The following is a 1,125,004-nucleotide window of genomic DNA, read 5'->3' on the forward strand; positions in this document are numbered from 1 at the left end:
TAAGAGCTGCATTGACAGTGGAGAAGCAAGTGGTGATCACACAGTGGAAGCTTACAATGCCAGATTGTTATCACTCTGTGACCAAACAGTCTGGAGCTGGAAAATCCACAGTGGGGGCCATCTAACACTCATCCAAGTGTGCAAGGCCATTAAGTGTATCCTGCTACAGACAACCGTGACTCTCAGCAATGTGCAGGAAATAGTGGATGGATTGGTAACAGTGGGGTGCCCAAATTGTGCTGGGGTGACAGGCGGCACTCTTATCCTTATTCTGGCACCACTCCACCTCATCAGCGATTATATAAACAGAAAGGGATACTTTTCCCATGGCTATGCAAGTGCTAGTGGATCACTGGGAATGCTTCACTGATGTCAATGTGGGCTTGTCAAGGAAGGTGCATGATGCTCACATCTTTAAGAACACAGGACTTTTCCAAAAGCTGCAAACCAAGACATTATTTGCTGACTGGTGGATTACCATTGGTGATGTTGAAATGCCAGCAATGATTCTGGGAGACACAGACTTACCCTAGTTCATGATGCTGTATACTGGTCACCTCAACAGTGCCAAATAAAGATTCAACTACTGACTCAGCACTGCAGGATGACCGTTGAATGCATTTTTGGTAGACTAAAAGGTTGCTGGAACGTATACCCTTTATAATAGTGATGGGATGGTATTAACAGTGGTCTCTAAGACCACAGTGACCTGTGCCAATGTTCAAACTCCTGAATAACAGCAGTATCAGGACTGGCAGGTTGAGAACCACCATTAGAAATATCCTTAGCTTTGGAGACTTTAGGGGCACATGAGGAAGAGTGACCACAAGTAACATGCTCACAAGTTATCACACATCCTTTTTATTACCAATTTTATTAAGATGAACAATGCCACAACTACTGACACATACATGCAGATAGAGACAAACCACAAGATGTGTAACATCAATGATTTCATACGCTCAGACCATGGCGAAACACAATACGAGTAGGATGATTGCCAGGTGGCCATTCTGTTGGATGTTACCTTCCCTACCCACTTAGCCTAGGCAACACCTTTTTATCCTGAGTTTCTTTTCCACTCCCTATGCTTATGCATATATATGAGTGTCAACCCTTTTTCCTTATTTGCACTTACTCATTAATTTTAGGATGCCCCATTTCTCAGACTACTTAGTTCCCCTGAGTCTCATTAACATCTATGTCAATGAGTTACGAACATAAGAATTGCCATATTGGGTCAGACCAATGGACCATCTAGCCAAGTATCCTCCTTCTGACAATGGCCATTGCCAGATGCTTCAGAGAGAATGAACAGAACAGGCAAACATCAAGTGATCCCACCCCAGTCATCCACTCACAGTTGCTGGCATGAAGGCTAGGGACACCCAGAGCATGGGTTGCATCGCTGACCATCTTAGTTAATAGCCAATCCTAGACCTATCCTCCTCCAACTAATCTAATTCTTTTTTTGAACAACGGTGACAGGGTGGACTAGGCCCTGAGGCGCCTCTTGCTGGAGGCCTTATGGCCCTGCCACACCCTGCCCCAGAAAAGGGTAATGGAGAGGGTCTTCCAACCTGCCTAGAGTGGCTGCATCCTACACAGCCAATCAGAAGGAGCTGCAGGGAGTCTAGCAGGCTAGTATAAAAAGAGCTGCAGGGCCAGAGTGCATTTAGTTCCTTGCTGGAGCTGAAGGAGTGTGAAAAGTATGCCCTGGATGGCTGAGGGAGCTACTGGACCTTGTACAGAGAAGTGCTGGCAGAGACAGGGGTGGGGAATGAGAAGGAGCTGCTGGCTGGCTGCTGGGACTCAACCAGGACAAGCCCTTGAGGTAAGGATGAAGAATGTGCTTGGGCTGTGGGGAAGTAGCTCGGGGAATTGTAGCAGTGATGCACTTTGTTTAAAGGAATGCAGTGGACGGCTGCTATCTATAGGACTGATTACCTGGGATCCAGAGTAGTGGGCAGGCCTGGATTCCCTCCCATATGCCCTGCACAACAGCCACTGGGGAAGTTGCCTAGACATTGTTGCACCCCAGAAGGGGAGCTGAACTCTTTGTGGCCCAGCAGGAGAGTGGGGGCTAGAAAGGCCAAGAGGGGGTGAAGACATTGCCTCCAGGGAGGGAGTCCTGTGGTACTGCTCCATACCAGAGCAGGGACAATTTGAGAGAGCCCAGAAGAGGTTGAGGGACAATTTGAATGAGGGTACTGTGTCAGATCCTATTGGACTGATCTGAGGATCAAGGCCAGGGATAAGGCTGCAGATAGTGACATTAGAGTGGGCACTGAAATAAACCCTCTATTGGACTTATACCATGGAAGGGATTTTTATTTCACATATGGGCTGAGTCACCAAAGACCCACCACAAACAGAGAGAAGGAGAGTGCAGCGGGGGAGGAGTTGATCGGTGGAGCCGCCGGCAGATGGGAGGCGCTGGGTGGGGGGAGGAGCTTGCTGCCAGAGGGTGCTAAGCACCTGCTAATTTTTTTCCATGGGTGCTCCAGCCCTGGAGTTGGTGCTTATGGCACTCGTGAGAGGTGAGTGCAATCCCATTACAACCCTGTTACTCTTTTGGCCTTCACAACATCCGTTGGCAACAAAGTTCCACAGCTTGACTGTGTGTTTAAAGAAATACTTCCTTTTGTTCATTTTTAAGCCTGCTGCTTATTAATTTCCCCAGGTTCTTGTGTTACATGAAGAGGTAAATAACTCTTCCTTATTCACTTTCTACATTCACGATTTTATAGACCTCCATTATATCCCCTCTTAGTTACCTCTTTTCCAAGCTGAAAAGTCCCAGTCTTTTTTAATCTCTCCTTATATGGAAGTTGTACCATACCCTTAATCATTTTTGTTGCCCTTCTCTGTATCTTTTCCAAGTCTATTATATCTCTTTTGAGATGGAGCAACCAGAACTGCATGTGGTATTCAAGATGTGGGGGTACCATGGATTTATACAGAGGACAGAAAATATCATGCCAATCTGTACCTTTTCTAATGGTTCTTAACATTCTGTTAGCTGTTTTGACAGCTGCTGCACACTGAGCAGATGCCTTCAGAGAACTATTCACAATAACTCCAAGATCTTTCTTGAGTGGTAATAGCTAATTTAGACTTCATCATTTTGCATGTATAGTTGGGATTATTTTTCCAGTGTGTATTATTTTGCATTTATCAACAATGAATTTCATTTGCCATTTTGTTGCCCAGTCACTCAGTTTTATGAGATTTCTTTTAACTCTTTGCAGTCTGGTTCAGACTTCGCTATCCAAGGTAATTCTGTATTGTCTTCAAATTTTGCCACCTCACTGTTTACCCCTTTTTCCAAATCATTTATGAATATGTTGAATAGCACTGGTCCCATTACTGACCACTGTGGGACACCACTATTTACTTCCTTCCATTCTGAAGACTGACCATTTTGTTTCCTGTCTTTTTACCAGTTACTGATCTATGAGGGCCTTCCCTCTTATCCCATGACTGCTTACTTTGCTTAAGAGCCGTTGGTGAGGGACCCTGTCAAAAGCTTTCTGAAAGTCCAAGTACACTGTATCCACTAGATCACCCTTGTCCACGTTTGTTTGACCCTTTCAAACAATTCTAGTAGATTAGCAAGGCATGACTTTCCTTTACAAAGCCGTGTTGACACTTACCCAACAAACTGTCTTCATCTAAGTGTCTGATCATTCTGTTCTTTGTTATAGTTTCAACCAGTTTCCTTGGTACTGAAGTTAGGCATGCCAGGATCTCTTCTGGAGTTGTTTTAAAAAATTGGTTTCACATTAGTTATCCTTTACGCATCTGGCATAGAGGCTGATTTAATCAATAGGTTACATACCAGAATTAGTAGTTCTGCAATTTCATATTTGAGTTCCTTCAGAACTCTGGGTGAATCCCTTCTGGTCCTGGTGACTTATTACTGTTTAACATACCCATTTATTCTAAAACCTCCTCTCCTGACATCTCAATCTGGGCCAGTTCCTCAAATTTGTCACCTAAAAAGAATGGCTCAGGTGTGAGAATCTCCCTCACATCCTCTGCAGTGAAGACAGATGCAAAGAATTAATTTACTTCTTTGCAATGGCTTTATCTTCCTTGTGTGCTTCTTTAGCACCTCAGTAATCTAGTGGCCCCCCTGAGTGTTTGGTAGGCTTCGTGCTTATGATGTACTTAAACAATGTACCATAGCAACTTGAGATTATCACAGAATCTCCTTGAATCATAGGACTGGCAGGGACCTCGAGAGGTCATCTAGTCCAGTCCCCTGCACTCATGGCAGAATTAAGTATTATCTATATCATCCCTGAAAGGTGTTTGTCTGATCTGCTCTTAAATATCTCCCAACAATGGAGATTCCATAACCTCCCTAGGCAATTTACTCCAGTGCTTAACCACCGTGATAGTTAGGAAGTTTTTCCTAATGTCCAACCTAAACCACCTTTGCTGCAATTTAAGTCCATTGCTTCTTGTCCTATCCTCAGAGGTTAAGGAGAATATTCTTTTCTCCCTCCTCCTTGTAACAATCTTCTATGTACTTAAAAATGTATCATGTCTCACCCCCCCCACACCACTCTTCTCTTCTCCAGCCTAAACAAACCTAGTTTTTTTTCCAATCTTTCCTCATAGGGCATGTTTTCTAGACCTTTAATCATTTTTTTTGCTTTCTTTGGACTTTCTCCAATTTGTCCACATCTTTCCTGAAATGTGGCACCCAGAACTGGACACACTACTCTAGTTGAGGCCTAATCAGCACAGCGTAGAGAGGAAGAATTATTTCTTGTGTCTTCAGAGTAGCAGCCGTGTTAGTCTGTATCAGCAAAAAGAAGAACAGGAGTACTTGTGGCACCTTAGAGACTAACAAATTTGTTAGTCTCTAAGGTGCCACAAGTACTCCTGTTCTTCTTCTTGTGTCTTGCTTACCACACTCCGGCTAATACATCCCAGAATGATGATTGCATATTTTTTTTGCAACAGTTTTACACTATTCACTCCTTTTAAGCTTGTGATACACTATAACCCCCAAATGCCTTTCTGTAGTACTCCTTCCTAGGCAGTCATTTCCTATTTTATGTGAACCATCTTCGAGACACCACTGACTTCCTGAGGAAACTACAATCCATTGGTGATCTTCCTGAAAACACCATCCTGGTCACTATGGATGTAGAAGCCCTCTACACCAACATTCCACACAAAGATGGACTACAAGCCGTCAGGAACAGTATCCCCGATAATGTCACAGCAAACTTGGTGGCTGAACTTTGTGACTTTGTCCTCACCCACAACTATTTCACATATGGGGACAATATATACCTTCAAGTCAGCGGCACTGCTGACATGTGTCAAAGTTAGGAGCCAATGGAAATGGTGTTTTAGCAGAGTAAGTTAACATTTTCTTCAATTTTTAAAAAAGAAAATATTGTGATGATTTGGCAGATACAACTTAAGGAGTCTGGTTGATTTTAAGAAATTGCTGCATCATTGATTGCCTCAGTGTATATGGATTCCACCAATTGCTCTCAGGGCTGTGTCATATCTTTCAGATCAGGGACATCAGATGGTCTTTAAACCTTGATGATTGCACATTCAAAGGAAGTACCTTAAGACAGTGGATAGGCTGAAGCTAGTAGTAGTGGTTTTCACCAATTTTTCTGCAGGGGGATGGGCTTTGAAGGAGTGGAGTTTCCCAAGAAGCAGATCAGGTTTTAGTGCTGGTTCTTAAAAACCACAGAACCTCTGGGTGGAGCTCAGAGGAAGGATTCACAGGAGGAACAGAGGCATAGGCTTTTAGAAGAGAAGGGAATGGTCTTGGATGGTACAATCAGCCACGGTCAAAGGAAGCTGGCTAGAGGAATGAGAACGGACTCCATGATTCAAGAGAGAAGCCCAACCTGGATAAGGGGAGTTCCAGAGAAGGTATCTGGAACCTCAAGAGACACTGAAACAACTCCTGAAGAGCACTCCAGTGTGGTAAGGAAATTGAAGCTGGGAATGGCATAAGGATTTTTCTTGTTTCTGTCTGTGTAATGGGGTTTCACTCACCACTGGGGGGGGTACCTGCACTCATTCACCTCGTGGCCTCTCTCATTCTCCAGACTTAGCCCTCTGGTCAGGTCACTGTATAGTTTTCCCCTTCAGGGAAGCCAAGTCCCACTAGATAATCTGCCTACGTGCTCTCCCATTCAGTCCTCTATGCCAGTTCCCAGTATGTACCATTTCCCCACTGGCTGGTAGAGGAACTTGAGTTTATCTTTACTCTGGTTTCCAGCTGATGGCCCCTATAATCAGCAGCCAAAGTCTACATAGTCTTAGCCCTTGCTGTGCTTTCCTTGGGCTTCTTCCTATTGCCTTCCACAGGCTTTCTTCCCTACAACTCCTCTGAGTAAACCTTCCCACAGAGCTGGGATCCCAGAGCTTTTACTCTCCCCTGGGTTTATTCTTACCCACCTCTCTGTACCCAGAAAGCAACTGCTCATTTTCTCCCTGAAGCCCCTTTTTGTGCTTAACTTCCTGGCTTTATTTGAGCCCAGCCTGCTCCTGCCCAGCTGGACTTCATTTTCAATTACTGAATATCAATGAAGCCTGACTCTCCCCCAGGTGCAGCCTAAAGGTTAAATGGTCCCTTTTGAGCCACTTTAACAGTTTTAGGGCTGTGGAGTGAACACCCCCTTCCAGTCCGGATCTGTTTGTTTCTTGTGCTATTTAAAGTAAAGAGTGATTGGTTTTGGAACCTTTGCAAAGGCTGTGTATTATGTGCTTCAACTATCACATGTCCCTCCTGAAGAAGTAAACAGTAAGCTGCTGTGTCCACAAGTTTGGAGTTCTGGGAATGGGTGCTTAAGATTCTGTGGAGCCTGGGAGAGCCAGCACTAATCACTTGGTTTAGGCAGCTGGATTGTAGAGTCTTAGCTCAAGAAGGCAGTGCAAGACAGAAGATCTGCACCACAAGAATGTACCTACAGCTTTAAAGTCAAAGGCAATGCGGAGTGCATAGGTCCAAAACACAGCAGCCTGATAAATGCCAGGAGGGGAAGCTTTTTTGGGGGGCAGTGACAGGTATTTTATATAGTTACTAATTTATTCCATGCTTATAATGTTAAATTGGAATTTTCTGGGGGTATAGCTCCAAGAAACTACTTTTACTGTTATTTGCTAAACAGTAGGGGAAACTTGGGAGGAAAGGTAAGGTTTCTGTGCATCTTTAATGTACTGTTTTAGGGAAAGATTCTGGGATATTTGTAAAACATGTTCAAATTTACAAACAAAGGATGAGAAAATATGTTGTCCATATGAATCTCACAATCTGTGCAGAATCAATCCAATTTAATCATTACTTGGGAGCTAAATGGGGATGTGAGGAAAGGGAACTTTCTTGTTCCCCTTCTTCCCACAAAAGCCCTTGAACCGAACTTCCATCCTTATTTATACAGATGTGCAAACTCATTTACTTCAATGGGACAAAATATGGTCCCTGTGTTGTGGTCAATCCAACCTTCCACCAGAGAAGAGCTGTATGCTGTAGCTTCTGGGAAATATAATGACCTTGGGGTGTATATATTCCTTCTAGACAAACAGGAGAGCTCCCTCCCTCTAGAGGCAGAAAATGTCTCCATAGCAAGAAGCAACACCTGTTCTTGAACTGCTTGCCCCCTGCACCTAGACCTTAAGCCTCAGCCAATTCAATTTTAATAGGAAACAGTAGCTTTGCTGCATGATTGTCTTCTACAGATAGCTTAATTGGGAAATAGGTTGTTTTTTCACAGTTTCAGAGTAAGGGAAAAGATTGTTTTGAAAGTTTTCAAAGAGAATTTTCTCATTACAAAAAACAGATGGGATTGTTCTGTAAATGGGTTAAATATAAACAAGGTACATTCTTATGCAGCTTTTTTGTGATGTCTGGTTCTTTTCTTATGGCTGCTTCTATTCAACTTCTTCAGTGACTTCACTCAGGGTATGTCTGCACTACGAAATTAGTTCGAATTTATAGAAGCCGGTTTTATTGAAATCGGTTGTATACAGCCGATTGTGTATGTCCACACAATAAAATGCTCTAGGTGCTCTAGTCGGCAGACCGCGTCCACAGTACGAGGCTAGCGTCGACTTCCGGAGCATTGCACTATGGGTAGCTATCCCACAGCTATCCCACAGTTCCCGCAGTCTCCGCCGCCCCTTGGAATTCTGGGTTGAGATCCCAATGCCCAGATGATGCAAAACAGTGTCGCGGGCGGTTCTGGGTACATGTCGTCAGGCCCCTCCCTCCCCCGTCACAGCAACGGCAGACAATAGATTCGCGCCTTTTTACCTGGGTTACCTGGGTTACCTGTGCAGACAACATGGAGCCCGCTCAGCACAGCTGAGCTCACCGTCACCATATGTCCTCTTGGTGCCGGCAGACGTGGGACTGCATTGCTACACAGCAGCAGCTGCTAACTGCCTTTTGGCGGTAGACGGTGCAGTAGACTGGTAGCCTTCATCGGCGATCTGGGTGCTGGCAGCCGTGGGGCTTGCCTTTTGGCAGTAAATGGTGTATTATGACTGTTAGCCGGCCTATTACAAGTCGGGTCATCGCACATTAGCAGAGTCTTCCCTGAGCAGCAGCTCGTGCAATAGGCCTGAAGACCATCGTCATACACCGCCCCGTATTTGCTGCCAAGCACCCAGAAAGATGCCGAGGGCTATCAGTCACGCTGCACCGTCGTCTTAAGATGTAAAAAATAGATTTTCTCTGTATTCATTTGCTTCCCCCTCCCTCCGTCAAATCAACGGCCTGCTAAACCCAGGGTTTTCAGTTTAATCTTTGGGGGGGACCAGTCTGTGACAGTTGTTTGTGTCTCTCCCTGATGCACAGCCACCGTTCTTTATTTTAATTCCCTGTGCCTGTACGCCATGTCGTCACTCGGCCCCCCTCCCTCCTTCCCCTAGGCCGCCAGATACTACGTTTGCGCCACAGCTCGAGCCGAGAAGCGGTTCGCGCCTTTTCTTTGAATTCTGGGTTGAGATCCCAATGCCCGGATGATGCAAAACAGTGTCGCGGGCGGTTCTGGGTACATGTCGTCAGGCCCCTCCCTCCCCCGTCACAGCAACGGCAGACAATAGATTCGCGCCTTTTTACCTGGGTTACCTGGGTTACCTGTGCAGACAACATGGAGCCCGCTCAGCACAGCTGAGCTCACCGTCACCATATGTCCTCTGGGTGCCGGCAGACGTGGGACTGCATTGCTACACAGCAGCAGCTGCTAACTGCCTTTTGGCGGTAGACGGTGTAGCATAAGTGATAGCCGTAGGGCTCCATTGCACCAGCCCCTTCCAGGCGATGGTATATTATGACTGGTACCCGTCGTCATCGTACTGGAGTGGCTGTCAATCATGGCCACCTGGGCAGACATGCTACTGTCTCGATGATGACGGTTACCAGTCATAATATACTATTTTATGCCAATTGCCCAATATTGTCTGCTAAGCACCCAGAAGAGGCCGAGGGCGATGCTGGGTGCTGGCGGACGTGGGGCTGGCAGACGTGGGGCTGCATTGCTACACAGCAGCAGCCCCTTGCCTTTTGGCAGATGATGGTATATTATGATTGGTACCCATCATCATCGTACTGGTATGGCTGTCACTCATGCTGCAGCGTCGGCTGCCACCTTAAGATGTAAAAAATAGATTTGTTCTGTGTTCATTTGCTTCCCCTTCCTCCGTGAAATCAACGGCCTACTAAGCCCAGGGTTTCCAGTTTAATCTTTGGGGGGACCATTCTGTGTGACAGTTGTTTGTGTTTCTCCCTGTTCCTGTACCTGTACGCCATGTCGTCACTCGGCCCTCCCTCCCTCCCTCCCTCCCTCTCTCCCGCCCTCCTTCTCCTGGTCCATCAGATACTACTTTCGCGCCTTTTTTCTGACCAGGCGCCATAGCTAGCACTGGGATCATGGAGCCCGCTCAGATCACCGCGGCAATTATGAGCACTATGAACACCACGCGCATTGTCCTGGAGTATATGCAGAGCCAGAACATGCCAAGGCGAAACCCGGACCAGGCGAGGAGGCGATTGCAGCACGGCGACGAGAGTGATGAGGAAATTGACATGGCCATAGACCTCTCACAAGGCACAGGCCCCAGCAATGTGGAAATCATGGTGTCACTGGGGCAGGTTGATACCGTGGAACGCCGATTCTGGGCCCGGGAAACAAGCACAGACTGGTGGGATCGCATCGTGCTGCAGGTATGGGACGATTCCCAGTGGCTGCGAAACTTTCGCATGCGTAAGGCCACTTTCATGGAACTTTGTGACTTGCTTTCCCCTGCCCTGAAGCGCCAGAATACCAAGATGAGAGCAGCCCTCACAGTTGAGAAGCGAGTGGCGATAGCCCTGTGGAAGCTTGCAACGCCAGACAGCTACTGGTCAGTCGGGAATCAATTTGGAGTGGGCAAATCTACGGTGGGGGCTGCTGTGATCCAATTTGCCAGGGCAATGAAAGACCTGGTGATAGCAAGGGTAGTGACTCTGGGCAACGTGCAGTCAATAGTGGATGGTTTTGCTGAAATGGGATTCCCAAACTGTGGCGGGGCCATAGACGGAACCCATATCCCTATCTTGTCACCGGAGCACCAAGCCACCGACTACGTAAACCGCAAGGGGTACTTTTCAATGCTGCTGCAAGCCCTGGTGGATCACAAGGGACGTTTCACCAACATCAACGTGGGATGGCCGGGAAAGGTACATGATGCTCGCGTCTTCAGGAACTCTGCTCTGTTTCGAAAGCTGGAGGAAGGGACTTTCTTCCCGGACCAGAAAGTGACCGTTGGGGATGTTGAAATGCCTATCGTGATCCTTGGGGACCCAGCCTACCCCTTAATGCCATGGCTCATGAAGCCGTACACAGGCAGCCTGCACAGGAGTCAGGACCTGTTCAACTACAGGCTGAGCAAGTGCCGAATGGTGGTGGAATGTGCATTTGGACGTTTAAAAGCGCGCTGGTGCAGCTTACTGACTCGCTCAGACCTCAGCGAAAAGAATATCCCTATTGTTATTGCTGCTTGCTGTGCGCTCCACAATATCTGTGAGAGTAAGGGGGAGACCTTTATGGCGGGGTGGGAGGTTGAGGCAACTCGCCTGGCCGCTGATTACGCGCAGCCAGACACCAGGGCGGTTAGAGGAGCACAGCAGGGCGCGGTGCGCATCAGAGAAGCTTTGAAAACGAGTTTTGTGACTGGCCAGGCTACTGTGTGAAACTTCTGTTTGTTTCTCCTTGATGAACCCTGCAACCCCCCCCCCCCCGACCCGGTTCACTCTACTTCCCTGTAAACCAACCACCCCACCCCACCCTCCCCTCCCCCTTGCAGAGGCAATAAAGTCATTGTTTTTTCACATTCATGCATTCTTTATTAGTTCCTTACAGAGGTAGGGGGATAATTGCCAAGGTAGCCTGGGATGGGTGGGGGAGGAGGGATGGAAAAGGACACACTGCATTTTAAAACTTTAACTCTTATTGAAGGCCAGCCTTCTGATGCTTTGGCGATCATCTGGGGTGGAGTGACTGGGTGGACGGAGGCCCCCCCACCGTGTTCTTGGGCGTCTGGGTGAGGAGGCTATGGAACTTGGGGAGGAGGGCTGTTGGTTACACAGGGGCTGTAGCGGCGGTCTCTGCTCCTGCTGCCTTTCCTGCAACTCAACCATACGCTCGAGCATATCACTTTGATGCTCCAGCAGACGGAGCATTGCCTCTTGCCGTCTGTCTGCAAGCTGACGCCACCTATCGTCTTCAGCCCGCCACTTGCTCTGTTCTTCCCGCGATTCAGCCCGCCACCTCTCCTCTCGTTCATATTGGGCTTTTCTCATCTCCGTCATTGACTGCCTCCACGCATTCTGCTGTGCTCTATCAGCCTGGGCGGACATCTGCAGCTCCGTGAACATCTCGCCCCTCGTCTTACGTTTTCTCTTTCTAATGTTCACGAGCCTCTGCGAAGGAGAAACATTTGAAGCTGGTGGAGGAGAAGGGAGAGGTGGTTAAAAAAGACACATTTTAGGGAACAATGGGTACACTCTTTCATTACAAGGTCGCATATTTCGGCTTGCAGGCAGCCATCGTAGGCCACAGTGTTTTGGCTTTTTTAACCTTCTTAACATGCGGGAAAGGTTGCAAACAGCAGCGCATTTCCCATATCAAGGATGAATTGGGTTGTCCATTTAAAATGGGGTTTCAATGTAAAAGGAGGGGGCTGCGGTTTCCCGGTTAACATGCGGCACAAACACAAGTAAACCACCCCCCCCCCACACACGATTCTCTGGGATGATCACTTCACCCCTCCCCCCCACCGCGTGGTTAACAGCGGGGAACATTTCTGGTCAGAAGAGCAGGAACGGGCGCCTCTGAATGTCCCCCTTAATAAAATCACCCCATTTCAACCAGGAGAGCTTTCTGGAGATGTCCCTGGAGGATTTCCGCTCCATCCCCATACACGTTAACAGACTTGCTTGCTTTTTTTTTGTAATGTTTACAAATATTTACAAAGTTACACTCACCAGAGGTCTCCTGTGTGCCCTGAGGGTCTTGGGTGAGTTCGGGGGTTACTGGTTCCAGGTCCAGGGTCACAGACATATCCTGGCTGTTGGGGAAACCGGTTTCTCCGCTTCCTTGCTGCTGTGAGCTACCTACAGTACCTCCATCGTCATCTTCCTCGTTCCCCGAACCGTCTTCCCTGTGTGTTTCTCCAGTGAGAGAGTCATAGCACACGGTTGGGGTAGTGGTGGCTGCACCCCCTAGGATCGCATGCAGCTCCGCGTAGTAGCGGCAAGTTTGCGGCTCTGCCCCGGACCTTCCGTTTGCTTCTCTGGCTTTGTGGTAGGCTTGCCTTAGCTCCTTAATTTTCACGCGGCACTGCTGTGTGTCCCTGTTATGGCCTCGGTCCTTCATGGCCTTGGAGATCTTTTCTAATACTTTTCCATTTCTTTTACTGCTACGGAGTTCAGCTATCACTGCTTCATCTCCCCATATGGCGAGCAGATCTCGTACCTCCCGTTCGGTCCATGCTGGAGCTCTTTTGCGATCCTGGGAGGACTCCATGACGGTTACCTGTGCTGATGAGCTCTGCGTGGTCACCTGTGCTCTCCACGCTGGGCAAACAGGAAATGAAATTCAAACCTTCACGGGTCTTTTCCTGTCTACCTGGTCAGTGCATCTGAGTTGAGAGCGCTGTCCAGAGCGGTCACAATGAAGCACTGTGGGATAGCTCCCGGAGGCCAATAACATCGAATTCCGTCCACACTACCCCAATTCCGACCCGCAAAGGCCGGTTTTATCGCTAATCCCCTCGTCGGAGGTGGTGTAAAGAAACCGGTTTAAAGGGCCCTTTAATTCGAAAGAAAGGGCCTCGTTGTGTGGACGTGTCCAGGCTTAATTCGGTTTAACGCTGCTAAAGTCGACCTAAACCCGTAGTGTAGACCAGGCCTCAGACAAGACCTGAAGCAGATCAGACATTAAAACAAGTCAACAAACTTGATTCTAGTTCTTATCTGAGCCGGCTGTTCCACAGCCTTCCTTTTCCAGGACCTCTTGTCCCACAATCTAGCATCCTGTTTCAGTCTTCTATCTCTGGTACATGAGGACGAATGAGACCATCTGCTCTGGCTTCATGGGTGAGCCAGCAGAGTTGCTCTGTACATACACATAGTTTGATTTGTTTTTTCCATCCTGGTCTACGCTACAAAGTTAGGTTGACCTAAATCAACTTGTTTTGACCTAGTTCTTCATATGTCTACACCTAAACTTGTCTCTCATCAACATAAGCACCCATCAACCAACACAGCGACACAATAATGCCACCTCCGTGACTGATACAGAGGCATGGTCAACGTACATATGTCAATGCATTGCCTGTATTGACCCTAACAGTCCTTCAGCAGCTGGCCTCCAATACATCTGTCCCTGTGACAGTGTTTGCTCAGATCATGATTTTGAACTCCACTGGCCAGGGATCACAGCCACTGGAAGCCCCTCCGCCCCTTTAAAACTCCAGCATTTTTTAGAAATGCCACTTTTTGATTGTCCCTATTGGTGAGCATGCCTATTAGCCCAATTTTGTGGGTACCTGACCATGCCAATTCACTGCACACAGAAAACTACTAGACACATTCATGCCTAGAGCAGGAAAGTAGTCAGGGATCTCCTAGGCCTGTAGAAAGAGAGACAGTACAGCTAAGCTCTCTAAGGAACAGCTGAAGAAATATAAATATCCACTTGCAGATTGCACAGGGGATGGTGAAACTAAGGCATGATACAGATGAGCAGCAAGTGCAATGTGAAAGTGAAGGCACTTCAGCGGGCATATCAGAAGGCTAGGGAAGCTGCACTGCAGAACTACTACTTCTACAATAAAGTGCATGTCATATCGGGCATGGACGACACCAGCACCCTGCATACAACTGTGGACACTTTGCAGGAGCATGATAAGGAGACCCTGCAGTTTGCTGCAAGGAGGAGGAAAAGTAGCAGCAATGGGGGTAATGAACCTGAAGGGAGATGCAAACTATGCAGCAAGCCAGGACTCCAGGAGCTTTTTGAAACTCCAGCAGAGTCAAGCCAGTCCTGCCAGGCAAGAGCTGATGACCGTGCTGATGAAGGGGAAGGGAGCTCAGTTAAGTGTGTATATTCATTATAAGCATTTTTTTTAACCTTTACATTGCAAGAAACCTCCTCCCCCTTCCTCCATCCTGTCCCCTTGTCCTTCTGATTTAAGAAATGTCTTCCTTTCCATCCATGCTTTTAGAGAACAAAAAGACTTTGATTTTTGATTGCTCACTTTACCCGTAAAACGTTAGAAAACAGTGTTAGAACATAATTTTTTTAAAAAGTTAGCTTGGAAATCTGAATTACACAATCCACATCAGATCAGTGTCCTGTGCTCAGACAGAGATAGAAGAAAGAGGTAGATGATGAAACTTCCAATGAGATATTCTGCAATCCCAGGGTGCTGGAACAATTTGTATAAGGGGGTGCTGAGAGCCATTGAACCATACTGTGAACCTTGTATTTAACGGAAACCACTTCAATCCAGCAGGTGTGGCAGCACCCCCAGTTCCAGCACCTATGCTGAAATTCTCTTCCAAACATTTCTAGGCACGGTGGACTTATTTCTTCTCCCAAGATAAGAGACTTTTACATGCCACTCTGCAATGAGTTCTACTGGCACCATTGCAGTAAACAAGCTAGAAGCATATGCACCCACGTGGCTTCGGAATGCCAGTAGAAGCTGGATTGTCTGTGCCATTGTCATCCCCAAGAATGAGATATCAGTCAAAATTACCTCTGCCTGTGAAAATATTGGCAATATACACTCACTTTCCCTATACTCATACCTCAGGGCACCAAGCATTTAAACTTCCCATGCAATGAACCAGCCCCTGAAAAAATGGTCTTTTAAGGCCTCCCTCAGCTGTATAGCTCCACAGTTGTCTTTTTCTAATAGCCCTTGGGTTTGGCTGTTCAAATTCAGCAGACAGCCGGTCCACCTTACCCCTCCTCCCTGCCTGTAGCCTTTTCCCCTCTGCCTCAGAGACATTATGCAGTACCCAACATGCAGCTATAATGGTGGGGATGTTTGCTAGTCTAAAATCCAATCTAGGTAATATTGGACCGACTTCTGTTGGTAAAAGACATGCTTTCCAGCTATACAGAACTCTTCTTCAGGTCTGGGAAAGGTACTCAGAGTTCCCAGATCTGAAGAAGAGAATCTTTTTGTGGCTTGAAAGCGTCTCTCTTTCACCAACAGAAGTTGGTCCAATAAAACATATTACCTCACCCACTGTCTCTCTACAATATACTGGCACCAACAACACTGGAAACAGGATTTAGGTCTGTAAGATATGTAGTTTGGCCATGGAAGGCCTCAGGCCTGAAACAGTTGGCACGAATAGTTGACTGATAGATGACCTTGTACTAGTCAATTGTAAGATTACAGTAAGATGTGTTAAGTGCTGATGTTCTGGCAACTGTGCAGCAATAGACTAGACAGTATGCCTCAATGTACCAGTTAATACCTCAAGATGCTGGATAGCAACATTACTAGGGAAATACAACCTAGATGGAGTTACTAGAAAGGTGGGTGCATAACTGTTCCCAGAGAAAAAAGAATGAGGAGTACTTGTGGCACCTTAGAGACTAACTAATTTATTTGGACATAAGCTTTCGTGGGGTAAAACCCACTTCATCAGATGCATACAGTGGAAAATACAGTAAGAAGATATATATATATATATACACACACACACACACACACACACACACACACACACACAGAGAACATGAAAAAATAGGGGTTGCCATACCAATTCTAACAAGACTAATCAATTAAGGTGGGAGAAAAATTTTTTTGTATCCTGTCTGGTCATTCAATGACAGACCTGCAGGTGGCTATATTACAACAGAAAAACTACAAAAACGGACTCCAACGAGAGACTGCTGAGCTGGAATTGATATGCAAACTAGACACAATCAACTCAGGATTGAATAAGGACTGGGAATGGCTGAGCCATTACAAACGTTGAATCTATCTCCCCTTGTAAGTATTCTCACACTTCTTATCAAACTGTCTGTACTGGGCTATCTTGATTATCACTTCAAAAGTTTTTTTTCTCTTACTTAATTGGCCTCTCAGAGTTGGTAAGACAACTCCCACCTGTTTTATGCTCTCTGTATGTGTGTATATATATCTCCTCAATATATGTTCCATTCTATATGCATCCGAAGAAGTGGGCTGTAGTCCACGAAAGCTTATGCTCTAATAAATTTGTTAGTCTCTAAGGTGCCACAAGTACTCCTGTTCTTTTTGTGGATACAGACTAACACGGCTGCTACTCTGAAACCTGTCATTTTACTGAAAAATATGCTTTATATGTATTCTTATATATTCATGAAATGCCTTTGGCATGCTTCAGGCATTTGCATAATATATAGATAACCATAGTTTAATTTCTGCAGAAATACATAATGTATTGTTTTTGCTGTAGCAGCATGAGAGAGAACATATTACTAAAGAGAGTCAATGTAATTATAATAGCATCCCACCCCAGAAATTGTTTTTCAGAGAGGTGCATCAGTATGTGATTTGACTTTGACATGTGCCAAAGTTAGGAGCCAATGGAAATGGTGTTTTAGTAGAGTAAGTTAACATTTTCTTCAACTTTTAAAAAAGAAAATATTGTGATGATTTGGCGGATACAACTTAAGGAGTCTGGTTGATTTTAAGAAATTGCTGCATCATTGATTGCCTCAGTGTATATGGAGTCCACCAATTGCCTTTCTGTAGTACTCCTTCCTAGGCAGTCATTTCCTATTTTATGTGCATGCAACTGATTTTCCTTCCTAAGTGGAGTACTTTGCATTTGTCCTTATTGAATTTCATCCTGTTTACCTCAGACCATTTCTCCAGTTTGTCCCAATCATTTGAATTTTAATCCTATTCTCCAAAGCACTTGCAACCCCTCCCAGCTTGGTATCACCTGCAAACTTTATAAGTGTACTCTCTATACCATTATCTAAATCATTGATGAAGATATTGACCAGAACTGATCCCTGTGGGACCCCAGTTGATATGCCCTTCCAGCTTGACTGTGAACCATCTTCGAGACACCACTGACTTCCTGAGGAAACTACAATCCACTGGTGATCTTCCTGAAAACACCATCCTGGTCACTATGGATGTAGAAGCCCTTTACACCAACATTCCACACAAAGATGGACTACAAGCCGTCAGGAACAGTATCCCCGATAATGTCACAGCAAACTTGGTGGCTGAACTTTGTGACTTTGTCCTCACCCACAACTATTTCACATATGGGAACAATATATACCTTCAAGTCAGAGGCACTGCTATGGGTACCTGCATGGCCCCACAATATGCCAATATTTTTATGGCTGACTTAGAACAATGTGTCCTCAGCTCTTATCCCCTAATGCCCCTACTCTACTTGTGCTACATTACTCTATTCTCTGGGTTGGCTCCAGAGTGGACTTCTCCTTGTTGAGTAGAATGCCTAACTCGTGGAATGTTTGCAGTATTATCTGGACGTGAGCTTGAACTTGCTCCCTGGTATGGCCGTGCACCAGCCAGTCGTCTAGATACGGGAACACCTGTATCCTCTGTCGATGGAGGTATGCTGCCATGACAACCATACATTTTGTGAACACTCTCGGAGCCGCGGACAAGCCGAAGGGAAGGACGGCAAATTGGTAGTGCATCTCATTTACTACAAATTGAAGGAAGCGCCTGTGTGGGGGGTAGATTGCTATATTAAAATATGCGTCCTTCATGTCGAGGGCAGCGAACCAGTCTCCAGGATCCAGGGAGGGGATGATGGACCCCAAGGAGACCATGCGGAACTTCAACTTTACTATGAATTTGTTGAGTCCGCGTAAGTCTAAAATGGGTCGCAGACCCCCTTTTGACTTGGGGATCAGGAAGTAGCAGGAGTAGAACCCCCTGCCCCTTAACTCTGGGGGCACCTCCTCTATGGCCCCCATAGCGAGGAGGCCAAAAACCTCCTGTATAAGGAGATGCTTGTGAGAAGGGTCCCTGAAGAGGGATGGGGAGACGGGGTGGAAGGGGGGGAACGAAGAGAACTGGAGAGCGTATCCCCTCTCCACCATGCAAAGGACCCAATGGTCCGAGGTTATAAGGGACCAAGCACGGTGGAAACGGGAGAGGCGATCCCGAAAGGAGGGAGATGGATCCTGGGTAGTGGCTGGGGCGCCGTCCTCAAGTGCACCTTCAAAAGTTTTGTCTAGGACCTGAAGGTGGCCTAGGCAGGCCCTGGTTCTGACCGGGTTGAGGGGTGGTCGACCTTCGTCTACCACCTCGACCCCGCCTTCTGGGAAAGTCCTGTCTCGGACGAGGCGGGGGAGGGTAGAACCTTTGCGGCTGGGGCCTAAAGGGTCTGTGCTGGGGCCCTGGGACATGCATCCCCAGGGAGCGCATGATGGTTCTCGAGTCCTTGAGGCTCTGCAATCGAGAGTCCGTCTTATCCGAGAACAGTCCCTGACCCTCAAACGGCAAATCCTGCAGGGTCTGCTGCAGTTCTGGCGGCAAGCCCGAAACCTGGAGCCAGGAGATGCGTCGCATGGCTATACCCGATGCTAGAGTCCTGGTGGCAGAGTCCGCCTTGTCCAAAGAGGCTTGCAAGGAGGTCCTAGCCCCCTTCTTACCTTCCTCCACTAAGGCCCTGAACTTCTCTCTTGAGTCCTGGGGAACCAACTCTTTGAATTTACCCATGGAGTTCCATGAGTTGTAACTGCAGCGGCTCAAGAGCGCCTGTTGGTTCGCGGCTCTGAGCTGCAAACCCCCGGCGGAGCGTTTAGCGTCCTTTGATTTGGGCGCTGCCACCTGCTGGCCATGACGCTCTCTTGCGTTCAGCGAGGACACGACCAGTGAACACGGTGGAGGGTGTGTATATAAGTACTCATAGTCCTTGGATGGGACGAAGTACTTTCTTTCTACCCCTCTGGCTGTGGGTGGGATGGAGGCAGGGGTTTGCCATATGGTAGTGGCATTAGCCTGAATCGTCCGAATCAGTGGTAATGCCACCCGGGATGGGGCATCAGCCTACAGGATGCTCACCACCGGGTCCTGCACCTCTACTATCTCCTCCGCCTGGAGGTCCATATTACGTGCCACCCTACGTAATAGGTCCTGGTGGGCACGAAGATCTATTGGGGGCGGGCCCGAGGCTGATGTGCCCACCACCGCCTCATCTGGGGAAGATGAGGAGGATGCCTCCAGGGGCAGGAGTCCAAAGGGGGGTCCGGCTCTAAGGGTCCCTGAATCGGAGGGTCTCCTGCCCTGGGGTCTAGGGCCTGAGGTGTAGGCACGGGAGCCTCCATGCCCCCTGGGGGAGGACGGGAGATGGTGGCCTCCGGGACTCTGGGCTCGGAGCGTGCCGAGCAAGAGGCTGATGGTGGAGCCCCTTGCACTTGGTGATACACCCACGGAGTCCAGAAAGACCAATGCGTAGAGTCCTGTGCAGAGTCCTCTGCCCCCTCCTGCCAGTGACCCAAGTCAGCGGCAGCTTGACCCTGAGGAGGATATGCTGATCGCGAAGCGCCGTCGGAGGAGCGAGACGCTGATCTCGAGGGCCAAGGCGGTGCCGAACGCGTCTGAATGGGCTCCATACGATACGGTGCCGATCGGTGCCAGTCCGCAAGCGAGCGGTCCCCGCGCGGTGCCGGTGAGCGGTACCATGATCGAGATCGGTGCCATCGGTGCCGAGATCCAGATCTGGACCGAGACGACGACGACCGCCTGTAGACGTGGTGCCAGGAGCGGCCCCTTGAACTGAAGCGGCGCTGGGGGAACAGGGGGGAGAAGCAACCCCCTTAACCCCCGCTAACTATTTACAACTATTTAACAATGAACTATGAACAGGAATAACTATTCTAAAGAACATACAACTATAACTACAATTATCTATAAGAATTAACTGGATAAGCTAGGGAGAGTGGAGAACAGCTATGCCGCGCTCCACAGTTCCAATGACCGTTAGGGGCGGTAAGAAGGAACTGAGGGGGCGCTGGGTCGGCTGGGGTATATATCCGGCGCCATGAAGGCGCCACTCCAGGGGGCTCCACAGCCGACCCACCGGGTGTTGCTAGTGTAGAAAATTTATCCGACGATCGTGCACGCAGCGCGCACACACCTAATTGGAATCGATATGAGCAAGCACTCGAAGAAGAACTGGTGCTTAGCCAGTCGGTCCCCAGCCAGTAGCGGTGCATGGGATTCTTTCTTCCTAAGTGCAGGACTCTGCACTTGTCCTTGTTGAACCTCATCAGGTTTATTTTGGCCCAATCCTCCAATTTATGTAGATTACTCTGGACCCTATCCCTACCCTCCAGCGTATCTATCTCTTCCCTCAGTTTAGTGTCATCTGCAAACTTGCTGAGGATGCAATTAATCCCATCATCCAGATCATTAACAAAAATGTTGAACAAAACCAGCCCCAGGACCAACCCCTGGGACACTCCGTTTGATACCGGCTGCCAACTAGACATCGAGCCATTGTTCATTACCCGTTGAGCCCGACAATCTAGCCAGCTTTCTATCCACCTTATAGTCCATTCATCCAATCAATACTTTTTTAACTTGCTGGCAAGAATACTGTGGGAGACAGTATCAAAAGCTTTGCTAAAGTCAAGATATATCACATTCACCGCTTTCCCCATATCCACAGAGCCAGTTATCTCATCATAGAAGGCAATCAGGTTGGTCAGGCATAACTTGCCCTTGGTGAATCCATGTTGACTGTTCCTGATCACCTTCCTCACCTCCAAGTGCTTCAAAATAGTTTCCTTGAGGACCTGCTCCATGATTTTGCCGGGGACTGAAGTAGACTGACCGGTTTGTAGTTTCCTGGGTTCTCTTTCTTCCCTTTTTTAAAAATGGGCACTATATTTGCCTCTTTCCAATCGTCTTGGACCTTCCCCGATCGCCACGAATTTTCAAAGATAATGACCAATGGCTCTGCAATCAGATCAGCCAACTCCCTCAGCACCTTTGGATGCATTAGATCTGGTCCCATGGACTTGTGCACGTCCAGCTTTTCTAAATAGTCCTTAACCAGTTCTTTCACTACTGAGGGCTGCTCACCTCCTCCCCATATTGTGTTGCCCAGTGCAGCAGTCTGGAGCTGACCTTGTCTGTGAAGACCAAGGCAGCTATTCTCCAAATTTATTTTAACTATGGAGGAAATGTCAATCAAAAAGTTAGCTAGCCATCAAATTATATTAAAAGCAGGACAAATCACTAGTTTCAATATACTTAATTATCCAAAGCTGGGGCATTCCAGGAAAGGAGGTTTTTAGATCACTGTTGGGCCCTTCTTAGAGCAAGAGCTCTTCAGCAAAACAATGCCCCTGACAGGACACTGAGGCATTGTTTAATATTTGACTGAGGCCTGGTCTCCACTTTTTACCAGCATAACTTTAAGTGGTGTATTTTTGTTTTGTTTTTATTAACATAGTTATGCTGGCAAAAGACCTAGTGTAGACATTTACAGCAGTATAAAGGTGCCTTATACTGGTATAGTTTTGTTTCACCAAACTGGAATAAGCTATACTGCTCTAAGCACCTTTTTATACTGGTATAACACCATATATCTGGGGGCAGGGTGGGAGGAGAGAGACGTTGCCTCTTTAACTATGCTGGCACCGTTAAAGCAGCACCACGTTTAAGCAGGGTGGATTTGATTTAAATCACTAGTCAGGAAGACTCGATTTAATCATGGATTTCTACATAAAAGTGCATTCTTGTTGGTTGTTACAACCTTAATACATATTCGTCACAACTCAGAGATAGATGTAGGTTTCATTTTTAGAAGGTACACACTATACATTTTTTAAGTGATTTATTTTGAAAACTTTTCAGATTAGTTTTACAGCTATATCAGAAAATGAATAATTGTTTGGTTATTTCATTTACCAAAGGTAATTGAAGCAGATATTTGTGAAGTCATTGGGAGGTGAACTATCTCCAATTCAACAGGTTAATCATTAATATTTGGAGGATTTTCTTGCCATGCTGTATTAGGAGGAGAACATCACCAGACAGACAATTAAATTGTGTTATTTAACTAAAACAACAACGGTTATGTATTCTGGATTATTTTTTTCAACAGCAAACATAATATTTTAACAAAACAAGCATATAATTTTTTGAATTTAGTAAAACATTCAAGTTTTTTAAAATCAGGTATGTTTTTGTTAAAATTGTTTTTAACTAAAATAGTTAAATATTTAAAAAAAACAAAAATCAAAAATTAAATCCACTATGTCAGCCAGGTCAACATGAGAAACTTAAAATATTGGCTTCTGCCGCTAACTCAGCCATCTTCATCTTCATCTTCCTGTTTGTTCTAATCTGGAAAAGAAAAACAAGCTTTCCTGCTTTTTCAGGTCCCAAATGATTTCTCAATTTGGAATTAATTAGTCCAAAGGAAGAAAATATTCTTTCTACACCGGCAGAAGAAGCTACTGCTGTTAAAAGTGAGATTATCATTTCAACAGTCTCTGAATCCAAGTGTTTAAGTGACTTCCACCAGTTCACTAATGTGACTTTCTTTAAAACATCATCAGCAAACATATATTTCTTGAATGGTTCACCCTTACCTCTGAACTTTATTATAGTTGGCATTATGGAGGGATGTTTTCTGGATGACTATGTCATAGCCAACTCCTCTTCTTCAGTAGTTAAGGTTTGACTCTGTTACTGAGTATTGAGAATATTTGCAAGAAAATGAGCTGGGGATAGTGCTTGTCCCATCCTTTTTTTAATGCTTGTAATTTAATTCTGTCATTGCATAGTTCTCTTTTTAAGATTTCACTCAGCTCCTTCCAAATTTCAACAGCGTCAGCAGCAAAACAGTTATTTTCCCTGCATTTTGTTCAAGGCTATAGAAATAGGCTTCAGGGTACTCAGCATGTGTTCAACATTTCTCTTAAGCCCAATGTTGAGAACTTTGGCTGTGACAGTGCCATCTATTTTTTCACGTTTTTGTTCACGAACTGTCATCAGACTAGGGCAGTTCTTGATATAGTGCTCAAAACAGTCCACTACTGAGTTCCATCGCACATCTTGTGGGAGAGTTAGCTTGGTTCCTCCCACTTTTATCAGAGCAGCTGCTGCAAAGTGGTTGTTACGGAAGTATTTTGCAATTTCAACATTAGCCTTTATTTATTTATTTGAAGTCTTTGGCTAAGAGGTGCATCAAATGAGCACTGCAACCGTATGTTATTAGCTTGGGACTCTCTTCACTCTATTTTGAATAATTTCTTCTCATCTTGGATACATTTTCAGCATTGTCTGTGACCAAGCTACGCACTAGACATTCAAATTTTTTTCCTCAGTTTGTTATAGCTTTTACCGCTACTTCTTGTAAGTATTTTGCTGTGTGTGCATTTCCTGATGTATCAATTGTTTCTGTAAGAAAGACATTCCCTTCTTCTGTTAAGTATCAGAGGGATAGCCGTGTTAGTCTGAATCTGTAAAATGCAACAGAGGGTCCTGTGGCACCTTTAAGACTAACAGAAGTATTGGGAGCATAAGCTTTCATGGGTAAGAACCTCACCTGCATCTGAAGAAGTGAGGTTCTTACCCTTCTTCTGTTGTCACACAAGCACATACAACAGGATCATTGTGAACACTGCTCCACCCATCAAGTCTCAGGTTAACAATTTCACCCTCTAGACATTTTGCACACTGCTCAATTTCTTTCATACACTTTATCCAGCAATTTGCCTGTGACATCTGCTCTGTTGGGTGGACTGTATCCTGGTCTTAATGACTGAACCACGTTAATGAAGTGTGCATTCTCAATCATACAAAAAGGAGAGTTTGTTGCATAAACAAACCGGGTAATTTTTTCATCAATTACCTCTTTTTGTAATCTGCTGGTACTTATCACAAACTTATCGATTGTTTTTTTCTGGATGATGGAGCTTTTTTTTTTTCTTTTTGCTACAGGTGATATACTGTGGCTATGACACATACACGATATGACTGAAACACTATCATTGGCAGATAACTCTGAAACTATAGAAAATGATGGTGATCTGGAAGGTGGATAGTCTTCAGAATCCTGTATGTTGAGGATGCATTCTCCTAAACAAAGTAAGTCAATGCAGTTATTTATTATTACCATACTGATCATTTAGTATTACTCATTGCATTGACTGACACTCAGTACTATTTTAAAGGTGAAATTGTAAAGGGAAGATCTGCCTATTTCAGCTATTTATTTTTTATCACAACTGCATCTAAAAGGATAGTACCATAGAACAACAACTATATTTTTTGCTCAAACGTGAGAATTCAAGAATAGTCCAGAAAGAAGACAGGCAGTCCTTAAGAAAGAAGTCTGAAATTAAAAAAGTTTACCAACCTGAAGATCCTGCATGTTCAGACATGTTCCTTTCATCATCTTCCTCCTGAGAAGGAACACTTCTCATGATGTTGTTTCATTCGGGCGACCAGGTCTTGCATTTCTTTGTTGCACTGTTGGCATTTTGCATGCATGCCTGTCTTACCCACAGGTAGAGGAACTTCATTAAAATATTCCCCAACTGGGTCTCTTTTATGGCCTGCTGCCATTATAGGTTTTCCCTTCTAGTGAGAGAATGGTATGGTAGATCTTAAACCAATGAAGGCTACACTCAGAAAGACCTCAAGACTTCTGGTACGTGCTGCTCAAACAGTTTCACTTTTGTTTCTACTGCCTATCCCTCCCTTCTCACATTTATCTCCAGACTTCTTCTCCTTGTCCAGATCTATTACGCCTGCAACAATCTTCTATTCACTGAACTTTTTGAAACTTTGCACTTTTAAAGAGAGGTAAGGGATTGACTCTGTGTACACAATTTGCAGAGGGACAATAGGGTTGAGGTCTGTTATTTTGCACCTCTATATAATTTATTTAAACACATTTTTGCTGTTAAGCATGTTATCTCTGGAGACACAAATCCACAGTTTGAGGACTGCAAAACTAAGCATCTCTGATGGTATCTTCTAGACTGAGCACTGAGTCCCATTGGGTAGATAGAAAGATTAACCTAAATAATCTATACAGAAGCCCCTGGAGCCCCATAAAATTGGGTCCCTAATCCATGAACTATTGGAACTCATTTACAAAACTTTTCTTAAACATTACATGAATATATTGTCTCATACTATAGAATTAGAATTTATAATCCCTATTCCATGATGAGATATCTTTGAGCTATAATGTATCTTAATTAAAACTGTCTTTAGATAGGTTTTTTTCCTCAAAAAGCATTTTATCAAAAAAATCCAATTTAAATAAAAGTCCAATTTTTAAATTAAAAAAAAAAATCATTGATTTTTATCCACCCTGCTTTTAAGTATTGATATGGCCTAAAAAGAGAAAGTGCTCTTCTCCATTGAACCATCAATACCACATCCTGTAGCAGTTGTGCTTTACTTGAAGATCTCTCACACAAGTATCGGTCAGGCCTTGACCCTGCTTGTCTTATAAAATCACAGCCCGAGATGAGATGGCTGCAGGCAATGAATCACTGTATGCACTGAGTTCCCCTGTTCCTCTGCAACACTTTGACTCTAATATTGTATTTTGCAAAAGTCTACTAATAAAGGCTTCTGAATTTTCTGCTTATGTAGCATCCATATGTTTCTTCTATGAAATTATTTCCACAGGGAAGTCTTCCATTCTTCCTTACTGTCAGCCTATTACACATCCAGAATTTCTCATTGTACAGTTGCACTTTGGTTTATAATAAATTTTTAATTCTATAATTTTGTTTTTTTCATTTAATATAGGAAAGGACTTTAAGCTTCTCTTATAAAAGGCACTATATAAATCAAGTGTTGTTACCTTGTTCTATTTATGTATTTTTAACATTTTATTTACACTTTTGTTTTTAAACATCAATAATTGTATACTTGAAAACTGGTAACACAAACTAGAAAAAAATATTTAATAAAAGCAGAAGTTGCAATCTATATAATATTCCAGGATTGTTATTCTGGGTGTTACTCTGAAGCCTAGAATGTCTGACTGAGTGGGAAGCGATGGAAACAGCTACAAGCATGGTGGATAGTTCTTTTGGTTCAGAATATCATCAGGTTGAATCATAACTGGGTTTTGCAGTCTGTTACTGTTGGAAGTTTATTGATACCATTGTTTATTCCAATACCACTATGATCCCAATTCAACCATAAATTCCTTTATTCATTGTAAAGGCTAAATGGTATTTATACAATTGCTCCAAGCATGTCTAAATAATAAGCAATTGCTACATCCATACAGTAACAAACATTCCTAAGCATTTGATCAGAATACTCAGGAAAGGATCAGTACTGGGGATAACTCTCTCATCCTGACTTGCTCAAGCATAATCAGGTAGGATCTGATAAATACCCATTGCAAGTCTGGTTCTTTTACACAGCGCAACAAACAAGTGATGCTTTGCTGAGTCTTACTATTTTAGCTAAAAAACAGGTTTTGGCTAGTTTGGGATTACTACAGGTTCAACATGCACAATCCTTTATTGTTCAAAGTAGTTAGAATTATTTCTGATGAGTGGGACCTTTTTTCTCAAGCACTTTTCCTCCTATCTTATCAGTTACCTTTCAAATTCAGTTTTTCCACTTAAGCCACTGTGAAATTACCCAGGGTACAATCTGGATTGCTGGATAACACTCCCCGCTCAATTTCCCAACCTGGGGTGCCTTGTACACTGCTTTGCTGTGAGACCAACCACTCCTGGTCTGCTCTCATACAGCCTCCATTATGTAACTCATTGCCAGCTATACTGTATGACTGCTATCATGACCCACTCAGTATTACACTTTAGAGCAACACCAGCAAACTCCCAAGTTCCAGATTTCCCCCCAGAAATGTGCACCTTGTACTGTCCAGCACCCTCTTGGACAACACAAGCTCATATAAAGTCTGTCATTTATTAACAGAAAATGATATGCATAAAACTTGTTATCTCAAATGGAGTTTCCCAAACACTTCAATCCAAACACACTGGTTTAGATCAAACAACAAAACACATGTTATTAACTACAGGAAGATAAACTTTAAGTGACTACAAGTAATGAGGCATATAAGTCAGAATTTGTTACAAGGAAATAAACGGCAAAACGCAACTAACATCTAACTTAAGAAGTTAAATTAATATAAAGCAAAGGTCTCCCCCACCACATGTTCCAGGAGGCTTACTGGTTGAACCCCTTTCAGTCAGGCTCTCTCCCCTAGTCCAATGCTGCTTCCTTTGTTCTCCAGGTATTGATGATGCTGTGGGTAGAGAGCAAATGAGAGATGATTTGGGGGTATCTGCCCTCTCCTCTTTATAGCCCTTTCTCTTGCACAAGAATATCTCCAGCTGATCAGGAGACAGAAAATCTGTGTGGCCAGGAACCTTAAGCTGCTTCTTTGTCACTATGTAGATTTGTTTTTTTGGGTTTTTTTTTTTGGCCACCACCCTGAGCATGTTGACAGCTGGCAGAGGGATTGGTAGCTTTTTGTCTCTGGGGAACTTGTTTGTGACTGCCCTCCAGAACATGTTGAAACATGTCTTGGAAAAATCATACAGTGGAATCTTCTATCTTTACACAATGTTGTCACACATACTTCACCAGGACAATAATGATCAGCAAATCTTGAGTTTTCAAATAACACTTTACACAGTCTGCTTTGTACATAGTCTTATAAAAGAGGTGAACATAGGGGTACAGCCTGTCACAGCCACATTCCAAGTCCACTATTTCTAATCAAGCCTACCATCTTTCAAGACCTCTCCACAACTGCTAACTGCAAACCAAGCCATATCTTTTTTTTGCAGCTAAGGTAATTTAACCATTTTATACCTATCTAATCCTATAGTTACCATCTAGTTTTTAAGTTCTTACAGCTGGCTGACAGAAAGGCATGTATCTATACTATATCTATGTATCTATACAGCAAGGGTCCTAGTCCACTGTGACATCAGAAGTAATGCAACCAATCACCACCCTTACTCTACAGCTAAAGTTTAATTGGTTGTATGAGGGAGATGGCACAGATGCTGGATTACGTGGCCCAGCTGCCCCACCCATTTGACAGCATGGAATTTCAATAACTAGTTTAAGCAATTTGAAAAGCAAGTACAAAATTTGACATGATACAGTGAACACAAACAATAACTAGGCATTCATTAGACAAAGGCATTAAAACAAAAACAGTATTACTTGTTGGGATATAAATTCCTTTTTTATAAATAGAATTATCCAAAATAGTTAATATTTAATATTTGAATTCAGTTACAATAGAACGTAATTAGATCTTATTCTGATGTATTATTGGCCTAATCCCATTCTCATTAACGTCAACAGACCTGACTCCCATGTTTCCAGTGTTGTTGTAGCTGTGTCCCCTGGGCATTGAACCAGGCTCTAAAGTGCTCCCATCCTCATGTCTTCCTTCTTATATGCATAAATGAAAAGAGATTTGACATCACTGTAATCCATAAAATGTTAATTGCTTTCAATCAAAGCACAATCACATTTTAACAAGTTATAGTGCCAGTTTAGGTATAGCTACAGAAGCAAATTCTTATCTTAAATTCAGCAATATTCTCCACTGTACCTAAGTTGCTCTAGACAACCAAACTTGTAGTCATAGCTCTTTTCTTAAATAATACAGAAAGAAATGTAATAAAAGTGAGCTACACTGTAAGGAGAAGTCAGAAATAACTGGTGGAAGAGGCTTACTGGGCATTCTAAAAGCTTTGCCTATTTGTTAAAAATTGATCCTTTTCTTTTGTTCATGTGTGGTTTCCAATAATGAAGAGACTGTTGTACAAATCAATTTACATAGCTTTCTAAAATTCTAATGTTACATGACTTGATCCTATTTTCAATAATTTCAACTTTGCAATGAAGCAAATCATTATCCTGTATGAAGACTCCATTGAGTAACTGAAATTTCATACTGTGATTGCAATTCAGATGTTTTCCCTCTGATTTTTGTAATGTTCTTTGATTAAAAAAAATCTTAGAACTAATGAGCTGATTCAGTTTCAGATTCATTGCAACAAGACTCTAAAGCTTGTATTAAAGGAAACACAGATGAACGATATCTTTGAAGATAGAAGACAATTTATATACAGAACATACTGGGCCAGATTCTCAGATGGTATTGACTTCAATGGAGCTATACTGATTTACAGAAGCTAAGGAGCTGACTTGCTGCATTCAGTGCTGCTCTGGCCAAAGAAGAATATGATGGGGGGCAGATTCCCTCTTTTTTGTCTGGATGTCTCCTATAACTGTCCATTAATTATTTTTTAAATACCTCAACAACTGTAATAAATATTATTAATATCTACTACAGATTATTTATCAAATATGCCATGCTGAATACAGTTTCAAAACATTTTAGCTTAGTGGGCATAATGAGCCATTTAATTTTTTTTAATATATACGGGAGCAGGCAACAAGGGCAGCCGCAGTAAGCACCCAACTCCCATTGATTTTCAGTTGCATTTGGGCAACTAAATTCCATTAGAACCTTTGCAAATCTCCCCATATCTTTACTATCTCTTTTCATCTCCAAACATGTTTGGAATAAGGCCAAATTCAGAGATGAGTCTAAACTAGGGCTGTCAAGTGATTAAAAAATTAATCACGATTAAGTGCGTGATTAAAAAAATTAATCACGATTAATCGCATTGTTAATAATAGAATACCATTTAAATATTTTTGGATGTTTTCTATATTTTCAAATATATTGATTTCAATTACAACACAGAATACAAAGTGTACAGTGCTCACTTTATATTTATTTTTGATTACAAATATTTGCACTATAAAAACAAAATAAATAATATTTTTCAATTCACCTCATACTGTGATGCAATCTTTTTATCATGAAAATTTAACTTGTAAATGTAGAATTATGTACCAAAAAAAAAATAACTGCATTCAAAAATAAAACAATGTAAAACTTTAAAGCCTACAAGTCCATTCAGTCCTACTTCTTGTTCAGCCAGTCACTCAGACAAACAAGTTTGTTTAAATTTGCAGGAGATAATGGAAATGAGAACAGACATTCACATGGTACTGTTGTAGCTGGCGTTGCAAGATATTCACGTGCCAGATGTGCTAAAGATTCATATGTCCTTTCATCTTCAACCATCATTCCAGAGGACATGCATCCATGCTAATTATGGGTTCTGCTCGATAATGATCGAAAGCAGTGCAGACCGACGCATATTCACTTTCATCATCTGAGTCAGATGCCACCAGCAGACGGTTGATTTTCTTTTTTGATGGTTCAGGTTCTGTAGTTTCCACATCGGAGTGTTGCTCTTTTAAGATTTCTGAAAGCATGCTTCACACGTCATCCCTCTCAGATTTTGGAAGACACTTCAGATTCTTAAACCTTGGGTCGAGTGCTGTATCTATCCTTAGAAATCTCACATTGGTACTTTCTTTGCATTTTGTCAGATCTGCAGTGAAAGTGTTCTTAAAATGAACATGTGCTGGGTTATCATCCGAGATTGCTATAATATGAAATACATGGCAGAATGCGGGTAAAAAAGAGCAGGAGACATACTATTCTCCCCTCACAGAGTTCAGTCAAAATGTAATTAACGCATTATTTTTTTAAGGAGCATCATCAGCATGGAAGCATGTCCTCTGGAATGGTGGCCGAAGCATGAAGGGGCATATGAATGTTTAGCATATCTGGCACATAAATACCTTGCAATGCCAGCTACAAAAATGCCATGTGAAAACTGTTCTCACTTTCAGGTGACATTGTAAATAAGAAGCCGGCAGCATTATCTCCCGTAAATGTAAACAAACTTGTTTGTCTTAGCGATTGGCTGAATAAGAAGTAGGACTGAGTGGAATCGTAGGTTTTAAAGTTTTACATTGTTTTATTTTTTGAGAGCAGTTATGTAAGAAAAAAAATCTACATTTGTAAGTTGCACTTTCAGAATAAAGAGATTGCATTATAGTACTTGTATGAGGTGAATTGAAAAATACTATTTCTGTTTATCTTTTTTATAGTGAAAATATTTGTAATAAAAATAATATAAAGTGAGCACTGTACACTTTGTATTTTGTCTTGTAATTTAAGTAATTTAATTTAAATTTGATAATGTAGAAAAACATCCAAAGATAGTTAATAAACTTCAGTTGTATTCTATGCAATTAAAATTGCAATTAATCACAATTATTTTTTTTCGGTTAATCGCATGAGTTAACTGTGATTAATCAACAGCCCTAGTCTAAACTAGTATATTTTACATTTTCTTGTAACCACCACCATATAAATTACAGTAATTTAGACTCCTATAGATGCTCACTGATATGTAAATTACATCTCTATATATACCACCATTGCCATTTAATTTAACTAATCCTGACAATAGCCTCAGAGGGTAGGTACATTTTATAGATTGAAAAACTGAGGAACAAAAAAGTTAAGGCCATAATTCTCAAAAGCATTCATTAATTTGTGTGCCCAGTTTTAGAAATATAGAGGCTAGAGTTTCACTTTATATATAGGCACCATAAATGCTCAATATTTTTAAAGATTTTGACTTAAGTGACTTCCTAAAGACAGATAACAAATGAATGACAGCACTAGAATTAGAATTGATGAGTGTTTGTTTTTTGATGATACATACCTTTATAAGATGTATTCATGTCCACTTTTCCAAATTCAACAGCAACAATGTAACAAAAATAGCTGAAACATTTTAAAAAATTAAATTATGAAAAGCAACTCTGGCATTTTTAAAGCTGTTGATGTTAAAAGTCAAAACATTTAACCAATCACTCATTTGTATCCACATCTGTTTCTGAACAAGATTGTGTAGGAGATCTAGATTCTAATTTTTTTTGTTCTACATCAGCTTTCATGGCAATTGTGTAAGTAGAGGACCAAAGCCTCCACAAATTATCTTTTTATGGGAACTCCTTCCTGATGCTTCTCATGTCATGGAAGTGATATCTATAAACACAAACACTTATTCATCCTTAAATAAATCACACTTCTTTCTAGCCATGGGAATGATTCTCTGTCACTAATAATACAAATCAAATTGCTTCCTTGAGGATTCCTTTGTATCTACTGCTCTGTCCTCTTTATCAGACTCCTGAAGGCCATTTTTCATATAAATTAGCTCCTCACTGTCAAGCAGCAGAGCCATAGAAAACCAGGACTCCAGAAATCCTGTAGGGCCTCCCACTCTGCACTGCCTGGCAAGCCAATTAGCTTGATATTTTTATCACTAACCTGATTTGGAACTAATTATAAATCAGTATTTTTACCAATCTGTTTTCTGTGATAAATGCCCCAGTCAACTATTATTAGATATTAGGGTAGGACAGCTAAGTAGCCTCCAAGTCTTTGCTTTTCTTTATTCCCTATCCTGACCTTGAAGCTAGAGGGGGAAAAAACATGCACATGCACACACACAAACAAAAACAAACTCAGGGCTGGCCAGAAGTTTTATGGGTTCTCCTCTATTCGTGGCTGTAGTGTTTGAGTGCTTTCTAGTAGTGCATTAAGTAATATGACTAGCATCACATACTTGTTCTCTCAGCCTCTCCCTCGGGGAGAAGTGCATGCAGTGGATTGTTTTGATTTAGAAATTTGTTTTAGTGTGTGCATTTATAAAATACACATTTTGCTAGTAAATCTGTGGCTATCTAGTACTCTATGGCCATCAAGCCCTATGGAATGCATGGTCACAAGTGGAGATAGAATGTAGGTGCTTCTTTTTGCTCCAAAATCATAGACCCATGGCCCTCAGAGACCTGTGGTTCCCTTTTTCACACCAAACGTAGAAGGTTGTCCCCAAGGGTCTGAGACCCAGGACAGTTAATACTCAGTCCTGTTCCAATGTCAAGTTTAAAATCTATCATCTCTTGACCCATCCAGTCTAACAATGGGAGCTTTATACCATTAGAAGGGGGAGTGTAATGGGGTTTACAGACCCCAAACTACGGTTATAGGAATGCTGGAGTAATTTTGGGCCAAGAATGCCCCACCTCTGAGCAGCTGCTGGGCATGCTCCCTACGGAGGACTTGCTTAAAAGGGAGCTCTGGCAGTCAGGTGGTGTGGGAGGGAAGGAGAGACTGGCTTCAAGAAGGCAGGCTATAGCTGCTCAGCCAGAGTGATTGACAGGGGAAGGACTGAGACTGTGAGTAAGACTCAGGTGCGGCCCTGACCCCTCCCCACTTCTCCCTGACAAGGAGTAACAACTGGACTACGTGAGTGAGCTGGGGCGCTTCCCCGTTGCTCCTACTCAGCTGCGGGTTGGGGTGATGAATTATGACTTGGCTGACAGGTCTCCTGGACTGCCTGGAAGATCTATCCCATGACACAGAGAGACTGTTTCATGGCTTGACCACTAGGCCTGCTGTCCCTTGAGCAAAACCTACTACAGAGAGATTTCCAGTTGGCCAGTAATTAAAGCACTTGTTTCTAGCTTTGAAAGTTCATAAGATATCCAGCTTTATAGTCACAATATTTTCATATAAAGAAAGGCTATTTTAGGTCACTATCAGAGTCCTGTACAACTGGACTTTGGCTTCATAGGTGGAAGAATGCAAAAAACAGTCACCAAAAATGTTTTTGAAGTCTTTCCAACATTTCTAAAATGGTTTCCCCTGTAAAATGTGTGTATTATTATTATTTGTATTACTGAAGTAACTAGCAGTCTCAGTCATGGACCAGGACCCCATTGTGCTAAGTGCTACACATACAAAATGCATGCTGTGTAGGGTGATACAATTTTTTAAAACACCTCTTTTTAATAATATAACAAGAATATATATATATATGCTTTTTTCAATAACAAATGTAAATCTAAGTGAGGGTGATACTATACTTATATAATAATTCCTGGGTTCATCAAAGTTCAGGCCATAGAGTAGTGGCTTTCAATCTTTTTTTTTCTTTTCATTTGCAGACCCCTACAAAATTTTGAATGGCGGTGCAGACCCCTTTGGAAATCTTACGGGGTCCACAAACCACAGATTGAAAACCACAGCCATAGGGGGATGATTGCGATTATCTAGTTTGACCGCCTCCAAAACACAGGCCATAGAATATCCCCCAGTAATTCCTGCATCAAGTCCATAACATCTGGTTGAGCTAAAGCATATAGTTTCAGAAAAACATCCAAACTTGAGTTAGACTTCAAGTGATGCATAATTCACCACATCCCTTGGTAAATTGTTCCAGTGATCCTCTTGGTTAAAAACTGTACTTTATTTACAGTCTGAACATGTCTCAATTCAACTTCCAGCCATTTGATCTTGTTGTGCCTTTGCCCACTAGATTAAAGTGTTATCAGAAATGTAGGTACTTACACTCTGTGATCAAGTCATGCTTTAACCTCCTCTTTGTTAAAGCTAAACAGATTGAGCTTCTTAAATCTCTCAGAGTTAGGGAGACTTTTCAGACCTCAAATCATTCTTGTAGCTCTTTTCTGAAGTCTTTCCAAATTTGTAGCATCCTTTTTGGAAGTGTGGACACCAGAACTGGATAGAGTATTCTACAGTATCAGAGGGATACCAAGCTGTATGGTAAGATTAGGTCGATGTAATTTTGTTTTTAAATAATTGATTATTTCCTATTTCTTGGTCCAAGTTCTGGGTTGCTCTTGCTGAAGCTTGCTCCATTATGAAGTTTACTCTGATCAGTTGTACAGCTTGTTATGGTCCCGCTGGGTTCATTCATGCTCTCAGGATTGCTTTCTTAGCCAGTGTTATCAATAATGAAGTTTTTAAAATGTTCGTAATGCCAAGACTACACAATTGTGGCCTTTTAGGCACAACAATTTCTAACGGATCCTTTGCTATGTGATTACGTTTAATTGTAAATGCTTTGTTCTTTTTTACATATTTTGTCAAATAATCATTGAAAAATAATGCAGCTATGGATTAGAAAGATCTGCGTTTGTATAATTTATTTCTGGAAACATAGTAGATATGTCTTATAACTTCAGAACACTGCTTTTGGCTACTTTCTGTTTTAATATCTTTATTTAGAAGGGTGATGGTGCTTACAAAGTTCTCTTGTATGGGGTTCATTTATATTTTACAGGCTGCTGATATCTCTTTTGCTCCTAGTGGGTCTTACTATCTACTTTTCAACAGGATGCATTTTCCATAGATCTTTGTTAGTATTTAAGTGCTTAAAATTGTAACTTCTGAAATAGAGATAACGCACCTAGACCTTGTCTGTAATTCTTGTTTGTTATAGGTATGGGTAACTTGCTATATGTACATTTTTGCATATCACAATAACTTTTTAGGCCCACACTTGCCAACATTTGGAATATAGAATCAAGTTACTCCTTGTCAAAAATAACTGTATCTTCTTATTGACTGTATCCATGTAACTTTATATTGTTTTTGGAAATGTTTTCTCATCTTGTGCTAGACCACAATGCACCTTCTATAATGGAATGGTCAATTGGTGAGCAAGAAAACTATTCACTCTAATCAAATAAAGTGATTGTTGAAGTAACAGACTGTGATACAAATTGTTCAATTCACATCCAAGTCCTACCCATTGGCTCCTGGGGCCAGTATATAATGTATTCTAGTTGGATAGCCCAGAAGTACTTTAAAGCAGCTATGTCATAGAATCATAGAATATTAGGGTTGGAAGAGACCTCAGAAGGTCATCTAGTCCAATCCCCTGTTCAAAACAGGACCAAAACCAACTAAATCATCCCAGCCAAAGCTCTGTCAAGCCGGGCCTTAAAAACCTCTAAGGATGGAGATTCCACCACCTCCCTAGGTAACCCATTCCAGCGCTTCACCACCCTCCTAGTGAAATAGTGTTTCCTAATATCCAACCTAGACTTCCCCCACTGCAACTTGAGACCATTGCTTCTTGTTCTGTCATCTGCCACCACTGAGAACTGCCTAGCTCCACCCTCTTTGGAACCCCCATTCAGGTAAATGTAAATGTAAACAAAATTGTTTGTCTTAGCAATTGGCTGAACAAGAAGTAGGACTGAATGGACCTGTAGGCTCTAAGGTTTTACATTATTTTGTTTTTGAGTGCAGTTATGTAACAAAAAAAAAATCTACATTTGTAAGTTGCACTTTCACAATAAAGAGATTGCACTACAGTACTTGCAGGAGGTGAATTGAAAAATACTATTTCTTTTGTTTATCATTTTACAGTACAAATATTTGTAATAAAAATAAAGTGAGCACTGTATATTTTGTATTCTGTGTTATAACTGAAATAAATATATTTGAAAATGTAGAAAAACATCCAAAAATATTTAATACATTTCAATTGGTATTCTATTGTTTAACAGTATGATTAAAACTGTGATTAATCGTGATTAATTATTTCAATCACGGTTAATTTTTTGAATTAATCGCATGAGGGAGTTAATTGCGATTAATTGACAGCCCTAGTTCTTTTTATTCACTAAATTCTAGTGCCATATAGTCCGTTTCTGTAACTCTCTCATAGCAGTTGGTAGTGATATTAACAGCAGTCTGTTTCTTCATTGTTTTCAACCAAGTAACTATTTTCTACAGCACCTCTGCAAATTGTGACAATTGACATGAACTCCAAACTAACAACTAAGGAGGAATAGCTCCTCTAGAGGTGAATGACAAAGTTTGACAGTTTGCAACATGGTTAAGGTTAGTGAAAGATTACCTGTCAGTTAAAATCCCTCAATTAGCTGCCCCCAGACAGTTCCTATAGTAGCGTCAAATCTTAAATCTCCCCTGAATTCTGTAATTGTGGATAATGCTCAGTAGATGGTGACAAGTAACAGCTGTTATGATTGGACTCAGGCTAATAAGGTCAAGCACTCTGAGAACAAAACAACATTTTGAACTTGCTACAGGGGCCAAGAGATTTAACAGACATGGAAAAAATCACCATATTATTATGAAAACAAAGTCTAACTAGGAATGTTGAAATTTTCAATTTAAACAGCAAAATCTCTACTGCTTCCTTTATCTGGAATCCTTAATCATGCTATCCTACTAACTATAGGAAAGGAAAAATTAATTAAATATAGGGCGAGTTTCCTCTTTTGGGCTCCTAAACAGAGATTCATACATTCCAAGGCCAGAAGGGACCATTGTGACCATCTAGTCTGACCTCCTGTATAATACTGGCCATAGAACGCCCCCAAAATAATTCCTAGAGCGTATTTCTTACAAAAAACATCCAATCTTGATTTTAAAATCGCCAGTAATGAAGAATCCACTTCAACCCTTGGTAATTGTTCAAATGGTTAATTACCCTCACTGTCAAAATTTTATACCTTATTTCCAGTCTGAATTTGTCCAGCTTCAACTTCCAGCCATTGGAACATGTTATACCTTTCTCTGTTGGATTGAAGAGCTCATTATTAAAGATTTGTTCCCCTTTATATACTTAGACTGTGATCAAGTCATCCCTTACCCTTCTCTTTGTCAAACTACATTTTGCTCTATGAGTCTATCACTATAAGGCATGTTTTCTAATCATTTAATCATTCTCATGGCTCTTCTCTGAACCCTCTCCAATTTATTAACATCCTTCTGTAATTGTTGGCACCAGAACTGAACACTGTGCCAAATAGAGAGGTAAAATAACCTCTCTACTCCTACTCAAAGTTAGTGTCCCATGCTCTAAGTCAGCAGTTCTCAACTGGGGATCTGCGACCTCCTGGGGGTCCACGAGCCCTTTCAAGGGGTCTGTGGGGCCCTGTGGCCGAAACCCAGAGCCCAAGCCCCAGCGCCCTCCGTGGGGCTGATGTCAGGAGCCGGAGCTGAAGCCTCAATCCCTGGCGGCCCCCAGAGGGCTGAAGCCCCTATCCGTGGTGCCCCCCCGGGGGGGCTGAAGCCCCGATCCTCGGTGCCCCTTGAAGGGCTGAAGCCGGGACCAGTGGAGCTGAACCTCAGAGCCCTGATGTCCCCTGTGGGGCAGAAGCCCTGAGCCCATGGGCAGAGTTGGGGGGCATGGAGGGTGTTGCCTCCCCCCAAACTGCAGCACAAGAGCAGGTCAGTCCCAGAGGCAGCTCCACCCCCCCCATGTCCTTCTCTCCTTGCCCCCTGGCCAGGTCAGAGGTGGGAAGCTAGAGCTGGGCAGCTGCTGCTCTGGCTGATGCCATGGAGCAGGCAGCCACAGCATTCCCTTGTCTCCCGCTGCTGCTGGTGCTCAGGGTTGAAGCTGCTGCTCAGCTCCCAGCCCCCTTTGCTCTCGCAGAAGCAGCCAATAAAAGCCATCCAGGTGGGGGGATCCTGCTCTGAGGCTGGCAGGGCCCTCCGGGAACGGGGACCGTGGGGGAGCCCTCATGGCACACAGCCCCTAGGGCAGGCTATCCCCTGCCCTCACACAGCCCCTAGACACCCCTCTCCTAGCTCCCTGAGCTACCTCCCTGTCTGCACACAGCCCCTAGCTAGCCCCTCCCTGCATTCTAAGCTGTTTTAAAACTTTTTGAGCTGAGCCCTCCACCTTTGGATTATAATTTTGGTTGCACACACACCCCCAACCCAGACAGGCTGGGTGGCCTGCTAAGGTTGGTCGGAGGTGGGTGTGGCACCCCCTCCCTGGACTCCAGCGTGTGGAGCTGGCTCGAGCCTCGCTGGCTCCTGCCCCCCCAAAATAGAAGTCAAACTACGCCTATGCCCCAGGCCCCTGCCCCGAGGCCCTCCCACCCCTGCTGACTCTGGAGTTTTTATAGTATGTTGGGGAGGTGGGGGGACTCAGAAAGAAAAAGGTTAAGAACCCCTGCTCTAAGTGTCCCTACACTCTGTTTACCAGAAGCTGGGAGTGGACAACAGGGGATGAATCACATGATATTTGCCTGTTCTGTTCATTCTCTCTGAAGCACCTGGCATTGATCACTGTCAGAAGACAGGCTACTGGGCTAGATCAGCGTTTCTCAAATGTGGCCACTGTGGCCGCATGTGGCCACCAGAGGCTTTTCTTGTGGCCACGACAGCCTCCTGGGCAGTGGGGGGAGGGGCAAAGCAGTGGAGCCTCCCCAAGGGCCACCAGCAGGGGTTGGGCCCTGCCCCCTTCTGGAGCCATAAACGCCAGAGGAGCAGGCAGCCAGTGAGTTCCCCACCTTCCTGAGGGTGGTGAGGTGCAGGCTTCTGGATTTGGCCATGGGTCTTTGAATTCTGGCTTTGGACCCTGGTCCTCGGCTCACCTGCCCGTGGCCCCTGCTATCTCCCTACCCACCTCCCCATCCAGGGCTTAATTTGTCCACTGGTTTGCCAGGGCTGAGTAAGTCTGCTGTGGAAATTGATATGTGTATGTTTGTTAATATCACTTTTCACAGCAGACATTCTAGCTAGCTGGGAGGCTGTGAAAAGCGATATTACATACAAATATTACTTTTGGCAGCAGCAGACTTACTAGCTATCAAGCAAGTCTTTTTTTAAAAAGCAACCAAAAAGCAAAAGAAACAACAAAAAGAGACAAGAATGTGCAAAGCACCTTATTTGTGTTTCTATTCTGTTTAGGTCCAATAAAAAATAGAGACAACTGTACGTTATTTTTATTATTGAGTCTGCAAAAAAAAAAAAACCTCCTACATAAATAAATTACACTGATTTGGACATGTATATGTGCATATTTATTTGTTTTTCCTAAAGTTAAGTAAGTATTTTAGGAAAAATTGTCAGAGCAGCCACCAGAAAGAGTTGGTGGCTGTACTCTGAGGCCACCAAAAATTTGTTGTGAGACCCCCTGAGCCAGATGGACCATTGGTCTGACCCAGTATGGCCGTTCTTATATTATAATAGGCTGAGGGTGAAATCCTGGCCCCACTGACGTCAATGAAGATTATTACATTGACTTGCACGAGGCCAGGCTTTCACCCTAAATGTTTAAAAGTATACAGGGGGTTAACAGACAAAAGGAAAATCACTGGTACAGTTTATAACAAAATAAAACACAAGAATGAATATTTTTGACAAGCGTGTGTATTAAATGTACATTATATCAAATACTACATTTATGGGGCCTCTGCCTCATTCAGTGAACAGAGTGGACAGTGCTCTGGGAATGAATAGTAATTAATGATGCTGCGGAAAAAATAATATGTGAACATGTAACTAAAAAGTTTATCATAATGCATACACATAAAGGGGGTGAATTAAGAATGCACTGGCATTTCCTAACATTTGAGTGCTTGACTTTGCAGTTTCAATGTTCTTTTAACATAGTTTTTTTAAATGTAATTTTGTAGATTTTTAAAAAAAGTATACTGGAAAAAATACAAAAGAAATTCCACTATGTGGAAACACATTGACTCCCACATGGTCCATCAGCAAGGTTAGAACCTTTAAGTCCACAGCACAGACCTCTGCCACTTGAGATAATAGAGTAACTGTTAACAATAGTAGGTTGTCATAATTTAAAGGGGCTAGCCACTAGTGGAAGATGAGGCATTTTGCTAGTGGATTTCACAGCTATTTGCTAACAGCACAGGAATGTTGAAACTCAGCAATCCTGGGTTCTATTCCAGGTCCTGAGGGGAGTGTACTGTACCCCCCTCCCCAGCCTGACTCCTTCTGTCCCTGGCACATCTAGCTTTTCCTCATCCCAGTCTTCCCTGATTCCCTTGGCTCCTTGTCACAGTCCCAGCCTCACCACCAACTACTCCTTGGCTCCTTGTTCCACTCTCAGTCCCCATACCTCATCTCCATATCCCATCCTCCCACCCAAAGTTCCACATCCCAGTCCCTGACTCTGCTTCCTCATCACAGTCCTCCCCACCCTTCGGATCCCCGCAAGCTTGGATATTCACTCCTATGCATTTCAGTCTTGCAGCATCCTCATTCTCCTCGTCATGGCCAGGGCACCCACATTAGGACTATTGGCAGCACAGGAGAGACAGACTCCCTGCTCTCCACCTCCATGCGCAGAGCCACAGTGGCCCTTTTGTTCTGCCCAGCTGCCATTACAGGGAAAGTCCTGCTCATCCTCTGAAGCCTACGGCTGGAACATGCTCAGTGCAGATTGAATCTTTGGAGAATTTAGAGCCAACTTTGGAGGCTCCAATGAGCACTTGTAAACTAAAACTTTTCAGATATTTATAACTTGACCATTTTGGGCAGATTTTGATGGGGATGCAAAAGACACATTCTTGACACCAAGGTACCCCAGGTGCCAAATTACAAGTCCCTGTTCCAAAGCATGAGGCAATAGAACATTTCAATTAAACGGTTGTACAAATTTTTAACTGTGGCAATGTATTTTCCCCTATCCTTGGTCTCAGAAATGGCTGAACTATAAGTGTGCTGAAATAAAAAAAAATCAACATCTGGCATGGAAAAATTCAGTTACATTTTGACAAAATTATAAGCAACTGAAAACATGGTCTTACAAGTCAGAGAACTATCTTAACTATAGGTAGCAACTACCTATGCCATCTATAATTTGTGTGTGTGTGTGTGTATCTGGATCTGCTGCTTATGTTGGAATTGGAGAGCTAGATACTGTACCTATCTCATGCACCAATCATTGCCTTCTGCACTTTATGTCTGGAGACCACCTCTCCTGTTGAGGCAAGGGACTTTTTTTATGGTCTGCTCTTGGAGGGTGAAGACCATTTCTAGAGGACTTCATTGCAAACTGGTTGCTTCTGATCAACCATTATATTGATGGACTGGTGTAGTACTCTTTCTTTTGTTTTTCATCATCAATTAGGTGGCTCCCTGTCATCCTCTTCCTTTGTTTCATTGTCACATGTCTTCTTGGCTTTTTGATGATGTGCAATAGATGAAACAAGGGCAAACTGCTGGAACCTATGGTGGATATTCAGGGCTGAAGGTAACTGACTACACATAAAGAATTCTTAAGATTTTATTAGAAGATTCTGTTCAAGAAAAAAGGTTTTTTCCCCTTTAATATAGCATATGCAATATCTTGGACAGTAGGTTCCCCCTCCCTCCACCCCGTTTTTGCCCCCAGGGATTGATTCAAGCATCTCCCGTCATGAAGAAATTTGTTATTTTTGTAGGGAAATAATTCTAATTTTGACTGAACTGTCTGCATCCATGGCAGCCGAGCAGCATATTGAGGTGACTGCTTGAGTTTGCACCAGTGTTGCTCACTGAGTTTCTGAATGTTCTGGGAGAAATTAATTTTGCATCTCATATTTTGAGCCCATCTACCCCTGGGCTGGAGAAAATGATCAGGATTTGTTAGCTAGTGGAGACTGTCAACAACCCCTTTAAGGAGGGCAGAGTACTGAGCTCTCTTAAGAACATGTATGTATGAGCTTTTCTCAAGAAAACATCACTTCATGACTATAGTTTGGCCAACTATAGACCAATATTTAATCTTATACTTTTGATTAAGAACATAGAACGAAGGCAATTATGGTGAGACAATTCTGAGTATCTATATGTGTTAGATGGCCTTGTCAATCTAGTTTTATATTAAATTTTAGCACTGAGACAGCACTCATTGATTATCTCGTCCTGGTGATAGATAAAGATGAGATGTCCATGCTATTATTGTTAGGTCAATCAGCTACCTTTGATAATGTTTTTCGTGTGCCTTTGATCCTGTTGGTCACAATGTGTTGACTCACTTGTAGAGCTGAGCAGGAGTAGAAGGGATTGTCTTCTAGAGGCTTCATCTTTTTCTCTCAGATTCCAAAGGATAGTTTAAGGTAATTGCTGCTGTGTCTTGTGGGTTCTTTTGTGTCATGTTCCACAAGGTTTTACTTATCTTCCCTATTGTAAACATGGGATCATTAGGAAGGTTACTGAGGAGGCACAGACTGAGGTTCTTTTGATATGATAATATCGCTGTATGGTATCTTTCCATTTCAACTGACTCTAAGGGTGCAGCTGAGTTTCTTCCTCAGTGTCTGTTGATGATTGGGGCATGGATGAGAGCAAACTGGCTGAAGCTCAATCCAGAGAAGACTGAATGGTGTTGGCAGGTTGGGAGAAAAAAAACTAGGAGATACGGTAAAGGTTAGATTGGCTCTTCTTACTGAAGATGTGTGACCAATTTTTCAGTCAAGCTTTCAATTTGTGGGTCTTATTAAGTCTCACATCTGTAGCAGGATGGTCATAAAGCAGCACGGTAAGATGTGTTTTTTTCCCCTATCTGCATCTGGTCAAGTATTTTACTCTTTTTCTTTGATACAGACCTTATTACTGCCATCCAAGATTCTTTCACTTCAAGATTAAACTATTCTAATGTCGTTTATATTGGACTACACCTTAAATCAGCTCTGGAAACTGAAGGTGGTATAAAAGGCAGTGGTCTACTTGTTGAGTATCTAGTTCTGAGCACGATACTACTGCCCAGCAACCTCTGTTAGCTAGCTAGTAGGATTCCAGGTGGGGCTTACATTTTTCTTACTTTCTTCATTTTAAATTACAAACTTAGTGTTATTTCTATTACATTTTTGTGTGTTCATATCAGATATGTATTGTCTGCTTTTATTTTGATAAGTACTTATCTCTGCACCTATTTAAAAAAATGAAGAGGCTTTTAAATTTAAACCCAGGGTCTTTTTGCTTGTCACATTTTGTGTCTAAAATGTCTCATAAAATCTGTGACTAATACTATAAATATAACAACTCTGATTGAATACAGTAGGTCACTGGTAACAGCACAACAAAGAAGGAACAGTGTGCAAACATTACATCATCATAATATAAATGTCACAGATCTTCATATAGGATAATTTACTAGAGCACACCAGCACCATGGATAGCTCCTTGCCATTTATTCTATCACTTTGAAGACAGTGGGTGAAGTATGGTGTATTTTGGAGGGATTTGTGCAAGCAACATAGCTTTGTTCTGATCTATTGTATGTCTTACAAAATGGATGGTGCCCAAACATTTACTGCACCAGCTAGGGTAAGGAAGAATTCTTCTAAAAATAACTACCATGGAATATTTAATTTGATAGTAAGGGTGCTGTGACTAACCCGTGGAACAGAGAGGCTGTGAGATAAGTGACAGCACAATAATAGGAAGGTATTTTTGTTTGACCTTTAAACTAATGCAAAATGAAATAAATTTGAGGCATCCCTGTTGTACAGCTGAACATTAATAAAGGTATATAATAAATGTTATTCTACAGCCACTAGTTCCAGGAGGTGTATTGGTTCACTGTAGGGAAAAACCCCTAACATTCAGTTTTCCGTGAAACAAGGCAATAGCATTAGAGAACGCACTTTTAGAAATGAATTACTCTGTGTTAAATTGTAGACAGTTATGCTAGAAATGGCCTAAGTGACTACTAGTGTCAATTAAGACAAGCTCTGGAATGTTAACCTGGTTGCATTTTCAGATGTAATGAAACCAGCTCTCAAAGGCTTGATTCAAATGGAACAAAATTAATGGAATGAAAGGAAATATATCCTTTCAAGAAGATAAATAAGTACATGGTAAGAAGTAAACCAGATCAAAAAAAGATTTCTGAACCCTGCCACTTGAAAGAAACTAAATGCTAACAGTTTGCAATGATCACTCCAGAATGCAGAAAATCCCTCATATCCTAAAACATTACAAGAAATAAAAAGAAAATAGTATCCATTTGTCAGAAAATTGCTAATTAATCTTTTATGATTTCTTTTATCATCACCAAGCAATCTGCTGCAGTAAGAACTCTACAGTTCCTATCAGAGGAAAAGCAAAAATAAGGCCAGAGTAGCATTTCCCAGAATTTCTCCATTATTTATGGAACACACATGAAAATTCAGAGGAATCTTCTTTGGTAGTAATTGGAGAACAAAATATTCTAAATTTCTTAGTATCATAAAAAATGTATTTGTTTAGTGTAATCTTTGATATTTTTCAAATCAACGTCTAAAAGACCAAAGAATCCTAGGCTATACTATGAATTTATTATACTTGCATTTGATTATGTTCTCTCTGTATTAAAGCATTAAACTGAAATAATTTTAAATTTGTAATTTAACGTAATGCTCACAAAAGTGAAGAGTGGATAGCCCTCATTTGATCCAGGCATAGGAGAAGCAAGCATCATGCAAACTTTGCATGAACAGCTGTGCCAAGGCACCCCAAGCTTGATCCATAACAGCTCTTCCTATCTGAGTCCTGATCCTCTCTCATTTTAATTTATTTTCATTGGAGATAAATTTTATTACATGACAAAAACAACATTGCAAATATAGTACATTAATTTTTTGATATATGAATATAGTTATCTTAGTTTTATTATTTTTTTAAATTCATCTTCTAATGTAGTGTTGAAATTCAACTATATAATGCTTTCCCAAAAATTAAAAAAACAACAACAAAAAAAAACAACAACAGAACACTCAGATATTTTAAACCTTAGTTGGAACCATTTTTATTCTGACCCTCACTTGGTATAAAAGTGAGAATTATGTTGCTAGATGAATATTGGTATTTTTACAAAATGATTATTTTAATCTAGGTATTTTGGGGATTTCTGAGAGCCCCTCTTCTTTTTCATTTGGGTGAAACATGGTAAGTTTGAGCTATTTCCAGCTGTATTCCCCCCCCCTTGAATCATGGGACTAGGGCGCTCCCACATAAAGCCCCTGATCAGAAGATGCATATGATGGTAGAGTCACATGACTTCTATAAGAGGTGGCTGCCTTTCTCACTTTAAGAGACCAGGGTTGGGATGTAAGCGTGAATAGGGGTCAACTTTATCACTGTGCCACAGTGCCAGTTAGATTTTAAGCTGAAATCTAATAAACTAGATCTGCCAATTTGATAAGTATTATAACCAATATTTGAATGGAATTTAATTAGGATAATTTATTTTTATTGAGTCCAGAGAGTGCTAGCTTATTAATTTTAGCACTAGATTCTTTTCAGGTCTACTTTTACCTTGGACAGTATTTCTCAGATCAAGACATTTGGTTATTCTTAACTAATCAACAACTTACTAACTCACCCAGAACAATCAACAGTTCATCAATCAAATGTAGATACAACCAACTTTCTAGGTATGTACTGAACAGAAAATATACATGCAATCTTGTAAGCAATTAACACAGGTCAGTGCTGGGGCCCAGCAGCTACATCAAGGAACACTACAAATCGCCAAGATTTCTTATAACATTTACTTATAATCTTCAGATATCAATTCTTTAGTAGCTCTAATACATTTATTACTCTTCCAGTAATTCTCCAATGAGAAAGGATGCATATGTCTATTTTAATGGCATGTTACGAAAGGAAGTAGTTTAAAATATCAAGAGAAATTGCTTAAAGTCTCTCTTTATTGGCTAAGTCTCTCTTAGGCCAATTTGCTTGGGTGTATAAAGAAGAAACATGCATTAGTTGGTTAAAACCCAAAGTATGGTTATTTGAGGTCTCACTTGAAAGAGTAGATTCAACAAGATAACTCTTAGTTATTTATATTAAAAAACACGAAGCAAAATACAATCTCTGAAATGAAATTTCTCTGCTGCTTCTTCTGTCTTATTAACCCTGGAAGAGGGGAGAGCTATCCATGAGGCTGGTCTAAGTGTCTGATAGCACTTCTGGATTCTGAAGCTTATTTGTGTGTTCAGTTAACTCTTTTCTTAGTATTGTACCCTGGAGGAGGGGAGAACCATGGGGGTTCAGCTAGTTCTGGGGTCCCACATGGTGACCTCAGTTTTACATACCTTGCTTGAGAGTTTGTCAGAGTGGGGCCACCTTCTTGTTTTTATCAGACACTTATCAACTCAGTGCTCAGATTTCCTCTCTCTCTCTTTCTCTGCTACTCTTGTTGATATACAACAAATTTCTTCAATCCTTTTCTTAGTCAGGGATTTTTTATGTTTGTTTAATTTCAACGATTGTATTTCAGTAATAGCCCTGGACTATGAACTGGAATATCACTTTTTAAGCAATTTTTTTCAATATTTCCCAGTTATACCCCGGTTATGTGCTTATATCTTTCAACATTCCTTTTTCCTTCTTGTGCTGTACCATTCATTCCACTTCTGTAGTGCATTAATCATGTAGAATTAAAACAAAAATCCCTTAAATTTCCTCTCAATTTAGTTGACGTAGTCTGTGCATTGTTTGGTTATGTCTCTTACCGTTCTTTTCACATGGTTAGGGCTTAAATAGAACATGAGACATTATTGACATACATAGATATTGTTTATCTGATTCATAAGGCAGAGAAATTTACAGCTTCTAATTTGGGGTGAAAGACATATTGAAGGAACAAAACAGATTATTCACATATGGAAAGATGGTGCTTTTGATTCAGAAAACAAACACATGTAGCTTCACATTTGTGGTGAAAGCTAGTTGATTTGGACTTCTTAATTTTCCAGTTCCCACAGTAAGTTATTTCTAGTTGGTTTAACTCCTACAGTTTCTTTACTCATATCTGGTGCTTGGTTAACACATACACTCTGCACAGGAAAAAAGGGCAGTTATTGTTGTCTGTCACCCTGTAGCTAGACCAAGCAAGAGATGGAATTTTCATCCATGAGTAAATTATGAGTCTTTGGTCTGAGACTCCTTATCAAGCTTTCCCTTCCTGGGGAATGTGTACTTCAACTTCAGTTTAATTGATATTCCCCAGACAAGATGACCCACCTGTTGGACGTGAATATTGGTTCCCAATGCCTTTAGCTCCAACAAGAAGCTAGTTTTGGATAATGCATAAGGGTGTGCGGTTGTAATGTTAGCTGACACAGATAGATGGTTTCCTGATGAAAAGGGGCAGAAAGAAAACTGTAGCTGTTAATCTTTTCAGGGCATATTTGACATCTATATTTCTTACGGAAGGAAAGGTCAGGGAAAAGGCTTGTCTGTGAAGGGCTTAGCCAGAAGAGGCCTAGGAAGATATGTGTAGAGGAGCTGAAGGAAGTCCTGTGGTAAAGACCTAAGATAAAAGGCAACCTAAGCAATGTCAGAAGTACCTCTGATAGAACAATGACGTGGATGAGCGTAGAGCAGATGGCTATTTCACTAGTTAGGGCCTTAGAGGGAGGGTCCAAGCTACCTTGTATCTTTTCGCAGTGTCCACTATAAGAGATGAGTAGATAACTCTCTTACCAAAGGTGATGGATTGATTGCAGTCCTAGGGTGAAGTCTGTGAGGAGGACCTGTAGTAAGAGGAGAAAGACTACTGTGTATCGATTCAGTAAGAGCTGAGGAATTCTTTTTAAACATGGGGGAAAAGGGCTAAAGCAGGGGTTCTCAAACTGGGGATCAGGACCCCTCAGGGGTCGCAAGCTGTCAGCCTCCACCCCAAATCCCACTTTGCCTCCAGCATTTATGATGATGTTAAATATATAAAAAGGTGTTTTTAATTTATAAGGAGGGTCACACTCAGAGACTTGCTATATGAAAGAGGTCACCAGAACAAAAGTTTGAGAACCACTGGGCTAAAGTATTACTTCAGCACAGGGAAGGGTTATGGGGAGTAACATTCCCTGAAGGGGGAGGGATAGCTCAGTGGTTTGAGCATTGGCCTGCTAAACCCAAGGTTGTGAGCTCAATCCTTGAGGGGGCCAGTTAGGGATCTGGGGCAAAATCAGTTCTTGGTCCTGCTAGTGAAGGCAGGGAGCTGGACTTGATAACCTTTTGGGGTCCCTTCCAGTTCTAGGAGATAGGATATCTCCATATATTATTATTATTAGAAGCTGGGACAGTGGCCTAGCCATTGAAACAAGGTTAATAGATTCCAAGGCCAGAAAGGACCATTGTGATCATCTAGTCTGACCTCCTGTATAACACATACCATAGAACTCCCCCAGAATAATTCCTGTAACATTTCATTCAGAAAAACATACAATCTGATTTAAAAATGCTCAGTGATGGAGAATCCACAACAACCTGTGGCAAGTTGTTCCAATGGTTAATTACCCTTACAGTTAAAAATGTATGCCTTAGTTCATCTGAGTTTGTCTAGCTTCAACTTGAAGAGCCTCTGCATTTAGAGGCCATGGGGAAAACCTATGTCACAAAAGGGAGAATACTTTGGGCATGAAGATGACCATTGTGACTGTGAAAAAGAGTGGACTTGTTTGGTTTATTTACTTAGATCCTTTAATTTCCCCTGGAAGGGGAAATTTATGATTTAGCTGGAGAACCAAGTTGCCTCAACAGATCAGACCAGCCTACCAATAGGGAGAGACTGTACTTGAAGGGAAACAGAGATGCAGAGTGTGGGAAACTGAGGCATGGACAACTAGCTTATCCCATTCTGGGATCTGAATTATAGGGGAGAAACAAAATCAACCCCTTGTTTACTATGTTAGCAGGGGGTAGGCCAGTAGCAGCCTGTCTTGAACACAGACTTTAATCACTGATGCCTCCATTTAGTATCACCACCAACCCTAAGGACTGAAGGGACAGAGGAGAAAGACAAAAGTATATGTGCCCTTCCCAGGCATATGGAAGTGGAAGGGGCAATAGTGATAAGTATCCCAAGATACCAGAGGACTGAGAGGATCAGGAGACAGCTGATTGTGGGATTGTGCAAGAATAGCTCAGTGCCAGCTGCCTGCACTGTCTGATCCCCACATGTCCTTTGTAGAGTACACCTCTACCTCAATATAATGCTGTCTTTGGGAGCCAAAAAATCTTACCGCGTTATAGGTGAAACTGCGTTATATTGAACTTGCTTTGATCCACCTGAGTATGCAGCGTGTCCCCCCCCCCCCGAGCACTGCTTTACCGCATTATATCCGAATTTGTGTTATATCGGGTCATGTTATATCGAAGTAGCGGTGTATCTGAAGTGACCATTCAGCTCTGTCCTCCTTCTGGCTCTTTGATCTACATACAGGAGGACATTTTTTCAAGTCTTTCCTTTCCCAGCCTCCTATCCTATTCATGTGTATACTATGAAAAAGCAATATGCTGTAAAACGTGCTAACTAATGCATTTTAACTAAAACAACGTTCAGCATGATTTGACACTATGTATAGACAGGGACAGTTGTGTTTAAAATAGTTAAGATCCTAGGTTAAACATGACCAATGAACATTTTAAACACAACTATATCTGTCTACCATTGTCATGTTTAATATTGTGTTTGTTAAACATTTTTTTTCTAACGTGTTTTTCCAGTGTAAATAGGCATCAGTGTGGGGGATTTGGCATTCCTTCTTTAGTTTGTGAGACAGAGGTCTGAGGAAAGAGACTTGCAATGCTGCTTCCTAGACAATGACAGCTCAAAGGGTCACTGTGAGGGGAGATAAGGTTGATGATCTGCCAGTACAGCCAGTCTCTGGAACCCATGAAGCCCACCCTCAACCATTTAGATTTAGGGGTGCTAGATATTTAAGGAAAATCTTATCTTTCATTTTGATTTCTAAAATAAATTTCCAGAATCTTTCCTTGCCAAGACCCTCTAAAACATAAAGATCTACATTGACATTAGAGATGGAATGAACAAACAGCTGGGCTCCAATTCTGCAACAGGAGATTGGAAATGCATGCAATCCTTATATAAAATAAATCATACATTTGGGGTGTATAAAAGCATCATTGTGCTATACCTATGCATAGTGGTGTGATAGCATAATTAGACAGTCAATTACATTTGGAGGAATGAGAGGAGGCACAACATTGTTCTGCAGGCCTGCCCAACAGTGCTAAAGTTGGATCTATTTGCAAGGCTACTATATGTTGTTCTGGGCTTCCTTTGTTGCATATGGCTGACCCTAAGCTCCTTCTTCCTCCCCAGTGGACTAGCTCCTGTGGCTCTTTCACAGGACAAGATATATATTTACTCATTCAGTTTGTTAATGCACATCAATGAAACAGGAGTAAATACATCTGATAACTTTAAATTATGTAAAATTGCATTCCATCTACTGTACTGTAGAGGATAGTGATTTGTTAATTAGGATATCTGCCCCTCATGTCACTCTTTGGGAAGTACAAATAAGATAACTGTATCTGAGGAGATAATTGGGGATTAAATATCTAATCTGTAGAATGTTGCAAATAAATCTTAAAATGTTTTAATATTTAAAGAATGACTGGAACTGCTGATACCACCGTTTTATATAATGGTCAAATATACAAATGACCAATCTGTCTTTAAAACAAAATATTTTGGTCCTCTGAAGGCTTTGTCTGTCCCCACTTCTAATTACTAGCCCCACCATCTCTTTAGAGTTTGTTTTAATCTAATCTTGTGTGGTGTTATACACCCTCAGTCTGTATTGTCTTCAATGGGTGAGGGTGCTCAGAAGCGCCCTGCATATAGCATCATCATCCTGTTGAGTTCTTCCTCGAAGAGGAGCACTAGGGCTGTGAGGAGAAGCATTTGTTACCTCTGTAAAGAACAGGGCAGCTAGGAGAGGGCTAGGAAGAATTCCTGAGAGCAGAGGGTAGAGAGATGGCCATAGCAGAGGGACTGTCTCTTGTCTTTAGAAAGTTTAGGATCAGTAAAATGTCTAATATTTAAAATTCAGCTGGTACAGATAAAAGTAAGAGATTAAGTGTTATATTACGAATGTTAAAGTGAATAGAAAAATCCTAAAAGCTAGTAGCATCCTATCTGTAACAACAGAAATCTCAAGATTTCTCAATTTTTGTTACTACTAAAAGCTACTCTTGTACGTTATGATAGTTCTTAGGAAGATAAATAACAAAACGAATGCAAAATATGTATGCTTACATTTATGTGTAGAGTAAGGTATGATAAAATAACTGTAGTTTTCTAAATCAAGAATGTAAGAACACATGCTTTGCTCTTGGCCTTTGTATTTGTACTCTTATAAAATGCTGTCAGTACATCATCAATGTTGAAAATTTAGTTGCACAAAAGTCAGAAAATTTATAATGAAGGTTTCCACGGCAACCTCAGCTCAGTAGCTCAATTCAGCAACCTTTAGTATTTCATTACATAATCGCAGAACACATATTTAGTAAAACAAAATGTTATTACAAAAGTACTATGTAACCATAAAATTGTATATAACGCATCTTATTGACAGATTTTCTGGAAGAGCTGTACAAAAAGAGCAGTTCTCTTCAATTATATTAGGGACAGTATGTATTGAAAAAAATAGCTAAATTATCAGGATATTGAAGTGATAAATCCAATACCAAACTTACTGAAATCTTAGGAAACATCTAGAATGACACATCCTTCAACTTCTAAGGCTCCGTGAAGAATTCATATCTGATCCCTTGACATTAGAGGTTAAGTAGAAGTCATAGGTGAAGTCTAACACTTATACAAATGATAGATAACTGCTTTTCCAATGATCTGGATAAACACCAGTTACTTCTAGTTAGAAACTTGTCAAACTGTTCATAATCTCCACATTATAGGATTACATAACTTTCAGAAGAGTGTCACATTAGCTAGTGTTAGATGAATATATTGTGAAAGCTACTATTGTAATACATATGTAAATTTCCAATTCTAATGCAACTACAATCTCAGGCTTAATGGTGCAACACCATGTTTATTTTTTTAAAGAAAAACAGACTGGAGAAATAATGATTTTCAATAAATACTCATCAAACAATGCAAAAATTACAGTAAAATCTGCCTTAGAGACCCCCGTCACGACCGACTACTTGCAGAGGCCACAGAACACGGTTGCTCTCTGATCTGTAAACCTTTGAAGAGAGACCACTTCTGCTAACTCCCATGCGTAAAACTCTTGGCAGGTTTTACTGTACTTGGAAAACTTTCCACTAGCCCCTGGGCTAAAAATCTTTGAAGTTCTAGCCTGAAAGGTCTCTTATTGAGAATAGGAGTGCAAAACGGAAATACTATTTCAATTTGTAAAGCCACTGAATAGGGTGGAATATCAATGTTAAAGTTCAAGTATCAGAGGGGTAGCCGTGTTAGTCTGGATCTCTAAAAGCAGCAAAGAGTCCAGAGGCACCTTATAGACTAAGGCCTGGTCTACACTACGGGTTTAGGTCGACTTTAGCAGCGTTAAACCGAATTAAGCCTGGACACGTCCACACAACGAGGCCCTTTCTTTCGAATTAAAGGGCCCTTTAAACCGGTTTCTTTACACCACCTCCGACGAGGGGATTAGCGATAAAACCGGCCTTTGCGGGTCGGAATTGGGGTAGTGTGGACGGAATTCGATGTTATTGGCCTCCGGGAGCTATCCCACAGTGCTTCATTGTGACCGCTCTGGACAGCGCTCTCAACTCAGATGCACTGACCAGGTAGACAGGAAAAGACCCGTGAAGGTTTGAATTTCATTTCCTGTTTGCCCAGCGTGGAGAGCACAGGTGACCACGCAGAGCTCATCAGCACAGGTAACCGTCATGGAGTCCTCCCAGGATCGCAAAAGAGCTCCAGCATGGACCGAACGGGAGGTACGAGATCTGCTCGCCATATGGGGAGATGAAGCAGTGATAGCTGAACTCCGTAGCAGTAAAAGAAATGGAAAAGTATTAGAAAAGATCTCCAAGGCCATGAAGGACCGAGGCCATAACAGGGACACACAGCAGTGCCGCGTGAAAATTAAGGAGCTAAGGCAAGCCTACCACAAAGCCAGAGAAGCAAACGGAAGGTCCGGGGCAGAGCCGCAAACTTGCCGCTACTACGCGGAGCTGCATGCGATCCTAGGGGGTGCAGCCACCACTACCCCAACCGTGTGCTATGACTCTCTCACTGGAGAAACACACAGGGAAGACGGTTCGGGGAACGAGGAAGATGACGATGGAGGTACTGTAGGTAGCTCACAGCAGCAAGGAAGCGGAGAAACCGGTTTCCCCAACAGCCAGGATATGTTTGTGACCCTGGACCTGGAACCAGTAACCCCCGAACTCACCCAAGACCCTCAGGGCACACAGGAGACCTCTGGTGAGTGTAACTTTGTAAATATTTGTAAACATTACAAAAAAAAAGCAAGCAAGTCTGTTAACGTGTATGGGGATGGAGCGGAAATCCTCCAGGGACATCTCCAGAAAGCTCTCCTGGTTGAAATGGGGTGATTTTATTAAGGGGGACATTCAGAGGCGCCCGTTCCTGCTCTTCTGACCAGAAATGTTCCCCGCTGTTAACCACGCGGTGGGGGGGAGGGGTGAAGTGATCATCCCAGAGAATCGTGTGTGTGTGTGTGGGGGGGGGTGGTTTACTTGTGTTTGTGCCGCATGTTAACCGGGAAACCGCAGCCCCCTCCTTTTACATTGAAACCCCATTTTAAATGGACAACCCAATTCATCCTTGATATGGGAAATGCGCTGCTGTTTGCAACCTTTCCCGCATGTTAAGAAGGTTAAAAAAGCCAAAACACTGTGGCCTACGATGGCTGCCTGCAAGCCGAAATATGCGACCTTGTAATGAAAGAGTGTACCCATTGTTCCCTAAAATGTGTCTTTTTTAACCACCTCTCCCTTCTCCTCCACCAGCTGCAAATGTTTCTCCTTCGCAGAGGCTCGTGAACATTAGAAAGAGAAAACGTAAGACGAGGGACGAGATGTTCACGGAGCTGCAGATGTCCGCCCAGGCTGATAGAGCACAGCAGAATGCGTGGAGGCAGTCAATGACGGAGATGAGAAAAGCCCAATATGAACGAGAGGAGAGGTGGCGGGCTGAATCGCGGGAAGAACAGAGCAAGTGGCGGGCTGAAGACGATAGGTGGCGTCAGCTTGCAGACAGACGGCAAGAGGCAATGCTCCGTCTGCTGGAGCATCAAAGTGATATGCTCGAGCGTATGGTTGAGTTGCAGGAAAGGCAGCAGGAGCAGAGACCGCCGCTACAGCCCCTGTGTAACCAACAGCCCTCCTCCCCAAGTTCCATAGCCTCCTCACCCAGACGCCCAAGAACACGGTGGGGGGGCCTCCGTCCACCCAGTCACTCCACCCCAGATGATCGCCAAAGCATCAGAAGGCTGGCCTTCAATAAGAGTTAAAGTTTTAAAATGCAGTGTGTCCTTTTCCATCCCTCCTCCCCCACCCATCCCAGGCTACCTTGGCAATTATCCCCCTACCTCTGTAAGGAACTAATAAAGAATGCATGAATGTGAAAAAACAATGACTTTATTGCCTCTGCAAGGGGGAGGGGAGGGTGGGGTGAGGTGGTTGGTTTACAGGGAAGTAGAGTGAACCGGGTCGGGGGGGGGGGTTGGAGGGTTCATCAAGGAGAAACAAACAGAAGTTTCACACAGTAGCCTGGCCAGTCACAAAACTCGTTTTCAAAGCTTCTCTGATGCGCACCGCGCCCTGCTGTGCTCCTCTAACCGCCCTGGTGTCTGGCTGCGCGTAATCAGCGGCCAGGCGAGTTGCCTCAACCTCCCACCCCGCCATAAAGGTCTCCCCCTTACTCTCACAGATATTGTGGAGCGCACAGCAAGCAGCAATAACAATAGGGATATTCTTTTCGCTGAGGTCTGAGCGAGTCAGTAAGCTGCGCCAGCGCGCTTTTAAACGTCCAAATGCACATTCCACCACCATTCGGCACTTGCTCAGCCTGTAGTTGAACAGGTTCTGACTCCTGTCCAGGCTGCCTGTGTACGGCTTCATGAGCCATGGCATTAAGGGGTAGGCTGGGTCCCCAAGGATCACGATAGGCATTTCAACATCCCCAATGGTCACTTTCTGGTCCGGGAAGAAAGTCCCTTCCTCCAGCTTTCGAAACAGAGCAGAGTTCCTGAAGACGCGAGCATCATGTACCTTTCCCGGCCATCCCACGTTGATGTTGGTGAAACGTCCCTTGTGATCCACCAGGGCTTGCAGCAGCATTGAAAAGTACCCCTTGCGGTTTACGTAGTCGGTGGCTTGGTGCTCCGGTGACAAGATAGGGATATGGGTTCCGTCTATGGCCCCGCCACAGTTTGGGAATCCCATTTCAGCAAAACCATCCACTATTGACTGCACGTTGCCCAGAGTCACTACCCTTGCTATCACCAGGTCTTTCATTGCCCTGGCAAATTGGATCACAGCAGCCCCCACCGTAGATTTGCCCACTCCAAATTGATTCCCGACTGACCAGTAGCTGTCTGGCGTTGCAAGCTTCCACAGGGCTATCGCCACTCGCTTCTCAACTGTGAGGGCTGCTCTCATCTTGGTATTCTGGCGCTTCAGGGCAGGGGAAAGCAAGTCACAAAGTTCCATGAAAGTGGCCTTACGCATGCGAAAGTTTCGCAGCCACTGGGAATCGTCCCATACCTGCAGCACGATGCGATCCCACCAGTCTGTGCTTGTTTCCCGGGCCCAGAATCGGCGTTCCACGGTATCAACCTGCCCCAGTGACACCATGATTTCCACATTGCTGGGGCCTGTGCCTTGTGAGAGGTCTATGGCCATGTCAATTTCCTCATCACTCTCGTCGCCGTGCTGCAATCGCCTCCTCGCCTGGTCCGGGTTTCGCCTTGGCATGTTCTGGCTCTGCATATACTCCAGGACAATGCGCGTGGTGTTCATAGTGCTCATAATTGCCGCGGTGATCTGAGCGGGCTCCATGATCCCAGTGCTAGCTATGGCGCCTGGTCAGAAAAAAGGCGCGAAAGTAGTATCTGATGGACCAGGAGAAGGAGGGCGGGAGGGAGGGAGGGAGGGAGGGAGGGCCAAGTGACGACATGGCGTACAGGTACAGGAACAGGGAGAAACACAAACAACTGTCACACAGAATGGTCCCCCCAAAGATTAAACTGGAAACCCTGGGCTTAGCAGGCCGTTGATTTCACGGAGGAAGGGGAAGCAAATGAACACAGAATAAATCTATTTTTTACATCTTAAGGTGGCAGCCGACGCTGCAGCATGAGTGACAGCCATACCAGTACGATGATGATGGGTACCAATCATAATATACCATCATCTGCCAAAAGGCAAGAGGCTGCTGCTGTGTAGCAATGCAGCCCCATGTCTGCCAGCCCCACGTCCGCCAGCACCCAGCATCGCCCTCGGCCTCTTCTGGGTGCTTAGCAGACAATATTGGGCAATTGGCAGAAAATAGTACATTATGACTGGTAACCGTCATCATCGAGACAGTAGCATGTCTGCCCAGGTGGCCATGATTGACAGCCACTCCAGTACGACGACGACGGGTACCAGTCATAATATACCATCGCCTGGAAGGGGCTGGTGCAATGCAGCCCTACGGCTGCGAGCCCCACGGCTATCACTCATGCTACACCGTCTACTGCCAAAAGGCAGTTAGCAGCTGCTGCTGTGTAGCAATGCAGTCCCACGTCTGCCGGCACCCAGAGGACATATGGTGACGGTGAGCTCAGCTGTGCTGAGCGGGCTCCATGTTGTCTGCACAGGTAACCCAGGTAACCCAGGTAAAAAGGCGCGAATCTATTGTCTGCCGTTGCTGTGACGGGGGAGGGAGGGGCCTGACGACATGTACCCAGAACCGCCCGCGACACTGTTTTGCATCATCCGGGCATTGGGATCTCAACCCAGAATTCAAAGAAAAGGCGTGAACCGCTTCGCGGCTCGAGCTGTGGCGCAAACGTAGTATCTGACGGCCTAGGGGAAGGAGGGAGGGGGGCCGAGTGACGACATGGCGTACAGGCACAGGGAATTAAAATAAAGAACGGTGGCTGTGCATCAGGGAGAGACACAAACAACTGTCACAGACTGGTCCCCCCCAAAGATTAAACTGAAAACCCTGGGTTTAGCAGGCCGTTGATTTGACGGAGGGAGGGGGAAGCAAATGAATACAGAGAAAATCTATTTTTTACATCTTAAGACGACGGTGCAGCGTGACTGATAGCCCTCGGCATCTTTCTGGGTGCTTGGCAGCAAATACGGGGCGGTGTATGACGATGGTCTTCAGGCCTATTGCACGAGCTGCTGCTCAGGGAAGACTCTGCTAATGTGCGATGACCCGACTTGTAATAGGCCGGCTAACAGTCATAATACACCATTTACTGCCAAAAGGCAAGCCCCACGGCTGCCAGCACCCAGATCGCCGATGAAGGCTACCAGTCTACTGCACCGTCTACCGCCAAAAGGCAGTTAGCAGCTGCTGCTGTGTAGCAATGCAGTCCCACGTCTGCCGGCACCAAGAGGATATATGGTGACGGTGAGCTCAGCTGTGCTGAGCGGGCTCCATGTTGTCTGCACAGGTAACCCAGGTAACCCAGATAAAAAGGCGCGAATCTATTGTCTGCCGTTGCTGTGACGGGGGAGGGAGGGGCCTGACAACATGTACCCAGAACCGCCCGCGACACTGTTTTGCATCATCCGGGCATTGGGATCTCAACCCAGAATTCCAAGGGGCGGCGGAGACTGCGGGAACTGTGGGATAGCTGTGGGATAGCTACCCATAGTGCAATGCTCCGGAAGTCGACGCTAGCCTCGTACTGTGGACGCGGTCTGCCGACTAGAGCACCTAGAGCATTTTATTGTGTGGACATACACAATCGGCTGTATACAACCGATTTCAATAAAACCGGCTTCTATAAATTTGAACTAATTTCGTAGTGTAGACATACCCTAACAGACGTATTGGAGCATGAGCTTTCGTGGGTGAATACCCACTTCGTCGGATGCATGTAGTGGAAATTTCCAGAGGCAGGTATAAATATGCAAGCAAGAGTGAGTCAGGCTAGAGATAACGAGGTGGGTTCAATCAGGGGGGATGAGGCCCTCTTCTAGCAGTTGAGGTGTGAACACCAAGGGAGGAGAAACTGCTTTTGTAGTTGGCTAGCCATTCACAGTTTTTGTTTAATCCTGAGCTGATGGTGTCAAATTTGCAGATGAACTTTCTTTTTGAAGTCTGGTCCTGAAGTTTTTTTGCTGCAGGATGGCTACCTTTAAATCTGCTATTGGGTGGCCAGGCAGATTGAACTGTTCTCCTACAGGTTTTTGTATATTGCCATTCCTAATATCGGATTTGTGTCCATTTATCCTTTTACAGAGGGACTGTCCAGTTTGGCCGATGTACATAGCAGAGGGGCATTGCTGGCATATAATGGCGTATATTACATTGGTGGACGTGCAGGTGAATGAACCGGTGATGGTGTGGCTGATCTGGTTAGGTCCTGTGATGGCGTCGCTGGTGTAGATATGTGGGCAAAGTGGGCATCGAGGTTTGTTGCATGGATTGGTTCCTGAGTTAGTTACTATGGTGCGGTGTGTAGTTACTGGTGGGAATATGCTTCAGGTTGGCAGGTTGTCTGTGGGCGAGGACTGGCCTGCCACCCAAGGCCTGTGAAAGTGAGGGATTGTTGTCGAGGATGGGTTGTAGATCAAAAGTTTGTATCAGGAGAATAATTACCCAAATTGTTAGGTTTTTTTCTCAATCTGTATTAGGCATTTGTACCAGGATTGAAGTACTGAATATGAATTTGAACTTAACTCCTATGATTCCTGCATGCTCAGAAAGTATGTTTTCTAGACCACAAATATTCATATGGTACTCCCTGTACCACACAAACGTTCTATAGTATATGACCTTAGTGGACTGAAATTCCTACACTCCTGGAAGCAACAAGTTTGAATCCTAGTAGTCATCTTGGTTTTATTCTACTAAAGTAGATACATTGAATATGATGAAGTTTACTGTGAAGTTTTTCAGATGAGATATAAACAAAAATCTAAGATTCTGAATAACCCTCTTATTCCTTTAAGTAAGCATTTGTCCTTGTGTGTGTGGCCAAAATTCCCTTCATTGTGTGTTCTGTCTGCTGTTCGTTTGCCAGATACCTGCAATCGGAGGGAGCTTTTATTATGGATTTAGTTGGGGAAGCACTTTGAGATGCTTTAAGAAGAAATCAGCAATATAAATGTGAGTTAATAAGGCCATACAGTGTATGTGCCCATTAAAGTGTCATAAACTGAAGATTAGAGCAAGGGTTGGTTCATTACTTCACGGTTAGTTGAGGTACACACTTGTATACATCTTCTTCCGAATAGTACTGGTGGAAGAGATCAGGTTAACTACACAGCCTGGACAACCGCAACACCATAGGCGTGCGCACACGAGGTGTGCCGGGTGTGTGCCCAGGCACACCCTAATGCCAGCGGGCTGGATTCGGCCCATCAGAGCTTTGGATCCAGCCCGCGGGATTTGCCCCCCATGGTGCTGCAGGCCCCGCGCCGCTCTCAGAAGTGGCCGGCACAGCACCACGTCCCTGGGGCCCCAGGGAGGGCAGAGGGCTCTGTGCGTTGCTCCAGGCACTGCCCTCCGCAGCTTCCATGGGGAACCGTGGCCATTGGGAGCTTCGGGGAAGGTACCTGGAGGCGTGGTAAGGGCAGCGCGCAGAGCCCAGTGCCCCTCCCCCCCCCGGGGCCACACAGGGACGTGGTGAGCAGTGTGGCGTGGGGCCAGGGCAGGCAGGCAGACAGACAGGGAGCACGCCGCTGCAGGTAAGCGGCGCCAGGCCAGAGCCCAAACCCCTCCTGCACCCCACCCCCCAACTCCCTGCCCTGAGCCCCCTGCCTGCACCTCGCACCCCTCCTACACCTCAACTCCCTGCCCTGAGCCCCCTGCCTGCACCCCGCATCCCTCCTGCACCCCAACTCTCTGCCCTGAGCCCCCTGCCTGCACCTTGCACCCCTCCTGCATCCCAACTCCCTGCCCTGAGCCCCCTGCCTGCACCTCACACCCCAACCCCCTGCCCTGAGCCCCCTCCTGCACCCCGCCCCCCAACTCCCTGCCCTGAGCCCCCGACGCACCCCAACCCCCTGCCCTGAGTCCCCTGCTGCACCCTGCACCCCCATGCACTCCAACTCCCTGCCCTGAGCCCCCTGTTGCACCCCACACCCCTCCTGTACCCCAACCCCCTGCCCTAAGCCCCCTGCCTGCACCTTGCACCCCAAACCCCTGCCACACCCCTCCTGCACTCCGCACCCCAACCCCCTTCCCGGAGCCCCCTCATACACCCCACACCCCTCTTGTGCCCCAATTCCTTGCTCTGAACCCCTTCCTGCAAACCGCACCCCCTCCCACACCCCAACCTTTATGATGTTCACCTTTAAAAAAATAAAATAAAATAAAATTTCCTGGGTGCACACCCTAATGAAATGTGCTGCGCACGCCTATGCACAACACTTATTATCCAACAACAGCAGTATAATAGTGACTGACACACACATACACTGCTGTGAATTAAACAATAGCTTTGTTTACAAACAAAATGTCAAAGTTTACAAATTCAAATTACGTACACATCTCTAATATCTGTGCTCCCCACTAGCTGGCAGAGCCCTCGTTCAAAAGAAGTAGAAGGGAAAATAAAAACTCACAGCTCTAGTTGTTTTGAAACGGCCCAGTGATTTTCTGTCCACAAAGGCGGCTGCTGGTGGGAATAACATTGGCACCTCCAAACCTGCCGTTTTCGCTGTTGCCAGGTCTTGCGATTTGTTTTAGCAGGAGAGGTATGATAGAGGGAGTGTGTCTTTCCTCCATGCAGCCCCAGCTCCTGGAGGCATTTTTCCTTATTTCCCCTCAGAATCTGCTCTGGCGCAGGACCACTAACGCCTCGCGCTTGTGCCCCCATTTCCCGCCCTTTTCGTTCCCCTCTGCGGGTACCGTGCGGCCCCGGACCAGGGAGCGCAGGAAGGCAAGGGAGATGTCTGCGCATGCGCGCGATGTGGAAGCGGGGGGGCGGCGGCAGTAGCGCCAGTCCTTCGGTGCGACGACGCCAGTGAGGAGGCTGGAGCTCATCAGAGTGACCTGAGGGAGGGAAGTGGGGACCCCTGCAGCCGAGGGGCTGGACTGTGAGAAGCCGAGAGCCGCCGGTACCATCCCCGTCACCGGGGGCCATTCGCAGCTCCGTGCTGGGTGCTGCCGAGCGCTGAGGGATCCGACACCTGCCGCGGCGGCTCCCCGGGGACTGGTCCCCCTCCCCCCCGCACCTGCGCCTGGCCCGAGTGAGAGCGAGGAGGAGACGTTGCCGTGCTCGGGGGGCTGTGCGGAGCAGCGGCCCCGCTGTCAGCTGGGGAAACCGCCTCCGCTCCATGAGCAGGGCTCGGCTGCTGCGCTCCGTGAGGGGGGAACCGCGGCCGCCGCCGGCACCAGCATGTGGACCCCGACCGAGGAGGAGAAATACGGCGTGGGTAGGTGCCGAGCCCCCTCTTCCCTTCCTACTGGTAGCATGGCGACCCCCTTTTACCGCCTCAGCGGGCTGGGGAGCTGCCCCCCTCCGCACTGGGTGTGGGTCTGTATCCCGAGCTGACCTCTCGTGGTCCGGGGGTGGTGATGGGGCTGCCCGTTCTCTGAGCAGCCCCGGCTCTTGTGCCGCGGGCGGGCGTTGTACAACGAACCCAAACTTGCTGTAGCGGGAAGGGTCGTGGTGGGCCGGGGGTGGAGGGATGCGGGGGTGGGGCTGTTGCTGCTGGATGGCAGCGGTCGTCTCTCCGCCTTTTGAAAACAGTAACGTGTGCAGCAATGTTCGCATCCCACTGTTCCCAACTGCACCACAGGCCTGAGCATCCCCCAGCCCCCATCGCCTTGCAGGTACAGTAGGGAACGAAGGGGGCCATGTTATGGGACTGGCCCCATCTCCCATGTGCGTTGAAGAGCTGCCCGCTAAAAATAAGATAAACATCATGAGGTTTGTGTGGGGGGTGAAACATCTGCTTGGGACTTTAGTCCTTTCGGATTTTTGAACCTGGAGTCCAGTGTTTGTTAATTGGAAATCCAATTGAACTGTGCATGCTTGGTGTGTGTGTGTGTGTGTTTCTTTTTGAGGCGGTAAGGGAGTGGAAGGAGAGGAGTAGGCTTCTAGGGTCTACTTATAGGTTCTCTTTGCGGAAATAATCAGTAAACGAGTGTCTCAACCTTAATCTACTTATCTGCTATTCCTTTTTCTCTCTATTTTAATCTGTGGTCTGTGGTCTTGTTTATATGGTTGAGTTTAGAGAAAGGGAATGATTGTGATGGCATGTCATTAGGGGGCGCCAGCGATGCACCTGCTCTGAGTACTGGTATTCTTCCAGGAAAAGAGACACAAGATGTAACATATAGATAAATGTTAAAACCTGGTACTATACTAAACCCTGGCTATGATATTGAAAGCTGATGAGCATTTTTGGATTCTGGCAGCCGTCTACACTAGTAACCCAGCGCTGCTGGAAAAACCAAAATGACCCCCCCAAACCCTTTAATGGTGAAACTAAGTAGTATGGTGTTATGTATAATATGAAGGGGGTATATATACTTAGGTGACCGTTTTCTCCATTTCAGAATTTGTAAAAAATTCACATCTTGTGTAATATCACTGAAAATGATGGAAAAAAATTATACTTTCTGCTTACATTGATTATTTTCCTGGGTATTAATAGTAGATGTGGTTTTGATCAGATGCCATAATGCCCATGTAGTAACAAATACTTGTAATAGTCAACATTCATTATTTTTTTACAAACATGTCTTGTTCCTTGTAAACTTGGTATATGTTAAATACTTTTTATCAACACTCGATATTTTATGGTGAAAATTGGTATCTCTAGGATGTGGGAAAACCTTACCTTCTGAAGTGACAGTTTACTTCTGCTCAATTATAAAATTAAAATGTTAATGATTTAGAGCAATTGTTGAGGGGTGTAGAGGACCAGTAACATGACAAAGTATTCTCAATTAATTTGTTGTGTTATGCAGCTGTGTAGTAGTTTTATTACAGCTTGATTTATACATATGGTAAAAACAAATTTTATTTACTTAGAACAAGCATCATAGAACTTATTAATGTATAGACACATAAGGAATGCAGTTTTATATGAAATGCAATTAAATGTGGTGTATGTTACTAGCAGAGATGCATGTATTAAATATAAAAACCTATAATAATACATGTAATAACGCTGTAAATTTACTACTACTACTACCGATTTAATTAAAAAACCCAGGGGAAAATTCAGTTTAGGTACCTGCAGCACTATTGTTACCACAATGTGTATAACTGTGTAAAATACACATTTTAACCTCTCAGAAGAGCCTATATTGTAACCAGTAATATTATATATGGTTTTTGTGTTGAGAACCTCAGGTAAATCTTCTGATATGTTTAACTTCATATTAGCAACTGTAATATTGTATTAAAGTAAGCTTTTTGTATTTTAAGTTTATACATCTCTACCCCGATATAATGCGACCCAATATAACATGAATTTCGGATATAACGCGGTAAAGCAGTGCTCTGGGGGGGGGGCTGCGCAATCCGGCGGATCAAAGCAAGTTCAATATAACGTGGTTTCACCTATAACATGGTAAGATTTTTTGGCTCCCGAGGACAGCATTATATCGGGGTAGAGGTGTGTATAAAAAATTGTATACCGGGGTACCATGTTTGTTTGTTAGTTTGTTGGTGTTTTTCGGGTAACTGTTTAACTTTGCTTTAAATTGACTGTAGATGCAGGAAAATCCCAGCTGCAGAACTATGAAGTTCAACAATGTGGCAATAATGTAACTAAAACCTTTTTTTACTCTGATGTGAAAGTGAATTTTTAATCATTTTCTTGAATTCTCATTCTATCCCATTTATAAACGGATTCTTCCTCACTGTGGACTAACAGCACATGAAGTTTGATGGTTTTAATATTGTCTCTTTTGAGTGTTGTACGTAGTCATGGTGATCTTTGGAAAAAAAAAAGACTATTCTGCCTTCTTAACTCAAAAGTAACTGTATTGACTTTGCTTAAGCTGAGGCAGAGAGGGATCACTCTTGGGCTCTAAACAAGCCTGGAAAAGTCAACCTAAAGTGAGAAATGAGTAAGTGACAACAAGGGGGATATAATGAAAGTTTCTGGAGTCTTGGACATCTTCCTGTAACACCTTGTGACAGGGTTGGGCTAGATGCCTACAGGAGAGAGATCATTTTGAGTACCACTACTAAAAGCCCCTCCCTCAGCCTAGGGAGGGGCTACTAAACCCAGAACCCAAATGAGTTCGGGGGACAACAAATGCAATAACAGGAACAGGCGTGGGGGTCAAAGGGCCAAAACTAGGGAACCAGAAGGGGACACCGAGGAGAGAGCCCCGGACAGCACCCACTGCTCCTCGAAGGCATCGAGAGAGCCGGCGGATGCTGCCCAGAGGAACTCTGCCCGGATATGTGAACAGATAAATGAACAAAAAACAGCCCCACCGTCGCAGGCCCCCCCCCTCTGCCAACCTCCTCTCCCTAGTGTTACGAAAGGCCACCTTGGCCATGGCCAGGAGGAGGTTGTCAAGGTGGTCCTGCAACTTTGTGGGGCCTTGAATCGGGTGTGCGTAAATAAACAAGTGCGGGGAAAAGTGCAGCCAGAACCTCAATAAGAGGTTCTGGAGGAGCTGGAATAGAGGCTGCAGCCTGGTGCACTGAAGATACACGTGCACCAGGGTCTCCCTCACGCCACAAAAGGGACAGGTTTCAGGGACAGAGGTGAACTGCGCCAAGTACACATCCGTGCTCATGGCTCCGTAGAGGAGCCACCAGCTGATATCCCTGGCAAGCCGCGGGTCTAAGATGGAATATAAACTGGCCCACCGGGGTTCCCCACGCTCCACTGCTGGTAAAAGGTCCCGCCACTTGGTATCAGGGAGGGACACGAAGGTGGGGTAATGAAGTGTGTGCAGCACGAGCGCCTATAGATGGTCCCTTGGCACGGTTTGGAAACGAACCGGCTGCAATTCACGCAGCTGGCTCGAGGTATGAGGAGGGGGAGGCTGGGAAGGCTCACAGGGCAGGGGGCCGATGGAAAGATCTGGAGGGCCTGGAATAAGGGTGGGCAGGGTGCACCCTCTCGCAGGACCCGCTCGAGGGAAAACCGAGCCATGGGAGGCAGGGCTGCCTCCACCTCCTGGAATACATGCCAGGGGGTCGTAAGAGTGGAAAGCCCCATGCGCCGACAGAGCGCCTGGGGATCCACCCAACCCCCCAGGTTGTAGTCCAGGAGGTCTCCGATTTTGGTGACTCCTGCCAGGACCAACCTCCGACACACCAAAGGGGACTCCACCACCTGCACACGAAGATAGGGATTGTGTAGCAGGGACTCTGCGAGGAGATCTGCCCACTTAGTGGCCACAAAGGACCTGGTTGCTGAAACCAGCCTCCAGGCCCAGAGGAGGTCCTGGTAGAAGACCGGCAGCTTGGAGAGATCTCGTGGAAGACCTCTCAGATGAAGAAAAAGGAGCTGCCGGTCATATCGGAGCCCACGGAGGTGGCGGAGGAAGGCGTGTGCCAATATACTCCACGCCGAGCCACCTGCACTATAAAGGAGTCTCTACAGGGCCAGGAGGCAGAAGACATGGACCTGCGTGGACATACACGTCAGGCCCTGTCCTCCCTCCTCCAGGGGAAGATAGAGAACCCCTGCAGAGACCCAGTGCAGTCCTGGCTAAAAAATACCCAGAACCAACCTCTGGAGATTGGCCAGGAACCCCGGGGGCAGGCACAGGGTGTTGAGTCAGTACCAGAGCATGGACAGGACCAGTTGGTTGAGCACCAGTGCTCTCCCCTGGAGGGAGAGGCACCGGAGCAGTCCTGTCCAGCTCCACAACCGCCCAGTCACCCTGCCCTCTAAACCGTGCCAATTTTCCTGTGGAGACGGATGCGTGGCAGAAAAATAAATGCCAAGATAGAGCAGCGGACCCACGCTCCACCGGATGGATTGAAGCGCGGGTAGGAGGGGGCTCGCCTGCCACCCGGCCCCGACCACCAGGCCAGAGCTCTTGACCCAGTTGACCTGGGCGGAGGAGGCTGCTGAATAAACAGCTTGACAAGCCTCCATCCACACCAGGTTGTCCGGGTCCTGGACCATGAGGAGCACGTCGTCGGCATATGCTGCCAGGATCAGCCGCACCTCCGGCTCACGGAGCTCCAACCCCGTCAACCTCTTGCGAAGGAGATGAAGGAAGGGCTCAATGGCCAGAGTGTACAGCTGACCCGACAGTGGGCAGCCTTGACGCACTCCTCGCCCAAAGCTGACAGGTGCACTCAGGGTCCAGTTGAGCTTGACCAAACACTCTGCGGAGGCGTAGAGCACCTGGAGAAACCCCACAAACCAGGGTCTGAAGCCAAATGCCCGCAGAGTGCCCAGGAGATACCCATGGTCCATCCAGTCGAACACCTTCTCCTGATCCAGGGACAGGAGGGCGAACGACAGACCAGCTCCAAGAGATCCCAGACCAGATAGAGATTATCGAAGATGGTACGGCCTGGGACGGTGTAGGTCTGATCTAGATGGACCACGTCCGCCAGCACGGACAGTAGCCGCAGCGATATGGCCTTCGCCATGACCGTATAGTCTGCGCTGAGGAGCTAGATGGGGACGCCAATTCCAGAGATCGCGGAGGTCCCCGTTCTTCGGCAGCAAGGCAAGCACTGCTTGCCTGCACGACAGAGAGAGGATCCCGCTCTCCAAAGCCTCAGCCCAGACAGTGGCAAGGTCCAGGCCGAGGACGTCCCAGAACACGCGGTAGAACTCCACGGTCAGCCCGTCAATGCCCAGAGATTTGTTGGTGGGCATGAGACGGAGGGCTTCTGAGAACTCTGCCAGAGTGAGAGGCAGCTCCAGCCGGTCCCGGTCGCCTGTGCTGAGCGTCGGGAGTCCATCCCAAAGCACTCGGCAGGCATTGGCATCGTTGGATCTGGGAAGAAAAGGCCAGCATAGAAGGCGCTGGCCCTCTCGCGCATCTCCACCGGATCCGTGAGGGTGCGCCATCCTCCGCCAAAAGGCAGAGGATATGCTTTTTCGCTCCCCTCTTCTTCTCCAGGGCGTAGAAGAAGCAGGAGCCGTGATCCATCTCCCGTAGGAGACGGATGTGGGATCGAACAAAGGCGCCCCAGACCCGAAGATCGTCAAGGGCCCGAAGCTCTTCCCGCTTCTCCCGGTACGCTCCACAGAAGGGTGGATCACCGGGGCTGGCGGCCAGATGTGTCTCAGCTCTAAAATCTCCTGCTCCAACTGCTCTATCACCACATCCCTCCGCCGGCTGGCGTCCCAGATGTGGCTACGGCAGAAGAGCTGGGCACGCACCTTCCCCACGTCCCACCACCGCTGTGCTGAGGGAAAGGCATGCCTTTGTTCCCGGCAGGCCAGCCAGAAATCCCACATCCTGTAGTAGATGGTTATTGAAATGCCAATAGGCCGGCCCCAGCCTCTCCAAAGAAAGAGAGGCTGTCATGGCCACCAAATGGTATTCTGAGAACGGGGCTGGCCGAACGCTGGAAGAGTGGGCTGTGAAAGATGACAGCAAGAAAAATAAATGCGATCCAACCGGGAGTGGCTCGTTGTTCTTCCACCGGGACATAAGTGAACGTAGAGTTGTCATCCAGGTGGTGGTTGCGCCAGACGTCCACCAGGGAGTAATGAGCTATGATCTCCCTGAGGACATCTGTGGCAGCCGGGCTCGGCTCGGTCCCCATGCAATCCCACTCCACGAGGGTGCAGTTGAAATCTCCGCCCAGGACCAGGCACTCGCAAGGATCTAAAGAACCGAGGAGGGCGGATGCCTGCCGGATGTCGGGGCATAGACATTGAGAAGATGCAGCATCAGCCCTTCCACCTGAGCTTGGAGGTGCAGCAGGCGACCCAGCATGACCTCGGTAATCCCCAGTACCTCGGGCTGTAGGTGTGGGGAGAACAGGTCGCCACCCCAGCCTGACAGACAGAAAGGTAGCTGAAGTAGACCCTGTCCCCCCACTTCAGCCGCCAGCTCGCTTTGGTGGCAAGGTCCGTGTGGATCTCCTGCAGGAAAATAACTGAGTACCCCCCATCCTGAAGAAAGGAGAGCACCTGGCACCTGTGGAGATCCAGCCTAAAGCCCCAGGTGTTTAAAGTGGCAAAGATGGATGGCGACATAAGGAGGGCTGATCCTCGTGGACGGGGCACTAGTGGTTCCCATTGGGCCTCGCAGCAAACCGTGACCGACTCCAAAAGCCATCAGGGCATCACAGAAGCTGCGGGTCCGCTGGGAAAAAGCAGCGTCCGTCTTCCCAGTCCCTTTGCCCTTCCCCCAAAATGTCCCTCACGGTCTGGAGAACAAGATGGAAATTGCCCCAACACTGAAGAGCGAGATGCACTCTGTTCGTGGAGCCACGAGTGTCCTCCAAGAAACAGCTCATCTCGTTCCTCTGTGCAGCAGGGACCAGGGTCATGGATCCCGGGGCATTCCCTGATTGAACCCCCCTGCCAGCCCTGTGGCCTATTGAGACGGACAAGCAGGGATCAGATCCCTGCCGTGGCACCTGTCCCTCCGGTGCCGTGCCACGCCACCCGACTTGGCCCTAGGGATGTTGGCAGAGGGAGAACTGCAGCCTCGGATGGGCCAGGAGAGGGAAAAAGAAAACCCGCCTCCCCAGGGCCCTCGTTTAAAAAAAAGGGGAGGGGGGACGACAACCCTAGGGGCAGCAGCAACAGGAGGAGGGAAGGAATAAAGATTAAGAACAGGAACAGGGGCTGGAACGGGGTCAGGGATAGGGACAGGACACAAATCTAGGGCAGGAAACGGGGACAAAATCAAGGGCCCGAGTGGCAGAGCCACCGAGACACGGTGCCTCTCGACCTGGCACGATGGTCAAAGGGGCAGCAAGGGATTGGGGCATTTCTGCAGCGCTAGGCTCAGGTGCCTCACCAACCGAGGCACCCATGATTACAGCACTGGGGGGGTGACGAGGGCTGCCGCCCCGCCTCATAGGGAAGGCTCAGAGCCCAGACACTCGGTGTCAGCTGTTGCCTCACTCGGCACGGCAGCATCAGCTGCATTACCAGTCACGGTCGGGCAGATGGTCAGATCCTAGGGCGTTGCAGTGGCCAAAACGGGCCACTGCCTGAGGTGGGGGGAAGGGGGCAACGGCAGATTACAAATGCTCTGACCGAGGCCCCCTAACACGGGGGGGCGTCCATCCGCTCGGTGGTAGGGGTCAAGCCTAGGGCCTCGATCTCATCAAAAATAGAGGCAAAATCCCCACCCGCCTCTACGGGGTCCCCCTCAACAGCAGCCGGGGTAGTAGCCACTTCAGTGCCTACAGGGGGCACAGATGGCAAAGCGATAGGGGGGACACTTTCATAACCTCCTCAGGGAGGGACTCCATAAGAGAGGTGGTACTACCCGCCTCCGCAGCTGCAGCGACCTCGGCCGACTCCAATTGGTGAACATCAGCAGGGGAGTCAATGGAAAACACCCAGCGCCAGTAAATTCCTTCATAGTTTTACAGAGGGTTCCTTCCCCCTTGCCAACGAGAGGGGGGTGCTGGGCCCGCGCACCCCACTTATGGCGCCTCCTTTGCACGAGCTCTCAGCTCCCCAAAGAAGGGGGCTGGCCAGCCGGATCAGAGCCGGGGAGTGAGGGCGATGATGGGAGGGTAAGGAAAGACGAGGGCAGGACAGCAGGGGAAGGGACAGACTCCCCCTGAGGCAAGCCCCGCTTGATTCCAGCTACCGGCCCTGCCACCCTCTCCTCCATGGGCCCTGGTCTACTACCCACCACAGCGGCGGGGCCCGCATGCTCATCTGGGCACTTCGCGGGGGCCGAGACCGGAGTGGAGTTGACAGTGGTCACGGATGGAGGAGGGGCAAGCCCAGGCACTGGGCGATCAGGGCCACCAGCAATGGTAGAGCTGACGCCCTTCCGGGTAGCGGGGGTCCCAGATGCCCCTCCGAGCTGGGCCAGGGGGCAGTCCTGCCAGATGTGCCCCGCTCCCTGGCAGAGAAAGTACCAGGCCTCCCCTGAAGAATAGTAAACCTGGTACTGAGCCCCTCGATGGGGCACCAGAAAGGACCCCTCCAAAGACTCCCTATCACATGCCGCCAGCAGCACTTGAACCTGCACCTGCCGGCAGAACGACAAAATGTGGCAGAGGGTGGGGTCCTTACAGCCCTACGGAAGGGGGTTGAGGACGGACAGGGGCTTCCCCAGGATGGAGAGGAACGGCAAAAGGGCAGCATTGGAGAGGAAGGGAGGAACAGAGGAGAACACCACCCGTACGCCCAGGTCCTCCAAAGGCTCAAGAGGGACATGAATGCCCCCCCACCGCCAATCCCCTCTCCACCGCCTCCTGGGCAGTGGCCTCCGATGCCTGGAAGAACACTACCTTCTCAAACATCTTAGAGGCCACCACCACGGCCGTGGGCCCCACCACATGTGCGGGCGTTGCCCCACGAAGAAACCTCCGTGCCGAGGCCGACACCAGGAGGCAATGCACCTTGTCTCCCTGGTGAGGGTGGGAAAGGGGCCCCGGCTGCTGGGAATGGTATTCTGGGAGGCGGCTGGGGCAGACGGCGAGGCGGCGAGTGGAGGGGTCGCATCTACCTGGGCGTATGCCTTGGGGTTCGAGGGAGCGGCACCTCCAGGGCTGGTGGAGGGAACAATGGGTCGGGGGGAAAAGGGGGGCTGCGGCTGTTAATGGGGCCGCAGCGGGAAAAGGAACCACTGCCACGGGAGGTTTTGCCTTCCGGGCAGGGCCCTTGCCCTTCTTCGTGCCCCGACCCTTCCCACCGGCCGAGGGAGTGGTCTCAGAGGTGGAGGCGGCAGAGGTCGCGGCAGCAACAACGGAAGGAAGGGGAGGGGAGAACGGCTACCATCCCCCCCCCGCTAAGCTGAAAGCAGGGCAGGAGGGCACCAGCAGAAAGGGGCAGAGGAAAAACAAGGAACACAACTCCCAGCACAAGATGAAAGAAACCGGCTCCCCCAGCTGCACTAAGGAAAGGAAGGGAAAACTAAGATATCATAGGGAAGTGTGCATCAGTGAAGGGATTAATGAAAAAAAGGGGCGGGGTGGAAATCTCAAGCGCCGACAGCAGAACGTGGGCACGCAGGCAATGAGAGCAGACCGGAAGGGGGAAGCAAGAAGCAAGGGGATAGAATGAAGGAGAGGGTCAGATCAGGTATGCCTCAGGCGTGGAGCAAAAAACAGTGGATTCAAAAACAACCAAACCGAAAAGGGGGAAATGGGGCTGGCAACCACGCCCGTACTGCGGGACAAGGGCGGGGCAAACAAACTAACCAAGGACCGAAAAACAGAACAAGGCAAAACAGCAAACAGGGTGGCTAGAAAGGGGACGGGTGGGGCAGGCAGCAAAGGGAAAGGGGGCAAACAGCTGCAAGAACAGGGCAATGGGCGAAGCGGAGGGGAAGGGAGCCCACCGGCCAAATGCAGCACGGGGCGGGAGGGCAAAGCCAAGGGAGGGGAAAGGAAACACACACCCACGGGTGCCCAAAAAACTAGTGCCTGCTTGCTGCTGCTAATGTCCCAAGATGGGAAAAAGGACAGAGTAAACTGCTGGGCTGGGGAGCGAAAAGCAGAGCCAGATGGTAACTGGATAGGTGGAGGGGGTGGTGGTGGCAGTAGGGGAGCGGACTGAACTGGGGAGGGCTCCACGCCGCTCCCCACTACAACGGTACCCACCACCACAGAAGCAAGGATGTTACAAATCCCCTCCACAAAGCAGGGTTCAGTCATTAAGACCAGGATACAGTCCACCCAACTAGGGTGACCAGATCACCCAAGACAAATATCGGGATGCGGGGGGGGGGGGGGGGAGAGGGGGGGTGACGTGGCGGGGGCGGGGCCAAAAAAAAAAAACCCCTTCCTCCGCAAGCGCTGGAGGGAGGCCCGGGAGACTCAGGGGAACCGCGGGGCCGGGGTGAGTAACTTTCCGGCCTGGTCCCTTGCAGGCAGGACTCAGTTGGGTGGTAGGGCGAGGAGGGGGCGGCCCGCAGGGCCAGGCGGCGGCTGTTCTCACCCCCGGCCAGCGGGACTTGGGAGCAGCCGCTGCTGCAGCTCCCACTGCCGCGGGGGAGGAAGCGGCCATGGCGCTCCGCGGCTGCGGCTCTGGCGCCCCCGAACCCCCCGAGCCGGGGCCTGCTGCGGGGACCCAGCAGCGCACACGCTGCGCCCAGCCCCTGGCCAGTCATGTCTGGGCTGCTGCCCAGCTGGTGCAATCCCGCGGCAGCCCCGGAGTGGGGCAGCAGGCCCCAGCCCCCCCGTCCCGCTCGGGTCCCGCAGGGGAACGAACGGGGCTGGGCGGCCGATGCCTCCGCCCCGGGGCCGCCGCGGGATAGCACCAGCTGGGCAGCAGCCCAGACGCGACCGGCCAGCGGCTGGGCGCAGTGTGCGCGCTGCTGGGTCCCTGCAGCAGGCCCCGGCTCGGGGGGTTCGGAGGCGCCGCAGCCGCGGAGCGCCATGGCCGCTTCCTCCCCCGCCCTGGCAGTGGGAGCTGCAGCAGCGGCTGCTCCCGAGTCCCGCTGCCCGGGGGGGGACAACAACAGCCGCCGCCTGGCCCCGCGGGCCGCCCCCCTCCTCTTCCAACCACCCAACTGAGTCCTGCCTGCTCGGGGCCAGGCCGGACTGTTACTCACCCCGGCCCCGCGCTTCCCCTGCGTCTCCCGGGCCTCCCTCCAGCGCTTGCGGAGGGAGGGGGAATGGTGAGCCCGGGGAAGAGGCGGGGATTCGGGGAGGGAGCCAATCGGGGGAGGAGGGGGCGGAGTCGGGGCGGGGGGGGGGGGTGCGAGCACTTCCGGGCTCTAGGCTGCGGGGCATTTCCTTGTTTGTCCAGTGTCCCGACCGCATGTCGGTCGGGACGCGGGACAAACAAGGAAATATCGGGACGGTCCCGATAAAATCGGGACGTCTGGTCACCCTACACCCAACAGAGCAGATGTCACAGGCAAATTGCTGGATAAAGTGTATGAAAGAAATTGAGCAGTGTGCAAAATGTCTAGAGGGTGAAATTGTTAACCTGAGTCTTGATGGGTGGAGCAGTGTCCGCAATGATCCTGTTGTATGTGCTTGTGTGACAACAGAAGAAGGGGAAAATATTCCTTACAGAAACAATTGATACATCAGGAAATGCACACACAACAAAATAATTGCAAGAAGTAGCGGTAAAGGCTATAACAAACTGTGAAAAAAAATTCAGATGTCTACTATGCAGCTTGGTCACACACAATGCTGCAAATGTATCCAAGATGAGAAGAAATTATTCAGAATAGAGTGAAGAGAGTCCCAAGCTAATAACATACGGTTGCAGTGCTCATTTGATGCACCTCCTAGCCAAAGACTTCAGTGTTCCAGAAATAAAGGCTAATGTTGTTGAAATTACAAAACTGTAACAACCACTTTGCAGCAGCTGCTCTGAAAAAAGTGGGAGGAACCAAGCTAACTCTCCCACAAGATGTGAGATGGAACTCAGTAGTGGACTGTTTTGAGCACTACTGGCCTAATCTGATGACAGTTTGTGAACAAAATCGTGAAAAAATAGATGGCACTATCACAGCCAAAGTTCTCAACATTGGGCTTAAGAGAACTGTTGAACACATGCTGAGTACCCTGAAGCCTATTTCTGTAGCCTTGAACAAAATGCAGGGGAAATAGCTGTTTTATTGCTGACGCTGTTCAAATTTGGAAGGAACTGAGTGAGATCTTAAAAAGAGAACTATGCAATGACAGAATTAAATTACAAGCATTAAAAAAACGAATGGGACAAACACTATCTCCAGCTCATTTTCTTGCAAATATTCTCAATACTTGGTACCAGAGTCAAACCTTAACTGCTGAAGAAGTTGAGTTGGCTATGACATGGACATCCAGCAATCATCTCTCCATAATGCCAACTATAATAAACTTCAGAGCTAAGGGTGAACCATTCAAAAAATATGTTTGCTGATAATGTTTTAAAGGAAGTCACACCAGTGAACTGGTGGAAGTCACGTAAGCACTTGGATTCAGAGACTGTTGAAGTGATAATCTCACTTTTAACAGCAGTAGCTTCTTCTGCCGGTGTAGAAAGACTATTTTTTTTCCTTTGGACTAATTAATTCCAAATTGAGAAATCGTTTGGGACCTGAAAAAGCAGGAAAGCTTGTTTTTTCTTTTCCAGATTATGAACAAATAGGAAAATGAAAGTGAAGACGACTGAGTTAGCTGGAGAAGACAATATTTTAAGTTTCTCATGTTGACCTGACTGACAATCGATTTAATTTTTTTTTAATATTTCATTTAACTATTTTAGTTAAAAACAATTTTAACAAAAACAAACCTGATTTTAAAAAACTTGAACGTTTTACTAAATTCAAAAATTCATATGCTTGTTTTGTTAAAATATTTAAAAAAATCGGGAATACATAACGTTGTTGTTTTAGTTAAATAAAACAATTTAAATGTCTGTCTGGTGATGTTCTTCTCCTAATACAGCATGGCAAGAAAATCCTCCAAATATTAATGATTAACCTGTTGAATTGGAGACCGTTCACCTCCATGACTTCAGAAATCTCTGCTTCAATTACTTTTGGTAAATGAAATAACCAAACAATCATTCATTTTCTGATATAGCCGTAAAACTAATCTGAAAAATTGTCAAAATAAATCACTTTAAAAATGTATAGTGTGTACCTTCTAAAAATGAAACTTACATCTATCTCTGAGTTGTGAAGAATATGTATTAAGGTTGTAACAACCAACAAGAATGCACTTTTATGTAGAAATCTATGATTAAATCAAGTCTTCCTGCCTAATGATTTAAATCATGATGGCATTTGTCTTTTTTTAAAATCATTTTCCTGTATGAGTTCATTTGCCAACATAGTGATTGTCAGGTTTCACCCACATAGTTGTTGGGGCATTTAGTGCACTGGGTGAATACCCCACTATGTTATGATAGGCATCCGTAGGACCCATGGATCTTGAAAGGTACGTTGTGGGGGGAGTTGATCATTGTAGCAGTGGAGATATGTCTACAAGTTTTGCATCTGTTGTCCTGCCAGGATCTGGTGCCTCTTTGAGCTCCCACACACCTTCTGGGTGTGGTGTTCTATCCCATCTAGTGGCACCGAGACCACTTACAGAGAGAGTTAAATGAGTCTGTTCTACAGCCTTAGCTAAGAGCCAGTTGGCTTTTAGCTCATGTTGGTAGAGGCTTATGCAGTAAGCTCCATAGGTCCCAGGTTTGATCCATCCCACCGCCAACCAGGGTCTGTCGGTGTTATGCTTGCTTCTGATGAGCTTCAAGAGGCGGGCATGTTTGAAGGTCAGAAGAGGGTTTTTAGGAAAGATTTCTTTTGGAATGGGGTCCACATCAAGTATGAGTGGTTGTTGTTTGATGATACCTTGTATGGGTTCTAGTGTGAGGTGGTAGGTGACAACTGTGGGTGTGCACTCAAAAGATTTTATTTCTGTATTAAAGCAGGTTCTCTCACCATCCAAATAGCCTGAGAGAACCTGCCTCAGTACAGAAATAAACCCTCTGATAACCCCATCACCCCCTGAGGGAGGTACTCCCCTCACTTTGAAAATTTATGAACTAAACTGTTTGAGGATAATACTGGGTAATGAGAGAAAAATCAAGCGGCATACAGTGGACTTTCACACAAAGTTAGCAGACTGACTTTGCAGATGACATCAGCGAGCTATTTCACATCCATAGAACAAGCCAAAACAATGGCTGTTTTTGCAAGCCAAAACAAATAATCTCCATTATGTAGATCATTAGATCCTGCCTGAGTCAAAATAGTTAATTCAGCCTGTGCTGAGTGCAGTTTACTGGGTTTTTATCTACAGCTAATCAGGGATTGGAGCGACTTTGGAGATGGGACTGTGGCATAAGACAAATCAAGCTTTTACTTTTTTCTCAAAAGCCATCATATTTTCTCCATGTTTCCTCCTCTTGACAAATTCAAAACTAATATTTCTATTCTACCTCTCAAATGGTCCTTTAGCGTATCTGAGAATTGCCTGCTAGAAAATGTTGAGGGTGATTTCTTTTTTCAATAACATTTTTGAAATGGGGATCTAATAAAATCAAAGAATTAAATCTCTAGCAACACGGTTGTTTCTGACCTGGATTTGTTGCTATTTGAAGAGTTGTAGGTCATGATCAGAGACTGCATTGGTATCATTGGAGGAGTCAATTACAGAATTAACCAAGTGTCTGGAGATCAAAAAGAAATCCACCCAGGTATTGGGCCAAAGTCTGAATGAATATCGGTATGGATTTATGAGCCACCAAATATCACATAGTCTTAGGCCTTCAATATGCAATTCCAAGGCTATTCTAGTTTTGTTTGGTTTAGGACACTGAGTGTGAGATTTATTCACAAAAGAATCAAGCACTTCATTCATATCCTTAGCAATCACAACAGGAATATGAGGTTCTCCCTATAACTTAGTAAAAAACCTCTGAAAGGTTTCAGGATCAGAGAGGCTTCATGCCTATTAGCAGTAATTAATTCAGATTCGTTTATGGTGACTTTAAAGATTAAAAATCTGCCCTGATAGTGTGAAATTGATTTAGAGTGTTACTGCCAGCGCTTTATGGAGTAGTATGGCTACCTCTATAGATTTGGATGAGAAGCAGCAAGACACTGCTTTTCCTACCCAGTCACATTCTAATTGAGCAGCCTGATCTGTGATCAAGTGTGCCTGTTGCAAAAGCACTACATTTGCCTTTTTTAGTAATGAGTATACTTTGTTTCTTTTAATTGTAGTTTAGAGTCTCTACATTCTAGAAAATAAAATTGAGATTCAGGACCATTGGCTATGTTAACAATTTTTGGCATGTGGGACCTTATAAATGAGGGTGATGGAATGTTTGTGTTATTTGTCATCCCACTCACCACATAGAATTCCCCAGGGAGCAGAGTGTCCTCTTTGGATGAAATACTTCAGGTGCTTACTCCGCAGACTTTTGGATTACCTTGCCAGATGCTTGCCACTTGCCAGACCTCCAGAGAATAATGTAGGCGCAGAAGCATGGGGGGAGGCATCAGCATTAGGCATTGTCTACACTACTGCGATAAGTTGACCTAAGTTACGCTACTTCAGTTACGTGAATAACATAACTGGAGTCTACTTACCGTGGAGTCTACACTGTGCTCCGTCAACGGGGGATGCTCTCCTGTTGACTTACCTTACTCTTCTCGTTCCGATGGAGTACTGGAGTTCACTGGAGAGCACTCTGCTGTCGATTTAGTGGATCTTCACTAGACCTGCTAAATTGACACCAGCTGCATCGATTGCAGCAGCGCCAATCTACTGGTAAGTGTAGATATGGCCTTAGTTGCAGCCACCTGCAGAAGCTTGATGCAATTCACTGTCATATAGGGCGCAATTTTCCTGGGTAATGTTGGTCTAGAGAGAGGTGGAAAGGGGTGGGAAAGAGTGGGGGTGATGAGGAGGATATAGGAGAGGGTTCTGGAGCGGGAAAGGGAAAAGCACAAAAAGACATTAAACCAAAAACATAAAAGTTGACACATTCCCTAAGTTGACATATTCCAAAGCATGATTGGCTGTTTTCGGTATCTGATATTGGGCATCACAGGCCCACTTTAAAGGTAAATCTGAGTGAAAAAGCAAGAATTATCAAGCACCTAACACTATAAACAAAGCTAAACCAATTGTAAGTTCCAGAGGGTGGGCTGGGCAGGCACACCCATGAAGGCTGGTATTTTCGCCAAGTACCTACTATTTAAATTAGTTTTTCCAACAGGCATCCTATATTTCTCATACTGCAACAAAGTAAGCACACCTTAAAGAGCTAGAAAGGGATCACATGCACCGCAAACATGACTTTTCTTAATCTGGTATGTCAAGGATTTGCCTGAGTATATTGTACCACCTGAAAGTCCAATCCTTTCTCCAAGTAGTGGGACAGTGGAAACAGGGCAAGTAGGGGATTGCTTTGTAGGGTGAAGTATGATGGCAAACTCTGCTTTCCAGGCCGTTATGGTAGCCACGAAGGTGAACAGGGATATATTCTGAAATACCCTGGCTACCATGGCTTTGGTTGAGCAGACTAGGCTCATTAGCTTGGGCAGTTGCGCAGCTGATCTAAGAGAAGGTCACTCTCTGAAAATAAACCTGCTGCCAGCAAGTCCTTCAGTTGTTTTGGTTTACCTTGCCACTGGAAATGGTCTTGTTGGCACGCAACTGCTAATCCATTTAAAAAAAATTCTCTCACAGCCTTTGAAAATCCAACCAGTCCAGCAGTGATGGGGCAGTGGTGAAAGTGACATGCAGTAGATATTACTGCCAGTCCTAGATGTGAACCTGCATGAAGGGCAAGTCAAGGCTTTGCTTACTGTGCATTGACCTGGGGTGACATTGTAGTCCGACAGCATCTTGATCAACTTGGCTGCTCTGTTCAGGGACAGCATAGCCGACCTCAGTCTGAGGAGTCCTGACCAGCTTACCCTGTCTGGAGGGTGTCCCATAATGTGGTCAAAATTCAATCAAGCCTTGAAAAGTTTCCTTTTATTTCAGGGTTGTGACATGGAATGTTTGTACGCTCCTTGAACTCCAAACCAAACTGATCACCTTGTCAGGCAGACTACTCTAGTTGTGTGAGGGTTTGGAAGATATTGTATAGACCAGTGGTCTCCTACCTTTTTATGCCCAGGATCACTTTTTGAATTTAAGGGCAACCCAGGATCTACCCGGCCCCTTCCTCGAGGTCCTGCCCCGCTCACTCCATCTCCCCCCGTCACTCATTCTCCCCCACCCTCACTCACTTTCACTCCTGGGGCAGGGGTTTGGGAGGGGGTGCAGGCTCTGGGCTGGGGCTGAGGGGTTCTCGGTGTGGGAGGGGGCTCTGGGTTGAGCCTGGGCAGGGGGTTGGGGTGCAGGAGTGGGTGCGGGGTGTGGGCTCTGAGAGAGAGTATGAGTGCAGGAGGGGGCTCTGGGCTAGGGAAGAGTGTTGGGGTGCCGGAGGGGGTATAGGGTGTGGGCTCTGAGAGGGAGTATGGGTGCAGGAGGGGGCTCTGGGCTAGGGAAGAGTGTTGGGGTGCTGACTGAGGAGAATGCTAGATACAAGGTTTTTCTGGAAGGGATGCCTACAAAATAAGCTGTGCATCCCAGGAGTCGGCTTTCCTATCAGCAAGACTCTTGTCTCATTTGGAGATGCTACCCATCAGTATAAATGATAGACTGATGAAGCTCTGCCTGCCCCAAGAGATGGACATTATGCTTCACTGATTAGTATTTACGCACTGACAATGACTAACTGAGAGTAAGGAAAAGTTTTGTTCGAACTAAATGACCTGATCTGATTGACTCCCCACGAAAAGTTGATTATTTTAGATGACTTTAGTGTTCATGTTGACCATAATGATTCTACATGGTGTGGCATAGTGGACAAACGTGGTGTCGGCAAAATGAACCTCAATGGTCTACTTTTGCTGATGATGTGTTGAGCTCCACTGTCTTCCAACTCCCTGACAAATATAAAACTACCTGGATGCACTCTTGCTCACATCACTAACATCTGATCGAGTGTGCATTGGTCCAACAGCCTAATGTACAAGATGTGCTCGCAACTTGGATATTACATGGAGCTGATTGTTTGACTCATCACCATCTTGTTCAATCAAAGCTTTCCCTTTTTATTTGGCCAAAAATGGGGAAAAAAATTCAGGTAAGCACATAAATACTGCCTGGGTGAAAGATTTGGTGATCATTAAACAACTTTCAACACAGCTAACAACTGTTTTAGAAACTCTTCCAATGAATAGTGATGATGTATCTGCCAAATGGATATCCCTGCATGACACACTCTATAACACTGTTGTGGACTATGTTGGGTACATGAAATGCTGTTATCCAGACTGGTGCAGTGATGATGTTCCTGAACTATCAAATTGCCTTGATAGCAAATGACAAGCACAGTTGCGCTCTTAGCTGAGCCTTTCTGTGTCAGAAAAGGCCACATACTGGGTATATTGCAGCACGCTCCAGTGCAAACTCTGCCAAATGCAAAATTTGTGGTTTGACTGTAAAGCAGGTGGAACTATAGGCTTTTGCTGATAAAAACACGACTCCAAAGGTTTCTGTGATGGGGTCAGTGCAGTGTATGGTCCTACCCAATCTGCCTTGTTATTGCTAACAAGGGCTAATGTTGCATCTCTCATCACAGATTGCACTGCCATCAATCGGTGGTGTGAACATGTTAATTGTTTATCTACTGTTTCTGATGAGTCACTGGACAATGTCCGCAAATTGCCCACATCTCAGATGCTTGGCAATCCACCCACATGAGCCAAGGTGTTGGAGGGTGTTCAGAGTCAGAGGTGATGTGTTTGGGGGGCTACATGTGGGGTCAAATGCCCCCTCCCAGATTGCTTGTTGTGGCCAGGCCCCACCCCGGTGGAGCAGCTGAGCTGGGGAGCTGCATCAGACATGGAGACGCAGAGCTGCAGGAGGGGCCACCACTTTAACTCTGCCAGGAGAGGCAGAGGAACAGCTGGGAGTTGCACGGAGGGGCCGCTGCTTGGCGGGGGTGTAACTCAAGTTGTTCTGGGATTGCGGCCTCCCTCCACTGTCAGCAGGCACAGGTTGTCTATGGTTCAAGTAAGAAAGAATAATAAATCTTCTGGTCCTAATGCTATTCTAGCTGAAGCTTTCAAACATGGAGAAATTCTTATTGTTAGGCTTTTTGAATTTTTCTTACATGTCTGGCTTCAAAAAATCATACCATAACAACTGAAAGATAGCAACATCTAGAAGCATAAAGGCTCAAAAAAGCAACTGTGGTAATTACAGCGGCATCTCTTTGCTGTCTGTGGCCAGCAAGATTCTTGCCCAGATCTGCCTGAAATGACTCCTGACCCACATCATCACCATCATCTATCTGAGTCACAGTGTCACAGTGCTACTTTTGTGCTCAGAGGAGCACTATTGACACTAATTTCTTCATTCAACAGTTACAGGAAAAATGTTGTGAACAGCACCAACCTTTGCACATCATGTTTTTCGAGCTAACCAAAGCATTCAACGCGGTCAACCACAGTGCTCTCTGGAAATTACTTGCTAAATTTGGATAACCGAGAAATTTATTAACATTGTTTGGCAATTACATGAACGCATGGCTGGAAGAGTTAGCATTGATGGTGATCTAACAGACCCATTTCCAGTCATGGACAGGGTGAAGCAAGGAGGTGTCCTCTCTCCTAGCCTTTTTGGTCTATTCTTTGCTGCGATGCTAGAGGAAGCCCTTTGTGGCTCTTCAAATGGTGTCTTTATACACTTCTGCACTGGTGAACTCTTCATTCTGCATTTACATGCGAACACCAAGGTGATAAAGTGTTGATCCAGGAACTGCTTTACTCCGATGATTGTGCCTTGATGGCACACACTGATGCAGCACTACAAGATCTTATAACCTGCTTTGTTGTGGCAGCTAAAAACTTTGGCCTCACCATCAGCCGAATGAAAATCACTCCTCAATAACTGTACTAAGACCTGTCAATACACTTGAAAGGTACCACACTCCAGGGTTGCAAACAGTTCACTTATCTCAGCAGCATGTTGAACAATGAAGTGACAATTGACCACAACATGGATACATAAATCAAGAAAGCCAGTGCTGCATATGGTAGCCTCCATCACCAAATCTGGAAGCAACATGGATTTTTTCTACAGACAAAAATCAAAGACTGTAATGCTGTTGTCCTCATGACATTGCTCTACAAGTGTGAAACATGGACCTTTTTATCAACAGCACATAAAAAACCTTCCGTTTTTTTGACACCTACGATGATTGCTGGACATCATGGCAGGACTGGGTTTTGAATATGGAAGTCCTGGTGAAATCTTATTTGATTGGGATTGAGTCTGATTTGATCTTCATCCACTTGAGATGTACTGGCTATGTAATTAGGATGCCTGAGACCCATTTAACAAAACAAGTCATATTCCGAATTAAGCACTGGCAGTTGTAAATGTGGAGGACAGATTAAATGCATCGGACTCCCTGAAATAAAATCTGCACAAAACAAACATTTCTGACTCAACCTTTGAATGACTGGCTATTGATCGTATTGCCTGGGTACCACTTTATAAGTGTGGGTGTCCATGAGTTTGAAAAGAATGGTGTTGAACAGCTGGATACACAGCACCGGGCACAGAAAGAACATGCAGCTAATCAACAGAACTTGGCAATGGGCTCTATGGCCAGTGCGGTAAACATTCTTCCTGAATTGGGTCTATGGAGTCACACAAAGACCCATGAATGCAATCTATGATTGTTGGTGGTGTCATCCTTGAAATCGAGGTGACAATCACCATCATCCCCTAATTGTAATCTGTTTAATTTGTCAAATTGAACGCCAGAGTATTGGTAATGTAGTTTGGTGCACTGAGTGAGATATATGTTGGGTTATTTTCTCAGATCCACATGCTCCCATCCCTTTTGTTTACAACCAAACATTCAGTGTCCTTTCCCCATATTAAATGAATATATAACAGACAGGGAAGAAATATGACTGCTCCCTTAAATTGTAAATTGCTGCAGCAGAGAACACAACAAACAAACCAATCCAGCAAGTGAATTTTCTGTACAAAGTCATACTCCATGTACTCAAGGTCTGAGTTTGTAGAAGATGTTAGGTTGGGAAAATGAAGTTAATCACAGTTACTAGATAAGTTTGTATGTGCAAGTAGGGCAGAAATAACTTTGGTGTAAAACAGAACAGGTACTCAGTACATTACAGGCTGTTTTAAAAAAAACAACAACTTTCGGTTTCTTTTGGTTTTTGTAACACATGCACTTCCTCATCAACTCTAACATGGAATTGAGCTAGAAACTTCATAAAATATTTCAACCCTTGCTGCATGTCAAGTTCCCTAGTTCTTCTAAAGGCTGTTTAACCACATCTTTTTCAAAATCATGAAAAATCATTCTCTTAGTTCATGACCTCCCCTTAAATGGTATTAATCACCACACTATGGAAGGGTCTGCCATCTTTTTGGATAAGGGGAGAAGCATAGTGATCTTGTTACAGAACTTTTTTGTTTCATGCTTCAGTAGATGTAGTACTCCGACTTATTTAACTTTGTTGTATATAACAGTACAGTCAATAATAAATGATACATTTGTGATAAATAGGTTGTATAAATACATACAATGCTGTTGTCTTTGTTAATTTTGTACTCAATTACACATAATACAGTATTCATCTTCAGTAGCAAAGGGAAGAAAAAGTAGTGTACTTGTTTTAAAAACATTCTAGCATCAAGGTCCGCTTACCTTTACACTTCCTATTATATCAAAAACTATACATAATTTGTACCATAGTTAATTTTATTAAGTGTATCGGTTTAATTATTAAATTTATTTACTGTATGTGGACATTTTTTGCAATAGCTAATATAATATATATTTCTATGTGGTAATACCTCTTTATCCCATTTCTTCCCAAATACACACAACTTTTTACCCTGAGGAAAGAGCACTTGAAGGATGTTTCTAAGTCTCATTCCTGTTTATGATCACTATAAGTGGGTAGGGATACTGCCAAGTTGAGGATTCTAATATCTGAATTAACCTTCTTGCATATATTTGGTGTAGCTCAATGAAAACATTAAAGGCCTAAATAAAGGTATTATAGGGGAACCTGTAGCAACCCTTTTTTAGCTGTCTAACAGTTTCTATTATAAAAGATTTGTGTGTTTGTTTTTTTTTAACACCTCCATTGTTTGCACCAGGCATTTGAAATTTTGGCAGGGAAAAGGCTTCTGACTAGAAAGGTGTCTTTTTTGTCCTGTGAAATTCCACTCAGGTTTTGCTGAGATATAAACCGTTGAAAATTGCCATTTCCCTTTTGTTACTTGCATTCCTCAGGAAAACTTTGGAGCCTAGCAAAATAACCACTGAACATGAACATTCTAAGGCTGGTTTCACACCACTGCACTGGGAATGCCTGGGAACAGCCAGAGCAGCTGAAGAGTGAGGGGAGAGCCATACACCTAGCACATGGCCGGTCTCTTCCTCCAGGAACAATATGTGGGGAAGGGGAAGGGTGGGCTGGTCTGAGTTCCACTCCCCATGTCTATCCTCTGAACACAGCACCTGGTCCCATTTTCCCTGACCTCAGAGTATCCGTATTCTCCTATTGCCATCTAACTGTTAGTCCCATAGCTTAAGTGATTGTTTGTCTACAGTATTGAAGTTTCATTTTAAAACATGTTTATCGTTTTGGGGGGAGGGTGTCAAGAGTGGGGTTGTTGGTTTTACATAATATAATTTACTTTTTTCTTTAAACAACCAAACATAAAACAGGAAATTAGTTACAAAAACTATTAGCTATTTAGGTAGCAAAAGCAGACTCCAAAGATAGCATATGCCAGATTTGTGATAAAATGTAATTTTAATTCTGCCACTTGGTTCATACGCATTATGATACAGACTTTAATAACAAGATCTGAATGTATGCTTTCTGCAGGACCCCGGCCTCATTTAGTGTATAGGTTGGACACACGAGATTAGGATGGAGGCTGCATAGGCGACTGTAAATCTGCCTGTGACTGGGGGCTCTACTCACTGCAGGATGGCATCGACTTCTAGCTCTTCTGAGGATTAGCTCTATGTGGCCGAAGCCCCTTCCTGTGGTAACACCCCATCTCTTCCTCCCTCTGCGGCCCCTCTCTAGCTCCAGGAACTGCAGTGTCCTCTTAGTGACTTGGCCCTCCCCTTCCAGGGGTGTGTATCAAAGTCCCTGCTCACCAGCCATCTCAGGCAGTCCTCCCATTTGCTGCCCCAGGTGCCACTCCCTCAGTGGCTTGCAGGGGGATCCGGATCCACCCTCTACTCTGAGTTCCTGATCAGGAATCCTCTAAACAGCAGCCAAGATGTGGTTCCCTCTTGCACTTTGCTGCCTTTTCTTGAGCCTTTTACTTACCTCCTGGTTCTCCCCACTCCTCTGGGTTTGCCAGCCTCTCAACTCCCTTCTCCCAGGGAGTGACTGCAGACTACCTTCCTGCAGCCCGCTCTGCTTCTAATTTCCTTTCAGCTAAGTTGCACCTGTTCCCTCACAGGTGAGTCTCCCTCCAATTAACTTCCTCCAGCCTAAATCTCTCTCTTTTTTTTTTTTTTCCCAGCATAGTGGGCTGATTGGGCCCATTTGGCCTAATTCAGGTCTTTGACTGTGGTGAATATACCCCATCATACTGCCATTTCCTAATTTTGGAGTGCCTTGATTTTTACAGTCTAAGTAACTTAATATTAGTTATGGATGTTCTAGCCTATGGATCTTAAACGTTTACCATATTTGATTTTACAAGTGTGTGTTTCAATAACTTTGCTCAACTTGTCTTGGATTCTTGATATAATTGGATTTTTTGCCATTTTTGATTAAGTTTATGAACTGATTTAGGGTTAGATTATGAGTTAATGATTTTCCCTGAACAGGAAGCAGCATGTTGTTGTGCCGTCTATGCAGCAGTCTAGAAGGGAGATTTGTGATTCAGCAAAATAACAATCTCCTTCCCAGTCTACCCATTGCACCAACAAGGGAGTAAACTGTGCAAGGTCTATATTGGGTGTAGTGTATGTCTGCTGGCATATTTTCTGCCCACCTGTATGATTGGGGACAGGGTTGGCTCACAGTGGCTATATAGAGAGTGCTTCACCTTTTATGCTGTGGATGGTGGTGTGGATAGTTGGGACAAGGCAGTAAGCAGGCTTTTTAAAGAGGCATGGATGCATGATTGTGCAAGCCAGATCAAAAGTCTACTCCTTAGTAATTGCTATATTTAATATCCTTTAACATAATGAAATGTAATTTTCCCCCCAAAGTCTTCACCCTTTTTTCTTTGTGGTTTGGTTAGATGTGTGTATTTTATTTGATAAAATACTTTGCTGCTTATATAATAGCATTCTCAGGTTATGGTTTAATTGATTTTTCTACTGACATAGGTTGGGGGCAAAGGGAGCTATATTTTTCCTTGTCAGAAAATCTTTATAATAGAATGAATTCTTCTGAGTCCATTCCTCAAATACTTCCCATTCCTCTAGGGAAGTTGGGATCATTAAATAGAGTAGATACTTATGAAACAAATTTATCTTAAATTTTCTTTTGTAAATTGCTCTCCATACTTGTAGACATCCTCAAAGTAGTGTGTGGGTAAATTTTAGCTGAACATTTTGTATGCAGTGTAGTTGTACCCTGTGACCAACACAGTTATTAGAGAGACCCAAAGAAGAGCTGTGTGACTTGAAATCTTGTCTCTCTCACCAACAGTAAAAAGATATTTCCTTACCCTCCTTGTATCTCAGTTTATTTTTTGTTTTACTAAACATAATCCAAAGGACAATGGGAAGCAGTCCTTACAAGTACTTGTTCGTTAGGCTAAAAATGTTAATTGCTAAGATGAAGTTTACTAGTATAGTATTGTTCTGTTTTAGTCAGTCTAGGTGGGATTGTTTTCCTGTTGTCCGTCTAGTAAGATTTCATAAGGGCTGAGCAGAAATATAAATAACATTTGGAAAACCTAGGTCTCCTTTGTATCTTACTACCTGCTTTTTTATTATGGTTTTTCATTCGGTTTGTTTTTAAGTGAGCAAGGGTTTTATTTAACAAAGAATGTGGCCTTAAATCTATATGAGAACACTTTATATTTGATGTGAAGTCTGGGAAAGAATGTTCACTTTTATTTGAAACCTCTTTTCCTAAATGTTACACTGATTGTCACCTATGTTTTACTGAGCAGGGAGGGAGAGTGATAGAATGGCATTCTTCACCCCAAAGGTATGGGGAGAGAGAACTGTCAATTTATTCCATCTTTACTCCTACAGGGGTGGGAAAGTAGCCAGTAGCCTTCTCCAAGTAGCCAGTTCAATGCTTATATTTTGCCTTCCCATGTAAGGTTGAATTTTGAACTTGAAGTAATTTAAAAATAATTGGGGGGTATGTGTCAGTGGTTTCTCCCTAAAAACTCAACAATCAGAAGACAGACAAAACTGTCATTCATAAGTTTTAAATACAAATAACAGCCAGTCATGGTGTCTGATTCATAATCTTTGAATGCTTGGGGTAGGCAATACTGCTTTTATTGCCCTTCCTCATTCTTCCCTTCCACCCATCACGATAATCCATTGCATCTCTCCAATGCCTGAGACAAAACAATGGCAGTCTTTGGCTGATGAACTTAATATGATCCATAAATTAAATGGATTAAGGACTGATGACAGATCTCAAAAAGTAGCTGTCAGTGGGAAATAATCATCAAATAGGGGTATTGGTAGTGGTGTTCCGCAGAGATTATTTATAGGCACAACACTATTCAATCTTTGTATCAGTCTGCAGAAGAGAAGAGTGAGGGGGGATTTGATAGCAGCCTTCAACTACCTGAAGGGGGGTTCTAAAAAGATTGGAGCTCAGCTGTTCTCAGTGGTGGCAGATGACAGAACAAGGAACAATGGTCTCAAGTTGCAGTGGGGGAGGTTATTGGATATTAGGAAACACTGTTTCACTAGGAGGGTGGTGAAGCACTGGAATGGGTTACCTAGGGAGGTGGTGGAATTTCCATCCTTAAAGGTTTTTAAGGCCCGGCTTGACAAAGCCCTGGCTGGGATGATTTAGTTGGTGTTGGTCCTGCTTTGAGCAGGGGATTGGACTAGATGACCTCCTGAGGTCTCTTCCAACCCTAGTCTTCTATGATTCTATGATCTGGAAGTAGATATAAAATCATTGCTGATAGAATTTGAGGGTGACACAGATTGGCAGAATGATAGGTGAAGACAGGACAGTCATACAGATCAATTGGGATCACTTGTTAAGCTGGGTCTGTTCAAACAAAATTATTCTTAATAGAGCTAAATGCAAGGTCATTTATATAGGAACAAAGAATGCAGGTCACGCCTGCAGAATGGAGGACTGTAAATGAGATGGCTGTAATTGAAGCAGTCTCATTCAGAATGCAAAAATAACATCATTTGGCAGAAATTGAAAGTAATTGAGAATGCCATGAAATTTCTCATCCCTTTCTCAAACTCTTTATTTTTCCTGATACTGTAATTGTATGGTCAGACTGTATCTTACCAGCAGGGGAAGTGAACATTCAGTTTACTGTTGAGAATGGAATCCCTTAAAATTCTCATCTGGGCAGAAGTCATAATTTTAGTTCCATATGTTCAACATTCGAATCAACTGGTTGAATTGTCAAACGATGCCTCCAGGAGGGGATTCAAATAGCAAGGTGTTTCAAAAAAATTACTTGGAGTAGGGAACTCTCCAAATTGATTTGTCTCCAATACAAACGGAGATATGAATGTCTGTTGCCCCAGATATTGTGAAAGGCAAGCATGGAGGACAAAATATCTTCTGATTTAACTGATCAGACCATCTGATATATGCTGTCTTTCCTTTCTTGCTTTTAACTTGAATGGCCAAGAAGACTGAGGAGGATAAGGCCAGCATACTTCTAATAGGTCCTTTCTGGCAGCTCAGACTAGTTTTTATATCAGAAGGAAATGTTTGGTGTCCTTTTCTCTGGGAGGTTCTCTTTATCAAAGATTTTCTGAGGCTGGGTCCTTTATGCAGCCAAGATCCAGACATATTTCATTTGCCAGACTGGAACTTGAGAGGATAAATCTTCTAGATTTGGCTATTTGGAACAAATGGTAGATACCCTCATTCAGTGCAGGAAGGACAATACATCAGAGCTATTATCATATTTGGAAAGTCTTCAGATCCTGGGTGCTTTAAACATGGTCTTAATTCAAAGTTAACTTCAGTCAGTACCTGGGATAATTTTTTTTTTTGATGGATTCAGTCCTAGTACTTGGCCTCAGCACATTTGAGATCCATGTGTCAGCTTTGAGAGTCATTTGAGTATTTTTTGGGAAATAGTCTTGCTTCACAGTTTCATGTTGCCAGATTTATTAAAACAGTAGCGATGATTTGTCTCCTGTCAAGACCCCTATTGCCAGCTGGAAGCTAAATCTAGTCCTGGAATAATTGATGGGGGCAGCCTTTTTGAACTGGTGGCTCCAGCATCCGTTTTCCTATTTCTGTTAAAGTGGCCTCTCTTGTGGCAATTATTCTGTGAGAAGGGTCAGTGATTTGAGTGCCCTTTTAGTTAATACTCTTCTTTTCAGTTTTTCCTCTGACAAGTACTTCACAATACACAAGAATTCCTGCCTAAGGTAGTCTCTCCATATTGTTTGAATAGATAATTACTTCACCTTTATTTTTGTCTTAATTTGTCTCAGAGAGAAGTGAGATGGCATTACCTGAATAGCTGTAGAGTTATAGGACAGTATCCGTCAGGAAGTCTGATGCCAAAATCTGAAGGCTTTAAAAGCAATTAAAGGAAGGCTGGTAAAACTCCTTTTTATTTTGTTTGGTTTGGACTGCTTCCTAAATCCCAATGGCCCTTTCCCTCACAAATTAATTGACTGTATGTGACTAGACAGTCTTGTTCTTTTTTGTTTATTTCTCATACCAGGAAATCTATTAGTCTGAAATTTCTCTCTCCCTTGTAAATATGTGTATAATTATTTCTCTCTGTCTTGTAAATATATGTATAATCCGTATTCTGAACACTGGAAGATGTCTACTGGAGCTGTGATGCAGTGAATAGACATAGATAGGAAATTTGTTTGGATGCAAAAATCATCACCACTGAGCTGCTTCTGTGGGTACAGATGGACATGGTCAACCCATTAGTCCTCACCAGAAGAATAGATTGTTTGCCATGAAAAGACAAACTTGAAATTATTTAATTTTGTGCTACATTGGCCACCATTTTTATTGGAAAACCTGAATATGCAAAATTAAACATGATGTTAAGACTTACTTTCCTTGGAAATGAACAAAATAACAAGACACATGATAAGTGTATATATATGTGTGTTTGTTGTAACACAGAGCATAAACAGAAAGTGTTCTATTACTCTGACTTAAAATGCAACTCTCCTTTATAGGCTTTATTGCTGCATTCCCCGTTCACATTCTCTCTAGCCTCTGTTTCTCTGTCTATAGGTTCTTGGGTATTCTCATGTATCTCTTGTATTCTCTAGAAAAATGCAGATTTTTGAAAAGTGCACATTTCTTACAGTTTCTTTTAGGTGGGTTATCTTTTCAGGTTTGGATTTTTTCAATTATGTTTTTACTTTGGCCTTCTTTATTAAGTGCTTCCTCTACTTCTCTTTCCTCTCACTTTGTGCCCTTCTCTTTGGTCTTTTTTATTAAAGCCTCTCTTCGGTGTTCTGGGACTCCTCCTATCCTTGTTTCCTTTCTTTATGGGTTTTCTTGTTTTGCATACTCACCCTGAGAAGGTGCATTGCCTGTTGTGCTTCTACGACTGAGTTCTGTTGGTTTTGTTATGATTTAAATATGTTGCCAGGGAGTATTTTTACTATCCAGAAGTCAGTAAGGTTTATAAAAACTTAAAAGTTGGCTGTGCTGATATATTTTGCAAATATGAAGTTAAGCAAATTTTAAATCCAGTTTTAAGGGGCATTATCCAAGATGATTCAGAAGTGAAGAATAAAAAATAAGATTTTTTAAATTAGTTACATAATAAAGTACCTTAAACACACTCTTTTGTAGTATAGATTTATTTTCATCAATATGTAACACTGCAAGACAACTTTTGGAAATGACCGTTTGAAAAAAATATTCTACATAGTTTTTGATTACCTAATAAGTATATTGATATGGTTATAATGTAATTTACTTGAGTAATTGGATACTCCATAAAAATATATCACTATGAACATTTCCAAGTTTGTATATCTTCAGTAAAAGAAATATTGTATGGTTAACTGCTTCAACTGTTGACTGTATAGTTCAATGCAGTATATGTCCATTACTTCAGTGGTTAATACATAAAATAAAAAAGTTGTCCTTTAATAAGGAGGAATTTCCATTTAATGTCTTTTATTTCTGCATCAAAAAACTACACAGGTAATTCTTTGGAGTCATAATTGTAACTGTTCATACTGCAGTAATGGTTTACTTGCCTTCTAAATGGAGGTGTGGATTAGGTTTGTTTGAGTGGGTTTTTTTTAAACAGGAAAAAAAAATCCATGCTTTTTGAGGAGACTCTCTAAAGTGTATTGCAATTTATTTTGAATTTTTGTTATAGGTGCGCTGAAAACAAGAGTAATGTATTGCCCTAAGTGGACTACCTAATTTCCATTCAAATGAATATTTTTGCAAGTTTTGGTCCTCCTAAATCTTCATTTGGAAATCTTAATTTGGACACGTCTTGAATTCTTGAGAAAGGGGAAATTATTTCTGGTATAGATCTTACTTATTTTATTTTTAATTTTTATGTATTTATTTTCAAATACACATATGGGATTTTAGATAGGTGTACAGTTGCACAGTCAGTCTAGGGAAGAGGGAGAATTGAATTTTTATAGTGACTGGCAAGGCAGCTGAGCCATAAGTCCCCAGAGCGGGCTGGAAACTCTGTCAGGGAAGCTGAGGCAGAGAGGCTGCAGTGCTAGGTCCCGCAGCAAGGACGAACATGGGGTCAATGATCTGGTGACAGGAGAGGTGTGGTCCACAGGGTGTTCAGTGACTAAAGAGAAGTAGTAAAAGTAGTAGCATCATGTAGCTGTTTATAGGTATAACAATGGATCACTGATTAATATGTATCAAAGAGTAAAACTCACATGTGTTCTAATGTTTTTGAGTCTCAAATTTTTATTTCCCCCCTTTTGAGTGAAGTTGTCTTAAAGTTCACAGTCCCTATCATCTATGTGTGGGGGCATTTGAGACCTTTCCTCTGTAGCACTAGTTTTAGCCACTAGCGGCATGGATAAACCAGCATTCTTCATAAATCTGAGATCTAGAGACCTTGGAATTGCCCTCAATCTGAATAGCTTGGGCCTGAATGAAACACTCTCTTGGTGGATGATGGAAATCCTGGAATGCAACACCTTATAAAATCCTTTAATCATGGAATATTCTCAAGAGCATATGTGGCAGGGTTCTTGGAGCCCAACAGCATCAGCAGATATTATTGTCCTTTAACATTTTGGTGGGAGGCCAATGGAGGAAGAACTGTATTTTCTGTTTGAGTCTGTGATGGAAGTGTTAGAAAGATCTTTCAGTTTATTAACAAGGCTAATTATAGACTACAGTTCATTTTAAATAAAGGTCTGTAGTGTTGTGTTTTTAAAGGCTCTAGGGTGATTTCTGGGGTAATCGTAATGGAATTGATGGCAGAGTCATCTTAATTAAAGCTTAGAATAGGCTCACAAATTTCCTTCTCTGATGTCGTCATGTTTCTTCTCAGTTTTATTTTTTAAATAAGAATCCATTAATGATGGTCCTACATAACACACAAAGCAGTTATATTTCTGTTATAAATGTCCTCAGTTTTTTTTAACAGAGAGGATGAGACCAGTCATAATTAAAATGGTCAAACCACGTAATTTAGAAGCATTTAGAAGCATTTCAGAAAGGTGACCTACCTCTCACGTAAATCTTTCTAGCTATTTATTAATTAGAAATAAATCTAACAATGCTGAACAGACCATCATGCTTAAGTAATTATTAACATCTTGATGAGGTATTAAAAAGCAGCTAGTATTAGACTGCTAATTGCCTAGAAATAAATGGGTTAAGATGTGAGACTTGTAGATTGTGGTAAATCTGGATGACCTGTTGTTTCAGACTGATGGTCATTGTAGGATCTAGTTCTGTACACATTTTCTGAGCAGATGCCAGGCTAAAGGGCATCAGCTGGAGTCAGTAGTGGCCATCTCCCACTGGAAAGCATAAAAACATTTGACAGGCTCCTTGGCACATAGGGTTGCCTACTGGAGGTTATTGAAACCTAAGAAGTCTTGGGGGACTCTTTCTTGGATCAGAGAAGACAGTGTTTTAACCTTGAAATAAATCTTGTTGTGGTGAGGTGGTGTGGCTCCCCGCTGACCCGGAGGAGGACAAACCCATCCGGAGGCTGAAGTGGGCGGAGTTAGGGAGCTCTGAGCCTGCCCCTCAGAGGGTCAGGTGGCGACCCGGAAGTATAAAGGCTCACCCTCAGAGCTCAGTAGAGTGCCAGCCACCAGGGAGGCCAGACGCCTCCAGCCTAACCCGCAACTGGGAAACCCCCGCGGCCCAAGGTGACCGCCAGGACTGGCCCGGCCTGCCCTGCCCTCGCTACCCGGAGGAGTTGCCAGGCCTGCACTGCCCTCGCTACCCGGAGGAGCTTTTGGGCTGCCGCTTGACCACTATCCTGAGGAACCCATGGTGCTGGACCCCCCGGAGGACACCACTGTGACTCAGGTACCACAAGAAGGGGATTCCGGAAGTAGCCCGGGGGGCAGCCGACCCTAGTCTGGCTGTAGCACTGTCAGAGCCCATGTCAGTGTGTGGTGGCCAGGATCCCCACTGACACAGCAGCGGGTCTTCTGCTGCTGCTAGGGCCCTGGGCTGGGACGCAGTGGGTGGCAGTCTCCCCGTTTCCCCCTCTCCCAGGCCTTTGGAGGCTTGGGCCTACTATTGTTGCTCTGCTCTGCCTGAGGGCCTGAGCTCCTGACTCTGTATTGCCCCGCCCTGGTCTAGGGCCGGGGCTTGCTACTTTTTGTACAGGTGTTGCTCAGCCATGCCTGAGGGCCTGAGCTCCTGACTTATTACTGCCCCGCCCTGACCTAGGGCCCCGGCATAATTGTACTTATTTCTGCCTTCGCAAGGGCCGCCAGGAAAGACTCCCGCAGCCGGACTAAGTCCCCAAACCTCAGCAGTGTACAGTGAGCCGGTGTAGCTCCCTGCTGCCCCAGAGACGGTTGAGCCCCAGCCAGCACCTCTACACTTGCATATTGAGAGATTGAGGATAGACTAGTCCAGAATAAGATGAAAATTTCTGGATGTTTTGATTATTACAAGGAACCTGGATTAGAAAATACTGGAATGATTGCCTTGAGCGAGATAAGTTTTGTTACACTGTCTAGAATAGTTTGCTTTTTATTAGGTCAGAAAATTATTAGGAAAAAGGATGACAAAGATGGTGGAGAGAGAGGGCTGATAAAATATATGAGGTGGCTTTGCTTCCGGTGCAAGAAGGATGAATCTTGGGCCAGAGAAAAACTTGATAGATGTTTCCTTTATCTGATATAGTTTTGGATACCCTTGTTTGTATTTCTTTTCTACTGCTGTAGAACCATTCAGAGTCCGCAGTCTCTGCCAAAGATTTTCCTTTCCTATGTCTCATTTTAATGGGGACCTGGGTGGGAGTGGGGAAGATAGGCTATTGATTCTGCTCAGTTGATAGTGGAATGGATTGGATCAACTGAGATTTCCATGTTTCAGAGTAGCAGCCGTGTTAGTCTGTATCCACAAAAAGAACAGGAGAACTTGTGGCACCTTAGAGACTAACAAATTTATTAGAGCATAAGCTTTCGTGGACTACAGCCCACTTCTTCGTGCATCCGAAGAAGTGGGCTGTAGTCCACGAAAGCTTATGCTCTAATAAATTTGTTAGTCTCTAAGGTGCCACAAGTTCTCCTGTTCTTTTTGAGATTTCCATGTCCTTATTTAGAAAAAAAGTGACGTGTTTGACTCAGAATGGGAAGAGTTCCGCATCCTTAAATAAGAGAAAGTATTACCTGTGCTGTCTGGAGAACCTTTGAAGGAAAAGGTTGGCTTGCTTCCCTGGAAGTGAATGTCTTGGGGAGCAATTACCTTGCTACCTGTAGCGGTCAGATTGCAGGGGATCAGAGCAAACTATCTGAGGAGAATGAAAATACCCATAACTGGAGTGTGCGCTTGGCTTGGCTGTGATGATGACTGAGGGGATTGTGGGATCAGAAAAAGTTGTGTACGAAGTGTTAGGATCTTAGAGATTTTTTTGGGAGGGGGCGGGGTATAACCTTTTAGTTAATTTTATCATTTAATTGTTGTTATAGTTAACTCACATACTATTTCATATTTAATCAATGTGTGATGAATAGAAAGTAGAATAGGATTATAGAAATAGAAGATTGACAAGTATTTAGGAGTGTCAAGTGTCTATTAAGGATATTAGCTAGTGAACAGGGGACCGTAAACAGGGGAATTTGAGAGGGGAAGAAGGAGATCCTTCCCCTCTCTCTTCCCCCCCCCCCCGCTGAACAAACAAGGTGCGAGTACTAATCTTGGGGTGAGTGACTGAGTTTGGCTGTTTGTGTTTTTCTTTCTCTTTCAGGTTATTTCAGTTACAGGGTCAGTTAGGATTGTGTGTCTGAGGACTGTTTGAGCCTTTGTTCCCTGGATCATCCTTGATCATCTTTGATCTGCTTCAGTCAGCCTTGTGATCACCCTCCCCCTGTGTGATTAACGAGGGGATAGAGCTGACCTAGGAGAGAAGGCCTTAAATGCCAGAGACTCAGGGTATGTCTATACTACGAAATTAGGTCGATTTAATAGAAGTCGATTTTTTAGAAATCGATTTGATATAGTTGATTGTGTGTGTCCCCACTAAGTGCATTAAGATGGCGGTGTGTGTCCACAGTACCGAGGCTAGCGTCGATTTTCAGAGCGTTGCACTGTGGTAGCTATCCAACAGTTCCCGCAGTCTCTGCTGCCCATTGGAATTCTGGGTTGAGCTCCCAATGCCTGATGGGGCAAAAACATTGTCGCGGGTGGTTCTGGGTACATGTCATCAGCCCCCCCTTCCCTCTGTGAAAGCAACGGCAAAAAATCGTTTCTTGCCTTTTTTTTCCTGGGTTACCCATGCAGACGACATACCATGGCAAGCATGAAGCCCGCTCAGCTCACTGTCACCATATGTCTCCTGGGTGCTGCTGGCAGACGTGGTACTGCAGTGCTACCCAGCAGCATCCCCTTGCCTTGCCTTGCGGACGGCAGACGGTGCAATACGACTGCTAGCCGTCGTTGTCGTCCCGTGGGTGTTCCTGGCCGACCTCGGTTAGGTTGGTCGGGGGTGCCTGGACAAAAATGGGAATGACTCCAGGTCATTCTCTTCTTTAAATTTTGTCTAATGGAGATTCAGTCCTGCCTGGAATATCATGCCAGCTGGAGACTTCTGCCTCAGGCTGCTCTCCCAGTCGGCAGCACCGCATGGTTGCACCTACCCCAGCCTATCCCTTGCTCCCATGGCTCATAAAGCCTGGACAGTAGTAAGGAGCAATTCAACTATAGGCTGAGCAAGTGCATAATGGTGGTAGAATGTGCCTTTGGACGTTTAAAAGCTTGCTGGCGCAGTTTACTGACTCGGTGAGACCTCAGCGAAACCAATATTCCCATCGTTATTACTGCTTGCTGTGTGCTCCACAATATCTGTGAGAGTAAGGGGGAGATGTTTATGGCGGGGTGGGAGGTAGAGGCAAATCGCCTGGCTGCTGATTATGCGCAGCCAGACACCAGGGCGGTTAGAAGAGCACAGCAGGGCGCGCTGTGCATCAGAGAAGCTTTGAAAACCAGTAAAAAGCAACAGAGAGTCCTGTAGCACCTTTAAGACTAACAGATGTATTGGAGCATAAGCTTTCGTGGGTGAATGCCCACTTCGTCGGATGCAGTTTCATGACTGGCCAGGCTATGGTATGAAAGTTCTATTTGTTTCTCCTTAATGAAAACCCAACCCCTTGGTTCACTCTACTTTCCTGTAAGCCAGCCACCCTCCTCTCCCCCCCTTTGATCTCCGCTTGCAGAGCCAGTAAAGTCACTGTTGTTTCAAATTCATGCATTCTTTATTAATTCGTCACACAAATGGGGGATAACTGCCAAGGTAGCCCGGGATAGGTGGAGGAGGAGGGAAGCACAGGGATGGGGTAGTTGTAGGGGCACCCCCTAGAATGGCATGCAGCTCATCATAGAAGCGGCATGTCTGGGGCTCTGACCCGGAGCGGCCGTTTGCCTCTCTGGTTCTTTGGTAGGCTTCATGTGGCACTGCTGCGGGTCCCTGTTATAACTTCTGTCCTTCATGCCCTTGAAGGTTTTTTAAGTCAAAAACATGGAGAGCTGGGAGAAGAGCCGGAATTTGGGGGGAGCATGGGCTGTTATAGCAGGGCTAAAGGAGAGAGAAGACTTGGTGGAATAATACGCATGGCTGGAATATTGGTATAGGAGGGTACAGCTTGTTCAGGAAGGACAGGCAGGGAAAAAAGGGAGGAGGTGTTGCCTTATATACTAAATGTATACACTTGGACTGAAGTGGAGATGGAAATAGGAGACAGACTTGTGAAAGTCTCTGGGTAAGGATAAAAGGGGTAAAAAAACAAGGGTGATGTCATGGTAGGGGGTCTACTACAGACCAGCTAACCAGGAAGAAGAGGTGGACGAGGCTTTTTTTAAACAACTAATAAAATCATCCAAAGCACAGGACTTTGAAAGGGCAAATATAGTGCCCATCTATAAAAAAGAGAAATAAGGACAACATGGGGAATTACAGACCAGTCAGCTTAATTTCTGTACCTGAAAAAGATGGAGCAAATAATTAAGCTATCAATTTGCAAACACTTAGAAGATAATAAGGTGATAAATAACAGTCAGCATGAATTTGTCAAGAACAAATGGTGTCAAACCAACCTGCTAGCTTTCTTTGACAGGGTAACAAGCCTTGTGGATGCGGGGAAGCGGTAGATGTGGTATATCTTGACTTTAGTAAAGCTTTTGGTACTGTCTCACTTGACCTTCTCATAAACAAACTAGGGAAATGCAACCTACATGTAACTACTATACGGTGGATGCATAACTGTTTGGAAAACCATTCCCAGAGAGTAGTTGTCAGTGGTTTGCAGTCATGCTGGAAGGGCAAAACAAGTGGGGTCCAGTAGGGATCGGTTTGGGGTCCGGTTCTGTTCAATATCTTCATCAATGATTTAGATAATGGCATAGAGAGTACACTTATAGAGTTTGTGGATGATACCAAGCTGGGAGGGGTTGCAAGTGCTTTGGAGGATAGGATTATAATTGAAAATGATCTGGACAAACTGGAGAAATGGTCTGAAGTAAATAGGATGAAATTCAATAAGGACAAAGTACTCCTCTTAAGAAGGAACAATCAGTTGCACACATACAAAATGGGAAATGACTGCCTAGGAAGGAGTATTGCAGAAAGGGATCTGGGGGTCATAGTGGATCACAAGCTAAATATGAGTCAACAGTGTAACACTGTTGCAAAAAATCGAATATCATTCAGGGATGTATTAGCAGGAGTGTTGTAAGCAAGACACGAGAAATAATTCTTCCGCTCTACTGTGCATTGATTAGGCCTCAACTGGAGTATTGGTGTTCAGCTCTGGGCACCACATTTCAGGAAAGATTTGGAGAAAGTCCAGAGAAGAGCAACAAAATAGATTAAAGGTCTAGAACAGGGGTTCTCAAACTTCATTGCACCGCGACACCCTTCTGACAGTGAAAATTACCACATGACCCCAGGATGGAGGGCAAAAGCTCGAGCCCCGCTGCCCAGGTTGAGGGGGGGCAAAGCTTGAGCTGCACTGTCCTGGATGGGGAAGCCAAAGCACGCAGGGTTCAGCCCCAGGCAGGGGGCCTATAACCTGTGCCCTGCCACCCAGGGCTAGAGCCCTAGGGCTTCGTTTTCAGCCCTGGGCAGTGCGGCTCTGGCTTTGGCTCTGTCCTGGTCACAGCAAGTCTAACGCCATCCCTGGTGACCCCATTAAAATGGGGTCCCGACCCACAGTTTGAGAACCGCTGGTTAGAAAACATGGCCTATGAAGGAAGATTGAAAAAATTAGGTTTGTTTAGTCTGGAAAAAAGAAGACTGATAGGGGACATAACAGTTTTCAAGTACATAAAAGGTTGTTACAAAGAGGAGGGAGAAAAAGTGTTCTTAATCTCTCAGGATAGGACAAGAAGCAATGGGCTTAAATTGCAGCAAGGGAGGTTTAGGTTGGACATTAGGAAAAAGTTCCTAACTGTCAGGGTGGTTAAGCACTGGAATTAATTGCCTAGGGAGGTTGTGGAATCTGCATCATTGGAGATTTTTAAGAGCAGGTTAGACAAACACCTGTCAGTGATGGTCTAGATAATACTGAGTCCTGCAATGAATGCACGGGACTGGACTCTTGAGGTCCTTTCCAGTTCTATGATTATTAAGGTAAGGCAGTAATGCAAGACCTGCAGGCTAACGGCTGAGAGATTGCAACTTAACGACACTAGGCCGCAGGCTTAAAGAGACTTGACATAAGTGGATGACCTAAGACTGACCTATGTCAATAAGACCACAAAATTACTGTAAAAGATGTGCCAATTGTTGATATTATGGAAAAATAGATTGCAGTAAATCACAAAACACCTGATGGTAACATCACAGAAAGTTCCGTTCTGATCACAGGTTATCCTGGAAACAGGTTGGCATAAATGTTACTAAGATGTTGATAAGGAGAACTAAGAGAGCAACCTATGGAGAATAGGGCACCCCAATAGGGTGTGGAAATTCAGATAACGAAAAAGAGGTTGGAATATGAATAAGGAATTAGGCGTGATCAGAACAACAATATAAGAGGTTCCCTGATTGGGCAAAAGTGGGAAGACCCGAGCAGGAATCACCCCTGTATCAATGGTCACCTGTTGAGAGATCCACCAAACTTTCAAATATCTTCGGGGATGTGAGTATGAGTACAGTGTTAGCTATTGCTTGAGCTCTCTCAGGTTGGATGAAGTGTATAGGAGTGTAATGTATAACTTTCAATACAAACACGACAGTTTACTTGTAACTGTTTGTTGTCCACTGTATTCATTCTGTGTGCTCTCCTAAGAATCTCCCAATCTAAGAGAGTCATAAATGATGACTTTTGCCCTATTGATTTGGAAACTAGCAACAGGAGTTGAACCCATTGTAAGTTAACAACTGTTCTATCAATTCAATTTAAATAGAGGCTATGCGGGAGGGGAGGGAGGAGAATCTGTGAATCATTCTTTGATTCAAGTAAGTTATTGCAGTCAAAGATCACTTGAGCTTTGAGCGCCCAACTGGGGTGAGGGAGGCTGTGTTGGGCAGAGCCTTGGAGGAACTCTCAACCAAACTGTGCACAGAAAATTGGGAGGATCTCAGGGAAAAAAACAAGATTTTTGGCTTTAAACCTGCCAAAAAGGCATAAACTGGCTGAAATGCAGCCCTCCAGACTTTGTTGCAATCTAAGGAGATGAGAAATGCAGGAAATTGGAAGTATACTTGGGTAGACTCTCTGGATTATATATCCACATGTTTCTTGTGTGGTTGTGCTGACATAAAGACCATTGGTAAAATTTTCAAAAGCATCTAAATTATTTAAGCATTTAAATCACTTTAGAAAATGAGAGTCAGGGTCCTCAGTCACTTAGACATCTTTGAAAAGTTTACTCTTTGAAAATTGTCCCTCAGTATCCTAAAACTGTGTATAGTCTGTTAAGGGTAGAAATACGAAGGTCTGGAAAGAATTCAGAAACTTTCAGGAAAAAAACACTTTTCCCACCCTCATTTTTTTTTTCTTTTCCCTGAAGCCTGGTATGGGAAAATTGGAAATTTTGGGCAAAATTTGAAAAAACATTTATGTGAAATATTTTCTCTCAGAATGAATGGTGAAAGAATTTTTAGGTTAATATTTAAAATGATATTAACACTGCTGCACTTTAGTCCTTCAAAATGCTTTCTAATAATTAATAAGTAATTAAAATGAAATTACTTTATTTCAAAAACATATAGTATTAGGCAGTTGTAGTTCCTATATACTGTAGGCCTTTCTACCATAAATACCTGTGCTGAAGAACTCTGCGTGGACTCCTCCTGACGGTCGAAATGACAGACTGGACCTCTACATAGAGTGCTTCTGCAGACGTGCACAGGCTGAAATTGTGGACAAACAACATCACTTGTCCCATAACCTCAGCTGTACAGAACGCAATGCCATCCACAGCCTCAGAAACAACTCTGACATTATCATCAAAGGGGCTGACAAAGGAGGTGCTGTAGTCATAATGAACAGGTTGGATTATGAACAGGAGGCTGCCAGGCAACTCTCCAAGACCACATTCTACAGGCCACTGAGGAATACCAAAAGAAACTACACCATCTGCTCAAGAAATTCTCAGCTACAGTATGGGAACAAATCTACATGGACACACCCCCAGAACCCCGACCAGGGGTATTCTATCTGCTACCCAAGATCCATACACCCGGAAACCCTGGACGCCCCATCATCTCAGGCATTGGCACTCTTACAGCAGGATTATCTGGCTATTTGGACTCTCTCCTCAGACCCTACGCTACCAGCACTCCCAGCTATCTTCGAGACACCACCGACTTCCTGAGGAAACTACAATGCATTGGTGTTCTTCCTGAAAACACCATCCTGGCCACCATGGATGTAGAAGCACTTTCCACCAATATTCCACATGAGGATGGATGACAAGCTGTCAGGAACAGTATCCCTGATGAGGGCACAGCGCGCCTGGTGACTGAGCTTTGTGACTTTGTCCTCACCCACAACCACTTCAGATTTGGGGACAACTTATACTTTCAAGTCAGTGGCACTGCTATGGGTACCCGCATGGCCCCACAGTATGCCAACATTTTTATGGCTGACTTAGAACAACGCTTCCTCAGCTCTCATCCCCTAGTGCTCCTCCTCTACTTGCGCTACATTGATGACATCTTCATCATATGGACCCACGGAAAGGAGGCCCTTGAAGAATTCCACCTGGACTTCAACAATTTCCACCCCACCATCAACCTCAGCCTGGAGCAGTCCACACAAGAGATCCACTTCCTGGACACTACAGTGCAAATAAGTGATGGTCACATAAACACCATCCTATACTGGAAATCTACTGACCGCTATATGTACCTACATGCCTCCAGCTTCCATCCAAGACACATCACACAATCCATTGTCTACAGCCAAGCCCTAAGATACAACCGAATTTGCTCCAACCCCTCAGACAAACACCTACAAGATCTTTATCAAGCATTCTTAAAACTACAATACCCACCTGGGGAAGTGAGGAAACAGATTGACAAAGCAAGACGGGTACCCAGAAATCACCTACTATAGGACAGGCCCAACAAGGACAATAACAGAACACCACTGGCCATCACATACAGCCCCCAGCTAAAACCTCTCCAGCGCATTATCCACGATCTACAACCTATCCTGGAAAATGATTCCTCACTCTCACAGCCCTTGGGAGGCAGGCCAGTCCTCGCTTACAGACAACCTCCCAACCTGAAGCAAATACTCACCAGCAGCTACACACCACACCACAGAAACACCAACCCAGGAACCAATCCCAGTAACAAACCTCGTTGCCTACTCTGTCCCCATATCTATTCTGGCGACACCATCAGAGGACCCAACCACATCAGCCACACCATCAGGGGCTCATTCAGCTGCACATCTACTAATGTTATATATGCCATCATGTGTCAGCAATGCCCCTCTGCCATGTACGTTGGCCAAACCGGACAGTCCCTCCGCAAAAGAATAAATGGACACAAATTGGACATCAGGAATGGTAACATACATAAGCCAGAAAGTGAACACTTCAGTCTCCCTGGTCGTTCTATTACAGATTTAAAAGTCACTGTCATTGAACAAAAAAATGTCAGAAACAGACTTCAAAGAGAAACAGCAGAACTAAAAGTCCTTTGCAAATTTAACACCATTAATCTGGGCTTGAATAGGGACTGGGAGTGGTTGGCTCATTACAGAAGCAGCTTTTCCTCTCCTGGAATTGACACCTCCTCATCTATTATTGGGAGTGGACTACATCCACCCTGATTGAATTGGCCCCGTCAATTGGTTCTCCACTTGCGAAGTAACTCCTTTCTCTCCATGTGTCAGTATATAATGCCTGCATCTGTAACTTTCACTCCGTGCATCTGAAGAAGTGAGGTTTTTATCCACAAAAGCTTATGGCCAAATAAATCTGTTAGTCTTTAAGGTGCCACCAGACTCCTTGTTGTTTTTGTAGATACAGACTAACACGGCTACCCCCCGATACTTGTGCTGTTAGTGTACACATTTGTGCTTGAAACAATACACTAGTAAAATACTAAAGAGTGAATTTACATAATTTCAAAATTGCCTCAAGTAAATTGTAAATCTTGATAGTAAGTATGCCTATAATCTCTCATAAGGGTTTGATCCTGTGACGTGCTGAACTGAGTTGGAGCTGAAGATGTTCAGCACCTCTGCAGGTTAGCCTCAGTATATAGTTGTTGTTGTTGAAATACCTTATCAAGTGTAGCTTATTGGTTTCCTGTGGGAAAAATACAGTTTGAGGAGAGGACTGAGACTTTTTTGTTTCTTTGGTATTGTCCCTGATAGTTGACGTTGTCTACTTGTACTACATATAGGAGTATGGAGAGATGACTCATTTTGAAAATTATTTTGCTAGAATGGTGTTTAATTTCTAAACTTGTAAAAATTCAGAATAATAATCTTAACGTCTATTCATTTTATGGAACAGAAGTGGAAGCTGATAGTGTTCTGGGAAAGATCCGCTTGCAATTTTTAGGCATCTTGCATTCCTCACAGGGCCTAAATCTTAAATTAGTGCATTAATGATGCCTTTGAGTTCTGTGAACAAAACAATATTTTAGTCAAATGAAGTGATGACAGTAAAGAGGTTGTAGTAGTTTAGAGCTGTTCTGGTTACTTTTTAAAATTTTGTAAAGTATGAATCGAGCACAGAAGGAAAAGTAGCCACCCTGTCTGTCTGCCTTAAGATTTTCTGCACCCTCTAGCACCAAAACTATTGATTAATATAGTAATTGCTCAATTATTTGCATCACTCAGCAGTTTCCCTTCTTAGCTTTCACTCCCTTGGTCGTGATCAGCAATATTTCCTCTTGACCGCAGATCGGGTTAGGAGGCCTCCTCCTTTCTCTTATCCTTCCTCCTGCCTGCACTAGAAAGAAAGAGAGGTCACTGGCTATAGGAGCCACCATCAGCACATCTCTTCTATCTAGAAACTCCTCAGCCTTGCCAACCTTTGGAATCCAAGTCTTGGGGAAGCACTAGATGTCATCTTTTTAGTTGCTGCTAAGTACATTCTGCGGAGTTGCTGGTTTCCATTTCCTATGCTCATTAAGGAGGATCAGAGGAAAAGGAGTTAAAATAAAATGTTTTGTTTCCAAATAAGAGTTCAGAAATATATTTTTTTTATTTCCCAGGGGCTTCCCAAATCTGTAGAGTGCTATTAGGAAGTAGAACCACAGTAACGTTACTTACATTTAATTTTGGAAGTCTTGGGACATGCAGCATATGGTGGGAGGGCAGGAGAGGGGAACAACTTCATCTTGCTGAGCCTTAAATTGACAGCTCTGATCGACCTTCATTTTTTATAACTGTTTGTTTAGAAAGTATAAACAGCTTTACAAATAATCTGAAAGGAACCAAAATGGAATATTGACAATTACACAAATGAGTATATTTTGTTTAAAAAATGCAGTGATAGTCAAGTGTCTGTTGAGCAATGTGTTACCGTTTTACAGGATAACTTTCTTTACATCACTTACTGCATGCTTTTTTTTGAGGATTTCCTTATACTGTAAAAATGTTTTTACTCGTTAACCAACCACAGCAAATCTTTTATAGTTAATATTAATAACTGTCAAATGTGATGGCATTTTTGTGGGGTAGTGCACTCTGGGTATTTAATTATAGGTAATCCAAAATCAAAGTGTCTTTTTTGCTGTGTTAATTTTTCCATAACAGTTATGTTTGGGGGGATAATACACATGATTGGAATGTTGGTATGAATGGGTACAGCTTGCTCAGGAATGATAGGCGGGGAAAAAGGGAGGCGGTGTTGTCATATATATTAAAAAGGAACACACTTGGACTGAGTTGGAGATGGACATAGGAGACGGAAGTGTTGGGAGTCTCTGGGTTAGGCTAAAAGGCGTAAAAAACAAGGGTGATGTCATGCTAGGAGTCTACTACAGGCCACCTAACCAGGTGGAAGAGGTGGATGAGGCTTTTTTTTAAACAACTAACAAAATCATCCAAAGCCAGAGATTTGGTGGTGAATGGGGGACTTCAGCTATCCAGATATATGTTGGGAAAATAACACAGCGGGGCACAGACTATCCAATAAGTTCTTGGACTACATTGCAGACAACTTTTTATTTCAGAAGGTTGAAAAAGCTACTGGGGGGAAGCTGTTCTAGATTTGATTTTGACAAATAAGGAGGAACTTGTTGAGAATTTGAAAGTGGAAGGCAGCTTGGGTGAAAGTGATCATGAAATCATAGAGTTCGCAATTCTAAGGAAGGGTAGAAGGGAGTACAGCAAACTAGCGACTATGGATTTCAGGAAGGCAAATTTTGGTAAGCTCAGAGAGCTGATAGGTAAGGTCCAATGGGAATCAACACTGAGGGGAAAAACAACTGAGAGTTGGCAGTTTTTCAAAGGGATACTATTAAGGGCCCAAAAGCAAGCTATTCCGCTGGATAGGAAAGATATAAAATGTGGCAGAAGACCACCTTGGCTTAACCACGAGATCTTGCATGATCTAAAAAATAAAAAGGAGTCATATAAAAAATGGAAACTAGGACAAATTACAAAGGATGAATATAGGCAAATAATACAGGAATGCAGGGGCAAGATTAGAAAGGCAAAGGCACAAATGAGCTCAACTAGCTACAGGAATAAAGGGAAACGAGAAGACTTTTTATCAATATATTAAAAGCAAGAGGAAGACCAAGGACAGGGTAGGCTCACTGCTCAGTGAGGCGGGAGAAACAGTAACAGGAAACTTGGAAATGGCAGAGATGCTTAGTGACTTCTTTGTTTCGGTCTTCACCGAGAAGTCTGAAGGAATGCCTAACATAGTGAATGGTAATGGGAAGGGGGTAGGTTTAGCAGATAAAATAAAAAAAGAACAAGTGAAAAATCACTTAGAAAAGTTAGATGCCTGCAAGTCACCAGGGCCTGATGAAATGCATCCTAGAATACTCAAGGAGCTAATAGAGGAGGTATCTGAGCCTCTAGCTATTATCTTTAGAAATTCATGGGAGCCAGAAGAGATTCCAGAAGACTGGAAAAGGGCAAATATAGTGCCCATCTATAAAAAGGGAAATAAAAACAACCCAGGAAACTACAGACCAGTTAGTTTAACTTCTGTGCCAGGGAAGATAATGGAGCAAGTAATTAAGGAAATCATCTGCAAACACTTGGAAGGTGGTAAAGTGATAGGGAATAGCCAGCATGGATTTGTAAAGAACAAATCATGTCAAACCAATCTGATAGTTTTCTTCGATAGGATAACGAGTCTTGTGGATAAGGGAGTAGTGGTGGATGTGGTATACCTGGACTTTATTAAGGCATTTGATATGGTCTCGCATGATATTCTTATCAATAAACTAGGCAAATACAACTTAGATGGGGTATTATAAGGTGGGTGCATAACTGGCTGGATAACCGTACTCAGAGAGTAGTTATTAATGGTTCCCAATCCTGCTGGAAAGGTATAACAAGTGGGGTTCCACAGGGGTCTGTTTTGGGACCGGCTCTGTTCAATATCTTCATCAACGACTTAGATATTGGCATAGAAAGTACACTTATTAAGTTTGCAGATGATACCAAACTGGGAAGGACTGCAACTGCTTTGGGAGGATAGGGTCATAATTCAAAATGATCTGGACCAATTGGAGAAATGGTCTGAGGTAAATAGGGTGACCAGACAGCAAGTGTGAAAAATCAGGACAGGGGATGGGGGGTAATAGGACCCGATATAAGAAAAAGACCCAAAAATCGGGACTGTCCCTATAAAATTGGGACATCTGGTCACCCTAGAGGATGAAGTTTAATAAAGTCAAATGCAAAGTGCTCCACTTAGGAAGGAACAATCAGTTTCACACATACAGAATGGGAAGAGACAGTCTAGGAATGAGTACGGCAGAACGGGATCTAGGGGTTATAGTGGACCACAAGCTAAATATGAGTCAACAGTGTGATGCTGTTGCAAAAAAAGCAAACATGATTCTGGGATGCATTAACAGGTGTGTTGTGAGCAAGACACGAGAAGTCATTCTTCCGCTCTATTCTGCGCTAGTTAGGCCTCAACTGGAGTATTGTGTCCAGTTCTGGGCACCGCATTTCAAGAAAGATGGGGAGAAATTGGAGAGGGTCCAGAGAAGAGCAACTAGAATGATTAAAGGTCTAGAGAACATGACCTATGAAGGAAGGCTGAAAGAATTGGGTTTGTTTAGTTTGGAAAAGAGAAGACTGAGAGGGGACATGATAGCAGTTTTCAGGTATTTAAAAGGGTGTCATAAGGAGGAGGGAGAAAACTTGTTCATCTTAGCCTCTAAGGATAGAACAAGAAGCAATGGGCTTAAACTGCAGCAAGGGAGGTTTAAGTTGGACATTAGGAAAAAGTTCCTAACTGTCAGGGTGGTTAAACACTGGAATAAATTGCCTAGGGAGGTTGTGGAATCTCCATCTCTGGAGATATTTAAGAGTAAGTTAGATAAATGTCTATAAGGGATTTCTAGACAGTATTTGGTCCTGCCATGAAAGCAGGGGACTGGACTCGATGACCTCTCGAGGTCCCTTCCAGTCCTAGAATCTATGAATCTATGTTTCATATTATTTGAAATTATTCCTTTAATTTGGGGAAATTTTTCTTCTCCGGCGAGACACTATCAATAAACTAATGGGTCCTACCAGATGAAAGATCAGTTCTTCATCTTTTTGACTGCGACCATTTTCACTAGGAATCCCCAGGAGTATTACGAATGGATGATTTGGAAATAAATGTCCAATAGTTTGTAATATTTGGTTATCATATCCCATTAATCTTCAATAATTTGACATCTGCCGTGTATGCATAGAATCACTTTTACACAGTTTCTCCAACACTTGTCCCCCCCCCCACCATCTGACTGTCTTTACGTTTTATATAAGTTGGAGCAACTCATTTGAAGTGATTCCTAGACCCATACATTTGTTGAAAATAAATTATCAGCTAAAAGCATATCACCAGGAACACTTAATTATTAATTCTAGGAGATGAATCAGTTTAGGCTAAACATGAATACAATGTGTAACAGCTTTTTGTCCTCTGTTTTTTCATGCATTTTGATATTTGTCCTTTTCAAAATGTTAAAATTACAGTAGAAGTGTATATTTAAAAATCGCTACTATGGTAAATGAATAGAATAGCTGGAGTAATTTGTTTTATTGGATCAGATTAACTATGTAAATGAGCATATTCTCATTAACATTAATTATGTGGTACCTATCAGTTTGATTTTCTAAATACTGGATTTAGTGCATTTTGTGTTTGAACAGTACAATCTCTTTCCATTCTTCCAGAATTTGCAATGCACGAATAATAACTAAAGAATGTCAGGAATGTACACTCATGAGAATTTAGTGCTGAAATCCCTTGACTCAAATGACATAATCAAATAGAATGGATAAGAGGTACCCGAAGAGACTATTTAAACTGATTAAGAATGTAGTGAATGAAATCATGCAATCCGTCAAGTTTAAGATATATAGCATGAAAATATAAACCATTTTCAAAGCCTGTATTCTGCTAGAAAATAACTCTACCAGATACCCTACTCACATAAAAAAGCACATGAAAAGGGACTGCCTGATTAAATTTTTTTTTCTTTTTTCTTTCCATATAAGTGTTACACTCTATAGGTGCACTACCTTTTCTAGTTAAAGTCTAAAACTGCTTTAGAAACGGCCCTGGAATAAATATCTCACAGTTTTGAAGACTGGAAGCCTGCAGTTGTTTGGATTAGATCTTTTGAGCAATGGGTGTTCTTTCCAGCCCTGCATACAGGTGGATGGGTCAAAGGGTGTAAATCCATTGGGACATATAATAAATATAGATGAGCTCAGTTTACAATTTGAGCATTTAAATTCTCATTTAAATGTTTTCCTAATGTTGGACAGAAAATATCTTTCTGTAGTTGTAGATAGTACCCAGCAACCAGTGGAGGTTGGACCTTACAAGGGAGGTTTATTTCCCATCAGATCAGAAGAACACCTGTGCCTCCATTCAATACTTCCTCCACATCCCCTGATGAGGCAGCTTGTTGCCTTGAGAAGGTGGCAGTGTGTGACTTGGTGAGATCATACAGGCTGCATGCACATGTGGTGGAGTGGAGACAGCTGATGCAGTTTTAATAACTGCAATCCCACTATGCTGACCTATGATTCTGGAGTAGGAGCAGAAGCACAGAATGGGACTACATTGTCATTCTGACCTGGGATAAGGGGTTGTGGCTCCAGAACTTCTGATGATGGACACCTTCATGAAACTATGTGAGGAGCTTTCCCTGACCCTTCAGTGCCAAAGCATGCAAATGAGAGAGGCCATACATTTCCCCAGAAGCAGGTAGCTATTGCTATCTGGAAGCAGTCTACCTTAGACGGCAATCCGTTGATGGCTAACCAATTTGACATTCGTCAGTCAATTGCTGGTGCTGTAGTGATGGAGGTTTGTGAGGCAGTTATTGCTGTGATTTACCTAAGGGTGGTGAAGATTGCTAATGTTCCCAAAATAACTGGCTTTGAGAGAAAGAGGCACCAGAACTGTGCTGGGGCCATTGATGGCACATATGCACATTAGCTGCCCCCCAAGATGCACATCGGTGTCAGCTGGAAAGGATACTTACTCGCTCATTATGCGGGCCTTGGTTGAACACAGAGGGAGGTCATCCATGCCAACATGGGATACAGATGCAATGTATGATGCCAGGGGATTCTTGAGGTCTGGTGTTTACGTATTTGGATAACAAGGAACTTTATTCCTTCCCAATAACAATTATGAATGTGGTGTTTTTATGCCAAGTTATTTTAGGAGACCCAGTCTATTCTCTGCTGTCCTGGCTTATGAAGCCCTACCTAGATCATAGAATCATAGAACTGGAAGGGACCTCGAGAGGTCATCTAGTCCAGTCCCCTGCACTCAAGGCAGAACTAAGTATTATCTAGACCATCCCTGACAGGTGTTTGTCCAACCTGCTTTTAAAAATCCCCAATGATGGAGATTCCACCGCCTCCCTAGGCAATTTATTCCAATGCTTAACCACTCTGACAGTTAGGAAGTTTTTCCTAATGTTCAACCTAAAATGCCCTTACTGCAATTTAAGCCCATTGCTTCTTGTCCTATCCTCAGAGGTTAAGAAGAACAATTTTTCTCCCTCCTCCTTGTAACAACCTTTTATGTATTTGAAAACTGTTATCATGTCTCCTCGGTCTTCTCTTCTCCAGACTAAACAAACCCAATTTTTTCAATCTTCCCTCATAAGTCATGTTTTCTAGACCTTTAATCATTTTTGTTGCTCTTCTCTGCACTGTCTCCAATTTCTCCACATCCTTCCTGAAATGTGGCACCCAGAACTGGACACAGTACTCCAGTTGAGGCCTAATCAGTGTGGAGTAGAGCGGAAGAATTACTTCTCATCTCTTGCTTACAATACTCCTGCTAATACATCCCAGAATAATGTTTGCTTTTTTTGCAACAGCATTACACTGTTGACTCATATTTGGCTTGTGATCCACTATGACCCCCAGATCCTTTTCTGCAGTACTCCTTCGTAGGCAGTCATTTACCATTTTGTATGTGTGCAACTAATTGTTCCTTCCTAAGTGTAGTACTTTGCATTTGTCCTTATTGAATTTCATCCTATTTACTTTAGACCATTTCTCCAGTTTGTCCAGATCATTTTGAATTTTAATCCTGTCTTACAAAGCTGGGAGGGGTTGCTTTGGATCGTCCGCAAACTTTATAAGTGTACTCTCTATGCCATTTTCTAAATCATTGATGAAGATATTGAACAGAACCGGACGCAGAACCGATCCCACTCGTTATGCCCTTCCAGCATGACTGTGAATCACTGATGCACCCACCTTATAGTAGTTCCATCTAGGTTGTATTTCCCTAGTTTGTTTATGAGAAGGTCATGCAAGACAGTATCAAAAGCCTTAGTAAAGTCAAGATATACCACATCTACCGCTTCCCCCCCCATCCACAAGGCTTGTTACCCTGTCAAAGAAAGCTGTCAGGTTGGTTTGACACCATTTGTTCTTGACAAATCCCTGCTGACTGTTATTTATCCCCTTAGTATCTTCTAGGTGTTTGCAAATTGATTGCTTAATTATTTGCTCCATTATCTTTCCGGGTACAGAAATCAAGCTGACTGGTCTGTAATCCCCTGGGTTGTCCTTATTTCCCTTTTTATATATGGGCACTATATTTGCCCTTTTCCAGTCTTCTGGAATGTCTCTCATATTCCATGACTTTTCAAAGATAATTGCTAATGGTTCAGATATCTCCTCAGTCAGCTCCTTGAGTATTCTAGGATGAATTTCATCAGGCCCTGGTGATTTGAAGACATCTAACTTGTCAAAGTAATTTTTGACTTGTTCTTTCCCTATTTTAGACTCTGATTCTACCTCATTTTCACTGGCATTCACTATTTTAGACATCCAATTGCCACCAACCTTCTTGGTGAAAACCGAAACAAATAAGTAATTAAGCACCTCTGCCATTTCCACATTTTCTGTTATTGTCTTCCCCCCTGCATTGAGTAACGGGCCTACTGTGTCCTTGGTCTTCCTCTTGCTTCTAATATATTTGTAGAATGTTTTCTTGTTTCCTTTTATGTCCCTAGCTAGTTTGATCTCATTTTGTGCCTCGGATTTTCTAATTTTGTCCCTACATACTTGAGTTATTTGTTTCTATTCATTCTTTGTAATTTGACTGAGTTTCTACTTTTTGTAGGACTCTTTTTAGAATTTTAGATCATTGAAGATCTTCTGGTTAAGCCAGCATGGTCTCTTGCCATACTTCCTATCTTTCCTATGCAGTGGGATAGTTTGCTCTTGTGCCCTTAATAATGTCTCTTTGAAAAACTGCCAACTGTCTTCAATTGGTTTTTCTCCTTAGACTTGCTTCCCATGGGATTTTATCTACCTTTCCTAAAGTCTGCCCTTCTTGAAATCCATTGTCTTTATTGTGCTGTTCTCTCTCCTACCATTTCTTAGAATCATGAACAGTACCATTTCATGATCACTTTCACCTAAGTTGCCTTTCACTTTCAAATTCTCAACCAGTTCTTCCCTATTTGTCAAAATCAAATCTAGAGCAGCCTCCTTCCAGTAGCTTTCTCCACCAATAAAAAATTGTCTCCAATACATTCCAAGAACTTGTTGGATAATCTGTGCCCTGCTGATTATTTTCCCAGCGGATGTCTGGGTAATTGAAGTCCTCCATCACCACCAAGTACTGTGCTTTGGATAATTTTGTTAGTTGGTTAAAAAAACAACAACCCTCATCCACCTCTTCTTCCTAGTTAGGTGGTCTGTAATAGATCCCTATCATGACATCACCCTTGTTTTTTACCCCTTTTATCCTTACCCAGAGATGTGAAAGGATGTGGTAAAAGAAGTTTTAATTACACACTGAGCAATCGTAGGATGGTGGTGGAATGTGCAGTTGGCTGACAATGCAAAATGGTGCTGCTTATAAACCTATTTGGATGCCAGAGTATAAAATGTCATTTGTGTTATTGGGGCATGCTATATGCTGCATAGCATATTTGAGGATAAGGGGGAGAACTTTCACCAGAAGTGGTTCAAAAACATTGCTGGCATACAGGCAAGGTACAGGCAACCAGAAAGAGTGCCTCTGATAACTGGGGCTGGGACCAGGTGAGTGAGGGAAGCAAGGGATCTTTGTGTGCCCATATTCTTGCTTTGCAGGGAGAAAATGCCCGTGGAATTGTGCTACTGTGGAGTTACGTGATTGACCTGTATTGTACATGTGAATTATGCATATCAATTTGTCGTTTGTTAATCTGACTTTATTAAAAACTTTACCTTGAATTTCATGTGTCTGTTTCCCAGGTACTCACACCAATTGATTGTGCATTCAAATATTTTATGTAGCAAAAACAAATCAAAACAACAACAAAAAAACTATATTCCAGCTGACATTGCATTAGGCAAAGTGCTGTCAAAATCTATAGTGAGGTGTAAATAGAACTGACAATAAAGCCAATTAGTGCAATATAATGGGAAATGGAATTACACATTGCCAGTATACATGTTCTCCTTTCCCCATGGGTACATGGAGATAGAGAAACAGAATACTCAGGCCCGGGCCACTTCCAGCTTTTGTGGCCCCTAGCCATATTAAAAATAAAAAATGACAACACATGAAAACAAAACAAGGCACCAAAAAAAGAGTGAGACATAATTTTAATATTTTTGTATTTAACAAATGCTTTTCTAGCCTTTTTCTGTGCAAATGCACTAATTATTGAGGAAAAATCTAGCTTTTGTGTGCATAAAAACAAGTTGCGAAACTTATCAAATGCCAAAAAATTAACAAGTGTCTAAATTTGAGGCCCCCTTTGAGCTTGAGGCCCAGGCCAAGTGGCCCTCCTGGACCCCCCTCTGAGTGGCCCTGCGTATACTTCTACTCCAGGAGGACTTTGATTGGCTCATTCCCCAGCCAGAATTCTCCCATAGCTGCAGTGTCTCCATGACGTGGTGTGAAGAGATGGCCATCTAAATTATTATACTGGAGCATGATGTAATGGTGTGGCCTACATAGGTGCAGATGCTAGAACTGGGGTCTGCTTCCTGCTGGCCATCAGGGGTTCTCAAACTGGGGGTTGGGACCCCGCAGGGGGTCTCAGGGTTATTACATGGGTGGTTACGAGCTGTTAGCCTCCACCCCAAACCCCACTTTGCATCCAGCATTTATAATGGTGAACATAAGAACGACCGTAATGGGTCAGACCAAGGTCCATCTCGCCCAGTATCCTGTCTACCGACAGTGGCCAATGCCAGGTACCCCAAAGGGAGCGAACCTAACAGGTAATGATCAAGTGATTTCTCTCCTGCCATCCATTTCCACCCTTTGACAAACAGTCTAGGGACACCATTCCTTACCCATCGTGGCTAATAGCCGTTAATGGACTTCACCACCATGAATTTATCCAGTTCTCTTTTAAACGCTGTTATAGTCCTAGCCTTCACAACCTCCTCAGGCAAGGAGTTCCACAAGTTGACCGTGTGCTGTGTGAAGAAGAACTTCCTTTTATTTGTTTTAAACCTGCTGCCTATTAATTTCATTTGGTGACTCCTAGTTCTTGTATTATGGAAACAAGTAAATAACTTTTCCTTACTCACTTTCTCCACATCACTCATAATTTTATATACCTCTATCATATCCCCCCTTAATCTCCTCTTTTCCAAGCTGAAAAGTCCTAGCCTCTTTAATCTCACCACATATGGGACCCTTTCCAAACCCCTAATCATTTTAGTTGCCCTTCTCTGAACCTTTTCTAATGCCAGTATATCTTTTTTGAGATGATGAGACCACATCTGTACGCAGTATTCAAGATGTGGGCGTACCATCGATTTATATAAGGGCAATAATATATTCTCCATCTTATTCTCTATCCCCTTTTTAATTATTCCTAACATCCTGTTTGCTTTTTTGACCGCCTCTGCACACTGCTTGGACATCTTCAGAGAACTATCCACAAGAACTCCAAGATCTTTTTCCTGATTAGTTGTAGTTAAATTAGCCCCCATCATATTGTATGTATAGTTGGGGTTATTTTTTCCAACGTGCATTACTTTACATTTATCCACATTAAATTTCATTTGCCATTTTGTTGCCCAATTACTTAGTTTTGTAAGAGATTTTTTGAAGTTCTTCACAGTCTGCTTTGGTCTTAACTATCTTGAGCAGTTTAGTACCATCTGCAAACTTTGTCGCCTCACTTTTTACCCCTTTCTCCAGATCATTTATGAATAACTTGAATAGGATTGGTCCTAGGACTGACCCTTGGAGAACACCACTAGTTACCCCTCTCCATTCTGAGAATTTACCATTAATTCCTACCCTTTGTTCCCTGTCTTTTAACCAGTTCTCAGTCCATGAAAGGACCTTCCCTTTTATCCTAGAACAACCTAATTTACATAAGAGCCTTTGGTGAGGGACCTTGTCAAAGGTTTTCTGGAAATCTAAGTACACTATGTCCACTGGATCTCCCTTGTCCAAATGTTTGTTGACCCCTTCAAAGAATTCTAATAGATTAGTAAGACACGATTTCCCTTTACAGAAACAATATTGACTTTTGCTCAACAATTTATGTTCTTCTATGTGTCTATCAATTTTATTCTTTACTATTGTTTCAACTAATTTGCCCGGTACTGACGTTAGACTTACCAGTCTGTAATTGCCGGGATCACCTCTAGAGCCCTTTTTAAACATTGATGTTACATTTGCTATCTTCCAGTCATTGGGTACAGAAGCCGATTTAAAGGCCAGGTTACAAACCCTTGTTAATAGTTCCTCAACTTCACATTTGAGTTCTTTCAGAACTCTTCGGTGAATGCCATCTGGTCCCGTGACTTGTTAATGTTAAGTTTATCAATTAATTCCAAAACCTCCTCTAGTGACACTTCAATCTGTGACAGTTCCTCAGATTTGTCACTTACAAAAGCCGGCTCAGGTTTGGGAATCTCCCTAATATCCTCAGCCGTGAAGACTGAAGCAAAGGATTAGTTTAGTTTCTCCACAATTACTTTATCGTCTTTAAGCGCTCCTTTTCTGTCTCGATCATCGAGGGGCCCCACTGGTTGTTTAGCAGGCTTCCTGCTGCTGATGTACTTAAACATTTTGTTATTACCTTTTGAGTTTTGGGCTAGCCGTTCTTCAAACTCCTCTTTGGCTTTTCTTATTACATTTTTACACTTAATTTGGCAGTGTTTATGCACCTTTCTATTTGCCTCACTAGGATTTGACTTCCACTTTTTAAAGGAAGTCTTTTTATCTCTCACTACTTCTTTTACATGGTTGTTATGCCACGGTGGATCTTTTTTAGTTCTTTTACCGTGTTTCGTAATTTGGGGTATACATTTAAGTTGGGCCTCTATTATGATGTCTTTAAAAGCGCCCATGCAGCTTTCAGGGATTTCACTTTAGTCACTGTACCTTTTAGTTTCTGTTTAACTAACCCCCTCATTTTTGCATAGTTCCCCTTTTTGAAATTAAATGCCACAGTGTTGGGTAATTGAGATGTTCTTCCCACCACAGGGATGTTAAATGTTGTTATATTATGGTCACTCTTTCCAAGCGGTCCTGTTATAATTACCTCGTGGACCAGCTCCTGCGCTCCACTCAGGACTAAATCTAGAGTTGCCTCTCCCCTTGTGGGCTCCCGTACCTGCTGCTCCAAGAAGCAGTCATTTAAAGTATCGAGAAATTTTGTCTCTGCATTTCGTCCTGAGGTGACATGTTCCCAATCAATATGGGGATAATTAAAATCCACCACTATTATTGAGTTTTTAATTGTGATAGCCTCTCTAATTTCCCTTAGCATTTCATCATCACTATCACGGTCCTGGTCAGGTGGTCGATAATAAATCCCTAATGTTATATTCTTATTAGAACATGGAATTACTATCCATAGAGATTCTATGGAACATGTGGATTCACTTAAGATTTTTACTTCATTTGATTCTATGTTTTCTTTCACATATAGTGCCATTCCCCCCGCCCCGCCCCCCCACGACCTGTTCTGTCCTTCCGATATATTTTGTACCCTGGAATGATTGTGTCCCATTCATTGCCCTCACCAGGTTTCTGTGATGCCTATTATATCAATATCCTCCTTTATCACGAGGCACTCTAGTTCACCCATCTTATTTAAACTTCTAGCATTTGTGTACAAGCACTTTAAAAACTTGTCACTGTTTATTTATCTGCCCTTTTCTGATGTTTCCGATTCTTTATGTGAATGTTTCTCATCTCATCTGGCCCTTACATTATCCTCTTCCATTCTCTGTTCCTGACTAGAACCTAGAGAATCTGTATCAATAGACTCTCTTCTAAGAGAAGTCTCTGTCCGATCCACATGCTCCTCTGCAGCAGTCGGCTTTCCCCCATCTCCTAGTTTAAAAACTGCTCTGCAACCTTTTAATGTTTAGTGCCAGCAGTCTGATTCCACTTTGGTTTAGGTGGAGCCCATCCGTCCTGTATAGGCTCCCCCTATCCCAAAAGCTTCCCCAATTCCTAATGAATCTAAACCCCTCCTCTCTACACCATCATCTCATCCATACATTGAGACTCTAAAGCTCTGCCTGCCTACCTTGGCCTGCGCGTGGAACTGGGAGCATTTCTGAGAATGCCACCATAGAGATCCTGGATTTCAGTCTCTTCCCTAGCAGCCTAAATTTGGCCTCCAGGACATCTCTCCTGCCCTTCCCTATGACATTGGTACCTACATGTACCACAACCACCGGCTCCTCCCCAGCATTACACATAAGTCTATCCAGATGCCTCGAGAGATCCGCAACCTTCGCACCAGGCAGGCAAGTCACCATATAGTTCTCCCGGTCATCACAAACCCAGCTATCTATGTTTCTAATAATCGAATCTTCATTACTAACACCTGCCTTTTCCTAGTGACTAGAGTTCCCTCCCCCAGAGAGGTAACCTCAGTGCAAGAGGATACCCTAACGCCATCTTGAAGGAGGGTCCCAACTATGGGAAGGTTTCCCTCTGCTCCCGTTGACTGCTCTGCTTCCCTGGGCCTTTCATCCTCCTCAACAGCGCAGGGGCTGTCTGACCAGAGGTGGGACAATTCTACAGTGTCCCGGAAAGCCTCATCAACATACCTCTCTGCCTCTCTTAGTTCCTCCAGTTCCACCACCCTGGCCTCCAAAGTCCATACGGTCTCTGAGGGCCAGGAGCTCCTTGCCCCAAATGCACACATACGGCACCCACCCACAGGGCAGGTAATCATACATGCTGCACTCAGCGCAATAAACTGGATAGCCCCCACTCTGCTGCTGGGCTTCTGCCTGCATGGTCTCCTAGTTAATGAAAGGGTGTTGTTTAAATCAGGAAGTTTTGACTGCAGTTTAGTGTATAGTTTTAAAGAAAACAGCACGGCGCCCTTGCCCCCTTCCCACTCCCCTTCCAAACTCCCTTGCGAAACACCCTGTTAGCAGCCCCTGGTTGCAAAGCTCCCTGGTCGCTTGCGCACTACTTTATAAAGCCCTGGCCTGCTTGATAGCCCCACTCACTGACTAAGGTTCAGCTAATTAACAGAGGCTTCTAGCTTTCAAACCTTCCTTTAAAGCTCATAGCTCCCAACTGCCAGCCACAGTACACAGTCCTTCAAACAACCAAGCAACCAAACAGATGGACAAACACAAGCTCAGCACACAGCGAGTAACCCCCAAACACAAACACACACACTACAGACAGTCACTTACCCCAAGGGTGCTTTATTTGCTCCTCCTTCACCTGGAGAATTCCCTTGTGAAACTCCCTGTTGCAGGTTTAGTCAGGGGTATAGTACAAGTCATAGACAGGTCATGGGCCATGAATTTTTGTTTACTGCCCATGACTTTTGCTAAAAGCCATATTTATAACATTTCATCTGAACTCTGGCTCACTTACATCTCTTGCTGAGTATGTGTAGGACATGCAGAAGTGGTAGTTTTTGTTAAAGCTGTACAGAAAGCATCTGAGTATGTTCAGCAGCTACCCCACACCCCTTCTGGATGTCTCTGAGCACTTCTGAGTCCCCTACTCCACTCTTTGCACATGTTCAGAGACAGATGATTCAGATAAATCCATTCCTCTTTCCTACTTATTTTTTCTCTTTCTTGGACTTAAAAAGCACTATAAAAATTCTGCTGTTACAGAGTGGCTGACCCTTTTTGGGAGGTTGGATCCAGCCTCACTAATGATTGCTCAGTGACCTCCCAGCTGAGTCTGATCCAAGTGATTATAAAAGCCTGAGTTCAGGAGGAGGGAAATTGGTTTCTGTGGGAGGAGCTGGAGTAGGGGGACTCCAGGGAGACTGCATGTATGAGGACTGGGGAATAGCATTGTTTTGGTTTACTGCGTGAGTTTAGTGTTTAAGTAATAAATGAAGCCCTGAGGAAAATGCCCTGATTCAGACTCTGGGAGTAATGTCAATCGTTCCAGGGCTGGGGAGATTGGCAGAGCCTACAGCTGCATTATAAAGTATGTGAGTTAGACTGATTGAAATAGCTGTCTTGGACAAATGGTTCATGAGAACACTTTCTTTGCTATAAATTTTCTCCGCCCTCAAGACTGTATGCACTGTATTTTAATCTTAGGAGTCACGGATCGATTATGAAAAGTCTCACTTTCAACTTGTCTCCGATGGCATCGTTTGTGGAGGAATTGGAGTTGCTCATTTATGAGCATAAATTTGACCTACTTGGCATTACTGAAAGCTGATGGGAAGATTTGCATGTTTGGAATGTTAAATAGGTTATAACCATTTTTTTTAAAGCGCAAAAGGGGACACGGCCGGCTCCAGGCACCAGCGACAAAAGCAGCCGCCGAAGAGGAAGAGAGGGAGCGAAGGACCCGCCACTGAATTCCCGCCGAAGAATGAAGCAACGCGATTCAACTGCCGCTGAAGTGCCGCCGACCGGCTTTCTCCCCCCACACCCCTCCCCGCTTTTCCGCTTAGGGCGGCAAAAAAGCTGGAGTCGGCCCTGAAACGGGAGTAGTGATGTCACTGTCAAAAATGGCATTATCTGTTTCCAAGTTGATGACAGCTGGGAATTAGATCATTTTTAATGCTTATGGATCAAAGTCCTAACAGGTAAAGCACACGATGGGGCCCTAGTTGCTGTCTGCTGTAGTCCACCAAATGACACTGGAAAACAGGCTGTTGGGCTCTTTAGTTCCTATCTGTAACATTAAGCATAAAGCAGAAGTGCCAAAGGGACACAGAGTTAAAAATTACAATTCTGTTTTTAAATTTTTGTGCAGTAGTGTTACGAGTAATACCTAATATGAGAATTATGATAATAGACTGTGTGGACCACAATCCTAGGTGGGTTATTAGATTCTTTTTGTTTTATATCACTTGTTCTCCGTTCTAGAGAGCCCTGACATCAGGAGAAGAAACATTGTCAATTTCCAATTTTATATAAATAACTAACAAACCTACATAAAACGTATTACAAAATGAATGAATACATAAAAAATAAAAAATTCCTAACTTAAAAATGGAAATCAAACTAAATAAAAGTTAATTAGATTAATTTGATTTTAACTTTATCAGGTTAATTAAATGATTCCAAATAAGCTTATAGTTTCTTTAAAAGCTTTACCTAATAATTAACCTGAAAAGAATGTCACATTATCAATGTCAGTATTTTCATACAAATCAAGATAAAAACATTTGCTAAATATAATCTGTATTAGGTGAAGATGGCAATTTCTTAAAATTTAAACATATAATGCATAACCTGTGAAATTTACTTGTGTAATCTCCAAATACAGTGACATTATCCAATTTAGACCTTTCTTAAATGTTTGAGAAACTAATTCCTTTGGTGTCATTTTTGGATACGTCTTAACCACACGCACTTGCCCATACATACATGCTTCACTACCTGTCACTTAGTGTGATTAAAAAAAGAAGATGCAAGAATGCTGACTCAGAGGCATCCTCTGCTGGCAAAAAAAAAAAAAAAAAAAAAAAAAAGAGTTTTGATACTTGTACAAGTTGTTTTCTGTGACTCGTGGTTTCATGCAGCTTTTTAAGAAGCTGACCTGTGGAAAAGAGTGGTTGGTTGTTTTTCTTTTCTCAGCTAGTTCACGTTGACAGACTTGCTGGTTGGCTAGAGACTGTTTGTTTGTGAAGACTTAGATATTGCAGGTTGCTGGAATCTTCTTGATGATCAAGCAGTGTCTGGAGAAAACACAGGCTGCTTGTCAACCATGATGATACATCACCAGAAACCAGAAGCAAGAATTTTCCTCCAGATGTCGACTTTATGGGCTCTTCCCTCTTGTCAAGCTGCCTTAAGAATTTCTTGACAAACCAGAATAGGGCATCACCCAATAGGGTTTGAATAGATCATCTTATGCATTTCAGTAAATATTAGCTGGGAAAGTTTTGCAGTATCAGCATTTTACAAATAAAGGGTGAGACAATCACTCAGCAAATAAATTGTCTGTGACAGTCTGGACCCTTATGTTCATCGCTTTTACAGGCCTATGATAAATTTTGTACAAAGTATGCCTTGTGAAGTATCATTTGAAAACTCATAATTTCCTGATCATTATGTTAGCTTATTCCTTCACTCTTCCACTTCCCTGGTCCTTCTCGCATGAATAGAGAGCAACAATACCCAAAGTCCGAAGGTGCAAACAATTTGATGTTTATTGGGGTGAACACCCAGTAAGCTTAAATTCAAGTTCCTTTTCCCTTATTTTCGAATCCCAACTTACTTCCTGTTTGCCCTTAATTTATGTAGTAATATTTACAGCTATACCTTAACCATTCTACTAAAATTTACCTAACCAATCCTAACCTATTGTAACATAATTAGCTAACCAATTATATCCCATCACCTTAATTAGTTTACAACCAGCAAAATTAATTATACAGCAGACAGAAACAATTACAGAACCAAACAAAGACCATGCAAATAAACATACAAAACAATACAGAAGTGAGGATTTCACAACTACATCTATACAGACATAAGGGTTTTCCAGCTGTGTCTATTGATAAGTGAGTTCTTACCAGACAAAAAACTATCAAACTAAATTTCCTTTCACATCTTCTAGGCTCTTCCCTTTCTCTGGAGGTGATAGATCGGATCACCTTTCTAACACCCCCAGATTGCCTTATTTCAATATGACTAAACATGGCCTCAGACTGTCACAGTGAGAGAAGGCCTTTACACAGAAAGAATCAAAATCATTGTCTTTCTTTTATACCTCTGTAATTAGCTAAGTGATAAGCTAAATTAGCTAAATTTTTAAAGTATAGGCCATTGCAAACAGGCTTGAATATCTATATCCTAACACATTATTGTCCCGATAAAAAAATATGTGGCAACATTGTATGTAAAGTTAAGATTCTACTGTATAACATTGCTGAGACATGTTCCAAGTTTAGAACAGCAGGCACAAACAAGTTCCTCAAAGACAAAAGGCAAACTGATGCCTCAGCCTGGGTCAGCAAAATCAGATGGACTATCATCTGTTTAAGTGGCCATTCTTTGGCAGGAAAAAGGGTGTGATCAAGAAATCTACATTTTGGCAAAGAAGCAGCTGAATGTTCCTGGCCCCTCAGACTTCCTGTCTCCTGAACCTCGGCTGGAGGTGATTTTCAAAGGAAAAAAAGAACTATAAGAAAGGGGAACAGACACTCCAAAAGACTCCTCCTTTTCTCTCTGCCCATGGCATCAACAACACCCGAAGGAAAGGAAATTAACACTGAAGTGGAGGAGAGGTCCTGGGTTATAGGAACCCAGCCAGTAAGACTGGTGAACATGTGGTGAGAGAAACCTTTGCTTTGAATTAATTTAGTTTGTTAAATTAGGTTCTAGTTGTTTACCTTTTATTCCTTTGTAACCAATTCTGACTTTTATGCCTCATTACTTGTAATCACTTAAAATTAGTCTTCTTGTAGTTAATAAACTTGTTTTATCTAAACCAGTGTGCTTGGATGGAAGTGTTGGGGAAACTCCATTTGAGGTACATATCATTATCTGTTAATAAATTGAAGGACTGTATATGAGTTTGTGTTGTCCCCGAGAGGGTTGGGCAGTACAAGAGACACGTTTCTGGGTGAAAGTCTGGGACTGAGAATTTGCTGGTGTTCCTCTGCAGTGTCCTTCAAGAGTGGCTGGCCATAGCTCTCATACAATATAGCTAGAGATAATTTACATGCTGGAGGCCTTGTGAGAGCTGACCAGGAGTGGTTGCTCTCACAGCGAAGCAGTGTAAAAGTCACCCCAGATTGGATAATTGAGAGGACACAATGCATCCGAAGAAGTGGGCTGTAGCCCACGAAAGCTTATGCTCAAATAAATTTGTTAGTCTCTAAGGTGCCTCAAGTACTCCTGTTCTTTTTGCGGATACAGACTAACACGGCTGCTACTCTGAAACCTGAGAGGACACAGCTGTTCAGCAGTTCAGATTGTGCCATGGGGAATGTCACACTATCTGAGAATAATTTTTATATAAGTTTGCCAATTTGGAGAAATTGTCATAAGATTTTTTTGGTAATCAGGATTTGCATCATCTTGCACAAACTTGCAAAGTGTTTTTTAAAAAAACCCAAACTTAAAAGTGCAAAGCAAGCATAAAAGTTGGGACTGAAATAATTCCACACACAACCTCACATTCATTCAATATGACATTCGCCCAACAAACACATGGGATAAACTTCCATATTGTAAAATTATAGGCACTGTGTATTCTACATTCAAATGCATAAACTACCCTTTTTATAATTTGATGCATAGTTGAACTTTATACAGTATTTGGCAGAAAATGTCAGTGAAAAATTAAGTATATTTTACTTTATATGTGACTCACACTTCAATTACTGTAACCAAAATAGAAATACGAGACAGAATATTTTTCTATATTTTTCACTTTGTGCATCTGAAAGCACTTTCTGTATTGTCAGTTTCCCTTAATGTTTTTGTGGGGCTTTAAATGCTTTTCTCTTGTTGCATGTGTTCAAAAAAAGAGCGTGAAATACAATTGTAAGACTACACAAATATGGGCACACAAAATCAGGAGCTGTATAAGGGACACAGGGAGAAGAGAGCTCCTAACCACCTGTATTCTAGATGCTCTCTTGACATTACTTAACTTTTTTTTTTTTTGAGCGATACTAAATTTCAAGCTGACCGCATTCCATTTAAAAGAGATAAGAAACTATAGGCAGACAAGGAAAAAGCTCTTTTGTCAAAGCAAGTTCTCATCTTGGCACTTAAATTGTAATGCGCCTTTTGTATAAATATTGTTTAGATTTACTTTGGGAGCTGTCAGGCCAAAGGAGGGCTCGGATACACTCAATGAAGACGCACCAGGTGCATAAGTATAACCAGTTTTATTGCCAAAGTATAATAAGCTTCCTATCCTTCACACATTACTTAATATGTGCTTTCCAGCATCCTAGCAAGCAAGCATCAATGCTTATGCCCCTTCTGCTACAGACAGTCCCGGACCCTCCAGCCTTGTCCTTGAGGGCTCGTAGCAGGCGCTGCTCCAGCGTGGGGAATTCCTGGGCACCCACAAGGCGAAGGTCTGCAGATGAGACTGTTTGTCTAAAGCAGTTCTCATAGCCGTTTTTATCATCATCTCTTTCTCAGGGGGTGTATGCATCCACAAGCAGGCTCTGGCAGGAAACACTACTGCTTTCTATTCCCACACTTAACACTCTCAGTCGCTCCTTATCTCTTTACTTGTTTATCCAGTCGGAGTGGCTGCAAGCCAGCCCGGCTGGTCAAAGACAGTTCACCACTAGCTCCACCTGGACCATTCTGTAATGGGCCAACATAACTTGCGGTTAGCCCCAACAGGAGCTAGTTCATAAGTCCTTCAGGAATCCAGTTTACAAACTATTATTTCTGAGCACCTTACCATAGAAAATAATTCAGTCTTGAAGGTGTCAAACTGATTTAGGGATTTGGCTTATTTTATGACACACATTCTTGCAGTATGTATAATAAATAAAATCCAAACCCTGTGTTGATGAGAGATCATTCAGTGGTGACACGTCACTAGCGAGTTGGTTTTTGGATTAGCTTTCTCTGAGAAAATAATGAACTTGGGTATTTTTGAAAATATTTTGTCTCTCTAACTTTGTTCTTTATGTACAGTAATTCCTTTTGAATTTGGAAATAGCAACTACTTATGGCAATAGCAGGCTAGAACTCCTACGGCCTCTCAGAATTGTGCAAAAGACCTAGCAAGAGTCTGTGTTTTGAGTTAGAGGATGATCACTATACTTTATGAAGAATCTGGATTTTCTTTGACAGTTTGAACATAAGAACGGCGATACTGGGTCAGACCGAAGGTCTATCTAGCCTAGTATCCTGTCTTCCGACAGTGGCCAATGCCAGGTGCCCCAGAGGGAATTAACAGAACAGGTTATCCATCAAGTGATCAATCCCCTGTTGCTCATTCCCAGCTTCTGGCAAACAGAGGCTAGGGACAGTATCCCTGCCCATCCTGGTTAATAGCCATTGATGGACCTATCCTTCATGAACTTATCTAGTTCTTTTTTGAACCTGGTTATAGTGGTGATAAAATATATTGTAGGGTTAGTTGACTGTTTTTAAAAAGTGCCATCTGACAATTTTTTTCTACTGTTTGAAGTTTTCTTTAAAAATTAGAGCTGTCAAATGTTTAAAAAAATTAATCGCGATTAATCGCATGATTAAAAAAATTTATCCCACTGTTAAACAATAGAATACCATTTATTTAAATATTTTTGGGTGTTTTCTACATTTTCAAATATATTGATTTCAATTACAACACAGAATACAAAGTGTACAGTACTCACTTTCTATCTATTATTGAATAGAAATATTTGCACTGTAAAAAATAAAAGAAATAGTATTTCAATTCACCTAATACAAGTACTGTAGTGCAATCTCTTTATCATGAAAGTTGAACTTTCAAATGTAGAATTATGTACAAAAAAACCCTGCATTCAAAAATAAAACAATGTAAAACTTTAGAGCCTACAAGTCCACACAGTCCTACTTCAGCCAATCGCTCAGACAAACAAATTTGCAGGAGATAATGGTGCCCGCCTGTTTACAGTGTCATGTGAAAATGAGAACAGGCATTCACATGGCACTGTTGTAGCCAGTGTTGCAAGATATTTACGTGCCAGATGTACTAAAGATTCATATGTCCCTTCATGCTTCAACCACCATTCCAGAGGATATGTGTCCATGCTGATGACGGGTTCTGCTCTATAACAATCCAAAGCAGAGCAGACTGATGCATGTTCATTTTCATCATCTGAGTTGGATGCCACCAGCAGAAGGTTGATTTTTTTTTTTTCTGGTGGTTTGGGTTCTGTAGTTTCTGCATCGGAATGTTGCTCTTTTAAGACTTCTGAAAGCATGCTCCACTCCCCGTCCTGATCAGATTTTGGATGGCACTTCAGATTCTTAAACATTGGGTCAAGTACTGTAGGTATTTTTAGAAATCTCACATTGGTACCTTCTTTGTGTTTTGTCAAATCTGCAGTGACAGTGTTCGTAAATCAAACAACATGTCATCATCCGAGACTGCTATAATATGAAATATATGGCAGAATGCGGGTAAAACAGAGCAGGGGGATATACAATTATCCCGCCAGGAGTTCAGTCACAAATTTAATTAACGCACTGTTTTTTTAATGAACATCATCAGCATGGAAGCATGTCCTCTGGAATGGTGGCTAAAGCATGAAGGGCATATGAATGTTTAGCATATCTGGCATGTAAATACCTTGCAACACTGGCTAGAAAAGTGCCATGTGAATGCCTGTTCTCACTTTCAGGTGACATTGTAAATAAGAAGCAGGCAGGAGTATCTCCCTTAAATGTAAACAAACTTGTTAGTCTTAGCTGTGACGTTATTGACATAAACTGGGACCGTATAGATCATTGTTGCAACCAAGGTCCTGTAGTGGCACCCAAATCTTGTATAAAGGGGGTCAAATGGGGTGTCTAGGACAAGGTTATGGTTTACTGGTTATGATTATGCTGTCTATATGTGTGTATCAGTTTTGTAGTTGAAGTTATGAATATTGGCTCTATACTGTCTGTATGGCAAACTTATGCTATGCTTCTGGGTGACATCCCAGACAAGCTGAGATTAGCTCTGCCTAGCCTGCTTGATGGCCCATTAAGGACCATCAGCTATACAATGGACCCATTGAGAGAAGGCAGATACGCCTTGTAACTCAGCAAAGTATGCAGGGACTGGCCTATGTGACTCCAGACTCCATTTTGCTGTAATTTTCCACAGTAAGAACAAAGAGGTGTTCTTACACCTGGAAAAGACTATATAAGGCTGATGCCTCATCTCCATCTTGTCTTCAATCCTGCTTCTTACCTCTGGAGGAACTTTGCTACAAACTGAAGCTCTGAACAAAGGACTGAGGACCCATCCCAGCTGGGGATGTATTCCAGAGTCTTGATTTGAACCTGCAGTTTATTCCATCGCTGCTGCAAGCCTGAACCAAGAACTTTGCCATTACTGTATGTAATTGATTCCATTTAACCAATTCTAACTCTCATCTCTATCTTTTTCCTTTTATGAATAAACCTTTAGATTTTAGATTCTAAGGGATTGGCAGCAGCGTGATTTGTGGGTAAGATCTGACTTGTATATTGACCTGGGTCTGGGGCTTGGTCCTTTGGGATCAGGAGAACTTTTTTCTTTTACCTGGGTATTGGTTTTCATAACCATTTGTCCCCATAACGTGTGGCACTGGTGGTAATACTGGGAAACTGGAGTGTCTAAGGAGATTGCTTGTGAGACTTGCGGTTAGCCAGTGGGATGAGACCGAAGTCCTCCTAGTCTGGCTGGTTTGGTTTGCCTTAGAGGTGGAAAAACCCCAGCCTTGGTCTGTAACTGCCCTGTTTTAGCAATTTGTCCTGAGTTGGCACTCTCAGTTGGGTTCCGCCAGAACCACATTGTCACATTAGCGATAGGCTGAAAAAGAAGTAGGACTAAGTGGACTTGTAGGCTCTAAAGTTTTACATTGTTTTGTTTTTGAGTGCAGTTATGCAACAAAAAAAATCTACATTTATAAGTTACACTTTCACGATAAACATTGCACTGCAGTACTTCTAGAAGGCGAATTGAAAAATACTATTTATTTTGATTTATCATTTTTACAGTGCAAATGTTTGTAATAAAAACATAAAGTGAGCACTGTACACTTTGTATTTAGTGTTGTAATAGAAATCAATATTTGAAAATATTTAATAAATTTCAGTTGGTATTCTATTGTTTAACAGTGCGATTAATTGCAATTAATTTATGAGTTAATCGCACGAGTTAACTGTGATTAATTGACAGCCCTAATAATTAGTTATTTAAGGTTTAAAAAAGATACTGGTTTGAATGTGAACATTGATGACACAAGGTATAATGGTGGCTTGAGAGTTTGTTGACATGTTATTGAAGACTCAGCCTATAATGATAGCACTGCCCTTATCTGAACACGACAGATTATTTAGACACAAAATGTGATCAGCTACAACATCACCGGCTCATTCACCTGCACGGCCACCAATGTTTATATATGCCATCATATGCCAGCAATGCCCCTCTGCTATGTACATTGGCCAAACTGGACAGTCACTACGCAAGAGGATAAATGGACACAAGTCAGATATCAGGAGTGGCAATATACAAAAACCTGTAGGAGAACACTTCAACCTCCCTGGCCACACAATAGCAGATGTAAAGGTAGCCATCTTACAGCAAAAAAACTTCAGGACCAGACTCCAAAGAGAAACTGCTGAGCTCCAGTTCATTTGCAAATTTGACACCATCAGATCAGGATTAAACAAAGACTGTGAATGGCTATCCAACTACAGAAGCAGTTTCTCCTCCCTTGGTGTTCACACCTCAGCTGCTAGCAGAGCACCTCACCCTCCCTGATTGAACTAACCTCGTTATCTCCATACTGATTTATACCTGCCTCTGGAGATTTCCATTACTTGCATCTGAAGAAGTGAGGTTCTTACCCACGAAAGCTTATGCTCCCAATACTTCTGTTAGTCTCAAAGGTGCCACAGGACCCTCTGTTGCTTTTTACAGATTCAGACTAACACGGCTACCCCTCTGATACTTGACACTATTTACTATCACTCTACAGGACTGAAGACATTGCAATTGTAACTCACTCTAACACGAAGTGGTTCTTTGTCCTCCTCTGTGGGCTAGAGTACAGATAATGGTTTGAGCATGTTCCTTTCTTTGAGCTGGTTTTTCATCTTAAGCACCTACAGCAGTGATCCCCAACGCGGTGCCCGCGGGCACCATGGCACCCACCAGGGCATCTATGTGCGCCCCCGTACTGGCCGGCAGACAAGCATCCGCCGAAATGCCGCCGACAAGCAGCAGCATCCAGAGGCATCGCTGCCGAAATGCTGCCGATTTTCAGCGGTGACGCCTCTGGATGACGCTGCTTGTCAGCGGCGACGCCTATTGACATTGCCACTTCTCAGCGGCATTTCGGCGGATGCTAGTCTGCCAGCCATGGTCCGTGGTGGCTCGTCATCTGGCACCCGCCAGATGAAAAAGCTTGGGGACCACTGACCTACAGGATCATGGTTTTAGATACAGAGGTATTAATTTCAGTCCCCGCAGATGTATGTAGGTGACTGTAAGTGTGCGGGACTGACCCCTGTGGCGCCTCCTGCTGGTTGCTTCTGTGAATTAGCTCGTCCAGCCTCCGGAGCACACTCTGCAGGCCGGTGTCCCCTGCCGCTTGGCCCCCATGTCCCTCCTGGACCCGGTGCCCCGTTATCTAGGGTGCTGCCCCCTGGCAGTAACCCCTTTCTCTCAGGGTCTCCCCTCCCTAGGGAACCCCCACCCACTATCCCCACCTCGCCTCGGTATAAGGCTACTGCCAGTCATTGTGTTGCCCCGTGCCCTGGGGCAGACTGCAGTATCAGCCTACTCATCACCGGCAAGGTTGGGTTTGGATCTGTTGCCTTTGCCTACCCCTGGGCTGCCCTCTGCAACCCCCAGTACCCATTGGCCTTCTGCTAGGCCGCAGCCTGGGGCTTTCCAGGCTGGAGCTCCCCAGCTCCCCTGCCTTTCCCTAGCCCTGCTCTACTCAGGTACTCTGCTCAGGTCCCTGCAGCCAGCTCTCTCCCTCTCAGAAACTAGAGGAAGTCTGCTGAGCTCCTGGCTCCCAGCCTCTTATATAGGGCCAGCTGAGGCCTGATTGGGGCGTGGCCCAGCTGCAGCTGCTTCCCCAATCAGCCTAGTTGCTGCTTCCCCCTGCAACAGCCCTCTCCCAGGGCTGTCTTTAAACCCCTTAGGGCAGGAGCGGGTGACCACCCTGCTACAGTGACTTAAATTTCTGGGGAACTCTGCAGCTTTAGGAGACGGTTTCCTGGCCAGGATGAGTGTGCAACTTATACTAACATTAACAACGAGGAATCCTTGTGGCACCTTAGAGACCTTAGGTGCCACAAGGACTCCTTGTTGTTTTTGCTGATACAGACTAACACAGCTACCCCTCTGAAACCTTATACTAACATTGTGGCTTTTTGACCGCTCTAGTGGCTTGATAGTATGTAACATTGCTTCTAGTTGGGTCATATGTGGAAGAAAGCACTATGGACCTCTGGTTTTAAAAGCATGAACTGCTACTGTTTGAAATGAAGGACAGAGGCCATTAGTTTAAAGGCAGGAACAGAATCAGGAACCTTAATATGTGGTGTAGCCACTTGAGGAGCATCAAAGTATGGATTACAGTGTTTTCAGTGGAGAAGGAAGTTCAGGGCATTCTGGAGTAACTGTTATATCTTATTATGTTTGACCCCATTTTGTGCGTCATGTGTTAAACTCTGACAATACTTTGGAAACACATTTGCTAATGTCTTTCACTGCAGGGTGTTGGGGATGGGAGGCACAGTCTCTTCTGTAAGAGTTGCCCATCCATGTGGGGAAGAGTTCTTCCTCCAACCCCTGTCTCTACAGGCAGATTGACTAGCTTCATTAAGCTCACAAGATATACTGGTGACCCAGGGGAAGGATGCCAGCAGAAGTTATGTTTATATTCTGTTTGTGTCAGTTAGGACCTTTACCAATGTAAGTATTCTATTTAATCCACGCAAACAGCTGGGGAAGCAGAACATGATGTTATAACATTCTGGGAATTTTCTTCTTCTTTGGAGTGCTGATGTCAAAATTGGCAAATTCAAAGGTGGAGAGGTATGTTTTTTGTGCTGGCAGAGATTTGGGGGGGGATAAAGATGGAGAGGGAATGTTATAGGCACACCTGCTACTGTAGCTGCTCTTTGCTGTATCCACATAGAGTCCAGTCCCCTGCTATTTCAACCAATCATGTCACTTAATCACTTTAATAAACTTTATTGAGTTCTATCATGAAACCAGTTCAGCTTCTTGCTCCCACTACTCCTGCTTGGAAGGCTGTTGTAGAACATCGTTCCTCTGATGGGTAGAAATATTTTTCTAATTTCCAGCCTAAGTTTACTCATGGCCAGTTTATACCCATTTCTTTCTTGTCCCAACATTGTCCTTTAGCTTAAATAGCTCTTCTCCCTCCTTGGCGTTTACCCCAAATGTATTTATAAAGAGCAGTCATATTTCCTTCCCGTCTTCATGTTGCTAGGCTAAACAAACCAAGCTCTTAGTCTTGAGATAAGCTCTTCGGTCCCCTGATCAACCTAATAAGTCCTTTTCTGCACCTGTTCCAGTTTGAATTAATCTTTCTTAGAGGTTGGTGACCAGAATTTTACACGGTATTCCAGGTAAGGTCTTATCAGTGCCTTGTACAATGGTATTACTTCTCTATCTCTACTGGAAATGCTTTTCCTGATACACTCGAGGATGGCATGTGCCTTTTCATAGCTGTATCATATAGGTGTAGTATTTGATCACAAGGTGACTACAAGCCACCAAAGTCTTTCTCTTCCTCTGTTATTTCGAACTGACGAGCCCTCAGTTTATAGAAGAAATTCTTATTAGTCCCTAAGTGCATGACCTTGCACTTTGTGTTATTAAATTTCATCCCCTTTCTATTACTTCAGTCCTTAAGGTCATCCAGCTCTTCCTGTATGTTGTTCTTTGTTGATAATGCCTCCTAGCTTGGTTCATCAGCAAATTTTCATACATTTTTGTGTCAAGGTCATCAATTAAAATATTTTCATAAAATTAGTCCCAAAATTGATTCTTGAGGAACTCCACCGGTAACTTGCAATTGTTTTTCTAATCCACATTTTCTCCATCCTGACTAATAGTTTTCCTATGTGGGACTGTATCAAATGCTTTACTGAAGGACATCTAAATTAGATCTACTGCATTTCTCTGGCCTACAAATTATTTTAATCCTAGTTGAAAACATTAGCCAAACTGCATGGTGTGGCTAGCTGACATATCATTTAAGTGTTATAATGGTGCACCCAGATACAAGTTACCATAGCAGTTAATTGATTGTTCAGCATTCTATCAGAACTCTGGAACATAACTGTTGATTACCGCATATACTCGTTCATAAGCTGAATATTTTTGGTAAAAAAGTGACGCATCAAAGAGCGAGGGTCGGCTTATAAATGGGTCTACACCAAAATTTGATGATTTTAAACTCCATGGAATTGTTATACCAATAGAATAAAAACCAGCAGGATCTTATTAAGAGGGATAAGGCAAAGATGCCACATTTATTGTAAATATACTGATAAAGCAAAAGATAAAAGTAAACAACGTTGTTTGACTACTTATTTCTTATACATATACACATACACACACACATATATATATATAGAGAGAGAGAGAGAGAGAGAGATTCATTCACACAATCATTCATTCAAGTTCTGTATAGGTGTTATAGTTACCAGCCTAGAAGTTGCTCATGCCAAGTTACTGGCCAGGTATCTTGGTCATGAGGATGGAGCCGAGTCTGTGTCAGGTGCACCTGATGCTCCTGGAGGCTGGCAGCAGAACCAGAGACTCAAAGTCATCAGTCTTTAGAGTCCCTTCTTATAGGAATTAATTCCTATGTTAGTCTATGGGAGCTGTTTCATCCTGCTGTTGCTGACTCAATCAGCAGATGGCACACATTCCTGTCCAAAGTGGCACATTCCTGGTGGCTCCACACTGTCCAAAGTTTGTGTTTCTCATCCTTCCAGGTGATGGGGTGGGTCCCAGTTTACCCTCCGGGGGTTTCTGGTCATCCACTTGACACATTCTTCGGCCGATGGATACTCCTTTTCTAGGCTGGCACCTCCCTAACCATCCATGTATATCAAGCATTCATCAGCATACATTCCATCCCTTAACCATATTTTAATTTATGGTCTCCACCACTTTCAGAGTGTGTGCTAATTCATTTGAGACTCCCGGCCCTTTAATCACAGAGGGTGGGGGTCTGTCCTAGGAGCCATTGAATGAAGTGAAAGTCACTTAACAGCTTATAGTGTTTGTTTACATTGTATCAATTACTTCAAGAACAAAGTCAGTTAACTTGTTTGTAAGTTTTACATAGTAGTTACAGGATAGATATAATCAATGGTTTCTACAGACAGTAGCTTACAAGTTTTAACAGAAGACCCAAGAGATTTTTGTACTTGGTGAAACTGTTGGATTTTAAAGTGTGGGGGCCAAATTATGAGGGGGTCACTGTCACTTGGGGGAATCACTGTTAGTACCTTCTTTAATATCCCTACAGAATCACTGAATTGACTATCTAATAGATTGTCGATTTGTTTACCTGGAGTGTCTGCAGGCATGGAGCCCCTTAGGTCTGCCACTTCCCACAGCTCCCATCGGCTGGGAATGGTGAACCGCGGCCACAGGGAGCCTAGGGGCTCCATGCCTGCAAACGCTCCAAGTAAACAAAACGTCCCGACCTGCCAGCGGCTTACCCTGATGGCCAGGAGCCAAAGTTTGCCAGCCCCTGAAATATAGGGTCAACATATGAAAGGGTCATACAGTTTTTGCTATTTTTACCTAACCATCTTGGGGGGTCGGCTTATAAACAAACGGGCTAATGAATGAGTATATACGGTAGTTTCAGGAGCTGCAATACAGCATTCTGATAGGAATGAGTTTAGGCCCAGAACTCAGACTGGACAAAGAGGTTCTGAAAATGACAAAAGTGTAATTAATGAACTTCAGATATCCAGCCCTATGTCCAAAATCAGGTTACAATTTTCTCCATTACTTAGATCAAGTCAGTCACTTCCATTGTGTTTTATTAAGTCTAAAAATGCTGTAGTCTCCTTTTTCTAAAGGTCGTTCTTTGGTAAGCATCATTCAGGATCATTCAAAGCAGTAAGTTTCCTAGCATGGTTAAATAACACCTTGTCATTGGAAAAAAAAAAAATAATTTTTTCCTCAGATATATTAATGTCTTTTTTTGTAACCCAGCTGGGCACCCATTTACCAAATAAGGAAATAGGGATTTTAATTTCTGTATTTCAGTCTCCTAGAAAATTATAACCATTGCAACTGATTTCTCCTCAGCTGTTCTTTCTGAGATATTACTCGATTTCTTGACTTGCCTAGAAGCAATTTGATGAGCCTGACTAGTGTAATGCAAATGTTTTGTTCCTAGATGGAAACAAAAGCCAAATGCAACCCATTTTACTCATCTACAGTTTGAAGTCTTGTTTTAACAGAAAGGGGAGACATTGATTTGAAACAATTTGTTCTTATTATTAATGAACTCCCCTTAGGCACCTAAGGAGAGAGCTAAATCATTCATCTTAGCACCAAAGGATAATCTGGATGCAGATGTCTGAGGAAGTCTCTGTGCAATCTGTGTCTGTGAAAAAATATATCTTACCGTTCGTTATGTGTATATGTAATGCTTATGCACATTTCCAAATTCTCAGGCTACTTCAGAGTCAAATCTGATTTGTTACGTTATATATTTAATTAAAAATATAAATATTAACTACATATTATTCTGGAGCTTGTTCATTGTATGTAATATAGGAAGGATAATGGACAGGGCGTTGACTAAGACATGGGAGACCTGGTTTAATTTTTAGCTCAGAGGTGGGCAAACTGGTGTGGCCCGCGGGATTGTCCTGCCCAGCCTCTGAGCTCCTGGCCCGGGAGGTTAGCCCCGGCCCTTCCCCTGCTGTACTCCCTCCCCCGCAGTCTCAGCTCGCTCGCTCTGCCGCTGGTGCAATGCTCTGGGCAGCGGGGCTGTGAGCTCCTGGGACAGCATAGCTGCAGAGCCCGGCCTGACCTGGTCTCTGTGCTGCGTGGTGGCGGCGGCGGGTGGCCCAGCTCTAGCCGGGTGGCGCAGCTGTAGCGCCACCAGCCACCAGTGCTCCAGGCAGCGTGGTAAGAGGGCAGGGAGCGGGGGGGTTGGATAGAGGGCAGGGGAGTTTGGGGTGGTGGTCAGGGGGCAGGGGTGTGGATAGGGGTTGGGGGGGAGATAGGGGTTGAATGGGGACAGGGGTCCCGGGGGGCAGTCAGGAAGGGGAGGGGGTTGGATGGGGCGGCAGGGGGCAGTCAGGGGCAGGGGTTCCGGGGGCAGTCAGGGGACAGGGACAAGGGGTGGTTGGGCGGGGCAGGGATCCTGGGGGGGGGCGTCAGGAATGAGAGGAGGGGTTGGATGGGGCAGCGGGCGTCCGGGGGACAGGGAGCGGGTGTGTGTGGATGGGGCAGGGGTCCCGGGTGGGCTGTCAGGGAATGGGGGTGGCGGGGTTGGATGGGGCAGGAGTCCGGGGGGGGCAGAAAGGCCAAAAAGTTTGCTCGCCCCTGGTTTACTCAGACTTCCTTTGTGACCTTGGGTAAGTCACTTAATCTACCCTGTGTTTCAGTAGTTCTATATAAAATGTTGATAATGCTTCTCTACTTCTTGGGTGTATTGTGATTAAAATCCATTAATGATTGTGAGGGGCGCAGATATCACAGTAGTGTAAGTACCTAGATAGATATGGACAAATTATTTTTTTCTGTTTGTTTTGACCTGGGATATTTCCCTGGAGTAGTTCCATTAAATGCACATGCTTGTGTGTGATTTTATGAAATAGACTTATATCAAGAATTTTGAATGAAATTGAAAATAAAAAAAAAATATAATACACACATCAAGGCAGGGCCGCCTGGGGGGGGACGGACGGACGGACAAGTGGGGCAATTTGCCCTGGGCCCTGCAGAGGCCCCCACGAGAATATAGTATTCTATAGTATTGCAACTTTTTTTTATGGAAGGGGCCCCCGAAATTGCTTTGCCCCAGGCCCCCTGAATCCTCTGGGCGGCCTTGCATCAAGATAGAGTATCATTACAGTGGGACATTTTGAAAATTACTTACAATTTCATGCACATTATATTTTTAATTGGTGATATCTGAAATCTGTAGATTAAAGATAACATTATAAATCAGTTTGCATATTTCTGAATTTTGAATGAAGGTTCCTAAAGGGAGTTGCTCCTTGACTGATCCAAAGTACTATATCCTACCCTACTTCCTCCTTTACTACTTTTTAGTGTGGCTCTGAGGTAATTTTCCCTGATTTAAGAAGAGCATTGCAAATTTATAGATACTTAATTTCATATAAAATTATATACTATCAGTAGTTTGAAAAATGAGATACATTTCAATCTTTGAAACATCATATAGACTTGTGAAAGTTCTGTATTTTCTTCCAGACTGATGAATGTGGTTGTACTGAAGACCATGTGTATGCATATGATGCAAGTTAAAATTCTTCAGTGTCTGTTAAAGGGATCTAATGCCTCTGAGCACAAGGCCTTTTTATGGCTGAATAAATTTATCATGATTTTCCTTTCAATGAGCTCTGTGTGCAGGGCCGGCTCTAGGCACCAGCAAAACAAGCTGGTGCTTGGGGCGGCACATTTTTAGGGGCGGCATGGCTGGCGCCAGAATGCCGCCCCTAAAAATGTGCCCCAGCCGCCCTAGCTCACCTCCGCTGCTGCTGCCACGGTGTGCGAAACAGCTGATTCGCGTGCTGCTACTCACCCTCCCTCCCAGGCTCTCAAGTCTGGGAGGGAGGGGGAGCAGCGGCGCACAAAACAGCTGTTTCGCGCGCCGCGGCGGCTTGGGGTTTCCCCCTCCCTCCCAGGCTCTCAAACCTGGGAGGGAGGGGGAGATCCCGAGCGGCCGTGGCGCGTGAAACAGCTGTTTCGTGCGCCGCTGCTCCCCCTCCCTCCCAGATTTGAGAGCCTGTGAGGGAGGGGGAGAAGCGGCGCCCGCGCCGCGGCCACTTGGAGTCTCCCCCCCTCCCAGGTTTGAGAGCCTGGGAGGGAGGGAGGGATGGAGTCTCCCCCTCCATCCCTCCCTCCCTCCCAGGCTCTCAAATCTGTGGGGGGACGACTCCGAGTGGCCGCGGCGCGGGTGCCGCTTCTCCCCCTCCCTCCCTCCCTCCCTCCTAGGCTTGAGAGCCTGGGGGGAGGAGGCAGGGCTGGGGATTTGGGGAAGGGGCGGAGTTGAGGCGGGGCCGGGGGTGGGGTAATTAAAGAATGGGGGGGGGGAGGCGGCCAAAATTGTTTTTGCTTTGGGTGGCAAAAATCCTAGAGCCGGCCCTGTCTGTGTGATAATATCAATTCTGGGTATTCATTACTAATCATACTTTTTATTAGGAAAAAAATCTGTTACAGCCTTTTTCTTTGCTAGGTGGACATAGAATCATAGAAATGTAGGGCTGGAAGTGACTTTGAGAAGTTATCAAGTCCAGCCCCCTGCGCTGTGGCAGGACCAAGTAAACCTAGACCATCCCTGACAGGTGTTTGTCCAACTTGTTTTTAAAAGCTTCCAATGATGGGGACGCCATGACCTCCTTTGAAAGCCTATTCCAGACCTTAACTACCCTTATTGTTAGAAAGTTGTTGCTAATATCTAACCTAAATCTCTCTTGCTGCAGATTAAGGCCATTACTCCTTGTCCTGCCTTTAGTGGACATGGAGAACAACTGATCACCATACTCTTTGTAACAGCCCTTTAACATACTGGAAGACTATCAGGTCCCACCCTCAGTTTTTTTGTTCTCAAGACTTAAGCATGCCCAGTTTTTTAACCTTTCCTCATAGGTCAGGTTTTCTAAATCTTTTATCATTTTTGTTGCTCTCCTCTGGACTCTTTCCAATTTGTCCACATCTTTTCTAAACTGTAGGTGCCCAGAATTGGACACAGTGCTCCAGGTGGAGCCTTACCAGGGTGAAAAGATCGGGACAGTTACCTCCTTACATACAAAACTCCTGTTAATATACCCCAGAATCATATTAACCTTTTTTGCAGCTGCAGCACATGGATGACTCGTATTCAGTTTGTCACAATGTGTCAAATAATAAAGCCAGAGATTATCTGTATATTGGATATGATTGTATCCAGTTATTTGTTATGGTAATAAAAAGGTATCTAATAGGTAAGAACTTTCCTTGTGTGCTTGGTGTTAATGTCAATTTTTATATCACATAGAAAAAAATGATTGTAACAGAAGAATTTCTCTGAAATTTAGAAATGACAAACACTTTTTTGGCATGTAATTTTAAACGGTTAATTCAACAATTGATTTTTAAAAATTTTAAAGGAATTAATTCATTCTCATATACAGTATTTGTAGATGTGTTTGAAAAGAAAATGTGTAGAACATGAGCTCTAGCGGCATTTTTAGGTGTCTTAGAAGTGAATTTACATTATAAATAGTCTGTTAATAAATGTACTGTTTATCTAATTTACCATTATCCAATTTATAATCTGTTGTAGTTTTTTTTATAAAGCAGCCATTGTTGAAGTTTCTACATATGCTATTCAGGTAAATTAGATCTGCCTCTTAATGGACGTCATAGAGGATTCTACTGTTCACCCTTTCCAGATTCTTGGAAGTTCTGTTAGTTTATATTTTTTGTTTTGTTTTCTTAAATGAATTTCCTTTGTGGTGGAAAAGCTTTAGCAAATAGTTGGTGGTTCTTCGAGTGATTGCTCCTGTGTATTCCACGTGCACGGGTGCCGGAAGGTTTTCCCTTAGCAGTACCCGTAGTGGGGGAGCACTGCTGCGACCCCTAGAGTGGCGCCGCTATAGCGCACTATAAGGGGAGCTGCACTCTCCCCCCACCCTCAGTTCCTTCTTGCTGCCAGTGAAGGTTGTCGGAACTTGTGCTCCAGCTTCGCTGCAGCCTTCTCTTCTCTAGCGGTACCATTCGTCGGATCGTTTTCTCAGCATTAGCTTGGACCTGGGGCATGCGACTCCTGTCGCCGCTCTTTGCCCAGGAGCAACCCCCATGCTAAGTGTCTTTGCTGCCTGGGTGAGACTCATATTAATGACCATTGCAAAATCTGTAGGTCGTTCAAACCAGGGACTAAAAAGGAGAGGGACTTCAGACTCAGAGCTCTCCTGATGGAGTCGGCGTTGGCTCTGACCCAGGTGCGCAGATCGGACTCAGCGCCGGCTGCCGCGTTGTCGGTACGCAGCGAGGCCCTTTCGACTAGCAGGCACCGCTCTCCCGCCAAAAAGCAGGGGAAGAGCTCGGCCTCGCAACGCCGCTGCGACAAGGACAAGGTGGAGGCTGGTCCCGCGCTGGGAAGCCCTCGGTCCCCCCCCGGGCTTAAGACCTCCGACTCGAGTGGAGCGGAGCAGTCTGGTGCAGTCGACCCAGACATCCCCGGTACGGATGCCGTTGACGCTGGAGGCAGTGCAGGCGGCAAAGGACATTACGTCTTTGCCCGTGCCGAGCTCGCAGCCAGGTCTCGGGGTAAGCCCCCGTTAGGGGACCGTCCGGCTTCTTCGGTGAGCAGTGGCTCTTGTTCCAAAGATCACTCTCCGCACCGCTCGACGCACTGCAGCCTCTCGTCAAGTGACTCCCGGCTGCCGTCGATGCCTCCCAGATCCTCTGTCCCGCTGCTGAGACGGGAACCATGGGCCCCTCCTGCCCCGCCCGCCAATGAGCGCAGGCACTAGGAGAGGCACCGGGAATGCTCCCCAGCCCGACGTGAGTACCGGAGCAGATCTCGACGCGACAGGTGTCGTCGTTTGTGCTCCAGCTCCTGCTCGACCAGACACCACGGCAGAGGCTCTCCACGTGGTGCCTCGGCATCGCGGAACCGCGCTTCATACCGTCGTCACGGCTACTGAAGCAGCTCGTTGAGAGGGTACCGTTCCTCGTCTTTGAGGTACAGATCGCAAGGGAGACGCTGCCACAGGCACTGCTCCCATTGCTCCCGCGGCACCGAGCACTCTTCAGCCACCTCAGCCTCGGTCCCTTTCCCGTCCTTGGGCCGTGTGGCCCAGCCAGGCCTCGTTGTACCTCCCGGTACCCAGCAAGCCCAAGGCTACGGAACCCCGTGGCAGGGACAATGGTGCCAGTGGGCACCGTGGCAGCAGGTACCGAACCAGCCCGGGGCCCGTTCGGTTGCCGGAGCGTCCCAAGCCCTGTCAGCCTCATCGGGCCGCCCACGGGACAAGTTGACGGGCCAAGACTCAGCAGACCCGTGTCTGGACTCTGACCTGGGTCTCGACGCCCCGGCACCGATCGTGGTGTCCGACTCCGCACGTGCCATGTCTCTGGCACCAGACGATGCGATTGTGACACCGCTGCCCTTGGTCCCGCAGGAGGACTTCAAGGCGCACCAGGACTTGCTGAAGCAGGTGGCTTCCAGCCTTCAGCTACAAGCCGAGGAGATGGAGGGACCGTCGGACTCCCTCTTCAACGTTCTATCCCCCTCGGCACCAGGCCGTGTGGCCCTACCATTACACCAAGGTGTTGCCAAAATCACCAGTGCCATGTGGCAAACTCCCGCCTCCTTGGCACAGATTTCCAAGAAGGCCGAGAGAAAATATTTTGTGCCGGCGAAAGGTCACGAGTACCTTTACTCCCATCCGGCGCCTAGCTCACTTGTGATGGAATCGGTGAATCACAGGGAGTGCCAAGGCCAACCCGCACCAACCCCTAAGAATAAGGACGCCAGGAGGTTCGACTCCTTTGGCAGAAAGTTTTATTCATCAGCCAGTTTTCAGCTGAGGGTAGCCAACCGCCAAGCGTTACTCAGCAGATATAACTTTAACTTGTGGGAGTCCTGCCTAAGTTCGAGCCCCTTCTCCCGGACAAGGATAGGAAGGACTTCAAGGCACTGGTGGAAGAGGGGTTGGCGGCAGCTAAGGCGACCCTGCAGGCGGCATCGGATGCGGCTGATACGGCGGCTCGCTCCATGGCTTCCTCAATCTCCATGCGCCGGGCATCGTGGCTCCTGTTGCCGGGTCTGTCAATGGAGGCCCAATCTCTGATGCAGGACCTTCCGTTCGATGGCAAGGCGCTCTTTGTGGACCAGACGGACGTCAGGCTGCATGGGATGAAAGACTCCCGCCCCACCCTGCAGACCTTGGGCCTCTACGTCCCCCTGGCGAAGGACAAAGCCAAACCGATTCCGAGGGCTCTGCCTGCTAGGAGCAAATATGAGCCCCCGTATAAAAGGCCTAGAGACCAGAAACGCCTGTCTCAGAGGCAGTCCTGCTGTACCCAGCAGCCTGGTCCCCCTAAGGGCAAGAGGCAGGGAAAGCGGCAGTTTTGACTATCAACAGGGGGGCACCGGGCCTGTTGCCAGGGAGACCTCCCAACCAATAAAGTTTGTGTTCTGCAACCGATTGTCTGCCTTCCTCAGGGCAAGGTCCCGCATAACGTCAGACCAATGGGTCCTCAGTATCATTTCCAAGGGATACGTGTTGCAGTTCACTTCTCCCCCTCCACACCACCTGCCCACCACCTGGGACTTGGGGGATCCCGAGCACGCCCGTCTCCTAGGCCAGGAAGTGGATCGGCTACTCAGCCTCGGGGCGGTGGAACGTGTCCCGACACAGTTCCAGGGCAAGGGGGTTTACTCCCGTTACTTCCTCATCCCCAAGGCGAAAGGGGGTCTCAGACCCAACCTGGACCTGCGCGACCTGAACAGGTTTCTAACCCATTCCAAGTTCCGCATGGTGTCCCTGGCTTCCATCATCCCCTCTCTAGACCCAGGGGATTGGTATGCTGCCCTGGACCTCCAGGACGCATACTTCCACGTCCACATTTTTGAGGGGCACAGACGCGTCCTCAGATTTGTGGTGGGGATGGGACACTACCAGTTTGCGGTCCTCCCCTTTGGCCTGTCCACAGCCCCCAAGGTATTCACGAAGTGCATGGCAGTGGTGGCGGCCTACCTCAGAAAACAGGGGGTGCAAATCTTTCCTTACTTGGATGACTGGCTCCTCAAGGACAACTCTTGTCCAGAGGTGGAGATCCACGTAGGGCTACTCCTGGCCACCTGCAAAAGCCTAGGCCTGGTTGTGAACGAGACCAAATCTACCCTAGTACCGGCCCAGCGCATAGAGTTCATTGGGGCTCTCCTAGACTCCTCCAAGGCTATGGCCTCTCTTCCTCTGGACAGGTTCCGAGACCCTGAAGGCTCTCATCGCCTCGGTCTCCTGGTTCCCGGTAATCACGGCCAGGGCGTGCCTCCGACTCCTGGGTCATATGGCGGCCTGCACGTACGTGGTCCGCCATGACAGACTCTGGATGAGGCCCCTCCAAATGTAGCTAGCCTCCGAATTCTCACAAGCCCGAGACAGCCTGGACAAGGTCCTCACAATCCCGTCCCCGGTGCTGGCTTCCCTTCGGTGGTGGACCCTCCCGAGCAATATGCTACAAGAGGTTCCCTTCAGAGAGGCCAGCCCATCAGTAGATCTGATGTCCGATGCTTCGGACCTAGGCTGGAGAGCCCACAGAGGAAACGTGCAGATCCAAGGGATGTGGTCGACCCCGGACTTGTTCCTGCACATAAATGTCAGGGAACTCAGGGTGATACGCCTGGCGTGTACAGCGTTTCTCACGCACCTCCGCAGCAGGGTAATCAGAGTATTCACGGACAACACCGCCGCCATGTACTATATCAACAAGCGGGGCGGGACTCGTTCCCTAGCCCTCTGCCAGGAAGCCCTAGCCTTATGAGAGTTTTGTATAGCCCACGATATCTCCCTACAGGCGGCTCACCTTCCAGGCATCCGCAATATGCAAGCGGACTGCCTCAGCAGGGTCTTCTCCCCCCAGTACGAGTGGTCGCTCCACTCGGAGGTCGCTCATCAGCTCTTCCAAGAGTGGGGAACTCCCCAGATCGACCTGTTTGCAACCCGACAGAACCGGTGTTGCCCCCAGTTCTGCTCCAGGGGAGGGGTGGGGAAGGACGCGATCTCGGACACGTTCCTCATGAGCTGGTCGGGCCAACTCCTATATGCCTTCCCCCCGCTTCCCCTCTCCAAGGTCCTGGAAAAGGTGAAAGTGGACAAGGCAAGGGACATTCTCATAGCCCCAGTGTGGCCCCGCCAGCATTGGTACGGGCCCCTCTTACGCCTCCTGGCGGCCCCCCCCGGGGGTGCTACAGCTCCGCCCAGACCTCCTCTCCCAGGAAGGAAGGTGCCTCCTCCATCCCAATCTGGCTGCACTCCTGACAGTGTGGCTGAATGAGGAGGAGAGCAGGTGCTCCGAGCAGATGAGGTGAGTCCTCCTGGAAAGCAGGAAGCCATCCACACGTCGGACGTATGTGGCAAAGTGGTCCAGGTTTGCCAGGTGGACGAGCGAGCGGGGAGTTTCCCCCTCCGCAGCTCCTCTCCCGTTCGCCCTGGACTACCTTTTGTCCCTTAGGACTCAAGGTTTGGCACCAGCCTTGGTCGGGGTACACCTCGCAGCCATATCGGCCTTTCACCCGCCGGTGCAGGGGCACTCGGTCTTCTCCCACCCTATGACCTCTCGCTTCCTGAAGAGCCTAGTCCATTTGTTCCCGTATGCTAGACCCCCGGTGCCACAATGGGACCTCAACCTGGTCTTGTCACGTCTCACGGGGGCCCCCCTTTGAGCCGCTAGCCACATGCTCTTGGTCACACCTCTCATGGAAGGTGGCCTTCCTCGTGGCAATCGCATCTGCCCGACGTGTCTCGGAGCTCAGGGCCCTAACCTCGGAACCCGCCTATACAGTTTTCCATAGGGACAAGGTCCAGCTTTGCCCTCACCCGGCGTTCCTCCCAAAGGTGGTCTCCGCCTTCCATATGGAGCAGAGTATCTTTCTTCCCGTGCTCTGCCCTAAGCCCCACTCCTCTAATGAGTGCCCTCCACGTGATAGATGTGTGTAGAGCGTTGGCTTTTTATCTGGATCGGACCAAGCCGTTCCGGAAATCCTCTCAACTCTTTGTTGCCTCGGCTGAGCGGGCAAGAGGGCAACCTATCTCGACCCAGTGGCTCTCCCGCTGGATTACCTCAAGCATACGCACGTGCTATGACCTGGCAGGGATTCCCCTGCTACCTATCGTTAAGGCTCACTCGATGAGGGCTCAGGCCTCATCAGCTGCCTATGCTGCCCATGTCCCTATTCAAGACATCTGTAGGGTGGCCACGTGGGCCTCTGTTCACACGTTTACTTCGTATTACGCGATTGTCTCCCAGTCTAGGGACGATGCAGGGTTCGGCAGGGCGGTACTTCGTCCCGAACCATCGTGAACTCCTACCCACCTCCAACAGATACTGCTTGGAATCAGCTACTGTGGAATACACAGGAGCAATTACTCGAAGAAGAAAGGACAGTTACCTGTTCCGTAACTGGAGTTCTTCGAGTTGTGTTGCTCCTGTCTATTCCACATCCCGCCCTCCTTCCCTTCTGTCGGAGTTGTCTGGCAAGAAGGAAGCGAGGGTCGGGGGAGAGCGCAGCTCCCCTTATAGTGTGCTATAGTGGCGCCACTCTAGGGGTCGCAGCGGTGCTCCCCCACTACAGGTACTGCTAAGGGAAAAACTTCCGGCACTGGCGCACATGGCGAGCACGCACACCTACTGTGGAATAGACAGGAGCAGTCCTAACTTGCAGCATGCTCTAAAATTAGCCAGATTTTGATATAATCTAATCTTCTCTGGTAGCTTGTTTCTACTAATGAAACCCCTTGGTAGGAATTCTTTAGCACAAGCTTTCATTACTTTGTCCTGGGTGGTGTTTGATACATTCTCCCACAGCTGAGTCCTGAGCTATTTAGGGTATGTCTACAGTGCAGCTGGGCGCTAGCCTCCCAGTCTGGGTAAACAGACTCGCATTAGCAGGGTTTGAGCTAGCACACTAAAATAGCAGTATGGACATTGTGGCTTGGGCTGCACCTCAGGCTCTCAAGCCAAGCGGTCCAAGCAGTAATGTTCGCCGTTATTTTTAGCACACGAGCTCAAGTCCTGCTAGTGCAAGTCTGTCTACCTGGTCTAGGAGGCTCGCTGCCAGCTATAGTGTAAACATACCTGAAGGGTTTTGAACATCAGGACTAAGGCCTTGAATTGCAGTTGGGAACCAACTACAATCCAGTGGGGAGGGATTGCGTATAGAAGTGGAGTCCTGTAGCACTCCTTGCTCTTGGGGCATGGTGCCCCCTTCTGGTGCTATCAGGAAGTTGAAATGCCCGCTAGAAGCATGTTGAGTGGTCTGACTTGTGGCAATGCCCAGATAAGAGTTTGGGTGTCCAGGAAGAAGACCCAACACACCACCAGTCAGCTAGTAGCCTGGCCTTCTGGCTCTGGGCGGGGCGGTGAACGACAGTAGTCTGAGGCAGTCTGTAGCCCTCGGCCTCTTGCTTGGGGCAAGCAATGACAGTCTGTGCTTTGCAGGCTTTCTGGCCTAAGGTGAGTGCACAACCAGCCCCGTGTATGTGCAGCAGAATGGAGGTGGACCCAATTCTGAAGCACTTAGAGGAGAGGAAAGTGATCAGGAACAGTCAGCATGGATTCACCAAGGGCAAGTCATGACTGACTAACCTAATTGCCTTCTATGAGGAGATAACTGGGTCTGTGGATGAGGGGAAAGCAGTAGATGTGTTATTCCTTGTCTTTAGCAAAGCTTTTGATACGGTCTCCCACAGTATTCTTGCCGGCAAGTTAAAGAAGTATGGACTGGATGAATGGACTATAAGGTGGATAGAAAGCTGGCTAGCTTGTTGGGCTCAACGGGTAGTGATCAATGGCTCCATGTCTAGTTTGCAGCCGGTATCAAGTGGAGTGCCCCAAGAGTCGGTCCCGGGGCCGGTTTTGTTCAATATCTTCATTAATGATCTGGAGGATGGCGTGGACTGCACTCTCAGCAAGTTTTCAGATGACACTAAACTGGGAGGAGTGGTAGATACGCTGGAGAGTAGGGATAGCATAAAGAAGGACCTAGACAAATTAGAGGATTGGGCCAAAAGAAACTGCTGAGGTTCAACAAGGACGAGTGCAGAGTCCTGCACTTAAAATGGAAGAATCCCATGCACCGCTACAGACTAGGGACCAAATGGCTAGGCAGCAGTTCTGCAGAAAAGGACCTAGGGGTTACAGTGGACGAGAATCTGGATATGAGTCGACAGTGTGCCCTTGTTGCCAAGAAGGCTAACGGTATTTTGGGTTGTATAAGTAGGGGCATTGCCAGCAGATCAAGGGACGTGATTGTTCCCTTCTATTCGACATTGGTGAGGCCTCATCTGGAGCCCCACACTACAAGAAGGATGTGGAAAACTTGGAAGGAGTCCAGCTGAGGGCAACAAAAATGATTGGGGGGCTGAAGCACATGACTTATGAGGAGAGACTGAGGGAACTGGGATTGTTTAGTCTGCAGAAGAGAAGAATGGGGGGGGGGGTTGATAGCTGCTTTCAACTACCTGAAAGGGGGTTCCAAAGAGGATGGATCTAGACTGTTCTCCGTGGTAGCAGATGACAGAACAAGGAGTAATGGTCTCAAGTTGCAGTGGGGGAGGTTTAGGTTGAATATTAGGAAAAACTTTTTCACTAGGAGTGTGGTTAAGCACTGGAATGGGGTTACCTAGGGAAGTGGTGGAATCTCCTTCCTTAGAGGTTTTTAAGGTTAGGCTTGACAAAGCCCTGTCTGGGATGATTTAATTGGGAATTGGTTCTGCTTTGAGCAGGGGGTTGGACTAGATGACCTCCTGGGGTCCCTTCCAACCCTGATATTCTATGATACGCCACCGTTCCCAGCCTGGGGCCCTAGCAGTGGCGGGTGATCCCGCCATGCGGTCAGTGGGGAAAGGTAAGGTCACTGCCTCATGTCCCAGCAGTGCAACCGGACCAATGTTGGGTTTCCCTGTGCTACTTCCTATCTGTTCCTATTGTTGCTACTCCGTTGCCGTTGGGCTCTGGCTCACAAGTTCATGGTTGGGTGGTCTTTCCTCTGGTCTTTCCCTGTCCCCATGGTGGTGGGTTGCCAGTCCTCTCAACTGTTAGTCCTGGATCTTGCTGAGGGTTTGGCTCTCTGGGAGGGTCATCTGCCTCCTTCTCTGGTTCAGCTGCAACTGAGCTGCAGGGCCCTACTCTTATACTTCCTGCCCTGCTCCTGCACTTTTGTTGAGGAGGGCAGGGCGGGTTTAGCTGCACTCACCAGGGAGGGTTAACTCCCGCTACAGTGGAGGGAGGCCATTTTGCCTCACTACAAGTTCTGTCAGAGGCTTTACTTGCTGAGGAGGGGGATAAGTTGGAACACCTCTGAGGCGTTTACTTTGAGCTTCAGCTACAGTGACTTGCAGTGATCCATTCTGGAGGTGATTAATATGTGGATTACTGTGGCTGAAACCTCATTAAATAGGAAAGAATAAAGTCTCATAGCAAGCAGAAGCTGAGGAAAGCATTTTTCACTACTGTTGGTATCTGGTTTAATAAGTCTAGCAGGACCCCAAGACTTGGCACTATTTTCATGAACCGAGGGCAGGTGCTTTCAGTGGAAGGGGAAGTCAGTATTTTGGCTAGCTCCTTGGAGTTATTCCCCCATGCCATCAACATTGTTGTTTTCCAGGTTCAGTTTGAGCTTGTTGTTTTTCATCCAGGTATTGATTTTTTTGCAGACATGATGATACTTTTATGAGAGCATTGGTTACACATGTTGAAAAGGAAATATTAGATGACTACCAGATGTGTCTTATTGTTTACCCTCATGCCTCACAACCCATCTAAATGGTCTGTTTAGTAGGAGGAAGGGCAGAATAGATTGCTTCAGGACTTTGTAAATGAGGGGTTATAGAGATGAGGAATAGTTGCCCATGGTCACTCTCTTTGAATTGTTTTGCCACAAGGAGGCCACTTATTAGTATTATTAGAGCTGTCTCTATGCTGTGACCCTCCCTTAAGCCTAATTCTAAAGGCTCAACACTGTAGGCAGGTGTGATGTTCCCCTCTGGTGATCTGCTAGGTCACTCCAATCCTTGACTCTGGGAGGCAGCCTTACCCTGCTCTGCTGTGAGACCCCCCACTCCTGGGCTGTTCACGTACAGCCTCTGGCATGTAAGCTGCTCCTTGGATTGTACAACTGAATGACACTAGCCAATATCTCCAGACCCAGAGACAACCCTAGGAACCTCCATCTTGCAGTGTCCCGCTGGATGCTGCAAGCTTTTATGAGTTTGTCAGTTTAACAAAGAAATTGGTATGTACCAGGCTTGGTATCCCAAGGGGATTCTCTGACACGCTTCAAACCAAACACACTGCTTCAGGTAGAATAAACAAACAGATTTATTAACTACAAAGATAGATTTTAAGTGATTATAAGTCAAAGGGTAACAAGTTGGATTTGGTCAAATGAAATACAAGCAAAATGCATTCTAAGCTGATCTTAACTCTTTCAGTGCCCTTACAAACTTAGATGCTTCTCATCACAAGCTGGCTGGTTGCCCTTCAGCCAGGCTCTCCTCTTTGATCAGCGCTTCAGTCGCTTGGTGGTGATGTCTGTAGATGGAGGTGGAAGAGAGAGGAAGAGCATGGCAAACGTCTCTCCTGTTTATCATGTTCTTTCTTCCCTCTTGGCTTTGCCCACCCCCCTCAGAGTCAGATGAGCATTTCCTCATCGTAGTCCCAAACTGACCAAAGGAAGGGGGGCGATTCACTCAAGAGTCCCACAGATCCATTGTTGTTGCCTAGGTGAGTGTCCTTTGTTCCTGTGAAGATGGACTGGGTTTGCCCCATATATGCCCTGATGAAGTGTGAACTGCCCCTCTGCTTCTGGAGAGTTTTTGCCTGGACTTGCTTTAAGCCATGAGGACACATTTTCAGCCTCATAACTATATACATGAAATGACAACCTGTAACGTTACTATAACAACAATGCTCAGTGCATCATGAGCATTCCGAAAACACCCGAAATGACAAACTTTGCATTAGATACCACACAATCATATTATAAGGATGAACATGGAGGTGCTGGGTGTTCCCCCGAGGTACAGAACATCACAGCAAGTAAATATGTTTGTTTTATCTTTGTTACTGCTACTTTATCAGTTATTTTTGGCTAGGAACTGGGAGTTTAGAGATGAGATGATAGGAACATTGATATCAGAGGTCTATCTGGTTCACTATTGTGTGTCTGCCAGTGGCCAGTATTATGTAGCTAGTGTGGCAAATTATTTCCTAACTCTCCTTATGCTCTGAAATATGAGCATTTTTATGATTTCCAACCTTTAGAAAAAATCTTTACTGTTTTAACTCAGGAGGTTCTCATTATCCATGCAACTGTCCAGGCCTTTTAAAAATTCTGTTATATTCTTGGCCTCATTGGCAATGAGTTCTAAATTGCAATGTAAAAACTTGTTTCCTTTTCTCAGTTTTAAATTTGCTGCCTTTCACCTCCATCAAATGTACTTTTGTTCTTGAATTATGATAATGGATGCTTCTAGTCACTTTATCCACCTTACCTAGTCAAGGCATTATTTTGTATGCCTTTATCAGTCTGCTCTTACTCATCTCCTCTTAAATGAGCTGTCTAAATCTTTTCAGTCTCTTTATATGGAAGTTTTTCGTGTTGTTATTGTCTATCTTTGAACCTCCTCTATTTCTGATATATACTTTTTTAGGTAGGATGAGCATAACTGGACACAGCATTTCAGATGAGTATGTACCATTTATTTTTATAACGACAAAGTCTTTTTAGTATTATTTTCTATCCCACTCTGTATACATCCTAACATTTTGGATTTTGACTGCTGCCGCACATTGAGCAGAGGACTTCATTTAGCTCTCTACCATGACAGGTGTTTTTCTTGAATTGGTATGGTTAATTTACATTTTCTGCATCAATTTTGATGATTTTGAGGATTGATTAGATAACATATTTCAAGAAGATTGGAAGATTTGCTTTTCTAAATGAGGCATTGAGTATTTCTGTTGTGAGTGAGCTTATTTGTCCTCTGCTGCCATTCATCAGCCAGGAGGAGCATAGATTTAACACTTTAGGATTTCTTGTTTTTATTTCATGGTTTGGGACAGGACCAAATTTATGTGGAGGTTATCTAATGCTACCAGTTTAGAGTTTTCTAACTCAGCAATGTCACTGATTATTTGGGTTGATCTTTTTCTGAACCATAGCATGAGAGCTATTAAGCAGTATTTGATGTTCAGGTCTAGAATTTTGGATTATACATTCGTTATGAATGGCCTACCTACAAGGGGCATGGTTTCACTTCTACACGTGAGGCTACAACTTAGTTTCTTGTTTTGGAGAACTGAGTGGATAAAAGTCGATGACTTAATAAAATAAAACCAGTTTTTAAAATTTAAATCAGATTTTTTAAGATTACATACAGGTTTACATTTTAAAAATAAACCTATTTAAAATTATATTTGAAATTGATAACTTATGTTAAGGCCTAAACTTACAATCTATTACAATCATATAGATTAAATACCAAAAATAATATTAAGCAGTACATATCTTCTGACAACTTTTAAAGAAAGTCAGACGACTGAGCTGATGGTAGTCAGTGGCTGAGCAACAGGACCCAGAGTTTGTTGAAGTGCTAAACCAGCTTTTGACAGCAGTAGCCTCTTTTTCAGGCATAAATAGAATATTTTCTTAATTTCAGTTTATTCAACTAATTCAGTTTGATGACTAGTTCATTTAAAGTTAAGAAGCCAACTGGGAGTTGAAAGAAAAGGAAAGCTTGTCGTCTTCTTCCAGTCTATGAATAAAAACCGGGTGGGATCTACTAGTTCTAAAATCTTGAATGACAGTCTTGAAGGACCGTTAATAATCATTAACTACAGATAGACTTTCAGATGCTATCACCCTTAAAACTCAATGGATGGTTATGACTAATGAGAACAATCTGCCTCATACTAGGCAGACAATGGTTTCAATAAGTGCAAATACACAACATGCACTTCCTACGAGACATCTGTCTGTCTCTGGAAGAAAGCACCTACATCTCTGTTTCCTGCTGACTTGCCACGGCTGAGTTCATGACATCTGCTTGCAGTGGCCGTTCATGTATTCCTGTCCCGTGCCAATCTTGGATTAATAATGGAATATTGGGGCCAACACCTATGTCCGTGCAGGCTGGTAGCAACTCTGGAATAAGAGAGAGGCATATGGATGACCCTCAGAAGCCCTAACTTACACCCACCTGTTTGCAACCTAGGGTGCAGGGCCAGGACTAGAGTTAACAAGCTGCTTACTGGACTGACCAGAGTGGCTGCCACAATGCAGGAATTTGGCTTAGCCCAGTCTTCACAGTGTGACTGCGGGATAGTGATGTAAATGGTCAGGCATGTGGTGTAGGAGCGCACAATTGGACTATTGGAGGGCGGACTGCAACATGTTGCTACCCTTGATGATGGAGCAGATAGATGGCTGAACAGTCTGATATCAACTTATATGTAAGAAGATGATTAATTATAGATAATACTCCTTTGTTTAATAAATCAGTTTTAAGTGCAAAACATGTTTTGATAAACTCTTTCCTTATTTATCCAGCATTTAAAAAAATATATATATTTTTGTACATTTTTAATTGAATTTCCGTCCAAATAGAGCTTGACACAAATCACAGGTTTAAAAAAAGTGTGTGTGTGTGTGTGTGTGTGTGTATACACACACACACACACACACATTTTTTAAACCTGTGATTTGTGTCAAGCTCTATTTGGACGGAAATATATGCATGTCACTTAACATAAAAATTGAGAATTTGAATAAATGTAAGTAAAGCTATATAACTGCGTAAATAAATATGCATATATACACCTCTACCCCGATATAACGTGACTTGATATAACATGAATTCGGACATAACGCGGTAAAGCAGCGCTCCAGGGGGTGGGGCTGTGCACAGCAGCGGATTAAAGCAAGTTCGATATAATGCAGTTTCACCTATAATGCGGTAAGATTTTTTGGCTCCCGAGGACAGCGTTTATATGTAGAGGTGTATCTTGGTTAGGAAAAAGAAGCACCAAATTTAGTGTGAAGACGGTGTTTAATTCCACATAACCATGTTTAAATGGTTACCAACTAATGAGAATCAACCTTTCTTAAAGAAAATAACAACCCTCCCAAAAACATATATTCAAAATGCAATTAAAACTCATTTAAATCAAAGTTTCTTGCTTGTTGATTTAAATCGTAATTAAAATTGGTTATTTAAGTTACTTTGATTTCAATCAATCCAAGCTGTTAGAGATGCTGCAGCCACCATCTTTTAACAGCTGTAAGAGTTGTTTATAGGTCTGAATCCTGTGAAGGAAAAACAAAGACTGGTTGGTGAAGGGCTGCTCTTGACGAAGGGGTGAATGAAGTTCTATTGGCTGACTGATGTACTTGAATCACATGTAGTGAGGCGATCAGCCATGTTGCAGCTTAGCAGAAATGTAGTTAGAAACAAACAAAACCTATATAGAATGCAATTTCACCTTTCCTGGAAAGACATGTAAAGGCCAGAGAGCAGTTGCTCAGTCTGAGTTCTCATGAGATTGTTTAATATTTGCGATTGCCACAGAAGCACAGCAGACCTAGAGTGGTCTTAGACCTCAAGTCTTTAAATGCATTTGCAGGACAAGATGGAACAACCACAAGAAGCTTAGAAAACAACAATATCCAACCATGGCAGCATAGTCCTGTAAACATTTTTGTAAGGCCCAATTCACTGGAGTGATTGGGCTGCTTTGTGCTCTTTGTGGATTTTATTTAAATCAAATTGTTGTAAATCATGATTTAAATCACTAGTCAGGAAGACTCAATTTACTCATGGATTTCTTCATAAAAGTGCATTCTTGTTGGTTGTTATAACCTTAATACATATCCTTCACAACTCAGAGATAGATGTAGGTTTCATTTTTAGAAGGTACAGACTATACATTTTTAAAGTGATTTATTTTAAAAACTTTTCAGATTAGTTTTACAGCTATATCAGAAAATGAATGATTGTTTGGTTATTTCATTTACCAAAGGTAATTGAAGCAGAGATTTATGAAGTTATGGAGGTGAACTATTTGGAGGATTTTCTTGCCATGCTCTATTAGGAGGAGAACATCACCAGACAGGACATTTAAATTGTTTTATTTAACTAAAACAACAATGGTTATGTATTCTGGATTTTTTTCTTCAACAACAAATATAATATTTTAACAAAACAAGCATATGAATTTAATTAAACACTCAAGTTTTTAAAAACAATTTTAACAAAAATCAGATTTTATATTAAAATAGTTAAATATTTAAAAAAAAAACCACAACAACCCAAAAATTAAATCTACTATGTCAGCCAGGTCAATGTGAGAAACTTAAAATATTGGCTTCTGCAGCTAACTCAGTCGTCTTCACCTTCATTTTCCTGTTTGTTCATAATCTGGAAAAGAAAAACAAGCTTTCCTGCTTTTTCAGGTCCCAAACGATTTCTCAATTTGGAATTAATTAGTCCAAAGGAAAAAAATAGTCTTTCTACACCAGCAGAAGAAACTACTGCTGTTAAAAGTGAGATTATCACTTCAACAGTCTCTGAATCCAAGTGCTTACATGACTTCCACCAGTTCACTGGTGTGACTTTCTTTAAAACATCATCAGCAAACATATTTCTTGAATGGTTCACCCTTAGCTCTGAAGTTTATTATAGTTGCATTATGGAAAGATGATTGCTGGATGTCCATGTCATAGCCAACTCCTCTTCTTCAGCAGTTAAGATTTGCCCCTGGTATCAAGTATTGAGAATATTTGCAAGAAAATGAGCTGGAGATAGTGCTTGTCCCATTCGTTTTTTTTAATGCTTGTAATTAACTCTGTCATTGCCTATTTCTCTTTTTAAGATCTCACTCAGTTCCTTCCAAATTTGAACAGCGTCAGCAATAAAACAGCTCTTTCCCTGCATTTTGTTCAAGGCTACAGAAATAGGCTTCAGGGTACTCAGCATGTGTTCAACAGTTCTCTTAAGCCCAATGTTGAGAACTTTGGCTGTGATAGTGCCATCTATTTTTTCACAATTTTGTTCATAAACTGTCATGAGATAAGGCCAGTTCTTGATACAGTGCTCAAAACAGTCCACTACTGAGTTCCATCTCACATCTTGTGGGAGAGTTAGCTTGGTTCCTCCCACTTTTATCAGAGCAGCTGCTGCAAAGTGGTTGTTACGGAAGTATTTTGCAATTTCAACAACATTAGCCTTTATTTCTGGAACACTGAAATCTTTGGCTAGGAGGTGCATCAAATGAGCACTGCAACCTTATGTTATTAACTTGGGACTCTCTTCACTCTATTCTGAATAATTTCTTCTCATCTTGGATACATTTGCAGCATTGTGTGTGACCAAGCTGCGTACTAGACATTTGAATTTTTTTTCACAGTTTGTTATATCTTTTACTGCTACTTCTTGCAAGTATTCTGCTGTGTGTGAATTTCCTGATGTATCGATTGTTTCTGTAAGGAAGACATTCCCTTCTTCTGTTGTCACACAAGCACATTCAACAGGATCATTGTGGACACTGCTCCACCCATCAAGACTCAGGTTAACAATTTCACCCTCTAGACATTTTGCACACTGCTCAATTTCTCTTTCATACACTTTATCTAGCAATTTGCCTGTAACATCTGCTGTGTTGGGTGGACTGTATCCTGGTCTTAATGACTGAACCACGTTAATGAAGTGTGGGTCCTCAATCATACGGAAGGGAAAGTTTCTTGCATAAACAAACCGGGTAATTTTTTCATCATTACCTCTTTTTGTAATCTACTTTAAAGGTGAAATTGTAAAAGGAAGATCTGCCTGTTTCAGCTATTTATTTTTTATCACAACTTCATCTAAAATGATAGTACCATAGAGTAACAACTATATATTTTTTTCTCAAACATGAGAATTCAAGAATAGTCCAGAAGGAAGACAGGCAGTCCTTAAATAAGAAGTCTGAAATAAAAAGGGTTATCAACCTGAAGATCCTGTATGTTCAGACATGTTCTTTTTATCATCTTCAAACGCAGCTTCCTCCTGAGAAGGAATTCTTCTCATGTTGTTGCCTCTTTGTTGCACTGTTTGCATTTTACACGCATGCCTGTCTTACCCACAGGAAGAGGCACTTCATTAAAATATTCTCAAACTGGGTCGCTTTTATGGCCTTCTGCCATTATAGGTTTTCCTTTCTAGTAAGAGAATGGTATGGTAGATCTCAAAACAATGAAGGCTACCATGAGAAGGACCTCAAAACTTCTGGAATATGCTGCTCAAATAGTTTCACTTTTGTTTCTACTGCCTGTCCCTCCATTCTCACATTTATCTCCAGACTTCTTCTCCTTGTCCAGATCTGTTCCACCTCCAACAATCTTCTATTCATTGAACTTTTTGAAACTTTGCACTTTTAGAGAGAGGTAAGGGATTGACTCTGTGTACACAAATTTGCAGAGGGAGAATAGGGTTGAGGTCTGTTATTTCTCACCTCTATAATATTTATTTAAAACATTTTTGGTGTTAACAAGCATGTTATCTCTGGAGACACAAATCCACAGTTTGGGAACTGCAAAACTAAGTATCTCTGATGATATCTTCTAAACTGAGCACTGACTCCCATTGGGTAGATAGAAAGATTAACCTAAATAATCGATACAGAAGCCCCTGGAATCCCATAAAATTGGATCCCTAATCCATGAACTATTGGAACTTATTTACAAAACTTTTCTTAAACATTACATGAATATATTGTCTCATACTATAGAATTAGAATTTATAATCCCTATTTCATGATGAGATATCTTTGAGCTATAATGTATCTTAATTAAAATTGTCTTTAGATAAAATATTTGAGGAAAAAACCTATCAAATCTGATTTAAATAAAAAAAATCAATTTTTTTAAATCATTGATTTTTATCTACCTTGTCTTCCAGCAACATCTACTTTAACTCTCTCCAGTATGATGTCTTATGGGTAGGTGATTCTTTTGATGGTATAGAACCACCCAAGCAGCTTGTGTGTAATCCTGCTTCGGACTATGGGCTTAAGGGAGATGGGTAGGCAAAAGGAGGTGTGACCAGTGCTCCCTAGAATCTAGCTTTTAGAATGGCCCATTGAGACTGTGAGCAATTTGTATACCAGGGATTGAATAGATCCTTGATTATACCGGGGACTGGGAGAAAATAAATGTAGTCATGCACCAAGCATAGCTTGGTCAGACCAGAGAATCTGGTCCATTATATCTGGTTTGCCTACAACAGCGTAATTTGAGCTAACATTTTTAATAATAATATATATATATATATATTACATAGTTTGGATTTGACAGAAGTGGTGACTCAAATCTTTCCACTCCTGAAATTATTGGATACTCTTTTCTATGGTGTTTTCCTGTAATAATTATAATGGTTGTGGAGAAATTGAGCTCTTGATAGCATATATGCTTATTCCTGTTAATGTCTGGTAAAATAATGTTTAGCACAAATACAAAAAAAATTTACAAAAAATAACTTGAAGGATACAAATGCATTTATATTCTGAAATAAACATTGGAAACTATATTCATTTACTTAAAAGGAGCTGAATTCAAAAGTGTGTTTCCCTGTAAGTTGAATACACTACAAGCTCCTACAGTAGTGCAAAAAGTATCAGTAAGTGTTTTCCATGTCAGACCCTTAGACTCCAGTTTGGTTGTTAAATGAAGGAGGAAGAAGGTATGGGTACACTTGAAAAGTTGATTTTAACGCTGCATGTATTATTATTGTCTGAGAAACTTTAAATAATTTTATAAATGGTTTTCAATTAACATTGTATAAAGAGTATTGTAGGTTTAAGAAATAGGAAAAGATTCACTTTTCTTTGCCTAGGCTTGATAAAAAAAGCACACTGAAAAAGTCAGTAAAATGTCAATATATACTAGAGTCTCTCAGACTTTTGAAAACTGAGTTCCCACTTCAGGAAAATGAAACCAATTAGGGTCTCTTCAACCTCTGTTCAACCCCATGATGTTTTAAGAGTCTACTCATCTTAATTTATATATCTTGTACACTCCCCAAGATCCAGCTAATCCTTGGCTCATCCCACACTTTGGGAAATGCTGCTACAAAAGTTAACACTTATTCCTTAAAGGCAAAGCTTGCAAGATTGAAGAGAAATACCAGTGTGTAGCAGTGCGGGACTCACCCCTGTGGCACCTCCTGCTGGTTTCTGTTGGGAATTAGCTCTGCCAGCCTTGGAGCGCCCTCTGGAGGCCGGGGATCCGCCTGTCCTCTGGCCCCTGTGTCCCTCCCTGGACCCTGGTGCCCTTGTACCCGGGGTGCTGCCCCCTAGCTGTAACCCTTCAGTCTTAGGGTCTGCCCGGGGAACCCCCACCCACTATTCCCACCTCGCCTCAGTATAAAGCTACTGCCAGTCATCATCTAGCCCCACGTCCTGGGGCAGACTGCAGTATCAGCCTACTCATCACTGGCAAGGTTGGGTTTGGACCTGCTGCCTTGGCCTACCCCTGGGCTGTCCTTCTGCTAGGCCGCAGCCTGGGGCTTTCCTGGCTGGAGCTCCCCAGCTCCTCTGCCTTGCTCCACTCATGTACGCAGTCTCTAGCTTCCTGCAGCCAGGCCTTTCTCTCTCTGAATGCACAGAGATTTCTTTTGGCCTCTGGCTCAGCCTTTTATAGGGACCAGCTGGGCCTGATTGGGGCATAGCCCAGCTGTGGCTACTTTCCCAATCAGCCTAGCTTTTCTCTGCCACAGCCCTCTCCCTGGCTGTTTTAAGTCCTTCAGGGCAGGAGTGGGGTAACCACCCTGCTACACAGTGAAAGACAGTTCATTACTCAAGTCATCTACTAGGATGCAATAGTTGAAAATAAGATGTGATCTGATTCACCTTAAGTATCTGTGTGTCATAAGAAAATATCTAACTTGTGAGTTCATAGTTTCACTTTTATTTCCATGGTTAATCTTCAAATGAAGCAGGTTTGTGTGCAGATGCTTAGGTCAAGGCTAATCCCTTGTCAATCAGCTGATTGTTTCCTTGAACTATATCTTCCTTTCCATCTCTTTTATTCCCAGTATGCTGAAGAAAAGTCAGCTAGGCTCAAGACAGGACTGTATTAGCAATCTTACAAGCCCTTTTAACAGAGGCTTCTAAAATGTCTTTTTGTGAAAAACAATTCTGGAAATTACTTTTCCTTGTTCAAATTTTAACTACAGAGCCTAAACATACCAGAGCTAAAACTATAGCATTGGAATTTTAATGAGACGAAATCTAGGCAGATGACTACAACTGCAGTAATTTACCTACAGTTTAATTTAAAAAGTAATTTAGACTATTGTTTGTTTGGTGGAGAGAATAATAGATAAAAAATTGGGGGACTGAGGAGGCAGCCGCACCTGAGTGGATGGATTTAAGCATGAACCTGATGTGCTCATGGCAACCTAGACCATAGAAATGATGGGCAGGTGCATTTTGTACCAGCTGGAGCCTGTGCATTGTCTTCATGTTCAACTTCAGATACAGTGATTTACAATATAAATACTCCTGGGGGAGTTCTGCACCACAGCACAAGTGCAGAATTAATGCCCCCCATAGACTTTTACTCTCTCCCCACAGAATAATTGATTCACACGACCCTTCAGGGCAGTGGTCCCGAGTGGGTACATCTTGTTTGGGTGTTGGGAGCAGCCGGGGGAGATGTAAATCATTACCTCAGGCAGAAGGGCTGGGTGTGCATACAACACTGTCCCACTCGCACGCTATTGTGGTGCAGCTGGAGCCAGGGAGGGGCAGGACTGGAGATGCTCTTTTTGTGCACTGGGCTCCAACTCCTAGTTCTGATTGGGTTGAGGGGAGTGGGGATGACACAGGACTTCCTCTTCCCCTGCACGGAGCAGCTAGGGCTGGGTCAGACCCACTCCTGGGAAGGTCTTTTGGCTGCAGGAAGTTCCACCCCCCCCCCCCCACTTCCTGCCCCCATAATTCCCCAGCTGTTGGAGGAGGGATCACTGTACGGGGCGCTGCCCCCGTCTACCCAACCCCCATTCGGCTGGACATCCCGCACCCATACACGCCCGCTGAGCCCCACCCCCTGTACCTAGACCCTGCTGCCGAGCCCCATCCGCTCCACGCCAACTCCCCCTATTGAGCCCCACTCCATCTTCACTTGGACCCCACCCAGACTCCCATTCCCCCTGCAATGAGCCCCTGTGCATCCAGATCCCCGTCCCTGCACTTATCCCACCACCGAGCTGCCCACACCCAGATTGCCCCACAAAGAACCCTCTCACCCCACACCTGGATCCCCCTACACTAAGCCCTTCCACACCTGGATGGGGGGGTACGGATGGTGCTGCCCTTTAGGGTATGTCTGCACAGCAAAGAAGAATCCGCAGCTGGCCTGTGCCAACCAACTCATGCTCCCGGGGCTTGTCTGGGTGGTGGTTTCATTGCTGTGTAGACTTCTGGACTGGGGCTGGAGCCCGGGCTCTAGGACCCTGTAGGATGGGAAGGTCCCAGAGCTCTGGCTCTAGTCTGAGCCCAGAAGTCTGTACACCAATGGAACAGCCCCGCAGCTTGAGCCTCATGAACCTGAGTTGGCTGGTACAGGCAAGCTGTGGCTTTTTCTTTGCTACGTAGACATACCCTTAAGGTCTTTTGTACTTGATATACATGGAGATAGCAGTATTTCCATCTACTTTGTGGAGCCATATAGATGTGCTAAGATGCCTAGTAAGGATTCTATTTGTCAAAAAAAACATTTCCTGAATCTTTTTTGTTGTCTGTATTGTTACACACATGCTTGCTGATGAGTGTTTTGAAATAAATTACAAAAATAATTGAGAATGGCAGGATTATATTGTGTTATTTTGACAAATAAAATATGCAGAATTTTGCAGAATTTTAAAATGTGTGCAAAATTTTTAATTTTTTGGCACAGAATTTCCCCAGGTCCTCATCCAGGAGAAAGGAACAAAGTTTATTAGCAAGCTGGAGATATGTCTCTTACATAAATGGGGAGAAAGTGACCTTGAAAAACAAACTGTTGTTTCTTTTACTCATAGTGCATTCTGCGCCAAAAAATTAGAATTCTTTGTACAATATTTTAAAATTCTGCAAATTTTGTCAAAATAACACTACATAATCATGCCAGTTTCAATTATTTTGATAATTTATTTCAAAATACCTGTCAGCAAGTATATCTAACAATACAGAGACACAAAAATTTCCCCAGGAGTAGAGAGTTAAAGAAACCCCCATGACAACCCAGTTTCTGTTTCTCTTCCCCCTTTCTCCCCCCTCCCGAGTCCAGCCAGGGGGCCAGATACCCACAACTCCTCCCCAGAGCCCAGCCACAGGGCCCTCCCAGCTAATACACCCAAACCCCCTCCTCCCCAGAGCCCAGCTGTGGCCCCTCCAGCCCAGACACCTGTTTCCCTACCCCCCAGAACCCAGGGATCCAGAGGGAGAAAGAGCCTGATGCTTGGTCCTGGAGTTTCCTGCATGCCACCCTCTTCTTCCCTCAGGGCATGCTGGGAACTGCAGCTGCCAGGAACCCTCTATCTCACTCCCTCTCCCCCCAGCAGTGTCTTCTATGTGTGAGCTGGGCTCTGCTGGATCCAGCAGCCCCTAGGGCTGGCTAGCAGCACAACAACCCATTTCTGTGGGCCATAGGAAATTCTGCACACACAATCTTAATTTCTGCAAAATTCTGCATTGCGCAGTGGCACAGAATTTCCCCAGGAGTATCTTTTAATACTTTTCCATTAGCATTTATTTCATTTGTAGAGACAATGAAACCCCAGGATAAGGCTAAAAACAATTATGACAAAGTTCCTCCTCTATCTTGGTGGGTCCTGCACTTATTAGCAGATATTCTTGCCTCAGAGATTCACCCTGTGGGTTGGGGAACAGCCCAGAGACCTTCCCCTCGGTAAGAACCCACAGTCCAGGTCAATTGGGAGGTTTGGGGGGGAAATCCGGGCCCACCCTCTACTCCGGGTTCCAGCCCAGGGCCCAGTGGACTGCAGCTGTCTGTAGTGCCTCCTGTAACAGCTGCATGACAGCTACAACTCCCTGGGCTACTTCCCCATGGCCTCCTCCAAACACCTTCCTTATTCTCACTACTGGACCTTCCTTCTGGTGTTTGATAATGCTTGTCGTCGTCCTCCTCAGTCCTACAGCAGTACACGCTCCCAGCTCCTCACACTCCCACCACAAACTGAAGTGAGCTCCTTTTAAAACCCAGGTGTCCTGATTAGCCTGCCTTAATTGATTCTAGCAGCAGCTTCTTAATTGGCTCCAGGTGCTCTAATTAGCCTACTTGCCTTAACTGGTTCTAGCAGGTTCCTGATTACTCTAGTGCAGCCCCTGTTCTGGTCACTCAGAGAACAGAAAACTACTCATCCAGTGACCAGTATATTTGCCCTCTACCAGACTCCTGTATCCCACTAGTCTGGGGCTGTCACACAATACTGACTTTAGAATATTTAGTTTTACAAGATGTAATTTAAAAAGATTTATTAACTGTACACATCTGACTTAAGCATATAAAATGTGCTGTCAACATTCGAAGAAGAAAATTCAATATATTAAATATGGGCTCTGCTCTGTCATCATGGAGTTAATTCTGATTCATAAAATATTGTCTTGTGTTAATTATGGTAAAGTGGAATATATCTAATTCATTTACTGTAAATCTGCTTTAGTCAAAATTTGCATGTGGGGACAGAATTGGGCCCATAGGTTCTATGTGCATTTTGGATGATCATCTCCATTAGAAAATATGCTTTTGTGCAAAAATTATAGCCTGTGCCCATACCACTTTATGAGCATATGCCATGTCGAGAAAAGTAAAACCTTATTCTCCCTTGTATAGGCATTTGCAGATTATGAAAATTTGATTCTGCTTGACTGTTCACTGACAAACACTGGGGCAAGTGATTTGTACGCTGGGTGCTGCTGTATTGATAAAAAGAACAGGAGTACTTGTGGCACCTTAGAGACTAACAAATTTATTAGAGCATAAGCTTTCGTGGACTACAGCCCACTTCTTCGGATGCATATAGAGTGAAACATATATTGAGAAGATATATATACACACATACAGAGAGCATGAACAGGTGGGAGTTGTTTTACCCAAAAAAAAAACTGGGATAAATTTAATTCATTCTAGGCGCTTGTTAAACAACCTACATCAAGAAAATGGACAGAAGACTGTTTTTCCTCAACAAAGAAATTCCATCTTGCTCATTAACTACCTCTTGATGAGGTCTGGGCGCACTATGTTTCTCCAGTCAACTCTGAACTTTGGGAGTCCGGTGGCACCTTCAAGATTAACAGATTTATTTGGGCATAAGCTTTCATGGGTAAAAAACCTCACTTCTTCAGATGCATGGAGTGAAAGTTACAGATGCAGGCATTATATACTGAGACATGAAGAGAAGGGAGTACCTCACAAGTGGAGAACCAGTGCTGACAGGGCCAATTCGATCAGGGTGGATGTAGTCCACTCCCAATAATAGATGAGGGGGTGTCAATTCCAGGAGAGGAAAAGCTGCTTTTGTAATGAGCCAGCCACTCCCAGTTCCTATTCAATCCCAAATTAATGGTGTTACATTTGCAAATGAATTTTAGTTCTGCTGTTTCTCTTTGAAGTCTGTTTCTGAAGTTTTTTTGTTCAAGAATAGTGACTTTTAAATCTGTTATAGAATGTCCAGGGAGGTTGAAGTGTTCACCTACTGGCTTTTGTATGTTACCATTCCTGATGTCCGATTTGTGTCCATTTATTCTTTTGCGGAGGGACTGTCCGGTTTGGCCAATGTACATGGCAGAGGGGCATTGCTGGCACATGATGGCATATATAACATTAGTAGATGTGCAGGTGAATGAGCCCCTGATGGTGTGGCTGATGTGGTTGGGTCCTCTGATGGTGTCGCCAGAGTAGATATGGGGACAGAGTAGGCAACGAGGTTTGCTACAGAGATTGGTTCCTGGGTTGGTGTTTCTGTGGTGTGATGTGTAGTTGCTGGTGAGTATTTGCTTCAGGTTTGGGGGTTGTCTGTAAGCGAGGACTGGCCTGCCTCCCAAGGTCTGTGAGAGTGAGGGATCGTTTTACAGGACAGGTTGTACATGACGGCCGGTGGTGTTATGTTATTTTCGTTGTTGGGCCTGTCTTATAGTAGGTGATTTTTGGGTACCCGTCTCACTCTGAACTCTGGGACACTAATCGTTAGTTAGTATGGCTTAAAGGATGGAGCACTGTCCTGGAAATCAGTAGATCTGGGTTTTATTCCCCTGTACCAGTGGCTGACCTTGGGTAAGTCACTTCTCATCTCTGTGCCAAAGTTAACCCATCTGTAAAATGGGGATAATGGGTTTTATTCAGGATAGATTGATTTAAATCACGAAATGGAAAGCCTTTATTTATAATTGATTTTAATCAACTTTTTCAATTGTACTTCAGTTATTTTTTAAAGAAAGGTGCAGTCTCATTGTTTGATATACCCATTAAAAGATGTTGATTTATAACAAAATAGAGCCTTACACTAGATTAGGTACATATTATTGCTGTCTGGGAGAATACACTAATACATACATTTCTTTAGGCAATTATATAGCTTAATATTTTCAGATCTAAGACTTGTACAATTTTATTATGATAGAAAATGCTGAATGATATATTGCTTATTTACTAGATAATTAACTTTTTGCTCATGATTTTTGTCAAGCTGCATTAGGATGGTAATATGAATTTAATTAAACACACAACTGCTTATAAATTTTATTTTTATTAAACAAAACCTTAAGGGGTGTTGGATACATATAAGTTCTCTAATCAAAACATGTTTCACATTTACAACTAAATGATTTATTAAACAGAGGGATTAACTGGTTATTTTGGGTCAGCCTGGGAAAATTTTCTAAGTGAAAGTAATTGGAGCTTAAGTTCCTACTCACTTAAGTCTCTTGAAAATGAGACAGTCTCCTAATTTACTTAGGCTGATCTGTTGTGTCATATTTATAAAGCGTGACCTCAAAAGTTAGATGTTTATCCCCTAATTCTTTCATTATATGGAAAAGCAGCCTTTTACTTAGTTTTTGATGGAGACTCATAGATTCAGCATACTTTTTTATTGAACTGTTTTAAGAGATAAGTAGTTTAGCCCTTGCATATTTTGTATTTAAATTCAGATTTCATTTTAAACAGGTTTATTTTTTAAAAGAAAACATTATAATTTAAATAACAAAACACAAAAAAGCCAAGTTAAATTAAAAAAAAAAAAAAAAGCAGGTTTTTTTTATCCATCCTGGTTCTGTTCCTGACCGGTGGGTGACCTTGGGTAAGTCACTTCTCATCTCTGTGCCATAGTTAACCCATCTGTAAAATGTGGATAATGACACTGACCTCCTTTTATGAAGTACTTTGAGATCTATTGATGAAAAGCTCTATTTAAAAGCTAGGTAATGTAGTTATTGTTATGAATATATTTCTTTGCAGTTTTATGATCTTCCCCACTTTCATTATTTTGTCACCCATTATGACAATAATGTGATGGTAATTTTTATTTGTAAATGATTTTTAGCTGCATTGATCTTAGCAGTGGGAAAAGGCCATTTCTAAGTCACCTTTCTGCTTTTTTTTTAAATCCTGGAACTGCTAGGGGCTAGAGGGCCCCAATGTAATTTAGAACAGACTAAGGGGTGCTCTAAATTTTGCCAGCTGGAGTATTCCCATTGGGACTTCTTTGCCAGCTCAGGATCAGAGTGCTGTGGACTCCAGCCCCACCCTCGCATTCTCTCTCCCTTCCCTCAATATTCTCCCTATGTGGGAATTGTGCATAGTAGGTAGTATAGAGCTGACTATGTCAACTTTGTTGCCTGAAGATTAAAAAAATATAAATAAATAAATAAATTTCTCTGTGTCATGGTAATTCTGGTTGCCCCTTTAGGGGAGATTGAACAGTGGCTAACGATTAGAGTCAATATTGTTAATATAAACCTCTAGTTTATTTATTAAACTGTATCTAGAATTGTTAGTCTCTTAATTGAGGTTGTTGTTTTCCCTACTGTATTGTAGTACGATCATTTTTCTGGCATTTTCAATGAAATAGTCAATGAAAAATTCAGTTAAAAAATTCAAACCTTTGGCATGGATTTAATAGAAATTACTGAGGTTGTTGGCTGCTATTGTGCAAATCCATAAAGTCAGATTCCTTTCAGTAATTTCAGACACTTTGAGTTCCTTGGATGGAAAGTACTATGTAAGTACTAAATTATTCTGCAGGTTTCAAGAAGGGCGTTTAAGGCATTGTTACACCCTTCTGTATCAACTGTGCATCAGAAACCTATTCCTCAAAAGATACTTCTTGCTTCTCACCATTTGGCCATATTAATCTAGTGTTGGTCTCTTCCTGGGCCTGATGGTGAACAAGTTAAAATTCTGCAGGATAAAGAGGAAAAATTAGTAAACTGGATTTTAGATTACTTCAGATTAAAAATGCAGACGCTGTAGGATCCCTTATCTTGGGTAAGGGGGAATCCTGAAGTAGCAGCAGCAGAAAGTGTTTAGTAGTAGTACCAAAAATCTCTTGTTATTGCTTTTTTTTATCTGTTTCTTGAGAGGGAAATAACTATCAGTGAAAAACTTATGTTGAAGTATAAGGTGAAATTAATTTGAAAGAATTCCTGTTTTTTTTTTAATCGCTAAATCGTGTTCTTTCATTAAAATGTTTAGATAAATTTCAGGTATGATTTTATCTACTGCAGAATTGTCAGAGAGAATTAAACTGGTATACATTCACAGTGACTTGGGAGGGGAAAAAGTCCACTATCCATATGAATAATTTAAAAAAAAAATTAAATGATAGCTTAACGTTCCTGCACACTGAAGTCCTCTGTCTGCAGAATAGATAGTGTTGACTGAAACTGTATTATATGACCTAAACTAATTTCTCTGAATATTTTATCATCTTGCAGCACTGAGCAGTTAGGCTCTGGTCCTGAATAGGGCTTTGGAATGCTAATACAACACAAATAAATACATATTCCTATTTAAGTGCAGCAGGTGTTTTGTGCTGTACAAAACAGAGTTCTAGCCCCAAGAATTTTACAGTTAAGAAAAAAACCCCACAATTCAGATATAAAATGCAGATGCATTTATCATAGTGGGGTTTTGTTAAAATGATGTGTATGACATGACCTTTGGAGTTAACTCCTGTAGACTTTATGGAAGACATAAGGGATAAAGCCCTCACCTCTGTTTGGGCACTCTTATGCTAGGTAAAAGAGCTGGAACAGTATGAAGGGGCCTCTCCAGGTCCCTGAGTAACCCAGGATCGGTAGGGTGCAACAGTGTCTTGAAGCCAGTTTAGCCCTCTGGCTGCAATTTTTTGTTGCACCACTAAGAGATGCAGCTCAGAATCTCATCCATGCTTTTTAGTGGTGGTTTGAAAGAAGAAAGAACAGCCATTGTGCACATCAGAGGCAGGAGCGAGTTCCAGATGTATGAAGCAACATGGAGGAAAGCATGAAAGTGAGAGTAGGAGTATGGATACAAAGAAAATGATGAAGAATGAGTTAGCTGAAGCTAAAAGAATGAGATGTCATGGAGTGGGTAGGGAGGGAGTATGGGGAAAAAAAAAGAATACAGATAAAGGTTGGGCTGGAGATCACTGTATCCACTTGAACTTATTGGGCCAATTTAATGGATGCAAATTCACTGATTTCAATGATATTGCACCAGTTTAGACTAGGATTAATTTGACTTGCATTTTCAAAGGCATATTGATGTATGCAGTGAATGCAAGTTAAATTTTCACCTTTTTTTGTTTTGACAAAAGATGTTAGAAAACTAATTCTTAGTCAAATATATATACTAAATAATGTTAGCGAAATGAATATTATATATATATAGTTTAAGAAAATATAAAGGAGTTTTTGCTTTTTGTATGTGTTTCTGCTGATCCAGCATTTGCAAATTTAGCTGAAACAGCATCAGGGTTGTGTAAAACATTACTCCTGGGAAATTCTGCGCCAAAATATTAAAAATTCTGCACTCAATATTTTAAAATTTGCATATTTTATTTGTCAAAATAACACAATATAATCACACCAGTTTCAGTTATTTTGGTAATTTATTTCAAAATGCCTGTCAGCAATTGTGTGTGTTAACAATACAGACAACAAAAAAGATTCAGGAAATGTTTTTTTGACAAATAGATTCCTTACTAGGCATATTAATACAGAACTCTCAGTAATAATTCATTTAAACTACAGTACAGAACTATATTTCCTGAACCCCTCAGAAGCAGTGCAAAGGCTTGGAGGAGTCAGGTTTAATGGAGGAGCTGAGGGAGAAGGAAGTAATTGTTGGGAAGGAGCCTGGGTATGAACTTGAAGAGTTGTTGGGTGTGAGTGGGAAAAGTATGGAACAGATTTTAAGGGGGGACGGGGAGAGATTGTTAGGGAGTGTCCCCCATGCAGACCCTGGCAGACCCCTAGCTTCTCCCATTCAGTCAGGCACATCTGCTCCTGTCCCCATGTGTCCTTGCACCCCCTGTCCACATGTGTCCCTCTATCCCCACTCAGACACCCACTCCCCCATCCCCATGTGTCCATGCATCCCCTCCCCATCCCCATGTGTCTCTGTGCCCCCACTCAGCTACTCCACTGTCCCCATGTGGCCCTATACCCTCTCCCCCTTGTGCCCCTGTGCATCCACTCCCATTCAGCCCTTGACCCAGTCTGTCCTTCCGCACTAGCCCTTATGAGTAAGGCTGCGTGTCTGTCATGGAGGTCATGGAACTCATGGATTCTGTGACTTTCTGTGACCTCCGTGACTTCTGCAGTGGCTGGTGCTGGCTCAGGGCAGCAGCAGCAGCAGTTTGGATGTGTGGGAGGGGGCTCAGGGCTGGGGCAGGGAGTTGGGATGCAGGGCAGCACTTACCTGGGCGGGGGGCTTCCCGGCTCCCACCCGCATGTCCCTGCAGCTCCTAGGTAGAGGGGCTAGGGGGCTCTCTGCTGACTGCGCCCACAGGCGCTGCCCCTGCAGCTCCCATTGGCTGCAGTTCCCGGCCAATGGGAGCTGCAGAGCCAGCACTTGTGGCGGGAGCAGCGTGTGGAGCTCCCCTGGCTGCTCCTCCCCTAGGAGCTGCAGGGACACACCGGTCAGAGCTGAGTAGGGAGCTTGCCAGCCCCGCCAACCCTCCCTCCCCCAGCACCAGCATGGGTCCCAGGTCACATGCTGCCACCGCGCCCCCCCGCCCCCCAGTGCCAGCAGGGGTCCTGGGCTGTGCACTGCCACCTGTCTCCCCACCCCCCCAGCACCAGCAGGGGTCCTGCGCCACCACCACCACCCCAGCACCTGTGGCGCCCCAGCCCAGGTTTTAGTTAGGGGTATATACTAAAAGTCATGGACAGGTCATGGACCATGAATTTTTGTTTACTGCCAGTGACCTGTCCATGACTTTTACTAAAAATACCTGTGACTAAAATGTAGCCTTACTTATGAGCCCCTGTCTGACCCCCCAGCAGCCCCACGATGTCTGTCTCCCCAAACCACCTGTCTCCTGACCTGGCCCGACAGGCGCTTTGAAGAAGGCAGACTCTTTCTCTTCCCTGTCATAGGTGGGGCTGGCCAGGAGTGGCTACTGTGTTCTAGCACCACAGCGCTCCTCTGGCGGGCAAAAGACGGAACTGCAGCAACTTTTCAGCAGATGCTATTTTCTGCACAGACACAAAAAAATTAAAACTATACGCAGAGCATGAAATATGCACGTGTTCGTGGCACAGAATTCCCCCAGGAGTAAAACCATGAAACTAGCTTGTGTGTCTTATCTGTAAAATACTTGGCCTATGCAAATAGCAGGGTGAAACAGGGTATCAAGAGGGAATTGTTAGCTACAGGTTACCCACCACCCCAAACAAGACAAGCTAACAAGTAAAAAACCAAAGCCACAAAAACAGATCACTAAGGTTAAAAACAACTGAATGGAAGCAGTGGGCTGACAGAAGTAGACAGATGAAAGTAAGTTTTATCAGGATAAGCAAAAATATATTAGTCTAGGTCAGGGGTCGGCAACGTTTGGCACGCGGCTCGCCAGGGTAAGCATTCTGGCAGGCCGGGCCAGTTTATTTACCTGCTGACCTGGCAGGTTCGGCCGATTGCGGCCCCCACTGGCCGCGGTTCGCCGCCCCGGACCAATGGGGGCGGCGGGAAGCTGCGGCTGGCACATCCCTCGCCTGCGCCGCTTCCCGCTGCCCCCATTGGCCCGGGACAGCGAACCGCGGCCAGTGGGGGCCGCGATTGGCCGAACCTGCCACGTCAGCAGGTAAATAAACTGGCCCGGCCCACCAGGGTGCTTACTCTGGCGAGCCGCATGCCAAACGTTGCCGACCCCGGTCTAGGTTATGTGCAGGGTTGCTGTCACCATGTCTATTAGTTCAGGTTTAGTTATTGTGATTTGTGCATGAGAATGCTTTAACTAGGTAAGATAATTAACAATGAGAGTGGAGAAGACGAAGGGGTGAACATAGCAGAGATTTGAAAGCGTCATTCTGTTTCCAAGCGAGGTAACATGATCAATTATTTTTCTTGCCATATCTGTTTTTGCAAGTATATGTAATTCATAGGTGATAACAGCTTTGTCTTAAAATGTACATAATAAAGGCTAAGAGAAACTGTTTAAGCCTAAATTGAGGTAGATCTAGTTTTTCATACAAAGTGTGTGGGGGGAAAAAAAAGGCAAAAGTCACACAAATATTTCAGCTTTTCAGAGAGACAGTTTTGTAAAATATTGGAGGAAAAGGAGAGAAGTTACCTAGAAGGTAAAGCAGAGGTTCTCCAACTGGGAGCAGGGAGGTGTGGAATGTATTCTGGAGGAGAGAGAGTGAGAAGCTTTAGGGTGAAAAAAGTACTATGCACATTCAGAGCTGGGAGGCTAGAGAGCGGGGGCTGCTGGCCGGGCACCCAACTCTGAAGACAGTGCTGCTGCCAGCAGCAGAGGAGAAGAAAAGGTGGCAATACCATACCGTACCCCCTTTACTTCTCTGCTGTTGCTGGCAGCGGCACTGCCTTTAGAGCTCGGCTCCTGGCCAGCTGCCGCTGCTCTCTGCTCTGCCTGCAGAGATGGGTGGCTGGAGAGTGGCAGTTGCTGTCTGGCTACCCGGTGGGGGGTGTAAACTACTACAGACATGAAGACGGGGGCGCGATCAAAGAAGTTTGAGAACCACTGCGGTAGTGTATTGATCAGAGCCTATAACTTCTGAATGTTGTAACTGGTCTCAATAACTTTATTCTACTTTGGTGCTTAGTATTTTGGTTCTTATCCTCAATAACAGGACCTATTTATAATTATATATAATAATTCCCCTGCGATTGAAACCGAATCCAATGGATTGAGAATATCTGTATGTGATTTAAAGGATTTTTGCACTATTGCCCCAGCCAGGCTTTAAGTCACCCTGAGACTCCTCCAGTCCTGGAGCTGTCTGGATGCTTGTCCTGTCTGACATAAATTAGAAGAGTGAAGTCTGCTCTAGCCTACAGTGGCTGCCACTAGACCCAAGGAGCTGTTAAAATGGCTGGGGTTTGGTGGAGAAGTCCAGCCATGACCCTTTTTCCTTGACTGTGCACACTGCATAGAGATCTTCAGGAAGCCGGAAGAGGCACATATTCTATTGTATGTAGGTTCTTATACTTCCATCGTTACTGTAGAATCTGAGTAGTTTCGATTAGTGCATTAAGCAGTGTGACTAACCTGGTCATGTGGTTTGTTCCCCTGTCATCCTCTCCACAGGGGGAAAATTGTGTGTGCAGTGAAATTTTTGTTTTGCTAGGGTTTAGGTTTTAGTTTTTAAAAATATACTGTGTTACATGTTAGAGAAGGTTGAAGAAGTGCAATTTGCACTTGGAGCAGAAAATGGTGACGTTTGATGGTCCATAGTTCTTGTGGGAGTATGTTCCACAGTATCAGACCAGCCCCTGAGAAAGCTGTGCCTAGTGCATGGATGGGCTTTATAAACAGGACTCTCTACAGTGGCTCCTTGTTATATGAAAATGCCTGTGTGAAGTAAAGAAGTGAGAAGCACCTCAACTGAATGGAGAATTAGGCCCATAGTCTTGAGTTTAATTTTAAAGGAAAAGGTATTTCCTCTTAAATTTAAAAAAAAAATTACTTATAGGCAAATGTCTGGAGTTTTAGCCTGAGTATATTATTCCCCACTGGAGGTCACTATTTCAACTCATGGTTTTCCATTATAAACCTCCTCTCTCTCTGTGTGTGTGCGTGTGCATGTGTGTGTGTGTGTGTGTGTGTGTGTGTGTGTGTGTGTGTGTAAAATGTATGTACAAGATGTGTGTATTGTCAGTGTATATATAAACCATCTTAAAGTTAGTTCTCCAGGAGAAAGTGGGTTTTCTGTTTTCTCCATTTTTTAATTACACTTTTAATGACACTTATAGATACAAAGGTTTTTAAAAGAATGAGCATAATTATATGTAATCCTAGTCACTGTTGACATGACCTATTAATGTAAAAAAAAAATACAACCTGCCCCCCCCCCCCCAAAAAAAACAACAACAACAACAACAACCACCAGTGGCCGTGCCACTATGGCATTTTAACAAGTATCATGGATAAGGAAGACTTTGTTATGCATTTCCAACAAATAATTCCTTTCTTGTTAGATTTAGGTTCTGACTGGTGATTTATTTTATTTATATTTTCCTACATTCATTTTTAAGACAAGACATTTCATAAAGTGATTTTTCTTAATTCAGTTCTACAGTAATTAACCAATAAAAAAACTGGAAGAAAAGACACAACACTTAAGGCTCTCATCTCTAAATTATTAAAGCTCTATAACCTATTCAGTATTTGTAAACAAAAAACACATTCTCTAATAGCCTTAATCATAAATATCTAAAAATAACTGCTTTCCTATATTAAATTAGCGCCAGACCGTGCTTGAAGATGAATAGAAATGTTGGAGAAAGGTAATCTCTGCAATCTGCCTCCCTTTTTATGTACATTAATGCTCAAGAATAATATTCCTGATCCAAATAAAATCAGTGCTATTTCTTCCACTTTATAAGTTCATAGGTGAAGTGAATCTTGGTATACAGCATGAGTTCATCTGGGATCAATTATTAAAAATGATTGAGGTCTTCCTCAACCTAGATTATTTCCCCCAAAAGTATGGATCATTTTTAAACATAATGGAGTTCATGGTTGTGGTAAGAGGGAGAAAATGTACAAGAGGAAGTAATTGGCAAAATGGGAAAGATTTTTTTTTTTAGCAGATATGTAACAGCTCTTTGTGTATAAATAAATTAAGCTAATATGTGAGTCTCCTTTGTTTTAAGAATAAAACAAGACAATATGTAACCTTTATCTTTTATTTTTTCTAGTGATATGCAGCTTCCGAGGATCTATACCACAAGGCTTAGTCTTGGAACTAGGAGAAACTGTCCAGATCTTGGAAAAATGTGAAGGTTAGTATGATGGGTTGGAGTGGGGTGTGTTTCCCAAAGATAAATTTTATTTGCAGTAGAAATATATAAAAAAAATTTCAGTTGTGGATTTTAATAAATCATTTTGGGACCATGATGTATCAGATCATCAAAATACTCTGGTAAAACCTCATTTGACCCACTTACCATAGGAAAGACTAGAGCATTACGGGCAATAATCCAGTCTGATAGGAGGTCAGCGTGTTTAAGTAAACCATCTGTCCAGAAAATGTTCGAACCCTGACTTGAGAGTTTTATGGTGGTTGTGTCTAGTGGTGAATTTTCATCATGTTGACTTTTGAACAAATATCTAACAATCATATTTTGTAGTTTTTATCCCCTTCCTATTAAGCTGAGCTTACCAATATTATTTATTTTCCATAAGTATTTGAAAATATGCTTAATGAAATATATTAGTGATTTGGTTGGGACCAAGACTGAAAAAGAATAATTTGTTGAAATTATTGATTTATATAGGAGAGTGTTTTACAATTAACCTTCTTTCCCATCTTTTTACCCTTAAAAGTAAATGCCATTTCCAGTACATTACAGCAATAGCAGCTGTTCTCTCTCTTTGAATGTATACATATAGGGTCCAATCCTGCTGCCTTACTCATGGGAATAAACCAGTTGAAGTCAGTGCTGCTAATCACATGTGTAAAGGATTTGTCCACTATTGTACAGAAAAAGCAAGCAACTGTAAATTATTTTTTTGTAATACCTTTGAGGCATACTTTTGACAACATAAAACATGAGAGCATGTTTCACTAAAACCCCTGAGATGGAATTATAGATCCTTAATCCAAAAATGTCTTCAAAAAAATTAATCCAGGTCCCAGATCCATAGTTATGTATCTGAGTTGCAGATCCATGGACCATGCAGTCTTTTGTCTCTAACATGAACATGAACAGGAATCTTGTAATTCGTGAATGTTGCATCACACCAAAGAACAATTAGGATTTTTTTTTAAATTTGGATTGCAGTGCATTAAAATTTACTCAGTTAGTAGTTTAGCATAGTTTATCAATATACCATTTTAGCCATAGACCACTGTGCATACTACAGTAAATACAAATTTTAAATTGATAACTCTGAAAAACAAATAGAGTTTTAAAAACGCAAATTAAAAACACAAGATTTACCCTTCCCCCAAATCAATTATACCTTTAAAATTATAACTCCTCTATATGTTTATCCTACTGGCCATTATGTGTAAAACAGATATCCAAACAGGGGAAAAACCTGACCTGTTCAGTATAATGGCCATCATTCATCTATTTATACAGTTCTGGTTTGTGGCCAGAGAAAATTACTTTAGTTTTCTTATAGTTTATGGTCAGGTTCTCCTACTTGCAAAAAGAGCTAAAGTCCTTTAACATATACTTTAAGCCTAGGGGGGTTCGGGACCACAGAACCATGTTGTCTGCATAAAGAAGGACCAACACAAATCGGTTCAGAATTTTGGGAGGGAAATGTTGCACTACTTCTAAAGCTGTCACAATCTCATTAATGTAAAAATTAAGAAGAAAATGGACCAATAAGCAGCCCTGTTGGATGTCTCTTATGATGGATAAGTAAATTAGTTTATCTCGCCACCCAATCCTAATCTTGCCCACTGTTTGTCTATGGAGGGCTTTCAAGATAAAGAAGCCTAGCCTTCGCAAGTTTCTCCCAGAGATGATCTCTGTCAGTAGACTCAAAAGCTGATTTCATGTTGACAAAGGCTGCATAAAATTTTTCCTGGGAACTGGCTTTGAAGGCTAATAAAATATTCTTGTTAGATGGCTGAGATAAATCTGAATTATCTGATGTGACAAAAAGTGGCTAGTCCAAAACTACATGGCTCTTGAGCTAGAAGGCAAAATAATGTACATATTTATCATTTTGTGAATGATTACAGTGCACATCTTTGTAGACCAGATTCTTGAATACTGAAAGTGCTATATAAGGTTATTAGGCCATTAACACTATGGACTTAAAGGAAAAAATTGCTTATTGGAATTTCTCTGCTCAAAAGTAGATCATTTTTCCTGAGATGGAATATATTAATGATGCTACTTATCTTAAGAATCTTTGTTCTGTGCAACTAAACTTGCAAAAAAATCCAAACACCCTTCCCAGACCTGAAGAAGAGCTCGGTGTAGCTCAAAAGCTTGTCTCTTTCACTAACGGAAATTGGTCCAATAAAAGATATTATCTGACCCACCTTATCTCTCTACTAGCCTGGGACCTGCATGGCTACAAAAATGCTTCAAACAAGCAGTGGCTTGTAACTAAAAGCTAATTCTCCAATTCCATGGTATATATCTACCTCTCTTCAAAGGCCAGGTGAAACAAATGGGCCCTTTTGCAACATGTCCTGAAAGTTGACTTGTCTAATATATTTTGTACCACAAATGGTGGGAATTCTAGAGTCATAATCAGCTGGCCCCTATTTGTTATGTCAAGAAGGATCTAGTATCAGTACATCTGCTGGTCACAATTGTAAGTGTATTGCAGGAAGAGACATAGGCACAGAGTTTCTAATCTGCTGGGGGTGCTCCTCCCTGGCCCCGCCCCCACTCCATCCCTTCCCTAATGCCAGACCCCCTTTCCGTCTCTTCTCCGCCCAGTTCTTCCCCCTCCCCCGAGCGCACTGCGCCCTTGCTCCTCCCCCCCACCAGCGCCTCCAGACGCTGCAAAACAGCTGATCCGCGGCAGGCAGTAGGCACTAGGAGGGAAGGGGAGGCGCAGATTTGTGGGGCCTGCCGGCAGGCAGGACACACTGGGGAAAGGGGGAGGTGTTCATGAGGGGCGGCCAGTGGGTGCTAAGCACCCACCATAGTTCTTCTTAGAGACTTTTATATTCCCAAATCTAGTACAAATCCTCATTGCTTAGGATTTGCCAGTTTATTTCTATTTTATTTCTGGAACTTTTCTTTATCTGCCTTCGTTCCTGGAAAATAGACTTTATACTCAGTTAACCTAATTTGATGGCTTGTATCCTGGATTAACAAGGACAGTACCTATCAATTGCTTGATCCACACTTAACATAACGACACAGATTATGTGTGTGTGTGTGTGTGTGTTGTAGATCTGTAAAACTGTAGAATCCGATTTTGGATTCATCCAGAAATTTTCTATACCACTGAATGTGTTTGTGTCCTTTAAACATTGATAGCTATCAATTATTGGAAAGATTGTCACTGGCAGCTTTTAGCTGTTATTGAAAACATTCCTCAATAAGCATTGCACCATCAATACATACAGTAACTCCTCACGTAAAGTTGTCCTGGTTAACGTTGTTTCGTTGTTATGTTGCTGATCAATTAGAGAAGATACTCATTTAAAGTTTCGCAATGCTCCCTTATAACGTTGTTTGGCAGCCACCTGCTTTGTCCACCAGTTGCAGAAAGAGCAGCCTGTTGCAGCTGGCTGGTGGGAGCTTGGAACCATGGTGGACTGGCAGCCCCCCTATCAGCTCCCCAATCCCCTAAATTCCCTGTGCGGCAGCCGCCCAGCAGGCTATCAATTGCCGGCAGTTCGGTTGTCCCTCCCCCCACTGCCATGTGCTGCTCCTGCCCTCTGCCTTGGAGCTGCTTCCAGGAGCCTCCTGCTTTCTGGGGGTAGTTGGAGGGAAAAAGGGTGCTAATGTCAGGGTGTCCCCCTTTCCCCCCCTGCTTCTGCCCCCCGCTTACCCCATCTCCATAGAGCCGGGTGGGGGCACGACAGGGCTCAGGACAGAGGAAGCATGCTAGCTGCAGCTGCTGTCTCTACTTGCTGATCTACTTAAAAAGGCAATGTACTTAGAGTGGGGTCAGCATACTTAAAGGGGCAATACACATCTCTCTCTCTCTCTCACACACACACACACACACACACACACACACACACACACACACACACACACGGTGTGTGTCTCTGTCTGCCATGCTGTCTCCCCTCCCTCCATTTGTGCTGCCATGTAGAGTGTGAGGCTACATTAACAACAATGTGTTAACCCTTGAGGGCTCAGCCGAGTGCTAGTTCAGCATTCAGCACGAAGGCATTCCCTGGGAAATATTCCACCCTCTGACTCCACCACCTCAACCAAGCTTCACAATCATCATTGCTATGTATGTATATATATATATATATATATATATATATATATATATATATATATATATATATATATATATAGCCTTTTGTCTGGTGAAAAAAATTTCCCTGGAACCCAATCCCCCCTCCATTTACATTAATTCTTATGGGGAAATTGGATTTGCTTAACATTGTTTTGCTTAAAGTCACATTTTTCAGGAACATAACTACAAGGTTAAGCGAGGAGTTACTGTATATAAGTACTTCAAACGCTATTTCAAATAATTATTAGATTTCAAAGTGGGATTCTCTTCAAAATACCTTTTTTCTCTGGTGGAGTTTTGCAGGCACTTATGTAAACACTTATTCTTTCTGGATCTTCCAAAAGAAATTATTTGAGATTAACCAAAGATTTTAACCAGTGATGATTTCAATCATTAGAATGAGCAGTCATGAAAAATCAACTGTTTGTTTTATGGGAGAAAACCAGCCAAGAGCATTTTGTTGAATTTTCTGGATTTTCCCCCCGTTTACTTTTTTCCTTCTATTTCTGAAGAATGCAGTTTTATGTAAATTTACACATATTTATACAAATGTGTAAAGCAGAACCTGTAGTTTTTTGCTAGGAAATGTTGACAGGTATGCAATTGCATATTACTACCATAGGTATATTAAAATGTGCAATGCGCATAATGAGGACATTTAATCAAAATATACTAAAGTTTGTATATAACAATTTTAGAAAGAGGCACAAAACTTACAAAAGTAATTGCAGGAAATTTAAAGGGAAATTAGTAATCACAGTTGAAACTACTATTCCAGTCTCAAAGGAAATCTGATTTGATTTAATTAATAAAGAAATGGAACCACAAAAGAAAAACATCAGAAAATAAGAGAAACTATGAAACTTTTCCATTACTTAGCCAACATGAATGATCCCACATAAAAAAAAGTCATTTGGTGAGCCCAGAACAAGAAGATGCTCAAACATGACTGATGGAACACATTTAATCTTCTTTGCTGTCTTCTATTCTGCTATTTAAAATTAAAAGTCCAACTTCTTTCCCAAATCTTTGCTTGTGAAGGAGATTGCCACAATTTCCTCCAAACAAAATGTGACAGTCGCAGGAGAAAGGACAGGAGAATTAATTTTTTCTTCAGTATTTAAAAGCATGGCACACCTATCGACCAATAGCAAAGACTTCCCAAGTCTTCCCTTCAGGTATATATTATGTTCATGGTAATGCTTTACAATGATATAGAAATTTTAAACAACAAAAAAAAAAAAAAGAGAAAAAGCAAAGAAAACAATATTTAGCGTGAGATCCTCATCCCTGCTCTGGCTCCTTTACTTGGAGTAAATTAGACTTAAGCCCTAATTCTATTCAGGGAAGGATTCCCCCCAGTGCAGGAAATGAGGAAGACAACCATAAAGTTGTCAAGTAGTGTCCCTGTGGGTGCTCCACTGTAGGTGTGCTTGCATCCCTGTGCTGCTAATTGGAGAACTTCAGTAAGTGTCCCTTGTCTCTCCTCGTGCTGCTCCACAAGGCTAGTCAGTGCCCGGACTAACGCCTCTCAATTTCTTCTCAACTTCCCCTGGCTAGAGATGGAGCTATTCGCAGTCCGTTAGGATCTTTACTTTCTATTTGCATTTCTATAGTTAGTTAGTCTCTAAATTAGTATAGTTGTAGTTTTTTCTTAACCCTGTTTTTTCTCTTAAAAGAAAAGAGAAAAAGAGCTCCACCTCCCTTGCTTTTTCTTCGTCGTTGGGGACTCTTTATCCTACTGAGTACATCCAGTTCACCAGGCTTCAAGAAGTGTTGTACTTGCAAGGAGGCAATCCCGGTTGAAGACAAGCATTCCCAGTGCATTCGCTGCTTTGCGGAAGGCCACATCCAGCAGAAGTGTGGTCTCTGCCAGCAGCTCAGGCCAAGTTCATGTAAGGTCAGAGAGCTCCAACAAAAAATTATCTGCATGAAGGCGGCTCTCAGACCCTCTCAGGACCTGCAGTATGAGTCACTTGGCAGACAGTGAGTCTTCTCCATAGTCCTCTACATCTAAAGGCTATGAGTCGAAGAAGCAAGCTGCTGACCCTTTTCACAAATCATTGAAGAAGAAGGCGGGAAGCCCCCATAGTGAGCCCCAAGATGGCCATAAGTGATCCCCATCGCGCTCAGTATCTTCGGCACTGTTGGCACAGAGACCTTCCCAGTCAGGTACCCATGGCTTACAGAAACCAACAGCAGCAGGTACTTATTGACATGCCCACCGAGTCATTGGCACCGAGGGACAGGAGTAAGGACTCCACTAAAAAGGGTCTCCCATTATGTGAGTCTGTTTTGGTACTGTCCTCAGTGCCTCAGACAGCACCAGAGCAACCAGAACAGGCAAGATCCCTGGCACCACCATTAACATCGAGCCAGTCGGTACCAGTGGAATTCCACCACTCTAGAAACCTCCGCATATTGGATGTACTAGAGTCTCTGCTTCTTGGTATCGGGACCTCCACACCAAGCCTCCGCCTAGCACGGAAATCATCCGCACTGCCATGCCACACTCCCCCACTCTCTAGCAAGGGTTTAGATAGTGAGCCAGAGGAGGTGGCGTCACACTACTCCTCCCAGGCTCCATATGGTGCCCAACATCAACAGGCCCCTAGAGTATGCCCTCAGATGGCCTCACCACCACCATCCTGGCATGAGCACCACTGCCAGGCTCTATGCCACCACAACCCCAGTGGCCATATTGGGACCCTTGGGTGGCATATCGTCAGCATGCCTCTCGAGCTTCAAGCCTCACCTGAGAACTCTTAAGGCACTTAAGGCACCCCCTTGGCTGCAGCATCTGGAGCTTTAGAGCCTCAGAAGACATCATTGATGAACATGAGGGCAGTGCTGAGGAAGAAGTGACCCTGGGGACCATATCCTCCTCCTCGCCGGACGAAGCCGTCATGCCTTCCCCACCACTTCTGGCTGATGTGTTAAAGACAGTTACAGACACTCTCCAGATACAACTGGAAGTAGTCGAAGACACCCACCATTGTCTCCTTGATATTCTCCATTCATCCTCTTCCTCAAAGATCATCCTTCCTATTTACATCTTGGACCTGGGAAGAACCATCTGGCAAACCCCAACATTGGTAGTGCCTACCTGCAAGCGGGTGGGCAAAAATACTATGTCCCAGCTAAGGAACCTGAATTCCTCTTCTCCCACCCTCCACCCAACTCCATCATGGTGGACATTAACTCCTGCGGCCGTCAATACCAGATGAGATCCACTCCCTATGATAGGGACTGGAAGCATCTGGACCTTTTCAGAGGAAAAGTATACTCCTTGGCCACGCTTCAGTTCTGTGTAGCCAACTACCAAGCCCTCATGGCGAAATATGATTATATAAATTATTCAAAACTGAATGATTTTATTGAATGGCTGCTGGACCAATTTAAGGCCATTATCCAGGAGGACCAGTTAGAGGCAAAGACAACACTGCAGTCTGCCCTCGTGCAGCTGACACAGCTTGTTCCATCTCCACGGTAGTGGTGGTGTGATGAACATCGTGGCTCCATCTATTGGGCTTCCCGAAGGAGGTATAGTCGACTGTTAAAGACTCTCCTTTTTGAGGGCACGAAGCTCTTCTCAGAAAATATTGATACTTCCCTTCACACTCAAGCACTCTCGGGCCACTCTCCGTTCTCTGGGCATTTTTTGCCAGGACAAAAACGGGGATTCAGTCCCCAATCCCAGCATAGATCACACACATCCCAATATCTGACTCAATGCCACTACAAGCTGCAGAGAAAGAAAAGTAAATTTTCTAAGCATAAACCATCTGGTCAGGAATTTTCCTCATCCCAGCCGTCTACTTCCAAACACCAATTTTGAAAGGCTGGTTGAGGTGTTGATAGACCACTTTCCCCCAACCACTACGGCCGAAAATGCTGTACACCCATTTGGCCACTGATTGGCAGTATTCTGCAGTGTCTGGGAGTGCATAACATCAGACCAGTGGGTCCTAGATATCGTTCACATTGGGTACTCCATCCATTTTACCTCCCTACTCCGGACACTTCTCATGAGGTTTTACTATAACAAGAAAGAGATCACCCCTTCCAGTTAGGAGCCATGGAACCGGTACCTCAACATCTATAAAGCAAAGGGTTCTACTCTCAGTATTTCTTAATACCCAAGAGGAAGGGAGGCTGGAGACCCATGTTACACTTCAGAGCTCTCAACAAGTTTGTCAAAGGACAAAAATTCAAGATGGTCACTCTAGCAACAATCATTCCATCGTTGGAACAGGGAGGCTGGTTTTTGGCCCTTGACCTTGACGGCTATTTTCATATCTCAATAGGCTGTGATTTCTTAGATTCACTCTAGGACAAGAGGACTACCAATACACAATGCTCCCCTTCAGACTATCATTGGCCCTGAAAGTATTTTCCAAGGTTCTCTCAATAGTAGCTGTGCAATTATGCTCCCAAAGAATCCTGATTTACCCTTATCTGGACGATTGTCTCTTGAGAGCCCCATCTCTCCTGGAGGCTCAGCAAGTTACCAAGGCTACAGTATGCCTTTTTTACAGAATTGGGCCTACAGATCAATGCCCAGAATTCAACCCTTGTTCCAGTACAGCGCCAGGAATTCATAAGTGCAGACCCCGACTCGCTACAGGCCAGAGCTCTTCTACCTCAACAAAGATTTCTCTCCCTGGTTACACTCAGAGCCCATAAATATCAGCCAGACATTGCCTCCAACTCTTGGGGCATATGGCAATGAGCACAGTGGTAATACCACATGCCCGGCTTCATGTGTGATGCCTTCAGATGTGGTACAGCTCAGTTTACAGACCAAACAAGGACAGGTTAGAGAAACCCCTGCACTACCCTCTAGGATCAAAAACTCCTTAGATTGGTGGAAAGACCCGGCCAATGTTTGCTGAGGGATTCCCTTCTCACAACTTCACCCATTGTTGCTTCTCATCACTGATTCATCACTCAGAGTGGAGTGCACATCTAAACGACCTCATCACACAAGGCAAGTGGTCACCCACAGAGATGTTCCTTCACATCAATCTCCTTAAGCTCAGAGCAGTTAGGAATGCCTGCACCCACTTCCTGCCATTGATTAAAGGATCACACACTAGAATTCTAACAGACCACATAGTCTGCCTGTACTACATAAATCAACAAGAGGGAGCCAGGGCACCCTCCCTTTGTACAGAAGCAATGAGGCTATGGAACTGGTGTATCTCCCATGACATCACGATGTCAGGATCCTACCTCCCGGGCACACAAAACTCCATAGCATAAGCCTCAGTCACAAATTTCCACACGACCACAAGTGGGAGCTAGACCCAGTCCCAGCTAGACCTATGATCAATTCAGGCAGTGTGGGGGCACTGACCAGAGATTTGTTCACTACAGTACTTAACTGAACAAGAAATGTCCACGCTACAGCTCCAGAGGGGGGATAGGAGAACACTCCTTGGGCAATGGTTTCCACCTCCTTCTGGGAGGGGGACCTCCTTTGTGCCTTTCTTCCTTTACCCCTGCTATCGAAGGTTCTGCTGAAAATAAAAAGAGAGAGCACATGTTTTTCTAATTGCTCCTTCTTGTCCATCACAGATCTGGTACCCTTACCTGTTGCATCTCCCTCCCAGTCACTCTGGACCTCCTCTCTCAGGACAGAGGATGTACACTACATCCAAACTTGGGGGTTCTCTGTCTCAATGCGTGGCTCCTTCTTGGTTCAAACACCTAGAAAGCTCCAGTTTGAAAGAGGTGGAAGGGGAGGTATTACACAGTAGAAAGTCCTTGACACAAACATACCTATCTGCAAAAATGGTCCAGGTTTCAGATTTGGTGTACTTCCCATCAAATCTCCCTGAAATCCTCTACTCTTCCACATACCTTAGACCAGGGGTCGGCAACCTTTCAGAAGTGGTGTGCTGAGTCTTCATTTATTCACTCTAATTTAATGTTTCGCGTGCCAGTAATACATTTTAATGTTTTTAGAAGGTCTCTTTCTATAAGTCTATAATATATAACTAAACTATTGTTGTATGTAAAGTAAATAAGGTTTTTAAAATGTTTAAGAAACTTCATTTAAAATTAAATTAAATGCAGAGCCCCCCCGGACCAGTGGCCAGGACCCGGGCAGTGTGAGTGCCATTGAAAATCAGCTTGCGTGCCGCCTTCGGCACCCATGCCATAGGTTGCCTACCCCTGCCTTAGACTGTGTACTTTCCCTAAAAAAAATCAGGGCTACCTCTAAACTCTGTGAGTCCGCCTAGCAGCGATAACAGCCATCGACCTACCAGTAGAGGGATACTTGGTGCTGTCACACCCAACTACTAAAGGGTTCCTCAAGGGTTTAGTAAACCTCTTCCCATAACCTCGACCTCCTACTCCCACATGGGACCTAAACCTGGTACTGAAAGGACTGACTATGCCTCTCTTCGAACCCATGGCCACCTGTTTGCTTATGTACCTCTCAGTGAAAACCACCTTCCTGATAGCAATCACCTCGGCTAGGAGAATAGGAGAAATAGCTCAAATGGCACATCCCCCCACATGGTATTCTTTTGGGACAAGTATCAGAGGGGTAGCCGTGTTAGTCTGGATCTGTAAAAAGCGACAAAGAGTCCTGTGGCACCTTATAGACTAACAGAGGTATTGGAGCATAAGTATTCACCCATGAAAGCTTATGCTCAATACATCTGTTAGTCTGTAAGGTGCCACAGGACTCTTTGTCGCTTTTTGGGACAAGGTTACACTCAGGCCACATCTGAAATTCATTCCTAACACAATCTCCAGTTGATTCATCAACCAATTGATTCATCTTCCAACCTTCTCCTCCAAGCCTCACTGAAACAACAGAGAGGCTATATTACACTCTCTAGATATCAGGAGTGCCCTAGCCTTTTACCTGGACAGGATGAAAGCTTTCAGGAAATCTCCCAGGCTTTTTCTCTCCCTTGCGGAAAGATCCAAGGGCTCAGCAATATCAGCACAAAGACTCTCCAAGTGGGTCTCAAACTGCATCAGACACTGTTACCAAGTTTGCAATATACTATTTGTACATACTCCACCAGATTGATCTCCTAATTTGTCGCCTTTTTCAAGAATGTCCCTATCTCAGAGATCTGTAGAGAGGCGGCATAGGTGTCGGTTCACACTTTCGCAGAACATTTTGTGATCATTGGGGATTCTGCCTCTGATGCCATCTTCAGCTTTACAGTACTGTCATCTGTGACTGACATGACTCTGAAGTCCCAGCCCTCCAGAAGGAGTCACTTACAGCAGAGCACCCATAGGGACACTATTCAAAGCAGAAGAAATTACTCACCTTGTGCAGTAACGATGGTTCTTCGATATGTGTATCTCTATGGTTGCTCCACAACCTGTCCTCCTCCCCTCAACTTTGGGGTTCTTGTCAATAATTCTGCAGTAGAGAAAGAACAGAGGGGGGCTAGTCCACACGCGCTGACTAGCCTCTTGTGCAGCATGAGGAGTGACAACACATGTGTGGGCCTAATGGACACTGTTACCGAAGTTCTCCGATCAGCAGTGCAGAGACACTTATACTGGAGCACCCATAGGGGCACACATCTTGAAGAATCATCGTTACTGCACAAGGTGAGTAACTTCTTCTGTGGATTGCCTCACAAGCCCTGATGTATGGGGTTTAGTGGGAGCAGGGCTTCAGCACGCAGTGTTGCAGGGATTCTAGGCAGTACTTGTTATCTAATGGTAGGTCTAAGTAGTTTATAAGTTGGGGAATCTACTAGTATGGCCTTGTTTTTTATTTAAAGAATGTAAGCTTTACATTTTGGAAAATGTGTGTTGTCTTGTGTTTGAGGAATAATTATGCTTATGAAGTGTATTTTTGTGAGTTGTTTGATAAAACTTAATCTTCTTTGAGTGATTGTTCACGTCCATTACACATTAGGTGTGCGCGCGTTGCGTGCACGGACGTTGGAAACTTTTTCCCTCAGCGGCTCCCGTCGGGCCGGCAGGGGTCCCCCCCACCCCCGCCAGAGCGGCGCCCCGCTCTAGCATATATATACATCTGCCGACCCGACCCTCTCTCAGTTCCTTCTTACCATCCGTGACGGCGTTGGAACAACTCTTATCTCTCACCTGAGAGTGTCCCTTAGCGTTAATAGTTATCAGTGTTAATGTTAGTAGTTAGCAGTTTGTTCGAAGATAGTTAAGCTCCTTTGTTTAGGTGTTTGGTTAAATTCCGACACCGGCCCTGGGCGGTGGAGCATGCCGCACGCCCAAGGCTTCAAGGCTTGTGCCACGTGCCGCAAGCCTATGCCTATTAGCGATTCCCACGACTCGTGTCTCCGTTGCTTGGGGGAATTGCACCAGAAAGAACGCTGCAAGATCTGTAAGGCTTTCAAGCCCAGAACTAAGAAAGAGGGAGACTTTCGGCTTAAACAGCTACTCATGGAGGCTGCATTACAGCCCTCCACTTCGACTCATCCGACCCCGGCACCGTCAGCCTCGGTGCGGAGTGCCCTGGCATCGGTTCGTGATCCTGCACCCATGGGGCACCCTAAGCCTACGGCACCGAAACAACAGGACCTCCCCAGGCACCGGTTGTCTTCGCCGACCAAATCGAAGGGCCAACCCAAGGCCCGAGGGCGCTCCCCACATAAAAAGGTAGCGCCATGAAGGACTCGAGTGCGCTAAAGGGCATTGCGGCCCCAGGACAGATCCCGGTGCCAGTGACTCCGGCGCCGAAAGGCCCGTCGAGCCCCAGGATAAGCGCCTTGAGTGAGGAGGAAGGGCTGGAGGAGCTTCTGGAACAGCCCTCCACGTCGGACACGTTTGAGGCAGCAAGGGACCTCATCGAATTGCCCACAGAGAGCCTCCTCCAGGCGAAAGACAAGCATCCGGGGCCGACACTGAGACTGCCATGCAGAGGCAAACTGGCAATGGTGCGCCCATCAAAGTCACCATCTCGGCACCGTTCACGGCGCCGGTCCCGGTCGAGCTCCGCCTTGGTGGACTCCCGGCTATCCTCGGCGCAAAGAGCCTCACAGGCGTCTTGCCCTAGCAAACACCCGGCACTGGTCCAGTGTTCCCCGGCTCCTTATCTGAACAGGCACCGGGACGTTTTAGTCACGTGATCCCCGAGACCGACCACTAGCAGTCGTTCTTAGTCCCAAGGGCACTGGTACCGGTCCCGGTCAACAAGGTGCCACTCCTGATCCCGGTCAAGACAGCGCCACTCTCCGGTCCCTGACCGGCACCATTCCACGGCACCACCGTGGTCCTCAAGGTTGCCGTCTGTGGTTTCTGAGGCAGACTCAGGCCATTCCAGCAGATATACCCACAGGACACCAGCCAGCAGGGAACACCAAGCCTCTTGGCACCCACAGTGGGGCCCGCCAGGACAGTGGCCATTCTGGACTCCATGGGCCTACCAACAGCATCAAGGCCCCCCGTCCAGGGCCTTGAGATCCGGCCTCTCAGGACACCGGTACCGCTCCCCGCAGGGGTGCCCCTCCTCTCACAAGGAAGCCACGCTCTCCAGACCACCAGAGCAAGAGAGAGCCGACACGGCACTGAGCCCGGTACCGTCTCAGGCCCGCTCAGCTGGATAGACTCCAGAGGAGCTCCCAGCCGGTGAGGAGCTGCAGGAAAGGCTAGAGGAGGAAGCACAGAAGGCTTTAACTTCTTCCTCCTAGCCAGCTGAAGCTGTGGGGGACACGGCAGTATCAGGCCCTCCCCTGATTGACCATTGAGCGCACCAGGAACTACTCCTCCGAGTAGCCCTCAATTTGTGGTTACAGGCGGAGGAGACGGTAGAGCAGGAGGATTCCATGGTGGACATCCTAAGCCCTGAAGGCCCCTCCAGAATCGCGCTCCTGCTCATAAAAACGATACAGTCTAATTATAAGACAGTATGGCAAACACCGGCCTCCAGTGCACCAACTGCAAAGGGCGTAGAGAGGAAGTACTTCGCCCCCTCCAAAGGGTTCGACTTCCTCTTTTGTCACCCGACACCCTGTTCGCTGGTCGTATCCATGGTCAACGAACGAGAGCGACATGGCCAATGAGCCCCGGCTCCCAAGGCCAAGGAGGCAAAGCGCTTGGACTTGTTTGGTAGAACGGTCTACTCATCTGGGGGCCTCCAATTAAGGATCTCTAATCAGCAAGCGATCCTGAACAGGCACAATTTCAATTCTTGGGCATCAGTCTCCAAGTTTAAGGACTCCCTGCCTCAGGGCTCACAACCCGAGTTCGCAGCCATCGTGGACGAAGGGAAGGCGGTGGCCAAAACCTCTCTGCAGGCCTCCCTTGACTCTGCGGATGCAGCTGCCAGGACAATCGCGTCAGGGGTGGTGATGAGACGCTCGGCATGGTTACAGGCTTCAGGCCGTCCACCAGAGGTGCAAAACACCTTACAAGACCTCCCGTTCGAAGGGTCAGGCTTGTTCTCAGACCAAACGGATGCCAGGCTACATAGCCTCAAAGACTCCCGAGTAACCCTCAAGTCGTTGGGAATGCACACCCCAGTGACACAGAGGAAGCCCTTTAAGCCCCAACCGCCGCAGCAGAGGCAGTATCACCCTCGCCCCAGGCAGGAACCGTACCGCAGAAGGGGCAGAGACAACAGGCGTAGGCGAAACAACACGCCTAACCAAAACCAAGGGCAGGGCAAGCCACAGCCTGGCAACAAACAAGGATTTTGAAGTTGTGATCGAGGACAGCGTACCGACCGTCACACCTGATCCTCCCCTATGTTTCAGGGACCGTTCGTCCCATTTCTGCCGTGCTTGGTCCCGTATAACATCGGACCATTGGGTCCTTTGCACGGTGAAGGTGGGATGCACCTTTCAGTTCTCCTCACCCCCTCCCTCCCACCCCCCATCCCTGTCCCTCTTCAGGGACCCCTCTCACGAGCAACTCCTTATGCAGGAGGTGCAGGCCCTCCTCAGGGCAGGGGTGGTGGAAGAGGTCCCTCCAGACCTAAGAGGGAAAGGGTTCTACTCCAGATATTTCCTTATCCCCAAAGCAAAAGGGGGTCTCTGCCCCATTTTGGACCTTCGCAAACTAAACAAATTCTTAGTGAAGGCCCGCTTTCGCATGGTCTCCTTTGGCGCTATTATCCCATCCCTGGATCCGGGGGATTGGTACGCTGCCCTCGATATGAAAGATGCGTATTTTCACGTCGCCATCTGCCCTGCTCACCGGCAGTTCCTGCATTTCAGCATCAACCAGCACCATTTCCAATTTACGATCTTGCCCTTCGGCCTGGCAATGGCCCCTCAAGTGTTCATGAAATGCATGTCCGTGGTGGCAGCCTTTCTTCGAAAAAGAAAGATGCAGGTATACCCATACTTGGACGACTGGCTCCTCGCGGGCAGGTCAGAGGACGAGGTTCGCTCCCACGTGACACTGGCGTTACATGTGTTCCACAAGCTCAGTCTCTTGGTCAAGGTGCCCAAGTCCTCGCTGATCCCCACACAAAGACTGGACTTCATAGGGGCAGTCCTAGACTTGGTGGCGGCACGAGCAAGTCTTCCAGTTCCCAGGTTCCTGGCCATTCAAAGAGCTGTAACCTCCATTCAACAATTTCCCACAACCACAGCCAGGTGCCGTATGCAGCTCCTGGGGCATATGGCGGCTTGCACACAGGTAGTCAAACGTGCCCGCCTGAGACTCAGACCGTTACAGCTGTGGCTAGCCCAAATGTATCGCCCCAGCAGAGACCCCTTGGACCTTGTAGTGACAATCCCAGCTCGGGTCTCGAACTCCCTCTGCTGGTGGCTTGATCAACAGCAAGTTTGCGAAGGGGTCCCCTTCACTACACCGCAGCCCACCCTGACACTAGTAACAGATGCATCAGACCTGGGCTGGGGGGCACACTTAGGGGACCTACGAATGCAGGGCTTATTGTCCAGGGAGGAAAAGTTGCTCCACATCAATGTGAAGGAGTTAAGGGCGGTTTGCCTGACCTGCCAGACCTTTCACGCTACCATAGAAGGCCACAGCATGTCAGTTCTGACGGACAACACTACCGCCATGTTCTACATAAACAAGCAGGGTGGGGCCCGCTCCGCTCCCCTCTGTCACGAGGCACTCCTCCTATGAGACTCTGTACAACCCACTCAGTCCAATTGGTGGCAACATATCTTCCGGGGGTTCAAAACAGGTTAGCAGACCGCCTCAGCAGGTCGTATCACATGCACGAATGGACGTTAAGAAAGGACGTCCTGCATTCAATCTTCCAGAGGTGGGGTTTTCCCCAGGTGGATCTCTTCGCCACCGAGGACAACAGCCAATGCCCTTGGTTTTGTTCATTCCAGAACCTCAGCCTGGGCTCATTGGCAGATGCCTTCGCGATTCAGTGGGGCGGGAGCCTGAGGTACTCCTTCCCACCATTCCCGCTCATCCACAAGGTCCTGCTCAAGACCCTCAGGGACAAAGCGGTGATTATCCTCATCGCACCGGCGTGGCCGCGCCAGCATTGGTTTACGACCCTGCTGGAACTGTCATTGATCACCCCGATTGCCCTACCCCTGCACTGAGACCTCATCATGCAGGACCGGGGTCGCCTACTCCACCCAAACCTACCATCACTACATCTCACAGCGTGGAATCTCTGTGGCTAAACGCTACGTAGAATAGGTGCTCCCACCAGGTCCAACAAATTCTCCATGGTAGTAGGAAGCCCTCCACAAGAGTGACTTACCTTGCCAAATGGAAGAGGTTCTCCCACTGGTGCGAGCCTAATGACATACAGCCTCTGCAGGCCTCCATCCCATCAATACTGGACTACTTGCTGCACCTCAAACATCAAGGGCTTGCCCCACCCCCCCAATTAAAGTGCATCTGGCCGCCATATCGGCATTCCACCCGGGAGAGTTGGGGCATTCGGTATTTTCCAACCCCACAGTAGTCCGATTTCTCAAGGGGCTGGAAAGGGTGTTCCCCTACTCATGCCCGCCGGTCCCTACATGGAACCTTAACCTGGTCCTAACCAAGCTCATGGGATCACCCTTTGAACCCCTACCTCTTGCTGTCTCATGCACCTCTCTTGGAAGGTAGCGTTTCTGGTGGCCATTACATCGGCTAGGAGGGTATCGGAGTTGAGAGCCCTCAGTTCGGAACCTCCTTATACTGTTTTTTATAAGGACAAGGTGCAGCTGAGACCGCACCCCAAATTTCTCCCTAAAGTGGTCTTGCAATTTCATATGTGGCAGGAAATTTGTTTACCAGTGTTCTTCCCCAAACCCCATACGGACCCGAGCCACTGCAGCCTGCATACCCTCCATGTCCGTAGAGCCCTGGCGTTCTATCTGGAATGGATCAGGCCATTTCGCAATTCGACACAACTGTTCATTGCCATTGCGGAGAGAATGAAAGGCCAGCCTATCTCGGCACAACGATTATCATCATGGATTGTGCTTTGCATCCGCACATGCTATGAGCTTGCCAAAGTACCAGCCCCGGCGATCAGGGCTCACTTGACTAGGGCCCAAGCATCCTCAACGGCTTTCCTGGCGCAGGTTCCACTCCAGGAGATCTGTAAAGCGGTCACCTGGTCATCGGTGCACACATTCACAGCTCATTACGCAGTCCATCATCAGACCAGAGAGGAGGCGGTGGTTGGCAGGCCTGTGCTTCAATCAATTGTTGCTTGACTCCTACCCTCCTCCTATGGTAAGCTTGTGAGTCACCTAATGTGTAATGGACGTGAACAATCACTTGAAGAAGAAAAAATGGTTACCTACCTTTTCGTAACTGTTGTTCTTCGAGATGTGTTGTTCACTTCCATTACACTTCCCACCCTCCTTCCCCTCTGTCGGAGTCACTGGCAAGAAGGAATCGAGGGAGGGTCGGGTTGGCAGGTGTATATATATATGCTAGAGTGGGGCACCGCTCCGGCGGGGGAGGGACCCCTGCCAGCCCGATGGGAGTCGTTGAGGGAAAAAGTTTCTGACGTCCGTGCACGGGATGCGCGCACACCTAATGTGTAATGGACGTGAACAACACATCTCGAAGAACAACAGTTACGAAAAGGTAGGTAACCGTTTTATTCTGAGGCCTGGGGTTTTTTTAATGGGATGCTTCAGTAACAGAAACAGTCTTCCCTCCCCCCTTTTCAGGTTGAGAAAAACCACAATGTATAGCTTGCGAAGCTGGATTGTATATAACTGACTTAATGTGCAAGGAAATATATTTTTGGTAATTAAATAAATATTTATATATTGATATTTTTCATATTTTCTATGCAATTTATTTTTAAAATATTAAAATACTTATTTTACAACATCACTTGGTTACTGAATATTTTAGTGCCATTATGGGTTGTATGTAACCTTAATGTCACTTATGATCTTGATTAAAATATATAGTGCAATTTTTGGCTGTACTCTAAAAGTTATCTTCTTAACCTCCTTGGGAATTTAGTTGTGATATAAAGATGCAAGAACACCATAAACTCTGAAATTTTGATTAAACCTTGAAATGCACAGCATTTTAAAAAAGAAACCCTTGTATAGAATATACATAAAGCTAAAAGGGAAGGAGGATTAGAATTGAAAAATATAAAGATTGTATTGCATGGAATATTTACATGTTTGTTATAGTAGGTTATTGAATGTAATGGATATTTTCAAGCAATGTATGCAAACAGAAAATGCATCTAAATGTCATTAGATTTAAATAACTAAACAGGATCAGGTAAAATGATTACTGTATCTTCTAGTCTTGTGATATTTTTGTACTTCTATCATAAGGAATATTAGGACTTTTTTCTGTTAAGTCATCAGGTAACTGATAGTATTAGCTGGATAGTATTGGTTCATATTTTGTGTTTGTGCTTCTAGAGGTGCAATTTTTGTTGTTAATAGACAATCACCCTTACAATAAAGTAAGTTTAGCACATCCAGTATATTAGCCTTACAGTTTAGAACAGTGTTAACAAAGCACAAAACATTTTATTGTAAGACGCACAGAAGACAATTTCAGACCACTGAATAGATCATTAGTTTTTTTTAACAAAAAATTAAATTAAAGCAGCACTTTATGGAAGGCAGACTGAGGCTTCAACCGGCATTTTTCAGTAAAACTCAGAATTTGAGTTTGAATTTATAATGTTTCTCCAGATATGAAATGTCATTGGCCCATCTAATTATGACCTCATCACTGGGAGAGGAAGTAAAAAATGCTGCTGCTTGGGTATGTGCCTAGCTGTTGCTCTTTGACTTCTTTTTTTTTTCTTTTTAATATAATGATGCAGTTGTTTTGCTCTCATTGATCTTATCATTTGAGAATTTGGAAGTGATCTCAAGAAAATGAGGGGCTTTGTCTCCTGCTGCAGTGTTTTTTTATCTTTCATTGTAAATTACTACTGAATTATTCATCATATTTTCCTTTTCCTTATTTATATTGAGTGGATTTCCCAATGCGGCCTACCACAATTTTCCTATTCTATTTAGGTGGTTTTATTTCCTTTATATTGTTAGCATTGTAACCTCAAATTTGTATTTTATGCCTTTTTCAAGGCTTCTTTACTCCTTGTCATTGATTGTATCTCGATATAAAGGTAGAAAATTGAGGGAGGTATAATAGAAAAATGAGTATAAACTGACTTTACTATTACACTTAAGCGGGTCTAGTGATGTGTGAAGCATGTTTGTTTCTCTCCTTCCAATCCTTTTCACGCTCTCCACTACTCATTACTGCTTTTGAAGCAATCCAATTAGTGGATCAGAGACCTACTCCTGTTCAGATGGAAAAGTCACTTAAAAAGTCTCACTAGAAATCATCACTCTGCCCGCTATGGACACCAGGGCCCATCAAGACCTTCTCAGGAGGGTAGCCCAGAACTTGAGCTTGCAGGCAAAGGAGGTCTCTGAGGACACAGATCCCATGGTAGATATTTTGGTCCCAGAAGGGCCTTCGAGGGTGGCTCTGCCTCCGTCAAAACTATACAAAATACCACCAAAGTGCTGTGGCACATGCCTGCCTCTATCCCAGTGATAGCCAAGTGAGTAGAGCGCAAGTACTTTGTGCCTTCTAAGAGTATGAGCACCTCTTCACCCACCTCCAGCCCGGGACTGGGGGTAACTGGGGCCTCCCCCAAATCCAAGGATGCTAAGATGCTGGACCTCTTTGGTCGGAAAGTCTACTCCACCGGGGGGGCTCCAGCTTCACATAGCAAATCAGCAAGTGGTACTGAGCCGCTGTGCTTATAATTTCTGGAACTCTCTGGCCAAATTCCAGGAATTACTTCCAGCGGACTCCCATTCAGAGTTTGGAGCTGTTCTGGAGGAGGGAAAGGTGGGGGCCAGGACCTCTCTTCAGTCTGCCCTGGACTCAGTTGACTCAACCACCCGCATCATGGCTGTGACTTTTTGTGAGTTGTGCTGGGGCTATAAAAGGGGTATATCTCCTTCTTGCTTCCTTTTCACTACCAATGGTGAGAGTCGGAGCTCCCCAGAGCTATTTACATCAGTTAGCCAGCGTTTTCTGAAAAGCTTGGTGTATATAGTTATAGATACTTTAGTTCATTGTAAGTATTTAGTGTAGTGATCTGAGAATTTATTATGAAAAAATCGACAGGTTTCAAGTAGTGTGCCACCTACAGGGCGATTTTCCCTGTCATGGACAGGCACAAAAGCTGCTTAATCTGCCTAGGGGGAAGGACACACGAGGAACAAATGTCCAGTTTGTACCTCGTACCCACCAGTACAAAGAAGCAGAGGACTTCTGCCTAAAAGTTCACCAGATGAAGGAGGTGATGTGTCCTGTGTTGGAACCAGCCCCTGAACATGTTCCTTTTTTACGTAAAGGTACAGAAATTTATTGAAAATATTCCCAAAGAGGGTCTTTTTTATGACCTACAACCATGGCAGTTCTTTTCTCCACTACACAGGTTTTGAAATCAACACTAGAAGCTTCACTCGGAAGAATGTTACTACTTTTTCCCTACAGTGTCCTGCTTTTGACACCAATGTTGCTCTTTTCTGGTTGTACACTCTGTTCTTTCCACCTTATTACATAACTCCCCCATCGTTACCCCCAGAAAAACAAAAATGAACAACAATCAGGCAAGACTTCTGCTTGTGTAACCCACATGCTTTTTGCGTTCCAGTATTTTATTTAAGAGACAGAGAGGGAGTCTGTGAAGAATTTAATGGATTTTTGTTTCTCTCTCTGTCCGTGTACACATAGAAGGGGACAAGCAAGGCCATTTACTCAAAGGGCCCAGAACTATCGAGAAGCAAGGGCTGGTAGTTACTGGGCAGATCAGTGTTTTTCCATGCACTGACGCATAAGTTTCCATGTTGGTTGGAGTCATAATATTCATTATTTGAGAACTGAGCCAATCAGAGCTCAGGTAGGGAGAAGCTATAAAATAGGAATACGAGACCACACACATGGGCTCAATGGATGAACTTGATGAGATACTTGATGGTGTCTCCTGGAATCAGAGGTTGGGTCCCAGAACTGTGATGACTTTGCCAGTCTCTTGCACCCCCTAGCACAGCCTCTCAGTCCCCCACTGCACCAAGGCCTTAATACAATACATGACCTTTTGTGCCATATTTATAAAGCTTAACCTCAAAAGTTAGATGTTTTCCCATGATTATTTCTTTATATAGAAAGGAAGCCTTTAACTCAACATTTTTGATAGAGCCTCATGGATTCAGCATATTTATTTTTTATTTAAATTTTTTAAGAGATTGCAATAAATATAGGCCTTAACATACTTTGCCTTAAATTCAGATTTCATTTTATACTGTTTATTTTTAAAAGGAAAAACTTATCGTTTAAATAATTATAAAAAATCTGACATTTGAATACAATAATCTGATTTTAAAATATTCAAAAAAATCTATTTTTATCCACACTGATTTTTACCAATGTTGGAAACATTACAAGTATGGGGCATGTATAGGGAATAAGTTTGGACAGGCCAAGATAATACTTATGCTAGGCTGGTTGACTTTGATCTAGTCTTTGCTCGGCATGAGTTTTGTCTTGCTGACTTGCCCTTATGAAAGCTTGCACAATGATTATAGCTGCTGTATGGGACAAGGGTAATGTTCTGACCACAGAAATGTACTGACAAATGCATATTCAATGGATATACAAAATATACTGACAAATGGCGATTACAGAAAAACAGGAAAGTCCCTGTATTGAGTAAGGAGTAGATGGCCTGGTCAGCATGCATGATCAACATGTGAACAATGGAAGTAAACCATTTGGAAAAGATATGATAATGTGGAGATAATGAGATAGCCCAGATAGCAAAAAATGTGTACATCTAAGCTTGTGAATTCATATTGTATGAGTTATATAAGACATAATTCTTAATGTTTATTGGAGTATAGTTATGGGTATGTAATTTGAAATTGGTTTGAAGACAGATGCTAGAAGGTAAGGGGGTAGTTGGAGCATCGTAGGAGAAATCCATCATGACCTGCCTGCCCTCCAGGAAAATATAGCTGGCTGTTTTCTTTTTCTGCCTATCTGCCATTCATTGCTTTTATAGTAATTGTAACTGCAAGGTATGCTTTTGGTTCATAAAAATGTTGAATTAATAAACCTGAACATTTTGGCCAGAGTGTGTTAAACTTCACCCAACAGTTATTTAGACAGTTAATTATGATGTTTTTAAAAACCCTGAATTTGTTATTACTACATAATTTATATATTAACACAATTATCTAAATTGTACAACAATGTAGAATGGTTTAAATTATTTTTGAAATGCTTTGAATCTGAGTGAATTTTATTTTTTTTTTAAATTAAGATTACAAATAAAAGTACTGCACTGAGTGAGTTATAGGAAATTCTGCTTGCATTAGAGATTTCCTGCAGTTAGCAAGGTGGTTATGTTTTAAAGACATTCTTGCATGTAAAGATCTTTGCAGCTCACATAAATCTTTATCAAAAATATTTGGAAAACTTGATAAATAGGGAGAGTTCTTCATGGTTTGTAGCAAGAAAATATCCTTTCTTGGATGTTCATTGTTCATTTGATTTTTTTTGTCCCTGACTTATGAACATGCAGGTGATTGGACAGGAGGCAGGAGAATGCAGGGGCAGATCACAGAGGAAGGTTGAGGAGGGGAATATGATGGAAAAGGGGGAAACTCAGAGGGTGGAGTCAAGGCTATGATGGGAAATGGATGGCTGTTCCCCATCTTAGGGGTATGGAGAGAGTAAGTAGAGTCACCCTCCTAGAAACCATGGAGAGGGGGTGTAGTAAATTTTAGTGTTAATTAAGGGTTGACTTTTCAATCTGATATTCTCTCTCTCTCACACCCTGGCAGAATAGCAGAGGGGAGTTGGAAAGTCAAAAGACTGACTAAAAAACACAGTTTGGCCCCCAAATCCATTAATTTAAAAAAAAATTCAATCTCATGATTTTTGGGTTCTCATGATTTTTGATGTCATGTAGTTGGCAATAGCTGATATGGAGTTTTTGTAAAAAGCCTGTGCAAGGGTACAACCTAACTTTGGGCAGTTGTTGGAGTGACTTATCAGTCCGTGTCCCTTCAGAGAGACGGCTATTTTAAACTTTCTGATCTTCAGAGTCTTTTCCCTTGATGGTTTTACACTCAGTCCAAGGGAAGAGTCATTGAAAAAAAATGAATAAGAGAAACGCTTCTCAAAATGTCATCCATCTGAAGGCTGTTGTAGCTTCTGGACTGTTGAGAACACTGAGAAATGGCAACTGTTTTGAAAAAGGGCTGTTCTTTGTGAAATTCTCTGTGGCAGACCATTGTATCCTTTAGCCTTTCCTGAAAGAGAAACTTTCAGTTATGAAAAGTAATGGGGAAAATGGCCATTAATAAGAAAAAAAAATCAAATGTGGCCTATGTGTAACATTTCAGTTAGTTTTGTATGAGAAATTTGAAAAGTCTTTTATTCTGTTACTGAGATTATTAGAGGCAAAGTTCTGACACTGGGTACTTAATTTCTTAAAGGACCTATTTTAAATTATTTTTCATTCCTAAGTAATTAAAAGATTTACTTGTAAACTGTCAAAAATCATTCTGTATGTTAACTGCTATAATTTTAAAGAGGATATGCTTTGTTTTTCTGTCCATAACAAACCTGTATGCTTCCTTTATGTGCTAGAATCAACTCAGTCTCAACTATGAAGTCAGTATTGATGCCATAATTAATTCTGTAATATTTTTTTTTTTTTTGGTCAGAGGAACTGGGTATGAATATTTATTTTTGATTCTTTAACATACTATCATAGTAGAGACTGGGAACATTTTATAATCCAGGGCCGGGGTCTCCTCTTTATTGGTGTTTGTTTGTAAAATGCCAAGCATAATTAGGCCCTGATATTGAATGAGGCTTTTACAAGCAGCCATAATACAAATTATTAATAACAGTAATATTATATTAGAATTGCTGATTATTTAAAAATTTGCTATGTGTACATTTTTATAAGAAGAGATTATTTTAAAAAGAGAAAAACCTCAGTACTATAGTAATAATAATATACAAAAATAACAGGAAAAGAATCTTAAGGTTGCAATGTCAAGACCTCAATAGTTAGGAAATGCCAGAATTAAGGTTGTCTGTGATTCATTAATTTACTCTTTGTGCATATCCGTTATGATAATCTGCAATTATACCACCTCATTCACTATACACCTTCTAACTTCTACAAAACTGAGGCATGAGTCGTACAGACAACAGCCTTATTCAGTACACGTCCCTGATTCATTCCCTGAGCACTGTCCATTCTGTGCACTGAATGAGGCAGGGGTCTTATGGAAACAATAGTATATGATCATAATTAAAGACTTTATCATAATGGATATGTACACACACCCACAGATTAACAGGTAGCAGTTGAAGACTGTTATCTGTGCAGGCTTACCTCTAGAGATGTATGAGAGACAAACTTCGGGTTTTATAATTATTTGCTAGACAGCAGAGAAAAGTTGATACTCAGGAATCCTGGGTTCAGTTCCAGTTCTGGAGGGGAATGTGCTCTCGTGTTTACAAATCCTCCAGTCTCTCTCCCCTCCCCCCCATCTGGTTCCATCACAGCCTGGCCTCAGAGCTCTTAACCTTGTCTCCAGTTCCCACTTGTCCTCATCCTCTGCTCCTGCTCCTATCCCTGCCTTCTTTAGTTCCTGCTCCTATACCCTCTACCCCATCCTTTCCCATGCTCCTATCCCTTCTTCCCTGTCTCCTGCTCCTATCTCCCCGTATGCTCCTCTTCCCCTTCCTCAGCCCCTATGCCTCCGCATGTCAGTCAAGCTGCTTAATACTTCTCCACACTGCCTGTGTGCTAGCAAGGAGCATTGAGAACACAGGAGAGACGGTCTCCCTGTTCTCAGTTTTGGTGCATGCTGCCACAGTGTTCCCCAGCAATGAGGATGAGTAATTGCGATAAAAGTTCTGATCAGCCCAGGTTTTCTGGGATGGAGCATGCTCAGTGCAGATGGAATCTTTGGAGAATTGAGTGTCTGAACTCTAAGAAATCTCTTCTGAATATGTGTAAATATGTGAAACTTTTTATTCAGAGGTTAATAACTCAGTCAAATTTGTGCAGTTTTCCTTGGGATAACAAAAGACATATCTCTGATACCAGAGCAATCCCAATTGCCAGTTTTCTGCTCCAGAGCATGGAGGTACTAGACTTTCTCAATGAAATGATTGAGAGCAATTTTTAAATAGGCAAAACACATTTTTCTCTAATCTTGTTCTCAGAAACAGCTGACCCATTTTAGTTGATCACCCTGAGGCAAACACCTGGCATAGAAAATTTCAGCCTGAATGGTTGAAGTTTGGGAAAATTTTAAGCAGCTGAAAACAGGGAAAAGGAAATGGAAAAGGTTAAACAACTTTAACTGTAGGCATAGCTACCAGCTCTACCTATAATAATAACTAGTAAAGTAACCGAAATATATTATGTTTGTGGCATGAAAAGGGAAAAAAGAAAAGGAATCTGTGCTTCACTCCCCTTGGCTAGATATATTTCCTAGGGTTGACTTTTCTAATTGTCTCTGTCCATTTGTTTCTCTCACTCAGCTCTACAGTATCAACCTAGTTGGTCTTTCAGCACCATCAGTTTTGATTTTTTCTGTTTTTGTTGCTGATGCTAGCTTACATAAAGTGAAATTCTTTTCACCTGTTGGTGAAACTCAGGTAGCTTGTTATGAATGAAATTCGAACCCCTTATGGCCCTTATTGTAGGCTGTTGTTGGAATACTACTATCTGGAGCTCTTGTGTGACACTTGAATGGGATTTAAGAATAATTGGATTTGTGCAATTTTAGATCCTGAGGTCCATCTCTTGACTTGTTTCCATCACTGTCCTTTAGACATGCTGCCACTGGGCACCTCATCCAAGCATAGTGTGACTGCAGTGTTTAAGTAGTGTGAAGGCTGCCCTGTCATCCAAGATACAGCTCGTGGTGTCCCCCTGGTGTTCCCAATATGACTTTTCGCATTGTTGGTGCAACTTAACTGATCCCACACCAGAGAAACTGTGACAGGGCAGTATTTACACAGTATACATCCTTTCCACATGTTTGCTTTCCTGATTAAATGTAGAACCTATAAAATTCAAGTTTGTTAGAAATGTACTGGAATGTCTTCTTCCATATAGGAAAGATGTTCAGGATGAATTATTGCATGTGTGCTGAATGTGTACTCACCACAGCTGCCAATGGTTCCAAGTAGTTTAAAGAGACTACAAACACTAAGCTGTTTCTATCCTTTAGTGGCAATAAGCAGGAGTACAAGATTCTTATGGCTTGTGGTCACTGCAGAATAAAAATCTTTCAAGAGTTAATAACCTATATAAGCTATAGTGACTGTTTCAAAGATTACTCCTGGGGGAATTCTGCACCACTGTGCATGAGCAGAATTTATGTCCCCTGCAGATTTCTTTGATTCCCTGCAGAAAAATTACTTTCTGATGAGGAAGCAAAGGGAAGTCACAAGAGCAGTCATGCGGCCCTCCCCAGCAGTATGTTTTGGATGCCCAGGGCAGCTGGCAGAGAGGTAAATCACTGTGGGGCAAGAGGTGGGACTGTGGAAGACCTGGTTGGTGGCTCCTGCCCTGTGCTGGGCTGGGGAGGACAGGACTTCCTCTTCCCCGGCACAGCATCTGGGGCCTGGTCAGTCCCACCCCCAGATTTCTCCCCCGGCTGCAGGAAGCTCTGCAAACCCCACCTCTCCCCCCACTTCCTGCACCCATTGCACTTCAGCTGCAGGCGGAGGGATCCCTGTACAGGGAGCTGCTCCTCCATCTGCCCAACCCCCATGAATCCAAACCCCATCATACCCAGATCCTCTCACCGAGCCTCACCCCCTTGCACTTAGAACCCACCCTGATGAACCCCACTTCCCCTGCACCTGGACCACCCCAATGAGCCACCCACACCTGTATCCCCACCCCACCGAGCCCCAAGCAGTTGCACCTGGATCTCCACCCCACTGAGCCCCACTCCTCCAGAATCTGGACCCCACCACTGAGCCCCACACACCCAGACTCCCCTGATGAGCTCTATACGCCCACACCCAGAAATTCCCCCCTGCTGAGCCCCAACCACCTTCACCTGTACCCCCTACAGAGTCCCATTACCGTTGTACCCAGAACCCCCCAACAAGCCTCTGTGCATCCAGATCCCCCACTGAGCCGCCTGCACCCAAATTGCTCCACAGAGAACCCTCTCAACCCACACCTGGATCCCCCAACACTAAGCCCCTCCACCCTTGGATCCTGTCTTGCTGAGCCAGCCTGCCCACACCTGGTGCACCTGGCATTGAGGCGCCGGCCCGGTCCTTGCACTGTGTCAGGGTTGGGTGCAGTCTCCCCGCTGAGTTTGTGTCCTAGGGGTTGTGGGGAGTAACTGTACAGTGATCTCCTACCTCTGTGCAGCTAGTGGCCTGTGCCCACCAATGCTATGCTGGAGCCTCCACATTTATTTGAGAAATAATATTTGCAGAATTTTGCAGAATTTTAAAATATTGTGTGCAGAAATTTAATTCTGTTGGCGCAGAATTTTTTGGCGCAAAATGCCCTCAGGAATAAAAGATGGCCTCAGCATTTGGACTGTTTTGCCAGTGGCAGTCAGATTATTTCAGTATAAAGAAATGCAGTGCTACAATTTAATACAGTATATTTTGTCCTGTTTTAGGCTGGTACAGAGGAGTTTCCATTAAGAAGCCCAATGTAAAGGTAAGTGTAAATACAGTCTCTATTTTTAAAAATTATTTGAGAATGAGGGCTTTCCACCTTGCTGTTGCAGCCCTAACCCGTTTTCTCCATCACTCTTAAGACTCCACTTCCCTTTATAATTATTTTGGCATATATAATTGTACTGAATTCTCTTCTGAATTGATAAACATTGCTTCTTAGTCATCCCAAAGGTTCAGAGACCCTTTCCACCTGCAAACATGTAGGCTGCATCCATTTTGACTTTTTTTCAAAAAAGCCCAAATGCCTAAAAAAGCCTGTACAATTCTTAATTCAGGATTTTTTAAACAAATTTAAATAATACACTTCATCAAAATATAAATAAAAGAATTTTAAAAGAAAACCTAATTGGGGGAGAATATTTTTAACGTTTTATATTTCACAGATTTTATAGCCTAATCAAGGAAATTTTGCACTAGGAGGGCTCTTTATGCTGTCTGTGAATTTTTGTGTGAGTTCATTTACGCTTAAGTATACAAAGACAAACTATTTCCAACATTCAACTGGCTTTAGTTTAAAATACTGTAATTTTCAATGTAATTTGTAAAAGTATATTAATGAACACTAGTGTCTAATAAATTTTTTGTTTTTTCAAAAATATAACCTACATAGTGTTCAATTAATTATATTTTTCTTCTAATAAAACTCCACTAAGTTGTTGAGCATTTCATTCACTTGTGCATTTATTGTTACATTGTACACTGCATAAATCTGTGTTCACAGTTCTGACACAAGAACCGTTTAAACTTACCAGTTTCCTAGGTAACCAACACAGTGCCTCAGAAACAGACTGCATAAAGTGGGAGTAAATCAGATAAAGTAAATCCAAGCAGCATTTCCACCTTTCCGGTATTTCTGTATGGTTGAAATGTATGTGTTCGTTATTGACTTTCCTGGTGAAGTCACTCTTGTTGGGAAAACCTATGGAAGAATCTGCTTCAAGTTTGTATTTCAATGGAAAGGGACTTTTCCTCCCTTATTTTTTTTCCTTGAAAATTCTTCATTTTAGTACTTCAGTGAGTTTTTTTTTAAATTGTTGAACTAGTTTATTTTTAGCTCCTGTGTATGTTGTCTGTCTGTTAGCCTTTGATCTCTGTGTAGATGGCTTGTATATTTTCTTGGTGCTGAGCAACTGTGTATTTTGAATCTTGGCATCTTTTCTAGGGATACTGTGAAAAGTAGGGAAAAGTAGCCATTTTTTTGGTATGACTATTTAAAATTGTGTGTGTACAACTAATCGTAGGCAAAGCTGGTAACTATGCCTGTTGTTAAAGATGCAATGCTTTCCATTATGAGACCTTGTTTTCAGTTACTTATAACTTTGCCAAACATAAACCGTTCAGACTCATGTTTCCCATGTCAGTTGTTTCTCTCAGGCTGAATGTTTTTGGAAAGTTTCAGCTAAAATGTTTTAGCCATTTCTTACAACAAGGTGAGGGAAAAATACATAGTTTTGCTCACGTTAAAAAAATTCTCAACTCTTTCTTTGAGATACTCTAGCACAAGGATTCTCAAACTTTTGTACTGGTGACTCCTTTCACGTAAGAAGCCTCTGAGTGTGACCCTCCCCGTATAAATTAAAAACACTTTTTAATATATTTGAGGGGTAGCCGTGTTAGTCTGAATCTGTAAAAAGCAACAGAGGGTCCTGTGGCACCTTTAAGACTAACAGAAGTATTGGGAGCATCAGCTTTCGTGGGTAAGAACCTCACTTCTTGCATCTGAAGAAGTGAGGTTCTTACCCACGAAAGCTTATGCTCCCAATACTTCTGTTAGTCTTAAAGGTGCCACAGGACCCTCTGTTGCTTTTTAATATATTTAACACCATTATAAATGCTGGAGGCAAAGCTGGGTTTGGGGTGAAGGCTGACAGCTCGGGACCCTCCCCCCTCATGTAATAACCTTAGGACCCCCTGTTTGAGAACCCCTGCTCTAGCATTTCCATGCTTTGCAGCAGATGTTTGAAATTTGGCAAAGGGGTCACTCTGGTGTCAGAGAGATCTTTTGTCCCACTGAAAATCTTCTCAAATTTGGCCAAGTTTATAAGTCCCTGGAAAATCAGTTTGGACATGATTAGTAGAGTTTTGTTAAAGGTTAGCAGTATTATTTTCTGACGATTCAGTCTGTACAAAATGTGCCCCACTCAGGGCGATTGTGATCGGCGGCGGCAATTGGAAAAAAAAAAAAGAGCCACGATCGGCAGCGGCAGGTCCTTCGCTCCTAGAGGGAGTGAGGGACCTGCTGCCCCCGAATTGCCATAGGTGCCGCCCCTCTCCGTTGGCCGCCCTAAGCCCTGCTTGTTAAGCTGGTGCCTTGAGCCGGCCCTGGCTCCACCACCACTACAGAGCTTCTATGTACTGGTAAGGTTGTCTGTGCCATCCTGACAGAGCGACTGAGCATGCTGTATCCTAGGACTGCAGAAGCCATGCAGGACTTTACCTGCAATTGCTCCTCCTGGCAGCAAAGGGACACTGTGGCACCAGGCACCAGAAGTAAGAGCAGGGAGACTCTCTCCTTTGCTCTCAATGCTTCTGCTTCTGTAGTGGCAGAATGGAAGAGAATGATAAAGCAAGTTGACTTGAAAGTAGAGGCTGAGGAGCAGAGGGAAGTTGTGGAAGTCAGGATGTTGAGTAGCAGGGGTGAAAATGGGAGAGAGAGGAGCAGAGAACAGAAGGGAGTTTGGGAGTGAGAATGTGAGCAGACTGGGACAGACGATATGAGCCTCAGTGGACAAAGTAAACAGAATGGAAAGTGCCTGCTTAATGAGCAGCTATTTGATGCTGTTTTCTCTATTGTTTGTTGTGTGGCCCCATGGCTTATTTACTGCACACTATTGAAACCCTGCTCTGAAGACAGACTTGTTAATTTCCACATGGGGGTTTTCTATGGCACTCATCACTATGATGTCTGAGTGCTTCATCAATATGAATGAATATATTTTTACAACTCCCCCATTTTGCAGATGGGGAATTGAGGCACTGAGAGAGATTAAGGCTAAAGTAACTAGTAATTTTGGGTGCCCAATTTGAGACACCTAGAACCTGATTTTTCAGGGTATTTAGCATTTTATAGCACTTCATTTGCTTGGAGCTCAGCTTCTGATTGATTTCAGTTGCAGTAGTTAGTGCTCAGCACTTCTACAAATCAGAGTCCAGGGTCTCAAGTCAGGCACTCAGAAAATGTGGAATACTCAGTTAGTGACAACCTGTGAAAAGGTTGGTTTAAGTGACTTATTTAGCATCATATAGGATGGAGGAAAAGAATCCACATACATGGGTCATCAACAGGATTGGGACTGTTAAATACATCACACCCTCTGCCACGTGAGCTAAAGGAGTAACTCATAGCAGCCTTAGGTTGTCATTCTCTGTGTGGTCATGCAGTAGAGGGAACTTGGCACCTTTTGCCAATGGGGTTTGGAGATACTTGCTGACAGCAGGGGGATGATGAAACTTGGTAATCGGGTTCAATTCCAGGCTCTGGAAGGGAGTGTGTTCTAGTTGGCACAGTCTGTTCTGCCTTTTACGCTCAAGTGTGACGCCTTCAGCCCCATCCCTGCCAACCTCTCCTTTTCCCAATTCTGTCTCGTCCCTATTGCTGGCTCCTCATTCCACTTCGAGTGATTGCTCATGTTTTATTCCACAGTAGGTGTGCGTGCTTGCCGTGTGCACCGGTGCCGGAAGTTTTCCCCTTAGTAGTACCCATAGTGGGCGAGCCCCGCTGCAACCCCTGGAGTGGCGCCTCTATATCGTGCTATAAAGGGGGCTGAAGGGGAGTTCCAAAGAGGATGGAGCTCGACTGTTCTCAGTGGTGGCAGATGACAGAACAAGGAGCAATGGTCTCAAGTTTCAGTGGGGGAGGTCCAGATTGGATATTAGGAAACACTTTTTCACTAGGAGAGTGGTGAAGCACTGGAATGTGTTACCTAGGGAGGCGGTGGAGTCTCCTTCCTTGGAGGTTTTCAAGGCCCGGCTTGACAAAGCCCTGGCTGGGATGATTTAGTTGGGAACTGGTCCTGCTTTGAGCTGGGGGTTGGACTAGATGACCTCCTGAGGTCCCTTCCAACCCTGATAGTCTATGATTCTGTGTGCTCTCCATACCCTCAGTTCCTTCTTGCCGCCAGTGAAGGTTGTTGGAACTTGTGCTCCAGCATTGCTGCAGCGTCTATCCTTAGTAGTACAATCTTCGACCGTTAGTAGTTTCTACAGTTAGTGGGCCGAGCCCCAGGCTTCAAGTCGTGCGACTCCTGTTGCAATTCCATGCCCAGAAGCGATCCACACTCTGAGTGTCTTTGCTGTCTGGGCGAGGCTCACATAAGTGAGCGCTGCAAAATCTGTAAGTCGTTCAAGCCCTGGACTAAGCGCGAACGTGAGATCCGACTCTTATGGAGTCGGCATTGGCCCTGGCACTGGCGCGCTGACCCGACCCGACCCGGCACCGGGCACCGTGTCCTCGGTGCGCAGTGAAGCACCATCACCAGTCGGCACCGCTCCCCTGCCAAGAAGCAAGGCAAGACTCAGCGGCGCCGAGACAAGGACAGGGGTGAGGCCAGACTCAAGTTGGGCAGCCCACGATCCGCCCCCGGGACCGAGACCTCCGACTCGTGTTGAGCGGAGTAGTCCGGCCCCATTCGCGTGTGCCTTCTGGCGGTGAGAATCCCGTCGACACCGGAGGCAGTCCAGGCAGCACACGATATCCTCGTCCTGACGGTGCCGGGTGTGCCGCCGAGTCGGGTCCCCGGTCCCGAGAGAAGCCGCTGCTGGGCGCTCACCAACTCTCCCCGGCCAGATCGGAGGTTGAGGTCCCTGCTCAGTCCGCGGGCCCTTTCCGTAGCCCGCGCCAGATCTCCACTCCATTGTCGGGATCGCCTGAGAGCACGTCTCCAGAGTCTTCCTCGGGCCATGGGCGCTGGGACAGAAAGCGTCAACGCTCCTCATCCAGCTGCAGTGATAGCAGGGCTCGACGCCATCGGCACCGCTGATCGTACCATGGCGCACGCCATTCTCAGAGTGCATCCCGACCGTCACCGGCAACGAGGCATCATAGCCACGGTCGCTGAAGGGAGTCCAGAGATAGCACCTCCGACGTATATGTCTCATCGTCGTCAAGGACAAAATCCTGGGGTCGGAGCCGACGTGGACGGGACCGGTCCAGCCGCTCCTATGGAACCGTGCGCTCCTCGGTCACTTCTGCCTCGGTTCCCAGTCGTCCTTCCCCAGGCCACATCGTCCCGCAAGAGCATGTAACGTTGGTAGGGCCTCAGACGACTCAGTGGCAAGGGGCACCATGGCAAGGACAATGGTGCCAGTGGACACCGTGGCCCCAGGTGCCCACACAGGCGAGGCCCCACTCCGTGGCTGGGGCATCCCAAGCTCCCCCGGCGTCCCCGCCTCGTCACCAAGAGCAGTCCTCGGGTACCAAACCATCGGCACCGCACCGGGACCCGGGTGTGGAGTGCGACCCACCGGTACCACCTAATGCCCTAGGAGCAGTACTGGTCGTCTCATCGGCACCGGACGAGTCCATAGCAGCGCCACACCCTCCTTCTCAGGAGGATTTTAAGGCTTATCAAGAGCTTCTCCGGTGCATAGACACCAACCTCCAGCTCCAGGCGGAGAAGATGGAGGAGCCGTCGGACAATTTGTTTAATGTCCTGTCCTCCTCGGCACCGGGCCGTGTGGCCCTACCGCTTCACCAAGGGGTAGCCAACATTTCTATCGGACTCTGGCAAACCCCGGCCTCTCTGCCGCCCATTTCTAAGAAGGCAGAGCGGAAATACTTTGTGCCAACAAAGGAGCATGAGTTCCTGTACACTAATCCTACCCCGAACTCACCGGTGGTGGAGTCCGTCAACCACCGTGAAAGACATGGCCAGCCCACCCCCACCCCCAAGGACAAGGATGCCAGGAGACTGGACACTTTTGGGAAAAAAGTTTATTCCTCTGCGAGTTTCCAGCTCAGGGTGGCAAACCATCAAGCACTTCTGAGCAGGTATGACTTTAACTTGTGGGGGTCTCTGCCAAAATGCAAACTTTCCCTCCAAGAAAAGACAGGAAGGAATTCAGGGCTCAAGTCGACGAGGGTGCGGCAGCAGCGAAGGCGGCGCTCCAGGCGGCATCGGATGCGGCTGACACAGCAGCTCGTTCGATGGCCTCTGCTATCTCCATGTGACGGGCGTTGTGGCTTTCGCTGTCGGGGCTGTCTGTGGAATCCCAGTCCCTTGTGCAAGACCTGCCATTGTGGACCAAACGAACACTCGTCTGCACAGGATGGAGGACTCCCGCATCACCCTGCAGACTCTCGGCCTGTATGTCCCGCCAGCCATGGACAAACCCAGGCCGCAGCTCTCGGCTCCCCCCGTAAGAGGCAGATACGAGCACCCGCCTAAGAGGCCGAGAGACCAGAGGTGCAGGTCACAGCGCCAGTCCCGTTCGGCCCCACGCCCCGTTCCCTCGAAGGGCAAGAGGTAGGGGAAGAGGCGTTTTTAACTCTTTGCGGGGGGCCACCTGGCCTGTTGCCAGGGAAGCCCCCCAGTTAATAAAGTTGGTTTTTGACAGCCGTTTATCGGCCTTCAGAGTGCATTGGTCCCGTATAACGTCGGACCGGTGGGTCCTCAGTACCATCTCTGAGGGGTACAGGCTGCTGTTGGATTCACCCCCACCAGTCCATCCTCCATCCTGGGATGTCCCTGGGGACCCGGAACACGCCCGCCTTTTAAATTAGGAGATGACGCGTCTCCTCACCCTGAGTGCGATGGAGAGGGTACCTCAGGAATTCCAGGGTAAAGGGTTTTACTCCCGGTATTTCCTGATCCTGAAGGCGAAAGGTGGGCTCAGGCCTATCCTCAACCTGCGGAGTCTCAACCAATTTCTGGTTCGCTGCAAATTCTGTATGGTGTCCCTGGCCTCTATTGTTCCATCCCTGGACCCGGGAGATTGGTTCGCAGCCCTGGACCTCCAGGATGTATACTTCCATATCCATAATTTCGAGGGTCACCGGTGCTTCCTCTGCTTCCTGGTAGGGAGAGACCACTACCAGTTTACGGTCCTTCCCTTTGGTCTTTCTACGGCCCCCAGGGTTTTTACCAAATACATGGCGGTGGTGGCAGCCCACCTCAGGAGGAACGGGCTGCAGATCTTCCCCTACCTGGACGACTGGCTGCTCAAGGATAAATCTCGGTCCAGGTGCAGGCGCAGATACAATTCCTGCTAGATACCTGCATGAGTCTAGGGTTAGTGGTAAACGAGGAGAAGTCCACGTTAGTCCCGTTTCAGCGCATACACTTCATAGGGGCGCTGTTAGACTCGTGGGTGGCCATGGCCTCCCTTCCCCAGGACAGATTTGAGACGCTCAAAGGTCTCATCGCCTCGGTCACGGCCTTCCCTGTGACGACGGCACGGGTGTGTCTTCAAATCCTAGGCCATATGGCAGCATGCACCTCAGTGGTGCGACACGCCAGGCTCAGGATGAGGCCCCTCCAAATCTGGCTGGCCTCCCAGTATTCCCAGGCCAGGGACGGCCTGGATAAGGTCGTCACGTTGCCACCCAATGTAGTGGCCGACCTGCAATGGTGGTCGCTCCCGAGCAACATGCTTCAGGGTATCCCCTTCCGGGAGCCCCCTCCCTCACTAGACCTGGTGTCGGACGCCTCAGACCTGGGATGGGGAGCCCATGTGAGGAGCTTCAAAACCCAGGGCAGATGGCCGCCCTCGGAATTGTCCCTGCACATACATGTCAGGGAGCTCAGGGCGGTGCACCTTGCATGCGTGGCTTTCAGCCGGCTCCTAGGGGGGAAGGTGGTCAGAGTCCTCATGGACAATACGACCACAATGTATTATATCAACAGGCAAGGGGGCACGCATTCCGTGACATTGTGCCAGGAAGCCCAGCTCCTGTGGGAGTTCTGTATAGCCCACAACATCCTTCTGAGGGCTTTTCACCTGCCCGGCAAGCGCAAAACACTCGCGGATCACCTATGCAGGTTTTTCTCCCAACAACACAAGTGGTCTCTACACAGGGAGGTGGCCAAGCGGCTCTTCCTAGAGTGGGGCACTCCCCAGGTAGATCTGTTGGCCACCGTCCAGAATCACCTATGCCCACGATTCTGCTCCAAGGCAGGGTCCCCCTGATAGGCAAGGTCCTACAGAAGGTAAAGGCAGACGGGGCGCAGATTATCCTCATAGTCCCGGATTGGGCCCGTCAACATTGGTACGGGACCCTCCTGCAACTTTTAGTGGCCCCCCCGTGCAGGCTGCCGCTTCGACCGGACCTGCTCTCCCAGGAGAGAGGATGTCTCCCCCACCCTAACCTGGCCGCGCTCCACTTGACAGCATGGCTGTTCCGTGGTTAGATGAGGAGGAGGGGAGGTGTTCTGAGGATGTTAGACAGGTCCTGCTTGAGAGCAGGAAACCATCCACACGACGAACCTACCTTGCCAAATGGTATCGGTTCTCTGCGTGGGCGAGGGAGAGGGGTTCCTTCCCCTCCTCCGCATCTATACAGCTCATCCTCGATTACCTCCTGTCTCTTAGGTGCCCTCTTCGGTCAGGGTACACCTGGCGGCCATTTCAGCTTTCCACCCCCCCGGTGCAGGGCCACTCGGTGTTCTCACACCACATGACGTCCCGGTTCCTAAAAGGGCTGGATCGGGCATTCCCTTACACCAGACCCCCGGTCCCGCTCTGGGACCTGAACCTAGTGCTCTCCCGCCTCACAGGATCCCCCTTCGAGCCCTTGGCCATGTGTTCTTCGTCCCACTTATCGTGGAAAGTGGTGTTCCTGGTGGCTATCAAATCAGCCTTCTGGGTCTCGGAGCTTAGGGCCCTGACCTCTGAACCCCCATATACGGTCTTCCACAGGGATAAGGTCCAGCTCCGTCCGCACCCAGCGTTTCTGCCGAAGGTAGTCTCGGCTTTTCACATGGATCAGGACATTTTCCTCCCAGACCTCTGTCCTAAGCCCCATTCCTCCAATGAGGACCAACGCCTGCACATTCTAGATGTGTGTAGAGCGCTGGCTTTTTACTTAGACCGAACCAGGCCTTCCCGAAAATCCGCCCCAGCTTTTTGTTGCTTCGGCCAAGCGCATGAGGGGGCATCCAGTTTCCACCCAGCGGATCTCCCACTGGATCACCTCGTGCATATGCACGTTACGACCTGGCATGGGTTCCCCTGCCTTGTATAGTGAAGGCTCATTCGATTAGCGCTCGGGCCTCTTCGTCTGCCTACGTGGCTCATGTTCCTATTCAGGACATCTGCAGGGCTGCTACATGGTCCTCTGTCCACACCTTTTCATCGCACTATGCGATTGTCTCCCAAACGCGGGATGACGCCGGGTTTGGTAGGGCGGTTCTCCGCCCTGGTAACCCTTAAACTCCTACCCGCCTCCATCAGGTATAGCTTGGAGTCACCTATTGTGGAATACACCTGAGCAATCACTCGAAGAAGAAAGGACCGTTACCTGTTCCGTAACTGGCGTTCTTCGAGATGTGTTGCTCAAGTGTATTCCACATCCCGCCCTCCTTCCCCTCTGTCGGAGTTGTCTGGCAAGAAGGAACTGAGAGTGGGGGGAGCACGCAGCCCCCTTTATAGCGCGATATAGAGGCACCACTCCAGGGGTCGCAGTAGGGCTCCCCCGCTACGGGTACTGCTAAGGGAAAAACTTCCGGCACCGGTGCACGTGACGAACACGCACACCTCCTGTGGAATACACCTGAGCAACACATCTCAAAGAACGCCAGTTACGGAACAGGTAACTGTCCTTTCCAGTTCCACCCTTTTCACCTAGCTCCTGGCTTCTCATACCAGTCCTAGTTTCCTTGCCAAGCAAATCTTAGTCTCTCCCCTCCATACTCCCCATCCCAGCTCTAGTCTCCCCCCCACCCCCGCATGTTCCCCATCCCCACTGGCTTCCTCAATGGGCTCCTCATCCAAACTCAGTATCCTGTTTCTCCTGTTACCCCACTACTCTTTGTCCCAGTCTTTTTGCCCAGGCAGTACCAGGTCTCCCCCTATATCTCAGTTCTTTTTCAAATCAGTCTCCCATCCCTCCCATTTCCTTTCCCTAACCCACTGACCCTCAATCATAGTGTCCCCCTTGCTCTTCATCCAGTCTAATTCACCCCCTCCATTGGTTCCCAGTCCCAATCTCCCCCCAGTTCCCTGTCCTAATCTCTCCCCTCCATACCAGTTTCCTCCCTCTTCCCCCCCTTACCATCCTCCACTCCTAGTCTCTCCACCCCGGGCGCCTTGCCCCAATCTATACTTCCTTCCCCACTGCATGTCTAGCTCTTGTCCCCTTTGCATTCACATCAGGCAACTTACTCCTCCACTCGGTCTCTACCCAGCGGGGAATCATGGAAAACTCTGTAGAGCCAGCCTCCTTGTTGTTAGTTCAGATAGTTGGACTTGGCATGGCCTCTAGCAGGTACAGTCCTGCTGAGTCCTGATCTGGAGCATGCTCAATGCAGACAGAGTCTTCAGGGAATTTAGTTGGAAGAATCTAAGTCACTGGTGAGAGTGTGAGAACTGTTTTTTTTTTTCCCAAAGACTTATTGTTTGGCCAAATTTGGGCCAAGCAATTGGCAAAAGGCTCATTGCTAACACAAAGGCCACCCCCTGCGAAATTTCAAGCTTCTGCTCTAAAGCATGGAAGTGCTAGAGGTTTTCAAAGAAATGGTCACTTGAATTTTGAAACATGGTAGAAACAATGTGTGATTCCCTAGCCTCTTTCTCAAGAGTGGCTGAATCATTTAAGCTGAAATTAAACAACCACCACCACCACCCAGACTTAGGCAGACACAAGGGATAGAAAAGTTCAGTCCAAACAGTTAGCTTAAGTTATAAGCAATTGAAAACAGGGTCTTAAAATTGGACGTCTTAAATTGGGAAGTGTCGGGCAACCTTAATAATAGTCAGTACTACAGGTCGTGTCTGTAATAAAATCATAATAATCTGCACTGCAAGCACTGCCTATAATTATAATAGCAGTGGGAGAGCCTGAAGAGATGGTTAGCTTGCTTCAGTCATATATTGAAAAGTTTGGATATTTATCTAGGAATATCAATCTATCTAGCCTGGGAGTCTAGTGAGAACAGGTTTTATTGCATTTTTTGTAACTTCTGTTCTTACTGTAGCAGAATTAGTACATTCATAGTGTCCTTTTCCCTTTTCTGTAACATTTTTATTCTTCTTCGAGTGATTGCTCATGTCAGTTCCAAGTAGGGGTGTGTGTGTGTGCTGTATGCACAATCGTCGGAAGGTTTTTCCCTAGTGGTACCCGTCGGGTCAGCTGTGGATGGTGCCTTCATGGCCATGTATATAGGTCCCTGCCGACCTGCCGCCTCTTCAGTTCCTTCTTACCGACAGTGACGTCGTTGGAGCAGCTCCTCTCTTGCATTAGCAAGCGATTCCCTAGTGGTTTCTTTCTTTTCTCCCTGCAAATAGTTTAAAAGTATAGTCAGTGATAACGTTATAGTTCATGTTCTGTGTGGTAGTTAAGTTTTAATTGGGGGTTACCCTCCCCCCTACTCTGTTCCCATCTTGGGGAGTGGGGCATGCCTCGATCTCAGGGCTTTAAGCCGTGCGGGTCCTGCCTGAAGCCCATGCCAAAGGGAGACCCACATGACTCCTGTCTAAAGTGTCTTGGAGAGGGACACCAGGCTGACAGGTGTAAGATCTGCAAGGGATTTAAGCCCAGAACTAAGAAGGAGCGAGACTTTCGCTTAAAGCTCCTTCTGATGGCATCAGCTCTTCAACCCCAACTGCCTCAGACGGCGTCTGACCCGGCTTCGGTGCGCACCAGCCTCGGTAAGGGAAGACTCGGCACCGAGAAAGGACTCTGCCAAAGTGCCACAACATCACCATTCCCCGAAACTGAGAACCAACTCTAGTGCAAGGCACTGCTTGCAGTCACCGGTGCCGCACAAGAAGAAGAAAGCTGATAGAGGGTTCTCCCCTGCTAGGGCAGGGGAGCAGGCGAGCACTAGTGAGATGCATCCCACCTTGGGACACCCAGCCTTGGGCTCGCCTAGACCGGCGCCATCGACTTCGGCCTCTCGGGGAGGTCTGTTGAGTCCAGCCACGGTGGAGTCCCCGGTGCGGGAAGACGTGGGGAGGACTTGGATGCTCCCTCCACACCAGACACAGTTGAGGTGGCCAAGGAGCTGATTGTCATGACGGTGCAGTTCCCTGCTCCACCAGCAGGTGCACCAGCTCAGGCCCCAGGTCCAGCACGGGCAACATCGTTGGCACAGACGCCAATCAGACATAGGGGCAAGCCCACTGTGATGTGGCACTGATCTCCTTCGCCGTGGTACCAGTCTCCGGCACCATCTCAATCTGCACCTCCCTGATCAGATTCCGACTTATCGTCGGAGTCGGAGGTGGACTCATAGAATCATAGAGTATCAGGGTTGGAAGGGACCTCAGGAGATCATCTAGTCCAACCCCTGCTGCAAGCAGGACCAATCCCCAACTAAATCATCCCAGACAGGGCTTTGTCAAGCCAGGCCTTAAAAACCTCTAAGGAAGGAGATTCATCATCTCCCTAGGTAACCCATTCCAGTGCTTCACCACCCTCGTAGAGAAAACGTTTTTCCTAATATCCAACCTAAACCTCCGCCACTTCAACTTGAGACCGTTACTCCTTGTTCTGTCATCTGGTACCGCTGAGAACAGTCTAGATCCATCCGCTTTGGAACCCCTTTCAGGTAGTTGAAAGCAGCTATCAAATCCCCCCATATTCTTCTCTTCTGCAGACTAAATAATCCCAGTTCCCTCAGCCTCTCCTCATAAGTCATGTGCTCCAGCCCCCTAATCATTTTTGTTGCCCTCCGCTGGACTCTTTCCAAGTTTTCCACATCTTTCTTGTAGTGTGGGGCCCAAAACTGGACACACTACTCCAGATGAGGCCTCACCAATGCTGAACAGAGGGGAATGATCACGTCCCTTGATCTGCTGGCAATACTCCTACTTATACAGCCCAAAATGCCGCTAGCCTTCTTGGCAACAAGGGCACACTGTCGACTCATATCCAGTGTCTCATCCACTGTAACCCCTAGGTCCTTTTCTGCAGAACAGCTGCCTAGCCACTCTGTAGCAGTGCATGGGATTCTTCCTTCCTAAGTGCAGGACTCTGCACTTGTTCTTGTTGAACCTCATCAGATTTCTTTTGGCCCAATCCTCTAATTTGTCTAGGTCCCTCTGTATCCTATCCCTACTCTCCACTACCACTCATCTGCAAACTTGCTGAGGGTGCAATCCCCGCCATCCTCCAGATCATTAATGAAGATATTGAACAAAACCAGCCCCAGGACTGACCCTTGGGGCACTCCGCATGATACCAGCTGCCAGGTGGAGCTGGCACCACTCCCAGCACTGCCTTGGACAAGACAAGGGGCAGGCAGTGCCTGTAATATCCTGGCCTCCACAAGGGCAGGGATTGATGCAGTGGCCATTTAGACACCATAGGCCTACCACCAAGTCCAGGGTCCGGGTTCCAGGACCCTGTCGGTGGTGTCGGAGGCGTGAATCCCTCCATCGGCCATGTCTGTAGCCCGGGAGCCTCCCGAATGTAGGGATGATCAAGCCCAGGCTGATGAAAAGGTCAGTACCGGCACCAAAGTGGCTGCGGCACCAGGTGCTACTACCACTTCCTGCACCTCTCAAGTGGCCCAGGAGGAACCCCCTGAGCCGTAAGGGCAAGAGGACCCAGTGCCTCTGAGGGGGTCATCTTCGTCCTCCCCAGTAGCAGCCACCTCCATCACTCTGCCCGCTATGGACACTAGGGCCCATCAAGACCTACTCAGGAGGGTGGCCCAGAACTTGAACTTGCAGGCAGAGGAGATCTCTGAGGACACGGATCAGATGGTGGATATTCTGGTCCCAGAAGGGCCCTCAAGGGTGTCTCTGTCCTTCATCAAAACCATACAAAATACCACCAAGGTGCTGTGCCATACGCCTGCCTCTATCCCACTGATAGCCAGGTGAGTTGAGTGCAAGTACTTTGTGCCTTCTAGGGGTATGAGCACCTCTTCACCCATCCCCAGCCCGGGACCCTGGTGATGGAGGCAGCAAACCACAAAGAGCACCGTGGGCAACTGGGGTCTCTCCCCAAATCCAAGGATGCTAAGAAACTGGACCTCTTTGGTTGGAAAGTCTACTCCACTGAGGGGCTCCAGCTTCACATAGCAAATCAGCAAGCAGTACTGAACTGCTGTGCTTATAATTTCTGGAACTCTGGCCAAATTCCAGGAATTGCTTCCAGCGGACTCCTGTTCGGAGTTTGGAGGGTTCTGGAGGAGGGACAGCTGATGACCAGGACCTCTCTTCAGGCTGCCTGTACTCAGTTGACCACCTGCACCATGGCTACAGATCTCAGGGTTCCCTCACGAGGTCCAGAATACAATTCAGGACCTGCCCTTCGACTGCTCCGGACTTTTTGTGGAACAGACAAACTCAAGGCTACATTGCCTTAAGGACCCGTGGGCATCCCTCAAATTTTTGGGGCTTCATACATCAGCCCTGCAAAGACATTCAAGCCCCTGGCTGCCCAGCCTTTCTACCCTGCCCCTCCTAGACAAGACTACAATAGGAAGCGGGACAGAAGCAAGAGGAGGCGCCCATCTCAGTCCTCCTCCAGCCAAGGGCAGGTCTTAGCTAAGCAGCCCTCAGGCTCGAAGCCAAACTTTTGGATGGAGCACCAGTTCAATACTTGGATCCTTCCCCTCCCTTTGTGAACTGCCTATCCCATTTCTACCATGCTTGGCTCAAATAACCTCAGACCGATGGGTCCTGAGCATGGTAGAATTGTGATATTCTCTTCAATTCTGTTCCCTCACATCCTCCTACCTCCCCTCCGTGTCCCTCTTCAGGGACTCTTCTCACGAGCAACTTCTAGTGTCGGAGATGCAAACGCTTCTATAGCTTGGGGTGGTAGAGGAGGTTCCTCTGGAATTCTGGGGCAGGGGTTTCTATTCTCCTTACTACTTAATCCCCAAGGCCAAGGGTGGGCTCAGGCCCATTTTAGACCTGTGAAACATCAACAAATTCATGAAGAAACTGAAGTTCTGCGTGGTCTCCCTGCCCTCCATCATTCCATCTCTGGATCTGGGCGACTGGTACGCCATCCTCGACTTGAAGGACGCGTACTTCCACGTCTCCATAATCCCGACCCACAGACGGTTTCTGTGATTTGTGGTCACCAACACCAATTAGTTCACAGTCCTCCCCTTCGGCCTATCGTCAGCCCCTTAGGTGTTCACCAAGTATATGGTGGTCATAGTGGCCTGCCTTTGGAAGCATCAGGTGCAAGTTTTCCCATACCTAGATGACTGGCTCATCAAGTGCTGGTCCCAAGCCCAGGTGGAGGAGTATGTGAACCTGGTACGAACAATGTTCCGCAATCTTGGTCTCATCCTCAACGTGGTGAAGTCGACCCTGGCTCCCACTCAAAGGATAGAATTCATTGGGGTGCTCCAGGACTCCACCCAGGCTAGGGCGTTTCAGTTCGAGTCTCATTCTTAGCCATGAGTACCATAGTACAAAGTCTCCACTGGTTCCCCATCACTATGGTCAGGAACTGCCTAAAATTACTTGGGCATATGGCAGCATGCACTTACGTGATGCAGCACGCAAGGCTGTACCTCAGTCCCCTCCAGGCCAGTCTGGTCACACATTCTCCTCGGGCTCTCGAGTCCCTCCATGGTGGCTCGATCCACAAACAGTTTGTGCGGGAGTACCCTTTTCCAAACCTCAGCTGTCTCTGTCGCTAGTCACAGATGTGTTGGTGCTGGGGTGGGGAGCGCACCTGGGCAACCTCAGGACTCAAGGTTTATGGTTCCAGGCAGAACTATTGCTGCACATCAACGTCAGGGAGCTAAGGGTGATGCGCCTAGCTTGTCAGACGTTTCAGACCCACCTTGAGGCAAATATGTATCGGTGTTAACAGACAACACTACAGTGGTGTTCTGTATAAACAAACGGGGTACTCACTCTTCTCCCCTGTGCCAGGAAGAACTCAGGTTGTGGAACTTTTGCATCGTCCACTTGATACAGTAGGAGGCATTGTATCTGCCGGGCGCACAAAACGAACTGGCCGATCGCCTCAGCAGATCTTTCCACGGCCACAAATGGTCTCTCCGACTGGAGGTCAGCAATATCTTCCTGAAGTGGGAATCTCCTCAGGTGGACTTGGTCGTGACATGAGGCAACAGGAAGTTTTACAGCTATATCAGAAAATGAATGATTGGTTATTCCATTTACCAAAGGTAATTCAAGCAGATATTTATGAAGTCATTGGGAAGTAAACTATCTCCAATTCAACAGGTTAATCATTAATATTTGGAGGATTTTCTTGTCATGCTGTACAGTAACTCCTTGCTTAACGTTGTAGTTATGTTCCTCAAAAAAGGTGACTTTAAGCAAAACGATGTTAAGCGAATCCAATTTCCCCTTAAGAATTAATTAGGGGGAGTTAGGTTCCAGGGAATTTTTTTCACCAGACAAAAGACTATATTCTCTCTCTATATACACACACACACAGTATAAGTTTTAAACAAACAATTTAATACTGTACACAGCAATGATGATTGTGAAGCTTGGTTGAGGTGGAAGTCAGAGGGTGAGATATTTCCCAGGGAATGCCTTACTGCTAAGTGATGAACTAGCACTCAGCTGAGCCCTCAAGGGTTAACACATTGTTGTTAATGTAGCCTCACACTCTACAAGGCAGCACAAATGGAGGGAGTGGAGACAGCATGGCAGAAAGAGACACACACCCTGTGTGTGTGTGTGACAGAGATGCGCATTGCCCCTTTAAGTACGCTGACCCCACTCTGAGTACATTGCCTTTTTAAGTAGATCAGCAAGTAGAGACAGCAGCTGCTTCTAGCAAGCTCCCTCTGTCCTGAGCCCTGTCGTGTCTCCCCTCCCCGCTCTATGGAGATGGGGTAAGCGGGGAGGGAGAGCGATACCTTGATATTAGCACACTTCTTCCCCCTCCGCCCCAGCAAGCAGGAAGCTCCTGGGAGCAGCTCCAAGGCAGAGGGCAGGAGCAGCACATGGCAGTGGGGGGAGGGATAGCTGAACTGCCGGCAATTGATAGCCTGCTGGGCAAGCGGCCACACAGGAAACTTAGGCGAGTGGGGAGCTAATAGAGGGGCTTCCGGTCCACCTTGGTTCCAAGCCCCCACCAGCCAGCTGCAACGGGCTGCTCTTTTTGTAAGCAGTGGACAAAGCAGGTGGCTGCCAAACAACGTTATAAGGGAGCATTGCGCAACTTTAATCGAGCCTGTTCTCTAATTGATCAGCAACAAAACAATGTTAACAGGGACGACTTTAAGTGAGAAGTTACAGTATTAGGAGAAGAACATCACGAGACAGACATTTAAATTGTTTTATTTAACTAAAACAATAACGTTATGTATTCTGGATTTTTTTCTTCAACAACAAACATATAATGTTATTAACAAAACAAGCATATGAATTTTTGAATTTAGGTAAACATTCTAGTTTTTTTAAATCAGATTTTTGTTAAAATTGTTTTTAACTAAAATAGTTAAATTAAATATTAAAAAAAATTAAATCGACTATGTCAGACAGGTCAACATGAGAAACTTAAAATATTGGCTTCTGCAGCTAACTCAGTTGTCTTCACCTTAATTTTTCTGTTTGTTCATAATCTGGAAAAGAAAAACAAGCTTTCCTGCTTTTTCAGGTCCCAAATGATTTCTCAATTTGGAATGAATTAGTCCAAAGGAAGAAAATACTCTTTCTACGCCAGCAGAAGAAGCTACTGCTGTTAAAAGTGAGATTATCACTTCAACAGTTTCTGAATCCAAGTGTTTAAGTGACTTCCACCAGTTCACTAATGTGACTTTCTTTAAAACATCATCAGCAAACGTATGTTTCTTGAATGGTTCACCCTTAGTTCTGAAGTTTATTATAGTTGGCATTATAGAGGGATGATTGCTGGATGTCCATGTCATAGCCAACGCCTCTTCTTCAGCAGTTAAGGTTTGACTCTGTTACTGAGTATTGAGAATATTTGCAAGAAAATGAGCTGGAGATAGTGCTTGTCCCATTTGCATTTTTAATGCTTGTAGTTTAACTCTGTCATTGCCAGTTCTCTTTTTAAGATCTCACTCAGTTCCTTCCAAATTTGAACAGCGTCAGCAATAAAACAGCTATTTCTCTGCATTTTGTTGAAGACTACAGAAATAGGCTTCAGGGTACTCAGCATGTGTTCAACATTTCTCTGAAGCCCAATGTTGAGAACTTTGGCTGTGACGGTGCCATCTATTTTTTTTCATGATTTTGTTCACAAACTGTCATCAGAGTAGGCCAATTCTTGATATAGTGCTCAAAACAGTCCACTACTGAGTTCCATTGCACATCTTGTGGGAGAGTTAGCTTGGTTCCTCTCACTTTTATCAGAGCAGCTGCTGCAAAGTGGTTGTTACGGAAGGAATTTGCAATTTCAACAACATTAGCCTTTATTTCTGGAACACTGAAGTCTTTGGCTAGGAGGTACATCAAATGAGCACTGCACCCGTATGTTATTAGCTTGGGACTCTCTTCTAAATAATTTTTTCTCATCTTGGATACATTTGCAGCATTGTCTGTGACCAAGCTGCATACTAGACATTTGAATTTTTTTTCACAGTTTGTTATAGCTTTTACTGCTACTTCTTGTAAGTATTCTGCTATGTGTGCATTTCCTGATGTATGAATTGTTTCTGTAAGGAAGACATTCCCTTCTTCTGTTGTCACACAAGCACATCTACAAGAGGATCATTGTGGACATTGCTCCACCCATCAAGACTCAGGTTAACAATTTCACCCTCTAGACCTTTTGCACACTGCTCAATTTCTTTTCCATACATGTTATCCAGCAATTTGCCTGCGACATCTGCTCTGTTGGATGGACTGTATCCTAGTCTTAACGACTGAATCATGTTAATAAAGTGTGGGTTCTCAATCATATGGAAAGGAGAGTTTGTTGCATAAACAAACTGAGTAATTTTTTCATCATTACCTCTTTTTGTAATCTACTTTAAAGGTGAAATTGTAAAAGGAAGATCTGCCTATTTCAGCTATTTATTTTTTATTACAACTGCATCTAAAATGATGAGGAACTTCATTAAAATATTTGCAAACTGGGTCTCTTTTACGGCCTGCTGCCATTATAGGTTTTCCTTTCTAGTGAGAGAATGGTATGGTAGATCTCAAATCAATGAAGGCTACCCTGAGAAGGACCTCAAGACTTCTGGAATATGCTGCTCAAACAGTTTCACTTTTGTTTCTACTGCCTATCCCTCCCTTTTCACATTTATCTCCAGACTTCTTCTCCTTTTCCAAATCTATTCTGCCCTCAACAATCTTCTATTCATTGAACTTTATGAAACGTTGCACTTTTAGATAGAGTTAAGGGATTGACTCTGTGTACACAAATTTGCAGAGGGACAATAGGGTTGAGGTCTTTTATTTCTCACCTCTATATATTTAGTTATTTATTTAAAAACATTTTTGCTGTTAACAAGCAAGTTATCTCTGGAGACACAAATGCACAGTTTGAAAACTGCAAAACTAAGCATCTGTGATGGTATCTTCTAGACTGAGTACTGAGTCCCATTGGGTAGATAGAAAGATTAACCTAATCTGTACAGAAACTCTGGAACCCCGTAAAATTGGGTCCCTAATTCATGAACTATTGGAACTCATTTACAAAACTTTCCTTAAACATTACATGAATATATCGTCTCATACTATAGAATTAGAAATTATAATCCCTATTCCATGATGAGATATCTTTGAGCTATAATGTATCTTAATTAAAATGATCTTTAGATGGGTTTTTTCCTCAAAAATCATTTTATCAAAAAAATCCGATTTAAATAAGAAAAATGTGTGGGAAATCCATGGCTAAACCCATTAGAGCTCCAGTGCTCTGATTCGGTTACCGAGGTTCTCCTTGACAGTAGAAAGCCCTCATTCGCGCCACTTATCTAGCCAAGTGGCACTTATTTGGGCCACACAGAAGGGCACCCCTCCGCTGCAGTACTCAATTCCCTTTATACTGGACTACTTAGTCTACTTAAAGCAGCAAGGGCTGGGAGTCTCCTCAATTAAGGTGCACCTGGCAGCTATTTTTGCTTTCCATCTGGGTGCAGCAGGGTGGTCGATATTTGCTGACCCCATGGTTGGACATTTCCTTAAAGGACTAAACAGTTTGTACCCCCAGGTGCGGCAACCTGGTCCTCCCCGCTGGGACCTTAACTTGGTCTTCTCAAGGCTCATGGGGCCCACTTTTGAACCTCTAGCAACTTGTTTGTTGCTTTACCTGTCTTGGAAAGTAGCGTTTCTAGTGGCTATATCGCCTGCTAGAAGAATATCTGAGCTCAAAACTTTAATGTCTGAGCCCTCTTATATATTTTATAAGGACAAGATACAATTGTGGGCACACCAGGCCTTTCTCCCTAAAGTTGCTTTACAGTTTCATAGAAGTCAGGACATCTTTTTTTTGCCAGTGTTCTTCCCGAAACCTCAACCCAGACTCCATTCCGTAGATGTTAGACGTGCCCTGGCTTTTTACATTGAGTGAACAAAGCCATTTAGGAAGTCAACTCAACTCTTTGTTGCCGTTTCTGAGAGAATGAAAGGTTTGCCTATCTCATCCCAGTGAATCTCATCTTGGATCACAGCCTGGGTGCTATGTCCTGGTGAAGATTCTAGCCTCAGGACTGACGGCGCACTGCATGAAGAGCACAAGCTTCATCTGCAGCGTACCTGGCGCAGGTCCCCATCCAGGACATCTGCAGGGCGGCGATGTGGTCATCTATTCATGCGTTTACGAGTCACTACACCATCACTCAGCAGGCTAGAGATGATGCCGCATTTGGCAGAGCAGTACTCCAGTCTGCAGCTCAGTGAACTCTGAGCCCTCCTCCAGGGGACTGCTTGGGCGTCACCTACTTGGAATTGACATGTGCAATCACTCTAAAAAGAAAAAATGATTACCTACTTTTCGTAACTGTTATTCTTTGAGATGTGTTCTCATGTCCATTCCAAGACCTACCCACCTCCCTTCTGTCGGAGTATCTGGCAAGAATGAACTGAAGAGACAGCAGGTCAGCAGGGCCTGATATACATGGCCATGAAGGCACTGCTCCGGGGGCTCCACAGCCAACCCAACGGGTACCGCTAGGGAAAAACCTTCCAACAATCGTACACGTGGTGCACACACACCTACTTGGAATGGACATGAGCAACACATCTTGAAGAGCAATAGTTACGAAAGGTAGGTAACCGTTTTTTACAGCTTGGACCACTAGAAACAACCGTAGGTGAGGTTCTCCAAGGGTTTCTGTTACAACACTCTGCTTTCAGTGACTTATAACTGGGATACTTTCATGTAGAGGCCAGAAATTTTCCAAGCTGGATCTCATCTCACCCCCTGTATCTATCAGTCTTTGTTCTACTTTCAGTCAGCAGGGAAAAGGGGGAACACCGCACATTATAGATGGTCTGCCAGCCTGGGACCAGAACTTCCTCTCTGTGGAGAACACTAGTTTTCGCTGCCTCCACTCCTGGGTAAACTTCTGAACAGGGGGTTGTTTTTTGTAGAAGAGCCTTAGAAATATGACTACCTAAAAATCTGAATTTGGCTAATTGGAGATTCCCAAAACAAAACGGGATGGGGAAGGCTTTTTGGCTAGTGCTTTCCAAGATAGGCTTGCCTCAGACCCCATTTTGGGGTGGAGGGATTGCTGTCGGAGAAGACCTGTTTCCTCTTTTCTCTTGGGCCCTAAGGAAAAGACAATGGGCTGCTAATGTACTTCAAGCCACATCCTTATTTAATGGCTGTAGGAATTGACTTGTCCCAGTGTAGAAAGCAGCCTACAGCTGTATCAAAGGTCAACCCAGAGACATGTGGGTGAGCCTGGTCCCCTGTTGTCCTCCAGACATAACCCCTTCAGCCACTGTGCACATATCAAAGAAAACCCACCGAACTTGGGCTCATAGGGCTCAGGCTGTGGGGCTTTTTCATTGCTGTGTAGACTTCTGGGGTTGGATTGGAGCCCAGGCTCTAGGACCCTGCAAGGTGGGAGGGTGCTAGTGCTCAGGCTCCAGCCCAAGCTGGAGCAATGAAAGAGTCCCACAGCCTGAGCCCCACTAGCCTGAGTCGGCTGGAATGTGCTAGCCTCTGGTGTCTAGTTGCTGTGTGGGCATACCCTGTGAGGGCCAAGTCCATGCTGAGCCAGGGAATTGGGCCCTGGATAGTCCCCCACACCAGGGGGGATACAGAAGATGGTGAATAATGTGGCTTGAGCCTCTCCTCAGACACAGCAGATGAGCTGTTCAGCTCTTTCAGTCCCAGTGCATGTAATTCAGGGGGCAAGAGACTGGTATGTCCTCCACTAGTAGCTCCATGGGGATCCTCATCACCCTTAGCTATACGTCATTCTGGGCAGACAGGTAGGCTGCCTGCCCATAGTGCTTTCTTCAAAGAAAACAGAAATCCCTCTCTCGTTTCCTGAAGTTCCATCCCCTGGAGAGATGTTCAGTGGGACCTTTCTGAAGGTTCCTCCACTTCAGCGATAGGGTTGAGACCTGTCCCAGTCCCCTTCCAAAAACTTGATAAAGTCCAAGGGGGACATCAAAGGAGCCATTGGCTAAAACGTGCAACAATAAAGGGAAGATAGTAAAAATATGTTTCAGGTTCAAAGTGTCCTTCAGTTCAAACTCTGACCCAGAGTCCCCCATATCTGGATGAGTAGGCAAGTTCCTGCAGGCACAGTGACACTTATGAAAAAAGGGAAAATCAAAGAAGAGGGTCTGTTGTTCATCCTTTTTCTCTTCTGACTCCTATCCTGTGAGATCCCTTTGTAACTCTTCACAGTCAGCTTTGGACTTATCTCTTTTGAGTAATTTTTTATCCCCTGCAAATTTGGCCACCTCACTGTTCACCTACTTTTCCAGATCATTTATGAATATACTGAACAGCACAGGTCCCAGTACAGATTCTTTTTATTTCTGCAGTTTCATGCCTTGTTCACCACACACCCTCCAATTTGTGCAACAAATGAAGCAGGGATCCTACAAACAACAGCCTCATTCAGTATGTTCTTGAGCACAGTCCATCCTGTGGATTGAATGAGGCATTGACTCTGTAGGGGGAAAAGAGCATGTGATCATGTAATTTAAGACTGTCATAATTCATATGCACAAGGTTGTACTGGCAACCTTATTTCTCTCACTTCCCAATTTTTAAGTGTTTGGCTTTGCTATCTAAATAACAGTATTTTAAGGTAGTTTTTAAAAATGTAATAAACTAATACGCCCAGTGAAGATTTTAACTTTTCTGTGGGAAATATTCAAACATTAGGGATACATAATAGGATTCTCACTCCTATTACAAACAGATCATGAAACAACAGTTGGCATAAACTGAAGATATTACAGTCAGCGACTAGTTTTTATCTTCCTTAGAAAGTTAGCCAGAGCTTGACTTTTCTTGGAAAAACTAATCAATGTGTGATTCTCCATATTAATTGGCAACATCTGCCCAGGAATAATATTGGTTCTTTTGATTGAGAATCTTTGTCTGACTTTTGGCCATATTTGAAATCTAGGCATCTGATTAGACTTCCAGCTGCTATTAGGTAAGCAAATAGTAGCCCCCCTCAGATTTGCTTTTTTTTTTTTGTCTCCGCACAGCCAAAAGTTTGTGCCTGGGTGTGGAATTTGCATCTTGTCATCCTTGCCTTTATCACCTGAAGATTAAATTACTGCCATGCACTGTATGTGGGATGACATCTTATATCCATCTAGAAACCGCAGCTGGTGCAGAATTCACTGGCCTATCTGTTACTTTGTATGCCATTTTATTAGCTTATTTAAACCAGTGATGTGTGATCTGCATTGGCTGCCTATTGATTTCTGGAGAGACAAGGAGAGTAAGGTAATGTCTTTTATTGGACCAACTTCTTTTTGTGAAAGAGACAAGCTTTTGATTTACACAAAGCTCTTCTTCAGGTCCATGTAGGTCAAAAGATTGTCTCTTCAACCAACAGTTGGTCCAATAGAAGATGTTACCCCACCCAGTTTGTCTCGCTGATATCCTGGGACCAACACAGCTGCAATAACACTTCACACAATATTGATTTCTGGGTTGATTATAATAAATGAGATCTGCTTATCTTAGAAACTCCCTCTCTCCTCATTAGACCTTTTCACACTTTCAGTGAAAGATACCTGAGCTATGGTTTCATTGGTATAAAAGAAAAGGTGCTGTTGTCATTTGTTAGGGTCCCACACTTTTTAGAACTCCCTTCCCTACACTTGGTGTGCAACAATCCAAATTTGTGAATTTTCAGGACACTATGCAAAGCCCATCTTTTCTCTTTAGTCCACAGGCAGCTTAGGAGTAGGGTAGCGTTTGGGAGCTATGGTGATTTCATAGTAGGCATTTAATTTTTTTTGTATATATTGTTGCTGCAATATTGCTGTTATTGCTGATTATCTACTGGGGTCTATTTACGATGAATTGCATTTTTTAAAAATTTCAGGGGTGCTCAGAGCTTGGGATGGGTGCTCTTATGTAGTTATTACAGATCTAAATCAATAAATAAGCTGAACCAAGGGAGAAAAATAAAAAAGCAGGAGAAAAACAAGGTTAACTTTTAGAGAAAATAAAACTGAAATACCCTTTATGTAAAATATCTAGAAACACTGGGATGTTTCCCATTGATTTTGACATTTTTCAATTTCTTTATTTTTCATGACATAACTGTGCAGGGTGTAGGAATAAATAATCCATGAATATTACAGAAATACTAAATGAATTTTACTTTGGAAGAAAACAACATAGTAGGGTTGTCATAATTTTAACAGCAATAATCACTGTGTTGTGGATCTTATTGCAAGATTATTGACCTTGACATCCATTCTGTACTCTGGAACACCAAATTTCTGTCTCTGAGACTGGGGCTTCAGCAGTGCAAAACATGCATATATTTTAAGAGGAATCAGGAACTATAATTAGAGTCTACTAGAGGAGGGAGAATAAAAATGATCAGGAGCTGTCATACTAAATCTTAACTTAACATGGACAGAAAGTACTTACTTGTGTTACATTTAAAATTGAAATCACATTATAATCAATATTATTACTTATTAGAGTGGGGAATTTTGTGATATATACTTAAAATATACTAGAATGCTTAACATTTTATTTTGTTCCCGATTAAGAAAAACTGTTTTTAATTTAAAATAAATTTTTTGTTTTTTAAAATACACTGGTTTAAAATTAAACTTGAAATTTTGAAAATCAATGTTTAAAGCCTACATGTACTGTAATCTGTTAAAACCATTTAAATAAATAAAAATACTGAAGTTAAGAGAAATATGTAGAAGGATAATGAAGTGAATCTAAAATGTATAACATGTGGGTGCAGTGCTTATTTGCTGCATTTTTTAGCCAAAGACTTAAATATTCCAGGAATAAAGGAAAAAATACTGTTGAAATTGTAAAAATAATCCATAATAATATTTTACTTCAGCTTCTTTGAAGAGGAGGATCAAAACTAATTCTTCCCCAAGGTATACTAATAATTCGTACTATTGTAGAGCCTGGGAGCCCCAGTCATGGACCATGACCCCATTGTGCTAGGTGCTGTACAGACAGAACAAAAAGATAATCCTTGCCCCAAAGAGCTTATTATCTAAACAGGGTTGGTGCTACTGGGGACAGAGGGGGCTAAGGGGATATTTGCCCCCCCAGTGATCTTCATGGGGACCAAAATAATTGTCAGGCCAAAATATGTACAATATGTACAATATTCATCCTTTATAAATCACAGTAAGATACTGTAACAGTGAGCAAATGTAACTTTTTTTTTAAACTTTAAAAACCCAAGATTTTTCAGGGGTCTAACCAGCCCCATGACTCTGGAAGGTTGTTTTGTTTTTTAAATAGCAAGAGCCAGGGCCCCCAAAATACCCACATGCCCCCACCAGTAATGGGAGCCTAGAATCAGCCCTGCATCTAATTATGAGACAACAGATGGACATCGACAGATCAAAAGGAGAGTATAAGGAAACAATGAGACAGTACACCAGGAGCCTAACCATTGTCAAGTTTTTTGTAGGCATCGTGGCAAAGAATTTTTTTTTTTTAAAGGAAAAATTTGAAGGAGAGGGAATGAAGTGTTTTCGTGGATGTTTACAAAGAGTACCTTCCAAGTGTGAGGGGTGGCATGGGAGAAAGCAAGAAGGTGCTTGTTTGAAAAGTTGGTGGTGAAGGCTGACATCATAAACTGATCAGAGATGGGAGTCAGCCTTTCAATATTGAATGAGAGTAGATAAGTTGGCGGGGGGAGGCGGGAATACCATGAAGGGCCTTGAAAGTGAAGACAAGTAGCTTATGTTTGTTATGGTAGAGAAGAGGGAGTCAGTGGTGGAGTGCAAAGAGGGTCACATGGTTAAAGTGAAGGGGTAGGAAAATGATCTTTGCAGCAGCATTGTGAATGGATAAGAGCAGGGCAAGATTGATGTTGGAGTAACTGAGACTTGACATGATCATAGAATCTTAGAATATTAGGATTGGAAGAGACCTCAGGAGGTCATCTAGTCCAATCCCCTGCTCAAAGCAGGACCAACACCAACCAAATCATCCCAGACAGGGCTTTGTCAAGCCGGGCCTTAAAAACCTCTAAGGATGGAGATTCCACCACCTCCCCAGGTAACCCATTCCAGTGCTTCACCACCCTCCTAGTGAAATAGTGTTTCCTAATATCCAACCTAGTCCTCCCCCACTGCAACTTGACACCATTGCTGCTTGTTCTGTCATCTGCCACCACTGAGAACAGCCTAGCTCAGAGGTGGGCAAATTACCCTCCTGTCTGGCCCCTGAGCTCCTGGCCCAGGAGGCAACTCCCGGCCTCATCCTTGCTGTTTCCCCTACCCTGCAGCCTCAGCTTGCTCTGCCGCCGGCGCAATGCTCTGGGCGGTGGGGCTGCAAGCTCCTGGGGCAGTGCAGCTGCAGAGCCCGGGCTGACCCGGTGCTCTGTGCTGCGTGGTGGCGACCGCGTTGCTGGCTCCAGCCAGGTGGCGTGGCTGTCGTGCCGCCAGCCGCTGGTGCTCCAGACAGTGCGGTAAGGGGGCAGGAAGCAGGGGTGTGGGATAGAGGGCAGGAGAGGTCAGGGGGCAGGGGTGTGGCTAGGGGTCGGGGTGATCAGAGGGCGGGGAACAGTGGGGTTGAATGGGGCAGGGGTCCTGGGGGGGCAGTCAGGAATGAGAGGAGGGGTTGGATGGGGTGGCGAGGGGCAGTCGGGGGCAGGGGTTCCGGAGGCAGTCAGGGGATAGGTGGTAGATTGGGCAGGGGTCCCGGGGGAGCCGTCAGGGAATGCGGGGGTTGGATGGGCCCCTGGCCTAGCTCCATCCTCTTTGGCAACAGGGGCACACCCCTGACTCATATCCAGCTTCTTGTCCACTGTAATCCCCAGGTCATTTTCTGCAGAACTGCTGCTTAGCCAGTTGGTCCCCAGCCTGTAGCGCCCATGAGGAAAAATTAGTGGGTGCGCTGCACCCACCGGCAGCCAAGCTCCCCTCACCCCCCCGCCCCACCTCCTCCTTCCCCCCCTGAGCGCGCCGCATCCCCGCTCCTCCGCCTACCTCCCAGAGTTTCCTGCTCAGCCACCACCAAGCAGCTGTTTGGCAGCGTTAGCATGCTCTGGGGGCGGGGAGGAGGAGTGGGAATGTGGCACACTCAGGGGAAGAGGTGGGGCCGGGGTGGGGATTTGGGGAAGGGGTTGGAATATTGGCAGGGAGGGGGAGGAGTTGGGGTGGGGATTTTGGGGAAAGGGTTGGAAGGGGGCGGGGAAGGGGTGGGAAGAGGTGGGGCAGGGGCACGGTAGAGCACCCATGGGAAAGAGGGGAAGTCGGTGCCTATAGCGGTACATGGGATTCTTCCTTTCTAAGTGCAGTACTCTGCACTTGTCCTTGTTGAACTTCATCAGATTTCTTTTGGCCCAATCCTCCAATTTGTCTAGGTCACTCTGGACCCTATCCCTACCCTCCAGTGTATCTACCTCTCCCCCCAGCTTAGTGTCATCTGCAAACTTGCTAAGGGTGCAATTAATCCCATCATCCAGATCATTAATAAAGATGTAGAACAAAACCGGCCTCAAGACAGACCCCTGGGACACTCTGCTTGATACCTGCTTCCAACTAGACATCGAGCCATTGATCATTACTCGTTGAGCCCGACAATCTAGCCAGCTTTCTATCCACCTTATAGTCCATTCATCCAATCCATACTTTTTTAACTTGCTGGCAAGAATACTGTGGGAGACCGTATCAAAAGCTTTGCTAAAGTCAAGATATATCACATTCACCACTTTCCCCATATCCACAGAGCCAGTTATCACATGATAAAGGCAACCAGGTTGGTCAGGCATGACTTGCCCTTGGTAAATCCATGTTGACTGTTTCTGATCACCTTCCTCTCCTCCAGGTGCTTCAAAATGGATTCCTTGAGGACCTGCTCCATGATTTTGCCAGGGACTGAAGTGAGGCTGACCCGTCTGTAGTTCCCCGGGTTCTCTTTCTTCCCTTTTTTAAATATGGGCACTGTATTTACCTTTTTCCAGTCATCCAGGACCTCCCCCAATCGCCACAAATTTTCAAAGATAATGGCCAACGGCTCTGCAATCACATCAGCCAACTCCCTCAGCACCCTTGGATGCATTAGATCTGGACCCATGGACTTGTGCATGTCCAGCTTTTCTAAATAGTCCTTAACCTGCTCTTTCACCACTGAGGGCTGCTAACCTCACTAAGCTCATCCCCATACTGTGTTGCCCAGTGCATAAGCTTTATACAGGGTAAAACAGATTTATTTGGAGTTTGGACCCCATTGGGAGTTGGGCATCTGAGTGCTGGAGACAGGAGCACTTCTTAAGCTGTTTTCAGTTAAGCCTGTAGCTTGTGGGGAACGTTATTGAGACTTGGATCTTGTGTTTGCAGCAGGCAAGCATGTCTGGCTCAAACAAGGCGAGGTACTGGAGTCCCAAGCTGCCAGGGAAAATGGGCTCAGAGGTAGTCTCAGCACATCAGGTGGCAGTCCCAAAGGGGTTTCTGTGACCCAACCCGTCACACTCTCCTTTCTTCCTTTTGTGAGTATCCTGAACTCAACCATCTCATGGTCACTGCTGCCTAGGTTCCCACCCACTTCTTCTTCCCCTACCAATTCTTCCCTGTTAGTAAATAGCAGGTCAAGAGGAGCATGGCCTCTAGTTGGTTCCTCCAGCACTTGTACCAGGAAGTTGTCCCCAACACTCTCCAAAAACTTCCTGGATTGTCTGTGCATTGCTGTATTGATCTCCCAGCAGATGTCAAGGTGATTGAAGTCCCCCATTAGAACCAGGGCCTGTGATCTGGAAACTTTAGTTAGTTGTCAGAAGAAAGCCTAGTCTACCTCATCCTTCTGATCTGGTGGTTTATAGCACAGGCCCACCACAACATCATCCTTGTTGCTCTCGCCTCTAAACTTAACCCAAAGACAGGCTTTTCTCCAGTTTCAAACTGGAGCTCTGAGCAATCATACCACTCTCTTACATACAATGCAACTCCTCCACCTTTCCTCCCATACCTGTCCTTCCTGAACAGTTTATACGCATCCGTGACAGTGCTCCCGTCATGTGAACTGCCCCACCAAATTTCTGTTATTCCAATCACATCATAGTTCTTTGATTGTGCCAGGACTTCCAATTCTTCCTGCTTGTTTCCCAGTCTTCTTGCATTCTTGTACATGCACCTAGCTGATTGCCCTACTTTCTCAGTATGAATCAGGAGGCTTCCCGTCTTGTACCCTCCTCCTTGTGGTTTCCTCCCTGTATCCCACTCCCCCATTTACCTCTGGGCTTAAGTCACCATCCCCCGGTGAACCTAGTTTAAAGCCCTCCTTACTAGGTTAGCAAGCCTGCCTGCGAAGATGCTCTTCCCTCTCTTCATTAGGTGGATCCCATCTCTTCCTAGCAATCCTTCTTCCCGGAACAACATCCCATGGTCGAAGAATCCAAAGCCCTCAACAGCCCTGATGGCAGCCTCGTCAAACGTTTTAGCTGTGTGGATGGATAGGAAAGGCCATATTTTCTCACTATACAGAAAGAATCTTCAAGACTTAGACATAGCCTGGATGTGAGTACCTAGTGATGACACTCAGGTTACAGGCCTAAGTGCATGACGGAATTCAGTGGTTGACTGTTTTGAACTATTTATTAATAACTGGCCTATTCTGATGACAATTTGAAGAAAATCATGCCAAAATGTGGAACTATCACAGCTGAAGTTGTGAACAATGGATTAAAGAGAAACACAGAAGATATGCTGACCATACTGAAACATATTTCCTCAATTGTGGACAAATTGAAAAAGAGAGCTTCTCTTTTACAGATGCTATTGAAATTTGGACTTCAAGAAACATTGCCGAAAGCAATACCCCACAAAATTAAATTGCAGATAGCGAAGAAGTCAATGGATCAAGCCTAATTTTTTTGCCAATGTTCTCAACACAAAGTACCGGAGTATATGCCTAATTGCTAAGGAGAAAGATGCTGCTGTGACATGGATATCTAATAGTCTCCTTCAGTCATGCCAACCATAGTCTGTTTCAATTCTGGAGCTGAACAATTCAAGTACATCTTTGCTGCTCAAGTTTTAAAGAAAGTGAAACTACTGAACTGATGGAAGTCACTGGCCAAGCATCTGGAACCCAGAATATGCTGAAGTGCTAAACCAGTTGTTGACGCAGTAGCTTCTTCTGTAGGTTTAGAGAAAATAATTTCTCTTTTTATACTAGTTCATTCAAAGTTGAGAAACTGATTGGGATTTGAAAAAGCAGGAAAGTTTGTTTTCTCTTTTCAAGCCGTGAATAAAAATGATGTGGGAGAGGATGAGATCTACTAGCTCTAAAAACTTGAAGGGACATGATGACCAGAAACAATCACTTTAATTCACTAACTACAGTTAATATTGTTTGTTTAATAAATCAGTTTTAAATACAAAATGTGTTTTGATATGCTTCCTTTTTTAAGGTAATTTTATTTAATAAAAACAGTTTTAAAATGCACATTTGTGCATTTTTATCGAATTATAATTTCCATCCAAATGCAGGATGATGTAAATGGAGTAAAATATTAATAATCATTAAGTGATTTTTTTCACCATTTTCCAACAATAGAAATGTAAAAATTAAGACTATGAAGCTGTATAATTGCTTGCATAGTTTGTCTATCCTCCTGGTTAACAAAAAAATAATAATATTGAATTTAGTGTAAGGGCATTAGTTGCAAATCAGCATTTGAAAAGTTTTATTATAGTTGGTTGGAATAACCATTCTTTAAGAAAATAATGAAAGTACAAATGCAAAACAAGATTAAAATCTATTAAACCTAGGTTTCTGTTTGCTGATTTAAATCATGATTAAAATCTGTGATTTAAACAATTTTGACTTCAATCAATCCACCCAGAAATATACTAAGTAGTGTCATCTTTTTGATCGGTGTGATAGTTTAAGTGTTAAAGGTGACAATGAGGTTATCCTCTTGATAATGGACTGGTGTAGTTTTGGAAATATTAATCTTTACAAATTATCCTTGGCTGTGTCAGGAAGTATATCTGCATGTTCATCTGGGGCAACCTGCACTTGTTTAACTGGACTAAATAGATATGATTGTAATTGTGGTAATTATTCCTGTTATGTATAATTTGAATTAAATGTTTTTATTGTTAATTATATAATTTAAGTACTGTCTACTAGATTGTGGGAACATTGTGATAGGGCTCCCTCAAGGAATTGTGACCGAGTCAAGCAGCATTCTCTCTGGGGTTCCTGTGGAGCGCAGGTTGGACTGGTATCTCTGCCACCATTTAAATGGGTCCAGTATGTGCTCTTCTCTAAGATGGGTCAGCAAATTAGTGGGGAGAGGTCCCAGTGTGTTCCACTGGAGTGTGGGTTCCTTAGTGCTCACTTTTACCACCCCTCTTCCCCAGCTTTCTTTCCTGACCATTTGCACAGGGTTGGGAACTATCTAACTCTGACTTACTGTGGAAATATATACCACTTGATAGTGTTTATTTCTTTGCTTGGTCAGGTTTACATAGATTAGGAAATAGGAAACTGCTGCTTGATGAAGATACTCTGTCTCCAATCCCGGGCCTCATTCCAGCTGTTTTGTGCCACTCTGGGAGTATTTGTAAAGATGGTGGATGCGGGTCCTTGAAGGAATCTTCCTCTGCAGAGGAATTTCCGGGTGGTGAAGAGCTGCTGAAGCAGCCCCTTCATCCCCACTCCTGTTGCCCTCAGCAAAAGGGTACAATTGGGCAAATAGGACATAGGTAGGGTGTCCCTATGCACTGGCAATCCCCAGCTGCTGGAATGGCTCCTTGGGGTCACAAAGCCAAGTAGATAGCAATGAGGCAAGTCCTGTGTTCAGGAGAATGTAAAGGTTGCTAGGCCAGGAGTTTTGGACTTCTATATTCTTTAATTAAACAGTTTAAAATATTCTTTGGGGCTTTGGCAAACAAAAATGGGGTTGTCCCCCAACAGTACATTAATTTCTAAAGAGGTATGAGGTTATATTGCTAAGATAACCGAATATTTACTAATTCTGTACTAGTCTAACACATCACTCTGTTCCTCTGATGACTTTAAACTTGTTTGATTTTATTTTAAAATTTACCACAGTGTCTCAGTACCTTGACACTACAGATATTGGAATATCTCTTTGATAGTGGGGATACTTTGCACACCAATTCTGTAGCATTCCAGCATGAGCTTTTACTTTTAAAAATTACCTTCATATCAATATTATTCAGTGAAGGAAGAATCCTTACCAGGTATATTATACAAGAAAGCTTGGGGGAATACATTATATTTTCATTGCTTTAGACTTTATGTAAAATTTCTAGTAATCTGGAAAATTACTGATTCATCTATCAGATTTCAGAGTAGCAGCCGTGTTAGTCTGTATCCGCAAAAAGAAGAACAGGAGTACTTGTGGCACCTTAGAGACTAACAAATTTATTAGAGAATAAGCTTTCGTGGACTACAGCCCACTTCTTCGGATGCATATAGAATGGACTTCTTCGGATGCATATAGAATGGAACATATATGTTCCATTCTATATGCATCCGAAGAAGTGGGCTGTAGTCCACGAAAGCTTATGCTCTAATAAATTTGTTAGTCTCTAAGGTGCCACAAGTACTCCTGTTGATTCATCTATGTGTGTGTGTGTGTGCGTGTGTGTGTGTGTGTGTTCCTAATTCCTCTTAGACATTTTAGCAGGACTTCTTCTGTAATGTTTCTGATCTTGGCCTGTTCAGCAGTTCAAATCATTTGCTTCAGGTACTTTTTATAGGGGCCTTATAAATACTTGAGCACCACACAAACATTAAATAATTTTTCCTCACAAGATCCCCGTGAATTAAGAGAAGTATTACTCCTGTTTAACAAATTGAGATACTGTGGCTTGATTAAGGTCACGTTAGAATTATATACGAGAAGCAGGAATTAAATCCAGACCAACTGGCAGGCAGGTACCTACACAAAAGAAGGCTTTTAATCCCCAAACTCTCATATGCCACTTGTACAAAGGGAGGCAGATCTGAACTGTGCCTGTAGAGCAAGAGACTGAATGCTGCTATTGAAACCAAATAACCCACAATGCAATAATCACTAAAACAGTTCAGAACATTTTTTTGAAAAATTGTTTTGTTTTTTTGGGAAGCTATGAAGTTATCCATACTATTTAACAGTTTTCTAGGTATATCCAGCAACAATGGTGGTCTAATGTGAGAACTGCCTTATTAGTAAATTTAAATTTAATATATCTATAGGGGTGTGTGTGTGTGTGTGTGTGTGTGTGTACACACACACACACACACCTATATACACTCGTGTGTGCACACATGTGCATGTGTTAAATACAAACTGTCATTTCTAAACTTTTTATCTAAATTTTATGGATTTATTAAATCCATGTAAAGTTTCTTTACCCTAGTCTACTGCTTTTGAAAGTGGAGATGTCCTTCTCTCAATTAAAATAGATACCTTTCTATGATTTTTTTCCATGTGTATTGTTCATTTTTTAGTTCACCAGGAAGTTATGATGGCATGCTATGTAGAACTGGAAAAGGTACTTAATGAGACTGTAGATATTAAAGTAAGCACACCAATTCATGGCTCTTTACCTTTTATATAAAGAAAAGGTCACTCAGCACTGGCAGAGAAGATGCAAGGATTTTCCTAGCTGAATGTAGTTCTGCCTTTGCTGAATAGTTCACTAAGCAGCACTGGTTTGCTGTGAATGTTTCTCTCCAGGGTGGAATATGACATGGATTCTGATCTTGGGGGTTGTTACTCCCACGGAGGTTGGAAACATATAATGGGGTGTGGTTTGGTCCCAGTATGGAAAAAGGGGGTCTGGTATGTGAAAGGTTGAGAACCGTTGGCTTAAAGGAACACTGAAGGGATATTCTCCTTATGTAAAGCGTCGTGTTTTCTCCTTATAAATTTATTCCTCTATATCTGAAAATTTGCCTTTGATCTGAACAAGTGATGGTACTAAACTGCACATTTGAAAGTGTATTGACATATACCAGGGAAATAAAAAAAAAAACTATTCTGGTCTGGTGACTGTGTTTGCTAGAAAGCTTTCCAAAAAGGAAATGGCAAAATTGGGGGGGAAATATTTTGACAATATTCTTTTGGTTAGTTTTTATCTCATTATTTACAGATTAAAATTACTAATTATTCGAGTGCTGATCCCTATGTGTGCTCCACATGTGGGTACACATGAGCACCATGTGCCTGAGTCAGGAGATTTTAACAAGCAGTGTCCTTTGGCGCAGCACCTCTCATGCACCTGAGCAAGGATATAAGAAGCAGTCCAGTTCAGCACCCTCACAGTTCCTTCTTACCGCTGCATGGTCTGAGTTGGAGTTCAGGGTTCACTTTTGCATCAGCCTTTCAGAAAAGCTGTAAATAAGATTGAAAATGTTATTCTTTAAGCTTAGTGCAGTTAATCTTCATATTGTTACTGTAGTTTGTTTCCCCAGACTGGAGACTCCCTCCCATAGTCTTGGACTATGCTCAGACTCACAGACAAGGTCAGAAGGGACCATCATGATCATCTAATTCTAGTCTGACCTCCTGCATATTGCAGGACACAGAACCTCATCCACCTACTCCTGTAATAGACCCTAACCACTAGCTTAGTTACTGAAGTCCTTAAATCATGATTTAAAGACTTCAACTTTCAGAGAATCCACCATTTACATTCGTTTAAACCTGCAAGTGACCTGTGCCCCATGCTGCAGAGGAAGGTGAAAAAAACCCAGGATCTCTGCCAATCGGACCTGGGTGAAAATTCCTTCCCCACCCCAGATATGGCAATCAGTTAGACCCTAAGCATGTGGACAAGATCCACCAGCCAGACACCTGGGAAAGAATTCTCAGTAGTGACTCAGAGCCCCCTCAATCTAATGTCCCATCACTGACCGTTGGAGATATTTGTTGCTAGCAGTAGCAGATCAACCTCTTGGAACTCAGAGCTATCAGATTAACCTGTTTCCAGTTTCTACCACTAATCAGGAGCAAACACATAAAAGGCATGATGGACAATATATCATGCATGTTTTACTTCCGTCGTTAGGGAAGAGCGAGATCCCTCTCCCTCTGTGCCAAGGCTGTCAAGTTTTGGAATTGGTGCATGCACAATGACATCATTATTACAGGTTTCAGAGTGGTAGCTGTGTTAGTCTGTATCAGCAGAAACAACAAGGAGTCCTTGTGGCACCTTAGAGACTAACACATTTATTTGGGCATAAGCTTTTGTGGGCTAGAACCCACTTCATCAGATGCATAGAGTGGAAAATACAGGCGCCGGTATAAATATATGGAAGGATGGGGGTTGCGTTTGTATCCATTTATTCTTTTGTGTAGAGACTGTCCGGTTTGGCCAGTGTACATGGCAGAGGGTCATTGCTGGCACATGATGGCATATATATAAAGAATAAATGAACACAAATCTGACATCAGGAATCATAACATTCAAAAACCAGTAGGAGAACACTTCAATCTCTCTGGTCACTCAATAACAGCCCTAAAAGTGGCAATTCTTCAACAAAAAAACTTCAAAAACATACTCCAATGTGAAGCTGCAGAACTGGAATTAATTTGCAAACTAGATACCATCAGATTAGGCCTGAATAAAGACTGGGAGTGGTTGGGTCATTACAAAACCTAAACCTAATTCCCCCAATACTAATTTCTCCCTACTGTTACTTTCACCTTCTTGTCAACTGTCTGTAATGGGTCACTCTTACCACTTCAAAAGTTATTTTTCCTCCCTTGGTATCCTGCTGTTAATTGATTTATCTCGTTAGACTGACCTCACACTTGGTAAAGCAACCCCCATCCTTTCATATATTTATACCTGCTCCTGCATTTTCCACTCCATGCATCTGATGAAGTGGGTTCTAGCCCAGGAAAGCTTATGCCCAAATAAATTTGTTAGTCTCTATGGTGCCACAAGGACTCCTCGTTGTTTCATTATTACAGTGGCCTGTCTTTCAGAGGTTCAGAATATGACTGCAAATGCACTTAGGAGGCACTTCTTCCAAGACCACGAGTGGAAAATAGACATCAGCATGTTGCACAATATATTCCATCAATGGGGCACCCTTGAGACATACTTGAAAGCCGCAGAGTTAAACAAGAAGTGTATCCAGTTTTGCTCAAGAGGCAGACTTGGTCATCTATCCCTGGGGGATGCTTTTCATCTTCATTGGTCATCAGCTCTCCTGTATGCATTTCCACTGACTCCCCTAATAGCCAAAGTTATGTTCAGAATAAAGAAAGAGAAACCTAGTCATCCTAAGAGTTCCAACCTGGCCCAGACAAATGTGGTTTCCATACCTGATACAGCTGGCCATTTGCACTCCGATCACTTTCCACACTGCTCCTCATCTCCTCTCCCAGGAAGGTGGTAAGATTAGTCACCCAGGCTCACCGTGCTTTGTCTCAAAGCATGGTTGGTCGATGATTCATGGGACTAGAGGCAACCTGCTCGGAGGAAGTAAAAGGAGTATTATTACACAGCAGGAAACAGTCTACTCACTGTATGTACTCAGACTCTCAAAAATGGACGAGCTTTGTTGGTGTGACCTCAGACATGTGCAACCAATGACCTAGAATCATAGATTTTAAGGTCGGAGGGGACCATTATGATCGTCTAGTCTGACGACCTGGACAACGCAGGCCACAGAATCTCACCCACCCACTCCTGTATCAAACCCCTAACCTATGTCTGAAATATTGAAGTCCTCAAATCTTGGTTTAAAGACTTCAAGGTACAGAGAATCCTCCAGCAAGTGACCCTTGCCCCACGTGCAGAGGAAGGTGAAAAACCCCCAGGAACTCTGCCAATCTGCCCTGGAGGAAAATTCCTTCCCGACCCCAAATATGGCAATCAGCTAAACCCGAGCATGTGGGCAAGGCTCACCAGCCAGACACCCAGGAAGAATTCTCTGTAGTAACTCAGATCCCACCCCATCTAACATCCCATCACAGGCCGTTGGGCATATTTACCACTAATAGTCAAAGCTCAATTAGGCTATCCCATCATCCCATCCCCTCCATAAACATATCAAGCTCAGTCTTGAAGCCAGATATGTCTTTTGCCCCCACTGTTCCCCTTGGAAGGTTGTTCCAGAACTTCGCTCCTCTGATGGTTAGAAACCTTTTGTCTAATTTCAAGTCTAAACTTCCTGATGGCCAGTTTATATCCATTTGTTCTCGTGTCCACATTGGTACTGATCTTAAATAATTCCTCTCCCTCCCTGGTATTTATCCCTCTGATATATTTATAGAGAGCAATCATATCTCCTCTCAGCCTTCTTTTGGTTAGGCTAAACAAGCCAAGCTCTTTGAGTCTCCTTTCATAAGACAGGTTTTCCATTCCTCGAATCATCCTAGTAGCCCTTCTCTGTATCTGTTCCGGTTTGAATTCATCCCTCTTAAACATGGGAGACCAGAACTGCACACAGTATTCCAGATGAGGTCTCACTGTGCCTTGTATAATGGTACTAACACCTCCTTATCTCTACTGGAAATACCTCGCCTGATGCATCCCAAGACCTCATTAGCTTTTTTCACGGCCATATCACATTGGCGGCTCATAGTCATCCTGTGATCAACCAATACTGCGAGGTCCTTTTCCTCCTCTGTTACTTCCGACTGATGCGTCCCCAGCTTATAACAAAAATTATTGTTATTAATCCCTAAATGCATGACCTTGCACTTTTCACTATTAAATTTTATCCTATTACTATTACTCCAGTTTACAAGGTCATCCAGATCTTCCTGTATGATAACCCGGTCCTTCTCTGTATTAGCAATACCTCCTAGCTTTGTGTCATCCGCAAACTTTATTAGCACATTCCCACTTTTTGTGCCAAGGTCAGTAATAAAAAGATTAAATAAGATTGGTCCCAAAACCGATCCCTGAGGAACTCCAGTAGTAACCTCCCTCCAGCCTGACAGTTCACCTTTCAGTATGACCCGCTGTAGTCTCCCCTTTAACCAGTTCCTTATTCACCTTTCAATTTTCATATTGATCCCCATCTTTTCCAATTTATCTAACAATTCCCCATGTGGAATCGAGGTAAATTAGATCCACTGCATTTCCTTTGTCTAAGAAGAGATCAGGTTGGTTTGGCACGGCACGATCTACCTTTTGTAAAACTGTGTTGTATTTTGTCCTAATTACCATTGACCTCAATGTCCTTAACTACTTTCTCCTTCAAAATTTTTTCCAAGACCTTGCATACTACAGATGTCAAACTAACAGGCCTGTAGTTACCCGGATCACTTTTTTTCCCTTTCTTAAAAATAGGAACTATGTTAGCAATTCTCGAGTCATATGATACAACCCCTGAGTTTACTGATTCATTAAAAAGTCTTGCTAATGGGCTTGCAATTTCATGTGCCAGTTCCTTTAATATTCTTGGATGAAGATTATCTGGGCCCCCGATTTAGTCACATTAAGCTGTTCGAGTTTGGCTTCTACCTCGGATGTGGTAATATCTACCTCCATATCCTCATTCCCATTTGTCATCCTACCATTATCCCTAAGCTCCTCATTAAAGACTGAAGCAAAGTATTTCTTTAGATATTGGGCCATGCCTAGATTATCCTTAACCTCCACTCCTCAGTGGAGTATCCTCAGTGTTTAACGGTCCCACTTCTTCTTTCTTTGTTTTCTTCTTATTTATATGGCTATAGAGTTTTCTTCTTATTTATCCTCATCACGACTGGATATACTGGACTACATCCTAACTCTAAAATGCTTGGGACTATCAATGAGCTCCATGAGAGTCCATGTGGCAGCCATCACGGGTTTCCACTCCCCAGTAGAGGGTTATTCTGTCTTTTCCCACCCAACGACAGCGAGATTCCTCAGAGGACTTGAAATCCTTCATCTGCCAGTGTGACACCTTACTCCTGTATGGGACCTCAATCTGGTCCTTAAATGCCTCACAAGATCACCCTTTGAACAGATGGCTATGTGCTCACTGCTACATGGTGGAATCTCCTTCCATGGAGGTTTTTAAGATCAGGCTTGTCAAAGCCCTGGCTGGGATGATTTAGTTGGGGATTGGTCCCGCTTTGAGCAGGGGGTTGGACTAGATGACCTTCTGAGGTCCCTTTCAACCCCAATATTCTATGATTCTATGATTTGTCAATGATGAGCGCATTCCTAATAGCCATCACATCAACGTGCTGGGTTGGGGAAGTAAGGGCCCTGATTGCATGCCCCCCTTTCACAATATTTTTTAATTACAAGGTCACGCTGCAACCCCACCCCAAATTTTTACCTCAAGTTTCTTCTGAGTTTTATTAACCAACCCATTCACCTGCCTATTTTCCACCCCAAACCACATCTAAATAAGCAGGAGGCACTGTTGCACACCTTTGACATCAGTGGAGTCCTAGCCTTATATCAGGACAGGATAAAGCCCTTCAGAAAGACCCACAAGTTTTGTCTCTCAAGCACATAGGTCAAAAGGGTCTGCAATCTCTAACGAAAGACTGTTCCAAGAGGCTATCTTGCTGCATTACTTCTTGCTATGAATCGCGCAATATTTGAACATCTTCAAATATATGTACTCATTCTATTAGGTCCATTTCCACCTCTGTGGAATTCCTCAAGAATATGTCCATTATTGAAATATGTAAAGCTCCTACTTGGGCGTCTATACACGTTTGCCGAACACTGTGCTATAACCCACAATTCTACTGCTGTCACTGTTAGTCTTAGCTGTACTTTCTTTGGTACTGGACTCAATCTGAAGCACTCCCACCCATCTTAGAGAGAACTACCTAGAGTGGAGCACCTGGAGTGACATTACTTGAAGAAAAAGAAATGGTTACTTGCCCAGTGCAGTAACTGTGGTTCTTTAAGATGCGCCTCCCTACAGGTGCTCTACTACCTGCTCTCAGCTTTGGAGTTCACTGCTATGGAACTTTGTGGTAGAGGAGGGAACTGAGGGCAGTTCACCCACACAATGCTGTATGACAACAGCACATGGCACAAGACTGATTAACATGCATTGGTGGGCCAAAAGTACACTGCTATGAGAAATCCCCGATCAAAGGCGCAGAGTGCGCTAGCATACCTAGAGTGGAGCACCTGTAGGGACACGCATCTCAGAATGCCACAGTTACTGCACTGGGTGAGTAACTGTTTCTTCTCTAGGTGTATGAGAAGGAAGAGGTTGAACCAGAACTGCAAGTACCAACAGTTGTAATAGGAATCTTCTCCTTTTCCCTGGGTGAGATGGTCTCTCCTTCTTCCCTGTCCCCACCAGATGACCATAGGCCATACCAGCTCTTACTATGAAAAGTGGGTAGTGATTTCCAGATATCTCTGGAGGAAGTCCAAGACCCACACCACCGACTACTGGACATTCTGCAGCCTCAGGGGCCCAAGTAAGGTGGCTCTCCCAGTTAACAAGGCCATATTGGAACTGGCAAGATTGGTTTGGCACATCCCAATGGCCTGCACCTGCACACTTACGAGGACCGAGAAATGCTATTTCTTTCGGGTTAAGGGAGCTGAATTCCTGTTCTCCCACTCTGCTCCCAACTCCCTGGTGGTACAGGCTGCTACAGAGCATAATAGGTCTCAGTACTTAAGGAACATCCAGTCAGACCTGAGCTCCAAGAGACTGGACTTCCTGGAGAGAGAAGTCTTCTCCTCTGCGGGCTTGCAGTTCTGCATCGCCAATTACCAGGCTCTGCTAGCCAACCATGACTTTAACTACTCTAGGCTAGTGACCTTTCAGGACACAATTTCCTGGGAGGACATAGCCCAGCACTGATCCTCCTCCCGCCAGTCAACGCCCCAGCACAGGTCTCCGTCGGTGCATCAGTCTTTGCTGGTCTCCATGCCCTCAGCATCGGTCTCTGGAGAGGCATCAATCACCGCATTCGAGGCACCAGTCCCTGGCACCTGGGGTCAGCCGCCAGATGCAAGTGTCCACAGCCCTGGCTTCATCATCTGAAAGAGGACTCATCTGGGTCAGACTGGGACTTCAACCCTTGCCACAGCAGCAGCGACCCTTTTGGGCACCGGAGACCATGTCAGCTCCTGCGGTAGCTGCATGGCAGCAGGGCCAGTGGCCAGCCCAGTGGCCTATTGGAATGTGTGTGGCTTGCCAATGATGCCAGTGCCCTTCTCGCACCATTCCTCCATGGCTGCTTCGGATAAGCGACCCCCGGCACTGACCGTACCGGGCTTGGTACACAGCGTGGACTCAGACACTGGGGTAGAAGGGCAGGTGCCCACCCCAAGGGAGCCCTCCTGTGCAGGGGACTGTGCCCTAAGCCCTCCTGCCGTCATCCTCGTCACCGGACGAGGCAGTAGCAGAGCCCTCACATGACAGCCCGCCTGATGATTTTAAAGAGAACCAAACCCTGCTTAGAAGAGTGGCATCTAACTTGGGCTGGGAGGTGGAGGAGCTGGCAGAACAGCAGGACAACCTGTTCAACGTTTTAATGATGGCAACCCCATCACAAATTGCGCTACTGGTTCATGAGCGGGTATAAAAGATAGCCAAAGCCCTATGGCAAACCCCATCCTCTATTCCTCCCACCTCCAAATGGTCAGAAAATAAATATTTTGTCCTGGCTAAGGGGTTTAAATATTTATATACCCATCTGCCCCCAGGGTTGCTAGTTGTATCGGTGGCCAATGAAGGGACAGGCAAGGGCAAGTGTGTTCCATCCCAAAGAATAAAGATGCTAGGAAGCTGGAGCTTTTCGGAAGAAAAGTTTATTCTATGGCCAGTCTTCAGTTTAGAGTATCAAACCATTAATCCTTGTTGGGGAGATGGCTTTAATTTGTGGAACTCCCTTAATAAATTTAAAGACTGCGTTCTTCAGGACATGGGCCAGTAGTTGGCTACCATCTTGGAGGAGGGCACCGCTGTGGTGAGGGGCTCTCTCCAGATGGACTGGGATGTGGCCAGTTCGGCGGCCAGGGTCGTTGCCTTTGCTGTAGTAATGAGGCGCAGTTATTGGCTCCAATCCTTGGGTATATCCCAGGAGATGCAGTCCTCCATCCAGGACCTTCCATTTGAAGGCAGTGGGCTCTTTTCGGAGCAGACAGATGTGAGGCTGCATGTACTCAAGGTGTCTCGAGCCATTCTCCACTCGCTAGGCCTTCATACACCGCAAGTGGCAAGGAAACAATTCCGGCCACCCCCACCTCCTAGATCTTGGCCTCTTCGGCAAGGCTCTTTTAGGAGAAAGAAGAAGACAAAGGGTTCAGATGCCGTTGCCCCTCCACCTCCTGTTTGTGTGCTCAGCCGGGCCCTGCGAGACACCAACAGGGCCAGCGACAGGCATTTTGACGGCGTGCACGAGGATGGCACCCCAGTCAGGCTTCAGGATCTACTGCCAAAATTTTTCCTCAAACGTTTGTGTCCCTTCTGGTTAGCATGGTCGCAAATAACTTCAGACCGCTGGGTGCTCCACATAGTATCGTTGGGCTATGCCCTTCAGTTCTTGACCACCCCTCCCTCCCACCCTCTTTCCCCATCCCTCTTTAGGGACCATTCTCACAGGCAACTCCTCGTTCAGGAGGTGGAAACCCTCATATGACTGGGGGTGGTAGAGAAGGTCCGTCGAGACATGAAGGGGAAAGGGTTTTATTCCTGCTATTTCCTGATCCCAAAAGCAAAAGGGGGTCTAAGACCCATCCTGGACCAGCAGTGCCTCAACAAATACCTCAAGAAGTTGAAGTCCTGCATGGTCACCCTAGCCTCCATCATCCCCCTCCCTGAATCCAGGAGACTAGTATGCTGCCCTTGACTTGAAGGATGCATACTTTCATATTTCCATCTTCCAAGGGAACAGATGGTTCCTCTGTTTTGTGGTGAGCCAGTGCCATCTCCAATTTACGGCACTAGCCTTCGGCCTCTCATCGGCCCCAAGAGTTTTCACAAAGTGTATGACGCCAGTGGCCCCTTACTTGAGGCGTTAGGGCATTCAGGTCTATCAGTACCTTGATGACTGGATCATCAAGGGACAGTCTCAGGACCAGGTGCAAAGTAGTCTAGATCTGCTACAGTCCACATGTCGCAATCTGGGTTTGTTGATAAACTAAAAGAAATCAGTCCTAACCACGGTGCAGCTTATATAGTTAATAGAAGAGATACTCGACTCTAAGCCTATCCACTCACCACCACTTGCACGTGCATGAGGTTGTCGGACCACATGGCAGCCTGTACTTACGTGTTGTGGCACACACGGCTCCAACTCCAGACACCTGCAGGTATGGCTGGCGTTGGTCTATGTCTCCAACAGGCACGATCTGGATCACATACCGTCATCCCTGGAATGGTGGTTGGATCCTGGATCAGTGTTGAAGGGAGTTCCCTTCACAGTCCCGATCCCATCGGTGACCCTGATCTCCAATGCCTCAGACCTCAGTTGGGGAGCCCACCTAGGTGATCTCAGCACGGAAGGTAGTTGGTTGTGAGACGATCACTCTTTCCACATAAATGTCAGAGAGCTTAGCCTGCCATGCTTTCCTGCCTCATCTGAAGGGCCAGGTGGTCCAGATCCTGGTGGACAATATTGCTGCAATGTTTTATTGGAGCCTGGTCACTCCATCCAGGGGTGGTCAGCGTGATCTTCCAGAAGTGGGGAACTCCCCAGGTGGACTTGTTTGCATCCAGGCAGAACCGGAAGTGCCACATACTCTTCTCAATTCACAGGATCGACAAAGGCTCCCTGTCTGATGCCTTTTAGCACCTGTGATTGGGGGCTCATCTGTATGCCTTCTCACCAGTACCATTAATCCATAGAGTTCTCATGAAGATCAAGCAGGACAAGGCGAGGGTAATCCTGATAGCTCTGGCTTGGCCTTGCAAACACTGGTTTGGCACGCTGCTGGACCTCTTGGTGACAGCTCCACTGCAGCTTCCACTCTGGCCAGACCTGCTTTCCCAGAACCACCGCAGGCTTCTGCACCCGAACCTAGCCACACTGCACCTAATAGCTTGGCTGTTGCATGGGTGAATGTGGAGGAGCAGGAGTACTCAGCCCATTGGGCAGCAGAAAGCCCTCCACCATGGTGACCTACCTGGCCAAATGGAAATGGTTCACATGTTGGGCCTCGGACCAAGGTCTTCGGCCCAAACAGGCCTCACTGCAGTTAATCCTTGACTACCTTCTACATCTCAAGCTCCAGGGCCTCTCTTTCGTCAATCAAGGTCCATTTGGCCGCTATTTCAGCCTTCCACCCTCCATTCCAGGGTGGGTCACTCTTTTCTCATGACATGATGTTCTGGTTTCTAAAAGGTCTGGAGAAACTTTGTCCTCAGGTCCATGATCCCATCTCTCCTTGGGACCTGAACCTCATACTATCAAGGCTCATGGGGCCCGCCCTTCAAGCCGTTGACTGCTTGTTCCCTTCTTCTGCTCTCATGGAAGGCCTCATTCCTGGTGGCAATAACATCATCCCATGAGGTCTCTGAGATTAGAGAGCTTACCTCGGGGCCGCCCTACACAGTGTTCTAGAAGGGCAAGACTCAGCTGTGGCTGCACCTGGCTTTCCTGCCCAAGGTAGTTTTGTAGTTTCATACCAGCCAGGATATATACTTAGTGGTCTTCTTTCCAAAACTTCATAAGTCAGCTGAGCATAGTTTACACTCTGTGGATATTAGGAGAGAGCTAGCCTTTTACCTCAAAAGGACTAAGCTTTTCCTCAAGTCAATGCATCTATTCGTAATGGTGGCAGACAGAATGAAGGGCCTTCCTGTTTCCGCCCAGAGAATTTCATCATAGATCACCAGCTGCATCTGGTTTTGCTCTGAACAGGTGAAAGTGCCATCGTCAGCTATTTGTAACCACCAATTCAACCTGGGTGCCGATTCAAGATATCTGTAGGACCACTACCAGATTGTCCATCCACATGTTCACGTCCCCTTACGCACTCACACAGCAGGCCTGGGACAATGCTGGCTTCAGTAGAGCAGTATTGAAAGTTGTACGACTGTGAACTCCAAGCCCACCTCCAGGAATACTGCTTGTGAGTCACCTAGAATGAAATTGACATGAACAAGCACTTGAAGAAGAAAAAATGGTTACCTACCTTTCATAACTGTTGTTCTTCGAGATGCGTTACTCATGTCTATTCTATTACCTGCCTTCTTACCCCTCTGTCAGAGTTGCCTGCAAGAAGGAACTGAGGGCATAGGACTGGTGGTGCCTCATATACCAGCGCATGAGTGCAGCATTCCAGAGCGTGCCACAACCAGCCCTCCGGCTACAGCTAAGGCAAAACATTGTGACAACTGTGCACATGAGCATGCACACACCTAGAATGGAATGGATGTGAGCAACACATCTCGAACGACAAGAGTTACAAAAGGTTAGGTAACCGTTTTTTGTTGTTGTTGTTTTTGGTCTGGTGCCTGGCTTTATCCCCAAGACTGAATATTAATCTCCTCTTTCTTTTTGTCCTCAGGAAAAGAAAGCAGTTCCCTAAATGGTATTCCTTAGAGGCCGTTGGGGCCATGAAGTTTTATCTACACAGTTTTTAAGGAATGTAGGGTCTCAGTTTTTCTGTTTGCCCTATATTCTGGCCCCAAGAAAGGGCGGGCTATATTTGAATATGTGTTAAGGTAACACAAATGGTGAAAAGTTTCCTTGTCCCACAGGTGTTACAGCTCACTCTTCCAATAATGTGGCCACCTCCTTGACAGAAAAAAACTTGCTTAAGTAGAAGAAAACTGTTGAGTGGTGTTTTGGTGCTTCATACATACTTTCATATAAACCATTAGTATGGATATCAGAGCTGCTTCTGATGCAAGTTTCACGACTAGTGTCCTGAGTACTGTCATCAATGGATCTTCCGTTTGGTTTGCTAGATAGGACTCACCTGATTTTGGTATGGAATTCAGATAGCAAAAGCACCGAGGGTGGCTTGCTAATTAAAGAGAAAAAGGCACGAGCCTACTACAGTCTGACTGAGTTAATTCATCAAATGAGAAGAAGCAACTTGGGCTCCAACAGTCTGGAAACTTTGTCAGAAAGGTAACTTAAAGATGGGACTAAAATTCTACTTGAGGTTCTTCTCCCTACCCACTTGCTCAAAATATGCGAGTAGTAGGATTTATTTTCAAGCAGATTTGGATACAAGATATGAGTTCATGTCTCTCCAGTTTGAGATGTTCTATCCACTAAAAAGAGTGTGTCCCTTTAGCTCAAAGTGGGGAAATTGCAAGGTGGGATCTGCTTGAGGCCTTCTTAATTTACTTGTCTACCTTTTATTCACAGACCAGGTCACATGTATTTGATTGTGTAACAGGCTTAAGTAGAGCCTAACTACTTTGTTCAAAGATCATCTTCTGGGAAACACATACACAGTCTCAAGCCTTCTCTGCTTTCCATCTTCCATCAGTAGTTTTCCAGTACCAAGAAAGAATATGAAACTGATACGAATTTACAAAGAGAATTTTTTTCTGTAACTTGTCTTAGATGTCAACATTGATCCCTTCTAGAAACTGGAAGAGTGGTGGTCTGCGGCGGTGTATGCATGCTTTGTGTCCCGTTGAAGCAGACAATGAGTGTGCTGACACCGTGGTTACCATCTACCTGACTGTTTTGGGCCCTACCATAATAAGGCACAATGGTCAGATTCAAAATGAAAACCCTTGGGTTCAGGGCAGTGAGGCCTAGTGGCCAGCCTCAGTACCGCAGCCCTTGAGTTCAGGGCCAGGCAGCCTATGGGCCAGAGTCAGTACAACTGCCCTTGGAGTCAGGGCTGTGCAGCTTTGTGGCCAGAGTCAGAGAAGTGGGCTGCCACCTAGGGTTGGGTCGCGGCAGGAGAGGTAGGGGTACCTGGCGCCTCCCTCTCCACCGGGTCCCGGCCCAGCTGACTTTCCTCGGATGCAATATACCACTCACTCCACCCCCGGCCCACTTTCTACCATAAGTCCTAAAGGTGGGGTCCATTCATCGTCAGGGTCTCCAAGCTCCTTGGCGCAGATAGCTTGTTGGGACTCTGACTCCTGTCCACTGTCTGTGGGCAACCAGTCTCTGGTCTGGGTCTCAGGCTCTCTGGTTCCTGCAGTCAGAGGCTGAAGTGGCTCCCAGGCTGGAGCCTCCACTGAGCGTCCTCCTTCCCCGGCGGTGAGCCCCCGGAATGGGTGCTCTCCTTTATACTACTGCCGCATTTGGAGCATGTCCAGTTTGGTCTAAGGGGCGGGACTTCTGCCGCCCATAGTGTGGGATTAACCCTTTCCTGCCTAGTGCAGGGTATGCAGGGTCACACAGTAATAGGGACAAAGTGCATTCAGCCCCTTCCAATGATAAACTAGCAGGAAAGATTAATAGTAATCATGGTAGAGTTTTCCTACCTAGTCCCTGACTTTCTGTGGTAAATTGCCGTGTCCCTGTGCACATAAGATACATTGATGAGTGTGATGGGTTGGATCACAGAAACCTCCTTGGGAGCTGCCAACTGATGTGCCAAGGCTACTTCTGCCCCTGCTTTCCCTGCCAACTCGGGACCCCAGCACCTTGTCTTGCTGAGCCAGACACGCCCATCTGCTGCAACACAGACCCAGGGTCTGAATTACTTGCCCCAAAGCTGCAGGCTTCACTGAAAACAGCTTACAGAAGTGTTTTTATCTTTAACACTCAGTTGCCCAACTCCCAGAGGGGTCTAAACCCAAATAAATCCGTTTTACCCTGTATAAAGCTTATACAGGGTAAACTCAAATTGTTCACCTCTGTAACACTGATAGAGAGATATGCACAGTTGTTTGCCCCCTCCCCCCAGGTATTAATACATACTCTTGGTTAATTACTAAGTAAAAAGTGATTTTTATTAAATACAGAAAGTAGGATTTAAGTGGTTCCAAGTAGTAACAGGCAGAACAAAGTGAATTACCAAGCAAAATAAAATAAAACATGCCAGTCTATGTCTAATCCAACTGAATACAGATAAAATCCTCACCAGTTCCAGAATGCTTCCTTTTACAGACTAATCTCCTTTTAGTCTGGGTCCAGCAATCACTCACACCCCTTGCAGTCACTGTTCTTTGTTCCAGTTTCTTTCAGGTATCTTTGCAGGTGGAGAGGCCCTCTCTTTAGCCAGCTGAAGACAAAATGGAGGGGTGTCCCCTGGGCTTAAATAGACTTTCTCTTGTGGGTGGAGACCTCCTCCTCTCTCCTATGCAAAGTCCAGCTACAGTGGAGTTTTGGAGTCACCTGGGCAAGTCACATGTCTATGCATGACTGAGTTCTTCTTCGAGTGATTGCTCAGGTGTATTCCACAGTAGGTGTGTGTGCTCGCCACATGCACCGGTGCCGGACGTTTTGCCCTTAGCAGTACCCGTAGTGGGGGAGACCCGCTGCGATCCCTGGAGTGGCGCCTCTATATCGTGCTATAAAGGGGGCTGCGCACTTCCCCCACTCTCTGTTCCTTCTTGCTGCCAGTGAAGGTAGTCGGAACTTGTGCTCCAGCATTGCTGCAGCGTCTTCCTTAGTAGTACTATCTTCGACTTTGCTAGTTCTACAGTTAGTAGCCTGGCTCAGGGCATGCCCCAAGCCCCAGGCTTCAAGTCGTGCGACTCCTGTTGCAATTCCATGCCCAGAAGCGATCCACACTCTGAGTATCTTTGCTGTCTGGGCGAGGCTCACATAAGCGAGCGCTGTAAAATCTGTAAGTCCTTCAAGCCCCAGACTAAGCACGAATGTGAGATCTGACTCCGGGCCCTGCTTATGGAGTCGGCACTGGCGCACCAGTCTGACCCGGTGCCGGGCACTGCCTCCTCAGTGCGGAGCGAAGCCCCATCCACCAGTCAGCACCGCTCCCCTGCCAAAAAACAAGGCAAGACCCAGCAGCGTCGAGACAAGGACAGGGGTGAGGCCAGACCCGAGTTGGGCAGCCCACGATCCCCCTTGGAACCCAGACCTCTGACTCGTGTGGAGCGGAGTAGTCTGGCCCCGGCCGCGCGTGCCTCCCCGACGATGAGGATTCCGGAGGCAGCTTAGGCAGCACGCTACATCCTCGTCATGCCAGTACTGAGCGGGCCGCCTGAGTTGGGGCCCTGGTCCTGAGGGAAGCCGCCGTTGGGTGTCCACCAGCCCTCACCGGCCAGATCGGGACCCCAGCACCTTGTGGTCGAGGTGCTGGGGCGTTCCCGAAGCCCGCGACTGACCTCCACTCCGTTGTCGGGGTCGCCTGGGAGCGAGTCGCCGGAGTCTTCCTTTGCCCACAGGGGCCACAGGCGCCGGGACAGAAAGTGTTGATTCTCCTCGTCCAGCCGCAGTGATAGCAGGTCTTGACGCCATCAGCACCGCCGATCGTACCACGGTGCGTGTCATGCTCAGAGTGCATCCCAAAAGTCACCGGCACTGAGGCGTTGTAGCCGCGATCACCGTTGGGACTCCAGAGATAGCACCTCCGATGTGTATGTCTCATCATCGTCGAGGTCTAAATCCCGGAGCCGGACCTGACATAGACGGGACCGGTCGAGCCACTCCTACGGCACCGTGCGCTCCTCGGTGACTTCCGCCTCGGCTCCCAGCCGTCCCTCCCCGGGCCACACCGTCCCCCAGGAACATGTAACCCTGGTAGGACCTCAGATGGCTCAGTGGCAAGGGGCACCATGGCAAGGACAGTGGTGCCAGTGGGCACTGTGGCCCCAGGCGCCCGGACTGCCGAGGCCCCGCTCCATGGCTGGGGCATCCCAAGCGCCCTCAGCGTCCCCGCCTCGGTACCGAGAGCAGTCCTCGGGTGCCGAACCACCGGCACCGCGCCCGGACCCAGACACAGAGTGCAGCCTACCGGCACTGCCCGATGACTTAGGGGCTGTTCTGGTCGTTTCCTCGGCACCGGACGAGTCCATAGCGGCACCGCCCCCTCCTTCTCAGGAGGATTTCAAGGCTTATCAGGAGCTCCTCTGGGGTGTAGCCACCAATCTCCAGCTCCAGGCGGAGGAGATGGAGGAGCCATCAGACAATTTGTTTAATGTCCTGACTTCCTCGGCACCAGGCCGCGTGGCCCTACCGCTTCACCAAGGGGTAGCCAACATTTCTATTGGACTATCACAAATGCCAGCCTCTCTGCCGCCCATTTCCAAGAAGGCAGAGCAGAAATACTTTGTGCCAACAAAGGGGCATGAGTATTTGTACACTCACCGTACCCCGAGCTCACTGGTGGTGGAGTCCGTCAACCACTGTGAAAGACACGGCCAGCCCGCACCAACCCCCAAGGACAAGGATGCCAGGAGACTGGACACTTTTGGGGTCCATTGTCGGGGTCACCTGGGAGCGAGTCACCTGAGTCGTCCTCGACCCGAAGAGGCAGCAGGCATCAACATGGGAAGCATCGACGCTCCGCATCAAGTGAGAGCGGATCTCGACGCCGACGGCACCGCCGACCATATCGCAACGATCACCATGTTCAGAGTGCATCCCGGCACTCACCGGCACCGCAGCGTCGCGCCCGGAGTCACCGAAGGGACTCCAGGGATACGACCTCCGACGTGTACTCTTACTCGTCATCGAGGTCAAAATCCCGGGGCAGGACCCAACGTGGATGGCACTGGTTGAGTCACTCCTATGGCACCGTATGATCCTCGGCCACCTCCACCTCAGCTCCCAGCCGCCCCTCCCCAGGCCACACCATGCCCCAGGAGCAGATAACCCTGGTGGGACCCCAGGCGGCGCAGTGGCAAGGGGCATCCTGGCAAGGACAGTGGTGTCAGTGGGCACCGTGGCCACAGGCACCCGCACCGCAGAGGCCCTGCTCCGTGGCTTGGGCATCCCAAGCCCACTCTGCGTCCCCACCTCGGCACCGAGGGCAGTCCTTGGATGCCACGCTGCCGGCATCACAACCGGACCCTGACACGGAGTGTGGCCTACCGGCACCGCCTGATGCTCTAAGGGCCGTCCCAGTCCCCCTGCCGGATGAGCCCATAGCGGTACCGCCTCCTCCTTCCCAAGAGGATTTCAGGGCGCACCAGAACCTCCTCCGACGTGTAGCTGCCAATCTACAGCTGCAGGCGGAGGAGATGGAGGAACCATCAGACAATCAATTCAATGTCCTCTCCTCCTCGGCACTGAGCCGCATGGCATTGCCACTTCACCAGGGGGTGGCAAACATCTCCACGGGCCTATGACAAACCCGGGCCTCGCTTCCACCTATCTCCAAGAAGGCAGAACGTAAATACTTCATGCCAACAAAAGGGCACGGGTATCTTTACACCCACCCCACCCCAAACTCTTTGGTGGTGGAGTCGGTCAACCACCGTGAGCGGCACGGTCAATCCGCACCGACTCCTAAGGATAAGGAGGCCAGGAGACTGGAAACGTTTGGCAAAAAGGTTTATTCCTCAGCCAGTTTCAAACTCAGGGTAGCAAACCACCAAGCCCTCCTGAGTAGCTTTGACTTTAACTTGTGGGTTTCGTTGCTAAAGTTTGAACCCTCCCTCCAAGAGCAGGACAAGAAAGAGTTTAGGGTGCTGCTCGATGAGGGTGCAGCGGTAGCAAAGGCAGCTCTCCAGGCGGCCTCGGACGCAGCTAACACGGCGGCTCGTTCCATGGCCACGGCGATCTCCATGAGACAGGCGTCTTGTTTTTCCCTCTCAGGGCTGTTGGTAGAGTCCCAGGCTCTGGTGCAGGACCTGCCTTTGATGGCAAAGCATTGTTTGCAGACCAGACAGACACCCGTCTGCACGGGATGAAGGACTCCCGCACCATCCTGCAGACACTCGGTCTATATGTCCCACTGACCAAGGACAAGCCTAGACCGCAGCCTTCGGCTCCCCCGGCACGGGGCAGATACAAGCCCCCACTCAAGAGGCCTAGAGACCAGAGACGCAGGTCTCAGTGTCACTCTCGGTCAGCCCCACGCTCCAGCACCTTGAAGGGCAAGAGGCAGGGCAAGAGGCGGTTTTGACTGTTTGTGGGGAGTCACCGGGCCTGTTGCCAGGGAACCCCCCCTCCCAGTTAATAAAGCTGGTTTTTGGCAACAGTTTATCTGCCTTCAGGGTACATTGGCCCCACATAACGTCGGACCGGTGGGTCCTCAGTACCATCTCTGAGGGGTACAGGCTGCAGTTCGTTTCCACCCCACCAACCACCCTCCGCCCCGGGATGTCCCAGGGGACCCGGAGCACACCCTTGTATTAAGTCAGGAGGTGTCGCGCCTCCTCACCCTGTGCGCAGTGGAGAGGGTACCCCAGGAGTTTCGGGGCAAGGGGTTTTACTCCCACTATTTCCTGATCCCGAAGGCAAAAGGCGGGCTCAGGCCTATCCTCGACCTGTGGAATCTCAACCAGTTTCTGGTTCGATGCAAATTTCGGATGGTGTCCCTGGCCTCTATTGTCCCGTCCCTGGACCCAGGAGATTGGTTCGCAGCCCTGGACCTCCAGGATGCGTATTTCCACATCCATATTGTCCAGGGCCACAGGCGCTTCCTGGTGGGGACAGACCATTACCAGTTCACGGTCCTCCCCTTTGGTCTTTCTATGGCCCCCAGGGTTTTCACCAAATGTATAGCGGTGGTCGCAGCCCACCTCAGGAGGAACGGGCTGCAGATCTTCCCCTACCTGGATGACTGGCTGCTCAAGGGCAAGTCTCGGTCCCAGATGCAGGCTCAGGTGCAATTCCTGCTAGACACCTACATGAGGCTAGGCCTAGTGGTAAACGAGGAGAAATCCACGTTAGTCCCGGTTCAGTGCATACATTTCATGGGGCACTGTTAGACTCTCGGGGGGTCATGGCCTCCCTTCCCCGGGACAGGTTCAAGATGCTCAGAAGTCTCATAGCCTCAGTCACGGCCTTCCCTGTGACAGCAGGAATGTGCCTTCAGATCCTAGGCCATATGGCAGCCTGCACCTTTGTGGTGTGACATGCCAGGTTCAGGATGTGGCCCCTCCAGCTTCGGCTGGCCTCCCAGTACTCCCAGGCCAGGAACGGCCTGGACAAGGTAGTCACGCTGCCCCCCCCCCATATAATTGCCGACCTACAATGGTGGTCTCTCCCGGGCAACATGCTCCAGGGCATCCTCTTCCGGGAGCCCCCTCCCTCGCTAGATCTGGTATCGGACGCTTCAGACATGGGATGGGGAGCCCATGTGGGAAACTTCCGAACACAGGACAGGTGGTCGCCCTCGGAATTGTCCCTGCACGTAAACGTCAGGGAACTCAGGGTGGTACGCCTGGCGTGCGGGGCCTTCCGCCACCACCTGGGTGGGAAGGCAGTCAGTCCTCACAGACAATACGACCGCGATATACTATATCAACAGACAAGGGGGTACTCGTTCAGCGGCTTTGTGCCAGGAAGCCCAACTCCTGTGGGAGTTTTGTATAGCCCACGACATCCACCTGAGGGCTTTTCACCTGCCCGGCAACTGCAATACGCTTGCGGATCACCTGAGCAGGTTTTTCTCCCAACAACACGAGTGGTCGCTACATAGGGAGGAGGCCAGGCAGCTCTTCCTACACTGGGGCATTCCCCAGGTAGATCTGTTCGCCACCGTCCAGAATCGCCTATGCCCGCAATTCTGCTCCAGGGCGGGACAGGGTGAGGGGTCGATATCTGACGCATTTTTGTTAATGTGGTCGGGCCCCCTGCTGTACGCCTTTCCGCCCTTCCCCCTGATAGGCAGGGTCCTACAGAAGATGAAGGCATACGGGGCACGGATTATCCTCATAGCCCTGGATTGGGCCCGTCAACATTGGTACGAGACACTCCTGCAGCTGTCCGTTACCCCCCCCCCCCCGCACAGGCTGCCTCTTTGACCGGACCTTCTCTCCCAGGAGGGAGGTCGTCTCCTCCATCCCAACCTGGCCGCCCTCCACTTGACAGCGTGGCTGCTCCATGGTTGAACGAGGAAGAAGGTGGTGTTCTGAGAGGGTTGGACAGGTCCTGCTCGAGAGCAGGAAATCATCCACACGTAGAACCTACTTAGCTAAATGGTATCGGTTCTCTAGATGGGCGAGGGAGAAGGGTGCTTCCCCCTCCTCAGCACCTCTCCAGTTCATCCTTGATTACCTCCTCGCCCTTAGAACCCAAGGGCTGGCACCCTCCTCATTCAGGGTGCACTTAGCGGCCATCTCGGCCTTCCACCCCCCGATGCAGGGCCACTCGGTGTTTTCACACCACATGACATCCCGGTTCCTAAAAGGTCTGGATTGGGCCTTTCCGGACCCTAGACCCCCGGTTCCGCTCTGGGACCTGAACCTGGTGCTTTCTCACCTCACAGGGCCTCCCTTTGAGCCCTTGGCCACATGTTCTTGGTCCCATTTATCGTGGAAAATGGCGTTCCTGGTGGCTATCACCTCAGCCCGCTGGGTCTCAGAGCTCAGGGCACTGACATCTGAGCCCCCATACACGGTCTTCGATAGGGATAAGGTCCAGCTCCGCCCACATCTGGCTTTCCTGCCGAAGGTAGTCTCGGCTTTTCACATAGAGCAGGACATTTTCCTCCCGGTCCTCTGTCCTAAGCCCCATTCCTCTAATAAGGACCGACGTCTGCACATGCTAGATGTGCGCAGAGCACTGGCCTTTTACCTGGACAGAACCAGGCCATTTCGGAAATCCCCTCAGCTGTTTATTGCATTGGCTGAGCGCATGAGGGGGTGACCGGTTTCCACCCGGCGGATTTCCCGCTGGATCACCTCGTGCATACGCACGTGTTACGACCTGTCAGGGGTTCCCCCGCTGCCTATAGTGAAGGCTCATTCGACGAGAGCTCAGGCCTCGTCAGCTGCCTATGTGGCTCATTCAGGACATCTGCAGGGCTGCTACTTGGTCCTCTGTTCACACCTTTGCTTTGCATTATGCGATCGTCTCCCAAATGCGGGATGACGCCAGGTTTGGTAGGGGGGTGCTCCGCCTGGGTAACCCTTAAAATCCTCCCACCTCCGTCAGGTATAGCTTGGAGTCACCTACTGTGGAATACACATGAGCAATAACTCGAAGAAGAAAGGACAGTTACCTGTTCTTTAACTGGCATTCTTCGAGATGTGTTGCTCAGGTGTATTCCACATCCCGCCCTCCTTCCCCTCTGTCGGAGTTGTCTGGCAAGAAGGAACTGAGGGTGGGGGGAGCACGCACCCCCCCCTTATGGTGCGATATACAGGCGCCACTCCAGGGGTTGCAACGGTGCTCCCCCACTACGGGTACTGCTAAGGGAAAAACTTCCGGCACCAGTGCATGTGGCGAGCACGCACACCTACTGTGGAATACACCTGAGCAACACATCTCGAAGAACGCCAGTTACGGAACAGGTAACTGTTCTTTATCCTGGCAACAGCATTCTGCATCATCTGTAATCTATACAATCACAAAGTTTAGCCTTAAAGTGTCAAGATCAGAGGATAAAAAGAGGTATGATACATTTTTAGGTGTGGAGTGTGATGGAAAACAGTTTCATTCTGAGGATTAAGTCCATAATTTGACAGTCAGAGAAACCACAATAGATAACAGTGTAAATATTCTTTGAATTAACTCAACAGCAAAAATTAAAACTCTAAGAGGAAAGAGGAAAAAGTATTGTTGGAGCCCAGTATTCTATTTCAAACCAGAAAATTAATGATTTTTTAAAGTTGTTTTTTAGAGTTATAGAGCTTTCAGATGTTTTGATCTGTTTGCTGTGATATTTTTGTCACACAAGTATTTTTTTTTTTTCAAAAATGAAAGGTTATATGACTTACATAATTGTCAAATCAACATACTGTCCTATTCTGAGATAAGTTGAAGCCATGTGATGTGACTATAATTTGAATATTGATTTTGACAGTGATAGCTTGTTTCGCACTATAGGTGAAATTGGAAAGTTGGCAGTTATCAAATGTTTGCTAATTTTGTTATAATGAAAACTGTTCAAAGCTATGATTGTATTTTTCTGACAAGTAGAATTATTATTCTCTCTTGCAGGGGATCTTTCCTGCTAACTATATTCACTTGAAAAAGGCAATCGTCAGTAACAGAGGGTGAGTATTTTTCTTGATTATTAAGAAGTTGCCTCATTTGTGTAAATGGAGAGAATCTGAGAAATGATCTCTTTGGAATTTTGAAGGGATATTGTCAAAAACTTTCCTACAAAATTTATTAATTTTTCTTTCTTGTTGTTATGATACTTAGGGCTCTACCAAATTCACGGCTATGAAAAACGTGTCCCGGACTATGAAATCTGGTCTACCCCTTTGAAATCCGGTCTTTTTTATGCTTTTATTCTATACTATACTGATTTCACGGGGAGACCAGCCTTTCCCAAATTGGGGGCCCTGACCCAAAAGGGAGTTGCAGGGAGGTTGGAAGGTTATTTTAGAGGGCTTGCGGTATTGCCACCGTTACTTCTACACGGCCTGCAGAGCTGGGTGGCTGGAGAGCAGCAGCTGTTTGCAGGGAGTCCAGCTCTGAAGGCGGTGCCCCGCCATCAGCAACGCAGAAGTAAGGGTTGCAATACCATACCATGCCACCCTCACTTCTGCTTTGCTGCCTTCAGAGCTGGGTGGCTGGAGAGTGGGGGCTGCTGACTGAGGGCGCAGCTCTGCAGGCAGCAGCGCAGAAATAATAGTGTTAATACCATACCATGCCATCCTTACTTCTGCGCTGTTGCTGGCAGTGGCTCTGCCTTCAGATCTGGGCTCCCAGCCAGCAGCTGCTGCTCTCCAGCTGCCCTGCTCTGAAGGCAGCACTGCCGCCATCTGCAGCAGTGCAGAAGTAAGAGTAGCAGTACCGTAACTCCCTGTACAATAACCTTATGACCACCCCGCCTCCACTCCTTTTTGGGTCAGGACCCCTACAATTACAACACCATGAAATTTCAGATTTAAATAGCTGAAATCATGACATTTATGATTTTTTAAATCCTGTGAGAGTGAAATTGATCAAAATGGACTGTAAATTTGGTAGGGCCCTAATGATACTCTTTGAACTTTGACGATCAAATGTCATTCTCTGGGGTTCTGTTCTCCATTTATCAAATGTCACACTTGTATTTTTAATATTGGAAGAAGAAAAATGACTGTGTTTACACTCCTCTGGTTGTGCACTGGAAAAGTAACATATGGATGATGTCATCAGTAATATGTACCCTTTTAAGAAACCATTCACACTCCCTGCTCACTGTTCTCTAACATACCTGGGCCCACTGTTTTATTGATTATAGTATGCTAAGGGAGCACAGATATGTAGCCAACACCTCTTATTTTGCTATGATCAGAACTTCAGTTACTTTTAATGATTCTTAGCCTCCTAAGTGCTTAAATTACTTTTGAAAATTGAACTAGGAGTATAATTTTCAAAAGCATCAAAGAGCCAAAGTCCCTGTTTTTTTCAAAAGGGACTTAGGCAGGCACTTTTGAAAATTTTACTTTGTGTGTGTAAAAGTGTGTGCTGATGATGAAGTCTAGGTATTGTCACCTAAGAGCAGAGTGTGATATTAATATACAATAACTCAGCACATATCTTTAAAAATTATTAGCTGTACACAGTCAAAACTTGGGAACAGAAGGCCTTGCTGTTCTGTGACCCCTTTCATGCAATATTTTGTTGACATAACATGTTTCAAGAGAAAGTAACTACACTAATAACTTAGAAGGGGGACTTGACACTTCAAAATAAGTATCAGGCCATTGAACCATTACAGGCTGAAAAAACTCTGTGCATTGGGTGAAGCGTTGAGGTGGTGTTATGTACCAAAGGAATATAAACTTCTAAAGGAAACAATGAGATCAGTGACCCATAAAGCAGCAAAATCGGTGTATGAACCATTGAAGGCAACATCTCCTTGCTTCCATGAGGTGTTAGCAACTAAGACTGAGCTACAACGATGCTGAAGGAGATCATTGCTGTGAAGAACTGCTCTGGCATATTGACAGGTATCAGGGGGTAGCCGTGTTAGTCTGTATCTACAAAAACAACAAGGAGTCTGGTGGCACCTTAAAGACTAAGATTTATTTGGGCATAAGCTTTCGTGGGTAAAAACCTCACTTCTTCGGATGCATAGAGTGAAAGTTACAGATGCAAGCATTATATACTGACACATGGAGAGCAGGGAGTTACTTTGCAAGAGGAGAATCAGTGTTGACAGGGCCAATTCAATCAGGGTGGATGTAGTCCACTCCCAATAATAGATGAGGAGGTGTCAATTCTAGGAGAGGAAAAGCTGCTTCTGTAATGAGCCAGCCACTCCCAGTCCCTATTCAAGCCCAGATTAATGGTGTTAAATTTGCAAATGAATTTTAGTTCTGCTGTTTCTCTTAGAAGTCTGTTTCTGAAGTTTTTTTGTTCAATGATAGTGACTTTTAAATCTGTAATAGAATGACCAGGGAGATTGAAGTGTTCACCTACTGGCTTATGTATGTTACCATTCCTGATGGCCGATTTGTGTCCATTTATTCTTTTGCGGAGGGACTGTCCGGTTTGGCCAATGTACATGGCAGAGGGGCATTGCTGGCACATGATGGCATATATAACATTAGTGGATGTGCAGGTGAATGAGCCCTTGATGGTGTGGCTGATGTGGTTGGGTCCTCTGATGGTGTCGCCAGAGTAGATATGGGGACAGAGTAGGCAACGAAGTTTGCTACAGGGATTGGTTCCTGCGTTGGTGTTTCTGTGGTGTGGTGTGTACTTGCTGGTGAGTATTTGCTTCAGGTTGGGGGATTGTCTGTAAGCGAGGACTGGTCTGCCTCCCAAGGTCTGTGAGAGTGAGGGATCATTTTCCAGGATAGGTTGTAGATCGTGGATAATGCGCTGGAGAGGTTTTAGCTGGGGGCTGTATGTGATGGCTAGTGGTGTTCTGTTATTGTCCTTGTTGGGCCTGTCCTGTAGTAGGTGATTTCTGGGTACCCGTCTTGCTCTGTCAATCTGTTTCCTCACTTCCCCAGGTGGGTATGGTAGTTTTACAAATGCTTGATAAAGATCTTGTACGTGTTTGTCTCTGTCTGAGGGGTTGGAGCAAATTCGGTTGTATCTCAGGGCTTGGCTGTAGACAATGGATTGTGTGATGTGTCTTGGATGGAAGCTGGAGGCATGTAGGTACGTATAGCGGTCAGTAGGTTTCCGGTATAGGGTGGTGTTTAATTTAACTACACACCATACCACAGAAACACCCCCTCTGCCATGTACATTGGCCAAACCAGACAGTCCCTCCGCAAAAGAATAAATGGACACAAATCGGACATCAGGAATGGTAATATACATAAGCCAGTAAGTGAACACTTCAATCTCCCTGGTCATTCTATTACAGATTTAAAAGTCACTATCACTGAACAAAAAAACTTCAGAAACAGACTTCAAAGAGAAACAGCAGAACTAAAATTCATTTACAAATTTAACACCATTAATCTGGGCTTGAATAGGGACTGGGAGTGGCTGGCTCATTACAGAAGCAGCTTTTCCTCTCCTGGAATTAACACCTCCTCATCTATTATTGGAGTGGACTACATCCACCCTGACTGAATTGGCCCTGTCAACACTGATTCTCCACTTGCAAAGTAACTCCCTGCTCTCCATGTGTCAGTATATAATGCCTGCATCTGTAACTTTCACTCTATGCATCCGAAGAAGTGAGGTTTTTACCCACGAAAGCTTATGCCCAAATAAATCTGTTAGTCTTTAAGGTGCCACCAGACTCCTTGTTGTTTTTCTGGCATATTGAGGAACTGTAGGAGTGCAGGGCAAAACAATCAAGGGATACAGAAACACTGTCCAAAACAAAGCCAGTAATAAGAGCAACAGAAATCTGTAACTAACGTAAATGGCTGCAGTCGCATAGGTGGGCTCCTTAGCTGTGTTCAGAAAGGACTATAAAAGTAGCATGTTCTAGAAGGCACTGAGGTATTGGCAGGTGATTTCAGAAGGCCAAATATCTTTGATATCTAGGGGAGTTCCAGCCTTTCTTGTGCTAGGGAGTTGAGATCCAAGAGTAGGGATCTAGTTACTATTCACAGACAAAAACCTATATTAAACTAAAGTGAAAGATGAGAATGCACATCAGGTAACATGGGGTAAAAAAATTCAAATAATGTTGTAATTATCCCGAAAATAAGCATTACAAACCCAGGACGACAACCACTAAAATGTCTTAATCATGATGGAATGGTTGCGCTATGGTATCACTTTTCTTTCATTCTGGATGCCTATATTGTTTGTAGCATTTTGATTGTGTACAGATGTTGTGCCATCGTATAATCTAAAACCTTATAGTAATACAGAGATGTAAGAGATTGAGGCCTATATCCTCAAAAGATATTTAGGCACCTAACTTCCACTTATTTCAATGGGAATTAGGTGCCTAAATACCTTTGAGGATCTGAGCCTTAGTGTTAGGTGTGCTGTGGAAATCTTGGCCAAGATTTTCAGAAGTGTCTAGTGATTTGGGGTGCTTCCAAGTTTTCAGTGACCAATTTGAGACATCATAAAAGGGCCTGATTTCAGAGGGCAGGTGCTCAGCACTTTCTGAAAAGAGATTCAAATTGAGCACCAAAATCTTGAGGCACTGAACATCACAATTTTTCTGAATTTATACCTCTGCATTGCACACTCCTTAATCATCAGAATTCCTCCCAGCCAGCCAGGAAGATACTGTGGGAGATGTAGGAAGGATCTGATAGAGGGAGGGATCCTATTCCTGCATTCCAAACCAGTTCACTCATATCCTAGTTAAGCAGTTCTCAAACTGGAGTACCCCAGGGTGTCCGCGGGCCCCGCTGATAAACTCCTCCCCTTCCTTACCAGCACCTCCTGCATGCCAGAGAACAGCTGTTCAGCGGCGTGCAGGAGGTGCTGGGAGAGAGGGGGAGGAGCAGGGATGGGGTGCGCTCAGAGGAGGGGTGGAATCATGTCTGGGGCTGCCGGCCTTGTTGATCAACTCCAGCGTTCAGCAGCGTGCAGGAGGCGCAGGGATGGGGCGTGCTTGGGGGAGGGAGCGGGAAGAGGAGGGGCAGGGGTGGGGTCTTGGGGGAGGGGCGGAGTGGGGACGGAGCATGGGGCTGAGCGGGGGGACCTGGGAGTCGGAAAATTTTAAAATCAAAATGGGGGTCCTCAGGTTGCTAAAGTTTGAGAACTGTCCTAATTCATTGTGCGTATGGTTTGGAGCTAATAATAACAATAATTAATGGAGATATCCCATCTCCTAGAACTGGAAGGGACCTTGAAAGGTCATCGAGTCCAGCCCCCTGCCTTCACTAGAAGGACCAAGTACTGATTTTGCCCCAGATCCCCAAGTGGCCCCCTTAAGGATTGAACTCACAACCCTGGGTTTAGCAGACCAATGCTCAAACCACTGAGCTATCCCTCCCCCCAAAGGAGGGATAGCTAGGCAGTTCTAAGATGAGTTCTCACTTCTTTCCCATCAGTCATGATAATTCATTGCTCTTTAAAATCCTTATTTAGAGAGGCTTCACATCAATACCTCTAAAAGGTTCCGCGGTTGTTCTTTTTCGAGTATTGGTCCCTCTGGGTATTCTCTGTATGGTGTGCGTGCACTCTGTTCACTTGGGACCAAAAGTTCTTCAGTAGCAGTGTCTGTTAATCTGTGCCTACATGCCTCCTCATGTTGAAAACCGCTGGCATAGATGGCATTGTGGACCAACTACCTCTTCAGTTCCTTTTCTACAGCTCATGGTCTGGGATGAAATACTCCTGTGTCTGTATTCTCTTCTTTCACTTGACATTTATCTTTAAATAATTGTAAATAGTTATTTCATTTTTACTTTTGGTTATCTTAAGTCTAGTTTACTTAGGGTTAAGGTGGGTGGTGGGTTCCTTTCTCACCATGTCCCTCCATGACAATGGGGCCTTATCCTTCAGGATTCTGCCAGTTCAAAGCTTGCCTTGCAGGTAACAAACAGTGAACCCAAACACCTGGGTTCCCCAGAGATATCTCCCTGCAGTGTCCAGCCCTCTCCTGAAACATTCATAATAGTTATTAAGTTTGGTGCTTTTTATAAGACATAATATACTGCAGCCTGTTCGCTGAACTGGTGCACTGAATTGGTTTATAGTAAAAGTTTATTTAGCAAAAAGATCTAGAATTAAGCGATACCAAATATAAGGAATAAAGGGCTACAAACAAAAAGTAAAAATACGCTTTTAAGACTGAAACTTAATTTCAGCAAGTTAGTCTTTGCCTAAACAGATTTCTCATCTAAATTCAGTTCCCAGAGACTTCAATCTCGTTAGTTGAAGGATTCACTTTTCTTAGATGTACAAGAGTTCTGGCTTCTTGTATCTGCCCAGTAATGCATACTAAAATGGCTTTCTGTTTCTGCTGATGTCTCCCAAAGTTCTTTGACACGGTTACAAAAGAAAGGAAGGCTTCCTGCTGTTCTTCCCTTCCTGTTGACTTTCCATTTCTCTGCGGATTCCTATGTAAAAAGGGCTTCCATTGTTTTGATTCCATAATGTTTAATTTACATTGGAGACAGATCCCTCCTGTGGAGGAGAAAACAAGTTTTTCCCTTGTGTTTGGTCACAGACTTTGAAGCATAATATCAGTGAGTATCCATAACTCCTCATATAGTGTTAATGTGTACATTTCACCATGATATGAATCACCATTGCGTCACAGGCTTTCTTAAAAGACCTTAATTGATGCACTTTTATTTTGTATAAAATTAGTATATTTAATTGCTTATCATTTGAAGTTTAGACTCCCTGTCTTTATAGACCAGTAAACCTTTGAAATGTATTCTCAGATTAAGTTGGTCTCTCCTAGTGCGGTATAGATGACACACTATCTTCCCCCTCCTTGTTAGCTTATATGTAAATGTATTTGCATGGTCATCAGGAAGAGACAAAGCTGGTCAGACAAGCATATACACATTCTTTTGTCTAAAACAGATCGGGATTATGCATTGTTTGACAAACACATTTTAATAACAGAATTCTAGTACATATTTATAACTTTGCACATGCCTCATACATACACCATGCAATAATATTAATGATCAGTGAGTTAGTAGTTTTCCAGTGAGATATTGCATACCATGTTTTGGGTATCTATCATGACAACAGTGTGTTAGATGTAGTGAGTATGTCAGGTCTGACAAGAGTTGCTAACACAGAGTAGTAAACCACCAGTGGGCCTTTGTGTCAGAGACATCTGGGGCCAGATTTACACAATTGTTGAGCACTCACAATTGCAACTGAAGTTGATTGGAGTTGTTCTTTGAACATATAAAGTGCTCTAAAGTGCTAAGTGCTTTTGAAAAATCAGGCCTTAGTTGACTGTAGTTGGATGCCCAATATTACTGGACAGTTTTGACAGTTCTAGCCTTAATCATCTTGTGCCTCAGTTTCTCATCTGTAAAATGTAGATGATTATACTATCTAATCTCACAGAGGTGTTGCAAAGACAAATTCATTAATATTTGAGAAGCACTCAGTTACTGTGATGAGAATACTACAGAAATGCCCATTCGTAAATTAATAATTTTGTGTTTGGTGCAGGATTTGGATAGTATCTGTTGAATAAGGCCTGGGACCATACATTGAATATGGAGACTAAAAAGTGTTGAATAAGTACTGTGGCAGAGTTCCAACCTTGTCCACATGGGTCCTGCACTTCTAGCCGGTTTATGCTAGCCTCAGTGGCTCACTGCGACCCTCCACGTAGCCCTTCTCTCTCTAGGTCCAGGGTTACAGTCTACTGAGCTCTTTTCATCATAAGCCAGCAAGAAGGTTGGCGAGAGAACTCCCACAGTCCCTGTTGTCTCTAGGGCTTATTTCAGAACTGTTTAGCCTCCTGTCCTGACAGGGGCCGGTCTTCCTTCCCAGGAGGTGTTTCTGTAGTGGCAGGTTGGGGGGAACCCGGGCCCGCCCTCTACTCCGGGTTCCAGCCCAGGGACCTAATGGTAGCAGCTGTTGGCAGCCAACCTTTCACTGCCAGAGTTGCTACATTTCCCTGGGCGACTTCCCCACAGCTCTCCTGCTTCTCCCTTACCTTAGGGCTCTGTAGTAGTTCTGGGGTGGGGCTCGTCCCCTCCAGGGGCGCCTGGGAGCCAGGCCGCCCCGCTACAAAACTAATAGCAGTCAGGGCCCAGACCTTTGGGCAGGGGTTGAGCTCACAATTAACAGTTCAGAGCTCAGGCCCTTATGCAGGGGCTGAGCACACAATTGGCAGTTCAGAGCTCAGGCCCTTATGCAGGGGCTGAGCACACAATTGGCAGTTCAGAGCTCAGGCCCTTATGCAGGGGCTGAGCACACAATTGGCAGTTCAGAGCTCAGGCCCTTATGCAGGGGCTGAGCACACAATTAACAGCTCCGGCCCTGGGTCAGGGCGGGGCAGCAAACCAATAGTCTGTCAGAGGCCCAGGCCCCTTGGACAAGGAGGAGGAGAGACTGCCACCCGGCGCGGGGTGGCAGGGGGGAACACAGGCCCACCCACTCCACTGTGTTCCAGCCCGGGGCCCTATCCGCAGCAGTCCGTCTGCCGCGCAGTCAGTGGGGATCCTGACCACAACACACTGACTTGGGTTCGGGGTCTGCTATCCCCGGGCCACTTCCCATCTCCTCCTCCATGGGTACCTGTTCCTCTTGAGTTCCGTCTGCTGGGTCGCAGATCGTGGGCTCCTCCGGGCCCCGAGCAGCAGGTAGGTCTGTCGCTCCCTCTGGGCCCTCGGCGGGGGGAAGCTCAGCCCGCTCCTCAGGATACCGGGCTCTCGGCAGGCTCGGCCAGTCCTCCTCAGGATACCGGGCTCTCGGCAGGCTCAGGTCCGCGGGAGCTCGGGCACCAGCGTCTGTCCTCTCCCGCTGCCGGCCAGCTACTGAGCGCTGTGGCCTGGCCTTTCTACTTCCTGTCCCGCCCCTTGACTTCCGGGGGGCGGGGACAGGCCGCGGTGGCTCCGCCCACTCTGGCGGCTGTTCTGGCTCGTCCCCTCCAGGGGCGCCTGGGAGCCAGGCCGCCCCGCTACAGGCTCCCTTACCGATGGTTTGAGGGTATCTTCATTAACCACCTCTTCAGTCGCACTTCCTCTCCTCTGGCTACCTGGCTCTCCCCAGCCTGACTGGAGTGAGCCCTTTTATAGTATCAAAGGGGCCTTAATTAGAGTCAGGTGTTCACATTACCTTAATGGACTCACCTGACTCTTTGCAGGTTAATTGGAGTCAGGTGTTCTCATTAATCTACAGCAGCCCCTGCTCTGGTCGGTCAGGGAACAGAAAACTGTTAATCCAGTGGCCAGTATATCTGCCTTCGACTACTTTGTTGTACCCAACTGGCCTGGGTCTATCACAGTACCCATTCACTGAAGAAGGCAGGGGTCCTACGTGAGTGTGTAATTAAAGATTGTATTGTAATACATAGTTACAATGGGACAGAATTAAGATTGTATGGGTAGCCTTAATAGTGGCATTTTCTAACTTTTGAAGGCTTGATATTGCTATCTTAATGTTCTTTTAATGTACTTTTAGGATGGAATATAATATATATAGTACATTGAATTCCTATCTGTGTTTTTTTCTCCCCCTCAGGGAGGCTGCAAGTCTCTTATAATCCTTAGTTGTTACTGCTTTAATGCTTATTTGCAAATTAATAATTTAGTTTTAAAACTGTAAAAGGCATCCAGTTTAATATCTCTAGGGTTTTTGTATAATATTTAATGTAACATGGATTTTTAAAACAAACGTGTAACAAATATGCACACTAACTGATCCAGTACCCATAATTATCACTTATTATTAGTGCCCTGTTTCTGGTAAACATCTGTAAACTAAGTAGAAAGTAGATTCTTGGAGGGAATCCTGACAATATCTAAAGACAGAGACAGTATATCATAATTCACAGTTTCTGGATAAAAATTCCCTTTAAACTAATGTTTAGTGAGAACTATTTCTTTTTGTACCCAGTTTTATTTTAGCTTAGTTTCTTTCAATGCCCAACTTGTAAGTGTATTTCATTAGAAACATTCTGGCATTCAAGGCTGGGGAAGCTAAAGGGAGCCTCAAGACAACCTGCATTGGAATTTAAACATTAGTCACTCATGTTTGTTCAAGTGTGACGTAGATGAAAACCTATCTATTTAGAGTCTGACCTTGTCCATTGAAGAAATGCAATTTACAGGTTAAAAAAAAAGAAGTTCATGATGTAATAAAGTAGACCAGTAAAGACCTTTATTAAATTGTACAGCAGAACATTTGACCAATTTAAAATTTAGACAGACACAACATGACATTTCATTGAAAGTGTAGACAAGAATGCAAGCTTATAGGAATCTGAGCCATGATGCTTAAATGGTTTAACTGTAATCCTGTTATGCACTCTCTTTAAATTCAACCACATACTTGAAGGTTAGAGTTAATCTAGCAGAATGTTCTTTCTTGTCAGCAATGAAAGAAGCTTGCAAACCATTTTCCAAAAAAAATCTTTAGGAAACGTTTTCAAGGAGTTCATACAAAAGCCAGTGCAGAGTTGTGCACATTATTATTTACCTTGTCATGATCACCATTGGTACAGATAGATGGGTGTTTGTGTACTTGGTCCATCAGACACATGGTGTCCAATTAGGATACAGGAATTTTTGTTCCCAGCTCCTCCCCTTCTAGGTGCCCCCATCATTCCTTGACTCAGACCAAAGAAACAGCTAGTGTATCATGCTGAGATGCCATTTTGGATCCTCTACTGGTAAAAGACAAGCCAGCTGGAAGCTACAAGCACTGTGCTGGATGAAAGTCTACTCTTTAGTCCCCAATTGTGGGTCCCTTGTACATGAGTTCTCAGATACAGAGATTTTGCTCCTTTGTCTTCTCCATATGGAGTCTCCTGTGCGGGCAAAGCCAAGTAAAATGCCACTGTGCTTCATCTCCCCCTGCAGAACTGGCAGTTTCTTTCAGGCTACACCACAGCAGGAGGAAAATGGGGAGAGTTCCTATGAGGTGCCAGTGATTCAGGGGGAGGCGGTCATGATAACTATGTGGTCTTTTCCTCACGGTGAATTCCATGACCCTTTTCAGCACTCGGCTGTTCACAGGAGATAGGCAGAAGATGCATGAATGGTGCAAGGTATGAAATGGCGTCAGTGAGGGCAAGCTTTGAAGAGGAGGACAGAAATGGAGGAGTGTAGCAAAGTCGAAGACTCACCAGCACGGCGCCTCCTGCTGGTCATCTTGGGAATTAGCTCAACTCCAGCTCCAGAGTGCCCTCTGTGGGACGGTGGCTCGCCTGCCTCAGACCCCGTGTCCCTCTTGGACCCTGGTGCCCCTTTACCTTGGGGTTCTGTCCCAGCACTACCCCCTCACTCTGGGTCTCCCCTCCCAGGGGAACGCCCAACCCACTATACCCACCTTGCCTCAGTGGCTACTGCCAGTCATCACCTAGCCCCCTCTCACTGGGGCAAACTGCAGTCTCTAATGGCCACTCACCATTGGCAAGGGGGTCGGACCAGCTGCCTCTGCCTAACCCCAGGCTACACCTTTGTAGCCCTAGTACCTTTGTAGGCCTTCAACAAAGCCTGCAGCCTGGGGGTTTACCAGGCTGGAGCTCCCCTTGCCCTTTTCCCCAGCACTGCTCTGCTTCAGGTACCTTGCTCCCAGGCAGCTAGCCCTTCCCACTCCAGGGCTGGAGTGAGACTCCTTCAGCTCCTGGCTCCCAGCCCTCTTATCAGGGCCAGCTGGGCCCTGATTGAGCTGACCACACCCGTAATCAGCTACTCCCTCAGCTGCTCTCACTGCTTATCCCAGCCACAGCTGTCTCCAGGGCTGCTTTTAATCCCTGTTCTGTGGCAGCTGCCCCACTACAAGGAGGTATGGATTTACAGTGTTGTGCACCCTGAAATTCTCCCTCTTTTTCCAACTCTGCACCAAAAAGTTATGAGAATCTGAAAATGTTATGAGCAGTTCATGTTAGAAGGGCTATGTATCATTTAACCCCTTGACGAGTTGACCCAGTGACTTCTTTGCTTTGACCTCACATAGGAGATGGTTGAACAGGAATAAGGCTGCAATTTAGTTGTGGAGGTCACGGAAGTCATGGATTTTGTGACTTCCAAAGACCACCATGACTTCAGCCAGCGCTGGCTGGGAGCTGCAGGGTTCTGTGCTGCCTGCGAAGGCAGGGAGCTGTGGGATACCCCCGCCGCCGCGGGTGACAGAGGGGACCCCAGGAGGCAGGTGGGGGATGCCTACAGCTTGGAGCTGCCAGTGGAGGGGACCCTGGAGCTCCCAGCCTGCCCACAGCTGCCAATGGGGCCTCATTTTGTCATGGATATTTTTAGTAAAAGTTAGAGACAGGTCACAGGCTTCCATGAATTTTTCATTATTGACCATGACCTGTCCATGACTTTTACTAAAAATATCCGTGACAAAATCTTAGCCTTAAACATGAGTCATGACTGCATTACCTTGTTTACTAGTCTTTCATCTCCCCTGTTTTTAATCACAGCTATTTTCCTTGACAATACTTCTAAAGTAAAAATAAATAAATAAAATAAATAAAATCTAAAAATCAGGTGTGCATGTTGATTTTTGAGCACATTCCATGAAAGCTGCCAAGGGTAGAGCTCAAACGTATAGTACTTCATTACAGCTCAGTTTCAGTGGCCATAGTATGTCATCGTGTACATTTCGCTCTCTTAGTTAGTCTGTTTACTCCATGTTGGAGTAACAAATTCTGTCCTCAGTATCTTTTCACTATTACTTCCTCAAAGGGGGCAATGGTTGCTGATCAATAGCTAAAATAAATTCAAAGGGATGATACCAATTTGGGGGGAACAGAGCCATAGTTTTAGCTCCAGGTGTGTATAAAGAAAGTTATAAGAACCATGTTTTATAAACACATTTTTTGGGTGGAGCTGTATCTCGAAACCCCCTCTCTCAAATGACCTCATAATTGTACCACTAACCCTGTGCTCCTTGCACCCCTATGATTTACGGCAAACTGCAAGACAAACCGAACCAGCATGTAGATTTTAGAGTACTTAATATAGTCATCTTTTAAACAGTAAGCCACTCTCCACTTTATCTGTAGGAAAGCTGCCACTCCACTATAATGACTAGGCCAAATGGCCACATCCAAAATTGTTAAATGCCATCAAATAAGAGGTGTGACAACTTCTTGGCTCGTAGGGCATAAGCATCTGCCTCAGAAATTTGTGAGGAGATTACCTGGTCATCTCACACCTTCATCTGGCATTAACAATTTTATCAGTCTTTGCTGACATTTGTTGATTGCTGTGTGCACCAACCACCGCATACCTTCTGGCCTTTGAGAGGACAGCCCTACGGGAGGCCTGGCCTCGAGATCAGTGGTCTGGCATCCTTGCCCCATTCCTGTGTGGGGAGGCCCAGAAGGCCTACCATGATCTGCCTGAAGAGGCTGCGGCAGACTACCCCCAGCTGAAAGCAGAGATCCTGGCCAGATCTGGGGTAACAACAGCAGTGCAGACCCAGCAGTATCACGGTTGGAGGTACCAGGAAGACAAAACCCTGCGGTCCCAATTGTATGACCTCATCCATCTCACACGAAAGTGGTTGCAAACAGAGTCCTGGAGTCCGGAAGAGATACTAGCGGTTCTGGTCATCGACCGATACATGAGGGGACTACCACCAGACCTTCCTGCTTGGGTAAGCCAGAACGAACCCTCTACCTATGACGAGGTTGTCGCCCTGGTAGAGAGGCGAAGGACAGCGAGGGAGCTGACCCGACCAGTTAAGGAAGAGGCACCCCGGGTAAAACTAGCAGCAACAAGCCCTAAAGTTCGGGTGACTAGGCAACCAGGAGGGCCCAGGTGGAAAAAGAGAGAGGCTGAAGGCCCATCAGAGGCCACAAAGAGTCGGAGCACTGAGAGAGAAGAGGATCGTGATGTTAGACTGCCCAAACCAAGAGACCGGGGAACACCTAGGGCTCCATACAGATGTTATGCCTGCGGGGAGTGGGGACACGTAACTGCACAGTGTCCCAGTGCTGAGGAGCCTATACAGTGTAACCTGGGGAACTGGGCAGATCCATGTTCCCTAATCCACCTTGTGGGGGGTCTCACTAACCCCACATATGTATACCAGACCAGTGAAACTAAATGGGGTAGGGACCACGGCACTGGTTGATTGGGGGAGTTCTATCACGCTTATCTCAGGGAAGCCCATGAAGCGTAGTCAGCTGCTGCAGGCTAAATGTACGGGGATAACATGTGTCCATGGGACAGTTAGTTACTACCCCACCATCCCAGTAAAAATCGAGATCCAAGGGAACACTACTGAGGTAGCAGCAGGTGTAGTCCCTAAACTCCCATACCCGGTGCTCATAGGGAGGGACTTCCCACGGTTTGGAAACTTACTCCCAGTAGGGGGATTGGAGAAAGATGGGGACCCTAAAATTGGTGAGGCATCCACAGCAGGCTGTCAACCCCCAACCTTCTCTGAAATATCCCCAGATTTGTTCTCCACTCCCAGACAGGGTAGAAAGACAAAAAGGGAAAGAAGGGCAGCTAAGGCCTTGGGAACCCGAATACTGACCCAAAGCCAGAGGGTCACTTTTGTAGGTAGGTGGACCCACGCAGCGGAAAAGGAGGCCACGCAGGAGGGAGAAGCACCTGAGTCTGACCCCCACCCTAATGCTTCTGAACCAGTAGAGGCAACAGAGACTGGGCCCCTAGATCTTGGGCAGATTAGCCCCGGGAGAGGAAATTTTGGACGGGACCAGGCAGAAGACCCAAGGTATGACAACATTAGGAAGGAAGTGACTGAAATAGATGGAGTCCCCATGGAAGGGAAAACCCAGGGACCAGGACCCTACTTCTTATACCGGGTTGCACCAGTACAGGGGCAGAAGGTACAGCAGATCCTAGTACCTCAAAAACACCAGAACGCTGTATTAAGTCTGGCTCATAGTCCTCTTTTGGGGGGGCATTTGGGGGTAGAGAAGACCCTGGCACGAGTCCTACAACGGTTCTTCTGGCCCGGAGTACATGAAGAAGTGCGGAGCTACTGTGCCTCCTGCCCGGAGTGTCAGCTGCACAGTCCCCGTCCCCACTTGAGGGCACCTTTAGTACCCCTTCCCATCATAGAGGTCCCCTTCGAGCGAATAGCCATGGACCTAGTGGGACCCCTGGAAAAGACGGCTCGGGGCCACCAATATATACTTGTTGTTTTGGACTATGCTACTCGCTACCCAGAAGCCGTCCCCCTGCGGAACACGGCCTCTAAACCTATAGCCAAAGAGCTGGTGGGGATCTTTGCCTGAATGGGGCTACCGAAGGAGATATTAACCGACCAAGGAACGCCATTTATGTCAAAGCTAATGAAGGACCTCTGTACGCTGCTCCATATACATACCCGGAGAACTTCGGTCTACCATACACAGACTGATGGGTTGGTAGAAAGGTTTAACCAAACCCTCAAGGCTATGATAAGGAAGGTGGTAAGTCGGGACGGGAAGGATTGGGACACCCTACTACCCTACCTTATGTTCGCTATCCAGGAAGTACCTCAGGCCTCAACTGGGTTTTCCCCCTTCGAGTTATTATACGGGCGTCACCCCCATGGCATGCTAGATATCGCCAAAGAGATCTGTGAAGAGGAACCCAATGAGGGGAGAAATATAATAGAGCATATAATGCAGATGCGAGACCGGATAGCCCGGGTTACCCCTATTGTACGGGAACATTTGGAGAAGGCACAGGAGGCCCAGCGAACCCATTACAATCGCCAGGCAAAAGTGCGACAGTTCCAACCAGGGGATCGGGTTATGGTGTTGGTACCCATGGCAGAAAGCAAGCTTCTGGCCCAATGGCAGGGGCCCTATGAGGTGGTTGAACCCATGGGGGAAGTAACCTACAAGGTGCGGCAGCCAGGACGCAGAAAACAAGAACAGATTTATCACGTTAACCTTCTGAAACCCTGGCATGCACAACGGTCCAAAAAGACCTAACCCAGGAAAACAAGCCTTCCAAACAGGTGAGAGTGTCTCCCGATTTAACACCAGACCAGAAGAATGAGGTGTCTGAGATGATCTTCCGGAACCAAGATGTGTTCTCGACAAAACCGGGTCGAACAACCGAGACATATCACCACATCGTCACGAACCCTGGGGCCAGAGTAACAATGAGGCCCTATCGGGTGCCAGCAACAAAAAGGGAGGAAATAAAAGCAGAAGTAAAAAAAATGCAGGAGTTGGGGATCATCAAAGAATCCCACAATCAGTGGTCCAGCCCAATTGTGCTGATGCCCAAACCTGATGGCACCACAAGATTTTGCAACGACTTCCGGCGACTAAACGAAGTATCCCAATTTGACGCGTACCCCATACCTCGCATAGATGAGCTAGTGGACTGTCTGGGTAATGCCCGGTACTTGACTACCCTAGACTTGACAAATGGGGACTGGCAGATTCCCCTTGCAGAAGACACAAAGGAAAAGACTGTGTTCTCTACACCAGAGGGTCTTTTTCAATATACTAACAAGTTTCAGAGTAGCAGCCGTGTTAGTCTGTATCCGCAAAAAGAACAGGAGTACTTGTGGCACCTTAGAGACTAACAAATTTAGTTCACCTGCACATCTACCAATGTGATATATGCCATCATGTGCCAGCAATGCCCCTCTGCCATGTACATTGGCCAAACCGGACAGTCTCTACGCAAAAGAATTAATGGACACAAATCTGACATCAGGAATCATAATACTCAAAAACCAGTGGGAGAACACTTTAACCTGTCTGGTCATTCAATGTCAGACCTGCGGGTGGCTATCTTACAACAGAAAAACTTCAAAAACAGACTCCAACGAGAGATTGCTGAGCTGGAATTGATATGCAAACTAGACACAATCAACTCAGGATTGAATAAGGACTGGGAGTGGCTGAGCCATTACAAACATTGAATCTATCTCCCCTTGTAAGTATTCTCACACTTCTTATCAAACTGTCTGTACTGGGCTAGCTTGATTATCACTTCAAAAATTTTTTTTCTCTTACTTAATTGGCCTCTCAGAGTTGGTAAGACAACTCCCACCTGTTTACGCTCTCTGTATGTGTGTGTATATATATCTCCTCAATATTTATTCCACTCTATATGCATCCGAAGAAGTGGGCTGTAGTCCACGAAAGCTTATGCTTTAATAAATTTGTTAGTCTCTAAGGTGCCACAAGTACTCCTGTTCTTTTTTCAATATACTGTCCTCCCTTTTGGACTATATGGGGCCCCAGCTACCTTCCAGCGCCTCATGGACAAGCTATTACGCCCGCATAACAGTTATGCTGCTGCCTACTTGGACGATGTGGTCATTCATACCCCAGACTGGGAAACCCACCTGGAGAAGGTGGAGGCAGTCCTCGATACCTTCAGGTGAGCTGGCCTTACAGCAAACCCTGCCAAATGCGCGGTAGGGTTTACAGAGGCCAAATATCTTGGCTACGTTGTGGGAAAAGGTTTGGTAAAACCCCAAGTGAACAAGTTAGAGGCCATCCAAAATTGGCCCAAACCAAGTCGCAAGAAACAAGTCTGGGCGTTCCTAGGTGTGGTGGCGTATTACCGATGATTTATCCCCCACTTTGCCACAAGGGGAAGCCCCCTGACAGACCTAGTGAAAGCCCGTGGACCTGATCTGGTGAGATGGTCTGACGCAGCAGAGGAAGCATTCACAGACCTACGGACTGCCCTCTGCAGTAACCCCGTACTGATAGCCCCTGATTTCACCAAGGAGTTTATCTTGCAGACGGATGCATTGGATGTAGGGTTGGGGGCCGTTTTATCACAGATGGTCGGGGAGGAGGAACATCCAATTCTATACCTCAGTCGGAAACTCCTTCCAAGGGAACAAAAATATGCAGTGGTGGAGAGAGAATGCCTCGCTGTAAAATGGGCCATGGAAACATTGCACTACTACCTGCTCGGGCGCAGATTTGTCCTCGTGACTGACCATGCCCCTCTTCAATGGATTCAGCGGAACAAGGAGAAGAACACAAGGGTGACCAGATGGTTCTTATCCCTCCAACCTTTCCAGTTCCGTGTGCAACACAGAGCAGGGAGCCGTCATGGCAACGCCGATGGCTTGTCACGTGTGCTCTGTCTGGCATCCCAAGCTGCCCAACCCCTTGACGTTGAGCAGGGGGGAGGGATATGTGACAGACCCAGACCAGTGGGGTACAGGAGTCTGGTAGAGGGCAAATATTCTGGTCACTGGATGAGTAGTTTTCTGTTCCCTGAGTGACCATAGCAGGGGCTGCACTAGAGTAATCAGGAACCTGCTAGAACCAGTTAAGGCAGGCAGGCTAATTAGGACACCTGGAGCCAATTAAGAAGAAGCTGCTAGAATCAATTAAGGCAGGCGAATCAGGGCACCTGGGTTTTAAAAGGAGCTCACTTCAGTTTGTGGTGTGAGTGTGAGGAGCTGGGAGCAAGAGGCGCAAGGATCTGACAGTGAGAGGGTGTGCTGCTGGAGGACTGAGGAGCATAAGTGTTATCAGACACCAGGAGGAAGGTCTTGTGGTGATAATAAGGTTGGTGTTTGGAGGAGGCCATGGGGAAGTAGCCCAGGGAGTTGTAGCTGTCATGCAGCTGTTACAGGAGGCACTATAGACAGCTGCAGTCCACAGGGCCCTGGGCTGGACCCTGGAGTAGAGGGTGGGCCTGGGTTCCCCCCAAACCTCCCAATTGACCTGGACTGTGGGTTCTTCCAGAGGGGAAGGTCTCTGGGCTGTTCCCCAACCCACATGGTGAATCTCTGAGGCAAGAAAGCTGCCAATAAGCGCAGGACCCACCAAGATAGAGGAGGAACTTTGTCACAGCTCGCAGAGCTGGCTAGGTGCAGAGAGCGGTGAGAAAACTGTACCATCCAAGAGGAAGGGCAGTGGTTGCATACCTCTAGTGTTCTTTGAAGTGCTGGGATTGTGCCTCCTGAAGCAGTTTCTCCTGGAGCTTCTTTAGAGTCAGTGTAGCTCCTACATCACTCCTCTACTCAGATCTGTGAATAAATTCCACAATCTAGCACTTGATATTTCAGAAACACTGATGCCTGTCACAGATTTTTGTTTTTGTTTTTTAATTGCTGGAGTAGTAGAAGCTTGAGATACACTTTACTTTTATAGTTTTTGCCAGTTGTTGTACAATACCTAGCATTTGTATTTGTTCCACTTAAAAGGCTAAGTAAAGGAACTGATGGCTCCGATAATATAAAAAGCAGATTATTATACTATATCACATTATATTATTACCGTACCGTGTGTTCAGAGGATGCGAAGGAATCCTGCTTTTCGCTCTATGGGTGTGGAAGACCCTGAACACAGTGGAACTAGTGTGATATTTCTGCTTAGTTGGTAGACAGGAAACCCACACAGAAACTTTGTAACCCACCGCATTAAAGGCTCTCCGGGCTGAGGAAGGTACAGAGCTAATGGATCCATAGGGTAATGGATTTGTTGGCCAGAGTGCTGAATATAGGGGAGAGGATCAGCATAGTCTTGAGGAGAAACCTCAATCCTGTGGAACTCCCCAGGCACAACCTGGTTACTTTGGCTTTGGGATGGACATAGGATGGGGCATAAGGGATATTAGCGCACCATAATCAGGAAGACTCTAATATTGAACTTTACTAGAGTGATGATTAAATAGTGCTCTCATATAATTAGGAAATACTCCCTGTCCTTGCAGGTTCCTGTGGGAGATAATGGAGTGACAGTTGAGCTGCTTCCTGAAGATGATATATAATGGTGTTCAGCATAGCAGAGGGCTATTGCTAAAATATTGTGTTTAAAATTTCTTAGAAATGTTTAACATTTAATAGACTAAATCTACAGAAATTAGAAATGCAAAATACTTATTTTTCTTTAATTGGTTGTAATATAAATAATAATGTCTTTATGTCACAAATTAAATTTGATATAAAAAGAAAACAGTGTAAACATTCCTATGGCTTCAGAGCTCAATTTAGAGCCCCTGGAAAGGCAGTCTAATTGGTCAGTTTTTGGAGAGCATGTTGTAGTAATTGTCCTTTTCGCTATATATTGCTCACATGGATTTCGGGTCATTTTTGTTGTTTTCTACCTTTTCATGAGAGCCTTTGTAAACAATATTTTTCTCTGTTTTACAGACAGTATGAAACAGTAGTTCCACTTGAAGATTCTGTTGTGACTGAAGTCACAGCAACGCTCCAGGAATGGGCTATCCTGTGGAAACAGCTGTATGTGGTAGGTACAGTGAGAACACTGTTTTTATTCCACCATATGTAGAAACAAGTGTTGTGTTGCACACCATTAACTCCATCTACAAAATGATTGTTGTACGTGTGGCATCTTGGGAACCTGTGGAATAATATTAGCAAATTATTCTGGGAGTGACTTTTAGAGGTAGTGAGAATCTGCGGCTGCTATTGACTACATCTGAAATTGTGGATGCTCTCAACTCTTCTGATGTCTAAAATTTCCATTACCAAAAACTGATGGTAATTTTTATTAATTAATCATTCAACATTTTAAGGATTCTTCTGATATCTGTGTGTGAGTAGCTCTGTTTAATAACAAACACATGAACTTCAAGGACTACCTTTAAGAACTTTTCCATAAATGACTCTGAAGGATTATTCAACACAGTTCATAAATGTAAATATTTCCTATAGCATAGCATCAGCTTTTTCAAAACTTATCTAATTGGTGCTCGAAAACAGAGAGAGCCCTAGCAAAATTAATTCTGAGTTAGATCATTGTCTCTCATCAGAAATAAAAATGTGCTAAATAAATTAAGAAGAGGCTTGTTGAGCTGATCTTTTTAAATTAACTTTCTTGGTAACGTTCTTGTTTTCATTTGATGCTACATTTCATTCCAGTTTTCTGGCCACACAACATTTTGAGAAATAGCTGGTCTGATCCCATGGTCAAAGGGAACAGAAAGCAAGAAAGGCAGCTTGCATATTTGAACATTTCTTTTCATTTTCTTTTATGGTCTGTTTATCTATGATTACTGTATCTGCTGTATTAGGGCCAGAGATTCCAGGTGAGCCATGCATGAAACTTCCCTTGACTTAAAAGGAATTTCTCCATGTGTTGCTGGTGTGGCTTTGCTTCTCTATTATGCCTGAATAATAGTAGTCTATGTGCCATCTACAGTACATAATGTTACTCCTGGGGGAATTCTGCATCACTGCACATGCACAGAATTTATATCCCCCGCAGATTTCTTTGATTCCCCACAGAAAAATGACTTTCTGACAGGGAAGCAAAGGGAAGCCACAGGAGCGGTCATGCGACCCTCGCCAGCAGTATGTTACGGGTGCACAGGGCAGCCAGCAGAGAGGCAAATCACTGTGGGGGGGGGCAAGGGACGGGAGTGGGGAAGTCCTGGCTGATGGCTCCTACCCTGTGTTGGGCTCAGCTGCTAGTCCCAGCTGGGCTGGGGAGGATGGGACTTACCCTTACCCTGCATAGCATCCGGGGCAGGTCAGACCCACCCCTAGATTTTTCCCCCAACTGCAGGAAGCTCTGCAAACTTCCACTTCCCTCATCAGTGGCCTGTGCTCCCCAATGCCATGCTGGAGCCTTCACTTTTATTTGGCAATACTTAAAGACGATACAGTTATTGCGGAGAAACTAAATGAATTCTTTGCTTCAGCCTTCATGGCTGAGGATGTTAGGGAGATTCCCAAACCTGAGCCATCCTTTGTAGGTGACAAATCTGAGGAATTGTCACAGACTGAAGTGTCATTAGAGGAGTTTTTGGAATTAATTGATAAACTTAACCTTAACAAGTCACCGGGACCAGATGGCATTCACCCAAGAGTTCTGAAAGAACTCAAATGTGAAATTGCGGAACTATTAACTAAGGTTTATAACCTGTCCTTTAAATCAGCTTCTGTACCCAATGACTGGAAGATAGGTAATGTAACGCCAATATTTAAAAAGGGCTCTAGAGGTGATCCTGGCAATTACAGACCGGTAAGTCTAACGTCAGTACCAGGCAAATTAGTTGAAACAATAGTAAAAAATAAAATTGTGAGGCACAGAGAAGATGGGCAAAAGTCAACATGGAATACCATGACCCCCCTGGCACTACCTTTTGGGTCAGGACCCCCAATTTGAGAAATGCTGGTTTCCCTGGTGAAATCTGTATAATATAGGGTAAAAGCATACAAAAAAACAGATTTCATGGTCCGTGACGCATTTTTCGTGGCCGTGAATTTGTTAGGGCCCTACTCATGAGTCAGGGTCTGTGCTGCATTTTTAATACCTGTGTTGAAGCATGTGCTGTGGTGTCTTCACTGATGTTTTTACTTGTGCTAGCTAGATTCAGTCTACATCAGACAGGCTAGCCCGCAGACATACCCCAAGTATGAGGAAAAAACTGTTGTGTATCAAGTACCTGTGTGTGATAACTATTAGCAAATTATTTCTTGATAATAGTGATCACGGTACTTAGAGACATGCAAATCAAAATATGTAGTATCTCTCAGACTCTCTGAATAGGCTCAGCATTTTTATTAGTGTTCTTTACACAGATTTTGATTTGAAAGGCCAAGTGCATATTAATTTAAGAAGTCCTCAAACAATTAGGATGCATTGTAAGATTTGGATCTGTCTTCTGATTTGTGAGTTAGACAATAGGAATAAAGATGTGACCTTCCATCCATGTAAAATTATCTCAGTCAAAGTTGCTTGCCTTCAAATGTGTTGATCCATTTTATATACATATATATATATTCTGGAAAAGATATTATTTTGGTGAAATGCAGAAATATGTAAATACTCTTATATTTTGAGTTAATTATGTGGTTGGTGGAAAAAAAACTTCATCTTCATAAAAAAGCTAAGTGACTGCTCTGTTTAAATAACTCATAATGCATATTATTTCTGTACCTTTTCATTTTCTTTGGGAAAAAGACTGTTTTCTTGAATCAACACCAGGCTGAAATGTTTGAAATACTGTGAGATAAATTTTCTTTCTAGATATAGTATTTTTGCTATTGTGAGAAGCAGCAATGGATATTGGGATTTAAGAGAACTCACTCTTGCTTCTTTAAAAAAAACATGCCATTCTAACATAGTGTTTGAAGAACATAATTTAATGTGCCATGGCTTCTCATAGAAATATCATGTCCCTTCACAAAACATTTCCCTGATATATTCTTCGTAGAATTCTATAAACCTTGGCTGTGAATCCTGAAGAGTACTTAGTGCAGTGACGTGCTTCCTTTCATAAAGCAGCCCCCACCTGTGTCTATTTGAACTCATATCTTCTAAGTGCAACCCTATTAACTTGCTAGGGAGCCCATATGTCTAGCCACCTTGCTGACAACAGAAGAATTATAACACCTAGAGGGACACTTATAACATCTATGGAAGCAGTTATTAAACTCTCTCCATCAAAATATATGGAGTCAGGGAATTTTTCTACTTGTTTTCATAAAATCTTAACTGTTCTCTTCTTTCCTGTGCCTCTTCCCCACACACAATGTTACCCCTATGTAGTCCACTGTGGGGAGTGGCTCTGTGACGTTGCATTCCATATTTTTATAAAAATATGTTTATAAGTGTGGATATGATGTAACTGGAATATGCTTTACGCAAAAAGTCTCTTGTAAGGTATCATTACAAAGCTTATAATCTACTGAGTGTGGTCACCCTATTTTTATGAATGTATCATTCTTGTATCTGAAGCTAGGAATATGAAATATAACTCTGAGGTCCTATTGTAATTTTGCAAAGTGTGGGCCATTAATAGTGGTTTGGAATCTTGATGGCTCCCATTAACCAGGACAATTGGTTATAAATGGCTCTGTTTACTTGTAAGACTTACTGTATAGGTGTGTGCCAGCGAGTGGGTAATGAAGTCTCACAGGACATGTAATCATGTCATCTGAACTGGAATCCATCTTTAACCTGTTGCTTTTCCATTTAGATGGAAGGGTGGGAACCCAGAGAGAGAGCCAAAGCTATTAAAGGGGGTGGAACAGAACAAAGGGGGTCACCATCATATTGAATCCCCTGCTTTTCACCTAAGATGCCTGCTGGAACTAACAAGGTCTGTACCAGGGGAAAGGATTGGGCCCAGAGTAGAGAGGAATCTAATCTGTGAAAGAAGCTTGTTGGAACATCTCTGAGGGTGAGATTTACCTGTATTCAGTTTCTTAATGTATTAGGCTTAGACTTGCGTGTTTTTGCTTTATTTTACTTGGTGACTTCCTTTGTTCTGTCTGTTATTACTGGGACCACTTAAATCCTACTTTTTATTCTTAATGAAATCACTTGTTTATTATTGAACCCAGAGTAAGTGATTAATACCCGGGGGAGCAAACAGCAGTGCATATCTCTCTATCAGTGTTATAGAGGGCAGACAATTTGAGTTTACACTGTATAAGCTTTATACAGAGTAAAACGGATTTATTTGGGGTTTGGATCTCATTGGGAGCTGGGTTTCTGGGTGCTGGAGACAGGAGTACCTGCTGAGTGGTTTTCAGTTAAAGTCTGCAGCTTTGGGGACGTGGTTCAGACCCTGGGTCTGTGTTGCAGCAGGCTTGCGTGTCTGGCTCAACAAGACAGGGTTCTGGAGTCCTAAGCTGACAGGGAAAACAGGCTCAGAGGTAGTTTCAGCACATCAGGTGACAGTCCCAAGGGGGTCTCCTTCCCCTCCGAGTCTGTGGGCGGCCAATCCTACATCTCCAGGGATCGTCTGGGGAATCAGTGGGGCAACGGGGGATGTGAGCTCGGGCTGTGATCAGAGCCAAACAACAAACCCAGTTACGGAGCCCCAGCCCTGGATCGGGGCAGGGCAATAAAGAGTCTCTGGCTCAGACCTGTATTCAGGCTGGGCAGCAAACAGTCAGTTAGCACATGCCCTTGATCAGGGCAGAGCACTAGAGAGTCTGAGGGCTCAGGCCAGCATGCAGGCTGAGCAGCAAACAGTTGGGCCTCCTAGCTCTGGCAGAGGGCCGACAAGTGCAGGCTTCTTGCCTGAGAGAGGGGGAGACTGCCACCCATGGATTGGGGTGCGGGGGGAGGGGAGGCACGCACGTCCCCCCACTCCACTGTGTCCCGGCCCAGGCCCCTAACATTGATAGAGCGGTCTGCCACTGGATCAGCGGGGCCACTTCCCAACTCCCCCTCAGGGTGTACTTGGCTCTGTAGAGGGTCATCTTGGTTGTTGGGGAAGAAGGCCTCTGGCCGTGCTTGCAGCTCCTCCGTGCTCAGGTCTGTAAATGGCTCTGGCGGTCCTGGCCAGTCCTTGGCTCCTTTGGGGTCTGCAGCAGCCTCCCAGCTCAGGAGCTCACAGGAGGCGTCTGGCTCTTCCGGTGGCTGCCTCCCAACTGAGTTCTCCGGCATGCCTTTTGTACTTCCAGTCCTGCCCACTGACTTCTGGCAGGAGGGTTAAGCGTGGCGTGGCTCCGCCCACCAGGGTTCAATGAGGCGTTCCTCCCCCCTCCGGGTCTGTGGGGGGCCAATCTGCTCCACTACACCGTTATAGCGAAACAATCCTGCAATGAGGTCTTGGCGGCCGAGTAAAAATTTTCAAATACTTTGTTTAAAAGAGTAAATGGATTAGTAACATTTCCCCTACATGTAGTTTGTTTTTTATTTTGGATTTTCAAAGTTTTTTTTTTTTTAAATAGAATATTTTTAATTCATCTTGAAAGGAATTAAATATAAGACAAGTGAAATGAATAAATTTGCATTAGAAAGATGAACTGCTAAAGGTCCTAATCTGTTAAATAGATTTTCCTTGTATAAAATGAAACCATATTTTCTTCTTTGAGTACTGGTCCCTATGTGGCTGTGCTCCATGCACTTGGAGTCGGAGAATTTTTTGCAAACCGTGTCTGGTCCATGCATGCACCCTTGTTTTCCTCATGTTTCCAACCAAAGGCATGAAGTGCAGAGTGGACCAACCCCCTCTCCAGTTCCTTCTTACCGCTGCATGACCTGGGTGTCCATATGTCCAGTGTCCCGGGCTTTCCTTCAATTACTCCTATATATAAATATTTTTAAGATTGCCTCAGTGTATTGTATGTAGTTCTTTATAATGTGTAAATTTGTAATAGTTTTTATAGACTTTTAGCAGAGTTTTTTCTAGTTAGATAGATTCCCTGCCTTGGGGACTGCCCACCTCCCCTATTACGGGTATTGGACTGTGCCCAGAACTCCGGGCTTCAGAAATTGTGTGTCTTGCTCCCATTCCTTCTTGGTCAGTGATGATCACCAGCACTTTTTATACTGTTTCAGGAAGGCACAGATCATGGCTAGGTGAAATATCTGCCACATTTCCCCCTAGCCAGACCTGTGAGATGAGGGAACTCTGGCTTAGAAAACACTTCATGGAGAAGGCCATGAAGTCTCAATCAGTCCCAGGCCAAGAACATCTCCCCCTCCCCCACCCCAGGTATGTTGGCCAGAACTGATACGGAGCATGCCTCCTGCCACAAGGTCCAACTCGTTTTAGGGGAATCCATATCTATGGATCCCTCCCCCCTATTGGGCAAGCGTATTCTGCCTTTCCAAGCATAAAAGCAGGTCTCTCCCTAACTCTGCTTTGAAGATGTCTGATATGGACATACTAAGTCCCAGGGTCATGACTTTAAATTCATAAGACCAAGGCTCACCAGTAGCGGATCCCCATACCGGCCACGTCCACTCCACTGGTACAGTCCAAGTCAAAAAGCCAGGATCCATTAGTTCTGGCATGATCAGAGCTTCTACCACTGATGGTATTGTCATGTCTTAACACTCCAGCCTCATGAAGTCTCCCTCCTCCAACCCATTTGACATGAGTGGATTGGACCCCTCACACTCCAGGGATATCAGAGACTTATGCTACACTGAAGCTTCAGTTTCCACCATAATCGGGTCCTTCTCTCACTAGGGAGATTGTGGCTCCCCCAGGGGATGCTACCTTTGACAGACGCCTATCCCCTCTTCTATCTGCCAGCTGTGCCTTTCCTCTGTTAGAACTGTTGGTACCACCATTGGATCCTGACCCTTTCTTCTCTTCCTTGGGAGAAAGGAGCAATTTTCTTCTCCTCTGAGACGTGTTAGTACAGATAGGAGATCCAGAGCCTGCTGGTACCAACCTCCATCTCAACATTTATCACTTAGGGGATTCCCTCCTGAACCATCATACAGGCTATAATGGGAAACAGGGTTCTGTATGCAAGATGTATAGAATCCATGCATTCTCCTAGAGAATCACTCTACCATTCCCTTCTGAAGGAACTGTCAGAGCCTCCTCCTGACCCTACAGAAGAGGAAGAATACAAACTGGTTCTGTCAGTACAGAAAAGATTGTCTTCATTTCCCAAAGAAGCAGTCACAGTGGCATCTCAGTCCCCTCCAGATGACCATAAACAGTTTCTGGATTTATTGTGAAAGGTTGCAGAGGGACTCCACATCTCCCTAGAGGAGGTCCAGGACCCACAGCACAAACTCCAGGATATTCTATAAACCACTAGATCCAGTCAAATACACTTCCGGTTAATGAAGCTATTCTGGAACCTCCTGCACAGTCTGGCATACACCAGCCTCAGGTGCCCCTATTCCCAAGAGGGCAGAGAAATGCTGTTTCTTTCCAGCTAAGGGAGCAGAATTTCTCTTTAGCAAACTTTCTGGTCATCCAGGCTGCCACAGAGAGACATCTCAAATCCACTCCTCCTTCTTTGAGGAGTGTTCCTGTTGGTGCTCCACTTTAGGTGTCTTGGCGCCCTGCACTTATAATCAGAGATTTGTAGTAGCAGTGCCCCGGTTGGCTGCACACACATAGCCGCTCGGAGCTGCACGAGACGGCGGCTACCTAGCATGCGCAGCCAATTGGCCTGCAGTTCCTTCTGTACTGCCCTTGGTATGAGTCGGAGCGACAGCAGTGCCCCTTCAACTTCGTAGAAAGTTTATATTCCTTCCTTTTTCTTTTATCCCCTCCATTCTAGTTAACTTCAGTTACCATTGCTTTTAATTTCTTCCATATTTAAAAAAAAAAAACTTTTTAGGGTAGTTTTTTCCCTCTCGCCTCCGGTGGGCCTCTACCAGCAATGACTGCTTAAACACAGGCTGCCCCTGTTTTTCTCCAGAGCTGGATCTTCCTCAGGCATGCCTGGTTCCCCTGGATTTAAACGCTGCCTGACCTGCAGGATATTGATACCTGTTTCAGATGGCCACGCTCAGTGTGTCTGCTGTCTCAGTGAGACCCATATTCCTCAAAAGTGTCCTCACTGTAAAAAATTGACTGCCAGGACACTAAAGGCCAGGGACCTACAACTTAAATTACTCATGATGGAGAAATCCCTCAGGCCAGCCTCCGACTCAGAGTCCAGGACGCATCCTGGCCAACAGTTGCCAGCAGCAGCCTCAGACAAGGACTACACTACCAAGACCACTTCTAAGGACCCTATCCCATAAACGGCGACCAAACACCGATCTCAGTCATCACCACAGCAAGATCCGCTTAAAAAGAAACGGTCTCCTGGGGAAAACCTTCCCTGGTACCGATGGCACCGAGAGCCTCAGATTGAGAGGCACCAGAAACATCTGATACCGAGACTTCCCGATGAGCCAAGCACCCAGTATGGGCAGGCTCTCAGTCAGGTGCATGATCTAAAGCCAAGCTCCCTATCTTGGCACCAACCATGCCAAAGAACGTCCCGGCACCGACTGCTGTAATGGCACCACATGCTGCACATATACAGCTCAGCAAGACCTCGGCACTGACAGTTCTGACCCTCTCCTCTCAGACTGCGCTGCCATCCCCAGCACCAAGTGTGCCGGTACCGCAACTTTTCACTAGATAGGTGGACTTGGACATTTCTTCTAGGCTAGGGACTCCCATGGTCTTCTGCGCTACCTCTCTCCAGTGATGATGATGAGGAGGAGGAGGATGACTCAAGACTGTACACCCCTGGCCACTCCTCTCCTAAAGCTGGACCCTCACATCACCAGCCACTGGTAGACACGTGAACTTGGCAGCCCCAATCCTGGCTACCACCTCCTATGGCCCTCCCACCCAGCTGGCCATATTGGGACCCATGGGCCATGTATAGGCCCCAGAACATTAGTCCGCCTAAATCACCGGTCTCCAGAACACCCTGCCCTCCCTCACCAACGGACCCAGCACCTTCAGAGGCCCAGGATAAGGAGACTGAAGAGTAGTAGGACGCACCTGAAGGAGACACCTTGCCACCTACACATATCTCATCTTTGTCTCTAGATGAAAGGATCATGCCGCCACCCCCCACATCAGGGGAAGACTTCAAGTCCTTTCAGGACCTTTTCAAGAGAAGAGGGTGGCGGACTCCCTGGACATCTCCTTGTCTGAGCTCCCTGAGACCCAACATAAGCTCACTGATATTCTCCAAGCATCCCCATCGACAAAAATAGCACTACTGATTAACGCTGCCATAATGGAGCCTGCCAAAATCATCTGGCAGATGCCAGCCATGGCCCTTCCTTCCTGGAAAAGGTTGGACAAAAAATATTACATGCTGGCAAAAGAGGCTGAATTTTTCTTTACCCACCCTACTCCTAATTCACTGGTTGTGGAGGCAGTAAATCAGAGGGGCAAACAGCAACAGTCCATACAAGGACTGGAAGAGGCTAAACCTCTTTGGGCGCAAAGCCTATTCTTCCCCCACTTTGCAATTCCGCATCGCAAATTACTCTGCACTGCTCGCAAAATATATACACACACCCTTTTTTCTACAAGGTCATCCTTTATTGAACACCTTCCAGAGGACAGGAGAGAAGCGTATAAGTCCAACATTTCTGAAGGCGCTCTCATTTCAAGCACGGCACTCCAAGCCTCCCTCGATTCCACGGACACAGCAGTCTGCTCCATCATGACCTCCGTGGTCATGTCTGGCATCCTGGCTCCACCTATCGTGATTCCTGAGGGAGATGCAGGCTACAGTTGAAGACCTACCTTTTGAGGGTCAGAAACTGTTTGCGGAATCCACTGATGATTCCTTGCATACTCTGAAGCAGTGGTTCTCAAAGCCGATCCGCCGCTTGTTCAGGGAAAGCCCCTGGCGGGCCGGGCCAGTTTGTTTACCTGCCGCGTCCGCAGGTTCGGCCGATCGCGGCTCCCACTGGCTGCGGTTCGCCGCTCCAGGCCAATGGAGGCTTCAGGAAGGGCGGCCAGCACATCCCTTGGCCCGCGCCGCTTCCCGCAGCCCCCATTGGCCTGGAGCGGTGAACCGTGGCCAGTGGGAGCTGCGATCGGCTGAACCTGCGAACTCGGCAGGTAAACAAACCGGCCCAGCTTGCCAGGGGCTTTCCCTGAACTGCTTTGATAAACACTGCTCTAAGGGACTCCCGGACCACCTTAAAGACTCTTGGCATCTATGTCCCTGGAAACAAGAAAAGCAGGGCAGGTTTTACAACCAAAAATTTCGGGCTGCACCATACTCCCAGTCCCAAAGACACTATACCCAATGCCACAAACAGAGGCAGATGGGACAAAGGCAGAATCAAGACCAGCCTTCCATGTCACAGTCTTCCACCTCCAAGCAATCATTTTGAAGGTCTGGTCGAAGGCCCGAGACCTCTATACTTCCAGATCTCAAACCCACTTTAACACCATTCGGGGACTGCCTGTCACCATATTACCTAGTCCTGAACAAGATTACTACAGACAGATGGGTCCTGGAAATTATACAGCAGGGTTTCTCCTTCCCATTTATTTCTGTCCCACCTACCCACTCCCCTTCCCCATCCCTCTTCAGGGACCCCTCTCATGAGCCCCTATTACAACAAGAAATAAACCACCTCCTGCAATTAGGGGCCATGGAACCAGTACCACCTCAACACAGGGAATGAGGATTTTATTCTCCTTTTTTCCTCACTCAGAAAAAGAACAGTGGATGGAGACCCATCCTGGATTTACGCAAACTCAACAAGTTTATGAAAACACAGCAATTCAAAATGGTGACCCTATCAACGATAATTCTGGCATTAGTGAAAGGAGATTGGTTTTCATCCCTCAACCTACAAGACACTTTCATGTCACCATTCACCCAGCACACAGAAGATTCTTACACTTCACCCTAGGACATCAACATTACCAGTACAAAGTGTTACCCACCGCCCCAAGGGTCTTTTCTAAGGTCTTCACTATCGCTGCAGCTCACCTTCACAGACTAGGGGCCATAATTTTTCCATACCTAGACGACTGCCTATTAAGAGCGCCAATTCAGTGGGCAGCACTAGCGGCTACACAGATCACAATGGCCCTCTTTACGAACCTCAGACTCCAAATAAATCTTCGGAAGTCCATTTTGGTCCCTGTCCAACAATTGGAATTTATAGGGGCCTATCTCAACTGCCTCACAGCAACAGCGAGGTTACTTCAACAACACCTCCTCAACTTAACCACTCTGATTACTACAGTCACGCTCAGCCCACAAACGTCTGCCAGGACACGTCTACAACTTTTGGGGCACATGGCCATTATGACTTTCGTTGTCAAATATGCCAGACTACATATGAGATGCCTACAAGCCTGGCTTCGCACTTGCTATATATCACACAAGCACTCCCTCAACAGGAGACTCACCATGCCCCGCAAGGTAAAGGATTCCCTTGAGTGGTGGACACACCCACAAAACGTCTGCTCAGGGGTCCCATTCCAACAGAAAGCTCCTACAATAACAATCACCATGGATGCCTCCCTCATGGGATGGGGAGCTCACCTGGACAACAACACGATCCAGGGTTGTTGGTCAGCAGCGGAAGCCGACTTCATATGAACATACTAGAACTAAGAGCAGTCAGAAATGCATGCAAGCATTTCCTTCCTCTAATCAACAACACTACTATCAAAGTCCTTACAGACAACACAGCATGCATGTTCTACATAAACTGCCAAGGGGGAGCCCAATCATACACTCTGTACATGGAGGCAATACGCCTCTGGAATTGGTATATCTCCCACAATGTAGACATCTCGGCATCCTAGCTGCCGGGACACCAGAACACCACAGCAGACCAAGTGAGCAGAGACTTCTCACAAACCCACGAATGGGAGATGGACTTTGCAACCCTCACCACCATCTTCAACCTTTGGGGGTTCCCCGCTATAGACCTATTTTCCACAGCTCACAACGCAAAGTGCCATCAATACTGCTCCCAAGCGGGGCTGGGACGCCACTCCCAGGGCGACACCCTCCTCATGAAATGGGAGGCGCCACTAATGTATGCGTTCCCTCCGATTCCACTTCTGAGTCGGGTTATACACAAGATCAGGCAAGACAAGTCCAGGGTCATTCTCATTGTCCCTACATGGCCCAGACAAACATGGTTCCCACATCTTCAACAGATGGCAGTGAAACCACCTCAAACTCTCCCTTTAATATATCACCACCTCATACATGACTAAGGACATGTCAGTCACCCCAACCTAGCTCCATCTCAAGGCCTGGCTTCTCCATGGCTGACAGTTATTGACAAAGACTATTTCGACAAAATTAAAGACATACTCCTGAACAGCTGCAGACTAAGCACATGGAAAATGTATACACTGAAGTGGACACGATTTCACACCTGGTGCGAGACTAACCATATTTCTCCACAGTGGGCCCCACTGCCCAGAGTCCTTGAATTTATACTGGGTCTTAAAAAATGGGGGCTATCTAACAGATCCATCAGAGTACATCTTGCTGCAATTGCCTCGTTCCACGATAACGTGGATGGAGCCCCTATCTTAGCTCATTCAACGACTACGTTTTCTAAAAGGCATGATGAATACCTACCCAACACTAAAATACCCTACACCCATGTGGGATCTTAACTTTGTCCTCCATAGCCTCATGAGGAAACCATTTGAACCCTTAGCAACTTGTTTGTTGCTACATCTGTCGATGAAAGTGGCCTTCCTCATCGCCATCACGTTGGTGAGAAGGGTAGGACAGCTAGGTGCCTTAATGGCACTCCCACCTTATACCACATTCTATAAAGACAAATTGATCTTACAGCCGCACCTCAAATTCATACCCAAAGTAGCCTCACCCTTTCATGTAAATCAACAGATATACTTACCTGTGTTTTTCAGGGAGGCTTCTCTTCACACGTTTGACGTCTGCAGAGCACTAGCCTTTTACTTAGAAAGAACAAAAACATTTAGAAAATCATCTTTCTCTCCATAACAGAACGATCGAAGGGTCAGACCATCTCTAAACAGAGACTCTCTAAATGGATCTCGGGCTGTATCCATTTGTGTTACCAGCAGAACAACCTCCCTGCTCCACTAGGAGTTCGCACACACTCTACTAGAGTGTTATCAACATCAACAGCATTTCTCAATGACATACCCATCCTGGACATTTTCAAAGCAGCTATCTGGGCCTCTGCCCACACTTTTACTAAGCACTACGCTCTCTAGCAACAATCAGCGGGAGTGCTCAGTTTGGACTCTCAGCCACCATCAATAAACCAACTCCGAAGCCCCCCCTCCATTGAGGGGTACTGCTCCATAGTCACTTAAAGTGGAGCATCCACAGAGACAACCATCTCAAAGAATTTCAGTTACTGCACCTCGAAGAAGAGATGGTTACTCACCCTGTGCAGTAACTGAGATTCTTCAAGATGGTTGTCTCTGTGGGTGCTCCACTCTGATCCTCTGGGGTAGAGAAGGAACTGGGAGTTGGTTGGCTGCGCATGCTAGGTAGCCACTTGGAGTGGTGTGAGATGGCTGCCACGCATGCGCAGTCAACCGGGGCACTGCTACTACAAATCTCCGATTATAAGCGCAGGGCGCCAAGAAACCTAAAGAGGAGCACCCACAGGGACAACCATCTCGAAGAACCTCGGTTACTGCACAGGGTGAGTAATTTTCTCTTTTGACAAGGATACTAAATGTCTAGACTTGCTAGGAAGAAAGGGTTTCATATCTACTAGCTTTCAGTTTTGTATAGTGAACTATCAAGTGCTGTTGGCTAAGTAAGACAATCTCAAATATTCCAAATTCACAGATTTTTGTAGACTAACTACCACAGCAAGACAGAGCTCTCTTTCAGGCTCTTACTGAAGATGACAAACTGATGGCCAGAAGCACACGTCAATCAGTGGTTGATGCAGCAGACGCATCATCTAGGTTGATGGCAGCGGCCATTGTGATGCGCCATGAGTCATGGTTACATGCTTTGGAATTTCCCAGGGAGGTCCAAAACATTGTGGAAGACTTGCCCTTTGATGAAGCCCACTTTTTCAATGAGAAGACTGATGAGTCCTTACATACCTTAAATGACTCCAGAGCCACTCTCTGCTCCCTGGGAACATATATACCTGCCCCAAAAAGGAAGTGTTACAGGCAGCCTTAAAAATCTAGACTGGCGTCTCAACAGTTTTATCACCAGCGATCTTATGAACCTCCTTGTAGGAGACAGAGTACAGAAGTCTTGTTTCCCTGCACCTGCCACGTCTACAGCAGCATCTCAATCCAATCCTCTGTTGAAAAGCTATTTGAACGTGAGTTTGAGAGCTGCGAACCATTTGATACCACCACTACCCAGTTCCTGCAAACACTTCAGCGTTTGTTTACTATTCTGTCTCCACAACTGGAGTATCATAACAATGGACAAGTGTGTAGTAGATATCATCCTTTCTGCCTATGCGATTTAGTTTACTTCCCTACCTCCTTCAAAAAACCCCATCCCTGTCCCTCTTCAGAGATCATTCTCATGGGGGAATACTCAGGCAGAAAGTCAAATCCGTTCTCCAGCAAGAAGCAATAGATCGCATACCTCTTCAACGCTAAGGAAAAGGTTTTTTTCTCTGCCTACTTCATAATCCCCCAAAAGAGGGGAGGTTGGAGGTGTATCCTTGATCTGTGCATTCTCAAACACTTTATTTGCAAGCTGAGATTTCACATGGTCCCTCTGGCATCAGTAATCCTATCACGGGGAAAAGACATTTGGTTTGCAGCTCTCTATATGAAGGATGCGTACATTCACCTCTCCCACATGCAATTTCTCAGCTTCATGATGGGCCCTGACCATTTCCAATACAGAGTGCTCCCTTTTGGTCTTACCACTGCCCTCCGAGTCTTTACCAAGATTTGTCTGGTAGTAGCAGCTACAAACAGAACAGCTTCATCATTTTCCTGTCTCAATGGCTTCTAGTTTCTAAGACATGTCAGGAAGTGTATGAGTCAACCTCATCAAAGCTTAAACTACTTACTTGCCTAGGAGTCAGTGTGAATTTGGAAAAGCCTATCCTCACGCCAATGCAGACTATAGACTTCATAAGACCATCCTGGACTCAGTCACGGTGAGAGCTTATCTCCCAAAGGACAGGTTTTGCACCATGAGCAACCTTATAGATTGGGTTATGCATAACCCTTGATCTCCAGTCAGTACTTGTCTTCTGGGGAACATGTACGGCTTCATGTACTTACATTACTCTATTTGCCAGACTCCACCTAAGTTGCCTTCAGGTTCCAGACAGTGTATCCCCCAACCAAACACAGCATGAATACCATGGTAACAATTCCTTCCAGAGTAATGTTTTCTCTGTGACAGAAGGATCCTCATCAGTTACGTGTGGATGTCCCCTTACTATCATCCTTGCCAGGTAAAGAGGATCATTAGAGACATCTCTCTTTTATGCTGGGGAGCCCACATGGACAGCCATATAGTGCAGGGCACATGAACAACCTGAGAAGTCAGGATGCACATCAACCTTCAGGAACTCTGGGCAGTCCAAGACACTTGCAAGGTTTTTCTACAGTTAATCTGGTCCCATGCTGTCCTCAAGATGTCCGATGATACGAGAACCATCTTTTACATCAACAACTGGGAGGGGCAAGATCAGTCCCCTGTGTGGAAGCAGTCAACCTGTGCAATTTGCGTATCAGGAATTGAATCACCTTTATCTTATTTTCCAGGAACTCAGAATATGTTGGCAGGCATTTTGCCATCAATTACATCAATTGCCATGCAATCTTGAGAATTGTAAGATTCAGTAGTAAACAGCATCTTTGCTCAATGGGGGACTCCCAAATGAATAAGAAATGCAACATATACTGTTCCAGAGGAGCTCTTGGACTACACTTTCAGGTGATGCTCTCCTCCTCCCTTCATCAGACCATCTGAGCTATGCCTTTCTCTTTATATTTTTGGGGACTGCCTCAACCCCCCCCCCCCCCGCTCAGCCCCAGGCCCCGCCTCCTCTCACTCCAACCCCTCTCCCTCTGTCGCTCACTCTTCCCCACCCTCACTCATTTTCACCAGGCTGGGGCAAGGGGTTGGGGTGTAGGAGGGGGTGCAGACTCTGGGAGGGAGTTTGGGTGCGTGAGGGCGTGCAGGGTGCAAAAATCCTCTACAGATGCATTCTTTGGGACAGTGGTTCTCCAAATATCTCTACTGTCTTCATCCTCTTACCCTCTTCCTACTTGAGTACTGCTTTTCACTCACTCACAGGGGAAAATACATCAAGACCGGAACTTGAAGAGGAGGAGGAAGCTACTTCTATCTTGGTAACTGGAGGTTCTTCGAGATGAGTGGTCTTTATCTATATTCTACTACTGCCTCCGCCCCCCTTCCCCTCTGCTTCGGATCTTTACTGGATTCTCAGTAGAGAAGGAACTGGAGAGGTGGTTGGTCTGCTCTACCTTTTATGCCTTCGGTTGGAAACACGATGAAGGCAGAGGCACGTACACAGACCAGTGGACACTATTTGCAAGAATTCTCTGACTCCAGGCACGTACAGTGCATGTGTACACTCACAATGGAGTACAGATAGGGACCACACATCTCGAAGTCTTCTTTAAAGAAACCCCTATTATAGGATTAGGACAGAGAAGAATACATTTTTCTGCATAATACTGTATTCATCAGGCTTCGCCTTTATTCTTTCATTGTTAATAACAATGTATGAAATCAGTGGCTGCTTCATGCAGTCAGAAGCCTGTAGTTGCATAAAATTATCCTTTACTGCCTGTTCTTGGGAAAGATGGTCAAAAGAAGTGGATATAATACACTTCATTGTGGCCTGAATTGTGTGTGTGTGTGAGAGAGAGAGAGAGAGACATACATTTACTGGATAGAAGGTAATTTAAGTACATATTTCCGGTTGGCTTTAGAGATCATAGAATCATAGACTTTAAAGTCAGAAGGGACCATTATGATAATCTAGTCCGACTGCCTGCACAACACAGGCTACAGAATCTCACTCACCCACTCCTGTATCAAACCTGTGTCTGAGCCACTGAAGTCCTCAAATCATGGTTTAAAGACTTCAAGATGCAGAGAATCTTCCAGCAAGTGACGCGTGCCCCACCCTGCAGAGGAAGGCGAAAACCCCCCAGGGCCTCTGCCAATCTGCCCTGGAGGAAAATTCCTCCCCAACCCCAAATATGGCGATCAGCTAAACCCTGAGCATGTGGGCAAGGCTCACCAGCCAGACACCCAGGAAAGAATTCTCTGTAGTAACTCAGATCCCACCCCATCTAACATCCCATCACAAGCCATTTGGGCATATTTACCGCTAATAGTCAAAGACCAATCTCATTATACCATCCCCTCCATAAACTTATCAAGCTTAGGCTTGAAGCCAGATATGTCTTTTGCCCCCCTCTACTCCCCTTGGAAGGCTGTTCCAGAACTTCGCTCCTCTGATGGTTAGAAACCTTTTGTCTAATTTCAAGTCTAAACTTCCTGATGGCCAGTTTATATCCATTTGTTCTTGTGTCCACATTGGTACTGAGCTTAAATAATTCCTCCCCCTCCCTGGTATTTCACTATTAAATTTCATCCTATTACTATTACTCCAGTTTACAATGTCATCCAGATCTTCCTGTATGATATCCCGGTCCTTCTCTGTATTGGCAAAACCTCCCAGCTTTGTGTCATCCGCAAACTTTATTATCACATTCCCACTTTTTGTGCCAAGATCAGTAATAAAAAGATTAAATAAGATTTGTCCCAAAACCGATCCCTGAGGAACTCCAGTAGTAACCTCCCTCCAGCCTGACAGTTCACCTTTCAGTACGACTCGTTGTAGTCTCCCCTTTAACCAGTTCCTTATCCACCTTTCAATTTTCATATTGATCCCCATCTTTTCCAATTTAGCTAATAATTCCCCATGTGGAACCGTATCAAATGCCTTACTGAAATTGAGGCAAATTAGATCCACTGCATTTCCTTTGTCTAAAAAATCTGTTACCTTCTCAAAGAAGGAGATCAGGTTGGTTTGGCATGATCTACCTTTTGTAAAACCATGTTGTAATTTGTCCCAATTACCATTGACCTCAATGTCCTTAACTACTTTCTCCTTCAAAATTTTTTCCAAGACCTTGCATACTACAGATGTCAAACTAACAAGCCTGTAATTGCTCGGATCACTTTCCCCCCCATTTTTTTAAAGATAGGAACTATGTTAGCAATTCTCCAGTCATATGGTACAACCCCTGAGTTTATAGATTCATTAAAAATTCTTGCTAATGGGCTTGCAATTTCATGTGCCAGTTCCTTTAATATTCTTGGATGAAGATTATCTGGGGCCCATGATTTAGTCCCATTAAGGTGTTTGAGTTTGGCTTCTACCTCGGATGTGGTAATATCTACCTCCATATCCTCATTCCCATATGTCATCCTACCATTATCCCAAAGCTCCTCATTAGCCTCATTGAAGACTGAGGCAAAGTATTTATTTAGATATTGGGCCATGCCTAGATTATCCTTAACCTCCACTCCATCTTCAGTGTTTAGCTGTCCCACTTCTTTCTTTGTTTTCTTCTTATTTATATGGCTATAGAACCTTTTACTATTGGTTTTAATTCCCTTTGCAAGGTCCAACTCTACATGGCTTTTGGCCTTTCTCACGTTATCCCTACATGTTCTGACCTCAATAAGGTAGCTTTCCTTGCTGATCCCTCCCATCTTCCACTTCTCTTAGGCTTTCTGCTTTTTCTTAATCACCTCTCTGAGATGCTTGCTCATCCAGCTTGGTCTACAACTCCTGCCTATGAATTTTTTCCCCTTTCTTAGGATGCAGGCTTCTGATAGTTTCTGCAACTTTGTAATTCCAGGCCTCCTCTGCCTTTAGATCCCCAAGTTCTTCATTCCAATCCACTTCCCTAACTAATTTCCTTAATTTTTGAAAGTTAGCCCTTTTGAAATCAAAAACCCTAGTCCCAGATCCATTTTTGTTCATCCTTCCATTTAGTTTAAACTGAATTAGCTCATGATCGCTCGAACCCAGGTTGTCCCTTACAACCATTTCTTCTGAGGTCCTCACTACTCACCAAAAGCAAATCTAAAATGGCATCCCCTCTTGTTGGTTCAGCAACTACTTGGTGAAGCAATCCATCAGGTATCATATCTAGGAAAATCTGAGCCCTATTATTATTACCAGCACTTGTCCTCCAGTCTATATCTGGGAAGTTAAAGTCTCCCATGATCACACAATTCCCATTAGTATTTACTTCATTAAAAACATTTAAAAGGTCTCTATCCATATCCAAACCAGATCCCGGTGGTCTATAGCACACCCCAAGCACTATCCCAGGGGGAGGCTCTAGTAGCTTTCTTCCCCAATTTGATTTTTGCCCAGACAGACTCCGTCTTATCCATTCCATCCCTTCTTATTTCTTTACAGTCTACCTCATCATTGATATACATTGCTACTCCACCACCTTTGCCTTTATTTCTGTCTTTCCTAAACAGCACATACCCTTCAATACCTGTACTCCAGTCATAACTACTATTCCACCATGTTTCTGTTATCCCTATAATATCTGGTTTCAGTTCCTGCACCAGTAACTCTAGTTCCTCCATTTTGTTACCTAGGATCCTCACATTGGTGTACAAAGATCTTAATTCTTGCTGTTTGGCTTCGCTCACATTCTTTACCCGATTGGGCCCAGACATTCTACCACCAGCATCACCAATTAGAATGGTATCTACACTACCCTTCCTCCATATGTCCATTCTCCTACCCACGGCTGTATCCGTTCTTTTTTAGTTTTCTTCCCTCTCAATGTTAAAATCTGGCGTGGAGATTACCTGGACATCTCCCAACCATCTCTCCCAAATTCCTAGTTTAAAGCTCTCTTAACCAGTTGTGTCAGCCTCCATCCTAGAAGTCTATTTCCCTCCTTACTCAGGTGAAGTCCATCCCGAGAGAACGGTCCTCTGTCCATGAATGCTTCCCAGTGGCCATACATCCCAAAGCACTCCTTATAGCACCACTGCCTGAGCCATCTGTTGATCGCCATAATCTTGTCACACCTTTGTTGCCCTTCTCTAGGAACAGGCAGAATCCCACTGAAGATCACCTGAGCCTCAGTTTCCTTAAGCATCTTCCCCAGCCTGGCATAGTCTCCCTTGATACGTTCCAGCGAGAATCTAGCCGTATCATTTGTACCCACATGAAGGACAATCAGCGGATTCTTTCCCGCTCCCAATAGGATCCTTTTCAGCCTCAGGTCCACATCCCGTATCTTAGCACCCGGCAGACAGCACACCCTTCTGTTCTCTGGATCAGCTCTAGTTACAGGCCTGTCTATTCTTCTCAGTAAGGATTCCCCAATCACGTAGACCTTCCTTTTACTGGTGATGGTGCGATTCTCCGGTCTATCCCCTGCTCCCTCTGGCTGCAAGTCCTCTCGATTTCTATTGTCCATTGCAATCCTCCGCAATCCATCCCGTATCCTCCTGGGGCTCATATTTGGTGTTGAATCGCCATTGATTCTTCCCCTCTTCCTATAGGACTACTGCTCTTCTCTTCTTCCTTGCCCTCTCACCTTCAGCGACCACCTGCTGTGCCCCTTTTTCATTTTCCATCTCCGCAAACCTGTTCCTGAGCTCTATTTCTCCTTCATTAGTCCATCTTTTCCTCTGCCTGGTTCTCTTGGTCATGTGCTTCCACTGTCCACTTTCCTCACCCAGCAGTCTCCCCTCAGAGTTCTTTGGTCCCGCTTCCATCTGCAAGTCTGAGCTTTTTCCTTCAGCCTCCTTATGTCTTTGCTCCATCATCTGCTCGAACCCCCTTCTAAACTTGATCAGAGTTTCCACCTGCATCTCCAATCCTCGGATCTTTTCTTCCACCAGCTCTATCAGGCGGCACTTCATGCAAACGAAACTCTTTTCAGCTATCCCCCTCCAGGATCATGTACATGCCGCAGCTTCCACATCCAGTCATCTTCATGGTGTCTTCCACTGCTTTGGTCACTACCACTGCTGCCTCTATATCAGTCATAGCCTTCTCGCCTAAATCCTGTAAATCTGGGAAACATAAACCAAACCAAAACACCACCACCCACAGCAAAACAAATCCACAACATGCACCAAAACACTGCTAGAACACTGCACACTCCCTTCACTAGCCTGTCTGATCCTCTGCCTGCATCTCTTAGTCTTCCCCCAAATTCCCACTCAAACTCCCCTGTGTACAGCTTTGTTTGCTGGCTCCTGTGCCGCTGCAGCTGTCTGGCAGCAGGGCCGGCGCTTCTATTTAGGCGACCTAGGCGGTCGCCTAGGGCACCAAGATTTGGGGGGGTGGCATTTTGCCGCCCTTGGCGGCAATTCGGTGGCGGGGGGTCCTTCAGCACTCCGGGTCTTCGGTGGCAATTCTGCAGCGGGTCCTTCACTCGCTCCAGCACCCGCCGCCGAAGTGCCCCGAAGACCGGGAGCGCGGAAGGACCTCCCCCCCCAGAATTGACGACGACGACCGGGAACGCGGAAGGACCCCTGCCTAGGGGGCCAAAAACCCTGACGCTGCTCCTGATTGGCTGGCTACTTTTATAGGACCCCTAGTGAGAGAAGCCCCGCTCCCTACTCAGGGCTCAGCTTCTCTCCCAGCACACTGCCTCTACCAGCCTCCACACATACAAATACAACTACAAATAGCTACAAATACCTTCTCCTCCAACAGATCTTGCTGATCATAGCATGATTTCATAATGAAGGCTGGTGCCACTGCATTTGTGGTGTATTTTGCTATAAAAAAGCAATATGCTCAAACAACACTTGTTGCTAATGGCTGAATGCATGTTAGCAGGCTTGTGTGTCTGGTCACATCTCTCAAGCCACATTACACATCCCTTTGGGGATGTGGTGAGCAAGAGGCTCATTTTTAGTGCACTCTTTTCTGCTAAGGAGGCATCCTGACCTGTTGATTCCATGACGGGAGGAAGAGGGTCCCTGGACTCTCTTTTCCCCCACACCTTATGTCTATAAGCACAGCACAGTAGAGGCTCTAGTTCTTTTGCAAACTATACCTGCTAAATAAATGTACAGTATATATTGAGGTTTGTGTGACTGTTTTATTTGGGACTGAGATTTTGTTTATGGGACCATAAGATATACAGTTTTCAGAAACCATTCTAGGGGTCACAGACATGGTATTTGGAATTTCCTTGGAGCATAAATCTGTATAACACCAGTATGCTCTGTTTCGTTATTTTGACTAAGAATTTTTTCTGATCATACAAGCTCAAGGTGTTCATGTTACTTTTCTCTTAGATGAAGTTCAGAATGAGGAAATGTGTAGTCTTATGAAATATCAAGACACAGCATGTGAATTCACACTGTGTCATGCCTGCTTTTTGCAACGGGAAGCTGTTTTGTACATAGCAATCAGGAGCCATTTAAACAGAGGTGGTCATGTTCCTGTTATTATTTTCTTGTGATAATGTGGAATTTAATGAATTTCACTCTTGTAATATCCTTTTTTATAAAAAAATTTCTATAAGGCATAAAGAAGGCAAACTAAAAGTAGACCATTATTAACAATTAAAAATCGATGAGGGGAAGAAGTATGTAGATGGTAACATTACCGTCCCATCCACCACACGCACACAAATGAACTTGCTAAATTTGGTGTGTTTCTCTAAGTACGCTTTCTGTATTGCTGAAAATTAAGCACCGTGTGATGTCAACTGCTTTAGTAACAATTACTGCATTTCTTCAATAATTACATAAGGCTCACACAGCTTTAATATCTAAATTACAGTTGTTCTATTGCTGCAGCAGCTTGCACACATGCATGTGCATTCTTTTACCCCAAAGAAGGCTTTTCCTAAAGGCTGTGAAGCCAATAACAAAATTAATCGTGATTAATTGCATGATTAAAACAATTGCATGATTAATCGTGCTGTTAAACAATAATAAAATACTATTTATATAAATATTTTTGGATGATTTCCACATTTTCAAATATATTGATTTCAATTACAACACAGAATACAAAGTGTACAGTGCTCACTTTATATTTATTTTTTATTATAAATATTTGCACTGTAATAAAATAAATAGTATTTTTCAATTCATTTAATACAAATACTGTAGTGTAATTTCTTTATCATGAAAGTTGAACTTAGACATGTAGAATTATGTACAAAAAATAACTGCACTCAAAAATAAAAGTGTAAAACTTTAGAGCATACAAGTCCACTCAGTCCTACTTCTTGTTCAGCCAATCGCTCACACAAACATGTTTGTTTACATTTGCAGGCGATAATGCTGCCCACTTCTTGTTTACAATGTCACCTGAAAGTGACAACAGGTGTTCGCATGGCAGCGTTGTAGCCAGTGTCGCAAGATATTTACATGCCAGATGTGCTAAAGATTCGTATGTCCCTTGATGCTTCAGTAACTATTCCAGAGGACATGCATCTTTGCTAATGATGGGTTCTGCTTGATAACGATCCAAAGCAATGCAGACCAACGCATGTTCATGTTCATCATCTGAGTCAGATGCCACCAGCTGAAGGATGGTTTTCTTTTTTCGTGATTTGGGTTCTGTAGTTTCTGCATTGGAGTGTTGCTCTTTTAAGACTATTGAAAGCATACCCACGAAAGCTTATGCCCAAATAAATCTGTTAGTCTTTAAGTTGCCACCGGACTCCTTGTTGTTTTTGTGAAAGCATACTCCACATCCCCTAGCGATTAAATTTTGGAAGGCACTTCAGCTTCTTAAATCTTGGGTCGAGTGCTGTAGATATCTTTAGAAACCTCACATTGGTATCTTCTTTGCGTTTTGTCAAATCTTCAGTGAAAGTGTTCTGAAAATGAATAACATGCTGGGTTATCATCCGAGACTGAAATAACATGAAATATATGGCAGAATGTGGGTAAAACACAGAACAGGAGACATAGAATTCTCCCCCAAGTTGTTGAGTCACAAATTTAATTAACACACCATTTTTTTAATGAGCATCATCAGCATGGAAGCATGTCTTCGGGAATGGTGGCCAAAGCATGAAGGGGCATATGAATGTTTAGCATATCTGGCACATACCTTGTGCATACCTTGCAATGCCAGCTACAAAAGTGCCATGCAAACGTCTGTTCTCACTTTCAGGTGACATTATAAATAAGAAGTGGGCAGAATTATCTCCCGTAAATATAAACAAACTTGTTTGTCTTGGCGATTGGCTGAACAAGAAATAGGACTGAGTGGACTTGTATGCTCTAAAGTTTTACATTGTTTTGTTTTTGAGTGCAGTTATGTAACTGTCTTCATTTCTTTAGAAGACTATACAAATCTCATTTGCAGGCTGTCCCATTTTGAACTGAGCATCTTTCCTGTGATATATAAATGAGAGATGAGCAGTTGTTGCATATGGAGAGAAAAGAGGATTGATGAGTACAGAAAACAATCTCTCGGCTAATTATGTTTTATAATTTTTTGCACACAGTTGACATTACATTATCATTGCAATCCAGCAAACTTTTTAAAAATAAATTGAATGGTTCTATATTTAGCATAAATACATGTGCACTACTGGTAAATAAGGAGATTAATTTTCAGTGTCACAGATGTTACATTATTGTTCACTATCAATTTAATTATATGAGAGCTAACGTTTGTTGGAAGTCAAATGATTATATGGAATATCTTTACTAGAGTATATAATCTGAACAAGAAAACAATAACCACTCTGGTAAATCTGTAGACAAGATTTATGTGTGTGTGTGAAGAACTCCAAGTAGAATTCTCTGTGAAAATACTTTCATAAACATAGAAGCAATAAGTTTTCTATACGTTTTAAATGTTCATCTCTTTCTTCATCCAGGGAGAAACCCTTCTCAGTTGCTGGCTCACACAGCACTGCAGACTTTCTGGGATGAGACTTCAAGAATTTTGAATGTTTCCCTCTTTGGCTGATCCAATTTTCCCCTTCCACCACAAAACCCATTGGTCTGCCCAGCCGGTTGACATTCAATTGACAGTCTGTATGACAGTCAACTGAATGCCAGTGTCACTATGGTACTCCATGAGCATACAAAGGGGACTCATCCAGATATCATTTGCTGTTGTTTGATTGCCATGCATAGCTTTGACCTGGTATAATTAAAAAGTTGTCATTATAAAATAAAGGTTAAAGAGAACATTAAACTCTTGTGCATGATGGAATGACACTTGACTTACAAAACTATGAGAGTTAGGTAGAGATGTATGTAATATGCATAGACAAATTTGCAGTCTTAAGATACCACAGTAGTTGGTGCATAAGGAATACCTTGTAACAGAGTGGCTTGCTCCTTAAGGGCTGGAGGGCCCTGGTGCTAGCCAACCCTAGTTACTGAAGAGTTACACCTGGGTTGGATCCAGTGGCGTAGCCAGCTTCTAAGAGGAGGGGGAGCAAACCTAAAAAAGGCGCTCCCCTTGGCTGGCTCCTCCTTCGGCCGCTCCGCGCCCCCACCCTGAATGGCTTCTCCAGCCGCACCGCCCCTCCCCCCCATGGCTCCTCCGGCCCTGTCATGCCACCCCTGTGTCGTCCCCCCCGCTCCTCTGGCCGCGGCTGCTGGCCGCCATGCTGCGCCCCCCCGTTCCTCAGGCCGCGCCTGCCGTCCCCCCGTGGCTGCCGGCTGCCAGCCTGCGGCCCCCCCGCCCCTGCTCCTCTGGCCGCGGCAGCCGTCCACATGCTGTGTCTGCCCCTCCCCTCCTCTGGCCGCGCCCCCCCCGCTCCTCTGACCGCGTGCCCGCTGCCCCCCCCCATGGCTGCCAGCTGTGCTGCGGCCTGCGGGCGGCCAGCCTGCGCCCTCCCGCTCCTCTGGCCGCAGTTGGAAAGGCGCCACTTTAGGCAAATTTGTTGAGGGGAAGCGGCTGCTTCCCCTGCACCCCGCTAGCTACGCTACTGGTTGGATCAGGGACTGCCCTGTAAAGGGCAATAGGTGGCTGCAGTGAAGGGGAAAGCTCAGGAAACGAGAAAGGCTTCTCCAGAGAAGACCCTGCTAGGAGGGGGTTTGGAAATCAGAACCAGAAACCTGAGAGTCCAGCCCGGTAGGGCCTAGGAGTGGCCGACCACAGAAGTAAAAGTCTCTCACAGGGGGGCCTTGGGAGTAGGATGAATTGGAGACTGCTGGGAATGAACAGGCTCCAGGAGAAGGACCCGTGACATGAGGCTTCCCTACTGAGACTACAGGCAGGAAAAGCCTGGGAGTGACCTGACAAGTGGGTAAAAACGATGGACTGTGATTTGCAACTTTTATTATGAGTTTTATTTAGAGCTTTATTTATATTAATAAAGTTAGAGTGTCCCCCCCAATCTGAGAAGGGGTGGGGAGTGGACAAGAAAAGTCTTTGTGGAATTTGTTTTAAAAAGCCTGTGAGGGAGAAATTGTTACCAAGGCACTGCAGAGGTACCCCTGGCCACAAAGGGCCACATGGGAAGCAGCTGACTCTGCTCCAGGTCTCTTCTTAGTTCAGTCATTCACCTATATCTGCCTTTTCAAAGGAAATAATGTAACAGCGAGGTGAAGAAAAAAACCATTTTGGAAGATTCAGCATGCTCTTACTGATGCAGGTCAACTAGGGACATAAACACTTATTGGTTATTTAGGCTGGGTTGATTGCACACATCAAAGGCTCCTGGCATCCCTGCAGTCTCACCCTTAGATTTCATGTGTGTTACTCTCCCATCCCTGTATTTCATGGACTCCTTATAACCATTCCCTAACTCACACCTCATGCCAGGGGCTCTGTGTGCACCCTTTCCCCTGCATGATAGGGTCTCTCATTCTTTCCCCTATGCTGAGGGGGGATGCCTCTGTCTTGCACCCTAATTCCCTGTTACTCCCTCCATACCAAGGTCCCCATTGTCCTCTGCATCAGAGGTTCTGTGTGCTTCCCCATCTCCCATTCTACCTCCCACCAGAATGCTGTGTGCCCCCTATGCCAGGGTTCTCCATTCTCACCCCCCCCACACACACACACATATTAGAGCCTCTGTGTTCACCTCCATTTCCCCCATGCCAGGATCCACCATTCACCCTCCCCTCCAAAGATTTTGGTGTCTATGGAAAGGTTATGATCTGCTGGTTATGATTATGCTATCTGTATGCATGTATCGATTTTGTAGTTGAAATTATGAATATTGACTATGTACCTGTATCTCAATGTGTTCGATTCTAAGTAGCATTAGTGAAGCATTTGGTCAGCTTCTTGAGAAAGGAATTTGCAGATTAAGTGCCATCAAGAAACACTTAACTGACAATGGACCTTGGGAGACTCCAATCCACATGAGAAGTCTTCCGGGGAATGTTCAAGGTAGCACGTGTGCAATGGCTGCTCTCCCTGTAAAGAGCTGAGTCATGCATGGACGTGTGACTTGCCTATGTGACTCCAAGCTCCATCTTGCTGCTGTGATTTTCCACAGTAAGAACAAAGGGGTGTTCTTCCACATGGCAGAGGATATAAAAGGCCCTGGAAACCCCTCCATTTTGTCTTCAATCCTGCTTCTTACCTCTGGAGGAACTTTGCTACACTGAAGCTCTGAACAAAGGACTGAATAACCCATCCAAGCTGTGGATGTACCCCAGAGACTTGATTTGAACCTGCAGTTTATTCCATCACTGCTACAAGCCTGAACCAAGAACTTTGCCATTACTGTATGTAATTTATTCCATTTAATCAATTCTAGCTCTCATCTATATTTCTTTCTTTTTATGAATAAACCTTTAGATTTTAGATTCTAAAGGAGTGGTAACAGCATGATTTGTGGGTAAGATCTCACTTGTATACTGACCTGGGTCTGGGGCTTGACCCTTTGGGATCAGGAGAACTCTTTTTCTTTTACTGGGGTATTGGTTTTCATAACCATTCGTCCCCAGAAGGAGCGGTGATGGTGGTGATACAGGGGAACTGGAGTATCTGAGGGAATTGCTTGTATGATTTCTGGTTAGCCAGTGGGGTAAACCCGAAGTCGTCTCTGTTTCGCTGGTTTGGTTTGCCTTAATAGTGGAGGAACCCCAGCCTTGGACTGTGACTGCCCTGCTCTAAGCAATTTGTCCTGAATTGATACTCTCAGTTGTATCCCCACCAGAGGCAACTTCGTTACACCCATATTCACCTTTCCTCCTATGCCTTCCCCTTCCCCTTACCATTCTTATTCTCCTTTTCTTTCTAAGTGTCAGCATTTTTAAACTGCTTCAGGAGGATGGGCAGAGGTTAGATGGGAGGTATCACTTACAAATTTTAGACAAATTGCTCACTTTTTCATTCATTGTTTCCAAATTTTGAAAAGCAAATGCAGTCCTCAATGGTGGTGGTATGTGGGTCCAGCTGGAGCAGATTCCTTGGTTTGCTTACTACCATGTGTAGTAGTTTGGGGCTGCGGTTCGGCCCTCAGCAGGGCTGTGGGGTAGCCCACCGCCTCGCTACAGTCCGAAAAGAGCCCCGAGCCCCAATCAGGCTGAGGCAGTAATCAAACAGTCAGTCAGCTGCCCAGGCCCTTAAGCCGGGGCTGGGTCAGTAGCACATAGACAATCAGAGGCCCAGGCCCTTAAGCAGGGGCTGGGTCGGGGTTTGTAGCAGCCCAGGCCCTAGGTCAGGGCGGGGCAGCAAGCAAATAGTTAGTCAGGTACCCAGCCTCTCTCGGCCAGGGGAAACAGGGGGAGTCTGCCACCCAAGGAGTGGGTGGCAGGGGGGACGCAGGCCCTCCCACTCCACTGCGTCCGAGCCCAGGGCCCTAGCAGCGACGGAAACTTGCTGCTGTCAGTGGGGATCCTGGCTGCAACACACTGACATTGGCTTTGGCCGTGCAGCAGCCAGACTGGGGTCGGCTGCCCCCAGGCTACTTCCGCACTCCCCCTCGTACGGTACCTGGGCCGTCTTAGTGTTGTCGGTGCTCTCTACCAGCATGGGCTCCTTGGGGTAGGTAGCGAAGGGCAGGCTCGGCTCCTCCTCGGGGTAGCTGGCACGGAGCAGGCTTGGCCAGTCCTCCTCGGGGTAGCTGGCACGGGGCAGGCTTGGCCAGTCCTCCTTGGGGTACCTGGCGAGAGGTAGGTTCGACCGGCCCGGTGAGTCAGCAGGCTGCTCGCAGCCTGCGGTTGTTTCCCAAGCGGGAGCTCGGTCAGGGACGTCTGCTCTCTCCGCCGGCCTGGCCTCCAGTGAGCTCTGCAGGCGGGCTTTTGTACTTCCGGGTCGGGGCCATGACCTCGGAGGGGCGGGCGCTGGACCCGGTGGCTCCGCCCAGGTTGGTAGTAGGGGAGGTTCGGCCCTCAGTGGGGCTGTGGGGTAGCCCACCGCCTCGCTACACATGGCAAAACACCATTCAAAATGTTTTAAACCTTTCATTAAAGGTACAGGGTAGTGTGGGATGGGGTGAGGGGAAGAAAAATAGTTCAAGCATTTGAAATATAAAGTATTAAGTAAGATTTTTATTGCAGCAATATCCATTATTCCTTTTCCCTTTAGCTATATGGGGGGAAAGGTGGAAAAACCCCCACCTGACAGTCTTTAGATGGTGTTTAAAGATGGTAATGACTGTCTTTTTTGTGGGGGCAAGGAGAGAAATAGTTGAGATGGGCTGGAGCTATTGTTATTGCTGTTCAAGTCTGATCCCATTTCCCAGAAGACAAACACATATAGGGTTACCATTCGTCCGGATTTACCCGGACATGTCCTCCTTTTTGTGCTAAAAATAGCGTCCGGGGGGAATTTGTAAAGCACTCACAATGTCCGGGATTAGCAGAGCGAGCAGCTGGGAGGGCTGCAGGGAAGTCCCGGGCTGGACTTAGGAGCAGCTGTAGAGGAGCCGGATCCGCCCTGCATTCTGAGCCGGCAGCTCCCTTGCAGCCCAGTCCGGCAGCACTGTGCAGGGCCAGACCGGGTTTTGTTGTGCAGGGCCAGGGACCGGGTTTTGTTGTGCTGGGGAGCTCAGCCACGTGTCCGGCTCGGCTGCACAGAGCTCAACACTCTGTTCTGAGCAGCAGGGTAAGGAGGTCAGGGGGCAGGAAGGTTCTGGAGGTGGCAGTCAAGAAACGGGGGGGGCTTTTTGGGGGGGTGGAGAAGGTTTTGGGCACTCAGGGTGCAGGTAGGGGGTAGGGTCCTGGGGGGCAGTTGGGGGGGGTCTTAGGAGGGGGCAGTTAGGGGACAAGGAACAGGGAGTCTTAGGTAGGGGGTGGGGTTCTGGAGGGCAGTTAGGAGCAGGGGTCCCAGGAGGGGGCAGTCAGGGGACAAGGAGCAGGGGGGGAGTGTTTGGGAGTTCTGGGGGGGGCTGTCAGGTGGCAGGGGTGGGGAGATGGATCGGAGCAGTCAGGGGACAGGGAGCAGAGGGGTTTAGATGGGTTGGGAGTTCTGGGGGGGGGGCTGTCAGGGGGTGGGGAGTGGTTGGATGGGGCGTGGGAGTCCCAGGGGTCTGTCTGGGGGTGGGGGTGTGGATAAGGGTTGGGGCAGTCAGGGGACAAGAGGCAGGGAGGCTTAGATAGGGAGTGGAGTCCTGGGGGGCAGTTAGGGGCAGGGGTCCCAGGAGGGGGCAGTCAGGGGACAAGGAACGGGGGGAGGGTTGGGGGTTCTGGGGGGGCGGGAAGTGGGAGGGGCAGGGGCGGGGCTAGGGCGGGGCTCCTCCCGTCCTCTTTTTTTCTTGCTGAAATATGGTAACCCTAAACACATACAAAAGGGGGAAAGAAAAGATCAGCAAAGGTAGAAAATGCAGCTTCTGTCTTCGGTGCTGACTCTTGCAAGCATCACTGCTAGAGAAATTGAGGGTATGTCTACAGTGCATTTGGACACCCACAGCTGGCCCATGCCAGCTGACTCAGGCTCATGGGGCTCAGGCTAAGCGGCTGTTTAATTGTGGTGTAGACATTCAGGCTTGGGCTGCCCTCCCACCTAGCCTGAGCCTGAATGTCTACACTGCTATTAAATAGCCCCTTAGTCTGAGCTAAGGAGCCCAAGTCAGTTGGCACAAGCCAGCCGTGAGTTTTGAATTGCAGTGTAAACATACCCATAGGGTATGACTTCACAGGGATAAAAACCTGTGCTTGGCCCAAGTCAGCTGGCTTAGGCTCACGAGACTAGGGATCTGGGACTGAAGAACATAGCACCTCGGAGTTACGGACATCTCAGAAATGGAGGTTGTCTGTAACTCTGAAATGTTCGTAACTCTGAACAAGACCTTATGGGATGCTCCTCAGGGCGGACTGCTCGGAATGGGGGCTCACAGCTGTGCCTGCAAACCTCAGCGTCTTCACCTCCTACCTGTGAGTGGGGTGGGGACAGGTAGCTGGTTCTAGCCCCCTGGCTTCAAAGATGATGAGTGAGGCACCCTGGGGCACTGTGGCATCAGTGGGCGCGCGGTGCAGACTGTGGCCCTTTAAAACTGAGCTGCTCTTCCAGAGCGCAGTGTGCAGGCAGGAACTTGGGCTCCGGCTCCAGCAGCTCACACTCCAGGCCAGGTTCCAGTAGCAGCTCCCGCCCCAGCACGGGCAGCTTCCTTGCAGCATCAACAGCTGGGCGGGGAAGCTTCTTTTCCTGGCTCTGACTGAGCTTGCAAGCTTGTCCCCTTCCCAGCCCAGGGGAGGATGGGGAGGGAAACAGTGCCCATGGCTTACAGGAAAGCAGCACAGATCCCAGCACTGCTCCTGCTTTGCCTGCTCTGGGGCTCTCAGCTTTGCCTGTGAAGCTCAGCGTCTTCACCTCCTACCTGTAAGTGGCTGCCTCGCGTGTGGCGAGTAGGGGGTGGGAGTGGGGACAAGGCAGCCCAGATGTGCCTCCCTTTAAGATGCAATACAGGCACAATACAGTACAGTATTTGCTTTTTTTGTTTTTGTCTCCGCTGCTGCCTGATTGCTTACTTCTGGTTCCATATGGTGTCCGGTTGACCAGTTGGTCTGTAATTCTGGTGTTTGTAACTTTGAGGTTCTATTGTACTAATCTAAGTGGCAGAGATTCTCAACTGTGGCAGCCTGACATAGTCTGGACCTGGCACAAGCCTTGATACCTAACATCCTTGACTATTTGTTGCACTTGAAACAGACTGGCCTTTCATTCAGCTCTATTAAAACTCCACATCACAGAATCTCAGCTTGTCATCCACCTGTACAGTCATGCTAAGTCTTTTCTCACCACATGGTACTGAAGTTGCTCAGGAGGCTATTACAGGCTTTCCCACCCATCAGAGAAACTGCTCCTACCTGAGGCTTCAGTTTAGTCTTCTTGAGGCTCATGGATCTTCCATTTGATCCTCTCTCAGAATATTCTTTAGACCATTCCACGCAGAAGATTGTCTTCCTGGTGGCTTCCACTTCAGCCAGGAGGGTGAGTAAGCTACAGGCCCTCATGGCCAAGCCTCTCTTTGTGACATTCCATAGCGAAAAGATGGTGCTCAGAACTCATCCAAAGTTCATTCCTAAATTGGTCTCAGATTTTCATCTAATCAATCAATCAATCAACCTGTTTTCCTCCTGAACCCCCACTCACTACTGGGGAAAAGGAGTTCTTTAAGTTTGCATATGTTATTTCCAGTGTAGGTGTGTGCATGCTTTGTGCACAGATGTCAGATTTTTTTTCTCAGAAATACACACACTTGAAGAAAGAATGGTTACTTTCCTACAGTAATTCTGGCTCTTGAAGAAGAGGTAGTCTGTATGAATCCTGTGATTTGCCCCCCATCCCTGCTTTTCAAAGACCTCAGCTACAAGTTGTGAGGGAACCAAGGGAAGGTTGTGGTCGCTCCACTCTATATTCCCTCACATGGGAGCATGAGGAGGTGCAGGACGTATGCATGTTGTTTTAAATATCTATATATCTATCTCCTCACATGCCTGAGGCACGTGCACACCCAACGGTGGGATCTCCAGTTGGATCCATACTGTCTACAACATCTCAGAGAAGCAGAGTAAGGGCTTGTGTACATTACCCGCTGCGATCGATCCAGCAGGTGTCGATTTATTGTGTCTAGTCTAGAAGCGATAAATTGACCGCCGAGCGTTCTCCTGTCAACTCTGGTACTCCACCAGGGTGAGAGGTGCAGGCGGTTTCGACAGAAGAGCGTCAGCTGTTGACTTACTGCAGTGAAGACACCACGGTAAGTAGATCTAAGTACGTAGACTTCAGCTACGTTATTCACATAGCTGAAGTTGTGTAACTTAGATGATCGATTCCCCTCCCCAGTGTAGACCAGGCCTTAGTGTAGGGTAAGTAACCATTTTCTTTCTGGCCAAGGGCTGCCTCCGTGAAGAGATTCTAGAAGCTTCCTATTTTGCTCTGTAGGATCTACCAGTTCTGGACCAGATTTTAACAAGTGTCAGGTATTTTTAAAAAATATTATTATGGGAAGATCTATATCTCTGTGTTCTTACATTAGAGCATATCACTAATATCTGAATTCTCTTCATTCTCTTCCTCCACATCTTCTGTTACAAATTATACAGTTTGAACACAGTGCTATACTATCAGTATGATCAGTGTAGTGTTTAGGAACAAAATGTAATCACTCCCACCAGTTGAGCTTAATATAAGTTTGCCCTTAATATAAGATGTTGCCTTTCTGCTTGGTTATGTTATAAGAAGGTAGTTTTATACACTGCTGCTTGCCCTTTCTGTGTGAAAGCATACATACATCTGAGTTCATCATACAGTAAGTGGGAAATTTTTGTTAGAGTCCCTTGTTAATGTATTGGCACACATCTGCTCAATATAGTGTCACAAGACATTGATATAGCAGCCTCAGGTTCAGGTTAGATTGTAATTCTCTTTGCCTATGTGTCTCAGCTTACATTTGCAGGTAAACTTGGAGAAAGAATTGTTTAGGTATTCAGTTTTAATTGGGAAATGCTCCAGTTCCACAGTTACTTACTTGCTTCTATTTTGAAACAAAAAACTGATGAATTCCAGTGGCATAACATTTTCTACCTAGGTAGCAAAGCAGAGGAGTGCACAAATCAGGCATGTGAAAATTAAATGTTTACTGAGAAAGAGGAGCTAGCAGTTCCTCCAGAAATCATTTTTAATGGATTGTTATGGCTGAGAAATTCTGAATGAGGATTATATGTTGCAAGCTTCCATAACATTACTATCTCTCTGTGACCTAATTTTTAGACAGTGGTACCCAACAAAAGGAGAGTTCTCAGTATTACTGGTTGTTATTGTGCAGTGACATTAATATTATATTTAAACAGCAAGAAGACTTTCCAGCAAATATTCATGGTCTTCACATGTGAGTCTTAATGGTTTTTATCTGACTGGCACCCCAATATTCACCACTGTCATGTAATTAGGATATGTTTTTCACAAAGGATGCCTTGCGAGGTATCATTCTAAAAGTTTTGGTATTCTAGACATCAATATCTTGTTGGATTTTATGTGCTATCATTGTATGTGAAGTTATGAAGTTTGGCTGTGTATGTGTTACTGAAAAATGTTGGAACGTTGAAAACACCCACAAGCAGCCTTTCAGGTACAACAGTAAAAAGGCCAAACAATGTTAATGGTTTATTGAGGAAATGCACACAAGCACAAGGGTTACCCCAGGAACTGTGTACAATAGAAACCTCTCAGAGATAGCACTACACAGTGGGAACTGTTTGAACCAGGTCACAGCAAAAAAGCTTTCCAGCAAGTGGGAAGAAGATATAAAAGGGAGAAATGACATGATGGTACCTCACTCTCCCTATAACACCACACCTGGAAACACCTGAGGAACAAAGACTGAACTGGGAGAAGTGATGATCCCAGGCTAAAGGGATTTCTAGCCTATGTATGAAAACCTGGGAAACCCAAGCTGCAAAGGAAAGGCAGCTTGTGTGTTAAGAATCTGCCAGCCTGTTTATCACTCAGGGTAAGAATTTGCTAATTTATATCCTACCTATCTAGTAGGTTAAACTCAGTTTGCGGTTTTGTTTATTTATTAAGTAACCTGCTTTGATCTGTTCGCTATTACTTATAATAATTTAAAAATCTATCTTTTTTGTAGTTAAACTTATTTTATGGTTTAATCCAAACCAGTGTGCATTTGACTAATGTGGGTCTGGGGAAAATCTCATCATGGTTACCACAAGTGTGCATGGTCCTCTTCACATTGAGGAAGAGGCGCACCAGGTATTAAACCCATATACTGGCCAGATTTGACCAGGGCAGGACAGTACTGCTCTGGGGTCCTAGGCTGGGAGGCTGGTGGTTAGTGAGCCTGCATGTAACTGCAGCTGGGTGTGTCTCTACCTGTGTGAATGCTGGTGAAAGTGCAAGTTTGGAGGGCTTTGCAGGGTTTATAATTTTAAAAAGGCCAATTTTAACAAATTAAGGGGACTGATAAGGGAAGTGGATTGGGCAAACTTATTAAGGGACCTAAAGGCAGAAGAAGCCTGGGATTACTTTAAGTTAAAGATGCAAGAGCTGTCAGAGGCCTGTATCCCCAAAAAGGGAAAAAGATTACTAAGCAAGAGACTTAGACCGAGCTGGATGAGCGACCGGCTGAAAGGGGCGATTAGGAAAAAACAGAAAGCGTACAAAGAGTGGAAGAGGGGAGGGATCAGTAAGGAAACTTACCTTAGTGAAGTCAGAGAATGTAGAGATAGAGTGAGAAAGGCCAAAGGCCGGGAAGAGTTGGACTTAGCGAGGGGAATTAAAAGTAATAGTAAGAGGTTTTACAGCCATATAAATAGGAAGAAAGCAAAGAAAGAAGAAGTGGGACCGCTGAAGACTATAGCCGGAGAGGAGATTAAAGATAATCTAGGCATGGCGCAATATCTCAATGAATATTTTGCATCGGTGTTTAATGAGGCCAATGAAGGTATTAGGGATACTAGCACTGTTACAGAGAGGCATACGGGATGGGGGATTACCGCATCCGAGGTAGAAACAAAACTAGAACGCCTTAATGGGACTAAGTCGGGTGGACCGGACGATCTTCATCCGAGAATATTGAAGGAATTGGCGCGGGAAATAGCAGGCCCATTAGCGACTATATTTAATGAATCTGTAAACTCGGGGGTAGTCCCGTTAGACTGGAGAATAGCCAATGTGGTTCCTATTTTCAAGAAAGGGAAAAAAGGTGACCCGAGTAACTATAGGCCTGTTAGTTTAACATCAGTAGTGTGCAAGGTGCTGGAGAAGATTCTGAAAGAGAAACTAGTTGAGGACCTTGAAGTTAATGGCAAATGCGATAAATTACAGCATGGTTTTACGAAGGGCAGATCGTGCCAAACGAATCTGATCTCCTTCTTTGAGAAAGTAACGGACTTATTAGATAAGGGAAATGCGGTGGACCTAATATACCTGGATTTCAGTAAAGCGTTTGATACAGTACCCCATGAGGAACTATTGGTTAAAATGAAAAACATGGGGATCGATATGAAAATCCAGAGGTGGATAGGGAATTGGTTAATGGGGAGAATGCAGCGGGTCGTATTAAAGGGTGAATTGTCGGGTTGGAGGGAGGTTACTAGTGGAGTGCCTCAAGGTTCGGTTTTGGGACCCATCTTATTTAATCTATTTATAACTGACCTCGGGACCGATTGCAAGAGTGGGCTGATAAAGTTTGCGGATGATACGAAGGTGGGAGGAGTTGCAAACTCGGAGGAGGATAGGGATACTCTGCAGGGAGACTTGAATGAGCTTGTGAATTGGAGTATCAGAAATAGGATGAAATTTAATAGTAAAAAGTGTAAGGTGATGCACTTGGGGACGAATAATAACAATTTTAGTTACAAGATGGGGATGCATTGGTTAGAAGTAACGGAAGAGGAGAAGGACCTAGGGGTCCTTGTGGACCGCAGGATGACTATGAGTCGGCAATGTGACGTGGCGGTGAAAAAAGCCAATGCGGTCTTGGGATGTATTAGGCGAGGTATATCTAGTAGAGATAGGGAGGTCCTGCTTCCGTTGTATAAGGCGCTGGTGAGACCTCATTTGGAGTACTGTGTGCAGTTCTGGTCTCCAATGTTTAAAAAAGATGAACTCAAACTGGAACGGGTGCAGAGAAGGGCGACTAAGATGATCAGAGGAATGGAAAACCTGTCGTATGAAAAGAGATTAGAGGAGCTTGGGTTGTTTAGTCTGACAAAGCGAAGGCTGAGGGGGGATATGATTGCTATCTTTAAATATATCAGAGGGGTTAATACAAGGGAGGGAGAGGAATTATTCCAGTTTAGTACTAATGTGGACACGAGAACGAATGGATACAAACTGGCCGGGGGGAAGTTTAGGCTTGAAATTAGACGAAGGTTTCGGACCATCAGAGGGGTGAAATATTGGAACGGCCTTCCGAGGGAAACGGTGGGGGCGACGGACCTGTCTGGTTTTAAGATTAAGTTGGATAAGTTTATGGAGGGAATGGTTTAATGATAAAACATAGTAGCCAAGGAAAACCAAGCAATGGTACATGAACAGCATAATGGCCAACAAGGGTCAGGCTAGAGACTCTTGCCTATATGCTCGGGGTATTACTGATCGCCATATTTGGGGTCGGGAAGGAATTTTCCTCCAGGGTAGATTGGCTGAGCCTCTGGAGGTTTTTCGCCTTCCTCCGCAGCATGGGGCAGGGATCACTAGCAGGAGGGTCTCAGCCGATTGAAGTCACTAAAACACAGGATTGGGGACTTCAACGGTAGAGTCCAGGGAAGGGTCTTGCGGCCTGCAGCATGCAGGGGGTCAGACCAGATGATCATAATGGTCCCTTCTGACCTTAATGTCTATGAGTCTATGAGCATGGTGTGAGAGGGAGCACCGGCTAGTGGGTCAGAAGGCTCAGTGGTACCCCAGTTCCAGGTCACACCCGGGGGAACCCATCACACTGACATAATTGACAACATCTATAGAATCATAAACCTAATTAATCACAGAACAGAAACAATGGCCAGAGTCAATAGGACTGTTCTTCTGCTCAGGGCAGCCTAGCCCAATTTTTCAGAGTCTATATGGCCACCCTTCTCTTCAGGGTAGCGGGGCCCAATGGCCAGAGTCTGTGTGGCGGCCCTTTTCTTTAGGGCAGCGTGGCCCATCGAGTCAATAGAATTGCCTTTCTGCACAGGGCAGCGTGGCCCAATGGCTAGAATCTATACAGCCACCCTTCTCTTCAGGGCAATGTGGTCGAATGGCCAGAGTCAACAAAGCTGTCCTTTGACAGTAATCACCAGCCGAAGGGGTGGGTTTTACAACTGGTGGCTTGTGCAGTCTGGGTAAGGGGCCCCGGGCCCACCCTTCTCCACCAGGTCCCGAGCCAGCGCCCTGAGGAACCAGTATTTCTGCAATCAGTCTTGGTCTCCTATTGCTACAGTCCCGTTTCCTGGGTCACTTCCTACTCTTACTTCCAGTGATAGCAATCTCACAGCCTCAGTGATCTCTTCTCTGTTGGGGTTGGCTGGGTGTCCACTGGGGTCTCAGCATTGCTGACCTCTGTGGCCAGGGGCTCTGGCAACTTCCTGGTAGGAGCCTGCAACACACCTCTGGTCTCTTCCATGATCAGCCCAGATTGAGCTGAGCCACTCCCTTTTATACTCTGGTTCTGAGCATGCCCAGTAGGTGTGAGGGGACATGGCCTCTTCAGCCCACACAGTGCTGTTAACTCCTGTGGCACCAGTGCAGGGTAGGTACACCCTGTCACAATGCTGGAAACATGACAGCAACTGAATAAAATGTTTGTTGTCCTAGTATGAGTAATAAAGGTAATGAGACAGAAGTCAAGTGAAGAAACTGTGGTGGTCTCAAAGGAAGGAGACTGTTAAACACACTTGCTTGGTTTTCAAAGAATCAGCATTTGCAAATCTTTGAATTATTTAGCAGTAGGATGACTCATTTCTCCTGCTGATTTAAATAAACATGTTTGCATGCCCAAAAGGGATGGAGATAAACATCAAAGTTTCTTCTGCAATTTAGCACTTTATGAGAATGAATTGTGGTACATAGAAACAATTCCTGTTTAAAAAGGTGTCGTTTGTTGTACATCATGACAATTTCAGTATCAGTAATTTGAGACAGTTTCTGAATTTCGTCACAGTATTAATGGAGTCTCTGCAGAACATCTGTCCCTAAGGAAAGTGAAAAATCAAAATGGGCTGCTAAAAAAAACATTATAAATGTTATTCCTGTTAATGTCTTTCAGTGAAGTGGGAGGGTATGACAGTGAAGGGTCAGTATGAAAACCTTCTAAAAATGTCCTCTAATTAAAATAGTCCACAGTGCTCAGGTTTTTCTTTAACTATGGGATTTTACCCCCTGGACTGTCTAACTGAGTCTTGGAGAACTGCAGAGATAAGTAATTTTCTTAAGATTTGAGAATGTTGTATTTAGAGAATCTCCTTGTGTTGAGTTGAGTAGAAGTTAGGGACTTTTTATAGAAAGTAGAGGGGTTCAGGATTGAAACAGTGGTTTAAAATGATGAGATTGCAGGGTTTCTACTAACCCGGTTTGGGACTCTCGTCTCCAGATAGTGTGTCTTGGGCATATGTCTGTAATCCTTGTTGGTATAAAATAGGCCTATAAACAGCCCATGAACTGGTGAAGGAGTTAAATTAGGAATTTCTTTGGGATATTTTCTAATATATTATGCATGAATATGTTACTTGTTACTTCATATCAAATAATTTACTCTGTGACATGGCTAATCTGTAATATGTTGCATGGAAAAAAAACTCATACCAAATTCATTTTATCACTGTCTGATCTGTAGTATTACCCATTGTTTTGAGATTCCTTAAATACTTGGGCACAACATGTAGGATATTCAGTTGGAGTCCTACTTTTGATTCTTCTAGAATTGTATTCAGAAATAATGCTAAATATTGTTGGTTGAAGCTAGATCTGGGCAAACTGCTGAATTGTTCTAAGAAAATTCAACTATTTTTAAAATGGCAAGTTAGCATTTTTCATGTGGCCTGTCTTCCTAATGCCGTAATGAATCTTTTGGCAGTTATTGGAAGTATACTATTTTAAATATTATTCAAAAGTTTGTTTAATGAGTGAAATTATGTAAAAAATTTATATTTCTATACCACTGATCTGACAGCTAAAAATATATTTCCAACAAATACAAGTATAAAATAAAAACAGATTTTTTCCCATAAAATGACATACAAATATGTGGCCAGGGTTTTCAAAAATATTCTTGAATTGGGATTCTGCATCCATATTAGGAACCCATATAAATGGCCAGATTGAAATGAATGGGAGTCGCCTGATTGATTTTTTTAAAATCTCAACCATGGTTTCTAAATTTAGGTAGCCACTTTTTAAAAAATCTTAGCCTATTTGTATTTCTAGCTGCTAAGTAATGTACTGAACAGCAATAGTGTTTTTACAGTAATACATATTAATGAAATATCATAGATAATATTGCCATTATGGAAAGGGTTAATGTGGTAATTTCATTCAGAACCCTGGAGTATGCTATAACATGTTGGTTATCTAAGCATAGTTTTACTGTATATTTATCATATAAAGGACTTTAACGAGCTTTGTTTCTCTGGCATACTCTGAATAGTAAACACTGTAAAATACCTTAAATGTATCTAAGGTTGTAGGAAAAACAATGTATGATGCTGTGTTGTATTATTTGAAAAAATAGCATGTGATCATGCCATTTATGATAGTGGGTCCTATTCTGCTGTCACATCAGAATAAATCTGGAATAAGTGTGCAATGAGTTTCCTCAGCTATAGGGAGCATATAACACTTGGTAACATAGGTCGGCTCTTTGTCGTGTGGTTCCCCGCCCCCCACTGGAGCTAGATCACTTATAAAGGTATGAGTGTTATTTGGTCTGGGCCAGTGGGTTTGGTTAATTACTCGAAGTAGCAGAGGTTATGCTTTGAGATCCAGAGGTCCTAGTTTCAATTCCTGCAGGCAACCCAGTGAAAGTGTTGTTACAAGTCATTGAAGTGTCTTTGGATATACCTGGATGTAACTGAAAGTATAGTTTGGCCCTGTATCGTTATGCATACACACACACAAGTCAAGTTAGGATTGCACATTCAGCCTTAGCATTGATATTTCCTACTTACTGAGTGTTTAACAGTGCAGTTTTTAACATTGTGTTAACTTGGGGGTTTGCATTTTATTTACTAACGTGTGGTGTGCTTTGTTTAATTTTATTTTAAGAAAAATGATGGTGGAAAGGGGTAAAAAAACAACAACAACCTGAAAAGTGAGATTTTCAGTCTTCCAAGCTATGCTAAGTTGCAAAACTTGTAATACGAGCCCCTTCTGTTTCCCCACATGTAGTAAGTGCCATTCTTTCCAGCTCCTGCCCAAGCCATATATACAAGTTATGTAGGGGCTTCTTACTGCCATACTCTTTTTTCCACTATGTGCCTGCATAAAGGCAAGCCAGAATCAAGCCCTAAGTGAAATGCCTGTGTTTCACACTTGGAACAGCCTCTTTTTTCCCATTTGCCAAACAGCCTCGCTATCTAGATTCAGCCTTTCTTTACTTAGCTTTCAGAGTGGTAGCGGTGTTAGTCTGTATCAACAAAAAGAGTGAGGAGTACTTGTGGCACCTTAGAGGCTAACAAATTTATTTGAACATAAGCTTTTGTGGGCTAAAACCCACTTCGTCAGATGCATGGAGTGGAAAATACAGTAGGAAGATATATATATATATACAGAGAACATGAAAAGATGGGGGTTGCCATATCAACTCTTAACGAGACAAATCAATTAAGGTGGGCTATTAGCAGGAGAAAAAAAACGTTTGTAGTGATAATCAGGATGGCCCATTTCAAACAGTTGACAAGAAGGTGTGAGTAACAGTAGGGGGGAAAATTAGCATTGGGAAATATCACTACAAAAGTTTTTTTCTCCTGCTGATAATAGCCCACCTTAATTGATTTGTCTTGTTAGAGTGGGTATGGCATCGTTTCATATTCTCTCTGTGTGTGTATATATATATATATATCAAGACATGAAAGGCTCCTTCGTCTTTATCCACTGGTGAAATTCTCTAATCAGTCTTGGGGCATTAATCTGAACCTCATTAAATTTTGATCCTCCTCCTGAACTGTTCAGGAAATATTCATTCTACTCCTCTTCTTTGAAGGTAACTTGTACTCCACTAAAATCCCTGATAGCTTATTCTCTTTTCCCTGCTTTCCATAAGGACAAAGAAGTTCTTAACTCTAAAATTCTTTCTAAGGTGGTTCCATCTAATTCACCTCATTGCCCTTCCTTCCAATTTTTTCCCTTGGGATGTGACTCTTCTAGCACAATTCAACAGAAGTTTCATATGAAATTAGTTCTTCATCTTTACATTGAGAGAATGAAAAACTTTGTCATCTCTTCTATATCGCTTACAGGATAAAAACCAAGAGGAAATCCAACAACTATCTGGGCAATTCAGGCAGTGAATTGAAGCTTGCTATAATAAGATGATTTATGTTCTAGTATAGAAAATGTTGAAGGCTCATTCTAATAGAAATATGGCAATGTAGAGGATTTGCCTTAGCAAAGTTCCTTTTCCTAATATGGTATCTGCAAGGTAACCAGGGCTGGCTCTAGGTTTTTTGCTGCCCCAAGCAAAAAAAATGTTGGCTGCCCCCCGTCCCAGCTCTGGGCTCCTCGCCGCACCCCCCTGCCATCCCAGCCCTGGGCTCTCACCCCCCCGACCCGCACCCTCCTGCCGCCCCCGCCCTGGGCTCTCACCCCCCCCAGCTGCACCCCCCTGCCGCCCCAGCCCTGGCTCTCACCCCACAACCGCACCCCTCTGCCGCCCCAGCCCTGGGCTCTCCCCCCACACACACACACCCTGCCGCCCCAGCTCTGGGTTTCCCCTACCCCCCCCATCATTGGCCCCCACACACACCTCCTGCCGCCCCAGCCCTGGGCTCACCCCCCCCCACCTGCACCCTCCTTCCGCCGCAGCCCTGGGTCACTGGTAACTCGCTCCCAGGGCGGGTCATTCAGCAGGAATTTTAGATGTGCACAGAACACAGACAGGATTGGTTCCCATATGGTTACAGAACTGCAGTAAAGTGGAACAATTTTCAGCTTGTGTGATTGGAGGATATCTGGATGCATATTATAAGACTGTCCTCCATAAATGAGGAAAAGTTGAGGTGCCTTTATTATTCTTTTGTTCCACTCTTTCTTTCTATGGGGAATTTGCCAGTGCAATATCACTGTCTTCCTTTTAAACAAACAAACAAAAAAGGCAATGGCTGTTGAAAATAGCAATTCCAGTCCTAATAACCATTGGGAAGCATTTCTTGCTCAATTTTATCCTACTTTTTCTACAGCAAGTTACAGTGGATCAGTATATTTGATTTGGGAGAAATGAAGTAACAGCTGCCCAAACTGAGCTTGAGCACTCCTGAATTCTGAGGTGTTCAAATCTGGAAGGCAGGTGCTGGGGGGCGGGCGGGGGGGCCTGTGGCTCCACAGGGGAGCACGCCAGCATGTATGCAGCAGCGTGTCTGGCGCTGTGCGAAGCCAGACACGCTGGTCTGAGTGGCATAGTAAGGGGCTGGGGGGTTGGAGAAAGGGTAGGGGGTTCCGGGGGGGGGGCAGTCAAGGGACAGGGAGCGGGGGGGTTGGATGGGGTGGAGGTTTGGGGGGGCAGTCAGGGGCAGGGAGAAGGGGGGGTTAGATGGGTCAGGGGTTTCAGGGGGACAGTCAGGGGACAGGCAGCAGTTGGATAGGCATGGGAGTCCCAGGGATTTGTCAGGGGACAAGTAGGGGGTGGAATCCTAGGGGGGTCTCAGGAGGGGGCAGTTGGGGACAAGGACCACTGGATCTTAGATAGGGGGTGGGATCCTAGGGGGAGTTGGGGCAGGGGTCCCAGGAGGGGGTGATCAGGGGACAAGGAGCAGGGGGGTTGGATGGGTTGGGGTTTCTGTGGGGGGCAGTCGGAGGGAGTGGATGGTGGCTACCCTCCCTCCCCGTGGAGTGTCCTATTTTTTGAATGTTAAAATATGGAATCCCTACTCACAGTGCAGCTCTCCATGCACAGCAGGCTGCAGCATGAGGGCTTAGCTTCCTCACTCCCTCCCCATCTTTCCTGTTGGTAGTGGCCAAGGGAATGCTGGGAAATGTAGTTCTTTCCCTACTCCAGGGCTGGCTCTATAGCAGGGAGCTAACCAAGGAACTATAGCTCCCAGGACCTCCTGTTGGTTCTCAGCTCCCATGCTGGATCCCTGCCGCCCGTGCAAATGGGCTGTCCCAATCACGTGCTTGCTTTGCTGGTGCCTAGAGCCGCCCCTGAAGGTAACTCCTTGCAGTTTAGTGAACATAACTTGAAGCAGAACTTATATAACATTATCATCTACAGTAGATTCAGAGGCTAGGTCAGTAATTGGGACCAGGATGTCAGTTTTGTAGGCCAGGTCTACACTAGAAACTTTTGCTATTATAATAATGTCAGTTAAGGATGTGATTTTTCTTTTTAAGACCTTCCAAAAGACCTACTGAAGATACTGTTATACTGGAGAAAGTGTGTTTTTACCCATATAGCTTACTTTGGGGGAACTGAAACAATTAGAAATAACTTGTAAATATCAGGGACATTTTTAATTTACTTTGAAAAAATATGCTAGCTTGGAAATGATAGTATTGTAACAATACTATTTTAAATAAAGCACAGAATGCCATCATTAAAATACAGTTCTAGAGAGGACAGACAAAGGTTAAGCCTTTTTTCCTATAGTACGCTTTATCTGTGAAAAACTTAAATCCCATCATTTCGTGATGTCCCAGTAACCTTTTATTTTTGACAGAAACACTGTATGTTCTAAATTATAATTACAGTAAAAGCTGTGTTATCTGGCACTTTACCAACCGGAAAGCTCTAGAAACCGGCATTTCTGATATCTCCCAATACAAATTAAAAGTCTGGTTGGCACAGGGCCAGTAGGTTCCCTACCTGGCTCCATGTGGCTCCCCAGAAGCAGCGACATGTCTCTGCTGCTCCTATGTGGAGGAACGACCATGGGGGTTCCATATGCTGCCCCGCCCCGAGTGCTGGCTCCGCAGCTCCCATTGGCCGGGAACTGTAGCCAATGGGAGCGGGGAACCATGGCCAATGGGAGTTGTGGGGGCTGTGTTTCCGCCGTGTAGGAGCAGCAGGGACATGCCGCCATTTCCGGGGAGCTTCCCAAGGTGAGCACTGCCCAGATCCGGCACCACAAAACCCTTCCAACGTCCCAACCCCCTGACCCGAGCCCCCTCCCGCACCCAAACTCCCTTCCTCCATTGGTAAGTATAACTCTTAGTTAACTGGAATTTTTGACTAACCAGCACTCCCCATTCCCCCAATATGCAGGATAACAAAGCTTTTACTGTACTTGCATATTTATATATTTATGTATTTACTACTAAGCAACATCTCACCCATTCTCCCCCAGTGACCAAGCATCTCATATAGTTGAGTTGGGTAAATGTATTACTGCATGGGTCAAGAGCTCAAGAACACAGAATTTGAACTTTCTGACACATGCATGCTGGTCTGTGACTTTTTCACACAGTGCACTCTATGTGGCTTTTTAAGGTATACTGCCATATTGATATTATTTCTTTGTTTATTTGAGACCCAAGATATCCATTTGTCAGGCATAGTTTCTAGATTTTTGCCTATGTGGCGAGAAATTCTAATTCAGGTGCTAATCCATGTACTGTACATGTACTGTACATTTGCATAACAAGAATAATTAGTGTTGGTACAGTTTTAATGTTATTGTTACTCCATGTTTTCTTACAGTTTTGATGCTAGTTGAATATTTTGAAGACGTTAGGTTACTTGGATTTAAGTGAAGGAATAGGCCTGCTGAAGGTAACTACCTCCTACGTACACTCTGATCATCTTTAATTGTAGCACTGTTTAAAGTCATGTTTCTTTACTGTGGCTTTGGGAGTCACAATTTAATCAGAGGGGATAGCATTGTTTAATTAGGAAATTCTGTGATCAACACAGCTTGTGGTTTGAAGTGTAAATAAGAACTAAAGAATTGTCTAATTTGTCATACATCATGGTGATTTCTGAAATATGTACACTGGCCAGAAATTTTCAAGGAATTCACTTATATTATTTTTACATATGGGAAAGAAGATTATTTCCTCTAGCATAGTTAGGCCTTTCTAGTCTCATACACCTACATCATTGCTTCCTCTTTTGGCTTTGTCAAATAACCAGGCTTTTGCAGGGTAGCCCAGGATAGCTTGAGGCTTTGGATTTAGAGCCCAATCATCTAGGGCTTTAATTTTTCAGCTTCATGACAGGCTACATTTGCAGTACTTCCTCCACTACTAATTTCACAACAGTAGCTGTCCAACATGAATATAATAAAGCTTATTTATTACTAAATGACAATGGACAGATAATCATTCTTTGCCTGAAGTAGGGTGAAAGCTAACTGAAACAGAAGTAATTGATATTTTCTTCAATAGGGGTTTCAAAGCCTCCAAATGATATCTGCCAACAAGAGAATACTGTCCTTACTATAGCAAATATGTCAAAGGATGGAGAAGGGTTAAGTACTAGAGAATTTCTCTGAAATCATAGTTTTTATTATGACTCTCAAGTGATTAAAAAAATTAATCGCAATTAATCGCATTGTTAAACAATAATAGAATACCAGTTATTTAAATATTTTTGATGTTTTCTACAATTTCAAATATATTAATTTCAATTACAACACAGAATACAAAGTGTACAGTGCTCACTTTATATTTATTTTTGATTACAATATTTGCACTGTAAAAACCAAAAGAAATAGTACATTTCAATTCACCTAATACAAGTACTGTAGTCAATCTCTTTATAATGAAAGTTGAACTTATAAATGTACAATTATGTACAAAAAATAAAACAATGTAAAACTTTAGAACCTACAAGTCCAAACAAGTTTGGTTACAATTTGCAGATTATAATGCTGCCCACGTCTTGTTTATAATATCACCTGAAAGTGAGAACAGGCATTCGCATGGCACTGTTGTAGCCGGCATCACAAGATATTTACGTGCCAGATGCGCTAAAGATTCATATGTCCCTTCATGCTTCAACCACTATTCCAGAAGACATGCGTCCATGCTCATGATGGGTTCTGCTTGATAACAATCCAAAGCAGAGCAGACCGACACATGTTCATTTTCATCATCTGAAGCAGGTGCCACCAGCAGAAGGTTGATTTTCATTTTTGGTGGTTTGGATTCTGTAGTTTCTACATCGGAGTGTTGCTCTTCTAAGACATCTGAAAGCATTCTCCACACCTTGTCACTCACAGATTTTGGAAGACACTTCAGATTCTTAAACCTTTGGTCGAGTGCTGTATATGTCCTTAGAAATCTCACATTGGTATCATAGAATCATAGAACATCAGGATTGGAAGGGACCTCAGGAGGTCATCTAATCCAACCCCCTGCTCAAAGCAGGCCCAATCCCCAGACAGATTTTTGCCCCAGATCCCTAAATGGCCCCCTCAAGGATTGAACTCACAACCCTGGGTTTAGCAGGCCAATGCTCAGACCACTGAACTATCCCTCCCCACTTCTTTGCGTTTTGTTAAATCTGCTGTGAAAGTGTTCTTAAAACGAACATGTGCTGAGTCATCATCCAAGACTGCTTTAACATGAAATATATGGCAGAATGTGGGTAAAACAGAACAGGAGACATACAGTTCTCTCCCAAGGAGTTCAGTCACAAATTTAATTAACACAATATTTTTGTAACGAGCATCATCATCATGGAAGCATGTCCTCTGGAATGGTGGCTGAAGCATGAAGGGACATATGAATGTTTAGCATATCTGGCACATAAATGACGGCTACAAAAGTGCCATGCAAACGCCTTTTATCACTTTCAGGTGACATTGTAAATAAGAAGCAGTCAGCAGTATCTCCTTTAAATGTAAACAAACTTGTTCGTCTTAGCAATTGGCTGAACAAGAAGTAGGACTGAGTGGATTTGTAGGCTCTAAAGTTTTACATTGTTTTGTTTTTGAGTGCAGTTATGTAGCAACAAAAAATCTACATTTGTAAGTTACACTTTCACGATAAAAAGATTGCACTACAGTACTTGTATGAGGTGAATTAAAAAATACTACAGGGGAGTCGCATCTTACGCGGGGGTTAGGTTCTGAAGTCAGCACGTAAGGCGAAAATCGTGTATAGTCAAACGCTCATTGAGTGGAATGGCGGGCGGAATTGCCCGCACTACAGGTACAGTATTTAAATTGTTATTTTTCTCTTTTTTGTTTTTGTTTTGCTGAGCACGTATAGTTAAAATCACGTAAGTTAAATGCGCCTATGATGCGACTCCACTGTATTTCTTTTATCATTTTTACAGTGCAAATCTTTGTAATCAAAAATAATAATACTAAGTGAGCACTGTACACTTTGTATTCTGTGTTGTAATAGAAATCAATATATTTGAAAATGTAGAAAAACATCCAAAAATATTTAATAAATTTGAATTGGTATTCTATTGTTTAACAGTGTGATTAATCGCGATTAATTGATTTAACTGCAGCTAATATTTTTGAGTTGATCGCATGAGTCAACTGCGATTAATTGACAGCCCTAGTTTTTATACATGTTTGAACATTTAATTAATATTGTTTGGAACAAAAGCTTGGTTTTTATTTATTTATATGCCGTGAGGAAATAGGAATCTGAGATTTGGAGCAATGAAACTAACCGCTCCTGTTCTGCAGCTATACAGTTTCTATAATCTCTTTGAAATTAATATTTTATTCTGACGATCCACCATTTTTAAACCCGTCTAATCCTGTCCATTGTAGCAATCATTTTTTATATGTCCTTCCATGCTTTCTGGTAAACTTCATGCTCAGTATTATAGCTTTGTGGCCAATAAAATACTAGATTGCCAAACCATCATGAATTGGCCTAATTAGAGCCCTGTGCACAAATTGCTCCTTATCTGTCACATATTGCTTTGCCTGGGTCTCGAGGCTCTTAAGCCTCAGACATGCAGATACCAACCCTGAGTGCACTGGTATTTATTAATTTGGTTTTGAAAGATTATTCAATTGCTCCATGGGACTGGTGCTTCCTGATTATTCAGTAGTGTTCTGTGGTTGGCATTCTCAGTAGATAAAGCACTGGCTGATCGTTTTTCATAGAATCATAGAATATCAGGATTGGAAGGGACCTCGGGAGGTCATCTAGTCCAACCTCCTGCTCAAAGCAGGACCAATCCCCAACTAAATCATCCCATCCAGGGCTTCGTCAAGTCTGACCTTAAAAACCTCTAAGGAAGGAGATTCCACCACCTCCCTAGGTAACCAAGTCCAGTGCTTCACCACCCTCCTAGTGAAAAAGTTTTTCCTAATATCCAACTTAAACCTCCCCCACTGCAACTTGAGACCATTACTCCTTGTTCTGTCATGTGGTACCACTGAGAACAGTCTAGATCCATCCTCTTTGGAACCCCCTTTCAGGTAGTAGTTGAAAGCAGCTATCAAATCCCCCCTCATTCTTCTCTTCTGCAGACTAAACAATCCCAGTTCCCTCAGCCTCTCCTCATAAGTCATGTGCTCCAGCCCGCTTATCATTTTAGTTGCCCTCCGCTGGACTCTCTCCAAGTTTTCCACATCCTTCTTGTAGTGTGGGGCCTAAAACTGGACACAATACTCCAGATGAGGCCTCACCAATGCCAAATAGAGGGAAATGATCATGTCCCTCCATCTGCTGGCAATGCCCCTATTTATACAGCCCAAAATGCCGTTAGCCTTCTTGGCAACAAGGGCACACTGTCGACTTATATCCAGCTTCTCATCCACTGTAACTCCTAGGTCCTTTTCTGCAGAACTGCTGCCTAGCCATTCGGTCCCCAGTCTGTAGCAGTGCATGGGATTCTTCCATCCTAAGTGCAGGACTCTGCACTTGTCCTTGTTGAACCTCATCAGATTTTTTCGGCCCAATCCTCTAATTTGTCTAGGTCCCTCTGTATCCTATCCCTACCATCCAGCATATCTACCACTCCTCCCAGTTTAGTTTCATCTGCAAACTTGCTGAGAGTGCAGCCCCAGGACCAACCCTTGGGGTACTCCGCTTGATACCGGCTGCCAAGTAGACATGGAGCCATTGATCACTACCCGTTGAGCCTGATGATCTAGCCAGCTTTCTGTCCACCTTATAGTCCATTCATCCAGCCCATCCATACTTCTTTAACTTGCCGGCAAGAATACTGTGAGAGACTGTATCAAAAGCTTTGCTAAAGTCAAGGAATAACACGGAATAATTTTCTCCAAGATTTCAAATTGAAGTTCCTAATGTAAGTGAAATGACAATGGTACAGCCAGTAATTTAGATCCAGTTGCAGGAAGGACTGCAGTCTAGATCTGAAAAGCTCTGCATGTAAGATGGTAATAATTTTTACTGATGTTTTAAAATTAACATATAAACTTATGAAATTAAAAGAAGCAGAACCTCAAAACACCAATTGTGCTTTTCTAGGCAGGAGGAAATTCACTCACATGATTCATCTCAGCGATGAACAACATGTACCATCTATTAATCCGTATACATAGTAATGTTCTGCTAACTTCTCTTTCACCCTAATTACAATAAACTTTGTGTCAAGATTTTTTAAAGAAGGAAAAGTAGGAGTTGTAATTACAGCTTATTGTAGTATTTCATTTTATATGATCAGTTAAGGAAAGTATCTTTAAAGAGTTTCTTGTGTTGAAATTTATGGAGTACAGATAAGGCTATATGAAGTGGTAAATGTATCTTCATAAATCTTCATGTAAAAACATAAATATTACTTTCACATTTACCACTTTCTCTGTTATAGAATCATAGAATCATAGAATATCAGAGTTGGAAGGGACCTCAAGAGGTCATCTAGTCCAACCCCCTGCTCAAAGCAGGACCAATTCCCAGCTAAATCATCCCAGCCAGGGCTTTGTCAAGCCGGGCCTTAAAAACCTCCAAGGAAGGAGACTCCACCACCTCCCTAGGTAACGCATTCCAGTGTTTCACCACCCTCCTAGTGAAATAGTTTTTCCTGATATCCAACCTGGACCTCCCCCACTGCAACTTGAGACCATTGCTCCTTGTTCTGTCATCTGCCACCACTGAGAACAGCCGAGCTCCATCCTCTTTGGAACCCCCCTTCAGGTAGTTGAAGGCTGCTATCAAATCCCCCCTCATTCTTCTCTTCTGGAGACTAAACAATCCCAGTTCTCTCAGCCTCTCCTCATAAGTCATGTGCTCCAGACCCCTAATCATTTTTGTTGCCCTCCGCTGGACTCTTTCCAATTTTTCCACATCCTTCTTGTAGTGTGGGGCCCAAAACTGGACACAGTATTCCAGATGAGGCCTCACCAATGTCGAATAAAGGGGAACGATCACGTTCCTCGATCTGCTGGCAATGCCCCTACTTATACAGCCCAAAATGCCGTTAGCCTTCTTGGCAACAAGAGCACACTGTTGACTCATATCCAGCTTCTCGTCCACTGTGACCCCTAGGTCCTTTTCTGCAGAACTGCTACCTAGCCATTCGGTCCCCAGTCTGTAGCAGTGCATGGGATTCTTCCATCCTAAGTGCAGGACTCTGCACTTGTCCTTGTTGAACCTCATCAGGTTTTTTTCTGCCCAATCCTCTAATTTGTCTAGGTCCCTCTGTATCCGATCCCTACCCTCTAGTGTATCTACCACGCCTCCTAGTTTAGTGTCATCTGCAAACTTGCTGAGAGTGCAGTCCACACCATCCTCCAGATCATTAATAAAGATATTAAACAAAACCGGCCCCAGGACCGACCCTTGGGGCACTCCACTTGAAACCGGCTGCCAACTAGACATGGAGCCATTGATCACTACCCGTTGAGCCCGACGATCTAGCCAGCTTTCTATCCACCTTACAGTCCATTCATCCAGCCCATACTTCTTTAACTTGGTGGCAAGAATACTGTGGGAGACAGTATCAAAAGCTTTGCTAAAGTCAAGAAATAACACATCCACTGCTTTCCCCTCATCCACAGAGCCAGTTATCTCATCATAGAAGGCAATTAGGTTAGTCAGGCACGACTTCCCCTTCGTGAATCCATGCTGACTGTTCCTGATCACTTTCCTCTCCTCTAAATGTTTCATAATTGATTCCTTGAGGACCTGCTCCATGATTTTTCCAGGGACTGAGGTGAGGCTGACTGGCCTGTAGTTCCCCGGATCCTCCTTCTTCCCTTTTTTAAAGATGGGCACTACATTAGCCTTTTTCCAGTCATCTGGGACCTCCCCCGATCGCCATGAGTTTTCAAAAATAATGGCTAATGGCTCTGCAATCTCACCCGCCAACTCCTTTAGCACCCTCGGATGCAGCGCATCCGGCCCCATGGACTTGTGCACGTCCAGTTTTTCTAAATAGTCCCGAACCACTTCTTTCTCCACAGAGGGTTGGTCACCTTCTCCCCATGCTGTACTGCCCAGTGCAGCAATCTGGGAGCTGACCTTGTGCGTGAAGACAGAGGCAAAAAAATCATTGAGTACATTAGCTTTTTCCACATCCTCGGTCACTAGGTTGCCTCCCTCATTCAGTAAGGGGCCCACACTTTCCTTGATTTCCATGTTGGTTTTGAATGATTACTAAAACCAAAACCAGAAAGGAAGTGAGAAGAACTATTCTCCCAGTAAGTACCAGAGTGAAGTATAACAACAAGTTTTTATATTGGAAGAAGACTGTGGGCAATACGTGGGATCCGTATTGACAAAACATCTCAAATCTACAGTTACTGTAAGAAAATACTTTTTTTTTCATTTCACCTAAAGATGTATGCTCCATTCAATAAGTTGGTTTCACTCCTTCAAAAGGAGTAATTTCTATTGGAAGCTATCCATAAGTAGCACAACTGGAAAGAAAGTTTGCAACTGACCTCACTTGACCCTGGTTTGCTCCTTGTACTTACTTACTATTTTTATTTGTAAAAGAAATAAGTAGATAATAAATCTGAGCTGTTTTGCTTACCTATATCAGATATATGTGATAAAATAGTGGCATAATGCCCATAAACATTAATTAAAATAAATAATTACTAATGATTGGTCTACAAATATTTTGTTTCTGCAGAGCATATTTTATGTGTGTTAATTTTAATCCATTGAAATGCTGAAAAGGACGTCCTTTTATATATTCTACAAACTCTTAAATTAAATATAAATGCTTACACTTTGTGCATAAACGTACTGTCACAGGGTTATACTGACTCTTGAAGAGGGAAGAGGCCAGTGCAAACGTTACTGGTCAGCTTCCCAATTGGGATTAAAAGAAGGTACCTAGGCCATATAAATAATGGGGGACTGAGACAGTGGAGGAGTCAGGAAAAGGGGGAGGTGAGAGTTGCCTGAGTTAGGAAAAGAACAGGCAAGAGAGATGCTTGTAAGTGAGAGATTGGAACTTGAGAGCTGCCAGAGATTAGGAGGCTGTAGGAGGCCCCAAAAGGAATTTGTAGGTGGTTCCTGGGGGAAGGCTGAAGGGAGGAGAGCAGCAAATGGAGTTTGCCAGCTGACCTCCACAAGGCAGAAAGCGAGGACTGGAGAGAGCAAAAGGCCAGAGAACAGCAGAGAGAGTTGGCTGCTGTTTTATGAGCTAAAGAGCTGAAGCCTAGGGGTGAAGCAGGGGAGCAGCCAAGGGGCTTACCTGCTGACGTCTCCATGCTGGAGAACTGGAGCCAGAAGGTTGCAGAGGGCTGAGTGGGAGTGATCTATAGTCCCCTGGTGAGAATGATAGGGTTACCATATTTCAGCAGGCAAAAAAGAGGACGGGAGGAGCCCCGCCCTAGCCCCGCCCCTGCCCCTCCCACTTCCCGCCCCCCCCAGAACTCCACCCCCTATCTAAGCCTCCCTGCCTCTTGTCCCCTGACTGCCCCAACCCTTATCCACACCCCTACCCCCAGACAGACCCCTGGGACTCCCACGCCCCATCCAACCACTCCCCACCCCCTGACAGCCCCCCCAGAACTCCCAACCCATCTAAACCCCTCTGCTCCCTGTCCCCTGACTGCTCCGATCCCTCTCCCCACTCCTGCCCCCTGACAGCTCCCCCCCAGAACTCCCAGCCCCCCACCCCTCCGCTCCTTGTCCCCTGACTGCCCCCTCCTGGGACCCCTGCTCCTAACTGCCCTCCAGAACCCCACCCCCTACCTAAGACTCCCTGTTCCTTGTCCCCTAACTGCCCCCTCCTAAGACCCCCCCAACTGCCGCCCAGGACCCTACCCCCTACCTGTACCCTGACTGCCCAAAACTTTCTCCACTCCCCTCAAAAAGCCCCCCCCTGAACTCCTGACCCCCCCCCTGTTTCTTGACTGCCCCCTCCAGAACCTCCCTGCCCCTTCTCCTGCCCCCTGGCCCCCTTACCCTGCTGCTCAGAACAGGGTGTTGGGCTCTGTGCGATCCGGACACGTGGCTGCGCTCCCCAGCACAACACACAACCCGGTCCCTGGCCCTGCACAGTGCTGCCGGACCAGGACACTGGGCTGCAGGGGAGGAGGAGCTGCCGGCTCAGAATGCAGGGAGGGAGGGAGGGGGGGGGAGGAGGAGCTCCTCTACAGCTGCTCCGGAGTCCAGCCCGTGACTTTCCTGCAGCCCTCCCAGCCGCTCGCTCTGCTCTGCCGGGGAAGGGGGAAATCCCGGACATTTTGAGTGATTTACAAATTCCCCCCGGACGCTATTTTTAGCACAAAAAGGAGGACGTGTCCAGGTAAATCTGGACGAATGGTAACCCTAGAGAATGAATTCCCAACAAGAGAGTATTCTACTTGGGTATTCTACTTGGAAAAGTAGGGTTGCACTCCAGCTGGAAGAGTTATGGTGTCTGTCCTGGAAAAAGAACAGGAAATTACTGAAGAGCTTGAATGTGTGGAAGATGCTGGAGCATAGTATGAGCTGTGTTGATGAACTAGAGGATGTGGGATTTTAAGGACTGCATGCACTGGGTGTGAGAAATGTACTGTGTTTGAGATTTTTGTTATTGATTATCTGAACTATGGACTAGCCTTTCCTAATCCCATAAACACATATCCTTGTGTTCAGAGAGTGAATTGCATTGTGTGTTCACCTTAACTAATGGAGATACAAAACTATTGGAGACATTTAGGTGCCCGACAGCCTTATTTATATAGGCCCTGTCTGAGTGCCTAGCAATTCCTTTTAAGATTTATTAGTGTGTTGGTTAGACTCTGAGTGGTAGTACTGCCTCTAGACTGATGGGCATGTGAATGAGACTCTTGATTTTTAAGGTACTATGTGCCAATTAGAGAGCGAACCTGGAACAGGGGAGGAAGGAAGGTCAGGACATACTTCAGAACTCAGCAATACCTGATGAGCTAACTCTTTGTTGTATATCAAATGTTGACAAAGAGCAGATATTTATCCTGAAAATAAGTATATTTCTCTATGATCTATGGTTACGTTGTAGACATCAGTATTTGACACATCAGCTGTGTTAAGAAGAAAAATCATTATCCTTGTAGCAATTTCAGAACCTACCATCTGCTTTAACCCATCTGAATTTTTGACATTTTATCATATAGGGTATAACTTCAAGCAGCTTCAACTACCCTCACATTTTTAGTAAGAACTTAGACAAAGCTTCTTCAAAGTAAAAACAAAAACAGTTATTGACACTTTCTAAAAATTGACAAGTGAGGTGAAGTAAATTCTCCATCATATTCCAGATTGCCTCTTAGATTTGAGTTTTCCTTTACTCCACAGATGGAATGACTTTTAATCATAAGAAGGAAGTTTAGCTTTCATTTCTGGGAAAATCCTCAGTTTGTTTTGCCTTCTGACAGCTTTAACATACAATATTACGCAGCTCCCTGAATTTACCAATGTGCCCAAAGCCTTTCAAATATAAGAGAAAATCCAGAAGCTTGCCTTGTTTGGAGGGAAAAATGTATTTCCTTTTCCTCTGATAGGTAGTCCCTGCAAGTCGTTCCTTCATTGGCTTTTGCTGAAGGAACAATAAGTGAGTGTCTCCATCAAATCCTCCAGCAAGGGTGGCCTTTTCAGACAGAAGCAACATAGCTTCCCCTTTGCCTACAGTACCAGAAGGCAAGCAGCTCCAGAATGAAGTGGTTCCAGCAGAAGGTATTTGAATGGCTACAGGAGAGTCACAGCTGTCAGTTGCAAGCCTCATTTCTCCAGCCAAGTTTTCACGTTTTCTTGGCTTCTTTTAGGACCCGGAACATTGCCTTGAGCTTCAGCAAAGTATACATTTGCTAGAGCTCAGAGCAGTTGAGCTAGCCCTTTTCACCCTGGAAAGAACATATGATGTATCCAACACATTTTGGAGTGAGCAATAACGCCATAGTTGTGGCCTATGTGAGCAAATGTGGGGGACACAAAGTCATCATGCCTACAGAAAATGGTGGTTATTAATGACATGGTGTGATGGAATGTGTACTCCACATAGGTCCTATAGAGGTTAATGTGGGCTTGAGAGGTCAATTCACATACCTGGCAGCACCTGTGAGAGAGAGAAAGCCAGGCTTAATAAATAAGGAAGCCAAGTTGGGGAGGGGCTAGATCAGGGGTCGGCAACCTATGGCACGCCTGCCAAAGGTGGCACGCGAGCCGATTTTTGATGCTGCTTTGGGGTTCCAGCTGCCGGCTCCTGCCAACTGGGGTCTCAGCCGCTGGCCTGCTCAGCCCGCTGCCAGCCTAGGGTTCCTTGGGGGTTCCCAGGCCAGCAGCGGGCGCTGAGTGGGGCCGGCGGTCAGGACCCCGGCTGGCAACGGGGCAGCAGCCGGAACCCCAGAGCAGCGGTGCGCTGAGCCGCTCAACCCGCTGCCGGTCTGGGGTCCCGGCCACTGGCCGCGCTCAACCCACTGCCAGACTGAGGTTCCAGTTGCTCAGCTGGCAGCAGGCTGATTGGGGCTGGCAGGGAGCTGAGTGGCTCTGTCTACTGCCAGTCTGGGGTGCTGGCAGCCTCCTGCTGGCCTGGGTGAGCAGAACCCCAGGCTGGTAGCGGGCTGAGTGGTGCCAGCAGCTGGGACTTTAGACCGGCAGCAGGCTGAGCCGCTCAGCCCGCTGCTGGTCTGAGGTCCCGGCTACCGGCCCCGCTCAGCCTGCAGCCGGCCCCGCTCAGCCCAGACCAGCAGCGGGCTGAGCAGGGCCTGGGATCCTTGTCTGGGGTTCCAGCCACCAGCCCCGCTCAGCCCGCTGTCGGTCTGGGGTTCCGTCCGCCAGCTCCTGCCAGACGGGATCCCGGCCGCCGGCCCCCCTCAGCCTACTACTAGCCTGGGGTTCTGCTCACCCAGGCCGGCAGGACGCTGAGTGGGGCCGGCGGCTGGGACCCCGACTGGCCAGGGGCCGGCAGCCAGAACCCCAGACCGGCAGCAGGCTGATTGCTGCCAGCACCCCAGACTGGTAGCGGACTGAGCCACTCAGGCTCAGCTCACTGCTGGCTGTGTGAATGGAACCCCAGACCAGCAGCAGGCTGAGCAGGACCAGCAGCTGGACCCCAGACCGGCAACGGGCTGAGCGGGGTTGGTGGCTGGAACCCCAGGCAAGGATCACACTAAATTGATAAGATCTGCATTTTAATTTTATTTTAAATGAAGCTTCTTAAATATTTTAAAAACCTTATTTACTTTAAATACAACAATAGTTTATATAATATAGACATAGAGAGAGACCTTCTACAAATGTTTAAATGTATTACTTGCACGGGAAACCTTAAATTACAGTGAACTTGGCACACCACTTCTGAAAGGTTGCCGACCCCTGGTCTAGATGGTGCTTATAAAACTAGGAAATTTGTAGAAGAAAGGGGAGTCTGCAGTCTGTCTCTGAGAGATAGAAGAGGTTGGAAGCGTCCCAGGGAGGCAGCGTGGAGTCTGTGGGAGTAGACCTTGACTGCCAACTTAGAGGGTCTCTGGACTGGAACCCAAAGTAGAGGAAGGGCCTGAGTTCCCCTATCAGCCACCAAGGAAGGTGGGGGAAACTCTCTGAGATAAAGGATATAAGGACTACAGAACCCAGAGACAGATGGAAGACCTGCTGTAAGGTCATTGAGCTATAACTTGGTTGGATTCTCTGTTACCTCGGAATGGGTGGACAACGGGCCAAATTGCGGAAAGAGAGACCACCACAGTGACAGAGAGACCGTTGGCAGGAAGTGCCAGATGGGGAGACAGCCGCTATGCCATGCCTGGCCACAAGGAGGTGCTCCTGTGGTGAGTGAACCCCATTACACATGGGCAGAGAAAAATCTGACATGGATTTGAATCCTATGTATCAAAGGCCAACTCACAGTAGAGGCTGACTGAGCATGCAGTCAAGAGGTAAAAGTGCTGTATGTGTTGTTCCAATCACTGACAATAGTCTCAGTTATTTACTTGTTTGTCCCCTCCTCCCATTCTGATTAGCAGAAACTCCCAGCTAGATATCAACTTGCTTCTAAAAGCCTGTCTCCAAATTAACCCTTAGCTATGTAGTGTTCTATTTCATTACTTCAGGGTGTCTGAATGCACATAATATGGTTGCGATTAGCTTGATCACATTCTGGGTTATACACACCCCTCAAATCCAGGGAAACATTTCTGCTAATTTGACTGGGTGGGAAATTCCTCACCAACCCCAAATTTGACAGTCATTTAGGCCCTGAACATATGGGTGAGACCCACTAGCCAGATACCTGGGAAAGAATTCTCTTTAGTAACTCAGAGCCTTTCCCATCTGGTGTCCCATCTTTGGCCATTGGAGAAATTTGATTACTGCAGTCATGAATGGACCATATGCTATTTTAGGCAATCTCATCATACAATTCACTACATAAACTTATCAAGCTCAGTCTTAAAACAAGTTGTTCTTTTTGTCCCCAATACTCCCTTTGGAAGGCTGTTCCAGAATGTCACTCCTCTGATAGTCGAGAAATTTTCATCTAATTTCAAGCCTAAACTTATTAATCTTTTAGTATGATCCATTGTAGTCTCCCCTTTAACCAATTTCTTACCCACCTTTTGATTCTTGTATTAACCCCATTTTCTCCAGTTGAACTAATAATTTTTCTTGTGGAACTGTATCACATGCTTTACTGAAATCCAGATAAATTCAATCTACTGCATTTCCTTTGTCTAGAAAATCAGTTATCGTCTCAAAAAGATCAGTTTGGTCTGGCACAATCAACCTCTCGTAAAATCAAATTGTATTTTATCCTAATTGCTGTTTACCTCTGTGTCAGGGGTGGCCAACCTGTGGCTCCGGAGCCACATGCGGCTCTTCAGAGATTAATATGCGGCTCCTTGCATAGGTGCCAACTCTGGGGCTGGAGCTACAGGCACCAACTTTCCAGGGTGCTCACTGCTCAACCCTTGGCTCTGCCCCAGGTCCCAGCCCCATTCCACTCCTTCCCCCAAGGCCTCCACCCCTTCCCCTCAGTCTGCCGCACCCTTGCTCGTCCTTCTCCTGCACACCGCAAAACAGCTGGGGGGAGCTGACGGGGGGCTCCTGATGTGTTATTGTGGCTCTTTGGCAATGCACACTGGTCAATTCTGGCTCCTACTCAGGCTCAGGTTGGCCACCCCTGCTCTATATCCTTAACTACTCTCTCTTAGACCTTGTATACAATTGAGGTCAAACTAATGGGCCTGTAGTTTACTGGATTAGTTTTTTTCCTTTCTTAAATATAGATACTATATTTGCAATTTTCCAGACATAGGGTACAACCTCCGAGTTTCCAGATTCATTAAAAGTCCTTGCTATTGGGCTTGCAAATTCATGTGCCAATTCCTTTAATATTCTTGGGAGCAGATTATCTGGGCCCTTGATTTGGTCCCATTTTAAGTAGTGCGAGTTTGGCTTCCACCTCATGTGGTAATTCTACTTCCATATGCTAATTGCCATAAGCTACCTTGTGCTGTCCCCAACCTCCTCATTACTCTTATTGAAAATGGAAGCAAAATATTCATGTAGGTGTTGGACCATCTCCACCCCATGATAGAAGTATGTAAAATAATTAATAGTGTAGAAAAGGTAGATTGGGAACTTTTGTTCTCCCAGTCTTACAAAACAAGAACAAGGAGACATTCCATTAATTTGAAAGGTAGCAAATTCAGAACTGAGAAAAGGAAATACTTTTCCATTCAACCATAATTGCTCTGCAGAACTTACAGCCGGATGGTGTCACTGAGGCCAATAATTTAAAAACATTCAAGAGGGATTGTTTTCAGTGTTGTTGTAGCCATGTTGGTCCCGACCTGAAGAAAAGCTCTGTGTAAGTTTGAAGGCTTGTCTCTTTCACCAACAGAAGTTGGTCCAATAAAAGATATTAGCTCATGCAACTTGTTTCTCAAAAGAAGGATAACAAAAATATCCAGTTATAACAATTAAGGCAAAACGAAGATTTTTGGAAGGGATAAAAATGTCTTGTTTCAAGGCTTAAACTAATCTCTAACTATTAGGGATTATATTGAAACCTTTATGGGTCAGATGATAGCACATTTGCCTGCTCTGTGGTTCTTGCACCTCCTTCTAAGGCACCTGGTACTGGCCCCTGTTTGTGGCAGGATGGTGGACTGAACTAGGTGGTCCATAGATCTGATCCAATATGCCAATTTCTATAATGGAAAACTAGGAATTTTTGCCAGCAAAAGAAAGCCATAAGCTCACTTGCTCTCCAAGAAGAGGTTATAGTTATGGAAAAGGCTGCTTTTAGTGAGAGCCAAAATAAGGATTCTAATGCCAGGGGTTCAAAGGGTCAAGTACAGAGGCTATTAATCACCATGTGTGGTGGGGCGGCTGCCCCACGCCCAGAGAGGGTGGGCTGCGGCAGGCTTAGGCGCCTGTGTAGACGCGCGGCCAATCAGAGAAGGGCTTACAGGGAGCCAATCAGAGGACAGATAAAAGAAGAACAGGAGTACTTGTGGCACCTTAGAGACTAACAAATTTAGAAGAACAGCCAATCAGGGCCCGGCTCAGCCACATAAAAGACTGCTCAGAGTGAGAGCAGTCAGTCTGTCCCAGGCCTTCAGAGGGGAAGGTCTGTCTCCAGAGCTGGGAGGCCAGCACCACGGACAGCACAGTGCAGGCCAGCTTGAGAGAGTGGGAGAAGGCCCTACTCCATAGCCTGCCAGGCGGCAGGCCTGGGAGGAGGAGGCCTAGCGCAGAGAAGGGCCGTTGGGGAAGTGGTCCAGAGGAGTGGTCAGAGAAGGAAGGAGAAAGAGGACAGCGAGTCTGAGGCCTGAGTCCCCCCCCCCACCTTTTCCCTGTTGTGTTCTGTGGTGCCATACGCACAGCCATAGGCCGCAGGGAGCGGCCGGCCGGAACCACGCCAGATCCGGGACTGCAAGCATCGGGCTTGAAGGTGTGGGGCTCTTGATTAAACCGCCCCCCTCTCCTCCCACGGAAGGGGGTATGAATGGACAAAGGGACACTGTCGGAGGACAGTGTTCCAGAAGAGGACGCTGTACGTTCGGAGCAACGCAAGTCCGCGCACCTAACAAAGGCGAGACGACAGGCGGGACGCCACCTGAAGGGGGCGCTCTACTGGTTCGAACTAATTCTCCGAGAGGACCAGGAGGAGGCGCCGCAGCGGTGAGCTACAACCCCGTCACACCATGTTTAGGCTCCAAGGAGGGACAATCCTTCTAGGTCTCACTGAAATCTATTTTATTGCCCTGAAAAAATAAATCGAGTTATTAGACTGGGATCCCACTGAGTGTCCAGCCTTGCTGATGGGGCCAGGTGTTTGCCAATGCTAAACTTTTCAAGCTCTGTTTAAACCAAATCTTTAATTTTGCACCATCATATAAAGGCCTATTGCTCTTGCAAGTCCTGAAATGTATTGTAGTTATGAAATCCTTCCATATTTAATCCTAGATGAGCAACTAATGCATATCATTGCACACTATATTACCAATTCAATGGCATTTAAGTGAAATCATTTTCAAAAAAGTAAAAAATAAAAGTCGGAGCTCTCTTCCAGCATTTTAGGCTTATGTCTTTCCCTTGGGCCTTCAGCACAGCAGTACAAATGCATAATTTCACTGTAAGAATTGCAAAATACAGAATTGTTCAGTAGTGTTTAAATGGGGTTTGAGTGATGGTAAATTTTCATGCAGATTACAGTTTTGGGAACAAGGGTTCCATTAAATAGGGAACTGTAAAGCATAAATCTTTCTTCTCCAATTGTTTTGTGTTTCAAAGGGATAATTACAGGAAAGTACACAACTGAGTAAGCAGTTACACTTTCAGAACATACGTAGATAACGTCATATTTCCTTAGCATGCAGGAATTGTTTTATGTTTGCATTGTGTTTTGGGTCTGAGATTGTGGGTCTATTGGTTTATGTTCTTTTATGTGGTACAAGTGCTAGATCTGCTAAGGCTCAACTTTCTTTGACTGGACCTAGGATGGTTTCATTTAGGTCATAAATTGTTCCATATTTTGTTTTTTGTCCAGACACATTTTAATGGCAAGACTGTTGTGAGCCATAGTATGATGATACCTTTTCTGGTATCTATTATTCTAAAATTGAGAGAATTACCTGCTTCACGAGCAGTGTTGAGACTCCATTCACTGATATTTGTAAACTGCTTTGATGTGTTTAGATGGAAGTGGCTAGAGAAATATAAAGTACAGTTGTCTTCCTCTTCTTTCTTGCCATTTCTCTATTCCTGGCGTTGACTTTTATAGCCTTCTTCCAAAACTCTTGAGTGTACACCTGGCTTTCCTGCAAATTGGTCTCTCTAAGGTCTGCTGATATCCAGTCTGTGTATTGAGTCTTTGGCCTCCCCCTTGGTCGTCTTCCATCCACGATCATTGCAAGGGCCATCCTACCAATATAATTCTCAGATCTCCACTGTACATGTTCATACCAACGTAGCCTATCCTCCCTGAACTTGTCTTCAATTGGGGCAACCTCCATTAGGCCCTCACAACTTCATTTAACTTCCTGTCATGGAGTGTCTAACCATTTGACCACCTCAATATTTTCATTACTGTGGTGGAGAGCATAGTGATTTCTTTTCTTGGTCCAGTCTCTGCTCCATACATGGTTGAATTATAGTTTTATACACTCTACCTTTTAACTTTATTGGCATCTTTTTATTACAGAGAACTGGGATCAGCTCCTGATATTTGCACTAAACAGTTTTGCTGTACAGCTGGGCATTGCTCAGGAGGGCACCATTGTCAGCAACCGTTGATTCTTGGTATTTACATTCTTTAACTCTTCTAATTCTCTACCTGTAATGTTCTTTATGGTGGGTCCTCCTCCATCAGTTATCATAGCATCATTCTTACCAACTTTCATTCTAAGTCCTGCTGTTCAAAGTTGGTTTGCAGGGTCTCCTAGTCGTCTGTACGTATCACTAAGTCCCCATCTGAGAACAGCAAATTCCAAGGTGGTTGCCTTCATATATTCTCACTTATCACATCCAAGACAACCACAAACAAAAAAAGGTCTACTCCAGGGGCAGGCCACTGTTTACAGGAAATTCTCGGCTGTAGCTGCCATTTGGTTTTGATTGTGGTAGTTACTCCATCGTCATCATCATCCTGGATAAGATGGACATATCCTTCTGGCACACCTGTAAACTCCACCAAACAAATACTCTTGGCACACAATTGTATGCCTTCTCCAAGTCCAAAAAGACCATGCCTAGTTACCGTCTCTTTTTCTCTGAGCTTCTTCGTTAGGATTCATAAAGAAAATATGGCATCAGACGTACTCCTTCCCGGCATAAATCCATACTGACTCTGTGATGGGTTCCCCCTGTTCTGCGGGTTCCAACTGGGACTGGGTACCACTTAGCCCACCTGACCCACTAGCCTGGGCTCCCTTTCTCCCTGTAGTGCTGTGACTAGCTGCAGACACGCTCCTGGTCTCACACTTTTACCATCACACAGGTAGGCACACAACCAGCTGCAGAAACACACAGACACTGAAATCAGTTCTACATGGGAAGACTCAGCTAAGGAATTGCCCAGTACTCAAGTGCACTCACCCCTCTAGAGGTTAAACCCAAAATTATACCATCTTGCGCTGCACAGAGAACTACACAGCATAAACTCAAGAAATTTGTATCCTCCCTCAATGTGGAGAGAGATATTCTACAGCTTTTTGCCCCCCCAATTATGAATTCCACACACTGGATTTTAGACAAAATGAAAACAAGTTTATTAACTTCAAAAGATAAATTTTAAATGATTATAAGGGATAGCAAACAGAGCAAAGCAGATTACCCAGCAATTAAAACAAAAATGCAATCTAATCTTAAAATATTAAAGAAACTGGTTACAAGTAATAATTTCTCACCCTAAATGATTGCAGAGATTCTTGAAAGCCAGCTGCACTTGCCTGCAGCTTAAACCCTTCAGATATTTCATTCACAGGCAGGGCCGGCTTTAGGAAGTGTGGGCCTGATTCAAATAGTTTTGATGGGGCCCCAGCAGGGATGGCTCACCCGGCGGCGCTCCGGGTCTTTGGCAGCACTGAAGGACCCGCCGCCGAAGTTTTAGGGGGAATCACCTAAAGCCGGCCCTGTTCACAGGCTAGACAACCTTCCAGCCTGAGTTCAGTCCTTCTTCCCCAGTTCGGTCTTTGTTTCTTAGATGTTTACAGCCGTCATCTTGGGTGGGGATGCAGTGAAGAATGAACCATGATTGTGTTACTCCTCGGCCTTAAATAGGTTTTACAGATTGTGGGAATCCTTTGTCTTCCAGTGTGATTCCCACCCCCGGTCAGTGGAAGAATACTAATATTATCATGGTGTCTGGTATCGGGTGACTTGATCACATGGCCCTGCAGCCATAACTCAGTCTGTTTGCAGCGTCCCCAAGAAGGCATTCCCGATAAAAGATTACCATCCTCTAAGACTTATTATTTTTCCTAATGGCCCTTTCCAGTCAGCAATCTAGACCAGTGTTTCCCAAACTTGGGATGCCACTTGTGTAGGAAAAGCCCCTGGCAGGCCGGGCTGGTTTGTTTACCTGCCGCGTCCGCGGGTTCGGCCGATCGTGGCTCCCACTGGTCGCGGTTCGCTGCTCCAGGCTGCTGGAAGCGGCATGGACCGAGGGACATCCTGGTCGCTACTTCCAGCAGCTCCCATTGGCCTGGAGCAGCGAACTGCGGCCAGTGGGAGCCACGATCGGCCGAACCTGCGGACGCGGCAGGTAAACAAACCAGCCCGGCCTGCCAGGGGCTTTCCCTACACAAGTGGCGTCCCAAGTTTGGGAAACACTGATCTAGACTGATTGCATTCTGTCTAGTGGGTGTTCCCCAGGTGTAAACACATTTGTAATAAGGGCATAGACAATATTCCTAACTTCAGATACAAAAATGATACATGCATACAAATATGATAATCATATTCAGTAAATCATAACATTTCCAATCATATCTCACATGCCTTATCTTGCACAAAATACATCATAATTATGCCATATTCATAGCATAATAATATTACTATGAAGAATATGGGGCATAATGCCACAGAGCCTTCCAAATTTCAACTGTTCCATGCAGATTCTTTTCAATAATCTTCTCCCATATTTTCATAGCATTTGACAACAGCTTAATTGCGTGATATTTAGCACACAGTGTAATATCTCCTTTATGTTTAAAAATGGACATCACAAAGCTTTTATGCCATTCCATCCATCATTCTCTCTGAAGAATAGATAATATTTTTACTTCAAGGTCCCAGAGACACACACAAGGTTTTCATCTCGAGGCCAAAAGACCAAATAATACAACAGACTTGTAAAATACTTGATGACTTCCCTTCTCAATGACTTCAGCACATCCATTTGTACTTCATCAGGACAAGGTGCTTTCTCTTTTTTTCATTTTCCTAAGTGCCTTTACCTCTTCCTCTTGTATCCGGTCGATCAGACCCTGCTTTGACTCACATGTTCTTAGTTCATCACATTGGATTTCTTCATTCTTTCAAAGTTATTACTCACAGAGTTTACTGATTGATTCACCATTCATTTGCAATATACCATGTTCATTTCTAATATAAGCAAACTCTTACATGTCCTTTGTTGATTTGTGTCTTGCCATAGCGAGATGGTCTTTTCTCCCTCAGACATATCATCCTAGTTGGTTATATAGCTCATCACAGGCCAAATTTTTAGCTGTCACAACACTTCTTTTGGCCTCCTTTTTTGCCTCCATATACACCATCTTGTCACTGCTCAAGCCACTGCCCTGACATTTTTTTAAAGTTACTTTTTTTCTTTTCACTTCATTCTTTAACTAGAAGATTCCACCACCAAGTCTCCCTTTTTATCCTTTTTGGGACTAGTTTCATTACTCCTAGGATTTCATATGCCATTTACAGCAATGTTAACTTAGTTTGTACCAGTTATCCTCCATGCATCCCACTGTGTAATCAGCATTACTTTTTGTTTAAAGATCTTGTCATTCCTATCTTTATGTTTCCACCACTTACGTGTTTCTGGTGCCCATGAGTTCAGATGATTCTGAGATCTCTATATTCTGAAGTCCATAAGTCTGTCCTGGTTCACAATGTTCGCCGGGCATTACCTTACAATTAATTAATTTGTGACCTATCATTTCTTCTTGTTAAAAAATAAATCAATTTGAGACTTGTGTCCTCCACTCACATAAGTTATTAGGTGGCTTTTCCTCCTCTGAAAGTGTGTTTGCAATCACCATGTCCAGTGCCACACAAGTCTGGAGGTCTGTTTCCTCTTTGGAGTTTCTGGCTCCAATGTGATGCCTGTGACAGGGCAATTTCTTTCAATATCCTGAACAAACCTTACTGAATTGAGTTTACATTACATTGTGGACCAGGGATTGTGTAATTCCGTTCAGGAGAGGGACCATGGACTTCCAAGGATTAAAAACAGTGGGGGGTAGTTAGGCAAATTCACTCAGGTTGTAACATCTCCAGATAGGTACCGCCACCTGGAGAGAGGCTCACACATGCTGGATTCTCCAGGGACCAATAGACAAAGAAAGGACTTTTAGTTAAATAGCCTGAGTAGAAACTGATGCAGGACCTTTTTTTTTGGATCCAACAAATGGTTAATTTCCAGTTCCTCATCTTCTGTTTTTACTAAGCATGATTTCAACATAGTCCTTTGGAACATATCAGTAGCTTTTTGTTTGTTTGTACTAATTTAGTCTCTCTATCACTTTTTCTTGCGTCGTTTTGATAATACTCATTATTGAAAGCAACTTGATGTACTTTCAATCAACATTTGTTATTTTAGGTTATATAGGTTATTCATTTTATGAAATGTAATATACTTTTTACAATTGGGTTTACATTTAAGGTAAATTTGTAGACACAATTATCACAACTCCACTCTGGTTTTGCAATTATTTATTCTTCTGCTTCCTCTTTTAGACACTGGCTTCTCTATTGCAATCTACCTTTTCTTTGAAATTCTTGAATGCTATGATCCTAAGAATTATGGAATGCAATCTGAGATACCCACATAATCCATAACTGTAGGTAATTAAAAAGAGGAAGTTGCTGGCTGCAGAGAAATGGGTCTATCCGAAATTAAATAGGATGCACGAGCACTTAAAATAGCCTTTATGACTGGGCTGAGAAATATGGTGAGAATTGGACCAAAGCTTGATGGCGTGCCAGGACTGGCATTGACTTCTGGGACAGATATGTGTTGCAGTGTTTCCGACTCTAGAGTTTTTATCATGAGTTTCATGATATTTGTTGTTTTTCTTAAAGCCGAAGATCATGGAGTCCTATGATTATGTGAGAATGTATGCTTTCACTGGAGGGGGGGAAAAAAATTCAAGCACTGATGCTTGCAGAGAAGAGCTTGAAAACACAAACCATAAAGGTTCAACTAGAAGGTGAATAGAAAGGATCAACAGCTTATTACTGTTTAAAGTCTCATGATTTTTAAGCCAATATCATGAGTTTTGGAGGCCTGACTTATGATGTTAGAATATTTAGGATTTTCAAAACTGGTACTGCTGCTCGAGCTGGCTGGCTGTTCTGCCTCTTTTCACTACTGGATGTCTTCTCAAGCCACCAGCAAGAACTGCACCCTGCTTCACCAGCGCTTTGGGGGTGTAGCACTAACTGCTTTTCTGTGTTTTCCCATATCGTCTTAGTATTGCTAATGCCAAGTGTTTAAAAATCATGACATTAAGAAACACCTAATATTACAGCACTTGCAATAATGTCCCCAGAGTTAATAAATACTGCTCTCTTCACCTTCCCATGATGCAGAAAACGGGGGTGGGAGGGAGGGCCTACAGGCCCTCACTCTCTTCTCCATTCTGCTGTGGCAGCAGCAAGTAGCTCCTCTTTGGGGCTACAGCCCCCTGGCTCTCTACCCTATCCCTCCATGGACATATAAAGCAGGCTCTAGGTTCCCTTAGGCTCATCAACAACAGGAGGAGAAAAGTGAATGAGCTAGGATGCCAGGGTGATTTAGGAGCTTGGCTGCGAGTGAATGTAGGGTGAATGAAGATCTGCCTTGGTGAGAGGGGAATTGAAACATCAAGGAGGACCGGTTCAAAAACAAGGAAGGCATGTATTTCCCAATGGGGAGTGGGAAGGGCTACAGGGGACGAAGTCAGAGACAGCTAATATGCGGACCAGGCTGCTCCAGCAGTGGGTTTGTAAGAGGCCCCAAGTTGACATGTTGTCCCAGGCCCTATAAATCCTCACTGCCATCCTGATGCTGGATGGGGACTAGGAGGTGGAGGGGGATCTGCACAATAAGAAACTGCAATCCCATCGCTGCTTTAACACTATTTTATTGAAACAAAATTGAAGTTAATCCATCATTAGAAGAAGTAACAGCAATATTAACCTCCTTTTGTAATGTCATAATGTGTTAATAAAGCACGAGGAAATGGAATTGAAGGGGGTAGTTGCTTGGACATAAAATTTACTTAATTTCAGCATGTAATTTTCAGCATGTTAACTGCAGTAAGATTAATGTCATTAATGACCTTTTCTCTCATTTCAACTCATACAGTGCAGCCGGTCCCAAATAATTTACTTATTAAATACATTACATTTATTTTCATTACTATAAGAACAAACACATTTTATTGCAAAAAAAATTGTTTATTTTTTCCATCATACCAAAAATTACCATGTGCAAATTTTTAATTGTTGAATCAAAGAGAATTTCTTGGTTTTTGTACTCTCCTACTTCAACCTGTATAGTTGCTGGTTTTATCGTATCAGTCAGTCATCAAAATAACAGAACACATAGGACTGAAAATTAGAACTTCACCCTATTTGCCTGTGTTTTGTTGTGTTTGGTAATACTTTTGAATAAACAAATCTGACAATCGGTTTTCTTGGTAGTGTTGATCCATATTATTTTTGATAGCCCCACATGAAGCGTGAAGGTAGCTATATGTGGCATGTTCCTTTCTCCCCACCAGCAGTCTTTGTGCAAGCTCAGCACCACAGCTAAAATGGAAGCATGTCTGGGCTGAAGATGGAAAAAGCTGGGGAACTGTAGCTTTTTGTGGCTTGCTCTAGGAATACATCAGATGTGCCCTGTGATTGTTGCTGATGTGGAAAAGCTCTGTATTCTGCACAGATGAGGTGGACCCTCTTTTATACCTAAGGAGTGCATTTGGAAATCATGGCACTCATTCCAGTGCTGTAGATCTTTTATGTAGCCTGGGCCCAGACCACTGAATTCCCTGAAGATAAGCACTGAGACCTTGAATTTGACCTGATAGTCTATAGAGACCCAGAATAGTGAGAAAAAGACTAGTCTTGAGTGCTCATGTTAGCCTGTGTTGCTGAGGGGAGGCATTACAATGCGCTCAGATACTAGGGTGATGAGCACAATATAAGAACTTACATAGAAAATAAAGGTTTCAGGGTAGCAGCCGTGTTAGTCTGTATCCTCAAAAAGAACAGGAGTACTTGTGGCACCTTAGAGACTAACAAATTTATTAGAGCATAAGCTTTTGTGGGCTACAACCCACTTCATCAGATGCATATAGAAAATAAAAATATTCACAGCCCCCTTGTGCCTGGTTCCATTGAACAATGCAGGGAATATAGAATCATAAAAATGTAGGGCTGGAAGGAACCTCCAGGGCTATCTAGTCCATTCTTCTGTGCTGAGTCAGCATTTAAGTATGCTTAGACCATGAGAGATGTTTGTCTAGCCAGGAATTCTAAAAACTCTCGATATAACTTGTTCAAGTGCTCAAGTGCCCTTAAAGTCACTTGAGGTAAAATTTTCAAAAGCACAGCTATATGTCCACTCTTGCTCCCCATAAAGTCAATGGGGAATTTTGCCTTTAACATTATTGGGATTGGTAAATTTGTGTAATTTATGTGAGAAAACTACATACATTTTTGTTTCTTCAAACTGTCTTGAAAGCTGATCTGCCTGGTGTTATAAATAAGGAGAAATAAAGCCTTTGATGGTGATAGACAATTTAATATTTTGTAATTTGGGGATTATTGGCACATTTGCTAAAACTATTTTTGAGAGGGAAAACTTGCTTATATAAGAATTGTAAGAATGTTGAGGTTTTGTATTCTGTGCCTTATGCTACTTTGAGAGCAGTTTTCATCAGATATTTTGATTTTAAAATATGGAAAATAAGATTAAAGGCTGTGTTTCTAATGCAAATACTTCTTTAGAAGTAGAGCAAGCTTATGTAATTGCCATCTCCCTTGTTTATTTTTTCCCACAGCTCAAGGAAAGCCTTGTGGCTGAAATGCTGCTTCAAATCAACATGTTTTTTTCTTTAAAAAAATACTCTATTTTATGAACTCCTTCTTTCACAATTTACAGACTACATTGTGATGTGCAATTTGTTTATTTTTGTGACTTTTTTTTAGTACACTAGTATAAGTTATTGCTGTTTCCTTTCAAAATTAATATTTAAAGGGGAAAAATGAATAAACTTCAGGAATAGGGACCTGCTATATGCCCTTAATTACTAGTGCCATATATGAGGATCTTGTACCTCACAACCAGCGCAAGTTGTGTAGTTAACACATGATGGAACAAAATCTGGTTTGTTCCTGTACCATTTTGATTATAGTAGTAAATAACATTTTAATTTTGAAAAAGTTTTGAAAAAGGATCTGAATGAAATAATGTGTAAGGGAAATGTGGTTTAGATGTTTGTGGGCCATAAAGACTATGAAGCATGAATAAGAAAGAATCTGCCATTTTTCATGTGAGGAAAGACTGCAACTTGGCATGAATCCCTTGTAATTTAATTTCTCTTGCTAATAATGTGAAAAATCTTGGAACTTCAGACTAATTTGACTTGTTAATTGCAGAGTACTGTGATAATGGGTTTGAGTATTAGTCATTTGCACCACTGTTCTTTGCAGTCAGATAGTAATGAAGGAAGAAAAAAAAAACTTTTCAAGGAATTACTAGATTTTAGAAAACCATGGAATCTCTCACTCTGCTCTCATTCTATGCAATTTCCTTGTATTTTGGTATTGGAATAATGTTACTTGGAACCCTTTCTAAATCATATTTATAGCAGCCACGAGTCATGTCTTAACAATGTTGGTTTGGTGTGCTGCAGGTACACTAAATCACCAGATGTATGCATCCTGTTGATATAGATGAACACACTAGTTTATTCTTAGATCAAATAATTACGTTTTTCCATTTGTCATATAGAATTTTAATTAATTTAACTGGGTTTTATTTGTTTTGAGTAATGCAGAAATGTGCAATGCTCAGAGAATTGAAAAAATGTTGGAAGGAGTCATTTGCTGCTATAGCACTGTAGAGAAATTACTGTGGAGCAGAGCATATAAAATTAAAATATCATAAAGAGTTACGTTTGTGCAAGTTATATAGACCTTAAATATTTCTAGAAAACTGCTTTTGATGGTGGCGGTGGTGAGGAGAAAAGAGGAATTTGCATATACAGAATACATCCTTCAGGATTCCCACATATAATGTTCTTTAAAACCTCCTGTTCCTCACATTTCAAAACTTCACATAACAATGATCATACTTCTTTAATCAGAGGATAGGGTAGGATGGAAATCCCATTATTTTTTCTCATAACTCAAGGAAAGCCAAATAAACATTTTTTTGCATTATTGCACCACAAAATTCTGTTTAATTGTTCAGAGCCATTGGTTTTAAGTGACATATGAGGTGCTCCCTCAAGAGTGAAATATGTAGAATTTTCAGCATTCACAACTCCTGGCCCTGCAGTTCCAGATGTATTCAGAAGCAAGTAATTATTCTGACTACTTTATAAGAACAATATACAGTGATGCAGCCACGTTAGTCACATTAACATAAATGGAAATTATGTAACCAAATCTCTGCTTTCTATTTTACTCAGATTTTATATGCTTTAACGTAAAATGTTCTGACATTCCTTATATCTCTGTTGATTTTTTCTTATGTCACACACTGTAATATTTAAAACTTAGGCAAGTTGTTGCCATAACACATTTTCCACTGGTTAATAAAGTCTGTAAGGAGCATACTATCAGCAATGAGAAATAATTTTTTCTGTCACTTTGTTATCTTGCTTTAGTGCAAACTGAGGTGCCCTCCTCCTCTATTTATGAAGACCGTTGAGAACCAAATAAACAACAGATATATAGTACAATACATTGATGATCTTCTTCTTGAAGCAAAAGATCTTAATTATCTATCAGTAGGAGTAAATAAAATGCATGCAGGTTAATGCATCTATATTCACTAGTTGAGAGCTTAAGCATATAAAAACAAAGACATTCAAAGTTATGATCCCCCTTTCATGTGTTTATTAAGGGGATGGATGTCTACACTGGAAGGAAAAAGGGAGAGGGTTCTTAACTCAGGTTAGCTAATCCATGTTAGCTATCTCAGGTCGGAATAGAAGTGAAGGCATGGAAACTTGGCTTTTAACTTGAGTTAGCAGTTCAAGGTCGACCCCAGGCTTCCATATAGATTTTAACATGAGCTGTTAAACCAAGTTAAGCAGAGTTGTCAGGTTTTTACTGTTATCTCAGTCTGAGTTGGCTAACACAGGTTAGCTGACCCAATTTCAAAACACATCTTTTTTTTGCAGTTAGGCATATCCTAAAGAGTCAGTGACGCACTTTCTAAGAAATCGGATATCCGCCGTGGACTCCTGTCTGAATTCCAGAGTCGATATTTAAATTCTTATAAAATTCACCTTATAATTTTAAATTGGAGAAGTTATTATTGACTTCCTTTCTTTAAATCTGTTGTTTAATGGTGATGTGCACTGTTAACAGTCATTGCATTTTATCAGTCCTGACTATTTTAGTGGAGGTGAAAGTGATTCCTCTGTCTCTCAAGCTAATCTATTATTTCTTTACTATTTAGAATGTAAACAAGGGTCTGGATGAGCTCCCCCCTGACATCTAGTGATGAAGTGGGGGGGGGGAATTTGGGAGCAGACTGTATTTGCACAGACATATCTACTCTGCCTAGGTGTGCAATAGATGGAGCTGCTTTGCCAAAATTATCAATTTTGTTTGGTTTTGGGTTACAAATCACTTTAATGTTTGAATGCAAGGGTAGTGAAATTTTGCTATACTTATTGTCCAAGAAAAGGGCAGCCAACCATGCGTAACATGCCCTGATTGAGGGGGATCATCCTAAACTGAAACTTGCTTGCTAATTAGGGTTGCCAAATCCAGTAAGGAGAGAGTGGGTGGGAAAAGGTGTTTCTACATGATGATATGGACACTGCCTAAAGAGTCCTAGACACCACTTAACCTGCCCCTCTCCAGCTTTTAAAGACAGAGTTGATTAGACTCAACTGAAAGTCCTTTTTTCTGGTTGGTGATTCCTGGAGCTGATATCACCGCTGAGCAGTTCTAGGGGCTAAGCCTCAGACTTTGTGCGGGAACAGTGCTGCAGCAAAAGACAACACAGCAACTACACTGGCAGTGAGGTTCTCCACTATCTTCTGAAATCCATGAGAGTTGCAATCACTAAGAGCTGGGTAAAGTGGTGGAACCTCAGAATGTGATGTTGCAGTGCATGGAAACAGAATAACAGTGACAGCAGCAGCCAGTGGGGATAGAGAGACCGCGGTGGCCAGCGGTAGCAGACAGGCAGCAGAAAGGAATCAGCAACAGCAGAGAGACAGCAGCAACTGTGAGTCAGTTGCAGAGGTGGCTGCAGCAACAAAGACATTACTCAACACCCCCCAAGGGTGGGAGGTGAACCTTCATGAATGCACCTCTGAACTCTGGGTCTTCATTAAGCAAGGGCTAATAACTGTGAGTGGAATGCAGCGGCAAGAGAAGGGATTGGTGTGTTAAGGAATGTTTGTTTGTCAGCCTTTATTGCCTTGAGGAGCTTCACATCGCCATCAGGTACAGTACCTGCCACTCCTTTCTTCCCTGAATGTATGGGGGCAAGGGCCCCACCTGCAGAAGCACCTCATGGAGCAGGCTATGAGGTCCCATTTGGATCCAGGCTGGAGAGATGCCCCCATCCCCACCATGCAACAGCCTCAAACTGTGTGCAGCTCCCTTCTTAGTATGAGCTCTGAAGTAGAGGCTAAAACACTTAAGTCTAAGAAACCCTCTCACAGGAGATAGGGACGTGACAATTGGCATAAGGACAAGTCCTCATCCAGATCTGCCTCTAAGAAAAAGGATCCCTATCTACCTTGGTCTTAGTTGGTTGAGTCCTTGCCTGCCCATCCTAAGGAATTAGGTTCACATAAACCTTCCATTTTTCCACCGAACTGCAGAGCAGTGAGCGACAAGCACGGCGAGCGATTTCACCAGGACATTGCAACAATGGAGAAACGCTATCAGAGCAAATGGAGCCCATCAATGCTTGCAGACTATTGCTGGACAGTGACAAGAGATGCTCCATTTAATGAATACAAGAGACAAGCCAAGAAGTGCCGAGTAGACTCTGACTAGGACTAAACTATGTACATAATAGTTTTTTGCCTTTTGTTTCATAATAAATGTTATTTATATAACCCTTTTGCTGATTTTTAAAGTGTTACATAAACAGGACAGGTGAAATATTATCATGTAAAGCAACCATAAACACATGAAAAGACCTAGGTTTACAATTTATGATTAAAACTCTACTATCTACACAATATACATAGACATAAAATGTAAAAACTTAAATATCTTAGAAACAGTAGCCAATCAGTTGTTTTAATTGTCATATTTGAATTCAGCACATCAAAATACATAATAAATAGCACATTTTATCTCTGAAGCAGACGACTACTCAAAATTGTAGACCAGTGCTATCTAGGATTATGAAGGGAGGCTACCTGGAGCTCCATACACTCCTTTACATGTGTGATGGGATCCCTGTGGTGCAGCCTGGGACTGTGGGACCACTGTGCCCCCTAACTCTCCAGCCTGTGCTGTCTCTCACAATGCTTTGCTAGTGACAAGCAGCAAACCCCTCCAGGTGCTGTTATCACTCGACACAACTACATGTGGAGCCCCACACCCAGCTAGATAGCATGAATGTTCCCAGAGCCACTCATGAATCAGAGTAAGGCACCAGCCAAATCTCCCCAGTTCCCAGCCTTGTATCTCAGGAATATACTGTCTTGCACTGCTCAAGATGAGCAGCGCTAATTTATTAATTGTTTTATAATGGAAAGTGGATGTACACCAGCCTTTTTAAACTTGAGCAGATTCACCAGATGCTTCAGGCAAACTCACTGGGTAAAGATAAACAGTTAAACAATTGTATTGACTACAAAGGATAGATTTTAAGTAATTATAAGTGCTAAGCAAAAAGTCAGAATTAGTTACCAAACTAAAATATAAGCACGCAGTCTAAACTCTCAACCCTATTAGACTGGGCAACATCTAGATTAAACAGTTTTTCTCACCCCACTGGATATTTCAGTCCTTAATATACAGGTTTGTCTCTTAAACCTGGGCCAGTCTCCTCTGTTGGAGTCTGTGGTCTTCTGAGTGTCTTTGTTGCTTGCAGCATAGGTAGGGACAGGAGAAAGGTCAAGCAGTGGGTCCCTTGTGTTCTCTTTTATACCTTTAGTCCATGTGCTTGGAGAACATAAGTCCAGGCATGTCTGGTGGGCATTGCTGAGTCCCCAGGCAAGGTTGAGCAATTCCCCTGGTGTGACCTTATGCAGGTGAGTCATTGAATTGTAGCTCCCCTGCTGGACAATGGTTGTTGATGGGTTGTTTCACACCCCGCCGGGACACTGGTTACTTTCCTTGCTGTTGCCTCTGGGAAGCTAATATCTGGCTGAATCCCCAACTTACAGTATGTTTTAGTGACAACCATACAATACAATCTCATAACTTCATATGCACTAATGATATACATATTTAGCTAGAACAGTGAGTTTAAGTAGATGATAACCTTTCCCCTGATACTTAACACAGAATGCTTTATATGCAAGATCACAATGATATATAAATGAGGAATATGGGGGTTACAGGGCCCTCCCCCATGGTATAGACTGTCACATCATGACATTACACATTGGTCCAGACCTCTACTGAAGGTACAGCTGTGGGAATGACAGTACTACAGAAATCCATGGTATCTGCATCCTCACACCCACCTCCTGTTTTACCCTGCTTACTAATCTCCCAAACGTGGAATATACATAGGGACCATCACTTGAAGAAGAAATAGAGGTTACTCACCTGTAACTGGATGTTCAAGATGTGTGGTCCATATCTGTATTCCATTACCCCTCCTCCATCCCCTATGGTGTAGATTATGATTAGATTTGCAATAAAAAAAGGAACTGGAGAAATGTTCTGCACTACCCTTTATATTCTCGGTTTAGAGCACAAGGAGAAAAATTAAACGTGAGCATACCAAAGGACACTGCTTACTAAAAATCTCTGTAGCAGGCACATGCGTACCCACTTGTGGACTACAAGTAAGGACCACACGTCTCAAAGGAACTCCAGTTACAGGTAAGTAACCTCTGTTTACCCAGGTCATCCTGTTTACCCTTTTAAAAAATTGGCACATTAGCTTTCTTCCAGTCTTCGGAAACTTCTTCAGTGTTTGAAAACATATTGAAAATCAACATCAATTGTCGAGGGAGCTCCTTATCCAGTTCTTTTAAAATTGTTGGCTGCAAGGCCATTATATAGGGCCATTAATTTTAGTGGAGCTTGCTGATTTACATCAGCTGAAAATCTTGACCTATATGTTCTAGGCTCTTTACAAACATCATCTGTTTGTTTATTTATTTAATTTGTATATCGTAGAACTTAGGAGCCCCAGTTGTGGACCAGGAATCCATTGTGGTAGGCACTGTACAAATACAGAACAAAAAGACTGTCTCTGCCCCAAAAAGCTCACAGTCTAAGTATGAGACAAGAGAGAACAGATGGGTATAGATAGACTGATGTGGGAATACAATGAGACAATATTGGTCAGCATCATAGGCTGTGGTGTCAAAATGCTAGCAACCCAAGACAATAAATAAGCATAGTAAGACAGAGAGTATAATATCATATAAAAGTGGGGGGAAGGGTATAAGTTTTTGATACTTTACATATTAGCCCCTGTAACTTCTATGGAGCCTTCAGCCCTTACTTTACAATCCATTTTAAATCCACATCTATATATTTTAAATCATTGTTACTACCTTTTCCCCTTGATCAGTCTTCTGAAACTTTGCCCCTCAAAATGGTAGACAGGTCACCGAAGAACTTGTTCACCTTCCTTTTTGTGAAGTCTAATGGATTCTTCTGAGTATTCAGAATGGCTTCTTTAGCTCGCTGTATTTGGCAAGTTCATTTTTGTGGAGACCTGCCTGAGCTTATTTATCTCCAGGAATAGGAATCAAGACAATATGAGGTCTTTAAAAAAAATTATTTACCTATAGTTTGGCTGCTCTCAAAATTATTTGACTAGATTCCTGCTTACCTGTCTGTTTTACTCTTAGAGTTTGGCAGTGAAAGATTTTCAGTGACTCTTTTTTGGTGTTCATCTTGTCATATGCCTTTGTTTGAAAATTACATTTAGAATTTGGGGACTCTTTGCAACCTGCTTTTCAAGAATTGAGGTGAAATATTTTGGGGAAACTGAGGCACTGGCACTTGGTGTGTCTTTGTAACACATACCTCAAGGTCCTTGATACCTCTGCCCTTTCCTACTTATCTACTCTTGACTTTTACTGAGTTCCCTCCATCCCCTCTGCTTCACTAAGAACACCATCTTTAATCACCCATTTGTCTGCTTCTCTCCCAATCAGATTTATACTTCCTTACACTCCTTCCCTTAACCCTGGAACAACCTCCCTGAATTGATTCGTAAAGCCTCTAACTTTTACTACATCAAATTCCTCCTCAAGGCCCACTTCTATTGTGATGCCTCAGAGAAATTAGCTAACTCCTAATGGCCAGATAGAGAGGCAGTTGCAGATAATTGTTACTTAATCAAAATCTATTGTACAAATTGTTTAAATATCTGTTTTATCCTTCTCCCTTCCTTTGCATGTTGCTTGTTTTTTTTTGGTTTTTTTTTTTTAGATCGTAAGCTCCTGGGGCAGTGTTTATGGACAAAGTCTAGTATGTTGGATACACTACACGACCATAAATAACAATTTCCCCAGTAATATCTGAGCACCTAGGTCTGAGCCTGAGGCTCAGCTACTGATACCCCAAGTTATCTCTTCTATAACTAAAGGTGTTTACAAGAGCACAGAACCCAAGAGTAGGGATCCAGTCAAATGATATATTCAAAATTGCCAAATTACATGCTAGTAATTTACCCTTCTTTGTTCTTTACAAGAGTGTTTTGTCTTCCTGCATTAAAACTTATTCTTTTAATTGTGTAGTCCTACTGGGCATAATCTGAGATTAATTCTCTGTTGATGGCAGGAAGCCTCATAGTAACATTACTACTTGGAAGTTGGTTGAACTGTCAGGCACAGTATTATGTATAAAGTTTTTAAAATATCTTTTGTCATGCTTAAGGGATTTGGTTGCATTTATAACATTAGAGACTTGCAGTAAGTTTTAAACCATAAATAAGGCACAACACTGTATATTCCAACTGAGTTTTATTGAGAGAGGATTTGTTTAGTGGTTAAAACTGAGAACATGGAGGCATGAGGTCTGTGTTCTGTTCCCAGTTCTATTACTATCTTCCACTTACGTTATCATTTTTCAGACTTTAATGTGGAAAGTTAGACACCTAAATCCATATTTAGACATCAGAAAATGTATTAGCCTAGGGACAAAATCTAATCATCCAGTCTTATAATAATTATGATAAGAAAAAATTATATTTAGCTCACCTTTTAAAAAAATTATACCCCGGATAAGTGTCAGTGGAATTTTTCAGATTGCACTATAGAAATGCAAAGATGTTGTTTTCTTTACAGTACCTTTAAATATAGTTATGATAAAAAGTGACTATTAACATGTTGCCTTCCACAATACACTTGCTTCCTATATATCTTCATGGCATGCAGTATTTGTTTATCTTAGTGACAAAAAACAAGTGTAGACTCTTTGTAGCATTGCAAAGCTAGGTATGGAAAAGTGAGCTGTTTCATGCATAAACACAATAGTCAGCCAAATTCTAATTTTAGAATCTTTATTATGAGTGCTTGAGTAGGAGGCAGAAAATGCTCATTGTGATTTTGGGAACCAAGGTTGAGATTTTAAAGAACTGGGCAGTTAGAAAAATTATCTTTTGATTTGTAAACTCCACAAATTTGATATAGAATCACTGAGAGAGAATTAATATGGAACCTCACAATGTAACTTTTCTGAGTATCACTGCACATAAGACAGTCTTAGCAGTGCGGATGCTGTGAGTTGTCAGTAGTAATAGATGATGCCATAGAAGCCTAGGAAATGGTCTGTATCTGGAACATAAAACATGGCAACAAGATTTAGAGGACGATAGACTTGTGCTGCATGTGATATGAGATTCAGCAACACATAATATCAAGTCTGACCAGGTACAGTTAGCCCTTAGCCATCTTTTTTTATTATTATTACTATTATAAAAAAATTGTGTATATGTTTACTAAAATATCCTAGGTACAAGAGAGATTTGCAGAATTTGTTCATGCAAGTGCGGTGTAGATCATTATAGACCAACTGACAAGACTTCTGTTGCCTGGCAGCCCATGACATGATAGAGCAGCCTGAAGTGAAAGCTATAATAAGTTACATGAGAGACAACTTAAAACATAATGAACAGTTACAAATAATATCTGACTGATTTGAAGAGGGCTGATTAACATGTTTGATTTATCAAGAAAAAACATTTTATTTTTATTATGGGATTACTCTTTTGACTAAAGTTTCCCCACTTTAATGACTAATTAACTTTGATAGTTTGTCAGAAAAGGTGGTGTTCAGGATCATGTTTGGTAATTCAAGCAATTTTCTCTTCAAATAGGGTGGGGTGTGGCGAATCCAGATATTGCTAGCATGGTAGTGAATTTTAGGGTTTTCTTCTTAGAAAGTTGAGAGAAAAAGACAGAGAAAAGTAACTGAAATTCACCAAAATGTGTGCAAATCCCTCTGTTGAATGGACCCTAGCAATCCCCAGATTCCTGGTTTATTAAAATAAATAAATAAATAAAAATAAAAAAATTTCAACCATCACATTACTGTCCTCAGTCCCTCATTTCAGAACTACCTCAACTCTTCCAGATTTCTCTCCTCCAATACAGCTCTCCTTCTTTACTCCATTTTCATGGCTCCCCAATCTGTACTCCATAGCTTCTGGGCTGTCACCATAAATTCTCTTATTCCCACAGAGCCTCACCCCCAACTATTCCTCTTTCTTCTCCCCTTAGGTAGAGATTAAAAGTGTATCTACCTTACGTGGGCATAATCTTCTCAGCTCCCTAGCCATCAACATCTACCTCTCCTGCTGACAATGGCAGAGAAGTAATCTGCTAAAGAACAGCGTTGGCAGCTGCAGCCAAAAGAGACAGGGGATTGGAGTAGCTGAGCACTAAAGAGGCCCTTCTGTTCTTACAATACTTCATCTGTAGCTCTGTGTGTTTGCCAAATCTATTCTGCAGAATTTTCAATAGAATTTACTCCCTGCAGCAGAATTGTGCTCCAGAATCTCTTTAATTTATATATATATATATAACGTGCTTATGATTCTGAAGACAACATTGAAAATGTGATTTTAATTTAACCAATGTAGTGTTCGTGTGAGTTTACCAATAACTTGAAACAATAGCATGAGAGTTTTGAAGTGCCCCATTCATCTCAATGGGTTAATTCTGAAACCTGAATAAGACAATTTTAATGTCATAATTCTTAACTATTATTTCACTGCTGATCATTTTAACGGAAATATGCAGCTAACTTGCTTATCCCACAGTCCCAAACCGTCTCCCACTCCTCCCTATGTGTCACCAAAAGCATCAATGTGTCACCAAAAGCTTCAATTCTGTCCTCTACACAATTGTCTAAAGCTCCATTTTTGCCCATGACAAATTCTGATACAGTTAAGTGTTACAAATACAAAAACGTATGGCATGTTGAAAACTGAAAATACTGGAACAGTATAAAGTAAATTGAATTTCATATAAAAATAAATAAAACAGAGGCTATTGTGCTGACTACTGTTTATTTGTAGAGTTACCTAAAACCTCACGTTTTTAATTTATCTGAAGCTGCTGCATAATTTCCACCACAGTGCTGCAGAATCCAGAGACCTTGTCACAGACTACACAGAATGTTGTTTATAATCTTCTCCAGAACTGGATCAGACTTTGAACATTGCCGGGGACTGCATGTACTTAGGACAGAGTGGGAAAATTCTTCATGTCAGAACTCTTGTCAGCTGTGCAGGATATGCTGTTAATAATATTTGTTTTTATCTTGAAGATGTGGCCTATAACTGAACACTGCATTCAATTCCAAAAATCTACAGTAATTGTTCTCTGGTTGCACCATATTACAAACAACTTAATTGCACAATATTATGTGTTTCAGAAGCTTAACAGTGCCATTTCTAGAGGATGGGTAAACCTTTGATATGGAATTAAAATCTTCACATACTACTCCTCTAGATGGGGTACATTGGTGTAGCATTGTGCAAACATCTCTTTCACAATTATTTTCTTTTTCAGTATAGGGAATATGCCAGCTTCCAAAGGTATTCAGTAGAGTAATCTTTCTTGACCAAATGGCACTAGATAAGGTGTCTTTAGGAGACCATCAGGATGCTTGTAGTTCAGCCACATTTGGCACTGCAGAACTACATAACAGAGGCGACCCGTGCCTGCCAATAGTGGGGGGACAGAGTGAGGGCAGCCAGCTTCAGTGTGTGTGAGCATGCTCACAGGCGAAGCAGCACATCTGGGGGGGGAACGTGACCCTGTTTGCCCCCCCCACACGTGATGCCTCTGCTACATAGTAAGGTGTGCATTGGGAGTAAGAAATCTGGCTGATTGGGTCTTTTATGAGGTCACTTCCATGGCTAACCTCATTGGCAAACAAGCTGAACCAGTTATTTTATGTCTTATTAGGATAAAGATATTTTTGATATAAAATGCTTTCTAGGAGCCCTTTTCATAAGCCCACCTAGAGAACATATTGTGTCTCTGAACCACAGTCTACAGTGGGAGGAGCTGGATGAAGAGAGACTGGGCAATTTGTACTCTGCTTTTAAGCATGGATTCCTAAACTTTTGAAAGCTGATCCCTCCTTCAGGAAAATTAAAACAATTATATATCCCATTACAGTCTCATCATGTGTTCCGAAAGGCCTACATTTTTAATTTATACATCTTCTATGTCCCCCTTCCCCTTTTCTTTTGGCCACACACTTTGGCTGTGGGAAACACTGTGTAAATATTTCTCTCCTTTCTTACATGCATTGTCATAGTTAATAATATTCACATCTGAAGAATCACCCATTACAAAGAATAGAACATTTCACACCTCAGAGTTGTCAAAACTATTGTTTCTTCTAGTGCTGGTCCCTATGTGTATTCCACACATAGATATGCATGCTCTCCATGCGGAGATGGAGCTAGCAGCAAGCAGTGTCTGTTGGTCCACATCTGCGCAGATGTTCTTCTTGTGCTCTAATCCAAAGGCATAAATGGTGGTGGATGTGACGTTGCACTCCATATGATTTTATGAAAATATGCTAATAAGTGTGAATATAATGTATCTGGAATATTCTTCATGCAAAAGGTCTCTTGTAAGGTATCATTATAAAGCTTATAATATACTCAGTGTGTTCATCCTATTTGTATGAATGTATCATCCTTGTATCTGAAACTAGGAATATAAAATATAACTCTGAGGTCCTATTGTAGATATGCAATGTGTGGGCCCATTAATGGTGGTTTAGAATCTTGATGGCTCCCATCAGCTAAGACAATTACTTGATAGCTCTGTTTACTTGATAGCCTTCCTGTGAGTCAGGCCAGAAAGAATGAAGGCTTGGGGTCTCACAGGACATGTGACCATGTCACCTGGTCCTGGAGTCCATCTTAAACCTGGGGCTTTTCCATTTAGAAGGAGGGGTGGGGACCCAGAGAGACAAAAGCTATATAAGGGGGTGGAACAGAACAAAGGGGGCTGCAGTCATGAGAAATCCCCTAGCTACCACCTGAGCTGGAATAAGGACTGTACTGGGGAAAGGATTAGGCCCACACTACGAAAGAGTCTAGTCTGTGAAAGAAGCTTATTAAAACATCTGAGGGTGAAATTTATCTGTAATCAGTTTCTTAATATATTAGGCTTACACTTGGGTGTTTGTTTTATTTTGCTTGGTAACTTACTTTGTTCTGTCTGTTACTACTTGGAACCACTTAAATCCTACTTTTTATATTTAATAAAATCACTTTTGCTTATAAATTAACCCAGAGTAAGTAAGTAATTCCTGGGGGAGCAAACAGCTGTGCATATCTCTCTATCAGCATTATAGAGGGCGAACAATTTGAGTTTACTCTGTATAAAGCTTTATACAGAGTAAAACGGATTTATTTGGGGTTTGGACCCCATTGGGAACTGGGTATCTGGGTGCTGGAGACAGGTGCACTTTTTAAGCTGTTTTCAGTTAAGTCTGCAGCTTTTAGGGGACCTGGTTCAGACCTGGGTCTGTGTTTGCAGCATGCTAGCATGTCTGGCTCAACAAGACAGGGTACTGGAGTCCCAAGCTAGCAGGGAAAACTGGCTAAGAGTTAGTCTCAGCACATCAGGTGGCAGTCCCAAGGGGGTCTCTGTGACCCAATCCGTCACAGTGTGGATTGATGCTTCTCCAGTTCCTTCTTACCACTGCATGGCTTGAGTTGGAATCCTCAGCTATCCTTGTTTAATTCTGAATCTGTAATGTGGATATTGTACATCATTATATATTTCTTATAGTTTTCTAGCTTTAGAAGTTCATGGTTAGTTTAGTTCTTTTTGCTCTGGGAAATTTTTCCCCACAAAGAGAGAGAACTGTATTATCTGCCCCCATTACTTCTCCATCAGTGATGAACATCAGCACTGCCTCTGTTGTCTTGGAAAGCCTCACGTTGCCTCCAAGTGCAGCATTTACTGCTCCTTCTCTCCCTCAACCCAGAAAGAAAGGGAGCTATGCTTAAGGATCATCTCCTAGAGAAAGCCATTACACCACAGTTGGACCCAAGCTAGGGAGATCCCCATGTGTAGCAGCCTCAGTCTGTGAGTAGTCCCCCTCCAACCACAAGGTCTGGGGCTGAGGTGGGGTCTGTTTTAAGCTTAAAAACCCTCTCATGAGAGTAAGGACAAACCCCCTTCCAGATCTGCCTCTGAAAGAAAAGATACCTTTCCAAGGTGGGCGAGTCCTCATGCACAAGACCTAAGGACTTAAGCCTGCTTAAATCTTCCATTCAAGAAGAGAATGTGTAAAAGGGGGAGGGATCTGTTGGTACCGGCTCAATCTCCATCTCACTGACCAAAACACTGGGATCCGACAGCTCTGTTTGGGAGTTCCATGTTGGATTTCCCTTCCCTGGTACTGCCTCAGCCAAGACAGGTCTGCTCTCCGACATCCCAGATCCATTGGTACCAACCTCTGGTACTCCACATACTCTGGATTAAACTGAGACTTTCACCTCCATGGAAGATATTTTTGCATTCCCATACCCACAATCTCTCTCTTATCAGGGCCAGTCCTCATTAGAGACATTCCTGCACCAGAGGTGACCACTTTTGGGAGAAACAGGTTCTCTCTCAATACAAATGGGAGTATTCTACCGCTGGCACTGCCAGTAGAACATGACCCAACTTTCTCATTGGAGGAATATGACATTTGATATGAACCTTCACCCTCCCCCGTAGGGAGACCAGCCTAGACAGATCATCAAGGAGGTTTTGGAACCAGTCTCCTATCAGCCTTGGAGGACACCCCCCCAGCCTGTTCTCCCATCTTTTCACCTTATTTTGGCCTCTGGGAACTGTATCCTAGGCATTCCAGATCTGTGCAGGAATCACACTGACCATCTTCCTCAACTGGACCAGCCATGGTTACAACCAGCAAGGTAACTCAACGCACTCCCAGTTCCACATTTTCCCAAAATTGTGTGTACTGAAATACCCAGCCTTCTCCTGGTCACTTCAGAGAAATAATAAGATTTGTTTGTTCCTCTAAAGACACAAAAGCACACCATTGCTTATTAACATAAATAGAGTAAATACATCTTTCCATTTAAACAAAACCCTCAGTTAGTTTATATTAATAGTAAAACAAGTTTATTAACAAAAGAAGATGAAATCACTTAAAATCCTAAGTATAAGAGATAAAGTTAGGAAATGTTACAAGCAAATAAAAGTGAAAATGCATCTAAAAGTCTAAAACTAAGTCTAGCAAAGTACAGGCTTTGTTCAAGACAGTGTCTCTCACCAATCTTCCTTCTTCTGAGCCAGGCTGACTTTCATTCAGTCAGGACCTTCTACAGAAGTACAAGAGGCTGTTTTCCCTTGCCTTCTTAGGTGAAAGATCTTTGCCTATGTATGTTTCTCATCTATATTCAGTTTGCAGAGACCTCAACCCCCATTGGTTGAAGGACCCATCTTTCTCAGTTTGCAAGAGCTCTCTTCCCTTGTGTCTGTTTAATGATGGATGCCAAAGATGGCTTTTGTGTTTGGTTATATCTTCCAAAAGTCAATGACTTTGTTTCAAGAGGCTGGACGACCTCTTGCTGTTCTTACCTTCCTGTGGGCTTCCGATCCCCCTATATGAAAATGGGGTTTCCATTGTTTTGATTTCACCATGCTTAATTTACATATGAGATAGGTAAATAGCTGCCTTCTCTCCTGTCTGGGAGGGAACTTCTTCCTCCCTGTTTGACCACAGACTTCAAAATGTAATATAATTAAGTATCCATATTTCCTCATATAGGGCTAATACATACATTTCACAATGATATTAATCACCAGTGTGTCGTTAGTTTTCAGAAAAGACCTTACTCTATATACTTTTATAATACAGTACTATTGTCAATCACTTATCACTTGAGGTTCAGCCCTCGTCTTTATAGACCAATAAACCTTTGGAATGGATTTTTCCAAGGGATACGCTTCAAAGTAAAGTTGATTCAAGTGGAGAGGAAGGTGAGATGGAGTCTTGTGGTGAAGGATGTACTATGCACTTTCTTCCCCCACTTGCTAGCTTAATAGCTTTGTTTACCTAATACGTAAAAATGGACCTTCATTGTCTCTGCTTGAACTTCGGGCTGGTCAGAGAATCAAATACACATTCTTTTGTCTAAGGCAGACCTGTTTACCAACTACCCCTGACATGCCTGGTTTAAACACACTTTAGTCATAATTCTAGCATATATCCAGAACTCTTAATAACCACTATGTACAAACATCAGACAAGAATATTAATGATCAATGAGTTATTAGTTTTCATATGGTTCCTCACAAGGTGTATTTTCTACAAAGATTATTACAGTAGTGTTTAGGGTGTGAATACAGGGATTTTTAGTGTTGCACCCACCCAGCACCAGATTCCTTGATGGTACAGTGATCCAGATTACAGCACCCCCAGGTCAATTCAAGGGTGATAAATGACTTGACCTTCTGGGGTGGAACTTTTTCTCATCTCATCAGATCCCGTCCTCAGGCATTTTATCATCAATGTCCTCACAGCCCACCATGTTAGAAGGCAGAGTAAGCTGTATATCTGGGTTTATGCATTCTCAAGCTCAGCCTAATCCCACCCAACAGGTTTCTTTTGACAGGATGCTCAAGAACTGCTTACCACTATCAATGACATTTATATACTGCTATCCAAACATTTGGTGGCCCTCTCACCCTCTTCGTATATAACTGGAGAGCAATAACAGACCAGTGGTTACTAGAGATCACCCACTTTGGCTACACTATTGATTTCCATTCTCCTTCCACTCACAGACCCCCATCCTGGGCCCTCTCTCATGAGGTGATTTTCTATCAGGAAGTGGGTTCTCTCCTCCAGTGGGGAGCCATAGAACAAGTACCTCCTCAGCATCAGGGGAAAGCCATTTACCATACTTTCTAGTTGCCAAGAAAAATGGAGGCTGGAGGCCCTATTCTTATCTTCGATAGTAAAATGTTTGTATTCACATCAGAATTCAGAATGATTACACTAGTGTTGATCCCCTCCTTAAAAGTTTTCCATTCGGACTAGCCACAGCACCCAGGGTCTTCAAAAAGGTCTTATCCGTGGTGTTGACCCAGATGAGATGAAATGGTTACACTGTCTTCCCATACCTGGATGATTGGCTGCTTATGGGCAGATCTAGTCAGGAGTTCGTCAGCCGCCATCTTTTTACTGAGTCTCCTGGCATCCTTGGGAGTCTGTGTAACATCCCACTTTGACTCACATGAGGACTATACAATCTATAGGGTTAACCCTAGATTAAATTTTAGCAAGGGGCCTATTCCCTATGGAGAGATTCCATGCCATGAACTCTTTGATAAGAAAAGTTAGTCTTGATTCTCAAACTTCAGTCATGGTTTGTCTATCTGTACTGAGCAATGTGCCCTCGTATACTTATGTAATGCTGTTTGCCAGACTCCGCCTCCATTGTCGGCAGGCCCAGCTCAGCTCTGTTTACTCTTGAGACAGTTACTACGTGAACACTAGGGTATCAGTTCCCGCCAAGTTGCAGCCTTTTTGGTTTGCTAGACAAAACCAGAACAAGTGTGTGTGGGAGTATTTTTCATTCCCCCCACAACCAATGTGACCGTTATCACAGATGTATCCTTTATAGAATGGGAAGCCCCCTGGGAACTCCTGCTGTGCAAGGCACCTGGACCCCTCAAGAAGCTAGCATGCATCTCAACCTTCTAGACCTCTTCGGAGCAGTCTGCCTAGCCTGTAATGCGTTCCTCCCACTGATTTTATCCAGCTATGTCCAAATAATGTCAGACAACATGACGACTGTCTTCTACTTAAACAGAGTGGAGCAAGATCCCTTCCTCTGTGAGTTGAGGCAGTCAGCTTATAGAACTGGTGCATCAGGAACCACATAGCACTCATGTCAACATATCTTCCAGGGGCACAGAATTCTCTGGCAGGCAATCTCAGCGGACATTTTTCCACAGACCACAAATGGGAGTAATACAGTTTCATTCTGAATGAGAGATTCACCCAGTGGGGAACACCATCCTGGGACCTGCTCACTTCCCAGACAAAGAAGAAATTCAGCCTTTATTGCTCCAGAGCAGCTCCGGCCAGGGGTTCTAAGGGCTATGGTCATTCCTTTTGTTCTTGACTACATCCTTCATCTTAAGATGTCAGGCCTTTCTGTTAGCACTCTGTGGGTCCACCTAGCAGCAATCAGCACCTTTAATCCTCCAGCTGAAGGATATAATTTTTTCCCCCTCACCCTATAGGGTTACCATATTTCAGCAAGCAAAAAAGAGGACGGGAGGAGCCCCGCCCCTGCCCCTCCCACTTCCCGCCCCCCCAGAACCCCCAACCCTCCCCCCGTTCCTTGTCCCCTGACTGCCCCCTCCTGGGACCCCTGCCCCTAACTGCCCCCCAGGACTCCACTCCCTATCTAAGCCTCCCTGCCTCTTGTCCCCTGACTGCCCCAACCCTTATCCACACCCCCACCCCCAGACAGACCCCTGGGACTCCCACGCCCCATCCAACCACTCCCCACCCCCTGACAGCCCCCCCCCAGAACTCCCAACCCATCTAAACCCCTCTGCTCCCTGTCCCCTGACTGCTCCGATCCCTCTCCCCACTCCTGCCCCCTGACAGCCCCCCCCAGAACTCCCAGCTCCCCACCCCCCCGCTCCTTGTCCCCTGACTGCCCCCTCCTGGGACCCCTGCTCCTAACTGCCCTCCAGAACCCCACCCCCTACCTAAGACTCCCTGTTCCTTGTCCCCTAACTGCCCCCTCCTAAGACCCCCCCCAACTGCCCCCCAGGACCCTACCCCCTACCTGTACCCTGACTGCCCAAAACTTTCTCCACTCTCCCCAAAAAGCCCCCCCCCCCTGTTTCTTGACTGCCCCCTCCAGAACCTCCCTGGCCCCCTTACCCTGCTGCTCAGAACAGGGTGTTGGGCTCTGTGCGAGCCGAGCCGGACACGTGGCTGCGCTCCCCAGCACAACAAAACCCGGTCCCTGGCCCTGCACAGTGCTGCTGGACCGGGCTGCAGGGGAGAGCTGCCGGCTCAGAATGCAGGGCAGATCCGGCTCCTCTACAGCTGCTCCAGAGTCCAGCCCAGGACTTTCCTGCAGCCCTCCCAGCCGCTCGGTCTGCTCTGCCGGGGGAGGGGGGGAATCCCGGACATTTTGAGTGTTTTACAAATTCCCCCCGGACGCTATTTTTAGAACAAAAAGGAGGACATGTCCGGGTAAATCCGGACGATTGGTAACCCTATCACCCTATATTAGTCAGATTTCTGAGAGGCCTCATTAGGGCCTTCACATCCCTTATGAAGCCAGCACCACAATGGCACTTCAGTTTTGTACTTTCCACACTTACCAGACCTCCCTTTGAGCTGTTGTCACTTGTTCCATGTCCCACCTCTCCATGAAAGTAGTCACCTTCCTAGTCGCCATCACATCAACGAGAAGGGTTAGCGTATTAGGAGGGCTGATGGCAGACCCACCATATTTCATAAGGAGGTGGTTTCTTTTCATCTCCATCCAAAATTCATTCCTAAGGTGATCTGAGTTCAACATGAATCAACTGATTTTCTTTGCTAACCCTCATGCTTCTGGGGAAGAGAGGAGACTTCACTCTCCTGATGTCAGATGAACTTTGGCTTTTTATCTACAGAGAACAAAACCAATTAAAACTTCTAGGCTTTTCGTTGCTATAGCAGAATGAACATGGGAATAAGCATTATTTGCTCAGACACTAAGTAGATTTCTGGATGTATCCTTTTTCTATATCAGTTGGATTATCTCACTTCCCCTGAAGGGGTAAGAGCCCATTCCTCTAGAGCATAGGCAACTTCAGCATTATTATTTGGAGATGTACTTATTCTGGACATTTGTAAGGTGGCTAGTTGGATTTTCATCCACACTTTCAGAAAGCATTACACCTTAGTCCAGACCTCTTCTGCAGATGCAGCATTTGGAACTGCAGTGTTAGTCTTCTATACCAGCTGTATCCTCGCACCCTCCTACTCTCTGAATACTACTGTACTTACTAATCACCCATGTGTGGAACACACACAGGAACCAGCATTCAAAGAAATGGAGGTTACTCACCTGTAACTGGAGGTTCTTTGAGATGTGTGATCGTATAAAGGTGCGGGACTCACCCCTGCGGCGCCTCCTGCTGGTCGGCTCAGGAATTAGCTCATCTGGCTGTTGGAGCGCCCTCTGCAGGCTGGTATCCCGCTACCACTTGGCCCCTTGTGTCCCTCCCAGACCTGGTGCCCCATTATCTGGGGTGCTGCCCCCTGGCCATACACCCCCTCAGTCTCAGGGAACCCCCACCCACTATCCCCACCTCGCCTCAGTATAAGGCTACTGCCAGTCATTGTCAAGCCCCCGCTCCCTGGGGCAGACTGCAGTGTAAAAACCACTCATCATAGGCAAGAGGGTTCGGACCTGCTGCCTCTGGCTACCCGTGGGCTGCCCCCTGCAACCTAGTACCTAATAGGCCTTACCAGGCCTGCAGCCTGGGGCTTTCCTAGGCTGGAGCTCCCCGGCTCCCTTGGCCTTTCCCCAGCCCTGCTCCACTCCAGATACCTGGTTAAGCTCCCTGCAGCCAGGCCCTTCTCTCTCTCAACGCAGAGAGAGGCTGTCTGCTTGAACTCCCGGCTCAAGCCTTTATAGGGCCAGCTGGGCCCTGAGTGGGGCGTGGCCCCAGCTGAGCCTGCTTCCTCCCAATCAGCCCAGGTGTCTTGCCCTTCCACAGCCCTCCTCCAGGGCTGTTTTAAACCCCTCAGGCAGGAGCAGGTAACCACCCCGCTACAGATCCCTATCTGTATTCCACTATCCACCCTTCTTTCTCTCTGCTGTGGATATTGTCTGATTTGCAGTAAGAGGAGGAACTGGAGATTTCGGTCAACACCACCTTTATGTCCTCAGATCAGAGCACAAGGAGAGCAACTGTCTAGGCGTAGACCAACAGACACTGCTTGCTTACAAAGCACCAATCTCAGATGTATGAAGCCCATGCATACCCATGTGTGAAGTACAAACAGGGTCATGATCTCCTGTTATGGGTGAATAACCTTCATTTCAGGCTCTCTCAAAACTCAGGCAGACATTCCTGCATTGGTTACACGTGGGTCACATTGTCAAGGTTTTCTGAACAATTGTAATAGCTAGAGACTTGCAAGAAATCTGAAACTGGAGAGCAATTGAGAAGTCCGTCCAGGCATTCTTTCTAGTCATTCACACACCTCTGTGGAGGAGGGTGCATCCCACACTTTGGGAAACACTATTTTACAGGAAGCAATGTGTTCCTGTGCTGTGTGCCCACTCCGATACTCAAGTTTGGGGAACAGGATCATAGCCCTGCCCAAGCCCATAAATCCTGCCTCCTTGGGTGAGTCTAGTGCTGCCAGTAATGTTGCACTCATGCAACTCTTGTTCTCACATGAGTGGAAGTAATGGGATTATGCTGGCCCTTGTGCAGTGATTCAAGGCTGGTGGGAGACTCCTTGAGCCCTCTCACCTCTCTCTGCCAATTTGTACAGGGCTGTCTGTCTTGTGGCCCAATTATTTATAAATGTGATGTTATTTTAAAAGCATTAACACCATTACTTTGCCTTTTCTGTTTTTCCTTTGGCTTTTTGTATTCAAAGCATGTATCTTGTACAGGAAAAAAAGGGAGAAATAGTTTTTAGATCACTTTGTACTGGCTGGATGGCCAGAGTAGCTCAATATGTATATTTAGTACACCTTTTTTTTTTATACTGGCAGAATCATTGCTGTCATTCTTTCTCCTGTGTACTGTCACCAGGGAGAGAATGCAATGACTTGAACAGATGCTGTGTGCTATATGAAAAACGAAATTTTCTCCAGGGCATTCATCTGCCCTGGAATTCATTTCATTTCTTACCCATTCTGAGAATGAGATGTAAAATTTTCTCCCTTCTTAATGTTTGTTTTGCTTTGCTAGGTATCTCTATAGTTCAAACTGTATAAAATTCATTCTTCATTACTTAATGTAATAAACTGCAGTTCTCTTCTCTATTTTGTATGTGACATTTCTCACTGGTTTGTGTTTTTGGAAGTTCATAATTCTCTCTATATAGTGCTTTTATAACCGAAAGGAAAGTCATACCTGTATATTTTCAAGTCCTTGTGTTACTCCAGTCAACAAAACCAACATTTTATTCTTCCAGATATAATAGGTATTTCTTCTTCAAATAGTGTCCCTGTGGGTACTCCACTGTAGGTGTGCTTGTGTCCTTGTGCTGCTGATCAGAAAACTTAGGTAGCAGTGTTCGTTAGGCCCACATATGCGCTGCCCCCCCTCCTCGTGCTGTGCCATGAGGCTAGTCAGCGCAAGTGGGCTAACCACCTCAATTCCTTCTCAACCACTCCTGACAAGAGACATAGCAATTCACAGTCCATTAAAACTATCGCTTTAATTTACATATTTATAGTCAGGAGTGGCGCCAGGGTTTTTGCCGCCCTAGGCGGCAGTGCTCCTCCTCAGTAATCAGCAGCGGGGGTCCTTCCGCTCCATGTCTTCGGGGCACTTTGGCGGCGGGTCCCGGAGCGAGTGAAGGACCCGCTGCCGAATTTCCGATGAAGACCCGGAGCGGAAGGACTCCCCGCCGCCAAATTCCTGCCGAGAGCAGCAAATGCCACCCCCCAAATCCTGCCGCCCTAGGCGACCGCCTAGGGTCGCCTAGTGGAAGCGCCGGCCCTGTTTATAGTTAATCTCCTAGTTATAGTTCTAGTTGTATTTTTTTCTGTTTTCTAATTTTACCCTTGAAAATAAAAATTAAAAAGAAAAAGACTTTAATTTCTTTTCCTGCTCTTTTTTCTGTGCCGGGGACCCTTCCATCCAGTGGGGTATGCCCAGTTCACTGGGCTTTAAGGAATACCTCACTTGCAAAGAGACAATCCTGATTGCAGACAAGCACTCTGTGCATTCGCTGCCTTGGAGAAGGCCACATCCAGCAAAAGTGTGGTCTCTGCCAATAACTCTTGCCATAATCTCATACGGACTGAGAGCTTGACAGAAGATCATCTTCATAGCGGCTGCTGTCAGGCCTGAGTCACCTGGCAGACATGAGTCTTCCCCTCAGCCCTTTACATCTAAGGGTGGTGGATCGAAGAAACAAGCTGCAGACTCCTCTCATAAATAATCTAAAAAATGAATGGGAAGTCCCCCCATTGAGCCCTGACATAATTGTAAGTAGCGCCTACCTGCAAGCAGGAAGAAAAAAAATACTCTGTGCCTGCCAAGGAATTTGAATTCCTTTTTTACCATCGGCCACCCAACTCCATCCTGGTGGATGCCATCAAGTCCTGAGGCTGAAAACACCAGTCAAGAGCTACTCCCAGTGACAGGGATTGGAAGTGCCTGGACCTTTTCAGAAGGAAAGTTACTCTTCGGCCACTCTTTCATTCCATATTGCCAGCTACCAGGCACTCACAGCAAAGTATGACTACATAAACTATTCAAAACTGAATGACTTTATTGAATGAGTGCTGGAGTCACATCATGACCAATTTAAGCCCATTGTCCAGTGTGCCAGTTAATGGCAAAGACATCGGTGCAGTGTGCCCTTAATGCAGCCGACACAGTGGCTAGCTCCATTTCCATGGCCGTGGTGGTGCGACAGGCATTTTGGCTCCACCTGTCAGGCTTCCCGAAGGAGGTATAGTCTATGGTGGAAGACCTCCCACTTGAGGGCACAAAGCTCTTTGACGAGAAGACCAATGCCTCCCTTCACACCTTGTAGGATTCTAGGGCAATTTTCTGATCGCTGGGCATGTATACGTGAGGACAAATAAAATGGTTCAGTCCCCAATCCCAGCACAGACCGCACACATATCAGTACACAGCTCAAAGCTACTATGAGCCACAGAGGAAGAAAGGGAAATTCCCCAAATGTAAACCATCTGACCCACAGTCTTCTTCATCCCAGCCCTCTACGTCCAAACACTAGTTTTGATGGGCAGGTCAAGGCAACGTTAGACTGCTCTTCCCGACTAATTCTGCAGATCATGGCTTCACACCCATGGCTATCAATTGTCAGCATTCGGCAGTGCTTGGGAATGCATAACAACAGACCGATGGGTCTTAGAGATCATTTGAACTGGATACTCCATCCACATTACCCTCCCTACCCCCTCCACAAAATCCTTCCATGTCCCTCTTCAGGGACCCTTCTCACAAGAGTTTACTGTGACAAGAGGTAGATCGTCTCCAGTTACAAGCCATAGAACCGGTACCTCAAAATCTAAGAGGCAAAGGTTCTAATCCCCAAGAATAAGGGAGGTTGGAGACCTCTACTAGACATCAGAGCTCTCAGCAAGTTTGTCAAGGCTCAAAAGTTCAAGATAGTCACCTTAGCAATGATTATTCCAGCATTAGATCTGGCCCTACAGATCAATACCCAGAAACCTACCCTCACTCCAGTGCAATGCCTGGAATTCATAGGTGCCAGCCTCGATTTGTTACAGGCCAGTGCTCTCTTACGTCAACACCGGTTCTTCTGCCTGGCCACGCTCATAGAGACTGTTCAGAGCAGCCTGTGAATATAAGCCAGACTTGGCCTCCAGCTCTTGTGGGGCATATGGCAGTGGGCATGGCAGTGATACTATAAGACAGACTTCATGTGCAACGCTTTCAAATGTGGTTCAGTTCTGTTTGTAGACCAAACAGGGACAGACTGGACAAGCCCCTTTCACCACCCACCTGGATCAAAACATCCGTAAACTGGTGGAAGGACATTTGCAAAGGGATCCCCTTCTCACAAGCCCCACCATCATTACTTCTCACCACTGACGCACCACTTAGAGTGTGGTGTGGATCTAAACAACCTCACAATACAAGGCAAGTGTTCACCCATGGAGATATCCCTGCACATCAATCTCCTCAAGTTAAGAGTGGTCAGGAATGCCTGTGCCCTTTTTCTCCTGCTGATCAAAGGATCACACACAAGGATCCTGACAGGCAACACAGCCTGTATGTACTATATCAATCGATAGGGGTGAGCCAGGTCTCCCTCTGCTGCACAGAAGCAATGAGATTCTGGAACTGGTGTAACTCCCACGATAACATGCTCTCTGCTGCTTACCTCCCAGGCACACAAAATTCGATAACAGGCAGGCTCAGTTGCAGATTCCCACATGACCATGAGTAGAAAATAGACCCAACAATACCTCACGACCAATTCAAATGTTGGAGGACATGGTTCACAGATCTGTTTGCCACTCATCTGAGCAAGAAATGTTAATGCTAGTGCTCCAGGGCAGGGATAAGATAGTATCCCCTGGGTGATGCTCTCCTCCTCCCCTGGGACAGGGACCTTCTCTATGCCTTTCCCCATTTCCCCTACTGTCAAATGCTCTGTTTTATTTTCAGCAGGACAGGGCTCATGTCATTCTGATTGCTCCTACTTGGCTGAGACAGACTTGGTACCTTTACCTGTCACAGCTTGTGATGTGTCCGCCAATCCCTCTCCCAGCCATTCCGCACCTCCTCTTGCAGAACAGAGGACATATCCTACATCCCAACTTGGGGTTCTTTGCCTCAAGGCATGGGTCCTGCTTTTTTCTAATACCTAGAAAGTTCATATTTAAGAGACGTACAAGAGGTTCTATTACACAGTAGAAACTCCTCAACAAGACATACTTACCTGCAAAAATGATCTAGGCTCCAGATTTGGTGCATGTCTCAACAAATTTCTCCAACATCTGTGATTCTTCCACATATCCTAAACTATGCATTGACCCTAAAGAGGTTGGGACTCTCTTTGAGTTCTCTCAGGGTCCATCTAGTAGCTTTCTACCAACTTGTAGAGGGGTACTCAGTGCTGTCACACCCAATGACTAAAACAGGGGTCGGCAACCTTACAGAAGTGGTGTGCCGTGTCTTAATTTATTCACTCTAATTTAAGGTTTCGCATGCCAGTAATACATTTTAACGTTTTTAGAAGGTCTCTCTCTATAAGTTTATATTATATAACTAAACTATTGTTGTATGTAAAGTAAATAAGGGTTTTTAAAATGTTTAAGAAGCTTCATTTAAAATTAAATTAAAATGCAGATCTTATCAGTTTAGTGCAGTGGTTTTTAACCTGGGGTGCGAGATGCCCTTTTTGGGAGTGCGAGACATTCGTGATTTTTTTTGAAGGTAAATCATCGAAAACACAAATTAAGCACAGGCACATAAGTACAATTACTTTGTTTAATCAAACCTATGTATTTATTAACATTATACATTTTTTAACGATTACTGTAATATACAAACAAAGTTTTTAAGTTTTCAAGTTTTTAAGCTAATTGTATTGTAATTTTTGATAAGGGGTGCGAGAACATATTTTGAGAACTCCAGACTGTCAGCGGGCTGAGTGGGGCCGAATGTAGTGTATTAAATTGCTCCCCATAGGAATGTGCTACTTACGGCGTACTACTGCCAGTGCTGATGCTCTGAGTGGCATGGTAAGGGGACAAGGAACAGGGGTGGTTGGATAGGCGTGGGAGTCCCCGGGGGCCTGTCAGAGGTCGGGGGTGTGGATAAGGGTCGGGGCAGTCAGGGGACAGGGATCGGGGGGCTTGGATGGGGGGTGGGGTCCCGGGGGGGCGGATGGGGTGGGGGGTCCCCGGGAGGCGGTGGTCAGGAGACAAGGAGCAGTGGGGGTGGGATGGGTGGGAGGTTCTGAGGGGGGCAGTCAGGGGGCGGTCAGGGGACAAGGAGCAGGGGGGGTTGGATGGGTGCGGGGTTCTGAGGGGGGCAGTCAGGGGGCAGGGGGTCCTGGGAGGGCATGGTCAAGGGACAAGGAGCACCGGGGGTTGGATGGGTGAAGGGTTCTGAGGGGGGCAGTCAGGGGGCGGGGTATCCCGGGAGGTGGCGGTCAGGGACAAGGAGCAGCAGGGGTTTGATGGGTAGGGGTTTCTGAGGGGGGCAGTCAGAGGGCGGGGGGGTCCCAGGAAGGGGTGGTCAGGGGACAAGGAGCAGCAGGGGTTGGACGGGTGAGGAGTTCTGAGGGGGGCAGTCTGGGGGCTGGAAGTGGGAGGAGGCGGGCTGTTTGGGAAAGCACAGCCTTCCCTACCCGGGTGTAGTGTATTAAATTTCTCCCCGTAGGAATGTGCTACTTACAGTGTACTACTTGTGGCTGCCAGTCCTGGTGCTCCACAAGTAGCACATTCCTACAGGGAGAAATTTAATACACTACACCGGCGGACAGAATCCCAGACTGGCGGTGGGCTGAGCAGCTCAGCCTGCCGCCGGTCTGGGGTTCTGTCCGCAGGCTCCTGCCAGCCGAGGTCCCAGCCACCGGCTCTGCTCAGCCTGCAGCCGGCCTGGGGTTCTGTTCACCCAGGCCAGCAGCAGGCTGAGCGGGAGTGGCAGCCGCAACCCCAGCCAGCGTGCCAGTAAAAATCGGCTCGCGTGCCGCAGGTTGCTGACCCCTGGACTAAAAGGTTCCTCAGGGGTATAGTAAACCTCTTCCCACAACCTCAACTTCCTACCCACATGTGGAACCTAAACTTAGTGTTGAAGGACTGACTAGGCCTCCCTTCAAACCCTTGGCCACCTGTTCGCTGACATACCTGTCAAGGAAAACAGCCTTCCTGATAGCAGTTACCTCGGCCAGGAAAATAGGAGAGATAGCAACCCTAATGGTGCATTCCCCCATATGAAGAACAGGAGTACTTGTGGCACCTCAGAGACTAACAAATTTATTAGAGCATAAGCTTTCGTGGCCTACAGCCCACTTCTAATTTTTCCAGAAAAGGTTACACTCAGGCAGCCTTCAAAATTCATCCCAAAGGCAACCTCTCCATTTCACATGAATCAACTGATTCACCTTCCTATCTTCTACCCTAAGCCTCACCAGGACAACAAGGAGGCTATATTGTATAACTTAGATGTTAGGAGAGCCCTGGTCTTCTTCCTGGCCGGGACTAAGGCCTTCAGGAAATCCCCTAGACTCTTCCTCTCTGTTGTGCAGTGATCCAAGGGCTCAGCAATATCAGCCCAAAGATTCTCCAAGTGGGTCTCAAATTTCATCAGACAGTGCTACCAAGTTCGCAACATGACCCCTCCAGACTCTGTTCCTACACACTCCACAAGGTCAGTCTCCTCCACAGAGCACTATGCAATCACTGGGGACTTCGCATCCAATGCCATCTTCTGCTCCACAGTACTGTCATCTGTAACTGACCTGACTCCAAAGTCCTGGCCCTCCAAAATGGGTACTGCTTGGGAGATACCTACAATGGAGCACCCACAGAGAAACTTCTCGAAGAAGAGGTTAACTCACTTGTGCAGTAACAATGGTTCTTTGAGATGTGTGTTCCTATAGGTGCTCCACAACCCATCCTCCTCCCCTCTACTTTGGAGTTTTTGTCAACAGCACTGCAGTAGAGAAGGAACTGAGGGTGCAGCATGAGGAGAGGCACTGCATGTTTGGGCCTAATGGACACTGCTAGCAAAGTTCTTCGATCAGCAGCGCAGGGATGCGAGCACACCTACTGTGGAGCACCCGCTGGGGGACATGTAGAAAAACCATTGTTACTGCACAAGGTAAGTAACTACTTTTTTTTCCTTTGACAATTTGCCATCCAATAAAATCACACCAAGCCCCCTTTCCCTGTCTTTTGTTCCATAAATAAAGATTTTTTTTTTTTTTTTTTTTTGCTATCCAAGGTCTTGGGGGCAGATTTAAGCCTTTCAGACCTGGGCTACAGTTACTTCTGACAGACAGTGTAAGATATATATACCCCATCTCAGCAATCTCTTGATCAGAGTATTTTCTTTTCTTCAAATGACCTAGCCTAGTTAAAGTACTCATTGTTCCTCATCAAAACAGATTTGTAATTAATTTGAGAAAGGTTAATTCCTGGTCAAGATGTGTTGTATATAGGATCTTGCTTCCTAATCCACAGGAGTCTAGACTTCTCAGAGAGCAAGGAAATCAGGACTGTCTTCTTCAGGTGTATCAGAATCCAAGTTTGTCATCTTATATTGTCTTGTGGAGGTACAGTTCATTGCTCTCCATTCCAGAAACCATGCAAACATTCCTTGTGTATTAATGGATTTGTTATTAGGAAAACAAATCTCTTCTATAATCCTTATGCTGGTGAATGTTCCTCTATCATCCATAGTCATAATGGATGCAAACCTCTTCACCTAAGGAGCTCGCATAGGAGAGATTGGACTCAAGCTGAGACCCCATATCAGTGTTCTGGATCTGCGTTGTAGCTATGAGTGCTTGGAACTTCAGTAAATCAGACCCCAGGGTCTCAAGTTGGGCACCCAGAAATTGAGGAACAAACAATTAATGACCTTCTGTGAAAGGTTTGGTTTAACTGATTTGACCTAACTTGTCATAGATTAGAATCCAGTTGTCTAGGGCAGGATTCACCTGAATTTTCTATGAGACCCTCCTTTTGTTTCCTGCAGTCCCCTGCTTCATTGATTACACATCTTCCATCTTCTGCAACAAATGAGGCAAGGTCCTACAGACAAGAGTCTTATTCAGTTCATAGCCCTGATTAATTTCCCGAGCATCCTCCATCCTGCGCACTGAATGAGGTCCTGTGAAAAAATTTTATACGATCATGTAGTTAATGACTGTATAATAATACATACTCAAAAGGGTGCTGAAATAAGGTTGCACAGACAACCTTAATTCTGGCATTGCTTAACATTTGAGTGCTTGACTTTTCAACCTTAATGTTCTTTTAACATAACTTTTTTGTGTAATTTAATATTTATGTTAAAGTACTTTCCAAAGACCAGGGGTTGATATAACCTCCCAATTCAGTGAGTTCACTGTACTAAACTGCTGAGGGGGCACTGACACCCCCGCACAGCAGCACCCTGTGTTCTGGTACCACAACCCTAATTCCAGCCTGGTGTGGAAGGGAAGCTGTGGAAGGCAGGGTGGGTATGGTGGAGAGTGAGCCCACCCTGTACTCACCCCACAGTCAAGGCTCCTATCCCACCCAAACCTGAGTGGTGCCCCAGCTGCCTAAACCTGAGTGGTGCTGAAACCCTGTGTACCAGGTCACAGTGCCTAGGGTGGGGAGCCAGGCCCAGCCCTGCAGGACAGGAGCTGCTGCTGCAGAGAGAGTGGGGGGCAGGCTCACTCTCTATCACCTCATCCTCCCCCCAGGGCCTCTCTTCTTCATGTTGCTGGGAGAGGTGTAGGTTTGCCTATTTTTGCACTCTTGGTTTCATGATATCTGTAGGTGCAATTGAACCCGTGAACCACACTAAACTTGCCCCAGCTACAGGACCAACAAAGACTGACACCCCCTTGTGCTAAGTGCTGCACAAATACATTTTGTGAGAATGTTTCTTATACTACTTGAGCCCCAACTTTCTGAAATAGTCTGTCCATCAGTGTTGACTGAAATCACCCATGAGGTCTATCTGATCATTTTAGATGGTATTAAAGAAAAACCTCAGGATATAACTATAATATAGATTTTCCTTTTCAGTCCAATAATGTCACTCAAGTAAACAACCATTTAATTATACCTAAATAATATTAACACGGCTTCAGCAAAACTTCGGTAATCTTTTAATATTCTTTCTTCACTTTCAGTAAAGATGTAATAGCTGAAAGCTGTATTGATTTCACATTTGAAGACTTTGTTATTTTTACAAAATGTATGACAGAACATTTACTAGTATGCAATGAAATACTATAATAATTAAAACTAAACTTCAGTTGTCAAAATAAATGAACACAATATAATTTGTGATGAACTATTGTTTTTTTTTTCCACTTGCAAAATGCATTAATTTATAAAGGGTGTCGCTGTAATTAGCATATATTATCAAGGTGACATACCAAAGGATCAAACTCTAGGCCCACTGACAGATGGAACAAAATAGGAAATTAAAGGGTTGAGGCTTTCGCTTCTCTTTTATACACTTGGGCCCAAATCTCTCTTATGACCTGGGCCCAGATTACTTTTTTTGGCCTGCACCATTGGAGATATAATAAAAGAAAAGGAAATGACATGTGGAAATACCCCCAGCACATGGGGCTTCCTGGCTGATGTAAAGCTGTCAGAACAACTGTGTGCTGGCTCTCAGCAAATGGCTGGCAGAGATAGGGGTGGGGTGTATCCCGAGGGCTACTGCCTTCCAGCTGTCTGTGCTCAGATGGCTGGGAGCCCTTAGGAAACCATGGCCTGGTCAAGCATTAATTAGAGCAGTCTAACTTAATCTTGGGTGTGGAGATGTCCTTGGGAAAGCCCAGAATACAGGAAGCACAGAGGTGGTTTAAAGGCCCTTGGGAGCTGCGACCTAATGTGCAAAGACTACCCCCGCTCCTGTTTTCCCTGCCAGCTCAGGACTCCAGCACCCTGTCTTGCTGAGCCAGACACTCCCGTCTGCTCCAACACAGACCCAGGGTCTGAATTACTTGTCCCAAAGCTGCAAGTTTACCTGAAAACAGCTCACAGAAGTGTGCTTGTCTTTAGCACTCAGATGCCCAACTCCCAATGGGGTCTAAACCCAGATAAATCAGTTTTACCCTGCATAAAGCTTATGCAGGGCAAACTCATAAATTGTTCGCCCTCTATAACACTGATAGAGAGAGATGCACAGTTGTTTGCTCCCCCAGGTATTAATACATACTCTGAGTAAATTACTAAATAAAAAGTGATTTTATTAAATACAGACAGTAGGATTTAAGTGGTTCCAAGTGGTAACAGACAGAACAAAGTAAGTCACCAAGTGAAATAAAATAAAATGCGCAAATCTATATCTAATCAAACTAAATACAGATAAGTTCCTCACCAGTTCCAGAATGCTCCCTTTTACAGGCTAATCTCCTTTTAGCCTGGGTCCAGCAATCACTCACACCCCCTGTAGTTACTGTCGTTTGTTCCAGTTCCCTTCGAGTATCCTGGGGGGCTGGAGAGGCGCCTTCCTTAGCCAGCTCAAGACAAAATGGAGGGGTCTCCCACGGGTTTAAATAGACTCTCTCTTGTGGGTGGAGACCCCCCTCCTCCCTCCTATGCAAAGTTCAGCTTCAAGATGGAGTTCTGGAGTCACGTGGGCAAGTCACATGTCCCTGCATGACTCAGTCTTTACAGGCCGAAGCCATTGTCCACATGGTATCTTGCATGTCTCCAGGAAGATTTCTTATGTGGATTGGAGCATTCCAAGATGCATTGTTCTCCAAGTGTTTCCTGATCATGTACTTAACCTGGCGAATTCCTTCCTAAAGAAGCTGACCAAATGCCTCCCAAAGCTTACTTAGAAACCAAGCAAGCATACAGCCCATATTCTTAACCTCAAGTAGAAAATGATATATATGTACAAATAGGATGAATAGATATAGTAGACCATAACCTTTACGGAGATATATTACATGGCACAGGCAGCACAAAACATATTCCAGTTATGTCATACATACATTTATAAGCACCCCCTCCCCATAAAGCCTTATGAGGTACACTGTCACAATTAGATTAGAGCGGAATGATCTTTCCAGTGTCTCTTCACTGATGCAGATAACAGACAGCTTCTCCCCAGAATAAATTGCCTGTATAATCTCAAGTCTAGGTTAGTGCCATGTGCTTTACCATACACTATTCTTGAAAAGCACACAGAAGATTCAGCTAGCGTGTAACATAATATCTTTTGAATGAGTCATATTGTTTATCAGTGCCAGTTCATAGCTCTGCATTAACTATTTCTGCTTCCGAGAGTACAGCTTGAGGTGAGGTTTTCAATCAATAAAGACTTAAATTATATGTTTTCTGAAGGATCACCTCTCTCCACCTGTTCTGTCAGGATAGTTATGCTCTTCTGGGTTGCTCTTGCTGATAGGGATCATGAACTTTCCAGAACTGGCTTTCTCAATCTGTTGACAATCTTCAGGGTTCAATATAAGATACAAAGGCTCAGACTTTCCTTTATTAGTATAAATACTATTATTCTTTTCTTCTATTTCTTTTATCACATTCATAAGTTTTTAACAAGAAACACAGCAAACTGAAGGTGTGCTCACAATCTAAAAGAAGGACTTTATAGAAAATTGAGAAATAAAACACACATTTTTTTGAAGGACATTCCAGGTGTGCAGAGGAGGATGGAAGAAAGCACAGAGATTTTTCTGAGAAGATAAAATGGATATTGATGTTGGCATCAAGGATGGATTATTTTGTGAGAGTGTGTGGGACGACAAGACTGCCGACTTAAGCCATGGCTGCATGCAGTAGCGCCTTAAAAACAAGGACAAGAAGTTTGAACTTACTTCACGGTGCAAAAGGAAGGTGGTAAAATTTCTGAAAGAAAGGGATGGAGGTGTGTGAGGTATTTTAGGAGGTGAGTGAGACAGATGATTTGGCAGTGGTATAGTGGACAATTTGGAGGGAAAGGCAATTTTAATATAGGAAAGACCTGTTACAAGTAGTATGTAGTAATCAAGTAAGGGAAATGACTGAGATATAGAGCAGCAATTTAGTTGATTGGATGGAGAAGTTGTGAAGGAAAAAGGGCCAGGACTTGGTCATTTGTTTGAACGTAGGACTAATTTTAACAACTTGGTTGGATAAGAATAGTTGTTTTTTTTTAACCGCATCTTTGTTTTAGAGAGTTTACTTTGCAAATGTATATGTATTTTAACTGGTGAGAGGTACCCAGGAACCATTAGGTGCCATTTATGAATCTTTAAATAGTTAACCCTAACTAGAGCATTACTTTGATAAGATAAAAACTAACCAAAAATTTTATGTAAAAACATTCCATCTTATTGCTCCATTTTTATGGCTTAAATTGTCAATACCATTTGATAAAATTGTGTTTTGTCAGTGTCTCTGTTATAGTAACATATTAATTGAGCACTGTTATAGAGGGACAAAACATCACATTCCTCCTTACCCTTTTACTCTTCTAATGAAACTTAATTGATCACTCCCATTGTTTCCTTTTTCCCATCCGTTTTTGTGCTGCCTTCCATGCTTCGCTGTATATTTAGGATATCTTCTCTATTCTAGTGTGTCTTCATTCAAAGTCCTCCTGAATATTCTGGGTGAGATCCTGAATCCTATTTTGACCCCTTTACACTATGCTGGAATGGCATAAAGTAACCCTAAAAGGTCCTGGTCTGTTTTAGGGAGGGTATGGGGGAGGGTAGCTCAGTGGTTTGAGCATTGGCCTGCTAAACCCAGGGTTGTGAGTTCAATCCTTGAGGGGGCCACTTAGGGATCTGGGGCCAAATCAGTACTTGGTCCTGCTAGTGAAGGCAGGGGGCTGGACTCAATGACCTTTCAAGGTCCATTCCAGTTCTATGAGATAGATATATCTCCATATATTTAAATAAGGGAAAAGGTAAGAAAGCTGCCTCTTGTGAGCACTGATGTAGGAGAGTACTGGAGTGAGGCTGGAATTAGGAGGGACATGTCAGGGACAGGCATGCACCATGCAGCACTGTGGACATTCCAGGCAGCTCTGCATCCCACATGGCAGACAGGGGAAGCTGCTGTAATTTAGGCAGGCCCCCCAAAATTTTCTTAAATTATGCTGGTGTCCTCACCAGCTTCCAGAACAGCCAAGAATCAGGAAGCCAAAGGTGGCTAATAGACCCCTTATACCTCCACCCTCCTGAATGGAAAGTTCTGTGCTGCATCACTTAGAGGCACAGCACAGAATCTCACCTTAGTGTCAATGTAGTATCTTATGTGAAGTGCATAAATGCTGATTCATATCCGTAAAATCTGACACTTCATAACAAACAATACTCATTTTCAAGTTAGCATCATCCTCTAAATCTTCCAAAATATTCTTCTGAGGCTTGTGTGTTTAGATTGTAAGCTCCTTGGGCAAGGGACTGAGTTTTCTTTTGAGTATTGGTCAGTACCAAGTAAAACTTGAGTGCTTTAAAATAATTAATATTATTGTAGTTTAGTGAGAAAATTTATTAATTGCAGTATATTTATAGATATTTCTCTGCTGGCTTCCTTCCAGGCCTCATAGTACCTCTAAGACATGTATTGTTTCAAATGATTAATGATGGATAGGTCATCTTAAGTAATAGTTTTGTGGGATATGTTGATTACATTTGATGGTGTTAGTCTGCATGATTTTTGCTAGTTTTGAGTTACCTTTGTCAATTGATGCATAAGATATGGTTCCATAGGTAAGGTTGAGTTGAGTGTTGCACTTAAAGTTGGATTTCAACCTCTTTATTATTCATGAAAAAATACAGTGTATCTTCCCTTGGCCAAAATGACACCACTTAAAATTTCAGTACTGCATAAAATTTGGGAGAAAATGCAAGTAAATGTATTAGGTAATTTGAGCTATAATTAGTTTTATTAGGGATTGCACATAGCTTGTGTGGGCTGAGTTTATTGCCCACGCCAGGGGCTCCTTGCATCCCTCCATTCCTCTCCACAAGCCCCCTGTTTGCCATCCTCCCATCCCCTTCTGTTTCAGGGACTCCCTGTAATTCTCCCAACCTCCCCACTGCCAGGGGTTCCGTTTGCCTCCCATTTCCCACCTCCTCCCATACCAGAGTCCCCATTCTCCCTCCAGGCACCACAATTCCTCCTCCCCCCCCCATGCCGCCTATGCCTCCTTTTTCCCCACCCATACTAGGATCCCCCAGTTTCCCTGCCCATTGGGGTGGGGGGTCTGTTAACTCTCCCCCATTCCAGGGTCCCCCATTCCATTGGCTCTGTGTTCCCCCATTCCCATTTCCCCCATACTAGGTCTCCCAATCTCTCCCCCAGCAGGGGTTCTGAGTGCCCCACATTATCTCCTCACCCTATACCAGTATCCTCCATTCTCCCCACTATGTCAGGGTTCTGTGTCCCCAGGTCCCCCTCTCCCTCATTCTCCATCCCATGCCAGGAGCTGTTTGTTTCCCACCATGTTTTGTCTGGGTGATAAGTCATTCAGGATGTCATCATGTGAAACTCTTGGGAGAATGAGCAGAGATCAGATAAGGTATTGTTATGTTGAAAGTCATTAATGAGAGCCATTAGTTTATTCCTTATAGACAATTGCTGAGTGCTTGAAGCTGTGGCTGTGTTAATCAGATGGCAGGGACTCCATGTGTCCCCTATTTTCTGGTTTACCCAAAAGTCAATAGAATTCTGGCCACTGATGCCTAGAACAGTCTTTGAATTTTTTGCATTTATCAGATAGGGCATTCAAAAGTTACTGCATTACAGACTGACAGAAAAATGCTATCAAATGGGTAGTAAGGTCTTCACAAGCTCGGCCAAAAAATGTAGCATCTCGTGTCAAATCTTTTCTTAATGGCATTATTTTAACAGTGGAATAACACAGACTCTTCAGACTTCCCATATAGTTAAATGATAGAAATCTTTTGTTTTAGACTACTTCTAAATATTTTTTAAATGATTAATAGTATTTTTTCCTGTATTCTTCCCCTGGTTTGAGGATTGCACTAGGGCTGAGACATGATATGTGTCTAGAATGATGCCTACAGTTAAGCAGCAGTGCACATGTTCAGAGGCAGAAACTTAGAAGCCTATGGAACTTTTACAGCCAAAAATTTACATGTTGGTTGAGTTTAGTCAGGCAGCAGCTGAATGGTGGTTTTGTGGTTCTCAGTGATGCTTACATTGAGACTGAGACGCTTAAGTCCCTTTATTGATATAGCCCCATTGATATTTGTTGCAGGCACTGTGAAGAATTACGCTGGTCTACAATTTTTGAGAAGTTGTCTGCTTCAGAGATAAAATGTGCTATTTATTATGTATTTTGATGTGCTGAATTCAAATATGACAATTAAAACAACTGATTGGCTACTGTTTCTAAGATATTTAAGTTTTTACATTTTATGTCTATGTATTTAAAAATCAGCAAAAGGGTTATATAAATAAAATTTATTATGAAACAAAAGGCAAAAAACTATTCTGTACATAGTTTAGTCCTATTCAGTGTCTACTCGGCGCTTCTTGGCTTGTCTCTTGTATTCATTAAATGGAGCATCTCTTGTCACTGTCCAGCAATAGTCTGCAAGCATTGATGGGCTTCATTTGCCCTGATAGCGTTTCTCCATTGTTGCAATGTCCTGGTGAAATCACTCGCCGTGCTCGTCGCTCACTGCTCCGCAGTTCGGTGGAAAAAAATCTAGATGAGAGTGCAAAAAATGTATCTTTAGTGACATGTTGCAACCAAGGCTTTTGTATGCCTTGAGGAGGTTTTCCACCAACAACCTGTAGTTGTCTGCCTTGTTGTTTCCGAGAAAATTTATTGCCACTAACTGGAAGGCTTTCCATGCCGTCTTTTCCTTGCCATGCAGTGCATGGTTAAATGCATCATCTCGAAGAAGTTCACGAATCTGAGGACCAACAAAGACACCTTCCTTTATCTTAGCTTCACTTAATCTTGGAAATTTTCCACGGAGGTACTTGAAAGCTGCTTGTGTTTTGTCAATGGCCTTGACAAAGTTCTTCATCAGACCCAGCTTGATGTGTAAGGGTGGCAACAAAATCTTCCTTGATTCAACAAGTGGTGGATGCTGAACACTTTTCCTCCCAGGCTCCAATGACTGTCGGAGTGGCCAATCTTTCTTGATGTAGTGGGAATCTCTTGCACGACTATCCCATGATTCATATCATGTATGACGCAATACCAGCTTCAGATTGCATCATTCATTGTTTTGCCTAAAAAGCAAGTACTGTCCAAACCCAGTCATAGATTTATTCATAGATCCAGTCAAAGATGTATTTTAGTCATTTCTGGTTTAAATTGCGATCCCTTCTCTTTATAACTCACTTATCCTCTGCCATTCCCAAGTCAAGGGTCGTATATACTGACCCAATAGCATATCTTGAAAACTAGAGCCAATCAACAATTTTAAGCATCATTTTCATTCTCAGTGACCCAGAATTAGTAAAGTTTGACTACATTTATTTCAGAAGCATTTTGGCTGTAGAGCAGTGTTATTTTGTTGTGATTTACTATTGCCTATGTTGGTATTGACCTAAATATTTTTCATTCTTTTGATTGTGATAGACAAGTTTCGGGGACCTTTGCCTGTGTTTTTAGTTTATACTAGGTACTACAATTAAATCCTGGACCTTAGTTAAGAGTTACAGATAGGACTTTCAAAAATGTTTGGTTTGAGCTGAGCTCTGCTCCCAGTGAAATCAATGGAAGTAGCATTCTGGAGCTATTGAAGTCAATGGCAAAACTCCCATTGACTTCAGTAGGGCCAGGATATCACCCTGGGAGTTTTACCATTGACTGTAAATGGAGCAGAGTTAGACCAATGCTGAATACTTCTAAAAATCCTACCCTATGTGCATCCCCCCCTTAGGTGCCTAAATATGGGCTTAAGAGCCTAACTCTAGACTCCTATCCTTGAACTTTTTGGTCTATGTGCATAAAAGAGTTTACAGTAATTTTTTTATGTACTAAAGGTCTAAATAACTTCTCATTGTTAAAAATGAAGAAAATTTATTTTAGCATGAAGATTTTATGCCATTAAGAGAAAAAATACTAAAAATACAGTTTTTACCCGCTGATGCATATACTTACTTGTAAGTAGTCCCATTGAAGTCAATGGGATTATACATGTAAGTAAAGTTATGTACCCGCTTAAGTGTTTGCCTCCTACTAGTGGCATTAAAAACAAACAATATTTATAATTTAGTGTATAATACATTTTAATCTAAAGATGCTATAGAGCAGTTTTTCAAATTAGTTTTACAAAGACTGAACCTGATTTAAATCAATTATTGGGGGGAGGGGGGAATCAAGTGATTTAAATTGGGTTGTTTTAAATTGCTCCATCCTGAAGGTTAGGTACACTTTCAAGGGTAGGATGGAATTACATACATATCAATTCATGGGTTTTTTCCTTCTCTTTCTGTGATTTAGGCCTCAGGCAAGAAAACAGTACCTAATTCTGCCTTGTGGTCCATGTACCTTTCTAGTACTGCTAAAATATTCAAGGCCACAGCAATTAGCATACAATTCAATTTCAAGGTTTATAGTTGATTGCCTTTTTGTGGCCATAATACTTAAAACGGAAGCTGTTGTAAAGTATTTTTTACTTTTTGAAGCAAAACAAGCTGCAGAAAAAAGGGAATTGAATTATTTGAATTAAAGGAACCTGGAGTTTGTATTTATTTATTTTCTGGAAGCATCATGACATTGATACATATATGAGGAAAAGAATGATTCTTTTGTGAGTTGTTGTTTTTCTTGGATAATGGATGAAAATCTCACTTGATTTTTTTAATCTCTCTCCCCTTTCCCCCCCCTCCTTACCACCAAAATGTACTTTTACAGAAGCATAAGATAGATCTTTTCTACAAACTGCGCCATGTGATGAATGAGCTCATTGACCTGCGTAGACAGCTACTGTCAGGTCACTTGACACAGGATCAGGTGCGAGAAGTCAAGAGACACCTTACAGTGCGACTGGACTGGGGTAATGAGTAAGTACAAGTACCGTCTGAGTGCCATCTGTTTTAATTAATATGGAATGTTTTTTGTGTAATGGAATTTGCAAACTGTTGAACTATCTTCTAGTTGTTGGCAACTGAAACCAAATATCACTTTTTACATTCTGAGTTTATGACGTACCTTCTCCCCCATAGATATACATAATTAAAAATTCTAAAAATGTATGATCTGCTTCTACCATTCATTCCTTTCTGAAGGAGTCTGTATTTTTCAATGTGTTTTAAGCCTTATTGTTTAAGATGTACAGTGAATATTAAATCTGAGGTATTCTATACATTGTAATTTATCTGCATTATTATTAATATTACCATTTTGCCATTTGAAAAATTGTTACTGTCAGTGGAACAGCTGTACAGCTTTGTTGTTGGACAACACTGTAGAATAGCCAGAACTGACACTGTCTGATCAAATGATTAACACTGTGGAATTGAGGCTTATAGTATTCAGATTTAATTTTGTTTTAGGTCTTGTAATCCGTATAATTCTCTGCTGATGCTTTCTCAGATTTTGTGCCCTGATTATCAGTCCTGTTGTAAAGAGGTGACCATGTGAATCTTCTTTTTATGGAGCCAAAGGGATTTATAGTAATTTAGAGTTGAATCTGGAATTATAGTTAATTACTTAAAAAAAAAAAACTAGCCCTATCCCAGAATCGACTCTTGAAAAACAACAAGTAAAAAGCTTGGCTTGCCTAGTTCTAAGGCAAAGTGCTGTGAACAGATGTGTTATGCGCGGCATGCACATGACCTTTTCAGAGGAAATGTCACTCTCCTTAGGCTTACAACAACCTTTCTTCAACCAGGATGTGGATACGTTGTAATTAAAGTACAGAGTAAAATTCTGTGTAAGTTACCAAAAACAGAAAAAAGTTAATTTTTCCTCCCTAACTTACTCTAGTCATGGCCACATTCCTTCAGCACCTGTGTCAGGACTCCTATGGAGAAGAGTACTGGAATGAACTGACAAAAATTCAACTGGCCCCTCTTGTTAAATTAATATATTACTCTCTTCTTAGTTGAAAAAGAGGCTCTGAAAGATGTAGACTAACAGAATTACTTAAAAAGCAACAGAGGGTCCCGTGGCACCTTTAAGACTAACAGAAGTATTGGGAGCATAAGCTTTCGTGGGTAAGAACCTCACTTCTTGCATCTGAAGAAGTGAAGTTCTTACCCACGAAAGCTTATGCTCCCAATACTTCTGTTAGTCTTAAAGGTGCCACAGGACCCTCTGTTGCTTTTTACAGATTCAGACTAACACGGCTACCCCTCTGATACAGAATTACTTAAGTGATTGTTTTGCATTTTAACTCCCACTAATGTAAATGGAACCCAATAAACCATTGTAATGCTTTGGGATTCAACCCAGATTAGTAAAGGGCTCATTCACCACCTGCCCTGCAACTCTAGATGCCTGAAATGCTCTTGCTGTAGCTCACAGCCCTGACAACAACAGGCAGCAGACAAGCATTCAGGTCACACCCTGGTTTCCACTGCTCAGTTACTTTTGCAAAGTGACCCCAACACCCTCCCAGTTCCGAATATCTCCCAAATCATCTGCTAATATGGCAATCTGTTGAGGTTCCCAGAATTGTGAACTACTGTGTTACCTCTCTCAGCCTCAGTAAGTGAGAGTTTTGCTACTGCTAAGCTGTGTGACAACTCCCTGACACACCAGCTCGTCTGTCTTGCCAGTAAACTCTTCAGGACACACCTTGTCTTGCATGTAACAAATAGTGAACCCCCACCTCCCAAGTTCCCCAGAGATGTTTCCATGCCGTGTCCAGCCTTCTCCTGGAACACTCTCAGAAGTTAATAAGTTTGCTACTCCTTTACTCATAGACTCATAGACTTTAAGGTCAGAAGGGACCATTATGATCATCTGGTCTGACCCCCTGCATGCTGCAGGCCACAAAACCGTCCCTACCCTTCCCTTGACTCTGCTGATGAAGTCCCCAAATCCTGTGTTTTAGTGACTTCAATTGGCAGAGAACCCTCCTGCTAGCGATCCCTGCCCCATGCTGCGGAGGAAGGCGAAAAACCTCCAGGGCCTCAGCCAATCTACCCTGGAGGAAAATTCCTTCCCGACCCCAAATATGGTGATCAGTAAGACCCCGAGCATGTAGGCAAGAGTCTCTAGCCTGACCCTTGTTAGCCATTATACTATTTACCTACCATTGCTCGGTATTCCTCAGCTAATATGTTTTACTATTAAACCATTCCCTCCATAAACTTGTCTAACTTAATCTTAAAACCAGACAGGTCCCTCGCCCCCACCGTTTCCCTCGGAAGGCCGTTCCAATATTTCACCCCTCTGACGGTCAGAAACTTCGTCTAATTTCAAGCCTAAACTTCCCCACGGCCAGTTTATATCCATTCGTTCTCGTGTCCACATTAGTACTAAGCTGGAATAAATAGATTATGCACTGCAATTCATTAATTTAATTAGAGTTTGACTACACTCTTATTTCAATCATAGCACTGAATTGGTTTTTAGTAAAAGTAAAACAAGTTTATTTAACAAAAGGACATAGGATTAAGTGATACCAAGTAAAAGGAATAAAGATTGAAAACGGTTAAAAGCAAACAAAAGTAAAAATACTTTTCTAAGGCTAAAACTTATTTTCAGCACGTTACAGTCTTTGCCTAAGCAGGTTTCTCACCTAAAGTCAGTTCTCAAAGACTTCAACTCATTTGTTTGAAGATTCCAACATTCCATGATTTCAAGAGCTCTGGCCCCGTTAATTTCCCAAGTGATGGACAATTATGAGGGTTCTCTCCGCATTCTTTTTATAGTCTAGTAAACCTTTGAAATTTATTATTTGACGAGTAAGTCCAGACAAAGCTTCTCTCTCCTTCTGGGATGTAGATGCCATGCTGTCTTCCTAAAGTTCATTGTCCCTACTTCAAGAGGCAGGAAGGCTTTCTGCTGTTCTTCCCTGCCTATTGACTTCCCATCATATGGAAATGGGGCTTCCACTGTTTTGATTCCATAATGCTTAATTTACATTGAAGACAGGTAGTTAGCTGTCTTCCCACCTGTCGGGGAGAAAACCTATATTTGGTCACAGACTTTAAAGCATATCATCAGTGAGTATCCATAATTCCTCATATAATGTGAATGCATACCTTTCACAATTAAATGAATCACCAGTGTGATAAAAGACCTTGATACACTTTTATAATACAGTAATATTGTATACAAACTGTTGATTCAATTGTATCTTTGAGGGTCAGCCCCCCTGTCTTTATAGTTAAGAGGCTGTCTCCCCCACTTGCTGGTTTGATGGCTTTGTTTACCTTGCATGTAAATGCAATTTCATTGTCTCTGCCTGATGATCAGGTTAGTCAGACAAGCAAGTACACATTTCTTTGTCTAGGGCATACTGTGCTTATGCATTGCTTGCCAAATACATTTTAAGAACATAATTCTAGAATATATCCATAACCAGGGTGAAAGTAATATAAAATTCTTACCGGTACGGGGGCCCGGAGTTGGTCCCTGGAAGGTGCGGAGTTTCGGGCAGAAGGGGCAGGGCTGGTGGGGGGTCAGCCTTCCCCAGCCAGCCCGCCCATTTGCACTGCCTGGCCAGTGCCACCCGGGGCTCTGGCAGCATTTTAAAAGGGCCTGGGGTTCTGGCCACTGCTGCGGTAGCAGCGGCGGCGGCCTGGAGCCCCAAGCCCTGTTAAATCGCCAGCCTCAGGGCAGCTGTCCCCTTTGGGCCCCCCCATCGGTGGCGCGGTGGGGGGCGCAAAAGGGACAATGAAGTTAAAGCGCTGCCCCTTTTGCCCCCCTCCCCGCGTCAGTGGCCATTCCAGTAGGGACCCTACCAACAGGGCCACCGAGGGGGTGTGGGGGAGGGCAAAAGGGGCAGCGACGTTAAAGCGCAGCCGTGGCAAAGGATCCTCCTTAAAGCGTTGCTGCGGCAGTGCTTTAACGTCGGCTGCGTACGGGCCGGTACCGGCTTCTTACTGGTACGCTGTACCGGCCCACTTTCACCCCTGTCCATGACTCTTTGTACATATCTTGTATATACCTTACACAAGAATATTAATGATCAATGAGTTATTAGTTTTCAGTGATATATTGCATACCATCTTCTGGGTATGTCATGACAACAGTGTGTTAAGTGCCGTGGGTATGTCAGGCCTGACAAGAGTTGTTGACACAGAATAGTGAACCTCTAAAGGGCCTCTGTGTCACAACCATACAGGAGCTTTATCCCTAGATAATTTTGCTGAGAGAGGCAGCAGACAGAGTGAGCAAGAGGAAGTGAGAGAGGGAGTACTGAAAAGAAAGGAATTTGGACTAAATGGTAGTTCAGCACTGAAGGGAATAGTTTGCTCAATTAGTTGTTAGTGGACCAAAGAGAAGAAGTTCTGTTAAATAAATAATACAATAAATAAGTGTAAAACTTAAAGATAAAACCCATTACCCATCCACCTTATAGAAATGATCAATAGAGGTAAATAATGGTTAAATATAACATCCGCTAGGTATACCAATAATACAGTGGTGTTCTGTTTATGGTGGTAGAGAAAGTCAGAACTTATGCTATACTAGAGAAAGGGATGGGTTGAAATCACAGAGACAGAAATAGAACAGGATATTAGATAAATCTAGGCATATGTTTGTGTGTGTGTGTGTGTGTGTGTGTGTGTAAAAATCTGTATACCAGTGTGAGAAACATAATAACAAAAATAAATGAGCTATATTGGGATAAAAGACATGTCTGAGATATGGTTGGATGAAAAACTCATGGGCTATTGTAATACCAGGCCATAGACTATATATGAAGAATGGATTAGGTTATAGAGATAAGAGCATAGCACTGTATCTAAAAGATGCCATAACATTTAATCAGATACAGTTTCTGAGTAGGGAAGATCGTACAGTAGAATCTATATAAATTCAAATCCCATGTCACAATAATACAAATATATTAATAGAGTTATACAGTGAGTCTCCAGATAAGGGAATGTATGTTGAGCACATAATATTGAGGGAGATCAAAGAGCCAACTAAAGATAATAAAACAGTGATAATGAGTGCCTTCAACTGTCCACATACATATAGTTCACATTGGGGGACAGTTTAGAGAAGCAATTTCAAAATTTGCTTCTGGGAACAGCTAATTCTATGGCAAATAAGAGGAGAAGCTACCCTCAACTTGGTCCCAGGAAACTCTCAGAAGTTGGTTCAAAAATGACTATAGTAACAGCAACAGTAATCACAATACAATAGAGGGTCCTGTGGCACCTTTAAGGGTATGTCTACACTACGGGATTAATCCGAATTTATATAATTCGGATTTGAAAAACAGGTTGTATAAAGTCGAAATGAATGCGGCCACACTAAGCACATTAATTCGGTGGTGTGCGTCCAAGTACCGGGGCTAGCGTCGATTTCTGCACTGTTGCACTGTGGGTAGCTATCCCATAGCTATCCCATAGTTCCCGCAGTCTCCCGCGCCCATTGGGATTGTGGGTTAAGATCCCAGTGCCTGATGGGACAAAAAACATCGTCGCAGGTGGTTCTGGGTACAGCCTCACCTCCTCCCTCCCTCCTCCCTCCCTGCATGAAAGCAACGGACGGCAGACAACCATTTTCGCGCCTTTTTTCCTGGGTGGGTGAACACTGCAGACTCCATACCACGGCAAGCATGGAGCCCGCTGAGCTCAAGACAGCAGTCATGAACATTGTAAACACCTCGCGCGTTCTCGTGGAGTTTATGCTCAGCCAGGACCAGAAAAACGAGGCGAGGAGGCAGCGGCGGCGGCAACGCAGCGACAAGCATGATGAGGACATGGACATGGACATGGACACGGATACAGAATTCTGTGAAACCACGGGCCCCGGTGCTTTGGAGATCATGTTGTTAATGGGGCAGATTCTATCCATGGAACGCCGATTCTGGGCAAGGGAAACAAGCACAGACTGGTGGGACCGCATAGTGTTGCAGGTCTGGGACGATTCCCAGTGGCTGCGGAACTTTCGCATGCGTAAGGGCACTTTCATGGAACTTTGTGACTTGCTGTCCCCTGCCCTGAAACGCCAGAATACCAAGATGAGAGCAGCCCTCACAGTTGAGAAGCGCGTGGCGATAGCCCTGTGGAAGCTTGCAACGCCAGACAGCTACCGGTCAGTCGGGAATCAATTTGGAGTGGGCAAATCTACGGTGGGGGCTGCTGTTATGCAAGTAGCCAAAGCAATCACTCAGGTGCTGCTACGAAAGTTAGTGACTCTGGGAAATGTGCAGGCTATAGTGGATGGTTTTGCTGCAATGGGATTCCCTAACTGTGGTGGGGCGATAGACGGAACCCATATCCCTATCTTGGCACTGGAGCACCAAGCGACCGAGTACATAAACCGCAAGGGGTACTTTTCAATGGTGCTGCAAGCACTTGTGGATCACAAGGGACGTTTCACTAACATCAACGCGGGCTGGGCGGGAAGGGTTCATGACGCTCGCGTTTTCAGGAACACTACTCTGTTTAAAGGGCTGCAGCAAGGGACTTACTTTCCGGACCAGAAAATAACCGTTGGGGATGTTGAAATGCCAATAGTTATTCTTGGGGACCCCGCCTACCCCTTAATGCCATGGCTCATGAAGCCGTACACAGGCAGCCTGGACAGGAGTCAGGAGCTGTTTAACTACAGGCTAAGCAAGTGCAGAATGGTGGTAGAATGTGCATTTGGCCGTTTAAAAGGTCGCTGGCGATCATTATTGACTCGCTCTGACCTCAGCCAAAGAAATCTCCCCATTGTTATTTCTGCTTGCTGTGTGCTCCACAATCTCTGTGAAAGTAAGGGGGAGACCTTTATGGCGGGGTGGGAGGCTGAGGCAAATCGCCTGGCTGCTGATTACGCGCAGCCAGACACCAGGGTGATTAGAAGAGCACACCAGGAAGCGCTGTGCATCAGAGAAGCTTTAAAAACCAGTTTCATGACTGGCCAGGCTACAGTGTGAAATATCTGTTTGTTTCTCCTTCATGAAAACCCGCCCCCTTTATTGACTCATTTTCTGTAAGGAACCCACCCTCCCCCTTCCCCCAGCTTTCTTTCAAACCAAATAAAGTCACTATCATTTAAAAATAATTTATTCTTTATTAATAGATTAGAAAAAGAGCGAGGGAACCCGGGTGGTATTTGGGAGGAGGATTGCTGGGAAGGAAAAAGCCACAAAGAAAAGGTTAAAAAAATGACAGCCTTTTGTTTGGGCTGTCTACTGGGGTGGAATGCGAAGGTGTACGGAGCCTCCCCCCCCCGTGTTCTTACACGTCTGGGTGAGGAGGATACGGAACATGGGGAGGGGGGAGGGTGGAACAGGGGCTGAAGCGGCAGTCTGTTTTCCAGCAGCCGTTCCTGAAGCTCCACCAGACGCCGGAGCATGTCTGTTTCCTCACGCAGCAGCCCCAGCGTTGCATCCTGCCTCCTCTGGTCTTCCTGCTGCCACCTCTCATCTCGAGCGTCCCTCCTGTCCTCACGTTGGTCCCTCCTGTCCTCACGTTGGTCCCTCCTGTCCTCACGTTGGTCCCTCCTGTCCTCACGTTCACTGGCTTCTTTCCTATACTTTGAAACTTTTTCCTTCCACTCATTCAGATGAGCTCTGTCACTGCGGCTGGATTCCATAATTTCAGAAAACATCTCGTCTCGCGTTCTCTTCTTACGACGCCTTATCTGTGATAACCTTCGGGATGGAGGAGGGAGGCTTGAGGAATTTGCAGCTGCTGTAGGGAGGGGAAAAAAGAGAGAATTGTTTAAAAAGCTACATTTTGCAGAACAATGCTTATACTCTTTCACGGTGACCAACACTATTCACATTACATAGCACATGTGATTTCTGTGCAAGGTCGCATTTTGCCTCTTAATGCTGAGTGCCTGTGGCTTTGCTGCTAGAGATCACAGGTCTGGGCAACAGAATTCGGCTTGCATGCGGCCATGGTAAGCCATTGTCTTACAGCTTCTGCGCCCTCCTTTCCCACATACCAAGCATAGCCTGTAGAGTGCTGCGGTTTTTCTGTTAACATTCAGCAGCAGCAGCAGAAAACAAACTAACCACCCCCCCTCTCGCCATGAATTCTCTGGGATGATCGCTGTACCCCTCCCCCCCACCGCGTGGCTGGTATCAGGGAAGATCCCTGCAGGCACCAAACTAACCACCCCCCCCCGCTGCCGCCCCCCTCCCGCCATGAATTCTCTGGGATGATCACGGTTCCCCCCCCCCCACCGCGTGGCTGGTAACAGGGAAGATCCCTGCTAGCCAAACGCGAAAAACTCAGGGCCAATTTCCCATCTGCGCTTGGCTAACTGCAGGGAAGGATTTATTTTCCGCCACAGGCAAACAGCCCAGTAGGAACGGCCACCTCTGTCCCCTTAATTAAGTTCCCGTATTTCAACCAGGTTACCAGGAGTGATATCACTCTCCTGAGGATTACACAACAAGATAAAGAACGGATGTTGCTTGAATGCCAGCAAACACCGGGACCATACGCTGCCAGGCTTTGTCAGGCAATGATACCAGATTACTTGCTGCAAGCATGGCGTGGTCAAGTGTCCTACCATGGAGGAGGGAATAAGGATGCACTGCCCAGAAACCTTCTGGCAAGGCTTTCGGAGTACCTCCAGGAGAGCTTCATGGAGATGTCCCTGGAGGATTTCCGCTCCATCCCCAGACACGTTAACAGACTTTTCCAGTAGCTGAACTGACCGCGAATGCATCCCAAGTCCTCAGGGCAAAGTAATCATTAAAAAACGTTTGCTTTTACAACAAGTTTTATATTTTAAAAGGTAAACTCACCTGAGGTCCCTTCCATGGGGTCAGAGTCTTGGGTACTGGCTTGGGAGGCTTGGGAGGGTACTTCAGTCAGGGTGAGAAAAAGATCCTGGCTGTTGGGGAGAACGGAGTGCTGTGTGCTCTCTGCAAGCTCATCCTCATCCTCCTCATCCTCCTCTCCCCCATCGGCAGAATCCTCAGGCGTCGCTGATGAGACTATCCCCGACCCAGAATCCACGATCACAGGTGGGGTAGTGGTGGCAGCCCCCCCTAGAATTGCATGCAGCTCGGCGTAGAAGCGGCATGTCCGCGGCTCTGACCCGGAGCGACCGTTTGCCTACTTTGTTTTTTGATACGCTTGTCTGAGCTCCTTGACTTTCACGCGGCACTGCTCAGAGTCCCTATTGTGGCCTCTCTCCATCATGCCCTTGGAGATTTTTTCAAAAGTTTTTGCATTTTGTCTTTTAGAACGAAGTTCTGCAAGCACTGAATCCTCTCCCCATACAGCGATCAGATCCAGTACCTCCCTCACGGTCCATGCTGGTGCTCTTTTTCGATTATCAGCCTGCATGGTTACCTGTGCTGATGAGCTATCTGTGGTCACCTGTGCTCTCCACGCTGGGCAAACAGGAAATGAAATTCAAATGTTCGCGGGGCTTTCCCTGTCTACCTGGCCAGTGCATCCGAGTTTAGATTGCTGTCCAGAGCGGTCACAATGATGCACTGTGGGATAGCTCCCGGAGGCCAATACCATCGAATTTCGGCCACACTATCCCTAATTCGAAATGGTAAAATCGATTTTGGCGCTACTCCGCTCGTCGGGGTGGAGTACAGAAATCGATTTAAAGGGCCCTTTACATCAAAATAAATAGCGTCGTTGTGTGGACGGTTACAGGGTAAATTCGAATTAAAGCTGATAAATCCGAATTAAAGTCGTAGTGTAGACCAGGTCTAAGACTAACAGAAGTATTGGGAGCATAAGCTTTCGTGGGTAAGAACCTCACTTCTTCACTTGCATCTGAAGAAGTGAGGTTCTTACCCATGAAAGCTTATGCTCCCAATACTTCTGTTAGTCTTAAAGGTGCCACAGGACCCTCTGTTGCTTTTTACAGATTCAGACTAAAACAGCTACCCCTCTCATACTTGACACAATACAATGTTTATAGTGCCAGGTGACAGGGAAGAGCTGCAAGGGTCTCAGAAATCAGTGAACATAGCCTTGGTCTCCAAGATACCATGAGAACTGATGTTTGGGAGCAACATCTACAACTTTTTCTGCAATCTCTACCCTTAGAATAGTAGAATTTAGATGGAATTTCAAAAAAGGGGATTTACCAAGTTTTCTTCTCTTGGAGCATCTCCTTTTCAGTTGTATCATGGAGGGCATGATTATACCCAGAATTATTATTATTATTATTATTATTGTTGTTGTTTTATTAATTATCCCAAGTCAAACATTTCTTATTCCTTTTGAAATTGATGTGGTACTTTGTTGTTGTTTTTTAAATTTAAATAGTAACATTCACAGTGAAATAGCGACAATCTTACAGTACTTTGGAGATCAGCATATTCACTTTTTGAATCAGCAAAAAGAATTTAGCAACAACATGCTTTTTTCAGAAACTGTCTGTTAACTGACTTGACTGTTTTGATACTCGGAGATCTGTATTCATTACAGCTATATCTGGGTGAATTTTTTTCTGTGTCAAGAAGTTGCTTTTTAAACAAAATCTGTCTCAAAATATTGCAAACTGTAAAAGTGATTTAAATATTACATCTCTCTTCCCTGTCTTGTAATGGGAGTTACTTTCAGTTCTCACTAAAATCTTTAAGTTCTTTAACCCCTTTTGGAGCAATATTGTCTGGTATCTAGAACAAAGGAGTGAGTGCCATGATTCTTGTCTTTTATTCTCAAGTGTGTCACTTTCTTAGTTATGTAACTTAACCACACTGTACCTCAGTTTCCCCATGTGTAGGAATGCTGTAATAATGCCATCTCACGAGGGTTTAGGAAGCTTAATTCATTAATGTTTGTACGGCACTCTGAGATCATCAAATGAAAGGCACTGTTGTTAATATGTGAATTACATAATTATTAACAAAGAATATAAAACTAAATATCAGTGCACACAGTTTAAGCCGCTTTTTAGTTCCCCAAGGCAATGCTGAAGGATGGCACTCCAGGGGCAAATATTTTACAATCAATTGTGTAATTTAATATTTCTGCGACGTACTATGTATAGGTAATCAGTTTATGGCCCATAAATATCACAAGTAGAGTAGACAATTAATCGCAGTTAACTCAAGCTATTAACCCAAAACAAATTAACTTGATTAAAAAGATTAATTGCAGTTTTAATCACACTGTTAATCAATAATACAGTACCAATTATTTAAATATTTTGGATGTCTTCTACATTTTCAAATATATTGATTTCAATTACAACACAGAATACAAAGTGTACAGTGCTCACTTTATATTATTTTTGTTTACAAGTATTTGCATTGTAAAAAAGAAATAGTATTTTTCAATTCACCTTTTTACAAGTACTGTAGTGCAATCTCTTCATCATGAAACTGCAATTTACAAATGTACAGACGCTCCCCGACTTATGCAAGCGTTCTGTTCCAGAATGCCTTGCGTAACTCGAATTTTGCGTAAGTCGGAAACCTATCTCCAACCATAACGCTAAAAAAAACCCAACCCTCCTATTTCTAGCTTACGAAACTATTTCCGTAAGCTCAGATTTGTGTACGTCAGGTTTACATAACTTGGAGAGCATCTGTTGATTACTTTTGTTACGTTGCACTCAAAAATAAAACAATATAAAAGTTTAGAGTATACATGTCCACTCAGTCCTACTTCTTGTTTAGACAAGTGCTAAGACAAACAAGTTTGTTTACATTTACGGAAGATAATGCTGCCTCCTTATTTATAATGTCACCTAAAAGTGAGAACAGGCATTCACATGGCACTGTTGTAGCTGGCCTTGCAAGGTGTTTATGTGCCAGATTTGTTAAACATTCATATGTCCTTTCATGCTTCGGCCCCCATTCCAGAGGATATGCTTCCATGCTGATGACGCTCATTTAAAAAAAAATGTATTAATTAAATTTGTGACTGAACTTCTTGGGGGAGAATTGTATGTCTCCTGATCTGTGGTTTTTTACCCATATTCTGCCATATATTTTGTGTTATGGCAGTCTTGGATGACAACACAGCATTTTTTGTTTAATTTAAGATCACTTTCATTACAGATTTGGCAAAAAAAAGGTATCAATACGAGATTTCTAAAAATAGCTACAGCACTGCACTCAAGGTTTAAGAATCTGAAGTGCCTTCTAAAATCTGAGAGGGACGTGGTGTGGAACATGCTTTCAGAAATCTTAAAAGATCAACACTCCAATTCGGAAACAACAAAACCCGAACTACCAAAAAAGAAAATCAACCTTCTGTTGAAGGCATCTGACTCAGATGATGAAAATGAACATCTGCAGTTTCTCCATCAACGCTCTGCTAGGTGCAGAAATGTTTGTTTCAAGTTCATATAATTTACACAAAGTCGGCCCATGTTGTTTGATGCTCTTTAAACTTATTTTAACAGTCATTATACAATGCAAAGTCATTTCAAGAACTGTTACTCTCCAGGAGGTTGGAACAGATGTGTATAAATCTTCCTTTTCCGTTCTCTTTGTTTTAACAACAGTAGGGGGGACCTTAGTATGCATGGCTGAGTCGAGTCTGTGCATTATTAACCAGTTACATATCTGATTATTCCACTTTGTTCTAGTGTCTTTATAAAACACACTATTTGCTTTTAATTCCTTTTATTTACTGCCTCTTTCGGCATAGTTGTATTTCACTAACTTTATACCATAAGCATGCTTGATTGCAAAAATTAGTCTTACTTCTTCACTTTGTCACTTAAAGTAAAAGCAATCAATATGAATGCAACACATTTCTTACCTAAGAGGATTACCCGTGATGTAAGCTCTGCCCGTAAAGTTTACAATATATTGCTCAAAGCTGTATCACTTATAGTTCACTTTGATTTTATATACATTTTAATTATATCCGATTCCATCACATTTCCCATTTAACTACTGTATCTGGCACATCATATAATATTGATATTAATTTGAATGATTTTTAATTCATTTACTTATTCACAGACAAGAAAAAAGGGATGTCTGTTTAGCTGCACAAGCAGTACACCCTTGTGAAAGGCTGCAGCAACTCTAAGTTCTTCTTTGAGTGATTGCTCATGTGTATTCTACAGTAGGTGTGCGTGCTTGCCATGTGCTCCGGTGCCAGAAGTTTTTCCCTTAGCAGTATCCATAGCGGGGGAGCACCGCGGTGACCCCTGGAGTGGCGCCTGTATATCGCGCTATAAGGGGAGCCACGTGCTCCCCCCACTCTCAGTTCCTTCTTGCCGCCAGTGAAGGTAGTCGGAACTTGTGCTCCAGTTCTGCTGCAGCCTTTCTACTCAACCTTAGTGGTACTGTTCGTGGAATTGTTACTTCAGTTGTTAGAGTGGGCTTGGGGCATGCCCCATGCCCCAGGCTTCAAGTTGTGTAACTCCTTTCGCCGTTCTATGCCTGGGAGTGAGCCTCACGCTGAGTGTCTCTGCTGCTTGGGTGAGACTCACATCAGCGAACGTTGTAAGATCTGCAGGTCATTCAAGCCGCGGACCAAGAAGGAGAGAGACATTAGACTCCGTGCTCTCCTGATGGAATCGGCGTTGGCCCCAACTCCAGCATGCTGGGCAGACTCGGCACCCACCGGTGCGTCGTCAGTGCGTAGCTAGGCCCCCTCTACTAGCCGGCACCGCTACCCCTCTAAGAAGCAAGGAAAGGGCCCTACCTCGCAGCGGCGCCGAGACAAGGAAAGAGGGGAGGCTGGTCCCGCGTCGGGCGGCCCTCAGTCCCCCCGGGCTCAAGGTCTCCGACTCACGTGGAGCGGAGCAGCCCGGCGCCGTCCGCGCACACATCTCTGCCAGTATGGATGCCCTCGACGCCGGAGGCGACGCAGGCGGAGAAGGACATTATGAGTCTGCCGGTTCCAGGCATGCAACCGGCGACGGCTCCCCGGTCTCGGGGCAAGCCCTCATTGGGTGCCCATCAGACCTCTCTTGTGGGTCGCAGTTCCCCCTCCGAGGACTGCTCCCTGCACCGTTCGATGCTGACCAGGCCATCACAGTCACCGCCGGCACAGGAGTCTCGGGGACCCTCTACGCCGCCTGCCAGCGACAGGCTTCGAGAGAGGCGCCAGGAATGTTTTCCTTTGCGACTCGACGACTGCAGCCGGTCTCATTGGGATAGACGTCGTCGTTCTCATTCCAGTTCCCGCTCCCCTAGACGTTGTGCTCGGGATTCCCCTCACGATGACTCGGCATTGGGGAACCAGAGCTCCTGCCGCCGTCGTGGGTACCGAAGTAGCTCTTCGGGCGGGTACCGTTCCTTGACATCGAGGTCCAGGTCCTGAGAGAGGCATCATTGCAGGCACCGCCGCTCACACCGTTCCCGTGAGACTTGTGCGCTCAACGGTGATCTCAGCCTCAGCATGCAGCCGCCCATCCCTGGCCCACACGGCTCAGCTGGGACAACTACCACCGCCGGGGTCAGTGGCAAGGGGCCCCGTGGCAAGGACAGTGCTGCCAGTGGGCACCGATGGCCGCCCAGACGGGAGCCTACTCAGTTGCCAGAGCGTCACAGGCTCCATCAGCCTCGTCCGTCCGCCTAAGAGACAGATCGGCGGGCCACGAGTCGGTGGACCTGTGCCCGGACTCTGATCTGGGGCTCGACCCCCCGGTGCTGACTGAGGCCCACAGCTCCGTGCAGACCCTTTCCCCGGCACCGGATGACACCATAACGGCGCCTCTGCCATCAATCCCTCAGGAGTATTTTAAGGTGCACCAGGACCTGCTAAAGCGGGTGGCATCCAGCCTCCAACTGCAGGCCGAGGAAATGGAGGGCCCTTCCGATTCCTTCTTTAATGTGTTGTCCCCTTTGGCACTGGGCTGCGTGGCTCTGCCTCTGCACCAGGGTGTAGCCAACATTTCCAACACCCTGTGGCAAACTCCCGTCTCCTTGGTCCTGATCTCCAAGAAGGCTGAAAAGGAAGTACTTTGTGCCGGCCAAGGACCATGAGTGCCTCTATTCCCACCCAGCACCTAACTCGCTTGTGGTAAAGTCAGTAAACCACAGAGAATGACTGGGCCAGCCCGCACCTACCCACAAAAATAAGGACGCCAGACGACTGGACTCCTTTGGTAGAAAGATTTATTCCTCGGCAAGCTTCCAGTTCAGGGTAGCCAACCACCAGGCCTTGCTGAGCAGATATGACTTTAACCTGTGGGAGTCTCTGCCTAAGTTTGAGCATCTCCTCCCAGACCGGGACAGGAAGGACTTTAAGGTTCTGGTGGAAGAAGGGGCGGCGGCGGCTAAAGCGGTCCTGCAAGCAACGTCGGACGCAGCCAGCTCGATGGTTTTGGCGATTTCCATGCGCAGGCCTTCGTGGCTCCTCCTGTCCGGACTCTCGACGGATGCAAGACGTCCCGTTTGATGGGAAAGCGCTCTTCGCAGACCAGACAGATGTCAGGCTGCATGGGATGAAGGATTCCCGTACCTCTCTGCAGACCTTGGGCCTCTACGTCCTTCCGGCTAAGGACAAGGCCAAATCGCAACCGTCGGCTCAACCTACGAGGAGCAGATACGAGCCCCCATATAGGGCCTTGGCTACACTTACCAGGTAGTTCGACGGATGGAAATCGAAGTTCTGGGTTCGACTTATCGCGTCTAGTCTGGACGCGATAAGTCGAACCCGGAAGTGCTCGCCGTCGACTGCGGTACTCCAGCTCGGCGAGAGGAGTACCGCGGAGTCGACGGGGGAGCCTGCCTGCCGCGTGTGGACCAAGGTAAGTTCGAACTAAGGTACTTCGACTTCAGCTACGTTATTCACGTAGCTGAAGTTGCGTACCTTAGTTCGAATTGGGGGGGGTAGTGTAGACCAAGCCTAAGAAACTGAGGGACCAAAAATGCCAGTCTCAGTGGCAGTCCCGCTCATCCCTGCAGCCTGGGCCCACTAAGGGAAAGAGGCAGGGAAAGAGGCGGTTTTGACTATTTGCAGGGGGGCACGGAGCCAGTTGCCAGGGAGACCCCCCAATTAATAACGTTTGTGTTCCGCAACCATTTGTCTGCCTTCCGCATGGCGTGGCCCCGTATAACATTAGACCAGTGGGTCCTCAGTATCATTTCCAAGGGCTACATGTTGCAGTTCACCTCACCCCCACCAAACCATCCGCCCTCCCCGGTAGACCCGGGGGACCCAGAGCATGCCCACCTCCTAGCTCAGGATGTGGACCGTCTACTGCACCTAGGGGTGGTAGAATTCCAGAGCAAAGGGTTCTACTCCTGGTACTTCCTGATCCTGAAGGCCAAAGGGGGCCTCAGGCCCATCCTGGACCTCCGGGGCCTAAACCGTTTTTTTGGCCCGCTCCAAGTTCCGCATGGTGTCCCTGACCTCTATTGTCCCCTCCCTGGACCCGGGGGACAGGTATGCGTCCCTGGACCTCCAGGACACGTAGTTTCACATTCATATTTTCGAGTGGCACAGGTGCTTCCTCCGCTTCCTAGTGGGGTTAGACCACTACCAGTTTGCGGTCCTCCCATTTGGCCTATCCACGGCACCCACGGTTTTCATGAAGTGTATGGCTGTGGTAGCAGCCTACCTCAGGCGGGAGGGGGTCCAGATCTTCCCATACCTGGGCGATTGGCTTCTCAAGGGCGACTCGCGTTCTGAGGTAAAGACCCACGTGGAGATGCTCCTCTCAACATGCGCCAGTCTCGGCCTAGTGGTGAACGAGACCAAATCAACCTTCGTTCTGGTTCAGTGCATAGAGTTCATTGGGGCGCTGCTGGACTCCTTGAGGGCCACAGCCTCTCTCCCCCAGACAGGTTCGAGGCACTGAGAGATCTTATCGCCTCAGTCACAGCCTTCCCGGTGACAACGGTGAGAGTGTGCCTTCGAATTCTGGGCCACATGGCGGCATGTATGTACATGGTCTGCCATACCAGGCTCTGAATGAGGCCCCTCCAGCTCTGGCTAGCCTCCCAGTTCTCTCAGGCCCAGGACAAGCTAGACAAGGTTCTCACAGTTTCGTCCCCAGTACTGGCTTCCCTTCAATGGTGGTCTTACCCAAGCAATTTGCTGCAAGGGGTTCCCTTTCAGGATGCCAGCCCGTCTGTAGACCTGGTGACTGACGTGTCGGACCTAGGTTGGGGAGCCCACACAGGGAACATGCAAACCCAAGGGACATGGTCGATCCCGGACCTGCCCCTTCACATAAATGTCAAAGAACTCAGGGCAGTGCGGTTGGCGTGCGTGGCCTTCCACACGCACCTTCGCGGCAAGGTGGTCAGAGTCCTCACGGACAACACCGCTGCCATGTACTACATCAACAGGCAAGGCGGGACTCGCTCCCTAGCCCTCTGCCAAGAAGCCCTGAGCCTATGGGAGTTCTGTATAGCCTACGATATTTCCCTCAGGGCCGTACACCTCCCGGGCGTCTGCAATACGCAGGCAGATTGCCTCAGCAGGGTTTTCTTCCCCCAGTACGAGTGGTCGCTCTTCTGAGCGTGGGGAGTTCCCCAGGTCGACCTCTTTGCAACCCACCAGAACCGGCATTGCCCACGGTTCTGCTCCAGAGGAGGGGTGAGGAGGGGCGCAATCTCTGATGCGTTCCTCATATGGCGTTCGGGACAGCTCCTTTACGCTTTCCCGCCATTCCCCTTCATCGACAAAGTCTTGCAGAAGGTAAAAAGCAGACAAGGCGAGAGTCATCCTCATAGCCCCGGCGTGGGCCCGCCAACACTGGTACGGGACTCTCCTTCGCCTTTTGGCGGCCCCCCCGAGGATGATGCCGCTTCACCTGGACCTCCTCTCCCAGGATGGGGGCCGCCTCCTCCATCCCAAATTAGCCGCGCTCCACCTGACAGCATGGTTGCTCCGTGGCTGAATGAGGAGGAGGGAAGGTGTTCGGAGCAGGTAAGGCGGGTTGTCCTGGAAAGCAGGAAGCCGTCCACGCGCAGGACGTACCTGGCAAAGTGATCCAGGTTCTCCAAGTGGGCAAGTGAGTGGGGAGTGTCCCCCTCCTCCGCACCTCTCCAGCTTATCCTGGACTACCTCCTGTCCCTTAGGGCCCAAGGACTGGCACCCGCCTCGGTCAGGGTACACCTGGTGACCATTTCGGCCTTCCACCCGCCGGTGCAAGGGCACTCAGTCTTCTCCCACTCTATGACCTCCTGTTTCCTGAAGAGCCTTGACTGTTCGTTCCCATACACTAGACCCCCCCCATGCTGCAATGGGACCTAAACCTGGTTTGTCCCGACTCATGGGGCCCCCCCTTTGAGCCCCTGGTCACGTGTTCCTGGTCTCACCTCTCATGGAAGGTGGCCTTCCTTGTAGCGATCACGGCGGCCCGACATGTCTAGGAACTTAGGGCCTTGCCCTCAGAACCCCCCTATATGGTCTTCCACAGGGATAAAGTCCAGCTTTGCCCACACCTGGCATTCCTCCCGAAGGTGGTCTCTGCCCCTTCCATATGGAACAAAGCATTTTTCTTCCCATGCTGTGTCCTAAGCCCCATTCCTCTAACGAGGAGCGCCACCTCCACACCCTCGATGTGCGTAGGGCACTGGCCTTTTACCTGGATCGGACCAAACTGTTCTGGAAATCCTCGCAACTCTGTATTGCCTCGGCCGAGCGGGTGAAGGGTCAACCTATCTCCACCCAGCGTCTTTCCTGCTGGATCACCTCCACTCAACGAGGGCTCAGGCCTCATCAGCTGCCTACATAGCCCATGTCCCTATCCAAGACATTTGTAGGGCGGCCACTTGGGCCTCAGTTCATATATTCACTTCGCATTACGCAATCATCTCCCAGTCTAGGGATGACACCTGGTTCGGTAGGGGTGGTACTCAGTCCCGGACTATCGTGAACTCCTACCCACCTCCAACAGATATTGCTTGGAATCACCTACTGTGGAATACACATGAGCAATCACTCGAAGAAAAAGGACAGTTACCTGTTCCGTAACTGGCGTTCTTCGAGATGTGTTGCTCATGTCTATTCCACACCCCGCCCTCCTTCCCCTCTGTCGGAGTTGTCCGGCAAGAAGGAACTGAGGGTGGGTGGAGCCCGTGGCTCCCCTTATAGCACGATATACAGGCGCCACTCCAGGGGTTGCCGCGGTGCTCCCCCACTACGGGTACTGCTAAGGGAAAAACTTCCGGCACTGGTGCACGTGGCGAGCACGCACACCTACTGTGGAATACACATGAGCAACACACCTTGAAGAATACCAGTTACGGAACAGGTAACTGTCCTTTTCCTTACACTTGAAGAAAGCTAGACCTTGTGGGGTTTTATTCTTTTAGGTCTCCATCGTTTCTTTTTTCTCAAATGCCTTAATCTGTGGGCAGTTCTTAAATAGTAGTAACTCATAATTTTGTGTCCTTAGTTACTACATATGCTTAGGGTCCAAATCTTTCCTGTCTGGTTAAGGCCATCAGGGAAGAATTGGATACTGTCAAAACCTACCCGGGGAAAATAAGGTTGCTGGCTTCTGTAAGGAAGGTGTTGTACAACTATCACTCAAAAAAAATGTTTGATATTCACAATCTGACTAACCATTGTCCAGTATCTAATCTTTCCTTTCTAGTTAAAATTGTTAATGTTATAATCGGACCCCTCTTAACATATCTGGTTGCCTCAGATCTCCTTGACACTTGTCAGTCTGGTTACAAATCTGAGTATGGCATGGAAACTGCATTGACGGCATTGGTACATTATCACCTTCTGGCCATACATATATATCAGATGTCCATACTGATATTGTGAGATCTATCCACTACCTTTGATATTGTTAATCACAAGGTGTTGTTGACGCATATGGGGGGGGGGTGTAGAAAGGTTGACCTTCAGTGACTTTGGTCTTCTCTCTCTGAGAGATCCCAGGTGATAATTTTGGACAGTTGCTCTTCTGCTGCAAGGGTACTCTCATTTGGAGTTCCTCAGGGTCCTCTTGCCCCCTCTCTTGTTCAGTAGATGAGAGGATTAGTGAGGAAGCATAAGCTCTGGTGTTTTCAGTATGCTTATGACTCCTCATTTTGTTTTTTTATTTCATTCAGTCCATCCACTGCTATTAAAGACCTTATTTAGTAGAAATGGGTCAGGGTTAGCTGGATAGATAAGATGGTGGACCTAGATAAGACTGAGATTATACAGGTAGGTTGGGGGAAGCAACTAGAGGACATGGTGAAGATTTATTTTTGGCACTCTAATTGAGGGGTATATTTGCCACTTGGTGCTAATATTCACATTCTGGGGGGGGGATTGTTGGACCCCCACCTGCTTAGACAATAACTATTGTTTGGTTTTGTTTTACAGTATCACCTAAACTGAGAGAATAGGTCTATTGTGCTAGGCACTGTATAAACACATAGTAAAAGACAGTGTGAGCCTGGAAAATCTTACAATCTAAAAAAGGCAAGATTAAGGGTTTGAAACTATTCTAATTTATCTGGAACTTAACCAATACTGTAATCTCTTGTGTCACCTTAACCAAAGTTCATATCATATTTGATATTCAATATAATATTAAATAAAATATTTAACCTACAAGCTAGTGTGGGTGAATAGGCCTGGCTGGCCTCCCTTGCACCGATCAGAACATCGGCGAAGACGCGTCATATAGGCCCGCCCTGCAGGCCACAAGCCGGAACTAGGCTAAGTGACACAGCCTCCTGCCAAACTCGGTCAAGGGTCATGACGAGAGGGGAGGGGGGAGGCAAGGAGGGAAAAAATAAAAAGTCCCAGCAGCGGCACTAATGAAATATGTTCATGGCTGATGAAATATAATAACCGCTTGTGTGAAGCAATAGGTAACTTTAGCTCAATGCAAACTGACTAAATGCAACTTCTCCTGTGAGCACCCTGTAATTCCAGCTAAATGCAAAACTAGCCAATTAGATACCTTCTTTGGGCGTCCTGTAATGAACCCCTATGCCCTATAATGGTAAAACCCCGGAAAAACAACATGCACCCTGCCGAGAAAAACACTCCAACTGGTGCCAAGCACTGCCCATATCAGAAACCACCAAGAAGCCCTCCACTCAATATGCACCCAATTCTCGTAAAATAATTAGGAAGGTGTCGGGAAGAAGGGACAGACCCCAACTCTTATTTCACGAAAATGACGTATGCTTTGTACTATGCTTGCGTTTTGAAGGAATAAAAGCAGCCTGCATGCTGTGCTAGGGGTGGTAGTTTTCGGACTGCTACCCCAACACGTTGGTATGTATTGCAATAAACTGGCCTCAGGCTTGAGTCTGTGAACTAAAATCAATGCGTGGGTGACTTTTTCCACGACACTAGTTTAAAGTTTGTCTTTTTGTCTAAGAAACTTTTCACTACTTCTTTGGGTGATGGTCCCTATGTATATTGCACACATGGGATATGCATGCGCACCATGGACCCAAATCCAGAATTTTTTAGTAATCGGTGTCCGTTGGTCCACACATGCCATAGCTTTCCTCATGCTCCGAACTGAAGGTATAAGGGATGGTGCAGACAAACGCTTGTCCAGTCCCTTCTTACTGCTGCATGGTCTGAGTCGGAATCTTTTGTGTCCTCAGCTCCTTTTGCTACTGCATCATTTCTGTGAATATATCATGCATCCGAAGAAGTGAGGTTTTTACTCACGAAAGCTTATGCCCAAATAAATCTGTTAGTCTTTAAGGTGCCACCAGACTCCTTGTTGTTTTTGTGAATATATTGTAAGTGTTTGTTTTCTGTATTTTCTCCTTTTTAGACTCGAGTGTAGTGTGGTTAAATAGTTTCCTCTTCTTCTCCTTCTTGTTGATTCTGATATGAATGCATCTTGTACTGCAGCTCAAATGCTTGCTGGTAAACAATTCTGTTGTGCTCCATGTGGCTTGACTTTAACATTCGTGCCCTGAATGCTCTGAAACTTTATTCATTTGTTCAACGTATGAGCAGGGAGAGGTACTTATGTAGGTCCAGCATTTGTGTGGTAAATGTTGGCTGGCACTCAAAAGGTGTTTAAGTTTGAAGACACTGACTCCTTAAAGAGTTTGATGATGATGTAACTGAGTATATGCTACCATTACTGGAGGAATTTCAGACATGGGGGCATTCAAGTTCTGGGATCATTTTCTCCAGGTTATGCAGATCTAAATGTCCGTGCAGAGAGATGGTGATTGGAAAGTTCACCTGCAAACAATGTGCCATGCTTCCATAATTCTTAACTACAGATAAGCCCAGCTATCCCTGGTGGATATCAATCTACATTTGTGATATGTGAAATCTCCCTGAAAAAAATACACGGTGCCTTTGAATCAAGGGAATTTGCTGTGCATCAGATTACTAGTTCTTGTATTGGAATGTGCCATCAAAGTCTCAAAGGGCAGTACTGGGATTGTAGGACTGACAAGAAAGAAGCTAGCCTTTGTCAGGTGGACCCTCAAAAGACTGGTCCTGAGGGAATATGCAAAAGATATGAGAGAAAGATGTGACCTAACAAGAAATAGTGAAAACAAAGTCTACAAAAAAAAAATCCTTGCCTCTGCACTGAAATGGATGAAGAGTGTGTTACAGCATTTACTAACCTTGTCATCAAAAATATGACACACACAGTTGACTCTGAATCACATCCAGAGATGCTTATCAATGTAGCAGTTGGACTTCAGGGAACATCAGATGTACAAAAAATAGCAGATGTTGGCAAAGAAGAAATGGAAAGATTTGTGAGAGGTCCTTTTGATTCTGATGGGGCATGAAGCTTCTTCGACCTAGTCAAGAAATCTGGCTTCAAAACATTTGCTGACCTGGCCAAGAAGACCAAATTTAAATCTGACAAAGGAGGGACAATTACAGCAGCAATTGTTTTCCCTAGAACCCTGTTTGTAGCAAGATGCAGAGATGATGTTTCAATGTACACACATTAACAAGGTGTGACTCTGTGTCATCCCTATTTGGTATTGGGGGGGAAAAAAATCCGAGTTTGATATTGTCAAAGTAAAGGAAGCTTACTGCCTCAGAGATCTTGCCAAATTGGGAGAGAATGATGGATAAGCTGCAATTTCTTCGGCAAGGAAGTTGGAGCAGTGCTGCATGACCAGAGCGAAAAAGAAAAGTAGAACCACAAATACCAGACTTGCTTGTACCTTAATCTGGCCATCAAAAAGGTCAAATCACAGGCCAAACTCCCACCATGTGAGGACAGTTTTGAAGAGCATATCAATAAAACACCTTGACAAACAGAGATTTGGATGTCTTTGCACATAGGTAAATCAGATATTGGATCACCATTACAATATGGATGGGAAAATGTGGATGATGTACTACTTCCTGTAATCTTCAAGGGCTGAATGGCATCTGAGCTTATTTGTGTCTGTACGGGTAGGAGGGCACTGCACAGTCAACTGTATCTGTAGTCTGAACAATCTTCCCTGCAGAGAACTGTGTATATGACAAGATAATGAAGACTGTGGTAACCCACGTGCTCTTGACAGAGATCATAATGATGAATATAATGATGTTAACTAGAAATGTCACCAGTGGTATTACATTTCAATGATACCAGTACAAATTTTTATTATTAGATTTTGTTTTACCCTTTAGATTGTGGTAGTGATGGTTTGAAGTCATAAAGAAATCCAATTTTATGTCTTGAAATAATATGTAGAGTCATTAACAAACAGAAATGAATGCAAATATTTCATTTGCAGTGATCATTTTAGCATGTTAGTGTCATTGTTCATCTCCATTTCTGTGGTAAAGGCACCACTTGACAGCTCCATATCATGTCTCTCTTTAAGTAGACATAAGCTTTCAAATGATGTGCATGTGTTTAGAGAAAGTACATTAAGTCAATCAGTAAGTGGTGTCTGCCACTCACCTACTTTGTCTGGAAAATTCCAGTATCTTCATGCAAAACATCTTGTCCCATACTAGTTTATGTAAGACATTTTGGACCATACAGTGAACAGCTGCTGGCTTAGCTTCAGACAGCAACATATTTCTGCAGATTATTTTCTGTGGGCCTCCTCTGGTCCTTTGGCCAACTTTGCACAACTCCATGCTCTTTCCATCAGCACTTTTAGCTATCTGCAGTAATGTCCATTTTTAATTTAGAGCAGAATGTAAGGTCTGTTCACAATTCATGATGGTTCTGCCCTTGTTTAGTAGTTTTCACTATTCAGCAGTATAAAAGCATTTAACTCATTTGCTTTGTCAGTCAACAGTAGGTCAATCAAAACAGCTGTACACATGGCCATATCAGTGCTTGATTATTCCATATACCACAATGATAAGGGTGGTAAGATTACTTCATATGTGAAACGCTCTCTGTGTAATTGCCAGTCATACACTTGATCAGGTCTTAGGGCCTTATAACATTTTGGTTACTTCACTTAAAAGATTTACACCTCACTTTGTATTCTCAACATACCACTTGAATGGATCGGCTTCTTTAATACAAAACAAATATTTTGTTAGCTATTACTTTTAGTTCTATATGTTGATCGGATTTTCTATTTCAGATAGACAGCATGCTCTGAACTATTTGCAATATTTTATGATGAGGTTGCCTAAGGGGTGAAAAATTCTCAAACTTGAAGGGGTCTATGACATAATGCCTGTAGCATAGCTTTAATTTTCTGATATAGTTTCTTAAATCTGAATTGACACCTGTTAGATTTCTTTATCTAGTAAAAACATTATATCTTGTCATACTGTATCAAATAGTATAGCTTGTTCTATGGCATCTCTATTACCGAATTATAGGCACAGATGAGGAAGTAACTTCACAGCTTAATAAGAATTTGGGGTTAGGTCTAGCTAATTAGCTGTTATAGTATAGCAACCTACATCTCCTCTGCAGTATCTGCTCTTCTATATCTTTTAAAGGCTTAGATGTAAGTTTTGACAAAATTGCAGCCTATGTGTGGATGTCTATAATATTGTTGTTAATAAAGTCCATATTTTCTGTATCATTGCTATAGAAGGAACATTTGAAGAGGCTTCAAAATAAATCAACCCCCCAAATCATGTAAAAATTTAGAAAGACCTTATGCTGGAGTTATATAGAAGAATTTGCAGAAACCTGTAGATCACTACTGATCATCACAGAAAACTCACAATGGGCTGGATATTCATACCCTTATATTAAGTTGCACCTCACTCTAGCCTCACTAAAATTAGTGGAACTACTCATGGTATACAGGTTATCCCAATCTAGCCCTATAATTCAGGAGAGAGGTCAGAAGAATAGAAATGTGAATTTGGCATTCAAAATGAGTGTGGCTGAGGAGATGGATAATCAGTCTGGCTCGGTAAATTGCAGGCAAATTGCCTGGATATCTACACAGTACAAATGAGACATGATTGGTGAGGCAATATCTTTCATTGGTCTGACTTCTGTCAGTGAGAGAGACAAGCTTTTGAACTTACACTGAACTTTTCATCAGGTCTAGAAATGTACTCAGAGCGTCACAGCTAAATACAAGGTGGAATAAGACATAGAACTGGGCTGGCCCTGCTTTTCCTGCTCTGTTGGAGACAACCAGCCTCACCAGGCTCTGTTTGTGACAGGTTGGATCACAGAACCCCCCCACCTTGGGAACTGCCAACCGATGTGCCAAGATTATTTCTGCCCCTGCTTTCCCTGCCAGCTTGGGACTCCAGCACCCTGTCTTGTTGAGCCAGACACGCCAGTCTCCTCCAACTCCGACCTAGGGTCTGAACCATGTCCCCTAACAGCTATAGGTTTAAACTGAAAGCAGCTTACTGAAGTGTTCCTGTCTTTAATATTCAGATGCCCAACTCCCAATGGGGTCCAAACCCCCTCCTTCCTCCCACCAACTCCTGGTGAATACAGAGCCAACCCCCTTGGATCTAAAACAAGGAAAAATCGATCAGGTTCTTAAAAAGAAGGCTTTTAATTAAAGAAAAAGGTAAAAATCATCTCTGTAAAATCAGTATGGAAATTAACCTTACAGGGTAATCAAACTTAAAGAACTCAGAGGACTCCCCTCTAGTCTTAGGTTCAAAGTACAGCAAACAAAGATAAACACTCTAGTAAAAGGTACATTTACAAGTTGAGAAAACAAAGGAAAACTAACATGCCTTGCCTGGCTATTTACTTACAAGTTTGAAATAGGAGAGACTTGTTTAGAAAGATGTGGAGAACCTGGATTGATGTCTGGTCCCTCTCAGTCCCGAGAGCAAACGCACTCCCAAACAAAGAACACAAACAAAAGCCTTCCCCCCCACCCCCCAAGATTTGAAAGTATCTTGTCCCCTTATTGGTCCTTTAGGTCAGATGCCAGCCAGGTTACCTGAGCTTCTTAACCCTTTACAGGGAAAAGGATTTTGGAGTCTCTGGCCAGGAGGGATTTTATAGTACTGTACACAGGACAGCTGTTACCCTTCCCTTTATAGTTATGACAGCCAGGCACTTTGGTAGTGGAGGTGACCAACCAGAAGGAAAGACAGGGACTGCTGGGACCGACCCCTAAATCCAAGGAGGCTAAGTTGGACCTCTTTGGTAGGAAGATATACTCTACCAGAGTGGCTCCAGCTTTGTGTTGCCAACCAGCAGGCAGTCCTCAGCCACTATAGTTTTAACTCCAGAATACATTGTCGAAATTTAAAGAACTTCTTCTGGCGGAGTCCTGCTCGGAGTTTGCTGCTATCCTGGAAGAAGGCAAAGTTGTAGTGAGGACCTCCTTAGAGGCCTCCTGAGACACGGTGGACTCGGCAGCCCATACCATGGTGACAGGCATAGCCATGAGAAGAAGCTTATAGCTTCAGGTGTCATGTCTCCCGCATGAGGTCCCGCAGACCATTCAGGACTAGCCCTTTGACTGTGTAGGGCTTTTTTTGGAGAAAACAGACAATAAGCTCCACAGCGTAAAGGACTTAAGGGCAACTCTGAAATCTCTTGGGCTTCATATGCCAGCCTCCGCAAAGGAAGCATTTTAAACAACACCCTGTTCCTCGCTTCTACCCAGCTCTGCCTAGGCAGGACTATAGCAGGAAGCGGGGCAGGAGTAACAAACGGAGACCCTCGCAATTCTCCTCTAACCAGGGCCAGGGACTCAGCGAAGCAGCCTCAGGCATCAAAGCCAAACTTTTGCAGGTGTGCCCGAGGGCGATGCACCAGTTCCCATCCTCGATCCTCCCCCTCCCTTCATGAATCATCTATCCCATTTCTACCATACCTGGATGCAACTCTCCTCAGACCAATGGGTCTTGAGCACAGTAGAAATGGAATATTCTCTTCATTTCTGTTCCCTCTCACCTTCCCATCCTCTTTACCCATCCCTCTTCAGGCACCCTTCTCATGAGGAACTTCTCATGCAGGAGGTGCAAACGCTCCTACAGGGCGATAGAGGAAGTCCCTCTAGAATTGAGGGGCTGGGGTTTCTATTCCTGGTATTTCCTAATCCCAAAGGCCAAGGGTGGGCTCAGACCTATTTTAGATCTGTGAAACTTCAACAAGTTAATAAAGATAAAGTTCCACATGGTCTCCCTGGCCTCTATTATCCCCCTGGATCTGGGGGGAGGCGCGCTGGTACATCGCCCTCGACTTGAAGGACGCGCATTTTCACGTGTCCATAGTCCTGTCCCACAGACAGTTCCTCCAATTTGTGGTCAACAACACTCACTGTCAGTTTACAGTTCTTCCCTTTGGCCTTTCGGCAGCCTCTCAGGTGTTCACGAAGTGCATGTCGGTCATGACAGCCTTCCTGCGAAAACAACAGGTACAAGTATTCCCATACCTCGATGACTGGCTAATCAAAGGCTGCTCCAGGGCCCAAGTGGAGGCCCATGTGAGCCTAGTTCGGGCAACATTTCATAGACTTGGCCTGATACTGAATGTGTGGCAAAGTCGACCCTAAACCCAACTCAGAGAATAGAGTTTATCAGCACTCTCCTGGATTCTGGTCATTCTTCTCCCATTTATCTCCAGACTTCTTCTCTTTGTCCAGATCTATTCTGCCCCCAATAATCTTCTATTCATTGAACTTTTTGAAACTTTGCACTTTTAAAGAGAGGTAAGGGATTGACTCTGTGTACACAAATTTGCAAAGGGACAATAGGGTTGAGGTCTGTTATTTCTCACCTCTATATATTTATTTATTTTAAAACATTTTTTGCTGTTAACAAGCATGTTATCTCTGGAGACAAAAATCCACAGTTTGAGAACTGCAAAACTAAGCATCTCTGATGGTATCTTCTAGACTGAGCACTGAGTCCCATTGGGTATATAGAAATATTAATCTAAATCAGTGGTTCCCAAACTTGTTCCACCACTTGTGCAGGGAAAGCCCCTGGCGGGCCGGGCCGGTTTGTGTACCTGCCGCGTCCGCAGGTTCGACCGATCGCGGCTCCCAGTGGCCGCGGTTCGCTGTTCCGGGCCAATGGGAGCTGCTGGAAGCAGAGCAGTGAACCGTGGCCCCTGGGAGCCGCGATCGGCCGAACCTGCGGACGCAGCAGGTACACAAGCAGCAGAACAAGTTTGGGAACCACTGACCTAAATAATCTGTACAGAAGCCCCTAGAACCTCATAAGATTGGATCCCTAATCTATGAACTATTGGAACTCATTTACAAAACTTTTCTTAAACATTACATGAATATATTGTCTCATACTATAGAATTAGAATTTATAATCCCTATTTCATGATGAGATATCTTTGAGCTATAATGTATTTTAATTAAAACGATCTTTAGATAGGTTTTTTCCCTCAAACAGCATTTTATCAAAAAAATCCAATTTAAATACAAATCCAATTTTTTTGATTTTTTTTTTTTTAAAACATAATTGATTTTTATCCATCCTGGTTCCTATCCAGGGCATCTATAGGACAGAGACGTAGTCATTGATCCATACCTTTAGTTCACATTACACCATTACACAGCAGGCCAGAGATGATGCAGCTTTCGGCAGAGCGGTGCTACAATCAGCAATTCCATAAACTCCGACCCCACCTGCTAGGTAAGGCTTGAGATTCACCTATTTGGAATTGACACAAGCAAGCACTCAAAGAAGAAAAAACAGTTACCTACCTCTTGTAAGTGTTGTTCTTCGAGATGTGTTGCTCATGTCCAATACTCACCCGCCTCCCCTCTGTCGGAGTATCCGGCAAGAAGGAACTGGAGAGGCAGCGCACCGGCAGGGACCTATATGCACTGGCATGGAGGCGCAACTCCAGGGGGCTCCACAGCTGGCCTGACAGGTACCGCTAAGGAAAAATCTTCCTACGATTGCACGTGGCATGCACACACCTACTTGGAATGGACATGAGCAACACATCTCGAAGTACAAGAGTCACGAGAGGGAGGTAACCGTTTTTTTGGCCTGCATGACGTAGTTAGATTCTCCAGAATCTCAACTTTCATCTTTTTTTTTTTTTTTTTACAAAAAAGCAAGTTCCTAGGGCTCGTGGTTTCAAGGAACACCTCCCAAATATGAATCAAGTGTAAACTTACACAATGATGTCTACCTGAGTCTGCAGATAGATACAATTTCCTTGGGGTGTGAACTGTCTCACTTCCTTTGAAATGTCAGCACTAAAGCCCAATGATGACACATCAATGTCAACATTAACTATTTCACTGCTGGTCATTCTAGCAAATGGAACAGGAAAAGGTGTGGAAGAAGACCCCTCAAGGAGTTGGGAATTAGGAATTGCTGCATGGAAGGAATACAAAATGAAGAACAAAGGAGACTTTCAAATGTAAGGGAAAAGGGAGAGAAAAACATAGAAAGAAGGTTAAGGAAATAAGATAGAGGGCAGAAGTAGTGGTGACCTAAAGGGGAGCAGATTTTCTCACTGAGTGATGCTGAATGTGATAGTAAGGGACTGAATAAATTAAAGTTAGGCTACTACATAAAGACTCTAATAAATTTGTTAGTCTCTAAGGTGCCACAAGTACTCCTGTTCTTCTTTTTGCGGATACAGACTAACACGGCTGCTACTCTGAAACCTACATAAAAACTGGATCTCTCTGAAAACTTCTCACTGACATCAATGGGAAATCTGCTGTGGATTGAGAAGATTGCAACAATATTGGAAATATCTCATATTTTGTATATAGCAGCAAAGGCTTTTGCACAGCAGGAACCAAACATTAAAAACAATCAAATCTATAATTCATCTGATTTTTTAAATAGTATTTCAAGTGAAAGGTAGGCTTAACATTGAAAGGTTCTTTACTCCTGCATTTAAAAGTCAAAACTAAGTTTTAAAATATTTACTAAATACAGTGTTTAACCAAAGTTAGATTTTTCCCATATGAAGATCCATTTCATCGTAAGGAATCCTTTGCAGCTGAGGAGCAGCAAAAGAAGGGAAGGAAAAGAGCTCCTGAGCGCCATGGGAATGCTGTGCTTCTGCTCCAGTGCACAGAAATAATTGCAGTCTCTTTTTTAATATTTAGATGCACAGTTAAATTATTTCTGTAAAGTCAAAGTTTATCAAATGTTTTTGTAATCAATTAACATGGCATCATAATTCCCAATTTGTTGCAGAAATCTGTGTCTTTCTATCAGTTAAAGGGGAGTGGGACAGGTCAGGCAGAAGCTTCTCTCCGGCCTTTTCCTGCACTCTGGGAAAGATCAAAGGTTTAACTAAGGGAGCAGTCTGGCCATAAATATAAAAAGGACCATGCAGAGAGAGGTGGTAACTAGTCGGCCTCAGAAAAGGAGATAGAAATGACATTCATTTAGAAAACCAGATGCTCCTCACCCCTTCTGATTATGAATTAGGCATCTGTTTAGGTGATGGACTCAGTGCAGCCACACTTCTGAGTACAATCACTCCCCCCATTATAATGCTGAGAGATACTTACTTTCTTATACTTTAAATATAGGAGTGTTATTCCTTATACTTAGAAACAGAGTAGGGAAGGAGGAGCCATCAGTAATATGGGACTTGAAATGGGACCATAGGAATTAACAAGTAAAGATTGCTCCACAGGCTTGCGTTACTTGACAGTAAAAGGTTATTTTTCCTTATAAAATGCATTACAATTATTTTTTTAAATCACTCCAATCATAGCAGTAAATAGCTGGAAACAACTAGAAAGAGCACAAATGGCCAACAGTTGCAATTCAGCGAGAATTGCTAAGGAAAGGTATAGTCTTTTACACTGTGGTCTGAGTGAAATTAAACCCTGCTTTGAAATTCATGGCCTTTCCCTGCTCTTCACTTATACGAAAATTATTTTACCCACTGGCCATTGCAATACTAGCACTTACTGAATATTGAAATGAGTAATAATGTATAGTTAATGAAGAGTAATGTGACCTAAGCAGATAATTGGGAACCAAGAACTCCCAAGTTTTAATCCTGCCACAAACATTAACTTTCTCTGTGGGTTTAATTGCCCAGAGGTTTAACTGCAGAGAGGACTTGCCCTCTCTGTCTGAATTTATTTATTTGTACAAGGGAGGATAATAATACTACAATCTTGCCTCATAACAGCATTGTGTGAATTAGTTTTATGTTTATAAAATGCCATTCATGGTTAAAAGTACTAAGTAGTAAGATAGAAAGGATTCTGAAGAGGCAAACTAAGCAATTTCTCTGTATTCTGGGACATGTTGCAAGACATCCTCACTCCAGAGAAGCCTGTGTGAGGAACACTTCATCAAAGAGGTCCTGGTGTCTTTATTTTTTGGTTCTCACTTGGTACTTGCTCCCTGGCTCCTGTTTTCCACCCCTCGGACTGTGCATTCCATATCATACTTTTCATTTCCTCCTAAAACCTTCCATTTTCATTCCTTCTTTTTTTGTCTTAACTCTCATGTCAACCAATGGGATAATGTATATTTATATGCTTTTAAGATGTTTTGTGCAGGTCTTGAAATAATATACATTCTAGTTTTTAAAAGTACTTTTTGTATCTTCGTGACAGTTACTGTCTTCGCTCTCCCTGAGCCCCCAGTTGTCCTGGTAAACACATACGTAGTGAATTTGCTTTGTGTAGAAATTGACCATCATTTGATGCCATACATCTTGTGATGCTTACTTAAAATATGTAATTACTTATTCATTTTAAACAATACATAAATCCGATCCCTCAATCAGCTCTGGCTTCCACTGAGACAGTTTCTCCACTACATAGATTTCCCGACAGCCCCTGTTTTCTCCCTTCTGCTGCAGCTGTTTTCCTTCTCTGCCTGAAGCTGATTTCTCTGTAGCTCCTTCTGAATCTATCTTCCCCTATCCTACTTGATACAGTTTCTCTATACTCCCTTTGACACCAACTCTCCCACCCCCAATCTTCATTTATTGATGGTTCCCATTACCTTCCTATTTCTTCTTCTGCTTTCTCTTTCTTGCTTCAAACTCTTCAGTGACCGTTATTCCATTTTTGCTGTTTCCCTACCTCACATCCCTTGACCATCTTCTGTGTTGGAACACAGACAGCATTCTACCTTCTTCATTCCCCTAACTCCTCGTTGTTTCTGGGAGCCATATATTTTCAATTATAGTTGACTAATATTTGTATTGCTTGAATATTGAGCTGCCAATCTAGTTGCCAAACTAGTTGCTATCAGCTCTCTTAGCTATGTCCTACCACTCTCGTCTGGCTGAATGTTTGACTAGCGCAAACATCAAACAAAAATATTCTAAAATATTTGGGTCACCAAACATTGCTGATATTTACATGATTTGGCAAATTAATAATTCAATTCACGCTTCCCTAATAAACTGTCCTATTACATAATACCCATTCTAAGATGGCTTCCAGCTAAGCAACCTATTACTTTTAAAGTTTTATTAATTTTTATAAGTCACTGCATAACTCTTAGTTATTCAAATTACCTCTTTATCTTTTATGTCTCTGAGAAATCTTTGTACTTTGTTTTATCTGAACTAACAAATACCACTTTTTATAGGCCAATTTAAGATGTGTATCTAAGTAGCTTCACGGTGAGAATGTACTGGGTACTAAAGGTCGCTTTAATCTAACATAATAAAAATAAATAACTGGAGGTTAAAGCCAGATAAATTGAAATTAGAAATAAGGTACAAGTTTTTAACAGTGAGGAAAAACCAACCATGGGAAGTGGTAGATTCCCCATCTCTTATTGTCTTTACACCAGTGTGGGGTGCCTTTTTGGCTTTAGTCAAACACACGTTATTAGGCTCAATACAGGGGTAACTGGATGAAATTCTATGATTTGTGTTTTACAGGAGGTCAGACTAAATAATCTAATGGTCCCTTCTGGCCTTGGAATCTATGAATCCACAAAGATTGTGGGGATTGTTATTGAGGTCATATCTTGAAATATAACGCAAACTTAACAGACTTGTGTTTTAATAAAATCTTTTGTGGATGGGTTTTTACATTCCCACTCAACCTCCTACTGCAGAATCATAGAAAATTAGAGTTGGAAAAGACCTCGGGAAGTCATCTAGTCCAACCCCCTCTTCAAAGCAGGACCAACCCCAACTAAATCAGAAGATGAAGCCCAGCTGCATAATCCCATTCAGTCTTAGCAATTGTTTAGCACTGCTTTACGTCAGTTTGTTTTTGAGCTAATCTTTGCAAGGAAAAGGGCCAGTGATTTGAATATTGTTTTCAGAGAACACTAAGATTCTCTTTACAGGGTCCAAAATCTGGCTCCATGGAAAAAGAGACTTGAACAAACTCCTGCCAATTCAATACTGACTTTGTCCAACACTGATGTCATTCAGAGAAGCTGTCTGTCATCTCAGGAATTTTTCCTAAGTGACTTACTTGCAGAACTGCTTCAAAGAGTAATCAGACTATGAGGCAAAAGTAGAAAGAGAAAGTCCTATGCAGAGGGAACTGCCCAATAAATGGAGCTCCATGTCATCTAATTCTTTTTTTTCCAAAAAATTTCCTTCTGTTGATTAATCTGCCTCAGGGCCATCACTGCTAGCAACAGTGGAAGCTTTAGTGTAAATGGGCTCTTGATGGTCTCTGGCATTTTAAGCATTGTGTCATGTGACAGAGCAGGTTTTATCAACCCAGTTAAACATTTTACATAATATGGATTGAACTTCAGCCTGCATTACCGATAAGAACATGTTAGGTTCTTAAGAGCTAGTAGAAAAAGATTTAATTCAGTTACTGTGGCACTGCACACAGGTACCAGTTTAATGGGAGTAGGTACTGTGCAGGATTTCCATAGTATTAGAGGATGAGAATCCTGTAATTGGAAATCCATGGTGTTAGAAGAATTTACTAAATTTAGAGTGCCAAATAAGTTTGAAAGGTAATAGTTTCAGAGTGCTATTATGGCTGTTGTGTCAAATGTTATTAACTAGAGGATAGCATCTTTGTCACATACTGAATAACATCCTGCCACTGTTTGAGTTGGCAGTTCCAAAGAGAGTTGAAATCATGAGAATGGAACAGTTTTAAACGGTGATCAGCTTTGGCACCCTTTCCTGTAATGCTGTAATGGTAGTCTGTAACTACACATAAAGGGTAGTTCTGTGTATTCTGTTCTTTTGATAATACTGTTAGAAAGCATCTGTTTATTTTTTGTCACCTGAGATCCACATGTTTGGGAGGGATTACTTCTTATAAATTTTAACATGTGTATGCATTATCGTTTTAGGGGAAGCCTTTTAGACTCAGGAAAACTTTCTAATCTATGATATTTATATGGTGCTAATTGTTGAAACGGATCTTTAATAGCCCACAGCTGGGCAGATTGTTACCTGTACGAATGAAAATTCACATTCAGTTTGCACAATGCACAGCGGTTTATTTGAGAAAGAATCACACAAGCAGTAAAAGGTTATATAATACATCTTCCTAAGGCTAGGTCTACACTACCCACCTGAATCGGCAGGTAGAAATCGACCTCTCGGGGATGGGACGCGACCTCTCGGGGATGGGACGCGACAATCGATCCCCGAATCGACGCTCTTACTCCACCAGCGGAGGTGGGAGTAAGCGCCGTCGACAGAAAGCCGCAGAAGTCGATTTTGCCGCCGTCCTCACAGCGGGGTAAGTCGGCTGCGATACGTCGAATTCAGCTACGCTATTCACGTAGCTGAATTTGCGTATCTTAAATCGACTCCCCCCTGTAGTGTAGATGTACCCTAATACGCCTCAATTCCCCAAACGTAAACCCTCAGTAATTATGTTGGCCTTACACAGTATCCTGATTGGCAAACAAAGCAGATATAGCTACCGGTTCTAGATGGAGACTTCTTCTCTTCTCTTCTCTTCTCTTCTCTTCTCTTCTCTTCTCTTCTCTTCTCTTCTCTTCCCCTTTCAGGTACTTGGTCTGTCAAATGTCCCCTGAAGCAGGGTATTGGTTACCCCAAGGCCCTCTGGTTCAAAAGTCTACAAAAGTCACTCATAGCAGGGTGTTGGCTACCCTGAGACTCTCTACTTCACAGCGTCACAGACCTCTTCAGATGTTAATTGGGGAACTAACTAACTCGGCTTAGCATTTATACCTCTTGTTCTCAAAGGAGTAACATGTCGCAGAAATATGCCTTGTTGGGTGTTCCATTACTGTTGTTTTTTTTTAATTAATATTTTAGAAGAGACTGCAAAATGGACAGAGTCCAAAGATCAGTTGACGTTTACCCTCTCATTAATCATTCACTTGAGCTCTTGGTGTGGTGCTATCCTAAAGGGTCATTTTGACTCAGGTAAGCCTGTACCAAGCTCCTGTGTCTTCTACATATTTACTTTTCTGAGCTGGCCATCGGCTGATATATTTCAAAGTTCCATGTTGAAACACACATACAGATAGAGTCTCTGATTAACCAATTCCAGCACTTTCAGTAAATTTCCATACCAACTATCTGATGCTAAGAAAACCTTGCTCTCAGAATCCTCTAGCAAATTTAGATGTACACAGCCATACCAAACTCATGTTCACCACATTGATTCATATCAAACACAACAGTTCACAATAATAATTTGGTACCGTCCCAACACTAATCACCATAGTTTCTACATGCTGACATCAATGCATATTATAATTAAAATATAAACGCTATATCTTTTATTATATCTGGCACTCTAGTGACAGCACATTTTAAGATTGCCTAAACCGTTCTATTATAAACTCCCATTTTCAGTTGCTAATGAAGGTCAGCATTTTTCATCTTTTGGCCTGTACAAAGGTGAAATATATTTGGTAAGTTTCAGCAAAAATAGGTTAGCCATTTTTGAGAATGAAGACAGTGGTGAAAGATGTACATTTCCTAAAAAGCATAAATAAATTGTGCCACCGTTTTTAACATGATTAGCTCCAAAGTGTGCTTAGGGTAGAAATTGACATTTGATAGGGAATACCTCGGAAGGAAGATTGCCTTCAATGTCTTGGTGTAAATCTAATTGTATTTGGCAAAGATATGAGGGTTTGAAAATTGTAGTTTGCTTACCTGCAGTAGTTTTATAAAAATTATAGCACTTTTTAACAACTGTCTTCCAATGGTATAAATGAAAGAGGGCTGTACAGTGCTTCTGTGAGTAGATCATTTAGAACCATTAAAAAAAAATCTATTGAGTCCTGCCTGATTCATTGGGAGTGAGTTTTGTGCCTCATAGCCAAATGCCCCAGCAGACCATTCTGGTTGCTGCTGATTGCTAAAGCATAGCAATGCTGCTTCCTTAGCTGTGCGCAGAAATGCCTTACACTCTAGGGGACTCAGCTGGCCAAATAAGACAGATTTTCAACCGATTTATACCACTGGACCCTATTTTGCAAAATAAATAAATTACTCAGTGTTAAGGTTGGGTTTTAGTTGCACAAAAGTCATGATGTTCAGAGTGAATTTCTCAAAGCATCCTATGCTGTTTCCTTGAACGTATGCCTTTTATTAAAAGATTACAAAATACTGAAACAATGTGATATACTAGTTGGCAAATCAGACCTTAAAATGGAAAGAAAGTAAGTTTTTTCTCTAGTCCTCCTCCAGTTGGACTGCATAAGTAAATTGAATTGAATACTATTTTAAAAATATATATACATTCATGAACGTTTTTTGTTGCTCTGTTGTTCAATCATGTAACAAAAGAGCCTGCTGAAATTGTATGGGTGGGAACCTTAACTCTAAATTTCCCAACTTTTGTGAAATGAACTCACCCATCCCATTGCATCAACATAGTGGCCCAGATCCTCAGCTGATGTACATTGGGGTAGCTCCATTGAAGTTAGTGGAGCCAGCTAATTTACACCATATGAGGAGCTTGACCCTATGTTTTTGTTTGTTTTTGTTATTTATTTTTATATTTAAAAGGATTATCTGTGTTGAAAACCAGCAGTATTTGAAGGATAGCATGCACCTTAGGGGTTCAAGTGTCATTGTTCCTGTGTGTGCATATAGAGTAGATAGATGTACTAACAGTTGTTCCATCTGCCTTTCGCTTTCATAGACATTTGGGCCTGGATCTAGTTCCTCGGAAGGACTTTGAGGTGGTGGATTCAGATCAGATCAGCATCTCAGATCTTTATAAAATGGTAAGAAACCTCAGGTGAAAGTCCTTTGTTTGTGTATAAGCATGGGGAAGAGATTTTCCTTTCCTTATTTATGTTGCTTGTTGTGGGGGGGACTAAATCTTTTTTTATTGTTTCCAACATTACTAATATTGGTCAGGGAGAAGGGGAGCGATTGGTGCTAGTCCTTAGCTGATGCTATGAAAGATGGGTATTTCTGTGTTTGTTACATATCACTCTATAAAGCTTCCAGTATCACTGAGTCTTATTATTTTCAATCTGAACTTTTTAAAAAATGAAAAATCAGGTCAATGGTGATGTCAGGGTTCTTTCCTGAGAGTGGTCTATAATAAGTGTTTTTCTCTGTGTGATCACTAGACTAGGCATATACGTACCACAACATGCTTGATTTATCAAATTCTGCTTTTCAATAGGAAAAGAGGCCTTTTTTTGAGGTTTTATTACACTAGCTGTGTTAAATTTATTCTTTCCCTTTATTTTCTTGATTCATTGACTACATTGTAGTTTAAATTTGGCATTTCTTTTATCTCTTTAACTCATTGATTATTCTGGTAGTTACTGTCTTTATTTGTCTTTATTACTCTGACTTCTTGTTAGTTAAAACAACCTATATTTTCTTGTTCAAAGGACATAATTTTCTACAAATTTGGCAAAATGGAGAGAAAGAGGGGCAGGGAAAGAGAAGAATGTTGAATAGCTCTAGTAAAATATAAATAGGGTAAACAAATCAGTTCTGGAGAATCAATAATAACTTGGCACTGGTTTCGAAACCTAACTAGTGGCTTAGAATGTGATTTCAGCCCAGCTGCAGTTTAATCTGTTTGCTTGACACATTCATCTGGGTGCAGTGGAAAAAGCACTAGGGTATGTCTATACTGGAGCTGGAAGTGTAATTTCCAGTTTAGGTAGACATAGCTGTGTTAGCTCTCATTGAGCTAGCGTGCTAACAATTGCACAGTAGCCACAGCTGCACTGGTAGTGGGATGGGCTAGCCATCCCGAGTACATACTTAGGTTTTCAGATGGGCTTGTACTCTGGGCAGCTAGCACAAATATGGAAATTACACCTCCAGCTACAGAGGAGACATACCATATCAGTAGAGGAGCTACTGAATTTAAGGCTTTTAGGACTTCATGAAGAGAGAGACAAAACAATCAGATGTAGCTATAGCAATAACATTACAATCCAACAGTCTCTGCCATTCTCATGTCAGTGCTCCAGAACTAGCAGCAATTCCTATCCACTCATTCATTTTCTCATTTTTATTCATTTATGCTTCAGATATTATATAGAGAAATCTGCCATTAATATGCTATGGCAATAAGACCTGCTAGTGTTCTATAAGGTGAGGAAGTACTACAAGATCTGTCATAAGAAGAATAGGAGTACTTGTGGCACCTTAGAGACTAACAGATTTATTAGAGCATAAGCTTTCGTGGACTACAGCCCACTTCTTCGGATGCATATAGAATGGAACATATAATGAGGAGATATATATACACACATACAGAGAGCATAAACAGGTGGGAGTTGTCTTACCAACTCTGAGAGGCCAATTAATTAAGAGAAAAAAAAAAAAAAACTTTTGAAGTGATAATCAAGCTAGCCGAGTACAGACAGTGTGATAAGAAGTGTGAGAGTACTTACAAGGGGAGATAGTCAACGTTTGTAATGGCTCAGCCATTCCCAGTCCTTATTCAAACCGGAGTTGATTGTGTCTAGTTTGCATATCAATTCTAGCTCTGTAGTCTCTCTCTGGAGTCTGTTTTTGAAGTTTTTCTGTTGTAATATAGCCACCCGCAGGTCTGTCACTGAATGACCAGACAGGTTAAAGTGTTCTCCCACTGGTTTTTGAGTATTTTGATTCCTGATGTCAGATTTGTGTCCATTAATTCTTTTGCGTAGAGACTGTCCGGTTTGGCCAATGTACATGGCAGAGGGGCATTGCTGGCACATGATGGCATAGATCACATTGGTAGATGTGCAGGTGAACGAGCCCCTGATGGTATGGCTGATGTGATTAGGTCCTATGATGATGTCACTTGAATAGATATGTGGACAGAGTTGGCATCGGGGTTTGTTACAAGGATAGGTTCCTGGGTTAGTGGTTTTGTTCAGTGATGTGTGGTTGCTGGTGAGTATTTGCTTTAGGTTGGGGGGTTGTCTGTAAGCGAGGACAGGTCTGTCTCCCAAGATCTGTGAGAGTAAAGGATCATCTTTCAGGATAGGTTGTAGATCTCTGATGATGCGCTGGAGAGGTTTTAGTTGGGGGCTGAAGGTGACAGCTAGTGGTGTTCTGTTATTTTCTTTGTTGGGCCTGTCTTGTAGGAGGTGACTTCTGGGTACTCGTCTGGCTCTGTCAATCTGTTTTTTCACTTCAGCAGGTGGGTATTGTAGTTTTAAGAATGCTTGATAGAGAACTTGTAGGTGCTTGTCTCTATCCGAGGGATTGGAGCTATTTCACATTTGGGGACAATATATACCTTCAAGTCAGCGGCACTGCTATGGGTACCCGCATGGCCCCACAATATGCCAACATTTTTATGGCTGACTTAGAACAACGCTTCCTTAGCTCTCGTCCCCTAACGCCCCTACTCTACTTGCGCTACATTGATGACATCTTCATCATCTGGACCCATGGAAAAGAAGCCCTTGAGGAATTTCACCATGATTTCAATAATTTCCATCCCACCATCAACCTCAGCCTAGATCAATCCACACAAGCGGTCCATTTCCTGGACACTACTGTGCTAATAAGCGATGGTCACATCAATACCACCCTATACCGGAAACCTACTGACCGCTACACTTACCTACATGCCTCCAGCTTCCATCCAGGACACACCACACGATCCATTGTCTACAGCCAAGCTCTAAGATATAACCGCATTTGCTCCAATCCCTCGGATAGAGACAAGCACCTACAAGATCTCTATCAAGCATTCTTAAAACTACAATACCCACCTGCTGAAGTGAAAAAACAGATTGACAGAGCCAGACGAGTACCCAGAAGTCACCTCCTACAAGACAGGCCCAACAAAGAAAATAACAGAACACCACTAGCTGTCACCTTCAGCCCCCAACTAAAACCTCTCCAGCGCATCATCAGAGATCTACAACCTATCCTGAAAGATGATCCTTTACTCTCACAGATCTTGGGAGACAGACCTGTCCTCGCTTACAGACAACCCCCCAACCTAAAGCAAATACTCACCAGCAACCACACATCACTGAACAAAACCACTAACCCAGGAACCTATCCTTGTAACAAACCCCGATGCCAACTCTGTCCACATATCTATTCAAGTGACATCATCATAGGACCTAATCACATCAGCCATACCATCAGGGGCTCGTTCACCTGCACATCTACCAATGTGATCTATGCCATCATGTGCCAGCAATGCCCCTCTGCCATGTACATTGGCCAAACCGGACAGTCTCTACGCAAAAGAATTAATGGACACAAATCTGACATCAGGAATCAAAATACTCAAAAACCAGTGGGAGAACACTTTAACCTGTCTGGTCATTCAGTGACAGACCTGCGGGTGGCTATATTACAACAGAAAAACTTCAAAAACAGACTCCAGAGAGAGACTACAGAGCTAGAATTGATATGCAAACTAGACACAATCAACTCCGGTTTGAATAAGGACTGGGAATGGCTGAGCCATTACAAACGTTGACTATCTCCCCTTGTAAGTACTCTCACACTTCTTATCACACTGTCTGTACTCGGCTAGCTTGATTATCACTTCAAAAGTTTTTTTTTTTTTTCTCTTAATTAATTGGCCTCTCAGAGTTGGTAAGACAACTCCCACCTGTTTATGCTCTCTGTATGTGTGTATATATATCTCCTCATTATATGTTCCATTCTATATGCATCCGAAGAAGTGGGCTGTAGTCCACGAAAGCTTATGCTCTAATAAATCTGTTAGTCTCTAAGGTGCCACAAGTACTCCTGTTCTTCTTTTTGCGGATACAGACTAACACGGCTGTTACTCTGAAAAAAGATCTGTCATAACACCCAGTTTGTTAGTATCTTGCTCACAAATTGTTGTTTTTCTCACTTTAAAGCCCCATGCACCAGGCAGAAGTTTCAGAATGCCATACTGACCGATAACAACATGGTCTGACTGGAAAACAGGTTGACCTCTATAGCCTTCTACAGATAAATAAAATCCTACTTTGGGAATGTAAAATCACATGTCATTGTTAGTCTTGTAGAATATGTCATGGGTTTCTCTCAGACTGTCCTTAATCAGTTGAGAGCATGCAAAAGATTACAACTCCCTGAAATTATCTTAAGCGGGCATTAATTTTGTTTAATAGGTGCTGTGGATTGGACAGAACCACTTTTTTACCATTTAATTGAATACCAAATAATCAGCAACAGTATTCATCAAACACTAGATACAAATACTAATCGTTAACATTCTTTGGATGTTGTAAAATCACACTGGTAGCAAGATATAGAGTTGATTAGCATTAGGCCTCCTCCAGTAAATATACCTTTTGGAGCATGGAGTGCATCAAGAATTTGTGCATGTGTCCAGTACATTCAGGAGAGCTACTATTTGATGAAATTGCATATTCTTTGTTTTCACAAAAGACCACAGAGATGTTATAATGAATTTGGTGACAGATCAGCTGCCAGTTTTTTAATAAGGGACTCACATTAAAAGTATACCTGTTTGCCTAAGTAAGATGATGCGTATCACAGGTACTTGAACTCACAGAGTGGCTGGATATGAGGGACTATGGAATACATTAATTTAAACAAAACCATTTCATCATGAACATAATTAAGGATGGAGGCAATATCACTAAACTAAACTAAACTAAACAAAAATACTGTGCATTTAACTGGAAATGTTTATACTCTTTTCCTGATAGTATAGTATAGGGGTGAGCAAACTTTTTGGCCTGAGGGCCACATCGGGGAATAGAAATTGTATGGCGGGCCATGAATGCTCATGAAATTGGGGTTGGGGTGCGGGAGGGGGTGAGGGCTCTGGTTGGGGGTGCAGACTCTGGGGTGGGGCTGGGGATGAGGAGTTTGGGGTGTAGGAGGGTGATCTGGGCTGGGACCAAGGGCTTTGGAGGGCAGGAGGGGGATCAGGGCTGGGGCAAGGGTGCGGGAAGGGGGTGCAGGTTCCAGCTGGAGGTGCAGGCTCTGGGATGGGGCTCGGGATGAGAGTTTTGGGGTGCAGGAGGGTCCTCCAGGCTGGGATCGAGGGGGTTGGAGAGTGGGAGGGGGATCAGGGCTGGGGCAGGGGGTTGGGGCATGGGGAAAGGCTCAGGGGTGCAGGTTCTGGGCGGCGCTTACCTCAAACAACTCCCAGAAGCACTGGCATGTCCCTTCTCTGGCTCCTATGCAGAGGCACAGCCAGGTGGCTCTGCCTGCTGCCCCATCTGCAGGCATCCCATTGGCATCCCATCCGCAGGCATCTCACTGGAATGGCCGGAGGGGGGCCATTGGAGCATGTAGGAGCCGGAGTGGGGCTATGCTGCGGCTTCTGGGAGCTGCATGGAGCAGCTCCCGACCCAGCACCCTGGCCGGAGCACCAGCATGGGGCTGAGCCATGTGGTGCGGCCCCAACCCAGCACCCCAGCTGGAGTACTGGAGCGGGGCAAGCCCCAGATCCTGCTCCCCAGTGAGAGCTTGCAGGTCGGCTTAAAACAGCTTGCGGGCCAGATCCAGCCCGTGGGCCATAGTTTGCCCACCCTGGTATAGTATGATATAAAATAGATTGATAATATAGTAGAATGTTGAACTTAGGTATTTGTTTTATAAAAATTCCTTCATTTCAAGGAGTTCAGACTTTCAGCATTTTTAGGCATTGATACACTGATACATACAATGAAGTAAAACTACAATTTCACAGGCCTAAATAACTGTTTGGTGACTATGGAAGTACTGAGTTGTAGACTCAATAACACAATTTAAAATAAGGGGACCCTAGTTCTCCCCTGTCTCTAGGATCACAACATTTTAATACCCATCTTCCCAAATAAAGTGACTGATAAGAGAATTAAGCTTCTCAAATGTTAATATCCTAAATAGTGGGGTCCAACCTTAGTCCAAGGATGACAAGTTGAACAGTAGGGCTGGAAGGGAGAACCCCTAAATAATATCCCTTTGCTAAGCTGTAATATCAGGAACTGTTTGTGTAATTTGTGGGTGAAGATATTACTATTATTTATTATTTGTATTACTGTAGCATCTAGAAGCCCTAGTCATGGACCAGGACATCATTGTACTAGGTGCTATACAAACACAAAGCAAAAGATATTTTCTGTCAGGGGACCCCCTCACCTCAGTAAAATATTTGAAAATACCTAAAATGCAATCTAGTGCGTTCCAAAGAAAATAGTAATTGTTTGTCATAACTATTTTTATGGGTGCCAGGGATAAGCCATCTCAGGCAAATATTTTTATTTCCCAATTTAAAGTTTTCAATGGCTTTTAGATTTACTTAGATTTAGATTTTAGAACTATAAAAATATATAATTAGACCAACCAATAGAGGATCAGTTCCCAGAAAGAAGGAATGAATTGGCAGCAGGAAAAGAAGAAAGCAAGAAGCAAAGAAGAAGAGGGGATAGTCCATTGAGCATTCTATGAATTAACACATTGTCTATTAGAAGTGTCGTACAGAGATTTCATCATGTAACAGTAGATAGTTGTTCATACATGGAAAGAAATAGAGACCATATGTTTTCAAAAACTTAAAATCTGTAAAGATTTGTGTATGTCACCATTTTCAAAGTGTAGTCATAGTTTGTAAGTCCATTTCTCTATGCATGGGAAATATTGAAGCTTTCCATTCTGCAGCACTGGTTTTTACTATTAACTTCTCAATTTGCCCTGTATTAAAAGGTATTAGTACAGGCTTCATATCAAACCTTGCATGACCCAGAAAACACCTAATACACATTTTAACTTTATGACTTGCTTGATTTCCTTGCACTTGATTCAAAGTATCTTTCTTAATTTGAATATTTGTGACATAATGAACGTTTAAATTGATTAATGTAACTAAGGTTCTATTGTTCTGGCAGAGACATTGATTTAGTTACAATGTGAAAGTTCCAGTGGGAGTTTTCTAGGTTAAAAATCCAACACTTGAGTGATCTGGTACAGTGGCATTTGAGTGGCCTTGCTCCAGCACACTAGTGTCTCAGGTTATAGATGTTCAGTTCACATTTGGGAGGCTATCTCCACAACCTAAAAGGCAAAAAACTTAATTTTTGTTTAAATAAAAAGATAGATTCTGCAGAAACTGATGAGAATCCCTTATCAGGGAAAGTTTCATACTTGTCAACAACAAAGCTTTAATTGGCTTGTCAAGCCCTGCAATAAGATTTCTTAGTCTGTGGAATAGTCTTCCGAGAGTATTCATGCAGGGGTGCTGGAACAATTTGTATAGTGGGGGTGCTGAGAACCACTGGACCAAACTGTAAACCCTTTATATGATGGAAATCACTTCAATCCAGAGAGTGCGGAAGCACCCCTAGTTCCAGCACCTATGTATTCATGGGATCCTTATTGTTTTCCACATTTACAGAATTGGAAAATAGTACAACAGGGAACGGTATTGTTCTGGCAAAAAAACAGATCAGAGTACTTAATCGGTCTTTTCCATCTATAAATAGTGTGAAATGAAGGCATGTTATATAAACCCTGATCATTACATTAATTTCATTAGCAAAATGTGTGGATTTAAATGTTTTTGTATGATGTGGCTTTTATTTAGTTTTAAGTGTCCTATCTGGGTATGCATGTCTTTGCAGCTTATGTACAGTAACTCCTCACTTAATGTCCTAGTTAAGTTCTTGAAAAATGCAACTTTAAACGAAAAGATGTTAAGCAAATCCAATTTCCCCATAAGAATTAATGTAAATAGGGGGAGTTAGGTTCCAGGCAATTTTTTTTTTTGCCAAAAGACACAATATACATATACAGTATAAGTTTTACATAATTTTAAACAAACAATTTAATACTCTACTCACCAATGATGATTGCGAAGCTTGGTTGAGGCAGAGGTGTAGCAGGGTCGGGGTAAGGGCTTGCCCTGTTCCGTGCCCCCCCTCTTCTCCCAGTGCTCCTGCCAGGGAGTGGGGTCGGGGCGTGGGAGCTTGCCCGCTCCCCAGCTGGAATGCCGGGAAGGTCGAGTGGGGGAAGCCAAACAACATTATAAGGGAACATTGGAGAACTTTAAAGGAGTATGTTCTCTAATACATCAGCGACCTAATAATGAAAGGTTAACCAGGACGACGTTAAGTGAGGAGTTACTGTATGGCATTTCATTGTTCTTCTTCCAGTGATGGTCCCTATGTGTATTCCACTCAAGGTGCGCATGCACTCCATGTGTCTGAGACCAGAAGACATTTTCTAGTCGTGTCAGTTGGTCTGCACCTGCAGTTTTCTGAACTGAGGGCGTAAGTGACAGTGTGGAGTCCCTTTCAGTTCCTTTCTACCACCCATGGTTTGATGTGGAATCTCTTCAGTGTCTAGAGTGTTAGCTAGCGTTCTGATTCAAAACTTGTAGATAACTGTAAATAGTTTTTAAAATCTATTTTTAGATAATTTTATAGTTAGTGTAGTTTAGTAGTCTTAAGGGTTTCTCTCACCTTAACATTCACCTTTATGCAATGCCTGGTATGTCCAGGATCCCAGGATTTAAGAGCTGCATGGCTGGGCTTTCCCAGTCAGCAGCAACCATGACATGTGCTTCTATGATACGGGGAAGCCCATATTCCTCTGGTCCTTTCTGAGCGGAACCCATCAAACTCATGAATACAGGCTATGAGGCCTAGTCCAATTCTGGCCTGTCAGACCCCCCATGCATCAGGCAGAAGCACCAAGAAGTGTCCCTCCGAGCATAGGTTTCAGAGTAGCAGCTGTGTTAATCTGTATCCGCAAAAAAAACAGGAGTACTTGTGGCACCTTAGAGACTAACAAATTTATTTGAGCATAAGCTTTCGTGGGCTACAGCCCACTTCATCGGATGCATGTAGTGGAAAATACAGTAGAAAGATAGATAGATATATAGATAGATATAGATATACACACACAAAGAGAGAACATGAAACAATAGTTGTTACCATACACCGTATAGTGTGTATGGTAACACCCATTGTTTCATGTTCTCTGTGTATATATATATATCTTCCTACTGTATTTTCCACTACATGCATCCGATGAAGTGGGCTGTAGCCCACGAAAGCTTATGCTCAAATAAATTTGTTAGTCTCTAAGATGCCACAAGTACTCCTCAGAGCATAGTGAGCTCTGACTCCAGGGATCACTGGAGCAGAGCCAAACAAAGGCATGAGGAGGGTAAGAGCAAGCACTCTCAAAAGACATGTGAGAGAACCCCTCCAAGTCCTCATCCAAAAAGAGGACCTCCTCTCCAAAACTGTCTAAATTGGGTGAGACTCCATGCCCTGGTATGGGAGTGTCAGGAATTTACAATGAGCACTGTGCTGGTTTCCCGGTAACAAAAGGCAAGAGCATCTCAAAACTGGCCTTAGCTAAAGAATCAGGGCCATCCTTGGTATCAGTGAGAGAAAGAAGGCAGTGGACACTGTTGGTACCAATGTGAAGGCAAGGCCTCCTACACCATTGGAACCAATGTGGAGAGAGAAGGAGTCGTCAGTACTAAATAGAACAGCAGTAAAGGCAGCACCATTGGTGCTGCTGAGGGAAAGAAGCCTGGTCCACTCTTGTTTCAGGGGTTATATATGCTGCCATGGAGGACATTGCTGTCTACATGGATCCAGAATCACCAGTACTGTCAGGAAGTACGTCAGTTGGCCACTCACCAGTACCATCGATCATCTGAAGCATAAGACCTCCCATAGCAATGGCACCACTCATCAACATAAAAGCCCCCTTTTCCTCTCACAGGTCCAGTATCAGTGGGAGATCTTCACTATCCTGTCAAGACCAGGGGTCAGCCCCAGTAGAGGTGCTGGGATCTCATGAGCACCTAGCTCATTTTTCCAAGGCTTGGCACTTCCCTACATCAGACAGATTGGTTCTGGAGATAATTTCCTCTGGTTATACAGTATAATTCCTCTCCCTTCCCACAACCCCGAGAAAACACTTCCCCATCCCTCTCCAGAGACCCTTCTCATGAGAGGTTGCTCAGACAAGCAATTAGATTCCCTATTCCATTTGGGAGCTTTAAAACCAGTAACTTCTCAGCACAGACAAAAAGGATTTTATTCAAGATATTTCCTCATCTCCAAGAAGAAAGGAGACTGGAGGCCTATACCAAATCTCAAACAGCTGAATATCTTTATCTACCATCTGCAGTTCAGAATGATCACCCTAGCTTCTGGAATCCTTTCACTGGACAAGAAAAATTAGTTCACAACTCTCAATTTAAAGAACACTTATTTCCACATAGACATCTACCCTGTATGCAGGAGATTCCTCTGATTCACCATGGGCCTAGATCATTATCAACAGAGAGTGCTCCTCTTAGGCCTTTCAGTGGTAGTGAGACTATATATGAAGGTACTATTGATACTGTCATGGCTTGTCAGTGTTCCCCTTCTTCAATGACTGATCACGGGGGAATTCATATAAAGAAGAATGGGCAACAACTCTGTCCGTCCTGAATCTCTAACTCTTCTGAAGGCTCCAAGTAAATGTAGAAAAGCCCATTTTAGTTCCCACACAGACTACAGACTTTATTGGGATGACCCTAGACTCAATGAATGCCAAAGCATACCTACTTGAGGATATATTCCAAGTTTTCAGGGATCTCACTCAGCTACAGCTGAGCCCCCAGATGACAGTTTGATCATGTCTGCTACTCCTAGGTCACATGGCCAAGTGTACCTATGTGACACCTTTTGTGAGAGTTTGCCATCTATGTCTAGAAGCTTGGTTACGGAGCATTTAAGCAAGCACAGTCTGCACAAACTGATGCCGCTCTCCCACAGAGCTCTGGCTTCTCTCTCGTGGTGCGAGAACAGGAAGATAGTATGCATAGGTGTTCCCTTCATCCCTCCACTACCCACAGAAAGACTGATTACAGATGCCACCCTACTAGGGTGGGAGCCATTCTGGATGAACACGTAGTGCAGGATATCTGGACTCACCAAAAATCCCAATTGCACATAAACCTTCGGGAGCTGCATGCAGTACACAAAGCCTGCAAACAATTCCTACCATTTATCCAGACTTTGCATGTTCAAGACATATCAGACAACATGACAACAGTTTATTATATGAACTAACAAGGGGGAGCAAAGATCAACCTCTCTTTTCATAGAAATAGTCACTCTCTGGAACTGGTTCATTCACCACCAGATCACCCTGTTAGCCATGCACCTTTCAGCAGATACTTCTCCAGACATCACTAATGGGAACTACAGAACTTGGTGATACAAAGAGCAGTTTACATCCGTGAAGATTCCCATTTGGGGATCTCTTTGCATCTCAAGAGAACAAGAAATATCCAACCTACTGCTCCAGAGTAGCTCCAGGCCATGACTCCAGATGGGACACATTTCTAGTTCAGTAGTTAGGACAACTGATGTATCCTTTTTCACCCATCCCACCTTTACTCAAGCTCTGAGGAAGATCAAAAATGATAGAGCGCTGGTGATCCAGATTGCAACTAGGGGTGGCCCAGGCAGTTCTGGTTCCTGAGTCCTTGTGCTTGTGCATCCATATTCAGCTCCTCTCCGACATACTGGCTCAGGACAAAGGCAAGATGAAACACTCCAACTCAGGCCATGTCAAATCTACAGGGACCATAGTGGCATAGTTACGTTAACGTAGCTATGCTGGCATAACTCCATTATGTAGATGCAGTCTACAGCAGCGGAGATTTTTTCCCTTTGCTATAGGAACACCACCTCCCTGAGTGACGTTAGCTAGTTTAATGGAAGCATTTTTCCATTGACCTAGCTGTGCCTAGGGATTATGTCAGCATGGCTACGGTACTCAGGGATGTGGATGTGTAGACCAGACCTCGGAATCCTTCCATATAGCAGCATGATATTTGGATGGATGACAGACCTAGAAAAGTCATGGTTAGAGGCAGTACAACCCATCCTTAGCAGTAGTAGAAAAGATTCCACAAGGAAATATTACACAGCAAAATGGAAAAGATTTTCTGTGTGGTGCCATTGTTGTCCAATATCACCCCCCAGAAGATGCTGATATCTCTACTATTCTGGATTACCTCTTGCTTCTAAACATGTCAGGACTATCTCTCAGCTCCTTGTGGGTATGCTTGGCAACTATTAGTGCCTTTCACCCTCTGGTGGACAGCCATTCAGTCTTTGCCCATCCTACTACAATACTGTTTCTGAAGGGACAGAATCTTTCCCCTGATACTGAAACCTTCCCTGATATGGTATGTCCACCAAGACCTGTAAGTGTTAATGAAAGCTCCATTTCAACTCTTAGCCTTGTGTTTCTTATTTCATCTATCTGTGAAGGTTACCTTGCTGATTGCAATCACCTGAGCCAGAAGAGTAGGTGAACTGGGAGCTTTTGTGGCTGTACCAGCTTATACTGTCTTCCATAAGGACAAAATTTCCCTGAGGTTACCCCCCAAATTCATCCACAAAGTAATTTTATCTAAAGCAGGTCATCCATTTACCTGTCTTCTATCCAAAACTACATGCCACCAGAGAGGACAAGAAACTACACTCTCTGGATGCATGATGACCCTTGTCATTCTATCTACAGAAGACAAAACCCTTCAGGAAATCTCCTGAACTGTTGTCTCTTATATGGTACATATGAGAGGGCAAGCAATCTCTTCACAGAGACTTTCCACATGTATTTTGGGTTGCACCATCCTTTGTTATGAGTTAATGGCAGCCCATCTCCCACAAGATACGAGGGCCCACTTGACCAGAGCCCAGGCTGCATCCGTTGCTTTACTTCAAGATATCTCTCTTCTGGAGATCTGTTGAGCAGTTCTGTTCACACCTTTGTGAACCATTATGCTCTTGCATGATCTTCTACAGTAGATGCATCCTTCAGCAGAGCAGTCCTCCAACTGGTGGTAGAGCAGATGCAGACCAACCTACCCTCATCAATGAATACTGTTTGTGAATCACCATGAGTGGATACACATAAGGACCATCACTTGAAGAAGAAAGGTTACTTACCTTGTACAATAACTGGAGTTCTTTGAGATGCATGGTCCCTATCTGTATTCCACTATCCACCTTCCTTCCCTTCTACTGCAGAGCCTTGGCCTATGGCTATTCGCAGTAAAAAGGGAACAAGAGAAGCAGTCAGTCCAACTGCCACTTATGCCCTCAGTTCAGCGCTCAAGGAGGAGAAAGAGTGCAGCTGTGGACCAATGGAGTCTACTAGAAGAAATCTTCCAGTCTTGGGCACATGGAGTACATGCACGCTTCTAATAGACTACAGATAGGGAACCACACATCTAAGATAAGCTCCAGTTATTGTACAGGTAAATGACTTTTCTTTTTCATCTCCTCTCTTGTCAGAATCACTTTGTTTTAGGCCTTGTGAATCAGGTTACTGATTACGAAGCTGAACAATGTGGCTTAACATGAACAAAATTTATCTAAAATTGATGTTGTTTTTTAAGAAAAACAAATTACCCTTTCCATATGAAAATGTGCATTTTTTTTTAAATGGTATAAGCTGAATAGTATTTGTTGGTATATAAATTGTTTTTAACCTGTATAACATTGAAGGGAAATGTATTCTGAGTTGTGAAACTGTTCCACAGGGCTTCCTGTAAATCAGCTTGTAGTTGGAATTGCTGCTGGATTTAATCTACATCGGTCAGTGGTATAGGCCCAGCAGCACAGAAGTAACAGTGGGACACTGTTATTTAGCAAAAATGGGCACAGGAAAGAAATAAACAGGACACACATCTCTGGAGATATCTGCAGATCTTTAGAAGGGTTTAAATCTAGCCTCTAAACATTTGTTTAGCCTTCGTTTTGATTAATTGATCGTTTATTTATGCATCATTCTGAAATGCCTACAGGGTGAGTACTGTAGATGGGCAGAAGACAGAGCTACTGATCATGTTTCTTCCATGTCTCAGCTGTTTGTCTTTAAATTGAACTATTTTATTTTTAAGTTAAGCTAAGTAATATATTAGGATTTCTCACAAATACACTAGTTTTGAAGGGAGTTTTGAAGTGGAGAGAAACTAGAAATAGACTTGCAATGAACATAGCATTTGATGTCAAAACAGCAAGATACGTAGGGAGTTCAAAGAGAGTTGAGCTTGGCAGCTTTTATACAGCTGTTATACAGAACTGGAAACCTCTCTAAGCTTTTTAAAAATATTTATAAATATATAATAAAAATGAAAATGGCTTGTATACATTAAAAATTCCCCACAATGTGAAGCATTTTGACTTTGCATGCAAATAGACACAGTGTGGATGCTCATCACCTAGAACACTACTGACTGGGGCTTTGTAGATGCCCTGAGGGAGGCAAAAAAACTCATCTTTGCCGCCATCACAGCCACAACATAAGATTAAAAATGTTTTATAGAAGTGAGACTCAGATATGGATATCCTGAGGCAAATTCTAGACATCTTCCATTTCATGTCATTTTTTGCAGGTCATCTGTGTATTATGGTGATCTGTGAGGGTAATGGAGGGGAGAGATATTTGTAGTGTATAAGTAGGAATAGTGTTAGTCAAATGCAAATGTAATGTGCCGTTTGGGCTTTTTTGATGATTTCATAGTCGTACACCAAACTCTTTATAGGCACATTGAGACCTCATCATTGAAACTCACTGAGAACACCTGTTCCCTCCTTCTGGGGGTAGAGATGGAGTGGGAAGAGGGGAAGAGGAGCAAACAGTTCAGAGAACAACTTTTTAAAAGAGAGTGGGTGTAGTGAGGCCGTATTGGCAAACCGGGAAGTGGGCGGGCTTAGCCGCCCACTACTAAAAGCCCCTCCCCCAGCCTAGCGGGAGGGACCACTGAACCCAGTACCAAATAATTACGTGGGACAACCAATAAAAAAACAGGGAGCAAGGTGACGGTCAAAGGTTCAAAATCAGGGAACCAAATGGGGACACCGAGCAGAGAACCCCGGACAGCGCCCACTGCTCCTCGAAGGTGGCAAGGGAGCCAGCGGACGCTGCCCAGTGAAACTCCGCATGGAGACGTGAAACCAAAGAGGTGTGAAAGTAGGCCCCACAGTCGCAAAGCACCCCCTCGTCCAACATCTTCTCCCTGGTATTATAGATGGTAAGTTTGGCCAGGGCCAGGAAGAGGTTGACGAGGAGGTCTCGCGACTTAGTGGGGCCACGGACAGGGTGTGCATAAATAAACAAGTGCGGGGAAAAATGTAGCCAGAACCTCAACAAGAGGTTCTGGAGAAGCCGGAAAAGGGGCTGCAGCCTGGCGCACTCAAGGTAAGCGTGCGCCAGGGTCTCCCTAATGCCACAAAATGGGCAGGCCTCAGGAATAGGGGTGAACCGCGCTAAGTACACGCCCGTGCTCACGGCCCCATGAAGGAGCCGCCAACCAATGTCCCCGGCGGGCCTTGGAACTAAGGTGGAATAAAGGCTGGCCCACCGGGGCTCCTCACCCTCCACAGGTAACAGATAGTCCCTCCACTTGGTGTCGGGGCGGGACACGAGGGTGAGGTGATGCAACGTGTGAAGCACGAGCGCGTACAGATAGTCCCTAGGCGCGGTTCGAAACTGGACCGGCTGCAAAGCGCGCAGCCGGCTCGGGTTATGGGAGCGGGAGAGCCGGGGGGGCTCATGGAACAGGGGCCCGAGAAAAAGGTCCGGAGGGCCCGGGGTGAGGGGTGGGCGGGGAACACCCTCCCGCAGGGCCCGCCACAGGAAGCTGAGAGCAGGAGGTGACAATGCAGCGCCCACCTCCTGGAGTACACGCAGAGGGGTCACGAGGGTGGAGAGCCCCATGCGCCGACCAAGCGCGCGGGGATCCACCCAGTCCCCTCTGGTGTAGTCCAGGAGGTCTCCGACCCTGGTGGTTTCCGCCAGGACCAACCTCCGGCTCACCGAGGGCGACTCCGCCACCTGCACACGAAGATCGGGATTGTGCAGCAGGGGCTCCGCGAGGAGATCCGCGCCCTCGGTGGCCACAATGGACCTGGTCGCCGAGAAAAGCTTCCAGGTCCGGAGAAGGTCCTGGTAGAAGACCGGCAGCTCCGAGAGGTCTCGCGGAAGACCTCTCGGATGAAGAAAAAGGAGCTGCCGGTCGTATCGGAGCCCTCGGAGGCGGCGGAGGAAGGCGTGCGCTAACGTGCTCCATGCCGGACTACCTTCACCATAAAGGAGCCTCTGCAGGGCCTGGAGGCGGAAGACATGGACCTTGCTACGAAGGCAGACCAGGCCCTGTCCCCCCTCCTCCAGGGGAAGACTCAGAACCCCCGCAGAGACCCAGTGCAGTCCAGGCCAGAAGAACTCCAGGGCTATCCTCTGGAGCCCGGCCAGGAGTCCCGGGGTCGGGCTCAGGGTGTTGAGCCGGTGCCAGAGCATGGACAGGACAAGCTGGTTCAGCACCAGCGCCCTCCCCCGCAGGGAGAGACACCGGAGCAGTCCCGTCCATCTCCGCAACCGCTCACGCACCCTGGCCTCCAAATCTAGCCAGTTCTCCGGCGGAGAGGGATGCGTGGCGGAAAGATAAACGCCCAGATAGAGCAGCGGGCCCGCGCTCCACCGAATGGCTTGAAGCGCGGGTGGGAGGGAGCCCGCCTGCCAACCGTCCCCGACCACCAGGCCAGAGCTCTTGGCCCAGTTGACCCGGGCGGAGGAGGCGGTCGAATAAACGGCCTGGCAGGCCTCCACCCGCACCAGATCCTCAGGGTCCTGGACCACGAGGAGCACGTCGTCGGCGTACGCCGACAGGACCAGCCGCAGCTCCGGCTCCCGGAGCACCAACCCTGCTAACCTCCGGCGGAGGAGGCAGAGGAAGGGCTCGATCGCCAGAGCGTACAGCTGGCCCGAGAGGGGGCACCCCTGCCGTACTCCCCGCCCAAAGCTGACCGGCTCGGTCAGGGTCCAGTTGAGCCTGACCAGACACTCCGCCTCAGCGTACAGCACCTGGAGAAAGCCCACAAACTGGGGCCCGAAGCCGAATGCCCGCAGAGTGCCCAGGAGGTACCCGTGGTCCATCCTGTCGAACGCCTTCTCCTGGTCCAGAGACAGGAGGGCGAACGACAGACCATCCCTACGCCCCAGCTCTAATAGGTCCCGGACCAAGTACAGGTTGTTAAAGATGCTCCGGCCCGGGACGGCGCAGGTCTGGTCGGGGTGGACCACGTCCGCCAGCACGGACCCCAGCCGCAGCGAGATGGCCTTCGCTACGACCTTATAGTCCGTGCTGAGGAGCGAGATGGGACGCCAGTTTCGTAAATCGCGGAGGTCCCCCTTCTTCGGCAACAGGGCGAGCACTGCTCGCCTGCACGAGAGAGGGAGGACCCCGCTCTGCAAGGACTCGGCCCAGACGGTGACGAGGTCTGGGCCGAGGACGTCCCAGAACACGCGGTAAAACTCCACGGTCAGCCCGTCCATGCCTGGAGATTTGTTAGTGGGCATGAGCCGGAGGGCCGCCGAGAACTCAGCCAGAGAAAGAGGCAGCTCCAGCCGGTCTCGGCCGCCCGCGCTGACCGTCGGGAGCTCGGTCCAGAGCACCCTGCAGGCCTCGGCGTCGGTCGGATCTGGGGAGAAAAGAGCGGCGTAGAAGGCCCTGGCCCTGCCACGCATCTCCTCCGGATCCGTGAGGGGGGCGCCGTCCTCCGCCAGGAGGCAGGTGACATGCTGTTTGGCCCCCCTCCGTTTCTCCAGAGCGTAGAAGAAGCGGGAGCCGCGATCCATCTCCCGAAGGAGACGGATGCGGGATCGAACAAACGCGCCCCGGGCCCGGTGGTCTTCCAGGGCCCGGAGCTCCTCCCACTTCTCCCGGTACGCCGCGCGGAGGGGTGGATCCTCGGGGCCGGAGGCCAGACGCCTCTCCAGCTCCAAAACCTCCCGCTCCAACTGCCCTAACAACGCATCCCGCCGCCGGCTGGCGCCCCGGGTGTAGTTCCGGCAGAAGAGCCGCGCGCGGACCTTCCCCACATCCCACCACCGCCGCGCCGAGGGAAAGGCGCGTCGCTGCCCCCGCCAGGCCAGCCAGAACTCCCGGAAGGATGCCACGAAGCCCACGTCCTCCAGCAAACTATTATTAAAATGCCAATAGGCCGGCCCCGGCCGCTCGGAACTGAGAGAGGCCGTCACGGTCACCAGGTGGTGATCTGAGAACGGGGCCGGCCGGACGCTGGAGGCATGGGCCCGCGCCAGATGAAAACGGGACAAATAAATGCGGTCCAACCGGGAGTGGCGCGACCGGTCGTCCTCCACCCGGACATAGGTGAAGGTGGTGTCGTCGTCCGGGTGGTGGTCGCGCCAGACGTCCACCAGGGAGTGATGGTCTACGATCTCCCTGAGGACGCCCGCGGCTGCCTGGGAAGACTCAGGCCCGGAGCGGTCCCGGTCCTCGAGGGTGGTGTTAAAGTCCCCGCCCAGGACCAGGCACTCGTGAGAATCCAGAGTGCCGAGGAAGGCCGCCGCCCGCTGATAGAAAGGCACGCGTTCCGAGCCCGTGGTCGGGGCATAGACGTTGACCAAGTTCAGAACCAGCCCCTCCACACGGGCCCGGACGTGCAGCAGGCGGCCTGGCACGACCTCGGCGACCCCCAGCACCTCAGGCCGCAGCCCCGGGGAGAACAGGGTGGCCACTCCAGCCGAATGGGCGCTGAGGTGGCTAAAATAAACCCCGTCTCCCCACTCCAGCCGCCAGCTAGCCTCGACGGCCGGAGCCGTGTGGGTCTCCTGCAGGAAAATCACAGAGTACCCCCCCTCCCGAAGGAAGGAGAGCACCTGGCTCCTGCGGAAACCCACCCTACAGCCCCGGGTGTTCAACGACGCAAAGGTGGTAGCTGTCATACGGAGGGCTGGGGCAGATCCTCACGGGCGGAGGGATCATCGGCCCCCAGCGGGCCCCGCAAGATCCCGGTTTCGACTCCGAAGGTCAAAAGGGAGTCGCGGAATCTGCGGGCCCGCCGATAGGCCGCGATGTCCCGCCGACCGGACCCCCGCCCCTCCCCCAAAAGCGCCTTCACGGCCCGGAGGACGAGATGGAAGTCCCCCCAGCGCTGAAGGGCGAGCTGCACCTTACCCTGGGAACCACGGGAATCCGATAGAAAGAGGCTCAGCTCATCCCGCAGCGCGGAGGGGGAGGCAGCGGCCAAGCCGCCGCCATCCTCCGGCGGGGCCCCTGAAGGGTCCTCGCGGCCCACGGTGACGGACAAACAAGGGGCCGAGCTCCGGCGCTGCTGCGCTGGGCAGCCCGTCCCCATCCCCGGCAAAGGAGAGAGCGGCTGAGGGAACAACGCAGCCCCAACAGTGGCAGGAAGGGGAGACACGAAAACCGCCCCCTGAGGGTTGTCTGCAGGCAACGGAGATGCGACAACCCCGGGGGCGGCAGTAACACCAGAGGTGGCAAAAGGAGACACCTCGGGGACAGGATCTGGGGCAAGGGCGGGAGTAGGGGCGGGGCTCGAGACGGGAACAGGGACTTGGGCAGGAGAGGGGACAGGATCAGGGACGGGAACGGGAACGGGCTCCCCATCTCCCGCTGCCAAGCCGCTAGACTGCGGCTCCCCTCGGCCAAGGTCAGCATCCGAGGGGACGGAGGCAGCAGGGGCAGGGGAAGCCTCAGGGGCAGGAACGATGGAAGGGGCAGGATCGGGGATAGGAACCGGCCGCTCAGCAACGGCCGTCGCCCCGAGGGGCTCGGCGGCCGTGCACGAGATGGTAGTCGCGGCCGGGCTGGCGGGTAGGGCTAAGGGTTCTCCCAGGACTAAGTCGGGAGCGGCAGAGTGGGGCGAGGAACCGGGAGCAGGAGAAGGGGGCGGGACTAAGCCAGCACCCGGATCGGGGCCCGCTGGCAGAGGGTCGTCCTCCCCTTGGGTAACCGGGGTCAGACCCAGGGCCTCGATCTCATCGAAAATGGAGGCGAAAGCGGTCCCCTCGGCCCCGGCGACCTCCCCGCCAGTCACGGAGACAAAGGCCGCCCCGGCATCGGCGGCGGCGGCGGGGGGCACGGATGGAGCAAGGGCCGGGAGAACCGCTACGGAAGCCTCCTCAGGTGTGGGCTCAACAAAGGGGACAGAAGTTTCCCCAGCCACTGCCACGGCATCCACGGTCTCCATGGCCGGCACCTCCTGCTGGGCACCGTCCGGGGGCGCGGAAACAGAACTAACAACGTCAGCCCCCCGCGGCATCTTTCGGGGGGCCTGCTCTCCCTCCTCATCAGAGGGGAGGGAGAGAGCCCGCGACCTGCGGGCACCGCGCTTCCCCCGGACGGTCACCCAGCCCCCCGAGGTGGAAGAGGAGGTGGAGGGCCGGTCAGCAGGGGCAGGGCCAGAGGGCAAGGGCGATGGCTCCGGGGCTCGGGGCGGCAGGGTCGGAGGGACAGCAGGGGCGAGGGAAACCTCCCCCTGGGGCGGGCCCTTCCCCGCGGCTGGCGGAAGCCGCCCCGCCCTCTCCTCCACATGCCCCGCCGATCCAGGGTCGGCGACGGCAAGGCCCGCCCGCCCGGCCGTCTCCGCGGCCAGAGCGGGAACCGCGGCAGAAGGAGGAGGGGCGGCGGCAGCAGCAGTGTCCGAACCGCCAGGGTTGCCGGCGATGACAGGGCCGGCACCCTCCCGGGCCCCGGGGGTCTCGGACGCCCCTCCAGGCCGGGCCAGGGGACAGTCCCTCCGGACATGCCCCGGCGCCCGGCAGAGGAAGCACCGGGCCTCCCCCGTCGAATAGTGGACCCGATAATGGACCCCCCGGTAGGGCACCAGGAAGGACCCCTCGAGCGCCACTCCGGCACCCGCCGCCGGTGGCAGCTGAAGCTGGACCTGCCGGCGGAAAGACAGGATGTGCCGGAGGGCAGGGTCCTTACAGCCCAATGAGAGAGAGCTCAGAATGGAAATGGGCTTCCCCAGGGTGGAGAGGGCCGGCAACAGGGCGGCGTTGGGGAGGTAGGGCGGGACGGAGGTCAAGAGCACCCGTACGCCCAGGTCCTCCAGGGGTTCCAAGGGCACAAACACGCCTCCCACCGCCAGGCCTCGTTCCACCGCCTCCTGCGCAGCGGCCACCGACGCCAGGAAGAACACGGCCTTCCCGTACATCTTGGAGGCCGCCACGATGGCCGTAGGCCCCACCACCCTCGCCAAGGCCCGCACATAGGTCTCAATGTGGGGCGAGGCAGGCACCAAATGGCAACGGACGCCATGCCTCCTAGTCAGCGAGGGGAAGGGGCCGTGGTCACCAGGGACAGGCCCAAAGGCGGCGGTCGGGGTGGACGACGGGGCGGCACGCAAAGAGGCGGCGGCCACCTGGGCGTATGCTCTGGGGGCCGGAGGTGGAGCGCCACCAGAGCTGGTGGAAGGGACGGCAGGAAAGGGAGGGGCCGCGGCCGGTGTTGGGGCCGCAGCGGGGACCGTAGCCCTGCCCGCAGGAGGTCTGGCTCCACGGGCGGGGCCCTTGCCCTTCTTCCTCCCTTGGCCCTTCCTGCCGGTGGAGGGGGCAGCCGTGGCAGCGGCGGTATCCGGGACAGGGCCAGCCGAGGGGCCGGCCACTGGGGTGGGCGGGGACAACGGGGCAGGGGCAGGGGCAGAGTCCCCCGCCATCACAACCTGCAGCCGCTCCTCCCCTCTAGGCAAAAGACAACACAAAGGGGGGGGGGGTGAACAGTGCAAAAGGGGAGGGGGCAACAAAACGGGGGCACAAGCGCGCGCGGGGGGGGCGAAGGGGGGGGTGCACCGGAGCAGCGGCTCGGAAACAGAATGGAATGTCCAGCCAGCTGCAGCCCAAGGACAAGGAGGGGTAGGAGGAAAAACTCCAGCCAGCCGCAGCCCAAGGACAGGGCCGGGAACACAGCCAGCAGGCTAGGAACCGAGGGGGGGGGGAATGGGCACCAAACAAAATAAACCGAAGGGGCTCAAAAGGAGGGGGGTAGGGTAGGGCCAACTAATACAAAGGGGGCTACAGGGAGGGGACCCCACCAGCGAAACGTAGTTGGGGGGCAGGAGAAGTCCAGGGCGAAGGAAAAGGTGCACCCACAGCGTTCGCGAAGCGCAGGCTCCGCCGTTCACTGCTGCAAGTAAACAGTCCCGGACGATGGAAATGGCGGGGGGAGCAAACAGCCCTGCCGAGGGGCGAAAAGCAGGTCCAGGTGGCACGCGGGGCGGTGGAGGGGTTGTCGGCAGCTGTCGGCGGTGGGGGTGGTGGTAGAGGGGGAGTAGATGAACGAAGGGGGGGGCACCGCACCCCCCCCGCACCCCCTTCAACAGTCCGCTACGGGGGACGGGACAGCAGGATCCCAAGTCGACCTCGGAGCTTCCTGGCAAGCGACGGCTTCCAGTCCGAGGAATTACAAACGAGAGGCTCAGTACCGTCCACACTCCTAACGCGACTGGGGGCACCACCACCCCAGGAGCAAAGATGGCAAAGTCACTCAAAACACAGTCCTCAAACAACCCCCTCCACAATCTCCCGAACCAGGGACGCAGTCTCTTCGCACTCCGCGACGGAGGCAGCGGCTCCCACACAGGAACAGCAGCAGCAGCGAGCGGCAGTCAGCCGGCCGGGCAACCGGCCAGGCAGGCAAGCAAGCAGGCGGGTGGGCCCCCAGATGGTATCGGTGTTGGCGTTGGGGGGCCGATGCTTCTCCCTCCGGAGGCGAGGGCGAGGGGGGGGGCAGGCCGGCAAGGCCCCCCCCTCCGCACTCCTCACTCACGCACGCAGCAGCAGCAGCGGCAGCAAAAGCAGCAACAGCAGCAGCAGAAAGGGGCCAGGGAGGACGGAGGGAGAAGGGAGCACAGAAAACTCCAGCCGGCTCCCGACGGCCCCTGAGGGAGAGGAGCCTGAATTGGCACCCAAGTGGGCGGAGCCACCGCCACCTGTTCCCGCCCCCCGGAAGTCAAGGGGCGGGACAGGAAGTATAAGAGCCAGGCCCCAGCCCTCAGTTAGAGCCCAGCAGCCGGAGAGGCCAGACGTGCCGGTGCGAGCTCCGGCGAGACCAAGGCTTCCCAGAGCCAGGTACCCGGACACGGACGGACCGAGCTGCCCCAGAGCCAGATACCCGGACACCGACCGACCGGACCTCCCCAGAGCCAGGTACCCCGACGCGGATTGGCCAAGCCTTCCCCAAGCAAGGTACCCCGAGGTAGACTGGCCACCCTTGCCCCGAGCACGGTACCCCGAGGAGGGGCCCGAGCGCCCCCCTGACCGGAGACCGGAGGAGCAACCCGACCCGGACGACCCTCTGCGAAGTGAGGAACCCATGGTGTGGGACCCCGTTGCCGAGCCCAGCGGGGAGCAGGTACAAATGGAGGAGGAAATGGAAATCAGCCCGGGGGTAGCTGACCCCAGTCTAGCTACAACAGAGAGCGAACCCATGTTGGTGTGTTGCGGTCAGGACCCCACCAACACAGCGGCAGACTGACTGCCGCTCTTAGGGCCCCGGGCTGGGACACAGTGGAGTGGGTGGGCCTGTGTCCCCCCTGCCACCCCACTTAACGGGTGGCAGTCTCCCCCTCCAGCCAGCGCTCTGGCACTGCCACTGAGCTATTGCTTGCTGCCCTGAACGAGTGCTTGTTGCCCCACCCTGACTGAGGGTCTGGGGCGTCCCGAGTTTGTCCGTGCTCAGCTCCTGATACCCAGACCTGAACCCGAACCCCTGAACTATTGTTTGTTGCCCCGCCCTGACTGAGGGCCTGGGCCTACTAACTTTGTCTGGGCTCAGCCTGAAGGAAGGTCCTGAGCCCCTGGACTATTGTGTGCTGCCCCGCCCTGATTGAGGGCCGGGCCTGAACCCCTGACTTTACTGCTCAGCCTGAAGGAAGGTCCTGAGCCCCCTGGACTATTGTTTGTTGCCCCGCCCTGATTGAGGGCCGGGCCTGAACCCCTGACTTTACTGCTCAGCCTGAAGGAAGGTTCTGAGCCCCCTGGACTATTGTGTGCTGCCCTGCCCTGATTGAGGGCCGGGCCTGAACTCCTGACTTTACTGCTCAGCCTGAAGGAAGGTTCTGAGCGCCCTGGACTATTGGGGGTTGCCCTCCCCTGAATAAGGGCCTGGGACGTCCTGAGTTTGTCAGGGCTCAGCTCCGGATCCACGGAGCTGAGCGCCCGAACTATTGTTTATTGCCCCGCCCTGAGCTAGCGCGGGGGCTTGACTGACTTTGTAATCCCCAGCTCCGGCAGTGAGGACCGGAGCCCGGGCCTGAGTTACTGCCGGACCCTGACGGAGAGCAGGAGCTCATTGCAGAGGCCGTGTACCTTTGGCCTAGTCCCTGCCAGAGGGGCGGAACCCTGAGACCGATCCAGGCCGTGTAGTGAGGCGGCCTGGCCCCCGACGGCCCCTGAGAGGGCCCGACCCCCGCACCGGACGTTTACAGTGGGTTAGAAAAATAAACAAACAATAAATATATTCAACATGGGGATCGAAACAATCATTTTTCATGGTTGAAGGATACGTTGCATAAAAAACCCCACAAAACTTTAGGAAGGGTGTTCAAAAATAATGAAGTATAAGATTAATAAGCCATACTCTAATAGCCCTATTAGTCATTATAATGTAGCAGTAAGCTATGATGAGTCAGAAATAGGAGTGGGTGTGCATTAGTAGGCTATTGCTGCAATTCTCTGGTGGTTAAAGAAGACAAAAGGCCTTGGGCTAGATCCTAAAATGGGACTTAGTCTAAGCATTGCAGTGCCTAAATTTTAGTCACCCTGCCATCTAATGGAATTTATAACACTGAACCAGGTACCCTGTATAACTCCTGCGGAGAGTTAAGTACCTAAGAATGGGATCCACAAATGCCAGCAAGTTGAGTGGGGAGCTGTCTAAACTAACTAATATGAAATGCTGAAGACCTAAGCCCTGGTATGACCTAAGTCCTGCCCCTCAAAGGAAGTTAGGCGCCTAAGTCCAGGTCTGAGGGAAATGCCTATTTTTGTTTGAGATTCACACGAACCTTCTCCTGCAGCTAGGCACCTAAGTCCTTTCTTGCAAAAGAAGGTGGTGGGGCTGCCCTTTTTAGCCCAGTAGTAAATCATTCCTGGGTTGTGGGACAGGATTGGAAGAGGGACTCAAACTTAGGTCTCTCACGTATTGGGTGAATGCCCTCGCTACAGGGTTAAAGAGTCATTCTTGCTCTTTCTCTGACCCAATAAATATTTAATTATTTATACAAAGTAGAGTGGCTTCTACAGGAGAGCTGGAGAGAGACCCAGCCTAGACTATCCGGGCGGGGTGGGATTTGAGCCCAGGTCTCCCATGTCCATGGGGAGTGCTCTCACCATTGGGCCAAACATTACAAGGTGGAAGCAACATCACTATCACCACCTCCTCCTCTAGATAGGTTTTGTGTGGGATCTGATCTGTTAGGCGACCTCTGAGAATGCCTGCCAGATCAGGCCCTGCAAGCAAGATAGGAGAGAGAATGCCTAGTTTGAGGATTGAGGATCCCAACTGGGCAAAGGTCTGAGATTGCTGTGCACATTCCCAGTGGCAGGTTTAAGGGGACTTTACCAGCAGACACTTATGTGACTAAATCCCTTTATGGATTTAACCTCTTGTGCCTCTTAGTGCATCTGAGGCATGCAGCAGTGGCTTACTCATTTCCACTTTTTTGTAGGTCATTGCTGTGTCCTATCAGATCATCAATACAGTGGCCCACTACTGTTAAAATGCAAATTCATTGACCTCCAATTGTATTATTTAATTTCAGTCTCTTGTAGAGTTTATTCTTTTGTATAGAATATCTTTCAATCCCATAAATAAAATGGCCTTTTTCCTCTGTTTTTATTCATTTTTTCTTACTGCAAGGCTCATAAGAATGCTATGATTTGGAGATGCTGTTGCTGAAGCTCTTGGTTTGTTGAATTTCTGTTCCTGCAACTGCTGCCATTTTGACAACAAATCATGCAGGTTCTGCTAGGTAGTGTATTCGGGTTTGTCAGAACAACAAAGTCTTAGACATGTCTGAAAAGGATAGAGTAAGAAGAGAGGGGGAAGGACATAAGCTATTCTGTTGATCATGTTGACAAGATATTTCATTTTTTAAATACTAAAGTTAAAATGAATGTACATAATGAGGCATGGCAAAATCATTAACAAGACATTAAAAAAACAAAACTCTGAAACCTCAGTTTAGATTTAGATTAATATTTAAATCTCTCCTCTGGAGATTAAACAGGCACAGTTAGAGACTTGCAGTCCATTTTCTGATTATAATATTACCCTTTAGCATGAAAAAACAGGATCATCCTCTGAGATGTTGCTCTTACTACAAATGGTTTTGTACAGGTGTTGACTATTTGAGATTAGTGAAAATGTCTTCAAATGTTTACTGGAATTTCATTTTGTATCACACAATCCAGATCTGTGCAAAATTTGAACCTGGAAAGTATCAAACAAAATCACCTTCTTTCTAGGCTTCCATCTCTGTGGAGGATTAAACAACTGTATCTATCCTTAGGGTAACACATAGTAGATGGGGATTAATAACAGTAGGGTACTCCTGCATTTGGATACCTTAAAGTACTCAATGTAAGAAAATGAAAAAGGGCCTTTTTAAATTAAATACAAAGACAATTTTAAATGCTATCAAGTCTGTAAGAGCCTTTTACATTCAAAGTTAAGGCAACACCACCCTTAAATTATCTCGGTTAAATATAAAAGGTTTGTCAGAAAAAGCTAGTGGTATTGGTGTATGTCTTAATGAATAACACAAATAAAAGAAAATCATTCTGAATTATGAAAATAAACTGAAAAATCAGTTTGCTGTGATCTCAGAAATGTCTAGTATGTTTATGATAAAGGACACAGTAACAATTAGAGGAATACATAGAAGAGAGTACAGACAGGAGAATTTTAGGTTGAAAATTAATTTTTAAAAATAGTGGTCCAATGCTGTATAAAGTGAATACAAATGTTTCTCATATAATAATTTATATTTTTATTCTTTTTTCCTCCACAGCATTTATCAAGTAGGCACAGTGTCCAGCAAAGCACAACACAGGTAAGATGGCTACAGAACCCTACCATGATGTCTTTTTTTCTTTGAAGTCTGTGATAATGTATCTGAATGTAAAGAAATAATGCAAATTGCTGACTGACTGATACATATATAGAGTCTTTCATCCAAAGATCTCAAAGGATCATTCATCCTTCCCCTGGGTCCCTCTCCAGCCTATGTCTAAGCCTCCTTTACCTCAACTCAAGCTGCTGCTCTTAACAGGGCTTCTGCCATGGAGTCACCCACAAGTAACAACTACAGGTCTCTCTCCTCTCCATCCCCACACCCTTTCCCCTAAAAAGCTGCCTTTTAATTAGCCTTACTGTCACCTAGTTCCCGCTTGGTCACAGAATCTCTGGAATCGGAATGGTACTTCCCAACATTTCCAGCTTTAAATGACTGGGGCTTCTAACAGGTATTGTAGGTTGTGAATGCACCCTGTTATACCTTGATTTATTGTAAAATTTTTACATTTAGATTGTAACTTTAAAGATAGGGCAAATTTGAAAACTAAAATCTTAACATTGTCCCTGAAGGGAAATACATTCCCAGCTCATTCTGAACAGAATTGGTTCAAATTCATTGTTGACCTGCACATAGTGTTTTTATTTACACCAGTGCAAAATAGAAATAAAACACTATCAAATCAGAATGGTAGTATTTTACATGTGCTTTCCACTGGTATAAATGATGTAACTGGTATTAGGCCCAAATGTACACCCTTCTTGGGATTTGGCTCTTTTGATTACTCAAATATCAATAATAAAGGATAACCACCACCATCCCCAGCCTAAGCTTTCTCCCTAAATTGTTCCTAGACTTTCCTAACAGAGACCTCTCTATTTTAGACCCCAAATCCCTCCTTCCCCCTAATCTCACATAGCCAGTTCCACATCTCTCATCTCCAGGGTGGTTAATGAGCTGCAACTATTATAAAAAGTCAGCAAGAAGCAGTTTCTGAAGCATTTTTTTTCAGAATTCTAATACCTGCTAACAGTGTGACTCAACAAGAAGAATTGTATTTTCTGGAATCAGGAGCACTGGCTGAGAAACAGAATAGATGTAGTCTGTTTGATGGTTAGATAAATTGATTTCAGATTGGTAACACCACACATCATCTTTTCTCTGTTTCCAAATCCACTGCAATGAAAAACAAATATATAAGTTAAAACTAGAAAAACTGAAAACACATCTGCCATATGTCTCTGATGTAGCACCTAATTCATGAGGCTAAACTTCTACTCCATGGAGAAGGAAGAACTGAGTTATGACTCTGCCATGTGAGTTATGTGCCCCTTATTTGTGAAAAAAATAATACTTGTTTTTGATTTTTAAAAATCAGGTGGATACGATTCGTCAGCGTCATGGGGAAGCTTGCCGTATGCCAGTGCCCCACCACTTCTTCGTCAGTCTAAAGAGCTTCACCTATAATACTATTGGGGAGGACACAGATGTCTTCTTTTCTTTGTATGATGTTCGAGAGGGCAAGCAGATCAGGTAGGACAATATCAACCTCTTGTTTGCTTTTCATCACATGTGGAAGAATGTGAATTCAAAGAATACAAAGCTTGGTGAAAAATGTCTGAACTACCTCCTCTCACTCTTGTCATGAGGAATTTTGATAGATGAATTCAGCAACTGGCAGTTTTGTGATGCATACATCAAAATATCAATGTATGGTGTTTTTTGTGTGAGAAGTGCAGTTCTCAGGAAAGTGGGTGACTCAGAGCATTGACTAACAGTAGACATAGCATGAGCAGTCATTGTACAAACGTCCAGATCAGTCCTAAAGCTTAGTCTTAAACAAGTTTTCTAATGTAGTCCAGGTTTTGTGCAGAGTTAAAGTTGTTACTCTGTAAAAAGTGATAATGCTGATTTGTGCCATGTTGTATGACAGTTTTGAAAGGAGCCCAGCTGTTTGTTTAGGTGCTTGGCTGAGATCATCAAACTCTCTTTCTCTTCTGATCTAAGAAGGATCATAGCGGATTGGATAGATGCTAGAATTACCACAATAACTCGTTTTCCTCACTCTGAGTTAGATATAAATATATAAATATGGCTGCAGGTATCCATTCTTCTGGCCAGTTTGACTGTACAGTATGTTATAGGCAGCTGCTAGAGCAGAGGTCCCCAAATTGTGGGGTGCACCCCCCTGAGAGGGTGCAGAGGAGCATTTGGGGGGTCATGGCAGGCTGGGCCAGCCCCCAGGGAAGATGGGGCAGGAGCGCCACCCAGCCCTGTCCCCAGTTCTGCTCTGACCCCACCCCCAGCCATGTCCCCCGTTCCCAGCACCATGTCTGACCCCCTCCCCAATCTTGGTGCGGCTCCGCGCCCGGCCGGGGGCTCAGCTGCCACTCCGGTCCTGCCCTCAGCCCCTGACCGGGGAGGAAGCAGAGACAAACCCAGCTGTGGGTCTGGCCACGTCTCCATTCCCAGCCCAGGGATGGGAGCGGAGCTACACCTGGCCATAGGCCTGCCTGTGGCTCTGCTCACGCCCCAGCCTTGGCCCCTGGCGAGGCTCCAGCCCTAGACCCACCCGCAGCTGTGGCCCCAGCCTCGGCCCCCTTACCCCATCTATGTTCCCCCCCAGCCACAGCCCAGCTCCTGGCCCTAGCTTCAGGGGAGGCCAGGGGGCCAGGGAAGCACTACCCTCAAAAGTTTGGGGACCACTGTACTAGAGGTTTCAATATGATATGAAATAGGTCCTATTTTTTTCCTTCTCATAAGTGGTCTTTGGTAATACCAGGATGAAAATTAACAGAAAATGACCACATCAAGTGCCTTGTATTTGAGTAGTGCAGTTAGTATATGTCTTTATCAAGAAAAGTCATTGAGACACCATATGCTGAAGAAAATGTTGCAGGAAAAGGTCTAGTACCACTGGGAATCCTTGACACTTAACTCTTATTGATGTCATCTTACTCCTGCACAACAAAAACAAGTGATGAAAACTCGTTAGAGAGAAAACTAAAGATTCCAGACTAAAGCTTTTTAAAATTCTAATTATAGGATAAAATGAAGCTATCATCTGCAATTCATTTGAAAAAAGCAGCACTGATAAATCATTCTTTTGAGTTTTGATTAAATTATGTCTGGATCCATGGACAGAGATATTTAACATTTGCCTAAAGGAATTTTGTGCCACTGTGATCACAACTGTCTTGTACATTTTGACAGATTTAAATGTGTCCCAAGCTGAGGAAAAAAACAGATTTCAGAGCTCTTTCTGCCTTTTGTTTCATTTTGAAAAAAATATTCTTCCAAAGAAGTTGTGGGGTAGAACAACTAATATTTGGGGCTCTCCAGAGTACTAAAAAAAGTAGAAATATTGGAATACCCTACATAAATCAGTTAAGTCTTATAGTTAAACAAATGTGTCTGCCACCAATTAGCTGGGCATCTTCAAGAATACTTTTAAGGAATGTAGGGAGGGAATCTGACCTGATATTGAGTCAGCTGTTTGATTCCCTCTGTCCATAAGAGTTATTAAAATACTTATTTTGGTCTGGTCAGAACACTCAAAGATATGGTCCTCCTCAAGAGAATAGAACAAAAAATAGTTGTCACCAAAAGTTTAGTGTGAGAATGGCACATCTGGATACTTAAAATAAACAAAACTATTCAGTTTCTATAACAATTAACTGAAGTGTCAGAAACTGCTGAGTTCAAGAGCAGCAGTCGGAAATGGGCAAGACAGATGTGCAGCTAGAAAATAAGCTTGTGCAAGGCCTCCAATGGCTTCAGACAGAGAGAAGTTGTCACATAAGAGACCACACTGGCTTAACCAGGAGATCTTCAATTATCTGAAACTCAAAAAGGAATCCTACAAGAAGTGGAAACTAGGTCAAATTACAAAGGAACAATATAAACTGCACAAGCATGTAGGGATAAAATTAGAAAGGCCTAGGCATGAAATGAGATTAAACTAGCTCGAGACATAAAGAGTAACAAGAAAACATTCTACAAATACATTACAAGCAAGAGGAATACCAAGGACAGGATAGGCCTGTTACTCAATGGCGGGGGGAGACAATAACAGTAACTTTTTGGTGTTTCAGTTTTCTCCAAAAAGTGTATTTGCGATTGGACTTCTAACATAGTGAACGCCAGTGAAAATGGGGTAGGATCAGAGGCTAAAATAGGCAAAGAACAAGTTAAAATTACTTAGAGTTAGATGTCTTCAAGTAGCCAGGGTCTGATGAAATACATCCTAGAATACTCAAGGAGCTGACTGAGGAGATATTTGAGCTATTAGCAATTATCTTCAAAAAATCATGGAAAATGGGAGCGATTTCAGAGGACTGGAAAAGGGCAAATATAGTGCCAATGTACAAAAAGGGAAATAAGGACAACCTGGGGAATGACAGACCAGTCACCGTAACTTCAGTACCTGGAAAGATAATGGCACAAATAAGTAAGCAATCAATTTACAATTGCCTAGAGAATAATAAGGTAAGTAACAATGAGCATGGATTTGTCAAGAACAAATCGTGTCAAACCAAGCTAATAGCTTTCTTTGACAGGGTAACAAGCCTTGTGGATGCAGGAAAGCAGTAGATGTTGTATATCTTGACTTTAATAAGCCTTTTGATACTGTCTCTCATGACCTTCTCATAAACAACTAGGGAAATACAACCTAGATGGAGCTACTATAAGGTGGGTGCATAATTGGTTGGAAAACTGTTTCCAGAGAGTAGTTATCAGTGGTTCACGGTCAAACTGGAAGGGCATATCATATGGGGTCCCACAGGGATTGGTCCTGGTTCTGGTTCTCTTCAATATCTTAATCAGAGATTTAGCTAATGCCATAGAGAGTACACTAATAAAATTTGCGGACAATACCGAATTGAGAGGGGTTGCAGGTGTTTTGGATGATAGGATTAAAATTCAAAATGATCTTGAAAAACTGGAGAAATGGTCTGAAGTAAATAGGATGAAATTCAGTAAAGAGGAATGCAAAGTACTCCACTTAGGAAGGAACAATCAGTTGCACACATACAAAATGGGAATGGACTGCTTAGGAAGGAGTGCTGCGGAAAGAGATCTGTGGGTCATCGTTGCTTACAAGATAAATATGAGACAACAGTGTAAGACTGTTGCAAAAAAAGCAAACATCATTCCTTGGATTTATTAGCAGGAGTGTGGTAAGCAGGACACAAGAAGTAATTCTTCTGCTCTACTGTATGCTGATGAGGCCTCAACTGCAATATTGTGTCCAGTTCTGGGCACCACATTTCAGGAAATATGTGGAGACATTGGAGAAAGTCCAGAGGAGAGCAACAAAAATGATTAAAGGTCTAGATAACATGACCTATGAAGAAAAATTGGAAAAATTGGGTTTGTTTAGTCTGGAGAAGAGAAGAGTAAAAGGGGACATGATAAAAATCTTCAAGTGCATAAATGGTTGTTATAAAGCAGAGGGTGATAAAATGTTCTCCTTATCCACTGAGGATAGGACAAGAAGCAATGCGCTTAAATTGCAGCAAGGGAAATTTAGGTTGGACATTAAGAAAAACTTCCTAATGGTCAGGGTAATTAAGCACTGGAATAAATTGCCTAGGGAGGTTGTGGAATCTCCATCATTGGAGGGTTTTAAGAGCCGATTAGACAAACATCTGTCAGGAATGTTTGACATTCTATACCTTGGGGGAGTGTCGTGGAACACCCATATTCCTCATTTTTATATAATCGTGATCTTGCATATAAAGCATGCCTTGTAATGTATCGGGGAAAAGTTATGATCTGCTGAAAGTCATTTTTCTATCCATATATGTATATCATTAATGCATATGAAGTTATGAGAATTATGTTGTCTGGTTGTCACTAAAACATTAAGTTGGGGATTCAGACAGATATTAGTTTCCCAGAGGCAACAGCAAGGAAAGTAACCAGTGCCCAGGCGGGGTGTGAAACAACCCATCAACAACCATTGTCCAGCAAGGAAGCTACAATTCAATGACTCACTTGCATAAGGCCATACCAGGGGAATTGCTCAACCTTGCCTGGAGACTCAGCAGTGGCCACCCAGACATACCTGGACTTGTGTTTTCCAAGCACATGGACTGAGGGCATAAAACAGACACAGTGACCACATGCTGGGCCTTTCTCCTGCCCCCACCTATGCAGGAAGCAACAAAGACACTCCGAAGATGACAAGACTCCAACCAAGGAGATTGGCCCAGGTTTTTGGGACAAACCTGTATATTAAGGACTGCAATATCCAGTGGGGTGAGAAAAACCTGGTCATTCTAGTTGTTGCCCAGTCTAATAGGATTGAGAGTTTAGACTGTGTGCTTATATTTTATTTCTTTTGGTAACTAACTCTGACTTTTGCCTATCATTTAAAATCTATCTTTTGTCATCAATACATTTGTTTAACTGTTTATCTTTACCAGTGAGTTTGTATGAAGTGTGTGGCAAAACTGCTCAGGGTACAAAGGCTGGTGTATATCCACTTTCCATTGACGAAGTAGTAAACCAATTAATAAATTTGCTCTGCTCATCTTGAGCAGTGCAAGATGGTGTATTCCTGAGGTACAGTGCTGGGAGCTGGGGGGATTTGGCTCTGGTGGCTTTCTCTGTGTGATTCATGAGTGGCTCTGGGAGTATTCATGCTATCTAGCTGGGTGTAGGGGCTCCACTTGCTGTTGTGCTGAGTGATTACAGCTCCTGGAGGAGCTTTCTGCTTGTCACTAGCAAAGCTTGTCTCCAGCCCAGGCTGGAGAGAATGGTCCCACAGTCCCAGGTTGCACCCTGGGGATCCCATCACAGGATGGTCTCGATAAAATGCAGTCCTGCCTTGAGTGCAGGGCACTGGACTAGAAGACCTCTCAAAGTCCCTTCCAGTCCTATGATCTTATCATTCTATGACCCAGTTCAGGGAAACATTTAAGTGTATGCTTAAATCCTTTTGAATTAAATGTGACTTCATCCTTAAGAGCTTTGCTGAATAGGGATGAAGTTACCCACAATCTTTGTTAATCATGTGCTTAAATGCTTTGCTGAATCAGGGCCTGAATGGCAACATCTGTGGGAATGGTACACAAAGGAAGATGGGAAAGACCTGAAGAGGCTTTTTGTATAACTGGCAACCAAAAGAAGCTGAAAATAATGCTGACCATAAAGAGGAAAGTACAAGGGCTTCTGAGATACTTGAATGCATACAAAAGTGCCTCAGAAATGCAAACAGTTGTTATCATGCTCTTGGGGTTGTACCATGCACCAGTGAGCATCTGTAGTGACAACAACATAAGTTTTAATATTGCCCTAACTTCCCAAAGGAAGAGGTGCAGGAAGACTGGGATGAGAGGCTGAGCTGCACTTAAGTGGTTGAAGACAGGAAATTATCTTTCCTATACCAGAAAAGAAAACAAAGATAAATGTTTCTTTTAAAGTAGATATAAAAACATCTTTTTAGCTTTTGAGCAATAAAGGTTCCGCCCCCTCAGTATGCCTTAGAAAACAGTCAAATATTCCCCTGAGTCAATGGCTCAATAGGCTGACGTGGTTAAGGAATGTCAATGTCATAGCCAACAGTATACAAGGGGGTGATGCAGCCAGCATCATGTCTGTCAGCTCTAACTGGATGGATCAGGTACACATTTTGCAGCTGAATGAACTGGAGGTGGCCTTTCAGTATGAGATTGAGCAAGACTTTAATCCACGAGCTTCAAGATTCTAGTCAAGTGCCTTAACCACTCAGCTACTACACCTATTTTCTATTGGAAAATAGTACATCAAAGTAAAACCAAGCAGACCTCTGTGCATTCAGTTCTCAATGAAGAGAACAGACTGCTTTTCTTAGTTATCCCCAGGCTGAAGGTTGGATGGTTCCCAGCAAGCATGTGTTAAGCATAGAGGCAGTCATAAACCTTGTTGAAGCTGGTGAGAATGATGGTTGCTTTGTTTGGTGAAGCTGTGTCTGGGAGTGAGAAGCTGCCAGAAGCAGACAGAGACAGAAGAAGAAAAGCCAATGAGTCATTAAGAAAAGCACTGGAAATGTGGCTCTGAGAGAGCTTTTTGGACAGAGTGCTGGCTGGAAGGAGGCTTGGAACTGTGAGCAAAAAAACTGTCTCCTGTTATTTGATTCCTATTGGGAAACAGGATTTGTAAATAAATTGGATTGCATCAAAGAAACACCTGACTCTATCATCAGTTTCTCATCCTAATGGAAACAAATTGTAGGACCCCAAACATTGGCTAATCACTCGCACCAGTAACTGTGTGTTCTTTTGATATGTGTGAATCCCACTGTAGGTATGCATATGCTTCATGCAGGGAAGATCAGATTTTTTTGGGTAGCAGTGTATGTTGAGGCCGCGGATGGCCCAGGTTACTGTGCGAGGACATAAACGGCAAAGTGGCTGTGACCCTCTCTCAGTTCCATCTTACTGCCTACAACAGTGAGAAAGAACCTTGTGGTGTACTACCTGCTAGCACTCTTATCATGAGCTATTTTTGTTTAACTTCTGAAAATTTTCATAATCGCCTTCAGTCCTTTAGTTTTAACATCTTGGATGGAATAAGTCTCTGTCTGGATCAGATTTCTTGAACCAGACCACCCTTTTACAGATCCCCCTTCCATCCCCACTCCCCCTGTACAAGGACCTCAAGATGGCAGACTGAAAATCTGCAGGCTTCAAGTCTTGTTCATCCTGTGATGGACTAATTCTTCTGACAGACAGGTTATGTGTGGGTGAATGCTATACAGTTGCTTGGTTTTCCTCTCCTGCATTCATACTCAAAAATTGAAAGAGCCAAGACTGAAGCTCCATCTCTTGGAGCAGTCAATGAGATATCTGTTTGATATTTTATCAGCCTCTGAATCAGCCATAAATGAGGGACAGTTAGACCAAGCAAGAGCTCCGTGGTAGGCGCTCGCCACTACAGCACTAATGGCAAAGCGTATCAAGAAAAGATACCAGGTTTGAGTACTTCCCGGGTTCAAGTACTTCTATTCACACTCTGACCCCAGATCTGTAGTGGTCGTCTATGTCCAAGAGCATTGTTCCAACTACAAGTGGCTGTCAGGCTCTCCTAGACAAATACAACTTTTTAACTTGGGACAAAGTGATGCCATTGGTCAACAAGCTCCCTCTTGAGCTCAGAGCAAGGACATCATAAAAGAGGGCCAGCTTTTGTGGAAAATGGTCCTGCAAGCCACACTGGATTCAGTAGACGACATTATGAGGTCTATGGCCACTGCAGTGACCAGGTTTTCCTCATGAAGTACAAACCATGACCAAGAATCTGCAAGTTGAAGGATAGAGACTGCAGACTACAACTTCACTGAATAAAGAAAAATTGCAAGTGGCAAACCACAATCATTAGTCTGTATCTCACACATAGGGAGACTTATGCACTAGGGATACCTAAAACACACAAGTTGTACTGCTTCAACTATACCAGAATAGTTAAAGCAATACAGCCCCCATCCCCAATGTGGATGTAGTATAGAGGTGCTTTATAGTACTATAGCTGTTCCTGTATGGAAAGAGAAATAAGCTAAACTGCTCTAAGGTACTGTGACATGGTGTACCTAGCTTTTGTGGCTTCCTACAGGAAGCCACACAGTCATACTAAACCATGTCCCAGGAAACAGCAAAGTGACAGGAAAGGAGCAGCGAAGGTGGGTGCTTCAGGCCTGCCTAGAGAAGCAGCCAATGGAAGCAGCCAATCAGAGTCCAGTATGCTCAGATAAAAGAAGCTGCAGGGTCTTAGCAGGTCAGTTCCTGGCTGGGACCAGAGGAGTGAAGAAAGGTGCTTCTCTCTGGCTTGGAGATAGCAACAAATATGAGGACGCTGGCTCTGAGATAGGGCTGGAGATAAAATGGGCCTGGTAGGAAGAAGCCCAGGGAAATAGCAGCAACAGATTGGAGTAAGCAATCCCAACTATACATATAAAATCATGGGGTCTAAATTAGTAGTTACCACTAAAGAAAGAGATCTTCAAGTCATTGTCGATAGTTCTCTGAAAACATCCACTCAATGTGCAGCGGCAATCAAAAAAGCAAACAGAATGTTGGGAATCATTAAGAAAGGGATAGATAATAAGACCGAAAATATCATATTGCCTCTATATAAATCCATGGTATGCCCATATCTTGAATACTGCATGCAGATGTGGTCACCCCATCTCAAAAAAAATGTATTGGGTTTGAAAAAGGTTCAGAAAAGGGCAACAAAAATGATTAGGGGTATGGAATGGCTTCTGTATGAGGAGAGATTAATAAGACTGGGACTTTTCAGCTTGGAAAAGAGGCTACTAAGGGGAGATACGATTGAGGTCTATAAAATCATGACTGATGTGGAAAAAGTAAATAAGGAAGTGTTATTTACTCCTTCTAATAACACAAGAACTAGGGGTCACCAAATGAAATCAATAGGCAGCAGGTTTAAAACAAACAGAAGGAAGTATTTCTTCACACAACACACAGTCAACCTGTGGAACGCTTTGCCAGAGGATGTTGTGAAGGCCAAGACTATAACAGGGTTCAAAAAAGAACTAGATAAATTCATGGAGGATAGGTCCATCGATGTCTGTTAGCCAGGATGGGCAGGGATGGTGTCCCTAGCCTCTGTTTGCCAGAGGCTGGGGATGGGCGACAGGAAATGTATCAGTTGATGATTACCTGTTCTGTTCATTCCCTCTGGGGCACCTGGCTTTGGCTCCTGTTGGAATACAGGATACTGGGCTAGATGGACCTTTGAGCTGACCCAGTATGGCTGCTCTTATGTTCTTAGGGGCTTTTTAGCAAGAAAACCAATAGTACCTTACACTTACTCAAGGACTGCAAGGTAATTCTATGCTCGCTTGGATTTAGACATCTCCAGTGAAAGCTGGCTAGATCGTCAGGCTCAACGGGTAGTGATCAATGGCTCCATGTCTAGTTGGCAGCTAGTTTCAAGCTGAGTGCCCCAAGGGTCAGTCCTGGGCCGGTTTTGTTTAATATCTTTATTAATGATCTGGAGGATGGTGTGGACTGCACTCTCAGCAAGTTTGCAGATGACACTACACTGGGAGGAGCGGTAGATACACTAGAGGGTAGGGATCGGATACAGAGGGACCTAGACAAATTAGAGGATTGGGCCAAAACAAACCTGATGAGGTTCAACAAGGACAAGTGCAGAGTCCTGCACTTAGGGCGGAAGAATCCTATGCACTGCTACAGACTAAGGACCGAATGGCTAGGTAGCAGTTCTGCAGAAAAGGACCTAGGGGTCACAGTGGACAAGAAGCTGGATATGAGTCAACAGTGTGCTCTTGTTGCCAAGAAGGCTAACAGCATTTTGGGCTGTATAAGTAGGGGCATTGCCAGCTGATCGAGGAATATGATCGTTCCCCTTTATTCGACATTGGTGAGGCCTCATCTGGAGTACTGTGTCCAGTTTTGGGCCCCACCCTACAAGAAAGATGTGGGAAAATTGTAAAGAGTCCAGCAGAGGGCAACAAAAATGATTAGGGGTCTGGAGCACATGACTTATGAGGAGAGGCTGACGGAACTGGGATTGTTTAGTCTCCAGAAGAGAAGAATGAGGGGGGATTTGATAGCAGCCTTCAACTACCTGAAGGGGGGTTCCAAAGAGGATGGAGCTCGGCTGTTCTCAGTGGTGGCAGATGACAGAACAAGGAGCAATGGTCTCAAGTTGCAGTGGGGGAGGTCTAGGTTTGATATTAGGAAAAACTTTTTCACTAGGAGGGTGGTGAAGCACTGGAATGCGTTACCTAGGGAGGTAGTGGAATCGCCTTCCTTGGAGGTTTTTAAGGCCCGGCTTGACAAAGACCTGGCTGGGATGATTTAGTTGGGAATTGGTCCTGCTTTGAGCAGGGGGTTGGACTAGATGACCTCCTGAGGTCCCTTCCAACCCTGATATTCTATGATTCTGTGAGTGTACTGCAAAATTTGCACCATCAGCTACAGCACCAGCAAATACAACTTACGTTGCCCGACTGTAGTCAGCCAGAATATCACTGTAAAAAGCAGCAGAGATACACTTGAGGACATCAGTCTTCCTCAGTTCCAGCAATGCACAGCACTCTGCTCACACACCATCAAATTTGACAGATTGTTTGAGAGCTACAGCAGGGCCAGTCTATGGAGCACCTCTTTCAGAAGCCTCACCCCATTTCATCAGGAATGCTCAGACATTACCGCCAACAAATGGGTGCTGAATATCATCACCCATGGCTATACCATCCAGTTCCTTTACCACCTCCTTCCCTATCCTTCTTCAAGGAGCCCTTTTATGGGAGCCTTTTTACAAACTATATATTCTTCTTCCAAAGAAAAGATGGGATCTTTGTCCCGTGCTAGACCTGAGGAGACTCAACAAATACCTATACTGCCTCAAATTCAGGATGTTAGGGCTTGCCTCCTTTGTTCCATTGCTCCAGACTCAAGACTGGTTAGCAGTTCTTGACTTATAGGACATGTACTTCAACACTGCCTGCAATCCACGTGGCACACAGGACGTTCTTCAGGTGATCAATACAGGGTTCTGCCTTTCAGACTCTCCATGGCACTGAAGTTTTCACCAAGTGCCCAGCATTGATAGTGGCACATCTAAGGAAACAGGAATTTCATGTCTATTTGTACATAGAAAGGTTGGCTGATCAGGAGCAATCCCAGGATTAAGACAAAGACAGCCCTAAATTGAGTCCACTCCCTGTTCTCTCAGTTAAGGTTCCTGGTGAACTTAGAAAAATTCCGTTTCACGGTATTCTAGATGATAGAATTCATAGGACCCCTATTTGACTCATGGTTAGCATGAGCAGCTCTGCTGGAGGGTAGATTCAGGTCCCTTCAGGAGCTTTTATATTACATAAGAACAAGACCATACACAATGGTTTGCATGTTCCTGCGGTTATTAGCACACATATCTGCATGCATATACATGACGCCACTTGCCAGACTTTGCCTGCAGCCAATACAGTACTGGGTAAGGACAGTGTACTTCCAGGCAAGTCACTGTTCCTCTTTGAATGATTGCACTAGTGCATTCCACTATTGGTGTATGTGCACTCAGTGAACGACCATCTGAAACTTTTTCCCTCAGTGGTTGGGTGGCTTGAGCTCCCCCTGCTGCTGTGTACCACTGTGTGCAGGTATAAAGGGGAGATCCTCCCCAGCCCTTCTCAGTTCCTTCTTACCACCCATGATGGTCATTGGAACTCTGTTCTACACCAGGACAGTTCTTCTCTCAGCCTTTGTGAACATAGCGTACACATGTATTTAGTTTTGTTTAGTTCCTAGTGTTGTTATGATAGTTAGTAAGTTTTAGTTCTGTTATTTAAAAAAAAGTTTTTCAGACTTCTTGTTTCCCCATTTGGGTTCTTTTTTCCTAGTCTCACTACCAAAGTATTCCTGGTCACCAGGGTTCAAGCCATATGCTTCTTGCTCCAGGCCTATGCCGGTGAGCAACCTGGACAGTTGCTGCCTGAAATGGTTGGGAGAGGCTCACGTGAATGACTGATGCCAGATTTGCAGGGAGTTCAAGCCTAGGATGAAGGATAGGGAGGCTACGCTGAAATTCCTGCTAATGGATGCAGCACTCAGGCCACCATTGAGCTGTGCCAGTCTGAGTCGGTGCTGAGTGCTGCAGCTTCAAAGAGAAGCACATCTCCAGAATTAGCGGAATCCCAGTACCGTTCTTCCTCGTCCATACTGAGGAAGAAATACAAAGCTTCTAGAGACGAAACCAGAGGAAGGTCTCCACCCTCTTAAGTCTGGTAAGAGGGTTGAGAAGGAATTGAGTAGAGAGCATCTGAAACCTAAGCACTCCTCCTCCAAATCCATGCCTAAGTTGGCACAGTCGGCTCCATGCCACAAGGGGCACCATCAGGCCCAATGCTGAGAGAGGCATTATCAACTTCTTCCGCACTGCAACAAGAGACCATCTTAATGGTAACTACTGCAGTGGCATTTGTGGCAGCAAGAAACCTGCTTTGCATTTTGGTGCTGGTGTCTCCATCCTTACAAGAGTCCAGTCCCCCGGCACTGTGGCCAGTGATTCAACCTCCAGTACTGCTGTTGCTTGCTTCCCAGATAGGCAACCTCTTGGTACCCTCTAAGAGGAAGCTTGCTATGATGGCATTGCTCTGCTCATTGCCTGGCTCCCAGCATCAATCCCTGGCACTGACGGGATCAGCTCTGCCATTGTCAGAGGAAAGGGAATCTTTGGGTCATATGAATCTCAACCATGAAGCAAGACCCACAAGTCTATGCACAGATCCTTTCTTCCTATTTACCCCGGCAACCCTTCAGTGGGACCCATGGAAATGCCCTGCCTCATATCAGTGGTTCTTTTGGAACCCTTGGAGATTTCCCCCAACTTCCTGATCTTCCCCACACTGTGTATATTCAGTGTCCTCATCTAGAAGGGTGGGTCTACACAGTGAGCAGCTCTGTCCCCCGAGTCGAGTACCAGGCGCGGTATCGAGCATCCCGGAGGAGGTTCCAGAGTCACAGCAACAACCAGTAGAGGAGATTCTATCCCCTCCAGTCTTGGCTTCCTCTTCATCTTCACCAGACAAAGCCACTTTGTCCAGCAGGATTTCACCTCCTCCTGATTTTAAAGCTCATCAGGAGTTGCTGAAGACTGTGTTCCTTTAAGGTGCGCGCCTGCGTGGCCACAGAAGAGGGCATCAAAGGCTGCGCACCTAATTAGTGGAGCCATGCAGGCATGCAGCCACAGGTGTGCCTGGACCCTGGAGAGGATGTGTAAGAAGGTGAGGTGGGGGGAATAAGGGGTGGGTGGGGGCAGTGGGGTAAGGTTGGGGTGGGGAGCTTGGGGCGTGTAGGGCTGAGGTGGCCGGGGAGAGACACCTCTCCCCCAACCCCAGGGCTCTGGCAGGGAGAGAGGAAGAGGACTCCCCCAGCTCTGGGGCTGTGGCATGGAAAGACACCTGTCTCACCCAGCCAGGGCTGAGGCGGGGAGAGAGGGCCCAGGGGAATCCTCTCTCCCCACTGCAGCCCTGGGGTTGGAGGTGCCCCTTCAAATCCACAAACCTATCCCTCCCAGGAGGTAGGGTTTGTGAGACTCCAATAGAGGTCGGTGTGGGTGACAGAATCATCTCTCTGTGTGACCACAGCTCCCACTAGCATCATTTTGCCACCATAGCAGTCTTTGGTGTGATGCCTTTTCTCTCTTGGGCTGCCTCAGCTTCATTATGGTTATAACTTTTAAAAATATATATTATATCTCAGTTTTTCGTTTCTACTGGTGGCGCACATCCGCACATTATCTCAGTATTAGTGCTGCACAGAACAAAATTCATTCCGCACATGGATGGAAAAAATTAGAGGGAACATTGGCTGAAGAGAGTGGCTGCAGGCTTAGGACAAAGGGGTCAGGCAGTCTTCGCATCATCTAGTTGACATTTTATCACTGGTTGGTCCTTCTAAGGTAGCTCTGCCAATTAACAAGGCAATCTTAGAGCCTATAAAAGCTCTATGGCAAACTCCATATTTGCTTTCTCCCACCTCAAAAAGAGCAGAAAGAAAATATTATGTATGCTCAAGCTTTGAGTACTTCTACACTCATCCACCACTGGACTCATTAGTTGTGATAGCGGCTAGTGAAAGAGTATATCCAGGGCACCAAGCTGCCATCCCCAAATAGAAGAGCGCTAAAAGGCTGGACTTATTTGGAAGAAAGATTTGTTCAACACAGCTCCATATTGCTAACCAACAGGCTCTGCTGGGGCAGTACAACTTTAATTTATGGGGCTCCATGGAAATGTTCAGAAAACTGCTACTGGAGAATGCTAGACGGTTCTTTTTCCTAGTCAATGAGGATAGACTAATTGTGAGAACATCACTATAGGTGGTGCTACCAGGAGTTTAGTTCAATTCTTCACCAAGCACTATTTCCTGGGATGTGTATGGACAATCACTTGAAGAAAGAATGGTTACTTATCCTACAGTAACTGTGGGTCTTAGAGGTGTGTTGTCCACTTGTATTCCATGATCTGCCCTCCTTCCCTGCTACTGCGGAGTTCTTGCCAAATAGGTTCAGTATTAGTAGAGTGACTAGATAGCAAATGTGAAAAATTGGGACAGGGGTGGGAGGTAATAGGAGCCTATATAATAAAAAGACTTCAAAATCGGGACTGCCCCTATAAAATCCAGACATCTGGTCACCCTAAGTATTATGGAACGAATTGGAAAGCCACTGTGGTTACCCTGCCCTTGATGTCCTTGGCTGTGGAGCATGGGAAGGCATGCAGGGCACAGATGTAGCCCGGATGAACACTGCTGCTCAGTATCAGAGGGGTAGCCATGTTAGTCTGGATCTGTAAAAAGCAACAGAGAGTCCTGTGGCACCTTTAAGACTAACAGATGTATTGAAGCATAAGCTTTTGTGGGTGAATGCCCACTTCGTCGGATGCATGTAAACTGCTGCTCAGAAAGATTCCGGTCTCATGAGCACGGCGCACATGCACACCAGAAGTGGAATATATGTGGACAACACATCTCAAATCACAGTTACTGTAGGATAAGTAACAATTCTTTCCTAGCATCACCTTGCACTCTCCTCCCCTCCCCCCCTTTAAAAACAGGGATTCTGGGGGTCTGGATATTTTTTATTGTATCATATTTGGATTGAAATGGGAATGATTGAGTTTTTTATTGTTAGCATATTTGGACACCTAGCAACAGGCATAATAGGGAAAGACACCTACAGAGGCATTTACTTCCATAATGACAGATAAGTGACTGTGTACAAGCAAAGAAGCTGACATTATGTGCTCAGCAACCTCCTACATACAAACAGTGGTGAATTTCTGCATTTCTACCAGGTAATTGATGCTAATACAGAATGAGATAAAAAGAGAAACTGATGGCCAGGATCTCTCTTGATCCCTCCGTGCTTTTCCATGGTGTTATGACATCCATTACTTTCCCTATAAACACATAATATTAAAAAGTGTAAATACTTGAGGTGCATACACCGTTTTAGATTGGTGGGAATATGTCACAGGGTGACACTGGCCATTTAAGATGGAAGAGGCCAGTGCTCCTGTGACTGGTCAACTGACCCCTGGTTGGGCTTAAGAGGGCACCTGGGCCATAGAGGTGCTTGATAACAGACACGGAGAATCAGGAAGTGGCAGGTGAGAGCTGCCTGAGAAAGGAAGTGGCAGGTCAGAGCTGCCAGAGACAGAGAAGTGCCATGGAAAGCTTGTGAGAAAACTGCAGAGGACCCTAGAGAGAAAGAGCTGAGTTCTGATAAGAGCTAGAAGAGAACTATTGGTTGGAACTAACCAAAACTGGGGAACTCTCACAAGCAAAAGGCTTGGGCAAAGAACCCTAGGAAAACGGGAAGATCCAGCTTGATCAAGGGAAGCTGAGCCCAGAAGAAAAAGGATTGTTATTGGAGGGTGCATCCCCAGGTTTACACAGAAGACTCATAGTCAGGGAGGCCTGGGAATTGAAACACTGTAGGAGGGGAAGCCCTCTGGGCAAAGACCTGAGCAGAGCTCTGCAGGAGGAGTCAGGAACAACAGTTTGGTCCTGAAAGGACATTCCCTGAGCAAGGCTAGGACTCTGCAGAGAGCTCTCTCATGGGAGACCTGTTTGGGGGGCTGTGGTAGAAGAGTCTAGTCACTCAGGTGAAGGCCTTGGAGAGTGGTGTTCTGGAACAGGAACAAAAGGAACTAGGAGCTGGTGAACTCTTCAGTGGGTAACCTGGAAGTTATGTCCTTGGAGATGGGAATGTACCATTTATGTGTTTTACTGTGGTAATTGGAGAATGGTTTTACCATAAGGATTTTGGGGAACTACTGCGCTGATGTATATGAATACATTATGCCCAAAGGTAGCACTTTGTATTGGACAGTGAGAGAGAGTGCATTCCTCTTACGGGTAAACTGTGGCAGGTATCCATGTTGTGCTGTGGCCTGCTGCAGGAGGCTGCTCAAGGAGGGACCACCCTGTCACAAAGGAAATGGATGAATTCTTCTAGACATATAGCAGTTTTAAGATGTAAAACTAAAACTGATGCATAGGACTTGTCTATACTGGGTAAAATGCATTGTTTTAGAAAATATGTTTTAATCTGCCTAGTGTTAAACATGATGTTGTCTTTAGTGGCCTTGTCTAAACTTTTCACTTCCTTGCTTTTGTGGAATTGTGTCAAGTGTGTAATCTATGTAAGAACCTTAACTGCTTCCAAACAAAAAGGTTTTTATATTTGTGTGTATGTATTCTGTTCCATTCAGGTTCTAGCATTGCACTCATTACTGTGATATCTCATCACCACACTAATCTTTTTATTTTCTGGGTTCAATTCCAGTTACTTTAAGTAGAAATAGATATTTTTAGTGGACTGCAGAAAATAGAGAAAAAAAAATGAGTCCTGGTGGTACCTTAGAGACTAACAAATTCATTTGGGCATAAGCTTTCGTGGGCTAGAACCCACTTCATCAGATGTATGAAGTAAAAAATACAGGAGCAGGTATAAATACATGAAAGGATGGGGGTGCTTTACCAAATGTTAGGTCAGTCTAATGAGATAAATCAATTAACAGCAGGATACCAAAGGAGGAAAAATTACTTTTGAAGTGGTAAGAGAGAGCCCCATTACAGACAGTTGACAAGAAGGTGTGAGTAACAGTAGGGAGAAATTAGTATTGGGGAAATTAAGTTTAGGTTTTGTAATGACCCAACCACTCCCAGTCTTTATTCAGGCTTAATCTGATGGTATCTAGTTTGCAAATTAATTCCAGTTCTGCAGCTTCACGTTGGAGTCTGTTTTTGAAGTTTTTTGTTGAAGAATTGCCACTTCGAGGTCTATTATTGAGTGACCAGAGAGATTGAAGTGTTCTCCTACTGGTTTTGGAATGCTCCTCGGTTTTTTTGCTGATACAGACTAACACAGCTACAACTGAAACCAGAAAATAGAGAGTGAACCATGAAATTGAATTTAGTTATACATATATTGTTAATTGAATAAGTCATAAATAATGCTTCTAAGCAGACCCCCCCCAAATTAGTTACATGATATGGGTTAAGCAAGTTAAAAACCTGTAACTCAGCTACAGCATTTGTTTCCAGTTTGAAAGGTATGTGTAGCCCCAAGGAAGTCTTTCCAGTGTAGCATATCTCAAGGATTGAATGATCCGGGTTGAATTTCTGTGCTTTATAGCAAACACATCTTTGTCTTCCCTAAAACTCCACTAATTTGGGTTAGTGGTTATTCATTATATCATCTCCCCCAAATCAGTTAGGTTTATTTCCTGCCACAAAAATACTTGTCTGATCTCAATGAATATTAGACCATCTCCTTTTTGGCATGTCTTTTTCAACACTGCATGCTTAATTCTTGCTTGGTTTTCTTCAACCTAACAACTCCCAATCCACACCTTTGGAGTACAGACAGGTGCATAATATGCATTTTGTTAATCATTTTGGAGTACAAGAAGAATGAAAAAGATACTCTGGATGCTGCCCAGAGCCTCAGCTAATTGGGGATTTGACTTCGTACATTCATACGTCACAGCATAGAGAAGGGATTTACCAGTTTTCTGGCTGTGCTGCCCTTCTTAGACTTGTAAAAGAAAGAGAACATTTTATTTAAATATAGGAAGTTTTTATTGGTGGTAAACAGCAAAGTACTACTAACAATCTATTCAGCTGTTTTCTTCTCACTTTTTCTTCTGCTGAATACATTTGTTAGGAATAAAGTTGTAATGAAGAATGGGTGAACATTTGATATGCTTCCACCGTGTGTGTAGGTTCCATACACTTAGGACTTGTCTACACAGTGGGGTAATGCTAAGTACAAGGATGGATTTCTAAAGCACACTAATATGTTTTTCATTAATTGGTGTCTGTAGACCCTACTTTTGCACACCAAAAATTATCTACTGCGCTTTAATGTGGTACACTAGGGAACTTTTAGTGTGTGCCAGCAGGGTCCACACAAACCAGCTAATGCACAACATGTTCATGTACTTTAGAAATCATACCCCCATAGTGAACATTATTTCACCTTACATACATGCCCTAAGGTTTTATTGAAGAATCGTGACAGTCTTCATTTATTTTTTCAGTTCTTTTGTTATTAGTGATCCAAGTATTTAATTAAGAGGTTATGTTCTTGTATGTGCTCGACTGCCCTTTTGGCCTGACATTTGAGGTGTGGATCTTTTGGGGATACACAGCCCCAAAGAAGTCACTTGAGAATCCAGGGAAATAAAGGCAATTGAAATTAATTTAATTCCAAAACTAAGTGGAGCAGGGAATTTAGGCACCTTTTCATGCAGATCTATTTTTCCAATAGGTGTATAATCTTATTCAGTTTATGGATCAAAAGGCTGACGTGTTTTTACAGAAGATCAAAAAACTTGAAGAATCCATAGAAAGTATTGTAAATGAACAAGTAAAGGTTTGGACCAAGCTTTTGAGCATTGTCCAAAATGTACTTCTAATCTGAATAGTGACTCTATCAAATGGCACTTTCTTGTTCAACATATACAGTCCCTGTGACAAAAAAAAAGTATAATTTTTTATTGCTGTTGGCACAGCAGAGCTGCATGGCTATTTGGAAGTGATTCTAATTCTTCTCACAGATCATCAGCTGATTGCTTAAGTAATTCCAATGGCATGGCTAAATTATGCCCTCACACCTTTGCAACTCTATTGAATATACTGGGGTTACACAAGACAACCAGGAATACTATATAATAGAGTAGGACTCTGGTTAAAATCCCTGTTTAATCCTATTTTGAAGCAACCATCTTTTAAACTTCCAAGTCCAATGAATCTCATGAAAAGCTTGACAGAACATTTTACACATGCTCTGAAGAATTTATTTTTAAATTTTCACTTACTATGAAGATGTGTGTATTGATGAAAAGAAGATCTAAATAAGATATGGGAATACAACTAGAAGATTCAGGTACCTTTTAATTGGAGTCAGATGTACCTCTGGAATATGTGTGTGTGGATTGTTGTGAGGGGACTGTTTGGGTATCTGCCCCACCATACATTTCTCACCACATTAAATTGACCACTATAGTGCCAAACTATGTCTGGCTTTTAAATATTGAAATACTATTTATTTTTGTCTTACACATTCCTAGCTTCCAGAAAGGATGAGTTAGCATTGTTGGATGGTGGGTAACATGAGGGGTGTCAGTAAGAAATGGCCATTTTAAATGTCTGAACATCTCTAGCCTACATGTTTTTAACAGTAGCACCAATTTTGTTTTGCCTGATTTTTAGATACAGGATTGCAGTGAAGATTGGCACTTAAGAACATTCTTAATGACAAAATAGCTAGACTAGAAAATATCTGTGCCAATGACAGCATCGTGTTTGTAATATATAAAATGTGTGTATGTGTGTATACACACACATACACAAACACATATGTATGTACACATATATATTATACAAGAAAGACATAAAATGTGCATTATTAAAATTGCAAAAAGTACTCAAAAGTTAGCAAATGCCAATATGAAGGTTGCTTGTGCAACCTTAGTTCAGCCACCTTCTGCTTATGGATAGTGATAAACACTTTAATTACATGATCACATACTATTTTTTCCATAGGAACATATCTCATTCAGTGCATAGAATAGACAGTGCTCTCTTAATGAGCAGAATTCAATATTTTTCTCCTCATTGTTCAATATGTGTTCCTCTGCATTATTGACTGCTTACTACTCAAACCCTGCTCTGAAAACAGATTTTTTAAATGCTTTATGGTCTTTTCTATGGCATGCCTCACTATAGTAGCTGAGTGCTTCACAAATATTAATAAACGTATTTTCATAACACCCCAGTGAGATGAGGGAATATTATTATCCTCATTTTGCAAATGGAGAACTGAAAAACAGGTTAAAAATACACCTCTACCTCGATATAACGTTGTCCTCGGGAGCCAAAAAATCTTACCGTGTTATAGGTGAAACCACATTATATCAAACTTGCTTTGATCCACCGGAGTGCGCAGCCCCATCCCCCCGGAGCACTGCTTTACCGCGTTCTGTCCAAATTTGTATTATATCGGGTCACGTTATATCGGGGTAGAGGTGTATCCACTAATTTTGGTTGCCCAATTTGAGACACCTAGGACCTGATTTTTTCAGAGTACAACATTTTATACAGTACATTTTATAGTACTTTATGTGTTTCTGACATTCCCCTGGTGTTATCTGGACTGGTGATCTGCTAGGTCACTCCAATCCTTGACTCTGGGAGCCAGCCTTACCCTGCTCCGCTGTGAGAACCCCCACTCCCGGGCTGTTCATGCACAGCCTCTAGCATGTAAGCTGCTCCCAGCTACGTGAGTGAGCATTTTTGGCCAGACATGCTTGGATTGTGCAACCGAATGACACTAGCCAATATCTCTGGACCCAGACACAACCCTAGGAACCTCCGTCTTGCAGTGTCCAATTATGCCCACTGGACGCTGCAAGCTTGTATGAGTTCATCAATTTAACAAAGAAATTGATATGTACCAGGCTTGTTATCCCAAGGAGAGTCTCTGACATGCTTCAAACCAAACGCACTGCTTCTGGTAGAATAAACAAATGTATTAACTACAAAAGATAGATGTTAAGTGATTATAAGTCAAAGCACAACAAGTCAGATTTGGTCAAATGAAATAAAAGCAAAATGCATTCTAAGGTGATCTTAACACTTTCAGTGCCCTTATAAACTTAGATGCTTCTCATCACAGGCTGGCTGGTTGCCCTTCAGCCAGGCTCTCCCCTTTGATAAGCGCTTCAGTTGTTTTGTGGTGATGTCTGGAGATGGAGATGGAAGAGAGAGAGCATGGCAAACTCTCTCCCTTTTATCATGTTCGTTCTTCCCTCTTGGCTTTGCCCCCTCCCCCCATTCAAGGTCAGGTGAGCATTACCTCATTGTAGTCCCAAACTGACCAAGGGAAGGGGGTTGACTCACTCGAGAGTCTAACAGATGCTTTGTTGCTGCCTAGGCTAGTGTCCTTTGTTCCTGTGAGGCTGGGCTGGTTTGTCCCATACATGCCCTGATGAGGTTTGAACTGCCCCTCTGCTCCTGGAGAGTTTTGCCTGGGCTTGTTTTAAGCCATGAGGTCACATTTGCAGCCTCATAACTATATACATGAAATTACAACATATAACATTACTATGACAACAATGCTCAGTGCATCATGAGCCTTCCAAAGACACCCGGCATGACAAACTTTGCATTGGATACCACACAATCATTTTATAAGGATGAACATGGGGGTGCAGGGTGTTCCCCCGAGGCACAGAGTGTCATAGTGTTCAGAGCACATTTCTTTTTCGGGTGGTTGCAGACATGTATTTGACTCAGGTGTGTGTGTGCCCACCAAAACAAAGCCAGAAACTTTGTGCAGCAGTACGCATCAGGGCCACAGGCGCTGACTTTCATTTTTCCGGGTGGGTGGCCTGCTCCACCCTGAGGCCCTGCCCCCACTCTGCCCTTTCCCCAAGCCCCTGCCCTCTCTTCACCTCTTCCTGTTCCCATTCCACCCCCTCCCCTGACCGCACCCCGCCCTCACTACGCCTCTTCCTACTCTGCCCTCTCTCCCCACTGCCTCCTGCCCATCGCGGAACACCCACTATTTTTTTCTGTGTGTGCTCTAGCCCGGAGCACCCATGGAGTCAATGCCTATGATCAGGGCAGTGCATGTGCCCCCACAACTCCTCATGGCCGCTTCCTGAGGTTGTGTAAGGGTGGGGCTGCCCCAATCCTCCTCAGCTACTTCTCACTGCTCACAGCCTAAGTCTGAGCTCCCTATGTGTTTTTTTTCTCACAGTTACTGCACCACAGCAAGATTTCTGTGTGCTTTGTAAATATTTAGTTTTAGCTTAGTAGTACTGTTTAGTTAGATTTAGTAGTTTAATCGACTACAACACTGCATATAATTAGTAGTTGGTTAGTAAAGCTGGTGCAGTGCCTACACCAGGTTTTAAGCATTATCCTTTGTGTGAGGTGGCTATCCCAAGTAACGACTCCCACATACGTACATTCAGTGCTTGTTGTGCCCAGGAGAGGAGCACATTAAAGAAAATTGCACAATTTGCCAGTCATTCAAAAAGAGAACATGTTGCCAGAGATCCGTGCCTGAAGCAGCATCAACACAGAGTAAGACATGAGACCCACTTCAGCTCCGGGACCTTATACAGATTGCCTGGCCCCTCAAACTACATCAGAGCCAGTGCAGGTCTTTTTTAGACTGCCAGCGTCAGACTTTTTCTCCTCAGAGAAGGGATTGTTCTCCTTCCTCTGGTCCACTGAGAAGAGAAACTGATCAGGGGTCAGAGATACTCTTTCTCCACTTCTAAGAGGAGCGTGGGGCTTCACAAAGACTCTTCAAGTACTCAAGATACAGCAGAGCCATCTACCCACTCCCCAGTACTGAGATGAGAACAGATTGGTACTGTACTGTCAATTCCTCTGCGGGATGTCCATTGAGTCCAGTACCAATGACCTTGGTTTTGGCACTGATGATATTGAGCAGGGTCCTGCATGTATTGGCTGGGGGTTCTATGCTATTTAACATTTTATCAATGATCTGGGAGAAAACATAAAATCACTACTGATAAAGTTTGCTGATGCCACAAAGATTGGGGGAGTAGTAATTACTCTCTATTAATTCTTTATTGAGTCCCACATCAGCTGTTCCATCATTTTGCCCAGGATCGATGTCAAATTGACAGGCCTATAATTATCTGTATTGGCCTGTTTACCCTTTTAAAATATTGGCACCACATTAGCTTAGGCAGTAACATAAGACTCTTCAGTCTCTCCTGTGTGGATTACTGCTTGATAGTAGCCACAAGTGGGATCCACATGGACAAGGAATCTGCTAGGTCCCAGGGCTAAGAGTCAGACGGACAGTGGGGTCTTCTACCCACCAAAGCAGCCATGATTCCAGCAGGGGGAAAATGGACCAGGAACCCAAGTGCAGAGCATGGAGAGGCTCCAAAAGCAAGGAGTACCCTGACCACTGGAATTGGGGCTAAGTTCCAGGGGAACCTTACAGAACAAAGAGGGGAGGTTTGTGGAGCCATCATTCACCCCCTAACCTCCCAAGTTTTAAAGTGGGTCCTGAGAACTAGGGGAAAGGAAAAGGATTACTAATCAGCCCCCCCTCCTTCTCTAGCTGACTATGAGGGCTCTGATAATGAGTTCCTCTCTTCCCATGCCCAGGGGGATTGGGACCCAGTGGGGGAGGATTCTGAGACAGACCTCTGGGCAGCACTCCTGACCCTTAGGAAGGCAAGGTGAAAAAGGTTTCATCAAAGCCACAGCAGAGTTTCTATGCTCCAAGGCACATAAAGAAGGTTTACAATATCTAAAAAGGCTAAAATGAAAAAGAAAAAGCACAAAAAATCCAGAAAATATGAATCATATGACTCCTCATCCCCCTTCTCCACTGAAGAAAGTGAGCTGTCTGGATTTGAATCTGAGCAGGATGGGAGAAAAATACAGAGGTACCAGCAAAGGGACAATAGATTCCCCAAGGGGAAACAGTGGAATCAGGGTTCAGGGGGAGAGTCCAAAGGGACCTCCGCTTCCCCTAATCCACTTTGTAATACAGATAGCACAGGCATCTGTCTAGAACTGAAGCTAGGGACAGGATTTTCCATTTCCTAGAGAACTGATTTTCATCAACCACTGACCAGTGGGTCAGGGAAATAGTGAGCTAGGGATACTCCCTAAAACTGGGGCTTCACCCATTCATTCTTCATCCAGTCACTCAGCTCCAGTGACCCCGTAAATCACAATCTGATCCAGAATGAAATATCTCATCTTCTGGATATGGGAGTGATAGTGTCCCCTCAGAAGAAAGGTTCTCGGAATTCTACGCCATCTTCTTTATTGTACAGAAGTGCCCAGGGGTATCAGAGTCATTCTCAACCTCAAAAGGCTCAACAATTGGATAAAGAAAAAATGATCTTTTGGATGGAGACCATGGCCTCTACAATGCCATCCCTGTCCCAGTGGACTTCTTAACTTTAGTAAATCTAGCAGATGCATATCTCCATGTACCCATCACATCATGCCTTTCCTAGGCGGAGAAAGAAGAGCATCCCAGAAGTCCAGAATTGTGGGAGACACTGGGCTGCAGAAAAATAAATATCTTGTAATGACTTAAACCCAAATTCTGCCTTCAGTTATATGCAAATGACCCATTGTCTTCAGTGGGTTTTACACAGTTTATAAGTAAGTGCAGAATTTGTTCATTATTAATAATAGTATTACTTAGAACTTGCGTAGTGTTTTTCATTCATAGATCTCAAAGTGCTTTCTAAAGATGGGTAGGTGCTGTTATCCATGTTGCACAGATGCAGATGGAGAAACTGATACACATAGGGGATAAGTGACTTAGGTTTACTTACCTAATCAGTGGCTAAATTAGGAATGCTATTGAGATCACCTGAATCTCAGTGTTGTGAACTATCCAATGAATCACACTGCTTCCTGTACAATTAGATATCTGAATGAAAGCTAACTTGCCCAGTTCAGGTGCCAAGAAATTTTAGGTCAAATTAATAACCTTAAACTGTTATGAGGACTGTACTTTGGTTTACTGTATAACTCTAACCAGGTTTTGAATTTTTTAAATAATGTTGTACATTTCCATTTTAAATTTAGTATCTTACAAAAGCAAATTACTGGTAAAAGAAATTATTCATATTCAATCTTTTAGCTGTTGTTAATTTATGTCTATAATTGATGCAAAGGGACTGTAAAGCTGTGCTAAACAGGCAGCTGGAGATTCCCCAGGCACACACAATTTCCTGGCTGGTGTAGAGCTGGAATAACTAGCTTTATACCACCCCCTCTCCATACTCATTATCTGGGGTGTGCCATGGCTGCTACACATCAGCACATGGTAGAATAGCCCTGAGGTAGTTCTCATTTATATTGGGAATCAAACCAGTCCCCAGCACCCTTGGGGATCAGAGAAGTACAAAGGTGGTTCTGACACATGTGATGATCTGGACCTGACTTTCTCACCAATTAGAATTTCAAATAGTAGTACATAAACATTTTTGTTTAGTTCCACAGAAAAGAGACACATTACTTGTTTAGTATATTTTGCTCCCATATCTCAGGTACCAATACCCCAAACAAACACAACAAAAAAGATAGTTGTAGTGTAAGGACATTTATGATGTGCTGATGTGTATACATATTAACAGTCATAGCCAATCCCCTTCTCTTATTATGCTTGTGTTGCTTGTCTTTGTTATGGAGTTTTCTTATATTTCTGCCTCTCCATACAAGTATATTTTATATGGAAACATTATTACTCCATCAGATACTGATTACATCTACATTTTACAAAAAGAGATACTGTAGTTCAACTAGTGCAGAATGAATACAATTTCCTACTAGATTATTTTAAATATTGAATTAGTTTATTCTCTAGAAAGGAACAGCTTAATCTTCAAGAAGACATTATGTCGTTAATACTGTACTGCATTCTTGTGATACTGCTCTTTTGGTGCTCATATTAGAAAAACAGGCCTTTGTAGTTACTTTCAACTCCACCCCACCCAAACCATATAATAAGAACTGTTTAGAGAGCCAGTACTAAATAAATATGACAACTAGTATACAACACCTGAAAACATATTGCTGGCAAATTAGAGGCTTCTGGCTTAAAGACTGCTTTAAAGGTTATACAAAATAGGAAGAGAAGAGGTCAGTATCATGAGGCTGGGGAAGATTTATAAATAGCTCATGACAGAGCAGCAGTACCTAAACAGGGTATCAGTGAACAGTCTGTGGTTTTAGAAACAGGAAAGAAAGTGAACAATCTGACTGTCAGAATGAAATGTGAAGACTACGTTGTTGCCTCAGAAAGTTACAGAGGGGATTTCCACTTCAGTTCATTCATTCCCATGGCGTGGATGATTTAAGTACCACAGCAAAACACGGTGTAGCTTTCAAGGATATCAGTAGCATTTACAAATATATGGTAAGGTTTACTGATGTATGTACTTTCTAAGAGGAATTCCTGCATAAATGTTTAACCTAATTGACAAAATGAGTTAACCACACAATTTATCTGTAAACAAATAAATGCCATTATCTTTGCCTTTGCTGCCACTAATGCTTTACTACAGGCTTGTCTATACTACAAAATTAGGTTGACTTATGTAGGGTCGACCTACAGCCACTGCAGTAATTAAATCAGCTGTTGGTGTCCACCCTACCCTCCTCCTGTTGGTGTGTGTCCTCACCAGGAGAGCTTGCACCGACTGAATGGGGTATTGTGGGGTACTGACAGGGCCACACACTCCAGCTGACAGCCACGCGGTTCACAGCTGGAGGCTTACACCCCACCCTGGAGCTGACAGCCACAGCTGTGAGCCAGGCGCAGCTCAATTTCATAGCAGGGAGCCTACCCGCAGTGAATTTGGCATTCTTGTCAGTTTCCTGGATGCTGCTATTTCACACTTCTTCTCCGGCTCCTGCTGTCAACCCATGCCGGGTTCACAGCTGGAAACCCCTCTTCTCCACCTCCCCTCCCTGTTTCTGGAGCTGACTGCCAGGAGCTGGAAATAATAGTAGCCATGAAACTGACAAAAATATCAATTTCACGGCTGGTAGGCTCCCTGCTGTGCAATTTGTTGTCAGCTGTAGGGTGCTCCCACTGTGAACCCCGGGGTGGGGGATGTGGTAGCTCCTGCTGGGAGCCCTGCTACTGCCTCCTGGAGAGGGTTTGGGGGAGGAAGAGGAGAAGCCAAGCCTGGCTGCCTCCTGGTGAGGGATTGGGCAGGAGAGGAGAGCCCAAGCCGGGCAGTGGACAGGCTCAGGCTTTCCTTCCCCCACCCCCTAATCTGTCACCAGGAGGCGGCAGTGGGGCTCTGGGGTGTCAGTTCCGGGGTGTCAGTCCTAATGGCGGGGGTCCAGCTGTGAGCCCCCGGGCAGGGCTAACAGCCAACAGGCAATGTCAATAATAGTGTCTACACAGACAGTGCATCGCCCTAACTACATTGACTTAAGTGCTATGTGCCTTGCAAAGGCAATGTTATAAGGTTGATGTAGTGGATGACTTACATCGGCGGGAGCACCATTCCAGTGTAAACACTTATATAGTTAGGTCAATGTAATCCGCCTTACATCGACCTAACTCTGTAGTGTAGATTAGGCCTACCTCTTTTATCCTTAGTCCTGGTCTACACCTAAAACTTAGGTCAACCTAGCTACATCGCTCAGGCGCATAGACACCAATCAGCCAAAGGAAGAAATTTTCTGACCTAAATACCGCTTCTTGAGGGGGTAGATTAACTGCAGCAAGGGGAAAACACCTTCCATTGCTCTAGAAAGTGTCTACACTACGGTGCTACAGTGGCATAACTATAGCGCCATCACTATGACACTGCAGCATCTGTAGCTTAGGGTATGTCTACACTACGAAATTAGTTCGAATTTATAGAAGCCGGTTTTATTGAAATCGGTTGTATAAAGCCGATTGTGTGTGTCCACAGATAAAATGCTCTAGGTGCTCTAGTCGGCGGACCGCGTCCACAGTACAAGGCTAGCGTTGACTTCCGGAGCATTGCACTATGGGTAGCTATCCCACAGCTATCCCACAGTTCCCGCAGTCTCCGCCGCCCCTTTGAATTCTGGGTTGAGATCCCAATGCCCGGATGATGCAAAACAGTGTCGTGGGCGGTTCTGGGTACATGTCGTCAGGCCCCTCCCTCCCCCGTCACAGCAACGGCAGACAATAGATTCGCGCCTTTTTACCTGGGTTACCTGGGTTACCTGTGCAGACAACATGGAGCCCGCTCAGCTCAGCTGAGCTCACCGTCACCATATGTCCTCTGGGTGCCGGCAGACGTGGGACTGCATTGCTACACAGCAGCAGCTGCTAACTGCCTTTTGGCGGTAGACGGTGCAGTAGACTGGTAGCCTTCATCGGCGATCTGGGTGCTGGCAGCCGTGGGGCTTGCCTTTTGGCAGTAAATGGTGTATTACGACTATTAGCCGTCCTATTACAAGTCGGGTCATCGCACGTTAGCAGAGTCTTCCCCGAGCAGCCGATTGTGCAATAGGCATGAAGACCATCGTCATACACCACCCCGTATTTGCTGCCAAGCACCCAGAAAGATGCCGAGGGCTATCAGTCACGCTGCACCGTCGTCTTAAGATGTAAAAAATAGATTTGCTCTGTATTCATTTGCTCCCCCCTCCCTCCGTCAAATCAACGGCTTGCTAAACCCAGGATTTTCAGTTTAATCTTTGGTGGGGACCATTCTGTGTGACAGTTGTTTGTGTCTCTCCCTGATGCACAGCCACCGTTCTTGATTTTAATTCCCTGTGCCTGTACGCCATTTCGTCACTCGGCCCGCCCTCCCTCCTTCCCCTAGTCCGTCAGATACTACGTTTGCGCCACAGCTCAGAGAGCCAAGAAGCGGTTCGCGCCTTTTCTTTGAATTCTGGGTTGAGATCCCAATGCCCGGATGATGCAAAACAGTGTCGCGGGTGGTTCTGGGTACATGTCGTCAGGCCCCTCCCCCCTCGTCACAGCAACGGCAGATAATAGATTCGCGCCTTTTTACCTGGGTTACTTGTGCAGACAACATACCACGGCAAGCATGGAGCCCGCTCAGCTCAGCTGAGCTCACCGTCACCATATGTCCTCTGGGTGCCGGCAGACGTGGGACTGCATTGCTACACAGCAGCAGCTGCTAACTGCCTTTTGGCGGTAGACGGTGTAGCATGAGTGATAGTCATGGGGCTGGCAGCCGTAGGGCTGCATTGCACCAGCCCCTTGCCAGGCGATGGTATATTATGACTGGTACCCATCGTCGTCATACTGGAGTGGCTGTCAATCATGGCCACCTGGGCAGACATGCTACTGTTTCGATGATGATGGCTACCAGTCGTAATATACTATTTTCTGCCAATTGCCCAGTATTGTCTGCTAAGCACCCAGAAGAGGCCGAGGGCGATGCTGGGTGCTGGCGGACGTGGGGCTGGCAGACGTGGGGCTGCATTGCTACACAGCAGCAGCCCCTTGCCTTTTGGCAGATGATGGTATTTTATGATTGGTAACCGTCATCATCGTACTGGAGAGGCTATCACTCATGCTGCACCGTCGGCTGCCAGCTTAAGATGTAAAAAATAGATTTGTTCTGTATTCATTTGCTTCCCCTTCCTCCGTGAAATCAATGGCCTGCTAAGCCCAGGGTTTTCAGTTTAATCTTTGGGGGGACCATTCTGTGTGACAGTTGTTTGTGTTTCTCCCTGTTCCTGTACCTGTACGCCATGTCGTCACTCGGCCCTCCCTCCCTCCCGCCCTCCCTCCTTCTCCTGGTCCATCAGATACTACTTTCGCGCCTTTTTTCTGACCAGGCGCCATAGCTAGCACTGGGATCATGGAGCCCGCTCAGATCACCGCGGCAATTATGAGCACTATGAACACCACGCGCATTGTCCTGGAGTATATGCAGAGCCAGGACATGCCAAGGCGAAACCTGGACCAGGCGAGGAGGCGATTGCAGCGCGGCGACGAGAGTGATGAGGAAATTGACATGGACATAGACCTCTCACAAGGCACAGGCCCCAGCAATGTGGAAATCATGGTGTCACTGGGGCAGGTTCATGCCGTGGAACGCCGATTCTGGGCCCGGGAAACAAGCACAGACTGGTGGGACCGCATCGTGTTGCAGGTGTGGGATGATTCCCAGTGGCTGCGGAACTTTCGCATGCGTAAGGGCACTTTCATGGAACTTTGTGACTTGCTTTCCCCTGCCCTGAAACGCCAGGATACCAAGATGAGAGCAGCCCTCACAGTTGAGAAGCGAGTGGCGATAGCCCTGTGGAAGCTTGCAATGCCAGACAGCTACCGGTCAGTCGGGAATCAATTTGGAGTGGGCAAATCTACGGTGGGGGCTGCTGTGATCCAATTTGCCAGGGCAATGAAAGACCTGGTGATAGCAAGGGTAGTGACTCTGGGCAACGTGCGGTCAATAGTGGATGGTTTTGCTGAAATGGGATTCCCAAACTGTGGCGGGGCCATAGACGGAACCCATATCCCTATCTTGTCACCGGAGCACCAAGCCACCGACTACGTAAACCGCAAGGGGTACTTTTCAATGCTGCTGCAAGCCCTGGTGGATCACAAGGGACGTTTCACCAACATCAACGTGGGATGGCCGGGAAAGGTACATGATGCTTGCGTCTTCAGGAACTCTACTCTGTTTCGAAAGCTGGAGGAAGGGACTTTCTTCCCGGACCAGAAAGTGACCACTGGGGATGTTGAAATGCCTATCGTGATCCTTGGGGACCCAGCCTACCCCTTAATGCCATGGCTCATGAAGCCGTACACAGGCAGCCTGGACAGTAGTCAGGACCTGTTCAACTACAGGCTAAGCAAGTGCCGAATGGTGGTGGAATGTGCATTTGGACGTTTAAAAGTGCGCTGGCGCAGCTTATTGACTCGCTCAGACCTCAGCGAAAAGAATATCCCCATTGTTATTGCTGCTTGCTGTGCGCTCCACAATATCTGTGAGAGTAAGGGGGAGACATTTATGGCGGGGTGGGAGGTTGAGGCAACTCACCTGGTCGCTGATTACGCGCAGCCAGACACCAGGGCGGTTAGAGGAGCACAGCAGGGCGCGGTGCGCATCAGAGAAGCTTTGAAAACGAGTTTTGTGACTGGCCAGGCTACTGTGTGAAACTTCTGTTTGTTTCTCCTTGATGAACCCTCCAAACCCCCCCCCCGACCCCGTTCACTCTACTTCCCTGTAAACCAACCACCCCACCCCACCCTCCCCTCCCGCTTGCAGAGGCAATAAAGTCATTGTTTTTTCACATTCATGCATTCTTTATTAGTTCCTCACAGAAGTAGGGGGATAATTGCCAAGGTAGCCTGGGATGGGTGGGGGAGGAGAGATGGAAAAGGACACACTGCATTTTAAAACTTTAACTCTTATTGAAGGCCAGCCTTCTGATGCTTGGGCGATCATCTGGGGTGGAGTGACTGGGTGGACAGAGGCCCCCCCACCGTGTTCTTGGGCGTCTTGGTGAGGAGGCTATGGAACTTGGGGAGGAGGGCTGTTGGTTACACAGGGGCTGTAGCGGCGGTCTCTGCTCCTGCTGCCTTTCCTGCAACTCAACCATACGCTCGAGCATATCACTTTGATGCTCCAGCAGACGGAGCATTGCCTCTTGCCGTCTGTCTGCAAGCTGACGCCACCTATCGTCTTCAGCCGCCACTTGCTCTGTTCATCCCGTGATTCAGCCCGCCACCTCTCCTCTCGTTCATATTGGGCTTTTCTCATCTCCGACATTGACTGCCTCCACGCATTCTGCTGTGCTCTATCAGCGTGGGAGGACATCTGCAGCTCCGTGAACATATCGTCCCTCGTCCTACGTTTTCTCTTTCTAATGTTCACGAGCCTCTGCGAAGGAGAAACATTTGCAGCTGGTGGAGGAGAAGGGAGAGGTGGTTAAAAAAGACACATTTTAGAGAATAATGGGTACACTCTTTCATTACAAGGTCGCATATTTCGGCTTGCAGGCAGCCATGGTAGGCCACAGTGTTTTGGCTTTTTTAACCTTCTTAACATGCGGGAAAGGTTGCAAACAGCAGCGCATTTCCCATATCAAGGATGAATTGGGTTGTCCATTTAAAATGGGGTTTCAATGTAAAAGGAGGGGCTGCGGTTTCCCGGTTAACATGCGGCACAAACACAAGTAAACCACCCCCCCCACACACACACACACGATTCTCTGGGATGATCACTTCACCCCTCCCCCCACCGCGTGGTTAACAGCGGGGAACATTTCTGGTCAGAAGAGCAGGAACGGGCGCCTCTGAATGTCCCCTTAATAAAATCACCCCATTTCAACCAGGAGAGCTTTCTGGAGATGTCCCTGGAGGATTTCCGCTCCATCCCCATACACGTTAACAGACTTTTCCAGTAGATGTACTGGCCGCGATTGCCAGGGCAAATTAATCATTAAACACGCTTGCTTTTTTTTTTTTGTAATGTTTACAAATATTTACAAAGTTACACTCACCAGAGGTCTCCTGTGTGCCCTGAGGGTCTTGGGTGAGTTCGGGGGTTACTGGTTCCAGGTCCAGGGTCACAAACATATCCTGGCTGTTGGGGAAACCGGTTTCTCCGCTTCCTTGCTGCTGTGAGCTACCTACAGTACCTCCATCGTCATCTTCCTCGTTCCCCGAACCGTCTTCCCTGTGTGTTTCTCCAGTGAGAGAGTCATAGCACACGGTTGGGGTAGTGATGGCTGCACCCTTTAGGATCGCATGCAGCTCCACGTAGTAGCGGCAAGTTTGCGGCTCTGCCCCGGACCTTCCGTTTGCTTCTCTGGCTTTGTGGTAAGCTTGCCGTAGCTCCTTAATTTTCACGCGGCACTGCTGTGTGTCCCTGTTATGGCCTCTGTCCTTCATGGCCTTGGAGATCTTTTCTAATACTTTTCCATTTCTTTTACTGCTACGGAGTTCAGCTATCACTGCTTCATCTCCCCATATGGCGAGCAGATCTCGTACCTCCCGTTGGGTCCATGCTGGAGCTCTTTTGCGATCCTGGGACTCCATCACGGTTACCTGTGCTGATGAGCTCTGCGTGGTCACCTGTGCTCTCCACGCTGGGCAAACAGGAAATGAAATTCAAACATTCGCGGGTCTTTTCCTGTCTACCTGGTCAGTGCATCTGAGTTGAGAGTGCTGTCCAGAGCGGTCACAATGAAGCACTGTGGGATAGCTCCCGGAGGCCAATAATGTCGAATTCTGTCCACACTACCCCAATTCCGACCCGCAAAGGCCGGTTTTATCGCTAATCCCCTCGTTGGAGGTGGTGTAAAGAAACCGGTTTAAAGGACCCTTTAAGTCGAAAGAAAGGGCTTCGTTGTGTGGACGTGTCCGGGCTTAATTCGGTTTAACGCTGCTAAAGTCGACCTTAACCCGTAGTGTAGACCAGGCCTTAGACAAGCCCTTGGTTTTGGAAGGCCTGGCAGTCTGCTGCTTTCACAGTTGATACTGATGCCTCTAATTGGCTGAGTGCCAGATACTGTTGTATGTAGAAAGCTGGTCAGCAGAAGGTTGATTTTCAGATTATTTAAATTATTTTTCAACATTTTCTGCAGTCTAGTCAAATGCAGTTGCTTCTGATGTAAATCTGTTCATTGAACCAATAATGCTTCTTTACTGATGCCAGGACCATTGACATTGTGTGTAGTGATCATATTATAATGCTGTGGTTTTTTTCCACTTTCAGTTATCATAATTGAAAAGAGAGGTAGTTTTTTGGTAGAACAAAATGCAAAGCCTGTCTAGACAGGCCTCAGTGAAAAAATGTGTCAATATCAGACAATAACAGTCAAGACTTTAAAAATATAAATAAACTAGAGATTAATCAATGTATTTTAATTATTGAAGCAGTAGTTTTATTCTGAAATGCCATCATCCCTAAAATATCAGTAGTCAATGTTTAGAAGTCCTCTCCACAATCAAGTTTACAACATTTCACATTAGGAAAAGCCTGCAGAATTGTGTCAAACTCTTTTGTCACCACTTCTGAGTTGAGGGCCTCTGACAGGGATGGTAGAAACGAGGGATCACATCTTTTCCAATTAATGGGGACGATTCAGTTTCCAGTGCCTTTCATGAACGCTAATATGAACCATTCCTGATTTCAAATAACAAAAAAATGCTAACTAGAACATCAAATGTTGTTGTGTGGCAGATTTACGAGAATCCAAGGAGAATCTGTAATTGGTACTTAGTTATATTGCTTCTGCAGTCTTTAATACATTTTCAAGCATTTTTTGTTGTTTTTGCTTGAATCTGGGATGACAGGTAGTTATTTTAACTAATTTGTGTTTCTATGGAAACCCAGTATTTGCAGTGACAGTATTACCATATGCTCTGTAATCCTTCCCTGTGGCTTCTAGCCAAGGTGGTAACTTAATAATTCATGAGCACTAAGCCTGAATTTGTTGGAAAGCAAACTGTGTTGCTTGGAGCTGTTTTTCATAGCCAAACTCATTTCCCTCACAAATTTGGGGTTCTTTTCTCCAAGATGTCTTTTTAAAGTACACTCCATAAACCAAACCAAAGCACTTTTATAGACTTGTTTTTGAAATTGGGGTTACTGCAGGTCATTTTAGCAAGGCAGCTGATGACAAAAAGAGAATGTAAATGCTTGCATGAAAATGAAGATTTTAACAACAGTCTGTGAATCATATTTCCTTTTAATGGTCATAATAATTTAGTTAAACAATTTATTAAACTAGGAGAACAGCGGAGGTGATGCTTCTGGCTGCGAATGTGTGGAGGAAGGTGAGTCTCCTGTTCCTTGAGAGACTTCTGTTGGCTTATTAGAGACAATACTAAGTACTAAAGATTGTTCAGAATAGTGTGGCGCCATAAAGTCTAGGTTAAGGGGTTGGGTGGGTTTGTAAATGGAATGTGAGCTCTTCATAAAGACACAGTGTCATCCTGAACACACCCTTTGCCCTACATGACTGAGGATTGGATGACTTGATCATGTTCCCTTCATCCTATGGAGAGGAGGAAGATTATAATATTGGGTCATGTCAGACAGCAATTGTGAGAAATTGAATAGGCTTTTCTAGAAGAGATTTCAGAGTGGTAGCCGTGTTAGTCTGTATCAGCAAAAACAACAAGGTGCACTTGTGGCACCTTAGAGACTAACAAATAAATTTGTTAGTCTCTAAGGTGCCACAAGTACTCCGCATTGTTTTTTCTAGAAGAGAGTGGCCTAAAATAGCAAATCTAAAAGGTAAATACTAATAATAGAAAATGCACTATTATATTTACTATAGGGAACAGTCGTAAACTGACTCCTGAGAATTGTACATAAGAACATAAGAACGGCTGTACCGGGTCAGACCAAAGGTCCATCTAGCCCAGTATCCTGTCTACTGACAGTGGCCAATGCCAGGTGCCCCAGAGGGAGTGGACCAACAGGCGATGATCAAGTGATCTCTCTCCTGCCATCCATCTCCATCATCTGACAAACAGAGGCTAGGGACACCATTCCTTACCCATCTTGGCTAATAGCCATTAATGGACTTAACCACCATGAATTTATCCAGTTCTCTTTTAAATGCTGTTATAGTCCTAGCCTTCACAACCTCCTCAGGTAAGGAGTTCCACAAGTTGACTGTGCACTGCGTGAAGAAGAACTTCCTTGTATTTGTTTTAAACCTGCTGCCTATTAATTTAATTTGGTGACCCCTAGTTCTTGAATTATGGGAATAAGTAAATAACTTTTCCTTATCCACTTTCTCCACATCACTCATGATTTTATATACCTCTATCATATCCCCCCTTAGTCTCCTCTTTTCCAAGCTGAAGAGTCCTAGCCTCTTTAATCTCTCCTCATATGGGACCCTGTCCAAACCCCTAATCATTTTAGTTGCCCTTTTCTGAACCTTTTCTAGTGCCAGTATATCTTCTTTTAGATGAGGAGACCACATCTGTACGCAGTATTCGAGCTGTGGGCATACCATCGATTTATATAAGGGCAATAAGATATTCTCGGTCTTATTCTCTATCCCCTTTTTAATGATCCCAAACGTCCTGTTTGCTTTTTTGACTGTCTCTGCACACTGCGCGGACATCTTCAGAGAACTATCCACGATGACTCCAAGATCTTTTTCCTGACTTGTTGTAGCTAAATTAGCCCCCATCATATTGTATGTATAGTTGGGGTAATTTTTTCCAACGTGCATTACTTTACATATATCCACATTAAATTTCATTTGCCATTTTGTTGCCCAATCACTTAATTTTGTGAGATCTTTTTGAAGTTCATCACAGTCTGCTTTGGTCTTAACTATCTTGAGCAGTTTAGTATCATCTGCAAACTTTGCCACCTCACTCTTTACCCCTTTCTCCAGATCATTTATAAATAAGTTGAATAGGATTGGTCCGAGGACTGACCCTTGGGGAACACCACTAGTTACCCCTCTCCATTCTGAGAATTTACCATTAATTCCTACCCTTTGTTCCCGGTCTTTTAACCAGTTCTCAATCCATGAAAGGACCTTCCCTTTTATCCCATGACAACTTAATTTACGTAAGAGCCTTTGGTGAGGGACCTTGTCAAAGGCTTTCTGGAAATCTAAGTACACTATGTCCACTGGATCCCCCTTGTCCACATGTTTGTTGACCCCTTCAAGAACTCTAATAGATTAGTAAGACACGATTTCCCTTTACAGAAACCATGTTGACTATTGCTCAACATTTTATGTTTTTCTATGTGTTTAATATATCTTTATGTTTTTCTAGGTGTCTAATATATCTTTTCCAAATCTAATTTTTGAGCTAGTGAAGGTTTTTAAAGTGGGGCAGATAACATATACTCATGCTTCAGCATATTTGACAAAAGGGAACCTTTAAATGAAAATAAACCGTTTCCCTGATTCTTCAATGAGATGTCTGGAGATGGCCTTCTGCAGAGCCCCAGTAATTTTTTAATGGACATCAACACTGAAGCCTTACTTTGTCATCTTTTGCTATAGTAGATATTTGTGCTTTCATTAGAACGTGTTCCTTTACTGCTCCTCATCTCCTTCTTTTGTATCATTTAGGCAGCGTCAATTCTGTATTAATGACATCAGGAAATGACTGGGGTGTCACCAGAAGTAGTTTATGATTTTATTGTGGAGTTAGGCAGTCCTTTTTAAACACAAATATTTTTGTTAGTTGGCAAATGTGATGATAAAAAAGTAGTAAAAGCATCTAAATAATAAATGGGTCTAAGATTTAGTACAAGATCATCACTAACTCTACATAAGTGTGCCAGAGAGTAAGAGGGAGTAAAGATGGAGCCTTAGCTCTGCCCCTCCAACTTCATAATGTCCCAGTTACTTGTGTCAATGCACTGGGAAACCATACACTGTGCTAGTTCAGTGTATTTCCTCTCCAAAGCCAGGGAAAAACTGAGTCACAATCAGCTTCCCAGAGTGTACCTTGGACAACACAACTACATGCTGACCTTGCTTAGGGCAAACCATAAAGTGATAATCTAGTCCCTATTTCGTTACATCTGAAAGTTTTCTCTGAACTAAATGTCCTCCTTTAACTAGGCCTCTACTTGCTTATACGCTTTCAGATTAGCAAGAGAGTAACTGTTGGTGCACTCCATAGAGACATATATTGATACCAGTAAATTCCTAATAAGACTCCAGAAGCTTGAAGAGCTGGCTGTCAATGAGATACTTAATTCCAATTCCAGAAGAAAGGCAGTCACGAATAAGAATCAAGATTACAGCAAGATAGATGGAAAAAAGGGTTGTGGCAATAACATAGACCTGCTTAACAATGTAGATGGTAAACAGGTCCCTCTCCAACCCATTACAGAGGATGGTGGCGATCATCTCATCCTAAAATATCCTGAGAACACGAATGAAATTCAGTGGACAATCGAACCTAGACAGTGCCTTCCATAATGCTTCACAACAGATGGAATCAAAGGCCTTAAGTCAATAAAGGCCATAAACAATGTCTGGTGGTATTCTCTACACTTCTCTTGAATCTGTTGTGCAACAAAAATCATGTCAGTGATGCTTCAAGACAGTTTGAACCCACACTGGGATTCCTGAAGGATGTCTTCAGCAAGAGAGAGGAGACGGTTCAAAAGGATGCGAGCAAGGATCTTCCCAGCAATGGAGAGGAGGGATTTCTAGGGTTAGGATTCCTATGGGTAGGGCTCTCTGCCCTAGAGTTAAGGTTCCAATGGGTAGGGTTTCCCGGCCTAGGGTTAAGGGTTCCTATGAGTAGGATACTTGGAGCTAGGGTGAGGGTTCCTATAGGTAGAATGCTTGGAGCTAAGCTTAGGGTTTCTGTGGGTAGGGTGCTTGGAGCTAGGGTTTGGTTCTTATGGTGGGGTATTTGGAGATAGGTTTAGGGATCCTACGGGTTGGGCTTCCCATCCTAGAGTTAGGGTTTTTTTGGCTTGGATACTTGGAGCAAGGGTTAGGGTTTATATGGGTAAGGTACTTAAAGCTAGGGTGAGGATTCCTGTGGGTAGAGAGTACTTGGAGCTAGGGTGAGGGTTCCTATGAGTAGGGTACTTTGAGATATGATGTGATTAGCCTGCTGGAGGCCTCGCTGCCCTGCCACACCCTGTCCCAGAAAAGGGTAGGGTGCTCGGAGCTAGAGTTAGCGTCCTATGGGTAGGGTGCTTGGAACTAGATTTAGGAGGCTGAGGGAACTGGGGTTATTTAGTCTGCAGAAGAGAAGAGTGAGGGGAGATTTGATAGCAGTCTTCTATCAAATCTACCTGATGGGGGGTTCCAAAGAGGATGGAGCTTGGCTGTTCTCAGTGGTGGCAGATGACAGAACAAGAAGCAATTGTCTCAAGTTGCAGTGGGGGAGGTCTAGGTTGGATATTAGGAAACACTCTTTCACTAGGAAGGTGGTGAAGCACTGGAATGGGTTACCTAGGGAGGTGGTGGAATCTCCATCCTTAGAGGTTTTTAAGGCCAGGCTTGACAAAGCTTTGGCTGGGATGATTTAGTTGGTGTTGGTCCTGCTTTGAGCAGGGGATTGGACTAGATGACCTCCTGAGGTCTCTTCCAACTCTAACATTCTATGATTCCTATGGGGTAGGGCTCCCCACCCTACTGTTACAGCTCCTATAGGTAGGTCTGTCTCCCCTTGAGTTATGGTTCCTATGGTTAGGGTACTTAGAGCTAGAATAAGGGGTTCTTCTTTGAGGAGTGTCCCTGTGGGTGCTCCACTTTAGGTGTCATGGCACCCTGTGCTTGTAATTGGAGATTTGTAGCAGCAGTGCACCGGTTGGCTGCGCACGCACAGCAGCCATCTCACACTGCTCCGAGTGGCCACTTAGCGTGCGCAGACAACCGTCACTCAGTTCCTTCTCTACTGCCTTTGGCTTGAGTCGGAGCGACAGCAGCGCCCTTCTATCTCGTAAATTGCTTATATTCCTAGATTTATTTATCCTTTTTGCCAGTTTTCTTCTGTTTTCCCATCCTTATTTACCCATTAAAAAATACTATTTCATTTGTCCCCCCCTCCCCTCCCACCACCAGTGGGTCTCTGCCAAAGTGACTGAACTACAGCTGTTTTCTATAGATCTGGATCTCCTCAGGCATGCCTGGTTCCTCCGGCTTTAAACGTTGCCTGACCTGCAGATTATCAATTTCTGTATCGGATGGTCATGCTCAGTGCAACCGCTGTCTCAGGGAAACCCATATACCATAGAAGTGTGCACATTGCAAGAAATTATCTGCCAGGATACTGAAAGCCAGGGACCTTCAACTAAAATTATTAATGATGGAGAAATCCCTCAGGCCAGCCTCCAACCCAGAGTCCAGGACTTCCTCCTGGCCAACGGTCTCCAGCAGCAGCCTCAGACAATGGCTCCACACAAACCGTGTCTAAGGACCCTGCTCCTAAGAAGGCAACTAAATATCAGTTGCAGTCATTGCCACAGAGAGATCCCCCTAAGAAGAAGCGGTCTCCTGGTGAGAAATCTGCCCCGCTACTGACAGCACCGAGAATCTTGAACCGAGAGGCACTGGGAAAGTCCAGTACCTAGACATCCCGAGGAGCCAAGGTACCAGTGTGGCCAGGCTCTCACTCAGGTGCACGAGCTAAAGTTAAGCTCCCTAGCTCAGCACCGACAGTGCCGAAGAACGCCTCAACACCGGCTAGTGTAATGGTGCCACCTGCTGCATATACACAGCCTCACAAGACCACGGCACCATCAGAGCATACTATGCTGCCATCCACGGCACCGAGCTTCCTGGTACCACAACCCTTTACAAGACAGGCAGAACTGGCAATCTCCTCTGTGCCCGGAACACCCCCCTTCGGCACCAACGGTACCCCAGTCAGACCAGACTTTATACCCCTCATAATTTCTCCTCAAAACCAGGACCCTCTCACCAACAACCACCTATACAAGGGCAAAGTTGGCAGGCACAACCATGGATGCCACCACCCATTGTTATGCCACCCAATTGGCCATACTGGGACCCGTGGGCAAACTACAGAGCCCAAAACCTTAAACCCCCCAACCCACCAGCATCAAGGGCCACCCAGTCCCGTTCACCCACGAACTCACCACCATTGGAGGCCCAGGAGGAAGAGGGAGAGGAGCCGGAAGAGGCTCCGGAAGGCAACACCCTGCCACCCACCCATATTTCGTCCTCATCCCTGGACGAAACAATTGTCACCACCTCCCATCACAGGAGATGATTTCAAGGCCTTCCAGGACTTATTCAAAAGAGTTGCAGAATCCCTGGACATCTCTTTAGCAGAGCTGCCAGAGACCCAGCACAAACTTACTGACATCTTGCAGGCTTTCCCATCAGCAAAGATAGCCCTGACCATCAACGCTGCTGTAATGGATCCTGCAAAGATAATATGACAGACACCAGCCACTGTCCCACTGTCTGTAAATGTTTGGACAGAAAATATTATCATAGAATCATAGAATATCAGGATTGGAAGGGACCTCAGGAGGTCATCTAGTCCAACCCCCTGCTCAAAGCAGGACCAAACCCCAACTAAATTATTATGTACCAGCGAGAGGGGCTGAGTTCTTATTTACTCACCCAGCTCCAAATTCACTGGTCATAGAGGCAATAAATCAAAGGGGAAAACAGCACCAGTCAAAAACCACCCCTTATGACAAAGACTGGAAAAGGCTTGACCTCTTTGGACGCAAAGCCTATTCCTCGGCCTCACTGCAATTTCGCATAGCAAACTACTCTGCTCTGTTGGTGAAATCCACTTAAAACTTGTTTAATAAAATGACATATTTTATTGAACAAATGCCAGAGGAGTCAAAGGAGCAATACAAAGCTAACATTGCGGAAGGCTCCTTACTTACCAAAACAGCCCTGTAGGCCTCCCTTGATTCCACTGACACGGCAGCGCGTTCTATCACTACATCCATGGTCATGCGTCGCGCATCATGGCTCCACCTCTCTGGATTTCCTAGGGAAGTACAAGGCACAGTTCAGGACCTGCCCTTTGAGGGACAAAAACTATTCGCAGAGCGCACAGATGCATCCGTACATACCTTAAAGGACTCAAGAACCACCTTGAAGACTTAGGTATTTAGTTCCCTCCAAACAAGAAAAAACAGGGCAGATTTTGTACACAAAGACTCCATCCCACCCCGTACTCCCAACCCCAGAGACAATACAACCAACGCCACAAGCAAAAACAAGCAAGGCACAGGCAGAACCAGGTATCGGATGGTCATGCTCAGTGCAACCGCTGTCTCAGGGTCGAGGGCTCAAGATCTCTATCTTCTCCCATGCCGGATTATCAGATGACCTCCAGTCTCTTTGGAGTCTGCCTGCTACCACACTACCCAGTCTGGAACAACATCACTAAAGACAAATGGGTGCTGGAAATCGTCCAGAAAGGTTACTCTATCCCATTTATTTCTACTGCCCCTACCCACCAACCTTCCCCGTCCCCCTTCAGTGACGCCCTCTCACAAGACCCTGTTGCAAGAGGAAATAAATCATCTCTTGCAACTAGGAGCTGTGGAAATAGTACCACTCTAACGCAGGGGAAGAGGGTTTTATTCATGTTATTTTCTCACACAGAAAAAGAACGGGGGCTTAAGACCCATTCTGGATTTACACAAACTCAACAAGTTTGTAAGGATGCAGTGCTTCAAAATGATAATCCTGGCAACCATAATTTCAGCATTAGAGAAAGGAGGTTGGTTCTTGTCCCTGGACCTACGGGACACTTACTTTCATGTCACCATTCACCCAGCACACAGATGATTTCTGCCCTTCACGCTAGGCCATCAGCATTACCAATACAAAGTACTATCCTTCAGCTTGTCAGCAGCTCAAAGGGTATTCTCCAAAGTCCTAGCCATCACCACAGCTCACCTCCACAGACAAGGGGTAATGATCTTCCCATACTTGGATGACTGCCTCATAAGAGCACCAACTCAGCAGACGGCAGTATAAGCTACACAAACCACTGTAAGTCTCTTCGCCAACCTAGGGTTTCAAATAAACGTCCAAAAGTCCATCCTGGTCCCTGTCCAACTACTAGAGTTTATAGGCCCCTATCTTGACTGCCTCGCAGCACAAGCGAGATTACCCCAACAGCGATTCCTCAAGCTAACCAGGCTGATGACAACGATCACAGACAGCCCCCAAACATCTGCCAGGGCCTGTCTACAACTTCTTGAGCATATGGATTTTACAACTTATGTAGTCAGACATGCCCGACTGCATCTGAGATGCCTACAGGCCTGGCTCCACACCTGCTTTATACACAAGCATTCCCTTCACAAACAGCTCACTATGCCCCGCAGAGTGAAGGACTCCCTCAAGTGGTGGATGCAACCACAAAACATTTGATCAGGGGTCCCATTTCAACAAAAAGCTCGCACTATAGCAATCACCACAGATGCCTCCCTCGTGGGATGGGGAGCCCATCTGGACAACACCATCCAGGGATGCTGGTCCCCAGCAGAAACCAACCTATATATAAACATTCTAGAGCTCCGAGCAGTCAGAAAAGCATGTGAACACTTCCTTCCACTTATCTGCAACAATACCATCAAAGTCCTCATGGACAATACAGCCTGAATGTTTTATATAAACTGACAGGGTGGAGCTCGTTCATACCCTCTCTGCATTGAGGCACTACACCTGTGGCAATGGTGCTTATCCAACAAGATAGACATTTCTGCAGCTTACCAGCCAGGACTTCAGAATACCAGGGCAGACCATCTGCGCAGACACTTCTCACAAACCCAAGTGTGGGAGATGGACTACCTGATCCTTGTGATCATATTCAACCAGTGGGGGTTCCCTACTATAGATTTATTTGCAACAGCTCCCAATTCGAAATGCCCTGAATATTGCGTCCGAGCGGGGCTTGGGCACCACTCACTGGGCGATGCCCTCCTCACAATATGGGAAGTACCACTAATATACGCGTTCCCCCGATTCCTCTACTGAGCCGGGTGTTACACAAAATCAGACAGGAAAAGGCCAGGGTCATACTCATTGCACCACATGGTCCCTACAGATATGGTTCCCAAACTTAACACAGAAGGCGGTGAAACCTCCTCGAACCCTTCCACAACTATCTCACCTCCTTACACAGGACACCGGCCATGTCATTCGCCCCAACCTAGTGATTCTCTGCCTCAAAGCCCGGTTACTAAATGGCTAACTGGGCTGGATCAGGATTACTCTGAGGAGGTTAAAGACATTCTCTTGAATAGTCGCAAACCAAGCACACGCAAAACATATGCTCATAAGTGGGTATGTTTCTGCACCTGGTTCAAGGCTCACCTTATGTCTCCTCATTCTGCCCCTCTACCCAGAGTCCTGGACTATATACTAGGCCTTAAAAAGGCGGACCTCTCAAATAGCTCCATAAAGGTACACTTAGCAGCAATCACCTCACTACATGATAAGGTAGATGGAACCACAATCTTTGCTCATCCAACAACTAAATGATTCTTAAAGGGCATGACCAACATCTACCCTCCCCTAAATCACCCTACTCCTATATGGGACCTTAACCTTGTGCTATGCACCCCCATGGGCAAACCATTTGAACCTCTTGCGACTTGCTTATTGCTACATCTGTCGATGAAAGTCTCCTTCCTTATTGTGATCACTTCACCAAGAAGAGTAGGGGAGCTAAGGGCCCTAATGGCACACCCGCCGTATACCACATTCTATAAAGACAAAGTGATCCTAAGAGCCCACCCTAAATTTATACCTAAAGTAGCCTCTTCATTTCATTTAAACTAACCCATTTACTTACCTGTATTTTTTCCGAAACCCCATGCTGATGCCAGAGAGGCATCCCTTCACACTCTCAACGTCCATAGAGCTCTGGCCTTCTACCTAGAAAGAACAAAGACATTTAGAAAATCATCATGTCTCTTTCTCTTGGTCACAGAGCGATCGAAGGGTGAGGCCATCTCTAAACAAAGACTATCTAAGTGGATTTCTGGCTGTATCCACCTGATGTGCTGTCATCAGAGCAGCATTCCAGCTCCACCTGGGAATTGTACGCACTCCACCAGAGCGGTATCCACATCAGTAGCCTTCCTCAACTATGTACCCATCGTAGACATTTGTAGGGCAGCTACCTGGGCCTCGGCCCACACGTTTACCGAACACTATGCCCCGGAACAACATTCTTCTGCTGACACTCAGTTCATACTCTCAGTGCTATCCACCATCAACAGAGATATTCCAAGCCTTTCCTTCCATCGAGGGGTACTGCTCCATAGCCACCTAAAGTGGAGCACCCATAAGAACACTCCTCAAAGAAAAAGAGGAGGTTACTGACCTTGTGCAGTAACTGAGGTTCTTCAAGATGGTTGTCCCTGTGGGTGCTCCACTACCCTCCCTCCTTCCCTCTACTTTGGAGATTCACGCTAATTCTCTGGGGTAGAGAAGGAACTGAGGGATGGTTGGCTGTACATGCTAAGTAGCCACTCGGAATGGTGCGAGATGGCTGGTGCGCATGCACGGCCAACCGGAGCACTGCTACTACAAATCTCTGATTACAAGCGCAGGGAACCAAGACACCTAAAGTGGAGCACCCACAGGGACAACCATCTCGAAGAACCTCAGTTACTGCACAAGGTCAGTAACCTTCTCTTCCTATGGCCAGGGCTCCCCACCCTAGAGTAAGGAGTTTCTATGGGTAAGGCTCTGCTCCCTACGATTAGTGTTCCTATGAGTAGTGTACTTGTAGCTAGGGTTAGAGTGTCAATGGATAAGGAACTTGGAGTTAGGGTTCGGGTTCCTTTGGGTGGGTACTTGGAGCTAGGGTTAGAGTTCCTAGGGTAGGTTAGGGCTCTTCACCCTAGAGTTAGGGTTCCTATGGGTAGGATAATTGGAGATAGGTTTAGGGTTCCTATGACTAGGGTACTTGTGTTACCCAGGGTTTTCAGAACCCTGAACAGTGGTAACTGAACTATTTCACTCCAGACAGTGTCCGGAATAAATCAATAGGAACACAGCAATTATGTCTGATCAAGGATTAAATACAAGTAAGCATGCTCTTATCTAACACTGCAGTTTATTAGATTTAAGCACACACAAACATAAGCAATAGGTTTAGAACAGCCCAGATATTTACCTAACATCTGGAACGGTATTGAGTAATTAACAGCAGGTTCACAGTGGTCAATTGCTCACCTGCTGGGGAAAGAGAAGGTGTCAGGAAAAACGTATTTCAAGATGGCTTCAGAGGATAGTTCCAAAGTACAACTCTGTTACCTAATCTTTTATAACTAACTTCTACAAAACACATAGGTCATAATGACCCCTACTGGATCATCACTTTTCTAATTTTCAATAAACTTTTAATATCAGAAGCATCTAGATTCAGGGTTTTCTAACCACCAAGATTTTCAGTCTCAGTTGTTTACTTGTCCGGCCCCTCCTCCCATTCTGATTAGCTTTTTGGTTTTATGAACATTATCCTTGATTTTCTAGGTCAGAAACTTTAGAGGTATAGGTGAAGTCTAGGAATTCGTATGCGTCAGATTACAAAATTAGTTTATTGGCTTTGGCTCCATTTTCCAAGTCCCATGCAGGAAAAAAACTCTGAAGATTTTTTTCAAGTTTTGCACTTTCATTTATATACTCCTTCAAACTCCTCCATCACCACCATACTAATTTTCATGCAGACTAATCCAAGTTGCACCTCTTTATGCTGTGGTTATAATTCGACTCCGTGTAGCAGTCCCTTCTTTTTGATAGCATGAGTCACAGAAAAAAACAGCACCAGTTCTTACTGTGATTTATTAATTATGGATGTCATGTAAGGCCAGTGTCATGGCCAAAAGAAATCAGCAGAAAGAGTTAGCAAAATTATATGGTAAATGCTGTAAGAATTCTGCAGAAACTTTTAGACCTCCGATTCTGAGCCTCCCTTTTATTTGCATTTATTTCTTTTGGAGTATAAGTATGATGCTGTCCTAAGGATACCCAGAACTGTAAGCCACTATGTTACCCCTCTGCCTCAGCCAGGGAGAACTTTGCTGAGGCTTAAACTGTGTGTCATCTCCCTGCCATGCCAGACTGTCTGCCTCAACAGCAAATTCCTTGAGACTCTGTCACTCTTAATCTTGCCTTGCAGGTAATAATCAGTGAACCACAGTTCCTGAGTTCCCTGGAGATGTGTCTCTGAAGTTTATTAATAAAGAACAGAGATTTAAGTGATACTAAGCAAGAGAAAAAGAGACAGATATAATTACAAACAAAACAAAACAGGCTTTCTAGTGCCTAAAACTTAACTTTAGCAAGTTACATTTTTGCATAAGCAGTTTTCTCACTTACATTAGGTTACCAGCATCTCCAGCCACTGGCATGGATGTTACCTTTCTTTCCTTTTTTCATTTTTTAGTTACAGTATTCTTCTTGTTTATAAATTAATTATTGTTTTTTCATTGACCTCTCAGTTACATTTCTGGAACCTAACAATAAATTCTGAAAACAAAAAATACAGGTAATAGTGGTTATAATAGGCTCCCACTCATATTCTCTACAGTTAGGGAATCTTTGTTTTATATATTACAATTCTGTTACTATTTACTCCAAAGCCCATTGATGGCTGAGACAGTTGTTGGCCATAGGACCTCGTCAATTAAAGGGAAATTAAGATTGGAAAGTCAACACTCAAAAGTTAGGAAATGCTGGGAATTAAGATTGCCCACACAATCTTAATTTGGCTCCCTTGTGTGCATGCATTATGATAATGTTTAATTATATGATCACATACTATTTTTCCACAGACTCCTGCCACATTCAGTTCAGAGGCTGGACAGTGTTCCCTGAATGGGTTCCTAACTTTTGAATGTGTGGTTTTGCCATCTTATTTTTCTGTTAACATAGTTTCTTTACTATAATTTCATACCCATGCATGATAATTCTTCACCCCTCCAGATTTGAGTTAGACTGAATTTTCCTTCTCCACCATGTTGCCTGGACAGTAGCATGAGGAGCATTGAGAGCACAGGAGAGACAGTCTCCTTGCTGTCAGTTCTGGTGTCTGAGCCTGCAACAGTCAGGGAGAGCAAGTGCATGGAAAGTACTACTCAGCCCTGGAATCTCCAGCTATTTGGAGTGTGATCAGTAGCTATGTGGGGGTGGTGCATGCACAGTTCAATTGGCACATAGGAGCTGTGAGATGATGGAGTAATCCCCTGCCAAATTTAAAGTCCCTGCTCCAAAGCATGGAGGCATTAGAGCATCTCAACAAAACAGCTGGAAGAATTTTTTTTAATATGGGCAAAACAATGTATTTTCCCAAATATTGCTCTCGGAAACAACTGAGCTATGAAACTTTTCAAAAAATTCAGCCTTGATGAGAACATTGGTTTAACAGCTCAGAACATGGAGCACAAACATCTTAAGCCAATCAAATACGGAAAGCACAGCATTAAGAATGGTCATCTTTATTGGAATTATTACCCTCTGAGAAGTTATAGCAGTATAGAGATGGCACGCAGCTCTATTGATCCATGAACACATATGGCCAAATCACTACGACTAAGGTGTCCCAGTGCTTGGATAAGCTCTGTCTTTGGAAGAAGAACAGCTGATTGAAGCTGAATCCAGGCAAGATAGAGGTTTTTCTGGTGGGCAGAGGAAAGCACTTTGAAGAGTTTGCTGCTGCAGTGCAGTCTCCTTTGGTTGAAGGTACAATTGGTCAATTCATTTTGTATTTTTGGCATGCTCCTAGATTCCTCACTGATACTAAGCTCTCCCATAGTGAAAGCATTACTTGCTGATACTGCTATCTCCAGTTGGCCCCATCCTGGCGAATGGTGACAGGCCTCAGTTATTCATGGCTTTGCCACCTCTCAGCTGGACTATGATAATACAACTTACCTGGGCATGAGGCATTCTGCACTTGGGAAATTCCAACTGGTACAGAATGCTACAGAATGGCTTCTCAGAATACTGGCTATGGCAAACACATCAGACCTGTCCTTCTCTCCCTACACTGGCTTCCCATAGAATATCAAGTTCAAGGTCTTGGTTCTTATCTTCAAGATACTCAATGGCCTGTGCCCAGAGTGTCTAAAAGATCAACTAAAGCCCTGGGATGAAGACTATGTCAACAACTTTGCTCCTTTGGCACAATGAAACTTTCTACAATAAAAGTAAAGCTGATCTGTGCAGATAACAGAACTTTCTTGGGAGCTGACCCAAAACTGTGGAGTGAACTCCCTCAGGAACCAGGGACTGTTACAAACCTCACCACTAAGAGCAAGGTGCATTTCTTTGACCTTGCCTTCTCTAACATAAACATACAGATCTATGTGTGTGTGTGTGTTTGTATGTGTTTAAAAGAATCCAAAACAAAAATTCAGCTATACGCCCAATTCTCCCTTGGGAAGAGGATGAGAGAACATACCCATGTGAAACACTGCTGAAAGGCACTCAGGGCTAGATCCACAAAGGTATTTAGGTATCTAGTTGCCCCATTCAGTGCCTAAGGACTAGTCTACACTAGAATCGCTATAGTGGCTCAGCTGAACTGATGTAGCTGTGCCGCTGTAGCGCAGCTAGTGAAGACCCTAGTGCCGAAGGGAGAGAGTCTCTCCCACTGACATAGCACTGTCCACACTGGCGCTTAGGTCAGTTTAACTTAGAATCATAGAATATCAGGGTTGGAAGGGACCTCAGGAGGTCATCTAGTCCAACCCCCTGCCCACTTGCATCACTCAGGAGGAGGCTTTTCCACACCCCTGAACAACTTCTTTTATACGGAAGTAAGCATTAGCATGTACAAGCTCTAAGTCTAAAATTTAGATCCTCAAAATCTCCACGCAGTTGCTACCTAACCCGTGGACACCTAAATACTGTTGTGCCTTTGTTTCTGCTGTTAAATTCCCCATACCTAAAAATATGCTATTGAGCATGCACACAGCCACCAAAGTCCTGACGCCTGGGCACCCAGCTCATGCCTAAATTCCAGTGTGATCCTCAAACCTGGCATTCCAACCCAGATCCTGAAAGGTATTTAGGCACCTGGCTCTTATTGATTTCAGATAGAGTCAAGTATCTATATACGTTGATAGATCTGGTCCTTTCTGCCTATCTTGCTTATGGGGCCTGGTCCAGTAGGTGTTCTCAGAGGCTTCCTAAAACCATGTTTATTGGATCAGGCTCTGCATAGATGGTGCTGGTGGTCCCTGCATCCCCTTTATAACCATATAACCTTTATCCCAATTGTTAGAGCACTCACCTAGGATGTGAGATACCCAGGTTCAGTTTCCTCCTCTGGAATGAAATTGGAGCAGGAATTTGAACCCATATCTCCCATCTCATAGGAGAGTGTCCTAATCGCTGAGCTATAGGATATTCTGAAGTGGGTCTCCTCAATCTCTCCTGTTGAAACTGTTCCACTTTGTATAAATAATTAAATATATGTGGGTCTCCCACAACCTGTGTGAGTGCTCTAACTGTTGGGATAAAGGTTATGTGGAGGCACCAAGACCTCCTCCTGTTTGGCTTGTTTGTGAGAAAGGGCTTAGGTGCTTTAATTCTAGGGAGGTTTCATGGCTATATCCAAAGCAGAGATAGGCACCTCACTGCAACCTGGACTTAGGAATCTAATTCCCTTTGAGGGGCAGGGCTTAGGCCCCACCCCTCTCCTCAGCATTTTCTATTGACTAGCTTAGGCAGCTCTCCACTCAGCTTGCAGGCTTTTGGAGATTCCTTTCTTAGGTGTCTAACTCTCATTGTGCATTGTATAAGAAGCCTGGGTGCCTAACTCAAAGCTGTGGATTCCGTTAAGTGGCAGGGTACCTAAGTCCCCTTTGTGGATCTAGCCCTCAGAACTAAGTTTTCTCTTTTATGTCTTTGTTTGAGAAAGTGGGAGGAAATTTAGAGGTCATGTTCTTACAAAACATATGGGTAAGAGGGGAAAGCTGTCGGATTAACTAAATAGATTGCATCAAGTTCACTTGTTAGAAGCCTTCCATTTAGATCTTGTTGATCCCAAATGAACACACTTTAGTATTTAATCACAATTTCTATCTTCTTAGTAATTAATGGTTTGGTTTTCACTTCCACTGAGATAAGAATCGGTTTAATGGACAGGGTGAAGATGAGCATCTTGCCTGTGGCCACTTTGACTCTCATATCTGGTAAAAGACAAGGATAGTGAATTGATAGGCAGTTTCCTTCTCACATTGTCTGCAGATGCTGCATCATTCTTCTCTCTCTCTCTCTTTCTTTTTTTGGTTTTTCTTTTAAAATTGTTTAAAGTAGAAAGTAAATCAAAGCTAGCACAGCCAACCTGGCCATTAAAGATGGAAAATTAATCTTTATTTCTGCTTCTCAGGTTTTTTCAAATATTTTTGAATTATATTTTACCTTTATACTCCTTTAGCACCTCACAGAGCTATCAGGCTATAAATTCCAAGTTTACTATGAGTTGAATTGGAGAAGAATGGTTGAATAAATTATTAAGAATATTTCAACTTTAGCAGAAGGGATTATTCATTTGTTTCTCATATCACATGGCAAATTCCAACAGAATGTGTACCCTTGAAAAAGAAAAACTACCTGAAAATTTGAGGCCAGTAAATAATAATAATTTTATAAAACATGTTTCAGACTCTGAGGAAACATTAACCAGTTTGAATATGGAAGCACTGGATTGAATTTGGTGGAGTTTAGATTTTTTTTTATTTGCTACAAGTCCAACATTTTACAAATATTAGTATAGTATAGTCATTAGAAAATGGTACTTTGACAGAGTCAAAACTGCTGTGTTCTATTTCCACCTCTGCCACCAACTTGCTTTATATCTCTGGGGTAGCTCAGTTAACATTTCTGTGGGGTTAGTTTCCTCATCTGTAGAAGGATAATTCCTACCTCACAAAATGTTGAGAAGCTAAATGAATTAGTTTGTAAAGTGCTTTGAGATCCTTATATAAAAAGGCATTATAGAATACATTACAGATAAATAAAATGACAGGTTCCTACCCAAAAGAGCTTACACTCTGAGGCTAGGCCTACACTACGGGGGCCGGGGGGGGGGGGGGGGGTGGGTCAACCTAAGATACGCAACTTCAGCTACATGAATAGTTTAGCTGAATTTGCGTATTTTAGATCGACTTACCCGGCTGTGAGGACGGCTCCGAGTCGACCGCTGCCGTGCCACCGTCAACTCCGCTTCCGCCTCTTGCCGCGGTGGATTTCCGGAGTCGACGGCAGAGCGATCAGGGATCGATTTTATCACGTCTTCACTAGACGTGATAAGTCGATCCCCAATAGATCGATTGCTACCCGCCAATCCGGCGGGTAGTGAAGACGTGCCCTAAGGGCTAAATCCTTTCACTGAATCTGTGTAGCAGAACCCCATTGAAGTCAGGCACAGGGAACCACCTCTGCAGATCTAGTTGCAGGATCCAGGTCCATAAGTATGGTTAACAAAGTGAGGTATGATAATAAACAAGAAGTGAGAGAGTTTGGTGTAGGAGGACAAGTATTAAATAATTAAAGAGTGTATTTTATGTTTGTATGCTTTAGTGTTGTAAACTCATCTCATTAGTCCCCCTACAGATTTATATTTTAGGGGAGGAAAACTAACTATTTTAGAGTTTTTGCTTAGTGCCCAGAGTGAAGGCTGGTTTGGGAGGGAGTATTAAGATACACATTGCTGTAACTTTGCAACAAAACCCAGGTTTAATACATTCATTGGTTTGCAACTTGCAAAATGAAATATTTTTCTGCATTGTTTTCTTATATGAAAATAAATTCTGTCAGTATTCTCAGACAATTTGCCGCTGATAAATTAGTAAGCAATAGTACAACAAACATGAAGTGGCTATTCTAAGACATTCTTTTTAGGTTGATGCTTTTTCGATTCTCTAATGTTGAGGGGTTGATTTGCTCCCTTGAATGAACCAGGGAAGCTTTACCACTGGAGGCTTAAACTGGGGGAGCAGTTTAAACTACGATGTGTCTTAAATTAAAGTTGGCAGAGGTGACATAGTGGCTTGTTTCTCCCCCTCACTAACTGTCCCTGTTGTCTTTAAGGGCTTCAGGGCCCTCTGGCAGAGCTCAGGTTGATGGAAGCTTATGCCAGTGTGCTTCCATTGAGGGGACTATCTGTCGCAAGTCTCCCATAGCCTGTGTTTTGCCAGCAGAAATAAGAATGAAGCAGGCCCAAGATGTTGTCTATGGAGGCAGCTGGGTATTCCTGCATTTTACATCCTTATTCAACAAAATCGGGGACAGTTATCACCTATGATGAGTAGTTATTAGCTGTAATTTGCAATACTGCAGTAGACCAGACATGCCAAACCCGCAAAAAAAAACGCAGAAATTGGGCTTGTTCTTCTTCGAGTGATTGCTCATATCAATTCCAGTTAGGTGTGTGCGCACACTGCGTGCACTGCGTGCATGGATGTCGGAAACTTTTACCCTAGCAGCTACCCATCAGGTCGGCTGGGGAGGCCCCTGGAGTGGCGCCGAAATGGCAATCTATATAAGCCACTACTGGCCCGACCCCCCTTCAGTTCCTTCTTACCGCCTTGTTGGAACAGTGGTGTCTTGTCTTTTCAGGTGTTCCACTTGTCCCTAGGGTTCTCTTATCTTCATTGTTAATAGTTAGTAGTTAGTAAGTGTTAATTTTTTTTCTATAGTATTAAGTGTAGTTTAGCTGTTGAGGGCAATCTCGTCAACAACTGCCCTGTGGTGCCCTGGGGCATGCCATCTCAGGGCTTCAAGCCTTGCAAGTCTTGCAACAGGCCCAGGCCTATGGCGACCCCCATGATTCCTGTCTCAGGTGTCTGGGGGAGGGCCATCAAGCAGACAAGTGCAGAATTTGTAAAGCGTTCAAACCTCAGACGCGTAAAGAGATAGAGTTTCATCTTAGGAAACTCCTCATGGAGTCGGCCCTGCAGCCCTCTCAAGACGCAGGCCTGAGCGCCTCGGTGTGGAGCGCTCCTCCAGCGGTACCGTCTTCGGCACCGCAGAAGATCCCACGTTCATCTCGGGACCAGCGATCTCCCAGGCCCCAAAAACGCCCACCTCGGCACCGTTCCCATTTCCCGGTTGCTGCCAAGAAGCAAGCCGTGGGAGGACTCCCTCTTAGGATCGAGACAGTTACCACGGTCCCAATGGAGCAAGACCCTGGCCAGACCTCTAAGCAGGCCACCATGCCTAGATCTCTTCAGGCCACCCCGCCACACGGGACAGTGCAAGTAGAAGAGATCATTCTACCGTCCACGCCGGACACCTTCGAAGCGGCGAGAGGTCTCATCGAGATGACGGCTCCAGTGCCTCCAGTCCCAGCACAGGCCCCAGCATGGGTCCCGGTGCCATCCAAGGGCAATCCGGTGATGTTCGGGCTGTCAGCCCTCAGACCAGCATCTCATTCCCACTCGGAGTCCCGACACCGTTCTGAGTCCCGGCACCGCCCCAGGTCTCGGTCTGACTCGCGGTGCTGGTCCCGCGATCTCGAACCTCGGAGCCGTTCCCGCTCGAGGTCGCTTTCAACTGCGTGAACATGGTCTTGCTCGAGGTCCAGGTCATGATCGGTGACCTCACGGCACTGCTCGGACCGACAAGGTGCGGGTTCCCGATCCCCGCATCTCCGTCGCGGCACCAGTCCCCAGCGCAGCGCCACTCGCCAACATGGCACCGGTCGCGGTTGCGATCAGCTTCACGGCTCTGATCCCTGCGTGACCTGCGCCTTCCAAGAGACTCGGTGCCTGCTTTGATCCACTCCTGCACCGCTCCTCAGTGGCCAACGCAGTCCCGATCTGGCAGGTCGGAGAGAGCCTCAGGGGTCTCGGACATCCCTCATTCTGGCCCAGGGAGCCTCGGCCAAGTTCCACCAGCGACCCACTGGCAACTCCAGTGGCAATTTTGGACACCCTGGGCATACCATCAAGCCCAGGGTGCTCCCCCAGTTGCCCGGCCACCATCTCGCTCAAGTGCCAGGCCTCATGAGGCAATTCTCAACTGCCCTCCTCCTGACCCAGAACAAACTGTGGAGCCAGCGCCTGCGATAGAGGCTACCCCAGCTCCCCAGGAGGAGCCACCTATGTCCGATCAGGATGCTACATCCGCACCGGCCCTCCCAATGGAGTCGTCCTCGTCCTCCCCGATGAGGCTGTGGCTGTCACGTCCATGTCTGGGCCATCCCCGGTGGACTTTAGGGTCCTCCAAGATTTGTTGAGGCGCTTGGCCCTCAATATGAACCTCCAAATTGAGGCGGTTGTGGAGGATGCGGACCCCATGGTGGACATTCTAGGCCCGGAAGGGCCCTCCAGGGTGGCCTTTCCCATGAATAAAACCATCGAAAACAATGCAAAGAGAAGAAGTTGCATCTGAAGAAGTGAGGTTCTTACCCATGAAAGCTTATGCTCCCAATACTTCTGTTAGTCTCAAAGGTGCCACAGGACCCTCTGTTGCTTAATGCAAAGAGACTCTCTGGCAAACCCCGGCCTCCATTCCCCCCACAGCTAAGGGGGTAGAAAGAAAGTACTTTGTCCCCACCAGGGGTTATAAATACCTTTTTACCCACCCTGCCCCATGTTCGCTTGTGGTGACGCAGTAAATGCCACTGAGAGACAGGGCCAGGAAGGGCCTGCTCCCAAATCAAAAGACACAAAATGGCTGGACCTTTTTGGGAGAAAGGTTTATTCTACTGGGGTTCTCTCGCTGCGGATCGCTAACCAGCTGGCGATCCTCAGTCGGTACAATTTTAACTCTTGGTCTGCGGTCCTCAAATTCCAAGATCTTCTCCCGGCAGAGGCTCGTACAGAACTGGGGGCCATTGCTGAGGAGGGCAAATTGGTAGCCAGGACCTCCCTCCAGGGTTCCCTCGATGCTGCGGCTGCACGCACCCTGGCGTTGGGAATCGCTTTGTGGCGGAATGCCTGGCTTCAGTCCTCCGGCCTCCCACCCGAGGTTCAGCATACCATCCAGACCTCCCTTTCGATGGCCAGGACTTGTTTGCGGATCAAACTGACTCCCGCCTGCATACCTTAAAGAACACGAGAAACACCATTAAGTCCTTAGGTATGCATACCCCGGGTAACCAGAGGAAGCCCTTTAGGCCTCAGACTACCCAGCAATGTCTTTTTTCTCCTAGACCGAGGCAGGACCCTTCTCAACGTAGACCCTCTCGTCCCCCCTCTGGACAAGGTCAAGGGCAGTCTAAGCCACCCCCGGGCCCTAAGCGCCCATTTTGAAGGTGCACCAGAGGACGGACTACCAGTTCTTACCCCGGACAGTTATCCCTTTCTAAATCATCTATCCCGTTTCTACCATGCCTGCTCCCATATTACCTCGGACCGTTGGGTCCTCCACATGGTGCAGACGGGATATTCTATCCATTTCCATTCCATCCCGCCCTCTCACCCCCCTTCCCCGTCCCTCTTCAGGGACCCTTCTCACGAGCAACTTCTCATCCAGGAGGTTCAATCCCTCCTTGTCCTAGGGGCAGTGGAGGAAGTTCCTCAGGAGTTCAGGGGCAAGGGTTTCTACTCCCGCTACTTCCTTGTCCCCAAGGCAAAGGGAGGCCTAAGACCTATTCTGGACCTCAGGGAGCTCAACAAGTACTTCGTCAACTTGAAGTTCTGTATGGTCTCCTTAGCCACTATCATCCCTTCACTGGATCTGGGAAACTGGTATGTCGATATGAAAGACGCGTACTTTCACATTTCGCCTCACAGATGTTTCCTCCGTTTCGTGATGAGCAAGACTTGTGCACAGCCCCCTGCGTCTTTACCAACTGCATGGCGGTCGTGGCTGCTTTTCTTTGCCGATACCACATACACGTCTTCCCGTACCTAGACGACGGGCTTATACGTCGCCGGTCTCACCATCACGTCCAGTCGCAGGTACACCTACTCATGGACACGTTCACTCACTTGGGTATCATGGTAAACCTCAGCAAGTCCATCCTCGCCCCTACTCAAGCAATAGAGTTTATAGGAGCAGTCCTGGATGCAAATCAAGCGAGGGCTTTCCTTCCAGAAGCACGGCGCCTGGCTATAGCAGGCATAATTACCAGCCTCTGCAAGTTTCCCACCACCACAGCAAGGCAGTGCCTCAGGCTGCTGGGTCACATGGCGTCCTGTGCATACATGGTGCAACACGCCAGGCTAAGGCTCAGGCCGCTTCAGATGTGGTTGGCGTCTGCCTAGCGACCGGGACGCGACAGCCTAGAGATGGTCCTCACAGTCCCAAAGTGCACACTCAACTCCCTGCAGTGGTGGCTGGACCCTCAGATGGTGGGTGCTGGGGTCCCGTTCCATCCCCCCCAACCCACTCTGACTCTGGTTACAGACGCATCTGCCCTGGGATGGGGAGCCCACCTCGGCAGCCTGACAACGCAGGGCTTATGGCACGAGAGCGAGCTGTCGCTGCACATCAACATCAAAGAGCTCAGGGTGATCCGCCTTGTGTGCCAACCCTTTCTTCCCCACTTGCAGGGCCACTGCATAGCAGTCCTAACGGAAAACACCATGGCCATGTTCTACCTGAACAAGCAAGGCGGAGCCCAGTCATCGCCACTGTGCCAAGAAGCCCTCTTTCTGTGGGACTTCTGCCTAGCCCACTTCATCAACCTTCAGGTCTCGTACCTGCCGGGTGTCCAAAATGTTCTAGCGGATACTTTGAGCAGGCGTTTTCTGACTCACGAATAGTCCATACCCCGGATATCATTCATTCCGTTTTCCGCACCTAGGGGTTTCCCCGAATCGACTTGTTCGCTTTGCGGACCAACAGAAAGTGCCCAGCCTTCTGTTCCTTCCGGAGTCACAGCCCGGGCTTGTAAGCGGACGTTTTTCAGATCACCTGGTCGGGCCAGTTGCTGAATGCCTTCCCACCATTCCCGCTGGTTCACAAGGTGCTCCTCAAGGTCCGCCAGGACAAGGCAGATGTCATACTGGTAGCCCCTGCCTGGCCATGTCATTCTTGGTACCCGACTCTGCAGGACCTGTCAACTCAGGTTCCCCTACGTCTTCCTCTCGACCCCAACCTCATATCCCAGAATCACGGTCGTCTCCTACACCCGGACCTTCAGTCGTTCCACCTCACAGCCTGGAGGATCCGTGGCTGAACCAGGCTGAACACACCTGTTCGGACTCGGTAAGGCAGGTACTTCTGGAAAGTCGCAAGCCATCGACTAGGCTTACCTATGAGGCTAAGTGGAAGAGGTTTTCCAGCTGGTGCGCTCAGCGGCAGGTGCCCCCGCCCCAGGCTTCCATTTTGTGCATCTTGGACTACCTAATGTCCTTAAAGGACCAGCACCTAGCCTTTGATCCCTTAAAGTCCACCTTGTGGCTATTTCTGCATTTCGCCCAGGCGCGGCGGGGTGCTCGGTGTTTGCACACCCGGTTGTGCAGCATTTTCTTAAGGGCCTGGAGAAAATCCATCCTCCAACGAAGCCACCTGTGCCTGCATGGGACCTTAACTTGGTCCTCTCCTGCCTTATGGGCCCTCCTTTCGAGCCCCTGGCCACCTGCTTTCTTCTCTACCTCTCCTGGAAGGTCTCCTTCCTAGTGGCCATCACTTCCGCATGACAGGTCTCCGAACTACGGGTTCTCACCTGTGAGCCGCCCTAAACCATCTTTCATAAAGATAAAGTCCAACTAAGACTTCATCCGGCCTTTCTACCAAAAGTGGTGTCCTGCTTCCATGTGAGCCAGGATATCTTCTTACCGGTTTTCTACCCGAAACCGCATGCTGACCTACGTGAACAATGCCTCCATTCTCTCGACATTAGAAAGGCACTCACCTTCTATATAGACCGGACAAAGCCCTTTCGTAAAACAACCCAGTTGTTCATCGCCATTGCAGAGTGGATGAAAGGTGCCCCGGTTTCCTCTCAACGAATATCTTTGTGGATCACCAGGTGCATTCATGTTTGCTATAACCTGGCAAATGTTCCTCTGCCTGCTGTTACGGCTCACTCCACGAGAGCTCAGGCGTCGTCAGCTGCCTTTCTGGCGCACATTCCTCTCCAGGAAATCTGCAGGGCTGCCACGTGGGCCTCGGTTCATACCTTCACATCCCACTATGCCATCGTCCAGCACTCTCGGGATGATGCAGCCTTTGGCAGAACAATCCTTCAATCTGCGGTTCCTTGACTCTGACCCCACCTCCGAGGTAAGGCTTGGGAGTCACCTAACTGGAATTGATATGAGTAATCACTTTAAGAAAAAAAAACGGTTACTTACCTTTCTGTAACTGTTGTTCTTCGAGATTTGTTGCTCATATCTATCCCATTCCCCCCCACTTCCCCTCTGTCGGAGTAGCCGGCAAGAAGGAACTGAAGGGGGTTCGGGCTGGCAGGGGCTTATATAGATTGCCATTTCGGCGCCACTCCAGGGTGCTCCCCAGCCGGCCCGACGGGTAGCTGCTAGGGTAAAAGTTTCCGACATCCGGGCACGCGGCGTGCGCACACACCTAACTGGAATAGATGTGAGCAACACATCTCGAAGAACAACAGTTACAGAAAGGTAAGTTACCGTTTTTTTTTTTTTTTGGCTTAATTGGTTTGTGAGTTGCTTGTTGGCTAGTTTTTGGCTTGTAGCTTGTTGCTTATTTGGCTTGTTGCTTGTTGTATCTTATTGCTTCTTTTTTTTGACTGTCTCCCGGCAAGCAGTGGCAAGGGAGGAGAGAGTCAGGGGTGCACAGCGGGCCCACTACTGTCCCAGACTGCATGCTGGGGGGATCTAGTCACATAGAATGTTGGGGTTCTTAGGGATCGGCTTGTTTGGCCTTGTTTTGAAATGGGATTAGCTGGATTTTTGGCTTATTGTGAAAGTCGGGGTGCTTATTTATCACGTGAAAGTTGGCAACTGTGCATTAGACCAGTGGTCTCCAAACTTTTTTGATCGCGCACCCCATCAGTAAAAAAATTTTTAGCACCCCCTCAATATATGTATATTTATGTATAAATTATATATATGTACTACTATACTAATATATTATGTACATTATAAAATGTACACAAAAAATAGAAATTAAAAAAGGTTGAGATAAAGATGAAATAAACAATATTTTTTTTTTAATTATTTTATTTATTAACAGTACAAAAAACCTTTTTGCTCTCACAAAAGAAATTATTAATAATATTTTTAGTGAGAGCAATGTGATTGAATATACTTCATTATTTTTGAAAATCTTGGTTTAACACTTTGTGATACAGCGATTCAAAGGTCTGGATTAGGGTTAGGGTGCAGGAGGGTGCTCAGGGTTGGGTGCAGGGTCTGGGAGGGAGTTAGGGTGCTGGAGGGTGCTCAGGGTGGGGGTGCAGGAGGAGGCTCAGGGCTGGGGTAGGCAGGAGGTGCAGAGCACTTACCTGGGGCAGCTCCTGTTTGGTGCAGGGGGTGTGCAGGTGGCTCTGCACAGCGAAGCACTACCCCCATGGCCACAATTCTGGGAGCTGCGCCTCCCCCTGCCCCCGGGCAGGGCCACCCGGAACGCAGGGGCTGCAGGGCCTGGGGCTAAGGGGGCTGCGGGCCCCTGGCCTGCAGGTCTAAAGCCCCTTTCAGAATGCGGCCCTGTGAGCATGGGCTGGAGGAGGACTCAAGAGGAGCAGGGGCAGCTGCGCAGCCAGCGGCCGGAGAGAAACAGTGCTTCTCTCCATCCAGCTTTGAAGGGGAAAGCGCCGCTTCTTTCCGGCCACTGGCTGCGCGGCTGCCCCTGCTCCTCCACGGGCCGGAGGACTCAGGGCCACATTCCAAAAGGGGCTTTAGAGCTGCAGGCCAGGGCCCTGGGGCCCCCTTAGCCTAGGGCCCTGCAGCCCCTAAAGCCCCTGCATTCCGGGTGGCCCTGCCCGCCGGAGGGGAGGGCTGCTTCCCCGCTCGCTTGCTCCCTCCCTCCTCCAGCTGCCCCTCCCACCTTTTTCCCCCCTCCGGCGGCACTCTTCCTGCCGCGCCCCCCAATGGATCGTCTTGCGCACCCTCTGGGGTGCACGCACCCCACTTTGGAGACCACTGCATTAGACAGCAGTGGAAGATTTGCATCCAGCAGTTACCAAAAAAAGGTTTCATTTTTTTAGGTATTATATAATTTATAATTTGGTGTGACAGTGTGTACAGGTTCTTTGAGGCCTTGTGGTCCTACCACATCCCGCCCCAGGAAAGGAGCAGTGAAGGTGCATCCTTCAGGCCCGCCTAGAAAGGCTGTAGGGAAGCAGCCAATCAGGACTCAGTTAAAAGGAGCTGCTGGGCTGGTGCAGTTCAGTCCTGGTTGAGACCAGAAGGCTGAGGAAGTCCTGGAAGATGGAGAAATTCTCCAGGCAAGGAGGCTTGGGGGAAGCCCTGCTCAAGCAAGAGTATGACAGAAAATCTCTCCAGGCAAGGAGGCCTGGAAGAAATAGCAGGGAATAGCAGCAGCAACCAAGTAAAGGAAAGCAATATATGGCTGCTGTCTATAGGGTTCCTGGGTTGGGACCTGGAGTAGTGGGTGGGCCCGAGACATCCCTCCCCCCCAGCCACCGGAAAAGTGGCCTAACCCCCAAGAAGGGGATGAGACTCTATTAAAAGCCCCAAATAGGCCCAGGGACACGGCTGAAGACCCCGGAGAGGGCCAACCCTTTGTTGAACTTTGTTTCCCTCCCCCCACCCCCACAAAGGGGACTGAAATTAAGGACTGTCATGGCTGGAGAGCGGGGATACCAGAGAACAATTAAAGGCAAAGAGTCTCCAGGGAGAAAGCCCTGGGGGCGCTGCTTTATAACAGGACAGGGACAGACTTAAAATTAGCCAAGAAGGGGCTGAGAACTGAGCCCAGAAGCAGGGCTGCAGATACCAACAAGTGCACAGTGATAGTCCTTGTTGGACATTTGTTACCGTGGAAGGGGTTCATCCATTTTAGACTATGTTTGACTTAGCCAGAGGGCTGAGCCACTGAAGACATGCCTGATGAGGGCAACAGCTGACCGGGAGCATTGTGAACAGAGAGAGCGCAGGTTCACACCCAACTGACAGGCAGCGCTCAGGAGAGGTGAGTGCACCCCGTCACATTCAGTTTTAGTGAGGAGTAAACACTGTCTTAGGGTATGTCTACACTACGAAATTAGGTCGAATTTATAGAAGTCGGTTATTAGAAATCGTTTTTATACAGTCGATTGTGTGTGTCCCCCACAAAATGCTCTAAGTGCATTAAATCGGCGGACTGCGTCCACAGTACCAAGGCTAGCGTCGACTTCCGGAGCGTTGCACTATGGGTAGCTATGGGTAGCTATCCCATAGTTCCCGCAGTCTCCGCCGCCCATTGGAATTCTGGGTTGAGATCCCAATGCCTGATGGGGCAAAAACAGTGTCGCAGGTGGTTCTGGGTACATATTGTCAAGCCCCCCTCTCCCTCCCTCCGTGAAAGCAATGGCAGACAATCGTTTTGCGCCTTTTTTCCTGGGTTACCAGTGCAGACGCCATACCACGGCAAGCATGGAGCCCGCTCAGCTCACCATCACTGTATGTCTCCTGGGTGCTGGCAGATGTGAGACTGCATTGCTACACAGCAGCAGCTCATTCCCTTTTGGCAGCAGACGGTGCATTACGACCGGTAGCCATCGTCATCGTACTCCTGGGTGCTCTTTTAGCCAACCTCGGTGAGGTCGGTCGGGGCGCCTGGGCAGACATGGGAGTGACTCAGCCAGGTCATTCCCTTTTTAAGTTTTGTCTTCTGGAGACTCAGTCCTGCCAGCAGTCGTATTGCACTGTCTTCTGGTGAGCAGCCAGGAGATGACGATGGCTATCAGTCGTACTGCACCATCTGCTACCAGCCCAAGATGTATAAGATAGCTGGAGTGGATCAAAACAAGAAATATACCAGATTTGTTTTGTATTCATTTGCTCCCCCTCCCTCTGTGAAATCAATGGCCTGCTAAACCCAGGGTTTTGAGTTCAATCCTTGAGGGGGCCATTCTGTGTGACAGTTGTTTGTGTTTCTCCTTGATGCAAAGCCATCCTCTTTGTTGATTTTAATTCCCTGTAAGCCAACCCTGTAAGCCATGTCGTCAGTCGCCCCTCCTCCGTCAGAGCAATGGCAGACAATCGTTTCGCGCCTTTTTTCAGTGCAGACGCCATAGCACTGGGAACATGGAGCCCACTCAGATCACCGCAGTAATTATGAGCACTTTAAACACCACACGCATTATCCTGCAGTATATGCAGAACCAGAACCTGCAAAAGCAAAACCAGGCGAGGAGGTGACAGCAGCGCGGTGACGAGAGTGATGAGGACATGGACATAGACCTCTCACAAAGTACAGGCCCCAGCAATGTGCGCATCATGGTGTTAATGGGGCAGGTTCATGCCATGGAACGCCGATTCTGGGCCCGGGAAACAAGCACAGACTGGTGGGACCGCATAGTGTTGCAGGTGTGGGATGATTCCCAGTGGCTGCGAAACTTTCGCATGCTTAAGAGCACTTTCATGGAACTTTGTGACTTGCTTTCCCCTGCCCTGAAGCACCAGAATACCAAGATGAGAGCAGCCCTCACAGTTGAGAAGCGAGTGGCGATAGCCCTGTGGAAGCTTGCAATGCCAGACAGCTACCGGTCAGTTGGGCATCAGTTTGGAGTGGGCAAATCTATTGTGGGGGCTGCTGTGATCCAAGTAGCCAATGCAATCAAAGAGCTCTTGATATCAAGGGTAGTGACTCTGGGAAATGTGCAGGCCAAAGTGAATGGTTTTGCTGCAATGGCATTCCCTAACTGTAGTGGGGTGATAGACGGAACACATATCCCTATCTTGGCACCGGAGCACCAAGCCAGCAAGTACATAAACCTAAAGGGGTACTTTTCAATGCTGCTGCAAGCACTGGTGGATCACAAGGGACGTTTCACCAACATCAACATGGGATGGCCAGGAAAGGTACATGACGCTCGCATCTTCAGGAACTCTGGTCTGTTTCAAAAGCTGCAGGAAGGGACTTTCTTCCCAGACCACAAAATAACCATTGGGGATGTTGAAATGCCTATAGTTATCCTTGGGAACCCAGCCTACCCCTTAATGCCATGGCTCATGAAGCCATACACAGGCAGCCTGGACTGTAGTCAGGAGGTGTTCAACTATAGGCTGAGCAAGTGCAGAATGGTGGTAGAATAGGCATTTGGACTTTTAAAAGTGCGCTGGCGCAGTTTACTGACTCGGATAGACCTCAGCGAAACCAATATTCCCATTGTTATTACTGCTTGCTGTGCGCTCCACAATATCTGTGAGAGTAAGAGGGAGAGATTTATGGCGGGGTAGGAGGTTGAGGCAAATTGCCTGGCCACTGATTACGCGCAGCCAGACACCAGGGAAGTTAGAAGAGTACAGGAGGGCATGGTGCGCATCAGAGAAGCTTTGAAAACCAGTTTAATGACTGGCCAGGCTACGGTGTGAAAGTTCTGTTTGTTTCTCCTTGATGAAACACCCCCCCCTTGGTTCACTCTACTTCCCTGTAAGCTAACCACCGTCCCCTCCCCCCTTTGATCACCTCTTGCAGAGGCAATAAAGTCATTGTTGCTTCACATTCATGCATTCTTTATTAATTCATCACACAAATAGGGGGATAACTGCCACGGTAGCCCGGGAAGGGTGGAGGAGGAGGGAAGGACAAGGCCACACTGCACTTTAAAACTTTAAAACTTATTGACTGCCAGCCTTCTATTGCTTGGGCAATCCTCTGGGATGGAGTGGCTGGGTGGCCGGAGACCCCCCCACCAAGTTCTTGGGCATCTGGGTGAGGAGGCTATGGAACTTGGGGAGGAGGGCGGTTGGTTACACAGGGGCTGTAGCGGCGGTCTGTGCTCCTGCTGCCTTTCCTGCAGCTCAGCCATACGCTGGAGCATATGAGTTTGATCCTCCAGCAGCCTGAGCATTGACTCCTGCCTTTTGTCAGCAAGCTGACACCACATATCATCTTCAGCCTGCCACTTACTCTCTTCAGCCCACCACTTACTCTCTTCAGCCCGCCACCTCTCCTCACGTTCATATTGTGCTTTCCTGCACTCTGACATTGTCTGCCTCCATGCATTCTGCTGTGCTCTGTCAGTGTGGGAGGACAGCATGAGCTTAGAGAACATTTCATCCCAAGTGGGTTTTTTTGCCTTCTAATCTTTGCTAGCCTCTGGGAAGGAGAAACATATGCAGCTGGTGGAGGGGAAAAAAGGGAGAGTGGTAGTTAAAAAGTCACATTTTATAGAACAATGGGTACACTCTTTCACGGTAAACCTTGCTGTTAACATTACATAGCACATGTGCTTTCGTTACAAGCTCGCATTTTTCCGCTTATTGATGGCCTACCGGTTTGGTGTGAGAGATCACTCACGCAGGGCCGGGCAACAGAATTCGGCTTGCAGGCAGCCATGGTAAGCCACAGTCTTTTGGGTTCTTTAAACTTCATAACATGTGGGAATGGTTTCAAACAGCAGCGCCCTCATTTCCCATACCAAGCAGCCGTTGGGTTGGCAATTTAAAAGGAGGGGCTGTGGTTTCCTGGTTAACATGCAGCACAAACCCAACTAACCCCCACACACACCCAATTCTCTGGGATGATGGCTTCACCCCTCCCCCCACCGTGTGACTAAAAGCGGGGAACATTTCTGTTCAGCCACAGGCAAACAGCCCAGCAGGAATGGGCACCTCTGAATGTCTGCTTAATAAAACCACCCTATTTCAACTAGGTGACCATGAATGATATCACTCTCGTGAGGATAACACATAAAGAACGGATGTTGTTTGAATGCCAGCAAACACCAGGACCATACGCTGAAATGCTTTGTTCTGCAATGATTCCCGACTATGTGCTACTGGCCTGGCGTGGTAAAGTGTCCTACCATGGAGGACGGAATAAGGCTGCCCTCCCCAGAAACCTTTTGCAAAGGCTTTGGGAGTACATCCAGGAGAGCTTTCTGGAGATGTCCCTGGAGGATTTCCGCTCCATCCCCAGACACGTTAACAGACTTTTCCAGTAGCTGTACTGGCCGCGAATGCCAGGGCAAATTAATCATTAAACACGCTTGCTTTTAAACCATGTATAATATTTACAAAGATACACTCACCAGAGGTCCCTTCTCTGCCTTCAGAGTCCAGGAGGCCGCCTTGGGTGGTTTCGGGGCATACTGGCTCCAGGTCCAGGGTGAGAAACAGATCCTGGCTGTTGGGGAAACCGGTTTCTCTGCTTCCTTGCTGTGAGCTATCTTCAACCTCCTTATCCTCATCTTCCTCATCCCCAAAACCCGCTTCTGTGTTGCGTTCTACTCCATTGACGGAGTCAAAGCACAGGGTTGGGGTAGTGGTTGCTGCACCCCCTTAGACTGGCATGCAGCTCGTCATAGAAGCGGCATGTTTGGGGCTGTGACCTGGAGTGGCCGTTTGCCTCTCTGGTTTTTTGGTAGGCTTGCCTGAGCTCCTTAATTTTCACGCAGCACTGTTGTGAGTCCCTGTTGTAGCTTCTGTCCGTCACACCCTTGGAGATTTTTTTCAAATGTTTTGGCATTTTGTTTACTGGAGTGGAGTTCAGCTAGCACGGATTCATCTCCCCATATGGCGAGCAGATCCCGTACCTCCCGTTCGGTCCATGCTGGAGCTCTTTTGCAATTCTGGGACTCCATGGTCACCTCTGCTGATGAGTTCTGCATGGTCACCTGTGCTGATCAGCTCGCCACGCTGGCCAAACAGGAAATGAAATTCAAAAGTTCACGGGACTTTTCCTGTCTACCTGGCCAGTGCACCTGAGTTGAGAGTGCTGTCCAGAGCGGTCAGAATGGAGCACTCTGGGATAGCTCCCGGAGGCCAATACCGTAAATTACGTCCACACTACCCCAAATTTGACCCGGCAAGGCCGATTTCAGCGCTAATCCCCTTGTCGGGGGTGGAGTAAAGAAATCGATTTTAAGAGCCCTTTAAGTCAAAAAAACGGGCTTCATCGTGTGGATGGGTGCAGGGTTAAATCGAGGTAAGGCTGCTAAATTTGACCTAAAATCGTAGTGTAGACCAGGCCTTAGAACCTCTGTTACAGAAGTAATCGTCATGTGTTTGAGGGTCATGATGGCTATCTGCAACAATCTTGATAGTTAATTCTAGGCCTTTTGGGATTTGCTGTTCTTTTCTTTGGAACTCAGATTTTCCTTGTGAAACCATTCAACCAGACACAAAGCATTATGGAGAAGATATGTGATATGAATTTTAACTGTAAAGAGAAATGAAAAAAATGTTTTCTCATATAACTGCAAGACTGCATAATTAAACTGGTTTAAGAATTAAAATAGCTGTATCTGTTGAGATAAAAGTCTGTGCAGAGGTGACCTAATAACTATTTTTTAAGTCTTTCTGAAAAGTATTTTTGGAAGTATAGAAAAAGTCTCCTTTGTATAGTTCCTGTGGCTCAGGGAATGCCTCTACTTTAAAAAAGCTATCAGTTCATTATTATCTCTTAAAATTAGTGCAGAACTTTAAAGCTACTGTAGTGTAATTCTTATCTGAAAAGTGACCATATAAAAATGTCACAGTATGCCTCTATTTATCCAGAGTCTGAGTTTGCGGAAATGCTCAGGTCCACAACTTGAGTTGAACTTATGTCCATCCTGGCTGTTGGACACCAGTGAAGAAGTATTGGGCCCGTTGTGGATTGTGTATGTCACTGTGGGGGTAGAATAACAGCAGACCTTAAGAAAGCTATTGGCTTGACTCTGACAATCTTGCTATTTATTAACCTCTGTCTAGTCTTCATTTTCAGGAAAAATTGTTGAAAAGGTTGTGGCAAAACAGGTCAGATGATATGTGAGAGCCTTGAGCTCATCCAGGGCCAGCCTTAGGAAAAATGGTACCCTGAGAAAACTTGTATTTTGTTGACCCTGTCCCCATCTCCCCAGGCTCCCCCATTGCCTTGGGCCCCTCTGCCTCTCCAGGCTCTCCACCCATCCCTTGATCACCCTGGGACCCCTCTGCCTCCTCATCTATCGCCCCTGGCTCCCACTGCCTCTGGGGGCTCATCCCCATTGCTCCAGGCCCCTGCTGCCTCCACAGGTTCCTCCCCCATAGCCCCTGGCCCCCACTGCCTCCCAATCCATCCCCCCCCCACCTCACTGCCTTCTCCCTTCATTGCCTCAAGCTCCCTTCCGTGGTCTTGCACCCCAGGCCCACCCTGCTCCTTACCTCTTGACCACAGAGCTCCCCTGACCAGGGCGCCCTGGGCGATCACCCACCCATGAGGTTGGCCCTGTGCTCCTCACCTGGCAGACCTGCCCCAGTCACCCACCCAGCACCCTGGCGTGTCTCACAGGGAACGAGAGAAGGGCTTGGGGGCTGTCAGTGCTGGAAAAAAGCAGGCACTCAGGACAGGTCTGGCCGTTACCTTATTGATCCCAATCCTAGTCATGGCGTTGTCCAGGTGGAAACAGCGGCACTGCCAAGCCCCAATCCCTGCAGCGGCTGCAGATCCTCCAGGGAACCCAACAGGCATGGATCGCAGGGTGTGGTGACTCGAAGGAGGAATGGCCATGAAACCTCCAGCCACCCTCAGGGCCAACCCCTTCTCCTTGCCCTCCCCCCACCACCTAGTGGCTCTGCTTCTCCCTCTGCCACCTGCTGGGGCACTGGGTTCCTCTGGCCCTGGGTGGAGGCCATCGCCAGCCACCACTCCACTAACATATACTGCTGGGGAGGCATTGCTCCCCCAAACCCTGCCCAAATTTCTGAGTGTCAAGGTTGGAATTTTTAAAATGCTTAATGTTGGCCTGCTTCCATTAAATTAAATTGACTTCAGTGGGAACAGAGTTAGGCCAACACTGAACACTTTTGAAAATCCCATTCTAAGGCTCTTGAGATTCACTTCTTTCTTACTATATCGGCTCCAGCTGTAAGAGCACTCCACTCCAATCAGCCAGAAGGAAGCTCTGGCAGAAATAAGAATAGCCATTCGTGGAGAAATGGAAGTGAGAATTTTCTCTACTTATATAACTATTTTTCCTTCACATATATTCAGAAGCTTAGTGGGTACAGAACTATCTTGTGCCCCTGGGAAATTTTAAAAGCATTTTTGTCACTTTTATTTTTACGCCATTCACCTTAATTTTTACCACATTATTTGTGGCCTATATTGCAGCTGACACAAGCTTAAAAAGAAACAGAAGAGGCAGGATATTTGCCCAAAATGCTTCACGTTCTGTGGAATAAATTTTAATATCTGAAAAACATGGTCTCTTACCCAAAACATCTAGCAGGATGACATAGAACCTGTTCTAAGACTTCACTTTTTATGTCTTAAGAATTTTATTTCACAGGGACATCAGTTTTACAGCATATTCTATATTACAGGGTCACATGATCCTGTTTCAGCCACAGATCATTTTTGGTGCCAAAAATTATTGATAATTTAAGAGGATATTTTAGTGCAAACCTTATTAAGGGTATATGACCATGTCTCAGCCTACTGTGGCAGGTCATGGGAGTAATAAATATATATAATCACATCATAGCCAGTTTTAGACATACAACAGAACAGTCGAGATTCAGAATGCTTTCAGATTAAATCTCTCACACTAAGAAAGAAAGATCAGTTTATGGACAGTTATATTGCTCGATGTAGTGTAAATATACCTCACCATGCTCTACATCAAAGTAAAAGATTTATTTGTATTCCTCCGAAGTTCTGGCTCAACCATTCTACTTATGAGTAGTAGAGCAATTGTCAGGTTGCAGTTTTTAACGTAAATCTAAAATGTAAACTCAAATTATATATGTTTACTATAAATTTTGTATTTATATCTACAGTAACTCCTCGCTTAACATTATAGTTATGTTCCTGAAAAATGCGACTTTAAGGGAAATGATGTTAAGCAAATCCAATTTCCCCATAAGAATTAATGTAAATGGGGGGGGGGTAGGTTCCAGGGAAATTTTTTTCACCAGACAAAAGACTATATTATATATATATATACACACACACAGAGTAAAAGTTTTAATCAAACAATTTAATACTGTACACAGCAGTGATGATTGTGAAGCTTGGTTGAGGTGGTGAAGTCAGAGGGTGGAAGAGGGTGGGATATTTCCCAGGGAATGATGAACTAGAACAGCTGAGCCCTCAGGGGTTAACACATTGTTGTTAATTTAGCCTCACACTCTACAAGGCAGCACAGAGGGAGGGGAGATAGCATGGCAGACAGAGACAGAGACACATCCTGTGTGTGCGAGTGAGAGATGTGCATTGCCCCTTTAAGTATGCTGACCCCACTCTAAGTACATTGCCTTTTTAAGTAGATCAGCAAGTTGAGACAGCAGCTTCTGCCAGCATGCTCCCTCCATCCTGAGCCCTGTCGTGTGTCCCCCTGCTCTATGGAGATGCGGTAAGCGGGGGGCAGGGGCAGGGGGACACCCTGACATTAGCCCCTCTTCCCCTCCTTCCCTCGGCACAGCAAGCAGGAGGCTCCTGGGAGCAGCTCCAAGGCAGAGGGCAGGAGCAGTACATGGAAGTGGGGGGGAGGGACAGCTGAACTGCTGGCAATTGATAGCCTGCTGGGTGGCTGCTGCACAGGGAACTTAGGTGTGCAGGGAGCTGATAGGGGGGCTGCCAGTCCACCCTGGTTCCAAGCCCCCACCAGCTAGTTCCAATGGGCTGCTCTTCCTGCAAGCAGTGGACAAAGCAGGCTGCTGCCAAACAACGTTATAAGGGAGCATTGGGCAACTTTAAATGAGCATGTTCTCTAATTGATCAGCAACATAACAACGAAACTATGTTAACCGGGATGACTTTAAGTGAGGAGTTACTGTACAAAGAAACAAACAAAGTATTGCAGACTGTGTTTCTGTGAATTTAGTTAATCCTTACAGGAGTTGTTTATTAATAGCAGTTGTCCACAGGTCTTGGGTTCTATACATGGGGAGGAGACAGACTAGGCTATGGGGACTTGCATCATTCCTTCCCCACCTCTGTAGAACATCTGTGCAGTGATGACAAAGCTGAGCACAGTATTATGCAGGAAGTAAGTCCCCTCCATACAGCGGACCCCACTTTATGGGAGACTACAGGGGCAGCTGCGAATCAGGGTGCTTTAAGTATGTCTTTCTTTGGATCTGTGCTCTGGAGAGCAAGCTGGAGGAATCAAGCATGTAGACTTGAATCACAGAGCCTCCTTGTTCGTTTTGCAGATAGCTTAACGAAGCAGTGCTCCCCATAGGAGGGAACAATCTGGGTCTGGTTTCTCATATAGTTTGAGAGGCCATCTTAAGCACAATTTTTAAACCTTGTTGAAATGTCAGTGTAGACAGCACCAAATAGGATTGTGGAAGATGATTACCATGCAACCCTATTTGAGCTGGTTTAACACTTCCTGAGCTACTGATTGAAAAATTGCAAGATTCCCTCGTTGTATGTGCCCTTCACAAGCCTTAGAGGGATGGCCACTAGGAAACAAAGCATTTCAGATGCCATTCCAAACCATGGAGCCATCCATATCTTAAGTTTAATAGTGCAAATAAATGTCTCACTTTAAGAACATTAATAATTAAATAATTGCACAAGATTGGAAAAGTTACCAAGGCTACATATTCTAAGGTGCACAGCTGAATGCTGAGAGTTATTTAGATGTGTATAGGAGTGCATAGTCACAAGCCCAGCAAATAATTAAATCTACTGATCTTGGTTTTGTATATGTATAAAAGTAGCTTCTCTGTCATGACTTTTGTGTAACTAACATATTGTGTTTCCATTAGTGGGTGGATGATTTGGTTCACAACCCCATTTTGTTGATTTAGACTCCATCCTGGCTTTGCAGTAGGGCTGTTCAATTTATGAATGATAAAGAGTTTGGTAAATCAGGTCCTAAGATTCAAGAATTACTACAGTATTTTATTGGTTTTGTTTAAAATGAGTAAGCATTCAGACACATTTTTCTCATCTCTGTATCCTTCTTTTGTTATGATTTCTTACATTTTTTGAGTGAATTTCAGTTGTCGTGAAAGTGAAAGGCAGACAGAACTAACTTGAACCAAGCATCATGCAGGCAGGTGCTATGTAAGTTTCCTTTACACAGCTCTGCAAATGCACTTCAGTTCTTACCTGAAGTACCTTCTGACCCCAAACAGCTCTGTCAATAGACGTCAATCCTGCACTGCAGCATTCCTGCTATTCTAGTCTTGGGTCACCGAGCTCTGCCACATGCTTTTTAGTCCTTATCTGCAGCACTTGTTCAAGTCTTGTGATTTCATGAGACTTCATGCACTTGAAAAATAGCCTTAGCCCAAGTCTGTTATTTTAGTCTGATAATCTGCCAATAAAATGTATCAGCACTGCAGCTTTTCATGGAGAGGTACTTCCTGTAAAACAAAGCCTTCTACAATAATTACTTATGGCTTCACAATGTAATTCTACCTGAGTCGCTGAATACAGTTCCTTATGCTTTGAGAAATTCAAAAATGATAGGGTTTAACACACATTTTGAAATATTTATTCTTTTGTATTTAAATTTGTTGCAAGTAAGTTTCCTTTGTTTCCTTTGCTTTTTAGTGAGCGGTTTCTGGTGAGGTTAAACAAGAATGGAGGACCGAGGAATCCAGAAAAGATAGAACGGATGTGTGGCCTTTTCACAGTATGTATGAATTCTCATTCTCTTTCCCTATCTAACTGTGAACTGAGACTTCTCTTGAAGATTGTTTGACTGTCGGCACAGTCACTCTGGGAACAAATACAAAATTCTTTCTTTCCTGTACACTGAGGAAAATGAAAACTGTATATTTCTGCTCAATTTAATGAAATGTTAACATAACAAAATTGAAATAATCTTGCAGATTAATTGATCTTTTGCAAGTAAAGGGACATCAAATACTTTTTCACAGTTTTCATTTTTAAATGCCCATTGCATGGATTATACACTTAGAAAACAGAAGATGGGAAATTATTTCTTTTTTGACTGTTTGTGTGGATCCCACTATTTGTTCATACACCTCATGTTCACAAGATAGGAATATTTGAATAGCAGTGTCTGTAGGGCCACACCTATGCCATGTGTACCCTCCCTTTCCCCCATGCTGGCATAAAGGCCAGATACATCCCTCGGTACTCTTTTACCACCCATGTCAGTTAGATGGAGCAAGCAGTGTCCACCCACTACCCTTACTAGAATCTGCTTCAGTTGCAAATTAGGTGACTAGTTAGTGTTAATGCCCTTTAAATTACTGCCCCCTTTTTTTTCTTATTTAAAAAAACCCCCAAAACCTAAATTTAATTTGCCTCTTAGCACTCTGAGCCACTATCCAGGTCAAAATGGTATATTCAGAGCTTTCAGGCTTCAAACAGTTGCTGTCCTGGGATGTTCTCATTCCACCCATGGACAGCCACCGCCTGTTTTGTCTCAGTGACAGCTGTGTGCCAGACTGCTACTTAGCGTGTCTTTCCTTCATAACAAGAAATCCAAGGACACTTGTTTGAAGTTATACTTCCTCAAACGATCAATAATAAGAACTTCAGACCTTGAAGAGGGAGGATCAACTTCCAACATGGATCCTGCCTCTTCTAAGTCTTTGTCAGACAGTGACCCTGTTAGCTAGCATACAAAACCCAACATGTTGTCACCAGTCTGTTTCTTCCCATAAGGAGACCCAAATCTTTGTTCTCCCGGGAAGAGAGCACTAAGCCTGCTCATTCACTGGGGGCAAGTGATGTCAGTTCGGTTCTGGCTAGATATTGAAGAAGCACAATGCCTGTTACTAGTACTTTTAGGCATGTGTACCAAATGCGACAACACTAATCCCAACATATGCACCAGAACCAATGTCAGCCCCATCGATGGAAGTCTTAACAGCTCCAGCTGATTTAATGTTGGTGGAGGTGATTTCATCCCAGTACCACTGTTGGCACCGATATCGCTATATTTGGAACTAGTGCATATTTCTGACCAGTACCAATGTTTGGGAGACACCTTTTCTCCTTCTCAGATCACACAGGTCAAGATAAGACCTCTCTCTACAGATCAGGAAAGAACAGCAGCCGGCAAAGGAGGATTGGTTGCTCAGGGGCTGATATTATCAAGAGACAAATGGTCGGCAGAACAAACAAGCTAGTAACTCCACAATAGGCCTCCAACTAAATTTTGAGAGGTCTGCTTTGACACCAGTACAGTGAATAGATTTCACAGGGACATCTCTGTGACGCTCTGAACCTCAGGGAAACACCCTATACCCCGATGTGCATCCTTATAATATGATTGTGTGGTATCCAATGCAAAGTTTGTCATGTCAGGTGTCTTTGGAAGGCTCATGATGCACTGAGCATTGTTACTATAGTGATGTTATAATAATTGTTGTTAAATTAATGTTATAGTAATGTTATAGGTTGTAATTTCATGTATATAGTTATGATGCTGAAAATGTGTCCTTGTAGCTTAAAACAGGCCAGGCAAAACTCTCCAAGAGCAGAGAGGCAGTTCACACCTCATCAGGGCATGTATGGGACAAACCCAGCCCAGCCTCAAAGGAACAAAGGACACTAGCCTAGGCAGCAACAAAGCATCTATTGGACTCTCAAGTGAGTCACCCCACTTCCTTTGGTCAGTTTGGGACTATGATGAGGTAATGCTCACCTGACCTTGAATGGGGGGGGGCAAAGCCAAGAGGGAAGAAAGAACATGATAAAAGGGAGAGACGTTTGCCATGCTTTCTCTCTTCCACCTCCATCTACAGACATCACCACCAAGTGACTGAAGCGCTGATCAAAGGAGAGAGCCTGGCTGAAAGGCAACCAGCCAGCCTGTGATGAGAAGTTTGTAAGGGCACTGACAGTGTTAAGATCAGCTTAGAATGTGTTTTGCTTTTATTTCATTAGACCAAATCTGACTTGTTGTGCTTTGACTTATAATCACTTAAAATCTTTCTTTGTAGTTAATACATTTGTTTGTTTATTCTACCTGAAGCAGTGCATTTGTTTTGAAGTGTGTCAGAGACGCCCTTGGGGATAAGAAGCCTGGTGCATATCAATTCCTTTGTTAAACTGATGAACTCATATAAACTTGCAGCGTCCAGCAAGCATAACTAGACATTGCAAAACGGAGGTTCCTAGGGTTATGTCTGGGACCGGAGATATTGGCTAGCGTCATTCGGTTACACAATCCAACGAGCAGCTTACATGCCAGAGGCTGTAACAACCCAGGAGTGGGGGTTCTCACAGCGGAGCAGGGTAAGGCTGGCTCCCAGAGTCAAGGATTGGAGTCACCTAGCAGATCACCAGTCCAGATAACACCAGGGGAACGTCACAGAATAGATTTCACGGGGACATCTCTGAATGCAGTGACAGGCAGGGCTAACTTTTACCTACTGATATATTTCTCACCCTAAAGTATCTTAACAATTCAGCTCAACCTCAAACCTGAGTGAGGAATTGCCTTCAACTATTGGGCCATGTTTTTGTAACCCAAAACACTAGGTAATTCTTCGATGCCTCCATGGATGACTCAGGACACTCTACATACCAAACAAACAGTCTGGACAAGCAAGTGTCTGTAGTCAGCTGGGTTCTGCAGTCACTCAACTGGTGGAAGGATCCTTCCAAGGTCTGTGCAGGAGTCCCGTTTATTCACGGTTTCCCTACCATTGTGATAACATCAGACACTTTCCTCTTGGGTTGGAAATAGGAACCTCACACAATCCAAGGCAAAGTGTCATCCCAAGAGCAGTTACTCCATGTCACCTTCTAGAGTTGAGAGAAATCAGAAATGCTTGCCTTCAGTTTCTTCCTCTGATCAGAGCCAAATCAATCAAGATCATGAAAGACAACGTGGCCTTTGTGTTTTATATCAATTGTCAGGGAGAGGATGTTCCCCCTCATTCTGTGCCAAAGCAATCAAAGTCTGGTGCATACCCACCCAGGAGTCATCTCAGCTTCTTACCTTCTAGATGTGCAAAACACTGTGGCTGATGACCTCAGCAGGCATTTTCTCCAAAATTACAAATGGGAGCTGGACTCGTGAGTCCTCAACGACATATTATTAACTTGGGTGCTTCCAGAGGTAGACCTCTTTGCAACTGCCACCAACAGAAAGTGCAAGAAATTTTGCTAAAGAGACTAGACCCTCAATTACTGGGGATTTCTTCCTTATCTCATGGATGAGAGGCCTTCCAACATTACTTTGGAAAGTACTGAACAAAATCAAACAAGACAAGGCCAGGGTCATTTTAATTGCAACAGTCTGGTCAAGGTAAGTCTGGTAACTTTAAATCATTCCTCTTGCTTCTTGTCCACTCATGAGACTTGCAGCTAGTTGGCGTTCTGTTGTCTCAGGATGCTGGTCAGATTTTTCACCCCAATCTGAAAGTTCTGCTACTCCAGGTGTGGCTCCTGAATGGTTCTTGGGGACAGAGACCTCCTGTTCAAGGTAGGAGCAACACATATTATTAAACAGCAGAAAACATCTACCAGAAATACTTACCTTCAAAAATGGAAGAGATTTTATCACTGGTATACCTGTCAACAAGTCTCTCCTGTTCTCTTCTCTTCCCACCATCCTTGACCAATTAAAGACTTCAGGTCTCACTGCGAATTTCATCAGGGTTGACTTGGCAGCTATTACAGCCTTTTACTCATTTGTAGAAGGTTTTTTGATCTTTGCTCACCCTACAAACTCAGGATTTCTCAGAGGACTGAGTATAGGACTTGAACCTGGTTTGTAATTACCTTACAAAACACCCTTTTGAACCATTAGCTACAATATGTTTGTTGCTTTACTTATCCATGAAAACAGCTTTCTTGGTGGCCAGCACTTCTGCCTGGAGGGTAAGAGAACTGGGAGCTTGAATGGCAGACCCTCCTTTTACAGTGTTTCTCAAGGAAAAGGTAATTTGCGACCAGATCCCAAGTTTCTGCCTAAGATTTCTTCTGAATTTTATATTAATCAGACCATTTATCTCCCAGTTCCTTTCCCAAAAGCATATCAGACTAGACAAGAAGCTACCTTCCATATCCTTAATGTCAGAAGGATGTTAGTCTTTTATCTGGACAGAATCAAACTGTTCAGAAGGTCTTCTACACTTTGTTTCAGCTATAGACATATTCAAGGGATCTGCACTCTCCTCTCAAAGATTCTCAAGATGGATCTTGGAGTATATTATTGCATGTTATGATTTGGCTGATATTCAGCCTCTTTCTAGAGTAATAGCTCATTCTACAGGTCAGCCTATGTCTGTGGCATTACTCAAAGATGTTCCAGTTACTGAAATCTGCAGAGCTGCAACCTGAACCTCTGTACATACTTTCTCCAACCATTATGGTCTGCTTTGCCTCTAGATCAGATGCAGCAGTTGGTAATGCAGTTTTCTCTTCAGTGCTGAACTCTGTTCTGAAGCTCCCTCCTTCTTATGGAGGTACTTCTTGGAAGTCACTTGAAATGGAGCATCCATTGGGACACTACTCAAAGGAGAGCTTAACTTGTGTAGTAACTGGAGTTATTCAAGATGTTCCACTACCCACCCTCCTTCCCCTCTCTTGGGGAGTGTCCCCTGTGGAACTCTGTGGTAGAGAAGGAACTGAGGGCAGTTTACCCATACAGCCCTATATGTCCTTGAGATGGGGAATGAGGATGTGTAGGGCGCATGTGCAGGCCAAATAGGTGCTGCTACCAATAATTTTCATCCAAAGGTTCAGGGACACATGCATTCCTGAAGTGGAGCAACTGTAGGGATACACACCTTGAGGGAGGGTGCCAGTTCAGGCACATTAAACTCAATCCAGAAAAAAAAGTTACTCAACAGCAGGAGATGACATACAGGCATTGAAAGCAGATCCCAACAAGATTAAGGCAGAGACACATCAGCTCCAGTGCATATAGAAGGGGTATGGCGCTTCAGAGGAATGATAAATTTTCTGTCCACACGTGGCTGCAGTAGTAGAACCCATATGTCAGCTCACAAAGCAGGATGTGGAGTGGGGTTGGGAAGGTTACTAACTCCAAATATTTGACATGCTGAAATTAATAACAGATGCCCCTCTCCTGAAGTACCACCAACCAGGAGAGCCACTGACCCTCCAGAGTGATGCATCAGAGAAAAGATTGGGCATAGTTCTTTTGCAGGAGCAGTTAGTCACTTATGCCAACTGAGTCCTGTCAAAGACAGACGTACACCCACTGCTGCACTTCAGAGAACTCACAGCTCCAACACTGCCACCATGTTTCATTCACAGTGAATGAAAGTTAAGATGAACAAATAAAACTTTATTAAATTCTGTGCACTGTTTTGTCCATGTGGATGAGTTGCTTCCAGCCTAACTTCCTTGGGTCCCTGTTTCTATTGGTGTACTGTCAATAAAAGTCCCTCCAGGAAACATGGACCTTCTGACTCCAGTTCCACTGATCATGATAAAGGCAGTTGGGCTGGTTTCAGGGCCTATGCAGTTGGGCTGCAGAGCCCCACATCCCAAGGAAGGAGGATGGACAGGAGTTCTGCACCCAGAATTCTACCTGAGAGGTCCAGAGTTTTAAACAGTGACCGGGTGCTGCCTAAACCCAGCTGGTTTGGAAGCACATGGGATCCAAAGGTTGGTCCAGTTGCAACATGGAACACAGCCAATTATTTAACATGGGGTATCCCCCTTTCTAGCTAAACTCCCACAAGACTTGACAGAAAAGTTGAACCCCATCATTGCCACAGGTTAACTAATGGCTAAAACCTCATTGCAGACTGCACTGGATGTATCAACACAGCAGCTGATCCATGGTCACCATGGTAACTGTGTGCAGAGATGCATGGCTGTAACTCTCTGGCATTCTGAGAGACGTGCAGAGCACAACTGGCAGTTTGCCCTTCAAGGGCACAGGCCACACACAGATGACACACTACACTTCCTAAAGGATTCCAGAGCCAGACTTCATTCATTGGTCATCTACATCTCAGCCCCAAATCATAAGTCCTCTAGATATCAGGGCAATCCAGGCAGAAGACGTCTACTTATCCTCAACAACAGCCTTCTGAGTAGCTACCCTGGAAGATGTTAAGGTTCTCTCAAAGGACACGATCTTCCCCACTTACTAGGCAGCCTTCATTTGCTTCCAGACAGCAGGTTTGACATAAGGATCAGGAGCCACACTCAAATCACTCAAGAGCCACCCCAAGCCCTACCTTTGGATGCCATCTTGCTTTCTTAAGAACATAAGAATGTCCCTACTGGGTCAGACCAAAGGTCCATCTAGCCCAGTATCCTGTCTTCTGACAGTGGCCAGTGCCAGGTGCCCTAGAGGGAATGAACAGAACAGGTAATCATCAAGTGATCCATCCCCTGTTGCTCATTCCCAGCTTCTGGCAAACAGAGGCTAGGGACACCATTCCTGCCCAACCTGCCTAATAGCCATGGATGGACCTTCCTTAACAACACACAAATGGGTGCTAGAAGTTGTGTCTCATGACTATTCCATCTAATTTCAGGCCTTACCCCCTACCCATCCTCCCTTCCCTATCATTCTTCAGGGATGCTTCTCATGAAAATCAGCTAAAGGAAGAATTGTCTTCTCCACTTTGCCAAGGAGTAATAGAGGACATGGTACCTCTGGAGTACAGGGGAACAGGGTTCTACTCCTTATATTTATTTCTTTGTCCTGAAGCAAAAAGGGGGTCTTCATCCTATACAAGACCTGAGTAGACTGAATAAATGTATATGCCATCTCAGATTCAGGATGGCAAAGCTTACTTGGATCATCCTTTTTCTTTCAGGCTTAAGACTTGTTCATATCCCTCAAGCTGCAAGACACACACTTCCATATTGCCACCCATCTGTCCCACAGGAAGTACGTATAGGGCCAGCCAGGAGCTATCTCTTGCTCCCCCGGCCCCTGCTAGCAGCACTTCTCTGTCCAGAGTGCTGGCAGCTCTCTCAGCCCTCCAGAGACACAGTCCTTCCTCCCTGGGCTCCCAGCAGAGAACTGAATTCCACTGCCCAGAAGTTCCCTTTTTATATGGGCCTGCTTGGCCCTGATTGGCTGCTCCCTTCAGCTCTTCTCTGATTGGCTGCCTCCTACGCAGCCTCCCTAGGGCTCTATTGACCCCTTAGAGACCAGTGTGAGGTGCCCCATCACATCACTATTTTGGTAGTGGCAGTCAGGACTCCTTAATATTAATACCTCCTTCCAGTTGGGGCACTGCTTATCAATCACATAGAGGGGATGACAACATCTGGAAGAACCACGGGTACTGTAAAGTTCAATAACCATTCTTTTTAATAAAAAATTGTTGTTTTCCATTTGGCAAAAAAAATTTAACCTGTGTTCCTAATGAAGCATTAAATTATCATGGTCTTTTTGGTTTACTACTTTTTGTCTGTCAACCAACATCACTTGAAAATGTCAGCTCTGTAGGGGGAATAGTTTACACCTACTGCAGAGGCAATATTGAGAGCACAGTTCAACAAATCACTTTAGTTCCATGGGACACAAATAAGTAATTGGCTCAGATTGTCCCCTCCTACATTAAAACCCAGGAGAAGGGGACTTTTTGTCTGGAATTTTCTGTGAGGATTTCCTCATAGATATTCTTGCATTCTCCTGTCAGTGGTGAGGCAGTATTTTCTCCCCTTGCAAAAAAGCCACCCTCAAAAAAGCCACCTGGCAGATCTCAGGGCCATCTGCACTATGCCCTCTGGCTGTGACCTGCAGCCCCTGGGGCTGTATTCATGTTTTTAGTATTTTCTGTGGAGCTGAAGAAGGTACAGTATGTTTCCCCACTCCTCCCCAATATTTTGACATTTTCCCCTTGAAAAATAGTCCCCTCTATAAATCAATTTGTCATATTGAAAATATAAATGCTACTTCTCCAAATAGAGTAATGAATATGTACAGCTGTAGCTATTTCAGTATCTGCTCAGAGTATCATCCATATAATACTTTACTTAGGCAAAGGGTGTGTCTCCTTATATGTAAAACCTAAACACAAGTAATGTTAACTTTTCACTGTCAAATTAGAAAATACAACCAGTCTTGTTGCCAAGAAGGCTAATGGCATATTGGGCTGCATTAGTAGGAGCATTGCCAGCAGATTGAGGGAAGTGATTATTCCCTTCTATTCGGCACTGGTGAGGCCACATTTGGAGTATTGTGTCCAGTTTTGCCCCTCCTCTTCCCCCCTACAGAAAGGATGTGGACAAATTGGAGAGAGTCCAGTGGAGGGCAACAAAAATGATCAGGGGGCTGGGGCACATGACTTACGAGGAGAGGCTGAGGGAACTGTGCTTGTTCAGTCTGCAGAAGAGAAGAGTAAGGAGGGATTTGATAGCAGCCTTCAACTACCTGAAGGGGGGTTCCATAGAGGATGGAGCTCGGCTGTTCTCAGTGGTGGCAGATGACAGAACAAGGAGCAATGGTCTCAAGTTGCAGTGGCGGAGGTCTAGGTTGGATATTAGGAAACACTATTTCACTAGGAGGGTGGTGAAGCACTGGAATGGGTTACCTAGGGAGATGGTGGAATCTCCATCCTTAGAGGTTTTTAAGGCTTGGCTTGACAAAGCCCTGGCTGGGATGATTTAGTTGGTGTTAGTCCTGCTTTGAGCAGGGGGTTGGAATCGATGCCCTCCTGAGGTCTCTTCCAACCCTAATCTTTTATGATTCTGTGATTCTATGATCACATCGAAAAGTAAAGGGTTTGTTACGGAACCATGCATGTTTTCAAATGCCCTTTACTTTCTAGGAAGACTGAGTACAGTTCTGTGTCCCTGGCCTGTTTCTAAGTTTCTTTGCTTCTCACCATACACGTTCTCAAAGGGAGAATTACAAAGCAAAGAAAGTATTTAAGCAGTGGTACTTCTAACAAGTGAAAACATGGAAGCCTGTGCTGTAAATATTCTAACAATAATTATCCACAATTTTAATATTTTAAAATATGGTGAATTAACTTGCTTTTACATTTGTACTCTGTTTTCACAAATACTCTGTGTGCATGAGGCACTACTGAACAAAAACAACACATAAACACTTCTTACCAGGGTTGGTCTACAATTTTTAATCCCGGTGTGAGATGACGTTAGCAGGATAAGCATCCCCGGAACACTGGGGAATAGAAGAACCTTACCAGTTGAAGGTGAGCTAATGATAGCTGTGAAGATTAAAACTGCACAAAATCCCTTCTTATCATTGAGCTTCATTTTTTCCAAGAGACTCAGGGCTAAATCTTGCCATATGCTGCACTGGTGCACTAGACAGTAAAGAGAGCCTAGAAAGCTTACCCCTTACCTATGCAGCTGGAGAGAGAGAATACTAGGAAAATTTTATGCAGCTTCCATATTGGCCAACACTCCACAGCCTCAAAGAGGCATGATTTGCTAGCTAGAGAGCAGAGGCAGCACAGAAGCATGCAAACAGAGCTGAAAACGGGAATTTGAGTGGGAATTTGTAAGAGGAGTTTGGAGGAGGTGGTATTTTTGTGGGGTGTTTTTCCTTCTTGACAGGAGCTTAGGAAGTGAGGCTATAGAGGCAGCCCTGCTAGTGAACTGAAGAATGGAAGAGATGGTGAAGATGACTGGAGGTGGAAGCTGCAGGATGTATATTCTTCTGGAGTTGGTACCTGAAAGGTGCTTTGTTTGTATGAAGTGCTGGCTGAATGGTTTGTTGGAAGAGAATATCCAAGGTTTGGAGATGCAGCTAGAAACTGTGGTAGAGTTTTGAAGAGTATTTGAGTGAATAATGGAGGGAAGGGGACAAGAGGCTAAAGGGAAACATAAACACTTGTGGATACATGATGGACCAGAGAACTGTGAGGGTAGACTGTTGAATGAGAAGAGTGGCCAGTGGAAGCCTGTGGCTATGAGAACAAAGCAGAGGAAAGGACTGACTACCAAAGGAGAAATAGAGCTGAGGAACAGGTTCAGTGAGTTGGAAAATGAAAGGAGGAGGCAGGCAGTAACAGAAGATAGAAGAGCAAGGAAGAGGAGAAGAATTGCTGGTTCCCTGTAAGAAGTGGGGAAGAGACAGTGAAGATAGCCAGAGTTTGGAGCCCTAGGAGGATAGGGAATGAACAGAAGATAAGAAGACTTGCAGCCATTAAAAAACAGAAGGGGGACGGACAGAGGATCACACCAACACCAGGAAGAAGTAGGTCTACATGACTGGGGACTCCCTATTAAGAACAGACAGGCTTGTCTCCAGAGCTGATCCAGAGAACAAAAAGGTGTACTGTCTGCCAGGAGCTAAGATATGGGATGTGGACCTAAAGCTGAAGAGGATCCTAATGAGATCAGGAAAGAATCCACCAATTGTCCTTCACTTGGGAACAAACTATACTGCTAGATTCTCTCGGGAATGCATCAAGGAAGACTACACCTAGCTAAGGAAAACACTTAAAGATATGGAAGTAGAAATTCCCATATCTGAGGTAGAAGCTAAACTCAAACACCTTGATGGGACCAAATCAGGGCACCCAAATAATCTCCATCTGAGAATATTAAACGAACTGGCACATAAAATTGCAAGCCCAATAGCAAGGCTTTTTAATGAATCTGCAAACTCAGGGATCATATCCTGTGCAGGGCCGGCTCCAGGCACCAGCTTCTCAAGCAGGTACTTGGGGCGGCCGCTCCGGAGAGGGGCAGCACGTCCAGGTATTTGGCGGCAGTTCGGCGGACGGTCCCTCACTCTGCCTGGGAGTGAAGGACCTCCCACCGAATTGCTGCCGCTGATCGCGATCGAGGCTTTTGTTTGTTTGTTTGTTTGTTTTGGCTGCTTGGGGCGGCCAAAACCCTGGAGCCGGCCCTGATCCTGTGACTGGAGAATTGCAAATATAGTACCTATATTTAAGAAAGGGGAGAAAAAGTGATCCAGGAAACTGCAGGCCCATTAGTTTAACCTCAATTGTATGTAAGGTTTGATAATAAATTTTGAAAGAGAGAATAGTTAAGAACATAGAGGTAAACGGTGATTGGGATAAAACACAATATGGTTTTACAAAAGATAGATCGTATTATACCAACCTTATCTCTTTCTTTGAGGAGATAACTGATTTTCTAGACAAAGCAAATGCACTAGATCTAATCTATCTGGATTTCAGTAAAGCATTTGATACAGTTCCACGTGGGAAATTACTAGTTCTATTGGAGAAGATTGGGATTAATATGAGAATCAAAAGATGGGTAAAGAACTGGTTAAAGGAGAGGTAAGGAACTGGTTAAAGGATACAGTGGATCAATCTGAAAATTGAACTGTCAGCCTGGAGGGAGATTACTAGTGGAGTTCCTCAGAGATGGGTCATTTTCATTACTGATGTTTGCACAAAAAGTGGGAGTGTGCTAATAAAATTTGCAGATGACACAAAGTTGGAAAGTACTGCCAAAAAAAGGAGGAACAGAATACCATACAAGAAGATTTGGACCACTTTGAAAACTGGAGTAATAGAAATGGGATGAAATTTAGTAGTGCAAAGTGCAAGGTTATGAATTTAGGGATTAACAACAAGAATTTTTGTTATGGGGACATATCAGTTGGAAATGAGAGAGGAGAAGAAAGACCTGGGTGTATTGGTTGATCATGGGGTGACTATGAGCTGCCAATGTTATGTGGCCATGAAAAAATGGCTAATGCAGTCCTAGGATGTGAGGTATTTCCAGTAGAGATAGAGAAGTGTTATTACCATGATACAAGGCACTGGTGAGACCTCATCTGGAATACTGTGTGCAATTCTGATCTCCCATGTTTGAAAGATGAATTCAAATTGGAACAGATGCAGAGAAGGGCTGCTAGGGTGATCAGAGGAATGGAGAATCTACCTTATGAGTGGAGACTTAAGGAGCTTGGCTTGTTTAGCGTAACAAAATGAAGTCTGAATGGTTATATGATTGCTCTTTACAAATACATTGGAGGGATAAATGCCAGGGAGGGAGATGAGTTATTTAAGTTAAAGGTCATTGTTGGGGGGGGAAAAAAAAAAGCAACTCCAGACAAATGGATATAAATTAGCCATCAATAAATTTAGGCTTGAAATTAGACAAAGATTTCTAACTATCAGAGGAGTGACAGCCTTTCAAGGGGAGTAGCGGGGACAAAAAACCTAATTTGTTTTAAGACTGAGATTGATACGTTTATGGAGGGGAAGGTATGATTGCCTACAATGGCATATGGCCCAACCTCCATTGCCTTTAGCAAATATCTTCATTGGCCGAAGATGGTAGACCAGCTGGGGAGGGCTCTGAGTTACTACAGAGAATTTTTTCCCAGGTATCTGGCTGGTGGGTCTCACCCATATGCTCAGGGCGTAACCGATTACCATATTTGGAGTTGGGAGGGAATTTTTCCCCGGGTCAGATTGGCAGAGTCCCTTACGGGGTATCACCTTCCTCTGCAGCTGGAGGCATCAGTCACTTGCTGGTTTAAACCAGAGTAAACGATGGAGTGTCTGTAATTTGAAGTCTTTAAATCAAGATTTGGGGACTTCAGTAACTCAGCCAGATGTTTTTGGCCTATTACAGAAGTGGGTGGGTAAGGTTTTGTGGCCTACAATGTTTGGGAGGTCAAACTAGATCGTGATGGTCCCTTCTGGCCTTTTAAAGTAATAGACATGGCCAGTCTCCAGCATATTTACAATAAGCAGCATGCACTAGCCAGGGCAATACACTATTTCTTTTTAAAGGAGTAAGTAGCGAGATATCCCCATCAGTTTATAACTCCCCTTCAACCGTCCTGCACTGTGCTAGCAGTATGGTTCTAATGCTGGAAACACAGCTCTGGTTGATATCTTCCCCTCCCCTCTCTCCCCCCACTCAGCATGCATGGCCACATATGTAAGGGACAGAATTTTTCTCTTGGAACTTTGCTTATAAAATATGATCTTTGCTGTAGTTAGAAGTGTAACTGTCCATATGCATTTATTTTAGCTGTACTTCTATATTTCACTGTCTGTCTGCATTGCTATCAGAAACCTCAATTTTTGAGATTTCCTCTCTCAAATCACATAGGACAGAAATCTGCCATGCAAGGTGACAGGTAGGATTCATATTTTCTTTTCAACAACAAAAAAACACCTTTTTTAATTCTCTAAATTGATTTTAAGTTATAGAATTGCAAAACCAGAATTTCTCCACCTTTACCTGTACTAAAAATCGTTTTCTTTTCTTTCCACAATGGCTTTAGTGTCATTTGACTTATGAGTGATTTAATTTTGAAAATTTGCTACTGAGAAACAAAGTTGAGCTTTTTATATTTTACAAAACTTAGTAGTAGAACAAGCCTTGTTATTGTATAAGCAAACCTAATAATGCTGTAACATTCTCTCACTCAAATATTTCGGAGTATGCCACCATCACTAGGATGGAGGTCATAGTTTAATTGAAGGGAAAGAAAACATGAAAAATTTGAATCCACAGCTATTATATTAAAATAACATTAAGGGTCAGACATAAGCTCTCATAGCTTTTAGGTTTGGAACTGAGGCTGCTACAACATCCTATTCTCATCTTATTAAGTCTAGTGATTGTAAAATGCATGGGTTTTTTTCATCTTGGGTCATCAAATGAAGTGAGACAACTGTTTCCTCTTACTAGGAACAATAAGGATGAGTTAAGTTGCAACTTCATTTAGAATCTCTGTTTGTAGGTATCTATTTCTCCTTTTAGTATTACTATGCCTTTTTTATATTTAATATAGTAACAGAACCAAAACTTCATAATTTTCTAAATATTCCATGAATGACAACTATTTAAATGACTCTTAGACACTGTTCTCTTCTTCTTTGAGTGCTGGTCCCTGTGTGTATTCCATTGTGGGTATGCGTGTGCTCCATGTGACTGAAAGAGAGAGAATTCTTGCAAGCGGTGTCCGTTGATCCCCTCCTGCGCCCCTGCCATCCTCATGCTTTGCACCAAGAGTATAAGGGGCAGAGTGGACTGACCACTGCTCCAGTTCCTTCTCTACCATGAATCCAGTCATTATCTGAAACAGGGGGAAGGAGGGTGGGTAGTGGAATACAGATAGGGACCACACATCTTGAAGAGCTCCAGTTACAACCAGGTAAGTAACTTCCCTTTCTTCTTCAAGTGTTGGTTCCTATGTGTATTCCACACTGGGTGTCTGACAAGCAGTAGTAAGAGAGGAGAGTGCGAGGATGCAGAGTATGGGTGCATGTAAAACTACAGCCCCAAATGATGTGTCAGCGGAGGAGTCTTGGACCAAGACATAATGTCTCATGAATGCATGGATCGGACTTCACGTAGATGCCCTGCAAATGGCAAGTAGCCAGCAGACAATGCGGGGCAGTGCAGCAGAGCTGTCTAATTTCCTGATATTGTGTAGTGCTGCAGCTCATAGATTTCATCTCAAGTAGGGTGTGTTAGGATCAAAGAGTTAAATACATGTTTGAAAATGACTGTTGACAGAATTTCAACGTAGTTTCACTCACCAAGGTAGACAGTTGATTTTTATTTTTTATATTATAGAACTCTGCTAGCCAAAACATAATCTGTCTGTGCCTTATTTTTCTTCATCCATAACCTTCCCACCTTTGTAAAACAGATTTAAAGATGGAAGGAGTTAAATAAATGAAAAATAAAACTATTTATTATTATTTGTGGAGTATGTTTGTACGAGTAATTTTGCAGACTTGCTTTAAGGTCAAAAGTGTGTTGTATTATTTATTTTAACTTTTATTTTTTTTCCAATTTGTTAGGATCTCAGCAGCAAGGATATGAAGAGAGACTTGTACATAGTTGCACATGTAATTCGAATAGGTACAGTATGGTTTGCTAACTAAATTTTTTTTATATTAGCTCAAAATGAAAAGTATTTTTAAAGCCTATCTTATATTGAATTGACACTGTGATGAATTTTACCAGTTAGAAAGCTCCATCACAGACCCTACCTCTTTGTTGAAACAGAAGTTCAAATCATGGCATTATAGATAAGTGTTAATATATTTTAGTAATTGCTAGACAGTGATTTTTCTTGATCTGGAACATAAGACTAGGGTAAATACCCATTTGGAAAGAGAAGATTATCAGTTTTATCGTGTACCCTTCTAAACCTTGAACACAAGATGTAGGAAAGGGGGAGATAAAGCTCATTTTTTGGAGGAGGATGTCAGCTAGGATTACCAGATAGCAACTGTGAAAAAACGGGACGGGGGTGGGGGTAATAGGCGCCTATATAAGAAAAAGTCCCCAAAAACGGGACTGTCCCTTTAAAAATGGGACATCTGGCCACCCTAATGTCAGCGTACCTGGTCATTCAGAATTGTAAATCATTTGCCGATGGATAAATACAGGGAACTCTTTTTTGCTGTGTGCCCAATGACCATAAATGGCTATGGCAGTTTTTTGAGACACACTGTTGGCAAAAACCTGCTTAATGGGGATGCATTTAGCCAGTGCCAAGGTGTTAAGATATTGGTGTTTTAACTGAGAAGAGGCCAGATAAATATTTCTTGTATTTGTGTTAAGTACAATATTTTATTTCTAGTTTTTTCAGGCTGTTTAAAAATCTCATCTCTTAATGGGACAATAATTTAATCAAAATAATAGTCAGTCTACAGAAATGTCCCAGTTAAAAAGTTTCTATGTAACAATTGACAGCATAATTCTTATATATAAAAATATGAAAAGAGGGCCATAGAAAGTCTAGAATACCTATACAATATGTTGAAAGCTCTATACTGTAGTTTGTACTGTATCTATGTGTACACACTCACATAGAGACAACAGAAAGATAGGAGCAGAGAGAGCAGCTGCATGTTAATTTCTAACCAAGCTGTCTGTTTCAGGTCGCATGCTGCTAAATGATTCCAAAAAGGGCCCTTCCCATCTACATTATCGTCGTCCCTATGGCTGTGCAGTATTGAGCATCATGGATGTACTTCAATCAATCTCTGAACTAAAGGAAGAAAAAGATTTTGTTCTAAAAGTTTACACGTGAGTAACTCACCAGAGGGAGAAAGAAATTGCGTGAGCAATTACTATAGGTCAGGTGTCTTAATACTACATGAATACACATGTGCCACAAACCAGAGATTCAGCACTGAGCTATAAATGACATGTAAAGGACTTATAATTTTTTGTGAGATCCTCACCCTGACAGGTTAGCATGACCTGCTCTCATGCATACAAACAAATAACCTAAATAAAAATCTCTTTCAGATATGTGCAAGTGTGTGATGCTTACGTTGATAAATTCTCCAGCCTTCTAATCCATTTTACTTAGCTGGCTGATGCTAATGCTGAGCTCTTTAAAGAATAACCATTGTAGCCCACTTTTCAGATGTTTCTTTTCATAGAGAAGCAAGCTTGGGGGTGGGGGGGGAGAGCATGAGCAGGGAAGTTTCTACTTGCCCTTGCTTTCTCTTACAGTTGCAAGACAGCTAGTGAGCTTGTAGGAGATATACTAAAACTACCTGCAGCTCCATTTTAAAGATATGATGTTTCAGCCAGGTTGCGTGACAGGAAGACACATTTTGGAATATTATTTGAATATACATCACTGGGGAAAATTCATAAACTGTCCTTTTTCCTGTTTCTTACTGATGTTGCTCTCAGTGCTACTAAGCATAACTTTTAAAAGCTTAAAGAATGGCTAGAGCAGTATTCTGCAATTTGGGGGTTGGGGGAGAGAGAAGCCTAGGTTTGGGTATGGGGGTGCAGGGAAGAAGAAAGGAGCAGTAAGGGTGGGGAAAGCTGCATGACCATAGATCCGCTCTGAATGTCCACTGCAAAAGTGCTGCTGTGACTAAATCTTTTGGCATCTCCTTGAAAAACTACGTTCCCTCCCTGCACTTGATGCTGTTTCCTAATGCACATGGCTATAGGAGGAACTCATGCATACAGGACTACAGTTTTAAGAAGCACGTCATCAACTGAAGCTTTATCTCTGCTCCCACAAAAGAGTACGTCTTCAGGAGCATGTGTCCAGGCTTACAGATTTCTGATGGACACCCCCACTTCTGGGGGAAGGGTGAAACAGGCAGGAGGCGGCGACCAGGAAAAGGGAGCAAAACATAAGAGAGCAAACGTATAAAAATAGAAAGCAGAAGGGGGGTGGAGATGTAGGGGGTAAAAAAACAGCATGGAAACAGGGAGATTGAGGGGGGGGGAGAGAATGGATAGAAAAAAGCAGAGATGCTGCCATGCCATAAAGGGTTGTGGGGGCTTCCATGGAGCCCATAGAACAGTCTATTGCATATAAATAAAAGCCAGGGAACCACTGGGTTAAAGACTGAAATGTTGACTGTCATTCATAATATGAGTGAAGACTTTGCTGATAGAAAAGCATGAAAAGTTCAAGCATATTTCTATTTTTCAGTCAAGTTTGTAGATTGAAGTCTTATTTTGAACCTTTAATATGCAGTTTACTTCTAGCTTTAACCTCAATGGCATCATCTGCCTTTGACCAGTTTAAGATAAATCCGTCAGATTTTCCAGGCTAAATTGAAATTGTCTGTTTGGCTTCTATTCACAACTGCTCACAGAGGCTGCTTTATTGGATCAATATTGCTTTCTGATGGTTAATTAAATAGAGAACATTGGCAGTTATTTCCTCAGTGTGCTGGGATTGTTCATGGACTGTCACTTTGCACGGGAGGTCCACTAGTAGTTTACCTTCATACTTCGAAAGATGCTAATCCGATTAGTGAATAAATACCCACACACACCTGACCCAAGACTTTCTTCTACCTGCACATTCCCATCAAAATTCAAATTCCGTTCCATACTGGTGTTTGAGTGACAGACTTTTTGAAAACATGCTGGCAGGTTTAATTGCCTTAAAAGCAACCATGAGCTGTTCTTTCGCCCCAATAGATTGTTTTGCAATAACAAGGATTAGTATTTTAGCTGTTGCTTTCAAAGGTTTACAGTCTGAAATATTTTTAATTTAAAAAGGTAAAATACTCAGATTTTCAAGATTGAAGGTGCTTTCTTGTTTTAGGAGCATTAATAGAGATTAAAATATATGTTAAGTTTGGGAATTATGGCTGTAAATTCAGATTAATTTCAAAGTGATTTGCTTGCAGTTCTGGAATTCTTTAGTAGATCTGTGTGGGATTTAAATCCACATGTACTATCAGTCTGTACAAGCTATGCCATGCATTTGTTGTTGAAGGGCTTTGTTAACACTAACTGTAGGAGAAATGATGGATCGATATTGTGTTGGGTCAGAGGTTTAGGTGTCAAACAAAGTAAGGCTTTTGTACTGCTTAGCAGCTGATGGTCCTGCAGCATCCAATAAGGATGATGAAAATTGGCAAACATAAAATTTCTTCTGGACAACTTGGTCTCTGAAACAAGTGAGAAAATATTCATCAGTTCTCTCAGTCATCACCTCTTTAAATAACAGAAAATGATAAAATGTGCAATAGCTCATGCCAGCTTCCATTAAAGCAGATTCAGTCATTGGTGCACTTCTCCTTCAGTCATGCGTGTCTTTTCAAATACCTTTTGTTTAGATTCAGTTTTGTGTTCTTGTGAACTGTGCCCACTTCTGGACAAAAGGCTATTCATCTATATTAGTAACTAAGGACCAGATTTTTAAAGATATTTAGGTGCCTAAAAGTACACATAGGAGCCTAGTGGGATTTTTCAAAGCTGCCTAACTCTCTTTGGGACTTAGGAACCTGGAACTTTCAAAAGTGCCTAGGTGCATACATCCAATGGGAGTTAGGCAGCTTTGAAAAATCCCACTAGGCTCCTACCTGCATCTTTAGACACCTAAATATCTTTGAAAATCTGGTCCTAAAGCATTGTCTGTGTTTATAATGGCATAATATAACTTTAGGAACCATAATATAACTGTATACTTTAAACTGTATATCTTTTCAGTCTATCAGCAGTTTATGTATCTATTAGAAAGTTGTGAATGCCAAAAGGAAGCTAGATTTGAAGATAAGAATGCTAATTTCTTCTTCCTCATTTAGCAGAAACACCATCAGTAGTACAGGATGAAGTGCTCTATCTTTCTCTTCAAAAGTATCAGGATTTAGAATTTAAAATTTCACATGCAAAATTGTACACTCTGTTTAAAAATAGCCTTATCCTAAATGTACATTGAGACTTTGGTTGTTTTTTGTTTGTTTGTTTGCTTTTTTTCTTCTAAAGCACTATACAATATTGAAGTAAAAAATACAAAAGTTGCAGGGTCAGATGTAGTATCCTGATGGAATCCTCACTATTTTACTGGTGGATTTTATTGTTTTCTACTCCCTATCTGGGCTGGCATACCGTCATTGAATTGATGCTTGTACTGTACCTAGAAGTATGTGTCATAGCATCCAGTGTTGTCATTTCTCTTGTGGTGTATGCTATTTCTTTTGACCTACATTTTATATAGTCTATATTATAGGATATTTCTATTCCTTTCACATTGCAGTAACCCTCATAAACGTCACTGCTTAACATGGTACAGATTATCCCTCAGACCTCATAATTGTTTAATTTCTTTTCTAAATTTTAAATTAATTTTTTTACTTACGAAAGATGTTGAATTGACAGTGCTGGGAACTAAAGTCCTCTATTTAACCACAAATTAGATAAAGCATGTTAGGCACTTCCCTACACTGCCAACTACTTCTGTGCTTCAACAGAGTTCCCATAGGTTCAGGGGCGGCTCTATGTATTTTGCCGCCCCAAGCATGGCAGTCAGGCAGCTTTCGGCGGTGCGCCTGCAGCAGGTCCGGCTGGTAACGTGGATTCGGCGGCATGCCTGCAGAAGGTCCGCCGGTCCCGCGGCTTTGGCATACCCGCCACCGAAGCTGCGGGACCGGTGGACCTCCCGCAGGCATGCCATCAAAGGCTCCCTGACTGCCGCCCCCACAGCAACTGGCAGGCCGCCCCCCGTGGCTTGCCGCCCCAGGCACACGCTTGGTGCGCTGGTGCCTGGAGCCGCCCCGCATAGGACTTCTTTTCAGAGTCCTATGTAAAGTACTAGTAATACATGCAATGACCTCGCTAGATCCTCCCTACCTATGACCAGATGCTCACACTTTTGCATACCCAGAATGGCCAATTCTTGTCTATATACTGTTTCCACAGCCACCATCATCCCAACCTTTAGGCGGCAGCTTTACAGCTTCAATTAATTCCCTGAATGGACCAGGCAGCCAAAAAGTTGTGCATAAAGTTAACTTTTCCATGGAGAGAAATGGGTAAATCATTTGGCCTCATTGACTGCAGAATCAGACAGAACTGCTATTGGGAAATAAGCACTCTGGGTGCTGCATTAGCCATATGCACCTGGGTCAGGAAGAGTGGCTGTGTACACTTGCATGGCCCTAAGGTCACTAGCCGGCTTCAACCTTGGCCATAAGGGGCCATTCTGGGGCAAGAGTGTCATATGGTTCTTGGTCTACTCAAGATAGTTAAGTCCCAGGCAGACTGCGAAGAGCTACAAAAGGATCTCTCAAAACTGGGTGACTGGGCAATAAAATGGCAGATGAAATTCGGTGTTGATAAATGCAAAATAATGCACATTGGAAAACATAATCCCAACTATACATATAAAATGATGGGGTGTAAATTAGCTGTTACCACTCAAGAAAGAGATCTTGGAGTCATTGTGGATAGTTTTCGGAAAACATCCAATCAATGTGCAGCGGCAGTCAAAAAGGCGAACAGAATCTTGGGAATCATTAAGAAAGAGATAGATAAAAAGACAGAAAATATCATATTGCCGCTATATAAAGCCATGGAACGCCCACATCTTGAATACTATGTGCGATGTGGTCACGCCATCTCAAAAAAGATATATTGGAATTGGAAAAGGTTCAGAAAAGGGCAACAAAAATGATTAGGGATATGGAACAGCTGCCATATGATGAGAGATCAATAAGACTGGGACTTTCCAGCTTGGAAGAGAGACTACTAATGGGAGAAATGATTGAGGTCTATAAAATCATGACTGATGTGGAGAAAGTAAATAAGGAAGTGTTATTTACTCCTTCTCATAACACAAGAATTAGGGGTCACCAAATGAAATTAATAGGCACCAGGTTTAAAACAAACAAAAGTAGTAATTTTTCACACAATGCATAGTCAACCTGTGGAACTCCTTGCCAGAGGATGATGTGAAGCCCAAGACTATAATAGGGTTCAAAAAAGAACCAGATAAATTCATGGAGGATAGGTCCATCAATGGCTATTAGCCAGGATAGGCAGGGATGGTGTCCCTAACCTTTGGTTGGCAGACTGGGAATGGGCGACAGGGGATGGATCACATGATGATTACTGGATCTGTTCATTCCCCCTGAAGCACCTGGCATTGACCACTGTTGGAAAACAGGGTACTGGGCTAGATGGACCTTTGGACTGACCCAACCTGGCCATTCTTATGTCTCTCTGCCCAGACTATCAAGCTGGCCAGTTTGGTGGAGATTTTATGATGTGGATATCTGTGTGCTTGGAGTTAGACTGACACTACCAATCCATTGCAAATACTATAGGCCATCAGTTGCCACTAGATGGTACCAACTTTCAGTCACTATCAACTTGGGGTGGATTCAATCCAGTGACCTAAAAGTGAAAGGTGTATATCTCATTATCTATCTATTCCTCCCTTTTTTTTAATTGCAGTTAAAGAGTGAAATGAGTGAGCTTGTCAACCTATTTTGCTCCATCATTACTCTTTGAGTGCATCCTCCCAGGTCTTTTAAGTTTAACTTAACACGCACAGGGACATAAAATTTCTGCGTTCCAGCAGTCCATCTGGTCCTGTATTCTGTTTACAACTGGTCAGAACCAGAGATAAGAACCTTTAAGCAGGCATATGTGGAATAATCTGACTCACATATAGGTCTCATCCTGATTCCTGTTAGCTAGTGATTATCTTAAGCCCTGAAGTACAAAGTTAATATCCCTTCCAAAAGTTATATTTTCATTAAAAACAACAACTCTGGATGTTCTTGATATCCATATAAATATCCAATTGCTTTTTGCATTTTGCTGACTTCTTGGTCTCAACAACTTTGTCTAGTGATAAATTCCACCGTTTAACTACATGTTGTGTGAAAAAGCATTTCCTCTTAGTGGTTTTGAATTTCCTACTTTTTATTTAATTGAATGTTACTTTATTCTTGTGTTACACACACCCTGCAAGCCTTTTAATAGAACAGTGTTCTGTTCTGGATCTTGACCTTTTCCCCACTCCGAGACAGTTGTGCTGCACCTTTCTTCCTTATATACTAAAGGAAGTTCAGGCTTAACAATACTTTTTATGCCTTCATGGAAGATTTGCAGTGTTCTCAGCCACCATTGCACTCCCCAATCCTGGAACTGGCGTATTATGGACCGATCCCCTCAGCATAAATTAGAACAGTCTAAAGACCTCATACCACAAGTCAGGGTGGTGCTCCCAGTGTATAGGGAGGTGTGGGTGGGAAAATGGGAAGAGACTATGTGATAAAGAAAAGACTTTTTATAAACCCTTGATTAAAGAGTGAATGAGGTGAATTTGTGGTGAAAGTGGGTGTAGGAAACAGCCTTGAGGCAAAAGTAGCAGCTTGGGCTGAGATCTAATGTGGGCACCTTCTACTGTTTAGGAGTTGTCTGGGGCTGAGGGTGGGAGAACGCTTCCCTTTTGCAGTCAGGGGAGAAGTGTGCATAGACACAGGGGAAAGAACTGTGACCTGAGTAAAGCAAAAGTTTGTTTCATGCTTCTGGTTTGGATGGAGCCTGACACCTTTAGCCAGTCTCAGGGTATATCTACACTGCAATTAAATAACCATGGCTGGCCCACGTCAGCTGACTCGGGCTTGTGGGGCTCAGGCTAAGGGGCTGTTTAATTGCAGTGTGTAGATGTTCAGGCTTGAACTGGAGTCTGGGCTCTAAGACCCTGCAAGGAGGGAGTGTCCCAGAGCTCAGGCTCCAGTCCAAGCCCGAATGCCTACACTGCAATTAAACAGTCCCTTAGCCCGAGCTCCGCGAGCCCAAGCCTGCTGTAGACACTCTCACAGTGTACAATCGCCATAACTGAGCTACTCAACATAGGGCCAGATAAGCTTTTTTAGATGGAGAATATAGGAAATGTAAATGAGGCTGAAAGGTGTATAATATTTAAACAGGTATTTTACAGGTGTGCAAATCAGAATGGTTGTACAAAAATTCAGTTTATCTTACCATTCTTTTAGAGCCTGCCTTGTTATTGTTAAAGATTTATGTCTGAACAAGATTGTTCCTTTCACAATCCATTTTTTCCTGCTTCTTAATCCTACTGTCATGTTATAACCTTGCAAAGAGGATATAATACCACAGCTCCACAATTATAAGCTCATTACATAAACCATGAAAAGATTTTCTTTATTAATAATACATTTTAATTATATACCCATAAAACTATTTTTAAAATGAAGTAAAAACTAATAAATCTAAATTTATACATCATTTTTATCTAACTTTTCTTGGTTGCTTGTGTTTTTATATTTCTGCCTTTTTGTCTTTAATTCTTTGCTCCTTTTACCTTATCTCCATTGGTTTTCTTTTCCATCTTCCTTAAACTGATCTCACTTTTTTTCTTATTCCTGCTTTCCATTTTGTCCTCTCTTCCACAGTCCTATTACTTTCTTCCCCTTTTCCCTCATCTGACAGAACCTTCTGGCTTTAAAATTCCTTTCTCTTATTGCAAGTATATTGCCTAAATGCTTTTCCTCTTGCATCACTCCTTCATTGCTATTTGCCCAGCTAGGTAGCACCTTCATTTTACTTCTGCCCCAACAGTGTGTGACATTATAGCCTAATGTTGTGTGGGAAACATTCAGCATTGTGAATTTACTATGGAAGCAACCAATGAAAAAGGAAATTTGGACTGCAAAGAAGGACTTTTTATTTAAATAGAAATATATTTGATCACTAGTAAAATGCCCAAAGAAAACTATGAAAAGTTTATTAATGATGAATGTATTTAGGTCTAAATTTTCAAACTTGGATGCCTAAAATTAACCAGTTAGAACCAGATCCTTGGCTTTGGCCAAAAAGTATACAGTGCAACTTAAAAGGGTGGTTGGTGCAAAAATGGCTTTAGGCCACCTTTGTGATACCTAGGTTTGGGGCCAGTTTTGTCTTAGACAGGTCCTCTGGCATAAGGTAGAGTAGGCTAAGCGCTGCTCTAACTTATATTAAATAATAACTTGCATGTGCTTCCCTAAAACAAGTCACAATACAGAATGCAGGGTAGGCAAGTAACATGGGGCTGCTTGTGGGTAATGTGTTAAAACCATCTGCTCAATGTTTGCTTGTTTCAGAGAAAGCAAACAAAATCTTGTGATGTAGATAGAGAGGCATAAATTGGCAGTTATATTGTGTTATATAAATGGTATCATGTTGCAAATATTGTCTGGTATTCAGTTCATTTATGATAGGGACAGTCTTAGAATAGAAAGGTATATTAAAGATCAAATTTATTTGACGTTCTGGAGAAGGAATTGCAAAGGCCAGCTAGATTTGGCTTTAGTAGTTTAGGAAGAAAGGGACCTGTGACAGGATTCCAGGATCTTGACAAGAGAGGAATAGATTGATGCCAGTTAACTGAGAGAAATATAGTTTCAAAAACAAGAGGTCAGTGAATGAAATTGAGGGATGACAGTATACGCAATTTGGGCCAGGTTTCTTAACACAAATGATGGCTGGCAGATGGAACAAGCTGCCAGAGTCAGCAATAGTTTTAAACCAAAAACAAACAAAAAAAGTCAATTCAAGAGGGAGTTGGACACATTCATGGAAGCCAATGTTACCCAGGATTGTAGCACTATCCAATTTATTAGGTTAAAGGATGAGAGAATGTAAAGTTGACTTGGAGTTCCTAGCTTTATCAGGACAGACAGCTATTTTCATTCAATAAAAAAGAAAATGGCTAAGAGTGTTCCCTGAGAAAGTACTTTGTCTCCTTATGCTATTGCTGGAAAAGCTTGGGGCCATAGAAATGGCCAAGGGGTTTCTTGCTCATCAGGGGTGGGAAACCTTTAAAATTGTATCTAAATTGAACAATTCTAAATGTACTTCATAGGCCATATGAAATCTGGTGAATTATTGTATTTACCCATACAGTGTCGCACACTACAAAGAGAAGCATTTATTTAGACAATAGCTATCAACACTGACATGGGGCAGAGATGCAAATCTGCAGTATCTTGAGATAAAAAGTATGAAGAAAACACACTTTTTCCTCAAAAGGTCCTGTACCCTCAGAACAACATCGATAACAGCAGTTCAAGCTTCCCTACACTGCCCCTCTTGTATACCTCTACCTTTTTTTGTAGAGATCTTCTTTAAGAGAGTAAAAAGCAGAGGGTCCTGTGGCACCTTTACGACTAACAGAAGTATTGGGAGCATAAGCTTTCGTGGGTAAGAACCTCACTTCTTCAGATGGAAGTCATGAACATAAGAAGTGAGGTTCTTACCCACGAAAGCTTATGCTCCCAATACTTCTGTTAGTCGTAAAGGTGCCACAGGACCCTCTGTTGCTTTTTATAGATTCAGACTAACACGGCTACCCCTCTGATTTAAGAGAGCGAGGGTAGTTCATTCTCCATATCTATCATGCTGCGACAGCCAACAGATATGCCAGATGTGACTTGGGAGAGGGATATTGATATCTGTACAACTAAGATTTAGATTGAGACCTTACAAATCTGGATGAAACCAGTGGTCTAGAAGTGAAAGGGGTCTATACATACCCCACTAACAAACTTTTCAGTTATTTAATTCCCTTTTGAACATATTCTGGGAAAATTTAGTTCTACTTTTTAGTTCTTTTTCCATCGCTCAGATGGTATGCTTGATATATAGCATCCCATTCCCTGTTGTCCACACAGCTTTTTGCAAGTAGAATATTCAGCATTTTCTTAAAGGCTGTCAGGCTAGAGCAGAGCTTCTGGTAACTCATTATACCTGACAGAACATGTGTTTGTAATGTGAAAACTGTAGAAAGTGACCAGTTACTTCTTTACAGTTAGCCTGTTATACCTTATGCCATTGAGTGCTCAAGTTCCACAAACATAAATGCTGAAAAATTGTTGATGTTTTTGTCTGTCTTGACAGCAGCTGGTTTTTCTCCTATCTAATTTTGCCAACATTATGTGCCCTTTAAAAAAAAAAATTAACATGCTTCATACAAGGAAAGCCTCAGGGTAAACTGCTTTTATCTTCCTGAAATTTTGCATCTTTCCAGCAGCTGAAAGCTATGGTCTGTAAAGATGAACAAATGAGGAAAATCAGTAGGGCAGAGGTTTAATTTAATAACAAGCCAACATTACTTCAGAATAACTAGGACTCACTCTTTGATGTTGAGGAAAAATATATCATGACTTCAAAGGCATCTTAAGAAGTCTTGCAGCTGTAAGATATTCAAAATAACCTGGCCAGTAGTCAGAATTGAGAAGAAGATCTTAGTCCTGGTCTAAGTTTTTGTACCAGAAGAACTATATCAGTTAGGAAAGATGGTGGGGGGGGAATGTTCTGGTTTTTTACTGATGTAGTTATATTAGAACCTCAGAATTACAAACTGACTGGTCAACCACACCTCATTTGCAACCAGAAGTATGCAATCAGGCAACAGTGGAGACCAAAAAAAAGCAAATACAGTACAGTGCTGTGTTAAACTACTAAACAAAATAAAGGAAAAGTTTAAAAAAATTTGATAAGGTAAGAAAACTATTTCTGCGCTTATTTCATTTAAATTAAGATGGTTAAAAGCAGCATTTTCTTCTGCATAATCAAGTTTCAAAGCTATATTAAGTTAAGTCAATGTTCAGTTGTAAACTTTGGAAAGAACAACTATATCATTTTGTTCAGAGTTACAAACATTTTAGAGTTACAAACAACTTCCATTCCCGAGGTGTTGGTAACTCTGAGGTTCTACTGTATATACCTGTACAGCCTCTAGTTTGAATGCTGTTATATCAGTGCAGTGGTGCCTTGTACCAGTATAGTTTATTCCCTTTCATAGAATATCAGGGTTGGAAGGGACCTCATCTAATCCAACCCCTTGCTCAAAGTAGGACCAATCCCCAGACAGATTTTTGCCCCAGATCCCTAAATGCCCCCCTCAAGGATTGAGCTCTCAACCGTGGGTTAGCAGGCCAATGCTCAAACCACTGAGCTATTCATCCAATATGGGAGTAAGCTATACCACTATAAGGACTTTTATAATAGTATAACTTCATCCACACTAGGAAAGGTCATACTGATATAGCTATATCAGTATAGATAAAGCAAGACAACTTTAGTGATATAAAGACAAGCTCTTAGTGATATAAATTAGACAAGACAAGGAACAAGACCAGATCATTTATCTGTATCATCAGAACAATGACACTTTGTTAAGGTTCTATTTAAAAGTATCTTAAAAGGGGTTAGTAAATGATTAAGCAAGTCCATAGAGTCCAAGAGGTCAAAGGGTTGCTTATAACTATGGTTTATACTTATCATCTATAACAGTGGTTCTCAAACTTTTTTCCCCCCCACAGACCACTTGAAAATCGCTGAGGATCTCAGCGGACCACTTAATGATCTTTCCAAATGTTGTTTGTACCATTAGCTTACTATTGTAAAGCGCTTTGGATAAAAGTGCTATATAAAAATAATAATAATTTTTGTTCTACAAATAAAAGCACAACTCATATTTTAATATCAGTAGTCTTACCTTTCTAATACAATAGAAGTGCCCTCTCTCCCCCGCCGCAGCAATCCCTGAACTGGGCTGGGAAGGAGGGCCATCTCTCCCTGGCGGCAGCAGCCCTGGAGCTGGAAAAGTCTTCTCTTTGGCCGCTGCAGACCTGCATGTCCCAAATTCCCCCCACCCCCCTCTTCTCACCCCACTGCCCCCTCCCACCTACCCCCTATTCCCCCTCAGGCCACCACCTCACCTTACATGTGCATCTTCTCCAGCATTCAGGCACCTAATTAGTAGAGCCATTCCTGCGCAGCTCCAGTGATTAGGTGGGTGGCCCTTCATTCTCTTGTGTGCAGCTGCCCAGGCGCACGCACCTTAGAGGGAACTATCCACAGACCACCTGAATGGAGCTCACGGACCACTGGTGGTCCGCAGGCCACAGTTTGATAACCTCTGATCTATAACACATTATATGGGGTGCTTATAACCATCTTTGACATGCTTTAAGATCTGTTAAGCATTTATTAACCCTTTATATAAAGGTTCCATTTCTAAATGTTTTATAAATGGTGAGTATCAAAATGTAAAGAAAACCCATAAAAAAAAAGAGAGCTTAAAGAACTCAATTAGCTTTGTAGCATCACTACTGTGATGCTATAGTTAAAGCTCTGTTAGGTTTTTCCAATTCAACTTGCTGCTTTTGAAGGCAGTAGTTAAATGTAGATTGAAACAGGAGAGGGAGCTTGCACTGTGTAAGAACCTGCAGGGCTAGAACCTGGGACCATGGAAATGCTGGGCTTCTGTCATCTCCGGGGTTGCCAACCCTCCAGCATTAATTCTTGGAGACTCCAAGACACAGATTAACCTTTAATTAGAGATTATGTTATGTGATGAAACCCCCAGGAATCCATCCAACCAAAATTGGCAACCCTAATCACCACATCATATCCAATCCCAGATCCTCAAACATGTCCACAGATATCTGCAGGGCTCTATCACAGGAAGCTCCTACAGGAGGACCCTATGAGGCTGGACCCAGTAGGAAGTCCCAACCGGCAGGACCTGAGTGGCAGTGCACTGATTGATTGGCTGGCTGATTGGCTGCCAGTACTTAAGACAGGAAGTTGTCTGAGCAAAAATACATACTGCCTAGCTTGTTTCACATTCTATGTGAAAGAGATTCCAGACTCCTGCTTCTGACTCTGCCTGCCTCCTAATGCCTGATGCTTAATTTACCCTCCGGCCTGTCTTGGTCTCTGATCTCCCAGTAATTGGACCCTGCCTGCCTACTGATGCCTGGTTTGCCCTGTCTCAGACTCTGACCCTCTGGTACTCTGACCACTAGGTCTGACTGCCCATGACCTGGTCATGACACACTTAATTACTTAAGAAAGAGGAGGGGAAGTGCTGGGGGTGTGCTGCTTAGTCAGAGGAGAGGAGGGGGAGTTGTGTTATGCATCTTCCTACCCCCCACACAATCCCATTTTACTTTAAACCTTGGCAGAAGGTATTTCATGTTTTTTTAATTTATATAGTGAATTTTATCCTAAAGAGCAGGACCCTCGGGTATTTTACAAATGCTTTAGGCCATGTGACAGGGTTGGGACTCACCACCCAGCACCTCCCACTGGTTGTTCCAGGAATTAGCTCAGTCCATGGGGAGCACCCTCTGCTGGTGGTGTCCCATCCGTCATCTGTTCCTCCATTGGCATCTGGACCCGTGTTGCTCCCTGCTTGGCGGTGTCCTCCTTCAGGCCACTGCCCTCCGGCAGTGCCCCCCAGTCCATCCTCACCCCCTTCCTTCCGGGGGGGGGGGGAAGAAGAGGGTGTTCAGCAGTCCTTGCACTGGCCTCAGTGGCCAACCACAATCTCCAAAGTCTAGCCCCTTGTCTCAAGGGTCAGTTGCAGTTCATCTCAGCCACCCTACTGCATGGCCAGGTGCAGTACAAGGGGGAAAGTGGGGGGACCCAGGCCCACCCACTACTCTGAGTCCCAACCCAGGGACCCTCTAGTGGCAGCCTCCCTGCCCTCCTTCTCTCCCCTTGTCCAACTGTCCCTGGGCCACTTCCCCTCTGGCCCCTCACACCCTCTAGGCCCTTTCTCTCAGGGTCCGCAGTCTGGCAGGTATTGGGCCGGAGCCCTACTGTGCTCCCCCTGAGCCTGCCCAGCACTGCTCTGTCCAAGGTGCTGGTCTCCTGTTCTGGAGACAGACCTTCCCCCAAGAAGGTCTGGGACAGACTGCCTACTCCCTTCCTGGGCAGCCTTTATATAGGGCCAAGCCAAGCCCTGATTGGCTGTCTCCAATCTTGGCTCTGCTTGGCCCCCAGTAAGCCCTTTCCTGATTGGCTGCCAGCTTTCACAGCCACTCTGGCCTACTCTGGCTCTCTCTCACATGGGGGTGGGGCATTTGCCCCGCCACAGGCTACCTTTGCAGTCCCTGATCCTTGGCTCGCTCAGCACTGAGCTGGTTTCCCAGTATAGGTTAGTGCAGCTCTAAACTGTGTCGTTTGCGAGTAACTCCAAGGGCCTGTACTGGGAGTTGGGGATCGCACATAGGGATGCCTTAGCCATGCCCCCTTCTCCCATTAGAGACTAGAAGTGGAGGTGATATACAAGGCACTAAAGTGGCTCTATAACAGGGGTTCTAAAACTGGGGGTTGGGACCCCTCAGGGGGTCGTGAGGTTATTACATACAAGGTCGCGAGCTGTCATCCTCCACCCCAAACCCCACTTTGCCTCCAGCATTTATAATGGTGTAAAATATATTTAAAAGTGTTTTTAATTTATTGGGGGGGGGTCGCACTCAGAGGCTTGTTATGTGAAAGGTGTCACCAGTACAAAAGTTTGAGAACCACTGCTCTATAACACTGGAAGCTTCTCCTATAAAGAACAAATCCTCCATACGCCAGATCTTCTGGGCTTAGAATACCTTTGCACTGGAAAATCAGTTTAAAGCAGCCCTAACCAATCAGAAAATCTGTCCCTATATATTTGGTGTGGTTCCGTGTTGTACCCTTGCTCAGATTTGCAGCTGTATATGGGATGGGATGGAGCTGTAGTTACTGATAAAAGGTGTTCAGAGACATTCTGCCTGTGTAAGGTGGAGGTATGCACAACAATGTATCTCCTAACACTGTAATTTGGTTTTGTTTTGACTCAGAGGAAAGAGTATCAGCTAGTCAATTTCTGCATGTCCTTGGCCTTTCTTTGGGACTTTTCCATCCAGGTCCTGCTCAAGCCCAGTTCCTGCTTGGTTATTAAATCTGGCAAGATTTGATTACATGGTAAGCTGGGTGCAAGCAAACAATATGTGTTTTTAATATGGCTAAATGTAAATTTATACATCTAGAAACTAAGATTGTAGGCCATACATACAGGATGGGGGACTCTATCCTGGGAAGCAGTGATTCTGAGAAAGATTTGGGGGTTGTGATGGATAATCAGCTGAACATGAGCTCTCAGTGGCCAAAAGAACTATTGTGATCCTGGGGTGCATAAATAGGGGAATCTTGAGTAGAGTAGAGAAGTTATTTTACCTTTGTGTTTGGCGCTGCTGTGACCACTGCTGTAATATTGTATCCATTTCTGATGTCCACAGTTCAAGAATGATGTTGATAACTTGGAGAGGGTTTAGGGACGAGCCACAAGGCTTATTAAAGGGTTAGGAAACATGTCTTCTAATTATAGACTCAAGTAGCTCAGACTAATAAAGAGAAAGTTAAGGGGTGACTTGATTAGTTTACTAATACCTATATGGGGAGCAAATGTTTGATAATGGACTTCAGTCTAGCAGAGAAAGGTATAACATGATCCAATGGCTGGAAGTTGAAGTTAGATGAATTCAGACTGGAAACAAGGTGTAATTTTTTAACAGTGAGGGTAATTAACCATTGGAAGAATTTACCAAGGTGTGACGTTCCCCTGGTGTTATCTGGACTGGTGATCTGCTAGGTCACTCCAATCCTTGACTCTGGGAGCCAGCCTTACCCTGCTCTGCTGTGAGAACCCCCACTCCTGGGCTGTTCATGCACAGCTTCTAGCATGTAAGCTGCTCCCAGCTACATGAGTGAAGCACTTTTGGCCAGACACTGCTTGGATTGTGCAACCGAATGACACTAGCCAATATCTCTGGACCCAGACACAACCCTAGGAACTTCCGTCTTGCAGTGTCCAGCTATGCCCACTGGACGCTGCAAGCTTGTATGAGTTCGTCAATTTAACAAAGAAATTGATATGTACCAGGCTTGTTATCCCAAGGGGAGTCTCTGACATACTTCAAACCAAATGCTGTGTTTCAGGTAGAAGAAACAAACAAATTTATTAACTACAAAAGATAGATGTTAAGTGATTATAAGTCAAAGCACAACAAGTCAGATTTGGTCAAATGAAATAAAAGCAAAACGCATTCTAAGCTGATCTTAACACTTTCAGTGCCCTTACAAACTTAGATGCTTCTCATCACAAGCTGGCTGGTTGCCCTTCAGCCAGGCTGTCCCCTTTGATGAGCGCTTCAGTCGCTTGGTGGTGATGTCTGTAGATGGAGGTGGAAGAGAGAAAGCATGGCAAACATCTCTCCCTTTTATCATGTACTTTCTTCCCTCTTGGCTTTGCCCCCCCCTTTAGAGTCAGGTGAGCATTACCTCGTCGTAGTCCCAAACTGACCAAAGGAAGAGGGGGTGACTCACTTGAGAGTCCAACAGATCCTTTGTTGCTGCCTAGGCCAGTGTCCTTTGTTCCTGTGAGGCTGGGCTGGGTTTGTCCCATACAAGCCCTGATGAGGTTAAACAGCATATTATACCAAGTCATCTAGCACAGGCCAGCTGCAGGTTTTTAATTGCAGTGTAGACATACCCAAAGAGACCTCTTGAGTCTGTTCTATGATCAGTATTTACAGAGAAAAGATCCTTTGAATTATCTTTACTTGCAGTTATAAATAATTTAGCCAAGTGTAGAAATGCAGTTCGACCAAAGCTTTTACTTTAAGTCAGGAGTTCTCAAACTGTGGAGTGGGTCTCCGAAGGGAGGTGAGAGAATGTGTCAAGAAAGGCATGAGGAGTGTACCTTTTTTTTTAAGAGCCATGGCTGTCAGCCCCAGGTGGCTGTGGCTTGTGCAGAAGGGCCATGCACACCTGGGAGGCAAGGATAAAGGGAACAGGCAGAGCTCCACCACTTGGGTCTGACAGCCAGAGTCCAACCACCCAGGCTCGCACTCTCCTTTCACATCCCTCACCAGGAGGCAGCCCGGGCTCAGGCTCTCTTCCACCCATCAATCACTCAGCTGGAGGCAGCTGGGCTCTGACTGTCAGCCCCAGGGTGGCAGCAGCAGCACAGACGTAAGGGTGGCAATGGGGCACTTAGTCTCCTGTGAAAAGTTGTTACAAATATCACTTTTCACATTGCCTCCCTTACGTCTATGCGACTGCTGGTGTGGCACTGCCTTCACCAGCTGCTGCTCTCTGCTCTGTCTTCAGAGCTGAATGGCGGTATATGTACTTGTGGGGCGGGGGGCATAAATGACTACAGACACAAAGAAGGGGGGCCTGATCAAATACATTTGAGAACCACTGCTTTACATCAAGAGGAGAGTACTAATGAAAATTGGAGCTCCTAATTAGATGCTACATTTACATACTTAGTTAATGTAATAATTTATTGAAAATGTTTGCATTTTTATTGAGGACTGAAAGACTGGAAAGGCAATCTCTCCCTCAGTTATATGAGAGTCCCAGGCTGAGTGAGTGTGGATGGATGTGGGTACCGGGCTGGAGGGGAAGGGAGCAGAAACAAGGGGAGAGTAAACTTACAGGGTCAGGACAGCCATTGGGTTGCTGTATAGGGCTGGCTTAAAAAGGAATCCTGTTTTCACCTGGGAAGGTGTTCTACTTGTTTTTAACATTAGAAATGTCACATATCACGTGTGATCATCTTTGATTTTGCTGGAGGACCACACAGATGTCTCAGAGAATGTGTGTTCCCTACTATCATTGTTCAAGTGAATGGGTGAGGGGAAGTGTGTGTGGGGGGGAATCTTTAACAAAGCTGTATTTTCTCTAAAATGTTAATTAGTCTGACATAAAACAGGTGTTAGCACAAATAGTCTTAAAAAGTCTGACTAAACCTCCTCTCCTCTTTCAGTTGCTCACCTTTCAGCCTCTTGAGACAAGGGCCTGGTCTACACTTAAAAGTTTTATTGGCATAGCTATATCAGTTAGAAGTGTGAAAAATGACTCCCCTAACCAACACAGCTACGTTGGCAAAAGCTGTAGCGTAGATGCAGTTATACTGGCAAAAAAGTCTCTTGTTGGTATGGAGAATGAGGAAGATATCTGTAAAAAGAACAGGAGTACTTGTGGCACCTTAGAGACTAACACATTTATTTGAGAATAAGCTTTCGTGGGCTACAGCCCACTTCATCAGATGCATAGAATGGAACATATTGTAAGAAGATATATATACATACAGAGAACATGGAAAGGTGGAAGTTGCCATACCAACTCTAAGAGGCTAATTAATTAATATGAGCTGTTACTGAGTGACCAGAGAGGTTGAAGTGTTCTCCTACTGGTTTTTAATGTTATGATTCCTGATGTCAGATTTGTGTCCATTTATTCTTTTGCGTAGAGACTGTCTGGTTTGGCCAATGTACATGGCAGAGGGGCATTGCTGGCACATGATGGCATATATCACATTGGTAGATGTGCAGGTGAACGAGCCCCTGATGGCATGGCTGATGTGATTAGGTCCTATGATGGTGTCACTTGAATAGATATGTGGACAGAGTTGGCAATGGGCTATGTTGCAAGGATAGGTTCCTGGGTTAGTGGTTTTGTTGTGTGGTGTGTAGTTGCTGGTGAGTATTTGCTTCAGGTTGGGGGGCTGTCTGTAAGCGAGGACTGGTCTGTCTCCCAAGATCTGTGAGAGTGAGGGATAATCTTTCAGGATAGGTTGTAGATCTTTAATGATGCACTGGAGAGGTTTTAGTTGGGATCTGAAGGTGACTGCTAGTGGCGTTCTGTTATTTTCTTTGTTGGGCCTGTCCTGTAGTAGGTGACTTCTGTGTACTCTTCTGGCTCTGTCAGTATGTTTTTTCACTTCAGCAAGTGGGTATTGTGGTTTTAAGAATGCTTGATAGAGATCTACCCCACAGCCCCGCTGAGGGATGAGCTTCCCCTAGCACCAATGTGGACGGAGCCAGTGGGTCCTGCACCCACCCCCCAGAGGTCACAGCGCAGGACAGGAAGTAGAAAAGCCCCTCTGCAAAGCTCAGTTGAAAGCCAGCCGCCGGAGAGGCCAGATGCCTGTGGCCTAGCTCCAGGTTGAGGAACGCTGGCAGGCCGCGGCCGACCCGAAGACAGGCCGGTCCAGCCGAGCCTACCCTACCCCTCGCCAGCTATCCCGAGGAGGAGCCACGCCTACCCCTCGCCAGCTACCCCAAGGAGCAGCCGAGCCTACCCTTCGCTAGTTACCTGGAGAAACCGATGGTGCTGGAAACCGCCGTGAACGCCAGCCACATCCAGGTACCTTATGAGGGGGAGTCCGGAAGTAGCCCAGGGGCAGCCGACCCTGGCCTGGCCGCAGCAGGGATAGAACCAATCTCAGTGTGTTGTGGTCAGGATCCCCACTGACGCAGCAGCGAGTCTTCTGCCGCTGCTAGGGCCCCAGGCTGGGACACAGTGGAGCGGGTGGGCCTGCATCCCCCCTGCCACCCAACTCACGGGTGGCAGTCTCCCCCTTGCACCAGACGCTCAGAAGCCTGAGCTCCTGACTGTGTGTTTGCTGCCCTGCCCTGACCTAGAGCCGGGGCTCATATTGAACTATTGGCTCAGCCCCTGCTTAAGGGCCTCAGCTCCTGACTGTGTGTTTGCTGCCCCGCCCTGACCTAGGGCCAGGACTCATAGTGAACTATTGGCTCAGCTCCTGCCTAAGGGCCCAAGCTCCTGACTGTTTGTTTACTGGCCAGCCCTGACCCAGGGCTTGGGCCCAGAGCGAACTATTGCGAGGCGGTGGGATACCCCACAGTCCCATGAAGGGACGAGCCTCGGATGAGCCCGTCTACAGATGGAAATTGTTGAAGTCATGGGCTCAGCCTAGACCAATCCACACAAGCAGTCCATTTCCTGGACACTACTGTGCTAATAAGCGATGGTCACATAAACACCACCCTGTACCAGAAACCTACTGTCACTCAGTAACAGACTTAATGGTGGCAATTTTGCAACAGAAAAGCTTCAAAAACAGACTCCAACGAGAAACTGCTGAACTTGAATTAATATGCAAACTAGATACCATTAATTTGGGCTTGAATAGAGACTGGAGTGGCTGGGTCATTGCACAAATTGAATCTATTTCCCCATGTTCAGTATCCTCACACCTTTTTGTCAACTGTCTGAAATGGGCCATCTTGATTATCACTACAAAAGTTTTTTTTCTCCTGCTGATAATAGCTCATCTTAATTAATTAGCCTCTTAGAGTTGGTATAGCAACTTCCACCTTTTCATGTTCTCTCTATGTATATATATCTTCTTACTATATGTTCCATTCCATGCATCTGATGAAGTGGGCTGTAGCCCACGAAAGCTTATGCTCAAATAAATTTGTTAGTCTCTAAGGTGCCACAAGTACTCCTGTTCTTTTTGCGAATACAGACTAACACGGCTGCTACTCTGAAACCTGAAGATATCTGTGTTGGGTTTTTTTATGAATAAGTGTATCTCAGTTTACCTGCATAGAGTTAAATCAAAGGAAGTTGTTAAGGAGGAAAGTAACTGGAAATGAAACAGTGGCAGAGATGAGGCTCCTTAAGGAACACTGGAGGGGAAGCTGTTAATTGGGGAAAGGCTCCTGCCTGGCTCCATCCAGGCTAGCAAGTAGTGTCATAGCAACATGGTGCAAGCAGTGCAGTCGTACTACGGCCTACGAGCTTGTGGGGGCCAACCAGCAGAGACCACTCTATCCTAGGCACCACTGTAGTTATGCCACAGTCTAGCTACAGGCAGAATAGGCAGCCAGGGCTCTAAGTAGCAACAAGTGGCCCCTAGCCAGGCTGCTTCAGTCCAGCAAGTGCCACTGCCCTGCCTCCAGTACAAGTAAGATTGAGGCCACAACTCAGGCAATGGGCAACTTGTGGCTGCTCCTGGCAACACCACTAGAGCTGCTAGCACTTCAAGTTGATGTCCAACCTGCACCTGCCATTCTGTGCCTGTCCCCATGGGCCCTGTCACCCAGGCAGTCCCTGACCATCACTAACCTGAACTTGCACTGTGGCCACGACTTCAGCAGTGAGGAGCTCATCCAGGAAGGTGCAAAAGGTGGACTGGGGGTCTACAGCATGTGGGGCCAGGCAGTGGGTGATGGCTGGGGTGGGCTGAGGGTGTGGAGTGCAGGCTGGGGGTACTGAGTATGTAGGGGCGGGGGGCTAAGTCCTGTTGTGGTTGAGCTGAGAGGCTCCGGGGAGGGGTTGTGTGGGATGTGGCCCTGATCCCAGGGGATGGAAGAGGAGGCCAGGGGAGGTTGCAGAAGGCAGATGGGGATCAGCCCCTGATTAGAATTAATGTCTCTACTATGTTAGAATGTGTTTCTCCTAACTGGGCTAGATTCACTGGTTCACTTTGGCTCCTATGCAACATTTTGACACTGGAAAACTATTGGCAACCTGGTCTAATCAGCCAGGTAAATTCGGTTTATGAAGTGGCCCAAAAGTAGCTGGAGCATACCAGTGAATCTTATACCATATGAGGTAGAATCATGCCGCATCCAAAAAGTGTGTATATCTTAGAGGTACTTAGAAAATGTTACAGTTGTTGGTGAGGGCTGACTTTTTATTTAGGTCAGGTAACATTTCTATGCTATTTGCAGTGATGATGTAGCCGTGTTGGTCCCAGGATATGAAAGAGAGAAGGTAGTATTATTTTTATTGGTGAAAGGTGTGACGGGTTAGATCACAGAAACCCCCTTGGGGCTGCCAACTGGTGTGGCAAGACTACTTCTGCCCCTGCTTTCCCTGCCAGCTTGGGACTCCAGCACCCTGTATTGTTGAGCCAGACACGCCAGTCTGCTCCAACACAGACCCAGGGTCTGAACCTTGTGACCCAAAGCTGCAGACTTAACTGAAAGTGACTTAAGAAGTGTTCCTGTCTTTAACACTCAGATGCCCAACTCCCAATCGGGTCCAAACCCCAAATAAATCCGTTTTATCCTGTATAAAGCTTACACAGGGTAAACTCATAAATTGTTCACCCTCAAAAACACGGATAGAGAGATATGCACAGCTGTTTCCCCTTCCCCTGCCCCCTGTATTAATACATACTCTGGGTTAATGAATAAGTAAAAAGTGATTTTATTAAATACAGAAAGTAGGATTTAAGTGGTTCCAAGTAATAGCAGACAGAACAAAGTGAATTACCAAGCAAAATAAAATAAAATATGCAGGTCTAAGCCTAGTACAGTAATAAAACTGAATACAGGTAAAATCTCACCCTCAGAGATGTTTCAATAAGTTTCTTTCACAGACTGGACGCCTTCCTAGTCTGGGCACAATCCTTTCCCCTGGTACAGCCCTTGTTCCAGCTCAGGTGGTAGGTAGGGCATTTCTCATGATGGCCACCCCCTTTGTTCTGTTTCACCCACTTATATATCTTTTACATAAGGCGGGAATCTTTTGTCCCTCTCTGGGTTCCGACCCCTCCTTCTCAATGGAAAAGCACCAGGTTAAAGATATGCATCCGAAGAAGTGGGCTGTAGTCCATGAAAGCTTATGCTCTAATAAATTTGTTAGTCTCTAAGGTGCCACAAGTACTCCTGTTCTTCTTTTTGCGGATACAGACTAACACGGCTGCTACTCTGAAACCTAGGTTAAAGATGGATTCCAGTTCAGGTGACATGATCACATGTCACTGTAAGACTTCATTACCCACTTTCCAGCACACACGTATACAGGAAGACTTACAAGTAAAACAGAGCCATCTACAGTCAATTGTCCTGGTTAATGGGAGCCATTAGGATTCCAAACCACCATTAATGGCCCACACTTTGCATAACTACAATAGGACCTCAGAGTTATATTTCATATTTCTAGTTTCAGATACAAGAGTAATACATTTATGCAAATAGGATGACCACACTCAGTAGATTATAAGCTTTATAATGATACCTTACAAGAGACCTTTTGCATGAAGCATATTTTAGCTACATTATATTCACATTCATCAGCATACTTTCATAGAATCATATAGAGCACAACGTCACAAAAGGGACAAGCTTTTCAGTATCACAGAGCTCTTCTTCTAGTTTGGGGAAGGTAAACTGCGTGTCTGAGCTAAATACAAGTTAGAATAGATAGTTAAGCATAAGGGGTTCACACATGCAGTAGGAGACTACTTGAAGTGGGCAGTTCAGGGTTGTCAGGGTGCTGGACAAACGATATGATATGGAAACAGACATACCATAAGTTACTCCTGGGAGAATTCTGTGCTAAAAAATTAAAAATGCTGTGCAAAATATTGTAAAATTCTGCAAAATTCTGCGTATTTTATTTGTCAAAATAACACAACATAATCACATCGGTTTCAATTATTTTGGTAATTTATTTCAAAATACCTGTCCGCAAGTAGTTCTGTAACAATAGAGACCAAAAAAAAAAGATTCAGGAAATGTTTTTTGACAAATAGATTCCTTATTAGGCATATTAATACAGAACTTTGAGTAATTTATTTAAACTACAATACAGAAATGTATTTCCCGCACCCCTCAGAAGCAGTATAAAGGTTTCAGGGAGTCTGGGTAACAGAGGAGCAGAGGGATAGAGAAGGAGCCCAAGATTGAACCTAAAGGATTGTTGCGTGTGAGTGGGAGAAGTATGGAACAGGGTTTTTTGGTGGGGAGGAGGGATTGTTAGGGAGTTGAGGAGTCTCCCGCATGCAGATCCTGGCTGACCCCAAGCCTCTCCCATTCAGTCAGGCACATTTGCCCCTTTTCCCCATGAATTCCTGCAGCCCCCTACCCTCTGTCCCTATGTAGCCCTGCAGCACCCCTTCCATTCAGCCCCTGTCTCAACGCTGTCACCCCACTAGCTCCTGAACCTGTGCCCCAGTCTGTCCCACCCACTAACCCTTCTGAATCACAGTCTGTGACCCCCCAGCAACCCGATGTGCCCCACTCTGTCTGTCCTAACCTGGCTCTGTGGGCAGGATGCTGTGATGAACGCAACTGGCTGCTGACTGATCTGGTGCCACAGTGGCCTCTGGTGGGTGAAAGGCAGAACTGCAGCACTTCTGCTGTGGGGAAAAAATTCTGCACTGGACATGAATTCTGCAGATGTGAAGTGGCACAGAATGCCCTTAGTTGTAATAAATGCCTGACTTAATCAGTAATGTAAAATGGACTAGGTATCATGATCTTTGAAAAGTGCTGAAGATGTAGTTGTTTTTGTTTTGTTTTGTTTTGTTTTTTATTGACATGGCAGTATGGATCTTTGTGCTTGGTTTCTGGGACTCAGAGACTACATTTAGAGTGGTCTATATATTTGTGACAATACTTGTTTTCATTTGGTGCCCACCCACACATGATTGGTCAATGCAAATTCTGTGTGTGCTCAAATTGCAAGTTTTGCCATGGACAAAATTGTGCGTTCAGATATATAATGATTTGGGGCTTGATTTCCCATTGTATTACTCACCCGTTGTAACTCTATTCACTCAGTTACAGTAGAATTGCACCAACTTGAGACAGGAGTAACACAATGGTGACTCACATCTTTTTGCTTTTTGGCAAACTACATGTATACTTTGGACATGCTTTATGTGTAGTTTAAAGTTTGGCACACAAAACCTGAGTTACACATTTTTATGTTGATACTATGTGTGTTTATTACTAATATTTATGTTGACACAACATAAACATGGATCACTTGATGATAACCTGTTTGTTCATTCCCTTTGGGGCACCTGCCATTGGCCACTGTCAGAGGACAGGATACTGGGCTTGATGGACCTTTGGTCTGACCCAGTATGGCCGTTCTTATGTGTGAAGCCTCATGAGTGCTGTTGTGCAGATTTTCAATTAGATAACATTTACTAGTAAAATGATACTTAGGTTTTTTATATGGATGCTTTATCTTGTGATGGCACAATATGCAGGCTGCGTATTTATGGATATGATGGATAAATTATGATTTTCCAAGATGATAAAGGTAAGCAAAATTTTAGATTTTGGAACCGAAAAGGAGAGCTCTATCTATTCTTGCACCAGGGCCCTCTTGGGCCTTGCTACGCCACTGCTAGCAAGGTTTATCCTTCCCAGGCCTGAGCCTACGATCAAAGAGGTACTAGATCATTAAAGGACCCCAGGCCTAGAAAAAAGAAAGGGGGAGATGAACCTACATCTACACTACACACCACTGGCGGCAGCATGTATGGTATGTGATAGCTATGTGCCAAAATGAAAAGCAGGTCGGAGAAAGGGTCTGGTGGGGGGAGACAGCAGGGAAAAGCTTCAGCAGCTTCTTGCTGCCAGAGCCTTTCACTGTGGTGAGGAAAGGCTCTGGGAGGTTGAGGCAGCTGTGAAAGGCTGAGCCCTGTGGCAGGGAAAGCTGGGGAGCTGTCTAAGGCTTTCCCTGCTGCCTCCCAATGTCAGAGCTTTTCCTGCAGACAGTAAAGGCTCCAGCAGTGGGGAGGCAGCGGAACACTACACTGCTAAAAATAGCAGTGCAAACAGGGGGGCATGACTTGGGCAAGCAGAAAGTATGTAAAGGTACTCCCATAATTCTTCAGGCTTGTCTTTATTCACCTATGTTGTGCCTCACCATCTACACTGCTATTTATACTTATGCTAGGGCAGAGGTGGGCAAAGTACGGGCCACATCCGGCCCGTGGGACCGTCCTGCCCGGCCCCTGAGCTCCCGGCTGGGGAGGCTAGTCCCCGGCTCCTCCCCTGCTGTCTCCCCTCCCCTGCAGCCTCAGCTCACTGCGCCGGTGGGCAGCTCAGCACCGGCACAGCCCCTGCGGGGGGTGGGAAGGGACAGGAGAGAGCAGGGAGGGAGGCTCACCCGCAGCCTCAGGGGAGCAGGTGGGAGTTGCGGGCGGCAGGAGCGCTGTGAATGCGGCTGGAGGACTCAGGAGGAGCACCGGGCAGCTGCGCAGCCGGCCAGAGAGAAGCAGCACTTTGAAGGGGAAACCGCCGCTTCTCTCTGGCTGCCCCTGCTCCTACTGAGTCCTCCACCCATGTTCGCAGGGCCACATTCCGAAAGGGGCTGGGAGGGGGGTGTCAGATGGGGAGGTCCCAGGGGGCAGTTAGGGCAGGGGGTCCCAGGAGGGGGCGGTCAGGGGACAGGGAGGAGAGGGGTTGGATAGGGGGTGGGGTCCCAGGGGATGGTTAGGGGTGGGGGATCCCAGGAGGGGGCAGTCAGGGGACAGGGAGGGGGGTTAGATAGGGGGTCGGAGTCCCAGGTGGCATGTTGGGGGCGGGGGTATGGATAGGGGTCAGGGGACAGTCAGGGAACTGGGAGCAGGGGGGTTGGATAGGGGGTGGGATCCCAGGGGGGCGGTTAGGGGTGGGGGGTCCCGGGAGGGGGCGCTTAGGGGACAAGGAGCAGGGGGGGTTGGATGGGTCGGGGGTTCTGAGGGGGGCAGGAAGTGGGAGGGGGCGGATAGGGGGCAGGTGCCAGGCTGTTTGGGGAGGCACAGCCTTCCCGATTCGGCCCTCCATACCATTTCGCAACCCCGATGTGGCCCTCGGGCCAAATAGTTTGCCCACCCCTGTGCTAGGGGGACTATGCGTGGAGATAACTGGGCTGAATGGAACTTACCAGAAATTTCAAGGAAAGATTAAGGGAAGGGTATGTGTATATCAGCCTTTATTGTTTTTACCCTTTGCTCTGTGTGCTATATATATATTTGGGTGCATAAATAATACTTTGGTTTTGAAGAAGCTGTTTCTGAGTCACTTTAATCAGCTGCTGTCACAGACTCCTGGAAGAAAAGGGCTTTCAGATGACAAACGCAGCTGGGCCTGTCATGTTAACACAGTTGGTAAACAGAGAAGCTGTCACACAGAGATCCTGTCCTAGGTTGTTTAAACTGCATGGGTCATCCTTGAGAGAGGTGAAGGATGTTAGGCCTGTCACCTCAGGGACAAAAAGGGATAGAAGGTATGGCTCACCCCGCAACCATGACAGCCAGGACAGCTTTTGTTCAGGGTACTGGTATAAACTGCATCTCCACTAGAAGTTTTGCCTGCCAACTCTTTCTAGTGTAGATTAAGGCCTAATTCTCCAGTTATCGTAGACTATTCACTATGGTCCCTTCCAACTCTACTTTTCTGTGGTTCAAGGGCATACAAGACTTGAGTTTCCAATATCAACAACATGTTGTTTGGGATGTTTTGTTTTGATTAAAACATTTCAAGCCTTCAAGCTATCATATAGCTCAAAGAAGTGAAAATTGGCAGAAAGCCAGTTCCTCTCCCCCACATGTCCCAATATACACTGTAATTCTCATCTAGTGACTAATTTCTCCTTTGTATCAATTTTAAGTTCTTGACAGGATAAGTTTGATCAGTCCCTAATGTTTCTAGTTAAAAAATAATTAAGGAGTTATTTCACTTTAAAAAATAAATAGGTACATATGCTTAGTAATATTTAAGTTTTTATAAATTGACTTTTTTCATAAGTGAAACAACTATGCACAGCTCACCTATTCACCCTATAACTCTGAGCTATTACCATTTTTCCAGTGGTTAGAGGATGAAGCAAGATGTATTGACACTCAGCACATCATAACTCATCCCTGACATACTTTCATATATCTTCCAAAGATGTCATCCCACATGTCAGTTCCAAAATTAGATTTCATTCCACATTTTTGTGCACTAAAAAAATTATTCATGAATGTAGATTGTCATAATTCCAGGACTAAATTTCTGCTGGAAGACAACATTTTGAATCAGAAATTAAAAATACATGTTTTCAACACATTATTAATGGTCTCTGTTTAACTTGGATATTTTACAATTAATTTTCTTGTGTGACTGCTTCACATTAGTCCCTTTGGATTGTTTTCATGTAGCATTTGCTAGGTGACTTAATTTCTGAAAGTAAAGAGGTAGCAGCAAAGTGGAAGGAACAGTGAAACACATAATGTACAAGGTTTCAGCAGCTCCTGCTCTGCAAGCTCCCAAGTCATCATATTGTTTTGAAACCATGCATTCTTTCTTTATTAATTAAAAAAAATATAGATAACTGATAAGGTAGCTCGGGTGGGGTAGAGTGGGGTGGGGGAGGAGGGAAGGTCAAGGCCACATTGCTTATTGTAGCCACACTACAAATCAAAACTGTTTGAATGACAGCCTTCTGTTGCTTGGGCCATCCTCTGGAGTGGAGTGGCTGGGTGCCCAGAGCCTCCCCCACATTCTTGGGCATCTGGGTGAGGAGGATATGGAACTTGGGGAGGAGGGCAGGCGGTTGTACAGTGGCTGTCTGTGCTCTTGTTGGCTTTCCTGCAGCTCCACCAAATACCTTAGCATGTCCATTTGCTCCCCCGTTAGCCTCAGCATTGCATCCTGCCTCTTCTCATCACTCTCACTTAATGCTTTCCTGGACTCTGCCACTGAATGCCTCCATGCATTCAGCTGTGCCCTATCAGTGCGGGAAGACTGCATGAGCTTGGAAAACATGTCATCGCGAGTGCGTTTTTTTCACCTTCTAATCTGCGATAACCTCAGGGACGGAGATGATAGGGGGAACATAGAAACATTTACACCTGCAGGGGGATAAAAAAGGGAGAGTAAAATTGAAGATGATCCATTTCTGAGAACAAAAGGGAGACTCTTTCACCGTGAATCAAGCAATTCACAGCAGACAGCACATGTGCTTTAGATACAAGGTCGCACTTTGCCTTTTATATTGAGTGCCTACCGCTATGGTGACACATCACACACGGCTGGGCAACAGAATTCGGTTTCCAGGCAGCCCTCAGACCAGCATCTCATTCCCGCTTGGAGTCCCGGCGCCGTTCTGAGTCCCGGCACCGCCCCGGGTCTCGGTCTGACTCATGGCACCGCTCTGACTCGCGGCGCTGGTCCCGCGGTCTCGAACCTCAGAGCTGGTCCCGCTCAAGGTTGCTTTTGACTGCGTGAACATGGTCCCGCTCAAGGTCCAGGTCACGATCGGTGACTTCGTGGCACCGCTCGGACTGACGAGGTGCAGGTTCCCGATCCCCCTGTCAACTATCGCCACGGCACCTGTCCACGGCCCACTACTGCTCCCCGTCGTGGCACCGCTCCCCCTCGCGGCACCAGTCGTGGTCGCGATCAGCTTCACAGCGCCGATCTCTGCTTGACCTTCGCCTTCCAAGAGACTCGGTGCCTGCTTTAATCCACTCCCGCACCGCCCCTCCTTGGCCGTTGCGGTCCCGATCCCCTTCTGGCAGGTTGGAGAGAGCCTCAGGGGTCTCAGACATCTCTCATTCTGGCCCAGGGAGCCTCGGCCAAAATCCACCAGCGACCCACTGGCAACCCCAGTGGCAATTTTGGACACCCTGGGCATACCATCAAGCCCAGGGCACTCCCCCAGTTGCCCGGTCGCCATCTCGCTCAAGCGCCAGGCCTCCTGAGGCAACTCTCAGCTGCCCTCCTCCTGACCCAGAACAAACTGTGGAGCCAGCGCCTGCGATAGAGGCTACCCCAGCTCCCCAGGCTACCAGGAGGAGCCACCCATGTCCGATCAGGATGTTACATCCGCACCAGCCCTCCCAGTGGAGTCATCCTTGTCCTCCCCTGATGAGGCTGTGGCTGGCATGTCCACGTCTGGGACACCCCCGATGGACTTTAGGGTCCTCCAAGAATTGTTGAGGCACGTGGCCCTCAATATGAATCTCCAAATTGAGGAGATTGTGGAGGATGAGGACCCCATGGTGGACATTCTAGGCCCGGAAGGGCCCTCCAGTGTGGCCCTTCCCATGAATAAAACCATCCAAAACAATGCAAAGACTCTCTGGCAAACCCCGGCCTCCATTTCCCCCCACAGCTAAGGGGGTAAAGAGAAAGTACTTTGTCTCCACCAGGTGTTATGAATACCTTTTTACCCATCCTGCCCCATGTTCGGTAGACGTAGTAAATGCCACAGAGAGGCAGCGCGAGCAAGGGCCTGCTCCCAAATCAAAAGACGCAAAATGGCTGGACCTTTTTGGGAGAAAGGTTTATTCTACTGGGGTTCTCTCGCTGCGGATCGCTAACCAGCTGGCGATCCTCAGTCGGTACAATTTTAACTCTTGGTCTGCGGTCCTCAAATTCCAAGATCTTCTCCCGGCAGAGGCTCGTACAGAACTGGGGGCCATTGCTGAGGAGGGCAAATTGGTTGCCAGGACCTCCCTCCAGGGTTCCCTCGATGCTGCAGCTGCACGCACCCTGGCGTTGGGAATCGCTTTGTGGCGGAATGCCTGGCTTCAGTCCTCCGGCCTCCCACCCGAGGTTCAGCATACCATCCAGACCTCCCTTTCGATGGCCAGGACTTGTTTGCGGATCAAACTGACTCCTGCCTGCATACCTTAAAGGACACGAGAAACACCATTAAGTCCTTAGGTATGCATACCCCGGGTAACCAGAGGAAGCCCTTTAGGCCTCAGACCACCCAGCAATGTCCTTTTCCTCCTAGACGGAGGCAGGACCCTTCTCGATGTAGACCCTCTTGTCCCCCCTCTGGACAAGGTCAAGGGCAGTCTAAGTCACCCCCGGGCCCTAAGTGCCCATTTTGAAGGTGCGCCAGAGGACGGACTACCAGTTCTTACCCCGGACAGTTATCCCTTTCTAAATCATCTATCCCGTTTCTACCATGCCTGCTCCCATATTACCTCGGACCGTTGGGTCCTCCGCATGGTGCAGACGGGATATTCTATCCATTTCCATTCCATCCCGCCCTCTCATCCCCCTTCCCCGTCCCTCTTCAGGGACCCTTCTCACGAGCAACTTCTCATCCAGGAGGTTCAATCCCTCCTTGTCCTAGGGGCAGTGGAGGAAGTTCCTCAGGAGTTCAGGGGCAAGGGTTTCTACTCCCGCTACTTCCTTGTCCACAAGGCAAAGGGAGGCCTAAGACCTATTCTGGACCTCAGGGAGCTCAACAAGTACTTCGTCAACTTGAAGTTCTGTATGGTCTCCTTAGCCACTATCATCCCTTCACTGGATCCGGGAAACTGGTATGCCGCCCTCGATATGAAAGACGCGTACTTTCACATTTCGCCTCACAGATGTTTCCTCCGTTTCGTGATGAGCAAGACTTGTGCACAGCCCCCTGCGTCTTTACCAACTGCATGGCGGTCGTGGCTGCTTTTTGGAATTGATATGAGCAATCACTTGAAGAAGAAAAAACAGTTACTTACTTCTCTGTAACTGTTGTTCTTCAAGATGTGTTGCTCATATCTATTCCAGTCCCCCCCACCTTCCCCTCTGTCGGAGTAGCCGGCAAGAAGGAACTGAAGGGGGGTCAGGCCGGCAGGGGCTTATATAGATCGCCATTTTGGCGCCACTCCAGGGGTCTCCCCAGCCGGCCTGTAGCTGCTAGGGTAAAAGTTTCTGACATCCGTGCACGCAGCCCGCGCACAGACCTAACTGGAATAGATATGAGCAACACATCTCGAAGAACAACAGTTACAGAAAGGTAAGTAACCGTTTTAGTTTATGCTACCCTTAGCTGTATGTTTATGACAGCATCAGAGTTATAAGCGCTGTCCAGAGCGGTCACATTGGAGCACTCTGGGATAGCTTCCCGAGGCCAATAACGTCGATTTGCGTCCACACTACTCCAAATTCGACCCAGGAAGGGGTCGAGGAGGAGTACAGAAGTCAATTTAAGAGCCCTTTAAGTCAATGGAATGGGGTTGCTTGTGTATAAAATCGACCTAACGCAGCTAAATTCGACCTAACCCTGTAGTTTAGACCAGGGCTTAGTTGCCTTTCTAATTACTCATTATTAACATTCATTTTTAAGTTACTATTTGAGAGAACAAAGTTGAAGAAAAGGTCAGAAGCGGGATGGGACATAGAAAAGCTAACTGTAAAAAGTGGAAAATCGATAATCTGTAAAAATGAGAACAGGAGACATCATCTTTTACACATCTTTTTATATATATTATGCATTATTATATAGTCATTCGGCAATAAAATCTGAAGCAGCTAGTACCATGGCCAAGATGTATTGGTTAGAAAATATTTCAGAACGTACCCTGCTCATAGACATTATTTCTAGCTAATACTAGCTAAGAAATGTGTCTGGATGGTTTGTACTATTAAAGATCAGTCCAGTTGGCTGTCTTAGATGAATATTGTTAAATAACATTTATTCATAGAACAAATTACCAGTGCATCATCTGGACTGACATCAATAGTTGACTGTTTTATCAATCAAAAAAATAGACTTAACTTATGTACTAGTGATAGATGAGTAAACATATTGTAACTGCTATCCTGGAAACTTTTTGAAAATATATTTGTTATATTGACTTTATAAATACAATACTGTAATAGTATTTGCAGGACCTCATTCAAATTACATATGCACGGGGGCTGAAGGTAGATAAATAATTGGAAGAAACCCTTTCCCCAATCCCAGCAAAAGAAACTCTCTCTTTCTCTGTAGATTTTTGTTTATCCCATAGTTTTTTGGATTTGTCTTATATTGCTAGATAGTCTGTTCAACATAGTTTAGCATAAGACTTTTTGCAAATAACTGAAATACTCAAGAGTCTCTTTGTCATTTCACCTTTCAATTACCCAGTTTTAAGTTCTGGGATGTAACTTGATTTGTTGCCCAATGTGAAAGAGTAATAAATAGCAGCAATTAATTTTAGGATTAAATTGATCTTTTTTTTTTCAAAATTCAATTAAAACATGTGCGAACTTTCCCCCACTGTATCATAATGTGCAATGTGAAACTCTTCACAAAATTACAGAAGTCACCACAGGCTCAAAAGTGTCCAAAATAAAGAGATTAATACTGGAAGATGAGACAAGACTGGTTTCCCTTCTGGTCCAATGTCCCATTGTTGTCTGTTAAAAAGAGGCTTATGTTGGATTTCTCCCACAAAACAGAATCATACAACATATGCAGTAAAACCTTTCTCTCTTTTTATCATTTGGATAAAAAAAGAGCAGGTAACTTTAACTAGTGTCCCTTTTATTTTAGGTGCAACAATGAAAATGAATGGTATCAGATCCATGAAAACATTATCCGCAAGTCCAGTACCAAGTACACAGCACCCAGCTCAAATTATGGTAATTATTTTTTATTTTTATTTTTTTTGGCCAGAGAACCCTTAAAGTGTAGCTTGATAAAACTGAGAATTCTTTGTGGGCAGAGAAGTTCCACAAGATATGCTGTGACACTTAGCCCATTGCCAATTATCATACATTCTTTCTAGTTGTTTGTTTATTTGTGCTGGTGTTAGTACTTTGTCAGGTAAAGATTTATACTGCATTACAACTCTGAAAACTGACTCTCTGAAAATGGCATTTTGGGGTTCCATTCTGTGTTTTTTAATAATTTCCATATAAAATGTCTTCAGTTTACAAGTTAAAAAAAATCTCTAACTACCACTCCTACAAATTTGACCTAGATACAGAAAGTCAATCTGGACTCTGTCCTGCCCATGCACTATTGGCAATAATAAAGATTCTGCACATTAAAGTCTCTCCTTTATTATATCTGTACAATGTCATTGTCTGTAGTTCAAAGTGGCGGCAACTAGTGGCTATCTGATTTTTCATTCGTGGCCACTCTTACTTTTGTTCGGCATTTTACCCTTGCTTATGAAAACCAGTAGCCAAGGGAAGTGTACAATATCAGCAGCTAACTGCACTGGCAAAAATATTTTATATATCCATTTGGAGCAACGTTTCTTGTTAAGTGCTCCTAGATAGAAATCGAGGGAAGTTCCACAGGAGCTGAAGGATTTGTACAGGAGTCAAAAATTTAATTAGAATCTCTCTTGATTACTCTGGATCATACCACCTAAGTATTCCCATGAAGATTCCCGCAGTGACACATACCTGAGACATGCTCATCTTAGGATACCATGAATCTATATGTGAAGGGATAAATATTGCATTTCTTTTAGATACTTATCTGATTTTTCCAGAGAGAGACCAGTGCATTTATACCTGAAGATTAATTATCATGAACACTAGCTCTGATAGTTGCAGTGCAGAGTGCTTCATATAAGGCCAAAGGGAGTTATTGTCTTGGCAGAGTTCTTACTGTATTCTGAGTCCAGATTTATTACATTAAATAAATCTATTAAAGATAAATTTGTAATTTGCTGAGTAAATTAATCTTTCTCCTTATCCTGTCAGCCACCTCAGTTTATAAGTGCCATAGATAGCTAATTTGGAAATGCAATTGCTATTTCATTCCAAATGCTACTATGTGTTACCCTTAATGTACAGTCATTTAAAGGTACAGGCAGTTTTGCTTTTGTTGCAAAATAAATTTATAATTCATCAGGACCCCATTGAGGTTTAAATCCTAATCTCTTCTGGATTTCAGTTGTTTACATATCAAATATGCTGTCACTGAATTTGCAATAATTCACATTAGCATAAAGGGCACTAGGTACAACTGAAGCCAAATGAAGCAGTTAGCAAGCAGGGTTATGTTATAGGTAGAGTTTGTAATGCCACCTATAGGTAAGGTCACCCAACACTTCTTGTTATAAGATTCTGTTTACAGTTGCTCATAACTTTGCAAAACTTTAACCACTTGGGCTGAGACAGTTCAAGGAAATCCTATAGCATTGTACTGATGTGGTAATTAAGATAAAGGCTTACGTTATTATTCCCAAGTGGTTCTAGCCTAGTGCGTATCAGGAAAAAAACACAGTACCTCATAAGTGTTTTACAGTCAACCTGCAATGTTTAATTTTTTACTTCCAAATTCACAGTCCTGTATAACATTTACACTACTCTCCTAGCTGGTTCTTTAGAACAGTTCGGTTTTTCCAGCATTACTTCAGATTTAGATACATGATATTCTTCAAATTAAAAAATGCTGTCTGTATTATCATGTTGTACATACTGTAATACAAGCCATTATTTCCCACATATAGCTTGATGTGGAGTGAGTTATAACTCTCGGATCTGGAAAAATAAATAACTTTGTTTCTTGCAGGACTTATAATTTCTCTACAGCTTCTTCGTGGGGACATGGAGCAGATTCGACGGGAGAACCCCATGATCTTTAACAGGGGGGTGTCTGTTACCAGAAAACTCGGTTTCCCCGATGTCATAATGCCAGGTAGGTAGATTGCCTATAAAATGCAGATGCTATTGTTCACAGTCTTTCTTAACCATTGATAACTAGGATGGTTTTTCACTCAAGGATGGACAATAATGTAAGAGATGCCTTGGACGTTTCCATATTACAAATTCCAGATTGCAGTAAAGCATACCTATTGCCAATTTGAAGTATTTTTCACTGAAGCAGTACAGAACCATAATAGAATGCATTAAATTGACATACATAACATGTATTCAACAGACTGTTTTGTTCTTTTTTTTTTTTTTTTAATTAGAAATCCCCTGCCTAGTCTAAGTGTAGAGCTGTCTGTTTCAGAATCAGAGCGTTATCACACCCCTTCTTCCCCATAATAAAAAGCCTGGGAAAACAAGAGAGTTTCCACATTGTGGAGCTGATTCTCAGGTTTAATATAGCCCTTCTTCATTGTTTGACAGCACAAAGGGCGTGTAAAACTGCCTAATTTTCCCCCTTCCCCAATTCCCTAATTCTACACAACACTCAATCCTCCAATAGGTGTCTTGGCCACAGCACTGCAGCATTCTAGCTATCCCTGGCTGCCGGAACAGCCTCTTGGGTCCATTGTCATCTGGGCACAAATTAGAGCAGCCTTGAGTCTACTGAGTTGATTTACGGGCCAAACTAGCACGTGGCCAGTTCTATGATCAATGGGCATGAAAGTTGGCATCATATAGACTGATTCATGCAGTGTAATGAGGAACTGACCTAGAAACTCTCTATCATACATAAACTTCATATGCCAGCATTTGAAATGCCACTCCCTCACTTCACATTACGAATCAGACCCAAATAAGGTTTTTTTTAGATTTGGGAAATTTTGTGTGAGCAGTGTTTGGGAGAAATGTTGGATTTCTGTAATGGAAAAACTGTGCTGACACATTGAGATCTTTGGTTGGTGCAATCTCATCAGGCAGTCTTTATAGAAACCATAGTGAAAAGCTCAGCCAGGGTTATGTGGGAAGTATTTTTAGAAAATATAGTGTAAATGATATGATCAGAAGTTTAGAACCAGGGCCGGCTCTAGCGTTTTTGCCGCCTCAAGCAGCAAAAAAAAAAAAAAAAAAAAGCGATCACGATTGGCGGCAATTCGGTAGCAGGTCCTTCACTCCGAGAGGGAGTGACGGCCCCACCACCAAATTGCCGCCGAACAGCCAGACGTGCCACCCCCCTCTTCATTGGCCGCCTCAGGCACCTGCTTGCTACCTGGAGCTGGCCCTGTTTAGAACCATATATATTTTAACACTCTTGAAAGTACCAGGATTTCTTGCATTAAAATGGGCGAGAGAGGAGGATGAGGACACAGGGATGCTAACCCCCAAATTCTATATTGTGATAATTACATGGCAATTAAAAAAGAAATAATTTCAAATTAAAATTGTGTTTTATTGATCACAAAAAAAAAATTTATAAATCTGAATTAAGCTAATGAAATTTAATTAGTTGACACACATTTAATGTGAATGTATTTTTAGTGAATTTACTGAAGATATTTTTTGGCTTAAGAGCATGCCAAAGAATTTCATTTATTTAACTATATTCTAAACCTGTGTTCTAGAAGCCAGGTCCAATGGCATGATGGCATCACATCACTCTGCAGTCTGCTATTCATGAGGTTGTATATCAGGATAAAATCACAACTCCAACTCAGTGGTCTACTGTAGTTGACATCAGGGCCAGACTTTTGAAATTTCAGTGCTTAAATCCATATTTAGACACCTGGATAAGTGGCCTGATTCTCCTTCATGAATTACTCATATGGATCCCCACTCTTGGGTATGTTGAACTGCCCCTTGGTTCCTTCAGACCACTGAAGGTATAGCAGGTTCAAAGAAGAGCTCAATGGCCTCAATGCTTCCCTCATTGTTTTTGCTCTTCCTGGGGCACCAGCCCTGCTCTGGGGGCTGTCATAAAGTGGGGGTTGCCCTGCCTCCTCCATGCCTCTCCTCTTTTAGACAATTTGTTCACAAAGGAATCGAGGGGGAGCAGTCTCCATGCAATGACTTTCCCCAATCTAAGCCAAAGAGGTTTCCTCTAGTAGTATCAACTCAGTCTACAAATTTTCTAGACTGTGGCTTAGGGGGTTAGTCTAGCAGTCAGTCCATTTCAACACAAAAGCTGTCCAAATGAGTAAGATTATGGGTACATTATTGTTGTGACTTTGCTGGTGTTCAGCCACTGGGAGACATCAGGAATATTAAACTAAAAGCATCTTCTACAGAATGCCTTCACGGTGTTTCCATCGTTGAGATATGCAAGGCTGTGACTTTCAGCTCCATATTCAGCTGTACGCCCTTGACTTGGCCTCTAGATCTGGTGCCCAGTTCAAAAGAGCCTGTCCTGCACTCTCTCTTTTCAGCTAATGCTCCTCAGAGACACCTCCTGCTGCTTGTTAATCTCCCTAGAGTGGGAATCCATACTGTCAATCCTTGAAGGAGAAAAAACAGCTACATACCAGAGTAACTGTGGTTCTTAGAGATGACTGTGGATATGGATTCACACTCCCCTTGCCACTTATTTGGAGTCTCTTATTAAGGATTCCTGAATTAAAAGAAGGATGCAGAGGGGCAGTTGGGGCAATTATTAGTGAGTGGATAGAGGTTGGGTGCAACCAAAGCCTCATCAGATAGTGATTACTAGAATGTCCATACTTGTGAACCAGGGGTGTGCATCTCCCCGAAGTGTGGGCCTACATGGACAGTCATCTTGAAGGACTGTCAATTATTGTTTGTTTCTTTTTAGAGGTGCTGACCACCAGAACTCTGTTAAATCCAATGGTGGCTGCAGATGTTCTGCATATCCGAAAATTAGGCCTCATATTTAGGTGCCTAAATATGGAATTAGGTGTCTAACGTTAGGCACTCACATTTGAAAAATTTGGCTCAGGTATGTCAGAAATGGAGAAAAGCACATTGGACACTCCCTGACAACCAGTACCCTTCTTTGAAGAGTTCGTGCACAGACGAAGAGGAGGTATAAAGGAGCACATGACCACAGTGTAAGTGGGGTAGGAAGAAAGAAGCAGTCATATGTGAAGTGATGCATAATGCAAAAACTATCTGGACAACTCTCCATCAGCAAAATCAGTATACTAAAAAAAATAAGGGCATTTCAATGATACAGGTTAGTGCCCCTTCACCTCTGGAGATATATGTTTTTACAAGTGAAAATATGTTTGATCTCAGCCATTCCATAGTAGATATTTATCCATCTCATGCAGTTTGACACAATTGATAGACTCTGTTTAGAAGAAGTCCAGTATTAGAGAACCAGAGATAGTATAAATCAGGATTGAATTAGAAGAACTATGAGAATAAAGATTACATAATCTTTGGTTCCAATGTTATCATTGTCAAATTCAAAAGTCTTCATTTTCTGGCAACTTTATTTGTATTTTTAGTGATTTAGAAAAGACTACTGGTTACCAAGTCAAAATCTTTTGTGTGCTTTTGGTAGCTCTTGAGCATGTCTACGTATTTGTTAACTCTCTCTTTCAGACTGATTTCTCCCTGCTTTACTTCATAGCTGTTGCTGTGTTATTAAAGACAAGGTTTCTTCTTTCTGAAACGATTAGCAGTGAGCTCAAAGGTTTCTATCAGAATCATACTTTGCAATTAGGTGCATGTTTTCAAAAGGAGACGGTCAAAAGAGGATTAATAACCATGTAGAGGCTGTGTCACCTAATGTTGCTCATATACACTGATCAGACTGTTAAGCCAAAAACTGTCAAAAGAAAGCAAATAACTCTAATGTATTCAAACCAATTTCAAATGAACTTTAACATTCTTTTCTCTTCCTTTTTTATGAGGAGTCAGCAAGTTCCCTTTGCCCCCAGACATCCAAACATTAAAATTCTAAGGTTACTACTTTTCTCCTAGTTTCCCCTCTTCCTCCCTGGCTTTTTTAATGGCACTGGTGAGGATTCTTCTAATAAACCTCTCCCCCATCGACCAAGAATCTTGACAGATATCCAGCAATCGTTGGGGAACAGAATTACTGGAACCAGTCAAGTCATGCATATGTCCTGCATAGCTGTGCAGAGCATTGCTAAAGTCTCTTTGGACAATCATGTCTGTTTCAATGTTAAATTTAGAAGTTCTGAGATTTTCATTGTGTTGTGATCTGAGAAGAGCATCCTGGTGAACTTAATGCTCTTCTGTATCCTTGTGAATCAGAAGAGATTCAGTCATATCAGCCTTATGAAGTTTCTTTCTAAATTGCTATTGGATTTAAGAACGTGCATTTAATCCTAACAATAATTTTACCTTTCCCCAGAGATAAAAGCAATGAGGCATGTGCTGCTTGCCTTTTGGATTGCAACTTTATTTGTATACAGAACTTGCTATCAGAAATCTATTGCATAGGCATGGTGTTTGTCAGTTTCCCAAAGGACATCTCTTCCCTTCCCCATGTGCTGATACGAATTCTGTCTTTTACTTTGATTCTCTGATGAAAAGTGCATACTTCATCTTTTACTTGTGAGTGATGTTTCTTTCTCTTTTCTCTCTCTCTCCTTTCTAATCGTCCTGGTTCCTCTCTTTACTTTTCCTTCATTTTCTCCTCTTTCTTTCTGATGCAGAGATGAAGATAGTTGGGTGTAAGTTTCTGCTTTTCTGTGTAATTTCTGCTTATTGCTTGATTTTTTTCCCATCTTTACTTCATGTTTTTTTCGTGGAATGTTGGGGATTGGTAAAAGTAACAAACCATAATAACATTGTGGGGAAGCTTTGGTAACAGATGGGCATTATCAGTGTATTATCGATATTTCTTCACACTAATGTATTCCAGACAGAGTTGCTAAGTATAACAGGATGAATCAGTATCACTGCTTAGAAAGCTTTGGGCATCAATGCTTTGAATGTTCACTAAGACATGGCAAGAGAAATATCAATAACAGGATATGACAGGGCTTGTCAGCTGCTCAGAGCACAATTATGGGAAGAGGGTTAACAAGAATAAAAAAAGGCATACAATTTTATAAAAAATTGTAAGTAAGTGTTACAAAGAGAATGAAGACCAATCATTTTCGTTAGTCAGAAAAAAGAAAATAAGTAAGGGTTAAGATGGAGCAAGGAAAATTTAGGTAAAATATTAGAAGAATCTGTTTGTAAAAACAGAGAGAAAAATGGAACAGTCTGTCAAGGAAGTTTCTGGAATCATTGATTGATATTCAAGGATAGAAAAGAAACCCATCTAACCAGGACAGGAGGGATAATGAAACCAATCATTTATTTACGCAAGGGCATATGCTGGATCATCCACTAGTGTGCCTTACCCACCCTAAAGATTGCATGATTCTATCAGTATGAAAAAGAAATCTTGTTGCAGGAGAGGAAATAGAGTGGTCAACTTTCTACAAATTAATCTGGGAGCAAAACCATGACACTAAATACAAATATTTGTGTAGGTATATCCCGCTGGCTCTATAAATCTATTTATAAAAGACATTGTATTAATTCCTTTGGATCCACAGGTCCAAATATCTGTTATTAGAAAGCAGATTAATGTGACATTCTGTCTTTCCCTAGTTTTCCTCAGAAGCAGAGGGAAATACAGCCTGACCATTTTCTTCACCAAAAGCCAGAGTGATCACCACGGGTTAAAATGCATGTACTAATCCCAATAATGATATTTTAATACAAAGAATAAATAATAATAGATGTTGTGTGTCCCCTTTCTACTTTCACATTGTTCCTATTAACATTAATATAGTCTCATGCACATTTTTAGGAAAGAATAGGACCTGATACTCATTTACAGTATGACAAATTATATTTACACCAACTTTAAGGATTCTTTCACTGCCAAAACAGTGAAAAGCATCCTTAGTGTAAATGCAAATCAGGCCCAGTAGACCCTTAACAGGTTTTCAGTGGTGATTGGAAGAACAAGAGAGTAGTTATAAATCAGATATAGCATGATATAGTATAAGAGAAACGTTTGCTTAAGTATTCCTATACATCATACGGATTATAGTTAATTGTGATTTCTTACAAGAAGAATCTAGTGAGGCTCAAAAGATCCACAATTTATGATCATACTGCTAACCATAGTCCTGATTCTGTCATCCTTACATATTTGGAAAATTACCATACTATGTAGCTCTATTTATTTCAATTGGACTATTCATGGATGAAGTTACTACTCAATATAAGAGTGGCAAAATCAGGCTGCCTAAGATCAAAACCGAGATATGCTGATTTATACCAGCTGAGGATCTGAACCCTCATTTTTACATGTGGTGCGTGGTCTGGGTTGATTGTTTCTTGTTTGTTTGGTTTGGTTTGTTTGTTTCAGAACCAGAAAAACAAATATATTTTGATTGCCCATTCTACCCCACTGTCTCTCCATGAGCACCAGGCATTCTTTTATAGCATATAGGGGCCCAATCCTGTAAAATGCTATCACTTCCTATTGCTGAGTCCCAGTGACTTAAGATGGTGTAGAGGGGGCTCAGTAGCTCACAGGATCGGGCTCTACATAAATAGGGCCATTTCAACAGTTGGGTATAAACAGACACACCTGTTAGGTTTTTAATATACAGATAGTCCTTGATCGCCTGGCTTTGCAGGCCATGAGAGACTGGACTTTTACTTAAAAAAATCCTGTAAAGACTCCCTGGGTAAATACTCCTTTTTACTGAAATACTCCTCAATTATTCAGAAAGTTGGGTGCATCTAAGGTACAAATACCAACTGAACTAAGCTGCTTTTTTCCCCCAAATGGACATCGATGTATTAAGTCCATTTCAGAAGGCTGCAAAGCTGGAGAAAACTGGCCACTCTGTAAACTGATGTTGAGAGTCAAGACTTCAAGGTTTTATTTACTCTTCTGTCTCTAGCTTATTCTATGACCTTGAACAAGTCATGTAATCTCTTTACTTCATTTTTCCCATATATAAAATAGGGATAATAATCATTCCTTTCCTCAAAAGGTCGTTGTAAATGTACTTAAAATTTTTTTAGATCCTCTAATGAAAAGTGCTACATAAATGCAGACTGTTAACTATAAGGTATGATTACTTTGTGGCCAGAACATCATGGTAAACCCTTTCAACAGAGAACATGAAAATCCCTTTAGCAAAAATCTCCTCCTTACTCTAATAGATGCCAGCTACTAAGTAGTCACTAAACTAGAGTAGTTCATATTTTTTAAGATATTTTCAGCTTAAAGCCATTAAAACAAAGGATGAACATTAGCGATTTTCAAACGTTCTGCAGTACATTTTTCAATTTCTGGTACATATACAAAACCAATATATAGTTATAGCAGCTTTTCGTGGCATTTTTAGGTTAGAGGATAGAGGCTTTCATTTTCATATAAGTGAAGTTGTCAAAGCTTACTAGGTTTATAGCTTGATCAGGATTTGTTTTCTGAACCCGAGGCTTCATAAACAGAGAGGGGGAAAAACTCCAGTGGAGGGACAAAGGAGCCATTGGGTATATTTTTCTGATAAAATACAGAAGAATATAATTTGGTTTTATGTAGCATTTTTCACACTCAAAAGCATTTTCAAGGCATTTCACTGAAAAATAAATTGCAGTAAATGGCTAGATGAATTCTATAAACTTTATATGCTCAGTAACAACTAATACCTAGCTTTGGAAATTAGACCCAATTTTGTTGAGAGAAGTAACATAAGCAGAGACACTCATGCTATGCTATTGAGAATTGCCATTACATATTTCATTTCAACCTAGACAGCTACCCAAAATGAATCTTATAGCACTATTATTCCTGCCTTAAAGGTATGAGTCTACAACTAATCCCATTTTCTAATCTGCAATATTCTCCTTACAAAGATATGAAGTCCTAAACAATCCATGCTTCCAAGCCACACCGTTCTTCTCCCAAAACCATGAATAGAGAAATATCAGTTATTGCTGCTTCAGGGAGCCATTGCAATTTACACGATTGCCACACAGAGGAAATAGATTAGCTGGTACGTGAGAAAAGTCCTTCTTTGTTTATTTTTGTTTTATAAATGATGTGAAAGATCTGATTTAAAGAGCAGGAATTCTGTTAGCTAAGCCTTTTGATTTGAAATCTCATTGCCATTCTATGTTAAAGCTGACTTGGATCATTTTCTGAAGTCATTGACCAGACCTTTTTAGTCACATGCAAGCTGCACACTCATTTCTGTTTAAACATTTGTTGCAGAATGGCACTTCTCGCTTTCTAAGTGTAATTAAAGAACATGGATAATTGCAGTTAATGAACTGATGTTGGACTGCAGACTTGCTGTGATTTCTGTGCAACCCTTAGGCCTTGTCTACACTACAGAGTTTTGTTGACGCAAGTTAAGCCGACAATAAAAAATGGTATAATTACACCACTTGTGCATGTTCACACTATGCTCCTTCTGTCAGTAGAGTGCATCTACACTTGGTGCTCTAGCATCAACAGTGAGAGCAGTGCACTGTGGGTAGCTATCCCACTGTGCTACTGTGACGATGCGGTTCTGGCGAAACCCAACTGAGAGTGCCAATTCAGGACAAATTGCTAAAACAGGGCAGCTACAGCCCAAGGCTGGGGTTTCTCCACTTCTAAGGCAAACCAAACCAGCCAGACAAAGAGGACTTTGGTTTCACCCCACTGGCTAACCACAAGTCATACAAACAATTCCTTTAGACACTCCAGTTTCCCAGTATCACCACCAGTGCCACTCGTTATGGGGACAAATGGTTATGAAAACCAATATCCCAATATGCACAAAAAAGTTCTCTCGATCCCAAAGGACCAAGCCCCAGACCCAGGTCAATATACAACTCAGATCTTTCCCTCAAATCACGCTGTTGCCAATCCTTTAGAATCTAAAATCTAAAGGTTTATTCATCAAAGAAAAAAGACAGAGATGAGAGTTAGAATTGGTTAAATGGAATCAATTACATACAGTAATGGCAAAGTTCTTGGTTCAGGCTTGCAGCAGCGATAGAGATAAATTGCAGGTTCAAATCAAGTCTCTGGAATACATCCCCAGCTGGGATGGGTCATAAGTCCGTTGTTCATAGCTTCAGTTTGTAGCAAAGTCCCTCCAGAGGTAAGAAGCAGGATTGAAGACAAGATGGAGATGAGGCATCAGCCTTATATAGTCTTTTCCAGGTGTAAGAACACCTCTTTGTCCTTACTGTGGAAAATTACAGCAAAATGGAGTCTGGAGTCACATGGGCCAGTCCCTGCATACTTTGCTGAGTCTCAAGGCATATTTGCCTTCTCTCAATGGGTCCATTGTATAGCTGATGGTCCTTAATGGGCTATCAAGCAGGCTAGGCAGAGCTAACACCAGCTTGTCTGGGATGTCACTCAGCAGCATAGCATAAGTTTGAAATACAGACAGTATAGAGCCAATATTCATAACTTCAACTACAAAATTGATACACACATATAGACAGCATAATCATAACCAGTAAACCATAACCTTGTCTAAGACACCCCATTTGACCCCCTTTATACAAGATTTGGGTGCCACTACAGGACCTTGGTTGCAACAATGATCTATATGGTCCCAGATTATATCAATAACGTCACAGCTACTTGCCACCTTCTGCAGCTAGGAGTTGTGGGAAGGTGGAGTGGATCGCAGTGCATCATGCGTGCAGGCTCAACGTCCCATGATGCAGATCTTTCTGACCCAGCATTCCATGAGCTTCCGACTGTGTTTCACGGCATTTTTCAATGGCCCCTGTTTTCTGTGCACCCGCCATCTCTGTCTGAAAGGATGGATCCTGCACCGCTCTCTACTGTTGTGGTCATTGTTATGAACACATCGTGGATGGTCATGCAATATATCATGAGCTTCAAATCTGAACAGAAGTCAGAGTTGCCTGACCTGCTGCGTCAGAAACAACATCAGATTACTTTTGACATCAGAAAGAAACAACATCAGATTACTTTTGACATTCACAGAGCAGCTGAACATGGTGGACTGTCGCTTTTGGACTCGGGAAACAAGCACTGAATGGTAGGATTGCATCATTATGCAGGTCTCGGATGATGAGCAGTGGCTGCAGAACTTTCAGATGTGGAAAGCCACATTCCAGGAACTGTGTGTGGAGCTCGCCCCTGTACTACGGCACAAGGACTCCAAAATGAGAGCTGCCCTCTCAGTAGAGAAATGTGTGACAATCACTGTGTAGAAGCTGGTTAATCCAGACTGCTATCGGGCAGTTGCGAATCAGTTTGGAGTCAGGAAGTCGACCATTGGGGCTGTGTTAACGCAATTGTGCAGAGCCATTTATTGCATCCTGTTATGAAGGACTGTGACCCTTGGCAATGTGTGTGAAAGAGTGGATGGCTTTGCGGCAATGGGATTCCCTAACTGTGAAAGGGCAATAGATGGCATGCATATTCCAATTTTGGCCCCGGACCACCTTGTGATGGAGTACATCAATAGAAAGGGGTACTTCTCTATGATATTGCAAGTACTTTTGGATCATGCAGACGTTTCACTGACATCAGCGCGGGGTTGTCTCAGAAGGTACATGATGCATGCATCTTCAGGTGCACTGGCCTGTACAGAAAGCTCCAAGCAGGGACTTTCTTTCCAGACCCCGTTGATTCCAGTGGGGGATGTTGAAATGCCCATAGTGATCCTGGGAGACCCAGCATACTCCTTACTCCCATGGCTCATGAAGCCTTGCATGGGAAATCTGGACAGCAGCATGGAGCGCTTCAAGAATAGGCTGAGCAGGTGCAGAATGACTGTGGAATATGCCTTTAGTTGATTAAAAGCATGCTGGCGCTGCCTTTATGGCAGGTTAGTTCTAAATGAGGAAAACATTCCCATAATCATAGCAGCCTGCTGCATGCTCCATAATTGTGAGGCTAAGAGTGAAAAGTTTTCCCACAGAGTGGAGTGCGGAGGTGGATTGTCTGGCTGCTGAATTTGAGCAGCCAGATACCAGGGTTATTAGAGGGGCACAACAGGGGACTATTCAAATGAAGGAGACTTTGAGGCAAGATTTTGATAATGAGCACCAGTAATTTGTCTTTCTATACAGCACTCTGTCATGCTTTGTTAACATGCTGCCTTGCATGAAAATTGTGATGATTCCTGACCGGGATTTGAGGTCAGCAAATGATCAAACTGCCACTGTATTTCTACAAGCAACAACCACCACGCGTAGGAGACAAATAAAGATTGGTTATCTTTCAGAGAGTTTGTTTTTGTTAAATACCAATTAACAACAAAAGGCTTGGTGGGAAGGGAGATAAGAGTGCAGGGAGATAAGAGTGCAGGGCAGTGTAGGCTCTCGTAGCTGTGTGTAAGTCCAGCTATCATTTTGGAAGCTGTCCGAAGGGGTGGAGTGAATGGGGTACCGAGATGTTCTGGGAAGTTTCAAGGAATGTGTGGGAGGAGTTTGGGGACAACATGGAAAGCAGGTCTGTATTGGCTGCGGGGCGGCGGGGAAAGCATGCATGTGTTCTGCTTGGAGCATGATTAGGGACTTTACTATCTCTGTTTGCTCCTCCATCACTTTTATCATCTGCTCTTGGCCCTTTACAAATGCGCTCCTTGCTCTCCTTTCTGTCCTGCCTTTCTATTTTAAATTTTTTCCTCAGGGTCTCTCGCCACTCCCTGCATTCTCTTTTTTCGGCCTCTGTGGATTGGGGCACCTCTCGGAACATGTCCTCCTTGCTCCGCCTTGGTCGCTTCCTTATCTGGCAGTGGCGCTTTGCCTGTGTGAAGGGGGTTCCCCTAAAGGCCACATCTGCAGGAGCACAAGAAAAAATACAAGGAAGCATGATTGTTAGTTCACACACAGCATTGAATCATTACAGTAAAATACATCTCTTTTAACATACGAATCACTTTCTCACTGTCCCTTGGCAAGCACACATCTTGGCGAACACCCTAAACATGGTGAATTCGGCCCAGGTGGGGGTTGGGTGTTCAAGATGGGGCAAAGGGTCTAGGTGGTTTTTTAAGGGGATTGGTGCAGGCGACTAGGGACAATATTGTAAATTCTGCCACCATTTTCCAAAGGTGGGTTATCAAAGCCAATATTTCATTCCTGAGGGTAAGCAAGGTGCATCTCTTGCACGCATGCGGCTTCAGACTGGGTCCCTATGCTGCTCACCTGTGTGCTGCTTTGGTCCCTGCACAAGTGATTGCCAGTTGGTGCGGGAAAGTTTCATACAATGGGGGAAGGAACAAAGCAGCTCTGCCAAGGAACCTTCAGCAGAGGATTGGCGAGTACCTACACAAAAGTTTCCTGAAGATATCTCTGGAGGATTCCCGTGAAATATCTGTGTGCATTAACACACTGTTCCACCATGCTGCTTAGCTGCACAGGGGAATGTATAGCACATTCAAACACAGCTAGTCTTGTACATTTCTATTCCTTTACTCATTTCTAGAATATATAGAGCAAAGGACAGCTCTACCTCATATAACCAAGCAGCATCAACTCAAGAAGATCACTTACCAGAGCTCTCCTGTCCTGTATCATGCGCACCAGAGATGGACTGCTTGGACTGGCTAGACCCCTCCGGAATGGAAAAGGGGTCCTGACTCGCTGTGCCATCAGATGACCCTGCCGTGTGCTGCACATCATCCTCCATCTTGACCTCCTCATCCACGACTTTGTTCTTGCCATTGAGTTCACTGTCCATTGCCTCCAGCCTCACCAAAGTATCCATGGGGCTTTTAGTGATGGAGGTAGGATTGCTGCCAAGGATGGCATCCAGCTCCTTATAGAAGCGGCAAGTCTTTGGCGCAGCACCAGAGCGACAGTTTGTCTCCCTTGTCTTCTGGTATGCCTACCTCTTCCCGGGCATTTAAAGGGGGAGGGGTGGATGCCTGTGTACCTGAGTGAAGGGCAGCAGAGTTCGAATTGCTGACGGAGCGGTCAGGGTGGACATTGTGGGATATCTTCTGGAGGCCATTTACAGCGACATAACCAAGCGCAGTGTCTACACTAACACTTTGTCGATATAACTTAGCCACAAAAATCTCTCCACCTCTCATCGAGGTGGTTTTATTTTATTGGCAAAGCAGGAGAATTTTGTTGGCAGATGGAGCATTGCAGCGTGTACACCTCTGCTGTTTTGTCAACGAAACCCAGACTTTTGTCAACAAAACTGTGTAGTGTAAGCAAAATCTTAGTGCCTCTGTGCTTAGAAACTTCCTGATGACAGTTACCATCTCAGGGAAATGTGACCCCAACTCATGGGGGCCAATGGCAGAGGTGGTAAACCAATGTAATATTTAAGGAAATATTTTCAAGACAGTAAAATTATTTTCATCGTTAAAGTGAAGAACTTAATTCAGCAGTTTAAACTTCTGATTTTGGAACAACTAGACTCTCTGCAATCATAGGTTCAATACCTGATCAAGTTAACTCACTCCTTCTCTGTGCCAAAGTACATAAATTTGCTCTTGTACCCTTTGCTGTGGGAAACACCTTATTTTTTAAAAGGTCCTGTTTGCTCTGCATTAACATTACAGACCCCAAGCCATTTTTTTGTAAATGCAGTTGCACCAGAGTGTTTGACTAAAATACCTTCTCCCCTCATTATTTTTCATTGTGATGTCAATCACGGTATCTAAGCTGTCTGTATCTTATGGATTTCCTTTATATATATCTATGTAAAGCATCTTGGAATGTAAGATGCTATGTAAATATCAAATATTGTTATTAAACCAGGCTAGGGACTGATTTGCAATCTGTCACTAGAACTCTGTATTTGCAGAGTCAGTCTTCAGCAAGATGGGGTCACCAGCAGAGACTCCAAAATACCCAATTATAATTAGTAAAATGTATTTCCAGAAAGTTAGTTTATAGATGTAAATTAATTCCTCTCACCATATGAAGTGTTTTGAGGAAAATGGGCGCAGTTTTCACTAAGGACTGACCAGGAGCAACTTCAAAGCAAATAACCAACTCTGCCCTACTTTTCTCTTTCATATCAACAGACTGTTACATTTCTTTAATAGTCCCATAGCAAGTGCATAAATGGCTCAGTCTGCATTTTGAGCAATGAGACTGATTAGAAATGCATTATCGCTTTCCCATCATTGTGGGTTGCTAGGTGTTAAGTTTGACCACTAAACATTAGTAAGAAAAGCTAGGTAAAATGCTTGAGGGTCTTCAGAAACCTCTGTTGTCAGTTTCCATATGACAATTCCGCCCTCCGCGTCCTCCCCCCCCCATTAATTAGCCTTGGCATTTTTGGATCTCTAATTGTGAGATGCTTCAGGCTGCAAACTTCATGGGGCTACACAGTGGGAGTGGGGATAATGGATAAGGAGGAGGGCCTACATATAGATTCCCGTTCATAAATAACGCTTAACAGAAGTCTTGGCAAAATAATATAGCTCTGTATCTAATATTAAGTGCTAAAGACTTATACCTGTCATCAGCAAAAAGTGAGATAAAGACAAGGCTGAAAGCTTGTAGTGTTGATCCATACAGTGGATTTAGGAAGGGGGGGGTTAAGGAACATTTCAGTTTGGGTGTAGACTACAAGAAAGACAGTACATTTACGACAGATACTGGATTTCCCTCACTGCCTCTTTCTTTGTGCTTCTGGTTAATAAACAGATTTAAATGCATCAGCTTCTCCAAGTACTGAAGTGGAAAAAACCATGCTTCCAAACAGGCTCTGCATTGCTGGATAGCCTTTCCATTACTTCATTATTTAGTTTCTTTGGGCTGCTTAACACAATATTTGCCTGAAAGGGTTTGATTTTTTTTTTTTAACCTTACACATTTTTCACACTGTGTTAGCATGAGCTATCCTTCAGTATGCTATGTGGAAAACCAACACAGATGAACAAGTGTATCTTTAGAAGCCAGTGACAGTTAAAAATAAATAAATGAAAAACCTAAAGAAAAATGGGTGCTCTCTAGTCTCCTTTTGTTACAGAACATAAACACTTTAGAGTTGACTGCATTAGATTTGAAAGCTGATTTTCCCACAACAGCAGTAAATACTAGAAAAGTAGACTAGAAGCTGTCAAATTCAAAGCAACAAGGGGTTGACAGATTATTACCCCCAATACCCTAGCATCTGTATTTCTGGATATAATCATCTGCTCTGAAAGCACTTGAAAACAAGGTGATGAAAAATTGGCAGACATTTCTAGTGCTCTCTCCCTAGCAGTCCTGCATGGAGTCTGCAAGCTAGCCAGGAATCCAGCAGAAAGAAATGTATTAATTCTCACCCACTCCACCTCAGCAGAGGTTTGAATTACAAACAGATCTCCAAAACAAAGAACAGCTTTGCTTTTGTTACAGTAATAATAAACATTAGTTTTGTTGTGAAAAGAATTGCTTGAATTTAATTTTCTATTAATTGCTAGAAAATATCATAATTTTTAAAGCATACTAGAGACAGTTAATCAGGTGTTATTGACCATTAGTTAAACTTACCCGGATCAATCCAAATCAGATGACTCCGCAAAAGAATGTGAGGTTATTTTCCCATTCCCTTCACTCCCCCCATAATAATGCAATTATTGATTCTGAATTCAGATTTAATACAAACGTTACTAACAACCCTCTGAGTTAATGCATTGTTGGTCAAATATTCTTTTCTTTTATTAACTTGCTGCTTGGAATGAGTTGGGCTCCAGTCAAAATCTTGAAGAACAAAGTCAGTCAGTTGCCTCCATAGAGGCACCATATCTTTGCTGTGGTGTTTAAACATGTGACTCCTCTCTCTCATTTAGGTGATATACGTAATGACTTGTACCTGACACTAGAGAAGGGGGATTTTGAGAGAGGCGGGAAGAGTGTTCAGAAGAACATTGAAGTGACCATGTATGTTCTTTATGCAGATGGAGAGATCCTGAAGGTAAGCAAATAAGTTTGTTTCCATACTGAGTTACATCAATATAAACCTTCTTGTTCCATGTACATCTTCTCTTGCCTTCTCTAATACCCTGGAAAGTTTTGAATAAAATGATTTCCTTCAACTTTTTGGGCCTTTTGGGTTCTTTATTTACTTCTATGCTATGATAAAGAGATTCAACTACCAGGTTTGAATTCATTTAGGGCAGTTCTGCTAGTGGGGAAATAATGGTAAACCTCTGAATTTGGGGACTTGGATAAAACATTAACAGTAAGTGAAAAGCTAATTTAGTTAAAATTTTCACTCATAGTGGATCAAAACTCAAGAATTCCATGCCAGTGATGGGAGGGGAGAAGGGTGTGGCTGACTAAATTTGAGTGAATGCATTGTGCTCTGGTGTGTGGGATCACAGCACTGCTCAAGTTTGGCCCAGCTGCCCCTCTGTTAATGATGGAGGGGTGGTTGGGCCAAATGTGAATGGCACTGTAACCCTGTGCACCAAATCACTATGCTCAGAATGGGGAGCCAGGCCCAGCACCAGGGGAAGGAACCACTGCTGCAGGGTTTATGGGGCAGGCTCACAATTTTTAGTGTCTAGCAAAAGTTATGAAGTTAAGCTCCCAGGCTTGTCTTTTGAAAGTGTTGTGCAAGTTTCCTTTGAGGATGAGGACTGAATAGATCGCTCTATATCTGACTGAATAGAGACACTGGATTTTTGGTTTATTAAAATAATCTATTACCAACTAACAACCCCCCCCCCTTTCCTTTCCTGCTTTTGACTGGAGGGGTATTAACGGACCATTTCATCTTGAATGGTCCCTTGAAATGTGTGTTAGCTGCTTATGCTAAACAATCTGTTCCACCTTGTATTTAGCTGTGACACTCTGAGTGAGTTTCCCAGACCTATAGAAGAGCTCTGTGTAAGCTCGAAAGCTTCTCTCTCTCACCAGCCAGACGTTGCTCCAATAAAAGATATTACCTCACCCACCTTGTCTCTCTGATATCTGGGACCAACACAGCTACAACAATACTGCATACAAAAATATGAGTAAGGATGACAGAATTAGGCTTTTAGGGAGAGATTGAGATGTCCTTAAAATTATTGTGTTGTCCCACTGAAGTCTGTAGAAGGCATTGTATTCAAATATGAATTATGTCCCAAGTCAACAAGTTTGGAGGTTTTAGTCTAATTTCAGTCTAATTTTAATGGAAATTTCCTCACACTGCTTCGTAATTTAGCACCCCTTATCATAACCAGCAATCTCTGTTCAAAATAGGCCATAGACCAGGAACAGCAAAATATATTTAGAATTGGAATTGTGGTTTGACTGTGTGAGAGGAACTTGCGCAGTTCTGCTCAATTACTGTATGCTTGGAATAGAGAATTGCTATCAGTCTCTCCTCTCCATTAAGCACTAAAAGTTATTAAATTCACCCTATAATTAAACAAAAAAAACTTGGAGGAGAAAATGTCTGCATCCCACTGCGTAAGCAGCCTCAAGGAACTCAGGTGATCCTTCTGGGAAAACAAATATAAACACTGAAGATATTGGATCAAGCAGCTCTTCCAGAAACTCCTTACTATTAATGTTTACAATAAAAAATTATTAATCTTTAATGCATTCTTTTGCATTTTCTTTCCTATTATGTTGAATTATTGCATCTGAAGTTCTCTGGCTGACAGTGTCTTTGCAGCAGCAGCCTCTCCTTCTGTTTAATATCAAAATCCTATCTGACCTTGAGTGATATCTGCCTCACTCCTGATAGGAAATGGCAGGGATGTCACAAGTATACAATTAAAAGCCCACTTGCTCTAAATGCCCAAAATGAAGATTAACTAGACCATATGTATTAAGTGTAAAGTAAAATACCTTGAAATTTTGCCAATAGTTTGAAACAAAAGCAGAATGATTCTGAAAATAAAAGATAAAAAAATATTAATTTAGTGGCTTACTGAAAACACCTAGGGTAATAAACCCATGTAGGTTTTTGGCAAATGGATGCCTAGACATCTTAAAATCTATTACAGAGATGAGAGTATTAAAAGTGATAGATCTCATCATTCTCGGAGATCTTCACCTAAATTAAGAGGAAGACCTTGAATGCAAACTTTCTTTATCTAATTTTTACAGCGTTTTGGAGGCTGACACAAGCTGGAAATCTAATGTTCGAGGAGCTGACGTTTTCTGTTTTTCTGGGGTTTTCTATAGATTTACAACACCAGTATACACTTAATAGGTCAACTGTCTTCTACAAGGACAAGGATATTAATGTGCAATGATAAGTTACCCCACTAAATTAACAGTAATCCCAGATGGCTGGTCTCATTTGCTTTTACTTTGGCAGATGAATTGGCAAAATTTTTACATCAAGCAGAAAACTCCACAGTGAACAAAGAGATGAGACAGGATTAGTCTCCAAATTGAATTCCATATAGTGTGTTTCTGTTATGTGGTAGTGATTATTTCTGCATATTGGCGATTGGCATTTTTGAAGTGGTCTAAATTCAGTTCAATAGATATTAAATTTGATATGTTTCATGCTGCTATTCTGAAGTAATAAACTATACAGATATTCAGATTAACGGGAGCAGAGTTCTGCTTTCTCTTGGGGGCTATTATTGCACTAGGCTGGATATTTTGCTTACTTGTTATTAGGTATGTCAGATCCCTTAGTCCATATTCCACAGTGTTTCCGATTTAGGAATCCTCAGTTGTTGTTAATCAGTTCCTTTTTGGACAATTGTTTGAACATTTGAAATGCTGTATAACGTTCTTTTGAATTTTGGGTCAGATCCTCAGCTGGTGTAAATTGAAATATCTCCATTGTTTTCAGTCAAGCTGTGTTGACTGATACCAGTTGAGAATATGGCCTTCTATGTTTCAATTAAATATTTGGTCTGAAGTTTAAAAACACATGAGCTTCTTCGTGCATTGAGCACACAATTTCTCCATTTTGAGGGTGTGTCCACTTGAATTCATCTGTTTGGATTGTAAATTCTTTTGGGCAAGGACTGTCTTTTGCTATGGTATCTGTTTGTACAGTACCTAGTACAATGAGGCCCCAATCTCAGTTGTAGCCTCTAGGTGCTACTGTAATATAAATAATAACAAAAATATAGGTCGATATTGAAATGGCCCATCCTGTTGAAATGAGGATGCTCAGAGAGCTGGGAATATATTCAGTTCATCTTACTTAGAATCAATGTATGGCCCATGGTTCAGCTCTGCATGCCAACATTACATGTTAACTAATTTTATAGATTTGGCACATTTATTATTATTGATGTGTTCAATAATAGTTATGATTAAAGTTTCTCTTTTTCTTAATGAAACCTTTTAGAGTATTTCCTTTGTTGGATGATAGTGAGGTCATGTAAAGAACTAGGACAAAGGTTCAGGTATCACAGATTTGAGAGGTTAGAGACACATAAAGATTGTTAGGTAGATTTTTTTTTATAAGTGACTGATTTTAAAAATATATCATTTAATTTCAAAGGTATCCCAAATCCAAGTAAATAAAAGAGCATTGGGTCCTCCTCGGAGAAGCCAGGATCACAAATAATTTTCTTACAAGAGTTCCACCTAATTTCGTACGAAATTACAAGCAAGAATTGATGTGTTAAGTAGATTGAGTGACAATGATTTTGATATATGGGCACTTCAGTATTAAGTCTCTTTTGAGAAACAGGATACAGAGGCCATTTTATTGTAGTGGAGGGAAAAGTAGGTGAGATGGAATTGTTATTAGTTAATATGAATTCCTATACTTTGAATGCTTCAGGAACTGGCACCTTACAAATAAACTCTGTTTTTCTACTATATATAGAAGCATGTGATATAACAATAAGCACTTATTAACAAAATTATTGATCATTGTGACAAAGTCAAACCTCACAGCTATAAGAGAGTGGTGGAAGACATGTGTATCATTCCTAGAACGGTGAAGGCCCTTTTTCCTATGAACTGAAAAGACGTTACCTCAGGTTAATTAGAGACACGTGAGTCCAATTAAGGGGCTGCCTGTGACCTTTAAAAACCCCTCCTCTAGTGAGAGAGTGGGAGGAGGGAGAAGAAACAAGCTGCAGCGGGGTTAGGGGCAGCAGGAAGAAAAGGGTTCTCCTAGGTGAGAAGGCTGGTCTCCTCCTTACACAGGAAACATTGAATTTACATCTGTTTTGGGGAAGGGCTAGTAACCAGAAACCAGCATAATAAGTTAATATTCTAGTCAGGGATCAAGGAGATGGGGTTCTTTTCTATTATGGGGTTCTTTTGCTTAAGAGAACTACTCTAGCCTACCCTGAGCCTGACCATGTAAATATTGTAAATAAACCAAAGTTAAGAACTTAAAAACTTCCAGAGTAGGACTGACTTACTCCAGCCCTGCCTCTGCCACCACAGAGAGAAATGCTGAGGCTGACGTGGCAAAAAAGGTGCCTGGCCAAATCATATACAGAAATCTGCTGTATGAGTGAGGGGACATGTAGAAAGAGAGAAACCTCACCTTTAATCTTAGTTCCTCCTGAGCTGCTGACAAATTGGAAAGTCCAATTCCTCCACTGATTATGGTTACTCACTAGTTGTTGTGGTACTTCATCCCAGCTGATGCCAGATCATTCAGAGTCCTCTGGCACTGTCTTCTGTCAATTCTTCCTTGACCTTCCTTGCTTTCTCTTTCCTTTCTCAGATACCCATTTCAATACTTGCTTAGCATGTCTCGTCTTCCATATGGTATATATTTCCCAGGCAGCTGACCCGTCTTTCTTTAATGATATTTTATAACATGTCCTGCTCTCTCAGCTCCTTTACTCTTATATTTGTAATTTTGTCTTTCCATGAAATATTCAGTATTTTCCTCCACCATCTTTGATGGGAAGCCTCCAATCTCTTTTTGTTAGCCACAGTCATTGGCCATGTCTCTGCTCTGTACAGAAACATGCTCAGTACAATTGCATGGTTTAATCTGACCTATCATTTGGTGTGAAGAGCTGTTTGACCAAATTTGGTCATCCTTCCAAAAGTGGTGTTTGCTTTTCCTAATCTTGTGTGAATATGTTTATCACAGCCACCTTTGAATGACATCACACGCACTCAGGTAACAGAACATTTCTAGCTGTTCAATTTCTTTTCCATCCATGTACACCTTTGTATCTGTTGTCCAGTTTTCTACTTTCATAATATTGTTTTTTCTCTGCATTTATTTTCAGTCCAAATTTTGCTGCTTCCTGTTCTACCTCTGATGTAAGGGCAGTCATTCCAGTCCACTTCATACTTAGGGCTGGTCTACACTATGGCAGTAAATCGATCTAAGTTACGCTACTTCAGTTACAACGTAGCTAGATCCACTTACCGCAGTGTCCACACTGCGCTGTGTTGATGGGAGACGCTCTCCTACCGACTTCCCTTATGCTTCTTGGCTGAGAGGTGGAGTAGACAAATCGATCGGAGAGTGCTCTCCCATCGATTTAGCATGCCTTCATCAGACCTGCTAAAATCGACACCACTGCAGGGATCACAGCAGTGTTGATTTAGCCAGTAGTGTAGACCTGGCCTCAGTAAAGCAATGTTGTCAGCAAAGTTAAGGTTGTGTAACTAGTCTCTGCTAACCAATTTTACACCATCCATGATGCCTTGTGTTGCCTGCTTCATCACCCAATCTACCACCAATGCAAAGAGGATTGATGATAACACATACCCTTGTCTAACGCCAGTCACAATATTGAACCATTCACCCAGGCCTGTATCCAATCTTACTGCATATCTACTTCCATGATATAAACTCCTTATAGTGCTGATCAGTTTATCTGTTATATCGTAGCTTCTAGCAATATTAAGAGAGATTATACTGTATATATTATTGTAGTGCCTAAGAGCCAACCCAATTGTTGTAGGCACTGTAAAAATACACAGTAGTAGAGAGTCCCTGCCCCAAAGAGTTTAAATAGACAAGACCGACACAGGGCTGGGGAAGAGGGTATAATACACAAGCAGCGTGAACAGTGTAATGGCAGCAAATGTCATATGTTACATGATTATATTTATTTATTGAGGGGTTACTTAGAAGGAGATAAGCTAAATATAAAGGGTAGGGAAGGAGAGTGAGGCTGATAGGGAAGGGGATAAGGTGAAGAGACTGCGAAGGAGGGAGAGTGTTGGAGCTAGAGCCCTGCAACTCTACAGATATCCACCTTATATCCATGGACCATTTTTGCAGATCGTGGATCAAATGCAGATACAAATTTTGTATCTGTGCAGGGCTCTCGTTGAAGCAAACAGCCAGTCAGCATAGGGCACTGAAAATCCAGTCAAAGTTTTAGAAAGTTGACTGAATGTCCAGTCGTCCCTGCTTTGGCTGCTTTTGTTCCTTCTGGCTGGTTCCTTTCTGCTGTTTTACCTGGGGGGGGGGCACTTGAGTCCTAGTGCCCCCAGAGTATTCTGTTACATTACAGTCTCATAGACTTTAATGTCAAAAGAGACCATCATGATCCTCTAGTCACCTCCTGCACCTTGCAGGCCACAGAACATCACCCATTCACTCCTGTAACAGACCCCTAACCTCAGGCTGAGTTACTGAAGTCCTCAAATCATGATTTAAAGAGAATCCACCAATTACACTAATTTAAACCTGCAAGTGACTCTTGCCCCATGCTATAGACGAAGGCAAAAAAAGCTCCCAGAGTCTCTACCAATCTGACCCAGGGGGGCGGAAATCCTACCCGACCCCAAATATGGCGATCAGTTTGACCCTGAGCATGTGGGCAAGAACCACTAGCTAGACACCTGAGAATGAATTCTCTGTAGTAACTCAAAGCCTTCCCCATCTAGTGTCCCATCACCAGCCATTGGAGATATTTGCTGCTAGCAGTCACAGATCCGCTTCATGCCATTGTTGTCAGTCTCATCATACCACCCCTCCATAAACTTATCAAGCTCAGTCTTGAAGCCAGTTAGGTTTTTTGCCCCCACTGCTCCCTTGGGAAAGCTGTTTCAGAACTTCACTCCTCTGATGATTAGAAACCTTTGTCTAATTTCAAGCCTAAACTTGTTGATGGCCTGTTTATATCCATTTGTTCTTGTGTCCACGTTGTGCTTAACTTAAATACCTTCTCTCCCTCCCTGGTATTTATCCCTCTTATATATTTATAGAGAGCAATCATATCTCCCCTCAGCCTTCTTTTGGTTAATCTAAATAAGCCAAGCTCTTTGAGTCTCCTCTCATAAGGTAGGTTTTCCATTCCTTCGATCATTCTAGTAGCCATTCTCTGGACCTGTTCTATTTTGAATCCATTCTGTTCTGTTCCTTCCATATAAATATTTCAAATTGATAGAGAAGTTCAAAACATTAAAAGGGAGGAACCTACCCCACACAAAAAATAAAAAATCAATAATCCAAATACTGGGTTACTATTTTTCTGGGTGGAATGGGGGTAACATAAACAAAATCAAATTTTCTTGGAAGTTATACTTGCAGATTCTTTCAGCTGTTCTTTTTCTGCTTTGTTTTAAGATGTATGGTGTAGTCCGAGCTTCCAGGTTGCTTTGCAGTGTCCAGCCCAGTGCATGCACTTGTGCTTTACCTTTTTGTATATCTGTATTTCAATACAAACCCTGGAGTAGTGGTCCCCAACCTCTTTGTGGCCAGTATCACATTCATGTTTTCAGAAGAGTGCGGCGGGCACCAACAATTTTTCAAGGCTTATTTTGTATTTGTACATTAAATACGAAAAACATCGTATTTAATGTTACATAATATATGAATCCAGAGAGAAGCCGGAGAGAAGCCGTGAGGACAGAGAACACTGGCACCCACTAATAATATATAATGTATAGATTAGTCAAGACTACCCTGGAGTTTTTTAGTCTCCAAGAGTGGGAATCCACTCTAGTATCTTTAGATGGTAATTATTAACCTGAATGTTCTTTGCTTGCCATTACTCAGTGACATGAAAAAAAATGTTCTGTCTAAGGGTACGTCTATACCCAGCCGCTAGTTCGGCGGCTGGCAATCGAACTTCTGGGTTCGACTTATCGCGTCTTGTCTGGACGCGATAAGTCGAACCCGGAAGTGCTCGCCGTCGACTGCGGTACTCCAGCTCGGCGAGAGGAGTACCGCGGAGTCGACGGGGGAGCCTGCCTGCCGCGTGTGGACCGAGGTAAGTTCGAACTAAGGTACTTCGAACTTCAGCTACGTTATTCACGTAGCTGAAGTTGCGTACCTTAGTTCGATTTGGGGGTTTAGTGTAGACCAAGCCTAAGGGCCCTGGGGCACTGGCATTTGATCTCAGAACGAGACCGTATGGCCAGTGCTTCAAAGAGCCAAAAAAATTTGAGAGCTCAGAGAGTTTTTCCCTGTATCACGTTAGTGAGCTGAGACCCAAAAGTAGGAATCTAGCTAAATGATGTTTTCAGAGAAGCCTAATTACAAGTGAGTAATTATCTGTTACTGCCTGTTTTTTCCTTCTGGTCTCTTTGTTAATATATATCCTGTACTTACTTGATACAAAGGTAAAACTAAATAATAATCTGAGGAAAATGGAAAGCAAACAAATCCTGTTTGAATGTCGCTTGAGACACAGATCCCAGAGCTATACCTCTAATCCAAAGCAGTCTAAAAATCTCCCTTCAAAAAACTTCAGATTCCTTTGCATCCAGGATTCTCCTTCTATCTCTGTCCTTGTGTTTGCAGAAGGGTATGAATTATACAGAGGAAAAAAAGACACTCGATTTCAGTAACCTCAGCATGAGGCACACACAATGTAATAAAATGACTTGTGTAGCAGTGTGATGTATTTTATTCTCTCTTTTTTGTTTTGTTCCAGGACTGTATCAGTTTGGGCTCAGGAGAGCCAAACAGAAGTGCATACCACTCTTTTGTCCTCTACCACAGTAACAGCCCTCGTTGGGGGGAAATTATCAAACTACCCATCCCCATTGACAGGTTTCGTGGGTCTCACCTTCGCTTTGAGTTCAGGCATTGCTCCAGTGAGTGCAACATAATCCTTTGTCCAAAACAAATCTAAAAATGTTGATTTCTTTCCATTACAAGTAGAGGATTAAAATGCTATGTCACTGGAAGAGGGAATCTTAAAGTACAATAAATACAGTGTTAAGGGTCCTGGTGCTATCAAGAGTTGTTAGAGAATAGAAAAAAAGTGTCTAAATTAGAACATGCAGTTCAGGACAACAGACTCCCATATTATTTTCCTACTGTGTTCTTTGACATATTGTCTTTTCAAGTTGTGCATATGATTTACTCTGATCAACACAATCTTGATAAAAGCTTGTCTGATTTACATTTATAGAGACTAATTTTGTGGTCGATAGCATAAACTGAAACCTAGTACAGTGTGTGTATCTATCTATCTATCGATTATAGATAGATAGATAGATAGATAGATGAATCCTGATGTGGCTTCGTGCATTGGTTGTTAGAAATACAGAGAGGCTAAGTAGTGAGTGTGTAGTATAGAGAGTGAGGGGGGGGAAATATACACACTCACACTTGCAGCATATGCAGAAATGTTTCTCTATGTTCTTTATTTCCTGTTGCAGCTAAAGACAAAGGAGAAAAAAAGCTTTTTGGCTTTGCATTCACTCCTCTGATGAGGGATGATGGCACCACCTTATCGGATGATATCCATGAGCTTTATGTTTATAAGGTACCATAGCTCACAACTCTTCTAATGCTGCACTGCAGACCTGCTACCTATTTATCCCTACTTCAGTGTAGATATATTTGAGTAAATGTCATTGCATTTCTGATAATGCTGTTTTTCATTACATGAGGAAATAGTGATAGGATTCTGAACCTATTTATAACAGATCCCAATTTATAGGACTTGGTATAGATGGATGTCATTTTTCAGGTACAATTGATTTTCCCCCTCAAATTATAATGACCTTTGTTACTCCTCTCTGGTTTTAAATTCAGTCTCACTAGTATTCATAACCACCCAAGAATGCTATGAGGGTATGTTATTACTATACGCTTTTATGCTCTGAAAACATGCTGTTATGGACTAGACTAGTAATGTGAGACACCATAATCCTGCTCGGCAAATCTCTAGCTGAGTAATTTTGTCCTTACAAGGTTACCCTAGTTTTTTCCTTCAGTTTATATATATAGCTCTCAAACAGATACATTACATCTGGAAGATCCTTAAAAGTTCTGAAGGGATCCATGAGTGGGAGACCACATTTTCTTAAGCACAGGTGACTTAATGTACTGTACCTGAGGATGACAAGCATAGGTTTCTGTGTATAGATTTTCTGTGCACTCAGAGGATCGTACAATGGCATTCTGATTTATGACTAAGTATCCTAGGTGCTATGATAATACAAATAATAATTCAGGCTAGCAAGGCATGAATATGTGGAATAAAGTAAATCAACTGGGTAAAATTTAGTTTCCTTTCTGTATCTGCAGTGTGATGAGAACAGCACATTTAATAATCATGCTCTGTACCTGGGGCTGCCCTGCTGCAAAGAGGACTACAACGGCTGCCCTAACATCCCTTCTAGCCTCATTTTCCAGCGTAGTGCCAAAGAGACCTTCTCGATCTCCACCCAGCTCTCCTCCACCAAACTCACCCAGAACGGTACCATAACTGTCCCTTTTGAAAACAAGGCCATTGAAACATGTTCTGTTTTTTCACTATAATGTTCCTTTTTTCTATGGGTTAATGTTAGCTGTGCTTATATTTAGTAAGCTCCATTGCTACTGGAATGAGTAGAGAAAGGGTTTTTTAAGGAAATGAGCATACTAACTTGTAACAGAGATAGTAGGTATATTCTGTAAATAGAGGCACAAAAGCTAGGATAAAACATTGTTAATTCTGATTAAACTCATAAGAATAATAAATTCAAAGTTAGCTTGTTTACTCAATTCTAAATTAGCTCTGTTGGGCTTTGTATTGAAGGTTTCTGTGATCAAGGCTTGATGTTGCTTACTTCAAGTCCTCAGAGGCACCGAAGGGTGAAATGTGCTGCCCACAAGCAACATCAAGACAAAATGGGGGAGAGATACAACCTTTACTTTTTAAACACCATTCATTTCTTTGGCAATAATGTAACATATGTTTCTGGGTTTACTCCTTGGGTTTTCTCTTTGAGATGAGGAGTAATTCATGGAACAAGTATCGCCTCTTCAATCTCTATCACATCTTGGGGGTGGCTTTCTTCCTACCTTACTTGTTTATAAATTTTGACTGGTTCTGGGTGTGTTTCTAACCCACAAGCTTTTGTTATGGAAAGGATTCTTGAACTGTTGTTAACTATTTTAGAGGCTTCACTTAAACTTATACCATGTTTCAGTCTTTCATCATATTGCATGAAAAGCAGGAGAGAGACCACAGACAAGATCTAAACGTGCAGTGGAAGCTGAAACATTTCTTTCTTTCTTTTAGTGGCCAGTCTGGCCCTCTATAGTTGTCATACTGATTCTGAATGTTAGTATCCCAGCCATGTACTGCCTGTACTAGACATTCTTCAGTGTCCTTGTGCTTTACAGTATATCAGAGTGCATGTTCCTTTCTTGTGTCATTTTGCAGTGGACTTGCTTGCCCTCTTAAAATGGAAGGCTTACCCAGACCGTGTAATGGATATCCTAGGAAGACTGAGACATGTCAATGGCGAGGAAATTGTTAAGGTACTGAATCAACTAATGGTCACTCTTACTGATGGAAAAATAATTTTTTATGATAACGAAGTATTTGAGGGAGCAAACCAGAAGAGGCCTTCCTGTGATTGACTCTCTGCTGTCAATTTTTAAAGTCCAGATAATATGACTGTTATCTAAGATGTTATGTACCTGATATTTTTTAGGGGGCTCAGGGTTTTGTGTATATATATTTTCAGTGTGTAGATAAGGAAAAATCATGTTTCTGCTTTATTCCTTGACCAAAAAAAGTTAAAGATTGAGATAACGTTGAACATTACACATTAATCTATAACAGCATTTGAATGTTGCAGTTATTTAATACATTTGAAAGAGAATTTAGACAAGTTTAAGAAAATAAATGTATGAAAGCTGGGAATTTAAAACACTGTAATTCAAAAATCCTAAACTCCAGAAACACACAGTAAATCCATATTATCCCTGCCAACTACAGCTTCTTCTTGGAGTTATTGTCCCAAAGAGGCTCCACTTTACACAGGCACACATCCAGGCACTTTTGATCAGAGATTTTTCACCAACAGTGTCCACATGTCTGTGCCTGCTCCCTACACATCCTCGTGCTCTGGACCAATGGTATATTAGCGAGGAGCAGACCCACTGCAGCTCCAGTTCCTTTTCAACCACCTGTAGCTAGAGAGGGAGCATTGTGGTGTCTGCTAGCTTAGCATACCTAGCTGACCATTTATTTTATTGTTTTGTTATATTTGTTTCTTCTTGGTACAAGCTGTGCTTTTGGAGGTTCCCCCAATCTTGTTTTTCACAGCCTCTGCCCTTTGACCTCCTTTGTCTGCAGCCTCCTTCCTTGGGCTATGCCCAAAAACCTGGATTTTAATCCCTACCAGACCTGCCACTGGTCCTTCCCCTTGGCAACAGGCATTCCGGCTGCCTCAGAGAGTCCCATGGCCTATCAAAGTGTAAGGTCTGCTCTGGCTTCAGGAGCAGATCCAGGAAGCTGAGAGAGGACAGACTAAAGTTACTTCTTATGGAGCAGTCCTTAAGAACCACCATCATTTCAGGATCCAACTCTCCGTGCATACATTGGCATCAACCTCTCAGAGCATTCTAATGACGACTTTGGCCCCGGTGAGCAGAGAAAGGGTAGCTTCAGAGAGTTCAAAGCCCTCTAAAAAGAACAGACATCATTACCCCATATGTGGCATCTAAAAGAAGGGGAAAGTCACCCCAAAGGCCAGGGATAGAGAAGGCAGGATGGGTACAACTAGGCTTCTACCTCCTCTGGTATCAAGATGTTGGTACTCATGAACAAGACTTCCAGCACGCATACTGAGACGTCTTAGGACAAACAGCCCTGTTCAGCACAATTGTCGGTACCCTTGAAGCCCTCCAACCCAAGGACTTGAAGAAACTGCCACCGACCCCAATCCAGGCACCCTCTTCAGGCTTTGTGCATAAGGAACATATGGACCACCCATCCATGCTGTCTCCAGTACCACTCAACTCACCTCAGCCTGAGGAGCAGTGTCCAGAATTGCTGATACCAACCAGTTTCCTCTATCATGAGGCTCTCTGAGTCACAGCCTGAATCCGCTGTACTGAGAGGTACACAGGGATTTCCTACCGGTACCAATGTACCCAGCTGTCCTGACATACTTCCTACCTTCTGTGCACCTCCACACTAAAAGTCAGCCACTGGTTCCAACTCAGAATCCAGTACCAACACAACCACCAGTACTGACATGACCAACAGTACCAACCCTCCTAGCTCCTCTGTTAGATACAGGGAGGCAACATCTCCTTGGACTCAGACATTTCTGTCCAGGATTCCACCACATTTCTATTCCAACCTCCCTCTCCAGCAGTGTACTGTAAGGACAAGACCCCTGAAACGAGCCAACTTCCAACCTGCCAACCTTAGCAGGAGAACCCTTACAGTCCCTTCCCCTTTCCTTATACACCTCCACAATGGGCTTTCTGGGACCCATGTCCTTCTTATGCTGACTAATTTTATAGAATGCTCTCACAGAAGAGGACTTATCAAGAAAAGCAGGCACTGGAACCCTATTCTCCAGGAAGACCCTTTGAAAGAACAAGAGCTAAGGGAAGAAAAGGAGGCATTACCTTCCAATAAATCATTTTCCTCCAGATGTGGCAATTATGCCCCTTTCCCCTATCAAAGTCTTTCAAGAACTAATGAAGAGAGTGACTGAGAGTTTACAGATTCCCCTAAAGAGGATACAGGAACCTCAGCATACCTTGCATGCTTCTACTCCAGGCAGGATAACCCTGGCCATTTGGAAAACACTGGCTGCCATCCCACCTACATGCAAGAGTGCTGACAAAAACTACTATGTGCTGGCCACGGGCTCAGAGTACCTTTTTCTCCCACCTCTCCCCAAACTCTCTTGTGATCAACGTGGTTAATGAGAGAAACAGGGGCTGTCCAAATCAGCTCCTCATGACCAGGATCTTAAGCACCTGGATCTCCTTGGCTGCAAGAGTTACTCTTCGGTTGAACTACAATTCAGGATTGCCAACTATCGTGCCTTGTTGTAAAAATATGACTACACACATTATAGCAAATTCTCTCATTTTATTGATCACTTGCCTCAAGACCAGAAGAACCAGTTTCAAACCATCATCTCCAAAGGCCAGATGTAGTGAGGCAGTGTGGCTCCCTGCCACCCCGGAGAGGGACGAGCCCTTCCGGACACCAGAGTGGGCAGAGCTAGGGAGCTCTGAGCCCGCCCCCAGAGGGTCAGGCGGTGCCCTAGAAGTACAAAGGCTTGACCTCAGAACTCACTGGAGAGACAGCTGCCGGGGAAGCCAGATGCCTCTGGCCTGGCCTGCAACTGGGAAGCCCCTGCGGCCCTAGGTGCACCCAAGGACTGGCCTGACCTGCCCCTCGCCCAGTACCCGGAGGAGTTGCCAGGCCTGCCTCTCACTAGCTACCCCAAGGAACCCCTGGTGCTGGACCCCCTGGAGGACATCACTGTGACCCAAGTACCACCAGAGGGGGAGTCTGGAAGTAGCTCAGGGGCAGCCGACCCTAGTCTGGCAGCAACACTGCCAGAGCCCATGTCAGTGTGTTGCGGCCAGGATCCCCACTGACACAGCAGCAGGACTTCTGCCACTGCTAGGGCCCCGGGCTGGGATGCAGTGGAGTGGGAGGGCCTGCATCCTCCCTGCCACCCAACTCGTGGGTGGCAGTCTGCCCCTCTCCCAGGCCCTTTGGAGGCCTGGGCTCGGGCTCATTGCTACTGTTTGCATTGCCAGTGCTCAGCCCTGCCTGAGGGCCTGAGCACCTGACCCACTGTTGCCCTGCCCTGACCTAGGGCCCGGGCTTACTGTGCTTATTTCAAGTAACAGAGGGTCCTGTGGCACCTTTAAGACTAACAGAAGTATAGGGAGCATAAGCTTTCGTGGGTAAGAACCTCACTTCTTCAGATGTCTTGCATCTGAAGAAGTGAGGTTCTTACCCACGAAAGCTTATGCTCCCTATACTTCTGTTAGTCTTAAAGGTGCCACAGGATCCTCTGTTACTTTTTACAGATTCAGACTAACACGGCCTCTGATACTGTGCTTATTTTAGTTGTTGCAAGGGCCGCCAAGGGAGACTCCCACGGCCGGACTAATTCCCCCAAGACATCAACAGAGTATAGTGAGGCGGTGTGGCTCCCCGCCTCCCCGGAGAGGGATGAGCCCCGGCTAACCTCTTTACACCAGATGATACCAAAGCTTCTTTGCAGGCCTCTCTCGATGCTGCTGGTACCAACCAGCCTCTTGTTCATTTTGACCATTTGGTCACAAATCATCTCACTATGGATCCTATGGTGCACCACCCTGCCCAACTGCTACTCTGTGATGTACACCTCTCCCAGAATACATCAGATCAGACAGCTGGATACTTGAAGTATTATAGTCGGGTTACACCATCCTGTTCAGCTCCATTTCCTCTTCCTCATGCCTTTTTGAGCGACCCTTCTCACATGGGGTGTCCTAAGGCAAGAGGTAGAATCTTTCCTGCTGCTGGGGGGCAATTGAACAGGTTCCTCACAGTTTCACCTAAAAAGGCTTCTACTCCAGGTACTTCCTGGTTCCCAAGAGAAAGGGGGAATGGAGACTGAACCTGGACCTCAGGTCTCTGAACACTTTCAAAAAAAATTGCAGAGATTCAGGATGGTATCCCTAGCAGCGATAATTCCATCATTAACTTGTCATTAATTGATTTATGCCTCTTCCTATATTCCCTCAGTCCAGACCATGACTATGCATAGGGTGCAGGTGAGACCCACAGTTACTGCTGATGAAAAATCTCTGATCAAAAGCTCAAGGGCACGTGTGCACCCGTAGGGACAAAACATCTCAAAGCACTCCAGTTTCTGTACTGGTAATTAACCCCTCCTTAACCTCCTCTTACTCTTGCAACATGAAAGAAAGGAAACCTTTGTTATGTCTATGAATTAAAATAACCCGGATGGTCTTTCGTTATCTGTTTATATAACCTGCACCTATCATTTTGGCCTGTAAGAGCTATGGGAGAACTCTCAGGTCTAGTCTGCTGGGGGTCTGCAGCCTGTGTGTTCAGGATGAATGTGTAAAAACTTTATTCCTGTCTGTAATTGTAAAAGGGGTCTCTGGCCATTATTGTGTTTGGGGTGAATGTTGCCGTAACTTATGATTTCCTTGTTTTTTAGTATTTGCATTGTTGTGAGAAAGTACAGCTAAGCAACCTTACCTCTAAATTAACCACATCTTTTGTGTGGAAATATTGAAAAGGTGGCTGTCTCTGAACTCCCTTCTTAAATAAGCAAGACTACTCAAAAATTCATTAGTTGCATGGAGGCAATGATGGAACTGAAGCTCCAGTCGACAATTTGATTTCTGAGCTAAATATACAGCTCTTTTTGTTCACAAAGCAACAACCTCATGGCTATTAGTTATGAATGACAAACCTCAAAAATTTCAGCATTTGGATCTGAATAGGCTCAGAAAATGCCAGATGGATAATCAAATTTATTTCAACTTTTTAGGTCTCTTTTCTTCTATGTCTTGCCCAGATCCTTCCCTTCAGAGCAAGTAGATCATTCTCTCTTACTATGACACCAACTGCTTAACAATCTACAGGAGGCCTTCTTTATCTCTCTCTACTTTTCCAAATCTCTCCTTAGTCCCCAAAATTAGAGCTGGTCAGAACATTTTTGACAAAATGTTTTTTCGTCAAAGTAAGCTGTTTCACCAACACGAAAATGTTTCACAGATATGTATGTATTCTGATGAAGTTTTTAACAAGAACATTTCTGAGGTCCAGGGTAGACTCTCTGGTCATTTCCAGGGGGAGAGAGAGAGAAACCCCAATTTGAAAACCTGGCCTTTTCAATCCAAACATAGATGTTGCAAAAAAATTAAAAAGGTTTTGGTTTTCCTTCCAATACAGAACAAAAACAAATTTTGGCAATCTCTATTGTGCTGAGTTCCAACTCTTCTGTTATCTTACATGCCCCAGGCTTTTCCAGATCAAAGATGATAGTTCAGAATACATTCACACACTTGTGAGGCTGGAGAAGGACACATGCATGCCAGATATGAAGACAGTGGCTATCCCTTCCACTAGTTCCAGAAATGCAGAGAGCCCTTCCTGCAATTTATTTTGCAGAATTTAAGAATTGGAAGGAGGTGTGTTTGGGCTCTGGGATAGTGAACCCAAAAAACCTGTCCACTTCAATAGTACTCATTTTTGAATAATGCTACGTATTGAATGTTGACTTATATGACTATGAGCAAAACAGGCCTACTCCTCCATGTCCATATTTGAATTCTTCACAAAATTCCATAATTTTGAGAATAAATTTTGTCTTCAATGCAGTACAGCAAGGGTCTGCACAGGGAGAATTTTTCTTTTGGAAATCGTAAAAAATGTGTGGACTTAACATATTCCAAGTGAAGTGGTGACTGACTCCCTTCTGGAATTCACTGCCATTCAGTGACAGCTGTATTTTTTTTCGGGAACTTCATAAATCATTGTTTTGTTTTTCCACATCAGAGAATCCGATGGAATAGATTGCACAAAGCTAGCCTACAATGCCAGCTATCAGTTTCACCTATAGCTAGGGTGACCAGACAGCAAGTGTGAAAAATCGTGAGGGGGGGGGGTAGTAGGAGCCTATATAAGAAAAAGCCCCAAATATCCCTATAAAATCAGGACATCTGGTCACCCTACCTATAGCACTGTCACTTCGCTATCTTCTTCTCCAGTGGGTCCTCCCATTGCTTTCCTTTTCAATAAATAGATCAGCACACTGAGCAACCTGCCATATCATGGACAAAAGGGGCTGACATTGTATAGCTAAATTGTTGCACAGATTCTTGATATATAATAAAATTAAAAACAAAACAAAAAAACCCTGAATCTCTGTCCTGTAAAATACAACCGTTTTGTACTAACCATGTCTTGAAACACTTACTGTTTACTGTGAATCAGTGGATGTGCTTGTATCAGAATGCTATCTGACATGCTATTAGGACTGCAGAATAATGAACAGTTTTGTAAGTCTTGGGCAATACTGTTGATCTGTCCAGAGACAGTGAAAGGCAAATACTATGTAAATTAAATGAATATAGTTTGTAATAAAATATTTTTTCTGTCATTTTCTTTTATAATTGTTCTTTGTAAAGGGAAGGGAGACATTCTTGGCAATAAGTAATTTTTCTGACACATACTATGGATGAATTTTAAGTGGTCTGTTCCTGCAGAATGCTGGTAAAGGCATAGGAAAGTATGACACATCTGAGAATAAAAGCTGTGCTATTGAATGTAAGCAGGGTTTGTAGATTTAAATTCTGTCTCTTCCTACCATTTCAGTTCCTGCAAGATATTCTAGACACATTGTTTGTGATTTTGGATGACAATACAGAAAAGTATGGCCTGTTGGTCTTCCAGTCATTGGTAAGTAACCCCATCCCATAAATTAGTACTTTTCTTTCCCTGGTGGTCAGCATTTCCCGTACTCTTATTACCTTACCACCATGCCTTATTGCTATTATCTTATTACCTTAAAATGTATGAGAGATTCAGCTGGAGGTTCTACACCTGTACTTTTTTGTAACGTTATTGGGTGCAAGGAGTAGGATAACCATAGCCAAAATATGAGGCGAGAAGGATTACATCCATCAGTATGGGAGGGGCAAACAATAAGTCAAAGAGGAGCATTTCCATTGTCAGCATATGAAAAAAAAAAAAAAAAGCATTAACATCTGATTGTTTCTTAGCCTGTTTAGCTTGTTCATTTAATCCGAGGTGACATGCAGTTTGCTTTGTTATGGGTTCCCTTCTCTATCTTCCACAGGTGTTCATCATAAATCTGCTTCGTGACAGCAAATATTTCCATTTCCGACCGGTTATGGATATGTACATTCAGAAACACTTTGCAGGAGCACTGGCTTACAAGTAGGTTGTGTTTCGTCATCACTTCATACAGTAACACTCTCAGACTTCTGAGTGATATGGGCACCAGAGTCATAACTTTTACAGTAGCAGAGTATATCTGGTATTCAAAAGCAAACATTCTGGAGGAAAAAATTGTAGTATGACTTCTCAATCTAACCACAGAGAAAGGCTGCTGAATGTCATGCCAGTCCTAGTCCCAGTCTTAGCCTGCAGGAGCTAGGAATGCTGTGAAGTGAGGAAGCACTTCATGTCACTCAGCAGCAACTAATTAGAAGCTGTGTTGATTGATGGGCCCCACAGAGCATCCACCCTTCCTATACTAGAAGGATGCTGGCTACTTGAGGCCTGCATGAAACTTAAGCAGGGATCATGGAAATGATTCTTACATTTCTTATCGGGAATGCATCTATTGGCACAAGACTAATAGCCTCCACTTTAGGGAGACAAATCACCTATTCTCGAATACCTTTTCCTATGGCTAGTTTCAAAGAAGAGGGCAAGTATTCAGATTAGATCAAGCTATGCTGTTCTGTGAGATTAAAGTCAGAATGTTCATTTCAATAGAGAATTAGAAAAATTAATTTCCATTAACAGTCAAAAGAGTGGTGAGCTTTATTTTCCAGTATATTACAATGAAATATTACTTCGTGAGTCAGATTTAGAAAGCAGTAGCAATTATCAGCCAGGATTGTAATCTACCTTTTTTCCAAATTGCTTCTTGTGCATAATTTAGTGGCTCCCAAACTGGATCAAAATAAAGTGAAGAGAACAATCTTCCAGCTCCATCATTCTTGGTCCTGGTATTATAGGAGACTCAAGCTATAGTGTATTGAAAAAAATCTTAAATAGGTTACATTAAAAATGTTCTTTTAAAACAATTTGGAAACTGTATGCTTGGTATGGGATCACAGAGTGAAGTTCAGAATGATGAGAAAACGGTTTCACAATTTTTAATAATCAGTGTCATCTTTGATCTAAGGAAAATGTTATTTGCAGTTCTGCTTTCTTCTGATGAGGTGGTATCTAAACAAACTTGTTCTTAAGCATATGTAATACCTCAGGGCATTCTAAACAGTCTTGTGCACTTTAGGAAATTAGATGAAGGTATTGTCTGTATGTTTTTACATAAGTTGGTCTTTTCCAGTTTCAAACAGTTTCTGAAAATTGCTTATCTATAAGAGCCTTACTCAGATTGCTTAGCCAAAGAGAAATACTACATGTATTTTATTTTCTGTAAACTGATTATTTTCTTTGTTTGAAGCAATTTTGTTAGAACCCCTTCTTGATTCTTTGTTTCTTGCCATCTGAATTAATTATGGAGGGAGTGTTATTTTTTGGTGTCAGAAATTTCTTTTTTAGATTTAAATTAATGTATATGTCATTACTGTAAAGTTGGTTGTTTAGACTAAGATGCCTAATTATTAGAATTGAGTAACAAGAGAGCACACTGCATTTCTTGCTGTCTAAGGAAACAACTGCCAAGTTGTTTTAAAAAAAAAAAAAAAGTTTCAGGGTAGGTCACTTTCAGTTAATTGCTTGATGTTTCTGTCAATGTGTCTCTTACTCAGAGAACTGATCCGATGTTTGAAGTGGTACATGGACCGATCAGCTGAGCTTGTTCGACAAGATCATATCCAGGAAGCAATGAGGGTATGTGTTTGTTGTAAATACCTGTATGTTCAATGTGGCTGTGGCTTCTACACAGCTGAGGCTGCTCTAAGGCACATGAAACCTGCTCTTGAACAGATTTCCAGTACTCATTTGTCCAGAGTAAATTTCAACTTTTTGTCAAAAACTGCCCAAATTCTAAGATTAAGGTGCAGAGGGCCAGTACAAGGTCTATGCCTCCTTAACTCCTACCAAAACCCTATTTTGTGGATTTAAGTGGTATTTTTGTGGGGCACTGGCCTTGTGCTGGCCCTCTGCACAGTAGTAAATTTCACCTTTATAGAAGTAACATTTTATAGTGATTAGAGCACAGACTGGGAGTCTGTAGTTCTGGTTTTTATTTCTGGTAGTGACACAGACTGGATGAAGCTCTAGAATATTTTAACAGTAAATGGACCTTTGAGTGAACCATGGTGATGACAGATACCATCCCATAGAGCATGGATCAATTGTCAATGAACAGTGCGTGATTTTGAAGGAAAACACAGCTTCCCATCCCTGTGTGTGAACCAGGGGAATAGTTTTTGCACTAGTTCAGTTCCACAGAAAACAAATAAAATGCTATCTTTTTACTACAATTATAGTATAACAGCAAGAACTCAGTGACCAAGATTAAGAGGTTTACTATAGAAAGACCATTGAATTTGGAATTCAGATGTTCACTAGGTGAAGAAACACAAACTTCTTTTTGAGTCAGCCTTTGTTGAACCCAGAGTAATGAAAGTTGGCTTCATTGACAGGTTCTCAGATAGATCATTTCATCTTGAGCAGGTCCAACCTTTTTCAGCAGATTCTGGGACAGGCAAACAGAAATATGTCACCCTTTCTCATAAAGGAGATTTTCAGCTAGTATACACCTTCACATTTATGCTAATGATGCTCAGATGTTTCAGTAATTGTGGAAAGAGAGAAACAAATTGTTTCTAAGGCTCTGACACAGATCAGGCTTTGAATGCTCATTTTCTTTTGAAGGATGGATAGTTTTATGTCAAAGGTCTATAAGGTCAAGGTCCATTTGTTGACTTCACATTTTAGAGTCCATTGCTGGGTCTGCATCCTGAACATTAGCTTCAGTTCAGGAGCTATATAAAGCATCTGTATAGAGATGGACCATTATTGCTACCAACATCATTTCAAGTTGCCTATGTAGCCTTTGGTAGAAGGTTTCACCAAGCAGTAATCCAACGAAGAGTCCACACTTCTGAGTTGCTACTTCTTTAAGTCCCTACGATCACAGGACTGGTAGCAGACTTGAAGAAAATGTACTTTATTCCTGAAAAATTACTTTATTTCTCTGTACTAGTCTGACAGTCTTTCCCTTGCTTTAAATGTTCCCTAGCACCTCCTTCAAGCTGTATTTCCAATCTTTTGTGCTTCATAGTGTCTGTGCTGTAAAACAGTAGGATTCATTGAGTATTAGAAGATTATAGCAGAGGGCTTTGGTGCCACACACACAAACACAATTTTGCCTTTGCCGCTTGCAGAAACTTAATTTCCAGGTAGGGACTGAAGTCCCTTTTGTCTCTGTTAATTGTCAGACAATGCCTCCAAGATAATAGCGTTAAAGAAAACAGAAGGTTTCAGGGCTTTTCAATTGATTTCTACTTCTCTAAGGGCCTTACAGTTTACAACTGTGATTATGTAGACTAACTGAGCCTCTAACGTTTAACATGATTTGTTAGTGTCCATGCACCAGCTTTTCTGCCATCACAGCCATGTGTTTGCATCCACAACTAGTGCTCTGCCTAACTCCATGAGGGCATTCTGGGCAGCCATTGCAGCAATAGCTGCCTGCCTCCAGAAGCATGGGTGTTTTTAAGGACCCCTCTTTTCATAGAGGATTATGGAACATCATATACAAATCCTATAATCCTCTTCCTTGGGTTGCAGTAGCCTTTCCCTTTTATGGAGAATTTCAAGTCACTTCACATTGCTGCATCCTCCAACTTCTGGAATTTGTTGGTTGACAGCCTGGAAGCAAAGCAGGGCAGAAATTGTAATACACTCAGAGCACTCTGTAAAGAAGGAAGATGCAAATGAAGAGGTTTGTTATATTTCCAAACTGGATCACGAGGAAGGTGGTTTCTGGGTCAGGTCAAATGTTATGTGCTCATGAGACAGTGTTGTGTAAATTAAAAGGAAGTTGAACTGGCTCATGTGATCAAGGTTATCACTGTCCCAGAGATAATGGAGGACTTTGAACATTTGCGACTTCTCAAACTGTGCTAGGACTACTGATGAATCTCATTTCTCAATTCTTTGTCCTTAAAATCAGTCCACAGATTTCTACAAACAAATCTAACTGACTGTGGCAAATCTTAGAGAGCAAGTCCTGGAACTCACACTGGCTGACCAGGCAAGATGCATGATGTGAGAATGTTAAAGAATTCTGCTTGTGACATGCAGGAATAGTTCGAGTGCTTGCTCATATCGATTCCAATTAGGTGTGTGTGCGTGCCGCATGCACGATCGGAAGATTTTTACCCTAGCAACACTTGGTGGGTCAGCTGAGGCGCCCCCTGGAGTGGCACCTTCACAGCGCTGGATATATACCCCGGCCGACCCAGTGCCCCCTCAGTTCCTTCTCACCGCCCATGATGGTCGTTGGAACTGTGGAGCGCGGCTTAGCTGAACTAGCTTCTAGTGTAGCACTTGTTATTAGTTCTTTAGTAGTAGAAAATAGTTATTGTTCTTAGTGTAAATAGTAGTTGGGGGTAAGGGGCTTCTCCCCTCCCTCCTGGTACCTGGGCTGATGCCTAGGTCCCTGGCTTTCAAACCGTTCTCAGCCTGCCTTAAACCGATGCCTACGGCAGACCCCCACGACTCCTGCTTGAAGTGCCTGAGGGAATCCCATCAATCTGACAAGTACCGCATTTGTAAGGCATTCAAGCCTTGGACTAAAAAAGGAGCGGGACTTTCCCCTGAATCAGTTCCTTATGGAAGTGGCACTTAGCCCCATGTCCTTGGCCCTGCGCCGCGACCCGGTGCCGACTTTGTCGGTTCGAAGCGCGCCTGCAGCACTGGAAGGGTCAGCGCCACATCCGCACACCAGCAAACACTCCCGGCACCGGACATCTCCAGCACTCCTACCAGCACCATGGTCTCGAGCGGCACCGCGATCCTGATTGGGACTGGCAGTCATATCGGTGCCGGGAGACGGATCTGGACCTCGATGAAGAGCTATGGGTGGAATGGTGCTGGGATCGACTCAGAGTAGATTGGCACTCAGACCGGTGTCAGGATCGATGCCAGGAGCTGGACTGGTACCGACCATACCGAGAAGTAGATCTTTGTGAGGCGGAGTGGCGCCACGAGTGCAACTGGTGCTGAGATGGTAATCGGTGCCGGGACTGTGAGCGGTGCCATGAATGAGACCAGCGTATGGATCGGAACTGTGACCAGGATCAGGACCAGGATCAGTGCCGTCCTATCTGTAATGGACATTCTGTCTGCTGACACACCGACCAGAATAGCCTTGCCCTTCATCCAGACCATTCGGGCTAATGCCACTATGATCTGGCAATCTCCGGCCTTTATTCCTCCTACTGCCAAAGGGGTGGAGAGGAAGTATTTGGTCCCCTCCAAAGACTACAAATACTTGTATACTCACCCCCAGCCATGCTCCCTCATTGTACAGTCTGTTAACGAGAGGGAAAGACACGGCCAAGAAGCTCCCGCTTCTAAATTCAAGTACGCTAGACGCCTGGATTTATTCGGGCGCAAAATCTACTCCACTGGCAGCTTGCAGCTCAGAGTGGCTAACCAGCAGGCCCTCTTGAGCCGATACAAATATAATACCTGGAACTCAATGCAGAAGTTCAAAGAGCTTATTCCTCAGGAGTCCAGGGAGGAGTTCAGGGACCTACTAGAGGAGGGCAAGAAGGTAGCCCGGACATCTTTACAAGCCTCAATAGATGCGGCAGACTCGGCGGCTAGGACTCTAGCCTCGGGCATAGCTATGTGCCGCATTTCATGGCTACAGGTCTCCAGTCTCCCACCAGAACTCCAACAGACTATACAGGACCTACCCTTTGATGGCCAGGGTCTGTTTTCAGAGAAGACGGACTCCAGGCTTCAGCGTCTGAAGGATAACTGGGCCATCATGTGTTCACTAGGCATGCATACCCCGGTGACTCAATGTAGGCCCTTCCGACCCCAACCGCAGCGCACCTACCCTAACCCCCAGCCGAGACAGGACTTCTTTAGAAGACGCAGCCAGGGTGGTAGGCGGAGACAGTCTGGTCCACAGATGGGCCAGAACCAAGGTCCCCCCAAACCATCAGTGAGGCCCAAACAAAATTTTTGAAGGTGTGCCTGAGGGCGGAGCACCAGTCTCCTTCCAGGATCCTTACTCACCTTTCAAAAACCGCCTCTCCTATTTCTTCCGTGCATGGTCCCATATAACGTCAGACCGCTGGGTCCTACGTACAATGGAAAGTGGATACCGCCTTCAATTTGTTTCCCCCTCCCCCTCCACCCTCCCCGTCCCTCTTCAGGGACTCTTCTCACGAGCAACTCCTTCTACAGGAGGTACAAACGCTCCTAGCTATCGGAGCAATAGAGGAGGTTCCAAGGAAACTGAGGGTCAGGGGGTTTTACTCACGTTATTTCCTAATCCCCAAGGCAAAGGGAGGGCTACAGCCCATCCTGGACCTGCGCAGACTCAGCAAATTCATGGTAAGGTTGAAGTTTGGCATGGCTTCCCTGGGGACCATTATTCCTTTCCTGAAGACTGGTACGCCGCCCTTGACATGAAGGAAGTGTACTTCCACATAGCGAAGTACTCACCGCACAGGCGTTTCCTTCACTTTGTGGTCAACCAACAGCACTTCCAATTTACCATCCTTCCCTTCGGTCTATCCATGGCACCAAGGGTCTTTACAAAGTGTATGTCTGTCGTAGCTGCCTCACTCCGTTGACATCGGATCCAAGTGTTTCCGTACCTCGATGATTGGCTCATTCGGGGGTCGCTCCAGGGACCAGGTGCAATCTCATGTTCAGTTCACCATGAGCTTGTTCAGACAGCTGGGCCTGCTGCTCAGTGTCGGAAAGTCCACTTTGGAGCCAACCCAAAGAATAGACTTAATTGGAGCAGTCCTAGATTCGAGACTTGCCAGTGTGTGTCTACCGCACGTGCGCTTTCAGTCCTTGGTGAGCATCATCCACGACCTCCAAGGCTTCCCAAACTCGACAGTACGGACGTGCCTGGGTCTCCTGGGACACTTGGTGTCTTGTACCTTCGTGACCAGACATGCCAGACTGTGCCTCCATCCTCTTCAGGCCTGGCTCTCAACCGTATACCACCCAGGCCGGGACAGCATGGGCACAGTGGTCACGGTACTGCCAGAAGTCTTAAACTCTCTGGACTGGTGGCTGAACCCGAACTCAGTATGCCAAGGGGTACCATTCCATGCCCCACATCCCTCCCTGGTTCTAACCATGGACACATCTCGAAGAACAACAGTTACAAAGGTGAGTAACCATCTTTTTTCACCAGTAGGGACGTTAATAATGTGTCTGTGCCAGCTGTGGGGATCCAACCTATCCTTTGCTTCCTTAGACAATGTAGCTATAGGTACCCAGACTATGAGGATGGCATCAAACAGCACTTCAGCTACTACTTCAGCCATTCCAAAATGGAAGACTGAAGGGAAGGGGGAGGTGCCTACTGAAGCAAAATGGTACAGCATGAAATACATTTCATTGCTGCTGCTTGTGTACTCCATGTGATCAGAATGGAGAGCACTATGTTTTCATATGGGATACTGGCACTCAGTTCTACCCATTTTCTCAGCTAGCTGTGAATCCTGTGATTACTATTGCTGATCATGCTGGGCTAGTTAGCATAATAAAGGGTGCCACAGAAGCACAAGCATCAGTAGGGGCTAGCCACCCCAAGTACATGCCTAGCATATTATGCCATCTTGGGTATCTCTACACAGCAATCAGTGGTGTGACTGCAGCACATGTAGATATACCTAAGCTAGCTTTGATCTGGCTAGCTTGAATATCAATAGCAGTGAAGCTGCAGCAGCAGGGGCTATACAAGCCCACCCATGACCCTGGTATTTACTCAAGTGGCTAGCCTATGCAGTTACAGTATCATTGCTATCTTTTCTAGGAACAAAAGATGTATTCTCAACTCAAGTTAGTTAACTCCGGGTAAAATCCTGTTGAAGACCAAGTAGTTTGTAGTTCTCATGTAAATTAAAAAGTTGACTGAAAGACTAGGCTCCCCCATAGTTTTTAGCTCAACCGGCTAACTTGCATGAAAACTACCTACTGCATTATGTTCACTAGGATTTTGAATTAAGAACAGAACTTTTATCCTAGTGAGATATTTCCATAGTGAAGATTGTTGATGAGGAGGGAACACTTAGCTACAAGCAGGTTATACATAACTGAGTTTTAATTTACACAACCTTTTTTCTTTCCCTGTTCTCTGTGAATGAAGAATTCCATTATTAATAATGTTATTAAAATCTTCCTGGCTCTCTTTAAAGCTCCCTTATCCCTCTCTTTCTTTGTTACTCTCTTATTCATTAAGGCCTTGGAATATCTTTTCAAGTTCATTGTCCAATCTCGGATCCTTTACTCAAGAGCTACTTGTGGAATGGAGGAAGAACAATTTCGCTCCAGTATCCAAGAGCTTTTCCAGTCCATCAGATTCGTGCTCAGCTTGGACAGCAGGAGCTCAGAGACTCTCATCTTCACACAGGTTAGCTATTTTCTATATTCAAATACTGGAAGTGCAGAGGCAGCTATTTTGTGCACAAGGAACATAGCACAAATTATGGCTCTTAGCTATTGGATGAATCTTTTACAGGCTGATTTTACAGAAAAAAGTGACATAGTTGCACAGTAATTTTAGACAGTGAACAGATGCACAACAGCTGGGCAGTTTTACAGTGAAGAAGGGAGACAAATGTATTGTCATGTTATGTGGTTAGAGTAGACATTCCATATTCTTTTTGTTTTTATGTTAAGTGTCTCATTCATAAGCATGTCTCAGAATTGGTACAGAGGAATTTTAATTCCTTTATTAGTCACAAAGAAAAGTAACAGCTCAAGTCAATACAGTAGGTCACAGCAGCTGTGCATAATGGAAAAGTTCTGATTGATGTGTAGTTAACTAGGAAACCCTAGAAAAATTCACATCCTCAGTTCACCATCACTACTGGAATCAATTGTGGATTGACTACAACCATATTAGGATATCCTTATTCATTTTTGGTAGTGCCTTACTCTGCAAACAGTCCCATTGACTTCAGTGGGAGTTCACATAAGGTAAGACGCTCCTCAGTGTGGGTAAGGATGTCACAGTCTGGCTCTGTGTTATTGTAAGGATCACTATACGAACATTTAAAAACTTAACACTTTACACAGTAGGATCTTTTGTTGTATGTACATACCCTAGTTCAGAGGCTCTCAAATTGTGATTTGCATAGAGCTGACTGGTAATGTGGTGCTGGTTCTCAACATTCTCTGTTGTTAAAATGCAATAAAAGAGTTACAGATACATTTAATATTGTCCTAATAGGATTTTCCATGGAAGCAATTGCTGTAGTTGTCACAATAAAGTTTAATTATCCCAGTGGAGGGAAAGTGGTCAGCAAGACAATCTCTCTCTCAAGATGTGGTCCACATTATGAAAAATGTTGAGAACCACTGCTGCAGCCTTTGCTTTAATCACTTAGCAAGAGTATGGACCAGGGTAATCAGAAATCACTGCAACTTTCTACCGGAAAACGGACATTCTGGGAAAAATAGTATCTGGGGAAACTATTCTTGTTTTTCATTTGGGCTATTGTAAATACATAAGGGAAACTGAACTGAGGACAGGATAGTTCTCTCTCTTTTTTGCCCTGTGTTACTACTGTCTTTCAAAATGTCTTCACTTCAGGCATTTGTATATTTATAAAACCTGTCCTGTTTAATATTTGAAAAGTTTACTTTTTGTTTCCCACTTGCCATTGTGTTGCCCCCTCGACCCTCATTGCCCCATAGGCCCCTCAGCCTGGAGGACAGGTGAGCGGAGCTGGGACATGTGCCCCACAAAAGTGTGGTGGTACTTCAAGGCCGTCGTTTAATTCTGTAAGTAATAATAACAACTTTGCCTGCACCACTCTTTCATCATGGATGTGCCCCGTGACTCTCCTTTCCCTACCCAAATCCATCTTTTCCTGCATATAATCTTGGAGTGCAGTGTACAACTGTTCAGGTTTTTTTTGAAAATAGGGAAAGAGATGTGGAATATTCTGGTAATGGATTGAACATGTAGGATTTCAAACACTGAAAATACAGTACAAGTGGTCATCAATACCTACGTGAGTCGACTTGTTCAGGAGAAACAACAATGAGAGAAAAAAACATATCCAATCAGTCATGAAAGAGAACAGATATTGGATCTTATTCATCCTTCAGTAAACAAGATATATTTAATAGCTACATGGTCATGAAAAACAATGACGAGAAAGAAAATATTTTAGATCCAATATTGAAAGAAGAGATATTGGATCTTATGCATCCTTCATTATAAAGGATGCTTGCCTTAACATATTTAATAATCAGGAGAAGCAATGGTTGGAGAGAAGATATTTTAGACAAATGATGAAAAAGAAGACTTACTTGGACCTTGCTCATCCTTTCTGCTTGTACCAGGATGATTGTGACAAATGGCAATTTACAAGTTCAAGCCTTTTGTTATAATGATTAGGGTCTTTAAGTGCAAGTATCTGTAACAAGGTTGGGACTCACCACCGCGGCACCTCCTACTGGTTACTCCGGGAATTAGCTCAGTCCAGTGGAGCACCCCCTCTCGGTGGTATCCCGCCCGTTGTCTTGCCCTCGGTTGGCTTCTGAGCCCATGTCACTCACCAACTCGCAGCATCCTCTTCTGGACCACTGCCTTCAGACAGTGCCCCTTAGTCCTTCCACACCCCCTTCCAGGGGAGGGGGGTGTCAATCAGCAGTCTCTATATCCAGCCACCATGGTCAGCCACACACCCCAAAGTCTAATCCCTCCTGTCAGGGATCTGGCGTGGTCTATAATGACCACTCCCTACAGCCAATGACTGGGTGTCCTGCAAGGGGGGGGAAGAGGGGGACCCAGGCCCGCCCACTACTCTGGGTCCCGGCCCAGGGACCCTCTGGCGGCAGCCTCGCCGTCCTCCTTCTCTCCCCTCCGTCTGTCTACTTCCCTGGGCCGCTTCCCCTACGGCCCCTTGCACCCGCTAGGCCCTTCTCTTCAGGGCCTGCAGCCTGGCAGGCCTCAGGCTAGAGTTCCTCTCTGTTCCCTGAGCCTGGCCAGTACTGCGCTGTCCGCGGTGCTAGTCTCCCTGCTCTGGAGACAGGCCTTCCCCTGTCGAAGGCCTGGGACAGACTGACTCTCCTCTCTCTGAGCAGCCTTCTTATAGGGCTGAGCCTGGCCCTGATTGGCTGTCTCCAACCTGGGCCCTGATTGGCTCTCAATAAGCTCTTCTCCCATTGGCTCCCTGTCTGCGCAGACCCACTGGCCTGACGCAGCCCATACTCTCAGGAAGTGGGGCAGCCACCCCACTACACACCCTCCCCCTTAAGAGCCCTCTCAGGGGGGAATTCCCTATCGCCCCTGTGCTCTTCGCAGCTGGGCCCCCAGGGAATCTCTCTCATAGCACAGTCCCTCCACTAACTGGAGCCACCTGCTTTCTACCTCTATTGTCTGGGTCCCCACCGTAGACCTCTCTGGTCCTATGCGGGTTCCCACATCCATTTGGGTTCCCACATTGGCCCTCCTGGCCCCTATGTGGGTTCCCTCTTTTAGGTGGGGCCTCTCTGCTCCAGCCCCCTTCTCTTTGGGGGCCTCGGCCTGGACTACCACCCCCTGTTGGCTAGCCCTAGACCGAGCCTTGGTCTCAGGCACTCCCCCTTTCTGGCTCAGGGGGTAATGCCTTTTTATGTGGCCCTTGGTGTGGCAGTGGAAGCACCCTCGGTGCCTTCCCCCTGCCACGGCCTTAGTCCTGCTTGTCTGGGCCGTAGCCCCTCCTTCTGGGCTGCCCTGGGCCTTGGGAGCCCTGTAGGGGCACTCCCTCTTTAGGTGTCCCTGCTCCCCACAGACCCAACAAGCTGGGGGCCCTCCTGTTACTCTCACAGGGGGCGCCTTGTCTGGGTGGGGCCTCTCTGCCCCCTCCCAGTAGGGACACTCCCTCCTGAAGTGTCCCTTTCGCCCACAGGCATAACATTGCTTGAGTCCAGGCCCTGGCCTCTCACCCTTGACGCCTGGTCTCCTGTATGGTCTGGGTGCCCACCCCTGCAGCAGCCAGAGCACCTCTCTCTGCTGCTCGGCAAGCTGAGCCACCCAGGCCCTCCAGTAAAAGTCTTTGTTCTCCACCATCTTCGTCTCTATCTCTCAATCTTTTCTCTTAGTCTCTCAATGTGGCACAATCGGCCTAGTCCTCGCTCTTGCCCCTTGTGTCAGGGGTGGACCGCCATGCCCACGTTCTCCACCACGTGTAACAAGGTTGGGACTCACCACCGCGGCGCTTCCTACTGGTAACTCCGGGAATTAGCTCAGTCCAGTGGAGCACCCCCTCTTGGTGGTATCCTGCCCATTGTCTTGCCCTCGGTTGGCTTCGGAGCCCACGTCACTCACCAACTCGCGGCGTCCTCTTCCGGACCACTGCCCTCCGGCAGTGCCCCTTAGTCCAACCACACCCCCTTCCGGGGAGAGGGGAGGGTGTCAATCAGCAGTCTCTATGTCCAGTCACCGTGGTCAACCACACACTCCAAAGTCTAATCTCTCCTGTCAGGGATCTGGCGTGGTCTATAATGGCCGCTCCCTACTGCCAATGACTGGGTGTCCTGCAAGGGGGGAAGAGGGGGACCCAGGCCCGCCCACTACTCTGGGTCCCAGCCCAGGGACCCTCTGGCGGCCGCCTCGCTGTCCTCCTTCTCTCCCTCTGTCTGTCTACTTCCCTGGGCCGCTTCCCCTACGGCCCCTTGCACCCGCTAGGCCCTTCTCTTCAGGGCCTGCAGCCTGGCAGGCCTCAGGCTAGAGCTCCTCCCTGCTCCCTGAGCCTGGCCAGCACTGTGCTGTCTGTGGTGCTAGTCTCCCTGCTCTGGAGACCTTCCCCTGTCAAAGGCCTGGGATAGACTGACTCTCCTCTCTCTGAGCAGCCTTCTTGGGCTGAGCCTGGCCCTGATTGGCTCTCAATAAGCTCTTCTCCCATTGGCTCCCTGTCTGTGCAGGCCCACTGGCCTGCCGTAGCCTATACTCTCAGGGAGTGGGGCAGCCACCCCACTACAGTATCATTGTATGATAGTAACGCTAGTCCAGTGCTTGTCTGTTGGATATTTCATAGCAATACTGATCCAGTACTGTTCTAGTAAAGACTTAAATCTAATGGTGAAGATGGTTATTTAGAACAGCTCTGTTCTTGTTTCATTGTTTATTTTTCATACGCTGATCCAGAGTTAGGTCTTTTGAGTGAATAAAAAGCAACCCAGATAATTGGAAAACTATTAAGCCATGACAGAAATGCTCAAGGCATTAGCAAAAATCTTTCTTCACACTTCTCCTTTCACCCAGGATGTCAGAGATCTCTCTCTCCATGCTTCTTTCCCGTCCATCACAGTGAAATTGATTCTGCCCTCTTTCCAGTTCAATGATCTGACAAGAGGAATATACCAGACTATTGCAGATACTTGTACAGAGATCAGCCATACCCTCCTAAGAATTAATAAACCATCACAGAGATCCCGCAGGTTATCTAGCATATTATTGAACTATTACTAGGTTTCCTAAATCATTACAGAAATCCTCCCACTCAGAAGAAAGATTTATAGGCAGGCTTCAGGCAAACTGTTGCAAGAATGCCCAGGGCCATAATACTGATATCTCAGGCCATTATCCCAAAGGCTGTCACAGACCTCCCAAAATTAGTCTACAGAATCATTAGATTATCATAGAGATAAACTGATGTAGAGATTCACAGCCATTGTAATAGCCTTCAAAGAGATACCTTGAAATATTTCAAAACTCTCAGACTGTTATTAGTTTAATTAAACATCTATATGTTGCATGTGATGGCACTTGTAAGCTCTTTAGGCCACTATGTAATCAAAAAGATGCTGGGAGAGATAACAGGCAAGAGAAATGGAGGAAGGGGTAAAGGAATATAAAGAATGTTACGGACTATACAGGATAAATTGTTAGTTCTAAAAGGCTTTTGTTTTTATTTTATTCATAATTGCATTTTTTATTTTTATTGTGTAAGGGACATTAGCTAGAGGATCGTTGTTTGTTGGAAGGATTGTGGATAAAGGTGTTTTGAAGAGAGAAATTGTGTGGTGTATAGGATCAGGGAAGACATTCCAAGTCTAAGGGCCAGCATGAGAGAAGGCACAGAAGTACTTCTGGGAGAAAAGAAAAAGTATGTGGAGAGAAGAAAGACTGGCAGAATAGATGAGAGTGGTGGATAGCCATTCATGAGATGTAGGGAAGAGCAGAGCTGGAAAGAGTCTAACAAATTGAGTTCAGTTATTTTGAAATTTTTACGCAAAGGACTGTAGAGCCAGTTAAGGGATTCATAAAAGGGGATGATATGGTCAAAAAGTGAGTTTCTTAGTGACATTTTGGATAGATTGGATAGGAGTGAGGCAGTTGTTGGGAAGACTAGAGAAGAGGTTACAGTAGTCCAGGTGGGAGGTTATTAAGACATGCACAGGGATTTTGGATGCACTGTAAAGGAGGAAACAGAAGGATTTTAAAACATCTTGAATATGAGGGGTAAATGGGAGGAGTTAAGGATAACATCAGGTGTGTGGGCCTGGAGATTGGAAGGGCTCATGGAATTATCTACTATCATGGAGAAGTGAATATGAAGGAAGGACATGAGTGTGAAATGAAGAGTTCTGTTTTTGTTATGTTGAGGTCCTTCCTCCAGTCCAGAGATATCTTCAGGGATAACTCCAAGCTACTGAAGTTATCCCCTTATAACAGAAATAATTTTGCTCTGTTATTTGCATGGTATGATGCATAATTTTCATGCAAAAATACCCTGCCTCACTGTTGTAGAAGTACAGTAATATCATGTGTTGGTGGTGCTTTTAAGGATCTCTGAGTATCTTATTTATAAACAACCTTTCAGAATGGTTTGTAAATCTCCCTTATTAAGTTGTTTCAGTGCAAAAAACTTTATAGAAGTTCTTTAACTCAGAAGCACTTTTTTTTTCCATTAAAAGATAAAATCAAAAACAAATATTTGGACCAGTTTGGGATTTTTTCTGTTTTGTTCTCCTGTCCTTAAAAAACCATGAGGCTATAATATGGCCAGTACTGTTGTGGGTTTTTTGTTTTTTTAAATCACTCTGTTCTCAACTTATTATATAATATGTTGATATTGCAAAGCTTCAGAACAAAGCATGATCTTACATACCAGAAGTGCTTTGCTTTTGGGAGCTGCATGGTGATATAAAGATAGAATAACAGCCACCAATTTGAATGAAATAGCTTTTTTCAGACCCGTAACTCTCTTTTACATTGTTTATTTGTATTTCACACAAATATCCCTATTCTTTAGTTACAGAACTCAAAACTGTCATAGTTTGTTCATTTTCTTTTTTCAGGCTGCTTTACTGAATTCCTTCCCTGCAATCTTTGATGAGCTATTGCAGATGTTCACCGTGCAGGAAGTAGCAGAGTTTGTGAGAGGAACTCTAGGAAGCATGCCCAGTACAGTGCATATCGGACAGTCGATGGATGTAGTTAAGCTGCAATCTATAGCACGCACTGTGGACAGCCGCCTGTTTTCTTTCTCGGGTAAGACGGTAGCATCCATTTGTAACACTTGTAGCTGAATGCCCCTGGTAAATCCAGCAAAGTGATAGTAGGATCCTATTGCATTTTTTGCAGCTGCTTTGTGGAGAACCATACAGTGAAGAATACAAATAAACTTGGAGAAATTGTTAGCTATGTTGTACTTCTGGTGTATGTATGCGCTTTATGTATATATTGTTCTACATATATGGAGCTTTTCCTACAGTGAAGAATGCGGTGTACTCTATGTGATATGCTCCCATAAATAAATTTTGTGTGACCTCAGATAGTGTAGAAAACATGAGATTTAGGATACAGAACAATACTCTTAACTAGCATATCCATTGATTAAAAACATACTTATTAAGTGATCATTCAATTATTACCATTATCAGTGCTCAAAGGAATACACTGTGCTACATCTCTAGTATTATTTCTTATTACAACTGCATTGAACATGACACAGATATGAAGACAATCCCTGCCCCAGCAAGCTTGCAGCCCGAAAGACACTCACTGAAAGAGGAGCTGCAATGAGAGACCCAGGAAAGAGTCACTTTAGATATATATATTTTTTTAAATTCTTAAGCTGAACATTTTTATTTTCACATTTATGGGGTTTATAAAAGGAATGGGTGTTTTGGAGGCATTTGAATGAGGAAAAGGTGAGAGCCTGGTGCACTGAGTTGGGGAGGTCATTCCATGTATAAGGATCTGCGTGAAAGAAGTTAAGAAGACCGGAGTGGAAGAAGAAAACAAAAGGGTTTTAGATGCTGGCATATTTGTCCAAAGAAAGGGACAGAGAGGAAACACAGTAGACAGTGAGATCCAATAAGCCAGGGCTGAGTCTGCCAGGGCCTTGAAGATGAGGAAGAGAGGATTAAACTTTAATAAAGTGGGTGGCAAGGGGGAACAAGTGAAGCACATCGAAGAGGGCAGTGATGTTGTCTGACTGGCAGGCAATGGATTCTGTTTCTTTAAATACTTTAACCCTATGAGTTAATATATTTTCCTTAGGGTTCTAAGGGCTGGAGCTAAGTAAACCTGACTCCTCTCTGTTAGCCTCTCCATTTCCTCCTGCTCTCTTTAACAAGGGATTCCAGCATCCAAAGCCCTCCTTTACCTGCCAACCCTACATCTTCTTAACCTCATTGCATTCTAATGAACAGAAAGCATCACAGTTCCTTCCTGTTTCAGAGTGGTAGCCATGTTAATTTGTAGCAGCAAAAAGAATGAGGCGTATTTGTGGCACCTTAGAGACTAACAAATTTAAACAAATTTAAAAGTATAAGCTTTTGTGGGCTAAAACCCACTTCGTCGGATGCATGCAGTAGAAAATACAGTAGGAAGTTATATATACACAGAGGACATGAAAAAATGGGTGTTGCCATACTAAATATAACGAGAGTAATCAGGTAAGGTGGGCTATTATTAGCAGGAGAAAAAAAACTTTTGTAGTGATAATCAGGATGGCCCATTTCCAACAGTTGACAAGAAGGTGTGAGTAACAGTAGGGGAAAAAATTAGCATGGGGAAATAGGTTTTACTTTGTGTAATGACCCAACCACTCCCAATCTCTATTCAAGCCTAATTTAATGGTGTCCAGTTTGCAAATTAATTCCAATTCTGCAGTTTCTCATTGGTCTGTTTTTGAAGTTTTTTTTGTTGGAGTATTGCGACTTTGAGGTCTGTAATCGAGTGACCAGGGAGGTTGAAGTGTTCTCCGACTGGTTTTTGAATGTTATAATTCTTGATGTCTGATTTGTGTCCATTTATTCTTTTGCATAGAGACTGTCCAGTTTGGCCAATGTACATGGCAGAGGGGCATTGCTGGCACACGATGGCCTATATCACATTGGTAGATGTGCAGGTGTTCCTCTTTCTATTGGCCTGTTTTCCTTGCACCTATCCACTCAAACATGTGGCTGCCTTTGGTGCTGATTTCTATTTTCTCCCAGCACGTGAGTCTTTTGCAGCCTTTCTATAGGGTAAGCCCATTGGCCAGGCATACTAGAGGAAGGAATAAGGAAATCCTAGCAGTGAGGAGTCTGGGCCAATCAGAACTCACTGCAGGCAAGAATCCTGATGTGTGGCCTTGCCTCCCAAAAGCCAGAAAACCTCCCTGCTTCCAACATTGCACCCTTTCCACTATTTTGTGCAATGAATACAGTCAGGTCCTTAAGGTGATGAACCCATAAAGATAAGCTAATTTCCTAAGAATTAAATATATACAGAGTTTGACTCACTGAGCTGCTGTAAAAGCAGCATGAAGTGAACAAAGGGCCACACAGCAGGAAATTAATTCTAGCAAATGGCAGTTCACACCTGTTGTTTGCAAGCATATTCACAGTATTCTTACCACTTCAAAAGTTATTTTTCCTCCCTTGGTATCTTGCTGTTAATTGATTTATCTCGTTAGACTGACCTCACACTTGGTAAAGCAACCCCCATCCTTTCATATATTTATACCTGCTCCTGTATTTTTCACTTCATGCATCCGATGAAGTGGGTTCTAGCCCACGAAAGCTTATGCCCAAATAAATTTGTTAGTCTCTAAGATGTTACAAGGACTCCTCGTTGTTTTTACATTCACAGTAGTTAACATCAGGCATGCCATTTAGATGTACCATTAATTCATTGTTTAGTGACATTGAAATGCATTGCACTGAAAATCTGTTCTATAGTAATTCCACCAATTAATCAGGCATGCTGTTTATCAGAGGGCCAATTAAGTGAATTCTACTGTATCAGCATCCTATATTAATACTAATTCTTCTTCGAGTGCTTGCTCATATCCATTCCATTAGGTGTGTGCGCGCCGCGTGCACGATCGTCGGAAGATTTTCTACCCTAGCAACACCGGCGGGTCGGCTGTGGAGCCCCCTAGAGTGGCGCCTTCATGGCGCTGAATATATACCCCAGCCGACCCGGCGCCCCCTCAGTTCCTTCTTACCGCCCCTGACGGTCGTTGGAACTGTGGAGCGCGGCATAGCTGTTCTCCACTCTCCCTAGCTTAGTTAGTTATTCGCAGTTGTAGTTATAGTTATAGTTATAGTGTTTATAGTTAAATAGTTAAATAGTTTAAAAAAAAAAAAAAAAAAAAGTTGTTATAGTTGTTATAGTAGTCCAGGGGATTAAGGGGGTCGTCTCCCCCTTTCTCCCCCGGCCGCGGGCCCGGGCTCATGCCCAACGCTCCCGGCTTCAAGCAGTGCGCCTCCTGCGCTAAGCCTATGCCCACGAGCGACCCGCACAATTCCTGTCTGAAGTGCCTGGGAGAGTCCCATCAAACAGATAAGTGCAAGATCTGTAAGGCCTTCAGACCAAGGACCAAGAAAGAGCGGGACTTTCGGCTCCGGCAACTCCTGATGGAGGCGGCACTTAGTCCGGACACTCCCTCTACAAGCCAGGCCCCGGCACCTAGCGCCTCGGTGCGCAGTGCCCCGGCAGCACCGGCCATGCCGACCACGCGAGTGGCGTCGGACAAGCCTCCCCGGCACCGGACCTCGTCGGCACCGCAAGCGCAGCAAGTGCCTCGACGCCGGTCATTATCCCCGGGGCATAAAAAAGCCCATAAGACGGGGGCCTCCGTGCCGAAGACGCCGGCTCCCCCAGTGCCGGGGGTAGAGCCGAGTCCGCCGGTGGAGCACCGAAAACAGGTGCCTCCAGCACTGTCGACTCCGGCGCCGAGGCCGTTGAGTCCGGTGCAGATAGCGTCTCCACCAAGACCGGCGGTGATACAACTCCCGTCGACTCCAGAGACCTTCGCGGCGGCGAGAGACTTGATAGCTCTCACGGAGCCGGCACCGCCTCAACCACCGGCACCGACGGCACCGTTGACTTGCCCGGTCCAGTCGAGGGGGAAACCTGCCTTGATGCGCCCTCCATCGCAAGGGCTGGAACCTCGGCACCGGTCCAGGTCCCGAAGCAGGTCCCCACGCCGCTCGCAGTCCCGGCGCCGAATATCACCTCGGCACTGGTCGTACTCGCGGCCAAGATCTTCGTCGCAGCACCGCTCTACGTCTCGGCACCGCTATGATCGTCGGCACCGATCAACGTCGAGACGTAGTTCTCGGCACCGCTATGGTCGACGCTCGGCGTCGAGAGGCCGCTCCCGGCACCGGGCATACTCCAGGTCCTCGTCGAGGTCCAGATCCGACTCCCGGCACCGACGAGGTCATCGGCACCGATCGCGGTCCCGGCACCGTTCGCCGGCACCGCGTAGAGATAGATCATCTCCGGACCGGCACCGTGCGGCACCGCAGCCCACGGGGATCGTTTCGTCTATCTCGGCACCGCCATGGCCATCAAGATCGGTGTCTCGCTCCTCGGAAGACCTGTCGAGTTCGGCATACCCCCCTCAAGGGCAAGCCGAGGAACGGGACTTGGGCCATTGGCAGGAGATGACAGAGGACCATTCTCATGGCCCATCTCACTGGTCGTTTTGGACCCCGTGGGCGTACCACCAGGAGCAAGGGGCTCCGATACCCTCGACCTCTCGCTCGGGCCACTCCGTTAGAAGGGCCCCGGAGTCCACCATCTCTCGGCCTCCGCCAGGGGGCATGGAGGCTTCCGTGTCCACGCCACCCGACACCATGGACCCAAGCACAGGTGATGCTCCGGCCCAGGAGCAGGGGGACCAGGACCCTCCCTTGGATCCTGTACCACCGGAGGCATCTTCCTCTTCCTCTCAGGATGAGGCAGTGGCGGGCACATCATGTACAGGTCCACCTCCGATAGATCTTCGGGCTCACCAGGATCTCCTGTGTAGGATGGCCCGTAATATGGACCTGCAGGCGGAGGAGATAGTGGAGGTGCAGGACCCTATCGTGAACATCCTCGGAGCGGATGCCCCATCGAGGGTGGCGTTACCCCTGATCCGCACGATACAGGCCAATGCAGCTACGATATGGCAAACTCCCGCCTCTATCCCACCCACAGCGAGAGGGGTGGAAAGGAAATACTTTGTCCCGTCTAAAGACTACGGGTACTTGTATACCCACCCCCAACCGTGTTCACTGGTGGTGGCATCAGTGAACGCAAGAGAGCGCCACGGTCAGCAGGCTGCAGCGCCTAAATCAAAGGAGGCTAAGCGACTCGATTTGTTTGGCCGTAAAGTTTACTCAGCCGGAGGGCTGTAACTTAGAGCGGCGAACCAGCAGGCGCTCCTGAGCCGCTACAACTTTAACTCCTGGAACTCTATGGGGAAGTTTAAGGAGTTGGTTCCCCAAGAGTCCAGGGAGGAGTTTGGAGCCATGGTAGAGGAGGGTAAGAAGGTGGCTCGGACCTCCTTGCAGGCCTCCTTGGACATAGCGGACTCGGCTGCGAGGACCCTGGCTTCGGGTATCGCTATGCGGAGGATCTCCTGGCTTCAGGTTTCGGGTTTGCCTCCGGAGCTGCAGCAAACCCTACAGGATCTGCCCTTTGAGGGACATGGATTGTTCTCGGACAAGACGGACTCTCGCCTGCAGAGCCTCAAGGACTCGAGAACAATCATGCGCTCCCTGGGGATGCATGTTGCGGGCCCTCAGCGCAGACCATTTAGGCCGCAGCCTCAGCGCTTCTACCCCCCCCCCCCCCGCCTCGTCAGAGACAGGACTCGGCCCGGAGGCGAGGGCGAGGTGGTAGAAGAAGGTGGACCGGCCCTCAACCCGGCCAGAACCAGGGGCCACCTAGACCACCTTCAGGCCCCAGGCAGAACTTTTGAAGGTGCGGTCGAGGACGGCGCCCCAGTCATCCCCCAGGATCCAGCCCCCTCCTTTCGGGATCGCCTCTCCCACTTCCACCGTGCTTGGTCCCTTATAACTTCGGACCGTTGGGTCCTCCGCACGGTGGAGAGGGGATACGCTATCCAGTTTTCTTCTATCCCCCCCTCCCACCCCCCTTCCCCGTCCCTCTTCAGGGACCCTTCTCACGAGCAACTTCTTATACAGGAGGTTTCTACGCTCCTGGCCATGGGGGCCATAGAGGAGATTCCGATAGAGTTAAGGGGCAGGGGATTTTATTCCCGTTACTTCCTGATCCCCAAGTCCAAAGGAGGTCTGCGGCCCATCTTGGACTTGCGCGGACTCAACAAATTCGTAGTAAAGTTGAAGTTCCGCATGGTCTCTTTGGGGGCCATTATCCCTTCCCTTGATCCTGGAGACTGGTTCGCCGCCCTCGACATGAAAGACGCATATTTTCACATCACAATTTACCCACCTCACAGACGCTTCCTGCGATTCGTGGTAAACACGGTGCACTACCAATTCGCAGTCCTTCCCTTCGGCCTATCCTCGTCCCCAAGGGTGTTCACGAAATGTATGGCTGTCGTGGCAGCGTACCTTCGTCGACAAGGGATACAGGTGTTCCCGTACCTAGACGACTGGCTGGTACGCGGTCGCACCAAGGAGCAAGTTCAAGCTCACGTCCACATAATAGTGCACACATTCAACGAGTTGGGCATCCTACTCAACAAGGACAAATCCACTCTAGAACCTACCCAGAGAATAGAATTCATCGGCGCAGTTCTAGACTCCAGACGTGCACAAGCCATCCTGCCAGACAACCGCTTTGGCACCATCAAGAACCTCATTCAAGGGCTCAAGACCTTCCCAACTACCACGGTGAGGTCGTGCCTCACCCTGCTGGGTCACATGGCTTCCTGCACGTACGTAACCAGGCATGCCAGACTTCGGCTTCGCCCACTTCAAACCTGGGTATCATCAATATACCGCCCACATCGGGACAGCCTGAACATGGTGGTCACGGTCCCGAATTCGGTCCTGACCTCCCTCACCTGGTGGCTAGATCACAATGTGGTCTGCGAGGGGATGCCTTTTCACACCCCACAACCGTCTCTGCACCTGGTCACAGACGCTTCATCTCTGGGTTGGGGCGCCCATCTCAACGAACACCATACCCAGGGCCTGTGGACTGCACCCCAGTTAGCCCTGCACATCAATGTTCGGGAACTGATGGCGGTGCGCCTGGCGTGCCAGGCATTTCTCAATCTCCTACGTGGCCGTTGTGTGTTAGTTCTCATCGACAACACCACGGCCATGTTTTACATCAACAAGCAAGGAGAAGCACGTTCGTCAATTCTATGCCAAGAGGCCATTCGCCTGTGGGACTTCTGCATCGCCCACTCAATCCATCTCACGGCATCGTTCCTCCCTGGAGTCCAGAACACTCTAGCGGACCGACTCAGCAGGTCCTTCCAGACGCACGAGTGGTCTATACGTCCGGACATCATACATTCCATCTTCCAGAAGTGGGGGTTTCCCCAGATAGACCTGTTTGCATCTCGAGGCAACAGGAAGTGCCACGTGTTCTGCTCCCTACAAGGTCGAGCTCCGGGCTCCCTCTCGGATGCGTTTCTCCTTCCCTGGAAAGACCACCTGTTTTATGCCTTCCCTCCGTTTCCTCTGGTCCACAAGGTACTGCTCAAATTGCGCAGAGACCAGGCACAGGTAATTCTGATCGCTCCAGCGTGGCCGAGACAACATTGGTACACCACACTGTTGGAGCTCTCGGTTCAGACACCGATCCCGCTTCCATTATGTCCGGATCTCATCTCTCAGGACCACGGCCGGCTGCGTCACCCCGACCTGCAATCACTCCACCTCACGGCGTGGCTGCTCCATGGCTCACCCAAGCAGAGCAGCAATGCTCGCACTCTGTCCAACAGATTCTGCTGAGCAGTAGGAAGCCCTCAACACGCACCACGTACCTGGCCAAGTGGAAGCGGTTCTCCTGTTGGTGCGAACAACGAGCCACGTCCCCGTTGCAGGCACCCATTCCTCTCATTTTGGAATATCTCCTCTCCCTAAAACAGCAGGGGTTGGCGATATCTTCAATTAGAGTTCACCTGGCCGCTATATCGGCCTTTCACCCAGGGGAACTCGCGTCCTCGGTATTCTCTAACCCGATGGTCGTTAGATTCCTCAAGGGCTTAGACCGGATGTACCCACAACAACGTCAGCCCGTCCCGACGTGGGACCTCAACCTGGTTCTCTCCAAGCTCACAGGTCCTCCATTCGAGCCACTGGCCACCTGTTCACTTCTGTACCTATCCTGGAAGACAGCCTTCCTCGTAGCCATCACCTCAGCAAGGCGCGTTTCTGAACTCAGGGCGCTTACATCTGAGCCCCCTTACACAGTTTTTCATAAGGATAAAGTGCAGCTTCGTCCACATCCTGCCTTTCTCCCTAAGGTGGTTTCTCCTTTTCATATCAACCAGGATATATTTCTCCCGGTCTTTCATCCTAAACCACATGCCACTCGCCAGGATCAACGTTTGCATTCCCTGGACGTACGCAGAGCCCTGGCCTTCTATATTGACCGCACAAAGCACTTTAGAAAGACGACGCAACTTTTCGTTGCAGTGGCCGACCGAATGAAAGGCTCACCGGTCTCCTCACAACGCCTATCCTCCTGGATTACGTCTTGCATCCGGACTTGCTATGACCTGGCAGGTGTCTCAGCACCGCACCTCACCGCTCACTCCACGAGGGCCCAAGCTTCCTCGACTGCTTTCCTGGCACATGTTCCGATCCAGGACATTTGTAGAGCGGCGGTTTGGTCATCAGTCCACACATTTACAGCTCACTATGCACTAGTGCAGCAGTCCAGAGACGATGCTGCTTTCGGATCAGCGGTTTTGCACACAGCAATGTCTCACTCCGACCCCACCACCTAAGTTGGGCTTGGGAGTCACCTAATGGAATGGATATGAGCAAGCACTCGAAGAAGAAAAGACGGTTACTCACCGTTGTAACTGTTGTTCTTCGAGATGTGTTGCTCATATCCATTCCAAACCCGCCCCCCGTCCCCACTGTCGGAGTAGCCGGCAAGAAGGAACTGAGGGGGCGCCGGGTCGGCTGGGGTATATATTCAGCGCCATGAAGGCGCCACTCTAGGGGGCTCCACAGCCGACCCGCCGGTGTTGCTAGGGTAGAAAATCTTCCGACGATCGTGCACGCGGCGCGCACACACCTAATGGAATGGATATGAGCAACACATCTCGAAGAACAACAGTTACAACGGTGAGTAACCGTCTTTTCCTCGGTTTCCACATACAGTAACTCCTCACTTAATGTTGTAGTTATGTTCCTGAAAAATGTGACTTTAAGTGAAACGATGTTAAGCGAATCCAATTTCCCCATAAGAATTAATGTAAATGAGGGGGTTAGGTTCCAGGGAAAAAATTTTCACCAGACAAAAGACTATATATATATACACACAGTATAAGTTTTAAACAAACAATTTAATACTGGTACACAGTGATGATGATTATGAAGCTTGGTTGAGGTGGAGGAGTCAGAGGGTGAGATATTCCCAGTGCCTTACTGCTAAATGATGAACTAGCAATTGGCTGAGCCCTCAAGGGTTAATTCTCACACTCTACTGTACAACGCAGCAGGAAAGGAGGGAGGGCAGACAGAGACAGAGACACACACCCTCTGTGTGTGTGTGTGTGTGAGAGAGAGAGAGAGAGAGAGAGAGAGATGCATATTTCCCCTTTAAGTATGAAGAGTGGGGTCAGAAGTACACTGCCTTGTTAATTAGATCAGCAAGCTGAGACCAGACTGCAGCTGCTGCTGCCTGGAAGCTCCCTCTGTTGTGTGTCCCCCCTGCTCTATGGAAGATGGGGTAAGCGGGGTGCAGGAGAAGAGGGGAGGGGGACACCCTGACATTAGCCCTCCTCTTCTTCCCCCCCACACAGCAAGCAGGAGTCTCAGGGAGCAGCTCCAAGGCAGAGGGCAGGAGCAGCACATGGCAGTGGGGGGAGGGACAGCTGCAATTGCTAGCATGATGGGCAGCTGCTGTACAGGGAACTTAGGGGAGTGGGGAGCTGATAGGAAGAGCTGACTGGGGGGGTTGTCGGTCCACCCTGGTTCCAACCACCCACCACCTATCTCCACCGGGCTGCTCTTCCTGCAAGCAGTGGACAAAGCAGGTGGCTGCCAAATGACGTTAGACGGGAGCATTGCACAACTTTAAACAAGCATGTTCCCTAATTGATCAGCAACGAAACAACGTTAACCGGGACGGCTTTAAGTGAGGAGTTACTGTACAAAATTTTTGGATAATATCAAGGTTGCTGAAATTCAGGTCTGTCCTAGAATAATTCTGAGTCTTGTTTCCCTCTTTTAGAATCTCGGCGAATCTTGCTCCCTGTGGTTCTTCATCACATTCACCTTCATCTGAGACAGCAGAAGGAGTTACTCATCTGCTCTGGGATCCTCAGTAGTATCTTCTCCATTATCAAGGCCAGCTCCTTGGTAATCTGCCCATCTGTCTTCTCCATTCCAACACTAAATTACTGAAGCACAATCTGAGATAGTTTCTATTGGATATATATCTTTTTCAGTGAATCTTTTTATAACAGAACTCTAACTTTATTAGCAGCAAGAGAATTCCTTAACTGAACGACCGCCATTGTGTGTATGACTCATAGCATTCTGGTTACAGCATGTTCTTGTTGTGAAAACACACACACACACACACACACACACACACACACCTCAGACAAACCCAGCAAGACTGATACTGTTTAATTTTCTTCACCCTAGCCTGGAACTCACTTATCTGTGGTGCTCAAAAGCCCTACCCAGTCCTGTCACTTGCAGTTCTGTAGGAGACAGTAACTAGCACTTTATCATGAATATTAAGAGAACGCTGTAAAATTAGCTGATCAATGAAATCATGCTTATTTTCAGAAATTGCTGCTGATTTAAACAGGTGGCTTTGATCTTTAGGATACTCTTATCTCGAATGCCACCTCAGTTGTTTTTTAAAATGTTCACAGTTTCCTACAGGGCAGTGAAATATCCCAGGTTACTCCAAAGGAGGAAGTCTATGGTGTTTAAAATAAGTCACATCAATGAGTATTTTGAACTGTGCACTGTAGTTCTGTAAGTTTGAATGGGATGAAAGAAACAATAAAATAATGTTCCCACAGAACATAGGGGAAAAGAAGTTGGTCCCATTGTGCCACGGAGTACACAGGTCTCTGATTATGGATTTATATTAGGGCTGGCAAGTGATTAAAAAAATTAATTGCACGATTAAAAAATTAATTGCAATTAATCGCGTGATTAAAAAATTAATCACGATTAATCGCGCTATTAAACAATAATAGAATAACATTTAAATATTTTTGGATGTTTTCTACATTTTCAAATATATTTATTTCAATTACAACACAGAATACAAGGTGTACAGTGTTCACTTTATATTTATTTTTGATTACAAATATTTGCACTGTAAAAAACAAACGAAATAATATTTTTCAGTTCATCTAATACAAGTACTGTAGTGCAATCTCTTTACTGATGAAAATTGAACTTACAAATGTAGAATTATTTACAAAAAAACTGCATTCAAAAGTAAAACAATGTATAACTTTAGAGCCTACAAGTCCACTCAGTCCTACTTCAGCCAATCGCTCAGACAAACAAGTTTGGTTACAATTTACAGGAGACAATGCTTCCCACTTCTAGTTTACAGTGTCACCAGAAAGTGAGAACAGGCATTCACGTGGCACTGTTGTAGCTGGCGTCGCAAGACATTTACATGCCAGAGGTGCTAAAGGTTCATATGTCCCTTCATGCTTCAACAACCATTCCAGAGGACATGCGTCCATGCTGGTGAAGGGTTCTGCTCGATAACGATCCAAAGCAGAACGGACTGACACATGTTCATTTTCATCATCTGAGTCAGATGCCACCAGCAGAAAGTTGATTTTCTTTTTTGGTGGTTCGGGTTCTGTAGTTTCCACATCTGAGTGTTGCTCTTTTAAGACTTCTGAAAGCATGCTCCACAACTCGTCCCTCTCAGATTTTGGATGGCACTTCAGATTCTTAAACTTTGGGTCGAGTGCTGTAACTATTTTTAGAAATCTCACATTGGGACCCTCTTTGCGTTTTGTCAAATCTGCTGTGGAAGTGTTCTTAAAACAAATGTGCTGGATCATCATCCGAGACTGCTATAACATGAAATATATGGCAGAATGCGAGTAAAACAGAACAGGAGACATACAGTTCTCCCCCAAGGAGTTCAGTCACAAATTTAATTAATGCATTATTTTTTTAACGAGCATCATCAGCATGGAAGCATGTCCTCTGGAATGGTGGCCAGAGCATGAAGGGGCATACAAATGTTTAGCATATCTGGGATGTAAATACCTTGCAACACTGGCTATAAAAATGCCGTGTGAATGCCTGTTCTCCCTTTCAGGTGACATTTTAAATAAGAAGCAGGCAGCAGTATCTCCCATAAATGTAAACAAACTTGTTTGTCTTAGCGATTGGCTGAACAAAAAGTAGGACTGAGTGGACTTGTAGGCTCTAAAATTTTACATTGTTTTGTTTTTGAGTGCAGTTATGTAACAAAAATAATCTACATTGTAAGTTACACTTTCATGATAAAGAGATTGCGCTACAGTACTTGTATGAGGTGACTTGAAAAATACTTTCTTTTGTTTATCATTTTTACAGTGCAAATATTTGTAATAAAAATTAATAATATAAAGTGAGCACTGTATACTTTGTATTCTGTGCTGTAATAGAAATCAATATACTTGAAAATGTAGAAACACATCCAAAAATATTGAATACATTTGAATTGGTATTCTATTGTTTAACAGTGCAATTAATCGTGATTAATTTTTTTAATCACGATTTTTTTTAGTTAATCACGTGAATTAACTGCGATTAATCGACAGCCCTAATTTATATCTTTTGATGTGTTCCAATATCCTTCCAACAGGGAGGGAAGAGGTGAGAAGTCATATACTGTAACATTGCAGCCATATGACAGTGTCCTCTATGTAGGGCGATGTTTATTTTCTCCCTCCAAACCTCCATCTCCAGGAACCTCTTTTGGTAACAATTCTTCCCAAGCTTCTCTAAAGTTATCAGAGTCCCATCATGAAGGTTGTTCCTGGCGTGGTTGGAGCTGCACATTTGGCTTGCTATTTCTGTCCTCAGCTACTAATTGTCTGTTTTTTTACTGCTCACTGTAGGAGGCAGATGTAGTGGAGGAGGTTGAGATGATGGTGGAGAGCCTCCTGGATGTACTTTTACAGACTCTGCTTACTATCATGAGTAAATCGCAGTCTCAGGAGGCGGTAAGAGGGCAGCGTTGCCCGCAGTGCACAGCCGAAATCACTGTTAGTAACTAACAATCAGGTTCTATTTCCTGCTTTTCTAACGTTCAGCTCCCTTTATCCCACTCCCTCACAACCACCTACACTTCATTACCATCTCTCCTGCATGAACGATCACAGCTTTCTCTCCTTTCCTTCCCAATCATGAATCCATTCCTTCCACTCTGAAAAAAATCTGTCACAATGTACTAGTCAGGCTGCTTCACGTTTACATCAGCAACTGATGGGGCCCAGAAAGCTTTCCTGCTTGCTATAGTTACTGTCTTGGATTACATTTGAAGTTATGATTGCAAATTATCATTTGGTAGTCTCTGGCAGATGCCAATTAGATGATGATTTAGGGCTCCACCTCTAAATGGGCACCAAAATAGCATTGGGAATATCATGATTGCTCACCAGCAGGCCAGTGCCATTCACTTCAGTTCCTGGAGAGATTCTGCTCAACTGATCCACACTTATCACTTCCCAGAAATGAAACAGGTGCATCCTTCAGGAGAAGGAAATAACAGATAGGGAATCGAGTGTGTTGCTGAGCTGGGTGGGAGGAAAGGAGCAAAGAGAGATGACGATAGCACCAAACCTGATCTTTGCAAAGGGTGCTAATACGCTTACAGCTGGCCCAAATTACACAACAGCATGGGCAGGAGCGGCGCCAGGGTTTTTAGCGCCCTAGGCAGGGGTCCTTCCGCGCTCCCGGTCGTTGTCGGCAATTCTGCAGCGGGGGGTTCCTTCCGTGCTCCCGGTCTTCGGGGCACTTTGGTGGCGGGTCCTGGAGCGAGTGAAGGACCCGCCGCAGAATTGCCACCGAAGACCCGGAGCACGGAAGGACCCTCCGCCGTCGAATTGCCACCCCCCCAAATCCTGGTGCCCTAGGCGACCACCTAGGTCGCCTAAATGGAAGCGCCAGCCCTGAGCATGGGATAAAGAGGGAATGAGAATTCTTCCTTGTCCTTCGCTAAAAGAGGGGGGAAAGAATAAAATTCCCATCCAGCCTTCTCCCTTCCTGTACTCATTGCATTACATATTCTATCCTAACCCTATTTTTACTTGATTCAAATACTGAGCTGATATCAGCACCACTTGTGTTGTCAATCTCTTCTCCAAAACACTTTCCACCCAGTGTTAATTTTCTTATAAATTGGCTGGGAATTTGAGTGTGTTGAGCAGGTAGATGTACAGTCAGTGCCTCCACACTAGGAACAAAGATGTTTCCTAACCTCTTGTTAGCTAAAATGCAGTAACAAACATAAGGTAAATTCCTAATGAAGACAAGGCAGTTTGTAGGGGAGAGTCTAGGGTTTACCTTCACTTGCTAACATGTTACAACCGCAACTGCCTTTTCCTCACTATGATTTTACATACTTTCGCTTACATCTGTTAGCTAACACATGGTCAGAACACACCTTTTTCTTAATAAAGACAAGGTATTAATGTTAATTGGAGTAGCTCAGAAAAGTTTATAAACATTCCAGAGCATGTGGGCAGATACCTGAGTCCATCTGAAAAAGGAACTTGCCCAGGACACTCCCAGATATAAAATCTCTTCAGAAACATTCTTTATGAACATTCATATTTAGCACAGTATCTGTAATGTGAGACACAAGATTAGGTACTTCTTAAAAAATCTTTGCAATTGTTTAAAAATAAATTGCTTCAATGGCTTAGAGACACAATTGCTACAAGGAGACATAGTCATAGCAGGAAACTAGTAATGTGGAGACAGATACCATTCCTGACTGCCACTGACTTGCAACCTTACCTTTGACACAATGCCTAACCCTTTTATACTGTACTCTTCAAATGTGTAAAAATGGGGATTTTTACTCACCTTTGTAAAGCACTTTTGAGAGGCTGTGGTGAAAGGAGCTATATAACTGCAAAGCATTATTTACTATGTAAGACCTTGATTTCAGAGCAGCTTCTCCTACATACTGGGAGAGAGAGCCCTTGACTGTCAGTATTGACCATTTAAACTCTGACATTTGTAATAAGTCCTATGGAAAAAAGAGCACACACAGCTGAGCTTCTGAGAGTTTTTGCTATGTATTAACAGGAAATAGAGATAATTTGTCATACAGTATTTTTAATCTCTGCAAATGAACTTCTTCTTCGCGTGCTTGTTCACGTCCATTCCACATTAGGTGTGCGCGCGCTGCGTGCACGGACGTCGGAAACTTTTTTCCTTAGCGGCTGCCGTCGGGTCGGCAGGGGAGCCCCCTAGAGTGGCGCCTCTATGCTGCTGCATATATACCCCTGCCGACCCGACTCCCCTTCAGTTCCTTCTTACTGTCCGTGCTGGCGTTGGAACAACTCTTTCGCTCGCTTGTGAGTGATCCCTTAGCACAGTTGTAGCAGTTATCAGTGGTTAGCAGATATCTGTAGTTAATAGTTACCAGTAGTTAGCACTTCTTTATAGTACATAGTTAAGCTTCCTTTGTTTTAGGTGTCTGGAAGTTGTTTCCAGCACCAGCCCTGGCCCAAGGGTTTAAAGCTTGTGCCATGTGCCGCAAGCCTATGCCAATCAGTGATCCCCACGACTCGTGTATCCGCTATTTGGGGGAATCGCACCAGATTGAGCGCTGCAAGATCTGTAAGGCTTTTCATAGAATCATAGAATATCGGAGTTGGAAGGGACCTCAAGAGGTCATCTAGTCCAACCCCCTGCTCAAAGCAGGACCAATTCCCAGCTAAATCATCCCAGCCAGGGCTTTGTCAAGCCGGGCCTTAAAAGCCTCCAAGGAAGGAGACTCCACCACCTCCCTAGGTAACGCATTCCAGTGTTTCACCACCCTCCTAGTGAAATAGTTTTTCCTGATATCCAACCTGGACCTCCCCCACTGCAACTTGAGACCATTGCTCCTTGTTCTGTCATCTGCCACCACTGAGAACAGCCGAGCTCCATCCTCTTTGGAACCCCCCTTCAGGTAGTTGAAGGCTGCTATCAAATCCCCCCTCATTCTTCTCTTCTGGAGACTAAACAATCCCAGTTCTCTCAGCCTCTCCTCATAAGTCATGTGCTCCAGACCCCTAATCATTTTTGTTGCCCTCCGCTGGACTCTTTCCAATTTTTCCACATCCTTCTTGTAGTGTGGGGACCAAAACTGGACACAGTATTCCAGATGAGGCCTCACCAATGTCGAATAAAGGGGAACGATCACGTTCCTCGATCTGCTGGCAATGCCCCTACTTATACAGCCCAAAATGCCGTTAGCTTTCGTGGCAACAAGAGCACACTGTTGACTCATATCCAGCTTCTCGTCCACTGTGACCCCTAGGTCCTTTTCAGCAGAACTGCTACCTAGCCATTCGGTCCCTAGTCTGTAGCAGTGCATGGGATTCTTCCGTCCTAAGTGCAGGACTCTGCACTTGTCCTTGTTGAACCTCATCAGGTTTTTTTCTGCCCAATCCTCTAATTTGTCTAGGTCCCTCTGTATCCGATCCCTACCCTCTAGTGTATCTACCACGCCTCCTAGTTTAGTGTCATCTGCAAACTTGCTGAGAGTGCAGTCCACACCATCCTCCAGATCATTAATAAAGATATTAAACAAAACCGGCCCCAGGACCGACCCTTGGGGCACTCCACTTGAAACCGGCTGCCAACTAGACATGGAGCCATTGATCACTACCCGTTGAGCCCGACGATCTAGCCAGCTTTCTATCCACCTTACAGTCCATTCATCCAGCCCATACTTCTTTAACTTGGTGGCAAGAATACTGTGGGAGACAGTATCAAAAGCTTTGCTAAAGTCAAGAAATAACACATCCACTGCTTTCCCCTCATCCACAGAGCCAGTTATCTCATCAGAGAAGGCAATTAGGTTAGTCAGGCACGACTTCCCCTTCGTGAATCCATGCTGACTGTTCCTGATCACTTTCCTCTCCTCTAAATGTTTCATAATTGATTCCTTGAGGACCTGCTCCATGATTTTTCCAGGGACTGAGGTGAGGCTGACTGGCCTGTAGTTCCCCGGATCCTCCTTCTTCCCTTTTTTAAAGATGGGCACTACATTAGCCTTTTTCCAGTCATCCGGGACCTCCCCCGATCGCCATGAGTTTTCAAAAATAATTGCTAATGGCTCTGCAATCTCACCCGCCAACTCCTTTAGCACCCTCGGATGCAGCGCATCCGGCCCCATGGACTTGTGCACGTCCAGTTTTTCTAAATAGTCCCGAACCACTTCTTTCTCCACAGAGGGTTGGCCACCTTCTCCCCATGCTGTACTGCCCAGTGCAGCAATCTGGGAGCTGACCTTGTGCGTGAAGACAGAGGCAAAAAAATCATTGAGTACATTAGCTTTTTCCACATCCTCGGTCACTAGGTTGCCTCCCTCATTCAGTAAGGGGCCCACACTTTCCTTGATTTTCTTCTTGTTGCTAACATACCTGAAGAAACCCTTCTTGTTACTCTTAACATCTCTTGCTAACTGCAACTCCAAGTGTGATTTGGCCTTCCTGATTTCACTCCTGCACGCCTGAGCAATATTTTTATACTCCTCCCTGGTCATTTGTCCAATCTTCCACTCCTTATAAGCCTCTTTTTTGCGTTTAAGATCAGCAAGGATTACACTGTTTAGCCAAGCTGGTCGCCTGCCATATTTACTATTCTTTCTACAGATCGGGATGGTTTGTTCCTGCAACCTCAATAAGGATTCTTTAAAATACTTTTTTAAGCCAAGAACAAAGAAAGAAAGAGACTTTCGCCTCAAGCAGTTACTCATGGAGGCCGCGCTGCAACCTACGGCCTCGGATCATCCGGCTTCAGTGCCGGCGTCCTCGGTGTGGAGTGCCCTGGCATCAGTCCGTGATCTGGCGCCGGTGGGGCACCGTAAGCATGTGGCACCAAGGCAACAGGACAAGCCCCAGCACCGCTCGACCTCTCCAGTATGGTTGAAGGGGCAGCCTAAAGGCGATAGAGGGCGCTCCCCACATAAAAGGTGGCGCCTTCCAAGGGACCGAGCACTCAGAGGGGCAGTGCGGCCCCAGGACATACACTGGCACTGGTGGCTTCGGCGCCACAGGGCCCATTGAGCCCCGGGCTAAGTGGGTTGACCGCAGAAGAAGGGCTGGAAAACATCCTAGAACAGCCCTCCACCCCAGACACCTTTGAGGTAGCAAAAGACCTCATCGAGCTGTTGGTGGCAAGCCCCCTCCCTGGCAAGGAGAAGCCTCCAGCACCATCACCAAGGGTGCCATCCAGAGGCAAGCCAGCAATGGTGCACCGCTCGAGGTTACCGCCCCGGCACTGCTCCCGGTCGAGCTCAGCCTCTGTGGACTCCCAGTTACCTTTGGCTCAGCGGGACTTGATGGCACTGGAACTGAGCCAGCACACGGCACCGGCTCTGCCGGCGCACCGTCACTAAGCCGGCACTGAGGGGACATAAGGCAGCAGTCCCCGGCCCCGGGCAGAAGGCAGCGATCCCGGTCCTGAGAACATCGGTACCGATCCCGGTCCCGGTTGGTGAGGAGCCACTCTCCAGCCTCCCAATGGCACTGTGCCATGGCACCGCCTTGGCCTTTGAGGTCGGCATCCTCAGAATCCAAGGTTGATTCAGGCCGATCCAGCTATGCCTGCAGGGCACCGGCTAGCAGGGAGCCCTAGACCGTGTGGCATCCCCAGTGGGGCCTGCCAGGACAATGGCCCTTTTGGACACCATGGGCCTATCATCAGCAGCAAGGGACCTCCTCCAGAGCTTCAAGGTCCGGCTATTCGGTGCATTGGTCCTGGTCCCCACACAGACACCCCTCTGCACCCAAGGAGGCTACAGTATCCACGCCGCCAGACGCTTCTCCGGAACACCAGCAAGCGGAAGTGGCACCGAGCCTGGGGCTGTCCCGGGGACAATCAACCAGGCAGGGCTCGGACATGCCCCCGCCTATGATGAGGAGCAAGAAGAGCAGGTGGAGGAAGCACAGCAGGCCCTCACCTCCTCATCGTCCCCAGACGAAGCTGTGGTGGGCACGGCGGTGTCGGGGCCTCCCCCAATTGACCACAGGGCAGATCAGGAGCTGCTCCGCAGGGTCGCCCAGAACTTGGACCTACAGGCGGAGGAAGCGGTGGAGCAGGAGGATCCTCTGGTGGCCATCCTAAGCCCTAAAGGCCCCTCCAGAATTGCACTCCCGCTTATAAAGACAATTCAGTCTAACTACAAGACGGTCTGGCAAGCCCCAGCCTCTAGCGCACCGACGGCAAGGGGGGGTGGAGAGGAAGTACTTCGCCCCCTCCAAGGGATACGACTTCCTATTTTGTCATCCGGCCCCCTGTTCGCTGGTCGTCTCAGCTGTGAATGAACGGGAGCGTCATGGCCAGCAAGCCCCGGCTCCCAAGGCCAAGGAGGCTAAATGTTTGGACCTCTTCGGAAGGAAGATCAGCTCCTCTGGGGGCCTCCAATTAAGGATTGCGAACCAGCAGGCGATCCTAAACAGGCACAATTTTAATTCCTGGGCAGCAGTTTCCAAATTTAAAGACTCCTTGCCCCAGGGTTCTCAACCTGATTTCACGGCTTTCGTGGAAGAGGGAAAGGCAGTTGCCAAGACCTCTTTACAGGCCTCTCCGGACTCGGGAGACGCAGCAGCCAGAACAATTGCCTCAGGTGTGGTGATGAGGCGCTCAGCGTTGCTTCAGGCTTTCTGCCAGAGGTCCAGAACACCACTGAGGACCTCCCCTTCAAAGGGTCAGGCCTCTTTTCCGACCAGGTGGATGCCAGGCTGCATAGCCTTAAAGACTCCCGGGCAACCCTCAAGTCATTAAGAATGCACACCCCAGCGACTCAGAGGAAGCCATTCAAGCCCCAACCGTTGCAGCAACGGCAGTACCAGCCTCGCCCTAGGCAGGAGCCTTATCACAGGAGGGGCAGAGACAACAGACGCAGGCGGAATAACATGCCTAATCAGGGCCAGGGCAAACCCCAGCCTGGCAACAAGCAGGGGTTTTGAAGGTGCGCTCGAGGACAGCGTACCAACCCAGCTCCTGGATCCTTCCCCATGTTTCCTGGACCACTTATCCCACTTCTACCAGGCGTGGTCCCGTATAATGTCGGACTGTTAGGTCTTGCACACGGTACAAGTGGGTTACACACTACAGTTCTCCTCCTTCCCTCCTACCCACCCCTCTCCCCCATCCCTCTTCAGGGACCCTTCTCACGAGCAACTCCTTATGCAGGAGGTACCGTCGCTCTTAGAGACAGAGCGGTGGAGGAAGTCCCTCGGTAATTAAGGGGGAAGGGGTTTTACTCCCGTTATTTTCTCATCCCAAAGGCAAAGGGGGGCCTTCAGCCCATTTTAGATCTTTGCGGGCTCAACAAGTTCTTAGTCAAGGTCCGCTTCTGCATGGTCTCCCTAAGCACTATTATCCTGTCTCTGGATCCGGGGGATTGGTACGTTGCCTTCGACATGAAAGATGCATACTTTCACATCACTATTCAACCCGCTCACTGACAGTTTCTGCGGTTCGCCATAAACCAGTACCATTACCAGTTTGCGGTCCTCCTGTTCGGCCTGGGGGCAGCCCCCCACATGTTCACGAAATGCATGTCAGTAGTGGCAGCCTTTCTGCGAAAGAGGAGAATACGGGTATACCTATACCTCGCTGATTGGCTCCTCGTGGGTTGGTCCGAAGAGGAGGTCTGCTCCCATGTGACGGTGGCTCTGGATGCGTTCTGCAGGCTGGGTCTTCTCGTCAACATGCCCAAGTCTTCCCTGATATCAATGCAAAGGCTGGAGTTCATCGGGGCACTGCTGGACTCAGTGCAGGCGCAAGCGAGCCTCCCAGAATCCAGATTCCTGGCCATCCAGCCTGTCATAGACTCGATGCTAAGGTTCCCCACTACCACGGCCAGATGCTGCCTGCAGCTCCTGGGGCACATGGCGGCGTGCACTCACATAGTCAAATACGCTCGACTACGGCTCAGGACTTTACAAGTGTGGCTTGCCCGGTTGTATCGCCCAGGCAGAGATCCCCTAGACCTTGTCGTGACGGTTCCGGACCAGGTGTTGGACTCCCTGTGAAGGTGGCTCAGTTGGCCAGTAGTATGCGAGGGTGTCCCCTTCGCCGCACCGCAGCCTGCTCTGATGCTGGTGACAGACACGTCAGACCTCAGCTGGGGAGCTCACTTAGGGGACCTAAGAACACAGGGTTTGTGGTCCAAGGCCGAGGTGTCGCTCCACATCAATGTGAAGGAGCTCAGGGCGGTTCGTCTAGCCTGCCAAACCTTTCACGCTACGCTGGAAGGTCACAGAATGACAGTTCTGACAGACAACACCACCGCCGTGTTTTATATAAACAAGCAGGGCGAAGCCTGCTCCTCTCCCCTCTGCCGAGAGGCCCTTCTCCTGTGGGACTTTTGTGTAGCCTGCTCCATCCATCTCATAGCATCATACCTCCCGGGAGAACGAAACAAGCTAGCGGACAGCCTCAGCAGGTCGTACTGCATGCACGAGTGGTCGATGAGATCGGACATCTTGCAATCAGTCTCCCAGAAGTGGGGGTTTCCCCAAATGGATCTCTTTGCCACATGGAAAAACAGCCAATGTCCGCAGTTTTGCTCTTTCCAGAACCACAGTCCGGGCTTGGTCGCAGACGCATTTGCGATCCCTTGGAGCGGGACTCTGAAGTACACCTTTCCTCTGCTCCCGCTCATCCACAGAGTCCTCCTCAAAGTTCACAGGGACAGGGCGATGATAATTTTGATCGCCCCGGCTTGGCCTTGTCAGCACTGGTTTACAATCCTGCTAGAGCTGTCAGTGGTCACCCCGATTGCCCTGCCCCTGCACCGGGATCTCATCACGCAGGACTGCGGGCGCCTGCTCCATCTGGATCTGCAGTCTCTGCATCTAGTGGCATGGAAGCTCTCTGGCTAAACACTATGGAGAGCCAGTGCTCTCTTCCGGTACGACAGATTCTCTTTGGCAGTAGGAAACCGTCCACTAGGGCAGCCTACCTAGCCAAGTGGAAAAGATTTTCCTGCTGGTGTGAGTCTAAGCAGATACAGCCACTCCAGGCCACTATTCCAGTTGTCCTAGACTACCTCCTGTACCTCAAGCATCAGGGTCTCGCTCCTTCTTCAATCAGAGTGCATCTAGCTGCCATATCGGTGTTCCACCCAGGGGAATCCGGATGCTCTGTATTTTCTAACCCCTTGGTGGTGCGGTTCCTCAAGGGACTGGAGAGAGTGTTCCCCAACTCACGCCCGCCGGTCTCTCCCTGGAACCTTAATCTGGTCCTTTCCAAGCTTATGGGGCTCCCATTCGAGCCCCTGGCCTCTTGCTCTCTCCTTCACCCCTCCTGGAACGCGGCGTTCCTGGTGGCCATTACATCAGCGAGGAGGGTGTCCGAGTTGAGGGCCCTAACCTCAGAGCCTCCTTATATAGTTTTTTATAAGGACAAAGTGCAACTCAGGCCACACCTTAAATTCCTCCCTAAGATAGTCTCACAGGACATTTGTTTGCCAGTGTTCTTTCCCAAACCACACACGGACCCGAGTCATCGTAGGCTGCACACTCTGGATGTCCGAAGGCCCTGGTGTTCTATTTAGAGCGAACGAAACCTTTCCGCAAGTCAACGCAGTTGTTTGTCGCCATAGCTGATAGAATTAAATGGCTACCGGTCTCGGCGCAATGTATATCATCGTGGATTCTGGACTGCATATGCGCGTGCTACAAGGTCACCATGGTTCCAGCCCCGGCAATCACGGCTCACTCGATGAGGGCACAAGCGTCCTCAACAGCTTTTTTGGCACACGTCCCGATCCAGGAGATCTGTAAAGCAGCCACCTGGTCATCAGTGCACAAATTCACAGCCCACTACACAGTCAACCAGCAGGCCAGAGATGACGCGGCCGTTAGCAGGGCTGTTCTTCAATCAATTGCTCCATGATTCCTACCCTCCTCCTATGGTAAGCTTGTGAGTCACCTAATGTGGAATGGACGTGAACAAGCACTCGAAGAAGAAAAACAGTTACCTACCTTTCGTAACTGTTGTTCTTCGAGATGTGTTGTTCACATCCATTACACTTCCCCCCCTCCTTCCCTTCTGTCAAAGTCTCCAGCAAGAAGGAACTGAAGGGGGGTCGGGTCGGCAGGGGTATATATGCACCAGCATAGAGGCGCCACTCTAGGGGGCTCCCCTGCCGACCCGACAGGAGCTGCTAAGGGAAAAAGTTTACGACGTCCATGCACGCAGTGCGCGCACACCTAATGTGGAATGGATGTGAACAACACATCTCGAAGAACAACAGTTACGAAAGGTAGGTAACCGTTTTTTTTCTTTCATATGCATTGGTGCCATTTCAGACCCCACCTTTTATCTTCTATCTCAGGTTGAATTTTACATCTAAAAAATTCTTTGATTGTCTGGACTAAATAATTCTTCCTTTACTTGACAGGGAGAGTATGTGTCCTGTCTCTTGTCTCTGCTTCGTCAGATGTCAGACACTCATTTTCAACATTTATTGGACAACTTCCAGAGCAAGGATGAGCTAAAGGTAGGACATAACTTCATGGTTTTTAGAAGCAGCTATTAAATATTAACCTCAGAAATCAGATAGATGACAATGCAGAAAGTGTTTTCACTTATTCTGCTGAACATCCACATTCACTATAGATATAGTCACTATTTGTTTCATATACTTAGTTTATTATTATTAGAGAAAAGGATGGTCCAGTGGTTAGGGCACTAGCCTAGGAGTTGGGAGTCCCTACCTCCAGCCCAGGCTTCCTATGTGACCTTGAACAAACCACCGAAGGTATGTCTACACTGCAAAGAAAAACCCATGGTGCTGAATCTCAGAGCCTGGTTCCATTGACTTGGGCTCATGGGACTCGGATTGCAGGGCTAAAAATAGCAGTGTAGACATTCACGCTTGGGCTGGAGCTGAGGGGGAGGGTCTCAGACCCTGGGCTCCAGTCTGAGCAGGAACATCTAAACTGCTATTTTTAGCCTGGAAGCTCAAGTTCTGCAAGCCCAAATCTGTTGACCCAGGCTTTGAGACTGCTGCAGGTTTTTCTCTGCATTGTAGACATTCCCAGAATCTCTCTAGTATGTCTACACTGCAGCTCGGAGGTGTGATTCCCAGTGTGGGTAGACAGACTCACGCTAGCTCAACTTGAATTAGTGGAGTATGGATATTGTGGCACTAGCAGTGGCTTAGGGTAGCTGCCCAAGTGCAAGCCTGCCCAACCCTTTGGGTCTGCGCTCAAGTGACTAGCCCAAGCCAGTGCCGCAATTTCCACACTGCTATTTTTAGTGTGCTAGCATGAATCTGTCTACCCACACTGGGAATAACACCTCTCAGCTGCAGTTAGTTAGCACTTCCTTACCTCGTGGCAGTGGTGTGAGGATAAATACATTAAAGATAGCAAGGTGTTCAGATCATATGATAATAGGGAGCAGATAAATACCTGGGATAGATATCATTATGGTACTTTGTGGAACATAGCCTGAACTACAGACTAGTAGTCTGTACAGACTAGAAAATCCAAAGTAGTTTATTCTGTAACCTATTGAAGGGCATGGAATATACATAGGAACTCATTTAAGAAAAGGTTTGAAGTTTGTTCTTATGTCAAAAGATAATTATATTCCAAGGCTGACTTTTGCATACCAAGCAGAGAAAAGTCAACAGCAAATTTATTCTTGGTTTGTTGGAGTATTGGCCAGCCTAATCCACCTGGTATGCTTCGACAAGCACCCCAAATTCCCTTTTGTGAGTGGTGACCTAAATCATAGCTACTAGTGGCCAAGAGAGAGTTGCTTAGTACACATTTTATGTACCCTCACTGGTGGCTTCCCAACCATCATCTGCTTTGAGGTGTCCATCTCAAAGGGAGAGAAGCCTACCTGTTACCTTCGCATCTTTATGAAGGCAGCATGTCTCAGACCACAGTAAATGGCTGTGAAATGCAGAATAACTTCAAGAAGCAATACATAAATCTGATGGAAGTAACAGTCATGCTGTCACTTTCCTTTCACAGTATGATGATGGGGTTACATACAAAATGTTTTTGTGGCTAGTGTGACAGCTCAGTAATAGAGTGAATAGTAATACCAAACTGACACCATGGTAGAAACCTGTTAAAGCACTGAACAAACAAGGTGGAACAGGATCTGAAGTGCTTTTGGAAGAGGTTGTCAACTTCCAATTATTGTATATAACAATGAAAATGTATCCTGAGAAAGGCTGGGAGGCTCAGAGATATAGACTTTGGGATAACAGAGCCTCTTACCTCTAGGTGGCTAGGTTGAATGGAGCACAAATTGGTAGTGATCTAAAGTTGACTTTTGATGACTTCTTCAATAGTCCACATGATAAGAGTTGGCACTCTTATACTGAGTCTTAAGGAGATATGGAATATACATAAGAGTAGAGCTTGTTGAAAATTTTTGTGGAATTTTTTAACAGAAAATGTTGGTTTCATCATAATTGAAATATTTCTGAAAAAGTTGTCAGTTTTGATCAAATTTCAAAACAAACAAATATCATTTCAGATTTCCAAATTTTGCTTTGGGATTTGAATTTTTGCTTTGGAAATTCCAAAATTTCATTTTGAATTCTATTTTATTTGTACCTGTTTTTATTGTTACATTATTTTTACATTATTTTATGTCAGTAGCATTGCACATTATGCACTGTAGCTACTGACTCATAATATTATATAATAGTTTAAATATTCTATTTTAATATATATTTTATTTTTAAAATCATTAAGGGCAGCTACTAAGATGTTTCAGTCAGTACTAAGAAGCAGCTGCCTTTAATTATATTTACTACATCTACATGTAATGAAATAATATTAAATGTAATAAAAATTAAAAAATCAAATCAAATCAAATTTGAAACAAAGTTTTGAAATTCCGGAACAAAAAACAAGCTTCCAAAACAAAACTGAGAAATCCAAAATGAAATTTCAAAATTAATGTCTTCCAAAACTGTATTTTGGGGGGCGAGGGGGGGAAGAATTTCGTGTAATTAGGAAATTTCAGAAATATTTGTTTTCTATCTGAATCAGAAAAAAGGAATTTTGAATTTCCCACAAACCAGAAATTCAAAGTTTTAACCATCTCTATTGAGGAGTTCACTTAAGAAAAGTTTTGAAGTTGTTCTCACCTGACATCACAAATACCACTATCACAGCTGGCAACCTTCTTGATAGTCTCAGTAAAAAGACCTGTGATTAAATTGGCTATGGAGATAGAGATGGAACTATCTTGGTATAACAACAATAATGTATACCCCTTGTATGGGTTAAGAGATGATTACTATCACCGTTATATAAAAGTGAAAAATGAGGCAGATAGTGACTCGCTAAGTGATTTATTCAGAGTCAAAAGGTAAGTCATTGGCAGAGCCAGGATTTGATCTCAGGAGTTTTTCCTCAATCCTTTGCTCAGGACTACATCACAGACACAGTCTGTCTGTCTCTCTCTCTCTCTCTCTCTCTCTGAAGTGGTCCTTCTGGAAACAGACATCTGGGTGGTATGCCTTTAGCAAGTCCTTTCTTCATCATAAATGGGATCTTATATTACCATATTACATAACCTATAAAAGATTTTTTTTTATTTTATGACAGGGGTGCATAGAACCATGAAAACATACCCTTTTAAATATAAATTAAATAAATAACAATTCCTCCAAAAGGCACACTGGGAACTCAGACCAGAATTCTGCATGACACTATTGAAATGTCATATGGAATAAAGTAAAATGAAGTTCTGCATTGTAAGCTTTAAAATATAGGAGAATGTACCTGCTGAAAACAACTGTATCTGCCTCATTCCCATATATGCTGCTTCCATGTTTTGAGCTATGTAGCGTAGTGACACACAGGGATCAAGCAAGGAAAACATAATTAGCTTAATTGTCTTGGCTGTGGCTAGGAAAGTACATTTGCCTACAGCTGCCACTGCTTATTATTCTCTTCTTTCTGTGTATTAGGAGTTCCTGCTGAAGATTTTCTGTGTGTTTCGAAACCTGATGAAGATGAGTGTCTTTCCTCGGGACTGGATGGTGATGAGGTTGCTCACCAGCAAGTGAGTGAGGACATGTTTAAAGCACTGAAAGTTTGTATGAAAACTCTGTGGGTGCTCTAAATTAGGGCTTCTCAATCCCAGAGAAACAGTGTGTTTTAGTGGACTGAGGGATGGGACTCCAGGCAGGAACTCCTCCTGAGTACTAATCCTGGTTCTGCAAAGTTACTTAAGCTATCAGGGCCAAATTAGGGCTTTTGTCAATGAATGATCACTTGCATGTGCAAGTTTTACATGCTGCCAGTGGGCACTCATACTATATAGTTAATACTATAAACTTCTTTTTTTTCCCACAAAAACCAAGTGCAAATAGGCTTCCTGTATGTAAATTCTATCATTTATGCACACAAGTGATAGTGAGCTAAAATGATCTGCCCAAAGTTGGTCACATATGGAGTATATTTACCCCTTTGTACATCTGCCCCTTTGTCTGTTTTCCCATCTGTAAAATTTAGGTAATTGCTTTGCTTAGGTCCATTGCTTTGAAGACAGGCAACACTCTTTAAGTGTCGAGTAGAACTAGATACCAATTCCAGTTATCTATGACTGTATCCACAAGTATCCCTCAAATCCTTCCATGACTGAGGGAGGCATGGTTTCCTCTTGCCATGGGCTAGATGCACTTCGTCAATAGTCTGAGGTGCAAGAAGTGACAACCAAGTTACTGAAATGGAAGGAGCTTCTAAGGAATATATAGCACTTGAATATATAGTGCTTGTGGTCTTAATTTTCCTTTTACCTACATTGTTACCTCTCTGTCTTCATTGTGTCTCAATTTAAAAAACAGCAACAAAACTCACCAAGGAGTTTGTGCCTGGTGCACTGCCTTGGGCTACTGCTCCTGGCAGTACCAGCATCCCTATTGGTTCTAAAACTGCTCTTTGTGTGAAAGACCAGAGCAACTCAGCTTAGATCAGTGGTGGACTCAATTTTTTTTAGAAAAGGAGGGGCAGACCACAGTCCTTAAACCAGATGACAAAGTATCAGATTGAAATCATTATTTTTTTGATTATGCAGTTGACATTTGGGCTTGAATGTATTTAGTTTTGTTTTTTATTTTTGCCTTGTCAAGCTTTTTCTGTTGTTTTTAGGAGGTAGCAGCAGCAGGCTGAGAGCCAGGATTATACCCAGAGGCTGGGATTATGTACTAGTGTCTCATTTTATTAGCTAACCTAACTGTAGCATCACAGTTGACTAACTGAACTACTGGCGGGGTCCATATTGCAAGATGATGTCATGGACCTCTTCCTGAAGGCTGATTGGTCAGCTGTGGTGTTGTATGCTCTATGAGTTCACAGTGCTAATGAGAAGTGAAAGAAGTGGCTTTAGATGTTGTAGACCCCCAGGTTACATGCTGTACTGTAGAAAAAGAGAAATCCATATAAAGTAAAATGACCTGGTTACCTAGATAGCCTGATCCTGCTGGCACCACTTAGCTGGAAATCTCTTCAAGTTGAAATAAAGTGCATTTATCAATGTCACTGAAAGTATCACATGAATGAGATGCTGAGCTTTAGCCTATTACTTTTTTATACCAAAGCAAATTAGACTTTGTTAATTCTTGCATGTTGTTACATGATTTATTCCCATTTAATTAAAGGCTTTTATGCACCTACAAAAAAAGTAAGTTTCCCAGTGAACCCAGAGTTTACAAAATATTACCAAAAATGTACAGAGGAGATCAATTTACAGCAAAGTCCAAAAACTGTAGAGGATTGTGCCTCCCTGAAAAATTCTGCCTTTTTTATTAAAGAAATGCACAGAAACAAAAATAAGTAAAAAGAACAGGAGACTAACTAAGGTGCCACAAGTACTCCTGCTGCTACTCTGAAAAAAATAAGTAAGTTATTTTTGTTCCTTTATTTATTAACTGCAGTAATGGACTTTTGAAAATAAACTCAAGAATTACAAAGATACTCTTCCGTTTCCAAAATCTACAATATTTTAGGAAAACATATTTGTGAATTCTGCCTTGCATTATTTAATATGAAGTTTTGTTAAAAAAAAAAAACAACACAGTGACCTTTATGGTGATATCTAGAAATTACTGCATAAAGAAAGAGTGCCAAAATGCATTTTGAAATATAACAGAAACCACCAGTGCTCAGAGCTACTCAAAGACTCTTTGAATGTGATTTGTACTGCAGATTGAAAAGGATCTTTTTTTTAATTATAGTATCATAGTTACGACAGTCCAGTACCTGTCCTCTGCCCTGCACAAGAACTTCACAGAAACAGACTTTGATTTTAAGGTAAGGTTTGAAATCTGGAAAATTTCATGACATCCTTTAAAACCAGCAGCAATGCAGGAACAGCGGCTACTCTATGTTAATGGATTATGTTCACTATGTTTGTTGGCTCAGAAAATAAACTAGCTGATACAGTCATCAAACTCTGCTGAGGCTTTGACTGAACTGGGAAATCCCAGAAGAGCAAAAGCATTATGAATTCTAAGGGTTTGAAAAGTGAGACCGCTTGCATTGGCTAAAGTCAAGAATGTATAGTGTCTAATGTAATTCAAAGCACACTCTATGGTGTGGTTTAGGGGTATGAAAAAGTGTTCACTAGGAATATTTGAAACTACCAAACTTATTTCACTTTTGGCTTAAGGCAGAGTTGAATTCAGGTGTCGAGAGGTGAAAGGCCTATGTCTGAAGCCCCAGCACTGCCTTGCTGCTGGGTTCTTTTAATTGTCATTCCCTCCAGTATTTGTATAATTCCTGGGACTGATTTAACTTATTTTATTATTACATCTGGTTTATTTAGACATAATTATATATTTTCCTCTGACTTAAGGTGGAACAACCTGATGCCTTCTGTAAAATGTATGCATGGCATGTATGTTTGTGTTCAGAACTTGTTCTGCCTTTGGACTAACGTGTTTAATTTCCTTCCTGTTTTCTAGGTGTGGAACTCCTATTTCAGCTTGGCAGTTCTGTTTATAAACCAGCCAAGCCTGCAGCTAGAAACTGTCACTCCAGCTAAGAGAAAGAAGATTCTGGACAAGTAAGAATATGATCTCCTTGCCTCCGAAACTCTGATTTTTTCCATCACCTCAAAAGTAGGACATATGTTTTTATCACAAACTCCCATACATTACAGGCAGTGGGAGGATTTGCCCCAGAAAAATCATAAGTAGAGATCATAGGACAATTATTCAATAATTAGATGAATCCCTTGATGTTCTTAAAAAGTATAACCTTGGTTTACATATTAATTTAATTGCATTAGATCACCAACTTGCTGCATTTTGTCCCATTAAGGGGTTGTGTCTATGCCGTCTCTTTCAGATATGGTGACATGCGAGTGATGATGGCATATGAGTTATTCAGCATGTGGCAGAACCTGGGTATGTCTCTCTGTCTCCTGTTCTCCTCCTAATCACCAAAACTAAAGTTGTCTACGAATTGCATTACTAATATTCAGCTTTAGTGGTGTAAAACCACAGCACTCATGCTGGGTCTGATAGTTTCTTCAGGAATTTTCAACTAAAAAAAATGAATTTCTGCATAGCTCCATGGTGATATTTTTCTCATTTGAAATAACTCATTTCTATGAATTTGAATACTTTACTCTCAAATCTTGTAGGGACTGGTTTCAACAGCTTTTCTTTGGTATTCCCAGATGATGTACTGCATTAGCATTTGGAAATCCCTGCATCTGTAACTTTCACTCTATGCATCCGAAGAAGTGAGGTTTTTACTCACGAAAGCTTATGCCCAAATAAATCTGTTAGTCTTTAAGGTGCCACCAGACTCCTTGTTGTTTTTGTAGATACAGACTAACACGGCTACCCCCTGATACTTGCTATTGTGCTGCAATCTAGTCTAGTATTTGAAATACGCTTCTACACTCTTGACTTTAATCTGGTCTATGTTGGCACAGCTGAAACTAAACCTTTCCAGCTGTGTCCAATTTCATCCATTTGGAAATGGTACAACAGAACAAGTCAGGATGATGCAGAATTCTAAAAGTGCACAGTTAGCGATCATGTACAGACGTGACATGCAGTAAAGTGCATATTTATGAGTGCTGTATTAATGTGTCTAATAAGCATGATAACAAATTCTCTGATACTGGTTTAAAAAAACAAAAGTTTGCCCACAATTATGCAATATTTTTTACACCAGTTGTAATAGACTTACATTTCTGTAAGTCATTTGAATTTGTACCACATGATATTTGATTAAGACACTGGAATGTTACTAAATCAACACAGCATATATTGAATGTACTAAAACTAGCTAACTGATCGCTCACAAAATGTGATTGTAAATGGGGAATCATAATCAAGTAAGTGTGTTCTTAGTGGAGCCCCTCAGGGATCATTTATTGGCCCTATGCTATTTAACATATTTATCGGTCTGTGAAGAGTACATACTATCATTCCTGGTAAAGTTTGTAGATGACACAAAGATTGGGTGAGTAGTAAATAATGAAGAGAATAAGTCACTGCTACAGAATGATCTGGATCACTTGGTAAACTGGACGCAAGCAACAAATAAGCTTTCAATGTGGCTACATATAAAATCCTACATCTAGGAACAAAGAATGTAGGCCTTACTTTTAGGATGGGGAGATTCTGTCCTGGCAAGCAGTGACTCCAAAAAGGACTTGGGGGTCATGGTTGATAATCAGCTGAACAAGATCTCCCAGAGTAAAGCTATGGCCAAAAGCGCTATTGTGTTTCTTGATTATAAAAGAACAGGGAATGTTGAATAGGAGTAGAGGGGTTATTTTACCTCTATATTTGGCACAAGTGCAACCGCTACTGGAATATAGTGCCCATTTCTGGTTTCCAAAATTCATGAAAGACACTGATATTGGAAAGGATTCAGAGAAGAGACACAAAAATGATGAGAGGATTGAAAACATGCCATATAGTGAAGAACCCAAGGAGCTCAATCTGTTAGCTTAACAAAGACAATATTAAGGGGTGACTTGATCTCAGTCTATAAGAATCTATGTATGGAACAGGTAATAGAGGGCTCTTCAATCTGGCAGACAAAGATATAACAAGATCTAATGGCTGGAAATTGCAGCTAGACAAATTCACCCTAGAAATAAGGCATACATTTTTAACAGTGAGGGTATTATCCATTGGAACAACTTACCAAGGGTTGTGGTGGATTCTCCGTCACTGCCAATTTTAGAATCAAGATTGGATGTTTTTCTGAATGATATTGTCTAGTTCAAACAGGAATTAATTCAGGGAAATCCTATGGCCTGTGTTATACATGAGGTTCGATTAGATGATAACAATGATCCCTTATGGCCTTCAGGGGTAGGAGGTTTGTATAATTTTTGGTGGTGCCCAGAACGGGTCCAAGTCCCACCTTTTCCCCCCCCCCCCCCCACACACACACACCTGTCTAAGGCTCTGAGATGGAGTTTGGGTGCTAGGTGCAGGCTCTGGGCTGGGTGTTGGGGTGCAGGAGGGGGTTTGGAGTGCAGACTCTAGGAGAGAATTTGGGTACGGGATGGGTGTGGGCTCTGGATGCAGGCTTTGGGCTTGGACAGTGGGTTGGGGTGCAGAAGATGGTGTGGGAGGGGGTGTTGGGGTCCCGAACATTGGTGGAGCCGGGCCCCCCGGGCCCTGAATTTGCTGGAGCCCAGGCACTATGGACCCATACAACTCGCCGCCCCTGCTGGCTTTATAATCTACAAAATTATGAATTGTGGTTATTTCTGATCTAAATAACATCTTCTGGTTGAAGTGAGCTGGGGTGCAGTCTAGCATCTTATGGCTTGTGCCACATCACATTGGCATGGAATGTATCACATTGACTCCACTGTATTAGTTATGTTAGAAACACACTTTGCTTCTCATTATTTGTCTGAAAAGCAGATAGCAATATTTATGAAATTGTTAACAGGTTTAAACAAATGTCACATGCAGCTTAAAAGACAAAATCCAGTACTTCTAAATTGTAATCATCCGGATCATGATTTTGAGGAACATACCAAACTTTATGCTTCACATACACAATGACAGAAAAGATATGAGTTTTAATATTGCAGCGTTAATGACATATGCTCCCCTAGGGATTAAAAGTTACTATCTCTTTAAATCAAAATCATTCTTTTCTGCTTTTCCTGATTTATTTATTTCTCTCTTCCTACCCCTGCTTTTTTGCAATTGTGGGACCACCTAAGAGGCTGATTAATTTACTAGAGGAAAACCTCCAATATATAGGTGTATGTTGGATTCCCAATTTAACCTGAAAGATAATTTTGGGGAGAAATGATATCTCAAAACAATATTACCCTATCAGTGTGTTTTGGTTTTTTTTCCAGATAATTTTGTTTTATTTACTAAAGTTTCACAGTGGAAGCACACTATAAAAGCAATTGCTAACAATGCTGTATATTCCTGCTACTTAGAGGTGACACTGTTTGGTTCGAAGTCAAGGTTCTTATCCATTTGATTGCAAATTTCACACCACTGAGGTTAAGGAACTCTAAAAAGTCTAAAGGACATGTAGCTGATCCATTAAATACTATTGCCACAGTTCCTTTGAAAAAGCCCTTTCTTCTTAGGAGCCCGAGCCTCCAAAACAGCAGTGGAATCTCTCAATCTTCTCTGGCAGAATTAATGCATGCTAGCGCATAAAGGTGGAGCAGCTATTGAATGAGTTTCCCTGTAGGATCTGCGGTTTCTGCTAAATGTAAAGATTAATTAATGTAAAGATAACCAGGCAGACTTTGCCATGGAAAATGGAAAACTTAAAGTACCATTAATTCGATAATTTTTGGAGAAAGAACCTGTTTGCTTCTTCAAGCTTAATTCAGGGACAGGTTACACGTGTCTTTACCAAAGAGTCTCACCTTTTTCTCAGCCAGGGCTGGCTCTAGGCACTAGCCGACCAAGCATGTGCTTGGGGCGGCAGCTCAGAAGGGGCAGCCAATGTTGGGGTGACGGGGGGCGCTCGAAGGTTTATTTTTGTTTGTTTGTTTTTGTTTCAGTCGGGCAGCATGGGGGTGTTTCGGCAGCGCGGTGCTGGGGGAGCAGGGGTTTGGGTGGCCTGGCCCGGTGCGGCGCTGGGGGGGGCGGGGGTTTGGACAGCCCGGTGCTCCGGGGGTTTGGGTGGCGCAGCGCTCGGGGGGTTGGGGGGGTACGGTGGCCCGGCGCAGCGCTGGGGCGGGAGTTTGAGTGGCCTGGCGCTCCTGGGATTTGTGCGGCCCGGCCCGGCGCTGGGGGCGGGAGTTTCGACGTCCCGGCACAGCGCTCAGGGGGAGGGGGGGAAGTGTTGACGGCGCAGCGCTTGGGGGGGGGGTGGGGGGGGTTACGGCAGGGCGGCACTTTTCTTTTTTGCCTGGGGCGGCAAAAGAGTTAGAGCCGGCCCTGTTCTGAGCAAGGAATGATAAAAAAAGGAAGGCTTTCATTAAATATAAATTGCTTTGTGTTGCCCAGGTGAACATAAAATTCACTTTATTCCGGGAATGATTGGCCCCTTTCTTGGTGTCACGCTGGTCCCACAGACAGAGGTCCGCAACATCATGATCCCCATCTTTCATGACATGATGGACTGGGAGCAGAGGAAAAATGGCAACTTCAAACAGGTGAAATGGTTTTCCAGGCTCTTGCTCTATGTTGTTCTTCTCTTCTGTAACACTGTACTAGAAGTACTACTAGTTTATTTCTGAATTTGAGGGAGCTGTTGATGTAGATACATAGATAGATAGATCTTAAGTAAAAAGTGACATCCTTTACAACACTGCTACCAAAGTCCCACCATTATATGAACATTTCTATAAGGCATTTTCCAAGTAGCCATTTCTCCTATTAATACAGAACACAGTGTTGTACTCACTGCACAGGGAGCAAGGGAAAGTGGATTCTCCTTCCTAATGGTAAAAACACTGGAAGCTTGCTAAACCATATATGATGAGGTAGGTATTCTAGTGCTTGCAGTGGTTTACTCCTATTCCTGGCCCTGCTGCCAACTTTCTGTATGAGCTTGGGTTAGTCACGTAGCACCAGATTTGTAAAGGTATTTAGATGCCTAAAGATGAATATGAGTGCCTAGTGGAATTTTCAAAAGCATCTAGATGCCTAACTCAAATCAGTGGTAATCAGGTACTATAGGGTCTCCTGAAAACCCACTAGGAGCACATTTGCCTCTTTAGTTGTCGAAATACCTTTAATCTGGCCTTCAGGCTAAATTTTCAAAAAAGTGTCCACTAATTTTCTGTGTCTCAGTTTCTGGATACCTAGCTTGATGCCTGAGGCCTTGTTTTCAGAATTGCTGAGCACCTGCTGCTCATTGACTTCCTTTGGAATTGTGAGCAAATCAGGCTCTAAATGTCTCAAATTGGGAACTCAAAAGTGAGGCATGTAAAGTTAGTTTCAACATGTTAGCTTTAACCTCTCTGTGCCTCAGTTTTCCCATCGGTACAATGAGTATCATGTGATTAATAAAAATGCATACAGTGCTTTGAAATCTTTAGATGAAATACCCTGTATGGCTTTATGTGCATTGAGACTTTTTAACAATTTTCCTACCATTGGCCTATCAAAAGTGCATCTCCACAGATGCTAGCTACAATGAAAGTGTAGCCTGATGTCTGGTTTTGTGTCTTTTAAAGTATGAACCCTCTGAGGCAGGCATTGTCTTATCTGTGGGACATATCTTGCAAACACTTAAGCACATGCTTGACTTCAAGCCCATGAGTAGACCCATTAATCTCAATATTTACTAATACATGCTTACTCATGATAATAATAATGTTTTTAGGGTTTTGTTTATTGTTGTGATTACTATTTACTAACAAAAATCTACATTTTGTAGTAACGGGCATCCACTTTAAAGAAGAGGGAAAAAAATCAATAAAGGCACATTGCATTGAATGTAAAGAAATACCACTTTACACTCTAAAGGGAATTACCTGCAAAAGGCTACGTTCTCCTCCTTGCTCTTCTTTATGGCAACTGACCCATGTCATATTAAAGTGTATCGTTATGGTCAGAAACTAAACTGAAAATGTGAACCTTGTTAATACACATACCTATTCTCTGTGACTCTTCTGGATCTTAGGCTAGTGGCACAAATAAACGTTTTCTGCTCTGAGTACTGCAAAGCCAATATGCTGAAATGGTGGAAGAGCAAATGTATTTTATTCTGTCTCATGATCCATCAACAAGATTGTCCAGTGAGTTATGATTCCAGAATCTTTGTTAGTGATAGCTAAAGCAAGAAAAAGCACTGCTTAGAGCTTTCCCTAACTTGGCGTATTATTATTATGTATCACAATTAAAAAGAATGATCAGTTGGGTGAACAATAATCCATTCCCCCCTCTCCCTGCTTTGAGCCTTTGGCTTCCTGCTTCTGCTCTCCTGGAAGGTTTCATTCCTGGTGACAATAACCTCTGCTTGAGATTAGGGCGCTTACCTCAGAGCCTCCCTATACGGTGTTTTACAAAGACAAGGTCCAGCTGTGACCGCACCAGCTTTCCTGCCCAAGGTAACTTCACAGTTTCATACAAGCCTGGACATATACTTACCTATCTTCTTTCCAAAATCTCATAAGTCAGAAGAGGAGCACAAATTACACACTCTGGATGTCAGGAGTGCAATAGCCTTTTACATTGAAAGGACCAAGCTATTCCGTAAGTCGACACAGTTGTTCGTCGCGGTGGCGGCGAAAAGTCTTCCAGTGTCTGCCCAGAGAATTCTGTCATGGATCACCACCTGCATCCATTTCTGCTATGATCTGGTAAAAGTGCTTCCACCGGCGATTGTAACCGCCCACTCGACTAGGGCACAAGCCTCGGCAGCAGCCTTCCTGGCGCAAGTGCCGATTCAAGATATCTGCAGGGCCACTGCTTGGTCGTCCATCCACACATTTACATCTCATTATGCACTTACCCAGCAGGTTCATGCCGATGCTGGTTTTGGTAGACCAGTGTTGCAAGCCACACAACTGTGAACTCCAAGGATACTGCCTATGAGTCACCTAGGCCTGGTCTACACTGAGGGGGGTGGGATCGATCTAAGTTATGCAACTTCAGCTACCTGAATAACGTAGCTGAAGTTGATGTCCTTAGATCTACTTACCGCAGTGTCTTCACTGCGGTAGGTCGACTGCTGACGCTCCCCCGTCGACTCTGCCTACATTTCTCGCTCCGGTGGAGTACCAGAGTCGACGGGACAGCGCTCGGCAGTCGATTTATCGCATCTTCACTAGACGCGATAAGTCAACCCCCAATGGATCAATCGCTCCAGAGGTAAGTGTAGACATGCCCCTAGAATGGAATTGACATGAGCAAGCACTCAAAGAAGAAAAACAGTTACCTACCTTTTGTAACTGTTGTTGTTTGAGATGTGTTGTTCATGTCCATTCCATTATCTGACCTCCTACCCCTCTGTCGGAGTTGCCGGCAAGAAGGAAATGAGAGGGTGTAGGGCCAGTGTACCTCGCCAGTAGATTAGTGCAGACCCTCTGAGGCACACGCCTTGCGGCAAGAACTCCAGGACCAGCCCCAATCCCAGGACCGATCAGACATGAGAGACTGCCGATCGCCGGGCCGTCATGGCCCACCTCCAAAAGGAAGGTTGCCCTACTTAGGACAATCCTCCCGGCAACCGGCCTGTAATAACTCCCAGTCCCGTTCGGGTTGCCCACCGAGGCCCAGCAGTCTATGCAGTACCTGCCCTTCGACTGCCGGGCCCTATTTGCAGAGCAAACAGACAGCAAATTGCATGGCTTCAAGGACTCCCACACCACCCTGAAAACCCTGGGTCTCTACATCCCAGCCCCGGCATGTAAGCAGTTCAAACCGCAGCAGCCACATGGCCAGGGGAGCCAGCCTTGGCAGGACCAGCCCCATAAATGAGCCAAGGGCTACAAGCACTGCCCGAGCCACCGGCGTCCACCCTTTGCCCAGTCGGGCTCGACCTATAATAAGCAGGGGGCCAAACGGTCATTTTGAGGGTGCACCCTTGGGCGACCTACCAGACTATTCCCCAGATCCATCTTTCCCAGTGTTCTCCTACCGCCTTTCCCTCTTCCTCCCTGCCTGGACGGCTATAATCTCGGACATAAGGGTCCTCAGCACTGTGGAACAGGGTTATACCCTCCAGTTCCTTTCTACCCTCCCCTTCCCACCCGCCTTCCCCGTCCCTCTTCAGAGACCCCTCTCATGAGAATCTCCTCGCACAGAAGGTAAAGAGGTTGCTACAGCTGGATGTGGTGGAAGAAGTTCCTCTTGAGCACGGGAACAAGGGGTTCTATTCCTGGTACTTTTTAATCCCAAAGGCTGAGGGTGGTCTATGGCCCATCTTGGACCTGCGAGACTTCAACAGGTACTTAAAGAAGCTAAAGTTCCGCATGGCCTCTCTAGCTTCTATTATCCCCTCCCTGGATCCGGGAGACTGGTATGCCACCCTCAACTCGAAGGACGCATACTTCCATATAGTAATCTTTCAAGGACACAGATGCTTCCTCCGGTTTACGGTGGGGCCCCACCACTACCAGTTTGTGGTCCTCTCATTTGGCCTGGCAACAGCACCGAGGGTGTTCACCAAGTGCATGTTGGTGGTAACAGCTTACCTCAGGCGCCGAGGTATCCAGATCTACCCGTACCTCGATGACTGGCTCATCAAGGGCAGCTCCAGGTCTCAAGTCCAAAGGGATGTCGCGGTGCTTCACTATGTGCCCTCTCTGGGTCTACTAGTAAAACACAAAAAGTCGATGTTAGTGCCAGTGCAGAGGATAGAGTTCATCAGAGCATTCCTCGACTCGACCTGCACCAGGGTGTTCCTGCCACTGGAAAGGTTCCACGCGTTGATGAACCACATCGCGGAAATCTCTGCATTCCCTCTGACTACAGCCAGGATCTGTCTGCACCTGCTGGGCCACATGGAAGCGTGCACTTATGTGGTCCGCCATGACTGGCTCTGGATGCGGCCCCTGCAACAGGGGCTGGCGATGGTCTATTCCTAGTCCCGAGACCTCCTGGAAAAGATCATTACTCTTCCCCAGACGATTTTTACCTCGCTGCGGTGGTGGACCAACCGCAGAACAGTCCTGGAAGGTGTTCTGTTCGACAACCCTCCCCACTCCATCGAGTTGGTGTCAGATGCTTCAGACCTCAGCAGGGGGGGGCGCATATCAGTGTTCTCCAGACTCGGGATGTGGTCCCCGGATGAAGCATACTTACACATAAACATCAAAGAGCTCTGAGCAGTCCAGCTGACATGCGGAGTCTTGCCCCACCTGTCGAGCAAGTTGGTACGAGTCCTGACTGACAACACAGCCTCAATGTTCTACATCAACAGGCAAGGGGGAGCGTGCTCGTCGGCTCTCTGTCAGGAGGCGCTCTGTCTATGGGACTTCTGCATCAGCCACGAGATCCACCTGGAAGCTTGTCACCTTCCCAACATCAGAATTACGCTGGCGGACCAGCTCAGCAGGGCTTCTCCTCTCACCACAAGTGGTCACTCCATCCAGACGTAGCCTGCATGGTCTTCCAAAGGTGGGGAACTCCCCAAGTGGACCTGTTCGCTACCAGACAGAACAGGAATTGCCACTGGTTTTTTTCTCAGCAAGGTCTGAGCAATGGCTCCCTCTCCAACGCCTTCCTCCTGTCATGGTCAGGGAGCCTGCCCCTATGCGTTCCCTCCGATTCTACTCATCAGCAGGGCCCTGGCAAAGATCAAGAGAGACAAGGCGCAGGTCGTCATGATTTCCCCGACGTGGCCTCGCCAGCACTGGTTCAGCATGCTTATGAGCCTGTCAGTGGCTCCTCCCTGGCCCCTGCCCAACTGACCGGACCTGCTGTCACAGGACCATGGTCGACTCCTGTACCCCAGCCTCACGTCCCTCCACTTCTCAACATTGATGCTGCATGGCTGAACTCGGAGGAGCAGACCTGTTCAGAAGGAGTCCAACAGGTCCTCCTGGAAAGTAGGAAGCTCTCAATTAGACTGACTTACCTGGCCAAGTGGACAAGGGGTTCCGCCGCCACCAATTGTCAGAGCCCACTCAGTGAGAGGGCAAGCATTTTTGTCGGCCTTCAAGGCTCACATCCCTATCCAGGACATCTGTAGAGCCGCAATGTGGTCCTCTGTTCACACGTTTACCACTCATTATGCCATCACTCAGCAGGCCAGGAACGACGCTGTTTCGGCAGAGCTGTGTTGTAATCTACACGTCAGTGAACTTCCACCCATCTCCAGGGGTACTGCTTGGGAGTCACCTAATATGGAATGGACATGAACAAGCACTCAAAGAAGAAAAGACAATTACCTTTTCCATAACTGGTGTTCTTCGAAATGTGTTGCTTATGTCCATTCCATGACCCACCCTCCTTCCCCACTGTCGGAGTTTCTGGCAAGAAGGAACTGAGGGTTGGGGGAGCCAGTGGCACCCCTTATACCGCGCCATGCGGGCGCCACCCCAAAGGGCGCCAGAGCCGGTCCCCTATGGATACTATTGAGGGAAAAACTTGCAGAACCAGTGCATGTGTGAGCACACACACCTAATACGGAATGGACATGAGCAATACATCTTGAAGAACACCAGTTACGGAAAAGGTAACTGTCTTTTACGAAAGGTAGGTAACCAGTTTTTTTTTTCCTCTTACTGACAGGTAGGACAGGGTAAGATTCTACTTGATACATTCGTTTATAGAAAATCCATATCTAGGTATTGATAAAAAACAAAGAAAATGGATGACAAGGACTCCTGTAAGAAACAAAAAAGCCAATCTCCACAGGGAAGCCCATTTTACCCCTCTGCTCAGCAAGAGGATAATTGAGCTCTGTAGTCCACCTCTTCCACTGACCCATCTGAGGCCAGTTGTTTAACTGAATCCACTGAGCCATTGGTTTGTAGATTTGAAAGGGGTCTATTTAATTATTACAGATGCTTTTTTATATCAGGACAGAAATCATCCATCCATAAAATCAGGCAACTTGCAGAGCATAAGAAATTATCCATGAAACACAATCTCAGCCTTCTTGATGTTTGAAATTTACCTTCTCTGCAAACACAGTTAATTTTTAACCCATCATTTCTCCCTGATCCAGGTGGAAGCTGAATTGATTGATAAGCTGGACAGCTTGGTATCAGAAGGAAAAGGAGATGAGAACTACAGGGAGCTCTTCAGTCTACTGTAAGCAATGCCAGTCTCCCTTTATCTTGCATGTTACAGGGTCACCTTAGAAGGCTTGGTGAAATTTCAATGTAATGATCCATTGTAAAGTACCAGCAATGGAAGTGGCCTCCCTCAGAACACAGTAATGTACAGGGACTTTTGACAGGTTATCAACACATGGGCCACAAATCCGAGAGAAGGCTATGGAAAAGCTTGCCATCCCTTTTATGCTGACAAGAATATAAAAATATATTTTTGTATCTTTCATGCAATAAAATCTAGTATTGATGCTGCATAGGTTACAGTATCCAGTGTGCCAAGTGATTTCCAAGTTCCTATCACAGACACACTAGACAAGCCAGTTTTCAGCTTTGTGACATCACTATGTGAAATCATAGTCTTCAGACTGTTCAGAGAGCCAGCTAAACAATCAAGCAGTTCAAACCTGTTTTGGAGCATCTAGGATTTCCCTCCATTTTCTCCCTTTGCTTACCTTGCTCTTGAAGGTCATACATTAATTGAAAGTTGGAAACTGCTCCCTCCAAAGCCTGTCAGTTCACAGCATTTCCAGTCCCTTCCAACCCAAGAAACAATAATGATAGTAGGAGGCTAACCTGAAATCTCAAGATCTGACCCTCCCACATTGTTGGTGCTGATCTGTGTGTCCAAGTCTGATTTTCAAATGCCTCCCTTGTTGGAGGCTGATCTTGGTTTGAAGGCATATATTGTGACCCACTCTGATCACCACTGAGTTAAATCTTGACTCTTTAATTGATCCAGTGGTCCCTCTGAGATCAGTAACAGAATACAGGGCAAATTTTCAAAAGGATCTCAATCCAGTCTCCATTTATGTGCATGCAGCTTGATGTATACAAACATCTACATGCATTTTTGGTGCACCAACACCTCTGGATGAAAATTATAGAATTTACTTGTTCACACCAATCATTTTGGGTATGTGGGTAAATCTATAACCTGTGCACCTTTATGTTAATACACAGAAAGTATGCACTTGTATTTGAGTGCACACAAATGGAAACCACTTTTTGGAAGTTTGGCTCCATCAGTGTACATGCAAAAATGGCAAATACATTTGAAAAGAAAATAATGGAAAATTCGTTTTTCTTTTTATTTACCTGGCAAGAACTATGTTCTGTGTTTCCCTTGCTTCGGCTGATGATATCTCTGATAACAGTTGTGATGCAAGATGTTGAACTGGGATTGCTCATTAGAGACCAGAATTTAACAGTTTAACTGAGGAGATAAAATGTGTTACAGTGGGTTTAGGCTCCTTCCCAGTCACAGCTTTCCATTGCTATAAGCAGCTACCATTAGCAGCTTGAGAACCAATTTTTGTTACGTTCAGTGTTCTCTTTCCTATGTTTGAAACAGTATTGTGGTGGAAATTTTACCTTTTGCTGCCAATTCCATCTTTTCTTGTCTTTGCTTCATGCTGCATGGAGTAGAACCCAGCTCTTTGGGCCCTACCCCAGGTAAGACTGTAATTCTGTCAGTCTTCTGTATGAGAGAGAAAGAAAGTTGCTCCTGGCTCCCTCCAGGATCTATACCGTTTCCAGGAAAGCCTCATATGCTGCTTCTTCATTTCCAAACAGCCTGCTGGAGAAGATTGAACAAGAGACATGGCGGGAGACTGGCATCTCTTTTGTTACATCAGTTACTCGCCTCATGGAGCGTCTCCTTGACTACAGGTATCTGGTCACAGCAGTAAAGTGTTCTGAGTATAAGTATTCTAGGATTCTGCAAGAAGGGTGTACAGACTTAGTAACGCACCAAATTCTTTTTGTATAGAGAACTGTTTTGTATTGGTTTTAAAGCAGTCAGTTAATTCGGTGCTGTGGAGTAATGTGAGTGCAACCATTACACAGAACTGTTGGTTTCTGAATTAAGACAGTGGATGCACATGTTCTCATTTACTTCTTGTTCATTCTTGATAAATTGTCAGAATGAAGAAACTGGTGTTTAGTTTACTTGATGATAAGGCTAAAGGACTATAGAACTGTTAGAAGTTATTAATCTGACTCTCTTCTTAGAATATTTGGCCCTGATTCATCAAAGTCTAACACAATACCTTCTAACTCAGCTAACGGAGACTTCTTTAAAAGCAAGGCCCCATGTATTCCATGTCTCAGTGACCATGGAAGCGGATAGTGTTCATTAATCTCAACTTTCATTTATTTAAAAAAAAAGTTTCTAACCTTAATGGTTGTAAAGAAAATCTTGAAAGTGTGAACAGAACATAAACAGATGTAATGAAACAGTAGTGAACTGTCCTATTCATCTCAGTGGACTGTTATCTCTGGAACTTAGACAACAGTTTAACTAATAATTGGCTGTTTTGCTGTTGATCATTGTAACAGAAATATTTGGTTAATGTGCTTTATTAAACAATCTCAAATAATTTCCCATGCTCATGTGCCAGAAGCCTCAGTTGTCCCCACTCACATGACAAAACCTCCAGTTCTTCGAGTGATTGCGCATATCGATTCCAATTAGGTGTGTGCGCGCTGCATGCACAGTTGTTGGAAAGTTTTTCCCCTAGCAGCACCCATTGAGTTGACTATAGAGCCCCCTGGAGTGGCGCCTTCATGGCAATATATGACCCGGCAAACCTGGCGCCTCCTCAGTTCCTTCTTACTGCCAGTGATGGTTGTTGGAACTGTGGTATCTTGCTCAGGAAGTTCTACCACATTTCCCTAGCTTTGTTTGTGTTCTCTGTACTTATTAGTTAGTTCTTAGGTGGTAGTTAGCAGTTGGGCTGGGGGGGGGGGTGTTACCCTCTATCCCAACCGCTTTTCCTTGGGAGGGCTTACATGCCCAAGTCCCAGGGGTTCAAGTCCTGCAAGTCCTGCAGCAAGCCCATGCCAACGGGCGACCCCCACGATGCTTGTCTAAAGTGTCTGGGGGAGGCTCACCAAGACGACAGGTGCAGGATATGTAAGGGGTTTCGCCCCAGAACCAAAAAGGAGCGAGACTTTCGCCTCAAACAGCTCCTTATGGAGGAGGCACTTAGACCAGAGCCTCCACTGGCACAGCAAGACCCAGCGCCGAGTTCATCGGTGCGTAGCGCCCCGGTGACAATGGTGGAAGCGGCACTGCGGAAGGACACTGGCAGACACCCGCGGCACCGAAACTGGCAGGGTCAATCCGGCACTGCTCCCGCTCCCTGGCGTGGGAGCAGCACCAGAAGCAAGGGAGGAGCAGCTCTCCGTCCCAGAGGTTCACCCCTCTAGAGCCGGCCAATGGGGCGTGTCCTCAAGAGGAGTACCCCGCGCTGAAGTCTGCGGAGATGGCACTATCGTCTTCGGCCCTGCAAGGGGGACCATCGAGTCCAGTGCTGTCAGACTCTTCAGCCCAGTCAACGAGGAGGTGGAACTGCCATCCACCCCAGACACCTTTGAGGTCGCGAGAGACCTCATCACTATGACAGCATCATATGGCACCATCTCGAGGCAAACTGGTGATGCTCCATCCCTTGGCCCCACTGCTACAATCGCGGCACAGCTCAGACTCCCAGCGCCGCTTGCAATCACGGCACCGGTTGGACTCGCAGCACCACTCCAGGTCCTGCCAGCGCTTCCGCTCGCGACACTGATCTGCACATCGATCCATGTCGTGTAGCGGGTCCCACTTCCAGCACCAGTCCCGGCGCCACTCAGCAACTCCACATATCTCCAGATCGCGATGCTATTCCAGCCTCGCAGTACCGCTCTCCAGCCTTGTAGCACCACTCCCTGGCATTGGAACACCACTCCCCAGTGCGGCGCTGCTTGTAGGATCAGCTCTGCTTGGCACCACCCTTGCCACGGCATTCCCGATCCCGGTCTTTGGGCTTGAAGACCAGATCTAGATACTCAGAGCGGGGTCAGCACCGGTTGAGCCATAGATGCTCTGAGGTGGGGGCAAGGCCATGGCCTGCTCAGTGGCAGGGACCAGTGCAGTGGCCATTTTGGACCCCATGGGTATACTACAAGCGCAGGGCGCCCAGTCTAAAGGCTCCCAATAGGCCACTTCTGAACCATGGGTGCCGGAGGCTTCCGCCAGTCGTCCCACCTCTAGGGGTGGCTAGGAGGTGCCGTGCCCCCATCCCTCCCATGGAACCAACTCCAATTCCTGAGCAGGACTGTGGTCTACCTGGTCCAGCCAGCGAGACAGGATGGGAGGTCCCTGACAAGCAGGAGAGACAGGAGGACCCTGTTCCCTGATTAGCCTCCTCGTCCTCCTCTCCAGATGCGGCAGTTGCAGGCATTTCTGTCTCTGGACGGACCCCCATAGATAGCTGTGCCCACCAGGACCTCTTTCACAGGATGGCGCACAACATGGGTCGGCAGGCCGAGGAGGTGATGGAGTTGAAAGACCCAATGGTCGACATCTTGGCCCTGGAAGGTCCTTTGAAGGTGGCTCTGCCCCTCATCAAGTCCATACAGGCCAATGCCACGACCATCTGGCAGACCCCAGCCTCCATCCATCCCACCGCCAAGGGCGTTGAGAGGAAATACTTCATCCATCAACGGGGTACAAATACCTCTTCACGCATCCGCAGCCTTGTTCATTGTTGGTTGCGGTAGTGAATGAGAATGAGAGGCAGGGGCAACAAGCCTCAGCACCTAAGTCCAAGGACACCAAGCTCCGCGGGACGGTGGGGCTGTAACTCAGGATTGCCAATCAGCAGGCAGTTCTGAGCTGGTATAATTTCATCTCCTGGAACTCGATGCTCAAATTCAATGAGCAGGTGCCAACAGAGTCCAGGGAGGAGTTTGGCGCAATGGTGGAGGAAGGCAAGGCGGTGGAATTGGCCTCTTTACAGGCCTCACTAGATGCTGCGGATTCTGTGGTGCGCACCTTGTCCTCCAGTATCACCATGACGTGTAGCTCCTAGTTGCAGGCCTCAGGCATTCTGCCCGAGATTCAACAGACGATGCAGGACCTGCCTTTTGATGGGGCGGGCCTGTTTGTGGAGCAGACTGACTCTCGGCTGCATAGCCTAAAATACTCAAGGGCTACTATGAAATCTTTGGGTATGCACACCCCGGCAACCCAATGCAAACATTTCAAGCCCCAGCAGCAGCGCTCCTACCCTCCTCGGCCGAGGCAGGACTTTTACAGGAAAAGGTGCAGGAATGGCAGAAGGAAGCCTTCCAACCCCCCTTTTGGGCAGGGCCAGGGCCTGACGAAACCATCGTTGGGTTCCAAGCTGGCCGTTGGGTTCCAAGCAGGCCCTTTGAAGGGGCACCCAAGGATGGTGCACCAGCCTCGATTCCAGATCCTTCACCGTCTTTTTTTAATCGTCTGTCCCACTTCTACCGTGCTTGGTCCCAAATAACTTCGGACTGCTGGGTCCTCCATATGGTGGAAGTGGAATATTTTCTCCAGTTCTGCTCCTACCCTCCCTCTCACCCCCCTTCCCCATCCCTCTTCAGGGACCCTTCTCATGAGCATCTCCTTATCCAGGAGGTGTAGGTGCTCCTCTCCATGGGAGCAGTGGAGGAAGTTCTTCAGGAGTTAAGGGGCAAGGGATTCTATTCCTGATACTTCCTAATCCCCAAGGCCAAGTGGGGAGTCTCAGACCCATTCTAGATCTGCGTGGACTCAACAAATTCATGGTAAAATTGAAGTTCCACATGGTCTCCCTGGGCACCATTATCCCCTCCCTGGATCAGATCTGGGAGACTGGTATGCTGCCCTCGACATGAAGGACGCGTATTTCCATATAGCGATTCGTCCCACACGCCAGCGCTTCCTATGCTTCGTGGTCAACCACAAGCATTACCAATTCACTGTCCTACCATTTGGCCTCTCAACAGTCCCCCGAGTGTTCACCAAGTGCATGTCGGTCATGGCTGCTTTCCTCTGTTGAAAGCAGGTGCAGATATACCCCTATCTTGACGACTGGCTGCTCAAGGACCATACCAGGGGGCAGGTGCAGTCCCAAATCCATTTGGTCAGGTATACGTTTGAGCGACTGGGTCTCCTCTTCAACTTGGGGAAATCGACCTTGGAGCCGACCCAAAGAATAGAATTCATTGGGGCGGTGTTACATTCGGTTCAGATACGAGCACTTCTGCAAGAGACCCAATTCTGAGCCATCATAGACATAATTCAAAGCCTCCAGCAAATCCCAAGCACAATAGCAAGGGGGTGCCTGAGTCTCCTCAGCCACATGGCCACTTGAACTTATGTGACCCAGCACTCCAGGTTGCAGCTCAGACCGTTGCTGCCAGGGCTCACCTCAGCCTGCTGCCAGGGCTCACCTCAGCCTACTGCCCGGGGTGCAACAGCTTGAATTCAGTGGTCACAGTGCCAGGGCAGGTCCTCATGTTCCTCCACTGGTGGCTCAACCCTCAAGCAATGTGTGAAGGAGTCCCCTTCCATAACCCTCAGCCTTCCTTGTCCCTGGTTAGGGTCGCATCAGCTCTGGGATGGGGTGTGCATCTGGGAGACCTCCAGACATAGGGCCTGTAGTCGCAGGATGAGCTCTCCCTTATATCAACATCAAAGATCTGATGGCAGTGTGCCTAGCCTGCCAGGCCTTTCAGGCCTGACTACAAGGCCAATGCATAGCAGTTCTAATGGACAACACCATTGCCATGTTTTACATCAACAAGCAGGGTGGAGCCTGTTCCTCTCCCCTGTGCCAGGAGGCCCTCCGGCTGTGGGAGTTCTACATAGTCCACTCCATTCACCTGGAAGCATCCTTTCTACCAGGAGTTCAGAACATGCTGGCAGACTACCTCAGCAGGTCCTTACACACACACGAATGGTCCATCCAGCTGGATGTCATACACCTCATTTTCCAAAGGTGGGAGTTTCCCCGGGTTGACCTGTTTGCCACCTGACGCAACAGGAAGTGCCCAATGTTCTGCTCCTTCCAGGGTCACAGTCCAGGCCCATCCACAGACACATTCCTGCTACCCTGGAGAGATTGCCTGCTGTACGTCTTTCCCCCATTCCCTCTCATGCACAAGGTCCTGCTTAGGGTCCGCAGAGAAGGGGCACAGATAATTTTGATAGCTCCAGCGTGGCCTTGACAACACTGGTACACCACACTCCTGGAGCTGTCAGTGGATGCACCGGTGACGTTACCCCTCCTCCCCAACTTACTCATTTAGGGCCATGGTCACCTCCATCACCCCAACCTGCGGTCCCTCCACCTCACGGCTTGGAAGCTTCATGGCTGAACCCCATGGAACTTCTGTTATCAGAACAAGTAAGGGAGGTCCTCCTCGGCAGCAGGAAACCCTCCACTAGAACCACGTATCTGGCAAAGTGGAAGAGATTCTCGTGTTGGTGTGACCAGAGTCGTACATCCCCTCTCCAGGTGCCTGTACCTCTCATCTTGGAGTACCTCCTACACCTGAAACAGCAAGGCCTGGCGGCATCCTCCATAAGAGTACACCTCACTGTTATCTCGACCTTCCACTCAGGAGCGTCCGGTTGATCCATCTTCGCCAACCCTATGGATGATCGCTTCCTCAAAAGTCCAGACTTCCTACATCCCCAGATCCGGCAATCTGTCCCCGCGTGGGACCTTAACCTTGTCCTCTCCAGGGTCATGGGGCCCCCATTCAAACTACTGGCAACTTGCTCCCTCCTGTATCTGTCATAGAAGCTGGCCTCCCTTCCTGGTCGGGGAGGGATAGCTCAGTGGTTTGAGCATTGGCCTGCTAAACCCAGGGTTGTGAGTCCAATCCTGGGGGGGCCATTTAGGGGTCTGGGGCAAAAATCTGTCTGGGGATTGGTCCTGCTTTGAGCAGGGGGTTGGACTAGATGACCTCCTGAGGTCCCTTCCAACCCCTGAGATTCTATGAATTGTCACCATTACTTCTGTGTGGAGGGTGTCTGAGCTAAAGGCCCTCACTTCTGACCCACCTTACATGGTTTTCCACAGGGATAAGGTGCAACTCAGGCCTCACCTGGCCTTTCTCCCCAAGGTGATGTCGCACTTCCACTCCAGTCAGGACATTTTCCTGCCTGTCTTTTACCCTAAACCTCATGCCAGTAACCGGGAGCAGAGGCTGTACTCCCTCGATGTTCGGTGAGCACTAGCTTTCTACATTGAGCACACTAAGCCGTTCAGGAAGTCGAACCAGTTGTTCATAGTGACCAAATGAAGGGGCTCCCGGTCTCATCTCAAAGAATATCCTCCAGGATCACATCATGCATCCGCACGTGCTATGAGCTGGCCAAAGTACCAGCCCTGCCTTTTATGGCACACTCCACGAGGGCCCAGGCCTTGTCAGCAGCGTTCTTGGCCCAGGTCTTGACCCAAGAAATCTGCAGGGCAGCAACTTGGTCCTTGGTACATACCTTCAGCTCTCACTACATCATTGTCCGGCATGCCAGAGATGATTCGGCTTCAGCAGAGCAGTGCTACAATCAGCGTTTCCTTAACTCTGACCCCACTACCTAGGTACGGCTTGGGAGTCACCTAATTGGAATCGATATGAGCAATCACTCGAAGAAAAAAACGGTTACTCACCTCTTGTAACTGTTGTTCTTTGAGATGTGTTGCTCATATCCATTCCAAACCCACCTGCCTTCCCCTCTGTTGGAGTAACCGGCAAGAAGGAACTGAATAGGTGCTGGGTCGGCAGGATCATATATTGAGCGCCATGAAGGTGCCACTCTAGGGGGCTCACAGCCGACCCGATGGGTGCTGCTAGGAGAAAAATCTTCCAATGACTTTGCACACAGCGTGCACACACCTAATTGGAATGGATATGAGCAACACATCTCGAAGAACAGTTAAGAGAGATGAGTAACTGTTTTTTTCTCTCCTGACAATTTCTGCAGTGCAGTTACTCATCAAAACAAAAATCTGAAAATGTAAAATATGGGGACTTCTATTTTAATTGAATTTACTATTAAAACAGCACAGGATCTACTATACTGATTGTGGGTGAATACCCACTTCGTCCAAAGTGGGTATTCACCCACGAAAGCTTATGCTCCAATACATCTGTTAGTCTATAAGGTGCCACAGGACTCTTAGTTGCTTTTTACAGATCCAGACTAACACAGCTACCCCTCTGATACTATACTGATCGTAGTATTCATTTTCGTATTTAATTCAGTAACAATCCTCAATTTTTTAATTTAAATTAATCTGGCAGCAGTATTTCAAGTGTGTTGCACCAACATGCTGCAATAGGTCATGCCTGTTGTTCTCTCAGTATAGCATTTGTTAGCAGACAAATAGAGTCTCAGTTGTGGTAGTTTTGCAAGTCACACACAGAGCAAGTCTAGCCATGAAATGGAAGACTGCTAATTGTTTCTGATGGCTGAAAGTGTCTAGCCACCAGTTTGCTGACACAGTGATCCCCAACAGCCTCTGCTGTGTCACTGGCTTCGGAAGTTCTTTTGTCTCTTCTTTGCAAATTTATAAAGTCATTCTAGTCAAGCTTACTTAGTACTAAAGATTAACTTTTATGGTGCTAAGCTATAAATCATTTCCAAGAACTGCTGGAAACTTAGACTGCTGGAATATTTAAGTCTGGATACTTGATGGATTCAGAGCTTTTCACTTCTACAATAGGTGTTTAGTTCAAGTGACTGTAGGCCATAATCATCTGATGCCTGTTCAGGGTCCCCTTTAAAATTAGGAAGTAATCCCAGTCCCTTTCCTAGTGCATGGGAGCCAATAAACAACACCATCTCAGTAGAGGACAAAGTCTGAAGGATCCTGAAGATTGAACTCCTCTCTTTACAGGTGGTCCTTCCAGATCAGGGCAGTGACACGTTGTTGGTGCACTTTGAAGAACCTGGCACTGCCACTGCTCATACTGCACCTTGTGTGTGCGTAAATGGAAGGTCTCATTCTTCTTCAAGTGATTGCTCATGTGTATTCCACAATAGGTGTGCGTGATCGCCCCGTGCACCAGTGCCATAAGTTTTTTCCCTAGCAGTACCCGTAGGGGGGGAGCACCCCCCTTGACCCCTGGAGTGGCACCTCCCTGGTGCGGTATAAGGGGAGCTGCGCGCTCCCCCCACCCTCAGTTCCTTCTTGCTGCCAGTGAAGGTGCGTCGGAACTGCTCTGCTCCAGCTTTGCTGTAGCTCATTCCCAGAACTGTTCGTTGGTTCAGCATTAGTACCTGTAGTTAGTTAGCTGTTTAGTTAGTTTAAGTTGTGCGGCTTTTGCAGGCGTTCTATGCCAAGAAGTAACCCACACGCAGACTGTTTGTGCTGCTTGGGAGAAACCCATATCAGCAAAAGGTGCAAGATTTGGAAGTTGTTTAAGCCTCGGACCAAAAGAGAAAGGGACATTAGGCTCCGGGCCATCCTAATGGAGTCAGCGCTGACCCCTACCCCGGCACGCCACTCCGAACCGGTACCTGGCACCGGGGCATCGGTATGCGGCGACCCTCCGGTACCATCGACCAGTTGGCACCGCTCTCCATCCACGGGGCACGTCAAGAGGGCCAGGAAGACTCCCTCTTTGCAGCAGCACCAAGGGAAATCTGGGACAGAAGCTAGGCCAGACATGGGCAAACTATGGCCTGCAGGACCATCCTGCCCTGCCCCTGAGTTTCCGGCCCCTCCCCTGCTATCCCCTCTCCCCCACAGCTACGCCGCCACGCGGGCCGCACTCTGGCCCGCTGCTCCCGCTGGGCAGTGTGGGGAACGCAACTGGCTCTGGCCGGGTGTCGCTGCTGCGATCTCCTGCTGCTGGTAAGGGGGCAGGGAGCAGAGGGTCCTTGGGGGCAGTCAGGGAGGAGGGGGCAGTTGGATGGGGCAGAGGTTCTGGGGCGGGTGTGCTCAGGGGATGGGGAACAGGGAGGATTGGGAATGAGAGTCCCGGGGGGGCCTGTTAGGGGGCGGGTGTGTGGATTGGGGTTGGGAGGGCAGTCAGGGAGCAGGGGGGCTTAGATAAGGGGGTGGGATCCCAGGGGGCAGTTAGGGGCAGGGGTTCTCAGGAGGGGGTGGTCAGGGGACGAGTTGCAGAGGGCAATTGGATAGGGGGTGGGAGTCCGGGGGGGCTGTCAGGGGTTGGGGGTGTGGATTGGGGTTGGGGTAATCAGGGTACAGGGAGCAGGGGGGTTGGATAGAGGGGCGGGGGCCCCAGGAGGGGGCAGTCAGGGGACAAGGAGCGGGGGGGGTTGGATGGGTTGGGGATTCTGAGGGGGGCAGTCAGGGGGCGGGAAGTGGGAGGAGGCAAATAGGGGGCGGGGGCCAGGCTGTTTGAGGAGGCACAGCCTTCACTGCCCGGCCCTCCATACAGTTGCGCAACCCCGATGTGGCCCTCAGGCCAAAAAGTTTGCCCACCCCTGGGGTAGGCCCATGTTGGGCAGTCCTCGATCGCCACCGGGCCCCAGGCCTTCGACTGAAGCTGAGCAGAGTAGCCCATCCCCTTCGAAACAGGTCTCTCCTTCGTCAGCCCCGTGCTTCAGAGGCAAGCCACCCCTGGGATCTCCGGGCTTGGTCGAGGGAACATTCCTGACACCAATCACTGCCCAGCGACCACTCGGGGCACAGTCCAGGTGGATTGCCCTTGACGCCGATCAGACTGTCTAGCTGGGACCCATTGTGGGAGCATTGTGGCCAGACGAATGGTACCAGTGGGCACCATGGCCTCCGGCACAGCCCCCGTGGGAGCTCGTTCAGTGGCCAGAGATTCGGAAGCACCATTGGCCTACCTCTCCAGACCCCCAAGAAAGGAGTCGATGGAACGTATGTCCTCGGCACCGTGCCCGGAGTCAGACCAGGTGGTGGACCCTCCGGTGCCGGCTGACACCCAGAGCACCACACCAGCTTCTTCGCCCCACCCGGAGGAGTCAATTGCAGCCCCGCCCCCCTCCATCCCGCATGAGGACTCTAGGGCCTACCAAGAACTCTTAAAGAGGGTGGCAGCAAGCTTACACCTTCAGGCACAGGAGATGGAGGAGCCGTCGGACAAGGGCCCGGGTCCTTCTGATTGCCCTGGCGTGGCCCAGGCAGCATTGGTACGGGACCCTTACCGGCCTGGCCACACCTGCTCTCTCAGGACCGGGGCCACCTCCTCCATCCCAACCTAGCGGCTCTTCACCTCACGGAGTGGCTGCTCAGTGGTTAGGTGGAGAGGAAGGGACGTGCTAAGAGCAGGTTCAGTGTGTCCTCCTCAAAAGTAGACGGCCCTCCACTCGCCGCGCTTATTTGGCGAAGTGGTCCCAGTTTTCTAGCTGGGCGGCGGACCAGGGTGTCTCCCCAGTGACTGCGGCGATCCATCTTATCCTTGATTACCTCCTCCATCTGAGGGCCCAGGGCCTGGCGCCCTCGTCAGTCAAGGTGCACCTGCAGCCATATCGGCCTTCCATCTGCCGGTGCAAGGGCACACAGTATTTTCCCATGCTATGACTGTCTGGTTCCTTAAGGGTTTGGACCGTCTTTTTCCGTATTCTAGACCCCCCGGTCCCACAGCTGGACCTAAACCTGGTGTTGGCTCGCCTCATGGGGCCCCCATTTGAACCACTGGCCAAGTGCTCCTGGTCTCACCTCTCATGGAAGGTGGCCTTCCTGGTTGCAATCACGTCGGGCAGGCGAGTCTTCGAGCTCAGGGCCCTGATCTCCGAGCCATCGTACACAATCTTTCATAAGGACAAGGTCCAGCTCCTCCCACACCCCACATTCCTCCCGAAGGTGGTCTCTGCCTACCACATGGGTCAGGATATTTTTCTACCGGTCCTCTGCCCCAAGCCTCACTCGATGTGCAGTGGGCTCTGGCTTTCTACCTCGAGTGGACTAAGCCGTTCAGAAAGTCCTTGCAACTGTTCGTCGCCTCGGCTGAGTGCACGAGGGGCCAGCCGATTTCCACTCAGCGGCTTTCCAATTGGATCACTTCATGCATCCGTTCTTGTTATGAGCTGGCAGGTGTCCCCCCACCACCCATTGTGAGGGCACACTCGACTCAGGCGCAGGCCTTGTCGGCTGCCTTCGTGGCTCATGTCCCCATCCAGGACATTTGTAGGGCCGCCACGTGGTCTTTGGTTCACACGTTCACCTCGCACTATACGATCGTTCCCCAGACCAGGGATGACGCCAGGTTTGGCAGGGCTGTCCTCCGTCTTGGGATCTTGTGAACTCCTACCTACCTCCAACAAATATAGCTTGGAATCACCTGTTATGGAATACACATGAGCAATCACTCAAAGAAGAAAAGACAGTTACCTTTTCCGTAACTGATGTTCTTCAAGATGTGTTGCTCATGTCTATTCCACATCCCACCCTCCTTCCCCTCTGTTGGAGTTGTCTGGCAAGAAGGAACTGAGGGTGGGGGGAGTGCACAGCTCCCCTTATACCGTGCCAGGCAGGTGCCACTCCAAGGGTCGCGGGGGGCGCTCCCCCCTACGGGTACTGCTCGGGGAAAAACTTCCGGCAACGGTGCACGTGGCGAGCACGCACACCTATTGTGAAATAGACATGAGCAACACGTCTCGAAGAACACCAGTCATGGAAAAGGTAACTGTCTTGTCTCTAAGGCACTCAATCCAGAACCTTTTAATAGCACTAAATTAACTTTAAAATTTTGCTCATTTGAAGACTAACTTTCTTAAATAACTTCTTTAGATCTGCACTGTATGGAGTCTCTTTTGAGGGGTGCTTTAAGAATAAACTTTAGCCTTAACTATTGTTTTTGCATCTGAGAGAATTCTGGTTCTAGAACAGCTTCATCTTTAGTTAAGAAATATGCTCTTGCAGTCTAAATGTCTCAACAATGTTTCTCCTTTCAGGGACTGCATGAAAGGAGATGAAACAGAAAACAAGAAGATTGGCTGCACTGTTAACCTGATGGTAAGAACACTTTCTTTTTGTATTTATTGACCTGTACATCGTAATCCTATACACAGTATTTTAATCTGGAATGGTAAGGTTTAGGTATGATGATCTGCAGAGAGGGTTAATAGCCTCAGCATCCTGCAGCTGAAAATTTAGGGTTTTTCCCATTTTGAGTTTACAGCAGTGTGTAGTAAAATGGTTTCATTGAGACAGGAGGCAAGAGAGCACAGCAGATGAGCAAGTGTGACTCTTAGCAAAGAATATTTCTACAGGCATTTTATCCTTTTCCCTTCCTCCTCTTTAATCTCCTCCTGTACAAACACTCCCCCACTCACATCTCCTTTTCTGTAGATTCTCAAGATGGCAGTAGTATTTTTAGAGTGCAGAGGGAATAAATCACCAGTACATATTTGTGGGGATTCACTCTTTTGTACCTTACTCTCTCACACTCATATTTATATGGATACAATGGGCCTGATTCTTTTTTCCTTTGCACTCATGTTAAGTTCAGCATAACTTCATTGAAGTTAGTGGAGTTACTCCTCCTTTACACCAGTTTAAATTAATGCAGTATTGGGCCCAATCTTTCATATTATTAATGCACTTTCTTCAAATTATATGTAGTTTCTATTAGCTGCCTGGAAGTAGGGGGTTATTGTATGCTGACAAAGTATCTCAAGATTGTTTCTGAATATTAATTTTCAACTCTTTTTCAGAACTTTTATAAATCTGAAATTAACAAGGAAGAGATGTATATCCGCTACATCCATAAGCTGTGTGACATGCACTTACAGGCTGAGAACTACACTGGTTAGTAATGAATAAGGAGGCTTTCTTCAGGGTCTGGTGTTAGAAAGCCGGCCAGAAGTGTTGAGTCTCCCAGCATTCTCTTTGAATATTCATCAAATACTTTTCTAGGAATTTTTGTTAAGATCAGCTACTGCAGTTAGAAGAGTTAGAAGCCCTGTTGTTTCATATTGTTAATCAACTTGCTTTGATGCCATTTAAGAAACAGACCAGTTTGTAAATTTAGAAACCTAGTGAAGAGGTTGATTTTGAAACAGTACATCAAGGAAGAAGGGTGTTGAAGGGACCTTGTGGATGGTAGCCCTTTGCTAATATTCGGTATTGGTAGAATCCACATGTTAGTCATGTATCCTATTCAGGTGGTGTTTGTAAGAGAGGGAGAAAACCTAAGGAGAAATGAATCATAAAAGCATTAGCAGTCTGATATGTTGCTATGTTTATATCTCAGTTGAAAGATGAGAATCTATTTTTAAATTATATACATCTGCACAACTTTGGAGAACTTGGAGGAAGTTAGAAAGATTACGTTGAAGGGGAAAGTACAAACATTAGTAAGGTGCTTTTTCCACTTCAGAGAACATTCATCAAGAAAGTGTAATTGACGCTACAGTTAGACAGCAGTTGCGAAAACCCATCATGTTAGCTCCCCATTCCCTGGACAGATGACAGGAATGGAGTCCAACACATTTTCCACTGAATGACCAGGACATGTCATCTTTGTAATGCTGCAACATGAAGTTGTTGATCCACTGACCAAGTAGCTTCCATCTCTCAGATGTTTCAGAAAGGGAATCTTGGTTTTCACGCACTTTGTTCCCTACTGGGTTATTCTGTAGGTAAATTTCGGATCATGATTTGCTTGACAAATCCAAGTGCAAATCAAACCCATTAATTGTATTTATTTGTTGTAATTTACTCAGTCTTCTTTGATTGCTGTTCTAACAGAGGCTGCATTTACATTGCTTCTGTACTGTGAGCTACTTCAGTGGGAGGACAGACCTCTGCGAGAGTTCCTGCACTACCCATCACAGACAGAGTGGCAACGTAAGGAGGGGCTATGCCGGAAGATTATCCACTACTTCAACAAAGGGAAGGTATGCCTATTACTGCTCTCCTCCAACATCTTCCCTCTGTTTCCCTGACTTGCTTTTTTCCCTCCCAACCCATCTTTTCAATTAAATAGTATATTAAAAAATCTTATGCTGTCATAAGTGGACCTTCAGCATTGTAGACTAAACAGCAGATAGCTAGAGAGTAGCTGAGAAAATGAATGGGGATAAACAAAACTCAGAACTAGATGAGTTAGATCCAGAAAAAAGAATCCAGCAAATTCCTGCACCTTCTGTCCAAATTCTGAATCAGCTGGACTGATAAAGAACTCTGTGAATTTCAGTTGCTTCATTTCCAAAAAGTCTCTCTTTGTAGAAAGCTCTGAAAAATTCCACTTATATGTATTGTGATTCATGTTAAGATTTGGTTGTTTTCTGACCTGCAGGGTTAAATTCCACTGACCATTCATATTTAAGTGGCACTGAAAAATAAAGACTAATCCTCCTCACCTCAGCTGTTGTTTTACTCACAGGTTTGGGGTTCCAATTGGACTCCATTATCCATTCACTGCCTCAGAACAAAATGCAACAACTTGCAAATGTCACTTATTTGACTTCTCTTTCCCACAGTAAATAAACAAATTTTAAAACTACTGTAGTGATATATGAGCTATGATCTCTTACATTATGATATTTCGGGATAGTTTCATTAGGTGAGTTTTAGAAGGTATTTATACAATTTTGTAAAAATTAAAGACCAGATTATCCCCCTGTCTACATTATCTCCATTCTCTAAAAACTCCTGAGTCTTAGCTCCATAGGGCAAGACTAGCAGAATTCCCTGAGTTTTAAGGATTTTTTGTTGCTGGTGGGTTTTTTTTTCATCCAGGAGGGCAGTGAATCATAGAATCATAGAATATCAGGGTTGGAAGGGACCTCAAGAGGTCATCTAGTCCAACCCCCTGCTCAAAGCAGGACCAATTCCCAACTAAATCATCCTAGCCAGGGCTTTGTCAAGCCGGGCCTTAAAAATCTCCAAGGAAGGAGACTCCCCCACCTCCCTAGGTAACGCATTCCAGTGCTTCACCACCCTCCTAGTGAAATAGTGTTTCCTAATATCCAACCAGGACCTCCCCCACTGCAACTTGAGACCATTGCTCCTTGTTCTGTCATCTGCCACTACTGAGAACAGCCGAGCTCCATCCTCTTTGGAACCCCCCTTCAGGTAGTTGAAGGCTGCTATCAAATCCCCCCTTATTCTTCTCTTCTGGAGACTAAAAAATCCCAGTTCCCTCAGCCTCTCCTCATAAGTCATGTGCTCCAGACCCCTAATCATTTTTGTTGCCCTCCGCTGGACTCTTTCCAATTTTTCCACATCCTTCTTGTCGTGTGGGGCCCAAAACTGGACACAGTATTCTAGATGAGGCCTCACCAATGTCGAATAAAGGGGAACGATCACGGTCCTCGATCTGCTGGCAATGCCCCTACTTATACAGCCCAAAATGCCGTTAGCCTTCTTGGCAACAAGAGCACACTGTTGACTCATATCCAGCTTCTCGTCCACTGTGACCCCTAGGTCCTTTTCTGCAGAACTGCTACCTAGCCATTCAGTCCCTAGTCTATAGCAGTGCATGGGATTCTTCCGTCCTAAGTGCAGGACTCTGCACTTGTCCTTGTTGAACCTCATCAGGTTTTTTTTGGCCCAATCCTCTAATTTGTCTAGGTCCCTCTGTATCCGATCCCTACCCTCTAGCGTATCTACCACGCCTCCTAGTTTAGTGTCATCTGCAAATTTGCTGAGAGTGCAGTCCACACTATCCTCCAGATCATTAATAAAGATATTAAACAAAACCAGCCCCAGGACCGACCCTTGGGGCACTCTGCTTGAAACCGGCTGCCAACTAGACATGGAGCCATTGATCACTACCCATTGAGCCCAACGATCTAGCCAGCTTTCTATCCACCTTACAGTCCATTCATCCAGCCCATACTTCTTTAACTTGGCGGCAAGAACACTGTGGAAGACCGTATCAAAAGCTTTGCTAAAGTCTAGGAATAACACATCCACTGCTTTCCCCTCATCCACAGAGCCAGTTATCTCATCATAGAAGACAATTAGGTTAGTCAGGCACGACTTCCCCTTGGTGAATCCATGCTGACTGTTCCTGATCACTTTCCTCTCCTCTAAGTGTTTCATAATTGATTCCTTGAGGACCTGCTCCATGATTTTTCCAGGGACTGAGGTGAGGCTGACTGGCCTGTAGTTCCCCGGATCCTCCTCCTTCCCTTTTTTAAAGATGGGCACTACATTAGCCTTTTTCCAGTCATCCGGGACCTCCCCCGATCGCCATGAGTTTTCAAAAATAATGGCTAATGGCACTGCAATCTCATCCGCCAACTCCTTTAGCACCCTTGGATGCAGCGCATCCAGCCCCATGGATTTGTGCACGTCCAGTTTTTCTAAATAGTCCCGAACCACTTCTTTCTCCACAGAGGCCTGGTCACCTCCCCATATTGTGCTGCCCAGTGCAGCAGTCTGGGAGCTGACCTTGTTCGTGAAGACAGAGGCAAAAAAAGCATTGAGTACATTAGCTTTTTCCACATCCTCGGTCACTAGGCTGCCTCCCTCATTCAGTAAGGGGCCCACACTTTCCTTGACTTTCTTCTTGTTGCTAACATACCTGAAGAAACCCTTCTTGTTACTCTTAACATCTCTTGCTAGCTGCAACTCCAAGTGTGATTTGGCCTTCCTGATTTCACTCCTGCATGCCTGAGCAATATTTTTATACTCCTCCCTGGTCATTTGTCCAATCTTCCACTTCTTGTAAGCTTCTTTTTTGCGTTTAAGATCAGCAAGGATTTCACTGTTTAGTCAAGCTGGTCGCCTGCCATATTTACTATTCTTTCTACACATCGGGATGGTTTGTTCCTGCAACCGCAATAAGGATTCTTTAAAATACAGCCGGCTCTCCTGGACCCCTTTGCCCTTCATGTTATTCTCCCAGGGGATCCTGCCCATCTGTACCCTGAGGGAGTCAAAGTCTGCTTTTCTGAAGTCCAGAGTCCGTATTCTGCTGCTCTCCTTTCTTCCTTGTGTCAGGATCCTGAACTCGACCATCTCATGGTCACTGCCTCCCAGGTTCCCATCCACTTTTGCTTCCCCTACTAGTTCTTCCCTGTTTGTGAGTAGCAGGTCAAGAAAAGCTTTGCCCCTAGTTGGTTCCTCCAGCACTTGCACCAGGAAATTGTCCCCTACACTTTCCAAAAACTTCCTGGATTGTCTGTGCACCGTTGTATTGCTCTCCCAGCAGATATCAGGGTGATTAAAGTCTCCCATGAGAACCAGGGCCTGCGATCTAGCAACTTCTGCTAGTTGCCAGAAGAAAGCCTCGTCCACCTCATCCCCCTGGTCTGGTGGTCTATAGCAGACTCCAACCATGACATCACCCTTGTTGCTCACACTTCTCAACTTTATCCAGAGACTCTCAGGTTTTTCTGCAGTTCCATACCGGAGCTCTGAGCAGTCATACTCCTCTCTTACATACAATGCAACTCCCCCACCTTTTCTGCCCTGCCTGTCCTTCCTGAACAGTTTATATCCATCCATGACAGTACTCCAGTCATGTGAGTTATCCCACCAAGGCTCTGTTATTCCAATCACATCATAGTTCCCTGACTGTGCCAGGACTTCCAGTTCTCCCTGCTTGTTTCCCAGGCTTCTTGCATTTGTGTATAGGCACTTAAGATAACTCATCGATCGTCCCTCTTTCTCAGTATGAGACAGGAGTCCTCCCCTCTTGCGCTCTCCTGCTTGTGCTTCCTCCCAGGATCCCATTTCCCCACTTACCTCAGGGCTTTGGTCTCCGTCCCCCGGTGAACCTAGTTTAAAGCCCTCCTCACTAGGTTAGCCAGCCTGCTGGCGAAGATGCTCTTCCCTCTCTTCGTTAGGTGGAGTCCATCTCTGCCTAGCACTCCTCCTTCTTGAAACACCACCCCATGGTCGAAGAATCCAAAGCCTTCTCTCCGACACCACCTGCGTAGCCATTCGTTGACTTCCACGATTCGACGGTCTCTATCCAGGCCTTTTCCTTGCACAGGGAGGATGGACGAGAACACCACTTGCGCCTCAAACTCCTTTATCCTTCTTCCCAGAGCCACGTAGTCTGCAGTGATCTGCTCAAAGTCATTCTTGGCAGTATCATTGGTGCCCACGTGGAGAAGCAGGAAGGGGTAGCGATCCGAGGGCTTGATGAGTCTCGGCAGTCTCTCCGTCACATTGTGTATCCTAGCTCCTGGCAAGCAGCAGACCTCTCGGTTTTCCCGGTCGGGGTGGCAGATAGATGACTCAGTCCCCCTGAGGAGGGAGTCCCCGACCACCACCACCCTCCTCCTCCTCTTGGGAGTGGTGGTCGTGGAACCCCCATCCCTAGGACAGTGCATCTTTTGCCTGCCAATCGGTGGAGTCTCCTTCTGCTCCCTTCCCTCAGATGGGTCATCTAGTCCACTCTCCACATTAGTACCTGTAGAGAGAACATGGAAACGATTGCTCACCTGTATCTCCACTGCTGGTGCATGGACGCTCCTCTTTCTCCTTCTGGAGGTCACATGCTGCCAAACCTCTTCACAATCCTTCTGTCCCTGCTGCGCCTGCTCTGAATCTTCAGAACATTGTGGCCGTAGAAGCATCTCCTGACATCTGTCCAGGAAATCTTCATTTTCCCTTATGCAACGCAGTCGATACTCGTTTCTCCAGCCCTCGAACCAGCATAGCTGCAGCATAAAGCACAAACACCTCTGCACCATACAGAGAATGGGATTAATATTTCATTTAGTTCCTCATTGGCCACGGTCAGTGAAAGACCTGTACTTTGGCAAAGAAACATACTGCATGTAGCTATAATGGGAAAAGTCTATCCTCAATTTACTGGGGGAAGGGAGTGGCGTATTTACAAGGAATTTGTTACACTAACAAAGAAATACTTTGTTCTCAGGGTAGTGTTCTTGTATAGTAAAACTGACTGTCACCCCCTCTATAAAGCTTCAGATATTCTCAATACTGTATTTAGCCAACTACATTCCACAGATTTATCAACTTCAGCTATATCTCAGGACTACCTGATTAGGCAAAGAGTACAGAGAGCATATATATAAAATAGTGTATTCTGTAACTGTTAAAGGTTAGTAAGGTCTTGTTTGAGACATTATCAATTGTATAAGACAATATAACAAAAGTACTACTGGTTCTTGCACTATTATGCTTCTAGTGTTCTTCCAGATGGATATTTATGGGGTTGTCTGCTGTATGTTTGCTTCCTTTTACCGTAGACAGTAACTGAATCACTGAATTAGCCTCCCAAAACAAGTATTTTTTTCCCTGAGTATGTAGCTCAGTTTTGCTAGAAACAGGAGTAAAACTGAAATGCCTTGAGCAGCAAAATCCTTTTGACACTATTCAGCACATTTTTCCATTGCTATGTAGCAGGGCTCAGGTCAGGGAATAGCAGAATTTTGCAGCTAACCATTTCTGTTCGCTCTTTTTTTCTGGGTGGCCAGAAGCCTCTCTCTGTCTCTACAACCAGTGGCTGCTATTGTGCTGCTTGCTGTAATTTGTTCTGTCTGTCCTTTATAAGGGTTTCCTTAGCAGCATTCTAAGGGTGAGATTCTTAGCCTCTTAACACTGTGTAAAAGGTCTGCAGTAGCATAAAGGGGATCTAAAACCCCTGAATACAGCCAGAGGAGAATTCCTCCAGCACAGAAATTGAGGAAGACAACAGCTATGGCTGTTTTCTGAGGACCCCCTCGCAACCATTGACAAGAAGGGCATGCCAGGGCTGGGCTGAGGACAGGAGGGGTGTTTCAGGGCAGCGCCACAGCACATAGCACTAAGTGATTGTGGGTGGTGCTGCTGCCATAACTTAGACAGCCCCTACATGACTGTCTAAGTTATGTCAGGAGTCACTTCAGCCCATGGAGCAGCCCAGAATTGGAAGGGCACGAAGGTGGCTTAAAGCCACATTAACACCCACCCACATTAACACCCAGCAGAAAAGATGTTTTTTGTTCCATCTCTTCCACTCTGTCCTTAATGGGTTTGTATCTCAAGAAGCCAGTAGTGCTAAGATTTTAAGCACTGGCTTGATTTTCTATGTCTAGTCTGCAATTTGTGCAAAAACCTTGTTTTAGCAGATTTGTTTAAATCTCAAGGATCTCAGTCAACATTTTGTCTTATAAAACTCCTTGTGTACCATTTTCACATATGAAGATTTCAACTTGCTCTCAGTAAATGTGAATTCTAGTGATTCCGCCTTATTTCTCAGTATTGAAATACTTCATCTCGGCTTGACTGCATCTTATCTGCATTTTTTGACAATGATTCTAGCAGCTTCCAGATTGTAACCTCTCCAGTTGCAGCAGAGCTTGAGGAGGAAGAAGGGAATTCAGTAAAGTCACCAGATTCTTGCTGGCAGACATTTTTTGTTCTTTTCTCTGTCTGTTTAGTTCTTCCCTGAGGTACAGTTAATTGGTATGTTATTAGCCAGGGTCAGAAATGTAACCTTTATGCTGGAAATCAAGATTTAAGAGATTTTATTTGCTGTTCTCAGACCCAAATATTCATTGACATCACCTTAAAAGCTACTGAGACTTTGTTAGTTTAAAGACAGTGAATGGAACAGACTAAATTTGATTCATTCTCTTGGTGGATAGAGATTTAGAATTAAGCAGCATTTTGCATCAAGTCCACTGCTACCCCCCATTATTAGCGATATTTAGCAGCCTAATGAAGCCCATCCTGTTTGTGACATCTCAGTATACATTCTTCTCCCTTACTGTTTTGAGCAGGGGTGCACAAAGCCAGATTTTCAAAAGAGCACATGTTCAAATACCCAGAACCCACAGCTGGAGCTCAGCTGACATCTGTCCTCCAAAATAAGTAGCCAAGTTTCCAAAAGAGTTCAGCATATTGAGTTCTGAGGTCTTCTGAAAATCTGCCCCCAATTGTGCATGCTGAGCACTTTTGAAAATCTGCCACATAAATCCACTGCAGCTCATGTAAATAAATGTTGCAATTTGTGAATTTTGAGATTTGCTTTATCAGTGCCTCCTGAGTGTGTTTAGTGTTAATCAGTGTAGAACTGCTGGCACCATAGAGCAAGGTTGTAATAAGGGGGTAGATGAGAGATGCTCAGCAAGTGAAGGAGGCTGTAAAAGGTGAAAACAGATCAGGCACAAGGTGAGTGGAGGATCAGGGTCAGATGAAGAAGTCATGGTGAGAAGGGGGAAAAGAGGAATGATATCACAGAGAAGACAGGTTTCAGAGTAGCAGCCGTGTTAGTCTGTATCCGCAAAAAGAAGAGCAGGAGTACTTGTGGCACCTTAGAGACTAACAAATTTATTAGAGCATAAGCTTTCGTGGACTACAGCCCACTTCTTCGGATGCATCCGAAGAAGTGGGCTGTAGTCCACGAAAGCTTATGCTCTAATAAATTTGTTAGTCTCTAAGGTGCCACAAGTACTCCTGCTCTTCTTTTTACAGAGAAGACAGGAACTTGCACAGGGACTACAGCTAGAATTCAGATCTTTGATTATATAAAGTTACAGATGGGTCTAATTTAAGTCATAAATTTTAATCAAGGGGATCTAATGTTTCAACGGTCACTTCCATGTGTGATATTGCCAGAATCCTTGAGTGGAATTACAGCACCACACTTCAGTTGTCTGTTTATTCTCTCTATATCCTTTTCAAGTCTACACTCTCCCTCTTCCTTTCTCTCTCCTGTAAAAGATGGAGACAGTAGTCATATCCTGGAGCTTTCCTCCCTGGTATCTCAATTTGTAGCTACAAAATGTTCACCCAGTGCAACAGAATATCTCTGTGTTGAAAGCTAACCAAAAGAGAGAGCTTGATTTAGGATGACAGGTGTAATATCAAAGTATATTTGACAGAGCTGGTAGAAATAATGAAAACTGAGATACAATTATAATAGCATTCAGATCACAGGAAAAAAGGGAACATGCAAGCAGGAGGGGAAAACATCTATCGGGTCAAGTCAGAGGAATAGCTTCCATTTTTTCACTGTCCTCTGTCTAAAAGTAGACATTAGACATTCATATAAGATTCAGTTGTAACATTGAATCTCTGAATCTCTGGATTCAGAAAACGACTCTTACTCCTTTCAAACTGTTTTATAATTCATTTTTCTGCTCTGTTCTTTTAGATAAATCCAGAATATCTGAGGAGGCAAAGGGTCCATACATTGAAGTTTAAAACTGTTTGTGTGATAAATAAAAAATAAATGCCATTTGGATTGCAAATATAAACGCTTAACCATGTAATGTTTGAAAAGGAAATTTTTGGCCTATAAGAATGTATCAGTTCATTTGAATTGGAAACAGACAGCAAAGATGCTATTGTTATGAGATCATAAAGCCTGAGTGATATTCTGAGCACCCAAGCAACTGGTCTTCCAGCTGGTTTCCTGTTGTGTTATTGACTATCTAAATATAACTCATGTCCTCAGTGCAAAAGATTTTCGTCATTTAAAGCTATATATATTACCACAACAACCAAAAAAGACCCTGAAAAAGCTGATACGAAGAATCTTATATTAGTTTTTGCCATTCACAAAAGCTAGAGAAATTTAGGATGGTTATTTTTGTTTTTTTAATTCTTGGATTTATGCTTTCCTTTCTAAATGTTCCCGAGATCTCACTTACCATGTTTTGAGCTTCTTCAAATAAAAGATACAGCATCTCTCAGTTCTTCTTTGAGTGCTGTCCCTGTGGGTGCTCCACTCCAGATGATGGTGCATCCCGGTGCCGTTGATTGGAGATCTTCGATAGCAGTGCCTGGCCAGGACTCACATGCTCAGCTGCTGTCTCCAGGTCTCGTTAGAGTCTGCCTGAGCCCCCTTCTTGTTAGAGTCCCATGCTCCCCTCAGTTCCTTCTCAACTGTCCTCGGCTGAAGACGGGACTCGGGGCAGTGCTGATCCTCTTCCCTGGTCTCTGAAGGAAACAATTACAAAGAATATAGATATAGTTAGTTAGTAACACCCTTGTTGTTTCCCCTACCTTAGAATAGTTAATTAGTTAAAAAAAATTTTCCTCAAGCTTGTCTCCCGCGGAGACACTCTCCCCCGGCATTCCTAGTTCAATGCTGCCAGGGGCTTCAGGATTCAAGAAATGTGCTTCCTGTCAGGACTCTATGCCAAGGTCCGATGGACACTCATGTTGTGTGACGTGCCTCGGCGAGACACATGTCCCTGCCAAGTGTGTCCATTGCACGAGCCTCAAAACCAGGGCTCGTCATGACAGGGTCTGTGGCTGAAAATGCTTCTCATGCAGAAATCCCTGCAGCCACCTCTGGAGACAGGCAATGTCAAACCCTCTCCCTCACGCTCCCCGGCCATGTCCGAACCAATTGGGAACATGGCTTCACCTTCTCAGATGAAGAGGCAAGAAGCCCAATTGTCTCCAAGCAGAGACTTTCACAAGGGTAAAGGGTCTCCTGCGAGATCCTTACCCTCAGTACTGAGAGCGCCGAAGGCAGGCGCCTCCGACCATCCCAGCACCTCAGCCATGGCTCCCACAGAGGCAGGGACCTGACTTCCTGTGCCGGGAAGGTCTCCTCAGCACTGGTCCCTTCGGCACCGAAAATAGACCTGGTGCCAACAGCACGCTCTGCCCCGGTGCCGAAAAGAACGTCGGCACCGAGCCTGCCTGCCGCTCAGATATCAGCAGCGGACCTCCCGCAGGGCGCCTACAAGAGACCCGCGGCACTGGGAAAAGCCAAACAAAAGTCTGTGCACGCCTCTCAGCACAGATTGCACGCAGCGGAGTCAGACAAAACAGCTGCACTATCGGCCCACCCCACAAAACAAGGACCTCAAACGCCTTGACATCTTGGGCCGCAAGGTTTATACATCCTCCACTCTGCAATTCATAATTGCAAGCTATTCTGCCCTACTTGCAAGCTATGACTTTAATAACTACAATAAACTCTTTGATTTTACCTCCTACATTCCAGAGGACAGGAGAGCAGACTTTAAGTCAGTCCTTGTTGAGGGCCAATTGGTCTCCAGAATGGCCCTACAAGCAACTCTGGACATGGCAGATACAGCTGCCTGCACTACTGCAACTGCAGTGATTATGCGCAGATCTTCCTGACTTCTACATCCGGTATCCCCAAAGACCTGCAGACCAAAGTGGAGGACTTCCTCTTTGATAAAGAGAAACTCTTTTCCAAGAAAACCGACAAAGTCCTTCACACCAGGAAAGGTTCTAGAGCGACCCTGCGCACTCAGGGCATTTACCCATTCCTTCCCAGGAGACAGCGGCATCAATCTTACCAGAGGCCACGCACACAACAGTATCACCAGCCTCAGAACAGACCATACGATATACCCAGGAATCGCCCTAGACCTCCTAGGTGCAGACAAAACCAAGCACAAACAGCTACCTCCCACTCATCGGGAAATAAACAACAATTCTGAAGTGTTGGTCGAGGGTCTGCATGACCACCCCTTGACTCCACTGCCTACTTGCCCATTTGGCCACCGCCTCCAGGTTTTCCACTATGCCTTGCAGCAGATTACACAAGACCGTTGGGTCCTGGAAATAGTTCAGTCCGGTTACTCTATCCCTTTTATATCCTACCCTCCTACCCTTCCCCGTCCCTCTTCAGGGATCCCTTTCACAAGCACCTGCTTCACGTAGAAGTGGCTCATCTGCTAAAAATAGGAGCAGTGGAACCTGTGCCAACACAACATCGAGGGAAAGGGTTCTACTCCCACTACTTTCTTACCCAGAAAAAGACTGGGGGATGGAGGCCTATACTAGACCTACACTGACTGAACAAATTCGTAAGGGTACAGAAATTCAAGGTGGTCACACTGGACACAATAATACCTGTGCTGGAACACGGGGACTGGTTCACAGCCCTTGACTTAGAGGACGGCGGTTTTCATATATCCATTCATCCAGCCCACAGACACTTCCTACGGTTCACAATTGGTCACGCCATTTCCAATACAGGGTACTCCCTTTCAGACTCTCCACAGCACCGAGAGCATTCTTCAAGATCCTAGCCATAGTCGTGGCCCACCTCCACAGACATGGGATCATACTTTTTCCTCCACCTAGATGGTTGCCTCATCAAGGGCAACTCATACAACGAGACACTACAAGCTACCCATTTTGCCATTTCCCTCTTCCACAGCTTGGGCCTGCAAATAAACGTCCAAAAATCCACCCTGACACCTACACAGCAGATCAAATTCATTGGAGCTCACCTGGACTCAATTCGAACCAGAGCCTCACTCCCAGACAACAGATTCCTCGCTATCATACACCTCGTACGTACGGTCTCTGTTCATCCCAGGATACAGGCAAGAATTTGCCTACAGCTCCTTGGCCACATGGCAGCCACCACCTTCGTGGTCAAGTACGCCAGGCTGCACATGAGATGTCTTCAGGGCTGGCTCAATTCAAACTACAAATGCAGCAGGCACAGCCTCTGCATGCTGCTAACTCCTCCAGCAAACATACTAGCTTCCCTGCAATGGTGGACAAGACCAAAGAACATTTGCATGGGCGTTCCCTTCCAACAACAATCCCCCCACACTCATGCTCACCACGGACGCTTCCCTGATTGGTTGGGGAGCACATCTGGGGGGACACACGGCATAAGGCCGCTGGTCCGCGCCAGAGACATGTCTACACATAAATCTCCTAGAGCTCAGAGCAGTGAGACAAGCCTGCCTTCACTTTCTTCCCCACATAAAGAACAAATCTATCCGGGTCCTAACGGACAATATAGCATGTATGTTTTACATCAACAGATGGGGGGAGCACGATTGCACTCCCTGTGCATGAAGGCCATCCGATTGTAGAATTGGTGCATACAACACCACATACAAATTATTGCGTCATACCTACCCAGCTGTCACAACACTACCACCGACACACTCAGCAGACACTTCTCCAAAGAACACGAATGTGAATTGCACCCGGGGATACTACAACAGCTCTTCTCCCAATGGGGCACCCGGGTCAATAGACCTCTTTGCCACAACCGACAATCGCAAATGTGACCTATTTTGCTCCAGAGCAGGATTCAGGACTCATCCCATGGAACAACTCTCTCATGTACGCCTTTCCACCGATCCCTCTGATATACAGGGTCCTGCTCAAGATCAGAGACAACAAGGCCCGGGTCATACTCATTGCCCCGGCTTGGCCGAGACAGACATGGTATCCTTACCTGCTCCACATGTCTGCTCGTTCTCCACAAAGTCTCCCCAACAGACCAGATCTGCTTTCTCAGGACAACAGACGAATTCTTCACCCTCAGCTCCAGAAACTCCACCTGACAGCATGGTTCCTTCATGGTTCCAGACCCGCAAATTAGCCTGTTCTGAGCAAGTCCGATATATCCTCCTGCATAGTAGAAAAGACTCCACCCGTAAAACTTACCTACAGAAGTGGAAGCGCTTCTCCCTGTGGTGCTCAAATAAACACTTATCACCCCATATTGTGACCCATCCTAGACTACCTCCTGAAACTAAAACAGGACGGACTCTCACTCAGCTCCATCAGAGTACACCTCGCAGGCCTTACCACTTTCCACAATTCGTTAGACGGCTATTCACTCTTTGCCCACCCTACCATAAAATGCTTTCTCACGGGCCAAAAAAATCTCTACCCCAAGATTTATCCGTTGGCAGCTGTATGGAATCTCAATCTCGTTCTTCACGGTCTTATGAAACCTCCATTTGAGCCCTTAGCTACCTCATCTCTTCTTCATATGTCCATATGGAAGGTAGCTTTCTTGGTTGCTATAACATCAGCAAGGAGGGTAGGGGAAATAAGCGCCCTGATGGCCTACCCTCCCTACACAACCTTCTCTAAAGACAAAGTTACCCTGTGACCACACCCTAAATTTCTCCCTAAGGTGGTGTCCACCTTCCACCTTAACCAACCAATATACTTACCTACATTCTATCCCAAACTTCATGAGACTCCGCACGAGGCGACTCTGCATACCCTCGATGTCAGACGAGCAATTGCCTTCTATTTAGACAGGACTAAACCATTTCGTAAGTCCTTGCAACTATTTGTCTCCACTACGGAGAGATCAAAGGGTGCAGCCATTTCTAAACAACGCCTTTCCAAGTGGATCTCTGACTGCATCAGATCCTGTTACCGCATTCAGAATGCTCAACTGCCTGAAGGCATCAGAACTCATTCTACTCGAGCCATGTCAACATCCGTTGCCTTCCTCCATAATGTACCCATTCCTGATACCTGTAAGGCGGCCACGTGGTCATCCGAACACACATTTACCAAACACTATGCTATCACGCAGGATACTACGGCAGACACCACAGTAGGCCATACAGTACTGTCTACAGTACTCACTGCCGCAACTCCAGAGTCCCACCAGCCATAGTGGGTACTGCTTCACATTCACCTGGAGTGGAGCACCCACAGGGACAGTACTCGAAGAAGAAGAGAAAGTTACTCACCTCGCAGTAACTGAGGTTCTTCGAGATGTGTGTCCCTGTGGGTGCTTCACTCCCCGCCCTCCTCCCCTCTAGTTTGGAGTACTATTCTGACCTCTCCACGGTAGAGAAGGAATTGAGGGTGGCGCGGGACGTGCGCGCTCAGGCAGACTCTAACAAGACCGCAAGACAGCAGCTGAGCGTGTGTGTCCCGGCCAGGCATTGCAATCGAAGATCTCCGATCAATGGCACCGGGACACACCGTCACCTGAAGTGGAGCACCCAAAGGGACACACATCTTGAAGAACTTCGGTTACTGAAAGGTGAGTAACTTTCTCTTTTGTAAAAAGCAACAGAGAGTCCTGTGGCACCTTTAAGACTAACAGCTGTATTGGAGCATAAGTTTTCGTGGGTGAATACTCACTTCGTCAGACGCATGTCAGACATGCGTCTGACGAAGTGGGTATTCATCCACGAAAGCTTATGCTCCAATACAGCTGTTAGTCTTAAAGGTGCCACAGGACTCTCTGTTGCTTTTTACAGATCCAGACTAACACGACTACCCCTCTGATACTTTCTCTTTTGTGACAACTAACATTTTATTTCTGTTGTTTACATGACAGTGATTTGTAAACCAGTTAAAACTTCCTAAATAATTAGATATAATGTAAAGAAAAGAAACTGAATGTAAGTGTCTACAGTGCTCCCTTGCTATAGACCTGTTTGGAGAATCAGTCATGTTGTATTATAAAGAGGTCTTCCATGGTATTGAGGGTGAGAGAGCAGAAATGGTAGAGGAGACATTTAGGAGAGCCTTATAAAGAGAGGTATGATATACTGTATCAAGTGGTGTGGGGGTTCATTTTTTAAATAAAGGTGCACATAACAAGAAAAACGTTATCCACATTCATTACTACTGGTCTGTTAGAGTATGTCTACTCTGCAATAAAACACCTGTGGCTGACTCATGTCAGCAGACTTCAGCCCAAGGGGCTCAGGCTGCAGGGCTATAAAACCTTAGTTAGTATTAAAAAAACGGTGGGGTCAGATTCTGACTGCCATATTTACATTAATGTTGCTCTCAATATAGTAGTCTCCTATTTGCAACAATTGAAGTATCTAACTATCTACAGTTGTTAGTCCAATAGTGAGAAGCAATCCCTGCCCAAAGAGCTTATAATCTAAATAGGCAAGATAGACAAGGGTTGAGACACATCAATTTATGAAGCCCTCATCATCATAGTATCTGAGCATCTCACAAAGTTTAAAAGAAGTAACCAAAAAAAAAAAAAAATCTTTCTCTCTCTTTTCTTCCCTGCCTGTGGGAGTAAAAATCTGAATAGTCACCAGAATTTCATTGAGAGACAGTGGATATACTGTATGGAAGAACTTGATTAGGGAAGGGTAAGGTGAAGAAATGAGTTTTGCATTTAGTTCTGAAAATACTGAGGTTAGCGGTCATAGTTATGTCCCTCGGCCGTGAGTTCAATAGTATAGGCCCAATTCCTATGCAAGTTCTGGTTTTCAAGTTATTGTCCCTAGGGGTGCTCCACCATAGAATGTGTATGCACCTATGCACTCTTGACCAGATGCTTTAATTAGCAGTGACCACAGGTCTGTTCTGTGCATTATACACCTTGTGCTCCAGTGCAAGGGCATCTAGGGAGGGGCAGACCCACTGCCACTCCAGTTCCTTCTCAACTGCCATTGGATCAAGATGGATCACTGGGGTGTCTGCTGCTGCTCTAAGAGTATTTGTTCTTCTTTCTTGTTTTGTTTTGTTTAGATTTTTATTTTAGTTTTAGTTTTGAAGTACAAGTTTGTGCTTTCTGGGCGGTTCACCCACCTCAAGCTTTCTTTGTTGCTTGTGGCACTCTCTACCGGGGTTATGCCAAGGACTGTAGGTTTCAAACCCTGCCAGACCTGCCACAGAACTTTCCCCCTCAGTGACTGGCACTCCAGCTGTGTCCAGTGCCTTGGAAGGTCACATAACCCATCAAATTGCAAGGTCTGTACAGGGTTCAAAAGCAGATCTTGCAAACTGAGGTAGGATAGATTGACACTCCTCCTATTAGAGCACTCCCTGAGGCTTGGGGGATCCAAATCCTCTTCCACTCATCAGCTTAGCCTCTCTGGCGTCACCGGTGGTACTTCCTGAACTCTAGAAGCAGTTTCAGAAAAGAAGCATTCAAAGAGGAGAAAATCCCATTCCCCTAAGAAAGACTTCAGAAGAGGGTATGGTCACCTTTTAAAGCTGGACTCAAGGAGACCGTACATCCTATTATAGCAGGGGTGGGCAAACTTTGTGGCCCAAGGGCCGCATGTGTGTACGGAAATTGTATGGCAGGCCATGAATGCTCACGAAATTGGGGTTGGGGTCAGGAGGGGATGAGGGCTCTGGTTGAGAGTGTGGGCTCTGGGGTGGGGCCAGAAATGAGGAGTTCAGGATGCGGGAGGGGCTCCAGGCTGGGGCAGGAGGTTGGTGTACAGGGGGGAGGGTGTGAAGGCTCTGACTGGGGGTGCAGGCTATGGAGTGGGCCTGGGGATGAGGGGTTTGGGGTGCAGGAGGGTGCTCCAGGCTGGGATCGAAGGGTTCAGAGGGTGGGAGGGGGGGGTCAGGGCTGGGGCAAGGGGTTGGGGCACGGGAGGGGCTCAGGGGTTCAGGCTCCGGGTGGTGCTTACCTCAAGCAGCTCCTGGAAGCAGCGGCATGTCCCCCTTCCGGATCCTATGCAGAGGCGCGGCCAGGCATCTCTGTGCACTGCCCTATCTGCAGGCACCGCCCCTGCAGCTCCCATTGGCTGCAGTTCCCGGCCAATGGGAGCTGCAAGGGCAGCGCTTGGGGTGGGGGAAGCACAAGGAGCCGCCTGGCTGCCCCTAAACATAGGAGCCGGAGTGGGAACATGTCGCTGCTTCCAGGAGCTGTGCGGAGCTGCGGCATGTGCGCACAGAGCGGCCCCCGACTACACTCCCCGGCTGGAGCACGGGAGCAGGACAAGCCCCAGACCCTGCTCCCCAGCAGGAGCTCAAGGGCCGTATTAAATCAGCTGGTGGGCCAGATGTGGCCCGCGGGCGGTAGTTTGCCCACCACTGTATTATAGGTACTGCTGAGGCTCCTGCGGGCCTTGGTCCCCAAGAGTCGGCACCTCCCAAAAAGACATCCCATTCCAAGAGATCTTCCAGTAAACAGCACTGAGAGGCCCCATCCTCGGTACTGAGAGCAGACACCTCTAGGCACAGTAAGTCATCTAAGATTAAGGACTCTAGAACAGTGTTTCTCAGTCTTTTTTATACCAGGAACTGGCTTGCTGCCTTTCAAAACTGTGTCAGGCAGATCTCAGGGACCAGTGCCGGCCCACGGACCGGTTTTTGAGAAACACTACTCTAGAAAAGCTGCCTCGAAAGCATCAGTATCGCTACCTTCTCACAGCTACAGAACGTTCAGACTGGCTTCCATCTGTCTCCAGTACTATCCTCCTCAGTATGCATCAGATCAGAGCACAGGGACAATGGTCTCTGCAGGACAGGGTCTAGCCCTGATACCAGCTATGGCCCTGGCTCCTCCAGTCCTCTACCTTAACCCACTGTTACTGTCCAGGTTCCTCTCCTATGAGGATCTTCTCATCTCAGAAGAACTGGAATCTCCCCTCTTAAGGGGCACTGAGAGAGGTTCTTCCCCAGTACCATTACACCAGCCAGTGACCAACCCTCCTTTCTCTGGAGCAGGATCCAGACAGTCGGTACTGACCCATCTTCCCATATCACTACCAGTACCAATGCCTGGAGCCCCTCTACTGGACATGGGTGGAATGATACCACCTCAGATTCTGAGATTTCTGTGCAAGGCTCTGCCTCCCTTCCATAACATCCCACACCTTTGGAGCTGTTTCCCAAGGAGGACATGCCAGAGCTCAGAGGACGCTCCTGGCAGGACCATCCCTTGGGAACCTTTCCTTACCCACCACCACAGTGGGCCTATGGGAAACCTTGGACTCCCTATGGAGACCAGTTTTATAGAGTACCCTATCATAAGAGACCTCACTGAGAGCACCTACCAGTATCACAATGGCCTCTGGTTCTACAAGTTCAGTCACCTATACTGCTCCTTTCCCCTGTCCAGGAGGAGGCTCAGGAGGAACAGGAGCCAACAGCCGAGGAGGAGACACCCTGTCATAAAAATCCTCCTCTTTCCATGATAAGGTGATGATGTCAGCACCACCCTTCTACAGGTTGATTTCAGGGTGATTCAGAACCTAATGAAACAACTGGATGAATCCCCCTAAATTCCACTGAAAGAAGTTAAGGAGATGCAATGTTCCCTGATGGACATTCTGCCCTCCAGAACAAGGTCACCTTGCCTATTAATAAGGCATTATTGTCACCAGCCCGTACTGTATGGCAGACACCTGCCACCATTGCACCCACATGCAAATGGCCAGATACAAAAATTACATTCTAGCGAGGGAACTCGAATAATTTTTTCTCTCACCCCACCCCCAATTCCTTGATGGACACAGTCATTGAGAGAAACCAACAAGTTCTCTCCAGTCCACACCCTTGGTCAAGGAGTCTAAGCACTTAGACCTTTTGGGTCAGAAAAGCTATTCATCCATTGCTTTTCAGTTTCAGGTTGCGAATTACCAGATCTTGATGGCAAAATATGATTTCAACTGTTATTCTAAGTTTACTCATTTTATTGAATACCTGCCACAAGACCAGAGAGAACAATTTTGAGCATTAATTTCAGAGGGTCAGTTAATCATTAAAGCTTCCCTTCTCTGCGGGTCTCCTTCAGCGCTGCCAACACAGCCTCACGGTCCATGGCAACCACAGTAGTTATGTGGCAAGCCTCCTGGCTACAATCTTCTGATCTCACCAACAAGTTCAGAATACTGTTGAAGACCTCCCCTTTGAAGGGCCTAAGCTCTTCATTGGCGATGCTGACACCTTGATATCCACTCCCTCAAAGATGCCAAGGCAATGCTTCATTCTCTTGGAATTTATACACCTGGAACAAAGGTATTTCAGCAAATCAGACAGTTTAACACTCTTGACCATTTCAGTACCAATGGTCCAGGGCTTATACAAGCTATCCAGGGTTGTCCCCTGCATCCCACCCGAGGAGCCAAGTTGAAGCAAGAGCAAGCAGTGGCTATACTGATAGCATCTGAGTGGCTGAGACAAGTGTGGTTCCCAGAGCTGCTTCACCGCTCTCTGACAATGCCTCAGTGTCTTCCTCTCATACCAGATTTCCTGACACAGGATGTGGGCATCATAACCCACCTCAGGCTGCTCTCAAGAAATGCAGCCCATGCTCTTGAGCAGTAGAAAGCCAGACACACACAAAGCCTGCCTGCAAAAGTGGAAACACTTCCACCTCTTGTGCTCTTTCCATTCTATACCCTCTTTGGAATCTCCCCTCTTGAAGGTTCTTGATTAACTATTGGACTTGAAGGTACAAGGACTCTCTAGAGCTCCATTAGAGTGCACTTGGCCACTATTACAACTTTTCACTCTTCACCCATCCTACCATAGCCAGGCTCCTTAGAGGCTTATCCAATCTGTTCCATCATGTTAGGAATTCCACACTATCGTGGGACCTTAACCTGGTCCTCAGTGCCATGAGGAACCTTCCATTTAAACCAATGGATAGCTGTTCGCTACTTAGCCTCTTCTTCTAGACCTCATTCCTGATAGTCATCACTTCAGCCAGGAGGATAGGGGAACTAGGAGCACTCATGGCCAACCTGCCCCACACCATCTTTTACTGTGACAAGCCTTTGTTACACCCCCATCCTTGTTGTCAGTCAAAGTTCTTGTCAGAGTTCCATATCAATCAAGACAGCCATTTCTGTGTTTTATCCTAAGCCCCACACCTTGAAAGAGGAGGCTAATCTCCATACTTTAGATGTTAGAAGGGTGCTTGCCTTCTGTCTTGACAGGACAAAGACTTTCAGGGCTTTCCCCCAACTATTTGTTTCTTTCATTGAAAGGTTGAAGGAATAGCCAAGCTCTACTCAGAGACTGTCAAAGTGGGTTTCAGGTTGCATTGTAGCCTGCTATGAAGCTGTTGGGGTGCATCCCCTACCTAAAGTAACAGCCAACTCCACCAGGGCTCAGTCCATGTCCATAGCCCTTCTTAAAGGCATTCCCATCATGGAGATCTGCATAGTCACAATCTGATCCTTAGCTAACGTCTCCAAGCATTACTCCATCCTAACTGCTTCCAGGACTGATACAGCCCTCAGTGATGCTGTCCTCCAAACCATCTTGGATCTACCTTTTCAGCACCTGCATCCATCTTGAATTTCTGCTTAGGAGTCTCCTATAGTGGAACACCCATAAGAACAATAACTTGAAAAAGAAGGAGAGGTTACTTACTTATACAGTAACTTGAGTTCTTTGAGATGGATTGTCCCTATGGGTGCTCCACCTACTGTCCTCCCTCCCCTCTGCTGCAGAGTCTAGAAGACTTCATGGTTGAGAAGGTACTGGAGAGGCAGTGGGTCTGCCCCTTCCTAAATTCCCTGATCCTGGAGCACAAAGTGTATAGTGCACAGACATGGACCTACAGACATTGCTAATAAAAGTCTCCTGTCAAAAGTGAAAAGGCATGCACATATCCTACAATGGAGCACCCATAGGGACAAATCATCGAAAACAACTCAAATTACTGTACAGGTAAGTAACCTCTCCTTTTCTATGCTCAAGAGTCTTTTCTAGTGCTTGACAACATCATTGTTCCTGTGGGAAATAGCAGTCGGGGTGGGGTGGTGTCGTATTCAGGGAGAGAGATGCAATCTTTCAGATAGCTAGGGCCAATCCCATGATTAAACTTGACTTTATTCCATTGGGGTTTAGGCAGAAGGCGGAGTAGCTATGCAGAGCTTTTTTTTTTACAGTAAGCCTATTTGTTAGCTCTTGTATCTTTCTCTGAAGAAGTTCCTGATCTGATTAGCGAATTAAGAATGATGTAAAACTCACAGAAACATAGGCATCTGTTAGCATCAAGTTGCTAAATGTCTTGCATCAGATATTTATATGAAGCCTAATAGAAAACCCTGTATTACATTGTGTTTTCATGTGTGTTTTCTCCTTGGGTTTTAATCTCTAATGAATTCCCCCAAAATGCATTTCCCTGTTCTTAACTGTTAAGAGCTTTAGTTGTGGCTGAGAATCCCAGTTGGTCTGAGTCTGGTTTGTTTTTGCAGAGCTGGGAGTTTGGAATCCCACTGTGCAGAGAGCTGGCCATTCAGTATGAAAGTCTGTATGATTATCAAAGCCTCAGCTGGATTCGGGTAAGTGAAACCAGCCCTTCTCCCTCCAAACTCTTTATCCATTCCTTAGTGATTACTGCTGACATGTCAGAGAAGCCTGAATTAAAAGCTCCTCACACAGTTAGGATGGCTCCTTTCTGAGTATGTCATTTTCCCCCCTCTGCCAAGATTACAGATCTGTTCCTGCAACCTTTACTAACAAATAGACATAACTCTCCCAAATAGGCTCGTTGAAGTAACTTCTGATCCTGCCAGCCGTAATTACCAATAAATATATGGACAACAGTTAAATATATAAATATGAATTATGCTCACAAGCACAAAATATATACATATATATTTGTATTACTGCATTAAAATTTGATTTATTTATATATTTTCTTTATTGGCGGCCAAATTGGTCTCCCCCTCAGTGCTATGGTTTTATATCAAATTTATTCTAAGGGCAGCAAGAGTAACATGTCAGTCTAGGCTTATGAGAAGATAAAGAGAGATAAACAGAATGCAAAGCACAGTGAAGTTCATGGTATTCCTGCCAATCATGTCGATTCTCTCATAAAAGCGAGTAATTAATTGTCAAGGTAAATTTGTGTCACTGCTGCTTTTATCAGATAATCTTAACCAAGGCATCAGTAAGGATTTTAAACTCTATAGTTCATCCAATCTGGTTTATGTCCATAAAATATCAAGTATTACACTAAAATAAAAAGTGCCATATGTTTGTGAATTGAGTCTCAGGTTGATCAGCACACCTGTCCAAGGATGAAGCTTAATTCAGTATTGTATCATTATCCTAAAACTGCATCAGTAAATTAGTTATTATTGCCGTTTCCTCATTGGTTGGATTTAATCAGTAGGGTGAAAAAATCTTGACTAGTCAGTAACAGCCATTCACCTGATTCTTATTCTGATCTCTTCTGTTAAAAAAAAAAAAATCTGTTTTCTGTTCAGGTTTCTTAAATCTGTATTAGACATGAATTTATTTGATGAGTTTCTCCCCATCTTCCCCTCCCCCCTATTTTCTGTCTCTCTCCTTCATTCTATTTCCACATTATTCTGTCTGTTTATTTATTCTACCTGTAATGTTTTGAGGCTAAAGCCCCTTCTTCAGAAGAAGGGTTAATGTATGCAGGAACCAAGAACCTTGACTCAGAGTTCTGTGTCTGGGCCAAAGGTGCCATTAGGTTCCCCTGCACGGGAGGCTAGGATTCCAAACTGGATTCCTCTCTCCAAAAAAGTCACCACTGTTAATAGTGAACTAGCTGTGAGCCTTTTTGAGCTTTGAGTTGCATGTGGCCCAGCTGGACAACAAGGTCTGAGAGCCTGCTTTTGGGACAGACCAGCATACTATCAGTAGAAAAGTACCTTCTCCTTCCCGCAAATCATTTTTTTCCTTCTTCCTGTTAAACTTATGGATGTCCAGAATTCCAGATAGTCTAATCCAACTCCACTTCCTGCCCTTTCCTGCCCTTTGGTTCACTGTTTAACCTGTGGGAGAGAATATGGTTAAAACAGGAGACTGGGATTCAGGAGATCTAGATTTTAATCCCAATAGTTGCCACTAACTAATTCTGAAATCTATAATTCTAATTCCCATAAAATGTAATGTAAAATGGGGATAATTAAACTTACCCATTTCCTAGGAGTTTTGTTTAATTACTGTAATGTTTAAGTGTTTTGAAATCCTTACATAACAGGCACTACGTAAATGCAAAGTATTATTATGAGGTTCTAATGTGGATTGAGATTCTGAAACAGTAGCAGGAACTTTGAGTTAGTTATCAACTGCTTTTTCCGTCCACAGAAAATGGAAGCTACCTATTATGATAACATCATGGAACAGCAGCGCTTGGAACCTGAGTTTTTCAGAGTTGGTTTTTATGGCCGGAAATTCCCCTTCTTCCTTCGGGTAAGGCAGTTCAGAAGAAAGTGCAACATATCAACCAGGTCTGGGTTTTTTGTGGGAGAGAGGAATGTTGTGAATGTTGAGTGTTAAAAATAAGGTTTTGCTTTGAAAGGGATAGAACTGATTGATCCAGTTCAGAGACTTTTTTGTGTCATTTCCACTGGGCTACTTACTGCCCTCAAACTCTGTGCTTTAATATTTTGTATTGTTTTGTAACTATCAGGAACAACCAAGGGTAGTTTTAACACCAACCATTTTGGAAACTTACAGCTGATTTTTGTTTATGTAATAAACACAGAGATCTGTAAAACATCAAACCATGGTGGCAAGTTGGCCATGTTTCACACTGATTGGTGTAAGATATGTCAGGTCTTGGCATGTAATCTCTCTTGCTTCCTACAGTGAGAAATGGGTAGCTTGTTATATCTGTTCCCATAAAGCCAGCTTACTGGGTAAACTAAAGGAACTGGACCATTGGTAATAATTCATGGTGAAGACACAGAGGGGTGGATTTTCAGGTGCACAGATTTGCAAGCTCATATCAGGAGTTTTGATACATGCAAGTTTGTGCATGTGAAAAGTCTTATCCAGACCCAACAGCATTTCTTTCTCTCCATTCAGCAGAGCACCCTGTTGCAGCAATTCTGGCTGTAGTACATTACAAACTTCCATTTTTTCATATCACATCATACTTACAAGGTCTCAAATGACGTTCAGAGCCTAATATCAAGTTGGTAACTCTTCTAGGCTGCTTTTACACTGGAATTTTCAGACATGTTCAGCCACAGCTGTAAAACACAGCCCCTCGTCTACATAAATTGGTGTCAATCCTCATTGCCCACTGGTCTATACATGATCAACTGGGTTTAATACCTACTGTTTTAAAAGAGTGGTTGACTCCTTTTTTCTAATAGGGAATCAACACTAAAAGCCTAGCCTAGGAAAATGAAGGCTCTGAGTGGATATGATTGTGCTCTATAAATATATCTGGGAAGTAAACACCAGAAAGGGAGAAGTGCTATTTAAACTAAAAGATAATGCTTATAAGAACAAGTGGTTATAACCTGACTGTGAATAAATTTAGGCTGGAAATTAGAGGAAGGTTTCTAAGCATCAGAAAAGTGAGAATCTAGAGCAGCCCCTGATAGAAGTAGTGGGGATAAACAACCTAACTGATTTTAAGATGGAACTTGATAACCTTATGAATGAGATTATATGATTGGGTTGCCTGTGATAGCAGGGGACTGGACTTGATGACCCAGGAGGTCCCTTCCAGTCCTGTGTCCCTAAAATGGGTGTTGCTGGTTATCGTTTGACACCTCATATAAAACTTACTTGTCTGACAATTCTAGTGTAGGTAGAGCCCTAGCCGACTACATTGACAAGATAAACTAACTTGAGACAACTAGAACTCCAGATTTCTGGTTTTCTTCAAGGGAAAGTGTGACAAGAGATTGTAACCAAGTCTGTGGGGCATAGGAGGAAGGGAGGACAGAGTCTGCAATGGTGAGAGTGTGTGGGTGCTTTGTTAGTAATGTATATATTTTTAAGGTTTCCCAATTTTAAAAAATTAAGTTACCAGTACTTGGAAGGGAGTTTTAACATTTAAATTCTGGTGTATAGGTAATTTTAAAAAAATTACAGGAGTACTTGTGGCACCTTAGAGACTAACAAATTTATTAGAGCATAAGCTTTCGTGGGCTACAGCCCACTTCTTTGGATGCATATAGAGTGGAATATATATCGAGGAGATATATATACACACATACAGAGAGCATGAACAGGTGGGAGTTGTCTTACCAACTCTGAGAGGCCAATTAAGTAAGAGAAAAAAAACTTTTGAAGTGATAATCAAGATAGCCCAGTACAGACAGTTTGATAAGAAGTGTGAGAATACTTACAAGGGGAGATAGATTCAATGTTTGTAATGGCTCAGCCATTTCCAGTCCTTATTCAATCCTGAGTTGATTGTATCTAGTTTGCATATCAATTCCAGCTCAGCAGTCTCTCATTGGAGTCTGTTTTTGAAGTTTTTCTGTTGTAAGATAGCCACCCGCAGGTCTGTCATTGAATGACCAGACAGGTTAAAGTGTTCTCCCACTGATTTTTGAGTATTATGATTCCTGATGTCAGATTTGTGACCATTAACTCTTTTGCCTAGAGACTGTCCGGTTTGGCCAATGTACATGGCAGAGGGGCATTGCTGGCACATGATGGCATATATCACATTGGTAGATGTGCAGGTGAACAAGCCCCTGATGGTATGGCTGATGTGATTAGGTCCTATGATAATGTCACTTGAATAGATATGTGGACAGAGTTGGCATCGGGCTTTGTTACAAGGATAGGTTCCTGGGTCAGTGGTTTTGTTCAGTGATGTGTGGTTGCTGGTGAGTATTTGCTTTAGGTTGGGGGGGTTGTCTGTAAGCGAGGACAGTTCTGTCTCCCAAGATCTCAGAGTAAAGGATCATCTTTCAGGATAGGTTGTAGATCTCTGATGATGCGCTGGAGAGGTTTTAGTTGGGGGTTGAAGGTGACAGCTAGTGGTGTTCTGTTATTTTCTTTGTTGGGCCTGTCTTGTAGGAGGTGACTTCTGGGTACTCTTCTGGCTCTGTCAATCTGTTTTTTCACTTTACCAGGTGGGTATTGTAGTTTTAAGAATGCTTGATAGAGATCTTGTAGGTGCTTGTCTCTATCTGAGGGATTGGAGCAAATGCGGTTATATCTTAGAGCTTGGCTGTAGACAATGGATCGTGTGGTGTGTCCTGGATGGAAGCTGGAGGCATGTAGGTAAGTGTAGCGGTCAGTAGGTTTCCGGTATAGGGTGGTATTTATGTGACCATCGCTTATTAGCACAGTAGTGTCCAGGAAATGGACCGCTTGTGTGGATTGATCTAGGCTGAGGTTGATGGTGGGATGGAAATTATTGAAATCCTGGTGGAATTCCTCAAGGGCTTCTTTTCCATGGGTCCAGATGATGAAGATGTCATCAATGTAGCGCAAGTAGAGTAGGGGCGTTAGGGGACGAGAGCTAAGGAAGCGTTGTTCTAAGTCAGCCATAAAAAGGTTGGCATACTGTGGGGCCACGCGGGTACCCATAGCAGTGCCACTGACTTGAAGGTATATATTGTCCCCAAATGTGAAATAGTTGTGGGTGAGGACAAAGTCACAAAGTTCAGCCACCAGGTTAGCTGTGACATTATCGGGGATACTGTTCCTGATAGCTTGTAGTCCATCTTTGTGTGGAATATTGGTGTAGAGGGCTTCTACGTCCATAGTGGCCAGGATGGTGTTTTCTGGAAGATCACCAATGGATTGTAGTTTCCTCAGGAAGTCAGTGGTGTCTCGAAGATAGCTGGGAGTGCTGGTAGTGTAGGGTCTGAGGAGAGAGTCCACATAACCAGACAAGCCTGATGTTAGGGTGCCAATGCCTGAGATGATGGGGCATCCAGGATTTCCAGGTTTATGGATCTTGGGTAGCAAATAGAATACCCCTGGTCAGGGTTCTAGGCATGTGTCTATACAGATTTGTTCCTGTGCTTTGTCAGGGAGTCTTTTTTAGCAGATGGTGTAGTTTCTTTAGGTAATCCTCAGTGGGATCAGAGGATAATGGCCTGTAGAATGTGGTGTTAGAGAGCTGTCTAGCAGCCTCTTGGTCATATTCCAATTTATTCATGATGACGACAGCACCTCCTTTGTCAGCCTTTTTGATTATGATGTCAGGGTTGTTTCTGAGGCTGTAGATGGCGTTGTGTTCAGCATGGCTGAGGTTATGGGGCAAGTGATGTTGCTTTTCCACAATTTCAGCCTTTGCACGTTGACGGAAGCAATCTATGTAGAAATCCAGTCTGTTGTTTCGACCGTCCGGAGGAGTCCACGCAGAATCCTTTTTTTTGTAGTGCTGGTAGGGGGGATTCTGTGGGTTAGTATGCTGTTCAGAGGTATGTTGAAAATATTCTTTGAGTCGGAGACGTTGAAAGTAGGATTCTAGGTCACCGCAGAACTGTATCATGTTTGTGGGTCTGGAGGGACAAAAGGAGAGGCCCCGAGATAGGACAGACTCTTCTGCTGGGCTAAGAGTATAGCTGGAAAGATTAACAATATTGCTGGGTGGGTTAAGGGAACTACTGTTGTGGCTCCTTGTGGCATGTAGCAGTTTAGATAGCATTTATTATGCTCTAATAAATTTGTTAGTCTCTAAGGTGCCACAAGTACTCCTGTTCTTTTTGCGGATACAGACTAACACGTCTGCTACTCTGAAACCTGTCATTTTAAAAAAGTGTGTTTTATGGAAAAACTTGAAGGGGATGGAGGCATATTGGAATAGGTCAGCAACAGAGGTGCCCACTGGTGGAGGACAGCATAGAACAAGGGACAGACATGAGAGGCATGAAAGAAACAAAAGGGCAGTTAGGCACACAGTTTGGATGGAGGAAAGGGAGCTGAAGCGAAACAGACTAGATTAGAAAGTTAAGCCAAAGCTAAGATGTGCAAAGCTTGTGTCAATTAGCTTGGTTCTGATGTGGAATGTGAGTGGGTAAAGAGATCAAAAGAGATGACAAATTTTACAAGAGTGAACATAAAAAAAAATTTAAGGACTGGAATATTAGGGGTGCTCAAACCCTGATAACCTACAGAATCTTACATGATAAAAATGATTTGTCAGGGTCAAAAAAAAAAAAAAAAAAAAAAAACAGAAAAGCATAACCATATCCAGTAGTTCAACTGTGAAAGGCAAAATATAGAAGAAACCAGTATCAACACATATGGAGATTTCCAGAGGAAATTATCTCAGTTTTATCTTTTGTATCTGTCAGTGGAAATTTCAGAACATGAACAATAAAAACTAATCAGTATAGCAGAAGAAGAGATCCTAAGGTCTGTAGTTCCATAAGTGAACCTGGCCTGTATGTTTACGAATATGCATGAGTTTTCGGTGGTACAACAATTACTCTTGATTAAATTGTATAAGAGTGTGGGAATTGCTGCTAGTGACAGTAACAGCAAATACACTGTATATAATTATAATCCCCATTAATTCTGTAATTATATTCCATAGCAGTGTTTCTGATAGTAGAGTGGGAATTAATAGTGTAACAACCTCAATAAACTCCCTCTTTCTCTCTTAATGACTGATAGTGTACAGACACTTCAGAGACTGAGTTAGCGGACGTATCTGCATGGATCATATAGTTACATGGTTGATTAATGTTAGCCAAAAGCAGTCATAGTCAGACCTCCCACTACCACAGATGAGGTGCCAGGAGAATGCAGAGACAAAATAAAAATCTTTATATTCCTCCTTCCATTACAATAATGATCTTTAACATGGAACATAAAGAAAACTCTCACCACCTCTCCCCTAGCCCCCCCAAAAAGAAGTAAAATGCTTAAGGACATCAGAGACACTGACATTCTGGGGCATAGTTGGTCCCACCATTTTACCACAGAGAACTCCCATTTTTTGATTGATGAAGTATCCAGGGTCCTGCACTTATCGTCAGAGAAGGAAACTAGCAGAAAAGGAAAATCTGTCAAATGCCTCTTCTACCTTAAGACTAAAGAAGACATGTTTCTCCATACACCCAAATCTCCTTGACTTTGTTAAAGAGAAGGCTCACCCAGTAGCACTCCATCTTTTCCAAACTGTAAACTGTATCTTGCCCAAAGAGACATTTGAAGAATGGATTCCCAATGTGCACTTGTCAGCCTTCAGTATTAAAGAGAGCTCTATTTGCTTTCCATGAACGGTGGCCATCAAGAATCTGTTATTGACGGGTGGATACCCATTTTAAGAATGACTAAGAGCTTGTCTCAAAATGTATTTCAGTCAGCATAGCCTCAGCATTTTGCTCTCAAGGAAACAGACTACTAGAAGTCAGATGACAGAACAAGGAGAAATGGTCTCAAGTTGCAGTGGGGGAGGTCTAGGTTGGATATTAGGAAACACTATTTCACTAGGAGGGTGGTGAAGCACTGGAATGGATTACCTAGGGAGGTGGAGGAATCTCCATCCCTAGAGGTTTTTAAGGCCCAGCTTGACAAAGCCCTGGCTGGGATGATTTAGTTAGTGTTGGTCCTGCTTTGAGCAGGGGGTTGGACTAGATGCCCTCCTGAGGTCTCTTCCAACCCTAATATTCTATGATTCTAAGTCAAATCTAGAACAGGGGATACCTAAGAAGTAATGCAGAAGGAGGAAGAACTTGGAGATTTGCCAGTGTGCCACAAAGTATATCCACAAAGTTGCCTTCAACTTAGTCTTTGTCATTAGCTCTCCTTATTAACAAGGACAGGAGGGCTACATGGCTTTATTCATAGCAACTGGATGTCCAGGCCAAACAGAATTTTATTGTACTACCTTTTCCAGGCCAGTACTTTGGGAACAACTTAGACAAGGACCTAAAAGCTAATGCAGAACAGAAGGCCTGTGTCCCAGAAAAGAAACGCCCTTAGTCTTCCTCTCAGAATTTTGTTGATTTGGCTGCTCTCCAGCAAAGTCCAAGGTTAGCTCTTGTTTCAAGTGGGCCTTCTCATTCAAGTTGTCCAGAGGCTGAGAACTAGAGAGGCCTCCAACAGTCTTCTCACATCAGAATATCAGCAGATCCCCTTCTCTCCAAAAAGACAAAATTCATCACTTCAAACAAAGGAGAGAAATCCACCAACAATTAGTGTGTACCATCTAGTTTCAGATAGGTTGTATGTAGAATTCTTTCAACTTCCACTCTAATGCATTTCATCACTTCACCAATTCCTTCAAACTTAAAACAAAATAAGATATTGCTGGCAGGCATTAGGCACCTGGTCAGCATTCAAGCAATAAAGCAAGTTTTGATGTCAGAAAGATTCCAAAGACTGTACTAATCCTGTTTGCCCTCTCCAGTAGATCAAAAGTGCATAATGTTGTCTAACTATGCTCCCATTTAAGTCAGTGGGAGTTTTACCACTGACATCAATGGGAGCAATTAAACCAATTCTGAGCACTTTTAAGAATTCTACCCCATAGTCCTCTTGGCTATAGATCTCATATGGATAAATTCTTTCATAGTCTGTAGGTAGGTAGGGATAGCTCAGTGTTTTGAGCACTGGCTTGCTAAACCCAAGGTTGTGAGCTCAATCCTTGAGGGGGCCATTTAGGGATCTGGGGCAAAAATCTGTATGGGGATTGGTCCTGCTTTGAGCAGGGGGTTAGACTAGATGACCTTCCAACCCTGATATTCTATGATTCTAGTTCAAGATAGAAATACATAGCAGCAATGGAACTGGAAAGTTTCCTTGCACTCATCAATTTTAAAGATGCCCATGTTCATATTCCAAAAGTGGAGTCTGAATCATTGCCCATTGATATTTCTGTTCGTCATTTTTTTATGACACCCAGAATATCTTCCCTAAGATTTTCATCATGTTGGTCATGACACAGTGCCGGTGACATATCAGTCTTTAATTTGACAACTGGTCGATTTGAGCACGGACAGTGGATAAAGTGTATTTTGTAATGGGGAAGACCAAAACTCTCCTGTCAGCTTCCTGGTGAATGTGGAAGAGCATGTTGTAATTAGTTCAACAGCACACTTACCCACAGGTACAGCAAATGCAGCATGTGTGTGTGGTTTGTTTTTGCCTTTAAGAAGTGAATCCAGAAGTCCATGCAGTTAGCAGCTCAGCTTTTCTCACCTATTTGCCTATGACATCTTGCAGTTACTGGGGCCATAGACTCCCTAACACATTTAGTGCTCAGTTACATGTCTCTTCATGGGGCTGTCCAGACATAGATAGTTTTCTAAGAGTGGAGTTGATTCTTGAGTTTGTGTGCCAAAAGACTAGAGAAACTGAACTACTGTGAGATAGGCAGTATGGTCAAATGGATGAGGCAGTGGACTGGAACTCAGGAGACCTGCATTCTAATCCTAATGCTGCATGACCTTGGGCAAGTCCCTCCATCTCCCTGTGTTCCCCACTCACCTTTTGTTTGTCTTATCTATTTAAATTGTAAACTTTTGGGGGCAGAGGCTCTCACTAACTATTCGTACAGTTTGTGACACCATAGGCCTAAGATCTTGGCTGGAGCCTGTATGTGCTATTGTAAAACAAAATAATAAATAATACTGTTGCCCTTCTAAAAGATGTCTGGAGCCTTGCACATCAGCTTCCTGGTGGAAGAGAAATCAGTGAAGCAGAATCTGTGTGTATCCTAAATATGTTTTTTTTTTAAATAAACACCAGTCCTGGGACAGTGACTGGCACAAAAAGCATGCAGGCAATGCCTTCAATCATAATTTTCAGCCCAACACCAATCAGGTTGACTCAGGGGGCAATTCTGCCTCAAGAATTGACTCTTGCTGGTTGCACAGCTTCCTCCACACAGAACCTTGCATAACAAAATGGACAATACCACACATGTTTTTCCTAGACTGAACATCTTCTTGCACTTTAAGGAAAAGAACTTGGAAGAGTGTAGCAATGATACCTGGTGACACCTGCCATAGAAGTCCCATATTTTGTCTCTCTCATGCACTCAGGAAGGTCTCTGATCTCATATATGCCAATAACATTACATACAAAAACCTACGTGTGACAGAATGTGAGTTGCCTACGGCTGACTCCCCACTCTGTGCACTTTGGAAGTATGGCCACATGGGGTAAATTGATGAGGTATTATTTTAAGTACTCAATGCTCAACTAATTGGTGGTGTCATTCAGCTCTTCAGCTGGAAGCAATTAAGAGGCAGGAGGAAACAGTAGGGAGGGGGAATGCTGAAAGAAAGGGCCAGAGAAGCCAAAGATCTCAAAGAGGTCAGCTCTCTCTCTCTCCCTCTCCTGCCCTGTGCCTTGGTAGAAGGTAAAGGCTTGGGGGAAAGCCTTATTCTGTGGGGAACAAGCATGTATAAAGCACATTATAATTACAGCACTTGGTATTGAATTTACCACTGGTGTGCATGAGGTCTGTCTGCAGTACAAACCCAGGGTGAGGGAATCCTGCCCTGTGACACTACGTTAAATGAATGTTAAGGTTGCAAAGAAAAGCACATGAAAGTTAGAAAATGTCATTGTTACAATTGCCTGTGCAATCTTATTTTGACCCCATTGCATATGTGCATTATTATAGTCTTGCACAACATCATATAGAACATAAGAACAGCCATACTGGGTCAGACCAATGGTCCATCTAGCCCAGTATCCTGTCTTCTGACAGTGGCCAATGCCAGGTGCTTCAGAGGGAATGAACAGAACAGGCAATTATCAAGTGATCCATCCCCTGTCGCCCATTCTCTGAATCTGGCAAACAGAGGCTAGAGACACCATCCCTGCTCATCCCGGCTAATAGCAATTGATGGACCTATTCTCCATGAACATATCTAGTTCTTTTTTGAACCCTGTTATAGTCACAGCCTTCACAACATCCTCTGGCAAAGAGTTCTGCAGGTTGACTGTGCGTTGTGTGAAAAAAATACTTCCTTTTGTTTGTTTTAAAAATGCCTATTAATTTCATTTGGTGACCCCAGTTCATGTGTTATGAGATGGAGTAAATAACACTTCCTTATTTACTTTCGCCACAGCAGTTTTGTTGCCCTTTTCTGTACCTTTTCCAATTCCAGTATATCCAGTATATCGAAAGTACATGGCAGAGCTTGGGATAGAATCCAACTTTCCTGGATCCCATTTCAATGCTTGAAACACAAGGAAACATCCTTACAAACGTTAAGCATTAGGGTTGAAGTTATAAGCAACTAAAAACAGGGGCTTTTCATGGTGTTAGGCAACTTTAATTATGGGCATCTCTACAGCTCTACCCTAAAATACCAATACAAAATGGATATAGTAAATGTGTCTAAGAGTGATTGGATTTGTGGCTGTCCATTTGAGTGCAATTAACAGGAGCTCAGTGAGTGCATTCTGGTTGTTTATATGTTGGAAATACAAGGGGATGTTTTTGTGGAGATGAAAAGTCTGTCAGTGCTTTTGCTTATTGTGTTATATGTGTATCAAGATGTATAAAGGTTACCTAAAATGGAAGTTTCCTTGCTTTGGCAGGTGTTTCACTTAAGTAACCTTAATTCTGATCAAAGTTTTTGTTTATAGGACTATAGTTAGAGAACTGAAATATAATTTTCATGGGACTCAGGACTTTAGAAGGTCAGACTCCCTTTTTACATTGTTCAAAAGTTCCAAAAAAGGTCGTAAAAGATCCAAATACTTTCTGTCCAGGTGGATTCATGACTTCAGTAAAGAGGCATATCTGACTACAGTGATTCCATGGATCATAACCCTTAGGAATTGGAGCTCACTCAGCAAAAGAGATGGCAGCTTCCTGATTTGAAGAGGAAGTTAGCTAAGCAGCCATTTAGAATTCAGTCCATAATTTTTCCTGACAGTACTACTGGATGGGTGGAAATGCTTCCTTGGTAGCCCTACCATGAATATTTTTATTCATTTTTATTCAATATTATTATCACAGGGCCCTGTGGATAATTATTAAAATGCTAGACAGAGACCTTTATTGCCAGGTCACAGGAGCATCAAGCCTTTTGTCCCTTACCTGTAAATTTCATTTTGACAGGAGAGACTTTCCCAATCCACAGTGCTGCATCTGGTTGTGTGTCTATATATTTATTTGGGTTTAGTTTAAGAAAAAAAAAGTAATCATTTAGCTAAGAAGCAATTCAGATGAGTTTTTAGGGGTGGGCTTGTGGTTGAGCAGTTGTTCAGTGGGAAGGATCAATCTACTGATGTGTGGGAGGACAGTGGAACAGCCCGTTAGTTCTGAATTAGAGGAGCTTCTTGCAAAAATATAATGTAAAGGTAAGGAACAAAATGTCCTTCTCCAGTCGATGTTAAATGCAGCTTTCACCCTTAGCTCATTCCGCCTGTATCTCTTGTGATTAATGCTATTAATCAATGCTATTAATCCAATTTAATTGCTCAGCTGGTTTTAGAAAAAGAGCTCTATAAAAAAAATCATCATATTTTTCTTACAGAATGGAAAGATCCCAAATAAGTTTAGAGGCTTTATAGATCTAAAGATTATATCAGCCTTCTTTTACCAATCTGGAAATTCTACAACTGAGCAGCATTAACTCTAGGATTGATTACAACATGCAGAGATGAAAGGAACTGCTTCAAATTACCAGGGCCTCAAAGCCTTGTTCTGTTTGCCGTATCATTTTTCCTAATTTAACTTACAGTAATGGAGCATTCTTTTAATGTAATCCAAAGATGAATACCACACTGAAGGCTCAGACTGTGGCAGGTTTTTTCCCAAAGTTACAGCTCAGTATTTATTTTGAGACTAGATTACAGTGCTTCTGCACACACTTGCCTGGGCATAGAGGGCTATGGCTGCAGTGTGACCAGTATGGTTTTGCTGCATGGAAGAGGAGGATTCAGCGAGTCAGCTCTTTGGGGGCTACCTGAACTTCTCACGAAGAATGGAGATTTGGGGCCCAGAGATTTAGGGCACAGCCATTCCCTTCCATGAAAGGTGTAGTGTCTGAAGGAGCAGCTGCAGAGCTGCTCTCCAAGTGTGGCATGGAGGATTCCTTCATCATGCTGGGTCCCTGCAGACCTTCTCAGTGAATTATTCAGTGTGTGGGATGAGAATAAGATTTGCGCCTCTGTGCACAATTGAGGGAGTTTCCAGGTTTCTCTCCTGTTTTTAAAGATCCAGACAAAAAAATTAAGCGAAGATAAAAGGCTGAAACATCTTGGAAATGGTTTCGCCAAATAGCATAATAAGATTTTTGATCAACTTAAAACTAAACAAGATTCAACCAACAGAGATTTCTATGTGTATTTACAAGTTAGATGGGTTTAGCAGTCTATATTCGACATAAGCAACTATATCTTATTTTAAAAAACATCTGGAAGACTCACTCCTATTATGATAGGTATCTAAGCAGGTTCTGTCTAAAATATGTGGCCCTATTATAAATCATGTTTTCAAATACTGTGGCAAAGTTCCTCCTCTATCTTGGTGGGTCCTGCGCTTATTGGCGGATTTTCTTGCCTCAGAGATTCACTATGTGGGTTGGGGAACAGCCCAGAGACCTTCCCCTCTGGGAGAACCCACAGTCCAGGTCAATTGGGAGGTTTGGGGGGAACCCAGGCCCGCCCTGTACTCCAGGTTCCAGCCCTGTGGACTGCAGCTGTCTATAGTGCCTCCTGTAACAGCTGCATGACAGCTACAACTCCCTGGGCTACTTCCCCATGGCCTCCTCCAAACACCTTCCTTATTCTCACCACAGGACCTTCCTCCTGGTGTCTGATAACGCTTGTGCTCCTCAGTCCTCCAGCAGCACACCCTCTCAGCTCCTTGCACCTCTTGCTCCCAGCTCCTCACACACACACCACAAACTGAAGTGAGCTCCTTTTAAAACCCAGGTGCCTGATTGGCCTGCCTTAATTGATTCTAGAAGCTTCTTAATTGGCTCCAGATGTCCTAATTAGCCTGCCTGCCTGAACTGGTTCTAGCAGGTTCCTGATTACTCTAGTGCAGCCCCTGCTCTGGTCACTCAGGGAACAGAAAACTGCTCATCCAGTGACCAGTATATTTGCCCTCTACCAGACTCCTGTACCCCATTGGTCTGGGTCTGTCACAATACATAAGCCTCAAATGTCTATGGGAGTGAGATTTGCAAGGCTATCCTTACACAATAAACCGTGGCTTGAAGCCTTAGCTTACCCCTCTACTTCAGTTGTTACAAATACAATGTAAGTAGATGCAGTTGTTTATATCTTTGTTCAGTGGCAGTGCTCCGTAACTTTACAGCTGAAATACTAGCAGACTTCCTTAAACCTGGGGTGAAAAAAGTCAGCACATTGCTTTTGGGAGTGTCTCATAATTGGAATTTTCTGGACTTCACTGCAAAATTTTGTCAAATGAAAACGAGGACAAATTTTTGGGGTGGATGTAGAAGAGATGCTGGATCCTATCCTGATTCCATTCAAATCATGCTGAGGTTACACCATTGACTTCAGAGGATTCAACCCTTTATCTATGTTCATTTTTGAAAACGACAATACATTAATTTTGCTTGCGAAAAAAGAGATTCTGCATTTCAGGACAAAACCTGTTGCTCCTTACTCTGTCAACTTGGTTAAAAGAATTTAAAACATATTTGGACCTGCTGTGGATTAATTTACATCTTTAATGGGACAAAAGAGGAAACTAGATTATTAGTAAAATATGTCTTACTTCCAATAGTTACTCTAAACCAGTTTCAGAGTAGCAGCCGTGTTAGTCTGTATCCGCAAAAAGAAGAACAGGAGTACTTGTGGCACCTTAGAGACTAACAAATTTATTAGACTAATAAATTTGTTAGTCTCTAAGGTGCCACAAGTACTCCTGTTCTTCTTTTTCTAAACCAGTGGTTCCCAAACTTGTTCCGCTGCTTGTGCAGGGAAAGCCCCTGGCGGGGCGGGCCGGGCCAGCTTGTGTACCTGCCTCGTCCGCAGGTTTGGCCGATCGCAGCTCCCAGTGACCGCGGTTTGCTGCTCCGGGCCAATGGGAGCTGCTGGAAGCGGTGCAGCGGAACAAGTGTGGGAACCACTGCTCTAAATAGTTGTTTCAGTCCAAGTTCCAACAGTGAGTACATCTTGGAGCCTGAGTTGTGGATTCCTATGTTTGATGGCATCCATATTATAGATAGATGTAAAGTTAAATATTGTAAATAATTAATAGTAATAATGTATAATTAAGTAGTTAAATCTTTTAAAGATGTTTTCAAAACTTTATCATTTATAATTTTTATTTTTATGTAATAAAACAAAAATTTTAAAATATATAGATTTGTGCCTGTTATTATGTATGAAGAAGACCTCTTCCAATTAAACAGCAAGGAAGGCAAAGAGAATGGTTTAGGGATTTAGTGGTTTTCATGCCTGTTTGTTTTGCAGAACAAGGAGTATGTATGTCGAGGCCATGACTACGAAAGGCTGGAGACCTTCCAACAAAGAATGCTGAGTGAGTTCCCACAAGCCATTGCAATGCAGCACCCAAACCATCCAGATGACACCATTTTGCAATGTGATGCTCAGTGTATCCTTTCATAAAGGCAGCCTAATATTAATCAAACTGTTGTAGGACACAAAGAGTGTAGGGAAAGGAAAACGGTTTCAGTTTAGAAGATCTTGGTTCATCTCTGGCTTTAGTGATAGGTGTCATGATTTTCATCATCTCCAACTTGTGTTTAGTGGATATTTATCTACATCATTGCACACCAGTTGGACATAATTGTCACTTTTGCTTAGGGAATACTCCAAGTCATGGCTGATATACATTTTCAGGACTGTGTGGGAAGACATGCACAGGGCCCAGTCTGGTCCGTGACACTCGCTCCCTTATTGAACATTACATTTCACCAGACATCCACCCAGCTACCTTCTGCAATTCCCCAAGAGAGAACTGTGCAATTAGATTCATACCTATTGTCGACATACTTTCCGTTTTGTTTGTTTTTCACTTCACCTTCCTTTTACATTGCACATTCTTTTCCATCCAGACTATCTGCCTCTTTTATGCAGTACATCAGACTTTGAGTCCACTTCATCCCATTGATACTAATCTGCATTGTGAATTTAAATGCAGACAACAAAAGTAATGTTGCTGTGCAGTATCTGAGGACTAGACCACATGGCATTTGTTTGAGAATGTGACATTTTAGGTGAGATGGGAGGGGAAGATTGCTCGCTGGCTCCTATTTCATTAGTTACGATAATGAACAGTACTTTGACTTTACTGACTAATAGCCTCAAGTTAAATTTACCAAGAGTAGAATGGTCAGTATTTCCCACTCCTCCTGCTGCCTTCCATCCCTGACAGAACCCACTTTTTCCTTGCTGTGTGATGCTGAAACACCAAATAACAAGGGTTTGTTTTGGGTTGTGATCATTTGGGTTTTCTTTTGCTTTGCTTTCTAATGCCTTGTCTAGACACAAGTTGCATGAGTTCAACTAAATCGGTTTCTAAACTGATTTTGTTAAATCAGTACAACCTGTGCATGTAGACAAAGCCTAAGTAAAAGCCAGATTTTCAAAGGTATTTAGGTGCTGAAATATGCAGCCCAGATGCCTAGTAGGGTTTACGGAAGTGCCTAAGCAAGTTAGACACCTATCTTCCTTTATCATCAATGGGAATCAACTGCTTAGGCACTTTAGCAAATCCCATTAGGTGCATATTCGGTTGCCTAAATGCCTTTGAAAACCTGGCCTGAAGTTCCAACAACACTGTAGGGTCCCCTGGCTCTGGAGATGCGAGCCCAATGAATTGCTGCTACCTTTGAAGCAGAAGTGAAAAGGAGAGGTGTGTAATGGAAGGAAAAGGGAAGCATGGATTTCACACTTTCTCCATCGTTTTTCTTTTGGTAACATGTGACATCCCTAAGGGAGTCACGTTTTGTCTCATTGTTTTCTTATTTGATGCCTCCGTGTGTTTCTTTGACTCCTCATTTTGCAGATTTACAGATATATGCAGTGACTCCCATCCCAGACAATATTGATGTGCTACAAATGGAACGTGTGCCTGATCGTATAAAGAGCTTTTATCGCGTCAACAATATCAGAAAATTCCGCTATGATAGGCCTTTCCACAAAGGTCCAAAGGACAAAGAGAATGAATTTAAGGTAGGAGCACTCAGTAATAGTAACTAAATTTTAATCTTTCCAGGACAGGTAGTGTCTTCCTCTTCTGCATTTGTACAGTGCATCACACAATGGGGCCCTAATCCTAATTTGGTGCTGCAAGATGTTGTTTTAATTCAAATAAAATGCAGGACTGTTGAGCCCAATGGTTGCACACCTGGTATAAGTAAAGCCTACTCTGTTTAAAAGGTACTTGTGGCAGTGCCATGGAGAGGGATTCTGAAGCAATGGGGCTTGCTCTGTTGATTGACATATTACTCAAAATGCTTTCTTAGTTCCCTGCTAATTGATATTAGACCTAGGGTCTGAGGTCTAGAAACTAACTGAAAAGTGTGATGCATTGCTTTAAAGCACACTGAGTTTTTTTCTTTGGGTTTAAATGTAAAGCAAACTTCAGTTTCATGTTACATTCCATTGTGGAAAACATAATATCTGCTCAGAGTATTAATGCACTCTTCTATTCAGCAACTCCTGAACAACTACAGTGAGAATAAGAGTGTACAGATCCTGATTCACTGGGTCCCCCACTTACTGTATTCTTTGCAGAGCTTGTGGATTGAACGTACCACTCTGACACTGACTCACAGTTTACCTGGGATCTCCCGGTGGTTTGAAGTGGAGAGAAGAGAGCTGGTAACATTTGTTATACTTGTAACTGGGATTTGAATGGATAGTTTCTTCAGAATGAAGGATGGGCAATTTAAAGTCTCTTGGCTGGGTCTTGCAGTTGAAAAAAAATCATGCTTCACTGGTGACTATTGCAGAATCCATTCCCAAAGCCAAAATAATTGCTAAACATAACAAGAGCAGCAGTGTGAAGGGAACAGAGCAGTCAGAGTAAGTGCCAGTGAGGTGCAATTCTGAATCTTGACAGTATCTTCAGTCAGTTATTCAGAGACATGTGACAGCTATTGTAACTGCTAAGATGAGTGCGCAGTGAGGTGAACTGAGATGTATTGCTGACACACAGTAAACTGTTGTGAAAAGCCATCATAACAAAATGGCTAGCTAGTCTGCACATCAGAAAAAAATCAGAGTGCTCATCAAGCAGTAGTAGGAATTGGTTTCATAGTAAGGAAGGGAACATGGTGGCAGTGAAGTGTCCGTGGCATTAAACTATTCTTTGTTGCCTTGTAGGTCGAGGTGAGCCCTTTGGAAAATGCCATTCAAGTTGTTGAGAACAAAAACCAGGAGCTGAGGACATTGATAAGCCAGTATCAGCACAAGCAAATGCATGGCAACATTAACCTGCTCAGTATGTGTCTGAATGGAGTGATTGATGCAGCTGTGAATGGTGGCATAGCACGGTACCAGGAGGTAAGCAAGAACTGTACCTCTGAGTTTAGTATCAACCTGTTAGCAATTCTTTCCAAGTAGCATTTCTCCTGCTGTGTTGAAAAGAGCATGACATAATAAAAAGTCAAATATAAGAAATTACCCCTGTGTGCCCAGTTTTCATACTTGTGATCCAAACAGGATGCTGAAATCCCATGTTTAGTTGTTTATATATCAGCACTTGGACATATAAATCCTGTTGTATGTAGCTAAGTGTTGATGTGAATGTCCAGATATGGGTTCTGGATGTCCTGTTTAGATGGCCACAGTTGAAAACTCAGCTTCTCAAGTGTGAATTCTGATTGACACAGCAAAGCTGATCTTGCATGTACAATAGTGAAACAGGCAGTTTATATGCTGCCACATTGTAAACACATTTTGCAAAGCAGGCAGTGGGACTCGCTCTCTGTGCTGATGGAGACTGAATGTGATGAGGTTCCTGCTGAGGGAAAGTTGCTGGCTGGCACTTCCAAAGAGTTGTCTTTGCCAGACCATGTCCAGTATAGTCTTAGTCCTAAGGGGACCTAATGTGCTGTTTCCTTCACCAGGAGTCAGTTAAAGATGTATGTTGCAAACAGGGCCAACGAGAGGGGGGGGAAGCCGGTACAAATTACCGGGGCCTGGCGGTCCAGAAGGGGGCCCAGGGCCTGGCTTCCCCCCCTCTCGTCAGCCCTGTTTAGCCGGTCCGCCCTTGCTGGGGGGCCTGAAAAAAAAATGTCACCGGGGCCCGAACCCGCTCTCGGCGGCCCTGGTTACAAAAGGGAGCTACAGGGACTCATACTGAAAAATGATTATTCTGGTCCACATTTTTGGGTTGTGTGTGCCCTACAGAGAAGCATAGAAAAAACTCTTCATCCCTTACATTTACTACTTTAGTCACTCATTTCCTACAGTTTCTTGAGATACTTAAATGAAAGAAGCTATATAAAATTCAAGTAATGGGCTTAATGATAGTGCTCTGCACTGTCATGTGGGGAGATTTGATTAGATTCATGATCCTTTGGGGCTGGAAGGGAATACCTTATGCTACTCAACAGTGATCCCTTTGACTAACTGAGTATCAGAATTATCTAGGCAGCTAAAATTGTGGTACTGTAGCTTCATCTAGGTCCCAAAATACTAGAAGAGATCAGTTAAATGGACTTTTCTGTTTGCTAAGTGTACTTGGATCCCCTAGGATTTCTGTTCCTTCTTCTCTCCCTCTTTGACATATGGTCATAATGAAATGTTTCCTAATAAGGAGATGATTTGTCTTTCTCCCACAGGCCTTTTTTGATAAAGATTATATCACCAAGCACCCTGGAGATGCAGAAAAAATCACACAGCTCAAAGAGCTCATGCAGGAACAGGTACTGCCGTGCTTTTAAAGATTAAGGAAGAATGCTGTGATAGTGTGTGGATTCCTCAGCAATCACTTTGCAAACCGAGAGCTAAATAATTCATTCAGAAGCAAAGAACACAAGAGCTTTGCAGTATATTTAAAACATAGGGAAGTGAGAAGCCCAATGAATTAATAATGCACTAGCCTTTCACCTCTATAGACCTGAGTTGAAGCCTGATTTAGCTAACAAATTAAATGAGTGTGGCTTCTCCTTTTATTAAGCAATGTATGTCTTTCTACATTACAAAACTACCCAGCATTTTGGGACAATTAGCAACCTCTTCTCAGTGGAGTTTCAGGGTAGACATAGTAAGGGTGGCACATGGATGACCGAGATATGTTGGCAGAACCATGTGAGAAAGCATATACAGAGCCTACTTGCAGGGCCGGCTCCAGCTTTTTTGCCACCCCAAGCGGCAAAGTGGAAAAAAATTTTATATATATATATATATATATATATATATATATATATATATATATATATATATATATATATATAAAGCTGATCGGTGGCACTTCAGCAGCAGCTCAAAGAGGAAGAGAGGGACTGAGGGACCTGCCACCGAAGACCCAGACGTGCTGCCCCTTTCCATTGACTGCCCCAAGCACCTGCTTCCTTCGCTGGTGCCTGGAGCCGGCCCTGCCTACTTGCACTATCCCTGGCTCTATCCAGTGTTCTCAGTGTCTCACTTGCACAAACATATCAAATCTCACCAGATGTGTTGTAAATCAGTGATGTGATGAGAAAGAAAAGTCATATCACTGTTAAAAGAATGATTAGCAAAATATTTACCCCCTCCCATAACACAAGAGCCAGGGGTCACCGAATGAAATTAATAGGTAGCAAATTAAAAACAAACAAAAGGAAGTACTTCTTCACACAATGAACAGTCCACCTGTAGAACTCATTGCCAGGGGATGTTGTGAAGGCCAAAACTATAACAGGATTCAAAAAAGAATTAGATAAGCTCATGGAGGATAAGTCCATCAATGGCTGTTAGCCAAGATGGTCTGGGGTGCAACCCCATGATCTGGATGTCCTATGCCTCTGACTGCCAGAAGCTGGGAGTGGACAACAAAGGATGGATCACTTGAGGATTACCCTATTCTGTTCATTCCCTCTGAAGCATCTGGCATTAGCCACTGTTGGAAGACAGGATACTGGGCTAGATGGACCATTGGTCTGACCAGGTATGGTCATTCTTAAGCTATATTCAAAAAGTCTGTCCAAGTTTGAATGGAGTTTGAGGATTATTCAGCAGAGGTAGCATAGACTTTGAGGGTCACTTAATCCCTGTGTATCTCAGATTTTCCATCTGCAAAATAAGGTTAATGGTTATTTTACCAATACTCAGCGGGAGTCGTGAGGATCAATTAGCTACTACTTGTACATGATGTAAAGTGTATAAATGCTAAGTATTATTATTATTAAGTATTACTGTGCTCTCTTATCTGAGATTTTATATAACCCTACTCACTATTATATTTATGACCTTTAAAAATGGCACCTTTATGAATAAATAAATGAGCAATAGAGAGCCAACGGTTAGTAGTGTACATGCAGCTTTGCCACTATTCAGATTAATTGTAGACAATTCCCCTACAAATCTCCATTAGCAACTTTGATCCCTTGTCTGACATTATGTGAAGATATGGAGAAAGGAATTTCCTGTGTCACAAAGAACTGTTGGAGTGAGGACTCAACACTGTTTGCACTGCAGAGTTGTGGCGGGGCAGGACTCACCGGTGTGGCACCTCCTGCTGGTCGTCCTGGGAATTAGCTCTTCCAGCCCAGAGCGCCCTCTGCAGACCGGTGTCTTGCCTGCTGCTGGCCCCCGTGTCCCTCCCGGACCCCAGTGCTCCTCTACATCCGGGTTCTGCCCCCAGCAGTAACCCCCAATCTGGGCCTCCCCACCCAGGGGGACCCCCAACCCTCTATTCCCACCTTGCCTCAGTGGCTAGTGCCAGTCACCATCTAGCCTAGGGTGACCAGATGTCCCGATTTTATAGGGACAGTCCCGATTTTTGTGTCTTTTTCTTATATAGCCTCCTATTACCCCCCACCCCCGTCCCGATTTTTCACACTTGCTGTCTGGTCACCCTGATCTAGCCCCCGCTCCCTGGGGCAGACTGCAGTCTGTAAACCAGTCATCATCAGCAACGGGGGTTGGACCAGGTGCCTCTTCCTATCTCTGGGCTGCCCCTCTGCAGCCCCAGTACCTTTTGTAGGCCTTTAACAAGGCCTGCAGCCTTGGATTTTACTAGGCTGGAGCTCCCCAGCTTCCTCTGCCCTTCCCCAGCACTGCTCTGCCCTAGGTACCCTGCTCAGCTCCTAGGGAGCCAGGTCCTTCTCTCTCAGAAGCTAGAGAGAGAGTCTCTCTAGCTTCTGGCCCATAGCCCTCTTATAAGGGCCAGCTGGGCCCTGATTAAGCTGGCCACAGCTGTGGTCAGCTACCCAGTCAGCTTCCCCAGCTGTTCTTAATCCCTTTCCCTGCTGCAGCCCTCTCCTGCTTTTAACCACTTTTCTGCGGGAGTGGGGCAGCCGCCCCACTACAAGAGTGAATCAATTTTGTCATTTTTTTATTGTTCTCTCTTGCAACTGTAAATCCAACATGTCACAAATGTGGTTGTCTCATACTTAAAATGTATGCTAATCACATACTTGTCAGCTTTCTTATGTTTACTAATTTTCAGCAATCTTGCAAATGAACAATAGACTATTTTACAGATCTCTCTCACTCGCTGACCAAACTTGAGGATATAATTATGTAGTGTCTTCTAGGCTGAATGAAGATGTTCTTGATTCATGATGTTATAATTTCTTTTTTTTTTAATAGGTGCATGTTCTTGGAGTGGGTCTGGCAGTACATGAGAAATTTGTACATCCAGAGATGCGTCCTCTACATAAGAAACTGATTGATCAGTTCCAAATGATGCGATCTAGTCTGTACCATGTAAGCTTATCCCCACCACCACCACTTCCGGGTCATTGTCAGTAGTACATAGCCATGATACAATTCGTTCAGTTGCAATGAGATGCACACAGGAACTGGACAAAAGTAGTGTATATTAAACCTATGGGATTGTCTAACTCTTACAAGAAACCTTGTTTCCAGTGCAAGAATTAAAGCCCAAAAAGATTTGCAAACTGAGCCTTTAATATAGTCCCTGGGATTTTTCAAGGTCCCTCTCCTCTAATTTATATCACTGGTGATATGGCAGAAGGTCTGTGAAGCTGAATACTCACACTGTCTTACGTAACGTAGGGCAAAATTTTGCCCTTATCATAGGGTGCTGTGCCAAGGGTGGAGAGAAAGATGACTAGACAGTACTAGTTGCCCATCTCACAAAACAGCCATCCTGTTGCAACCTGTTGAATGCAGCATAGGTGCCACCCAGATGCGGGGCTGGACACATTCCCTGGTTGGTAGATCATACTCAGCAATGAGCTGTGCAGACCAGGATGTTGATGGGATATGCCTTCTAGTCATCTTTTGTGGGAGAAGTTCTTTCCTGCTCCCTGCACTGGGGGATGGAAGTCCTCTCACCAACAAGGACAGCAGTAGAAGGCAGAGGATCAGTTCCATAGTCAGAATGCCCTTATCTCTCGTAGGCTTTTTAGCCTGAAAAGTCCAACCATTAGTCCAGTGCCACAATGAGAGAGCTATTATACATAGGGCACCAACAGCTGCTGATGTTTTTACCTCCATACCATAGAAATCTGCTCAGGGTAGATAATTGGCAGTCACCGTTTCACATATATGAATCATATTTTATGTGTATTTTATTCTATAACAATAGAAAGAACAAATAGGGGCTTCCACTTTAAAATGTGCTTTAGGAAATTTCAAAGTGAATCTCCAGTGTTGAAATAGTGGGGCCTGTTTAGTGTGTTGTTTAACCAAGTGTACATGATTTGATTTCCATTTAGTTTTGTTGGGAGATTTAAAAAGAGCTTGCCTCTTGGAACTGCTACTGAAGTCATTACTTTGCTAGCACATTTGCCACTCAGCTGTCCTTAGTGAGGGGAGACGGCCATTTTAGGTAATTATCACTTCTTAAAATTCACTAGCACAGGACATCCATGGTTATTTAAGAAGATACAGACTATAAGTTAGCTTCAATAGCACATAATAAATAGGTACGTGATGCTAATGTGTTGTCACTCAGAAGAGTTGTGTGATCAGAAGTTTTTTCTTGCCAATTTGTTTGAAAGCTTAATAAGTTAATTATAAAAAAAGCAAACTGTGCTGCCTCTCATTTACTAGTGTCTCAAGATTTGGCTGAAGCTGTAAAACCAAACAACTCAGAATTAGAAAAGTTAACGCTGTGTAAGATAAAGCTCATTTAGAAGACTGCTCCTGTTTTGTTTGAAGAAAACTGATCACATAGTAGTCTCATGGTCATCTCTTCCCTATGGCCAATTTATCCCCTATACATCCCACCCTAATCCTCAATATTCTGAGGCACATCACTGAAAAGGCAACACCTGTTGGCGGTGAGGAGGAGAAATAGAACAGTCATAGAATAATCATTAGTGTCTCTGCAAGTGCTGACTGTCTGATTAATGTTTTTTTTTTATCAGTGGTTCATGTAGAGTCAGTGATCCCAAGACAAGTCTAAATTTCTCTGCTTCTCAGATTGTTAATAATGTTGTCAGACATTATAGAGAAGCCATAGACTCCACTGTCGCTTGATGTCCACTTGTCCCTTTATGCTGTTTTATTCTTCAGTGCTCTGGGACAGCTCCTTTAGGTGTTTGGGTTAAATGGGTCCTAAGAAATGGCAGACCACTTATCTATTCATAGTACAGTGTCATTTTCACAGATCTCTTGACTCCCTCATAAACATTTTAAAAAACAAAGAAGGAGCAGCTTTCAAAGATTTAAGAAAACATTTTTAATTACATATGCTAGAATTTTACATTATACGCTGAAAGGCAAATCCACATTTTCTAAGTGTTAGCTATGTGAGGATGGCCACAAATGAGGCCTCCAGAATTCTACAATATGGCCACCTTTAATATGGAGATGTGGTCCCCATAGATTACAGCTCCCAACCTGCAGTTCCCTATCTTTGTACAAGTGGCTGGGCCACACTACATGCGGGTATTTGTGTTCTCTGCACGCCTATCTTCATATTAAAAATGAAGGCAGTCGCAATCTGCTCCATTGTATGGCTAAGCTTCCAGCAAATTGCTGAGAAGGTGCCTGGGAATTGTTGGTAACAAGCTAATTAGGTTGGGAGTGAAGGGGTCTGAAAGCTCTTGGGCTAATTGCAGAACCATAATAGCTCTGTGAAGAACATAGTCACAGATTTATCTCCAATCTTTTGACAAAAAGGGAAAGCTTATTCCCCTTTTCCCATGATCAAGCCCAAAATTTCTGAAGTAAATACATGATTTTGTATTTCCTATGTAGGAGTTGCCTGGTTTGGATAAATTGAGTCCAGCCTGTTCTGGTACCAGCACCCCTCGCAGCAGTGTTCTTGTGTCACACGGCCCGATGAGTCCAGAGAGCATCAAGCTGGTGCATCGACACAGGTACCTGTTTTTCTGCTGTAATCTCTAGAATGTCTAACAGTTTAAGCAGAAAGTTCTAAATGTACCATTCTGTACTGGCATGGGTTCTCAAAACTCCATGGAAAGGCAAAGAGAGACTTTAATAAAATTTATGGGCCCAAGTAAGCCTAGCCTCATAGGTAGCTAGAAGTACTGTGGAGGCAGCAACATCAGCCTTTGTAGAAAAGTGTTCCTTTTGTTAGTCTGCAAAGACCACTGATGTTTGATTTAGAGTCATCATTGGAAAGCTTTGAAGTGAAGCCATCCGTTCCTTCTCATGTCTAGGTTGGAAGCTGTGTTGCACTGAGAAACCAGGGATTTAATAGAGATCTTAAGCGCTTGTTAGCTGGAAGCTGACACATAGCCACTTCACCGCAATGTTTATACATACACATAAAATATCCTTAACTGGCACTTAGGTTTTTCTCAGAGCCCAAAATTCACAATGACTTTGAAGGTCCAAACTTTTAATATTTCTGACATGTAAATGAGGGATTGGCAGCCTGCTCAAGTTAAATAAGACACATACTTTGACAACCAAAAAAAAAAGTCTTGTTGCTTATTTTTGGAACTGAACTCAAACTGAATCTTTGTTTAAGGTTCTAAAGATGTTCAGATTGTTGTGTTTACAATTCTGATTTCTAACCTAGACTAGAACCAAAATACAATAAGAGAAGCTTTCAAGTTATTAGATCAGAATGGTATAAAATCATACAAGCCAATTTTCAGATTTAAGAGGCTTATAAGGTTTAGATAAGCATCTGAACTTTTTGATTCTTATTCAGATTGAGGACCCATCCCTAAAGCCAACCCGAGAACTGATGATAGCAGGACTTCAGGATACAAACAAATATTTTTAGCACCTATAAAATGTGCTGTTAGTTGACAAGAGTTATAGCCTCACAAGACAGAACCACAAACACAAGAATGCTAAGGAGTTGTGAAGTCTCAGTTGCTATTCTCAGTTTTTTCCTTTTGAAGAGTGAGTCCATGTAGCTGTTTTTAAAGCTTTGTTCAGTAGGAGAGGGTGCAGCGACTCACTCTCAGGTGCGTAAATCCAAGAAGTTAAGTTGTGTGGTAGAATTCCATAGTCCACCACTCACACAAAGTGATGGCACTTTTCTCAAAAGTCATCAACTTGTAAAGGGCTTCCAAGTTGTCAGTGTGATTTAGCAAGATTCTACTGTGTGTATTATGTATATGATTCAGAGTAAGAGAGGAATATATCAACGTAATTTTACATCATGAGAGATCAAAGTGTAGCCTGCAGGCCATTTGGGGCGTAGAGTTCTACATTCAGCTGCAGTTGCCTTCAATTTTAATACATAGGTGTGGACTACGGAGACTACAGACTATGCAGGAAATGCTCCATCTTGATCTGAGTAGCCTCTGCTGGTGCTCGATGAAACATTCCTGGGAACTGTCTCCACAGGTTGCATCTCAGTATTAAAAACGAGAGCGGTTTCAGTCTGCTCTGTTTGAGGCAAATTAGGTGTAGCACTCAGGTTCCTGGAAAGATGCCAACTTGGCCCCAGATTGAAGTTTGAATGACCTAACTGAAATGTAATGGTATTGGTTTCTTATTACCATTGCTATGAAAATGAAAGGGGTAAGCATTTATGGCCTGATTTTTCAAAGGTGTTCAACACAAGAGTCTGTGGGACTTGCAGGCATTCAAGTCCAAGGCACCTTTGAAGATCAGGCCTCACTACTTAAAACTAAGATTTGGAAAAGAATATTGTCTAACCTTTGCACCCTGTTTTGCCACTGTCTCCATTTTTGTTTTAGCCCATTGAACTTGCTGGGTTCAGTCAGACACTCGTCATCGTCTCTTTCCTCCCATACTTCCAGTGAAACAGGAAACCTGGTTATCCTAACAGACAGTTCTGTAGGGGAGACCGCTGAGGACATGTACCACATGCAGGTATAGCTGCCATACAACATCAAGGACCTATTGCTAGGAATATAATTGAACATGCCCTGTAGGCTGTATTTGGGACAAGAATCATTTACATGTACAGTAGACATACTTAGACCTCTTCTGTCTTAGGCTAGGTCTACACTACCCGCCTGAATCGGTGGGTAGAAATCGACCTCTCGGGGATCGATTTATCGCGTCCCGTTGGGACGCGACAATCGATCCCCAAATCGGCGCTCTTACTCCACCAGCGGAGGTGGGAGTAAGCGCCGCCGACAGAAAGCCGCAGAAGTCGATTTTGCCGCCGTCCTCACAGCGGGGTAAGTCGGCTGCGATACGTCGAATTCAGCTACACTATTCACATAGCTGAATTTGCGTATCTTAAATCGACTCCCCCCTGTAGTGTAGATGTACCCTTAGATTTATCTATAGCTATGAACTGAAAAGATATAGCAATAATCCCATAGAGTCTGACCTGGTGTATAGATCAGTATCTCCTAAAGATTGATAGAAATGCCATGGAGGCAGAGATGGCTCCCAGTGATTTCTTTCTAAGGTAAATATTATTAAGGTAAATATTATTAACTCTTCTATAGGTGTAAATTAAAAGTTCCTAGTGTAGCCTAAGAACAGAGCAAAGTAAAGGTCATCTTTATAAGGGGTGTGGTATCACCTAATGAGCAGAATAGTTAGTTTTTCTTGTTGAGATGCTTATCTTACTTAGTAATATCTCTTTCAATCCGTGACAATCAATCTGAAAGGCTGAAATGGGTCCCACAGCCCAATGACTGTACAGTGTTAATAGTGAGTTTAATTGTGACCTAGACAGAGGTCACATTCCCTACACATTTGATGATCTGAGGCAAGTGAATATATAATGCACCAGTCTGCTCAGTTTTCTGTCTTGCTGATTTCTCTGCCTCCTGCAGCTTGTTTACCCTAACTTCAGGTACCAAGGCTCAGTCACCAACGTCTCTGTTTTATCCTCGTCCCAGGCCAGTCCTTCCACTTCAAGCCTGAGCTCTACCCACTCTGCACCATCCCAGATGATTAACTCTGCCCCTCCCAGTGCACGAGGTAAGAATGGAGGGACTTTGAGTGAAGAGTTCAGGAACCCAAATGGCCCTGACTCTTGTCCTATCAGTTTATAAATTGTGCTGCTGAGATGCTTGAAATATACAGTAATTTAACGATTTTACTTTATTAGAGATTTTTCAACAGTGACTTCTTCTGAAATGTTTTGTGTAACCCCCAAAGTGGTCTCAGTCATCTTTTCAGCAAAATTTGGTGGCGTGTATACCTTTGGTACTTGCTAACTTCAGGCAATTTAGCTATGTAATGGTTTTGAATGTGCTTCCACACAATTGAGCCAACCACTTGCATCACAGACTTTGTAAGGGAAAGGATGCCATACTGCCCTGTGGCAAACAATCTACTGAAGTATGTAAATAATTATTTGTTACAGTGCTTGCAAGAAGTGGAATATCAAGAAAAGGCAAAGTTCAATCTTGTGTCTTTAAGGAAATTAGACCATTCTAAAGAAGTCATGAGAAGGGTTAACATTCATGTATACAATGAAGGTTGAAGGGCTTGGAATGAGAGATACCAGAATTAAAAGAGGACTTTCATGCTGGATCATACTTGAAGACAAGAAAAAAAACAAACACAAAATACTTTACCTCTTAATGTTTTGTTTGTCCCTTACCTCTTAGGCTAACGAGGCTTAGTGCAGTGAATCCCCTTTTCCCCAGGCCTCAGAACTGCAGCAGAGTCATTCCATGTCTGCTACTGCAGCTTCAGAGTTTTAGTACCTCCATTCAAGTTGTTTCCTTCCCCTTTTGTGGCAGCTCTGTTGCATGTCCACCTGCCCCCACCCCAGCCACTGCTGCATCTCCCTCCACAGGCTCATACAGAAGTCCTCTATAGTACAGGCTGTAGAGCTTGGCTCCAGTTGCTCGGATCTTGTCCCTCTTCCCCACACAAGAGAATTCCACTGGTTGCACTGTGGCCAGGGGTCTCTGTAAACACAGAAGAGGGGGCAGAATTTGTTTCTTCTTAACTAGAATAAGAGCTTTTTTTCCTCTCAGTCCAGCCTGTCTTTGTGCATGATCCTACAATGAAGTCATAAATCACAGTCTGTTGCCATGTCAGAAATGCAGCAGGATGATTTAACGGAAGGATCAGGTGGAATAGAAAGCTGAGGAATGGGATTCTTTATGTCAATAAAAATAGCTTGGTTAATTTTCAAGAGTTGGAGGAAAATAATGACAACACAAATAATAAAGTAATTAGAATAAAGGTGACATAGCAGGGAACAGAAGGTGGAACTGAATATGGTGCTGTCATGTCAGGAAGGCTCTGTAAATGAACCTTCCCAGCTAGTTCTATGAGTCCTGAATCTTTTGGGGGAGCAGTGTGAGATTTTGATGCTTGCAGCATTTCAAGCTATTTTCCAGTTCAGAAATCCAGTATTCACAGCCACAGGCTTTGCCAGTCGTTCTGAGCTGTCTGACTTCCCAGCATCACCAACTGCCCCCTCAGCTGTGGTCTCTGCTGTTGCTTAGGAACCAAAGTGATGAACAATATAAAAGGATGTCTGGCTGATGCTTAAGTCAACAGCACCTCCCATAGATGAGAACTAGATAACTCTACTTACTACAAATAAGGAAACAGCAAGAGAAACAGTGATTTTAAAAGTGTATTATTTGAAGGGACATTTTCAGATATTATTTATTTTATTTTGTTTTACTCGCCATTCTTACTAATACATTTTGATAAGTTCAAGATAAAACATTTCTTCCTTGCCAGTTTTGTCCATTTTCAGTTAGGCAAAAAGCAGTGTTTACCTCCACAGTCTAATGAATTATTATGAAACTCCATTTGCTGGTAACGTGGAATGAAAGTCTTAGATCTTTTCCATACTTTGCAATTTGCAAGTTTCTAATCTGGTTATTATGAAAGCTCCATTTAGAGTGAAATTGATCAGCAGGAAAAACAACTTCACTATATAAAAGTTCCACTGTGTTAAAATTAACATGGCTTTGGTTTCTTTGTTTGACTTTTTTTTTTTTTTTTTTTTTAATTGGGGGAATTTGATGCTTGTTAAAATGAGTGATGGCACTGGCTAGAGCAAAGTACCATGCAAACTTCACATGCAGCTCTGCCAATGCACCTCTATCCTTTTTATATTTATTTATATTCTTTTTAATTTAGTGCTGGTGAAAGGTGCTGGATTGACAACACTGGAGGCTGAAGCCCTCTATTTATCCACAGAACAGATACAGCACGGGCGGCAGCAGTGCAAGCTTCCCCACACTGCCCCCACCAATGTGCCTCATCTCTGTCCTGGAGGGACCACCTCTAGAGGTGAGAGGATAGTTCAGTCTCCATGACCCGTTCAATCCTTGGCCTTTCTGCTGAGACTGCCGACAAAGTTACCAATTGAGATGCTGCATCAGTCAGGAACTGTACTAAGGCTATCAACTCATTTCACATGGCCACCTAGAATTTCTCAGATTTAACAGTTCTTGTCACCTCTGGTCCTAGGTTGAACGTTGGTTACCTCTGTTTCTACTTCTAGTATTTATCAGTTGTTAAAAGCTTTCATCTGTAGGTTCACGTCTTAACCTAGAGGTGAAAAACTGCATCCCATTTCCCTAATCCTTGCACCAGCTTGTCCTGTTAGCTGCAGTCCTGTCCAGCAGCATGCTTACTAACGTCAGTCTGAGCAGAGAGGTGGCTTTGTGAGGTGAATTAATTTCCACAGTGATCAAGAGACCATCCAGGTCACTTGCACTTAGGGTTCAACTAGCATTTGAATCCCCCAGCCCTGGAGATGGTAGAGCTAATCTCCCACTCCCAAAATGTGGCACTGTTCGCTGAAGGAGAAAAATACCAGTTGTTTGAGGGTCAACAATAAGCCAAGTAAACTAAGTAATAGAAATATGTATTAATAACTTAACATTTTATTTGCGGGAAGATAGCAAGAAAATTGATACTGATCATATCCACAAAGAACAGATTAAATAGTACATAGCAAACCTTACAGTGATGTTATAATGCACATCACCTCCAGCCAGGATCCAGGGAGTTGAATATTATAAAGAAATGTTGTAATCAAGATACAGTAAGAACTCCATTAGCTTGCACTAGTGAGAAACACATTACAAATTACTGTTATTTGCCAATTTAAAGAGTGTGTTCCTCTCTGGTTTTGCCTGGCCTGACCCAAACCCTAACGTAGCCTGGTGCAGCACTACCTGTTTACCCATTGGGAAACACCGTGTCCCAGCCCCAGCAAAAGAGCCAGCACTGTGTTGTAGACAAGGTCAATGAGAATTTTTTAGATTGCATTCACTCCCCTTGAGATCGCTTAGATCAGGCACTACTCTAATTCTAATGGGGTTAAAAGAAGATATGAGCCAATGTTCCTTAACCAGGAGTTATAACAGGGAGTCCTATAAGGAGGTATGTAATGTTGTTTTAAAAGGAATAATTTTAAAACTGGATTGGAGCATGTTCAATACACTTTAAAGGCAGCTCATATTGAGTACTCCCTGTGGGAGCTGTCAAGTCATTCTCAATGCTTCCTTTAGACAGCTGTCTTCTCAGGCTTAGAGAGCAAAGGTCCCAGCTTTTTACTCAGCATGGTAAAAGAGCCTCTGTACTTGGCATTTAAAGTAAATAAAAATCTTCATCAAAGCTAAAAGTTCATGTTTGGGGTTGGAAGCAAATTGTTTCAAAAAACAATAGAACTGGGAGAATCAAGAAGGATTTAGCAGGAATTTACAGATTCCTCAATTAATTGAAAATGAGTTGCTAAAACCAGTATTTTTGTGTCAATTTTAATATTTTATTTTGTTAAAAATGTTGGAGTAAAATGAAAATCCTCCCAGGCCCTGATAAACCAAGTTTTGCTTTCCTATAAACAGTGTGTAAAACACTGCACACATTACATGTGCAGGGCTACAAGCTGAAAAGCATAGGAGATCAATGGTACGTTCAGCTGAGTTTTGTAAAGTCTGCAGGGCCACTGCATTGCAATGTTGTTCTGAAGAATATCCCTATGGCAGCTCTGGAAGCTTTTAAAAGGTTTGAGTCTTGCATCTGAAGAAGTGAGGTTCTTACCCACGAAAGCTTATGCTCCCAATACTTCTGTTAGTTTTAAAGATGCCACAGGACCCTCTGTTGCTTTTTAAAAGGTTTGAGTTTGTTTTTAAATGTTTACTTAACTCAAAAGGGGGCCTCAGAGAAGATGCTCCTTAGCCAAGTCCAAGATAGCAGTCCTGATTGTTAACAGGATCTCAGATGAACCACTTTTTTTGCACCCACAATTCTGCCAGCAAATCAGATGCTGAGACACTATTTATAATGACATTTTTAACTACAGTTATTTGCAATTCCAAACTGAGGGCACAAAAAGGAGGGCCGGTTTTAAAAATTACATTCAGCCACCATAAAGCAGCATAGAGCAAGGGATTTTAAAGTTCATAAAATGCAAAGCCTTGTGGGATTTGTGATTCTTTCTAAACTGATGGCACATATAGCTGCAATTTCCTCCCATGAGAAGAAAAATGAGGATCAGATGATAAATAAAAGGGAAAAAAGTTGCAATGTGGTTTGTGCTGTGATGCAGTTCTTGGCACCCCCATAAGTTCAGTATTTTTATATCTGTCATGCAGAAATAGGACTATCTGTATTGTGTATGTAAGTAAAAAGAGACTCAGTATAGCTGTCTTTTTAAAGATAATGTGTATAAGAATTAAGAATGTCTAAATGTATTTGTTTTATGTCTGTGGAGAAATTGTGATTGGAGTTAGGTTGCAAATATTTTGCATTTACTTATGCAGTGCTGGGGTTTAAATTTATCTGGGCCTTACACCCCCTGATGAAATTGTTGCAAGTATAGGATTTTATTCTGCACTCTGCTGGCCACATTGTTCCCTCCACGGTGTGCTGTATATCAGTCCAAAAAGGTGCATATTATGCTGCTGTTGCTGTAAAAGCTGCATTAACTAGAAAAAAAAAAGCCTTTGTTCATTAATGTTGGAGTGCTGTTCAGGTAATGCATGTGTGGTTGTGGAAAGTTTGCAAAAGGGGGCATGTCTTTCTCAAAAGCAGGCATGGCTGGGTAATGCGCTATATGCTGCTGCCTGTGAAGTGTGTGTTTGTGGCACAAATAATAAGTACAAGTTATAGCTCACTTCTGCAGCTTCAGAGTGTTAACTTCTGCATATTATTGTGTATCCATGAGTGTGTGTGTATCAGTATTACCAGACATCCACAAGCCATCCCATTAATGTGAATCATTCTTGTGGCACAACCATTGTAGCTATATACATCAGTAAGCCCATTGGTGTGTGGTGTGCTCCTTGCAGAACATGGTGCCTAATGTAAAAAAACAAAGTAGGCTGGTAAAAAATGCTGCACTCCAATAAATATTTAACATGAAACACATAGACCCTCTGTAATGTAATATCTCCTGGCAATTATCCAGATTACGAACAACTACTGGATCACGAGCAAATACCCTCCTACTATATACCAGCATGTTGGCAAACCTCTGTTGACATATTCTCAGAATAGCAGCATGCTGCTTGGTAATTATGTGTCATCTGAAAGCACAGTGATAAACAAAGTGCCCTCAAATTCACAGAATGGTGGTTTTTAACCTCTGGTCTACGGCCCCTGAGGGGTCCGCAGACTATATCTAAGATTTCCAAGTGGACCTCACCTCCATTCAAAAATTTTTAGGGATCCGCAAATGAAAAAGGATTGAAAAACACTGTCAAAGAACATTCCATTTTTATCTGGCTAATATTAATAAAGAGAAAGCCAGGCATGGGAATCACCATTTATCTGTACCATCTCTGACACACATAGAATCATAGAATATCTGGGTTGGAAGGGACCTCAGGAGATCATCTAGTCCAACCCCCTGCTCAAAGCAGGACCAATCCCCAGACAGATTTTTGCCCCAGATCCCTAAGTGGCCCCCTCAAGGATTAAACTCACAACCCTGGGTTTAGCAGGCCAATGCTCAAACCACTGGCAAATTCCAGCATCAGTTGTATTTGTATCCCAAATTCATATCCCATTCATACTTATTCAGTTTTATGGCATCTGAATACATACCTCTGATATCTTATTAGGCCAGGGAAGAGTAGGCATATTAAACCACAACTGCTGCTGATTCCACAGAGACAGATACATTTTTATTTTAGGGGTAAGTGGCTTGTAATGTACAGCTAGTGACTTGCTGAGTTGTACATCCTAAACCTAACAATGTGTCCATATCTTAACTGTATAACAAATGGATTATTACTGCACCTACCTACAGTCAGCTGCTAAGTGGGCTCAGCACCATGTCTTCTTGGAGTCCTGTAAGATCATCATCCAAATTGTTGGGGTAATTCATTAGTCCCAGGAAAGAAAGAGGACTAGATCACTGGGCCAAGCTGAGATCTTTCTGTGGTTTGTCATGTGTACGTGATTATTCTCACTTGTTTACAGGCTCTCCCTCTCTACCAGATAAGTACCGCCACACTCGGGAGCTGATGATGCTGCTGCCAACCCACCGGGACCGACCAAGCAGTGCCATGTATCCTGCAGCTATCATGGAAAATGGACAGGTAATAGACTTACTGTTCTTTCCTAGTACAGCAGCTGTGGCATTTGTGTATTTGTGATTACCATATAGATCCACTGTTGTCATTTGTAATTATCTTCACTTCTTCCCTTTTTACCTTCCCCTGCATCCAGAAACCACTGACTTAGCTACATTTACGGAGTGGCTCATCAGATTGTGCAGAGATTTCTATACTTGTCTCTCTCCCCCTTTCAGAACCACTATTTTTGAAACACTAAAATCAGCATCATATTAGTATGTTGCAATTGTGGGTCCTCATTGTGGGGGTGGACTCTTCTTACTTTAAACCTGACCAGTAAACGCTGATCCATCATAAACTGTCACATGACTTGACTTTGTACATGGAGCCTAGAGCATGGGATGGGCACAATTTTAGAACTAGAAATACATGAATCAACTTTATAAAATGCCACCACAATTGATAAATGAAATATAGTACCCAGTCTCCCAAAACCAAAGACAAATTAATTCATGATTCAAAACCCAGAGCTCTTCAGAGCAAATATATCCTCAAAACACTACCATCATCCCATCAGTAAGCATCTCATGAAAACCATCCAGAAAGGGCTGGGAGCACAGCTGAGCCTGGCAGCATGATACGAAGGTCAAAAAATCAGATCTCTCAAATGATGGGGGAAGCAACTTCCGTAGTTAACACTCCTCACTGAGAACAACCCATCCTTTCACAAATAAACCTAGGGAGCAATGAGGTTGATTGCATTAGCTGATCTTGGCTGCTGTGGAATATTCCAGGGCCATGGAGGTCAAGAAGTGGTTTCTGGAGTAACCAGAACCCAACCCTTATGAGGCTTTAAGAGTTAAAACTTACAGGGACATTTAACCAATAAATGGCTAAAATGGTTTCCAACAATGCAGTGCCTCCAACCAGTCTCCCATCTGCCCCTTGCCTACTGACATTCATGTGAAAGCTCAGAGGCTAGAGCTTTCCATGGATTTTTAACTTGGGCTCTTCAGCTATCACAGGTTTCTATATTGGCAAATCTGTAACTGTTTTCACATTTCTATGCTGCCTCCCCTCGTTTTTAGCCTCCAAATTTTCAGCGCGCCTTGATCCAACAAGTGATCGGACCATGCAAACCTTGCAGTGATCCCAATCTATCTGTTGCTGAGAAAGGTATTCCTTTTCTTAATTATGTTACTGCATCTTGTAGTAGTGTTACTCTGTTCGTGCTTGTACATTTATGGACTTCAAACCTCTGTACATCCTGTCACATTCTTAGGCTAAGAGTTTCACTAAGCTGGGAGCTTCTGCCAGCCTAAAGACAGCTGTGCTGATGCTTTAGATCTACAAAGAGATGCACAAATGCCTCCACTAAAGAAGCTCTTTACCATTTGTTAGTGACAATGGGCCAAATCCTGCAGTCCTGACACAGACAAACTCTCACTGAATTCAGTGGGAGCTTTGCCTGAGTAAAGGCTGCAGGAGTTGGCCCAAAGATAATACATATGTGTATTGAGCTTTTTTTCTTCAAAATATTCTCCAAACTACCCTGTGAGGTAGCTTTTGACATTTGATAGTCATTAGTAGAGATGAACATTTTGTTAAATCAAGTTGTCGTGGTTTTTTTAAGTTACAAACTGGAATCCCTATTGACAAAAGCAAATGCCTCATGCACATATCAAGGGCAGGTGCTTGATTGGTTAGTCTCTTTAGGAATGTTTTATAATACTCTGTAGGGGACGATCGGGGAATCCCAGTTCCTGAGCCATGTTGTGAATGTAAATAAATGCAGCTGCAGGCATATGTGCAACCTTTTGAACCATTACCATTGTCTGTAAGTCAAGAGTGCCATTAACCAACTAGTTTTTTGTTAATGTTCATGTCCTGTGAACTTGTCCAAGCCCTTCTCCTGTGAGAAGCCCTCTGCACTAATTCTCATTGACAGCAGAGTGACACCAGCTGCTGAAGGGAAAAACTGTTCAGCTATTGCTTTCCTACTGCTGAACTTGACCACCAAGTGCACTCGGCTCCACCAGATGGTTTGGCTGCTCTAGGGCAATAGGAGCTTCAATGGTGGCTTCCTCCCTGGAGCACAGCTGGTTAAAGTGTTGTTTCCGACAGGCAGAAGCCAGACTCTGAACCATCCATCAACAGGCTCATGTACAGTAGTTCTAGGCACTGATATGGGCTGGGGCAGTTCGACATAGTGTAATGGGCTAGTGGATGAGATTTACATCTGTTTTTCAGATTCCCTCTGATCAGTGCTATTGATTTCTCCCTTTTAACAAAAGTGCCTCAATGAAAGGAAAAGAAAGAAACTCTAGTTTAGTGCTTGTGGTTATCATCCTAGTACAGAATATTACTATGAATGTCAATTTTAGTCCCATCAGAGAAAGATTACTATTGATCAGTAGAACATTGTGTAGGTTTAACATTTGACCTTTGCTCTGTACTCTCAAGTAGCAACATTGTTGCTTGGTAACCATTTTGTGGCATACAACTGTTGCATATTATTTTTAATGGTGGCACAAGGGTATCCATTTCAAGAGTCTGATTTGTCTTGCGCACGCCCAAGTTTCACCTCACTTAAAAACTACTTGCTTACAAAATCAGACGTAAAAATAGAAGTGTCAGCACACTATTACTGAAAAATTGCTGACTTTCTCATTTTTGCCATATAATTATAAAATAAATGAATTTGAATATAAATATTGTACATACATTTCAGTGTGTAATATACAGAGCAGTATAAACAAATCATTGTATCAAATTTTAGTTTGCACTGACTTTTTATGTAGCCTGTTGTAAAACTAGGCAAATATCTAGATGAGTTGATGTGCCCCCTGGAAGACCTCTGAGTACTCCCAGGAGTACGTGTACCTCTGGTTGAGAACCACTGCCCTATACTATAGAGCACCAAACTGGTAAATATACCTGTGGCTGGTCTATACTAGCATGCCCACAGTTGCTTTTACCAGTTGAACTGCATCAGTGCTAGAACAATAATGGGAAAATTTCAGGAAATCCTAAATGCAGCCCAAGGCAGTTGACTTTCTGTTCTGATTCAACAACCATGCTTTGGCATGTTAATTGTCTTGTCTGGACATGTCAGCCTCAACTCAGCTCACTATCTGCCTTAGAAGAGACACCACTTGACTTTATTCTTCTCTATATCATATATAATCACCAATCTGTGACAGGCATTGTCTCCCCAAAATAAATCACAGGAAGATGCTCTCCAGTATATCACTGCCAAAGCCCCCAACTTCAGATCGAAACCTGCAGTTGTCCCCTTTCCATACAGTTTCAAAGCTGGAAGACAGATCCAGGGAGCCTCTGCAGTGATATGTCTTCAGAGATGTAGCCATATCGATCCTGGTAATTTCCAAGGCTGCACTGAAGGTTGCCTGCAGCACTTACCTCAGACCCTGTGCCAAGTGTCCACAACTGGAACTCTTTGAGTTGCAGATTAACAGATCTTCAATGGCCAAATGACAGGTCAAGTGTGGAGAAAAAGGCCTCAGATGGACTCTGGCCTTAAGACTGGCTTAGGCAACCCAAGGTTCCTCATCCATCTGTATAGATGATTGGCGGTGTAGAGCCAGCATAGAGGTTCTTATTCAACTCCCTTTTCCTGATGCAAGTGTAGCAGAGAAAAGGACACAGCTGGGATGACCCTGCACTACACCAATCCCTGGCTGTGTTTTTGGCCATTGGGGCTATTTGCAGCTGGTATAAACCAGAGTAATCCTCAGGCTATTCTAAACAGCAGAGTTAGGTGAGTGCAGAATTGAATTTGATGCCATCTTTGCACGTACTTCCCTGACCTGCACTCTGTACAGATCAGGTGCATCCCTGGAGCTGGTCCACCCTCTTTTAGGATTCTCACTTGGTCTCTTCTCCCCCCCGCCCTTCCAATTTTGGATTGGTGTTTTTAAGGTGTGTTTATCTTTACATCTTTCATGTTTGAGGGTCTAATTTTGCAATCATTTTGATTTTATAATTGGCTCTTTTTTTTCTCTTGGGAAGCCTTTGCTTCCTGCTGAATCAGGAACTAATTAAAAAACTCCATGGGCAATATATAAAAGAGTTGTGGCACACAACCTTGGTTGTGGGGTGACCTTTATTCCTATCCACTACCGCAGACCTTTAGGGACCATAAAAAACCCTTCAAAGCTTGGGGAGTTTTGCTGTTTACACTAGGGAGCTGAGACTCAGGAGTGAGAATCCTGCAAGATGATATGTTCTGAGAAGCAGATTTACAAGGTAAGTAATATTTGCTCATGCAGTTGAATGGCTGGTGGAATCAGGAAGGAAGATTGGAATTTGGCCAGGTGCCTGGGGCTGACACTCATGTGAATAGAGGATATCTTTTGATGGGATGTTCTTCTGAAATACATTAATAAAACATTTTCCTGGACTGGGGAAAAGATTAGGGAATTTTTAAGCTTCTCCAAGATCACCAATCCTCTTCCAGAACGTACATGTGTTGTTCAAGGTTAGACATTGATGGATTTGGAGGTGGAGCCCCCACTCCTTAAAAAAAAAACCCTCACCAAGTACAGAAATATGGAAAATATACAAGACCTGTCATGTTAAGAGTGAAATATTCACAGGTCAGTGACTCCTGGGACTGAAGGGCATTTCTTCCCCTCTCCAAGATGCAAGCTCTTTCCTGGGCATATCTCCTCTTCCTACCCTATCCCCCTCCCCCAGCCGCTATTAACTTTAGTTAAGTTTAAGGCCTATAAAATATTCTAGGCCAACTGAGCATCTCTTTGATTATTTTTTGCCAGTGGAGGCCCTTAGCACCTACTACTTTCATCCAATTATGTCTCCAAAACAGATGCAGAGGAATGAGGATAAGATCCCATTAGAAAAAAAATAGTAACTAAAATTCCATTGGCACCTATTATCATAGGGGTAGCCGTGTTAGTCTGGATCTGAAAAAAGCGACAAAGAGTCCTGTGGCACCTTATAGACTAACAGACATTGGCATCTATTGCGCTATAGTCCCTGTTGCATTTTCCACTTGCTACTTGGCATTAATAGCCGCTAGAGGGACTCACTGATAAATCATCAGCTTTTTGTAACCCCACATGTATTTTCATCTTCTACTGTCAGACCTATTGTTAGAACCCGTATTTTCTGTCATCCAGAGCCTGCAAGGAAGGTCTAATATTTTTAATCAAAACTAGTTTCAGTGTCTGTTAAAATAATTCAAGTAGAGAATAGGCTTGAGATGGTAAGAAAAAATTTGAAAGAGATGAAGAAAAGAATGGTTGTTCTAGCAACAGAAAAACAGTGCATCAAAACATAGGTGCTTTAATCAAAGGTAATTCCTCTCTACACAGAGAATTATGCCAGAAGAATTAATCTCTCTGTACTGGGTCTATCTTCCATATCTGAAGGTGATGAACTTTTTCATTTCATTTTTTCTTTGTTAGGCTCTCCAAATCACTTGATTCCCCCTTCAGATATTAAACAGTTTTAGAATAACCAACACAACAGTAAATAGATAAAATAGCTGTTCCGGCACATTGATTAGTATATTGGCTGCTTCTTGTGATCAAGAAAGTGGTGCAGTGTGTCTGAAAGAAAGAAGGGTGTATTTTCTTTAATAACAAGAGTTCATATCTTTCCAGACATTTCAAATGTCACTCAGCCTAGAAGGAAAAAGCTATTGCTTCTCAGATCTGAATGTATTACTTTGGGTTTCTCTGCCTGAGTTGTTTTCCATGCAAAACTGAAGGCGTTTAGAGATTGTAACCAGTATGTATTATATGATTGTGAAGACGGGAAAGCTTTCTTGTCTTCTTTAACTAAAGAAAATCAGGTCTTCTGATGGTAATTCTGAAATAGGATTATCTGATTCTTTAGAACCACATTTTGAAGAATTGTTATCATAGCTAGTGATTAACTCTTTTGCCTAGTAAAGTTAATGTTTGTGTTGCATTATGTTCAGATATGATTAGCTTAGTCATCCTCCACCTAGCCATTATGGTGCAGTAATAGGTTTTGTTGTGTTTAGTGAGGTTTCTGCCACTTATGCTGGTACTCTACTTCTCTTTACCCTTAAATTTAAAATAATCACCTTTCTGTAGATTGCAGTCCCTTAATTCGCCCTGGCCCTGGAGTCTGGCCCATCCTTGCAGCCAAAGAGCGCACAGCTTCTCTTGTGCTTGCTGCCTTCAGGTCCACCTTGTGGTCAGGTACTATATCAAATGGCAAGGAGCCAGACCCACATACTCAGTTGAGGAATGGAGAAATGCCATTGCCTCCAGCCCCAAGAAAAACTTGTAATGTAATGTTACCCAAGTTCAATCTGTTTCCATCCTTCAGCTGTGCCAGCAGCGCCCAGCAGCTGGAGCCTAGACAGCGGAACCAGAGAGGCCCTGCCATTCCTGTCTGCCCACGTTGGGAGCATCTTGGCCCCACCAGTACCTCCCCGAAGCCTACCCCATGGTAAGGAAATCCCCAGTAGGTCCACTTGATAAGTCCTGTGCTCATGCACAGATAAACCTAGGCCACATGAAAGCCAACATTGACTTGTATGAGCCTTTTGTAAGGAGTGCAGGGAGAGAAGGCTATTTGGTCTGCTTGGTTGACTTAGATAATACTTAAAATTTCATCAGCTGCAGCAATAAGGTCGTAAGTGTGTTTTGGGACTAGAATTAGGTTTATGAGTGGTGTAAGCTGTCTTGGCTTCTTGTCTGTGACTATCCTCAGCAGTAGCTTAAGGCTACAAAGATATTAATTGTGTTTCCAGACATTCAGTGTTTAAGAGCCTGTTGTCTTGCCATGAAATCCTTGATAACAGCGGTGGGTAGAATTCTGTTGTTGCTACTAAACTCCTCATTTGCACTTTGTAACAGATACACTTCAGGTTACCCATTACAAGGATTGCTTTCCAGGATATATGGTGAACTCTGGACTGGAGATGGGGCTGTCGGCAGTTGGACCTGGTTACCTGATGTTACAGAGGGCTAGAACAGTGAATTCTTACTGCCTTGAGGTTGTACAGATTTGTGAGCCCCCAGCTACAATTCTTTATTAATATTTTATTCCTTGTCTCATTTCAGGTCACTACTCACTGCACTTTGATGCCTTCCACCACCAGCTCAGTGATGCTCCTCCAGCACTGCCTGCACGGACATTGCGCAAGGTAAAATGATCTCTCAAGGTTGCAGGACACAACATCCAGCTAATCTGGTCATTAGCAGTTATGATCAATTCCAGAATCTCCAGCTCTCATATACCTTCTCCAGCCTGCCTTATTCCCGTATTGTCTGAGCAGCAGAAAATACATCATCTATTTCTAAGAAACAGAAGCTCAGACTGAAGGCTGACATGGTGATTGTCTACACCAAGATCTCCATTAAATGGACAGTTTGCTGCTGTTCCAATAATCAAGTAGCCCATAGATATGTTTGTGCTCTCTTTTGCCCATAGAAGGCTCACCCTCTTTTACTATATATATATGTATAGTATATAGTATGTGGTTTCGATCCAAGCACACAAGCCTTTGAATAGCCAGTTCTAATCACAGTTGGGACTCTCATGCCCCTCACATAGGGATTTTTGAGAGAGGTTGAGGGCAGACTAGCAGCATTTTTATCTTGTTGGCCTATTATACCTTTGATTCAAATTGACACAGGAAGGGGGGGATAAAACGTTTAGTTGTCAGCTCTCTTTAGATTGCCCTCCAGAACACAACATCAGGTAGTGATTTGGCAGGTCATCTTTTCTCTTCTTAAAGTAGATGCTTTCCACTCTGTGTCTTAAGAGGCAAGGGTTAGTTCTTCTTCGAGTGATTGCTCATGTGTATTCCACAGTAGGTGTGTGTGCTCGCCACGTGCACCGGTGCTGGAAGTTTTTCCCTTAGCAGTACCCGTAGTGGGGAGCACCGCTGCGACCCCTGGAGTGGTGCCAACGTATCGCGCCATAAAGGGGGCTGCGTGCTCCCCCCACCCTCAGTTCCTTCTTGCCACCAGTGAAGGTAGTCAGAACTTGTGCCTCAGCATTGCTGCAGCATTTTCCTTAGTAGTACGATCTTCGACCGTTACTGGTTTCTACAGTTGGTAGCCTGGCTCGGGGCATGTCCCGAGCCCCAGGCTTCAAGTCGTGCGACTCCTGTTGCAATTCCATGCCCAGAAGCGATCCACACTCCGAGTGTCTTCGCTGTCTGGGCGAGGCTCACATAAGTGAGCACTGCAAAAGCTGTAAGTCCTCCAAGCCCCGGACTAAGCGCGAATGTGAGATCCATCTCTGGGCCCTATTTATGGAGTCGGCACTGGCCCCGGCACCGATGTGCCGAACCGACCCGGCGCTGGGCACCATGTCCTCGGTGCGGAGCGACACCCCGTCCACCAGTTGGCACCGCTCCCCCGTTAAGAAGCAAGCCAAGACCCAGCGGCGCCGAGACAAGGACAGGGGTGAGGCCAGACCCAAGTTGGGCAGCCCATGATCTCCTTCAGGACCCAGACCTCCGACTCGTATGGAGCAGAGTAGTCCGGCCCCGTCAGTGAGTGCCTCCCCGACGATGCGGATTCCATCGACGTCGGAGGCTGCTCAGGCAGCGCACGACATCCTCGTCCTGCCAGTTCCAAGCGGGCCGCCCGAGCCAGGCCCCCAGGCCCACGGAAAGCCGCCGCTGGGCGCCCACCAGCCATCACTGGCCAGGTCGGAGGTAGAGGTCTCTGCTCAATCTGCGGGGCCTTCCCGAAGCCCGCAACAGACCTCCACTCTGTTGTCAGGGTCGCCTGGGAGCGAGTTGCCGGAGTCCTGCTCGGCCCCCAGGAGCCGCAGACGCCAAGACAGGAAGCGTCGACACTCTTTGTCCTGCCGAAGTGATAGCAGGTCTCGACGCCATCAGCACTGCCGACCATATCACGGCACATACCATGATCGGAGTGTATCCAGTCACTGGCACCGAGGAGTCGTAGCCGCGGCCATCGATGGGACACCAGAGATAGCACCTCCGACATATACGTTTCATCGTCGTCGAGGTCTAAATCCCGGGGCCGGACCCGACAGGGACAGGACCAGACAAGCCGCTCATACGGCACCGTGCGCTCCTCGGCCACCTCTGCCTCGGTGCCCAGCCATCCCTCCCCGGGCCGCACCGTCCCCCAGGAACGTGTAACCCTGGTAGGACCCCAGACGACTCAGTGGCAAGGGGTGCCATGGCAAGGACAGTGGTGCCAGTGGGCACCGTGGCCCCAGGCGCCCGCACTGCTGGGGCCCCGCTCTGTGGCTGGGGCATCCCAAGCCCACTTGGCGTCCCCGCCTCAGCACCGAGACCAGTCCTCGGGGACCACGCCACCGGCACCGCACCCAGACCAGGATGTGCAATGTGACCTACCGCCACCGCCCGATGCACTAAGGGCTGTCCCAGTCATCCCGTCGACACTGGACAAGTCCATAGTGGCACCGCCCCCTCCTTCTCAGGAGGACTCCGGCAGGTAGTCACCAACCTCCAGCTCCAGGCGGAGGAGATGGAGGAACCTTCGGACAACTTGTTTAATGTCCTCTCCTCCTCGGCACCGGGCCGTGTGGCATTACCACTTCACCAAGGGGTAGCCAACATTTCAATTGGACTATGGCAAACCCTGTCCTCTCTGACGCCCGTTTCCAAAAAGGCAGAACAGAAATACTTTGTGCCAACAGAAGGGCATGAGTACCTTTACACTCACCCTACCCCGAACTCATTGGTTGTGGAGTCAGTCAACCACTATGAACGACACAGCCAGCCCGCACCAACCCCCAAGGACAAGGAAGCCAGGAGACTGGACACTTTTGGGAAAAAAAGTTTATTCCTCTGCCAGTTTCCAGCCCAGGGTTGCAAACCATCAAGCACTCCTGAGCAGGTATGACTTTAACTTGTGGGGCTCCTTGCCAAAATTCGAGCCCTCCCTCCAAAAGCAGGATAGGAAGGAGTTCAGGGCTCTAGTTGATGAGGGTGTGGCGGCAGCGAAAGCAGCTCTCCAGGCCGCCTCGGATGCAGCTGACACGGCGGCTCGTTCGATGGCCACGGCTATCTCCATGCGATGGGCGTCATGGCTTTCCCTGTCAGGGCTGTCAGTTGAATCCCAGTCCTTAATGCAAGACCTGTCATTTGATGGCAAGGCGTTATTCACGGACCAGACACTCGTCTGCACAGGATGAAGGACTCCCGCACCCCCTGTAGACACTCGCTCCGTATGTCCCGCCAGCCAAGGACAAGTCCAGACCGCAGCCCTTGGTTCCCCCTCCATGGGGCAGATACGAGCCCCCGCCCAAGAGGCCTAGGGACCAGAGGTGCAGATCACAGCATCAATCCCACTCGGCCCCACGCCCTGGACCCTCGAAGGGCAAGAGGCAGGGCAAGAGGCGTTTTTGACTGTTTGCGGGGGACCACCTGGCCTGTTGCCAGGGAAACCCCCCACCCCAGTTAATAAAGTTGTTTTTTGGCAACCATTTATCTGCCTTCAGAGTACATTGGTCCCGTATAACGTCGGACCGGTGGGTCCTCAGTACCATTTCCGAGGGGTACAGACTGCAGTTCGATTCTACCCCACCACACCTCCCTCCGCCCCGGGATGCCCCGGGGGACCCGGAGCATGCCCTTCTGTTAAGTCAGGAGGTGACTCGCCTCCTCACCCTAGGCGTGGTGGAGAGGAATTCCAGGGCATAGGGTTTTATTCCCGGTATTTCTGGCGAAAGGTGGGCTCAGACCCATCCTCGACCTGCAGAATCTCAACCAGTTCCTGGTTCGCTGCAAATTCCATATGGTGTCCCTGGCCTCTATTGTCCCGTCCCTGGACCTGGGAGATTGGTTCGCAGCCCTGGACCTCCAGGATGCGTACTTCCATATCCACATTTTCGAGGGCCACAGACGCTTGCTCCACTTCCTGGTGGGGACAGACCACTACCAGTTTACGGTCTTCCCCTTTGGCCTTTCCACAGCCCCCAGTGTTTTCACCAAGTGCATGGCAGTAGTGACAGCCCATCTAAGGAGGAACGGGCTGCAAATCTTCCCCTACCTGGACGACGGGCTGCTCAAGGGCAAGTCTCGATCCCAGGTGCAGACGCAGATGGAATTCCTGCTAGATACATGCACGAGTCTAGGCCTAGTGGTCAACGAGGAGAAGTCCACGTTAGTTCCGGTTCAGCGCAAACACTTCATAGGGGCACGGTTAGACTGGATGGTGGCCACGGCCTCTCTCCCCTGGGACAGGTTCGAGACGCTCAAAAGTCTCATTGCCTCGGTCACGGCCTTCCCTGTGACGACGGCACGGGTGTGTCTTCAAATCCTAGACCATATGGCAGCATACACCTCTGTGGTGCGACACGCCAGGCTCAGGATGAGGCCCCTCCAACTCTGGCTGGCCTCCCGTTATTCTCAGGCCAGGGATGGCCTGGACAAGGTCGTCACATTGCCACCCAACGTAGTGGCTGACCTGCAATGGTGGTCCCTCCCGAGCAATATGCTTCAAGGTATCCCCTTCCGAGAGCCCCCTCCCTCACTAGATGTGGTGTCGGACTCCTCGGACCTGGGATGGGGAGACCATATGGGGAACTTCAAAACCCAGGGCAGATGGTCAACCCCCGGAATTGTCCCTGCACATAAATGTCAGGGAACTCAGGGCGGTAGGCCTGGCGTGCATGGCCTTCCGCCAGCACCTAGGAGGGAAGGTGGTAGGAGTCCTCACAGACAATATGACTGCGATGTATTATATCAACAGGCAAGGGGGCACACGTTCCGTGGCCTTGTGCCAGGAAGCCCAGCTCCTGTGGGAGTTCTGTATAGCCCACGACATCCTTCTAAGGGCCTTTCACCTGCCCGGCAAGCGCAATATGCTCGCGGATCACCTAAGCAGGTTTTTCTCCCAACAACACGAGTTGTCCCTACACAGGGAGGTGGCCAGGAGGCTCTTCCCACAGTGGGGTACTCCCCAAGTAGATCTGTTCACCACCACCCAGAATCGCCTGTGCCCACGATTCTGCTCCAGAGTGGGAGAGGGCGAAGGGGTGATATCGGACACGTTCCTAATCCCATGGTCGGGCTGCCTGTTCTATGCCTTCCCGCCCTTTCCCCGATAGGCAAAGTCCTACAGAAAGTGAAAGCGGACGGGGCGCAGATTATCCTCATAGCCCCGGTTTGGGCCCGTCAGCATTGGTACAGGACCCTCCTGCAGCTTTCAGTGGCCCCCCCGCACAGGCTGCCGCTTCGACCAGACCTCCTCTCCCAGGAGGGAGGACGTCTCCTCCATCCCAACCTGGCCGCACTCCACTTGACAGCGTGGCTGCTCCATGGTTGAATGAGGAGGAGGGGAGGTGTTCCGAGGATGTTAGACAGGTCCTGCTTGAGAGTAGGAAGCCGTCCACACATCGAACCTACCTGGCCAAATGGTATCAGTTCTCCATGTGGGTGAGGGATAGGGGTTCCTCCCCCTCCTCTGCATCTCTCCAGCTCATCCTCGACTACCTCCTCTCCCTTAGGTCCCAGGGGCTGGCACCCTCCTCGGTCAGGGTGCACCTGGCGGCCATTTCGGCCTTCCACCCACTGGTGCAGGGCCTCTTGGTGTTTTCACACCACATGACGTCCCGGTTCCTAATAGGGCTGGATCAGGCTTTCCCTTACGCTAGACCCCCGGTCCTGCCCTGGGACCTGAACCTAGTGCTCTCCTGCCTCACAGGATCCCCTTTTGTGCCCTTGGCCACATGTTCTTGGTCCCACTTGTCGTGGAAAGTGGCATTCCTGGTGGCTATCACCTCAGCCCGCTGGGTCTCGGAGCTTAAGGCCCTGACCTCCGAGCCCCCGTATACAGTCTTCCATAGGGATAAGGTCCAGCTCCGCCTGCACCCAGCCTTCCTGCCGAAGGTAGTCTTGGCTTTTCACATGGATCGGGACATTTTCCTCCCGGTCCACTGTCCTAAGCCCCATTCCTCCAATGAGGAATGACGCCTGCACGTGCTAGCTGTGCATAGAGCGCTGGCCTTTTACCTAGACCGGACCAGGCCATTCCAGAAATCCCCTCAGCTTTTCATTGCTTCAGCCGAGCGCATGAGGGGTCTACCGGTTTCCTCCCAGCGGATCTCCCGCTGGATCACTTCATGTTTTCACATGTGTTACGACCTGGCAGGGCTTCCCCCGCCTAATATAGTGAAGGCTCATTCAACGAGAGCTCAGGCCTCGTCAGCGGTCTACGTGGTTCATGTCTCCATTCAGGACATCTGCAGGGCTGCTACATGGTCCTCTGTCCACACCTTTTCATCGCACTATGCGATCATCTCCCAAACGCGGGATGACACCAGGTTTGGTAGGGCGGTATTCCGCCCGAATAACCCTTAAACTCCTACCCGCCTCCATCAGATATAGCTTGGAGTCACCTACTGAGCAATCACTCGAAGAAGAAAGGACAGTTACCTGTTCCATAACTGGCGTTCTTCTAGATGTTTTGCTCAGGTGTATTCCACATCCCGCCCTCCTTCCCCTCTGTCAGAGTTGTCTGGCAAGAAGGAACTGAGGGTGGGGGAGCACGCAGCCCCCTTTATGGCGCGATATAGAGGCGCCACTCCAGGGGTCGCAGCGGTGATCCCGACTATGGGTACTGCTAAGGGAAAACCTTCCGGCACAGGTGCACATGGCGAGCACGCACACCTACTGTGGAATACACCTGAGCAACACATCTTGAAGAACGCCAGTTACGGAACAGGTAACTGTCCTTTACTCTTTCCTGATACATACAGAAAACAAAGGGTCTGTGACCTCATCTGGAACTCATTGTTTTGAATGAACACAATGTACAGTAAAACTAATGCTTAGCCTGCTGTCTCTGCAATCAGTCCTTTTCATCAAATAATAAAATCTCTAGAATCAATCTGCCAAAGAGAGTGTTATTTATTAGAGAGCAAACAAATTGCTAACCGTGTTCATGCATTGCTATTCCCTCTAGGGCCAGATTTTCAAACATGCACACAACAGGTGCACCTGCATGAACGTGCTGGCAAATGAGTTGGTTGGGCCAATATACATCAGTAGGCTGTATACTGATGCTTTCTAAAACTCCTGTCTTTCTGTGTGCTACTCCCAGCAGAGCAGTAAACTGAAATTAACAAGATTTGATGAGTGCTTTAGAAATTGCTCCCCTTTTGTTCTTTTTCCTCACCCCCTGCTCAGTGTGCATCAGCAGTGGAGTACAGAGAGGAGCAGAGCAGGTGATTGCAAGTGTGAAATTAACAAAACTCTCTGACATTTACTGCTATTGAGCTTCAGAGAACTTTTTACTTTTACTTCATCTCTGAGAAGCCAGGCAGCAGAGCAGCTTGCAGGCTGGGAGGAGAAGCAGTAAAGGGAAGAGGGGAATAAAGCAGCACAGAATACAAAGAAAAGAAGCAGAGGGAGAAGGGAAAGAGAAATGAGAGTATAAAATCACAGGCCAAAAATCTTTATGGCTGTGGAAGGTCCTGCTTGGGTGGAGCCACTTCCTCACAGCCTCAGAGAAGATTGGGGACAGGGCTGGATAGCTGCAGATCCACTTGCCAAACTGACTGATATCCCATCAGACCTCATTGGACCTCACCTGCAGACAGTTTGGTTCGAGCTGGGGAGAGGATTGGACACGGAGAATAGAGAAACAACAGGAAAAACATAGACATAACCTTAGAAAAAAGACAGCTAAGAAAGACTAGAGAGAGGAGAGAGGGAAAAGGAGCAAAAAAGGAGAGAGAGAAGAGAAAATTGGAAAAGACAGAAATAAGATAAATGTGGAGATGCCCACAATGAGTGCTACAGGATTTGGGGGGAGACAGCATGCATTAAGCAGGGCAGGGATACACAGTGTGGCATTAAATCTTTTAAAATAAAAAGACAAAAGGAAGCTAGTTAATATGTACTCTTGAACTAAGGAAAGGAAATAGCTACTGAAACAGTTTTAATAAATAGCAATTATTAACTTCTAAATAGCAAAACTCCTGAAAAAATAAATCAATGTGTAAAAACTTGTAACACATTATTAATGTTTTCACTGTAATATTTGTGTTGCAAGATTTTACATAAATACCCTGATATTTACAGAACGTAGGAGGTCCTAGCAAGGCAGGTGTGGTGAATGGAGGATGCTAGGATGTAGGACATGTTAAATAGGGTTGGAGAAGATGGTATCACCACCATGACCACTAGTTTTTTACCTTTTGATCACGCATACAGGAAAAACACATTTGCCTGTACAAACAGATATTTGTACATGGAAATCAGGTGTGTGGGTGTTACAAGTGGCTCAGATTTCTTATTTTCTTAAGCACAAAAGCAATTAGGCAGTAACTAATGAGCTGTAAACAATGAAACATGGCTGCTGAGGTGCAAAATTGCCCAATCACAGATGTTAACATGTGTTTTTCTTTAAACAGTCTCCTCTTCATCCAATTCCTGCATCACCCACAAGTCCCCAGTCTGGCCTGGATGGAAGTAACTCCACTCTGTCAGGCAGTGCCAGCAGTGGTGTGTCCTCCTTAAGTGAGAGTAACTTTGGACACTCGTCTGAGCCCCCTCCTCGCACAGACACCATGGATTCTGTCCCTAGCCAGGCCTGGAATACTGATGAAGACTTAGAGACACCCTACCTCCCTGTCAGGTACAGTCTCTCTGAACCTGATGTTCTGGAGTCACTCAAATCCCAGCCATGTCGAAGCCACTCTGCTCCATCTGGTGTCATTCCTCAGGACACTATGGACCCTCCAGCTCTCCCCCCAAAACCATATCATGCTCGGCTCCCGAACATGGAGAATGAAGAGGAAATGATGCTGATGATGGAAGAGGAAGACAAACACCGGCCACTGCATCGCAAAGTCTCCCAACCAGCTAGTGGTGGAAAGGAGGAGCAGGCCAGGGTAGCATGGGAGCATGGCATCAGTGAGCAGTAAGCAGGACTACCTGGAAAGAAGCTTGTGTAGTAATTCCAGGTCTGATCAGAAGAAAGACGTAAAAGTTCAGGACTCAGAGGAGAGAACAGAGATCCAATTCTTTACTTTCTACTGCCATGAGTTAATGTCCGGAGCCCATACAAAGCTTGGGCTGGCATGTGAGGTTGCTGCTTTCCTTTTTATTGCATTTTATACTTTTTGGTTTTGTTATTTTTAATTATTATTTTTTGTGTGCAGTGGGTGCTTTATTCCTTCTGCAGTTTATCAGACCACACAAAGTGGCATGTAAGCTGTTAGCCATAGAGACTTGCAGAAACTGAAAAGAATTGGAATATTGAAGGGGGGATGTGGCAAGTTGTTTTAAAAAGCTTTCCTCCTGGTTTTGAGACGCACACAAGTAGAAGCAGTTGCACTAGGGACATGTTTCTTTGCTGCATAGAAGTGAAAGCTCATTGCTGAATTCAGGGATTCCATGAACTGTCAGGCTGGAAGGTGCATTCTCTGCAGGCAATGGAAACTTGGCTGTTCTATGAAGAAACTGTCTTTTCCAGGTGTGTGACCATAAACAGCATTATAGTAGTCTCCTGCATTGACTCAATTGTGATGAAATGATCTAACCAGTGCTGACAGGCTTCCATATTGATTTCTGAGGTATCATTTCAAATAAACTCTGCCTCCTTTGGTTTTTCATGGACATGTACTTTGGTTTTTCATGTTTTTGTTCCATAATTTCATTTTTTTACTGGGTAAACCAGCCTGCTTTTCCATTGGAGTCATAGTCCATATCCACCTTTACTGCAGGGTAAGAGTGGGTTATGTAGCCTTTAGCACTGCAACCCAATTCTGAGCCTTTTCCCATGCCTAACTCTGGGCAAGTGGTTGTAACCAGCACTTTTATTCCAGTCAAGTAACCAGTTGAATGGCTCATTCCACAACTGCTTGATGACTCAGCAAGTAAGAAGAGAAGGCTTGAATTCATCATATCCAGTCCTTGCCTCAGGATTGAAAGTCTGCACAATCCACACCAACATCCATTAACTGTGTTTGTTACTGTAATAGCTTATGTGCCCTTCTGATACATTTCACTGCTGCTGCTGCGGCTCAATGCCTCCATCTCTCCCTTCAGATAGCTGGAAGAAATACCCAGTGTGTAGTGTGCACTCCAGCTTCAGGGATTTTAAAGATGAACTGTCAGGGGAAAGGGGGGAGATGTTTATTCCCTTTTTTGCTTCTTTATGGTGTGTAAAGAAGGCTTGAAAAGTTTTTCTTGTTTTATTGTAAGGGTTTTTTCCCCTCTGTTTTTTACATTGCACAAATATCCAGTCTTGACTTCCCTTTTTTGCTGGCAGACTCTGTAAAGAACTGTAGAATTTAGTGCAATTATGGTATGACACAAAGCAAGAGATTGAGACCAGAGCAGTTGGGTGGGGAAGGGAATGTTAGTCAGGTTGTTTTAAGTTCTAGGTTTTTTTGTTTTCTTTGTTTAACACCTGCTTAGTACCTGACAAACGGGAGAAAAACTTTGTTGGTGAAAGATCCAATAAAACTGCCATTTTATTTGAGGGCTGAGAAATTTCCCAGTTCTCAAGTCTTTTGAGAAATCTTCCAGCAAAAATAGGGAAGAAAATATCCATCTATGCTGTTTCCAATATATCATAAACATTATAAAGAAGCAAAAAAGGAAACTTTTTTTTCCCTTTGCAAGTCATCTTTAGCACTACCTCTATGCAAAGTGACTGGTCAAATACACCATTTCCAAATTCTCCTGAAAATGATAATCTGTATCAAGTTTGGACTCAGGTGGCCATTGTATAGAGCGGGTGTTGAGATAGTTCATTTATTCTTTCTCAAGCTCTAGCCCATGCAAAAGAAATATTGTTCTGATTTTGTTTCTTAATTGGCCTGCCTGGCTAGAAAAAGATCTATCCCATTTCCTTTACCTTTCCTAAAGCAGGACACCTGGAATCATTGTATCTGTCACCATTGAAACACAGGTTTAAAATCTGGTCCACAATGGGCATTTCATCTCTAGCATAAATGCCAAGGCAGGTCTGAGTAGAAGTGAAAAATGGTGAAGCTCTTAAGAGCCTGTCTCAGGTGGTGTAAATCAGTGTCACTCCATTGAAATGAATGGAATATTCTGATCTACACCATCTGAGAATCTGGCCCAGGATCTTCATATGAAACTTTATGAGAACAAGACACTTATTTTCCTTTTTTGGTAGAAGGGTTAAACGTTATTGTATCTGGAAATGTAAGCTCTCCTTTAGAGCAAAAAATAAGGTGTCTGCGCATAAAGCTTTGTGAGTAAGTTGGAGTTAACATTCGAGTTAGCTCTAGTCAGTCCCACTAGCTGGATGTTTAGACTAACTGCTAACCAGAGTTCTAAGGGATTCCCTAAGGCATATCATGCTGCAATGATTGGAAGGACAGTGTCTGGCATGGAGATGCCCAGCTTTGATGTGTGATTTTATTTTATTTTTTTGGTAAAGGCTTTTTTTAAAAGTTAGATGATCAGTTAGCTTATATAAACAGATGTCAGCCAATTTTACAGTGGGTCCATAGCCACCAAGTTTCATGAAGGAGCAAATTCAATTAACACAAACATATTAGATTTGAGTCTCCAAGGAGTTATTCAGAACCATGGTCACATTTTTGCAAAATACTTTGTGTATTCTTTTTAAATGCCTAATTTCAGAGGGCAGTGGGGGGTGGGGTGGGAAGAGAAGGAGGTGGGGGAGATTCTATTATAATTAAGATCTGGATGTGAAACTCATACTACTCTGTGGGGCAAGTATGCTTGGCCAATAGCAGCATGAAAATTAAAGCCAAATTCAGCCCTGGGGTAAGCGGACACAACTGCATTTTCTGAATTAGGGCTGAATTTGGCCACCAGGGTTTGTTGCTGTGCTCTGTGTAACTATAGTAAATAGACATAATTTACAAGGAACATGGTCATTCCAAACTCATGTACCAAGTTTGAAATGGAAAATACTTCTTTTGGGTTCCTGGGCCACCACTTCTCTCCTGAATGCTTGGGCTATTAAACTTTCCACCATTGGTTTTTTACACCCTCTGTCTGGAGAAAAAGGAATGGGCAGAGGCAATGATGGAGGCGAAGCAATGAGAAGAATTGCATTAATCTGCCACATTAGTTGCTTATTGGTTGGAAGAATGTCTTGGTTGTGTTGCTAGGTGCAAGACCACAGGATTTTTTCCTCTTTTGTTTGTTTTGTTTAACCTTTATTTCCCACTTTGGGTGGGGAAGGGGTTACTACATACCCAAGGGGGGAGAAGGGGCAGCCAAATTGGAAAGGCTGTAGGGCAGAAGCAGGAAAAAAGTGTGATATTTAAATTTTCCTTCCATCATGCTTTTTTTTGTATATATCCCATTTGAATGCTGTGTATTTGTACAGGAAATTGAGCAAAAAATGTATAGATCGTGCTGTCTGACTGGTACTCTGCCCTGTAAATGTGTTTTTAACCTCTGGCATTCTGTGCTTATTTAAAAAAGGCAAAAACCTCTAACCACTTCTCTTTTGTGTATTCATGTTTAAAAAAAAAATTAAAAAAAGCTCTCTTAACTATAATGGAAAGCAAACATAAAAGAAAAAAAAGAATTTGAACAAGTGTCCTAAAGGTATTTCATTGTATATATTGTGATAGCATGTTTCCAGAACCAACAACTAAGTGATGTGAATTTTAGATGTAAATATCTGCTGTTTTTTTTTCCTTCCCCATTCACTCGACTGCTGTGATGTGGAATTAAAGATTAATACCTGATATTAAAACATTGGGTTAATGTGTATTCATTATGGTCTTGCTGAGGAGGTTGTCCAGATGCTGCTCCTGGTGTTCGCAGGGTCTGTGTGTGCTAGAGACAGAAACAGATAGTGTATTTTTAATCCTGTTTATCTTGCCCTACTTTCTTCTTGCAGGTGGTATCAAAATCCACAACAAAGAAACCAGCCACAACCCAGCATTTTGGGTGTGGGAAACTACTGAGGAGACAAAAAGGAAATCCAGGAACATTACATGGTGTAAGGGAACTGATTCCAAATTGCCTCCCTAATTGGCTGATTGCTGCTGTTTGAATTAAGATGAGAGTTTTCGTTTTTTAACATTTAAATCACCTAGTGCCGGGATGTCAAGCATACAGCCATGAGCCAAATCCAGCCAGATAGTTGTGTTTATGTGGCCAGCATAATATCAGATTGTGCATAACCTGATCTTTTATTTTTTTTTTAAGTAAGTAAGTTTCTTGCCCTCGTAGTCATGAGGAAGACCTTCCAATTGGCAAATGATTTTAACGGATGTAATGCTACCTGGCCAAGTCTGTGGACAACCAGAAACAATTACTCAGAAGTGTGAAATTGATTGTCTCCCATTAATCTCATTGGAGTGTCAACATTATGCATTTAATTACTAATTCATTAGCAGATAGAATGGGGAAACAGGTGGGAGTGAAGACCATAAGGAAGTGGGAGATAAGAGTTACTGCAGAAAATGAAATCCAAAGGAGATGTATGAATGAAGGGACTATGAGGAAGGAAAACTAACTAAAAGGTGGAAAGGTGGTGTTCCTAAAGGAGAGTGTATTTTTCACTGATGCTGAATCTGACAATAAGGTACTGAACAAATAATAGTATTAACTAAAAGTATAGTCATCCAGGCCCTTATAGATTTATTGAGCCACAGTCTATTGACTAGCTTGACTCCTGTTCTCAGAGTCCTTAGCTCAAAAAAAAAAAAAAAAAAATGGAGAGATAACAAGGCTGTTGTACTTGTGCCTTTAGGTTTTTGCTGGCTTATACAGGGCCGGTGCAACCATTTAGGTAAATTAGGCGACTGCCTACGGCGCTTAGTGGTTGGGGGGCCTAAAAGCCCACTCAGGCAAAGAGGTGGAGTGGAGGTGAGCTGGGGCGGGGGGGTGGGGGTGAGGGGAGGGCCACCCGCAGTAACGTGGGGGGCGCACAGGGGAACCGCTCCGTGCCCCAGATCACCTCCACTCTGCCTCCTCCGCTGAGCACACAACCCCCGCTCTAAGTCTCCTTCAATCAGCGCCGCAAGCCTGGGAGGGGAGGAGAATTAGAACGGCGCCGGCATGCTCAGCGGAGGAGGCAGAGTCGAGGTGAGCTGGGGCGGGCTCCCCAGGCGGGGTTAGCTGCGGCCGGGGGGGGAGGGGGGGAAGTCTCCCCAGGCGGGGTTAGCTGCTGTGGAGGCAGGCTCCCTGGGCGGGGTTAGCTTCTGCAGGGGGGGGGTGTCTCCCTGGGTGGGGTTAGCTGCAGAGGGGGGTTAGCTGGGGGTGGGGGGCGCAAGGTGGAAGTTTCACCTAGGGTGCAAAACTTCCTTGCACCGGCCCTGGGCTTATAGGTGGGGAATAAATACTTTACTTCAAAAGGCATTTGGCAGTAGGCAGTTTTATTGATTTAGATTTGTATCTGAGTTAGTTTTAAATCAATTTTTACTATTCTTCATTAGTATGCAATATACTTTATTGTGTATTTTCCCCTAGGATGTATATTGAAATCAGTTCCCCCTACCTATGAGACTTGCATCATTATTCCCATTTTACATTATAGGGAAACTGAGGCACAGAACGGTAAAATTACTTGTACAATGTTATGAAGCAAAGGCAGAACCAGAGTAGAACCCAGAAGCCCTGATTCATTGTTCCTTGATCTCAGGCCAAAGTAAATGGGCACCAAACAAATAACATATATTGATCAGAATAACAGTTCTGTAAATATTGCTGGGAAGTTGAAACAATGTTTTAAAATGAGTCAGATAAATGGAGGACTGTTCACTAAGGGTTCCAAGAAAGTGTGGTTATGCTCTCACCGACCAGCCAGAGTAATCACATTACTATACAAGCAATAACATACTTCAAGAAATCAGGATATACAGGAAAACAAGACCTTGTGTTTAACTTTAGAGGGTGGTGAAGTCACTTGGTCTTCTGCATCATGTTTCACCATGATAAAAGACAATCTGTAACCCAGGTGTAAATGCCTACTATGTTACATGATTGCTTATTTACCCAATTGAAGGCATGCTGATCCCATGTGAGATGATCAATACCTTGCAGGACTGGGCTATCAGCTTGAGCTGGATACTGTACCAGGCTACTGAGGGGCTCCTTTGAAAGGTTAAAATGTAAATATATATTTTTTTTCTCTTCCAGGTACACATAGACAGAAAATAAGGGCCTCACCTTATTGATATTATGAAAGAGGGAGAATGAAGAGAGTTGCTGCCCTTCTGTAGTCTACTGTAAGAGTAATGAACCTCTGAAGAGAAAGTGAGCTACAGGCCTGGTAATGTCCAAAATCCTCTCGCTAAAGTGAGGACTGTGGATTCCTTTATCCTAGTATGTAAGAAATTAGAACCTCTCATGCTGTTCTTCAACTTCTATTTCCAATCTTTTGGATGGGGTGTTTCATGCAGTGTGTTCACTCCTTAGCCGTGAGTTACAGAGGAATCTCTTCCCTGCCACAAAACAACAATTGTATATTGTCTTTGCTATGGAGGTGATATTACATAGTAGGGGAAAGCAGCCCAGCCACAAAAGCATGGATTGATATTCTAGGTGCCTCAACACGAACAAGCTCAGCCTTTGCTTTGGGGAGCTCCGGCATACGTTTTTGCTAAAATCAGCGAGATGAAAGAAAGCACATGGATCCTATGGCTTTTCCACAGAAAACCAAAAATGTTAAGATTTGGACATCTGAGGCCACATTCCTCATTGGCCCTCTGACCCCTTTGTACCAGTGAGGCTGTAGCAAAGGGGTTGTGTTTTAGGCAAAACTACTCTGGGGAATACCTGCTGGTCCCTGCACCTGTTTCAGAGCTGTGTCCACCAGTTCTGTTCCACCTCCACAAAGTTCAGGGAAGAGGTAAGGAAGGAGCATGGCCAGGGCAGAATCTGTTTCTCTACAGTAGTCCATAGTGACCATTGCAATAGGGGCACAAGTTAGACGTAGCCTGCACTGGGGCCCCACACACTCCCACAGTCCTTGAATAGGAGAGCTGCAAGCCTCATCCCCTCTGTTCCCATGCCAGCACAGGAATGAATCTAGTCCCTAGAAGGTGCACTGCTAGGTATCAGGCAAGTTGCAGTCTTCTATATGGAAAATGTTATTGGAGTTCATAGGTTCTTTTTCAGTCATACTGCTGGTTTGTGCCTCCAAGGGGCTTGCACTTGCTTCCTCCTTTGGACCTGGCACAGTGGTAAGAACAGCAGCTCTGAATCCACCTATTGAAATATCTGAAGAGAGCTTTGAATGGAAGACTACTTAAACCCCCTTGTGGACCAGCAGCTAAACCGTGACTGGGAGCAACAGGCACTGGGAATTAGAATATAGTAAATTTTCATCATGGCAAAAATTAACAATGGGGTATCCTGAGGATTCTGTACTAGGACCAGTGTTGTATAATATATTTATTGATTATCTGGAAAAGTTGGTAAAGCAATGAAGTAGCAAAATCTGCAGATGACACAAAATTACTTGAGTGGTCAACACTGGAGAAAACTGAAGAACTTCAGATGGACTTAATCACACAAGGTAAATTGACAACATGATGCCTCATGAAATGCAAAGCTGACTAATGCAAAGTAATGCACAGTGGAGGAAATAATCTGAACTACTTGTACAACTTACTAGGATCTAAATTAACTATTAATTCAGGGAAAACATTTGAGCTTCAGTGTGAACATCTCTGCTTAATGTGCAGCAGCAGTCAAAACACTAGGATGTCTGAGGAAAATTTTCAAAAAATGATAAATATTTTATATCATTATATAAATCAATTATATGCTTCACCTAGATTGCTGTGTTCAATTCAAGTCATCCCAACTACAAATGGTACAGCATAAGAAGAGGGGGTTCAGAGATGGACAGTGCAAATTATTAGAGGCATGGAAATACTCATGATTGAAAAGAATGAGGTTATCCCAGGAGATGAATAAGGAGACATGATAAAATGCTCTAGAGAGGGTAGACAGGGACCTTCCATTCACTCTCATAACACAAAAACTGAGAGCTATTGAAAGATGGCAAACTCAAAACTGATGAGAGGATATTATTCTTCACACAACACAATTAACCTGTGGAACTCTGTAGCACATTTAAGCACTGAGGCCAAGACCTTAGGATTAAAAAAAAAAGTTGACCTGTATATGGTTAACAAGGATATTCAGAGTTGTTACAGCAAATATTAAAAGAATAAACAATAATTTGGGAAGGAAAATAAACACTCATACTTTAGGGCACAAGCAAATCTCTAATTATTGGGGGTTAAAAGGAGATTCTGAGGGCAAGTTATCCCATAACTGCCTATTGAAGGGTTTCTTGCACCTTCCTCTGAAGCATCTGGTGTTGGACACTGTCTATAACAGAATACTGGCTAGATGGACTACTGGTGAGATCCAGAATGGCAATTCCTGTGCTCTAAAGGAGAGAGAGAGAGAGAAAGAAATATCAGGAGAAAAAGCTAGAGGTTTTGGATTCACAACCAAGCAAAGAAAATGCAATACAGGGCTGCAGTCAATGTTGGTTTAAATTAATTTTAGATACACCTTCAACTTCCATTTGGTGGTGATGAAGTACCTACCTATAGTTGAATTACTATAATTGTTTTCAGTATTCATGCATCTACAAAAGGCAGGGGGTAGAGGGGAAAGAAAAATTAGTGAAGCAAATCTATAACATTGCACATAGATCAAAGAACAGACTTACTGCAAAATCAATACATCCAATAGAACAACACTGAGTATGTATTTTGTAATAAAATAAGAATGGGGCCACTTCTGGTCCCTGCTATTCCTGTATGCAGTTTCAACAGCCACATAAGAGCCACCAGGAGCCAAGGAGAATTCCCCTTTGGCAGGAGCAGCATATAGCCAATGTACCTCTCATTTGAAAGCCCCAGCATAGAGGGCGGTCCTAGAAGTGGGAGGGAGCGTACCTATAGAATTGTGTGTAGGGCTGTTGATTAGCTGCAGTTAACTCATGCAATTAACTAAAAAAAATTAATCACGATTAAAAACATTAATCGCAATTAATTGCCCTGTTAATAGAATACCAATTGAAATGTATTAAATATTTTGGATATTTTTCTACATTTTCAAATATATTGATTTCTATTACAACACAGAATACAAAGTATACAGTGCTCACTTTATATTATTTTTTATTACAAATATTTGCACTGTAAAAATGAAAAACAAAAGAAATAGTATTTTTCAGTTCACCTCATACAAGTACTGTAGTGCAATCTATTGTGAAAGTGTAACTTACAAATGTAGATTATTTTTTGTTACATAACTGCACTAAAAAAACCAATGTAAAACTTTAGAGCCTACAAGTCCAATCAGGCCTACTTCTTGTTCAGTCAATTGCTAAGACAAACAAGTTTGTTTACATTTACAGAAGATACAGCTGCCTGCTTCTTATTTACAATGTAGTAAAGTGAGAACAAGCGTTCTCATGGCACTTTTGTAGCTGGCATTGCAAGGTATTTACATGCTAAACATTCGTATACCCCTTCATGCTTGGGCCACCATTCTAGAGGACATGCTTCCATGCTGATGATACACATTAAAAAAATAGTGCATTAATTAAATTTGTGACTGAACTCCTTGGGGGAGTATGTCTCCTATTCTGTTTTACCTGCATTCTGCCATATATTTCATGTTATAGCAGTCTCGGATGATGATTGAGCACATGTTCGTTTTAAGAATACTTTCAGAGGCAGATTTGACAAAAATGCAAAAAAGATACTAATGTGAGATTTCTAAAAATAGCTACAGCACTTGACCCAAGGTTTAAGAATCTGAAGCTCCTTCCAAAATGTGATCAGGACGGGGTGCGGAGCATGGTTTCAGACGTCGTAAAAGAGAAACACTCTGATGCGGAAACTACATAACCAGAACCACCAAAAAAAAGAAAATCAACCTGCTGGTGGCATCTGACTCTGAGGATGAAAATGAACATATGTCGTTCTGCTCTGCTTTGGATCGTTATCGAGCAAAACTCATCATCAGCATGGACTCATGTCCTCTGGAATGGTGGTTGAAGCATGAAGGGACATATGAATCTTTAGCGCATGTAAATATCTTGTGATGCCAGCTACAACAGTCCCATGCGAATGCCTGTTCTCACTTTCAGGTGACATTGTAAACAAGAGCGGGCACCATTATCTCCTGCAAATTGTAACCAAACTTGTTTGTCTGAGCGATTGGCTGAAGTTGGACCAAGTGGACTTGTAGGCTCTAAAGTTTTACATTGTTTTATTTTTGAATGCTGTTATTTTTTGTACATAATTCTACATTTGTAAGTTCAACTTTCATGATAAAGAGATTGCACTACAGTACTTAGATTAATTGAAAAATATTAGTTCTTTTGTTTTTTTCACTGTGAATATATTTGTAATCAAAAATAAATATAAAGTGAGCACTGTACACTTAGTATTCTGTGTTGTAATTGAAATCAATATATTTGAAAATGTAGAAAACATCCAAAATATTTAAATAAATGGTATTCTATTATTGTTTAAGAGCATGATTAATCACGATTAATTTTTTTAAGAGTGTGATTAATCATGATTAATTTTTTTAATCGCTTGACTGCCCTAATTGAGTGCTACAGGAATTCTGGGCTACGGTGCACCACACAGGTAGTCCTAGAGATGCTGCTAAAAGTTAGTGCAGCCCTAGGCTCTATCTTACTTCAGGAGCTGTTTGACCCTTGCAGCAGTGCAGAATCAAAAGGGCACAAAGATAGCATGAATCCATCTTTGCTCACACGCTCCTGCTCACCATGACCTGAGCCTTCTATGCTGTGTCTATCAGGAGGTACACCGAGCTGGTAGTGACCCCCACATTTAGGTTGCCAAACCCTTTTCATTATAAAAAAATATTTTATTTGAGAAGCCTCATTGTTTCCAGCAGGGCTTTGATATTTTAACAGGGGAATCGACCCACCCAAGATTGCTAATGTTTGTTTGAATAGATCTACAACATAAATAGCAGAAATGTGCATTTAAAACAAAACTGGGGTCGCGTTGACATGCAGGAAGGATTAGAGTAGCTCAGTTATAACAGTCTGCATCTAGGGACTGCCAAAAACATGCAAGTACAGTAAGCAAATGATCTAGCTAAGTTTAAAGGTAAGTTCATATCAGTTTAGTCTTGGATTCAGCCATTTACTTATAGTGCTTGCAACCCAAATATTGCAATATGGTGGAAACGAAACTAACTGGAAATAAAAGTGAAGCTGACTAGTCTGTTTCTATGGTCCAAGCTGAACGAAGTGCAAACAGGAAACAGCCTAAATGATGAAAAACCTATATTGATTTTTTAAAACACCTTCAGTTCTTGTAATCTAAAGTACTATTAATGACACAGGTGCCATTTTTTAAAAATATTACTATTAATGATAAAATGATGAGACTGAGGTAGCATGATACAGAAGGATGGGCAATAAGGCATGGTTTAATGGGGAAGGGTACAGTGGATTGGGAGCCAAGAGACCTGGGTACTATTCCTGGCTCTGCCACTGGCCTGCTATGTGACTACAGGCAAATTACTTTGTTTCTCTGAACTCTGGCCAACCTTTGTCTGTCTCTGTCTATTTAGACTAGAAGCTCTTGGGGGCCGGAACTGATCTGTGTGTGGGCGGTGCCTAGCACAATACCCCCAATTTGTTTCGGATCTCAAGAAATAAGAGAATACAAATAATAATAACTGGGGAATTAGAAACTCCCTAGTTTCACTCCTAGCTTTGTGGCCTAGGGAAAGTCACAGACCAAAACTTTTTAAAACTGGCTACTGGCTTTAAACTGGCCACTCAATTTTTGGGTGTCTAACTTCAGACCATTTGAGCCTTATTTTAGAACTGCTGAGCCCCTACTGGAGTCAATGGAAGCTGCAGAAAATCGGTACCTCTTAAAATCAAGGCAAAGGTATATCTCAAGTTGGGCATCCAAAAATTGAGTTTCTTTTTTGAGTAGTGTCCCTATGGGAGCTCCACTGTAGGTGTATCTGTGCTCCTGTGCCTCTAATCAGAGATTTTACGTAGCAGTGTCCATTCAGCCCACACTACATGGGCAACCCCCCCTTAGTTTCTTCTCCACCGCCTTTGGCCTCATGGAGCGAGCAGTTGTCTCTTCCTTACCTGCGTCATCAGCATAAGTAGTAGTTGTTTTGGTCTCTTTTTTGTTCTCCTTAATAGTTCATGTTTCCTTTTTACTCTGTTGGGATAAAAAGAAAAGAGGGAAAAGAACTTTAGTTTAGAGGGATCCCCCCCTCCTCCAGGGTGTTTAAAAGACTCTAAGTTCTTTCAGTTTAAGAAAAGAAGAGGAGGAAAAAACATTCCTCACTGCTAGGGGGTGATAATCGTCCCCCCCACCCCCGCTCCCTCCGACATGCCCGGGTTCCAGAGGTGCATCTCCTGCAAGGAGTCAATTCCAATAACGGACAGACACTCTCATTCATAGAACCATAGCATATCAGGGTTGGAAGGGACCTCATGTGATGTCATTTCCCTGGCTTCTCATCATGGCCCGACATCACAATACAAGAGTCCTCCTCAATTCCATTGAGCTAACCCACGATTTTGGTACAGGCCCCCTTGGGCACCCTACACCAGCCATGTCCTTCACCCACAATGGCTGTATTGGGATCCCTGGGAAACATAGAGATCCCATACTTCACAGGCGTTTAGTGTCTCTCAGAGAGAGTCTGCCAGATACTCTCCTACAGCATCACTGTCCAGAGCCCCTGAACCAGAGGAGGAAGCTTTTGAGGAATATGAGGAAAGGTTCAAAAGGGAAGCTACCCCTCCAACAGACTGCTCCTCATCTTCGCCAGATAAGGCTGTAATACTGCCCCCTTCTTTCCCCCTCCCCCCAAGTCACTAGCTGATGATTTCAAGGACTTCCAAGACATTACAAAGAAGGTGATGAATGAGCTGCAAATTCCCTACCGGAGGTGGCAGCTACACATCACAAGCTGGTGGATAGTCTGCACACCTCCTCCTCATCCAGAATTGCCTTCCCAATTAATGAGGCGATTCTAGATCCTGCCAAAGTCATCTGGCAGACACCAGCCTCCATCACACTGACCAGCAAGAGAGACGACAAAAAAAATACTACCTCCCTCCCCAAGCACACTTTCTATTTCAACATCCGCAACCCAACTCCATCATAGTGGATGCAGTTAATGCATGAGGCAAGCAACATCACGCCAAGGCCACCCCAAACAATTGAGATTGGAAAAGGCTAGATCTCTTTGGGAGGAAGGTATATTCATCAGAGTCATGTACTACCAAGCTGTCATGGCCAAATATGATTTTATTAATTATGGGAAACTCAAGGTTCAATACAAGTGGTCTTCCACAGAAGTGACCCTCCATATCAATCTTTTTGAGCTAAGGGCCATCAGGAACACTTGTGCACACTTTCTGTCTTTCATCAAGAAAACCCACTCAAAGATCATAATGGACAATATGACCTATATGTTTTACATAATCACCGGGGGGGCGCCAAATTTCCCTCCCTAAGCATGGAAGCACTCACATTTTGGAATTGGTGCATCCGTCGCAACGTGCACAGTTCAGCTGTCTGTCTACCAGGGATACAGAATGTGACAGCCTACAGTCACAGTCTGAACTTTTCTCATGACCATAAATGGGAACTCAACTCAGAGGTGCTTCAAGACATATTTGCCCTTTGGGGAAAGCAACTACAGATCTCTTTGCTGTGTACCAGAACAAGAAATGTCCTTGTTACTGCTCCAGGGTTGGCCTGAGGAAGCATTCACTGGGAGATGCCCTCATCCTCCCATGGGACAGGGTCCTCTTGTATGCCTTTCCCATCATTTCCTCTTGTATCCGAGGTCCTGTTGAAAATTCTAAGACACAAAGGGTATGTCTATACTACGAAATTAGGTTGAATTTATAGAAGTCGATTTTTTAGGAAGCAATTTTATACAGTTGATTGTGTGTGTCCCCACTAAGCGCATTAAGTCGGCAGAGTGCGTCCACAGTACCAAGGCTAGCGTCGACTTTCGGAGCGTTGCACTGTGGGTAGCTATCCCACAGTTCCCGCAGTCTCCGCCGCCCATTGGACTTCTGGGTTGAGCTGGGTTGGGGCAAAAACATTGTCGTGGGTAGTTTTGGGTACATGTTGTCAGTCACCCCTCCGTCCATGAAAACAACGTCAGACAATTGTTTCGCGCCTTTTTTCCGTGCGGGCGCCATACTGCTTTCAGCAGACGGTGCAGTAGGACTGCTAACCGTCGTCATCGAATGACCGCTTCTGCTGCCACTCTGCTCTCCTGCTCTGGCTGCAGACGGTGCAATAGGTCAGAAAAACTGGCATTCCGACCACCGCTTCCGCTGCCACTCTGCTCTCCTGGTAGTCTCACAGGTCCTCTATATGACTGTCGTCATCCGCCGCTTCCGCTACAACTCTGCTCTCCTGCTCTTGTCTCGCCATACCACAGCAAGCATGCAGCACACTCAGCTGTCGTGTCCTGGCAGCAGACGGTGCAGTAGGTCTGCAAAACTGGTCATCCAACTTGTACACAGCTTAAATTGGTTAAAAACCCTAACGTTCAGTACTCGGTTTTTCAAAAATGTTAGACTGTCAACCTGTGTCGTAGAGATGTCTTTTGTTTAAAAAAAAACCATGAATAAAGCTACTTTAAGGGAAATTACTGCTTTGTCCAACCCCAAAGAGCTATGAGATCTTTGCTCACCAATTCTCATAAAACTTGTATTTGTCATGCCTTTTTGGTGACTTTAGTATTACGATCTATTATAAATAAAGTGCATTTCATTGATTGATTTTAAAATGAAATTAGTAACTAGAAAAAATGGCCAGTATTCTTTTTTAAACGTGTGACAATTATAAACTCTGTATTCGGTCATTTACTTTCTAGAACCTAAAGCAGGGGTCGGCAACCTTTCAGAAGTGGTGTGCCGAGTCTTCATTTATTCATTCTAATGTAAGGATTTGCGTGCCGGTAATACATTTTAACGTTTTTAGAAGGTCTCTGTCTATAAGTCTATGATATATAACTAAACTATTGTTGTATGTAAAGTAAATAAGGTTTTTAAAATTTTTAAGAAACTTCATTTAAAATAAAATTAAAATGCAGAGCCCCCCCAAACTGGTGGCCAGGACCCAGGCATTGTGAGTGCCACTGAAAATCAGCTTGCATTCTGCCTTCGGCACGCGTGCCATAGGTTGCCTACCCCTAATCTAAAATATATCTAAGTATAATCTAAAGTTCTCCTGCAAAATGCCAGTTGAGAAAACCCTTCCATGGCTGGATCATTCTTGTGTTTTTATTTTAAGTACAAATAATATGTATAAGAACATAAGAACGGCCGTACCGGGTCAGACCAAAGGTCCATCTAGCCCAGTATCCTGTCTACCGACAGTGACCAATGCCAGGTGCCCCAGAGGGAGTGGACCTAACAGGCAATGATCAAGTGATCTCTCTCCTGCCATCCATCTCCATCCTCTGACAAACAGAGGCTAGGGACACCATTCCTTACCCATCGTGGCTATTAGCCATTAATGGACTTAACCACCATGAATTTATCCAGTTCTCTTTTAAACGCTGTTATAGTCCTAGCCTTCACAACCTTCTCAGGTAAGGAGTTCCACAAGTTGACTGTGCGCTGCGTGAAGAACTTCCTTGTATTTGTTTTAAACCTGCTGCCTATTAATTTCATTTGGTGACCCCTAGTTCTTGTATTATGGGAATAAGTAAATAACTTTTCCTTATCCACTTTCTCCACATCACTCATGATTTTATATACCTCTATCATATCCCCCCTTATCCAAGTTGAAGAGTCCTAGCCTCTTTAATCTCTCCTCATATGGGACCTGTTCCAAACCCCTAATCATTTTAGTTGCCCTTCCCTGAACCTTTTCTAGTGCCAGTATATCTTTTTTGAGATGAGGAGACAACATCTGTACGCAGTATTCAAGATGTGGGCGTACCATCGATTTATATAAGGGCAATAATATATTCTCAGTCTTATTCTCTATCCCCTTTTTAATGATTCCTAACATCCTGTTTGCTTTTTGGACCGCCTCTGCACACTGCGTGGACATCTTCAGAGAACTATCCACGATGACTCCAAGATCTTTTTCCTGACTTCTTGTAGCTAAATTAGCCCCCATCATGCTGTATGTATAGTTGGGGTTATTTTTTCCAATGTCCATTACTTTACATTTATCCACATTAAATTTCATTTGCCATTTTGTTGCCCAATCACTTAGTTTTGTGAGATCTTTTTGAAGTTCGTCACAGTCTGCTTTGGTCTTAACTATCTTGAGCAGTTTAGTATCATCTGCAAACTTTGTCGCCTCACTGTTTACCCCTTTCTCCAGATCATTTATGAATAAGTTGAATAGGATTGGTCCTAGGACTGACCCTTGGGGAACACCACTAGTTACCCCTCTCCATTCTGAGAATTTACCATTAATTCCTACCCTTTGTTCCCTGTCTTTTAACCAGTTCCATGAAAGGACCTTCCCTTTTATCCCATGACAGCTTAATTTACGTAAGAGCCTTTAGTGAGGGCCCTTTCAAAGGCTTTCTGGAAATCTAAGTACACTAAGTCCACTGGATCCCCCTTGTCCACATGTTTATTAACCCCTTCAAAGAACTCTAATAGCTTAGTAAGACATGATTTCCCTTTACAGAAACCATGTTGACTATTGCTCAACAGTTTATGTTTTTCTACGTGTCTGACAATTTTATTCTTAACTATTGTTTCGACTAATTTGCCTGGTACCAACGTTAGACTTACCGGTCTGTATTTGCCAGGATCACCTCTAGAGCCCTTTTTAAATATTGGTGTTACATTAGCTAACTTCCAGTCATTGGGTACAGAAGCTGATTTAAAGGACAGGTTACAAACCTTAGTTAATAGTTCCGCAACTTCACATTTGAGTTCTTTCAGAACTCTTGGGTGAATGCCATCTGGTCCCGGTGACTTGTTAATGTTAAGTTTATCAATTAATTCCAAAACCTCCTTTAGTGACACTTCAATCTGTGACAGTTCCTCAGATTTATCACCTACAAAAGCCGGCTCAGGTTTGGGAATCTCCCTAACATCCTCAGCCGTGAAGACTGAAGCAAAGAATCCGTTTAGTTTCGACGCAATGACTTTATCGTCTTTAAGCGCTCCTTTTGTATCTCGATCATCAAGGGGCCCCACTGGTTGTTTAGCAGGCTTCCTACTCCTGATGTACTTAAAAAACGTTTTGTTATTACCTTTAGAGTTTTTGGCTAGCGGTTCTTCAAACTCCTCTTTGGCTTTTCTTATTACATTCTTGCACTTAATTTGGCAGTGTTTTTGCTCCTTTCTATTTGCCTCATTAGGATTTGACTTCCACTTTTTAAAGGAAGTCTTTTTATCTCTCACTGCTTCTTTTACATGGTTGTTAAGCCACAGTGGCTCTTTATTAGTTCTTTTACTGTGTTTCTTAATTTGGGGTATACATTGAAGTTGGGCCTCTATTATGGTGTCTTTAAAAAGCGCCCACGCAGCTTGCAGGGATTTCACTTTAGTCACTGTACCTTTTAACTTCTGTTTAACTAACCCCCTCATTTTTGCATAGTTCCCCCTTTTGAAATTAAATGCCACAGTGTTGGGCTGTTGAGATGTTCTTCCCACCACAGGGATGTTGAATGCTATTGTATTATGGTCACTATTTCCAAGCGGTCCTATTATAGTTACCTCTTGGACCAGCTCCTGTGCTCCACTCAGGACTAAATCTAGAGTTGCCTCTCCCCTTGTGGGTTCCCATACCAGCTGCTCCATGAAGCAGTCATTTAAAGTATCGAGAAATTTTATCTCTGCATTTTGTCCTGAAGTGAAATGTTCCCAGTCAATATGGGGATAATTGAAATCGCCCACTATTATTGAGTTCTTAATTTTGATAGCCTCTCTAATTTCCCTTAGCATTTCATGATCACTATCGCTGTCCTGGTCAGGTGATCTATAATAGATCCCTAATGTTATATTCTTATTAGAGCATGAAATTTCTATCCATTCAGATTGTATGGAACATGTGGATTCTCTTAAGATTTTTACTTAATTTGATTCTACATTTTCTTTCACATATAGTGCCACTCCCCTCCCCGCACAACCTGTTCTGTCCTTCCGATATATTTTGTACCCTGGAATGACTGTGTCCCATTGATTGCCCTCAGTCCACCAGGTTTCTGTGATGCCTATTATATCAATATCTTCCTTTATCACGAGGCACTCTAGTTCACCCATCTTATTATTTAGACTTCTAGCATTTGTGTACAAGCACTTTAAAAACTTGTCACTGTTTATTTGTCTGCCCTTTTCTGATGTGTCAGATTCTTTTTATGTGAATGTTTATCATCTGATCTGGCCCCTACTTTATCCTCTTCCATCCTCTGCTCCTGACTATAACCTGGAGATTCTCTATCATTAGACTCTCCCCTAAGAGAAGTCTCTGTCCGAGCCACATGCTCCTCTGCAGCAGTCGGCTTTCCCCCATCTCCTAGTTTAAAAACTGCTCTGCAACCTTTTTAATGTTTAGTGCCAGCAGTCTGGTTCCACTTTGGTTTAGGTGGAGCATATCTCTCCTGTATAGGCTCCCCCCGTCTCAAAAGCGTTCCCAGTTCCTAATGAATGTAAACCCCTCCTCTCTACACTAGAGTCTCATCCACGCATTGAGACTCTGAAGCTCTGCCTGCCTACCTGGCTCTGTGCGTGGAACTGGGAGCATTTCTGAGAATGCCACCATAGAGGTCCTGGATTTCAGTCTCTTCCCTAGCAGTCTAAATTTGGCCTCCAGGACATCTCTCCTACCCTTCCCTATGACATTGGTACCTACATGTACCACAACCACCGGCTCCTCCCCAGCACTACACATAAGTCTGTCCAGATGCCTCAAGAGATCCGCAACCTTCGCACCAGGCAGGCAAGTCACCATATGGTTCTCCCGCTCATCACAAACCCAGCTATCTATGTTTCTAATGATCGAATCTCCCATTACCAACACCTGCCTTTTCCTAGTGACTGGAGTTCCCTCCCCCAGAGGGATAACCTCAGTGCGAGAGGCAACCCCAGCACCGTCTGGAAGGAGGGTCCCAACTATGGAAAGGTTTCCCTCTGCTCCCGTTGACTGCTCTGCTTCCCTGGGCCATTCATCCTCCTCAACAGTGCAGGGGCTGTCTGACCGGAGGTGGGACAATTCTACAGTGTCCTGGAAAGCCTCATCAACATACCTCTCTGCCTCTCTTAACTCCTCCAGTTCCACTACCCTGGCCTCCAAAGTCCGTACGTGGTCTCTGAGGGCCAGGAGCTCCTTGCACCGAATGCACACATACGCCACCCGCCCACAGGGCAGGTAATCATACATGCTGCACTCAGTGCAATAAATTGGATAGCCCCCACGCTGCAGCTGGGCTTCTGCCTGCATTGTCTCCTAGTTAATGAAAGGGTTGTTTAAGCAAGAAGTTTTGGATGTAGTTTGGTTTATAGGTTTTAAGGGGAATAAAGGGAAACAGATAGAACCGGCGAGGGACTCCCATTCCCCTTCCAAACTCCCTTGAGAAACTCCCTGTTAGCAGCCCCTGGTCGCTTGTACACTGCTTTATAAAGCCCTGGCCTGTGTGAATTCCCCACCCACTGATTAAGGCTCAGCCAATTACCAGAGGCTTCTAGCTTTCAGACCTTCCTTTGAAGCTCACAGCTTCCAACTGCCAGCCACAGCAAATGGTCCTTCAAACAAACAGACTGACAAACACAAGCTCAGCACACAGCAAGTAACCCCCAAACACAAACACACACACACAGTACAGACAGTCACTTACCCTAAGGGTCCTGTATTTGCTCCTCCTTCACCTGGAGAACTCCCTTGCGAAACTCCCTGTTAGCAGCCCCTGGTCACAAAAAACGAATTTAACTAATTTAAAAGTATGTAATTAGTAATTTGATATGTCGGGTGGCGCCTTTTTTTTGTGTTCGCTCCCCCTGATGTTAGAATCATAGAATCATAGAATATCAGAGTTGGAAGGGACCTCAAGAGGTCATCTAGTCCAACCCCCTGCTCAAAGCAGGACCAATTCCCAGCTAAATCATCCCAGCCAGGGCTTTGTCAAGCCGGGCCTTAAAAACCTCCAAGGAAGGAGACTCCACCACCTTCCTTGGTAACGCATTCCAGTGTTTCACCACCCTCCTAGTGAAATAGTTTTTCCTGATATCCAACCTGGACCTCCCCCACTGCAACTTGAGACCATTGCTCCTTGTTCTGTCATCTGCCACCACTGAGAACAGCCGAGCTCCATCCTCTTTGGAACCCCCCTTCAGGTAGTTGAAGGCTGCTATCAAATCCCCCCTCATTCTTCTCTTCTGGAGACTAAACAATCCCAGTTCCCTCAGCCTCCCCTCATAAGTCATGTGCTCCAGACCCCTAATCATTTTTGTTGCCCTCCGCTGGACTCTTTCCAATTTTTCCACATCCTTCTTGTAGTGTGTGGCCCAAAACTGGACACAGTATTCCAGATGAGGCCTCACCAATGTCGAATAAAGGGGAACGATCACGTTCCTCGATCTGCTGGCAATGCCCCTACTTATACAGCCCAAAATGCCGTTAGCCTTCTTGGCAACAAGAGCACACTGTTGACTCATATCCAGCTTCTCGTCCACTGTGACCCCTAGGTCCTTTTCTGCAGAACTGCTACCTAGCCATTCGGTCCCTAGTCTGTAGCAGTGCATGGGATTCTTCCGTCCTAAGTGCAGGACTCTGCACTTGTCCTTGTTGAACCTCATCAGGTTTTTTTCGGCCCAATCCTCTAATTTGTCTAGGTCCCTCTGTATCCGATCCCTACCCTCTAGCGTATCTACCACGCCTCCTAGTTTAGTGTCATCTGCAAACTTGCTGAGAATGCAGTCCACACCATCCTCCAGATCATTAATAAAGATATTAAACAAAACCGGCCCCAGGACCGACCCTTGGGGCACTCCGCTTGAAACCGGACATGGAGCCATTGATCACTACCCGTTGAGTCCGACGATCTAGCCAGCTTTCTATCCACCTTACAGTCCATTCATCCAGCCCATACTTCTTTAACTTGGCGGCAAGAACACTGTGGGAGACCGTATCAAAAGCTTTGCTAAAGTCAAGGAATAACACATCCACTGCTTTCCCCTCATCCACAGAGCCAGTTATCTCATCATAGAAGGCAATTAGGTTAGTCAAGCACGACTTCCCCTTGGTGAATCCATGCTGACTGTTCCTGATCACTTTCCTCTCCTCTAAATGTTTCATAATTGATTCCTTGAGGACCTGCTCCATGATTTTTCCAGGGACTGAGGTGAGGCTGACTGGCCTGTAGTTCCCCGGATCCTCCTCCTTCCCTTTTTTAAAGATGGGCACTACATTAGCCTTTTTCCAGTCATCTGGGACCTCCCCTGATCGCCATGAGTTTTCAAAAATAATGGCTAATGGCTCTGCAATCTCACCCGCCAACTCCTTTAGCACCCTCGGATGCAGCGCATCCGGCCCCATGGACCTGTGCACGTCCAGTGTTTCTAAATAGTCCCGAACCACTTCTTTCTCCACAGAGGGTTGGTCACCTTCTCCCCATGCTGTACTGCCCAATGCAGCAATCTGGGAGCTGACCTTGTGTGTGAAGACAGAGGCAAAAACATCATTGAGTACATTAGCTTTTTCCACATCTCGGTCACTAGGTTGCCTCCCTCATTCAGTAAGGGGCCCACACTTTCCTTGATTTTCTTCTTGTTGCTAACATACCTGAAGAAACCCTTCTTGTTACTCTTAACATCTCTTGCTAGCTGCAACTCCAAGTGTGATTTGGCCTTCCTGATTTCACTCCTGCACGCCTGAGCAATATTTTTATACTCCTCCCTGGTCATTTGTCCAATCTTCCACTTCTTGTAAGCTTCTTTTTTGCGTTTAAGATCAGCAAGGATTTCACTGTTTTTGCCAAGCTGGTCGCCTGCCATATTTACTATTCTTTCTACACATCGGGATGGTTTGTTCCTGCAACCTCAATAAGGATTCTTTAAAATACAGCCAGCTCTCCTGGACCCCTTTGCCCTTCATTTTATTCTCCCAGGGGATCCTGCCCATCTGTTCCCTGAGGGAGTCATAGTCTGCTTTTCTGAAGTCCAGGGTCCGTATTCTGCTGCTCTCCTTTCTTCCTTGTGTCAGGATCCTGAACTCGACCATCTCATGGTCACTGCCTCCCAGGTTCCCATCCACTTTTGCTTCCCCTACTAGTTCTTCCCTGTTTGTGAGTAGCAGGTCAAGAAAAGCTTTGCCCCTAGTTGGTTCCTCCAGCACTTGCACCAGGAAATTGTCCCCTACACTATCCAAAAATTTCCTGGATTGCCTGTGCACCGCTGTATTGCTCTCCCAGCAGATATCAGGGTGATTAAAGTCTCCCATGAGAACCAGGGCCTGCGATCTAGCAACTTCTGCTAGTTGCCAGAAGAAAGCCTCGTCCACCTCGTCCCCCTGGTCTGGTGGTCTATAGCAGACTCCAACCACGACATCACCCTTGTTGCTCACACTTCTCAACTTTATCCAGAGACTCTCAGGTTTTTCTGCAGTTTCATACCGGAGCTCTGAGCAGTCATACTCCTCTCTTACATACAACGCAACTCCCCCACCTTTTCTGCCCTGCCTGTCCTTCCTGAACAGTTTATATCCATCCATGACAGTACTCCAGTCATGTGAGTTATCCGACCAAGTCTCTGTTATTCCAATCACATCATAGTTCCCTGACTGTGCCAGGACTTCCAGTTCTCCCTGCTTGTTTCCCAGGCTTCCTGCATTTGTGTATAGGCACTTAAGATAACTCATCGATCGTCCCTCTTTCTCAGCATGAAACAGGAGTCCTCCCCTCTTGCGCTCTCCTGTTGTGCTTCTTCCCAGGATCCCATTTCCCCACTTACCTCAGGGCTTTGGTCTCCTTCCCCCGGTGAACCTAGTTTAAAGCCCTCCTCACTAGGTTAGCCAGCCTGCTGGCGAAGATGCTCTTCCCTCTCTTCGTTAGGTGGAGCCCGTCTCTGCCTAGCACTCCTTCTTCTTGGAACACCATCCCATGGTCGAAGAATCCAAAGCCTTCTCTCCAACACCACCTGCGTAGCCATTCGTTGACTTCCACGATTCGACGGTCTCTACCCCGGCCTTTTCCTTGCACAGGGAGGATGGACGAGAACACCACTTGCGCCTCAAACTCCTTTATCCTTCTTCCCAGAGCCACGTAGTCTGCAGTGATCCGCTCAAAGTCATTCTTGGCAGTATCATTGGTGCCCACGTGGAGAAGCAGGAAGGGGTAGCGATCCGAGGGCTTGATGAGTCTCGGCAGTCTCTCCGTCACATCGTGTATCCTAGCTCCTGGCAAGCAGCAGACCTCTCGGTTTTCCCGGTCGGGGCGGCAGATAGATGATTCAGTCCCCGTGAAGAGGGAGTCCCCGACCACCACCACCCTCCTCCTCCTCTTGGGAGTGGTGGTCGTGGAACCCCCATCCCTAGGACAGTGCATCTTTTGCCTTCCAATCGGTGGAGTCTCCTTCTGCTCCCTTCCCTCAGATGGGTCATCTAGTCCACTCTCCGCATTAGTACCTGTAGAGAGAACATGGAAACGATTGCTCACCTGTATCTCCATTGCTGGTGCATGGACGCTCCTCTTTCTCCTTCTGGAGGTCACATGCTGCCAAACCTCCTCACAATCCTTCTGTCCCTGCTGCGCCTGCTCTGAATCTTCAGAACATTGTGGCCGTAGAAGCATCTCCTGACATCTGTCCAGGAAATCTTCATTTTCCCTTATGCAACGCAGAGTCGACACTCGTTTCTCCAGCCCTAAAACCTTCTCTTCCAACATGGAGACCAGCTTGCACTTTGTACAGACAAAGTCGCTTCTGTCCTGTGGAAGAAAGACAAACATGGCACAACCTGTGCAGGTTACAACAGCTGATCGCTCACCTTCCATATCACCGTCCTCTTAAGAGCTTCCTCAACTGTTGCAGGAACTACTCAGAGAAACCTGCAGATGAAAGCCTCAGTGAGCTCTCCCCTCTGTTAGCCTCTGCTGTTCGCCGCTCAGCTGGTTCGCTGCTGACTGCCCTTATATACCAGTCAGGCCCACTCAAGGCCCACCTGGAACAAAGCACTCCCAATTCACACTTTTCATACAAACAAGTTAGAACCTGGCTACGCCACTGCGTACAGGGGTGGGGTAGTTGTAGGGGCACGCCCTAGAATTGCATGCAGCTCATCATAGAAGCGGCATGTCTGGGGGTCTGACCCAGAGTGGCCGTTTGCCTATTTGGTTTTTTGGTAGGCTTGCCTGAGATCCTTAAGTTTCACGCGGCACTGCTACGGGTCCCTGTTATAGCCTCTGTCCTTCATGTCCTTGGAGATTTTTTTCAAATATTTTGGCATTTCGTCTTTTGGAACGGAGTTCTGATGGCATGGATTCATCTCCACAATCAGTGATCAGATCCAGTACCTCCCGTTTGGTTCATGCTGGAGCTCTTTTGCGATTCTGGGACTCCATGGTCACTTCTGCTGATGAGAACTGCACGATTACCAGTGCTGATCAGCTTGCCATGCTGGCCAAACAGGAAATTAAATTCAAAAGTTCGCGGGGCTTTTCCTGTCTACCTGGCCAGTGCACCTGAGTTGAGAGTGCTGTCCAGAGCGGTCACTAGGGAACACTCTGGGATAGCTCCCGGAAGCCAATACCGTCGAATTGCGTCCACACTACCCCAAATTCGACCCGGCGATGTCGATTTCAGTGCTAATCCCCTTGTCAGAAGGAGTACAGGAATCGATTTTAAGAGCTCTTTAAGTCGAAAAAAAGGGCTTCGTCGTGTGGACGGGTGCAAGGTTAGATCAATCTAACACTGCTAAATCTGACCTAAACTCGTAGCGTAGATCAGGGCAAAGTGAGAGTTATTCTGATTGCCCCCTCCTGGCCAAAACAAGTCTGGTTTCCTTACTTGACACAGATGGCATATGTCCTCCAGTTCCATTTCAGCCCATTCCCCACCTGCTCTCTCAAAGTGACAGGCTGATCCTTCACCCCAACCTTCAGGTCCTCTGCCTCCAGGCTTGGCTCCTTCTTGGTTCCATAAATTAGAGGTAGACTGCTCTGATGAGGTGAAATGTGTTGCTCCCCAGCTGAAAGTCAACCACTTGATGTACTTACCTGCACCTTGGCAGGGGGTTAGATTAGACACTAGGTGACCCTTGCAGCCCCTTCAGATCCTATGGTTCTATGCCATCCCCAGCCAGTCTGCCCTGGCATAACTGGCAGTTCTCTTTAAGTGCAGAAAAGAGAGTTCCTCTCCTGAGTACCATAGAAGACTGACTGCAGCTCTTCAGTGCTTGCCCGAGATTGTTACCTGCACACATTAGGGCACCCCACATTTTCCCAGTCCGTAGGGCTCCAGGTTTAACCCGGTTAATTTAGGAACCCTCACCTTTTCCCAATTCAGAGGGCTCCAGGTGAAAAGCACCTACCCTTACCCAATTCGTAAGGCTCAGGGCCACCCGTACCCAATTCGTAGGGCTCAGGATGTAACTAACCTGGTCAATTTAAGTACCCACACCCTTTCCCAATATGTAGGGCTCTGGGTGTATACTACTTCTGCAGGTGTGCAGGACCTTTTACCAGTGAAAGAGCCTTACACAGTAATATACTATATACCCTCTATTTATTAACAATTACCAATAACAGACTGCACACACTACACGGACAGTGCTCACCACTCCCAATAAGACAGGTGAACTTTTCTTGATGGCCAGTCAGGATCAGGTCCATCTGGGGGACTCCAGTTTCTGCACGGTGTCATTGGCAGAGTGTTGAGATCTGGCAGCTCTGATCTTTGGGGCTGTGTCCTGGAGTTGGTTCCCAAAGAACTTCCTTTTGGACCCCAGGTTATATAGTGAAATTTGAGTCCTATTTAGCTGTACTTTAATCAATCATTATACTAAAATTTTACTAACCAATCCTAACATAGTGTAGCAAAATTCTCTAACCAATCCTACCCCACCACCTTAATTAATTTACACCTAACAAAATTAATTATGTAACAGACAGAAACAATTAAAGAACCAGACAGAGACTGTACACATAAACAATTAGGGAAGTGGGGACCATAATAACAAAACAATAAAGAAATGAGGATTTCGCAACCACAGCTATTGAGAAGTGATTTCTTGACAGACAGGATGCTATCCAACTAAGTTTTCTTTAACCATCTTAAGATCTGTTTTTTTTAATCCGGTGCTAGTGGGGGCCATTAGGACCGGGCCTCCTTCTGAACAGCCCGATATCACATTGTTTTACTGTAATTTAGATGGAATGTGAGGATGAGACTTCCTGCTTCTCAGCTAATGGCTGCTGCTTGGCTGCTCTTTTAATCTGGCTGCAGACGAAGGTGTCAAGGCTGATTCCCCATCTGGCCACTCCAGGCTGGTATTCAACTCCCAAGGTTACAGCTTTTCTCTGACCTTGGATGGGTAGATGCTGCCACCACCCAAGTGCAGAACCCTTTGAGAACCCAGGAAGGTGCACTTGGGAATTCCTTCCTGTGGGGTACCCTCAAGCCCTTTCGCCCCCCTCCAGGGAAGAGCTGAGAAAGAAAAAGAAAAAGGAAATCAGCAGTTGCTACCAGATAATTAAACAACATGTGCACAAACCTCTTAAGACACAAAAATCCAATTCTGTTCTTAAAAAAGGTAAATTTTATTAATTAAAAAAGAAAATACGTCTGGGAACTCAGGCTATTGCTAGATTAAAAAAAAAACCTACAAGGATTAAGCATCAAGAATAGCTTTCTTGAGGTCCAGCTTAAAGGTTACAAGCAAAACAAAAGCCCCTGGGTTAGCACAGAGGAATCCACAAGCCATAATGAAATAAAAGGAATAAAGCTAATCGCATCTTCCTAGACATTTCCTGATTACATATCTGGGGTTTTAAATTAGTAGTTTCTAGGTATGATACTGATGATTTTTTCAAGCCTGGCCCAAGCTCTTACAGCAGTGGTGGGCAAACTTTTTGGCCCGAGGGCCACATCTGGGTGGGAAAATTGCATGCAGGGCCATGCAGGGCCATGAATGTAGAGCTGGGGCAAGGGTTGGGGTGCAGAAGGGAGTGTGGGCTGTGGGAAGGGATTGCGTTGTGCAGGAAGGGGCTCAGGGCAGGGGGTTGGTGTGCAGGGAGGGGTGCACAGTGCGGGAGGGGTTCAGGGGAGGGGCTCAGGGCAGGGGGTTGAGGTGCAGAGTATGGGAGGGGACTCAGGGCAGGGGGCTGGGAGTGCAGGAGGGTGCAGGGTGCAGCAGGGGTCTCAGGGCAGGGGGTTGAGGTGTGGGGTGCAGGAGGGGTTCGGGGTGCGGGATCCGGGGTAGCAGCGGTGTGCAGCAGGCTCCCTGCCTACCCTGGCCCCGCACCACACCACACCGCTCCCAGAAGCGGCCGGCACTACGTCTAGTTGGCCCCTGGGGGGGATGTAGAGGGCTCCACGCGCTGCCCTCACCTGTGGGTACCTCCCCCAAAGCTCCCAATGGCCGCAGTTCCCTGTTCCCGGCCAATGGGAGCTTTGGGTGTGGAACCCACAGGCAAGGGCAGTGCGCGGAGCCCTCTGCTCCTCCCCTCCCCCAGGGAGCAGCGCGGTGCCTGCGGTGCCACGGGGGTGGCAATCCCGCGGGCCAGATCTGGCCCGCAGGCCACAGTTTGCCCACCCCTGTCTTACAGCATAGCTCTGTCTTGTCCGCATCTCCCTGGGAGAACAACGACAGACCAAAGGGGAGTCTTTGTTTCAATTTTAAAAAGTTCTAGCCTTCCCATTGGCTCTTTTGGCCAGGTGCCCCCTCACTTCCTTTTACCTATGCATCCCAGTGAGACTTTTTAACCCTTTACAGGTAGAGCAATTAGAGAACAGCTACTAAGAGGATTTTATAGCTATTGGCTGTCTGGGTGTCCATAAAAGGGAGCAACCCCCACCCACACTCCCTTCATTTATCACAGAAGGTCTTAGGCTTTAGGCCTTATACTTACAAGGTCACAGTCCAGTTCAAGATAAAGCTAGCTTAGCTATGTATGCATGCACACAGCATTCCTAACTTAGGTTCTTCTTCGAGTGATTGCTCCTGTGTATTCCACAGTAGGTGTGCGTGCTCACTACATGCATCGGTGCTGGAAGTTTTTCCCTTAGCAGCATCTGTAGTGGGGATGTAGCGCCGACATATCGCGCCATAAAGGAGGCTGCGTGCTCCCCTCACCCTCAGTTCCTTCTTGCCGCCAGTGAAGGTAGTCGGAACTTGTGCTCCAGCTTTGCTGAAGCATTTCTAGCCTTAGTGGTATCCAGCTTTCCCTAAAGTTACTGGTTGAACTTTCTCTGTTAGTGCTGGGCTTGGGGCATGCCCCGTGGCCCAGGCTTCAAGTCGTGCAACTCTTGTTGCAATTCTATGCCTAGAAGTGATCCACACACTCAGTGTCTTCGCTGTCTGGGCGAGGCTCACATTAGTGAGAAGTGTAAGATCTGCCGCTCCTTCAAGCTGCGAACGAAGAAGGAGCGTAAGATCCGACTTCGAGCTCTCCTAATGGAGTCGGCGTTGACTCCGGCACCGACGCGTCGAGCTGACCCCGCGCCGGGAACCTCGTCCTCGGCTCCCAGTGCGCATCGAAGCAACCCAGGCACGCCGTCCTGATGCCGCGCCCAGTACCGCGTTGTTGGTGCGCAGCGAGGCCCCGTCGAAGAGCCGGCACCACTCCCCTTCTAAGAAGCAAGGGAAGACTCAGCGGCGCCAGAAGAAAAAACGAGGTGAGGCTAGACCCATGCTGGGCGGCCCATGATCCCCATCGGGACTGAGACCTCCAACTCGGGCGGAGCGGAGTAGTCCGGTGCCGTCCATGCGCGCCTCGCCAGAGGTGAGAATGCCTTCGATGCCAGAGGCAGCTCAGGCTGCGTGCGACATCATGACGCTTCCGGTACTGGGAGTGCCGCTTCAGTTGGGACCCCGATCCCGTGGGAAGCCTTCGCTCAGTCCCATCGACCCTCTCCGGACATCTCCGAGGTCGAAGGGCTGAGCCATGGACCTCGGTGCGCCTCCACGCCGTGAGCAGGATCATCTGCGAGCGAGCTTTACAACTCCACTCTGACAGACTATAGAGGAGGCACTAAGAGATGTCGCCGCTCCTCTTCGAGCCTTGACCGCAGGGACAGGTCTCGGCAGCGGCGGCACTGCCGTTCCCGCTCCGGCATCCGCAGTGGAAGGAGCTATGCTCGGAGCTCGTCACAGGAATCCTAGGCACCGAGGCGTTGTACTCTTGGGCGCCGGAGGCACTACTGGGACAGCACTCCCGACTCCTACCTGTCCTCCTCCAGGGGCCGGAGACGTCATGTACGGGACCGCTCCAGCCTTTCATACGGCACCGTCTGCTCCTCACAGACTTCGGCTTTGGCACATAGCCACCCCTCGTCGAGCCGCTCGGTGCTGCAAGACCAGCCGGCCCTTCCGGGCCACCTTGCGTCCCAGGGCCAGGCCGTTCCCTGGCAGGGACAGTGGTGCCAGTGGGCACCGTGGCCCCAGGCACTGGCACCGCCGGGATCCCGCTCCGTGGCGGGAGCGTCCCAGGCCCAGCCGACGTCGCCGCCTCGGCACCGCGATGAGGCAGTGGGCACCAACCCTCCGGCACCGACTTGGGCCCCGGGTCAGGACTTCGAGCTTTTGGTACAGCCAGGTGCAGATAATACTGCAGCACCGACCTCCTCGGCGCCAGATGACTCCGTGGCGCCACCACCTCCGGTCTCTCAGGAGGATTTCAAGGCCCACCAGGAGCTACTCAGGAGGGTGGCATCAAACCTCCAGCTCCAGGCCGAGAGATGGAGGAGCCATCGGACACATTGTTTAATGTCTTGACCTCCTCGACGCTGGGGCGTGTGGCCCTCCCACTCCATCACGGGGTGGCCAATATTATTACTGGCCTCTGGCAAACCCCAGCATCTCTCTGTCCGATCTTCAAAAAGGCCGAACGGAAGTACTTTGTGCCCACTAAGGTGCACGAGTACTTATACTCCCACCCAACTCCGAACTCTCTAGTGGTGGAGTCGGTGAGCCACCGAGAGAGACATGGCCAACCCACTCCTATCCCTAAGGACAAAGACGTTCACAGGCTGCATTCCTTTGGGAGAAAGGTTTATTCGTCTGCGAGCTTTCAGCTCAGAGTGGCCAACTACCAGGCATTCTTGAGCAGATATGATTTTGACCTGTGAGGGTCCCTTCCCAAGTCTGAGCCCTCCCTCCATAAAAAGGACAGGAAGGAGTTCCGGGCTCTTGTTGATGAGGGTGCGGCGGCGGCTAAAGCAGCGCTCCAGGCGGCCTCCGATGCGGTGGACACGGCTGCTCATTCGATGGCCGCGGCGATTTTCATAAGAAGGGAGTCCTGGCTTTCACTCTCTGGCCTATCGGCTGAGTCCCAGTCGATCATGCAGGACCTGCCATTCGATGGTTGGGCCCTGTTTGCAGATCAAACAGACACGCGTCTGCATGGGATGAAAGACTCTCGTACTACCCTGCAGACGCTGGGCTTGTACGTCCCGCAGGCTAAGGACAAGCCCAGGCCTCACACCTCTGCTCCAAAGGCTCGGGTTAGATATGAGCCCCGCCTAAGAAGCAGCAGGAGCAGAGGCGCCGGTCACAACGCCAATCCCGTTCAGCCCCTCGTCCGGGACCCTCTAAGGCAAAGAGGCCAGGGAAGCGGCGTTTTTGACTGCTTGCGGGGGGTCACGGGGCCTGTTGCCAGGTTAACCTTCTCCCTCCCCCCCCCAGTTAATAAAGTTCAGGTTTGCAAATCATTTACCTGCCTTCCGTTTGCAATGGTTCCGTATCCCTACGGACCGCTGGGTCCTCAACACTATATCCCTGGGGTACAGGTTGCAGTTTGTTTCGCCCCCTCCCAATTGCCCTCCGGCCAGGGAGTCGGTGGAGGACCCAGAACATACACTCCTCCTAGGTCAGGAGGTACAGTGCCTCCTCTCCCTGGGAGCTGTGGAGAGGGTACCTTGGGAATTCCGGGGCAAGGGATTCTATTCCAGGTATTTCCTCATCCCGAAGGCAAAGGGCGGGCTTCAGCCCATCCTCGATCTGCGGAAGCTCAACCAGTTCTTGGTTCGCTACAAATTCTGCATGGTGTCCCTAGCCTCTATTATTCCCTCTCTAGACCCCGGGGATTGGTTTGCAGCGCTGGACCTTCAAGATGCCTACTTCCACATCCACATTTTCGAGGGTCACAGATGCTACCTCCGTTTCCTGGTGGGTCAGGATCACTACCAGTTTACGGTTCTTCCCTTTGGCCTCTCGACGGCCCCCAGGGTCTTCACCAAATGTATGACGGTGGTAGCGGCCCACCTCAGAAGTAGAGGGCTGCAGGACTTTCCTTACCTGGACGATTGGCTGCTCAAGGGCAAGTCCCGGTCCTAGGTGCAGCAGCAAATATCCCTCTTGCTATGCACCTGCTCCGCTCTGGGTCTAGTGGTAAACGAGGAGAAATCCACGTTAGTTCCTGTCCAGCGCATAGAATTCATAGGAGCGCTGCTGGATTCCCAGGTGGCCACAGTCTCCCTTCCAAGGGACAGGTTTGAGGCACTCAAAGGCCTCATCGCCTCGGTCACGGCCTTCCCAGTAACCACGGCTCGGATATGCCTTCAAATCCTCGGCCACATGGCAGCATGCACCACAGTGTTGCAACACGCCAGGCACCAGATGAGGCCCCTCCAACTCCGGTTGGCCTCCCGCTATTCCCAGGTCAGGGACGGCCTGGAGAAGGCCAACATGGTTGCAGACCTCCAATGGTGGTCCCTCCCGAGCAACATGCTCTGGGGTATCCCCTTCCGAGACCCCTCTCCCTCACTAGATCTAGTGTCGGATGCCTCGGACCTGGGCTGGGGAGCCCACGTGGGGGACGTCAGGACTCAGGGTATGTGGTCACCCAAGGAACTGACCCTGCACATAAATGTCAGGGAACTCAGGGCTGTGCGCCTGGAGTGCCTGGCCTTTCGCCAGCACTTACAAGGGAAGGTGTTCAGAGTCCTCACGGACAACACCACCGCAATGTATTACATCAACAGGCAAGGGGGCACGCGCTCCAGGGCCTTATGCCAGGAAGCTCAACTCCTGTGGGAGTTCTGAATAGCCCACAACATCCTCCTCCGAGCGTTCCACCTACCCGGCGAGAGCAACACGCTCGCAGATCGCCTGAGCAGGGCATTCTCACATCAACACAAGTGGTCCCTGCACAGGGAGGTGGCAGAATGGATTTTCCTTCAGTGGGGCACTCCCCAGGAGGACCTATTCGCCATCGCCCAGAACCGCCTGTGTCCCAGGTTCTGCTCCAGGGTGATAGAAGGCGATGGGGCCATGACGGACGCGTTCCTGCTCGATTGGTCAGGGCCCCTGATGTACGCCTTCCCGCCCTTCCCCCTCATAGGCAGCGTCCTACAGAAGGTGAAGTCAGACGGGGCGAGAATTAACCTGATAACCCCCGATTGGGCCTGTAAACATTGGTACGGGACCCTATTGTAACTCTTGGCGGCTCCCCCTCGCAGGCTGCCGCTGCGCCCGGACCTCCTCTTCCAGGAGGAAGGTCGTCTCCTCCATACCAACCTGGCCCCGCTCCACCTGACAGCGTGGCTGCTCCGTGGCTAGATGTGGAGGAGGGGAGGTGTACCGAGGCTGTTAGACGGGTCCTGCTTGAAAGCAGGAAGCCGTCCACACGGAGGACCTACCTGGCTAAGCGGTATCGGTTCTCCTCATGGGCGAGGGAGAGAGGTTCCTCCCCCGCATCCGCTCCACCCCAGCTGGTCCTGGACTACCTTCTGTCCCTTAGAACCCAAGAGCTAGCTCCCTCCTTGATCAGGGTTCACCTGGCACTTACAAGTGCCTTTCACTCTTCGGTGGCGGGACAGTCAGTGTTCTCCCACCATGACTTCCAGGTTTTTAAAGGGTTGGACAGAGCGTTCCCTTATGCTAGACCCTCGGTTCCCCCTTGGGACCTGAACCTGGTACTGTCACGCCTCACGGGACCTCCCTTTGAGCCCTTGGCCACTTGTTCCTGGTCCCACTTATCTGAGAAAGTTTTTGGTGGCTATCACCTCAGCCCGCAGGGTTTCAGAGCTTAGGGCGCTGACCTCGGAACCCCTGTACACTGTCTTCCATAAGGGGAAGGTACAGCTTCGCTCATACCTAGCCTTCCTGCCGAAGGTGGTCTCGGCGTTTCATATGGACCAGGACATTTTCCTGCCAGTCCTGTGTCCTAAGCTCCATTCCTCCAATGAGGAACGCCGCCTACACATGCTAGACATGCGTAGGGCACTGGTCTTTTACTTAGATCGAACAAGGCCATTTCGGGCATCCCCTCAGCTTTTCATTGCTACAGCCGAGCGAATGAGAGGGCAACTGGTTTCCACCCAGCGGATTTCCCACTGGATCACCTCATGCATATGCACGTGTTATGACCTGGCCAGGGTTCCCCCACCTCCTATTGTTAAGGCGCATTCGACAAGAGCCCAGGCCTCGTCTGCGGCCTACGTGGCTCATGTCCCTATTCAGGACATCTGCAGGGCTGCTACATGGTCCTCTGGCCACACTTTTGCATCGCACTATGCGATCGTCTCCCAGGCAAGGGATGACGCCGGATTTGGTAGGGCGGTGCTCCGCCCGGGTAACCCGTAACCTTTATCATTTAGAACTCCTACCCACCTCCGTCAGGTATAGCTTGGAGTCACCTACTGTGGAATACACAGGAGCAATCACTCGAAGAAGAAAGGACAGTTACCTGTTCCGTAACTGGCGTTCTTCGAGATGTGTTGCTCCTGTCTATTCCACATCCCACCCTCCTTCCCCTCTGTCGGAGTTGTCTGGCAAGAAGGAACTGAGGGTGGGGGGAGAACGCAGCCCCCTTTATGGCACTATATGTCAGCGCCACTCCAGGGGTCGCAGCGGTGCTCCCCCACTACGGATGCTGCTAAGGGAAAAACTTCCAGCACCGGTGCACGTGGCGAGCACGCACACCTACTGTGGAATAGACAGGAGCAACACATCTCGAAGAACGCCAGTTACGGAACAGGTAACTGTCCTTTCACACATAATGAACAGAACAAACGCATGGAATGCCAGTATGCTTCGAATCTGATTTTCAATTGTCCATAAACTGTTCAAACCCAATTTACTCTGGAACAAGGATGTGTTCTGCTCCTTCATCAAATTTCTACCCATGTATGTTAGGATTAGAACTGTTTCACTAACAGGAAATGTACATTCTTTTTCTGTGCTTCTTGTGCTCAGAAACTTCTTGGCTCTTCTTTCTCTGCCTCAGTCTGAAATATGAAAATGCCAAAAGGTTTGACACTTTCATATTTCAGCTCTATGTAAAGTTCAGTGTAAGCTTGAAAGCTTAGAGTCAGTAACCAGTTTTAAAAAGTTTGAGTACACTTGAAAGCTTGTACCAAGAGAAGTGGGTCCACTAAAAGACATTACCTCATCCTCTTTGTGTTTCTATAATATCCTGGGACCAACATAGCTACAACACTGCAAACAAAAGTTTTAAATGGCCAAAATGAAATTAGAATGGAAACCATTTTGCAGCCTTAACTAGTGGTCACTGGTTTACAGGCTATTAAGCAACATTTTTTTCCTTTGAGAAAATATTTGTGCTGAATCTTCTCATCCAACTCCAAAATCCTGTGGAAGGCAGTACAGCTACACTAGAAAAGGGAGTGTTTGCCAATTCCTGCAATTTTATCTCAATTCTCTTGATATTTGGTGTTTTTCTTGAAGCCTTAACTCCTGGATTCATATAATTATATGGAAATCTCAGCTTTCTTTTTTTAAGTAAGTTCTACTTTATGGTAGCAAAGGAAAGTCTGAAATGGTGACCTGTGTGCATCCCAATGGCTCAAAAACCAGATGGCAACTAAAAATACACAACAGTTATTACTATTTTAAAAAAATCTATTTTTAAGCCCATCTTATGATTTTGAGTGCCTGACAATTTTTAAGCATGTGGGGTTAGAAGCCCTGCTCTCTAATCCTTGTTCACTGTGAATATTTAGTGCCTAAGTTTTCTGTAGAGTGGCACAAACTCTCTTCTTCTTTTTCCTGGCTGCTTCCCTAGTCAGGTTCTGTGACTTTAACAGCTTTCTTCTAAAAGTCATGATCATAGGCCATGCTGCTGTGTAGACCCGCTGAGATCCAGTGCATGTACCAAGTCTTTGGGGTCCCCTTGGTCCCTTCCTAGGGTGACCAGACAACAAGTGTGAAAAATCAGGATGGGGGGGGGGGGGTAATAGGAGCCTATATAAGAAAAAGACCCCAAACTTTGGCCTGTTCCTCTAAAATTGGGATATTTGATCACCCTATTCCTTCCATCCCCTATCACTGCAAGAGCCAACCTCACGCAAAAGCTTTGCCTGCTACAGAGAATTTGAAGCATGGCACGTGTGCGCCCATGAATCCAGGGCAGCTGAGACCAGGGAGCCAGCCTGGTCCACAGCACTTGCCGAGTTGTCATGCAGTCAGCCTGGGCTGTCGTGCTTAGTGGCAGGTCAAGCAGCCAGCCTGGGCGCCAGGGCGGCCACCAAACGCCCTCTGGCTCCAGCACCCACCTCCCCCGCCGCAGGGTGCTGCCCAGGCCCCTGCTAGGCTCAGCCCCTCTTGGCTTCAGGAGGATTCCTGCCAACGACGGGGTTCCCGGCCCCTGGGAGCGGGGACCTGCCTGAGACCCAGAGCAAAGCGCCAGCCCCTCTTCTCTGCCGCCTCGTGGGTTCCAGCCCGTGGCATGGGGGACTTACCCCGCACAAAGATGGCGGCTGCACAGAATTCCATTGCGCGATCATGCTCCGCACAAAGATGGCGTTTCCCGGGGGTTGTTCCGTCTCCTGGAGACCGGCGGCTGAAGCCGTTCCGCGCACCTAGTCCAATCAGCAGCCGCCAACTCTCCCGTCTCGGCCGCGGACCGACCAATCGGGAAAGGGAGCGTGGAGGCCTATGGAAGAGTGGGCGAATGGGAGCTCGACGTGTGAGGGAAGCGCCAGGAGCACCCAATGGGGTGGGGGACGGGCGGTGCATGTTGTCAAGGCACCGGGTGCGAAGGGGTCTGGCAGAGCGGCGTGTGCTACTGAGGAAGCCGGGTGTGCAGCGGCAGGATGCGGGTGGCGAACGGGCTCTGGGCGGCGCTGGCCCTGATCCTGCTCCCGGGCGGCAGCCGGGCCCTGCGGGAGGGGGAGTGCGAGGGTGAGCGAGGTGCCGGCGGGTGTCCCTGTCCGGGGGGCTGCGCAGGGCGGCACCGGCTCTGGCGAGTCCTTGGCCTCGTGGGGCTGCTCTTCACCGGAGACTCGCTCGGCCGGTGGGCGGGCTACCGGCCACTGCGCGGGGCTGGGAGGAGTGGGGCTCCTGGTGGGGGGAGGGGTCCTTGAGCTGCCTGGGGTCTCCTGGGCCGGAAGGGGTTTCTGGAGGGGGGTGCCCGGGCGGGAGGGGGCTGCCCGGTGGGCTCCCTGAGGTGCCTGGCAGTCTCAGAGGGAAAAGGCCCTAGTGAAGAGCAGCCCAGGAAAGCGAAGGGAAGTTGCCTCTTGTCACTGTCTGTTGGGTCTGGAACTTATCCTGCCTGAGCTACAAAGCAAAAATTAAGCTTTGTCCTTCATAGTAGCTTTCTGTTGTCTCTGTCAGCCTGTTTTAAAACACTTAACCAAAACTTTTGCTTGTTTATATCAGGAAGAGGGAGTCCTGATTTTGGAAGGTTTCAGAGTAACAGCCGTGTTAGTCTATATCCGCAAAAAGAAGAACAGGAGTACTTGTGGCACCTTAGAGACTAACAAATTTATTAGAGCATAAGCTTTCGTGGACTACAGCCCACTATGATATGCATCCGAAGAAGTGGGCTGTAGTCCACGAAAGCTTATGCTCTAATAAATTTGTTAGTCTCTAAGGTGCCACAAGTACTCCTGTTCTTCTTTTTGCTGATTTTGGAAAGATCTGTGGAGGGCCTCATAGTGATATCAAGCCAGGACTACAACTCTCTCTTACGTGCACCCATTTGAGAAGAGCAATTTTGAGACCAGGGTCCAAATTTTTGAAGGTATTTTGATGACCATCTTCAGGTGTCTAAATACCTTTTAAAAATCTGTCCCTAATAGTGATATTTAGTACTCTGTGCTCTTGGTTTTGTGTTTTTTTTTTTAATTGCTCTCATTTCACAGTTCACCTTCATTAAAGATCCATTTAATACTCAGTTCTTCATTTCTCTGTTCTATCCTGGGTTTAGGGTGTTTTTTTTCTGTAATAGCTGATAATCTCCAAATAAAGCAAAGTAGGGAGGGTGAGGAATGTTCTGATGAAAGGTTTTGTGATATGGAAGAACTTCCCTAGCTAAAGAAGTGAATTCTGAACCTGAATATTGGCAGGTTAGTAAAGGAGAAAGTGAATCTTGACTATGTTCAAGTGTATTTGTAAATTGCAAGCCTGACCTGATAAGTGAAATGTAATTTTAAAAAACTTTGTCTCCTTACATGGCATAAATGATACCATGGTGACTAACACAATAGAAATCATACTGTACTGGTCACCATTATACTCCGGTTCAGGTAATATATATTGTGCCGTTTATGCTAAAGGGTGCCAGTGTTCAGCTAATAATACAAACTATACACTGGGATCTTGGTGCACCACTGAAATGCATCAGCCTCTTAGGTTTAAACTACTTAACAGCACAGAAGAGTTACACAACAGTTCTTAAGTGAAGAAGTGAACAGATTCTGCAGGTGAAACTTTAAGGGGAACTTTAAAGATGTAGTTATCCAATTTGGAATTTCCTTGCAGTTCTGGAATTTTGCACCACTACTGCTGCAAAAAATGCCATAGTCTCTTTAATTGGGGATTAATTTTTTCACCTCATCTGAAAGATGGCATCTCCAGTGCCCTGTAACACCATGCTGGAACTCAGGTTCAAGAGTAACTCAGTCACCAATATCATTCCCTGCAGCACCTGGAATCCAAATACTAGACCACAGCACAAGAACTGCGGACAGCACTGTGGGAGAAGTAATGTGAAATGGCCAAAAAAGATGCTATGCATGTAGAAAAAGTTCAGCTACCTATTTAGTTCAGGTTATGCTTTCTGCTAGTGTTACATATTTGGAGTGCAGACTTCTTCTTGGTTGTGTGGGGCTCAAATAGGTGATCCTGTATTTTCCAACTTCTTATGCCCTCCCTTGACTTTGGAATTGAGTGTAAAAGTAGCTGAAGGCCATAGAGATTGGTTGATCCCTTCTCCTGGTATCAGTAAAACGTATGGAAGCCCTAACCTGTGCCATTCCCTCCCCCACCCCCAGAGATGGGGTCAGGGTTGGGCACCTTGTCTCATCATTGAAGGTAACAGGATTGCAAGAGTGCTGCTGAGGGTCTCATTTGGCCCACAGAATTTTTCATATTGGTGATGTTGAGGTCAAGGCTGAGTTTCCAAAGCTGACATTCTTAAACAAAGCATTTTTTCCTTTGTAAACTGAGTGGACTTGATCTGTACATACTGAGAGACCATAAACATGGAGTCGACAGTGCCATATTTATTTACAGTCTGTCATTTTCAGAATAGTTTTGCATAATTAAAGTGCTTAGATTGACATTGAGTTATTGTTTTGGGAGGGAAGGATAAGAGAGCCTGGGCATTAAATTGGCTCTTCCCACCCACCGCTTAGTGCTCCCTCTATTGTTTGTTGCTAGCATTGTATTTCCACAGCTCAGTGGTTCTCAAACTGTGGCCAGTCAGCACAGAGCTGCAGTCCATGTGACATTTGCAGGACCACTAATGTAGTATTGGATGTGGCCCACAATGGTAAATAGGTTGAGAACCAACTGCCTCAGCTGAATCTGTGCTGCTCCTCCAGTACAGTACATGAATGTCATTGATGGGATCTCTCCTCAGGGATCTCAGTGGATCTGTTTCTGTTCTGTTCTAAGTATTAGCAAGACAAGGTGGGTGAGGTGTATAAATATGTGAGTCACCTGTCCTCATTCATGCTCTGAAAGATTTACTATGGTGTAATTGTCATGTGTACATCTCCAAGGGGATAGGTTCTTGGTTGCTAATGCAGTGTCCTAACCTAATTCACAAACCCCTTCATTCTCTTGTTTTCGTATAGTTCTCCCCAAGTGCTACTTCCAGGTTAGTGCAAATGTTATGAATCTCTTCCCATTTTTTCCCCCCTTTAGTGTGTGTTACATTCCTGGGAAGGTTCTACCAGAGTTTAAAGGACAAGGATGTTGAGTTCACACCAGCTAGTGTTGAAAAAGAACTCTTGAAATCCTGCAAAGAAGCAAAAGGCAAAGAGAACCGACTGGTAAGTAACAGTGATCCATCACCATCTCTTTTGCAGAATAATTCATACAACACCTGGGAGGTAGATAGAAACTGGGAAAGTCTCTCACTGAATGGTTGTGTATACAGTATAGGCCTATATAGGGAAGATTTGAGGAGGAGTGCAATCCCTCTCCACTATAAAATAAATAAATTGCTACCAATTTTCCTATTGCTTGAACTCATTTCTGCCTGTAATTGAAATGTCATGAGAGAGTTTTTCTTATTAAATTTTACTTTCTACTGAACCCCTTGAGCATTAGATGATGCCTCTAGATTGCTGTACAAATTATGATTAAGTAATAATGCTTATCAACCCTTGAACTGAAAAATGGCAAAGGAAGTGCTAATTGAAAGCAGTCCAAAATGCTTTCACAATGAAGTGACCCAAGTAGAAAGGCCTTCCCCTATCTTTGAAGAGAACTAGGAGTGACTTTGTCAGACATACTCAGGGACATATTGTACTTCAGACAAGTTGTCCTTGAACTGAGAAAACTCTGCCTTCAGGCCAGCTCAGATAAAATGTCACTCGGGGGTACCAGGACAACCTACATCAACATAATGAGAAATCAGCTTTTCTCATAGCTCTAATAGGACTCATGGAGAAATATTCTGTACCAGTAAATGTGAAACTGCAAAACCATGCGACCTAGTCTGTCAAAAATGTGCATGACAAAAGGCCAAATAAGCCATTTCTTGGTGGCATGTTCTCTCTGTTCCTCATGAGTGAAAATAAATCTTCCCCTGGAGCTGAGGTGCTTCCAAGAGGTGGAGTAAAAGTGGGGCTGTTGCTCCTGTTCCCCCTTCACTTTGCTTGCTCTAGAAATCTGAACCAAAGCAGCTGGTCCTCTCCTCTGGATGAAACAAATTCTGAGATAAAATCATGGCAAGACTGAGATTCGTATGGCAGAAAGCTCAGGGTCTCTGGCACAGAGGAGGGAGGAAGCACCCAAGAAAATCAGCTGAATTCTTCTGAAAGGATTCTTTTCCCTCAGCATCACTAGACACCTCATACTTTTCCTTTCTACCCCTCTAGTGCTATTACATTGGAGCCACCAGCGATGCAGCCACTAAAATGGTTAATGAGGTATCAAAACCTCTGAGTCACCACATCCCTGTGGAAAAGGTCTGTGAGAAACTGAAGAAGAAAGACAGCCAGATCTGTGAGCTAAAATACGGTGAGTTTGGGGAGACGTTAGCTATGGGGTTAAATGACTGGATTTTTCTGCAGTATGGACCTTTGTTCTGATAGATAACGCACTTGCCATCCGATCCCTTGTATGGATCTGTTTCTAATCTAAAACAGCCTAAAGTGGGCTTCTTTTGAAAGCTGATGAGGTGAAGCCACTTACTCTGCTGATCTTGCTGAAGAATTTAAGAGCAAGTATTATGACAGATAACTTGAGCTGACCCCATTAGAGATGTTTGAATGGTTAGGCCGTAGCACAAGTATGTGTAGTAAATGTTCCTGGAGGCTCCTAATAGGGTGATTAGGTGAAAGTTGCTGTGTCTGGCACTAATCCAACTCAGAGGGTTCCTGCACAGACATGGGTTTGTCTAGTGTGCAGCATTGCTTATGCCCAGGATTAGCCCAGACCCTTGCGGCTAGAGGGTGCCTAACTGCCTCTCTAGATGCCTAGGTCCAACATTTAAGCATCACTGACATTCACAAAACCACTGCTCAGCTGCTGCCTAACTCTGCTTAAGTCCTGATACTGCCCGACAGCTATCAAGTTGTATGGAGCCTTAGGTCATGCCTAAGCCCTGCCAGGATTTTCAAACAAGACAGCCCCCACCTCCTGCCCTCTTGCCTGCAGGGCCCAATCCAGGAGGTGCTCAGAGCACACTCTTCATTTTGTTCTTGGCCATTTTAGGCAGCTTCCTGCTCAGGTTGTTGGCTTCTGAGAATCTCTTTCGTGGATGCCTAACTCTCCACATGCAATTGGGCTTCTTGTTACCAAACCCTATCAAAGACATTTACAAGAGATTATTTCATTTTTAAATGGTCCCTCCTTGATTCCCTAAAAGTCAGGCTTCCAGTTCTGCTCCACTGAAACTGCTCATAACAGTCCATTTAATGAGGTCTTCCTTGCCAAGCCTAATTAATGGTCAGTCTCGCAGCCCTCCATGATTATCCTCTCCTAAGTGATCTCTACCTTGCTGCCCACTCCTTCAGAAATATCTTAGTTGCTAGGCGTCTGTCCTTGGGCTCCATTTTTCTGTGCTTGTTCTCTGAGTATTCCTATCCACTCTCTCATCACCTCTATTTTGATGATTCTCAAACCCACCTCTTCTTCTGTGCAGGCCACATCTTTCTTTTGTTCTGTCTCCTCGTGGATATTTGTCTGTTTACTAAGAAGATCCATTTGTCACGTTTCTCTTGTCTTTCCTTCTAAAACCTCTCCTTTTACCTTTTGAGATGGAGAATCCACTGTCCTCTCTTATCATTAGAGTTTACAGCTCTGGGATTACCCTTGAATCCTCACATCCAGGCTTTCACTAAATCTTATGTTTCTCTCTAATAGATAAAAATAAAAATCTGCCCTTTCCTTTCTGTGCTTACTGCCAAAACCCTAATTCTTGCCTCGTTTCTGTCTTGCTTGAACTCTTGTAACCACCACCACCTTTCTGGTGTCCCAGACTCTCTCCCCTTCACTGGGTCCAGTCTTCAGCAGCTGAATATAAGAATGGCCACAGTGGGTCAGACCAATGGTCCATCTAGCCCAGTATCCTGTCTCTGACAGTGGCCAGTGCCAGATATTTCAGAGAGAGTGAATAGCACAGGGCTGTTTTGAATGATCCATCTCCTGTCATCCTGTCCCTGCCTCTGGCAGTTGGATGGTTAGGGATACCTAGGTTGCATCCCCAACCCTCTTGTCTTATAGCCATTGATGGACCTGTCCTCCATGAATTTACCTGATTAACTTTTTTTAAGCCAGTTATCCTTTTGGCATTCACAGCATCCCATGGCAAAGAGTTCCACGGGTTGACTCTGCATTGTATAGACAAGTACTTCCTTATGTTTGTTTTTAAACCTGCTGCGTGACTCCTAATTCTTGTGTTGTGTCAAAGAGGTAAATGATACTTCTTTGTTCACTTCCTTCACACCATTCATGATTTTATAGACCTCTATTATTACCTGGTATTTATCTCTTTTCTAAGCAAAACAGTCCCAGTCTTTTTAATCTCTCCTGATATGGAAGCTGTTCCATACCCATAATCATTTTTGTTGCTCTCCTCTTCCAATTCTAATATATCTTTTGAGAGATGAGGCAACAGAATTGCGTGCAATATTCAAGGTATGGACATACCCATTGATTTACATAGTAGCGTGATATTTTTTGTCTTAGTATCTATCCCTTTCGAATGATTCCTAACATTACCTTTTTTGACTGCCGCTGTGCATTTAGAGAATGTTTTGAGGGAGCTATTCACAATGATTCTAAGATCTTTCTGGTAACAGCTAATTTAGACCCCATCATTTTGTATGTATAGCTAAGATTGTTTTCCAATGTGTATTACTTTGCATTTATCAACACTGATTTTCATCTGCCATTTTGTTGCCTAGTCACCCGGGTTAGTAGCTTTTTGCAGTCAGCTTTGGACTTAATTATTTTGTGTAATTTTGTATCATATGCAAATTTTGCCACCTCACTGTTTACACCTTATTTCAGATCACTTTTGAATATGTTGAACGGCACATATCCATGAGGGACCCTACTATTTACCTCTCTCCATTATGAAAACTGACCATTTATTCCTATCCTTAGTTTCCTGTCTTTTAACTAGTTACTGATCTATGAAAGGTCCTTCCTTCGAATCCTGTGACTGCTTAATTTGCTTAAGAGCCTTTGGTGAGGGACCTTGTCAAAGGCTTTCTGAAAGGCCAGGGACACTATATCAACTGGGTCGCCCTTGTCCATATGCTTGTTGACACTCTCAACTAATTCTAATACATTGTTGAGGCATGATTTACCTTTTATAAAAGGAGTGTTGACTCTTCCCCAACATACCATGTTTATCTTGGTGTCTGATCATTTTGTTTTTTGCTATAGTTTCAAACAATTTGCCTGATACTGAAGTTAGGCTTCCTGGTCTATAGTTATCAGAATTGCCTTTAGAGCCTTTTTTTAAAGAATAGACATTACATTAGCTCCACTCCAGTTATCTGGTACAGAGGCTGACTTAAATGATATACATACCGCAGTTCAGCAGTTTTCATATTTCAGTTCCTTCAGAACTCTTGAGTGGATACCATTTATCCTGGTGACTTATTACTGTTTAATTTATCAGTTTGTTCCCAGAGCTCCTTTATTGACATTTCAGTCTGGGAAAATTCCTCAGATCTATCACCTACAAAGAATGGGTCAGGTGTGGGAATGTCGCTCATCCCCTGTAGCGAAGACCACAGCAAACAATTCATTTAGCTTCTCTGCAATAGCCTTGTCTTTCTTGAGTACTCCTTTAGCACCTTGATCATCTAGTGGCCCCACTTCCTGTTCATCAGGCTTCTGGCTTCTGTTGTACTTAAAAAATAAATAAATACAAAATAATTCTTTCTTTTCCTGTTGCTCTGACTGCATCAGTCTGACACTGCCAGTCTCTTCACTGATTCAGAGTCCTTGTGCATGAAATTCAGCCTTGTTTGTCTTCGATTGCGATTCTCCTTCTTGCCTTGCCTCATTGCAAAATAATATCCTTTGTACTTGTGTTTAAGCCTCATCTCCCTTTTTTCCCTCCCCCTCCTTTGTCTGTTTTTATATTTCATTTCATTTCATTTCATTTCTGTGAGGTAGGGATTCTCTTTAATCTCCACAAGAGTAGGCCTTCTCCGGTGAAAGACATTAAACACAAGCAACTCAATCAGTGAAGGTAACAAGCCAACCAAGTGTCTTTAAGAAAGATGTTAATTTTGACAGCTTCTAATCAATTTGTTATTGCTCACTTAAAATAACTGATGTTCCCCCCTCTCTCTCTCTCTCTCTCTCTCTCTCCTTAGACAAGCAGATTGACCTGAGCACTGTGGACCTGAAGAAACTGAGAGTGAAAGAACTGAAGAAGATCCTAGATGACTGGGGTGAAACATGCAAGGGCTGTGCAGAAAAATCAGACTATATTCGCAAAATCAATGAACTGATGCCTAAATATGCACCAAAGGCAGCCAGTTCACGGACAGATCTCTGACCAATGTAGTGGCCTCTGTCATATAACACCTCGTACAAACTACATTAATCTCTCTGTTTTGTTTCTTTATAAAGCCTTTTTTTGTAACTTATTTAACTGGGCTCCCAAAGCTGTCAGTTGGAGTTGTGAAATGCTCATTCAACACCCCTGTTATGTCATGTCTCTAGTTTGTATTTCTCCTGATTTTGGTTTAGTTTAGGACATCACAATCTGTATGGGATTTTTTTTATTAAAGTAAAAAGAAATCTTCTCTTTTTCTACAACATCTGAGTTGAAAGGAGTTTAGTGGAAATCACAAGCAGGTATGGCTATAGTTCAGCTGAAGCTAGTCTCCTAAAAATAGCAGCAGTGATGTGCTAGTGCACAAAGTTGAGCCTGTCTAACCCTGTGGGCATCTATACCTCCCAGCTGCTGCATAGCTGCAATCATACACTGTGCTGAAGGCTGGTCGCAGGGTGTGTTAGAAGTTTGGTGTGATACAAGACCCTACACAAGCTTCACTGTGAGTCCTAGACTCCAGTTAGGGTACAAACTGCGCCTCTAGTGCTGTATGAGGCAAGGATAGCTGGGAGGGGTGAGACCAGAGCCTGCTTATGTAAATGCAGCTTTACCCCAGCCCTGCCTCCTGATTTGAAGTGTGTTTAATGGGTGTGTGGGTGTCCTAGTCCAGTGCTGCAGGGTGTGATGTACGCAGTGGGGCCGGGACCCTGGTAGGAGGATGCGTGGGGTAGGGGTAAAGCAGCTCCCTGCAGGCCCGCGCAGAGATAGGCCCAAGGATGCTTGCAGGAGCCAACGCCGCTCGCGTCAGGAAGGGGCCTGGTCTCAGCCTCATAGCGGCCTGGCACTGTTGGCTGATCTCGAGTAGCAGGGGCTGCTTCGCTCCTGCGGCAGGGGGCGCTGTGCGGGGCCGGGCCACCGCCAATTCCCCTCACTCGAAGCCGGCGCCCTCCACGTTGGTCCCCTGACGGGGAGGGGCTGTAACTGTCACTTCCTTATTGGTCCTTTCTTGTCACATGACTCCGGCCGCGTGGGTGGCGGGAGGGTCTCCCTTGTCATGTGACAGGTGCCTTGGCGCCCGCTCGCCATTGCCCCTGACGCCACCATGCGGCGGGGCGCAAAATGATGACGTGTGGCCCGCGCGGCGCGGCGGCCGGACTCCGGAGCCGCCTTCGTTCCCTTTTGTCCAAGATGGCGGCGGCCGCCGGAGGCGCCTCCTGAGCCGCGGGTCCGGGAGCCATGAAGCGGGGCAGCGAGCGGGACCCCAGCCCGGGCGGGGCGGGAGGAGGCCGAGCCGCCGCCGCCACCAAGCGGCCCCGGGAGCGAGAACGGGAAAGCAGCAGCCGGCGCGGCCCGCACCGGAGCTCGGGCGCCTCCCGTAGTAGCCGGGACAAGCTCCCGCCCGGTGGTAGCAGCGGCGCCTCCAGCTCCCGCAGCCACCGCGGTGACGAGCGGGCCGGAGGCAGTGACTCCAACCACCGCACGGCGGGGAGCGGCTCGGCCTCCAGCGCCCGCAGCAGCCAGGCCGCCCCCCCCTCCACCTCCTCGTCGTCGTCCCGGGCGCTGGGGGTCCCCAAGGCCAAGGCCCTCCCGGGGGCCGTGGTGGCCCCGTCACTGCTGCTGGCGGGGCCTCCCCCGGGGGCAGCACCCTCCCTGCTATTGGCTCCGCTGGGGGGCTCGCCAGGGCTGGTGGTGGAGCCGCCCGGCTCCTGCGAGTACAAGACGTTGCTGGTGAGTGGGCTGAGTGCAGCGCTGCCTGACCAGCTGCTGGAGGATGGGCTCTTCCGCCAGTTCCAGCGCTTTGCGAGTGGGGGTGCTGGCGACATCAGTGTGAAGCTTTCCCACACGCCCGAGCTCGGCCGTGTCGCCTATGTCAACTTCCGGCACCCGGGGGACGCCCGCGATGCCCGCAGACACGCCCGGGCCCGGCAGCTTCTTCTGTACGATCGTCCCCTCAAGGTGGAGCCTGTGTATCTGCGTGGGGGTCGCAGGAGCCGCACACCCCCACCTGTGCCCTCCCCAGAGCCTCTGGGCTACTTGCCACCCATCCACAGCACCTACCAGTATAAGCAGAGGTCGCTCTCACCTGTTGCCAGCCCTTTATTGAGGGAGCCAAGGCCCCGGCACGCTCATGCCGCGGCTGCAGCCTTTGCCTTGGAGGCTGCTGCCCTTGGGCTCTCCCGGGAGCGGGAGAGGGCGCTGGATTACTATGGGCTGTATGATGAGCGTGGCCGACCCTATGGCTACCCCATAGTGGCTGAGGAAGACCTGATGCCAGAGGATGACCAGAGAGCCACCCGGAACCTGTTCATTGGGAACTTAGATCATAACGTCTCAGAGGTGGAGCTGAGACGTGCTTTTGAGAAGTATGGCATCATTGAAGAGGTGGTGATCAAGCGCCCTGCTCGAGGCCAAGGTGGGGCCTATGCGTTCCTCAAGTTCCAGAACTTGGACATGGCCCATCGGGCTAAGGTCGCCATGTCTGGCCGGGTTGTTGGCAGGAACCCCATCAAAATTGGCTATGGTAAAGCCAACCCTACTACTCGACTCTGGGTAGGCGGCCTTGGACCAAGTACCTCCCTGGCTGCCCTTGCTAGGGAGTTTGATCGCTTTGGTAGCATCAGGACTATTGACTATGTGAAGGGGGATAGCTTTGCCTATATTCAGTATGAAAGCTTGGATGCTGCCCAGGCTGCCTGTGCGCAGATGAGGGGCTTCCCCTTGGGCGGACCAGAGAGGAGACTTAGAGTGGATTTTGCCAAAGCTGAAGAGACAAGATACCCCCAGCAGTACCAGCCTGCACCACTCCCAGTGCACTATGAGCTGTTACCTGATGGATATAGCAGGCACAGAAGCCTAGAGCAAGACTTAAGGGTGAGAGATAGGACTCCTCCACATCTCCTGTACTCGGACAGAGACAGGAGCTTTGCAGAGGCAGACTGGGCTAGCCCTGCCAAAAATGCTGAACGCAGAAATAACTTGGAGAGCTACGGCCGATCCGTGCGTAGCCGCAGCGGAGAACGTTGGGGTAGTGACAGTGACCGCAGCGTGCCCAAGCCTTGGGAAGAAAGACGGAAACGACGGAGCCTTTCCAGTGACCGAGGAAGGACTGCTCATTCGCCTTACGAGGACAGAGGCAGGACAAAGGCCAGTGGGCTAGTTTTAGATCGCAGCCCAGACAGGGTTCGCAAAGAGAACAACACTACAGAGTCTGGAACAGAGAGAGACCAGAGTAACTCCCTTCAGAACAACCGGCATGTGTCTGAGGAGAAACCCCATCGTGAAACTTCTGATCTTCCTCAGCCTAAAAAAAGGGACAGCGAACGCAATCATCGAACTGGTGAATCGGAATCAAAAACTCACGAGGAGCCAAAAACTGAGACCAAAAAAGTAAAGAACTTATCAGAATTCGCTCAGACACTGCAACTTGCTTGGAACGGGCTTCTTGTGTTAAAAAATAGCTGCTTCCCCACATCTATGCACATCCTGGAGGGAGACCTAGGTGTCATCAATGGGCTCCTTAAAGACCATTCATCTGGTGGGAAGTTAACACAGCTCAAGATTGCTCAAAGACTTCGGCTTGACCAGCCCAAGCTGGATGAAGTAACTCGCCGTATCAAACAAGGCAGTCCTAATGGTTATGCTGTGCTACTGGCTACCCAAGCCACCCAAGGAGGGGTAGGGGCTGAGGGGACCTTTCCTGTTGTGGAGCCTGGCTTGCAGCGAAGGCTTCTCAGGAATCTAGTCTCCTACTTGAAACAGAAGCAGGCTGCTGGGGTGATCAGCCTGCCTGTGGGAGGGGCGAAGTGCAGAGACAGCACAGGCATGCTTTATGCTTTCCCTCCCTGTGAATTCTCTCAGCAGTACCTCCAGTCAGCACTAAGGACATTGGGAAAGTTAGAAGAAGAACATATGGTGATAGTTATAGTCAAAGACACTGCCTAGCCCACACCGTCTCTTCAGATTCCATGTTTTCTTTGTGTGTGTCACAACCCAGTTGTTTTTAAGGCCGATCATTTTGGTGGAAGCCCAGTAAACCTTAAACAAAACTGTAAGATTTTTAGTTTCCAATTTAATTTTAATACCATTTGAATAGATCCAGTTTTATTCGTTTTTTAATATGTGACACTGTCCACTGTGTTCTGTATTTTTATTTTTTATTGTATGGAAAGTTGTCAGTAAAGCCTTGTTCACTGATGGATTTTTAATCTTGTGCAGTATCTTGGTTTTTATGGGCTTACAAGGGGCTGGTTCCCTGTCCCCCCAAGAGCTAAAAGATGATGCCTCCTCCCTTTCCAGTTTCTCAGACCTATATTTCCCCTACCTCTTTCCAGGTGCCCTGGAAGATTGGGGGAAGACTTCTTTATGATATTTGAGAGACACTGAAATGTCAATTCATGTTCTTGGCCTGCTTGCTTTGTATATTATAAATTTGAGTCTTGACACTTTTCTGCTAATTCTCCAATATTTGATAGAGGTAGATAAGTTCCAAGGAAGTGAATCCTGATCAAAGTGACTTTTATTCATAGTTTTAAATTTTTTTTTAACAGCTATTTAACACTTGAGAGCAAAATGCTGCTTATAAAAGGTCACAAGGACTGACCAAGAAGCTTCAACAAAATATAGGTAGACAAGTCTTGACATTCCTGATAATTTTTAAGGGTGGGGAAGGGGGAAAAAAAAAAATCCCACCTTTCCTCTTTGGAGAGAGAACCCTCTTGGGCCTCTGTAATACATAAACAAATAAAGGGCACAAGCTTAGTTTTTATTGCACTGCAGATGCCCTTTTGTATAGTGCAGAGCTCAACTATCTGGACAAGGTTAACTGCCATGGTTTTGCCAAAGTTAAATTGTTTGCAGGATTCTAAAGGAGGAAAAAATACCTTTGGCTGTTTAAAAACATAATTATGGACTAAGAGATAATTTTCCTAAGATCCTGGGACATCCTGCCACAGTAAGAGCATAAAGAAGGAATGAAAATTGGAATTGAAGAAGGGGCGGTTCCTTCTGGTAGTCTGTGAGGTGGTTGTCTGACAGAAGCTAGGCCATTTGCCTCTCTAATGTCTCAGTATCTTAATGATGGGGGTTAACCATTCCAAACGTGATTTAAAAGCCACACAGTTACATTATTTTATAATGCTGGTAGCCTTTAGCAGTCTTAGAGAAGAGTTTCTAGGATAAAAAAAAAAACAACCCTAAATTTAGCAGTTTCTTTGAATTTCCAGACTTTTTTTTTGTTGTAAAACAACAATGCTGGAGGATCCAAACATCTCTTTTGCATATGTGGGTGTGAGCCAGACACTCAGTGGCAGAAAGTTGCCAAAGACCCTTTTAAAACTGCTGTGAGCTAATACGCTCATTTGACTGGTGGCAGAAGCTATGTAAGGGGGAGGTTAATTCACACTAATAAAGCCCATTTATCCTGCACAGTTTCAGATGAGGAACAGCAGTGTTGGTGCATAATCAGTTGCTTGTTTCAATAATGTAAACAATTTGTTGCTTTTATTTAATACTGCAATTATATTAAAATAGAGCTACTGGGTGAGTTTAATAATGAGGCTTCCATAATAATGCCCCCCCCAAGTACAACATGTCTAAAAGTTAGAGGCTAGCTGGATTGACTAGGGCTTTCAGTTTTTTAACTGTGTTGTGGCCAAGTCCTGTAGTGTTGATGGTTCCTTATGTAAGCTATCAGCATCTTGAAGTGTTACGTTTGTTTTTTTGAAACCAACTGCTATTAAATATTCCACATGGTCAGTGTTAGAGAGCAACTCTAGCTTTTGTCACAAACATCCTGTGTATTGAAAGTGCAGTTGTGAACTGAATCTTTTACTGCCTAGTGCTGTGAATTCTACTTGCTACTGCTTCTTCGGTTGAGTGGCAATGACTGCTTGTTATATGATCCGAGTTGGAAGGTTCCAGAGACAGATGATTCCCTGAGGCCAAAGCCAGAAAAATGTTACTTGAGCTCTGCAATGCCAAGGCCCAAGTAAATAGTAATTAGAACTTCAGATTATTAGAGCTTTAGCCTTGTACTGTTGCTTCCTGAATGGGTTTCTGTTCAATGTGGCTGAGTGTTTATGAATGGAGTCCATCATTCCCAGGATGTGGTTGTGCCCCTGGTGTCATGAATATTCAGACATCTAAAATTACTATAAAAACAGGTGCCTATTATCTGTCTAGCATCAAATGTATGCTAGGTGCAGAAAAATAAGGCCAAGGTCCTTGCCCTTATCACAGTAGATAAGGCATGGGGAATGTACTGACAAGCAAGTAATAGCACATGGGTGCTGCTAGGTCTATGACACTTTTTTCCAGCTACGAGAACCCTTCCTTCACGGCAGGGCCTCTGTGAAGATGCAACGAGAGGATGGCAGCACTAGGTAAGCCCAGCCTAGGGAGGTGCAACAGGTGGTAATGTCATGTGACCTTAACATCTCATTGAGTGTAGGAGACTGGCCCTATAGTGTCTTTTAGATACATACAGGGCCACAAAAGCATGGGTCTTGACAAATGTGAATCCTGCCTGACCTTTGTGAATAGATGAGATTTTTGGGGCAGAGGGAAAATGTAAGCCAGTCTCTGCAATGGGGAAAGACACCAAAACAATTCCCACCTACTCTAAAACTAGCAGTGGGAAGTGTAGTGTAGACATAGCTCCAGCAGTGAACTTTTTTGTTGCTGTTTTAGTAAATGCCGAACAGCAGCGTGGTGGTAAAAATGGTTCTGCCTTGTCTACACTAGGATTTTGTACTGGTTTTAAGAGCAGTTCAGTGGCCATTTTGGGGGACAGTACCCTGGGAAGAGAGCCTAGAAATCAGTTCAACCAGGCTGTCTTGCTCTACTGGAGAATTAGGTTGGTAGGATAGAACTGACTTAGAGCACAAACTGTTCAATATGTCCATGCGCTAAACCACTTATTGCAATGCCCCTCAGGTAAATATCCTGGCACTGCTCCCTGTGGGACATTTCAAAAAACCCTTGATGCATTTATGTACTAGTGCCGTTAGACCAGCAATCCCCCCCAGCTGAAGTGGCACTGTAGGCAGGTTACATGCATGTAACCTGTTTGAAACAGTCTTGTGTAAGGATCTTTTTTAATGGTTAATTTCTCTGGGGTAGACAAAGTGAATTAGCAACTGTTGAAGGGAAGTACCACTCTGGGAGGGTGGGCAGAGAGTAAAGGCCATCTCCCCTTGTGGTTAAAAACACTCTACTCAGGGTAGTGCTGGCCTGACTCTGCCTGAGGCTTGAACTGAGGAGGAAGAAACTCACTGGGCTTCCTTGCTCTCTACTCAACATCATTCTTTTTGTGCAAACTTCCCATTCTGAATTCTAGGAATAGACAAGAGAGCAACCCACCAGGGTAAGTTAAGAAAGGTGTAAAAGTTTTCAGAAGAGAGATGTTTTCAGCCAAGTGGTGGCATGTTTTTTGAGCACCAGGCTGTATGTAGTGGGCTTTGTTAGGGCTTGGAATTTGATGTGAAGGTGAACTTAGTTTTGCTCTCTGTAATGAAAGCCACAAGGCACCTAACCTAGGTGATTTTTAAGGTAGGGCCCTTGCGGTCTCAAAAACAACAGCACCTCATTTGACTTATCTGTCATCCAGCCTGCATACATAACATGATCTCTTCCTCTCTTGTGTTAACCCCACTACAAAACCATTTATGTAGTGCCGATAACCAGTGTAATAAATGTTCAAGTATATCTTAAATCACAGTAGTAAAGCAGTAAGAGTTTTGTTTCAAGGCAGACCAAGTGTGCTGTTAATCAGTAAATAGTTGTGTTGTTTTGATTTAACCTTGTAAAAAGAGGAACGTGGAAGAGTTGCCAGGGATGTCCAAGGCACACCTCTGGTGGGCAGCCTTGAGTGAGTGAAGGACAAGTTCTGACACAGAACTGAACATGTTTTGAGTTAACAGTTCTTTGTAATTGCAGCACTGCTTCTTCCTCCCACCTGATTTACCTTGTCCTTTGTGTTGCAACTCAGTCATTTCTCCCACAGATGGCTGCTTGTTGGGGTGTCTTGGGAGATACTGTGCTCCCAAATACTATTTGGGCAGGTCTGAGGGGGAAAACATGGGTACAGCTCACAGCCATTCGTAGAGACAGGACTTGTATTTTATTTTTTTAATAAATACACTTTACATTAAAGAAAGGCCTTCAATTTGCAGTTTCCACAGAGGGTTTGAAAGGGAGAAAAAAAGATTAAAAAAACTTGAATCACAAGGGGGAAAAAAGGGCCCAAACTGCAATCCCAGAGCCCCTTGTCTACATGAATACCAGGGTGTCAGCCTCCACCTCTGGCTGCTGTCACAGCAAGAACCTCTGCTTAAAACAGGCTGGAGGTTCAGTTACCCCCTTGGGCTTTTCCCTAAAGGCAGGTGACACATACACAAGCTAGCAGCAGATGGCAACAGCTATTTAAAAAAAAAATTCTCAATTCTCAGCAATTTTAGAAACCATGATCCTCTTATTTCATTTAGTACTCTCAGTAAAAATGCCCCTTTTGTTAATTTTAAACCATTTTTCTCCCCCAAAACCTGACCCGTGGTAACAAGATACTAGATTGATACAAAGTTCAGACCCTTTTTACTATAACACCTGCCTTTTTTTTTTCTTTTTTTTCTTTTTTTTTTTCTTCCTTTTTTTGGTTTTATATAAAACTATTTTTGTTCTTTAGGAAAGAACTTTGTACAAAGAAAATATATTCTGAAATAGCTTCAGACGTTTCCGTGGAGAGGAGAGTCTCATCTCAGCCTAAAATTAAAAATTAAAAAAAAAAAAAAAAAAAAAAAAGGCAGAGAGAAAGAGGCCTAACCCCTGGTCTGTTTATTCAAGCGCCTCGATCTGACCCAAACCAACAACTGTTGGGCTGGAGTTCATTGGATGTCCCAAGGGGTGCTCAGAAATTGCTTCCGGGTTGGTCTCTTGTCTTCTGGGAAGGGAACTTCTCCTGCTGCCAACACCCTGCGTGGTGGTCACTCCTCACTCATTCAGAGACAAGATTATGTCGTCTTCCAAGTCAGAGTTATCTGAGCTGTCAGCTGGAAAGGGGACACATGGTTTATTTGTTTGGTGTATGTGGAAAAAATGCAGATGTCAGGCCAGCTAAGTAATGGAGCCTGTTCTGCATCAGTCAGTTACAAGAGACTACCACCACCTGCTCAAGCAAACTGATCACAGACCAATGAACTCCTTAGCATTAGCAGCTAGAGAGACAGCCTGTAATTGTATTTCAGGCCAGCAAGTCAACTGGCGTAAGGTGAGTGCACAGTAGGGTTTTAGTGGATCAAAGGGACTGGTGCAATTTTACCTAGTATAATTCATGTAAGTTGACGGAACTCCCTTGCACAAGTGGGGCTGGAACTTTCCACCAGGAGGTTACTCCTATGTAAACTGTTTGCACAACTTATTGGGAACATATAAATGACATAACTTCATGTTGCTGGGATGTGGTTTTGCAACACAGTTATCCCACACATTATTTCAAGAAACGACATCCTACCTTGGATGTGTGGGCTCTGCATAAGTTATAGTTCATTATGTAGCAAACTAGACACCAAAAGCTACATTCTTATTGAACAGTTGTTCCCTTTCCGGGCAGGGCACTGGGACCTCATTAGTGAGGAAAGTCAATAATTCATTATACTTACACCATCATTTATAGCACCTCCCACAAAGCACTTCACAATGAAATAGCAGCACAGCACTCATTAAAGGTGACCTGCAGAGGATTTCTAAAAACAGGGCTTTTGCCCTTTTTAGCTTTGTGAGGCAGAATGAAGACATGAAAGTATTTGCCAAAAGTTCCATCCCCCCGCCCCACCATCACTTGCTTTAACTTTAAACAGGAAAGTCAAGTCTCCCTCAGCTGTGCTGCAGGGGAGTATAAAGTGGCAGAGCCACATACCATGAGTTCTCAGGCCCTAGCTGAAGTGACATGGTTACTGAATATTTAACAAAGATGGCCTTTCTCCTAAGTATTTGTTGAGTGCTATAGTTAACTAGGTGTTAAAAGCAGTTTTAAAGAATAACCAAAACTCACTCTCCCCTCAGCTTCTTAGGATTTCTCTTACATTTCATGAGCTCTCCAGAGAGCCTTCCAGGGTAAGCAAAGCCTCATAAAAAAGGTGACAAACCTTTTAGGCCTTAAAAAAAAAAAGGGGGGGGGAGCAGCTCAGGCCACAAGCCTGTTTTTCCCCCTTTGTAGGTACCTTTAATATAGGTAGGAAAAATGGGTTGGCAAAAGTCAAAGAAATATTTTATAGTCTGAACTATCCAGTATCACAAGTTCACTGCCCAGACAACTCAATGCTGTGTTGTCTCCTCCAGCCCAGATGGAATACTTGCAGCTGGACTCCTTTCAACTTTTCCTTTTGCTTAAAAAGATTATCTGGGAGCTATTTCCATGGTCCCGATTTATCCAGAGGAAATGTTTATAGCAACTCTCCAGTGCTGCTGATTTCTGTGGCCAGGCTGGGCCAAGATCTCTGACCACTTCAGGAGAACCAGCTGCCACACATCTCAGAAGTTTCAAGGGAAAGTACAAGTCAATCCAGCTGCATGTTCTGCCATGGGGCGGGGCAGGGCAAGGGACAGCAGTTGCTGGGCTGAAAAGTCAGGGGAGCTGAAGTTCCAGAGTGTACCTGCCCAAAATGCTTGGCTGCCCTTTCAGCTGTGACCCACCAGCCAATCAAGACTCAGCCTCTATTGTAAAGCCTAGGAGAGCAGTAGCTATGGCAATGCAATGGGAACTGAGCCACAAAGTGCTGCTGTAAAATAGCAGCTAGGTTACATGGGGAAAGAGGAGGGACAACAGATCTGAAGAGTCCAGAAAACATGGAGAGGAAAAGAGGCAGAAAAGAAGTTATTTATTACTAGCAGGTGGGAACTGAATGAGAGAGAGGCATCCTGATCTCATGAGGAAAGAATTTCTTGGCTGATCAGCCTTCAGCCATGTCCTTAAGAATCCAATGAATGCCTCAGGTGTACCACCTCTATCACTCCACTGGCCAGACAGCACAGAACCTTTCAAGACGTTTACAAAGCACTTATCTTGTCAACTGTTCTCACACTACCCAAGTGAGACCACACAGACCTGTTATAACTGCCATGAGGGAGAGCACAATGCTTCACTGGGTCATGTAAGGCTCTTCAATTCAAACGCTGACTGTTCTCGCAACACAAACCCTTAAATCTGCAAATACATATGCCTGGAGAGAGCTCACGTACTAGCTTGGCAGTCACTGTTCCAGGTGTTAGAATAGCAGTTCACAGCTCAGCCCAACACTGAAAAGCAAGTTATTCTGCTGTGAGTTCCCAGTCACCAGCAAGCGGGACAGAAATGCTCATTTTAATCAGACACTTTTCTTGCAGATACCCAAGTTCAGCCCATCAGCAAGAGGCTTCTTCCCAGGGCTGGATCAGAACTCCTGCCCAGCTGCTTTCTGTAGGGCATTACCAGGGGGAGATAGCCCCAGATTTCCTAGGAGCATTTTCATAAGGACATCCTAGTGACTCAGACAATGAAACGAGCTTCTGCAAGAACCCCAGTGGGTGCAGAAATTGCCCTAGTCCAGAAAGGCTAAGCTTCAAGCTGCTTTGTGTGGATCCCCTCCAACCCAAGTGATGCATGAGGCTGAGAGGAACATCTGCACATTTTAAATGTTTTCACAGGTCATTCCTGAAAAGGCAACCCCTCCCTGCCCGGGACATGTGTACCGGGGTCACTCACTTCCCTGTTTTCATTGTTCCTTTAATTATTATGTCCCCACACTGTACACGGGCATACTAACTGTGCCAAGCTTAGGGAGGGTTGTCAAGAAATACTAGTATGGCCAGTAAGAAGCTCAGAGGGCCAGTACCACTGGGGGACAGGGGAGGAGAAGCAAAGTGCTATACATTGGATAATGCATCTCAAGATTGGACTCTAAGCAGTGAATACAAGGATCAGAGTCTCTGATGCTCACTGGTCTCCCCACGGCTGGGAACTTGTAAGACATGACTGCAGCCTCAGGGAAGGCAGAGGAGAAGATTATGATTCGGTAAGTACGAGATGCATGCTGGACCTGGACCACACTAGCCTGACAAAGCTGAGTCCAAAAAGAGGAGCCGCCACAGGACCCAGCTAACCATACAAGTGCAACCTGACCAGAGCATGGCTGAGAGTTCCATTCCTAGCTAGAGACTCCAAAGATGCAGGGGAACTTCACAGCCATCTCGGAGGGCTAGCTGCAGCTATACAAGTTCAAAGTGGAGTCTCAAATAGCCCAAAATCACAGGGCACCTGCTCAGCAACTTCTGAGCAGGCAACGCACTCAGTGCAAGAGGTGCTGATGCTACTCATAAATGACCCCTTTGGCAGAGGCTTGGAACTTGGGCCAGGTGGAGCTGTGACAAGTCCCTTTAGCCTGGTGACTTATGTAGCCCTTGTGACTGATGGCAGTGGGGAAAAGCCTAAAGGAATTACCCCACAAACCACTCTGGCTAGCTTCTGAACAAGAGCACCCCATAGTGCTGTCTTTCTGCAAAGCTGTCCTTAGGAGCACTATGTCCATAATAGCTATGTATGTACAGAGCCAGTATGCACCCTACTGCCAAACCTGCTTCCATCCTACCCCAACTTTAGCTGGCATGGCTAGCGAGGCACCATTCAAAACTGCAGATGCTCAAGTGAGGCACAAAAAGCATCTGACTCAGGTATTTGCAGCAGCACATGGGCCAGCATGGGGAGCCAGAGCAAGAAGAGAGCCAGCCAACTGCTGCGGCTGCTCCTCCCTCCCCATGGTCCAGGCCACCACATACGCAGGGATGGGATCAGCAATTCCTGGACCCCCATTTCCTCTGCTTCCTTTCTACCTCCTCCCTATTTTCTACTACACCAAAAAATTAAGTGGGCAACAAGGAGATGGGGTGGGGGATAGCTGGGAGGGGACATGTGATGGGGTGGGAACCAGTCATGGGCAGTGCTCTGGTGGAGCATAGATGAGTGCCAGCCTGTTTTCCCCCCCAATGTGCCCATTGGAAAGGGGTCACACACACTCCCACCCCCAGTGTTCACAGGCTGCAATTTCACTGCAGGGTTGACAACCTCAAACCACCAGTCCAAATCTAGATCTAAAACCCCAGAATAAACTTGATATTACATGCCCATTTGCCATATTAGTAATGCCCCACCCCTCACCTCTCTTCATTCACCCCCTTCCCCTTCTATAAACTGCAGGCTGCTCAGGAATGAGTGGTGAGGTGTGTCTAATTCCCTCGAGCATCAGGAGTTGGATGATTACTTTAACTATTGCCCTTAAGTGTCAGACCTGTTACCCGCTGGCCTCTCTAATGGAAGCCTCTGCTTTGTCTTTCCCATATAAGCTTGGAGTTTTCTGTGTGCTTCTCAGTGCTGTAGACTGAGTAGTTTCTAATACTTTAGGTATCAAGTCTAAATGCTCGGTGCCCATTTGAGATTTTGGAGCCAACTAGTGATCTCTGTGATTCAGTATTCAAACAGGCAAAGTCGTGAGCAGGAAAGGTGTACTCACATTGCCTGGATGTCAGATGATCACTTATTCTCTGCTGCAGCCGCCTCCCCTTCTACCGAGACTCAATCACAGATTGATGTAAATGGCACACGTACACATTACAGCCATTTATAGGAACTAAGAGCCAATTGACTTACAAATGCAGAGGTTTTTAAAGACAGTCAAGTTAAAATAAGCTCCTTTTCAAGTGCACAAAATTTCACCCATTTCTGTGTAACCTTCCCACTCCTTCCCACCAGTGTCTGCTACCTACCAGTACTCAACTCCTTCCTCAATACCCATTCCCCTTGCGTCCTTACAAGCCAAAATACAGAGATGTCAGGTTCTTGTGGCTTCCTTACCATTCCCACTGGGTCTTCCCCGCACAGCTGCTGAGTGCTCACAGCAGCCCTGTAGCCCCATCAGAGGAAGCAGGAACACAGAGTTAGTGGACAGGCCAGAGGCAGCCCCACAGGACTTTGTCTTTCCTCCAACAGTAAAGTAAGTGGGGTAAGGCAGATGCAGCACAGAATGCCAGTCTCCCCCTCTGGCAGAAGGGCCAGAAAGTGGTGAAAAGGCCCTGCAGGACCAAGTTTTAGTCACTTCTCTTCCTGGCGCCGGTGACTCCTAAACTGAGATTTCCTTTAGTTTCAGTTAAGGGACCTGTCATAGGCCTGTTCGAACGCACTCTGACAAAATAATACCACTAAGTATCTATTAAAGTGCAATTCATTTTTAATTAGAGCTATGCAAATGTCCTGTTTGGACAAAATACCTACCACCTTCAAGAGAACAGCGGACTGACTGACATACATATAAGAAAATCTCTGGAGACCTGAGGGGACATTACCCCCAAATTCATGAGTCTGATCACAGAGGAGCAGGGCTGCACTACAACGAAACAGAAGAAGAGCATGGATGAGTCTGCCAGTGAGAGTGACTCTGAACTTAGTGTAGAAGGCTATACCAGCTCAGAAACTGAGAATTGTCACTCAAAGCCTTCCAACCTGCCACCAGAGAGGTCAGGTTTCCATCTCAGTTCCCATCCAGCCCCATCACTGCAATATTTTAGCACCTCAAACATCATTTATCTTCAACACACATGTAAGGTAGGACAGTGCTACTATGCTCATTTGACAGATGGGGAACTGCAGCACAGAGACACTAAGTGAATACCCTAAGATCACACAGGAAATCTGTGGAAGAGGTGGCAACAGAACTCAGATCTCTTGAGTCTCAATCCAGTGCCACCTTAACCACAAGGTCATCCTCTCTTGATTGTTAAGCATTTTCAAAATTGAAGTGCTAGACAAACTCCAAAGCCGTTATTTATTTATTTTTCTTTTAAATGAAGTCTCTGTTTTTCCAAACCAGGAGGGAGAACAACTTCAACCTTATGCGCAGAGCTAGGTTAGCATTGGAACGGTCAGGGGCAACGAAGAAGCAAGCTGAGAAACGCCATGCTGGGTTATTCTCTAAGTAACTGCAGAAGGTGAAAGTACATCAGCCAAATGGAAAAGGCTCAAACTAGCAAGGAAAAAAATGGCTTCCCATTTCCATGAGGGTATAAACAAAGCAGAGGAGAGGAGAGAAGTTACATAGTGGTCTGCGTCCCACTGGAGAGCAGGATTTGTGAGCATACATATAACAATCCTTCACACGGAGTTGCAAAACTTGCTTTTAAATTCTCTCAAGTGTATCTGGGAATAAAGATGGAAACAGTTTCCTTCCTAGACCTAACAAAGGTGGTTCCCTCAGACCATGGTTGGTATTTACCAGTGAAGCTCTTTGGGAGGCCTAAAGCTGATTGAGTGGGGGGACCAGTGCCTTTCATCCAGGGAGGGAAGGAGAGAAATCAATTTTTCCAGAGGGAAAATTTATCTTTTTCATATTTGTGGGGATGGGACCACCTGTGACCACCAGGTTAGAAGTATACTTACTATCACCAAGGATCAGCTCAACTTCCTCATCTGCATCAGAATCCTCATCTTCACCTTCATCCCCCTCTTCCAGCAAGTTGGCAAGCTCCTCATCATCAGAGGGAGCGAAATCATTGTCTCCATCCTCACCAGCATTCTCATTGTTCTCATCCTCCTCCAGCTCGGCCTCCAGCAGCTGGTCAGTGTCTAGTTCATCAAGGTCATCTGTATCATCATCGTCTTCATCATCATCCTCTTCCTCTTGTTCTTCTTCCTCCTGCAGCGACAGCAAAAGAGCCCATTAGGACATGCAAAAGTATATGGGGACTCTACTGAGGGAAATGCATACCTCCCCAAACTAAAGGTCACCCAACATTATTTGTAAACTCTACCGTCTTCACCCTTAAATCACGATAGATGCTAGATTGACAGTCCTGGAGAAGTCCTTGTTACCCATAAAACAGGTATAACACAAGATAGTAACATCGCACGCCTCCGCCCCATGATGTTACTTACCAACATGCCTCACACGGATCTGCAGAGGCACATAGTTCAGCCCCAGCTCGATACAATCCCTGGCCTCATGCCAGGCTTACACAGACAGCTGTTCCTTCACAATTGGTCTGAGACCATTAATTCAGTCAGAGAAACTGGAATTGGTCACTGCTGACCAGGATGAGATTTGAGGTCCAGTGAAAATCTCTATTATCCCATTACCAAACCACGAGCCATTCAATTCAACCATGAAGCCTCAGATTATAAATTCTTTTAAAGTGGCTCAGCAGTCTCACTACTGAAATTTACACTGTGAATCGGAGTCTCCATTCTACCAGTGTGCTGAATGAACAGCTTAAAGAGGAGAAAACAATCCATCAGAATTTTAGTTTGTGTTTAGTGATTGAATTTCTTATTCCATAAATTAAACCCTTTCCAGCCTGAATGCCATTTCTGGTATAAGCATGGTTTTATGAGTGGGATGAGGCGAATGGTAGCACTCAGTGATCCTTGCACACAACTGAGAGGATACCAGCTGCACCAACAAGTCTCTGAATTTCAGTCCCCTTTTAGTATTCTTGCACATATATCACACCCACCCACACCCCTCTTCTCCGATGGAATATTTTCACATGGCAGGAAAAGTACCTCCCTGAACCATGGAGTCTGAGGGGGTATATGGGACACACCTTGCAAGATTATAAAGCAGCTGTGGAATATTTGACAAACCCATCAGAGACAGATACTCAACCCTGCCTCTTTCTTGTGGCATTGACAGATTTTGGTTGGTTTCATTTTCAGAATTATGCTAAGGGAAGAGAAGCCCCATCTTCTTTGCTCCCCCACACCACATTTTTTTTTAAGTCTGTCTAATACACATACATACAAATGGTATTATGACTAAAAGCAGTAGGTAAATGTTCTCCAAAGCATGTGCATCCACAGCATAAAGGGGTACTGAGCTTACCGTCCACAGCTGGAAATTTAGGAATAGCAGCAAGCCCTGACATTCTATCCATCCAGTGAGCTCTATTATTTTTAGATTCATGAAAGGGCTCCAAAGTATGTCTCTCACTCACTGGAAGTATTTACATAATTTAAAATCGGATGGATAAAAATAGATGTTAATAATAAAGAAAAAAATGATTTTAAAAAATCTAGTTTATTTAAATACATTTTTCTTTTTCAAAATCAACCTGTTTAAAATTCAGTTTGAAATAACCTAGGTAAAGGCCTAAATTTACTATAAACTATTAAAATCATTTAAATAAATAAAAAAAAATATGCTATATCAATAAGCCCTCCTTCAATTTCAATGAGTTAAAAGGTGCGGCTTTAATATGTATGTATAGAATCAGGGGGGAATATCTAATTTTTGAGGTCAACTTGACTTTTATAAATATGTCACGTCATGTACTATATTATTGTCAACCTTTACAACTGAATGAATGCTAATATTTACATTTTTCCAAAAGTACTTTTGGTTTGCTGTGCAGAATTAACCTTAATTACTTTTGGTTTCAGTTTAGCTGATGGGTGGACAGATTTATTTTTTAATTCATTTGAGCTAGTTCAGGGGTTGGCAACCTTTCAGAAGTGGTGTGCCTAGGGTTACCATATTTAACAAATAAAAAAAGAGAACCCTCCACGGGGCCCTGGCCCCACCCATTTCCCACCCCCAACCCCGCCCCTTCCTCGCCCAACCCCACCCTAACTCCGCCCCCTCCTCCCTCCCACTCCCAGCCATGCGAAAAGGGCTGCCCGAGCGCTACCGGCTTCACGGTTTGCCAGGTAGCCCCCAGACCTTGCGCCCCCGGCCGGCGCTTCCCCAGCCCAGCTGGAGCCCGGGAGGGGAAGTGCCCAGCCAGGGGCGCAGGATCTGGAGGCTGCCCGGCAAACCATGAAGCCGGTAGCGCTTGGGCTTCGGGCAGCCCCCTTGCCTCCGGACCCCAGCCACCGGCCGGGCACTTTCCCTCCCGGGCTCCGGCGGCGCAGGGTCCGGAGGCATGGGGACTGCCCAAAGCCCGTAGCGCTCAGCTCTTAAACAGAGCCGAAGAGTCAGGGGAGGAGCAGAGCCGCCGCGGGAGGGGAAGTGCCCGGCCGGCATTTTCCCGGACATGTTCGGCTTTTTGGCAATTCCCCCCGGACGGGGGTTTGATTGCCGAAAAGTCGGACATGTCCAGGAAAAACCGGACGTATGGTAACCCTCGGTGTGCCGAGTCTTCATTTATTCACTCTCATTTAAGGTTTTGCGTGCTAGTAATACATTTTAACATTTAAAGAAGGTCTCTTTCTATAAGTCTATAATATATAACTAAACTGTTGTTGTATGTAAAGTAAATAAGGTTTTTAAAATGTTCAAGAAGCTTCATTAAAAATTAAATTAAAATGCAGAGCCCCCTGGACCAGTGTCCAGGTACCTAACCGGGCAGTGTGAATGCCACTGAAAATCAGCTCGCGTGCCGCCTTCGGCACCCGTGCCATAGGTTGCCTACCCTGAGCTAGTTCAAAGTTGAGATGCTAATTGGGAGCTGAAAAAGCAGGAAAGCTTGTTTTACTCTTCAAATCTATGAATAAAAACCAAATAGCAGAAGATGAGCTTTACTAATTCTAAAACCAAGAGACCAGATTTTCAAGGGTATTTAGGCACCTAGACGCAGACAGGCGCCTAGTATGTTGTTCTAAAGCACCCAACTTCTACTGATTTCAATTCCAATTGTTTTCAATAGGAGTTAGGTACCTAATCTGTTTAAGCATTTTTGAAACTCGCACTAGAAATCTATTGCCACTTTTAGGCACTAAAATACCTTTGAATATCTGGCCCACCATGATGAGAAACCATCAGTCAATTCACTAACTACAGTATATACTTCCATTGTTTAATAAATCAGTTTTAAATGCAAAATATGCTTTAATAAACTTCGTTTTTTCTTATGCATCCAATACATTTAGGGTTGTTTTATTTAACTAAAAAACAATTTTAAAATGCTGGTTTTGTGCATTTTTAATTGAATTCCAATTTCCATCCAAATGCAGCTTTACACAAAACATGAGTAAACAAAATCATCTAGTAAATAAGTAATGAGTCTCACAACCTTTTCTAATAATAAAAAAGGTAAAAATTAAGAGTACATGGAGTTACAGAATTGCTTCAATGTGTATAGATATAGTTTATCCTAATTGTTAGCAAAAAGAACCACCAAAGGCTACATTTAATTGCAAACCAACAGATTTTAATATTTATATCAACTAATGAGAATGAACCTTTAAGAAAGTAACTAAAAAGTACCAGTGCAAAATAAGATTAAAATCAATTATTTAAATCAAGGTTTCTTGCTTGCCAGTTTAAATCATGATTAAAATCTGTGATTTAAGTCAGTCCACCCTGATTTTAACACAGCACAACAATACTGTCTCAGCTACGCAGATATCTCCCCAACCCCAGTAAGGCAGACTCATTTCTCAAGTCTCCCATTCAGGCTACAGTCTGAGGAAAGCAATGAGCCTTACACTGTCCCATGAAAGTCAACAAATTCTGGTTGTGATGAACTAATGGAGGAACAAGCCCCAGAGCCAAGAGGCCTGCATGGAGAACACCTTTATCCAGTTCCTAAACGTACAAGTTTTTTTAGGGCAGCCAGCAGATACTAAATAACTATTTGAAAGCATATGCAGTATTGTTATAATCACGTTGGTCCCAGGATATTAGAGAGACAAGGTGACTGAGGTAATCTCTTTTATTGGACCAAATTCTGTTGATGACAGAGAGAAGCTTTTGAGCTTACACAAAGAAGAGCTTCATGTAAGCTCGAAAGCTTGTCTCTCTCACCAACAGAAGTTGGTCCAATAAAATATATTACTTCCCCTACCTTGTCTATCTGAAAGCAGATATTCTCAAACTGTGATCTAACCTTGCCAGTGGGCCACAGAAGGAAACGTTTTGAGACCCAAGCCATAGGGGGCTAGGGTGCTGAGAAGGGAGGTAATTCATGAAAGGAGTGCTGCAAAGGGTGGAACAGTTGGAGAATCTCAGGTCTAGGTGGACCAAGTGAAAGTGCCCTATCTGATCTGACAAAGAGGAGCACCTCAAGTAACAGAATCAAACCATACAAAGCTTTAGGCCCAGATTTGTAAAGGTATTCAGGAGTTGCTGTGCTCAATGATGAAACATCTAACTGATTTAAGAGCCTAAATCTCATTTTCAAAACGAATTTAGGCAGTTAAGAGCCTAAATCACATTGACAGCCAATGGGATTTTGGCTCCTAAATGCCTAAATCCCTTTTTAAAATGAGATTTAGGCATTGCAACACTGAGTGCAGCAATGTCTAAATACCTATTAAAATCTATGCCTTAAAGATCCAAAGGCAGCACTCTGAATTGTACACAGAAACAAAATGTCAGCCAGTACAACTCTGAAGAATAGATGTAACATGGTACCCCCACTAAACACCAGGCAGCTGGATTCTGCGTTTGTGTCGGAGCAGTCTTTAAGCCTAACTCTTTGTACAGGACAATGTAGTAATCCAATCTATAAGTGAAAGGCCTAGCTAACTGTGGCAAGGTCTGCACTAGTAAGAGTGAAAATGGTTGCAATTTTCTAGCCAAACTAACTGAGGACAAGGGTTTCAGTCCTGGGTGACAGGACTCATTTTACAGGCCCTTCGCCTGGGGCCTAAGGCCTTGGGCTTCAGCTTTGGCCTCCTGCCCAGGGTGGTGGGGCTTGGGCCCCGCCACCTGAGGCAGAGGGGTTCAGGCTGTCTTAGGCTTCGGTCCCCACTCCTGGGGTCACGTAGTAATTTTTGTTGTCAGAAGGGGGGTGCAGTGCAATGAAGTTTGAGAACCCCTCTGTGACGTTGTGCAGTCTATATGGTTTTATAAAAACTTGATAATAAGTCAATATAATGTAACTGAGATAGTTTTAGAGAAAATACGGTAATAAGTGACAAGTTTCAGAGTAACAGCCGTGTTAGTCTGTATCCGCAAAAAGAAGAACAGGAGTACTTGTGGCACCTTAGAGACTAACAAATTTATTAGAGCATAAGCTTTCGTGGACTACAGAAGTGGGCTGTAGTCCACGAAAGCTTATGCTCTAATAAATTTGTTAGTCTCTAAGGTGCCACAAGTACTCCTGTTCTTCTTTTTTGGTAATAAGTGAATGTAAGTAACTGGGATATGCCTCATGCAAAAGGTCTCTTGTAAGGTATCATTACAAAGCTTATAATCTACTGAGTGTGATCATCTGATTTGTATAAATGTACCACTCTTGTATCTAAAACTAGAAATATAAAATGTAACTCTGAGGGCCTATTGTAATTGGGTAAAGTGTGGACCATTAATGATGGTTTGGAATCTTGATGACTCCCATTGTCTGCAGATGGCTGTATTTACCTGTGAGTCTTCCTGTATATGTGTGTGCTGGCAAGTGAGTAATGAAGTCTTGCAGTGACATGTGATCATGTCACCTGAACTGGAATCCATCTTTAACCTGGTGCTTTTCCAGTGAGGGGGGGTGGAAACCCAGAGAGACAAAGAGTTCCCGCCTTATGCAAAAGATATATAAAGGGGGGAAGAGAACAGGGAGGGAGAGGAGCCATCATGAAGAATCCCCTAGCTACCACCTGAGCTGCAACAAGAGCTGTACCAGGGGAAAGGATTGTGCCCAAGCCTGGAAGGTGTCCAGTCTGAGAAAAACTTACTGAAGCCTCTCTGAGGGTGAGATTATCTGTATTTAGTTTGATTAGGCATAGATTTGCGCATTTTATTTTATTTTGCTTGGTGACTTACTTTGTTCTGTCTGTTACTACTTTGAACCACTTAAATCCTACTGTCTGTATTTAATAAAATCACTTTTTATTTAGTAATTTACTCAGAGTATGTATTAATACCTGGGGGAGCAAACAACTGTGCATATCTCTCTATCAGTGTTATAGAGGGCGAACAATTTATGAATTTGCCCTGCATAAGCTTTATGCAGGGCAAAACGGATTTATCTGGGTTTAGATCCCATTGGGAGTTGGGCATCTGAGTGCTAAAGACAAGCACGCTACTGCGAGCTGTTTTCAGGTAAACTTGCAGCTTTGGGACAAGTGATTCAGACCCTGGGTCTGTGTCTGGAGCCAGACGGGAGTGTCTGGCTCAGCAAGACAGGGTGCTGGAGTCCTGAGCTGGCAGGGAAAACAGAAGCAGGGGTAGTCTTTGCACATTGGGTGGCAGCTCCCAAGGGGGTTTCTGTGATCTAACCCGTCACACCCTCATCTATCAGACCATTACTTGGTCTGAGTTCATACCAGCTGATTCTAATGCAGGCCTTTACCTTCATCAGGTGAGACCATCCAGGTCTCAGAGAAAAAACAAAGCTTTGTCATCCATATGCAAATTAAAATCACACCCCCAACCATGTGACAATCTTCCCCAATGACCACCATACACACTGGACGGAAGTGACAGAGAGAACAGAACTCTGCAACTCTGCAAGAGAGGGTGTTCTGGGCAGAAGAGCAAATTACCCTCTGGGATCTGAGAAGAACCAGCAAAGCCAGAATCTAACACCGTCAAGGTCCCCAACTTAGCTTAGCTGGCCAACCCTCATGGTCAAAGGAAATTGTGAACAGATCTAGAAGAATCAAAATGTACACCTGTCTCCACTGGAGATAAACTAACGAAACTTGTGTGTCTGCAGTATAACCGGGTCTGCATCTGAGGAAGGAGAAATTCAACACTCTGAAGAAACAGGGCAAATCAGGATGAGAGGTAAGGGGCCCAATTTTCAAATATGGGTTAAGCACCTTACAATCACCCATTTTAGGTAGTTACATGCTGGTTTAGGCAGCTAGGTCACCACACCGATGCCTAAAATGGGGATTTAGGTGCTTAACTTTGATAACTGGGCATTAAGGTTGGGACCTCTACAAGCATCTAAGTAATTTAGGTGCACAAATGCCATTGACTTTCAATGGGACTTGTGCTCCTAAGTCACGTACATGCTTTTGAAAATCCTACTTCAAATGACTTGTCAAAGGTCATATATGCCTCTTTTTGCTCTATAAATCTAAATAAAAACGCCACATTAGTGATAGAGATAAGAATACACCAGGAGTCACAATCACCACTAGACAATGCTGCTTCCTTTAAAAATGCTGTAGTAAGTTAAAACAGGAAGAGGTTCTGTTTATGAATAATGAACATTTTTATTGAACGTCAGCGTTTGCAAACAGGGGCTGCTAACAGGGAGTTTCGCAAGGGAGTTTGGAAGGGGAGTGGGAAGGGGGCGAGGGTCCCTTGCTGGTTCTATCTGTTTTCCCTTTATTCCCCTTAAAACCTAAACTTCTTGCTTAAACAACCCTTTCAGCAGACAGGGGGCTGCAGACGGGAGTTTGACAGAGGGAGGCTTACGATGGTTAGGAAGACCCGCAACAACTGTGCCATCACTGCTTCTGTCTCCTCCACCTGTGCCTGTAGCCAGACAGAGCGCCTGAGCATGGATGCTTCTACCCAGATCCTGGTGTGGTTTTGCAGGGACTGTAACTTGCAATTTCCACTTACTGATATCCAGGCTGGGGGGACCATCCAATGTGAAAGGTGCCTGCTGGTGGAATCTCTCAGGCAGCAGGTGGGAGAGCTACAGGAGGAGGTGGCTAGGTTGAGGAGCATCCAAATCCATGAGCAATTCCTGGACAGTGTCCATGTGGAGACAGCTGAGGTAGCTGTCCCAGTACATATGACTGCTGATACACCACTGGTGGAGGAGAAAATGGCTCAGGGTGGACACTGGCAGCTGGTTACTTCTGGCAGAAGGTAGTGCTCCACCCCTGCTCCGAACCCTCCCGCTGCGGTAATAGGTAACCATTATGCTCTTCTTGATACAGGAAAGAAGGAATCACCCCCTACAGTAAAGGAGGAGAAGCCTCGTACCCCTAAGGCTGGGAGGTGTGCTGCTACCACTGCGAATAGGAAACGTAGGGTAGTGGTGGTCGGAGACTCTCTGCTGAGGGGGACGGAGGCGCCCATCTGTCGCCCTGACATTTCACCTCGGGAGGTATGCTGCCTGCCGGGAGCCCGTATCCGAAATGTTACGGAGGCATTGTCGAGGATTATCCAGCCCTCTGACTACTACCCCATGCTACTCATCCAAATGATACTGTGCGGTGTGACACTGAGCGGATCAAGAGTGACTACAGGGCTCTGGGAGTATGGGTGAAGGAGTTTGGAGCGCAGGTGGTATTCTCTTCAATTCTTCCTGTCAAAGGTAGGGACCCGGGCAGAGACAGATGCATCATGGAGGTGAATGCCTGGCTGCGAAGATGTCGTCGCCATGAGGGCTTTGGCTTCCTAGACCACGGGATGCTATTCGAGGAAGGACAGCTAGGCAGAGATTGTGTTCACCTTTCAAAGAGGGGAAAGACCCTATTTGGACACAAACTGGCTAACCTAGTGAGGAGGGCTTTAAACTAGGTTCGACGGGGACAGGTGAGCAAAGCCCACAGGTAAGTGGGGAACATGGAGACCTGGAAGATGGGTCAGAAACGAGAGGGAGCGTGGGCTATATCGGCAGAGAGAAAGGAGGGTCAGGACAAAACTGGGAGGAAAGGTCAAACCAGTATCTTAGATGCCTATATACAAATGCGAGAAGTATGGGTAATAAGCAGGAAGAACTGGAAATGCTAATAAATAAATACAACTATGACATTGTTGGTATCACTGAAACTTGATAGGATAATACACATGATTGGAATGTTGGTGTGGAGGGTACAGCTTGCTCAGGAAGGATAGACAGGGGGAAAAGGGAGGAGGTGTTGCCTTATATATTAAAAAGGTACACACTTGGACTGAGGTAGAGATGGACATAGGAGATGGAAGTGTTGAGAGTCTCTGGGTTAGGCTAAAAGGGGTAAAAAGCAAGGGTGATGTCATGCTAGGAGTCTACTACAGGCCACCTAACCAGGTAGAAGAGGTGGATGAGGCTTTTTTTAAACAACTAACAAAATCATCCAAAGCCCAAGATTTGGTGGTGATGGGGGACTTCAACTATCCGGATATATGTTGGAAAAATAACGCAGCGGGGCACAGACTATCCAACAAATTCTTGGACTGCATTGCAGACAACTTTTTATTTCAGAAGGTTGAAAAAGCTACTGGGGGGAAGCTGTTCTAGACTTGATTTTAACAAATAGGGAGGAACTCATTGAGAATTTGAAAGTAGAAGGCAGCTTGGGTGAAAGTGAGCATGAAATCATAGAGTTTGCAATTCTAAGGAAGGGTAGAAGGGAGAACAGCAAAATAGAGACAATGGATTTCAGGAAGGCGGATTTTGGTAAGCTCAGAGAGCTGATAGGTAAGGTCCCATGGGAATCAAGACTGAGGGGAAAAACAACTGAGGAGAGTTGGCAGTTTTTCAAAGGGACACACTATTAAGGGCCCAAAAGCAAGCTATTTTGCTGGTTAGGAAAGAGAAAATGTGGCAAAAGACCACCTTGGCTTAACCACGAGATCTTGCATGATCTAAAAAATAAAAAGGAGTCATATAAAAAATGGAAACTAGGACAGATTACAAAGGATGAATATAGGCAAACAACACAGGAATGCAGGGGCAAGATTAGAAAGGCAAAGGCACAAAATGAGCTCAGACTAGCTACAGGAATAAAGGGAAACAAGAAGACTTTTTATCAATACATTAGAAGCAAGAGGAAGACCAAAGACAGGGTAGGCCCACTGCTTAGTGAAGAGGGAGAAACAGTAACAGGAAACTTGGAAATGGCAGAGATGCTTAATGACTGCTTTGTTTCGGTCTTCACCGAGAAGTCTGAAGGAATGCCTAATACAGTGAATACTAATGGGAAGGGGGTAGGTTTAGCAGATAAAATAAAAAAAGAACAAGTTAAAAATCACTTAGAAAAGTTAGATGCCTGCAAGTCACCAGGGCCTGATGAAATGCATCCTAGAATACTCAAGGAGCTAATAGAGGAGGTATCTGAGCCTCTAGCTATTATCTTTGGAAAATCATGGGAGACGGGAGAGATTCCAGAAGACTGGAAAAGGGCAAATATAGTGCCCATCTATAAAAAGGGAAATAAAAACAACCCAGGAAACTACAGACCAGTTAGTTTAACTTCTGTACCAGGGAAGATAATGGAGCAAGTAATTAAGGAAATCATCTGCAAACACTTGGAAGGTGGTAAGGTGATAGGGAACAGCCAGCATGGATTTGTAAAGAACAAATCATGTCAAACCAATCTGATAGCTTTCTTCGATAGGATAACGAGTCTTGTGGATAAGGGAGAAGCGTGGATGTGGTATACCTAGACTTTAGTAAGGCATTTGATACGGTCTTGCATGATATTCTTATCAATAAACTAGGCAAATACAATTTAGATGGGGCTACTATAAGGTGGGTGCATAACTGGCTGGATAACCGTACTCAGAGAGTTGTTATTAATGGTTCCCAATCCTGCTGGAAAGGCATAACGAGTGGGGTTCCGCAGGGGTCTGTTTTGGGACCGGCTCTGTTCAATATCTTCATTAACGACTTAGATATTGGCATAGAAAGTACGCTTATTAAGTTTGCGGATGATACCAAACTGGGAGGGATTGCAACTGCTTTGGAGGACAGGGTCATAATTCAAAATGATCTGGACAAATTGGAGAAATGGTCTGAGTTAAACAGGATGAAGTTTAACAAAGACAAATGCAAAGTGCTCCACTTAGGAAGAAAAAATCAGTTTCACACATACAGAATGGGAAGAGACTGTCTAGGAAGGAGTACGGCAGAAAGGGATCTAGGGGTTATAGTGGACCACAAGCTAAATATGAGTCAACAGTGTGATGCTGTTGCAAAAAAAGCAAACATGATTCTGGGATGTATTAACAGGTGTGTTGTGAGCAAGACACGAGAAGTCATTCTTCCACTCTACTCTGCTCTGGTTAGCCTCAGCTGGAGTATTGTGTCCAGTTCTGGGCACCGCATTTCAAGAAAGATGTGGAGAAAATGGAAAGGGTCCAGAGAAGAGCAACAAGAATGATTAAAGGTCTTGAGAACATGACCTATGAAGGAAGGCTGAAGGAATTGGGTTTGTTTAGTTTGGAAAAGAAAAGACTGAGAGGGGACATGATAGCAGTTTTCAGGTATCTAAAAGACTGTCATAAGGAGGAGGGAGAAAACTTGTTCACCTTAGCCTCTAAGGATAGAACAAGAAGCAATGGGCTTAAACTGCAGCAAGGGAGGTCTAGGTTGGACATTAGGAAAAAGTTCCTAACTGTCAGGGTGGTTAAACACTGGAATAAATTGCCTAGGGAGGTTGTAGAATCTCCATCTCTGGAGATATTTAAGAGTAGGTTAGATAAATGTCTATCAGGGATGGCTAGACAGTATTTGGTCCTGCCATGCAGGCAGGGGACTGGACTTGATGACCTCTCGAGGTCCCGTCCAGTCCTAGAATCTATGAAAAACCTTCATAGCACTGTACCAACATTTCTCCTCAGCATCCCTGTGGTATAAATAGGTAACATGCATAGGCTACAATGGGAAATCCATTGTAATACACAAAGACATAGAGAATCAGCTCTTCCTGATAATCAAAATATATGCAGAACCACTCTAATCTATGGCCCTTGTGGTTCATGCATAAAATGCCTGCCCCACTTTTCTACGGATATTTAATAGGAAAGTGCTGACTTTACTTGGCTTCAACAAAAGCCCCTGCAGGAGATTTGTAGTGTACACTACTAGCCTTAACTGTGTTATAAGGTGAACAGGAAACAAACTGAAATAATAATTAAAGAGCATGGTAAAAAGAGACCCTGCCCAACGTTACCAAAAATAGTGTCTACACACAGATTTGAACTGTTTTAGTGAAAGTGGTGCAAACCCCTGTGTGGACACAGGTAGTGTTGTAAGCAAGACACGAGAAGTAATTCTTCCGCACTACTCTACGCTGATTAAGCCTCAACTGGAGTATTGTGTCCAGTTCTGGGCATCACATTTCAGGAAGGATGTGGACAAATTGGAGAGAATCCAGAGAAGAGCAACAAAAATGATTAAAGGTCTAGAAAACAAGACTTATGAGGGAAGATTGAAAAAATTGGGTTTGTTTAGTCTGGAAAAGAGAAGACAGAGGGGACATGGTAACAATTTTCAAGTATGTAAAAGGTTGTTACAAGGAGGAAGAAGGAGAATTGTTCTCCTTAACCTCTGAGAATAGGACAAGAAGCAATGGGCTTAAATTGAAGCAAGGGAGGTTTAGGTTGGACATTAGGAAAAACTTCCCAACTGTCAAAGTGGTTAAGCACTGGAATAAATTGCCTGGGGAGGTTGTGGAATCTCCATCATTGGAGATTTTTAAGAGCAGGTTAGACAAACACCTGTCAGGGATGGTCTAGGTAATACTTTGTCCCGCCATGAGTGCAGGGGACTGGACTAGATGACCTCTCAAGGCCCTTCCAGTCCTATAATTCTATGACACTTATTTCAAGTTAGTTTAACCTGTTCCTAACTGACTAAAGCTAAACTGAAATAAGAGTGTCCACGCAGGCGTTTGTATCAGTTTAATTAAAACGTTTTAAAATCAATCACACCTTAAAACTAAATTGGTGAACTCTGCATATAAACTAGTGTGGCAATGGCAGTACCAGCTTCCTAACAAAGCTCTCCTTTAGCAAGGGCAGATCAGCATTTGTAATCAAGCTGATACAAGACTGGAATGAAACGGAAGGCATCATGAACTTTGCTCACAGAAACTCCCTTCCTCCTGAAGTCTAGCATCCCCATACCAGCAACACCCATGGAAGGTGCACTTCACTTTAGAGTCAAGTATAATAATAATAGGATTCCATATGATTTAACACCCTTATTGGCCCATGCTAGTACAACATCAAGCTTCAAAAATACAACTAATAGGTCCAATTAGGCTGGCCTGGAGTAGCTCATCAAGATGGGTATCACCTTCAGCTCCAGAATTTCATCTTTTATTTAAAAAAATTAAGTCTCTAGCCCTTATGGTTGTAAAGAACCACCTTTAAAATATGACCTGAGTGTAAAAAGACACAGGTGATATCTGCCCGAGTCCTCAGACAGCCAGAAATGAGAGGTCTATAGGAAGGATTATTGTTCCGATTCATCACAGTTGGGTATTGACAATGAAGCCTAATAACAACTTTAAATGCCAACATTGTTTCTTTTTCTTGTACAATTTAATCAGAGGTGAACTCAAATCTTACTATTTTTTGGTAACCGATCTTGCCCCTGAAAACTAGATTGCAAAAATAAGTGAACCAAGAGGGATTATTATTATTACTATGATTCATGAATTCCCAAAAATCAGTTATTCACAGTGTCCCCTAGTCATTAGTACAAGTTAGCGAAATGCTACTGTATTTCCAACTCAAACATGGAGATAATGAAAAGCAAGCTGCCCCACTAGCACACAAGATGTCATGTACAACCTCAACATATATATATTTTCTTAAACAAAAACCTTAAGTTTCATTCATTCTATTCCAGGTACTGCTGTTGTTATGATGGAAGAATAGCAGTGCTATTCACATCTGCTTTGGGGATGAATCAGGGTTGTGTAGTGCACAAGACTATTGTCTGTAGAAAATCTGCCTCATTTGTTGCAAAAGCTGGAAGGTGTGTAGTGAACGAGGCAAGAGATTGCAAGAAGTAAAAGAACAGTCTCATGATAAAGGCAGCTGAATGCTGCTCAAGAGAATTGGACCATCCCTGCCTCTGCCACAGAATTCCTATGTGATGGTAGGCAAGTCACTTAATCCAAACTCATCACGTGATCACTATTACTAATTGCATGTTCCGCATTTTCTGGGTGTCTGACTTGACACCCTGAGGACTAGTCTGCAGAAGTGCTGAGCACTCAAAGCTGCAACTGAAATCAGTGGGATCTGTTTTGAACATTAAAGTATTATAAAATGCTAAGTGCTGTGAAAAATCAGGTCCTAGAGGTCTCAAATTGGGCAGCCAAAATGAGTGGATCGTTTTGACCTTAATCTCTGTGCCTCAGTTCCCCATCTGTAAAATGTGGATAGTACCGCCTCACCTCACAGGGGTGGGGTGAAAATAAATTCATTAATGTTTATGAAGCACTCAGATATTGTAGTGATGGGCATCACAGCAAAGCCCATGAGTAAATTAACAATTCTGTCTTCAGATTAGGGTTTGGACAGTGTGCAAGAAATAAGGCATAAGGCCATACATTGAACAATGAGAAAACAAAATGCTGAATAGCTGCTCATTAAGTAAGCACCGTCCATCCTGTGCACTGAATGAGGCAGGTATACTATGGAAAAGTAGTATGTAATTATGTAATTAAAGACTGTCATAATGCATACTCCAAGAGGGCCAAAGATTTTCACAGGTATCCTTTATTGTGGCATTTCCAAACTTTTCAGTGTTTGACTTTGTATCCTTAATAATGTTATTTAAACAGTTTCTTGTGTAATTTTCTAGGTTTAAAAAAAAAACAAAATGAAAAAAAAAAACGAATTCTATCATGTATCATCATATTGACACCCACAAGGTTCACCAGCAGACATGGAACCTTTAGATCTACCATTTTTGCTAGTAATAGCAATGGTAGGTTTTCATCCTCTATGTGGACCAGCGCTACAGGGGGATGGAACACTTTGCCAGTGGGTTCCACAGATACTTGTGAGACTTGGGTTCCATTCCATGCTCTGGAGGAAAAAATTCTCTAGTGGACACTGGCTCTTTTTGACTGTTCCTCCCACAATCTTGACCCCCTTTTGCCCCATTTCCTTGAATCTATCCCTATTTCAGTCCTGTTTCTTCCCCACCCTAATCCCTTGTCCCAGTCCCATTCTTTTTCACCTAGCCCGTCCCAGTCTCCACTCCTCAAGCTTCCCATCCCAGTTTAATTGTCCAGCTATTCCTAGCTACCCACCTCCCAGCTCCTCATCTCAACTATCTTCCCTCTTCCCCCCAAATTTCAGCACCTCCTACAGCTCCCTGTCCCTTTGCCCAGCCAGTCCCAGTTTTCCTCCAACACCTCAACTCATCAGATCCATGTCCCCTCCCTCCATTCACACCTCCTTCCCCCCATCCCAGAGTTTCACAGTGCCAGTCTCCTTGCCCAATCAGACCCAACCCATTGCCTCCCGCTACCCCCGCTTCCCAGACCCAGTCTCCACACAATCTCACAGTGCCAGCTCACAGTCTCCTTGTACAGCCAGTCTGTCTCCCCCGACTTACTCCAACTCCCAGTCTCCCCTCTGTGACAGACTGGGGGACATGTCCATGTCAAACTACTCCCAATTTACTTCCCCTCCTGGCACCAGAAGGTTCGGCTGCTGCCCACTCTGCATTTAAATAAGGCAGCTTCCTCTTCTGCACTGGTCAATCAAGCTGGTCGATCATTTTCTCTCCTCTGGTCTCAGTTTATCTGCTCTCAGTTCAGGTGCTCAGACCTGGACCTGGCATACCCTGCAGCAGCCCAGAAACGTCTTGCTTTGTCCCAGGGTCCAGCACACTCAGTGCGGTCAGAATCTTCAGAGAATTTAGCTGCTAAAATCTAAAAAGTCTTTACTGAGCACATAGAAACTGATTTTTCAAAGGCCAAATTTGGGTTGATTTTCAGAGGGATGGTAAAAGGCTCATTCCTAATACAAAGGGCATGCCCTGACAAATTTCAAGTTGCTGCTCCAAAAATGGGAGTGCTAGACCTTTTCAAAGAAAAGTTTGCCCAGATTTCCCACCCCTCCTAAAAAAAAAAAAAAAAAAGTGGCAAAACAACATTTTTCCTCAGCCCCATTCTTAGAAATAGCTGAAATTTCAACAAGTTTTCAGCCCAAGGCTGACACCCTGCATGTAAAGTTTCAGCACAAACCATTAGAAGTTTGGCAAAATTATAAACAATTAAAATCAGGGTCTTATAATGGGAAAGGCTGGGTAACTTTAATAATATGCAGTGCTCCTAACTATATATTTTAGACTTCCCAAAAAGATACTACGATGGAATGAAAAATAAGGGCTAAGATATTTCAGTGAACTTTTAAGTGAGTCTCAATAAAGACTTTCTCCAGGCCCCTAGGTTTATTTGAGAATCTGTCTGATCTATCAAAACCTTTAAACCACTACACTAAAAATCCTCAATCATGAACAGTGTAGTCTCTTCCTGTGTCCACGTACTATTGTGATAAGAATTAAGAGAGTTAACACATGAGCCACAAGTAATAAGTTGGCTTTTACATGTCATTATGGAGAGATCTGGGATTTACTGCATACAGCCAGATTTAAAGGAATAAAGAATAAATATAAAGAAAACAAGAGAAATTGTAGATTTAAAATGTGGGATGAAAAAGGGATGGATTGCAAAGGATCCAGGCAAAATCATCTTAAAACAGATTTCTGGAGAGAGTGAGCTATCAGAGCAAGGGAACACAAAGGCTATGTCTATACTACAGCCAGATCGATGATCCGGCAGTCAATGCACAGGGGGTCGATTTAGCGGGTCTAGTGAAGACCCGCCAAATTGACCGCAGATCGCTCTCCGGTCAACCCCGGTACTCCACTCGGAACAAGAAGAGTAAGGTAAGTCGATGGAAGAGCATCTCCTGTCAACCCAGCACAGCATAGACACCGCAGTAAGTCGACCTAAGTTACGTTGACTCCAGCTACGTTATTCATGTAGCTGGAGTAGCATAACATAGGCCCACTTACTGGGGTAGGTAGGCAAACAAAGAGCATCAAAAATAGTATACATTCATACACCAGAACAAAACTACATTTTAGGTATTATCAAACGGTCACTACAGAAAGTTAAACACTTACTGTGCACTATGAAAACCAAAGTTTGGGGAAGAAAGAAGAATGTTTTACACTAGCATTTAGTAACAAGAGAACCACACTTAGGACTTGCCTACACCGGGATATTTACCGGCATACTGCTGCAGTTATACCTATATGGCTCCCTGTATAGACACTGTGGTTCTGGAATAATAGTGAGCTTTTCCAGCTTAGTGTACATTGCTCTGAAAGTGGATTAACCTAAACCAGAAAAACAGCTCCGAAATGAAAGTGTCTACACAGGGAGATATACAGTAGCAGTACAGTTGTACCAGTATAATTATGCCAGTATATTTCCCAGTATAGACAAAACCTCAGTATAAAAGAAGCTAGTCAAGGAGTTTTCCAGATGTTATCACTCTCCTGAGCTCAGTCTCCAGAAAAGATATTGTGCTAGTAGATTTGGAAAAAAAACAAACTTACCAACAATGCAGATAATGAAGTCTAAAACTGAGGAAACATAGGAAAGAGGGAAGAGGGAAAATTGATTCAAACAGACCTCCAGGCTGTTCAACAGCCTCCAAATGGAGTATTAATTATCTTACTATGAATCATAATTCATTTTCCTGGGCCAGGAGTTTTTACAAATGCACCCAAAGAGATGTGACACATATAAGGCTACATAATCTATATATCTAATGCTATTTCAGACTTAACTATTAGTAGATATAACCTTCACTTACACAGGAAGGTTCCCCAGTTACAGCCGACAGTCATGGCTCCAAGACAAGACATGGATGTCAACCTGCATCAATGGAACTTCCCTGTGTTACCCAGTTAAGGGAATATCCCCTTTATCCTGGACCACACTAGATTGTAATCACATTTATTTAAGTTCCTGGACTGAGAACATAGCTAAACAGGATATCTTCCCTCCTGAGCCATGGAATACATACTGTGTGAAAGAGATTAACTCAGGACCATATCAGGACATGAGTTGAATCATGGAACAAAGCTTTTGCAGGAGGACACTACCATCTGACTGTTTGATACAAGACAGTATTCCACATCCTCTCTAGACAACTATTTGTCCAGATCTGATATGGCGCCTGATTATCTATATGTATTTTGTGCGTGCACACACACACTTTCTCTCTCACTCCAAGACTGAGGGTAAAGTTGAGTTTTAGCATTTCTCTGCTGCAAGTTTTAAAGAATATAAGGCTGCAAAGCAACCCATCACATGTAGCAGAAGTTGCCCTGTTATCTCTTAAAGCTGCATAGCACAGACCAGCAACGATTGAAAAGCTACTTCCACTGAACAGACCAGATCCTAAGCTGGTGTAAGTTAACACAGTTCCACTGACTTCAGTGGAGCTAACCTGATTTACACTAGTAGAAATCTGGCCCAACGTTTTCTACACCTCCCACTCTTGAAGGGCTAAACTCCCTTTGGTTTGCATGTCATTAAGGAGTGTTACACTTGTTTGATCCCTCCTCTTCTAGAGGCATCAAATAAACAAAGGGAACCCATTATCAAGATTGTTTTCACCAACAGGGAAGCCAGCTTTAAACACAGATTGATACAAGGGTCTGATTCCCATTATCTGGAAGGCAGTTGAGCAGAAGAAGCAACCTAGAGACGCTTACTTGACACCAACTCTTTCCAAAAAGATTTGATGGGCTTTGATTTGGAGCAGATATTTCTGATTCAAGAAAAAAGCTTCCTATTCCCCCAGTGTACTGATGAGGAGTCTGGTCAGCACAACAAACTATCAGAGAAATTTAAACTCAAAAGATTGGTTCATGACCCACCATCTCCAAATATACAGGAGATTGTAGAAACTTCATATTCATAACATATTACGTGTTAGATTTCAGTCTTTTGGGATTTATTATTACCATTCTTCCCTTATAAACTGTGGGCTGCAGTGTACTTCACCTCCTTCCAAGGTGTCTCTTCCCTCCATTAATTATAGTCTCTCAGGCTTACATGTTTAGATTCTGGTTTTGAAATCAAATCAGAAGATCTCTCAAGCCTTTTTGTATGCTTGCAGCTGGGGTTGCATTCCTCAGACAACTTCATTTTGGGGATTACAGTATATAAATCTGGGTTTTAGGCTTTGAAATAGTTTCAGCTATTACCACAAAATAAGTTCTGTTCTGTCTAATTTTTTGACCACTTCTCCTTGCTCTGTGAGGAAATAATTTGGAGTCCGAATAAACCACATTTTGTATTATATTACTCGGTTGTGCATCCTCTGTTGGGGGTTGTTTTCTTACTTCCAAGTATTAAGACTCATCCCTCATCCTGGAAATTATGCCTCATGAGGCCAGAGGAATAAAATAGTGGTGGAACCTTTCCAGCCTCCTTAATCTTGTCTTTCATATTTAATTCACCTCTCACTATTCCTAGTTCACACTTCAGGAAGTCTTCAATTATCTGCCAGTCACTATCTACTCTATGCATTGACATTTGATTTTGAAGGGTCAATACATTTCTCTTCTGATCCAATTTCAAAGGTTTTTGCCCACCCTCTCTCTAGGCCTCTAGAATATTATGTTCCCCCCCTACTGTCCCCCACCCCCGTTTTTTAAAGGAAGTTCCTTTCTCCCATAGTCTCAGTTACTTTGGTAAGTTTCTTACACACATCTTACAGTTTTCTCTCTCCAGATTGTTCCTGTGGAAAAGCAAGCTCACTTTCAGCAATGCGAACCTTTCTAGAATGTCAGTATTCTACTGGTATCTGCCTCTTTTCCTGATACCAAAGGATTTTGTTTTCCCTGCTCATCCAAAGGGTTGAACAAAGAATGTTCTAGTCCAGAGGAGGAAATCTCCCCCATATTAGTAAGTTATCTTGCTCCACAGCCAAGCTATGCTTTATTCTTCTGACAGTTCAACACTCTGCTGCCAAAGCCGTAAGCAGCTCCACATCTCTCTGTAACTGACTCTCAAGGAGAGACAGCTTCTGGTTTTCAGCTGTTGGAGCTAAGTATCAGGGGGTAGCCGTGTTAGTCTGTATCTACAAAAACAACAAGGAGTCTGGTGGCACCTTAAAGGCTAACAGATTTATTTGGGCATAAGCTTTCATGGGTAAAAACCTCACTTCTTCGGATGCTTATGACTAAATAAAACTGTTAGTCTTTAAGGTGCCACTAGACTCCTTGTTGTAGCTGTTGGAGCTGTTACCTGATTTCCTCCCCAACCCCATTTTTTAGTCTCCCTAAACACTATATAGTAACGAATGCGTAGTGATAGCAATAGTCATTCTCTGTCTTATTCATGTCATGACATCACCACATTTCCCTATCTAAATTTTGCCCCCCTTTTTCCTCCCTTCCCCAAACCTGAACTTATACCTATTATCTCCATGACATAACATTCACGCTAGGCATTATCAGAGTCCTCCGCAACATGTGACTACCCCTGCTTTCACTTTTACAGCTAGTTTGGTGTTGCAGCTTAACTTCTTTGTGGATGAAATGATGTGATTCAGGTAAAGACACAGAGCTCTGGCTATGTGTATTAGTACATGTAATGAGTAAGGATTCTTACCATAGGCTTCTATGCAGATGGAGAGGACATGGACAGACGTAATACAGGGAGCACAGCAAACACAGCATACAATATGTCACAGATGCAAAAATGGAGCGAAGAGATAAAACACAGTTATTCTCTTATTCTATAAGAGCATCCTTAGCCAGTTTAACAATAACCACAGATCTACAGTAAAGAAAGAGGTTACCATTACACCTTTTTAACAAGTCAGCTAGACAAGACCTTGGAGATATTAGTCCAGTCTCAGAGAGATTGGCATCATGCTTCGTTGTGGCTCAGCGTTTAATGATCAATACCCTTTACTTTACACGTGAAACGTGTTTGGTCACACACGGCCATATAGTTTGTCTATGTACCATAATTTTTTTAAGAATAGAAGGATTAAGAAAATAATCAACTTAAACAGAAACCATTGTTTCCATAACTGTCTGTAAATAGCACAGTTAAGGCAATTTTTCCATCAATGGGGAGAGTATTTGTTGCTGTTTTTCATATATAAACTTTATCACAGGTTAAAACTGTGCCGCCTCAAAATAATCAATACAATCATCAGCTACTGTGTGGTCTTATTACAGAAAAGGCCAAGGCAGCTAACTGGCCAGGTAGACCTCAACCCTTAAGATCTAATAGTTAAGATCGCAAGTGTTCTCCATTTTCAAGCCTTGCCAGTTTCCAGGGGTTTGCTGAGGCTCACAGGAAGTGCTTGTTGAAGGGGATGGAGAGGAACAGAATCTGGGGCAAGACTCTTGAAAAGAATCCACCCTGATATGTTTCCACCCTGCCAGGAATATCTCTGACTAGCTCTCCTACTCTGCCCCTTTCCCCTGTACAGCTAGTTCCAGTCCCCTCCTCTCACACAAGTCAGAAATTGGGGAGGAAGGGAGAAGAATGACCTCAGAGCTGCCAGCAGCAGCTTCCACCAATGGCAGACCCCAGAGTGGATCTGCCACAGACCCCAGAGTGGATCTGTGCTGAAGAGACAGCTGAACCAGAGAAACAGGTTCTCTACCCAATTGTGGAATGAGAACATCTCTAACTGCTGCCCTCCCTCAGCTAAGAATCCTCTGGAGGAGTACATTTCTCCTTATGCAGTAAAGACAAACTCAGATGGAAACCAAGCAGGTTGTGTGGGGCTTATCAAAACACCACTAACCAACAATGCTACTGCTCTCTGGACTATCATTTATAATCAGCTAGTTACCTCCAACTTAAACACGAGTGTCTTAAGGTTAAATGTGAAGATATACGGCAAAGTCCAGTTGTCTTGCCAAATTTCCTTCTGAAATATTTGCGTACAGTAGAATAATTGCCTGGAACAACAGATTTCCTCCCAATTCTGAAAATCACTGTCCTCATTGAGAAGCATCATGTGCCAGTCATTGCACACTGCAGTTGGTAAATGGGTAACAAGATGCCTATTATATCCATAGATTTCCTTTATTGGAGAGCCCAGAAGTACTACCAGGGGTCCAGCGGTAGATGTTGCTGTACCCCTGTAATTTCTATAATCTATTAAATTCCTCCCCTTCCCCCACCCCCCTGAATCAGAGCCCTGCACGGGAGTTGTGCAGAGTCCTGCAGCGGGATTGGGATCCCGCAGGTACCTCAGGACCCACTGCCTTAATAGCAGGAGTGGGTGGGGATGGGAATGGGTATTGCAGGGTGGGAGCGGGATTTAAAATAGTCCTGTGCAGGGCTCTACTCTGAATTATTACCCATATGTTCTTAAATATGTCCATTCCTCTGGTACCCATATGCCAGAACAGCAGCATTTGCAAACACTGTCAATTTGGCAGTAGTTTGACTTTCCCACCATAGATGGAAGCATGTTCCCTTATTTCCACACTCCTAGTTCCTGGTTTACATTTTTTACTGCAACTGTGATAGCTTTTCCTGTTTTAAATCACAGCTGCTTTGGAGTTGCAGGAATATTCTCTGGCTTATCTGGAGGCATCAATCTTTGATTTTGTGACTGAAAAGCCCGGACATTCTTTTGTCATTTCTGTTTTCAGTGGGGAAACTGCACTCTAGGATATTAGAGCTAGAAGTTTAAGGAGTCTCAAGTATTTTATAGTAATTTCCTCTGTCTGTACCAGAGGGCTGCTACCTTCTGAAATTACAGCATAGTTCAGAGATGGACGCTAGCAATCCATACCAAGAACTAACCGGAATTCTTGTTGCTATGCAAAGATGTAGCAAAGGTGAATATGTGGCTAAAAACTATCCTTTTAATCCATTTTACAGGTTGCCCTTCCCTAATCTCTTGTCTGTCACAAAGAGGTCTTTAATCAAAGCCAACCCATCGCTAGCCTCATGGCTGAAGTCTGGTTTAAGACATCCCTGCTAAGATATATGATCACAATATATGATAATGTCAATTCATAATGCCTCTATTCAGCAAAGCTCTCTCTCAAAAACTACTGTCTTGTAATCCAGTGCCGGAGTTCACATTAAACCTTATCGTGCAGGATTATAAGCGCCTCTTATAACGAGTTGAGAACCATCAACTCCCACTGACTTTTTGAGGGCACTCAGCACCTTGCAGAATTGGTGGGTTCTTAAACATGTCTGCCGATTTGGATGGAAGCTTTTCAACAAGGATCAATATGAAAAAAGACGGTTACTCACCGTTGTAACTGTTGTTCTTCGAGATGTGTTGCTCATATTCATTCCAATTAGGTGTGCGCGCGCTGCGTGCACGATCGTCGGAGAATTTTCTACCCTAGCAACACCCGGCGGGTCGGCTGTGGAGCCCCCTAGAGTGGCGCCTTCATGGCGCTGGATATATACCCCAGCCGACCCGGCGCCCCCTCAGTTCCTTCTTGCCGGCTACTCCGACAGAGGGGAAGGGGGTCGGGTTTGGAATGGATATGAGCAATACATCTCGAAGAACAACAGTTACAACGGTGAGTAACCGTCTTTTCTTCTTCGAGTGCTTGCTCATATCGATTCCAATTAGGTGACTCCCAAGCCTTACCTAGGTGGAGGGGTCGGAGTGAGACATTGCTGTGTGCAAAACCGCTGATCCGAATGCAGCATCGTCCCTGGACTGCTGTACCAGTGCGTAGTGAGCTGCAAATGTGTGGACTGATGACCAAACTGCAGCTCTACAAATGTCCTGGATCGGGACTTGAGCCAGGAAGGCAGTCGAGGAAGCTTGGGCCCTCGTTGAGTGAGCGGTGAGGTGCGGTGTTGAGACACCGGCTAGGTCATAGCAAGTCCGGACCGCGCTCCACAGTTCCAACGACCGTCAAGGGCGGTAAGAAGGAACTGAGGGGGCGCCGGGTCGGCTGGGGTATATATCCAGCGCCATGAAGGCGCCACTCTAGGGGGCTCCACAGCCGACCCGCCGGGTGTTGCTAGGGTAGAAAATTCTCCGACGATCGTGCACGCAGCGTGCGCACACCTAATTGGAATCGATATGAGCAAGCACTCGAAGAAGAACTACAGGCTTCTCTCTAACAGCAGTGGGTTTAGCATAGGATTTTTGCTGTAGACAGAGGGGAAAGAGTCCTAAATAAACACACACAACATAATTGGAATCACAAGTGGCAGAATGTGAGCTGATAATAGAAAAAATAATGCTATGAAACCACCACAAGCACTGAAAATCCAGCAGCTACAATTTCAGTTAGTGCAGAAGAGACATTTCATTGGCAGGATCCAATCTGCAAACCTAAAACAAGTCTCTCTCTAATCTAGATTTACATAAGTTGCAATAGAAATTTTTACATTATACTATAAAAGGTGAATGTCTTAAAAAACAGTATAATTTAAACTGGAATGACATTTACCGATTCTCATAGAACAAATCCATATAACTACAGAGTATAAATAGATTTTCTCTAAAATTTTAAATAGAGGATTCCACATTTTTCCACTGCAATTAATGAAAAGGGTGAGAGAGGAAGATATTGGATAGATTACCATTGGCTAGGGCTACAAAATATAGACAGATATTCCTTGTCCCTGACCCTAACATTCTACTCAAGAGTATACATAAAGACCACAGAATTTAGGAAATATTAATGAAGTATGTAAACATTATCTCCCTAAACTCAAGATACCTTTCCCACAATCCACAACTCAGAAAGACCTATGCTAGCAATGGGAAATCTCTGTATTCTGTAGAGCTATAAAAGAAGAAAAACAGACCATGCCTTTTAACATCAGAAAAGCTAGCCAAGTTTAGGTGATGATGGCACTGAGGGAGGAGGACGTATCCAGGAGATGTTTTTAACGTGAAATAAAACAGAGCTACACAAATGTCTTATGCTTAATACAAAAATAAAAAGACTGAAAACAGAGAGAGTTCCCTATTTGGCTAAACTAGGGATTACAAGAAGAATGATCCTTCCCCCAAATATTTGTTTCCTTAGGTCCATACAATCAGATTTTCCAGGAGTTGAATAAAAATATTCAGAAATGTCATTTGGGGAAGGTGTCCACACAAAAGCAAAAGCCAAATTATACACAGCACTCCTCCTACATAGCAAAGCTTCTATTAGATGCATACTGATGTGGGAGGATGACTAAGAAAAAACAGCCTTTCAATACCGATGATTAAAAAGTACATCACATTTCAAGAGCAGTCTAGGAACAGTAACAGACTAGTAAGCTTTGTAACCTGCCCTTCAAGACTTCAGTCTCTGTGAACATGACAGTTTAAGTAGGGAGAGACTCCCAAAACTCATGCATCTGTGGTGGAGTACCCCTGACTATTAGTGAGTATTACTAAGGAAAAAAAGCAATGTTTTCAATCGATAAAAATGCAAAAGCATAATAAATCAAACTTTTTGCGTTCTACGCAATTAGTCACAAAACAGTGATGGGCCAGACCAGAGACCTATTTAACTTGTAGATTTTGACTCTACTCTCCAGCAATTCCCCCCGCCCCATCTCTGGCCTTTTTGACTAACCAATATTTTTAAAAAGTTTTCATCTCCTGCCACTCAGAAAGACCTCAAGACTTCTGGAATATACTGCTCAAACAGTTTCACTTTTGTTTCTACTGCTTGTCCCTCCCTTCTCACATTAATCTCCAGACTTCTTCTCCTTGTCCAGATCTATTCCGCCCCCAACAATCTTCTATTCATTGAACTTTTTGACTCTGTACACAAATTTGCAGAGGGACAAAAGGGTTGAGGTCTGTTATTTCTCACCTCTATATATTATTTATTTGCTGTTGACAAGCATGTTACCTCTGGAGAGAAAAATCCACAGTTTGAGAACTGCAAAACTAAGCATCTCTGATGGTATCTTCTAGACTGAGCACTGAGTCCCATTGGGTCGATAGAAGGATTAACCTAAATAATCTATACAGAAGCCCCTGGAACAGCATAAGATTGGGTCCCTAATCCATGAACTATTGGAACTCATTTACAAAATGTTTCTTAAACGTTACATGAATATATTGTCTCATACTATAGAATTAGAATTTATAATCCCTATTCCATGATGAGATTTTTTTGAGCTATAATGCATCTTAATTAAAACTATCTTTAGATAGATTTTTTCCTCAAAAAGCATTTTATCAAAAAAATCTGATTTAAATTAAAAAAAATTATTTAAAAAAAAAAATTGATTTTTATCTACCCTGTCTCCTGCCTACTGCAGGGGGCACGTGGGCAGCACCTGAGACTCCTTCACCCTTCCCTCCTTGGTTTCTCAGTGCATTCACTGCCCACTGTACCAGATCCTCCACAGCTCCTGCTTTGTCTCTCATTACAGAAGACAGGTAATGAATTAAATGAGTAACTGTCCAGGGAAGGGAGAGTAGGGGACCTTAGCAGGCCAGCAGCCAAAAGATGTTTTGGGGGGAGGGATAGCTCAGTGGTTTGAGCATTGGACTGCTAAAGCCAGGATTGTGAGTTCAATCCTTGAGGGGACCCATTTGGGGATTTAGTTGGGGATTGGTTCTGCTTTGAGCTGGGGGTTAGACTAGATGACCTCCTGAGGTCCCTTCCAACCCTGATATTCTATGATTCATCTGCATAAGCAGCCCAGATGCCCACTTGTGCAGTCAAAACCTCAGGGAGTGGGGAAGCCTGAAGGAGCAAGACCAGAGAAACTGTAGGGAGTGGGGAAGAAGAGAAAGGGCTTAAAGGGAAGAAAGAGTGGGGAACTGGACCCTGACAATACTGCAGGAATGGGCCTCTCACCTGCATCTAAAACTCCATTTGCCTACAGACTGTGTATGCAAATATTATGCAAGCAAGATTGCCAGGGTTTCTGAGGGGCCTTCTGATGGGCATGATGATGAACTCACATTGAAAAACACTAAATGCTAATGGCCAAAGACAGTCAGTAAGGCTAAAAAGCGACAGAGTCCTGTGGCACCTTATAGACTAACAGACATATTGGAGCATAAGCTTTCGTGGGTGAATACCCACTTCATCACATTCATCTGACGAAGTGGATATTCATCCACGAAAGCTTATGCTCCAATACATCTGTTAGTCTATAAGGTGCCACAGGCCTCTTTGTTGCTTTTTACAGATCCAGATTAACATGGCTACCCCTCTGATACTTGTCAGTAAGGCTAGAACAGGGGTAGCCAACCTATGGCACGCGTGCCGAAGGCGGCACCCGAGCTGATTTTCAGTGGCACTCACACTGCCCGGGTCCTGGCCACCAGTCCAGGGGGGGCTCTGCATTTTAATTTAATTTTAAATGAAACTTCTTAAACATTTTAAAAACCTTATTTACTTTACATACAACAATAGTTTAGTTATATATTATAGACTTATAGAAAGAGATCTTCTAAAAATGTTAAAATGTAAACCTTAAATTAGAGTGAATAAACGAAGACTCGGCGCACCACTTCTGAAAGGTTGCCGACCCCTGGGCTAGAATTTTCAAAAGAGCCCAAGGATGCCAGGCACCAAACTTCAATTGAATTTCAGTAGGATCCGGGTGTCTAATTCCCTTGGCCTCTTTTGAAACTCCCACTTAAGAGACAAAGGGAAAGAAAGAAGGAATGGAAGTGTACCAGCCAAAACATGTACCTGGCTCCCCTAAATCTGAGAGAAATAGGGTAGACTGGAAGCCATATTAAATAAAGAAAATGTTAATGCCACCTACTGGCTAGATGTGGAACTGAATTCATTTGTATATTTAGCATCAAATATTCATTATAAAGGCCTAATAAAAAATTAAAAAAAGCCCAGAACTTCACCATTGCTCTAACTGGCCAATAAACCCCTTTCTTCCTTATCTCCCCCTTACTTAATGTAGTAACTCTCAGGAAACATTTTAACAGTACAATACCAAAAGATTCACCTTAGTTTTGCTTAATTGGGCTTGATATTCTGAAGTATTCCCCTCAGCTAGGACAAGAAGGCTTTCCAGAGATCTAATATGAAGTCTAGCACGAGTAACCTACCACCAGCTGCAAAAACCCACCCTAACTCTAACCATTAACCTCAAATATTTTATAACAAAAACACTCAAGGATTTACAGCAGTGGCACTATGCATAAAACAGCTAATCCATCATGGTCACTGGGTTTGAGGGTAGCTTAAGCAGCAGCAAGTCAGTTTGATTTTACCTTCTCCCACCCCTCCCAATCAAATCACAGGAGGGGTGAAGAGAGATGCCATGAAAAAAAAAAGTGCTACAGCTTCATTTTACACAGAAACATCTAAAAACAGAGCCATTAGGTGACTTTGATGCTGGGATGTCACAATCTGAAGCCAAGAGGTTATCATAGTTCCCATCCACCCCCATTACTTGCTGCAAACACCATTACCAAAATGAGCAGGACACCTTCAATTCCTTCCTTCACTGCACTAAGGGGATTCAAACCAAGAATTGGGAAACCTGCTGGCAGACCATTTACAGAAGAAATAGATGTGAAAGCAAAAGGCCTGGAGGTGTAGATCCAGGATACCAAGGAAAGCCAACAAACAACCTGAGCTCTCTAAAAGCTGCAAACGATCTAGTGCCAGAGCATCACTTAGAACATTTAGTGAATCAGATTAAGAACATATGACCTATGAGTTCTGGTCAAAAGAGGAGACATCAGATTCATATGCTATAGGGAGGACATTGTGCCTTGATTTTCAAGGAACTCAGGGAGAAGACCTAACAAGGAGAAAACTGGAAGTACCTTTCTGATTTGTCAGGCCCTACGCAATGCAGTAGAACTGTTTAAGCACCCCAAACTTTTAAAACTGTATTAGATATAGTAAGATACAAATAATTTTTTTGACCAGCCTTAAGAGACACACAAGCCAGGAAGAAGAAAAGTGTGTGTGTGGTGGGGGAAAGGGGCCTGGAGCTCTCTGCTCCTTCTAGCTCAGGGGTGGGCAAACTTTTTGGCCTGAGGGCCATATCTGGGTATAGAAATTGTATGGCAGGCCATGAATGCTCATGAAATTGGGGGATGGGGTGCGGAAGGGGGAGAAGGCTCTGTGGTGGGGCCAGAAATTAGGAGTTCAGTGTGTGGGAGGAGGCTCTGGATTGGGGTGGAGGGTGGGCTGGGGGTGCAGGCTCTGGGGTGGGGCTGAGGATGAGGGGTTTGGGGTGCAGGAGTGTGCTCCGGGCTGGGATTGAGGGATTTAGAGGGCGGGAGGGGCATCAGGGTTGGGTCAGGGGCGTGGGGGGGTTGAGGGCTCCAGCTGGGGCCCTCAGGCTCTGGAGTGGGGGATGAGGGGTTTGGGGTGCAGGTGGATGCTCCGGGCTGGGACCGAGGGGTTCAAAGGGCAGGAGGGGGATCAGGGCTAGAGCTGGGGTGCATGCTCCAGGAGGCGCTTACCAGAAGCAGCAGCATGTCCTCCCTCCAGCTCCTACACAGAGGTGCGGCCAGGCAGCGCTGCGCACTTCCCCATCCACAGGCACTGCCCTCACAGCTCCCGGAAGCAGCGGCATGCCCCCCTCCGGCTCCTACGCGGCAGCGCGGTGCCCGCCTTGTCTGCAGGCGCCACCCTGCAGCTCCCATTGGCCATGGTTCCTGGAGCTGCGGGGGGTGGCGCTTGGGGCAGAGGCAGCGTGCGGAGTCCCCATAGCCCTGGCTGCCCCTACGCGCAGGAGCATGATATACAAACAGAAGTTCATTTAGGGCACCACACAAACACACATCACCACTGAAAAGTCAAGGACTACCAACCAACCATTACCACGTGCTAGTATCTAATACTACAGTATTTTCCTATATTTAGGATAAGAGAACAGTGATATTTGCCTGGTAATGACTGGTAAATGCTGTCTGTGAAAAATAGAAATAGCTATACAAAAAAAAAAAGTTTTACAGTAAGTTTATTTTGTAGATTTGTCAAAATCATGACGAAGTTTACCACAAGGATGCTGACACATTAAATTAATTTAGGAGGAAACAGGCATGAACAAGAGGCACATTCGCTGACTACAGCCAGAAACCATTATTTTACACATACATGTGCTCCGGGATAGATGTTGGCTGGCTATTAGGTAGTCATGATTTGCAATATTATTTGGAAAGGACAACAACTGGTATTTCTTCTATTAGAAAGTATTTTTGCTGTTCTAAAGAGTTACTAAACCAGATCCATCCAGTCTGGTAGTGTGCCTCAAACAGTGGCAGATAATTCCTCCTTCATAGTAAAGCACCCACTGCCCCATAACACAACATTTGAACCAATGTGGTATCAGGGATGAGAAAGAAAAGCATTCTCCCAATCTAATTTGTGTAGGTGATGTGAGGTACTACCTATATTATACAGAGCATAAATCCACTGATTAGACTGAAAATCCAGTCTCCTCCATGGATGCTATTATCAAATGTTCCTCTGAAAGCCAGTAAAGCAGTTTTATTCTAACAGGAGATTAAGAAAGTGGAATGAACACCAAAACCCCAACTTTCCGTGCAGTCTGAAGAAATCAAACTTCTCTTTACAGCACCCTCACCACGCCAACGCAGAGGAAAAAAGAAAAGTCAGCTGTGTTTCTACGATGCAGACATCAATGTATCACAATACAAACACCAAAAAGGTGACAATAAACCACTACAAATCCTCTCCTCCAACCAAAGCAAAATGTGCTGGGCAGTGCTATGAAGCCTGGTACCAAGAGGTCTCCTGAAAGCTGACTATAGAATGTACTGTAGCATAGCAGATAATCGTATTACCTACTGTATCCTGAGTAATAATAATTCTTAGCTCTTTTATAGGTTGTCAGACACAGTGAATCCAGAGGTCAAGTGCTTAGTTTATACCAGATATTAGTGCATCCCAATATAAACCTATAGATGTTACCAAATTTCATAAACATCTTTATTACACAGAAACATTGTGCAATTTTACAATGCAATATGGTACTCCATATCCTATTTTTACAAGGGTTACAAATCATAAATGACCAAGCCAATCTTAAACCTAAAGATTTGGAAATATGCACTTAAAGACAGCTAGAAAAAAAGAACACTAGCCTAGAGAATTGCTATTTTACAGTAACATTTTAACAAGCAGCAGCTCCCAGCATTCCAGCTATGAGTGAAAAGAGTTTGATTACAACTGGACCGCAACAATCAAAATTACTCTACAGTACTCACCTGATCTTCCTCTTCATCCTCTTCATCTTCTGCCAAACGCTGCCTGCCTACCTCATAGAGCCTGCAAACAGTATCCATGTTCATGGCATCCATGCTTCCTTGATTCTGAAGAAAACCCCCAACACAGCAGTTAGTACCTAGTGGAACTGTTTATGCTTTCTTACATAACTCTATCATGATCTCCATTACAGAAGACAGGTTACGACCAAGAACAAACAACAAAAAGGCATTTTATCTTTTATTTGCTACTTACATAGTGTAATTAGTACTAACGTTTATTCGGTTATGTTGCAACGTTTGGCTTTGAGATTCTACCATCTATGCCACTCCCAACAAAGAATTTTATACCCCATAAACCTTCATTTTGACCATTCAACACCCCGCATGTCCAACTTTGGGTTTGTTCACCCTCTCCAAAACTGCATGCCAGCTTCCCTTTAGATTCTCTTCCTCCTCTCCCACCTGAACTTTGCCAACAATCACTGCTTTAAAAACAAAGCAGTTTGTCCCAAGTGGGATTTGAACTCTCCACTCTTATAGACCAACTGCTGATACACTAATAGTTTGCATTGGGACCATGGCATTACTGTTAATCGTGCCCCTAAGCATAAGCCCTGCTGGTGTGTCAGGAACAGCACAGTAATCCCCAGGCTAGTATTATGGTGCTACTCTGTATGAAGCATGAGGCGAGAGCCTTATCAAAAATTAAAACTGCTTCCAATCTGGGAAAGAAATTATTTTATAATGATCCATAAATAGCTCACAATACAAAAAAAAAAAACAGACAGCCAATACAAGCCTGTTAGCCACTCCATCACTAGAGGGTAATGGAGAAACTCAGATCATTCCAAGTTACAGATGCATTGATTAAGGCCAGAAGGGACGATTGCGACCTTTTAGTCTGACCTCCTGCATACACAAGCCATAGAATGTCATCCCAGAAATTCCTGCATCAAGCCCCTAACTTCAGGATGTCCATAGCTTCCTTCTTCTCAAGAAGAAACAGGGAGGGTAAGAGAGGCCCAAATAAAAGCTCTGGGTGCACCAGACAGAGGGAGTTTCCTTTTTTGTGCAAGTTTCAATAACAAAAGACTAGAGAATCAGAATAAAAATTTATTTCTCCCTGCTTGTGAGGAGGACGCCTCCTTCTGTAGTATATTTCTTTTAAAGCAAGACAATGTTTGAGGAATGCAGGTGAAGGGTTCCAAGAAGTCCCCAAAATGTGCATATGTTAGAGAGACAGAGACAGAACTGCATTTAAGCACAAGAGATGGGGTATAGGGGACTGATCACTACTCCCCTATCCACATCAAAGCTCTAGTGCACAAGACATCCAAGACTGATAGTAGGAGCTCCAGAACTTCCAGCTCCAATAGTGGTAGATGTTTATTTTTTTAAAGCATTGCTCTCAGACCACAGCCACAAATACTGGTATTTACTCTTTCCCAACTATCCCAGATCCTTTACCTCAATAACAGCCAAATAGCAATCCTTGCTGTCCGTGCACAAATCAAAGATATTCCGTTTTACATCAATGGTGGCTAGAAAACAACACAAAGTGAACTTAATGGTTACCAGCAGGTTATTCAATGCTTTGCCAAATATACAATCTACAAACATGTCTGGACAGCTATTGCTAAAACAAAAGCATGTTTAACACTTCTATCTAATTTTAACCAGTAATGGAGAATATTTCTAAGCTGATAACACTGAGCTAGTCAGTTCTCATACTGATTTCCACAGCACCCCTAACTGTGCAAGTATGGCTATTGCGTTTTCTGTGAAGGGGAGAGACCAAGTTGGCCTCTCAACTTCCAATGAGGTAGTGACGGAGATGGACAGAGGTGTGGGTCATCTTTTCTCATCCCAGCACCTGGAAGCCAGAGGCCATGTTTACTCACTCCTGTTGCTGCTGCACTGAGCTCAGCTCCAGGAGCGCAGCGGGCTGGAGGCTGAACTGACAGACATTTGAGCTGGAGATAGGAACAAATCCTGATGGGAGAGGGGAAGGTAGGGGAGAAAAATGGGAACTTTCATGAAGCTGCGCAATTACAGCCTAGGCCATACCACTGACTATTTCTCAGATTCATGTCTGACTTGGTGGAAGGAAAACCAGAGCTGGTACCTGTAGGTCACAGAGTGAGTGAAGAGAAGAAATCATGTACTGGAGCAGAAATTCTAACTCAAGCTAGTTTAGTGTTGAAGACAAAGTTTGTGCTTGGAACAAGGTATATTAAGCAGAACTTGTTTTCATAAGATATTGTGGGGAGGTAACAGGTGGGGAGGTAACAGGTGGGGTTAAATAAAGAAAAATTTAAGTCAACCTGCACCAAACCCACAAAGCAACCCCTGGCAACTGCAACTTCATCCTCACCTATAGGTTTATAGTCTGTTGCATTGAATGTCCTGAAGGATGACCCAAAGGGACTTCTCATCCTCTCCTCCAGTAGGTCATCTTCATCATCTGCCTGCAACATAGCTGACAAGGGAAAGACTATTAGGCAAGTCCATGTCCCATTTACAATGCTGCCTCTAATCATTTTCTGATCCTGTCAGGGTCCACACAATACTATGATTTTTTTTTTTTTTTTTAGGTTTTTGCTTTTAATAATTTGGCAAAACCCCATTTAACCATGTACTGTTCCCAAGTTGTCTTTCACAACATTGAAGGTTATGAAGATTAGCAAATAAAATGGAAGCAGATTCTTTCCACAATCATTACAAGCCAAACTTTTGCATTGCATTACAAATTTTCAAAGGCACAAATGGAGTTTGATGCCCAACTTCTATTGACCTTTGGTGGGAGTAGAGTGCTTAACTTTTGTTTGTGCCTCCTATTAAAACTTAAAAAAAAAATATATGTTTATTTAGTAAAATCTCTCCCTACAAGTTATGAGCAGAGGATTTGGAGTCAGGACCCTTGGGTCGCCTCTGAGCAGGGGAAAGGAGAACATCTAGTTGTTAGAACAGAAGATTCTGAATTTATGACTAGGGAATATAATTAAAGACTATCATAATGCATATGCAAAAGGAGCCTAATTAAGGTTGCACAGACCATCTTAATTGTGGCATTTCCTAACTTTGGACTACTTGACATTGCAACTTAATGTTCTTTTAATGCAGTTGAGTGGGTGTTCACTCATTCTGTTCCTTAAGGCAACTTGCTCACGGCCCACGGCTCACTGCTTTCTAGAGGATTACAACTTAATATACTCCAAAGGAAGCAAACTGTTTCATAATCTGACCACAGATTGGTTAAAAATTGCAAAAGTGGCCAGTATATTTCCTTATGTTCCAAAATCCCCAGAAACTGCTAAAACCAGTGGTTCAGATTCCCCTTGAGAAGCGCAACTGAAGTTCAGTGGCCATGTAACCTTAACATGCTGCTCCATCCAGAAGCATCAGATTAATAGGCGCTGCACTGACAGTAAAGTTCCACACTGTCAAATTAGATACCACTATTAGAGGGACAGGTAAAGTGTAGCCAGTGACGTTCTAAACAGCACACTAAGGAGTTGGTGGACTCTACAGGTCCCCACCATGCAATGATTCACCGTAGTTTTTATGAGTTGCAACCTCCCTTAAAAATGACTGAAGCCAACTACAGCACTCTTTCCTCATGTAAGTTACAAAGTACAGCCATTGGCTGGAAAAAGTTTCCATTTGTCTGCTTTACTATGAACATGAGGGAAAGAACACCCCTACCCTCGGCTTCTACTGCCAAATCCAAGGAGATTGAGGAGAACAACAATGCCATGGTGCAATACTAAGAGACATCCTACCTCCATACATAACTGTACCAGTGTAGTTGAAGACTACACGGCACTGATCCAATGCTGGTACCGTGTGCAGCAAATGGAACGTTCGAAGATCCCACTGAAGAAAGAAGTTAAGGAATAACACACGACAAACTTTCCATTTTAACTCCAGGGTGAGCAGGAGATTAATAGTGTCCAACTAATGAAGTTTACTTGCTAGGTCAGGCAAATACTCAGCTCTCTTCTACCATCACAAGCCCTCCAGCATGAACAAAAATATAATTAACCATGTTGTACCAAGTCCTCAGCTGTAAGCACGGTGGTTATGATGAAGTTTTTGGTGAGGAGAGAAATGATCCCCTGAATGAAATGAAAGTGGTAAAACTACAAATATCTATGAGTCACACCTGAAAGGGCAGAATATAACATGCATCAACAGAAAATCCTCTCAACTCCCTCTGTTGCTGGAGAGGTCCATATGTCCCTCTCCTCTCCTGCCTCCCTTTCTGAAAGTCTTAATTCCCCACTCCACCTCCGTCTCACCCAATCTTTAACATAACCAGTGTCTTACCACCAAGACTACAGAGATGTAAGAACCTTCACAATGAAAACAGAAAGGAGTTGTACTTGCATGGAGAGCACCACTGAGAGTTAGCACAGGAAGTGTGGCCCAAGTGAAAGTCTGGTACTGAGGCAGGTAAGCTTCTAAATGAGTTCATTCAATGTAATACACAGAGGAAAAACTCCTGTTTAAATTATGGTAGTAGAATATCAGCAGCAGATCAACCAAGATGAGGGGCACCCAGTTTACTGCATAGAGTGCAGAATGTGTGACTGCTTGCCTTATGGCCAAATGCAGCACCCTGAGACTAAAATTATTCAAATAGACAGAAATATTTAGAGACAAAACACTGAAAGCTGAATCCACTTCAGAACTAGCTGCCCCAATCCTCCAGCTTAGAAAGCCAGTCTCCCAATGAGGCCAATGTGGAAGAGAAGGACAAATTTCCCTAGTTGGAACCCACTATTATTTCTTACTCACCATGGCAGTCACTCCAGGAGATGGGGTTACAGATTAAATAACTAGAAATATCAATAGTTCAGCATGTGGTGATCATGAAATTTGACTATTGAATGTGCAGGTAAAAGATCTCATGAGACATCTAGACAGACTTATAGCAAATGCTGGGGATTTGCTCATAAGACATGCCATATTGGTAAGACAGACAGAAAAGTCATCCTGGAAGTTAAATTTAGACTATGGGGGGGGGGGGGGGGGGGAGAAGAAAACACTTTGAACCCTGGCCTCCATAGCATCTCTCTCTAAAAACTGGACGAGCTTGGTAGGCCTGATTTCAAAATCTTAGTGTATAGGTGAGAGCATGGAGAAGACTGGAGGAGTTTACACTTACTAGATGCTGGGGAACATGGAGGGAAGGGACACCCTATGCAGAACAATAGGCTCCACTAACAAAAATGGAACCAGCCTGAGGACAGAGAAAATTAACAAGGCTTTGGGGGTCTTATTTGAAGTAGGAGCTGGGGGAAAGCCACAGTATCTGATGAGCAGTCTGGACAAACACAAAGGAAATTCTGTAACCAGTAAAGAATAGGAATACAGCTGTACTGAAGGAGTGACTGGTTGAGATCACAGAGGCAAAATTCTGAAAGAGTAACAGGGGATCAGACTAAGGCGTTAAAAGAGGTACAAGGCCAAAAATAAACTATAAAATGGCATAATACACCAGTACATATGCTTAAAAGCAAAAAACAAGTGAACTAAAATGCCTGACAACAGAAAGTGGCCTTGACATCAAAGACATTATTGAAACATGATAGAATGACAATAATTAATGTGATATTGTAAGACCTGGCTACAGGCTATATGAGAAAGGAAGATTATGTGATAGCAATATATCTAAAAAAGACCACTACAGAATCTCAAGACAAGATTTCTTAGTATAGAGGACCATACAGCAGAACATATACCAATACAATTCTCACATCAAAAGAACACAAATAATAATCTCTTTCTTAATGTGAAGGGTAAGTACATAATGTGAGGGACAACAAAGCACCTAAGTCTAAAAAATTATAATAGGTAACTTCAACTAACTACACATAAATTGGTCAAATGTCACAACAAGACAAGGAGGGGTACGGCAATTTCTTGATCCATAAATGATTGCTTCTTGGAACAGGTAGTGCTAAAATACATAAGAGGAAAGACTTAGTTTTAAGTCAAGAATAGCAACACACAGGAGTTGATTAAAGTAGTAAGTACAGTTGAGCCATTAAGCAAGAGTCACCATAACATAAGTAAGTTCCACATCCTCAGGGAAATAATCATACCAAAGACTAAATCTAATAATAAACTTGAGGAGGATTTAAAAATTAAAATTAAATAAAAGTAGCTAGTGAGAAGTAAAAGAAAATTAAAATTCTAGAACTCAACATGTAGGTTATTTAAACATACCATACCGTTAAGCAAAAAAGAATCAAGAGGGCAAGAATTAAAACACAAATGACAGACAGTACGGTTAAATGGCAAAGCTCAACAGTTTCAGAGGTGTCCTTCAGAAAATAGAAATGTGAAGCCATTAGAAATAAATAAATAATCCTCTCTTAAAATCGTGTTTTTCTGCCATGACACTCAAAGCACTTCACCAAATAAAGTCAGTAGCATTACTTCCAGATTGTGAAATTGAGGTACAGGGGTAAAATGGACTTGCTGAAATGTTTCACAGCAGGTCACTGGCAGAGCTAGGATTACCACCCAGGTCTCCTGACTCTCAGTTTAGTGCCCTATCCATTAGGGCATGTTGCCTTCCAGATGGAGATTAAACTAAGGCAGGTAAAGTGTAAGATGCAAGTTAGAAGGGCTAGGAGAGAATCTGATGTGCAAATAACCAAAAACGATCGAGAAATTCTTTAAATTGGAAGTAGAAAGCCTGCAAAAGAGCTACTATATCTGCTGAACTAACAGTGTTAAGGAAACAGGAGAATAAAGACAGGACGCACAACCCAAGATTATGTCTGTGCATCAAATTTCACTGCAGAAGATGTTGGGGGGGTGGGGGGGGAGAGGAGGGATACCCACCTCAGACCTACTTTTTTCACATCACAGACATCAGATTAAGCTGTCAAAATGAGAAGGTACTAGAACAAACTGATGAGTTAAAGAGCAAGAACTTACTAGGACTAGAATCCAAAAGAATTTAAGAATGAATATGTTAAACCGCTAACAAATATACACAATCTGTCATTAAAGTCCGTTACAGTACCAAAGGACTGGAGGGGAGAAAAGGTTGTGCGTATCTTAAAAAAAAAAAAAAAAAAAAAAAAAGGAAGTGTTGGAGTGAGAATTACAGACTAGTAATCCCTACTTCAGTATCCGGTAAGTAAATTGGCTGGAACAGCAGCTAAAAATAGAATACCTAAACGAGAATGGTGAGATACACAAAATAGCATGGCTTCTCTGAAGAAAAATGGTGCCTCTAATCTACTCAAATTGTTTGAGGAGATGAACGGAGGTATAAGAAGGAGAACCAGTTGACATAATTTGAGTTTATAAAAGACTTTTGAAAAAAATTCTTTATTAAGAAATCTAATGCATGTGGGGTAAGTGGCAACATTCCATCTTGGATTAGAAACTGACTATCAGACAGAAATGGTAGGAATAGTCAATTTTCAGTGTGTCCAAAGAGTAAGAGGGGGGATGTCTCAAAGTTCTATACTGGGGGACGGTTTTAAAAATATTTATTAATGAGCAAATGAATGTGGGCACGGGAGGAGGTAAAATTTGCAGAGGACAAAAAGTATTTAGATCACTCAAGAGCTTCAGAGAGTCCTAAATAAAGCTAGGTAAATAGGCAGTACAAAGGCAGATAAAATTCAATGTTGTCAAATGCAAGATAATGTACATTAGAAGGAATAATCTAAATTATTCACTCAGTACAAATCAATTTAGAACCGAGCAATCAGTCAGGAAAGTCCTGGTGTCACTATGGCAGTTCAATGGAAAAAAAACAAACAAAACCCTCTGTTCAATGTACAGCAGCGTTTTTTTAAAAAAAAAAAAAAAGCAATCAAAAAATGTATAAGGAATGGGATACAAAAGTGACAACATAATGCCTTCATATAAAGCAATGGTTTGCCCTTACCTGGGTCAACATTGGCCATCCTAGCCTCAAAAGGGATAGCAGAAATAGAAGGGGGAATCAGGGTCAAGAAATGCAAGCATGAAAAGATTGTTCTCAATACTAAACCATCTCAACGAGGGAACAAGACTGAAGTACATAAGATAATGAATGATACAGAGACGGTAGGTCAGGCATTCCTGTTTACCCTCTCATAACACTATAACAAGGGACGTCCAATGAAACTGAATGGCAATAACATTTAAAAGTGAACAAAAGAAACCTTTTTATATAAAGAATTAACTAATATTTGCAACTCACTGCCAAAGCATTACTGAAGCCAAGAGTTTAACAGGATTCCAAAAAGTATAGACATCTATATGAATAATGAGAACATCGACAGTTGCTTTACAGGGCACTTTTGTTTTTAAGTAGAGATAAAGTACTGGGTTTTATAAGGGCATTGGTTCTCAAACTTTTCACTACTATGACCCCATACTACAAAAAGTAAGCAGTTGCAGACCTCTCTCCCATCTAGCCACTAAGAAAGGTCCGGGGCGGGGGGTGAGGTCGCAACAACTGTTCCTGTTCACAACCCTGGGTCAAGAACTCACCCAGCATTATTCAGATGGCACCCACGGGCCACATCCAGCCTGCAGGGGCCTTCCCTTTGGCCTGCCAGGCATACGTTGTTCCCTCCTGCCCCCCACTGGGGCCTCCATTGTAAAGGCGGCCCCACTACATGGCTCCAGCCCTGAAGTCACCTGCCAGGCAACCCCTTTCCCTCCCCAGCTGCAAAGCATCCTCTGAGCCAGCAGGTGTCAGGCAATAGGGATGGGTGGGAGACAGGGAGTGGTGCTCAGAGGCAGATGAGCACAAGAACACTGCAGCAAGGGGAGCACAGAGGCTGGTGCTGTCAGGTGTCTGGGGTGGAGACGGAGCCAGGGGCTCTGTCCTTACAGCCAAGCCCCCAACTGGGAACAAAGGTAGATGGAGGCAGGGATGAAACGGGCTCTGGGGGGCGTCACCCCTTGCTCCACTCCTCCATCTTCCTCCCACTCAAGTATTAATGAGGCGGCACCTGACTCCTGCAGCGACTCCACACACACCCCTGCTCCACCCTCAGGGACTGAAAATCCTGGTTACCCCCAAATGACCATGGGGAACACATTGCTCATTTGGATAATCAGGATTTTCAATTCGCTGAAATTTGGACAAACGCACTTCACCTGTACCTGGCATGACTGTGAACAGAGGAAAAATAAACTGAAGCGCATCTCAAAACATGCCTCTAATTGGCCTAGCAGTCTGCATGCCAGTCAAAATCAGCCAACATGCCATCTTTGGTCCACCTGCCATAAGTTGCCAATGCCTGCCAGCAAGGCAAAGTAGCAGTGCTCTCTCCATGCTATTTGCTTCCCACCAAGTCAGTCTGCTGAAATCAGCTGAGTCATAAAAATGGCTCTCTACTCTGACAGAAAAAATGTAAAATTGATACCAAAAACAGATAATTTAATGAAGAACGGATCATGAATATTTGTTCTTTCTACCAAATGTAGCCAAAGTGAAGCCAATATTCTTGTTGTGCAACAAGTGTGTTTCTGTCATAAAGGAATACAACCTGAGATACCACTTTTATATGAACCATTCAACTTTCAATGACAATTATCCTTTGAACTCAGAGACACGGTGTTCAAAGGTCGACTCCCTAATCACATCTTACAATTATGGAAGTAAGATGCTCATGAGTTCTGCATCACAACAGGAGATGGGTATGGGTGCTTCTCTATGAGCAGCCTGGACTCTGGCGTGAAAGATGAAGCCCTTCATGGATTCCAAAACCATCAAAGACTGTATGCTGGCTGTTCTCCAGGAAGTGGAAGCTGATGAGAACATGAAGGCAGCCATCACGAACACTGTCAAGCAAGTTCCTGTCAGACACGACTGCAATGCACCCAAGTCCAGGCTTTGACGAAGCGCTCCATTGATTGTTGAAAGGTCTGAGAGGTGCTGAGTTTGTGTCAGTGGCCATTGACTAATCAATTACAATAAAGACATAGCGCAGCTGTGTTTGAATGTGAGCTACTTTGATGGTCAAACCTTCTGAGAAGAACTTTTGAGTTTGATGCCCCTGGAAACGTTTTTCCCTGGAGATGTCGTATTTGAAGAAAATCAATGGAGCGTTTGATAAACAGCAACTCTCACTAAGCATTTCTGGTAACAGATGGCAACCTTCAATGCTGGCAAATGGCAGCACAACCAGCGGAAACAGCATCACAACTGAAAGCCTTCTACAAAGTGTGCTATGTGCCAAGTTGAGTGGGGAATTGAAAGACGATAAGGAGACTGATGAAAATACTCAATTTCATCAGAACTTTCTCAAGTCTGCAACAGACTATTTTGTGAGCTGATTGCTGGGCCCTCTGCAAACCATGATGACCATCTTCTCCAGAATGATATTCACTGGCTTGGTGAGGCTACATCACTGGCATGTTTCTGCGAGCTCTAGGTTCAAGCTGTGGAGCAGCCACAAGGAGGCATCTGAATATCTGGCCCTTCTAGAGATATTGAATTCATGGTCAAATCAGCATTTCTTTGCAACATATTTGAAGATAAGCCGCAATCTTGTCAAGAAGCTAGAAGCTTTTCAGAAGCTGCTGGAAATATTTCTCATGGATTTGAGCACTGGAAAGCTTTTATACTTTATTCAATTCAACAACCATTGATCAGCACTGGAGACAGATGATGTGATCAATCCTCTCATGACAAGCTGCCTTTAACAGCGACAGGACAATTTCAGCACCCAATTTGGAGATTTCTTTCATGCCAAAGGATGTAATTGGTTCTGTACATGATCTTTTCTCCATACCACCTGAGCATGACTTCTTATCTCACATCCACGTGATCCTCCCTGTAACAGATGAGGGGGCCCTGCAGCTAGAACTAGTCGAGCTGCAGACCTCTGACATGCTGAAGACTGAATTCAAGAACACCAAAACCAATGGACATGTTGGTCATCCTGGACATGTTATCTGGACACAGAAAAATACCCAAACCTCAAGAAACTCCCGCTCCTGGAAATCTCAAATGTTCAGATCACCATACACGAGCAAATCCAGATTTGTAGTCAGAAGCACATTCAAGAATGTGCTGTTAAACAATACTAGAGTACCATTTATTTAAATATTTTTGGATGTTTTCTATATTTTCAAATATATTGATTTCAATTACAACAGAATACAGAGTGTACAGTGCTCACTTTATATTTATTTTTTATTACAAATATTTGCACTGTAAAAAACAAAATATTTTTCATTCACCTAATACAAGTACTGTAGTGCAATGTCTTTATTATGAAAATTGAACTTACAAATGTAGAATTACGTACAAACGGCATTCAAAAATAAAACAATGAATAATTTTAGAGCCTACAAGTCCACTCAGTCCAACTTCAGCCAATCACTCAGACAAATAAGTTTGGTTACAATTTGCAGGAGACAATGCTGCCTGCTTCTTGTTTACAATGTCACCTGAAAGTGAGAACAGGCGTTCACATGGCACTGTTGTAGCTGGCGGCACAGAACATTTATGTGCCAGATGTGCTAAAGAGTAATATGTCCCTTCAACCACCATTCCAGAGGACATGCTGGTGACTGGTTCTGCTTGATAACAATCCAAAGCAGAACAGACCAACACATGTTCATTTTCATCATCTGAGTCAGATGGCACCAGCAGAAGATTTTTTTTTTTTTTTTTTGTGGTTTGGGTTCTGTAGTTTCCACATCTGAGTGTTGCTCTTTTAAGACTTCCGAAAGCATGCTGCACACCTCGTCCCTCTCAGATTTTGGATGGCATTTCAGATTCTTAAACCTTGGGTCGAGTGTTGTAGCTACTTTTAGAAATCTCACATTGGGACCTTCTTTACGTTTTGTCAAATCTGTTGTGACAGTGTTCTTAAATATGTGCCGGGTCATCATCTAAGACTGCTATAACATGAAATATAGGGCAGAATGCAGGTAAAACAGACCAGGAGACACACAATTCTTCCCCAAGGAGTTCAGTCAAAAATTTAATTAATGCATTTTTTTTTTTTAACGAACATCACCAGCATGGAAGCATGTCCTCTGGAATGGTGGCCGCAGCATGAAGGGTATACGTATGTTAAGCATATCTGGGATGTAAATACCTTGCAACGTTGGCTACAGAAGTGCCATGCGAACTCCTGTTCTCACTTTCAGGTGACATTTTAAATAAGAAGCCGGCAGCAGTTCTCCTGTAAATGTAAACAAACTTGTTTGTCTTTGCGATTGGCTGAACAAGAAGTAGGACTAAGTGGACTTCTAGGCTCTAAAATTTTACATTGTTTTGTTTTTGAGAGCAGTTATGTAACAAAAATAATCTACATTTGTAAGTTACACTTTCATGATAACGAGATTGCACTACAGTACTTGTATGAGGTGACTTGAAGAATACTATTTCTTTTGTTTATCATTTTTACAGTACAAATATTTGTAATCAAAACAATAATACAAAGTGAGAACTGTACACTTTGTATTCCGTGCTGTAATAGAAATCAATATACTTGAAAATGTAGAAAAACATCCAAAAATAAGTAATAAATTTCAATTGGTATTCTATTGTACAACAGTGCGATTAATTATTTTAAATCGCGATTAAATTATGAGTTAATTGCGTGAGTTAACTGCTATTAATCGATAGCCCTAGTAAATAATAGTACAGACAAAAACTCTCTATTAGCCACCACTATGCCAATGAATTATTGCAAGAGGAGTGAAGCTTGTAGGTCACATGTTAAATGACAGAACTTTTTATTTAGACACAAAATACAGTAAAACAAACAAACAAAAGCTCGAAAAAGGCAAACAAAATGATGTGGTGATGAGGTTTTAAGTGTCAGATCAGAAACAAGGATGCAGGACTAAGGGAGAGCACTGAGTGAAAATATCGATCATTACCACTTTAGCTGGGTATAGAACTTTGACTCCCAATGTAGACTGTCATTGTGTGAAACTGCAGCTAAAATCATCATTTACCTTTATCCAAATGTCCAGTTATCCAAAGGTAATGAATGTCCCCGAAGCTAAAAGTTTCACCTATGGATAGGCTAGCCCATAAGTGTCCACTGCGGGGGGGGGAGGGGGGAGGGAGGAGGAGGAGAGGGTACATCATCTTCTGAAGCATTAGGCACTGAGTTAAGATCAGGGGTTTTCAACCAAAATTGGGTTACCAGAATGTTTCAAAAGGTGGAGTGGCAACTCCTGTGACTCCTGTCCCATGGGGTGGGCTGGGCTCGTTTCCCTGCTCCAGGCACTGCAGCCTCTGGGGTCCCAATGCCACGCAGGTTTAGCCCAGCTGTCATGACGACAGGAGTCCGGGTAGGCCATTTGAGTGAATGGCACTGCAACCCCATGACCCAGGTCACAACTCCACTCACACAAATTTGGTCCAGTCGGGGGGGTGGGGCCAAACCTGAGCAGCATTTCAGCCCTGGAGGTTGCAACACCCAGAGCGGACAGCCAAGCCCAGCCAGCCCCACAACACAGGAGATGCAGGAGCAGCCACTGTGGGGTGAGTGCTGGGCAGGACCCAAGCCCCCCAAAAGGCGGGATCCAACCAAAACCATCCCAGAGCCTCCACCCCCAGACTACTTACTGGGTTGCGACAAGCCCTAAAAATTTGTAAATGGGTCCTCATCCCAAAAAATTTGAGAGCACCTGGTTTAGATGGACTATTGATCTAACCTGCATAATTCCTATGTTCACCCTGTTATGTATTAAATTCATGTATTAAAGCTTCAGTTACTACCACAGCCTGTGAAATTCTATTTCTGCTTATCACATGATGCAGCTGGACAGTTATACAGGCTGCTGCAATCAGACCACCTGTTTGTCAGTCCAAGGTTTTATGTTTCCAGTGCATTAGTGTTACAACTGAGGTAAAAGGATACAATCTCTGTGTTGACTATGACCTCTAGCCCATTCGGATGAAAAACTCCACTGATAGTCATGTTGAATTTGTCAAACTTGTGGATGGCCTGTGCAGAACGGACATCCCAGAGCACCCCATCATTTAGGACAAGGTCATCTGTGGGGTTAAAGGTGGCGCAGTTCTTCTTGTAGTTGTTGGCAAGATCTGGGTTAAACAGAGTCAATAGCTTGTTGCCAGTCTGAATATCATAGATCTTTTAGATTAAAAAGAAAGAGAAAGATTAGTTAAGATTTGTAGTTCTATCAGTGCCCAAGAACACTATGTACCATCCCTTCCAGAATGTTTTTGGTGATCCCTCTCACCCTAGCTTTCCTTATGCATCACAAATGAGAGCTTGCCAATCTCCCTTCCAAGGCATCAAACATTCAGACAGTTCTCCAGGCCAGAATCTGCATTTCCCCATATATTCGGATAATGCTTAGCTCATCTGGGGCTCTCTAACATGTTTAAGAAGCTTGAGATTGGTACTAGAAAACTAACCCAGTTTTGAAAAATAGGTTGCGAAGTTTTAGACAAAGGCAGCATTTAGCCAGTCTGCTACAGAAATATTTAAACTAACTTTAAAGGAAGTGATATTTACAGGCTACAAGCAAAGAAAGAGTCCATTAGCACACAGTGAAGAAAACCCTGAAATATAGCAGAGAAGGAGTTCAAGTTACTGGCAATTACACTACATGGTCTCACTAAACTGTGCCCTTATTTCCCTGAGAAGGATTTTCACAACCAAAGACAAAACCTTCATACTTTTTGTGCCTGTGACTATTTTCTCAGAGGTATTTCTCACAGCCTCGTTTCCTTCTGACCCCTGCAATGAAGCCATAAGCCTGTGGTTTTTGGATATCAATTTGTTGCCAGGTGATCACATTGCAAACTCAGATTTGATTTCCCTGGAGTGCCAAAACACTGGAAGAGCTGGACAAGGATGGATAACTCATTTGTTTAAACAAAAATATACATGAAAATTAGCAGGAGTGGCAAGGAAAACGATGAACAATCTGAATAAGTATGCTTTGTGACGTTTTTTGTCAATGTTTCTTCAGGTGAGATAATCCCTGTAATGAATTCAGTCTAGAACTGGGACCTTTAAAAGAGGAGAGGAACCCTTCAGATTGCAGGATTTTCATGGCCTGATATGTGCAAAATGTTGAAAGAGTATTATGCAGAATACACAGATAATTTAAACCAACTTATTTGTCACTGTAAAGCAAGCTCATTCTGTGCATTCCTGCTGGAAAACTTCCAATATCCCGTTTCCCTCAACTGCTGGTGAAGTACTCTTTACGGCAAAACCTTTCATTTATAAAAAGCTGCCATAACTTCTTCACAGCTGCATGTGTTCCAGTACAATTCCCTGCAGAACATCTCTCAAATGAATGGCTCATCAGGCCAGATACTAGATATGCCCATTACAATTAGAGGCACCATATGTCTAAAGGCAGGTGGCATACCATTCAGCATTAGAGGCTCACTCAATTTTCAGGTTAACCCAATGCTTTTAAATGCAGTGAATAAGCTAATCTACACTTTTGAAGCTGTTCCTGTAAAGCCTTTAATTTGCCAGTTACATACATCTCCACCGAACCCACATCAGTTAATAGATGGTACGGATAGGGGAATAACTTTGTCAAAGAATCAATTTCCACTGGTACTTACATGGGCAATGTCCCCTTTCGTGCCAATGACCCTATCCTGAGAGTGCTTGCTGAACTCCACATAGTGATCATCTGGGAAGGAATGCCTGCACAAAAACAATCAGTGATGAGGTCAATGAGCAGCAGATTCAGACTGTCCATTCTGAATCAGACACACACTGTGGAAATACTTCTGGCAGAGGTTACAATTTTTAACACACAAGAAATAAAACCTAAAAGAGCATTCTCTGCTCCACTGACCATAGCAAATGGCAGTGCTAAAATGCACACACCAGCTGAGAGTTGTCCATTTGTCAGAAGAGTATTTCCTATCCACAGTCACAAACAGTACAGCTGTGAAACACACCAGCAGCAAGGCAATTTGTGATCAAAAGTCACCTTAGAACATTAACTGCAGCTGCTCAAGAAGATGAGGTGACATTATATTTGCTAAAGAAGGCTAGGGGAAACATCTAAAATTCCCACATGCATAGATTTGAGTGCATAAAATTTCCTGTCCATAACATGCCTTCCAGTTAATTTAAACATGGTCACATTAAAAAGTTTTTGCTATTGCCCACAGTCTAGTAGGCAATGGTTAAACCTTTGAGAGAGGGGAATCTCTCCCTTCTATTTTCTAAAGAGACTAAAGAATGGTTAATATTGAAATTAATTTAACTTTGCCATGTTTGCAGTTCATAGAATATCAGGGTTGGAAGGGACACCAGAAGGTCATCTAGTCCAACCCCCTGTTCAAAGAAGGACCAATCCCCAGACAGATTTTTACCCCAGTTCCCTAAATGGGCCCCTCAAGGATTGAACTCACAACCCTGGGTTTAACAGGCCAATGCTCAAACCACTGAGCTATCCCTCGCCCCAGTAGCCATCTGCACCGCAAAATTTACCATGCAAATTACTGTGCTACACTTTTTCAGTAGCCAGCCTTAAAAGATTGTCATGATAATTTACCAATGAAGCAAAAAACAAAAAAAAATGCTACTTATTTGCTTTTTATCAATATCACAATTTCATTCATCTGTCTCAAGTAAATATCCTCCAGGCAAATAGCCCTACAAAACTCTATCTGCATCCAATGAAGTGATGCAGACACAACAACATAGGAACAGAGCCAGACTTTTTTATTCAAACACTAACAATTTGAATGTTCTGGTCATAGTTATGTTGCACTATCCTTTTACACAATATAACACTACCCATTTTTTCCCCTTTGAAGTTATTTCATTTAACTGGTTTCCTGATAACTTTTAATTGTTCTAATTTTGTTTGATCATTTTAAACTAGTCAATACTGTGTGATCTGTCTTCTATAAAACCTCTAGGATAGGTAAGATTCCTTTCCCTTATCCCTAAAACTGAAGCAGTATTCAGAAGCTTGCTTTCAGGATGCACATCAACGACTCTACTAAGAAACCAGGAGCTGAAATGTTCCTTAATTTGGCCTTTGAGTACAAAAGGCTCTCTTAAGAGACCCAGATTTAGTGTAAATGTACATATCGTGCTCTAAATATTTTCTCGTTTTATAAGAAAAACTTGTTAATGTCTCAGAGTATATAGCGTCTGGTGGAATTTTTCCCCACTGCCCCAAACTCACACCTTTGGTTGGAATTAGGGCTGTCAATTAATCGCAGTTAACTCAAGCGATTAACTTAAAACAAATTAATTCGATTTAAAAAATTAATCACAATTCATCGCAGTTTTAATTGCACTGTTTAACAATAATAGAATACTAATTTAAATTTCTTATAAATATTTTTAGATTTTTTTCTACATTTTCAAAATATACTGATTGCAATTACAACACAGAATACAAAGTATACTGTGCTCACTTTATTTTTTTTTATTACAAATATTTGCACTGTAAAAAGGATAAACAAAAGAACAGTACATTTATGAGAGATAATGCTACCTGCTTCTTATTTACAATGTCACCTGAAAGCGAAAACAGTTGTTCGCATGGCACTTTTGTTGCTGGTGTTGCAAGGTGTTTACATGCTAGATATGCTAAACACGCATATGCCCCTTCATGCTTCAGCCACCATTTCAGAGGACACACTTCCATTTAGATGATGCTCATTAAAAAAATAATGCACTAAATTAAATTTGTGACTGAACTCCTTGGGGGAGAATTGTATGTCTCCTACTCTGTGGTTTTACCCACAGTCTGCCATATATTTCATGTTATGGCAGTCTCAGATGACAACCCAGCACATTTTGTTTGATTTAAGAACACTAACTACAGATTTGACAAAACACAAAGAAACAAACTTGTTTGTCTTAGTGATTGGCTGAACAAGAAGTAGGACTGAGTGGACTTGTAGGCTCTAAAGTTTTACATTGTTTTGTTTTTGAGTGCGTTTATGTAAAAAAAATTCTACATTTGTAAGTTGCACTTTCATGATAAAGAGACTGCACTACAGTACTTGTATGAGGTGAATTGAAAAGTACTATTTCTTTTATCTTTTTTACAGTACAAATATTTGTAATAGAAATATAAAATGAGCACTGTATACTTTGTATTCTGTGTTACTGAAATCAATATATTTGCAAATATAGAAAACATCCAAAAATATTTAAATAAATGGTATTCTATTATTAACGGTGTGATTAATCATGATTTTTTTAAATCTTGTGATTAATTGCAATTAATGTTTTTAATTGTTTGACAGTTGGAATAGGTTTCCTAGCATATAGCAGCTCTCAACTGCCAAGTACTTGAATACATTTTTGCAGTTCGCCATTCCAAGGGTTTTGGGGTACATTTAAAGGTTCTTCTTTAACTTTGTGCATTTCAGACTATCAAAGAGTACCTACTTCATGTCAAAGACAGATTTCATCCCCCACAGCGCAGACAATGGTTGGCTCCACGTAGCAGATGTTAGCAGTAAAGATCCATCCTGTAGTTCAATGGTGTGAGAAAACAGCAGAGCAATACAAAGTGGAGTTATTGGTACACAACTGTATTTTCTCACATGTACAATAGGGGTTTAGGAATGCTCAAAGGACCCTTTCTCACTGCACTACTCAGGAAAGGTGATCAGGTGGTAAATTATACCACTGTACAATATTCCTCAACAATGTTATGGCCATCTAAAGGAGCTATACATTATGATGGCAGTAGATGAGAAGGGGGTAATCCTTGCCTAAGCTCCAATGCCCTGTGAGTGGAGAGGAGAACTCTTTTTTTTTTTTATTTCTTCCTAGATTCTTGCACATCAGGTTTCAAAAGGAGAGTTCTTTGTTACAGCCATTTGTATTTCTCCTATACATATGCAAAGCCACTTCAATACCCCTCTTCGTCAGCCTTACAAACACAGGTTATCTATGCAGACACAAAGCTATTGCATCCCTCTTGTGCCGTTAGGTAAAAGGAAGGATTTATATAATTCTAAGGGAGGAGAGCAAAAACTGTTCCACTGTTATTCTGCTAGTATTTTTGTAGGCTATGCTGCAGTCACGGAGTATCGGGGGACTCAGGGCCCTGCACCCCCGGCTTCCTGCGATTCACCATGACTCTCAGCCAGCCAGTAAAGCAGAAGGTTTATTTGGATGACAGGAATACAGTCCAAGACAGGTCTTGCAGGCACAGACAACAGGGCCCCCCTCAGTTAGGTCCAGCTTGGGGTCCCAGGGCATCCCAGCCCACCCCCCTTTGGGGGGTCAGAGCCATCTCTGCCTCCCAGCCATCTCTCCAGCCTGCTTCCAGCCCTCTCCTTCAGCGACCCCTCCCACAGCCTTTGTTCAGTTTCCCGGGCCCCGGAGTCACCTGGCCTCCAACCCCTTCCTGGGTTCTCATGTTACAAGCTCAGGTATGTTCCCTCGGGCAGACTCCCATCCCCCGATGCAGACCATCCTAGTCACACTCGCCTGTCAGCATTCACACACCCCAGCAAGAACAGTCCCAGTTTGTCACATCTCTCCCCCCTTCGAGACCGAACTGAGCGGGGTCACTTTAGCCAGTGACCTGGGGAAGTTCGAACCTACCCCCGTTCCCATGGATGCCCCCGCATCCCTCCAGTTCCTTGGTGGGAATTACACCAGGCCCCTCCAGTTTCACGCCCCCCCTTAGGTCGGGGGTGCTTGATGGCACTCGCAGTTCGCATGTGGGAAGGTTTATGCGGCCTGTGCCCTTTCCCCACCCCCATACCTCTGGGGTTCCAACTGGGCTGTGGTCTTCTCCCAGCGCTCCAGTCTGGAGGTCTGTGCTTTGGGCTCTCTTGGTTTAGAGCCACCCTTTTAACCTTGGCCACCCTCCGGAAAGGATCCTTTATGCTGGGCAAGGGTCCTAAAGCTGTTTTCCCCTTGTCCCAGGCCTTCCTCCCCCTCTGACCGGGGTCACAGGATCCGCAGTACTGTCGGACAGTAACAAAGACCCCAGGCCAGTAAAAGCTCCCTAGCAGCCTCTGCTGGGTACGCCAGGTTCCCTGGTGCCCTGAGAGGGGAATGTCATGGGCCCGGCACAGCAGCTGGCGGCGATACTTCTGGGGTACCACCAGCTGCCTCCTGATCCCCCGACTCCATTTTCCCTGGGGGAGCCCATTCTCGGTACAGGAACCCCTTCTCCCACAGGAACCTTTTCTGGCCACCTCGTCCCATGGTCTGTACCGCATTGAGGTCGGCCAGGTCCCTTATCTTCCGCAAGGAGGGATCTCTCTGTAACTCGACCTGGAACTCAGCAGCTGGGACAGGGATGGCCACCTGCTCTTTCTCGCCCGCTGGGTCTGAAGCTGCAGCCTCCCTGAGCCGTGTCCCTGGGCGTTCCCTTCCCACCAGGTTAGGGTCCTGCGCCTCAGGCAAGGCACCCCCCCCAAGGCCAGGGCGCAGTGCCCCTCGCCGGCTCTGACTGCGGGTCACAACCAGTGCCTTTTGGGGGTTGCTTGGCCAGTTCTCCAGGTCCCCCCCCATCAATACCTCAGTGGGCAAATACGGGTGTACCCCCACATCCTTGGGGCCCTCCTTGGCCCCCCACTTCAGGTGTACCCTTGCCACGGGTACTTTGACTGGTGTTCCGCCCACCCCCGTCAGGGTCAGGTAGGTGTTGGGCACCACCTGATCTGGGGCCACCACCTCGGGCCGGGCCAGCATCACCTCTGCACCCGTATCCCAGTATCCATTGACCTTCCTCCCATCCACCTCCAGGGGAACAAGGTACTCTCTCCGGAGGGACAGCCCCGCGCCCACCGTATAAACCAAGAACCCTGAGTCTGGAGCATCCAGCCCCCTAGAGGAGCTGGCCTGGAGCTCTCCTCCCTCCTTAGCAGGTGGTACTCTGCCAGCCCCCCTTCCCTGGGAATGCTGCCTCTCGCCGGGCTGGGTCTCTACCCAGTCAACCCTCTGTGGGTTCGGCCTGCTCAGTCTGTCCCTGAGCCTGGGGCACTGGGCCCGTATGTGGCCCTTTTGGCCACAGTGGTAGCAGCCCATGTCCCATGGGTCCCCTTGAGTGGGTCGGATGGTCCTGATGCCGGATGCTCCTCTCTGATGGGTTTTTTCTGTATTTCCCCACGGGGGGGTCCCATGGTGACTCTCTCTCTGCGTTGTGGTGGGATTGTTCCTTTGGGACTCCTCCCTTTTATCTCCTGACCGTCTCTTTACAAACTCATCGGCCAGCTGCCCTGCGTGTCGCGGGTTCTCTGGCTTTCTGTCCACCAACCACAGCCTCAGGTCGGATGGGCACCGCTCGTACAGTTGCTCCAGTACCAGCAGTTTAATCAGGTCCTCCTTCGTCTGGGCCCCATCAGCCCACTTACTGGCGTATCCTTCCATGCGGACGGCTAGTTGCAGATATGAGATCTCAGGGGTTTTATCCTGACTCCGGAACCTTTCCCGGTACATCTCAGGAGTCAGCCCAAACTCCCGTAGCAGGGCCTTTTTGAATAGTTCGTAGTCCCCTTTCTCTGCCTCTCCCAGTTGGCGGTACAATGCCACGGCTTTGGGGTCCAGTAAGGGGGTAAGGACCCGGAGTCTGTCCACGGGATCAACCCGGTGCAGCTCGCAGGCCGTCTCAAAGGCCTCCAGGAAGTCATCCATGTCCTCCCCCTCCTTGCGTGGGGCCAGGATGCACTTATCAAAGCTCCGTGCAGTCCTGGGTCCCCCCTCACTCACCGCAGCCGGGGGTTCGCTGCCTTTCAATCTCGCCAGTTCCAGTTCATGCTGACGCTGTCTCTCTTCACGCTGATGCTGTCTCTCATTCTCCTGTCTTGGTCTCTCATTCTCCTCCCGTTCATGCTGTCTCTGTTGTTCACGATCCTCCAGCTCTCTCAGTTTTAGCTCTTTCTCCCATTCCAGCCAATTCCGCTCAACGGATGCCGAACGTCGCCGGGAGGATCCTCTGCTGGCCGGCGAGCTTCGCCGGGAGGGTCCCCTGCTGGCCGGGGGGGCCACGGCGCCTTCGGTATTTGCTGGGCTCCTCCCCACCCTTCCCCTAGGCATAGGAAGGAGGGGTCTCGGGAAGCCCTCAGCAGCCGGCTGACCACTCCCAGCTGGGACAGACACTGGTGCCTGCGCTGCATTTGCCAGGCTGCTTCCCTGAGACACAGGGATCAGTTCATTCGCGCGATCTTCCGCCTCCAGCCGGGCAATGAGCTGTTCTTTGGTGAGCCTCCCAATGCACAGCCCCCTCTGCTTGCACAGCTCCACCAGGTCGCTCTTAAGCCGCTTGGCATACATCTTCCTGCTGGCCACTCACCAGCCTGTGTGCTCACAGCTCCCCACAGTTCCCAGGGGGTCCCCTAGTGTGCCAGCCCTTCTCGAGGTCACCACCTCTCTGCCAGGGTCGAGCTGCAGACTCCTCCGCCCCTGGGATCACTCGCTGCGATCCCCCCGGGGGACCCTGTTACTGCAAAAGTCCTTCTCGCTGGTCACACACTCCCAGGGGTAATAACCGTCTCTCTCTCACTCTTCAGCACGCCTGGTTCCCGTCAATCCCCCTTCGTTTTACTGCTCCCCAGTCACTTACTGCAGGAAGCGCCGTCCACGGGGTGCAGTAGATCCCGCCGCTGCCACCAGTTGTCACGGAGTATTGGGGGACTCAGGGCCCTGCACCCCCGGCTTCCTGCGATTCACCATGACTCTCAGCCAGCCAGTAAAGCAGAAGGTTTATTTGGATGACAGGAATACAGTCCAAGACAGGTCTTGCAGGCACAGACAACAGGGCCCCCCTCAGTTAGGTCCAGCTTGGGGTCCCAGGGCATCCCAGCCCACCCCCCTTTGGGGGGTCAGAGCCATCTCTGCCTCCCAGCCATCTCTCCAGCCTGCTTCCAGCCCTCTCCTTCAGCGACCCCTCCCACAGCCTTTGTTCAGTTTCCCGGGCCCCGGAGTCACCTGGCCTCCAACCCCTTCCTGGGTTCTCATGTTACAAGCTCAGGTATGTTCCCTCGGGCAGACTCCCATCCCCCGATGCAGACCATCCTAGTCACACTCGCCTGTCAGCATTCACACACCCCAGCAAGAACAGTCCCAGTTCGTCACAGCTATGCTGCAAACTAGCCAGTAGATGTGCTTTGGTTCCATGTAATCCATATGGAGCAAAAACAGGACAAGGTTTAAACCACAGGAACTCAATGTTTAGATGAGGTCTTTGACTCCTTACCCTGGATGGCTCAAGGTGCGTGATGGCAGAGTTATGGCAGTTGTAACTGGCCTCCTCCTGCCCACTGAAAACATTGTAGAGCTTCAGCTGCCCAGTGCAAGTGCCCAGCATTAGGAATCGCTCCCGTGCAGAGAATGCACAGCAGGTAAAGCCACTTTCATCCTCATTTGCTTCCCGGAACACAGAAATTGGACGAAACCTGGGGAAGGAAAGAATGTAGAAAAGTGACCCAAAAGGGAGGAAAGAAAAGCAACAATAAACAAGGGTGGGACGATCTTAAAACCTGTGCTTGAAAGCTCAGGTAGCTACAGTTATTACTTCAGCTTTCTTTTTAGGGGAAGATTAGAGAGAATGACACCAGTGGAGTAGAAAGAAAACAGCTGACACTGTGGCTTGTAACATTAGGATTTGTGCCGTGCAAGATGAAATCCTTGAGTCATAACATCCTACCAGATGTAAAATCTGGATTTAATACCTTCCAAGTTGGACTGGTGGAAAATCTGTGGCATGGTCACATGGGAAAACCTGGCCAAGTGGCTAAGACCTCATGAAAGAAGCATAGAACAAGCAAAACAAGGAGAGAGGGTACATCAGGTGTCTCAGGATCATAATTTTTTTTTTTTTAGGTGGTAGTGTGGTTTTATCACCACCAAAAAACATTTGCATCAACATATGATCATTTTACAGACTTATCAGCTCCTCCCATTTATTCCACATCTGAAGAAGTCACAGACTTCTGTGTAGAGTAGGACAGCACTACTGGTGGCTGTGAAGAAGAGGAGATGGGGGTAGGCTGCAAGAACAAAATAGAGATCCTGTATTCATTAATTTGCCAAAAGCGCTGGATCGGACAGATAACCTCATGCCTTCAGTAGCTCAGCCTTTCTGCCTCAATTGCCTCACCTGTAAAGTGGGGATTACAATACTTACCTCCCGGGGTAGGGTCATGAGGCTTCATTAGTGTCTTTACAATACTCTGAAGCTTGAAGGGGCTATATTAAGTGCTAATAAATATCAAAGAGAAACAGAATAGTTTCTTAAATTGGATTTGAAAAGTTCTCCCAATTGTCACCGTAGAAGAGAAATGTTTTTATCTGTCCAAGGAATGAGGATTCTGGGACCTGCATCCACCTTTGTAGCAGGTAAGACCTTTTGGCACAGACACCACCCAAAGAGGATTTGAGAAACATTCCTTTCTTCCTTACCTGCTGAATATAAGGTGTCTATCAAAGCATCCACCGTCCACCCCTCCATACTTCGGAAAGGCCGCCCTACGGGTCAGCCGCGAGGTAAAGTTAGTTGGCGCCTGGCGCCTCTGTTTTGGCTCAGGGCACTGGTGGGGAGTAAAGAGAGAGAAAGGGGGGCAGGTGGCAACAGGGTTCTTGCAGCGGGCATGCTGCTCCCTAAGGTACTCTGTAATTATACTGTCCAGCGTGGGTGGGGAAGGGAGGTGTCTGTCCAGCTGCTTTTTGATGGCTGGGCTCTGGCTGTAGGCGCCGTGGTCCGATTTTTGTCTCAGCACTCTGATTTTCCTGCCATTGCAGGGTGGTGGCCTCTCTCTGATGAAGCTAATCCTGCCAATCAAAGGGGAGTTGCTGGCATAAGAAGGACCTGGAAGGGCAAGTGGACCCTGGGATACAGAAGGCCTTGGTTGAGCATGGACAGAAGTGGCAGTAGAACCTACAGAAGCATGGCTACTCAGTCGGGCTGAGATACCATTAGCTATACGAGGTGTGCGAGGCAGAGCCACAGGGGAGGCAGCGGCTGCAACAGGGGTGAAGGCAGAGGAGTGAGATGCCGCAGTCATGGGTAGATCTGCCTCTTTAGTGAGGACAGTAGCAGTTTCTCCTAGCCCCTTAGAGATGAGATGGTTCCGAATCAAAAGCAGCAACTCCTTTTCAGGAAACGAGATCCTTGACTGGGCCACCACATCTGCTTTCTGCAACCGAGCCAAGGAGACATCTGTGCCAATCAGCAATGGCTTCCCCGAGACACGCTCTATCAGCTCAGCAGCATACTTGCAGAACTTGACATGGTCACTGCGCTTGTCCTGGAGCACAGGCTCCTTCATCAGTTGCTGGATCTGACAGCTGCTGAAGAGGGGAAGCTTGCTGATGATCTGCCGGACAGTACTGCTACGGGACAACCCCACCAAGGCCTTGCAGGCTAACGCTCGGATCTGATCTGCATCTGTAATTGGCATCTTTATAGACAGCAGTGACAGCAGCACTTTGATGCCATTGTTGGACTGCACCACATTCCACATCTTGGCCAGTGTGTGTTCACTGCTTTTGGGTGCCTGGGGGAGCTTTCGTCGGGGTGTTCCCGAGATGAATTTGCCGATACTGGAGATCCGATTATCTGGGCCACACACACAGTTGATGATGATCTGAAGGGCTGATTTCTGGATCTCTGCATCATGGATGAAAAATTCACCCTCAGCAACTCCCAGGATGATGCTGATACCTAATGAGAGAAATACTTCTGTTACCATGCTAGCCTAGTTAAGCATTACACATTGTTCTACAAATCAGAGTACGAGACATTGCTCAGCTCTTCATCTGGGGACCTCTGCAGTCACCACATTCTCTCTGACCACCACAGCTGTTCCTCTATCTCCCCAGGCTAAATAATCCCCTCCACTAGTACCACCCACTGATATGCTCCGTGAATCACACCACAGCAATACTCGGTGGTGGGTCAAATATGGTCTCTCACAGAAAGTGATCAGGCATGGTCCATGTTCGCTTTAGGTCAAGCACCTCACCAGACTGCAGCTATGACATGGGGACTGACATCACAGAAAGCAGCTATTATGTACGTAACAAAGCAAAAGTGTAGGAGAGGGTAACTTTTTATTTAAATAAAGGACAATATACATCACACCCTCCAGGGTGACTCAAAGAAAAAAGGTTGGAACTGATTGCTTTTTGGTCAAAAAGCATCTATTACTTTAATTGTTCTTCAAACCCAACCTTCATTCCAGGAAGGACCAGTGTGCTGCCCAGAGAAAGTGCTCACACGAGAGATTCTCTCTCACAGCTATACCAAGTGTCTCCTCCCCAGCCCCACTTCTATAACATGCCAGGCCCCTTCCTGCTAACATTTAGAACCCAGAAATCAGCCAGTTGATTCATTTGCAAGCTGTGAGTGTGTGGCATGACTGACCCAAGAGACTGAATCAAAAAGGGGCACACTCATCAGCTGTTTAATTATTTAACAGTCAGTACTCCCCTCCTACCCACTCCCAATGCCATATCCCATGAGGACACTAAGAGTCCGGGAAGCTGAGTGACCCTCACTCTCCCATTGGAAATGTGGATTTGCCAGTATTATTTGTTGAGCACTGACAATGTGCTCTGGGTTCTTCAGAACAAGGAGGAGACAAAGGCTGTGTCCTCCAGGAGTTTACAATTTAAGTACTATATCACAATCTCCTTTCATTTATTTGCATCACTGGCTGTGACTATGAACCAAGTGCTGTAGCCCTCTATCTTACTGGGGGGGGCATGAAACAAGTCACCTAAATACCATTTAACTAAAGATATGCTGGTCCTGCTTTGAACAGGGGATTGGACTAGATGACCTCCTGAGGTCTCTTCCAACCCTAATATTCTATGATTGTTAAAGTACTTAAACCCTAAAGGCCAAGCTCAGCTTACCCACAGTGGAGACAGTAGATCCTGCTTCATCCAACACATCTACAGGCTCTGCCAGCTGCAACTGGATTTTAGGAACCACAGTAAGGATAGCCAGAACATCCAAAGCGTAGCGTACTGTGTCATTCCTGGAAGAGGACAGCAAAAGAAATAATTAGAAATACTAGGATAGAACATTTATAACACTTCAACAGGACTCCCTGCAGATTCTTCTCTCTTTGGCTACATGTTGGATACTGCAATGTAGGATGAGGTCCAGGGGATGAGATGTCTCAGGAATTTATCAGAAAGTAGTTTTGCTCTGGCAGCATGCTGCTGTAGCGAGCCTATTGTCAAAAACAGCAGAGAGGCCTTTAGGAGTGACATCTCCTAGATTAGTTCTGTCCAACTCTAGAGTTTGGTCACAATAGAATTTCCTCTGAGGTCACCAGTCTAAGCATAATACAGTAAATCAGCAGCTTCCAACACCCACTTTTTGACTGGCCAGATAGTCATAACCTCTATATAGGCTCATATTTCAAAACACCTGGCCAAATTCAGCAAAGTCAACACAGAGAGATGAGAAGTATCTCTCCTTGACCCAGCTAATGGAGATTTGCCCTCTGCAGGGTAGCCTAAATAGTTGGTTTCTCCCTTCTCTCTGCACTATGAAAGATTATGTTTTCTAGTCTCCAACAATGCTGTGGTTATTGCTTTCTGCTACTAAGCAAACACAATGAAAAGTAAGCAAAGTTAGGGGTGGATGGGAAATGCAGTGGATTAAGACTGGTTAAAATCTACTCAGCTTCTATTTTACCATTAATTCTTGAAAACTAGAACATTCTGGCTCTGTAGAGCCTTTATGGCATTCACATCATCATGTTTCCACTGTGGTTCAGCTGTCAATGATACTCCTTCTTTCATACACATTAACTACATGACTATAGCACAGGCTCCCTGCAGATCATGAGACACTGTATGTGTGTGCCCTTAATCAGATGTTGGGGCTCTGTTTAATGTAAAAATGGAAAATTTTCTTATTTAAAGTATTCAATGCCCCACTACAGAGTTGCACCCTACAGTTTGGGAAATGCAGTAGTATAGTATAGTTTCTACTGTCTCACCTGGCATAGTATGTCTTCCAGTTGCATGCTATGGAGATAAGCTGGAGCATGAGTTGCACACAAGACAATTTGAGAAAGACTTCTGCTGGCTCCCAGTAGAGCTGTGCTGGACCATACTCTATTAGAAACTCCATCATCTCCACAATCTGCTCATGAGTGTAGGAACAGGCCTGTAGGGAGGAGGCAGGGTGAATTAAAGAGCTATCACAAAGGTTATATGCTTAGTAGAGATTACATCCTATATTCTTAGGAAATCACTCCCCTTGGCAGTTGCATGAACATCCAAGTCTAGTGGCATTAAGACACCACGCAGCTAAAATAAATACAATTTCACTCGTAGTTAACTTGCTGTTGTTTTGCACTTTATTCCCTTACTATACTATCTAGTGTAGCTGCCACTACATAGATGCTAGAGAAATTACTAAAACAATATCCTTCAAGTTTCCCACTAGACCTAGAAATGACAAGTGAGTTTGAGAAAAGCTAAGAAAGAGCATCAAAATAAAAGTTCTGGCCTCATGGGGCTAATATACAGTAACTACTACACAATTTAGAAAGAGTTCAGTAAGAATTTTACACTAATATGATTCAAACTCTCAAAAAGCTGCAGTAAAATGGAGTTACAGTCCCTAAATTCCAATCATAAAAACCATTTAAAATAGAAAAAAACCTGAATAGGCTTTTTTCTCGACCTTCGTCACTTCATCTTTCATACATTTCAATAAACGTGTTTTACAACATAAAAGAAAAGGGACTTTAACACAAGATTCCTGCATTTTTAATTCCTTTGTTTTTCTGAATGAAACTAAGTGTAATTTTTGTCACTCCACAGAAGTGGAAGTTGTCTTTTCAGTTCACATCTAAAAACACAGCAAAACACCAGAACAGAAACCATAAATGTATTGAATTTGCTCCCTCAGGACGAATGGTTAATGGATTTACAATTTAAGATCAACTGGAAAAAATAGGAACTAAAGGTAACAAGGATTTCTTAGCTTATTTCTAAAGACTATTGTCCTCCTTGGGCACAGAGAGGATTGTTCCCTCTGTTGCCAGAGCAGAATCTCACGTGACCCAAATTCTCTTCAGTACCTTTAAAAACTTTCTTGATCTTGCCCTTTCAGAGGTGAAAAACATGAGAAGGAAGTAGGTATGTGATGAAAAAGTTCTGATTAGACACTCTTAGCTTAACTCTTTGATGGGAAAGAAGTGGCAGCTCCCAATTAAATGAAAGCCAAATACCCCCTGAAACTTTGCTACAGCCATTTTTCTATTGCCATGAAGTTCACTGGGGAAAAAAACAAAACAGTCTGTTGTGTGTCCTGCATGGATTCCACTGACTTCAGAAGACATTATTTCATTTCCATGTCTGCGACAATGTGAAAACGTCACACACAGACTGCTCACCTTGTACGGTGGTTGCGGATGGACCAGAATGCCACCTTCAGTGCGCTGAAGCGACTGCTTCACCTGTTCAAGTTTGATGGCAAGGTGAGCTTCAAAGTACCTGCGCAGGGCCATGCAAGTGTGCTTCCCAGTTTGGCGACTGGCAAAGATCTCGTCGTCACTGAGGAGGGCTCCCTGGTCTTCCAGATTTAAGATCTCCAAGGTGCTGATCTATACAAAGCAAGTCAAGAAAGGGGAAGCATCTTTTCACTAGGCTCATTCTTCAGGAATAAGATGTCTACAACTGCCAACTGCATATGTATGAAAACTTACCCTATAGAGCTAACCTCACTATCAGGATGGATATCAAATATCACAGCTGAAACTGTAGATTTGTGTTCTCTTTCAGCTATTAAGCCTCTTTTTGCAGAGATAGAGATAACTGGGTGAATAGCAACATTCTCCGGAAAGAGTAGTTCCCTGTCCCCCGTTACACATAAAACCAAAGGCAAATCCCATAGCCACATCAGGACAGATCTGGAAAAGGTGTTTCTACAGCAATCACATGAGGATTAGAATACACGTTGGTGGAATGGTATCACTCATGAGGTGAAAGGTCTGAGAACTAAGCCAAAGTTAGAATTTAATAGGCCATTGCCCAACCAAGAAGCCATTGCTCAACCAAGGAGCAGCACTAACAGGCTGTTTGGGAAGTGTCACCCAGTCCTCAGCCTTAAAGACAATAATCAATAGGACCGGCTCTAGGCACCAGCAAACCAAGCATGTGCTTGGGGCGGCACAATTCCAGGGGCGGCATTCCGGGAGGTTTTTTTTTTTTTTTGGGGGGGGGGGGGGGGGGCGCTTCGGCAGTTGCGCTGAGGTTTGTTTTGGTTTTTTGGGGGGGCCCGGGGGCGAGGGCGGCAAAAAACCTAGAGCCAGCCCTGATAATCATAGTATCTTTGAGTGTGAGAAGAGAGTAAAAATGACCCCAAAATGAGGAGGCAGGCTACTCACATCCATCACACAGAATCCCCACATCCCACCTCCATCTATTCCAATGGGAGGGAGGGAGGGTTGGAGAAAATGGAGCTCTTTACAGCTATAAAGGTAAGAGCTCTAAAACTTGACACTAAAGCAATGTCTCGGAACATAAAAGGAGACTGTAATCATTACCAAGTTCACTAGGCGACGGAGGCCATCATGCCTGTCGAAGAGCTCCAGGACAGCACGGAAGGAGAAGCAAATGGAGAAGAACATGGTAGCATGGCAGCAGCCCGAGGCATGGGAGCATTCCATCAACCACAGGGTGTAGTTCACAACATCCGACAGCACGTTATGGGGATGCATGCACACCTACAAAGCAAAAGATGCAATGACAACCCTCCCATCCTGGGGACAGACACACTGAGTGCGTGCTTACACTCAGTCACCACTCACTACATAAGAAGTGAAGTAATTACTAATATAGTTGCTTTTATCCTGAGCAGCAATGAGCACAACCTCTGAATCTCAAACTGAAGGACACAACTCGAAAACATGTGCGTGGCTCAAAAGACTTTGCCCTATTTAGCCCACAGTGGCTGACTGCACCATGGTCCCACCTCTCTGGATAGGAAGTTTTTAACAAACTGTTCTATTAACCTGTAATCTTTAGTCATATACCATACTTAAAAAAAAAAATCCAAAAGCCCATTAGCCTTGCTAAGGTCAGACAATATGACCTTGTTTCAGATCATTATTTATATTTATCAAGCACAGGAGAGGCAGCTTAGACAAACAGAAATGTTCTTTGACTTGCAGAGTTTACATCTGAATATAAACCAGGAGCTTCAGAAAAGTGGGGTTTGGATCATTGGAAAGGCCTGTCGAACAGGTTCTCCTTATTAGGGCAGTAGGGGTGTACAGAGACAAGAGGATCCTAAGTGCCAGTAGTTAGAAGTGCTCTAGTTAGATCAAGCTAGCTAACTAGTTTTCCATCCCCTGTCCTGTGTTTTCTGGAACCACTCCCCTTTGCTCCCTGCCAGACAGCTGGAGGAAGTCAGATGATAGTGATGTGCTGGCTGCCAATTATCCAGAGATTTTGGTTAACTGCCACCACTTTTGGACAGTGGTGTTCACCGTGCTATGCTAGCAGAAATCCCTCTTTAGCTCCAGGTTAACTGCTCATCATGCAGGATAACCACAAACCTGTACACTACTTGTTTACTGGAGTTGGCGTCAAACAGAAAAGAAATAAGCAGAAATTCAGGAACAGTCAGACACTAAGGAATTTAATAGACAGAAGTGTAGTTTCTTATGTTAACTACTAGTTTAGTTGCTACTGTCCTTAGTTGAAAAAGAGAGCCTAAGAAGTTAAGGTGATATGGCCAGGAACCACATGTAGCCTACTATCACTTTGGAAGTGTGGTACACCTGTGGGGCTAAATACAGGGTACCACCAAAACCTGTCTAAAGGGGCTCAAAGATGGTAGCCACAATCAGTGTTAAATGAAAGATATGATCTATGGTCAAGTCTCTTAACCATACATCCTTTTGAGACCAGCACTCCAGTACCCCAATTTGGTACCTACCAGAACAGAGTATCATAGAAGAAACAAAAGCAAGACTCCTTGCTCCAGGAGCTACAGTGTGAACAGCTTCAGTTACTGTGCAGTGACCTCTCCAGGCAACTCAGAACAACTAGTTACTGTATTCTGAGAGAGTTATATCCAGCCCGTCTCATTTTAAGAAGCCAGTCATTGCACAAAACTACATTTGTAGCAGTCATTCTAACATACTATTCGAAGCAATTTAGAAACAGACAAAAACTGGAGGGACGTTGTTAGCAGATTCTCATAATCTGACAAGAGGAGACAAAGACAAACTTCCTAGTTGCAGATAAAAAAAAAAAAAAAAAAAATTCAGGTAGGGAAATAACTCTCCTTAGCTACTCTGTTCATAGCGACAGGTATCAGAGTAGCAGCTGTGTTAGTCTGTATCCGCAAAAAGAACAGGAGTACTTGTGGCACCTTAGAGACTAACAAATTTATTAGAGCATAAGCTTTCGTGGACTACAGCCCACTTCTTCGGATGCATATAGAATGGAACATATATTGAGGAGATATATATACACACATACAGAGAGCATGAACAGGTGGGAGTTGTCTTACCAACTCTGAGAGGCCAATTAAGTAAGAGAAAAAAAACTTCTGAAGTGATAATCAAGCTAGCACAGTGATCAACTGTTCTCCATTACAGCCTTTAATAAATTTGAAAACTTATCAGGTCTCCCACTGAATTTCTGCTTGTTGATTTCAGACCAGTTCTCCAATTTGTCACATTTTGAATTCTAATCCCATCCTCCAAAGTGCTTGCAACCCCTCCCAGCATGGTGTCATCAGCAAATTTTATAAACATATGCTCCACTCTGTTATCCAAGTCATTAATTAAAATACTGACTAGTACGAGACCCAGAACTAATCCCTGTGGGATCCCATGAGATATGCCCTCCCAGATTAACTGTGAACCATTGTTGCAGGTGAACTATACAATGAAGTGTGGGTGGCCTCATGAAGTTTCAGTGCTTGTTTTGGAGCCTCCCTCTGGACCGTGCAATAGAGCAGCCACCCAAGCTTGGATTTTATGTGGAAAAGCAATCCCAGTAAATCAGTAGCCACGAATTCATAGATTTGAAAGGCCAGAAGGAAGCAATATGATCATATGACCTTCTACATAATACAGATTACAAAATTGGGAAGGGGGGTTGGCAAATTTTCCTGTGATTTTACGTTCTGCTATTCCCCCGGTTACACCCTCTGGAAGGAGTTACACACCCCCATGCTTAAACATAATCAGTCAAACACTCTCTCAGTGGTACTGTACATATTCCTTCACTTCACTCCTTCTCTGTACAGGCCAGGGCCTCAAAACAGTAGCTGGCTCTTCAGCTCTACCATTGAACTGTTCATTCATTGTTTGAACCAACAGTGACACAGAGCTTCTTGATACCCTGTGAATCACTACAACCCTCGTAAGGGAATGTCTCTTACCCTCTCCATGGCATCCTGGTTGTAGGATAGATAATATAAGCACATGGAGACCCCTGTAGCTGCCATGGAAGGACGAGGAATCTCTAGCAGCTTCTGCACTCCTCCATGAGCAACAAACTCCGTAGCAAACTTGTTATGGAGCAGCAACGATGCCAAATGCTAAGAAAAGAAAGCAGGTTAGTGTGGGATTCCCCATACTTCTCTCAGTGCTCTGCAACACTTGAGAAAGATCCTGCCCTGCTACTTGTATAGGGAGGTAGCAGAGAAATGTGGTTCCTTAATTCCTATTCTCCCCACCATCACAGGCAGCAGAATGTAAAATTTAACTTATGTCAACACCTTTCTATTATACAGTAACTCCTCGCTTAACGTTGTAGTTATGTTCCTGAAAAATGCGACTTTAAACGGAACTACGTTAAGCGAATATGAACACTCAAAGAACTTTATAAAGGCTGGAAAGAATCGTCGTTTTACACATAGGGAATCTTAACCTAACTGCACTTCAGTGATTTGTTCAAGGTTACACAGCCAATTAGCAGTAATGCCAAGATTAGAACCTGCAATCGACATTTATTCACTTGCTCTCGCCACTAGAAATCACTCCCCATTTATTTCATATGACAAATGGGAAGTGGTCTCTCCCACTTGTTGCTTGCTTTGTCCCTGCAGAGCAAGGAAGCATCTGATTCAAATTGATTCCATTTCCAATCCCAGGCCAGTTTGCACGACATACAGGTGCCATCTACTGAAGGAGAAGAGCATTCATCTCAGACACCTTTGAGCCCGCAGAGCAAATAGCTGGTTCAATGCACCAAATTCAACACACAACTTCTTTGCACTATGAGAGTAATTTACCTTTAGAGCTTCAAAGGTAAGCAGCACATCATTGGTCCGTTTCAGGTCAATGTAGAACATCATCAGCTCTCTTGATCCAAGTTGCATGAAGATAGGGAGCAGCTGAAAACAGTGAGAATTGAGAGACTTGCTCAATGTTTCATAGCATTTAAAAGATCTGTTTTATTTTTTACTCTTTTCCCAAAGCCCAATTTTGCCCTATTAGAGGATACCTGTTATGAGAGGTCAAAGGTACCCAGCTCCATCCATAGGAAGCAATAAAAGTTAACAGACCTCTTGTAATACATCTGCTGACTGCAGCAAGGTGCATGACAGCGGCCACATGGAAATCTCAAGCCACTCCTTCTGTAAGAATATGACATGTCCATACAGGGAACACCCTGGCGGTAGGTTCCGTTTTCCATCTGTGCAAAGACAACTACCCAACAAAAAACAGGAGAGCAGGGCAACAAAGCCAAAACCCCTTCATATAAAATTATATGTGCAAGTATTAACTCAAAATTTTATATCTTATTATTGCTGACAGACTGCATGCTATCCAGCATGCAGCAATACATGGGGATTATTATGACAGTCCCATAGTTTCTTTGGTTCTCTCAGAAGCAAAGACTGCATATGCACATGTAAGGTATGCCATAAAGCAATTTTGTGTTGCTGTGTTGCATCTCAGACCAAGTCAATCAAGGGAATTTTCTAAGCAAAGGTACAGCCTCTCGACAGACCTGTGTTAAATCATGGCTTCTTGGTGAAACTGGTCCTACCCCTACTATTTGTGTCCAGATATACAACAAAGCAAACAGCTCCATTTTCCAGCTTTTCTGTGCAGCATGAATGGAGCTAACTTCCAGAAACCAGGATTACTGAAGCGGTCACACAAGGCACTTGGTTTAACAATTCACACATACATGGCATCTTTCCTCTCAAAGCACATTACAAATGTAGGGTGTAAATCTTAATTTTACAGATATCTTGAAACATATACAATTTCCCTACGATATTTGCCCCGTCTCACACAACAAATCACTAAGAGTTAAGAAAAAAACAGAATCCAGGAGTCTGATTCCCAGTGACCTACTCTATAACTGTTAGCCAGGACTGCCGCTTAGTTTCATCTTAACCATTTATGTCTCATATTTTAAGTGAACAATTAGTCTGAAGATAATTTACACTTTAGGAATCTATAGTGACCTATGCCACATTCAGGACACACCCTGAAATGGAACAATGGCACTCAGATCTTTCCCCCTAATATCATACATAGGGTTGGCAGAATTTGATTATTTTTTTGTTTTAATTTTGATAATTATTTTTATTTATTTTTATTGTGAAGGGTTTTTTTTTCTATTTTTAACTATTTTTATTTTTACAGTTGTGGGGCATATAGGGTTGGAGTTCATGTTAACAGTACTGACGGTGGGATTGCAGGGGCTAACTGCAACTGAGAGGCCCAAGACATCAGGGCTCAAGATGTGGCTGCAGTCATCCAGGCCTGATGGAGCAGAGACCCCCAGGCAGGACTGAACAGGATAATGAGCCCCCCAGCCGGGGGGAGGCCATCCCACTGCTGAACAGTTCCTTCCCAGGGACAGTTCCCACACTCTTCGCTGATGAGTGAGCAAGTGGGGCCGTGACAGCAGAGCTGAAGAGGGATCCCTTGATGGCCACAGGACTGGTGACACTGGATCCCTGCAGGTGTGGGGAAGGCTGGGGTTCTAACGGGGTACAGCAAAGACCCCTAGCCAGGGCCTGAGGACGACAATGAGTCCCCTGCTGCAGGGGTGGACACCACACTGCTGAATGGCACCTGCCCAGGAATAAAGCCATTCAGAAGTGGAATAGCATCCTCCATGGCCAGGGACAACGATGACTCCTCCTTGCAGTACTGGCCAGAGGTCTCTTCTGCCAGGCCAGGATCGCAGTTTTCCCCACACCTTGCGCCTGCAGGGACCGGATGTCACTGGCTCCACTCACTCACGCACCAGCCAGAAGCGTGGAGGCTGCCCCAGGCTGGAACTGCCGGGGACTCATCCACTTCCTTGCAGTCCTGGCCAGGGGATTCCGCTCCTCTGGACCAGGAGACCACAGCCTCCCTTGCACCTTATGCCTACAGGGATCAGATGTCACTGGTCCCGCAATCCATGCAGGTTGCCCTCTGCAGCTCCACTGTCACAGGAGTGAGGGAGCTAAGCAGGGACCACTGAGCTGCAAAGGATACCCTGCAGGCCACAGGGCCAGTGACACCCAGTCTCTATGGGGTGTGGAGAAGGCTGCGGTTCTGGCAGGGCAAAAGAGAGATCCCCTTCACTCCCAACTCATGAGTGAGAGAGTGGGTCTGTCACAGCAGGACTGCAGTGGGCATCCTCCACTGCCACAGGAGCCATTCAGCAGTGCGGTGGTCTCCCTTGTGGCCAAGGGCTCATCTTCCTCCTCCTTGCAGTCCTAGCCAGGGATCTCTGCTCTGTCCTACCAGGATCGCACCCCTCCCTGTATCTTGTGACTCCCGAAATCAGGTGTCACTGGTGCTGAGGCAGCACAGGAAACCCTCTGCCTGGTGTCACCAATTGATTTGTTTTAGTCTATTTCAGTGTGTCAATAGAAATCAACTTTCACTGACAGTTATTGATTAAAAGCAAATCTTGCCAAGCCTAAAACATACAAAAGTCTCATCAAAACAATTAAAACTCAGTCTGCTTCCTCCCCTCCCCTATATGCTCACCTCTTGGTATTCTCCTAAGGGGGTCAGGTACTGCAGAATTAGTCTCTGCTCTATGGCAGGAGTCAAAGGGTAAAGGGTATAGTTGGTGCCAATTACCCATGGGGACATTTCTGACCAGCTGCTGTTGGATAACTCAACAAACATCCGCTCTGGCTCTGAAGAAGAGAAGCCCAGTTTTTGTTTGGCCTTCCGGAAGCTGTCTCTTTCATGCTGTTTCCCTGATTTGCTTTTCCTTAGTCCCATGTCCTCAAGCTTTGTGGCAGAATTCACTCGACTGCTGGTCTTGTGGCTTGTATCAAGATGAAAAGAGATGTCCATATCCCCGGCAACTTCCTCCTGTTCCCCATCTACTGCCATCTCCCCATAGTCCATATCCACAGCCTCTTCATCCAGAGGCAACAGAGGTTCCGAAGGCAGTTTCCGAGGACTGGGACGCTTGTTTTCCTGTTTCATGGTCATTTCATTACCCTGTAGCTCCCGTAGCCGTCGAAGAACCAAAGCTACCTGTCATGCAAAGAAACAAGTCAGAATGCATCCACTGACTTCATGTAATAACCAAATAGTGCATCTAGCCTGCTCCAAAGATTGGCCATTACCAGATTTGTAAGTCTTCTCACGCTTATCATAGATCCAGCTCTTTAGCATAAGGTATCATGCATGCTGTGGTCTGCATTTGGGCCAGAAATAATCTGCCTCAAATATTTAAACCTAAGGAATTCTAATCAAGCAAAAGGGAAGGTACTTTTAGCCATAATGGCTTCCTGTATGAATAAGGCCAACAATACCCAACATCCTTATGACTGACGAGGAGGCGGCCTGGGAGTTGTAATCAACAACTGAAATGCTATAGCCAGAATACATATGCTAGAAGATCCTTTGTGTCCCCTGAGCGCTTCCTCTACTCCCTTAGCCTGTGGCAAGTGCACACTACCTCTGCAGCAGTAATTATATCAAACTTGACTTAAGTTTCTAGAAAACTCTCAAGACCCAATTTCACCTCAGTTGTGCAAGAATGAATTTAATCCTGCTCATACATTGATGTATCGTATTCATTTGAGAGCTAATTTCACCCGTCCCATATGGATCTAAATTTATGCCATTTACGTATTGACAATTTACATAAGGTATCACAAAACTAAAGTGATAAAAGACTTCATATTAAAAAAATGTTATTTCACGTTAAGTTGTTTCTTTGTTGTTCTGCCTTTCATTTCACAGTGTGTGTCCAATATGTGAGCTTTGACATGTGATAGCTATGGACTTTGAGTGGAATATTCAAAAGTACTTAAGGGAGCTAGGAGCACAACTTCCATTGACAGTCAATGGTACTTGTGTTCTTAGCTCCCATAGGTACTTTTGAAAATGCCACCCACAGAGCACAAGAAATTGGGTCACAAAACATACCATCAAAAAAATATGCCTTCGAGGAGAAGGTGAATGAAACAAAAGGCATTTACTCCTGCAGTTTTACTATTAGAGCCATTAAAGAGTGCATAAAATACTATTTCGTAAATGTCAGCAGCCCCAGGCAAACAAAAAAAGTTTTATAATTTCAAGTCCCTCTCCCGAAAAGAAAAGCATCTCATGTGGACATTACCAGTTGAGAGTTCTCATCCCTGTAGTTGGCAGCAATATCTTGGTTTTCCATAGCACCTCCTAGCAACCCAGTTGCATATGTCCTCAATGGCTGATCCGCCTCTCGGGCCCACTTAAATAGATTTTCAACTATGCCTTCCTAAAGTAAAACAAAAAAGCCATTCAGACACTAAAATTTCATCCCTTCCTCCCTTCTACCATCAACTGTGCTGTGGCACAGTTCTCCTTACTTACCATTATTCATGTTACACACCAACAATTTACATTACATGGTTTGGGGCAGGATTTCTATGCATGCAGAATTCACTTACACGTTCATTTGGCTTATTGCCCAGAAAGTACCAGCACTCAGTAGGTTAACACTGACTATCTGGCCTAATTCTTTTCTCAGTTACACCAGCGTAAACCTGAAGTAATTCCACTGATCTCAGAGGAGTTGCTTTGGATTTACACTAGTATAATGAAGCAGGATCTGGCCAAAAGTGCTTTGCTTCAACAAGACATTTTATTATTCTTTATGGCCAGATTGTGATCCCTTTGGAGCCAACAGAACTATTAATGAAAGTAATTGCTCACCAATGAAAATAAGGGATTCCTTAATCTGGCCCTAAATCCAGAATGGTTTGGTGCAACAGACACCAGTGGAAGCGTACTGATCATTTCACTAAGAAAGAGAAGCTATTTTTTTTTTTGTAAGAATGCCACCCTACTTCTGTTTGAATAAAATATCTGACAGATAAGAATTAATCTAGACAGAATTAAAAAGTGAAAAGTAACAGTGCAAGATCCTGCTTTTCTCTTGAAACAGTATCACTGACCCCAAAGCAGAACACAAAGTTTCATTAGCAGCTACTACTATGGGGCTCTGATACATAATTGGAATCCCTCCCCTACTCACTACAATACAAATAATAGAGTAATAATAATTGGGCATCTAGAAGGTCATGTATTGCTGCAAAGAAATCAGACCCCTGAATTTACCTCTCAAGATTTGAGTAGAACAGATGTTTAAAATGTGGTCTAATTTTTATTTTAGTGAATTACTTTATATACACATGTTGTCAATTTTAGTTCTTTCATATTTTCTTCTTCAAGAATGTTTTAAGCACATTTAAATTAATCTTTAAAATCCATGAAATGTGAAATACTTTGACCACTAGAGGGACATACTATTCCAGGAACAAACAAAACTATTAAATAATGGCAAAAGTAACCACCACACAAAGAATGAAATGCAGTGTAGTTTACAAAAAAATCTGTATGATTGAAAAATGTTATAAAAAAATTAACGAATTTACTGAAGGGTTTCATACCTTTGAAAAAAAAATCAGATAAAAAATAGAACCCTACTTATGATGAAATTATAAGTTATTAAAAAAAGCCTTGTATTGACCAAAAGCATAAAGTTCTAACATTTGCTATTGTCAGGACAAATACCAAAAATTTTCTGTTAAGTTCAATCATATAGAGGGCAAATGTAGTGATTTTCCTTTCCAGGTTGTCCTAGAGTCACTACTGAGAATTAATTTTAATAGTAAATAATATCACACTTGGTACTTATGTAGCTCTTTATAAATATTAACTAGTTAACCCTCACCACCTTGGGAGGTTGGTATTGTCTTAGGGCATGTCTACACCTACCGATGCAGCTGCGCTGCTGCAGTGCATCTGGTGAAGATACTCTATGCTGAAGGGAGAGAGCTTTTTCATTGGCATAATAAAACCACCTCAACGAACGGCAGAAGCTATGCCGCCGGGAGCAGCTCCTCCCGCAGACGTAACACTGTGCATACGAGCACTTGTCGTTGCTTAGGGCGGTGGTTTATTCACACCCCTGAGGGACATAAATTATGCTGAAATAGGCTGTCACATAGACATAGTGTCAATTTTACAGAATGGGCAGAGAAGTGCAAATGACTTGCTGTCTCCCAACCCTTTGTTTTTCACAGATTAACAGATTCAAAGGCCAGAAGGGGACCATTGTGATCATCTAGTCCAGGGGTGGCCAAACTGGGGCTTGCAAGCCACATGTGACTCTTTTACAGTTAAAGTGCAGCTCGCTGAGATCCCCGCCCACCCGCCATTCTCCACTTACCAGACTTGGGGGGGAGAGGGGGAGAGATTGGGCTTCTGCTTTGCAGCAGGATAGTGGGACTAGGGGCTTCTGCCCAGCAGGGAAGGCGGTCTAGAGGCTTCAGTCCCGAGGGAAGTGCTTGCTGGGGCTTGGAGCTTCAGCCCCACTCTTGTGGTGCACCCAGTTCTTGAACTTCTGAGGATTATCCTAGGTGGCTCAGAGGATCCGTAAGTTTGGCCACCTCTGATCTAGTCTGACCTCCTTTACAACACAGCCCATAGAAATTCCACAAAATAATTCCTAGAACAGATCTTTTAGTAACATCTTGATTTTAAAATGGTAAGTGATGGAGAAAATCCACCACAACCTTTGGTAAATTGTTCCAATGGTTAATTATTCTCACTATTATAAATTTGTACTATAATCCAGCCTGAATTTGTCCAGCTTCAACTTCTAGCCATTGGATCACATGATACCTTTCCCTGCTAGATTGAAGAGCCCATTATTAAATATTTTTTCGCCATGCAGATACTTGCAAACTGTAATCAAGTCACCACTTAGCCTTCTCTTTGTTAAACTAAACAGATTGAGCTCTGAGCCTATCACTATAAGGCTCTTGTTTCTAATCATTTAATCATTTTTGCGGCTCTTCTCTGAACCCTCTCCAATTTAGCTACATCCTCCTTGAATTGTGGGCACAGAACTGGACACAGGGTTCCAGCAGTGGTCACACCAATGCCAAACGCAAAGGTCAAATAATCTCTCTACTTCTACTTAAGATTCCACTGTTCATGTGGCCCAGGATCATATTAGTTCTTTTGGTCACAGTATCACACTGTGAGCTAATATTCAGCTAATTATCCACCACAACTCAAGTCTTTTTTAGTCACAGGTTCCCAGGATAGAATCCTCAATCCTGTAAGTATGGCCTACATTTTTTGTTCCTAGATGTATACATTTAGCCATATTAAAATGTATATTGCTTGCACCTAGTTTACCAAGCAATCCAGAATATTCTGAATATTCATTATTTATTACTCCCCCCAATTTTTTGTTCATTCCTCCAGACCACACCACTGCATGCATGTGGGAGTATTCTTTTAAGAAATTGTGATGTGATATAGATGAGACTATAACCCTAACAGATTATGCAGGAAGTTTTCTGGGCATTTTCAATATATTGACCAAAAAAAATCAGTAAATCGTTTTGTACATCAATATGTAAACTAGAAACTATTAGAGTACTGACTCCTGTAATGCTTGTTTCTCAAAGGACCCAATTTTGTCTTAAATGAGTTTATTCTTAAGTAAAAAACAAGTCTGTACACTATACATGACATTTTATATATGACATTGTTAGCAGACAAACTATAGCATGTGTGTGGCAAAGCTCTCTGCCCGGTCAGCTGGCTTTTGAGAAGGACATTTCTGCACACCCAAGAAATTAAACTTCCTTATTAGTCTGAGCTCCATCAGGAACACAGGGAGAAGAAAAGGGTGAAGACAGCCGGGGGCTCTGAACCCTCTGCAGTTAATACTGCAGCACAGAAGCATTGCAGAAGCATGAAATGGCTTATTCACCTCAATGGGATGTTCTCAAATGAATCATCAAACCCATGAAGAGTAATGCAGCCAGACACAATAGCTCTGAGGAGTGAACGGACTAATTTATCAATGGGTTCTCTCCTCCCCTTCTTCCAAATTCTAACCCAGACCCTATTGTGGAATATCAATTTTCAAGACAGTTTCACTATGCATATGGATTTTAGAACAATCTGAATATTAAAATCACCCCTCTCCCTTCAAATAAGGAGTTGAGGGATTGGGCCTGTACGTGAGAAACCCTTTAACCAAATTACCCCAATTTACACCACCAACTCTATCCTGGATCCTAATGTGACAGCATTAAAATGGTGTGGTGGTAGCAGCAAAATTTCCATTTTAAAAGAGGTGAAAAGATCTAAAAAAATGTGTCTTATGGATTAGAGTAACATTTTTATACGTTGATTGTAGTTTATATAGACTGCTGTAAGGGCAAAACTTTCAGGAACCCCTGCAGAAGCAAATTCAGAGAGTAAATCATTCTCAGAACATACTCTCAGGGTAGGTCTACACTACAGCTGCTACAGCGCCATAGCATAGACACTTCCTACATGGACAGAAAGGTTTGTGTGTGTGTCATGGAGTCAATCCATCTCTCCAAGAGCCAGTAGTTAGATCGACAAAAGTATTCTTCTGCCAACCTAGCCATGTCTACTCCGGGGAGTTTGGGGGGGGAGGGGGGGAGGGCAACCTAACTACAGTGCTCAGGGCACTAAATTTTTCACAGCCTTAAGCAAGGTAGCTAGGTCGACATAATTTTTAAGTGTAGACAAAGCCTCAATAAGCTGTATAGGGCAGGACTCAAACGCTCAGTACATGGGTGCCACTCAGGTTCAATGGCCACAGCATGGCACCTCGAGCAAACCACTAAGGCCAGGGCTACACTACAGACCTATATCAATATAACTATGTCGCTCAATGGTGTGAAAAATCCACACCATTAAGAGACAGTTATACCAACCTAACCCTCTGTGCAGACAGAGCTATGGCAATGGGAGAACTTCTCCCCTCAACATAGCTACTGCCTCTCAGGGAGGTGGTTTAGCTACACCAACACAAGAAGCTCTCTCATTGGCACAGGAGTGTCTTCATTTAAGCACTACAGAGGCAAAGCTGATTCACTGCAGCTGCTCCAATGCAGTGTTTTAAGTGTAGCCCTGCCCTTAGACTTGGTCTACAATATAAAATTTACTGGCATAGGCCAGGTCTACACTAAAAAATTTAAGTACACCCACCTTCATCACTCAGATATATGAAAATCCACACTCACAAGGGTCTAGGTGTGGCTCCTTGGGGGGGGGGGGCGGGAGGGAGTGGGCAGTTCCAGATGCAGGGGCAATGGGATTCTGCAGGGGCTTCCAGGTGAAAGTGTTGGGGCTCAGCAGAGGGGTCGGGCTGCTGGGGAAGTGGGGTTTGGTGGGGGCTTGGTGCAGCTAATTGGCGGTCAGTGGCGTGGGGGTCTAGATGTGGGAGCTCAGGGTGGTGCAGGGGGCTTGTCAGAGTGGGAGTTTGAGTGCAGGAAGCTCAGTGGGGGGTGGTCTGGGTGCCGGGGTGGTGGTCCGGAGGCAGGAGGTCTGGGTGCAGGGAGCTCCAGATGCAGGGGTTGGGGTTCAATGGGGTGGGGTTCAGGTATGGTGGGCTAGGGGGGTTCTGGATGTATGGGGTGAGGCTTGGCGGGGGTAGGTATGGGAGGTCCAGATGCACGGGGGTTGGGCAGATGGGGGAGCAGCTCCCTGTACAGTGACACACACACACACACACCCCCCGGAGCTGAGAAGCGATGGGGGCAGGAAGCAGGGGAGGATGCTGAGCTTCCTGCAGCTGGGGGAGGTTTCTGAGGGTGGGTCTGACACAGCCCCAGCCTCTCCTTGCAGGGGAAGAGGAAGTCCCGTCCTCTCCTGCCTCCAGCCCAGCCAGGATTAGCAGCTGATCCGGGCTCAGGGTAGGAGCCACTGGCTTGGGTGTCCCCAGCCCTGCGGCAATTTACCTCTCCGCCGGCTGCTCTGGGTGCCTGAAACAATGTACCTGCACAGGTAGGGAGTGGTGTGTGACTGCTCTTGCAGCTTCCCTTTGCTTCCCTGTCAGAAAGTCATTTTTCTGTGGGGAAGCAAAGAAATCTGCAGGGGACATGAATTCTGTGCACACTTAGTGGTGCAGAATTCCCCCAGAAGTACCATTTGTATCATTGTTGCTACCACTGTTACACAATTGCAACAAATCTTGTACAAAGTATGTCATATAAGATGTCAATGGAAAAATTACAATTGCTAAGTATGATTTTTTTGTTTATAGCCATGTATCATTTTTGTATCTGAAGTTATGAATATTGGCTATGTACTTGTATCTTAATCATGTGTTGTATTCCTGTGTGACACCCCCCAGAGAGAATTTACATTAGGGCTAGACAGTTATGTGTTGATGGCCTATCAAGTACACTCCACTCTCTGAATGGGCCATTGAAGAAACTCATCCTGTCCAGATAGCTCTTCCAGAGGATGCCTCAGATGCCAATGGCCACCCCCTGTGATTCACCAAAACATGTAAGGGCACGTAATATGCTCATGTGACCCTGGACTCCATCTTGGGCCAGAAACTTTCCACATTCAGCAGCTGTGGGCTTTGTTTAGGACCGTAAATTTAAGTAAATAAAAGACCCTTGACACACCTAATTTGCCTCTTTCCTGTTCTAATTCTCTGGACTGTGGATTTACAACTAAAAGAAGCATCTTGAACTGTAGATTGAAGACCCTCCAACTTTTTGGAAGTTACCAGAGAGACTTCATAAGCCTGCATCTATTCCATCACTGCTATAAACCTGATATAAAGACTTTGCAATCATTTGTGTGTATATGATATATTTGATAACTCTCTTCTTTTATTATTAAATCTTTAGTTAGTTTACTAAGGATTGGCTGCCAGAAGGATATTTGTATACAATCTGAGATACATATTGATCTGGGGTAAGTGTCTGATCCTTTGGGAACAGTAAGAACCTCACATATGGTGAAATGGGTTTTCATTAACCTCTCACTATATCAGACTTGGTTGTCTGGATGGGAGCCAGGGGCTAGAATGCCTAAAGGAGATTGTGTCTGACTTCTTGTCGACCAGGTACTGGTCACAGGTACTGCCTTCCTCCTTGCTTTGGGGGTGCTCAACCCCTGCTCTGGCCGATGCCCTGCCCCCATTCCACCCCTTCCCTCAAGCCCTCACCCTTGCCCCACCTCTTCCCGGCCCCGCCTCCACTCCACTTCTTCCCCCAAGCTCCCACCCCCGCACCACCTCTTCCCTCACTGTCTCTTCCCACCCAGTTCCAACCCTCCCCTGAGCACACCCTGTCCCCGCTCCTCCCACTCCCCACAGCGCCTCCTGCACGCCATGGAACAACCGATCTGCGGCAGGTGGGAGGTGCTGGGAGGGAGAGAGAGGAGCTGATCAGCAGAGCTGCTGGTGGACGGAAGGCACTGGGAAGAGTTGGGGGGGGGGGGGAGCTGGCTGCCGGAGGGTGCTAAGCACTCACTAAATTTTTCTGTGATGATTGGTGATACAGAAGTTCTTTGTTACTGATTTGATTTGGTTTACATGGTACCTTTTCCTGAAAGACAACAGCAGTTTCCAGTCCTGGCATGATGTCCAGAAGGAGTCGGCAGGCAGCAGTATTTAATGGAGGTTCCCTGCTTGTCATCACATAAGCATTCACCAGCTGGGGGAAGAATATCAGGAATAGGAGTGGCCTGAAATTCAACTCTGACTCAAAACAGTGCAACACAGTGAAATCATTAGTGACTCCCCTAGCTTCACAAAACATGGGAGCAAAGGGGAAGATACCAGTAGTATTGTCAGTGTGTAAATCAGGGGTGGCAACCTTTCAGAAGTGGTGTGCCGAGTCTTCATTTATTCACTCTCATTTAAGGTTTAGCGTGCCAGTAATACATTTTAACGTTTATAGAAGGTCTCTTTCTATAAGTCTATAATATATAACTAAACTGTTGTTGTATGTAAAGTAAATAAGGTTTTTAAAATGTTTAAGAAGGTTCATTAAAAATTAAATTAAAATGCAGAGCCCCCCGGACCAGTGGCCAATGAGTGCCACTAAAAATCAGCTCGCATGCCGCCTTCGGCACCCGTGCCATAGATTGCCTACCCCTGGTGTAAATCCTTGACCTACACTTTAGGGCTTGTCTACATATACAGCACTGCTGCAGGGCATCTGATGAAGACACTATGACGATGGGAGAAGCTCTCCTGCCGACATAAGCGCTGGTGTGGACAGTGCTCATGTGGGTGTTACTTATGTTGCTCAGGATCACGGTTTATTCATACACCTGAGCAACGTAAGTTATGATAACATAATCTATAGTATAGACATAGCTTCAGAGAGAGCATAGCCAACTGCCTGGTGACTTTTCCTCTCTGATGTATCAGAAAAGAAGTGGAAGGACAGCACAACTTATTTTTTTCTCAGCCAAATAAAGTTCTCTCTTCTATACTGCCCACCCTGGATTGATCTGTAAGGCTACAATGCCTATACGAAACCAGCTAATCAATGATGGCTTAAGGCAGAGGAGAATAACCGGCATTTACTTCATTTAGAAAATTCAATGCACAAGATTTTTTCTTAGTTATTTGTATCTCTTTTCACTGATTCTTTATAGTCTGACAAGTGATATGCAAGCAATTTGGGGAAGGGTTCATGTATTAATGTGAGTTTTTAGAGGGCCTAGAACAATAGGGCCAATATTAATTCAGGCCTCTGGGTGCTACTGCAATTTAAATATTAAATAAAATGTTGTAAGTACAAAGCATTAGCTGTGCAGGAAAAGAACCAGTAACTCCTAGCTCTTAGTCCTCTGCTCAGTCCCCTAAAAAAACGGTTACTTACCTCTGTAACTGTTGTTCTTCGAGATGTGTTGTTCACGTCCATTACACATTAGGTGTGCGCGCGCCGCGTGCATGGACGTCGGAAACTTTTTCCCTCAGCGGCGCCCGTCGGGCCGGCAGGGCCCCCCCCTCCCGCCAGAGCGGCGCCCCGCTCTAGGGTATATATATCCCTGCAGGCCCGACCCTCCCTCGGTTCCTTCTTGCCGGTGACTCCGACAGAGGGGAAGGAGGGTGGAAGTGTAATGGACGTGAACAACACATCTCGAAGAACAACAGTTACAGAAGGTAAGTAACCGTTTTTTCTTCTTCGAGTGATTGTTCACGTCCATTACACATTAGGTGACTCACAAGCTTACCATTGGAGGAGGGTAGGAGTCAAGGAACAATCGATTGAAGCACAGTCCTGCCGACCACCGCGTCCTCCCTGGTCTGATGATGGATCGCCTAGTGGGCTGTGAACGTATGCACCGACAACCAGGTGGCCGCTTTACAGATTTCCTGGAGTGGAACCTGCGCCAAGAAAGCCGCCGAGGACACTTGGGCCCTGTAGCAAGGCGGTGGGACACCCCACAGCCCCGCTGAGGGCCGAAGCTCCCCGAATCCCAACGTGGGCGGAGCCACCGGGTCAGGCGCCCACCCCTCCGAGGTCACGGCCCCGACCCGGAAGTATAAAAGCTCGCCTGCAGAGCTCAGTGGAGCCCAGGCCAGCGGAGAGAGCAGACGTCCGTGGCCGAGCTCCCGCTTGGGAAACAGCTGCAGGCCGCGACCGGCCTGCTGAGTCACCAGGCCGGCCGAGCCTGCCCCGTGCCAGCTACCCCGAGGAGGACTGGCCGAGCCTGCCCTTCGCCACCTACCCAGAGGAGCCAATGCTGGTGGAGAGCACCGACGACACTAAGACGGCCCAGGTACCATCCGAGGGGGAGTGTGGAAGTAGCCCGGGGGCAGCCGACCCCAGTCTGGCTGCTGCACTGCCAGAGCCGATGTCAGTGTGTTGCAGCCAGGATCCCCACTGACAGCAGCAAGTTTCCATCGCTGCTAGGGCCCCAGGCTGGGACGCAGTGGAGTGGGAGGGCCTGCGTCCCCCCTGCCACCCACCCCTTGGGTGGCAGACTCCCCGTTTCCCCTGGCCTAGAGAGGCTGGGTACCTGACTGATTATTTGCTTGCTGCCCAGCCCTGACCTAGGGCCTGGGCTGCTACAAACCCTGACCCAGCCCCTGCTTAAGGGCCTGGGCCTCTGACTAACTATTTGCTTGTTGCCCCGCCCTGACCTAGGGCCTGGGCTGCTACAAACCCCGACCCAGCCCCTGCTTAAGGGCCTGGGCCTCTAACTATTTGCTTGTTGCCCCGCCCTGACCTACGGCCTGGGCTGCTACAAACCCTGACCCAGCCCCTGCTTAAGGGCCTGGGCCTCTGACTGACTATTTGCTTGCTGCCCTGCCCTAGGGCCTGGGCTGCTACAAACCCCGACCCAGCCCCTGCTTAAGGGACTGGGCCTCCGACTGACTATTTGCTTGCTGCCCCGCCCTGACCTAGGGCCTGGGCTGCTACAAACCCCGACCCAGCGCCTGTTTAAGGGCCTGGGCCTTTGATTGACTATTTGATTACTGCCCCGCCCTCACTTAGGGCCCGGGCCGCTATAGACTTTGCCTCAGCCCTTACTTAAGGGCCTGGGTTTTGGACCTCTGGACTCAGCTCCTGCTTATGGGCCTGAGCCCCTAACTGTGTGCCCGTTGCCCCGGACTACCGCCAGACCAGAGCGAGGCGCTGGAACACCCCACAGCCCCGCTGAGGGCCGAACCTCGGCCCAAACCTACTACAGGCCCTAGTCGAGTGAGCCCGGATCTCCGGGGCTGGTACGTTGGCGAGCTCATGGCACGTGCGCATGCAAAGCACAATCCATGCTGACAAGCGTTGCGTGGAGATAGGCTGGCCTCTCATTCGCTCCGCAATGGCAATAAACAGTTGAGTTGATTTGCGAAATGGCCTGGTCCGTTCTAGATAAAATGCCAAGGCCCTACGGACATCGAGGGTATGCAGGGTGCGATGGCTTGGGTCTGTATGGGGCTTAGGGAAGAACACCGGTAAACAAATGTCTTGGCCCAAGTGAAAATGCGTGACCACCTTTGGAAGGAATTTAGGGTGTGGCCTCAGTTGCACCTTATCCTTATGAAAAACTGTATAAGGAGGTTCCGAAGTGAGGGCTCTCAATTCCGATGCCCTCCTGGCCGATGTGATGGCCACAAGAAACGCTACCTTCCATGAGAGGTGCATGAGGGAGCAAGAGGCTAGGGGTTCAAAGGGTGGCCCCATGAGTTTAGTTAGGACCAGGTTGAGATTCCACGCAGGGACCGGCGGCGCGAATAGGGAAACACCCTTTCCAGTCCCTTGAGGAATCTGGCTACTGTGGGGTTGGAGAACACCGAAACTCCCAACTCCCCAGGATGGAACGCCAATATGGCAGCCAGATGCACTTTAATTGAGGCGGGGGCAAGCCCTTGATGTTTGAGGTGCAGCAAGTAGTCCAGAATTGATGGGACTGAGGCCTGCAGAGGCTGTATGTGATGAGGCTCACACCAGTGGGAGAACCTCCTCCATTTGGCAAGGTAGGTCGCTCTTGTGGAGGGCTTCCTACTACCAAGAAGAATTCGCTGGACCTGGTGAGAGCACCTGTGCTCCGTATCGTTTAGCCAGAGAGATACCACGTCGTGAGATGTAGCGACGGTAGGTTTGGGTGGAGTAGGCGACCCCAGTCCTGTGTGATGAGGTCGCGATGGAGGGGGAGGGCAATCGGCGCGGTTATGGACAGTTCCAGCAGGGTCGTAAACCAATGCTGGCGGGGCCACGTGGGGGCGATGAGGATGACTGCCACCTTGTCCCTGCGGGTCTTGAGGAGGACCTTGTGGATGAGCGGGAATGGAGGGAAGACATACCTCAAGCTCCCGCCCCACGGAATCGCGAAGGCATCTGCCAACGAGCCCGGGCTGAGGTTCTGGTAAGAACAAAACTGAGGGCATTGGCTGTTGCCCTTGGTGGCGAAGAGATCCACCAGGGGAAACCCCCACCTCTGGAAGGTTGAATGCAGGACGTCCCGTCTCCATGCCCATTCGTGCATGTGGTAGGACCGGCTGAGGCGGTCTGCTAACCCGTTTTGGACCCCTGGGAGATATGTTGTGATTAGGTGGACTGAATGGGCTATACAGAAGTCCCATAGGCGGAACGCCTCGTGACAGAGGGAAGAGGATCGGGACCCGCCCTGCTTGTTTATGTAGAACATGGCGGTAGTGTTGTCTGTCAGAACTGACACGCTGTGGCCTTCTATGGTGGCATGGAAGGTCTGACAGGCGAGGCGAACCGCCCTTAGCTCCTTCAGATTGATGTAAAGCAACTTTTCTTCCCTGGACCATAAGTCCTGGGTCCGCAGGTCCCCCAGGTGCGCCCCCCAACCCAGGTCCGACGCATCTGTTACTAATGTCAGAGTGGGTTGCGGGGCAGCGAAGGGGACCCCCTCGCAAACCTGCTGCTGATCGAGCCACCAGCGGAGGGAGTTCAACATCTGAGCCGGGATTGTCACCACCAGGTCTAAAGGGTCTCTGTTGGGGCGATACATTTGGGCCAGCCACAACTCTAATGGCCTGAATCTTAGGCGGGCATGTCTGTCTACATGTGTGCAGGCCACCATGTGCCCCAAGATTTGCATGCAGCACCTGGCCGTGGTTGTGGGAAATTGATGGATGGCACTTACGACCCTTTGAATAGCCAAGAACCGTGACACTGGAAGACTTGCCTGTGCCGCCACCGAGTCCAGGACTGCTCCTATGAAGTCCAGTCTCTGCGTGGGGATCAGTGAGGACTTCGGCAAATTGGCCAGTAGGCCGAGCTTGCAGAACACCTGTAGAGCCAGCGTCACCTGGGAGCGGACCTCGGCCTCCAACCTGCCCGCAAGGAGCCAGTCGTCCAAGTACGGGTACACGCGCATCTTTCTCTTCCGAAGAAAAGCTGCCACCACGGACATGCATTTTGTGAACACTCGTGGGGCCGTTGCCAGGCCGAAGGGCAGGACCGTAAATTGAAAATGGCGCTGGCTGATGGTGAAGCGCAGGAACCGCCGGTGGGCCGGGCGGATGGCGATGTGAAAATACGCATCTTTCATATCGAGGGCAGCGTACCAATTCCCCAGATCCAGGGATGGGATAATAGCTCCAAGGGAGACCATACGGAAACGTGTTTTGATCAGCCAAAATGGGACGGAGGCCCCCTTTTGGTTTGGGAATCAGGAAATACCAGGAGTAGAATCCTTTCCCCCTTAGGTCTGGGGGGACCTCTTCCACTGCTCCTACTGTGAGGAGGGTCCACACCTCCTGCATGAGGAGTTGCTCGTGAGAGGGGTCCCTGAAGAGGGACGGGGAAGGGGGATGGGAGGGAGGGGGTGAGGAGAACTGAAGGGTATAGCCCGCCACCACCATGCGCAGGACCCAGCGGTCCGATGTTATATGTGACCAAGCACGGTAAAAACGGGACAGGCGGTCCCTGAAACAGAGATGGATCCGGAATAGAGTGTGGTACGCTGTCCTCGATCGCAGCTTCAAAACCCTGGCTTATTTCCTGGCTGCGGCTTGCCTTGGCCATGACTTTGGCCCTGGTTAGGCGTATTGTTATGTCTCCGCCTGTTATCCCTGCCACGTCTGCGGTACGGTTCCTGTCGAGGACGAGGGTGGTACTGCCTCTGTGGTGGTTGGGGCTTGAAGGGTTTCCTCTGTGTCACTGGGGTATGCATTCCCAACGACTTGAGGGTCGCTAGAGAGTCTTTGAGGCTATGTAGTCTGGCATCCATCTGGTCCGAAAACAAGCCTGACCCCTCGAACGGAAGGTCTTGGAGGGTGTTTTGCACCTCTGGTGGAAGACCGGAAGCCTGGAACCATGCCGAGCGTCTCATTACTACCCCTGACGCGATTGTCCTAGCAGCTGCGTCCGCGAAGTCAAGGGAGCCCTGTAGGGAGGTTTTGGCTACTGCCTTCCCTTCGTCCACTAGAGCCGTAAACTCGGGTTGTGAGTCCTTAAACTTGGAGACTGATGCCCAAGAATTAAAGTTGTGTCTGTACAGAATCGCTTGTTGATTAGCGATCCTCAACTGGAGGCCCCCGGACGAGTAGACCTTTCTCCCAAATAAGTCCAAGCGTTTCGCCTCCTTGGCCTTGAGGGCCGGGGCTTGTTGGCCATGACGCTTTCGTTCATTGACTGCGGAGACTACCAGCGAAGAGGGAGTTGGGTGAGAGAAGAGGAAGTCAAACCCTTTAGATGGGGCGAAGTACTTCCTCTCCACGCCTTTCGCAGTTGGTGTACTGGAGGCCGGCGTTTGCCATACTGTTTTGTAGTTGGACTGGACCGTTTTTATGATCGGGAGCGCAATCCTGGAGGGGCCCTCCGGGCTTAAGATGTCGACCATGGGGTCCTCCTGCTCTACCGTCTCCTCCGCCTGCAAGCCCAGATTGAGGGCTACACGGCAGAGCAGTTCCTGGTGCGCCCAATGATCAATCGGGGGAGGGCCAGACACTGTTGTGCCCGCCACGGCTTCGTCTGGTGAGGAGGAAGAGGTCAAGGCCTTTTGCGCATCTTCGTCTTCCTGCAACTCCTCACCGACTGGGCGCTCCTCTGGGGCCCATCCCATGACGTGGGTCTGAGACGGTACCGGGCTCGGTGCCGAGTCTGCCCCTTCTTGCTCCGGTGGTCTGGAGACCATGGCCTCCTTGCGAGAGGGCGGGCGCCACTGCAGAGAGCGGGACGGGTGTCCCGAGGGCCCAGATCTCGGGGTCCTGGATGGGGGGCCTTGCTGGTGGTAGGCCCAAGGGCTCCAGAATGGCCATTGTCCTGGCTGGCCCCATTGAGGATGCCAAGCGGCTTCGTGGTCCCTACTGACCTGTGCCCTGTGGGCATATCAGCCGTACCGGCCCGAGTCCTCTGAAACCACGGACGGTGATCTGGAAGGCCACGGCGGTGCCATGGGACGGTGCCGGTCCGGGGTCGGAGAGTAGTGCCTCCGTGACCAGGACCGGGAGTAGCATCTTGCCGATCTGGACCTGGATCGGTACCGGTGACCACAGGATCGGGAACGACTACGGGTGGTCGGTCTCGGGGATTGTGTAACTGACACGTCCCGGTGCCTACTCGAGTAGGGCTGCTGGGTCGGTGCCGAGCGCTTATTGAGGCCCGACGGCTGTGCAGCTCTTTGCGCGGAGGGAAGCCGGGAGTCCACCGAGGCGGAGCTCGACCGGGACTGGCGCCGTGAACGGTGCCGAGATGGCGACCGTGATGGGCGCACCATTGCCGGCTTGCCTCTGGATGGCAGTCTCGGCAGAACGTCTTTGGTTTGGAGGGGGTCCTCAGTGGACAATTCAATGAGGTCCTTTGCTGCCTCAAATGTGTCCGGGGTGGAGGGCTGTTCCAAAAGATCCTCCAGCCCTTCCTCCTCACTCGCCGCACCTATCCCAGGGCTCGACGGGCCTTTCTACGCCGGAGCCACTGACACCGGGACTTGTGCCAGGGCCACAACGGCCTCAGGCGCACTCGAGGTCTTCGTGGGCGCTGCCCTCTTATGCGGGGAGCGTCCTCGGGCCTTGGGTTGGCCCTTCGATTTTGTCGGCGAAGACGACCGATGTCGGAGGTGTTCTCGCTGATCCGGTGCCGTGGGCTTAGGGTGCCCCGCCGGCGCCGGATCACGGACCGATGCCGGGGCACTCCGCACAGAGGCTGACGGTGCCGTCGAAGTGGAGGGCTGTAACGCCGTCTCCATGAGCAGCTCTTAAGGCGAAAGTCTCTCTTTCTTAGTCCTGGGCTTGAAAGCCTTACAGATCTTGCCGCGCTCTTTTTGGTGTGCTTCCCCCAGGCAACGGAGACACGAGTCGTGTGGATCGCTTAATGGCATAGGCTTACGGCACGTGGCACAAGCCTTGAAGCCTTGGGCGTGCGGCATGCCCTGCCACCCAGGGCCAGTGCCAGGGTTGACCAAACACCTAATACAAGAAGTTTGAGTATCTCTAAAGAACTGATAACTGCTAAGCTTAACACTAGCTACTAAAGAACTGATAACTGTAAAGATAACACTAACGACTATGCTAAGGGACACTCTCAGAGGAGAGACAGTTGTTCCAACGCCGCCACGGACCGGACCGTAAGAAGGAACTGAGGGAGGGTCTGGCCTGCAGGGATATATATATATATATATATATATATACACACATACACACACACACCCTAGAGCAGGGCGCCGCTCTGGCGGGGGGGTGAGGGGAGGTCCCCTGCCGGCCCGACGGGAGCCGCTGATGGAAAAAGTTTCCGACATTCGTGCACGCGGCGCGCGCACATCTAATGTGTAATGGACGTGAACAATCACTCGAAGAAGAAACTCATTTTCTTCTCCAGCTCACGCAACCAGTCCAGCATGTAAAAGCATCCATAGGCGTAGCCCGTAATCATTGGAATTATTGCATTATATGGTTTTTAAACTAGTATTAGAGACTGTTTTAACAGTATACCTGGCAAATCTTGACCAGGCCTGACTCCATTTTTCTTATTTATATTACAGTAAGTCCTCCGGGTTAACGTTGTTACGTTGCTGATCAATTAGAAACATGCTCATTTAAAGTTGCGCAATGCTCCCTTATAATGTTTGGCAGTTGCCTGCTTTGTCCACTGCTTACAGAAAAAGCAGCCCATTGGAGCTAGCAGGTGGGGGCTTGGAACCAGGGTTGACCGGCAGCTCCCCTATCAGGTCCCTGCTCCCCTAAGTTCTCTGTGCTGCAGCCACCCAGCAGGCTATCAATTGCCGGGCAGCTCAGCCGTCCCTCCCCCCCCACTGCCATGTGCTGCTCCTGCCTTCTGCCTTGGAGCTACTACTGGGAGCCTCCTGCTTGCTGTGCAGGGTGGAGGGGCGGCGGAAGAGGGGTGCTAATGTCAGGGTGTCCCTCCCCCCTTGCTCCTGTACTCCCATCTCCTGTACCTTATCTCCATGGGGGGTTGGGGGGACACTACAGGGCTCAGGACTGAGGGATATATATATATCCTTGCTGGCAGCAGCTGCTGTCTCAATTTGCTAATCTACCTAAAAAGGCAATGTACTTAGAGTGGGGTCAGCATACTTAAAGGGGCAATACGCATCTCTCTCTCTCGCACAGGGTGTGTGTGTGTGTGTGTGTGTGTGTGTGTGTGTGTGTGTGTGTGTGTGTGTGTGTGTGTGTGTGTGTGTGTCGCTCTCTGTCTCCCCTCCCTCCATTCGTGTTGCCTTGTAGAGTGTGAGGTTATATTAACAATGCATTAACCCTTGAGGGTTCAGCTGAGTGCTAGCTCATCATTTAGCAGTAAGGCATTCCCTGGGAAATATCCCACCCTCTGACTTCACCACCTCATCATTGCTATATACAGTATTAAATTGTTCGCTTAGAACTTCTATAGTCTGTTGTCTGGTGAACAAAATGTCCCTGGAACCTACCTCCCCCCTTTACATAAATTCTTATGGGGAAATTGGATTTGCTTAACATCGTTTTGCTTAAAATCGCATTTTTCAGGAACATAACTACAACGTTAAGCGAGGAGTTACTGTACATCGGTATTCAGAGTAGCAGCTGTGTTAGTCTGTATCCGCAAAAAGAACAGGCGTACTTGTAGCACCTTAGAGACTAACAAATTTATTAGAGCATAAGCTTTCGTGGGCTACAGCCCACTTCTTCGGATGCATATAGAATGGAACGTATATTGAGGAGATATATATACACACATACAGAGAGCATGAACAGGTGGGAGTTGTCTTACCAACTCTGAGAGGCCAATCAGTATGTGCATGATGATTTACATTTAGAAAACTTCCTTCCCTCCACTTTAATAGAGGGAGGCAAATCACAGGGTACGTCTATACTTACCTCCAGGTTCGGCGGTAAGCAATCGATCTTCTGGGATCGATTTATCGCATCTTGTCTAGACGCAATAAATCGATCCTGGAAGTGCTCGCCATCGACACCGGTACTCCTGCTCCGCGAGAGGAGTACGTGGAGTCGACGGGGGAGCCTGCCTGCCGCATGTGGACCCGCGGTAAGAACCTTGTAGTTCGAACTAAGATACTTAGACTTCAGCTACGTTATTCACGTAGCTGAAGTTGCGTATCTTAGTTCGAACTGGGGAGTTAGTGTGGACCAGCCCACATTTAACCCTGTTTTAAAACCAGCATTTGGAAGAAATATTCCTAACAGTAGAAAAACTCCAACGTGGACTGGACTAAAAACAAAAAACACAAGCAGTGAGGATAACCAGCCCAGGGCAGATAAAGACAAACCGTTACAGGTAACGGGGAAGTGTCATCATTTGCCAACTATTATTCTTAGGATAAATGCAAATGGCAAACCTACCGCATTCATGAAGTCGTCATTCTTGAAAAGTATTCTCAGCAGATGGCCCAGCATACACTCTGGATCTGCTCGACCTGGCAAGGCACAAAGAAGGGGCTGAGCTAGTCATTCAAACCTCCTTAGCTAAACAAAATACTACAACCAAAAATGAATGGAAGAGCAAAGAAAGGAGACAGTCGCTTGGTAAACTTGACAGCTCTAAATGGCTTGTCGTTTAATGAGCTCTAGGCTTCATGGCCAACACTGAAGTATAAAACTAGGTCATGTCACAGAAAAACCGGCTGTGGGATACCCCAATTATCAGGATCGATCTTACACAAAAGACGACTTACATGAGAAATCATGTGAATTAAGACATTCAGTAGTTGAGATCAGGGTGGATAAAAATCAATGATTTTTTAAAAAAATAAAAAATTCAGATTTTTTTATTTAAATCAGATTTTTTTGATAAAAGGTTTTTGAGGAAAAAACCTATCTAAAGATAGTTTTAGATAAGATACCTTATAACTCAAAGATATCTCATCATGGAATAGGAATGATAAATTCTAATTCTATAGTATGAGACAATATATTCATGTAATGTTTAAGAAAAGTTTTGTAAATAAGTTCCAACAGTTCATGGATTAAGGACCCAATCTTATGGGGTTCCACAGGCTTCTATTTGGGTTAATCTTTCTATCTACCCAATGGGACTTAGTGCTCAGTCTAGAAGATACCATCAGAGATGCTTAGTTTTGTAGTTCTCAAACTGAGAATTTGTATCTCTAGAGGTAACATGCTTATTAACAGCAAAAATGTTTTTAAATAAATAAATATATAGAGGTGAGAAATAATAGACCTCAACTCTATTGTCCCTCTGCAAATTTGTGTACACAGAGTCAATCCCTAACCTCTCTCTAAAAGTGCAAAGTTCAACAAGTTCAATGAATAGAAGATTGTTGGGGGCGGAATAGATCTGGACAAGGAGAAGGTGTCTGGAGATAAATGTGAGAAGCGAGGGACATATGCTTGTTTTGTTAAAATATTATATGTTTGCTATTGAAGAAAAAAATCCAAAATACTTTACGTTGTTGTTTTAGTTAAATAAAACAATTTAAATGTCTGCTTGCTGATGGCCCCCTCTAATACAGCATGGCAAGAAATTCCTCCAAATATTAATGATTAACCTGTTGAATTGGAGATAGTTCACCTCCCAATGACTTCATAAATATCTGCTTCAATTACCTTTGGTAAATGAAATAACCAATCATTCATTCATTTTCTGATATAGCTGTAAAACTAATCTTAAAAGTTTTTTAAAAAAAAGCTCTGTTTAAAAATGTAGAGTGTACCTTCTAAAAATGAAATCTACATCTATCTCTGAGATGTGAAGAATATGTATTAAGGTTATAACAACCAACAAGAATGCACTTTTCTGTAGAAAGCCATGATTTAAATCAAATCCACCCTTGTTGAGGTAGCATTTTTCCTTCCACACCCATACTGCCTAAGGGCTCCACCTCCCTAAAACAGTGCCTCCAGCCAAAATGTAAAGAATTTTCACTCAATGCCATTAGAAGCCACTATCATTGTTGTAGCCCTGGAATACTGAAGGACCAATCTAGTCTCTGTGGCTGCAGTGCTGTTCTATGTCCAGTCACTAGAGGGTGCATGAGAGTCAGACTGCAATCTCTAAACTCTTCCAAATTGGATATCTGAAGACCCAGGCTAGGTTTACATTTAAAATTTAGGTCAACAGAGGTAAAGGATCTGGAAAAAGAGTTAAGCAGTGAGAAGGAAAAATCTGCAGATGATACAAAATTACTCAAGATAGTTAAGTCCAAAGCAAACTGTGAAGAATTACAAAAGCGATCTCACAAAACTGAGTGACTGGGCAACAAAATGGCAGATGAAATTCAATGTTGATAAATGCAAAGTAATGCACATCGGAAAACATAATCCCAACTGTACATACCAAATGATGGGATCTAAATGAGCTGTTACCACTCAAGAAAGAAATCTTGGAGTTATTGTGGATAGTTCTCAGAAAACATCCACTCAACGTGCAGCAACAGACAAAAAAGCTAACAGAATGCTGGGAATCATTAGGAAAGGGATAGATAAGAAGACAGAAAATATCATGTTTCAGAGTAGCAGCAGTGTTAGTCTGTATCCGCAAAAAGAACAGGAGTACTCGTGGCATCCGAAGAAGTGGGCTGTAGTCCACGAAAGCTTATGCTCTAATAAATTTGTTAGTCTCTAAAGTGCCACAAGTACTCCTGTTCTTTTTTTAGAAAATATCATATTGCCTCTATATAAATCCATGGTATACCCCCATCTTGAATATTGTGTGCAGATCTAGTTGCCCCATCTCAAAAAGATATATTGGAATTAGGAAAGGTACAGAAAAGGGCAACAAAAACTATTAGGGGTACGGAACAGCTTCCATATGAGGAGAGATTAATAAAACTGGAATTTTTCAGCTTGGAAAAGCGACGACTAAGGAGGAATATGATAGAGGTCTATAAAATCATGACTGGTGTGGTAAACGTAAATAAGGAAGTATTAGTTGCTCCTTCTCATACACAAGAACTAGGTGCCACCAAATGAAATTAATAGGCAGCAGGTTTAAAACAAACAAAAGGAAGTACATCTTGAAACAACGCACAGTCAACCTTAGGAACTCTTTGCCAGAGGATGTTGTGAAGGCCAAGACTATAACAGGGTTCAAAAAAGAATTAGATAAAATTCATGGAGGATAGGGTCCATCAATGGCTATTAGACAGGATAGGCAGGGATGCAAAACCATGCTCTGATGTGTCCCTAGCCTCCGATTGCCAGAAGCTGGTAATGGGTGACAGGGGATGGATTACTTGATGATTACTTGCTCTGTTAAATCCCTCTGAAGTATGTGGCATTGGCCACTGTTGGAAGACAAGAAGCTGGGCTATATGGACCATCGGTCTGACCCAGTATGTCCGTTCTTTGTTCTTATGTTCTCATGAGCTCTGGTGCTCAGGGGCATGAAAAATAGAGACTGTGCACCATGGCTATGTCAACCTAACCCTTGGTGTAGACACAGCTAGGTCAATGGAAGAATGCTTCCATTGACCTAGTTACCATCGCTCAGGGAGGTGGTGAACTTACAGCGATGGAAAAACCCATTACATTGCTGTAGGCTGCGTCTACACTATGCTGCTATCATGCTTCTAGTATAGACAAGGCACAAGAAAAGTATCTCCAAATTAGTCCCGACATCAACATCCAGAAAAGCCATTCAAAATTGTGCCTGGAGCCTAGACCTCTTACAGTCAGAAATGCCAGGTGACAAAACTATAAAACAAGGTTAGTAAGCTGAGTAGTGATGCCAGGACTTAACCATCAGCGAGGACCTTCAGGCTAGTTTTTTTGGGCATATTTTAAACATATGAATGACTAATTTTCTCCTGAAACAGATTGGGGTCACACACAAGGCATTGTGTTTACCAGGCCTTACCAGGGTGTCTGTCATCAAATGGGTCCGGATCCCCCTTGCGGTATTCTTCAGTCTCCTTCTCAATTAACTCAGACATTCTAGGGAGGGAGTAAAAATCAAGTAAACATGCCACATGCATTTTCTTTCCCCAATGGACAGCTCCTAAACACTCTATTTGCCAAAATACTATAACAACCCATCAATTCACATTCAAACTGTACTCTGTGAACCACCAGAAGATTCCAGGCATCCACTGGATACATATAAGAACGAGTGAGAGAGGATGCCTGCCCCTCCCAAAACACTGATCACATATCAACGTTCTAATGATATGCTAGCAGGCTATACTGAAGTAGCTTGACCGCTTCTCTTTGCTGAGTCCCAAAGATGGAGAGAAAGCACTTTTTCCTCTTCTGAAAGAGGCAGTGCATCCAGCTGAACTGCTTCAATGCTATGCATAAGGTGAGGACACAAAGAGAAAAACCATCCTGCCATCACACTACCTCAAAACTCTGGCACTGATGGCCTTCAAGATATCAGGTAGGAAACTCCTGCCCACTCTAGCCTCCCCGGCACAGCATTTCAGATTGCTTTTTGCCTCCCTGACATATAGATGAGCCACTGTAATTCATAAGGCTTTATTATTTTTGCTCTGGGGAGGTGGGGGGGTTGGAGGGAGGGTTAAAGAGGAGGGAATTTCTCACCACCACATACTCTACTACAAGAGGTAAAGATGTCACATGAGAAGGCTTTCCACCCCATCCCTGCTCAGGCTGTTGGCGTAGGGGGCATACCCTCTGATTTCTTCCCCCTCCTCAACCACCTGAAATAACATTGAGGGATCTAACCCTGCTCAATTCCTCAGACAATTAGTCAGCAGTTGTGGGGCTGGAGTAAGGATGGACTCAAGCAGCCACGCCCCCAGCCCCCATGGAGCCTTACACCAGACTAACTGTTCATCTGTACCAGGCAGGAGAGTTATGGGAGCAGCTTTAAAGTTGTACATTCCCCTTGCCTGAGCCATGACATTAAAGCTATAGGCAAAATTCCAGACAATGACTAGCAGCCTGAACAGTTATAAGAAATCCTATGTTCCTGCTCCTCTAGGAAGAGCAGAAGAGGTACCTGAGAGTGGGAAATGCTAAGTCATCAGAGACACTGATCATTATTTTACAAATGAAAGAAGACCAACAAATTTTTTGGCATTAAATGCTCCCCTATCTGTTTTTCTGAAGTTTTCCAGCAGAAGGATACATGAATTAGGATAAAGTCAAGATCTGAAATTCAAAGCCTTCAGCAAATTCATCTTATTCCCATGGTGTCTTTCCTTCCCCCCTTAGTTTAGGTCTCACTGAGGCAGCTACAGAGTCTGTCTATAGGTCCTTGTCAGGATTTTGATATTTCAGGTGCTGATGATGAGTCTATGGTCTATTACAGGTTAGGCAAGTCCACTCGAGCAGCTACTTTCATTCCTAGAGGAGCAAATGCACTTCTCTTTTCCTGGGGATTTCCCCTAGAGTGTGCTGCAGGATTCCACTCAGTCACCATCACCTTTCAGTATACACCTCTACCCCAATATAACGTGATCCGATATAACACGGGTTTGCATACAATGCGGTAAAGCTCTGATACGCTGCTATGAGCAGCGTGTTAAGAGTGCCGGGCCGGGCCCGAGGGTTGAATAAGGGGCAGAGGGTCTCGGGGGCGGTCAGGGACTCCTCCCCCGCCAGGGTCTAGGTGGCAGGAGCTGTGGGGGAGGCAATTTTGGGGGCCCCGCAGTCCCAGAGTGGCCCAGGGGATTAGCGGGGGGCCAGGAGCAGCCCGTTCCGCTTCCCTCGCCCCGGCCGTGTCGCGCAGGGGAGTGGTTTTGGGGGAAGGGATCCCCCCGCACTCACCGGCAGCGGCAGAAGCGGAGCAGCCCAGCCCCAACCCGCTCCACTCCGCCAGCTCCCAGCCGCGACACTCTGCTTCCCGCCACAGGTGAGTGCGGAACCTTTCCCCAACCTCCCCTCCCCCCCAGTGACACGACTGGGGCAAGGAAAGCGGAGCGGGCTGGGGCCGCATCGCTACGCTTCCCGCCACTGGTGAGTACGGAGGGCATCCTTTCCCAAACCTCCCCTCACTCACCGGCGGCAGGAAGCGGAGCGCTGCAGCTGGGAGGTGGCAGAGTGCAGTGGGCTGGGGCCATGTTGCTCCGCTTCCCGCCGCTGCCGGTGAGTGCCTGTCAGGGAGCGGGGGGTGTGGACAGGGGTCGGAGCAGTCAGGGGACAGGGAGCAGGGGGGTTGGGTAGGGGGTGGGGTCCTGGGGGTGATTAGGGAGAGGGTTCTCTGGAGGGGGCGATCAGGGAACAAGGAATGGGGAGGGAGGACCAAAGTAAGTTCGATATAACGTGGTCTCACCTATAATGCGGTGAGATTTTTTTGTCTCCTGAGGACCACGTTATATCGGGAAAGAGGTGTATATCGGATGCTTCTGAGGAAGAGCAGAAAGGAGCAAAAGTATCTGTTGCAGTTCATGATGAAGGAATGTATCAATTTGCCAAATCTGGGCATGTTTTACTATATTAACAACAGCTTAACATGGTAATCAGTAATGACCAGGGAAATCACTTGTGTTGCCAGAGACAATTAACTTTCACAAGACTCTGTAGGGTTCCAGTATTTCATGTTTGTCAGCCTGATTCTGAAGAGAAGTAAACTGCATCTTGCACTAAAAGATTGCTGAATTTGGGCTCTGGTGGATTTCTAGCAACCGCAAGTTGTACAATTGGGTACACCTTTATATAGAACATCCTACTGTCAACTCTAACAATTTTTCCTTGGGAATTAACACTTTGAGAGTGCCTGTTGAGCACAGAGACCATGGGGAGACAGAGGAGGAAATGTAATCTGAGAAATCAGGTTTATGGGTTTGTCTACACATAATCTGCTACAGCACCACCGCTGTAGCACTTCAGTGAAGATTCTTACCTACTTGGACAGGAGGCCTTCTCACACCCCTGAGCAACATAGTTATACAGACCTAATTTCCTAGTGTAGACCAGGCCATAGACTAGTTAGACCTTTCTAGGGATGGGAAGTACCATTTAACCTAAAAATAGTACCGTTTAACCTTTTAAAATTCTATCAGTTAAACAGTTAACCGTTAAGGAGTTCACATAGGCGGTGAACTGGGATGGGGTGCTGCAGCACTCCCACATTTTATGCAGGGCTCCTCTGCCACCTGTGCCCAGCATCCAAGCTGCCGGCCCAGGTTGGGGGGCTCTGCTGCCTCCCTGTGCTCAGGGTTCCAGCCACTGGACCAGACCTCTGCTGCTGCCATGTTGGCCCCGGAACCGGCACTCTGGCTGCCCAGGGCTGGCCGCAGGGAACCCAGTCATGGGAGGCAGCTTAGTTTAATTGTTAACCTAAACCAGGGGTCTCAAACTCAAATGACCACGAGGGCCACATGAGGACTAGTTCATTGGCCCGAGGGCCGCATCACTGACACCCCACCCCATCGCTGCCCCTTCCCCCACTCCACCCCTTCCATGAGGCCCCGCCCCTGCCACGCCTCTTCCCACTCCTTCCCTGCCCCCATTCCAACCCCTTCCCCAAAGTCCCCACCCCATTTTCCCCCCTCCCTGCCCCCAGAGGGGGCAGGAGGGCTGTGGTGGGTGCTCAGGGCAGGGAGTTGGGGTGTAGGGTGCAGGAGGGGTGCAGCAGGGGGTTGGGGTGCGGGGTGCAGGAGGGAGTGCAGGGTGTGGCAGAAGCTTGGGGTTCAGGCAGGGGGCTCAGGGCAGGGGGTTGGGGTGCAGGCAGGGAGTGGGGGGCGGGGTGCAGGAGGGCTTCGGGCTCTGGCCCGGAGCTGCTTACATAGAGCGGCTCCAGGGTGGCAGCGGCGCACACCGGGGCCAGGGCAGACTGCCTGCCCTGGCCCTAGCCCCGCCCTTCCCCCACGCCGCTCCACTCCGGGAAGCAGCTGGAACCATGTCCCTGCGGCCCCTGGGGGAGGGGGGACGCAGGGCTCCTCGCGCTGCTTGCCACTCCTCCAGGAAGCTCCCTTTGGCCTCGCTTCCCGGCCAATGGGAGCTGCGGGGGGGTGGTGCCTGGAAGCCAGGACAACACGGAGCCCTCCGCTTTCCCCCCCTCCTCCTCCCCATTCTGGCTGCAGGGACATGATGCCAGCCGCTTCAGGGAGTGGCGCGGGTCTTGCGAGCCATGGGGAGGCAATCCCGCGGGCTGGATGTAGTCCATGGGCTGTAGTTTGCCCACCCCTGGCCTGGAAGTAGGCCGGGGGGGGGGGCGCGGGCCTCTTGGCGGGCCGCAGGCAATAGCCCTGCAGGCCGCATGTGGCCCGCGTGTTTGAGACCCCTGACCTAAGCCGATAAGACTGCTTATTGGTTAACTAGTTACACTTTTACATCCTTAGGCCTTTCAAGCATCTTGAATTTCAGACTGAACTGACAGATAGGACAGAACACACATGTAACATCAGGCCACCTGGCTTTGGTGGGCAGTCAAATCACGTTATGAGCAGTCGGTCCCATGGAAGAGAACATTACCATAGTCAAACCTAGGGTGGGTGGGTGTGTGGGTGTGGGTGTGTATATATTATATCATGGACTATGTTTGTAACTGAGATGAATGCGTGCAATCATTTAGCTAGTCAAAACTCAAAAGCACTCATTTTCTAAAGCTGACCTGTGAATTGGAAAGAGAAATTTGTTTCTTTAAAATGCATGACAGTGGTCTGAAAGAGTTCTTGCCTCACCCACAACCACCCTCCAAGAAAGTTTGTTTGATTTTCCCCCTCAACCCTCACCCCAAAAAAAATGCCTTGAGTGTTTAGTCCCATTTTTCCTTTTTGGTTGGATAAATCAAATTTTGATTGGTGGCTCTGTCAACCCTTAACTGAAGAAGTGGGAGTGGTGAATAATTAAGTTTCCCTTCCCAAGTGCTTAGTTCAACAGGTGTTGTTTAAAAAAATAAATAAAAAAAATAAATAAATAAATAAAAAAAACAGAAACAAAAATAAGGTCTTGAACAAACTGAATAAGAGTCAGCTCCCTCTCAGTTAATGTTTCCTTGACTTTCTTGGTGTATCTGACGTCATACACCTACTAGTTTTCCAGTCATCCATACAATGCAGAACCTAGAGTTTTTCACGTGAAGACAAAGCAAAAGCACATGCCCCCCATTTTGTTTTGCTCGTTCCCAATCTCTTTATCTTCTCTTTGCAGGTTATATTTGAAAAGACTATGGGTCAGATCCTCAAGTGCACCTGAGCTAATCACCGCACATCTGAGGGAGGATGAGGTAAGGGGACATACATAGGTAGCTTTCTACCTCCTTTACTTACAAACACATGCCACTTAGGAGTGTGTAAGTTACGCCATGTGTACATACAGCTCTGGTGAAAACGCTCTATGCCAATGGGAGAGAGCTCTTCCCTCAGCATTAAAAAAAACCCACCCTTCTGACACTCTGGGATATACAAGCCTATTTGGAGACATTGTTTTATATGCTGCCTGTCACTCTGTGAGTCACGGACTACTTCCATTTATTGTCATTTAATTTTACTGTCACATTTGTAATAGTTACCACAGGTTACATTGAAGCCTTGACACCATGAGAGTTTGCCTATAGCTGACAATTCATTTTTTTCAGAGCATTTCTCATGATGCTTCAGTACAGCCTGCAACACCACACTTTGGTGTGTGCTGTCAGCACATTTCATGCCGTTTTACCCCTTGAAGATTTCCTCTATTTCAACTCGGAAGGAGGAAGGAAACAGAAAAATGTCACTCACTGACAAGCATGACCACAAGTTCCTCTGTCTTAGAGTCTACAACAATATACAAAAGAGTCAGATGTGCCTTGAAACATCACCGAGCACAATCAATCTCTGTGGGGAGCATATAATATCCAGAGCGGAGACACCCCAAGAGACTCCCTTAAATCTAGGCAGACGCCAGTCTGGAGCACTTCTACGTCCTGTCCTCAAAGCAGATGATGGAGTAAAGCTATGCTGCTAAGCTCCTGAAAGTTGGGACTCTCTTATTGCTTTCTACAGCAATGTAAATTCAGCTACTGCTCAGTCCAATGGATCCTCTTCACCAGTTGCCTTAAAGCAATCTCTATATCTGCCTGAAGCCAAAAATGTCAACATGCCAGATCCGTACTGAACTTTGGCATCACTTTCATAAAAGCAAGGAGCAAGAGCCAGCTGCTTTCCAAAACCACTCCGCTGAAGCTATCGACGCCGAACAGCACTACAGCAAAGCCTCTGGAAACCACTCTCCCAAAAGGCTCAGTGTCTTCAGACTAACTTGGAGGACCTTGTTTGCCGTAGTGTATGCTCATGGAGTTTGTCAAGTCCAGCAGGGAATCAGTGAGGTTGGCTTGCAGGGAGCTGAGATCCATTAAAACTGTCTGCACAGTAAAAGTACTCTTTGTGGTAAGTTCCAATAGTCAGTCTGTCCAGTGAAAGATGTGCTAATAACATCAACATCCTCTCAACCATTCACTCCAAACATCAGTGTAATCCAGGGGTTCTCAAACTGGGGGTCGGGACCGCTCAGGGAATAGCGAGGTTATTACATGGGGGGCACGAGCTGCCAACCTCCACCCCAAACCCCACTTTGCCACCAGCATTATAATGGTGTTAAATATATTTTAAAAGTGTTTTTAATTTATGGGGGGGGGGGGGGAAATCGCACTCAGAGGCTTGCTATGTGAAAGGAGTCACTGTTAGGATATAGATATTCAGGCCTGTCTGCAAAGGCCTATACTTTAAGAATTTAGGTGTATTCTTATCACTTAGCTAGTTATAGAGGTACAAAACAAGAATCAAAATCAGTCTGCCTGTTTATAGGCCTTCTCTTACTATGATAATCTAAGGCAGGGGTTCTCAAACTGGGGGTTGTGAGGTTATTACATGGGGGGGATCGCGAGCTGTCAGCCTCCACCCCAAACCCCACTTTGCCTTCAGCATTTATTATGGTGTTTAATATATAAAAAAGTGTTTTTAATGTATAAGGGGGCGGGGGTCACACTCAGAGGCTTGGTATGTGAAAGGGGTCACCAGTACAAAAATTTGAGAACCCTGGTCTAAGGCCTTGTTCTTAGGCTAAGTCCTTTGGCTAAAGAGCAGAGGCAGCCATAAGCTGGAAAGCGAATGGTCACATCCTCACCACTCACACTGAAATAAGGCAGTTTGGGGCTGTTAAAAAGGTGATCCAATCTATCACCTCCAGAGAAAGGGAAGAGCCTAGAAGATTTAAAGAAAACTTAGGCCTGGTCTACACTAGTCTGTTATTTCGGAATTAGCCGAGTTAATTTGAAAAAAAAAAAAAAAAAAAAATGATTCCGTCCACATGACCAAACCGTTTTTGTTTTGTTTTTTTATTTAAAGGGCTCTTTAATCCGATTTCTGTACTCCACCTCGGCAAGTGGAGTAGCGCTTAAATCGAGATCGCAATCCTGGGTTAAAGGTATTGTGGACACAATTAGACGTTATGGCCTCCAGGAGCTATCCCAGAATGCTCCCTTGTGACCGCTCTGGACAACACTCTCAACTCCGATGCACTAGCCAGGTGGGCAGGAAAAGCCCCAGGAACTTTTGAATTTCATTTCCTGTTTGGTCACCATCAGCACAGGTGACCATCAGCACAGTCCACCATCACAGGCAACCATGCAGAGTCCACCATCACAGGAGATCACGCAGTCCCGGATTCACAGACGAGCTCCAGCATGGTCCGAATGGGAGGTACTGGATCTCATCGCATGTTGGGGAGACGAGTCTGTTATGGCAGAACTACGTTCCAAAAAAGGAATGCAAATACGTACGCTAAAGACTCCAGGGCCATGACGGAAAGAGGCTACTCCAGGGACACAGAGCAGTGTCATACAAAAATCAAGGAGCTCAGGTAAGCGTACCAAAAAGCCAGGGAGGCGAATGGGCGCTCTGGGTCACAGCCCCATACATTCCGCTTCTACCGTGAGCTGCATGCAATTATGCGGGGGTGACGCCACCACTACCCCACCACTGTCCATGGACACCTGCAAGGAGGGAGTTGCACGGAGCGAGGAGGAAGAGTCATTGGAGGAGGAGGAGGATGACGACGACAGTGCACAGGCAGCAAGTGGGGAATCCATTTTCCCCCCGTAGCCAGGAACTATTCTTAACGCTGGAGCCAATAGCCTCCCCCCACTCCCAAGGCGGGCTCCCAGACCATTACCCTGGAGAAGGTACTTCTGGTGAGAGAGAGCCTGATTGGAGCCACGTGGTGGGGGGCGGGCGGGAAACCCAGCCACGCTGGGCTGTTCGCGTTTAGTTTAAAGGGCTCATCCCTGCTCAGAGCATCATCAGAGCCATGCGGTGGGTGCAGTGGGGGTGGGGGTGGGGGAGTGTTGTGTGAAGCGATCATCCCAGAGAGCCCACAGGCCCTCCTTTTATATGGCAAACCCACCAGGCATTGTTTGCTATGGGAAAGAGGGCCCAGCAGTTTGAAAGCATTGAAATGTATGTAGAAGAAGCAGAACCCCACATGCCCCTACGCTGCCTGCAAGCTGAATTCTGTTGCCCAGCCATATGTGATGGCTTACTCACACCAAAGTGTCCCCTTTGTTCTCTGAAATGTATCTTAAAATACTACCCTCCCTTTTTCTCCTCCCGCAGGTGCAAATGTTTCAACGCGGCCTCTATCTACTCCGTCCCAGAGGCTGGTCCAGATTAGAAGGCCGAAAAAACGAACTCGGGACGACATGTTCCCCGAGCTCATGCAGTCCTCTCGCACTGATAGGGCCCAACTGAATGCATGGAGGCAAACAATTGCGGAGTCCCGTAAAGCATTACAGGAACACAAAGAGAGGAAGGACGCGCGCGATGAGAGTAGGCAGGACACTATGGTCGAGCTCATGGGGGAGCAAACTGACATGCTCTGCTGTATGGTGGATCTAATGTGGGAAAGGCAGCAAGACCACAGACTGCCGCTGCAGCCCCTATATAACCGCTCTCCCTCCTCCCCAAGTTCCATAGCCTCCTCACCCAGAGGCCCAACAACACGAGGGGGAGGCTACGGCGACCCACACACTCAACCCCAGAGGATCGCCCAAGCAGCAGAAAGCTGGCATATGCGAACTTTTGATTTGGTTTCTGGACTTGTCCTTCCCTCCTCCACCCCCCTAACCAAATACCTCCTCCCTCCCCCAGTCTATCTTCGGATTTCTCTCAATGTGTTGTGCAACAAATAATTAACAGTTTTTAAACAATTTTTACTTTATTTCCTTTCATATATATAGGGGGCAGGTAACTTCAAGAGAAACAAACACAACTGTCACACCGTACCCTGGCCAGTCATGAAACTGGCTTTCACAGCTTCTCTGATGTGCAGCGCGCCCTGCTGCGCTCTTCTAATCGCCCTGTTGTCTGGCTGTGTGAAATTGGCCGCCAGGCGAGTTGCCTCAACCTCCCAACCCGCCATAAATGTCTCCCCCTTACTCTCACAGATATTGTGGAGCACACAACACGCAGCAATTAGAATTGGAATACTGGTTGTGCTGAGATCTAACCGAGTCAGTAAACTGCGCCAGCGCGCTTTCAAACCTCCAAAAGCACATTCTACCACCATTCTGCACTTGCTCAGCCTATAGTTGAACTGCTCCTTACTACTGTCCAGGGTGCCTGTGTACAGCTTCATGAGCCATGGCATTAAGGGGTAGGCTGGGTCCCCGAGGATAACTATAGGCATTTCAACATCCCCAACAGTAATTTTCTTGTCTGGGAACGAGGTGCCACAAGTACTCCTGTTCTTGTCTGGGAAGTAAGTCCCTTCCTGCAGCTGTTCAAATAGACCAGAGTTCCTGAAGATGCGAGCATCAGGCACCTTTCCTGGCCATCCCACGCTGATGTCAGTGAAACGTCCCTTGTTATCCACCAGTGCTTGCAGCACCATGGAAAAGTACCCCTTGCGGTTTATGTACTGGCTTCCCCGGTGTGCCAGGGCCAAGATAGGGATATGCGTTCTATCGTCCCACCGCAGTTAGGGAACCCCAGCGCATTAAAGCCATCCACAATGGTCTGCACATTTCCCAAAGTCACTACCCTTGATAGCAACTGGTCAATGATTGCGTTGGCTACTGGCATCACAGCAGCCCCTACAGTAGATTTGCCCACTCCAAACTGATTCCCAACTGACCAGTAGCTGTCGGGCGTTGCAAGCTTCCATAGTGCTATGGCCACTCGCTTCTCAACTGTGAGGGCTCCTATCATTTTGGTGTCTTTGCGCTTCAGGGCAGGGGACAGCAAGTCACAAAGTTCCATGAAAGTGGCCCTATGCATACAAAAGTTTTGCAGCCACTGGGAATCATCCCAGACCTGCAACACTATGCAGTCCCACCAGTCTGTGCTTGTTTCCTGGGCCCAGAATCGGCGTTCCACGGCATGAACCTGGCCCAATGCCATCATGATCTCCCAATCGCCACATGCCATGCTTCTAGGAACGTCTGTGTCCATGTCCTCATCAGCATAGTAATCGCACTGTCGTCGCTTCCTTGTCCGGTTTTGCAGGTACTGCACATGCTGCTGGATAACGCGCGAGGTATTTACAATGATCAAAACTGCAGCGGAGATCTGAGCAGGCTCCACGATTGCCGCGCTATGGCGCCTGCACGGGTAATCCTGGAAAAAAGGCGCGAAACGTAGGAGGCCTGTTCGGGTCAAGATGGCCGATAAAAGGTGGTAAATGGTTGTCTTCTGTAGCTTTCACAGAGTCGGGAAGCTTGCTAGAGCTGCAAGAGCGGGAGACCAGAGTTTGCGGTGGAAGCTGTACGGCTCAGTTCACGATAGCCGAAAAACGGCGGGGAATTGTTGCCTTCTGTAGCTTGCATGCGAGCCCAGGACAGACAACCTGGAAAAAGTAGCTATCGATGCAAGAGCGGGAGAGCAGAGTTTGCGGCGGAAGCTGTGCTGCTCGGTTCACGGTGGCCGAAAAAAGGTGTGAAATGGTTAGATAAAAGAGTAGATAGAAAGACAAGAGGACATGCGAGGTGGATTCATAGTACCAGGAGACAGGCGGTGCACCATCTGCTGGAAGCATGGCGTCTGCCGTAGTTTTCACAGAGGGAGGAGCGAGTGACGGCACACACCCAGAAACACCTGCGAGAATGTTTTTGCCCCATCATGCACTGGGAGCTTAACCCACAATTCCAATGGGCGGCGGGGACTGTGGGAACGGTGGGATAGCTTCCCACAGTGCACCACTCCAACATTCGATGCTAGCCTCAGTACTGTGGACGCACTCCGCCAAATTCACGTGCTTTAGTGGGGACACACAACACTGAATGTATAAAATTGCTTCTGAAAATTCGAATAGAATAAATTCGAATTAATTTCATACTGTAGACATACCCTTAGTTTGATAGCATCCTGTCTGGCAAGAACTCACTTATCAATAGCTGGGGTGTGAAATCCTCATTTCTTTGTTGTTCTATCACTGTAGTCCCCATTTCCCTATTGTTTGTCTGTATAATCTCTGTCTGGTTCTGTGATTGTTTCTGTCTGCTGTATAATTAATTTTGTTGGGTGTAAACCAATTAAGGTGGTGGGATAGAATTGGTTAGATAATCATGTTACAATATGTTAGGATTGATTAGTTAAATTTCAGTAAAATGATTGGTTAAGGTATAGCTAAGCAGAACTCAAGTTTCACTATATAGTCTGCAGTCAATCAGGAAGTAAGGAGGGGGGAATTGGAATCATGTTTTGCTAAGCGGGGGAATGGGAACAGGGACACAGGCAAAACTCTGTGGCATCAGAGCTGGGAAGGGGGACACTGAGGAAGGAAATTGGAATCATTGCTTTCTGGAAGTTCACCCCAATAAACATCAAATTGTTTGCACCTTCGGACATTGTTGCTCTCTGTTCATGCAAGAAGGACCAGGGAAGTGAGAGGGTGAAGGAATAAGCCCTCTAACAGCCACCAGTAAAAAAAGTTTGAGAACCACTGGTGTAATCAGCCTCAGCATCTGCAAGATGGTGTTGGTGCTTCTATCCTCTCTGCCAAACATGTGTAATCAGTGTACCATGTTGAGTCCTAAAAGCAGAATCGGGGGAAACTCTGAGGATAACTTACTTGGACACTGATGATGTAGAGAACACAGAGACCAACTACTTCTCCAGAGCAGCAGGAATGCAAGACTGCTCTGAACGATATGACCTCCCCTCCACACACACACCAGATATATATATATATATTTTTTTTTTAAGTGGACTAGGACAATTGGATATGTCTGAGGATTCTTGGACAGGAATCCTCAAGGGCCAAGATAGATAGCATCTATCTTATTGTTGGAAACTCTTAATATTTTGCACATCTGGTAATATTTGGTGTTTTTTTTTTAAACCCTAGCTCAGAAAGCTAGAGAACACCTGAGGATCTTGGCTTAAACTTAAAAAAAAAAAGTACGTTTCTAGCCCCTGTGGTTGCTGGGAAAAGCCTAAAATCATCAACTGAATGTACCCTGAAGTCTCAGGAAGCCAGAAAACAAACAAAAGCCCTAAATGTATGTTTTTAACATATCACGTTTGTTTTAAAAATCATGAGATTTTGCAGGCTAACTCATGATTTTTAAAGGTCTGAGAATGGCAATACTGCTCCCCATTTAACGAGTACCATTCTGTTCTTGCCCCCTATTTTTCATGAGTTAGTAAAGATGTTGTGGAAGAAACCTCACACCTCTCTCCTCCTACCCTGAGTTACTTGAGGCAGTAAGTGCTACTACCTCTTCCCACCAAAACAGAGCTTTAGTCAAGGCAGCAACGGTCAGGGGAAAGAGCACCTCCTCACACATACAAAATAGGACCAGCATCCTATCCACAAAGTGCCACTGGTTCCCTGTTCATTAGAGGATTCCCCTAAAGGAGGGGGGAAGCCACTGCTCATTTTCAAAACTCTCCACTGGAATTGGCAAGCCAACCTCACAAACTTTCTCTCTCTACTCACCTCAGTTCATCTTATGTGAGTCTCTTGCATGCCTTCACACAATCTGATCACTGTTACAGCAAGAGTCTCTGTAACCCCAACCAGATGGAATAAACTCGTAACTCTCCACCCCAAACTATGTTTTACAAGTTTCAGGGGCAGATATAACTTTTCTCCCTTGTCTAAATCTCAAATAGTAGAAGAATGAGAGAAACATTAAGTGTATTAAACTCAAATATTTTTGAGACAGTTTATATAAAATCTATACAAAGTAACACCATACTGTTTTGACAAGAACTATGAAGTATTGCACATTGCTCAATTTTTAGGCCAAAAAGAATGTAAGCTACCAGAAACTGATCAGCTACTTTAACAACTTCAAGTATAAGTCACCACATGCCAAAACTGCTGTCATGCCTCAGAGGTATTTGCATTTCAGAGCTTATTTAACAGAGCTTACCTGGTGAGGATAGGGACCATGTCTTGTCCACTGCCATGTTCTTTCTCCCATTGCTCCAGCAAAGCAGTGAGTTCAGCCTTGGAGTCCACATGCCCAGATCCTGACGTCATGGCTTAGCCTAAGTGAGATGGGAAGAAAAAAAAATAAAGTGAGGTTAACTAGCAAATTGTCCCACTCAGTTATGTTGACTCCTCAAAAAAAGTCAAAAATCAGGGTTTAAAAATCCACTTGGCAGTGGCAAGCAAACTTTAGCTGCAAGGCAGGGAGAAGGCTAAACCATCAAATTCTACAGAATTTGACATAAGAAAAACAGAGGGCTGTCTTTCATCCCTCAGGTACATAAACAAATGCAAGTCTATTTTGCAAACCCAAATCTGGACCAGTGCATGCAAATCCTCAACTGTGATGGGTAATAGCCACAAGTGTGTCCAAAATCAGAGGATTTTTTGCAGGTTAACATATGTCTCCACAGGCAGACTGCTCCTGTCCCTTTGCTGTTACACCTAGGTTTACCCAAGAAACAGCAAAGCAAAGCTGACAAGATTCTGATCAGTTTCACTGCTCCTGTTCAACACCTTCTGGGCATCAGGGAAAGTGACAAGAATCAAATTAGCTTTACTGCTGCTGCAGTCCCACAACATTTAAAGTAGCAGCAGAGGGAGGCACTGACAGTTGATCACAGTGGACTAAGGACAAAAAGAGTTGCAGGGAAAGGATCTCTACCACCCTGCCCCTTCAAGCCTCCCAAGAACAGTCAGGTGGCGCTAGTGAAAAAGAAGAAGAGACACAGACACACATTCTCCTTTCCAACAGCTTCATGGGAGGAAACAAGAAAGCAATAACTTCAAGTTTATCAGACACCTACTTAGTGCAAACCAGAGGCTGATACAAAAGATTTGCCCCTATGAAGGCGCCAGGTACAATATTAGACTTCATACCAAAGTGTTTCTGCCCCTGGACCTTACTAAGTGTACCACCTCTCATCTTATGTATTGGTCTCTAGCTAGCGAACGTCAACATTTTTCAAGCCGGGTAAAAACCCACCTAAACCACTGATGGTTCATAACTCTGGATATGGCTCAATACACAGCCACGTTCTTTTTGCCTTCACTTTCTAACCTGATAGGTCTTGGATTACTGGGAAGGTAGACTACAGCTTTTTGTGGCATGGTTGCAGGACACTGAGAAGATCTCAAGGGAGCTGTACCCAGGCCTAATCTACAGGGATGGTCACGATGATGTGTGACTTTTAAGGGTAAAAGAGAAGGAAAATGATTACAAAAGACATTCCCTCTCCTCCAAATATATGTTAAGACTTCCAGTATTCAAGTAGTGGTGACAAACTGACAGGTAACAGATGCCAGTGCATATTTGCTATCAAATCAACAATGAGTTTGTCATAATTAAACAACAGAACATACACAGAACTTTGCTGAGCCATTTACAATGCAGACACCTAAAAGGAGAACACACACATACAGTGCTCATTCCACTTCCTCAAATATACATTACAGAAAGTCAATTGAGGGGAAGAACATGTAGAGAACCACAGTTTAGTCCATATTACAGATAATGCAGGTTAGCTAGAAGTTCATAAGGTCAAGTGTCAGTATTTTAAATCAAATGGACCACTGGGCACCTCCAACCAGCCTGGAATTTTTCTCGTTAACAGAATGAAGTAAGTTCTATTACTCAGACTCATAGGTCCTTTTGAGTTTAATGTATTTTGATTGGTTAGCTTATTAGACACAAGGCAACAATCAAATGGGAAACTAGTCACACATGAAACTGGCAGGAATCACTTAAAACTCTGCATCGGCGCAGCTGCACCACTCTAGCACTTAAGTGAAGATGCTCCTATGCCCATGGGAGAAGCTCTCCCATCGGCATAGTTAATCCACCTCTGCAAGAGGCAGTAGCTATGCTGACAGGAGAAACTCTCCCACTGACATAGCCCTATCTACATCAGTGGTTAGGCTGATATAACTACATTGTTCGGGGGGTGAAAAATTCGTAGTTATACTGATAGACCTGGCCATAGGGACATCACACAAACCAAAGACAGTGAAAGATTAAACTCTCAATTACAAAATCCCCAGTCAAAGGTTATTTGTTATGGTAGCTCCTTGGGGCACCATTGTGCTAGGTACCGTACAAGAGTTAGTGTCTGCTAATGGATGTACCAAACAAGCATAAAGAAAAGGGGACATACCACATTTCAAATTACTATGAATTCTCCTCTTATCCTGTTTATTATGTGGAGCATTCATTCAACACATTAAGTTAGGCTGGGAGGTATGAATCAAACATGCAGATCACTTGAGGGAGGCTCTCTTTTAAGACTGCACAAAATGAAACATGTACTAGAAAAGAAATCTGGTCCAAACCCATGAAGATTTAGATGAACAGCAGGACTCAGCGTATAACAGATTCATACTAGTCAGAAGCAGATATAAAAGATACTCTCCTTCCCCTTAAAGGGTTCTGGCACAGTGGCCTTTCTAGGAAAGTCAGCTCTTGGCTCCAGGGAGGGAAGACAGGCTGGACTTCCCACCAGGAGTCTAATGCTGGATCCCACTTTAGGACAGTTCCTCTCCTCTAAAACAACTCTAACCAGCCTTGGCAGATATCCAGTAAATATACAATTCTTCCTGATTGTTTCCCGGCTCACTTACTGAACTCACTAGCTACTGACCAATGCATTTTCAAGTCTTTGCACATTACAAATAAGAATTTCAGTCCATTACTTCCACAGAAGAACTATCTTTTTTTCTACTGGGAATGCAAAGTGCTGGGCTTGTAATTGCATCCAATCTTTTAAGTCATCCCCACACCAGTACTGTACTCCAGGGATACAAAGGCACTAAATGACCCCTACAAGGCCTTCCCAGCTCCCTATGTCATTGATTCACTATAATTTTGAAGAGCAGTTTACACTTCATTTTGGAGCCCTTCCCTGTCAGCCACAGTAGTTCCAGCTGGAACAGCAAAAAGATTGCTCTGGAAATACTGGCAACAGATCAGCAAAGTTCAAGTCTGGAAGTAATAAGAATGTACATTCTTCACCCTAACCTACTAGACATACAGCACTGCCACTCCTGAAAAACCAGGAATCCCAACTTTTCCTAGAAAGTTGGATCATTACCTGGTTAAGTCATAATGTGGACTTAATGCCAGAATTAGCCATGCTCTAGTATATTCCTGAATTTTTTTTCAATCTGCATACATGCACACAAGTTTAAACTTAACTCTTTGTTCGAAGCACCTAGTGCATGCCACTTTTTAAAATTGTTGTTATAACAAAAACAAGTACATTCGAAGTCCCACCATACAGAACAAGTACTATACATCAGAAAAGACTTGGGCCTGGTCTACACTAGAAGTTAGGTCAGCCTAACTACATCAATCAGATGTGCAAAAAATACACATCCCTGAGTGGTTTAGTTAAGCCAACCTAAATCCCCATGCAGACAGTGCTAGGTCGACTGAAGAATTCTTCTGTAAGCCTAGATACCGCCTCTAGATGGGGATTACCTACACCAACAGGAGAATCCTTCCCATCAGAGTAGGTAGCATCTACACTGAAGCTACAGTGGCACAGCTGTGCTACCGTAGTGTTTTAAGTGTAGACAAGCACTAAGATTTACACAGTGCTTGGATTCCAAAGGATTAACTGCAATATTCCCAGCACACACATTTTTACAGCACATGTATGGCACTGTTAGACACAGTACCCAAACCAATTCCTCCCAGAAATATGGTCACCTCATTCAAGTATTCTGTTTTAAATCAACGAAGAGTGCAAGAGAAAGGGCAAGATCATAAACTGTGTAAATTGTAAGGTCATATCTACACTACAACTTATGCCAGCAAAACTTACGTCGCTCAGGGGATGTGAAAAAAAACACCTCCCTGAGCAACATAAGTTTTGCTGGCATAATTGGTAGTGTGCACATCACCATGTCGGCGGGAGAGCTTCTCCCACCAACACAGCTACTCCTACTCATTGAGGTGGTTTTATTCTGTCGATGGGAGAGCTCTCTCCCTATCAGCATAGAGCGGCTATATGAGTGATCTTAAAGTGGTGTAGATGCATCAGTTCAGTTATGCTGCTCTAAACTCATTAGTGTATACATGGCCTAATTGTCAAGAAGTGCTCCTATGCTACAGGAGAGGATACTTATTAGAGCAGCCCTAATTCTCATCTTTTCCCTTGAATAAGCCAGTTGACAATTTCAATCCTAAATTGCTTTCCAGGAACTGGTAGAACAGAGTGGAGTGATTTAATCATTAATTTAAACCACTTTTTTAAAAATCATTATTTAAATCAGGTTGAGGACTTGTGAAACTAATCTGAAAATTTGTGCTATTGCAACTACAGATTAAAATTTATAATGAATTAAATGATAAATGCAGTTTTTTTAATGCCATTCCTGGCAGGGTACCTTATTTGAATTTTATGAAGCTGCTATACACAAAATATAAAATATTGTAAATTAAGGCCCTGATTCTGCTCACACTTAAATATGCATGTAACTTTACAAACCTAAATAGTAACTGACTTCAGTGATATTATTCATGTGTTTAAAATTAAGGGTAAAGTTAAGAGCTAAAATGTTTTCTTTTAAAAATTTCTCTGTTAAACCATATCTACACCATGGCACAACAGTGTAATCCATAGACCAGAGGTAGCTCTCTGAAACAGTTTTCCTATCGCTGTACGAGTGGCACCGCCCCGACTGGCAGTAGCTAGGTCAACAGAAGCAATCTTCTCTTGGCCTAGCTGCATCTACATAAGTCATAAGGCATTGGGTAGGCTTGGGATAGCTACAACACTCGTGTGTGGATTTTTCACACCCCTGACCACCACTGCAATGTCAACCAAAGTTTTAAGCCTTAGTGGCCAAAAAATAAAAAAAAAAAAAAGTCACCTCAGAACAAAATTGCTTCAATTTATTAACAAAGTTATTGTGAATACAGGCCAAAATATTGAAGCCTAAAGTTAGGCTCCTAAGCCCATATTTAAGCACTAAAGATTGGATTTTCAAATGCACCTAAAGGACTTTGGGATCACAAATTCCACCAACTTCTAATTGCAAATCCTGACAAACTATAGGCTGGTCAAATTATTTCAACTTTTTTGACTTGTGGAACTTCAATATACTGGAAGAGGTCACTGGCAGCAAGAATAGTGCAAGATATTTGCTTAGCAGTTTTGTGTTGTTCTCACAGTAAGGATGACAATGAAGCACTCAATTGGTTGTTTTCATCATAGATAAGCATTGTAAATCTGAAACTTCTTAGAAAAAAATTGTGTACAATCTGAAATTTTACTAACATCAGGAAACAAGTACAAAATATTCATTTGGTAACTGAAAATTATAAAATGGGAAGTGAAAACTAGAAACAAATTTTAAAGAACTTTCTTATATAAAGGAAAGAAAATCTTATGAAGCTGCACCATTTACTGTGAATTAAATTACATTGTGGTGGGATAAGTGGGTGGAGCTTAGAAGAGCATCACCAATTATTTCCAGTTCAATTCCAGCCAGACAAAACTCTACTTACCTGCACTTACTGCAAACATTAAATAATTATTTTTTAAAACTACCAATATTTTACTTGCCTATCAAAAAAAAAAGGAATGCTTACGCACTCAAGTAAAATTTTGTAAGGCCTACCTAAAATATTAAATCATTCAGTTGTCTAGATTTAAATTTCTAGGAAATAAAACTCAAAATAGCTGTTATCCAAACATGACAAAACTTTATAGAAAGTCAGAAAGAAAAAATAGCACAATGAAAAGGTGATGCTCCAATTTCAGCTGCCCCATTTCTCAGGCCATAGATTTCCAAATTAATTCCTACATACATAACCGAAAAAAAATATTGAGGACTTCTCTACAACCAAAAGTTATACTGCTTTAACTATGCCTATATAAATAAAGCAGTACACAGAGAGAGAGAGAGAGAGAGAGTGTGGAATATACTTATATGAGTGGATACACTCATACCAGTACAGCTTACTTCCCTATGGGAAGGGGAATAAGCTAGATCAGTAGACATCTTTTATACTGGTACAACTGAGTCAACACTAGCAATTGTACTGATTTAACTATTTTGGTACAAAAATCATACCCTTAACTGAAACAGTTAAAATTAATACAAAAACTATGGAGACCTGGGTTTAGATGCTCCAATGCCCACTACAAAACACTACTATACTTTCTGCAAAGAGAGACAGCATAATACTTAATCAGTTCCACACACCCATCAGATGGTGAAGGGAAGAAAGTGGTTGGAAAAGGTGAGTCTCCCCTTTGCCAGAGGCTGGCATTCACATCCCCACCCAAAGCAGGTGGGAAGAAGAAGTATTAGGCGAGGGTAAGTGCTTCAGGGATATGGGGAGCACTCAGACACAAGAAGGGGTGAGACATGAAGTCACCTCAGCCGTAGGTGTGAACAGCAGGTGAAGAAGGCGTGGGGAGACACATGGGGAGGTGAAACTCCTCCCTCCCAGCAGATGGATAGGCTAAGTGCATGGGGGGAGCTGAAACCCCACTAGCAGTCAGCAAAGAATCACCCTGGCAAGAAGTCGAAATGAAGCATCCCCCCGCCCCCTCGTAGGAACTGGCGAGAGAAATAACACCTGCTCCACCCCGTGGGTGGGTGACAGTGATGGGGGGAAGGCTATAGCCCTCTACGAGTGGGGGAGGGGCAGCCTTCACCTGACTGGGGGGAGGGGTAATGACCCTGGTGAGGCGAAGCCTGACACACGGGCGAGAGGAGAGGAGGGGCCGAGAGGAGGGGCGAGAAGTAAGACCCCTCCCCACACACCCGCGTGTCTGTGGAAGCCCCCCTCCCGGCAATAGGGGAGGGCAATAAGGGAAACCCCCGGCGGCGGAAGGGACTGATTGGGGGCGGCCCCGTGCGAGGCGGGAGAGGGAAGCCGAGCCCCCCCGGCCGGTGTCTGAGGTGAATTCCCCCCGGCGCCGAGGAGTGGGCAGAGGAGCGGCCTATGAGGCTGCGCCGGGGGCCGCGCTGTGCCCGCTCCCCGCGGTACCTGCCCGATGCCCCGCTGGGTCCCCGCCGTTGCTCCCGGCCCCTGCGCTGGGCCCCGCACACACCGCGGCGGCGGCGATTGCTATGGCGGGCACACACTTTCCGCGTCACCGCGCTGCAGCGCCGTCGCGGCGCGCGAAGGGAAGAAGAAGCTCGCGCTCAGCCTCTAGGGAAACATAGTTCGAGAGCAAACGACTCCAGTGCGCAGGCGTCTCTGCTCCATGGTGGGGGAGCCCAAGGGAGGCTGGGAGTTGGTGCTCTATTCGTGGCTGTAGGCTCTATTAATCGTTTTCAGAGTAGGGGGACAGCACCTACTGCCCCAAGCCACCCCAGTTCCAAAAGAATGTGGCAGCGGCCTCCTCCTTCTGTGCCCATCCTATGCCCCTGCCCACCATATACATGGTCCCCCCAGTGCCCCCTCCTCACTGGGTCTGGCCTAAATGGCATCCCAGCCCGAGCGTCTTTTGCCTGAGCGCTACCGGCTTCACGGTTTGCCGCCGTGAAGCTGGTAGCGCTCGGGCAAAAGACGCTCGGGGGACCCCGAGTGCGAGTGGCTGCAGAAAAACTAACAACTCTCCCGATCTGCGGGGGCACAGAGGCGGCGGACGGCATCCGAGCGCGCAGCCGCCTCCTCCCTGGGCTCCGGTGGCTGCAGCGCTGGGGAAGTTGCTTCAGCCCCGGCGTGTGGTGGAGAGCGTCAGGAGCCGGGAAAGTTGGAGCCCAGGGAGGAGGCGGCTGCGCGCTCGGATGCTGCCGCCGCCTCTGTGCCACGGCAGATCGCGGGAGTTTTAAGTTTTGCTGCAGCCACTCGCACTTGGGGTCCCCTTACCATGCCTCCCTATTTTCCCGGACATGTTTGGCTTTTTGGAAATTCCTCCCGGACGGGGATTTGAGGACCAAAAAGCCGGACATGTCCAGGAAAATCCGGACGTATGGTAACCCTACGCTCGGGGGACCCCGAATGCGAGTGGCTGCAGAAAAACTTACAACTCCCGCGATCTGCCGGGGCACAGAGGCGGCGGCAGCATCCGAGCAAGCACCTCCTCCCCAGGCTCCAACTTTCACGGCTCCCGCCGCTCTCCGCCGTCGTGGGGGCCGAAGCAACTTCCCCAGCGCAGTAGCAGCCGGAGCCCGGGGGGCGGGAGGGAGGAGGGGGAATGCGGGGTGTTCAGGTGGAGTTGGGGCGGGGACTTTGGGGAAGGGGTTGGAATGGGGGCGGGAAAGGGGTGGAGTTGGGGCGGGGCTGGGAAGGGGCGGGGCTGGGGCCCCCGTGCAGTGTCCTCTTTTTTCCAGTGTTGAAATATGGTACCCTGCACCCTACCCCTCAGTGACACAAGCCATGGAACAGCTTCCTGACATTCAATAAGGCCAGCCTCCACCCCATCATCACTCTCTTCCCTTTCCCCTCCACCCCCCTAAAAAGACACAGGAGACCCATGTGCAGCCCAAAGGCCAGAAGGAGTTCTGAAACCAGTACAGCAGCTGGGGAGGGAGTTGGTTTGTTTTTTTACTAGAGGTCACTCAACTGAAAATGGAGACCAGTATGCCAAGACCTGTAGTGGTCACAGGCCACACCTCTATTAGAGACAAGACAAGAGCAGCTATGAACTGATCCATTTTATGTAAACCAGGTGTAGCCTCCAGCTCCTGGAAAGTTACCAACAGGGGCTTAGGTTGGGCATTGCCTGCAGAAGAACAGCCAGCTCCTTTACCTGCTAAGTGCCAACACAGCCTTTTAGGGGCACAAGCCAGTTTTTTGTGCAAATATCTCAACTGCTGGTTGAGAACCACCTGCATGAAAATAAAAGGAACATAAATAATAATTGTTTTTCCCTTGATTTTCTTTCCAAGTGTTACCTGCCCTGCACTTACCATCTATGGGACTGCATGATGATAGCCTGACATTATGCTTGTGGATGTAGCCAGGTGTAAACCATAATATACAAGTTTTAATTACCTGGGACTAATATTACCATATTACAGTTCTTCACTATTCAACTGCACCTGCTCCATTACTGATCATGTTGGATCCCATTTATCCCTGGAGTAACTCTATCAGTCACTCGAGTTACAAGAGGGATGGCCTTGGCACATTATTAGGACCCTACCAAATTCATGGTCCATTTTGGTCAATTTCAAAATCATAGGATTTTAAAAATAGTAAATTTCATGATTTCAGCTATTTAAATCTGAAATTTCACGGTGTTGTGACTGTAGGAATCCTGACCCAAAAGGGATTTGGTGGCAGGAGAGTCACAAGGTTATCATAGGGAAGGCTGTGGTACTGCTACCCTTACTTCTGCGCTGCTGCTGGCGGTGGCACTGCTTTCAGAGCTGGGTGGCTGGAGAGCGCCAGCTGCTGGCCAGGAGCCCAGCTCTGAAGGCAGAGCCACTGCCAGCAATAGCACAGAAGTAATTATAACATGGTATAGTAGTATTGCCACCCTTACTTCTCCGCTGCTGCATGCAAAGCTGGGCATTCAATCAGCAGCCGCTACTCTGTGGCCGCCCAGCTCTGAAGGCAGCAGCGCAGAAGTAAGAGTGGCATGGTATGGTATTGCCACCCTTACTTCTGCACTGCTGCTGGTGGGGCGCTGTCTTTAGAACTGGGTGCCCAGCCAACAGCCACCACTCTCTGGCTACCCAGCTCTGAAGGCAGTGCTGAAGTAAGGGTAGCAATATCCCTAAAATAATCTTGCGACCCCCTGCAACTCCCCTTTTGGGTCAGGACCCCCATTTTGAGAAATGCTGATCTCTCCCCATGAAATCAGCATAGTATAGGGTAAAAGCACACACAAGACCAGATTTCACAGTGGGAAACCAGATTTCACGGTCTGTCACGCATTTTTCATGGCCCTACGCATTATAGACTATAAATTCTTTGGAGCAGGAACTATCATTTACTGCATTTGTACAATGCCTAGACTGGGCTGGGCTTTAAAGAACTATCACAATATAAATGCTAAATAAGTTGTGTGCAAGGGCCAGGGCCGGCTCCAGCATTTCTGCCGCCCCAAGCAAAAAAAAAAAAAAAAAAAGCCGCGATCGGCGGCGGCAATTCAGCGGCAGGTCCTTCGCTCCTAGAGGAAGTGAGGGACCTGCCGCCCCCGAATTGCCGCAGGTGCCACCCCTCTCCCTTGGCCGCCCCAAGCACCTGCTTGTTAAGCTGGTACCTGGAGCCGGCCCTGACAAGGGCACATCTACTTTGGGATATTAAATCTATATTGTAGGATGGTATAGAGGCAGTAGCAAACGGGGCAGCATGTACATTCCTTCCAAGAAGGTTGACACCCCTTTGATAATGCTGCAGCAGGTCATGTTCCTAATCCCTCATAAATTAAGTACATAAATTGTGCACTCATATTGTAATACACAGATCCACACAGCTAAATAAACCCCATCATGCACTGTATTCACCATAAAACTTGAGATGGATTCTCTGGGACAGTGTCTCTGGTTGTTCCAAAGTCCTGTCCAGGAATCTGGAATAAGGACGATGGGGTCAGTACTTTACCAAGCAATGGATGGCTATATAATCCATATAATAAAATCATCTCTCATTGTCACCGTTTCACAATACCAGTCTCACCTATTCCTAAATTCAAGGCATTTGTTTGGTTTTGAGCTCCCTTTTATTCATCTCAATAATTTCTTTCCCTTCCTGTCTTGCTCCACAACCATGAAATGACACATTGATGAATACTTGTCAATTTGGCCTTGGCTCTGTTCCCAGCGCCAACTACTTTCACCCATTAACAGCAGCTTGCTTTGGCAACACGACAGCTTTTCAACGGGCAGGGAACAGAAAGGAAATGAACCCCAAGTAAGCCATTTAGATAGAAAACTATTCGATTTAAGAAGACAAATCCGCCCCAGTTCTGACTCTGTCCATGCACAGATCACTTAGGCACAGTTACTTTAATCACAGGGAGGAAACATGATCTAGTGCTTAGAGCAGGGAATGGAGTCAGGATGCTGGTTCTGTTCCAGCTTTGCCAATGACACACTTGTGACTGTTAGCAGGTCACTTCACTTTTCTGTCCCTTCTCTTTCTTATCTGTAAGATGGGAAATAACCTCCACTTCCAAGGGGATTGAGACACTTGATTAATTAATGGAACATGCTATATTGTAGAGGTGCTGAGTTACCATCTAGGCAGCAGTCTGTTCTTCTGCACATCCACCCTACAAGATAGGAGAGATGACTCACTGGAACACCCAAGGGGTTATCTCAGAGTGTTTTTCAGTTTAACTCCAGAATGTCTCTGTTTCGTTCATCTACATAACCACTTCAAACTCCACCCACTTTTCATTAACCTTATGCCAAAGACACAAAGTGTACAGATTTTGTCTCCATGTCTTTGGAGAAGACAGGTTAGCTCACCACCTAATACACATTTACTTGGCCTTCTCACCTGCCCAGCACTGTACCTGAACTATTTCCCCCCTTCTCCATTTTGTCTTGTCTGTCAGATTGTGCACTCTGCAGGGGAGGGCTAGTGACTTATTCTGCATTTTGTAGTGTCATGTATTTGACAGTGCTATAGTGTGCCCCTTCCTCAACCAATGACATGCTTAGGTTGTACACAGAGTAGTTCTAGATGTACACACAGCAAGGTTAGCCAACAATCCTCTCTACGATCAGAACAGTTTACAACATCTGCAAGGTGATGAAAGAAAACACTCCCTCAGAGCTAACCTACCCTCAAGTAAAACTTGAGTCAGCAGAACCATGCAGTTTCCAGGAATGGGAGAGAGTTCCAAACCAGAATGCCCTGCCACTAGTCCCCAAATTCCAACTCTAGTGGTACTAAGGGTAACATCGCATCTGATCTCAATCATCAGGAAACTTCACATGGATGTTTCATCTTCCCCTCTGAAAGCCCTGTGGGCAACATTTAGTTCTTCCCTATAATGCATTTGTCATCAGACACAGCCATCCCCAGTGATTCCAGAACCACAGTTGCAACTCCCAATCTAGGCTGTAGATTAGGTCTTTTAATTATGTCACGACATGGGCAAAATGCTAAGACCCCATGTTGGTTGACAATCAGCCTCAGAGGCCATGGAGACCAAGAAGCACAGTTCTAAATTGAAAGAGGCCAAAAGGGGTGATAAAAGTAAATCTCTTCTGTAACAACTTAGGCTATGTCTACACTATGCACCTTTTAGCGACACCGCTGTACCGTTATAGCCGTGCAGCTAAAAGGCACCCAGTGTAGCCACTGTTTGTCAGAGCTCTCCTGCCAACAAAGCGCTGTTCACATTTGCGCTTTTTGTCGCCAAAATTTTTGTCATTTGGGTGTCTGTTTTTTCACACCCCTGAACAAACAGAAGTTTTGCCAACAAAAGTCCAGTGTAGACAAAGCCTTAGTGAGCAGGATTGGCCAACACCTTTTCATCAGGCCCAGGGTGGCTGTTAAGCAGTATGTCCACTCATGGCATGGGGTAGGCATTAAACTTAGGAACTGCACAGATCTAAGGTCAAATGATAGGTGGATCCATGTAATTCTGCTTCTAGATCAGTGCAACTGGGGCCTGGGCTTCGCTGTGCAATTCCTCAATTAAACCCACCTTCATCTTCTGCCTAATTATTTTTCACTGTTGCACCTTTCAAAGCTGCTACAGTGTGTTGCGCTTGTCACTCCACCTAGTTCTAGATACACGTCAGATCAGCTTGGTCTGTGCCAATTGTATCAAACAGGCCATAACATAATTCAGCTATTAAGTCCAGAACCAGTTTCTTTTGTTCTGGGAGGAGGCATTCTTCCACCTAGATTGTCCCTTCTCCTTGGAGGAGGGGGTCTAATTCAGGGTTTTATGTTTACAGGGGAGATTAAGCTCTCTTTAACTACAAAATGTAGAAAGCAAAATAAGACTCAGCTTCTGTAATATCTATGCCCACTCAAAGGTATCAGAAGGAATCTTCCTTCCTCTGTTCTAGAGCACTATTAGATAAACCCACCAACCTCCCCAGACTATCTGAGGTTTACCTCTGCACTGCAGTCTCAGGGATTTGAGGAAGTTCAGTCTTCCTTTGAGGGCTTGTTAAGAACATAAGAACGGCCATACTGGGTCAGACCAATGGTCCATCTAGCCCAGTATCCTGTCTTCCCACAGTGGCTGGTGCTAGATGCTTCATAGGGAACGAACAGAACAGAGCAATTATCAAGTGATCCATTCCCTGTCGTCCAGTACCAGCTTTGTGACCATTGTTTTTCTGTTTAGTCACTAAACAAATCTCAATTTTCTCTACGCAAGTCCACGTCCCTTCTGACCAAGTAACCGCTCTAGTTTTGTAGGGCCAAACATCTGCTGGGAAGAGCTCTTCCTCTTGCAAGGGGAAGTGATATCAGGAAGGTTTTATGAGAGCCTTCTTCCATTTCCTCTTAATCCTATGCTGCTTCCTTCAGTAGTCCTTGAGAGTGGACCCACTGAACCTGTAATGTGACAAGGTATGTAATTTTCTTGTCCAGGGCTATGGGTGCCATGTGGCCACCTTAACTGATTGACAGACTTTCAGAAAGGATGGTTTTTCCACCTTCCCTTAAGTGCCCACTAGATGGGATTCAATTCTTGAGGGGTTTAGGTCCAATGGGATTAAGTCCCATTTTATGACAATCGAGCTGCAGGCAGAGTCCAACAGTGCTTAGATTGTTGGCTTGCATTAGAATCAAATTGGGGGTAAGTGGGGGAGAGAACCCCATCTAAGACTGTTCTGTGATCCATCTCTCAAAGTGATGCTTCCATTCCACTGGAGGGTATCATCTATAGCAGGGGGCACTTCTCTTTCCTGCAGTAGAAATACAAATTATTTTCTAGTGCCTCGCCCTGTCCTACAGAGATGCCAAGGGGGTAAGATTGCTTCCTACCCAGCGTAGGCCTCATCACTGCATAGCAAGGGGCTTGCTTGGTCTAAGCTGAAAGGTATTGAAACATTTTATTTCCTTTAGGAGACAAAGTGGAGGGGCGTGCTCTCTCTCTCCCTTTGTTATTTGTCCCTTCAGTTTTACCTCAGACCTGAGCAAGCCCAGATTACAGCAAAGGTGATCTACCACCTTTCCTTTGACATCTCTACTTGTTGCGGAGTCTCAACCTAATGCTGGCACACTCATTCTTTCATGCCAAGAGGCAACATTTGCATTAATTGCTTCAAAAGATCAGTTCAGCCACCTGAGGGGCAGACTGATTCAGGCTTTAACCATTTCTAGCCCAGATCATACAGTTGATAACTATGGCTTTGGGCCTTCTCCCAGCCTGGTCTCCCTCCTCCTGGAACTGAAGTGTCTAAGAGTTCTAAATCGTAGCATTTCAACCTGCGGAGGAATGTGGATAAGTAAGTGTCATAAATAGGCACATCAAGGGTTGCAATCACCCTGCTCTTCCCATATTGCAATACAGAAGGCAAATGTTGGCATGGAAAAGCCAACGGGAGGGCTGTCCCCCAATATGGAAGAGGTTGAGTGGGAGGAAGATGACAGCTCTCACTTGCTGTTAGTCCAACTGCCACATGCCTATTCAAGACCCTGTAGGCTGGCCTGGGGTTGTAACAGGGCAGCTGCAGATCAGATTTCCACAAATTCAAGGACCTGTGGCCATTCATTCACAAATCTCTAGGAAGGCTTCTGGGTCATTGACTGGTCTCATCTTAGTTAAGAAAAGGCCCCATGCCATGGAAATCATTCTTGCATAGTCACCCTGCTTGATGCATTTGGGCTCCATAAGAAGGCTGGATTCATCAACAGTACTAGTTATTGCTAGCAGCTGTACCTCCTGCTAGTCCTGTTCCACCTGCAACTTCTGCTGCAGAACAGCAGCTTGTATCCATACCTATTGCTATGGCAGTTTGCATCTATCCTTGTCTTTCTTGGGCAACAGTTTGTTTCCTGGCCAGGCAGTATACTGACTCTTCAATTTCACCTTTATGGCAAAACCTTCAAGGGGGTTTATTGCTAGACAGCCCCACTTTTCCTACCAGTGGTGGGAACTGACCAGGGCAGCTGTTCAGTCCAGTAATACTATTCCTTTAAGAAGCTAAATGAGCCCCTCCTGAGTGAAAAGTCCAGTTATTATAAGTTTCCTTTGGTTTTGCTTCAGTCCAAGCTAAAATAGTAACAAGGTTCCAGAGTCAGCTTGCTTTACCCAACCTCTCACAGAAACCCTTCTTTCCTGATAGCTGGTAAATAGTTCTAAACAGCCCTTGTTTCACTTCAGAGCCCCTTTCTTTGCACTTTTTGTCAGCCAGTCCTCTCCCTTCGGAGGATATAGGCTCTGTAATCAACTCCAGCTGAAGCACTTCCTGCTTCCCAATGTCTGAATTAACCCTTTCCTTCCTCCTTGGTGTATAAGCCCCTATCACAGACCTACTCTGGATAGGCATGAATGCTGCTACCAAAAATATTGAATCCAAGTATGAAATCTTCAATTGCTGCAGGATACAGAATGCAAAAAGATTCGGTGAAATGGCATGAGATTCCTGATCATCTTTGGTTTGAGGCTGGTGCAGATCTATTTTAATTAATTCTTTTGACATATCAGTTGAAAACACACCCTGTCAAGCAAGCCCTTACCATGCACCGTCACATGTGGTAGCAGAAAAAAGTCAATATGAATAACAAAGAGTTAGATTTAAAAGAGCTAACAGGGTAGGTTCAAGAGATCGATATTTAGAATTGTTATACTACCCCAACACACCTCACAATACTAGATTAGGATCACCAGTTCAGACACTTATGGACAAGAGGACAAAAACCTTAGTACCAGCATCTAAGAAGTTTCTTGAGCCAAAGGCTCAAGGAACAGGAAGAACAGAAGACATCTAAACAGAATCCAGGAATACACTGGTTCTGTTTCCTAAGAGCATCCAGAATACTATTGACAGTGCTTGTGTTCTGACAAAAAAATACCTTTCTCACTAAGTCACAGTCACTGACAAACATGAAGAGCAGTAAACACAGGGTCCAGGCAGCGGATCCACCTTATTGGCTGAACAGGCCACACAAAAGGGACTGTTTTAACAACAAGAAGTGATCATGTCTTCAGAAAGTCACTGAGGTGCAGAGAGATTTTATTGACAGATGTCCAATAAGAGGCAGAATAATCCTTTAACCTCTTGAGAAGGTTCAGGTTTCTTACCCTAAATTCCAAACTAGACATCTCCATTTGTGTGCTGTGATATGGTATATAAATCCCACATTGGTTAACCATGGTTTTAACAGGAACCTGAGCCCAATTAGACCAGAGCATGTCACCTGGAGGGGGTGTTAGGTATAATTGGAAATCAAATCCAGCCAGGGAGGGGCTGGGCCTGCATAAAGGAAGGAACACAAGTTAGTGGAAGAAAAATCAGGGAGGAGACCCAGATGAGAGGTAGGTGAGGTGGGTTGGGGTGGGGTGTGGACGGACAGACAGACAGCTGAGTGGTGTCTGGGAGGTCTGGAGACCCTGCTCTGAAATAAGAGCAGGTGAGAACTTTCCTGAACTCCCGTAAGAAACTTTGGGGAAGGAGGGTGGGGGGATGTGGCAAGGAAGCCCAGGGTGTTAGGGAAGGCCACTGGAGGTAAAAAAAATCCTTGGTGTGGACAATTAAAAGGTAGTGCTTATAGGAGATGGTGATTCTCACTGCAGTAGGCCCAAAAGAGGTTTAAAAAATGGAATTGCAAATGAGGGAGTACTAAAATGGCAGGCGATAAGGGGTTTTGTGGTGGGGAGCCTGACTACTTGGTAAAGTACTGGGAGTTGTTGTGTGTGGTTTTTTTTTTTTTTTTTTTTTTTTTTTAAATAATCTAACTTGAAGATCCCACAGGAGGACCTGTGTGCCTTAATAACCCCTGAGAAGAGGGGCTGAAAGGACTTGGTACTGTTTTATGTGGGCTTGTGAGTGAAGTACCATAGCAAGGGTAGTAGGAATAAGTGTGACCGGGCCAAGGGACTGAGTTACAAGAAGACACTGACTGCTGTGGGTCTGGAGTGACTGTCAGCAGGGGGCACTAGAGAGGACAGCCTGCCATGTTATGCCCAGCTAGGAGAAGGTGCGCTAGGGATGAGTCTACCCTTCCAGAGGGATTTAGTAACTGACTACAATAGCCTATAGATGCCATTTTTGGCTACTATTATTATTTGTATTTGATTTGTTTTAAGGGAAGATATAACAGTAGTTATTGAGTCTGTGGCTACTGACCCCTGCGATGTAACACCACGTCAGGTGAGAGGGGACCAGATAACAAAGTTCAATCTCCTACCAGCACTTGTATATATGTTAAACCTCTACTACAATGTGCAGTGCCCAGGTTGATTAACTGCAGGCATTTGAAGAAGGGATACAATATGGGGAGCTGATCTATAAAGACTAAACTCTGATCCCATATTTGCAACCTAAAGAATCTAATTCTACAGATTTTGGTGTCAAACTGACTACACAAATTGGCCTCTTTACTAGGAAATATGAAGGATTGCCCTTGGGAAATGCAGAGGATTTTCTCTTAATTGCCCACTAGAGGTCACTCTGCCTCTACCCCAGACCAGCTAATAGAGCCGTCCTCTGGCAGAAAAACTTCGAAAGCTTTTCCCCATTTTTGTGCATGCAAGGGATTCTTGGTTTCTGGGTGGAGTGTATACTGCAGTGGCAAAGCTCAGCCCCACTCCTGGTGCTGTCCATCTCGACTCGCCAATACCCTGGAGCAGTCATAGTGGCGTCACATCAAAATATTGTTGGAGGGAGTTTACATGGCGTGTAGACCCTCCAACAGTATCAATTTTCCATGCACAGTGCTAGGTTTCCAAGTCCTGTGCCAAGGATATTGCTTGATGTATCAGATTCTGGCCACCAGAAGCCTGTGAAACCAGCATCCAGGATGTCCTCATGTCTGCCCTGCTCCCTGCCTCTGCACACTTTTGGCTGGCCAGAGACTTCAGTGGAAAGGTTGGGAGGTTAGACGAGCAATGGTGGGGTAGGGACAGCTGTCATGATACTATGAACCTGCCCCCACCTAAATGCAGCTCTACAAGCTATAGGAGATACAGTACCTGCTACAAATTACTTCCAAACTAGATTGGACAGCTATCATGGGACAAAATTATTGCACACCAGATGACCCTATGTGAATGATGGGGTTTGAGCTGGAGACCCCAGACAAATCACAAGGAGGAGGCACACAAGGATCATCCCTTAGTGTGAGGGGAAAGAGAAGGAAACAAACCAAAACTTCTAAATAACACATGCCAACCAATCCTTTGATATTTTAACAGAACCGGGAATAGCCACACAAAACAAACAGATGGAGAGGAAGGGGGACAGACAAAAGCTTTGGTAATTCAAGGACTCTGCATTCAAAAGAACTGGCAGGTGCAGGGGGAGAGTTGAAGGCCCCAGAGTCTGCCCGCAAATTAAGTCCAATCTTCTGCTCATGGGGCTGTTCAGCAAGATCACAGGCAGCAGCAGGAGGCAAGGGAAGGGGAGATGGACCAGCTCAGGAGCAGGGTGTGAAGAGACTGAGCACAGAAAAAAGCGGCTGTAGAAGTTGCTGTAGGGAACCATGTGGCCTGGGAGAGTCACTCCTGCATTGGGATGTGCAGGTGAACAGAGATAGTGTTGGGGTGATTCCTCCATCAGAAGAGTCACAGCGAAGTAGGGCGAGAAGCTTTCAGCAGCAGATCAAACCTTTCCACTCTCCAGCTGGAGACTGACTGCGGGGAAGCAGTAGAAGGGAGATGTCAGAAAGAGCCTTGCTGCAGAAGGCTTTTCACATTGTATTATTTGTGGGGAGAATATAGAGAAAAGGAGTAGCAGGTTTCCCAGGGCTGCATTTTCCCTGGGCTTGAGTTGGCACAGCAGCACTAACCAAGACCAGCACCAGGATTTGGGATTAGGGAGAGACTTTTAGGTCTGAGACTGTCTACACTACCACAGTAAGTGGACCTATGCTACGCAACTCCAGCTGTGAATAACATAGCTGGAGTTGACGTACCTCAAACTGAGTTACTGCGGGGTCTACACCACAGGGGGTCTATGGGAGATTTTCTCCCGTCGACTTGCCTTACTTTTCTCATTGGGGGTAGAGTACAGGGGTCAACTGGAGCGCAATCTGGGAGGTCTTTACTAGACCCGCTAAATTGACCACTGGTGGATCGATCTCCGAGCATCAATCCCGGCTGTAGTGTAGATGTGCCCTTAGATGGGACTCAACTATCAATGGTGACTTACCTTCTACAGTAAAGAATTGGTAACAGCTCATCCAACAGATCAGGGTAGTAGCATGGTCAGTTACATTAACTCCTCTAGACAAACACAAGATCTGCAGAACTTGACATCAGATGGCTAATGGACCTTGGACAGTGCTAGGGTTTGCAGCAATTCAGCCACACAATTTATCAGCCAGCTATGCCAAGCAAAGAGTTGGTTGAGAACTTAGTCTAGACTGGAGAGAGGAGCCAGATCTGTCTAGAAACACAGGAGAATGTAGTTCATCAGTTCCAATGCTAATGAACAGGCAGCTAATATTCAAATTACTTTCCTCCAAATATATCCTGGTGCTAAAACCCCCACTCAGACTCCAATTCAGATGCCAAGTGTATTTATACTTGGCCTAGCTGAGCATTTGGGTGATAATGTACCTGAGTTTGAGGTAGAAGTTAATAGGAAAGTGATTAAGCAATTTAAACTATTGAACCATTCTGCTATAAGAAGCAAATAATCAATATAATCTGCTTCTCTCTGGCAGTGGTGGGGCCTGGGGTGATTGAGTGGGAGAACAATTAAGGATTCAAGTGAATGCCTTTCCTTAAGATAAATTCAGGCTGGTTACCCACATACTTTTTTCCTTTAGAGCTGCCTAATCCTGGATCTGAACCCTGGATATGAGTTTAGCTCATAGTTCACAGTTCCAACTCCACCCTTTCTAATGGGATTGAATTTGAGCACACTAGCTGAATAGTGATACTTAGAGTCTAGATTTCAAAACCTATTTGTGGTCACTGGCTCCTCTATTGCATCTCTCCTTCTCATTTATTGCTCCAGCCTCCCAGTGAATCTTTTAGCCTTTACATTTAATTACCTGCATAGGTTGAAAACTATCTCTTTTATCCATGAGAACTGTAGTTACAGGGATAGTCTGTTCCTCAGCTCCTGGGTCCTCAGTGAAGGCACCCTTTCCCCTGTGTACTTGTGTTCAAATATAATTGTTTACCTTATTAATGAAAACAGCCAAGAGAATTGGAGAAACAGAGGCCTTCAGAATGCCGTGTATTGAAGGGATGAATGCTATTTGCATATTGTGCATAACTGTCTAGAACCTCTTCTTGCCACTCGCGCCCATCTCAAAAAAACCCTCAGGCAACATCAGGTAATTATTCATACTACTTTGGTGCCTCAATACAGTGAGTCTTCAAATTAGAGGGCGCCAGAGATCTGCTTAACCTACTTTTGCTCATTTCTGAAATTCCATTTATTCATTATTATCCATTATTCCTAAGGCCCAAAGAGACCATTATGAGCATCTAGTCCGACCTCCTGTATAGCAAAGGCTGGAGAACTTCCCCAAAATACTTCCTAGAGCAGATCTTTCAGAAACACATCCAATCTTGATTTTAATAATGGCCAGTGATGGAGAATCCACCATGACTCTTGGTAAACTGTTATAGGGGTTAATTTACATAGCATTGGTGAATTGGTTCTGAACCAGCCTGCTCACAGATGTTGAAAAACCTTTCAAGAAATGAGGTCCAAATCTGGCTTGGCACAACCACCATATATGGCCCTATGAACAATTAAGAAGTCACCAGAGAGCCATCCAGAGATTAAAGGAGGGAGCACTCCGTGATGCACACTGGAATTTCTTGCTGTTCAGAATCATTTCCCACCACTATGCCTCAAATATCTATAAATAGCTAAACCAAAGGCTAGCACCGCAGCTGTAGCTCAAGAGAAAATCCAGGAGGCCAAGCTGCAAAAAGTTTATTCAGCAGTGGGAAAGGTCTGTCAGCTGCCAGAATAGTTCACAATTTCTGATGGATGAGCTCCAGGTCCAACCAATTGCTGTTTTCCCCCCATAGTATATAGTGGATGTCAACCCATTTAGATCACCAGAAATATTGTCCTTCTGACACCTGCTGGAAATGCTCTTCTGAAAAAGGGACCTGGATACAGATACACTGGGAGTACCCCAACTTTAGGACCTGTTAATTAAATATTGTGCAGAGAATAAACCTTATAGGCATACTGTTTCCACCAAAAAACAGATGGACTAGAAAATTATTGAGCAAAAGTAAATGCAGCCTGCCAGGCACAGTTAAAACCATAGGAAAATGCCAGACTAATTAAATTCCAAAACTACTGCAGTGCAATGATCAAACAGGGTGAGTGCTCAGCTACATAAACATGGTGGGAGAACTCAGGACTGTGCAGGAGATGGGGGTAGGGCAGGGGCATGAGGAAGGCTGTCTGGCCGTGCAACCAATCTAGATGCAGAGTGGCTGTTAACCCTGGTATCCTGATCAAATTTTAGCTTAGATCATTACATTCTGCTTCCCGACACTATCCCCACAATTTCAAGTGAAAAGTATTCTTTCCTTCCTTTCAAACTGTTGTATAGCATTACTACTCCATGCTGTTAGATAAGTGCTGTGTTTTACTCTAGAGCAGGGGCGGGCAAACTTTTTGGCCCTAGGGCCACATCTGGGTATGGAAATTGTATGGTGGACCATGAATGCTCTCAAAATTGGGGGTTGGGGTGTGGGAGGGGTTGAGGGCTCCAGCTGGGGGTGCAGGCTCTGGGGTGGGGCCAGAAATGAGGCATTTGGGGTGCAGGAGGGGACTCTGGGCTGGGGCAGCAGGTTGGGTTGTGGGGGAGGCTCCAGCTGGGCATGCAGACTCTGGGATGGGGCTGGGGATGAGGGGTTGGGGATACAGGAGGGTACTCTGGGCTGGGACAGAGGGGTTCAGAGCGTGGGAGGGGAATCAGGGCTGGGAGTTAGGGCATGGGACAGGGTCAGGGATGCAGGCTCCGGGTCACGCTTACCTCAAGCAGCTCCCGGGAGCAGTGGCATGTTCCCCCTCTGGCTACTATGCAGAGGTGTGGCCAGACAGCGCTGCATGCTGCCCCATCCACAGGCGCTGCTCCTGCAGCTACCATTGGCTGCGGTTCCTTGCCAATGGGAGCTGCAGGGGCGGCACTTGGGGCAGGGGCAACATACAGAGCTCCCTGGCTGTCCCTACACATAGGAGCTGGAGCAGGGACATGCCTCTGCTTCCGGGAGCCATGCAGAACCACGGCACACATGGAGTGGGGCAAGCCCCAGACCCTGCTTCCCAGCGGGAGTTCAAGAGCTGGATTAAAACATCTGAAGGGTTGGATGTGGCCCCCGGGCCATAGTTTGTCCAACCCTGCTCTAGAGGTAGCTACAGTGGATGCAATAATCCAGGCATGTAACATATGGTTGTGTTTTAAAAAAAACCTTTTTTTAGGTTGTCTCGGACTATAGAAATGCAAAGAGACATTTGGGGCTCAAACTTATTATTGATAATAAAATATTCAAGAGAGACCATAAAGAAACACTGAGGTGGTAAGTACATAGAGAGGGGCATTGTAGCAATTGTTTAGGGGTTGATTAAACCTTATTGGCTGGGCATAACCACTGCCTTTCATTCAGGATAAATGTAAACAAGCATCGTTTTAGCCCCTAAAGACAATAACCATAGCACCCAAAACACATACACGTGGAAAAGCTCAAGCAGAAAATGAATCATGCAGTCTAGGGGGTTTCCCAGAGTTCTGATAGCAAATACAGGGGGTAGGGCTTTGGCTGTTGGAACTGTGTGTGTGGCTGGAGGGCAGAGAAAGACAGAAGTGGTGGTAATGTGGCCTGAGAAAAAGCTAAGAGACATTGCTTTTTGGGCAGTGTGCTGGCCAGAAAGGCAGGCTCTGAACTTTGAGCAAAGGAATTGTCCCCTGCTGTTGGATTCCTATGATGTTCAGGGACACAGGACTTAGTGTATAATCTTTGTAAATAAACACAATTGCATCAAACATCTGGCTCTATCATCAGTGTCTCCTAACTGCATAATCCACAACACCCTGAATTTGGCTAACCACTCAGGTCAAGAGGGGTAACACAATGTATCCGGCTAGGTTCAATCCTCATCAGTTTGCACTGTTTCTCTTATTAGGGGTGAATTAAAAGTTCATTTAGATTTAAATTTTTATTAGAGAATATTTAAAAATAAACGGTACAAACAATTTGAAGAGTCAGTTGTCGATCATTGGGGGGAACATACAGAGTATGGGGGGGGATGTTATGTTGGGGTTGGCAGCACACATAATACATACAGACTGTAATGTCTCCAATGGGGGAGTAGGCGGTGGGCGAGATCAAGACACAGTTGATGAGCAGTGAGGGTCAATCATCCACACAGGGGGTACAAATAGCCATAGGTACAAGTAGGTGGGTTGGGTAATGGTGATGGGGCGACCCTCACAAGGTGGGATTCAGTTAGGTTGGGTAGGTTCGGGATTCAGGGGAAAAAAGCCCAGCGGTGGGGGGGAGGGGTTTAATGGGTCCCTTCCCCCTTGTGGGTGGGCGAGGTCTCCCCGGCTCACTCTTTGGCATTGGCGGTGGCCAGTGAGGTTGCGTGGGTTCAGGGCTCTACACCTGCTCCAAAGTCCCCTGTCAATTTTTGTGATTTTAATAATAGTATTTTCTGGATTTTGCAAATGATCTGTCTCTGTTCATGTGAAAGACTCACACAAACAAAAAGGGAAACTGGCTACTCAGGTGCAAACAATGAAAGATAATACACAAAGTGTGCTCAAATGCCCAGAGTAAAGAAACTAGGAACAAACCAATTTTCTCTATTCTTTCAGTCACAGTGATCTTAGAGGTTACTTGTAACAATATCAGCTTAAAAAAAAAAAAGTGAGGCAGCAGTGTTTTTTTTTTTTTTTTTTTTTCAAATTGATGGTGCCTTTTACGAAGTTCTCATAGCTGTCTTCTCAAGAGCTATTAGACAAGCATCAGTGTTGATTTTTGTATCTGCCCTCATACATAATTTCTGTTTCCCGTGGCTTCTGCTTAAATGGGTCAATTGCCTGTATGTGGCAATTTTGACGTATGTGAAGACAATGAACAGATTAGTGAAACTAGGGTATGGTACTTACAGGTGCTGTGGCTGCTCATAAACATGTTAATTTTTGAATCCTCAATAGCTCCAAAGTCACTTCACCTTTGTGGGGTTTTCCTTAAATGATAGCATGTACTGTGCCTGATGAGACTGAAAGAGAAACAGGTATTAAGGTTGGAAAGGCCTTACTAATTCTGACTTTCCCATATAGATACCTAAAGTATTTACAAATAATATCTAGCTCTTCTATAGTGCTTTTCATCTTTAGATCTCAAAGCACTTTTCAATACTATGTCTTCCACTACCAGGCTAAGGTATTGTACTGCAGTAATGGATAAGAGAGAGAACTTCACTCTCCACTGAAATTAGCCACACTTGGGATGAAACATTGTAACTGTTTAGCAGCATACAACAATTCTGTGTTAAACTTCAAACAGGGAAAAAAAGAATAAGTTGAAGCTGCAGATGGAATTTAGGGAGGCAGAATGCAACCACCTAAGCTGGAACTTGCCTGGGACAGCTTGCCAAATATCCCTTCTACCATGAAATATGCCATGGGCTCTTAACCTGACAGGCATAATCTCCACCACTAGTGCTTCCTACTATTATGCTAGATCCCCTCATTCAGCAGCGATTCAGAAGGAAGAATGCCCCAAACATCATTTCCTGCAGCACATAGGATTTTCATGGCGGTCTCTCATCCAAGCACTAGTCACTCCAACCCAGCTTAGTTTGTGAAATGTAAGAGGACCTCAGCCCAAGGTGATCACTACTACAAGACAAAATATACCCGGTGACTGCGGACTTCATAATGTGTCAGCTAGTCTTATGAGGTCACAAGTGCTGCCATCAGATGAGTTCTATTAGTACCTTAGGATACCGGGTATACCAGGACACGCACACTTCTCCCCCCCACTCTCTTTTGCTGTCTCTTCTGTTTATTATATTGGGTGGGTGATTGGGGGGGGGGGGGAGGGGAAACAATGTGCTTGATAATCATATTAGAAGGCAAGCCAATTTTCTTGTCTAGAATATGTTTTATAAACTTCTTTGTTCAATTTAAAAAAGGAGGATGCAGGGGGACCTGAATTTCCAGAAGTCTGATCTGATGCAAAGCAAATGAGTGCCTGCTATTGGGCTATGCACATGGGCACCACCAAGTCTGTACTAGCAAGTGCAATGAGGCATTTTCCATAGGCCTTGTCCTTCTGGGAATCTTCATATTTTGGCACACCTCCTTTCAGTCATGTGTAATGGGCTCCTCATATAGTGGTTCGCTCATTGTACTGAACAATTGTGTGAAGTAAATAATACCGGTAGTATTGCCTATTAGAAATATCAACCAGCATTGAAAGATGGTAACCAGAGATGTACCTGCCCACCATGTTTGTATCCATATCCAAATTTTCCTCAGATCTAGAGATGTTTCAAGTCTAAGATTCCAGCTAGAACTCTCTCTATGGGTAATGCAAGGTATATGTGTGACGTTGCATTCCATATGCTTTATGAAAATATGCTTATGAATGTGAATATGATGTAACTGGAATATGCTTTATGCAAAAGGTCTCTTGTAAGGTATCATTACAAAGCTTATAATCTACTGAGTGTTCATCCTTTTTGTATGCATGTATCATTCTTGTATCTGAAGCTAGAAATATGAAGTATAATTCTGAGGTCCTGTTGTAATTATGCAAAGTGTGGGCAATTAATGATGGTTTAGAATCTTGATGGCTCCCATAGACTAGGCCAATTGGTTGTAAATGGTTTATTTATCTGCAAACCTTCCTGTGTACTGAGTGGGCCAGCCCCTAGGTAATGAAGAATGAGGTCTCACAGGGATATGTGACCATGTCACCTGATAATGAAATCCATCTTAAATCTGGTACTCTTCCATTTAGAAGGAGGGGCGGGGACCCAGAGAAACAAGATTCCCACCTTGTGCCAAAGCTATAAAAGGGGGTGGAGCAGGACAGAGAAGGCTGCCAGTCATGAGAGAGCCCCTGCTTTCCACCTAAGATGTCTTGAACTAACAAGGACTGTACTGGGGAAAGGATTGGGTCCAGAGTAGGAAGGAGTGTAGTCTGTAAAAGAAGCTTATTGGAACATCTCTGAGGGTGAAAGATTACCTGTAATCAGTTTCTTAATGTATTAGGCTTAGACATGTATGTTTTTGTTTTATTTTGCTTGGTGACTTACTTTGTTCTCTCTGTGATTACTTGGAACCACTTAAATCCTACTTAATAAAATCACTTTTGGTTATTAGTAAACCCAGAGTAAGTGATTAATACCCGGGGAAGCAAACAGCTGTGCATATCTCGATCAGTGAGTGTTATAGAGGGCGGACAATTTATGAGTTTACCTGTATAAAGCTTATACAGAGTAAAATGGATTTATTTGGGGTTTGGATCCCATTGGGAGCTGGGTGTCTGGCTGCTGGAGTTGGGTAACCTGCAGAGCTATTTCCATTTAAAGCCTGCAGCTCTAGGGGCATAGCCTGGACCCTGGGTCTGTGCTGCAGCAGGTTAGTGTGTCTGGTTCAACAAGGCAGGGTTCTGGAAGTCCCAAGCTGGCAGGAAAGATGGGCTCAGTGATAATTTCAGCACGTCAGGTGACAGTCCCAAGGGGATCTCTGTCACCAAACCCGTCACAATATGTTTTGGGGAAAGCTCAAATATCTGGCATATATAAATGCTTGCTTTCAGTTTACTGGCTTTCAAATTGCTCCCAGGACAGAGAGTACACACCCTATGAATACATAGCGTGTTCACACTGGATCTGATGGATATTGTTTAGACACCCAAATTGTGACATTTGAATTCACATCTTCCTTGCATTCCTACAGGATAGAATGATGGCTAAATCCTGACATTTTGTCTCTATGGGATCACTCTATAGATCCTAGAATGCAGAGAAAATGATCTCTTTATGAAATGCATAGGGAGTTTACAATATAAACTGTATACCAAAAAGCCAATAGCTGAAATGTCTGGTTCTCTTAGAGAAGGCAATATGCATCTGTATGACTGAACACCTATAACTGGATGAAAAGAGATCTGAAAGACCCTTGCTTCATCTTTGTCTTCTTGACCTCAGGATCCTGACTTAGGAGTTTTGCTTGTGTGCTATGCCTGCGATTCAGAAGGAATTTCTTAGAGTTCTGTCTTATGGCCAGTCATATTTTTAGTAAATTAACATAGCTTCTGTAAAGGAACCTAGGGAATACACATTTGCTCTGGATAGGAGGAACAAATGCCACATCAGTATAGTTTTACATTGAATATAATCCTACTATTTGATTTGTCTGTTTATAATACACTGAAATCTCTGCATTCCAAATTGTGTTAAGTGCCTTCAAATGTATTCACTTTAACTTATGTTCTGTCCTCTAACATTATAAGCTTTTGTAATGTGCCCATTCTTGTAGCATCTAGGCACATTTTTTCTTTTACTAATATTTACATGATTTGTTGCTGAGTGTTTCCATGTGGTATTTTGGACGTCACTTTTCGTGAATTATATTTGCAAGGCAAAATTCAGTTCTGATAACCAAGTCTGACTCTTGGCTGTAGTCTGGATCTATTTATTGCTATGTGCTGGTTAAATACTGTAAAATACAACCAGTTATTTATAAAACAAATGTTTCTATTATTGACCCTTCCATAAAAGAACTAGTATTTTAGACTACTGACTTCTGGATCTTACCACTGCGTGAAGGGGCTAATGTGCTCCCTTGTGATGGTAGGAGTCTCTCTCGTTGTTTCATATGACTTTTCTCTGCTTCAATCCCCCTGTGTCTGGCAAAGATCCACCCTCATCGGAAGTACCACTGTTATCACTGAGCCCCCATTGTGATGTCACAAGATGGGACATGATTTTTCCCTATATTTTTTTCTTTAACATTCATGTGTTGTTGTTTGCTTTTAATATGAGAATTTAACAGTGAATTTTCATGCAATCTGGGAGCAAAAGCCTGTGTCTTTGTCTAACTGCTGTAGATGAGGTTAAACAGGTGAGGTGGGGGAGGAATGAAGTTTCTGTATGACTCATGGGCTCTTTGGACTCATGTTTGCAGAGCAAGGGTGGCCAACCTGAGCCTGAGAAGGAGCCAGAATTTAACAATGTACATTGCCAAAGAGCCACAGTAATACGTCAGCAGTCCCCCATCAGCTCCCCCACCCACTGGCAGCCCCACTGATCAGCACCTCCCCCTCCCGATCAGCTGTTTCATGGAATACAGGAGGCTGGGGGGGGGGTAGAGGGGAGGGCGGGGAGCGAGGGCATGGCAGGCTCAGGGGCAGGGCCGGCTCCAGGCACCAGCCTTCCAAGCAGGTGCTTGGGGAAGCAATCTGCAAGGGGCGGCAGTCTGTTTTTTTTTTTTTTTTTTTTTTTTTTTTTTTTTTTTTTTTCCCCCCCCCCCCCAAGCAGCGTGCTGAATTGCCACCGTGGATGGTGGGGGCAGTCCGTGCACCATTAGGGCAGCACACGCGTTTCCGCGGTGGCAGCAATTCGGCAGCAGCTTCTATGTTCAGCTTCTGAACGGAAACGCACGTGCCACCCTAATGGTGCACGGACTGCCCCCGCCGTCTGCGGCGGCAATTCAGCACGCTGCTTGGGGCAGCAAAAACAGTAGAGCCGGCCCTGCTCAGGGGAAGAGGCAGGAAGGGGTGGAGTGGGGCAGGGCCTGGGGCAGAGCCAGGGGTTGAGCAGTAAGCACTCCCTGGCACACTGGAAAGTTGGCACCTGTAGCTCCAGGCCCAGAGTCGCTGTTTATACAAGGAGCTGCATATTAACTTCTGAAGACCCGCACGTGGCTCCGGAGCCACAGGTTGGCCACCCCTGTTGTAGAGGATTTAGCAATCTGGCTGCTACAAAGGCCATGACCCAGGGAGGGAAGTGCGGGAGGCACATCCTCATCCTTGGCTATTTCCATGCTCTTCGCAGACGATGCTGCTACTGGCAATGCTTCCATGATACACATATTCAGATCACGGTGCATCTAATAGGAAATGGGGTTTATTTTGGTTTGTCTTTGGATTTTAGGGGTGAAAGCCTGACCTCACTGAAGTCATTGGGAGTTTACAATTGACTTCAGTAGAGCCAGGATTTGTCCCCTGGACTCTTGAAATTGACTGCCACTTATCAGTTAATGTCATGTTGGCCTCTAACAATTTTCTGATCTGGATCTATTCCCAGCCAATCTCTCAGCAGACTTGCACTTCCCTTCCTGGCTGACAAATTCACACCATTTTATCTTGGTATCCACTCTACTGCTGTCTAGTGTTAACTTACACCTCATATTTTCCCCTAATACCACATGAAATCCCCCCCAAGTCGTGTGGGTTGCGGGCAGCAGCCAAAGGATGAGCTTAGCGGAAAAGAGTTCCAGCAGGGGCTGCTGCAAAGAAATGTGTCCTGGATAATATGGTTCACAAAAGAAACTTATAAGTTACAAATCAGATCTGGCTACAACCAATACAAGATAGTATTTGTATTACTGCAGCACGTAAAGGTCCCAACTGAAATCAGGGCCCCATTGTACCTGGTACTGTAAACACCTAGTTATACAGCCTCTGCCCCAAAAATCTTGCATTCTAAATGGATATAGCCTGGGGTAGGGAAACTGGCACCAATAGGTGATGTGACTTTCCCGAGGTCACACAACAAGTCAGTGGTAGAGTTAGAATTAGAACCCAAGTCTCCTGAGTACTAGTCTAGTACCCTACCCACTAGGAACAAGTCACAGCTCAAATGGTAGAAGGCTGCTGAAATTTAGGCCCATGTCCTCAAACATATCTGAAATCAATGGAAATTAGGAGCCTAAACACCTTTGAGGATCTGGGCCTTAGCTTTCCTGATCTCAGCATACAAGATAATAGTAATTCAAATCATACTATATTGCTGCCAGAAAAGATGTCAGTCTTTCCTTTATATATCCGTATCTATACAAAATTATTCTGACTACCTAACTCCAAACAGTTTATATGCTGCTATCTTGTGCATCTACTGCCTCAACATCACTATTCTACAGTGAGCAATTGTGCATACTCCTCTACATCTTTGTTGCATCAGCTGTGTATATATAATAAACTGTATATACTAACACTGGATCCAAAGGGTGTATTTATTCATGTATTTTCCTGCATGTTTTCGTCTGTACATATTTGTATACTGGCTTCCATGCTCCATTGTAAATTCACCTGTGTAACTACCGCTAAATGCTTTTCAAAATACATATAGATAATTGTACATAAACTAAACAAGCCACTGTATCCTTCAGTTCCAGTTCTTTCCAGCTGTCTCAAAGAGTTTCCCCCTTGCCAGGAAGTAATTAGCAAATCTGTTCCAGTGGCTTACTGTTAGCGTCACTCACATTAAAGAAAAAAAACTTTGCAAAAAAGGGAAAGGGATGATGGTGCTTCAAGTTCAGCATGTACGAAGTGAGGATCATAAAGACAATATACCACTGGTGTATTGTAGAGACTCAATATTATCCTCTGCTCTTAGCTTTGCCTCTGAAGATTTTTGCCAACTACTGTACTGCTGACCTTCCCCTGCTTTCTCATTAGACTCCTGTGTAGTTAGCCAATCATCAAGAGCTTTGATAGTTTGGACAAAAGAAGAATGATCATTATTGGTTAAACTCATTTTGCTTTTCCCAGCAAGGCAGATATATTCAGACAAGTAAGCATTCTCTGTTCACTCATGTGTCATTAGCATTTTGTAAAGCTGATTTTTCAATTTAAATAACCTAAACTCACACTTGAACCTTGATGGACTGGATGTTATCAGGGAATGGAAACATAATGATGAGTTGTTGCCTTTTGCTTGCTGTTTGGTGTCTCTGCCATGTGAAATGAGTTGGAGAAGTAGTACCTACATCACAGAAACCACCTTGACAATCAGCACTAATTGATCTCCTTGTTTTCAGTCTCAAGAGAGTGGGCAAGAAATGGAACAGCCAAGGAAAATAAAGTACCTTCCCATTCCCAGAAATGGCTTGACCAAGTCAGAGCTGAACCACATTAGGTCTGATTCTCCAATGCCTTGCTATTTATACCTGTGCAAAGGGTCTAAAACACTACCAGCCTCTTTAAATTAAGCAATTCTTCAGTCCTTGCTGAAGAAACCATCTTTGGACATTGATAATCTTGCCAATTATTACCCGGCTTTTTGCCTTACCAAAGATGCTTTGGAAGTAAATCCGTCAATTCCTCAGAGTTCTTTGATCCCGGCCTTGAGCTGGGTATTGTATGGAAACAGCATTGGTTTTGCTGGTTAATGATCTCCTAATGGTGATGGATAAAAATTAGATACTGTATTCATACAGATTTTAGATCATAGAATCATAGGACTGGAAGGGACCTCGAGAGGTCATCTAGTCCAGTCCCCTGCCCTCATGGCAGGACTAAGTATTATCTAGACCAGTGGTCTCCAACCTTTTAAGCCCACGATCACCTTTTGAATTTAAGGGCACCCAAGATCTACTCTGTCTCTTCCCCAAAGCCCTGCCCCATCGCTCGCTCTCCTCCACCCTCACTCACTTTCACTAGGGAGTTGGGAGGGGGTGCGGGCTCTGGGCTGGGGATAAGGGGTTCACAGTGTGAGGGGGGCTGCAGGAGGGGGTGTGGGGTGCAAGCTCTGGGAGGGAGTTTGGGTGCAGGAGGGGGCTCTGGGTTGGAGCAGCGTGTTAGGGTGCAGGAGGGGGTATAGGGTACTGGCTCTGGGAGGGGGTCAGAGCTGGGGCAGGGGTTTGGGGTTCAGGAGAGGGTTTGGGGTGTAGGAGGGGGTATGGGGTGCTGGCTCCAGGAGGGGACTTAGGCTGGGGGTTGGGGTGCGGCCTCCTGCCAAGCAGCACTTACCTTGGACAGCTCTTGATCAGCGGCACAGAAAGGCTAAGACAGGCTCCCTGCCTGCCCCTGTCTCACACAGCTCCCAGGGGGGCCAACACAGACTGGTGTTTGTCTAATCTGCTTTTAAAAATCTCCAATGATGGAGATTCCACAACTTCCCTAGGTAATTTATTCTAGTGCTTAACCACCCTGATAGTTAGGAAGCTTTTCGTGATGTCAAACCTAAACCTCCCTTGCTGCAATTAGCCTATTGCTTCTTGTCCTATCCTCAGAAGTTAAGAAGAACAATTTTTCTCCCTCCTCCTTGTAACAACCTTTTTATGTCCTTGAAAACTGTTATGTCCCCTCTCAGTCTTCTCTTTTCCAGACTAAACAAACCCAATTTTTTCAATCTTCCCTCATAGGTCATGTTTTCTAGACTTTTAATCATTTTTGTTGGTCTTCTCTGGACTTTCTCCAATTTGTCCACATCTTTCCTGAAATATGACACCCAGAACTGGACATAATACTCCAAGTGAGGCCTAATCAGCTCGGTGTAGAGCGGAAGAATTACTTCTCGTATCTTGCTTACAACACTCCTGCTAATACATCCCAGAATGATGTTCATTTTTTTTGCAACAGTGTTACGGTTTCTATTGTTGGCATCCTTTCATCTGCAAGAGATGGTGGGAATTGCAGCCTATGCTGTAGACGGTTTACAATGTCTCATGTGACTGAATAGTCCAATCCGAGATTTGCATGATCTTTAGCAGTTATTGCAAATGTATGTATCTTTGTTGGGAGCAGGGCCGGTGCAACCCATTAGGCAACCTAGGCGGTCACCTACGGCGCTAGCATTTGGAGGGGCGGCATTTCGGGTCCTTCGGGTCCCCTGTTCCCCCCGCCCCAAAAGTAAACCAACCAAAAATCTGAAAATTCAGATTTTTATAATTTCAAAAATCTTTTTCGATTTCAACTTTTCTTTTTTTTAATTTTTAAATTTAAGTTAACTTTCATTTAGAAACACAATCATTTTGAACCAAAAAACTTCATTTTGAAAACATTAAAACAGGATATTTCAACAGTTTTGAAACTTTTTTCTAATCCGATAATTCATTGAAACTGACCCTTTCCTACAAACAGTTTTGGTTTTGATGAATTGGCATTTTCAAACAAATATTTCTTCAAAAAGCCCCTACCAGCTCTATCCTCCTCAGCACTGGCCTAGCTTTGCTCCCTTTGGAGCAAATGGGCAATGGGCAAAAGTGTTCAGCACTGGCTTAACTCTGTTCTCTCTGAAAATCCTGCCCTAAATGTCTATTCACATTCTATGCTCTTAGTAAAGAAGCTATGACATGATTTCTCCAAGAAAGGTTCATGGATTCTTAGTATTTGTGCATTTCCTTCTGCACACTCAATTGACTACCATTCCATAGCCTCGAGCTAAGCGAACGGGAATGATGTGACTGTTTCATTCTTGAATTCCAATTTCATTAGTATCTGAATAGTTGGTTTGTAGGGTTGACTATATCAATAATATCATGTTTAGGGTCCTGTTTACACTGCCAAAACTGCCATGTTTGACACCATTTCAACCGCAGCTCAGATCAGCAGCAAAGGGCGGGTTTCATGTTTGACACCTGGTGCCTATTACAGTCAATGGCAAAGCTCCCATTGGCCTTCACTGATTTTAGTGGTGCAGGACTAGGGCCCTGATGTCAGTAGTATTCAGTTTCTGTAATATAACCAACACCCACACTGTGCGGTAAATCATGAAAGTTTTAAAAAGAATCTAAAACCTGAATATACTTTCCTTAGGAAACAGCTGATGCAGTGAGTAGAAGGTGCTGTAAAAGTAGATTTGCGGTGAAGGTATGTTCAGGTCTAGTTGTTCTTAGGAATCCCCAATGAATGTGAAACTTAAACATGAATGTGAAAATATCGTGAATGCTGCAAATGAGACTCAAAATCCCTAATGTGAATGTGACAGTGACAGTTTGATTAAGAATGAAGAAAAGCTAAACTTGCTCATGGCATCTCAATACCTACCATGGGCACTGAATGACTTCAAAAAGTAGTCAGTGATGTTTCAACTTAAAATACACTGCTAATGGGACAAATTTCCTATTACTTTCACGAACAGACCATTTGCAGCGTTGTTGCAGCCCTGTTGGTCCCAGGATATTAGAGAGACAAGGTAGATGAGGTAAAATCTTTTCTTGGACCAACTTCTGTTGGTGAATAAGACAAGCTTGTGTGCTTACATAGAGCTCTTCCTTAGGGCTGGGAGTGGTACCTGAGAAAAGTACCTTTTCCAGACCTGAAGACTACAAGCTTGGTGTATGTAGCTCGAAAGCTTGTCTCTTTCACCAACAGAAGTTGGTCCAATAAAAGCTTTTACCGCACCCACCTTGTCTCAGGGGAAAAAACTGTCATTTGTGCAAACCTAGGGAGCCTTTCCTGTAAGGCAAAGGTTAGACTGGGCTACAGTAAGTCTGGGTTCAATTTACAGCTCTACTACAGGCTTCTTAGGTGACCTTGGGTGTGTCAATCAATCTCGCTCAATTCCATGTCTGGATCACCCTTGTCCACATGTTTGTTGACCACCTCAAAGAATTCTTATAGATGGTGTTGAGACATGGTTTCTCTTTACCAAAGCTGTGTCTGGTAATCCTGTTCATTACTATAGTTTCAACCAATTTGCCTCGTACTAAAGCTGGGCTTACCAGCCTGTAATTGTCAGGATTGCCTCTGGAGCCCTTTTTAAAAATCAGAGGCTTGTTTCAGCGATAAGTGTGCTATGTAACCTAAAAACAATGAGATAAATGTAGCGCAAGTAGACTAGGGGTGCTAGGGGATGCCATAATGTGCCAGCAGTGCCCCTCTGCCATGTACATTGGCCAAACTGTACAGTCTCTATGAAAAAGAATTAATGGACACAAATCAGACATCAAGAATTGTAACATTCAAAAACCAGTAGGAGAGCACTTCAATCTCTCTGGACACTAACAGACTTAAAAGTTGCCATTCTTCAACAAAAAAAACTTCAAAAACAGATTTCAATGAGAAACTGCAGAATTAATTTGCAAACTTGACACCATCAAATTAGGCCTGAATAAAAACTGTGAGTGCTGGGTTACTACAAAAAATAATTTCCCCTCTGTTGATATTCACCCCTTCTTGTCAACTGTTGGGAATTGGCCACTTCCACCCTAATTGAATTGGCCTTGTTAGCACTGACGCCTCACCTGGTAAGGCAACTCCTATCTTTTCAGTGCTGTATATTTATACCTGCTTACTGTATTTTCCACTCCATGCATCTGATGAAGTGGATTATATCCCACGAGGACTCCTCATTCTTTTTACTGACACAGATTAACATGGCTACCCCTCTGAAACCTGTCACCATACCACTCTTAGTAGTTCTGCAGTTTCATCTTTAAATTCCTTCAGAATTCTTGGGAGAACACCATCTGGGCCAGGTGAGTTGTTATAGTTTAATTTATCAACTTGTTTGAAAACCTTGTCTGTTGTCTCATCAGTGTGGGACAGTACTTCAGATTTGTCATCCACATCAGAGCTATCCATTTTGGCCATCTCCCTCACATTCTCTGCAGTGATGACTAATGCAAAGAATTCATTTAGCTTCTCTGCAATGGCCTTGTCTTCCTTGAGTGCTCCTTTAACTCCTTTGTCTAGTGGCCTCACTGACTGGCAGACTTCTTGCTTCTGATCTACATACAAAATTTTTTACTATTGGTTTTTTGTCTTTAGCAAGTTGCTCCTCAAAGTCATGTTTAGTCTGCCTTATTATACTTTTTACACTTAACCTGCCAGAGTTCTTACACCTTCTTATTATCCTCATTAGGATATGACTTCCAAATTTTAAAGGATGCCTTTTTGCCTCTAATGACCTCCATTACTCTGCTGTGTAGCCATGGTAGAGAGACAAGGTGGGTGTGGTAATATGTCTTATTATGTCTTATTGGATCAACATCTGGTGGTGAAAGAGAATAGCTTTCAAGCTACAGAGTTTTTCTTCAGGTCACAGTGGCATTTTTTTGGTCCTCTTCTTGTCTGTTCTGATTTGGGGGTATATATTTAGTCTGAGCCTCTAGTGTGCTGTTTTTGAATAGTCCCCATACTGCTTTCAGGCATTTAACCCTTGTGACAGCTCCTTTTAATTTCCATCTAACAAGTGACCTTATTCTTGTGTAGTTCTTTTAAAAATTAAATGTTAACGTAGTGCAGTTTTTTGGTATTATCCCCCCTACAAAGATGTTCAATATAATTATGTTATGGTCACTATTACCAAGTGGTTCAGCTATAGTTACATCTTGGACCAGATCCTGGGTTCCATTTAGGACTAAATCAAGAATTACCTCTCCCCTTATCTGACTCATTGTTTCTAATCCCATGTGACTGCAGTCTCTGTCATTTTGTGCCCTGTTCTTTCATCTTTCCTGTTTTCCTTTAATTTCCCTTCATACTTTGCATAATTCTTGTTGCTATGCAACGTTTCCAAGCTGAGCCATCTGTAACAATCCCCCATGATGGGTGTTTGCTGCTTGGCTGCATAGTGGACCCTTTGCTTAATTTACTTTCTCTTTTTGTATAAGGATTTTGAGGGCTTAGAAAGCAATTCAAAGCAAAATTACAACCCCCCCCCCCCCACACACACACACACACAGTCCAGTGAACCAAAATTAGCCTCAGTAAATTAAACCATTGATAAACTGTCTCTAATGTGGCCTGGAATAGTGTGCACATGGCAAAGCAACCCAAAAATTAAAACGTAGAGCCTGACTCATCTTTCACTCCTGTTATCACTGGTGTGAACTGTATGAGCAGGGCCGTCTTCAGGCACCAGCCGAGCAAGCTCATGCTTGGGGCAGCAGATTCTACGGGGCGGCACGGCCGCTTTTTTTGGGTTTTGTTTTGTTCGCCAATCCGGCCACCCTGTAGGGGGTGACGGTGCGGAGGAGGGCTGCACCCTGCTGGGAGTGGGCTGCACGCTCCGTCTGCCCCAGCGGGTGCCAGGTCTGTAGCAAGTCCAGCAGGGTAGCCTGCATCCTTCCTTCCCCAGCGACCGGAGTGGTGCGGAGCCCACCCGGCAGGCAGCGCAGCGGTCGGGGCTGCATGGCAAGTGCCCCACTGAAGCCCTGGCCGTCCCACCTTCTCTCTCTCCCCCCACTCCCTCCCCCTGCTAGCCGGGCACGTCTGCAGCGCAGGGAGTCCCCCTGCACCCTGGCTTTGGCCGCCCCGCAGGTTGTGTTTTTGTTTGTTTGTTTGTTTGTTTTTTGTTTTGTTTTTTTGCTTGGGGCAGCAAAAAAGCCAGAACCGGCCCTGTGTATGAGTCAATGCAGAGGGGGGAATGGGAAGAAACAAAGGGGAGAAACTGGATGTTGAAGAGACTGCACTTGAAGGTTTTAAACTTGAGCACAGTAGCCATTCATCCCACAGAGGGAGGGAGTGATGGAGAGGTATCTCTGAACCTGCCTTAAGCAGAGAGGAGCAGGAGAAGCTGCGTGGGGAGGGCAGAGGAGCCCCTAGCCCTCTCTCCCAGCCAGGAGGCTGATGTCTTATAGTGCAGGAGCTTCCCTATATTGCCAGCTATTTGGGTGCATGGCCTGGCAGCACAGGGAAACCTTACCATGGAAGGTAATGTCTCTAGGAAGTATGCGGGTGGCACTGGATGGGGTGTCTGGAGAAAGGGGTGTTTTGGTGCCAAGTGTAGCAGCGGGGGTGGATGTTGTAACAGTTCGGGGGATATGTCAGTGCCAGCTTCGGAATTCCATTTTGTTTTGGAAATGCTCTTGTCTACTGTAACTCTTACTGTGGATTAGAGCATCCATTTTGAAGCAGGAACCTGACACAGTTAAGGCTCATCAACAATGAATTGCTCTACCCTGGTGGGACAATGAGGTTTCTGCCAGTAGGGCCTTTGACTCTGAATGGTCTCTTGAAACAGAACCCTGTCTGTGGGGAGGGGGTTGGATCTCTTCCCCCATGCCCAGATCTAAACAGGCTGGGAGATCTGCTAGTCTCACCACCAGACTAAAGGGGGTCAGAGGCTGATTTAAAAGAGCTGTGCTCCCTAAGCAAAAAAAGTCATCTCATCACCAGAATCTGAAGACTCCGTTCAGGAGGCAGTTTAACCTCTGCTCAGGACGCTGACCAAACCCAAGTCTCCCGGGGTGGTGAGGACACCAATGGGGACAGAGTGTATGAGTGTGGTATTTTTCACAGATCTGTAACTCTCCTGAGCTCTCTAAGAGTAAAGTGTGTGTGTGTGTGTGTTTAGGAAATTCCTTTGCTAAGCCTGTGTTTCCTTGCTTTACTGCCACATTATCCCTGAAAGGGTTAATTGAGAAAAATAGAGCTTGCACAGCCAGATGGACACTGCGGGGAAAATATCTAAGCAACTGGGGTGCTCAGAAGGACTGAGACACCGGTTCCAGGGTGTCACATTAGCGTTCCTCCTGTCATCTGGTACAGAAGATGATTTAAATGATAGGTTATATGCCATAGTTAGTAGTTCTGCAACTTCATATCTGAGGTCCTTCAGAACTCTTGGGTGAATACCATCTGGTCCTGGTGACTTATTACTGTTTAATTTATCAATTGGTTCCAAAACCTCTCTTATTGACACTTCAATCTGGGACAGTTCCTCAGATTTGTCACCTAAAAAGAGAGGCTCAGGTGTGGGAATCTCCCTCAAATCCTCTGCAGTGAAGATTGATGCAAAATATTCATTTAGCTTCTTTCCAATGGCCATGTCTTGCTTGAGTGCTCCTTCAGCACCTTGCTCATCCAGTGGCCTCACTGATTGTTTGGCAGGCTTCCTGCTTCTGATGTATTTTAAAAAAAATTGCTGTTAGTTTTTGAGTCTATCTAGTTGCGCTTCAGATTCTTTTTTTGACCTGCCTAATTATATTGACTTGCCAGAGTTTATGCTCCCTTCTACTTTCCTCAGTAGGATTTAACTTCCAATTTTTAAAGAATGCCTTTTTGCCTCTAACTACTTCTTTTACTTTCCTAATTGGTCTTTCCATGGGACCTTGCCTACTATTTCTCTGAGTTGGCTGAAATCTGTCTTTCTGAAGTTGTGTCCTTGTTTTGTTCTTATTCCTCCTTTCCTTAGGATCTTAAATTCTATCAGATCATGATCACTTCCTTCCAAGTTCCCAACCACCTTTGCATTTGCAAACTAATTCATCCCTGTTGGACAACACCTGATCCAAAACAGACGATCCCTTAGTTGTTTCCTCAACTTTCGGAATCAGAAAGTGATCCCCTACATATGCTAAAAAACTAACTAATAACTAACAAATCCTTCTCCACTTAGATCTAACCTGGGGAGCAGTGAACAGCGAGGGAGATGGGCTGCCTGTTCAACAAGTCTCTATAGACATAGCAGCCCAAGGCAGGAGGAAAAAATGCAAGTAATTGCCTGAACTTCCCTGCAGCCAAACCAGCAGTGTGACAGAATAGCACAACTGCAGGAAAGCATAGTGGGGGCTGCTGGCATGGGTGTCACATAAGATGCCTGATAGCCCAGCTAGGAGTGGGGGCTATACACACAGGTGCACACCAAAATCCTCCCCTCTGTTGTGCAGTATGTTGGCTTCAGTGTGGCAGCCAGCTGGTGCATGGGGGTGTCTGCATTTCAGTGATGCTGTGCGTATACTTAAAGGCTTTTGAGATGAAAGGACCTATGTAAGTAATTAATATCACCTGCACTGGTGGGCCCATCAATAATAGCACCTACATGGAGGGCTATTATAATTCAAAGTTAACACCCATCCCCCCCCATAATACTGTTGTTATGGCAGGAGTTAACAGTGCCATAATGATAGTCTTACAATTTTCTTTAGGGCATGAGCAAGTTTTTAGGCTTGGAAGAAAATGCTGTGGCGATAGTAGTTTTGTGATACAAGGTATTTTGGGGGGAACTTTGGCAAGCCTCAAAGGAGTTGCTCTCTCCCTCAATCTAACTAGTAAATTCTTGAATCAGAGATGCTTCTTGGGAACTGGATATCTGCTACTGCTTGGGAGAGGAGCGATACTATTCACCAGCTAGAAGTCCTAGAAACAGAGGAGGGGGACAGCTTTAATGCTGATGCCTTGAATACTAAAAATTGAATTAGAGAACTTTTATCCTGTAAAAGGTTTACCTACCTCAAGAAGTCTAAAGAAACTACATGTTCACTTACTTAGCAATAATAGAGAACAAAGAGAATAGATTTAGATTCTACATTGTGCTCAAAGAACTTGGACAAGAACATTAAAAGTGCTTTCCCATTTGATCACCAGAAGTGAAATGTTTGCTGAGATAGCAGGAGCTAAATTCTTCAGTCATTTAGATTAATGGGCAGGTTCCCATGGACACAGACAACTCCAATATTTGCTCTTTTAATGCAACAGTAGGAAGATACTGCTTCTTGTGACTGCCTTTCGGAGTATGCCGAGCCCCAGAAGTATTTAATCAAACAACAAACGTCTTGCAGGAGTGAAAATGTACCTTAAGAACATAATAGCCTACAGCAGCACCCTACTGAACATCAGGAATGATTATGGAGAACACTGGAAATTGCAGAAAAAACCAACCTTATACCAACCAAAACCAAATGTCAGTTTCAAACAACTGAAATTGCTTACTTTGGAGAGGAACTGAGCAAACATAGGAATAGAGTCAAGTTGTTCCAAAAGTCAAATGACAGTGACTATGGTGGGACTCAGAGATTTGCAAAAAACGTTGAATTATGGCAGTAAGTTCATACCTACTTTGAAAAACTTACCTGTGAAAACTCCTTTAGAAAGACAGTATCCCAGGATGCCAGAAGATGAGAGAGAGGTCAAGGATTTGAAGAGAATACTGACTTCTACATGAGAATTGAAGATCTTTGGTACTGCTGAAAGAAATCCATCTCTGCACAGATGATTCAGAAGGAGGGCTTGGAGTTGTTGTGCTACAGAGACGAGGGACTTTATTCATTACAAGTAGACATTATGGGAGTGAGAGCTTTGAGAGTGGCAGAGAAAATGTAAGTGCAAATCACAGAAGGGATGCTAGGTCACAGAATCATAGACTCTCAGTACCAATCCCCAACTAAATCATCCCAGCCAGGGCTTTGTCAAGCCTGACCTTAAAAACCTCTAAGGAAGGAGATTCCACCACCTCTCTAGGTAACCCATCCCAGTGCTTCACCACCCTCCTAGTGAAAAAGTTTTCCCTAATATCCAACCTAAACCTCCCCCACTACAACTTGAGACCATTACTCCTTGTTCTGTCATCTGGTACCACTGAACCGTCTAGATCCATCCTCTTTGGAACCCCCTTTCAGGTAGTTGAAAACAGCTATCAAATCCCCCCTCATTCTTCTCTTCTGCAGACTAAACAATCCCAGTTCCCTTAGCCTCTCCTCATAAGTTATGTGCTCCAGCCCCCTAATCATTTTTGTTGCCCTCCACTGGACTCTTTCCAAGTTTTCCACATCCTTCTTGTAGTGTGGGGCCCAAAACTGGACACAGTACTCCAGATGAGGCCTCACCAATGCTGAATAGAGGGGAATGATCATGTCCCTCGATCTGCTGGCAATGCTCCTGCTTATACAGCCCAAAATGCTGTTAGCCTTCTTGGCAACAAGGGCATACTATTGACTCATATCCATCTTCTCGTCCACTGTAACCCCTGCTGCCTAGCCACTCAGTCCCTAGTCTGTAGCAGTGCCTGGGATTCTTCCATCCTAAGTGCAGGACTCTGCACTTGTCCTTGTTGAACCTCATCAGATTTCTTTTGGCTCAATCCTCTAACTTGTCTAGGTCCCTTTGTATCCTATCCCTACCACTCCTCCCAGTTTAGTGTCATCTGCAAACTTGCTGAGGGTGCAATCCATGTCATCCTCCAGATTATTAATGAAGATATTGAACAAAACCGACCCAAGGGCCGACTCTTGGGGCACTCCGCTTGATACCGGCTGTCAACTAGACATGGAGCCATTTTGAGCCCGATGATCTAGCCAGCTTTCTATCCACCTTATAGTCCATTCTTCCAGCCCATACTTCTTTAACTTGCTGGCAAGAATGCTGTGGGAGACCGTATCAAAAGCTTTGCTAAAGTCAAGGAATAACGCTTCCACTGCTTTCCCCTCATCCACAGAGACAGTTATCTCATTAGAGAAGGCAATTAAGTTAGTCAGGCATGACTTGCCCTTGGTGAATCCATGCTAACTGTTCCTGATCACGTTCCTCTCCTCTAAGTGCTTCAGAATTGATTCCTTGAGGACCTGCTCCATGACTTTTCCAGGGACTGAGGTGAGGCTGTGGTTCCCCGGATCCTCCTCCTTCCCTTTTTTAAAGATATGCACTACATTAGCCTTTTTCCAGTCATCTAGGACCTCCCCCAATCGCCATGAGTTTTCAAAGATAATGGCCAATGGCTCTGCAATCACATCTGCCAACTCCTTTAGCACCCTCGGATGCAGAGCATCCGCCCCCATGGACTTGTGCTCGTCCAGCTTTTCTAAATAGTCCTGAACCACTTCTTTCACCACAGAGGGCTGGTCACCTCCTCCTCATACTGTGCTTCCCAGTGCAGTAGTCTGGGAGCTGACCTTGTTCGTGAAGACGGGCAAAAAAAGCATTGAGTACATTAGCTTTTTCCACATCCTCTGTCACTAGGTTGCCTCCTTGTTCAGTAAGGGGCCCCCACTTTCCTTGACCTTTTTCTTGTTGCTAACATACTTGAAGAAACCCTTCTTGTTACTCTTAACATCCCTTGCTAGCTGCAACTCCAAGTGTGATTTGGCCTTCCTGAGTTCAAGACCTTTTGGAAAGGTCTTGCATGTGGCTATACAGTCATAGCTTAAAAGCTGAAACAGATCATAAATCACTGATTGCAATATACAAAGAACTTAGAAATGCCACCGAGGGTACAGCATTTACTTCTGAAGGTTAAAAAAAATATGACAACTGCAGCATGCCAACCAGAATGTTACCTAAGTGATTACAGAGGTGCTGTCAATAAAGTATGGTATGATATGATACAGTGTTGTCCATTCCACAAAAATCTGCAAACATTTCACCGTTTTTTCATTTCACCGAGGGCTTGTTTCCTCATAATTACTTCCCTACCAATGTTGTTGCTCCCTACTTTAGCATTCATACCTTTAGGCATCCTCACTAGTATAATTTAGTATAGTCTAAATTAAAACTAAGGTACAGGTCTCAAATGAACAAAGTAATTCAGTGTCACAGTTCTGGCTGAGTTCCCAACGTGGATGGTCACCAGTCTGTTTATAATTGGATCCAACGTGTGTCTAAGCCCAAGGGGTCTAGGCAGAGTCCATCACTGTTTCCAACTGCAGGGCTCCAAAAGCATTATTATTACTTCTATTTTGTGTGACCCTCTTCCTAGGCTGCAGGACTCTGTAGTTGAACTGCTGTAGGCCCCAAAGCTCCCAAATCTTTCCAGTTCTGTGCACATTCTCCCAGAGTCCCATCTAGGTGTGGTCACCTAATCCATTGAGGACCATGTGGCAGTTAAAGCAAGGAATGCAAACTTTGCAAAGGAACTTCTTAAACACATATATTTAATTCTTAGACAGCACAGGAGAGTTACGGATCTAGGCAAAACAATAAATGCCATCCCCCTTTGGAGTTCTCACCACTGCCGAGAGTCTTCGGGTTTGGTCAGGTCTTTGGGAAAGGCAAAAGTCCTTTCTGCTCTCCCTCCTCCAGCTGTATCTTCTGTTTGTAGTGATGGAATAGCACCCTTTTGTTTAGACAGCTTGCTTGACTCTTCTGAACATAGTCTGACATTTTCTCTTTCTGTTCTTCCACTGGGGATTTTCCATGTTCACCACTGGAGGGAGGCAAGGAGGTAGACTTGTGTTGCTTTCTGTTTCCTTAACTTGAAGGTACAGGAAGAACCCAGCATGGGAGGAAAATGGCATGTTGCCAACACCACTGCTAGCTCTTCCTCTGCCTCCCCCTGTCAGACAGGCAAACTGCCCTTGGAGGCCAGCAAAAGCCAGGCAGGGGGAACCACTAGGTGTGAGAGGTGTCTGTTGGTGGAGTCTCTCGGGAAGCTGGTAAGAGAGCTGCAAGAGGTGGTGGCTTATTTGTGTAGCAAACAGAAGTGTGAGGACTTCGACAGGATGCACACAGAGACATCAGAAAGGGCCACAGTACTTGTAACGACAGAAGAGATAGCAACTGCCAAACAGAGCTTCTTTGCCTTGCTGGAGCTGCTGACCTCCACAATCCCCAACCTTGCATGACAGAACATTGTCTCCACTCAGAAGCAGCAGCAACTATGATCTCCCTTCTGCTTCCTGTAGTCACATGGATAAGGTAGCTAACTCATTATCCTATTCATCTCATGCTGCAACAGTGCCCTGGCCTAGAGATGACACTCCCAGAATGCTCTCTGGGATGGAGCGAGAGCTGCTTTAAGGGATATTGCTATTCCTAGAGAGGGAAGTTTTGCAAGTGCATTGTACAGTTTCAGTTCCCAACATATGGAACAATGTATCTCTGCATGGATCCACTGCACAACAGTGAGTAGTTGGAACATGAGACTGCCAGAGAAGAATCTACTGCTACACAAATCTTTTGGACCTCTCCTCTCATATGTGCATGGGCTGCGTGTGCTAGGGCCACAGAGTCTACTTCAGCACTTAGGCTGGAGTAGCAGCTGCATGGTAGTTCTACAGCCTTACAAAGGGGAATTTCTCCACACCTTTCCTCCTTGCAGTTCCCCAGTAGCCAGTTAAGTCATTGCCTACAATTTAGGTGACTGATTAGCTCAGTGCAAAGTGAAGCCAGCTGCACATGTATATGTAGTGCATCCTTCCCAAGGTGAAGGTGAAGCAAGCAAAAACAGGAGCTTAGAATGGAAAATGGTACACAACTTTATAGTAGTCACTGCCAGGTCCCTGCTATAATACAGGTCCAGGTTTTGTTCCTTAGATTTTTGCTTGTAAAGGCTGAATAACAACTAGCAAATAAGCAGTGATTCCTTCTCTTAAACCCACACTTTGTTTCTGGAAGATCTTTCCCAACTATTGCTGTCATCAGACTATGATGAAGCACTCTGTAAGATATTGCTTCGGCAACTGTGAGTAGGGAGAGAGCCTGATGGGGCAGTTGCTTTCCACCTTTTTGTATTTTGAGAGAGTAATGAATGATATAGCCTTGCACTGTTGCCTGTAGTCTCTAGGTGGCTTTACAGAAATCAGTGTCTGTATCTCTGTATGCTTTACAAGAATAGCCCCCTGAAAAAGCCAACCCTCCACTGGGCCATACTTCATAATACAGTAATCTGCCAATGTAGGAACAAATGTATAAAATGTGATATTGTTTTTCCACTGTGAATGTAATAGCTCCTCACCATCCTTTCTGTTTGGGGCTTTCCTATCTCATTTAACTTATTTGCTCCACTCTGCATCTCATTGTGCAGGGGGGGAGGGGCCATAATTCTTCTTTGTGTTGGGTTTATCTTATTTCTGTAAAATGGGAGATAAATCCTTTACAGGTCTGTTTCTGATTTGTGTGTGTTTAGCGGGGAAGAGAGTAAAGCCTCTTTGTAATGCTTCTCATTTATTCTCTTGAAGAACCTCCTGGGACACACCATTTACGTTATGAGGCACTCTTGTGTCTGCCCTTCTGTGGTCTGAGGCCCTTTGTTCTCAGGCTGCTTTTCCTCCTTCCTTGGCTCCTCCATCTCTGGAATGTATCTGACCTCTGTAAAGGAAGAAGAGGTTGAGCTACCTTGATATTGGAGAGGCTGCCAACTTGATTTCCAGAACAAGCAGTTCATTTTGTCATTTGTTTCCCTTTTAGTGGAAGCCTAGCTTAGTACTGTACAAGCTACAAACTAGACAGTCCCATGGCATAGTTTATACAATATGGCCCACAGTAAACCTAGTGGGCTTACTCTTGCTTACTTGGTCTTCCAGCTTGGGCCCAGTTCATATGTTACAGGGACAAGCACATAGGTGTTCATTAAATAATAGCAGTACCTAGCTGTTTGCTATAATCACACTCTAAAGCAGCATAATAAAGTCTTATCAATGGTTCAATGCAAAGGCAATACTTACTTCCTAGAGAACATCATTTGGATGACAATTCTGGGATGCAACATCAACTGGACTCTGTACTTCAGCGAAGTGAAGACACCTAAGCCACAGTAGTTCACGGGAGCCATGTAAGGCAACATTGGTAATGCTAGAAATAAGCAGTCTGCCATTACCAGATCCAGCCCCTAGGTGGAATTAAAGTGTTGTAATTCACAGTTTCCTGCTCTCAGTCCTGCACTTAATGGACATTGGTTCTGAATAGTGGCAGCGCGTTTCCTTTCTGTCTTGCCTCTCAGCAATTGTAGGGGTTGACTTGACCCCACCACTCAGCTATCATTAGGCATCAAGTGCATCTTTGAGGCTGTGGAGCCAGAGCTAATGTGATGGGGTGAATTGTTTTTACAGAGCAGGGATATTCAAAATGCAATGCTCCCAGGGCACATGAGGTCTGTTGAATTGTCACATGCAGCCAGTTGCTGTCTCAGAACCTGCAGTGTGAGGCCAGATCTGAGCAATAGGCACTTGCAGTCCACCATGAACTCAAGCAGCCAGCACTTCCTAATAAACAACCAGGAGAGATTTAAGTGTTTGGCCTGTGTGGGTCCAAGATGGGGGACGGATGTTTATCTGCATGGTAGGTGATGCCCTCTGGTTCCAGGCCTGATTGCCACCCAGCCCTTAGAATCATAGAATATCAGGGTTGGAAGGGACCTCAGGAGGTCATCTAGTCCAACCCCCTGCTCAAAGCAAGACCAATCCCCAGACAGATTTTTGCTCCAGATCCTTAAATGGCCCCCTCAAGGATTGAATTTATAACCCTGGGTTTAGCAGGCCAATGCTCAAACTACTGAGCTAAGTCTCCCCCCTTCTGTGGCAAAGTTTGGGTATGGCCATGTGAAGGGCTGTGGGGGTGGAGGGGGGCAGGAGTCTCAGCTGGCTCCCGCTGGGACACTAGGCCCAGCAGGAATTCTTCCCTCAGAACACCAGGCGCCTCCCTCCAGGGGGCTCCTGCGGCCCTGTTGCTCTCCCGCCCCCTGGGAGGTGGGAACCTTTCTCCTCCCCGCGGAACCTTTGCTGCGGAGGCGCCTGTTGCCGCCCGGGGATCCTCTCGCTGCGCTGGCCGGGGGGACGCTTACTGACGCGGACCCCGAGCAGAGCCTGAGCGCGGAGCCGAGGCAGGAGCGAGGAGGCGCGGGCGGAGCCGAGCCGCTCCGGGGGCCGGCACGCTACCTGCAGCGGGAGGAGTCGCCAAGCCCCGCGGCCCGGCCCGCAGCCCCGCCGGGGAGGTGAGCGCTGCGCTGCCACTGAAGGCACGGGGCGGGGGACGTGCCACAATGGAGGCGCCGGGGCTGGCGGCAGGGGAACAAGGCCCTCGGGGAGAGGCCCCCGGAGAGGCCTAGGCCGCGCCCACCCTGGGGAAGAGGGGGCCAAGCCTTATGCGGTACATCAGTAATGGGGCAGGCTGGGGACTAACAAGTACCTGGAGACACTGGATCCCGTTGTGTGTCACTGTCCGAGGAGGAGGGGGGCGGGGCACGGCACAAGTATGGGCAGTCTGGTCCCGGACAATCGCTTCCTGGCTCTTTGAGCTGTGGTCCAAGTGCCCCGTGGGATTATACTGGAGGAGGGGAGAAACCGGCTTCCCGGGGAGTGAAGAGCTGTGCGCCGGGCTGGAACCTCCGCAGGAAAAGGGTCTGGTAGCCCAGCAGTGGGTTGAAGCCCCGCTGAGTTAGGCAGAAGCTGCGGACGATCAGAATGAAGTGGAAGCAGAGGAAATAGAACTCTTAATGTGGACCTGTAGTCTGGACACGGGGCGAGGTGCGTACTGGAGGCAGGGAAAGTAACAGCTTGGAAATGAGGCTCCTGCTCCTAAATGAACAGGGACAGCCCCAAGGAGATTATATAAGGGTGAACAGATAGTAATGTAACAGACTACACTTTCTTACTCTTCAAACAGAAAACCGATCTGCATGTAAGAAATTAATTGTGCTTCCTTGTTCTCCTTGCCTCATAACACGGAACAAGGGGCATTCAATGAAATTAAAAGGTGGCAAATTCAAAACTGAAAAAAGGAAATACTCTTACACAGAACATGTAATTAGACTGTGGAACTCATTGCCACAAGGAGTTAAGACCAAAAACTCACTAAGATTAAAAAAGTGCTAGGATGGATAACAAGGCTATCCAGAGTTATAATTAATAATAATTATGGAAGGGATATTAAACCTCATGCTTCAAGGTTTATGCTAATCTCTAACTATTAGTGATCAAGATGAGATCGAAGGTATGTGTGTGGGGGGAGCAGTGTATCCCATATTTGCCTATTGTTTGGTTCTTACATTTTCCTTTGAAGCATCTGGTACTGATTGCTGTCAGAGTTTGGATACCTGTCTAGATGGATCTTGGGTCTGATCCAGTCTACAATTTCTATATGTAAAACATTTTTATAATTTAAATATTGTTGTTTTAGTCATATTCAGTAGTATTAGTAAACAGATATTTAAAACAACTACTTGGGTTTCCAGTATTTTGGAGTGATATTGTTGGATGGACTGTGAGGACCTTTTGTGATATTTGTGAATGGGTTTTGGAGGCTGTTCATTATTAAATATATGGAGGTATGCCTATCTCATAGAACTGGAAGGGACCCCAAAAGGTCATTGAGTCCAGCCCCCTGCCTTCACTAGCAGGACCAAGTACTGATTTTGCCCCAGATCCCTAAGTGGCCCCCTTAAGAATTGAACTCACAACCCTGGGTTTAGCAGGCCACTGCTCAAACCACTGAGCTATCTTCCCCCACCCCCCCCCTTCTGTGGTGCTGAAACTTTTTCATTTGATTTTTCCTCTTCACCAAGCCATAATTTCGTATTTATGTTGAGTAATGTACAGTTGATTTTCACTGATGCCTCTTATTTGTGACGTAAGACAATAGAAGCTCACATCGGTGAGACACTTACACATTTCATTAATATGTCTTCCCATAGATTTATAAAGCATTTATTAGAATAGAAGTTTTTGTTTTAAAAAAAGTTTACATCTCCCTTGGTGCTGTTGTATTTTAACAATCTTGACTGCAGACTCACCAAGCCAGCAGGGGTTTAGGTTGTCAAGACTCTTCAGTGAAGAGGGCCAGAATGTCACTCCCCCCCCCCCCTTCATCTTAAGTGGTTAATAGTTATTTCCCAGGTGTAGAGCTATAATTTTTGAAAACAGTAGAATCATAGAATATCAGGGTTGGAAGGGACCTCAGGAGGTCATCTAGTCCAACCCCCTGCTCAAAGCAGGACCAATTCCCAACTAAATCATCCCAGCCAGGGATTTGTCAAGCCTGACCTTAAAAACCTCTAAGGAAGGAGATTCTACCACCTCCCTAGGTAACCCATTCCAGTGCTTCACCACCCTCCTAGTGGAAAAAGTTTTTCCTAATATCCAACCTAAACCTCCCCAACTGCAACTTGAGACCATTACTCCTTATTCTTTCATCGGGTACCACTGAGAACAGTCTAGATCCATCCTCTTTGGAACCCCCTTTCAGGTAGTTGAAAGCAGCTATCAAATCCGCCCTCGTTCTTCTCTTCTGCAGACTAAACAATCCCAGTTCCCTCAGCCTCTCCTCAGAAGTCATGTGCTCCAGCCCCCTAATCATTTTTGTTGCTCTCTGCTGGACTCTTTCCAATTTTTCCACATCCTTTTTGTAGTGTGGGGCCCAAAACTGGACACAGTACTCCAGATGAGGCCTCACCAATGTCTAATAGAGGGGAATTATCACGTCCCTCGATCTGCTGGCAATGCCCCTACTTATACAGCCCAAAATGCTGTTAGCCTTCTTGGCAACAAGGGCACACTGTTGACTCATATCCAGCTTCTCGTCCACTGTAACTCCTAAGTCCTTTTCTGCAGGACTGCTTCCTAGCCATTCGGTCCCTAGTCTGTAACAGTTCGTGGGATTCTTCCGCCCTAAGTGCAGGACTCTGCACTTGTCCTTGTTGAACCTCATCAGGTTTCTTTTGGCCCGATCCTCTAATTTGTCTAGGTCCCTCTGAATCCTATCCCTACCCTCCAGCGTATCTACCACTCCTCCCAGTTTAGTGTCATCTGCAAACTTGCTGAGAGTGCAGTCCACGCCATCCTCCAGATCATTAATGAATATATTGAACAACAAGTAGGATGAAGAGCTACAGTACTAACCCTATTGGCCCCTGCGATTTGAATGGGAGGTCTCCAGGAAGAACCCGGGTGCTCCTATAAGAAGAGGTGTTGGTGATTCAGTATGTGGTGTGAGTCAGTACTGAACCAATATCCCAGTCCTGTTGGTTGGGGGGCCACCAGTAATCACTGAGCCACATTCCTGAGCCACTTATCTTTAAAGATCCAACAGCCTTTTTAATGAAGAATATGAGTATTTAGCTATTGTGTATTGGCCAGACTCCAGCCTGAGTTACTGTGTAACTTCTGCCTCCCTAAATTCCCCTTGAAATTTCACTTGGATGTAATATGCTACTACATTTTATACTGAACTATAGCATAATGTAGGTGGTATGCTTTTAAAAAAATGGCTCTGTTCCATCCCAGATGTGGCTGCATTTTTGTGGTGAGATTGAAAGCACTGTAGGGTCCTTTGGGATTCTATATACATATAAAATATATAATTTATTATGGTGAGTGGGTGAGTGTATTGTGTTTCATCAATATTTCCTACAAATGACTGTCTGCCCCTTCCCCATTGCTATGCCATAATTTCACCTTTATTCTCATTGCTTAGGTGCTGTATCCTGCAAGTCTGTCTGTCTTGCTCTATCTTGTTTTGAGTGCCCCAAAATACTCTTTGTTTCAAATACCTACTATTCTAAATATGGCCGGGTCATTAGGGTAAGGGGGGAGTGGTGTTGAAATAAGTATTCCTTCAGGATTTGAGCTGAAATTTAAAAACAGAAAGTTTGTTGACCACAGATGTTGTGTTGCCAGGAACCAAATTTAGCAAAACTTTATAAATCCAGAAGTTAAACATATAAATATTTTTAAATAACATTTATAGGTGGCAGATCAACGACATTATAATGCAGTTCTTTCTAATCATGCAGTTAAGTTATGCTGTAGTTTTAACTTTGCTACTTTCAGGAGTTTATAACTTTTTGGGAAATAATTCTGCAGGGAAACTTTCTATGCTCATTCTAAACGCGAATTCTGTGTAGAAAACTTAGTGAAATTACTTTTTTTTTTTTGAGTTAAGAAATGTTTCAGATTCTCTATTTTGTACTCAACAAAAAAGGGTTTAATTTTTAAAAACTTGAAGCTTGCCATGGATTTAATACTCAAAGAGGGGAAACACCTTCAATATCTTGAAACTTGGTTTAGAAATAAGTTTGCATATTTTGTGCATGTAACATATTTTCTAAAAAATACTTAATAAGGTACTGAGGTAGGGAGTATATTGAAATAATTCCATCTTTTTCTCATCCTAACTAGTGAGTACAAAAGCTGTTGATCAGTACTGTGTACAGGCAGTTAGCATTTACTGATTACTAAACATTGTTGAATGAATCTATTTGATTCAGTAAGTTGAAGGAAGTGTCAGGAAATACGCAGTTGAATGCACTGAAATAATGAAAACCGAGACATTTTCTAAAGTGAAATGTAAACATTTTCAAGGATTATTAGGCAGAAAATTAGAACGGATTTGTGCTCATCTCAAAAAGTGCAGAAATTGGTTTCTTTAAACTTTTCCAGATCAAATGTGCCATTGAATGCAATTTTGTCTATTGAAGTGGAAGAGCAGAACATTGAGTTTAAAACTGCAAGTGAGACATATTCAGTGCCTTTGGTGTCATTGCAATGTTGCTGTGATAATTCAAATCCTGTTTAGGATCTTCTAGCAACTACTGAGTATCAACTTCAGGATAGTCTTTGTGTGACTCTGATGCCTCAAAATGTCAAAGATTAGTTGGCAGTAATGCCATTAAAATAACTTGAACTTGACAAGAAAGTTGCATCTTTTTATATTAATAATGTCACCTTCTTTGTTTTCCAAAATGAGCAATACATAGAAGTGATTGAAGTATTTTGTCTTGGATATGTATTTTTGTCCTAGACTTAAACCTGCATATCCACCACTATGTGCTGCAAGTGAAGAAATAGAGAAAAAGGTAAAGGAAGAACCAGAAGAATCAGCATTGACATTAATGGAAGATGGTTGGTCAAACATGAGAGAGGACTCTCTAATGGTGGCAAGCATCCATGGATGAAATGTGTGTTCTACTTAAACTGCTGAATAATTGTATGCAAATGGTAGAAGATTCCCTCAAGAATGTAGAGAAAATTGTAACAAAAAGGTCTTTGCCAGTTGCTCAGATATGAAGCTAAGGGAGTTTTTCTTAGGAGTAGTCATTCAAAATTTTGTGTGTTCAGTACAGTATTTAAAATTTGAGGGGGGAAAAAAGGGAACATCTACTGCAGCCCTAAAACATGTGATAGAAGTTCAAAATTTCTTCGACAGTTAGCATCAATCTCTTGATTGGTTGAAAATAGGAGAAGATGCCCATAGTTCACAACAACGGTTAATGGAACTAACAGGAAGATTGTGGCCTGGTCTACATGTAAAAAGTTTTAATGGCATAACTGTCAGTAAGGGATGTGATTCTTTTTTTTGCTCACATGACTTTGCTGGTAAAAGCCCTAGTGTAGACACAATTATGGCTTATTTCATTTCCTAAATGGAAATAAGATACAATGACCAGTATAATTGCATCTACTCTGTGATTTTGTTGTTGTTGTTGCTTTAATTATACAGAGTTAAAGCAGCAAAGTGTAGAAAAACCCCAAATCTCTACAACTGCATCCAAATACCATAAGTATATTGAAACTTGCACTGAATATGAGGAGAACTTTGATCAGGACATAAGACACAAAACATAATACACGCTTTACATAACAAGGGAATCTAAAAGGAGGTACTAAACTTATAAAAAAAATTGAATGAGGTTTTGTAATAATTTGACAGATTACAGGCAAATATTGCTACAGTTGCAATCTCCGTGGAAATCTTGCTTGATCTAATAAAGAACTGGAACTACACAAGAAGAGAATAAATTCATATAATCTACAGAACCCTTCCATTTCTTAGTCAGTATGACTGATTCCAAATACATAGAAAGGTCAAGTTTAAGTCCAGTACAGAAAAGGTGAAACGTGGCTGATGTAACATTATCCTGAGTTTGTTCCTTTTTCTTCTGGTATTTAAAATCAAAGATCCAGGTTTCTACCCAAAATCTCAGTTTGTGAAGATTGGCACAGTCCATCAAAATAGTGAGAAATGGTGGAAGTGATGTGACAGAAGATAGGACAGTTAAATTCAAAATATCAATTTTTTTTTAAAAAGACCTGTAATCCAGACCAGCATTTTGGCCTCAAGTAAGCATGTTGCTAGTGCATTTGCACTGGTTTAGTATACACTGAAATAGACTACCTCTTGAAAATGTGATTAAGTTGGTAAAAATGGGTTGGTATATCAGGGTCTTATCCAGCTTTCCACAGCCATGAGTTGGAGCTGGATCAGCCCATATGGGCTATCTAACAAAGGCCAGGAGTGATGACTAGTGTCAGTCTGTTACAAATATATAGAAAGGTCATAGTTTTAAAAAAAAGTTTTAAAAAAATTATAGATTTTCTGACGCACAAGGTATTGCACCCAACATACAGTAACTCTATTTTGGACCGCTTTCTGATGAATAAAAATGAATTAATCACTGGACTGGATGTTGGTGGTTACCTAGGGACCAGTGATCATGACCTGATTACATTCAGTATGCGCAAACATAAGATAGTTCCAACAAGTAATGTGTATATACAGTATCCTCCTGATTATCTGAATAGCATGGGGGACACAGATTTTATTCTGATAACCAGGAGTTCATTTAATTGAGAGGCTCAGAGCTATTCACCAGCTGGGTGGGGACTCGTTCTCCTCCTCCTCCTCGGTCATGGCCAGGAGTCTTTTCTTTGCCCCACTCACAGCCATGACAGGGGCTGCAGAGGGGACCCTGTGCTGCTGCAGGGCCAGTGACACCCAGTCCCTGCAGGCGCAAGGTGCGGCAGGAGGAGGCTGCAGTCAGAGCAGACACACCTGGCCAGGATTCTGTTCTGCCCTGCCAGGACTGCAGCCTTCCATCCATCTTCCACCTGCAGGGATCGTGTGTCTGTGACCCTGTGGCAATGCAGGAGCCCTCTGTATCTCCCTCCCTGCCTCCTGTGACAACAGAGCTGCAGAGGACTCCCTGTGCTGCCACAGGAGACATTCAGCAGCAGGGTGGCCTCCCCCATGGCCAGGGGCTTGTCCTCCTCCTCACAGTCCTGGCTGGGAGGGTCTCTGCTCTACTTGCTGTACCTCCTTATTATCCAAATCCTTTCCTTGCCCTCTGCAACATGTATCTCATGTTGGGGGACAAGGAAGGAATTCAGATATTGTGTTGGCGTTTCGATAATAGGGTTTCAGATAAATGGGAGTATTCTATACTTGGTGCTTCAAAAGGCTAATTTACCAAAGCAGAGGAAAACTATGAGTGAAATGATTGGCGGGAGGGGAGGAAATTAGGCAGAAAAATTAGCTAGCCAAAAAGCCACAATTACACAATCAAGAAAGGATACTTTTGGCAAAAAACCCATTCTGGTTCAGAGGTGAAGTGAAGGCAGCAATTAGAAATAAAAAGCAGTGTCTATCAAGTGGGAAAAAATGAGGCAGTAGATAGCAATCAATATCAATTAGAAGTTATGAAGTGTAGAAAATTTATAAGGGAAGCTAAAGACATCAGGAAAAAATCCATGACAGGCAGGGCGAAGGGCAGTAAGGAGGAGTTTCAGTATATTAGAAACCAGAGCAGTCCTAGCATTGGTAATACTAGATGGAAATAATCTAATTGTTATAATGCTGCATAAAAATTGTGTTGAATACATATTTCTCTTCTGTATTTGGAAAGAAGCAGGATATGTCATCAGCCGCATGTGATATGGCACATTTTCCAGTCCATTAATAACTACGGAGGGTTTTAAACAACATCTACTAGACAAAAACATTTTAAAATCCGGAGGCCCAGATAACTTGCACCTAAGAGTCCTAAAATAGTTGGCTGAAGAGCTCTGTAGCCACTGATGTTAATTTTTAATATATCTTGGAATATTGTGGAAATTTCAGAAAACTGGGAGAGTAATATTGTGAAAATATTCCAAAAGGGTAAGCCAGGTGACCCAGCTATCTGAAGGCTGGTTAGCCTGACATCAGTCTCAGGCAAAATAATGGAATGGTTGATATGAGATTCAATTGTTAAAGAATTAAAGGATAGAAATATAATTAATGCCAGTCAACATGGTTTATGGAAAGTAAGTTTTGTCAAACTTGACTTCATTCAATGAGATTATAGATTTGGTTGCTAAAGGTAACTGTGTAAATCTAATAGACTTTGTACTGCACAACATTTTGATTAAAAAATTAGCACTACAGTATCAATAAAGCACTCATTAAATGGATTAAGAGCTGATTAACTGACAGGTCTCAAAAAGTAGTTGTCAATGAGGAATTGTCATTGAATGGGGATGTGTCTTATGGGGTTCCACAAGGATTGATACTAGGTCTGATGCTATTCAACATTTTGATCAATGATCTGGAAATAAATGTAAAATCACTGCTGATAAAATTTGTGGATGACACAAATGTTAGTGGAGTGATGAACAGTGAAGGTAGGGCAGTCATCTGGGTTGCTTGGTAAGTGAGGAACATTCAAACAAAATGTTTTAATACAGCCAAATGCAAAGTTATACATCTGGGAACAAGGAGTGCAGGCCATACCTACAGACTGGGGGACTGGATCCTGGAAAGCAGCATCTTTGAAAAGGATTTAGGAATCTTGGTGGACAAGCAACTGAACGTGAGCTCCTAGTGCTGATATTGTGGCAAAAAGAGCTAATGTAATCCTTGAATGTAGAAACGGGAGTGGTGAATAGAAATAGGGAAATGTAATTGGTGAGACAGTTCTGGTGCTGACATTTTTAAAAAGGTGTTGAAAAACTGGAAAGGGTATAGAAGAGAGACAGAAAAATGATTAAAGGGCTGAAGAAAAATGCCTTACAGTGAGAGACTAAAAGAGCTCAATTTGTTTAACTTATCAAAAAGAAAATTGAGAGGTTACTTGATTATAGTTTATAAGTACTTTCGTGGGGAGAATATACAGGGTACCTATGTGCTCTTTATTCTAACAGAGAAAGACATGACATAAGAACCAAAGACTGGAAGTTAAAGCCAGACAATTTCAAATTGGAAATTAGGCACAATTTTTAACAGTGAGGGTGATTAATCACTGGAACAAATTACTAAGTGAAGTAAGTGGTGGATTCTTCGTCTCTTAATGTCTTCAGATCAAGACTTAATGCATTTCTGGAACACATGATTTAGGCAAACCCTAGTTGTTGGGCTCAATACATGGGTAACTAAGTAAAATTTAGTGGCTGTGGTATACAAGAGTTCAGACTAAATAATCTAATGGTCTCTTCTGTCCTTAAACTCTAGTTAGTAGACTGGGGACTTGATTATTGTGGTGGTGTTTTACTTACAGTATTGGAAACTTTTCTTCAAATGCATGTACCTTTTTCTACCCGAGGAATACTTATGCTTATGAAGTGAACTGTTTAGTTTGGGTTTCATAAACCTTTGTGACTCCCCTTCTCCCCCCCCCCCGTGTGGTTTGTGGGGTTGGGCTTTTGGGAAGAAATGGGAGAAAATCACAACCACCTTGACTCACTTCTTTAACAAGCTGCAATGCCCACCCTCCCTCTCTTCCTCAGGAATCGTGTGTACGTTGACAAAGGCCATTCACCGGTAGTCGGTGGGAAGGCTTATGTTGAAAGTGTGGGGGCCTAAGCCAATTCATTTCTGCAGAATTTAATCTTTCACTGAAAAATTGTTGCAAGCCCCTATGCTGTTGAGTAGTCTTGTGAATGTGAATCAAATGTAGAACGAGGCAATGTTGTCTTTGTGTCAGCTCATAGCTTTATTAAGCAGCATCAGAGTGAAATTAACAGATTTCTGGGCAACTGCAAGAAATTAGCTGAGGTCTGTTGCCATTGTGTCCTGTCTACGACATTGAGGGCAAGGTTAAAAGCCTCTCCCTCTGTAAGGAACCAGCTAAAGGTTGCTTCCATCAATACTCTATCCACCTGAGGTCTGGAGCTACCCTTTTGCCCTTTGTCTCTTAGATATTCTTTCATGGGGGATAGGTCCATCAATAGCTATTAGCCCTAATGGGCAGGGATGGTGTCCCTAGCCTCTGGGAATGGGCAATGGGGATGGAACACTTGATGATTATCTGTTCTGTTCATTCCCTCTGGGGCACCTGAAGACAGGATACTGGGCTAGATGGACCTTTGGTCTGACCCTTTATGGCCGTTCTTATGTTCATAAAGTGGAGGAAAATATTTTATTTTCTCTATACCCAGGTATTTTCTACAGGTTTCCCCTGCCGACAGGCTCACCAAAGAGAGATTTGCAGGAAGATATTTATCATTTCACCTCCTAATTTTCTTTTTTAAAGGGACCCTCTCTTTTGTTTTTATCTCCCTCTCTACCATTTTGCCACCAAAGAAGAGGCCACAAGGGAAAGAAGGGAGGGAGGTATTGTAAACACATTTTTCACCGTGTCCTTACTGTCACTGCAAGTCGGGCAAATAATGGAGGAAGTAAATGTGTTCTTTCCCTCAGCCCCCTCTGTGATCACCTTTAGCTGAATCTGTTTTAGGAGTACTTAAATTAGAAGAACACAAATTTGGGGATGGATTCGCTCCTTCTCTGTGACCCTAGTATGCTGCATTGGCATCAGAAAAGGACTGGCAGAGCCCAGGATCAGGGTCTGGAGAGAATTCACCCTGGCACAATCTTTGTGAAAGGCAGCAAAAGGTCCTGCAGTAGGGGTTGGCTTAATTGTTGGAGGAGGTGGGTCTGCAAGGACAGATTGCCATAATTTAGGCAGCCCTTTAAGGCTGTCTGTTATGCCAGGGGCATCGCTGGCCTCTGCATTAGTCAAGAATTGGGAGGGCATGAGGTGACTTATAGCCAGATCAAGCCCTTTCCTCTTCCCTTGGGCTTTGAGTTTTTTGTTGTGCTTAACTGTGATGTAGAACACATGAAACTCTATTAAATCTGCAAATAATTCATATTTTCTGTATTCCTAAATCTGCTATTGTGGATTTTTCTGTTAGAGTTTAAATTTTTTAGTCTTATTGGCTGCAGTCCTCCTTTAAATATATTGAAAGTGCACCACATTCCATTAAATAAATCCTGCCTGGAATAACATAAGCAAAGTCAGGCACTAGAGTTATTTATGAATGGAAAGAACACAAAAAAAGAGGATGGGAGAGGGATAGAGTAGGCCTCTTCTCCCTTCCTTCATGGTGCTAAGCATAAGTCCCTAGTTTCAGGGGATGGTAACTAAAGCAAGTTCCTCTTGACCACGTTAAAAGGAAATGCCTTGCCATTCTGACCGTTGGCTTCATGTCAGTGTGGATTAAGGTTTTTCTTCACCACTGGAATCAGCCCAGTTTAAACTTATCTTCTCCTTTATAGATTCATAGATTATAGGACTGGAAGGGACCTCGAGAGGTCATCGAGTCCAGTCCCCTGCCCGCATGGCAGGACCAAATACTGTCTAGACCATCCCTGATAGACATTTATCTAACCTACTCTTAAATATCTCCAGAGACGGAGATTCCACAACCTCCCTAGGCAATTTGTTCCAGTGTTTAACCACCCTGACAGTTAGGAACTTTTTCCTAATGTCCAACCTAGACCTCCCTTGCTGCAGTTTAAACCCATTGTTTCTGGTTCTATCCTTAGAGGCTAAGGTGAACAAGTTCTCTCCCTCCTCCTTATGACACCCTTTTAGATACCTGAAAGGTATGTCTGCTGTTTAATGAGGTCCGATTGAAGAGCCCTCTCTCTAGACCTGGCACATATTGGTTTCTCCAGGGCTGGGCAGATTTTCTTCTCTCCTGCCTGAAGCAGATTTTTAAATCCCTTCTTTGCCCTTCCGAGTGTGAGGACCAGCATCACAAGGACTTTTCTCCAGCAGCTGTAATTAAAATATTAGAGAGGTCAAATGTTCTGTCTTCTGTTGTCAAGACCGTGTTTGGGGAAATCTCTCAGGTTTCTTTGCTACATTAAGCCCTGGGCAGTTTAAAAATATTACTTGTGCTCATGTAGGTGGTACTACTATATTGTCACCTACATTGTACACAGAGAGAATATTATGTAACAAAATATCAGTTTCAGGGTGGGAATTGAGTTGATCTTCAATAAAATACTGAAGGATTCTAGAATATCATTCTTCTTTCTAACAGAAGGAAAACACTAGCTACAGATTTAATTCATATTCCTTCCCCCTTAGCCTCAAGAACTGATCCTATTTATGCTTAATTTGTTTTTTCTTCATATAAGCTTTTGGCTATCTGGAAGTGCATAGAAATATACTAACATCAGGAGGGTGTTGGCTCTCCCCAAATCTGAAACCGCAAACTAAGATTCTCCAGGCAAGACTCACTAGGAGGCCATAAGATGATGTCTTATCTTTCTTTAAAGTAAAAATAGCTAGTTTAATTGTGAGATTTTCCTTGTCTTTCCTCAGTAACAAATAGAATCCGTATTGTGCTCCTGAAGAAGATATGTAACCTTTGGGTCAGGACAGCCATCTCATTTTCTTGAAAAATAAATAAAGGGTGACTCTCCAAATCTCTGAAAATGTAGCACTGTTCTCTTTCCTAAGATAGCTCAGGTCAATTTAATGAAAATGATCAACCTTTGAATCAAAGCCAAATGTCTGTTGCACTTTTGATATCTATACATCTGAAAGCTGTCTGTCTTTGTTAGTATCAAGCCATATTACTGTTTTTGTTTCTTTAATTGATGGAATTAGCATCACTTTATTGGTTGTGGTTTTCCGTTTAGTATTTCTTCTGTCCCATCAGTTTGAGAAATAGTCATCGTATCTTCTATTTAGATGACTGGCTGGTAAATGGAAAATGTCAAAGTAGAAGCATCTGTTCATCTACTAACGAAAACCGTCCACAGACATAGATTGCTTTTCAAACTCTCCACTCCATCACAACGTTATGTGTAATACCTAGAATGCTTCTTGGCCTCCTCAGGACCAACATGAAAGTGGTATGCTTCACACAAGTATACATTGGTACCTCTGTAAACAACACCTTCCAAGGAGCTGTCAACCATGTAGAGCAGGGGTGTCAAACATATGGCCTGCGGGCTGGATCTGGCCCACGGAACAGTTTCATCTGGATCATGGACTTCTCGGGAATCTTCTGGCTTGCCTACATGACCCCTGAGATTACACTATGAGGGCATGATTTGTAGAACTCCGCACTGTAGAGCCTTCTAATGTGCACTGATGTAGTCCTTTAGTGCATGCGGGGGAGTTAGAAGGCAACACAGTGGTGCGTTCTACAGATTACACCCTGGTAATCCAGACTCTGGGGCTGTGTAGACAAGCCCTTCATTTCTTTATTAGGATGACTGTGGTTGACTCATTATGGTCCCCTCCTGTCTGCATGAGGGTGGGTTTGAATCACAATGAAAATTAGTTTGTACTCAAAGACCAACCAGGACTGCTGAGGAGCAATCCAGAAAAACAGGTATAGAAACTCTTGGTCACAATTAAGTGCTTCCAGAGAAGCATAAGTCTGGTGGAAGCTGGTATGTGTCTGGGAGAGGGGAAATGACACTGAAGAGCACTTACCTGCTGACTGGAGAATAGATACCCCAACCTGGAAAGTCAAATAAAAGGAAACTGCAAACAACTCAAAGGGTAAATGCCTTTTGCAGCTGAAAGACCATCAGACTCCCTTTCTTTCTTCTCTTCCTTCCTTTCTTTCTTTAGCTTGTGACAAGTGGCGATCCTGTCTTTATTGAAGGGCTTGTCTACACTGGCACTTTACAACACTGCAACTTTCTCGCTCAGGAGTATGAAAAAACACCCTCCTGAGCACTGCAAGTTTCAGCGCTGTAATGTGCCAATGTAGATAGTGCCCCAGTGCTGGGAGCCACACCACTCATGGAGGTGGTTTTTTAAGAGCGCTGGGAAAGCTGTGCCACAACTACACAAGCCACATTGCCAGTGTAGACAAGCAATAAGAAGAGAAAGGTAGATCAAGAGTGTTGTGAATTTCAAGAGAAATGCAGAATTTTCTATTTATTGTGGACTTTTATGGAAAGCCCATGTACTGATTTGTAAACAACAGTTAGCTGTGGTAAAATAATACAACATTCAAAGATACTATCAAGCAAACCATGGCGAGAAATATGATAACACAGGAAAGTTACACAAAGATAAATACTCTGAATTAGCACAATTATTGAAAAGGCAGCAATCAATGTTTACTAATGTTAATCATATAAATTATGCTGCGGTTAAAGTGAGTGATTTCTATTTTAATAACTTTTGCTGAATGTGCCCCATGCCAAGTGGCAGGGTATCAGATCAGGCCTCTTATATGAAATGAGTTTGATGCCCCTGCTGTAGAGGATTGTGAGTGCTTATGTATTCTGTATTATGTGATGGAATACACCTCACCACAGGAGGCAAGCTTCCTGCAATACAAAACGTGGGTCCAAATATATCTTTCTCCTCCCATCCCATCCCCTCTGCAAAACCAGCTTCCTTGGTGCTGGGGAAAAGGAACAATGACGACCACATCTGTCTTCGACAGGAAGCCTATTATAACTTTTATATGGTCCTGCCAGATAAGCTTTAGGTTTCTTCCTTAGGGATATTGAGAATTCCAGGCAACAGGACTGAAAATGACACTATGGACTCATTCAGTTTGAAGGTTTTTAGACTTCAGTATGCTTCAGATACTATTAACAGAGGAAAATAATTTAAAGGAAGATCTGATGACAAGATGGCAGTAGCCTACAATAAAGATTGATTGGGCCCCCTTACACCATGTATTCAGAGGGAAATTCAACATACCAGAGGAGAATCTGGTCTGTATTGTGAAATTCCAAATACCTCATGTGGGCCTGTTATGCTTGCAGAAGAATTCCCCGGAGAAATTGACCTTCAGTTTGGAAGTCTTCAGTTACATTCCGGCGCTCATGGGACAATAGTCAATACAATTTTCCTTTGCCAGCAACTGTAAGCTTCCGTGTTACTGAAACAGTACATTCTGTTCTTCAAGGAAAGCAGTGGCAATTGAGGCCCTTTATATATTGTGGTTTGTTTTATGCATTTCACTACCATAATCTAGATAGTAAAATTGTCTGTCTGTTTCCCCTATTAACTCTTCTAACACCACAACAGGAAGAAGCTCTCTTTGGCATTGCCCCTTTTTGTCATGCTTAGTGATTTGCCTGGAGCAACATCACGTATGACTCATTTTGATTAGTGAGGTCAAGTCACTATTAATCAAATTTCTTCCCCCACTAATTGTACTACTTGGGCATATAGACTTAGCACTGATAACATCTCCCAAAGGTTTCCCATCAGAGTTATTTAGTGAGCCACAGGCTGTGAACTAGTATCTGAGTTCTTGGTCCCAGTAAATGTTCATTTTATTTTCAAATGTCTGAGAAGTGATTTGACTTAACTATTTTTTGGATAGAAGAGGCAAACTGGCACTGTATATTAACAAAATAAAATAAAAATTATTTACCAAAACAAAAAAAGCCACTGGCAGCTTTTCATACCTTGTAATACTAACTCAGGCCTTCCACTCTGTTGGACCATGATGTGTAACCCAAAGGGTTCTAGCAAAGTAAATATCTACTTTAGAAGAAATGGGACCTAGATAACTGTTGCATCAAATTGTTCACATTCTTAGCCCTGGTCTATGCTACTAGTTTAGATCGAATTTAGCTGTGTTAGATCGATTTAACCCTGGACCTGTCCACACGACGAAGCCATTTTTGTCGACTTAAAGGGCTCTTAAAATCGATTTCTGTACTCCTCCCCGAGGGGATTAGCGCTGAAATCGATATCGCTGGGTCGAATTTGGGGTAGTGTGGACGCAATTCGACAGTATTGGCCTCCGGGAGCTATCCCAGAGTGCTCCATTGTGACCGCTCTGGACAGCACTCTCAACTCGGATGCACTGGCCAGGCAGACAGGAAAAAGCCTTGGGAACTTTTGAATTTCATTTCCTGTTTGACCAACATGGCGAGCTGATCAGCACGGATGACCATGCAGTCCCTGAATTGCAAAAGAGCTCCAGCGTGGACAGAACAGAAGGTACTGGATCTGATCGCTGTTTGGGGAAGACGAATCCATGCTATCAGAACTCTGTTCCAAAAGATGAAATGCCAAAATATTTGAAAAAATCTCTAAGGGCATAATGGACAGAAGCTACAACAGGGACCTGCAGGAGTGCCGCATGAAAATTAAGGAGCTCAGGCAAGCCTGCCAAAGAGGCAAACGGCCGCTCCGGGTCAGAGCCCCGACATCCTGCTTCTACGATGAGCTACATGCAGTTCTGGGGGGGGCCCACCACTGTCCGAGGACACCTGCAAGGGGGAGTCTCACGCAACAGGTATGAGGATTTAGGGGATGAGGAAGATGAGGAGATGGAGGAGGATAGCACACAGCACGCAAGCGGAGAAACCATACTCTGTGACAGCCAGAGACTGTTTATCACCCTGGAGCCAATACCCTCCCAATCCGGGCTCACGGACCATGAAGCCAGAGAAGGCACCTCTGGTGAATGTACCTTTGTAAATATAATGCATGGTTTAAAAGCAAGCGTGTTTAATGATTAATTTGCCCTGAAGACTTGGGATGCATTCGCAGCCAGTACAGCCCCTCCTTTTAAATGGCCAACCCAACGGGTGCTTAGTATGGGAAAGGAGGGCGCTGCTGTTTGAAACCATTCCCACATTGTATGAAAGTTGAAGAAGCCGAAAGACTGTGGCTTACCATCGCTGCCTGCAAGCCGAACTTTGTTGCCCGGCCCTGTGTGTGTGATCTCTCACACCGAACCGGCAGGCTCTCAATATAAGAGGCAAAATGCGATCTTGTACCGAAAGCATATGTGCTCTATAATGTTAACAGCTTGGTTCGCTATGGAAGAGTCTACCCATTGTTCTCTAAAATGTGTCTTTTTAAATACTACTCTTTTTTTCCTCCCGCAGCTGCAAATGTTTCAACGCTCCCCCATCATCTCTGTCCCAGAAGCTAGTGCAGATAAGAAGGCAAAAAAAATGCACTTGCGATGAAATGTTCTCTGAGCTCATGAAGTCCTCCCACACTGAAAGAGCTCAGCAGAATGCGTGGAGGCAAACAATGTCAGAGTCCAGGAAAGCAGAAAATGAACGTGAGGACAGGAGGGACGAGCGAGCTGAGAGGTGGTGTCAGCGTGATGAGAGGAGACAGGATGCAATGCTGAGGCTGGGGGATCAAACCAATATGCTCCGGGGTCTGGTGGAGCTGCAGGAAATGCAGCAGGAGCACAGACCGCCGCTGCAGCCCCTGTGTAACTGCCTGCCCTCCTCACCCAGATGCCCAAGAACGTTGGGGAGGGGGGTGAGGGCTCTGGGCACCCAATCACTCCACCCCAGAGGACTGCCCAAGCAACAGAAGGCTGGCATTCAATAAGTTTTGAAGTGCAGTGTGGCCTTGTCCTTTCCTCCTCACCTCCTCCACCACCTCACCCGGTGCTTCCCTCCTCCCCCACCCCTCCCAGGCTACCTTGGCAATTATCCCCTATTTTGTGTGATGAATTAATAAAGAATGCATGATTTTGAAACAATAATGACTTTATTGCTTTTGCAAGAGGTGATTGAAGGGGGGAGGGCAGTTGGCTTACAGGGAAGTAGAGTGAACCAAGGGGGCGGGTTTTCATCAAGGAGAAACAAACAGAACTGTCACAACCTAGCCTGGCCAGTCATGAAACTGGTTTTCAAAGCTTCTCTGATGCTCAGCGCGCCCCTGCTGCACTCTTCTAATCGCCCTGGTGTCTCGCTGCGCGTAATCAGCGGCCAGGCGATTTGCCTCAACCTCCCACCCCACCATCAAACGTCTCCCCCTTACTCTCACAGATATTGTGGAGCACACAGCAAGCGTCAATAACAGTTGGAATATTGCTTTCGCTGAGGTCTAACCAAGTCAGTAAACTGTGCCAGCATGCTTTTAAACGTCCAAATGCACATTCTACCACCATTCGGCACTTCCTAAGCCTATAGTTGAACAGCTCCTGACTACTGTTCAGGGTGCCTGTGTATGGCTTCTTGAGCCATGGCATTAAGGGGTAGGCTGGGTCCCCAAGGATAACTATAGGCATTTCAATGTCCCCAACAGTTATTTTGTGGTCTGGGAAGTAAGTCCTTTCCTGCAGCTGTTCAAACAGACCAGAGTTCCTGAAGATGCAAGTGTCATGTACCTTTTTCGGCCATCCCATGTTGATGTCGGTGAAACGTCCCTTGTGATCCACCACTGCTTGCAGCACCATTGAAAAATACCCCTTGCAGGTTATGTACTGACTGCCAAGGTGGTCCGATCCCAAGATAGGGATATGCATTCAGTCTATCGCCCCACTACAGTTAGGAAATCCCATTGCAGCAAAGCCATCCACTATGAGCTGCACATTTCCCAGAGTCACTACCTTTGATAGCAGCAGCTCAGTGACTGCATTGGCTACTTGGATCACAGCAGCCCCCACAGTAGATTTACCCACTCCAAATTGATTAGTGACTGGTAGCTGTCTGCCGTTGCAAATTTCCGGAGGGCTATCACCACTCGCTTCTCAATTGTGAGGGTTGCTCTCATCTTGGTATTCTTGCGCTTCAGGGCAGGGGAAAGCAAGTCACAAAGTTCTATGAAAGTGCCCTTATGCATGCAAAAGTTTCACAGCCACTGGGAATCATCCCAGACCCGCAACACTATGCGGTCCCATAGTCTGTGCTTGTTTCCCGGGCCCAGAATTGGCGTTCCACGGCATGAACCTGCCCCATTACCACCATGATGTCCAAATTGCCAGGGCCCATGCTTTGAGAGAAGTCTGTGTCCATGTCCTCATCACTATCATGATCGCGCTGTCATCACCTCCTTGCCTGCTTTTGCAGGTTCTGGTCCTGCACATACTGCAGGATAACGCACGAGGTGTTTACAATGCTCACAACAGCAGCAGTGAGCTGAGCGGGCTCCATGTTCGCCGCTGAATGGTGTCTGAAGGAGAGCAGGAAAGCAGAGTTGCAGCGGAATTGGTGGATGACGACGGATGTCACGAGACTAGATATTTACACCGAACGAGAGTACCTGTGAGGTGGATTTATGGCACCAGGAGAGCAGAGTTGCAGTGGAAGTGGTGGAGGATGATGGTTAGCACCGTGCACATTTCCCGAGGACCTGGGAGCCCATGATAGACAACATGGAGAAATTCGCTGTCGAGGCAATATCAGCAGAAGCGGTGTATGACGATGGTTTGCAGTCCTACTGCACCATCTGCTGCAAACAGCACCCAGGACACAACAGCGGTGGTGTCGGTGAGCTGAGCGGGCTGCACGCTTGCTGTGGTATGGCGTCTGAAGGAGAGCAGGAAAGCAGAGTTGCAGCGGAAGCGATGTATGACGATGACGATAGTTTGCTGTCCTATTGCACCGTCTGCTGCCAGCAGCACCCAGGAAGCACCCAGGACACAACAGCAGCGGTGTCGGTGAGCTGAGCTGTACGCTTGCCGTGGTATGGCGTCTGCGCGGGGAAAAAAGGCGCAAAACGATTGTCTGCCGTTGCTTTCATAGAGGGAGGGGCGACTGACGACATGTACCCAAAACCACCTGCAACAATGTTTTTGCCCCATCAGGCACTGGGAGCTTAACCCAGAATTGCAGTGGGCGGTGGAGACTGCGGAAACTGTGGGATAGCTACCCACAGTGTACCGCTCCGTAAGTCGATGCTAGCCCTGGTAGTGAGGACGCACTCCGCCAACTTATTGCGCTTAGTGTGGACATACGCAGTCAGCTGTATAAAATAGATTTCTAAAGATCGACTTCTATAAAATCAACCTAATTTCGTAGTGTAGACATACCCATAGACTATATAGAATAGTGCTGTGGTTTTTTTTTTTTTTTTTCTTTAAATATTTGGCCCTTCTCCTTATCCCAGAACTAACCCCTCCTCTTCCTTTCAGTAGCCACAGTGACCATCTTTTCAAGTTTGGATAAGGACTTTCTTTGTAAGCCATCAGTTTCACTCCTTAACTATCCAAGGAAGCACTTGTAGAACAGCATGAGAAACCCCCTCTTCTCCCAACGCCCGAGCAAGCTACCTTTGCTGGCGAAGGTAAGGAGAGACCAGAACTAGAGTTCCAAACTGGGTTCCCTGCATGGCAAGGCACAATACTATTGTGACTGGTTGGATCACAGAAACCCCCTTGGGAGCTGCCACCCGATGTGCAATGACTACCCCCGCTTCTGTTTTCCCTGCCAGCTCAGGACTCCAGCACCCTGTCTTGCTGAGCCAGACACTCCCGTCTGCTCCAGCACAGACCCATGGTCTGAATCACTTGCCCCAAAGCTGCAAGTTTACCTGAAAACAGCTCACAGAAGTGTGCTTGTCTTTAGCACTCAGATGCCCAACTCCCAATGGGGTCTAAACCCAAATAAATCCGTTTTACCCTGCATAAAGCTTAAAGCTTATGCAGGGCAAACTCATAAATTGTTCACCCTCTATAACACTGATAGAGAGATATGCACAGTTGTTTGCTCCCCCAGGTATTAATACATATTCTGAGTAAATTACTAAATAAAAAGTGATTTTTATTAAATACAGAAAATAGGATTTAAGTGGTAACAGACAGACCAAAGTAAGTCACCAAGCAAAATAAAATAAAATGTGCAAATCTATGTCTAATCAAACTAAATACAGATAAGTTCCTCACTAGTTCCAGAATGGTCCCTTTTACAGGCTAATCTCCTTTTAGCCTGGGTCCAGCAATCACTCACACCCCCTGTAGTTACTGTCCTTTTTTCCAGTTTCTTTCAAGTATCCTGGGGGGAGGGAGGAGAGGCTCCTTCTTTAGCCAGCTGAAGACAAAATTGAGGGGTCTCCCACGGGTTTAAATAGACTTTCTCTTGGAGACCCCCCTCCTCACTCCTATGCAAAGTCCAGCTCCAAGATGGAGTTCTGGAGTCACCTGGGCAAGTCACATGTCCCTGCATGATTCAGTCTTTACAGTCGAAGCCATTGTCCACATGGTATCTTGTATGTCTCCAGGAAGACTTCTTATGTGGATTGGAGCATTCCAAGATGCATTGTTCCCCAAGTGCTTCCTGATCAGGTACTTAACCTTGCAAATTCCTTCCTAAAGAAACTGATCAAATGCCTCCCAAAGCTTACTTAGAAACCAAGCAAGTATACAGCCCCTATTCTTAACCTCAAGTCGAAAATGATGTATGTGTACAGATAGGATGAATAGATATAGTAGACCATAACCTTTATGGAGATGTATTACATGGCACAGGCAGCACAAAACATATTCCAGTTATGCCGTACATACATTTATAAGCACCCCCCCATAAAGCCTTATGGGGTACATTGTCACAACTATAACTTGGCAAGTGGCTGCTGTAGAACCATTCTGGCTCATTGTTAGAATAATTTTATTACTACTAAAATATTAGCGGACTATTTAGGTAGGAAACTCTTTGTGGTAGAGGCTATCTCTTATTCCTGTGTGTGGACAACATCAAGCACAATAGAAACTCCCTCTCAGTTGGGGTTTTTAGGTGTGACTGTAAATAATAGCATAAATCCTAATCGTATCTATTTTGTGAAACTGATACAGGATATATTCTCTGCCTTTTAGATTTCTATTTCCTGTTGATATTTTAGCCCTACTTGTTGTGCTGTTTTGTTTATTACTTACTTAGATTATTTCTTCTTAAAAGCAATACAGGTGGTATGAGTTTTATTTCTGTATAGTAACCAGATTTAATAAGTCTGTGAAGAATGCTTAGTTTGAAAATTATGCCCAAGAAAGGGTGGGCAGGGAACTGCTCATTTTAGTAGAATGAGATATGGAGACATTTGTCTCTGCTATTTGTATGAAATATTATTTTTAAATCTGCTTTTATGATGTGAGAAAGACACAGAAAATATCGATTAGGAAATCTTGATATATTTTTTTCTTCAGAAAACTGTGGATGAAATAGAATGTGGTGTTACTTATAGAGAAGAGTGCTGTTAAGCATACCTGAGCTCCCATGAAAAGAAAAGCTATGGTTATTATTAAAATCTCTGAATTCAGTCCAGGTGAACAATGACCAAAAATTCTTAGATAGATGAATGTTAGGTGGACTGGGTGAATAACGTGGCAACTTCAATCCAGTTATTAATAATTCATGGAAGAGGAAAGAAGAGGGGGATAGGCCCAGGAAATTCCGCCCCGACCTTTGTTTTAGCAGATGTCAGAGGCTGAGTGTTGGGATACTACTCTTGCTATTTGTGATCTCTCTAATTTAGGATTATGGCACATAGATGAGGTATTGTGGGAACGTTTGCATAGCTACTGCTCATTTTATACTTTGTGGATAAAGAGAACTCTCTAAGGCTGTCAGCACCTTTCAAAAATACTAAATGGACTTAAAAAAAAGTTGTCCCTTGAAAGCTGTTGAATGAAGATCACTTATAACCTACTCTTCCACACTACTGCATAGTTCTTCTTCCATCTGTCCTTCCTGTACCCAGGGTAGTGGCTTGGGAAGAGCATAGTCCGGTGGTCTTCTAAGGCCTTGGCTACACTTGCGAGTTGCAGCGCTGTAACTCACTCCCCGTCCACACTGGCAAGGCATTTGCAGCGCTGTATCTCCTTGGTTGCAGCGCTGCATGTACTCCACCTCTCCGAGAGGAATAGTAAGTGCAGCGCTGCGGCACCAGTGTGGCCGCCCAATGCGCTGTGAATGGCCTCCAGAATTATTCGGCAGTATCCCACAATGCCTGTTCTAGCCACTCTGGTCATCAGTTCAAACTCTACTGCCCTGGCCTCAGGTAACCAACCATGTGACCGACCCTTTACATTCCCTGGGAATTTTAAAAATCCCCTTCCTGTTTGCTCAGCCGGGCGTGGTGTGGGGTGCTATCAGCGAATCTTTCCAGGTGACCATGCCTCCACGTGCCAAGCGAGCCCCAGCATGGAGCAATGGCGAGTTGCTGGACCTCATCAGTATTTGCGGGGGAGGAAGCTGTCCAGTCCCAGCTGCGCTCCAGCCATAGGAATTACGATACCTTCGGGAAGGTATCAAAGGACATGATGGAAAGGGGCCATGACCGGGATGCCCTGCAGTGCAGGATTAAAGTCAAGGAGCTGCGGAGTGCCTACCGCAAAGCCCGCGACGCCAACGGCCGCTCGGGTGCTCCCCCCGCGACCTGCAGATTCTACAAGGAGCTGGATGCGATACTTTGGGTTAACCCCACTTCCACTCCAAGCTCCACCACGGACACTTCAGAGCCGGTGTGGGGGAGGGAGGAGGAGGAAAACGGGAGTGATGGTGGTGGGCCGGATGGAGACACCCCAGAATCCCTGGAGCCATGCAGCCAGGAGCTCTTCTCGAGCCAGGAGGAAGGTAGCCAGACGCAGCGGCCGGTACTTGGTGGAGGACAAACAGAAGAGCAGGTTCCCGGTAAGTGGTTTTTTTTTCCGGAAGGAATTTTTTCGGTGCTGGCTCTTTGGGAGAGTAGGGTTAGGCATGCATGCCTAGATGCGGAATAGTGCATTGATGTGGTTTATCACATCATGGTAATCGGCCTCGGTAAACTCCTTGAATGTCTCATCCAGAACGTGTGCAGTGCGCTTGCGCAGGTTTATAGGAAGAGCCACCGTGGTCCTTGTCCCAGCCAGGCTAACGTGTCCACGCTACTGTGCCGCAAGGGGCGGGGGGACCATTGCTGCACACAGGCAAGCTGCATATGGGCCAGGGCGGAAGCCGCATTGCAGTAGAAGACCCTCCCTTGCTTCCCAGGTCACCCTCAGTAGCGAGATATCGTCCAGGACGAACTCCTGTGGAAAGTGTTGGGACAGTGTTCAGTGTAGGTGCCCCCTGAAGCTGTTGGCTCTCCTCAAAGCACAGAAACCCAGAGGACAGTGCAGCCCTGAAACAATCAGCCCCCATTACTCACCATTTTGAGGCTCCCCTGGGATATGTGTGCTCCATTTCGGACGGGAAAATTATGCTATTGTGTAGACCCTGTGTGTTTTCTACTCCTTAAGTGCGGGGGGAATCATTACTCTGGTATAAACAATGCTGCCTCTGTTAAATGTTGAATTTTGCCTATACAGCTGCATCAACCTTGAGACCTCAGCCGTCCCTCTTATCGTCTGCTCAGAGACTGCAAAGACTCAGGAAGAGACCGCGAAAAAGCAAAGAAGACATGCTGCAAGAAGTGATGCGGCAATCTATTAAAGAGAACGAGAAGGCACAGGACTGGAGGGAGAGAGAAAGCAGGATCCGCCAGGAAAACGCAGCACACCGGCGGCAAAGCACCGCGCAGCGGCAGCAAAGCACCGATAGGCTCATCAGCATCCTGGAGTGCCAAGCAGATGCTATCCAGGAGCTGGTAGCCATGCAGAAAGAGGAGCAGTAACGCAAACGCCACCCCTCCCCACAGCCCTTGTCCCAAAACTCTTTCTGTTGTGTCCCACTGTCACTTCCAACCCACTTTCCCCAACTTCCATGTTCTTCACGCCACCTGCTGCCTCCAACACCAGTATCTTCACCACCCAACCCTGAAAACCACGACCCTTACCCTCCACACTCAACCCCCATCACCATGCAGTATAGCTGCCCTGAAGTGCAGCACTCACTGGACAGCACACCAGACAGGACATACACAAATCTGTGATTGTACTGTTCCCCACTCCATCCCCTTGTTTCTTTTCAATAAATAATTTTTTTTTCTTTTCAATAAATGGATTATTTGACTTTGAAAACATTATTATTGCATAAAGTAAAAGACTCCTTAGCCCAGGAAATAAACAGGCACTGCAAGTCTGCTTGTCTGCTAAGCAGACACTGATTCCTAAAGATTGGAACTACTGCACTTCACTCCCGTGCAGGGCACCAGATATCACTGCTGGTTTTCAGCCTCAAATTGCTCCCTCAAGGCATCCCTAATCCTTGCAGTCCCACGCTGGGCCCCTGTAATAGCCCTGCTCTCTCGCTGTGCAAATTCAGCCTCCAGGTGTTGAACCTTGGAGGTCCATGCCTGAGTGAAGCTTTCACCCCTCCCTTCACAAATATTATGGAGGGCACAGCATGCGGATATAACCGCAGGGATGCTGCTTTCGGCCAAGTCCAGCTTCCCATACAGAGATCGCCCGCGGGCCTTTAAATGGCCAAAGGCACACTCCACAGTCATTCGGCACCGGCTCAGCCTGTAGTTGAACCACTCCTTGCTGCTGTCAAGGCTCCCTGTGTAGGGTTTCATGAGCCACGGCATTAACGGGTAAGCGGGATCTCCAAGGATCACAGTGGGCATTTCAACTTCCCCTACCGTGATCTTCCGCTCTGGGGAAAATGTCCCGGCCTGCATCTTCCTGAACAGCCAGGTGTTCCGAAAGATGCGTGCGTCATGCACCTTTCTGGGCCAGCCTGTGTTAATGTAAATGAAATGCCCACGGTGATCCACAAGCGCCTGGAGAACCATAGAGAAATAACCCTTCCGATTAACGTACTCGGATCCTAGGTGAGGTGGTGCCAGAATAGGAATGTGCGTCCCATCTATCGCCACTCCACAGTTAGGGAACCCCATTTGTGCAAAGCCATCCACTATTTCCTGCACGTTACCCAGAGTCACGGTTCTTCTGAGTAGGATGCGATTAGTGGCCTTGCAAACTTGCATGAACACGAATCCAACGGTCGACTTTCCCACTCCAAACTGGTTTGCGACCGACCAGTAGCAGTCTGGAGTTGCCAGCTTCCAGATTGCAATAGCCACCCGCTTCTCCACTGGCAGGGTAGGGGCGAGCTCCTCACACAGTCCCACGAAAGTGGCTTTTCTCATCCGAAAGTTTTGCAGCCACTGCTCGTCATCCCAGACTTCCATGACGATGTGATCCCACCACTCGGTGCTTGTTTCCCAAGCCCAAAAGCGGCGTTCCACAGTGCTGAGCATGTTCGTGAATGCCACAAGCAATTTCGTGTCGTACGCGTTATGCGGCTCGATAGCATCGTCGGACTCCACACCCTCACTCTCACTTTGGATCTTAAGGAATAGTTCGACAGCCAAACGTGACGTGCTGGCGAGACTCATCAGCATACGCCTCAGCAGTTCGGACTCCATTTCCCGCAGACAGATCGCGCTGCACAGAAACCGTTGAAAGATGGCGCCAAAGGTGGACGGAAACAAAGGGATTTCTGGGATGCGAAGCGATGCTTCACGGGGCATTGGGACAGCACCCAGAATCCCCCGAACCCACGCCCCCTTCCCACAACCCACGGTGCCAGAATGGGAAAAGGTGCTCTGTTGGATAGCTGCCCATAATGCACCGCTCCCAATAGCGCTGCAATTGCCGCAAATGTGGCCACGACAGTGCGCTGGGAAGCTGTCAGTGTGGACAGACTGCAGTGCTTTCCCTACTCAGCTGCACGAAGTCAGGTTTAACTCACAGCGCTGTACATCTGCAAGTGTAGCCAAGGCCTCTGATGAGATTTTCTGCTTCTGAATTTTAGGAGTTAAAATTTTGATTGTCTTATATTAACTCATTATGATCTGGTGCAGTAACATATAAAATCCCTAAAGCAGGGTGGATAAAAAATCAATGATTTAAAAAAAAATAATTAAAAATTGGATTTTTTTATTTAAATCGGATTTTTTTGATAAAATGCTTTTTGAGGAAAAAACCTATCTAAAGACCGTTTTAATTAAGATACATTATAGATCAAACATCTCTCATCATGGAATAGGGATTATACATTCTAATTCTATAGTATGAGACAATATGTAATGTTTAAGAAAGTTTTGTAAATGAGTTCCAATAGTTCATGGATTAGGGATCCAATTTTATGGGGTTACACAGGCTTCTGTATAGATTATTTGGGTTAATCTTTCTATCTACCCCATGGGATTCAGTGCTCAGTCTAGAAGATACCATCAGAGATGCTTAGTTTTGCAGTTTTCAAACTGTAGACTTGTGTCTCCAGAGGTAACATGCTTGTTAACAGCAAAAATGTTTTTAAATAAATAATATATAGAGGTGAGAAATAGCAGACATCAGCTCTATTGTCCCTCTGCAAATTTGTGTACACAGAGTCCCATTGGGTAGATAGAAAGTCCATAGTTTCAAAAAGTTCAATGAATAGAAGATTGTTGGGGGTGGAATAGATCTGGACAAGTAGAAGTCTGGAGATAAATGTGAGAAGCGAGGGACATATGCTTGTTTTGTTAAAATATTATGTTTGCTGTTGAAGAATAAAATCCAGAATGCTTAACGTTGTTGTTTTCGTTAAATAAAACGATTTAAATGTCTGTCTGGTGATGGTCTCCTCCTAATACAGCATGGCAAGAAATTCCTCCAAATATTAATAATTAACCTGTTGAATTGGAGATGGTTCACCTCCCAATGACTTCATAAATATCTGCTTCAGTTACCTTTGGTAAATGAAATAGCCAAACAATCATTCATTTTCTGATATAGCTGTAAAACTAATCTGAAAAGTTTTCAAAATAAATATCTGTTTAAAAATTTATAGTGTGTACCTTCTAAAAATGAAACCTACATCTGTCTCTGAATTGTTAAGAATATTTATTAAGGTTATAACAACCAACAAGAATGCACTTTTATGTCGAAAACCATGATTAAATTGAGTCTTCCTAACTAGCGATTTAAATAATGATTTAAATCATCAAATCCACCCTGCCCTAAAGTGTATGGAAGTCAGCATATACTGATATTTTCTCTGTTAAAGATTTTAACCAGCTATCTGCAGATGGACCTGATGCTCCTATAGATAATGGCCCCAGATATGCTCTAGGAATTATTTTTGGGGAAGTTCTATGGCCTTTATTATATAGGAATTGAGACTAATTGACCATAGTGGTCCCTTTTGGCCATGGAATCTATGAAAATTCTGTGGTGCCCCCTAAAATAGTTTCATTATATTAATATATGTCAGTGTACTGATCAACTCGCATTGTACTGTTTTTAAAATTCTGCCTGAAAGTAGAACTCAAGTGTGCAGAGCCAATATTGACATTTTTAGAGGGACATTGTGAAAGGTACTATAACTTAGTTTCTGTTATGTATTTTCTCTGATTAGAGCACTTCTGTGGTATGCATGTGATTCTCTAAATAAATGTTTTTGATCTGGTACATAGTGTAGGATAAACAGAAGTGAGCTGGATCTTTCATTTGTAAGCTTGACAAAAAAAATGTAAGTGTGTTTCTTGAGTCAGGAAGATTTGGCGGTTGGGAAAAGGAAGCCTCACCTTGGTATATGGCACTTCCATTTTTAAGGATCGAAAAATGTTGTAAGCTACGTCAGTCCCATCGCTTTACATGTGAGCAAAGGTTCAGCAAAGACATGGATGTTAACAGAACAGATGTGTGTTTAGTCTTTGTGTGTATGCTTGGTTGTGGAGAATCCATATTTTCTCTTACTTCATCTTTTAAAGGTGGGGAAAAAAGTCAGGGACCGGCCATCAGGCTTTAACTACATGTGTTGGGAGCCAGCTGAACTAACCTGCCTGAGAGGCATGTGCTATCATGGAAAGGTCACAGGAAGCAGAATTCCTTAGGGAGTGAATGATTCTGCATGAAGTCCATGTTTCTAAAGGTTTTAAATCCTTAAATGGCTTTTTAACTTAGTGTGAAACTTAGTCAAAATAATTTTTAATCATTGGGGAATTCTTGTGTGTCTGATCATTGGGCACAACTGAACCAGTTTGGAGGTGCCATACAGTAAATGAAAGCTCATAATATGAAGATGACAGATTTTTTTTTCTTTCAAAACTGGTCAGATGGTGACCAGCTACCCAAGGTTGTGTGTTTCTTATCAAGAAGTCTATTTCTTGCCTGTGCAGAAGTTTCTTTTGCCAAGTCATAGGTAGTGGCAGGGGGAGTTTTTTGTTAATTCCCTCATTTCATTATTTCCTTTAGCCAGAAACTGATGGAATTTTGATTTTTTTTCAAAATTTCAGAGCCAAGAAGAACTAGTTTTCAGTCAATGCTGAGGAGGTGGAACAGTGCAGTATCAAAAACAAAACCCCCCTTAACATTCTGGATAGTGAAATGCATAAATATGACCCAAAGGACAGAATAACCACAACTTGGTCATGATTTATCGATAACTCTGTGCCATATGCCTGGCCCTTGTTAGGCACAAAAATGGGTGAAAGGAAGTGACAGTCAGTCACCACTAATCAGGTCTGTCTAGCTGAGTGGTAAAAAGAGAGGGGTGTGTGAATGGTGAATGCTCTGGACGAATTAACCAGGTATTCCAAGGTTAAGAAAAAATGCATTTTCCCCATTACAAATGGGGAAAATGTTGGCTATGGGCAGCACTTGTCTCTTTGTGAGACACTTGTGCCGAAGAGATGAGCAACAGTGCCAGCAAATCCCAACTGTTGGTGCCACAGGTTAATTTTGTAGTTCTTTACTGATCAACGGTGACTTTCTCCTGAGACTACCTCATGCCTTTAGGGCTCATGGGGAGTGTGCTTCTACCACTGGCTCTCATAGACTCATAGACATTAAGGTCAGAAGGGACCATTATGATCATCTGGTCTGACCCCCTGCATGCTGCAGGCCGCAAGACCCTTCCCTGGACTCTACCGTTGAAGTCCCCAATCCTGTGTTTTAGTGACTTCAATCGGCTGAGACCCTCCTGCTAGTGATCCCTGCCCCATGCTGCGGAGGAAGGCGAAAAACCTCCAGAGGCCCAGCCAATCTACCCTGGAGGAAAATTCCTTCCCGACCCCAAATATGGCGATCAGTAATACCCCGAGCATATAGGCAAGAGTCTCTAGCCTGACCCTTGTTGGCCATTATGCTGTTCATGTACCATTGCTTGGTTTTCATTGGCTACTATGTTTTATCATTAAACCATTCCCTCCATAAACTTATCCAACTTAATCTTAAAACCAGACAGGTCCGTCGCCCCCACCGTTTCCCTCGGAAGGCCGTTCCAATATTTCACCCCTCTGATGGTCAGAAACCTTCGTCTAATTTCAAGCCTAAACTTCCCCCCGGCCAGTTTGTATCCATTCGTTCTCGTGTCCACATTAGTACTAAACTGGAATAATTCCTCTCCCTCCCTTGTATTAACCCCTCTGATATATTTAAAGATAGCAATCATATCCCCCCTCAGCCTTCGCTTTGTCAGACTAAACAACCCAAGCTCCTCTAATCTCTTTTCATACGACAGGTTTTCCATTCCTCTGATCATCTTAGTCGCCCTTCTCTGCACCCGTTCCAGTTTGAGTTCATCCTTTTTAAACATAGGAGACCAGAACTGCACACAGTACTCCAAATCTCTGTTTTACATAGTTTGCAATTAATCAATTCCAAGCCATCCTTCCATGCATACAACCTAAACTCCCAGGAGAATCTTTTTAAATTCTGTAGTCCTCCACTATTGGTTAGAATTAGGCCACCTACTGCCAGTGGTGGGTGAGGTTGGTACTCACAAAGAAAAGGGTTAACACATGTTTCCTATGAACTGTATTTAAAAAGACAAAATTTCAAGAGCCAAAAATATACATGGCAATTCTAAAAAGTAAATAAGGCAAGGGATCAGATTTTGTTGAGTTGCAGTGATGTCAGTGCAGAAAAACGTCAGTGGAATTACTCTGGATTGATAGTGTGGCCCCATGGTTTCTGGTCCAAAGAGTTCAGTCTGATGCACTACAAAATGAGACACTAGCCACAGTTTAGGTTCGGGAGCATGTAGAGATGGCCCTGGTGAGAATAGCAGGGTAGGAAAGACTTTCAGAAGAATTTCATACAAATAAGTTCATACATTGTAAATGATCCTAGTGTCCAATTTAACATGCCTAAAAATCAAATCATATTTAAAAATACACAATGTTGTTTAGAGCAAAAATATATCAGCACCTTTCGGTTGGTTCCACTCACAAATAAACATCATTTCAGTACTTATAATACTGTATGAAGAAGAGGATTTTCTCTTTAAATGTTATAAAATATCAACATTGCTTGTAGTAGTGTGCCTCTGTCCCTTATGAAATGGGGGGCCATAGGGGGAAAGTACACACCCTGCCACCAGAAGTTTCTGTGTGGCATGCAGCAGTTGATTGATTAGCAGGCTGTGCTGCTGCCTCTGTTGTGTAATGATCTGCAGATGCTGCCGTTGACTTGCCTTAGCTCTTTTTGTTCAGAATCACAGTGGGAACTGGGCCTTATGTAATGCTGGTTATCAAACTCTCCGTTCCAGCACTGTCACATTAGCATGGAAGGATTAGCTGTCCTTTTCTTTCCCCCACCCCCTCTTACACATTCTTATTGTTTTCACCAGTCCAGGCAAGAGCCTGTTTTAGGCTGCTTTGATGTCATGCTGTCTTTTTGAATGGTCCATGTACCTAAAGATAATAAGGGCTGGGTCCTGAATTTCTTCAAAAAATGGCATGTGGAAGTGGGTTTCTGAAGCACCCCTTTGTTGTTTTTTTCTCTAGCCTTTGATCCCTACAAATCATGTTGGCCAACAGCAGTGAGAACCTTTGCAATTTATAACTGATTGGGGATGAGACCAGATTCTTTTCAACAGTGTCTGGTGGGAGTTTGCCTTCCTTCCTCAGAATAGTGGGTGAGTGTGAGCACAGGTTCCATTCCCAATCTCAAATGCAGTTTACTATATAAAGTCTCAAATCATTACATCCCTGTGGCTTCCTTTTCTATAGTCAGAACTTTACAATAAAGCCAACATAAGGTTCAATTCAAAACTTCTCCCTGGGCTTAGCTGCTCCAATGGCACCTATCTCAGGACTGCTCAACAACACCCTGGATTCTTGTAGCAAGCCATTCCCACTTTGCATGGGATAGTGAGCCACCTGCCTTTGTGAGTAACATAAACCACGTAACCATTTCCCAGAAGAATAAACACCTGCTTCCGGAGTGGGGTGTTCCACATACACACAGTCAGCCTATTACAGTCAGTTTCTTCAACCAGCAATGTACCATTTTGGTGTGGACTGTACAGATGCCCTTTTAACATAGAGCTTGTTTCCGATTGTGAATGTGGTGGCAGATGGGTCTCACCTAAGGACTGTCAATGCCAATGCTAAAGATAGGGGCTGTCCAACTTCTTCATAGTATGGACCACATTTTCAGAGAGACTGTTGTGGAAACCTCCCCTCCCATTTGTAATTATGCAGACCACTTCTTTTCTCATTCTGCTGTATTAGTAAGTATATCAGTTACTTCCAGAGAAAGTTAATAGTGATTAATATGATGGGTTAGGTTTTAATGTATACTTAGCTGCTTCTGATGTGATTAAACAGGTGGAAATAAGAAGAGCCAGCATCATATGAGCAGCCATCTCTTCACAGATCACCAGCATGTGCTCTGTGCACTACCAGTTATCCATAAGGCACAGGTGAAGAAGTGCTGCTTTAGGTTCATAGTAGTCTGCTACAGCAAATTGAGTCAATCCCATTTGTGAGTACAGCAGAAGGATCTGATTTAAATCAGGATTTTTGTATATAATATTACAACTTTAATTTTCCTAAAGAAAAGTTTCATCTCATTGATTTGTGAAAGAGCCAAAGCATTTTGACTCATGTATTTGCTTTATTTAGAAATACAGACTACCTGTTAGGTGAATGCTGTTTGAAAACATTCTTGTGCCTTTTTTGAACAAATTATTTTACACAACAGCATATAATGACTGACTAAATATAATTTGTGGCGATGTTAATATATTGTGTAAGGTAAAATGTTAGAATTAAATTAAACAAAACCATTAGTCCTGACATTTTGTACTTTCTTTCATATTGCATTTTTAAATTCAACAGCAAAATATTCATTCATTGCATTGTCGCTTTGAAATTACACAAACATTACCAATATATTTTTTTCCCCATGAGCAACTTTAATGAATGATTTCTTCTCTCATAATGATCTATTTGTATGTTTTGCACTTGCGCATGCCACTGGATGTTATTTATTCATATAGTGCCAAATGTAAGTCTTTTTACCGCCTGAAGGCCAAAAGTGGAATATTCGTTCCCCAAATAATCCCCTCACACCCCACCTCAACCGATTACAATAACTGACTAGTGATATAGTAAAGATGAAACTTAACAATTTCTGCAGAATAGGCATGGAATTAGAGCTGAGTGAAATTTTTTTGCTCACCCAAAAATTCAGTTTCAGGATGCCTGAAACTATTCATGAATTTGGATTGAATTTGGAAAATAGTTTTAAATGAATAAAAAAGAAGAGAATTTTTTTTTTTAGGTCAAAATGGTTCATTTTGACTTTTCTTTTAAATGAACTGTTTCATTTAGAAAACATAAACTCAGATTGACCTGAATTCAAAAAAAATTTTTTTTGAACAAGAAATTGAAAAAAAAAATCAGTTTGGGTTAAAAATGAAACACTTTTTTCAGATTTTTTGGTTCAGCCATTGAACCAAAAAAAATTGTTCAGTTTTAATTGGAATTACCTGTTTCACCCTAATTTCTGTTTACACAAATGTCTTTGCTCCAAAATTGCATCATACCAGTCTATAATTTGCTCTCCCAGTATGCACTGGTAGTCTGGAATATTTTGGGTTCTAGGATTCCCTAGGGTTCTTGACACTTTATTTATAGCCAGACATTACAACAACCAAGGTAAAATCTCTTACGAAAGAGACATTAAGGGACAAGTCTTCCATAAATTCAAATAATGGGCTTGGCTCAAGCGAGATCAGGGAATGGAATCTTCTTCCCCCATTGTACATCGCAACTGCTAGTGCTGCCTCAGGGCTGCAGGGTTGAACCTACATCCTCTGCAAGTATTTAGATGGTAGATGTACGCAGTTGTGGATCCACAGGCTCCACACTCAAATCCCGCCTGCATGATGGGGTAGGGAGAGTCCCGGTGAAGCACAGATGCTTAAGTATTCTGGCTATCCCTTGTGGCGTAAAGTTCTTCCCACCTCTGAATGGGTGCATGGGATTTGATCCTGCCCTAAAAAGAGTGAGTTTTAGAGAAAACCAGGGTTCCTTCTACAATCCAGGCTGTAACCTTTCTTTATCCATGTTTCATTAAATAAGTTGTTTGGACATGGACCACATGTGGGTGGGTCCTGTGATGGAAATTGCAGAGATGGTGTGTACAGCATACAGTTTCAGCGACTGTCACAGTATTTGTTGCTTCACTTAAAGGCCCAGCTCCTGAGGACAAGTGATGAGTTAAGAATCCCTACTCTCATTTAAAAAAAGAAAAAAGTGAGTTTCTCACTCTCAGGAGTGTGGAGGAAAGCTTGGAAAAGACAGTGAATTATGGATCTTAACTCTTTGTACACTGAAATTTAAAAAAAAAAAAAATCTAATCTTTAAACCCGTATTCATGCTATGGAAGCACCTAAATCCCTAATCCAGGATTGGGCCTCTCTTGTGCTAACACACAGTAAGAGACACTCATTACCTTAAGAAGATTACATTTTAAAAGATTCTACTTTAAAAAACAACAGCAACCCCACAACAGATCACCTCTACCACAAAACTACTTTTATCTTCCTTGAAGGGCGGGTATAGTGCCTGATAGAGGCAGTCTTGGATATTATTTTGATGTTCAGCTGATGCAGGCTTTGACTCCCTGAACAGTGGTAAACACGAAAGCATCTCTCTCTTTATTGTGTAAGCAAATGGAATGCTTTAGGGTTTCCTCACTTAATAGCTCCTCCTGCCCCCTTTACTCGGCAGCCTCCCAATTTCTTGAAATTTGTCAAGGATCACAGGCTTTTTATATAATCCTGTGATGTGGAGGACTTTGTTTATATATCTTGGTGCTGTCTGCCTTCTTCCGGTTCTCCCTGCATATAGCCCAGGATGCCGTCTCTCCTTGTTTTTTCTTTCCATTCTAGGGCTAGGAGGTTCACAGATTGATTGATTTAATGTGGGAGAGCTGGAAAGTCCAGATGAATAGTAACTTTGGTCAGTTGAAGATAATCTGTTTATCTCTTGCAAAGTGCCCTGCCAGCAGTGATTAAATGTGTGTGAGAGGTTGGAATAACCCTGCTGTAAAACAATAGAGGCAGATGCAATCTGGATGTGTTATGTAATTCCCCTTCGAGAAGGCTCTGAACTGGGTCATATCTGTGTGAGAAATAAGGGCAGGCTGGTGTCTGTGTAGTTCGTACCTGCCTGTTCAATGTTCAGGTTGTGTATCCCAGTTTTATCAGGCAAGCTGGGAGCTCTCCAGGGAAGCAGAGCTTATGCAATTGAAAATTGTTAGGGGAGCTGCCAGGATCTTGGGTGGAGGTGGGGCAAGAGGGATATCTACATGACAACATGAACAGAAGAGTTTATCATCTTTATTACACTGGAATCCTTTAGAAAGCTTCTGTTTTACCCCTGCATATCACGCAGACTGCGGAATAGTTTAGATTGTTAAGATGCACTTGCTACTGATTTCCAAGTACCTTAATAAGTTGTGCATCAAAAAAAAGCTTGGAATCTACTCTTTTTAAAAGGTACTTTTTGTGATTAACTGATGGCTTCTGAGCTTTGTATTTTATTCATAGAAATACAGACACTATGAAGACCCATTCCCTATCTCTTAACCACTTCCAAATATATTTTTTTGTAAATTGTTACAAACATTGAGATGTGAAAGATGAATCAGGAAAATACCAGTGTTGAGACTAGATGATTTACTCTCTTGTATTTTGAAAGTCTTGTAGGTCTCAGTTAGTATAATCAGAACACTTCAGATTCCTCCCCCCCCCCCCCTTGTTTATGTAAGAATAAGATCATAATTAGCACACTAGGAACACTCAGCAATTATCACATTCTCCCTCTTTTTGGTCAGTGTGCTGTCTTTTTAGATAGCAGGGTGGGGTGGGGCCGGGGGGGTTTGCTTTTGTGTTTCTGGCAGAAGTCTGTGCTTTGACTGTAAAGTGCCTAGCACTTTTGGTAATATATAAATGAAATACACCCTTGGATTTCAGTAGGTTTATCTACTCATGGAGGGTTGGTAAATTCCCAAAGGACTGTTGAAAGGCAAATATGATACCTCTCTTTAAAAAGGGGAGCAACAAGAACCCAGGGAATTATAGTCCAGTCAGCCTAATTTTGATACCTGGAATGATACTGGAACAAATTGATTAATAATTCGTAAACACCAAAGAAAAATAAAGTTTTTAGTAACAGCCAACATGGATTACTCAAGAACAAAACCTGTCAAACCAATTTAATTTCCTTATTTGACCTGGTTACTGGCCTAGTGGATACAGGGGAAACAGTAGATGTGCTATATCTTTATTTTAGTAAGGCTTTGGACACCGGCCCACATGACATTCTGATAAGCGAACTAGGGAATATGGTCTAAATGAAATTACTATAAGGTAGGTGCCCATTTTTTGAAAGATTCTATTCAGAGTGGTTATCAATGGTTTGCTGTCAAACTGGGAGGCTATATCCAGTGGGAGTCACAGGAATCTGTCCAGGGTCAGATACTATTCAATATTTTTATTAATATCTTGAATAACAGAGTGGAGCGTATGCTTATAAAATTTGCAGGACACCAAACTTGGTGGGGTTGAAAGCACTTGAGAGGACAGGATTACAATTCAAAATGACCATGACAAATTGGAGAATTGGGCTGAAATCAACAAGATGAAATTCAATCAAGAAAGTGCAAAGCCCTACACTTAAGGAAAAATCAAATGCACAATTTCAAAATAGTGACTAACTGCTAGCCTCTAGGGAGTAGTACTGCAGAAAAGGATGTGGGGGCTATAGTGGATCACAAATTGAATGTGAGTCAACAATGTGATGCAGTTGTGAAAAAGACTAATATTTTGGGGTGTATTAACAGGAGTCTTTATGTAAGATGAAGGAGGTAATTGTCCTGCTCAGTTCGGGGATGGTGAGGTCTCAGCTGGAGTACTGTATCCAATTCCGGGCACCACACTTTAGGGAAGATGTGGACAAATTCGAGCAAGTCCAGAGGAGAGCAACAAAAATGATAAAAGGTTTGGTAAACCTGACTTATGAGAAAAGGTTTAAAAAAAATGGGCATATTTAATCTTGACAAAAGAAGACGGGGTGGGAACCTGATAAGTCTTTACATATGTAAAGCGCCTTTATAAAGAGGATGTGATCAATTGTTCTGCATGTTTACTAAAGGTAGGACAGAGATCTAATAGGCTTAATCTGCAGGAAGGGAAATCTAGGTTATATATTAGGAAAATCTTTCTAGCTATAAGGGTGGTTAAGCTCTGGAATAGGCTTCCAAGGGAGATTGTGGAATCTGCAGCATTAGAGGTTTTTAAGAACAGGTTGGACAAAGATGTCAGGGATGGTCTAGGTTTACTTGATCCTGCCTCAGCACACGTGGATGGACTAGGTGACCTCTTGAGATCCCTTTCTTCCCAGCATTTCTATGATGCACTGCAGATGAAGGTGTGACCATAGCATGGGTAGGCATACCCATGCTAGTTATAATCTAGCTAGCATGAGTAACAATAGCAGTGTAGATGTGGTGGCACGCACTTTAACATAGGCTAGCAAAGTACAAGTCCAGTACGCAAACTCTGGTTGATAGCCTGTTCTGAAATCCATGCCATCATGTCTACACTGCTGCTGTGACCCAGGCAAGCTAGATTAAAGTTATTACAGGTATGCGTATCCATGATACAATTACATCTTCGCTTGCAATGTAGACATACACTAAGTGACCAAAAAAAAAAAAAAAAATCCAGTGAGGCTGCAGCACTAATCTTTCTCGGAATTATACAGGAATCACCAGCAGCTTCACAATTACAGGTCTGAAAGCAACCTGACTATTTAAGCTAAAACAAAATAGAAACATTTTTAGATCTGTGCATCAGTTGGAAGGTATGTTTTTTGCTGCTTACGGGTGCACATAAATTGCTGCTTTGAAATAAACATCAGAATTTAGCACAGCACTTATTGTCAAGAAAAACTTTTTATAGTAGAGTGGCTTATGCTTCCTCCCTTGCTCCCTCCTTTTTTCTCAGTAGCTGCTGTGGTCATTTATGGGTGATCTAGGGCAATGGTTTCTCAACGTTTTTGATACCAGGGACTGGCTAGATGCCTTCCTAGACTGTGCCAGGGAGATTTCAAGGACCAGCGTCGGTCTACGGACTGGTCGTAGAGAAGCATGGAGCAAATGGCAGTGAGTCTGGGGATCTGTGGACAGATCCTTAGCTGGAGTGAATTACCCTGGGTCCATTTAAGTCAGTTGAGATTTGTGTTGTATCTGCCTTCTGCTGGACTCCAACAACCAACCTATCCTGTTTAGTCCACTAAGCAGCTGTTGAACTGTAAGAACTTTTGGTTGCTTCCATCAAAGACTAGAATTGAACCTAGTGGTGAAAGGCTCTGTATCACAAGAGCTGAGCCATCCTCTTACCTTGATTTCATTTTCTTTTGTTCTCTTGCTTTCCCTTCATGTCTTGCCGACACATTCTCACTGTTACTCTTGCCTCTGTCAGCTTCCCAGTGTCTGGTTACTGTAACTGGAGTAATTTTAACAGACTTAGCTGTTAGATTTGTAATTTTTCAGGCCTTATTTTACAGGGTTGTGTGGTGTTTCTTAACTTCTAGGATGTCCAGCCTATAGTGCTTAGCAAGTCCATGACTAGGGCACTGTGTTAATACAAATAATTAATAATATATCAGAAAATGAAAGTTCTGCATATTTTATGAAAAGTTTACGTAGATGTTGAAAGCTTGCATACAGGCTTATTTTAACTGCTTGGAAAAGAGTTTGAGACTCATGTCTTTTTAAAATGTATATTTCAATTCCCAAATACATTGCTGTTTAAATCTTAAGTGGCATCGGTGCTAGGGGCAAAAGCAGATGATTGACAATCCATGAAGAACACGGAAAATGTTTGATAAGGCACATGTAGGGCCATGCTGGTTATGTTGAATAGTGACCTTTCAGAGGGTCAAGTTTGAACACCTCTTTAGCTTTTTTCCAAGGATGGATTGGTTATCTGCCATTATCTTCATTTTCTCTCCTTTGACACTTTGCTTTCCACCCACCCTATCCAATACTAAGATTCCCTAACCCTATACAGCTGTCATATGACACTGTTCTCCCTGAAACACACCTGAGGCACTTCCAAACAGAAAGATCAGTAATGAAATCCACGCTGGGGCAATAGGTGGTCTCAGCTGACAAACCTGTGCCTTCGTAATCACCTTGGCCTTTTCTTCCAGTTTACTTTGTCATTCTATACAGAGACTCCGACTGTGACAAACTGAGATGGGACTAGGTGAGAGTTTCTCCACAGCCTAGCATTCCTGTCCCATTCCCTACAGGAAGTAGCTGTAACCTGTCTTTTTTGGGTTAATGTATTGTTATCCTCTCCCAAGGTTTTATTCTTCTCTTTTCCTTCCTTTAAAAGGGATGGTGCAACCAATGGATCCTGGACCCTTGTCACAGTGTTTCTTCATGTTGTACTAAGGGAAGGTTGTCTTTGCTTATAAGATACACAGACCACTGTGAAAAGTAAAGGTACTCAGATACTAGAGTAATAGACTGCAGTATAAAATCCTGAGGTACATAAAGTCTGTATGTGAAACTGAATTGCTGGACCACGAAGAGGTGTCAAATGATCTACTCAATCCGCTTTCTGTTCTCTGGAAGTAGGGTGACCAGACAGCAAGTAGGAAAAATTGGGATGAGGGTGGTGGGTAATAGTCACCTATATAACACACAGTCCCAAATATCGGGACTGTCCTTATAAAATTGAGACATCTGGTCACCCTACCTGGAAGTGAATTTTCAGCTAGCATTTTGACCCTATGCTTTAGAGAGACAGCAACATCTGAAATCAAATTGAAAGGTCACCTTTGTCTCTAATAGTTGTATATTTGGATAGTAATATCTTGGAATTTTTTTAGGTGTTTGCATCATTTTTTATATAAAATATGAATATTTTAGCAGCACTTTGTTATGCTAGTATTCACAAGAGGCTTCTCCTGGCCTGCGTGTACTAAGAATAACAATCAAGATGTTCTGGCTTGAGTGATTAGTTGTTGCGTGTCACTTGAGCCTCTGATACTGTTCCAGAGCTCTGAGCCTCAATCATCTTGGTACATTGCTGTTGAGCATAGTGACTCTGCTATCTACAGATGACTTTGCCTGTGTTGTGAGGACTTTCCTTTTAGAAGTTGAGAGCTAATTTTGTTTCATATTTATTCACTTTGGGTCATGGGAGCAAGCACATGTGAAAAGTTCATTGGGGGTAGATCAGGGGCACAGTGTGGAGGTAGCCCATCTTTCATATCATACTTTGGCTAATACGTTTAATTCCCTGGGCATTTAGTTAGGTTTCCAAACCTTATGTGTAAGTGGATGGGTATGATTTGGGTGTGTGGCAGGGAGAGGGTGAAATTGATTATATAAATTAGAAAAGAGACGTATGGTATAGAGGAGGTAGCAAACATTGTAGGAAGAGAAAAAAGGATGGGGAAAAGGAAACCTACTCAGAAGAGGAATCTACAGAGAAAGTGACAGCATTACCACTGCTGTAGGAAAGAATAGGTGGAGTGAAGCCAGCAAGGGGAAGAAAGCTTACAAAAGTAAGAGAGATTATTATTACACAATAAACAGTGTACGCATGTTTTCTTTGCATTCTGCAGGTTTTAGCCTTGGTGCGTGGGTTCTGTCATGGAAGCACAGACATCTTTCATCATGGCTTCTTTGCTTAATTTTTGAGTATTGGCTAAATTTTTCAAGCCCTGGCAATAACTCAAGCAAGATCTGTGAATAGATTGGGTGTGGGTTACTGCCTTCCTCTTTAACGATTGTGTCCATGATTCTCTCTTCTGTGAGGATTCTGATGTCCAGGATAAATATTAACTGCAGTTATGGAACCACACAAACTTGTCATGAGCTGCACTTGGGTGGCTTTTGTATCTGAAATTCTGCATCACTGAGTTTTTCTTGAATGGATTTTTTCTTCCTACTCCTGCAGGGCTGCCTTGCAATAGGCCATGAGCAGGTAATGCACAAGGAGCACCACTGGGAATCATGTCAGACGAGTCAATCTCAGGGAGTGATCCAGACCTGGACCCGGACTTGGAGCAGGAGGATATGGAAGAGGAGGAGGAGGAAGATGATGAGGCAATGGAGGAGGACAATGACGGGGATGACGAGGAAGACTTACTTGATGAGAATGGTGAGTGATTGTGGTTGTGAACACGCACACACACGCACACACACACACTTTACCATGCATAATCACTGGAACTGCTAATTCTCAATGTATGGCTTGGGGGAGCCCCATGGAAATAAAATCTAAATAGAGAGGGAAGAAAACAAACCTCTGTTATGGGTTTTGCTGAGCATTTCAAGTGTAGAGATTGCTCATGCATCAAACGTTTCCCGAGGAAAAATGTTGGCTGTTTGAACTATTGCATGAATCCCTCTGTGGTGTTCTGTCTTCACTCTTTCTGGATGTCTGGGATTATTTCTGATTGCAGTGGCTGGAATTCAGCTTCATTTGTTTGTGGGTGGTACTGTCCTATTATTAATATTGACAGAGAATCACTTGTTTTCTGCCTCTGAGAAATGATATGGATTAATCACATTTCAAAAATTTGCTGTTCAGGGTGAATGACTGATACACTACTCCAGATTTCATTTCTTAACAGATGCAATTGTGAGTATTGGCATTCAGATGCCATTCTCCAAGGCTTCTGGTTATGTTTGTATTTAAACCTGGATTTGGAAAACCTTCATTTAGTACTGGTGGAATGAGATAATGGAACAGCCATGCTGTCCATCTAGTGGTTCTGGCTGTGATCTAATTTAGTTCTGTATTTTTAAGTCTCTAACAGAAACTGTCATAGGACTCCTGCTTTAGATTCGAAGAAGTCTAACTTACAGCAGTGGGGCCTGTGGTTAGAGCAGGGGACTGAAAATAACAACTTCAGAAGTATATTCCTGGATGTGTCACTATGGCTGATTCTGTATGATCTTGAGCCTGTCTTTAATCTTTCCAGGTCTCAGTTTTCTAATCTGTAAAATTATGATACTTTGCTGCACAGATTTGTAGACTTAATTCAGGTTTGTAAAGAACTTTGATATTCTTGAATCCTTATTAAAGAAATGCCTAACACTATTAAAAGGACACAGTTAGGTCAACTTTGCCCCATAACTTAAGTTTTTTAAAAATAAACCTCAGACCAATATATTTTAAATTTTATTTATTAAAATTCCAATGGAAAGTGTTTTTTTCTTTAAATAAAAATTCCTCTGCATCTATTTTGCAACCCATAAATTGCAGCATTGTGAAGATGGTGCATGAAATTAAAAGTGAAATTGACTTGAAACTGACTAGCCTATTTTCATTGTCTAGTTTGATGGAAATGGAAGAAGTACATAACATAAATAGTGAAAAACTAAGTAGACTTCCAAAATAATTTGTTTTGCCAACCTCATGTACTATCTGTAAAGCAAATAAGGAGACCAAAAATGTGAACTTGTGTTCCTCTCTGCTTCTGTGATCGTAGGGGTGCTTGTGCCAAAACCCACAGAACCCAGCTTTTGGCAAGTGGGGAGGGGGCAGCGCAGTATTATCTTGAGAGAGTTCCCTCTCTTTGTTGTGAATGCACTGTGTTCTTACTTGAAGCAGGCTCCATCAACAGTGGCCTGCTAGGGGACAGCTCCTTCAGTGGGGATCAGTGGGTTCTGTAAGCTGAACACCCTGTTACATATGTAGGGTTGGGAGATGAAGATGAGTGAAAATTTGCTGAGTCTAGTTCTCTATGTGACAGTTACTCAGGTTGGTGGGCATGGGGCCCTGACTTAATCTGATAGCATTCTATAAATTGGGCCTGTTACTGTCTGTGTACAATCCTAAATGAAGGATAGAGAAGGAATGCAATAGCCTCTGTGATTGTTATATGAAGTGTAGGTGTAGCCATGTCAATCCCAGGATATTAGAGAGACCCGGTAGGTGAGTTAATATCTTTATTGGACCAACTTCTGCTGGTGAGAGAGACAAGCTTTCAATCTTACACAGAAGAGCTCTGTGTAAGATCAAAAGCTTGTCTCTGTCACCAACAAAAATTCGTCCAATAAAAGATATTACCTCACCCACCTTGTGTCTGTAATTGTTAGCCCATCAAATGTTATCCCATTTAATCAGGGAGTATTTGTGTCTAAGGCAAGGAAGGGCCTTATTGTGGGGAAAAAAGGTGCTGTAGGTGAGGGGAAAAATATAATTTTACTTACACTTTTTCTGCAATGTTGGAAGATAGATGTTAGTCTGTTGCCTTCTACTTTTGACCCATGCTGAACTCCTTTCAGTTCTGGAAGGACTGTCTTTAAAATGCCACTATGATTCCAAGGAGGGAAGATGGGTGACTTCCAATCTCTTCAACTGCTGATAGAGAACCCCTGTTCTAGTGGGGATGGTTGTTTCAAGAGGAAAGGGGGTAAACGTTGTATCATTTTTGCTGCTTCCCAGGAGATTTAAGAATAATGATTTAACAGCATTTCATGTGTGTGGGTGAATGTTGAGGGGAAAAGAGATCCCAAAGTCAATGAATTTTTTTCTTCTTCCTCTTTCTGGGCAGCATAAGACACTGCAGCTGCTCCTTGGGGAACACTATATTTTTATTAGATGATTCCATCTGCTATGGTACAGGAGCATAACAAACTTTATTGCGCTTTGCATTCTGCCTCAGATCTGTGATACAAGCAGTCTGAACAGTTCGGCACTTCTTGGTGTGTGACTGGAAACTGGGGGAGGAGGCAGGGAAAAAGTGGAGACTGCCATAATAAAACTGGCATGGAAAGGAGGCTCTTCTGTTTTTGGAGGTGGGGATGAAACAAAAGGAAGGACTTGCCTCTAGCCCAGGAGGGTTTTGAAATTAATCAGGAGGATTTGTATTTTTAAGTCCTGCTCTGTCTCTGTGCAAATGTCATAATGATCCATGCTAGTAAATAATAAAGTTATAAATAAATATAAAAGCATTATCAATAGCCTATAACTCACCCAGCAAAATACTATTTGTAGAGCAGGAGGATTTATTTTGGTGGGAGGCTAGGTATGTAATCTCCCCCTTTTCTCCTTATTTTCTCTGCTAAAGGACTCTGCATTGCTCCTTTTTATTTTGGCTGATTAGATCTGGATGCAGCTCCCTTTGGAGCCGATCAGCATTACTTCTAAGTCAGCTGGTGGGGAACTCTGAGTGAGGCAAGGTGTATATCCAGCTTGGGCATATAGGTAATCTCCTCTCCATGCCAGATGATTTACTTGCTAGTTAACATCCTGTGTATTGGCATGTATTTAAAAAAGAGATAACGGACAAGGTAGCCCGGGTGGGGTGGGGGAGGAGGGAAGGACAAGGCCACATTGCTTATTGTAGCCACGCTAAAAATCAAACTGTTTGAATGACAGCCTTCTGTTGCTTGGGCCATCCTCTGCAGTGGAGTGACAGGGTGCCCGGAGGGCGCCCCCCCCCCCCCCCGTCCCCCCGCGTTCTTGGGCGTCTGGGTGAGAAGGCTATGGAACATGGGGAGAAGGGTAGGCGGTTATACAGTGGATGTAGCGGGGGTCTGTGCTCTTGTTGGCTTTCCTGCAGCTCCAACAGATGCTTCTTCATGTCCGTTTGTTCCCCCATTAACCTCAGCATCGTGTCCTGCCTCCACTCTTCGCGCTCACTTAATTCTTTCCTGGCCTCTGCCACTGAATGCCTCAATGCATAAGCTGTGCCCTATCAGTGTGGGAGGACTGCATGAGCTCGGAAAACGTGTCATCGCGAGTGCGTTTTTTTCGCCTTCTAATCTGCAATAACCTCAGGGACAGAGATGATAGGGGGAGCATAGAAACATTCTGTGCTCTACGATTCTAGGGGGAATGCCTGGTCACCTGTGCTGCTGAGTTCGCCATGCTGACCAAATAGGAAATGAAATTCAAAAGTTCCCGGGGCTTTTCCTGTGTACCTGGCTAGTGCATCAGAGTTCAAAGTGCTGTCCAGAGCAGTCACAATGGAGCACTCTGGTCTAGCTCCCGGAGGCCAATACCATTGATTTGCGTCCGCACTACCCCAAATTCAACCCAGCAAAGTTGATTTTAGCGCTACTCCCCTTGGATTACAGAAGTCGATTTTAAGAGCCCTTTAGGTCGACGGAACGGGGTTGGTTGTGTGAACGCATTCATTTTTAAATCGACCTAACACGGCTAATTTCAACCTAACCCTGTAGTGTAGACTTGGCCTCAGCAAAATGTCTGTGTACAGGACATGTCCTGTAGAACCTTACCAGCTCCTGTAAGAATAAGTCCTGTATATAGACATTTTGCTAAGTCTGCAGTGGTGCCACTGAAAATCCCTTCTGTGTTTTGAGAAGAACACTCTGTACTTCATTTTGATTTCTGTTTTTCTTTTCTAGTAAATCTGGCATGGGCCAGTTGACTATATTACTAGTTTTCTCTGTGAACTTGTGTCTTGTGTTCTATTTGTGTAGAGCATATTCTGCCAGGGGTGTAAAGGAGGGAGGGAGGTGGCATTTTAGTATATACAGGATATACCTTAGTAAGGCTTGGAGGAACATGAGAAGATACTATGGGTTTAAGTAAAGACAAGGGGGTGCCTTTCTGGCTGACTCCAGTATTTTAACTAACCCCATGAACTGGGTTATCTAGTATTACCTAAAAGATTTCCACTGGAGTGGGCGTGGCCTGAATGGTGATGTGGGAAGGAAGGACAAGGCCCTCCCTAACCCCCCCCCCATCCCCTTTTCAGGGTATTACAGACTAACAATGCTTCAGGCCAGTCTGTCCGTCTCTCTCACTGTGTTAAGCCTTTCGAAATGCACAAATTCTGGTTCCTAGTCTTCAGTGACTTTTATAAAGGAAAGTTCCAAACAAAAGTGATGTTCTTGCCTCCCACACTGCATCTCTCCCCCTATCTGCCCCAGCTTTCTGACAACAGCTTACTTTCTGAGAGAGTGGCACAAAGTCTGGTGTAGTCAAAATGTTATGAATCTGGAGTAATGACTTGCTTTACTTCTTTAAAAGGAGGTGATGTCACCAGAGTTCTCCTTCCCTTGAACCCACTGATTGGGGTGTTGGGTCTTGCTGATCTAGTAAAACAAGGTGGAATTATTACTACTACTTGGCCAAGGTCACCTAGTCAGTCAGTGGTGGAGCCGGGAACAGAATCCATGAATCTTAACTCTCAGTCCTCTGCTCTGTCTTTTAGACAACACCCCCAACAGTGTTACCTGAAGCGTATAATGAACATAGTTAAACGCTTCCTTTTGGGGGGTGGGCTTAAACTAAATATCAGCTCCTGGTTTAATTTTTCTTTAATTTCAGCAGGCATTTTACTAGCATATGCTGGTTTCACCAAAACATGGTAGCTCAGGATAAATCAAAGATGTACTTATTTTACTATATATTACATGTTGCAGGGGTGCAAGAGCAGGTTTGGAGGAAGATATTTTTAGTTAAATGCCAAGGTATCCTTCATTATTCTAAAAATAAGTTGTTTTTCTCAATATAGTTTAAAAATCCTCCTTCAGAAGCATGAGGCTGAAATCTGAAACTGTATGTAGTTTGTAGTTGTGATAGTGCTTTCTGGCTTGCAAAAGGCATTGTAGGTATGGATAAATGTGTTCCATTACTGCATTTTTGCTTCCTATTATGTACTCTCTGGTTTATAATTGTTGGATTGCTCATGGATACTGTAATTGAGTGTCTAAGTGAATTAATGTGGGAAAGAAAACACACCAAAATTACATGAACAAAGATATAAAGGGAAAAAAGTTGATCAAATTTGTACCTATGGCCTGATCCAAAGACCATTAAAGTCGGTAGAAAGACTCCCAGAGGGCTTTGGATGAAATTCTGTTTAAAAACAAAACCAAAAAAAAAAAAAACCCCAAACCAAAGTACATATAATTGCTGCTGAAGCATATTTTGTAGGTAGAATTTGATGTAGTTCAGTGGTTATAGATTGATTAGCAGCATCTAAACCATCCCTCCCCCCCATCTTGTCCATGTGGGAGCATGGGACACTCCCATGTTCTCGTGGTTTTTTTTCCATGATGGTGATGAAGTTACGGAGAGGGTGTGATGTTGTGCGGACCACCCAGACCAGTAAGGGGTTCTGTCACTAACTGCTCTGTGACCTTGGGGCCCTTCATGGTGGTTCAGATTCCTGACACCAGTAGCCAGCCCACAAGCATAAGGTCTCACCCTGGCTTTTATCAGGCCAGTTACTCCTTGCAAAGCGACACCAGGAAACCGCCCCCCCCTCGCCCAGTCCTGAATCTGTCCAAATTCATCCTCCCTGAGTTCTAATTACCAGTACTTTTGACTGTTCCCCACTGGTTTGTCACCCCCAAAGACATGAAACCAATCCCCCAGTTACCAACTTTCTTTGGGATACACACTCCACACACACACACACCAGAGACCTGCTTGGGGTAAAAATAAACCAAAAGGTTCTTTAATTGAAAAACCACCGATTCAAAGATGAAATAGAAAGAGAAAGGAAACATATACAAGTAACACGAAAATAGACATAAAAGTGCAACTTCAGGCTTTGTACTTCCATATTAGATAAAATCCCTTTTTTAATACAAGTTACTTAGTGCCTTTGAATAGGGGAATGCAAGGAGGACATACCAATTATCATATAGTACTAGCACATAGAATATTGTTTGTGCTAGTACTAGATGCTAATAGGTATGTCCTCCTTCCATTCTTTTCAGTAACTTACAAGCAGTCCAGATTTGTAGACCGCCTCAACTTGTTGATAAGCAATGGGGTGTGTAGAGAGCTGCTGTTAGAAATTTAGCACATGCGAGACAGCTGTAGTACAGATGGCACGGAGTAGTTAAGATGGGAAAGAGAAGGAATGGTCTGGCTTGTAGAGAGTAGCTGTTGTTCTTCTGTAGCTCTTGTGGTCTGTCAGAAGACAGGATACTTGGCTAGATGGATCATTAGCCTTACCCAGTATGACCGTTTGTATGTTCTTATTGGAAGGTGAACAGCATGTAAGAAGTGGTAGGAAAGAAAAGGAGGGAACCATCACAGTTGGCAGAGACTATGTAACATGGCCATTGTCCAGCTGTGGAGATCTTTCTTACTGTGTGTCTGCGTAATACAGTTGGGATATAACAAAAACATTGGATCCAAAGAAATTAGTGGAGGAGCAATTTCCTAGTTACTCTGACAAGACTGGCCTCATAAAAGGATATTCCGTAAATGGGCTTATCTATAATAAATTACCTCCCACGAAGAGATCATTTTACGAACTGACAGTTTCTGGCACAAGAACTCTACTTGAGTGTGGTGCATATTTGTCATGGTAAATGGTGATGACAACACTGGTTCTTTGCCTTGTATGGAAAAGTTCACTTCCACTCTCCATTGTAAGACACAGAAGGGAATGTGCTGTTTATTCAACCATGGAAAAGGAAAGACCTAGGTCATCCTATTTCTTTGATGCATTAGTCTTTCATTTTCCTGATGTTGCATCCTTATAACAAACGTGTTGTGGAAACCGCCCTCTTGTCATTCAGATGTCTGCCTTTAAATCTTACTTCCTAGTTTCATAAATGTGTTTGCTCAGACTTTCTGCTCATGCTTGGATCACTTGTACCAATCCCATTCATGTATTGTAAGGCCTGCTGCAGAGGCCTCGGCCTCATGTTTAAATTTTCCTAATATATTTGTCCCTGTTGGCCATTGCAAGCTTTTCCTGGAGGAAGTACAAGACTGGGCTGGATTTGAATCAGTTACATGGAGATGAAAGGCTCTGCATCCCATTCCCTAGCCTTTGAACCATCCAATTCCTTCTTTTACCGAGTTGATAACTTCTTCTCAATAAGATGTATACAGGCAAGCCCTAATTACTGTGCAGTCCTAATATGTTTCAAAGTCGTGCTCTACTCCAGAGGTAAAAATATTTTGATGCTTCTAAGTCTTCACTGAATTCGAATGCCATTGAAAATAAGATGCCTAATACCAATGGCTGTAATTGCACATAGTGCCAGTAGGTACTGCCCACGTTTCTGAAACAGACCTCTGAGTGAGCTTCAGTCCTTAAATAAATGGATCGTATTATACTATTCCACTCCTGGAGCCCCCCACATATCTATGCTGGTATTTCTCAGTCACAGTCTGCTCTTGCTGATCCTCTCCTAGTATTGTCTACCAGTTGTTTCATGTTGCGGACTGTTGTTGTTCACGAAGAGATAGTTGACGTTTTGTCAAACTGATTTCACATGCCATCTTTCTAGAGGTCGTATTGTTGCATTATACTGCTGTAGTGTTTGGTTTCTTGTGCTCCCCACTCTCAGTTGACAGAGTGAAAGACTTAAAATTATGTCCCCACAGTATTTTTCTTCACTGTAGCTAGGGCCCTTCATTTTCAGTTTTTAATTTTTTATTTTTCCCGGGAATTTCAGTGTTTATTACTACGACAACAAAAACAGGTGATAATTGGTGGAAAAAACCCTTTTTTTTTTTTTTTTTCTGGATAAATATCAGGGTTTATTTTGGTTGACGGAAGGACAGGAGGAAAAAGTATTCAGTAGAGTAATGCTTTGATGAATGGAATTCAGTGTGGTTTGCTGCAGAACTAAAACATGAAGCCACACTATTTGCACTGCTTACATGCAACTTCATCCTTTTCTCCAGTGTTTGTTTTTTGAAAACTTTCAAAAGTTCTGAAAAGTTCCTTGTTCTGAAATGTATTCTGATTCAGATTTTCCTTTTCTTCCCATTTTAGTGTGTCACATCTTTAAACTGTTATTTACTAACAACTTGAAATGTGTATGTGATGGGCATGAGATTCAGATGCACACACGTGCGTGCCTGTTTGTTTATTGTGTGTATCTTCTAGACCAGGGATCGGCAACCTTTCAGAAGTGCTGTGCTGAGTCTTCATTTATTCACTCTAATTTAAGATTTCGCGTGCTGGTAATACATTTTAAAGTTTTTAGAAGGTCTCTTTCTAGAAGTCTATTATTATATAACTAAACTATTGTATGTAAAGTAAACAAGGTTTTCAAAATGTTTAAGAAGTGTCATTTAAAATTAAACTAAAATGCTGATCTTACGCCACCAGCTTGCTCAGCTCGCTGCCAACCTGGAGTTCTGTTCACCTAGACCGGCAGCGGGCTGAGTAGGGCCTGCGGCCAGGACCCCAGACTTGGGGGTGGGTATTTCAGGGGTCAGGGCAGAGGGCTGGGGGAGGGGGTGCAGGCCAGAAGGCTAGGGTGTGTGTTGTGGTGTGGGGGGTTCAGGGCAGAGGGCTGGGTGTGTGTGTGGGTGCTCCCAGCCCCCTGCCCTGAAGCGGCTCATGGCAGGGGGCTGGAAGGGATATGCCCTGTTCCACCCCCTTCCCCCAGGCTCCGTCCCTACCTCTCTCTGCCTCCTCTACGGAGCAGTGTGCATGCTTCCGCTCTTCCCCCTCCCCCTCGCTAGGGCCATCAGCTGATTGGCCAGGGACGGAGAGGAGGCGGGGCAGGAAAGCACCACGCTGGGGGAAGAAGCAGGGGAGGGGGGAAGCTTGGCTGCCGCAGAACCAAGCTTCTGCCTCCTGCCCCCACGGGGGGGCTGAATGGGGCTGGGGGCCGGGACCGTGTATGGGGAGCTGCGTGCCATGTTTGGCACGCGTGCCGTAGGTTGCCGACCCCTGTTCTAGACTAATACATATCCTTACTTCAACAGACAGCTTTGCATATACACAGAGACTAATGTATTATCGTAATACACCTCTACCCCGATATAACGCGACCCGATATAACACAAATTCTGATATAACGCGGTAAAGAAGTGCTCGGGGGGGCGCGGGGGGGGGGGCGGGCTGCGCACTTCGGTGGATCAAAGCAAGTTCAATATAACACGGTTTCACCTATTACGCAGTAAGATTTTTTGGCACCTGAGGACAGCGTTATATCGAGGTAGAGGTGTACATATATATCATGCAATGTATTGTATTTTCCTAATAAAACAATTTTTTAAAATATATTTGAATGATACAAAAGTAGGGTAAAAATCAGCAAAAACTGAATAATACTTTTTTGTAAAACCTGGGATTTTTTTCGGTAAAAATCTGTTCAAACTGAAAACCAAGGGGCTTAACTGTAGCTGAGTAACAAGAGAAGAAATACATATGCTTTCTACTCCCACCTTTTTTGAGAAAAGGGCTTTTCCGTCTCCTGTGATAACATCACGTCTGAGATGATCAGATGTTCAGTGAATGAGGTTTTTGTTTGTATTATGGTAATTGAAGAGTTCCCTAGTCAGTGGATGCTTCATTCCAGTCTATCACCCACAGGCACATTGCTTTCTACAATGATTGAGTTTTTCTGTGAATGGAATCTGACATGGAGAAGGTCTCTGTAGCAAGGTTAGTCATGCATGATCATTAGCTGCGTAGGGTGTCAAACATAGCCGTGAAAGCACTTGTTCCCTCCTGTTACCAGTGTTGTGGTGTGACAGCCCTGCTAGTACCGAGGAGTGACTTTCCTGTGTGAGAAAAGAAGAGGTGAGTGGGATTTCCCCAGGCCCCCCCAGAGGGGATGTACACCCCCCTGAATTTCCCCAGCACCCCCCCAGTTACATGCAGTGTTGCCAGTTAGTCTTTGGTTGGACATTTGAATTGAAATTGAAACATTAATACACACTTTAAAAGCATGTACAGTATATGAGAAAATACTTGTGCCTGAGAAAGCATAATGGGTTTGAAAAGTTTGAACAAAGACTAGCTTCCTCATACAGCTGTTATTTATGACAATGTCGGTGCATTTGTGTCAGCTATATTGGCCTACCTTATAATTTCAAATTATGATTTCTATGCACGGTCTGAATGAGCTTACATGAACACACCTACTCTGCCTAAGTATCCATCAGACAGAGCTGTGCTGCCCAAGTGATCAATTCTGGCTGGTGTTGGGTTACAATGGGCCTCCACTTCAACCCCAAAAAGTGTGCCTCACTCCACGTTGACGGTGGCACCAGGGCGCTGGTCCGGCCGTCACGGTTCCTGATCCAGGGCGAGTCCATGACTTCCCTCGAAGAGGGAGAGGTGTACCAACACCTCGGCACACCCATAGGAGTCTGCGTCCAACAGACCCCCAAAGACACCATCGCGGAGATCCTGTGAGACACGGCCCAAATCGACTCCTCCCTGCTCGTCCCCTGGCAAAAGATCAACGTCCTCAATACCTTCCTGATCCCCTGCATCTCCTTTGTCCTCAGGGGATCGGCCGTAGCCAAGGTACCCCTGAACAAGGCTGACAGCACTATCAGACAGCTGGTGAAGAAGTGGCTCCACCTTCCCCAGAGGGCCAGCACGGACATCATCTACATTTCCCACAGGCAGGGCGGCGCCAACGTACCTCGGATGGGTGACCTGTGCGACATGGCGGTGATGACCCACACCTTCCACCTCCTGACATGCCCGGACCCGACGGTGAGGAGCATTGCGCAGGAGGCCGTACAGGGCGTGGTCAGGAAACGCATCGCCAGGGCCCCCTCCGAGCAGGACGTTGCCACTTACCTCAGCAGCTCCCTGGAGGCTGAGTTCGGGAAGGGGGGGGGAGACCTGTCCTCTCTCTGGTCCCGCACCTGCAACGCCTCGAGACGCCTGGGTAAGAAGATCAGCTGCTGCTGGAAGTGGTGCGAGGCGCGCCGGGAGCTGGGAATACTGGTGCCACGCGTAAAGAACCCGGACCACACCATCGTCACCCCGACCGCTAGAGCTATGTTGGAAAGGTCCCTGAAAGACGCCATCCGCTGCCACTATGCCGAGAACCTCAAGTGGAAGCTGGACCAGGGCAAGGTGTTCGAGGTGTCCAGCAAGTGGGACACCAGCAACCACTTCTTTCCCGGGGGCAGCTTCACCAGGTTCGCCGACTGGCGGTTCGTCCACAGGGCCCGACTCAACTGCGTTCCCCTCAACGGAGCCATCCGCCACGGCAACCGGGACAAGTTTGCAGCTATGCAAACGAGACCCTGCCCCACGTCCTGTGTGGATGCAAACAGCACTCCCCTGGTGGCACCGCCACAACGCCATCCAAAACCAGCTGGTGAAAGCCATCCTGTCGTCCCTGGGGAAGATCACCCTCGACTCCGCCATCCCCAGGACAGACAACAGACTGCGACCCGACATTGTGACTGACGCAGAAAAGAAGAAGGTCTTAATTGTAGACGTCACGGTGCCTTTTGAAAACCGGTCACCGGCCCTCCACGAAGCCCGAGCACAGAAGGCGTCAAAGTACACCCCGCTGGCCGAGACCCTGAGAGCCCAGGGCTACAAGGTCCAGATACACGCCCTGATTGTGGGAGCCCTGGTCTCGTGGGACCCCCACAACGAGCCGGTTCTGAGAGCATGCGGAGTCGGTGGACGCTACGCCCAGCTCATGAGACAGCTCATGGTGTCCGTCACCATCAGGTGGTCCAGAGACATTTATACGGAACACATCACAGGACACCGCCAATACCACACTGAGTAACTGAGACCGCCGACCAGGGAAATAACCCACTTCCTTCTCTGACGGACCAAGGGACGCACCCCACCCATGTACTTGTCTGCTACACCAATACTGACATGGACTCCTTATTCATTCTATGGGTGGCGTACCTGAGCCCACTTATCCACTGACACTTTAAAAACTCTTGCACCCCAATCTGGGTCTATGCCAGTTATGTGATATGTATGTATCTCTTCACCCTTGCAGCCGATACCTGTAATCCCTCACAACCCAAGCCTGACCCCAGATGTACAGAACCTTCCCTCTTAACTTGTGTATATTTAATTTTAAACATTCACTTTAAATGTGGGGGTCATGAAATGTTGTTATCCTTATTGTATGAGTAAAAGGCAGCAGAACTGTACTTAGCCTGAATGAGGGAGTCTTCCTCAGTGCTTAATTTGTGTGAGGGCTTGCCAGGGCTGAGCCCAGCACCTCTAGGCTAGCAGTTCATAGCCCAGGGATCTTTGGGTTTGCCACATCAGTTATGAAAGTAACAAACTTGCTTAAGCCCCGGCACCTCTTTCATTACAAATTAAGCACTGGTCACCCACAACTGAACTGCACTCCCTAAGCAGGAGGTTTGGATGCTGTATCCTAGTTAAGAGAGAGAGAGAGAGAGGGTGGGGCACAGGTGTTTTGCTTGGTGGTGTGGGCTTTACCTAAGAGTCACAGGCACTATTTGACTGCCCCACTCTCCTGTTTAGAGAGAGAGATGGTGTTGCATCCCTGTCCATCCTTGTTAATAACCACTGATGGACTTAACCTCAATGAACTTATCTAGTTCTTTTTTTAAACCCTGTTATAATTTTGGCCTTCACAACATCCCTGGCAAAAAGTTCCATGGGTGACTGTGTGTTGTGCGAAGAAATACTTAGTTTTGTTTGTTTTAAACTTGCTGCCTATTAATTTCATTGGGTTGAACCCTGGTTCTTGTGTTAAGTGAAGGGGTAAATAATACTTCCTTATTCATTTTCTCCACACCAGTCAAGATTTTATAAGCCTTTGTCATATCTCCCTTAGTTGTCTCTTTCCCAAGCTGAACAGTTCCAGTCTTTTTAATCTCTCCTCATATGGAAGCTGTTCCATGCCCCTACTCATTTTTATTGCTCTTCTCTGCACCTTTTCCAATTTCAATATATCTTTTTTGAGAAGGGTGACCAGAACTGCACATTCAAGATGTGGGCATATCATGGATTTATATAGTAAAATTGGAGGAGCTTGGTTTGCCAGACTGATCAGCTAAGCCAATACTGACAACCTATATGAAAAGGCTGGAAAACACCATGCATCTGGACTGCATCAACATGCAGAAAGCCTTATAAGCCAGTCACTGCCAAAGCTAATTTTAGAAGAACTTAATGAGACTGTTAAGAATGCTGGAGACACAACTCAGTTTATGTGAACCAACATGGCTGTTGCATCATACTTTCTTTTTAAGCAAGAGATACCACACACTGCAAACTGGAGGTCAGTGTTAAGTGCATTGTCACTTGTTAATCCTGAAGTTGGACACTGGTTTCAAACAAGACTGGCAAATGCTCACTACCTTTCTGGAAAAAACAACTCAGCTGACTCTCTAGAAGCATGCGGTACAACAATGAAAGTCTCAGCAACTGAAAAAGTGAAGAACTCCCTCACCATATTCAAAAAATGTGCATACATGGCTGATGAATGCACCAATGCAAATACGCATCAAGTATTACGTCATTGTGTATGTTATCTTGATGTCCGTGATAGGCTAGTAGATACAGTTTAGATGTTCACGTTATAGAAGACACCATCAGCTGCATCTGTGACATCTTAGAAGAGTTAAATGCTTATAAATTGAACCCCAAACAGATGGCTGCTTATGCATTTGATGGAGCTGCAAACTTCTCTGGAAGACATGGTGGATCACAAGCTTTGCTGAGAGAAAAGTTTAACCCTAATCTCTCTATACACACTGCAGAGGCCATCTACTCCAGCTAGCGCTAGTACAAGCTGCAGAATCTTCATTAAAAGATATAAATGTAATGGCTTTTTTTATACTCTTTTTTTTTTTTTTTCCCCCCCCCAGCAAGATTCCAAAAGGACTGACCGTCTTGGAAACAAATAGAAGATTCACTGGGACTGAAGTTCTAATTAGACAAACCTGGGAAAACCTGCTGGCTTTCTCATGAACGATTTTTGGCTGTTGTCTTAAAATTACTGCAACTGTTATTACTGGCTTTGGAAAGTATCCAACAAGATAGGACAGATCTAAGTAGTGAGGTTGGTGGGCTACTTTTGTTACTAAGTTCAGAGAAGACTATTGCCATTTTCTCTCTTGTAAGTCTACTGTTGAAACCACTTGGGTCATTAAACAATGCCATCCAGGCATCTGCTACAACAGTAATAGATCTCTGTCCATCAGTAGAAGCTACCCTTGGATCAATCAGAAATATCCATTGAAAATGTACTGGAAAAAACAAAGACTTCAGTCCAGAAGTTGACTAATAAAGGTACTTATATTGACTCCATAAGTGACGATGACAAGAAGTGTTTGTTAAGCCAGCTGAAAAAGTACAGACTTGATTCTTACAAATCTACAATAGCGATTTCTGGATTCTACTCCGCCTCCATGTAGCTTTTATAGATACCTGTCTTATAAAACACCTACAATTGAGTGGAGTGAGGCACTACCAGAATGGGGCTGCCATATGATCATGACAGAATAGAAAATTTTGAACACAGAGGAATATCATACAACGAACTAATGAAGATTTAACTTCAACTTCTTCTTTATCATCACTAGTGGTTCGACCCAATCTTTGTGCAATGTTTCCTGGGATGAAAGAAGTAGGAATTCATCTCTTGCTACTCCCAGTCACAACAGCTACAATTGAGCATTCTTTTTCCTCATTGAATAGAATTTTGTGTTCTGAAAGAAGTCGCCTTCTGCCTGATCATGAGCATATCATGAAGAACTGGAAGTAACGGACACGCAAGAAGACACCAAAGAGTTGTAAAAAAAATTACAACAAGAAACAAAGAAGGATGTAGATGTTGTGCTTCATAGTAGGCTTGAGTAGCCAACTTTAATTTCTGGGATGATTTTAAAACATGAGTTAAATCTAATAAAATGGTTGTGAAACATTTTTCAGTTTTTATTATGATGCCATACAGCCCACCTTCACCCTTGCAGTCTCAACCCTCATTGGTCCTCACTCTCCCTCCCCCCTCCCCCATATATTCGAACACCCTCTGTAATTTCAATTCCTGGGGAAAACACTAAAGGTCTGTCTCTTACAATCCCCCAAATCTTATTAGTGGCATTTTCATTGTGTTCAGATCCTTTGGGGGTATGGTATAAAACATGTTAATGTAAGGAAAAAATAAACAGGTTACTCTGTTGTCTGTTATTGTGTAAGAAGGTTACAGGTTCCTGAGTGATTTTTTTTCCAGTCTTCCAGTTTCACTTGCGTGGTCTGTTTTAGGTTAGCAAACATCATGTGAGCAGTTAGCAAAATCACAGATAACAAAACTCTTCCCAAAGCCAAAGACTACTTATTTTCTAATTTCCCCTTTTCATCTCTGGTGTATAGTTGAGATTCTGTGCATCTCTGGCTGTAGATTTCCTGTTGCCTGTTGGAATTCCCCCTCTGTGGGGCCCCAGTTGAGTTTGAATGGTTATGTAAGGAGTTTTGTTTTATTCTGGTCTGCGCCTCTGCTGCTGTTAGTTGAAATGGATTTCAGGCAGAGTGAATGGGATCAGATCTGAGCAACGTGCAACTTTGCTGCTCAAGCCACCAGAGAGAGAAGAGACGCCTGCCCGCATACACACACACACCTCACTTACATGCTCTTCTTCTGCCTTTTAAAACCTTCCCCTTTCTCAAGAGTGGCTGGAGTTACTGCCTCTGATTTAGCACATGTGCTGATCCCAAGCTAACAGGACAGAACAGTTCTGGTGATTGGTTCCTAGCTATCCAGTGCCTACCTTACGCTGGGCTGTGCAGTTTGAGTATCTGAGCAAGGGAGGGAGATAGTGACACTTCTACTGAGGCTAGAAACCAGTCATATTTAACTAGTATTAGAACAGTGACCCCACTCAGCCACAGCTGAGTTCTGGAGGATATATGCTCACAGATTCCCACACACCGGGCTTGTGGAACAGAGCACTAAGTGCTATTTACCAAAGTTATTTTTAGGAATATGAAGCACCAGGATTTTACTTAGCCTGTGTTCCGCCCTGGACTACTTTGTCACAGGGCATTTTCCCAGTTACACATTCACAAAGCTAGCAGAGCTTCTTTAGTGCTTACTGTGCTCCTGGCAGAGATAACAAACTGTTGGGAGTGACTAAAAACTTTTGGCCTGAGGACCCTGAGACTAGAATAGCTGAGGAGGCTGATAACTTCTTGCCATATTGACCTGCCTCTGAAACGCTGAACCAGCTACTCGGTCACTGACAGAGATCTTGCCTCAGTCAGCAGAGTACAGTGTGAGCAGCATGTTACTCTTGGATGAGTCTCAGCAGTTTCCAGGTAAGATGCAGGGGTTTTTGTTTTTTTGTCTTTCTTTTACTGCTTTATGGTGACACTATTCATTTTAATACCTCCATGCTGGGATATGGCATTTGATACTTGGAGAGCGCCCCCTAGAATCGCTCACTTGGGATCCAAGGGAGTTTTGCGAGGCACGGTTTTTGATTTGGCATTTGTCTGACAGTGATGAATTTGGCTCAGTTTTCAGGGCCTTTCAATGTACATATAATTCTGACTGAGCAAATTTAAGAAAAATGTTCCTTGCATAGTATTATTTGTTTATTTATTTGCATTACTGGTTTTGTTTGTAAAATTGATGTTTTTAATAAAGGAAGTAATAAAACCTCCTGTATCTGTCTGACGGGATCACAGCTCTAGTTTCTGCGGCTCTTTGAGTTGTAGGAGTAGTTATTTAGTGAACAAGGATGTCGTATTTTCAGTATCCTCTGTCCTTTTCACTTTTTTGATGCATTTCTTGCTTTTTCCTCTGTTCCTGATGGAGTTCTAAGAACACATGTTAGTGAAATACTTGCTGAGAGTAGATGGTGATAACATATTGAAGCCACTTGCTACTTGTTAAACCCTTGCTGACAACTGCAATACCTCAGGGCACTGGTCAAGTGAACTGGATATGATCTCTCTAGCACCATTCCCTATTTCCTAGCAGTCTCTAATTTGTGTCTGGTTGCCGAGAACTGCTCAGCGCTTTTTTTTCTTTGTTTTCCCACTCTCATTAAGGGGGATGTGCTAGGGAATATCGACGTATAGTTTGCCTCATTGAGATGGAGCCTCTAAAACTGGTCTCTAATGTGAAGAAGTAACGTTTGAGAGAAACTTCTCTTTTAGCCGTTCACACTTACTAAAACCAAAATGTAGTACAGTATCAGGTGGGCCCTGTATCAAAGATAGAGCTCTTTTCTTCTTACCCCACCGGAAGGATATAGGTTATGGGATCTATTGCTCTATCTCATGAACCTCATTTAAAGGAGACAATGGACTCTTCAGGGTCCACCTTTAAGTTCCCTATCATTCATAGGGCCCCATGTGTGTGGTCCTCGTTTGGAGTAAAAGCAAGCAGTTCAGTATGTGTCTGACCAGTAAACAGCCTCATGAAGTCTTATTAGAATCCATTTTGTTCACTTTATATGCGTTTTATCTGGAACAGTGACTGTGCAGGCAGGATGAGTTAACCAAATCTGGAAGGGAGGGCATGGATAGAAAAGGGAAGGGGATTAAGTTCAGAATGACTTGGATATGCCAGGAATATGGAACATATAAATGATTTATGCAACCCAATGTAGGGTAACAGAGCTTAAGATCGGGGAAAAAATAAGAAGGGAAGGTGGTTTCAATGGTGATACACTTGAGGTTACAGACTAGAGATGAGGAGAGCTCCGGGTTAGAGTAAAACCAAGAATTATAAATGGAAAGATCTAGTTGGTGAAAGTTATGAAAGATGGGGCAAGACCACAGATTAGTCCTGCACAGCATCGTATAACACAGGGATTGGAGTTTGAGGCTTGAGCTCTGTCCTAGATTCCAGGCTGTCAGAGCACAGACAGCTCTGAGGGTTGAGGGAGCATTTTGCTTGTGTTCTGCAGCAGTCCCTATCTGGCTGGTGTGTTCTGGAGCAGTCCCTCTCCAATGGCAAGGATGTTTGCAATGGTACAAGTTTTTGGGAAGGATTCATTTAGAGGATCTTCAGGACTTGGGTTTCCTGCGTCGTGTGTGTGTGTGGGGGGGGTGGATGGGGGGGAATAAAATTCTAGGATGCTTCACGAAGTTAAGTTAGAATAGTTTCCCATTCTTATTTATTTGTATTGGCATAAAGCCCTGATCAGAGATCGAACACTGTGTGTGTACTAAATTTTAATAATCCTCATCAGTGATACTTTACGTTTTGTAGCCACTTTCCATCTCAGGATCTCAAAGTGCCTTGAAAACAATTCAGCCTTACAGTTACCCCTGTGAGGTAGGGAATCACCCTTACCCCCATTTAATAGTGGGGAAAAGCTCAGGCACAGAGAGGTTAGGTAATTTGCACAAGATCACACAATGTGTCAGTGGCAGAGCTAGGAATAGAACTCGGATATCCAAACTCCTATCTGGTTCTACACAAATTGGTGCGTCCTCTCCTCCCTCTCTCTCTCTCTCACATGGCTCTTGATTGGTCTAATTCAATATACTGCTCTTTAGGGGTAGATCAACCAGTATGTGCTGGACACACAGCATTTGTGTTTCCAGTTGTCAGCGCTGCATTTTGTAATATGTTTTTGGATCTGGAAATTTTACAGATTTGTGTGGTACCACCATGTGGTGAAATGTTGTGGTGTTACTGTACACTGTCTGCACCCTATTTCAGCTGAGTATATCATGTAGGGTAAATGACTGACTGCTAACGAAAAAACCAAACCACAAGACCCCTTCTCTGTGATGGCAGCGCTGATTGTAATATCTCCCTTCAGTGAGCCCAGTGCTTGTCATGGGAACACCGTTTTCCTTCTGGAACCTATTGAGCCAATTGTTCCTATCTTAAATGTTATGGGTCTGGGGTAGATAGTGGTGCCTCCTCTTGATATCATGGCTGCTTCTTCAGGCTTTGACTGATGTGATTCTTCTGATCACTAAACACTTTTGCAGCCCTTTTGTGTTCTGTGTCAGCTTGGTTCAATGCTCCTGTCTCAGAGTATGCTGAACAGCACCAATATTTTAGGAATGAACCCAGAAATAAATAGTTCTCCAAGCTCTGATGTTTCATCCCAATCTTATTCAGCTTTTCAAGGTGCTTTCTGTTGTTCTTCTGGCCGCGGAGAACAGGAGAAATGCTAAGGCACCGCAATGACACAGTGACTCAGACTCTTGAATTTGCATCTTTCTTCAAGTGAAGTCTTTCTAATTAAACAAAGTCCATAAGAATTCGCCTGAAATTATTTTATGGACTGAAGCAGAAAGTGGCAATTGAGTTGGAGGTCTGTGTTTTTTTTTTTTTATTCTAAATACCATATCCATTTTTCCAGTAAAAATTATGTTTAAGGAAGGAAGCCTGGTCTAGTGGTCTGAGTGTAGGACCAGGGCTAGGAATTCAGGAGTTCTCATCTCAGCTCTGATACTGACTCTGGCTTCAGGGAAGCTACCTAATTTCATTGCCTCATTTTCCCTGTCTGTAAAATAGGCATGATATTTACCTGCTTCACATAGCTATCCTGAGGATCGATTAATGCTTGTTAAAGCCCTTTGACATAAAATGCTATGTAAGTGCCAGGTATTGTTGTTTCACCACTCTTCCATTGCACCATTGCCACCATAAACAATACCGGTGATGGCAAAGGGGCACTCAGACACTGAAGGATACTTTGTGAAGGGATTGTCTTTCATGCAGCTCTTTAAACACTGATCAAGATTAAATATCCTTTTTTCTAAACAAGCCCTGAATGAGGCTGTGGTGAGGGCTGGGAGCAAAGATTAGCATAAAGTTCTATTTGCTGTAGTTGCTTTTTTTGCTGTTTTGGTGGCCTTGGAAGCGTGTGGCAGCAATAATCCCCTCTTTATTATCTCTCATTACCCTGAGGCTATCCTAGTATAAAACTAATACCATGACTCCCAACCTCCTACAGTAAACTAATCCTTATGTAATCATTGCATAAGGCAAAATGCCTGCTCCCTCACCTTCTCTGCTCATCCTGTTTTCCAAGCCCCTGAATATTACATGGATCTATAAAAATAATGGTAGTTTCAAGACTGACCCACCTTTCAGGATACATGATAAGCCGAGGAATTATTTTACTGGGGCTGAAATTTTCAACTTGGGTGCCTAAATCCATATTTAAGCATTTAAATGAAAATGGCCTTATTTTTAGAGGTTCTGCACTTCCATTGAAGTCAGTAGGTGCTCTGAGATATCTAATTTTTGGCAGCCTAGTTTAAAAAAATATATCCTGAGTTACTAGGATGCTGGTTAACTGGGCTAACAAGAAGGTGAGGTTTCAGTGCCTTCCTACATACAGTTACTGAAGTAGCAGCTTGCTGAAAACTTCTCGGCTCTGGAGACTGAAACATTTCCTGGCTTTATAGCATTGGAGTCATGCAGACGTTAGTTTTGTCTAACTAAATTGGGTGTGGAGGAGGATGATTGGAAGGACAAATGTGAGTGAATCACAGATGGATTAATACTAGATGATGGAGGACAGTTCCAGGATTTTGGGGTGTATTGGCTAGTGCCTGAATTGTGTGTGTCTGAGAGGGTGGTTGCATTTAATATTTTGAGGCTGGTGGTTATAAAAGTCGATACATTCCAGATTTTATAATAGGGATGCTGGATAATAATACCCTGCATTTCTCTGGGTCCTTCCATCTGAGAATCACAAAGCACTATGTGAATATTTAATTGAGCTTTACAACATCCCTGTTGGGGTGACAGTACATCTGTGTCAAAGCTAGAAATAGAAAGCAGGTTCCCTAGCTCTCAGTCCTGGGCTCTAGCCATTAGACCATGGTTCTTGGCATAGATTAGGAAGAGGATGTTATTTGAACAGCGGCATGCATTTCAAATTTTGTGTGTTGGGAGTACTGTTGTCTAGCACCTAGACTAAGAAGGGAGCTGTTATGGGTTGGATGTAGTTATACATAGCTTGGTCTTGGCCGAAACAGCTACCTGCTTTCTTCCTTCAGCTCAGGGTGTTGATGTTTGTAAGTGTGTTTCCTACAAAAGCTTATATAAGTGCTCTTTAGTGTTTATGTAACTCGGGTCTCTTTAGTGTATGCAGCAGTTCAGGCCCGGCCTGAACAAGAGCTTTTGGATATCTGGGATCTGGTTCTGCTTGCATAATCCCAGGGTTAGAAGATGCATTGTCTGTCACCAAAGTTGGCCTTTTGATGTTCCAGTTTGCCTCTAAGCACTCTTGGCCCTTTTCATTCCTTCTCCATTTTTGTGTTGCTTCTTTGTCTCCTTTTTTTCTCTGTTTGATTGGTTCTTCTTACTTGTGAATGATTCTTTTGGGCCAGGAAATAAGTTTTCTTGTGTAGCATACATCATCTGCAACTGATGCACTATGAAAAACTCAGAAAAAGAGAGGGAATTTTTTTTAAAAAAATTTAAACTTCCAGTGTTGTGGGTTCCTTCACACCCAGAAGGAATTTGGAGATCACTCTCCTCCTCTCCCTTTAAGATTTCCCCTTTGCTTACTTCCACCCCTATAACTGTGTCCTGAAGAGTCTTCAGAGCCTGTTAACATATTATCCCTCCATCCCTAAGCCAGATGGGAGTCCTATTATACAAAGCGCTCTACCTTGTTCCCTCTCTCTGCAGGCCCCAAAGATGCTGCATTTATACTACAGTGAGTGATCACTTTATAAATATCTAGATAAATGAAAAATGTGTTACTAGAACTGCAAGTGAAGTTGTTTGTTATACTCATCCGACCTACTTTGCCTCTAGTTTTTGAGTCCGGTACAAAAGAGAGACCTAACTCCTAGATAAGTCAGCAGTGCTAATGAGGACAGCAGAGTTGATACGTGTGCTGTGTGACAGGCCAGAAGAAGCATCAGTCATCAGAAGGAAAGCTCCAGGGCTTGAGCATGTGCAGACTGGAAGATTCACTTTTGTGCCTCGGAGTATAGCCATGATCGTGACTCATAGCAAGGTACAAGCTATAGCAGCCTACACTGTGTGCAAATCTGAGGAGTGAGAGTGAGTGGGAATTAAGTTATGTACCCTCTAATAATTGCTTTTCATACAATCTTAATTTCTTTCGTCAATGAGGGCAAGGTGTAGGCTATGCTAAGAGAGGCTGCTGTGCTGCCTGCTTTGCAAGGGATCAGAGTTTAGGGTCCCTAAGCAGTGGTGACCGACTTCTTTGCCCAGCTGAGGCCAAGATGAAGCATTGCCTGCTGGGAGCAGTAGCCTCTGCGAGTTGCATCTCTGCAACAAAGACTTTGCTATGCACTGCAGACTTCTGAGCTACATTGGGCTACTCCTGCAGGGTGAGGAGATGCCTCACTTGGCTCTTTAGCAAACTTCTCCAGTGGAGTGACATTGAAAGTTGTTTTCTGCAGTCCTCTGTTCAGTCCCCACAAGGCAGGGGTGCCAGAACAGGGAGGGCTAGGGGGCCAGGGCCCTCCAACTTTCTGAAAGTGGAGAGGCCTGGCCTCCCCCCAGACCCCGACCAGCTGGGGAGCTTGAGCAGCTGTGGGGAGCTGCAGACCAGGGTCGGCTTTAGGAAGTGTGGGGCCCAATTCGAACATTTTCGGCGGGGCCCCGGCAGGGATGACTAAAAAAAAAAAATGTAAAAAAAAGCCTTTCATTTCTTAGCAACCGGTTCCCTATAAAAAGTTCTGATTTAAGGGATGTGCCACAGTATATATTTTTTGTACCAATAGAGTTACCATACGTCCATATTTTCCCGGGAGGAATTTTTAAATTTTAAATTTTAAAAATTCCTCCCGGGCGGTGATTTAAGAACCAAAAAGCCTGACATGTCTGGGAAAATACGGATGTATGTGAACCCTACCTAAAGTCCTTTTTTAAAAAGATGGGCCTGAACTAGAAATGAGCTCTGTTTCACATGTGTGGGTCCCCACCACTCCCTGAGGGTGTGCTAGGGTGACCAGATGTCCTGATTTTATAGGGACAGTCCCGATTTTGGGGTCTTTTTCTTATATAGGCTCCTATTACCCTTACCCCCTGTCCCAATTTTTCACACTTGCTGTCTGGTCACCCTAAGATGTGCACATGTGTGGGTCCCAGCTGCTCCCTGCCCCCCTCATTGAAGCAGGTGTGCAGGGTTACTGCCCTGGGAACTGTAGGGCACCAGTGGACATGGGGTTGGCTGGAGGCAGGGCAGGGGCTGACTGGAGGTAGGGTCTGGCTGCAGGCAGGGTAAGGGATGCGGGGCTGGCTGGAGACAGGAGTGTGTGGGGTGGGCTGGCTGGCTTCAGGCAGGGCCACAGGGGGGTGCGGCATGAGTTGGCAGGACTGGAGACAGAGGAGTGTGGGACTGGCTGGCTTCAGGCAGGGGGGTGCGGCAGGGAGACAGGGCAGGGGGTGTGGGGCTGGTGTGGGCAGGGGGTGCAGGGCTGATGCGGGAAGGGGTGTGTGTGGGGCTGGCTTTGGGCAGGGCCACAGGGGAGTGCAGCAGGGGTTGGCTGGAGACAGGGCTGGAGGTGCAGCAGGGGCTGGCTGTGGGCAGGGGGTGCGGGGCTGGCTGCCAGCAGCGGCAGGGCAGGGAGTGCGGGGCTGATGCGGGCAGGACGGGGGTGTAGGGCTGGTGCAGGCAGGGCAGGGGGTGTGTCAGGGGCTGGCTGCAGGCAGGGGGTGCAGGGCTGCCTGGACACGGGCTGGCTGTGGGCAAGGCAGGGGGTGCGGGGCTGGCTGGGGATGGGCTGGCAGACGGACAGGGCAGGGGGTGCATGGCTGGAGACAGGGCAGGGGGTGCGGGGCTGACTGGAGACAGGGGCTGGCTGCGGGCAGGGCAGGGAGTGAGGGGCTGGTGCGGGCAGAGGGTGCGGGTACAGCCCACCCTGTACAGTAAGTGCCCCCTCTTCCTCCCTCCCCCATCAGATAGCAGCAGCAGCCCGGGGCTCGGGGGCTATTTAAAGGGCCTGGGGCTCCCCTGCTTCCACCGCACAGGCCCTTTCAATAGCTGCAGGAGCCCTGGGGAAGTGTCGGGGCTCCAGCGGCTATTTAAAGGGCCGGGGCGGTAGAAGCAACTGGAGCCCTGGACTTTTTAAATAGCCCCCAGAGCCCTGCAGCCCTACCCCAGGGCTCCAGCAGTGGGGCTCTGGTGGCAATTTAAAGGGCCTGGGGCTCCAGCCCCTGCTGGGAGCCCCAGGCCCTTTAAATTGCCCCTGGGGAAGCCGGGCCACCCAGGTACAGCGCACCGGCTCTTGCCAGTACGCCGTACCGGGGCTTGGGCGTGGGGCCCTCTTAGGGGCGGGGACCGATTCAGGGGAATTGGTTGAATTGGCCTAAAGCTGGCCCTGCTGCAGACCCTCCATTTGCCCGGGGGAGGGGGGGCAGAACAGCCCCGTGTCCTGGCCTCCTGGACCTCCCACCCAGGGCAGGTGAGGGTTCATGGCTCCTCACAGCTGCCCAGGTGGCTCTTACCATGGCTTCGAGGCCTGGACCCCAAGCCAGAGCTGGGTCGGGGTAAGAGTAGCATGGGCAGCTGTGGAGAGCGAGGGTCCCTCCACCTGCCCTGGGCGGGAGATCCGGGGGGTGGGGACACGGGCTGGGGAGGGCAGGCTCCCGGGCTTCTGGCTTGGCCAGGGGTGGGGCCTTGGGGGGAAGAAGGGGATGGGGCGCCCCCCCCTCACACTTTTGGGAAGGTGCCGCCGCCCCTGCCAGAAGGTAGGCTTGAGTGGGGAAAATAAGAAAAGGGAAGTAGAGTGACTAGAAAAGAGCTGAGTACCTGGAGAAGCAAAAAATGCAGGACAGAGAAGAGAATGTGAGTGAGAGAAAAGAGGAAGATAGCAAAAGCTAAGATTGAAATGTAGCGGATCACAGACAAAGGTGAAAGGGCTAACTGATGGATACTGGTTGTAGAGCTGGCTGTCTATACAGCATGATGATCTATTCAAGGGGAGGGGCGGGGGAGATTTCTTGTGTATTCCCCTTGGCCCTGCTAGCTTTCGGGGGACCAGGAAAGAGTGGTTGTATATGTGTGCTGGGGTGGGTGGGTGTGTCAGTTTATGTAATGGTTACATAATTAGTTCTTTGTTAGGCTGCTCTGGGTGGGAGGGGCCTAAAGCTGCTTTGTTGCTTGAAGGGCTGAGCCTGATTATTTTAAAACGAGAACAAAGTCTTTTTGCTCTCTAATTAGCTGGCCTGATAGAAACTGCAGAGGTTTTCAAAGACTCTGGACCCTGTGAGCTGGTGAGGACTGTTTTCTTTTCCTTCCCTAAGAGAGGTGGATTAATTTGTTTGGGCACATATTGCCAGGGATTATCATAGAATAATGGAAATGCAAGGCTGGAAGGGACTTCTAGAAGTCATCAAGTCCAGCCCCTTGTGCTGAGTGAGGCAAGACCAAGTAAACCTAGACCATCGCTCTCTGGTGTTTGTTCAATCTATTCTCAAAAACCTCCAGTGATGGGGATTCCGCAGCCTCCCTTGGAAGCCCATTCCCGTGCTTTATATCTTTATAGTTATATAGTTTTTCCTAGTATCTAACCAAAATCTTTCCTCCTGCAGATTAACCCCATTACTACCTGTCCTTCCTTCAGTGGACATGGAGAACAATTGATCACCGTCCCCTTTATAATGCTGCTTAATGTATTTGAAGACTGTTATCAGGTTCTCCTCAGTCTTCTTTTGTCAAAACTAAGCATGCCCAGGAAAAGAATAAAATGGAGTTCCTGACCACATTGAGCACCAACACCTAAAGTGGCCTCGAGGTCTACCTGCAGTCTGGCAGTGGTTGCAGCATGGGCGGTGGGTGAACCACGGGCTTGGGGAGGCTAGCACCCGGTCTGGCCCCCCTTCTGCCTCAGGCTCCCCCCTTCTGCCCCTCCTAAGCCCAGCACCCCCCAGCCCTGGGTCCCCTGAGTCCCTCCAGCCGAAGAGCACCTGGCAGGCGGCACAGAACCCCCCACCCCCCCCAACCTCAAAGCGCCAGGCAGGCGGCACACGCACCCCCAGCCCTGGAGCACTGGGTGGGGCAGCAGCATGTGGCCTCCCTCGCCCCCCCAGCCCTGGAGCACCTGGCGGGTGGCGTGCAGACCCTCCTTCCCCCCCAGCTGGAGATGCAGCACAGGGGGCTCCCCCAGTGCTGGGTGGCCCCATCCCAGCCGCCCTTGCCCCAACCCCAACAGGCTTCACTTCCCAGAAGAGAAGCAGCCTGCCTGGGCTGGGGCCAACTAGCAGCAGGAGGGGGCCTTGGGGCGGAGTGTGAGCGGGGACACATGGGGCTGTTTGGGGAGGCACAGTCTTCCTCAGCCTATTATACACGCCGCCCATGGATTGGAGGAAGCAGTTGACTCTCCACCATGGAGTCTGCAAATATAAAGTGTAGTCCATGCTCCTCTGTGCACTTATAGCTGCTGTGCAGGACACAACTGTGTGAAATGTATACTGTACACCACAGATAGGCTTGGAAAAATTAGATTTTTATTGGTAAATATCGGTAAACGCTGGTGTCACTGTACACACACAAACCCATGAAAAATATATCCAGCAATAATGATAGAAATTTACTGATTGGGAAAGTAAGAAAAATGCTGCTTGAGAACTTATTAGAGTTTGATTTAAGGATATTTACTTTGTATATTTTGACGTGATGTTGACAGTTTGTGTTTTAACAGTTACAAAGCTTTAACTTTTTGAATATCAACATCTACTCACATTAAATAATTGTCTGATCCCCCCCCCCCCCTTAGTTTTCCACAACTGTGAACATTTAAATACATGAAAATAAAAAATGCTTAAAACCTATAATTTTGCACAACTGCCTAACCACAGAGAATATGAACCTGCTCCTGGTAGTTGTGCTGCGCATTGTGGGATATTTGCAACAATCCCCGGGGCTTTCAATAGTGGCTCCAGGGGCTGTGTATGGTTGTGGTACACTTTGTGCACCTATCAGAAGATGCCTGCTGTGCATGCTGTACACCACTGCAGCTTCCACCTGTTCATTTGCAGCAGGAAAACTTGCATCAGTGCAATTTTATAGTGCAGACAGAGCATATATGGGCAGGTTACACATCTGAGTTAGGAGACCTAATTACAATGCAGCTGTCTGATTTGTTAGAAATTGTTAGAAAACCATTCTAATCTCTCGTGCAGATGGGGTGTGTCCAAGGTCCAGGTACAGAACACTGTCATGATCCTGTCTGCCTTACAAACTAGAGCCATGTTGTAACCAGGTCTCTTGACTTAATTGTTAGTGTAGAAGGGCCGTTGTGCCTCCATCTAAGCTAGCCTTCAGCTGAATGAGTAAACAATTGGTGACATAACTATTATTTATTTGTGTTAATACAAGTGATAGCACTTAGGATCCCCAGTCACGGACTGGGACCTGGTTGTGCCAGGATGCTGTACAAATACGCAACAAAAAGATGGTCCTTGTCCGAAAGTTTACTGTCTAGTTGGTTCTAAATGTGGTTTGTGTTGACACGCAGCACATTGGATACATGGTTAGTAACCACAGAAGCTAAACCAGATTCATCCTTGCCAGCTGCCTGAGCTGGCACATGACTATTGTCGTGTATCCAGGTTGTAACTCTGTTGTTTAGCTAAGACCCCCAAACTATGCCAGTGCAGCCAGTTTGGCTGGTGGGCCTTCCTCCAGAACCCTGCGTGGGTAGGATTATCCAGTGTGCAGTGCTGCACATATTGCTGGTGGCACTCCCTTGGTTGAGGCAGTATGGAATAACTGCCCAGACTTTCCCAGAGGGTACTGATGGTGTAAACGTGGTTAGGCAGCTGGGGATGTGCAAACATGGTTGACAAATTGTTACATTGTGAAAAAAGCTGCTTATTGAAGCTGTGTCAGGTTAGCAGTTCAATTGAATGTCTAGTGGGAGCAGTCCTGCTGTAACATTCCTTCACTCCCTCTGTCACAAAGAGAAAAAGTGTTACTAGTGCAAGACTGATGGGAGATCAGTGTTTAGCACAAGATTTAAACTGTGTCTACAGTAGGGAATGTAAAAAAAATAAACCCTACTGGTTCTAATGTCAGCTCAGCTGCACAGGTGTTAGAGCCACTGGGAGTTGTAGCCTAGACAAGATTCCAGTATCTTCTGGTGGTTTAAGTGTGTGTTAAGCCTACTGAAAAGGAGCTTTATTTAACATAGTGGTAAAAATGCACCCAGCTATGGGAACCTTGCTACACGATGGCTCCCACTGGTTCTAATACCACTTCAGCTGAACCAATGAGATTTTTTTGATCAGTCCCTAAGTGGACAAGATGGACAAGATGGGTATATACGATATGTGTTGTCAGACTGCAGTCCTCATCTTAGGAATTGTATATACAGGGCAAACAATTGTGTTTAACTATTAAATGAAATATGGTTATGGTTGAACAAGGTTCTAGCTTGACAAGTTATGTTTTGTTTGAACAGGGACAAACCATTTTATCAGAGTTGAATTTCATATTCTTGCTCAGGTAAGAATGGTTTTGTTTTTTTTTAATTCTGGGCACAACTGTATGTCACCTAATGTGTTAAATATGGTTTGTCGCAAATATAGAAGAGAGGAAGGAAAATACATGCAGAAAAGTAAGTATGCAGAGAGACTGAAAGACAGATAGGGAAACGTGTATTGGAGACAGCTCCACCCATCTCTGTGTAGATTCTGAATGGTGTTTGCCCTGCAGTACCCTCTACTGGTATTCTGCTGGAGAATAGTCAGTGCAAAGGGAAGAACCAGTGCTGCATCAGTAATTGCCAGGGGACAGAAAGAGAGATGGTTCCCTCTCCAAAATGAACATGACTTTGTGTCCAGGTCTCAAGGGCTCAGGGTAGGATGGCAGCAGGGAAACCAATGGCTTTGTTTGGCTCTGGGAAAGTTGCTGGTTTAATGACTCATCCTGTAGAATGTGGTCACGTTGCTGCTGTTGCTGTTTCTCTTTGCCCTATTTTATCCAGCCTTTTGATCTAGTTATATAATTGTGAATCAAGACCAAGCAATGTTAAAGACCTGTGGGTAATGTGACCAAGCTGCATCTTTACTCAAATGGCAGAGCTCTTATCTGGGAAGCCCAGGAAACTGGATTCTTTTCTGAGCGCCGATTTCTCCCTGTAAATGAATATAATGCATGGTCTGTGAGCCTGTTTTGTTTAGGGAGGCATGTTGTAGTATTAGGCCTGGTCCACACTAACCCCCCACTTCGGACTAAGGTACGCAAATTCAGCTACGTTAATAACGAAGCTGAATTCCAAGTACCTTAGTCCGAACTTACCGCGGGTCCATACGCGGCAGGCAGGCTCCCCTGTCGATGCCACGTACTCCTCTCGCTGAGCTGGAGTACCGGCGTCAACGGCAAGCACTTCCGGGATCGATCCGGGATCGATTTATCGCGTCTAGACAAGACGCGATAAATCGATCCCAGAAGATCTATCGCTTACATCCGGACCAGGAAGTAAGTATAGACGTACCCTTAGACTCTAAAGCCTTGTCTATGCTAGAAAACCCACCAGGTTCATAACACTGAAATCAGTTTGTCTATGTCTACATTTGCAGCAAAACAGTGTTCCTCGTTCAGCACAAGGTAAACTGTACCTGTTGCTGGCATCTGTTGCTGATAACCATTCTTCTAACGTAGACAAGGCTTAATAGTATGGATGTGCATAGAAAATGCCCCATTCTGTGGCTTAGGATCTGCTGTGTTCAGAAGTCCTGCATTAATTCTGATTTAGATTGGGGGCAAATGCAAATAGTTCTGGGAGATGTCTAACGGAATCTCTGCTGGACTGAGCTTGCAGTACTGTTCACTTTGCTCAACTAGCAAAATACTGTTCTTGGGACCCCAGCTTTGAGGGGAAGAAATTGATGGCAAGACTAATGTAATTGGTGTGTTAATGTGGCAGCCTCTAGTGGCATCTGTGTGCATGACGTGTTACAGTGTGGTACTCTTCGTTACCGCAGCCATCTCTCCTTCTGCATAGAATCATAGAATATCAGGGTTGGAAGGGACCTCAGGAGGTCATCTAGTCCAACCCCCTGCTCAAAGCAGGACCAATCCCCAGACAGATTTTTTGACCCAGATGCCTACATAGCCCCCTCAAGGATTGAACTCACAACCCTGGGTTTAGCAGGCCAGTGCTCTCCTTTCAGAGGGGACTCCATTAGTTTCCAGAGATGCTGGTATCACTGACGTATTGCCTGTTTTCTTCTTTCTTGTCACAATCTCCCTCCGCCCCCCGCTTATCTATTTCAAAGGCAGACCCTTTCCCAGTCATTGTAGTTCTCTGATTTAACTCTTTGTATAGGAGGAGCAGAGTTGATCCTGAGATGGGGTGCAGGTTATCCCTCTGCTGTTAAAATTGGACAGCAGTTTTCATGGAATGCTGGACCATTTTCTTTTTACAAAGCTTGTTGGAACTTCCCTCCACAGCATCCCCTGGCAACGAGTTCCTCTTGGAAGGCCAAACGTATAACAGGTTTTCAAAAAAGGATTAGATAAGTTAATGGAGGATAGGTCCATCAATGGCTATAAGTCAAGGTGGTCAGGGATGCAGCCTCCATGCTCCGAGTGTCCCAAAATCTCTGCCTGATGCTGGGGCTGGACAACGGAATGAATTACTCGATAATTGCCCTGTTCTGTTCATTCCCTCTGAAGCATCTGGCACTGGCCACTGTCAGAAGACAGGATACTAGGTTAGATGGACCATGGGTCTAACCTAATATGGCCATTCTTATGTTCTTATAGCCTTAGTAGCACGCATCTAACGCACATTGACTTTTAGCGGCATCTAGACTTGTAGGTTGCCCAAATGCAGTATAAATGGTTATGGGCTACTTTTCGCTCCCTCTCCTAATCAGTACTAATTCTGGCTGCTAGAAGGAAGTGAAGTCTCAGGCCAGAAAACATTGTGCCTGAGTTAGAATCTGTTCACTTTGTTTTCATGTTAGGGCCCTAGAGTTTTTTTTCTCTCTGGCTCTGTTTTTAGTGGTGCGGCCTTTTCTTTCACAGGAGACAGACACTGACCTGAGAACTTTAACACTGTATTCAGTAGCATCTTCAGTGCAGAAAGGTCAGTTCACAATTTTTGCCTTCAAAGAAACATACAACCAAATGAACCAGAAGAGGGATGAATGATTCCAGTTGGTCTTTGAGCTCGGACTGGGGTTAGCAGGTGTGTAAAAACTGACTGACAACATGGGATGGTTGTTTTCAATTTGTTCTTGCTCTGTCTTTTCAGACCAGCCCCAGGAAGATGTATTCAGCAGTGACCATGTTCAGCATGGGGAGGATGGGGAATGGCAACGCTCTACTTCAACTACCTCATCTCAGAGCGAGCGGGCGGAGCGACTCTTGCAGAACCAGCACAAGAGCCTGGCCTCTGAGGACACCAAAAAGAAGAGGGCTCAGAAACCTTCTCACATGAGGAGGAACATAAGGTGGGCAGCAATAGAATTGGGAAGGGCAGAGGGTCCCACAGTCTTAATGGGGGAAAGTGGAGTCTATTCAGTTGAATTTGTATTGCTTCTAGGCTTTTGCCAGCAGCTTCTGTAGCAAACCAGACAATCTCTTAAAACTAAAGCATTTTACCTGTGGCGGGGTGCAAGTAAACTGTTTGAGATCTCAGAAAATTAACATGTTCAGCTCCACAGCAGCAAATATATGAAATTAGCAAAATAATTCACATATAGGTTTTAAAACCAAATACATGAAAATCAGTTCCACCATTACATTCTAATCAATGCCTGAGTTCAGGGTGTCTCTCTCTTCTGCTAGAGCTGATGATATTGTAAGTAGCCTAAAATAAATCCTTTCCCTGCACTACTTTAGGTGTTTATTTGCAAGAAAGCTCAGGGCACAGCCAGTGACTAAAAAAGTTGAAAATCAGTTTCTCCTTCATTTTACATTGTAGTAATTTGAGATTTTTTAGATCCCCTCCTATATTCTGTGACAGGATGTAGGGCTGTAAGAAGTTTGCAATAACATTTATTTATAGGGAACTAGATGTCTCAGAGATGTCATAATGGAATGTGGAGCCTTACAACAGCTGATGGCGGTTTGATGCCCCTTGTGTGAAAAGAATTAGTGGTCTTGATCTGGTTCACATGGCAATTAGTACTAATTAGCCCTCTTGTTGGCAGCTTCAACCCAAGGAACAATAGTTTAGTGGGCCCTGGATACCAAGATATCTCCTTACTCATAGAGGAGGAGGTTCCTACATTTGAGGGCTAGAGTGAATTGGCAGGGCAGGGTGGGGAAGTCTTGGACTGCCACTGTTCAGACTGTACCTATATTCTGGATAGAGGAATTCAGTCTTCAGAGCTGCAAATCTCACACCTTTCACATTAATCTGAAAGGGAAAAAAATGGAACTTTCCAAAACTCATGGGATTACCTGTAAAGTGGTGTATTTAAATTAACCCCTAAGCATATTTGGAATGCATGTGGGGTCATGGTTCCTGGAAAGAACCAGGAGAATAGGAAAGTGACTTGAAAGTACTTATTTCCTCTTTTGCTGTTGAAGGCTTTTAGACAGGTGCTTTGTCTCCTAACAAATTTCCCTGATGTTGTGCCATTGCTGCTGTATGTGGACTCTAATACCATAGAAATAAATAACATATATATATCCTCTGCTGTTTACAGAAAGATCCTTTCAAGTTTACTGCTACTAGGCATCTCAGCATAGACACACACTTGTCCACTCACCTTTTCCATCCATCCAACATTTTGCTCCTGTCAAACATGAGCCTTTTCCTCATAAAACAATAGCAGTTACAGGCAGTTAAAAAAGTGAGCAGCCTTCCCTAAAATTGTAGTTGTCATGCTATGGCTTTTGGCTATGATGTCCTTTGTCTGTGTAGCTTACGTTCTTTTTGGAGTTTGACATTCCTCTTGTGGGTCAGCTGTGAAACCATCCAAGTTATTTAGGATAGACTGTTTTTGGGTGTAATGAAATAACATTTTCTGTGTTTGCCAATGTGCTCAGAAAGCTGCTGCGGGAGGATCAGCTTGAGGCTGTGACAAAAGCAGCCCAGCTGGAAGAGTTGGAGAGAAGGAAAAGGCTGGAGCAGCAGCGAAAGGATTATCCGGCAGCCATCCCCACTGTACCGCTAGAGTTTCTTCCAGGTAAATAGAGAGGGCGTTCACTAAAGCAAGTTTTAAGGGTAGCAGCTGAAGATGAGCAGAAAGTGGTACTCTCCCTAGCCCAGGCGTGGGCAAACTATGGGCATCTGGCCCATCAGACCTTTCCAGCCCTTAAGCTCCTGCTGGGGAGCGGGGTTGGCGGCTTGCCCCGCTCCTGCACTACAGACAGGGAGCAAGGTTGGGGGGCTTGCCCCTCTCCGTGAATGCTGTGGCTCCACGCAGCTTCTGGGAAGCATTGGCATGTCCCCCCTCCGGCTCCTGCACATAGGGGCAGCCTGGGGGTTCCGCACGCTGCCCCCACCCCAACTGCTGGCTCTGTAGCGCCCATTGGCCGGAAACAATGGCCAATGGGAGCTGCAGGGATGGCGCGTGCAGACGGGGCAGCTCGCAGAGCCACATCTCCATGTAGGAGCCGGAAGGGGGACATGCCGCTTAAGCGCCGCCCGGAGCCTACACCTCTGACCTCCTCCCACACCCCAACTCCCTGTCCCAGCCGTGATCCCCCTCCCGCACTCCGAACCCCTTAGCCCCAGCCCCCTCCCAAACCCATCTTGAACCCCTCATTTCTGGCCCCATCCTGGAACCTGCACCCCCAGTCCAGAGCCCATACCCCCTCCAACACCCCAACCCCTTACCTCAGCCTGGAGTCCCTTCCCATACTCCGAACCCCTTTGCTCCACCCCCAGCCCAGAGCCCCCTCCCTCACCTGAACTCCTCATTTCTGACCGCACTCCCAGGCAGAGCCCTCACCCCAACCCTCAATTTTGTGAACATTCATGGCCTGGCATACAATTTCCATACCCAGATGTGGCCCTTACGCCAAAAAGTTTGCCCACCCCTGCCCCAGTCCACACTCAAACCAAAGTCTGTGTTTTGACATGTCAAAACAGAACATCACTCTGAGTAGTTGGTGCAAACGCTCACACTTCTTTCTTTCATGTTTTGACCAACAGTGAAATACTGAACAATGTAGATATTTAAATTAGAACAGCTAGGCTTCAGAGTCAACACCCATTGAAATGAATAAGGCAGTTCACACCTCTCAGAGCTATTTTTCCAGGCTGTCTGCAGACCCATGGAGACAACATTGTATTAGTTATGCTCTCTTCACATTTTAAAAATGTTTTTCACAAACAAAGACTTAAGAGTAACCACAAGATTGCAATGCCGGGAAAAGGTGACCACAGCTGGCCCCATTTAGCCCCCAAGCCTAAGCACTTGTGCTTTCTCTACAGGATGTAGTGCAAAGTAAGGAAAAGGGAACTTTATTCCCCTTGTTGTATGGTACTGGATGGTTAAAAGATGATCCTGTTTTTCTCAGCTTTTGGAACGAAATGGGCTTTGGAGTCTCAGGGCTTGACTACACTTGCGAGTTACAGCGCAATAAAGGAGCCCCGGGCACCCTAGCTCACTCCCCGTCCACACTGGCAAGGCACGTAGAGCGCTCTGATTCCGCGGCTACAGCGCTGCTGGTACTCCACCTCAGCGAGAGGAATAACGTTTGCTGCGCCTTGGCTACAACGCTCGGGCATCAATGTGAACAAGGTGTTGAGTTACTGCGCTCTGATCGGCCTCCGAAAACATCTCATAATCCCCTTAAGTCAAGTGGCCACTCTTGTCATTGTTTTGAACTTCTGTAGGAATGCGGAAATGCCCTTTCAAAGCTCCGTTTCTGACAGCTGGCATGCAAGCCATTAGTGTGGAATACTGTGAGTGAGAGGGGCAGGGGGGCAGGAAAGGGGGTCTGCTGCTGTCTGAACTTACAAGACAACATGCTCTCAGCCCCCCAAAACCACACTCTCTCTCCCCCCACATACACACAACACACGCCCTGTCACACTCCACCCCACCCCCCATTTGAAAAGCACGTTGCAGTCACTTGCATGCTGGCATAGCTGCCCATAATGCATTGTTCCCAGTGCCTCTGCAAGTGCCGCAAATGTGGCCATGCCAGTGCACAAGCAGTTGTCAGTGTGGACAGACTGCAGCGCTTTCCCTACTGCACTCTCTGAAGGCGGGTTTAACTCACTGCGCTCTACATCTGCAAGTGTAGCCATGCCCTCAGTGAGGAATATACTCCATACATGGCTTATAATAGGGAGCTTCCCAACAATGGGAATTTTGTTTAGACAGAAGCATTGAGCACATTGAGGTGTGGAAAAGGAGATGAAATGACCCGCTAAGCTGAGACATAGCAGTAGGTTAAACAGCAAGAGTTGATTATGGAAAATCCCAGGACTGATTGACTGGAGCAAGTGTAGAAGGGAATGTTGACTTAACTCCAAACAGTTTTGTATCTTTCCTGATTATTATTAGTATTGCTAACTATTGTTTACTATTTTTGTGTAGAAGAAATAGTTTTAAGAACAGCAGAGGCCACTCAGCTTCCACCTCAAGTCCTAGCTGAGGAAGTGATCTGCTTGGATAGCACCAGCAGTGGCAGTGAAGATGACACGAAAGGCATACTACATAGCATTAAAGATGGTAAGGCTCACAACCAACCTATCACACATCCCTGTATCTCCCAGATGGTCCCATTTACCTAGTTGCATCCAGCCAGATCTCCCACAAAGCTGTCTGTCTTCAGATTTTATGTATCTAAAGGTTTTTTTTATGAATTTAGTGCTGATTCTGGTAGTCCCACTCCCAAATTGTCCTTAATTAACCTTTCCAAAATGAGCCGAAGCACCTTGGGCCAAGCATTGGCTACAAACTGTATTTGAATATTCAAATTTGCATTTGAAATTGGTATTTTTGAGTCCTTTGCTGAAAATTAACAGAATTTGACTCCTGTCTACAAGTCAGTGAAAAGTTAATGCCCCCTCCCGCCTCTGGCTCTTTCACAGAAGTAATCGAATTGAGTTCAGGAGAGGATGAGGCCCTCCAGATTGTGGACAGCAGCGACTCTGCCAACGAGGGGGAAGATGGGGATGGTACTGAAGAGAGCAGTGGCTCTCATGTGAATGACGCCTTAAATCAGTCGGATTCTCTGGGGCAGGTCATTGTCAACATCAACCATCCACCCAATGAAGAGGACATTTTCCTGGCTCCGCAGCTTGCACGGGCAGTAAAGCCTCACCAGGTACAGGAAGTCGAGGCCCAGAACACACAAGGACTTCAGCAAAACCTCCTTCTTATCCCAGGAGCTGAAATCCATGCTGTTGGTGTCATGTGGGTTGATGGTTTGCTATAGTGATGTTATTGGCAGAGCTGCTGCCCTGAAGCTTGTGGCCAGGATTTGTGGCAGTGCCCAGTGCAGACAGTTAAACGATGGAGAAATTAGAGGAGATCCTGAGCCCCATATTTCTTTGACTATTATTATCTGATAAGCAGGTTCTTGACATCTTAATCCTAGAGCCTGTGCTGTTACGTTGTCAGAATATGTAGAAATACGAATATTTTCACGTTTATAACGTCATTGTTTGTAAATCAAATTACTTCAAGTGTCAAATGCAAAGTATTTAGAATTATTAGAGTAGCGTGATGCCCGGAAAAGTTTCAAAACCAGATATTATCATAGAATATTAGGGTTGGAAGGGACCTCAGGAGGTCATCTAGTCCAACCCCCGACTCAAAGCAGGACCAATCCCCAGACAGATTTTTGCCCCAAATGGCCCCCTCAAGGATTGAACTTACAACCCTGGGGTTAGCAGGCCAATGCTCAAACCACTGAGCTATGCCTCCCCCCTTGTATTGATAGAGATTTTTCCCCTCTACCTCATGCTTGGATGAGCATTATTTTATCAAATTATTTAAGAACAAAAAACCAACCCAAAGACTGTAGGTTCTGCACAAGCATAAGAATGATCAGGATCATCTTTTCAGAAAGTTTTTTATAAGGAATTCTATTGAGTCCTTGTAGCTGAAAATACTGCAATGAATCTTTAATTTCCCCTTGTGTATTTATATGCCATATAAACTCATACAGTGTATATGTCAATCTGTAGCTACATCTCCATTTTGTTGTTTTCCATCGCTTCTTTGGCAACTCTTCCATTATTTTCTCTAGATTGGTGGGATCCGGTTCCTGTATGATAATCTGGTGGAATCCCTGGAGAGATTTAAAAGCAGCAGTGGGTTTGGGTGTATCTTGGCCCATAGCATGGGGCTGGGCAAGACCATCCAGGTCATCTCTTTCTTGGATGTACTTTTCCGGCACACGGAGGCAAAGACTGTCCTTGCCATTGTACCTGTAAGTAACCTGTGTGAAGCAGTGTCAGGACTTGCTTTTTTTATTGTTGTGGGGAGATGGATGGATTGGTCCTTTATACCTTAGAGAGAGCCCTCAGGTACCCTCACTCCCATTTTTACTGCTTTCATTCCTCCCATCCTTGAGATTTTGTATCATGGCCCATTCTTTCTAGCTGAGGACAGCTGGATGTGATTCCCAGGCCCCAGTTAACTTTGAGTTCTAAGTGCTAGGTGACTGAATTTTGTGGTCTGAGAACTACTTTCTCAGTCCTTTGGGTGCATTTTTTTCCTCCCTAGGTAAACACTCTCCAGAACTGGCTGGCAGAATTCAACATGTGGCTCCCCGCACCTGAAACCCTCCCTGCTGATTATAACCCAAAAGAAATTCAGCCACGCTTCTTCAAAGTCCATATCCTGAATGATGAACACAAGTAGGTGCCATGAATGCCCCTCCTGAGCAATTAATGTGCTTCTCATGGAGTTGTATTATCAGTGTCTCTGTAGCACTGCTGCAGTCTGTTCATTTGATCTGATTCCATGCTCTGTCCTTTTAGTTTCTCTCCATCTGTACATCTGCAGTATATGCACTTGTGTGAAGATTTCAGTACATTGAAAAGTTGCATCTTTTAATGAGGGGTTAGATTTCTCTCATTCCTTATTTATACTCTCCTCCATCATGGTTGTCAACTCAGCTCCACGTTTCCCCTCGTGCATTGCGATGAGAAAATTCAAATGCCAGACCTTGTGCTATGTATGGATTGGCCAGTAGAGAGTGCATTGTTTTGTCTGTGGTGGGTACTTTCCTCCAGCCTCTTGGCCCATATGCATGATTGCTATTGAATCTTCTATTTGGCTTTTCCAGGAATTTTCACTTTCCTCTCTGATTCCTTCTTGCAGACATTTTAACTGTTACTCAGTTTTGCTGTGCCTGAGGGCTTCTAAATGAGGTAGCATTCCTACACAGAAGGGAGAGATCATGTAAGGCAGAGTATTGTCCTTTTCATCTTACACAGTGTGTATTTTTGGCTGCTGCAGCTCTGCTTGACTCTTGGTCATTTTGTCTCATGCAATCTGGTGAGATTTGTATTAATCTCAGGGCACTCATAGTTCACCTGGCATTTACACATACTTGGCCGCTGAGGTCCTCACCTCACGAGAGGAATATACTTCCTATTCAATTGTTATTATTTCGAGCCTCTTATGTGCATCTCATATTGGATTGGGGATTACCATGCTCTGGTGTATGGGAAAGATGGAGTGGACAGCCTCGTATCTGAGCCTGTCCTTAATATTGGTGGGAGGGAAAGGAAATAATTCACCTAACTCTCAGATTGCTGGATAGGTGTGTGATAAGTAGTAGAGTAAGACAGCTGCATACATCAGTACCTCATGCAAACGCGTGCTTTGGAGAGGTCTCTTTCCTAACACTTCCCATAAGAGGATTCCATTGCTCTGAAATCTGATTTAGGTTCATATACAGCAAACTTCTTCATGAGGCCACTAACATCCTATAATGGTTCACCTTTCTCTACCATGTTACCCTCAGTGTGCTGGAAGCTTCTACAAGATCTTCATGTAAAAGGGCTTCATTGCACTTGTCTGCTGGTTTGGTCTGATCCCAGCATATGTTTTAAGTCATTTGAAAAGGTCCTTTCCTTTAGCAGGCATCCGTTTCAGAGAGTTCAGATGTATCCAAGGAAGAGGTCTCATTTTTTGTGCGTTTGTTTTTCTAGGACGACTGCTGCCCGTGCAAAGGTGGTGACTGACTGGGTGACGGATGGCGGGGTGCTGCTGATGGGCTATGAGATGTACCGTCTCCTCTCACTGAAGAAGTCCTTTGCCACTGGCAGGAAGAAGAAAACAAAGAAACAAACTGGCCCTGTCATTATCGACTTAGATGAGGAGGACCGGCAGCAGGAGCTTCTGAAAGGTGGGAGGCGAGTCGTGCTGGGAAATAACCTCCTCTCTACAGAATTGCAGCTGGGAGATTCTGCTAAAGCCAACTGGCTCCATGAGCAAATGGTCACTTGGCAGCAGAAAATAGTTAGTTTATTGTACATAGGCACCAACGTCAGAGGTGGTTATCTTTAACACAGTCAATATATTTGCTAACAGCTTATTCGTGTGTAGGTTCTGAATGAATTCAGTGCTAGCAAAAGATGCAGGAGCGACTCAGCTAGAAACTGAAGTCCCCCAATTTTTATGCAGAGCAGGTGCAGAATAGGCAGCTGCCTATCAGCATCACTGATCTGAACCAACCCTATTCTAGAAGGATCATTCTTGGAATTAGAAAGGTGTTCATACCCATTCAGTCTTTGATTTCTCCTCTGAGGATGCAAATAAAGGAGCCAATGAGTACGTTTTGCTAGTGAAAGACGTGTACAAGAAGGACCACTAGGAACTAGACTGAGACTCCCAACTTGCTTCGCCTAGGCCACTGAATAAACATCACGTGACAGTGACTTGGGTCACTACCAACCTAGGTCAGATTGGAGCTGATGGCCCTGTAGCCCTTTCCCAATTCCCAGAGCCATCCTGGCTCCCTGCAAAAAATTAGTTTTAGAGAGCCAAGGTGGGTGAACTAATATCTTTTATTGGACCAGCTTCTGTTGGTGAGAGAGACAAGCTTTTGAGCTTACACAGAGCTCTTCCTCAGTCTCAATCCTGCTCTCTAATATCCTTCAGATCTGAAGAAGAGATCTGTGTAAGCTTGCAAGGTTGTCTCTCTCCCCAACAGGAGCTGGGCTAGTAAAAGGTATTACCTCACCCACCTTGTCTCTCTCATATCCTGGGACCAGGCCAGCTGCAATAACACTACAAACAAGTAGTAGTTTTTTCAACTTTCATAATTACTCATTTTTCCTCCTGGAGAGCTACGTGAAGCAGGAACATCAGCTGACCAAGTAACTCTCAATGTTCCTTTCCCTTAGGGATCGAGAAGGCTTTATCCCGCCCTGGCCCAGATGTAGTTATCTGTGATGAGGGACACCGGATAAAGAATTGCCATGCCAGCACCTCCCAGGCCCTGAAGAACATCCGCTCCAGGCGGCGGGTGGTACTGACAGGCTACCCGCTCCAGAACAACCTGATTGAGTACTGGTGCATGGTAGACTTTGTCCGTCCTGACTTCTTGGGTACGCGGCAGGAGTTCAGCAACATGTTTGAGCGCCCCATCCTGAACGGGCAGTGTATTGACAGTACGCCTCAGGATGTCCGTCTCATGAGGTACCGCAGTCATGTCCTGCATAGTCTGCTGGAGGGGTTTGTGCAGAGGTGAGTCCACATCAAGTGTTTAGTAATGTAGTCTGTGCAGTCAGCTCCTTGATCATAGTTTAGCCACACTGATTGAGGAGTGTATTCATTACAGCAATTCCTGTTGTCTTCCTGAGCTTGATTTTTACCTTGGATTCCCTGTTGTCCTTTAAGGAGATTGTAGACATACAGGAGAAATCTTAGAGAGGACCCCAGAGTTAGCACCTGCATGTTTCTCTCAAAAGCACTTTGTCTGGTTTAGTCTGTCAGTTAAGAAGTGATCTTTGGGGGCTTCTCCCTGACTTAGTGGCAGGTGTAAAGTTGTCAGTACTGTCCTGTGGGACTGGTAGAGGGAGCACGTGCAGATGGAGGGTAGCACAGTGTTCCCTAACTTCCTTTAGACGTATTAGTAAGTGATTGGTAGGTGCATTTCTGTATCATCTTCCATCCAAGGATCTGAAAGCATTTTACAAACCCCAAACAATGTAAGCATCACAGTTCTCTTACGGGGGAGAAGAAAGGGGGGGCTAGAAATCCTCCCCGTTTTACAGATGAGGACCCAGAGGCACAGAAGGAGTAAGTGACGTGGCCTGAGCAAGTCATTGGCAAAAACAGAAATAGACATCAGGTCTCTTAATTTCCAGTGCAGCGTTTCAGTCACAAGCGCATCCTTCCTGATTTAGCACCATGGTTAGCAAGACCTTCATCCCCTTTCTTAACACTATCCTGGGGTATTATAATGCTTGCTGTTTTGGTAATAGAGTTTACTGTACTTTTTATTTGGCGTCAGTTGTAATGTCTTTTGAGTGTCCTGCATTAGAAACACTCACAACTAGAGTTCCTTCTCTTTGCAGTCATCAGAAATCTTACCCTGAAGGCAGCCCCTGAGACGCTAGCCCTGAACATTCTTTCTCTCTTCTGATCTTCCTTTCTTGATTTCTTCTGTAGGAGAGGCCATAACGTACTAAAGGCTCAGCTTCCCTATAAAGAAGAACATGTCATTCTGGTACGTCTGTCAAAAATCCAACGGGCTCTCTACACAGAGTTCATGAACCGGTTCCGGGATGCAGGCAACAGTGGCTGGCTGGGATTGAACCCACTCAAGGCTTTCTGCGTCTGTTGTAAGGTGGGTGTTGGCAAGAGAGTAGCTTCTCCTGCAGTATACAGGGAAAGGGTAGGAGGCTGTGTCAAAATATTGGCAAGAAGAGTGATGTAGATATAGTACAAGTGCAGTATCTTGGTGCATCTTAAGCAATAGTGTGCAAGTCCCTGTGCATGATGTAATATAGTCTCCTGATACTATCATTATCACAGGGGGAGGGATAGCTCAGTGGTTTGAACATTGGCCTGCTAAACCCAGGGTTGTGAGTTCAGTCCTTGAGGAGGCCATTTAGGGCTCTGGGGCAAAAATCTCAGGGGATTGGTCCTGCTTTGAGCAGGGGGTCGGACTAGATGACCTCCTGAGGTCCCTTCCAACCCTGATATTCTATGATTCTATGATTATTCCCATGTTAAAGATGGGGAACTGAGTCACAGTGTTTAATTGACCTGCCCAAATTCATGCAAAGTCTGTGGCAGAGCCAGGAACTGAACCCAGATGATCCAAGTCCCAGCCTTTAATAGCAAGACAATCCTTCGTTTCCCAGAGTGCAAACAACATGCTGCATACTTTGTGTTTGCATATGCATGTGTGTGCCTTGTGTATGTTCATTCATCAGTTACCAAACAGAGGAGCTTTAAGATAATTAAAATTAGTAACATGTCTTGGTTGAAACAGCATATACTTTGTGCTGTGACAAAATCGCACTTTCCTTTTTACTTGTTGACTGGAATCTGCCTAGCTTCTATAGGAGGCAAAGTTTCAGTCCACGCTAGTCAACTACAGAGGACTTCAGATGACACAGGCAGAGTCCCTGGTATTAAATATTCTAATGCGGTGAGACCTGCTTAATTTGTGGTGCCTTACAAACTCCCTTTCAGCTGAATTTGGAGGGGAATAATTAGATTAACAAATCGCTGGTGCATTCCTGCAGGGGAATTAGCATTTGACTGCATGTGAGGTGCTGTAAATCCACAGGTGCCTTGGTTGGGTTTGTGCTAGTGCAGTGTTACCTTTTACCTTTTCTTCATCTCTCAGATCTGGAATCACCCAGATGTGCTGTATGAGGCGCTGCAAAAAGAGAATCTGGCAAATGAGCAGGACCTGGATGTGGATGACCTTAGCACAGCTGGAACTAATTCTCGCTGTCAGCCACAGGGAATAAAAGTCAAAACAGAGGCCAATGCTTTGGCATCACCAGTTGGAGAAGCTACCAACAGCAAGTTCCTTCAGGGCATTGGCTTCAACCCCTTTCAGGAGAGAGCAAATCAAGTAGTTACTTATGAGTGGGTGAGTACCAACTTCAGAGCTAGGAGTCTCATGGCTTTTTTTCAATAAACAGGGGCTGAATGCTTAATTGGTCAAAGGCCCATGACCTTTTTGTCGGGGGCAGTGCACTGATTATAAAGTGGAAAAAAGCAGTGGAAAAAAACCTTGCTTTTAGTTCTTGGACTTTCTCACCTGCCACAGCGTGCTTTGGAGGATAGGATTATAATTCAAAATGATCTGTACAAACTGGAGAAGTGGTCTGAAGTAAGTAGGATGAAATTCAATAAGGACAAATGCAAAGTACTCCACTTAGGAAGGAACAATCAATTGCACACATACAAAATGGGAGATGACTGCTGAGGAAGGAGTACTGCGGAAAGGGATCTGGGGGTCATAGTGGAGCACAAGCTAAATATGAGTCAACAGTGTAACACTGTTGCAAAAAAAGCAAATATCACTCTGGGATGTATTTAGCAGGAGTGTTGTAAGCAAGACACGAGAAGTAATTCTTCAGCTCTACTCCACATTGATTAGGCCTCAACTGGAGTATTGGGTTCAGTTCCGGGCATCACATTTCAGGAAAGATGTGGACAAATTGGAGAAAGTCCAGAGAAGAGCAACAAAAATGATGAAAAGTCTAGAAAATATGACCTATGAGGGAAGATTGAAAAAATTGGGTTTGTTTAGTCTGGAAAAGAGAAGACTGAGAGGGGACATAAGTTTTCAAGTACATAACAGGTTGTTACAAGGAGGAGGGAGGAAAATTATTATTTTTAACCTCTGAGGACAGGCCAAGAAGCAATGGGCTTAAATTGCAGCAAGGGAGATTTAGGTTGGACATCAGGAAAAACTTCCTAACTGTCAGGATGGTTAAGCACTGGAATAAATTGCCCAGAGAGGCTGTGGAATCTCCATCATTGGAGATTTTTAAGAGCAGGTTAGATAAACACCTGTCAGGGATGGTCTAGATAATACTTAGTCCTGCCTTGAGTGCAGGGGACTGGATTAGATGACCTCTCGAGGTCCCTTCTAGTCCTATGAGTCTATGATCTCTCCTACGAAGCTCTGTCTTGCTCTCTGTCTTGATTAGTGTGTATAAAAGGCTACTAATGGGAATTATGAGACCACTGTACAGCTGGCACTGTGCTTTACACCTTGTTTTCATCAGACCTGGATGGTGCAGTGTCTGTGTTTTCTCACCAGCATTGCTGAGATCAGGACTTGGATGAGAGTGAGATGGCTGAGACTTAAGCAGAATAAGGCAATGGTGGTGCTAGTGGGCATCTTGAGGATATGGAGGAAGTGATTCCTGTTCTTGTACTCAAGAGTTTTTGTCTACATATTGCCCAAGAAATCTGCAGTTTGAAACTCCTGGATCCTCTGTGGCTTTGGGAGTCAGCAGTGGCCAAAACCACCCCTTTCATCTGGACCTACCTGGATGCTTGTGGCCTCTCTTCTGGATCCAGACTGTGCCACAGTAATTTATTCCTCTGTCACCTTGAGACAGAGTTGTTTTAATGTGCTCCACAAGGGGCTACCTTTGAAGATCACTTGGAAGCTACAGCTGTCAGAATGCCTCAGCTAGATTCCACTGGCTGTCTTCACCTTTTATACTAGATCTCCAGGAATTGCACTGGTTTCCTGTTCACTTCCAGATGCAATTCAGGGCATTGACTTTGTAGACTGAAGTCCTATAAGGGCACTTGGAGACTGCTGTTTCCTGTGAATTGCCACAGCAGTTTTCACGCTCAAGCTAACAGTCCCCAGACTTAAATGACAGGGGTGATGGCCAGTTATTCTCAACATGGGGATGTGTGCGTCTGGAACTTGGGAGGGCTATGTGGAGATTTGGGTCTTTGTATAGGGTACATGAGCCTGGAGCCTCTTATGGAAAGTGTGTTTTATAGAACTAACCAGTGACTGAGTACCTCCCCATGTAACCAAGTCTCTTGTTTCTGGGTAGGCCAAGGACATCTTGTGTGATTACCAAACAGGCGTTTTGGAGAACTCGCCCAAGATGGTGTTACTGTTCCACCTGATTGAGGAAAGCGTGAAGCATGGAGACAAGATCTTGGTCTTCAGGTAAGAGGAAGTATCAATGGCTGCTCCTCTGAGCCCTGAGCAATGGTGTGTTTGGAGATTAGATAGTGGTAGAATGAGACTGATGGTGTTTCCCCCATGACAGCTGCCCACTGCTATGCAATGTTGTTTGATCTTTCCCCACTGTTTGGTTTAATCTTTTTTGTTGTCCATTGATTTTGTAGTCTCTTCATCCGTATAGCTGTCAGTGGTAAGGGGGTGTCCCGTGCTAGCAGGGGAAAGATGGAGTTCTGCTGTTCTAGTTACACTGGTAGGGGCTTTCCTGAGCAGAGACCTTGATTTTTGCAGCCAGAGTCTGTCCACATTGTCTGTCATTGAGGAGTTCTTGGCCAAGAGACCAATGCCCAATCCTTCAGGCTCAGATGTGCAAGGCGTTCATAACTGGGTCCGAAATCTCAACTATTACAGTGAGTACAGACTCCTCCTTCCTTCACCTGGGACCCTATTTGATCCTCTGTGGCTGGGCTAACCTCTTGATGTTGCAGCGATTTCCTCCGGTTTCTCTCCACACTTACCTGTGCTTTTCCGTGGGCATGCAGATCTGTTTTTCTTTCTTAGCCGTTTTCAGATCGATTTGTTTGAGTTCTCTTGGGTGCATGTTTTTAGTTTTGATCAGGACTGACTGATAATTTCACAGTTCCCCCTTTTCTTTTTAATGGCTCTCTGAATAGCTTAACTATCACTTCTTAAAACTTTTTAAAAAATCTTCATTCTTCCCTTGCACTACTTGGACACTTTCTAATTCTAGAATCTTTACTGCTTGTTTTGGTGATTGTGAGTTTTCCCTCCTGTTCTAGTCTTTGTCCCCTTCAGTAGCTGACTTTTGTCCCAGGGCAACAGGAGTATTTAGGGTAGCTGGATGGACATGGTGTCCCTGAGAGCTCCTGGCAAGCATGCTAGGTGTGTATAAACTGCTCTAACTCCTCTTTTAACTCAAAGTCTGGGTGGCAGCATCTCTTCATCATGAGTGAGTTCTGCCCATGACCACAAGTATGCACTGTCCTTCTGCACTCTTCTTCTCTGATTCCTCTGCATATGCTCATGTTTGGTCCAGTGGGGTTTTGCCAGTGGCTTGCGTTGTTTTTGTGCTATCCCAGCTCAATGGGTCTATTATATATGGTACCTATTACCAATACTGGTATTTCAGGCTTTTCTGACTGGTACTGCAGACTTCTTACCTAAATGATGAGCCTCTGTGTAGGATCCCAGTGCATTACAACTGCTCGTCTTTGGTTTAGCTGTATGCATTGTAGCCCATTGTGGAACTTGGGCTATGCAAGACTCCTGTTTTGCACTCATGCGATATAGCAGCTAGACACAGCCCGAGCTCCCTGGCTCACTACACTGTGTATGTTTGACTGGGGGGATGTGGGCATTGGCTTGGACAGGTGAGGGCTTGTTGTGATAAGCTGGTTCAATTGCCTGAAATGGCTGGAAGCTCTGCCCTAGTTGGATCTCTGTGGAGTCTGCAGGGAAATGGCATTCTTCACAGTGCAGGCACTCTAAGAACCAGATGGGAACTGTTTTGTTTTGATGGATCCCACACTTCAAAGGGTTTTTAAATACCCCTCTAATTTTCTTACCAGGACTGGATGGCAGCACTTCTGCCTCAGAAAGGGAACGATTGATTAACCAGTTCAATGACCCCAGCAACAGCTCTGTTTGGCTCTTCCTTTTGTCCACACGGTGAGTTGGCCACCTGCCTGGAACGGAGGGGTGAAAGAGTGGGTTTCATTGATGTGGTGGAGGCTATTCAGACCAGAGAATTTTTTGCACTTGCTCTGTTTGAAAGATTTGGCTTAAGACCATACAGGATGGTAACTCCTTAAAGTATAAAAGTATTGAAGATTGGGAAGAAAAATTATTTTGAAACTTAATTTTTGTTTCGTTTAAGAGCTGGGTGTTTGGGTGTCAACCTGATTGGAGCAAACAGAGTGGTGGTGTTTGATGCTTCTTGGAACCCGTGCCATGACGCACAAGCAGTGTGCCGGGTGTACCGCTACGGACAAAGGAAGCCATGCCACATTTACCGACTGGTTTCGGATTACACCCTGGAGAAGAAAATCTATGATCGCCAGGTCTCCAAGCAGGGGATGTCAGGTAGGCTTGAACACTTTTGCCAATACATCATCTTGCTTACTTTCCTTATACTCTGTAGTCCATGAACGGAGTATGTATGATTTTGGTAATGCTTCCTTTTGTCTGACACACACCCACACCCATCTTGACACATACACAAAAATCAAGTCCAGGGAAATAGTACAGCCTCTTTTGCTTTATGGAGGTGAGAATGGGGATCTCAGCTGTTATCCAGAACTTTAAAATAATTTAACAGAATCTGGTGGTTGTAGTCCCTGGAAACCTGAGTCCCTGGTTAGTCACTATAAACTTTTGAGCCTTTTTCAGTGGTTCTGGCTCGTCAGTTACTCATCTTCGCCTTTGCAGCTGCCTTTTTATCACAATGTCCACATAATATTTTCAGCCTTCTGATGTGCAAGGGTGAGATGGGGAACTTCATCAACCATATTGTATGTACAGTATCTTCAGCTTCTAGGTTTGTGTATGCCAGGATATTAATGGCCCTCATCATCTTGCTGTAATATATGGAAAACAAAGCATTCCCTAGCCTGATTTGTGTCAATATTCAAACACCTGCATGGTCATGTCTCAAAATGCAGGGGAATGATTCCTGTCCATCCGCAGATATTCACAGCAGGGTGCTGTGGAAAGCACAGATTAAGAGCTGGGAAATTGAGTACAGCAGAGAGCAGTAAACTGTTTCCTCCTTACTCTGAACGATGCATTCCATCCATTCTCCAGATCGTGTTGTGGATGATCTGAATCCAGTGCTGAACTTCACCCGGAGGGAGGTGGAGAACCTGCTGCACTTCGTAGAAGAGGAGTCGGATCCTGCCCAGCTGGCATTGGACCCAAACAAGATGAAGGAGTCTGTCTTACAGCTAGCCTGTCACAAATACCCTCACCTTATCACCAAGGTAAGAACAAAGATACACAATGCTGCTTCCAGATATCATTGCCAGTTAGGGATGACACTGAGCTCAATGAGTAACTGTCAGCCCCAGGAGAAAATGGAGCTGCCTGTGTTGTGATACCTTGGTTAAGATAAGAGTATTCCAAAACAATATTAGTTATAAGGGACTGTGCATTTCTCGAGACGAGTCCATGATCAGTGTCAGGTATCAGGAAAACTGTTGTTCCAACCAAGACCTGAGGTTCATGTGCAGATTTCCTTAGGCCTTTGGTAGATACTCCTGGGGGAATTACGCACCGAATTTATGTCCCCCGCAGATTTCTTTGCTTCCCTGCAGAAAAACGACTTTCTGATGAGGAAGCAAAGAGAAGTCACAAGAGCGGTCATGTGACCTTTCCCAGCAGTATGTTTTGGGTGCCCAGGGCAGCTGGCAGAGAAGTAAATCACTGTGGGGCAGGGGGCAGGACGGGGGAAGACCCGGCTGGTGGCTCAGCTGTTAGTCCCGGCTGGGCTGGGGAGGACAGGACTTCCTCTTCCCTTGCACAGCATCCGGGGCTGAGTCAGACCCACCCCTAGATTTCTCCCCCAGCTGCAGGAATCTCTGCAAACTCCCTCCCTCCCCCCACCACTTCCTGCCCCCATTGCTCCTCAGCTGCAGGGGGAGGGATCACTGTACAGGGAGCTGCTCCCCCATCCGCCCAACTGCCGTGTATCCAGACCCCCTCATACCCATACTCTCCTGCTGAGCCTCACCACCCGCACTCAGAATCCCCCTGAGGAGCCCCCTGCCGCTGGACCACCCCGATGAGCCACCTGCACCCAGATCCCCACCCCACCGAGCCCCAACCAGCTGCACCTGGATCGCCACCCCACTGTGTCCCACTCCCCCAGCATCTGCCTCCCCCATTGAGACCCCTACACCCTCTGCCAAGCTCTCTCTCTCCCACACCCAGACCTTCCCAGGCCCCACCCACTGAGCCCCAACCACCTTAACCTGGACCCCACTGCATCATTCCATTACCATTGCATCCAGAACCCCCCAACAAGCCTCTGTACATCCAGATCACCTGCACACCTGGATCCCCCACTGAACCTCCCACACCCAGATGGCCCCACACAGAACCCTCTCAATCCACACCTGGATCCTCCCACACTAAGCCCCTCCACACTTGGATTCTGCCAGGCTGAGCCTGCCTGCCCACACCTAGGTGCACCTCGCACAGAGGGGCAGGGCACTGGGGTGTTTCTGGGGCAGGCCCAGTCTTTGCTCTATGTCAGGGTTGGGTGCAGCCTCACCGCTGAGTCTGTCCCCCGGGGGGAGCTGCAGAGTGATCTACCACTTCTGTGCAGCCAGTGGCCTGTGCTCTCCAGTGCCATGCTGGAGCCTCCACATTTCTTTGACAAATAAAATCTGCAGAATTTTGCAGAATTTTAAAATATTGTGCACAGAATTTTTAATTTTTTGGTGCAGAATGCCCTCAGGAGTAGGTAGAGCATCTAGGAAGAACACAGTTTGGGGTAGTTTGGTTAGGGCTGTTTGAGGAGAGGAGAAATGAAGGACTGTGTCTGCCTGTCTGTCTCTCTATACAGAGATTCATGGTTAAAAGGAAAGCCTGCTATGGGGCATTTAGTGCAGTAATGGAATTGCTCCATTTATATGCTATCGTATTGCACGTGTTGTGGGTATTGTGAATAAGCATGTTCCTGTGAGTGTTCTGTGGTGAGATCATTGTGGAGTTCGTGCATAGGTTCTTTACAAGAAGTAACCATATGTGCCTATTGCACTAGTTTCGAACTCTTCTTCAAGAGCCCACCCAGAATACTGCCAAGAGCCTGCCAATTGCCATTTTATCCTGCCTGGGATACAGGGAGGGACTGCTGTCATTTGTGTTCGTCTACTGCCCTCTTGTGGTATGTTGGTGTCTAAGTATGTTTATGTGCTGTGACCATAGGAGCCTTTCCAGCATGAGTCGCTGCTGATTGACCGGAAGGAGCACAAGTTGACCAAGGCAGAGAAGAAGGCAGCAAAGAAGAGCTATGAGGAAGAGAAGCGAGCATCCGTCCCCTACACCCGTCCATCCTATGCACAGTATTATCCAGCCAGTGACCAGAGCCTGACAAACATCCCTGCCTTCAGTCAAAGGAATTGGTGGGTGCTTATTTCTTTCCATGTTCTGCTGAGGCCTTCAATTGAGGGGACAGGCAGGGGCAGGAAAAACAGCTGGGGTAGATGAAAACTAACCTGTTATCCTGGGCATTCTCACTTGGCTCCTAGGAAACAGAATACTGAGGCTGGGTGATGCCCCCTCTCCTTCCCCTGCCAGCTCTAAATACACATCCATGAAGAAGGGGAATGAAGCAAGGAAGGTGGGGAAAACAGCTGATTAGGGAGGAAGGCTCCCTTTGCAGCCTTGGGGGCACAGGCAGCCTTTCTCAGTGGAGTGGGAGGGGGGTGTCACTGATTGCAATGGTTGTGGCTGAGAGAATGGATTCTGCATCTCTCAGTATGGTACTATGCCCAGACAGATAGTGAAAGTGTCAAGACCTGCCCCCACACACAACCTTTCTGGCTAATATCCAGAGTCACTGTCCATCATCTGCCTTCACTCCACATGTCTCTGCCGTCGGTAAGAAAGCACCCCCAGTTTACAGATGGGGACACTGAGGTGAAGTGACTTGCCCAAGATCAGTGACCGTCAGGAATAGAGGCTGGGAGTCCTGACTGCCAGTTCTGTGCTTTAACTCAAGAGATCAAACTCCCTGCCATATAGCGATTCACTCTCTCTCAGCGATCCTGGAGCAGTGAGATTCCTACTGCCTCTCTCCAAAACCAGGAGCAGAGCCAAAGAGTTTCAGGGCTTTGCATTTTGGGTTTTTCTGCCTCTACAAGCAATTTCCTCTGTGCAGAGCCTCACAATTGCCCATGTGAATGGCTGAGAATGGTGGAACCAAATACAATTGGGACTCTTCCTCCAAAAGAACGTAACTCAGTTTGATACTTTCCTTTTCCCTCTTTCCACTAGGCGACCAGTCTTCAAGGGCGAGGACAAGCCAGTGGCAAGCGTCCGCCCTGTTCAGTCCACTCCCATTCCTATGATGCCTCGGCATGTCCCGTTGGGTGGCGTGGGATCGGCATCTGGTTCCAACCCTGCTGTCAGCTTCCCCATCAACTATCTGCAGCGAGCTGGTGTCCTTGTTCAGAAGATTGTCACCACAACAGGTCAGTCGTTTCTTTGGAACCAAGTTCCCCTGAGAACACAGCTGGTTGAGACAGAGTCCTGGGATCCAGAGATGGAAGACAAGCAGTCCATCCCTTGGGGATAGAACAGTGTCCCAGACAGCCATGGCGTCTCATCTGTGGCCTAAGAAGCCGGCTGAGCCCCTTGAGGGGGATTGTGTCAAGAAGAAAAGTGTCTGATTATGAATTGAAATGTGTCCCTTGAAGCATGTGCTGTGGTTTTTAAACTGAAGTGCTGGAATAAGATCCATTAGTGCAGACCGGAGGCAAGAGGAGTGCTGCTTCCCCTGCAGCAGTTTGGCTGGGAGCTGTCTGTTCTCTACTGCAGCTGCTCAACACCTCCCCTGCCGCATGGCAAGGGACGGAGGAGAGAGTAACTCTGGCTGTTCTAGTGCCTGACTCTGATTCTCTGTCCTGGCCCCAGCATAGGTTAGAGCAGTGCTATAACAGTGGCTAGGGACCTTACACCAGCTGAGGACAGCCAGAGTGCGGTGGGCTCCAGCCACTCCCTTTCCCTACCCCTCTCTAACCTTTGCCTACCAGGGAGAGAGGCATAGGAGCCAGCTATGCCAGCTCCGCCTGTTATGGATTCTCCCATACCTGGAGAATCCCCAGCAGCAGGTTTTGCACCACAGGTGTGAAAAGGGAGTAAAACAGGGCAGTGAATCTGCCCCAAAATACTGATTGGGGCTCCCTGATCTCTTTGCAGTTTGCAGGCCAAACATATTTCAAAAGCCAGGCGTGCTGCACTGTGGTACCCCTTCCAGTGCTCTGCCCAATCCTATTTCTATGTTCTAAGATGGGGCTTGTGTACTGGGACAACATGCCTTTCATTTCTCCTGATCCCCACTCCTTTCTGGGCTCTCGGTCCCAAGGGATTCCACTTCTGCTTCCTATGCCTTCTGTGTTTCTCATAATAAAACCCTGATCTCATTTGTAGCAGAATTTATTGAGGAAGCTAGCTGGGTGGTGAGGGAATTTAGCCCTGGATTTCTCCCACTCTTTTTGAGCCCATAATGTAACTTCTCAAATGCTGGCTTTCTCCACCAGATATTGTGATTCCAGGCACAAATACATCCACCGATGTGCAGGCGAGAATCAGTGCTGGTGAGAGCATCCACATAATTCGGGGGACTAAAGGTAAATCCCTGTTTTGGGGAAGAAGTAACTGCTAATCTCCTGGCCCTGATACACTAGAATCCCCCCAAATTCCTGTTTCCAGTGCTCTGCTGGCAAGATGCATTTACTAAACAGGCTTCTTCAAAGCTTGAAGAGTCAGAAAAACCAGAGGCCTTACTTGTGGGTTTAACCATGATGGGGAGATGAAGGGGACCAGGCCACTGATATTGTAATTTCCTGCCAGTGCCCCAAAGGGGGAATGGTCTGCCATCCTTCCCTTCTGAAGAGGATGGAAGCAATTTCAAGCTCCAGGGTTGCCCATCTCATTATGTTGACACACAATCTTCTATCATGTTTTGGGGATGAATAGTTCTTGACCTACTAGACTGTTGCAACCAATGGAGAAGTTGCAACTAACTGCGTCCCAGGTCAGGCTGTAAGGAGATGTGGCAGCGCATTCTCCCTTCCAGTGGAGTCCGTCTTGTCACCTTTCAAGAGTATTGCAAGCTCTAGCTCTTTCCACAAGCCTTCTCCCAACAACGGTGGAGCAGCTGGCCAGGCATCGTGTCTCAGAGATGGGGCAGGGCTTGGCCTGTTTGCAGTGCTGTAACGCTGGAGAGGTGATCGGTTGGGGCCCTGGGGACAGGGACCGTATGTTTGTTATTTGAACAGAGCCTAGTTGAGTGCCATTGAAATACACTGACAGCACTGCATAAGGGAAAATGGAACCAGAGTCATTGCCACTGGCAGAGATGATGACCTGAAAATGCGTTTGACTCTCCTGGGGGAGAAAAGGGAGCATAGGAAGGGGATTCGGGTCCTGCAGTGATTCAGCGGAGAGCCGTGTGTGTGTGTGTAACCCTTGGGCAGAGGGAAGCAGAGGGAGGGATTTTTCAGGGACAGACTGGAGACAGGCTCTAAAGGAGAGAACCAGTGTGCACCTGAGTGCAGGGGCACTCCAGCACTGAGAGTGTTCAAGAACACAGTCCCTGGCTGCCCTTGTCGCTAGCCAAGGTGCAACCCTAGGAGCTGCTGCATCCTGGTTTTACAATCTGCTCTGTTTTAGGTAAATGGCATGTGGGCTGCAGACTCCTGGCATGTTGCCAGCACAGCCCTCAGTTGGGCACAGTTTGGGTGCCTCTGGCCTGTCTGAAATGGACCTGTAGGCCTCTGACACTGGCACAGCACTGTGACACCAGCATTGCCCCATGGCAATGCTCACCGACGTGGAGAGAGAGATCAAATGTTCGGGGATTAGGGGCTGGTGTGTCTTCTCTGCTGCCCTTTTCTCTCCCTGCCTGCCCGTTCTGCAGCCTTTCCCTGGGGCAGGCAGCCAGCAGCTGGGCATGGAGCTGTTCGTGTGTCTGACCCGTTGCTTCCTCCCTGTCTGTTTCAGGGACATACATCCGCACCAGCGATGGGCGGATTTTTGCTATCCGGACCACTGGGAAGCCAAAGGGCGGTGAAGACCGTCGAACAGCTGCCTCAGGTAGGGGCTGAAGATTCTTACACGGGATACACGCCCTGAGTGCTCTCCTCCGTTGGGTTTCTGTGGGGGGTGTTTCACCGCACTGTCTTCCCCAGGGCTGTATCTAGGGGACTTTGCTTTACATCCCTGCCCAAGAGCTTCCTCTCTTCTCACTTCTTTAAATTCCACATTTTTTCTCCTCCCTGACTGATTCTATGGCAGCCCCCTCCCCGCCCCCCGCATCCCATGCCGAGTCTATTCAGTCCCCCCCCTCTCTTTTCCCAGCGCCCTCTGTCTCACCCACTCCATCTCCTTGTCACCTCCAGGCTCTCAGGGTCCGTCTCTGGAATCCACAAGCAATGGCAGACACAGTGCCTCGTCGCCCAAGCTCCCTAACACAGAGGAGCTCACTCGGCCCATTTCCCCTGACAGCCCGGAGATCATCAGCGAACTGCAGCAGTATGCCGAGGCAGCCGCTGCCCGGGAGTCTCGCCACAACTCCCCCAGCACTAACACTGTGCACGGACACCCTGCCCGGACAGACAATGCGGCCACCTTAGCAGCCCGGGGAGCTGAGCAGCGATTGGGCCTCCATTGCTTGGCTCCGTCGGTTTCTTCAGCCCTGCCAGCCACCAGCCAACATGTCGATGGTCACTCAGTGCTGGACTTACGGGGCAACAAGCGCAAGTCGACCTCGCCTTCTGTCCCGGAGGAACCAGCCCGTCGGCAGCAGAAAAAGCGCCACCTGCCAACGTCTGTTCAGTCGTACGAACACGGGTACCCAGTCTCTGGTGGGTTCACCATGCCCCCTGTTTCTTTAAACCACAACCTAACCCATCCATTTGCCCCCCAAGCAGGAAACTCCGTGTACATGGGCTCATCCTACTACCAGCTGCCCAATTTACTACCAGACCCTCAGCTGGTGTTCCCTGTGACTACTGACCCTCTGCTAACAGCCGGCACCGCCAGCTCCTCTGCTGCTACCTCAGCCACCGCCAGCATCCCCTCGTTCATGCTAAACCCCTCTGTGACGGGGATGCTGCCCAGCTACTCACTTCCCTTCACGCAGTCACTCCTGCCTGAGCCCAGGATGTTTGCTCCTTTCCCATCCCCAGTTTTGCCTAGCAGCCTTCCCAGGAGCATGGCGTCTGCCTACCCTGGCTACATGTCCCCTCATTCGGGCTACCCGGCCGGGGGCCTCCTGCGGTCCCAGGTGCCTCAGTTTGAATCCCAGGAGGCCTCAGAGGTGGGATGCAGCTCCAATGATGATGAGGACAAAGACGACGATGTAATAGAGATCACAGGGAAATAATGGGTCCAGTTCCTGTTAGATCTCAGCTTAGCCAGGAGGCAAAAGTTTCAGGACCTCTCTGGAGTCAGGATTTCACCTCTGAGCTATGGCAGCAGGGCTGGAGGAGGAGACGTTTTTAGATGTCAAGGATCTGCATTGTATTGGGGAGGGAGGGTGGGGAGAACAAAACCTGAACGGACTTGCAAGGGTGGGGGGCAGCAATGCAAACCATAGGAGTGCCTCCCTTGCTTCCTCTCCTGCATTGTCCGTGTGTCTGTCTGTGTTATCCGAAAGGGAGCCTTGATGTTGCGATTCAGTGCCCCTTCTCAGGCCTGGAGACACTGAGTTGATCTCTGTGTTTTTGAAGAGCTCCCTCTCGCGCGAACTGCCTTATCTGTGAACTTTTCTCGTCAAGGAGGCACGGGCTGGGGGTGTGCCCCAGGAGAGGGTCTCAATGAAGAGCATTTTTAATTGGGGTTGGGGAGGAGCAGGCTATATGTCGTTTGTGTAGGAGGGGAGGGCAAAGGGTGTGGGGGGGGTCAATGTGAAAACCGATTTGTCTTTTCATCCTCTTAAAAATTCAAAACACAATAATCTGACAGCTCTTGCCAGGCCCCTGCTGGAGGATGAGGTGTGGAGTGGGGAGAATGCTGAGCTGTGACATGACTCTCCAGTCTGCTCCCCCAGGGGGCCTTCTCTATGAAGCCCTCTGAAGGCAGTGACCCTAGTAGTTCTGGTGTTGGCTTCTCGAGCCTGGGTTGAGTTAGGAATCCTTTAAATCTTGTAGTGGTTTGAGGGGAATTCTGGGGACTTTCCCAGTTCCTCCGTCTCTTCCAGTGATGGCTGCCTCACCAGGCTATTGAGGGGTATGCCCTCAGGCTCCAGGAGGAGGCCTCGGGGGGAGCAGGTGGACCAGTTTGATTCCTATCAACCCCAGCCAGCAGGACAGTTTGAAAAGGGATACCATTGCGGACTCAGCACCCATCTCCATTGACTCTGTGACTGGAGCGACTGCCCCCTCCGCAGAATCTCTACATTAATTTATTTCATGAAGGCAAATATTTATTTGTTTGGGGAGTTTCTTTCTATGTTTTATTAATTGTGTTGTTTAAAAGAAAAACAAACCTGCTGGCCTCCATAATGCAGTAGTTGATTGTTGGATTGTCCATATGGGGGAGATGAGCCCTAATGACCATTTGACCAAAGCATAATCTGAAAGCAGGACCAACTGTGAACGTTCCCCAGTAGCCAGCTCCCTTGTTTGGTTCTGTTACAATGATGTGGCATTGCCTGTGCCATATACACCTCTTTGGGGGAGCATGTGACAGTAGCATGGGGTAGTTGTTACAGTGTCTGTCCATGCAGTACAAGGGATAATGACACCCCTCTGGTCTTGGGGTTGGGATCACTCTGGCAGCTGAGAAATTAAAGTGATTCCTTATCTCTCTGAGAGATTGGTTATCTCGGCTCATGATAGGTGGGCTTGGGGATCTCGTGGCACAAGACCCCCTGGCTGACATGTGGAGCGCTGTTGCTGGGCTTCAGCCCTTCCCAACTGGAGGTGTCACATGAGAGTAAAAGGCGAGAGAATGCCTCTAACACAGAGAGTAAATTGCACTGACAGTTCACCTCTCGGCGTCTGCATTCAAATCATGCTCTTGGCATTGAAATGCCACATTTACATGAGTTTGGGCACCTGAGCTAGATGGCCTGCCATCCTGTCCGCTGTGTGCGTGCACATGCACTGATAACTGCTGAGTAATCTTGGAAACTCAATGCCTGCTCAAAGGCCCAGATCCTTGAAGGGATGTAGGCTCCTAAATCCCATTGACTTCAATGGAAGTTTAGAATCTTAAATACCTTTGAGGATCTGGACCTAAATGTCACCACCTCAGGGAAAGAGAGAGACTATGAATGTCTTTGGAAAGTGGTCCATGCTGATGCTTCAGCATGGTTATTGAGATCTACTCAGACCAGCTCAGGAGGGAGGGACAAGGCATTCTGGCATATTGTGTAAGGTAGCTGTGAAGAAAGGGGAACTGCTTTATCAAGGGAAGGTGGTGCAGTGCGTGTATTTGTGTGTACCATGACAAAAGTAGGACGTTATGGGGCTTTCTCTCTGTCATTCTCTGTTTTAATGGAACTTGTCTGTCAGACATAACCACACCATTCATAGAAGCCTTAGATCTACAGTTTAGCTATGCAAATTATTTAAAAAAACAAACATTGAAATAGTGCTTTCTTCTTTAACATATCCTAGGAGTTGAAAACCGAGGGGTTCTGAGCAAACTTCTGAACAGCTTGTCTTTGGATGCACCATGGAAATAAACAAACAAACTCCCCCTTCCACTCCACCCCTCAATAACAAAGTAACTAACTGATGGTATCCATGCAAATTTCTCCAAAGACTTGACAGTGCTGCATCTCTGAGTCATGCCCTTTGCAATTTGTGTGTCCATCTTGTGCAAAATACTGTGACGCTGATTGTATTACAGCTGTCTGTTGTATCTCTGTAAGGCTCTCAAAAACTCCAGTGGATTTGGGAAGTGGACCTAGGCAAGGGGGTTTCTTGTCATGAGTAGCGAGGATTCAGACCTGCAGGAAATCTAAACAATACTTGTGGAAGGCAACAGTTGATTTAGGGTTAGAGCAGACCTTTTAATCAGAGTCCTTTGGCATGGATTATGGTTCCTTCATTGTTTGTGCCAGGGTAGCACGTTTAATCTGAATGATCCTGCTAGTTCTTTGTAACGGGGGCATGTTGTGTGTCTTTTTCTCTGCTCAGATGAGGCATGAAGATTTGACTCTAAACAGTAGGTTAACGTATGGTTCTGGATGCTGTACCTGTAATTGCAGTAGCTTTCACGGGGACTTTGCTCATTGCCTCACAAGGAAAGCACCAGAGGCCTCTGGAGGGCACTTTGGAAGGCACTGAATTGGGCAGGCCTCTGGCACACCCTCACTTTGGTGGGTGGAATATGGGAATTTTTCTGTTCACAGGAATAGGTGCACCTGGGATTAATTTAACCAAGCCCTGTAGCCATAGGAACTGGAGACTGATGGATCCTTTGATAGCCATAGGAAATGGACCCCTGTAATTTACTTCCCCAGCCACTGGATGACAGTGTTGTTTCACATGGAATATTTACTTCCTGCAAGCAAGTAGGTTTAAAAATGTGCTTGTTTTGAACACTGGTTTTTGTATTCAGTCAAGAAAGCTAGGAAAACTAATGCTCTTTGCATTGTGCAGATTCCCGCATTAAATTGACTCTTGTAAACAGGGACCTTTTTCTGTCCCTGGCAAACTTCTGTCTCCTCCTATCTGTTCGTAGTACATTCAGTGCTTAGAGTACACATCCTCCATAAACTACTGGAGACTAATTAGCCCCACAAGTGCCTGGGTCGAACCCCCATCCTGTACCCCAGCCAGCACTTGGTGGGTGGGTCCCTCTCTCCCTCCCGCTCCATCCTGACAAATGCGCAATCCAGACTACCTCCTCCCCCACAAACCCTCCCAGTTTCCATGCGTCATCTCCCAAAAGCTAGCTAGTGGTTTAAAGATGAAACCCCATTGATTTGGGGCATCACAACCTTTGGGAGAGATGATCTCGTCACCTGGAGTGAAGGAAGGGTTGTGAAGGTGATTTCCTCTGCCTTAGTTTTCTGTTAGTGCTGATAAAGCCCCCATCTCCCAGATGCTGACCACTGAGATCCACTGGGTGTGCAACATCTTCCAGGAAGGTGCAGCTTCTCGTGCCAGAGGGCTGGCAGTGCTTCTGAGTACATGAAGTGCAGGGAATGCAGACTGAGACCATGGATCAGAACTGTTTAATGACGGAGACCAGGAATCAGAATTGTTTAATGACTTTTGCATAGAAGGTCAGAAAGTCCTTTATCTGATGCTGTATAATCTTCAAGAATATCTTGGACATTCAGAGGTGGTATTGACAATGGAGACCTCTCTGAATCCTGTTCCACAACACTTCCTTACCTAGGGTATGTCTACATTACAGCCACTACAGTGGCACAGTTGTGGCGCTGCAGCTGCGCTGCTGTAACGCCCGAGTATAGGCTCTTCATGGATGGAAGAGTTTTTCCATCGCCGTAGGTATTGCACTTCTCCGAGAGGGGGAAACTAGATGGATGAAAGAATCCTTCCATGGACCTACCTGTGTCTTGACTGGGGGTTAGGTCGACCTAACTACGGTGTGAAATTTTTCACAGTCCTGAGCGACATAGCTAGGTGGACCTAAGTTTTAGGTATAGACTAGGCCCTAGTCTCCTCGCTCCTCCTCCACAACCCTCAGTCTTCTCTCTTTCCCTGATCTCTCCTTTCCAGACTCCTCTTTTCTCTAGCTGACACATACGTCCTCTCTTTGCTTTCCTGACCCCTGTGATGGGGCTGTCTCTGCTAATTTTCTGACTCCAAATGGACTGACCAAAGTAGCTTATAGTTCATATTTGTGCTGCAGATAACACTGAGAGTAGGAACAGGGGCTCTCTGATAAGCACTTGGACACTAAGGAAGATTCCTGGGCAGAGCACAGAAGCCCTGGGGACTTGTGGAATACTTGGGTTGCACTTTGGCTGCCCCTTTCAGTCACTATCTAGCTATAATGAGTAGATTTTACTTACTTAGGCCGAACTATTTAGATGGCAGTTTCTGGAGCAGCAGGGATATCAGGGCAAATTCCACACTGTACTGCTACAAGACACTAAGACAGAATTAGGGGAAGAGGTGACCTCATAACTGTGATGTTTCTGTGAGTTTTCTAGGATGTACCTAATCTCAGTCCAGTCTTGGGCAATGTATGTTCACGCAGTTCTGCAGGATGGAGCATCTCACATTCAGTTCCAAAAACTGCCAAACGAGCTTCTCTCAAGCTTTGCTGGGAATGAAAGAATTCACTTTGCGTTTTGCTCTCCGGGAACAATCATGCGATTGAATTTCACTAGTACAAATACTGATGTGCAAGGTGAAAGGGCGCTCTCCCATTTGAATACTTCTGGCAAGCAAATTCAGGTTGGTTTTTCATGGACATTTGCACCAGTAAGCAGATAAATGTTGGCTAATAACTTCAAATAATTGTTAAATTAGAGAAAATCATGGTCTGTGGACATTCTGCGAACAGAAAGGGGCAAAATACAGCAACTCCATTCACAATGAATGTGCTTCTCTGCTCTCTCAAGTGAGATCAGGTAGTCCAAATTTGAGCAGGAAGGAGGGTGGGGGGAATTTAGACCAACTAGGATACACTGGGAATGACTCCTTGCAAGCTGAATAGGGAAAGAAACCCATCTGCAAAGGGAGAGGATGTTGTAAGTGGGGGTGATCAACTGTGTAGGGTGGAGGGAATAGAGAAAAGAAATCCCCATATGCTCCACCCTATTCCCCCTGTACTGAAACAATACCACTAACAGCTGCCCAAAGCTGCACTGTGTCTTGGGTCCTGTATTGTTAGCCATCCAGCTTGCATTCAGAAACTCTCTGGTAGATTTGCTTGTATAGGGGAGGGTGAGCGAATCCATTGATAATGTTTGTTTTTTATTTTGTTTTTTCTGTTTTTAATACCGCCTTAGTTTGTGGCCTGTCTTTTGTGATCAGAAAGAGGAGTTACTGTAGCAGGGTGGGTCGGTTGGCCGGCTGCACACATGATCATGTGCTTCCCTCTTCTCTCTGTCTAACGGGGCGTGCTCACTGATCTCCCAGAACAGAGACTTTGAACAATTTGTTGTTTATATGATGTATTTATTTTTACTTGTGTTTCATGTCATTTTTTAAAAAATCAATAAATTGTAAGTTGGTATAACTGCCGCTTGGCGCTCTCTCTCTCTCTCTCTCTCTCTCTCTTTTTTGATAAAATAAACTTCAAAATTAAAAAAAACCTACAGCGACTATTGTCTGAAATGACTTTGGTTTGGATTTGTGTGTTCACAAATTGTTGACGGAGCCAGGGAGCTGGGAAGAGGTTCAGTGAGTTCGATTGCACTGGAGTTAGAGAAACAAAGCCTGGTGCATTTAGGATGTCAGGCCTCTGATTCAGCAACGCACATAGGCATGTGCTTAACTCCCATTGAATTCAACGGGACTTAATTTTAAGCGTGTGCTTTGCTGAATTGGGGCTGTGGTAAATTTCACTTTGATCGGTGATATGTGAAAAAGATAGTGCATACTTTATTTGAGAACTATCCCAACAGAATCATGCCTCTTTTCAGCAAATGTTTAATATCCTCGGGCTGCAGTGAGGACTTTTGGTATTAAGACTCCATTATTTTGTACAAGTAAGAGGGCAGAATATTTACTGCAAGGGATTTATTCCCTTTGTTGCTGTGAATCAGTTGTGCTCTTATGTACTTGCTCCCAGCATGAGAGGGAAGCTGCAAGGAGGGGACTCCCAGCATAGACCTGTTCTGCCACCCCTGTCCCAACTACCTCTTTTCAGGATTCAAGAATGGGCTGGGCCTAAATTAGTTGTTCTGGCGCGGGCCCTCAGAGCCCTTTCCCCATAAGGCAGACCTGTCACAAGGTCCTCCACCTTCGTATCACCAAGTTCCTGTCCTTCCCCCGCCCAGTTAGCAAACTCTGGGCCTTTTCCATTAAGGAACATTTCTCCACTTTTCCTTGAGGGTTGAGACTCAAATCTCATTCTGACAGTCAACTCAGCTCTGCCTTTCACACCAACCAGTGTAATTTCCTACGTGCCTTCCGTCCCAAGCCTCAGCTATGCCAACTCCATGTGGTGGATGTTCACAAGGTCCTAAAATTCTGCCTCAGAAGAAAGGAGTGGAAGGGGGTAACTGTTGTCTGTCCTGTCCTTGAGGGGCTCCGAAAGGTCTTAAGGTACAGATTAGTTCAGATAGGTTCCAAGCCTGGCCAACAAAGCTGCGTATATTAATGTCCCAGCCCACGATACCAGAAAACTGTCGTCCTCCTGGGATGGGGCCAGTTACAGCCTGTTCCCACTTTTATACCATGCTGAAGGTTTAATATCCTTTTGCCAGCAAGAGACAGCCTTGAGCCTGCCTGCAGAGTATAATGGCCTTTCTTGTCATGGCCTCACAACATCTGTCGCTGCCTCCATCACAGTAAATGGTCTGGCGGACACAAGGGGATGAATGTCCCCACATGTATGTCATTTGGTTTTCTCCAGGGTTGGAGGATCCCTGCGCAGGAACCCTCCCTGATTAATGCTTTGCCTCTCTGGTGCCCAAGACTGACTTGAGTTCCCAGCACTGGTACCATTCTGCAGGGAGACTCATTCCAGCTGCCTCGGTCTCACAAGAACAGTGCAGCACTGCAGAGGGTTTCTCCGACAAGACCAGATGGCTGGTAAATGGGAAAATATAACTAGTTAAACATTGCAGTGAGGGAGGTAATTATGGTTGTTCTCATTTTGCCCCGCACCAAACACTGAGTCCGTAGCATTTCTGGGACCGAACTCCAAACTCCTCCCTCCTCAAGCCTGTGCCCTATCCACTAGCTCATGTGGATCATCCTCCCTAACTGACTTGCAATGCTTACCTGAAGGGACTGGGGGCTCTGTACTCCACCAGAGCCGAGGGAGAAGTGTATTACTGAGGCTGGGTATCAATTCCCCATAACGAGGGAGGCTGGTAAGAAGCATGGGTTTCCATTCTATTTAATTTCCAGTATTTATCATTAATAAAAAGAGGCGTAATAAGAAAATGACAGAAGAAAAATGCAGAGAATAAATATTTCACGGTATGTAAATAGTTTAAAGTCCTCGCGTCAAGTCAGTCTGTGTCAGCCGGCCTAGTAACCAGACTGTTTGCTCCAGGCCGTGGCTGCGAAGTCCCTGTTCTAGCACCTCCTGGACTTAGCAGCCCCATTGGTCTGGGGGTGTCTGAGTGCATCTGCACTGTCCGCTGGCCCTCCCCAGGCTCCAGGAGATGGCAAAGGGCAGTGTCATGGCTGAGGTAGTACAGGGCGAGTCCTTGGGCCTCTCAGCAGGCAGAGTTTGGCAGCGGCTGAGCTGGCACCTGTGTCCAGGGCTGTGCATTCAGAAGACGTGGCTGGCTAATGGAGACTGGTTCAGTGACGCCCCCCAGGGGGCACTGTGCAGAGATCAGACTAGTTTCAGCCCAGCTCTGGCTGGCTTCAGGGGGTCGGGATGCCTCCGCAGTCGGCCTTTCTTGCTCTCCAAGGAATGCTGCTGCCGCTTCGGGTTCCAGGCCTTTTGCCGCTGCCTCTCCTGGTGCCGGAGCGCATTGCAGTACTCGTCTAGGCTGGTGCCCGGTGCCCCCAGGGTCCGCGGGTAGCCCTTGTACTGGAGCTGCACGGGCTTGGCGCTCAGGTGGCTGCCTCCCTCCTCGGCACCCTTGCTCTGTTTGGCCCCCATAGCCTTGTGGCCAATGACACGAAGGCTGTAGTGCATGAGGGGGCGGGAGAAGGAACGCTCCACTCCCTGACACTGATAGACCCCAGCATCCTCTCTCGCCAGCTGGCGGATCAGGAGTCCTTGCTCCAGGATAGAGAAGCGGTCACCGGTCCTCACCTGGGGCAGACACAGGGAGGGGACAAAAGCAGAGCGCCCTGAGATGCTACCCATGGGCTGTTGCCATGGCGCCAGGGCTGCAGCTTGTGACATGCTCTGCTCGTCAATCGGGGATGGTGGCATTGACTGTGCCGGCTGAGCTGCTTGTGCAATGGGCCAGGCTCCAGCCTGGGCAGTGTCCCCCCGTCCTACCCCATCTGAGGGACTGGGGAGGAGCGTGGGAGTCTGGTCATACCACTCCCCATGATTTAGCTTTTCCCTTCCCCAAGTACCTCATCCAGGGCTGCCTCCCTGCTGCGCTGCACGAGCCACCGAATGGCCGTCTGGGGAGAGCGCGCCAGGCACTCGAGGAAAGTAGTGTTGTTCTCCACCCCAAATACCAGTTTCTCCTCAGTTGCAGTGACCCCTGCAAGGGGGAGAGCAGATCATGTGCATATGGGGGGAGCAGAGTCCTGCTGCATCAAGTCTCTCCACACCCTGAACCAGCACCCCCCCCCATTCCCCAGCCTCTCTAAACCAGCCCCACAACTTTTGCTGCTCTAATCCCCTGGAGCAGCCCTGCCCCATCTGCTCCAGTAGCCCCGCACACTGGGTGAAAGAGTTCCACATTCCGGCTGGGCCATCTCTAGCTAGAGCGCCATGTGTGTGCAAAGTACTCTAGCCAGTGGGGCAGGAGGGCAGAATTGTAATTGGCAATGATACAACCACCTTTTGCTGCATGAAAAGGGGCCTGAGTGTGTGTGAAGTGAGTTGCTGTACCTCGTCTTTGCACACATGCAGCTGGCAGTGCCCAGAGCACAGGCGGAGGGCATGCTGTTTGCAGAGCAGCGTAAATCCCGGCTTTCCCGGCCTGGCACGCTAACAGAGTGTCGGGCCGATGGCGCACTGGGGAGTGACTGGAAGGGGGACAGCATTTATGGAAATGGAGCTGGCCATCCCAAGGTACTCTGCTCTGCTCACTGTTTGCTGGTTAATTACCCAGCCCCATGTCAATGGCCACCTGGCACTAGATCTGCTCACACTCTGTGCCCTGGAACTGAGCTGGGTTCAGTTTTGCAAGCAACACTTCCTGGAGGAAGCGTGTTGTCCGAGTCTGGGGGTGGTGCTGCTGTGTGTCTGCTGGGGATAGCTGCTCCTGTACGTTGCTGCCAGCATTGGGGAGGTGGGGGGCCCTTCCTGGGGCTATCAGCACCCCAGTGCTCAGCCCACTGCATGGTGCAGTGGTACAGTGTGCAAATGCACCATGATGTGGCTTTGGTGCAATGTCTCCATCACGGGATGGGATTGCCCTGCCCATGGCCAGTCCTGCTAGAGGCACCCGAGGCATGCTCGAGTTTCACCTGCTCCCTCCTCCATGGCTGAAGAGAACAGCCCATGCTAGGCAGCATGCAGCCGCTGGGAGAGGGGTGCCGCAGTGCCTGATTCTCACCCGCTGTGGTGTCCTGGCACTGACTGACCGGGTCGGCCTTCAGCGCATCCTGGCAGCGTGCTCGCCTGTGGGGAGGGGAACGAGACAACGCACTCAGTGAGCCAGGCGCCTGCTGCAGGGCATGCATCAAATGGAGATTTATTGATGGGTCTGTGGGGGGCTCAGGCTGGAATAGCAGGAGGCTGCAGGGCTGGATGGAGGGGCACTGGCAGGGCAGTGGGGGCTCAGGTTGGAATAGCAGGAGGCTGCAGGGCTGGATGGAGGGGCACTGGCAGGGCTGTGGGGGCTCAGGCTGGAATAACAGGAGGCTGCAGGGCTGGATGGAGGGGCACTGGCAGGGCTGTGGGGGGCTCAGGCTGGAATAGCAGGAGGCTGCAGGGCTGGATGGAGGGGCACTGGCAGGTGGGTGTCTGGAAGGCCCCAGACAAGAACAGACAGGGGCTGCTGCGGTTCTGTATTGTTGACTTGGGTTGATTGGGAGAAGCCAGTGCAATGTCTGGTCCAGTGGGTAGTGTCCATGGCCCCTGGGGAGAGGCTCCGGACTGTAGGGTGTGTAACCAGCCCTGAATTCCCTCTTCCCACCTCCATGCAAACAGCCAGGAATGGTGGACACTGTGTGAAGGAAGCAGGGCTGGGCTCACCTCTTCTCAGTCAGCCGGTAGGGGCTGCAGCCCTTGCCGTCCCAGGTGCAGTAGGGGTCTCTGGCCAGGCAGCAGTCCGTGCAGTCTTTGCCGTAGAGCTCGCAGCGGTACAGGGAGAGCTGGACCAGCCCATGGGTGCTGCTCACAAACAGCTCCTGCTGCTCATGGAACCAGAATGGCTGTCAGCACCCCCGGCTCCCTTTCCGTGGAAGAGTGGCATGCAGGAGCCTGGGTGCAGGGCTGGACCCACACCTCAGCTCCTAGCTAGTAAAGGAACCAGCTATTCTAGCTCTTCAGAGGCTAGTGCAGGGAGTGGGCACCTGACTCAAATTGGGGCATTTGACACATGTGGACTTGGGCAATGCCACTCCTGGCACCATGCAATGGGGGGCCTGACCCAGCTGGAACTGGGCTGCACCACACCTGGTGCCCTGGAGTGGGGGATCCTGTCCCATGTGAATGTCTGCATTAGCATGTGGCTCCTGGCCGGAGAGCCTGGGAGTCGCATCCTTGTCTTGCAGGGTGTGACTGGGCCCTGTACAGGACTTGGTGAATGGTCATTAATGAGGCCTTACCCGCTTTGGTGAGAACTGCATGTCCAGGATAGGAGACGGCACCTAGAGGAGAAAGGACCGCACTGGAGTTCGGGTAGATCTTTGCACATCTTCCCAGCTGCGTTCAGCCATGGCAGCCCCAGCTGGTCCACTGCTGGATCTCCCACACTCGCCCTGCTTTGCCAGTGCACCTCCAGCCTGACGTACCCTAGCCCCTGCTCTTCTAGGATTGGCCCTGTGCTTGAATGAGTTAAATTCCAGCAGGAAATGGACAAGAGGTCAGGATCCAGCGCCAGGCTCTGAAACAGGCTCTGTGTGACCTTGGGCAACTCACTGAAGCTACTCTGTGCCTCAGTTTCCTGCCTGTGCAATGGGGGTAACAGCACTGCCCCTGCCTCTGACTGAGGGTGAGGCCCTCTGAGACTATAGCAGTGAGGCTCTGAGCCTCCAGGTGGAGGAGCTGGGCTGCAGCCTGCAGGACGCGGTCACCCCACACCCTGGGCTGGCTGTGGCATGCCATTGCATGAGCTCAGGGGCGGCGAGTTGTATGGGCCCGTAGTGTCCGGGCTCCAGCAAATTCAGAGCCCCCACCCACCACCCAAAACCCCTCCTGCACCCCATCCCATCCCAGAGCCCGCACCCAGCACCCAAACTCCCTCCCAGAGCCTGCACTCATCCTGTACCCAAATTCTCTCCGGCAGCCTGCACCCCAACCCCCTGCCCCAGCCCAGAGCCTGCACCCAGCACCCAAACTCCCTCCTGGAGCCTGCACCCCTCCTGCACCCAAACTCTCTCCAAGAGCCTGCCCCCCAACCTGCTGCCCCAGCCCAGAGCCTGCACTCAGCACCCAAACTCCATTCCAGAGCCCACACCTCGCCTGCACTCCAGCCCTCCTCCCCCCCACCCACACTCAAACTCCCTCCCAGAGCCATAGGCAGGTGTGTGTGGGAGAACGGGGGGGACAGGACTTGGTTCTGGGCACCACCAAAAATTATACAAACCTACCACCCCTGCATAAGCTCTGTCCATGGCTGCTGCAGCTGAGGGCTGGGACAGGAAAGAGCAAGGGCCTGGCTGGGCCTGAGGGAGGAGCAGCTCTAGGCCACAGCAGCCAGGCTGGGAGAGGCTGCAGGCCCCACCTGACACTCCCACAGAGCAGACCCCAGCGGGAGAGGAAACTACACTGTTGCAGCCACTTTCAATGGCTACTCACAAGCATTCCATGTCCTGCAGCTGAGGTCTCTAGCAGAATCAGTTCCCCCAGGAGCCAGCCTAGCCCCTCCGGGGAATCAGAGAACCCAAAGGGGGTGGGATAGGTACCTTAGAAACACTGATTTCCTCCAGGCTGATCTCCTCGCTGTCCTGGCCTCTCCCGCCGGTGAGCCCCACCTTCAGCACTTTGCCTTCATCTGGGGAAGCAACAGGGAGCCATCACAATCGCACTAGACCCAGCGAGAGCCTCCTCGGGAAGTGCTCGAGGGGGAGGCGCTGTGGCTATCAGTTATGGAGGGCAGCTGCTACAGAGCTTCTTAGCTTACCTCCCCGCTGGAGATCATTACTAGCTCAGGGAAGGATAATTATTCAGTGTCCTCCCCAGGCAGGGGGGACTTGTTCCAAGCCAGCACTTGTACTTTGTCTTCTCCTCTGGGATTCAGCAGGGGGAGAGATCAGACTTGACTTCTGAGCAAGCCAAAGCTGATCTGCTGAGACCAGCCCTGGGTTCTGCTAGCCGCCTGCCCTTTCATCCCTCCTCCTCATTGTCCCGTCTCCTCAGAACCATCAGTCCCAGGAGACCGAGTCCAAGACCTGCTAAGTGTAGCAAGGGGGACAGAATCCAGACTGCACCAAGGACTGGCCTTTACCCGGTTCTCTTCTTGGCAAGAGGCTGAATCGTGACTATGTGCAGCTTGCTGGCAGATCCCACTCCTGGGGGCAGCTGACGGTGCATGGAGCAAATGCCTGCAGTATTTGCTAGCCCTGAACATCTGCAAAGTGAAAACTTTCCCTTAGCCCCCTAGGGAGCTCAAGGTCAGGCCCCAGTGAGGATGGAGGGGGCAGTGAGTGATGCCCTCTAGTGGCTGCTCTAGATATGATAGTTGCTCTGGGGTGGTCCTTGTGCTTTTGAAGCTGAAGGGTCTGGCTTTTGGTTACCTGTGTGATTGACCTGCTACCTGCTCCTGCTGGCTGCAGTGCACGGCTAGCTCTCTGGGGCAGGGACAGTCATGTTCATCTGTACAGCCCCTGGCACCACAGGACAGGGAGTCGTAGTCCCCAGGGCAGGAGCGGTGCCAGGGTTTTTGCCGCCCTAGGCGGCAGCGCTCCTCCTCAGAGCATTCAGCGGCGGGCGTCCTTCCGCTCCGTGTCTTCGGGGTGCTTCGGTGGCGGGTCCCAGAGCGAGTGAAGGACCCGCTGCTGAAGCGCCCCGAAGACACAGAGCGGAAGGACCCCCGCCGCCGAATTGCTGCTGAGGATGGCAAAATGCCACCCCCCCAAATCCTGCCGCCCTAGGCGACCGCCTAGGGTTGCCTAGTGGAAGCGCCAGCCCTGCCCCAGGGCATGGCTGAGGTATGCTGGCTGCTCGCTCCGAGAGTCCCACAGACCGGCGCAGCAAGAGGACAGGACCTTGCTAGGGTGGGACTGAGGTGCTAATACAGCTCAGTGGGGCAGGCTGTTGTATGGGCAGAGTGGGGGGCTTTTGCTGGTGCCAGGAGGGGGGGACATGCTCTCACCAGTGGCAGTCCAGCAGGAGGGGGCAAAGGTACATGTGGAGCTGGTGGTAAAGATCCCAGAGCCTCTACCTGTTCCAAGGAAGAGAACATCGTAGTGCCCAGACTCTGTCTCCACTCGGTCCACCAGCAGCTGCCGGAGCCGATAGGGCACATTGACCCTCACCAGGATGGGCTTCCGGCCAAGGGGGTACACGGGGCCCCACATCAGCTGGTGGTTGCGCATGAAGCTTATCAGGTCATCAGGGAAGTCCTTGGTGGAGTGGAGAAGAGGGTCGTACGTTTCGCTGGGGCACTGGGGGAAGAGACAGAAACAGAAGTGGGAGTTTAAAGCACAGAGTGACCCAACCCCTTCCCCTTCAGTAACTGGCCTCTCAGTCCCGTCCCTCACCCCTCCCTGTGTCCCACACTCACCGTCCCTGGGCGGGGATAGGGGATCCGGCCCTTGTACTCCACCCAGCGGTAGTCAGCTCCTTCCTTGTGTGCAAAGGGCCCGCTGAAAGCAGCTCGCACGGCAGCCATGGAGTAGACACACACAGCAGAGCCGCTGAAGATCCCACTGCCGGAGAGGAAACAGACCAGCCTGAGCATTGGACTCTGACGTGGCCGCCATGGGAGCCAGCGCGAAAGGCCTGGTCTGTGTACAACGCTGCTGTGGTTTAACTAACTCAGGGCTCAGACCGGGCAGTCCCTTTCTGTGGCTTCAGTGGGGCCCATTGCCTGAGCTTCCCTCCGTTCCCTGCCAGCTTCCGCCAGCAGCACTCTGAAGCCACTGAGAGAGCATCCACCAGCACTAATTGGTACAGCTGGTGCTGAGCCACCCAGCCTAGGGCTAGAGAGCTGCTGCTTGCATGGGAGAGGCTAGTGTCCATTTACCACTGACCCAAGAGTCCCCACCCTGCGACCCTTGGAAGATCAGCATTAGCTAATGGGTGCAGGTGGGGAGGGCCTGGCACAGTCCCAGGGGAGCGGGATTGCCTTGGAGGCTCTGCAATGGGATATGTTTTTGCCGTGGGCTTCATGCATCCTCCCACAGGGACCTTGTGTCCCTCTTCTCTCCTGCCCCGCCCTGGCACTTGACTAGTAACAGCCTCCATGCTGTCCAGCCACCAGTCTCACCGCCATTTGTGCGAGAGCCTCCTCCCCTGCTGTTCCCTCTGCTCTGCTCTTCCCCTCGACCCACCCGCTCACACTGACCTGGAGACCGTGAAGAGGCCAAAGACGAGAGGGCTCTGTGGGTCCCGGGTGCGGAGGAGGAAGACGTCCTCTGCAATGACAGCGGGTGAGAAGTCCTGAGCACACACCCTCAGGGACCCAGCTCTGGGCCCAGGGAGCGGGGTGAGGGGCTTTTATCGGGTGACTTTTGCCCCCTCTCCCACTGCAGTGACTGTGCCCCACTCGCTCTGGCGAAGGAACGGGCAGCAGCCGGCACCCTTCAGTCGGCAGCCAGGGCTGCTGTGGTGATGCAAGGTGCTCAGAGTCCCTGCTATGGCTCAGTGGGTCACCTCCGGGACGAGCCCAGCCCAGGCGACCCAGCCGTGGGCCCTGAAGAATGGCAGCCCTAGGAGGGCCCGCGTGCCCCACTCACCGAGCTGGTCGAAGTGCGTCTCGCTGGCCTGGGAGCCTGGGATGGAGCAGACCAGCCGGGCCTTGAGGAACGTGCTCCAGCGATTGATCAGGCCGCGTTTCCCGCCGACGTCATTCTGCCAGCCACAAATCCACTGCTCAGAGGATGCTTGCAATGGCCCCCCTGCTCCCTCCAGTGTTAACCCTCTATGCCCCCTCCCTGCCCCAGGCCACCACCCCCTCCAGGATTGTTAACCTCGACATGCCCACAGCTCAGGGAGGGCGGGATGGGCGATTACCCCACTTTCTCCAGCCCAGCGTCTCAGCTTCACAAAGCAAGGCAGGGGACAGGACTTGCCCAATCAGTGGCAGAGCGAGCAACAAAACCCAGGTCTCCTTACTCCTAATCCCTACTCTAACAGCTCCATCACACTGCCTCCCATCCCTCTCCCCAAAGGCCAGCACTGAGCCCAAGTGGCCCTGCCATGACAGAGGGAAAGGAGAGAGAAACAAGCCCTTGTTTCTCAGTAGGACAGAGCCATATCATAGTGTCAGCCCCTTCCCCGGCCAGTTGGTGGCTCTCCGCAGCCATGCCCTGACCCCGGGGTAGCTGACCTTGCACACGCGTGCCACCCGGGCATGGATGCGCCGCCTCTCCCACTGGCCGGCTTCCAGGGCCGTCTCTCGGAGGAAGACGTACACCTTGTCGTCGTGGGCATTGTGGGTGTCAGGAATCAAGTAGGCACCAATGAATACAGGCTCTGCGAGAAGGGAAAGTCAGGCAGCCAATGGCACCGTGCTGGCAGGTTGACCGATACCCTTTGGCCATGTCCCCTTTCCCTCTGACAGACTTGGCTCTGTTCCGGCTTTAAATGATACCTGCAGCCAGGGGCTGCAGTCAGGATTGGGACCCAGGAATAGTCGCTGTCCCACGGAGCTCACACTTTGCCTGTGTCGTGAAATGAGGCTCTGATTCCGTGCTTTCAAATACAGAGCTTCCATTACGATCATGGAGCCATGACCGGTGAACTCTACCCCTTGGTTCCTGCATCATCTCCATCGCTTCCGCGAAGCGAGTTTTGAGTCCAAACTTCATCGAGGCACAGGGCTGTTGGGCTCTGCAAGTGAATCATGGCGTGACAAGCCAGCTGCAAAGTTTGGTCTCAACGGCACCTGGCTCTGAAATTCCCTGCTGGGCTTTGGAGCTGGGGTTCTGATCCAGACCCATCTAAGCTTTACTAAAGAGAAAGGAGATGCTGGAATCGAGGAGCACCCCAGCAAACAAAGAGGGGAGTGGGAATACCGTTAGCTTCCCACCGCATTCAGTTTTGCTGCCTTGTGATAAGATCCTTACGAATGTGGAGTCATTGCTTACTCTGAGCGGAGTGCCCTGGATTGCAGCAAGACGCCATGCAGAGCAAGGGTATTGCTCAAACCAAGCAATGCTGGCAGGATCTCACCAGTGGGACTGGCATTCAGCACTGCCCACTCAGACCATCTCAGTTTTCTACCTGACAAGATCATTGTGGCCCGAGGTTTGATGCAAAGTGCTCTGTGGGTTTTTGATAGTCTTGCAAAACTTCCCCTGAACAATTCAGGTGTGATGGCTGAGAAACCGGGCCTCTAGCGCCAACAGTCTGAGCTGCTTCCACTTGAGCTAACGCTCCCGAGCTGGGCCTGCAGCTGACTTGCCCCCTCCATGGACAGGGCATAGAGGGGCCCTGTCACACACCCGCAGAGCAGTGGGTTACACAAGCCGATCTCACCCAGGGCTGGGTTTCAGCAGCACCTTCCATCTTCGGGGGCTGGAGATCTGAAGAACATCAGAGTGAATCTGGGCACTAAAGGAAGCTTGTGCCCTGCAGTGAGTCTGGCGCTTTGCCCCAAAGGCAACTGGAGCTCCTGGGCCTAGGCATGGAGTTGTCCGGTTCTACCCAGGTCTTTCCTCTGTCATTGGGGGAGGGATAGCTCAGTGGTTTGAGCATTGGCCTGCTAAACCCAGGGTTGTGAGTTCAGTCCTTGAGGGGGCCATTTAGGGATTTGGGGCAAAAATCTGTCTGGGGATTGGTCCTGCTTTGAGCAGGGGGTTGGACTAGATGACCTCCTGAGGTCCCTTCCAACCCTGATATTCTCTGATTTGGGGGCATCTCCTGTCCCTTCTCCCTGCAGCTCCTGAGGGCTGAGCCTGGTGGGGGCATGGGAGGGGACAGCAGCAGAAGGGGTAGTTTGAAGTGTTCAAACAGAGGCCTGTGCCCTACTGACACTAGGAGGTCTGGGCCTTTTAAAGGAGCAGGGAGAGAAAATCAAGCCCCTGCTCCCCAGCAGCAGCACAGGAAACGTGGCGCCTGCATCTCTTCCTGCTGCTCACCCTCTTCCCCAGCAGTGCTAAGTCGGTTACATTGCCGGGTAGGACTGCCCCCCCAAGGCTATATCCCAGCCCCCCATTGTACCGTTTAGCCAGTGATCTTGGTTCTGTTCTGTCCGGATGTAGTTCTGGGCAGCCTTGTGAACTCGGGTCCGGAAGAAGGCGGCGCTGCTGCCCATGAAGTCGCTGGAGGTGCCCGAATACAGCTCCCCGTCTGAGCTCAGAGAGGCAAGCATGTGTTAGCAGAGCCGGCGGGTGCTTTGACTTACACTAGTGTAGACCAGGTCTACACTAACCCCCTAATTCGAACTAAGGTACGCAACTTCAGTTACGTGAATAGCGTAGCTGAAGTTCAAAGTACCTTAGTTCGAACTTACCTCAGTCCACACGCGGCAGGCAGGCTCCCCGTCGACTCCGCGGTACTCCTCTCGTCTAGCTGGAGTACCGCAGTCGACGGCGAGCACTTCCGGGTTCGACTTATCGCGTCCAGACAAGACGCGATAAGTCGAACCCAGAAGTTCGATCGCTTGCCGCCGAACTACCGGGTAAGTGTAGACCTACTCTTAGCCAGCCAGCTCCTCCCTGTCCCACCCCTGGGGAAGGAGGCACAGACAGGGTTAGGGGGCACTGTGCCATGGGTCAGCCTCGCCCGAGGAGCCATGAGCTGACCGTGACAAGGGAATGGCAGATTTTCTTGTGGAGCCTTGAATACAAACTAGAATCACAGCCCCCGTTCTGTATAACTAGCTCCAGGCAGAGTGTGCGTACCCTGCTCAGGTGTGGGTCTCAAAGGTGGCCAAGTTTGCCACCTTTCCCTGCGAACACTTTGCGAATTGAAGGCAGGCTGTGCCAGGCAGTTGCTGGGAGGGAGATTGAGGAGCTCTGAGGGTATAACTACACTGCGGCTGAAGGTGTAATTCCCAACGTGGGGAGATGTACATGTGCCAGCTCTGAGCGTGCTAGTGTGGGTGGCCATGGCGCCAGGGGCAGCATCTTGGGCTGACTGGCAGAGTACAGTCCCACCTGAAACCCCAGGTAAATACTCTACTCCACACAATGAGGGTTAGAAATTCTCCGGCATTAAAACAAGAACAAACACCTAACAAGAACCAACAGCTTAGCAATAACTAAATACAGGGCAGATGAAACCAATTCCCTTCATCACTCGGCAAGAAATGCCAATTTTCTTACCTACCACCCTGGGCCAGGAGAGGGTCTTATTACAGTCTCCTCCTGCACAATCTAGTGCCTGTATCACCCTCCCGAAGCGAGATTGGCAGCCTTCAACTGCTGTCGGACAGATGGGCCTTCCTCTCTTAGATCCAGCTAGACACAAGCTTGGGCAGCTCTGTAGTTCCAGCCCCAGATCAGCCGTGCAGGGTAAGAAGCCCAGGCCAAAGCTCGGCTGTGATGATGCTGTGCAGCCAGTCACTCCTTGTCTAGTCCCTGTCAGAGCTAACCTCCTACCTTGGCCTTTCACACCTGCCTGGGCGTCCGGCTGAGCTCCCCCGTGAAAGGGAACTTGCAGGTTCCACTCTGGCAGAAACCACAGCTGAATGAGGGACGTGGGTTAGGAATCATTGGCAGGGGATGGAACTGATTGTCTAACTCTACTTCATTTCTAATGCACCCATCACCACAGTATCTAGGTCCCTCTTCCTACCCCTCCCCTCCATTCCTCTTACCTATGAGTAGCCCAGTGAAAGGTTCATGGGGGCTGAATGGACACTTGCCTCTCCCAGATTCCACGGAGTTGGCCACCAGCTGTATAGGGGAGCCCCCCGGCTCCTGCAAGGGTTAAAGGGGAGATTTTTGGCCCAGGGAGAGGCTGGGAATGAACTGATCTGAGTGACTTTGGGACAGCCCCGCCAGACTTCAAAGTCCACATTGTGTCAGACACACATGCCCATATGTCGGGGTCTGAGCTGCGTTGGGGCCTACTCTGCCGGCCACTGCCAAGTTAGCAGCACTTAGTATGTATCGGATGGATGTGCTCATAGTGCTGGAGGCAGAAGCAGACACAGTCCCTGGTCCCTAAGAGCTCACAATACAGGGAAGGTCTTGGAGGTGCGACCAGGCAGGGACGCTGCAGGGCACCAACCCAAGCTGGCCAGGTTCAGCTCGTCTGGTGAGAGACTAAGGACCGGGCCTGGGTCACTCAGTTGCTGTTTTCCTGGGAGCAGCTGATCTCTGGAGAGGACTGACCCTTGCGAGGGGTGCGTGTGCCCCAGGGTCCTGCTGCAGGAATGGGCATGCCCCCCTCCTGCTGCTGGGGGAGAAAGGGGAGTGAGCACCCTCTCTTAGGCCCCCTCATGCTGCCCCCCTCCTGAGGTCCTTCATGCTACTTGCGCAAGACATGCTACCAGGTTCCTTGCACTAGGTGCAGAGCTTGGCACGTGCAGGCTCTGGTGTCCCTCTTGCACCACCTAGGAGATTGTGCGCCTCTCCCCTGTGAGTCCTCATGCCCCACCAGAGAGGAGAGAATGGGTACCCTGGGATTCATCATGGAGCCCAGTGGGGGTGAGGGCATGTCTGGGGGTTTTCTCACTGCCCTTGGCACAGGCAAATTCACCCTCCAGGGTCTCTCACCTGTGCCCTGGCTCCGAGCTGGACAAAGGCGCAGATGGGCTGGTAGGAGCCAGTCCCGCAGGCAAACACGTGGCTCCTGTTGAATGGCTGGAGAAGCCGGATGAAATTGGCACATTCTGTCTGCTCGGGGAAAAAAAGGTTCCTTCAAATGCCAGCACCATTACCCTGGGCCTTTGTGCTTCAGATCCTGCCCCTGGAGCCCCCTCACCTCTTCTAACACTGATCTCCAGCATGTCCCCTCCCCAGGGTACGGGAATGCCCTGCCGCCATTTGCTGTGCACTTCCCCATAGGTTTGCTGATCCCCAGAAGAGTGGGTGATGTCTGGCTAACAGTAGCCATGGGGACAAGGCCAGCGGCCTGGTGGCCCCTGACCAAAGCTGTATGCTTACTGTCCCATCGTTAAAGGTTACATGGGGCCAAAGGGAGCCATGCCGGCAGCCTGAGCGCCCACTGGCTACAGATCAGTGAGGCTGCTGCTCTCGGCGGGCTGGACTCATGTGGGTCAGGCAGATTCCTGCCTGGGCCATGGCTCGCTGAGCTTCTAACAAGGATGTTGGGATCCTGCTTTACCTCTGCGTTCTTCCCAGCAAGCCGGCAGCGCTCCACCTGCTCCTTTCGGGCTGGCCAGAAAACCTGCAAGAGAAAGCACCGGCCTGGGCCTGTTACTCCAGCCTCCTCTCTCCTCCTCAGTGGTCCTGCACCAGTCGGGCAGCACAAAGGGGGCTGGAGCTGCTCCCCAAGAGCGCTCCATGCTCCATCCTGCTTCCCTGACAGGGGTGCTAAACATGGGCAGGTGCGTGTCAGTACATACAATCACAGCCCAACCAGTAAGTGGTGCCACTTTCTTGGGTGTAATGCCCCCCACCCCCGTGGCAGTGTATAACAGGCCTTTGGTTGCTGGCTTTGCAGTACCGGTGCCCCCTCTGGCATGCAGAGCTGTGCTCCCGGCTCCCCAGGCTGCTGGGAAGGGGAAAGCCGGGCTGCCTCGGGACTGCATTTCCATGCCCACCCCGGCACTGACCTTCTGAGGCTCCTCATTTGGCCTGTCCAGATGCAGCAGGAAGATGTGGTTTTTGGCTCCCACCATCAGCCACGCCCTGGTCTCATCCACCAGGAAGGACTGGAAGGCCAGCCCATCCCCTGAACCCAGCAACAGGCGGGAGCTGTTGGATCTCAGCAGGTCTGCAGAGCAGAGTGGGGGATCTGTCACCCCCCATACACAGGAGGGAGCCCTGACCACATCCCCCACCCCCAGAGATAGCGAGTAGTATCTCACCTGGTCCCGCATGCTCCCCGGGAAAGTCCTCTTTACCCTGACCCTGGAAGAGTCCTTGCTACCATGAACGCTATCCCCGTGCGCCCTGGGGAAGGACTGCACTACCCCAGAGGATAGCGAGCATTACCCCCGCCTACAGGAGATAGCAAGCACTGTTAGTAGCTGCCCTTTCCCTGACACCAGGGCAAGATGGCCCACCCCACCTCTGGCCAGTAACTGGTGTGGCCTCTGGTAGTCCTGGCCTGGTGTTCCCTCCCAGAGAGCGGAGTGTCCCATGGCTCAGGACAGCCGGCTGGCCCCACAGGAGACAAGCAGCTGCTATGGGGTCAGGGCAACTCAGCTTCGAGTGTCACTGACCTTGCAGTTCAATGGCGCCATGGGGCCTGGAAGAATTTTAACCATTGCAGCAAATCCCCGATTCTCCACAGTCCCGTTGCCCGGGCAGTGCAGGCTGAGAATGCAGGACGGGTGCAGCTTGCATTTCTAGCAGAGGGATCCCTAAGCCTGGGCTCAGTGGAGTTTCTATATAAAGGCTCTCAGTCATTCCCCTGGTGAACGTAGCCTTGAAATTAAAGGCTGTGTTAAACTGGTGACTGCTGCTTGATTTATGGGGCAATCGTTTGTGGTGTTGCAGGACTCATTTCCCTAGCTGAGCTGGGCCTCACCTCCTGGGTCGAGCAGAATCTCGACAGCTTCTAAATCCATCTCCCTCTCTCTCCTGGGGAACTGCAGCATTCCTCAGCCCTGGCCCAGGCCAGCTCGTGGGAGATGCCAGAGGGCCCTTGGCCCAAGCGGGTGAGAGCAGCACAGAAACTGGAGGTGGCAAGGTCCCAGAAGGTGATTTCCTGGCGCCTTTGCACCATGGAGTCCGTCTGCAGGGGCATGTTCCAATGCTTTGTCGGTTCTGCTCTACTGCTAATGTCCCAATGGATGGGGCTGTCACCGTTTCTCTAGGGAGAGTATCCCCATTCCCCAGCCTCTCTGTGCACTGGCAGGACTTTGCCGCTGCCTGTCTTCTCCTTTATTTGCTAAGCGCTGACCACATGCTCAGCTCTGCACAGAGCCAGCCAGTCCCTGCCCCAAGGAGCTTACAGTCTAAATCTCCCCCTGCTGCTCCTTGGTCCATCCTGCACCATTCCTCAGCCTCAGCGTCCCTCAGCAGACGTGCCTTCACACTGCTGAGCCAGTGGGGATCTGGCAGCTCTTCCCCTCCCCCTTAAAACAGTAGTGGAGTTTAAGTCCTGGATTAGCCCAGCTCAGAAAGTAGCTTTTAGAGCAGTCATTTGCTGACCAAGCCCCGGATGGCAAGATTCCCGGGAGCAACGTCGGCCGAACGAAGCAAAGGAGCCAGCACAAAGCCCTTGGTATGAGCACTCCTCCACCTCCCACTCCTCCTGCCGCCCCACCCCTCGCTCAGGGAGAGGACAAAGGAGCGCGGGCTTGGTGCTGCACTGGAGAAAGTGCCAGCAAGGTGAGTGCCCTCGGGCGAGGGGGCAGGACTGGACAGCCACTGCCAGGTGCCCGATCCTCCTCTTCCCCCGGTTCTGTCTGCACGCGACAGCCAAGGCGCTAGACCGCAGCAGCGATTGAGTGCCCTAGGCGTGAGCTGGACTGGAACCCAGCTTGCTCTCCCATCGCTGTAACAGCCCTATTGGCTAACAGCAGGAATCGAGGCCGTCTAGCCATACTCTCTCTCTTGCCATACCACCTCATCTTCACCTGCGGGGACACCTCTGAGTCTCAGGTGTCTGGCTCCCCTTCCTGACTGAGTTCCAGGGGTGCTTGGGGGGGAATCTTTCACCTTGGCTAATCGTCCCTGAAACATTGCCCAATCTAGCCTGAGCCCGGACAGCGGGCTGTGTGGGAATTAACAAGACATGTATCAGTCTGGGGGGGACAGCCAAATCCACCCCCCTGTCACTCCACAGACATGCATGGAGTTTTGCTCTGATTAAGTGCTGACCACATGCTGTACAAAACCCAAACCTCAAAGCAGCCACTGCCCTGGAGAGGTTACTCAGTAGAAGACTGATGCAGCTGGACAAGAAGTGATGGGAGGCCCAGAGGGAAGAGTCACCTTAGAGCATTTAAAACCCTTAACCAATCACTTTCCTGTGTCTCTTGGAGGGATCTGACTGAGGTGAGAGTGCTGGTCAGCTGCACTGGGAGGTCATGCCATGCTGAGGGGGCTTGGAGGAAGGTCGGAAAACAGGAGTGGAAGAAGGAAACAAGAGAGGAGATCAGGCAGGCGTTACTGGCTGAATGACGGGGCTGGGGATGTGTAGGAAGTGAGATGTGAGTCCTAGGTCTGGGAGAATCTGTGCAGGACCTTGAAATCCATGAAGATGGGATGAACTTGGCTCTCTGTGGCTGAGCAGACTGCACCAGAAATGCAACTGGGGAGCAAGCAAGCCAGCATATGTCTGTGCAGGTGTGGGTCCGTGTATGTGGGGACATGGATGCCTGAGATGGGATGCATGGAGGCGCATGCTAAAACAGGCCATGGGATTGCAGACTTTCTCTTTCCCTGTCACCTCATTTCCAGGGGACAGAGGAAGCCAGGACCTCTTTTTCTTCGGGGCAGCTGCAGCCAGCTGGAAATTCCACTGACATCTGCTCAGCCCAGCAGGGCAAGGAGCAACTGCAGCATTTGCAGCGGGCAGGTGCTGCTTCTCAGTCTCTGTATGAAGAAAGCGCTTCAGTCAAGGCAGCAGCTCAATGGCAAATCAGTTCCCCGGCTCAGCCCAGTCCAGCCTGGCTAATGACCGGGCCTGGCATTTCATATACAGCGAGCCAGGGAATTTACTTGCCACTAAGCATTCCTGCTGCGAGTGTCCTATAACTAGCCATGGGAGGCGTCCTTACGGCTGGCATCATTGCTTGCTAGCTGTATCTCCAGTGCCGTTTCCCCGGCTGCAGCCTGACGACCTCTGTGTGCTTTCCCCCCGGCCCAAGGGCAAAGCTTTTTAAATCTGCCTAGGGAATCTGGACTCATGTTCGTTGGAACGGGGCAGGTGAGTACAGTCCGAATGAGCCAGAGTGGGGAACTCACCCTCCCACAAGCTGATGATCGCTGCCCTGTGAGTGACCCCAGGCGGGAACTGGGCAGGACCCAGATCTACAATGCATTCACCGGCCTCTGAAAAGGCTGGGTGTCTCCCTGGAGGCAGGGCTGCTCCTCTGACCCTGCTCACCCAGAGTGAAATGTAGGCCAGGCCCACTGAGGATACAGATCAGAGTGAGGGGTGGGGGCAGGTCAAAGGTTTATCCAATACACACCCCCACCCTGCTTAATTAACCAGAGTAATGCAATGAGGTCCCTAGAGCAATAGAGCCCAGGACACTCCCATTAGCACTGCTTCACTTTCTGACCTCCCTCGGGCCGTGGGCAGGGGAGAGGTCAGCCAGGGTTGATGGTGGGTTTCACTCAGGTCCACTATGTTCTTTGGGGCTAAGATTCAATCTGGCTCCCAGGCAAGATGAATTATCCTGCACTTGCAGCATTAAGTCCATCGCCATGATCTCTAGTTTCAGATCCTCCATCCTGTGGCTTGGCTTGTCCCATTCCCTTCGTGAAGAAGTAGGTGGGAATCTGACCCAGTTCATCCCACTCATGAAACAAACTTGGGCAAGGAACTGATCAGTTAAACAGGAAGTCTGGGGGGGGGCTGGGAAAGGGGTGGAGCAGGGAGATCCCCACTGTGTGGTGGCTGGGAGAGCCCAGGTACCTGCTCCTTATCTGCAGATGAGGCATCATATCCCTCCAAGCATATTTACATTCCTGGCCAGGTCCCCCATAACCATTGCATCCTGCTGAGTATCTCTGCCCAACCTTCCCCTGAACTGTGCTCACCAGGAGAGCATCCGAGTGCCTCCCAGGCCTGAAGTGTTGCTCTTCTTGGAGAGCGTTCTCTCTCCTCCCCATCACAGGCGGGCCTGCACTGAAACCCTGAGCTGAACACCCCAAAAGCCTGGGGAAAATCTGGATTTGAATCAAGCTTTTTGCTGCGATGGCCAGCGTGAAAGGAGTGCATTGGGGCCACTTAGCTAGTGGTGTGTGATACGATAATGGCCTGCTGGGAACAGGAATGAGCCCATGAACACACTGTGCGCCTACACCACCTATCAACCATCCAATGGTAACAACGTCCAGCCCCTAATAATCTGTGAACCAGTGACCTGCAGGCAAAGGGCTCTGTAGCCAGCGTCCAGTCGCCTGGAACGTTCAGCCCTCTACGTTAACAGCAGATCACGCAGCGTTAAGGTGTAATCGCTGATATGTAAGCCCAGAGTAACGACATCATCCCAGATAGAAAGACACAGCCCAGTTCAGGATTTCAGCTGGCTTCAACGCTGGCCTGTCTGAAACAGATTGAAGTAGCATTCACATTGTGAATGCCGATCAGCGCAGGCCACACACCAAGAGGCTGGTAGTGCTTCCTGTCCAGTAATGTAACTTATTGATGTGCATGTGTTACAGGTCCCCTCTGTGACGATCAATGGGATACAAAGTGTTACATGGAGCCCCAGAGATCAGGCAGCTCATACTTTCAGCTCTGGAGGTCCCTAGTTCAGGCCCTCCCACGTCTGTCACAGGAGCAGTTGCATGGATTGTCTCAGAGAGGCCGGAGTTCTATTATAAGCCATCCAAATGCGTTATTATGGTGTAAGGGGTCATACTGCTGCTTAGTCTTATTGTTCTGGGCCGTGTTCCCCTGTGCACTATCCTTCCTTTGCTCTCCCTGCCTTAGGTCTGTCATTTCCTTTCCGAAAGCCTGTCTGTGTTTCTCCCCACCCCCATTCAGTCCACGCCCCTCCCCCATGCAGGGTTCTGACGATAGCCCGGCTCCCAAGAGGCTCTGGGGTGGAGGGAGTCTGGGAGGTTTCTTTCCTCTGGGGTTTTTGAAACCTAAACTTGTCAGGCCGTTGTGGCCTTGACTCTGCTACGTGTGGTCTGTGAGTCACACCTCCTGCCATTGTCTGCATTATCCCCAAGCCAGCCTGAGGCTGGGAGCTTCCTCTCCCAGCTTTGCCCACAGCACGAGGGCTGCTCCAGCTTTGAAGAAGGAAGCCCTCCTCAGTCCTCTCCTCCAAACAATCTCTGCTCCCGCCTGACCAAGGAAAGGAAGATCCAGCCATTGTGTTTCTGAGATGTGTTATCGACGCTGGCAATCGCCCAGCAGTGACCTGCTCTGGATCACTGTGCTTCCTCACCGGATGCTGCGTAGCAGACAGTGTGTGCAGGCAGCCCTGACCAGGGCCGACTCCTCCCCTCACTCCCTTGTGGTCCTTGGTTTCAAGCCTGAGTTCTGATGGCTTCCCACAACCCCCCAGGACATCTCCCGGCTTGAGTGCCAGTCTCTGCCCAGAACTCAGTTCTGTACTGAGAGTGCCTCAGGCTTGGCATCCAGGAGACAGAGTTTTGCAGAGCTCTGTGTTCGATGAGCATCCAGTCTAAGTCCCCCTTGCACCTAAGTTAGACTGCCAAGCAACTGGCTCTCTTCTCTGGGAGTGAGAGGAGACATATGGTCACAGGTGTCATCCCTGCCCTGCCCTGACGTGCCACCCGTGGTCCTCACCTCCACCCTGATGCCACCACCATCATCCAAGTTCTTCCTGCAGCAGAACCACTATCCTCAGCTAGTGTAAACTAAGCAGGCTTGTGCCTGGCTGGAGTTTGGATGGGAGGCCTCCAAGGAAGCCCACTAGGGTAGTCATTGCTGGTGGGTCAGTTCGGTATGTGGTGCTCATCTGTGTCTGCGCTGATCCAATGGCCCAGCATGGAGCTAGGGTGTGCTGTGCTTCTGCTAGGTGAAAATCAGAAAGCGTCCCGACCACTTTGTCATTAAAGAGCCCTGTCTCAGGCTGAGCTGGCCCTTAAGGGGGTGGGGGCTCAGCCTACCTTCCCAGCTGAAGGGGGTCACATGGGAGAAGATTGTGACTCGGTGTGTGGGAGTATAAAGGGCGGCCTGAGTTCATAAAACTATCTCCCGCAGAAAGGAGTAGAGCAGCTTGCCTTAATTCCCAGGCAAAAGGCCTGGGGCGTGGGATCTCTGGCAGAGCCACCAGCAGGAGACCCTGGGTTGCGGGAAGGGGCCTGATTTACATGGGGAGCTAAGGTTAAACTGTTTTACTTGGAAAAAGCAGAAGCCAAGTCCGGAAGAAAAGGGACTGAGACTGTGTTGGCTGCGAGGTCTCGCAGGCACTGGCTGGTGAGTTGGGCCTCTGCCTTACAAGCCCATGCTGGTTTTCCCGAGAGCAGGAATGCTGAATTCCAGCAGCCTGGCTGGATCCCAACTCATGAGTAAGCTATGCAAATTAGTCTTCACTTCCCCTGTCCTATAAGCTGTTGTATAGTTTTGCTATGTGCTGTTAACAAGGTAGTGCATTATGTACCAGAGGTGGCTGGATTTCATTGTTGGGCCTTAGAGCCATCCACATAGACTGTAAAATGCTTCAGGATCCTTTTGGCTGAAAGGGACTGTGTGGTACATGAACGTAAGACTGTTGTCAGTAGCCGTGGCATCGAAATATCGTGCCATTAGGATGGGTGCTTGCATACCCCGGTGATGAGTGCAGTATAAATGACTAGACAAATCATCATCTTTATGTCACTAGCTGAAATAAGGTCCAGGGCAGATGTGGCCCAATTGCAGAATTAGCGGGGGCTCAGAGAGGGGCCTGGAACAGCTCTCCTCAGAAGAGTCTGAAAAGATTGGGATTGTTCCCTTGGAAAGGATGAATAAGAGGGGATATGATAAAGGTTTGCTTGGTCCTGCCACTGCGCAGGACTTCTCAAGGTCCCTTCCAGCCCTACGTGTCTATGAAAGGCTATAAAACCATGAATGGGATAGAGAAGGGAGACTGGGAACTTCTGTTCTGCCTCATGACACATGAACAAGGGGACAGTCAATGAAACGGAAAGGTGGGGAATCCAAAACTGACCCAAGCTTTCCCCCAATGCGCGATCAGCTTGTCTTGCCAGCCCATTAACATAACTGACAACAGCAAAACTTCTGGAAGTGATATTAGCCCCCATGGTTTGAGCCAAGCTCTCACCACCAGGGACAAGGAGGTTTCTTGCCCCTTTCTCTGAAGCATCTGGTGCTGGCCTCCAGTTTGCTGGGCTAGATGGACCTCGGGTGTGAGCCAGTCTGGCAATCCCTGTGTCCCTAAAAGGAACTCAGTGTGATGCCTGTCTGGTGGCCCCTTTGTGAGATAAGCTGAGGGTCTCAGTCCAGTTCCTTGTGGATTTGTGCCCATTTCACAAACCCGCTGCTAGCTGGTCCCCGCGCTGGCAGCCTCAGCAGAGAGGCCGAGGGCTGACGCTGTGGTGTTAACTCCCTTCTCACCCCTACACAAAAGATTTGGGGGAGGTGACGAGAGCTAAAACTCCGGAACCACGAAGGGTGAATCCTCGCTCGCCCCCACACAGCTGGAGTAAACGGGCTGGGCACTGAGTAGGAATCCTTGCCCCAGGCCGTAGTGCAGCAACGGCTCCGCTCCATGGCTGCTGCCACCTCTCTGGGCTGCCATCGCCCCCTTCTTGCAGGGTGCTGGGCAGTGGATCTGTGTAGCTTGTAGATCCCCCAGTTCCTCCCCGGCCCACCATAATAGTCCTGGATGTGTGTGTGTGTATGTGTGTGTGTGTGCAGGGAGCCCTCACAGAGCTCTGTACCACAGAGGGTAGGGAATACAGCCTCCCTGCATCCATGTATTGGGTCTTGGTTGACTGAACCTCACAAAGCTGAGTTAAGTGACTTGCGTGAGGCTACGCACTGAGTCAGTGGCAGAAGCTGGCTCTCCAGATTCCCAATGCCCTGCTCTAACCACTAGACATGCTTCCTCCTAGGTGACCACAGGCTGACTCTGCTCCCGCCCTCACACTGAAATCTGTATGCTTCCCCCATGCACCTGAACAATTGTTTTGTTGCGTGGCCTATGTAGCTAGAGGCTGGCCAAGGCCTCCTGTAGTGCGTGACGTTTCCCCATGGTGAGGGCTGGCCCCGTCCCTGTGCATTACATAGTACATGGAACATTATAAAGCACTGTACGCTGAGTCTCAGGGTGAAATGAGGCATTTTTAGACACTCTCCTGTGCCCCAGGGGCAGCCTGAGACTTCCCCTCTGGGCCATTCCCTTTCCAATCCCCATCCCTGACAGCAGCAGGTAGATGAGCATTGCCTGAGCCCCCTGGGGTGGTGGCATTCTCTGAGCTCTCTGGCTGTGCTGCAGTCAGCTGAGCTCAGCCTCTGTCAGGTTCTGGTGCCTCATCGGCCACAACTACTGCAGGGCAAGAAGCTCCATTGTAGGGCTGATATTGACCCCACCCAAACCCAGTAGTCCAGATCTCACCCTCCCCCCCATCCCTGGCTTCACTAGCTGCCAGTCAGCTTGGCTGCCTGATGCTGTTTCTAGATCATTCTGAACAGGGCATGAACCCCAAGGAAATCCTGGCTCTGACTGCCGGGCTGATCAGCCACAAGCTCCCCTACCTTTGTATGAGAGGCGAAGGCGAGGGACACCTCGCTTCCAGGCATTGCCATTCCCAATGTTCAGCAGGAGAATCCAAGTCAGCAGGGCAGGGGCAGTGGAGAGGTGCCACCTGCTAAAGACCAGGGCTGGCATGCTGAGGGATTCTCTGGCCGGGGGCTCCTCTGTCAGCAGGGAAAGCTGCTCCTCCCTCCTGGGAGCATGTTCTGCTGGGGGAGATTCTGGTGCCGCTTCCAGCTGAAAACAGAAAGGGAGGAATTCTGCATCTCTCTCTGCCATGCATTTAGCAGGGCTGAATACTTAGGCTCTTGGCCTGCATGTGCTGAGCCCCTGCAGTTCTCACTGCTGCCTGGGAGATTGATTTAAATCAAAGCGATTGAAGTCAGTGATTTAAATCTAGGGTGACCAGATGTCCCAATTTTATAGGGACAGTCCTGATTTTTGGGTCTTTTTCTTTTATGGGCTCCTATTACCCCCAACCCCCGTCCCGATTTTTCACATTTGCTGTCTGGTCACCCTATTTAAATCATGATTTCAATCATCAGGTGGAAAGCCTTGATTTAACTCATTGGTTATAATCAACTTTTCCATTTGCACTTCAGTTACTTCCTAAAGAAACGTGAATTCTCAATGGTTGATGTGATCATTTAAAACATGTTGATTTACAACTAAATAGAGTTTTTGCACTAGATATGGTACAACTTTTTACTACGTAGGAGGGTACACAATAACTCTAAACATTTATTTAAGCAATTCTATAGCTTACTATTTTCAGATTCTTGTTACTTGTACACTTTTAGTATGTTAGGAAATGGTGAATGATATATTGCTTATTTACAACATAATTAGCTTTTGGCTCATGATTTGGGCCGAGCTGCATTAGGATGGTAATTGGAATTGAATTAAACACACAACAGCAAATACAATTTATTTTTATTAAACAAAACGACTTTAAATGTTTTGGCCACATAAATGTCTCTTATCAAAGCATGTTTCACATTTATAACTAAACTCCAATAAGTTTTGGCCTTCACATATTTTGGGTTAAAATCAGATTTCCTTTTAAACAGGTTTATTTTTAAAAAGAAAAGCGTTATAATGTAAGTTACAAAATCAAAAACATCTGATTTTAAATAAAAAAATCCAATTTAAATTTTTTTCAAAAAAATCTTTTTTTTTTTTTTTTTTTTTTTAAATTCACTCTGCTTTGCTGGCTTGGGCCCTATCTGAGAATTAATTGCATCAGTGGCAATAGAAACTCAGGCCTGGGCTCTGTTAGGGTTCTGGCACCAGTAGAGGAGTCCTGGGACAACCCCAGTGCAGGCATGCTGTACCTCTGTAAAAACCACTTGCACGTGTGGTGTTGCATTGGTGTGGGAAGAGCAGTCCAAATCCCCGCCTGTGGGCAAGCCATTAGGTGATATCTAAGGGGAATCAATTCTCCAGCTCCATCAATTCGCCAAGAGCTTATCCCTGTGGGGCTGAAATTCCACCCTCCCCTTCCTATTCACAGCCCCACCCAATCAGCCAGGAGCATTCTGAACTACAGAACTCCTTGTCAATTGCAGAGCTCAGAGGGCTTTAAACCTGAGGGTCAGGCTCATTGGACTGATGGGGATACAATCAGTATGGAAAAGTACAAAGAATCCCAAGGCCACACAGCAAGTCAGTGGCAGAACCATTGCTTACTAATCATTATTCATTTGCTATTGAAATAGCACCTTGAGGGCCCCAGCCAAGATCAGGTCCCTGTTGTGCTATGCACTGTGCAGAGACAATCCCTGTTCTGTAAAGCTCACACTGGCTAAGCGGACCCAGGTGCAAGGGGAAGGGACTTGCCCACAGTGCTGCACTGTGGCATCGTTAATGATGTTTTTATGATGGCCCATATGTTTAGGTGCCCATCCCTGTAGGATTTCAGTCATTTTACAGCACAGCCAAACAGCTTCCAAGGGATGGGGAGCAGGTGTCCCCCTTCCTTCAGCATAGTCACCTCTGCTTCCTTGAGGAATTCCAAGATCACAGAGTGCACTAGCTGGGGAATCTAATGCCTGCAGGCTGCAGCTGTTGAAAAGCCTGCTCAAAGAGGTGCCTCTTGCATCTTGCCCAGATGGCAAGGCAGCCATACCCTGTGCATGGGAGTGCCCTGCAGAGATAGGCTTGTATTGCAGCAGCACTGGCATGTGTGCAAGCAATGTGACAACGTTTGCACTACTGGGGCCTGGTCTACACTAGGATTTTACCTCGGTATAGCTGCGTCTCACAGGAGGGTGAAAAATCCACACCCCTGAGAGACTGAGCTATGGTGACCTAACCCCTGCTGTAGACCACGCTTCCCCCACCCTAGCTGCCGCCTCTTGGGGGAGGTGGGTTACCTGTGCCAACAGGAGAATCCCCTCCCATGGGCATAGGTAGTGGCTACAGCGGTGCAGACGGGCCCGTCACACACAAACCCTTAACTCCAGTGCAGTAGTGCTTTTCACTTGGTTTGGCTGGCCTGGGGAGGTGGGTGGGGATTGGCACAGCCTGAGAGAACACCCCCGCCCCCACTGCCCCAGCTGCTAACACACCCACCGTGTCATGTGGATGCAGGCTAATGCTGCTTGAGTGCCACTATTCCTCCAATCCCTTCCCACAATTTCCCCACCACACACCCGAAAGGCCAGAGGACTTCTCCCACAATTCACGGGTGGATGATGTAGACGTGCAGGCTCTAGGACCACACTGTAGTTAAACAGCCCCTTAGCTGGAGCCCCTGGACTCTGTGTCAGCTGGCCTGCACCAGCTGTGGGGTTTTAATTGCAGTGTAGCCAGACCCTTACTGTTCTTTCTCCTTTGATTTGCCACTTCAGTACCGGGGCTTTGAGAGGCTGGCATCAAAGAGCCATTTTCCACCCTCATGACCACATTTCTTCCTGCCATCCCCCCAGAGCGGCTGCTGCTTGGGCCACCTGTTCCCTCTGCAAGGGGGAAGAGGAGAGGCTCAGGGGCAACAAATAAAATGAGCAACAGTAGTGAAGAGAGGGAGTGTGTGGGGGGGATGGGTGCTGTTCCAGCACCATGCAGGAGCAGCAACAGGTGTATCCCCACCATAGTGGCCCTTCTGGGCCAGGGCAATGCCTGGAGCACAGCTAGGCAGGGAGGTTGCCCTGGGTAACAGCATAGAGGGTGGCAGCTAGAGGCACATACTACATTCTGTCCTGATGGGTCTCCCTGCCCCCCTGAGTAAATTGTACTGATCTTCTCTCTCATGTGCATATATTATATCCACCTCTACACACAGCGATGCTTGCATTCCCCCTCCTGGGCCTGGAGCTGTCTCGCCTGTGAGCTGGGAGTGTGTGTGCACCCTGCCCTTTCCTGATGGACTAAAACCTGCATGTGTTCCAGCATCCTGGCCAGGAAGCTGAGAAAGCGGAGCTCAGCCCCAGGGGTTTGGGCAGAGCAAACCCAGTGCTCATCACAAGGCCAGGGCTGGGGCTGGCTTGAGACTCCTGCCAGTGTTCACTGGTTGCTGGAAGCCTTGGGAAAACGCTAGCTGGTAATTGCAGGCTGCTATAAATGGAATTTCCCTGTCTGGGGAGAGTTGCTGAGCGGTGGGAGGGAGCCCTGTGTGACCTGATTTCCCAAGATGGTCCTTGGTGGCTGCAGGATTGTGTGAGGGGCAGGTGGAGCAGAGCCCTGACCCTCCACAGCCTAGGACTGTGCCTGAACCACAGCCCTGTGGTTGAGGGAGAACTGGTGTGTTTCACATGCCACCTCCAGGGGATGAAATAAAGGGACTGGTGGATACCCTGTGCCAAGGTTCAATACTGTGTCTCCCGAAGTCAAGGGGAAACTCCTGCTGGGATCAGGATCAGGCCTCAAAATGAAATCCAAATAATAAAGGACAACTGCCCTCCCCTGCAAGAGGGACAGTTCACTATTGGTATAAGGGATACGAGTCCAGGAGACTTTCACCTACCAGTGCTAGCCGTGAATGTGGCCCAATGTCTGCAAAAATGCAAAGGATGCAGCCAGTGATATTTAACCCAAAGCAGGCAGGCAGTCGTTGCTAAAAGGGACAGGGCAAAGGAAGCACAGTTACAAAAATGGATCCCCTGTTCCCTCTATACCAGTGGCTCTCACCCTTTCCAGACTACTGGTCCCCTTTCCAGAGTCTGATTTGTCTGGTGTACCCCCAAGTTTCACCTCACTTGAAAACTACTTGCTTACAAAATCGGACATAAAAATATAAAAGTGTCACAGGACACTACTACTGAAAAATGGCTGACTTTCTCATTTTTACCATATAATTATAAAATAAATCAATTGGAGTATAAATATTGTGCTTACATTTCAGTGTATATAGAGAGCAGTATAAACAAGCCATTGTTTGTATGAAATTGTAGTTTGTACTGATTTCGCTAGTGCTTTTTAAGTAGCCTGTTCGTAAAACCAGGCAAATATGTAGATGAGTTGATGTACCCCCTGGAAGACCTCTGTGTACCCCCAGGGGGTACATGTACTCCTGTTGAGAACCACTGCTTTATACTATCCCAGGACTTAATTCAAAGGCAGTTTCAAGCCAATGCTTCTTTGCCTTGGTATTGTTGGATATAAATCCTTCTTACAGTGCACAAGGCTTAGGAAAGCCATTTTTCTCTCTACTGCCCTTGTTCTGTCTTTTTTTGCCCCCAGTGTCTACTGTACCAGTCTTTTAATGCAACTTGTGGAAGTTCCTGCTGCAGGATGTTATTGAGGCAAACAGTATACCCAGGATCAAAGAGGGACTAGGCACTTAGGGGAATAAAAGGAGCACCCATCGTTACACTAGCTAGGGGGGAAATTACAAGGCTTCAGAAGCATCAGAGGCAGGATGCCAGGCTTCACTGTTCCTTCTGGAGAAATAATGCCTATGGCCGTGGCACTGTGTTAGTGCAGCAGGTCAGGACTGAGAAGCATGGGCAGGGCATTGTGGCAGCTCAGGTTTTGAGGTTAAGGGGTGCAGTGAAGTTAACTTCCATGGTGTCTGTGCGGGGTTGTCTGCCCTCAGCTTGGCATTTACTTTGTTTGGGGCTCCTTCAGTTCTGGAAACAGAATGTCAAAGATCGCTTTCAACTAAAGTTGGCTCACCAATGAATCCCCTCCCCTCACAGTCCTTATGCTGGAAGCACTTCTCCCTGGTGGGCTTCCCCACATAGCAATGTCCCTCCATGCCAACGAGGCACTCTGAGCTTCTCCACACAGCCAACTGGGCATGCAGCAGTGAGTGCTTCTGCACCCCTCTCCCCAGGACGTGTCAACTAGGGGCCCCACAGCAGGCACTGCCTCCCACAGCAGTGCCCTGCCCATATCAACGAGGACTCCAGCAGAGGCATCCTTCTCCCAGCAGTATCCTGTCAACGCAGGCCTAGCAGGTTCTCCTCCACTCCACCCTAGGATAGAAACCAAGCAAGGGCTCCCCCGTATGAGGGATAATGGCCCCAAGCTATAAACCTCTGCCCAAATATACTCTTGGAGGGAACTTGTCCCAGGCAGAGTTTATACAGACTGAGGGGGGGAGCGGGTGACCGGTGGATGGAAACAAGCTGCAGATGATGAATCCAAGGTTAAATTAAACACTCCCGACAGCTTTATGTAATCAACTGTCCAGAACGACAAGTGTGTTCTCACTCTGTTTGGAGCAGGGCGCGCTGTGGGTGCAGGCGGCTGGGCAAGGGCACTTCTGCGTGTCTGGCTTCAGAGCCAGGACTGTGACAGGAAAGACGCATCCAGATAGTGTCAGTGGGAGCCAGGCCAGTCTTTATGGGTTCTGGATTTGGGGGGATGGGGCAAGGTTTTGGTGAATTTTCTCTCTCATAAAAAAGGACCAGTGTCCCTGGGCAGAGCTGGTCATGATCCCAGGATGAGCCATAGACGCCCTCTGCTTGACCTGCAGCTCCTCCACCTCTGTGCCAATGTTCCCTTGCCTGACCAGCAGCACTTCTGCCCCCCCCCGCCCCACAACTCTCCAGATGCACCTCAGTCACCACCTGCAGCACCCCCCACCCCCTGCTGTGTTTACAGGCCTGGCCATCCACCCCCCAGCCATGCCATGGCCCTTCGAACCTGAAAACTAGAGTCCTCTGCAGAACAGCACCAGCTTCCCAGCTCTGCTGCTGCGCCTCACCCTGATGTGGGCTGCTGGTAGATACCAATCCACCACGAACTGGACTGAAACAAGACAGGCTTTTCACATAGGCAACCGAGCAGTCTTCCGATGGTGACAACTTAGTCACTATTGACCTGGGCTGGCTTTGAGCCATTGACCGGAGTTGTGCATTCCCGATCCCACTGACCACCCAGGTTACCAGGAGCAGTGCCTCTCTCGTTGTGCCAAGTGCTTGTTGTGACAGTGCTCTGGGAGCAATGGATCGCAGGGAGACCCGGTGACTTCGTCTGTGCATCCTGTGGCATTGCTCAATGCGCCTCCATTAGAGCTGATCCCTGATTGAGGGATTTGTACCCATCTACAGGTGGAAGATGACCACTATAGGGGAGGATGTAAACACCACAAAGGGGTTACCCCACAGAATTCCTCCCAAGTGCTGTAATTAGGAGTTATGGGAGGAAACTGAGCTAAGGAGTTGTCGACTGAATTTCAGGGAACGTATCCTGGCAGTGAGATCTAGGTTGTGGATCACCTCCCAGAATGGATGTGTATGTTGTGCTTGAGCCTTCTGAGCTATACGACGGCACCAATAGCAATTACAACATGCTCCCTGATCCATCCCCCCGGCCCAATGGGGCCTGCCATTTGCACTGCACAGCTCAGCAGGTTCTTGATGGTTTCCAAAATGATCCAGAAACAACATTGCAGGAGATTGCTGGCTTGTGTTTCTCTTTGGAGCTAGATGGGTCATGCCCAGGAGGACGGGGTCAACCGCTGGGTGCAGCTCAGGGGAGCAGCCAGCAGAGATAGCCAGATGGGGGTTGCACGTAGTCTGTGAGCGTTACAGGGTGGTAAAGAGCCCTGCAGGGGAAGAGAAGCTTCCTGCTAGATCAGGCTGTGGGTGACTCTTAGGTTGCCTGAGATAGGAGAGCTCAGTGCCTTTAACTCCCCCTCCCCAGATACCCGCTGCATTGGGCTGGCATTACGCTGCAGCGTGGGAGAGCAAGGCGCGAGTGGATTAGCCCCAGATCCCGTTCTTAAATCCAGGCTTCACGCTCCTGGGGGGCCTGATGCTGCAGTCCTGCTTTCACCTGCAGATGCTCTCCTGAGTCAGCAGGAGTTGGAGCCGGGGGTGCTAATGAAGCATTAGGATGTGCTGCCATGCCCCCTCTGGCCATTTTGGATGTGCTGAGGATGGACTCCAGGCACTGCAGCGTCTGGATGGGGCAAAAATGGAGAAGCTCATCAGGGCTGCAAGAGGGACTTGGATGGTATGTCTATGCTGCTATTAGACACCTGCGGCTGGCCTGTGCCGGCTGAGTGGGGCTCAGGCTCACGGGGCTGTTTAATTGAGGTGGCTTGGGCTGCAACATGAACTCTGAGACCCTCCCACTTTGCAGGGTCCCAGAGCCCAGGCTCCAGCCTGAGCCCGAACAGCTACACTGCAATTAAACGGCCCCTGAGCCTAAGTCAGCTGGCATGGGCCAGCCGTGGGTGTCTAATTGCAGAGTAGGCACACCCAGAGAGTCCCCGCAATTCCCTGAGCAAAACTGAATCATGCACCGAGTCAGGCCTCGCCTGAGTGACAGGGCCATGAATGACCACTGTCCCACACCTGCTCAGGGCATAAGCAGGAGGCATTCCCAGGCCACCCTTCCCCCTGCTGTATAGCGCGTCGCTCTGGGGCTGTGCTTACTGTATCTGAATCTGGAGAGGGGCCTCTCTCTGTGTATTCGTTTGAGTGGTGTATTAGTGTGCTGCTACTTGCATCTCCATGTACATGTTATGTGTAAGGGGTGGTAGCAGTATGCATGGGCACATACTCCTCTGTATACATCTGTGTGCAGAGACACATACCTATATCTGTGGGCCCAGCCTGTGCCTCTGTAAAAACAGATGTGTGTGCACTTGTCTGCATGTACACGTGTGTCGAAATCTCTCTATGCTCCATGAATTCCACGGAGGTTTTAGTTCCTATGGTGAAGTGTGATGGATTCCCCAGCAGCTGTGGCTGCTCCCTGCTTAATGCAGGGGCTCAGGGCAAGACAGCTGTCATCTTTCTCTAAATGAGATGACAAAGACAAAAATAAACGAGTTCCTTTCCTCCCTGCCCCACTTCCCTCCCCTGCTGTGTTTCCCAGCAAGGGGAACAGCCCTCTGTGCTGTGAGTGTGCACAGGTCGCTGGATGGCACGTATTGTTCGTGTGAGCCTTACGTACACGTAACATCTCATCCCTTGTGCAAGTGACCTTAAGAGGCAGAAGTGTGATGAACATGTGACAGCAGGGTAGCCAATACATGTACTGTAAAAAAGTGGCCTGTAACCTTCAGTCATTTGGGGTGATACATATGAGTCAGGAAACTGCCTGTGCAGAGTCCTGAAGGCGGAGAGAGGGAGGGAGCAGGAAGAAGGGATGAATTCTGCAGCCAGCACTCAAACTGGGGAAATGCTAACCGGGTATAACAGGCACATTCTGTGCAAGCTTCCCTCACACCCACTCTCTGCCAGGGCCCCTCCATCCTGACTGGTAACCCCCTGGTTACTCCAGCACTGTGACCCTCACACAGTCCTGCCGATGCCCCTCAGTCCTGATTGGCAAGATTCAATGCGGTTATTGCAATTATCACCCCGTGCGGATTTCTCCCAAAAGCGGCAACACAGAAGCGTGCTAAGTTCCAGGAATGTGAAGGAACAAGCTCTGTCTGCTCTCAGCGCGCGCACACACCCCCCCCCCTCCCTCCTTTGGTTGAGCTGCTTTAGCTTTTCACCATCTGCCTTTCATACCTGCCTGGTAGGAGAACCCACCGCTCCCAGGTGTGGTAATAACAACTGTAGCAGACACAGCTCCGTCCCCCTGATAACTCGGCGCCGGAGAGCCTGGCAGCAGGTCTTGTCCAGGTCAGGGGAACTTTATGGCTTGTTTTGACATTTGGGGCTGTGAGCTCTTCCTTCAATTTTTATTCTTTCTATGTTGTGATGTAAAGAGTTCCCAGCCCTTCCAGGGTTCAGCTGTTTTGTCAATTTCACTCCATCTGCTGGGCGGTTGCCTCTGCTTTCTCCTCCTGCCCTATTCCGTGTATGGAGCTGTGTCCATCAGAACTATGCCAAGTTCTCTGAGGACCCGGCAAATCCCAGCTGCCGCCACTCTCTCTTGCACTGAAAAGAATTTTCCATCTGTTCCATGGACAGGATCAGTGGGATCAGGGTTTGGCAGGCTGCTCTCCAGGGAGCAGATCTTTGTCTGTCCAGAAGGGACACATACGTCTCTGGGAGTTCTGCTCCCTGAGGTTCCATTCTGCTGGCACCATGCCCCTTACGGCTTGTAATGCAAATGGGGAATGACTGTGCCCATTGATGGCCAAGGTGGTTAATACCACTTTAGGAGGGGTTAGGGAACTGGCTTTCCTCTAACAAGTGGCTGTTAATCCCATAATTTGGAAGCTATTGTCTGTGGCTGAGGCACTTACCAGCTCTCACTCTCTATCTCTAACCTTCCATTCTTGAGCAAGGCAGTTATAGTGTTGGCTGGTGGCCTCAGGGTTCCTTGATCCCTCCTCCGTCTGGTTTCAGGCCTGAGTAATGCCCAGAGCCTGCACTTGTCTCGCTGGCTGGCAGTGGGCCAAGGGCAGGTGTTAATGCTGATGATTTCAGATCACTCGTCTGCCTTTGACATTGTTGACCGTGGGGTTTTGTTAACTTGCCCACATGGAGCGAATCCCCACCTTCTAGGACCGGTCCACTCTTTCTCCGGCAGATGAATCCTGCTAGGAGGCAGTGGGCCAAACTGGCATAGGGAAGTACCACCTGCACCTCCCCTCTACCAGCAAGTGTGGGTCTGGTCTGGCCCAAGAGCTGCAGGGAGCCCCCAGGTGCTGAGGAGGCGACAGTCGCTGCAATGGGAAGAGGTGTTCCAACTGACCAGTGATTACATAAAGTAATCAACCAGTGAATATGATGCCTCAGAGTAAAGTCTAAGCCAGACAAAATATTGTCCCATGAGCCCCAGTAGAGTGGAGAGCCTCTAGGACTGTGAGCTCACTTCCTGCCTGGCTCGGGATTCACCCATCCCTAGCTATCAATGCCACCAGTTCAGATCCTATCTGGTGGCTCACACTGCTGCCATCTCCACACTGTCCACCCTTCATCTCTCGCCACTGAGAGCCCACTGTTTGGAAGAGTAGTTGTATGAAGTGGCCTGGCTCCTGCTTCCTTGACCATCCTGGCAGGTCTTCTCTGTGGGGAGTAAGCCACAAGGCAAATGAAGCCAGATGGCAGCTGTGACAAGTTTGGACAGATTGAGAGGAAGAGGGCTGGGCTTCTCTCCAGACAAAGCCCAGGGTCAGAAAGGCGAGACAAGTGCGTGGCAGCCACATCTCAAGCTGAACCAGCAATGTGGCCTGCTTTCCTGGCTGTTTGCCTGAATCCCCACTCTGATGAACCACTGAAAAGGCAAGAAAATGTGTGCAGCTGGTACCCTGCTCCTTACACTAGGATCAGGCCTCTGCCCAGAGTATGCCTTCCAGACTCCCTTATTAATTATAGCAACAGCAAGCAGTGCAGCATCTTGGAACCTCCTTTACCTTCTGCCTTTGGGACTGAAGTTCTCTCCTTGCAGAGGAACGGAGCTCTTGCTGGTTAGAGTTTGAGCAGAGCCAATTCAGTCATTCTGGAGGACCAGGAGAAGGAATAAATCATGTTTCATCCCATGATTTAAAAAAAACCCATCCTGCAACCTTTTGAGAACTCCACAGATGAAACGACTGGTGGGAAGAAGTTGGCATTTGGCCTGGAAATAGCCCTGACAGAGGCGACGTATCTTTGAGTTTTCTGGTGAGAAATGGGTTTAGAATGACTAAGTTGGGAGCCATTGCATAGTGAATTCTGCATGCCTGGGACATTTGGCACAGGACTTTTCACCCAGCTCTTAGAATGTGCAGCTGGGGAAGCATTCACTGCACAAAGCATGCATGGCCAGCTCAGAGGAAAAAGGTAAGTGAGGGACTGAGATAAGGACATCAGAGGAACCTTTGGCTTAGTCCATCTGGAGGACATAAGGTGCAAAAGAATGAGGCAGGGCTGCTGTCTACTCTTTAAGGCTCACAAGAGGCAGTTCTGCTGTGATGGACCATAGGAGCTCCACACCACACAGAGGGCAGAGGAGGGGGATTCCTTCCTGTGAATCTCCTACCACGTTCAGGGCAGCATTCTGGTGGTGTTCAGATTAGGGCACTTGTGCGTTATTGCCAATGTTCTGCAAGCCAACACAGCTTTCAAGGCGTGGATAGCCGTAACTCTGTTCCCTCTTGTGTGTGCATAACATGGCCATGTAGAAACTTCATCAGTGTCTTTATGCTGCACACTGTGATCAATCAGAACTTCTTGCAACCTCTGGCTCCAAGAACCCATGGCCCTTCCACTGCAGAGAAAGGAGAGTTGCTGATGGCCGTATCGTTTTGCCATGGAGTTGAGCCATCCATCAGAAGGCAGTGTTGCACCTAGTTACTTAATTCATAATGGTGTCAAGAGGTTTAAATGTCCTAATGTCTGAAGTGTGCTGATACCCTCTGATGGAGGGTGTGGAGGCAAAGTGCCCACGTAGTGTATCAAAGAGCCTCTATCCCACCCACATCACGGAGTGTGACTGATCCCTAATGCACTGCAGATTCCAGGAGACACACACATTCCTGAGAGCTCTTTACACTGAAATTCCCTTTGCTGGGAAGAAACTGACACTTGTCACCTGTCTAATAACACATGGTCTCACACTCAGTACAACAAGTCAGAGACCCATGGAGTTTGTCCCTCTTTACCACTCACTTCATCAGACTTTCTGAGCTGAATCTGTAGGTTAATGCAGCAAAATCAGATGGGGGCTCCAGACCTCGGTGTGCTGAGTTTGAGAGATGGCCATTGCCAGGCATGATGCGCTGTTGCTAGTGCTTTTTACATCAGCCCGGCTCAAGATCATTGGATGCCCTAGGGGATAGGAATTTAAATATATTCCATATCTAGAGGAGTGGGGGTTGCTGCAGTGCCCTAACCTCTCAGACCTGGAAACATGGGTTCAAATCAAAACAGAAAATAAATGTGATGGTCTCAATGTCACATTTTTACTTTTGGGCAGGAAAGGGGTGGGTTTGTGAGGGGATGCCAGGTCAGGATTGAGGGGCAGTTGCAGAGCTGTGAGGGGATCCCAGGGCTGGCATAGCAGGGGGTGCCAGGTCAGGACTGAGGGGCAGAGGCAGATCTGGGGGGGGGAGCTCAGGGCTGGCATAGTAGGGGATAGCAGCTCAGGACTGGGGTCATCAGCAGAGCTGTGTGTGGTAACTTGTAAAGCACTTGCCTGAATCTAGCAAGTGTTAGCCCCATCTTTTTCATGATCCTTCACTTCATGCAGAACAACCTTGTTAAGAGAAAATTGCTGGCTCACAGGATTTGGATACAGAGACTTTCACCTCTAGGTCACCGGAGCAAATCTGGACACGGTCAGTGGAGACAAGTAACTGGCACTGCTGGCTGTTCGGTGGCCTCTGTGAAACGTGTGTGGTCTGTCAGGTTCCTAGTGGTCGTGGCCTGACCTCACAAAGGGCCCTTTGCTCACAGTCTCAGCAGTGAGGCCAAGAACTGAAGGCACTTTCCCTAGAGCTGCTCAGCCTTGACACAAATGGGGTGGGGGGGGGGGAAGCTTGCCCTGCAGCACGGATACATCACTATCCAGGGCTATCAAGAAGCCAGTTTCTAGCGCTTGCATTCAACTCACTGAAAACTCTCCTACAAATATATTTCAAAGGGATTTCTCCTGCTGAAAGTTAATCTGCAGTAAACTAAGACCACCTTGGCCCCAGAGCGAGTTGGTTGCTTTGCTCAGTGACCCAGTTAGATGGATTCACTGATGCCAGCCAGTGCCCTGGGCGAAGGTTACTGGGTCTTACCTTCCTGAAGCTGCTCCCTGCCTCAGCTGAGGGAGCCTGCCTCCCCCACCTGACACATCAAAGCTTTGCCAGTATTTTCTTTTAATCCAGAGGAAGCCCACTCCCTGCCCTCCCCTGGTCTCCTGCTCTAATTGGAATAAAATAGAACAAACAGGCATGGGGGACTCTGGCAGAGAAAATGTTTTAATGTGCAGTAGGAGGTTCCTGCACCATCTCTGCTTCTTCTCAGAGGCTGTCAGCTGCAATGGCTCTGTAACTGCAGCCTGGATTTGATGTGAGGCTCTCTGGATGAGTCCCCAGGACCCCTGTACAGTGCCATGCTCCCACAGCCTCTTAGAAGAACTGCTCTTTCCTCTGGCACATCCAGGCCTGCCTCTCTCACTCCCTGAGTGGCCTCACTCCAGGGGATAAAATGTACCATTCAGCCAGCCACCTCTGGAACGAACCTCAGTAGCATCCCCTGTGGTTTGAGCCAGGGAAGGAGAGGCTCTGTAGTTTAATAAAAAGTTAAGAAAGAGATCTTGCTTGGTTTTTGCCTTAGGTGGTTCCTCTGCAGCCCTGCAATAAAAGGCCATGGGAATTTTCCTGAGCCAGGAGCACTGGATTTGGCCTGTCTAATCTCCTGGGGATTAGTGAATGGCTGAGAGGCAGATGCACACCATGACTTTGGCCCCAGCTGGCCATTCATTCAGCCCCATGTAGGGGCCCTGCACCCGGGTGATCCTGGTGATGAGCTGAAACCCAAGGAAAATTTGTCAGGGGGGAGGGCAAATTGAGCTGATGAGAGGAAAATAAACCTGGAGCCCCCAGTGTCCTTTGCAGGGTCACATTTCTGACTGCGGCCACATTTTAAGGCAAAGAAGGCTCCCGTGTCCCCAGCCATTTAACACCATATCAGTCAAACCTGAATGAATCTAGCAAAGATGGGGTTAATCAAAGAGTGCTGAGCGTCCAGGAGGCGTGTCTGTATAAAAGCTCCCAACACGAATGATACATCAGCTCACTTGCACTGGAGTGAGCAATAGTGTAGCCAGGGCCGGGGTGTGTGGGGCCAACCTGATGTGTGTATGTGGTATCTATCTAAGGGGCTTTTGTCTCCCTGTCACTGTAGTATCAGGGTGCCTCAGTATCTAATTATCCCCACGACACTCCTGTGCAGTAGAGAAGTGCTAGTAAAGATGGGAACTGAGATCAAGACTAGGAGTATGTCTACCGTGGAGCTAGAGGTGTAATTTCCAGCTAGGGTCGCCACACCAGTGCTAACTCTGGGCGAGTTAGCCCCGGGATTTCAGATGAGATTGGCCTTGGGGCAGCTAGCCAGTGCTGCTGCTCACTTCGCTGTGACTACACTGCTGTTTTTAGTTCACTAACTCCATCCAAATGTCTGCACCAGCTGGGAATGACCTCTTCAGAACCAATGTAGACATACCTTAGGTGATATGCTCAAGAACACACGGGCGTCTGTGGCGGAGCAGGGTTCAAGATCAGGTCTCCCACAGCCCAGGCTGGCTCTCTAGCCACTGACCCATCCTTGTTTTCTGCAGTGCAGGCTAGGCCAGCCTTTTTGAAAGAGCTCAGCGTGCCAGGGATGCTCTGGCCCTTTATGTCCGAGTGAGTGTGCATGTGTGAATGAGAGCGGATAGGCACAGGCTGGGGTGTGGATGTGGTTACAGCATTCAGGTAGTGGTACACTACGCAGGTGCATCGCATGTGGTACAGTTCTGTTCTCAACATGACTCAGGAGAGACTGAAACCGAAAGCCATTGTCTACCCGGCTGTTCACCACATTAAAAGCTCTGGGAAAGAGACTTCCTCACGTTATCTGACATCAGAAATCTCCCCCTGGAAAGTGAGGAAATAAACTTGAGCCTGATGCCGGGAGACGTGAAGGAGGTGGCGAAGCAACCACACAATACATGGCAGCCTGCCAGTGAGTTAGACATGAAGAATCACAGCTGATGGCCAGGTGTTTTTGAAGCGCATTGTTTCTGTGAAGTCATATCCTGGGCAGGCACACGATTAGACTTTATTCGCCATGAGCAATAATGTTGAGCAACAATTGTGTCCCATGTCATGCAAATAAAATAGTGTCGGCCCAGTGCACGTGTATGAGTGAGTGGCACAGTGGGTGTGAGTGGGCTGTCAGCTGGGTCTGGGTATACAGGGAATGACTGAGGATGGATACAGCACAGTCACATGAGCGTGTGTCCATGCAACCCATTGGTCAATGTGTTCATCTCTGTCTCCTCTACAGAGGATACGGATCAGTCACAATCCCTAGCTACAGAGCCAGGCTCTTTAACTCTATCTGTAGAGACTCCTGCTTTTAGTTCTCAAGGTTCTCAGTTGAGTTCCCAGTGTGGCAGCCATCGCATCTATGGTACTGATACACCACCCTAACACCTTGCTAGCCAGGTACCGGTGGGTCCAGGGGTCTGTTTGTTTGTGCTCATGATTGTTATGATCTGTGGGGATATTTAGAGAGGCAGCATGACCCAATGGAAAGGGCTCTGGAGTGAGAACCAGCCCCCCCCCCAATGAGTTAAAGAGTGTTCTGTTCCCAGCTCTGCAACCTCAGGCAAGTCACTTTGCCTCAGTTTCCCTAGCTGTGGAAGAGGGGTAATGATACTATCAAGTCCTGTGAACTCTGTTGATGAAAGGCACTCAGAACAAAGGCATTTGGGAGAGCAAATGTGGGTCATTTAGGAAACTGAAGAGGAGAAAGGGCTCAAAGCTAGGCCTGGGAATTCCTGGAACAGAATAAACTCTTTTTCCCCCTCTCTGGTCTGGGGTTCTGTCCTGCCCCTCTCAGGAGCTATGTCACAGCAGGTCATTACCCCAGTTAAGAATGTTGCCTAAATACATGCATGTGGGGAAGGACTGGCTGCATCTTTCCCAAAGCTTCTCTTCTCCCTCCCCCACCCTAGTTTAAAAGCCTTCCCAGCTCCAGCTGGGATGTGTGGAGCTACTCAGCTGATTCCTCAGCTGTCTGTCTTTGCCTCGCTCATTTTTTCAGCACCAGGTCTGTGCCTGGGATCCCAGGTTTTGTAAAAGCACCGGTCATTCTGCGCTCCCCGGAGAGGTCCTCGCTGTAATTCCAGCAAGAGTGTGGGCTGGGCTGTTTCTAGAGGAAGAGGCAGCTCCCATGGGGCAGTAGCCAAGATTGGCAATAAATCTTCCTTCTCGCTGTAAACAATCCTGGAGAGGGTGTCACAGGAGCACGGATGGAAGCGAGGAGGCCAGGAGCACTCGCCTGCTTTAGTATCCATCAGTAAGTGCGTCCCGTTGGCTCTCGTCCCTGCTTTCTGTGCAGAGACGACCATTCCTAGGGAGCTCTGTTGTGGCTCCTGCTCTAATGAGCTCAGCTGTTATTCTTTATGTGTGAGCTTGGTGCTGGCGAAAGGAGTACAATGGACAGCCCTGTAGCGTGAAGTCCTCTCATGTACAGAACAGGTATGGTTCAGCCACCTCCATGAACAGGACAGGCAGTGGCATTTTGGAGAAGGCTTGCAGGCCAGTTTTATATCTTTACAGGTTCCCTGCTCAACTCAACTCTCTCTCATCTCCACTGGCTGCAATGAAATTAGAGCAGGGTATTTGGCCTAGTGTTTCTAATGAAACTGATAACTCCTGATCCGCCACATTCCCCCATCTCGAGCTAATGAATAATAACTGTGTTTGTATCTCTGTGATGCTTGCACTAAAGTTAGATCAATAAGGAATAGCTACAGACAATAAGCAAGGCTCTACAACCTGTATAGATTCATAGCTTCATAGATTCTAGGACTGGAAGGGACTTCGAGAGGTCATCGAGTCCAGTCCCCTGCCCACATGGCAGGACTAAATACTGTCTAGACCATCCCTGATAGACATTTATCTAACCTACTCTTAAATATCTCCAGAGATGGAGATTCCACAACCTCCCTAGGTAATTTATTCCAGTGTTTAAACACCCTGACAGTTAGGAACTTTTTCCTAATGTCCAACCTAGACCTCCCTTGCTGCAGTTTAAGCCCATTGCTTCTTGTTCTATCCTTAGAGGCTAAGGTGAACAAGTTTTCTCCCTCCTTCTTATGACACTCTTTTAAATACCTGAAAACTGCTATCATGTCCCCTCTCAGTCTTCTCTTTTCCAAACTAAACAAACCCAATTCTTTCAGCCTTCCTTCATAGGTCATGTTCTCAAGACCTTTAATCATTCTTGTTGCTCTTCTCTGGACCCTTTTCAATTTCTCCACATCTTTTTTGAAATGCGGTGCCCAGAACTGGACACAATACTCCAGCTGAGGCCTAAACAGAGCAGAGTAGAGCGGAAGAATGACTTCTCGTGTCTTGCTCACAACACACCTGTTAATACATCCCAGAATCATGTTTGCTTTTTTTGCAACAGCATCACACTGTTGACTCATATTTAGCTTGTGGTCCACTATAACCCCTAGATCCCTTTCTGCCGTACTCCTTCCTAGACAGTCTCTTCCCATTCTGTATGTGTGAAACTGATTTTTTCTTCCTAAGTGGAGCACTTTGCATTTGTCTTTGTTAAACTTCATCCTGTTTAACTCAGACCATTTCTCCAATTTGTCCAGATCATTTTGAATTATGACCCTGTCCTCCAAAGCAGTTGCAATCCCTCCCAGTTTGGTATCATCCGCAAACTTAATAAGCGTACTTTCTATGCCAATATCTGAGTCGTTGATGAAGATATTGAACAGAGCCTGTCCCAAAACAGACCCCTGCGGTACCCCACTCGTTATGCCTTTCCAGCAGGATTGGGAACCATTAATAACAACTCTCTGAGTACTGTTATCCAGCCAGTTATGCACCCACCTTATAGTAGCCCCATCTAAATTGTATTTGCCTAGTTTATCGATAAGAATATCATGCAAGACCGTATCAAATGCCTTACTAAAGTCTAGGTATACCACATCCACAGCTTTACCCTTATCCACGAGGCTCGTTATCCTATCAAAGAAAGCTATCAGATTGGTTTGACATGATTTGTTCTTCACAAATCCATGCTGGCTGTTCCCTATCACCTTACCACCTTCCAAGTGTTTGCAGATTATTTCCTTAATTAAGGTATTCCTTAATTACTTGCTCCATTATCTTTCCTGGCACAGAAGTTAAACTTAACTGGTCTGTAGTTTCTTGGGTTGTTTTTATTTCCCTTTTTATAGATGGGCACTATATTTGCCCTTTTCCAGTCTTCTGGAATCTTTCCCGTCTCCCATGATTTTCCAAAGATAATAGCTAGAGGCTCAGATACCTCCTCTATTAGCTCCTTGAGTATTCTAGGATGCATTTCATCAGGCCCTGGTGACTTGCAGGCATCTAACTTTTCTAAGTGATTTTTAACTTGTTCCTTTTTTATTTTATCTGCTAAACCTACCTCTTTCCCATTAGCATTCACTATGTTAGGCATTCCTTCAGACTTCTCGGTGAAGATCGAAACAAAGAAGTCATTAAGCATCTCTGCCATTTCCAAGTTTCCTGTTACTGTTTCTCCCTCTTCACTAAGCAGTGGGCCTACCCTGTCTTTGGTCTTCCTCTTGCTTCTAATGTATTGATAAAAAGTCTTCTTGTTTCCCTTTATTCCTGTAGCCAGTTTGAGCTCATTTTGTGCCTTTGCCTTTCTAATCTTGCCCCTGCATTCCTGTGTTGTTTGCCTATATTCATCCTTTGTAATCTGTCCTAGTTTCCATTTTTTATGAGACTCCTTTTTATTTTTTAGATCATGCAAGATCTCGTGGTTAAGCCAAGGTGGTCTTGATTCCCATGGGACCTTACCTATCAGCTCTCTGAGCTTACCAAAATCTGCCTTCCTGAAATCCATTGTCTCTATTTTGCTGTTCTCCCTTCTACCCTTCCTTAGAATTGCAAACTCTATGATTTCATGATCACTTTCACCCAGGCTGCCTTCTACTTTCAAATTTGTTGGATAGTCTGTGCCACGCTGTGTTATTTTCCCAACATATATCCGGATAGTTGAAGTCCCCCATCACCACCAAATCTTGGGCTTTGGATGATTTTGTTAGTTGCTTAAAAAAAGCCTCATCCACCTCTTCCACCTGGTATACACACTCTCATTTATTTCTTTAATGGATTGGATAAACCTGGCCTGTAGGAAAATCTGACAAAGTCTGATCTCTGCTCTAAAGTCCTGTGGGTGGAACTTCAAGGGGCCTAAGGGAGTTAGTTAATGGGATTTGGGCCCCTTTGAATGTCCCAGCCTATATTTCTGTGTCTCAAATGTGTGTGTGTGTGTATGTATATATACACATTATATATATATATATAAACTACTGCTATCCTTTCTGGGCCATGATAACATGACCTCTCTGGACACTAAGCTAGCAACAAGGCTATGCTGGCCCCTAGCTCAACAAAGATTCCATGCTGCTCACCAGCAGCCAGCTAGATTCCAGCCACACACCCATGCAGTGATACAACACCGAGAGATCGCAAACTAAGCTGAGTCCTGGCAACAGCCTGAGATTTCTGGCCAGCTATATTCTGCCGACTGACAATCCCCCTACAAAAAGAACAGGAGTACTTGTGGCACCTTGGAGACTAACAAATTTATTAGAGCATAAGCTTTCGTGGACTACAGCCCACTTCTTCGGATGCATATAGTCCACGAAAGCTTATGCTCTAATAAATTTGTTAGTCTCTAAGGTGCCACAAGTACTCCTGTTCTTTTTGCGGATACAGACTAACACGGCTGCTACTCTGAATCCCCCTACAGTTTCCATTGGACTTGGTATCTTTTAAGCAATATCCCAGACGGCTGGGTAGCATTTCTGAATACAGTATCATCAGACTACTGCTGTGCTCCACCCCAGCAGGGGGTGTCATATCAGGGGTGGGTAAATAATCTCTGGGTACACAGTTTTCGTTTAAATTTGCAAAGTGCTTTGGGATCCTTTTCTATCTATAAACATATAAGTGCAAGTAATTATTATATTGGTCCATTGTTCAAATGAAATCTTACAAAAAGACAATGTTGAAACATCCCTCCCTTTCGAAAGGCAGTATTGGTTTTGTCTGCCCAGGCTCCCCAGTCATCAATAACACAAGTACTGAAATATTTAGAAACCTAAAGAGCGTGAGTTAAATGATTCTTTCAGAGAGCACTTTACATTTCTCAGGGTCTGTTTCTTTTCTGCCTGCTACATTGCATGTCCTGAGTTTCTGGGAGTAGAGAAGTTGCAGAGAGGGAGGTGCGACAGCTGGTTTAAAGGAGCAGAACTTTGCCCTGGAGAGGGTTTAACTCATTCAGTGGACTTAGTGGTAATTTTTTTCTTTAAACATTAGTGCTGTCAGACAAAGTCAAATGGAAAACAAAGATTTATTTAGTCATTTTTACTTTTTTGGGGGGAGGGGGACCCAGCAGAGTAGCCTGTGGTCAGTGGAACAGTCCTCTGAATGGAACAGTCCTTCAGTGAAAATGTGATCCATAAACTAATTTCAGATTAAGATTTATTGGTGGAAAATTAAATGGTCAGAGTAAAGAAGCCATAGAAATTACCAGCATGGAATATACAAAGCCTTATCCTGGTAATAAAATCTGCTGAATCCAAAGTAAGGCATTTATAATGATGACAAATAGGCTTACTAGAGACTTCCCCATCACATAATATGGAACAGGAGTGAGAGAGTAATCTCTATTTGCTCTTTGAGTTAGGAAAGGATAAGTCACAGTCAGAAGCCGTTTTGCAGATGTAGAGGCCAGCTGTGTGCTCCGTTACAGTGGGTTAACCCTGACATAACTCCACTGACTTTGATGGAGTTAACACTGGATCTGTCCCAATGTAAATGGAAACACAATTTTGGTTCCACAGGGAGAAAAAAATACAAAGATTTTCCAGCCACTAACAGTAGCACTTTAATAACTCTTTGCTACTCACCACCCCAAGGCTCTGCTGACTCTTACAGATGATGAGCTGCTGTCCCTTTACCAGTGTGCTGTCTGCTTATGCTGCTTTCCTGTTTCAAGCTCAACAGCCTCCAGTGCATTAGCCCCTTGCAAAGCAGAAGCACCTGAAATGTACAAGAAAGCTGTAGAGTAAGGGTGGAGTCAAGAGTGATGTCATCCAAAGATGGCCTCCATTCATAAAAACAGTAGGAGCTGTTACCAGACCATCTGTTCCACTTATTTGTTTCATTCTCAATCCTTAATCCAGTTCCTTGGCCCAGACAAAATTTGCTGGGAAGAGGTGACATCTAGTGGTAAATGTCTGTATTCATCGAGCTAGATGTTTGGATCCAAATACTTTCCAAGCACCTATTGTAAAATTGCAAACTGGCCACTGATCATGGTTGTGAAGTGGGTGCAGATTTTTGTATTAAATTATGTGTTCTCTGCTTTTCTAGAGCTCATTTCATTTGAGGAGCTCAGTACACCTGACAGAGATTGATTAATTAACTCTCAAAATATCCCAATAGGTAAACACTTTGTGATTATCCCTCCTTTATAGATGGGGAAACTGAGACACAAAGAGGCCAAGGCCCAGATTTTCAGTGGTATTTAGGCATTTCTCTGCTCAGCACTGAGGCCTACGTGATTTAGGTGGCTACGTCCCATTTTTAAAAGTCACTTAGGCACCTAAGGGGTGTGATCCACAAAGGCACTTAGGCATTGCAACGTTGAGGGTCATGGCACCTAGAAAATCCAGGAACAACATTGTGATCCAAAAAGCCAAGTTAGGCAGGTAGGCTCCCTGTTCAATGAATGGGAAGAGAGAGGCACATATGAATGGGGTCCACAAAAAACAGCACTTTTAGCAGGGAGCTGCTGAAGCCAGCTAATAGGAGATGCCAATCAGAGGTGTATGCTAAGCCCTGCCCCTCTCTTGAAGATGGGTGCCTAATCCAGGGAGCAGGGTGGCACCTAGCTCTGCTTGGCGATCTGTGAACGGGCACCCACCACCTGGAGTTAGATGGCTTAGGCCCCAGAGCACCCAGGGAGTTGGCCCTTATGCCGGACCACGAGTGTTGCCAGACCAGGGAGTGCCGGATTAGAGTGGTTCAACCTCTAATATTTAACCAGCTATTGGATCAAGGCATGAAGTGATTTACAGTATTAAGTTAAATTCTTACAAAATGTTGCATGCATTTAGATCTTGCTATGAAACAGGAAAGAGAATTATTCCCTTTTGTGGTGTAATTTGTTAGCTCTCCTAGACTAAGGTGAGTTAGGCATAGTCAGTATCTGAATGGGAGACCGTTCAAGTACATGTTACTTTGGGTAATTGCATTCTGCCTTCCAAAATTGCCCCTATAGTTTCAGATTACTAGATCATGCATCTTCATTTCCTATCCTAAATGTGTGTGTAGAATGAGTGTGTGCTATTAAACAGCTACCAACATTTTCTCCCCGAGGTGGCTGCATGTTGCTGGTGGGTCAAGAGGCTTCCATCTGTTTATAAAGCACTCTGGGGTTCTTTGGGATGAAAGGAACTATTTATATTTGTGATATTATCACTATTACTTTGTAAATATTGCTGTGTAAAGTTTGTGCTCATATTTTTTTACTCTTTTGGTGACTCCGTTGAGCTAATGGAATTGAGCAGCTGTGGTCTAGTGCACTGAGCAGCCTACAGAGGAGTCAGGAGATGTGGGGTCTAGTCCTGGCTTTGACGCTGACTTGGTGTGACCTTGGGTAAGTCATTTACCAGCTCACTGTCTCAGTTTTCCTGTAAATAGGAATAATAATGTTTAGCTGTTTTTGTAAAGCACTTTAATATCTATGAAAGAAATATGCATAAGAGAAAATTATTATTATATCTAGAACAGCACCGGGAAAAATCAGTTGCAAATAAAAAAAAACTGGTGGTAACGGAGTATTCTAGTGAGTGAAGTTATAACAGATAAACCTGTCTTCACTTTTCCTTGTAATCCTCTTCTTCTCCATGGCTTCTGATGCAGATCCAAATATTATCTCTTTTGTACCCATCCAGCCATACAACATTCATGCCTGACTTCAGTCCAGTCCTTGCTGTAGCTCAGTCTGTCAATACAGCTTCAGCCACAAGGGGTCAGAACTTTCCCATGTACAAATTTCAGAGTTGCAGCCCTGTTAGTCTGTATCCGCAAAAAGAACAGGAGTACTTGTGGCACTTTAGAGACTAACAAATTTATTAGAGCATAAGCTTTCGTGGCCTACTGCCCACTTCTTCGGATGCATATAGAGTGGAACATATATTGAGAAGATATATATACACACATACAGAGAGCATGAACAGGTGGGAGGTGTCTTACCAACTCTGAGAGGCCAATTAAGTAAGAGAAATTTTTTTTGAAGTCCTCACCCACAACTATTTCACATTTGGGGACAATATATACCTTCAAGTCAGCGGCACTGCTATGGGTATCCGCATGGCCCCACAGTATGCCAACATTTTTATGGCTGACTTAGAACAACGCTTCCTTAGCTCTCGTCCCCTAACGCCCCTACTCTACTTGCGCTACATTGATGACATCTTCATCATCTGGACCCATGGAAAAGAAGCCCTTGAGGAATTCCACCATGATTTCAATAATTTCCATCCCACCATCAACCTCAGCCTAGATCAATCCACACAAGCGGTCCATTTCCTGGACACTACTGTGCTAATAAGCGATGGTCACATAAATACCACCCTATACCGGAAACCTACTGACCGCTACACTTACCTACATGCCTCCAGCTTCCTTCAAGGACACACCACATGATCCATTGTCTACAGCCAAGCTCTAAGATATAACCGCATTTGCTCCAATCCCTTAGAGAGAGACAAGCACCTACAAGATCTCTATCAAGCATTCTTAAAACTACAATACCCACCTGCTGAAGTGAAAAAACAGATTGACAGAGCCAGACGAGTACCCAGAAGTCACCTCCTACAAGACAGGCCCAACAAAGAAAATAACAGAACACCACTAGCTGTCACCTTCAGCCCCCAACTAAAACCTCTCCAGCGCATCATCAGAGATCTACAACCTATCCTGAAAGATGATCCTTTACTCTCACAGATCTTGGGAGACAGACCTGTCCTCGCTTACAGACAACCCCCCAACCTAAAGCAAATACTCACCAGCAACCACACATCACTGAATAAAAACACTGACCCAGGAACCTATCCTTGTAACAAAGCCCGATGCCAACTCTGTCCACATATCTATTCAAGTGACATCATCATAGGACCTAATCACATCAGCCATACCATCAGGGGCTCGTTCACCTGCACATCTACCAATGTGATATATGCCATCATGTGCCAGCAATGCCCCTCTGCCATGTACATTGGCCAAACCGGACAGTCTCTACGCAAAAGAATTAATGGACACAAATCTGACATCAGGAATCATAATACTCAAAAACCAGTGGGAGAACACTTTAACCTGTCTGGCCATTCAATGACAGACCTGCGGGTGGCTATTTTACAACAGAAAAACTTCAAAAACAGACTCCAACAAGAGACTGCTGAGCTGGAATTGATATGCAAACTAGATACAATCAACTCAGGATTGGGAATGGCTGAGCCATTACAAACATTGAATCTATCTCCCCTTGTAAGTATTCTCACACTTCTTATCAAACTGTCTGTACTGGGCTAGCTGGATTATCACTTCAAAAAATTTTTTTCTCTTACTTAATTGGCCTCTCAGAGTTGGTAAGACAACTCCCACCTGTTCATGCTGTCTGTAGGTGTGTATATATATCTCCTCAATATATGTTCCACTCTATATGCATCTGAAGAAGTGGGCAGTAGCCCACGAAAGCTTATGCTCTAATAAATTTGTTAGTCTCTAAGGTGCCACAGGTACTCCTGTTCCATGTACAAATGGCTCTCAAACCTTTTACTTCTGTGGCCCATCTGTCCTCCTATCCATCCTTGTGTTAACTACAGCACTTAGTTACAGTAACTTGTCTCAGAGTAACAGCCGTGTTAGTCTGTATCCGCAAAAAGAAGAACAGGAGTACTTGTGGCACCTTAGAGACTAACAAATTTATTAGAGCATAAGCTTTCATGGACTACAGCCCACTTCTTCGGATGCATATAGAATGGAACATATAATGAGGAGATATATATACACACATACAGAGAGCATAAACAGGTGGGAGTTGTCTTACCAACTCTGAGAGGCCAATTAATTAAGAGAAAAAAAAAAACTTTTGAAGTGATAATCAAGCTAGCCGAGTACAGACAGTGTGATAAGAAGTGTGAGAGTACTTACAAGGGGAGATAGAGTCAACGTTTGTAATGGCTCAGCCATTCCCAGTCCTTATTCAAACCGGAGTTGATTGTGTCTAGTTTGCATATCAATTCTAGCTCTGCAGTCTCTCTTTGGAGTCTGTTTTTGAAGTTTTTCTGTTGTAATATAGCCACCCGCAGGTCTGTCACTGAATGACCAGACAGGTTAAAGTGTTCTCCCACTGGTTTTTGAGTATTTTGATTCCTGATGTCAGATTTGTGTCCATTAATTCTTTTGCGTAGAGACTGTCCGGTTTGGCCAATGTACATGGCAGAGGGGCATTGCTGGCACATGATGGCATATATCACATTGGTAGATGTGCAGGTGAACGAGCCCCTGATGGTATGGCTGATGTGATTAGGTCCTATGATGATGTCACTTGAATAGATATGTGGACAGAGTTGGCATCGGGCTTTGTTACAAGGATAGGTTCCTGGGTTAGTGGTTTTGTTCAGTGATGTGTGGTTGCTGGTGAGTATTTGCTTTAGGTTGGGGGGTTGTCTGTAAGCGAGGACAGGTCTGTCTCCCAAGATCTGTGAGAGTAAAGGATCATCTTTCAGGATAGGTTGTAGATCTCTGATGATGCGCTGGAGAGGTTTTAGTTGGGGGCTGAAGGTGACAGCTAGTGGTGTTCTGTTATTTTCTTTGTTGGGCCTGTCTTGTAGGAGGTGACTTCTGGGTACTCGTCTGGCTCTGTCAATCTGTTTTTTCACTTCAGCAGGTGGGTATTGTAGTTTTAAGAATGCTTGATAGAGATCTTGTAGGTGCTTGTCTCTATCCGAGGGATTGGAGCAAATGCGGTTATATCTTAGAGCTTGGCTGTAGACAATGGATCGTGTGGTGTGTCCTGGATGGAAGCTGGAGGCATGTAGGTAAGTGTAGCGGTCAGTAGGTTTCCGGTATAGGGTGGTATTGATGTGACCATCGCTTATTAGCACAGTAGTGTCCAGGAAATGGACCGCTTGTGTGGATTGATCTAGGCTGAGGTTGATGGTGGGATGGAAATTATTAAAATCATGGTGAAATTCCTCAAGGGCTTCTTTTCCATGGGTCCAGATGATGAAGATGTCATCAATGTAGCGCAAGTAGAGTAGGGGCGTTAGGGGACGAGAGCTAAGGAAGCGTTGTTCTAAGTCAGCCATAAAAATGTTGGCATATTGTGGGGCCATGCGGGTACCCATAGCAGTGCCGCTGACTTGAAGGTATATATTGTCCCCAAATGTGAAATAGTTGTGGGTGAGGACAAAATCACAAAGTTCAGCCACCAGGTTAGCTGTGACATTATCAGGGATACTGTTCCTGATAGCTTGTAGTCCATCTTTGTGTGGAATATTGGTGTAGAGGGCTTCTACGTCCATAGTGGCCAGGATGGTGTTTTCTGGAAGATCACCGATGGATTGTAGTTTCCTCAGGAAGTCAGTGGTGTCTCGAAGATAGCTGGGAGTGCTGGTAGCGTAGGGTCTTAGGACAGAGTCTACATAACCAGACAAGCCTGATGTTAGGGTGCCAATGCCTGAGATGATGGGGCGTCCAGGATATCCAGGTTTATGGATCTTGGGTAGCAAATAGAATACCCCTGGTCGGGGTTCTAGGCATGTGTCTGTACGGATTTGTTCCTGTGCTTTGTCTGTGTAACAACTGCAAGGCGAGGAAGGATTTCAGGATTTGCTCCCAGTACTGTAGCAGTGATGGAATATATGGAATTTCTCTCCAGCCATGGTCTCTTCTTATTGTCTTCTTCTGCTGAATGGTATTTCCAACATTTAGGTTTGTCAAGGCAGTATTATTTTGCAATGTTCCAACTAAAATGTTCCAAATGCAGTGAATGTCCTCCCCATGGACACTTGCTTATGTCGGCCCTTTGAGTCTAAAGTGATTTTTTACAAAGCACATTCTCTCCTCCCTCCTAGATCAAATACATACAGTGTAACTGAATTTGGGGAAAGGGAGATAGTGACAGGTGATGGCATGTCTGACATCTTGTTCAGGTCACTCACAACTATGAGCCCTCCCCAATACACCAGCTCAACTGCTCTGCCAGCAAACTCTCTTGAGGACTCTGCCAGTCCAAACCTTGCCTTGCAGATACCCATCAGTGCTCCCTAACTCCCGAGTTCCCCAGACTCGTCTCCCTGCCACGTCCCTCTCGCTGGACACTCATAAGTTTGCTGCATCTAGAGAGACAGAGACCCACCCTGTAGTTTATTACACAACCCTGAGATGGTTTTGTAATGAAACAAGAATGTTTATTAACAAAGAATATTTGTTAAGTGCCTTCAAGAAAGAGTGAAAGAGCTAGGAAAGATCCGTGACTAAATCTTAATTTCAGCAAGTTACACTATCTTTGACTGAGCAGGTTTCTCACCAACAGTCAATTCCCAGAGACTTCAACCCCCTTGGCTGAAGGATCCACCTTTCTCCAATTCCAAGCGCTCTGGCCCCTTTTGTCTCCCCAGTGAGAGATACCAAAACGGCTTTCTGTGTCTGCTTAAATCTCCTGGCTCACTGACCCTGTTACAAGAGGCAGGAATGCTTCTTGGGGTGCAACTTCCATTCCCTGTTGTTATTGCTAAGTAGCCATCTCCTCCACCTGCTCGCCTGATGGCCCTTGTTTACCTTCCATGTAAATGTGTTTTCATTGTCTTTGGTGTCACTTTGCTTAATTTACATTTGGAGACACAGTCAAGCAGGCAAAACAACATTCATTTGTCTAAGGCATACTCATTGCCTGCCAAAGACATTTTAGGAACATATTTCCAGTACACATCTATAATATTTTGTACATCACCTGTACATGCATCGCACAATAATATTAATGACTAGTGTGTCACCAGTTTGCATATGGTACCTTACATGACACCTTTTATATACAAATTCTGGCAACAGTGAGTTGGGGCAATGAGTATGTCAGGCCTCAAGTGAGTTATGGTAGGGCGTGCCCTCTGCTAGTTGGCATTGGGGTCACAGCATGTCCAGCAGATGGGGACAGAGTGAAGAGCCAGGGTCCTGTGCTGAGGAGAGGGACTGGAATCTGATGCTGAGTAGAGGGCTATTAGGGGCATGGAGCTCACTGAAGCCTGTGTGTTGATTGCATAACTGTGAGGCTGACTAACCGGTCCAACTAGCAGCACTCAGGCCCCTGCACTGGACCTTGTACCACTGTCCAGATAAAGCTGGAGTCTATAGACATAGATGGATGAAGGAGACAGACAGATATTGCAGAGAACAGGCCGGGAGCCAGTGTGACAGATGAATCAATACTTTTCCAACAATCAACATCCATTGTTTGCCACCTAATGTGAAAGAATTTAAATAACAATGGGCTGAAAGGCCAGGTGAGTCATAATCATAAGCCTCTCCAAGATGATCAATATACCAGTTGAGAGACACAGCACTCCTCTGAGAGCCTCTCCTAAGGTAGAGCATGCCGCAAACACTCCAAGGCCAAATGTATTCAAAACCTCAGTTGCTGCTTCTTAATCCTACCAGCCAAAACCCCAGGCTTGGGGATAGCTGCTCCTACTGGGGGCACTGACCTTTTCTGAAAACAATTCTTTGTATTTTTGTAGCAAATGCAACCATGCCCCTAATGAAGGCAGTCAAAACTAACCAAACTCCTCAGGATTTGCTAGATTAGTTAGATAAATTGTGTGTGTGTTCTGGTTTTTAGGCTAAAGCATATCCAGGGCTAAATAAACTTCAGGGCTGGATGGCAGGAGTGCTCTCACTCACTGGGTACATTCAGGCAAAGCACTTAATTTCCATATAACATTCCCCCTCTCCTCCCAGTAAAGAAGGTATAATACCTAATTCTAAGAGGGCCTTTGAGATGTAATTCAAATTTGTAAAATGCGTTGAGCTCCTTGGAAGAAAGGGGCTAGATCATGGTAAAGTATTATTCTAAGTTGTTATACTGAAATAGGCTTTCCTGCCTCTTGCCCTCCTCACACTCTCCCACCCATGCTCCTAGAACCAACACCTTGAACTGCCCATGGAAGCAGATGCGATGCTAGCACAGGTGCAGTATGCTTACACTAATTCACTCCACTAAACTGGCAGGATCCCATGTTCTGCACTAGCTAAAGCTCCTGAATGGTCTTCGAGCATATTAAAGTTGTAGTCCAGCCTTTGGGGATAAGGGCCATGCTAGCTGGGTGAAGTCTATGGCAGCAAGGAACACTGCAGCCTCTTAGTAATCTGCAGCAAAATGAGCCATCAGTGCTACCTGGGAATCCAAGGCCACTTGGGAGCTCAAAATTACCCACAGAGCATGAACCTGGACAGTCCT

At 45.4% G+C, this 1,125,004-nt stretch overlaps 7 protein-coding genes and 4 long non-coding RNA genes across 21 annotated transcripts; 4 read left to right on the forward strand and 7 right to left on the reverse strand.

Moving 5' to 3' along the window:
• Positions 1–27,460: 27,460 nt before the first annotated feature.
• LOC128840282 (uncharacterized) lies at positions 27,461–62,407 on the reverse strand. 2 transcript variants are annotated; one of them, XM_054034112.1, is made up of 5 exons: positions 61,631–62,403; positions 48,548–48,597; positions 32,199–32,260; positions 28,896–28,983; positions 27,461–27,817 (listed from the first exon to the last, which is right to left on the reverse strand). In XM_054034112.1, exons 1-5 carry the CDS (start codon positions 61,697–61,699, stop codon positions 27,775–27,777), a joined length of 312 nt encoding a protein of 103 aa, XP_053890087.1. In that variant the 5' UTR covers positions 61,700–62,403; the 3' UTR covers positions 27,461–27,774. The 2 variants fall into 2 exon arrangements, with proteins under 2 accessions (XP_053890087.1, XP_053890086.1); XM_054034111.1 differs by lacking the exon at positions 48,548–48,597 and having other exon boundaries at positions 61,631–62,407.
• DOCK3 (dedicator of cytokinesis 3) lies at positions 62,359–757,173 on the forward strand. 7 transcript variants are annotated; one of them, XM_054034104.1, is made up of 55 exons: positions 62,359–62,443; positions 173,098–173,181; positions 201,421–201,461; positions 258,016–258,071; positions 278,107–278,203; positions 387,835–387,983; positions 425,264–425,348; positions 452,397–452,438; positions 453,778–453,932; positions 525,914–525,995; positions 541,021–541,081; positions 542,110–542,257; positions 575,099–575,187; positions 577,079–577,204; positions 592,899–593,023; positions 601,839–602,001; positions 602,572–602,678; positions 603,446–603,617; positions 604,569–604,666; positions 611,517–611,600; positions 612,001–612,101; positions 613,670–613,751; positions 620,317–620,487; positions 627,375–627,567; positions 637,699–637,826; positions 640,571–640,717; positions 651,094–651,192; positions 654,643–654,737; positions 656,911–656,986; positions 657,640–657,740; positions 658,025–658,083; positions 662,149–662,297; positions 668,768–668,853; positions 670,302–670,328; positions 670,449–670,544; positions 682,558–682,618; positions 683,320–683,413; positions 684,356–684,504; positions 705,169–705,255; positions 707,039–707,143; positions 721,031–721,172; positions 722,589–722,755; positions 723,320–723,406; positions 723,911–724,090; positions 725,374–725,457; positions 728,327–728,443; positions 730,910–731,031; positions 732,838–732,973; positions 733,963–734,044; positions 736,181–736,333; positions 740,480–740,598; positions 741,663–741,750; positions 746,920–747,042; positions 747,660–747,742; positions 755,971–757,173. In XM_054034104.1, the coding sequence occupies exons 1-55, from the start codon at positions 62,407–62,409 to the stop codon at positions 756,481–756,483; spliced, it is 6,303 nt and encodes a 2,100-aa protein (XP_053890079.1). In that variant the 5' UTR covers positions 62,359–62,406; the 3' UTR covers positions 756,484–757,173. The 7 variants fall into 7 exon arrangements, with proteins under 7 accessions (XP_053890079.1, XP_053890080.1, XP_053890082.1 ...); XM_054034105.1 differs by having other exon boundaries at positions 740,498–740,598; XM_054034107.1 differs by having other exon boundaries at positions 640,571–640,675.
• Positions 750,373–751,684, reverse strand: LOC128840286 (uncharacterized). Its single transcript, XR_008445629.1, has 2 exons — positions 751,602–751,684; positions 750,373–750,687 (listed from the first exon to the last, which is right to left on the reverse strand). It is a non-coding gene; the product is annotated as an uncharacterized LOC128840286 (long non-coding RNA).
• Positions 757,174–763,909: 6,736 nt separating the features above from the next.
• LOC128840285 (uncharacterized) lies at positions 763,910–777,191 on the reverse strand. Its single transcript, XR_008445628.1, has 4 exons — positions 776,366–777,191; positions 768,660–768,735; positions 765,097–765,137; positions 763,910–764,933 (listed from the first exon to the last, which is right to left on the reverse strand). It is a non-coding gene; the product is annotated as an uncharacterized LOC128840285 (long non-coding RNA).
• Positions 777,192–786,430: 9,239 nt separating this feature from the next.
• On the reverse strand, positions 786,431–792,470 carry LOC128840284 (uncharacterized). Its single transcript, XR_008445627.1, has 3 exons — positions 792,381–792,470; positions 787,975–788,061; positions 786,431–787,049 (listed from the first exon to the last, which is right to left on the reverse strand). It is a non-coding gene; the product is annotated as an uncharacterized LOC128840284 (long non-coding RNA).
• A 214-nt stretch (positions 792,471–792,684) lies between these two features.
• MANF (mesencephalic astrocyte derived neurotrophic factor) lies at positions 792,685–801,371 on the forward strand. Its single transcript, XM_054036182.1, has 4 exons — positions 792,685–792,822; positions 795,793–795,920; positions 796,974–797,115; positions 800,937–801,371. Exons 1-4 carry the CDS (start codon positions 792,735–792,737, stop codon positions 801,119–801,121), a joined length of 543 nt encoding a protein of 180 aa, XP_053892157.1. The 5' UTR covers positions 792,685–792,734; the 3' UTR covers positions 801,122–801,371.
• A 913-nt stretch (positions 801,372–802,284) lies between these two features.
• RBM15B (RNA binding motif protein 15B) lies at positions 802,285–805,326 on the forward strand. Its single transcript, XM_054033753.1, has one exon. It carries the CDS (start codon positions 802,358–802,360, stop codon positions 805,061–805,063), a length of 2,706 nt encoding a protein of 901 aa, XP_053889728.1. The 5' UTR covers positions 802,285–802,357; the 3' UTR covers positions 805,064–805,326.
• Positions 805,327–809,221: 3,895 nt separating this feature from the next.
• DCAF1 (DDB1 and CUL4 associated factor 1) lies at positions 809,222–928,352 on the reverse strand. 3 transcript variants are annotated; one of them, XM_054033749.1, is made up of 24 exons: positions 928,264–928,352; positions 921,202–921,319; positions 907,798–907,874; positions 904,323–904,396; positions 893,638–893,751; positions 886,374–886,511; positions 884,777–885,280; positions 882,061–882,162; positions 881,206–881,364; positions 878,351–878,530; positions 877,199–877,408; positions 875,792–875,961; positions 874,692–874,816; positions 872,235–873,495; positions 871,030–871,228; positions 866,256–866,338; positions 863,447–863,531; positions 861,753–861,986; positions 851,670–851,763; positions 850,262–850,366; positions 849,355–849,428; positions 847,888–847,992; positions 816,576–816,831; positions 809,222–810,165 (listed from the first exon to the last, which is right to left on the reverse strand). In XM_054033749.1, the coding sequence occupies exons 2-24, from the start codon at positions 921,309–921,311 to the stop codon at positions 810,107–810,109; spliced, it is 4,518 nt and encodes a 1,505-aa protein (XP_053889724.1). In that variant the 5' UTR covers positions 921,312–921,319; positions 928,264–928,352; the 3' UTR covers positions 809,222–810,106. The 3 variants fall into 3 exon arrangements, with proteins under 3 accessions (XP_053889724.1, XP_053889726.1, XP_053889727.1); XM_054033751.1 differs by lacking the exons at positions 904,323–904,396; positions 907,798–907,874; positions 921,202–921,319; positions 928,264–928,352 and adding an exon at positions 895,286–895,853; XM_054033752.1 differs by lacking the exons at positions 809,222–810,165; positions 816,576–816,831; positions 847,888–847,992; ... (1 more) ...; positions 850,262–850,366; positions 851,670–851,763 and having other exon boundaries at positions 861,772–861,937.
• A 38,130-nt stretch (positions 928,353–966,482) lies between these two features.
• On the reverse strand, positions 966,483–969,052 carry LOC128840806 (uncharacterized). The gene is made up of 3 exons (XR_008445711.1): positions 968,768–969,052; positions 967,309–967,472; positions 966,483–966,952 (listed from the first exon to the last, which is right to left on the reverse strand). It is a non-coding gene; the product is annotated as an uncharacterized LOC128840806 (long non-coding RNA).
• Positions 968,457–1,065,741, forward strand: RAD54L2 (RAD54 like 2). Its single transcript, XM_054035237.1, has 22 exons — positions 968,457–968,573; positions 1,009,439–1,009,642; positions 1,041,336–1,041,534; positions 1,043,081–1,043,220; positions 1,045,588–1,045,722; positions 1,046,085–1,046,320; positions 1,047,248–1,047,430; positions 1,047,727–1,047,860; positions 1,049,163–1,049,359; positions 1,050,360–1,050,702; positions 1,051,630–1,051,807; positions 1,052,819–1,053,070; positions 1,055,013–1,055,131; positions 1,055,438–1,055,556; positions 1,056,736–1,056,835; positions 1,057,044–1,057,249; positions 1,057,970–1,058,145; positions 1,060,094–1,060,290; positions 1,061,165–1,061,361; positions 1,062,430–1,062,519; positions 1,063,895–1,063,987; positions 1,064,293–1,065,741. The coding sequence occupies exons 2-22, from the start codon at positions 1,009,495–1,009,497 to the stop codon at positions 1,065,276–1,065,278; spliced, it is 4,428 nt and encodes a 1,475-aa protein (XP_053891212.1). The 5' UTR covers positions 968,457–968,573; positions 1,009,439–1,009,494; the 3' UTR covers positions 1,065,279–1,065,741.
• A 7,140-nt stretch (positions 1,065,742–1,072,881) lies between these two features.
• Positions 1,072,882–1,116,494, reverse strand: LOC128840617 (semaphorin-3D-like). 2 transcript variants are annotated; one of them, XM_054034843.1, is made up of 18 exons: positions 1,116,387–1,116,494; positions 1,095,416–1,095,650; positions 1,086,666–1,086,826; positions 1,086,215–1,086,277; positions 1,085,644–1,085,763; positions 1,084,740–1,084,842; positions 1,083,140–1,083,268; positions 1,081,305–1,081,450; positions 1,080,712–1,080,826; positions 1,080,321–1,080,390; positions 1,079,538–1,079,682; positions 1,079,196–1,079,418; positions 1,077,718–1,077,806; positions 1,076,419–1,076,460; positions 1,075,844–1,076,001; positions 1,075,203–1,075,267; positions 1,074,046–1,074,179; positions 1,072,882–1,073,773 (listed from the first exon to the last, which is right to left on the reverse strand). In XM_054034843.1, the coding sequence occupies exons 2-18, from the start codon at positions 1,095,546–1,095,548 to the stop codon at positions 1,073,345–1,073,347; spliced, it is 2,325 nt and encodes a 774-aa protein (XP_053890818.1). In that variant the 5' UTR covers positions 1,095,549–1,095,650; positions 1,116,387–1,116,494; the 3' UTR covers positions 1,072,882–1,073,344. The 2 variants fall into 2 exon arrangements, with proteins under 2 accessions (XP_053890818.1, XP_053890819.1); XM_054034844.1 differs by lacking the exon at positions 1,086,666–1,086,826.
• Positions 1,116,495–1,125,004: the final 8,510 nt, after the last annotated feature.

Source organism: Malaclemys terrapin, chromosome 7 (assembly GCF_027887155.1).
Source record: "Malaclemys terrapin pileata isolate rMalTer1 chromosome 7, rMalTer1.hap1, whole genome shotgun sequence".
In the NCBI taxonomy this organism is placed as follows: Eukaryota; Metazoa; Chordata; order Testudines; family Emydidae; genus Malaclemys; species Malaclemys terrapin.

What these genes read in the sequence shown, in the direction of transcription:
- MANF (XM_054036182.1), top strand. Translation starts at nt 792,735, where the DNA reads ATGCGGGTGGCGAACGGGCTCTGGGCGGCGCTGGCCCTGATCCTGCTC. An exon ending in GCGGGAGGGGGAGTGCGAGG is followed by an intron (nt 792,823 to 795,792) that starts GTGAGCGAGGTG and finishes TCCCCCCTTTAG; the next exon opens with TGTGTGTTACATTCCTGGGA. An exon ending in AAGGCAAAGAGAACCGACTG is followed by an intron (nt 795,921 to 796,973) that starts GTAAGTAACAGT and finishes CTACCCCTCTAG; the next exon opens with TGCTATTACATTGGAGCCAC.
- RBM15B (XM_054033753.1), top strand. Translation starts at nt 802,358, where the DNA reads ATGAAGCGGGGCAGCGAGCGGGACCCCAGCCCGGGCGGGGCGGGAGGA.
- RAD54L2 (XM_054035237.1), top strand. Translation starts at nt 1,009,495, where the DNA reads ATGTCAGACGAGTCAATCTCAGGGAGTGATCCAGACCTGGACCCGGAC. An exon ending in ACCGCTAGAGTTTCTTCCAG is followed by an intron (nt 1,043,221 to 1,045,587) that starts GTAAATAGAGAG and finishes ATTTTTGTGTAG; the next exon opens with AAGAAATAGTTTTAAGAACA. An exon ending in GAAGATTGTCACCACAACAG is followed by an intron (nt 1,061,362 to 1,062,429) that starts GTCAGTCGTTTC and finishes TTTCTCCACCAG; the next exon opens with ATATTGTGATTCCAGGCACA.
- LOC128840617 (XM_054034843.1), bottom strand. Translation starts at nt 1,095,548, where the DNA reads ATGCCAGCCCTGGTCTTTAGCAGGTGGCACCTCTCCACTGCCCCTGCC. An exon ending in CCAAGATCACTGGCTAAACG is followed by an intron (nt 1,081,451 to 1,083,139) that starts GTACAATGGGGG and finishes CCCTTCTCGCAG; the next exon opens with AGCCTGTATTCATTGGTGCC. An exon ending in GGGAGGCAGCCCTGGATGAG is followed by an intron (nt 1,073,774 to 1,074,045) that starts GTACTTGGGGAA and finishes TGTCTGCCCCAG; the next exon opens with GTGAGGACCGGTGACCGCTT.
- LOC128840282 (XM_054034111.1), bottom strand. Translation starts at nt 62,346, where the DNA reads ATGGAGCGGAGGCGGTTTCCCCAGCTGACAGCGGGGCCGCTGCTCCGC. An exon ending in GTTTCAAAACAACTAGAGCT is followed by an intron (nt 32,261 to 61,630) that starts GTGAGTTTTTAT and finishes AAAATGTTTCAG; the next exon opens with CTATTTTTGTTACATTGTTG. An exon ending in ACTGGAAACATGGGAGTCAG is followed by an intron (nt 27,818 to 28,895) that starts GTCTGTTGACGT and finishes CTCTACCCACAG; the next exon opens with CATCATCAATACCTGGAGAA.
- DCAF1 (XM_054033749.1), bottom strand. Translation starts at nt 921,311, where the DNA reads ATGACGTCAGGATCTGGGCATGTGGACTCCAAGGCTGAACTCACTGCT. An exon ending in CTGTTGTCTTTCAGGAAAAG is followed by an intron (nt 886,512 to 893,637) that starts GTACCATGTAAA and finishes GTTTTACTTTAG; the next exon opens with GAAGGCATAGTTGAAAATCT. An exon ending in AACAGACTATAAACCTATAG is followed by an intron (nt 849,429 to 850,261) that starts GTGAGGATGAAG and finishes GTTGTTTTCTAG; the next exon opens with CCACCATTGATGTAAAACGG.
- DOCK3 (XM_054034104.1), top strand. Translation starts at nt 62,407, where the DNA reads ATGTGGACCCCGACCGAGGAGGAGAAATACGGCGTGG. An exon ending in CCCCGATGTCATAATGCCAG is followed by an intron (nt 577,205 to 592,898) that starts GTAGGTAGATTG and finishes TCTCTCATTTAG; the next exon opens with GTGATATACGTAATGACTTG. An exon ending in CTGCACGGACATTGCGCAAG is followed by an intron (nt 747,743 to 755,970) that starts GTAAAATGATCT and finishes TTCTTTAAACAG; the next exon opens with TCTCCTCTTCATCCAATTCC.